The following is a 1,153,433-nucleotide window of genomic DNA, read 5'->3' as shown; positions in this document are numbered from 1 at the left end:
GAAAGTCATACTGGAACATACACACGTCTATTATCTTGGGCATTTTTAACAATTAATTTTTTCATCCTTTCTCACCCTCTGTGCCAACGGGGGCTGAAGTTGGACTTTATAAATCCGAAATATTACTATTCATATCAGCGACGCCGAAAACTATGGATTCGGCAGTATATTCGATTATTATTATTATTCTATTATTATTATTATTATTATTATTATTATTATTATTATTATTATTATTATTATTATTATTATTATTATTATTATTATTGTTACCGTGTTTAGCGGTAGGTAGAGGTGAAAGAAGGTGCGGGTGTGAATGGATCTCAAGCTACGAAATTATAGTGCATGTAAACTAAATTTAAAATTTAATAAGGTTATATTTTCTTTTCAAAATAAATAAGTAACAAGCATGGCAGGTACAGAGTAGCAAGTCAAATAAGGTAGTTACAACATTTACAGGATTTGGGCTTCATGCCCCGAATTCACAATGCTTGGGCAATCAGCTCAGTTTTACCCCAAACACAAGTTTTAACAGAGGGGCAGAAAACCCCATTCATACCTAGGAGCCCTTGCTCCAAATTACACTGAAAAGCCTCCTCGAGGCATACCACACTCAAAAGAGCCACTCGCTCTCAAATTTAAGCCTCTCCCAGGCCACACCAAACTCCACCTTCAAGCTGTCCTCAACGGACATAAACACAGGGGTAAAATACCCAATCTACTGAGGTCTATTAAACGAAAAGAATGTTAATTAAATGACCTCTAAAATAACAATTTGAGAGGAGGCGAACTTGCACTCCTAATACACTTTGATTTTAAAACCTACTTTGGCTCTTAGGCCGCTGATGCAAGGGCTAATCCCATACTACAGAGGTGACGTAAGAAAAGAACAATTTGTTTTACGTTAACGAAGAATAGGATGAGAAAAATAAGTTCACCTCAAAACAATATGAGTGGGAGCTCGAGAGGGTTAGCACTCTCTATCCCAGAATGTAGCTTTACAAGAGAATAGATGAAAAGAGTAGTTACATTTTAGGAAAAGGTTACATAGTGGAACGCTTCGCACCCGCCCCGAGAGTTAAACTGCTGAGCTAGCAAAGAAAGAATTTATTAATCGGCCATTACCTTATTGCTGACCGCTGCCGAGGAAAGAGGCGCTTCCCGCCTCCTGCTATGTACTTTATACACTGAAAGATGGAACAGAAGTGGCCCGGAGACCCAAAAATCAGCAGTTTATATCCTCTCGCGGAAGTTTCTAGGTGTTAGGGGAAAGAAAACACCCTCCCACAAACTTTTCATTGGCTAGGGTACAGAAACATATCCAAGTTGGCGGAAGATACATCGGATTGGTCAGAAATAACTCAAAGAAATTTGGGATTGGATAAATCTAAAACAAGGGGAAAAAGAGGGGTATGCAGCCAACTTAAACAATAACAGAAAGAAATTTAACAAGAAACAAACTTCTGAAATAAGAACTTCTCCAAAAAAAATAGTTCTTTGACTCCGCACTAGGGTGCACTATTGTAGTTTTTCAGTGGTGTCCTCTAGAAGAGAAAGTTCACACTTCTTACTTCAAGCAAAACAAAACCACATCAAAAATGACACAGTTCTAAAACTCCGAAATTTACAGGTAGTGACATCTTCTGTGAAAGTAGAAAATTAATACCATCAATAAAGTTCAGACTTCCTCCAGCAGAGGAGTTTCAACTGGCGCACATTTTAAATTAGCGGAGTGGAGGTGTACCGCCCGGTACAGACCTCCCCCCCCAAAAGTTCCTCCAGGGGTGACACATGAAGTCAGTTTGAAACAAGTTCCAAGTTATGATGTGAATATGAAGATAGATTGCAGAAGCATTTATGAGATTTTCTTAATTTGGTTTGTTTCAGTTTCAAAATTTTTTTGTTGCAGGTGAAGTAAAGTCTTTCTGTTTGTAGTAGTTGAATTCTGAAGATAAATTTTTAATACTTAAAAGTGAAGAAAAATTTTGCAATGTCCGCCAAATATTGCTGTTGAATTCCCATGAAACGGTATTAAGGTTGAACAGGAATGTCTATGTAGTTGATGTAGGCTAAGTTGGATGGCCAGACCGGCCGTTACAGCTTGCGTCCAAAGGAAGCCGCTCAGACCCCTCAAGTACCCTGAGATACCGCTCGCCCGCACTATGAGGGGAGCAGAGGTGTTGAAGCACGCCGCGCCCGCGGTGAACATATACAGGCTGCGGGCAAGTAGCAGGTCGTGCGCCGCACATCAGCCTTGGCCGGGAGGAGAGCTCCGGCTCGCCGTGCACATATCGTCCTCGCTGGGGCCGAGGGGGCCCTTCCTCGAACCCAGTTGCGGCACGGCGCCGCGCGGCTGCGGGGGCACTGAAACATTAAAACTAGGCGGCAGAATTGTGTTGGACCATCATGTTTCTTTGAGGGCACAGGCTTGTAGAGAGATTGAGGGGCCAGCGGCGTGCAGATATCCATGGCATTTCATCTAAGCCAGCCACTGTGTGTAGTGGAGCAGGAGACGGGAGCGTGGTAATGGCCGTGGGAAGGACAGGATGGCAGTTTAACAAATCGGGGGGGGGGTTTCACAGAAATGCTTACATATAAAATAAAATAGAAGGAGCAGAATGCCTTAAGAGTGGAACTCAAAAAAAAATATAACCTTCATATTCCTATCAAATTATATGAAGCAAGTTGACACAAAATTTACACCGGTTTCACCTGGGACAGGTGAACCCTAAATATCCTCTCGGTGGCTGGATTGCTTACTAACAATGTAACCGGCGTAAAGAAATCGAGAATGACACACGGCCCATGGAATCTGGGGGCAAGCTTGCCCGCGGGAACAAAATTCTTGACCATAACCTGGTCACCTACCTTCAAAGGGGTGGGTCTCCGTCCACGATCATACCTTTCCCTAACCTTTTCATGAGACAGTTTAAGATTGGCTTTAGCCTTCTTCCAAAGATCTTTAATGTTGTCCGGATCTATTGTCTCGGGTAGAATGTCACTCAGAGACCAGAGGTTAGAGAGCGGCGTGTTGGGAACAAACTTGAACATCAAAGAAGCTGGAGTAAACTTGTGAGATTCATGAACCGCCGAATTCAAAGCAAAAGCTATCCAATGCAGGAACGTGTCCCACCTGGAAGGATCTTCATGATGATAGGCAATAAGTGCGGACCTGAGATTACGGTTAACCCGTTCAGCCAGAGATGGTTGAGGGTAATAAGCAGAAGTAGTTACATGAGAGATGGACAAGTCAAAACAGAATTTACGAAATAAATTAGATGTAAAAGCCTTAGCATTATCAGATACCATATATTGACACGGACCAAAAGAAGCAAAAATAGAATTTAAGCAAGTAATGGTGGACTGAGCGGTAGCCAGCTTAGTCGGAAATAACCAAGAAAATCTGGTAAAACCATCTACACACACAAAGATGAACTTGTTGGCATTTCCCTTCGACTGGGGGAAGGGTCCTACATAATCAATATACAGGCGTTCCATGGGGCGCGACGCTTTTTGAGAAGACAAGAGGCCTACCTTGGTGGACATGGTCGGTTTACTAAGCAAACAGGATTTACAAGCCTTTACTAGTTCACGGATTTCACCGTCCATACCCTTCCAGATGAACATATCACGAATCTTTTCACGATTTTTAAAGATACCAAGATGCCCTCCTAATGGGGTCTCATGATAATACTTGAAGATCATAGGTACAAGAACCGCTGGAACAACAACTTTCATCACCTTATCATGCCCCGAAGGGCAACATAGAACCCCATTCCTCAGAACATAAGGGACAACATGTTCCCCAGAAGAAAGGGTTTCCATTATCGGAGCCAGCGTCGGATCTTCACGTTGGTATTTCTCGATATCCCTAAAAAGCATGGGAGCATCTGTTAGGATGGCATTAACCTCAGATTGTATGGACTCGGAAGGTGATGAACTGTCGACCGGTTCGTGGGTCTCGACGTCGTTAGAAAACATACGGCTGAGTCCATCAGCAACAACATTTTCGGTACCTCTGATATGTCTAACATCAAATTGGAAGGCAGAAATACGGATGGCCCAACGGGCTATACGACCAGTACGACGCGGCCTACCTAAGACCCAGCTTAAAGCTTGATTATCTGTCTCCAGGTCGAATTTGACGTGTTCCAGATAGAGACGGAACTTTTCTAAGGCGAATAAGACTGCCAAACCTTCGAGCTCATATATGGAGTACTTTGCTTCTTGAGCCGAGAGAGTCCTAGATGCATAGGCGATGGGGCGCCTCCCTAGTTCAGTCTCTTGGAGAAGGACTGCAGCTACCGCCGACGACGACGCGTCGGTTTGGACGATGAATTTCTTCGAGAAATCAGGCATAGCAAGTACAGGGGCATTACAGAGAGCTAATTTAAGGTCTTCAAAAGCGGCTTGTTGAGAAGGTCCCCACTCGAATTTGATGCCTTTCCTACGAAGAGGTTTAAGGGCGCCGCTCTATTAGCGAAGTTAGGAATAAACTTCCTGAAGAAATTCACCATACCAATGAACCTGGCGATACCTTTAATGTCCTTGGGAGGTTTAAAATCACGGATGGCCTGTGTTCTAGAATGATCGACTGCTACACCATCGGGTGACACAATATGCCCTAGGAATGACATAGAGGGCTTAGCAAAGGCAACCTTGGACAACTTAACAGTTAACCCAGCCTTACGAAGGCGATCGAGAACTTCTCGCAGATGATCTAGATGTTCTTCAAAAGTCTCTGAAAATACGACGACATCATCTAAGTAGTGATATAAGTACTCGAATTTGATGTCGGAGAAGACCCTATCTAGTAGCCTAGTGAGCACAGCTGCCCCCGTGGGGAGCCCGAAAGGTACGCGGTTGTATTCATATAAATTCCAGTCCGTGGCAAACGCTGTAAGGTGTTTAGACTCTTCGGCAAGGGGAATTTGATTATAGGCCTGATTCAAGTCCAAGATGGTGAAGAACTTGGCCTTACGAAACCATGAAAAACAAGAATGAAGGTCAGGAAGGGGCACAGATTGCAACACCACCTTCCGATTGAGAGCCCTGTAATCAATGACAGGCCTGAAGCCTCCTTGGGGTTTCGGGACTAGAAAAATAGGCGATGAATACGCCGACTTAGAGGGCCTAATAATACCATCCTTCAACATCTGATCGATAATTTCTTTCAGAGCCTTCATTTTAGGTGGAGATAGCCTATAAGGTGGAAAACGGACAGGAATCGAATCCGTGACCTCAATTTTGTATTCAATAAGGTCAGTAACACCAAGAGTATCAGAGAACACCTCTGGAAATGACTGACACAATTTGCGAATACAATCAGCCTGCTCCTCAGGTAGATGTCTAAGGTCTAACAACATCTCATCCTGGGTAGGCGAAATAGAAGAACATGACACAGAATTACGCTTTAATAGTGGGATTTTACAATTAGAAGCAAATTTGAATGTGCACGACCTAGACTGGAGATCGAGCACAAGACCAGTGTGTGAAATAAAGTCAGCTCCCAATATAATGGGGCAAGAAAATTGCTTGGCCACAAACCATTTTAATTTTCCATGTAAATTTAAAAATACGAATTTTGACATATAAGGAACCGAGAATTTCTAATGGAGAGGAATTAGCCGAAACGTATTGGATCGCCGACAAACAATAGTTAGGAAGCTTACAAACAGATTTCAATTTTGAATACCAATCAGCCGAAATAATAGAACAAACACTACCTGAATCTAAGAGAGCTGTTATAGGCTCGTTATTTAACTCAATTTTGAGAAAGGGGACCGGTGCGGGGGAATCCGCCGCAATCCTAAGACACTCTTTGGGACCTTCAAAAGATGAATTTGAAAATTGCTCGTTCCCTGAATTTACAACCTGTTTACCAGGGGCTGAGTCTCGGGAAGATGGATTAGTCGAGTCAGCCGAAGCCACTAGTCACTTTTTATTATTGGCATAGGTGGAATTTGCACCAGAAGTTGAGCAGGAGGGGGTGCTATTCGAATTGGGACAATTCTTGGCAATATGTGAGAAAGCCCCACATTTAAAACAGCCTTGTGATGACCCGGCTCCATTCCTTGTCCCACTTGACTTGATCAGTGGACACTTGTTGCGCAGATGGTCAGGCGACCCGCAAGCATAACATTTACGGGGATTGACTGGTCGGCGAGGTGGAGGCCGAGTGTTACTAAAGGAAGGCGGGGGTTCTTTCGCGACACGCAAAGAATCGGCGTATCTAACTCCTTCCGCTGAGACGGCCAATGCTTCAAGTTCCGAGAAAGTTTGCGGGCACGCCGCGAAACACAAATATGACCTATAGGATGGTGAAATACCTTCCACAATAGCTTGTACAATTTGATCCTCAGGGAAGTGAAGAGCAAACACCCTAGTATAGAATTTAATATCTTGTATGAAATCAGCCAAGTTCTCATCCAAGCGCTGTACACGATAATAGTACTTCTGAATAAGGGAGGACCTGGCCCTAGCCGGGATGAAGTTAGCTAGCAAGTGGGCATGGAAATCCTCAATAGATGATTGCTCGGCAATGGCTCTTACAATTTTATCAGAGAGAATACCAATAGCATACGGATAGATAATTTGCAAAATTTGACATGGAGAAAGAGAAAACACAAGGGCATGATCCTGAAATTCAACTAAAAATCTTAAAAAGGAAATTACTTCACTAGTGGTATTAACCGAAAACTTCGATATACCTCTGAGCAACATTGCCAATGGATGAGGCAAGCTACTAAACCCGGGTGACATAGTAGGTAAAGGTTTCAATGGCAAAGAAGTTAATTCAGAACGGATGTTACTCAACGATGCACGGCGTTCAGACTCGTTGTCCAATGGGGCAGAGATAGTTTGAGCAGCGATGGTTTTCCTATTTACTTCTCCCTTAGCAGGTTCTTCCTCGCTACCTACATTCACTATGGTGGGCTGATCAGATTTGGGAGGAACTTCCCCAGTTAACAATTGAGTGACCTTGCTAGATAATTCAGACATATTTTCGAGCAGCGTACTAGCTTCCTTCTTCTGAACGTCATTCAACTTCAGAGACAACAGATCATTAACTCTATTTGAAAAGTGATATAACCTGGCTTGCACACGCTTAATTTGATTAGGAGATGGATCATTTTCATCAAAAAACTAACTACAGAAGCTAGCCCAGTAATATTCTCGACGATCGTGGAAAGAGAGTCATCAATTTCTTTCTCTCCCAAATTGGGGATGGAAATGGGCAAATCAAGGGACTCTCTAAGCTTGTTAGTGTCTACTGCAACCGTGCCTCCAGATTGCACATTTCAGATAGTTAATTCATAGATCAACTCCTCTTTGCGCAAATAATTAAGATGGAGAACATCGCGAGGGCCGGGCATGATGACAGAACAATTTTGAAAAAGTCAAAATATTCCAGCAACTGAGAAAATGGTTAGAGTTCGGATCAAAACAATGTGTAGCCGTCAAAAGGGGCTAAATTGAGACCCATTCAACCACGCTCTGCTACCACTTGTTACCGTGTTTTAGCGGTAGGTAGAGGTGAAAGAAGGTGCGGGTGTGAATGGATCTCAAGCTACGAAATTATAGTGCATGTAAACTAAATTTAAAATTTAATAAGGTTATATTTTCTTTTCAAAATAAATAAGTAACAAGCATGGCAGGTACAGAGTAGCAAGTCAAATAAGGTAGTTACAACATTTACAGGATTTGGGCTTCGCGCCCCGAATTCACAATGCTTGGGCAATCAGCTCAGTTTTACCCCAAACACAAGTTTTAACAGAGGGGCAGAAAACCCCATTCATACCTAGGAGCCCTTGCTCCAAATTACACTGAAAAGCCTCCTCGAGGCATACCACACTCAAAATAGCCACTCGCTCTCAAATTTAAGCCTCTCCCAGGCCACACCAAACTCCACCTTCAAGCTGTCCTCAACGGACATAAACACAGGGGTAAAATACCCAATCTACTGAGGTCTATTAAACGAAAAGAATGTTAATTAAATGACCTCTAAAATAACAATTTGAGAGGAGGCGAACTTGCACTCCTAATACACTTTGATTTTAAAACCTACTTTGGCTCTTAGGCCGCTGATGCAAGGGCTAATCCCATACTACAGAGGTGACGTAAGAAAAGAACAATTTGTTTTACGTTAACGAAGAATAGGTTGAGAAAAATAAGTTCACCTCAAAACAATATGAGTGGGAGCTCGAGAGGGTTAGCACTCTCTATCCCAGAATGTAGCTTTACAAGAGAATAGATGAAAAGAGTAGTTACATTTTAGGAAAAGGTTACATAGTGGAACGCTTCGCACCCGCCCCGAGAGTTAAACTGCTGAGCTAGCAAAGAAAGAATTTATTAATCGGCCATTACCTTATTGCTGACCGCTGCCGAGGAAAGAGGCGCTTCCCGCCTCCTGCTATGTACTTTATACACTGAAAGATGGAACAGAAGTGGCCCGGAGTCCCAAAAATCAGCAGTTTATATCCTCTCGCGGAAGTTTCTAGGTGTTAGGGGAAAGAAAACACCCTCCCACAAACTTTTTATTGGCTAGGGTACAGAAACATATCCAAGTTGGGGGAAGATACATCGGATTGGTCAGAAATAACTCAAAGAAATTTGGGATTGGATAAATCTAAAACAAGGGGAAAAAGAGGGGTATGCAGCCAACTTAAACAATAACAGAAAGAAATTTAACAAGAAACAAACTTCTGAAATAAGAACTTCTCCAAAAAAAATAGTTCTTTGACTCCGCACTAGGGTGCACTATTGTAGTTTTTCAGTGGTGTCCTCTAGAAGAGAAAGTTCACACTTCTTACTTCAAGCAAAACAAAACCACATCAAAAATGACACAGTTCTAAAACTCCGAAATTTACAGGTAGTGACATCTTCTGTGAAAGTAGAAAATTAATACCATCAATAAAGTTCAGACTTCCTCCAGCAGAGGAGTTTCAACTGGCGCACATTTTAAATTAGCGGAGTGGAGGTGTACCGCCCGGTACAATTATTATTATTATTATTATTATTATTATTATATCTCACTCCCCACTCCCCCTCCCTAATGGTGGTTAAACTTGGAGTTTTATAAAATCGGGAGTGTTACTATCCCTTTCCGGGTCACGGCGCAATATATTGCGTCTCGCGGGAAGTGCCACAGCAGTTACGGCGCAATATATTGCGTGTCGAACTTCCAAGCATCATATCTTCGCTTCTCTTTGACTTTCAGCAATGATTGAAAAATTTGTTGTATCTGCCATCTATCGGCTACATTACGGAAGCTTGCGCTAATGTGTATTCTCTTTGGAAGCACTGTTATCTTTAATTTTTAATGTGAATGTCTACCACACTTGCGAGTCAATGCAGTCTGATAAACATGGCAGCTCGGAGGCATGCAGAAGTTTTGAAAGGTGATGAAAAAGTGTTTGAAATATTAATGAATGATGAAAGTGAGGGTTCAGATTTGTGTGAAAGTGATTTAGAAAGTGTTGAGGATATTTTACCCGAAGTTTCAACTGTCGACGATGAAGGTGTAAGTGACAGTGATGAAGAATTACAACCAGCTACCGCGAAAAGGCAGAAACGAAATGTATCAACTGATCGCCGGGTCTGGGAAAAAGAAACAGGTAGTAATAAATTTTTACCTACTGATTTCGGCTATAAGCCTGACCTAGCAGGAATCCAGGATCAATCCTTGACTGAAAACTCTCCAGAAGTAGACATTTTCAAAAGACTTTTTCCGCATACCTTAGTGGAAAAAATAGTCATAGAAACGAACTTGTATCACGCTCAATACGCAGAGAAAAATTCGGTCATTTCTCCCACATCCCGAGGGTCAAAATGGACCGATGTTACTGTCGACGAAATGTATTTATTTTTAGCGATAAGTATGCTAATGGGTCATGTAAACAAACACACCTTAGAAGAGTACTGGTCTACCGATCCTCTCATTCACACTCCTGCATTTTCACAGTTCATGTCCTGTAATCGGTATAAAGCAATTCTACGGTTCCTTCATTTCAATGACAACAACTTCCAACCTCAAGGCGACAGACTATACAAAATCCGGCCTATTATTGACCACCTGAAACAAACTTTCCCTGCCATATTTCAGCCTTTTAGAGATTTATGCATCGACGAAAGTCTAGTTCTGTTCAAAGGACGCTTAGCGTTCAAGCAATACATTCCCTCAAAAAGAAGTAGATTTGGTGTGAAGTTATTTGTACTTTGTGACTGTGAGACTGGATACATTTTAGATATTATTGTATATACTGGAGCCACAACAGAACTTGAAGATTCAAAGATAGGGTTTTCTGCTTCTGTTGTCCTCACTCTTATGAAACCATATCTCAATCGGGGACATACACTTTATATTGACAATTTTTACACCAGTCCAGAACTTCTAGAAGCTCTGCATGCACAGCGTACTCATGCCTGTGGAACAGTGAGGAAAAACAGAAGGGGAATGCCAGGGTCCACTACCAAACTACGAAGAGGTGAGGTAGAGGAGAGGCATACCTCAAATCTGCTTGCTGTCAAATGGATGGATAGGAGGGAAGTAAACATGCTCACAACTGCTCATACTAGTGGAATGGTTGATACAGGCAAGACTGAAAGGGCCACAGGACAACGGAGAATTATCCCAGTGTCTGTTCAGGACTACAACCAGAAAATGGGACCAGTTGATAGATCCGACCAGATGATTACGGGTGTGCAGCCATCACGAAAATCCATAAAATGGTATAAAAAGCTATTCTTCCACCTGTTGGAGATAGTAATTCTGAACAGCTTCATTTTGGAAAGGGTTTTGAAAGGACTAAAGAAACCTCATAAGGCGTTCAGAATGGAAGTCATCCGATCACTAGCAGAGAATGCTCCTCCAAGAGCCACACGACCTAATGGAGGCCGACCTTCAAATGGTAATACACCTGCAAGGTTAACCCAGCGACATTTCCTTTCTGTTATTCCCCCAAACCAACCAGGAGGGAAACCGCCATCCAGAGTGTGCCATGTGTGTGCACACACTGCAAGAAGAGAGAAGAAGACCAGGAGGACAATTTACCAGTGCAAGGATTGCAACAAAACTCTGTGCCCAGCCCCATGCTTTGAGGAATATCATACAAAAAAAAACTTTTAAGCAGGTAAATTGTATGATATTGTTGTTTTCAATTTTATTCATCTATATTTTATCTATTTTTGTGAATATAATGTCCCATGAGTGTGTTTTGCTATTTTTAGAGAGGTTTATTAATGTGCCTGTAAAAACCTAAATTGTGGGGTATGTCAGCGTATAAAAAACCTGACCTTGAAAGGGCTATTCATCTCAGCGACCCCCACAACAATGGATTCTTGCATCTCCCCCACCACGATGGGGGCTGAAATCGGACCTAAAAATTTCCGGGGTGTCACTATTCATCTCAGCGACCCCAAAAAGTATGGATTCTACACTACACTCGATGATTTGTATATCTCAGTGCCCTCTCCCCCCGCCCCTAATGCTTCCTGGGGTGTATTACCCCCACGTGGTTTGTCTCCTGATACTAAAATTCCGGAGTGTCACTATTCATCTAAGCGATCCCGAAGACTACGTATTCGACAGTATTTTCTATTATTTCTATATATAACTCCCCCATCCCCCCCCCCCCCCATACGAAGAGGGCTGAACTTGGACATTAAAAAATTCCGGAGTGTTGCTATTCATTTCAGCGAGCCCGAAAAGTATTGATTCGACACTACTTTCGATGATATGTATATCTCACCCCCTCGCCCCCCACTCTAAGCGTTCCGGGGGTGTTCTACCTCCACGTGGTTTGTCTCCTGATATTAAAAATCCGAAGGGTACAATTCACCTCGGTGACAGCGAAAACTATGTATACGACACTGTTTTTGATTAATTTTATATATCACTCCCCCCTCGCCCCCACCCCAAAGGGGGATGAACTTACACTTATAAAATATCCGGAGTCTCACTATTCATCTCAGCGACACCGACAATATGGATTCGACACTCTTTTCGAATCTTTTATATATCACTCTCCCATCGCCCCCTACCACGAAGGGGGGTGAACGTGGACTTAAAAAAATTCTGGAGTGTGACTATTCATCTCAGGGACCACGAAAAGTATGGATTCAATACTACTTTTGGTGATTTTTGTATCTCGGCCCCCTTGCCCCACCTTCCCCTAAGTTTTCCTGGGGTGTATCACCCCCAAGTGTCCGACTCGTTGGCTGAATGGTCAGCGTCCTGGCCTTCGGCTCAGAGGGCCCCGGGTTCCATTCAAGGACGGGTCGGGGATTTTAACCTTCATTGGTTAATTCCAATGGCTCGGGGGCTGGGTGTTTGTGCTGTCCCCAACATCCCTACAACTCACACACCACACATAACACTATCCTCCACCACAATAACACGCAGTTACCTACACATGGCAGATGCCGCCCACCCTCATCGGAGGATCTGCCTTACAAGGGCTGCACGCGGCTAGAAACTGCCACACGAAATTATTATTATATCGCCGCTGGAAAGGTGAAAGGTTGTATTCCACAAAGCTCTTCCTATCAATTATTCTCCTTAAGACTGGTCACGCCTCCCAGACACGTATGGATATGCAGTCCATCAGAACAAATTTTGTTGTGTTCATTTTCCTATGCCCATGTGTAAAGGAAAATGAACCTTACAGTACCGTATTGTAGGAATGTACGTTTGCATTACGTATTTACGCACTCCTAGTGCACAATGCATGTAAGGTTCATTTTCGTTTAATCGTCGACATAGGAAAACGAACACAACGGACATTGTTCTGATGGACTGCGTATCCATATGTGGCTGGGAGGCGTGACCAGTCTTAAGGAGAATAATGGATAGGAAGAGTATTGTGGGATACAACCTTTTACCTTTCCAGCGACGATATATACCCCCAAGTGGTTTGTCTCATGATACTAAACATCCGGAGTGTCACTATTTATCTCAGCGACCCCGAAAACTGTGGATTCGACACTATTTTCTATTATTTTTATATATTACTCACCCATCGCTCCCACCCCGAAAGTGGACTGAACTTGGATTTTAAAAAAATCCAGAGTGTCACTATTCATCTCAGCGACCCCGAAAAATATGGATTCGACATTATTTTCGCTAATTTGTATACCTGACCCCGCTTGCCCCCGCCCCCCGCCCCTAGGGTTTCCTGGGCTGTCTTACCCCCACGTGGTTTCTCTCCTGATACTAAAAATCCGGAGTGTATAATTCACCTCGACGACCCCGAAAACTATGTTTTCGACACTATTTTCGTTAAATTTTATATATCAACTGGTCACGCCTCCCAGCCACGTATGGATATGCAGTCCATCAGAACAAATTTTGTTGTGTTCATTTTCCTACGCCCAGGTGAAAAGGAAAATGAAACTTACAATACCGTACTGTAGGAATGTACGTTTGCATTACGTATTTACTCAGTTCTACTGTACAATTCATGTAAGGTTCATTTTCGTTTAATCGTCCACATAGGAAAACGAACACAACGGACATTGTTCTGATGGACTGCGTATCCATATGTGGCTGGGAGGCGTGACCAGTCTTAAGGAGATTAATGGATAGGAAGAGTATTGTGGGGGGGGGGGGGGTGACCAGTCTTAAGGAGAATAATGGAATTGAAGCTCTGTGCAACGGACATTTCTAGAAGTAGGAATATCGTTCGCATATTTTCCAACTTCCTGAATAAGAATCCAATCCATGACATCCCAAGTGAACTGATCACACATCTACACTCCTCATTAGCCTGCCCTCAATGACTGTACAAGTGAATGATATCATGTAAAAACAAAAGCGCAAGCTAAATGAGCAATCATCTTCCTTAAATGCCCTATTACGATGCTAAAGCACTATATGTTATTACTTCACAAAGAGGTTTTCAGCAACACAATTGGGTCCAGTATAGTACACATAATGCAGTAGCCTACATATCAATGAAATGTACACAGCATTAGTCGCTCATTGTTAACTGTGAACACTACAATAATTGAACACCGCACACCTGCTTTGTTATGAATAGTGTAAAGGTGACGCTGGTGATGATTACTATCCAGTTAACAACCACAATAAAGTTGACAACCTCGGTATTTACATTATTAAAACAATAGAATTATGACGATATTGAATTTTATATTGCTAGAATTTTATATAGCTCAAGCGGTAGAGCGCCCGCTTCTCGCCGCTGGGTTTAGTGATTCAAATCCTGGTCACTCCGTGTGAGATTTGTGCTGAAAAGAGCGGAGGTGGGACATGTTTTCCTCCGGGTACACTCTCCAATATCATTTCAATTCATCTGTCCGTCATTAATCATTGCCCCAGAGGAGTGTGACAGGCTTCGGCAGCCGGCACAATTCCTATTCTCGCCTCTAGATGGCGGCTTCATTCATTCTATTCCTAACGGTATCAAATGACTGGTAACTCACTGTGGATTTTCATTGGTAGAAAATGTAAAATAAATTGAAATGTGAGTTTAACTATGAGAGGATGGCATAGAAGAAATAAAATAATTTTAATGGCTCTTCGAATTCCGTCGTACTAACAGACTCTAGAATTTCTGGATATTACCTTGAGCGTTCCAGTTCAACTCCCGAATGAACCGGGATTTTAGTCGGGTGTGGTTCAGGGGCTGAATGTTTGTGTTATTCACGTAGCCACACTATCAGCCATCATAGAAACACGCAGCAGTGAATATATCCCCACACCTAGGGCTTAATTAGGGAAGGATTAAACTGGTCATAGTCAACATGTAGTGCCGACCACAAGAAATTGGTAAGACGCTAAGGAATAGAAGATATAAATCGGTATCAATGTCCATCACAGGCGTAATATCTCCTTTGAGGACACTGTTTACCATTTTACGAAGCAAATAATTTGGTTTTTGAACTATGAATATGGCAATATAAAAGATAATACTACAAAAGTGACGTGAAATGAACTGAAGTTTTGCTTCTAAACGTATAGAAAACTAGCTGATGTACCCGTGCTTCGCTACGGATTTCTACATTGTATATAGAATTGTAAGTTAGGTAGTGTACACGTTGTGAGAAGATTGTATTAAATTACATAGCTCTTAACGTTACCCTACAATGCGACGAGGAAGTCACTAAACATCTCTTCCCACGTGAACACTGTGTTAGGAGGTAATGTTCATTGTAATGCGATGATATTCTTTAAAAACCTCGTAAGTCCGAATACTCTTCCTATCCATTATATTCCTTAAGACTGGTCACGCCCCCCAGGCCCATATTTATATGCAGTCCAAAAGAATAATTTTCGTTGTGGTCATTTTCCTCTGCCTATTTGTAAAGGAAAATGAACCTTAAATACATTATACTGTAGGAGTGTGTAAATTTGCCATGCAATCAACATCCCAACAATTCAGTACGTTAAGGTCCATTTTCCTTTAGACCTTCGCAAAGGAAAATGAACACAGTGAAAATTATTCTGATGGAATGCATTCAAATATATGACCGGGAGGCGTGACCAGTCTTAAGGGATATAATAGGTAGGAAGAACATTTGGTCATACGAGGTTTTAAAGGAAAGTCATCGAATGGTATTGTAATGACAAAATGAAAAAAACACATATTTTCTCACTTTTAACGAACAGTGCTACGCTGCGATGTAAGAGTCGATAGTTCCAGGGCTGGAATGACCAGGCCGCAGACAGCTGTGAGCCGTGAATACTCTTTAATTTCGTGCTGGGGTGTGAGGGGAGCGGGAATGGGGGCGAATATTGTACTGTCCCAGGTCAAAATCTGTGCCCTTTTACTCGTCTGTTTGATAGGAGTACCCGACGAGTCAGAAAATCCCAATTTTTCCAATTTTCCCAAATTTTTCCTCTATGCGAGGTGATAAACCCCCTCTTCGCTGCTAGTTTTGAATGAAATGATTGTAGAATTGAATGCAAGTGAAGAGGAAGAAGCTTTTCTTGTGGAACAGCTTTTTCAGGGTTGAATTTCGAGTAATTTAATGAATTGTGGTGCTATAATTTGGAATAGGCCGAAATTGTAATTCAAGACCAGGTCATAACTGAGCCTCTGCCATTATTCCGTTAAGTGTGCGCACTGATCATTCAAATCGGCGTGTAGGAGTAGGGATCGAATAGCTGGAATATTATGATGAACCAGTGTGTTACGTACCGGATCAGAGAATGTATGAACCAGAAGAATGGCACGCTAAAAAAGAAAATTATCTAAATAACATAAGAGACAAAGAAGATCAGAACAACAATGTTCAATGTAATGCTATTTTTTATCTATTTTGTGAACTTTGGATATTGTAGGCTTTCGCATTTACTTTTCTTCCGACTATGAAGTACCACTCTTATCCTAGTCGGTACGGTATAAATGCATAAGACATAAATTATGGGAAATTTAATTCTATATAATTTTAGTTATGTAGTATTTATCAATAGGACCACTAATAACATAAATATTTGAGAATTAAATGCTAGGCATTCCCTTAAACTACCATTTCACTCAGAGTGAATAAAATGATTTACAGCCTAGATTGAAGTGGCTCATTCCCCGACCTAACATACCTTTCTTTATTTTATTATTTTCATTAAATTAACTTCAGCCGTTTTCTCGTGAGACAGACAGACAGACAGACAGACAGACAGACAGACAGACAGACAGACATACAGACAGACATTACGGAAAAGTGAGAAGTGTATTTTCTTGTCACTGTAACATGACCGATATAAAAGTACAATTCGTTTTAAATTCTGAGCAATATACAGACCAAACTCGTATTATATATATATATATATTACTGAATATTATAGCTATTGATGGATCTAAAAATCGTAGATATTATTGCCATGTATGCATTATTGAACTCTTGTTATTTAAAAAAATTAAATTTTCGTCTGGTGGTTGAAATAAGTTGTTCTCCCAGATTCCACTTTCTGAGCTCTGTACGACGTTATTTTAAGCGTCAGTATGAGTGTTGGGACAGTGATTTTCTTATGTGTTTATTTGTGCAATTGTTACTATTGTATTTGTTGTATACCATTATTTTAGTGTGTCCTACTTGGCTGCTCTGTTGGATGCCCTTAACAGTGAGCTGGATAGACTGTTGGACTTGTCTTCGCAACAATGGCCGATTGTAGATTTGAACTTGAGCTACTATGTTTGACTTATTGCGCAGTTAGTAATGATCGCCGGCGCTATTGTGTGTTTGAACTTCAAGTATTTGATTTAAATATGGTTAATAAATATTAGTTTTAGTTTCACTTAAGCCGTTATAACCGCATTTGGTGTGTACATTTAAAAAGGGACTAAAGCAGCCTGAAAGAAATATGTAAGTTAATTTGGGTAGGATTTGAATAAAAAAAGAATACGCTGAAGAAACAAGGTGGTGGAATCTTCAATTTTCTAGAAAAGTGAGTGATTTTAGGCTGTTTTTCCGGTACTGCATTTATACCGGAACTGATTTTCGAAGTTCTTATTAATCTGATAGAGATATACAACACTCAAAATTTGAAACATTTCTGGCCCTTTATCCCTTCAACATTCGGTACACTTGAGAAAATTGCATAGGTTTTCGTTTGCGGTACGGCTTAACACGCTACTCTACACAAACGATCATTTTAATAACGTCTAAGTGATACTGAACAGATATTACTACTACTACTGTTACTATAATAATAATAATAATAATAATAATAATAATAATAATAATAATAATAATAATAATAAGAAGAAGAAGAAGAAGAAGAAGAAGAAGAAGAAGAAATTATGAGCAAGTAGACCACTGTATGAAACTACACACATGATGCGTAAATGTAGATACACCGTATCAGTACTATAGTGTATTCTTCTCTAACTGTCAGATACTAGCTCAGAACACGGAAGTCAATGTGCGAACAACTGCCAGTTGCGTGATGTAGTAAAGAGCTGTGCTAGTATTGTCTCTGGAGACGTAGCTGACATCTTGCTCTCCTCTCAAGCAACTCAACTTTTGCAGTCTCAAACATGCACCTCGGGACATTTCAACTGGCGTTGAAGAGGAGCGAGCAAAACTAGCTGAAACTACAGTTAGCGTGCAGACAATGACTATACAACAGATTTTAAAATACAACTGTAAAATCATAATGAGTTTAAAAAGTAATGCACTCACTCTGAATTAGCTGAGCTTTGTTTTTAGCTTTTAATCTCGCATACAAAGCTTACTTCCTCATAGCTATTCATCCTTTTAAAAAAATTGGTTAAATTATTTATGACTCGTACATTAGGATAAATTACTTATGTATTTTGTACCGCATTACGGACTACACTAAAAGTTCCATCTAGTTTAAAATTTTGATAAGTTACTTGGATATTGTTCACTTATACGCAGTCAATTCACCATTTCAGGACCAATTAATATTTTTATCAGATGTTCCCAAATATTTTACGTTCGAGATGTTTTTCCGAATTCCCTGATGTCCTGTAAAAGAAAGCAGGTGTGAGAGACAGGGAATGTAGCCCTCCAAACCACACCGGAGTCGAAAGTGGACTATTTGAACGGTGGGCTTGGTCGGGTTTATATAGCACATTGTTTAGATAAGACTAGAAGGTGGTGGAATCTTCAGTTTTCTAGAACAGTAAGTGACTTTAAGGGTGACGTAGAGGCAGGCGGAATAAGCAGGCTGGCGATGTTTTAGATTGACGACGAAATATGGTTGACGCGAGAGCGGTGAGACTGGAGCCGCGGATGACGGCGTGAATGCAGACAAGTTAGATTTTTCTGTAACTTTCTATAGGTAAGCATTACATGGTCAGAAATTGATATTCTACCTAAAGGAACTACTTCTTCACCTTCTTTCGCCAAGTCGACGGTAGTTTCACAACTACTCGTGATATTTATATGTCGGTACTGGTTTTCGTTCCGTCATCTGAAGTTCGGTTTGTCATAATATGATGTATTTAAATGCAAGCTGTAACACTGTGAGCCGGATCCGTGGTGTAGGGGTAGCGTGCCTGCCTCTTACTTGGAGGCCCCGGGTTCGATTCCCGGCCAGATTGTGGACTTTTACCTGGACCTGAGGACTGGTTCGAGGTCCACTCAGCCTACTTAGCTACTGAATTGAAAAAATGCATTGTGTTTTATTATCGCCCCATTTATGACTGTATAATTAATCGCATAATAGTCATGATCAAGCCGTAGTCCCTATTCTATACTTTATATAATGATAACATGGTGGATGTTATAATGAACCTCTTTCTCAAGTCTCTAGTCACTGATAATAATCAGATAATTTTCAATTTATTCTTTGGATATGTCTGTTATTCAACGGATAGAGAGGAAATTCAAATGGATTTTCATACAGCATTTGAAGGGTTCTGGTCAACAAAAAATACCAATACACGACTAAATCTGATGAAAGATGCCATTAGAGATCGGTGAGGGTCCATGAATGTGCCAGTTTACTTAGAAAAGCCTCCATTCCATCCCCGTCGTCCAATGAAATCATGCCATAAAGAAATTTTTGATAATGTAAAGTCCAAGAGTTATTTCTATCGAGTACAGGAATCCTTGATCATAATACATGTAATATTGGAACATAATTTCCAATTAGCTATCTTCAGTAAATCTCATAGTACCGAGCTCGGTAGCTGCAGTCGCTTAAATGTGGCCAGTATCCAGTATTCGGGAGATAGTGAGTTCGAACCCCACTGTCGGCAGCCCTGAAGGTGGTTTTCCGTGGTTTCTCATTTTCACACCAGGCAAATGCTGGGCTGTACCTTAATTAAGGCCACGGCCGCTTCCTTCCCATTCCTAGGCCCTTCCTGTCCCATCGTCGCCATAAGACCTACCTGTGTCGGTGCGACGTAAAGCAAATAGAAAAAAAAAAAGAAATCTCATAGTAATTTCATGCTTATCGTAAAATAAATATCGCCGTTGCCGGGACAAAACCTCGTATGTGATAATATTTTTGGAGGTATACTGACCCGCAGCACATACGTTATGAAGAGCGAGAATGCCTTGACCATATCCACACAATATTGCACCTTAGATGACAGAACCTTACCGGCCAATGTTGTAGCCTAAAACATTTCACATAGGAGGTTTTGTCCCGGCAGCGACGATATGCTAAATTACGCTTCAAATTGACCTTAAGAATGTCATTTGCAAAAGAAAAATTTTTCGACTAGAATTATATGATTCGTTAACATAAAAATGCTATGTTGGGTTTTGTGTTTAATACAAGAAGAAAATGCCTCTAAATACGTCTGAAGAGCAATGAATCTGGCTGAGAAATTTCTCGGGGAATTAGAACGGCAGTCTCACGTAAGGGAAAAATGTTTGATCACCTGGATCTATGATCACCTCACCCAATCACATAGGTTGTAATCCTCTCCTTGTTAATCGTAATCTGTCCTCTTCCTAAGACATCCCTGTGAATGGGTACGAAATGAACGTGAAGAAAATGGCTCATTCTGTCCTCAGATGACCACATCTACACTTACTTTCTCTCACACAACGCGCCTGTCATAAAAGGGGGAATGGGACTACCTCCAAACTTCTCTCCAGGCGAGGGAGGGACCATCCAATGTGCAGGCAATGTTTCAAATGCCGCAGTATCGATACGGATTTATTTATAAGCCTCTAAAACGTGGGTGGATTTTAAAGCTAAACAGCCTTTGCGCGTTGTCTGCGGTGGGGGGATATTGGGATGTGTTCACACCTGGGGTCTTAACCGATATGCATAGGCTGACTTCCCTCATGTTGCATTCATTTGTAAATATATAAATAACTCGCAATTACGGTACTTTGAAGGGAGCACGACAGATTTATACTGACAAACAAGGTTATTTCGTTATTTGAAAGCGGAAGAGTTACATGTATGGCGGCCAACAAATGAGTTTGTGTAGCGGTGGATGAGATGCTGTGTTGTGTTGACGGATGGTGGGTATTTATTCTAATCTCGTTGCGCTGGCCTCGTTTTCACAGCCAGCGGTTTAAGCATGGCTATTTGTGTTCGAGATTACTTCACCCTGATTAGCTTAAAAGTAATCCATGCGCTGTGCCGGGCACAGATTTGAAGATACGGTACACAGTTTTTACTCTAACCTTGCACATTTCTATTTTCAAATTCACAGTCTGCCAAAAATAATGAAACACGCAAATGTTAATCTTATGTTAGCATTGTGCTTTTCGTGATTGAGGAGGATATCATCGCCTAAAGAGAAATGAACAACACAACTCAGTGTACTCTTTTACCAGAATCCTTGTCAGTATGGATTAAATTCGTCAACAGTGTTGCATTTGATAATGTGGTGACGAGGTTCCCCTGTTGTTATGAATCACATTTATTGGATTAGCAGAGTTGGATTAGCAGCTATTAGGGAAGGGAAACAAAAACATATTCTTAATGGCAGTATTGTTATGAGTCAGGAATGTGTAGTAATTTTCGAAACGTAATAATTGTGTTAGAAGTTTAGTGTAGTTACCGAAAATTTAACCGACGCCACAAATTTAAATATATCGACGCATCTTCATAATCGCTGGTGAAATCTTTCAAAATGCAGTCATTGTGAAGAAACCTCCTATATTTTTGATATTCTGTTTAGTAACGTATCGTCGCTGCTGGGACAAAACCTCCGATGTGAAATATTTTAGTTTAGAACTTTGGGCGGCAATGTTCTGTCATCTAAGATGCAATTTTGTTTGCATATTGTCAAGGCATTCTTTATCTTCATAATGTATGTGCTGCGGGTCAGTATATCTCCAAAAATATTATCACATAAGAGGTTTTGTCCCGGCAACGACGATATGTTTTCTGCTCAATACGCTTTATTACCTTCACTTGGCACTTACGTATTTCGAACAGGTCTTTTAATTCGCCGATGAAACTAATCTCATCCTTCAGGCAACGTGAATAATCAGCTAAGTGCGTAACTCATTATAGATAGAATAGTGCTTCTGGCCGTAGTATGGAATCAATAACTAGCCCAGTCGAAATACAAGTTAGTGGTTAGAATGCAGGGGTCATTGTGTCCGACTCGTTGGCTGAACGGTCAGCGTACTGGTCTTCGGTTCAGAGGGTCCCCGGTTCGATTCCCGGCCGGGTCGGGGATTTCAATCGCTTCTGATTAATTCTTCTCGCTCGGGGACTGGGTATTTTTGTGCGTCCCAATAATCTCCTCTTCATATACACACAACTCACTACACTACCAATGACCACAGAAACACACAATAGTGATTACATCCCCTCCATATTGAGTTGGCGTCAGGAAGGGCATCCGGCCGCAAAACAGGGCCAAATCGACGTGCGCAACGCAGTTCGCACCAGCGACCGCACAGGTGTGGGAAAAGAAGTAGGTAAAGAAGAACAAGATGAAGAAGATGCAGGAGGTGATTGTATAGAATTGGATTTTTTAAAACTGAAAATATCGTCACATCACCGGTAAAACGTTGTATCCCACAATACTCTTCCTATCCATTATTCTCCTTAAGACTGGTCACGCCTCCCAACCACATATGGATACGCAGTCCATCAGAACAATGTCCGTTGTGTTCGTTTTCCTATGTGGACGATTACACGAAGATGGACCTTACATGCATTGTACACTAGGAGTGCGTAAATACGTAATGCAAACGTAATTCCTACAGTACGGTACTATAAGGTTCATTTTCCTTTACACATGGGCATAGGAAAATAAACACAACGAAATTTGTTCTGATGGGCTGCATATCCATACGTGGCTGGGAGGCGTGACCAGTCTTAAGGAGAATAATTGATAGGAAGAGCTTTGTGGAATACAACCTTTTACCGGTCGAGCGACGATGTGATAGAGAATTTGAACAACAGTTTATAATAAGAAACAGTTAAAATATGAAACCTAAGGCAAATGTGTTATTAAACACAGGATGACTTAAAGCATTCAATGAAACGAATATTTTCAGGTCTTAATATTTCCCGATATCTTGATATTTCTGGTTATTTACAAATCGAGTTCAATGGATTGCAGAGGAAAGATGAGGAAATTGTTCACATTTCCCGATTACCTTTTTGTTATAAACATAATGCTGTGTATACGTTCCTAAAATAAAGCCCTTATAGCAATATTCTCCTGACTTTCTATTTTCGGATTACTCCAGGGATGACATCTGCTCCGTCTTTAACAGGCAATTTTTTATCGATAATTTATCGTAATTCTGCGCACATTTAAGGTCCAACTACGTACACTCGGTGATTTAACATTGATGAAGTCTCAAATAGCAAAACCATCTTCTTCCAAGCGATGGAGGCCTTTGAAGGAGCCTCTACAGTAGTTGTGCTGTACCTCACCTCGGCTCACATACAAAAGGTTCATTAGTTATTTGTTTGGCCACTTTTGCACACACATATTAACCTGATACTCCCTTTTGTTGCTGGCTGAGTGAACCCCAGTGTCATCTGTCTCTCCATAAGTGTATTATTTCGTCTCCAGGTATTTAATCTACCTTACGGGGAATCCTTGTCTTCTTTTTAAAAGCTCGGCTAGGCGTCTCCCTTGATATAGGTGGGCACTGTAAATAAATCGATAAGGAAGAACAGACATGGATCTGAAAGAAATGTAGCCCTAGACAACATTCTAGCTCTTTACCTGGTTACGCCGAAAAATCGGGAGCTGGTTAGCCGAGACCATAATGCGTGCTTATTTCGTCCATGAGGAAGTTATGTAATTTAATTATGAAGTTCCCATGGTCTAAATGAGAATAATTTGCGTTCCTTTATACTCGTAATAATAAAGCATGGGAAAAACCCAACTTGTGCTGCAGAATTCGAAGTATTTTACCTCCAAAAACTATAGTCATCTATTGAGTTCTTCAAGAATGCCTTTATATTGGTAGATAGTTGCTATAGTTAAGCATTGATTATGTTTTACTTTTTTTACGTAAGTTAAGGTACAGTACCTTCATACTAATAGTAGAGTCCCCACTGTCGGCAGCCCTGAAGATGGTTTTCCAGATTTTCCATTTTCACACCAGGCAAATGCTGGTGCTCTGACTCAATTAAGGCCAGGGCCGCTTCCTCCTCATTCCTGGGCCTTTCCTATCCTACCGTCACCATAAGACGTATTTGTGTCGATGCGACGTAAAGCGAATACAAATCTAATAGTGTGTTTTCTACACCACAGTCCGGAGCACCTGGCTATCCATATAATTAAAACAGTTTTCCAAAAATTTGCATTTATATAACGTCTTCTATACATGTCTACTCCGATAATGGGCTTTTTAACCCTTAGTTCCTAACATGATTTGTTTCAGACACGACTAATCGGTCAAAACTGCATCGGTTTTCTTACATTTTTATAAAGTACAATGTGGACTTAATGAAAGTGGAAGTGTGCTACCTGCGTTTCGAAATCCAGTTATGTGGATGCATGTACGTGCTTTGGAACAGTGATGGACAATAATACTCATTGGATCGGGTACATGGATGAAATATTTTATTAAATGTAAATTATGAGAGCTAAGATGGCTCCTGCCCAACCAGATGGACTGTAGATTTTGGAGAGTCAGGTGGTCAGCGTAAAGACAATCTCTCAACCATTATTCTTGGCTTCCGCGATTCTGTACGCTCACTCACTCATCAAACAGCTCCTCACTTAGTTCCAAGAGGCGGAGTAAACACTGCTCCATCCATCAGTACCTAATTAAATTCGAACCTGGGGCATCCGGTTAAGTAACAGATACGCAACCCCTACACCAGAGCGCTGGTGAAAGAATGAACAAAAATACTTAATATAAACAATAAGTAACTATTTCGTATGGTATTTGAAAATGTGAGAGTTGAAATTCTAATTTTGGTTACTATGTAATTAGTGAAGACATCGAATATAAATATCATTCAAAGATTCAAGTGGTAAGTAGTGCATAATACCTGAAGTCATAAATTGCCTTGGTAGCACCAGTTCAGTATAGAGCATTCAACTGGCTAATGAGTACCTGAAATATTTCAAAAAATAATATTGCAAAGTCGTTCTTTCAACTTAGGAATCAAGTCCAAGTCACTGGAACCTGAATACATAGAGTAAAATGAACAGTAGAGCACATTATATCCGTTCGAGTGGACGGCTCCACCACAGCGCGTGCAACACCAACTAGAGTGTTACGTCAAAGGATGGGCGGTTCCTGCAGTATACTGTACTTTCACTTTAAATTTTGTTACAGAATGTGATTCAAAACTAACCAATTTACAAGGGTAGAAGGGGTTACCCTTTACAATTTGTTTTACGTCCCACCGACACAGATAGGTCTTATGGCAACGATGGTATAGGAAAGGGCTAGGTGTGGGAAGGAAGCCGCTGTGGCATTAATTAAGATACAGTCCCAGCAATTTCCTGGTGTGAAAGTGGGAAACCACGGAAGGAAAGACATCTTCAGTGCTGCCGACAGTGGGGTTCGAACCCAATATCTCCCGGATGCAAACTCACAGGTCCACGCCCCTAACCAAACGGCCAACTCGCCCGATGAAGACGTTATAATAATAAAGGTATTTAGTTGATCAGTATTCCAAGCAGTATTTTCAGAATTAACGGGAGAGATGGTGGCATCATCAACAAATAAAATGGAAGGAAAACGGTGCTTTTTGACCGCATAGTCGTGTCCGAACAAGAGTTAAAAAGGGCCATTATCATAGTAGTCACGTGTGGTTCTACTTTATAGTTAAGAATATTCCGGTATATTAACAATAACGATGTCGGCTTTATTCAGAATGTTAGTGTCAAACTGAGGTTATGTGAGACAACCAAACGCATTCATATTGACTATAAGGCTCCTGTGAAAACTGGTGTTAAAACGAGTTCAAGGATCGAAATTGTTTCAGGTATTAGACAGAGCTGAAACTTTCTACTTTTGTAATTCCTTTATTAATGAATGTGTTCATTTGTTAATTTATTCTCTCTTATGTGTTCGCGTGGCGTTAAATCACTAACAAAGGATAAAACAACAGCAATTGGTTCCGCATCTTTGTATCATCAGCTTATGTGGAGCAGTGTTCTTAACGACAATAAAAAACAAAGCGACGGCTTACTTCTAAAACCTCGTATGTCCCGATGCTCTTCCTACGCATTATTTTCCTTAAGGCTGGCCACGCCTCCCAGCCACATATGGATATGCAGTCCATCAGTACAATTTTCATTATGTTCACTTTCCTATGCTGATGTGTAAAGGAAAATGGAACTTACCATCCCGTATAGTAGGGATGTTGTTTGCATCACGTATTTACACACTCCTACAGTATAATGCATTTAAGGTTCAATTTCCTTTACACATTAGCATAGGAAAATGAACACAACGAAAATTGTTCTGATGGGCTGCATGTCAATATGTGGCTGAGAGGCGTGACCAGTGTTAAGGAAAACAATGGGTAGAAAGAGCATTGCGAGATACGAGGTTTTAGAAGTAAGCCGTCGAAAGTTTCTTTTCTTGAGCGATGGGTTTCTATATACCTATTAAGTCTACTTTCCTAACTTATTTTCCTAGACAGAGGTCAGTACTACCGCACCAGCTGAAAAGTGTAACTATTTAAGTTTATTTATTTAACATACGGAAATGAAATGTAACTTAATTGTTAGTGCACACAACTAGTTAACATTGACGTCTTTAAATTCGTGCGTGTTTGTGCTCCGAGTAGAATTTTGAGCGTCACACGGGAATGTATAGCGATTTCGGCTCCATAATATAGCAACCATAAATAATATCTAAATTGTTAATATTCGTTAAAAATGACAGATCGATGGCCTAGATTGAATACCTCGTATCTCAAAAAGTTCTTCCTATCCATTATTTCCCTTAAGACTGGTCACGCCTCCCAGCCACACATGAATATCCAGTCCATCAGAACAATGTTCATTGGGTTTATTTTCCTATGGTGGTGCGTAAAGGAAAATGAACCTTATAAAATTATACTGTAGGAGTCAGTAAATACGTCACGCAGACATACTTTCCTATAGTACGGTACGATAAGGTTCATTTTCCTTCACACATCGGCATAGGAATAAAGAACCCAACGAACATTGTTCTGATGGACTGCGAATTCATGTGTGGCTGGGAGGCGTAACCAGTCTTAAGGGAAGTAATAGATAGGAAGAACTTTGTGAGATACGAGGTTTTCATTCTAGGCCATCGAGATGGAATATTCGTTGAAATTAGGCTCAATAATGAGTCACATCACGGCGAGAGCGGTAGTGTTGAAATTGAGAGTGTCACGACGAAGTGAAGTTGGTATATTTCACGACTCCATCATGTTGGAGTGTTGCAAGTAGTGTCGTTAAATTTTATCTCGCAGAATTCTGTCATGCTACCTGAAAATTTCACCATAACGTCAATAACTTTGTGATCAGGTCAGTTGAAAGTTAGAAAATTGTGCTAAATTTAGAAAATGGTTAAATATCTTCAGTCCAAACTTCTTCCTTCATCTTGGCGCTACAACCGTGATGAGCCCTGGTCTAACAAGCGACCAAGGCCTGCAGATTACGAGGTGAGGCATGGTCTAAAGAAAGAATCCTTTCGACTATTATTCTTGATGATCATCTCGCCATCAGATAGCTCCTCAGTTGTCTAAATGGACGGGAAAATACCGTAAATTCGTTCAGGAAATCTGGGGAATCGACTAAGCCTAAGAAATCCACAGCGTATTATCGGTTACGCAAGAACATAGAGGTGTCTGAGCAGCGGGACGTGCAGCCGAGCACTTCTACGGTACCTGGAGAGCCTGTAGACTGGGAGTCGCGAGCTATCACCGAGGATCTCTGGCTGATTATCTATGACCGCTAGTTCACGAAGGATGAGTGGATGAGACGTGTCAGCTGACCGAGATTGATTAGAATCGACAAGCTTAGATGTTTTATATGCAAACAAGGAGTTTGGTAACGGTTGTGACCTGGCGTTCATCCTAATTCATTGTGGACGGCACTTCGTGTGAATTGGGCCCAGTTTTACAGGTTGGATGTAATTCGTGATGCCAACCGTGTGTGGAAGTATTCATTCGCAAATTGTGTGTTGTGTCGTGGTGGCTATTTTATTTGTACGTGGAGAGATGTGGATTAAGAAGAAAACAAACAACCAGATCCGGAACTAGAGGAATTAATCATACGCAGTAAAAGTCGAACTAGGGGCCATCAGAACTGAAGGCTACTACGTTGACCATTCATCCAAGGGGCCGGACTTAAAACATATTGTCGCTGCTGTTCCAAAACTGTGAATATGACAATACTCATCCTATCCACGATGTCTCTGCAAAATTGTGAATATTACAATACCCTTCCTATCCACGATTTCTCTCCAAAACTGTGAATATTACAATACTCTTCCTCTCCACGATTTCTCTCCAAAACTGTGAATATTACAATACTCTTCTCATCCATGATTTCTCTCCAAAACTGTGAATATAACAATATTCTTCCTATCCATGATTTCTCTCCAAAACTGCGAATATGACAGTACTCTTCCTATCTATGATTTCTCTCGATAATTGTAAATAATACAATACTCTTTTTATCCATGATTTCTACCCAAAACTGCCAATACGACAATACTCTTCCTATCCATGGTTTATCTCGAAAACTGTGAACATGACAAAACACTTACTGTCCATGATTTCTCTCCAAAACTGTGAATGTGATATTACTCTTCCTATCCATCATTTCTCGCCAATGTGAATATAACAATACTCTTTCTATCCATGATTTCTCTCCAAAACTGCAAATATGACAGTACTCTTCCTAACCATGATTTCTCTCCAAAACTGCGAATATGACAATACCCTTCCTATCCATGATTTCTTTCCAAAACTGCGAATATGACTATACTCTTCCTTACCATGATTTCTCTCCAAAACTGCGAATATGACAATACTCTTCCTATCACTGGTTTATCTCCAAAACTGTGAATAAGACAATACTTTTCCTATCCATGGTTTATCTCCAAAACTGCGAATATGACAGTACTGATCCTATCCTTGATTTCTCTCCAAAACTGCGAATATGACAATACTCTTCCTATCCATGGTTTATCTCCAAAACTGCGAATATGACAGTACTCTTTCTATCCATGATTTCTCTCCAAAACTGTGAACATGACAGAACACTTACTGTCCATGATTTCTCTCCAAAACTGTGAATGTGACATTACTCTTCCTATCCATGATTTCTCACCAAAACTGTAAATATAACAATACTCTTTCAATCCATGATTTCTCTCCAAAACTGCTAATATGACAGTATTCTTCCTAACCATGATTTCTCTCCAAAACAGCGAATATGACAATACTCTTCCCAGCCATGATTTCTCTCCAAAACTGTAAACATGACAGTACTCTTTCTAACCATGATTTCTCTCCAAAATTGCGAATATGACAATGCTCTTCCTATCCATGATTTCTCTCCAAAACTCCGAATATGACAATACTCTTCCTAACCATGTTTTCTCTCCAAAACTGCGAATATGACAATACTCTTCCTATCACTGGTTTATCTCCAAAACTGTGAATAAGACAATACTTTTCCTATCCATGGTTTATCTCCAAAACTGCGAATATGACAGTACTGATCCTATCCTTGATTTCTCTCCAAAACTGCGAATATGACAATACTCTTCCTATCCATGGTTTATCTCCAAAACTGCGAATATGACAGTACTCTTTCTATCCATGATTTCTCTCCAAAACTGTGAACATGACAGAACACTTACTGTCCATGATTTCTCTCCAAAACTGTGAATGTGACATTACTCTTCCTATCCATGATTTCTCACCAAAACTGTAAATATAACAATACTCTTTCAATCCATGATTTCTCTCCAAAACTGCAAATATGACAGTATTCTTCCTAACCATGATTTCTCTCCAAAACAGCGAATATGACAATACTCTTCCCAGCCATGATTTCTCTCCAAAACTGTAAACATGACAGTACTCTTTCTAACCATGATTTCTCTCCAAAATTGCGAATATGACAATGCTCTTCCTATCCATGATTTCTCTCCAAAACTCCGAATATGACAATACTCTTCCTAACCATGTTTTCTCTCCAAAACTGCGAATATGACAATACTCTTCCAAACCATGATTTCTCTCCAAAACTGCGAATATGACAATACTATTCCTATCCACGATTTATCTCCAAAACTGCGAATATGACAATACTCTTCCTATCCATGATTTCTCTCCAAAACTGCGAATATGACAATACTCTTTCTATCCATGGTTTATCTCCAAAACTGCGAATATGACAGTACTCTTCCTATCCATGATTTCTCTCCAAAACTGCGAATATGACTATACTCTTCCTTACCATGATTTCTCTCCAAAACTGCGAATATGACAATACTCTTCCTATCCATAATTTCTCTCAATACGTAACCCTTATTTACATCCCCGTTAATACGATTACCCCAATGATGATATTTCGAATTAACACCTAGATACGTTCAGCGATCTCCAAGATCACCCCATAAATACAGTAATGAAAACTGAGTGGAATTTTCTTCTTGGTGAAAGCTAGAATCTGAATTTGTATCCCGTTTACCACCATACCATTTTCTACTGTCTATCGCACGACATTCTCGAGGTTTTTGTATTCACTCACAACCCTGTAACTTATATACTACTCCATACAGTATAACATCACCCGAACACACCCTTACCTGTTATTCCAGTTATTTACTAATATCTGCAACTAATATGTACAACCTGTTTTCCAGTCTTTCACCGGGTCAGGAATGTAATGAATGAACCATATATATGCTCTTATTACAGTGGGGTCGCCACTCCCAATAAAAATTATGAATGACTGATAAATGCTATGATATGATAATTGAGAATGTTGCTGGAGAAAATCATGTCCCACCTTGGAGGCTCCACAATAAATTTAAATGAGTGTTTTATTAGAGATATTCTGCTTCTAGGAAAACGACATTCTCTTGACACCATCAGTGAACTATCTGTCTTACCGTTCACATTTCTCACACACTAGCAAATAGTTGTAAATACATTTATACAATATACATGGTAGAAGCGCATTGCAGTGAAATAAACATCTCTTCTATCGCCTACATATATGTCAATATAGCTGTTTCGTAAAATACGGAAATAAAGCCATGAAATCGACAACAAGGCCGCAGGGAAATCAGAGGGGGATAAGAGGATTTCAACTGAAAGGTCTCAAGAATCTGAAGCGAATACTCTTTGATGTAATACTGTCAAATGATTTCCCTCTCTAAGAGAAAACTTTGCAACCAAGCTTTGAGAAACACAGCATGAAAGAAACATTTAACATAGAGTTTAATAAAAATAGAATTACCTCAAGAAAATGTATTTCGTATTCAGGCCGGATACTGCATTCCTTAACTAAACGTTTTATATTGTGAACAAATTAATGAATAAGCTTGTAAAAGAAGCATGAGACTTCAACTCTGATTAACCTTCGTCTAGTAAGCGATTATTACTCAGCCAGAATACCTGTAGATTACAAGATGAAGCGTGGTCAGCCGGACGAATCCTCTCGGGCGTTATTATTGGGTTTCTAGACCGGGGATTTTATCTTACAGTCAGATAGCTCCTCAATTGTTCTAACATAGGCTGAGAGGACGTTGAGCTAGTCTTCAGATGTAGGTAAAATTCCTGACTTGGTTGTGAATCGAACTCGGGTCCTCCGGGTAAGAGTCTAGCTCAATGCCTATAGAGCTCGGGGAAGTAAATGAATATGCGTATACCTTTTAGATAATAATCCAGCTATCAGTTCTCCTCGTGATATTGCTCATTAACTGCAGTCACACGTTGTGATAAGTTTTATAGATGTCCATGTGTACCTAACGGCATATCGTTGGCTTTCTTTTGAAACCTCGTATGTCTCAATGCTCTTCCTACCCATTATAGCCTATTCCTCAAAAGTAGTCACGCCTCCAAGCCTCATATTTATGCGAAATACGTCAAAATGATTTTCATTATGTTGATATTCCTACGTGCCTGTGATTGGTACCCACTATGTGAGGAACACCACGGGAATACCGGCGCCCGTGACTAGTACACTTAGGTGAGGAACCTTTCCGGTTTGCGTTGGCTATGAGTGGCGCCATTGTGTGAGAAACACCATAGGTCTGCGTTCCCTGTACGAAGTGCAATACTTGTGAGTAGTACCATCTTGTGTGGACCACCGTGAGGCTTCGCTACTTTTGATTAGTACACCAAAATGACAAATACCATGGTTCTAAATTACTCGCGGCATGTACCATTCTGTGGAACCTTAGACATGGATTTAGCACCCCTTCAGACATCAAGCATCATTGTGCTTTATAAGTGGTCCCTTGGTCAGTAATACTCTAATTAACTACCTTCTTTTTGAGTCTGATCCACTGTATTTTGTTTGTTTGTCTTTTTTTGTTTTTTTGTTGGGTTCATGTCCATCCATTAATTCTTCATTACATTTTTTATTTTATTTTGGTCAGTGGATGAATTTGATCTTTTTGTTATTTCATTTCGTACCATTAGGGGCCGAAGACCTCAATGTTAGGCCCCTTTAAACAACAAGCATCATCATCAACGATTTTCCTACGCCAACGTGTATGAAAAATGGACCTTACCATACCGTGTTGTAGGGATATTGTTTCAATCGCGAATTTGCGCACTTCTACAGTATGATATATATATTTGCTAGGGGCTTTACGTCGCACCGACACAGATATGTCCTATGGCGACGATATGATATATTTAATGTTCATATTCCTTTACACCATAGAATAGGAAAATGAATACAACGAAAATTATTCGGATGGACTGCTTATAAGTATGTGGCTGGGAGGCGTGACCTGTCTTAAGAAATACAGTGGATAGGAAGAGCATTGCGTCATACGGGGTTTTAAAATAAAGCCATCCATGTTTACGGTATAGAGCTCTTTTTCTTCCATTATTTACTCTGGCTAGTCTTGTGGGCACTGCGAATTACAATGGCCAAAGTTTTATTTTATCTACAAAAATACTATAGGGCTGCCCCACGTCAAGTCGTTGATATATATTCCACCGGAAATGTTCGTCTTCTGCCTACTTCTCGGCGCCCTTTAGTTTTATCTTTCAGCATACAAGTTAATATCTGGCGTTTTCTAACATTATATCACAAACCCTCACTATGTTTTTCATAATGGATTGCCGGGTTCATTTATAGTTTTCTCTAAACAACACTTGTTCATTTAACATATCGTCTCTGCTGTGCCAAAACTGCAAATATGACAGTTCTCTTCCAACCCATTATTTCCCTTAAGACTGGTCACGCCTCGCAGCCACGTATTGATATGCAGTCCATCAGAGCAATTTTCGTTGAGTTCATTTTCCTATGCGAATGTGTAAAGGAAAATGAATCTTAAATACATCACACTCTAAAAATATGCAGAAATACATTCGTAGAGCACGGTACAGTAAAGGTAATTTTCCTTTACACTCGCGCATAGGAAAATGAACTCAACGAAAATTGTTCTCAGCATTCCCTTGTGCAGCTATAATTCTAGAGCTTTCAGCCTCTGTATAGTGCTCTTTTTAAAGTGCAAGCTTTTTGAACTTCAAAGCACAGTTATCATCATTACTGTAATAGGCAGTCTCGCAGGTGGGTATAGCGATTGTTTTCCAAGGCAATCAATATTACCGTTTAGGCGTTGTTAGATGGCTGTAGGGACCAATCAACTAGAAACAATAGCTCAGCCGCAATGTTAGCATGGCTGATACAATTGTTCTTGTAGAGCCTAGGTAATTTCTCTGATTTCCTCCTTTGTTAGAAATACCATATTAAAACTTTCTTTCAATAATAAAGTTGACATCAAAGTGCAAGTTTTCAAAATTCAGTCGAATTTCTGTAGTCTGCATAACTTTTCTGGTGGTAGAATTGTTCCTCTTCCCGGCCAAGTCGGGATTTTAATCGCGTCTGCTTACGTCCTCTGGCATCGGGGCTGGATGTTCATGTTCGTGTTCGTCTTAAATCACGTCTTCAAATACATGCAACACATCACACGACAATCCAATAGTGAATACATCACTCCGTTTAGGGTTGACGTCCAGAAACGCATTCGGCCGTAAATTTGGGCTAAATCCATACAAAGATCTAATATCAGGTAACTAGGAAAAGGGCAGGGCAAAGGATAATATCGTACACAAATATCCAGACGGGATCATCGAGTGGCCTACGGGAATCACGCCAAACTTATTAGCATTGACCTCTAAATAACCCTGATTTTCACATGAAGAATGGGATATCAACGTGAAATTCATATCGTCATTGCCGAGACAAAACCTCCTATGTGATAATATTTTGGAGGTATACTGACCCGCAACACATACATCATGAAGAGTGAGAATGCCTTGACAATATTTACACAATATTGCACCTTAGAAGACAGAAGTTTACCAGCCAAAGTTCTAAGCCAAAATATTTCACATAGGAGGTTTTGTCCCGGCAGCGACGATATCCCTTTCCTGCGGTTGCACTGCATGGGCTCACGATTAATATTAGACTAGTGTCCAAAAGTTAAGGTAGGCAACAGGAAATATACCGCAAATTGCACGACATTTGCACCTACCAAGCTTACGTGTTCGCTCTTTATAGGAAAGGACTGTTCCCTGCTTTGACTAGCGGCGTAACCGCAAGGTAAACACAGCAAGTGCCTGCGCCCCATATTCCCTCAGTCGTGTTTGCCCTATTATTTTGTGCGTAGTGTAGCCTCATGGATATTGTGACAAGATAATGGCACAACGACACCATTTGCACCCAGTTGTGTAGGGTAGAATACTCGGCCTCTTGGAAACAGGCCATACAGAGACCGAAGTCACCGTATCCTTGAACGTGACACAAAGTGTCATTTCGAGGATTTGGAGACGATTTCGAGACACAGGAGATGTTAGTCGTAGGCCAGTACCAGGTCGACCAAGGGTAACCACCACACTGCAGGACCGATATATGGCCTTAACCGCCCGACGACATCGGAGTGCACCTGCAAGACAATTGTTGGCGGAGATTGCAGCCGCCTCAGGGGTTGCCGTTTCCGGGCAAACTGTGTACCGAGGGCTCAGAACAGCAGGGCTGTTTGCCCGACGTCCAGCGGTGTGCGTCCCGCTCACCACAGCACAGAGACGGGCCAGTTTAATGTGGAGCCGTCAACATTGAAACTGGACCATGAATGAATGGAGGCATGTGCTCTTCGCAGATGAATCCCGTTTCAGTTTGCAGAACGATTCCCGAAATACATTAATCTGGAGAGAACCGGGTAGCCGATACAACCACAGGAACATCGTGGAACGGCAGCAGTATAGTGGTGGTAGCGGCGTCATAGTGTGGAGCGGCATCATGTTGAATGGATGTACGGACCTGCACATCTTCATGGTTAGTCCATGGAACACTGTTACAGCTCGGAGATACAGGGATGAGGTACTGAGACTACATGTTCGTTTCTTCAGAGGTGCGGATGGTCCAGACTTCCTCTTATTGGACGATAATGCCCGACCGCACCGAGCTGCTCTAATGGATGAATTTCTGGCTTGGGAAGACATTCATTGCATGGGCTGGCCAGCGAGGTCGGTGGATCTGAATCCTATAGAACAAGCGTGGGATGCATTGGGGAGGCGAACTGCGTCCGTAAGCCTCTACCAAGGACCCTCCAAGACCTTGGCATTGCCCTTTCAGAAGAATGGGATAGATAGCCACAAGAGCTCTTGGACCATCTGATAAAGAGCCTGCCACGTCGCCGCGAAGCATGTGTGGCCGTTGGGGGTAAGCATGCACCCCATTAACGGCATATTTTTGGGGGGAAGTCATTGCCAAGATTTGTTACTTGTTGGCAAAAGTGTACCTTAGATATCAGAACCTTTCTGACAATGTTTTTGGAAAAGTTGTGCGACATATGGTGTGTGATTCAGCTTCCGTTTGTTCAGAAATCCGTCTGACATTCCTATCAGGCAGTATGGCCTCGTTTGTTGATTAAGCTTAATTTTTGGACACTAGAGTATTTTATAACTAACGATACAATTTATTTACACTTCTTCTTCTTCCTCTTCTATTAATGCTTTTCCCACACCTTATGGGGTCCCGAGTACGAACTGTGTCGTACATATGGATTTGGCACTGTTTTACGGCCGGATGCCCTTTCTGATCCCAACCCCACGTAGATTGTTGTAATCACTATTGCGTGTTCCTGTAGTGGTTGGGGGTGAGTTGTGTTTTCTGAATGTGAAGAGGATGGTGTTGGAACGATCACAAGCGATCAGTCCTCGAGCCAGAAGAGTTCATCACACGCAATAAAATCCTCAACCTGGCCGGGAATCGAACCCGGGACCCTCTGAAGCGAATCCCTCAACACTGACATTCAGGTAAGGAGTCAGACATACAATTTATTTACACTGATGTGGTCAAACATAAATGATAGGCACGGAAGTCTTCTTGTACACCGGTATAAAGACATTCAGTAAAAATTAATACGTGGCGTACAAAATAAAATTAGGCCTATATTCATTTCTGTCTATACTGAGTAAAAAATTTCGCGTATATAGCCTACCTCAAGATTTGAATACTATACATAATATTTCGTCGCCTAATAAGCAGTACCTTATACCTCACACTTCTTCTCCTATCCATTATTTTCCTTAAGACAGCTCACGCCTCCCATCCACGTACGGATATGCAGTCCATCAGAAAAAGTTTCGTTGTGTTCATTTTCCTATGGTTTCGTTCAAAGGAAAATGAATATTACCATACATCACTGTACGGAAGTATGTTTGCATGACGTATTTACGCACACCTATAGTACACTGTACTTAAGGTTCATTTTCCTGTATGCACGAGCAAATCAAAATGAACAAAACGGAAATTGTCCTGATGGAATGCATATCCATACGTGGCTGGGAGGCGTGATCAGTCTTAAAGAAGATAATGTACAGGATCACTGTGTGTTTCTTTGGCGTCAATTTATTAAATCGATGACTATGTGCTGAATAAAAGCGGCGCAATAAGATGCATGTTATTCAACATTCGTTTGGAACATGACGTGATGGTCCCTCAATATTTATATTCTGTACTATTGATAGATATTCATTTTGTAGATAATGGAGGGAAATCATAAGTTATGAAACCTTGTAAATGTCGAAATAAATTACTGCATCGTATGTCGTGATTTATTACAACTGCAGTTTTTAATCAATGTTGCAGTAACTTCGCTGTAACTTCAATGAATTATGCCTGCATGGTCGTTGTTAGAACTTATTTAGTACAAAAGAGAGTTAATGAAGGAACACGAACTCTACAGTAATAATGTAACGTTAGCAATAATTCGACATGCATTCTTGAATGTTCAAGATATCAGTTGATGTATTATCTGCGCAAAGACGGTTGGACTCTAAAGAGCTCCACAATCAGCAGTCGAACGTAGAAATGTTGGCATGTAAAATATCTGTTGTTATAAACTGTCTGTTTATCAGACAAAATTAATTAATATCACTATAGTTCACCCAACAAAGTTTTACCTTTTGCCTCTCATCTGACACATATGCAAAGTATAATTCATTCCACGTTCTCTTTTTCACCCATTCTTGGTAAATTATGTTATAGTATACTATTCTACACATATCCTTTACTTACTCTGTTAAGGGTTCCCAATGCGGTAGGTTCGATCCTGGCTCAGTGCGGTGGTATTAGAAGGTTGTCAAATACGTCAGCCTCGTATAGGTAGATTTACTGGCACGTAAAAGAACTCCTGTGGGGCTAAATTCCGGCACATCAGCATCTTCAAAAACCACGAAAATAGTTCGTTGGACCTGAAACAATTATAATAATAATAATAATAATTATTATTATTATTATTATTATTATTATTATTATTATTATTATTATTATTATTATTATTATTATTATTATTATTATTGTTGTTGTTCTAAACCGCAAAGCCCCAGTGAGACCAAGGAACCCTTACACAGGTTCCCAGATTCCGGACCCACCGCCAGAGATGAAATCAAGCACCACATTTCCCGTCTCGAAAACAACAAAGCGCCGCGGGAAGACTCAGTGGTAGCAGAACTATGGAAATATGCCGCATAGGAATCACTTGATATCTTGAAAAAGCAAATAGAAGAAATTTGGAGCAAGGAGACCCTACCCGAAGGTTGGAAAATAGTTTTGATTCATCCATTACACAAAAAAAAAAGGGCAGCATGGAGAACATCAACAACTACAGAGGAATATCTTTGCTTCCGTGACTTACAAAATTCTATCACTTGCCATCCTGGAGCGTTTGGAAGCCCAAGTCGAACATCAAATAGGTGAATACCAGAAAGGGTTAAGAAAACTCACTCAACAGCCCAACGGACCCAAAATCTCAAAACGATCATCAGATATTGTACACTAAGGTCCAGGCAAGGATTCCAGCCCAGTGACACAGAATGATAAACATGCAATGCATGTTATGTGGAAATCTATTTCATGCCTTTACACTCACTCATTCGCTCATATTTGCACTTTACTTTCAAATGGCAGGAGCAGTAAGAGGCACAAAATTCATATAATTCTGCTTCATTGTAAGATAAAAATAAATGAATTTATCATCGATTTCTTCGTGCTCCTTTACTGCTACGAATAATCTGCGACTGTGATAATGTGCCTCAGACCATCCAGCACGTTGTTATTGACTGCCCAAAAAGAAGATTCAACGGATCTGTTCAAGAATTACATAGTGCCTCTACAGAAGCAGTGGACTGGCTGAAAAGTCTGGACATTAAATTTTGAATGCTGACCTGTAAATTACATACTTATTTAAGAAATATGCATTTATATGTATTTATAATGTATCCTTGTTTTGCCATACGAAATAATAATAATAATAATAATAATAATAATAATAATAATAATAATAATAATAATAATAATAATAATAATAATAATAATAATAATAATAATAATAATAATAACTGCTGTGAATATTCCTTTCAATATATGGGTGAACCCGGTGACTACTTCTAAAATTACAATAGAACACGGCCATATCTTCTTCGCCACTTATGTCAGTAAATTGCATTGTGTAGTACCTAGTTATCTATTTACCAGCTCCAAACTCCGCACTTGACTAGAGAAAAATCCGTCGTCATGTATGGAGCCGAATCGCTGAACAGTTACTAAATATTTTATCAGTTGCTAACAAGTTACGTTTCCGTTGAATATCTCCATGCAGACGACCTAAGTGGTTTGTTGTTACAGGAACAGTAGCTGGGAGGGGGAGCAAACTGCTGTTTCCAGCTATATTGTGCTCGCGCGCAACCTAAATTTTAAGCCAAGCCACAGAATAGAAACAAAGAACAAACAAAACTAAGCTAGCAACAATAATACTAATACATAGACGTTCATAAAACAATACATATTTTTCAAATATTGGCCAATTATTTCATTTGTTTAATTAATGAACAATTTGATTATTACAGGATGAGGACAAATGTAAGAATCGTAATAAATACGTATTTCAAACAGGCATATCACTAATACTGAAATTTTTACAGTTACACTCTAATATCACATTGAAAGACACATTTCTTTCACCCCTTTCATAACTGTGCATCCCATGAGAATGATCCGTAGTTATTTCAGCACCAAACTATTTGTTAAACCATCACCAACGGAAATGTCCATTCAAATATATTGTACTATGATTTTGTGAATATCTTGCTATACTTAAAATATGGATCGTACCGGGCGAGTTGGCCGTGCGGTTAGGAGCATGCAACTGTGAGCTCGCATCCGGGAGATAGTGGGTTCGAACCACACTGTCGGCAGTCCTGAAGATGGTTTTCCGTGGTTTCCCATTTTCACACCAGGCAAATGCTGGGGCTGTACCTTAATTTAGGCCACGGCCGCTTCCTTCCCATTCCTAGACCTTTCCTGTTCCATCGTCGCCATAAGACATATCTCTGTCGGTGCGACGTAAAGCAACTAGCAAAAACAAAAGGCTCGTGTCCCCGATTTGATACTTTTTATAAAAACTCCATTTGTTGATCGCCAGTCGATCACGTGAACTACGCCCACCGCACAGGTATCGTGTAATCTGTAACTTAATGGAGATATTGCAAACCTATACCACAGGGCCTCTCAGGGTGCATGCGCGTGGTGCATGCACTGTGCACGGTGCAAAAGACGACTTGGCTTGGTTGACCAGAGTGCAGACCCCCCACTCCTCGATTTGGAGCAATAGCGCTTACTCTCTCTTTCCTCACGCCTGTCTCGCTCGCTCCGCCTGTCTCCCTCTTCCCCACTTGCGCCGTAGCGCTCCAAATCCGGGCTGAGTTGAGCCGAGTATAGCCGAGTAGAGCCGAGCATAGCCGAGTAGCCCAGAGACCAAGCGTTGATCCGAGCCATACCGACCGGCACCGAGCGGCACCGATGCACAGTGCACGGAGCTCTTGCGCCTCGCTCTGCACGCGTGAGATTTTGGGCGTTTGAGAGGCCCTGCTATACCACTAGTTACAAACTAGCAGGAAGAGGAATACATGCCCTTTCAGGAAAGTACTGTGGTGCAAAATACTACTAAATTGTTTTCATTCCTCCCCTGACGCCGTCTCTCAGGCCAGGACATTCGTTACGGTGAAGGAGATGTACGGAGATGGTGCGATGATTGGCGGACGTGGCCTACACTAGGAACTGTCCCGGCATTCGCCTTAGTGCCGGAGAATGGAAAATCACGGAAAACCATTCTCAGGGCAGCCGACCGTGGGGCCAGCCCCTCTCCATCTCTCAAATGCAGAGGCGTAGAGCCACGGCAGAGCCGCGGCCAGCCCACCCCTGTTCGGTTGATCGGACGGAGTGCAGAGCCGTCGCAAGGTTTATATGCACAGGTCTGATCACGCTTCCAGAATTCTTTGCGTAGGGGCCATATTGGGACCGAAGGCTTCCAGTGTGTGTTATACAGTGCAGTGAAATTAAGTTGTCATGGGTTACTGTGTCGCTCCGAATTGTAGAAGTCATTCGTGTAAGGGGACTAGGTTACTTAGATTCCAGAAAGATAAGAACAGGAGGGCAGAACGGGTTTAAAATTGCCGACGTGGTAAGTGACAGCCCATAGAACATTCGCAGCTGTGTGAGGTTAGTATATCCTTTGAGAGATTAAAATAAATAATCGCCAAGTTTAAATTATATTTGTTTTTGTGGTGTAGTGATTAGTGCGATTAGCTACCACCCCGGAGGCCAGGGTTCAATTCTCTGCTCTGCCACGAAAATTTAAAAGTGGTTGTAGAACTGGAAGAGCCTCCGTAGCTCAGATGGCAGCGCGTTGGCCTCTCACCGCTGGATACAGTGGTTCAAATCCCGGTCACTCCATGTGAGATTTGTGCTGGAGAAAGCGGAGGCAGGACAGGGTTTTCTCCGGGCACACCGGTTTTCTCTGTCATCTTTCATTCCAGCAACACTCTCCATTCTCATTTCATACCATCTATCAGTCATTAATAAATCACTTTGGGACTGGCATCCCCATCGTACTAATAACCTATATATGCTTCATTCATTACATCCCTGGCCCGGTCACTGACTGGAAAACAGGTTGTAGGTTTTCATTTCCACGAGGACTGGGAGTAGAAGGATGTTCGATTCCTGCCTCAGCAATCCTGGAATCAGTTTTCCGTGGTTTCCCACTTCTCCTTCAGGCAAATGCAAGGTTGGTACCTGACTTAAGACCACGGTCGCTTCCTTCCTCTTCCTTGTCGACCCCTTCCAATCTTCTCATCCCCCGGCAAAGCCCCTGTTCAACATCGCAGGTAAGGACGCCTGGGCGCGGTACTGGTCTTCCTCCCCAGTTGTATCTACCGACTCAAAGTCTCACGCTCGAGGATACTGCCCTTGAGGTGGTAGAGGTGGGTATTATTATTATTATTATTATTATTATTATTATTATTATTATTATTATTATTATTATTATTATTATTATTATTATTATTACGGGGCTACGCGTGGACCAGCAGAGATGAAAGAAGGTGCCGGGTAGAATGTGTCTAAATACAATGTCACGAATTGATTTAAAACTTTAACAAAGGTTATATTTCTTTAAAATTACAAAAATCAACAAATAACAATGTAACAGGTACCAGTAGCAATAAACAATTCTAGGAAAGACAAGGTTGGTGGTATGAACAGATCTTGTGCTTCAAGCCGTCACTTTACAGTTCCTGAGTTCCTAGCTGAAATTTACAAAAGACACAAATTTACACAAGGGCAGAAATCCCTCAATACCTGGAGCGCTTGCTCCCAACATATAATATCCAGCCTTCAAAGGGCATTCAGTAATCTTACTTTGAAAAAGAGCTAACAGGCTCTCAGTTTTCAAGCCTACTCAAGGCAACACCAAAAATATCTTACATCGTTTGGCCATCCATGGCCTAGCTTATATAGTTATATAAATGGCCCGAACACAAAATGAAAGGAGGCGAATGCTTGCACTCCTAGGTATGAATTCTTAAAACCTAAAGGGCACTAGGCCGATGAAACAGGGGCTATTCCCGAACTGTTGAGGTGACTCGTATAAGGAAAAATTGAAGACATTCCGGAAAGGAAGAAACCAGTTACAAAACGTAGTCACCTCAAACCAATGTGAAGGGGATCTCGATTTACAGTGAAAATATTTTATGAAGTTATTACATAAGTCGGCCGAAGTTACATTTTCAGAGAAATAGGTTACATAGTGAAAGTTTCGGACCTCTCCCTCGGGTTAAACTGCAGAGCTAGCAAGAAATGAAGATGTTAATTGGCCATTACCTTGTCGCTGTACTGCTGCCTGATGAAAGAGGCCCCTCCCGCCTCCTGCTTGACACACACACTAAGATGACGATCAATTGGCCAAGAGACATGAAAATCCGCAGTTTATAAACCCCTTGGGGGAAGTTCGAGAACTTTCATGAATCAACCAGCCACGCCCTCTCCCTTTATTGGTGAATTTAAAAGTTACACTCAAAATCGAGGAAAAAGCCTGTGGTAGGCGGAATATTAATTACAGAAATTCGTGATTGGCTAAATTCAAAACTGGCGGAAAGAAAAGATAAATATTGCCAACTCAAAAATAAGGAACATTAATTAGATTTTTCCTGTGGCTATCTCTAGCCGGGTGCAGCCCTTGTAAGGCAGACCCTCCGTTGAAGGTGGGCGGAATCTGCCATTTGCAGGTAACTGCGTGTTATTGTGGTAAAGGATAGTGTTATGTGTGGTGTGTGAGTTGCACGGATGTTAGCGACAGCACAAACACCCAGCCCCCGAGCCACTGGAATTAACCAATTAAGGTTATCCCCGACCCGGCCGGGAATCGAACTCGAGACCACCTGAACTGAATACCAGTACGCTGACCATTCAGCCAACGAGTCGGACACATTAATTAGTTAAAAAACTTATGAATACAAAACTTCTTTAAATCAAAGTTCATCCACTTCGCACCAGGGTGCATGATCATAGTTTTTGTTGTGACATCTGTTGAAGAAAGTCCAAACTTCTTGATGAAGGGCAAACAAAACAAGTAGAAATTCACACAGTACTGGAAACTTCAGAATACCAAAATTACGTCAAATTACTGTAGTGACATCGTTTGCGTAAAGGTTTAAGTAGGTCTAGTTTCAAGTTCACTGTGTCCCCTGTAGAGGAGTTCCTTTAGGCGCAAGATTTAAATGCGCGGCGTTGGGGTGTACCTCCCGTATTATTATTATTATTATTATTATTATTATTATTATTATTATTATTATTATTATTATTATTATTATTATTATTATTATTATTATTATTATTATATAAAATGTACATCACCGAGCAAGCGGCTGCGGGTCTTCGGTCACGTAGTTATAAGTTTGCATTCGTGAGATAGTGGGTTCAGCAGCCCTGAGGATGGTTTTCAGTGGTTTCTCATTTTCACACCAGGCAAAAGCTGGGAATGTATCTTAATTAAGGCCACGGTTGTTTCCTTCCCACTCCTAGTTCTTTCCTCTCCCATCGTCGCCGTAAGGCATGTCTGTGTCGGTGCAACGTAAAGCAAATTGACTTGTCGTCATCCCGTGTGGCAGTGAGTCACTTTTTATATTTTTTTTCAGGTACACCCGCAGTAGATGTGAGCTTCAAGTACCAATTCGACCACATACCATTCTTAAATTTCCGGCAGGACCGCGAGTCGGACCTGGACCCCGAGGACGGCAGTTAATTATATTAACGTTACGCTACGAAGGCAGTTTCCTAATAAACGTGTTTAATCCAGTTACTAGAAATGTAGCCTAATTTTCTGGCTTTCATATTTATTATTATAGGCCTAATATTGTATTAGGCTTTAGCCTATATGTAATTATTTAATGTTATCCGTTCACACTTCTTTGATCATTATATTACTTTGTTCTTGGTTAGGTACCTTAAAATTAGGCCTACTGGCTGAAAAATTGATTATGATAATTTTGCCATATAGTCTGTTTTTAATGTCATTGAAACTGCTCACAATATATGAAAACCGAGTGCTTATAGATGACAAAAATATCTTAGCATTATTTCACAATTCGCAGGTTGTGGAAAAACTACTTATTACGTGTAATCAAAGGCAAGAACTAATTTTAATAGCTTTATTTTTCTTAAATCCATTTTTAAATCCGAAACTCACCTGTGTCCAACACGGAAATACTGTGGTGGACATCCAGACTTAGTCCCAACATGGCGGCTCCGTAAGTAACATGCTTGTCCTGATCTGTGTATATCGATGGCTTACTTCTAAAACCTAGTATGTCCCAACGCTCTTCCTACCCATTATATTCCTTAAGGCTGATCACGCCTCCCAGCCACATGTGGATATGCAGTCCATCAGAACAATTTTCGTTGTGTTCATTTTCCTATGCTGTTGTATAAAGGAAAATGGACCTTACCATACCGTGTTGTAGGGATGTAGTTTGCATGACGTATTTACGCACTCCTGCAGTACAATGCATTTAAGGTTCATCTTCTTTTACACGCCAGCATAGGAAAATGAACTCAACGATAATTGTTCTGATGGGCTGCGCGTCAATATGTGGCTGGGAGGCGTGAACAGTCGTAAGGAAAAGAACGGGTAGGAACAGCATTAGGAGATACGAGGTTTTAGAAGCAAGTCGTCCATATAGACCTTGCGCCGTCGGAACAGCCGAATCACACTCTGAACCGTCGTGGATCAGGGGTAGAGTGAAAAAGTAGTACTCTCTAGATTTTTATCTAATTCCCAGCTGTGGCAATATCACCATTTTTGGCGCATACCCTCCATACTAGATAATTTACATGTAGTCGAATATCAGTTAACTAATTTCAGCTAATTTTTAACTCTTTCAAACTACAAATTAAATAAATAATGTACCATTAATTATAATATAGAGGTAATACGTCTGCAGCTACAGGCGAATGGAATGGCACCATGCTCCGTCTGGTCGTACGTGAGAGTGCGTAAAACTCCAGGCAGACCGTTTTTATACAGTGAGAACAAAAGGGGACACAACCTTGAGGTGCGCCAGAATGCATAATAAACCATTTACAACCAGGCGAGTTGGCCGTGTAGAGGCTAATATGCAACACTGCAAAGGTAAAAGGTGAACTCAACATTGGACTAATGTTTATTTTTGAATCATCATGCGTTAATATTTTAGCCGGCTGACCTGATTTGATGCAGTGCTTGTAACTGGTTTATCATTGCATTTGCCTGGTATGAAAATGGGAAACCACGGAAAACCATTTTCAGGGCTGCCGATAGTGGGATTCGAACCTACTATCTCCGGGATGCAAGCTTACAGACACCTGGTCTCCTTACTCTATACCCCAGATCCGAGACCAGCATGTTACTGTCCATTCATATATAGGATCCATAGAGAGTGTTGTCTATTAGAATACCTAAATTTTTAACACATTCCTGATACTTGACTACATGACCGTTTACAATTACAGGAGGAATGTCCCTGTTGAAAATATCTGATGATTTTTTCGATATCCTAGAAAAATATCTAAGGTTTAGTTCTCATGTAATAGTAAATTATGACTTAATGTATATTGATGTAGTATTTCTATACCTAGATTTATTTTACTAATACTTTTATCAACACGGCAGTATTTTTCACACGGTATTTAACACCCCCCTTGTAATACGATAACTGTGCCATATGAAGCCACACCAGCTTTTCGCCGAAGGGGGAAATTGTATGTTTCAGTAGATGATGTCTGGTGGAGGTAAGATCTTCACAAATCGTCACCTTGAATACACGTAACAGCCTCTTCGCACGGAAAACTGCAGATCTCACGGTGTAGGAGACAAATTCGCATGTAACAGTCCTTGACATCCCAGACCCAGGGGCTCCAATTCTATGCGAGCGGTCAATATCTTCCTGGAAAGTGTATGAGGTGAAAATTGTCCAGCGGAGACCAAGGGATCACTACTGAATTTCATGAGAAACACCTTTGTTCTATTTTCTTGACAGATGTGGGATGTTCAGCTACATAGCAATTAAGTTATTTTTCAAGACGTCTCCTCAAAATGCGAGGGAGTGACCAACATGGATGTTTACGCAAGTCGAGGTGAAGATATATGCGTGATTACCTAGATGAGCACGGATAGCTGGCCTGATTTGCTACGAGAGACTCTCAGGTGGTAAGTAACATGCTTGTCCTGATCTGTGTATATCGATGGCTTACTTCTAAAACCTAGTATGTCCCAACGCTCTTCCTACCCATTATATTCCTTAAGGCTGATCACGCCTCCCAGCCACATGTGGATATGCAGTCCATCAGAACAATTTTCGTTGTGTTCATTTTCCTATGCTGTTGTATAAAGGAAAATGGACCTTACCATACCGTGTTGTAGGGATGTAGTTTGCATGACGTATTTACGCACTCCTGCAGTACAATGCATTTAAGGTTCATCTTCTTTTACACGCCAGCATAGGAAAATGAACTCAACGATAATTGTTCTGATGGGCTGCGCGTCAATATGTGGCTGGTCTGTAGTGGGAAGATAAGTTGGTAATCAATTGGAAGTGTTAAGGTGAGGTGGATTGGAAAACTTAATCAGAGCAGTCACAGTCAGTACTGTTGACAAAATTAACGCATGCTGGGGCTGTACCTTAATTAAGGCCACGGCCGCTTCCTTCCAACTCCTAGGCCTTTCCTATCCCATCGTCGTCAAAAGACCTATCTGTGTCGGTGCGACGTAAAGCCCCTAGCAAAAAAAAGAAAAATTTACAGAAATTTTGTTTGTCAAATACAGCATCGTACGGTAAAGTACAGTAAGTCGTTCAATGTCACTGCCTCACAGTTATACAATGACCTTATACTATATGAAATACAACAGTGTCGGAACTCAGAAAAAAATGCCTTAAATACCGGTTCCTTTCAATTTATTAAGCCATGTAAGTGAATTTTCACCAAATTAATTAAATAGTACGAAATATCATAATCTCCCAGATACATTTTAGATGCTCAGTTTTATTCTTAATTCATCCTCGGCATTAGCATTCTTAGGTTTCTTTTATGCCTTCTCTTCCTTGTTATAGTAGGCTATAGCATATGTTTATGAAATGGTAAAAACAATATTGTAATCTCCTAGATGCTTAGCTTTTATTATTATTTTATCCTCAGTAAGAAAATGTATCTTAGCTATTTTATGTATTCTTTTTATTAGATTACGTATATTAATTGAGACATTCAAGTTTACGTGGCAGTTAGTTACACTGAGAAATATTGCACCTGTTAAAAATGAGATCGGGACCGCTGGTTCTACTTGTAATTAACTTTAAATAAACATATTATTTCGATTACCATTCTAAGAGCTGTGCCTTTGCTGGCGGGACCTAGTGTTTACGGTGCACTATGTCTTCTGGTATGGGCTAGAGCTATTTTGTTGCTTTCATTGATCTGTGTCTTATGCTTGGCTTAGACAATATGAAGTGACTGAGGTATGAGCGATGCTAGTAATGCCATTCCTTCTGCAGCCAGTCCCTGCTATGAATGGTGTGAAAATGTTGCTCATAGCGTCGGTTCGTGCATGCATTTTAATGGACTTGGCAGACTGATATGCAATAGCAACTTCTGGCTCGGTGATGAAAGCAACGGGAAACCACCTCACTCTTCATTTCCCTAGTACACCTCTTCAGTGCCGCTTAGTCCATCTATGACAGCTGATGGCGGAGCTGTAGAGGATCCAACCAGAATTCGGGCTGAGGACTAAACATTCTAAGAGCTACATGGACAAGCCCTCCATAGCGTATCCGATTGCCGAAGAACAAATTTTTTGCCGATATCATCGCTTCCCATATTCAGGTAACAAGGACAAAAGAACAAAATGAAAAAATTGATGACGAAATTATTGACTGCGAAAACGTGACATAATTTGACTTCTTGTAATATAAGAAGATTTGACTGGAGAAAGTTTGTGTAGTAACTTCTTTATATATTCAGTAGATGTATTCAGCCCTTGAAAATATTAGAAATGATCGTTTGAAAACATTAAAGTGAGTCATTATTATTAAACTCATATCAATGTCATAGACTTACCAACAATAATTGTTATTCTTATTCTTATTCTTAAGTGGGGCTAATACCTTACCACTCGTATATGATGTGCTCCCTGAGCTTTTAAAATTCAAAGACCCATCATTACTGCCTACTGGCCATGGGTATGCATTGCAAGGCGCAAGTATACTTGCACGACCATAGGTCGGTTTTGTCATTGAGGTTTACCCTGAGGTACTCCTGAAGCCTGTGGTAAAGTGATGGGGAGTGCCCGCGGAAAATAAACGGTGCTTGGTACGCGTGGATGTTGACGGTGTGGAAGGAGTAGCTTTGATTGTAGGGCTGTTTTACCTTCTGTTATTAAAACAAAGACAGTCATCACTGGAATATGTGTTTGCTTGGCTGTACAGGCCGTACAGTTGGAGCTGTACCGTAAATTACAGTAATAGGTTAAAGCCGCAAGCTAAAATATCGTACGATTCAAATATGAATCACTATGCACTGCAGGGCTAAACCATCGTGTTGTAGTGAATATAATTTGGAAGTAAAGACACTTGTTAAGCTTTAAAAAACGTAACGCGATGGTTACTACTCTTGAAAATATTCTCTTGCAAACAAAAAATAATCTGAAAAAATTGTACGACTATCCAATCGCCATACCTTCTTCCAAACTGTAGAACATTTGCGAGGTAATGCCGTACGTACCGCTACCGTGAAGCAAGGCTTTCTCAACATCAACAACGCTGAAACTACGGGAATACAGGAACAAGAATACGAGAATGACGACTGTGGTGACGAAATGTTTACTACGAATAAGTGGCATGCAGTAATTTGATTCCTTTTGTAACGAAAGAACGTCTGTGTTGTAGCTTATGCTTTTCTCATTAGAGAAATTCAGGCCTTGAAATGGTTGAAAATTGAGAATACGGAAAATAGAAAGTGATGCAGTTTTAAGTTTGGTAAATAAATCTTTATCCGGTAAGGTTTATAACATTTTCACCTCCATTTTTGCGATTTGTCCAGATTTTATTTTTTACAATTGCCTCTCCCTCAAGTTATAAATAGAGCACACAATAAATGTAGGAAATGCACTCAGATTTCACCACTCGATTTGATAACATACCAGAGTACATTTTGAAAGATGGTATTGAGGAATTTTTCTCCGGTCTTTAATTTTATATCTCTATGTAATAGAGGAATTCATTGACTTCGATAATATTGTCTTGTCATAACTATTATTTTCTATAATCCCCGTTTAGCATGTATTTTTTTGGAAAATTACACTTTCTAAGAAGCAGAACTCCTTCACTCGTGCAAGGTAGGGTAGATGGCCTAAAATCTACAACTGCAACCGTTGTAACAATACAAGCATGATGTTAGCTGTGTGTGGTCTTGCATTATCGTGCAACAACAAGACGCCTATCGAGATAATCCCAGGTCGTTTTCTGTGAATTGCTACCCACAAACGCTCCAGTTTGTCATGTTAACTGGCAGTATGAGGAAATCAAACATCTGGACTAACATCTCTACATCCCCCCCCCCCAACTTAGCACGCAGTGATTTCCATCTGTTCGGGCGCTAGAAGAAGCATCTGAGTGATAGATGATTAAACGCCGAAACGGCATTGAGTATACCGTCATTACTGGATGCAGATTTCTTCCATGCCTACATCGATGCCTGGTGTACCATTGGAACAATTGCTTTTAGAACAGCAGTGCGTGTCTGTGCCCTAATTCTACATATCCTGATATCTGCCTGTAAAATAATTTTTCTCCATGCGAGTTCTGGTTACCTTACTTTTTGAATCGCCTAATTACCTTTTACACCTCGAATAGTTTAATCGTAATTGAAATTGGAAAATATCATATAAACATTGTGCGACTGTTTATAGCAGCAAAACATAGTAAATTCCTCAGTACAGGTCATGGTAACTACCAAAGGAGAGGGTTACGCTATCCGTTGACACTATGTGGATTGGAGTGGTCAGCTCTATGATCGACCCCTTTTTGCCTCCAGAAATTTGCACTAAATTATATTGAAAGTTTCTTGATTGATTGATGAGTGATGTTTGTTGTTTAACGGGGCCTAACATCGAGTTCATCGGTTCCTAATGGAACGAAATGAGACGAAATGAAATGATAATTTAAAAGTCCAAAATCCTCCACTGACCAGAATTCAAAGCATTGGGACAGAGAATGAATCGATGGACGGGTATGAATTTAAAACGATCGGTGGATCGACCCACAGTGCCTCACATGCACAGAAGCTGGCACAAAACAATAGTATTACTGACCAAGGGACTGCTTCTATAGCATGATGCTGAATCGATTATGCTTATAGTCGAAACGGGTCCGAAATCCAGGTCATCAGCCCCTCATAATGGTATTTATCGCTAGGAAAGTAGAACCATGCTACGTGTAATGTTGCGGTACTAAACAAACTTAGCATAGACTCGCGGTATTCCACACATTATGGTACTATTCACAGGTAGTGTAATGCGCACATATAATATAGACCTATGTTGTTTCGCACATTGCGGCGCTATTTGCAGGCAACGCAAACCTAAAAAGGCAACGCATACCTATGGCGTTCCTCACGCAAGTGGACTAACCAGAGGGACTCGTAGTATCCCGTGGAATTCCTCACATAGTGGTGTCGCTCATATAGGGGTACGAATCACAAGGTACTGTAGGACCAACCTCCTGATTCACGCACTGTTGCTACTAATCATAAACCTATTGCGTACCTAACATAGTGGTACTACGCGCAAGTAAATGCAGCCCATGGTGTTCCCTGAGTGATGGTACTAATTACAAATAGTTTCATAGTTCTAACTTGATCATCCCTTGGTCGCCCCTTTTAGTCGCCTCTTACGGCAGGCAAGGGATACCGTGGGTGAATTCTTCGTCTGCCTCCCCCACCCACAGGGGGGGGTGTTTGGTCCGTGAGAGGTATTTTATTTCCCTCAAGTCCGCCGGCAAGCCGTTTAGTAACCCCCTATCCGCCACCTGGGACGTGCCACGTGGGAGTATCAGCTCTCCCTCTGCTACGCCAGCGTAGCAGGTTCGTGGAAAGTTTCGTGAACTTTTGAGTTATTGATCTCAAAGTACAAGGGTCAGGCGTAAGGTTCGAAGGTACGTTTATTTTCTAGTATGTCGAATTTCAAGGTCTGCATTCTTCAAAAAAACGTTCGAAGTGTATTTTACGATATTGTGGTTACTTTCGGCACTCACCTTCGACTTGCTTCAAAACATACCATCAGAAGTATATTCAATGATTGTAGAATATTTACTTATACACTTACCAGATTGATCCGTCGGGTCATGTAGGCGACTCATTACTAAAATTAAAGTAAATTGAAGTATGAAATAAAATATAATTTATTATTAAGGAAAAAAGTGTTGCATGATTTCATTTTGAAATAGTCTTAAGATAGGTAAAATATCTCATTATGTATTTATTAGGTATGTTGTCCCAGAATTTCTTCACATGTGCACACATACTATCCTTCACAAGCGTCAGAAAAGGAAATAACAGTATCTAGGTTTAGTGCAATTTTATTTACGTCCGATATTACATTCCTTATATCATTATTGCTAAGGAGCAAAGTTGATCTCTAATTATCGGAGATATACAGTATGGTGGAAATTACAATTCATCAAAATGATATTTTTCACATACCGAGGCTAATTATCTTCTACTTCAGACCAGTTGGGAGGATCATTTTTCTCCTCGCCGCAGTTTTTAAAAGAAAGATCTCTATTGAAGGCATGAACCGATTTGGGAGATTTTGTTTATATCAGACTGATAGTACTTTGATAGGTTAGCTTCTTTGCAGAGTCTTAAACTCACAGTCGCCCACTTTGGGTCAGGCGCTGCCCATGAGCTAAGGAATGTTCAAACCTATCTGCTATATTCGTACCTTGTAAAGATGAAAATGAATACACCTGCCAAATAGACAGGTAATGTTGCTGAATTTGGGAGATAGCGGGTTCGCACCTCACTATAGGTAGCCCTGAAAATGGTTTTCCGTGATTTCCCATTTTCACACTACGCATTTAAATGTGCATTTAAGGCCGATCTTCCTAGTGATATGCTACTTTTCATGTTTTTAAATGTGATAAAGTAATACAGGTTTGCCCGTGTTAGTTAGTTAGCCAATTACGCAGCAGCTGTACACGAGTTCGCTTTTCCATTTTGTCTGTTTACATTTTAACAGGCAGCTAGCTATTGAGCGAGGAATTACTCCCGCTGTTTGCACGGATTGTCGAGTGAGGGATGATCACAGGATTCAGGTTACGAAATAATCGCTGCATGCGCGCTTCAACCACGAGCCAGAGAGACAGCCGATAAAAGTTATTCTCGCCCTGTCGGCGGCGCGGGAGATGATCTCTTGGGGGAGAAACTTTTCCCAGCTGTCATCGGCTTAGTTGAGTCACTGACCGGGTTGATATCTGCCGCTCGTGGACGCCCCACTGGGCTTATTCTCATCTCGATTTACTCCAGAGGGTGGAACTGTGGAAAGGGAGGAAGAGTCGGTCACAGATCTGTGATTTTCATCACCTCAAGAATTAGCTGACTTGGTGAATCAGCAGCAGAGTGTCCAGCTCATCATCGAAAGTTGAATTATGGCTGAGGCGGCTGATATTTTTGAAGAATGGACAATAATCTTCGCACTCCGTATCATAATTTTAACATGAAAGTTCTTTTGAGCATACTCTGCGCTTAGCCGACAAATTTAATAGTCTCAACAAACGTCTAGTAAAGTATAGTTTCGCAACTAGAAGCCAGTCAGTTGAAGTGGTAAAATGGTTCGCAGGCTTACAAACTAATACCGCTCCAAAAGGTCTTAAAAGGGTAGCTTAGGCCATACGATTAGTTGCAATAATTATCTTACTATCATTATTACCAACTCAGCTCTCGGACGAACCTATCTGTTTTCAGACAGACTTTGCTGTATGAGTGAATTCTCTATGGATTCAGGACTCTTTTATTTTTAATTTTTTCCCCTTCCTATTTGCTTTACTTCGCACCGACGCAGATAGGTCTTATGGCCACGATGGGACAGGAAAAACCTAGAAATGGGAAGGAAGAGGCAGTGGGCTTAATTAAGGTACAGCCACAGCATTTGCCTCGTGTGAAAATGGTAAACCAAGAAAAACCCTCTTCAGGGTTGCGGACAGTAGGGTTCGAACCCACTATCTCCCGGATGCGAGCCCACAGCTCCCTGTCCCTAACCGCACGGCCAACTCGCTCGGTGACTCGTAATTCATAAGTTGGAAGTAACGGACACGAAATATGCGAGAATAACTGCCTGGAGAAATAGGTGCAAACAATGGCACGATGGTACTCGGAATTACCGAGCAAAAGTAGCTGCACAGTTTAGGATGCATAGCTAACAGCTTGCAATCGGGAGATAGTGGGTTCGAACCTCACTATCGGTGGCCGTGAAATGGTTTTCCGTGGTTTCCCATTTTCACACCAGGAAAATGTCGGAGCTGTACGCTAATTAAGGTCATGGTCACGTCCTTCCCACTGTTCACCATTTCCAATCATATCGTCGCCTTAAAAGCTGAATATGTCAGTTCGACGTAAAGCAAATAGTAATCAAGTACGGTACTCAGAATTAGATGATCCAGGATCAATAAGGACTGCATTCGGTGGATGAAACTTTGCATACAGACTATTTTCGGTGGTGAGGTAATGAAATGTCGTATGGCTTTAGTGCCGGGATATCCCAGGACGGGTTCGGCTCGCCAGGTGCAGGTCTTTCTATTTGACTCCCGTAGGCGACCTGCGCGTCGTGATGAGGATGAGATGATGATGAAGACAACACATACACCCAGCCCCGTGCCATTGGAAATGACCAATTAAGGTTAAAATCCCCGACCCGGCCGGGAATCGAACCCGGGACCCTCTGAACCGAAGGTCAGTACCCTGAACGTTCAACCAACGAGTCGGACGGTGGTGAGGTAAAGTCATAATAATCACAATCGTAATAATGAGAATAATGGAATCGGCCATCGATGGTAAGATAAGTAAAGGGAGATATCGATGGCTTTCTTTTAAAACCTCGTATGTCCAAATGTTCTTCCTACCTATTATATCCCTTAAGACTGGCCACGCCTCCCGGTCATATATTTGTATGCAGTCCATCAGAATAATTTTCGCTGTGTTCATTTTCCTTTGCTACTCTCTAAAGGAAAATGGACCTTAGCGTACCGAATTGTAGGGATGTTGATTGCATGTCAAATTTACACACTCCTACGGTATAATATATTTAAGGTTCATTTTCCTTTACAACTGCGCAGAGGAAAATGACCATAACGAAAATTATTCTTTTGGACTGCATATAAATATGGGACTGGGAGGCGTGACCAGTCTTAAGGAATATAATGGATAGGAAGAGTATTCGGACTTACGAGGTTTTTGAAGAAATCGATATATAAATATATGAGTACACTCAGTTTTTATTATTTAAATTCTTGCTTAATAGCCTCGGATGAAATTTAGGTCATTGCACTAGGGGATTGTTTAGTTGCTAACTTAATTCACGAAGGTTTGCGGGCTGAACGCTGAAAGGCATAGCCGACTATAAGGAAGATATACTTTTCTTTGTACGTAGAATATGTATATTATTATTATTACTTCATAGACTTAGAGAATTTTTCTCCCCAAAATTTTGGAATTATGGAATGACCACCGGGATACTTAAATGTGCCTAAATTTTATCCACTCTGCAACTGACCTTATTCAAACCCAACGGTGACAAGATTTTTGAGGAACTGAGAGACACTCACTTTCGCACTTTTCACGGCACTTCTTCTTTTTTGATACTTCCATTTTCTAAAAGATATGATCTCCCCTTCCTTTCCTTTCTCGACCCTTTAATTAAAGAGTTGCAAGTGGGGTATTCCAACAACCTACGCTCTACAGCAGTTTCCCCAATTAAATTTTAAGTGAAGGTGAATTCATACCTCACGTTAAATAAATAATCTTTTCCACCACCGTGATATGGGTGATACCGTCAAGTGTTTTTCTATGACGAAATTACAGTAACATGTATTTGAATTGTAAGTACTAAGGTTTATTGAATTCATGAGTCGTCCTGTTTTCTTGTAAGGTGGCGGAGTGTAAGTGTATACAGGCGGCTAAGTATACGCAGTCGATTTTTTCAGCTGTTGGCATCACTGGTCGACAATGTTATAAGGGCTTAAACATTAAGTGCGCACACTTATCCTCCTCCACCTTAACCATTCACTTAATACAGGCAACCCTGGTTTCTATTTCGTTGAACTGAAGTACATTTCAATGGAGTTGATTAGATTGTTAGTAGAGTGGAAACAGTTTGACATTAATTCTTTTCTCACTGCAAACACAATCGGAAATAATTATTCTAAGAAAAATTTTCCATCTCAATACCGTTCTTGAATATCAAAGTGTTTCAACACAAGAATGCTAAACTATTTATGTATTTTATAGTAAATATCAGGTTTCATTTTACATTACATAAAGTTTACGTGTAGTAGAGAAAAAGTTAACACAAAGCATGTGAAACACAGTATTTAATATCTATAATTCTACCTCCTAAAGGATACATTTTTCAACAAGAGAGCAGTAGAAATATATCGTCGTTGCCGGGACAAGACCTCCTATGTGATAATATTTTTGGAGATATACTGACCCGCAGCACATACATTATGAAGAGCGAGAACGCCTTGACAATATTCACACAGCATTGCACCTTAGCTGACAACACCTATCCGGCCAAAGTTCTAAGCTAAAATATTTCACATAGGAGGTTTTGTCCCGGCAGTGACGATATATTTGATTGGTACGAAAATCATCCGCATATACACTGACTGACAGAGCAAATGCAACACCAAGAAGGAGTGGTTCGAAAGGGATGAAAGTTGGGGAAAAAACAGAGGCGGCACGGACGAATAATTGATGTTTATTTCAAACCGATATGCAGGTTACACAATGCGCACAGCATCGACTCAGTAGGATGTAGGACCACCGCGAGCGGCGATGCATGCAGAAACACGTCGAGGTACAGAGTCAATAAGAGTGCGGATGGTGTCCTGAGGGATGGTTCTCCATTCTCTGTCAACCATTTGCCACAGTTAGTCGTCTGTACGAGGCTGGGGCAGAGTTTGCAAACGGCGTCCAATGAGATCCCACACGTGTTCGATTGGTGAGAGATCCGGAGAGTACGCTGGCCACGGAAGCATCTGTACACCTCGTAGAGCCTGTTGGGAGATGCGAGCAGTGTGTGGGCGGACATTATCCTGCTGAAACAGAGCATTGGGCAGTCCCTGAAAGTACGGGAGTGCCACCGGCCGCAGCACATGCTGCACGTAGCGGTGGGCATTTAACGTGCCTTGAATACGCACTAGAGGTGACGTGGAATCATACGCAATAGCGCCCCAAACCATGATGCCGCGTTGTCTAGCGGTAGGGCGCTCCACAGTTACTGCCGGATTTGACCTTTCTCCACGCCGACGCCACACTCGTCTGCGGTCACTATCACTGACAGAACAGAAGCGTGACTCATCGGAGAACACGACGTTCCACCATTCCCTCATCCAAGTCGCTCTAGCCCGGCACCATGCCAGGCGTGCACGTCTATGCTGTGGAGTCAATGGCAGTCTTCTGAGCGGACGCCGGGAGTGCAGGCCTCCTTCAACCAATCGACGGGAAATTGTTCTGGTCGATATTGGAACAGCCAGGGTGGCTTGCACATGCTGAAGAATGGCGGTTGACGTGGCGTGCGGGGCTGCCACCGCTTGGCGGCGGATGCTCCGATCCTCGCGTGCTGACGTCACTCGGGCTGCACCTGGACCCCTCGCACGTGCCACATGTCCCTGCGCCAACCATCTTCGCCACAGGCGCTGCACCGTGGACACATCCCTATGGGTATCGGCTGCGATTTGACGAAGCGACCAACCTGCCCTTCTCAGCCCGATCACCATACCCCTCGTAAAGTCGTCTGTCTGCTAGAAATGCCTCCGTTGACGGCGGCCTGGCATTCTTAGCTATACACGTGTCCTGTGGCACACGACAACACGTTCTACAATGACTGTCGGCTGAGAAATCACGGTACGAAGTGGGCCATTCGCCAACGCCGTGTCCCATTTATCGTTCGCTACGTGCGCAGCACAGCGGCGCATTTCACATCATGAGCATACCTCAGTGACGTCAGTCTACCCTGCAATTGGCATAAAGTTCTGACCACTCCTTCTTGGTGTTGCATTTGCTCTGTCAGTCAGTGTAAATGAGATGATGATATACAGCGTGTTCGGAAGTAACGTGAACCGGGTATATGAGAGTTACAGCATTGGTCCTACTGATAAAAAATTTAAAAAGGCTAATTCGATATCTCTCACCGTTGTCATTTTCTCAGCTGCTGACGTTATTCAATCACACCGCTTCGCTCGCGAATTCAAATGGGCTTTCTGAAACGGTGTTGCCAAATCTGCACGTGGCCAAATACCCACTTGAGAATCTTGCCATGAAATGCGTGTCAAACACAGACACACCGTGGTTAACAGCCCATGTCTCCGTAGGATACTTGCTATGGCGCTTTTCTCTCATCTCGGAGGTCCGCGTTCAAATTACTCCCCTGGCGAAGATTTTGTTTGCATTGGAGTTCTCAGGCCGGTCTTAAGCGGAGTATGAAGGATCTATCTTGATAATGTTAAATTTAACGTTCACATCCCGGTTTCTTTGTAACTGTCCAAGAAAGTTAAACAAAATTTTAATATCGTCGCTGGAACGGTAAAAGGTTGTATTCAACAAAGCTCTTCCTATCAATTATTCTCCTTAAGTCTAGTCACGCCTCCCAGCCACGTATGGATATGCAGTCCATCAGAACAAATTTTCTTGTGTTCATTTTCCTATGCCCATGTGTAAATGAAAATGAACTTTACTGTACCGCACTGTAGGAATGTACGTTTGCATTACGTATTTACGCACTCCTAGTGTATACTGCATGTAAGGTTCTTTTCGTTTAATCGTCGACATAGGAAAACGAACACAACGGACATTGTTCTGATGGACAGCGTATCCATATGTGGCTGGGAGGCGTGACCACTTAAGGAGAATAATTGATAGGAAGAGCTTTGTGGAATACAACCTTTTACCTTTCCAGCGACGATATAATGTATCGATGGCTTTCTTTAAAAACCTCGTAAGTCCGAATACTCTTCCTATCCATTATATTCCTTAAGACTGGTCACGCCTCCCAGTCCCATATTTATATGCAGTCCAAAAGAATAATTTTCGTTATGGTCATTTTCCTCTGCCCGTTTGTAAAGGAAAATGAACCTTAAATACATTATACTGTAGGTGTGTGTAAATTTGCCATGCAATCAACATCCCTACAATTCGGTACGTTAAGGTCCATTTTCCTTTAGATAGTAGCAAAGGAAAATGAACACAGCGAAAATTATTCTGATGGACCGCATACAAATATATGACCGGGAGGTGTGGCCAGTCTTAAGGGATATAATAGGTAGGAAGAACATTTGGACATACGAGGTTTTAAAAGAAAGCCATCGATATACTCGTACCTAATATATTTTCTGATCTACATTCTTGATTCTACCTTTATTAGAAATCAAATTGTGAAGTTTAAAATCAAGTTCTTAAAATTTAAATGTATTTTTTTAAAAATTATGTATGATCAAATTATGTGCGGTCTCTACCATTGTAGATCTATGAAAAGCATTTAACTTGTTAATGAGTGGTAACCATTTTAGAGCCCTACCTTAAGCGGTTTTGGAAAAAATGGGAAACATTTTAGAAAAAATGTAGTTTCTCAGAAATTAACTTGAAATGGCACTGGCACGTGTAAGACATGGATGCTACCAGCATTCTTACCACATAAATACCGGGTATGAAGTGATATCACAGCAACCAATGTAGCCAACTTATGCAGCATCATGTTTACTAAAAAGCGACATAAATTACTACCTTCGAGAGCAAAAAGTTCCCGAGATATATTGTCTAAACTGAACAAGAGTTCATAAAATGTGTACAAATGATTTTGTAGTAACATGATTTTATGAATACTTGCATTCATCCAAAATCAATGAAACATACGCCAAATTAATAGGCCTAATAATTTTCTGTAAAAACCTAAAATCAACAATTTTTACCAGTACCAATTTTTATACACCCCTTAAGCTACGAGTAAATTTAGCAACACCGGCCATTTGAATTCTACGGCGAAGCAGTCTGATTGGCTAAGATCAGTAGCTGATAAATCGATAACGGTTTGAGATACCGAAATATTTTTTCAAATTATTTATCAATCAATCAATCAATCAATCAATCAATCAATCAATCAATCAATCAATCAATCAATCAATCAATCAATCAATCAATCAATCAATCAATCAATCAATCAATCAATCAATACTGATGTGCACTTAGGACAGTCGCCTAGGTGGCAGATTCCCTAACTGTTGTTTTCCTAGCATTTCCTTAAATGATCACAAAAATGGAAATTTATTGAACACCTCCCTTGGTAATTTATTCCAATCCCTAACTCCCTTTCCTATAAAATAATATTTGCCCCAATTTGTCCTCTTGAATTCCAGCTTTATCTTCATATTGGATCTTTTCTACTTTTTAAGACATCACTGAAACATATTCGTCTATTGACGTCATTCCATCCCATCTCTCCACTGACAGCTCGGAACATACCACTTAGTCGATCAGCTCGTCTCCTTTCTCCCAAGTCTTCCCAGCGCAAACTTTGCAACATTCTTATAACGCTACTCTTTTGTCGGAAATCATCCACAACAAATCGAGCTGCTTTTCTTTGGATTTTTTCCAGTTTTTGAATCAAGTAATCCTTGTGAGGGTCCCATACACTGGAACCATACTCTTAACCGAGACTTATATGCACTCTCCTTTCCATCCTTACTGTTGTGTTGTTTGAGTCATCAGTCCATAGACTGGTTTGATGCAGCTCTCCATGCCACCCTATCCTGTGCTAACCTTTTCATTTCTACGTAACTATTGCATCCTACATCTGCTCTAATCTGTTTGTCATATTCATACCTTGGTCTACCCCTACCATTCTTGCCACCTACACTTCCTTCAAAAACCAAATGAACAAGTCCTGGGTGTCTTAAGATGTGTCCTATCATTCTATCTCTTCTTCTCGTCAAATTTAGCCAAATCGATCTCCTCTCACCAATTCGATTCAGTATCTCTTCATTCGTGATTCGATCTATCCATCTCACCTTCAGCATTCTTCTGTAACACCACATTTCAAAAGCTTCTATTCTCTTTCTTTCTGAGCTAGTTATCGTCCATGTTTCACTTCCATACAATGCCACGCTCCACACAAAAGTCTTCAAAAACATCTTTCTAATTCCGATATCAATGTTTGAAGTGAGCAAATTTCTTTTCTTAAGAAAGCTCTTCCTTGCTTGTGCTAGTCTGCATTTTATGTCCTCCTTACTTCTGCCATCGTTGGTTATTTTACTACCCAAGTAACAATATTCATCTACTTCCTTTAACACTTCGTTTCCTAATCTAATATTTCCTACATCACCTGCCTTCGTTCGACTGCACTCCATTACTTTTGTTTTGGACTTATTTATTTTCATCTTGTACTCCTTACCTAAGATTTCATCCATACCATTCAGCAACTTCTCGAGATCTTCAGCAGTCTCAGATAAAATAACAATATCATCCGCAAATCTCAAGGTTTTGATTTCCTCTCCTTGGACTGTGATTCCCTTTCCAAATTTCTCTTTGATTTCCCTTACTGCCTGTTCTATGTAAACGTTGAAAAGGAGAGGGGACAAACTGCAGCCTTGCCTCACTCCTTTCTGGATTGCTGCTTCTTTTTCAAAGCCCTCGATTCTTATCACTGCAGACTGATTTTTATACAGGTTGTAGATAATTCTTCGTTCTCGGTATCTGATCCCTATCATCTTCAGAATCATAAATAGCCTGGTCCAATCAACATTATCGAATGCCTTTTCTAGATCTACGAATGCCATGTACGTGGGCTTGTCCTTCTTGATTCGATCCTCTAAGATCAGACGTAAAGTCAGGATTGCTTCACGTGTTCCTACATTTCTTCTGAAGCCAAATTGATCTTCCCCCAACTCAGCTTCAACTTGTTTTTCCATTCTTCTGTAAATAATACGTGTTAAAATTTTGCAGGCATGAGATACTAAACTAATAGTGCGGTAGTTTTCACACCTGTCAGCACCGGCTTTCTTGGGAATAGGTATAACAACATTCTGCCGAAAATCGGATGGGACTTCTCCTGTCTCATACATCTTGCACACTAAATGAAATAACCTTACCATGCTGGTTTCTCCTAAGGCAGTCAGTAATTCAGAGGGAATATCATCAATTCCAGGTGCCTTGTTCCTATTTAGGTCACTCACAGCTCTGTCAAACTCTGACCTCAAAATTCGGTCTCCCATTTCATCAGCATCAACAGCCCCTTCATGTTCCAGAACGAAATTATCTACATCGTTACCTTGATACAACTGTTGGATATGCTCCTGCCATCTTTCTGCTTTGTCTTCTTTCCCTAGAAGTGGTTTTCCATCTGAGCTCTTAATATTCATGCACCTAGATTTCCTTTCTCCAAAGGTTTCCTTGATTTTCCTGTATGCAGCATCTACCTTTCCCAGGACCATACAGCCTTCGACATCCTTGCACTTCTCCTTCAGCCATTCTTCCTTAGCTACCTTGCACTTTCTATCCACTTGATTCTTTAATCGCCTGTATTCTTTTCTGCCCTCTTCATTTCTAGCATTCTTGTATTTTCGTCGTTCATCAATCAGGTCTAGTATCTCCTGAGTTATCCACTGATTCTTAGTTGATCTTTTCTTCCTTCCTAACATTTCTTCAGCAGCCCTACTGACTTCATTTTTCATGACTCTCCACTCTTCCTCTACTGTGTTTCCTTCGGCCTTTTCATTTAGTCCTTGTGCAACATGTTCCTTGAAACAATCCTTCACACTCTTTTCTTTCAACTTGTCTAGATCCCATCTTTTTGCATTCTTTCCTTTCTTCAGTTTCTTCAACTTCAGATGGCATTTCATGACCAACAAGTTGTGGTCAGAGTCCACGTCTGCTCCTGGGAAAGTTTTGCAATCCAACACCTGGTTTCTGAATCTCTGCCTAATCATAATGAAGTCTATTTGATATCTTCCAGTGTCTCCAGGTCTCGTCCACGTATACAGCCGTCGTTTGTGGTGTTTGAACCAAGTATTGGCGAGGACTAAATTATGGTCAGTGCAGAATTCAACCAGCCGACTTCCTCTTTCGTTCCTTGGTCCCAATCCAAATTCTCCTACTGTGCTACTTTCTCTTCCTTGGCCTACCACTGCGTTCCAGTCTCCCATCACAACTAGATTCTCGTCACCTTTGACATATTGTATTAAATCTTCTATCTCCTCATATATTCTTTCAATTTCTTCATCATCCGCTGAACTAGTAGGCATATAGACCTGCACTATTGTGGTGGGCATTGGTTTGGTGTCTATCTTGACGACAATAATTCTTTCACTATGCTGGTCGTAGTAGCTTATCCGCTGCCCTATTTTCTTATTCATTATTAAACCAACTCCTGCATTACCCCTGTTTGATTTCGTGTTGATAATTCGGTAGTCGCCTGACCAAAAATCCTGTTCTTCCTGCCAACGTACTTCACTTATACCAACTACATCTAACTTTAGCCTATCCATCTCCCTTTTCAGATTCTCTAACCTACCACAACGATTCAAACTTCTAACATTCCACGCTCCGACTCGCTGAATGTCAGTATCCATCTTCCTGATGATCGCCCCCTCTCGTGTAGTCCCCACCCGGAGATCCGAATGGGGGACTAGTTTACCTCCGGAATATTTTACCCGGGAGGAAGCCATCATCAGTACATCATTCATACGGAGAGAGCTGCATGTCCTCGGGAGGTGGTTACGGCTGTAGTTTCCCGTTGCTTTCAGCCGTGTAGCAGTATCAACACAGCTAAGCCATGTTGAGTATTATTACAAGGCCGTATCAGTCAATCATCTAGACTGCCGCCCTTGCAATTACCGAAAGGCTGCTAACCCCCTTTCGATGAACCATTCGTTAGTCTGGTCTCTCAACAGATGCCCATCCGATATGGTTGCACCTGCGGCTCGGCTATCTGCATCATTGGGACACGCAAGCCTCCCCACCACAGCAAGGTCACATGGTTCGTAGAGGAGGCCATCCTTACTACAACCCATAAATGCCCTCATAACCATGTGCCCTTTATTAACAATCACATTTATGTGATCAACCCAGTGAAGATATTTCCTTATTTTAACACCTAGGTACTTACAATGATCCCCAAAATGTGCTCGTCAAGAGTGGTTATACTTTCGATTATCATAAACTGTTTACCTTAGCGATGGAGTTCGCTTTTACTTTAGATAGAGATGACTTTTCTAGTGTCTACAGTGACTTTTCCATTTACTTCTTATGTTACAATTTAAAGTTCTGATTTTATTACATTCGCAGTTAGGAAGTTAGATTATTTAGGAACGAATCTTCAATCTTCCGTGTGGAACATGAGGATCAATCAGTCTGAAACTGAAATGAGTACCAAATCAATACCGCGAGACGAAGATATTTGTACACATACCTAACCACAGAAGTTCCTAAATTTCCCCATGAAAATGTAAGGCCTGTACGGATATGATATTGCTGTTAATCTAAAGAGTTTTGAAATATATTCAATGAACATCAAAAATCTGATATTTGATGTCCCAACCTTGATCAGTTTGTTACATGCATTTGGCAAAAGTTATTATTTTATCGTATGAAGCCTGTCAATGACGGTAAGGGCATGAATAAATACACGATGTATGATGCCAAAGGCCCACTAAATGAGAGAGTATCATCATGTCATATTTTAGATCCATGGCATATTGAACTTACTTGCCGAATGATATAAGATCTTCATTGAGAGCATGTTCGTTGATTACTTTTTAACGTTGAAATAGATACAACGCGAGCAATTTTATAGAGCCTTTTAATGGAGGATCGATGGTTTTGCAGTGCTCTATCTATTGCCAGTCAAATGGCACGACCCATGACGCTCACCGCATTGTTTATAAACTAGAGTTGTAGATAACCCAGTTGGAGAGTTTTTATCCTCGTCCAGTATATCATTTGGATCTCCAGCTTTATTATGTAGTGAGCTTGTGGAAACAACTATCTGCATGTATGGAGAGCGCATGTGCGAATACGTGCCAGGATGCTCAAACATGTTACTAACACTTGGGGAACACTTTATAGTCAGCTCTACAACAGTTTCCACTTTCCGTGCGGTATCGTAGCTTAGTTGCTTAGAGCTCCTCAACAACACCTCGCATGTTAGGATTTCTTCGCCATTTTAGTCCAGGAAGATAAGGAGTCTGATTTGCGAACTAATTAATGCGCAGTACACTGCCCTAGAACAGAAAGCAATAATAATAATAATAATAATAATAATAATAATAATAATAATAATAATAATAATAATAATAATAATAATATTTTTCCGTGTGGCTATTTCTAGCCGGGTGCAGGCCTTGTAAGGCAGACCCTCCGATGAGGGTGGGCGGCATCTGCCATGTGTAGGTAACTGCGTGTTGTTGTGGTGGAGGATAGTGTTATGTGTGGTGTGTGAGTTGCAGACATGTTGGGGACAGCAGAGACACCCAGCCCCCGCGCCACTGGAATTAACCAATGAGGGTTAAAATCCCCGACCCGGCCGGGAATCGAACCCGGGACACTCTGAACCAAAGGCCAGTACGCTGACCGTTCAGCCAACGAGTCGGACATAATAATAATAATAATCATAATAATGAGAACGGGGCCAGACCAGGTTGTAAGAGCAAGAACCTAACAGTTGAATGCTTAGCCTTCGCGGATGATCTAGCGATTTTTTTGCTTCACTTGAAAGAGCCAGGCCTCCAGATATCATTTGAGGAAACGTAGTTCATAACAAATATCAAGACAGATCCCAGAAATCTACCCGTCAATCACGGCAAAATAAAATGAAGAGATAAATTCAAATACCTAGGCAAATGGATAGAACCTTTCTGTGAAAGATGCGTTGAAATCAAGAATCAACAAGATGGAAATGTTCTACCACCTCACCAAAGATATCTATAACAAGCGGTCAATATAATTCAAATCCATGCTTAGACATTGCTGTGCAGTAATATTAGACCTGAAGCTCTATATACAGCAGAATGCCTCTCAATAAATAGGAAACGTCTGGTAGAACAACTGGAAGCCTAAGAAAGGTAGATTCTAAGGAAAATTTTGGGCCCAGTAAAGGAAAATGGAGAATACAGAAGAAGGTACAATCATGAACTATATCTGCGTACGGTGGAAATAACAGAATCTATTAGGAAAATAAGGATTTCTTTGTATGGTCACTTACCGCGAATGAGACGAGAAAGATTGTCTACTCGAATCTTTAACTACTTTATGTATAAGAAAACTAAAGGTGTCTCGTTCACCAAGGTGGAAGAAGATTTAAAATAATTGGGGATCTTAACGTGATGACATCTTGCATCGTGACCCTTTAAAGAAGAAACTTGAAGATCTACAGAGTTTTTGGACAAAATCTAAAATTAAGGCAGGTAAGACGTGGATCAGAGAACGGAAGTAATCTCACCGAAAAATGATGCGGGAGTACTAGGCGTGTGTCATGGCACAAAATATAAAACGTTTGAGGTAGGGTGGTCCATATCTGGCCCGATCGATAGAATAATAATCTAGTGTGCTACATGTATCTGTACGTACAATTGCATTCTATGCCCCTGAAACGTGGACAATCAATAATATTGAAACGAATCACCTTGAAGCCTTAGAAATATGATGCTATCGTACGATGATAAATGTGACGCAGAGAGATGAAATGTCAAACGCCGGGTTCTAGACACTCAACAAACGCAGATCATTTCTAAGCCGTCGCGTCGCATGGTGGGGTCAGACAATGCACCTTACAAGTTTCATTAGAACTGTGGCATGCAGGCTTCATTGAAGGAAAATAACCTCGGCAAACGCCTATAAGTACCTTCCTCAAAACATATACCAAATTACACCCAGGCATAACATTATGTATCAATGGAGTAAACTGAAAAGAACAGGATGATCTGGAAAAAGTGTATGGAAGCTCATCAATCTTAGGACTGAAAAACAAACGGCGATGATGGGTAACAGTGTGAATTGTTGCACGGAACGGACATTTCATTTTTTTATTATTTTTTTTTTTGCTAGTTGCTTTACGTCGCACCGACACAGATAGGTCTTGTGGCGACGATGGGACAGGGAAGGGCTAGGAGTGGGAAGGAAGCGGCCGTAGCCTTAATTAGGGTACAGCCCCAGCATTTGCCTGGTGTGAAAATGGGAAACCACGGAAAACCATTTTCAGGGCTGCCGACAGTGGAGTTCGAACCTACTATCTCCCGAATACTGGATACTGGCCGCACTTAAGCGACTGCAGCTATCGAGCTCGGTGATTTCACATTCAATGAACAGTAGGTGCAGACTCACCATCAAAAAACCCTAGAGATGATTTTCTGTGGTTCCCCATTTTCATGCCATGCAAATGCCAGAGCTGTCTCTTAATTAACGTCATGAAGGGTGTCCACCCAACTTTCAGCCAATTCATATTCCAGCGTAACCAAAATCTATCTCTCTCTCCTTTGTGTCTTAGATAAGAATAAGAATAAGAATAAGAATAAGAATAAGAATAAGAATAAGAATAAGAATAAGAATAAGAATAAGAATAAGAATAAGAAAAAGAAAAAGAAAAAGAAAAGGAAAAAGAAAAAGAAAAAGAAAAAGAATAAGAATAAGAATAAGAATAAGAATAAGAATAAGAATAAGAATAAGAATAAGAATAAGAATAAGAATAAGAATAAGAATAAGAATAAGAATAAGAATAATTCGCGTGACTGAGCTACTCACGCACATCCTCAGCGAGGAATGGGCTTCTGCAACAGCCGTCCGAGGTTTTGCGAAGTATGGTAGAATATCACGTTTTATAACACACGTAACATTCAGAGACGTGTTAGTCATCATTAAAATTCAACCCATAAACCACAAAAGTCAACCGTCTGTGGTTGAAACCCCACATCTGGTTAGAAAGCCACCCGATAATTATTGGACCACACACAACGGCTCGGGTATTATTATTATTATTATTATTATTATTATTATTATTATTATTATTATTATTATTATTATTATTATTATTATTTTCTTTTACTTTAGCTATCCAGCCCGGTTTCAATGTCCGCTGCATGGGACTGCTGTCTCCATTTCATTCTATCTTGAGCCCGATTTAAACTGTTCAAGCCGGTTCCTATTCCATGACATCTGTAAATATTAAGCCTACATATTTTATCTGCTATTCCATTCCTCTTCCGAAGTGAGACTGGCGTAACTGAACACTGCACTGAACCGAGATCGAACCCGCCAATTTGCGTTCAGGATGCCAGTACCCTACTGTCTGAGCTACTCAACACAATCCTTTCAAAAGACTAGGTATCACTGAATTATAGTATTACTCTTATTACGTCACAGAAATATTCTTTCTATCAGCGTCATTGAATGTCTTCAAACTCGAACTAAATGTTCATCAAATACTAAAAGTGCAACTTACAATCGATGTTTATGTTCTGAAACTTAAAATACTTTGCCACAAGCATTAAATTGTCCTCCATTGTGAAGTCAGTGAAATAGTTTTAAGTTATTCAACAGCATTAGTTTGAAACTACTGTACTTCTAAAATGCATGTGATGAAGTTGCGGGAAATAGAGGAAGTATTGAGTTCTTGCAAAGTTGGCAAGAAACCCCCATAAACATTTCTGTTTTTTGTTGAAGGTACTTACTAAGTAAGTCTTCGATCCGATCAAAGAAAATAAAGAAGAGAATAATCTAGGCCATGCCAAGAAGGTATAACAAATCAGTCCCTACGGCCCACTGGGGAAATCGAACACGCGACATTTTCTTCCACACTGACCTTATCAGCCATCTGCACTTTATATACGTACACCTATCTACACATTCACGGTAGAGTGATACTCTTAAATATTTGCTTCCAATGAGAATTTCAACAACAGCTTCTGACAGTAACAGAATTAACTCGTACCTGTGAAGATATATCCAAACTACAAACGCAGCGACAACAAGAGTTCTCGAAGTACAGTGAATTCTTGAGGTGTTCATTTATATTTCTGAACAAAGTAAATGAATCAGAATATTATCTCATGGACTGCACTGAGTGGTTCAGACGTTAGATTAATGGCTTTATGAGCACTAGTTGACGGGTTTCATTCCAGCTCAATCTAGTTATAATTGAAGATGTTCACATACCGTTCGTAACACTCGGTCGGTAGATTTATAGTAATGTAAAATAATTCTTACACTGAAAATTTCGGTACCAGTCGTCTTCTAAGCATGACGTAAAACCACTAAAATACATACATCATAGTTATAATTTTGGATTCACTTACGGTTCAAGGGAAAATGCCCCGATTGCACATGCACATTCTAAAACTAGCTAGGTAACACGAGATTAAGATCTATGTGCTATGTTTCAACGTGACGATTTGAAATATATACATAAAACCATTAGTAATCAAAGAGAGATTATTTTCGGCTAATTTAAAACACGCTAAATCAGGGAGAACATTATTCCCAACAATGCAACTAGTTTTTATTACTCCGTTGTAAATTTCACTTGAATAAATAGGAGATATTTCAACATTATGGTAGCGATTTGGTTCTTAAATTGTGTCGGTTTATTACTATCTTAATGAAAAATGAACTGAAAATATAACTGCCACCCGAACACGAGCCCTAATCCTCCAGCCTCTGGACAGACGTGTTAATTATTATTAGAAAATGCGACACACATGAGAACCACGTTCGACAATTTCATGCTTCGTTCGCTATCTCTAGACACATTTACTGGACAAGAATTGAACTACTATGAAACCATTTTACGATACCCAGCATGCATTTTGTCAACCAATGTCACAAATTAATAACATTTTTGAAAAATAGGCATAGTGTTTAAATAATATCTTCCCCATTAAGCTTTAATTTCTAAGGCACATAAGTTTTTGTTTGTATATTCCGACTGAGTCAGTGCAGAAAATCTATGCAGTCTACTCTTGAAGTGTTCTTTAGACGTGCGGGATGCTTTACTAGTTCTAAATGTTAACTTTTCTCCCGTTATTTCTCAGTTGTGTTTGAGTCTGGATACCAAGATGGGGTCGCATAATTTTAAGGGGTCAATGAACTTTAAAATTATCGTTATCTTTATGCTATTTTAAGTATTTTACTAGATTGAAACAATATGAGCTAGTTGCTTGCAAAAATGGGCCAGAAATGCTGAAAAATCGCTAAATTTTACTATGAAAGTTCATATACTATAGAAATAAGATGAAAGTTCACATTCTCCCATAATTCATGTAATTACGACATTTAATGTACAGTATAAACGCACAATAAGTGAATAAGTGTAGTAATTTAAGCATGGAAAGTCTAAGTCTAGCAGCAGATTAAGATCTGGACAGTACGATAATAAAGAATCTCCGCGCGAAGTCTCTGATATGCACTAAGGAAGAATTGTTGCCTTGATGAGGAAAACAACGGCAATTTCCTCTTTTCTCTTAGAATTTACTTTTCGTCGCATCGAGGCACATAGGTCTTATGGCGAAGATGGGATAGGAAAGGGTTAGAAGCGGAATGGAAGCGGCCACACCCTTAATTAAAGTACAGCCCCCGAATTGATCTGGTGTGAAAATAGGAGACCGCGGAAATTTGTCTTCAGGGCTGACCACAGTGGGATTTCAATCCACTGTCTCCCGAATGCAAGCTGGTGGCTATGTGCCCCAAACCACGCGGCCACTTGCCCTGTAGAAAACAGGAGATTAACACAGTCCTCATTTCCTTGGAATGCTTGTGATGCCTCGGCCACCGATCACAGCTGATGGCGGAGATGTTGAGTATCAAACCAGCCTTCAGGCTGATTACCCAACATGCATACATATGATATAATAGCAATTTTGGCGTATATTAACAAGCAATTTTATTTGTCATAGGTTAAGGACCATTTGCCAAATTCGACCTTATCGTTGGTTGCTGTGTTACGCGTTTGGTAGAGGCTTCATTATGAACGTGAAATGAGTGTCTTTTAAGTGTGACGAAGTGCCTATAGCCAGGTCCTTGAGACTGGAGGCTAGGTTTTATATAGGGTGGTCTGAAACAATGTGAACCGAGTATATGAGTCTTGGAGCGTTGGTAATATTCATAGGTAATTTGAAAAATACGTCGATATCTGGCGCCGTTGTCATTTTATCAGCTGCTAAAATTAGCCAATCAGTTCGCTTTGCGGGCGAATTCAAATGGGTTGTACGAATCGGTATTGGTAAATCTGCACGTGGCTTGGTCGGGCTTGAGAGCCATGCCGTGAATTGAGCATCAAACATTAACACACCGTCGGGCTCAGCCAATGCCACTGCAGCGTGCTTTCTGTGGGCCGATCCTATCAACATGGAGGTCCTTGCTCAAGTCCCTCCCCTGGAGAGGTTTATTTCTTCTATTGGCCCTCAGAAGTGGGGAATAAGCCACGTACGAATTTATTAACACCGCCTCGCAAAGCCCATCTGAAGTCACCCGCAAAACGGTCTGACTGGCTAATTACAGCAGCTCATAAACTGGCAACGGAGCGAAATACCGACGTAATATCTTCCAGTAATTTATCAATGTGACCAACCCTCTAATGCTCAAAATATCCGGTTCACGTTGTTTCCGACCACCTGTATAATCTCTGTTTCAAAACTTTTGGTATCAACCACGTTCATTGTCCGATAACTACCAAAATGTTTACAAATACCCACTACATTCTCCACTTCTCCTCCCTACTGCACACTTGGGAGACCTTGTAATGGGTGTGAGTGAGGCAACCTACACAGTGAGTACTCTTTGACAAGTTAGTACTATTCATTATAACAATATTTCGAAAATCATAAGAAAGGCATAATTCTAAGAATCACCGAGGTTTGAGATTTTAAAAAAAACCTAGAAATCCTTTCTTATTTACCGCTTCTACTTCACCCAAGTGTGGTCGCAGGTGAAAATTGAATCACACATGTAGACTTGGACCAGAAGTTCGGTCAGATGGACTTTCTAACGCTAACACTGTAGGAGACATGCATTCTTAATGGTGTGTGGCCTCCGCAGAGGCCTGAAGCAAGTTTTCGAGTTGATGCCTTATATACGACCTGCGCGACTGTGAGGACGGGTATTTGCCTATGATGAATTGCAGTGTGGATAACGGCAAACAAAGCCCCGAGCCATTGGAAATAAATACGCTTAGGGTTAAAATCTTCAACTCGGACGGGAATCGAACCCAGGAATCCCTGGAACAAAAGTTTGTACGCTAACCGTTCAGCCACGAATCAGGACTAAAACTTGTTATATTGTCTTGTATTGAGTGTAAACTAAGAGTTTTATTTTAAGAGAAGCAAAACTACCCAGTCTCCAATCGAAAGGAATTAACGAGATGTAGTAGACGAACCCAGGATACTATGAACCAAAGGTTTATACTGTGACCATTCAACCGAGAAGCAGAATCGATGGAGAAACTACCTTACGCATTTCCTCCTTGCTTTCCTTTCCGAGCTAGAAAAAACTATGCCAATACCAGCATGACAATCTCACTGAAATACGTAGAAGCTAAACTCTCGGATCATACATTTCAGGAAATGGCTTCATGAGGGATACCATTAATATGGACGCTCATGCCTTGGTCACTTTCTTACTGTCAAAATCGAGGACGAGGTAAAGACAAATAGATAAAAGTAAGAAAATGGATGTAGCCCCAAGCAGACGTTATAATATCGTCGCTGGAAAGGTAAAAGGTTGTATCCCACAATACTCTTCCTATCAATTATTCTCCTTAAGACTGGTCACGCCTCCCAGCCACATATGGATACGCAGTCCATCAGAACAATGTCCGTTGTGTTCGTTTTCCTATGTCGATGATTAAACGAAAATGAACCTTACATGCATTGTACACTAGGAGTGCGTAAATACGTAATGCAAACGTACATTCCTACAGTACGGTACTGTAAGGTTCATTTTCCTTTACACATGGGCATAGGAAAATGAACACAACAAAATTTGTTCTGATGGACTGCATATCCATACGTGGCTGGGAGGCGTGACCAGTCTTAAGGAGAATAATTGATAGGAAGAGCTTTGTGGAATACAACCTTTTACCGCTCCAGCGACGACATCATATTCTCTGATGATTTCCCCTCGTGAAATTTGACATGTTGCATGTTCTTACCCGCAATAAGCAGGTTATTATATGGATTTAATCATCTGATCACTCGTTCTGTAACATCACCACTTTGCACCCTAATTGTACCAAGTTCACGACTTACTCAATGTGAAACCTATTGATTTTGCTGTATATTATCAGATATATTCACTAAGTGGCCAAGCATCACGGCAATGGGTGTCCATCAGAAACTGTGCCGTGTAAGAACCCTGAGCGTTGCAAATAGCTGCGGCGTAGCTGAGCAGCCTGTCACAGACACCAGCGTCATGAAGATGGCAACATGTCGCGAATAAATCGAGCTTGAACGTGGGATGAACGTCGGCGCAGAGGTTATTGCATTGCGGAGATTACAAGCGAATATGGGTTTCTGAGCTCAACAGTTTCGAGGGTGGATCTTCAATATCGCAGAGAGAATGTTACCACCCGCGTAAGCCACTGCACGGTAATACCATAGGTTTTTAACGAACGGACATCACGTCTTATCTGCACAACCATACTGGGCGCTCCACGGGCTACTGTGAGTCGGATCGCCACTCAGTTGAATTTTCGGAGTCAGGAACCCATTTCCACCAAGACTGTAAGGAGGCAACTCCACCACACAGGCTTCACCAACCGACGACGAACTCGTATCCCTTTGCTGACACCTCAGCACAGAGCTCAATGACGTGCATGGACTCACCAACACCGGCAATGGATCATGGAACAGTGGCAGCATGTGGTATGGCCCTATGAATCCCGGTTCTAGTGGTATCGAGCTGATGGGCGCGTTAGGGTGCGGCGTATGCCCGATGAAGCTATGAATCTTGCGTGTCAACAAGTTTGTGTCCAGCCGGGAGGTGGTCTCACGGTCCCAGATATTCCCCATTGTCCGGCTGCAGGGAGCGCTGAGAAGTGCACGTCATGTGGGCATTCTTTCAGACCACCTGAATCTCTTTCTGGCCCTAGAGTACCTTGGTGGAAATGCCATATTTCAACAAGACAATGCACAATGTCACTTCTCTGTGTTGGCACTCAGATGCTTGGATGAGCACCTTAGTGATCGTACGTCCATAGACTGGCTCTCCGGATCCCCGATCATAATCCAATCGAGCATTTATGGGACGCTGTCGATAGTGGTGTACGCTGCATGAACCCCGCAGCAACTACACAAGACAATTGTGGGTAGCAGTGTAAGATGCGTGGGTCCAGATCCCACAAGAACTATTCCGGCACCTTGTGGAGTCGATAACTCGCCGTATTGCTGCCGTTTTGAGGGCTCGCGTAAGAGCAACTCGTTATTAATATCACATTCATTGTCTTCCCATGACTATTGGTCACTCATTTGATATGTTGGTACGTGATCTGTTCGTTTATTTCTGTGAAAATACAGGGAGAGCATTCTTTCTGACCATCGTAATTAACATCCTATATCAGATATTATCCATGTCTCTTCCTGTGCAAGAGACGTGTTGTCATGAATAACATTGCTAAAATTATCGGAAAATTGTGCATTCAATGTGAAAACCGTATATTAGTTGAACTGATTTGTCGATGAATCAGCAGACTTCAGTTTTAAGCAATACGCTTTAGGTCTCAATATAACCTTGCTGTGGATGATTCCGGTGGCCATGATTATGAGAAATAGGACCCTCCATTGTCATCAACTTCCCCTCGTGAGAAGATTTCCTTCGAAGATTTCGTAAAGTATGTTATCGTTCCTTAAAAGTTTCATCCACGGGTTTTGCCTTACTTTCAATCCCTTTAATGAGTCCTCCTAGTTCACCTTTCCTTTTAGAGGCTGGTTGTTACCTTCATCTGTTACCAACTTACACGGTTCATTCATCTCCACATCCACATTTCCCATTGTGCTCAATCTTTGCCTTTCGCATTTCCACAGTGTCCAGGTTTCGCACCACAAGTTTGTACATTTCAGACAAAACTATTCACTTGTGCATTTACTAAGATGTTTCTTGCTTAGGAAGCATTTCTTGAGCCACCGCATGCTACTTCCGTTGTCACTGATGACAATGCTTCCAAGGTAAAAAAATTTACTCACCTATTCAGAGCCTTAATTGCCGATATTTGTTTGAGCTTCGCGTCCTTTTTTGGCCTTGTTGATTTCAACACCTGATATGTTGTCCCATATTCCTCTGTGTTTACATTATAAGTTGGTATACACGCCTCTGGGGATTAGTAACACACCGAGAGATAAGTTTGAGTTTCTCCCTGCAATTTCTGTTACGCTGACCGTAATTAATTGCGATAATTACGTCACTCGGGTGCATCCGTTAGCATTGATCGTGCGTTATGAGTAAGAGGTCGAGAATTTTAACGCGATTGGAACAGGTCTGCAGCGCATTCAGCACACACACAGAAAATAGTAACAGCATTACTGTGTCCGGCTAGGCAAGTTGATCTTAATGTTCTAGATATCATTAGTTCTCAAACATACTTGTTCTATTTACGGTAGGCCAAAACAAAGAAGAAAGCACAGCATATTCATATCCTTCAGTCAGGTTATTAGCAGATTATGCACCGATTAAGGCAACCCAAGGGTGGTGATGACTCTGATGTTGATGATGAGCAATCTAGTTATTAATTTACACACCTTCAAACTTACTTCCTTTTTCATCTTCCTGTATTAGCTACTTGTTTATCGTCGGACTAACACACAAGGATTTCAGCGACATTAAGATACAGCCCCAGCATTTGCCTGGTGTGAAAATGAGAAACCACGAAAAATATCTTCATGGTTGCCGAAGGCGGTATTCGAACCCACTATCTCCCGAATGCAAGATCAAAGCTGCGTGACTCTAACCGCATAGCCAACTCGCTTAGTCTCCTTCTTATTCTTCCCTCTTCTTCTTCTTCTTCTTCTTCTTCTTCTTCTTCTTCTTCTACTTCTTCCCCTGCTACCTATCCCACATTCCACGGGTGTAAACTGCGTCGCATGTTTGAACTCGGCCCTGTTTCAAGGCCGCATACAGTTTCTGATGCCAACCCTATGACGAGATATGTATTTACTATTGTGTGTTTATGTGATGGTTGGTAGCGTAGTATGGTGTATTGTCTATACAGGGTGGTCGGAAACAGATTGGAGTATATGAGTGCTACAGCGTTTGTCATAAAAATACGCATTATAAAAAAATTACATCAATATCTCGCGCCGTTTTCAATTTATCATCTGCTGAAGTTAGCCAATCAGATCGCTTCGCGGGCGAATTCAAGTTGGTTGTACGAGGCGATGTTGCTAAATCTGCACGTGGCTTGGTCGGGCTTGAGAGCCATGGCGAGAAATGAGTATCAAACACTAATAAACCGCAAAGGTCCTTGTTCAAGTCCCTCACCTGGAGGACTTTATTTCTGTCATTGCGCATCTGAAGCCGGTCATAAGCCACGGGCATATTTAGCAACATCGCCTCGCAATGCCCATTTGAAGCCGCCAGCGAAGCGATCTGATAACTTCAGCAGCGGACAAAATGGCAACGTCGCGAGATATCTCATTTTTGTCCAATTATTTATTAGCATGACCAAACCTCTGACGTTCATATACCCGCTTCACGCTGTTTCCAACCACCCTGTAAACAGTATGAGGAGGATTGTATTGGGACAAACAAAAACACTCATTCCCCAGGTCAGATGTATTAAACAGCAGCGATGAAATTTTTCAACCCGACAGGGAATCGAACTCGGGTTCCGTAAACCCGAAGACCTCAAATGACCTTTCAGTCAAGGAGCTGCACATTCAAACTTGCCTCTTTGACAGTTTCGATTAATGTAGTTGATTGCTTCTATAACCAGAATGTCCAGCTCCTTGGCAGGAAGATCAGCGCATTGGCCTTCAATTAATAGGGACACGGGTGTTATTCCCGGCCGGATCGGGGATTTTAAGATTTTAAGCTTAAATGCCTCGTTCCGTTGGCTGAGGCACTGGATGTTTGTATGACGCCAACATCCCTACAACTCATGTACCACACAAAACACTATCCTACACCACAATTACACGTAGTTTCCCGTACACTGCAGACGCTGCTAACCTTCCTAGGAGGGTCTGCCGTACAGGGGCTGCACCAGACTAACAATAGTCACGCGAAGAAGGAAAAGGACGCCCGATTAATGATTCAGAATTTCATTATAATTTAAAGTCTTCTGGTCTTTCTTGAACATCATCAAACGTCAGCTTTTACCGGCATTGATTCAACTTACATGTGACCCGTTCTTGTCATTTATATTTCTAATCCAATCATCCTAAGTGAATTTCATACTTTATAAACACCTAATACTCGTAAATTGTCTAAAGTATTAGTAATTACTTCCGGGTTCGAAATCTGAGAGAGTGCTCACTTAGTCATGTAAGATCTAATTGAGGAACTCTTCACAAAATTCTGAAGTGACCTATCAGGTTAACTGAATTTATCGGTGAAAAGTTCCATTTTCAGATCACCAGGAATTTAGCGTGGATCTTTTAATTAAAATGTAACGTTCCTGCTTTTACGATTTCATGAAAATCTGTAAGTCGCGTGGCAATGATCAGGATATAAGAAAAACACACAAAACGAAAGACTTGCATAGTCTGTTTTGCATCCAGTTTCGACAGTACTTCTGAATGTCCTAGGGGCTTTCTGTGCCCTGAAATTTGGTGTACTCTTAGCATTTCGTGAGCGTTTTCTCAATTACTTTTCACCAATGAGGGAGACTGAGAAGAAAATATGGTTCAAACTTTACCGTATTCTGATAAAGTGTCATTGTAGAAATAGCAATTAAATTATAATGTTGTCCCTGATGTATCACATTAATTTTCATTGCTCTGGGATGTCCTTCATTGGCGACAAAATTACAATAATAGATCATTTGAATCGCAAATGAAGTAATTAATTAACTTGTGTGTGCAGAGCACAGAGTTGATAAGGTGCATATTAAATTATGTTAAAAAACTCTGTATGAATATTAATATGAAATATTAGTCCTGGAACTTGTCGTTCATGAGCTAAAGGCAGATTTTGAAATCCAGGCTTCAGGATAAAGATCCTAGAGGACCATTTCTTGGTAATTTTGAACGGCACTATCGAAGCCAGTGATAGATGTATTAACAAGTTTAAGAAACCGCCTGAAACATTGCGTTAAATTCTACAGAATGATTTTTATGACAGGCTGAATGGCGCAGACGGTTGAGGCGGTAGCCTTCTGACCCGAACTTGGAAGGTTCGATCCTGGCTCAGTCCAATGGTATTTGAAGGTGTCCAAATACGTCAACCTCGTGTCGGTAGATTTACTGGCAGGTAAATGAACTCCAGTGGGACGAAATTCCGGCACCTCGGTGTATCGGGAACCAGTCAAAAATATAGTTAGTGGGACATCATTATTATTAATGATTTATATAAATCGGGTAGTTTTCAGGACGACCCCATTTCTCTCTTGTAGCAGATAGGAAGATGCAACTTCGTTCCAAAAATCGCTGTCTAAGTGGTTTAATATTTCATGAAAGCACACTGAAACTACCGTATTGTTTTTTAATTCCAATTTCTCATAATTTCTCATAATTAACATAATTCGCTTTCCATGTAGATACACATTCTGCGGATACTGACAGCAAGCATTATCTATAGTTTCCATTGTTTCCGAGAAAAGTGTACCGGCAGGACTTATTCGACGCCATCTAATCAGCCTTACTTCGGAAAGCTTTACATCAATAATATATATTTCTCTTTGCTAAATGCAATCAACAAGGACTAATAATTTGCAGTTTCATCTGCCGAGTGAGTTAGCTTGATGGAATGGTTCGTGTGGCTGTAATATTGTATTTGGGAGGTACTGGTGTTGTGTGGAACCCCACCGTCGTAATACCTGGAAATGGTATTCGGTGGTTTCCCATTTTCACACCATATAAACGCCGGTATTGATCCTAAATGAAGGTCACAGCCGCCAGCTTCTCAGACATAGGAACAGTACTAGTATGTTCCTGCTGTTAAAATGGGAAGTCACAGATAGTCATATTCAGGACTACCGACAGAGGGGTTCGAATCCACCTTCTCAATTTAAGGTGAACACTTCACTGCTCGAATCGCTTAGCCAAATCGCTTGATTCGTAAATATTTTTGATCTACAGAACTGTATGATTACTCCTGAAAGATTCAGCATAGTATGTTACAGCACCTGAAATGGTAAACGTATATTATGCTACTAAATGTTCAATATTTGTAACAAAGCAGACAAATACTCAATATTTATCGTTACGAACCAAGTTGCCGGCCTTCATTGAAGAGATATATTTCACTTCACACCGCGTAAACTAAACACAGAGGAAATATTTATCATGATTACACACAAATGTCACCTCTACTGTATTTTGTGGTAAAGTTGATATATCAAAATATTATTTCCAAATCAGCGATTTTGTTGTATGCCTATATGGCACAAGATGGAGTTGTATGATTACAAATAAACTTTTCATGATACAGGTTTCAATTAATACCGTATTCTACTCCAGTTCCAGAATATTATATAACAGTAAATAAAAACATATAGTTGCTAGTATGGACTGCCTGGACGAGGCATCAAAGGAACGCACGTTTCACTCTTAACGACGTGAGTTCGATCACCCGTCAGGAACTCAAAAAAATTAAGATTTCCATTTCCGCATATGCATGCGGCCTTGCAGTTCACTCAGCCTACATGAAAAATTCCTCGATGCAAGGGCGGCCGGGCCTACAGCTAAACCACTCTACCCCACCAAGTGCCGAGGTTACGGATACGGAAGTCTTTACCTTCCACCCCTCACAGGGTCGCCATGGTGTGCACGGAGATGACTTTAAGTTGCTATAGCTTCTAGTTCATAACTACGTCAGAAAATATCAATTGCATCTTTCAGTTATGGTGTTCTCAACGTCACCTGAAGAAATTAAATTAACTCAGCCACAGTAACCATCCATCAGAATTCTACTTTCAATGCTAGAGATAACACAATTTCAACGCCGAAACTGATAGGCTGACTGTCTGGATAGCACCACCTCAGAAAGCCTACAACTTGGTATATCAGACATTATTATTATTATTATTATTATTATTATTATTATTATTATTATTATTATTATTATTATTATTATTATTATTATTATTATTATTATTACACCTAAACTTCACCGATCCTGACAGAGAACGAACTCCGTAGTACAACCGAGAAACTGTACCCATGAACTGAACACTTCCGTAATTTCTTTAAGTAGTTGAATGGAAAATATTGCACGTCTGGTGGCCATGATCGTTAAGGCGTCAAAAGGAAATTGTATGACACCGTGGTTGACCGGTTCGAGTCCCGTTGGTCGAAAAAAAAAAAAAAGAATTCACATCCGAATGTTGGTCGGCAGAGTAGATTTGGTGGTATAAAATGTTTAATTACTACATTGCGCTACAAAATAACACATTCCCTTTCAAAACTGTCCGTTCCACAGCGTTCATACACAGCGAGGGCATATGACGCTGCAGATGGTAATTCGTCCGTCGGATGGTGACGTTAAGTCTTGAACAATCCCGTTGGTGCTATTCGAGAGGTGGCCGGAACTGTCTTTCACCCTGCCTCTTCCAACTATTATATCATCGCTGCTGTGCCAAAACCGCAAATGTGACAATGCTCTTCCTATCCATTATTTCCAATAAGACTTGCTACGCCTCCCAGCCACATACCAGGAGTTCCAGAAAATGTAGACACTGTTTGATAGTTCATATATTTGGAACAAAATAACATATCGTTCAATTCTTGCGCGGTAGCGTAGTCCATTGTTTTCTCAACAGGTGATGACGGCCACGTGAATGGTGCGACAATCTTGGCGCAGTTTCCAGCAGATGGTAGTGCAGCAATGAATGAAATAAGATTGCCGTTTGAGCAACGCAAGGCCGTACTGAAGTGGTACTCGAAGTACGAAAATATTATGGAGGTACAATGGCAATGACTTAATGTGTTTGCAACTCAGCCACCAACACGTAAAACAATTCGTTCCTGTTCGGGCAAAAGGTAATATCTCACAACTCTTTCCCCATCCATTATTTCCCTTAAGATTGGTCACGGCTCCCAGCCACATATGGATATTTAGTCCATTAGAACAATATTCGTTGAGTTTATTGTCCTTTGCTTACGTGTAATGGAAAATGAAGCTTGCTGTACCGCACTCTAGGAAATGCATGACTGCATAACTTATTTACACACCCCTACAGCATAATGTACTTAAGGGACATTTTCCTTTACAGGTCAGCATACGAAAATAACACAATGAAAACTGTTCTGATGGACTGCATATCCATACGTGGCAGGGAGGCGTGGCCAGTCTTAAGGGAAATGACGGATGGGAAGAGCATTGTGAGATATAAACTTTTGCCCGAACACCGAAGAATTTATCGTATTCGTCCGCCTCAGTAGCGTAAAGGTTAGCACTATTAAGCTGCCATCCTATGTGGCCCGGGTTCGATTCCCGATACTGCCAGAAATTTAAGAATGGCAGAAGGGCTGTTATGTGGTTAAAATGATACATTCAGATCACCTCCTTTGGGAGTGTGCCTGAAAAGAAAAGCAACACCTCAGGATGAGGACACGAATTTACTTCACTTATAGCATTCGGGATAAATTTGAAGCCGAATGTACTGCTCAGAAACCGTCTGGCCGACAAAAGTCATCAAGTCCTGCTTCCAGCGCTGCTGTTTCGCAACATCTTACTAGGTCACCTCAAAAATCTGTGGATCAGGATGCACGTGAAAGCGGGGTTAGCCTATCAAGCGTACGACGACTTCTGAAGGCTGTAAAGTGAAAAGTGTACATTCCAAGATCGCTGCACGCTATGAACGAGGATCGAAGGATGGAGTACTGCGAAGGGTTTGAATTCATGCTTCGCGAGGATGAACGGTTTGCAGGGATGGTTATCTAATCCGACGACAGGCAATTTAAACTGAGCGGTACTGTGAACTGCCGCCACAACTGCGTGTACTGGGCTCCTGAAAATCCTCACGATCACGTGGACAAACATGTTAATCCACCCGGTGTTAATGTGTGGTGTGGTATGTCATCACGCAGTTTGATTGGCCCATTTTTCCTTCAAGGTAGCGTAACTGGTGAGATGTATCTTCATATGCGCCAAACATTGATTTTATCTGACATCCGAGAGGTGTTTTGAAATGAAACATTTTACATACAAGAAGATGGCACTCCACCTCACTGCCAAAGAAATGTCAGAGCCTACGTGGATGAAAAACTTCCTGGGAGAGAGATAGGTTCAATGTTAGCTGCTGCATATCCACCACAGTCTCCGGACCTTACACCTCTTGACTCTACCAATAGGGGACCCTAAAAGTGAAGTTTTTCGACAGAAGCCAGCTACTCAAAGAGCTACGAGAAACCATCCGGACGTCCTGTGCAGCTATTATACCGGCAACACTGACAGCCGTAGTTTGGTCAGTAGTTCAGTGGTATTGACGTTGATTGGTTGCTAAAGGGGGGTTACTTTGATCACATAAAGTAAGATTCCCCCGCCCCTCCCCCCCACCCGTGCAAGAACTATAATGGTATGTCATTTTGTTCCATTAATATTGACTATCAAAGATTGTCTACAATTTTTCTGGACCACTATATATGAAGTCCATCAGAACAGTTTGGGTTGCGTTCATTTTCCCGTGCTGAAGGAAATGAACATTACCGTTCAGTACTGATGGAATACATATTTTCATGGAGTGTGTAGACACTCCTACAATATTATGTATTTAATGTTAATTTTCCTTTACACTTCACCATAGGAAAATGAACACAACAAAAATTGTTCTTATGGACTGCATATCCAATATGGCTGGGAGGCGTGACCAGTCTTACGGAAAATAATGGACAGGAAGAGTATTATCAAAAACAAGCTTTTGTTTCTTAAGTGACGGTGTATTTGTCCACTTAAGTGGGAAACATACAATTAATCAAATCACATCAACAGAAACAACGAACTTCTTTAAAATATATACAATTTTTTTATGCGGACGTGTTATTGAATTGTGAACTAGCTCACAGTCGGAAAAGAAGGTAGAATGGGTAACTGGTAAATGGATGCATTGTGCTACGTGGGATGTGGTGGGAGCGCATTCAACAGGAAGTGCATGTATACTAATTCATAAATCTATACCTCACATTAGTACAAAGTAACTTCAAACGGAAAGATATGTGAGTCAATCAAAAATGCGTCGAACCCTCTTTTTGACATTCCCTGATTACTCTATCAATCAAATTGAGATTTTTTGACTGATATAATAGGTCAGTATGGTTTATTCATAAGTATAGTTACAGACGCTGAGGCTTGTGACTATGTAAATTATTTCAGGTTAAGGCATGACAACAAGCAAGTTTACTAGTATTAAAATAATGAGGAAGCTGCCAGGGTCAGGCTGCGTGGCTCGGACGATATTTAGCCGATGCAATTCGGGCTTTCTGAGCCCTAGCTGGTGATTTCGATTTCCGCACAGTCCAGTAGTAGGCCTATTTAAAAGTGCTCAAAGACCCCAGCCTCGTGTCGGTAGATTTTTTGGACGTGAAGGAACTTTTACAGAACAAAACTCCGGAAACTCACCGTTTCTACAATCCATGAAGGTTTAGATCAATATATTAGAATATTTGTAAAACATTTTTCATGAGGTAACTACAAATAAAATTCATAACGGTAGGAGAATATTCCAAATTTTAAATACCTTGTGCATGTACTCATTTTCCCGGTCCTGTGGTGTTGGGATGGCTTGCATACCTCTTACCTGGAGGCTCCGGGTTCGATTCCTGGCCAGGTCAGAGATTTTTACCTGGATCTGAGGGCTTGTTCGAGGTCCACTCAGCCTACGTGATTATAATTGAGGAGCTATCTGACGTTGAGATATCATCCGTGGTCTAGAAAGCCAAGAATAACAGCCGAGAGGATTCGTCGCGCTGACTACGTGACCCCTCGCAATCTGCAGGCCTTAGGGGTGAGCAGCGGCCGCTTGGTAAGCCAAGGTCATACAGAGTGGCAGTGTCATGGGATTAGTTTATTTATGTACTCGTTTTAGACTTCACCGTAAGCTAATCTGTCGCACGACGTAAGGTGGTGGCCAAAATGAAGTGAGGGTATATTGCCGCTGCGGGAGAAATACGACGTATCTGACAACGCACTTCCTATCCTTTATTTTCCTTAAGACTGGTCAGGAGTTAGTGCAAAGGGAAATGAACTTTAGCGTACCGTACTGTAGGTATCTATGTTTGCATGACGAATTTACGCACTCCTACAATGTAATGTATTTATGGTTCATTTCTGCATAGGGAAATAAGCACAAAGAAAATTGTTCTGATGGACTTCATATTCATATGTGACTGAAAAGCGAGACCAGTCTTAAGGGAAATAATGGATAGGATGTGCTTTGTCAGATACGCGGTATTACTGCCGGAGCGACGATATGCCACTTATAATTTCTTATACAGAAAACGGTAGTCATAAATGGTCACTTCAAGCTCGTGAAATGTATAGCTTAACATTGACCTCCAGACGGTTATCAACCGACACAAATCTACAACCGGATCACGTGTTGAGACTGACTGATCGCGTGTCCCCACCCGCTTGCTCAAATATTTTATGTTTGCTTGAAACATATATCCATGTGAAAGTTACTGAGCTTTTTTCACTTCCAACTTCCCCGAACCATGAGCAGTATAGAGTTAATCATTTTCTAATCCCTGTAGTCGAGCGAAATCAACTGTAAAATTTTTTAACGGCTATCAATGAGAGAGATTTCATTGACTCATACTAGTTGGCGTAGAAATTTCTGATCATAAATCATCAACTATGCTGTATATCAGTTTCGATGTTATCATATCGTCGCTGGAAAGGTAAAAGGTTGTATTCCACTAAGCTCTTCCTATCAATTATTCTCCTTAAGGCTGGTCACGCCTCCCAGGCACATATGGATACGCAGTCCATCAGAACAATGTCCGTTGTGTTCGTTTTTCTATGTCGATGATTAAACGAAAATGAACCTTACATGCATTGTACACTAGGAGTGCGTAAATACGTAATGCAAACGTACATTCCTACAGTACGGTACAGTAAATTTCATTTTCCTTTACACATGGGCATAGGAAAATGAACACAACAAAATTTGTTCTGATGGACTGCATATCCATATGTGGCTGGGAGGCGTGACCAGTCTTAAGGAGAATAATTGATAGGAAGAGCTTTGTGGAATACAACCTTTTACCTTTCCAGCGACGATATATTAACATAGACCTTGGCAGTGAACTGGGCCTTTTTTTCCTGAAATTTAATACGTTATTACACAACAGTGAAACATAATACATACCTGACTTTTGTATAATATGATGGTCCCAGCCATTCAAAATGAAAATGTTAATGATAAAGTACATACCTAATATAATGTATGCTAGTCTTGTGAAAAGCTTAAAAATGTACGGAAACCTATTTTACGTTCAAATTATACCAATAAGCCTGTTCAAACAATAAAATTGAATCGTTTACAGTGGAAATAAACACAATCACATTTGAAATACAAAGTTTACCTATTTATGAATAGTTTGCTTTTGTAAAGTAGCGCTGAAAACATTGGAAAAATCACAGTCCAACTTTTTACAACTTACACGGAAATTAATTTCTTTTCGCGTTACAGGTGAGTCATCAGCCTGCGTCACATCGTTTGAACGAAAAAATAAACCCAAGTTTCCGGGAAGGTGAAGTATTTCTTTCGTTTGTATTTGGAGTAAAATAATGCAGCTACAAAATTGCATTCGGAAGTGAAGTAACAAATAAAAATATTGACCGAACTATCACTTGATATGTGATATAGTTCGTGAGCAGATTCTTTATCAAAGTCATCTAAAGTATTCCTGAACCTGTTCTCGTGATATAATGTCCACGACATCACTATCATTGAGCCGGTATGACCAGTATTAGGGAGAATAATGGTTAGGAAGAGCATTGTGAGATACGAGGTTTCGTCTCTTAACCCCCGACATGTGAGTGCATTGATCGCTACTTACTCATCATGCTGGCCATGATTCCAATACCGACGAATGCATATGAAATTTTAGAAGTGGTGATCAGAATATGTCGGATGGGAAGGGAGTCTGCCTATTACCAAGAGGCGCTGTTATCTATTTCCGGCTTGAACAGGAATTTTTAAATGGCTTTTTCGTGGGACACTAAGCCTATGTTAGAACAATTGAGGAGCTATTTGATGATGAGGTAGTAGGTCTTGTCTAGGAAGACAAGAATAACGGCCGAGAGGATTCGTGGCACTAACAATTAATCACCTTGTAATCTGCAGGTCTTCGAGCTGGCGTCAGTCACTTGGTAGCCTAAGATCAGCCAAGACTGTAGTTCCATTGAGATATTTTCTTCAGTTAGTAAATAGGTTAATGTACTTGAGATCACTCATGAGTTAAAAATAAGACTTCTCCAAAGACATTATGACCACGATATCTAAAGAAAAAACAGCTACGTCACAATGGAATTTCGAAAGTCTCGGGCATTACAATGAACGCCAGAGCAATGCTGGTTAAAGCAACGATTTTTCCCAACGAAATAATATACCTAGGTGAGACGTGGGTACGTGGAACATTTAACCATAACAGGGCAGAACCTTTCCAGTTGCACGTGGAAAGGTATATTGGTGTGTCCGGGAAAGAAGACCCTACTCATAAATCCAGACAAAATGCTCTCACAGGTGAGGAAAGACTTTTTACATCTATTAACCAATTGTATTTTCGTTTTCTGAAACACAGCCGAAGAAGGAGTGACATGAAAAAGACTGATGTGGAGGAAAACATTAAAGGGTGTTGTGGGAAGTATCGAGCGAGTTCACTTTATGGTTCGTGTCAAGTAGCTATGAGCTTGCATTCGGCTGAGGGTGGGTTAGAACAGCACTGTCGGCAGCCCTGACGGGGATTTTCCGTGGTTTCCCATTTTCACACCAGGCAAACACTGGATCTTTACCATAATTAGGGCCACGGACACTCCATTCAATGTTTCATCCCTTTCAATCCTAAATTCGCCAAAAATCTTACTGAACTGATGCGACGTCAAAACAGTAGCAAAACCAAAACAGTGGGCTTCTAACCTCCCTGGATTACAGTTGAAATATAAAGCGGGACTTTCCATAATTCAAGCCTGCCAAGTAACACATAACAGGACAGAACATCTATGATCTTTTCCTCAGGATTTTCTACTTTCGGTTCACAAAAGTAATGTCCTTCCTATTCGGACTCTGTATAAAACTGTACGTTCTGTGCACTTTGATAATGTTGATAGTTACCTGATAAATTTCGCCTTTTCCAAGTATGGGATCGTCTTGAGATAGTATTGCATATAAGCATGAAGTGTACAGAGCTGTAAACCTTACGTACCTCATTTTAGGTAATAATAATTCTGAGATTTTTCTCTTGCCTCAGACACGACAGACCAATGACTGTTATATTGTTGAAATGAATGACAGGACAAGTTAATTTAAAGGGAGATTCATTAATATTATCTTACGATATATTTGCTGATCGCTAGCAACGTTGGCAATGTTAAAATGTAAAATCTGTTTAAATTAGTCGTTCGTATCTCCTCCATGAGATGTACCATCGAACATTTTTATTGCAAAACCTAACACAGAACTTTTTGCGCTAAGACCGATAACTCCGTATCATCGGCTTTCAGCACTTTAAACAGTGAATGTCTTCCTGGCATTCTTCAAGTCTTATGTGGAATCTGCCTTCTTGCCATTCGTCCTACATTTTGTCCGGTCTTCACCATCGGTATAGACTAATGAGCACCCGCAGCTCTCATGTACTCCGTCTGCCTGGGGAACAGCTCTGGTCACGTGATCATTCCACTTCAGTCTTGTCTCTCTCATTTTGTTGGGAATCGGGACAACTCTAAGAGGGTTCCTAAACTCCTCATTCTTTCTGTGGTCTTGTAGCGTAATTCCTGGCGTCCATCTAAGCATGTGGATATCCGTTACGTGCAGGATTTGCTCTTGTGTCTCGTTGCAGACCAAAATTCCACCCCCAAAGAGTGTCACTGGATGAACGACTCTGAGGTAGATCTTTCGTTTAAGACACAGCGGAATCTTGCAGTTACAAAAGACGTTCGTGAATTGGTGCCACTTCATGCTGAACGTCTACAAGTGTGACACTGTCAGCAGTCACATGGAAGCCAAGATAACGGAACGCAGATGTCTTCGGGAGTGGGATGTCGTTGACTAATATTATGTTAGAGTGCCGCAATTCAGGTATTCTGTTTTTATTTAAAAATTCACACAGCTGCTTCCCTCTTGGGCAGGCCGCATTCGATTCTAGAGTGTGACATGAATTTATGACGGGTTTTAAGGTATTACAATGGGGAGCACTGTATCTTGTAACATAACTGAATAGAGAATTGGATTAGAAATGTCACTTTAATAATAATAATGTTATTTCCTTTACGTCCCACTAACTACTTTTTAAGGTCTTCGGAGACGCCGAGGTGCCGGAATTTAGTCCCGTAGGAGTTCTTTTACGTGCCAGTAAATCTACCGACACGGACCTGTCATATTTGAGCACCTTCAAATACAACCGGACTGAGCCAGGATCGAACCTGCCAAGTTGGGATTAGAAGGCCAGCGCCTAAACCGTCTGAGCCACTCAGCCCGGCAAATGTCACTTTAGTCTATTCCACAAGTTCTTTCACATGACCTCTAATTTCAACTCGATGTGAAAGCTAGAATCTTGCCTAAAATAGAGGCTGTGACCTCTTCCTTCAAAATTCAAAACCCCGGTTAATTACAAATACACGCAGGCACCACATTGACACAGGTCAACAGGAAAAATTCCACATTCAGAAATTGTTCTTGAATTCCAGTCGTATTTGTAATTTATCACAATAATCTTCTATATACGGTCGGTAACATCAAGGTATTCGTCTGCATTTGAAACTGATAAGCCATCAAATATCACTTCTATAATGCCAGATGTGTTATCAAATGACATAAGATTATAACTAATTAATAATAATAATAATGTTATTATTTTTTACGTTCTACTAATTACTTTTCCGGTTTTTGGAGACGCCGAGGTGCCGGAATTTTGCCCTTCAGGAGTTCTTTTACGTACCATTAAATCTACCGACAATATACTTGAGCACCTTCAAATACCACCGGACTGAGTCAGGATAGAACCTGCCGAGTTGGGGTCAGAAAGCCATGCGTCAACCGTCTGAAACAATCAGCCCAGCAATAATAATAATAATAATAATAATAATAATAATAATAATAATAATAATAATAATAATAATAATAATAATAATAATAATAATAATGTTTGAAGACAATTTGATTTCATGCTATTAAGGCCGCCTCTCTTTCGATTTTGACTATCAAGACTACTGTACTGGAAGGTAGAGAATGAATACCTGGTTGTTAACCTATGGATTTACGGCTGAGTATTAATTGATTGTTTGATTTGTGATCTGAGTGTAACCCAGTCCAAATTTTTTACAAGAATTGAGAGCCAAAAATCGAACCTGTTCTTAACGCGGCAGGAAACTATAACGCTAATCTCTGAATACCAGAGAGGGAAGGAAATAAAATATTCGCCCTAATATTCTTTTGCATAAAGACTTGCCTCAATTAACATTCAAATGTATTGATTCTCAGAATTCTGGCCTGTTCAGCTGATATTGTGCCTCTAACCTTTCACCGTTGCTCGCAGCAGTCTACCGAGCCAAGTTGTCTGCATACGGACATTAAAAATTGATAGCCGTGTGACCTCATTCGTATTACACGTTACTTATGCATTGAGACACTCACGAAATTGGAACGTATCTCTACGTTTGAATGCTTTTCAAGTCGTGTACTCCTACGAACGTAAGTTATCCACGTAGAGGGAATGTGAGGAGATAATCGTCGAAATATTGCGAGTAGTAAGCTCAGATTTAAAATTTGTAGTATCATACAGTATCGTGCCACGTTTTTGTTACTATTATCCATCTATTTCAATCTGAAATTTGGTGATGACAGTGTGAAATTGACAAAGGTATGAATGATGCTATTAATACCACTACTTATGCAGGTACTTTCTGTTATGGTAAGGTAAGGGTTATTCTGCCCGAAGGCAGGTCCGAACCTCCGCAGAGGTGTTCCTGAGCCGGAGTTTACGTACGGTAGGGTGGCCAGTTACTTTCCGCTCCTCCATTCCCTTACCCCTCACCAACAGCGCGTGGCAACCCATCCAACACCTGACCACGCCCAATGTTGCTTAACTTCGGAGATCTCACGGGATCCGGTGTTTCAACACGGCTACGGCCGTTGGCTTTCTGTTATGAACGGTGTGAAAATAAAGCTTGGCTTAAAACAAAGGAAACATGCAACTTTTTCAATGACTGTGTTCAGTGGCACCAGGAAATAATATGTGCATACTGAGAGGTTGTTGTGTTAGTGATTAATTTGTCACGTACATCGGCGATCAGATGGCGTTCAATAGGCCTATCCACGCGCACTCTATTTTGACTCTGCAGGATACAGGTGGACATCATTCTAGGTTAAAACCATGTCTCGCGGACGAGTACGTACCCCTGTTAAATAACTGCAGCCATTCGAAAGGGGTCTCATTTTGGGTCTGCGAAAAGCTAGATGGACGTACCAACGGGTTGCTGTACATGTTGGGCACAATGTATCAATAGTGTGTCGCTGCTTTCTGCAATGGTCTGTGGAATATTCCCACACCCGTAGACCAGGCTTCGGATGATCGCGTAGTACAGACGCACGTCAAGATCGACGCATTGTGCGAGGAGCAGTGGCCGACCGAACGTCATCCAGGAATGAAATTCGGTCACATATTGCACCTGCTGTGTCTGCTTGCAGCAGGGTTACGATCACGTGTACATCTGGCTAGGCTATCATTGAAACAACAACACCACCAGTACTCCGCTAGTCTTGTGTCGTGAAAGAGTCAATTGGAGAGGGAAATGACGGTCTGTTGTCTTCAATGACGAGGGTAAGTTCTGTCTGTATGCAGGTGATAGACGTATACGTGTATCGGCATAGACCTGTTGAGCGGCCTATTCCAGAGTGCATTCGCCAACGGCATCCAGGTCCCACCCCAGGCTTCGTGGTGCGGGAGGCCATTAGTTACAACTCAAGGCTGCAGTTCGTGTTTGTGGAGGGTAACGTAACCAGTGCCCGCTACACTGCACAGGATGGTGTCCCGTGTTACTGCCATTTAACCAACAGGAAGATGGTGTGCTTTTTCAGCATGACAATGCACTTTCACATACAGGCTGTGACGCAACGCACGATACGTGGTGTACTACAACTGCGCTGGCCAGTAAGATCACCGGATCTCTCACCAAATGAACGCATATCGGACATGATGAAGGGGGAACTTACGCGTTCTCCAGAGCCTGTAAGAACCATTGCTGATATTCATCAAAAGGTGCAAGATGCTTAGGACAATATATCGCAGGATACCATTTGGCACCTTTACGGTCGTAATGCATGCGAGAATATATGCCTGAATTGCTGCCTGAGCTGTGTATTGATGCGACTGTTAAGTGACTGTGACATGTGTGTTTCACTTGGTCTGAATTTGAAATCATATACTGAACTCCTGCAACTCCTGTAACATCGCTAGTGAATAAAATGACCTCGTCCTTCAGGATGTTGCATGTATTTTCGGCAATGTACATTTCAGTGGGATTGCCTTACTGCTTTGTAATAATACTTGCTGTTTCAGCAAGGACAGCAACGGGACACATTCTCACTCCTTTTATCTCTAGTATGCCTGGATTTTCTATGGCATCTGCTGGTGGAACTGATGGGGATCTAACAGCTTTCGTACTGAGGACTCACTACGTTACTAGTGGTGACAAAGAATAAGATAAAAATTACTAGATAATCCAGGTGGGAATTCGAGAACCATTCTTCTCCCCGGACCGAGCGACTTGGCCGTGCTATGAACTTACATTCGGGAGATGGTGGGTTCAAATCCCTTGTCGGTACTCCCTGGTTTCCCATTTTCACACCAAGCAAATACCAGTGCTGAACATTATTTAAGGGCACTATCTTCCAAATCCTAGCCTTTTCTAATACCTGCATCGCCTAAAACCTTCGGTGTGTTAGTACGAGTATAGTTTCAGAGACGCCGAGATACCGGAACTTTTTCCCGCTGGAGTTCCTTCACGTCCCAGTAAATCTACCGACATGAGACTTCTGTATTTCAACCCCTTCAAATACCGCCGGATTATGGCGGGTTCTAAACCGCCAACTTAGTCCCTGGTTACCAGCGTCATATCGTCTAAACAATTCATTTAGAATTTTAATGATGCGTTTTTCCTCTCTGATACCATAATCCTTCCACTGTACAGTTACCTTAATACTACCGGAAATAACACTGTGGTTTAAGGGACAACATTTATAGTTATTACTTTAAGGATATGTGTCCGATCATTGGCTTGCGGATGTGAATTTATCTTTAAGTTCCTTGACAAGTTTTGTACAAGCAAGCATACTAAAAGAATACCAACATATGTATTTATATGCGTTTAAATTCTATAGACTTGACTTCAACACAATATAAATCACAATACATATCAGCACTTAAAACGAAATGAGTACAACAATATTCAGTCAATTAATATAACATTTTATGGCCCAAATATCCTTTCCGTGTTCCATTAAATATATCGCCTGCCAATAACGTACAATAAAGCTCTTTCGCTGTAACGATAATGTTCAACACATCGTTCGTAAACTGTTTTGAGGAAGGAATGACAGTGGCCTATATGAACACAGCTTTTTTCCTTATTAAATCAAATAACGTGGTCCAAGCGATTACATGTGTTACGGGACTTTCCGGTACATACGTGTAATGATAAATTGATTACAAAGACTACCGAATGACTCAATAATTAAATTTTTACAATGTTCTATTTCAGGATACGTTCTTCGAGGTTTGTATTATAAATCGGCGGTAAGGAAGAATACCTCATATACCAAAATTATCCTCCTCTCAATTATTTTCCATAAAATTTGTTACGCATCCCAGCCACATATGGATGTGCAGTCCAGCAGAACAATGTCCGCTGTGTTAATTTTCCTACGTGAAAATGTAAAGGAAAATACAGTACCCTTGTAGGATCGCATAAATACGTCACGCAAACATACATTCTTACAGTACGGTACAGTAAGGTTTTGGGACAAAAGGTCATATCTAACATTGCTCTTCCTATCCATTATTTCCCTTAATACTGGTCACGCCTCCCAGCCACACATGCATATGTAGTTCATTAGAAAAATTTTTCGTTGTGTTCATTTTCATATGGGTACGATTAAAGGAAAATGAACCTTACCGTGGCGTACTGTAGGAATGTATGTTTGAGTGACGTATTTATGAACTCCTACAGTGTACTGTATTAACCCTAGAACTACTGCAGGTTTATCTGTCAAATGCTGCAGTTATTTTCCTCAATATAAACTATGAAATTAAAATCATCCTTGTAAACTCATATTAATCCCAATAAATCTATATTATATACAAATAGAAAGCTGAAAGATTGATCAATATGAAGATGTCAGAACTAATTTTAAAAACTGTCACGATTTCTAACTATCGAAATATAAAAGTATAATTTTTTTGACGAATGGAATTGCCTAAGAAAACAATTTGTGATATATAATTTATTCCTGAAACGTGATATCCTGAAATACACAGGTATGTTCTTACATTTTCCCCACAAAATTCTTCACTTTTCATTTCAAAAGCTAAGTAAAACACATTTTTTCTCAAAAATGATTTTGAGTTCTTTTCACGAATTTGGAATCTACAGCTTATTTTGGTTTTCTTAGGCCAGTTTCTTTTTTGTGTTGTGTTCAAAGTATTTATAGCAATATACACAAATATCAACAGTTCACACTTATCCCTTCACTGGTTTCTTCAAATATTGACGTACTGCCAATAATAATATAACCTGCACCGATTTGAACATAATTCCGGTTATCAGAATGTTCCATTATTTCCGAGGCACCTCGTACTTTGCTGTCACCTTCATTACTTTCAGGAATAATTTACTCATCGGAATTAACACAATAATCGCTGTCACCATCAGTACTGTCGCTAAGATCTTCTGAAATCAAGCGCTCGATTTCAGAATAGTCAACAAAGCGGGCTGCCAACTTGATTCCAAGAACATATGAAAACACTTTCACTTATACAGCTAAATGAACTTCTCCATACTGTTGCTTGTTTTTCAAAGACTTTCAAAAGTGAAGATAAAAGTATCAGTATTTAACTGGTATCTATATTAGTGCCATCTGGTGTCCAGTTATAAATCTGTGGCAGAAGAAAGAGACCGTCTGTTAGAAAGACGATCGCACTTGACGAAGCAGTACACCGTATTCCAGAAAGACGGTTCGCAGTTCTAGGGTTAAGGTTTATTTTTTTTACACTGTCGCATAGGAAAATGAACACAGCGAACATTGTTCTTATGAACTGCGTGTCCATGTGTGGCTGGGAGGCGTGACAAATCTTAAGGGAAATAATAGATTGGCATCGTTCCTTCGCCGACAATATCAAGCGAACCATCTTATTATTTTACGTTGTTATAGTTCCAAAATAATAAACTCAAGTCGTGTGGTATTAGATGACTTTTATTTTCAAAATTTCTAGTTACGATCCCGGAATACTGGCCACAGCCGCCTGCACTATGACACTATATCATACATTTGTATTATTTTCTCTTATGCTAATACGGCGAATGTTCTATTTATAAAAAAAATTATATTTGCTGCCACTGGCCTTAGCACTGAACGGAAATCACATTTTTTTCAATTTTCCTCAGCAATAAAGTATGAACCACATTAAAATTGTGTAAAAATGCATATATACATGAGTGCAACGGATTTCAAAAGGCCGGATGTACCCAGAGAAAACTTGCAAACACGAGAGAGGAAGTGATCAAATGGTACATCCTGCCACGTTTCCTATTGTATTGAGTCAAACAGTACTGGTAAGCAGATACCGGCTAATAAACCTCATATTGACTACTTTCTCGAACCGCGGATAGCAACGAAGAGTGTAAATACAGTATTCACTGCGTTCCGTGTTCGAGTTTTGTAACGTCCAGTTAATGGAAGAATGAGAATGAAGTAATTATTCGCAACAATAATAATAATAAGAAATGAAGGATCGGAAGAGAAATATACGGAGAAGGTGAAGAATATCTACATACAGGATGTCACAGGAGGAATGGTCCAGGCTTCTCCAGCCATATTAAATTAGTGTACAATCCTTTTACGCGATATCACGCGATGTCAAGATTATCCGCCATCGGCAATTATTCATAAAGAGATATTAATTTAACTTCAATCATGTGTAAATAAGGCTTTTGGAATCATATTGTATATATTAGAACATCATTTATAATTTCAATTATTATATTATGTAGGATAGGAATTCATTATGTATTGTAAATATGGTAAATGTTGAGACAGAGTTGGTGTCATTTTATCTCATACTTGTGTACACGGAAAAGTTATTCTTGAAGTGGGGAAGTTGGGTGACTCACGGGTTTAACTCATGAGAAAAGGTAGTATACAGCGACCCGCGCGCGAGGCTAAAAAGCCAGGCATCTACTTCATTGCCACGCCTACTGGTTAATTGTGAAGAATGAAGAGAGGGAGATGATAATGCGATCTACGAATCAGATGCTTCGTTGTATTGAGATTTGGTATTGAGCTGTTACCAAGAGTGGGGAGAGCCCGGGGTTATATTATCTAGCGCGTAGCAACCCTAGGCACACTACCAGAACCACATATACTTTATTATTTTTGAGACAGTGAGTGGTCTCTTCGAGAGATGGTTATTTTCGTACAGTGTGTTATCGCTTCGACACAGTACTTAGCTGCTGTGATGCTGTCGGATCGGGGTGAGACGAAACAAGTTTACGGCTTGTGATATATTCAGTAATTATTCTGGACGAAGAAATACGTTTAGTTCAAGTTCACGGAATTTGGTACAAGTCTGTATTGTATCAGTAGAATATCTAAGTTAGATTGAGATTTTCTGCTAACATGGAAAAATTCATATCTCTGAATTTTCTCCTCCTACGAATAACGCTGATCAGTTTTCACAAGTATAGGGCCAATGTCTAATTTAAAGACTAGGCAATTAAGGAGTGCTAGTACAGATAGCCCAAACCACATCACAGAAGGAAGGAATGATGTCCATGGAGCCAAATCTACAACGAGAAGAGGGGAACGAGTAACCACGGGATATAGATGACCTCAACGGAAGCTGTAATTCGTGAGCCTCAATTAGATAAAGCCAGCAACAGTTAATTTCAGTAACGTAAATTCTAAAATCCTTCCAAGCTTTAAGGAACTTTTCCGATTCATCTCATTTTTGTATAATAAATTCATTTTATTTTATATTGCATTAATTTTCTTTCTTGGGCGATACCGTACTTAATGGTTAATTATTTAAAATCCTACTCCTATGATTTAAGTATAAGTCTCTATGATAGTAAATATAAATTTTGCTTTACAGTTTTGTTTAAAACTGTAACGCTGGCGCCCAAACATTACATAGAGAAATGGGAAACCATGGAATGGTAATTGATTCTATTTGCGTGGCAATTTGCGGACAAGCCACATATAGTTTATATTTATATTCATGTGTCCCCAGGTATTAACTTTCGTCTCCTCTAATGTGAAGACGAGGAAAGCGAACAGTTACAGAGTATGACAGGAGCGATCACTTGAAGCAAAACCTGTATATGGACATATGCCCGTTTCCTAAAGTTTTCCGAGATAGAATATATATAATTTGGATTTTAGGTAGTAACGAGCACGTATGTGTCTTACCGACCCAACCACTTTGAGGTTTTGAAATGGGTACAAGTTTTCCGCATATAATGGTCACCATACACTTGTTCGTGGGACATTTATACGTGCAGAAATTCTCTTTGTGCTGGTAGTGGGACTACGCTGCACCATTTCAACAACGTGTTGCTGCTCCTGCGAAGAATGTTGAACTACACGCTCAAAAGAAAAATGTGAACTTCGGAAGAATACCTGTTTGACGCAACGTTGTGAAAACTCTGGTAAACACTGTACGATCAGGAATTCGACGTGTCGGAAAGCGCCGACGGTATTCCCCGACAGCAGCAGGAGCACTACCGTTGTAGAAGTAGTAAATATACACCATATCAGCATATCCTCGTTGCCGGGACTAAACTTCCTATGTGATAATAATTTGGATATATACTGACCCGCAGCACAGAGCCTTACCGGCCAAAGTTCTAAGCTAAAATATTGCACATAGGAGGTTTTGTCCCGGCAGTGACGATATTCTGCATTAGTGTAGGTGTGCGGCATTTTAACCAGCGCGTGTACGAGCACAATTAACCGATGCTTCCCTCTGATACACTCTCAGTCCCTCGCGCTACTTCTCTCACAACACACCATGGATAACTGCGTGTTCAACAGGCTAGTTTAATGCCAGAAGAACATCCCAAGCAATGAGGTTGAAAGCAACGAGGTAGGTTGGGCTAGAATAAAACATCAACGATTTTGGATGGGTATGATGCATACGTGCGCGCCTAGAGACAAAATACAAATGTACATTGAATGTTTTATCTGGAAAACCTTTCGGAATAGGGCATATGTCCATATGAAGTTTTCTTCCTTTCATATCTCTGAATGTTTACCTTTCCTACTGGGACACTCTGCATATATATATATATATACATTCTTATCTTCATTGCAGACTGTTCCATCTTTCAACATTTAATCTGAGCATTAACTAAGAGCCTTCACCACTTATAACTGAATCGGAAGCCACACTTAGTTCCAAACCAGTCACCTCTAAATCATAAAAGCTAGGTCTCACCATCGTCGTCTTACATTTCTCTGCTTATCTTACTCCCTCCCGCCCCCCAAACTGCAACTATTGTCAGCCTGACGACACCCACACATCTATCAGTACTTGAGTTACCCGGAGGAACTAGGTCCTGATTGAACCATACGAGTACCGGTCATATCCGAACTAAGGCAACACTGTACAATTGGGAAACAATCGATTCCCCAATGAGTGACCGTAGAATTTCTGAACACACCCTGATTATTTAGGAATGTCCCAGCAGAGAGGAGATATCCTTATTTTATGCTTTCCAGGGATTCAGACGGCCATCCCAAGAAGTTTTCTTATATAGAAGAATGAAAAGTAATACAACATTGCCCATATGAGTAACTGTCAAATGATTCCTCTTCCCTGAAGGACTCTTTGATATTCTAAACTGTTGTATGTTATAATAAGATTAAACAAGTGCAAGTAGCCGGAAACAACGATGCTAGTCTGAAAGGAAGCTGAAAATTACCGTACCGTACTGTAGGTATGAATGATTGCCCGACGAATTTACTCACTCCTACAGTATATTGTATTTAAGGTGGCCATATATACTATTTTTCGGAAATTTCACTTTTAAAAAAATCCATCCTGTAAGAAATTTCTTCTAGTTTTATAAAATGTATGGTTCACAAACATATGATTAAACTTTCATGTCGAAATAAATTATTTACTGTAAGAGGGCCCAACCGTTCTGACTGACAGCTGTTATGTCTGGCGTATCAGCTTTCCCACTGGTTTCCGTCAAGGAGCATATCGTTCTTCATTTGTTTCATGTTACTGCGTATGCTCCTGATATGCTTGCTAAGTGTCTGCTTGGCAAGACACATAATAATAATAATAATAATAATAATAATAATAATAATAATAATAATAATAATAATAATGAGTCGTTCGGTGGCACCATTTGGCTGCGGTGTCCGAAAACATCCTCACCACATTAAAAATATCAGTAATGGATGCTGTATGTCACTTTCATTGTGGAAGACGAATAGAGCTTCAGGTAATGAAAAGAATGAACATAATTCCTGGAAAGTACATGGTAGACTCAGTGAAATGTTCAGACCAACTTCGCATTTCATCATGTGCCAGAAAGTCTACTCCAGAAGAGAAGACAAGAAGGAGGTACCTCAGAGGCCGAAAAACGATGAAAGAAGACCATACAGCTTCCAAGGAAGGACCTGTGTATGTCCCAGGAGATTTCTGATGTGATCAAAACAGAATGGGAGTCAAAGCATACTAAGTCAACTTTAAATGCGATTTACTCATTAATTCGTTTTCTGACATTTGAATCCATTCAAAGTGCTTTAACATTTGTCAAAGAAATTATATCTGCTTGACTTTTATATCAAAATAAAGCTAATACATGTATCCATGTACCCTATTACTGAGAAAATGATATTCATAAAAATGTAATTTTAACAACAATTTAAACAATTTTGTTAAACAAAATTCTTGAAATTGTAATTGTAATATAATGTTAAAACCCTTGTTGTTACTAATTCAAACAAAAGTGGTAGGGAACATTCCCCATGTAAGTTAGATTGTTTTCGTTCAAGTTTGATGGATTCGGTAAAACATGTGAGAGATGAAGACTTTAAGTATCCCAGTGGTAATAGCAACAAATATTTTTTTATAAACTATTAACATAAAATTTGTGTAAAATGAACTTCAAAATTTCTTAGTTCTTCATGATAAAACAACAGAAAAAATTAACATTGGTAGAGATTATTCTTTAAAAAATTATTCCTAGTGTATTTGGCCACCTTAAGGTTTATTTTGCTTTACACTGTCGCATAGGAAAATGAATACAAAGAACATTGTTCTAATGGACTGAATATCCATATGTGGCTGGGAGGCGTGACCGATCTTAAGGAAAATTATCGATAGGAAGCGCATTGTGACATGCGAGATATGGTTTCTTAAAAGACTATATTCAAAAATGTAACAGCACAAAATATAATAAAGGGGAAAGTATTTACACTATAACGTCTGGCAATGAAGATTAAAATTCAGAAACAGTTCCAGTACTTTCAACTTTAGCATCAAAACAAAAGATATCATTAATTAAGGATTAGCTATCCACTGAGAAACACTGTCTAAACATTAAGCAAAGTAAGACTGTTTACTCTGTTGCCCAATCCAGTGGAAAAAAAAGCACTCAGGTAAACAGTTTACAAAATTCTGCTATGCTTCAAACAGTTCCATCCGATCCATCAATCATTTAGAATTGAGAAGACTTGAAAATATTTTGCGACCTGACTATACCCCACCATTCTCTGCTGCAGTAGCTGTGGGGATGTCTTGAAGACATTTATGAAAGTGAGAGAGATAAGAGTTGCGAGGATTTATTTAATACATTTTGTATGTGTTCAGATGGATGGTCAATGTGCATAATGAACCCATATTGTGTCTTACAGTGATCAGAGAAAACGGGGATACATCTGGGCATCCCCATACATACGACTACTTAATTGAACTTACAATAAATTCAGCAAAATTAAAACCGTCTTCTTCTACCGCGTTTTACCACACCTGTGGGGTCACTGGTAAGATCTCTGTCGCATAAGAAGATTTGGCCCTGATTTACTGCTGGATGCCTTTCCTGACGCCGACCCTATATGTAGGGATGTAATTACTACTGCGTGTTTCTGTAGCGGTTGGTAGTGTGTTGTGTAGTGTTGACCGAATATGAAGAGGAGAGTGTTGGGACAAACACAAACAGCCAGGCCCCGAGCCATAAGAATTAATCAAACACGATTAAAATTCGCAACCCTGCCTGGAATCGAAACCGGGACCCTCTGAACCGAAGGCCTGAACACCAGCCATTCAGCCAAGGAGTAGGAAAACGTGAGCTAATTAAAGTATAATGTGATAATCTGTGTTACAGACAATGGCAAAAATTAGGCGTGTTCTGAAAGAAAGGGAAGGTTTTTTTTTTGCAAGTTGCTTTACGTCGCACCGACACAGATAGGTCTTATGGCGACGAGAAGTGGAAGGTATTGATGTAATTATATATGGCTGCTCTTCTCATATTTTGAATCTCCCCTCCCAGGATCTTACCAAGGACACTTTAAACGTGAAGAAACCTGTAGTTGTAATTGTGAAATAGTTACGGAATAATATTTTTACCTATGCAAAATTTAAGGGTGAAGGAGTACAATCATTAATCCTGCTTCAAGAAGTTTGTTGGAATGCGTTGACAGACTGCCTTGACGTTCAGATAAAGTGAACATTTTAAATGTGTTAAAAACCAATAGCTCTTGATCAAATCCAGTGAAGTGGCTGTACCATTGGACAAGCAGTGAAAATGAAGTATGACTTGGAGGAATTGCAATTGTTAAGAAAATGTGGAATTCTTCTTCTACCGCTTTTCCCCACGTCTGTGAGGTCGCGGTTGCGAACTATATCGCACACATGGATTTTGTTCTGTTTTACGGTCGGATTCCCTTCCTGACGTCAACCATAATTTGGCAAGATGTAATCACTATTGCGTGTTTCTGTGGTGGTTGGTAGTGTTCTGTGTGGTCTGAATATGACGAGGAATGTTTGGGACAAACACAAATACCCAGTTCCCTGGTCAGAAGAATTAAATAGACGCGATTAAAATCACCGACCCAGCCGGTAATTGAACCCGGGACCCTCTGAAACGAAGGCCTCAACGCAGGCCATTCAGGTAATGATTCGGACTAAAGAAATCTGGAATTGATGACAGGAAAACTAAGATATTGGAAAAATGCCATTATCAAAAATTGGCTGCATCGCATTTTCTGGCTTTCATTGTTCATTCAGTATTACTTCTTCTTCCTCATCTGTTTACCCTCCAGGGTCGATTTTTCACTTGGACTCAGCAAGGGATCCCACCCTTACCACCTCAAGGGCAGTGTCCTGGAGCTTCAGACTTTGGGTCGGGGGATACAACTGACTGCCGCAACAAGCAACAATCATAGGAATTATTTACCGCTGAGGAAGCCTCTTCACTGACCAGAAGTCTGGCTAACATCAAAGGGACCGCTTAGGTCTTGAGTTGACTCTCAATATAGTGTCTGTTTCAGTGGTGTCAATTCAGCAGGATTTTAGACGACCTGGTCCTCGTTGGCCGCTGACCACTCTCGTCATAACTGATGACTCCAGCGGACCAGCACGCATTACATGGCCGAAATATGACACTATATGGATACTTTGCCCTCCAGAGACGTCCCAGAACTCTACGACATCTGTCTTCCTTCTGTCAGCTTTAGTCATGGTCCACGGTCCAAAACCACAGGTTGCAATGGAGAATGAGATGGTGTTGACTGCGCGTAACCTTGTAGCGAAGCTACATTTCTACATAATTCCACCACTTCCCGTATTATCCTAGAACTATTTTGTTTTATGTGAGTAAAAACTCCATCATCTTGGAACACGACATCATAATCCGACAATAGAGCGTGCTCAGCTCTTTTCCAGCTGTTTGATATAGATGTTTCTTTGGTGTTCCGTGATACTACCAACGGATCTGAATGTTTGGCCAATGTATACCTTCCTGCAGGTAAAGACAATTTGGTAAAACCAGGTGTATAATCATGGGGATAATTTGCCATTGCTTTTACCTAAACTTTAACCAATTATTGTGACGATGTGAAACACAATTTTTAAACTGTCTGTACAGAGGTTCATAGCAATTCGATATGCTTTATTATAGATAAACGGAAGGTAAGCAGTTGCCTTCACTACTTCATACTTTGAGATTCGCTCATTGTTCCGTATTGCATGTAAGGCTATATAAGTGTGTACATCGTTGTAACCATTACCCTTGACCATGACATAGAAAATGTCCATCTCTGCCTGGATAGTTGACACACTCAAGAATTCACTTTGCCCTCGTTGTGAATATCGTGAGCATGTCCTGCTTTTAAACTGGATAGTCGTGAGAATCTACTCGTAGATAGCGGTTTGCGTGGATATACTTGCAGTAGAAGGTATGCGCTAGGGAAATGTCCGACTTCCCATCAGCTAGAACATCCAAGAAAGGAAGTCATCCTTCCGCCAGGATCTACTTTGTGCATTCAATTGAAAGATGTCACTGATTTTGGTTGTATAGGAAGTGATTCAATTTTTCAAGACCTTCCATCCACACCACAGATGAGTCATCAATGTATCAGTTTGCTGGACCCCGGAGGAAGAGCTTCCTCCTCAAACTGCTCCATGATGAAATTAGCTACCAACGGTGAAAGTGAACTTTGCACCGCAACGCCTACTGTTGTTCGTAAAGTTGACCATCCCATAAGAAATAGCTCGAAATATGACAGTGGTGAAATTTCTTTGGTATGCCTTCAGAACCGGAGGATCAATGAGAGACATGTCAGAGTCAATGTGCATCTAATCAGCATGGCTTCCGTATCATAACTCATCAGATGTGCGCTGGACGGAAGGGTTATGGTTGACAATATTTTCCTCCCTGTACACCACCACCCCACACTCTTTGATTGGTTTTATGACGATGTTCTCTATTGCGCAACACGGAGAGGTGTGAACATGAAACATCTTAATTACAGCTAAGATGGTGACATCGCACCTACTCATAATAGAGCAGTGAATAATGACGGATCTGGTGATGAACGAGAGTATTATTTGATCAATATACAAACGATCCTGTGATTTCCAAGTTCTAACTCTCATTATTAAGATAATCGTAGTCATGGCATGGGCGTATTTCTCTTCTTAGGTGGCGAGGCAAAGTCTTTGCGAAACTTAAATAATTCTTACAATTCATTTCGTCGCTCAACCGGTAAAAGGTTGTATTCCACAAAGCTCTTCCTATCAATTATTCTCCTTATGACTGGTCACATCTCCCAGCCACGTATGGATACGCAGTCCATCAGAAAAAATTTTGTTGTGTTCATTTTCCTATGCCCATGTGTAAAGGAAAATGAACCTTACAGTACCGTACTGTAGGAATGTACGTTTGCATTACGTATTTACGCACTCCTAGTGTACAATGCATGTAAGGTTCATTTTCGTTTAATCGTCGACATAGGAAAACGAACACAACGGACATTGTTCTGATGGACTGCGTATCCATATGTAGCTGGGAGGCGTGACCAGTCTTAAGCAGAATAATGGATAGGAAGAGTATTGTGGGATACAACGTTTTACCGGTGAAGGGACGATTTATTTGACACGACGAAAAACCAAAATATGTCTTGTGTCGTAATACGGACCGTGAAAGCATCAGTCTATAAAATAATAATAACAATAATAATAATAATATAATAATAATAATAATAATAATAATAATAATAATAATAATAATAATAATAATAATAATAATAAGAGGGGAAGTTCAGTATGAACATCTTAGGACCAGGTTACAATCAATAAATGAAAACATACAAGTTTTGAAACATCGAAACTGGGATTAGAAAAATATGAATGAAATTCTTCGGTCATCTCACTAGATTACGAGAAAATCGATTGACGAAAAGGATAATAGATTATGTAACCTCACTTAATAACTCGACATCCTGGCTTACTGAACACCAAAAGGACCTCAAAAACACAAAAAATTTCTTCAAAAACGCAAACGTAATTTCAACGGACGTTCTAGAGAGACACATCTTTAGACAATTGGGAAGCTACATCAGACAACCACAACAGAAACAGTACAGAACAAAGTGGTCGTAAGAACGTACACAAGCCTTTTCGGAAAGAATGAAAGCCTATTGGAACAACAAGAAAAACCCACAGAAGAATTCATTGAGTTATTTCCTTAACTTCTTCCAATATTGGAAGAATGAGCTACTACTACTACTACTACTACTACTACTACTGATAACAACAATATTAATTATTATTATTATTATTATTATTATTATTATTATTATTATTATTATTATTATTATTATTATTATTATTATTATTATTATTATTATTATTATTATTATATGGTGCCAGCTATCATATGCAGATATTAGGATTCGATGTCATATAGGCAGATTAGGCGGCAGTTATGATGTTTTCCTTTGGCATAGATACTAGGACTTTCTTGGACGAATTGTGACAATTATTGTGACCCCACATATTATTTTTAATGTTGATCTCGTACAACACAGACAGTCGAACTGACGTCTTTCTGCCTGTGAAACATCCAGTCACTTCTGCTATATTTTAACCAGCTATCATGTGATGTGCAAAACAACATTTCAGAATATGAAGTTGTAGAATAGTAAGTCTAAGGTATAAAAAATGTTCTTGAAACATTAAAACTGGGAGTTTGACCTATGTATTATACTAGCAACTACTATTTCATATAGCTGTTAAATGTTTACAATTACCGGATAGCTGGAGAAACGCTTCTGTAGTACCGGTTTAATGGACAAATGACTGCAATTGGACACCAATAGGTCATCTACCTATCCCCCAGCATATCCAAACAGAACGAACATGTCTTGATACATCGAAACCACCGAAAACTATCAACAGGGACTCTGGTAGCAAAATTCAAACCTCCAATTCCCCAGTTAAAGTTACAGCTATCCGATTCGTTCCTTGTACACCACCCGTCGGGTTTGGTTGAAAACAAGGGGTAGATTATACTACATTAGAGTAGTTTATAGTACTCTGATAGATAATAGTAGAGTGTAGTCGGAATAGAACAAACATACTCGCCAAGGAGTGAAAACTTGCATGGAAATAAGTACAATGAAGATGAAAACCAATGCTCTATCGCACATTCGTCACCGCGGTTAAATTAGACACCTGGAAGCTGTAGCGGTTAAGTCATATGAAACAGAAGTACTACGCGTGCACGGCATGGCAACTCTTGACCTCTGCATGAACGTTTTTTTTCTATGTCATCGTACGTACTCCATTGTACAACCAAAGACTTTACGCAGTACGTGAATATGTTTTGATCGTACCTATCTGGTCCCTATCTCCAATTTTCTTCCTACGATATTACTACTCACATCATGCCATTTTTGCTAGGTCCATTAATACCACCTTGTATATGATGACTTTGGAATATAGAAATGACTATGATGGAACGAAAAGCTGCTATTAGTAAACTATTGAGAGCAATTGTTGCACAGAGTGAAATAACTTTCGACATAAATGACTGTTTGTTAAGGGTAGGAATATTTCATTTGTGACTGCAGACTAGTAGAAAGAGAAAACGACTTTCGTGGATTTCGTGAAGGTTTCTCGGAAATATTTCATCTCACTGTCAGACACGCAAAGACAAATGAAACGGTGACTTAAACTGCTCTAACCAGTATGACAAAGAGATTTATTGCTTGCTTGTTTTATAACTTACTAACACTTAATGTAGGGACACTAAATGGAGTGTGCATGACAAATGAAAGAAAATGTTCATCACACAACAGTTTTATGAGATAAAATGAATGAGCTGAAAATGTCCCTAAACTCGAGGCACGAATCTGAATCCCGCACGCTCCAAGCTATGTGCTGATAAATTCAGCCAAGGTGGAGAGTGTCCTGTTTCGATACTATTCATACTGCCAATCGAATTGATGAGTGTTCCGGAATTCACCAATGCCAAGCACGTACTTAATTCTGTCCCTAGATCATAAAATAGCTTTCATTTTCACTATTTATAAACGTAAAATGTCGTTTGTTGAAATTGTTATTCACGTACCTATATTATTCATTTCATAGAAAGTATGATGTAACCATGAACGATACACTATTCACGTTGTTTTAATGCTAAATAAATTAAGGAAGGTGTGCGAAAGGGTGATGGATTATCACTGCTACTATTCAACTGTGTCCTAGAGATGATTATGAGAGTTTGTAATTCCAAAATTGAAAATTAAGCGATAACCCCGATCTGATCAGGAAGAAAAGTGAGATGAATTAAAATCAACTGCTTGAATTTCGCTGTTGATGTTGCGATACTTCCAGAAAACCTAAAGGAAGCGGCCATACAGATCAACGTCCTAGAAAAGATCGTTATCAAGACGGGACTTAGGATCTCGAAAGTGAAGACAAAGTTTAGGACAAGCATGGACCGCAATTCCTTGTAAAAGAGATTGGACAGATTCAGAGGGCGAAAAGGTTCAAACACCTCGATAAAATCACACAAAAGACCGGAATAGTGAAAGTAGCTGTAGACAATCGTATTCCATAAAAGCAGATAGCTTATACTGTAGACTAGCTAGAGACATCCACAACATGAAATATATCTCATGGAATGCCAAAATTAGGCATAAAAATACTTTAGTAAGAACAGAATGCCTGTATGCCAACGAATCCCTCTCGATGAATTAAAATTTTGGTGAGGCGTGAGATACTAGAAAGAAGAATACTACTACAGATTGAAACCGGCTGGGAACTTCGGAACAACAATGAAGTCTACAAAAATGTGGAGAAAATTTCAGATACCGATAAAAGGAGGACGTTATCATTTCTCGGACATTTGTAAGAATGGACTAAACCAGACTAACGAAAAAGTTATTCTACTACCTGTGGAACAAGGACACAAAGACGGTATGGAGTAAGGACATTTGTAGAGATCGAAAGAAGTCCAACATCCAGGAAGTTCAGATGTTAGAAAAAGAAACATTTCGGATCATGATTCAAAATTTGGAAGAGTTTTAATTCGAAAGAACTGCAAAGACAGGAACAGCCTGGATGGATGAACAGAAGAAACAGCATAGCGCCCGTATGAAGGAGAAATGGAGGAAGAAGAAACTTCACACAAAGAAAAAATGAATTGTAGCGTGATCCTAAACGGTCAATTCACACACATAATAATAATAATAATAATAATAATAAAGTTGAACTCGGAGAATTATAGTGGGTAAAGCATTATCTGATTCTCTAATGATTACATGAGACATCCCGTATAACTGTATTATTGTACCTCCGCGTTTTCTTATATTTTGTTATGAGTAAAGAACCGGAATCACAGGAAAGGATATTTGTGGTTGATGTTATACTGTATAGGGTAAAAATTAAGTTACAGGATTGTGAGTGATTACTAAATGACGATCTCGTCAAAGTTGTGAGATGGACAGTAGACAATGGTATGATGGCAAACGGGGTGAAAAGTAAGATTGTAAATTTCATCATCATTATCATCAAATGCTTTCATTCCCCACCCTAAAGGGGTGAGGCGGGCCACCTAGAGGGTTATGCGCGCGCGCGCGCGCGCGCGCTCTCTCTCTCTCTGGCCAAGTTGTAAATTTCACCAAGAGGAAAAGTCCGATCAGTTGTAAATACTGTGTTGGTGGGGGAGATAGTAACTCCTGGGGAGACTTCAAGTACCTAGGTGTTAATATAAAAGTCATCAGGGTAATCAGATAAATTGTATTGTAAATAAAGGTTACAATCTTCTTCATATGGTTATCAGGGCATTTACAGTACATGATGCAGTAAGCATTTAAATGAGAGGGTGTATACGTCTCCGGTAAGATCCTAATTAGAGCACGGTTTTAGTGTTTGGGATCTCAGCCAGGATTACTTGATTTGAGAAGTAGAACAAATCCAAAGGAAAACAGCATGAATTTTTCTGAGATATTTCCGACAAAGGAGTAGTGTTATGAAAGTTTTGCAAACTTTGGGCTGGGAAGACTTGGGAGTAAAGGGACAAACCGCTCGACTAAGCAGAATGTTCCGCGCTGTCAGTGGAGATGTGGCTTGGAGTAACGTTAGTAGAAGAATAAGCTTGATTGGAGATTTTAAATATAGAAAAGATCGTAATATGAAGGTAATGCTTCAATTCAAGAGGACGAGTTTTGGAAAAGTATATAAGAAAAGGAATTAGGTATTGGAATAATTTGCCAAGGAAAATGTTTAATCGAATTTCCACTACTTTCAGATCATTAGTTTCCTACAGTAACGGAATCTGCCACCTGGATGATAGCCTAAATGCAGATAAGTGGTGACTGACTGATTGATTTCTTTGATTTGATTAATAATTTTAACAATTATTTAACCTCAGCAATTTCATTTTGACAATGTGTAGACTGCTGTTGTGTAAACTGCGGCTTTCCACATACGTTCGGTATCACTCCACCAGATGGCAGAATAAGCCCAACACGATTGGATATCCTCGTGCTGAATTTTGATTCATATTGTCGGATGTGTGTCACCAGTTATCTTTTACATGACGTCGTTATATAACATGGAGAGCCGAACTGATCTTCTTAAGCCCTTCAAAAATTGAGTGCTGAATCAATAGCTCCCCTGCCACTAGTACCTAGGATTGAGCCATGTGCCTCCCTAAGGAAAGATTGACTCAGCCTCTCTGCCTGATACTCTGTCGGACACTATTGCGACGACCATTGCGACCAAGACTTATGTTCAGTTAATTACTGCAGACTACACTGTGCTATTCGACGGCGTGACCGTTCTCGACACCACGACAACCTCGCAAGTCCATGTAGTTGAGTCAGTGGGTAAGTGTATAGGTATGAATATGCATTTTTAACGGCATGTGAACAAGAAACTTAGGCTCATATTAAAAAATTATGACAAAATAAAAGCATAGTATCAAATATCTTTGATCCTTAGTTCATCAGATATGTTGTACGGATGCATAGCAAAACATCGCATTTGTCTTTCTGAACTCGGTCACAAGTTCAGAAACAATTTTCTCGGGAGAAATTCACAGTGAGTCATATTTTGCGTGCAAGTTAATAACTTTACTATCTACAATAAAAACAAGAGTGTCAAAATAGGAACCACTTTTCCCTTTGCGAAAATCAAATGGTCACAAATCTGTCTCTCGATCATGTCAATCCACCAACGGCTGCTAATTTCAAATGACCATCAACCATAAGACATAACCTGCTTGGTTGCTAGGTAACAATGTAAGGCCATCCATCTACACGGTTATTAGGCTTATCCATTTTGTGTCGCTAACTTCTATAACGCAAATTTTCAGGTCACCCCCAACCGTAAGACATATTTATGTCAAGATATTTTACCCCATTACGATAGGCTATAAAAAAGAAAATAATTCTTCTCATTCAAACAATTAAAGTCGTTAGAGCCACATTATTACTTATATTTAGGTACCTGTCTCATTTTTGCAAGTCCTTCGTGTGACATTTATGCTACTAAAGACGTATGCTCAAGTTCTAATCATCCTCGAGGAAGTGCACCAACTAAATGATTTAAAATGACATTATGTAACGTTAGGTGAGAGCTGAGGGTCAGTGGTGGTGATGTCATAAATGTAAGCCGTTGTTTAAAACAGTGTTTTTGGTGGAATCTATGTATACTATGTATTTTTTGGTTCGTGAATACTGACTCTACTAAAGGTAGTGAAAAAAACAAAATGTTAAGAATAATACCAGTAGGAATGAAAATAGGTATGACTGGGATAATTACAAGTCTGATCACATTCTTCAATTATGAAGCGACCAGTTTGGGTGATATAAAATATTTGAAGCAAGAAATGTTAGGAAGGATTCTGGATGCAGCACCTGAGCCCCGTTTTCCATTACATTGATAGCAGAGGTCAGGGTGCGCGCTAGTGTTTGTGTGCGAGTGTGTGTGTGAGAGGGAGAGAGAGAGTGTGTGTAAAGCAGGCTGACAGAGGCCATCCGTTACACCAAGTTCTTCTTCATCCGACGGAAATCGTAGCGGAAGAAAGGGAACGACTTTATGGAGGAATATAATGCATGGCTTCCATCTCACAATCCCATTTGTAATATCCCCTTTTTGAATTTATGTAAGCCCTGCGACGACAATTTTACCACGCAGGTGAATCATGTAACATCCGGAATCTCGGAATGGTGCAATTCAAGAACAAAATGTACGTTACAAGAGTACTTCTCCAGCCATTATTATTCTGGAATAGCTGTGGAACGGATGACTTAAACTATAATCCCCTTTTGAAAATAACTAGGTGAGTACCGGCGTTGCTCAAGCTTTTTTCTTATCAAAGGCATCTAGGCGACAAGAAATGGAACTGTAATAAATAAATAACATAGTATGAATAGAACCACATACATAATTCATCACTACAGCGTTTAGTCGGCATGCCTCATTGTATTAAGTGCCTACGGCATACTCTGTTTGCAGATAGCTCTGTAGCTTCGTCTGGTTCCACACCTCTAACATTCAAGTCTGAAATCAGAGTCTAACGACCGTTGGCTTCTTACTGCTTCTATTATCCTCAATGGCTGAGTCAATTATTCCCCAGATAACCCATCGTCCATTCACCTCACATAACACTATCGACGAAACTTGTTTATACGCACAGCTTCATCCACCATTTTATTCCTAAACTAGCAAGATACCCGTGCTTCGCTACGGTATTATTCTGAAATTTATAATTGAATGCTTAACGTTTTATATATAATCCTCCGAAATTCGCGATCTGACGCGTTTTCTGAGATAATCCGCCAAAATTCGCGATCTGACTCGTTTTCTGAGAGATTACGGCAAAGTTCCTCACATTTTCAATTTTTGTTTCCAGTAATCGATTTCGTACTTCCAGGGCTAGGTCCAGGTATTTCACGCTGTCAGTTGGGTCCCTAAAGCTTTGCCATTTTGCCTATAAGCATTTTTAGTATGGATCAAATCCTGAAGGAGATCCGGCGTGGTGTCGTCTTGGGTGCCTTGGCGGTACTGAACACGGAGACGGAATGTATTCGCAGTCATTACCAGGCCAGGAGCCGTTTCCAGCGCGGTCCGCACAATTTGACGACGGTCCAGAACATTATTATTATTATTTTTATTATTATTATTACTGGATGATCAGGACACCACAGCAAGATGCAAGACCGCTACTTGGCGGTAAATTACATCTGCTGCCATTGTCATTGTTGACAATGTGACCAGCACAATTGTCGCGCGTAGGCAAGTGTGCGGGATTTCTGGCGATACGAGTCACATACTTCCGTGCATTATTGACCTTATTATAGAGGTGAACAATTTGACGGGCAATCTCATTCCTATCGTTTTTTTCAAATGTGTTTACATTTTTATTTATATGTCAGAAGAGTCTACTGTAATCTAAGAACGTTCTCCGAAAGAAAAGATGGCTGTGTGGAAATCGAACCCAGGAAAGATTAAAAATGATCGATTTATGATCAGAATAATACATCGAAAATCTACAGTCTGTTTCCAGTCATTCGACAGGGTCAGGAATGGAATGAAAAAAGCCCCATCTAGCGGCGACAATAGGAATTGTGCCGGCTGCCTAAGCACACCTCTGGGGCAATGATCGATGAATGACAAATGAAACGAAATATTGGACAGTGTTGCTGGAATGAATGATGACAGGGAAAACCGGAGTATCCGGAGAAAAACCTGTCCCACCTTGTTTTGTCCAGCACGAATATCACCGGGATTTGAACCACGAAACCCAGTTATGATAGGCGGGCGCGCTGCCGACTGAGCGACGGAGGCTCCTTATGAGTACATTATGAACAGTAAAATCAATTGGTCTCACCTCCATTTACAACCCACCGCATTAACATTTATTCCCCCCCCCCCCCCCAAAAAGAAGACGTGTTTCCTTATGTTTAAAGGAGATTCCAAACACCACTGTTCATGTCTATTACCTTCAGTTTTTGAGATATAAGAATCCCCATAAACATAATTCACTTTATTCACTTCCTTTCACACAACTCCCCCCCTCCCCCACTAAGTGAATTTTCCGGCAACAAATATTGTTTCTTTAATATTAAACGATCTTCTAAATACCAACTATCACGACTCTAACTTGTTCAGTTTTTTATTTATGTGTCCTCGTGAAAGGAATTTCTTTTCACTCACGCCCCGCAAGATGTCCCCACCCCCAAACGCGTTTTTCTTTGTTTTTAAAGGAAATCCAAATACCAATTTTCACGTCTGTAACAACTTTATTTTTATTAGGTGTATATATTCTCATACAATTAAGTCAATTAATTTTTCAATTCTTTCACCCCCCCCACACTTCATTGGATTTTCCGAAAATACGTGTTTATTTACTTTTAAAGCAGATTTCAAACATCAAATTTCACGCCCGTAGCATCTTCATTTTTGAGATATCAGTAGGATAATTAAAAGAAATCAACACCATTTTCAGTTAATCCCCCCTTCTCCCAAGTGGTATTTCCGAAAACTAAAAATACACGTTTCTTTATTTTAGTAGAGATAAAAAATACCATTTTTCACTTCTGTAACATGTTACGTTTTTTTATATATACTGTAGAAATTCTCATTTTAAAATTTCACCCATTTTTCCCCTTAAGGGGAGTTTCCGAAAACAAATCACCTATATTTCTTTATATTTACAGGAAATTCCAAATACCCACTCTTTACGTCTGTAACATTTTACGTTTCTCAGATATTCTGTAGATATAGTCTTTCGAAAAATTCACCCCATTTTGTCACTCCTGGTCAACCGCCATTAATTGGATTTTCCAAAAACAATAAATACGTGTTTCCTTATTTTTAAAGGAGATCCCATATACAAATTTTCAGTTCTGTAATATCTTCAGTTTCTGAGATATGTGTATCCTCATTAAAGGCATTCAACCCTTTTACACCACTCCTATTGGGATTTACAGAAAAAAAATACGTGTTCCTTTATTTTTAAGGGAGATTCTAAATACCAATTTTCACATCTGTAAACATTTAATGTTTTAAGATGTAGACACACTCACTTTAAAAATTCACCCCCCTTTTCACCCCCCCCCCCCCCCCCAATATTTGGATTTTCCAAAAACGAAAAAATACCTGCTTCACTATTTTTAAAGTAGATCTCAAATACCAATTTTCAGGTCTGTAATATCTTCAGGTTCTGAAATATCAGTAGCCTCATTAAAGGCATTCAACCCAGTTTTCACCCTTTTCCACCCTTCCCATTGGGATTTTCCGAAAATAAAAAATACGTGTTTCTTTATTTTTAAAGGAGATTCTAAATATCAATCTTTACATCTCAAAGCTTACAAAGTTTTGAGATATAGATACACTCATTTTAAAAATTCACCCCGTTTTCACCCCCCCCCCCATTAATTGGATTTTCCAAAAACAAAAAGTACGTGTTTCTTTATTTTAAAGGAGATCCCAAACACCATTTTCAGGTCTGTAGTATCTTCAGTTTCTGAGATATAAGTATCCTCATTAAAGGCATTCAACCCATTTTTCACCCCTTTTCACCACTCCTATTGGGATTTTCCAAAAACAAATAGTACGTGTTTCTTTATTTTTAATGAAGATACTTAATACCAATTTTTACATCTGTAAACTTTTGAGATAATGATGCACTCATTTTAAAAGTTCACCCCCCTTTTCACCCTCCCATTAATTGGATTTTCCAAAAACAAAAAAATACATGTTTCTTCATTTATAAAGGAGATCCCAAACACCAATATTCAGGTCTGTAATATCTTCAGTTTCTGAGACATAACTGTCGTCATTAAAGGCATTCTACCCATTTTTCACCCATTTTCACACCTCCTATTGGGATTTTCCGAAAACAAAAAATACGTGTTTCTTTATTTTTAATGAAGATTCTAAATACCAATTTTTACATCTGTAAACTTTAAATGTTTTGAGATATAGATGCACTCATTTTTAGAATTCACCCCCCCTTTTCACCCTCCCATTAATTGGATTTTCCAAAAACAAAAAAAAAGTACGTGTTTCTTTATTTTTAGAAGAGATCAAAATACCAATTTTTAGGCATGTAATATCTTCAGTTTCTGAGATATTAGTACCGGTATCTTGATTAAAGGCATTCAACCCCTTTTTCACCGTTTTTCACCCCTCCTATTGGGAATTTCTGAAAACAAAAAACACGTGTGTCCTTATTTTTAAAGAAGATTCTAAATACCAATTTTTACATCTGTAAACTTTCAAAGTTTTGAGATATGGATACACTCATTTTAAAATTTCAAACCCTTTTTCACCCCATTAGCGAAGGAATACCCAAAAATCTTCTCTTAGCGAGCACTTACATCTTAATATGAATCTATGCCCAAAATTTCATTTCTTTATGTCCAATAGTTTTGGCTCGGCGATGATGAATCTGTCAGTCAGTCAGTCAGTCAGTCAGTCAGTCAGTCAGTCAGTCAGTCAGGACAAGTTATTTTATATATATAGACTAGCAAGATACCCGTGCTTCGCTACGGTATTATACTGAAATTTATAATTGAATGCTTATTGTTTTAGATATATAATCCGCCGAAATTCGCGATCTGACTCGTTTTCTGCGAGAATCCTCCAAAATTCCCGATCTGACTCGTTTTCTATTATTTTACAGCACGTTTCCTCCCATTTTTTCAATATTCCTTTCCAACAATCGATTTCGTACTTCCCGGGCTAGGCTCAGGTATTCCTCCTGGTCAGTTGGGTCCGTAAATCTTTGCCATCTTTTCCGTTAATCATTTTTAATATGGATAAAATCCTTCAGGAGATCCGGCGTGGTGTCATATTGGGTGATTTGGCGGCACTGAACCCGCGGCCGGACTGCATTCTTAGTCATTACCCGTCCAGGAGCCGTTGCCAGCGCGGTCCGCACATTTGACGACGGTCCGGAACATTATTATTATTATTATTATTATTATTATTATTATTATGTGATGCTGGAATGGCTGATGACAGGGAAAACCGGAGTATCCGGAGAAAAAACTATCCCGCCTCCGTTTTGTCCAGCACGAATGTCACATGGAGTGACCGGGATTTGAACCACGGAACCCAGCTTTGAGAGGCCGGAGCGGTGCCGCCTGAGCAACGGAGGATCCTTATAAGTACATTAATAACAGTAAAATCAATTGGTATCACCTCTTTCTACACCCCACCGCCGTTAAGTTTATTTACCGCCCCCCCCCCAAAAAAAATTAAAAGAAGGCTTGTTTCTTTATGTTTAAGGGAGATTCCAAACACCAATGTTCACGTCTATTACCTTCAGTTTTGAGATATAAGTATCCCCATAAAAGTAATTTACTTTTTTCACTTCATTTCACACTACTCCCCCCCCCCCAAGTGAACTTTCCCGAAAAAAATACTTGTTTCTTTAATAGTAAAGGATCCTGTAAATGCCAATTATCACGACTCTAACTTCTTCAGTTTTTGATTTATGTGTCCTCATGAAAGGAATTCAACTCCTTTACACTCCCGCCCTCCAAGATGGTTTCCCCACCAAAACGCGTTTTTCATTTTTTTAAAGGAGATCCAAATACGAATTTTCACATCTGTAATAACTTTAGTTTTAATTAGATGTATGTATTCTCATACAATTAAGCCAATTAATTTTTCAATTCTTTCACCCCCCCCCCGCTTCATTGGATTTTTAGAGAATACGTGTATTTTTACTTTTAAAGCAGATTGAAAATATCAAATTTCACGTCTGTAAAATCTGCATTTTTGATATATCAGTAGCCTAATTAAAAGAATTCAACACCATTTTCAGTCACTTTTACCCTCCCCTCCACCCAGGTGATATTTCCGAAAACTAAAAATACGTTTCTTTATGTTTAATAGAGAAAAAAATACCATTTTTCACTTCTGTAACATGTTAAGTTTTTTAGATATACTGTAAAAATTCTCATTTCAAAATTTCACCCCTTTTGAGTTCCCCTTAAGTGGAGTTTACAAAAACAAATCACCTATGTTTCTTTACATTTACAGGAGATTCCAAACACCCACTTTTTACGTCTGTAACATTTTACGATTCCAAGATATTCTGTAGATATAGTCTTTCAAAAAATTCACCCCAATTTGTCACTCCTGTTTAACCGCCATTAATTGGATTTTCCAAAAACTAAAAAATACGTGTTTCTTTATTTTTAAAGGAGATCCCATATACTAATTTTCAGTTCTGTAATATCTTTCGTTTCTGAGATATATGTATCCTCATTAAAGGCATTCAACCCATTTTTCCCCCTTTTACACCCCTCCTATTGGGATTTACAGGAAACAAAAAATATGTGTTCCTTTATTTTTAGAGGAGATTCTAACTACCAATTTTTACATCTGTACATTTTAAAGTTTTAAGATGTAGACACACTCATTTTAAAACATTCACCCCCCCCCCCTTTTCACCCCCAATATCTGGATTTTACAAAAACGAAAAAATACGTGTTTCCTTACTTTTAAAGTAGATCCCAAATACCAATTTTCAAGTCTGTAATATCTTCAGGTTCTGAAATATAAGTAGACTCATGAAAAGCATTCGACCACTTCTTCAACCTTTCCTTCCCTTCTTATTAGGATTTTCCGAAAACAAAATATACGTGTTTCTTTATTTTTAAAGGAGATTCTAAATACCAATTTTCACATCTATAACCTTTAAAAGTTTTGAGATATAGATACACTCATTTTAAAATATTACCCCCTTTTCACCCCCTCCCTTAATTGGATTAGCCTTCATCTCCTCATTCCGAATGACATCCCGCCATTGTTCCCACTTATTCTTGCCACAATCATTCTTGCGATATTCATGTCCTAGGCTATATTTCCGACTTACGAATAAGATATCCTGAGTTCACCGAACTTCCACTCCTCTCTACAGCAAAGTCGATCTGAAAACAGATCGATGTAGAGATGTAAAGATTGCCTTTGATCAACTCTTCGAACTCACTGCATTACTTTTTTCAGCACTTAATTCAGTCTCCACATGTTCTAGTTCTCTATTCCACCGAGCTCGATAGCTGAAGTCGGTTAAGTGCGGCCAGTATCCAGAATTCGGGACATGGTGGTTTCGAATCCCACTGTCAGCAGCATTGAAGATAGTCTTCCGTGGTTTCCATTTTCACATCAGCCAAATGCTGGGGCTATATACTTTAATTAATGCCAAGACCGCTTCCTTCCCACTACTAGCAGTTTCCTGTCCCATCGTCGCCATAAAACATATCTGTATCGGTGCGACGTGAAGTAAATTTAAAAAAGGGAAATACGAAATATTTTTGCAATAGTTCTCATGGCAATGAAGGAATATGAAAGGCCTGGGAGTGGGAAGGAAGCGACCGTGGACTTATTGAAAATACAGCCCCAGCATTTGCCTGGTGTGAAAATGGGAAACCACGGAAAACCATCTTCAGGGCTGCCGACTGTGGGGTTCGAACCAACTATCTTCCGAATGCAAACTCACAGCTGCTCAGCCAACCGCACGGCCAATACGCCCGTTTTTCATATTCTCCAGCTGATATCAACTCATCATAGGTTTCTTACCTACTGACATTTCCTTAATCCTGGAAATGCTAATTTGCATATCACCCTCACTCAACCACTTTTCTAGCTCCAGAATATTAGATTGTAGACTTAACGTACAGTCTGTCAAGACTACGTCATCGCCATAGGCCAAACTGCTTACTATATTTCCACCAAAAAGAACCACTTCATGCTTAATAATACCTATCAAAATATGGCAAATATACTGTTATGAACAATCCCGGTATCTACTTTGAACCAAGAACTCACTGTAAAATCAATTCTTACTGCGCCTCCGATTGACTTCGATTACCTGTAATAATCTACCCTGGCCCTCCGAAGTTAAGCAACGTTGCGCGTGGTCAAGAATTAGATGGGTTGCCACGCGCTGTTGGTGGGGGATAAGGCAATGGAGGAGCGGGAAGGAAATGTCCACCCTACCGGACATAAATTCCGGCTCAGGAACATCTCTGCGGAGGATCGCACCTGCCTTCAGCCAGAATACACCCTTACCTTTACTCTCCACCATTGATCGCACACTCTTTTCCTAAATACGCGAAAATAAATTTCCCGAAAATTAATCAGTGAATTATCTGCATGGCTGTTGTAACTACCTTTAAGAACGGAAAAGTAAAGGATTTCTTCGTCTTCGATATTTTCTACTCTTATCCGTCTGCAGACAGACTTCAATATCCCTATTCTGCGCCTAGTTCACTGCAGCTCCGATACTGGTCCATATCATCGACAATTACCGGAAATACCCCTACACTCCTAGGAAATTTCCCCGAATTCAAGATCAGTTTTGATATAGTTTGTTAATTGGGTTCGAATCCCACTGTCGGCATCCCTGAAGATGGTTTTCCGTGGTTTCCCATTTTACACCAGGCATAGGCTGGGGCTGTACCTTAATTAAGAAGAAGGCCGCTTCTTTCCCACTCCTAGGCCTTTCCCATAAGGCCTATTTGTGTCGGTGCGACGTATAGCAAATTGCAAAAAAAAAAAAAAAAAAAGAAGTTAATTGGATTCCTTTACCCTCCCACTTGCAACAAAAACAGCTTGAGGCTTGAAGAATGAATTTGCAACACTTAAACACGTCCTAGCACAAAATTCCAATAAGAAATGTCCATTCCTACTTGTTTCCATATTTTCCCCATATTTACATTCTCATAACCTTCTGTTCTATTCCAAATTTTCGCTTCGAAATCGCCAGTTAGCATTATCCTAAACTTGCTGCTCACCATGTTTATAATATCACTCAGTGCCAGTCTAATTCATTCTCATCTGCTCCCTTGCATGGTGAACAACCTTGGGAGTTGAAGCACGGACGCCTTGTTGAGAAACCAGAGACCAGGTAACTCGGCTATCATGCCACTCTCTAGAAAATTTTGGCATGACAAGCACTTCTTTAGGTGAGAAACATTATTAATAGCAAATAACATTATCAATAGCAAAGAACATTATTCATAGCAAATAATATGACTGTAATTTGAAATATTACAGACATTTGAGAACAAGGCATAAAATATCGTTTAATTCAGCGGTAATATTCTTTATTAATTGGTTACCTCTATATATGTGAAGAGCTATAATGAAGAATTATCTTTGGTATTTCGGCTTTTGGTGTAGTTTATGTATCTAGGCAGTGATTTACAGCAGTTAAGCATTTAAAGGGGAATAGTGGATCATTGTTTACTGAGCAGGAGCCCATTAGAATATGGGACCAGGTCCAGTTGGAACATGTGCTCTATTGATGCATATATCATGAGTGTATGTGTGTTTGGAGCAGAATCCCAGGCCTGTACACATGAAACCTTCATGTTAACCACTAACTAGCATCAGCATGTGGTCGGGTAGGAATGAGAACATACTCACACAGCTAAACGATATGTTACCCCCTTTTCCCCACAACTTGTCGTTATGTGAATATAACATGTAAAGAATGTATGAATCAGGCAGCTCATTTCGATGGTATCATGCTTGGTCATACAGTAGCATGTAGCACACTGAAATTCAAGTTATTCTTAACTCTTGGACTTCATTTTCATCCATAGTCTATAAAATTTACCCTAGCCTTTGAATTACAGATAAAACTAGAATCAATTAGTTGCGATTACATGTTTTTTAAGTTGCTTCAATAACACAGATAGGTTTTATGGGTCGATGGATAGGAAAAGAATAGGATTTGGAAGGTAGCGGCAGTGCCCTTAATATAGGTACAGCCCCAGTATTTGCCTGGTGTGAAAATAGGAAACCAGGGAAAATCACTTTCAAGCCTGCTGAGAGTGGGGTTCGAACCCACTATCTGCCGAATATAAGCATACAGCTGCGCACCTCTAAACGCACGGCCAACTCGCTCGGTAGATCACGATGTGAAATGTCCAAGACTATTCCTGTAGTTTTGTAATAATAATAATTTCGTGTGGCTATTTCTAGCCGAGTGCAGCCCTTGTAAGGCAGACCCTCCGATTAGGGTGGGAGGCATCTGCCATGTGTAGGTAACTGCGTGTTATTGTGGTGGAGGATAGTGTTATGTGTGGTGTGTGAGTTGCAGGGATGTTGGGGACAGCACAAACACCCAGCCCCCGGGCCATTGGAATTAACCAATGAAGGTTAAAATCCCCGACCCGGCCGGGAATCGAACCCGGGACCCTCTAAACCGAAGGCCAGTACGCTGACCGTTCAGCCAACGAGTCGGACCCTGTAGTTTTGTTATATAGTCTCTTATCTCCCTTGCAGAAAGCTGAGTGGTAGAATCATGGCGGTGATGGAATATAACCCAGGTAAATCGCTATACGGTCCGCCTCTATGGTGTAGTGGTTAGCGTGATTAGCTGCCACCCCCGGAGGTCCGGGTTCGATTCCCGGCTCTGCCACGAAATTTGAAAAAAGTGGTACGAGGGCTGGAACGGGGTCCACTCAGCCTCGGGAGGTCAGCTGAGTAGAGGTGGGTTCGATTCCCACCCCAGCTATCCTGGAAGTGGTTTTCCGTGGTTTCCCACTTCTCCTCCAGGCAAATGCCGGGATGGTACCTAACTTAAGGCCACGGCCGCTTCCTTCCCTCTTCCTTGCCTGTCCCATCCAATCGTCCCATCCCTCCACAAGGCCCCTGTTCAGCATAGCAGGTGAGGCCGCCTGGGCGAGGTACTGGTCATTCTCCACAGTTGTATCCCCCGACCCAAAGTCTGAAGCTCCAGGACACTGCCCTTGAGGCGGTAGAGGTGGGATCCCTCGCTTAGTCCGAGGGAAAAACCGACCCTGGAGGATAAACAGATTAAGAAGAAGAAATCGCTATACGTCCGCCTCAGTGGTGTAGTAGTTGGTGTGATTAGCTGCCACTCTCGGAGGCTCGGGTTCGGTTCCTGTCTCTGCCACGAAATTCCAAAAGTGTTATGAGGGCGGGAACGGGGTCCATTCAGCCTTGAGAGGTCAAATGAATAAAGGTGGGATCGATTCCCACTTCAGCCATCCTGGAAGTGGTTTCCTTGGTTTCCCATTTCTCCTCCAGGCAAATGCCGGGATGGTACCTAACTTAAGGCCACGGCCGCTTCCTTCCCTCTTCCTTGTCTATCCCTTCCAATCTTCCCATCCCCCCACAAGGTCCCTGTTGAGCACAGCAGTTGAGGCCGTCTGGGCGAGGTACTGGATATTCTCCCCAGTTGTATGCCCGACCCAATATCTCACGCTCCAGGACACTGCCGTTGAGGCGGTAGAGGTGGGATCCCTTGCTGAGTCCGAGAGAAAACCCAACCCTGGAGGGTAAAAAGATTAAGAAAGAAAGAAATCACTCTACTCTACGCTCCATCCGTAGATCATTAGTAGAGTGTTGGACTCTGTATCCCAAGATCATGGGTTCAGACACAGCACATATGGTAGTAATTTTGAAAGGCGAAATATTATGTGTTACACACCCTATTTCGTGCGTCATGTAACAGGTTTCTGATGGTACACTTGGTGCTCACCCGAGAAAATAATAATTAATGAATTCCAATTTGGTGAAAAATTATTCGCTCGAACGTACAATGGGTGTTCTGTTATGGCTGAAGCACATAATGGTTTACTACAGATTATTCTTGCTAAACATCGGTCAGCCTTATTTGTGCACTGCTATGCACAAAAGGTAAACCTAGTACAAAAACCGTCTGTTACAGAGAATAAGGAATGTATTCTTTGAAACTCTATCTGGGTTCGCAACGTTTTTCTCGAGATCTTCAAAGAGAAAAGCTGGATTTGTGGCGTTTACTATTAAGCATTTACGATCAGTTGCCCCGACCTGCTGGATATATATACGGAGCGTTTGTTTGATGTAGCAGCAGAAGTAAAAGTGGATCCGAACAAATTCAAGTCAGCCATAAACAACAACGAAGACTGGGACAATGAAACGGGAATCTCTTCAAGAGGTTACTTTGCTTATGTACAATATTTTGAGTTTATTTTTCTTTAACACGTTGGGTGCCACGTGCCGCCATATGGCGTCACGGTGGTCTTCAAATTTGAGATGGCGTGACGCCATATGGCGGCACACCGTTCTTGAAATCCGAGTTGGCGTGACGCCATATGGCGGCACAGTTGAGTTTCAGGCGATGCGCCGTAGATAATCAGCTGTGACATCTATGCGCGTAAAATTGGTACTACGTGAAGGGCGAACTTCAGGGTCTATTCCAGCTATGTATTTTTACTGTATGCCACCATATGGCGCCACAGTATTCTTCCGAAGCCACTGAGTGGCCTGTGGTCGTTGTCACAGGTGAAAGCGCGCCATGCATTGTTTATTCCTCGTTTACGTACGTATTATCACTCAGTTTATACAGTTGTGCAAAAATATAAAAAAATGGAAGATATTGGTAATAATCTTACGAGGGAACACATACATATGTTACACTCGGATTCGGTTGAAATTTGGTAGGAATATTCGTGGGAGACAGTAGAATGCTAAGGTGAAAACTGCATGTACCCAGCGCAAGTTTAAACGCCAAAATTGAACAAATAAATAGTCATAAAATTAGAAGTGCCGCGGGAGTATCGGGGTGTGGCGGAGAGGTAGAGAGGAGCGAAGCAGCGGGCGTTCCCCTTAACTTCCCGATCAGATGTGCAAAACGTAAATATGAAAACAGCACATGAAACAAGTGTACCGGGCGAGTTGGCCGTGCGCGTAGAGGCACGTGGCTGTGAGCTTGCATCCGGAAGATAGTAGGTTCGAATCCCACTATCGGCAGCCCTGAAGTTGGTTTTCCGTGGTTTCCCATTTTCACACCAGGCAAATGCTGGGGCTGTACCTTAATTAAGGCCACGGCCGCATCCTTCCAACTCCTAGGCCTTTCCTATCCCATCGTCGCCATAAGACCTATCTGTGTCGGTGCGACGTAAAGCCCCTAGCAAAAAAAAAAAAGAAACAAGTGTACAAAGGACGATGTTTGAACAACGATGCCAATAAGGTTTGAAAAATTACAACGAGTAACAAGAACTCGGGCGTGCCGAGACGCATATTTTCAGTGTTTAGAGTTATCAGAAAACTGTTATCAACAATATGTCATGTAATATAAGTACTTGTTTTGCATTTTACTAGGTTTTCATAAATATTGCGTTAATTTGGATTAGCAAATAAATATCTCGTATTTGAAATTCGTATTGCACATTCCATGTCAAAAAATTCTGTGACACCATATGGCGTCACGCTATATTTTATCTTTCCTAAAAATGGATGCACCGGGCGAGTTGGCCGTGCGCGTAGAGGCGCACGGCTGTGAGCTTGCATCCGGGAGATAGTAGGTTCGAATCCCACTATCGGCAGCCCTGAATATGGTTTTCCGTGGTTTCCCATTTTCACACCAGGCAAATGCTGGGGCTGTACCTTAATTAAGGCCACGGCCGCTTCCTTCCAACTCCTAGGCCTTTCCTATCCCATCGTCGCCATAAGACCTATCTGTGTCGGTGCGACGTAAAGCCCCTAGCAAAAAAAAAAAATTGATGTGACACCATATGGCGTCACACATGACCATGGTATGGTGAGATAAAATTTACTTAGTACATCATATAAATATATCCCAAGATTATATAAACAGACTACAACGCGTACAATTGCTTTGGCACCAGCGGAATGCAATTCCAAAACAGGCCTGGCACCAGTGGAATAGTGTGCTACAATCGGCTCGGCACTCAACGTGTTAAAATTTTATTCTTATCTGTACTGCCCCAAGAAAAAATCATTTTCAACATTTTACAAACCAAAATTAATGATATATGGTATTTTGCTGTTAAGGTCGATGAATGTAAGGGATTTCTGAATGACGAACGTAATAAATTTGATTTGTTTTGGAAGCAGGGTATAGACGAATATTCATCAGTTTCATCAAATGAAAATGAAGTTAAGAGCTAAGAGGCAGCGAATTAGGGATGTGCAAATCAACAAAAATAAATCATACTACAGACTGTATTGCGAAGTGCTTGATACACTGGTTGGACATATAACCAAACGTTTCTCCGGACTGAAAAAGTTGGAATTTCTTGCTCTTTTCGATTTTGACTTATTTGAAACATACAAAGGCTCTTTATCCATTAGAGTCCGTCGTTAAATCATGTAATAAACGATTCAACAGTATAATACTCAAAACCAAGTTGTCGGCCCTCTATGCATCAGTAGAATTTAAATATCCTGTGTAAGTTACCAGAACTTTATAAATATTTAACATGTTCGGGATTAAGTGTGGCACTACATGAAGTAACCAAACTCTGTACATTAATATTGATTATTCCTGCTACCAATGCCTCTATGGAACGGTCTTTATCGGCTATGAAGTGGATAAAAACTTATTTAAGACTTGCTCAAATACAAGAAAGGTCATCAGAACTATCAATGATATCAATTGAGAAGAACCTCCTGAAAAGCTGTAAGAAGAATCCGGGGTTCCATGATTTTCTTATATACATTTTTCTGCCAAAAATCTCCCAATAGGGCTGTGCTATAAAATGTAATATCAGCAGATGTACGGGAAGGATTGATTTGTGTAAGTCTAAAAATGCATAGATCTATTTAAGCTCTAATACTGATAACTTGTCTTTATCCATGTTTCTAAAAACCAGTGTGCTAACAGTTAGATAAGGGTGACGAGCCGCCACTGTATTCAACAGTTTTCTTCTGATCGCAGCGGTATTACATTTGTGAGGCACAGGAAATTTTTCACTTTCATGCACTTCGTGGAAATTCATTTTTCCTTTCACCGATAATTTCATTCTTAGGAAGATTGGACCTCTTCCATTTTCTCGTGAATTAATGTTAAGAGAGAATTGTATGAACATTTTATAAACTCAGATGATTGCAACTTTGTTCAGTGCACCTCATATTGATGATCTTTCTATTCAAATAATTTTCGCATTATCCAAAACGAAATTTTTCATCGTTCTACTGCGAATGCTGTTTTACATTAGAAGCTAATTAGAAGTTATTTCATGTTCTCAGCGATATCAAAAACATTGCACTTAACGAGAACAGAACGTGAGAGAGGTTTCACGTGAATCTAATCATCATCTTCTAGGCCTCTGTTCATTTCTCCCATCATTCACTCCATTAAATGGGTAAATTCAAGTGAAGGCCAAGAGCACTACCTTCGTCACTTCATTAAGTTAATTAATTAATTAATTAGATTAGATTTATTTATCCTACTCCAAACGCATCCAGACCTGCGTCACTAATGTTATTAGTTGCCACTGAAAGCTTATAATTATATTATTCTAATCATATCAAATTTATTTCTGGTACAAGTGAGTCGTGCTAAATGTCAGTTGTAATTAAGAATAAGGAACGGCTGTCTTAATTACAACGTTCATTCTTGCATAAAACATTGCCAGATTTATTTCATTATATTTCCTCCGTTTTCATTCCAATATTATTCACTGCATTTCTGAGACAGGAGGCTTAATTATGTCCTCAATGATAAAATAGGAAGGTGGATCAAATTTAAAATGAGACATTCTTAAATTTCTTTAATTTTATGTTAAAACATAGCTAAGTATACATACATGTTCTACATAATCTCCCAATTTACAAATACAGCTAGCACAGCGTTTTGGCAGACTATTGACGTCGTCGTTGTCTTCACCCGTTACCCCACTAGAAATCACTAAATAACTTAAATGCTTCAAAAATACCACCCCAGCTCATACCAAATCTCCTTTTGTCACATCCACGAATCTCCAAACTTTATAGACCTATTAATTACTATGTGTTATGCTCAAGGTTTTACTCACAATACTGGGTTAAAACCAACATCCTTCTAGTTCTTAAACGTAATAAAACTTATAAACTTCCACCTGACCTTCGATCCTGTCGTCCTATATCCTTATAACCAGTCCTGTCGAAGATACTAGAAGAAATACTGACTAAAACCTATCTTATTTTCTCACCTCCCTAGAATGCCTACCCAAATACGAAATAGGTTTCCGTTCTCAACATTCAACTGAAGATCATTTGTTACACATTTACCTTCCCTTAAATCATACCTCGGTCCTAGAAGAATCGCGGACTTAGTGTGCCTGGATTTCGATAGAGATTTTGACTCCCTGTTGTATCCGGGCCTCCTGTATAAACACATGAAAATTATCCGCCAGGTCAGTTATTTTCTGAGAAGCCGAACTGCACATTTCATAATCCACGGCACTCCTTCTTATACCATTCCCATGACAGCTGAAAGGATCCTCTACCTCCCGCTACTCTATATCCTATTTACTTCATAACATCCCCAACCTGACCAGCCTCTATGTCTATACCAGTATACCGATGGCCTTGCTATTCTCGCAGTCATTTCTTCCGTTACTTCATTAACCAAAAACCTCTAGACCAAAGCCTCTCAAACGACCAAAATCTCACGCGTGCAAACCGAGACGCAGAGACCCCCCCGCACAATGCATCGGTCCGACTCGGCTCAACTCGGCTGGACTCGGATGGTGTTATGTGCTGAGAGCGACGAAGCGTTCGGTGATAGACAGCTTGTTTATCAGTGAAATAGATAAGCGGAAGACAACAATATAATAATCGAGCAACCTGTTTCGAAGAAAACGAAGACTTCCGAAAGTCCATTTCAATCGTACTAGTAACATTCGTAATTTTTTGTCAGTCGTGACGATAAAGTTAAATTTTTAATCCGTGGGACAATAATTATGTGATAAGTTAATCAAAAAGATATATTTTCCAATACAAAGACTTCGCTCAAATTCTACGAGAATTTGTCGAAGAAACATTTTCCTAAGCTGCATCGAGAAGCAGCTGATTATATCTATGTTTGGTTCCACATGCATATGCGAAAGGTATTTTTTCCTGTTTTGACTTGTACGACAACTAGATTGCGTGCGACTAGGCCTGCTTCTGATTGTAATGTAAAGAAGGCTCTCAAAATTGCTGTCAGCCGGCCCCTTGTTCCGGGAATAACTGGTATCATTGCAAACACAAAAGGAAAGAAGAGCTAGATAAGGTAAATTGTCTGCTCAAACCAAATTTAAGGAGTGCTTTAACACCGGTAACATCCCATACAACAGTGTCACCGCTCACCGCACATAAACATTCTGCAGTGAGGAGACAATCAGCAGGGAAGGTGGAGAAGGCGAAAACATACCAAACGGGTGAGACAGATGTAGGGGAAGTGGAGTGGGGAGTTTGCACTCTGGTCAACCTAGTGAAGTCTTCTCCTGCACCTTGCGCCATACAGTGCACGGACGCATGCACTCTGATAGGCCCTGCTCTAGAGCTATTTAAATATCCTTAAGGACTGGCTAAATTCTTGGCATATAGTCGTAAATCCTATGAAAACCCAGTTCATAATTTTCCGATATAAATCCCACCTTCAGTGCTGGCCGCTACACCGCATACCATTCATCACGTAGGTATAATATCCCTTTACCAAAACAAACCTCCTTACACCCATGGGAATAAAATTATAATATAACCTTAAATGGAATTCTACGTAGCCAGATTCTACAAGAAAGCTTTCAAAGATTCTGAGTCCTCCGTATACTTACCGGTAATATGTGGAGACTTAAGCCTACACAAACCCTGAATATATTATACAAAGCCCCCATCCGATCCGTCATAACTTTCGCTTCCATGACATGGCTCACTGTCGACAAAGTACAGTACTGCAACTACTAGAAATAGACCTAGAAATGGACGAATAACATGTCATCTCCAGTAAGACACCCCTTCCGCTCACTTTACTCCACATTACTCCTGACCCACATCCATGGCTTCCACCTCAAATATCTTTAAACTGGTCTTCACCACAACAATAACAGGATAACTGAAGCCTTCACCCTCTTATCCCTTGCTAACGCAATCCTCCTTCACCAGCCTACTCCTGCCACCTCCCCGCTCACTATCACTTCTAAACAAGTGCGTACGGGCCGCTCCTGGCCGTTGTGCTGCACTCGTGCTGTGCTTGAAATATTTGGGCATCATAATAGCCACCAATGCATATTTTCATTTACTAAATCATTCACGTTCATCTCAATACTCACTTTCGATTGTATATACTTACATCTCGTAGTTCATCATCATCATCATAATCACCATCATCATCATACCATATCAGTTATCACTAATACAATCATTCTTATTACTATCATCTCTATTAGTATGCGCATTTTTTATATTTTTGTTACTACTGATATTCTTTCCACTTCACTTTATTATTAAATCACAAGTGTACCCAAAATTTGTATTAGCCCTATTCATCATTCTTTCTTCTTTCTTAATCCGTTAACCATTCAGGGTTGGTTCTTCCCTCAGAATCTGCGAGAGATCCAACCTCTACCGCCTCAATGGCAGTGTCATGGGGCTTAAGACATTGGCTCGGTTGATAAAACTGGGGAGTAGGACCAGTGCCTCGGCCAGGCTGCCTCACCTGCTATGCTGAACAGGGGCCTTGTAGACGGATGGGAAGACTGAAAGGGGTAGAAAAGAAAGAAGGAAGGAAGCGACTGTAGCGTTAAGCTAGGTACCATCACGGCATTTCCCTGGAGAAGAAGTGGGAAAGCACGGAAGACCACTTCGAGGATGGCTGAGGAGTGAACCGAAACCCCCGCTACTCAGTTGACTCCTGAGGCTGAGTGGACCCCATTCCAGCCCTCGTATCACATTTCAAATTTTGTGGCAGAGCCGGGAATAGAATCCGGGCCTGCAGGGGTGACAGTTAATCACACTAACAATACATCACAGAGGTGGAATAGTCCTATTCGGTTTGTGATATTCTATTCAGTTACATACGAGTACAGTGTCAGAAAATTTTACTCAAGGACTGTAAAAGTATATGTCGGACGATATTGTTCTTCCAGATATTATGTTCATGATTTATTTTCAAGCTTTCATTATGAAATTTTAAAGTGCGAAATGGACTTCAGGCATAGAAACTTTTAATTTTCTGTAAAATGTGCTGTTATTTTTACTAATCGCAGTACAACTGGTAATACTTCAATTTTGTCATGTTTTGTCGTATTGCCAACGGCCGTAGCCGTGTTGAAACACCGGATCTCGTGAGATCTCCGAAGTTAAGCAACATTGGGCGTGGTCAGGAGTTGGATGGGTTGCCACGCGCTGTTGGTGGGGGGTAAGGGAATGGAAGACCGGAAAGGAACTGGCCACCCAACCGCACATAAACTCCGGCTCAGGAACACCTCTGCGGAGGTTCGGACCTGCCTTCGGGCAGAATAACCCTTACCTTACCTTGTCGTATTGAAATGTGCCGACGTATAGCAGGCACGGGAAATTTCATTTAATGTATCATGCTACATTTCTAAATTCAGCACAGTGCCAAAGATTTTCAGGCACAAAAACCACCACTATTAGCGTATTTTCCAGGTAAAAATATTTTCAATGTTCTTTTAGTTCTGTTGTGTTATGATATTCATTGCCGAAGGACTAGGTACGAGAACTGTTTATTGATTTTGCCCACACATCAAGAAATAAGAAATTTAGTTTCTATATAATATTACTTGATATACATAAATAAAACTCTATATCTTTGTACACAGTATATCGTAGCTCTTATGCCAAAACCGCGAATGTGACAATGCTCTTGCTATCCACTATTTCCTTAAGACTGGTCGCGTCTCCCAGCCACATCTGGATATGCAGTTCATCAGAATAATTTTCCTTGAGTTCATTTTCCGATGTTACTGCGTAAGGGGAAATGAATCTTCCTGTACCGTACAATAGGAATATATGTTTGCATGATCTCTTTACCCGCTCGTAGAGTATGACACATTTAGGGTTCATTTTCCTTTACACACACGCATTGGAAAGTGAAATCAACGAAAATTGTTCTCATGGACTACGTATCAATATGTGGCTGGAATGCGTAACCAGTCTTAAGTGAGACCATTAACATATTCGTGGTTTATGCGTAGGAGTGACGATACGTTGTACTATGTTTCATGTCATGCATGAAGTAAAGGGAGGATAACAGGGGTCTGCCACAACCGGTGTTGTTAGGGCTTACTTCGGGGATGCCATACTGGTTTTCGGATTCCTCTGATCCAGGAAAACAATCAACAAATATCTTTTAACTTATGTACGAAACACGCACGAAAATCTGAATCCAACATTTTAAGAGCTTTGATGAAAGACTTCTTCGTTTAGCAAGTGACCCGCCTAACCCTCTTATGTGGATGTGGTAATGAGCCGTATTATTGAACAAGAAGAAGAAAAGGAAGGAGAAGAAGAAGCCCTCATCACTAAATGATAGAGGTCGTGTCACCAGAAAATTGCGCATGAAGTCTTCCTTGGCTTCGTCATCCTCAAATGATTTGCTTCCTGGTGCCTCCTTGAGTGGTCCATAAAGATGAAAATGGTAGGTTGATTGGTACCTGCTAGTGGACACGATAACAGACACAGTTTGAAAAAGGAGAATTTACTTTTACCGCCACACCACACGTATAAGCTCGCAACTGGATATTCCCCTACTTTAAAAACAAGAAAACTAAGGGCCTCTGGTTTACATAGGTTCGTTCTAGAGATAAATATATAAGAAACGTATTCTTCCCCAGAAAAAACTTCGAGCATACCAGCGACTCCAAGAAAATCATAAGTTGAAGACAGTCAAGAATTGGTGTGATGAAAGAAAAGAGGCCCAAAGAAAACGAATGAGGGAAAACTGGGTAAGAATTAATACTCAAGGATGCAAACGGTTAAAATAACCTGGTCCAGAGCAGGTGTAAAAGGAGGGTAAGAGAAGAAGATGAAAACATGGCTTATGATGTTAGCGTGATTTAGTGACTTTCATTTTAAGACCTGACCTAACTGCTGCTAACTTTATTGAAAAATGCTCTGGAGTAACAAGGAAATATTGTAGGAGGTGACTTACAATTGTTTTTTTTAACACAAGCACGCTACTGAGGTTCCTCTTGTCTCCTTCCTATATAAATGTCTCAATTTAATATTGCATTCTCTACGAAGTTATATTATTATCTGGTCCTTAGTTAACTACTTTTGTATTTCTTCACGGAAAGAAACGAATCCGTCTACTTTTCTTTTCTTTTCTTTTCTTTTACGAAATGATACTCCGTTTCGTTCAACTCTTCCTTTCACCTATAGAAAGCAGTTTTATGTACAACGGGCACAGAGCGAGCGAGTTATAGAGTGACTGGCAACGGTTTGGAAGATAAATCAGCTCGTGTATACAAGAAGAAACATCTGCGTTGTTATGGAGATGGTGGTCGAGTGTTTCGAGCGTGTGAGGGTAATGCGATTTAAGCTCCACAGCCACTTAAGGAGCAAGTGGTTTCCTCTCCCCATAGCACCAGATTAGCGTTATGTACATAACTCTACTCTAGTGGACTTATTTATTAGGATGAATTGCTGGGTCGTCTGGAAGTGACTTTCATCTCGCACATTTCAAGGAAAGAATAATGTAAGCAAATTTGTTCCTTCTCCCCTTACGGAGAACAAAAGCCGGAATTTGTTATTCATAAATGTATGAGACGAGATCTGAGTACAGTAGCAACATGTCTGTGTCATCGGTTTGATTAACACTGAAGTTTCATCAAAATATGCAAGGACAATATAAGCTTATCTTGGCAGGTTCTGTCATCACATACAATGCTGCTCGAAGCGTGGAATGGAAATAAATAGTTTGGAGTAACGAGAAAATACTGTAGGAGACTGACTTTAATCTCGCCATCTATTACGCCCTCTATTCACGAAGCACAAAGTCACTCCATACTCGATAAGCAAATTTCATAAAATTCAAACTGAGGGAACGAAAAATTCTAACCATTTGCCATTCGATTATTTTTTTTATCAACCAATGTAACTACACGTTAAGGAATAAATATTAATGTTATAGAATATTTCCGTTCACCGACTACCTTAGGGGAGAAGAATTCTTGTTCAAATCCCAATAGCGATATCACTTTCACCTCTTCCGATTTCTTCTCGTGATAATTTCTCAATTGTTAGCACTCGTTTCTAAAATTATTTCTGAAACGTATTATTCTTTTTAAGAAACAGATCCTAAAACGGGATTTTCTATGAACTAGATAGTCTACTAGAACATCAATGCAACACGCAATGGAGAAATATCTTTGGGATAATAATTCAGTGCATAAATGAAATGGACGTAAAACTAATTTAGAAAATCAAAAGTGAATTAAATTATTAGCCAATTAAAACTGATACCATTTAAATCCATCGTAGTACAAAAGTGGGTTAACTTTACTGAGAAATGCTCAGATCCATAGTGTCTTTTGTAGTCAAAATTTTGAGGAAGGTTGTTGGAAACTGTGTTAACAATTTTATACTCTTTCAAATGGATGTGATTAAGAAGGAAATTATTCCATATTTTAGTCAAAATAAACTGAGGTTTCCATGTCAATTCTGAGCCGAAAAAGTGTCCAATGGCGGAAAGAAGACCAATATTCCTACTCGGCTAAACCACTTAAGAGGCTGTTGGAATTTTTCACTGAGTTAAAAAAATAAAATATTCCCGGGGTGCACTTTTTGAGGTAATGTCTATGCCAAATCTGGAAGTAACTAACTTTATGGCCTGGTGGTCAGCATTCTTAAATAAAACAAAGAATGATTTTCAAACCATGCACAAATTCATAATTAAACGATCAAACATTTATTTCCGCCTTGTTGTTTACTCACAGATAAACGTGTCTTAAGCGCGAGAAACGCAACGAAAATATAGTGGGAGTGGCATTCACTGAATTAGGTTTGCTCTCTAGTGAGATGTTAGTTTATAAGTGATTGTTGGAACGTTGACCCGTGGTTAGTGGTGTGAAAGATTTGAACTCGAGCGATGATGATTGTCTTTAGGTGCATGATTCGAGAAGAGGTACTGGACAAGTATTCAGTGACTCTGAAGTAGAAGAAGGTTATAGTTCATTAGAGGAACATAATGTATCTGACTGGATAACCTTTACACGCTGATTTTATGGAAATTCGGCATGTGACAAATGAATACAAACAGGAAAATTTGTAAATTATCCACATTCAGTGTCTACTAGAGCGTAGGAGGAGAAGTTCCAACAAAGAAGAGAAGCCTCTGAAACTTGTTTAAGTTATTCATGATGTATGGGAAGTTAGGGAGAGATGCCGCACTTTTTTCAAAAAATCAGAAAAAAAATGTTAAAATGAATTTTCATGCATTTATTTTTTACCCGCACATTACATTCATTCATTACCTATGCATAAATGTCCATCTAACACCTGTCCAATATTTCACTCTAACGTTATAGTGACAACACATCAATAACCTACTCCACTGAAATTTATCACCACTGAGGAGAGTTGCCGCACCATTAAGGAGAGTTGCCGCACCACTGAGGAGATTTGCCGCATTGTCAATTTTGTTTCCTAACATTCTCTTCTCTGATACGTTCTCTTCCACAGTTATTACAAAGTTGTTTGTAGAGTGTGCATGTTTCATGCAACCACTTGAGACATTTGCTGCACTGAATCCAGTCACTCTTGGAAGCTGTTCGGTAGTAGTTTTCCCAACACTCCGTGCAGTTGTTGATGTCTTGGTCCAATGTGAGATTTAGTATCGCACTGCCAGGGATGATCCTTTTGCGCACAGAGTTTTCTTCCCTTTGTGCTGGAGCAGGTACTTTAGAGCCTTTCAGTTTGCCTTTTCCCTTTGTAGAGGCCTTGGTGTTCTCCATTCTCACTTAAGTAGTGAGAATTTCTGCCGACTGTTTGTAGCGCTTTGCAGAAGGAAGGGTAATGGGAACAGGGCTTATCTCGTGAAGGTGCTTCGAGGGTGAGACTTTGGTCGTTGTGGGAGTGCTGGGGGGACTGAGGGATTTGGAGGACAGCGAAGTACTGGGAGAATTCAACTCAGGATTCTTAGAACTGGAACAACTTGCCATTTCAGGGAAACCGGTTTTGCTTGTGGTGGGCACGGGACTGCTACTAGTGTTTCCCGAAGTAGAATTCTCCTTGGTAGAGAGTATAGCACCGGATATAGAGAAAAAATTCTCAGGAATTGCATCGGGATTAAAAGGAAAAATCCCACAGGCTCTGAAACCTGAAACTGCATTGCCAACTGAAGCAGCCTTGCTCCATGCTGCGCCAATAAGATGCCCAGCTTGATATTTCGTGATATTCCTTTGAGGATGATCTCGAATCCATGCAGCAGCCTCCTTGTTGTAGCTAGCCTTCAAAGGACCAGAAAACGATCGATCTAAAGGCTGAAGGGCGTGTGTAGTGTGACTCGGCAAACACAAAATCACGACCTCTTCCTTTTCAGCGCATTCCAAATGCTCCAAAGAATGGGTGTGAGACGCATGCCCATCTAGAATAAGGAGAGTCTTTCCGCGTGGTTTCTGAGGAACAAAATGTTCCTTGAACCATCTGAAGAACAGTTCATCAGTTATGTAGGACGACTTTGGGTTCATGTAGACGTCCTATCCACCCGGAAGCCCATCAGGAAACTCAGCTTTCTTGTTGACACCTTTCATCACCAGCACAGGTGACAGAAATGTCCCCTCTGCATTGCAGCACGCAACACAGGTAACATGTTCTCCCCTCTCCTTGGGTGTTAAGGAGATGACGCTCTTAGAGCCTTTGGTTGCCACAACCTTCCCAGGTTTATTGATGAGAGGGAAGCCGGTCTCATCAACATTGAAAACATGGCCTGGTTTGTCGAAAAGACCAAGTTCTTCCAACACGTCCCGCAGAATCGTGTAAAAAGAATTCACGTCTGTTCAGTTCATCCCACAAGCTCTGTTGACGGACAGCCCCTCTGCTTGCCTCAGCGATAGCTCTGGATTCCTCTTTAGGAAGGCATTCAACCAAGCATACCCAGCTATTTTCTTTTCACGGGAAAACGTGTGCTTTAACCCTAGCTTTTCCGCGAACTTGAATGCTACAATTCGCACTGTTCTGCCATCTGGTGCGAATCCTGATGCGGCCAAGGGTTGAATGTGGGTAACAAGCCTCTTTTCATTTTCGGCTGTTAACACGCCATCTGGACCTAGGCGTTTCTTGGTAACGTCTCCCTTTTCCATCCTGCGACAGATTGTCCTAGCTGGTATTCCATAATACCGCTCTGCTTCTCTCTTCCCTATTTCACCTGCTGCTACTCTGTTTACAGCCTCCTTGAGGGTCTCCTCTGACCATGCTGCCCTTGTGGATTTCCTCTGATACGTTGATTCTGCGGCATCTCTCCTGATGCGGCATCTCTCCTGAACTTCCCCTACCAGACAACTAAAAATCTTCCGTCACGTGCCTTATTACGGCCAACTTCTAATGAGGACGAGACCAGTGATTATTTCTAAGGCTTATATTTCATATGATGGACTTTTGATATATGAAGATGCATAATATAGTTCTTTAACTGGTGTATAAATACTATTTCATGAACATTATAATTAAGGTAGTTTTGAGTAAATTTTTGAGGAGAGATAATCGATAACACGCCTTGTTCTTGATGGCTGCATGAATGGTCTACTGCTGAACACATTAGAATTTCATTCCTCCTAACAGTTTCGTCATACGAATCTGTCTAAGTAGAGTTTCTGGTTTCCTTACAGGAGAACTGATCGTGCAGTTTTACGACCTAGTAGTAGGAACATAAGGTCAGAATTGATACATAGGTGGACGAGGGGACGCCACCTCAGAAGGCTTGCATTTTTGCTGCTGAGAACCCAGCATATCATTATTGTTATTATTATTATTATTATTATTATTATTATTATTATTATTATTATCATCCTCCGAATCCTTGGCTAATTGGTCAGCGTTGAGGCCTTCAGTTCAGCGGGTCCCGGGTTCTATTTCCGGCTGGATCGCCGATTTCAATCGCGTGTGATTCATACTTCTGGCTCGGGAACTAATTGTTTGTGTTTGTCCCAACAATCTCTTTTTCATATTCAGGCAACATACTATACTACCAACCACCAAAAACATTAAACTGGGTTTACATCCCTCCACATAGGGTTGGGGTCAGGGAGGACGTTCATCCGTAAAACAGAGCCAAATGCACATGAGCGACACAGATCGTACCCGCGACCCCACAAGGTGTGGGAAAAGTGGTAGAAGATTATTATTATTATTATTATTATTATTATTATTATTATTATTATTATTATTATTATTATTATTATTATATGTACTTTTATCGGAATAATTACTACGAGTGTAAATATCTAAGTTCACGGTCCATGGAGAAGATACATTGCACGCGATGTGTATACTAAATAGACTATTTACAGTGACGTCCTTCAGGGGACGTACTGACCGGTTACCTAGATTTTAGAAATCTTAAAAAAGTCATCATCGTCATTGTGAACTAGGAAACGTGGACTGTGGAGCTTACTCTTCACTTGAGAATAACCGTTCTCCTAACTTACTGTGTGAGACACGTGTTTGATTGCAATAGATTCTTCCCATCACCACTGTCATAACTATGTACCAGGTAATTAGGTGAAACTTTCTGCAACAAATATGTGCGATGCTCAAAAGGGTTACATAAATATATAATAGTAATTAAAAAACACAAATCACTACGTATTAATAATAATAATAATAATAATAATAATAATAATAATAATAATAATAATAATACACCGCGGCTATCTGCCTTCATTTCTAGGGATGATATTCAATAGAGTGTACAATTGTGTGTGTGTGTGTGTGTGTGTGTGCGTGCGCGTGTTTGTGTGTGTGTGTGTGTGTGTGTGTGTGTGTGTGTGTGTGTGTGTGTGTGTGTGTGTGTGTGTGTGTGTGTGTGTAACACGGAGGAGGCTATTTTGAACATTTGTTACGATAAAACATGCAAATATATTCATTCATATTGTGATTCAACATTCACTTCACTTTCCATAGAGAGTGCATGCTAGGGGTGCAGCAACATACTGCGTATTATTGCGCTTACTTTTAAGGTCCATTCTCCTACTCTAAGCAAGGAAAAGTAAAAAATGAGATATTATTATTAATTCTTTTTACATAATGCTAGAAGTAATTAGATCTGTAAATGAATTCAGTCAGTGAATTTTACCAATTGGCAGTAGTATATTAGAGCAGGATGAATTTTAAATGAGGTTTTATTACTATTGTGGCATTTGCCTTGCTGACATGGTATGTTCGTGCTGGGATTACATTTAATAATGGATCCATGTAACCTGAGAGCAAAGAGGGCTGGGCATTAAGCTGACAACTCTAACTCACTTAGTGCTACATTTCTTGACAGAAGAAAAATACCCTTCAATTGTCCATAACCCACGATGGCCTATGTGGAATTTTCAATCTTCTATCATATTTCTCACTCCCTACCGTGGTCACGAGTGCAAGCTCCGCCGCTTATACCAGGTGGCTCTCGAACGCCGTACTTTCTACTTATAAATGTCCCGCATGCACAAATGATGAATGGTGTGTCTACGTACTGATATTCACAGGGGAACTGCTGCCAGCGGGCATTTTAAGTCAGAATATGAAGAGATAGCCTTTGCTGGCGAGATGCAGTGTTTACAGTGCACTACGTCTTTTAGTATGGGCTATATCAAATTTGTTACTTCCATTGACCTGTCTCAGTCTCATCCTTTGCTTTGACAATATGAAAGTGACTGAGGTATGAGTGATGCTAGTAATACCATTGCTTATGCAGTCAGTCCCTGTTATGAATGGTGTGAAAACATCGCTCATAGGGTCGGTTGGTGCATGCATTTCAGTGGGCTTGGCAGACTGATATATAATAGCAACGGCTGGCTCGGTGTGGAAAGCAACGGGAAAGTACCTCACTCCTCCTTTCCCTAGTACGCTATTTATGACAGCTGTTGGCGGAGTTGCAGAGGATCAAACCAGCCTTCGGGCTGAATACCCAACATACAAGAAACGGAGTGTCGCTCGCAGCATGTTATTCAAGCGCTACCGGTCTAATGCACTCCTTGCATTAGTAAACATCGTTTTCGACCGCATAGTTCTAGGCTGGTGTATGGTACAGCCGCACAATATTTGCTGTCTGCATATCGGCAATGGCTAGTGTGATCACCAGCGACGAATACACGGACATTATTTTAATCTGGACAATCTGGTCGGAATGCAACAGAAGCTCCAAACCGACGTATGCCTTCTACACACGTACTTCACAGAACAGTATTACTACTTGTTTCGTATAAGCAACTCTCCCATCGAGTGGAATGTCTACACGTGTATAAATTAATAATTAGATTTCTTTTCTGCCTCTTTGGCGTGTCTACAAACAGGAGCGGAGATTAGGGGGTGGGGTGAAAAGGGACAGTCGCACCCCGCCCCCTCACTTTGTGGAGTAAACATTACATTTTTATTCCAATTTAGCCAGCTGCAACTAGGATTTATTTCTAAAAAGCTGTTTGTACAAACCTTGTTATCTTATCTGCTAATTCCTTCGTGCACTTTCTTTAATTATTAACATATTTATAGATGGAAATACGCACAAAATGCTGTTCGTCGTGGCTAACCAATTTGTATAGCACTACGGCGAGTAGTGGAGACTTTGCATGTGCTGTGAGGAAGGGTAGTAGGGGTAAATTTCTTTTTGCCAAGGTCGTGGCCACTGAGTTATAATTCACCCGCTTGCCGCCCGCATTCATCAGTCTGGCAATCTCTTTAGGGTCTGTTAGTTTCTTAGTGATTATTCAAATACTAAATGATTTTTCATTGCATAATTATGCCGTATTTCTATTTAATTTTACCGGGCGAAGCGGGCGTGGAGTTACGGGCCCGCAGCTCTGAGCTTGCACTCAGGAGATTGTAGTTTCGAATCCCACTATTAGCAGCCCTGAAGATGGTTTTCCGTGGTTTCCCATTTTCACACCAGGCAAATGCTAGGGCTGTACCTTATTTAAGGCCACAGTCGCTTCTTTTCCACACGTAGCCCTTTCCTGTCTCATCGTCGCCATAAATCCTATCTATGTCGGTGCGACGTAAAGCCAATTGTAAAAAATAATATTGAGTTGTAATTGTATTTCAGCGAGTGATAATACCAACGTTCCTTTCACTGGGCTAAGTTATTTCTTTGTGTTATGTTATTTATTAAGAAAATGCACTTAGCCTGCCCCGTAGTTTTATTTTTGAGACCTGGTGAAAATTTTCTTATACAGCATTGAATCAAAATCTCAAAAGAACTATTATTACGAATAATCCACGGGGAAGATTAATTGTATTTACATATAAAATAACACAATACAAACGAAATAATTTAGTCCGGAGAAAGTGAAGTTGGTAATCTCTCGCATTGAAATTACAATTACAATTAAATATATCTGTTTTTACAATTAACTTCACGTCGCACCGACACAGATAGAACTTATGGGAAGGAAGCGGTCGTGGCCTTAATTAAGGTACAGCCTCAGCATGTTTTGGAAATGGGAAACCACGGAAAACCATCTTCAGGGCTACCGACAGTGGGATTCAAAACCACTAGTTCACGAGTGCAAGCTCACAGCGGCGCGCCCGTAACCGCACGGCAAGCTCGTCCGGTACATTTACATAGATGCACGGCCTGATTATGCAATTAAAATCATTTAGTATTTGAATACACACTAAGAAATTAACAGACAATAAAGAGACTGCCAGAGTGACGAATGCGCGCGGCTAGCTGGTGAATTATAACTCAGTGGCCACGACCTCGGCAAAAAAAAGTTATTTACCCTTACTGCCCTCCTTGCAGCACATGCAAAGTCTCCACTACTTGCCGTAGAGCTATACAAATCGGTTAGTCGCGACAAATGGCGTTTCGTGCGCATTTCCGCCAATAATTATGTTAAATCAAGAAAATAAAGAAAAAATTAGCATATAAGACAGCAAGGCTTGTACAATTAGCTTTTTTAAAAAATAATTCCTGGTTCCAGCTGGCTAAATTGAAATAAAATGCAATGTTTACTCTACAACGTGGGGGTGGGAGCGACTGTCCCTCCTCACCCCACCCCCTAATCGCCGGTGCTGTTTGTAGACTCGCCAATGATGAAGTAAATGAAATCTAACCACTTATTAATTTATACACGTTTAGACATTCCACTGATGGACGAGTTTATTGTGTGGAACAAAAACTAATACTGTCGGCGAAATATGTGTGTAGAAGGCGTACGTCTGTTTGGAGCTTCTGTTGCACTCCGACCAGGTTGTCCAGTTTAAAATAATGTCTGTGTATTCACCGCTGCTGATCACACTAGCCATTGCCGATATGCCGACAGTAAATATAGTGCGGCTGTTCCATACACCAGCCTAGAACTATGCGGTCGAAAACGATGTTTACTAATACAAGGGGTGCATTAGACCGGTAGCACTGAATAACATACTGCGAGCGACACTCCGTTTCTTATCTCTTCAAATTCTGACTTAAAATGCCGCTGGCAGTAGTTCCCCAGTGAAAATCAGTTGGTAGTCGTCCCATTCATCATTTGTGCATGCGGGGCATTTATAAGTAGAAAGTACGGCGTTCGGGAGCCAACTGATATGTGTTTTACGTCCCGTTGCCCACTGTGTGGGTGGGTGTATCTACTATGGCGTATTTCTGAGGGTCTCTCCCCCGCTGGAGGTCATCCATGACTGAGAGAGAAGAGTATTCTATTCTATTCTATTCTGTCCTATTTATGAGGTGGTTGACAGTGGGGTATGTTGTGTGCATTTGGTGAGTGTGTTAGGACGAACAAAAGCACCCAGTCCGTGAGTCAGAGAAATTAAAGGAAAACAGTTAAAATTCCCGACCCAGGCGCGAACTTTAATCCCAATGCTTCAACACTTACAAGTAATCCAGGCAGCTGGACCTATATGAAAATTGCAATAAATTACAATACTGTAGGTATTTCCTGGTTGTATTGCCTGGTCGTAGAAAGATCTGTTTGATATCGAATAAGTCAAAAATTTCAATTGTTACTGCAGAGAAAGTTCTATAACCATATTAAATTCAGGTATCTGTTGGCTGTCTGGCTGAGCGTCACTCGTTTTGATAGATTCGAAGTCCTTTATATGCTGTTTATATGTTGGTACGGTATTTATTTGCTAAGACATTTCCTTTCTCTCTTACGACACGCTGTTAAAATATATATATCATAGCGATGTGAATTAACCATGCATCAGTAAAATGCTCCTTTTATGATAAAATACTAAGCCACTTCAATTTGTCCTGAAATACATAGCAACTGAAATGACGCTCAACATATTGAATTCTTGTTTTCAGACAAACTGAATAGCAGATGATAATTTCAGAAACACACCTCCATCACATTCTACACTCGGATCCTGTTCCTGTATTAGCCGGAATATTGACAACCATCGTCGAGTAAGTTTTCTATTTTGTCCTGTTTTTATCTGAATTGCTGTAGCGTAGATATTGTGCCAATGCTGACGTTTCCCGTCTACCTTAGATTCTGTGATCACTTATATCAGACTGAATTTGTCAATTCGAAAATATGACCGGAATACAGTAGCCTGCTTTCCTGTTTGTTTACGAAAGTTTCGACTTTATCTGATTTCCCTGGAGTACGGAGCATCTCGTCATTGGAAACGAGCCTACGCACGACTCCCTCAAAATTCTGCAATACATTTGAGAAGTGCCCCTCCAACAGGTGCTATTTTCTCCTTAACAAATTCGTGAGAAAAGCGAATGAAATATAAAATCAAAGGCACATGAAACGTACCCACGAGCGCGTTTGGTACAAGTGTTAAGGAATTATATATTTCTGGTCTGGATTGCTCATGTTTTATGTTGTTGTTGTTGTTGTTGTTTTAAGTCATAGTGAATTTTTTTTTAAATACTTAACGTAGCAAGTGATAAATATAAGCTTATGATACTAAAACGTGAAAGATTCTAACCCTGAAACATGTTTCCTGAAATTACAATTATCAACAACTAGCAAATGTACCCCAGCTTCGCTACGGTATTCTACACTGTATTCGAATATCGAAGTAAATACTGTACATGCAGTAAATAAGATTGTTTTAAAATTGCATGTCTCTTAGCGTTATCAGAGAAACAGCATGGAGAGGTCCCCATTCGTCGTTTATAATGTGAAGTGTTTGTAACGGATTTGTGATATAATGACAGGCTCTCTTGCCTACTGCCATTCACAATCGAGTTGGGAAGTTCACATTATCATTGCAGGCCCCATTGCCTACTGCGCGGTCACAATCGTTTGTGATATCGATTTCGTAAGTTTCCGTTACAATGGAAGACCCCTTTCGTACTTCCACACAGAAAACAGTTGAGTAGTTTCTATTATAATGGCAGGCAATTACCCTACTATCAGTCGAAATTGAATTGTGCAGTTATCATTATAATGTCAGGCCCCTTTTGCTACTGCCAGACACACCAAGTTGGTGAGTTTCCATCAAAATAGCAGGCCAATCACATTTTAGATTATGACATTTGTTTATAATTCCGGGCACCCTTGCCTACTGCTAAACACAATCGGGTAGGGGAGTTTTAAACAAAACTGCATGCTCCCTTGTCTTCTGCAAGTCAAATCGAGAAGTGAACTGTTCATTACAATGGTAGGCCTTCCTTACTAATGCCAGTTACACAGGAGTTGGAGAAGAATCCCATTCCTACTGCCAGTCAAAGTCGGAGCGGGGAGTACTGATTACAATAGCAGACACACCCTTTCTCGATCGCTACAAATTGACATCACTCAATATATAGAGATCGAAACACGAAAGTATATGCATGTTTACAATATTGCAGACCTTCATTTACAGATTAACTGCTGCTAAACGTACGTCATATCGACAAAGGATTGTACCATAAGACGCCGGATTTAGTGGCCTAAATGGCTGGTCCTATGATATCACAGATTGGGTTTTAAACGTTGAGCAGGGTAAAGTTTTTGTAAGATTATCTCACATTGCATTACTTTTCGGAAAATTATGTGACAGCTACATATATAGCATTGGCTCACATATGGCTACTGGGTGGGCCAATTTTCGTGAAGAGTTTGATGATTCTACATTTCCTACAAGTGAATGAAAGTATGAATTATGCATTTGAAAAGTCAATATTTACTTAACATCGATTAATAGAGAAAAATCAAACGTAAAAGGGATACAGATACGACAAAAAGTCATAAGATCAAGGTTGTAGATCATTCCAAATTGAACGGAGATTGTGCACTCCGTTATGTAATAGGACTTCCCGTAGGTCTGCACCAAGATTAAAATTGCCTCCATATTTCGATATTCTTCGGAGATAAAAAGTGAAAAATTTAAAGATCTTGGAAGTTTTCCGTCCTTACAGGCTGAAACGTATAATTTTGTCAAACTTCAATTTTCTTCTTCGTCTGGCAGATTATGCCGCAATCTGGATTTGGGGCGAGGAGGGCAAAAATGACTTTCAAGAAACTAAACCAAAAAATATCGTCCCTGTTCTGTCAAAACGGCGAATGTAACATTGCTCGTCTTATCCATTATTTCCCTTACGACTGGTCACGCCTTCCAGACATATATTGATATGCGGTCCATCAGAACAATTTTCGTTGAGTTCATTTTCCTATGTTCGTGTGTAAAGGAAAATGAACCTTAAATACATCACACTCTAGGAGTTGGTAAATGTCATGCCAACATACATTCCTTTAGTATGGCACACTAAGGTTCATTTTCCTTTACACATGCACATACGAAAATGAGCTGAACGGAAATTGTTCTGATGGACCGAATATCAATATGTGGCTGGAAGGCGTGACCAGTCTTAAGGGAAATAATGGATAGGAAGAGCATTGTAACATTCGCCGTTTTGGCAGAACAGGGACGATATGCATATGGTCATTATTACCCCTTAAACGGGTTGGTGTGCGAAAATTTCGCCATAATGGTCAATGTAGAGGCACACAGTCGTTACGATTTTATTTATATAGATAGATAAGGAATCTGCTCCACTTGTAACATCTCTTGGGCTATGTCCGCTGGACTTAACGTGCAAAACAAACCATTCATGATATCACCCTTATTAATCCTCCTGAGGAAAAAATGCACAATAGAAAAGTTTTAAGGATGGAATTCCATCATGTTTGGTCGATTTCCAGTCAGGTTTTTCTTCTACTGTATATATTGTGGAAGAGTAAAATCTCCATTTCGGTTCCCTATAAACCACAGTCCATTCCGGGAACATGAAATGTTATTGACCTTTAAACCGTACCTTCGGACAGGTGGAATGCTAAGTACAAAGTTTAGTTCGAATACCTTCAGTAGTTTTCAAGTTGTAAGGAATACGCTTTACAAGCACCCTCTCTTGAATTAAGTCCGATGGGACTTGTACCGAAAAACGGTCCGTTAGTGACATCTCCCTTATTAATCCTCGTATCAAAATTATGCAAATGAGAAAAAAGGTTTATAAATTCATTTCCATTAAGGCAGGTAGGCTTAAATTAAGTTTGGTTTTGTATATTTTGTGGGAGTGCAAAATCACGGTTCCGGTTTCGTATAAACCCCCAGTCAGTTCAGGTATTTCGAAACAATATTTGCCATAAAACCTAGCCACGGACAGGTGGATTCTAAATATGAAGTTTGGTGTAAATATATCCAGTATATTCTAGCACTCGCGTACATGCGAAATAATTAAGGAAGAAAATAATACAGTTAAGAAAGTTGAAATTAACAGAAAATGGATTATAACTGAGGACAGTCGGATAACCACAAATATATAAATGCCAAGTAAATGTATTGGAAAATCAAATGCCCCTCAATGAATTATGCTAGTGTGAGTTATGGATATAAGAAGGCGGTAACAGAGGAGAAATTTAGGCGCTGTGATTCATAGGTAAACAGATAAGAAGATGACTAATGGTGTTATTACTTAATCTATTCGAGGGCGGTTATAACCTCCAACGATATTCCGCCAATATCCCGCAGATAGGCCGATTGACACCTCCCTTGCCATCTACCCAAGGAACAACCACGAATTTAAAAGCATGATGAGGAAAATGGCAATACGTCACTTCCCTACTGGCAAGCAATCAGAGACGTTGCCATGGTAACCTGTAGGTTCGTTGACGGTCTGTCGGTCATTCAATGTAGAGCATGATAGTACATTTTTCCGTCATGTGAAGAGTAAGGTAAATTATGAACATAACTAAAGTTGTTTATAATGAAAAGACGTTTCACGTACGGTCCACGGAGTTTACAGAAAATCAATAGTATAAGAGAAAATGGAGGAAAACCTTTCTGCTTTTCCTATAAATCCCCCGTCTATTCAACGATTTTAAAACGATATGCATGTCGAAACCTTCCCTGGGATGAGTATACTCTAAATATGAAGTTTAGTTGAGATCTATCCAGCCGTTTCGACGTGATGGTGGAACAGACAAACAGACAAACAGACACGAAAAGTAAAAACTACCGATTCGGTCCTGAGTTGACCTAAAACGGATAAATATCTGAAAAATTGGGTGAACAAAAGAAATTACAGACAGCGGACCCCCTACAACTTTATTTATATAGATAACTGACATCATTCACAAAGCACCGCGCACTCAACGACCTTTCCTTTCGACTTCACCGAAATTATGCCTAAACGTTACGACACCGAAACAAGTTTCCTTCCACGCCAGCCAAATTCACCGTTGCTTATGGAGCCATATTCACGAAACCCGTGACTTCAACAGACACCTTCCAGTACGACTATCGCCTAATACAGCCTCATTTGGTAATCTTAAAAAACGTTGGAATATTTTTCCTAGCATTCCATTGAGTGTGAACTGAGGTCAAACCACACTGCATATTACTGTGTAGTCGCCTGTTAATACTGCAATCATCAAGCAAAGGCAGAAATAATGTGATGCACATTGGTGCCAGACACTTTGTACCCTTTATCCCCAAAATTCTTCCATGTAAATATACATATGAATTTTATAATTTCCTAAGATTTTTCTAATAGGGCAGCGTCAGATTCTTCGGACCACCACTGCTGGACACTGCTAAAATACCCTGTGGTTTTACGCATTTGTGTTATTTACTGTTCGATAAATAACATAACCCCTTTTAACTCCATTAATTAAGAAACATTGTTTGTAATCTATATCATCATAGTAACATGTTTTTCTCTTGATTTACCAACTGTAAGTGTCAATATTATATCTCAGGATTTACAATTTAATTACAAATCAGGTACCAGATTTATACCTTGAGGTAATATTATGACTGATGATGCCCTCAAAGAAGGGCGAAACATGTCTCATATGGAAGTAATGAAACATTCCTGAATGTTTAAAATGTCTAATGTATTCAATACGTGACAGATAAACTATTTAGCATCATACATACTTAACGTAGGTGTTAATATTCAAGTTGTGCGAGAATTTAAGATGATGCTGGATTTATAATATTAAACTAGTAGTGTTTCTTGTAATATTTTCTGTCAATGTAATTGCTTGTTGTACTCTTGTTGTTCTAGTTGCTGCAGTTGTTGTTGTTATTGTTGGATAATTACGTTTTAACTTCACTTTATTATCACACTGCTGCAAGTGTTCAATGCCACCGGGATATTTTCCAAATGCGATGTGTTTTTCAATAATAATCATTTTCAGGATGTGCAAATAGCACCTTTTGAACGGACATTTTTCATTTCAAAAGCATGGAGTCTATTCATTTGGGGTTCGTCTTTGGTACCGTACAGAAGATTAGATAATACGTAACACCTCACGATATTCCAATGAGTTTCGAATCACAAGCCCGGCTGAATAGCAGATGATAATTTCAGAAAGACATCTCCATCACATTCTACACTCGAATCCTGTTTCTGTATTAGCCGATGTACAATGAATTAATATCTGACACCCTTGAAATAATCTTTCTATCCAGGAAGATAACAACGTTGTTAAATTGCTGTTTAATTTTGAATTCTGAATGTTTATACAAAGCCAACTTCTTTCTTACTTCGCTAATCTTGTTCAAAAGGAATTCAAGGTCTCACCTGGTATCATGGTTTCATTTACTTTGTGATTGGTGTTTTTTAATTACTATTATTTATTTATGTAACCCTTTTGAGCTACATCCCACATATCTGTTGCAGAAAGTTTCACCTCATTACCTGGTACATATATATGGCAGTGGTGATGGGAAGAAACTATTGCAATCAAACATGTGTCTTACACAGTAAGTTAGGAGAACGGTTATTCTCAAGTGAAGAGTAAGCTCCAGAGTCTACGTTTCCTAGTTCATAATGACGATGATGACAGTTTTAAGTTATTATTATTATTATTATTATTATTATTATTATTATTATTATTATTATTATTATTATTATTATTATTATTGTTAATGTTAATATATAATAATAATAATAATAATAATAATAATAATAATAATAATAATAATAATAATAATAATAATAATAATAATAGTAACCTCTCTTAAGTGCCTGTAACTACTTTGTGGTTTTCGGTGACGCCGCAGTGGAACAATTTTGTTTTTCAGAGATCTTTTACGAGTTAATATATCTCAGGACACTAAGATGGCCTATTCAAGCGACTACTGATACCATTGGTCTGGGCCACTCACTTCGGCTAGTGTGCATTTAAAAGCTACCCCTATGAACACTTAAAATATCTTTCATTTTTCTGGTGTTTTTCCAGTTACTTAGGATGGGCACTGTATGTTTTACGCCTGGATGGCTTTCCTAACATCAGCCACATAGTATATGGAGGGATGAATTAACTGTTGCGTGATTCTCTAGCGATTGGAAGTGGAGTGTGTTGTGTTGAAATGAAGATGTGTGTATTAAGACGAACACGATCACTCTGATCTCTAGGTGGTGGAGTTACCAGACGTACACAAAATCCGTCATCTGTCCGAAAATCGAACCCGGGATCCTATAAACCAATAGATGGCCATTCACCAAATGAGCTGGAGCATATAAAGAGCTATAGCTAATTAGACACAACTATTCTATACACTAGATACTATTGAACTAGGCTGCCGGGCCACCTCATGTCGCGTGATTCATACTGCCAGAGCTAGCGTGACACAAATCTCTCTAACACAACCGTGGTATCGATCAGAGCTATATAATTATTGAGCGAGCACATGGAGAGGCCAACCAGAGAATCTGTTAAACTGACGTAATAATATCTCCCCTGGAACCCTATACTTAAATTTTAATAATGATAAATAAAACAGTAAACGAAAACTTTCAGCTCAAGCTCGCAAATGTTAGCCCCACTTATGATTAATGTTCAATACTGTCAGATAACATCTCAGTGCTCGCCTTACGGCAAGAGTAAATGAGCCTTGTGCAGATCATATGTTCTGCTGATGAAGTAAGATTAATAGTAACGAGAATTTAATGATTACCCTACAACATTCTTACGAATAACTGTTTTCACTCTAATGAATTTAGTACATGACTACGTTGTTTATCACAATCTTAAAATCACTTCGCCGTTAGACTATTCTAGGTAATTTCCCTCCGAGGCTTGAGATCCCATATTAATTATTCATTATAATTATTCATTGATCAGCTGCTCTGAAGGTTTAGGAAGCTGTTCGCCTGAACCAACTGTGCAAACTCTTAGCCAGAAATTCCTATCTATAATGATTTGGAGAAGTTCATAGCGTTACCCTCTCATGCTATATCCACTTTATTGGAAGTTCCTGTATTGATGGTAATCAGAAGCAGTTTATGTTTATTCTTACATTTAAGGACTTTTTGATTAGTTTTATTTTCTACTCAGAATATTTTTAGCATTGTTCTATGCGTGTACCGGTTACTTCAGATTCTTATTCCACCGTAATGTGGGTCCTCTAGCCATAATTGCTACCAGCAACGGCGTATTGTCAAGACGTTGCCGAATGCTTCACGGAATGAGGACATCTATGAACTCAATTTACTGAAATGACTTGTGAGGACGCTGTATATTCTAGGTATACAATAACATAAAGAAAAAACTCTGTGTGTATTTTTGGAACACGGAGGAGGCTATTTTGAACATTTGTTACAATGAAATATCTATCGATGTTCATTCAAATTATTGTCTTTCAACTTTCACTTCCGTTTCCAATAAGAGTGTGCCTGCAAGGTGCGCAACACAACATACTGCGGAGTATGTACCTAAAGCACGTGGTAAATCTCTGAAACTTCAATTCGGAGTGTCAGCGATGGATTGAGTATCCAGCTTTGGAAACCATGGAGGATATGTAACAGTGTATTACTTGAATACGGAGCTGAAGGATGATGTTCCATCTGATAAAGGAGGTCCTAATGCTGACAGATTCTCTCCTGACCTCTTCCATTCTGGATGATATTGTTTTTCTTAGCAACACATTGCTCGTTTACAATATTTCCTAGGTATTTCAAATACGCCACTTGTTCTATGACCTTGTTGATACAAAACAGTCTGCTTTGGAGTTTTAGAATTCTAATACTGTATACAGGACATGAAGGTTCTTGGAGGATTGAAATGTCGGGGAAATACAATAATTTCGATATCATTGAAAGCATAGCAGAACATGCAGTTCAAAAAGTCAGCCAACGAAAATTTTAGCTATGAGTGGAGAGAAGAGTATGTGATTCTAAAGACGAGGATTACCTTTAGGAACACGAAGTGCATCGTCACAAAATTATCAGATCAGACACCAATCGTGCAGTATGAGCGGCGAACTAAGAAGGAGCCTAATTCGAAAGAACATATTCGGTGTTGTAAACAACTCAGATTGACTGCAGTTGTGCAGGAAGTGATTATTGTATTAAGAGGAATTTAAATGGATGGAGTGTTTTCTTGCTTATTTTACGTTCGCATACTTCACCTACATACTTCGTAATACTTTCTGGGACACAGTACTCAATGTTATTCAAGAGTGATTATACATTTGATCTGATTTGATCATATGTGTTGAACCCTTTAGGTCCATATTGAGGGATACCTACCTTCCTTACCTGTCAGCAAAGTTCATGAGATCTGTCTCTTGGGTCGTATCGGGTTCTTCGTCACTTGCTGAGGTAAAGGTAGGGTTCAGTAATTCTAATCTATCTACTGGAATGAAAGGTCTGTTTAAAAGATTCCTATTTATTCAGGAAAATTCTGAAGCATTCTGCTATGTCAATGGTATCATAGAAGTCAATTATGTCCACTGGACACCACAATCATTTTTACATAAACGTCAGAACACTGGTGTGGGACTTTAACGTAACTGCCTGACGGGCATTCATACTAGAAACCATTGTCTCAATTATTAATCATTTGAGAAAGGAAAGTCTGGAAATCCTTAAATTCGGCTTCCATGTGAGACCACATGTACCATCATAGTGATTCGTTATGGTCCAGCCCTCGTAACGCGAACTCTGGACTCTGGGTATAATTAAGGCAGTCCAATTGGTGTGTGCCACACAGTGGTTCTACGGCATGGACCCTTAATTGAATCGATGTGACCTGCGTCTATGTCATGGACCGACATCTAATCTTCTAAGTTACTTTAAAGTCATTGTGGATGATGACCGCAAGGAAATGATGCTACAATGGCATATGGCCCTAATCTAAGTCACTGAGGTTGATGACCCCTGACCATCCAAGTTTCTAGGCTGAAGGCTAAACACAATTAAGTTACATCGGTTGATGACCAAAGTTTCCACTTTACTGTCCCCAGCACATTCACTGCTCAATCAATCAAAGTTCAATAATTACAACAATAGCAATGCTCACAAACTTTGTGGCAGTAAAATCCATTTCCTTCGGATATGTCCCCTTACTCGTTACTTTATTTTTTTAAATATTCCCCAGAAAACAAACTAAAATTTCCAGAATGCATCTCCAAGTTATTCGCTTGATTAAAGTAATTTCAAAATGCGGTTTCACTGAATTTAATAATTAAATAAATTTAAATGATTTATCGAAATGTTAAAGATCAGTAAATTTTATCTCCGCGGACTCTGGTTTCTTCACAAATTCCTACGCAGCGATGTTTATCTGGCTGGAAAAGAATTGTTACATAATTCATGTCCAGTTATATATCTTGTCTCGTGATCTCACACTTTAAAATCTAATCTAGTCCTAACCGTTATTAACACTTGGATATCCTATGAATCTACGTACAAACCAAACAACTCGCCATATAATTACGATGTCATATCTCGTCATACCATTATGAATTTTGCACACCCCTCACAGACAAACCGATCATCACGACCATCGCTCTATATTTTGGACAACCCTGAATTTGGCTACTCTGTTCCTTATACTCAAAGTTCGTGATTTCAAATGTTCATTACGTCCTCAATTACAGTATTTCACAATACTCAGATCATTACCGGCTATGAATTTCAACTAAATCCAGCATTTAACGTTTCCCTGGCCGAGAAATACAATCTCAATTCCACGCCTGTCCCGTTATATCCCCGCTGTTTTCGCCCCTATCAGCTGAGGCCTCTCACCCCAAGGTCGCTTGTCAGTGATGTGAAACACCCGGTTTGTTCTACCTGACTGACTTCTCAAAATGCTCTCTTTTAACTCTGCCGACATAATTAAACTAATACGATATTCTAACCAACAAAATACACAGATTAAGCTTCAAGATGCCCACACTAATTATACGCGTCGCCAATTAATACCGCTATGGATTTCTATGAATTTCTTTCCATTTCCAATATTATAAAATATTCCTCAGGCTATCATGTACCGGCTTCAATGACAGGACTCTAACCTGATTCGCACATCTCATCTCAACTCATATAAAATATTCCTCGGGCTTCCATGTCCCGGCTTCAATGACAGGTCCAACCTGATTCACAAATCTCATATCAACAAAACTAACCTCTGTTTCCCAGCTCCACAATTATCATCGACAAAGAACTGGAATAAAATCCTCACTAGAAATCTCGACGTCTAATATCGCACAATGCATTAATCATGAATAACTTCGCATAAAGGATATCGTATTTAATAACTTGATTTTTACGAGAAAATGACTGAAACATTCTACTAGATCTTTTTATTGTCAGTCAGACACAGTTTAAAATGGGCCTAGAAAAACGTTTCTCTCCGTGACCAAATTCATCACCCTAGGATCTCACCCGACAGCGCGCTTCCACTCGATTGAAAATAAGTGACCATGGATTATTATTATTAACGTCAAATTGCAGACAGGAAAAATTTACGTCGAATGAACATCTTAATTTGGCATCACAAAATATAGGCAGTACACTTCACACGGATGACGATCTACATTGGACGTGATATCACTTCGGAACCCTATTCAATAACTTTTTACAACATTATACGGCACTCGCAAGACTTCAAAAATTTATCCTAGTGGAAAATAAAACAAATGACTCTTTTTTAGTCGTATTCTCACATTTACAAAACTTAGTAGGGATGACCACTGCGTCGTATATCCCCATTCAAATACACTTTTAGACATCACGAGACAAGATATAAGAGGTAGTAAGATGGAAAGTCACCTACCTCATGTCGTCACGCCAGTGTTCGTCATAGGGCTCACCTGCGACCCTGGCATTTTATTTAGCCATTTTCACATTCATGGCTTTACAAACCATTTTTATATATCTTCAGGTTTCCTGGAATAAAGCATTAAAAAAAAGAAAATACCCTACACTTGTTTGCTGAGCGCACACGATGGACTATAATTAATCCCGCACACGAATTACTTAATCACATGAGAATTTATTCAGTACTTTGACCGTCCTATCTGGTACAATTATTTCACTCAAGAAAACTATCTCCTCATGGACTCAAGACCTAGCCACACTGGCTGAAATCTGCAGTTGAACTCAGTCTACTTTCGTTGTTTGATTTCGCAGGGCAGCTCAACAATTTTTCGTCCACTTTGTATCACAAATGCCGGAGAAGGAGACTTCGTCATGGCGTCCCTTCATATTTATAGCAGTTACCCCCTCTCTTCGGATATCTCCCTTTGCCGCCAAGAAAATTTCTATACATTTTCTGACTTACCTAAACTGTAATTTCAAGAGTTTTGAAAGTGACTACATGCTTACTACATTTCTGGCGGTAGTGTGCATGGACATTTAAAACTTTTACGGGTTCGATTTGTGAGATGATTGACCCCCTTTGATCGGCACTATATTTTTTGACTTGGCTTGGGTCGCCATGTACACGCGCTTTGAAATAGTTCACAAAAATGACTTGAGATTCTTCCGCCGTTGACACGTGTGGCTGACGTCACGTACCCCAGAGCGTGGGACCGAAGGTAATCACCCCCTCGTCACGTGTCAAATCCATGCTATCAAGAATCCAACTTTTAAATGATTGTCGATTTATACATAATGTTCATAGGGCACAAAGGTCATGGGTTCAGTGTATATCGTGGTTATTAAATATGCATACCTCAAGAGTGATTTTGCATCTGTGTGTTTGGATATTTTAAATATATCTATTTATATATATATATTACTTTTATATTTATATTATTTATTTATTTATATATATATATATTTCTATATACAGAGTCTAATCTGTTCGCTTGTTCTATTTTACTTCAGTATCTTTAAGCTTAAGTTTAATTTAACGAGCATATAATTATTGTAAACTTCACCTTCCTTTAAGAACAAGTTTCCATTTTAATGAATTTAGTGCATGTGCTTTTATATATCAAGTCTGTGAAAACCTGGCTACACATTACTTTAACTCACATTTTTCCATGGTTGCCTGAATATGTGGAGATTTTAGTTAAATCCTATAGACAAAGTTTGCAAATTAGAAGCCACTGTAAAACTTTCCACTTTTAAATTCATTTTATTCAATTTATGCTTTTCTGAGGATACTTTTACTTATCTTTGTCTGCATACTACAATTGAAGGATACAATGCAATGTAGGTGGAGGGAGTTGCTGTAGGGGACCTCATAGAAAAATGAAAGGTAACATAGTAACATGCAATTATCCGTGGTGAGGAGAAAGTGACCTAGAGTCCCTAGGTTTGATAGCTGGTTCATTCATGAATTTTAATCACAGTCTGTGGTGTGACGTTTGATTTTGTAAGCCCCATGAGTACAATGGAGGCACTAGGTGAGAGACATGCTAAGCTGAATGCAAAAAGGTGTTGATCACGCAGGTCACGTAGCACTCCAATATCTGCAAGCCATCTGACTGAGCAACTGCTGTCCCAGTAGGCATATGACCTTTCAAGGGGACCGATGACTGAAATTTCGTGATTTCCTTACAGAAAATGATTTTCTCAGTTATTGTTAAGAAGTAACACCAATCCATCTGTTATCATGAAATAGCATAATATTTAAAGTTCCGCCATTTTAAGGGCATTTTAACGGGCTACCGTGTAGTTGTGTCTACCACGCCTACCTCACACTGATGGCATTTTGTAGCATACTTTGCCCTTTCCGTTTGAATTTGGCTCCAAGGTTTGACAAATGAAAATGGTATGGTGTCAGCGCTTTACGATTTTCCACTGTTAACTCATAATCTTTAAAACAATAAGAAATTCATTCAGATGACTTTTTCTCACCCGTAATTTTTTCAGTTCTTTGATTCCTGCGAAAAGCTCGATGTGCTGCAGTTCCTGTCTGACTGATATCTAATCTTCAATTAACAAAACATAACTTACTTATCGATGGCTTTCTTTAAAAACCTCGTAAGTCCGAATACTCTTCATATCCATTATATTCCTTAAGACTGGTCACGCCTCCCAGTCCCATATTTATATGCAGTCCAAAAGAATAATTTTCGTTATGGTCATTTTCCTCTGCCCATTTGTAAAGGAAAATAAACCTTAAATACATTATACTGTAGGAGTGTGTAAATTTGCAATGCAATCAACATCCCTACAATACGGTACGTTAAAGTCCACTTTCCTTTAGACTTTAACAAAGGAAAATGAACACAGCGAAAACTATTCTGATGGACTGCATACAAATATATGACCGGGAGGTGTGGAAGGTCTTAAGGGATATAATAGGTAGGAAGAACATTTGGACACACGAGGTTTTAAAAGAAAGCCATCGTTATATAGAATTGTATTTGTTGTTTGGAAGCAACATTACATGCATTTGATTAGGACAGTGTATTATTTTTCTATAAAAATTAGCTAACCGGAAATTCAAAGATTTCTAGTTTGATACATATCTGAGGAGAAATTAAAATCCACATTCTGCTTCCAGTCATTTCACCGCGTAAGGCGTGGAATGAATTAAGCCCCAATCTAGCGGCGAGGATAGAAATTGTGCCGGCTGCCGAAGCCTGTCGCACTCCCCTGTGGCAATGATTAATGACTTACAGATGAAATGAAATGATATTGGAGAGATTTTCTGGAATGAAAGATGACAGGGAAAACAGGAGTACCCGGATAAAAACCTGTCCAACCTCCGCTTTATCCAGCACAATTCTCACATGGACTGACCGGGATTTGAACCACGGAACCCAGGAGTGAAAGGTCAGCGCGCTGCCACCTGAGCCACGGAGACTTAAGGAGGAATATATTTTAAAATTATGTTGATATATATCTATGTTAACACCATTATCAAACTTTGAAGTTATTGAAACCGAAATTGTGTCCCAAAGAACCTTTTACACTAACTCATAACTAAATATTTAAAAAAATTATTGAAGAATATTAAATCAACTCAATTATTTGAAACGTGGTATAATAGGCAGTATTTACTTCATGAATGTGCTCACAATATTTCATGCTGTTATCTGCATAACTGCAGAAGTTGGAAATTTCAGTAATCGGTCCCCTTAAGGGCCATGATTTACCGTATATTATTTTAACGCCATCTACTGTACACTCCATTAAGAACGGTTCCTTCTTTCAGTAAAGAATGGATGAATGTATTTATCTTTTCGAAGATGATGAATGCTGATTATGTTAGTTTACAATTTTACCATATTTTGAAATAAAAGTTCGTTCAGCTTCCGACCCTGAAGATTAAATATTACGGTTGCATTAGCTGCTGCTGTTTCCAAATTTTACGATAAATGAAACAAATATTACGAAAAATAAGATTTTTTACAAATGTCTATTGAGATATGATAGTTGACAAGTGTAGAATTTTATTTGATTGAATGTGTCTCTACCGAGAATACGCCGCAATAGTTATATCCGATTTTAGTGCATACTCAATTATAACTTGTACACTGTTGCTTCAACGATGCTATTAACACAGACAATAATTCTTCATTTCTTGTTCTAGTAAATTGCTGGCAAAAAGTCATTTGGCTTGATGATAAAATATTTGATTCTTCTCCTAGAATACGTCTATAGTTTCATAACCGTACTTGAGCTGGTGAACGCTACATGAACATCAAAGTTTTACAATCGAAATAATTTCTTGGTAACATGTGAACGAGGGTCTGACCTCTCTATGACGTCATCAACTCATTCAACCACTTCACCATCATGAGGTATACTTGCAATGATCTACCAGTTTTGCACTCGTATATTACTCAGAATTTCAACGGTTGTGTGAGTAAAGGGTGAAGTAACACCGATAACCAAAAAAGGCTGAATCAGATATCGTCGACTTACTTCTAAAACCTCGTATGTTACAATGCTCTTCCTACGGATTATATTCCTTAAGACTGGTCACACCTCACAGTTACAAATTTATATGCAGTCCATCAGAACATTTTTCGTAGTGTTCATTTCCCTGTGCTAGCGTGTTAAGAAAAATGGCCCTTATCATGCCGTATTGTAGGGATGTTGTTTTAATGGCGAAATTAAGCACTCCTAGAGTTTAATATATTTAAGGTTCATTTTCCTTTACACACCAGCACAGGAAAATGAACACAACGAAAATTGTTCTGATGGACTGTACATCCACATGTGGCTGGGAGGCGTGAGCAGTCTTAAGGAAGAAAATGGATAGGAAGTGCATTGGGAGATACGAGGTTTTAGAAGTAAGCCATCGATATATTACGCAGTTAGATTTTTCAGTTCATGAGTATTCACTTAGTTTGCAATTCAGTTTGTTACGAATTTATTGTATATCTGTAACGGTACAACAGTTATTTCTTGCACCTAGGAATTTTGTTTCTTTATGAGAACTTAAAATGAAGTACATTAAGCAAGAATTTCCCTTGCGTTAGCGTAGATTTCACAACTAATCATATGATAGCACTATCAGTCCTACTATGAAGGGTGAAAATCGTGTTTGTTTTGAGTAAGAAAATTGCTCACTTTTGTTCAATTATTCTAGGAGTAATTTTCCATGTCCTTTGGAAAATAGACACCCATTTATAATACCTTAAGGTTTAATTGAACCAGAGACAATTCCATGATGTAATGCTGTATGGTAACAAATATGTAAAATTCTCCAAATTCTTTTGATTACATTCAGAAGACCTAACGTATAAAAAATAAAACTTCTGTACTGAAGAAAACTGTCTGAAAATCTAAGACTGGAGGGTTGTGTGGAAATATGAGGTTGTCTTTAGAACTTACGACTTGCTGTAAAAGTTTGGTGTTGATTAGTGTTTTAAGGGGAAGTAAAACAGCACAACCATCCACTGTTAACACTTATCAGAAAAATTACAGTATCTGTAAAAGTAAGGAAAGAATGGAAACGGCGATAGCAAAACGTCATAGTTCAAAGCGAACGAGAGTTAGCCAACAGAGGACGACCATGAAAGATGAAGGATCAGGAGTCTGGTAAGATTCAGACTGGGTACTCATAGTCACAAACCCACAATTTCAAGCTGAAGACACATATGGTTTAAAAACAAAATACAACACAAATTTTCTAATAAAACGTTATCATCATTCAAAGATGAGGAAGCGGAACAGCAGGTGATCGAACCTTCTTTGAAGTAATCCTGGTGTGAATGATAAATTGGAGGTTTCTGGTCATGAATTGCTTTTATTACATCGCTCTAGAAACCAGTGCGTATGTTGGTTGGTAGTTGCGTAGGCACTTTTATCGTTTTAGGGTTTGCTGAAAGATCCAAGCAGAAAGAAAATGGAATGACGCTATTGTAACATTGAAAAATGGAAGCCTACATTGTATTATAATCCACTCATTGCAAAATAGCAACATGAAAATAAATAAATAAATAAATAAATGCGCCTCGTGTACGAATCGCGCGAGTAAAGCGATGGTTTCCAAACAGTGTCTTTATAGGTCGGCATGTTTCCCTTTTACATTTAATGCTGATTGTTAGTGGGGAAGTGCCACAAGAGGACGTGCATATCCCTCCACCATTTTAAATGCAAGACACTAAATAAGGCCTTAGTAACAGTGTAAGCAGTGTGAGCCAAAGAAATAAATTCAGTGAACACGTATTATGCTGCGATGGCACATTCGACAAACCTTTGACTAGACGGGTGAGTTTGAGCGAGTTTGCATCGTCGGGCTAAAAGAAGCAGGTCAAATATTTCAATGCATTGCTCACAATTTAAAAGCTTTGCCTCCAATTCACGGTGCGTTCTTGTGGGGCGCTGGAAGCGTGGGATAACACATATGCATCGTAAAAGATCAGTCGACCCCTGCGGACCACCAACAAGGAGGATTGTTTCATCGTGCGACGGGTCCACCGGTACCATATCCAGATGGCTTGCAGCCCAGGCTCTGTCCTCGCAGTGCCCCATTATTATTACGACGTGATCATCGCCAAGCACCTTGAATGTGTACCAGAAACGAGCAGTATGGCAACTGGCGGATTTATGTCGAGCGGTATTCAGCATCGAATCACCATTCTCTCTCGATACAGAAGACAACGATCGCCGAATTCTGGAGACGACTTAAAAACGCACTGATACACACTTCATTTTAGAGCGGCACACAATCGCATCATGGGGCTTCGTTGTGCAGGATGCCTTATTCTACGATATCCGCAACTTAGTGGTTGTGACTGAAGAAACCTAACGGTGTGGTAGTACATTGATGAAATTCTGTGACGAGGTGTGCTTCCCTTCTTGGAGAAGCTCAACAACCACATTTTTCAGCACGATAGTGCTCGGTCTCACACGGCATAGGTATCCCTAGCTTGCCTTAGAGATGTCAAAGTGCATGCTTGGCCCGCATGTTTTCCAGATATTTTGCCCTTCGAGAACCTTTGGGGCCGGTTTGGGTGGCAACTTCAGCCAGTGACTGTTGCGGACGGTCAGTTGCCCCAGCTGTGACTGGATCTTTCTGTTTTTAATATTTGTTCGTGGCGTCGACCTCTGCACATCTTTTGCCACTACTTTAACCATATGATAGGAATCTGCTTGTAAGTGCAATTGCGGAAGTGTAGAGTGTTGAATGTGAAGAGATGAACGTTAAGGATGACGCAAGCACACAGTCCCCGGGCCAGGGATATTATCATTACAACTGAAAAACCCATGACCCGGCCGGAAATCGAACCCGAGGCCGCCGGGTGACAGGGGGATGCGTTGTCCCCTACACCGCGCGGTGACTGGATCGTACTCAGGAAGACATCTAACGCCTGTATGCCTCCATGTTCGATCATATGCTACTAGCGGTGGATTATTTGTATATTTGGCCGTTCCGCCTCGAAATACCGTTAAGTAACAATGTTGAGGGGAGAAATACTGACGAAAATTTGATTAGGTAGATCATGGAATACTAAATCTTACAAAGAAAAATCGGCAATGGGTTAGTCGCCGATCGCGATGAAACATGGAAAACGCATTGAGGTACACGTAAAAATGATGTCGGCATCAATTTTGAGTGCCAGCATTCATTAGAGATTTAACTACGGGGCCTAAAATTTGCGACATTTCAAATTCCACGCGATGAGCGATGAATACCTGCTGGCCAATGCTAAGCCGTCACACTGCGTACTTGGAGACACGCCTCTGCACCTCCTCCCCTCCCCAATCCAATTGGTTCACCACCGCAGCCGGCAAGCGCGGGGAGAAGGGAAACGTGCGGTGGCGAACCAATTTGAGCAGACAGGGGAGGAGGTGCAGATGCGTGCCTCCAAGCACGCAGTGTGCCAGCTTAGCATTGGCCAGCAAGTATTCATCGCTGATCGCGCGGAATTTGAAATGTCGCAACTTTTAGGCCCTGTAGTTAACGCTCTATTGAATGTTGGCACCCGAAATTGATGCCGACATCATTTTTACGTGTACCTCAATGTGTTTTCCAAGTTTCATCGCGATCGGCGGCCTACCCATTGCCGATGTTCCCTTGTTAGGTAACAAAAATTTTATGGTCAGAGTTCTAAGCGGAAATAATATCACATAGCTGTCTTTTAGACGCAACGACGATTTTCTTTGCACTTCTGTGCCCTGTGCCTCCACCTTCTTATGTGCCCCTGCGATAATCGTTCGTGCTGCGCTTTCTCTGAAATTAATTATGCAATACTTTGGGACAAATAAAGAAACCATTAATTGCCACACTGCCTAATGAATGACTTGTCATAATAAGACCTGGATCTATCGTAATTTTGAAGCTGAAATGCAGTGAATTTTGGAGTCTCCGTCTAATTGTCGGGATATCTTAGGGATATCATCGGCACGTTTCCACCCAGTTGTGTGAGCTTCGGAGTCTAGTCAATCCCTGTTAGAGTTTAAAAATAACGCATAGGACCCGTCTCTTTCGTACAGTATGTCAGAATATTTTTTAGTTGATCACGAGTTCGATATTAAGATAAAACTCAAAGGTACTGTACTTCCTTACATATAGAAGTGTAAGTGACACGGAGAAATAATATTTAATTAAGCAATCATAACCCCACGAAAGCAAACAATGGGGAAGTGTTGGTGTGACATTTGTATGCAGCTGGTGGTCCTTCTGTTGAATTTTCCTTATACAACTTGAGATATTTATATTTAATGATGGTAATGGAGGGGCATTTTGATCCTTTGAGGTAAGGTATAGTTTCGTGTTGTACGCTGGTAGTTCTGTTTCTGTGTGTTTTCCATTATTAATGTAAAAGAGTTGTAGTGAATGAATTCTAACATGGAAATACAGCGTTTCCGGACTCATGTCCAAATAATATATTTCCCTCTTCTACGTGTGATGAATGTGTACTGAAAGTTTGGCCGGACCTTATTGTTACTTGCTACCTGTATAAACCAGTTCCGGTCTTGCGAGGAGAACCTAAGAGAATAATGGGCTCGGCTATGGACGGGAAGAGAAGTGTAGAAAAACCAGTATGATGATGGTTGTACTCAATATTTAATGATATTTAATGATTTGATGATAGCTATAGTGAAACTAAACGAGGTGACAGTGTTAGTAGTAAATAGGTGACTATTGATTTGTATATTTAATTAAGAAAGGCTTGCAGACAGAACATTCTAATACATAGCAGTCTATAAAGCGGAAGTATGTATGTATGTATGTATGTATGTATGTATGTATGTGTGAACGTATGTATTTATGCATCTTTTATACGTAATAATTAATGCACAGTATGCCCCATTACATGACAGTAATACTACGTGCTTGAGTAGTCATATTACAAATGAAACTTGATTATCAAATTACATGTGAGATAGCTTCTTAATACGATGGTTTTTGTGATGTACATAAGTGAAGAAATGATAATGTAAACAAACCCGTATCCTTTTTACACAGTTTTTCAAATACAATTGAGTTTGTGGAACGTAAGAACTGTTGAAAATATATTTTGAATAAGTTAATTTTGTTCACTGGCTATGACTCTGTGCGTAAAATATCTTCAATTAAAATGTTCCTTTCTCTCTCAAGTACTTCACAATAAAATAATAAATGGGCAACAATTTGATCACTGGCATTACATTGACATATCCGAATATCTATAATTTAAAACGACTAAAATTACCTCTTAATTTTCCAAGACCCCTTACCATTGCTGTGAAAATTTTGGGTTAAATAAATATGTTGGGAAAGTCTGTTTATTACACTGGGAAAACTCTTTTTTCTTAACTCCGAACTGACAACACGAAGTTTTAGAACGGCAGTTTACAGAAAATTCTGTCATGTAATCTCACGCATTTTATTTATATAAACGTAACAAAAGCGGAAATCAAGTTTCATTTTAATCCTTACGCCAACACTTCATAGGAATACCCAACTCATTTTTCTTCTTCCGAGAAAAAGTTGACGGTACTGCGTACCGTTGCCTACCGCCACAGTAAAGCAATGTATGTATGATTGTATGCAATAGTGATGTTCCTAAAATAATATTTTGTCATGTTTTCAGGGAATACTAGTCTTTTAAAGGGGTTCACGTTCATTTCCGAGATATTTCCCACTGTTCTTGTAAAACGGGCAGCAAACGCACAATAAGTTACCATGCGTGTGATTGTATGTCGTGATCGTGAGCCTATTTTAAGTATTTCGTTCGGCACGTGGCAAACCGGACGGGTGTTTGTGAGCGATAAGGAAGTATAAATAACTACGACCGCAGTTAACACTGATAACTTTACTTTGTAAATAATATCTGTTATATCATCCAGTCACGAATGAAGTTTACAGATTAATATCTTGGAAATGTAGTTTTATAAACGCTTAAGTGGTTTCAACTTCATCATTCCATGACATATCGTGTTCTAACAGCAGACGTATGGAGGTGAATTATTTCTTCTAAATTGATTTTAATATCTCGAAGCTTTGTGCATTCAAAATCTTGATGTTTTAATTCAGATCTTTTATTTATACTCCTGGACATGGAATGATATTCATAAGAGTCTTTAAATTTCCGCCATGTGTTACCAAATAAATTTCTAGTAATTCTGAAGATTCGCTGTTTTTACTGCATTTTCCTGAAAGAAAGCATATCGAAATATTCACCTACAATGTGGCTTTAAGGGCCATATTTTCACAGTAAAATGTTCTACTCCTTAAGGTTTAATTTTTTTGCAACTTGCTTTACGTCACACCGACAGTGATAAGTCTTATGCCGACGATGGGATAGGAGTGGGAATGAAGCAGCCGTGGCATTAATTAAGGTACATTTCCAGCATTTGCCTGGTGTGAAAATGGGAAGCCAAGGTTCACCATATTCAAGGCTGCCAGCAGCGGGGTTTGAGCCCACTCCCGAATGCAAGATCACAGCTACGCGACTCCATAATTTCCAGACATATCTGTTCAGAAACATATTTTACTCGATTAGTTTTTAATGCACAGTATTAAATCCTTAGGTTCAAGACATTTTAGACGTATTCATGGGGAACCATATTTTTCTTTATTAATTGCGTCACAGACTGTTGTGAACTTTTGGCTCTACACTTTCTCGATGACTTTGTACGGAACCATAGTTTAATGAATTGTAATACACATATTGTATACGTGCCTGAACAGAACTAAAATTTACTTCGTTAATAGTAATACATAGGTTTGTTAAATCATAGGCTTCCGACTTTCTAGGCGTCTCTGTACATAACTGCAATACTCTTACTCATTGTAACACACACTTTTGAAAACTCTTAGGCTGGATAATTTCTAGGCGTCTTTGAACAAACTTATAATTTTCTTCATTAATTAATTATTTAATTCTATTAGACATTTTTCCTAACTCCTAGGCTCCATAATTTCTACATGTCTTGGTACAGAATAATATTTCACTGTAATTAATTTTTTAATTATTTTTCCTGCTCCTTGGCTGAATGATCAGCGTACAGGCCTTAGGTTCTTAAGGCCATGGGATCGACACCTGTCTCGGCCTAGGATTTTAACTATGGTTTATTCTTTAGGGTAGGGGACTGGCTGCCTCATTCACCTGAATGCAGTTCATCGGAACATAATGCACAACATAGCCAACCACCACGGGAACACACAACAGTGAATACAGCCCTTCAAGTAGAAGTGCGTCAAGAAAGGCATCCTGTCATAAAACTAGGCAGAATACACACCAAGCGCTTACCCCAAAATATTGGAAACAAGGTCCAGAATAATAAGAAACAATTTTAATCCATACTTTTGTAAGCACGTTAGGCTCCAGACTTTTTAGGCGTGATTGAACAGAATTATATTTTACATCGTTAAATGTCGTACATAACTTTGTTCGTTGAGTAAAGGCTCATTCGATACTTCTATAAAACGATTTTCCAGTAGTCGTTTCCGAAGAGAGTGGTGGTGGTGGTGGTGGTGGTGGTGGTGGTGGTGGTGGTGGTGGTGGTGGTGGTGGTGGTGGTTGTAGTGGTGGTGGTCATTATTGTTTTAAGAGGAATAGAGCTAGGCAACCTTCCTCAGAAGTGTGACTGAATTGAATTACATAGTTATAGAGATTTCTGAGATATTTAACTATAAAATAACCTTCATATGCATTATTTCTTGCGGATTATTCCGAGAACATGAAATAAAATTCTTTACACGTTGTCACAGGGCTCACATCCGGAAGAATTTCGTGTTTAGTTTAATGGTTCGAAGTTCTAGGAGCCTGTCATCTCTATTTTCACTTAATATAAACTAATGACACGATACATTCAATATAAATCACAGTATTAGTTGTCCTGCTCCGTTGTTAACCGATCGGCATGATGGTCTTTGGTTCAAGGAGCCCTGGATACGATTCCCGCCAGTGTCAGAGATCTTTAACTTTCATTGGGCAATTCATCTGGATCGGAGACTAAGTTGAGTGCTGTCTTCACTTTTATATTCATAATAGTCAGTGCCTCATTTTCACACACTCGCTGTTCACCTATCGGCGCCAACTCGGGGGACCTGCTCCAGGTCCTTCGGAAAGCCATACGTCATTATTAAAATATTTATTTAATTATGAGTTACTTCCATATTCCATTAGAGAACATTTATTATTCGTGTATAGTTGTTTCTGAATAGAAAGGTATAGGGACCTCCAGCATTAGATTTATTTGTGATTCATCCTACGTATGATGCTACTGCAACTTGAGGACTGCTATACTGTTAAGGAAAATTTTGTTAAAATCCCTACAATCCGTTTCGTTCGTCTTTCAATATTCAGATCGTACATCCTACATTCAACCTGGGTCATAGTTCCACTAAATTAGTTAATTAATGCTATATAAAAAAGCAAAGCAAAAGTAAAGCAAAGTCTTCTCCGTACAGGCAATGAAGGCCCTCGGAGGGGTGGAAGGTGAAGGCTTCCACTATCCGCAACCTCGGCACTTGATGGGGTAGAGTGGTAAGCTCTACGCCCTGCCGCCTTTGCCCCCAGGAATTAACCTGGTACTCATTTCTGGTGTAGGCTGAGTGAACCTCAGGGCCATATTCACCTCCGGAAGTGGAAATCTCATTTCTTAAATTTTACGACTTCCTGACGGGGATTCGAACCCACGTCCTTCCGGGCGAACCGAGCACGCCTTTACCGCCTCGGCCAGGAAGCCCCTAATTCATGCTATATACCGTTGTTAACAAGGTCGCACGGTGGGATAACATTTGTATCTCTGTTCATGCCTTTGTTCCATGGAAGCGATTGTAAACAATTTATTACTGATCTTCCTACAAGTTTACAAACGATCGATAACTTCACGCAATGTACCACCCTGTATGGGGAAGGAGGTATGGCGCTTAATTTCAAGTTTTTTTTTGTTCCTTTCAAACTACAATAACCTCGTCACTATTGCTGTGTATGTGTTTTCTTGCATAAATATATCTTATGATTTGGGACCATCTGAAAAAGCTGCGTTACGGATGTTAGAGTGACTGAAGTAAGTGTGACGGAAGTGTAACCCTAGCAACCGTGCAGGCTGTGATTTAAGGTATGAATTGTCCGTCCCCGCGGTGTAGGGCACAACACATCCGCCTGTCACCCGGCGTCCCCGGGTTCGATTCCCTGCCAGGTCAAGGGTTTTCAATTGTAATGATTAATATCCCTGGCCTGGGGACTACGTGTTCGTGACGTCCTTAATCTTCCTTTCCTCACACACAACATTCTACACTACCGCCATTAAAATTACACGCAGTTTCATACAATATGGTGCCACGCTCCGAACAAATAACATTAAAAAGGGTATGAATTTATTGCCGTGCAATGCTACCTAGTAATCGTGCAGGCTATGTCTTTTGGCTGGTAGCCATCTGAAATTAGCAGCCTCTGAAGGATGGCCATGACTGAGAGACAAATTTATGATCATTTGACTTTCGCAAACGAAAAAGTGGTTTCATTTTTGGTTTTTGATTTCAACAATCACCAAGATTGTCCTAGGCTACATCTTTGCTCCCCTTTTACGGATACCTGATATTCATATAATCGTATTTCCATAACTGCTCTTCTATTATGCATTTTAATCTTTTGTCACTCATTCTGTTAAATAATCAATGAATCGATTTTTGTAGTTTCGGCATCAATCCTTAATGTTTGATACAAACATCCAAAGTTATTGAAGAATTTGTCATAGCATAAACTGAATGCCTTCTTTCCTTGACGATAGAAAGTGGAGTCCTGTTCATTGAGCACCTCAACTCAGCGTTGCACGTCTCTTCTCCCTTACCATTTCATCAATGGCATTAGCGAATGCGCCTGTTGTTGGCCAGCCACTCCGCACTTCGTCTCTCGCAATCGTACTTTCTGCGAATTTACGGCACCATTTCCTCATCTATTAGGCTCGCATCACTTTCTCTCGAGAGAGTGAGAGACTTTTGCTTCCTCCATCTGGAGGATACAACGGATAACCCTAAGTAAAAAGTGGTTTACAATATTACAAATTCACAAAAACTGCAGAATATTAATGTTTCTACTTATTATAAATGAAGCATGCCTATAATACTGGAGTCAAAACCAGCAAATATCTAACTGCACAATATATTAGTGCTGAAAAAACAAAAACAAATTCAAAAATCCTACATTGAGTACAAAATAATTTCAAGTAATATTAGTGACCCTTCTGGTGACACTAACCTGTTGAAAATGAAAATTAAAACCTACAACCTGTTTTCCAGTCATTGACTGGGTCAGGGATGGAATGAATGAAACAGATATAGGCTATTAGTACGATGGGGTCGCCACTCCCAAAGTGATTTTATTAATGACTGATAGATGCTATGAAATGATAATGGAGAGTGTTGCTGGAATGAAAGATGACAGGGAAAACCGGAGGACCCGGAGAAAAACCTGTCCCGCCTCCGCTTTGTCCAGCACAAATCTCACATGGAGAGACCGGTATTTGAACCACGGTATCCAGTGGTGGGAGGCCGACGCGCTGCCGTCTGAGCCACGGAGGCTCTACACTAACCTATTATCCTTGGTAAATTTGGAACCTAAATTCAAATTTTTACATAAATTCTCTTATAAGGTATACACGTGGTATTTCTATATAAAATATGTAATTGTGGGTACTTCTCAATAACATCATCTAGTTGGTTTGGTGCTGACACAGTTCTAATTGTGGGATCTGTAATAAATCCATGGTAGAAGTGGGTCGTACGGCTGTTATGAAATACCTGCGGCAAGGCCAAGTTTACGGCACTCCAAGCACCTCCTAGTATACAGCACTTCATTTCTTCCTAGAGCAACCTCGATCATGGGTATTATGTGATGGTATCATGAATTTCGCAGCGTGTAATTAAATGGACAAGAACGCAAAAAGTGACCAAGTGCTTCATCCTCACTGTGACAAGGCCATAAGTGGTTACAGTCATGCGAATTACCATGTCATGCACGGAATGGACATACAATTTCTGTTAGCTTTTTCGCTGGTTAGTCCCACAGGTTTTCTTATAAACTAAACGGTGGGTTTATGTTCGTTATACAGTAAAACACCCTACGTAATAAGGCCCGCAATGCCCAAGTTTTGGTCGTCCTTATGCATCTCCGTCCCAGGATTCTCTAGATGTTTTAACACTGGCTGAAAAACATAGGCTAATAACTTGTTTAATTTATTTATAACGGTAATAAACAATGATTGAATGAATCATTAATAATGGGTGCCTTTTGGCACTTTTACTGGATATAAACAATTGTGCGATAAATTTACACATATGCATTCACTGAAAAATCAAAATTATTTTCACTATCCTCATAGAAGTCAGAGTCATGATCATTACGTAAATTATCTAAAATATCCTCCTCTGTCATACTTTCTTTACATTCTTATGTAGACATATTGTAAGATAGATGACAGTTGTACAGAATACAAGACAATCGAGGCTGGAATAATGAGCGACGTTTGAAATCCACATTAGATGGTGGTTGGGACGGAGAAAAACATTGTGTTTTCTTCCGAGTTAACTCGCGCGTAGGATTTAAAAAGGAAAAATTAATTCTTACGGAACAGTTATCTTAAGTGCGAGACCTTTACTAAATCAAATTCTGGGATCTATATAAATAAAATTGTTAGGGAGTCCGCTGTCTGTAATTTAGTTCGATTTGCCTATTTTACAGATATTTATCCGTTTTAGGTCAACTCAAGACCGTATCAGTGGTTTTTAGCTTTCGTGTCTGTTTGTCCGTCTGTTCCACAATCACAGCAAAACGGCTGGATAGATTTCGACCAAACTAAATATTTAGAGTAGCCTATACTCATCGAGGGGAAAGTTCGGATATGCAAGAGATTTAAAAATCACTGAATAGACAGGTTCACTTATAGGAAAATCCCAACAGTTTTCCTCCATTTTCTGTAAACTCTTATAAGGTATACACGTGGAATTTCTATATAAAATATGTAATTTGGGGTACTTCTCAATAACATCATCTAGTTGGCCGGGCTGAGTGGCTCAGACGGTTAACGCACTGTCCTTCTGACCCCAACGTGGCAGGTTCGATCCTGGCTCAGTCCGGTGGTATCTGAAGGTCCTCAAATACGTCAGCCTCGTGTCGGTAGATTTACTGGCACGTAAAAGAACTCCCGCGGGACTAAATTCCGGCACCTCGGCGTCTCCGAAGACAGAAAAAGTAGTTAGTGGGGCGTAAAGCAAATAACATGATTATTATTATTATCATCTAGATGGTTTGGTGCTGACAGAGTTCTAATTGTACTGTGAAACGTACCTTCATTTAAACAACTTTTTTGCGGGCATAATTTCGCTTACCCTTCAAATGATGGAGGTAAGCATTACTTTCTGCGGGTTTTATGCTCCGCATTGAGTGACCGACAGGCCGACAACGAACCTATAGGTTACCACGGCAACGTCTCTGGCTGCTTGCCAGAAGGGAAGTAAAAACGTAATGCCATTTTCATCCACATTCCTGTAAATTCGTGGTTATTCCTTGCGTAGAAGGCGAGAGAGACATCAAGCTGTCATTCTTCGGGATATTGGCGGAATACCGTCGGAGGTTACAATCATCTTCGTATAGCATTGAGGCGAGTCTGTTAATATTTGAAATATACGGCGGAGTGTAGCCCCTTATTTCATACCGTAAGGTATGTTCTGGCAATTGCTTTAATTTTTACTGTATTTCTCTTCCACGTCTGTTTTCTGCTTCAGTTTCTTGTCTGTGCCTTGCCTCTTTAGACTTAAGTAATAACACCATAAGTCATCTTCTTATCTGTTTACCTAAGAATCCCTGCGCCTAAATTCCTCCTCTATTACCGCCTTCTTAATCCGCAACTCATACCATCACAATTTAGTGAGGGACATTTCATTTTCTAATACATCCACTTGTTATTTACATATTTGTCCTATCTGGCTGTCCTCAGTTATAATCGTATATTCTATTCATTATGCCCGGCGAGAGGCTAGAGATGCTTGCAAGATACGTTTGAAGTAAGCGTCAGATACTCGATGTGTTGAGTTCCTTCCTTAATTACACTGTATTAGTGCGAGTACTAATTCAGAAACCTGGACACTGGTTTGTTTAGGAAATATTCCAACTGCCGTATCACAAAATAGATAGCACAAACGCCTTTCATTTTGAAGAGTCCTACAACTTTAGTCCTGTGCCATTTTGTCGTATCTCAATCCCTTACACGTTGGATAAATCTCCGTTTCTCAATTATAAGCAAAAATTGTACTTTTTACTCGTATATGCTATCGTTTGACACACTCATAGGAAGGATAGAACTGCCAAATTCCGTGCGCACGTTTACACAACCAGTGGTCATAAGTTAGCCAAACTCTATCATTCCAGCTTCCACATAAGTATTCATAAAATAAAGTAATGTGTGAAAACTGTACCCGAATTTCAACCTATTTCAATGTTTCTAATTCAATCCATCCCACAACGGGCGTGTTGGTCGTGCAGTTAGGGTCTCTCAGCTGTGAGCTTGCATCCTGGAGATAGTGCGTTCGAATCACACTGTCATCAGCCCTGAAGTTGGTTTTCCGTGGTTTCCCATTTTGCACCAGATATATGCTGGGGCTTTACCTCAATTGAATGGATGAAAACCATAACGGTATAAGTGACATTAAAAAAATAGTTAAGTGCAGGATTTAACTCCGGGAGGATGTAACCTTTCACCAGCAAAGAGATACAACTGATAGCGGTAATATTCTGCGCTCTAGTGATGGGTGGTATAACTACAAATAGCATGCTTTATATGAGTGTTGAAGATGTTTAAATGCCTTTTTCTCTGAATGACCAAAATGCTACTTATACCGTTATGGTTTTTATCCAATCAATTAAGGTCACGGTCGCCTCCTTTCCACTCCTAGGCCTTTCCTATCCCTTCTTCGCCATAAGAATTATCTGTGTCGGTGCGACGTAAAACGGATTGTAAAGAAAATATCTAACCCATATATACCGGGTGGTGCAGCTGCCCCTATTCACGCAGTTTTATGCAACCCGCAGATTATAGTCGAACCTAAAAATATTGACCTTGACTACTCACTACAATGTCTGCTCTTACAACGCTTTCCATAATTCGTTTATTCGTGTCAAGCAAATCAACATTAATGATAAAATACCGATTGATGGTAAAGAATCGTGAAAATTATATGTCGCAGAAACGTCCTGTACAGAGAAGATTATTGGTGAATGACTATAAGTAGCAGCAACACAACAGCGCTAAACAGCAACCCGTGATAGCCGAGCTTGCTAAAAGTTAGAGGAGAGTACCGGTGTTCGTTAGTAAGCGGTTCGAGTCCTGTGTACGACGAGTATTTTTATTGCGTTGTTGATGTTCGTGAGAGTCGTGTTGTTGACGACAAATCTAAATAATGATCAGTTCTCATATTGCAGGTACTCAGCTATGTTTGTTTTTTAAGGAGCTATTAAAAGAGCTATTTGCAATAAAGTGAGATTGTACCGACAGCGGTGCGATGGGCTTATGCATGGTCATTCGATTAATGAAGCAAATGTTCAAAATGACCACCTGCTTCGTTAATGCACATCTGAGCACGATGGAGGAGAGACATTCTTGCTTGCTGCAACATATGTGGTGGAATCTGCCTGCAGACTTCTGTGATGAGCCGCCGTAAATGATTCGGGCTCTCAGGCTCCTGCTCATAGACTCTTTCCTTTAAATAACCCCAGAGGAAAACGTCGAGTGGAGTAAGGTCAGGTGATCTAGCCGGCCATGTGACCGGACCCCCTCGTCCAATCCATCGTCCAGGATATGTCCTATGCAAGTGGTTCCGTACTGCCAACGACCAGTGTGGGGGAGCTCCATCCTGCTGGAACCACATCCGTAACCGTGTCATAAGGGGCACATCCTCCAATAAGAGTGGGAGGTACTCACGAAGAAACTCTAGATAGCGTCGTCCCGTGAGGTTTCCTTCGAAGAAATATGGTCCAATTATCTTGTCACCTAGTATCCCGCACCACACGTTCACGCCCCATTGTACCTGAAATCGAGCTCCCCTGATCCAGTGAGGATTTTCAACGCTCCAGTAATGGAAGTTGTGACGATTAACAGTTCCGTTGGTGTGAAATCTGGATTCATCACTAAAGAGAATGTCCATTAAGAAATTCGCATCAGCTTCAACTCTTTGTAATATCCATTGCAAAAATTCTATCCGTTCTGGAAAGTCATCTCCGTGATGTTCCTGGTGCAGCTGTTGATGGAAAGGGTGGAATTTATGGCGGTGCAATATTCGCAGTACAGATACATGACTGATGTTCAGTTCATTTCCTATGGCCCGTGAGCTTGTGTGCGGGTTGTATGCAATTGCATTTTGAACAGCTTCGTCGTTATTTCCAGACGTCACTGGAGCATCCCGAACGGGGGTAATGTATGAAATGACCCCGTTGCACGCAACCGTCTTTCAACACGTCGAAATGTATCTGCAGTTGGCAGCCTTCGTCCAGGAAATCGTTCTTCATACAAGCGTCTGGCTTCCCGTGCATTTTGCCTTGCTTCTCCATAAAGTAGTACCATATTCACATAATCATCCCGTGAATACATAATGTTTGCTTTCGAACTAACCGTTCAGTACGTGCTCACACGTTGCTGCTAGGATTACGATATGCTATTTCATGTGCCCTACGTATGAAGTGTAGACCGCTGTTAGTTGGTCTTGGAGTCGAACGTGCGCAGTTGCTTGGTTGAATGGGTGGGTCAGAATGTTGACAACACGTGCACTGCGCTTCATTCCCTGTAGTCGTTTGCCATATGGAAGTCGCATGTTATTATTCCTTTCGTATGTATGCTTTCTCTGTAAAGGTGGCAAATTACTTTTGAGACTTAAGAACGTTAAATATTTATTACGAATGGCCTTACAAGTATAATATAAAAATAAAATTGAAAAGCTCGTAACTAGATTCGAACTCTAAATGCCTGCTGACATTTCGTATGCTCGCTGCGATTGGTGCCATGTAGCCACTGCAGGCGACAAAGAATTGGTCTCGTAGCTCTGTACTAATGGAATTACCTACGCTATCGCTTCGATACTGATCGTTGATGTTAAAAGTTCTGAACTCGAATGTGCAAACACCACAGTGAACTAAAGAATCGCGTCTCTCTTACGCCCAGATAGTTGCAACCATTTTCTACGCGTTACTTGGTTGAATGAGTCCAGCGTTATGTTTCAGATGGTATTCACAATCGATGCGTATGTGGCGATATTTATGATACCTGTTTATTATAACTTCCGTAGAAGAATATCGGAGACTTCAGAAAGGTCTTCGTAAACGATGCCTAGGCGAATACGAAATGACATTAAAAAATGCATGACTCAAGATTGGTTGGAACCCTTCCTGCTTCAAGTAACCTATCGAGGTACGTCTTCTATACGTAATTCCGCTCAGCTATTTGCAACGTACCAGCGCCATCCTTGTAACTCTGTATTCACGAGGAGAGTAGAAGTTCCCGCTTCGACAAGTTACTGATGCGTTACAGCCTTATGGTCCCGTTTTATGCCATTTTTGATCGCTCTAATGGTAGTAATTACATGGCGTAAGCTATCATATCTGCTGTACAGCATTTGCGTGCCACAGATTATAAACTACAGCGCAAAACAGGTTTCTATCAATTTCGATGTGATGAGACTGTACAAAATGGTGGTGCATTGACATGTCTGTAATTGGTCTTACCCTATCACGTTTTCTATGATACTACGACCGCCCTTTCTATCAAAAGAAAATGGCCTCTTGGACCAATCAGGTGCGCAATTCTCTACCGACAGCTATAGGCGTGTTTATGGTTTGTACAGTATAGTAACATTTCGTAAAAATTAGTAGAGTATTGGACACCGCTCTACATAAAATGGTACAGTGTTTTTGAAATGGACCTCACTTACTGCCTCTTGTACCATTTTTCCATTGTGCGGAGAAGTCTACATCGGGTTAACTGCACATAACATTGCTGTAAGGTGTTGCGGAAGATGGGACTAAGAGGCATTTACGTCCTAGCTGGTTGCATATATTCGGGAAAAAATAGGGGCAGCTGTACCACCCGGTATATGGGAGAAGCGTGAATGTGTTATAAGACCAACCATGTTGAAATCCGTTTTTGTCGATATGAGGTACCGTTCAAAAGCAATGAATCTCGAAATTAAGGTCTGCACTTAAAAGCGTGCCCATGCTTGTAGTTGTAGTAGAAACTCCGGAACTCGATTGTGAATGACAGTAGGAAATGTGGCCTGCTATCATCATCTAAACTTTACCAACACGCACCTTACATCGTGAACAACGTATGAGGTGTTCCCCACTTTGTTTCTCGGATAGCGCTAAGAGACATGCAATTTAATATAATCTTACTCACTTAGTGTACAGTCATTTACGTAGAAATCCGTATACAAGGTACAATACCGTAGCGAACCACGGGCACAATTGCTAGTCTGTCATAAATCTGCATTGGCAGGAGAACTCCGATGAGCTTAATGTGGATTAGTCAAGCACATATCGACGGCTGACTTCTAAAACCTCGTATCTCGCAATGCTCTTTATACCCATTACTTTCCTTAAGACTGGTCACGCCTTTCAGCAGCCCATCAGAACAATTATAGTTGTGTTCATTTTCCTATGCTAAAGTGTAAAGGAAATTGAACCTTAAATGCATTATACTGTAGGAGTGTGTAAATACGTGATGCAAACACAATCCCTATTATACGGGATGGTACGTTCCATTTCCCTTTACACATCAGCATAGGAAATTGAACACAATGAAAATTGTTCTGATGGACTGCATATCCATATGTGGCTGGGAGGCGTGGCCAGCCTTAGGGAAAATAATGCGTAGGAAGAGCATCGGGACATACGAAGTTTTAGAAGTAAGCCGTAGATATGTACTGTGGGTTTCATAACTACTTTTAAAATGTCTGAGTCCTATGTATTTTGATTCGATGTATAAAGTATTATCTAGTGTATCAGATGAAGTTCTATAACTTCTTTGTTGGTACTTCTGATAAGATTGCTTGTATCAAGTTGAAATCTGGCTAGTATTAGATGTCGTCGCTGTAGTGCCGAAGACACGAATGAGACAACGCACTACCCATCCAATATTTCCCTTGAGCCTGGTCACGCCTCCTCGTGGCTATACAGTCCTCCAGAACAATTCTCGTTGACTTCATTTTCCTAAAGGAAAGTGAACCTTACTGTATCGTCCTGTAGGAATCATTGTTTATATGACATATTTACCCACTCCCAGAATATGATGTATTTAAGGTTCACTTTCCTTTACACTCTAGCATAGGAAAATAAACACAACGAAAATATTCAGATGGAATGCATATCGTCCCTGTTCTGCCAAAACGGCGAATGTTACAATTCTCTTCCTATCCATTATTTCCCTTAATACTGGTCACGCCTTGCAGCCACATATTGATATTCGGTCCATCAGAACAATTTCCGTTGAGTTCATTTTTCTATGTGCGTGTGTAAAGGAAAATGAACCTTACTGTACCATACTGAAGGAATGCATGTTTGCATGACATTTACCTACTCCTAGAGTGTGATGTGTTTAACGTTCATGTTCCTTTACACACGCGTATAGGAAAATGAATTCAACGAAAATTGTTCTGATGACCGCATATCAATATATGGCTGTAAGGCGTGACCAGTCTTAAGGGAAATAATGGATAGGAAGTTCATTGTAACATTCGCCGTTTTGGCAGAACAGGGACGACATCAATATGTGGGTGGGAGGCGTGACCAGTCTTAAGGGAGATAATGAATAGGAAGTTCATTGTCACATTCACGGTTTTAGCACCACAGCGCGGATATGAATTCGTAGTTTAGTATATAGATCAAAGGTGCGCATATGGCTATTGACGGTACATACAATTTATGGTGTACCGGTAGTTGTAAAATTGAAGTTGCTGTTAATGAATCTATTTTATTCTTAAGCTTTTCGATTTTTGATTTACCATCAAAGGCAGTAGCAATGTGATCATTTATACGAAGAATATAATTATATTAACTCGTCAGGTGTTACATATGCTATGCGTGTCAAGAAATTAAAGACAAAGGCAGGAGGGTGGGATTCCTTTCTTTATTTCTGCATAAGTGTACCACTTGATGGCGAATCCTTTGTCAATCGTTTTCTGTAAGTTGACTAGTATTGTGTATTCATCCATAGAACATGAATCACCCTACAGAACGCCTCACGTGGCAGTTTATTCAGTAACTTCGTATGCAACTGCCTCCCTACCAAATTTCTTCCTTTTACCAACTTTGCGCAGTCAACACTGTGTTTAAAACCTATCAGATATATTAGTTGGCGCTAGAATTACTCGTTTATATCTGTAAGGAAGGAGGAAATATTCTCTGATATTATATCGCCCTATGTGAGCAATAACGCGTATCTAACAATGGTCTTCCTATCCATGACTTTTCTGGAGGCTGGTCACGCCTCCGCACCACATTTGGACATGCATTCCATCAGAACACTTTTCATTCTGATAACTTCCCAATTCCTATATACAAAATTAAATGAACTTTACAGTGCCGCACTGTAGGAATGTATGTTTGCATGACGTATTTACGCACTCCTACATCTAAAGCATTTATGATTCATTTTCCTTTATGCATTATCATAGGAAAATGAACATATGGAAAATGGTTTTTTGCTCGACGATACCTAAATATATTTATTATACGCCAGAAAACGGAATCTTAATGACCCTCATTATAGTTCAAGTTTTATTATGATACAGGTTCCCCACCAATTCGTGTTCATATTTTTATTATGTTACATGTTCTCCACCAATCAAAGTTCAGATTTTCATTATGATATAAACTTTTGACCAATTAGGTAAGGTTAGAATCGCACCTGCGCTCAACGCACTATCTTCGCACTTGTTTCCAAAATCAAATATCGATGGCCTAGATTGAATACCTCGTATCTCAAAAAGTTCTTCCTATCCAATATTTCCCTTAAGACTGGTCACGCCTCCCAGCCACATTTGGATAAGCAGCCCATCAGAACAATGTTCGCTTGGTTTATTTTCCTATGCTAACGCGTAAAGGAAAATGAACCTTATAAAAATTATACTCTAGGAGTTAGTAAATACTTCACGTAAACATACTTTCCTATAGCACGGTACGGTTTCATTTTCCTTCACACGTCGGCATAGGAATAAAGAACACAACGAACATTGTTCTGATGGACTGCATATCCATGTGTGGCTGGAAGGCGTAACCAGTCTTAAGGGAAGTAATGGATAGGAAGAACTTCGTGAGATACGAGGTTTTCATTCTAGGCCATCGATATATCGGACACATTATATTAACGTCAATACATGTAATACTTCCAATATTCCACAGTCACACGGCACATTCCCGCAAATTCACTTCACCAACTGTACAATAAAGAATTTGTATTTGAAGTAAAGTTAGGTTAAGATAACCTACTATCAAAGCTTTGAAAACATATGACATTGTCAAAGTTTCTGATCCACTCACGGAAAATCAATAACCCAGCGCATGCGCTCTGCGCACCGTTCAGTAAACGCAACTGTCAAGCGACATCTCTACAGAAATTTTTGAATGTTTAAAAAAATAGACTTCTAATTATCGTCGAGCATATACTGTTGTACGCAAATCGCCTGTAATAATAATTAAGACACTCGTATGGAAATTATAAAACTCGCATCGCTCGTTTTATAAACATTTTTGTGTTTTAATTATTGCCATTATAGGCTTGGTGCATAATGTACTATTAACGGACCGCATATTTATAATTGTCTGAGAAGCGTGACCATTTTGAAGGGAAATAATAGCTAGGTACAGTAGTGTTACATGAGCGGTATTGCCCGCGTAGCAACGATGTGAATATAAGCCATTAGTAATGAGTTTTAGTTTTCTAGCAATTAAGATTAATCGTTTTCATGTGCAGTTGTATTTTAATAGTTGACAGTACGATACGATTTATGATTTTGCCTATGTATAATATTTTTAGCCATCAGCAGTGAAATCGTTACAACAAGGAAGCTTGCTGAAAGATACGTAATGCTCAGAAATGCGCGAAGATGGCGCAGAATCATCTATTTCAATTTGGAGCCAAGTAATTCATTAATCCCTTGTTTTCCTTTTGATGTTTCTTTATTTCCAGCTCAGAACGAACTCTTCTTTTTTATTTTCTTTGCCCCACTTCCAACATTCTACACATCATTTCTCTTCTCTTGTTTGCTTCTTCTTGTCTCTAACGCTTTTCATCGCTGCTGCTTTGTGTGCGTGCCGAGTACACGATGAAGCGTCGTAGATTTAAGGGGAAATACGAGCTGCAGCATGAAGTAATAATAAATAGCAGAAGAGATTTATCCCAAGCTACGAGAGGAGAGCGAAGTGGCGCAAAGCGAATGAATTGCGAGAAACGTTGAACAAATATTAAAAAATTATATTTAATAATATAATTACAAAATTTTTCATGTATGTACTTTATGACGAGCAATAAACTTTCTGAACTCATATTGCGATATTAACTAGTTTTTATAAATCAGTCACTACTGATCTGCATTTAGGACAGTCTCCCAGGTGGCAGATGCTCTATCTGTTGTTTTCCTAGCCTTTTCCATGATTTCAAAGAATTTGGATATTTATTGAACATCTCCCTTGGTAATTAGTCTTGTCTAACTCCCCTTCCTATAAACGAATATTATCCCCAATTTGTCCTCTTGAATCCCAACTTTATCTTCATTTTGTGATCTCTTCTACTTTTTACGACACCACTCAAACTTATTTGTCTACTAACGTCATTCCACGCCATCCTTCCAATGACAGCTGGGAACATACCACTTACTCGAGCAGCTTTTCTTCTTTCTCTCAATTCTTCCCAGCCCAGACTTTGCAACAATTTTGTAACGCTACTGTTTTGTCGGAAATCACCCAGAATAAATCTAGCTGCTTTTCTTTGAATTTTTCCAGTTCTTGAATCAAGTAATCCTGATGAGGGTCCTATACAGTGGAACCATACTATAGTTGGGGTCTTACCAGGTACTTATATGCCCTCTCCTTTTATGCTTTGATATCTGTTATTGTCGAAGTAACACGCAATGGGATACGATAGAAATCGCAGCAGAAATGAAATTAATTTAGGATCATCCCCGATGTTTGTATGCCGTGGAATTGCAAAACCACAACATCACAGAACTGATGGCAATCGCATTCGAACACACTATCTTCCGAATTCTAGATTATAATTGCATGACCTCTTCCAGTAACCAGCTCATTCGGTCTGCCAATTGTCCAACGATATTAATAAAATCTCGTACTTTCACGGACATGTCCGCCTCTGTGGTGTAGTGGTTAGCGTGATTAGCTGCCACCCCCGGAGGTCCGGGTTCGATTCCCGGCTCTGCCACGAAATTTGAAAAGTGGTACGAGGGCTGGAACGGGGTCCACACTCAGCCTCGGGAGGTCAACTGAGTACAGTTGGGTTCGATTCCCACCTCAGCCATCCTGGAAGTGGATTTCCGTGGTTTCCCACTTCTCCTCCAGGCGGATGCCGGGATGCTACCTAACTGAAGGCCACGGCCGCTTCCTTCCCTCTTCCTTGTCTATCCCTTCCAATCTTCCCATCCCCCCACAAGGCCCCTGTTCAGCATAGCAGGTAAGGCCGCCTGGGCGAGGTACTGGTCATTCTCCCCAGTTGTATCCCCCGACCAAGAATCTGAAGCTCCGGGACACTGCCCTTGAGGCGGAAGAGGTGGGATCCCTCTTTGAGTCCGGGGGAAAAACCGAACCTGGTGAAAATAGGGCCGACTCTCTCATTTAATTTTACATTTAAACAATAATCACGGCTATCACCAGGCACCAAACTCTAGGTTCGATTTTTTTTTTAATTTAGGAAATTGAACACACTGAAAATTGTCCTGATGGACTGCATATCCATATGTGGCTGGGAGGCGTGGCCAGCCTTAAGGAAAATAATGCGTAGGAAGAGCATGGGGACATACGAGGTTTTAGAAGTAAGCCGTCGATATGGCTCTCTGGTACCAATTATTTTACAGTTCGTTTTGGAGTGGCATTTTGTTAGACCACTGTAGAGCCAGTCACAATTCGTCGCGTGAGAGAAACAGGTTGCACGACGCACAACATCACTTTCAACGTACATGGCAAGAACCAGCGCTCATACCTAGATATCATTGGGGTGAATTACTGAAGGGCGCAACATTATGCTGAATGATCTCTTCCAGAAGCGGCATTCAGCCATTTCCACTTATAATCGCCGCATAAGCCACATTCCTGACGATTCTCGCCAACGTGCTTTGAGAGTGTCCAACACGTGTAGCAAATCTGAATGCTACTGAGGGGCGACATCCTTAGATGCATAGTGACACTGTGTCGCAAGTAATTTGAAGGATAATATTTGCGCGTTTTCTTTAATGAATTCATTTGTCATCACGATAATCATCAACTAGAGCGGCTGCTATTTTATTTGTACAAGAACCCTATCAACTATACCAGGAACAAGTGAAAATGAACCACTGTTTATATACATCACGACCTACCAAATACTCTGCGACGTCTACGCCGAGTCACCATTGAGGGCTGGGACAATGTGGACCTACATTACTTTTATCAACTAGTGAATCAGGCATGCATCAATGTAAGGGGACGTGTTACTTGGTTTTAAAGGTTTTACAGGTTTTAAATTTGTTCCGAGATGATACAAAACATTTTATGATGTGTGCATATACTTATTTCCATTACAATACCATTATGCGGTATACACGGTAGACAAAATAAACGACACTGAAATTTTCGCTTATTTGCTATCTACATTTCTCTGGCAACGAAGTATTTTTTGTGTTTAGTCTAATACAGTAGCTTGTCATATTGTGAATTCAGTGTCCTGTTAATTTTTTCAAAGTTATGGTTCTCACGATAAAAGAAAATGTATTTATGATGGATCAGTATTTCCGTTCGTACAGAGTGGGGCGCAGAATGGGCCTAATGTTCTTCACGTCAAAAAACACTACGAGGTGGTATTTAAAAAGTAGGCACCTAGTTAGCTGTCCATGACAAGTTCTGTCATATCGGATCTGTCTTATGTCAACGAAAGACAACAACACGTTGACTGAGTGCCACCACCAAAAACGAGAATTATGAACGACTCCTCCAACAGGTATTACAATCCCAATGAGCACTCTACGAGGAACATCGATGAAACTCGTTTTGGATGATACGCTGTCTGGCGAATGTTCAAACATTTGGGTGCATTTGCATATCGCATTCAAATTTAGATTCTTTCGGAAAGAGCAGGGTGTGCCCGATTAATTTGGACTTTCATAAAATTAAACATATCATCATTTTGGGTTAAAATAAGCTTACGCTTGCGTATATTCGCCAGTTTCTTTCTCATTTCTAATATCGGAGCCTCCTAGCTCTTCCGTCTTGGGGAGTTTTCATAAATTTCCATTTTTGAAGGGAATATAAGGATATCAGTTCAACAGTTCCTGTATGTGCGTCATTAATTCAGATCCATTTTTATATTTATACCTATCTATCTACACATTGCTACCTTTAGACACGTATTTGTAGATAAGTGAATTACATTATGTGTTAATCTTCAACTTTGTAGCCTTACGCAATTGAGAGCAATTATATGTTACATGTCCCTTGATTATTCAATGTATAAGTGGAACTAATTTACAGTGAAGTAAGAAAATGTTTCCTTTTTCTCTTTTAGGTTGGTAATGCTATTCTTCTAATACCAGTAAGAACAAGATGGGTAAGTACTACATTATATGTAGATAAACAATATCGTCGCTTCACCGGTAAAACGTTGTATCCCACAATACTCTTCCTATCCATTATTCTCGTAAGACTGGTCACGCCTCCCAGCCACATATGGATACGCAGTCCATCAGAACAATGTCCGTTGTGTTAGTTTTTCTATGTCGACGATTAAACGAAAATGAAGCTTACATGCATTGCACACTAGGAGTGCATAAATACGTAATGCAAACATACATTCCTACAGTACGGTACTGTAAGGTTCATTTTCCTTTACAGACGGGCATAGGAAAATGAACACAACAAAATTTGTTCTGATGGACTGCATATCCATACGTGGCTGGGAGGCTTGACCAGTCTTAAGGAGAATAATTGATAGGAAGAGCTTTGTGGAATACAACCTTTTACTGGTCGAGCGAGGATATATCGATGGCTTTCTTTTAAAACCTCGTATGTCCAAATGTTCTTCCTACCTATTATATCCCTTAAGACTGGCCACGCCTCCCAACCACATATCGACCAGCATTCATAACAACATTCCTTGTGTTCATTTTCCTATGTGAACGTGTGAAGGAGAATGAACCTTAAATACAGTACACTTTACGAGTGCGTAAATACGCCATGCAAACATACAGTCCTACAATGGGGCACCGTAAGGTTATTTTTCTTTTAATCATACTCATAGGAAAATGAACAGAAGAAAATTGATATGATGGACTGTATATCCATACGTGGCTAGAAGGTGTGACCAGTCTTGTTAATAATAATGGATAAGAAGAGGATTGTGACGTACGAGCTTTTGATTCTTCAGCGACGTATAGGAACGTATTTCCCGAATAAAAGTAACTAAAGGAAATCAGACATAGCGACTTTTATCTTCCCGATCTAGAAAAACCAATGCGTGGATGAATACCTGAAAGGAAAAGTCATATTCGGAGTGGCTACACTGTATAAAATACCCTGCAAGATCTTTGTAGTTTAGAATTGTGCCTCGAAGGAGCCTGCATACCAATGTATGCAGAAACCCCCTGACCACGTACTTTGTCAGTGTTCTAAAGGATTCTTATTCCTCTCCTTCATCTTGGAGTAGAGATTAGTTTCCGGATATTAGCGTTCCATATGGCAATTTGCCTTTTATTGACTGCAGTCTTAAGTGGTTCTGCCGATGTAGTATTGAACCAAATCTGCATACTTTTTAGCTAGATCATCCGATGTCTTCCAGGCCCATGGCTATCAGATAATTCCCTTTTAAGTATTAATTGAAGGAATCCAAATCTCTCAGGATGTCTCATCATTTGCCTTAGACAATCGGTTTTTCTTTCCTTGTCAGTATTATAAACTTCTACATCCTTACGGAGTCCCCCATAATATTTCATGATTTCTATGTGATCTGTGCCAGTAATTTTTAATGTGCATCTGTACACGCACATCTCAAGCGCGTATAAATAATTTTAGCGGTTGCAGTCCGTGTCCATGTTTCTACACCGCATAACAAGACTGTAATTACATAGAATTTCAGGTGGAGGATGTGGCTAATATTAATAAAATACCTAAATTTACCTATGGTAACAAGTATAAAAGATACCAAAGTAGAAAACTAGAAAAGAAGCTGGAATTTACAATATATCTCGGGATATAATGTATCACTGATTATTTCATCGGTCAATAACACACATATATCTGAAATTTGCAAGACATTTCCAATTACTACAAAATATGACTTATACTACCAACTCACTACAGGAAATTTTCTATGGAAGAACAATTTACATTATATACACCACATCTACGTATGAATTAATATTCCCACACTCAAATGAATTCAATTCTGAGGTATTACTTAAAATATGAATTCTCCATGTGGTTAAGAATTCATGCCATTAATGTGAGCTCGCCTGGTATCGAACTACAGTCTGATATGGATATTCATCTTAGAATCTACGTCCAAATTCAATACTTTACCAGTAAATATTCACACAAAACATTCCAACTTCTAATCAATGATTTTCACAACTTACAACAGGATAAATCTATTCATAGAAATTAAGTCGGAATTCTGGAGTACGCCTACTAATATATTCTTACTATCGTCATCACAAGACTTGATCATAGCGACTACAATTTTATATTCTCGAAGAACTATCATCTGTCTCCATCAACCTTCAATATCACACAGTAAAATATCGTCACACAAAACACGTTGTAAGTCACTACCAGACGACTCTTATCGCATATATCAATTCATCATAAATTCATAGTACAATTACAAACTTACAACGACGACTATTATTATCCATAACTGCATATTACAAAATATGTAGTAAAAAATCACATAATAACATATCGACGGCTTACTTCTAAAACCTCGTATGTCCCCATGTTCTTCCTGCGCATTACTTTCCTTAAGGCTGGCCACGCCTCCCAGCCACATACGGATATGCAGTCCATCAGAACAATTTTCAGTGTGTTCAATTTCCTATGCTGATGTGTGAAGGAAAATGGACCTTACCAAGCCGTATTGAAGGGATGTTGTTTGCATCACGTATTTACACACTCCTACAGTATAATGCATTTAAGGTTCAATTTCCTTCACATTAGCATAGGAAAATGAACACAACGAAAATTGTTACTGGGATACCCGTGGAACAGCAGAGGTGAAAGAAGGTGCGGGCTGGAATGGGTCTAGCCACAAAGCTGAGAACTGAATTAAAATTTAATTAAAGGTTATATCTTAAAAAATAGCAAAAACTTAACAATTTTCACATAGAATTTGAAACTTAAAAAAATAACAACAAGTCAAATCAGGTACAAGACCACAAAGGCCAAGATTTAGAGACAATTTGACAATCTGGGCCTCAAGCCCTAATTTTTACAATTTCTGAACTTGCAGCTCAACCTTACCAAGGTACATTCTTGTCCAAAGGGCAGAAAACCCCTTCATTCAAGGAGCCTTTGCTCCAAAAACCATATCAGGCCTCCTAGAGGCACTTTTACCACACATAAAAGAGCTGACCTGCTCTCAATTTTCTGAGCCTATCAAAGGCCAGAACAGTCTTTACCATTAACTGCCCTCAAGGCACTCTTACAAAGAAACAGGGGTATCTTGTACCCAACCTACTGGGCCTTAGTAGAAAAATAATAGGTTAATTTAATGTCCCAAATTACCAAATGAATGGAGGCGAGTACTTGCACTCCTAAATACACATCTTTGAAACCTAAAAGACATAGGCCGATGAAACAGGGGCTATTCCCAAGCTATGGAGGTGACTCGTATACAGAATAAATTTAACACCTTAAGGAAGAGTAGAAAAACGGTTACGAAAACGTAGTCCCCTCAATCCAAAATGAAGGGGAGATCGAGAGGGTAAAGCACTCTCTATCCCCGATTTACAGTTAAGGATATATGAAGTTTTTACAGAATTCTACATGTTTAAGAGATAGATTACATGGTAAAGGTTTCGGACCTACCCCGTGGGTTAAACTGCTGAGCTAGCAAGAAGTAAAGGTGTTAAGCGGCCATTACCTTATAGAAGAGCTGCTGCCGGATGAAAGAGGCGCTTCCCGCCTCCTGCTACACTTCCATACACTAGGCTAGATGTTGTTCGAGTGGCCGAGAGGCAAGAAAATCAGCAGTTTTTATACCCTCGGGGAAGTTTCGAGACCTTTCCTGAAAAATGAATACACACCCACAGGATTTTATTGGTAAATGTTCACAGTTACACACAAAATCGAAGAAGAAACACAGGATTAGCTGAAATTTAATTACATAAATTATTCATTGGTTACCTTCAAAACTGAGGGAAAGAAAAGATCAAAATTGCCAACCCACAAATGAAAGAACGAAATGTAGTAAAGAACAAACTTATGAACACAAAATTTCTTCAAATAAAATTCTTCCACTTCGCACCAGGCTGCATGGTCATAGTTTTTTAGTAGACATATATAAGAGAATGTCTACACTTCTTGATCAATGGAAAGCAAAACAAGTTGAAATTCACACAGTACTGACAATTTTGTGATCATAAAATTTACGGTAGTGACATCTTCTGAGTAAACTAATGAATGGATCCAGTTTTTAAAGTTCAGGGTTTCTCCTGTAGGGGATTTATTGGCGCAAGGTTTAAAATTGCGGCATAAGGGTGTACCGCCCAGTACAATAATTATTATTAATAATAATAACAATAATTATTTTATATCCTTTGCTACCGTGTGCAAGATTTTAATTTATTGGCATCTAGGGCATCTGCCTGTCAATTTTTACGTCGTGTTTTACTCTACGAGATCACAGAGTAAACTAGATTTCTGCTTGGCAATCTATGGCTGAGTTTGAATTAATATTTTTGGGTAAACACCAAAATGTATAAAAAGAAATCTTTTACATGCTGATAGCATACGGCATGGAGTGTGGAATCGATTTTTATTAGCCATCCAGAAACCTGCCTGCTTCAGGTGGGTTTGAACTAGTGCTCCTGATCGTCCATTTTGAATAATAAACGTAAAATAAGCTATACGCATTTTAAGTGCGTGCCTCTCCATAACTAGGGTTATACAGATGCAGACGGTCTCGCCCTTAGTTTCAGATTTGTAGTCATGGTTTTTATAACTCGTTTTCACTTTAACGTTTATGTAGCCTACACCTTCCCGTTATTGCCCTCCCCTTTATTCCCATATTTCTGTACGACCGTTAAAACTAACGTCTCTGCAGTTCTAAGTTCTTTAGTTGGTACAAATATCAACATCCACTTTTGAAAAGAAAAAGTTCGAATACATAACGCCTTAAATTAGGCTGATAATGTGATAGCCACAGCAAACAGTTAATGATCCAACTTGAACTATCTACAGGCATCTATATTATCGGCATGGCATCATCAGGTGCCGTTGTATAGCTATTTTTTTTGCTAGGGGCTTTTCGTCGCACCGACACAGATACGTCTTATGGCGACGAAGGGATAGGAAAGGCCTAGGAGTTGGGAGGCAGCGGCCGTGGCCTTAATTAAGGTACAGCCCCAGCATTTGCCTGGTGTGAAAATGGAAAACCACGGAAAACCAACTTCAGGGCTGCCGATAGCGGGATTCGAACCTACTATCTCGCGGATGCAAGCTCACAGCCGCGCGCCTCTACGCGCACGCCCAACTCACCCGGTCCGTTGTACAGCTTTCACAGTGTTCCAATAAAGTTAGAGGATATACAAATTAGTATTTAATCTCGCTAGATATCCTTGATCTGAGCTGTCATTTCATCTCCATAATCATCGATAGGCTCTGAGCGTTCTATTACAACGTGATTGAAACTCAAATGCCAAAGCAAAGTTAAACTTCACTATGTACTCGTTGCTGCCATGCAATACCGCGTATCTGAAAATACGCATCCTACCTATTATTCTCCTTAAGACTGGTCAGCCACATATGGATATGCAGTCCATCAGAACAATTTTCGTTTAATTCATTGTTCAAGATTCATTATATGTGCTGAAAAGACCTAAATGCATGTTACTAGAACGTGTTTAAGCCAACTCCTTTTCCATGCTGTACAATGGTACCTTAAGAGCATTTATCATTATTTTTACCTGATTTTACTTGAGACCCGTTTAACTATTTCACATTTTGATTTTAGTGAATAAACTCCATGTTTTTTCTTATTCCTTTTTATTGGGTATTCTAGTGCAGTATATTGAATCATCTGGTATTTTTCTTGACATCGGTTTCAACATCAAACGGGTTCTAAGATTTTCGGGGGGAATCGACGGGCCGCTGGCACTTTTTTCGACTGCTACCACTGCGTAAATGTGTGTATGCGTGCTACCTCTCATTTATTTTAGCTTAATTACATTATTGCTGTGTTCACCGCGTAAAGGGGCTGCGTTAAGAAGCAGTTACAATAGAACATCATGGCCCCGTTCACCATGTCACCATATCCACACATTAACAATTTCTCTAGTGCTGGTCGTCTTGAATGTAAAATTACTTCAGTTTATTTTCTACATTATTGCTTCATATCAAAAGTTTTCATATAAATTATTCGCACTAAGTGTAGAAGGCCAACGGCCGTAGCCGTGTTGAAACACCGGATCCCGTGAGATCTCCGAAGTTAAGCAACGTTGGGCGTGGTAAGGAGTTGGATGGGTTGCCACGCGCTGTTGTTGTGGGTAAGGGAATGGAGGAGCTGAAAGGAACTGGCCACCCTACCGCACGTGAACTCCGGCTCAGGAACACCTTTGCGGATGTCCGGACCTGCCTTCGGGCAGAATAATTCCCCCCTAAGGGTAGAAGTAATTCAAAGACTATTGACTTAGATACCATGAACTACAATCAAACATCGGTTCTATTTGCTACGCGTCAGTGGCTGTTATGAAAGTACTGTAGAGGTGAATGCCACTTTTCGTCTCACGGTCCTCTATGATAACCGAACTGTGCGATGCGTAGTGGCGAATTTATTAGAATTTGAAATCTTTAATAAAATTGTGACAGAATTTTTCTATAGAGACCCTCCGGGAGAGAAATATTTTACGTCAAATTAATCCCGTGGCGCAACAGCCCATCAGGACTTTCCCTACCCAGTCGAACGTTTCCCAGCCAGATGGCCTACCAGTAGACGAATTCCACATGGTAAACGAGACAAGATCCGCAGTCATAATGCTTCACTTTCTTAACCGTGTCCACTACCTCTCCTATAGGACTGTTCCTCAGTTGATCAAACTTGGTCAAGTGAATCCGTTCCAGCCCGGAATTAACATTCCTGGACAAGCCGAAAATTAAACCGGAGACCTCAGACAAAGAGACGGACAGGGTAGCCGTGCATTACGAGACTGGCTACGGTCCTTGTGGCTAAGTCGAGAAAAATCCACAATCCTCCGCAGCGTATAATTTTATGCAAGGAAAACCATTGATTTAGGTGGGAATCGAACCCCAATCACCCGACTTAAAAGCCAGTGGCGTATCTGTCGGCTACTCTGCTAGCTTGTGTTTCCATTTATAAACGTATATGTTCCAATTTTTTCGTCGTTCGTATTTACACGTTTTTTAAGTAATGGTTATTCTCCAAATACACGGATACACTCAAAAATGATTTTGCAACCTGACGCCCAGTTCAAATATGTTATACAATCTACCAGTGATGGATAAAGGGAGCTACAAAAAGTGTTATGGTACTCATTAGTTTTCTCTCAGATTTATACTTTCCAGTGCAGTAACCAACTTATTCTATGAATATTCACTTCTTGTTGTCCTGATACTGAAACTGAGCAGAACACTAATCAAGGGACTCAACTTCAAGTAGATAGAACTAATAATATGTTCAGTCTCACACACGAAATGTAACACTTAGAACTTGTAACGTACATGTGAATAATGGTCAAGTATAAGACCATTTTTAATTGTCCATTTTGTACAAGTATATTATAGTGTCAAGTATAAATCCATTCTAAACTGTCCATTTTGTGCAGGTGTTCTAAGTGTAACGGACGATTCAACAGGCTGAAAAGGTTGGAAGTTCTATTAACTGTCTCAACACTGAAACAAATGGTCTCCCTTTTAACAAATCAACGCCAAGAGTCGGGCGGCTTAAAAATCTGATCTTCTAAGTCAGGGAGTCTCTCCCTGTACACTTGGAACCACGGTGAAGTATGGATCACATTACAGAGCTTCTTTTCTGGCTCTGCATTGTCAAGGGTATTGTAGTATCGGTACAATGGGCTGCAGAAGCGCATGTTGTTTGCAACAGCCAGGTGTGCTGCTGATGTATAAAAGCTGCGATATTTCTAGATTCATATACATTTTCCCTATCTTCTCACTATAGCCACCTTTCAATGTAACACGCACGTACAGTAATGGAAATAAATCAATTTTCATAAATTTAATTTTCTGTGGGAAAGACTGTAATGATTACAGCCTATCAGCCCAATATTTACTGGAAAATAACACCGTTACCATAAAGAAATTAAAACACTTAAATAAATTACAGAACTAATGATTATGTTTTCAGAACTAATACCGTAACTAGGGAAAACAGCAGGATGCGTAATCCGCAGCTTTAAATTTAAGATTAGTTTTTCTCTTGGGAATGTTTCAGCATGATATGTGAGAAAATTTCGACCTATCTGAGGAAACAAAACCTTTTTGTTCGTATAAGAAGTATTTCGTCTCGCTGAGGCATCGTAATTTTTTTTACGGAAAACTCGCTTTTGTGTGTGAAGGTTATGGCAACATCTATGGTGACGGTGAGTAACATCAGCGGTGAGGACCTGAACCTGAAATAGTATACAAGATCCTCAACCCTCACTCTTGCTCCGAGAACCACATTTTGTGCAACTCTGGTCTAAGCAATCAAATGGTTTCGGGTAGATGAACGGTGATTACCCCTCAATGAAAAAAAACAAAATGCTAGCAGGACCTGATCTCTAAGCCAAATATGGGTAGCGAGGGTAGATGTTCCTATGTTAACGGAACCCTGGCAAGCTGGAATGGCTCGCAGTGAGACAAAGGAGTCAAACTTGTCGTCACGATTAAAAGAAACAACGACTTCAGTACCATGCATCGAAAGGCAGGGTAAGCCTACATGAGAATGTATGGCCTTAGTTACCGAGTTGCAGACCTGAAGCATGTAGTGCCATCGAGGTGACCTGACTAACAACTTTGATGCTCCGATTGTGTTGCTCTCCTTTAACGAAAGTGAAATTATATGGGAGGCATCTTCTTCTTTTTTCGCTACCGCTTTTTCCCACACCTGTGGGGTCCGGGTTCGAACTGCGTCGCAAACGTATATTTGGCCCTGTTTACGTTCAGATGCACTTCCTGACGCAACACTATATATGGAGGGATGTAATCACTATTGCGTGTTACTGTGGTGGTTGGTGGTGTGGTATGTTGTCTGAATATGATGAGGAGAGTGTTGGGATGGACGCATACACCCAGTCTCCGAGTCAGAACAATTAATCAGAAGCGGTTAAATTCCTCGACACGGCCGGGAATCGAAACCGGGACTTTAAGAACCGAAGGCCAGTATGCCGACCATTCAGCCAACGAGTCGGTCATATGGAAAGCATCCTATGGAAAGCATGGCACAGTTGACTATTTCAACGACACATTTAAAATATCAAACAGAATAATAGTAAATAAAAACTGATTAAAAATTCACTCTTGTTCGCCTCTGTGGTGTAGTGGTTAGTGTCATTAGATGCCAGCCCCGGAGGCCCGGCTCTGCCACGAAATTTGAAATGTGGTACGGGGGCTGGAACCGGGTCCACTCAGCCTCGGGAGGTCAAATGAGTAGAGGTGGGTTCGATTCCCACCTCAGCCATCCTGGAAGTGGTTTTCCGTGGTTTCCCACTTCTCCTAAAGCAAATGCGGGGATGGTACCTAACTTAAGGCCTAGGCCACTTCCTTCCCTCTTCCATGTCTATCCCTTCCAAAATTCCCATTCCCCGCAAGGCCTAGGGAAGGGACGAAATATAATTATAACTAAAAGTGATAATCGTGTAGAATCCATGCTTTTCGGTACTACGGGACAGATTTAAACCAAATTTAATACACTTATGACTTACCATGACTTACTGCATGGAGGTATGACAACAACGCGGGGATAAAATGTAGAAATAATTGAAAATAGTATCGAATCTATTATTTTCGGCGTCCTGTAGTGAATAGTGACACTCCGGATTTTTTAGAAGATTTACCTCCTTTCGCATAGGGGTGAGAAAAGGTGAGTATCAATATTCACAAACTGATTAAGATAATGGGAGTATGTGTAAATGTTCCAGCACAGCTCTCAACTAAATTTGGACTTACTATCTGGAAAAAAGTACCGTAGGTATAAGAGACCTCTAGACCCTAAAGTAGGGGAGAAATGTAAAACTCAACCTAAAACGACCGATATTTGTGCCCAATCCATAGTTTTCGGGGTCGTAGGGATGAGCTGTGACACTCTGGTTGCCATTTAAGATAAAATTCAGACCCAACCGGCAGGGGGATGCGAACGGCTGAAGAAAAGAAAATGGTCAAACTGATAGAGTTTAAGGACGTATGTGTGTATATTGTAGCATACCACTCAACCAAACTTGGTACACACTTGACTTACAACATAGAAGAAATGTCTATTGTGTAAGATATACTTAGCACCCCTAGGGGCAGGGATGGATTATACAGAACACAGAAAGACGGCTGTAATTTGAAAATAATAGACAACGATTAATATTAATGTACAATCTATAGCTTTCGCAGTCGTCGAGGTGAATAATAACACACCAGATATCGTTATTCTGACCCCATTGGCATGGAGAGGAGATGCGGTGGAAAGTAAAATGTTCAATGACCGAAATAACCGATTTATGTGTGTTTCTTCCAGCATAGTCCTTATACAAAATTGTTACACATACGACTTACTACCTGAAAAAAGAACTTTTGGGGTAAAACACCCGCAACATTCCTAGGGGAGGTGGTGAAATATAAAAATTAATGAAAATGACTAATATTATTGTCGAATACATTGTTTACGAAGTCACTGAGCTGAACTGTGACTAAATCACACTACAGCCGCAATCAGTATGGAGGCTGAAAAGGGGTAAAAATGAATGTAAAAATGAAGGATTTTATGGATGTATGTGGGTATGTTCTGTTAGGATCTCCGCTAAATGCTACGTATATTTCCTACCTTCACATGCTTCCCCACCGCTGCTTCACTCACTCTACTGCTACTGTCACCTGCTACCTGCGTACTCCGTTCATCACGTGACTCTGACGTCATCTTCTTCTGCACGCATCGCCTTCTCCGCTTGCTGTGTGTACTTGTGTTAACCTCTATTGGACACGTGATTATGACGTTCTTATTTCTGGAACATGCTGGCTTTCAGCCTCTCGATTCTTCTCGACGTTTCTATACCGCTATATATTCTCTCCTCCACCGCTCTAAAATTGAGTCTGCCTTCGTCTCGTAGTGGTGGAGCACCGAAACAACTGTGCTAAGTTTATATAGTCATTACCATCTGGACTATAATTCTTCAGATTATTTGGTGAGCAAGACCTATCATGATATTATTTTGACAATAGATTCTTCTTTGGGCCTTCTGCCCCCAGTTGAACATTGCTTTCGCCAGCTTATTACGGCATCAAAATTAAATATGCAAGACATTATTCCTACTTAAAATTTTTAACCATGAATATTACGGACAATGGAATTTTGATCTCACATTATCTGCTTCCTAGAACCAATGCTACTTTCTGCAATAATTATAATAAGACATTCTGAAGCGTAACTACACCCGGCGAAGAGAATCCTTTCCCCAGTTAGATCCCTACTTCCATTCCCATATTCCCTTCCTTTAGCATCTTTTTTTCTTCTCATTTTAGGTTGCTTCCTCTAATTGGAGTTTACCACTCTCTGTTATACGCTTAATACTTATTCATATGGTTTTTTATGTATTTCTAATATTCTACATTGTAAATGTGGCACATTTTTCTTGTCTTCTGAGGTTTCCTCTATATATTTTACTGTCCAGTAAACTCTTGTCTGAGATTTACTATCTTGTTGAGAAATGTTTAACTACTCATTTATTTATTGTTAAATTTACCTCTTATTTACGTTGTTAACTTTTCGATTTATCTTGTTCCTGTTATTTTCTCTAGGCCTAGTTCCTTCTCACTGTGCGTATCTGTCGGTATCGTTCAATTATTATTATTATTATTATTATTATTATTATTATTATTATTATTATTATTATTATTATTATTATTATTATTATTATTATTACTATTATTATTGTTATTCTTATTAATATTCAAAATGTTAAAATGTAAAATGTTAAAAATGTTAAAAAAATTAATAATATTAATATTAATTGTACCGGGCGGTACACCTCCACGCCGCTAAGTTAAAATTTGCGCCAGTTGAAACTCCTCTGCTGGAGGAAGTCCGAACTTTATAGACGGTATTAATTTTCAAGTTTCTCAGAAGATGTCACTACTTGGAAATTTTGGAGTTTTTGAACTGTGTCACTTTTGATGTATTTTTGTTTTACCGGTAGTAAGAAGTGTGAACATTCTCTTCTAGAGGACACTACTGAAAAACTACTATGGTGCACCCTAGTGCCATGTGAAAGAACTGCTTTTTGCAGAAATTTTTATTTCAAAAGTTTGTTTCTTGTTAAATTTCTGTCTGTTATTGTTTAAGTTGGCTGTATACCCCTCGCTTTCCCCTTGTTTTGTATTTAGCCAATCCCGAATTTCTTTAATTAATTTCTGACCAATCTGATGTATTTTCCCCCAACTTGAATATGCTGCTTATCCCTGACCAATAAAGTGATTGTGGGCGGGTGTTTTCTTCCCTAAAACGCCTCGAACGTTCCGCGAGAGTATATAAACTGCTGATTTTAGGGTCTCGGTGCCACTTCTGTTCCATCTTCCAGTGTGTAAAGTACATAGCAGGGGGCGGGAAGCGCCTCTTTCTTCGGCAGCGGTCAACAACAAGGTAATGGCCGATTAATAAATTCTTTCTTTGCTAGCTCAGCAGTTTAACTCTCGGGGCGGGTCCGAAGATTTTCCATAATTTAACCTTCCTTAAAATGTAAAGACCCTTGGTATCTATTTTATCTTTAAACTGCATTTCGGGATAGAGAGTGCTTAACCCTCTCGAGCTCCCACTCATATTGCTTTGAGGTGAACTTATTTCTCACCACCGATTCTTCCTTAATGTAATGTAAATTGTTCTTTTCTAAAGTCACCTCTGTAGTATGGGATTAGCCCTTGCATCAGTGGCCTAGAGCCAAATTAGGTTTTGAAACAAATACATTAGGAGTGCAGATCGCCTCCTCTCAAATTGTTATTTTAGAGGTCATGTAATTAACCTCTTTCATTTAATAGACCTCAGTAGGTTGGGTATGTTACCCCTGTGTCTATGTCCTGAGAGGACAACTAGAAGGTGGAGTTTGGTGTGGCCTTTGAGAGGCTTAAAGTTTGAGAGCGTGTGGCTCTTTCTTGAAAATTGAGTGTTGTATGCCTCGAGGAGGCTTTTCTGTGTAATTTGGAGCAAGTGCTCCTGAACATGAATGAGGTTTTCTGCCCCTCTGGTAAAACTTATTTTGGAGTAAGGTTGGGCTAATTGCCCCAGAAGTGTGAATTCGGGGCTCGAAGCCCAAATACTGTAAATACTGTAATTGCACCTTTTGTTGCCTTGCTACTCTGTACCTGCCGTACTTGTTATGTCTTAATTTTGAAAAGAAAATATAACCTTGTTAAATTTTACATTAACTTTGATTCCGTAGTTTGAGACCCGTTCAAGCCCGCACCTTCTTTCACCTCTACCTACCGCAAAAACACGGTAACAAGTGGTAGCAGTGCGTGGTTGAATGGGTCTCAATTTAGCCCCTTTTGACGGCTAAACATTGTTGTGTTCCGAACTCTAACAATTTTCTCAGTTGCTGGAATTGTCTGATTTTTTTTTTTTTTCAAAATTGTTCTGGCATCATGCCCGGCCCTCGCGATGTTCTCCATCTTAACTATTTGCGGAAGGAGGAGTTAATCGATGAATTAACTATCAGAAATGTGCAATCTGGAGGCACGGTTGCGGTAGACACAAACAAGCTTAGAGAGTCCCTTGATTTGCCCATTTCCATCCCCACTTTGGGAGAGAAAGAAATTGACGACTCTCTTTCCACGATCACCGAGAATACTACTGGGCTAGCATCGGTAGTTAGTTTTTTTGATGAAAATGATCCTTCTCCTAATCAAATTAAGCGTGTGCAAGCCAGGCTATATCATTTTTCAAATAGAGTTAACGATCTGTTGTCTCTGAAATTGAATGACGTTCAGAGGAAGGAAGCTAGTATGTTGCTTGAAAATATTTCTGAATTATCCAGTAAGGTTACCCAATTGTTAACGGGGGAAGTTCCTCCCAAAATCGATCAACCAACCCCGATGAATGCAGGTAGCGAGGAAGAGCCTCCTAAGGGAGAAGTCAATAGGATAACCGTTGCTGCTCAAACTATCTCTGCCCCATTGGACAAGGAGTCTGAACGCCGTAACTCATTGAATAATGTACGTTCTGAATTAACTTCTTTGCCACTTAAACCTTTACCGACTATGTCACCTGATGGTGTTGCCGTCGATCATTCTAGAACACAGGCCATCCGTGATTTTAAACCTCCCAAGGACATTAAAGGTATCGCCAGGTTTATTGGTATGGTGAATTTCTTCAGGAAGTTCATTCCTAACTTCGCTAATAGAGCGGCGCCCTTGAACCTTCTTCGTAGGAAAGGCATCAAATTCGAGTGGGGACCTTCTCAACAAGCCGCTTTTGAAGATCTTAAATTAGCTCTCTGTAATGCCCCTGTACTTGCTATGCCTGATTTCTCAAAGAAATTCATAGTCCAAACCGACGCGTCGTCGTCAGCGGTAGCTGCAGTCCTTCTTCAAGAGACTGAACTAGGGAGACGACCCATCGCCTATGCATCTAGGACCTTGTCGGCTCAAGAAGCCAAGTATTCCATCTATGAGCTCGAAGGTTTGGCAGTCTTATTTGCCTTAGAAAAGTTCCGTCTCTATCTGGAACATGTCAAATTCGACCTGGAGACAGATAATCAAGCATTAAGCTGGGTCTTAGGTAGGCCGCGTCGTACTGGTCGTATAGCCCGTTGGGCCATCCGTATTTCTGCCTTCCAATTCGATGTCAGGCATATCCGAGGTACCGAAAATGTTGTTGCTGATGGACTCAGCCGTATGTTTTCCAACGACATCGAGACCCATGAATCGGTCGACAGTTCATCACCTCCCGAGTCCATACTATCTGATGTTAATGCCATCTTAACTGATGCTCCCATGCTCTTTAGGGATATCGAGTAATACCAACGTGAAGATCCGACGCTGGCTCCGATAATGGAAACCCTTTCTTCTGGGGATCATGTCGTCCCTTATGTTCTGAGGAATGGTTCTTTTATGTTGCCCATCCAGGCATGATAAGATGATGAAGGTTGTCGTTCCAGCGGTTCTTGTACCTATGATCTTCAAGTATTATCATGAAACCCCATTAGGAGGGCATCTATGCATCTTTAAAACTCGTGAGAAGATTCGTGAAATGTTCATCTGGAAGGGTATGGACGGTGAAATCCGTGAACTAGTAAAAGCTTGTAAATCTTGTTTGCTTAGTAAACCAACTATGTCCACCAAGGTAGGCCTTTTGTCTTCGCATCAAGCGTCGCGCCCCATGGAACGCCTGTATATTGATTATGTAGGACCCTTCCCCCAGTCAAAGGGAAATGCCAACAAGTTCATCTTTGTATGCGTAGATGGTTTTACAAGATTTTCCTGGTTATTTCCGACTAAGCTGGCTACCGCTCAGTCCACCATTACTTGCTTAAATTCTATTTTTGCTTCTTTTGGTCCGTGCCAATTCATTGTGTCTGATAATGCTAAGGCGTTTACATCAAACCTTTTTCGTAAATTCTGTTTTGACTTGTCCATCTCTCATGTGACGACTTCGGCTTATTACCCTCAACCATCTCTGGCTGAACGGGTTAATCGTAATCTCAGGTCCGCGCTTATTGCCTATCATCATGAAGATCATTCTAGGTGGGACACGTCCCTGCATTGGTTAGCTTTTGCTTTGAATTCGGCGGTTCATGAATCTCATAAGTTTACTCCAGGTTCTTTGATGTTCAAGTTCGTTCCCAATACGCCGCTCTCTAACCTCTGGTCTCTGAGTGACATTCTACCTGAGACAATAGATCCGGATAATATCAAAGATCTTTGGAAGAAGGCTAAAGCCAATCTTAAAGTATCTCATGAAAAGGTTAGGGAAAGATATGATCGTGGACGGAGACCCACCAATTTGAAGGTAGGCGACCAAGTGATGGTCAAGAATTTTGTTCCCGCGGGCAAGCTTGCCCCCAGATTTCATGGGCCGTGCATAATTCTCGATTTCCTTACACCGGTTACGTTGTTATTAAGCAACCCAGCCACCGAGAGGATATTTAGGGTTCACCTGTCGCAGGTGAAACCAGTGTAAATTTTGTGTCAACTTGCTTTATATAATTTGAAAGGATTATGAAGGTTATATTTTTTTTTGAGTTTTCACTTTTAAGGCATTCTGCCCATTCTATAATATTTTGTTTTGTATGTAAGCATAGTTTGTAAACCTCCCCCGATTAGTTAAACTGCCATTCTGTCCTTACCTCGGCCATTACCACGCTCCCGTGTCCTGCTCCACTACACACAGTGGCTCGCATCTGAAATGAATTGCTGCACGCTGCTGGCCCCTCAACCTCTCCACAATGAATGTACCCTACTATTATTCTGGTCCAACAAAAATTCTGCCGCCTGAATTTAATGTTTCAGTGCCCCCGCAGCCGCGCGGCACTGCGCCGCGTCTGGGATAGAGGAAGGGCCCCCTCGACCCCAGCGAGGACGACATGTGCACGGCGAGCCGGAGCTCTCCTCCCGGCCAAGGCTGATGTGCGGCGCACGACCTGCTACTGGCCCGCAGCCTGTATATGTTCACCGCGGGCGCGGCGTGGTTCAACACCTCTGCTCCCCTCATAGTGCGGGCGAGCGGTATCTCAGGGTACTTGAGGGGCCCGGGCGGCCTCCTCTGAATGCAAGCAGTGGCGGCTGGTCTGGCCGTTAAAATCATCAACGTTTGAAGTACATATCCAGCTATATGGACATTCCAGTTCAACTTTACTACCTTTTCTTGGGAATTCAACAGCAATATTTGGTGGACTTTGAAAATTTTCCTCAACTTCAAAAACTAAAGTTTTCCTTCTGAATTCAACTTCTACAAACATAAAGACTTTACTTCTCCAGTAACTACAAAAATTTTGAAACTTAATCAAACCAAATTAAGAAACTTTTATAAATACTTCTGCAATTAATCTCCATATCAACATCAAAACTTGGACCTGGTTTTCAAACAAATTTCATGTGTCACCCCTGGAGGAACTTTTTTTTTGGGGGGGGGGAGGTCTGTACCGGGCGGTACACCTCCACGCCGCTAAGTTAAAATTTGCGCCAGTTGAAACTCCTCTGCTGGAGAAAGTCCGAACTTTATCGACGGTATTAATTTTCAAGTTTCTCAGAAGATGTCACTACTTGGAAATTTTGGAGTTTTTGAACTGTGTCACTTTTGATGTATTTTTGTTTTACCGGTAGTAAGAAGTGTGAACAATCTCTTCTAGAGGACACTACTGAAAAACTACTATGGTGCACCCTAGTGCCATGTGAAAGAACTGCTTTTTGCAGAAATTTTTATTTCAAAAGTTTGTTTCTTGTTAAATTTCTGTCTGTTATTGTTTAAGTTGGCTGTATACCCCTCTCTTTCCCCTTGTTTTGTATTTAGCCAATCCCGAATTTCTTTAATTAATTTCTGACCAATCTGATGTATTTTCCCCCAACTTGAATATGCTGCTTATCCCTGACCAATAAAGTGATTGTGGGCGGGTGTTTTCTTCCCTAAAACGCCTCGAACGTTCCGCGAGAGTATATAAACTGCTGATTTTAGGGTCTCGGTGCCACTTCTGTTCCATCTTCCAGTGTGTAAAGTACATAGCAGGGGGCGGGAAGCGCCTCTTTCTTCGGCAGCGGTCAACAACAAGGTAATGGCCGATTAATAAATTCTTTCTTTGCTAGCTCAGCAGTTTAACTCTCGGGGCGGGTCCGAAGATTTTCCATAATTTAACCTTCCTTAAAATGTAAAGACCCTTGGTATCTATTTTATCTTTAAACTGCATTTCGGAATAGAGAGTGCTTAACCCTCTCGAGCTCCCACTCATATTGCTTTGAGGTGAACTTATTTCTCACCACCGATTCTTCCTTAATGTAATGTAAATTGTTCTTTTCTAAAGTCACCTCTGTAGTATGGGATTAGCCCTTGCATCAGTGGCCTAGAGCCAAATTAGGTTTTGAAACAAATACATTAGGAGTGCAGATCGCCTCCTCTCAAATTGTTATTTTAGAGGTCATGTAATTAACCTCTTTCATTTAATAGACCTCAGTAGGTTGGGTATGTTACCCCTGTGTCTATGTCCTGAGAGGACAACTAGAAGGTGGAGTTTGGTGTGGCCTTTGAGAGGCTTAAAGTTTGAGAGCGTGTGGCTCTTTCTTGAAAATTGAGTGTTGTATGCCTCGAGGAGGCTTTTCTGTGTAATTTGGAGCAAGTGCTCCTGAACATGAATGAGGTTTTCTGCCCCTCTGGTAAAACTTATTTTGGAGTAAGGTTGGGCTAATTGCCCCAGAAGTGTGAATTCGGGGCTCGAAGCCCAAATACTGTAAATACTGTAATTGCACCTTTTGTTGCCTTGCTACTCTGTACCTGCCGTACTTGTTATGTCTTAATTTTGAAAAGAAAATATAACCTTGTTAAATTTTACATTAACTTTGATTCCGTAGTTTGAGACCCGTTCAAGCCCGCACCTTCTTTCACCTCTACCTACCGCAAAAACACGGTAACATTAATAATAATAATAATATTGATTGTGCTTCTTCTACCACTTGTATGTTTAAGCTACATATTATCTATTTCTATAACTATATTATCTCAGCACCGTACGTACATACGACGACAACTAACAGTTCCAAAATAGCTCTATAATCACCAACACCGCCACCACCCCTCAAGGAAACTTGGTACTTATACTGTAACCATGTAAATAAGAAAATGCTATGAAGAAGAAATATCACAGCAAGCCCTGGGGATTGAGAATAGGAGGGGATGTAGTGTAAAAATAATGGATGTTGATTGCATGGCAAATTTACACACTCCAACAGTATAATGTATTTAAGGTTCATGTTACTTTACAAACAGGCAGAGGAAAATGACCATAACGAAAATTATTCTTTTGGGCTGCATATAAATATGGGACTGGGAGGCGTGACATGTCCTAAGGAATATAATGGATAGGAAGAGTATTCGGACTTGCGAGGTTTTTAAAGAAAGCCATCGATATACATGTAGAATCTATTGATTATGTGTCGCTAATACGAATTTAGACGCTCTGGATACCATTTGAGTCCTCGATCAGCCTCCTTTGTGACGGGGGCTAAGAGGGGCTTAAAAGTAATCAGTATAAAATGAACGAGATTAGTAGTGTTGAACTCAGTGCTTTGGGGGTAGCAAGGCTGAGTGGTGAAAGTCTCAATTACAGTTGAATTTGTGTACATTGTATCAATATATCGTCGCAGGAAAGGTAAAAGGTTGTATTCCACAAAGCTCTTCCTATCAATTATTCTCCTTAAGACTGGTCACGCCTCCCAGCCACGTATGGATATGCAGTCCATCAGTACAAATTTTGTTGTGTTCATTTTCCTATGCCCATGTGTAAAGGAAAATGAACCTTACAGTACCGTACTGTAGGAATGTACGTTTGCATTACGTATTTACGCACTCCTAGTGTACAATGCATGTAAGGTTCATTTTCGTTTAATCATCGACATAGGAAAACGAACACAACGGACATTGTTCTGATGGACTGCGTATCCATATGTGGCTGGGAGGCGTGACCAGTCTTAAGGAGAATAATTGATAGGAAGAGCTTTGTGGAATACAACCTTTTACCTTTCCAGCGACGATATGTTAATTGTTAGGTTATCACTTTTTTCTTTTGAGAGGATCAAATAATTCTCAGTCAATTCGCGCTTCCACAACGACTTTTTTAAACGCGAAAATTAAATAATATAAAAATTGAAATAAATATAAATAACTCTAAAACTACACAATAGATCGTGAAATATTAATCTACACATGAAAAAGGAATGCTATAAGAATACAATTCACACATAAGTAACTGGTAATACTAATCTTAAAAGGTTAACATTCAAAAACTATCCGAGCAACGCCGTGTAAAACAGCTAGTATTATTATATTTGCCTTTATTTGTAGTGAGGGGCTGCCTGGCCGAGGAGCCCGGAAGGACGTGGGTTCGAATCCCCGTCAGGAAGTCGTAAAATTTAAGAAACGAGATTTCCACTTCCGGAGATGCATATGGCCCTGAGATTCACTCAGCCTGCACCAAAAATGAGTACCAGGTTAATTCCTGGGGGCAAAGGCAGCCGGGCGTAGAGCTAACCACTCTACCCCATCACGTGCCGAGGTTAACAATGGTGGAAGCCTGTACCTTCCACTCCTCCAAGGGCCTTTATGGCCTGTACGGAGGTGACATTGGTTTGCTTTATTTGTAGTGGCAAAATTAGGACTCATGGTCCTTTCTTACACTTAATCACATTTCTTTAATAGGATACATGTCAGGAAATATCCAGAATCTTATTTTATAAACTATAACTAAAATGACACCAAATAACATAAGCACATAAAATATTCTCCGTCTTATCTTAGAAATTACCTCGTCAAACCAGAAGTAACATGCCACAAAATAACACAAAATAACATAAGGACAACAAATAATCGTAATATTATTTTAGAAACTAAAAACAAAACAAAACCCCATGGCACTACAGCCCTTGAAGGGCCTTGGCCTACCAAACGACCACTGCTCAGCCCGAAGGCCTGCAGATTATGAGGTGTCGTGTGGTCAGCACGACGGCTCCTCTCTGCCGTTATTCTTGGCTTTCTAGACCGGGGCCGCTAACTCACCGTCAGATAGCTTCTCAATTCTAATCACGTAGGCTGAGTGGATCTCGAATCTTACAAACTACCATTATAAATTAGAAGTAACACGATACAGAATAACACAACATACGCACAATACATATTCTTAATCTTAGAAGCTACAATTACAAACTAGAAATAACATGGCCAAACATAACATAACAAAAGCACAATAAATATTCTTAGTCATATCTTAAAACTATCGTTACAAACTAAAAGTAACATGACAGAAAATAACATTAGCACAGTAAACGTACATTCACACGCACATATTTACTCCACAAGATTAATTCAACCTGGCGACACACATATATGTGAAGGAATGTTGTCGAAATAAGGAGTTGTGCATTGACTGTCGAGGAGATTTCTTCAAATTCTATAACCTGTAATCAGGACGTCTTCCCATCACTTTTTTTGGAAACTTTTTGGTGTAATGTTCCTTTCCCTGATGTCCTGAATCGGATCATGGGCCATGTGTGTAAGAGGGATTCATGTGAAACATAACTTTTTGAAGTAGGTAGGAGGTATTTTTCCCAGTGAACGATTGAACGGTCTAGGATAAGAAGTATTATTTTCCTCATGAATTAGTATCAAAAAGTTATTTCAGCGTGATTTACACATGAATTAGCACCTATTTGTTATTAAAAGCACGGCTACATATTTAGTCGGTTTATACTTTTTTTATTTAATTTATTTTGACGTCAATGTAAGCTCTCCCACAAAGCTAAAAAAAACTAATTGAAAGCGTGCACCTCATTATGGCAGAGAGATTACCAAGCACCCCTGCTGCTGCAGAGAGCGTCTGCTTTGTCGTTTTCCAACTACCGCCCTCCTCTTGATGAGAACATTTGAAATGTAAATAATGAAATAAACTCTGTGGTCTCAAATATATGCAGTTCACATTACTTCATTTTATCAGGTTCGTTACTATTTTACCCTTATAGTGAATTTTTCAAATCATTATCCAGAGACAGGCATTCTCTGGCAAAATAAACTGCAGTTTTCGAAACTCGTGACGTACATTACAATACAATAGAACAGTGGTATTTATACACCATTATTGCCGCAACAGAAGTATAAAAAGGTTCTTTAATTATGAAAACGTATTTACTGAAGGTTTACTAGACCACCGTAGCTCTTAATAGCTAGGCTACATGGGTGTGTCTGCTTAGCATTCGTAAAGAGTACAACAATAATAATCATATGGCCTCAGTTATCGGGTGCAGGCGTTTCGATTTGCCTTCATTTTATCTGTGTATATGTAAATTTTGACGTTCCATTTTCAATAACCAGATAGCAGAGGATCAAGTGAACTATTTATTTGAATTTTGGTTTGAGTTTTAATTAACTTTGTTGTGTAAATACCAAACTTGTCCCCTAAGACCTTTCACTCCCTGACATCGTAGGGTTTAGAGTATCAAATAGGCATATTGGGAGCAAACAGTTAATTCATTGTAATGACAAGGCTGACCTAGACATAATCAACTGTAGTAATTAAGTCAATTCGGACCATTGGTGGCCGTTATGGTCAAGCTAACAGATATTTATTCCCAGCCTTCGAAAACATGACTGCCTATGCAAGGTTTCGACCAGCAATCGCGGGATCCATGATGCGATTCTAATAACACTAATCCACTGTTGAAGCTTTCGGTGAAAATGAAATACAATAAAATAGATGAAGTAGTGATGTTTGTATTGTAAACATCATCATTGTGCTCGGAAAAACAAAAAAGCAAAGCAAAGCAAAGCAACCTCCGTACAGGCCATGAAGGCCCCTGGAGGCGTGGAAGTTAAAGGCTTCCACTATCCGTACCCTCGGCACTTGATGGGGTAGAGTGGTTAGCCCTACGCCCGGCCGCCTTTGCCCCTAAGAATTAACCTGGTACTCATTTTTGGTGTAGGCTGAGTGAACCTCAGGGCCTTGTGCACCTCCGGAAGTGGAAATCTCGTTTCTTAAATTTTATGACCTCCTGACGGGGCTTCAAACCCACGTCCTTCCAGGCGAACCGAGCACGCCTTTACCGCCTCGGCCAGGCAGCCCCTGCTCGGAAAACCAACGAAGATTAAATGCATCACGTAAAATATCCACCCGTGACTCCTACACCATTCGAGAATGGCGATCATCGTGATAATTGGTTCTTTTCAAAATGTGAGATACTCATTAACACTTCATTATAATAGAAGGTAAGAAATGAAAAGTTCATACATACAAATAATGTAAATAAAAGAAAACTTGGAAACGATAATGAAGGACGTTAAAATAAATGTCCCTGACGAATATATTGATGGTAAATGCTAACATCAGGTGCCCAACATCGGGATCATCGGACCCAACAAAGGCTTTTTAAGTTTCAGGAATCTAATTCTGCCGGAGCTGAAAGAGAATGGTAGTTGACCAGGGAACGTCGGATAAGAAAGTTAGGAGTCAGACACGAATAAGTAGAGACATCTATGTGCCAGGGGTAGTCATTCTACTCTTGCAATTTGAGACTTATTTGACGCCACGAGTTATCTTCCCGGCCAGCCATCAAATTTAGTTCTGCACTTACCGGGGTTCACTCAGCATCGTAAGACCAATTGAGAAGCCGTGTGATATGAGGTTTAGCGGAACCGGTCATACAGGCCAAATAATATGGCTGAATATACTGATCGCATGGCATTTCAGTATCGACAGGTCATCTTTCGGTGCAGCCGTCACCATGAAAGAACTGAAGGGGTTGTAGTGTCACGAGTTGGCACTGAGATAGGTGTGCTTTTAGATATGCTATGGGCCTTTTTATTCACGCTTAAAATTATTTGATGGATTTTTTAAATTATTCAACATTAAGTGAAAGAAGCTTTCTAGCCATACATATAATAAATAACGAATCACGCTACTCTTTTATAAAATGTCATGACAAAGTACCCTGTTCTGTCCTCCGACAATCAGAAACTCGACAGATGCAGTACAATCCAATCCAATACAGTACAACGCAATGGATTTATTTTATCTGGCAAGATTAAGGCCAATAGACCCTCTCTTTCATATAAACAGGAAATGCATTATTTACATGTGGAGAATTAATCGTCAGCGTACATGCGGTGTCTCGCAGCTGTATACCGAAGATATAACATCGTTTATATAAATAGACTAAAGTTGAAACATCTTACAGGAACTAAACAAACAATAATATAATCAAGGATAATAATAATCAATAAGAAATAAAGATGATGATAATGATGATGGTGATGATGTTGATGATGATGATGATGATGATGATGATGATTTGCACAATTAGGACTATTAGTATGCATAAAATGTAAGCTAATTTCTATTAACCCTAAGAAAAGGTTTAATCATATCGTCGCTGGAACGGTAAAAGGTTGTATTCCACATTGCTCTTCCTATCAATTATTCTCCTTATGACTGGTCACGCCTCCCAGCCACGTATGGATATGCAGTCCATCAGAACAAATTTTGTTGTGTTCATTTTCCTATACCCAAGTGTAAAGGAAAATGAACGTACTGTAGGAATGTACATTTGCATTACGTATTTACGCACTCCTAGTGTACAATGCATGTAAGGTTCATTTTCGTTTAATCGTTGACATAGGAAAACGAACACAACGGACATTGTTCTGATGGACTGCGTATCCATATATGGCTGGGAGGCGTGACCAGTCTTAAGGAAAAAATTAAATGTCGTATGGCTTTTAGTGCCGGGATATCCCAGGACGGGTTCGGCTCGCCAGGTGCAGGTCTTTCTATTTGACACCCGTAGGCGACCTGCACGTCATGATGAGGATGAAATGATGATGAACACAGCACATACACCCAGCCCCCGTGGCGTAGGAATTAACCAATTAAGGTTAAAATCCCCGACCCGGCCGGGAATCGAACCCGGGACCCTCTGAACCGAAGGCCAGTACGCTGATCGTTCAGCCAACGAGTCGGACAGTCTTAAGGAGAATAATGGATAGGGAGATTATTGTGGGATACAACGTTTTACCTGTGAAGCGACGATATAATGTCCATAGTTTGAGAAAAGGTTGATCTACAATATTACCTTAGCATGCGAACAACTACTTAGGACTTCATCTATTAGTAGACGTCGTGAGCATAGTTTCCTAAAACTAGAAGGTGAGACCCCCTCTGACAGAGACAGGTAGTGTATTCCATTGTTGTGCCGAAGAGACAACAAATGAGTTTGTATATTTTGTGTGCGGTGAGGTGGATTGTGATTTAATGAGAAGTGGTGAAATTGATTATACACGTAGGGAGGTGAGCATGAGGGGGATTTTGGATGAAGAAGGCATAAAGCATGAAGATTACGGCACTGTTTGAGTTTTAGCCAACCGATTTCTTCTGACATGGATACAGTAACGTAGGTCACATAATAGCGAATACAGGTGTTTTGCGCTTGTTGTAGCTTGCCATTAAGGGTAGCCGTCTGATCATTGTACACGGCGTCACTGTAGTCGAAATGAGATAATACCAGAGTGCTAATGACGCGTTCCTTTGATACTCGACAAAATATGGACCAGAATTTTCTAAGTGAGATAAGTGTCGTAAATACTTTCCTAAGGACGCTAATAATCTGCTGCTTCCAAGAAGGAAGTTCGTCTATGATAACACTGAGAGCTTTGACTGATTCACTGAAATCAGTTGGTGAATTTTGTAGGTAGAGTTTTAGTAAAGTGATGTTGCTTACGATTTCAGACTGAAGTCGAGGATGAGAAATTATTATGGCTTGAGATTTTAGATTACTTCATTTAAGAGTCAGTCCAATTACAAATTTATTGTATGTCTCGTTTGGAATTTTGAATTGCATCAGTTAGTCTTTCCGGTTCATAGTGCTAGTATAATTGTATATCGTCAGCGTACACGCGGTGTCTTGCAACTGTATACCGAAGACATAATATTGTTTATATAAATAGAAAATAGAAGTGGTCCTAGGACAGACCCCTGTGGGGCACCAACATCTCTGGATTTCCAGGTTGAATATTCATTATTGTTGATTATAACTTACTGCTGACGGCCACGGAGGTATGGGTTAAGCCACAGAAGACTGTTGAAAAATGGTCTTAAATAGTTTGGTGAGTAGTATGTCTATGTCAACAGTCAAAAAGCCTTAGAGAAGAGATATTTATTACTACAATATTCTTTATGCTCAGTAGAAGCAAATTCTCAAGGATATTTCAAACATTACATTGACTGTAAGAAAAATACAGGAGGATAATTAAATAAATGACTTATCATACGCCACAAACCACTACATTCGTTCCATCCTTGCCAAGGGCTTAAAGGATTCAGTTATAGTTGACCACGAAAATGTTCAAAGGCAACTGCACAACAGCAGCATTTGTCGAATACAAAGCATTGCCTTTAATTAAAGTACAAAAAGCGCTCCAACCGTATGCTTCGAGAATGATGCGGTTCATTCAGGAGAATTCGTCAAAGAGAAAAAATTGTTACAATACATTTACCACTTGCATCTAACTAAAAATATTCTCACGAACTTTGAAGACGTGGGACTCATAGTTTCAGGAAGCAGAAGCAGAAGTACAGGCTCAGAATCAGAAAATATGCCACCCATGCCACTCCCCTCGCATCACTGAAGTCATTCGTTAGGATATTGTGACAAAATGTATCCTCATTTCACCTCACTCCTTGTGTCGCTTATTATAAACCTCTGTTTTATATTTATTATTCTCTCTATTTGCTCATAACTTCTGTAGGCTATTAACCTGTGGTCACTTCTTATTTAAGACAGATTATTCAATTAATTTAGAACAACAGGCTAGGATTTTCTAACGTGGGATCGGAAATAACTAGATGTTTAATTTTCTCACTATCAAGTATTACTATAGTGGATTCAGATAGGTTTAATGCAGGAATAATTACACGATTTGGTTCATTCTTTACGTAGTTCAAATACTGTGACAGACTCCACACAATTCACGCAAGGGGAGTGTTAAAAACGTCACTCACTTCATCATTAGTATTTTTGGATTTCGGATTAAATTATAGAATACGAATACAATTATGTTTTCAATATTTGACAGCAATAAGATTTCTAAAATGTTAAGCATTTTTCGACCTGCAGTTTCACGGCATTTTCACTACTGTCAGCACATGTCATTTGTACAAAGGAGGAAGTTCTTTTCTAAATTCTACTCTCTGTAATTAGGGTACAGACACAAATGCCCTAATAAGTTAGTTTGTAATTAGTGTGAATTTATTTGATCGTGTCTCTGGGATGCAGGGCTACATGAATCTGCAAATCACTGTAACCATTACCCTTGCTATACAACTGAATTAAATCAGCTTTGGACTTATATCTGAAGTTTTCATTCAGTATATAGATTACTTATGTTTAACGTCGTATTAACACTCACTGGTTCTTAGCGGCAATGGAGTTGGGAAAGGAGAAGTCCTGGCTTGAACTAAGGCACTTCCTTGGATTTCTCCTTACGTGAGAATGAGATGACTGGGCATGGTGGAGCTCGAGCCCAACATCTTCCCAGTGCAAGCAGACGACTGCGTGCGTATCCAACGCACTTACTGTTATTTTGTAAACAGTTTGTATAAACCTTCTTCAATTAATTGTTAGGGAACACTGAAGAACACCAGCATCATCATGAGGAATACATGGAAAACTATGCACCCAGCTTCAGCTTCACCGTAAACATACCTTAGATATAGTTACGTACAATCACCGGTGACGCAAAGGATGAAAGAAACTGATAAATCTATGATCAGTAATTCCAAATTCAGTTTAATATGATGTACCTCAATACAGATTTATTGTTCGCTTTTTTCACCGTGGATTTTATGATTCGTCTTACTTTAAAGGAATGTTTGGCAATTTATTCCCGTTATTGTCATTCCTTAATTAAATAGTTCGTTATTGTTCGAAAACTTTTACTTCCATGACTTTGTTCTCCTCTTTATTAGGTAATCTATCCAAGACTACCAAGCTTCCTGAAGTGGCAAAAAGTTCCTAATTATTTCTGTAGTACAGTCCTTCCTCCTTACAAAGGTCTACTTTACAGTGTAATTATTTCCAAGTGCTTTTTATTACCTCATACTTCTTCTCAAACACTAACAACCTGTACTTAACATATCTTCAACACGTACTGTGTACGTATAACACGACCTAATAGGTTGAAGGTCGATTTTGATTAAAATGCGGTCGTAAAAATTCAATATTCATTGTCTTGGCCAACAACGGGTGACTTGCACGCACTCTACAGTGTAATGGCAGTAGTGCCAGACCTGTAGCTTAGATCCTTTCCAACAGAGCAAACATGATCTAGGCCACCAAAGCTCAATTGGCAGAGTAACCGACGCGAAATCGAGAGGTTGTGGGTTGGGATCCCACTGGTGTCCAGTTGACCATACTTATTCTATACAACACCTCTTCAACACGTACTATCAACGTATAACACGACCTAATAGGTTGAAAGCGGATATGGATTTGAATAGATTAGTTTTATTGATCAGTATGACGGGACAAACATCACGAAGAAGAATAATACCTTTTGCGGGTCGGAGCATGTTATGTTAGAAGTTTGAATCGATGTGGTAGGTTAGAAAACCTGAAAAGGGGAATGGATAGACTAATTGGTATAAATGAAGTACGTCGGCAGGTAAAGCAGGATTTTTGGTTTGGCAGCTGCAGATTCATCAATACAGAGTCAAACCGGGGAAATGCAGGTATTCGTGTAATGAACGAATAAGAAAATTGGGCAGAGGGTAAACTACTAAGATCAGCAGTGCAAACAGATTATTGTCTTCAAGATAGACATAAAGCCAATGCCCACCAAAACACTTCTCCCTCTTAAACTGTTTACCCTCCAGAGTTGGTTTTTCCCACGGACTCAGCGAGGGATCCCACCTCTACCACCTCAAGGGCAGTGTCCTGAACCATGAGACATTGGGTCGGGGGATACAACTGGGGAGAATCACCAGTACCTCGCCCAGGCGGCCTCACCTGCTATGTTGAACAGAGGCCTGTGGCGGGACGGGAAGTTTGGAAGGGATAGGCAAGGAAGAGGGAAGGAAGCGGCCGTGGCCTTTTAAGTTAGGTACCATCCCAACATTTGGCTGGAGGGGAAGTGGGGAACCGCGGAAAACCACTTCCAGGATTGCTGAGGTGGGAATCGAACCCACCTCTACTCATTTGACCTCCCGAGGCTGAGTGGTCCCCGTTCCAGCCCTCGTACCTCTTTTCAAATTTCGTGGCAGAGCCCTGAATCGAACCCGGGCCTCCGGGGGTGGCAGCTAATCACGGTAACCACTACTCCACAGAGGCGGACCCCACCGAAATACTGCAGGTGTATATGCCTACTAGTTCAGCGGATGATGAAGAAATCGTAGAATATATGAAGAGGTGGGAGATTTAATACAAAATGTATAAGGAGACGAGAATCTCAGTTTGATGGGAGACTGTAATGCAGTGCTAGGCCAAGAAGGACAAAGGTAATGCAGTAGGAGAATTCGGGCTGGGAGAAAGGAAGTCAGCTAGCTGAATTCTGTTCCGATCACAATTTATTCCTTCCTAACACTTGGTCTAACGTAGGAAGGTGTCTGACTCGCGCATGCGCAAGCGTAAGCTTTTCTGACATTGAGCCATGTACAACCAAGCTGTTCCTAAGAAAATAATTCGGTATATTGGCATTGATATGCTTGGTGTCCTGTTAAATGTTTAGTTTGAAATCAGATAGCGAATTGTGCACCAGTGTGTTTGTGTGAATATGTTTTACAACCCCTCCTAAGTAGGAGTGTTTAAAAAAGTCAAACTCGTCTAGTCTTTTTTAATGTGATGAACTTACTGAAGAGAGAGAAGCGAACAACGGCGGGTTTGTAATAGATTTACAAAAAGTGCGAGAAAAGCTGCATTTTTTGTTTCCAAGAACTCTTTACTAAGAATAAACCGAGAAGGTAAGAGAAAAAGAGAAGTTAGTCCATCCCCGTTCGAAGCGTCGAATAAAACTAGGAAACGTAAAAATGCAATAGTAACACTGGAGGTTTTCGACAAGGGGGCCGTAGGAACAACTTTTATTTAGTGTGTTCCGACCATACCAAAACTTTGTGCGAAATTGGCGAAGGATTTGGGATTCAGGGGAAGGAAAACAAGTTTAATAATATAAGGATAAAAGTGCAAAATTACAAGAAATACCAGACATTTACTTGTAGAACAAGAAGATATTGTTTTCAAAAGATAGAGCTACTTGAAAAATTAAAACAATTTCAAGACTAAGGAAATGTTTTTATATTGACGAAATGTACATCCACTCAACTCACTCTGTGCCTAAATCATGGTCAGATGGTCACGTGAAGGTCTGTGTACACCATTATCCATGGGATTCCGAATTAATATAATACATGCGGGAGAAGAGGTAAATTTCACTTGTTGGGCAGTGTGAAAATTACAGTAATTGGCTTCAAGAAACGCTGTAGCCGTATAATAGTTTTCTCGACACCGTCAACACCCCTTAATACATTGTGCAAAGAAATAGATGTCTAACAAGCAATTCTAGGAAGGTTGATATGCAGGGCTAGTTAAAAGTACCATATTCCGCTCTCCGATGGAATTCTAAAAGTTCAATTTCTTGAATTAGTGAGACAACACGATCCGGTCTGCAAAGAATATGTAATTGACTCCTTAGTTAAAAGCAGTGGTTACGACATTGTAAGACTGCCTCCATATCTTCCGGAGCTTAACCAGATAGAACTTGTATGGGGAGACGTTAAAATTTAGGTTACCGCTAACAACACAAGTTTCAAGACGTAAGATGTGATATAAATTACGAGAAGTAAATTTGAACACTACTCCAAGGAATCCTGGACTTAAAAGAAAAGTGTGAGCCTGTTGAGAAAATTGAACATGGTTATTTAAGGTAACAGCCTTTATTCGAAGATGACGTAGAGAATTTCTTAATTGAAATGGGTGGTGAAAGCAGTGATAGTGAAGAAGAATCAAAAGAGTCTGATCGAGATGTAGATTGCGAGCTGTCTGGTATAGAACAGCTGTGTGGAGAATAAGAGTCTGCAAGTGAAAAGAATACCATGTCGAAAATTAGTTACAATGTGAGTACCCAGCCTAATTTAAAGTAATGATTTGACGCATTTTAGCTGATCATTGACATTTTTTTTTAATTCTCCTTCATATTTCTTCACCACTAAAATTACTTTCTTTAGACCGTTTCCTATTTTTTTCTAGGTTTAGTCTAACATTATATAAAACTGTTGCAAATATAAATCTTATCTTTAACCAGTTAGGAGGTGAGTGAGAACATTTTACCCATGGTAAAACAAATAAATTAATAATTCTTGGTCGAATGGGAATTTTTCCTTCTACCGCTTGCAACTATCCTGGTTGTCTCTTCCACATAGTCTTGCTTGATACTTTATTATTTTTCAAAATGCTGTATACTTCCTTTTAAATGTTATTATTAATATCGCAATAATCGCAAACAACTTGGTTGTCTTAAATATAATTGTACTGGGTTTATCAATATAGTTAAATTGGTAAATTTTACAGATCACCTAATGGTAACGCACCATCATTACTTTGAGAAGTAATCGATATTCCAAATTATCGATGGCTTACTTCTAAAACCTCGTATCTTCCAATGCACTTCCTATCCATTTTCTTCCTTAAAACTGGTCACGCCTCCCAGCCACATGTGTATGTACAGTCCATCACAACTATTTTCGTTGTGCTCATTTTCCTGTGCTGGTGTGTAAAGGAAAATGAACCTTAAATACATTAGGAGTGCTTAATTTCAACATTAAAACAACATCCCTACAATATGGCATGATAAGGTCTATTTTCGTTAACACTCTAGCACAGGAAAATGAACACTACGAAAAATGTTCTGATGGACTGCATATAAATATGTGACTGGGAAGCGTGACCAGTCTTAAGGAATATAATGGGTAGGAAGAGCATTGTAACATACGAGGTTTTAGAAGTAAGCCGACGTTATGTAGATTCAAACGCGGCGTGAAATACGTAGTTACGGCCGGTAAGTAATATAATTGATCTTAAGTCCCATGTTTTTGGTGACATTGGGGTGCTGGAATTTCGTGCCAATATATGGTATATACCGACATGATGCTGGTGTATTTGAGTATCTTTACATTTCACCATACGGTGCCAGGTTCAAACCCATCATCATGGTCACGTTTTTGCTGTCTGAGCCACACAGCTTCGATTGATGGAATTTGCTCGAGGAAATACTATGCCTAAGATAAATCAAACTCGGCCATAAACGTGCAAGATATAGTCTATTTATTCGTTACTTATACTTGTCGGTTTTCGCTAAACAAGGAACTGTAAGGGAAGTCAGGTCTCTTTCTGAACCCTTAGTAATTGTAGCGTAGTCGAAAACAAGGACATCCTTGAAACTTACAGCAAGTTGTTTTTATGATTATTCTCGGTCTGACACATTCTAGAACAATAGTTACGATTTTAAATTCAGACCGCTTAAAAGTTCTTTTCTTATTGTCACTTTACATTTTGAAGGATTAATGGAAAATAATACAGAAGGTATGTTATTCAAAGTGAAATTCCGGTGTGTCTGAATAGTTGTCCCAACTCTTGCTACTAATACAAGATAACATGCAGTGTCCAAAAGTGAAACTATCTTAACTTTAAACACTTATTCATAGCTGAAAAACTTCAACATCTAAAAGTTATTTGACGGTACCGTCTATATACCAATACATATCGTTCCTGTCCTCTTTAATCCGAGTGTTCTCCATTGGTGGAAGTTTCACTGCATTGATCGAGTATCGACCATCTCGCAATGGCGATAACGTCATTTTGTTGCGGGAGTAGGATCTTAGTGCCAGTGTTCACGGTATCTTGTTAAGTCTGGCTCTTGGTCGGTGAGTGCTAGCTTGGCAATGATATGGAACATCAGCTATAGTGTTAGAGCAGCTCGCAAATATGACCATTCCACTCAAGACATCCCACTGAAAACATTTTAGAACTAAGGTGATGCTAATTTCCCGTCAGCTGATCTTATTGGGAATACGGCGTAGACGAGCGGTGCTCAATGAGCAGCATAGAATATCATAAACACCTCCAACACGTAGCTTGCCGGACTGAGATGTTCAGATGTTAAAAGGTCTGGCATTCTGTGTCTAAGCTGGCAGCTTCGATCCTGGCTTAGTCCGATGAAATTTTAAGGTGCCCAAATACGCCAATCTCGTGCTGGTATATTTACAAGCAAGTAAAAGAACTCATATGGAACGAAATTCTGGCAACTCGGAGTCTCCAGAAACCGTAAAAATAGTAAAAAAAAATGAAATGGCGTATGGCTTTTAGTGCCGGGAGTGTCCGAGGACATGTTCGGCTCGCCAGGTGCAGGTCTTTCGATTTGACACCCGTAGGTGACCTGCGCGTCGTGATGAGGATGAAATGATGATGAAGACGACACATACACCCAGCCCCAGTGCCAGTGAAATTAACCAATGATGGTTAAATTCCCGACCCTGCCGGGAATCGAACCCGGGACCCCTGTGACCAAAGGCCAGCACGCTAACCATTTAGCCATGGAGCCGGACCGTAAAAGTAGTTATTTGGTCGTAAAACAAATAAAATTCTTCTTGTTCTTCTTAGCCTTTATCGTACTGGTGTAGGTTCCGCTTGATGGTTCAAGGAACGCCATTTCCTACGATCGTTTCTTTTTCTTTCACAAGTTGCTTTACGTCGCACCGACACAGATGGGTCTTATGGCGACGATGGAACAAAAAGGTGCTAGTAGTGGGAAGGAAGCAGCCGTGGCTTTAATTAAGGTACAGCCCCAGCATTTGCCTGGTGTGAAAATGGAGAACCAAGGAAAACCATCTTCAGGGCTGCCGACAGTAGGGTTCGAACACACTATCTCCCGAATACTGGATACTTGTTTCCTGCGATCGAAAACATTATTACGCTGTTGATGGAGTCATCGTATGTTGGAGTTAATGACATCCTGCCATAGTCGTTTTGGCCTCCCAATTTGTCGAGTTCCTCTGACTTAACGGTGGTAGGCAGCATTGGCCATGGTGTGAGGTACTGCACGCATCATGTAGCCATACTGTTGGAGACGACTCTGACTCATTTTTTAATTTATTGGGGCGATCACAATCTTCTTACGAATAGAGTTATTTGTAATGGGGTCAAGCCAAGAGAGATTCCCACCGACCAACGCAACATACGTATCTCCATAACGTGAAGTTGGAGTTCTATTCGTCTCGTAACCAGCCAGCACTTAGCTCCATAGATTGCGATTGGACGAACGACTGTACGGTATATTTTCAACCTCGGGCGTATCATCATTCTCTTGTCACAGAGCACTCCCGTTACCTGCCCCAACAGCATCCGTCCAGCATTTATCCTTGCTCACATTTCAGCGTTAACGTTGGTGTTACTACATAATTGGACCCTAAGTAACAGAAAGTATCGGTTATTATGCCTTCTTGATGTTAAGGTTAAGACGAAACTTGCTAAGGGTGTCATGCTAGGCTTGGAACCAGTGTTTCAGGTCATATTATTATTATTATTATTATTATTATTATTATTATTATTGTGTAAACTTAACTTCTGAAGTTTGTATTCTGTTTTTTGTACTCAACCATCATTCGCTATCATAGAACATTGCTCGCTGAATTACTCGGAGAATTACTGGGCAGTAAATTTTAAACACGTATTATGCAAATAAACACTGACCTCTCACATAGAACGCCTGTGGATTTCCTCGAGCCCATCTATTAAACATTCGCTCATTGCTTGTAGTTCATCACTGTTATCACTACTGTCACATAGACGGGAGCTCTAATACTTGGAAATCTTCGTTTAAAATACTTGTATACTGTTAACTTCAGTCATTTGTGCCCGTTACCAACTGCTGTGTCTTAATAATGTTAACGTGAAGACCAAGTTTGATGAATCTCTCATTCAAGGTGTTGTATATAATGCTGCACGTAATCTTGAGTTTTACTAACTAACATAGCGTTATCAGCAAAAGTTAACTCCCAAAGAACTTAACGCTGTCCATAACGCAGATGAGGATCAACCACAATAAGACTGACTGTGAGTATTAGTGATCACCCATATTTATGAAATCAGCGTCTGATAATTGATAAACCAGCAACACATTTAACTCGACTAAAGCATTCGAAATCAGAGAATGAGCTACTCTGACAGTTCACGATCGCGCAATGCACGCCAGTTATTTGGTGTAGAATACGATATCTTTCTCAATAATGTTATTTTTATTAATATATTCATTATAATCTCTATATCATCTCATGATCTGATGACCTTGCCTGCTTATTTAGCGCTAAATCCGATAAAAGCGACACGAAAACTAGGACAGAGGCACTGAAGTTCACCTGGACAATTCCAAAGGATCATAAATACATTTCGTGACAAAAAAATTGTAGCACCCAGTCGGATGTCTGTTTAACTTCGTACACGAACACACCATCGACGGGTATGAAGATGATTAGAGTTGCAAATCTCTGTGACGGGTAGAACGGCTACCCATGTACATTAGTCTTTTCTACGGGTTCAATGTTGTTACCAGGACTGAAGGGGATATAATGGGCGTGAACAGCGTCACATGTTGAGGGATCAATCTGACGGACACGGAGATACCGCGTACTCGTGTGAGACAGCATTATCAGCAAGTGACAGGGTTTGAAAGTGGCTTCATTTTGGACCTCCATTCGGCCGGTTGGTCGAATCATACAATATTCAGAATTGAAGGGCATTCATATATGACAGTGGCCCTATGATGACTTCATTGGAATGTGGGCAGGATTCTTGTCGTTCAGGTTCCAGTCAACCACGTCTGACAACAACAAGGGAGGATCACTGTATTTTGCACCAAGCACATCGTAACTCCTTCACATCTGTGCTTGCCATCCGAGAACAAGTGGTGGACTCTCGCAATATTTTGTATCTTCTCCCACTATTGGTCGCAGATTACCAGCATCCAGGCTAGGGATTACCGTCCCATACGTAACATAACAACACATACAGCTGCGTTTGGAGTGGCACCGTCATCGGGAAGCATGAAATGCTGATGAATAGCATCGCACTGTGTTCAGCGATGAATCGCGGTTGCGCACGACCCTGGATGACCATCGTCTGCGAGTATGCTAGCGACATGGGCAGGTGTTCCATTCTTCAATTATTTGGATGGGTACAGTGGTGTTACTCTTGGCGTCATGGTATGGGTAGCCATCGGGCATGATTTCAGATAACGGCTGGTAGTGATTGAGGGAACTCTGGCGGTCTTCCTACGTCCTCATGTTACTACTCATGCGACAGTACCGTGGTGCTATTTTTCAACACGATAATGCATGTCCATACACGGCGTATTTCTCTATGAACTGTCTGCATGATGTTGAGGTATTCCCGTGGCCAGCAAGATTCCCAGATCTGTCCCTGATAGAAGATCTCTTGGATTTGCTTCGACGGCAACTCCACTCCAGTGCCAGTATCCAGGATGTCAAGGACCAGTTACTACAGTTGCGGGCGGGCTTGTCTCAGTAGAGGACACAGCGTCTTTATGACACCCTTCCCAACTAAATCAGTGCATGCATCCAGGACAGAGGGGGTGCAACTTTATCGTGATAAGTGGGCTCTACTGCCGAGTTCTTTGCAAATTTGACTCAGTTTTGTAATCACTGAAATAACGCTACGTACCCTCCCAAGACATGAAGTTTAATTTCGTTTCCTCCTCCCCATTCTGGGTGCTTCAAATTTTTATCAGGCAATGTATATAACAGAGAGTGGGCTTTAAGTAAGTCAGCTAGGTATGCTTGACGTAGATAGAACTTAGGATGGTCCAGCATACATTCATGAGATAGGGATTATTGCAACAACGTTCTGAGTAATATCATCTCCATCGTTTACTCAGACGAACTAAGAATATATTAAATCTCTCGGAAAATATTGAGCAGCTGCCGCTGAATGGCCCGAAGCCTGTGTCAAAGTTTGCGTCGTATGTTAACATTACGACGGCTTCGAAAGCCTCCTGAGAACACATTTGCATATCTCGTATGCTGTACGAGTTAATCTGAGGAAAGACAGCGCCATATCAGAAATGAGACCAGCACTGAAGTGTAAAATTGCCTCGGAGTGGTTTTGTGTTTACTTCTCGTTTAAATTGGAAATGGAAGGAGAAATGAAACACTTTTAGACGCTCATCAGGATTTTCTGTCTTCTCTTTCCCCGAACTTCATGTTAATCCCTTCAGCGGTCCTTAAGTAGTTGTCCTTCATATCCCAAATGAGTATTTTCTAATCAGAGATAATGATGATATACTTTAATATTGAATTAAATATAATGTAATAAAAGGAAGGTACTGACAATGGTGATTATTGTTAACCATTTTATAGCCAGTCACTTTAAGATGAGTAAACCTTAAAAAAATCAGCTGTCTACTCGACGGTGAAATTAAGAGGACCAAGTCTTAATTTGAATCTCTTCTTTGATCAGTCCTTAAGATTAATTAGTGACGCTTTCTCACCAATATTATTACAGATATCGATAAATATCATGTCGTCGCTGGAACGGTAAAAGGTTGTATTCCACAATACTCTTCCTATCCATTATTCTCCTAAAGACTGGTCACGCCTCCCAGCCACATATGGATACGCAGTCCATCAGAACAATGTCCGTTGTGTTCGTTTTCCTATGTCGATGATTAAACGAAAATGAACCTTACATGCATTGTACACTAGGAGTGCGTAAATACGTAATGCAAACGTGCTTTCCTACAGTACGCTACTGTAAGGTTCATTTTCCTTTACACATGGGCATAGGAAAATGAACACAACAAAATTTGTTCTGATGGACTGCATATTCATACGTGGCTGGGAGGCGTGGCCAGTCTTAAGGAGAATAATTGATAGGAAGAGCTTTGTGGAATACAACCTTTTACCGTTCCAGCGACGATGTATTTAAATTTTCAGCATTTTCTTCCAAAACTTTGAGGAATCTATCCTTTGTGGCAGGAAATGAAATAAATATATAGTCTGAACAATGGGACTATTTCAAAAGGCATTTCATATTTATTCCAACAACGATATTTCGTTACCTGGTCTTTTTATCTAGAGCGCCCACCGGCGATGTATCGTCAGTCGATCTTTTTATCAGGGATGGGTATTGACAATACGAGGTATACCGTCAGTTGGTCCTATAAGTAATCTGACATTAACCTTCTCCATGATATAAATAACGGTATAGAAAGCCAAGAATAACGGCCGAGAGGATCCGTCGTGCTGACCACATGACACCTCGTAATCTGCAGACCTTCGGGCTGAGCAGCGGTCGCTTGGTAGGCCCGGGCCCTTCAAGGGCTGTAGCGCCATGGGGTTTTGTTTGGTTTGGTATGATATAAATATAATCAACAGTAGGAATAAGAGGAATAGTCAATAAAGTTAGCATGTAAGCATATTAAACTTGCGATCATTAGCTGCGGGTTTCGCAGTTTGAAGTGGAATTTAAAAAAAAAATAGGACACGATATTTAATTCTAAAATATCCATATACAGGGTTATTCACCTAACATGTTACACGCAAATAACTTCTAAATCATTAAAGATATCAGCATTCTGTTTTCATATTCGTAAATGGTACGCAGCGTCTTGTGAAATAACGTGCTACTTAGTCTCATGGGGTGATTAACAACCGAGATATTGATACTAACTCCATATTTTTAAATGGAATGGCACAAATTTATACAACTGATTTAAAAGTACATCTGCGTGCAAGTTCAAATATGTAAGTATTTTCAAAATAGGACAATTACTTTTTCAGATATAAATAAGAACAGCATGCGCGGTTTTGCATGCCGCATCAGACGGCGTGAAGTCGGACAAGGACATATTGAGGCGCAAGCTGCTTCCCGGCCTTGATTTCAGCCACAGAACGGATACCAGGCATGTACTGTAAACATAATGTAATGTACCGTAACATACCCTGGGTGTGCAACGTTATTGTATGACTGGTGAGCACACAACGGGTAAGGGAGATTAAAGTTGTATTGTTTTGTTTTGACATGCAATAGGCTGCGCTCAGTTTAGCGTTTTTTTCTGACGGATGGGAATGGGAAGGATTTGGAAATAAAGTCGGCCGTGGCCTATCACAAAGATACCTACCCGGTATTTGCCTGGTGTTGAACATGGGACACCATGAAAATCAATGTCAGTTTGGGCGAAGCAGGACTCGAATCTACGCTCTCCCGAATGCACGCTACTACAGTCGCGCTGGAGCTCCGCGGAGATTAATGCGTGTAAAATAAAACATAAATAATAGTGTTGCTGCCATCTCACTACGATCGGCTCTGAACATTTGCTTTTCTAGAAGGAGTTGTTCCGGTGTTTCGTGTTATGTTTATTTCTCAACTCATAGAGTAGTTTGAACTGTACACTAAAACCAGTAACAATTATAGCTTTCGTTATGTTCCTTTCAAGTCAAAGTACTTATTCTATTCCTTTTAAACACATCAACCCTTTCTGTCCTGTCATGTGTTCGTCTGTCATACACACTTTGCAAACCCATCACATGTGTACGATGTACTTACATGCCTGGTACCCATTCTGCGGCTGAACTCACTCCCAGGAGACTGTTTGCGCCTCAATATGTCCTTGCCCGACTTCACGCCGTCTGATGCGGCATGCAGAACAGCGCATGCTGTTCTTACTTATATCTCAAAAAGTAATTGTCCGATTTTGAAAATACATATTTAAACTTGTACGCAGATGAACTTTTAAATCAGTTGTATAAATTTTTTCCGTTCTATTTAAAAATATGGAGTTAGTATCAATATCTCGGTTGTTAATCACCCCATGAGACTAAGTAGCACATTACTTTACAAGACCCTGCGTACAATTTACGAATATGAAAACAGAATGCTGATATCTTTAATGGTTTAGAAGTTATTTGCGTGTAACATGTTAGGCGAATAACCCTGTAAAAAGTCAAAAGCTTGAATCGGGCAAACTTGATGAAAGTTTAGTGACAATATCACTCAGCTGTTACATCTCCTACTGATCATAGAAAGGATGTGGAAGAGGGAAAATGGACTGAATTTTGGCCATGCATTAATATAGAATCAGATTATAGACAGGGAACGAGATAAACAAGATAAACATCATACCAAAATACAGAACAAAAGCAACAGCGTATGTAAGTTTCAAAATGTGCGAGGGATTTATCAAAATCATAGTCAAAATCTTTTAGGCGTAGAATACTTCGCGTGAGTTTTTAACTGAGTCCTCTTTTTATGAGATCACAGTATTTCTAATATTGATGAACTCGATTACATCTGCTAGGTGTTTCAGGACTCATCTTCATATACTACGTGAAAGAATTATATTATGAACCACTCCAATGCAACTTGCGGAGTTCGGTCTCCTGAGCTTTTTCTTACTTTGTACATAATCTCTCTTATGCCCGCCCCCGGACCACTTGAATTAGATCGATTCTCTCTGAGCCCGTCTTTCTATCTGAGTTATTTTGTGGTGGCCGTGGAGATTATTTAAATTAAGATGAGACATGTCGGAAATTTTCACAAAATTCTCAAATATTTCACAATTTTTTCATGCACCTAGTGAAGCTTTCTCGCAAATATCATTACAGGTATCGATATATCGACGGCTTACTTCTAAAACCTTGTATCTCCTAATGCTGTTTCTATCCATTCTTTTCCTTATGACTGGTCACGCCTCCCAGCCACATACTGATACGCAGCTCATCAGAACAATTATCGTTGAGTTCATTTTCCTATACTATTGTGCAAAGGAAAATGAACCTTAAATGCATTATACTGTAGGAGTGCGTAAATACCTCATGCAAACTACATTCCTACAGTACGGTATGGTAAGGTCCATTTTCCTTTACACATTAGCATAGGAAAATGAACACAACGAAAATTGTTCTGATGGATTGCATATCCACATGTGGCTAGGTGGCGTGATCAGCCTTAAGGTATATAATGAGTAGGAAGAGCTTCGGGACATACGAGGTTTTAGAAGTAAGCCGTCGATATGTCATGCATAAAAACGAACATCGATTATTGCTTCGTATGATCATGTCGCGGCCCCGTGTTGTGGGCTGCTAATTTTATCCCACGCGTCAAGTTCGGATATCACTACCAAATGGCTGGTGTGCCCACCGCTTCTTATTATTTCATCTGGCCTCGAAATAAGTTTGTGTAGACTTTTCGGAACATAATTTTTCGAGTATTTATTATATTGTTGGTAGCTTTAATATTCTGAAATTATTGAAGGAAGCCTTTCCTACACACTTAAGGGACACAGTGATTTTTACTGGAAGACTGAGCACTGGAATGAAGTACGGTAATGTTAATTTTCCTTTAAATGTTAGCATAGGGAAATGAACCCAACGATAACTGTTATTGATGAACTGCATATCCATACGTAGCTGCGGGACCTGACCAGTCTTAAGAAAAATAATGGATAGGAACAGCATTGTCAGAGACGTGGTATTAGATCCAGGTATACAAGAAGTATAACCAGCAGTTACAGATATTCCCATTGATGCTGTAGGTGAGTTACAGAAAGGAAAGGGAGACTCAGTTGCGAGGAAGGAACAACAACGATGAGCATGTTGATGGTTATTATTGCACGAACAGATTTTGCGGGACCTCATCCTCATGTAAATGGTGTCTATGTCAGAGTGAAATCTGTCTTTTAACTTTCTCTATTCTATTGCCTATGCTAGTGTGTGTATTTTTTAATGTATGGATGCTGAAATTAGGAAGGAAGAGGTCGTGCCCCATCAACTTACGCCAGTCTTTCAGTTTTCCATTTCGACCTCCCTTAGCAGACACTTGTGCTGTTCCGATGTCGATGGTATTACAGTAGGTATGAAAGTCTTGTGGGGTCCTCCACTTTTATTTTCAAAACCTTCCATTTCTTTCCCTTGATTATTGTTATGAGGCGATTCGTTTCAAAACAATAATCACCACTTTGAGCACCGATAGCGTCCAATGTGCTTGTTTTGTTTGTATGTGGTTTTACTGCCACATGCAGACGTTCGGCTGTTCTGAAGCAGGAAAACCTAAGATTGTATGTGTACAGGCAGTTCTACTGTTTATCTTGTATGAATGTAACTACCACGAAAAACTTTTATCGAGCTTTCTGACTCAATGTCAACCGAATGTAAACCTAAACCTTCACAACTCGTACAGCGAAACCAACTTATTCGGTCTAATGGCGTATGGAATATCATAATTCTCTTGGAGTTGCAATGGAAAAATAGTGAGACTTCATCTGGAATAACCAATAAAGGAGCTAAATCCACCCCAGATAAGCTAATCCGCCGTAATACTCTCCGGAGAAAGAAAAGGTATCGCGTTTCCCTTGAGAAATCAAATGATCATAAACAAATTATTCAATAAATGAAACTGAAATTGGTAAGGATTTATTCAGTAGATAGGTAGAAACTAGTTAAACTCCAGCTTAGAGTGTCTTTGTTGCAGTATACTGTGAAATACATGTTGAACATTTTGACGGCAAGAACTGCCGCCGCTGCCGATATCCAGTTGAGGTCGCGCGGACCCCTAAAGTACCCTCAGATACACCTCTCACGCTACTATGAGAGGGTAGTCGTGTTGATGGACGCCGCAGATTCGAAGTATATCTCCAGTCCCCAGTTCATCCGAACTTCTTGATGAATGGTAAACAAAGCACGTAGAATTTCATAGAGTACATGAAACTTCACAATAAGAAAATTACATCAAATTACAGTAGTGACATCTTCTGAGTAAAGGTGCTGTCGAAAATTGTAGGTTTCAGTTAATCGAAAGGGGCAAACTGACTCAGGGTCCTATGAAATGACCACGAATAAAATAATGAATTCCCTAGAGTATGAAGAGATGTCGACTCTTTGATAAAGGAACCTCCTATATGTCACGAAATTACATCAATACTTCACATCACAGCCTGCATGGTTCCTAGGAAATATCGCGACACACATTCTTTATTGCTAATCTCGTGGCGTATAACACAGTTTTAATTAAAAATTACCTGAATGAATACTCTTACACACTGCTTTAGATCCACACCGCACTCTTATCCATTAGCTGAATGTAGCATCTTCGAACCAGTGGTCAAATATCAGCTTCCGGATTCCAAGTTCACTGGTTAAAACTTGCCAAAGTAGTCAGATATTTGAAGAGTGAAAAGAAATCCAATCGACACTCCATGTCGTAGGATGTCTACATGTCTCTCCATTCGATGCTTACATGAAAGGGGGAAAAAATCAGCCACAGACTGCTCAACAGGGATCCATTCCTCCTCCATCTGGTGGTGTAAAATGGAACGATGAAATTGTGTCAAATCATAATGCCTTTATACGGCAGTTGATGCCATATGTATTATTGTTATAACTAGGAAGAATGTTATTGGTATTACACCCCAGAAACCACTTTTACGGTTTACGGAGACCGTGAGGTGCCAGAATTTAATCCTGCAGCAGTTCCTTTACGTGTAGTTCAATCTACCGATACGAGACTGTGACGTATTTCAACACCTTCATATCGGACAGCGGCAGGATGGAACCCGCCAGCTTGAGATCAGAAGACAGGGCGAGTTGGCAATGCGGATAGGGGCGCGCAGCTGTGAGCTTGCATCCGGGAGATAGTGGTTTCGAACCCCACTGTCGGCAGCCCTGAAGATGGTTTTCCGTGGTTTCCCCATTTTCACACCAGGCAAATGCTGGGGCTGTACTTTAAGACCACGGCCGCTTCATACCCATTCCTAAGACTTTCCTATTCCATCGCCGCCGTAAGTCCTATCTGTGACAGTGCGACGCAAAGCAAATAGCGAGATCAGAAGACCAGCACTCTACCGTCTCAGCTGCTCTGCCTAACCTCTTCTTCTTCCTCTTATTCACCTTATTATTAATAGCAATAATAATAAAAATAATGGCGATTAACCTTGGGAGATAACTGGTGCAGGTCTTTCCAGTTAATGCCTGATATGTGACCTGCGTGTCTGTGAGAATGAAATTAATGGTAACATCCGCAACACAATCGGGAATCGAAACCAAGACTCTTGGACCCAGCGCCAGCACACTCATTATTTAATCATGGAACCGGGCAATATAATAATAATAATAATAATAATAATAATAATAATAATAATAATAATAATAATAATAACCAGCACAAATCTCATATGCAGCCGGGCTGAGTGGCTCAGTCGGTTAAGGCGCTGGCCTTCTAACCCCAACTTGGCAGGTTCGATCCTGGCTCAGTCCGGTGGTATTTGAAGGTGCTCAAATACGACAGCCTCGTGTGGGTAGATTTACAGGCACGTTAAAGTACTCCTGCGGGACTAAATTCCGGCACCTCGGTGTCTCCGAAGACCGTAAAAATAGCTAGTGGGACGTAAATCAAATAGCATTATTATTATTATTATTAGGCTATTATTATTATTATTATTATTATTATTATTATTATTATTATTAATCTCACATGGAGGGTGAGGGATTTGAATCACGTTATCCAGCGATAAGAGGTCGAAGCGCTGCCGCCTGAGCCAGGGAGGCAATTATTATTATTATTATTATTATTATTATTATTATTATTATTATTATTATTATTATTATTATTACTATTATTATTATTATTATTATTATTATTATTATTATTATTATTATTATTATTATTATTATTATTAAGTTATTAGATTACTGTTCATCGTCAAACGTAATTTGTTTAGTCCCTTCCGAAGCGTTATTTACAACCCAAAATGTATACTTGTGCTAATTAATGTCTTCTGTAGCGTGTAAAGGCTATAAAACAGAGAGACCTTTTCTCTCACAGTCATCTGTTTATAATTCGTAGTAGAAAAACTCTTTCGCGTGATTGGGTGTTCGGGTTCTTCCAGTGGAGTCAAATCGTGTATCTGAATCGCCTTTCTATCTAAAGTGTTCTCATGAAGCAAGGTAATTACATTCTTTTAACGAATCAATAATTCAAGGCGGACTGTGCGGCACAGTCGCAAATAACTTGTTCGTTTCGCCTTCCTGTTGTTAACCCTGACGGGAGGATAATCTATCAACCAGTAAAAGCTATTAATTTTGTAAGCTTAAATAGAAGCTACAAGACAGTCAAAATATTATTTAATGTGATGTAGCGTCAAATTGCAGAAAATTTAATCTGTTTCAAAAATCATAGACACCGTTAGGTAACGGGTTTGTATTATGAATGAAGGCTCTTTTAGGACCTTTTCTGTTCATAATATCGGTGCCGATAGGCACAGAGTGATTAACATTACGCCTGTCCATCTTCCCCCCACAGGAAATAATCTAGTATTCATGTTTGTGTAGGGTTATAAGGAGAATGATCCCGACGATCGCGTACTCTTCCAGACTAGGTAGTCTCCATTATGAATTTCTCATATCCTGACGGGATTTCGAGCCCATATTCTTCCGATAGAAACCGGACGTTGGTACTGCTACAGCAGCAAAAAGAAACATATTATAATTGTCCTAATTACTATTATTATGGCCAGCCCCGTGAAATGGAGGTAATGCGAATGTCAATGCTTTCAATTCCCAGCCAGTTCAAGGATTTTAATTCCCGATTTAGGTTTAGGATGAGGTTCAATCAAGCTTATGAGACGTATTGAAAAGCATTCTGATACGAGAGGCTCCAGACCCGGTCATGAAAGCTAAACAATAGGTTGATGATATCGACAGGGTCGGGGATTTTAACCTTAATTGGTTAACTCCAATTAATTGGTCGGAGGCTGGGTGTGTGTGCCGTCTTCACGATAGTGTTTCGACGTTGAAAGAGCCGCCATAATCCCTGTGTTCGTCGGTACAGGCCACATAAAGGTGATCCAGCTGTTATAGCTAGTGCCCATTAAGAGCATTCTCCTCCTATTGTTGTAATGCTCTCCTCCTTTGGCTATACATGCACCGGGTAATCAGAAACACCCTGAATACATGATACGACGATGTGTATTGTTTACGGCCTGGTCTGATGTAGGAGCATGTTCTTATTGTTGAGAGAAACACTGACCAGCTGCTACCCATTGCTAAGAAGACAACTTCTTTACCATACTAAAATACTTTGTTCGTTTGGAAGCCGTAATCGTAAGTGTTGCCCAAGCTTTACACTTAGTCAGCGAGTAGATGTCTCCAAATTATTACTACTGTTACTAATATTATTATTACATAATTAGCCAGACACTCATTGAAACAAATTTTAGGGCGAAATTTATGGGGGAGATCTCAGATGAAAACGAAATTATAACCGGTGTATGGGAGGGAGAGGGTCTTTATCCGATATTTTTCAATGGTGTCCTGTCAAAATTAATACAAGTATGGTAAGAAAGATTTAAAAAGGGCATTCTATCATGAGATAATATTAGTGTCAAAACACAAAGGGGTTGGTGTAAATTGCTTGGCCTTCCCTACTGACATAGCAATCTTCCCTGGAAGTGTAGGGACTGCCTTAGAATAATTCAACCTTCTGAAAGAAATAGCAGGAACAGTTCAACATTAGATATCTTTTGAGATGACTAATTTCATGACTGATATTTTAGAGATCCGCTCACAGTGCTAAAACCAAAAGTACGGAAAAATCATAAAGGTTAATAAATTAAAATACTCGGGTGAAATAATTATGATTAATGAACTCTATACGGAAGCAAACAGATCAAGAGCGAGATAACTGGAACTGGCATACTACCTGACTAAAGATACCTCTACAAGAAGAAGAATCTCACAGGGAAAACTGAAATCAAACTCTACAGCACAGTAATCAAACCGGTGAGTCTGTATGCCAGAGAATGCGTGTTGTCTATGAAAACCAGTGAAATAGAAGAGATGCAGGAAAAGGAAAGGAAAATATTGAACGAAATCGGGGACCATTGAAAATGGAGGAAGGAGAGTTTAGACTTAGGAAAAAAGGTCTACACTAGGACGAAGAAAATGAAAGGAAGTCAGACACGATCAGAAAGAGGAGAATGAAACTTGTGGTCACGTAATGACGATGGATAACAACAGATTGACAACACGAGTGATTAACCGTATTTACGAGCGCAAGAATGGCAACCAGTGGATCCAAGATGTAGGAACAATATGACAGAGATAGAAGTAACAGACTATATAAAATACAAGACAGGATAACTTTCAGAAGATTGATAGATGATTTCATGGTTTTCCAGAAGAAGGAAAGGTAATAACACTTGGACACAAGAGGGGAAGAAATAGCAAATTGAAAGGATGAAGAACCATTGGAAGTCGAAAAAAGAAGGATCAAGAAGAACACATACTGTTACTTTCCGTAGTGCTTAAATGGCCAAAATCGGAAAGAATAAAAAATGTTTATTATTATTATTATTATTATTATTATTATATGGTGCCTAGCCGAGGCATTAAAGGCATGCTTGGTTTGCCCAGAAGGACATAGGTTGGATTGCCCGTCACGAAGTCAAAAATTTTAAGAAACATTATTTCCACTTCCGGAGGTGTACATGGCCCTCAGGTTCCTCAGCCTACACCAAAAATGAGTACCAGGTCCAGATATCGCACGAGAATATCAAGTTCGTGGAAAATCTACATCAACATAGCAAACGACTCCGCTAGAGGTGGAAAAAGGCACAATTTCACAACTGTCCTTCAAATACCTTGGAGAACTCATACTACCATCGGGACTAGACAGTAGGGCAAACATAGAAAGGGCCATTAGACTCCATAAGCCGTAGAGACTAACGTAGAGTTACTAAAACAAGTGAGTCATATCACGTAATGCAAAATTACGGCATTACAAGACAGTTATTTTGCCGGAAGCTTTATACGCCTCAGAAACCGTATCACTTGGAGGTCACTCTAAAATTATAGAAATTGAAAAACAAGAAAAGGAAATTATCTGGAAAATTTGTGGTCCCACCAGATAAAATGGAATGTGGTTTAAGATGAGAACAGCGGACCTCTACTCATTAACTGACAGATTCACTGAGGCCGTACGCAAGAGACGCCTGAAGTTCTATGGCCATATCTATAGAATGGACAGCGACAGACTCGCCAAAATATTACTTACAGTAATCAACTCAAACGAGGTGAAAATAAACTGGCTAGAAGAAACTAAGGCCGACCTCCAAGTAAAGAACATCACGGGTGACATTATAGAAGATAGTGGAGCTTTTAGCACCATAGTAGCCAAGCACAAATTCATGGAGAAATCTGAAAAGAAAACTGGTAGGAAGTGGTCCACTGAACGCAAGATGAAAACACAGTGCATTCATGAAGAGATGTTGGGAGGAAAAGAAGGCGAAAACCACCAGGCCAACGAATAATTTCAAACGCGCTCTTTGAATGGGCGTATCAAAGAAAGAAAGAAAGAAAGAAAGAAAGAAAGAAAGAAAGAAAGAAAGAAAGAAAGAAAGAAAGAATAATAATAATAATAATGATAATAGTAACATGGACATGTTTTTGGGCTGGGGTCCAGCTGAAATTAACCTGATAAATGTCCCGACACCATTGTAGCCGTAACAACCATACTCCTTCATCAACATATTCTATACTAGGTCACTAGCGTTATCTGAATGTTGCTTAAGCTCTTAGTACTCGTAATTCGTTATAACTCGCCCTCTTTTCATATAAGCTCAAAAGCATAACATCCATCATTCTGTACTTTTCTGTTTATCTAAGAAAAATGTACGAGTGATTTTTATTAATGTGTTTCGTATATGCTGGGGCTGAAGCTATGGAGCTTAATATTACATCAAAATATGTTCAAACTTTATTCAATTGGTTACATAATTATTATAAAATATTGTACATTTATAAGTGTTAGTTAATTAATAACGGACGTGATTAGCTCAGAGGCTAAGCTGCACGCTGTTCATCCAGAAGCTGAAGTTCGGTTGCCGGTTGAACTGGGACTGAAGGAAATTTACATGGTTTTAGAAGAGGCATCCGATTTTACACGTCCAGGCAAAACCCAAAATGAGCCAAGTGACTCGTGAGCCCCAGAAATACCCCCCAAAAAACTGCAAAATTATTTTAACGTATTTTACTATGTGCTATTTCTTTAATAATCTCCTTAAAAAATAACTCCCCGACTCTCCTAACTCAAGCCTCCTCTGACCAATTCATTAGAGAATATCACGAACTTCAACCAATCAACAGTTTTATTTTAATGGAAAATGGTCGATTTAAAGTTTCTCACGTACGTGCACTTGTTTTCACATTTATTGTCGCACATACGTATACACTTTGTAATACTAGCAAACACATAGCGCAAACAAATACATTTTATATTCCGTATTTGCTGTAATTTCGTGCTTCAGTAACAGTAACTGTGTTACTCTGATGATACCGACAGTTGACACATTAGTAGACTGGCGCTCAGAGTGTTCACATTCAAACAAAACAAAACAAATATAATATTGCCGTGGTGAATGTTTTGTTCTCTGCATAGATTTAAGATGTCGTAATTTTTCTGGCTTTCCTCTAACGGCATTATATGGAATTGTTGCCTCTGCTCGTCGCCTCATGGCGTTACGAACACGCTCAAATATGCGTAGCATTGTATGTATATTTCAACAGGCCTCCGTAATACTTCCACAGAATAAGTTATCGGATGCTAAAAAATTCACTTCAATATCGTTTTGTTTAGCCACGATTAGTTACACATAGGCTACTGTATGAAAACGTATTGTCGCACATTCAAATTACATCCCCGTTCTCAGTCACGCAGATGGTAGCCTTGTGAGCCCTAGTTGGCCACTGGCTCTGTTCGGTTTGTCGGGATCTCAGGCACCACTGATATGCATTTAGGGCAGTAGCCCAGGTGGCAAATTCCCTATCAGTTGTTTTTAAATAATTTGCAAGAATTTCTTAATTTATCGGGTATTTCCCTTGGTAAATTATTTCAAACCATAATTCCTCTTCCTACAAACGGATATTTGCGACGTTTCGGTAGAATCAGTCGTACGTAAAGGAGTTCCTACCGGGCATAATTCCATTACCCCGGTGTCCCTGAGAACTGTAAAAGTAGATACCGGTACGTAAAATCAATTACATTATCATTGTTACATCCTGGTTATGTGAACATATTATTGTTTTTATCTTTATCATTGCATGTATTTTCACTCCTATTCAAAAACTACGAATGTGACAATGTTCTTCTTATTCGTTATTTCCCTTAAGACTGGTCACGTCTCCTAGCCACATACCGATAAATGCTATAGTCCATCAGACTAATTTTTGTTGAGTTCATATTCCTGTGAGTATGTGTAAAGGAAAATGAACCTTAAATACATTCAAACTCTAGGAGCGGGGAAATATGTCACGCAACATACATTCCTACAGTACGGCACAGTAAGATTAATTTTTTTTACACGCCAGCATTGGAAAATGAACTCATCGAAATGGGTTCTGATGGACTTCATATCAATATGTGGCTGGGAGGCGTGACCAATCTTAAGGGAAATAATGGATAGGAAGAGCATATTCACATTCGAGGATTCGGCACAGGAGCGACGATATCTAGATACCGAGTGAGTTGGTTGCGCGGGTTGGGTTACGTAGCTATGGGTTTGAGGTTGTGTGTGAACCCTCATTGCATTAAGAAGGCTGTGAAGGCAATAGAACTCCTCTCCCATTTATGCGTTCAAATCTACAGCACTATAGATGGATTTCCATGGTTTCCCATTTTCATACGAGGCAAATACAGGAGATGTACTTTAATTAAGGCTACAGTCACTTCCTTCCCACTCTTAGGCCTATCCTATTCGATCGCGTCGCCATAAGACCTCACTGTGTCCGGTGCGAGTAAAACAGCTAGCATACAGTATGTAGAGTTCTCAGCCATCATACCCTAGGCCAGGGCCTCTCAAACGCCCAAAATCTCACGCGTGCAGAGCGAGGCGCAAGAGCTCCGTGCACTGTGTATCGGTGCCGCTCGGTGCTGCTCGGTATGGCTCGGATCAACGCTTCGTCTCTGGGCTACTCGGCTATGCTCGGTTCTACTCGGCTATACTCGGCTCAACTCAGCCCGGATTTGGAGCGCTACGGCGCAAGTGGGGGAAAGGGAGACAGGCGGAGCGAGCGAGACAGGCGTGGGGAAAGAGAGAGTTAGCGCTATTGCTCCAAATCGAAGAGTAGGGGTCTGCACTCTGGTCAACCAAGCGAAGTCGTCTTTTGCACCGTGCACAGTGCATGCACCACGCGCATGCACCCTGAGAGGCCCTGCCCTAGGCGTTATTGAGGAGGTGACTTCGGAAATGGAAAGTAAGATAGTTTCCCGTCATTTTCATTACTGAAACAAAAGATAATTTACTTTCGTATGTCTGTCTACCAATCCTACTTAAATGCATACACCAATCAGCACTATGACAGATATTTTACACCAGTTATCACAGGATATTCTTAGGATATTCCGTACTCGCTTCGCTCGTAACTAATATTTCACTGAAAATGAAGTGTGGAAGCATCAAATTTCATCCAATGTATACTCAAATATGCAGTGCGGTACATCACACTCACAGTATAGGCCTACAGGGTGGCACTGTGATCGGAAACAACATGTACCGAGTATATGAGCGTTACAGCGTTGGTCATACAAATAAGGGATTTTGAAAAATTACGTCGATATGTCGCGTCGTTGTCATTTTATCAGCTGCTGAAGTTAGCCAGTCAGATCGCTACGCGGGCTAACTCAAATGGGCTTTACGAGGCGGTGTCGCTGAATCTTCACGTGGTTTGGTCTGGCTTGAGAGCTATGTCGAGAAATAAGCATCAAACACTAAAACACCGTGAGTTTCAGCCAATGTCACCGTAGCGTGCTTGCTGTGGGCCGAGCCTATCAGCAGGGAGGTCTCTGCTCAAGTCACTCCCCTGGAAAAGTTGGCCCTCTCAGCCTGGTCATAAGCCTCGTGTAGATTTAGTAACACCGCATCTGAAGTCGCCCGCGAAGCGATCTGATTGGTTAACTTCAGCAGCTGATAAAATGACAATGGCGAGGGATATCGACGTAATTCTTTTTTTCAAATTACCTATCAGTATGCCGAAAGCTCTAGCGCTCATATACACGGTTCACGCTGTTTCCGACCATCCTGTAAATCTGGGGTGAGTGAGTAGAACCTTATGTACAAAACTGTTAACGACTCTTATAGTTGCAGTGAATATTATCGAGTTACAGGTTTAAAAGTTCAGCCTTTTCCAATATATGTGTGGATGACTTTCCATGGTTAACTCTTGAGGCGATTTGTGAACCATGTTGACAGTAGAAAGGCTGTGAATATCATAGGTTCTCCTCTCCCATTCACTTCGCTCTCGAGCTGTATACACTGAAGTGCTTTCACTCACGACGTGTTTGAAATCTTTCTTTTGGATCGCTTTTTAATCTTAATAACAACCTACGCTCGACATCCTTGTTTACTCTAGTGAGAAAGAATACGTTTTTATTCTCCGAATTCAAGTATTTTCCCACATATTTGTTTGAGTGTACTGCCAGATGTACACAAAGAGTTCTGCTCTATTCTGATTTTACTTAAGTCAGTAAAATTCTTTTCCTCCATCTTACACCATTGATTTTATATGTATATATTGCTGTACGATGCATTAGCAGAATTTCCAGTGGTTCGTAGGAGCGATAACACTACTCAGCTCCTTAAAAAATCTCCACTACTTCAGCGGTTGGATGGGTTCCCACGCGCTGTTGGTGGGGCGTAAGGGAATGGAGGAGCGGAAAGGAACTGGCCACCCTACCGCACGTAAACTCCGGTTCAGGAACACCTCTGCGAAGGTTCGGACCTGCCTCGGGCAGAATAACCCTTACCTCACCTTACTACTTCAGCACAACGTTAAACCTCACGGTTTTCAGGCTCATCTGGACTTGTAGTTTAATAATAATAATAATAATAATAATAATAATAATAATAATAATAATAATAATAATAATAATAATAATAATAATAATAATAATAATAATATAAATGGACTTTGGATGGAAAGAAAATCTTTTGAAATCTATCAAGTTACATAAAAATCATACATTCAATTAGGAAATGGGAATTACAATTTTATGGTCACTTATATAGAATGGACTCTCAAAGAAAAGTTTAAACTTAGCCTTATCAATGACAAATCACAATAATAGGCTTAAAGAAATCAGTGAAGACCTAAATAATATTGGCATTAATGAAAAAAGAAACATTCAAGATGAAATAAAATTCATAACCTTAATTCACAAATACAAATTTTCTGTATCGCCCACCCAACTAAATACAGGATGAACTGAACAACGTAAAAAGGAAGATAAAACGCGCTCATTAGTTGGGTATAACGAATCAATAATAATAATAATAATAATAATAATAATAATAATAATAATAATAATAATAATAATAATAATAATAATAATAATAATAATAATAAATGGACGTTGGATGGAAAGAAAATCATTTGAAATCTATGAAGTTACATATTATTATTATTATTATTATTATTATTATTATTATTATTATTATTATTATTATTTTAAATTTATTTATAACTTATCTAAAAGATATTTTCAAATATGCAGTAGGATATTATACATTATCTTATCTGCCGGTGAAGTTGTTTCATATTTCTATACATTGTTGCAATCCTTACCGTTTACAACATTAATAAGGCTTGTACATTTACATTAGCATCGTAATTTTGTCCTGTGGTGGGTTTTTTTCTCAATCCCTGAAAGTATCATTCAAAATAGGTAAGTCTGTGGTAGATTTTTTCATCCATGAACAAATACTGAAACTGTAATTTTATTTTCTATGATCCATAGTTCCACATGTTTTCTTAGCTGATATTTTTGTTTTCAAGCGTGTCAATTCTGAGGGCAACTTGTTCAAAAATTTAGGAACTACAACTTGTAGTGTTCTTGATCCATATTTTCTGTAGTACCTGATAGTTTCAAAATAACTTATATTCCTCAGTCTTGTCCCATATGTATGGTCATTTACAATTCTATATTGTGGCTTCCAGTAATTTTCTTTAATTACATTGTACAACGTTATTTAACTCTCAAGAAATTTTTCTCCTGGTACATCGCTGTTAAAATATCCTCACTTAAGCTAAGTATTCCTCTGTTTTCGTACCAAAAAATGCCTTGACAATACGATTTTGTAACAGTTGTAGGTACCATATTTCTGTCTGTAACAGAGGCCGATCTCCATACACTTACACCTTACGATATAAGTGACTCAACAAGTGAATGATAAACTACTTTTAAGTTGTCATGAGGTATTATATACTTAACGATTTGCATTTTCAACAAGCGTTCGCCTCAGTCTTTCACACAACTTACTAATATGTTGCTGCCATTAAACATATCGTCGCTTCACCGGTAAAACGTTGTATTCCACAATACTCTTCCTATCCATAATTCTCCTTAAGACTGGTCACGCCTCCCAGCCACATATGGATACGCAGTCCATCAGAACAATGTCCCTTGTGTTCGTTTTCTTATGTCGACGATTAAACGAAAATGAACCTTACATGCACTGTACACTAAGAGTGCGTAAATACGTAATGCAAACATACATTCCTACAGTAAGGTACTGTAAGGTTCATTTTCCTTTACACATGGGCATAGGAAAATGAACACAACAATATTTGTTCTGATGGACTGCATATCCATACGTGGCTGGGAGGCGTGACCAGTCTTAAGGAGAATAATTGATAGGAAGAGCTTTGTGGATTACAACCTTTTACCGGTCGAGCGACGATATCTATCTCTTATTATACCTACACATTTCATGACATTAACTTTCTCTATTACATAGTTAATTATGGTTGAAATTCCCGACCCTGACGGGAATCGAACCCGGGACCCTAGTGACCAAACGCCAATACACTAACCATTTAGCCATGGAGCCTGTAAATAGGTCTTACTTTGGCAGTCTTCAGATCCTTTGGGAAAATGCATGATTTTTGTTCACCATCATGAATGCACTGAACTGAATGGCCTGATATTTTGATGTTTTCTCTCTGCATTTTTAGGTAGTAATGTACGAGACCTTTGTGCTTGAATAATGTTCATTATTAGACCCTTATCATGGCACCATTCTTGAAAGTAATTGTACTCCATTTGTTACTGCTTCTCTGCCACTTTTAGGTTTTTATGAACTGAAATAATTAGTTTATCATTTTCATGCATGAAAGGCTTACATTTTTTAAAACTTGAGCTTATATCGTTGACAAAATTAATATACAAAATGGGCCCTAGGATACTTCCTCGTGGAACACATCTTTTAATAGAAGGTACAGGTAGACCTCGTTATACGCGATAGTTAAGTTCCGCGGAATTGCCGCGCATAACGAATTCGCGTAAATCGAGAGTCATTTTATATGTAAAATATAGGGTTAGGTTTCCGTTTACTCACATATCAAGCTTAAAATAGCAGAGATTCTCACAATTTTTAAAAAAGTCATTATGTTTCTGAAACGAAATTTAATGCAAAATTTATATAAACTTAAATTTTTATCACTGAAACACACAATAATAAACTAAATTCTGCATACAAGCTCTTGGCTTTAGCTTGAATAGCAGCTCCAGAGAGAGGCATGTGTTGGTTGGGGTTGGTTGTGATGCTCAATCCAATCCATTATTTCCATCGCTTCCGAGCGGGATTTGGTCACTTTAGTCACACTTAAGTTAGTAGAAGATTGAGCAATCGCATTGTCCCGAATAGTTCTCACAGTGGATTCAGTAAGTCCCAAAGTACGCTGAATGTCTACAATACCCTCACCTTTCTCATAGCGATCCAAAACGTTAAACTTTGTTTCTAACGGACACGACCTTGGTACACGTTTCTTTCCTTCGACACATCGACACTTTCTTTCCTTTCACCCGGCGTTTTAAAATAGGAAAGCTCTCAAGTGCAACTTCACAGCTCTACTGGCCGAAACTGACGATTCACGTCTCGACAAATACGACAGAAGATACGCGTAGAGATGCGCTTGCTCCGTTTAACCTTGGCGCGTGACGTCATGTACTTTACAAAGTTCGGCACAGTGTACAGTTAACAGATGGCAGCACTAGACTTAGAACCAAAATCGCGTATATGCGAAATCGCGGATAACGAATACGCGTATAACGGGGTTTACCTGTATTTCATCACATACATTATCAGTTATTACTCTATACGTTTGGTCAGTCATATAACTCACGAAAACTTTTAGCGGAGCTCCGTTTACCACGATTTTTCTTATGGCTGCAATAATTTTATCATGGGAAATTGAATCAAATGCCTTTCAAAAACCAATAAACATAGCTAAAACGTGCATACCTTGATTTAGTTTCCCATTGATCGGATTTGAGAATTCCTCGAGAACATTACGTGTACCCTTGTGTTTTTTATAAGCAAATTGTTGCTCATCAATAATTTAAAATTTTCTAAATACGAGATTAGGTTATTAGCAATGTATACTTCAATTACTTTACCTATAGTTCGAAGAATAGGTATCTGTTCATAGTTTTCATACTGTAAATATGAACCTTGCTAGTAAATAGGTAAAAAATGAAATCGCGTATGGCTTTTAGTGCCGGGAGTGTTCGAGGACAAGTTCGGCTCGCCTGATGCATGTCTTTTAATTTGACCCCCGTAGGCGATCTGCGCGTCGTTATGACGATGAAATGAGGATGAAGAAGACACATACACCCAACCCCCGTGCCAGCGATATAAATCAATTATGGTTAAAATTCCCGACGCTGACGTGAATCGAACCCAGGACCCTTGTGACCTAAGTCCAGCACACTAACCATTCAGCCATGGAGCCTGTAAATAGGTCTCACTATGGCAGTCTTCAGAACCTTTGAGAAAACACCTTTCTCTATTATTTTATTGAGTAGCTTCCGTATCACTGGTGTTATTATGTTTATGTTATATTTCAGATGCTTAACTGTTAATTTGTCCATGCCTGGTGATTTACTTTTGTCCATTCCTTCAATTATGTTTGCTATATCTGCTGTACTTGCTAGTGGTATGTAAAGTGATGAAAATCTCTTTGTATTAGGTAATGGTCTTCGTTGTACCCTACATTCATTTACTACTTTTTTTAGCAGTTCTGAAAATGTTTTTGAAAAGTTATCAACTATACTTTCTGGTGAGTATTGCCTTCCTAAATAATGTCTTACCGTTTCTTCTATTGTGAATTTCCTTTTAGTCTTTAGCACATCATTTAATACTTTCTAAGTTTTCCTTATGTCCCATCTACAACTTTCAAACTACAATATTTAATACTTTCTCTTTGCTTTATTAATATCAGATATTACATCACTCCTCATTTCTTCATATAAACTTAAATTTTCCTTATTTTCTGGAATTAAATTTAATAATTTTTTCCACCTTTTGAAAAGTCTGCCCCTTTCTTTGAATGTTTCTTTTACAGCACCAGTCAACCTCCGTTGAATGTCTTTCGTTATCTTCTTTCCTTTGTATCTTACGTTTTGTTAGTTGCCTTGTTAACTGCATTGCAAATCTTCATGTATATATCATCTGAGCTCATATTTTCATTTATTTTGTCCTATACTTTTTATTTCTGTTCTTAACATGGATTTACTCACCCTTTCCGGTATGTTACCTATAACGTTTTCACTTGGGAGACTTTTATTACACCTAGTATCATGTGATATACACTCACTGACAGAGCAAATACAACACCAAGGAGGAGTGGTTCGAAAGGGATGAAAGTTGGGGAAAAAACAGAGTCGGCACGGAAGAATAATTGATGTTTATTTCACATCGATATGCAGGTTACACAATGCGCACGGCATCGACTCAGTAGGATGTAGGACCACCGCGAGCGGTGATGCACGCAGAAACACGTCGAGGTACAGAGTCAATAAGAGTGCGGATGGTGTCCTGAGGGATGGTTCTCCATTCTCTGTCAACCATTTGCCACAGTTGGTCGTCCGTACGAGGCTGGGTCAGAGTTTGCAAACGGCGTCCAATGAGATCCCACACGTGTTCGATTGGTGAGAGATCCGGAGAGTACGCTGGCCACGGAAGCATCTGTACACCTCGTAGAGCCTGTTGGGAGATGCGAGCAGTGTGTGGGCGGGCATTATCCTGCTGAAACAGAGCATTGGGCAGCCTCTGAAGGTACGGGAGTGCCACCGGCCGCAGCACATGCTGCACGTAGCGGTGGGCATTTAACGTGCCTTGAATACGCACTAGAGGTGACGTGGAATCATACGCAATAGCGCCCCAAACCATGATGCCGCGTTGTCTAGCGGTAGGGCGCTCCACAGTTACTGCCGGATTTGACCTTTCTCCACGCCGACGCCACACTCGTCTGCGGTGACTATCACTGACAGAACAGAAGCGTGACTCATCGGAGAACACGACGTTCCGCCATTCCCTCATCCAAGTCGCTCTAGCCCGGCACCATGCCAGGCGTGCACGTCTATGCTGTGGAGTCAATGGTAGTCTTCTGAGCGGACGCCGGGAGTGCAGGCCTCCTTCAACCAATCGACGGGAAATTGTTCTGGTCGATATTGGAACAGCCAGGGTGTCTTGCACATGCTGAAGAATGGCGGTTGACGTGACGTGCGGGGCTGCCACCGCTTGGCGGCGGATGCGCCGATCCTTGCGTGCTGACGTCACTCGGGCTGCGCCTGGACCCCTCGCACGTGCCACATGTCCCTGCGCCAACCATCTTCGCCACAGGCGCTGCACCGTGGACACATCCCTATGGGTATCGGCTGCGATTTGACGAAGCGACCAACCTGCCCTTCTCAGCCCGATCACCATACCCCTCGTAAAGTCGTCTGTCTGCTGGAAATGCCTCCGTTGACGGCGGCCTGGCATTCTTAGCTATACACGTGTCCTGTGGCACACGACAACACGTTCTACAATGACTGTCGGCTGAGAAATCACGGTACGAAGTGGGCCATTCGCCAACGCCGTGTCCCATTTATCGTTCGCTACGTGCGCAGCACAGCGGCGCATTTCACATCATGAGCATACCTCAGTGACGTCAGTCTACCCTGCAATTCGCATAAAGTTCTGACCACTCCTTCTTGGTGTTGCATTTGCTCTGTCGGTCAGTGTATGTACAGTTTTTATATAATGATCAGAAAATTTTGTCTCAATTACAGCAAAATCCCTTATATTTTTTCCATTCCTAATCAATGCATGGTTGATGCAGGATTGTGTTAGTTTTTCATTTACATACTCTTCACTTGTGAATTTGTTAATGCAATGAACTAACTTATGATCTAATACCACATTATTGTACAAGGATGTGACTCTGCTGTCTTTTAGAAAATCTATATTCATGTCCCCAATAATTATTAAGTTTCTGACACTCAAACTTCGTAAATTAATATCTAACGCCTCCACAAAATCCTTTGAATTATACCCCGGTGGTCTGTATACTGCCTTATCTATCCCATATAATGTTCCATGAATCCAAAGTTCCCCTGATAACATTTCAAACTGATTTGTTATAAATTCTTTTTCTTTACATATCAACCCTTCTTTGACTAAAATTACTATTCCTCCACCTCTAGAATCATTCCTTATTGAATAATGCATACTATATCTTACTTGCTAGTTGCTTTACGTCGCACTATATCTTTCTAACTTATACTGCTCAATTTTCATTTCATTATTTACATTTATTTCACTGAATATTAGCGCGGCTACCAATAGCCAGCTGTGTAAATATTATATCCGTCTGATCCCAATATTTTCGAATTGATCTTATATTCATGTGAAGTAACTTACACACATTTCACTTTCGTGTTTCTTTGTCATCTGTAGCCGTTAATCACAATTATTGTAGACCTTTGAGTCTAGTAATGAACTAACATCCATAACTAAATTTAAGATACACTAGATTAAAATTAAATATTGATACTTTTAGCCAGTTACTGGATTTTTTCAATGTCTTTTTTTCTCTTCCTTTCTTGCAAATAGCTTTCCCTGCCTGTCTCCATGCCTCCCTGCGAAGGTTAGGAATCTAAAGGAACGGTTGCCTAATATCCTGTTAGTGAATTATATCACCCTTTTCTTTGAGCATTCCACTTTATTTTCCAATTCCTTTATCTGTTTAATCATGCTCTGCAGTCCTGTCCTAATGTCCTCACACTGTTCACAAATGAACTTCTGTCTTTTAACACTTTCCCTAGTTCTTCCTTCATTTCATTCACTGCATCTTTCATGTCCACAACTATTGTTAATTTTTTGTTGATGTCCGTCAAGTCATCGCTTTTTTTTTTAGCAATACTGGTAGTGTCGACTTTCTTTCTGTATTCAGCACATCGCCATTTTTTTCTTTTTTTGTCCTTGCTCATAGCATGGAACGAATTTTCCTTCAGTGTGGAGCAAGCATAGCGCCATGCATTTTCGCATCCCTTGCACTCCACATAGCCACCGGCATTAGGCAGTTCGCATTCGCACGCTTTGCGGTATTCCATGACGTATGCAGCAGTTGGCAATACTACCGTGTTTTGTTTCTCTTTCCTTACTCCGCCACAAGGATCTCTGATGTCATACGTTAACTAAATGGCGACTTGAATTTTAACGAACTCAACAAGCAATATAAACAAGTTTTTACTCTTATAAGGGGTTTCCAGTGAAATTGTAATAATGTTAATAATGTTAATAATGCCAATTGAAAGAACTATACTTTGTACTAGGTAATGTAACTGAACTGCACTTCAATATCACTATCCACTTGAAAAATAAAACTCTCGCTGCACTGTATACAAACACGTCGTTTCACCTGGATTGCCAATAATAATAATAATAATAATAATAATAATATTAATAATAATAATAATAATAATAATAATAATAATAATAATACCTCAGAAACCTTAATCATTGGTGGTGGATCTTTAACAAAAGACATTGAGAAACAAGAAAGGAAAATTTTACGAAAAAGTTTTGGCCCAGTTTGTATAGATGGAATATGGAGAAAAAAATCATCCCAGGAGATATATTGTCATCTGAAAAAAATTCTCACACTTTTCGGAAAAGACGATTGAAATTTTATGGACACATTATCAGAATGAACACTAACAGGCTAACTAAAATAATTCTCAACCTGGCCCTTTCGTCTAAAACGAAGAACAGCTGGCTTCGTGAAATTGAAACAGATCTCCAGGAAATCAACATCTCAGAAGACATTGTACAGGACAGATGTAAATTCAGAACCAAAATCGACAAGCAGCTCTTTGAAGACAAACCCAACACCAGAGCTACTATAACTTGGACAGAAGGACGAAGGAAGAAGCTCAGCGAGAGGATGAAGTGATTTTTGGAGGAAAAGAAGGCCAACACATCAGCTAAGCAAGTTCAACCGTACTCCTGAGTAGGGCATAACGATGTAAAAATAGTAATAATAATACATTAATAGAGACTACTGGTAAGTGAAAAATTAGCTTTCTGTCTTCTATTACATGGTCGGATAAGTATAAAGGAAAATAAAGAGAAATTCAGAAAGGGATTAATAGTTCATGCAGTGGAAAACAAATTTCGAACGTTTTTGTATGATATAATATAATTCCAGTCTATGGAGGATCTGAAGGCGTGACATTAATGCCATGTTCGCTGATTTGCTGAATAAGTACAACATGAAAGTAAATACCTACATTAAATGGAAGGGCGGAGTGCAACGCTTCGTGCTGCATACAATATCCGATTAGGAAATAAATCATAAAGAATGCATTTAGGTTCAATTTCCTTTACACATTGGCATAGGAAAATGAACACAACGAAAATTGTTCTGATGGGCTGCATATCAATATGTGGATGGGAGGCGTGACCAGGCTTAAGGAAAATAATGGGTGGAAAGAGCATTGCGAGATACGAGGGTTTAGAAGTAAGCCGTCGAAATAATGAAATGGCGTATAGCTTTTAGTGCCGAGTGTCCGAGGGCCAGTTCGGCTCGCCAGATGCAGGTCTTTTAATTTGACTTCCGTAGGCGACCTGCGCGTCGTGATGAGGATGTAATGATGATGAAGACGACACATACACCCCAGCCCCGTGCCAGAGAAATTAACCAATTATGGTTAAAATTCCCCACCCTGCCGGGAATCGAATCTGGGACTACATGACCAAAGGCCAGCGTGCTAACCATCTAGCCATGGAGCCCAACAAGAAAATCGGTGATGTTATTATTATTATTATTATTATTATTATTATTATTATTATTATTATTTAATTAAAAGAAGGTAAGGCTCCGTGGATCAGGCGGCAGCGGGCAGGCCTCTTACCGCTGGGGTCCGTGGTTCAAATCCCTGTCACTCCATGTGATATTTATGCTGGACTCTCCTTTATCATTTCATTTCATCTTTCAGTCATTAATCATTGCGACAGAGGAGTGCGACAGTCTTCTGCAGCCGGCATATTTCCTATCATCGGCGCTAGTTGATTCATTCTTTTCCTAACACGGTCGAATGATGGAAACAGTCTCAGGATTTTCAGTGAAAAGAAGGTAATAATAAATTGTTATTTACTACAAATAGTATACATTCTATACGATGTCCCTTCATTTTTTTTTACAACTTGTTTTACGTCGCACCGACACAGATAGATCTTATGGCGACGATGGAATAGGAAAGGCCTAGGAAAGCGGAGGAAACGGCCGTGGCTTTAATTAAGGTACAGCCCCAGCATTTGCCCTGTGTTAAAATTGGAAACCACGGAAAGCCATCTTCAGGGCTGACGACAGTGGGGCTAGAACCCACTCTCTCCCGTATGCAAGCTAACAACTGAGCACCCCTAACCGCACGGCCTACTTTCCCGGTTCTTTATCTTGAGTCGACCAATTTAGATTGCAGTGTCCAAATATGTCCTCGTAAGAGATTTTCACAGTACTTCAAAATCACTATCATGAGTCTCTTGCATTTATGTATCACACTTACATTCCATCCAGCAACCATTAGTATGGGATGTGTGTAATTTACTAAATACAGCACGCATCCAAATGTTTTTAGCCAATTTATACAAAGTTCCGAAATCGGTTTAAACAAAATATTATCCCTCCTGTACCCAAAAAACAACATGTAAAAAGAATAAGCAACAAGGAATATGAAATAAATAAAACTCATACACTAAAACTGCACTAATCCATAACAGATCGGGAAATGGCCAAATGGAATCTAAGAAGTTGTGAGAGCTTTTCATTAGGATTGTCTAGGATATAATTTATATTGAGGGTATCGCCTACCATTACTCAATAAATGGGCCGTTACTATCTCCAGCAAGAGGAATATGAACGTCGGCACTAATAATTCACTGTAGCCATTAATAGCAATAGTAATCTAATAGCATAAAATTTTGATGGTAATAGCTGGGGGAGTTTCATTAATTCTGAATGCACGCAAACAAAGGGAGCATATGGCAGGCCTGAATATGCATTAAGTTACTGAATATTCAAGTACTCAAACCGATAAATAATAACACATTTGATGGAGCTTGTTTCCACCTCAATGAAGCACAATGGGTAAGAGATTTAATGGAATAGCCTAATACTCATTTCTTCGTTTCAGGGTTCCTAAGGCAAGTACTTATACCGTCGCCTACACCTTTACAAAGAAAATTATTCAGCACTGATGTTTTGTAAATTCCTGTGAATTGGTTAATACTTCTGCAATATCTGTTCTAAACCGCTTCGGCCTAACCCTGCAACATTTGCGCTCTACGTTGTGACTTGAGTGCTGGCACCTATACTAGACTTAAATAAAGTTGGCGTCTGACAGGTAAGGTTGGAGGGAGGAGCACTGCACGTGCCATTTCACGATGTTGCCACATTCCAGCATTCCTTTCTACATACTCTTATCCATCGCTTCCGGCTCACTTGTTCGCTCCTTCATTCTAACCGCTGTGATCTGTTGTAGACTACCTGGGCAGGCGGTGCCGTCCCATTTGTGATCACTCTTATACAAACAATCAGGTTCTTATCAGTGACAGTGACAGGTTTGGCAACTCCCAGTAAGACGAGCTGCCCTGAAGTTTTATCTCCATGGCAACCGCAGTCGCCCACCCTCGTTTCCATGGCAACCACACAGCCACTCCCTTTACCCCGCCAAGGCAGGCAGTAAACGGACCTCCCTTTAAGAAATGTCAGACAGCAACTCTTATTATTAGCAGTATAGTCCTACAGATCCATTTTTAAAAATATGGTTCTAAACTATAAGCAACGAATAGTTTTAGTTATTTTAATAGTTTAAATGGTTTATAAATGACAGGTAAAATTATAAATCAAACACTTTTGCTGCATTTTACTTGCACACTTAAACTTTTAAAAGTTACTCTAAAGTCTGTAATGTTTGGCTTTTGAAATTATTTGATATTAAATTATAATCTAAAATAGCAAAACACAAAAATCAAAACATTTCTTTCAAAAATAATAATTCTTGGCTTGAAATTCTATGACTGAATTTGTTATTCATAACCTATTTTGAAACTAGACATATCGTCGCTCGCCCGGTAAAAGTTTGTATTCCACAAAGCTCATCCTATCAATTATTCTCCTTAAGTCTGGTCACGCCTCCCAGCCACGTATGGATATGCAGTCCATCAGAACAAATTTTGTTGTGTTCATTTTCCTATGCGCTTGTATAAAGGAGAATGAACCTTACAGTACCGTACTGTAGGAATGTACGTTTGCATTACGTATTTACGCACTCCTAGTGTACAAGGCACTAAATAAAATTTCATTAATATAAAAGTTCACAATCATCCCACCAAGAAGTAAGTAATCTACATTTGAAGCAATTTTTAAAACCCTAATGCGCGTAGATGTAATTTTATAGAAATGTGCGCGCACTTAGATGTGTAACACGAATACTGGCGCCAAGTCTGAGAGACCCAAACTGCTATTACAGTATTTCGGGTTCTATAACTGGTCACGCAACTTGAGAGTTTGAAGTCAAAGTAGATAAGGGGACAGGAAGGTACACAAGAAAAGAGGTTTCCAACCTGATCATTCGCCCGCCAAGTACAAAAGCATGTTGCATGGCTCTGAGAGACTAAGCGCCAGTGCTGAAGGGTTAAAATCCGTTACTTACTTCGGAGTTTAGCTGTTGTAATGACAATATACTTCACATCATTCATTCATTCATTCATTCATTCATTCATTCACACATAGTTGACGTATTGGACTTTAACAGGGTATCTTGATGAATGATCATTTTTGTTGTGCGGGTTCATGGCTAAATGGTTGGCATGCTGGCCTTTGCTCACAGGGGTCCCGGGTTCGATTCCCGACAGGGTCGTGAATTTTTACCAATAATTGGTTAATTCCCCTGGCATGGGGACTGGGTGTATTTGTCGTCTTCATGGCACTAAAAGCCATACTCCATTTCATTTCTGCATCGTTTTTGTTAACCAGCTACTTCAATTGGAAGGGAATATAGCCCTATTACTCTAGGAAGTCAAAAATGTCAATGTCAGTTGTTCACTAAGGAAAAGAGTATCCAAACTGGCTTCAATAAATCATTCAACTTTTGCAAATATTCAAATAATCCGTTTGTAATTCGTAAAACTGTCATATTTAGTCAAGAAAAAAGTCATTACAAATACTGTGGTAACTACTGATGTACCTATAGTTCGCTACGGAATTGCACACTGTATACAGTATTCGAGATGAAGTGCTGTACACGGTATGAGTAAGATTGTATTAAATTATATAGCTATGAGCGTTACCCCAGAAACACTACAGGAAGAACGCCAATCGTGGTTTTTCATGCGAAGAACGGTTAGGGAATTTCCATTGTTTGTAATGGCAAGCCCCCTTGTCTATTTACTTACTTACTTAATCTGTTTTCCCTCCAGGGTCGGTTTTTCCCTCGGACTCAGCAAGGGATCCCACCTCTACCGCCTCAAGGGCAGGGTCCTGGAGCTTCATACTCTGGGTCGGCGTATACAACTGGGGAGGATGACCAATACCTCGCTCAGGCGGCCTCACCTGCTATGCTGAACAGGGGCCTTGTGGAGGGATGGGGAGTTTGGATGGGACAGGCAAGGAAGAAGGAAGGAAGCGGCCGTGGCCTTAAGTTAGGTACCATCCCGGCATTTGCCTGGAGGAGAAGTGGGAAACCACGGAAAACCACCTCCAGGATGGCTGAGGTGGGAATAGAACCCACCTCTACTCACTTGACCTCCCGAGGCTGAGTGGCAGAGCCGGGAATCGAACCCAGACCTCCGGGGTTGGCAGCTAATCACGCTAACCAATATACCACAGAGGCGCCCCTTGTCTACTGCCGGTCATAATCGAGTTGGGCAGTTTTCCTTAATGGCAGACACTCACCCTTCACCAGCCTTTTTCAATCCTAAGATTGCGATTATAAAGGCTCCAGATTTTCTGATGTTCCTCGCCTTATAAAATGGCATATGTACTGTATATTGTACAGACTTCAAAACGATATGTCCTAAGGTCATATGGCAGTAATTAAATTAGGAATGATCTATGAGAGAGAAGGAGATCAAAACAGGTTGAGGAAATAAACTGCTACAACACAGAATAAAACTCCTGTTAATACGTTAATGTGTAAGACGAATGAGCTGTATGAAGCTGTGACAGAACTTAGAAACACGTCTGATCGTATAACTGTAAATGAGACATCTGCACGCAGAATCACGTCCAATCATATTGTTGTAAGTGAGACAACTGCTGGCTACATTTAAAAGTGCAATGAACTGCAACAACACACAAAAATGTCACTTTGCATGGTGGTCAGAAACAACGTGACCCGGGTATATGAGCCCTAGAATGTTGGTCATGTTGATTAATAATTGAATATACATATATATACAGTGAAACCTCGGAATGCGAATAACTTGGTTACGAGTGTTTTGCAAGACGAGCAAACATTTTAAATAAATTGTAATTTGATAAGCGAGTGAGGTTCCGCAATACGAGCGTGGGCCTACGTCGTCCCCCCCCCCCCGCATAACCCTCCTGTTCGTTTGTTGAATGGAGGAACGAGGTCTTTGGTCCTGTAGTGAAGAAATGCCTTTCAGAAAATAATCTGCCGCTTAAAGTCCTGCTGGATATGGGCAATGATCCAGCTCGTCCTCCAGGCGTTGAGACCTTGAGGACGACTTAATGGAGGAATTGAAGTTCGTTAAGGCTAGGTTCCTTCCTCCCAACACTACTCCACTACACGAACCTATGAATCAGCAAGTCATTTCGAACTTCAAGAAGCTATACACCAAAGCACTATTTCAGCGATGCTTCGAAGTGACCAAAGGAACAAACCTTACCCTCCGAGACTTTCGGAGAAATCATTTCCCCATCCTGAACTGCCTGAAGATCATCGATAAAGCCTGGGATGGGGTCACCAAGAGAACACTCACTTCCGCTTGAGGAAAGCTGTGGCCTGACTGTGTTCTTGGATGTGACTTTGAGGGGATTGTAGGTGACAATGAGCCACCGATTGTCGATGAAATTGTGTCCTCGGGGAAGACCATGGGGCTGGAGGTGCATGACGGGGACATTCAAGAGCTGGTGGTAGAACATTGCGAGGAACTCACCACCAACTAACTGATGGACCTGCATCGCAAACAACAGGAGGAGGTTACGGAGATCTCGTCCAAGGAAGAGGAGGAGAAAAAGTCAACGGAATCTCTCACTTCAACTGAGATTCGGGAGAAGTGCAAAATGTGGGAAACGGTGCAAAATTTTGTAGAAGAACACCACCCGTATAAGGCTGTAGCAGTGCGAGCGATGAATCAGTTCAATGACAATGCAATGTCACATTTTCGTGAAATCCTCAAAAAGAGGCAAAAGCAACAGTCATTTGACAGGTTCCTCGTTAAAATTGCACGAGCCGGGCTGAGTGGCTCAGACGGGTAAGGCGCTGGCCTTCTGACTTCAACTTGGCAGGTTCGATCCTGGCTACGTCCGGTGGTATTTGAAGGTGCTCAAATACGTCAGCCTCGTGTCGGTAGATTTACTGGCACATAAAAGAACTCCTGCGGGACTAAATTCCGGCACATCGGCCTCTCCGACAACCGTGAAAGAGTAGTTAGTGGGACATAAAACATTATTATTATTGTACTGGGCGGTACACCTCCACGCCGCTAGTTCAAATATTGCGCCAATCGAAACTCCTCTACAGGAGAAAGCCTGACTTTAAAAAAACTGTATTAACTCAACAGTTTCTCAGAAGATGGCTCTGTGTGAATTTTGAAGTGTTTCTGTTTGTCATTGATCAAGAAGTGTGGACGTTCTCTTCCAGATGTCTCTACCAAAAACTATGGTAATACACTCTGGTGTAATGGAATGTACTCTCCTGAAGAAATTTTGTATTCCTAACTTTTGTTTTTACTACATTTTGTTCTGTGGTTTGTGGGTTGGCAACATTAACCCTTTCTTTCCGCCTGTTTTGAATTAAACCAATCACTAATTTCTGTAATTAATTTTACTCCAATCATTGCTTTCTTCTTCGAATTTCCATGTGTAATTATTTGTCTACCAATAAAATTGGGGGGTGTGTCTACTCATTCCTGAAAGGTCTCGAATTTTCCACGAGGGTATAAAAACTGCTGATTTTCTTGTCTCAGTGCCACTTCAGTAACATCTAACTTAGTGTGTGGATATGTAGCAGGGGGTGGGGCTTTAATATGTAACCCATCTTTTTAAAATGTAAATTCCTTTTCAGTCTATGTAAAGACTACAAATCTCTTTAACTGTAAAGCGGGGATAGAGAGTGATTTGCCCTCTCGAGCTCCCCTTCATTTTGAAATTGAGGTGACTACGTTTTCATAACCGTTTCTTCTCTTCCTTAATGTATTAAAGTTTTCTCATACGGGTCACCTCCCTAGCTTGGGATTAGCCCCTGTGTATCGGCCTAGAGCCATTTAGGTTTTAAAAAGTGTATTTGGAGTGCAAGTTCACGCCTCCAGTCCTTTCTGTACTTTGGGCCACTAATTTAACCTGATGTTTTATTTTCATTGCGAAGGCCCTGTAGGTTGGGTATTAAATACCCCTGTTTCTTTGTGTGCCTTGAGGGCAGATAGAAGTGAAGCGTTGTGGCCTTTGATAGGCTTGAACTTTGAGAGCGGGTCTGCTCTTTCCTAAATTTGATTTCTGTGTGCCTCTAGGAGGCTTAACATTGTAATTTGGAGCAAGTGCTCCTTGGCATGAGGGGGTTTTCTGCCCCTTTGTTCGATTTTGTACCTTGGTAAAGTTGGACTAATAGCTCAAGGATTGTGATTGTGGGGCTCGAAGCCCAAATCTTGTAACGAACTGTAATTTGTAATTTCTTAATTTGTTGATCTGGTTCTTGGTACCTGTTATACTTTGTTATTGATTAATTTTGAAAAGAAATTATAACCTGTGTTAAAGTTTTAAATTAACTTTAATTTTGTAGTTGAGACCTATTCCAGCCCGCACCTTCTTTCACCACCGCCTACCACGTATAACTCCGTAACAATTATTATTATTATTATTATTATTATTATTATTATTATTATTATTATTATTATTATTATTATTATTATTAAAGTTGCAAGAAAAGAAAACAATTTCAGTGAGGCAACAGATATCAGTGACTGCGTTAGTGAAATTCGTGCTACACAGTGACTCTTCTCTTGTCATCTGTCGTCTCCCTCATACCAACGATGATTCTATTGTAAGGAAAAGTACACTTTAAATTGTTTTACGTTATATTTTGTTGTAGAAATGGTATGCGAAAAAATATGTTTATGTTGTGGATGAATTATCCGCGTTTCATTTGTTCCTTATGGGAAAACTTTCTTTGATATACGAGCGCTTTGGATTACAAGCATGATGCCGGAAATAATTATGCTCGCAATCCAAGGTTCCATTGTATATATATATATATCTCGCATTGTCACGTGTCATTTAGGTCCGGCATGAGAGCGCCAATAGAAGAAATAAATGACTCCAGGTGAGGGACTTGAACAAGGACCTCCTTGCTGATAGGCTTGGCCCATAGCAAGCACGTTACGGTGGCATTGGCTGAAACCCACGGTGTGTTAGCCTTTGATGCTTATTTCTCTGCATGGCTCTCAAGCTCGACCAAGCCACGTGCAGATTTAGCAACAACGCCTCGTACAGCCCATTTGAATTCGCCCGCGAAGCGATCTGATTGGCTAATTTAAACAGTTGATTAAATGACAACGGCGCTAGATATCGACGTGATTTTTTCAGATTATTCATCAGTATAACCAACGTTCTAACGCTCATATACTCGGCCACCCTGTATATACATTAATGTGTATTGCTTCTACTAAAGGAATGTATAAGTATTACTGAAATTTCCTTGAATGTGATGATGTTTCATATAGCGTGCTATTTGGTATTACATGAAGAGAACCATGCCCTCGGCTAGGACCTACCTAGTTTTGTACAGGAAATTCCTTCCATGTCTCGTCTCTGTAAATGGCGAAAACAATACTTTGGTAATATTTACGATCATTATGGTAGTAAGAGTACGACAATACCGTAAATATCCCATCAGATTAACGCTGTCTATGAGTTTAAAATATATTTAGTCCTAAATATATTCTCTTGCGAATAGCGAAAGCTATTTTTCTTTTTTTGCTAATTGCTTTACGTCGCACCGACACAGATAGGTCTTATGACGACGATGGGACAGGGAAGGGCTAGGAGTTGGAAGGAAGCGGCCATGGCCTTAATTAAGGTACAGCCCCAGCATTTGCCTGGTGTGAAAATGGGAAACCACGGAAAACCATTTTCAGGGCTGCCGACAGTGGGGTTCGAACCTACTATCTCCCGAATACTGGACACTGGCCGCACTTAAGCGACTGCAGCTATCGAGCTCGGTAATAGCGAAAGCAACACGGGTACTATTTTCAATCATTATCGTGATAAAGGTATAGAAATGTGGAACCAGTAACCATAAGAGTATCTCGGCAGATTAACTGTGACTATGATTTTTAAAATATGTAAACAGAATCTACTGTAAATAGCGAAACATCACTTTGCCACTATTCAAAGTAATTATGCTGATGAGAGTATGGTAATATGGATCCAATTACCACAAGTATCTCCGGACATTAACGCTAGTTAGCAATCGGCCTTGTAAAAAATGAAAATTCTTTGGTGGTACAAGCATTATGCAGACAAGGATATAGAAATCTGCAACCAGAAACAAGAAGTACCCTCGGCGGATTAACGCTAGCTATGAGTTTAAAATTGTTAAACATAATCTTTTTTTTGGCGTTGCCTGCACTCACTCAAGTGCCTACTACGAACACAAGGCCTGTATTCTATAACCCTTGAGCTGACCTTGCTATGGTTACGGCCGCTCATTTCTTAATCAGCATCCTACATTGGAGGTAGTGTGTTAATTTCAGGGTCTTAAAAACGTGGTTTTGTGTGTTCTGAAGTGATAGCGAGTTTTGCTGTTTGCGTAATGAGGCTTGCAATGAACATGTCTCATTTTAGTATGAAAAGTTTGATATTTCGGCCGTAATAGTCCAAATCATGGTTCTCACGGGAACTTTTTGATTTTCCACATAGTCTATGTTACCCGGAATGATAATATCTTTCAAATTATGAAAGAAATACATCATCGGTCTTGTAGTTTCTTAGATTATCTCTTACATAGACTCAAGGACACAGTGACTTACCTCTCTAAATATTAGAATAGATTGGCTGGACCTCAACCTTAATTGACAAGAATCATACTTTGATAGTATCCTACGTAGTGAAATGACGTCTAGATGGTAATCACTACTAAGTTTTGGTGTTTCCTCTGAACTGGTCAACATCTGACCTATTCACTTCGTTGTAGAGATATTGCCGAAGTTGTCGAAGGACGTTATTCTCAATGTTCGCACCCGCAAGTGGTGACAACGCACTTTCCCATTACTCCCGACGTAGTTGTTGAAAGTAATTTATACCTGAAGACTGATTTGTCGAGGCGGGCCAGTAGCCTGGTTCCAAAAGAGCCCTGATTTATTCACTTTGAATTCTCTTCCATGAAGGATATGATCCACGCTACGGACATTAATTCCCGTGAAGACATAAATCCCATACCGACAGCTGCAAGCAACATCAGACATCAGCGTTTGCTGGTGATCAGTATTGCCCGTTCCATCAGACGGCACTGTGAACCTGGTGTGCATGCCGACGGAAATCATTTCGAACAACTGCTTTGACGTTCTTCCTCGCTCGGCTCACTCAATAATTGTCTGTCCTCTGAATGCTGAAAAAAGAATATTATGTAAACACTATCTGTTCAACACACGCTTAAATGAATTTTATTAACCCTTACACTGCTAAGCCCGAGATATCTCGTGCGCGGTAATACGTCACGTCCTTGCTGCGTCCGAGATACCTCGTCACTAACTTTAGCCAAATTTCTGAGAAAGAAATATATACCTTCGGAGTTTTGCTGTGTTTTTCAAACTTGAGTGGCAAGAAGTTACATCTTTTAGCAGCATAATGGACCATCAATCAAAACGGAGACTGCATTTTAACGCTATCTGCGGTCAAATATCTGAAATAATGCACTCAGCTCACTACGCAACCTAGGTTGGCAGTTCCGCAAAGTACCTGGGCTTCAAGTAGCGGACGGCGCGTCCTATCCGAGTTCGAACATAAAGAAGCTGTGAATACCCTCGATTCTGAAGATGAGTACTCAGATATCAGTGATTTGGGTAGTGATTACAGTCCTTGGGACAGTGATGACAGTGATAATCCTGAGCCTCAAGTACTAGCACCACAAACCAAGAAAATACTTCGTTCCGAAACTGATTTATTTCAATGGCTCATGGGTAATATGTTTAGTCCTGTAATACACAGTTTTAATGAGAGTTCATCAAGTATATCATTCGGTGTGATTCATGATGAACCGGCAGCTTTAGACGTATTTCAGTGCTTCTTATCACGAGAAATTATTGAGCATATCGATGGCTTTCTTTAAAAACCTCGTAAATACGAATACTCTTCCTATCCATTATATTCCGTAAGACTGGTCACGCCTCCCAGGCCCATATTTGTGTGCAGCTCTAAAGAATAATTTTCGTTATGGTCATTTTCCTCTGTCTATTTGTAAAGGAAAATGAACCTTAAATATATTATACCGTAGGAGTGTGTAAATTTCCCATGCAATCAACATCCCTACAATATGGTACGTTAAGGTCCATTTTCCTTTAGACATTAGCAAAGGAAAATGAACACAGCGAAAATTATTCTGAAGGACTGCATACAAATATATGACCGGGAGGCGTGGCCAGTCTTAAGGGATATAATAGGTAGGAAGAACATTTGGACATACGAGGTTTTAAAAGAAAGCCATCGATATAGCAGTTGAAACAATTAAGTATATACTTTGTATACCAGGTACGCAAACAATACAACTGTCTCCAAGTTCAAGGCTACAGAAATGGAGGGAAACCACTCCTGAAGAACTGTAGGCACTACGTCTCTTTTTGCCGTGACAATGCATATGGCAAGAGTGAAGAAACTTACAATTCTTGAATACTGGTCAACTGATCCTCTAATAATGACCCCGCAGTTCTCGGATTTCATGTCTAGAGACAGATATCTCTTAATATTTTGGTTGTTACATTTCAGTTACCTTGGACCGGACTTTATCACTCAAACAACATCTTTTGAACTTGTAGAAGAAATTGAAAACCTTAAACAATATTATTCAGAAGCTAACTGAAGATGGTTATCCGTGGTTTCCCATTTTCACACCAGGCCAATGCTGGGGCTGTACCTCAGTAAGGCCACGGCCGCTTCCTTCCCACTCCTAGGCCTTCCCTCTCCCATCGTCGTCATTAAACCTATCTGTGTCGGTGCGACGTCAAGCAGCTAGCAAGAAAAGAATGACCGCAGGGGACCCGCGTTCAATTCCCGGCAGGGTGAGGAATTTTAACCATCAATGGTTAATTTCGCTGGCACGGGGGCTGGGTGTATATGTCGTCTTCATTATCATGTCATCCTCATCACGACGCACGGGAGTTAAATAAAAGAACTGTATTTGGCGAGCCAAGCATGTCCTCGGGCACTTCCGGCACTAAAATCCATACGCCATTTCATGTCATTATTATTATTATTATTATTATTATTATTATTATTATTAATTATTGCTTATAATTATTAATATTTGACACTTTTATTAGCAAAGAATTGTTGTGTCAGAACCGATTTTCAGGCTCTAATATCCATAATCAGTGATATAAAGTATATTCGAAACGCACATAGTTATGTTGTCGAAATAAAATGCGGTCAAGATGAAAAAATCTGTAAAATAAATCATAGAAACGAATGGCAGAGACTGTGTGATCCTAGAGCTAGACTTTTAGAAAGATTGTGTTGAATTATAACATGGCTTTGATATTTTATGTTAATTTCAACTGAAACTATAGAAGCCTCGTGTATTAGGTTCATATTTTCAACTAGCAAATGTACCCGTGCTTCGCTACAGTATTCTACATTGTATGTGGATATCGAAGTAAATTACTGTACATGCTGTGAATAATTTTTTCAACTTGCATGTCTCGTAGCTTTATTCGAGAAAATGCATGGGCATGTCCCCATGTTTCCAATGTCAAGTGTGAGTTGCACAGTTGTCATGACTACGGCACGCTCACTTGCCTACTGGTATTCACAATCAAGTTGGGAAGTTTAGACTAAAACGGCAGGCCCCATTGCCTACTGCATGGTCACAATCGATTTAGGAAGTTTTCGTTAACATTCTCAGGCCCCCTTTCCCACTTCCAGACAGATTACAGTTGAGGAGATTTTATTATCATAGCAGGCAACTTCCCTTCTTCCAGTCAAAATTGAGTTGTGATATTATCACTATAATGAGAGGCCACTGTTCCTACTGCCAGCTAGCTTACTGCCAGTCACAACGAGTTGGTGGGTTTCCATAAAATAGCAGGCCACTATGCCTAATGCCAGTCACATTTTAGATGGGTACAGTTGTTTATAATGGCGGATATCCTTGCCTACAAACAAACACAATCGGGTAGGGGAGTTTGGAACAAAATTGCATGCTCCCATGTCTTCTGCTAATCAAATTGAGAAGGGAATTATTCATTACAATGATAGGCCCACCTTACTAATGACAGTTACACAGGAGTTGGAGAAAGACGCCATTCCTACGGCCAGTCAAATTCGATGTGGGGAGTACTGATTACAATAGCAGACACAACCTTTCCTGATGGCCACAAATCGACATCAATGCATATATATCGTCCCTGTTCTGCCAAAACGGCGAATGTTACAATGTTCTTCCTATCCATTATTTCCCTTAAGACTGGTCACGCCTTCCAGCCACATATTGATATTCGGTCCACCAGAACAATTTCCGTTGAGTTCATTTTCTTATGTGCATGTGTAAAGGAAAATGAACCTTACTGTACCATACTGAAGGAATGTATGTTTGCATGACATTTACACACTCCTAGAGTGTGATGTATTTAAGGTTCATTTTCCTTTACACACGCGCATAGGAAAATGAACTCAACGAAAATTGTTCTGATGGACCGCATATCAATATATGGCTGGAAGGCGTGACCAGTCTTAAGGGAAATAATGGATAGGAAGAGCATTGTAACATTCGCCGTTTTGGCAGAACAGGGACGATATCTAGATCTACATACGAAAGTATATGCATATTTAAATTATTACAGACCATCATTTACATATAAACTGCTGCTAAACGGTACGTCATATTGACAAACGGATTTTAGCATAAAACTCCGTATTTAGAGGTCCAAATGGCTGGTCCTATGATATTTTCTCGTATGTCATATATTCATGTTTCATATCGAGTTAGAAACAATGAATAGGGTTTAATTTAGGTAAGATTGTCTCACAGTGCATTACTGGCCGGATAATTAAGTGACAGCTGAAAACATAGCATATGCCTCCCGGATTGGCAAATGTTCGTGTAGAATTTGATGATTCTACCTTACCTATAAGTGACCCAAACTATGAATTATACGTGTAAAACTTGCAAAATTAACTTAGCCTACAATCGACAAATAGAGACAAATATCATATATAAGGGATACAGATACGACAAACATAAATAAGACCAAAGTTTAGATCACTTGCAATTGAACACAGATTGTGCCATACGTTTTGTGAAGGCCACGAAATACCTCGGAACGAAGGTCTGCACCGTCGTTGAAATTGCCTCCATATTTCGATATGCTCCGGGTAAAAAATTGAAAAATTTGAAGATCTCAGAAGTTTTCCGTCCGTTACTGGCTAAATGTACAACTTTGTGAAATATCAATGTTTTAGCTCCTCTAGAAGATTGGGACGCATTCTTGATGTTGGGGGAGGGGGTTAAAATAGGTCTTTCAGGAAACTAGTGCTAAAAAAACCAGATCTCCTTATTACCCCTTAAACGGATAGCTGTACGAAAATTTCGCCAAAATATTCAATGTACAGACACACGGACGTTACATTTTTATTTATATAGATAGATAAGGATTCAGCTCCACGTACAACACCTTTTGGGCTATGTCCTCTGGACTCTACCTGCAAAACCGACCGTTTATGTTATCTTCCTTACTAATCCCCCTGTCGAAGAAATGCTCAGGAGAAAAACGTTTTAGAAAATGGTTTCCATCAGGCATGGTCAATTTCCAGTCAGGTTGGTCTTGTATATATTGAGGGAACGTAAAATTGCATTTTCGGTTCACTATAAACCCCCAGTCCGTTCCGGGAATTTGTAACCTTAACACCTACCTTTGGGCAGGTGGATACTAAATGTAAAGTTTGGTAGAAGAATCTTCAGTAGTTTTCAAGTCATAAAATATATACTTTACAGGCACCCGCGTTTGAGTTAAGTCCGTTGACTAATGCTAAAAAAGTGTCCGTTAGTAATATCTCCCTTATTAAGCCTCCTATGCATATGATGATGCATATGAGAAAAAGGTTTAGAAATTGATTTCCATTACAAATGGTAGATTTTCAATAATTTTATATGTGCATATTTTGTGGGAGTGCAAAATTATGGTTTAGGTTTCTGTTACGCCCCCAGTAAATTTAGGTATTCAGAAATAATACTGGCCCTTGAACCTATGCAAGTTTGTTAGAAATATATCTAGTAGTTTTCAAGTTATAATAACTCAGACAAACAAACAAACAGACAAACAGACACCAAAGAAAAAAATATGCGGGTGGTCATTATAATACCTGAAATAATTCCAATAAAATGGTCAATGTACAGACACACAGTCGTTACGAATTTTGTTTATAGAGGTTACCTGCTTAACAGACGTCTCCCTCTGTTATAAAATACTCTCGTGTTAAATATCCACAAACTACGGTATCTTCACATTGCAAACCTCATATTTCGACTGGTGAATGTGTCAATGAATCTATCCTCAAATTTTAGTTTCTTCTTCTCCTCTCATGAATACAACACACGATCAACTTCTACATCTGCAATATCTGTACATCGTTCACCATATATAATCGCTCCTTTCACGTTTCTGGTGCTAGGCAGTACCGTAGCCAGTATCGACTGATTAGGGGGAGAGGGGTTATAGTTACAAAATGGTGATAGAACATAATGAAGACGCTGATGCGTGTGTCGTGCGCGCGTGCGAGAGGAGCTGTCATTATAAGTACACTGATACAAATAAATTAAGTTGATATTCAGATTGCAGTATCGATACACTACAAAATCTTACATTATTACAGAACAAGAACAGTATGGTCAAGTTTTATGGTGAATGGTATGTTCAGATTACAATATAAAATCAAAATTTCGGGGCTCCTCAGAAAATAGATTCAAGATATCTGTTAGTTTTACAATTAAATGATAATGATGATGATGATGATGATGATGTTTGTTTGTTCTTTAAAGGGGCCGACTGCTAAGTCATTGGGCCCTAATGGTACGAGGTGCAACGAAAAGAAACGATAATTAAATGTATCCACTGGCCAGAATCTAAAAGGAATGATGATAAAAAATGCCCATGAATCCAAAACAAACAATGGATATAATTCGCAATACCTTATTTTCTGAGATATCGCTTGTTGTCCAAAGGGGTCCAAAATCCAGGTCAACGGCGATTCTAAAAATGGTACTAATCACAGGTAATTTAGACCCCTAGTTTTTCTCATGTAATGGTACTACTCATAGGTAACACAGGCCCATGTTGTTCCTCACATAGTGGTACTAAACACAGGAAACGTCCAGACGCATGGTGTTCCTTATATGCGTATACTGGCATTAATCACAAATAATGTAAACCTATGGACCTCCTCCCCGCATGGTTCTAATCGCAGACCCATGGTGTTCCTCATATAGTGGTACTAATCACAGGTAATGTAAACCCATGGCGCTCCTCCCCGAATGTTACTAATCACAGACCCATGGTGTTCCTCACATAGTAGTACTAATCGCAGGTAACGTCGACCCTTGCTGATCCTCAGGTAATGGTACTAATCACAGGTAATGTAAACCCATGGCGCTCCTCCCCGAATGTTACTAATCACAGACCCATGGTGTTCCTCACATAGTAGTACTAATCGCAGGTAACGTCGACCCTTGCTGATCCTCAGGTAATGGTACTAATCACAGGTAATCTCATGGTTCCAAATCCATTATCCCTTGGTCGCCCCTTTTGGTCGCCTCCTAGGAGAGGCAGGGAATACCGTGCGTCTATCCTTCGTGTACGGCCCCCACATACAGCGGGTGATGTACAATTTTGTCTCTGTGAATGCTCAAAAGAGCCAATCCGTTAGTCGACTTTCACTTGTTTATATCAGTTCCTGTTTATTTTCTTTTGTGAACATGCCATAGGGGGTGGGAGGGGGGTGCTTCTAACCCCCAGTAACCCCACCTTGGCTACGTCACTAATGCTAGGCTGTGGAATTCACTTCCAGTTAGTGTTAAGAATTGCCCACTTCAGGCTAGAGCCATGCTTGCATTATTTCAAGCAACATTTCTGCGTGTTTTTTCACGCAGCTGGACGACAGGGCGGGTGACCACACTTGCTTGTTTGGATGACGTGATTTTATTAGTGTGTTGTATACTGTGAAGTAGCACAGCGTAGCATTTGGAAGGAATTCCATCAAATAAGAACACCATTGTTGCGTTATATGCTGCGTTGGTTGCTCGTCCTCGTCGCCGTCGTCGTCAAACAATTTGTTTTACCTCGCACCGACACAGATAGGTATTATGGCGACCATGGGATAGAAAAGGCCTAGGAGTAGGAACGAAGCGTCCGTGGCCTTTAATTGAGCATTTGACGGGAAATAATATATTGGATCCATTATATAATAAGCGACTGGTCATCAAGTGGGCAATTTGCGCTCCTACACATTAAACTTCAAGACAACCAAGAGAATTTTTTTGAGTATTACAGAATGTCCGTGTCCTCATTTGTAATGTTGTAATTTGTTTGTTGAAGAATGGTATTAACAAAAGAAACAGAAGGCCGCGGAAATGTATTGCTGCGGAAGAAACACTCGCATTGATATTGAGGTTTGTTTAATTTTCAAATCAATTTGCACATGATAGGTAGTGCAGGTGATACAGTACGGAATCAGCCTGTAATTTGACTGCATTACAAGTGAAACGCAATTAAATTACAAGCATAATTGTTTCACAATTGATAGAATGATAATATTAATGAATCCTCATCGCATATCTCTCTGGAAGGTGGTATGCTGATTTGGTTAAAAGGTGAAGGATGTTCAATGCCTTCTGTTGAAGTAAACCAAGGATGGAATTTGGCTGCAGATATAGATGTGTCGTAGACGGAGTTAGACGTATGAGGTTCGGAAATTGCTGTGTAGGACTGCAGAAGTTGCATACATCTTATTTGGAAATCCAGTTTATTGGAGGGTTTCAGCTGCTTTATTAATCGAGGTTTTGACATAAGGCACATTTCATCCGGATCAAGTGTTAGTGGTTTGGGCTGGCGTGCATTGTCTTTAAGGACAGTGATGATCTATTGATCAAAAGTATCAAGTTTTCGTTCGCTTGGAAATCGTGATACCTTTAGTTCGGACTTCAGGAGGTAGAGATACTGATGTATGTATAAATATATTCCAGTACACAATTAAATATGCATCTAGGCCTACATACTGGAACTCATTGTTTTCAAGTAGAATTTTTATCTTTTATTCATATACGTTAAAACATTAATACGTTTGGATTATGATTCCCTCCTGCTGACAGAAAGTCAAACATAAAATAAACATGCTTGTAGACTAAATTTTACGTGTATGCTTATTTATTCTGTTACATAGTAAGTTTGGAGCCTCCGTGGCTCAGACGGCAGCGCGTCGGCCTCTTGCAGGATACCGTGGTTCAAATCCCGGTGAATCCATGTGAGATTTGTGCTGGACAAAGCGGGGGCGGGACAGGATTTTCTCCGGGTACTCCGGTTTTCCCTGTCATCTTTCATTCCAGTAACACTCTCCATTATCATTTCATAGCATTTATCACTCATTAATAAATCACCTTGGGAGTGGCGACCCCATTGTAATAACAGTCTATATATGATTCATTCATTCCATCTCTGACGCGGTCAATGAGTGGAAAACAGGTTGTAGGTTTTCATTTCACAAAGTAAGTTTATGAACGTACTTCACAAAAGTAGCTACTTGCGTTATAGATATTGATATTTCTCTATACCAACAAGTATTAATTTAAGCAGAATTGATTCGTTAAAATGTACAGCTTTACTTTTCTTATGTAGCACATCTTATCGTGTAAGTTCTTTAAGTTCTTCCCTTAGAAGTGGTGTGTCAAATGTCCCTACATGTCCCGTGCGCGGTCGAGTGAAGGATTTGATGCGTTTCATAGTTATCAGTTAGTTTCATTTTATCTCATTTCAATTATTTGGAAGTATGTTACATACTGGCTTCCAAAATTTACTTCAACCTTTGTTCAGTCATGCCTATTCCTCAAAGCTTACCTAAGAGTGAAGTCGGTCAGTTCTATTCTTCCCTCGATGGTAGATTCGATCGTGACTGAGATCGCTAGCTTTTGAGAGTGTTTTAATTTGACAACGCCGTGTTATTACTATCCAGAACCTTGTTACGCCTCCTAGTCACATTTGGATATGCAGTTCATCAGGACACTTTTCGTTAATTTTCCTATGCGTGTGTGTAAAGGAAAATAACCTTACCGTACAGCACTGTAGGAATGTACGTTGGCATGACGACTTATGCACTCCTACAGTATAATGTATTTAAGGTTCACTTACCTCTACACATTCACATAGGAAAATGTACACAACTAACATTATTCTGATGGACTGCATATCCATATGTGACTGAAAGACATGACCAGTCTTACGGAAAATAATGGATAAGAAGAGCATCTTTTGGGATTCTGGCCCAAATTACATTATTACTCACATTTTGATTTTTAAATCCTTTGAGTCGCTTGACAATTACTGACATAGGTTATTTCGCAACTTTCATAACACATTACTGAATTATCTGCAATGAAATTTCAATTATTTCTTTCACATTTCCAATAAATTGGAGTATTTTTCAGTTGGTCCATGCAAAGTATTGCTTGTGTTAGAGACAGAAGTAGATATCACTTCGTATATAACCTCACTATTTTCACAATAATTTCCTGTGGTACTAAAAATTGTCTCACTTACACTAGTCTCTCCAAGGAGGATTTTCCGTCTTATAAACTCTATTACTAAATCGAGGAATGTTCGATAAGTTGCAGTTACACGATAGAAATAATGCGATGCAAATCATGAACTAACCAACAAATGACTCAATGTAAACTACGATATCCAAGGAATACCTCAATGCAGACAAACCAACAGACTGCCAAATCAAGAAGCCAACACAAGAAATATTCCCTACATTCCTAATATAATGTCTTTGGAAGGACATAGAAATTGGAATAAGGATGTTTGCACTCAACACGTATCCATACAAATTGTATGTGGTGACACTCCCACCACACCATATTAGTAAAAACATATTTTTTAATACTTAGAGTTGAACTACTGTTAAGATTACTATTCCTTTTCATAGAGCTGTAGTATTTTATTTCATAATAAACTGAAATTCCAAAATTACATCATTTTCAGGTATTATATTCCCTAGGACTTGTCATGCCTCCCAACCAAATATGGATATGCAGTCCATAAGTACAGTTTCTTATGCTGATGTGTACAGGAAAATGAACCTTAAATACATTATACTGCATGATTTCGTAAAATACGTCTCGCAAACATAAATTCGTACAGCGCAGCACGGTAAAGTTCAATTTCCTTTACAGATAACCATAGAAGAATGAACATGAACGTTGTGTGGTGGGAATTCATATCGTCCCTGTTCTGCCAAAACGGCAAATGTTACAATGCTCTTCCTATCCATTATTTCCCTTAAGACTGGTCACGCCTTCCAGCCACATATTGATATTCGATCCACCAGAACAATTTCCGTTGAGTTCATTTTCCTATGTGCATGTGTAAAGGAAAATGAACCTTACTGTACCATACTGAAGGAATGTATGTTTGCATGACATTTACCCACTCCTAGAGTGTGATGTATTTAAGGTTCATTTTCCTTTACACACGCGCATTGGAAAATGAACTCAACGAAAATTGTTCTGATGGACCGCATATCAATATCTGGCTGTAAGGCGTGACCAGTCTTAAGGGAAATAATGGATAGGAAGAGCATTGTCACATTCGCCGTTTTGGCAGAACAGGGACGATATCCATATCTGGCTGGGAGGAGTGACCAGACTTAAGGGACATAATGGATAGACAAAGCATTGGTGATACGATTTTTTCTCTAACAGCGATGATATGATCAATGGGAATTCTTAAAAACTGCCGAACTGAAAGTAGAACTGTGAATAGTGGTTATAATAGTGATTTAGTGCGGGATCATATATTGAAAATCGTTATAAAACGAAGGTGTCCTGAACATTTGCTTGACACGTTGAATTATTGATAACTTCTACTTGAGACAACAGCAAAATATATTTTCTTGGAGAGCAGTAGTGGCACTTCGCCTGGTAAAAATGAATAAGACTATATTACTCTCAAAAGTCACACAGAAGAAGAAACAATGCAGAAGTCCGATTGGTGGTATTGCAAAATTCTTGCTATATTTTGATTATAGCTTGTGCATATGACGTTAACTCTTTCCTCATTACCTACCGTACGCGCATCACAGGAAACAGCATACTAGAGAAAGAATACGTCCTGTTTACGAACAAGCTATTGCTTTCTGGAGAGTACCCAATACTTTGAAGAATCAATTGTTTTATCGTAGTAAATTAATTCCCTTCTGGCAGCCTAATTGCTGAAGAATGGAGTCATTATTGTAACCTACCTATCCACAGGCACAAATGTGAAGAGTGCTTCTTATACCTCTTTACTACACTTATAGTTATTTTGAGATATTTCGAATGGGGTAATTTGTTTATTGGTATGAGAGCAGCTGCTGAAGGTTCTGCTCAATCAAAGGTTTATACAATATATTGGAGGAAAATTTGTTCTCAAGTGAGTAAGAGATTTTAAGTAGCTTACTATTTGCCATTATTAGATGTGGATCGAGCCCATTCCCGTAACTTGGGCTCAGCACTCATTAATTTCCCTTCAGCAACTGAAGAGTCCTCATCGACTGCGTAAGTAATTCAAATCTCCATGGAGAAAAGACGTTCTCTTCATGTTTACCACTTCTGTGTCATGTGGAATGAATGATTTGTGAGGAGGAGTTCTTGAACGAAGCAAAATTCCTCTTCTATAAACTATGGAGGTTAGGTATTTAATTGTGTTCTCTAAATCTCTATTTTGTTAATATCTGCTACTGTAAATATTCAAGTAGCAAAAGAACGATAAACGGCCCTGAATAGCCTTTATATAATATTTTATTGAAATAGAATATCATTAGAATCTTCATTATATTTTCTTACTATACCCGTAAAATTAGTCAGGGGTCTGAACACATTCATTTAAACTATACTCTGCAATATATTTGTGTCATTTACACGGGTATACTTAAGTTTTCCATTAATTTTGTTCACGTTCTGAGATGTTTCCTTTCTTTCTTTCTTTGTTCATTCATTTGTTCCTGCTAGTGAATCCACCGCACACATTTTACTGACCACGATTACAACTATATCTAAGGCACTTAATAGGGTTGATCCTGGGAGACTAGTGGAAAAAATGAGTGCAATTGGACTAGACAAAATAGTGACTGAATGGTGGCTACATTTCTAGAAAATAGAATTCAGAGATTTAGAGTAGGCGAAGCTTTATCTGACCCTGTAATAATAATTAAGATGGGAATTCCGTAATTCGGTATTATTGGACCTTTATATTTTCATATACATATAAATGATATGAGTAAAGAAGTGGAATCAAAGATAAGGCTCTTAGCGGATGATGTTATTCTGTACAGGGCAATAAATAAGTTACAGGACTGTGAGAAACTGCAAAATGACCTCGATAATATTGCGAGATGGACAGTATGCAATGGTATGATGATGAACGGTGTTAAACGTCAGGTTGTGAGTTTCAAAAATAGGAAAGTCCTCTCAGTTTTATTACTGCGTTGGGGGGTTAAAGTCCTTTTGGAGATCATTGTAAGTACCTGGGTGTTAATATAGGGAAATATCTTCACTGGCGTAATGAAATGAATGGGATTGTAAGCAAAGGGTATATATCTCTGCACATGGTTGCGGGGGCATTTAGGGATTGTAGTGAGGATGTAAATGAGAGTGCATACAACTCTCTGGTAAGACCCCACCGGAGAATGGTTCCAGAGTATGGGACCCTCACCAGGATTACATGATTCAAGAACTCGAAAAAGGCCAAAGAAAAGCAGCTTGATTTTTCTGGCTTACAAATATGTTGCAAAGTTTGGGCTGGGAAGACTTGGGAGAAAGGAGACGAGCTCCACGTCTGTGTGGTATGTTCCGAGCTGTCTGTCTGTGACATGACATTGGTAGACGAATAAGTTTGAGTGATGTCTTTAAATAAAAAAGAAAATATCACAATATGACAATAAATTTGGAATTCAAGAGGAAACATTGGGGCAAATATTTGTTTCTAGGAAGGGGTGTTAGGAATTGGAATAACTTATCATGGGACATTTCCAATTTCTTTGCAAACATTTAAGAAAAGGCTGGGGTAACAACAGATAGGGAATCTGCCACCTGGACGACTGCCCTCAGTGCAGATCGATAGTGCTTGTTGTTGTTGACAAACATTGTATTTAACACACAAATAATGTTTGTCAAACGAACACTCTTACTATTAAAATACAACTGATTTATTTATAACGAGCATCACTACATATTTAAACTAGTTCTACGGCAATCAGATGTACCTGCAATTGCTAGTATTCACAGAGCGTAAACCTTATTATCTACGTCACATATAAGAGGTAATAACAAGTTATTTGGTTGGAATCACAGTTTCTATAAGTTTGGTGAGAGAACTTTGAGCATTTAGAATCAATATGGGTCTCTCTTCTACTGTTATTCTTCTGTACCTGGCGGCGCCACAATAAGCAGGTGTAAGTTTCTCATACGTGAAAATAGAAAGTGAGTCAAGTATATTCCCTATTATTTCTAGCAGTTATAGAAATTATACAGCCAGTAGTTTCCTAAAACATGGACCTATTATTCTACTACACGAGGGGTTATAAAATATTTATTACGCTTTTTATGTCTGTAGAAGGTACAGTAGAGTGCGGTAATGGCAATAAAAGTCATTTTGAACTGTGAGATTATTACTAGCCATTTTCACCGATCACTTAGGTTTAGAGTCTTTTTCGGCTCTTCCCTCTCTTCTAAATATGAAGTCTCCCCATCTGACCCACACATGCCACCACATTCACTAGCAAAGTCAACAGTAACTTAGAAGACAAAATACTGTGTAGTCGACATACTTTGTCCTTGTGGCAGCCTCCGCATGGGGGAAGTTGTAATAATAATAATAATAAATAATAATATATATATATATATATGTAGTTCTATTAGGTGTATGTATTTGAAGATACGTTTCGGGGCTATCTTCCTTCGGTGGTAGGACTAGTTCAAAAGTCCATTTTAGTTTGAACACCGATAGTTGTTTGATTCAATTAGATAATCAGAAATTGGATACAACACTGTTTGGAGAAACACATTATAAATAATTGTATCTTTTGCTATTGGTCTAACGTCGCACCAATGAAGGGATAGTACATGTATAGGACATGGCTAGGACTGCGAGAGACGCGACCGTCGCATAAATTAGGGTACAGTCTCAGCATTTTCCAGGTGAGAAACTGACAATCCATTATTTAGGGCTTCCGGCAATGGGATTCGAACCCACCATCTCCTGAACATAATCTCACAGTTACATGAACCGAACTCCGTAGACAACTCCCTTGGTCCAAATGATATTAGATGGAACACGACATGCTCTGAATTCTCTTCCACCGAGCTCGATAGCTGCAGTCGCTTAAGAGCGGCCAGCCCTGAACACGGTTTTCCGTAAGATCTATCAGTGTCGGTGCGACATAAAGCAACTTGCAAAAAAAAAATAATAATTCTGTTACTTATTCGTGTATTTCATAAAGCTTATCATTTTCTCCAGAATTTACGAGTAGTTAACACACTCTATAAACATTCTACAGTTGTCCACATCGTCGCTTCACCGGTAAAACGTTGTATCCCACAATACTCTTCCTATCCATTATTCTCCTTAAGACGAACAATGTCCGTTGTGTTCGTTTTCCTATGTCGACGATTAAACGAAAATGAACCTTACATGCATTGTACACTAGGAGTGCGTAAATACGTAATGCAAACGTACATTCCTACAGTACGGTACAGTAAGGTTCATTTTCCTTTACACATGGGCATAGGAAAATGAACACAACAAAATTTGTTCTGATGGACTGCATTCCATACGTGGCTGGGAGGCGTGACCAGTCTCAAGGAGAATAATTGATAGGGAGAGCTTTGTGGAATACAACATTTTACTGGTCGAGCGACGATATACTGGACAGATTCAGTTCTCATAATGCACTTTACCATCCGATATGGGCTTCTTGATTTTTGGACTGCCAAACCGCTAACGGATGAAGGTGTTCCACATGGCAATTTTACTTTCATTGATTGTAGTTTGAAATACTTCTGTCGATGAGGTACTGAACCAAATCTCCAAATCCTTTAGCCTGATCATCCGAGGTCTTCCAAGATTGCCAGATATATTCCAATTAAATATCAATTGATAGTGTCCTAATCTCTTAGGATATCTCAGTACTGTCCCCTTTTCAAGGCAACAACTGCGGTGAACTTCTTCCTTCTTCTGTGCGCCGGCTGCTCCTGTAATCAATGACATTTAAATGACACCCACCGCTGCATGTAGACTCTTCTTCCTCAGTCGCGGACCGTCCGATGACATCCCCGAAGATAGGCCACACGTCGATCAGGGAGTGAGGAAATTAAAAGTTGGCGTAAACTAACTATAAATGACTGTACCCAAAGACTGAATTAAAATTTAAATAACAAACTGATTTATTGAATAAAGTACAAAGGTAAAAAAAATGAAAATAAACTGGTGAAAAATAAGCAAAGTGGAATGAAATTTAAAATTTAAAAGAAAGATTGAAGATCTGCCTAACAATAACTCAGTTATCTCCCTAATAAAACTGACTGAAAGCCAATCAAATTAATTCAAATATTCCAGGTTATGTCGACACTGTCTCAAGACGATGACGTGAATAAATTCAAAGCTCTGGTCAGAAATACCACCTCATTTGAAGTACTGAATTGTATTACGTAGAAAATGTCTCTAAATAAATTAGTGTAGTTGAATAATTAATTAATTAATTAATTAGTTACGCCATCAAATCAACACTGACTCAGAGGTGCTTATCAAATATTTAAAACATGTGTCTTAGTTGGGAAACAACCAACTTTAAAATAATCGTGGGCTGCACTAACCATGTGCAACAAATAAAGAATAATTTAAGGAAACAGCCATGAACATCGTACTTCATTTACCACATAACCACTGTCATATTCAAACTACACGTGATTGAACAAAAGAAATTATTGAGACATGAACCTGAGTGTTACAATCACTCATTTAATTATATAAACTTCATTTGCATGACTGTGATAGCCTGGACCTCTTTAAAATATAAATAATGATTAGGCCAAGTGCCTCATGTTTACATTTCAAATGAAGCGATCCTTGTACATTAGAATTTTACTTAATTTGCCGCTGACTGCATTTCATTACGAACTCATCATTTGTGGTACCACCACTAGATGGAGGCAGACCCCATCTTATTTACCTCATTCATTGCGGCAGTTATTATACAACTGGTTTATTAAAGATCGCTTCATTTCCTAATTTAAAATGTAGTGGATTTTTTTTAAAGGTTTGGTAATTACTGAATGTCTGGTATGAGCATACCACTACTACTATGAAACTAATCGATGATCTCTTATCCTAACACATGAAATCTTATTTACATAATTAAATCTGTTAATGGATAAACCCAGCTCCAACAAAAGAAAATACAGAAATCAAAACTAGCTTAACTACACCTATCTATTTACATCAAATCAAATGCAAATAATTCACGTGCGATCACATTCCACAAATAAACGGTAATAAAAGGTACACTCAGAAAGAATAACAAATAAACAAAACTAGATCCCAACATCGCTGCCTACTGAAAATAATAAGAATGAAATGCGCAAAATGTCGGAGCTTACAGAAAATTTTACCCCGCTACGAGTAGCAAAAATATTGTGAATTCGACGGCAATCTCTAACCTCAGACGACAATTGCCTGGCCATGACACTATTTAACCTTTATGGACAATAATTACTGCTATTCCATGTCATCCATGACTCTACATGACTATCAAAATACACATTGATTCGTCGCTCTGCTCACATGTACTACGGCTAGCATAAACTGGCCTATTTGCCGAGCATCTACTTTCCCTGGAACTATTTGAAACAAAATACAGGCTTCTGCCTACAATCATAACCCATGTCGTTACGTATTTAACACTCTTGGTTAAATTATTCATCTCTCAATTCTATTTACTCATCATTATCCTCTACGTAGTACTTCATAATACGGCCTCGCTCGTATCCGGCGGGCGAAATATCTGTCGTGCACATCTCTATTTCTTACGACAGTTCATGACATGGTCCAAATATCACATTTCCATTATCAACGCAGATCATCAGGGATATAATTCACTTAGCTCGATCTCTAGATCATTCCCTGCTTCACATATCACAAAATATCAGAGCTGACTCATCAATGGCTTCCTGTCACTAACTGTTTGCTAAAAAAAATGACGAGATTGCCTCTCAAAACACAGCTATTGAAAAATGTGTAACCGCAACTACACAGAAATAAATACTCGCGTCCACGAAACATCGTCGCAAAATACACGGTATAAGAACTACCAGAAACGGTCATCTGAATGATGATTCCAACACATAAAATAAACTGAATGCCCAAAATAACAAAATAAGCATTAAAATCAACAAGGCGGCGTCTACAAGATCACAACTCCAACAGAAATATCGCTCAAAACCAACGTTATCACAACGTGATTATTATTATTATTATTATTATTATTATTATTATTATTATTATTATTATTATAAAAATCGGCATTACACTCATTGAGATCAAATAATATAGCATCCTAAATTGTCAAAGTGACTTACTACAAATGATCCATAACAATTATGCAAAACACATCTACATAAAGGAAGTGCGCAAATAACCCTACCTAAAAGTGCAAAAGTTATTATTATTATTATTATTATTATTATGATTATTATGATTATTAAAATGTGAATTATTTACAATCCTACCTAACAGTCTAAGCTACATTTGATCATCGATTAGTCACAGCCCTACATATTTATTTATACATTATTTTGTTGATGCTCATACCTGGGTGCTGGAGGCATGTTGGATCACCCTCCGGGCTCCGTCATGATGAATTAGAATTCCACCTTGAAGCTGATGTGGTATTCCAAATTTTCACACACGCAAACTTGATACATTTTTATCATGGCGTTACACACGTTCACATTAACATAAACACTCGCATTTTCTCGCACTCCAGTGAAGATTATACAATTGCACTGCATAGACTCTGACGTGAAGTCGAAAGTTTCCTCTCCGCTACCTGCCTGAAGACACCTGCTGGTCTCAGTTTGTTTACCTACAGCTTACCGGTTGTTCACCTCTTCGGAACATAACAGTTTGCTCAAGGTCTTTAACATTGCGGCCTTCCATTAAAGAAAAGACATTCTGCTCCCTGTCTGCTTTAACTAGTTTCTCCCCGCAACCTCTTGCTTGCCATAACAGTTTATTGTAAGTGGTAAAAGCAAGCTAAAGTACATTTTCCAATGATGTGGGAAAAAATTTATGCTGATCGTCCTCCAAAAATAAAGAATAAAATAGCTTTCCAACAAATGTCAAACTACACGTGGATTAGAAAGGTTTTACGTAGTTACGTGTCGCAACATGTTCCATTATCCCTCTCGGTTGGTAATGTGAGTTCATTTAAGCCAAGTGTTGAAAGTGTAGCTATTGCCTGTTATCTCTGCATAAATTCAAAGTAAAGTAAAAGTTTGTTAAAGTGTTCATTTCTCCTGAAATATTATTCTCCCAAGTAAAATACATGGCTCAGTCGCAATGCCAACAAGTGTCTCTGATCGCTTTCTTACCAGACAAAAGTAAAGTTCAAAGCTGACTAACTGAATTAGCTGACACACTCTAAACACACTGAAGATTCAACTAACCCACGAACACAAGATACACTGAAGAATCACCATTCTGCACGCTGGTTTTGTAATGAGTTCTCCCTCCACCTTGAAAATAGTTCTGTGGAAGGGATGTGGCGTAGTAATCTAGCACTTGGGAGCGCTTTATCATACATCCGTAGGTTAAAGCTTCAAAAATTATGTACAAAATCTTCCTAATTTCGGTCTGACTTACTAGTTATATTGCGCCGTGGGAAACGATCACAGGATAATCCACACGACGGCGCGCGTCACCGGCGTTATTTTCTTCCGGCGAAAGGCTTCTTCCCGCCATGACAGTTCAATTCCTGGGCGATACTACTCTTCCGTGTGAAGTTAAATTTTATTAATTAGCCAATAATTAAACACAGATTTGCACCGATAAATTTTTAAATATTATTAGGAAGTCAGGACACTGTTTTACACAACTCTTCCGGGCTCCAAATAGCGAAATACTGACTGTAGATTCCCGCTATGACAGGACATTCAAATTTGGAATTTTGTGATTGGCTGAGACTTTCGCGCTCTTCGCAGCATGGATGCTTCCATTTTCTCCCAAGGGTTGGTGGGTGTTATCGTTGTCTCCCTTGTCCTGCTAAGTAGGTCAAGCCTCAACGCGTGATTTTCTCGTGAGAACCAAGTAGAAAGTTGCCACTCCTAGGCGGTACCATAAAATTTATTGGATGCAGTACTCAGGTCGGTCTACAAGTTGTTCGTGCTCTAAGAATAGTTTCGAGGATTTCCTTGCCGACTGACTGGCGCCAGAATGTTCCTTTGTGACTGCTGGCTCTCACAGCCTACTGTAGTATTCAATATGCGAAATATTCAACTTTTAATTCATAAATTAATTACATAAATTCGCTTATGGGTGCAGTACATGTCCCATATATTAAATTTCACTTTAGGTTTTAATAATTCCTACATACTTCATTGGACGCCGAAATATTTTATGATTTTATTTGTGGTCTGTCCAGGACAACCTTAATATCATCGTTGAAGAATAAAAAACCTCGTATGTAATACTGCATCTCCTATCCGTTATTTTTTAGTCTGATCAGTCCTCCTAGCCACATAGGCCTATGGATAATCAGTCCATCAGGACAGTTTTAGTTGTATTCCTTTCCCTATGCGTGTGTGTAAAGGAAAATAAACCTTACCGTACCATACATTTTTTACACACTCGTACGATATACCGCACTTAAGGTTAATTTTCCTTTACCCTCCGCATAGAAAAATGAACACTTCGAATGTTGTACTGATGGATTACATGTCTATGTGTGGCTGGGGGGGCGTGACAAGTCTTAACTCCTTCGGCAAATTCAGCAAACGTTTAGAACGAGTTATGCACGCATTTTGTGGTTACATCGTGTTCCTTCATGTATAAGTTACGAGAGCAATTTAACAGAGGGCAGTATTATCTGTTAGTAGATGTCGTCACTCAATGTGCTCTAAAACATGGCTTCTCGTGGAAACGAAGTGTTCGATGAAAGTGATATTTTCGATATTTTATGTAATCGTAATCCCCAATATATAGAAAAACCTGAGAACTTTACGAACATGCAGTTTTAGTTACGTATTCATGCAAATATGAAACGTGCGGGAATATGCTGTAGGCATTAAAATAATTATTCCAATCATAATGCAATATAGGAAGTTGTTTCGAATTCAAATTCTGATGTCAATAATATTTCCATTTCTGCATAAAATTATCATTTCATACCTCGAATATCATCTTAAGTCTGCAGATCTTCGCTGACACCGCCTTCCGAAGAACCACACTCCTCACATAAATATTTATAGATAAAATTTCATTAGAACTCCCATTTTCATTATTGTTATTACTATTATTATTGGACAATAATTTTTAATACAATTTTTGTTATTGTTGTTGATTGCAATGCACATTTTACATGATCAATCTGGGATAAATATCGTCGCTTCACCGGTAAAACATTGTATCCCACAATACTCTTTCTATCCATTATTCTCCTTAAGACTTGGTCACGCCTCCCAGCCACATCTGGATACGCAGTCCATCAGAACAGTATCCGATGTGTTCGTTTACCTATGTCGACGATTAAACGAAAATGAACCTTACAAGCATTGTACACTGGGAGTGCGTAAATACGTAATACAAACGTACATTCCTACAATACGGTACTGTAAGGTTCATTTTCCTTTACACATGGGCATAGGAAAATGAACACAACAAAATTTGTTCTGATGGACTGCATATCCATACGTGGCTGGGAGGCGTGACCAGTCTTAAGGAGAATAATTGATAGGAAGAGCTTTGTGGAATACAACCTTTTACCGGTCGAGTGACGATATAATACTATTTCAGAAAATAGTACTTATACTTAGTAGACCGTCGGAGTTTTTGTTATTCGCAAAACATAGTATAATACGTAAAGGATTCTGAACTCTCGAGTGCTAGCTTGCGTGAAACAAATAACAGTACTAGATGCTGAAATAAGAACAAAGGAAAAGTAATCATGCAAACATATACTATAGGTACCCTTAAAATGCCCAGTCCAGAATGTTTGTAAGGAATACTCATGCCCAGCCCTGAATGGGGGAAAATAATGGGTAGGAAGAATATTTTGACATACGATGTATTGTTTATTGAACGACGGCATCGGTATACCCACACCTCAAATATTTCTTTTTTTTTTTACTTTGTGTCGGTTGCTACTACAAATTTATGTATTTTATTGATCAGAATCAATATGAACTCTGCTTTAAATCTACGAACGTGGCTGAGATGTGTGCGATGTCATTCTTTTTCAAATCTGATGAGGTATAGTAGGAGAGATGGCTTAATTTTCGTGTATATTCAGTATTTCAGTTAGCTTTACAGGATGATATGCAGTAGCATTCTATATCTTGGTGAATAAATTTACGGAAAATAACTGCACTCCTCATTCTGGTACTACAACTCCTCGGTAATTTTGTGGCTTTCTATGACACCTGAATTTATTATTGTTTGCGGCCCCTTCTCCCCATCCCGCACATTCTTTATTGAAGACTCAACGAATATCTTAAACTCGTGATGATTCTCTAGTTGTTAACTCGTTGCCATTATGCAAGTCATTCTTTGAGCGATTTCAGAAGAAATCATGCCTTCAAGAATTAACAATCATGGCAATGCAGTACATGCAGGAAATGAATGAACCTTCATCATCCTAGTTGGCTAAAGGATAGATTAGCATATCGTCGCTTCACCGGTAAAACGTTGTATCCCACAATAGTCTTCCTATCCATCATTCTCCTTAAGACTTGTCACGCCTCCCAGCCACATATGGATACGAAGTCCATCAGAACAATGCCCGTTGTGTTCGTTTTCCTATGTCGACGATTAAACGAAAATGAACCTTACATGCATTGTACACTAGGAGTGCCTAAATACGTAATGCAAACGTACATTCCTACAGTACGGTACTGTAAGGTTCATTTTCCTTTACACATGGGCATAGGAAAATGAACACAACAAAATTTGTTCTGATGGACTGCATATCTATACGTGGCTGGGAGTCGTGACGAGTCTTAAGGAGAATAACTGATAGGAAGAGCTTTGTGGAATACAACCTTTTACCGCTCGAGCGACGATATTATAATAGTTGTGTAATATTATTTTGGGGATGGTTGCAAACGGTGCAACTTTCTCTTAACTAAGCAACTTATTATATGAATATGAGCACAGTATGAAGATATACATGGTTTACAACTCATATATAATACCGAATTAACTTATAATCCATTGATGATATCCTCATTTAGATTTCATATCCATAAATGGGACTACGCGGCTAGCAAAAAACTGTGCTACGAATTCCGCTGGATTATTAATAAATGGAGATATTAGCATCAACGTTGCTAGTATAAATTCAACTGCTCTAATTTCAACCACTACTGCAAAACTTCGAATTGTTATACATTCAGATATCAATGGCTTTCTTTTAAAACCTGGTATGTCCAAATGTTCTTCCTACCTATTATATCCCTTAAGATTGGCCACGCCTCCCGGTCATATATTTGTATGCAGTCCATCAGAATAATTTTCGCTGTGTTCATTTTCCTTTGCTACTGTCTAAAGGAAAATTGACCTTAACTACCGAATTGTAGGGATGTTGATTGCATGGCAAATTTACACACTCCTACAGTATAATGTATTTAAGGTTCATTTTCCTTTACAAATAGGCAGAGGAAAATGACCATAACAAAAATTATTCTTTTGGATTGGATATAAATATGGGACTGGGAGGCGTGACCAGTCTTAAGGAATATAATGGATAGGAAGAGTATTCGGACTTACGAGGGTTTTAAAGAAAGCCATCGATATGTAATTGATTAATGTATTGAACAATTCATTTTCGAAATAACAATAACTTGCAGTTCTAATGGCTGGTCATGCCGTATCACACAGCGTTCGCTGGCGCAAGGACGTGTTGACACACAAGCCGTATCCCTGTTGTGATACCAGCCACAAAACTGGTACTAACGTACAAACCATCTTAGCTGCTGCCGACAGTGGGGTTCGAACCCACCATCTGCCGGACGCAAGGTCTCAGCTGCATGCCCCTAAATGCACGGCCAACTCGTCCCGTATATTGCAATGATTTATAAGGCGATGCGTAAACTGGAATTAAATTAAAATATGTGTTGTATAGAGAGAAACCTAACAAAAGCATTTTTATCCATTCTTATGGTGTAATACATGTAAATTGATGCATGAAAATAACAAGAAATAATGGTCTAACTTATACTATTTTTTTTTTAAATTTGGTCCCTTTGTGAATTAGTTTAATTCGGAAAACTTATACGAATACTTCAGCTGTGATTTACGATTTATCCCAGAACTGAAGTAGAATGCCGGGCCATAGTTCTTGCACAAGTAGTGTTCTCACAGCATCAAAGTGAAAACCCACATTCTAGGTTCACAAAAACCACCCCAAAATTTTGTCGTTACTTGGAAAGAGCGCTACAAACTTACGAAGTAATAATAGGATTATAATTAGCGTCATAAGACACAGATTTTTCATTTTAAGAAATCATTTGCGCCATTAACAAATTCTAATGGATCTTGCTGTCAGTTCAAGTTCATCAGCCCCATATTCCAAACAAGAGAGGCAAGCATCCATCACATGTGGTCAATAAGATCGATAATCAGAAAGCCGAGCTGAGTGACTCAGATGATTGGGGTAACGGCATTCTGACGCCAACTTGGCAGGTTCGATCTGGGCATAGTCAGGTGATATTTTAATGTGCATCAGTAGATTTACTGGCACGTAAAATAACTCCTGCGCTACAAAATTCCGGTATCTCAGCGTCTTCGAAAACCGTCAAAAATTAGTTAGTGGGCTGTTAAAACACTAACATAAACGTTAATTAGAAATTAAATTGACGAAAATAGAAACATGCAGAAGAGCCTCCGTGGTTGAGACGGCAGCGCGTCGGCCTTTCATCGCTGGATACCGTGGTTCAAATCCCGGTCGTTCCATGTGAGATTTGTGCTGGACAAAGCGGAGGCGGGACAGGATTTTCTCCGGGTACTCCGGTTTTCCCTGTCATCTTTCATTCCAGCAACACTCTCCATTCTCATTTCATAGCATCTATCAGTCATTAATAAATCACTTTGGGAGTGGCGACCCCATCGTACTAATAGCCTATATCTGCTTCATTCATTCCATCCCTGACCCGGTCAATGACTGGAAAACAGGTTGTAGGTTTTCATTTTCAGAAACATGCAGAAATTACATAATACTTCCAAGTTAAAAGTCCTTCACTCTTACGTCTTCCAGGTGAAACTAACCTGTAATGTTCAGGAATTTTAATGAATAATTTACAGTTGCACGACTTCATATAAGAGTGCTTTGTTGTTCTTCTGTTTTCATATATTCCTAATGTAAGCATGATTAGCAGTTCAAACCTGAAGTGTTGCAAATTTCTTCCTGAACTTCATACTGTAGTTATATCGTCGCTTAAGAAACAATACTGCCTATCTGACAATGATCTTCCTATCCATTATCTTCCTTAAGACTGATCGCAACTTTCAGCCACATATGAGTATGTAGTCTACCAGAACAATGTCCGTTGTGTTAATTTTCCTATGTGGTTGAATACAGAAAAATGAACCTTAAATATATTATGCTGTATAAGTACACATAGTCGGCCCCGTGGTGTAGGGGTAGCGTACCTGCCTCTTACCTGGAGGCCTCTAGTTCGATTACCTGGACCTGAGGGCTGGTTCTAGGTCCACTCAGCCTACGTGATTACAGTTGAGGAGCTATCTGACGGTGATATAGCGGCCCCGGTCTAGAAAGCCATGTATAACGACCAAGAGGATTCGTCGTGCTGACCACACGACACCTCGCAAGCTGCAAGCCGTCGGGCTGAGCAGCGGTCGCTTAATAGGCCAAGGCCCTTCAAGGGCTGTAGTGCCATGGGGTTTGTTTGTTTGGAGAACACATATCCTTACTGCAACTTACTTTATTCAGGATGTAACGATTTGAAATGCAAAACTGGGATGTACAAAATTGTCTAGCCTCAGTTTAGCCATTCTCAATTTTCTTTCCTCAAACTACCTACCAGTGAATTAGGCCTTAGATTGACCACGGAACATTTTAACCAAACATGTAATACCTTTGTATTTTCTGTAACCTTAGTTCACCGGTGGAACATTCTAAAGCCAAAGGTGTCCACAGAATTAATCATCATCGTACAGGAGTGAAGAGTGCAAAGCTGCCCTTGATGTGGCAGAGAGACGTAAGGCCGTATCTCAGTTCTGCTAAAAATAAAGACATCTGTCATCATCAATCTCTGCCAACTCACGCCGCATTCTGTTCACTTCACATGTATCTCTCTTTATCCCTTTTAACTGTCAGAGCTTCCCTTCTAAAAGAATATAAGGTTTCATTTTCTCGTTAGCAGGTTGATACATCCAACATCAGTGACAGCAGCAGATCAAGCTGAAAACCCATACCACTTTGAAATATATCAGCTGTCCTCAAATTTATTGGGACCGATGTTCAGCATACGATAATAAATTATATGGAAAAAAAAAAAGTACAGCCGAGGGCACTGAATCTTGCTGATGCCCCTGATTTCTAATTGTTTTTTTCCTTATCTAATGTTCGAAGAACCGCCTTAATATTTTTATTGTCCACAATAACCCCTTCATGGGCCAGTCTCTTATTGATTTGTGGAAAATTCATGTTCAAAGACACTAATCGATATTTTTTTCCATTTTGATTTTCGTCATCTTACGGCGACGATGGGAGAGGAAAGAACTAGGAGTGGGAAATAATAATAATAATAATAATAATAATAATAATAATAATAATAATAATAATAATAATAATAATAATAATAATAATAATAATAATAATAATTTACGGTTTTCGGAGACGCTGAGGTGCCGAAATTTAGTCCCGAAGGAGTTCTTTTACGTGCTAGTAAATATACCGACACGAGGCTGTCGTATTTGAGCACCTGCAAATACCACCGGACTGAGCCAGGATCGAACCTGACAAATTGGGGTCAGAAGGCCAGCACCTCAACCGTCTGAGCCACTCAGCGCGGCGAGAGGGAAGTGTCCGTGGCATTGAGTAAGGCACAGGCCAAGTATTTGCCTGCTGTGCAAATGGAAAACCACGGAGAACCATCTTCAGGGCTAACAACAGCGGGGTTCGAACCCAGTATCACCCGAATGTATCCCAGCTAATTGACCCTAACCACACGGCCAACTGGCTCTTTACAGTAACCTGTTATTCAAGGTCAGATTGAGGTGGGGAGTGAGAAAGTAGGAATGAAGATAAAGTGAACCTCAATTGTTGAAATGCAGTGTCATGTAAAGTGTGTCTACTGCGCACCGGCCCTGTGGAACAATACTGCGCATGTATCCCCTCTCGTCCCTACATGAAGTACTGTAGGTAAGTAACGCACACAAACGTTGACCTAGTAAAGACAGGGTGAATACATTTCCTTCATGTAAACTTGACACAGCAATAATCACGCGATTGACTGTTACGTTACTACTCGCGTTGGTGACATGTCAACTAGTTCATTTGGGTGATGTAATCTCACTATGAGTGGATTAAAAGTTGTGAAAATGTTACACTATGATATTGTCGGTATTTGAAATGGCATTACTTTTATTTATCAAAATATAAGAACAATAGTGCGTGGCCGCCAGAGATTTCTGATGCAGGTCTTTCGAGTTTACTCCTGATAGGCAACCTGCATGGCTATGAGAATGGCGCCCTACCTTTGATGAACTCTAATGCTCAAGATGGCACTCACACCCAGCCCCCAAACCAATGAATGTTAAAATCTCCTGCCCATCCGGGAATCGAACCCGGTGAACCAAAGGTTAACACGGTAACCATTTAGCCATGGAGTCGGAATTTATCGAAGTATGAGAAACAGGTAAATGAAGATGAATATAAAATGTTAAAGTTAATACAACTTCACTCCCGTTATCATGACTCATTCATTAATGGAAGATGAGAAGTCTCCTCCCAGGTGGAAACAAACGCACCTATCACGTAGGCTGCTATGCGTCACACCGATTACCTCACAACTCAATAATAAAATAATATTTTACAATAGTATACTCTATAAAAGCGCAATAATGCTTAACAATAATTGCCTTAAAAATTGTGACAAGAATACTCCGTTAACCAGTCCACACTAAGACGGAAATAAAGGAAAGCCGGCAACCTAATCTATTAACATAGAACTAAATAACATTAGTGCCATATGTATCTGGAAGATTAGCTGGAATTTGAGACGTTTGCTCTACCTTTGTTAACAGCTACACTGAAATATTTAACTGTTAGTGACTGTTGTCACACGCTCGATTATTACAATGTTCATGATTTATTCCATTTTTCCTATTACCATTTCTTCGATAACAAACAGTTTCTAACAAGCTGCAATATAGCCACATTTAATAAAATGCACCTACTTGTATTTACATTCAAGAAAGTATAAAAATAGGCATTCAAAATGATACGTTTAATTATAAAGCCTAATATTTATGTTGGTACAACCCGATGGAAAGCAGACACGGTAGTTTAAATTGTATGGAAGGGATTGAAAACTATAGGTGATCACTTTCGAGAAGTTTATCACTGTGTTGGAAACTGTTCACGGTTGCGTGGTTTTGCTGTTCTTCTGAACATCAATTTCGATCCTCGCCAGCTCATCTCCATCGGGGTGTCCTGAACGCTTGTGATATTACTAATTTTCCGGTAACAACTTTTAAGTTTATAATCTGCACGCAAGAGCTTCAAGTATATCGTCGTTGCCGGGACAAAACCTCCTATGTGACAATATTTTTTTAGATATACTGATCCGCAGCACATACATTCACACAATATTACAAATTATATGACAGAACCATACCGGCCAAAGTTCTATGCTAAAATATTTCATATAGGAGGTTTTGTCCCGGCAGCGACGATATTTCCATAGTAACTTCATACATCACTACATTTCGGCTTCTATTTATTGGTAGAAATTGCATTTCCAGAATAAAAAGCTAGCTTTTTTTAGTGTGCAAGACTATAGTTTTATTCCTTTAAGAGGTTCAGTTATCCTACATCTTGAAAAAATCAGGCACATTAGAGAAAAAAAGATGTGTTGAATAATAATAATAATAATAATAATAATAATAATAATAATAATAATAATAATAATAATAATAATAATAATAATAATAATAATAATAATAATAATAATAATAATAATAATAATAATAATAATAATAATAATAATAATACATATCTCACAGAGCGAAGTAATCGGGTGGAGGTTCCATCTTAGATGGGATGATCCCTCAGTGGAGGAAATGCCGCTTAAAATCATGCTGTGTCTGTTCTTTATTTCGGTCAATAATGCTAGAATATCCACTGGATGTGAATGCCTGCGTCACCTGACCGATGTGATAAATAAGCAAAGACTACTGCTTGTGACTGCAACCATTCGTGTCTTCTGTCTGGATTTCTCCTCATTTTCTCCTAACTATGGTATCCACTGACTATCTTCTTTCCAATGAATATTGAGTTTTCACGACCACATTGTAATGGAAATAGATTTTCAACCTATTGATAGAGCAACCGACGTGAAATCGGGAAGTTGCGGTTTCGGAATCCACTGGTGTCCGGTTTGCCTTTTTTGTTCTGTACTTAACATCTCTTCAACACGTACTATTTGTACGTAACACGACCTAATAGGTTGAAAGTCGATTTCGTTTTACTTTACCTTTCTGTCCTAAGATATCGCCATTAAACATATCCAGTCATATCATAGAATGCCCAAAGAGCTGTGTTTTGTCCTTCATAAATAGTTTTCATTTCATTTTCTGTAGCATTACCTCAGTTGTATTCATGTTCATTCGCCTAATTCTATTCCTCCACAAGCACATTCATGTTGACTTTCATTGCTTTATTCAAGCTACAACTTTCACAGTGTACTTCAAGTGAATGTTCATATAAATGTCTTATTAAGAATGTTGCGTCCTCTCTTAATATTCAAATACTTTATTCACCAATAGATATTCTCTGTTTGCAAGTGCTTCTTTAGACAAAGCTTATTTCTTACTTTTGAAGTGAATCTGTTACCCTCTCTAATTGAAAATTGAAAATCCACAGCCTTTCTCCACTTTCAACCGGGTCAGGTATGGAATGAACGAAGCCCCTATCTAGCGACGAGAATAGGAACTGCGCCGGCTGCCGAAGCTTCTCATACTCTTCTGGGCAATGATTAATGACTGACAGATAAAATGCAATTATATTGAAGAGTGTTTCTGGAATGAAAGATGACAGGGAAAATCGGAGTCCATGGAGAGAAACCTCTCCCACCTCCGCTTTGTCTAGCACAAATCTCACATGGAGTGACCGGGATTTGAACTACGGAACCCAGTGCTGAGAAGCCGGCGCGCTGCCGCCTGAACCACAGACGCTTACCATCTATAATAGTAATGGAACCAAAAGAAAATAATTTATACAAATTGTCCGATTTTTTTATTTTGAACCAAATCGATGGCTTTCTTTTAAAACCTCGTATGTCCAAATGTTCTTCCTACCAATTACATCCCTTAAGACCGGCCACGCCTCCCGGTCATATATTTGTATGCAGTCCATCAGAATAATTTTCGCTGTATTCATTTTCCTTTGCTTATATCTAAAGTAAAATGGACCTTAAGGGATGTTGATTGCATGGCAAATTTACACACTCCTACAGTATAATGTATTTAAGGTTCATTTTCCTTTACAAATTGGCAGAGGAAAATTGCTATAACGAAAATTATTCTTTTAGGCTGCATATAAATATGGGACTGGGAGGCGTGACCAGTCTTAAGGAATATAATGGATAGGAAGAGTATTCGGACTTACGAGGTTTTTAAAGAAAGCCATCGGCATGTTTCTTCCAACATAGCCCTCATACAAAATTGGTTCACATATGACTTACTATATGAAAAAAAGAAATACTATTGGGTAAAACACCAGTAGCACTCCTCGTGGAGGTGATGAAATATAACAATAAACGAAAATGACTGATATTAATGTTTACGAGTTTGCTGAGTTGAACTGTGACACTCTGGATGGATAAGTCATACTTCACCGCAATTGGTATGGAGGTTGAGAAGGGGTGAAAATGAATGTAAAAATAACTGTCATATATGGGTGTATGTGGGTATATTCCAAAATAGCTCTCAGCAAAAGTTGAAACATATATGACTTACCACCTGGCAAAAAAATACTATGGAGGTAAAACACCAATTCCCGCTGGGGGTGGGGAATGGGGGGCATGACATTTTCCATCATTTAAAAATATTAGAAAATAACCGATATTATGTCGAATTCATTGTTGTGACCCCCTGAATATCGTTTAAGTCGACGTTTAGCCTCCATTGGGTCGGTACACTGAAAGGGGTTTTGTAGTGAATAGACCAAAAGAAAATTATTTTTACAAATTGTCCGATTGTTTTATTTTGTTGCAACCCAGTTTACTATTTACTGTCACATTTTGCATATGATTCTTAACAACCCTTATTCCTTTTCATTGCGGTTAGGGTCACGTAGCTGTGAGCTTGCATTCTGGAGATTGTGAGTTCTAATCCCACCCTCGGCAGCCCTGAAGATGGTTTCCCATTTTCAAACTAGGCAGATGCTGGGAATGTACCATAATTAAGTCCACGACCGCTTCCTTCCAACTCCTAGCCCTTTCCTATCCCTTCGTCGCAGTAAGCCAATCGATACGAATCAATCAATCAATCAATCAACCAATACTGATCTGCATTTAGGGCAGACGCCCAGGTGGCAGATTCCCTATCTGTTATTTTCCTAACCTTTTCCTAAATGATTTCAAAGAAATTGGAAATTTATTGAACATCTCCCTTGGTAAGTTATTCCAATCCCTAACTCCCCTTCCTATAAATGAATATTTGCCCCAGTTTGTCCTCTTGAATTTCAACTTTATCTTCGTATTGTGATCTTTCCTACTTTTAGAAACGCCACTCGAACTTATTCGTCTACTAATATCATTCCACGCTACCTCTCCACTGACAGCTCGGAACATACCACTTAGTCGAGCAGCTCGTCTTCTTTCTGCCAGTTCTTCCCAGTCCAAACTTTGCAACATTTTTGCAACGCTACTCTTTTGTCGGAAATCACCCAGAACAAATCGGGCTGCTTTTCTTTGGAGTTTTTCCATTTCTTGAATCAGGTAATCCTGGTGAGGGTCCCATACACTGGAACCATACTCAAGTTGGGGTCTTACCAGAGACTTATATGCCCTCTCCTTTACATCCTTACTACAACCCCTAAACACCCTCATAACCATGTGCAGAGATCTGTACCCTTTATTTACAATCCCATTTATGTGATTGCCCCAATGAAGATCTTTCCTTATATTAGCACCTAGATACTTACAATGATCCCCAAAAGGAACTTTCACCTCATCACCCCATCTACATATTTATCGTATTACTTCGGGATGTAGACGTGTAACTAAGCTCACGTTGACCACTTGTCTGTCTCAGACACCGAGCAGTAGAATTGATGGCCTTTCTTTCATTCGCAAACTGACGTGACATACAGGAAATAAACGGCTTCAAATGTACAGGAAACTCATTCGAGAGGGCGGAACGACTCGTTAGAATTCCAGAAAGTTCAATTTTTTACAATTGGCTTTACGGCGCACCGACACAGATGGGTGTTATGACGACGATGGGATAGGAAAGACCTAGTAGTGAGAAGGAAGAGGCCGTGGCCTCAATTTTTCCTGGTGTGAAAATGGAAAACCACGGAAAACCATCTTCAGGGCTGCCGACAGTGAGGTTCGAACCAAGTATCTCCCGGAAGAAAGATCACACTTACAAATTTCAAAATTATCAATGACAAACATCAAAGTAGCGTCTCAATGTTAGGTGGCCGAGTGTCGAAAGGTGAGTTGCAACTGGAGCCGCATCCGACCACATCTACTGGCCCAATGTCGGAAAGATCTTAATCCCAACCTATGTCCTTTATTCGGATATTATCCATCACGTGGTACGTAATGTACAAGATAATTTTCCACTATGAACACGACATAACCCAGTTCAAACTTTTAGGTATGGTTCCACAACGGTACTGAATGGTTGTTGCAGGTAGAAGGGTGATATTATACTTATTAAACCAATATTAGCTTTCCAATTAGATGTCCTGTTCATTAAGTTTCCGAATAATTCCCAATGCCCCTCCTAAATATCATGCTATAATTGTACATGATTAAGAGTAAGCTGTCTGTAATGGGATGCCGCAACAACCGTATCACATTTGCTTTATTTCAAACGGTTTGGTATGCAACGAACGTTAATGAATCAAAAGTACAGAAGCAGGTACTGTAAGGGCACGGGATGAGCGTCTAATAAATAACGAATATCCAATGGCTACAGGACACAGAGACAGATAGTGAAATGACAAACGCTCGCTACAAATTAAAAAATAAAGTTGAATTTGTCAGCCGGCAGTTTTGTGCGACGGCTTGCAAATGTACGTACCGATAAATAAACATAACCCATGTATTGCAGACATATCTGACAGCTATGAATTGAGTCCCGGGAGAACGGCCATGGATTGACTTGTGTTCCTACCAAGATAGCGTGTTCAGCTGTCCACCTCGTATCACGTTTATGAAATACTAACCAATTTGCTCCAGCCCCTTTGTAACAAGGTAATGATGGATACATGCTTCTGAATGCAGTCTTGTTACGCAATACGCACTTCCGTACTGTAACCGCATAGGCAAGTATGAACGTGCAATATTGAAGATATCTCACTTCCCTGATAATTTAATAATTCACCATTTACGCACCCTGACAATAAACAGCTTATGGTTTAACATCGCACTATCACGTCAACGGTTCTTACGGACGGAAGGTTTGAGCAATGTAGCGGCAGCAGCCTTAATTATGGAAGAGCCCCAGTACTTTCTTGGTGTGGAAAACCGCGGAAATCCATTCTCAGGGCTATGTACTGTGGGATTCGAATCCACTATCTCCCGAATGCACGCTCAAAGCTAGGCGAGTTTAACCGCACGGTCATCTCGCTCGGTGAAAATAAACAATGAATGACCGTTACTGAAGAATAAATGTAATAACGAAGCGCGTTCCACCATATGACACCTAGAGCCTCGGCACTTCGTTTACAGTGAAATCTTAGTAATACACTATGTTACGAAATGTAGTCTCCTGAATGAAAAAAACATTATTATGAAAATAAATGTCGTATGGCTTTTAGTGTCGGGATATCCCAGGACGGGTTCGGCTCCCCAGGTGCAGGTCTTTCTATTTGACTCCCGTAGGCGACCTGCTAGTAGTGATGACGATGAAATGATGATGAAGACAATACATACACCCTGCCCCCGTGCAATTGGAATTAACCAATTAAGGTTAAAATCCCCGACCCGACCGGGAATCGAACCCGGGACCCTCTGAACCGAAGGCCTGTACGCTGACCGTTCAGCCAACGAGTCGGACAACATTATTATAGGAATCATCAACTGGCTCATTCGCTTCTAGGAAAATCTTATTTGTGTCTACTAAGCTACTACTTCCATTACTTTAGTGAGTCCAGCTGCATTCTTTCTGGGTAATCATGACAGAATATTACCCATCAACTGTATATCGTCGCTCGACCGGTAAAAGGTTGTATTCCACAAAGCTCTTTCTATCAATTATTCTCCTTAAGATTGGTCACGCCTCCCAGTCACGTATGGATATGCAGTCCATCGGAACAAATTTTGTGTTCATTTTCCTTACAGTACCGTACTGTAGGAATGTACGTTTGCATGACCTATTTACGCACTCCTAGTGTACAATGCATGTAAGGTTCATTTTCGTTTAATCGTCGACATAGGAAAACGAACACAACAGACATTGTTCTGATGGACTGCGTATCCATATGAGGCTGGGAGGCGTGACCAGTCTTAAGGAGATTAATGGATAGGAAGAGTATTGTGGGATACAAGGTTTTGCCGGTGAAGCGACAATATCGTAATGGCCATTAAATTGTTAATTTCCTGTACGGATAAGTCTGTTTCCAGATCTTGTCATCGCATGTTCAAATCCGCCAGAGTCATCCGGATCCCTGAAGGAAGGTGAAAAAAGTACATGTGTCTCCTCTATGGCTTATAAAGCCGACATATACATAATCTTTGGATATATTCTTTACGTGTTAAAATTAATTAGAACTCAACCATAGGTCTTCCAACAAGTTTGCCGTATCCTTGCAATCTAGTAGCGTGAAGCGGTACTGGAATGTTGAAATTGATAGGTGGGCAACCCAAATGACGTCACATCAAAATTACTACAAACGGTAGATGCGCCCAAACGATCATTACGCTCACTACTGCTACTACCAACAAGTCAACCAAGACCCATGGTGCCATAGTGCTGATGAGTATTGGTCTATCAAACGACCACTGCTCATCCCATGGCTATATGGTTAGAGTGCTGGCCTTAGGTTGCAGGGGCCTCGGGTTCGATTCCCGGCAAGGTCGGGAATTTTAACCTTAATTTCGCTGGCATGGGGCTGGGTGTATGTGTCGTCTTCATCAACATTTCATCCTCGTTACGACGCTCAGGTCGGCTAGGGGTGTCAAATCAAAAGACCTGCATCTGGCGAGCCGAACTTGTCCTCGGACACTCCCGGTACTAAAAGCCATACGCCATTACAATTTCAATCCCAAAGGTCTTTATATTCTAAGTTGACGCGTGGTCAGTGTGACAGACACTTTCGACTGTTATTCTTTGCAGTTTTGAACGGGACTTGAAATGTACCGTTCTCACGTAGGTTGTGTGAATCTTGGATCGACCCTCGACCTTTTCCTGAAATCGAAACCCCGAGCCTCAGCGTAAGTGACCGGTTAGTGACCCTTACGCCACGGGGCTAGCATTACAGCTGCTACTTCCGTTATTTGTACTACCACAACTTTTAATAATAATAATAATAATAATAATAATAATAATAATAATAATAATAATAATAATAATAATAATAATAATAATAATAATAATAATCCACAGAAAAATTACCTAATATTGCGGCAGACCTCAGGAAAAGAAGGCTGAAGTTTTGTGGGCATGTTAAGAGGCTTCCAGAAAATAGACTAACCCACCAAGTTCTTGAAAGAGTTGATAAACTGAAGAATTTCCCTTGGATACAACAAACAAAAGTGGACGGAAGAACGGAAAAGGATCTTCAGTCAACAGTTGAAAACATCCTGGATCCTCCGCAAACGAAATCATAAATAAAGCTTCGTGTGTTCCAAAAGGGACGATTCACGTATAATAATAATAATAATAATAATAATAATAATAATAATAATAATAATAATAATAATAATGATAATAATAATAATAATAATAATAATAATAATAATATTGAGAATATGGAAAACGTCAAACTCCTTGGCTGAATACTCAGCGTTGAAGACTTCGGTTCAGAGTGTCCCGAGTTCGATTTCCTGCCGGGCCGGAAATTTTAATCAAATGCGATTAATCCTTCTGGCTCGGGGGCTGGGTGTTGGCTTTTATCCCAACACTCTCCCCTTCATATTTAGACAACATATCACACTACCAACTACCACATAAACATGCATTGGTGATTACATCCCTTCATATAGGGTTGTTGTCGGGAAGGGCGTCCGTCCATTAAAACAGAGCGAAATCAACATGTGTAATATAGTTCGCAACTGTGTCCCCGCAGGTGTGGGAAAATCAGTGTAAGAATATCAAAACGAAGAAGAAGATCAGGAAGGAGGGGAAGGAAAACACGGAATGATTTAGCCGTGTTTTTTGTGGAATTTGAAGCTGCGAAATTGTATTCCAGAGATGGTGAGTTCCAATTCCATAGCCCACAGCCTTGAAGACTGTTTTCATTGTTTGCTCAGTTTTCGCATTAGAACAATCCGGCCTGGATCCCTTCCATTCCAATCGTACTCCATTCGAATCCCAGTGGCACTGAAGCCTTGTACGTGGTAGTGTGAAATTTGTAGAAGATTAAAAAGAAGAACAAGACGTCGAACGAATATTTCATTCCCCATTGTGTATGATATCTGGCAAATTTCCAAATGCCATTTCAGAATCGTCTCAGGTAAGACAAAGTACCTGTTCACGCAGCAAACAGAAAGTGAATTGTCGGAAGGCAGTAAAACTAGTATTAGGAAAGAGAAGGGAAAGTGAAGCTACACCTAAATACGAAGTACCATTTCGAACGAGAGAAATGTCGGAGGTGTAGTCATTAAATAAACACCACATTCTCTCCGAACCTGAGCGTAGTTTATATATATAACTTGCCGGAATTCGATTTCCTGCTCTGTCACAAATTTAGAACCGGTATGAGGGATGGGAATAGTCCGAATTCAGCGTTGAGGCCTTCGACTCAGAGGGTTCCGGGGTCGGTTGCACCCGCGTCGGGGATTTTAATCGCGTGTGATTAATACTTCTGGCTCGGGGGCTGGTTGATTGTGTTTGTTCAAACACTCTCCTCTTCATATTCAAAAACACACCACATTCACCATACTATCCACCACAGAAACACTCAATAGTGATTACATCCCACCACATAGGGTTGGAGTTGAGAAGGGCACCTGGGCGTGAAACAGGGTCAATCCACATGTGTGACACAGTTAGCACCCGTGACTCCACAAGGTGTGGGGAAAGTGGTAGAAGAAGAAGAAGAGGTCTGGGATGAGAACAGGTTTTAATGAAAATTTAGAACGTGCCAAGTTAATGTAGTCACCAAACACTCTAACGTTTGTGAAAACTTATTCTTTTACAGTTCTAATGTACTTTGCTTCCGAGTACTGAATTGTTGAAGAGTAGAGAAACTGCATCGCTCTTTGATTGATGCCAGTGTATCTCAGTAACCGACGTACGATTGGTTTAGTTATGACGTTGTATAGGTACAAAGGCACTGATACACATTTTGAAAAATAAAAAAGTGCTTTACACAGGAAATAACTAATTCAGGTGTCATTACATATTGTGAATTTTACTGTCATTTTACTCAAGGTACCATACATTTAGCGTACCAGTATTTGTATAAATGATAGTGGCAAAATGTGAAAATATCATGTACCTATGATTTGATTGTTTTAATTAGTGACGTTGTGCCGTCTAAATTACCTTCTATTTTAAACAATATTATTTAAAACCACAAGCATATTCATAGGCACTCTTTATAACCAACGCTCCATTTCCAGTTCAGGAAAGCACAATGTCTCTATATCACTGAATGCGCCACATTATGTCTAGTTCAGGGACGCAGTATTAACTGCTATTGAGAAAATTTGGCCCAGGATAAGGATGAAAGGTTTCCCTGAGATGACGCTTATAGCATTTGCCTCTGAGCAGGAAACATGAACATGATATTCGAGTTACATCGTCAGTGTTCAAAATATTATTCAACCTGGCTTTCCGTTATCTACACGTTGTGTGGCACTTCCAACGATATACTCGTAAACAATATTGTGCTTTTCTGACATCCGAGTAGGATGGATTTCTAGTTAGTGTATAACCATGACATCTCTCCTAATATAAGACTACATGTGTGTTAAAATACCGATGTAGAATCCAAGTTATAGGCACAGCATTACTCTCTAGACGGATCCACAGTTCATGTAGGAGTTTGGTCCCTTTAGTCACTGGTCTTATTACACCTCGATCGTCAACTTTTATTTTTCTAGCCTGTAATGCCTCGTTCGATATAAGCTTAAGTTATCCCCAAAGACTTTGTTTAGAGCAAGGGAAGTTAAATACCTGCCCACCTCTTGGTCTAGAGGACCAAAGACTCTTCTGCTAGGGTTACGAAACGTTAGCCGAGATTGTCCCGCTTCAGGACGTAGGATACATGCACTCTCCCTTCCCCTAATGGCTGTAATTTGTTGGTTCTATATGTACCCAAACCCACCAGCTCAAGGATTTTGCAGTATTTACCAGAGACACCTACTCGGCATTAGTGTCTCCACTGAGACTCATTACTCAATCGTTAACCTTCCCATTTACCCGGGACAGAGACGAGCTGGAATCCCAGCTCCAGTTAATTGCAAGTGCATCCTCCAGTAAAGATAGCATAGCTACACAAAATTCACGCATAGTGTGGAAAGTATGTAGAAATGCTTATCCTAGTAATTTCAAGAGTATTTTTCGGTTTAGGAATCGATTTAGGAAATGTAAATTTTTCCGAGCCATGTGAGTTTCCCTTTTCTCCTTCTTGGATACAAAATAATTATTCAAACATCGGTCGTCTTTACGAAAAGCTAGCAGCTAAGCCTTACATTTAATTATGCATTGCCATTGTTAAAATCCCCAAAAATATTTCGAAGTCAACAGTATTTCGTATGGGAAATCTGTCCAATACTGTGTCGTGTATGTAATGATATGTATCTTTGCACTCACCCTTCCTCTAACAGCTTGATTTTGTTGTTTGCATAACAAGGCAAATAGTGGATATCCGATCGGATTATGATCACAGTAATCTTCAGAGGAAGGATGCAAATATAACGCATACGTTTTCATTATTTTTATAAGTATATCTTTTATAAATACCTGGACGTTAGCGATATAGTTATTGTTCCCAGCTAAGCCAAATACCATTGATTAGGCACCCTGAGGCGGAGTTTACACATGCCGGTTGGTTAGTTCCTTATCAGCATTCCATGCCAACACCACGCGAACTGCCTATTAGAAGATTTCATGTGATCCTATATATCAACATAGTTACACCGTTGTCTCTCTGGGAACCATGTACAATTCAATTTATTGCCTTAATAAACTCTACAGATAATAATATACTTATGCAAATTTGTCAAAACATCAGACTTCGAATTACATGTATTGTGACCGTATCCATGAACAAGCACGAGCGAGTGCGTTTTATTCCAGGTTTATATAGCAAGGGAATAAGTATTAATTTTACATACAAGCTACCGACGTGTTCCCCATGGCGCTAGCGCTATTGCTCGTTATTCTTATTGCTGCTCCAAACAGAATTATCTGCCGATCTGTACCGAAAAATTATGATATTGTATGCACGCTTTTCAACTATCTGCTATGTAGATGGAGACTTAAGTAATTATTTTGTTTAATTCAAGGATACATCTTTATGTTTCAATAGATGATTAAAAGTTTCATTGAATAAATGAGAGAAATTTCGTCATTTCATGCAGAGTTTGATTTTCGGTAGAATACGTTAAAGTGGGACAATGGAAAACATCTTGCTGTGACATGCCAGACAAAATAGTGAGAGTACATTGCTCAACTGTATTCCTACACCGAACCAAATGAAAAGAGGCCCTCAAGTCAACATACAGTAAATTCCACTAGTCATTTTATTGTGATCAGTTATTTTCAAAATTGTGATTAGTCTACAACTTGTTGTCTGTAATATTATACGATTCTATCTCGGTTATTTCCAGACGCAATTCATCGGTGTGTGTCGTCGAAATTAGTGGTGCCAGTAATGGACTTGAAAAGTTTCTTCTTGTATAAAGAACTTAGAATTATCATGGCATTCTTTAGTATGTCAGAATCCAAGCGTCTGTGGTACAAGACTTCGGAATAAGTGGTTCCGGCATGTCAAATGAGCTACTTAGGAAAATGTACTTCCAAACGTCCATCAGTGACTAATTAAATTCGCCGTTATCCAAGTGTTGTGATTCTTCATGAATGACGCCAATATTTGAAGGGAGCAAACACAAGTGATAAATAAGCTCCTCATAGCGTTCATTCATTCATTCATTCATTCATTAAGTAATTCATTCATTCATTCATTCATTCATTATTTATTTATTTATTTATTTATTTATTTATTTATTTATTTATTTATTTATTTATTTATTTGTGTTAAAGCTTGTACCACCGAAGAACTAAGTTGCTGCAGTAGCTTGTTTGAAAATTTGTTGGAGTTGGGAGAGGATTAAGGAAACGCCATACTCCATTGAAGGACGGTATTAATTCACTTGGTTGGTTGATACAATGTTGTTATGTTCTGCAACATGGAACACTGAATGGAGCAGCAGTCCGGTCCAACCTCGTGTATTTCAAATGAGGAGATGAAATGATGAGTTCCTGCCTGTAATTGTAACGCCGTGATGTGCGTGGAATATTTATTATTTACCGTTGTGTTGCGCCCATTTAAAGCTTAGTCAAAGGGAGCAGTATAGGGATTAAGCAGTAGTTTGTTATTCTTAGGTTTAGGGCAACCTGAAGTTTAATTTTCCTAGTTAGTGTGTCAAGTCATTGTCGTTTTCGTGTTTGGTTGTCACCTGAGGACTTGTTTCTTTTAATTTAATGCTTCGAAGTTCGAGAAGAACTTACAAAAATTTAATTATTATCTTAATGATGTTGAATTTTACTAGTCACAAGGGTGATTGTGGAATACTTGTAGGATAATTGTATAGTGGTTATTCTACATAAGTTATTAAAATCACAGAATGTTTCTAGGTAGTCAACAGGTAGTCTTCATAACTATAGCCAACGAGATAAACCTAGTAATCGATTTTCCAAGTGATCACAAAGAATGCATTCTACTACTGTATTACGATACCACATGGAGTACATTGAATGTATTAACGGTAAATGTAGTCAAATGTTAGGAACATAGCGCATTCCACAGTGCATTCCACAAATAATTTATTTAATTTACATGATAGGGCAGTATATAGGAAAGACCATGATTGATTAATGAGGACTAGTAGACTTATAGCTGAACAAGCATGTTTAGTAATGGAGAGTGTGATAATCCAGATGACAAATTTTTGTGGAGTTACTCTTTTAATATTGCTTTGGTAGCAACAATCCCTGTAAGGTAAAAGAGGTGTGCAGAATATCAAAGTGTCCTCTAAATTAACAAGGCATTGCTCGTATTCGTTCGTGTAGCAATGAAGAGAAAAAAATGTTATATTGGTTTAGGTATCGAAGTGTATGATTGTGTAATGTGGAGTTAGTACTGAGTTTCAATGGTTATTCATCGAAAATTCACTCTTACAGCTAGGGCTGTGTTAGTTCATCATGATTTTATCAATGATTTTTTGGCAATGTTTGAGTCTTCCAGTACACTTTTCAGTGAATATTATGCGGTATACTGCTTGTTATTTGTATGTTTTGCTGTGTGTGATATGCTTCATCTACAGAAGTGCATTTTCCTGATTTCAATCAATCAATCAATCAATCAATCAATCAATCAATCAATCAATCAATCAATCAATCAATCAATCAATCAATCAATAGTGATCTGCATTTAGGGCAGTCGCCCAGGTGGCAGATTCCCTGTCTGCTGTTTTCCTAGCTTTTCTTAAATGATTGCAAAGAAATTGAAAATTTATTGAACATCTCCCTTGGTACGTTCTTCCAATCCCTAACTCCCCTTACTATAAACGAATATTTGCCTCAATATGTCCCCTTGAATTCCAACTTTATCTTTATATTGTGATCTTTCCTACTTTTAAAGACACCACTCAAACTTATTCGTCTACTGATATTTCTCCACGCCACCTCTCCACTGACAGCTCGGAACATACCACTTAGTCGAGCAGCTCGTCTCCTTTCTCCCAAGTCTTCCCAGACCAAACTTTGCAACATTTTTGTAACGCTACACTTTTGTCGGAAATCGCCCAGAACAAATCGAGCTGCTTTTCTTTGGATTTTTCCATTTCTTTAATCAAGTAATCCTGGTGAGGGTCCCATACACTGGAACCATCTCTAGTTGGGGTCTTACCAGAGACTTACATGCCCTCTCCTTTCCATCCCTAATACAACCCCTAAAAACCCTCATAACCATGTCCAGATATCTTTACCCTCATATTTACTATCATATTTATGTGATTACCCCAATGAAGATCTTTCCTTATATTAAGGCCTACGTACTTACAATGATCTCCAAAAGGAACTTTCACCCAATCAACGCAGTAATTAAAATTTAGAGGACTTTTCCTATTTGTAAAACTCACAACCTGATATTTGTGAGGTTAATTCTAGGAAGTACGTCCTAAAGATCCCTTCGTTAAAGTGGAGCCTTTTAAATCATTTCCCATTTATGATAGCATCTATATAGACAATTTTACACACTGCATTTATGTAGCGATTTATCGCTGCAGGAGTGCATTTCAGTTACTTAAGTTGATTTTACTCAGTGTATTAGATTTTTGGTGTGTTACTATCGACTACTAGGTTGCAATATTTACCGAGGTTATCTAATTTTTTGTAAACTAAGTAAATGATTATAATCTCTTTCTGCATATAGTACCAGTATTATATTGTTTGGATCCAGTCATAAATATTCTAGGTAGAAGTCAGGCCATGGATTATGTTACTTCTGGAAGAACGAACGTTATCTGCTATCAATGAATTTTTCTTTCAAGACATCTATTTGATGAAAGTTACAAAAATAAAATTCAGGTGCGTTTCAAATTATAATTCATTTTAAAGATATATTGATGTAGTTTTGTGTTTAATGGTCGTCAGTGAACTTAGTTCAGACAACAATTTATCTGTGTTATTCATATTTAACTTGAAGAATTTAAATGTAGCCAAGCTAGCAATTATATAATTGTGTTGTAACCTAATTTAGGGAATGTTGCTTCGAGATAAAATCCGCCACATTACGATATTTAATCATTAATGATATTCAAATAAAGATGCAAAATATAATTCCCATTATGAACGTCGTCTAAGGATAGGGACATTTATATATATATATATATATATATATCGTCCCTTAAGAAACAATACCGCGTATCTGACAATGCTGTTCTTGTCCAATATTGTCCTTAAGTCTGGTCGCGCCTCGAGGCCACATATTGATATGCAGTCCATCAGAACATATTTTCGTTGAGTTCGTTTTCTTATGCGCAAGTGTAAAGGAAAATGAACCTTAGATACAACATACTCTAGGAGGGAGTTATGTCATGCAAACATACATTCCTATAGTACGGTACAGTAAGATTCATTTTCCTTTACACAAGCGTATTGGGAAATGAACTCAACGAAAAATGTTCTGAAGGACTGCGTATTAATATGTGGCTGGGTGGCCTGACCAGACTTAAGTAATATAATGGACAGGAACAGCATTGTCAGATACGCGTTTTTGTTTCTTTAGGGACGATATCTCTCTCTCTCTCTCGATATATATATATATATATATATATATATATACAAAGACAAAGTCACCTCCGTACAGGCCATGAAGGCCCTTGTAGGAGTGGAAGGTAAAGGCTTCCACCATTGTTAACTGCGGCAAGTGATGGGGTAGAGTGGTTAACTCTACGCCCGGTCGCCTGTGGCCCCAGGAATTAACCTAATACTCATTTTTGGTATAGGCTGAGTGAAGCTCACAGCCAAATGCACCTCCGGAATTGGAAATCTCGTTTCTTAAATGTTACGACTTCCTGGCGGGTTTCGAACCCACGTCCTTCCGGGCGAACCGAGCACGCCTTTACCGCCTCGGCCAGGCAGCCCATTATATATATATTCCTACACCATATATATATACATATTGCTATATTGCATACATTTGAATATTTTGTTCCACATTTTCTTTATGACCATTGCTATCACATTATCACTCGATCCTATAGTCTACACCTTAATCTACTGAACGCAACCCTAATGAACGGTTCTGTACGGGTACACAATGTAAACCGTATAAAGGTTCTGTAAATCATCTTCTCACACCTCTGGTTATTGTGGACGCAAGTTTGCACTCTGATGGCTAAGTTCCGATTCTAGGTAAATCATACGACGGGATACTCAGCTAAAATATCAAACATTGTCACAAAAGATTTTCTGCCTCACATTAACAATAATTTAATAACCACCTCTTAACATTGAGTTCAACCAACAATTAATAAATTAACATTTAAGTCACTGTCGGAGCCAGTGAGGTCTAATGAACAATTTATAACAGACGTTACTTATAAATCCTTGACCTATCATAGTAGCGAACTTTATCCAAAACACCAGCCGAAGATTGTGAAATGTAATCCCAGTGCAGCAGACGACATAACAATGCCTAATTGTGATCGAAACCTGTAATTGTATTTCTGGCAACGCAATAGTACCCAATCATGGACTGAAATTCCGTCTCTCCAACGTACATTTAAAACTACAGCAATTGAATGGACGTTAAACACTCAGCTAACCTGGGTTCCCAGTTCCTTAGTATATTAGTGTGGCGTTTTAATCTACGCATGGAGACTGCTTTATGTACGACTGATTTATTTATTTATTTATTTATTTATTTATTTATTTATTTATTTATTTATTTATTTATTTATTTATTTATTTATTTATTTATTTATTTATTTCTGTGACTTGTTTAGTAATTTTATTTAATTGCATTGCCTGTAAAACATTTCCAATGTATGATAACATCTATATACAGTAGACAATTTTACACAGTGCATTTATGGAGCGATTTGTCGCTGAGCGAGCAATACCATGTATTCGACAGAGCTCTAAGTACCTGCGTGAACAATACCATGCATCCGACAGAGCTCTACCTATCCCTTTTACTTTATGACTGGTCATGCCCCCTAGCCACATACGAATATGCATTATACTGTAGGAGTACGTAAATACATCATATAAACATACATTCCTACAGTGCGGTAAAATAAGTTTAATTTTCCTTTACACCTCACCATAGGAAAATGAACACAACGAAAGTTGTTCTAATGGACTGCATGTCCGTGTGTGGCTGGAAGGCGTGACCAGTCTTAAAGGAAAATAATGGACTGGAAGTGCATTGTCGGTTACGTTGTATTGCTCCCATAACGATGAATTGTATTATATGTGCAATCTACTGAAAGTGATGTTATTTCATAATTTGTTGCTGATGTATTTCTTTCACTAAGTTATTTTCTTTTTTGTGTGTGTTTCAGGTGAGTGAAACATTACGACAATGAAGATACAGTATGAAATGGGTAAGTAAAAATAAATAAACCTAATTCTAGCCAGTACGTTGTGAGGATATATCTCACTATGTGTTCGTAGCACTTTAAATTATAATGTAGGAAAATATATGTGGTGAAGAAAAGAGCGACGACCGAGGAAGTGGGTGTGCGGTTTGGGTCACGTAGCTATCAGCTTGCGTTCGGAATATAGTGGGTTCGAATCCCACTGGCAGCAACCCTGAAGATGGGTTTCCTTAGTTTCCCATGTGGACGTACATTCCTCCTGTACGGTACAGTAAGGTTAATTTCCCTTTACACGTAGGAAAATGAATTGAACGAAAATTGTTCTGATGGACTGCTTATCGGTATGTGGCTGGGAGTCGTGACATGTCTTAAGATAAATTATGGATAGGAAGAGCATTGTCACATTCGCGGCTTCGCCACAACAGATACGGTATCATAACTTCTATGAAAAAAGATGGTGTTTCAAGGTATGTACAATGTACATACAGATCCGTATACAAGCCCCTTAAATTTTTGGATTGTGCACAACCCAACTAACACTTTTAATCCGTACGGTCAACATTGCTATGTGTATGTCAGCAACGAAAGTATGATCCTCTAGGCGTTACTCATCATATGGTGTTGTTATTTAAGGACTATTTGGTGAAATATTGAACAGTTTATCCCACAAAATTCAGCAATAGTTTGTACAACAGAACTGCGGTCCCTCTGCTATCTTACAGAGTAAAACGTAACATCGAATCTGACACGAAGGTAGCCCAAATGGCAATAAATCTAAATTACTGCTCACACTAGACGGGGTTATAAGATTATCGCAATTTTTCTTCTCTTTCTACTTCCTGTTATTATTGTACCGGGAGGTACACCTCAACGCCGCGCATTTAAAATCAGCGCCTAAATGAACTCCTCTATTGGTAAAGCCAACGCCGTAGCCGTGTTGAAACACCGGATCCCGTGAGATCTCCGAAGTTAAGCAACATTGGGCGTGGTCAAGAGTAGGATGGGTTGCAACGCGCTGTTGGTGGGGGGTAAGGGAATGGAGGAGCGGAAAAGAACTGGCCACCCTACCGCAAGTAAACTCCGGCTCAGGAATACCTCTGCGGAAGTTCGGACCTGCCTTCGGCGGAACAACCCCTTACCTTACCTATTGGTAAAACAGTGAAACTGAAACTAAACGAACTTGGAACTTTAATCAGAAGATGTCACCACTAAAATATTGAGTAATTTTGTTATTGTGAAATTTCCTAAACTGACTGAATTTCTCCTAGTTTTGTTTGCTATACATCAAGAAGTTTGGACATTTCTCCACAGGGGACACTACCAAAAACCTATGATCATGCACCCTGGTGCAAAGAGAAAGAAGTTATAATTTAAAGAAGTTTTGTATTTCTAGGGTTTTGTAACATTGATGTTCACTTATTTTTGGGTTGGCAATATTTCCTTTTTCTTTGCGCCACTTTTGAATCTAGCCAATCACTAATTTCTGTAATTAATTTTCTACCTATCACAGGCTTCTTGTTCGATTTTGAGTGTTACTTTTGATTTTAACCAATAAAATTAAGAGGGTGTGGCTAGTTTACTCTTGAATGATCTCGAACCTTCCCTGAGAGTTTATAAACTGCGGTTTTTCACGTTTGTTGGCCAATTGATCGACGTCTATCTGTGTGTGTGTTTAGCAGGAGACGGGCGGCCTCTTTCATCGGCAGCTAGAACATCTACAGGGTAATGGCCACATAACTTTATTCTTTCTTGCTACCTCCGCAATTTAATCCGAGGGAAAGGTCCGAATCTTTAACTATGTAACTTACTTTTCTAAAATGTAAATCATCTATCTGCTAATGTAAAAAATTCGTAAACACTTTGAGTGTAAAACGGGGATAGAGAGTGTATTACCCTCTCCAGCTCCCCTTCATCCTGGTTTGAGGAGACTACGTTTCATAACTGTTTTTCTTCTGTAAGGTGTTAAAGTAATTTCTATACGAGCCACCTCAGTAGTTTGGGAATAGCCCCTATTTCATCGGCCTAGAGCCCTGTAGGTTTCTAGGTTTTCATTATCTTGGAGCGCAGTTCACCTCCATTAATTTTTTGTTTGGGCCAGTTATTTAACCTGTTCCTTTTTCATGAAGGTCCCGTAGGTTGGGGATTAAATACCCCTGTATAAATCATTTTCATATTGTAAATTGTGCCTTGAGAGGGCAGTAACTGTAAGTTGATGTTGCCTTGAGTAGGCTTGGAGACCTGAGAGCCTGTTAGCTCTTTTTCAAGTTTGGTAATTGTAAAGTGTGCCTCTGGGAGGCTTGATATTATGATTTAGAGAGCAACTGATCTTCAATTAGGGGATTTCTGCCCTTAACTAAATTATTCTTCTTCCATTTGTAGAACTGTAAAACATGGGGCTTAAAGCCCAAAGTGTTAAGGTTCTGAACCTCGGATTTTTCCTAATCTGGTTTCTGGACTGGTGTTGTACCTGATTGTTATTTTTCCCTTGTGGAAATGTGTTTTGTTTTTTATAATGAAGGAAATGTAACCTTTGTTAAAGTTTTAATTCAATTCTTGACATTGTTGTTAGACCCATTAAAGCCCGCACCTTCTTTCACCTCTGCGTTCCACGGATACCTCGGAACAATTATTATTATTATTATTATTATTATTATTATTATTATTATTATTATTATTATTATTATTATTATTATTATTATTATTATTATTATTTGGCATTATACAGGTCACTACTACACACGGCAGGATCACATATAGAAATAATATCCACAAATTGGTGACTGCTAGAATTAACTATAAAGCAAAGGAGAAACAGAGAATTTTCACTATGGAAAAAGACAACAGATAAGCTAGTGCATTAAAAGATATTAGTAAAAACGAAGGGAGGTCTTGTCCTAAGTAGACAGAGTATGAAATACAAGATTTCCTTCTTCTTCTCTTCTTCTTCTTCTTCTCTTCCTCTTACATAATATTATGTTTATTATTTACTAATCGGCCAACTATATATTATATATACATTCTGACCTATTATTATTAATATTAATATTATTATTATTATTATTAATTATCATCACCTACTGGTCATTCTTTTACCATTCCTTGACTGCGAAGTGGAGAAAAGTGGATTTGGAAGGTTAATGAAATGAATTATGAAGAAACTAGAAATTCCTAAGAAATCTTGTTCTGGCTGTAGTTCTTGATGATCAAATTACATATTACGTTTACACTTTGAATTGAATCCAAGGTAAAAGAGTGAAAAGTTGAGTGGTCATGCGGTAGAGAATAATCGCGTGGCAGAAAGCATGTGGCACGTGTGGACCTCCTCGTCTGTTTTGTTTCCATCGTCTTTGGTGTGTATTTATTTCTATGTTTTCGTATTTGTGTTTAATGGTGGTAATAATTTAAACGTAGAATAGTGTTGTCCTTCTAACTCATCATTACTTTGAAATGTTTATACTTTATCATTCCTATGAATCACAGTATTGTGATTACACTGTTCCCTCCGGAGAATGGAATTTGTATATGTTAAGCTTGACTGTGTATTTAATTACACGCGACCAGTTTCAGGATTTCCATTGATGTTTCTGAAGAATAACGACGCTTTCTTTGGCTCCAGGTCCCGGGAATAGATACAGTTAGTGCTGCTATGTTACACTGGAGACAGACCCGAAAGGAATACTGTAATACTTGCAGAGCATCTGTTTAAACTCATGAGAGCTCCGTTCATTCTAGTGTAAACACAGCTGGCACAGATGTATTTAATAATCCCTTAAATTTAACAATTATGAATTTCATGTGTACAAACATGTGAAATGAATTTTGATGCACAATTTTCTATTCACACTTCAAGTTCCTATCAAAGAGATGAAATGTCAATGATTAGTTGAATATCTGTCTTTATAATACGGCTCCTTTGCTGATGGTCAGCGTAGCAGCTTTATTTTCAGGGGGCCCCGGATTCGATTCCCGACTGGGTCGGTGATTTTAACCTTAAAGTGTTAGTTCTCTTAGCTCAGTGACTGGATGTCTGTGTTGTCCTGGTCTACCATACAAGGGCTGAAGCAGGCTAGCAATAGCCACATGGAATTAAATTTAAAACCTGGCTTAAAAACGTTTTAAAATCATTTCTCAATTTTACGGCATAATACACGTCCTCTTTTCATTCTTCCTGAAGATAAGCTGACTATAACTGATCGTTTGTCCTGACGGTAACCTGATTATTAAACCCTATTGTAAACACATTAGTCACTCCGTAATTAATACACCGCACTGATGTACTGTGTTAATTCTTATTTTCTATAAATTTTGCACTTACAGAAACACCTTTAATGCTTGTATCCGAATTTATTTCAACGAGTGTGGATGAGTGATGAGGTCGAAGCACTCGTTCAAGTTGGCTGCTGCACTTGATGTAACCGGGCGAGTTGGCCGTGTGGTTAGGGGCGCACAGCTGTGAGCTTGCATCCGAGAGATAGTATGTTCGAACCCCACTGTCGGCAGCCCTGAAGGTGCTTCTCCGTGGTTTCCCACGTTCACACCATTCAAATGACTGTGCTGTACCTTAATTAAGGCTACGGCCGTTTCCTGCCTACTCCTAGGCCTCTCCAATCACATCGTCGCCGTAAGAACTATCTGTCTCGGTGCGAGATAAAGCCGCAAGGAGAAAAAAACAAAAATCTCGATGTCCATCAAATGCAACGTACAGTTGTAGAGTTCCTATGTAGTGAACTTGATACCGTGAGAATAATTCATGAGAGTCTGAAATATGGAAAGGAGATGACACTCTATTGCTCGCAGTAAGTTGATAATTTATTATGATTAGTAAGTACATTTTAACAGGCAAATATCCCGGTGGGAAAATATGCTTACAGTAATAGAGTACGAAATAAAATTAAGATATATATGAAGCCTATATAATAATAATAATAATAATAATAATAATAATAATAATTGTACCGGGCGGTACACCTCTACACCGTTTATTTAAAAGTTGCGCCAGTTGAAACTCCTCTTCTGGAGGAAGGTTGAACTTTATCTATTCTATTAATTCTCTACTTTCTCAGAAGATGTCACCACGTGGAAAATTTTGAGTTTTTGAACTGTGTCACTTTTGATGTGTTTTTGTTTCGCTTGAAGTAAGAAGTGTGAACTTTCTCTTCTAGAGGACACTACTGAAGATCAACAATAGTGCGACCTAGTGCGGAGTCAAAGAACTATTTTGTTGGAGAAATTTTTATTTCAAAAGTTTGTTTCTTGTTAAATTTCTTTCTGTTATTGTTTAAGTTGGCTGTATACCCCTCTTGTTCCCCTTGTTTTGGATCTAGCCAACCCCGAATTTCCTTAATTAATTTTCCACCAATAATGTGTTTCTTCTTCATCTGGGTAGGGGTTTCTTTTCCCGAACCAATAAAGATTTTGTGGGAGGGTGTTTTCTTTCCCCTAACGCCTAGAAACTTCCGCGAGAGTATATAAACTGCTGATTTTGGGGTCTCCGGGCCACTTCTGTTCCATCTTTCAGTGTATTAAGTACATAGCAGGAGGCGGGAAGCGCCTCTTTCTTCTTCAGCCGTTCAACACCAGGTAATGGCCTATTAATAACTTCTTTTCTTGCTAGGTCGGCAGTTTAACACTCGCGGCGGGTTCGAAGCATTTCCATCATGTAACCTTTTCCTAAAATGTAATTACTCTTTTCATCTTTTTCTTGTAAAGCTACATATTGGGATAGAGAGTGCTAACCCTCTCGAGCTCCCACTCACATTTGTTTTGAGGTGAACTTATTTTCTCAAACTATTCTTCGTTTATGTAATGTAAAGTGTTCTTCTCTAAGTCACCTCTGTAGTATGGGATTAGCCCTTGCGTTAGTGGCCCCAGAGCCAGATTAGGTTTTAAAAACAAAGTGTATTAGGAGTGCAAGTTCGCCTCCTCTCAAATTGTTATTTTAGAGGTCATGTAATCAACCTTCTTTTCATGTAATAGACCTCCGTAGTTTGGGTATTTTACCCCTGTAAATACGTCCTTAGAGGACAGCTTGAAGGTAGAGTTTGGTGTGGCCTTGTGATAGGCTTACAATTTTGAGAGCGGATCGCTCTTTGAAATTTGTTTCTGTATGCCTCGTGCAGGCTTTATGTGTAATGTTTGGAGCCAGTGCTCCTGGGCATGAATGGGGTTTTCTGCCCCTTGGCTAAAATTTTCTTTGGGAGTAAGGCGGGGCTGATTGCCCAAGAGTTATGAAGTAAGGGCACTGAGCCCGAACCCAGTAATCTTGTACCTACATTTTTGCTACTCTGTACATGTTATGATTGTTATCTCTTGTTTTGAAAAGAAAATATAACCTAGTTAAATTTTAAATTAATTTTACATTGCCCGTTAATTTCGTAGCTTGAAACCCATTCACACCCGCACCTTCTTTCACCTCTACCTACCACGGATATCTCCGTAACAAGTGGTAGCAGAGCGTGGTTGAATGGGTCTCAATTTAGCCCCTTTTGACGGCTAAACATTGCTTTGATTCGAACTCTAACAATTTTCTCAGTTGCTGGAATTTTTTGAGTTTTTCAAAATTGTTCTGTCATCATGCCCGGCCCTCGCGATGTTCTCCTCCTTAACTACTTGCGTAAAGAGGAGTTGATATATGAGTTAACTATCAGAAACGTTCAATCTGGAGGCACGGTTGCAATAGACACTAACAAGCTTAGAGAGTCCCTTGATTTGCCCATTTCCATCCCCAATTTGGGAGAGAAAGAAATTGATGACTCTCTTTCCACGATTGTCGAGAATATTACTGGGCTAGCATCGGTAGTCAGCTTTTTTGATGAAAACGATCCATCTCCTAATCAAATTAAGCGTGTGCAAGGCAGGCTGTATCACTTTGCAAATAGAGTTAATGATCTGTTGTCTCTAAAGGTGAATGACGTTCAGAGGAAGCAAGCTAATACGCTCCTTGAAACTATTTCTGAATTGTCTAATAAGGTCACTCAATTGCTAACCGGCGAAGCTCCTCCCAAAACTGATCAACCCGCCACGGTGAATGTAGGTAACGAGGAAGAGCCTCCTCAGGGAGAAGTCAATAGGATAACCGTTGCTGCTCAAACTATCTCTGCCCCATCGAACAACGAATCTGAACGCCGTGCGTCATTGAGTAACATCCGCTCTGAATTAACTTCTTTGCCATTGAAACCTTTAACGACTATGTCACCTGGGTTCAGCAGCTTGCCTCATCCATTGGCAATGTTGCTTAGAGGTATCTCTAAGTTTTCCGTCAACACCACCAGTGACGTAATTTCATTTTTAAGATTTCTAGTGGAATTTCAGGATCATGCCCTTGTGTTTTCTCTTTCCCCATGTCAAATTTTGCAAATTATCTATCCTTATGCTATTGGTGTTCTATCTGACAAAATAGTTAGAGCCATCGCTGAGCAATCTTCTATTGAGGATTTCCATGCCCATTTGCTAGCTAACTTCATCCCGGCTAGGGCCAGGTCCTCCCTTATTCAGAAATACTATTATCGGGTACAGCGCTTGGATGAAAACCTGGCAGACTTCATCCAAGATATTAAGTTTTATACTAGGGTGTTTGCTCTTCACTTCCCTGAGGATCAAATTGTACAAGCTATTGTGGAAGGTATTTCACCATCCTATAGGTCATATTTGTGTTTCGCGGCGTGCCCGCAAACGTTCTCGGAACTTGAAGCATTGGCAGTCTCCGCGGAAGGAGTTAGATACGCCGATTCTTTGCGTGTCGCGAAAGAACCCCCGCCTTCCTTTAGTAACACTCGGCCTCCACCTCGCCGACCAGTCAATCCCCGTAAATGTTATGCTTGCGGGTCGCCTGACCATCTGCGGAATAAGTGTCCTCTGATCAAGTCAAGTGGGACAAGGAATGGAGCAGGGTCATCACAAGGCTGTTTTAAGTGTGGGGCCTTCTCACATATCGCCAAGAATTTCCCAAACTCAAATAGCACCCCCTCCTGCTCAACTTCTGGTGCAAATTCCAGCTATGCCAATAATAAAAAGTGACTAGTGGCGTCGGCTGAGCCGACTAATCCATCTTCCCGAGACTCAGCCCCTAGTAAACAGGTTGTAAATGCAGAGAACGACCAGCCTTCAAATTCATCTTTTGAATGCCCTAAAGAGTGTCTTAGGATTGCGGCGGATACCCCCGCACCTGTTCCTTTTTTTAAGATTGAGTTAAATAACGAGCCTATAACAGCTCTCTTAGATTCAGGCAGTGTTTGTTCCATTATTTCGGCTGATTGGTATTCTAAATTGAAATCTGTTTGTAAACTCCCTGACTATGTCTCTTCTCCTGTTCAATACGTTTCGGCTAATTCATCTCCATTAGAAATTCTAGGTTCCTTACTGGTCAAAATTCGTGTTTTTAAGTTTACATGGAAAGTTAAATTGTTTGTGGCCAAGCAATTGTCTTGCCCCATTATATTGGGAGCTGACTTTATTTCTCACACTGGTCTTGTGCTCGATCTCCAGACTAGGTCGTGCACATTCAAATTTGCTTCTAGTCGTAAAATACCACTATTAAAGTGTAATTCTGTGTCATGTTCTTCTATTTCGCCTACCCAGGATGAGATGTTGTTAGACCTTAGACATCTACCTGAGGAGCAGGCTGATAGTATTCGCAAACTGTGTCAGTCGTTTCCCGAGGTGTTCTCTGATACTCTTGGTGTTACTGATCTTATTGAATACAAAATTGAGGTCACGGATTCGATTCCTGTCCGTTTTCCACCGTATAGGCTATCTCCACCTAAAATGAAGGCTCTGAAGGAAATCATCGATCAGATGTTGAAGGACGGTATTATTAGGCCCTCTAAGTCAGCGTATTCTTCGCCTATTTTTCTAGTACCGAAACCCCAAGGAGGTTTCAGGCCTGTCATTGATTACAGGGCTCTCAATCGGAAGGTGGTGTTGCAATCTGTGCCCCTTCCCGACCTTCATTCTTGCTTTTCATGGTTTCGAAAGGCCAAGTTCTTCACCATCTTGGACTTGAATCAGGCCTATAATCAAATTCCCCTTGCCGAAGAGTCTAAACATCTTACAGCGTTTGCCACGGACTGGAACTTATACGAATACAACCGCGTGCCTTTCGGGCTCCCCACGGGGGCAGCTGTGCTCACTAGGCTACTAGATAGGGTCTTCTCCGACATCAAATTTGAGTACTTATATCACTACTTGGATGATGTCGTCGTATTTTCCGAGACTTTTGAAGAACATCTAGATCATCTGCGAGAAGTTCTGAATCGCCTTCGTAAGGCTGGGTTAACTGTCAAGTTGTCCAAGGTTGCCTTTGCTAAGCCCTCTATGTCATTCCTAGGGCATATTGTGTCACCCGATGGGGTAGCTGTCGATCATTCTAGAACACAGGCCATCCGTGATTTTAAACCTCCTAAGGACATCAAAGGTATCGCTAGATTCATTGGTATGGTGAATTTCTTCAGGAAGTTTATTCCTAACTTCGCTAATAGAGCGGCGCCCTTAAACCTTCTTCGTAGGAAAGGCATCAAATTCGAGTGGGGACCTTCTCAACAAGCCGCTTTCGAAGATCTTAAATTAGCTCTCTGTAATGCCCCTGTACTTGCTATGCCTGATTTCTCGAAGAAATTCATCGTCCAAACGGACGCGTCGTCGTCAGCTGTAGCTGCAGTCCTTCTTCAAGAGACTGAACTAGGGAGGCGTCCCATCGCCTATGCATCTAGGACTCTATCGGCTCAAGAAGCCAAGTATTCCATCTATGAGCTCGAAGGGTTGGCAGTCTTATTCGCCTTAGAAAAGTTCCGTCTCTATCTGGAACATGTCAAATTCGACCTGGAGACAGATAATCAAGCCTTAAGCTGGGTCTTAGGTAGGCCGCGTCGTACTGGTCGTATAGCCCGTTGGGCCATCCGTATTTCTGCCTTCCAATTTGATGTACGACATATAAGAGGTACCGAAAATGTGGTGGCTGATGGACTCAGCCGTATGTTTTCAAACGAGGTCGAGACCCATGAACCGGTCGACAGTTCATCACCTTCCGAGTCCATACTATCCGATGTTAATGCCATCTTAACAGATGCTCCCATGCTTTTTAGGGATATGGAGAAATACCAACGTGAAGATCCGACGCTGGCTCCTATAATGGAAACCCTTTCTTCTGGGGAACATGCTGTCCCTTATGTTCTGAGGAATGGTGTTCTATGTTGCCCTTCGAGGCATGATAAGTTGATGAAAGTTGTTGTTCCAGCGGTTCTTGTACCTATGATCTTCAAGTATTATCATGAGACCCCATTAGGAGGGCATCTGGGTATCTTTAAAACTCGTGAAAAGATTCGTGAAATGTTCATCTGGAAAGGTATGGACGGTGAAATTCGGGAACTCGTAAAAGCTTGTAAATCTTGTTTGATCAGTAAACCCACCATGTCCACTAAAGTAGGCCTTTTGTCTTCTCATCAAGCGTCGCGCCCCATGGAACGTCTGTATATTGATTATGTGGGACCCTTCCCCCAGTCAAAGGGCAATGCCAACAAGTTCATCTTTGTGTGTGTAGATGGTTTTACTAGATTTTCCTGGTTATTTCCGACTAAGCTGGCTACCGCTCAGTCAACCATTACTTGCTTAAATTCTATTTTTGCTTCTTTTGGTCCGTGTCAATATATTGTATCTGATAATGCTAAGGCGTTCACATCAAATTTATTTCGTAAATTCTGTTTTGACTTGTCCATCTCTCATGTAACTACTTCTGCTTATTACCCTCAACCTTCTCTGGCTGAACGGGTTAACCGTAATCTCAGGTCCGCACTCATTGCCTATCATCATGAAGATCCTTCCAGGTGGGACACGTCCCTGCATTGGATAGCTTTTGCTTTGAATTCGGCGGTTCATGAATCTCACAAGTTTACTCCAGCTTCCTTGATGTTCAAGTTTGTTCCCAACTCGCCGCTCTCTAACCTCTGGTCTTTGAATGAAATTCTACCCGAGACAATAGATCCGGATAACATTAAAGATCTTTGGAAGAAGGCTAAAGCCAATCTTAAAGTGTCTCATGAAAAGGTTAGGGAAAGGTATGATCGTGGACGGAGACCCACCACTTTGAAGGTAGGTGACCAGGTTATGGTCAAAAATTTTGTTCCCGCGGGCAAGCTTGCCCCCAGATTTCATGGGCCTTGTATCATTCTCGATTTTCTTACGCCGGTTACCTTATTGCTAAGTAATCCAGCCACCGAGAGGATATTTAGAGTTCACCTGTCCCAGGTGAAACCGGTGTAATTTCTGTGTTAACTTGCTTCATATTATTTTGAAAGGATATGAAGGTTATATTTTTTTTTTGAGTTTCACTTTTAAGGCATTCTGCCCCTTCTGTAATATTTTGGTTTTAGATGTAAGCCTTGTGTAAAACCTGCCCCGACCCGTTAAACTGCCATCCTGTTCTTGCCACGGCCATTACCACGCTCCCGTCTCCTGCTTCACCTTACACTGTGGCTTCATAATAGTAAATGCCATGGATATCTACACGCCGCTGGCCCCTCAACCTCTCCACAAGCCTGTACCCTCAAAGAAGATGATAGTCCAACACAATTCTGCCGCCTAGCTTTAATGTTTCAGCGCCCCCGCAGCCGCGCAGTGCCGTGCAGCGACCGGGAGGGGGATGGGCCCCCTCCTCTCCAGCGAGGACGACATGTGCACGGCGAACCGGAGCTCTCCTCCCGGCCAAGGCTGATGTGCGGCGCACGACCTACTACATGCCCGCAGCCTGTATCTGTTCACCGCGGGCGCGGCGGACTTCAACACCTCTGCTCCCCTCATAGTGCGGGCGAGCGGTATCTCAGGGTACTTAAGGGGTCCGAGTGGCCTCCGTTGGACGCAAGCTGCAACGGCCGGTCTGGCCATCCGACTCAATCTACATCAACTACATGGACAGTTACTATAAGAGATAACTACATTTGGGAATTTAACAACAATATTTGGTGGACATTGCAAAATTTTCTTCACTTTTAAGCATTAAAGGTTTATCTTCAGAAATTCAACTACTACAAACAGAAAGACTTTACTGCACCTGCAACAACAAAATTTTGAAATTGAAACCAACCAAATTACTAAAATCTTATAAATGCTTCCGCAATTAATCTTAATATCAACATCAAAACTTGGACCTTATTTTGGAAACAAGTTTATGTTCTTCTGTGTTACCCCTTGGAGGAACTTTTGGGGGGGGGAGGTCTGTACCGGGCGGTACACCTCTACACCGTTTATTTAAAAGTTGCGCCAGTTGAAACTCCTCTTCTGGAGGAAGGTTGAACTTTATCTATTCTATTAATTCTCTACTTTCTCAGAAGATGTCACCACGTGGAAAATTTTGAGTTTTTGAACTGTGTCACTTTTGATGTGTTTTTGTTTCGCTTGAAGTAAGAAGTGTGAACTTTCTCTTCTAGAGGACACTACTGAAGATCAACAATAGTGCGACCTAGTGCGGAGTCAAAGAACTATTTTGTTGGAGAAATTTTTATTTCAAAAGTTTGTTTCTTGTTAAATTTCTTTCTGTTATTGTTTAAGTTGGCTGTATACCCCTCTTGTTCCCCTTGTTTTGGATCTAGCCAACCCCGAATTTCCTTAATTAATTTTCCACCAATAATGTGTTTCTTCTTCATCTGGGTAGGGGTTTCTTTTCCCGAACCAATAAAGATTTTGTGGGAGGGTGTTTTCTTTCCCCTAACGCCTAGAAACTTCCGCGAGAGTATATAAACTGCTGATTTTGGGGTCTCCGGGCCACTTCTGTTCCATCTTTCAGTGTATTAAGTACATAGCAGGAGGCGGGAAGCGCCTCTTTCTTCTTCAGCCGTTCAACACCAGGTAATGGCCTATTAATAACTTCTTTTCTTGCTAGGTCGGCAGTTTAACACTCGCGGCGGGTTCGAAGCATTTCCATCATGTAACCTTTTCCTAAAATGTAATTACTCTTTTCATCTTTTTCTTGTAAAGCTACATATTGGGATAGAGAGTGCTAACCCTCTCGAGCTCCCACTCACATTTGTTTTGAGGTGAACTTATTTTCTCAAACTATTCTTCGTTTATGTAATGTAAAGTGTTCTTCTCTAAGTCACCTCTGTAGTATGGGATTAGCCCTTGCGTTAGTGGCCCCAGAGCCAGATTAGGTTTTAAAAACAAAGTGTATTAGGAGTGCAAGTTCGCCTCCTCTCAAATTGTTATTTTAGAGGTCATGTAATCAACCTTCTTTTCATGTAATAGACCTCCGTAGTTTGGGTATTTTACCCCTGTAAATACGTCCTTAGAGGACAGCTTGAAGGTAGAGTTTGGTGTGGCCTTGTGATAGGCTTACAATTTTGAGAGCGGATCGCTCTTTGAAATTTGTTTCTGTATGCCTCGTGCAGGCTTTATGTGTAATGTTTGGAGCCAGTGCTCCTGGGCATGAATGGGGTTTTCTGCCCCTTGGCTAAAATTTTCTTTGGGAGTAAGGCGGGGCTGATTGCCCAAGAGTTATGAAGTAAGGGCACTGAGCCCGAACCCAGTAATCTTGTACCTACATTTTTGCTACTCTGTACCTGTTATGATTGTTATCTCTTGTTTTGAAAAGAAAATATAACCTAGTTAAATTTTAAATTAATTTTACATTGCCCGTTAATTTCGTAGCTTGAAACCCATTCACACCCGCACCTTCTTTCACCTCTACCTACCACGGATATCTCCGTAACAATAATAATAATAATAATAATAATAATAATAATAATAATAATAATAATAATAATAATAATAATAATAATAATAATAATAATAATAATAGCTTACTGAAAAAATCAAAAGGAAGTCTTGTCCAATGTACCAATGTAGGCCGAATTATTATTATTATTATTATTATTATTATTATTATTATTATTATTATTATTATTAATAATAATAATAATATTATTCGTTGCACTACTGTAGTTACTTTTACAGCTTTCGCAGAAATCATATGCTATATTTTGTCAAACAGTGAATCTACCAAACGAGACTGATGTTTCTGAACAACTTGAAATGCCACCGGACCAACCCGAGATCAAATCCGATTACTTTTCCTCACGAAGTCGGCACTCTATAGTCAGGGCAACTCAGTTCAGCTCTTACAGCCGAGAAATGAGCATCAAACACTAACACACCGCGATTTCTGCCAGTGCCACCGTAGCTTGCTTGCTATGGTGCGAACCTATCACTAGGGAGGTCTTTGTTCAAGTCCCTCCCCTGGAGGAGTTTATTTCTGCTATGGCACTCTCAAGCCGGTCATAAGCCACGTGCAGATTTATCAACACCACCTCGCAAAGCCCATCTAAAGTAGCCCGCGGAGCGATCTGATTGGCTAACTTCAGCAGCTCATAAAATGGCAACAGGGCGAGATATCGGTGTAATTCTTTTTTTAAATTACCCAGCCTATCAGTATGACCTACGCTCTAACCCTCATATACCTGGTTGATTTAGTTTTAAACCACCCTGTCAAGTTTAATAGCTCCCACTTGCATCAAATCAAAATGTGTGAATTGTAAAGGTTAATCTGGTTATGTGCATCAAAGAACCATGGTTTCTCATATCACAGCAAATGAATGCAAGTGAATAAAAGTATCATAACCAGGCAGAGGTGATCAAACACGTCATACAACTACACTTTCTCGAATAGAATGCTTGCAACCTTCAGATGTATTTCTTTCGTTCAAAGCTACGTTGGTGTTCAAGACCAAATATACTGTCCTCCGTATTACGTACAGTATCATTCAAATATCTTTTTATTGCTATATCAGCAAGTCCGTTCTACAACATCAAACCAGGAGAAATCCAGGGACATTACTGGAAAAGGTACCTGGAACATCTTCAATAATATTCAAGAATTCTAAGGATTCTACGAGCGTTTGTATACAAAATGAGGCCAAATTTACTATAATAAATAATAATAATAATAATAATAATAATAATAATAATAATAATAATAATAATAATAATAATAATAATAAAATCATATGGCCTCAGCTACCGTGTGCAGACATTTCAATTTGACGCCATCTGGCTCTCTGCTCGTCAATTTCGACGTTCCGTTTTACTCTAAGCCCACTAGATGGCATACCGAGTAAGCCGCAACTCTCTTGGGCGTCTATGGCTGAGATTTAATGAATTTTGTCAGGTAAACTCCAAATGTGTCACCAGAGATCTTTTACATGCCGACATCGTACGACATGGAGTGTCGAATGGACTTTTTTCCACCCTTCAAAAATGCGACTACCTCTGCCGGGTCTGAACCCGCTATTTTGGAATCCGGAGGCCGACACTCTACCACTGATGCACAGAGTCAGCTTAAATTTACTATAATTCATAAAAAAATACTTTTGAATTAAGAAACGATCTTATTAATTATATTTGCCAATTCTGGAGGTTAGGGGAGTGGTAACACTAGGCATAGAAAATATTGAGATAATTAGAATTTCATTCCTAACACTAAATCAATATTTACAAAAAATTTGATGTTTTTTTCGTTAATGACTTCATTCTTCTATCATAAATTATTTTTGAAGTAGAATACGGGTATGGTTTCCAAACAGTACTTCGACCGGTGAGCGTTATAAAAACATGCACGTTTTAAAACTGAGAGACCTCTGTATTTAGCTATAAGGATCTGATCCCTGTATGGCGTCACCGGTGGATGTAATAGTGTTCACCTCTTGAGGTTCGATAATGGCTGTGCCGTATTATTATTATTATTATTATTATTATTATTATTATTATTATTATTATGATTATTATTATTATTATTATTATTATTATTATTATTATTATTATTTAATCTTCTTCAAATGATTGAGTTTGACAAAAAGGCAAAGAATATCACATTACATAAATTTAGTAATCTAATTACAATATAGAATAAAAGATGAACCATAGTTCTAATGATGATGTCGAAAACAATCCCTAGTGTCAAAGAAGAAACCGATAATGTATAAAAGGAAAACACTTTAAATTATTTAATTAGGTGGGTGTATCGTAGATGTGATGCATCGAAACCGACACTGAGGCTTTACATACTGTCTATGTATGTCCCAACTCACAATGGTTTCATTCAGCCCACCAAAGCGTGTAAGTAAGTAACCAGTAGTTTAGGTATGGTGCCCTCTGCAGTCTTGCATCCAACATGAGCCCTATGACCTGGATGTCCTCAAGAGTGTACTTATTGAGGTATTAAGGAATTGTTAGTGTATATATCTTTTTATTTATTCGTTGCTGCTGTGCATGCGATTCAGTCTAATTCAAATGTGATTGCTGGATGGAGACTGAAACCTATTTGCTTTCAGGTTTGAAGGCGATCATGAGGATTCGTCTTGTTACAGCGTCAACTGCGAGGCCATGGACCTCTTAATGTACTGGATTCCCTTTTCCGCTTAGCATACCGGCCAAGGACGACCGGATGTGATTGTGTTAGGTGTTTCGTAGGCATTTGTCGAACGCGCAAGATCCTTAGTCGTGTGCCAAAGTTTCAATCTCTCCGCTTCGTCTGCAGTGGTTACCGTCTTTGGATCTGCGTGGTATAGCGCGACCTGGGGCTACATTCACTGTCATTTTTAGAACATCTTTCCACTCAGTGCTTGTGAGTCCATCCTGTTTTCTTATCCACCGATTGCAGTGGTGTAGTTGTGAATTATACATTGCAGTACGTTGTGTAGGTAGCAGCCTGATTCGTCTCATTGAGTTCTGTACGTAAAAATCGAAGTGTATTAAAATAGTGGGCATTTGACAGTACTCTATTGCGAATAAGTGCGAAAGAGATGTTGTTTTCCGTAGAATTTCGTGTGTCGGTGCGGCGTAAAGCGAGTACCATGATATAAATAAAATAATACAATGATGAGGGATATTTTCCTAGGTTTATGGAGGGTAAAATTGAAGGGGAAGCTTCGCAGGTATAAGTTGTAAAAAACTAACACAGATTGGACCCCGATACCTAATCTCATATTTACTGTTGATTTTTCACTACAAACTGATAATGTTTCTGAACGTTTGATAAATCATGACAGTGTGCCCTTTGGCCACTCATCTACGAACCCATCCAATAATTTGAAAGTTTCCAAGGTCGCATTAATACATTAAATCTGTGCCACGGGTAAAATTCTTTTCGTTTTAAAATTTTTCTTTAGTCAAATATTGCGAGATTCATGACACGTTTTACTTAGATCACAGTCATATTTATGAAACACGGCCAAAGTATATCGCCGGCTTACTTCTAAAACCTCGTGGCCCCTAAGCAGTTTTGAGAATCGTACATATCCGCTGGTACTGAAATTCGAATCCAGAATATCGTCGTTGCCGGGACAAAACCTCCTATGACCCGCAGCACATACATTATGAAGAGCGAGAATACCTTGACAATATTCACACAACATTGCACCTTAGATGACAGAACCTATCCGGCCAAAGTTCTAAGCTAAAATATTTCACGTATGAGGTTTTGTCCGGGCAGCGTCGATATATTGTGAACCTATGGTATTCCTTGTGTTCACTTGTCCAAATTCATCAAAGTGGGGAAAAATATCAATGGAACTATACACAAGTAATATGAGCATTCAGCTTCGCAAAAGTTACTGAGCGCGTCATAATGCTTTCCGGAAGCTTATAATCTACAGGAGTAATGGAGTACCACTTCCTTTGACATTCTAGGTACTGCTTTGAGATAATTCTTCGAACGAAATGGAATTCTATGAGGTGCTATGAACGTCTTATGATTTAATGATATTCGATTAAGGGATGGAGAAGAGGGCAAAGCATTCACAAAACGTGAAAAACGGAATCGCAGTGTGATTGTTCCGTGTCATTGGGAGGAGGTTCATTTCACCGGAATGGGAAAGTTTGTATTACCTCTGAGAATAATGTACACGATAATTGAACATAAGAAGTACAGTAGGTGGTACGAGGTGTTTATTAAGCATGGGATACAATCCGTGGAAATAGAAGAGGCTCGGTACCAATACAGTAATCATTCGGCGGGGCTTCAACATTGATCATAAATTCCTATAGCGTCCGACTCCATGGTTATATGGTCAGCGTGCTGGCCTTTGGTCACTGGAGTCACGGGTTCGATTCCAGGCAGGGTCTGGAATTTTAACCATAAATTGTTAGCACTCGTCAGAACAAAAATGGCTATAGATAATCGTCAGAATGTACACTGATTCGCCACAGCTGGTAGAAATCACCAAAGAGAAATTAATGGACACAATACATGTATCTCCTACTATCTAAACAAATAAAACATTAAAAGCTTGTAGTTGCAAGATATGTAGTCGTAACTAGAGTCAAAATCAACAGATTTCTTTGTCGACTTCTGAAACAGACTTATAATAAGAGAAGACGTCATCCATACCGTTCCTTTAGGAGCATTGAAGGGATCGTTTAGGTTACAGAGACTTCATTTACGCTCAAACTCATGTGTAAACACTCAATACATCGCAAACCACAAATTTCCCTTTTCATTTATTTGCTATTTATATTTCGTTCTCTTCGATCCCTCCATTTGCAAGAACAGCATCATATCAAAGTGGATGCTTTATTCGTTCTGCTCGGCTGTGAAATGAACTCCCACCACAGATAAAAGTACTACCTGCAGAAAACGTTTGTAAAGACGTAAAATGTATGTATATATAAGGAAACCTTCTGTACGTAACATAAATTTTATACTGTGTGAATTTTCATTTTGAGTGGGAGGACGTATGGAAGTGTATGGGATCCCGAGTGAGTAAGATTGTATGTGGGTTTGAGTTAGCCGGCCTAGCTAAGGTATATGTGGGGATCCTAGAGAGAGAGAGAGAGAGAGAGAGAGAGAGAGAGAGAGAGAGAGAGAGAGTGCATGTGTGTGTCGAATTACTGGAATGTTGAACAGGTCTGGTGAGCATTATGTAAATATGCCTATGTAAATACGATAAATGTATATAAGCACACTATGTAGAATGCAACTGTATATCTGAATATTGTAATTTTAAGTGGTGATGGAGGCAGTTTCGTTTATGTGGGGTTATGCCCTTCTCCATTCACTATCCTTAATTTGTACCTACAAGTAATGTAAAATAAATAAATTAATAATAATAATAATAATAATAATAATAATAATAAATAGTGGTTTCACAAATGTGTTGTCATATTCCATATCCTTGTGGTCTCCTGTAATTTCACCCATATTCTTAAACAATACAAACTCGCTAGAAATTTAATTGGCATTATTTCCGAAACCTTGAATAAGTTACGGATTCCCCGAGATAGATACGTTGATAATACTTTTAACTTTGTGCTCGTTAAAGCTAGGCGAGGGGAGACAAAATAATAAGAAAATAATTCACAATCTTCAGCAGGAAATCTCAACCAAAATACCAGGATTGTTGCGGTGTGAAAGTTCAACTTGTTATAAGCATGCATTAAACATTTCCGTTTCATCACACAAAGTAGCTATATGAATAGCTGATAGAAGCGCACGAGTCCCCTTATCTTTCCGGAGACTCTTTTCACTCTATTCTGATTGATGGTGTGAGATCTGGCGTTACTCATTCTGGAGGTGTAGGCATTTGGTAATGACTTTCCGATCACACTCTCAACTTCTCATGTTACAATAAAATCGTCAATTAAATCGATGATCTCGCTCGAAACGATTCCCTTTAGCTGTGAATATAAAGGTTTCAAAAGAAGTTAGCTTTTACCCCGACTCAATGAACACGGTAAAACACTTCATAATCCTTTGACTTCCTCAAATTGTTCTTTATGCTGAAAGGAAATAAATGGTAAGAAATAGATCTACGACGTAAGCGTAGGTTGTGCAACTTATTTCTTTTCTTTATCCCTACCTATTCAGATATACAACTTAGCAAACTGCAAGCCTACATGGAATTAGGCATAAACTATGTAATCTGTAAAACAGCCACGATGAAAAAATATCGAACCTAAAAGTAAGTTGTATTAGAATTCCAACTATTCGGTAAGAGAATGAAAAAAATCATTTCAGCTCAACGAGATATAAAGGGCAAATCTATTCATTGAAAGGTACCCGTACCAACTGAAAAAGTGTAAGTCCTAGAGAAAATCAACAGCTTAACCTGACATCGGCAATACCTGAAGATTATGCAGTTGAGTCCAGATTTAACACCAGAAAAGAGAAGATTTACAATATACTAACAATGGGGAGGTAATCCTTCTGGAATTTACACAGTCGAAGAAAGGATAAGTCTTAGTTTCCATAATATTTAAAATGCACAGGGTCATTTTGCATCAGATTACAAATTGCCCTTTGTGGGCTATGAATGCTCACTGATGAGCGTGTCGGTCATCATCAGAGTAAAAAGCAGTAGTTCACTGTTGTAAAGTCCGACTCCATGCCTAAATGGTTAGCTTGCTGACGTTTGGTCACATGAGTCCCGAGTTCGATTCCCGGCAAGGAACCACCACTGGTTAATTCCGCTGGTACCGGGGCTGGGTGTATGTGTCGTCTTCGTAATCATTTCGTCGTCATCACGACGCGCAGGTCACCTACGGATGTCAAATCAAAAGACCTGCTCCTGACGAGCAGAATCCCTCGGATAACTCCCGGCATTAAAAGCTATACGCCATTTCATTTTTACTGCTGCAAAAATACCCCTACACGACTAATATGAATGCTACACTCAAAATGTAGAAAATGATTTGCAGAGGCATACGGCTCACACTATTCTGCCGAACGAAGAGAAAATACGGTTGACATTATGAGGCCGAAAATACACAGTGAAATGGAGGGGAAGAGCCAAGCGCTCCAAATTTATTTAAGAACTAAGATCCCTAAGTGGGTATCCGGCCCTATGACACAGAGGTTAATTCCATACTACCGGGTGAGTAAGTATTTGAACGTTTAAAGCCTAAAAACGAAATGAAATTTGGGTGGTAGATTAACTTATTCACCGTACCTAAATTTAGATAGACGTTAAGGACGGTAAGCACTCCTGGTTCCTTACATTTCCACTATTTCCCCAAGGGAAACGAAAATATAAAAGATCTAAAGACAGAACATTACATTTGATTTCGAAAGAGAAAGTCTTAAATTTAATTTGAGAACGGAGCCAGCGACTTAGCAGTTGCATACTGAATGGGACGTATAAATCATCCCTAGCTTCAAGCACAGTAGTTCACTTAATAAAACTGACTGTCGTACTTTGTTTATTATGATGTCAAGATGCCGAAACCCCCGTCTTTTATCTCCCGAAGGAGATTTCCTCTCTCCTTATTCCGTAGAATGCACAACAAAGGTCCTGCAAGATTAAAATGATCAAAATTCCCTCCTTTATATACGGGGTTTCGTAGAACCATCCATATGCTTTCGTGAGGACTGTTTTGAGTGGGTTAACAGAAATTCATATCAGCTGTTCTGATAGGTGAATTATATTGATGTCACGACATTAGAAGGGCGGATTCAATATATAGCAGTTTAGATATATTCAGGGAATTAAAATTAACAACGGAAAGTCGAAAGTATATACAACATCTAAATACAAATATTCTCCCTGACTAGTACTGGGCTCTAAACTCCAGATTGTGCTAAAATTTTGTTGTCAGAGACATCTAATCCTTAAAGGGAGAAACTACTTGGTACATCAAGTTCAGAGATTTTTCTTGAGAATACACCATTTTAACTTCACTGGGTGGCCTTATTCTCGGCAAAATTATTATTTCTATTATTATTATTATTATTATTCACAACTTTATAGTTGGTAATATACATCGTATTTCGATATTTTACATATAGGAAATAGAACATGGTGATAATAATAATTTCGTGTGGCTATTTCTAGCCGAGTGCAGCCCTTGTAAGGCAGACCCTCCGATGAGGGTGGGCGGCATCTGCCATTTGTAGGTAACTGCGTGTTATTGTAGTGGAGGATAGTGTTATGTGTGGTGTGTGAGTTGCAGGAATGTTGGGGACAGCACAAACACCCAGCCCCCGATCCATTGGAATTAACCAATTAAGGTTGAAATCCCCGACCCGGCCGGGAATCGAACCCGGGACCCTCTGAACCGAAGGCCAGTACGCTGACCATTCAGCCAACGAGTCGGACAACATGGTGATAATTTTTATAAATATACAATATATGCCTTATTTATTCTCTTCGCTATAGAGGTTCCAGCCTTTTCTATTTATGATCCGTATCGAGCATTCAGGAATGTTCTGACGATATTTCAGTTCTTCAAAATTGCAATATTTCGTGATACTTTGTGAGTGTAGATAGTGAGGCGTGGAATCATTAAGTTTCCTGGAAATGATTCCGGTGTGAGACCAGTGCTAGAAAGGAGAAAAGGAAGAATTGTCACTCTGTCCGGTTTCCAGATCCTTGCTACTTCTATAGCCAAAGGAATATATTTCTCGATCTTCTCCCTCCATTTCCATTTCATATTATGGTCATTCGTGATAACGATGTCAATGCGATGTGTGTGTTGAATCTCTATTCTTCTTCTTATTATTACTACTACTAATTTGTCCCTTCCTGTAATTGTATGTCGGCCGAAGTTCTTACCATTTCCTAATCACTTATGTGGGGGAGATCATCATGTAAATCCCTTGCATGACGTACTGAATTGCGGAGGAGGGGGGGGGGGAATCCTACACAGCATTGCGTTGTAACCTTCGTAGTTTCATCGTCACCTTGGCAACGGAATCAGCAGCGGTTGGTTTAGTGCCATAGCTAGACAACTCACGCTGTTCCTGAAACTGTTAACTAACTGCGTTGATTCATCTAGGAAATTGACTTCTCACAAGGGAAGTGTGCGTACCGGGGAATCGGCGATCTTACGTTAAGTTTGTACACACGTTAAATGAGCCATGAATAACACAATGCAAGTTGCTTTACGTCGCACCGACACAGATAGGTCTTACGGCGACGATGGTACAGGAAAGATCTAGAAGTGGGAAAGAAGCGACCGTGGCCTTATTTAAGGTACAGCCCCAGCATTTGCCTGATGTAAAAATGGGAAACCACAGAAAACTATCTTTAGGGCTGCCGACAGTGGGGCTTGAACCCATTCTCTCGAATACTGGATACTGGCCACACTTAAGCGACTGCAGCTATCGTGCCAAAACACTTCTTTCGGAAATTAAGTCGTGTGACCTACAGAAAGCGATAAGGTTAGCTTGTTTGAATTAGCTCAGCTACGCAGTTACACACTACTACACCGCGTGTTGGGTCCAGTTGCCGAGAGGCCGCTACTCCATACTCTACCCGCAACTGACACTGTCCAAAAGTTGATACGAGGCCACGCTGACATACGCTTATAGTCGTCGTATGGGACAAGTGGTTGTTTGTATTGCCCCCATTGTTGCCGAGCTAAGCCAAGCCAGTGAGCAAGAGATCCCGGGGTGGACCGTTCGTTCCTGGCTTTCCGTTTTAGAGGCATTTAAGGGAAAAAGGGGTGACGACCAAGCAAAGAAAAGAAAGAAATTAAAAAAACAACCCTCTTAGATTTATTGACATAAACATCAATGAACACAAAATATCCTTGCTGAGATTAAATACAATGATATTTCCTAATGTCTGGTCTTTCTGTAGCAATTAACAACCAATCAAAAATAATCCCCGTCCTCCAGCTTTATGAAAACGTTCTAGAATAAAATTAACACAAGATTAGGCTTTCGCTGCCTTCAAAAATTAAAAGTATTCCTCTAAATGAAAGTATCCTGAGGCTTCAATGAGGAGTTACACAAAATTAGTAGGCAGGTATCTCGCTTACTATTCCATAATAAAATTAATTTAATGTTTCATTAATTTATTGCAATCTCAACACGTGGTCAAAGTTAATGTCATTAACTAAGGTAGGTAACGTCCATTAATAAGACCAGTAGAAATTCTGATTGAAAATCTAAGTTTACTTCAAGATTATAATTAATTAAATTAATTAAATTAATTAATTAAATTAATTAAATTTAATTAAAATTTTCTCATAGCTACGTGTGAGTTAATTAAGAATTACTTTATAAATCGTTTGCCTATGCTGGAAATGAACTCGACGATCTTTCATCTAAATCTTTGGTAAGTGCAAATTAAATCCTAGCTTGGTCGCACTCGTCGTTATTCTCAGCAAATTGTTCCTTAAAATATGGTAAACAAGACATCATGGTGGCAAAAATCGTTGAAAATACTCCGTGCCGTTGCGATGAATACACGATCAGATTAAAATACACCAAATAATTGAAAACATGAAAATATTCCTACTTACAACACACACACACACACACACACACACACCACATTCACACAAGGTAACACTATTTTATATACACAATATTTACAAGGAATCCTGCCATTATGAATTAATTAGTTATTTTTAGCATGGTCGCGTCAATAATATCCGGAGGATGAACTCTTGTCTGATAATATTCTCAATTCAATCAGTGATCGAACTAGTGGTATCACTTGAAATGAAATACTCATTAAACAGCAACGGAGATCCATCTAAATTTCTGAAATTAACTTGAAGACTAATAGTATTCCATAATTACCACCATCACATGGGTTACAAGTCGCAAGTATAGCGTTCGTGAGCCTTAATCACATTATTATTACTCCCTGTTCATGAAATGTATTCAACGTGTGCTCCACTTTATCATAAATCACTCTGTGCTCCCAAAGACACAAGCAACAAATCATTCAATAATAAATTATTCAATTAATATCCCTCGGGACAGCCAATATTCCAGGCGCATCATGAACTGAACACATTAAATATCACATATAAGGAATGTAAGACAACTTATGGCCCACGACCGTTTAATTTCATTCTTAACCCGATTTATTATTATTTTTAGTGATTATTAGATCTATCAGTCCTCCTAAAATGTCGTGAAATTAGATGACTCGATTCTAAAGAATGCATGTGAATTTAAAATGACACTAAATTCGACCCTGTCTTACAAAATTTTACATATAACTCCAATCAAGATATTTCCAATATCACACGTAAGCAAATGAAGTTTATCGCGTGGTCAGTGATTTTTAAATATGTCTAAATCCTTCGTATGAGAACTCATTCAAAGACAGACTACACAGCTAATCTAATAGATTTCAATTTTCAGTCACACACATGCAACTCAACTACGGTACCATGACACCTCAAGAAATGAAAATGAAAGTAACACAATCTACTACAAAAACTAATAGAGCCACGATTTAGGGAAGAACATCTAGTTTTACAAAAGATGAGAAAGATATCAAACAGTTAAAATGATAGTCAAGTTTAGCTGAAGTTCGATTCCAGGTTGAAGTTCGTCTTTCCGGCCTTTTCCCGTCAGTCACCTGCTCCAGCCAGAAATGCCTTACATGCTTAGCAGGTCATGGAGACACGGCAGTAGACGTCCCACGATGAAATGATGTTGCACATTGTAAAGGAAGAATCCGTCTTGAAGTAAACGGCGATTCGCTGGGATGAGTTTCGCCACGTGCCGCAAATGTAAGCTGTAACGAATGCAACAGAGAATGTGCACACGCACGCTGGAATATTTAATGTTCTCATGGAGAAATAAACATAACTTGGATCACTAATATTGAAGTTCAGTCCATAAGATTTTATAGTAAAACTGCACTAAATTAGCAGAGCGGATGTCTGCCTGCACGGATGAATTTTTCCCACGTGGTTCCGATGGATATAGTGTCATAGAGTAGCGTAGACTACGGTAGCGTAGACCAGAGTTGATCAGAGTAGAGTAGAGATTGATTTACTGTGAACATGACGTTTTATAGTTTTCGCTTGGGGGGTGTGTTTTTATTAGAGACGATCATAGGTTCACAGGGTCTCTTGTAATAATTGGTCGTGACTGTTTCTAGAAGCTTGCCTGCTTGCAGCGCAGGTCGTCATGCGCGTGCCTCGCTTGGGAACACTGGCTTGTCACGTGATTTACCCTGCACTCAATCGAAGACGGATCAATACTTTGTCCCTCTGAATGACAGGAAAAAAAAGTTTTGTACGCACACACAGCTTTCCAAATGATGAATACAACTCCCGGCCAACAATAAAACTTGTAATGTCGACCTGTAGTAAATAATCCAATGATAGCCAAATTTGAAGGTGACAGTATAATGTTAATCAACATAGGTAAAGTTATTTTGTGTTGGAAGAAAAATAATATGTGATATTTAGCCTTTCAACGTTCAAGAACATAATATACTGGACGCTACTGATGGTGTATTGACGGGAGTGGTTGTTTTGTATCAGTTTCAAAGCTTGTGTTTTTTTTTTTTTTTACATACGATTTTTACAAGTGCCATCAGAAGCTGCCTGGTAAATTATGACGTTTACATAGACAGCATGTCGTGTCTCACTTCTGCCTCAAATCACATGTCACGTAAACCTGAAGCAAAGGATTCCGATGAATATTAGGTATAGGGTGATAGTCAACCAGGGAACGCCAAAAAACGAACTCCTAGTTACTGACTATGACACGAAGGATATTCAATATTGGAGAAATTGTAAGTAGGGCCCCACTTTCGTTTTCGTCGGTGAAACAAAAGTTACATAGTGTTAAAAGCGAAAGAGATGAATATTTTTGGGAAAAGCGTGTAATGAACAGTGGGACGCGCGACGACAAATTTACGACAATATAACTTACTGTCAGAAAAATTCTATTTTGCCCCTCGAAATAATGAAGTAATTCGCGATGTGGCCATCCAGCAATAGGCTATGAAATTTGGTCATGGAAAAAATTTCTCGGGGTTTAAGTCATACCACACGTGGGTACAAGAGGCACAATTGTATTTTGTCACGAAAAATAATATCCGTAACAACGAAACAGAAGACCAACAAGGACGTAGAAACCAAGGCAGCAGCAAGAATATTCGTGGAAGAAGATATATTTTTTACACTCCTACGACCCCAAAAACTCGTGTAACGGTGATCAGAGTGGGTTCAGGCTGGATATTGACCTTAAAGGTGGAAAAGTCAGTTACCGCTGCATTGCAGTCTGCGGTGTCACCAAACACAGTTAAACCATAATGCCGACAGTTACCGCAAGATTTCGAACTTACCGGGCCTTTGTGCATCGAAATGTGTGTGTGGTAATGCGGTGAAAAGGAACATGTTCTTGCATGAAAATATTCATGTTGATTGAACTAAATTCCAAAAATTGGGATCTATGCAAGTGAACGAATATTCAAGAAAAGTACACAGTACGGTATGTTTGAGCTCATTCTGGATTTCTTTCCTGGGCATAAATCTGTACAAAATGAAGATACCGTACATCTGATGATGATCAACCCTCTTGGTGCCACAGCTAACTGTCAACCTCTAAATTTATACGGGTTTAGAGTATTGAAAGTATTTATACGTAGATTATCTGACATTCTTCGATTATTGAATGTGGAAATCGTTTTGGGGCAGAGAAACACTATCTTGGAAATTCAATTTCTGACAAACCAACGACTGTCGTCGCCTCGTTTTCGTCCGATGCGGCAATACGACTGGTCCTGTGCAATATTGTTTTAATAGCGGTGGCTTAAAATGTTCAAAATGCTCTTATCCTCACTTCGTTAGGTGCTGTTGGTGTAGAACCGCTTTGTGCTTTCAACATTTTTACCTCGAGTATCACTGTGGCAGAAAGTAAAAGGAGCAAATTGTTTTTGTGCAGAACGTCCTTGTTATACTGATTATCCTTTATTTCCAACACAACAACCTTTTTCTATTGTCTTTATTTACCCGGAATCAATGCAGTAATTAAATTACTTCTCTTAATGCCATTACATCATTACTAATGGAATAAGAAATAAGTTCAGTGGCGCGTTTCCTCGACGATCAAACCCAGCACGCACGTTAGTACTGTGTAACCAAACGCACTAACTCAAACATGTGAACTTTAACGAATTCTGTAGGTCGCACAAGTTAATTTCCGAAAGAAATGTTTTTGCCGTTGTGTTATCCTTGGCTCATTTGACGTGTGTGCAAAATTTACGTAAGATCCGTAATTCCCAGGTACGCACCATTTCTTGTCACTTTGTGATAAATGACTCCTCGTGCAAGGTTGAATGTTTAATTGGATGATAAAAAGGATAAAGCCGATCGCGATTGAAGCACGTCACTAACCGCTCGGAGTTATAAGAACAAGAGAAGTCTCCCCCTGTTTCAGAGTCACCATCATGACTTCACTGAGTTGATTTGTAATACTTCTCGTGACACTTGCTGTCACTTCAAGCGCTGAGCTGGAATGTGGCAGACCGGCGTCAGCTACCAGATCTACCCCAGATCATTCATGGACAGTAATGGGGGGGGGAGTGAAATTGGAGATCTTGTACTTGAATTGTATTATTATTAAACGAAACTGGAACAGATGTATCATTTCAGCTACTTATGGCGTATATTACATGAGAATTGTAGAACGCTAAGTGAGATTGAAGGAAGGTGCAGCAACGCACGCGAATGCAATCAATGGTATTCCGTAAGAAAGAAGTGAGTTCACAGATGAGGTTGTCTTTGCATCGGTCGGAGTTCAGAATGAATTTTCTGTACGTGGATGAATGGTGTGTGGAGGGGGGATGTGTTAGTATATCTTAATCATAAGTTGAATGTAGTGGACCTGAAGGTAGTGGGAATGATTGCAGGTACTAATAGGTGGAAACAATAGCAGAGGGATACTTGGAATGCAAAGATAAAGGCTCAGTGTGGCACAAACTCTGTAGACGAAACTTTACGCATAAGCCGGCTTCGCTGGGGTGGTTATGTGAGGCAAATAGAGGAGGATAGGTTACCTGGGAGAGTAATAGACACGCCCATGGAGCGTAAGAAAAGTAAAGTGGGAGCATGATGGTATTATAATTATTATAACTATTCCTGGATTAATAAACCTGCCTCTTAACCAGAGGACCCGGTTTCGATTCCCTGCCTGTTCAGTGGTTTTCACCGGAATCTGAGGGCGGGTATGAGGTCCACTCAGCCAAAGTGAATGCAATTGACGAGCTATCTAACGGTGAGATAGTTGCCCAGGTCTAGAAACCCAACATTAACGGCCGAGAGGATTCGTCACGTTCACCGCACAATACTTCGTAATCTGCATATCTCCGAGCTGAGCATCTGTCACCTAACGGCGTATTATTATTATTATTATTATTATTATTATTATTATTATTATTATTATTATTATTATTATTATTATTATTATTATTATTACTATTATTATAATGCTTTAGCAAACATGGCTGATATCAATCTATGAAGCCTGCTGTTATGTAAAAACATTTCATAGTAGTACGGCTTCATGGGTAAATCGTTACCATCTGGCCTTCATTCCAAGGGGTTTTGTGTTCGACTTCCGGGCGGGTAGGAGATTTTAACTTTCATTGGTTAATTCCTCTTGCTCTGGTGCTGGGTTTTTGTGCCGTCCTGACCTTTAGAATTCATATTATGAAGAGCGCAAGTTGACTATAGGGCGTCGACTCGAAAGACCTGCACCAGGGATCTTCATAGGCCACATGGTATTATTTACTTTTATCTTACAGTAGGCTATGTTGTCATTCATGTTACACATAACCTTGTGCGGTTTCAGTACATTGACTAGTTTGATGCAGCTCTCTGCACCATCCTCCCCTGTGCTAACCTGTTCGTCTCTACCACACTACTACATCCTACACATCGCTGGCTTTCTTTTAAAACCTCGTATTTTTCAATTCTCTTCCTGCCCATTATATTCCTTAAGATTGGTCACGCATCTCAGCCACATATGGATATGCAGTTCATCAGAATAGTTTTCGTTGTGTTCATTTTCCACTCCTGTCGTGTAAAGGAAAATGGACCTTAATCATAGCAATTTGTAGGGATGTTGCCTGCATGGTGAATGTATGCACTCCTACAGTATAATGTACTTAATGTTTGTTTTCCTTTGCACTATAGCAGAGGAAAATGAACACAATGAAAATTAATCTGATGGATTGCATATAAATATGTGCCTTGGAGATGTAACCAGTCTTAAAGAATATTATGGGTCGGAAGTGGTTTTGGACATACGAGGCTTTTAAAAAAAGTCATCGATATGCTCTAATCTGCTGGTCATATTCATACCTTGGTCAACCCCTACACTTCTTACCTCCCTAGACCAAATGAACAAGTTCTGGGTGTCTTAGGATGTTTCCTAAATTTCTATGTCTTCTTTTGGTCAGATTTAGCCGAATCGATCTCTTCTCACCACTTAGATTCAGTTTCTCTTCACCTTAAGATTTTATCTACACATTTAAGTGGCCTCTATTCTCTTCCTTTGCGACGTAGTTATTGTTCATATTTCCCTTCCATGCAATACAACGCTCCACGTGAAGGTCTTCAAAAACATATTTATAATTCTTATATCGTCCGACTCGTTGGCTGAACCGTCAGCGCACTGGCCTTCGGTTCAGAGGGTCTCGGGTTCGATTCCCGGCCGGGTCGTGGGTTCTAACCTTAATTGGTTAATTCCAATGGCACGGGGGCTGGGTGTATGTGTTGTCTTTATCATCATTTCATCCTCATCACAACGCGCAGGTCACCTACGGGTGTCAAATAGAAAGATCTGCACTTGGCGAGCCGAACCCGTCCTGGGATATCCCGGCACTAAAAGCCATACGACATTTCATTTCATTTCATTTCATTTCATTTCATTCTGATATCAATGTTCCAAAAGAGCAATTTTGCGTTTTTAAGAAAGGCCTTCCTTGCTCGTGCTAGTCTGCGTGCTACCCAAGTAACAATAATCATCTACTTCCTTTAAGACTTAATTTCCTAATTTAATATTTTATACATCACCTGATTTCATTCTACTGCACAGCAGTACTCTTGCTTAAGACATTTATTTTCATCGTGTTCTCCACCAAGACTCTGCCCATACCATTTACCAATTTCTGCAGATCGTCGACACACTCAACTAAAATAACAATATCTTCGGCAAATCTCAGAATTTTGATTTCCTCTCATTGGATTAATGTCCGTTCCTAAATTTCCGTTTGATTTTCTTTACCACCTGTTCTGTACAAACACTGAAAATGAGAGCGGAAAAACTCTTGTCTTGTTTCACAGCTTTCTGGATTGCTGCTGCTTTCTCAAAGCCGTCGATTCTTATCACTTTAGACTGATTTTTGCATAGATTGTAAGTAATTCTTCTTTTTCGGCATCTGATGCCAGTCACCCTCGGGATCTCAAATAGCTTAGTCTAATCAGCATTACCAAATACATTTTCATGATCTACCAACTCAATGTAGTGGGCCTGTCTTTCTTACACTTATTACAATATAAACACAAACTGGTGATGTATGTAGTGTACCTTAGTTACATTGTTTTATTGTCCGACTTGTTGGCTGAACGGTCAGCGTACTGGCCTTCGATTCAGAGGGTCCCGGGTTCGATTCCCGGCCGGGTCGGGGATTTTAACCTTAATTGGTTAATTCCTCGTGCATGGGGGCTGGGTGCATGTGTTGTCTTCATCATAATCATCATTTCATCCTCATCACGACGCGCAGGTTGCCTACGGGTTGCATTTCGGCGAGCCGAACCTGTCCTGGGATATCCCGGCACTGAAAGCCATACGACATTTCATTTCATTGTTTTATTTAACTTAACCATTTAAAATCCCTGCCATATAGAGCCCATTCTTGGGCTTTGCTATCCCAAGATGACTGCTACTCTGTCAAATGGCGTGCATATATTACAGTGTCACGGGTCAGTGTAACAACGTTATTCGGTACGAATGAAGTGAATGAAACTGTCTTTACATCGATCTGTGTTCAGTTGACTTTCCTGTACGAGCTGGTCGTATTCATAAGTCGTTAGTAACAGACATGGAAGTAGCGAAACTAATAGCTGATATAAATAGCTATGTCTAGCTATCTTGACTTTTCTCAATATCGTGAGTTCAAAGTCAGCAAATGTATTTGATCCTGAAGGATGGGATAACATCAAATCGGTACACTATATCAGCATCTAAATTATATCCGATAACATATATAATTTAAATAAGATCTGCAATTATTCATTCTATACAGTTCCAGTTTTCTTGCCTTCTGATTCAGTAAAATGGAACGTCAGAATCGATACGCCTGCAGTCTATGATACATACGATTGAAATGCTTGCCCACGGCAGTTGAAATACAGTTTTTACTAGCAAACGTACCCGTGTGCTCTTCCTGTTCGTTATTATCCTTTAGACTGGTCACGCCTCCCAGTTACATATCGTCGCTGGAAAGGTAAAAGGTTGTATTCCACAAAGCTCCTCCTATCAATCATTCTCCTTAAGACTGGTCACGCCTCCCAGCCACGTATGGATATGCAGTCCATCAGAACAAATTTTGTTGTGTTCATTTTCCTAAGCCCATGTGTAAAGGAAAATGAACCTTACAGTACCGTACTCTAGGAATGTACGTTTGCATTACGTATTTGTGCACTCCTAGTGTACAATGAATGTAAGGTTCATTTTCGTTTAATCGTCGACATAGGAAAACGAACACAACGGACATTGTTCTGATGGACTGCGTATCCATATGTGGCTGGGAGGCGTGACCAGTCTTAAGGAGAATAATTGATAGGAAGAGCTTTGTGGAATACAACCTTTTACCTTTCCAGCGACGATATAGATATGCAGTCCATCAGAACAATTTTCGTTGTGTTCATTTTTGTTTGCTAATTTGTAAAGGTAAAAGAACCTTAAGGAGTGCGTAAATAAGTTGTGCAAACATAGGCTACATTACCTGAGTGCGGTACGGTAAGGTTCATTTTCCTATGCTTCTCTGATCGCAACGAAAATAATTCTGATGGACTAAATATCCATATCGTTCCTGTTTTGCGAAACGGGCGAATGTTACAATGCTCTTCCTATCCATTATTTCCCTTAAGACTGGTCACGCCTTCCAGCCATATATTGATATGCAGTCCATCAGAACAATTTTCGTTGAGTTTATTTTCCTATGCGCGTGTGTAAAGGAAAATGAACTTTACTGTACCATACTGAAGGAATGTATGTTTGCATGACATTTACCCACTACTAGAGTGTGATGTATTTAGGGTTCATTTTCCTTTACACACGCGCATAGGAAAATGAACACAACGATAATTGTCCTGATATATATAATATATATAATTTCGTGTGGCTATTTCTAGCCGAGTGCAGCCCTTGCAAGGCAGACCCTCCGATGAGGGTGGGCGGCATCTGCCATGTGTAGGTAACTGCATGTTATTGTGGTGGAGAATAGTGTTATGTGTGGTGTGTGAGTTGCAGGGATGTTGGGGACAGCACAAACACCCAGCCCCCGAGTCACTGGAATTAACCAATTAAGGTTAAAATCCCCGACCCGGCCGGGAATCGAACCCGGGAACCTCTGAACCGAGGGCCAGTACGCTGACCATACAGCCAACGATTCGGACATTGTCCCGATGGACTGTATATCAATATGTGGCTGGGAGGTGTGATCAGTCTTAAGGGAAATAATGAATGGGAAGAGCATTGTCACATTCGCCGTTTTGGAAGAGCAGGGACGATATGTGGCAGGGAGGCGTGGCCAGTCTTAAGGGAGATGAAGGATAGGAAGAACATTGTGAGATATAACTTTAGCCGGAACAGAGACGATATTAAATTGCATGTCCCATAGTGTTATCGGAGAAACATCACGGGGAGGACCCCGCACATTGTTTTCGATATAAGGTGGGCGTTGGGGAGTTTTTATGATACTGGCAGGCCAAGTTTCCTACTACCATTCACAGTCGAAATGGGAAGTTTTCATTAGAAAGGCAGGCTCCTTTAAGTCACAATCAACTTGGCTAGATTCATTATAACATAGAAACACAGTTCTATGTACATAAGTACATGTACATATGTACATAACGGAAGTTGTTTAAAATGATTGGAATTTTCACATGTAGTTTACGGATTATAGGGAAAATCGATAGTAAAAGAGGAAACTGAAAATACCTATTCTGGTTTTCCTATAAACCACCGTATATTGAGTGATGTTTAAGTCACATGCATATATAAACCTGCTCCTGCATGAGTATGTTCTAAGTGTGAAATTTGATCGAGATATATCCAGCCATTTTGTCGCGATGGTGGAACAGTTAGACAGACAGACATACACCAAAAGTTAATATCCATTGATACAGTCTTCAGTTGACCTAATATGGGTAGAAATCTAAAAAAGAAAAGGAAAAACAAATGAAATTATAGACAGTGGATACCCTAAAACTTTATTTATATCGATTTTTTATGAATATTTTTAAGAGTGGATAGCTGAATAATTCCTCACAACAGCATTAACCGTTACTTGCAACTAAATCGTTATAATCATTGCCATTTTTATTTTACCTACTGAAAAGTATTGAGACTGCGGCTTTCTTAACTGTCAAGGGACCTAATTTTAGGGATCCATGCTCAAGATATACAGGGCGTCTGAAAATAAGTTACGGAAATTGAAAGAGGACATAGTGTTCTGAAAGAAAAACCGATCTGTGGCGTTTTTATTTCTTCCTAGTGAAAGTTCGCCTTAAAATCGGCAAAGAAATATAAGTTCAATCGTGAGCAACTTCTGTGTCAGCGTATGAAGCGTGTAGCCGACCAAGCTGCGTCGGGCCGTGCACTGCCGTAGTATAACCGGCGTGTCGCTCGCTCACATCTAACCTTGCTAGTACTGGCGGCGTATCACTGAGCAACATCTGATCATCATGTCAAGAGTCCGACTCGTTGGCTGAACCGTCAGCGTACTGGCCTTCGGTTACGAGGGTCCCGGGTTCGATTCCCGGCCGGATCAGGGATTTTAACCTTAATTGGTTAATTCCAGTGGCACGGGGGCTGAGTGTTCGTCCTGTCCTCATCATCATTTCATCCTCATCACGACGCGCAGGTCACCTACGGGTGTCGAATAGAAAGACCTGCACCTGGCGAGCCGAACTTGTCTTCGGACACTCCCGGCACTAAAAGCCATACGCCATTTCCTTTCATTTCATCATGTCAAGATAATGCAGCGTCTTTATTCTTCTTATTATTATCATGTGCTAAGGTATACTGAACCGACTGGCATTGGTTTTGTAAAGCATATCGGTAAACACAGTACATTCCGTTCATGTCAAAATTCGCAATACTACAAAATTATTACTGAAATGTAACATATCGACGGTTTTCTTTTAAAACCTCGTATATCCCAATGCTCTTCCTACCCATTATATTCCTTAAGACTGGTCACGCCTCCCAGGCACATATTTATATGCAGTCCATCAGAACAATGTAATCATGTTCATTTTCCTCTGCTTGTACGTAAAGGAAAACGAACCTTAAATACATCACACTGTAGGAATGCATAAATTCGCCATGCAAACACCATCCCTACAATCCGATATGATAAGGTTCATTTTCCTTCACAGAACAGCACAGGAAAATGAACACAACGAAAATTATTCTCATGGACTGCATATCAGTATGTGGCTGAGTGGCGTGACCAGCCTTAAGAAATATAATGGGCAAGACGAGCATTGAGACATACGAAGTTTTAAAAGAAAGCCAACGATATATAATAAAAGTAAACATTGCAAGCACGTCGTGCGGTATTGGCAGGTATTACAGGCGGTTTATAACAGAGCAACCTAGGGTACAGGCTAATAGAACTAAGTCCAAGGTAGATCCATACGTTATTATTTTGTTTTGATAGGTGTTAATCAGAAATGTACACACGTATTTATGTCATATATATTCTTTGCGTTATTTAGATTTACTGACGTAACAAGCCGGGCCTTCCCAACTCGACTTTAGAGTCCTTAGGTCATTGAGAAGAGAGGTTTAGTGATAATTGAATTCTGTTAATTGTTTATGTATCGCCCATACTGTCAACATTGATGTCTTTATTTCATTTTTGTCGTATGTTTCACGCGGCGCAGGACACAAACGCGAAAACTTACAGGAATTGATGCTTTTAATTTATCTCTCCCGATGCCCCGCTTGTCCAATTTTCTTCCGTAAATGTGTTGAGTCACGCAGTGCACACTACTGCATTGCTTGCCAACTCCACAGCACATATACACATCTGATACCACGCGTTCATGTCTGTACTCCGTTCGCTAGAAGCGATTCTGATCATTTCTGCGTACCCCATGCATTTTCCTTGGGAATTTTGAATGCCAATATTAATATTCTTCACCTCTAACGTTCTGTTGCGAATTAAGCGCACTACGTCGCAGGACATAAGAGATAAGAACCAGTTAACGCTAGCGGTTCACTGAAGGGTTTAGGAAGAATTGAAAGATGAATCCTCTCTGATAATATTGGGTTTATTACGCCCATAAATTTTCCGTAAATTATTTTCAGACAACCTTTAGATATGCGAATGGCAGTATCGAACGATTGTAGCGATCAATTCCACTTTCAGAAACGAATTATGTTACTCGTCTATAGCGTGTGTTACCTAAACATGGTATATAAGGAAGGGAATTTTGCCATTTCTCCACCATTACTGTGGAAGTTTTGATTTCAGTTATTTCCCAAATTTTGGGTTACGTCTGTGTTGCCACTCCAATAGTGGAGTGACGCTGCTTTCTTATACATCATCTTGCAGTTATCTCTCAACTAACATGTTGGCAACATTTCTTGTGGTTTATGAGAATATTGAGATATTGCCAATTTTGTTCCTTGAAAGTTACTACTGTTACATTCCTGAGTTAGCTGATTTCCCCCCACGGCACATAACGCCCTTGAAAGGGCTTGGGCCTGTCAAGCGACCGCTGCTCAGCCCGAAGGCCTGCAGATTACGAGGGGCCGTGTGGTCAGCATGACGCATCCTCTCGGCCGTTATTCTGTGCTTTCTAGACCGTCAGATAGCTCCTCAATTGTAATCACGTAGGCTGAGTGGACCTCGAACCAACCCTCAGATCGAGAGAAAAATCCCTAAACTGGCCAGGAATCGAACTCGGGGTCTCCGGGCGAGAGGCAGGCATGCTACCCGTACACCATGGGGACGGCGAGTTAGCTGATTAATGTATATTATTTTCCTTTAGGGCTTTGAAGGATATTGGGATAGCATCAAGTGATAAGAATGCCAGCAATAGTGAGAATAATGTATTTAATTAACTTGTCCACAGCTAGTGAATGTGGGATTTATGGAATGAGGTGTCATGTCCGAGTGGTTCGAATTTCACGTAAATTTGTAAGTCTCGTACAAAGACCACCCCATTAACTGTCGCTTAAAATAAAAGCGTCCCTTTTTCTCAAGCTCAATTTTTTATGTCATGGGTAATGCATTTAGATACATACGTTGAGACCCTGTAGTTCTAGTTATATTGTATTTCGTAATTTTCGTATGATAATGTACAGATTTATAGCAAGCATGGATTTTACTTTCGTCTGGTGTATTTGATTCTTAAGGACAACATAACATTTTATTGAAACTCTTGGTAGATAATATTTTATTTACACAATGCTCTATTGCATGCGCACACACAACTGATTGCTTAGCAAGCTATAGCTTATGGGATTGCTGGTATTAAGTGAAATTAATGATTACGCAGTCTTATGTAATACCGAGAAGGATACTGGTTGACTACTGCAAACCTCCGGCTATAAATTTTGTTTATGTATAGGCATTTCTATGAAAGTCAAGTAAAAGGAAAGAGTAAGGATTTGCGAGCGTTATAAAGAATGATTGACGATGCAGCAAATTTTCTTGGAACACCAGGAAATAGAGATGAAACGCAGCTGTGGTATCAGCTTGGCTCAAAAATAGTTACGCTATTCTGAGCTAAAATATAAATGTGTAGTATGGTTTATGTCTCTGATGAATGAAGGTTCTTTGTACTGGTCCTGTTGTGAAGATGCAAACAGACGGCAGGAAGTTGCCAGGAAACGGCACAGTAGCTGCTATAGCAGCAACTCAAGACAGGAAACGACTCAGAAATATTCCTTCTGTCATAAGAGGTTTCAAATTAAATATCACAGTAGGACAGTAAAGGCCTCGCTCCTTAGCTGATTTGTCAGTGTAGTTGCCTTTGTTTCAGAGTGAAACAGTGTTACAGATTTCCAGCCAGACTAGATACTTTATATTAATGGGAAGAGATGAATTTTGTGAAATTGCAAGGAACTATGGCAGAGAACTGTATGAAATAATGGAACAACGACAGCGTATAGGATATGTTGGAAAGTGCCGACAATAGAGAGGGAATGGAAAGGTGAAAGAGATAAAAGTAGTAGAAGAAGAAGAAGAAGAAAAGGTCCTCGAGTTGATGATAAGCAAATAAGTTTTCATTTATTTCAACAAAGCAAACATCTTTATTTATCCTTCGTTTATGAATTATTGACAATAATAATATAATAATAATAATAACAATAATATAATTTTTTATAACAACGTAAAGCTGTCGTATCGTATTTTGTTCTGTAGACTGAATTGTGAAATTTCTTTCTGGGCTACGGTGACTTTTCGTTGATTGGTTCGTTTTCAATGAACATAATACAGTTACACACAAACGTTGTGACAACACACAGAGAAAAGCGCTACCACAGTTTCCAGGACCAGGATCGTACATGCCATGACAATGGACTACAAATAAGATCTGCGTTACCAGTCCCAAGTAGAAACACCACACTCCTTGGACAGAGACATGCAGTATATCTACGACCAGGCATTTTTAAATTTCTACCCCCAGAAATATCAAAGATAAGGAGCGGAGCAAAGCTAAAAAATGCCTGAGCCCCTAGCTTCTTGAAACAGACATGAATCACATAATAAATTTTCACCAAGCATTACTTACTCCAGAGCGTTACAAGTACTATCGATACTATTAGAATAACTACACGTCCAAACAATGATTACCGCTGTAATGACTTTATTACTCAGGTCTTCCAGATTTAAAAATATCAATATGTTCATCTGTACAATAAATATAAGGTGTGATCAAAACCTTCTCGGCGTTGCTGCAGCGGGCATGAAACGTAGCGCGACTCCGAAGTGGGTATATAAGCACGGACATGTAGATAAAGGGGATTAGTGTTGTAGTCGTGCCGAAGTACGTCAGTTAACAGCGGGCACGTAACCATGGCGACGTTATTACCAAATGCGTCCAAACAGGACCAACAATGTGTTATTCTCTTCTTGGCTGCCGAAAGACAAACACCGGTGGACATCCATCGGAGAATGATGACTGTGTATGGGGCAACATGTTTGTCGAAATCCAGCGTCGTGAAATGGTGCACCAAGTTCTGTGCCGGTCGCGTTTCGACATAAGACGCCGCTCGAAGGTACGCTAACTCAAGTGGGAGACACCCGCCCTGTAGTTCTGATGATCACGCCATTGGTCCCCTCAAAATGGCCTTTAAGGGTCGACGTTTCCTGTTGGACTTCTTCACGCAGCAGGACACGTTCTTTAACCACACGGGAATCTTCAACCTGTTGCTGTGGTTGCCTCAATGCTCACGCTGGTTTTGCCCGACTGGCAACCCGATTCAGCACTGTACTGCTGTCGAACGTAAACGTTTGATCGCCTCTTATATAACCTTTCTCGTCATGTTGCTGTATGAGGTAAATTACTTTTCATCACTGCTGTCTAAAATGTGTCCGTCTCCGCAGCGTAACACTAAGCACTATTAGCTACTGTCCTCGGAGGCCCTTGTTCAATTCCCGGTACTGCAAGAAATTTAGGAATGGCAGGACGGCTGGGGAATGGTTAAAATTGTCCTTGCAGCTCACCTCCTTTGGGGGTGTACCTGAAAACAGCTGCACTACCTCGGGACGAGGACACGAGCATTTACCTCAAATGTACGTAATATTACTCACATTTGCTAACCATCAGGAATGTAGTTATATAACACATTAAAGGAAAAATAACCATTTCGAAATATATTTTAATGTTTAAATGCAAATAAATTGTTACTTTTTTTTCAAACTCGAGCGTTTTCGGGTTTGGATTCCAGAGACTTTTGTGGGATATTCATTTGAATTAATGTCTGATGGCATGAAAATACTCCAGTCCTAAATCCCCAGCAATGTTCAAAACGGAACCTGAATATTTCACATACCTGTTGAAGGTATCGCTGAAGAGAATGAAAAATAAAATTTATACTAATGTCCTTGTCACTAAGCATCTATACTTGCGGTGGGCTGTTAGATAAGGCTGCACGACATTTATAAATTAGCCTTTATTATTTCAATACAACCTCTCACATCCGATCCCCTGATATCTAGCCTGGTTTCCAGAAATACTTCTTAAATGGATACAAGTTATTATTTTTGGGCCAGGGTGTAGTGAACGTTATTCTTCAGTTGGACTGTAGCATAATAAGGTACGCAGTAGGAAGTGCGCAGTGGTATTGCGAGGGATGTAAAAGTTATGAGCGTTATAGTACAATGTTTATTTTTATCGTGGTAGTGATTTTCTGGCTTAAATGATGATGCACCGTTTGTGTCATTTTTAATTTTACAATCGAAGTATTGATGAAAAAGGAAATAGACTGTAGTAAAAATTGAAGAAAAGCTTCGTGCAATAAAGTGTTAGGACATTGGTGAGAGAGCCAAGAAAACAGCAGCTGAGATGGGACTAGGAAAGAGCACAGTGAGTGATTAGAAGAAAGCTTGCGCTCACTTACAGAAGTGGTGCTCGATCTAAACTTCAACCAGTGGAATATACGTGAAAGATAATGAAGAAATCCGTTAAGGATAAAGTAAACGAGGTGCTTTATCTTTCGTTTATTCGGTGCAGTTCAAATGGTTTGCCGAATTCTGGGCCAATTCAACAAGGATTTAAAGCAAGTGAAGAGTGGCTCGAAAATTGCAAACATTTCTATGGTGTTCGTTAGTTACAAATTAAATGGCAATAAGCCGTCGATACATAGCCCTTTCCTATCGGATCACCGCTGTAATACCTGTCTGTCTTGCTGTGACGAAACAAATATTACAACATGGAAACAAAATGCTCCTTTGAAATTATTTTTTTCTGGTGCTCCGCTTGTCCACTCCCCTTTACTGTATATGTTGAGTGACACGATGCACACCACTGTATGGCTTACCAGCTGCACGGCACATCTTTGGCGAAGAATGTATACTTCGTACGTCACCATGGTCTTCCTATCCATTATTATCTTTCTTTTCACATCTCCCGACCACATATGGATGTGCAATCCACCAGAATATGTACGTTGTGTTCGCTTACCTATGCGAAGATGTAAGGAAATATAAGCTTAGACACAGTATACAACGAATTTATTCAATGATGAATTTTTTTGAAGATACTTTCAAACTTAAAATCAATAGCATGAAAAGTAAAATTTTAGTTGTGAGCGAAGATGGCAGGAAAGTTAATACAAACATAAGAATAGGAAATCCCAAAATGGAACAAATGCAATATTTCTGTAACTTAGGAAGAATAATAACCCACCACAATAGATGCATCAACGATATCAAAGGAAGAATAGCTCTTGCTAATCAGGCCTTTCATAATAAGAGAATTATTTTAATAAATACCAAACAAGAAACAAGGAAGGATTTTTTAAAATCCTTTGTCTAGAGTGTACTACTTTACAGTCGTGAGAGCTGGGCTATTTAAAAATGGAAAGAGATTATTTGGAAGTAACTGAAATGCGGATTTGAATGAAAATGACGAGAACATGCTGGACTGAAGTAAAGACGAACCGAGAAGTTCTTAACGAAATCAATGAACAACGGAGACTGATAATGATATGTAAAGAAGGAAGATAAAAGTAGTGGGTTAAATCCTGAGACATACTGGCTTCCTAGTAAACGTCTTTGTAGGAAAAATACTAGGAAAGGAAGGAAGAGGAAGACAAGGAGGACATACTCCGAGGATATGTGAAACTTGATCGAATGTAAAAACTACAAGGAAGTGAACAGAGCAGCATTATTGAGTGAAGGCTTAGCCTTTAGTGTATTATGATGTCTGTAACCTAGTTGATTATTTAAATTGCTCACCGCGAACTGCTCCTAATAACTATACTTAACTCTGTGATTCTCTTAAATTAACTTCGATTTAAGCTGTAATATTAAAGCTCAATGGGTCTCAAACCTAGATATAACTACACTGAACTGAGAGAACCAAATGTAAAGTATTATCCACGATTTAGCCATATTGAAACCCAATTATCCCAGGAAAACTCCGACTTTAAGCAGTACTGGACGTGGTCACACTAGTCACTACTTAAATGTATAGCCCAAGTGATATTAAAGAGAGTCCGCCTCTGTGGTGTAGTGGTTAGTGTGATTAGCTGCCACCCCCGGAAGCCCGGGTTCGATTCCCGGCTCTGCCACGAAATTTGAAAAGTGGTACGAGGGCTGGAACGGGGTCAACTCAGCCTCGGGAGGTCAACTGAGTAGAGATGGGTACCTAACATCATTCCCAGTCCGACTCGTTGGCTGAACGGTCAGTGTACTGGCCTTCGGTTCAGAGGGTCCCGGGTTCGATTCCCGGCCGGGTCGGGGATTTTAACCTTAATTGGTTAATTCCAATGGCACGGGGGCTGGGTGTATGTGTTGTCTTCATCATCATTTCATCCCAATCATGACGCGCAGGTCGCCTACGGGAGTCAAATAGAAAGACCTGCACCTGGCGAGCCGAACCCGTCCTGGGATATCCCGGCACTAAAAGCCATACGCCATTTCATTTTTTCACCATTCCCTCTTCCTTGCCTATCCCTTCCAAACTTCCCACCCCCCCCGCAAGGCACCTGTTCAGCATAGCAGGTGAGGCCACCTGGGCGAGGTACTGGTCATCCTCCCCAGATGTGTCCCCCGCCCAATATTCTTAAGCTGCAAGACACTGCCCTTGTGGCAGTAGAGGTGGGATCCCTCGCAGATTCCGAGGGAAACCGACCCTGGAGAGTAAACAGATAAAGAAAAAATAAGGAGATTTTAAAGGAGTAGCCCAAAAAGGAATGACTACCCTTCGGTTGAGGATGTCGTAGCCAACTGGTTTAGCTGGAACACAGATTAAGTCACCAACAAGGTGCCGGGCTTTAAGAAAATGTAAAATAAGTACCATTACGGACAAAAAATCGTCAGTAATAATGAGACTGACTAAACTAAATTATGTCCGGCCCCATGGTGTAGGGGGCAACGGGTCCGCCTGTCACTCGGCTGCCCCGGATTCTATTCCTGGCGGGTTCGAGGGTTTATAAGTGTAATGATTAATATCCCAGGCCTGGGGACTGGGTGTTTGTGTCATCCTTACTGTTCCTTTCCTCACAGACAACACTACCCACTTCCGCCATTCCAATAACAGGCAGGTTCATACAATATGATGCCAGTAGGGGCAAATGATCGACAAGGATCGACGCCCCGAAGAAATAGCATTCTTAACACAAAAAACTAAATTATATTCTTACCACACTAACGCCCTTTATGTAAAGGTGTGTTTATACAGTATCATATGCGACATGCTGGGTTGTAACATTGAACATCTGGATTTATATTTCAAGAGAGTTGCTAAATTTAATATTAGGTAAAAATATGGAAACGCGGTACACAAACCTACATTCTTGTACAAATGCAACTCTAGTTACCACGAGAAAACACGCAACAGCCAGCTGGCCGGGAATCTGGGTGGAAATTGAGGTTACATTTCCTTGGCTAATGACTCCCTCACTTTCTAAACATTAATATGAACTATGACGCAAAGCAGAACACCTGCTCCAATAAGCCACCTGCTTCTGGATATTTATAATCTCTATGGAGGTGTGATAAGTGGACTCTCTGAATCGTGGGCGCATTGAGCTTCTTTCAGCTGGGAGTAGATTATTAATAACTTAGAAATCAAATGTTAACGCTCTAACGATAAAGCAAGGAGACATGGATAATTAATAATAATAATAATAATAATAATAATAATAATAATAATAATAATAATAATAATAATAATAATAATAATAATAATTTTCTGATTCGCTACATAAAACTACAAAATATATCAGGCAGCTTAAGACAAAAGCAGCGAGAGCAGGTCTTCGGTTCTCCTTTGAGAAAACTCAGCTTATAACAAACACAAAAAAGGATGGACTAATAGATCGGTACAAAATATGCTCAAAATGTGCACCCTCAAGTCACCTGCACAATTCATAACGGTTCTGTTGAACATGTTGATGAACACATTCCAAAGACACAACAACTACTTTGTCTTCTTCCGCAATTCGGGAGCATTCCTAGATGCGTCATCTGACCGGGAAATGGATTCTTTCAACATGCCCCGAATTGAACACATCCTCTATTAACGAAGTTAGGTTCATGTTTCCGTCGTCTTCTTGTATGATTTAATAATGTATCCTGATGCTCAGAGCATGCTTGTAATTTCAATACTGTTTCTTTTGCCTCATCCTATATTTGGGACACTCACTTGCTGATAGCAGTTACTCATTATTAGTACCTCCCTGTATCTAGTTTGCTAGTGACTGCGTAAGATACAAGGTCGCATGTGATGCCAGATGTGATGAACCGATATTATCGTCAATCGCAGGATATACTGCATGTAACAGATTGCACATACTGCAGTAGCTTCATTGACGTCAGCTGAACATGAATACAGTATACTGTTCATTCAAGGAGACGCATGCAAAATCAATATTACGATAACAATATATTAATAAATGTATATTCAAACAATTTCAGTTATTAATAATAATAATGTTATTTGTTTTACGTCCCACTAACTACTTTTTAAGGTCTTCGGAGACGCCGAGGTGCCGGAATTTAGTCCCGCAGGAGTTCTTTAACGTGCCAGTAAGTCTACCGACACGGGGCTGACGTATTTGAGCACCTTCAAATACCACCGGACTGAGCCAGGATCGAACCTGCCAAGTTGGGGTTAGAAGGCCGGCGCCTTAACCGTCTGAGCCACTCAGCCAGGCCAATTTCAGTTATTCTAATGCCATGGACCGATAGTAAAAAATATTTACTAGGAGGTCGTAAGAGCCAAGTTTCATTGTCACCGACTTTTCAACAAGATGTCTGCGGTTAGAAACCCGGGCAACGAATATGGTATTTTTTAAAGAAACTTTAAATCCGCTACCGTATATTTGAACACCTATAGAATGCTATGTTAAATTTTTCGATTGAATGAAATACAATTTTATTTTGAGGAAGAGATGTTCTGAATTTTTCATAATTATTCATTCTGGTTATGTATACTGCAGATTCCACGGGTATCACAAGTTTCAATAATATCGTCGTTCGACCGGTAAAAGGTTGTATTCCACAAAGCTCTTCCTATCAATTATTCTCCTTAAGACTGGTCGCGCCCTCCAGCAACATATCGTCGCTGGAAAGGTAAAAGGTTGTATTCCACAAAGCTTTTCCTATCAATTATTCTCCTTAAGACTGGTCGCGCCCTCCAGCAACATATCGTCTCTGGAAAGGTAAAAGGTTGTATTCCACAAAGCTCTTCCTATCAATTATTCTCCTTAAGACTGGTCGCGCCCTCCAGCAACATATCGTCTCTGGAAAGGTAAAAGGTTGTATTCCACAAAGCTCTTCCTATCAATTATTCTCCTTAAGACTGGTCGCGCCCTCCAGCAACATATCGTCGCTGGAAAGGTAAAAGGTTGTATTCCACAAAGCTCTTCCTATCAATTATTCTCCTTAAGACTGGTCACGCCCTCCAGCAACATATCGTCGCTGGAAAGGTAAAAGGTTGTATTCCACAAAGCTCTTCCTATCAATTATTCTCCTTAAGACTGGTCACGCCCTCCAGCAACATATCGTCGCTGGAAAGGTAAAAGGTTGTATTCCACAAAGCTCTTCCTATCAATTATTCTCCTTAAGACTGGTCACGCCCTCCAGCAACATGTCTTCGCTGGAAAGGTTAAAGGTTGTGTTCCACAAAGCTCTTCCTATCAATTATTCTCCTTAAGACTGGTCACGCCTCCCATCCACATATGGTTATGCAGTCCATCAGAACAAATTTTGTTGTGTTCATTTTCCTATGCCCATGTGTAAAGGAAAATGAACCTTACGTAGGAATGTACGTTTGCATTACGTATTTACGCACTCCTAGTGTACAATGCATGTAAGGTTCATTTTCGTTTAATTGCTGAAATAGGAAAACGAACACAACGGACATTGTTCTGATGGACTGCGTATCCATATGTGGCTGGGAGGCGTGACCAGTGTTAAGGAGAATAATGGATAGGAAGAGTATTGTGGGATACAACATTTTACTGGTGAAGCGACGATATTATAAGTTTCTAAGTGTGACAGCAGTACTACATCGCCGCTTTGCTTCTGTGGAATGCAGCCGGTGTCAATATTCCGGTCAATGTCTGTGAGACTTTAAAAAAAGTAAAAACTCCTCACCATTGTGGTTAATATAACACTGTGTATCACTCAGTTATGCAGACAGAATTTTTCTGGTAGTATTTAAATCCGTACTGATCGGATAAATTGTTTTGAGACGAATATGTCTTAGGGCAGGGGGGGGGGGTCTACCGAAAATTAGCGCGTCATGACGTGACGTGACGTGACGCGAGAAAATGCATAAGGGATGGGACGTCACAAAATTTTTCACCTAGAGACAGTGACTTGAGAGGTGTGCGTGTTGTAGATTTGTATAAATAGAGTGTGTTAAACTAGAAGTTACTAGTTTAAGAAACGTGGTGTAGCCTACTACCACGGCCAACTAGATCTATGCTGCATCAAGTCGGCCGTGGTAGTATTAGCATTCAGATCAAAGGATTGCCTCTTACGGTACACACTACGATATAAATCCGCAGCATCCCGTTATGGCTGGCGATCATCTGAAATTAGCAATCATTGATGAATGGCGATGACTGCGAGACATATAAGACATATTCATGATCATTCGATTTTCCCATTAGTAAATTTGGTACCATTATTTTTCTTACTCTACCTCATAATGAACTTGAAGAAGGGTTTGTGAAGCATCTAAAACCAACTTGAATGCATAACGCTAAATTCTTGAGACTCAAAAGAAGAACTACTTGGACGACATACATTTTTATAGCTTTCCGTGAGAACAATATAATATAAAATATGTTCGACAAATATAAACAGTACTGTATTGCAGTAAATATCGTCTGATCAGTAGCTGAAGGACAGAAGAGTGTTAAAGCGTGAAGTCTATACGCTCTGACACAGTGGTTAGACTGTTCTAGTCCCATTGGTCGAAAATAATTCCCAATCAGAACGTTGGCCGGCATCGTAGGAGAGGTGGTGTTATACAATTTCTGTTCACAGGATTGTGTACCAATGTCTAGATTCAACTTCAAATCTCTCCTAAGTTCTTACATGGAGTGAAGGAATATGACAATCCATCGGATGGAGACGTACAGCCATGAGCAGACCCCTTGCTGCTATACCACAGGAGTAGGCTATGTGCCGTCACGGGGCTTCGCCCTTCACCTACTATCCTATATCACGTCTTTCATTTCATCTCATAAATTATCCTGATTATGTTGACGTCAGGAAGGGCACCCTGTCGTAAAACGCGCTGGGAAGATTCATCTCAGTTCATACCCGACACAGTCGCTTCCGTAGCGTAACGGTTAGCACTATTAGCTGCCGTCCTCGGAGGCCCGGGTTCGACTCCCGGTACTGCGATAAATTTATGAATGGTAGGAGATTTGGTATGTGGTTAAAATGGTGCATGCAGCTCACCTCCATCGTCGGTGTGCCAAAAAGTGCTGCACAACCTCGAGATGAGGACACGAGTTTACTTTACTGTATCCAACCCCGTATAGCAAGGGGGCAAGTGTTGGACATCCATACACTGTGGTAGATTATTTATTTATTTACTTATTATTCATTAATATATTATTTTTAATAATATGGTGTCTTGCTCAGTGGTGGAGTTGGGGCTCTAATCCCTCTATTACACGTATCCAATAACATTTGGTTTTTGGAATTGAATTACATTTCTTATTTTTAAATTATGTATTTTACTCATCCGCCTCTGTGGTGTAGCGGTTAATGTGATTAGCTGCCCCCCTTCCGGAGACCCGGGTTCGATTCCTGGCTCTCCTACGAAATTTGAAATATGGTGCGAGGGATATAACGGGGTCAACTCAGCCCCGGGAGGTCAACTGAGTAGAGGTGGGTTCGATTCCTATCTCAGCCATCCTGGAAGTGGTTTTCCATGGTTTCCCACTTCTCCTCCAGGCAAATGCCCGGATAGTACCTAACTTAAGTTCACGGCCGGTTCCTTCCCTCTTCGTTGTCTATCCCTTCCCATCTTCCCATCACCCAGCAAGTCCCTGTTCAGCATAGCAGGTGAGGCCACCTAGGCGAGGTAATGGTCATCCTCCCCAGTTTCATCCCGACCCATAGTCTGAAGCTCCAGGACACTGCCCTTGAGGCGGTAGTGGCGGGATCCCTCGCTGAGTCAGAGGGAAAAACCGACCCTGGAAGGTGAACAGATAAAGAAGGGGATGAAGAAGAAATATTTTACTCACAATTTTACTGTAACCTGACAAACCCCGGTCAGATATTATTATTATTATTATTATTATTATTGTCATTATTATTATTATTATTATTATTATTATTATTATTATTATTATTATTATTATTATTTATTCATGTGTATATTTCATTTATGTGTGTATTTAGCCGTCGCGGCTTAGTAACTCTTTTTGGAACTCTCGTTATTATGGATACTCTCTATATTTTATTTGGGACTAGTGTGTTTCGATCACTCAGTTTATCTCCCGGTTGTGTACGTGACGTGTCTCCGAGCGGGGGTTTACGTGTTGACGGAGCTGAGGTGGAAAATTCCAGGAACTGGGCTATTTTAAGATGCTGTTGTGTTGGCTTGGGCTAGTGTGGTGCAAGCACGCGTCGGCAGTTGGAAGTTGCAGCTTGCAGTTTGCAGATGTGATACTGGTGGTAATCGGAGAGGTGTTTTGTACGAGTTGTGGGAAGATGTCACATGCCATGTTGGGAGTTCGAGATCTGCTGTTGAAGGAACCAGGGAGAAAGATGCTGGAGTGTAACAACATTCTATGGTTATGAATGTTAGCCATATATAATTCTACGGAGAGTCTACGTAAGGTAACGTGTTGGGCCTTTTCAAACTATACCAACGCCATCAGCAAAGTGGAGTCCATTCTTGAAAAATGAGTCATGACTGCGTGTGAATATTTTGCGTTGCGGAATAAACTGAGTACCAGTTATTGAGAGAGAGTTATTTCATAAATTAAGACATTTATTATTTATATCAATATTCTCTTTATTTTGTTATATATGTTCAAGGGTGTATCACGACGAACTCTGCTCGGATTTCTAGGTAAATACAGGTTTAATTGACTAAGTAAATTGTATGAGATTAATATATATTCTGTTTAATTTCTATGGGTGGGGGAAATTACCAGATGGACTCCTTTTCCAATATTAATTTTTTAGGTATCAAGTGATTCAGATCTCCTTGTCACAAGGCAACGACCCTGAAGATGAGTTTCAACAGCCGGCAAAGTTTAAGAATTATTTATTTGTATATTTATGGCTCCCAAATTCCATTAGTCATTATTATTTTATTTATATTTAATAGAGAGATTTCAAATGTCGCTAGCAACGTGGGGCAAGACTGATCTGAGTCACGATAGGGTATGCACACAGAAATGGTATAGTTGCTCTCAAATTTCATGATATGTACAGTTGTTGTGGAGATTTCTTGTTCGCTGTGGAGTGTATAATATGTCTTGTGGAAATTTTGCGTATGTGGGAAACGCAAGGTGATGAGTTGGACGAGAGAAAATATTAATCTGTTAAAATTAAGAAATAGGAGTGTGGAAAGGAAAGTGCATATTAATTGTAGTACAGGGGGAGCAAACTATACCGTTGACATGATTAATTCAGAGAGTGAAGCCACAATGGGCGATAATAATTTAAATGTTGTGTTAGATTCGATGGTAACCGGGGACAATGCTTCATCATCTCTATCGGAGCAGAGTAGCGATAATAGTGACCAGCAGCTAGACCAATTAGTTCATATTTTGAGTGAATTTACTAATAAACTTGAAAGTAAACTTAGAGAGCAGAATGATGAGTTAACACAGAAACTTGAAAGTAAACTTGAGGATAATAATCAGAAAATGGAAATTAATGTTGCTAAAATTGAAAAACAAGTTCAGGAAATTAGTGATAGGATGGATAATCAAGTAAAGAGGTTAAGTGAGAAAGTCGATTCAGGTATTATGGAGATGAGGAAGGAATTAAACTATCAATGTGTAGAAATTAATGGTAAATTGTCTGAGCATGATAGGCAAATTGAAGAAATTAGGGGTATATCTGAATCAAATAAAAGTGAATTTAACCGAGTAATTTGTAACGTTGCTAATAATCTTGAAGCTAAACTTGTTGAAAATAATTCTAAATGTCAGGATAAAATTTTAGATAACTTTAACAGTATTCACAATGTGATAAGTAAACAAGGTGTAATTGAACATCAGGTCAGAGAGAACGCTAGTCATATTGATGTATGGAAGGCAGATGTATTACAGAGGGTTGACGAAAAGATTCAATCAGTCAGGTCCTCAGGTGATGTTCAGAGTTCTAGCATACAAAGGCATATTATTAAGGAAATTGAGCTGCCTAAGTTTAATGGTAAGCAGTTTAACCCTCTGGAATTTATCAAGGTAGTGGAGAAACGTTTTACTAGGAGCTTGGAAGAAGGTGTGTTAGAGTGGGACTTGGTAGATGATATGTTAGCAAGTGCGTTTACGGGTGAAGCTAGGAGTTGGTATGATGTTTATAGAGCTCATATTAAGGGTTTAAGGGGATTCAGGGAGTTGTTTATGGATAAGTTTTGGGATGAGGAGATTCAGGGTAGGGAAAGAGATAGGATTATGGCTGGGAAGTATAAGGGTAATGAGGGTATTTCTCGTACGGAGTATTTTCTTGTGCACGTGGCTATTAGTCAGAACTTAGAAGAGAGTTTGCCAGAGCAGGATATTGTTAGGAGGATGGCTAGACATTTTAATGAAGATATTCAGTTGGCCATGTGCATCCAGCAGGTTAAGACCATTAAGGGAATGGAAGGGCTGTTGCAACGTTTCGATTCTTTGGGTAGGCAGGTAGGACATAGGAGTGTGGGGGAAAATAATCACAGGAGAGGAGTAGCATTTGAAAGTAATCGTAGGAATGGGAATGACTATAGCAGAAGGAATCAGGGTAATGGGAATAGGCAGGAAGAAACCAGGATTAATTTCAGGAATCAAGATAGTAGGAATTTTAATTCTAGTAATCAGTCTAGGGATTTGAATGATAGGGGGAGAAGGGATGAGAGAGGTAATAATAGTGGTAATCAGCAGAATCAGAATTTAAACTCCAACGGGATGTCCTAAATAGGTCCGTTAAGAGATCCCCACTTGATGTGCAAATCCATGTTATCAGGGAGGCTTTTGAGATTGATGTTGGTAAGGATTTGTTGTGTGACCAGGATAGTGCTAAGGAAGGTGGTTCGTCTGAATTATTGATCAACCCAGCTATGGAGGCTACCATATGGGGTGTGAAGGAGAAATTGCTTGTAGACTCGGGGAGTCATAAGTCTTGTGTAAATTTTAAATTTTGTGAGGAAGCTCGTCGCAGAGGTGAGATTATTGAGGAGATTCCTGTGAGGAACACATTTATTATCACAGCAGCTGGTGCTAAGAGTAATCGTATTCGTAGTCAGGTTATTGTTCCTATTGAGGTTGGTGGTCAGACCATGTTGCAATGTTGTCTTGTTGTGCCTAATCTGGTATATTCCGTTATACTGGGGAATGACTGGCTATCTGAAACCAAGTGTGTGATTGACTATGATACTGCTGTTTTGAAATTTCTTGTTGGTGAAGAACGTAAACCGATTAAGCTTAATTATCAGGTAGATAGGAGTAGTTTTGTGCTTCATTGTAGTCATATTCAGGTTATTGAGGAAATTGTTGAGGATGAAGTCGATGTTAAAGTTAATAATGCAAGTATCAGAATTAATGACAGTATGGTATCGGAAAGTCAGGATTTGGTCAGTGAGGTGGAGAAAGCGGTGCGACAGACATGCCTGGAGGAGCAGCAGAAGAGGGAACTTTTGAATGTTTTGATGGAGAACAAGGAGGTGTTCTCTGGTGAATTAGGGTGTACTACTGTGTATGAACACTCATTTGATATTTTAGATAGGTCTAGTTTTAATAGTCCTAGATATCCGATTCCTCATGCTCATGCTCAGGCGGTACAGGAAGTGATACATAATATGCTTACAGGTAAGATTATTGAGCCTTCCTGTAGCAAGTACGTTAATCCTTTGGTTGTTATTGGCAAGAAGGATGGGTCTGTGAGACTGTGTTTGGATGCTAGGCTTATGAACCGTCGGATAGCTGAGGATCAGCAGAGGCCTGAGAATATTGAGAGTTTAGTTCAGAGATTTGAAGGTTGTTATTGGTTTACTGCGGTTGACTTGCGTAGTAGTTTCTGGCAGGTACCATTACGGGTTGGGGACCGGCCTTTTACTGCTTTTCTCTATAAGAACAGGTCGTTTCAATTCACCAGAATTCCTTTCGGAACCAAGACGTCGTCATCAGGGCTTATTAGAGCCCTATCTATTGCACTAGGGCCGGACACAGAGGAATTCACTACGTGTTACATTGACGACTTGGTCCTTGCATCTCGTACATTTTCTGATCACATGACACACTTACGGAGTGTTTTTACAAAATTAAGGGAAGCGGGCTTCACTTTGAAGCTATCTAAATCTAATTTCGCAACGCATCAAATTAGTTTTCTGGGGCACACCATCAATCGGAACGGGGTCACACCACAGGGGGAGAAACTGGACAGCATCTTCAATGCTAGCACCCCACGCAATGCGAAGCAGTTAAGGTCCTTTTTAGGTCTCTGCAATTATTTCAGGCGCTTTGTAATCAGATACTCTTGTTTAATTGAACCTTTCCGCGAGTTATTAGTAAAGAATACGAAATGGAGATGGAACCATGACCTCAATGAGGCATTTGAGCGCCTGAAAAGTGGATTCCGCCAAGCTGTCACGCTGAAATTTCCATGTACTGAGAAGCCTTATATTGTAATGACGGATACGTCTAATTCAGGTATAGCTGGTGCTCTCTGTCAGCGTGATGAACAAGGTAATCTAGGCATTGTTTCCCTGGCAAGTCGAGGACTTAGCACAGCGGAACGGCGGTATACTACGAGCGAACAGGAACTTTTAGCGATTGTTTATTCTTTAGAGAAATTCCGCATTTACATTTTAGGCCATTCTTTTGAGATCCATACAGATCATAATGCTCTTGTCTTTATGAAAACGTGTAAGTTAACCTCCAACAGGATGTCACGCTGGATTCTGGCGATACAGGAGTATGACCCTAAAGTTGTTCATGTTAAGGGTACTGATAATGTGTTAGCTGACTATTTGAGTCGGAATATTTCTGTGACAGCTGATGAGGTCAGCACTGATTTTAGTGAGAATATCTTGGTATGTGCTGATAAGTATGACGAATGTAGAGAGGAGAGAAGGAAACTCTCGAAGATGAAATTGGAACAGGGACAGGATGAGGAGTTGTGTGATATTTTATTTGAGTTAGAGGCTGCTGAGCCTGACACTATTGTGGAAAAAGGGAATATGAGGTATAAACTTCTGAGTAGTTTAGTAGCTCGCATATGTCACAAGGATGTATGGAGGGTTGTAGTGCCTCAAGCCTTGCGGAAAGACATGATTTGGTATTTCCATAAGGAATTAGGTCACTTTGGTGCAGAGAAGGTATTATGTGCAATTCAGTATCACTTTGTGTGGCGCAATATGGGTAGACAAGTCCGTCAGACTTTGGCTACTTGCGATGTGTGTCAGAAGTGTAAACACCCAAATAGGTATATGCACGGGCCGAGGCAGGCTGTGATAACCGAGGATATAGGTGAGTTACTGTGTGTGGACATCTATGGACCGTTGGTTAAGTCTAGGTATGGCTACCGATATATATTTGTAATACTTGACTCGTTCTCTAAATTTGTTAAATTATACCCACTTCGGAAGGCTTCTGCTAGAGGATGTGCCAATGCAGTGAGTAAGTATTGCGAGGAATTCGGTAACTCTAGGAGGATCCTATCCGATCACGGCTCACAGTTCACTTCGAACATCTGGAAGAAGACTCTACAGGACAGAGGTATTCAGGTAACATATTCGTCTATAAGGTTTCCTTGTGGAAACATGTCTGAGAGAGTCATGAGGGAACTTGGACGGATGTTTAGGACCTATGTAAGTCATAATCATAGCTTTTGGTATGAACATTTAAGTAGGATGGAAAATTGGCTCAATGGCACAAGACATGAGAGTACTGGTCTTACACCCATTGAGGTGCACTTTGGGAGAAAGCCTGATTTTGAGTTGGCCAAGATATTGAGGTTGGAGAGCGTGGAGGAGGTTCCTCAGGATCTATTTGTACAGCTTGCTAGGGAGAAGCTGGTTAAGTCTGGTCAGAAACGTGCTAGGATAGTTCAGAATAGGTGCTCTGATAGTTTAGAGGTAGGAGATGAAGTATTGTTGCGAGTGCCTCACCCATCTAACGCTGAGGATAAGACCATGTCTAAGTTTTTTCAATTGTTTAAGGGTCCTTTTATTGTTGCGAGAAGGATAGGGAGGTGTGCATATTCCTTAATGGATGCTAATAGGAAATGTATTGGAACTTATAATGTGTTCAATTTGAGGAGATACCATCGGGATCCCTAATGTTGTATATTGTATATTTGATGGGTAGTTTGAGGAGCTGTCCTTGGGCCATCAGCCACCTGATTTGTGTTGTTTTGCCAACATTTGCATCTGTTGGAAAACAAAGGGGGAGTATTGTAACCTGACAAACCCCGGTCAGATATTATTATTATTATTGTCATTATTATTATTATTATTATTATTATTATTATTATTATTATTATTATTATTATTATTATTATTTATTCATGTGTATATTTCATTTATGTGTGTATTTAGCCGTCGCGGCTTAGTAACTCTTTTTGGAACTCTCGTTATTATGGATACTCTCTATATTTTATTTGGGACTAGTGTGTTTCGATCACTCAGTTTATCTCCCGGTTGTGTACGTGACGAGTCTCCGAGCGGGGGTTTACGTGTTGACGGAGCTGAGGTGGAAAATTCCAGGAACTGGGCTATTTTAAGATGCTGTTGTGTTGGCTTGGGCTAGTGTGGTGCAAGCACGCGTCGGCAGTTGGAAGTTGCAGCTTGCAGTGTGCAGATGTGATACTGGTGGTAATCGGAGAGGTGTTTTGTACGAGTTGTGGGAAGATGTCCCATGCCATGTTGGGAGTTCGAGATCTGCTGTTGAAGGAACCAGGGAGAAAGATGCTGGAGTGTAACAACATTCTATGGTTATGAATGTTAGCCATATATAATTCTATGGAGAGTCTACGTAAGGTAACGTGTTGGGCCTTTTCAAACTATACCAACGCCATCAGCAAAGTGGAGTCCATTCTTGAAAAATGAGTCATGACTGCGTGTGAATAGTTTGCGTTGCGGAATAAACTGAGTACCAGTTATTGAGAGAGAGTTATTTCATAAATTAAGACATTTATTATTTATATCAATATTCTCTTCATTTTGTTATATATGTTCAAGGGTGTATCACGACGAGCTCTGCTCGGATTTCTAGGTAAATACAGGTTTAATTGACTAAGTAAATTGCATGAGATTAATATATATTCTGTTTAATTTCTATGGGTGGGGGAAATTACCAGATGTACTCCTTTTCCAATATTAAATTTTTAGGTATCAAGTGATTCAGATCTCCTTGTCACAAGGCAACGACCCTGAAGATGAGTTTCAACAGCCGGCAAAGTTTAAGAATTATTTATTTGTGTATTTATGGCTCCCAAATTCCATTAGTCATTATTATTTATATTTATATTTAATAGAGAGATTTCATTACGACGACGATACTTGTCTTTAAAGGGCCTAACATCTAGGTATCGGCCCCTACTCACAATTTTAAGTAATACATATAGACGTATTTCATACAGATTTTATGCTCTGAGTGTAGTAGAATTTGAAAGGCATTACTTTCTGTGAGCTACTCCCAGAATAAGGCCACAATTTTGTTTGAGTTCTGCAGAATTCTGCAAAAAATACACAAAAACATTGAACGAGATAGGGCATTACTATTCAACAGGAAGTTTTGCTCCCCCCAAGCGTACTGTGCGGCCTAGCGTCCGTAGTTGGCTTTCTTTTAAAATCTCGTATGTCCCAATGATCTTCCTACCCCTTATCTTCCTTAAGACTGGTCACACCTAGAAGCCACATATTTCTATGCAGTCCATCAGAACAATTTTCGTTGCGTTCATTTTCCTATGCAGATGTGTGAAGAAAAATAAACCTTAAATGCATTTATTGTGGGATTGAGTAAATTTGCCATGCAAACAACATCCCTACAATAAAGTATGGTAAGATCCATTTTTCTTTACACAATTGATGACACACTCATGTGGAATTAAATTTAAATTTTAACACTGGTGATGGACCTTAGTGTCCGAAAACCGGTTATGCTTTAAACGAAGTCTGTGCTGATACGACTATATATAATCTATATATATAAAATAACTTGTCCTGACTGACTGACTGACTGACTGACTGATTCATCATCGCCGAGGCAAAACTACTGGACATAAAGAGATGAAATTTTGGGGATATATTCATATTAAGATGTAGGTGCTCGCTAAGAGAGGATTTTTGGATATTCCTTCGCTAAGGGGCTGAAAACGGGGGTGAAATTTTAAAATGAGTTGCTCTATATCTCAAAACTTTAAACGTTTACAGATGTAAAAATTGGTATTTAGAATCTTCTTTAAAAATAAGGAAACACGTATTTTTTTGTTTTCAGAAAATCCCAATAGGAGGGGTGAAAAAGGGTGAAAATGGGGAAAAATGGGTTGAATGCCTTTAATCAGGATACCGGTACCTATATCTCAGAAACTGAAGATATTACAGACCTGAAAATTGGTACCTTTGATCTCTTTTAAAAATAAAGAAACACGTAATTTTTTGTTTTTGGAAAATCCAATTAATGGGAGGGTGAAAAGGGGGTGAATTTTGAAAATGAGTGAATCTATATCTCCAAACTTTTGAAGTTTGCAGATGTAAAAATTGGTATTTAGAACCTTCATTAAAAATAAAGGAACACGTATTTTTTTTTGTTTTCGGAAAATCGCAATAGGAGGATTGAAAAGGGGCTAAAAATTGGTTGAATGCCTTTAATGAGGCTACTTATATATCAGAAACTGAAGATATTACAGACCTGAAAATTGGTGTTTGGGATCTCCGTTAAAAATAAAGAAACACGTATTTTTTGGTTTCTGGAAAATCCAATTTGGGGGGGGGGTGAAAAGGGAGTAATATTTTAAAATGAGTGTATCTATCTCAAAAATTTTAAAGGTTATATATGTGAAAATTGGTATTTAGAATCTCCTTTAAAAATAAATAAACACACGTATTTTTCGTTTTTGAAAAATCCAAATATTGGGGGGTAAAAAGATGTGCGGGTAAATTTTTTAAAATGTCTTAAAACTTTAAAATTTACACATGTAAAAACTGGTAGGTAGAATCTCCTCTAAAAATAAAGGAAAACGTACTTTTTTGTTTCCTGTAAATCCCAATAGGAGGGGTGTAAAAGGGTGAAAAATGGGTTGAATGCCTTTAATGAGGATATATATATCTCAGAAACGAAAGATATTACAGAACTGAAAATTTGTATATGGGATCTCCTTTAAAAATAAAGAAACACGCATTTTTTAGTTTCGGAAAATCCAATTAATGGCGGTTAAACAGGAGTGACAAATTGGGTGAATTTTTGAAAGACTATATCTACAGAATATCTTGGAAACGTAAAATGTTACAGACGTAAAAAGTGGGTGTTTGTAATCTCCTGTAAATCTAAAGAAACATAGGTGATTTGTGTTTGGAAACTCCACTTAAGGGGAACTCAAAAGGGGTGAAATTTTAAAATGAGAATTTTTACAGTTTATCTCAAAAACTTAACATGTTACAGAAGTGAACAATGGTATTTCTTATCTCTATTAAACATAAAGAAACGTGTATTATTAGCTTTCGGAAATACCACTTGGGTGGAGGGGGGGGGGGTAAAAGTGACTGAAAATGGTGTTGAATTCTTTTAATTAGGCTACTGATATCTCAAAAATGAAGATGTTACAGACGTGAAATTTGATATTTGCAATCTGCTTTAAAAATAAAGAAACACGTATTCTCGGAAAATCCAATGAAGTGGGGGGGGGGAGGTGAAAGAATTGAAAAATTAATTGAATTAATTGAATGAGAATACATACATCTAATAAAAACTAAAGTTGTTACAGACGTGAAAATTCGTATTTGGATCTCCTTTAAAAACAAAGAAAAACGCGTTTTGGGGGGAAACCATCTTGGAGGGCGGGAGTGTAAAGGAGTTGAATTCCTTTCATGAGGACACACAAATCAAAAACTGAAGAAGTTAGAGTCGTGATAATTGGTATTTAGAAGATCCTTTACTATTAAAGAAAAAGATTTTTTCGGGAAAATTCACTGAGGGGGGGGGGGAGTAGTGTGAAATGAAGTGAAAAAAGTAAATTATTTTTATGGGGATACTTATATCTCAAAACTGAAGGTAATAGACGTGAACATTGGTGTTTGAAATCTTCTTTAAACATAAGAAACAAGCCTTCTTTTAATTTTTTTTTTTGGGGGGGGTACCGGTAAATAAACTTAACGGCGGTGGGGTGTAGAAGGAGGTGAGACCAATAGATTTTACTGTTCTTAATGTACTTATAAGGATCCTCGGCAGCGCGCCGGCCTCTCACAGCTGGGTTCCGTGGTTCAAATCCCGTTCACTCCATGTGACATTAGTGCTGGACAAAACGGAGGCGGGACAGGTTTTTCTCCGGATACTCCGGTTTTCCTGTCATCATCCATTCCAGCAACACATAATAATAATAATAATAATAATAATAATAATAATAATAATAATAATAATAATAATAATAATAATAATGTTCCGGACCGTCGTCAAATGTGCGGACCGCGCTGGAAACGGCTCCTGGATGGGTAATGACTAAGAATGCAGTCCGGCCGCGGGTTCAGTGCCTTCTAGGCACCCAATATGACACCACGCCGGATATCCTGAAGGATTTTATCCATATTAAAAATGATTATAGGAAAAGATGGCAAAGATTTACGGACCCAACTGACCGGGAGGAATACCTGAGCCTAGCCCGGGAAGTACGAAATCGATTGCTGGAAAAGAAGATTGAAAAATGGGAGGAAACATGCCGTAATCTAATAGAAAACGAGTCAGACCGCGAATTTCGGCGGATTATATATCTAAAACAATAAGCATTCAATTATAAATTTCAGTATAATACCGTAGCGAAGCACGGGTATCTTGCTAGTTAATAATAAAATAAAATAAAATAAAATAAAATAAAATAAAATAAAATAAAATAAAATAAAATAAAATAAAATAAAATAAAATAAAATAAAATAAAATAAAATAAAATAACTACATCAGCACTGTTAATAAGAAATGTCTTTGATATTTTATAATGATTACACAATCACATAGGAGAATGTACACAACGGAAATTATTCTGATGGGCTATATATTAATATGTGGCTGGGAAGCTTGACCTGCTATAGACAAGTAAGAAATGCGCCATCTCAGTGGCCACAAGATAAAACACTCCAAATCCAGCTAGGAAATGCGCGAGGGTTAAGCCTGTAAAATAACTTTTCATATTTATCAGCATTATACAGGGTGGTCGCAAACAACTTGAACGGGGGATATGAGCGTTAGAGCGTACTCCATACTACTAAGCAATTAAAAAAAATACGTCGATATCTCACGCCGTTGTCATTTTATCAGTTGCTGAAGTTAGCCAATCAGATCGCTTCGCGGGCGACTTCAGATGGGCTTTGCAAGACGGTGTTGCTAAGTCTGCACGTGAATTATGACCTGCTTAAGAGCACCAATACAAGAAATAAACTACTACAGGGGATGGACATGAACAAGGACCTCGCTGCTGATAGATTCCGCGCCCAAAGCAAACATGCCACGGTGGCATTGGTTGAAACTTGCGGTGTGTTAGTGTATAATGCTTTTTTTACGGCATGGCCCTCAAGCCCGAATAAGCCAGTGTAGATTTAGCAATATCGCCTCATAAAGCTCATTTGAATTATCCCACGTCGTTTCTGACCATTCTGTATAACCTACGACTAGATAAAGAAATTCAGAGAATACAAATTGGTGGGAAAAATAATGGAGCAACACCATGTACTTTGGTTTATGCTGTACGTTATACAACCACCACCCCACTCCCCACCTACCGGGCTTCCGGAGAGCTAGAAATACCACCAATTTTACAGGCCATGCAACTATTTCAATTCCTTCCATGTAATGCAAAATACAATATAGGTGGCCTACTTTTAACATAACGTATCTGACAATGCGCTTCCGATCCATTATTTTCCTTAAGATTGGTCGCATCCCACAGCCACATACGTATATTCAGTCCATCAGAAAGCATAGGGAAATGAACACAACAAAAATTGTGCTGATGGACTGCTTGTCCATATTTATATGGACGAATCCTTTTATAATGCATAGGAAGTGGATTGCCAGATACATCGTATTAACACTAGTCCAGCAATTTGTGATTTTCAATGAGGTGAAATATACTAATTTGGTATACGAACGTGCTGTGTGCCTAATAAGTGATCTGTGGACCGTCGTGCGTTGTTGAGACAGTGAACGGGTCGAGGATGGTTAATATAATCAAACATTGCTAGCGAGCAAGCTTAAGTAAACATACCACACGCTGTAGTGTTATCAAACTTGCTCTATCTGAATAAGCAAGACAGAACTCAGCTTGAGACAGCTGGAACTATGTACCCACTCTTATATAGGAATGCGAAATCAATATATTAACGACGCACGGCAATGGTTCTTTTCTTCTTCTTCTTGTTCTTGTTCTTCTTCTTAATCCGTTTATCCTCCAGGGTCGGCTTTTCCCTCGGACTCAGCGAGGGATCCCACCTCTACCACCTGAAGGGCAGTGTCCTGGAGCTTCAGACTCTGGGTCGGGGATACAACTGGGGAGATTGACCAGTATCTCGCCCAGGCGGCCTCGTTTGCTATACTGAACAGGGCCTTGTGGGGTATGGGAAGATTGGAGGGGATAGGCAAGGAAGAGGGAAGGAAGCGGCCGGGGCCTGATGTTAGGTACCTTCCCGGCATTTGCCTGGAGGATAAGTGGGAAACCACAGTACACCACTTCCAGGATAGGTGAGATGGAAATCGAACCCATCTCTACTCACTTGACATCCCGAGGCTGAGTGGACCCCGTGCCAGCTCTCGTACCAGTTTTCAAATTTCGTGGCAGAGCCAGGAATCGAACCCGGGCCTCCAGGGGTGGCAGCTAATCATGCTAACCACTACACCACAGAGGCGGACGGTTCTTTTCTTACAAGTTGTTTTACGTCGCACCGACACAGATAGGTCTTTAGGCGACTCCGGCATGAAATAGCCACACGATTATACCGTCATCATCATCTTATCAAGTTTGATCGGGGCCCCTGCACGCACTAAGGCGCAAAAGAATTGACACCACGGAAGTGCAACTCAAAAACCCACACCCGCAACACCAGGAATCAAACCACAGTCGTCGGAATGACAGGCAGAACCCCACTTCACCACCCTTTTCCCCAATATTAACAATAATATATTTGTACATCGTGGCCGGGCAAAAGAAGGAAGGAGGTCGTGCGGAAAGAGAACATTCTCACTCATGTTTTAGAATGAATAGTTTGGAATGGCTACTCTGTCCATGGTGGGAGAAAAACACCAAATCAAACCATGATTTTATTGAAAATGTAGATCTACTATTTTCTGATTTGCTCACTGCAAACTGTTAGAAGCTACGACAAATTTGCGCACCCCTTGAGACGACCCCGCGTACCCTTTGCTTTTTTTATTTAAAATGATATTTGTTCGTGGCGTCGACTTCTAGAGACCTTTTGCCTCTACTTGCACCATATGATATGAATCTGCCTGTAATTGAAATTGCGGAAGTGTAAAGTGTTGAATGTGACGGAAGGAACCTTAAGGACGACACAAACACCCAGTCCTCAGGCCAGGGATCCTTATCATTTACAATCAAGAACCCCTGACTTGGCCGGGAATCGAACCCGGGGCTGCCGGCTGACAGGCGGACGCGTTTCCCACTACACCGCTGGGCCGGACCCGCGTACCCTCAGTGGAATGCGTACCAAAGTTTGAGTACCACTGGCCTACAGGAACTACGTTTACATTCAGGATACTTTCATTTAATTGATCTAACCAGCGCATCATTTCAAGTTGTCTTTATCTTTCAAGAATGAGTCGTAGCACCATTATGTCACGCCATTCTATCGTCCCAATCAGTGTTGCCAGGTCTACAAATAAAAAAACTGGTAGACTGAACGTAAAATTTCGGTAGTTTCTCGAGCATTAAAATGTTTTAATATATCTACAGTAAAGCATGCAGTAGCCTTTTGAAGTTATTATGAGAAGGATATAGTTTCACTCACCCGTTCTCTCTGGCTACTCTATGCTTCTAATTCTTCCTCTCTTTCTCCGCAATCTTCCTGTAGATGTAATCATTCATCAGGCGTAGAAATTGTGTGGCAATTTTGAAATCGTAGCAGGATGCAGATAATGTATTCTATATGCGGGTCGGTGATTTCCCTTCGAATGATTCGTCAATGGTGAAGGAAGAGGTTACGTAATTGGAGCCTAAATGTAACGCGGGGAAGTACCTAACGAGTGATGTTATCCATGAAATGTCATACAGTGAGACGAACAGAGCTTTTCGGCACAAATATTATGCAGCATTAAGTATTGTCATTCATTTTCTTCATTTCTTCTTCTTAATCAGCTTACCCTCCAGGGTTGGCGTTTTCCCTCGGACTCAGCGAGGGATCCCACCTCTACCGCCTCAAGTGCAGTGTCATGGAGCTTCAGACTCTGAGTCGGTGGATACAACTGGGGAGGATGACCAGTGCCTCGCCTAGGCGACCTCACCTGCTATGGTGAACAGGGGCCTTGAGGGAGGGGAAGGGAAGAGTGGAAAGGATAGATAAGGAAGAGGGAAGGAAGCGGCCGTGGCCGTAAGTTAGGTACCATCCAGGCATTGGTCTGGAGGAGAAGTGGGAAACCACGGAAAACCACTTCCAGGATGGCTGAGGTGGGAATCGAACCTACCTCTACTCAGTTGTCCTCCCGAGGCTGAGTGGACCCCGTTACAGCCCTCGTACCACTTTTCAAATTTCCTGGCAGAGCCTGGAATCGAACCCGGACCTCCGGGGGTGGCAGACAATCGCACTAACCACTACACCACAGAGGCGGACTAAATTTGGATTAGAAGAAATTTCGGGAGAGTTTTGCTTTTTCGGGTTTTCTGGTTGAGTTGCAAACAATTGGAAGACCTGGCAACACTGCTCTCAATCTTGCTTTACTTAACGATGGATGCTGACAAGAACTCATCACTTAGTCCACATCGGTAAAATAACCGCGAAAAATCACAAAGGTACAAATAAGGCTGTGATATCAGACCCAATAAAACGGACTGAAGTGTAGGTCTAGTCGGATGGATTTCAACCAGAACAGACATAAGAAAAATTCAGAATTTGAACCCAGTTATACTTTCTGTACCATAAAAAATCTATCTACGATAACGTCAACTTACTAAATGAAAGACAGTAATAAAAACATGACGTTTATTTCAAACAAAAGTAATAGAGTAAATCAAAAGTCAAGATAAAATGAAATTGAGTAGGTGTCAAATAAGCAGTGGAATTAAATACATGGGTACTCACTGACAAAAAGTTGGTTATGTGAAATGGTGGGCTCACAACAGTCGTGTAATACATCATGTTTTACGCCCACACATACAGTATGACACTCATGCAAAATAATCAGAATTCAGCAACAATCCAATTCGCTTCAAACCATAAAACGATCACGAATCCTAATGAATTCAGACTATATCGAAAGAAAATAAAATTGGATGTCTTGAACTCATATCACATCAGATCGTGAAGTGGACCCCAGAAAGGACGCCACCACAAACAATCAAGAATTTACGGAACGTCAAGAATATTCTAAGACCAAGGAAAGGGGAAACGTTGCGTAATAAAGGCACCCAAACACGGAGAGAAAAATGTGGTCTGCGCAGACCAAATAAATGCAGGCTGCATGAAAATAATAAAAGAAGATAACAAACGAAAATGTCCATGGTACCTTGCATAAATAAGTAACAGAGCCTGGAAAATGACACAATAATAATAATAATAATAATAATAATAATAATAATAATAATAATAATAATAATAATAATAATAAAAGGCAAATAAGAAGACGAGTTAAATTAGAATTAACAATCCTCCTCGGAGTGCGAAAAAGCATATCATCTACCATTCCTACAAAGTCAACTTACAACCAGCAGTCATTAAACATAAGGAAAAGGTACCTAAAAGCGACACATAAATGAAATGGCGTATGGCTTTTAGTGCCGGGAGTGTCCCAGGACATGTTCGGCTCGCCAGGTGCAGGTCTTTTGACTTGAGACCTGTAGGCGACCGGAGCGTTGTGATGAGGATGAAATGATGATAAAGACGACACATACACGCAGCCCCCGTGCCAGAGAAATTAACCAATGATGGTCAAAATTCCAGACCCAGCCGGGAATCGAACCCATCACCCATTTGGCCGAAACACAGCACGCTAACCATTTAGCCATGGAGCCGGACAGCGACAAATAAAAGGAGTCGAACTGTTCTCACAGAACCAAGGGATACAATATTGTGGCTCGCCGAAGACTCGTTACTCGTAACCAATACCTTCGCAAAAGATATTGTCATAATAGAAAGTATTGTAGCATCACAGATTCCATCATCGCATACAACACATCATTAAATAATCTCCTGGTAATGGCCTCTAAAAGTATGGATTCAATCAAGGCACACGACTGTGAGATTTATCAGGTTGGGGCCATAAACTGCACACACAGAAAAATCCTAAGAATAGAGAGTGAAATAAGATAAAAACATAGCATCCACATTAATATCACCACACGCCCACACACATACAAATATGAACCATATGTTGATGCTGCGGAGAGAACCCCGAGTTAGACAAAGCACACCATAATTGCATAAGGCAATGAAAATGAAATAGAGAAAATATTTCTAGCTCAATGCAAAAATATTCCAAATGCAGATAGAACGAAGGTAAGTTACTTTGAAGGGCTCCAGTCAAAACATGCCCGATACCATGGAAAACACCACATAGAATATTCCAGAGATTGAGGACAATACTGGGAATTATAATACAACTAATTCCATGGCACTACAGCATTTGAAGTGCCTTGGCCTAACAAGCATCCGCTGCTCAGGCCGAAGGTCTTCAGTTTACGAGGTGTTCGTGTGGTCAGCACGACGAATTATATCGGCCGTTATTCTTGGCTTTCTCGACCGGGGCCGCTACTTCAACGTCATATGTCTCCTCAAATCTAATCGCGTACGCTGAGTGGACCTCGAAAAAGCCCTCAGATCCAGGTAAAAGTCCCTGAACTGTCCTGAAATCGAGCTCGGGGCCTCCAAGTAAGAGGCAGGCACGCTACCCATAAACCACGGGGCCGGCTGGGAATTATAATATACCTTTACGAACCCAAGAAGGTAAAGAGAGAGGCTACAGGCCATAGTGAGTGACACGTCACATTTCCAAGACTTGAAGATACGAAACATTAGGTAGTAGCACATAAATGTTATACCAGAAGTTACGATCTCCATTCAACCTCATGCAGGCCCAGAACCGAATCCGCAGAGAGAGCTAAAAGCAGGAAGAAAGGAACGCAACAAAATCTCTCAGGTGGTTGGAATATTCCTGCCGACCAATGATGAAGGTGTGACACACATGAGAAGCAACTTGAATACAGCCCAAAAGAGGTTACCTAGAGATCACATTAATAATGTGGCATTTTTAATTCCATAACATAGCACCCTAAACAATGGTTCAATGCAGTGTCTAGTAACAGATTCACTCACTCAGTCTTAAATGGCCCCAATATGTATGACAAAGACACCAACTAAGAAAACATTTTTTTTTCTACTGTATGGAGTGTACATTACTGGCCTGCATTCAGGTCCGTAAAGAAGAACGAGACCATAATTATGTATATCTTTGGTTTAAGCCATTCAGATACCCCATGGTCTGAAGCACATTGTATACAGAAAACAACAATAACAGCAGCCAAACTCAGTATTGCTGTCAACGAGGAAGTGGCTACGCGGTTCCGGTCACGAAGGAATCAGCCTGCATTCGGGAGACAGTAGGTTCGAAACCCCACTGTCGGAAGCACTGAAGATACAGTAGTTTTCCGTTGATCCCCATTTCGCCACCACGCAAATTCTGGCGCTGTACCTTAATTAAGGCTACGGACGCTTCATTCCCACTCCCAGTCCTTTCCCATTCCTTCGTTGCCGTAAGACCTACCTGTGTCGGTGCGACGTAAAGCAAATTGTCAAAAAAATATATATTGTATACTGCAGTCAGTCACTGTCTGCCTGCCCTCAAGTTGCACATTTATTTCCTACTGAGGTCGTTCTTATTTCGTCTGCAAAGAAACAAAACCTTGTATGTCACTATTTTCTTCCTATCCATTATTTTGCTTAAGACTGGTCACGCCTCCTAACTACAAATCGATATGTAGTCCATCAGAACAACGTTCGTTTTCTATGCGAAGGCTTTTTAGATGACCGAAGAGACCATTTCTAAGACTACAAGTTCTACCATTTGCTAGCACATGAGCTCTCTGAAAGCTCCTTGTTGTAGAACCTGGTGGTCATCTCTTTTTTCATCCTCGTTTTTATTTTCTAAGATCTATTTTAGCACGTTTGAGCCCTAACTATTGTCGTGTGTGCCGGATGAGCAAGATTATTAAGGCTTCAAAGTATATACCAGGTGGCTCACGAACGCCGTACTTTCTACAAATAAATGTCTCGCATGCACAAATGATGAATGGGATGTCTACCACCTTATTTTCACAGGGGAACTACTGCCAGCGGACAGGTTACGTCAGAATATGAAGAGATAAGAATCGGAGTGCCGCTCGCAGCATGTTAACTCAGCGACACCGGTCTAATGCACCCCTTGCATTAGTAAACCTCGTTTTCCACCGCATAGTTCTAGGCTGGTGTATGGTATAGCCGCACTATATTTGCTGTCTGCATATCGACAATGTATTCAGCAGCGATGAATAGACAGGCATTATTTCAAACTGGACAACCTGGTCGGAATGCAACAGAAGCTCCAAACAGACGTATGCCTTCTACTCACGTGTTTCGCCGAACAGTACTAGTTTTTGTTTCATACAATCTTTTATCGAGTGGAATGTCTACAAGTGTATAAATTAATAAGCTATTAGATATCCTTTACTGCATTTTTGGCGTGTCTACCAACAGTAGCGGCGATTTGAGTAGGGGGTGGGGCGAGGAGGGACAATCACCCCCACCACTCACATTGTGGAGTAAACATTACATTTTTATTCCACTTTAGAACAACTGGAACTAGGAATTATTTTTAAAAAGCTCTTTGTACAAGCCTTGTTGTCTTATATGCTAAATCTTTCCTCTATTTTCTGTAATTAACATAATTATTGGCGGAAATACGCACAAAACGCCGATTGTCGCGACTAAGTGACTTGTATAGCGCTATGGCAAGTAGTAGAGACTCCTTGCCGTAGTGCTATACAATTTGATTCGCCGCGACGAACAGCAATTTGTGCGTATTTCCGTCAATAATTATGTTAATAATTAAAGAAAACAAACCAAGGAGTGACAGTACTGATGATGATGACGGCTGTAACAATATCCAACAGCAACAATTTCCTGTTTTACGTGAAATTCAATTAGGTCAAGATGCAAAATACCAACCCTAACCTGATTATTATGATACTCCTAGCCCGAGACACGCCCCTTCGTCAAGACGCAAACCTATAGCGTATTTTTATTTTATTTTTCACAGCTCTGTTATTGAATCTCATAACTACAGAGACAAGCAGATATGAGAAATCATGTCTTGTCACCATATGCCAGAGCACAGCACTGGCGCCCGGTTACATTGACTGAAGTGAAGGCTTTCATTGCTGTTTTGTTGGAAATGGGTATAACTACAAGGCCGAGCATATTTTCTTATTGGGTCAAAAACTCCCGTTATATTCCGTGGTTTGTAAATATGTTCTCAAGAAACAGATTCCAATTGATCTTGAGATTCTTTCATCTTGTGAACAATGATAATGTATCACCATCTGGTCACCGTGACTACAACCCATGTGCCAGGTTCGATCCCATTGTTGAACATGCCAATTGTATATTACGATACCATTGTACATAACTCTTAAACTATTGAAGATAAAAATGTAAAACTGTACATGTTTATTCATCTGAAATAGGACATTTCAAAGAAGTCATCGATATTTAACGTTGAGTTGAATTTTCTGTTCTTTTCTGTTTTGTTTCTGATTTTTAATTTTTGATGTTTTGAAATTGTTTGGAAAATTTTTTTTCAAAATACCCAAGAGCATTTTAGTGCTGTAATTTAGCTCAGCAGTGAGAATGTCTTCATGTTAACATTTATTAAAAATTTCAAGTCATAGTTATAATATTTGTGAACTATATAGTCCAGAGAGTGAGAACCTGCAAAATTCTTTAAATCTGTCTGGCACTCTTGGCATACTGTGAGCAACCGAGCCTGGCACTAAGAGAGTTAATATACACGTGAAGACATTCCACTCGATAAAAGAGTAGCATGTATGAAACAAAAACTATTACAGTTCGGTGAAGTACGTGTGTAGAAGTCATACATCGGTTTGGAGCTTCTGTTGCATTCCGACCAGGTTATCCTGATTAAAATAATGTCTGTGTATTCGTTGCTGCTGAACACACTAGCCACTGCCGATATTCAGACAGCAAATATAGTGCGGCTGTACCATACACCAGCCTAGAACTATGCGGTCGAGAACGATGTTTACTAATGCAAGGGGTGCATTTGACCGGTAGCGCTGAGTAACATGCTGCGAGCGACACTCCGGTCCTTACCTCTGCATATTCTGACGTAACCTCTCTGCTGCCAGTAGTTCCCCTGTGAAAATCAGTTGTAGACATCCCATTCATCATTTGTGCATGCGGGATATTTATAAGTAGAAAGTGCGGCGTTCGAGAGCCACCTGGTAGTGTCTGATATCGTTATTACCTGGTTCTAGTCCCAGTGGTGGAAAATATTTGAACATCAGAATGTTGGCTACAGTGTACTGTAGGAGGTGTGGTGGTATACAATGTCTAATCACCAGACTGTGTACCAAAAGCCAGGCTTCAATTTCAAATTCGTCTACAGTTTTGGTATGGAATGAGTCCATATGATGCTTTGATAGTGATTCGTCCGTCGGATGGTGACGTTAAGCGTTGAACATATCTGTTGATATTTTTCGACGTGAGTAGGCTATTTGCTGATACCGACTCTTTCCCTTTCTTTTTACTCCGTTGTCACGATCATCTCACGCATTCAGATGCGCGTGTGTCCCCCGGGCGTCAAGTATAAACACCCTCACCAGGCCTCTCAGAAGGCCACACGACTTCAATCAATCAATCAATCAATCAATCAATCAATCAATCAATCAATCAATCAATCAATCAATCAATCAATCAATCAATCAATCAATCAATCAATCAATCAATCAATCAATCAATCAATCAATCAATCAATCAATCAATCAATCAATCAATCAATCAATCAATCAATCAATCAATGAAATAGTTCTGTTCGAGTTATTGTGGGCGCTCATGTAAAATAAGTCGCCACATCAGCTGATCAGACCCTACATCAACCCATTAGTTGATTTCACAGTTCTTTGTATAGTTAAGAATTGTATTATTTTATTTTAGTGATGGTCTAACCCAGTTAGCCAATATCACTGTCGTACGCTGTTTGATTTATGTAACATGACCCATATAATCACACACATAGCTCATTTGTTTACGTGTATACCCGAGAAAGAAAGAAAAACAAATAAACGAACAACAGCAACGATAATTTAGAAGCAAATTATAATAGACCACTCATTCTGTCATTGTCACTTATTGTTCACTGTGACAGAACACAAATCAAAAATGAATACAGAATGTCATAAGTAACATAGCTGAGAAAATTTAGCAGATTAGGTATAGTAGTCGGCAAAGCATGATTGAAGGATGCAAGTTTCCGCAACGGAGACGTAGACTGTACAACATGATGACTACAGTTGAGCAAAGTGTTGTTCATGTCCTCTTTAGCGTTATTGCAGTAGGAGTACGTAAGTGATTGAACAACCCTTATTTGATGCAAATGCAGTGGATACCGTATATTTAAGCCGCGCAATTGTTGTGATAAAACACGGATGCTTCTGGTGACAGTGTACAGAGGAACATTCACGATGCACCTGGAAGTAATGCCCTCCTTGCATTTGTAATGTAACCTCCCATTCTTCATTCCGACAGATCAGTAACCTTTTCTTCAGAACACGTGCGTAATCAGATGATGGGATGATGGTATTATCCTGTCTCTCATTGTTAGAAGCAGACTTGGCTAGCCTATCAGCCCATTCATTTCCAAGAAGACCAATATGTAATTTGATCGAAACCAGTGTCACACACAACTCTTGCTGTCCTCTTCCTCTTATGTTGTTCATCCTTCAATTTAGAATACGTCATTTGCTTGGGAAAACATGTCTTAAGACATTCAGGTGAAGTGGCTGGTCCACTGATATTGATATTTGATAGTTATTGCCTCAAATGCTAGTGATATTGCTCTCTTCTAAAACAGTGAATAACATTTGGCGTCGTGTTAGGAAGCCCAGCATGCATTCCAGTACACGTCTACACTGAAAACCTAAACCTAGCGGGATATGATCGAACATAATTATTAGAGATAATATGTGTTATATTTTTTGCTTTACAGCATTTATTTACTTACTCATCCAAGCATGCGTGTAAATTCCAACGAGAAATAAATGAGTGTCAGTTATTCTGCCACGGGCACAGTTCTGACTTTGCAGCAGGAAGTGACAGTGATGGCTGGTGCGACAATCACAGTGATCACTATATGTCACATACCTTTCATACTATATAAACCCATATCAGAGAAAGAAAATCCTTGAATGATACCTGCCTTAAAAATGGAATGGAATGAATGAAGCCCCATATAGCTGCGAGAGTAGGAACTTTGCCGGTTGCAGAAGCCTGTTACATTCTTCTGGGCAATGATTAATGACTGACAGATGAAATTATATAGGAGAGTGTCGCTGGGAACAAATATGACAGGGAAAACCGGAATAACCGGAGGAAAACCTATCCCCCCCTCCGCTAATCTCACATGGAGTGACCGGGATATGTGCCACAGAACCGCCTCAGCCACAGAGGCTCTTGATATCTGGCCTAATACTACGGAAAATACAAAGGGTCAGCCTTGAATGATGCACTATTCCCAAGAAAGCAGGTGCTGACAAGTGTGAAAACTACCGCACTATCATTTTAGTATTTCACGCCTGCAAAACTTTAACACGTATGATTTACAAAAGAATATAAAGACAAGTTGAAACTGAATTGGGAGAAGATCAATTTAGCTTCAGAAGAAATGTTACAACACGTGAAGGTATCCTGACTTTACGTCTGATCTTAGAAGATCGAATTAAGAAGGGCAAGCCCAGATACATGGTGTTCGTAGATCTTGAAAAGGCATTCGATAATGTTGATTGGACCTAGCTATTTGATATTCTGGAGGGGATCGGGATCAGGTTCCGAGAACGAAGGATTATCTACAATCTGAATAAAAATCAGTCTGCAGTGATCAGAATTGACGGCTTTGAAAAAGAAGCAGAAATTCAGAAAGGAGTGACGCAAGATTGTACTTTGTCTCGCCTACTTTTCAATGTTTATATACAACGGGCAGTAAAGGAAATCAAAGGGGAATCTGGGATGGGAATCACAATCCAAGGAAGGAAAAACCCTACAATTTTCTGATGATGTTATTTTATCTGAGATTGCAGAATATCTGGAGAAATTGCTGAATGGTATGGACAGAGACTTGGGTAATGAATACGAGATGAAAATAAATAAGTGCAGAACAAAGTAATGGAGTGCAGTCGGACGAAGTTAGGTGATGCAGAAAATATTAAATTAGGAAATCATTCACACAGACAGAGCTGCATGTCCTCGGGAGTTAGTTACGGGTGTAGTTTACCGTTGCGTTCAGCCGTGTAGTAGTATCAACACAGCTGAGCCATGTTGAGTATTATTACAAGGCCATAACTGTTGATAATCTAGACTACCTCCTTTGCAACTTCCGATATGCTGCTTCCCCCTTTTGATGAATCATTCGTTAGTCTGGTCTCTCCAGCGATACCCATCCGATAAGGTTGCACCTGCGGCTCGGTTATCTGCTTCATTGGGACAAGCAAGCCTCCCCATCATGGCAACGTCGCATGATTTGCAGGGGAGACAATTGACGAGAAAGAAAAAAATAAAATAATTATCTAGGTGAAATAGTTAGTGGAACAAAATATCTAGGTGTAACATTTAATGATGACAATTTATTAGATGAAGGAGTTGTGATAAATATATTAAATTCAAGTATAAAAAAGCTCGTTATCTCCTCACTTTTCAAACCTGCTACACATTAAACCAATATATTGAGCGCAGCTTGATATATCGCTTACAAAGATACAGGCGTGGCTTTGTGGAAAACATTGTAAGTTACTCAAATGTGCTGAGAAAGAAATAATTGGAATACCAAATGACACCCCAGATTCTATGCTGTATTCATCTATAAGAGTCCGTGGTTAGAGTGTTATGAGGGCTCATAAAGAAAGATAATAGAAGGTTTCGAAATGTGATGTGACAGAAAATACTGAAGGTGAATTGGATAGATCGAATCACGAATGAGGAGATACTGAATCGAATTGGTGAGATGAGATAGATTTGGTTAAATTAGGACAGAAAAATGGATAGGATAGGACAAATTTTAAGACAAGCAGGACTTGTGCAGTTGGTGTTTGAAGGAAGTGTAGGAGGTAAGAACGGTTGGGTACACCATGGCATGAATATGACAAGCATATTATAGAAGATGTTGGGTGCAGCAGTTACGTAGAAATGAAACGTTTAGCACAGGATAGGGTGACATGGAGGCTGCATCAAACCAGTCTATGTACTAATGACTCAAACAGCAACACCTCAAGTGAAGATATGGATATACCGCTCATTGTAGTACGCGTTGTCTTTTTTAATTTATCATACTTAATATTAATACCGTGTTCGTTATTTGTGGATTAAATTTGAGACAAATTTTGTTAAGATTTTGATTGATCGTATCTATCATAATTGCAGCGGAGTTTTCATCTTAAGATACCAGGGCGATATCATCGGCGAAGACCAGCGCTGCTAAGTTTTCTAAGTCGTCTTTAAGTGTATATGCATGTTCAGAGGTAGTTCCATTATCATTTCATTATCATCATGCATTGAATAATGGAGATGATAATGATGAACTAATCCTCTACAAATTTGAATGACCTTGGTTCGTTTCACTGCATCAGTTTCGACATTGACTGGGTTTTTAGTCATAAGTTGCAGTACTAATGATTGTAGACGTGAAGGAACTGAGTTAACTCCAGATGTCTGTGACAAATTGTATCGAAATGCTTTGGACACATCAAGCAAAGTAACAAATCAGTCGTTCTTCCTTGTCTTTGCATCTTCCAGACAGGTGTTTGCGAGTTTGAATGTACCACGCATTGACACAAAACTTCTTTTCTGTTCTGATAAAACTATGTGTGGCCGAAGCTTCCTCTCAAGTGTCCTCTCTATGATCCTTCTTAATGCTGACAATTTTGTAATAGGGTGCCATTTCCCTAATACATTAGGGTCTCCTGATTTAAAAATGAAAATTGTATGCCCTTTCCCGAATATTTGTGGTACATATCCCCAGGCTAATATTTCATTATAAAAACACTAATGAATTTGAAACATATTATTTCCTTAACTACTTTAAGTGAACCTCTGTCAGGCACAGGAGCGCTGTCAATATTCATTCCTTTCATGGTCTGGTAAACCTCTTCCTCATTAAGAAAACATTCTTTCGTTAACCACCTCATTTATCAGAACAGTGGTAATCATCTTTGAGTATTTTATACGCCCAATGATTAATAAAATAGAAAGTCTTCATTTCCTATGCTGCATCTTTTAGAGTCACAGAGGACCATATTAATCTGTTGCGTTCTTCTGTCTGTAGTAACGAAAGTGTTTTATCGCGACGTTGTAGATTTTTATTAATTACCCGGCTGTTAATAATTTGGTAGCCGAGCACTCCTAGCCCTGGAAAACTTAACGAACATGTAGGTAGGAACTTTGCGATGTGAAGTAGCTTCACTGAAAAAATGACAAAAATACATTTATTAGTCTTCCAAAACTGTGCGCGTAGTTATCTTGAACATGTATTGAATGCAATAATTTGTTTTTCCTGTTCTTAATTTTATCACTCAAAGGAATCTGAGCCATAAGGTTTTGGAAAGTTTCGGCCACATTATGATGATCATCATCATTCTCACCTTTTTCTGATCCGTACCTTCGAGATATTTTTCCTGTATAAATCGAGACGCGCTGGTGATACATGACAATTAATAATTCGGAATATTTTCCCGCAATGAGGGCATGGGTTACCTAGTGCTTGTTTTGTATTCACGCGAGGGATTTTAGGGGGAGATATGATTTCGTCTTTTCGATCGCTTATCTGAGGGATTGTGCTATGGATACCATTAATCTCACTGTCTGGATCCAAATTAGACTATTTATAATTTGGCGGTAAATAATGTTCAGGTTTTCAGTTAACATCGGTATTAAGGTTTGAGGTTGATAGAGTGGATAGGTATTTTGGGTTGTTATTTTGAGTAGCATCGTAGGGTTCTTCAGGATAAATTTTAGCGAAGTCAAGGTGTAAACATACTTGATTTTGATTTTTCTTTTCTTCATTGATAGCAGTAACTATCCAGAATGTCCATCTTTAAATAAGCCAAAAGAGTTAAATTATATTACCTATACCTTTCTGTGAAATATTATATCGGTTGCCATGCAAGTGAACACATACAAGAGAGCAGCAGACAAACACCATAGAAAAGTTACCGAGCAATTGGCCGTGCAGTTTGGGTCTCGTAGCTATCAGCTTGTATTCGGGAGATAGTGGGTTCGAACCCCACTGTCGGCATCCCTGAAGATGTTTTTCCGTGGTTTCCCATTTTCACACCTTGATTAAGGCCATGGCGGCTTCCGTCCCACTCATAGCTCCTTTCTATCTCATTGTCGCCATAAGACCTGCATGTGTCAGCGCAACCTAAAGCATATTTTAAAACAAAAGTTTATGTTTAGTACGAATATTTTACTCTGATATATACCTGCAAATTTTTCGCTAATACTTGTATTTGTGAAAACCTCCTAATGAAAAAGTAACATCCATATCTCAAGAAACAAGAACAAAACATTTTAAAAGGAGTGGAACATATAACGACATGCAATTTTTTGTATTGCACCGCCTTCTTCTATTTAAATGATCGTAACTCATGTAATTAATTTTCCTTATCAAGTAAAATATTTTGATTATTACTTTCGTAATGGAATTATTATTATTATTATTATTATTATTATTATTATTATTATTATTATTATTATTATTATTATTATTATTATTATTATTATTATTATCATCATCATTTTAGGAAGGCTCGGCTTGTGCCGGTAACATAATGGGCTGACTCGGCCTCTGCAAGGAGTCACCCTCTTGATTATGAAACTACAGGTACATATATGTACAAATATTTACAACAGAAATAATTACAACATATACATTTATACAATAAATACAAACAACTTCAGACTTCTTATGTCCCCGTTTTGGGAATCTGTTCTTCAGTATTACTGGAACTGCGGCCTGGATCTTCATGCTGTTTGGCGTGAGTCAGAGGAAAAGTCGTTCCTAGGAACTTCCTCACAATGTGGCAAGTGCTCAGGAGGGTGGCTTTCTGTAGTTCTACGTATGTGTGATGATGCAGGTTTAATGCGGCCAGAGAGCTGTGCAAGCATTTTGGAATAACACCGGTACATGATATTACTATTGGAACTGTGGTGACTGATTCTAGTTTCCACAGATGTTGTATTTCTATTCCCAGTTCTGTGTATTTTGATATCTTTGTGGCTATTGTTGTTTGCAGATTGGAGGTATTTGGACAAGCAATTTCTATAAGGGATGCGGATCTTTTTGATTTATCAATTAGAATAATATCTGGCCTATTGTTGCTGAGCGTGACATCGGTTATGACTTCTCGGTCCCATAGTAGTTTATATGAAGAGTTTTCGAGAATGGGTGGAGGTGTATATTTCCAATATGCAGTTGATGACTGAAGAAATCCACATTTTACAGAAAGTTTCAGGTGAATGACTTTTGCTACCTGATCATGTCGGTGCTTATAATCGGTGTTGGCCAAGTGTGGGCAACCATAGATGATGTGCTGTATGCTCTCTGTAGTTCTGGAACAGCGGCGGCAGTTGTCTGAGACAACTGTTGGATCCTTCATGATAAATCTACGGTAGTTCCGTGTAACAATTACTTGATCTTGGATGGCCAGAACAAATCCTTCTGTTTCTGGGAAAAGACCGGAGTAGGTCAGCCAAGCGTGCGACGCAGGTTTGTCGATATGAGGCTGATCCAGTTCATGGGGGTATTTCCCGTGAAGAGGTTTTTGCTTCCACATGGCCATATTTATCTCTTTTGTAGGTGGGGTAGAAACAGGCATTTCTGGCGACGACAGATTGAGAGGTGTATAGTTTATATCAGCTCTGCAAACAGCATGATGAAGACACGATGTATCAGCTCTCAAGTGGAAATATTCTCTTAGACTTGATATCAGATTGCTATGTAAATTGACAATGGATAAGAAGCCCCTACCACCTTCTGATCTCGGGAGTGTAAGACGTTCGGTTGCAGATTTAGGATGGTGCATATGGTACCGGGTGAGTGAAACTGCTGTTTTCGTTTGTAACTGCTGAAGTTCTGTTTGGGTCCATTTTATGATACCAAAGGAGTATGTGAGCAGTGGTACGGCATACGTATTGACTGCTTTGGTAAGATGTTTAGCTGTCAGTTTTGATGATAGTACCTTGTTGAGACGTGTTATATATTGTTGCGTGACATTTCTCTTGATGTCGGCATGTTTCATACGAGTGCTCTGATGAAAACCGAGGTATTTGTACGTTTCTTCTTCCTCCAGCTGTTGTATGGATTCGTCGCTTAAACTCGAAGGTGTCTCTTGTGCTGAGTAGGATCCTCTGATGACAGTTTGGGTTCTGCATTTGTCCAATCCAAACCGCATGCCTATATCTGAAGAAAACGTCTTGGTAATTGAGAAGAGATGTTGGAGATGGGGTTTGGTAGAGGCATACAGCTTAATGTCATCCATATAGAGTAGGTGGCTGGTTTTTAATAGCTCTTCTCGCTTATTCTTAATGCTAAATCCATACCCACTTGTGTTCAGTAGGTAGGATAGTGGATTTAATGCCATGAAGAACAATAATGGACTCAGTGAGTCCCCTTGGAAGATCCCTCGTCGTATTGGTATGGGTCTCGTTGCAACACTACAGTTTCTTAGAGAAACGTGAAGTGAGGTGTTCCAGTCTGCCATTACCGTCTTCAGGAAGTGAATGATTGAGGGGTCAACTTTATATAGTTCCAGAACATGTATGAGCCAAGTGTGTGGTACTGAATCAAAGGCCTTTTGGTAGTCAATGAAGCACGTGTATAGGTTCCTGGATTTATGGTGTGCTTGTTCCAGGACCACAGTGTCGATAATCAGTTGCTCCTTGCACCCCTTGGTATTCTGCTTGCAACCCTTTTGCTCCTCGACAATGATGTGGTTTTCCTCGCAGTGTTTCAGAATTCTGTTGGCTATTATAGATGTAAATATCTTATATAGAGTAGACAGACATGTTATAGGCCGATACTTCGCTGGATTTTGCAGATTTTCATACTTTGGTTTCAGATATGTGATGCCAGTGCACAGGAAAGCTGAGAATGTTGCCGGGTTGTCTAAAGATTTCTGGAAATGTTGAGTCAGAAGGAAATGAGTACATGTAAATTTCTTGTAGTAATAATTGTGTATGCGATCAATGCCTGGGGCCTTCCAGTTCTGCAGTTTCTTGATGCTCTGTTGTATTTCTCCGATCTCAACAGCCTTGGTTGCCATATGCTTCACTTCATTAGTTTTATCTTTCAGTTCACTGATCCAATGGGCTTCCGCATTGTGCTCTATTGGGTTCGACCATACTCCCGACCAATAGCTGTGAATTTTTCCTTCGCTGGGCGTATTTCCATCTTGTGCTGCATCTTGTGTTCTCTCGTTCAGATTGTTGTAGAACTGTTTCTCATTTCTTTCGAACATTTCGTTCTGTGATTTTCTCTCTGTGGTGTTTTGGTATCTTTTGAGGCGCTTGGATAATGCGGCCAACTTTTGCTTCATGATTTCGAGGGTTTCTTGTAGTACTGTGCTTCCAGGTTCCTCCAGACTCTGCCTTGAACTGATTTTCAGAATTCGAATAATTTTGTTATTTAGGCGTTTCCCCCTTACTCCATTCTTGTATTGCTGCAGGCGATTGACGTCCTGGCGGATTTGGATGATGCGTTCTTTCAGGCGTTTTGCCCAAGGTGGTTCTCTCAATTTTTTCTTGACAGACTTATTGTTAGGCAAAAATGGCTTTCCATTGTTCAGTCGTACTGCGGCTAGTGCTGCACAGTATATAGCAGTATGTACTTCAGGGAACGTCTGATGCTCTTTCAGATATTCTGGCAAGACTTTAGAATTAAGATCTTCAATGATTTTTCCAAACTTTTTGGATGATTGCTGCCTTGGCAGTATGGGTCGTTGTGTAGGATCGAGACCAGAATATTCTACAAGGGCCTTGTAGAATTCAACATGTGTCTTGTCATGGAGGTCAGAGTTATCTGAAAGTATCACTTCGGGAGTACTTGTATGTACTGTTATATCAGTATCAGGTGGACTGTTAACCGTTGAGTCAGACTCGGTACTTTCAAGATGTGGAAAGAGTTCTTGTGTTACTTCTTGTCTAATTCTACTAAGAACAGGACCCGGCATCAAATTGTTCTTGATGATTGATCTTCGTTGATCTGCAATGCGCTGTTCAGTAACTTTCATTGTTGGGTACTGATTTGTAAAGGCTGTGTGTAGTTGTTGTCTATATCCTGCAATTTCAGTTTCAAGACGAGTTATTCGAAGATATGCCCGCATGATAAATTCATTCATATCATTGTTCCATTTAATGCGTTTTTTGGGCTTACTGATACGAGTGGTCGTACTTGGCACAAAAGCATTCGCACCAGGTGCGGTATGAAAATCAGGTTCCTGTGTTCCGCCATGATCGTCTTGAGCTACTGTAGCTTGTTCGGGTGACCCGATGGGAGGCCAGCAGCTTACGCTCCCACCACCACCGGCTCGCATGCTGTCATCTCTAGCGGTGGCTCCAGAGATGCCCTGGCGTACCCCAGGCAGCGGCATTTTCCGAGGTACAGTTTTAGAACTCTTCATAGTTGATTTATGCTTTTTATAACCTACAGCCAGGTGATGTGATGTTCAGCCGCTCCATTGGAGACAGACGCTGACCACTTTGCCGCTTGCTGCAAGTCAGACGCAAAGTGGATTTGGGTCGGTTCTTCCGCCCTCTCTGTCATTGGGATATGTCCTCTTCTGCCGTTGAAGCCGTTGACCATTTTTCCGGACACCTCAGTTGATCCGCGGGTGCTTATTTCGCGAAGCCTTATTCGCACCTGTCCTGCATATCTACAGGAGCTTCCGCTATCAGCCATTGGGACGCGCCGTGTCGGGGTTGAGGGCCCCCTCCCCAGTGTCTTACGCAGGGTTATGCCTAGCTCTTACTAAATTCAGATCTAAACCCCCACGTAAGCTGACCGGGCACGGTTATTATTATTATTATTATTATTATTATTATTATTATTATTATTATTATTATTATTATTATTATTATTATTATTATTCGAACTTTATTCACTCCAAAACTGTAGGCTGCTTCTATAGTGCCGCATCATCTTCGGTAATTTGAATTCCAAATCAATTATACTTAGGAAGTGTTCTCAAAGCTTGTGTTCTTGAGCTCCTTGCTTGTGAACAATCTGTAACCTCTCTCTTTTTTTTTTTTTTTCGAATTGGACTGAGATCAAAGTGACTGGTTCTCTCGCAGTTCGGCAAAGGATTTGCCGGTTGGCAATGCAGCACTCTGGTCTGCCTGCATTTGAAAGTTCACGTGCCACCGTGGTAGTCTCATGACATCATGTTTTTCAAAATTATTGGAAACTCGAGTTTGTTCTTTGGATAGCGAGGCAAGAACCCGTCATTCTGTAGGAAACCTTGTTGGTCTCTGCGTCAGAAAACAGAACATGCAATGATCATTAGGTAATTATTCAATGAATCTACTAATAACCTTCTTGAACAACTTCGTGGGATTTTCTAAATGTATTTCCTTACCATCTGTTTTTGAGTAAATCTGACCATTCCTGCCTTATTACGTGTAACAGTCCGGATGGAGGCTGTGAATGTGTAATTTGGCGTAAGTGAAAACTTTAAGGAACTTTTAAAATTGCTTTGGACCTATTTATACCATTTAACTTTGGAAGACAATGGCTTTCACTGTTTCATTTCCCCAAAGATTGTGGAAAGATTTATCACTTTTGTTTGGTCTCCGTGGTTCTTTGGAGACGTATGCTGGTTGAGAGAGGCCTATCCTTTCGGAATACATGCAGAGAATTTAAATTAGTGGAAAGCAGAGCGAGTGAACAACAAAGTTTGGAGTACGCTACACTCCAAGTTTGTTAACAACTTTTCCACTTTGCATGGTTGTTAAACATGAGGCACTATTACAAAGGGAATGGAGTTCTACAACAATTTATACTATGTGAATTCTATATAAACATATTCAGTTATTTTAAAAGACTTTGTCTAACATTATATAACTGTGTAAATATTGTATTGTGAATCTATGCATAATACAAGCAACACGAAGCTCCTATTTGAAGAGAGTACCATGGTGATAACTGGCGAAATTCGTATTGTGTGTGACTCAAAAGCAATTCTGGCTACGAAATAGAACCTGTCAAGTTTTATTCTTGCGGGGTCGATAATCATGCCGGTCCATTATGTGCGCTAAATACCTTCCTAAATCATACTCAATAATAATAATAATAATAATAATAATAATAATAATAATAATAATAATAATAATAATAATAATAATAATAATAATGATAATAATAATAATAATAATTTGCTTTGAATGTATAGTCTTATTTAAATTACGCCCGTAAATGTTCAGTAAGTTAGCGAATATGAACTTTGATTCTTTTTCGGTGGAGTTCGGTGATAATTAAATTTTGGGGAATTATTTCCTACCTATTCACAACCTTATTCACTAAGTCTTAGGCAATTACAGTAACATTATGATATTTTTCACAGGGTGATTTTTATTTCAGTGTTCTTAACTTTTCTAATTTGACAAACAAACTTCCAAAAATGTTTCTTTCGTTACAGAGAAACGTTTACAAAGGTATTTTTCTATGAACAATAATTTTACTGTTCTTTTAATTGATACCTTCATCTTGAGTGAACTTGTGGTGTTCTGGGTCTATATTGAGTACAAAACCGGCAGACCTAATAATATCCGCTATTCCTCAACGTTAATAATAATAATATTAATAGTAATAATAATAATAATAATAATAATAATAATATTAATAATAATAATGTAAAATATGTCATGCTCACTTTACCGAGAACATCATTATGAGAAATTTGATACCAATTCTTGTTACACAAGTTATAGTGGGATGTCTCATTGGACACATACGCTACATGTAGCCTACAGTTGCTTAACAATTCTCTTTCCATCGTCAAGGCTCCAGCTCAGTCGAATGATATTTAGAGTCAGGAAATAAAAGGGAATTCAGATATTATACTTATTCTCCCATGTTAAAAATCCTCCGCTGTAGAGTTCAGTGCCGTTTTGAAGCCGGTTCTCAGGGTCGATTACTATTAGACTACGTTAAATTTGTTTTCTAACGTCATTCTTTTCAATTTTGTTGTAATTTGAGTGAAGTCCGTTTTATATCATTCTTTATTGCATTGCGTGTCTATTCATCTTATACACAGAATGTCCTAAGGGGAATGGTTAATACTCAGAGATATGACATGAACGATCATTTGAAGCAAAAAGCTGTATATGGACATACGAACTATTCCGAACGCTTTCCGTGATAGAACATATTTAATGGGCCGTTGACCTTCGATGTTAGGCCCCTTTAAATAACAAGCAACAACAAGCAAGCATATTTAATGTACATTTGTTTATGGGCAAGTAGCGTTCTCGTATGTTTCCTGCCCACCCAACCTCTTTGACGTCTTATACTGACCCTGCCTAGCTCGTTGCTTTCAACCTCTTGGACAGGCATGTCTTTCTGCCTTAGAACGAGCAGTTGTCGATGGTGTGTTGTGAGCGAAGTACTGTGTAGTGCGAGGGATTGAGAGTGGTTCAGAGAGGAGCATCGGATATCTGTGTGTGTACAGGCCCTGGCTAAAATGCCACTCATCTACATTAATGAAAAATATCGTCCTTGCCGGAACAAAACCTCCTATGTGATAATATTTTTGGGGATATACTGACCTGCAGCACATACATTATAAAGAGCGAGAATGCCTCTACAATTTTCACACATATTGCACCTTGGATGACAGAACCTTACCGGCCAGAGTTCTAAGCTAACATATTTCACATAGGACGTTTTGTCCCAGCAGCGACGATATGCCGATATGGTGCATATGGGGTAATCACATCAATATGATTGTAAATAAAGGGTACAGATCTCTGCACATGGGTGTGAAGGTTTTTAGGGGTTGTAGTGAGGATGTAAATGAGAGGGGATATAAGTCTCTGGTAAGACCCCGACTAGAGTATGGTTACAGTGTATGGGACCGTCACCAGGATTATTTGATTCAAGAACTGGAAAAAGTCCAATGAATAGCAGATCGATTTGTTCGGGGTGTTCTCCGACAAAAGAGTAGCGTTGCAAAAATGTTACAAAGTTTGACCAGGGAGGACTTGGGAGAAAGGAGACCAGCTGCTCGACTAAGTGGTATGTTCCGAGCTGTTAGCGGAGAGGTGGCATGCAATGACATCAGTAGACGAATAAGTCTGAGTTGTGTCTTTAAAAGTAGGAGAGATCACAATCTGAAGAGACAGTTGGAATTCAAGAGGACGAATTGGGGCAAATATTCGTTTATAGGAAGGGGGAGTTAGGGATTGGAATAACTTACCAAGGGAAATGTTCAATAAAGTTACAATTCCTTTGCAACTGTCCGGCTCCATGGCTAAATGGTTAGCGTGCTGGCCTTTGGTCACTGGGGTCCCGGGTCCGATTCCTGGCAGGGTCGGGGATTTTAATCATCATTGGTTAATTTCTCCGTCACGGGGGCTGGGTGTATATGTCATCTTCATAATCATTTCATCCTCATCATGAGGCGCAGGTCATCTACGGGAGTCAAATCAAAATACATGCACCGGCGAGCTAAACATGACCGTGGACACTCCCGACACTAAAAGCCATAAGGCATTTCATTTTTTCTTTGCCATTTAAGAAAAGGCTAGGAAAACAACAGCTAGGATATCTGGCACCTGGGCGACTGTCCTAAATGCAGATCGCTATTGATTGACTGATTTACGGCTTCTGCGATGATAGTGCCTCTGATGCTGTCGAGAATACCGTCGAACTACTAATCGTAGAGTGTTTTCCGGAGTTTTCAGCATATTGCGTGAAACAGGTATTCTTCCAAGTTCCGAACGTGTAGTTCAACAACCTGTGCAGGAATAGCAACTCATTGTTGAAATTGTGCAGGTAGCCCTACTACCGGCACACGGCAACTTTCTGCATGTATGGTGTATGGCGAACATTACATTACATGTACCCATTTCAAAACGTGAAAGACTTTGCGTGGGTAAGACACATACGTGCGCGTCACTAGCCCAGAAACAAATGTACTTCAAATGTGTTCTATGTCGTAAACCAGTCGGAATAGGGCATATGTCCATATGAACTTTTTTCTTCAAATTATGGTTCCTTTCATATCCCTGAATATTGATCATTCCTCCTGGGACATTCTGTATATCGACGGCTTACTTCTAAAACCTCGTATGTCCCAACGCTCTTCCTACCCATTATATACCTTAAGGCTGATCACGCCTCCCAGCCACATGTGGATATGCAGTCCATCAGAACAATTTTCTTTGTGTTCTTTTTTCTATGTTGATGTGTAGAGGAAAATGGACCTTACCATACCGTGTTGTAGGGATGTAGTTTGCATGACGTATTTACGCACTCCTACAGTATAGTGCATTTAAGGTTCATTTTCCTTTAGAGATTAGCATAGGAAAATGAACTCAACGATATTTGTTCTGATGGGCTTCGTATCTATACGTGGCTGGGAAGCGTGACCAGACATAAGGAAAAGAATGGATAGGAACAGCATTAGGAGATACGTGGTTTTATAAGTAAGCCATCGATATGTTACCTTTCTGTTTTTATTATAAAATAGGCATTGTACCCGTCACTGAGTTACTTTTTTACTGTTTCAAAGGACGCATTCACTTAAGTGCGGCCAGTATCCAGTAATCGGGAGATAGTGGGTTCGAGCCACACTGTCGGCAGCCCTGATGATTTTTTTCCGTGGTTTCCCATTTCACACCAGGCAAATGCCATGGCTATACCTTAATTAAGGCCACGGCCGCTTCCTTCCACTTCCTAGGCCTTTCTATCCCATCGTCGCCATAAGACATATCTGTGTCGGTGCGACGTAAAGAAAATAGCAAAGGACGCATCTTTATGATCCTTCCTGCAATAATGCAATCTGATATATTAGAGACAACTCAATTAACAACAGTCAATGAACCGCGAGTTTCCACGCATGTTTAAGAGTATTGCATCACGTGACTACTTTGCGCGGCTTGTCAGCAGTAGCTTCTAAATCAGAACACCGACAACCGCCAAACTCAACACCGAATTGTGGGGAAACCAGTTAGAACATAAAACCCGAAAGAAAACATCAATTTGTTCAGTTATTTGAAGAGTAACCCTACAAGAATGCTAAAAAGCGATTTTTTTCTTTTTACAATACTTGCTTTACGTCGCACCGACACAGATAGGTCTTATGGAAATGATGGGATAGGAAAGGCTTAGGAATGATAAGGAAGCGGCCGTGACCTTAATTAAGGTGCAGCCTTCCTGGTGTGAAAATGGGAAACCGCAGAAAACCATCTTCAGGACTGCCGATGGTATTCGAACCCACTATCTCCCGAAATGATATTTTAAAGTTTATCAACGTTTTGCAAAGAGTATATATATTTTCCAATAAGTCAATAGTACTTAGAAATTGTCAAATAACGGTTTTTGCCTTCCAGGACGAAGTTTGTTCGAAATACAGTATATTCAGTCATTTGTCCGTAGTAATTGAACCAACATAGTGACTAATGAATAAAAAGCTGAGAATTCTAGAAGCCTCTTATAAGGTATTAATTTAGCACGAAATGCATCAATAGGTAGAGGACCCTTTAAAACCTTATTTTGTTATTTGGAATCCATTTATTTCCTGCTTATAAATTCAGTTCTATATTTATGGAATATGTTAGAGGTATCTCACCATTATGGAAGATCTGTGACTAACAATTCTTTTACCTGGTATTTGTGAGCGTTATTATTATTTTAGATATCACAAATCTACCACAAACGGTAGAGAACATTTTCTATTAAATATTCCCTCTGCGGTACCTGATATTAAAAAGTACCATTATGCAACTTGGTGGAAAATGAAATATGTCAGTCCTGGGAACGGGAATCAGATAGATAATGAGTACGAAAATGTTAGCTCTCTTACCGTCAGTAATGAGAGAACAACATAATCGCGCACCTGAAATAAAAGAGTCATCATTGTGAGGGTACCTAGACGATGAAAGAACACAGTGCATTTGAATGAGGCCAGTTAAACATGGGAGCGCAAGAACACTATGTTCTCTTTATTACGAATAATTAGTGGCTACCTTTAGTCCATTACTGCGAGTTCCATCTGGCAGTGAAGCCAGCTGAAATACGAATTTCGCTACAATACAGAGAGGGTGGTTGTATTTTTCTTTTAGTAGCAGAAGCAGCCGCGAAATGTTCTCCTGAATCAATAACAGCACCTGACTTTGCTCTGTGTCCCTTTTATTCTCTACTCTCCTATAAAACATCACAAGAGCTCCCCAGCTTTTAGTTTAATGTCACTGAAGGCAGCATTTAATGCAAGCACGCTTTGCACTGCAATACCTGTCTACCATTCTTCTTAATTTGTGAATGAGAAATGGAGACAGATATGAAGCTGCTTTCATGTTAAGCTTTTGTTTCCTGCTGGCCTCTAGAATTGTATTCAGTCTGAGGTACGATAAACAAAGTACCGATATAGTTTAACTTTAGTAGATTTGTAAGTCCCTGTCTAGATTTCTAATCCCTACTGCATTATAATTGTACAATTGTATCGTTCGATATATGCGACTTATTTCTTGGCAATGACAATTATATCCTCGTTGTTCAGGCGAAAGGCCATATCTCAGAATGCTCTTCCTATCCACTATTTTCATTAAGACTTGTCACGCCTCCCAGCCACATATGTACAGTATATGCAGTCGACAGAACAATTTTCGTTGTGTTCGTTTTTGTATGCTGGTGCGTAAAGAAAAATGATCAGTAAGTGCATTATACTGTAAGAGTGCGTAAATAAGTCGTGCAAACGTACACTCCTAGAGAGCGGTACGGCAAAGTTAATTTTCCTTTACACGACCGCATAGGAAAATGAACACAACGAATATTGTTCCGATGGACTAAATATCAATATGCGGCTGGGAGGCGTGACCGGTCTTAAGGAAAGCAATGGATACGAAGATCATTGAGAGATATGACCTTTTCCCGAACAGCGACGATATTTCCTCTTGATAATGGTTCATTTATTTAGAAGAGAGAAAGCGAAGCCCTCGCATCAAGGTGGCCGCAGTTCAAATACCAGCCATTGCAATCATGATTTTTGAACTGAGTATTCTTATACCCATGGTTCACGCAAGACTGGCTACAATCGCAATATTAACAATTGTATGATTTGGTTATCAATCAAGCAAGTGGCTACATTGTATGGGCCTTGCAGCTGGAAGTTTGAATTCAGGGGATGTTGGAGGCAAACCCCACTATCTAGAGCCCTGTGGATGGCTTTCCGTAGTTATCCGATTTTACACCAAGCAGACGATTGGAATGTATAGTATTTACGGTCACGGACTCTTCCTTCACAGACCTAAGCTTTTCGCATTCCATCGTCACTGAAACCGTTCTGAGATAGTGCGACGTTAAACCACTAACCAAAGTAGAACATAATATTATCTAAATTTAAGCGTAGCGTTCTCAGGTCTTTCATCTCATCCGAATACAGTTCTTTCCTGATCCATATTTTAGTCCCTTTTAAGTTCCTCACATTTTCCAAAATGCGTGCCTTTAGACTCGACACCATATATACTTTCATGGGTCTCTACCCCGTACTCTGTCTTATTCTAAAATTCTTATCAGTGTTATCCACAGTACAATCTACTTTCACTTTCTTCCTTATCAACCAGGTACTTATTTTATAATTGAAAATCCTTTTACTGGGGCCTTTCAGTCCATATCTATTTACATCCTCCCTGATTCGGGAATGATTCTTTAATCCTCTTAACTAACTCTTTCATCTAAGTCCAGTACTCGATTCTTAATTTCATCAAGATCAGAATTATTATAGATAGATAGATAGATAGATAAGAAATGGGTGAGCCCTGTTTTCGCAGAGCTCCACACGTAGGTCTATGAAGACCCTTTGTGCCCCTTGAACGGGTTTGCCTAGTCCAGCCCTAGTGCTCCTATAAACGATACCAGTGTCCGGATTTTGGCGTTCCTGATGTCCTCCAGGCTCACAAAATGTGAGCCCAGGAATCGATGTCTAGTGCTTGCAAAAGCCTCGCACTGACATAACACATGCGCGGAGGTCTCCTCCTCCTTACCGCATCTTCTACACATCGGATCCTGGGTGATTTTCATGATGTGTAGGTGTCTCTGTAAGGTATTGTGGCCTGTTAACAGTCCAACTACCATTCTCATTCTGGTCCTATTCAAATTCGTTAGGACCTTTTTATAGCTTTGACTAGGCCCTTTGATAAGTTCACGTGCCTGTCTTGCTATGGTTAACCTCTTCCAAATATCTAGGTGAGACTGGTTTATCCATTGGGATATTACCAGTCTCACACTTCGGAGTGACACTCCCAGGAAGGGCTCTGGTCCTGTAAAGGAACCCATTGAGCCCTGTTTCGCTAGTTTGTCAGCTTCTTCATTTCCACTGATTCCTGTGTGCCCAGGAACCCATAATAAGGTAACTGAGCTAAGCTCACACAGCTGATCTAACATCCTTTGGCATTCCCATACCAGTTTTGATGTTGTTTTAACTGCACATAGTGCTTTTAACGCTGCCTGGCTATCACTACATATAGTGATGTGTCTTCTGTGTCCAGGCATTTTCCATATATTTAAAGCACAGGCTAGTATTGCGTATACTTCAGCCTGGAAAACAGTAGCATATTTACCCATAGGAAGGGAGAGCCTTGTCTTAGGCCCCCAGACCCCGGCGCCTGTGCCCGCCTCCGTCCGCGAGCCATCTGTGTACCATATACAGCCCCCACACTTAAGACGGGCCCCAGCGTCCGCGGCCCACTCCTCCCTTGTGGGTATCACCACTGTGAATTTATAATTCAAATTAAAGCTAGGCTTCATCAGATCCCCGATCATCATTGTCATAGGGCAAGTCTGGTGAAGCCTTGCAAGAATAGAGGCATGACCTCTATTCGGGTTGTTGAAGGACCATCCTCCGAGTGACCAAAGGCGATAGGCACTCATTCCCGCTATTACCTTAACATATAAATGTAAGGGGGGAAAACCTAGGATGGCCTCCATTGCACATAATGGTGTAGTATCCAGTGCCCCTGTTACTCCTAGATACGCAAGTCTTTGGACACTGTTTAACTTGGTGCTCACAGTTTTACCCTCTGAGCCTGGCCACCAGACTATAGATGCATAGGTGATTGTGGGCCATACAATGGAGATATAGAGCCACTGGACCACCCTAGGTCTTAGGCCCCAAGTCTTCCCGACGGCCCTGCGACAGGCCCACATAATCTTGCGAGCCTTATCCACCTTATGATCTATATGTTTCTTCCAACTCAGTCTTGCCTCAAGGATTACCCCTAGGTACTTAACCGAGGTTGTCTTAACTAATTTTTTTCCGAATAGGAAAGGCTCTGACAGTCCGTCTAGCCTCCTCCTCCTGGTAAATACCACGAGCTCCGTCTTATCGGGATTAACGGACAAGTCTGTCTCGTGACACCATCTTTCCACCCTACGTAGAGAGCTCTGTACGAGTTCGGAAACCGTACTGGGGAAATTTCCTACCGCCATCAGGCTTATGTCGTCTGCATAGCCTTGGGCGTATATTCCTCCAACATTTAACCTGGTAAGTAGTTCGTCCACTACCAGACACCATAATGTTGGTGATAATACTCCTCCCTGTGGACACCCCCTGTCTATATTAGCTCTCAACATTACAGCGTTGAGAGTAAACAGAACTTGACGGCCCTGCAGTGAGGCCATAATCCATTTTATGAGCATACTGCTCACTCCTCTTCTCTCTAGACTACGTTCTATGGAGCCCAAAGATGTATAGTTAAAGGCCCCTTCTATATCTAGGAATACAACCATAGCAAGTTGTTGCTGATCCAAGGCACTCTCCAGCCTAGAAACCAGCTGGTGTAGTGCCGTCTCAACCGACTTCCCTGGTTGATATGCATGCTGATGAGAATGCAGGGGAAAGTCTCTTAATACTTTCTCCCTGATATGTCTATCCACCAGTCTTTCCAAGGTCTTAAGTAGAAAAGACGTTATACTAATGGGTCTATAATCCTTAGGTCTAGTATATGAAGACCTTCCGGGTTTAGGTATAAATACCACATTCGCCTGACGCCACAAGGAGTACACGTACCCCATAGTGAGACAGGCTCTAAAGATTGTGACCAGGTATGGTATAAGGACCCCCCCCCCGCCTCCTGAAGAAGCGCCGGGAAGATCCCATCCACACCTGGGCTTTTGTAAGGGGCAAAGGATTCTAATGCCCACTTAACCCTTCTTAGGGTAACAATCTCTGCGGCTTCCCTCCAGCCACTTTTATCGGGTCTGAAGGATCCGCTCGATTCTACCTCACTATTCGTGATTACCGAACCTGGAAAGTGGGCATCAAGCAGTAAGCTCAGGGTCTCCCCCTCTGTGGATGTGTATCCACCAGAAGGAGTCCCCAGTGAGCCCAGCCTTGCCCTTCTATCCAAGGTTAAAATTTTATGAAGCCATGCCGCTTCATGTTGACTTTCAATGGAGTCACAAAATTGTCTCCAAGATTTCCTAGAAGCCTTCTTGACTTCTGACTTGTACCTTCTTTGTGATTCTTTGTAAGAATCTAGGCTTTCTTGATCCTGAAGTTCCCTGTATTTATTCCAGAGCCTTCGTGTATTTCTCCTCATGTGTTCAAGATAACTATTCCACTTGAAGCTTCCTGTTACTCTTTTTGCCTTAACAATAGGGCAGTTTAATTCATAAGAGGTAACCAGTGTCCGTGTGAGAAAACTCACACTGAGCTCCAGCTCCTCTTTGTTTTTAATTATATTTGAGGGTCCTCCCTCCAGTCCCCTCCTCACGTCCTCCCTAAAAGATATCCAATCGGTTTGTCTAGGGTTTCTGTAAGACGGGATCTCGATGGAGCCCTCTATATAAAACACAATGTGTCTATGATCTGACAAGGAAGGCTCCAAAGAGACCTTCCAGTCTTTAAATTCCTGCATGATTCCCATGGAACCCAGGGTAAGATCTATGATCCCTTCGCTCCTATTATTAATGAAGGTAGGGGTATCACCAATATTCATGATCTCAAGATCAGTTGTACTTAGAAATTCTATGAGGTGCTCTCCCCTTCGGTTTGTATTTTTACTTCCCCAAATGCTATGATGAGCATTGGCATCACATCCTACTACGAGGTTTAATCCTTGTTTCCTACAGTATATCACCAGTCTCTTGAATTCCTCCGGCGGGGGTGGAGATTCAGAGTCTCCTGGGAAATATGCAGAACAGACAACCAAGTCTCTTGGCTGTCCGCCCTCTTCATATCTCATTAGGACTGCTACTAGGTCTCTAGTAATGAAACCCGGTATAGCCCAAGCGTTATGATCCTTAACTAGTATACATGCTCTAGGCTTCTCCTCTGCTATTCCACTGAATAGAGTGAAACCTGCACAATTTAGTCCCATGTTATGTCCCTGTCTAAGCCAGGGTTCTTGTATCAGGGCGACCGAAAACCCGCCTTTCTGGATACTTCTATTAAGTACCCTAGAGGCCGCTATACAATGTTGTATATTTGCTTGTATGAAAGTAATCATTCTTTACTTTCATAGAATACTTTACCTTATGCGGTCTCCGGAACTTGCAGCTCCGTCTCCCGCGATGGATCCTGGGGCTTGGCTGGCCCCGGTTCCTGTCCGGACTCCAGCTCTTCGCCCCTGCTGGTCTCGGTTTTATCTGTGGTGGGGTTGGTCCTCTGCTTGTCACGCTTGCCCTCCACTAATATGAAGGTAGCCACATGCACCCCGCAGAAGATCTTCTTCCCCACCACTTTCTCCACATCCCTGGAGTCCATGCTGACCACAAGGCGGACACCTCTCTTCCCCTCCTTGCGGTCGTAGACCCTCCAGCTGGCGGGATTTAAGCCATGGTTCTGGCGTGCCATTCTTCCCAAAAGGACGTTATTGTCCTTTGGTTGTCCTGGTATCCAGACCATGACTCTCTTGTAGGAAAGGAGTTTGTCCATGCCCACAATTGTGAGCCTGGCTCCTTCCCACGGTTGTATACCTGTAACAAGGCTAGAAAGCCATGCTACAGTTTCATTGTTCTCCGCTATGATGACGGCCGCACCCCTTGACAGATAGCAGTCCAGGAACTGAGGCTTAATGGGCCCCTGCTCCGGAAGCTCGTCTATCAGATTGGTGATAGCCTCTTCCACAGCTTCCACCTGTTTCTCGGATAGCTGCTGGTCAGGATATCCCACAGGTACTATGGCCATCCTGATCCCAGCTTTAGCTATCCTGGCGTACTCCACTTTGGGTCTCTTGCGGTTCTGCCGATCTTCTTCTGGGGTTGCCCCCGACAGAAGTCGTTTCCCCGCTGGCATCTTAGTGGGTGGGGTCCTCTGTGCCCTAGAAGCAGAGCCCTTTTCAGGGTCCCGCCTCTTGTGCCCATTGGATCCCTCCACTGTTGTCGCTGTTGTGGTAGTAGAAGTCCCCTCAGCCCCAGGAGTTAGGCCTTATTTGGCCTGCTCCCGGGCCTTTAAGGCCTTCTTGTATCTCCTCTTTTCAGCGCCAGAGCGCTGTTTCTTCTTCTTCTTCACCTGCAGATTGCCCACCTCTTGAGTGAGCCCTCTAACTGTTGAAGTCGAACTGTCCGAGGGTATCTCCGAAGAGTCCCCTTCGGTTGTTGTTGTGCTGGTATTTCTCTCGGAGGCCCCAGAAGAGCTCTCCGGTTTATGGGTGGCTACGGAACTCATGTAGGTCCCACGAGTAGCTAGGGAAATATATGTCCGCCCAGGCAGAGCCTCGCATACCTGGGTAAGGCTACTTACTTCGAGAGGGCGCCAAGTATCTCGAAGGCTCCGTTCAAGACACATCTCCCATGTGCCATACACCCCATCGGCACGGGTCGCGTTACACCTTAGGGTTGGGCGGTGCTTTAGCTTCCTCCTCCTTGTATGCCGAACGGTTACCCAATAGGGCTCCATTCGGCATCGCAAGAAAGGAGCTACTAGTCCCCCTCACTGCGAAGAGGATCTTCAATTGAAGAGGGTAACCAAGGTTAGCCCCCTACAATTGTAGAAGCACACACGAGGGGGTCAGAATTATTATGCACCACGCTCAATTTTATGTCACTCAGCTCCGATAGTAGCTAGCTTTTCATATCCTCTAACTCCTTACACTGGTCTATACGGCAACATTTCGCTTATCTTATCTACGTGGCACCTTCATTGTCTCCTTGAGGTTTACGATATCCTCGCAAGGTAGTCCATGGCCGCAGTTCATTTTAACGTCACCGGTCACAAAAACGAACGATCGCCATCATTGACGTCAGCACCATTTGCGCTATATTAAAAGGACTGTTGTCACCTTGGATGTACTTTGTCTTTATCCTGCAGTACAACTTCCCTACAGAGCACTTTTATTGCTTTACATATACTCCCATATTCCCTTAGTAAACAATCATGCTTACACTTAACGTCCATTCACCTCGCTCGTTCGATTGCAATTGTGAAAATATATTATTATTATTATTATTATTATTATTATTATTATTATTATTATTATTATTATTATTATTATTATTATTATTATTATTATTATTATTATTATTATTATTATTATACCGCGCGGTACAACTCTACAATGCACATTTAAATCTTGCACCAATTATAACTCCTCTACAGGAGAAACACAGAACTTGGAATTAGACCTATTTAAACTTTTACTCAGAAGATGTCACTACCTTAATTTTGTGATGGTGAAGTTTCCAGTACTGTGTGTATTTCAACTTGTTTTTGTTTTCCGTTCATCAAGAAATTTGGACATTCTCTCATATGGGTCACAGCAAAAAAACTATGATCATGCACCCTGGTGCGAAGTGAAGGAACTTTATTTGAAGAAATTTTGTATTCATAAGTTTGTTCTTTACTAAATTATGTTCATTCATTTGTGGGTTGGCAATATTTATCTTTTCTTTCCGACAGTTTTGAATTTAGCCAATCCAGAATTTCTGTAATTAATTTCTAACCAATCACCGGCTTCTTCTTCGATTTGGTGTGTAACTTTAAGATAGCCAATAAAAGTGAGAGGGTGTGGCTTGATTATTCATGAAAGATCTCGAACTTTCCCCGAGGGTTTATAAATTGCGGATTTTCACGTCTCTTGGCCATTTGATCAACATCTAACTGATTGTGTGTATGTGAAGCAGGAGGCGGGTGGTGCCTCTTTCATCAGGCAGCAGTTCTTCAGCAAGATAATGGCCATTTAACAACTTTATTTCTTGCTAGCTCCGCAGTTTAACCCGAGGGATAGGTCCGAAAATTTAATATGTAACCAACTTCTCTAAAATGTAAATTCTGCCGGCTAATGTGAACATTTCATAAAATCTGTAACTGTAATTCAGGGATAAAGAGTGATTTACCTTCTCGAGCTCCCCTTCATATTGGTATGAGGTGACAACGTTTTGTAACTGGTTTTCTTCCTTTCCGTAGTGTATTAAATTATTCTTATTCGAGTCACCCCCATAGTTTGGGAATAGCCCCTGTTTCATCGGCCTAGTGCCTTTTAGGTTTTAAGAATGCATATTTAGGAGTGCAAGTACACGCCTCCATTCAACTTGGTGTTTCGGGCCATTTACTTAACCTGTTCTTTTTCTGCTACGGCCCAGTAGGTTTGGAACGAGATACACCCGTTTCATTTGTGTAAGTTCTGCCTTGCTGGCAAGTAATTGTAAAGTCTGATGTTGCCTTGAATAGGCTTGAAAAACTGAGAGCGTGTCAGCTCTTTTCTAGTGTTGTAAGAATGCCTCTGGGAGGCTTGACATTGTAAAGTGGGAGCAAGTGATCCATGTTATTAGGGGATTTCCGCCCTTGAACAAATTTGGGCGTTGAGCTAGGAGCTCGAAATTGTAAAACTAGGGGCTTGTAGCTCAAGAGAATTTAAATACTTGGATCCTTCTAAGTTTTGTTTTTAGATTGCTATGTCTTTGTAATTTCCCTAAAGTGAAAAGCTATCAAATTTCTATTGTTTTATGGTAAATATAACCTTTGTTAAAATGTTAAATTAACTTTGACTCTGTAGTTAGACCCATTCATCCAGGCACCTTCTTTCACCTCAGCTGTTCCACAGATATCCCGGAACAATTATTATTATTTGTTTCGTACCGTCGTCATTTCCCCCTGGGCTCTGCCGCTTATATTGGAAGTACTGAAGGAACAGAGCACGCTGTATATAACCGTCAGAGTTTTGGAGTTGGACATGTGGTCTACAAGTGCCGAAGGGGAGTTGGTGCTTCGCCCAGGTAGCTGCGACCGATGAATCGAACGGTGACCTTGCGAGGATGGAACAGGCTTGGAGTTGGGGGGAAAACAGCCGTAGACTTTGGTTACGAACCAACAAGGTAATTGCCGGGAATTAAAGAAGGAAAGCGCTGACATTCCTTCAAGGATGGCCGAGGTTTGTGTTTTCAGTGTACAACTACTCTTAATATACCTTCACTAAATTATGCCATGTAAAAGCGCAGCCTCGCATCCGAAGCTTTTGGGAAAAGTGTCTTTCTATTTTTTTTGTGGTTTATGGCCGCAGTATGACATCGAAGGTTTTCGGCAACGCAAGGATGGGAAAGGCCTAGGATTGGGAATGTAGTGGCCGTGGCCTTAATTGAGGTACAGACACAGCATTTTCGTGGTATGAAAGCAGAAAAACACTGAAAACACACTTTATGGCTGCCGACGGTGGTATTCGAACCACGATCTCCCTAATGAAAGCTCAGAGCTACGCGACCCTAACCACACGACCAATTCGCTTGGTAACGGTTAGGAGAGGGTCCTGCCTTACCTATGATGAAATTTAGTACTGAAGGCGGTACAAACACTCGGTCCCCGAGCCAGAGGAAGTAACCAATGGAGGTTAAAATAAATAAATCGATAGCATAAATAAATAAATAAATAAATAAATAAATAAATAAATAAATAAATAAATAAATAAATAAATAAATAAATAAATAAATAAAAATAATTGAAATGGCATATGGCTTCTAGTGCCGGGATTGTCCGAGGACAAGTTCGGCTCGTCAAATGCAGGTCTTTTGAGTTGACGCCTGTAAGCGACCTACGCGACATGATGAGGATGGAATGATGATGAAGACAACAAATACACCCAGTTCCCCTGCCAGCGGAATTAACCAATTATGGTTATAATTCCCGACCCTGCCAGGAATCGAAACCTGGACCCCTGTGACCAAAGGCCAGCACGCTAAACATTTAGCCATGGAGCTGGACAGTACATAAATATGGTGCAGCGAAGTTAGTGCAGCAAGCTCGCAGTTGTGACGAACCGTATTTTCTAAGAAGGAATTCAGCTCCCGGTCTGCTTTCAGACCAAGTTTGGTGTGCGGAAGAAGAAGATCGTTGAACTAAGGATATCTTATTCACAAGTTATAATTAATGGATACGAAGGTGGCGGGAATGATAGCTGGTACAAGCAGATGGTAACAATGGCTGAAAAGTAATCAGAATGAGGCGGTAAAGGCCAAGATAGGAATGAATTTGATCGATGAAGCTGTAGGCGAAAACCGGCTTCGGTAATAGGGACATGTGAGGCGAATTGAGGAAAATAGCTTACAGGAGAAAAATGAACAGGGTCATGGAGGGTAAGGAAGATTGAAGTAGACCAGAAAACGGTGCTTGGACTCAGTTTCTAATGATTTAAAGATAAGAGGTATGGAAATCAACGAGCCCAAAGAGCGAGTTACAAATAAAGGATTGTCGAGACTCTGAAAGGAACAACAGCCTATAATAAAACTGTAGTTACTAATAATAAATTGAATCTGTGAGTCGAGAAAGGCACTAACTGACATTTTTGGGTAAAATGAGTTATACACTGGATAGTATATTTTCGAGTTTGGCGCATCGATTGGTGTTGAAAGGAACTAGCTGCGATAGCTGCGTATGGATGTAATGCATATCCTCTTCTTTAAAGTTGGCGAAGAAAGAAACTAACTGCTGCATTTAGTTCTGTCCAATTCCAAACGTTGCGCCAGCTGAAGTGATAGTGGCTCCATGGTGCAGTGCTGAAGGTTGCGTGACAAAGGACATGCGATATCTATCTGCGCAGTTTGTATGCAGCAAAGTTTATTGTGTGTAAAATAGTATTTTTCAAGGTTTTCTGGAATTATTTAGCATACAGGCATTTTATGAAAGACTTCTGCAATGGCCTACCACAAATGCCTGTAACATTTGTTATATCATAAGAAATAATCATATGATGATTATGATGATGATAATGATGATGTCTAATGTGTGTACAGTTGTGTTTCAGAAGTTGCAATTCATGTTATAAGTTGAAAAAATAACAATAACCCAATATAACATGCCAATTTTTGTCATATAACCTCATTCAGAATTAAAAGTCACTAAGTACAATGCATTCATGTCTAGTTTATAACTATTAAAATACACAATGGCAAATGTTACTTCTATTTTTTATACTCAGTGGTCCTTTCTGTACTACTTGGAAAAATAAAGTACATGACATTTCGATGGCTTTCTTTTCAAACCTCGTATGTCCAAATGTTCTTCCTACCTATTATATCCCTTAAGACTGGCCACGCCTTCCGGTCATATATTTGTATGCAGTCCATCAGAATAATTTTCGCTGTGTTCATTTTCCTTTGCTAATATCTAAAGGAAAATGGACCTTAACGTACCGTATTGTAGGGATGTTGATTGCATAGCAAATTTACACACTCCTACAGTATAATGTATTTAAGGTTCATTTTCCTTCACAAACCGGCAGAGGAAAATGACCATAACGAAAATTATTCTTTTGGGCTGCATATAAATATGGGACTGGGAGGCGTGACCAGTCTTAAGGAATATAATGGATAGGAAGAGTATTCGGACTTACGAGGTTTTTAAAGAAAGCCATCGATTTATAAAACTGTAATACTCAAACAGTTTTTATCGATTTACCAGAAAGTACTCAATGCGTAATTAGTTCCTTTCACGACTCAGAGATTCTAATAATAATTATAATAACAACATTGATCGAGCCATTCGGCTATACAGTGTAGTTTGAGTGGCTGATAGCTTCATTCTTAATAATTGCAGTTTGGTTTAATTTCTATTTTCTTAAATAATTTTCGCAGGATTGTTAATGGAGAGGAATAAATAAATAAACTAATAAATATATAAATAAAAACATAAATAATTAATACAACGCAATGGTCGTCGAAAGCTCAGTGTACTTACAAAAGTACTAAGATACTCGACGTTTGTGAGCAAAGGGTTCTTTAACGTGCTATTAACTGTAATGATCCCCAATATGTGAGCATCCAAAACTGCCACATGATAGAGATGGGGTTCAATCTTGCAAACAAAGGAGACCAGTAAGAAGGTTATCTGTTTGTTTTCGATACAGGCAGATCTTATGGTAGCGGCGGAATAGGAAAGGGCTAGAACTGGAAAGAAAATGACTGTGTCTTTAATTAATTTCTAACTTGAATATCTGACCTATTGTTATTTTAAACTTACAATCAACACTTTATGTGTTTGATATTTTAAGGTTTCTTCTGTCTGAGCTTAACATTACTGCACTGACAACAGGTTCCTGGAAATTATTAACAACGTTCACCATAATAATGAAATTTGTTAACAGTGGCGTGATCCGATACTACAACAAAGAATAGACTATAAATGAATGTCTAACTAAAGAAATCGTTCCTTCAGAGATTCAGCGTTCAACGTTCTCGCCCAGGTGTAGAGACAAATAAAACTTGTCTTTGAGGAATTTTACTAGAACAAGGAATTCTTAATTAGATGTAGAATAGAGTCTGATTTTACGAACACATTGATGCTATAGACAAAAAATGGTGCTTAATCTGAGACCAGAATTAATTAACTATTGTCTTCATCGATTCTCCGTCCTATATTTATTCTTGTTGACGGAATTATCTTGATTATTCTTCCGCCTGTCTTGGAAGAGGACTCTACCATTCTGTTCTCATATTGTTTCGTGATGAGTCCTTACACTCAAAGGAGTGAACGCTTGCTTTGTCTCGTAAATCATTGTTTTGTCCAACTGGATTTCCTGTCCCCTCCATTATTTGTACCTGTTAAGAAGGGTAAAATGACCTCAGACCCTGTTTATTATACAAGGGAAATAAGAAAATTAAAAAGAAAGTGTAGAATAGTAAACAGGAAAATCAAAGAGGGTAGGGAGAATAGAGAAACTAGAAAACAGCTAATGAGGGTACTGAATAGAGTGAAAAAGGAAGCAAAAGAGTATTATATGAATGGTATTCTTCAAGAGGGTAATGACCACAAAGGGAAATGGAAATAGCTGTCTTCATATATTAGGAATCAAAAAGGAATCCAAATTCCTACAATGGTGGGAGAAGGGGGTGAACACTCTTTAACAGATACTGAGAAAGCAAACCTCTTCAGTAGGGAATTCAGAGATTCAGTAGAAGATTGTCAGGACTTGGAAACCATAACAGAAGATAGAGAGGGATAGACGCATAGGGAAACAAGAAGCTTCTCATTCACAAATGAAGATATTTTCTGAGAAATCAAACTGCTTCAGCAAGGAAAAGCAGCAGGAAGTGATCAAATTACTGGGGAGGTATTAAAGACGATGGGGTGGTATATAGTGCCTTATTTAAAATTTCTCTTTGACTATGTCATAAATAATAGTGTAATACCAAAGGAATGGAAGGAATCTATAATAATACCAATTTATAAAGGAAAGGGTGATAAAAGGAAACCAGAGAACTACAGACCAATCAGCCTGACCAGTATAGTTTGTAAAATACTGGAGAGTTTAATAGCAAAGTACATCAGAGGGATATGTGATGATAAAAATTGGTTCATGAGGAGCCAGTATGGATTTAGAAAGAAATTTTCTTGCGAGGCACAACTGGTGGGATTTCAGCAGGACATATCAGATCAGTTGGATTCAGGAGGCCAGTTAGATTGCATAGCCATAGATCTTTCCAAAGCCTTTGATAGAGTGGAACATGGAATATTATTAAAGAATTGGAGGGAATAGGATTGGACGTAAGGGTTATACGTTGGATAAGAACATTTCTAAATTCAAGGGTTCAGAAAGTCAAAGTAGGAAATTATATATCACAGGAAGAGAAAGTTTGGAAGGGAATTGCACAGGGTAGTATAATCGGTCCGTTACTTTTCTTAATATACGCAAATGATTTAGGGAACAATATAACATCGAAAATAAGATTGTATGCAGATGACATAATTGTTTATAGGGAAATAAATAACATTGAGGATTACTCAGAATTACAAAGGGACCTTGAGAGTATCCAAGAATGGGTTGAAGAAAATAATATGAAGATTAATGGAGGCAAATCAACTGTTACAACATTTACAAACAGGAGCTTTAAAACTGAATTTCAATATACTTTGGATGAGGTAGTTATCCCTAAAGATGGCAAGTGCAAATACTTAGGTGTGAGATTTGAAAGTAATCTGCACTGGAAGGGTCATGTTGATGACATTGTTGGGAAAGCATACAGATCGTTACATGTCATAATGAGGCTACTTAAAGGATGCAACAAAGAATTAAAAGAAAAAAGTTACTTAAGTATGGTTCGTCCATTATTGGAATATGCAAACAGTGTTTGGGATCCTCACCAAGAATACCTAATAAAAGAACTAGATGGTGTGCAGAGGAAAGCTGCAAGGTTTGTAACAGGGGATTTCCGGAGAAAGAGTAGTGTATCAGAAATGTTAAAGGAACTTGGTTGGGAAGCTTTAAGTAAGAGAAGGGAGAAAACTAGACTTATAGGATTATATAGAGCCCATACAGGAGAAGAAGCATGGAGAGATATCCGTGAGAGGCTTCAGTTGGAAAATAATTATATTGGTAGAACTGATCACAAGTACAAATTTAGAAGGAATTTTAGCAGAAGCGATTGGGGTAAATTTTCATTCATTGGGAAGGGCGTGAAGGAGTGGAACAGTTTACCAGGGGTAGTGTTTGATCCTTTTCGAAAATTTGTACAGATATTCAAGAAGAGAATAAACAACAGAGAAAATAAATGAAATGTTAGAGGGCATTCGACCAGTGCAGGATATTGTAAATAAAAAATGTGTGTGATTAAATTAATTCCATCCCATGGTCTATAGAGTTTGGACAGCCTAAGTAGGGGACTGCCTGTAGGGGTGAAGTACAGTGGGGACTTCGAGGGCCCTGGGACCGCTACGGTAGCTGTGAAGGCCCTTCAGGAACTCTGAAAAGTGGTAGCAAAAGGGGCTCTGGTTAAGACGCAGCAGTTCGTTATGCTACTTAGGTTCCAAAATGGGTAAAATATAAATATGTAAATAAATTCAATGTTAATTTTAATCTTATAACAGTTGTATATTATTATTAGAAGTAATTTCACATACTGTATATGAGTTGACTATGTTTGTAAGATATTAAAAGTAGAATTTTGTAAACAATATAAATTTATTAAGGATGATGTATGTGTTTAATAGAACAAATTATTAGCGTAAATTGTATAATATTGTATTCTAGGAAAATTTTCTTCGTCTCTTGTTAATTTAAAATTTAGTGCTTGACAATAATGTATTTTAGTGTACCATTTGCCACCGAGGTAGACACCTCATTTGCAAATAAAGAGATTTTGATTTTGATTTTGAAGACCCTAATAGAAGTATATCAAGTGGCTTATCTTCTGAACAAGACTTACCTGCAAAAGTAATATTTACGCTTAAAATACTTCTGTAAATGAGTTACGATTTGAAAATGAAACCCCTTAAAAATCCAGTATATAGTTTCATTCGGGTCAGGTATGGAATGAATGAAGCCCCATCTAGTGGCGTGGATAGGAATTGTGCCGGCTGCCTAATCCTTTCGCACGCTTCTAGAGCAATGATTAACGACTGACAGATGAAATGGAATGATATTGAAGAATTTTTCTGGAATGAAAGGTAACAGGGTAAACTGGAATACCCGGAGAAATATCCATCCCGCCTCCAATTTTTCCAGCACAAATCTCACATGGAATGATCGGGATTTGAACCACAGAGCCCAGAGGTGAGAGGCAGGCGCACTGCCGCCTGAGCTACGGAAACTTCCTACAAATGAAACCCCGTTCACACCAATTTTCAGAAAAGCCTACGATTTGATTTAATCGTCGGTAAAGAGTTAAATTAACACAAAATCTCGTTTTTGTCTCAATTGCCTTTCTTATTTCACATTAACGGATTCTGGAGTATTTTTGATCGTCGGAAAGACAAAAATAAAGGATTTCAGAGACACTAAGAACGTCAAAATAGTTCTATCGATGACTTATAATTTCGAGAAAATTTTATAAAAATTTATTCCGATGTATTCGGAATCCAAAAATAACACAGATTTTTCGTGAGAAGTCGTCCAGTGGTAATAAGAGGGATAAACGGTATAGGAATTATTTTTTGATTTTCCGTCGCACAAATAGGGCATATTTACCGAACACGCAAAGCCCCAAACTCAGTTCTGCTTCAAAAGATTCAATTTAGTCAAGCTCTCAAACTACGTCCATTTTGTTTAAAAAAATGAGATTCTAGGAAGGGTCCGAAAATGGGTGCAGAACAAACGGAAGTTACTTTCTGAAATTAACCTTTATGCTTCTATTCGTTTTGAAGAACGGTATCTAAATTCGCCAAACAAACTGAGGAAGTATATATAATTTATTCCCTATTCGTGCCTATTGACTCTGTTTTTATATCCATAAGGGATCATTGCAACAGAATATACATGTTAGTTCCTTGAGAGGACCCAGGTACCTCCCTTCTGAAATCAAGCAAATTTTCGGTGATGAATGGGTTTCTAATTGACACTTTTGAAATCTCTCAAGTCAAAGTAGACACCCACTCATCACCGACTCACAATGATGCAGAGGTAAATCTCAGAGAAACAAATGAGTAAGTGACAGAGAAAGAAATGAGGCCATCATGCTACAGTATATTCTAATTTAGGTTTATGGAAGATTCTTGTTGAGTTCGCGTTTTGAAAACTTAACTCTTAAAGTAAATGTAAATACAACTTCTTGTTGTTTAGGACATAAGTCCAAAGACTACTTTGATACAGTTTCCACGTCACCCCACCATATGTTAACCTTTCCATTTCTAGGTAAATACTGCATCCTAAATTCATTATCCCTTCATTCGTGATTCTATCTACATATATCACCTTCCGCATTATTGTGTAATACTTCATTTGAAAATCTTCTTTCTGAGCCTACTATAGTCCACGTTTCACTTCCACATGCAATGCCACACTCCAGAGGAAAGAATTAAAAACATATGGCTAATTCGTATACCACTGTTCGAAGTGAGCAAATTTCTTTCCCTAAGACAGGCTATTCTTCCACGTGATAGTCTGCATATTGTGTCTTCCTTACTTCTGCCAACTTTATTCATTCAAGTAACAAAATGTCATTACTTATTTAGGACTTCATTTCCTGATATCCGTTGTTCTGATCGTCGCACTCCCTTACTTATGCTCAGGATTTATGTATTTTCATCATTTACTCCTTCTACAAGACCATTTAGCAATTTTCTACAGATCTCCTGCACACTCAGATAAAATAATATCATCATCAAATCTCAGATATTTTGTTTCCTTTCCTGTGATTGTGCACCTTTCCAAATTTCTCCTTGATTACCATTACCGCCTGTTGGATATATAGGAGATGGGACAAACTGAAGCCTTGCCTCAAGCCGACCCGGATTTCGGCTTCTTTACCATTGCCCTCGATTCTTATCCCTCCAGGCTGAATTTTGTACAGATTGTAGGCAATTCTTCCTTCTCGGTATCTGACCCCAAACACCTTCAGAATCTCAAGTAGCTTTGCACAGCCAACATTCTCGAATGCATTTCCTAGAACTACGTACACCATTTACGTGTGATTATCTCTCTTAATTAGATCCTCCATGACCAGGCATACGTTCTGTATTGTTTCACTAGTTCCTACATCTCTTCTGAAACCAAATTGAACTACGTCCAATTCGGCTTAAGGATGTCTTTCCATTCTACTGTAAATAATACGTGTTGACATTGAGATAATAAACTAATGGCGCGGTAGTTTTCACACTTGTCAGTACTTGCTTTCCCGGGAATAGATATAATAACTTTCTTTCTAAAATCGAATTTCACTTATCCTCTATCATACATCGTACATACTTTTTTTTTTTGCTATTGGCTTTACGTCGCACCGAATCTTACATACTAAACGGAATAAACTCACCATACTGGTTTATACTAAAGCAGCGAGTAGTTCTCAGGGATGTCATCAATTCCATGTACCTTGTTCCTAAGTAGGTCTCACGAAGCTCTTTCCATCGTTGTCCTCAAAATTGGACCTCCCAATACATCAGCAGCAATAACCTCTCGAAGTCCCAGAACCTTATCTCCTTTCCGGTGATAAATTATTCTTGCGTTTGTTCCTGACATCTTGCTTCCTTGCCTTCTTTCCTTAGAATAGATTTTTCCATCTGAGTTCTTTGTATTCATATACCTAGATTTATTTTTTACAAAGAGATCTTTAATTTTCCTGTATACAGCATCTACCTTTCCAACAAACCCAAGACCTTCAACATCCTTGCACTTATTTGTCAAACATTATTCCTTAGCCGTCCTGCACTTTCTATCCACTATTTTGTTTAATCGCCAGTATTATTTTCTTCTCTCGTCATTTGTTTGCATTCTCGTACTTTTTTCCGTTCGTCAATGAGGTATTGTATCTCCAGACTTATCAGAGAGAGTCACTTCATTTTACCTTTCTTTTTAACCTTTCTCCAGCAACCCTGCTGATCTCATTTTTCACGGCTTTCTACACTTCATCTATTGTGTTTCCTTCAGCCTTATGGTTTAGTTCTTGCCCAAATTATTCTTTGTAACAATCCCCAACACACTCTTCTTTCAACTTACCTATACCCCAAATTTCATGCATTGCTTACTTTCTTCAATTTTTTCGACTTCACATGTTACTTCATTACCTCCAAGTTGTGGTCGGTGTCCATGAGTTCTCCTGGGAAAGTTTTGAAATCCAACACCTGGTTTATGAATCTCTCTCACATCATAATAAAGAATATTTGATGCCTTCCGGTGTCTCCAGGTCTCATCCACATGAGAGCTGCCTCTGTGGATCAGTGGTAGAGTGTCGGCTTCCGGATCCAAGGATAGCGTGTTCAAACCTGGCAGAGATAGTCGGATTTTTGAAGGGCGGAAAAAGTCCATTCGTCACTCCATGTTGTACGATGTCGGCATGTAAAAGATCTCTGGTGACACATTTCGTGTTTACCCGACAAAATTCATTAAATCTCAGCCACAGACGCCCAAGAGAGTTTCGGTTTACTCGGTCTGCCCTCTAGTGGGCCTAGAGTAAAACGGAACGTCGAAATTGACGAGCAGACAGCCAGATGGGGTAAACTAGAAATGTCTACACACGGTAGCTGATGCCATACGATTATTATTATTATTATTATTATTATTATTATTATTATTATTATTATTATTATTATTATTATTATTATTATTATTATTATTATTATTATTATTATCCACATGGGCAGCCGTCATTTATTAGCTAAGATTAAATTATGATCGATGCAGAATTTAATCAGCTGACTTTCCCTGTCATTCCTTTGTCCCAATCCGAAATCATGATCGGTGTATTATTAACTAACTGACTTTCTCCTTCATTCCTTTGCCCCAGTCCGAATTCTCAAAATGCATTACATTCTCTTCCTTGGCCTACCACCACATTCCAGTCTCGCATCAAAATTCTCGTCTCCTTCTACACTCTGTATTCAGTATTCTCTCTCTTCATAAATGATTTCGATCTCTTCTTCATTCGCTGACTTAGTAGGCATAGTGTAGGCTTGCATTACCGTGGTGGGCATTAGCTTTGGTGTCGGTGTTGACAACAATAATCCGAACACTATGCTGATCGTAGTTGCTTACCCACTGCCCTATTTGTTACTCACTCTTAAACCTCCTGCTTCATTACCCCTGTTTGATTTTATGTTGATAATTCTGTAATCGCCTGAACAAACATCGTGCTCTTCCTGCCAGCGTACTTCACTTATACTAACTACATCAAAATTTATTCTAACCATTTCCCGTTCCAGATTCTCTTACCTATCACAACGATTCAAACTTCTAACATTCCACTCTCCGAATCGCAAAATAGCAATATTCAGTACATCATTCATACAGAGAAAGCTGCATGTCCTCGGGAGTTAGTTACGGCTGTAATTTCCCGTTGCTTTCAGCGGCGTAGTAGTATTAACTCGGTTAAGCCATATTGAGAAATATTACAAAGCCATAGCAGTCATTCATATAGACTGGCGCCCTTGCAAGCTACAAAGAACTGCCATATTGAGAAATATTACAAAGCCATAGCAGTCATTCATATAGACTGGCGCCCTTGCAAGCTACAAAGAACTGCCTCCCTCCCTCCCTCTTTCGTACATATCTGCTACCTGCATCATTGTGAGGCACAAGCCTCCTCATCGTCGCAAGATCACATGATTCACAGGAGAGGATGCATATATTAATTTTATTCATTTATGAATTCATAATATGTGACAAAACAAACAGTACTGAAATTAAAATCATGCTTTGAACATCAAGAAAGCCTCCGTGGCTCAGACGGCAGCGCGTCGGCCTCTCACCGCTGGATACCGTGGTTCAAATCCCGGTCACTCTATGTGAGATTTGTGCTGGACAAAGCGGAGGCGGGACAGGTTTTTCTCCGGGTACTCCGGTTTTCCCTGTCATCTTTCATTCCAGCAACACTCTCCATTATCATTTCATAGCATTTATCCGTCATTAATGAATCACCTTGGGAGTGGCGACCCCATTGTAATAACAGCCTATACATGTTTCATTCATTACATCCCTGACCTGGTCAAAGACTGGCAAACAGGTTGTAGGTTTTCATTTTCATTTTCATTTAAACATCAAGCAGTACTAAATATCACAATCCACCTGCCAGTGCAGCGACAATGGATTCAGCAAAATGAAGTTCCTGCAAAACTCACGCCCTCATATACCAACATATGGGGGATGTTGAAAACATCCGTGTTTCGGCCAGATGACCCATATAAGTATATTCTAGAATTACGAGGCCGGTTCCATGGTGTAGGGCTAGCGTGCTTGCCTCTTACCCGGAGGCCCCGGGTTCGATTCCCGGCAAGGTCAGGGATTTTTACCTGGACCTGAGGGCTAGTTCGAGGTCCACTCAGCCTACGTGATTAGTCTTGAGGAGCTATCTGACGGTGAGATAGCGGCCCCGCTCTAGAAAGCCAAGAATAACGGCCGAGAGGATTCGTCGTGCTGTCCACACGACACCTCGTAATCTGCAGGACTTCGGGCTGAGAAGCGGTCGCTTGGTAGGCCAAGGCCCTTCAAGGGCTGAAGTGCCATGGGGTTTAGGATTACGAGAGAAGGTGTAGTAATTCTTATCTCCCTGCGGCAACTTTCCAATGATGTTCTGTAAGGAAAAATTATTACACGCATCGACACTCGAACAACAACAACAACAACAACAACATAATCAACAATATCGATTTCTTTTCTATTTGCTTTACGTCGCATCGACCCAGATAGGTTTTATGGTGACAATGGAAAAGAAAGGCCTAGAAATCGGACGGAAGTGGCCGTGGCCTTAATGGAAGTACAACCCGAGCATTTGCCTGGTGTGAAAATGGGAAACCACGGAAACCATATTCAGTGCTGCCGACAGTGGGGTTCCAACCCACTATCTCCCGCATGCAAGCTCACAGTTGCGCGCACCTAACCGCACGGCCAACTCGCCTGGTAAAATTAAATTTTATTGACAACATAAATTTCCCGTCCCATTTTCGTTGTAAGATAAGTTTCCGGTCAAAATCTTTGAAGTGCGGCGGCTTACGTGGATGACTTAAGAAAGAACATTTCATTAACGGATACCACCGCACCTTGCAGATATTCAGACCTAGTGGCTGTTTGACATTTTGGAAATGTTGAAGAGGAATTCTCTACCATCTGGAAACGAGCAGCATGAAGAAAAGATTCTCTATACATAATAATACAACATAGCTTCTCGTCAACTGCTGCTCTTGTTAATCTCGTTATGATCGTGTTAATAAATATTCGGCAACAACGTCCGCATTTGACGATCAGTTAAGACCAACAAATTTGCGAATTGTAGGGAATTCGGATGCAAATTGCTAACTAGCAGTTGCACGTTATGCCAACACTGCAATATATAGAGAAACGAATGAAGGACACCGATTAGCCGTTGGGTCGCATCAGAAAAAACAAGCAAAGGAAATCCCTTTCATTGAGTAACAAGTACAGGGTCTTTCTTATAAACCCAGACTGAGCGCACGGTGTTTGTACTCTGCGCTACAGCAGCTGCTTCAGCCCAACTTACGCCGCATGCGGCCGCCCTGTTTTAAGCGTGTATGAAATATTACCTTACAAAAATGCTGAAGTGTCATTCTTCATAATGAGGGACTTCATCAACACCATTAGGATTTTCTGAACACCAATAGCAAGAGTTACGACTGTTCATACGACCATTAGGTCTAAGATGAAGCCAGGCCTCATCCTAAAAGAACACAAGCTGCGGGTCGAATAAAGGATCATCCAATGATGCGAGATGCCACTCACAGTATCTAACTCTTGTGGCTGGATCAGCATGTTTTAAACAATAGGCCCGTGCGGTTATTATTATAATGACAGGCCCCTTTTCCTAATGCCAGCCAGCTTACTGCCACCTCCGCCGAGTTGGTGAGTTTCCCTTAAAATAGAATGACAGTATACCTAATGTCAGTCACATTTTAGATGGGTAAATTGGTTTATAATGGCGGGCACCCTTGCCTACAGACAAACACAGTCGGATAGGGGAGTTTTGAACAAAATTGCATGCTCCCTTGCCTCCTGCCAATCAAATACAGAAGGGAATTATTCATTACAATGGTAGACCCTCCTTACTAATGGCCGTTACAGACGAGTAGGAGAAGGACCCCATTCCTACTGTCAGTGGGGAGTACTGATTACAATAGCAGACACACGCTTTCTAGATCGTTACAAATCGACATCAATGAATATATACAGTATAGATCGACATATGAAAGTATATCGTCGTTGCCGGGATAAAACCTCCTATGTGATAACATTTTTTGGAGATATAATGACCCGCCGCACATACATTATGAAGAGCGAGAATGCCTCGACAATATTCACACAATGTTGCACCTTAGATGACAGAACCTTACCAACCAAAGTTCCACGCTAAAATATTTCACATACGAGGTTTTGTCCTGGCAGCAACGATATGCATGTTTATAATATTACAGACCTTCATTTATAGATTAACTGCTGCTAAACGGTACTTCATATCGACAAACGGATTCTACCATATGATGCCACATTTAGCGGTCTAAATGGCTGGTCCTACAATATTTTCTAGTATACTCATCTATTGATTGAGTTAAACGTTGAATAGGATGGAATTTGGGTAAGATTTTCTCACAGTGCATTAAGTTTCGTATGTGACAGCTGCAAACATAGAATTTGGCCAACATATGGCTACTGGGTGGGATAAGGTTCACGAAGAATTTGATGATTCTGTCTTTCCCATAAGTGATTCAAACTATGACGATGCTTGTTGTTAAAAGGGGCCTAACATTTAAGATCATCGGTCCTATCAAACTATGAATTATAGGTGTAAAATGTGCAAAATTTACTTACAATCTAAAAATAGAGACAAGGCAAACGTAAAAGGGATAGAGATACGACAAAATGTCATAGGACCAAAGTTGTAGTTCACTCCAAATTGAACGGAGATTACGCCACACGTTTTGCGATAGGACTTACCGTTTAGCCACGAAATACCTCGAATCGAAGGTCTGCCCCGTCATTGAAATGTACATTTTTAGCTCTTCTCGCAGATTTTGCCGCAATCTTGATTTGAAGGGAGGGGGTAAAAATTAGGGCATTCACGAAACTAAAACTACAAAATGTTGATGTGTATATTTGGTGGTAGTGCAAAATCACGGTTAAGGTTTCGTGCAAACACCCAGCAAATTTAAGTATTCGTAAATAATATTGGCCTTAAATCCTACCCAAGGAGAGATGGATTCTAAATATTAAGTTTGGTAGAAATATATTACAGTAGTTTTAAAGTTATAAGAACTCAGGCAAACAGTCAAACCAACAAACAGACAAACAAGTAGACAAACATACACCAAGGCTACAGATATGTAGATGGTCATTATTACTCCTGAAGGGGATAACTGTTAGAAAATTTCGATAAAATAGTCGATGTACAGGCACAGGGTCGTTACGATTTTGTTTTAAGTTTGCTCCACGTACAAAACCGTTTGGACTATGTCCGCTGGACTTGACCCGCAACACCTACCGTTCATTATATCTCCCTTATTAATCCACTATTAAAAAAAATGCACATGAGAAAGTTTTAGAAACGGATTTCCATCAAGGTCGGTTGACTTACAGTCTTTTTGGTCTTGTATATGTTGTGGGAGAGTAAAGTCAATGTTTCGTTTCTCTATAAACACCCAGTTCATTCCGGAAATTTAACATCGTATGGACGTTGAAAACTAAAATTGGACAGGTAGATGCTAAATATGAAGTTCGGTTGAAATATCTCCAGTAGTTTGCAAGTACTAAGAAATAATCTTTTCACGCACCCACTTTTGATTTAATTCCGTTGGCACTTGTCCCGAAAAACAGTCCGTTATTGATATCTTCCTTATTAATCCTCCTATCGAAATAATGCACATGTGAAAATAGTGTTAGAAATTGATGTCCTTTAAGGATGGTAGATTTCCATTAAATTTGGTTGTGTACATTTTGTGGGAGTGAAAAATCTCACTTTAGTATAAACTCCCAGTAAATTTAGGTATTCAGAAATAATTGGGGCCCTAAAATCCAAGGACAGGTGGATTCTAAATATCAAGTTTGGTAGAAATATATCCAGTAGTTTTCAAGTAATAAGAGCTCATCGTCAGACAAACAGACAAACAAACAGGCAAACATACAAACAGACAAACAGACACCAAAACTAAAAAATATGCAGATGATCATTATTACACCTGAAACGGACAACTGAACGAAAATTTCGCCAAAATAGTGTACAGACACACTATCATTACGATTTTACTTATATACATTACGCGAATCTGTACTCGTGAAGGTAATTGGAAATTGCTGAATAAATGCATCGCGTACACATCGAGCCGACTCGTACTTCAAATAACTTTTACAAAGGAAAATATGGTGTTGCAATGATAACTGTCTCACCATGTTAACATCTGAGAACGATGCGTTTTAGTGTTTTACTGGTACCGTGACCGGCTCCAAGGCTAAATGGTTAGCGTACTGGCCTTTTGTCACAGGGGTCCCGTATTCGATTCCAGGCAGGGTCGGGAATTTTTACCATAATTGCTTAATTTCGCTGGCTCGAGGGCTGGGTGAATGTGTCGTCTTCATTATCATTTCATCCTCATCATGACGCGCAGGTCGCCTACGTGAGTCAAATCAAAAGACCTGCACCTGGAGAGCCGAACTTGTCCTCGGACACTCTGGGCACTAAAAGCCATACGCCATTTCATTTCATTTACTGGTAGTGTAAAATGAGTTTTTCAGCTCTCAGTCACTTCACATTTTATTTTACTTGCTCAGATCTTGGACGTGCGACTTTGGTTTGGACCAATACAGTACATGAGTTGTTAGGTAGCGTATTATTGATTCCATATCCAATACATAATTATGTTGTTTGGTACAGAGTAAAAATTTAAATGGATAAATAGAACCAGGCATCTCTTTCCTTTTCATCGTACCATTGAAGGTCTTTACTGACTTTCTATAACATGTGTGCAAATTTTACTATAGCACTAATGGCTGAACGCATCCATATGATTTCAGATTGTTATAGTAACTGCACGCGATTGATGTTTACGTTGTTTATAAATTACCATAGTCCGTATAAATCGTTGAAGCTGCAGAGGTGCAATACCTGGATACGACCCACAGTTGGGATGTTATCGGGCCTGCTATCTCGCGTTTCCGAAGGTTAGAGGCTACCTTGTGATAGGAGTGAAAAGCCACACTGGTGCTATAAATAGCACCGAGTGTCATGCCACGCTCGAGAATCATGTGTGTTCTTTTTGAGCTGTGGGAAGTACTTTCACCACCGGCACGCTAAACATTGTACTGTATACATCTCCCAGACCTTATGTAAGCATGAATAACCTTCTTGTTTATAAACTACTACAATGGACGCAAGATTGTACGCTTTACTATCCGAACAATAGCGTACAGTATTTATCTTCATGCATACATATTGTTTATCTACATTATGAACTAGTTTAACTTTCCAGTTCTTCACCTCTACAGTAATATTAAAATAATTAAAAGATTAGCCTAGCCATTATCACCATTCTTCTGATTCCCTTACCCACTATAGCGAGTCAAATATTCTAGGTACTCTACTTTCTCTCACGAGACCCTAAGGTGGTTCATATGTATAGCTTCTCAGTAATAATAATAATAATAATAATAATAATAATAATAATAATAATAATAATAATAATAATCATAATAATAATAATGTTTTTTGCTTTACGTCCGACTACTTTGACGGTTTTTGTAGAGGCCGAGGTGCCGGAATTTTGTCCCGCAGGAGTTCATTTACGTGCCAATAAATCTATTGACACGAGGCTGACGTATTTGAGTAGCTTCAAATACCACTGGACTGAGGCAGGAGTGAACCTGATAAGATGGGCTCAGAAGGCCAGCGCTCTACCGTCCGAACTACTCGTTCCTATATTCTCAGTGCGAGTGCTCTCCTGTCATTGTTCTCACGAATTTGTACTAGTCATTATTCTATCCACTTGTATGTTTGCTACTTCAAGCTTATGGATAACATATGCTAAATCCAGTTATATTCCATTCACGCAGAGCAAAGTCTGTCTGAACAAAAGAGTGATGTAAGGAAAATTTCGTCCGAGAACTCATGTTGTAAGATGCTCTACCTTGATTCCACAACAACACACTATACAATCGTCGAGGGAGGTTTCATACCTTAAGTACATTTGAGAAACAGCTGCATTTTCATAATACGCGACATTTGGTTTGTAGAGGCTGGGACGTACGATCATATTTCTGCTACAAAGTAGCGTATGTCGTCATACTATCCTCCTTGCTGAAAATATTAGGTGAATACTACTATACTTGTCATACCTAATTATTACCACAGATTCCGACTCGTTGGCTGAACGGTCAGCGTACTGGCTTCGGTTCAGAGGGTCCCGGGTTCGATTCCCGGCCGGGTCGGGGATTTTAACCTTAATTGATTAATTCCAATGGCCCGGGGCTGGGTGTGTGTGTCATCATCATTTCATCCTCATCACGACGCGCAGGTCGCCTACAGGCATCAAATAGAGAGACCTGCAACTGGCGAGCCGAACCCGTTCTGGGATATCCCGGCACTAAAAGCCATACAACATTTCATTTCATTACCTCAGAAATGCTCTACTCGCTAAATATTTTTAAACTGGTTTGAGAATAAGATATGAAATTATATCGCATGTTCGCCGTAGTCTATTAGCATAAGATGTGACTCTAACTCTACCTAATTCTGATTTCGAGGGTGTATCGTGAAAGTGTAAATCTCCTATTCCAGTCCAGGTGTAACCTAGTGAAGCCATACGCACAGCTTCGGAACGATGACAAAGAAATATACATATATATCGTAATTTATTTATATATACAGCTGAAATTATTATGGGAAGGAGAAATTATCAGCTACAACATGCACTGGCTAATACACCACAGCCGTGATGAAGGGATAGTTTGTATCCCTCTTACACAGAGCCAGGATTTAATGCCAGACTCAGAGCTGGAGCGAAGATCACTCCACTCCACCTTGTTAAGTCAACAAGTTTAACACAACGACGCGGTCAACAAAGTCAAGCTATACGGCTGAAGACGTCATTACGCTGACCACGAGACGTTCTAGTACCTGAGTGCTATGTAACCGCGCAGCAGATTTTTCGAAAATTAGACCCATTATGAGCAGCACGTGCAACAGCCAGTTTGATAATTGGCTGCATTAACTAACATTCCCCTGAAGGCAATTATAAGAAATACAATTTATTACGGTTACATAAATAGTCTTTTTGTTGACGGAGTTATAAAGCAAAGTTTGTTAAACATTTCGTTCTATATTTTCCGTTTTCCTTTTGTTTTAATTCACGAAATTCCCACGATAAAACATTGGTCCAATTTTCGATTCCTTAGGAAAGGTCTGCTTTCTAGGCATAGTCAATATGTAATGTATCCCTTCCTGTATATTTGCAGCTCTGTGCTAGCCACGGGGCAGGAGTAGGTTCGAAACCAGCGGAAATGTCCTGACGAAATTAATTGAAAACTCAGCTGTAGCTTCCCGTTATATATCTGAATGTATGCAAAAGCAAAATGTGTATGCACTTAATTCATATAATAATAATAATAATAATAATAATAATAATAATAATAATAATAATAATAATAATAATAATAATAATGCCTCTGTATTCTGTTAAATTTAGTAATATTTAAATAACAATTAACAACAATTGACCTGCCGTTGGGGACAACTGAAATATTATTAAAAATAATAAAATATGAATAAATAAAGTAAATGGTCGTCTTTGGTTGGGCGTCATTATAATATATGTAAGATATCTAAATAAATGAAATAAATCAAATAAATTAATAAAATACTCAAAACAAAGTTAATAAAAGTAATTAATCGAAGTGTCCGTAATACGGGCACCAGAGTTCACCATAATGGATCCCTCAAATTTTAATAGAGGATGACGATTCTCTCACTCAGGGCATCCACATAAAACTGCGTACTGGTACATCTGCTTCAGGCCTTACCTAACCTTCTGATAACGTCTAAATAAGTGGGAACTGCACGTAAGAGACTAAGAAGGAGGTGCAGACTGGAAAGAAATAGAGTTAGAAATGGCTGTGGAAGTAAGGAGAAATTGAAGGAACTTACTAGAAAATTGAATCTAGCAAAGAAGGCAGCTAAGGATAACATGATGGCAAGCATAATTGGCAGTCATACAAATTTTAGTGAAAAATGGAAGGATATGTATAGGTATTTTAAGGCAGAAATAAGTTCCAAGAAGGACATTCCAGGAATAATTAATGAACAAGGGGAGTGTGTATGTGAAGATCTTCAAAAGGCAGAAGTATTCAGTCAGCAGTATGTAAAGATTGTTGGTTTCAAGGATAATGTCAAGATAGAGGAGGAGGCTAAGGCCAAAGAAGTAATAAAATTTACATATGATAACTATGACATTTACAATAAGATACAAAAGTTGAAAACTAGAAAAGCGGCGGAATTGATCAGATTTCTGGGGATATACGAAAGACAATGGGTTGGGATATAGTACCATATCTGAAGTACTTATTTGATTATTGTTTGGTCGGAGGAGCTATACCAGATGAATGGAGAGTTGCTATAGTAGCCCCTGTGTATAAAGGAAAGGGTGATAGACATAAAGCTGAAAATTACAGGCCAGTAAGTTTGACATGCATTGTATGTAAGCTTTGGGAAGGCATTCTTTCTGATTATATTAGACATGTTTGTGAAATTAATAACTGGTTCGATAGAAGGCAATTCGGTTTTAGGAAAGATTATTCCACTGAAGCTCAACTTGTAGGATTCCAGCAAGATATAGCAGATATCTTGGATTCTGGAGGTCAAATGGACTGTATCGCGATTGACCTGTCTAAAGCATTTGATAGGGTGGATCATGGGAGACTACTGGCAAAAATGAGTGCAATTGGACTAGACAAAAGAGTGACTGAATGGGTTACTATATTTCTAGAAAATAGATCTCAGAGAGTTAGAGTGGGTGAAGTTTTGTCTGACCCTGTAATAGTGTTATCGGACCTTTATGTTTTCTTATATATATAAATGATATGAGTAAAGGAGTGGAATCGGAGGTAAGGCTTTTTGCGGATGATGTTATTCTCTATAGAGTGATAAATAAGTTACAAGATTGTGAGCAACTGCAACGTGACCTCGAAAATGTTGTGAGATGGACAGCAGGCAATGGTATGTTGATAAACGGGGTTAAAAGTCAGGTTGTGAGTTTCACAAATAGGAAAAGTCCTCTCAGTTTTAATTACTGTGTTGATAGGGTGAAAGTTCCTTTCGGGGATCATTGTGAGTATCTAGGTGTTAATATAAGGAAAGATCTTCATTGGGGTAATCACATAAATGGGATTGTAAATAAAGGGTACCGATCTCTGCACATGGTTAGGGTGTTTAGGGGTTGTAGTAAGGATGTAAAGGAGAGTGCATATAAGTCTCTGGTAAGACCCCAACTAGAGTATGGTTCCAGTGTATGGGACCCTCACCAGGATTACCTGATTCAAGAACTGGAAAATATCCAAAGAAAAGCAGCTCGATTTGTTCTGAGTGATTTCCGACCAAAGAGTAGCATTACAAAAATGTTGCAATGTTTGGGTTGGGAAGAATTGAGAGAAAGAAGAAGAGCTGCTCGACTAAGTGGTATGTACCGAGCTGTCAGCGGAGAGATGGCGTGGAATGACATTAGTAGACGAATAAGTTTGAATGGCGTTTATAAAAGTAGGAAAGATCACAATATGAAAATAAAGTTGGAATTCAAGAGGACAAACTGGGACAAATATCCATTTATAGGAAGGGGAGTTAGGGATTGGAATAACTTACCAAGGGAGATGTTCAATAAATTTCCAGTCTCTTTGAAATCATTTCGGAAAAGGCTAGGAAAGCAACAGATAGGGAATCTGCCACCTGGGCGACTGCCCTAAATGCAGATCAGTATTGATTGATTGATTGATTGATAAGTTCATCAATAACTCCACGGATTCCGAAATAACGAACTATAATCTGAATAATATCCGTGCATGAGCACCTCATCAACACACCAAAATATGCATAGAATACACTCACAAAATACTTCTGGAAATCAGTATTTAAACAATTATCGACAACAACAACAACAACGATGGGAAACCAAAAGCGAGGACCAAGCTACAACTTGAAGTTGCCCGAAGAACACTAATTACAAAACATATATACTGTATGGATAAAAACCCCACACACAACTTGCAGATTCTCACTGTTGGCACATTGCATATTACACGGACACTGGACCTTTATAATTCTGTGTTCACTGATTCTAACACTTGGTTTAAAGATACTTCCACTTGAGCTATACACGCTTGTTGTTCCAGACCATAAACTAAGGAATGCCTGAAATACAATACCCAATAACTTTCACCAACATGTAAGACATCAAGCCGCCACAAGTGATAAAATATCAAGTGCCTAAGCACAACACAGTTTGTAGGTCAGTACGGAACTTCACGTTCCACAAAAATTTCAAGTTAACAACGTTCCACAAAAGTTTTAAATCAACTCCACTCCACCAAAGTCTTAAGTCCTCTCCACCGTTTTCTCACATGCCTAAATATACCTCAGCTTTCCCGTGCTCTCATATGGTACGTATAAATCGATACTGACCATCCAGTAAGACCACGTCTCGAACCTCTTCCGGGTCCCAAGACAGTAACAACAAGGCTACGTCATCGGAGGCTGGGCTGTTCACATGACTCACGAAAATTTCCGAGCTGTAAATAGCACTGTGTCCCCATCCCCTTGTACAGAAACATATTCTCATATAACATATGGAGACCTTCCAGCCTAAGATATTAAATATAAATATACAAATTAAATAATAATAATAATAATAACAATAATAATTCGAAAATTACAATAATATATCTTACTTGTGAATACAGTGTGAAGATGCGATGTGTGTACTATCACAATATTAACCAACTAGCAGAAGTACCCGTTCTTCGTACGGGTCATCAGAAACTGGCTTTAGTTACTCATACTATCGATGTGACTGACTTCATTAGATATTTATATCACTGGTGTATTTACATAAGTACGTAGAAATTATTTGTCATGTTTGGAATTATAGCGTGTCTTCTTCTTCTTCTTTTCTTCATGGGGGCCTTTAAATATTAGTTCCTAATTAGCGTCGACCTCTAAGATCTTTTGCTACGATGTTTTTCCTTCATTCCCACCTAGATATACCTGCTCCCTTCACAAAGCTGCAGGTTTAGCGTAAATATACTTCCGCTAGATAGTACCACAAATATAAATATTATTGAATGTATTTGTTTGATCCGACATTTCGTAACTATTACAAATGATCAAGGAAATACGCGATGCATAAAATAAACTACTATAATTATCGAGAATTATAATTTTCAGGGCTTGTCACTCATGTCGCACATCATATAACGAATCTGAGTATAAATGTTGAGACATTTTTTTCAAGTCATGGGCGCACCATCTTGACAATTGTGTACAGTATATAGGTTTCATGGTTACAATGTTCGTAAAAGTGGACAAAAATATCGGCACTTATAACGTCAGTAATCCTACCACTCCATAATTTGATAGAAAATAGTTTAAACTATAGGTAACAGACTCCCCAAAATGCTGAAACCTAACCCAGCACGTAAAAACGGAGGCCCGTGCCAACCGCTGGTCGCTGTACTACGAAGGTCTCCGGGGCTATTATTTTTATACTTCACTCCCTTTCCATCCGCGCCCAAAGGAGTGCTATGAGCGTCTTAAATAACAATTTATTTTTTCCATATAGTAAGTCATATGTGTATCAATTTTGGTTGGCAGCTATGCCCAAACGTACGTGCATAATCTAGCTGCTATAGAATCCTGGAGCTGACGTCGCCATGGTTACGGCCGTTCGTTTCTCTATCCGATTCCTAGAGCAGGGGTAGTGTGGTTCCAATATCTCCATAACGGTTGGTTTTAGGGCCTTAAAACTTGGTTTTCGGGTCCGAAGGTTTTACCGAGTATTGTTCTTTCCGCCAAGGGGCTTAAAATGAGCTTTGTCTCGCCCTTGTTCCACAAATTCGATTTCGCCTACATTAGCCTATTATTTTAATATTATTATATCTCCCCCCGTCGCCCCTCGCTCGAATTGTTTTGAAAATAAAATACAGCCAATGTTACTCACTGGCAATGTAGCTTTCTAAAGGTGAAGTAATTTTTAAAATCGGTTCAGTTGTTTTTGAGTCTATTCTTTGCAAACAAATATACAAATTGTTCCTCTATATAATATTAGTATAGAAGTATAGATTACATCTCTACACACACGTTTACCGCCCGGAAGGGCATCCAGCCGTAAAACAGGGTCAAATCCACATTTGCGACACAGTTCTCACCCGCAACCTAACAGGTGTGGGTAAAGCGATAGAAGAAGAAGATACTCATTTTAAAAATTCACCCGCTTTTTTATTCTTTTCAACCCCTTAAGCGGATTTTCCAAAAAGAGTGTGTTCATTTTAAAGGTGATTCCCAGTACTAAGATATTTTTTAAGATATATGTAGTCTATCCTCGTATAATTCAACTCCTTCCTCACTTCATTTCACCCCCCCCCCTTAAGTGGATTATCTGAAAACGAATATTAGTGTTCTTTTATTTTTAAAGGAGGTTCCAAATATCAATTTTCAGGTGTGTAACATGTTAGGCTTTTGTGATATATTGCAGATAATTTCGCTGCTGTAGAATCCTGGAGCTGACGTTGCTATGTTTACGGCAGTTCAATACTTTATCCGATTCCTACAGCAGGGGTAGTGTGGTACCAATATCTCCGTAACGGTTGGTTTTAGGGCCATAAAACAAGGTTTTCAGGCCCGTAGGGCTTACCGAGTTTTGTTCTTTGCGTCAAGGGGATGAAATTGATCTTTGTCTCGTCCTTATACGACAAATTCGAAATTTTACCTATATTAGCCTAATATTTGTTATCTCTCCCCGTGCCCCCAACCTCGAATTGTTTTGAAAATAAAATACAGCCCATGTTACTCACTGGTAATTAGCTTTCTATAGCTGAAGTAATTTTTAAAAGCGGTTCAGTAGTTTTTGAGCCTATTCGTTACAAACAAACAAATTTTCCTCTTTATAGTATTAGTATAGATGGACTATTCACGAGTACTGGCGTGTTCCCCAAATTTATGATATGTATGGACATTTCCGGTACTCATTTAGCAATCCTTCAGCGTACCAGTTCAGAATAATTTTAATGTTCGCCTTAACTATGCTCCTGCCCAAATATTAATGGCAAATATTATATCAAAATAATGATGTATAGATCATGGTGTGTTTATTGTTGACCATAATCAGATCAATTTATGTATGTACATATCTTGGACTCCAAGTCCGAAGGCTATTTGGATAACTAACAGCTCCATAACTATTCTGAAGGAAAATATTAGCATCAAAGAAGAGGAGTTTGGAAGACATAAAGCGTAAGGTAGTTTTTCGTTATTTTTCTCAGAAAGTCAGAAGGTGCTATTGCATAACAATTCTCTAAGCCAATTGTAATGCAAAACCAATCGACGCCTTATAATGTCAATTCTAAGGATCATACAGACATAGCTGAAGAAATATAACAACATCGTTCTATCCCGTACTACAGTGCTTACATTTTACGAGGAAACTTCGGATTATTCTGACGCTGGCAAACATCTGGCTATGTGAACTGCAGAATGAGAAGCCACGATATAAAAGGAGGAAACTAGTTTAAAATGGAACTCGGCTCACACATTTCCGAGAGTCGCGTGTTCCTTTACAACCGGAAAATGAAGACATTTAGCAGCTACAGGAATAAAGAGGATCCCACGAACTTAAATATTATTAAAATTACTGTACATGTATATATATCGATGGCCTAGAATGAATACCTCGTATCTCATAAAGTTCTTCCTATCCATTATTTCACTTAAGACTGGTCACGCCTTCAAGCCACATCTGGGTATGCAGTCCATCAGAACAATGTTCGTTGGGTTTATTTCCCTATGCTTACTAGTAAAGGAAAATGAACCGTATAAAAATTATACTCTAGGAGTTAGTAAATAAGTCACACAAACATACTTTCCTATAGTACGGTACGATAAGGTTCATTTTCCTTCACACACCGGCATAGGAAAAAAGAACACAACGTACATTGTTCTGATGGATTGCATATCAATGTGTGGCTGGGAGGCGTGGCGAGTCTTAAGGAAAAAATTGGATAGGAAGAACTTTGTGAGATACGAGGTATTCATTCTAGGCCATCGATATATATATGTTCCTCACCATTTATTTCAGATACTGGTACTGTTGAAAATGACCTGGCGCAATAAGACATGTCTCAAATCATTCAAACATATTATTTGTCACTTTCTATAAATCCGTTTCGTTAATAAACTCTAACGAACGTATTATTTAGACCTAATGTCTTGTATAGTATGGGGATTATTTCCCTTTATGATTTCACAAAGATAATAATCAAAGTAAGGTAGGTACGCTGATCTACAGGGCTGTAAACTTGTACTAATTATCCGGTCATTTAAACTGGACGTAAGGTGTCTATAGAATTAATTGCAAAATGGATTGTGGCACCACCCTATTGAAAATATTGATAACGTTTTTCTTCCTGAGTCAGTTTATTAAAAAGTGGACGCAAAATTGTTCTAACAAACAAATCTGAATTGACGCGGTCGTCGAAAAATATAATTCCAATTATCCACCACGCGCTTACCACACTCCATTCCCCTACTTTAAAACAATTCAATGGGGTTTTCTGTACGATATATGGGTTCTCAATACTCAAAAACAGCAAATTTTGAGAATCTATATTTCCAGTACGATTGAACCATGCCTCCTTAGACATAAAAATGACCTGTTGATCCAAATTTCCATTTAAGCACATTCAAGAATCGGTGTAAAGAACAGTATTCTTATGGTGAAATATATGTAGTGAAGTCAAGATTTCATCATTCGTGTTTGTTTCTGGCTCTAGATGATGTCTGTGACTTGCTTCTAACTACATCCGAATATAACCAAGTTTATATTTATCTTCCTCTATACATCACAAACGAATCTGTTGAACTTCGAATTTTCATCAGCTTCGAAACGCAAGTAGATTCGCTGTTCAATCGAATACTTCATTTTTCAAACGAATACTTAATACACATTCAATATAGGGCCTACACAATAATAAACAAGGAGCAGTTGAGATTCCGGAGCAATTATTAGACCTCCTTTGACGTTTTGTCGCATGTCACCTGTCACCTGACTTCCTACGCAGCAGTTGAGAGAGCCAGAATTTGGTTAGCGGCAGAACGTTTCATCCTAAATTGAAAGCACTGTAGAAGACATACTACTGTGTACTGTACATACCAAATTTCACCACAAAATATTCCGGGTTTGTTCATTACGTAGCAACAAGCGAGCAAAGTCATTTGCGTAAAGGCAATGAAGGCCCTGCGAGTGGTGGAAAGTAAAGGCCTCTATTATCCGTAACCTCGGCACTTGGTGGGGTAGATTGGTAAGCCCTACGCCCTGGCGACTTCACCCCCAAGAATTAACCTGGTACTCATTTTTGGTACAGGCTGAGTGAACCCCAGCGTCATATGCACCTCCGAAATTGGAAATCTCCTTTCTTAACATTTTTGACTTGCTGACAGGGAATCGAACCCTCCTCCTTCCGGGTGAATTGAGCATGCCTCCACCGCCTAGGCCAGGCAGTCCTATTCTCCATTACGTGCGGATCATTAAATATTAAGCAACCAAACTTGAATTATTGTACACCGCTGATGTCACATTTTTCTTACCAACACAGACGACATTTTCTTAATGGTAGATTATGCTGAAAACTTTGAACTTCAAAAACGGTTTGGCAAATATGGTACAATAATTAGCAGTAGAAATATATGGTGATGCCAGTTGGGACGAAACCTCAGAGGATTCAACGTAAGGTAGAATACGAAATTGATACACTTAGATTATTTCAAATCTTAAGAAAATATATTCTTCTAGGATGAGGTAGAGTAAAAGTGGAATTATAATGTAACAAGGCTAATTGTATTGAGCTCGCAGTTGGAATCAAAGAAGGAAATGAGCACTTTGACCTAATTATTTTTGAACTGCTCTGTTTTCAGACCGACTTTCCAGCATGGACATGAAAACAGGATGAATTCAGGATACCTTATCAATAAGACATGGAAATCGCGAGAATGATTGCAAGTACAAAGAGATGCAAACAAGGAAGGAGAATTCTCGGAATAAAGATATGTCTAAGTTACGAATAAACTCAATGGATGTAGCTGTGCATATGAACAGGTTTTGGTAGCAGAGTCATGTGAAGTGAATGGAAGTGGACAGGTTGCGTAGGAGAATGTGGTGGACTTTGCCATGAAGGATAATGGAAGCAGCATTCCACGAATACGATTGTTGCAGGCAGTGACTGCAGCCCCAGCAACTTTCAGAAATTCAGCCGACGCTTTGTTGTAGCCGTTTCGCATATTACAGTAGAAAGCTCCTACAGCGGACCAGGTAGCCCATCCATTCTACTGCGGAGTATGTACCTGAAGCACTCAGTACATTAGAAAGGAGTAGTGAAGTTGGGGCTATGCCGTTTCATCATGTTGAGACATTATGTGATAGCTTGACAGCTGACAGCTATATTGTTTGGTGTTCAAAACCAGCTTCGCAGTGTCTTGATCAAACAGTTACTTATTTGTACACATGAGGCTGAGTATATCACATTCTTCATCCCAAACAAGAATGTATCTCCCTATGGATGGAGACGGAAAATACATTCTTGCCAACCCCTGCCTGTCGTAAGAAGTGACTAAAAATGACACTTGGATTCTTGGTTGGTGACCATAGGGCATGATGTATTGCTTCCTTTTACATATAGTAATCTGCTTTTTTTTTTTCATCTTTCCCACCTGACTTCGCTTGGACAAATTCTGCTCTCTTCTGACCTCGATGGTATTAGGTTTGCAATGTGTAGGGCAGGGATGGCGAGCCTATGGCTCGAGTGCCACTAGGTGACATGCGAACACGACTTCTGTGGCACGTCAGATAACATACCACATATTATAATGTGTTTAACATGTAATAAATAGGTGGAAAGTCTAGAAATACCATATTTTAACATTACGCTATAATAAAAAGTATGTTCCGTTACGTGAAAGAATCGTATCCACAAAATTTCAATGTAATTTTTATTTCAAACAGAAGATTATAATTGACCTTACTCATATAATGTGTAAAATCTGCGGTAAATTAAAAAATACTGTCGTTACTAGAGAAATATCTATACGTATTTACGGGCTGTTGACACGAATCCCTTATGTAGCATTCCGCTGCTCATGATGTCTTCTGTTTCATTCTTGATGTTCGGGACTAGAGCACCGACGAAGGGAATTGCTTTGTCTGTGAATTCTTGTTATCTTAGTCCATATGACTAGCACGGATAGTTCAAACAACCAAATAGCATGATCCCTGGACCAATAGTAAATATATCACTTAATGAAAGAGTTAGGGCAAGAGAACGAATGAGCAACATGAAACAACCGCACCTAATTAATTCAAACAACTTCAGTGAACAAAGACATCTCCCACAAAATTGTTAAACAAACAAAACACATACGGAAGCGCTGCGACGTAGCAAAAGAAATAGTTGTAAGGTAATAAAATATGTATCCATATTATTCTCTAAAAGTAAAATATTTCGTACTATTTCTTAACTTACCGCAGATTTTACACTTTATTTGAGTAATAGCAATTATTATCTTCCGTTTGGCATAAAAATTACAGTGAAATTTCGTGGATACGATTCGTTCAGGTAACCGTATATTCAGTTAATTCTATGACGATATTAAAAAATAGGTTAAAGCAAAAAAAATCCTGAAATTCACCTTTTTTATAGTGTAATTTTCAGTGATGTTTTCAAAATAAAATAATGAATCATTCAGCAGAATATATTTACAGTATATGTTATTAAATCTAATCCCTAATTGAAGTATAATGTGGAGCTTCATGATGATTTTAAAGGAAAATAACCGATGGCACACTGGATAGTAAAAACTAATACATAAGACCTTAATTGAAACGCTATTCGGTAAAGGTTTGCCATTCCTGATCTAGGGATTCATTCATTCTGACACCCTTTGTAGCCCTCCCCCTCCTTCTTCCAATAAAATAAATTTTGGATGAGTAAAAAATGTTTGCCCTCTGATTAGTGTTAATAGTTGATAGTTATTAAACTGTACTTCCCCCTATAAGCAATGAACAACGCCATTATGACCTGACGCGGATTTGGACGAGTCAGTAACGGAATATGTGCCAGCAGGTAAGAGAAAGGGTGTCTACCATCACATGAAGGACCGAGCTGTACCTATTAAAAAATTCTTTCATCCGGGAGATAGTATTTTCGAATCCCACTATCGGCAGCCCTGAAGATGGTTTTCCGTGGTTTCCCATTTTCACACCAGGCAAATGCTGGGGCTGTACCTTAATTAAGGCCACGGCCGCTTCCTTCCAACTCCTAGGCCTTTCCTATCCCATCGTCGCCATAAGACCTATCTGTGTCGGTACGACGTAAAGCCCCTAGCAAAATAAAAATTCTTTAACAGAATAGTTAACATTGCAAAACATTAATAAATATGCGTCATGCATAATATTGCCGAGTCAGTTTGTTACGGACTTCTATTGTGCAAACTAACACATTTACAAGTCTTTGTTGTCACGTAATGAAGAGAAGGAGAAGATTCACTGCTTGAAAGGAAGAATACAAAGACCATCATCGCTTTAATAGGGAACATGCATGATCCGGGGTTTTAATTAAAAATATGCTAATCTGATTCAAAATTGCATGCAGAATTCAAAAATGTGATCAGAATGTACAAATAATAAATCCAAACATGATAAAAATCTCACGTCACGCAAGTACGCGATCTCATTGGCCTGACGTCATCGTACAGGTTGACTGAATTAGCAGACGAAATAACACATAGTGTGCTGTGAGAAGCAGGATACACTTCGCGTATTTCTACTTTACGTTAGTGTCTAGTATGGTTAAATTCGAGGTCTATACATTGGATTATAATCTGAGTGGTATATTTTAGACTTAAAATGAATCCTGCGCAGACAGTGAGGCAGAAAAATAATAAATGGTGTAGAGTTCCGATGTGCAATAGCACATCGCATACCATACCAAACAAATTGTTTATAAACGTTCCAAAGACGCTAAAACTAGGGAGAAATGGATTTTGGCGAGCTGGAGAAATGCTGGTGATATATCGGAAAATTCTACAGTTTATTTTTTTGAAGACTTTAACGTAAGATGAATTTGTTTGAATTTTCAAATCACTTTTCAATGTCAGCTGTTCTAGAAATGTTAATGTATGATGCTTTATTTAAATGCTTAAATTACATCTTGGAATATGAAAGTAATAAACAGTGCATTAAATAATGCTGATTATTAAAGTATTCTCCAAACCTAACCTATGTTTTGGGTGATCCATGTCAAGATAATAAATCAAAGGGGTTATGAACCATTTTGACAGCTCTAATTCAACCAATATATCTTGGCTTGGGACAGTTATGTATGTCTTTATTGAAGAGCTTAATTGGTAAAGAAATTTAGGCTGTATCTACATACTCTATAATGTAACAAAGGATAGGCGTGTACATCATGAAATGAAACAACGTGAATTTAACAAATGTATAGCTCTACACAAAACCAATGCTTGTCTGTTGGGGTCTTATAAGTTAACAATGTTCAATTATAATAATTATCATAATATTAATGAAATAAATAACATAATTGCACACAGGTGAAGATAGTGATGTAGGTGTTTAGAAATATTATCCAACTTAGCCTAAGTTTTAGGTTATACAAGCCAAGTCAATAAACCGAAGGGTAAAAATACCGCGCGAGTTGGCCGTGCGGTTAGGAGCGCGCAGCTGTGAGCTCGCATCCGGGAGATAGTGGGTTTTGAACCTCACTGCCGGCAGCCCTGAAGATGGTTTTCCGTGGTGTCCCGTTTTCACACCAGACAAATGCTGAGGCTGTACCTAAGGCCACGGCCGCTTTGTTCCCATTCCTAGGCCTTTCCTGTCCCATCGTCGCCATAAGACCTATATGTGACGGTGTGACGTCTTCTCGCCCCGCTAACTACTTCTACGATTTTCGGAGACGCCGATGTGCAGGAATTTAGTCCTGCAGGAGTTATTGTACGTGCCAGTAAATCTACCGACACGAGGCTGACGTTTTTGAGCACCTTCAACTACCACCGGACTGAACCAGGATCGAACCTGCCAAGTTGGGGTCAGAAGGCCAGCACCTCAACAGTCTGAACCACTCAGCCCGACTTGTGAAAACTAGATGAAGTCATATTTATCTTTATCATGTTTAACTTTTTCCCTCCACAAAGATATTTAATTCTCTTTCATGGGCCCCGGAAGTGGGTAGGCCAGTTGTCCCAACCATAAATATATATTTTTTGGGGAATGATAGATTATAGCCCTATAGTACTATGATCTTTCTTTCTTTCCTTCTTTTTTCTTTCTTAATCAGTTTATCCTTCAGGGTTGGTTTTCTCTCGGACTCAGCGAGGGATTTCACCTCTACCACTTCAAGGACAGTGTCCTGGAACGTGAGACTTTGAGTATGGTGATGAAACTGGTGAGGAGGGCCATTACCTCGCCCAGGCGGCCTCACCTGTTATGCTCAACAGGGGCCTTGTTGGAGGATGGGAGGATCGGAAGGGATAGACAAGGAAGAGGGAAGGAAACGGCCGTGGCCTTAGGTGCCTGGAGGAGAAGTAGGAAAATACGAAAAACCACTTCGAGGATGGCTGAGGTGGGATTCGAAACCCTTCTACTCAGTTGACCTCCCGAGGCTGAGTAGACCCCGTTCCAGCCCTCGTACTATTTGTTTTCAACTTTCATGGCAGAGCCGGGAATCGAAACCGGACCTCCGGGAGTGGCACACATTAACCACTACACCACAGAAGCGGACTAGTAATATAATGCTACCTATATGTTTATGTTAGTGCTGAAATCCGATTTCTTACTTTACTAATGCTGAAAGCCCGAAAATGTAATGTTATTCTTTAATAGGGAAATCAGTCTAGAAGGAAATGTTGAAAGTGATGTGATATCTATCCAGGTTCGTTGTTATCCTAATACTATGGGTTACAGTACATTGCACGTATATAAAAGACGCCACTTACAAACTTGCTTGTTATCCGCGAATTTCTGCGGCCACAAAAGTAACTATTTTTCAAGAATGATGGCATTTACACATGATAGATTGTCTGATTGTGCTGTTTTGAACCTTTCTTCTGTCATTTTGAAGTTATTCGCGATCATGAATAATAAACAATCGGCTTTTAGCAACGGCTGATGCACAACGGCTGGTAGAGCTCCATGCGGTACTGGATCGTGACGTCACAGCGCGCCGCTTACGTCAGAGGCCGTTTCACTCGCCTTGCGGAAAGGCACTATTAAATATTTTTTTAATGGTAGAAAACAAGGCAACATACCGCAATGTAATACGTTTACGTACTATTTCATTGGTGTACTTTTCAAAAAAAATATTTTTGAAAATGATGCATGTTCCCAATTGTGTGAACGGCTGCACACAATTTAGCTTATCGCTTTTCCAAGACTTCATTCAGAGAAATGAAGTTACTCTATTAAGCCTGCGTGTGGGGTTCAAACAATGTAACTTGCCAAATAAAGGCATTCACTATATCACATTATCTCTCTACAAATGAACCCGTGTAAAATTTCCTTTGTGTTCGGTGCTTTAACGATGTACCACTTCTATCCTTTGTTTTCACTGCACTGCTAAATTTGAAAGAATTACCATTTCTTTTTACTGATTGATTAATTGACTGATGTATTAGTTTTAATTATTTTTCTATATTCGGACAAGTAAGGAATGGTTGGATGGGGAGGTAATTGACTCCTCAGAGAATACCGTTGTCAAACCGACCATATCATTCCAAACATATACGAGGTGTCCGTTGAATGGTACAGGGAGTCGAAGGGACATAAAACTTCTCCGAACATGAAAAGTAACAAAATCCTATAAGGTGTAGTTTGGAAGAAATAACCCACTGAAATAGTGGTAAAAATTAGTATTTTCTGACACTTCATGGCAGTGCATGACACGAAAGCGGTTGGCACATGCTTTGTTAGCAGTTACTCTACTTGGCTCGTTTGTCCGTTGCGTATGGCAAAGGATCCCAGCGGATCACTCACGGGCGTTTTTGCTTTTCCAAGATGGCTTAAAACACGGCCACCTCTAGGTAGTGCTTGATACTGCTAATTTTAATATTTGTCTCATACTCCGCTGGACTGTGCTGGTATTCGAACCCTCATGCGTCATGAGTACAAAAAACAAACACCAAAACGAACTGATCGGCGCGAAGAGAGAGATTTTATTTGTATACCTACCTGTATATAAGGCTCACTCCGAGTGACTCTAATCAACGTCCAGCCCAAACTACGCGATATAAGGAAGTTAAATTTTGAAGATACATTTATATTTCGGTGCAGGCACTCACTGAGGGAGGACTTTAGGATATTCCGTCACTAACGGGGTGAAAAGTGGGGGAGGGAACTGTTTAAATTAATGCATATATATCTCAAAAACTTAACAGTTTACAGACGTAAAAATTTGAATTTGGAATGTACATTAAAACAGGTACTTTTTTGTTTTCGGAGCAGCTTGAAAAGAAGTGATGTAGGGATTGACGTACTTTTATTACGATACTTATCTATTGTACCAGGAAAAGTTGTTGGGTTCTTGAGCTTGGGAAGGATCTCAGGTAGTGTGCGGTACTTTGGAGCCTGTACAGAGAAGGAAATTTCGCAGGGCGACTAGTAGATGGTATAATGTTTTCTGATAAATTTATTCAAGAACTGAATGAAAATAACTCTGCCTCTATCTCGCAATTAAACACTAGAGACTGTGATGAAAATATATTCTTCCATTAACATGTTAAAGTTAAAATTAAATTCCAGATTTCTTTAAAGCTGGTAAAGTTGAACAAAGATATAACCTTTCCTCGAATATGTTCTCTTGACTTTGGAAATGTCCAAAATCAATTCTTATTCTTGATAATTACACTTAGATAAACCCTGCAGTTCATATAGGTTAATTCCTAAAATCCGATTAAAATCTACACTGTCCAGCAAAAAGTAACAGATGAAATGCGGCTCTGCAGATCGGCGACTGGAACTCCCACATGACTCTGCTACCAAAACCTGTTCATATGCACAGCTGCATCCATTGAGTTTATTCGTAACTTAGACATATCTTTATTCCTAAAATTCTCCTTCCTTGCTCGCACCTCTTTGTACTTACAATCATTCTCGCGATTTCCATGTCCTATTGATAAGGTATTCTAAATTCATCCTGTTTCCATTTCCATGCTGGAAAGTCGGTCTGAAAACAGAGCAATTTAAAAATAATTAGGTCAAAATGCACATTTCCTTCTTAGAGAATACCTTTTATTCCTACTGGGAGCTCAATATGAGTACAATTAGCCTTGTTACACTTTAGTTACTCTACCTCATCCCAGAAGAATACATTTTCTTAATATTTGGAATAATCCAAGTGTATCAATTTCGTATTCTACCTTACGTTGAATCCTCTGAGGTTTCGTCCCAACGGGCATCACCATATATTTCTACTGCTAATTATTGTACCATATTTGCCAAACCGTTTTTGAAGTTCAAGTTTTCAGCATAATCTACCATTAAGAAAATGTCGTCTGTGTTGGTAGGAAAAATGTGACATCAGCGGTGTACAATAATTCAAGTTTGGTTGCGTAATATTTAATGATCCGCACGTAATGGACAATAGGACTGCCTGGCCGAGGCGGTGGAGGCATGCTCAATTCACCCGGAAGGAGGAGGGTTCGATTCCCTGTCAGCAAGTCAAAAATGTTAAGAAAGGTGATTTCCAATTTCGGAGGTGCATATGACGCTGGGGTTCACTCAGCCTGTACCAAAAATGAGTACCAGGTTAATTCTTGGGGGTGAAGTCACCAGGGCGTAGGGCTTACCAATCTACCCCACCAAGTGCCGAGGTTACGGATAATAGAGGCCTTTACTTTCCACCACTCGCAGGGCCTTCATTGCCTTTACGCAAATGACTTTGCTCGCTTGTTGCTACGTAATGAACAAACCCGGAATATTTTATGGTGAAATTTGGTATGTACAGTACACAGTAGTATGTCTTCTACAGTGCTTTCAATTTAGGAGGAAACGTTCTGCCGCTAACCAAATTCTGGTTCTCTCTCAACTGCTGCGTAGGAAGTCAGGTGACAGGTGACATGCGACAAAACGTCAAAGGAGGTCTAATAATTGCTCCGGAATCTTAACTGTTCCTTGTTTATTATTGTGTAGGCCCTATATTGAATTTGTATTAAGTATTCGTTTGAAAAATGAAGTATTCGATTGAACAGCAGTGGAGTCGAGAACATTCGTCCGTACGGCTGTTTCAAGTGTTGAAGCTGAGCAGTTTTTTAATAAATAATGAATGAATGAATCTAAATATCTAAATATGGAGGCAATGGTAATGACGGTGCAGTCCGTCGTTTAGATGTATTTCGTGGCTAAACGGTAAATTGTATCACAAAACGGATGGCACAATCTCCGTTGAATTTGAAGTGATATACAACGTCTGTCCTATCTGCATCCCATGTGCATTACATTCGTCTGTGTTTCTCGATTTACGTGCATTTTGCTGATTTAACAAGTATAATTCACAAGATGACACACTTATAGAAAAGACGGGATCATCAAATTCGGCACCAATATTGGACCTCCCAGCAGCAATTTTCCAGGAAAATTCTATGTTTCTATCTCTCACATAAGTATCCGAAAAGTAATGTTGTGTGTGAAGACCTTACCCTTTTTCTCCCTATTCACAAAATGTAACTTAATCTAAACCATGAATAAAGGAGATAAAAGAATGTATCATAGCATCACCTTTAGACTACAAAAAGAGGCGTCTTATGGTGCAATCGGTTTGTCCATATAATGTACCGTTTAGGAGCAGTTAATTTGTAATTGAAGGTCTGCAATATGTAAACATGCATATACTTTTGAATGTAATGTAACGCGCCCTTTAGAATCAACGAAAATCTACAAGAAATTGTTTTCTACATGCTCGTCTGCCTCGCGCACACCCATCCTCACGTTCCCGCTACACACTGAGCCGCTTTGTTTCTGTTTCTTCGCCACGTCACCTATTACGTCATCGAACTTTATCGATGCTTGCTTTATGTTCCGGGACATTCCTTCTGTCCTTCTATAAATGGGAGGAATTTTGCACTGAAAAATTAGTCCAGCTTCGATTGTAGTTTGGTGTGGAGGGACTCCGTCTGAAGTCCGTGTTCTTTACCTGTACTCTTTTATTTTTCCGTGCAAATGGAAAAAATTATCAAGGGTGAGGACTGGGTGAGCTAACCATCTTATGTTCATGTAAAGGGACTTTCAAATCCCTTTCGCCCTTCAGGCTTCTACGAAAAACTTTTCTTCAGTAGTTTTCATTCCCCACCCTGAAGAGTGGGGGCCACATAGAGGGTTACGCACTTTCCCTGACCAAGAAATGCGGGAAGGTCAAGTAGAAGGAAAGTAGGTAATCGAAGTGAAAAATGATGGGAGATATGTGCGAGGACGGAAGGTTCGATGAGTGTACCAGGGTGGATATGGAGGCTTAATAGTTGTACGGTTTGAAGTGATATTGCATAGGGAATTGGTGAGGGCTCAGTGGAGATCGAGCGTCGAAGATGTTTGGGGAAAGAAACTAGTTGGAGAAAGGGGTAGACAAAGAGATTGACGAGGTTGAAGGAAAGGAGGGGCTGGCTGGGTGTGATGGTAGGTGTTGTTGGAGGAATATCAAATATGTTGGGGTGGGAAACGAGACGGCTCCACTTTGTATCGGTGGCGGTAGATATAAGCTCTGCTGCTAATGAGACGTTGTACATCATATACGGTGGAGAGATGAAGGCGGACCAGATACGTGGGGCTGGAGGCTTTCTGGATCCGGAAAGCGCGACGGACTGGGATTCCCGCTGCGCGAAGTTCGTTCAGGATGTCTCGTTCGAAGAGTGTAGGATCGACGCCGCGGATCACACAACTACTCATGGCTTGGGAAGTTGGTGATGTCTGCGTCATCGACGATGGTGGTGTGGTAGCTGCTGCGTTGTTGGCTTAAGAAGATGGCGATGGCAGTTCTGCTGCTGTAGAGTCCGATGCGTTGCCAGGTAGGTACTGGGGGCTAGGTTGTACTGGGGCTGGAAAGAGAGGGAAGGAAATCATGATTGTGGAAGGATGGCAAGTTGCAACAGTGGTGACAGGAACATTCAAAAGGGTATGATGAGATGTCGTGGAGGGTGGTAACGTTGTTGGTGGGGTTAATGCATAAAGAGGACGAAGACGTTTGCTGTGATGTTCAGGGCTGTGTTGCGGTTGCTGTGGGCGTGGCCAGTACGTAGTCAGATAGCTGAGATTGTTGGTGCTCAGGAGTAGTTTCCACGTGGTGGAGTTGTCGGTAGGGATTTGCGCTGTTGGTTAGGAGGTGCAGTACGTCGTCTTCAGTGGGTAGTTGAAGAACGGCCCAGTGGTCTTCGTTATGTATCATTAATGCAGTACAAACTGGAACGCCTTCCAGGTGGAGTTGACGGAGGATGTCTCGATCGGAGAGGGCAGTATCGACGCCAACAAGTATACAGATATGCATGACGGGAGGGCTGACTTCCAACTTTGGTGTCGGCCGCTTGTTAGTTGAGGTCGGCGAGGTAGCAAATATAGAGATGTGGAGCCACCCAACAGTGCAAACGTGTGGTGATGTTCTTCGGAAAATCAGAGATGTCCGCTGGCAGAGAAGTTCACCTTTTTACATTTAAGATAACTATATGACTGACTTGATTGGTTTTTCAGCCTTTGTCTTACGCTGCCTTCCACAATGAACAAGTCATATTCATTTGAAGGATATATATATATATATATGAACTAGTATGTAACAAATGGTAGCAGAGCGTTGTTTCGATCCACGTACCTCTGGGTTATGGGCCCAGCAAGCTTCCTCTGCGCTTATCCAGTCCCTTCCCTCCAAACATGCCCTTTCAAGTTGGACTCTCCCGTGAACATTTCGCATAATTTAATGTTTAGAATTTTCTACATTATTGTAAACATTTTTCTCTTGGAAACAAATTAATGTTCTATTATCATAGGATTCCCTTTTCTGACTTTGCGCCATTTTTATTCTTATGTGCTTGTAACTATTTTTCTTCTAAAATCAGCTTTTGTATACGGTGAGGACCATCTTTCCTATCTCTCTCCTCTTAATTGTACCTTTTTGTTCCACCCGTTTCTCCAGCCTTCTTCCCTTTTTCATCTTTTCCTGCATACTTATGAAACTTTTCAGCTGATAGTTTTGTTTTTTGTTCTCGCTGTCTCCTCTTCTATATTTGACGATCGTCGCTGCTGTGAGGAGGCGCATCTCTTGGACATCGACTACTCATCGTCTGTTATTCTTCGCCGATCCTTCGGATTTCACCTGGCGGTGGGAGTTCGTAGCGTGCCCATTCGAATCAACGAAAGTCTATAAGAAATTATTTTCTACCTGCTAGTCTGCTAGTGCACCGCCGTCGCGTTCCGCTGCGTACTGAGCTGCCTCTGTTTCCAGCAGTTTCTTGCCACATCACCTATGATGACATCGAACATTCTCGATGCTTGCTTTATGTTCGAGGAAATTCCTCCTGTCTTCCTTAAATGGGCCGAATATTTCCCTGACAAAGCAGTCCACCTTCAATTGGGATTTGGTGTGGAGGGACTCCGCTTGAAGTTTGTGCTCTACACACGTACTCTTTTATTTTCCCGTCCACCTGGAAAAATTCTTCATGTGTGAGGACTGGGCAGGCTGAACATCTCATGTTCATGCATAGGGACTTTTAAATCCCTATCCCCTTTCAGGCTTTTAAGAAAACTACTACTAAGATGGTTTCATTCCTCCCCTGAACGGGGAGAGGCAGGCCTCTTCGACGGTGACGCCGTCTCTCAGGCCGGGAGAATTGTGAAGGTGAAGGAGACGCACGAAGAATGTGAGAGATGGTGGCCGTCACCTCTTCTAAGAACTCTCCGGCATTCGCATTAGTGCAGGAGAATGGAAAACCACGGAAAACCATTCTCAGGAAAGCCGACGGTTTGGACCAGCCTTGAGGTCCAACCCTGTCCCGTCTCCCGAATGATAGAACCATGGGCACCCCTCCTCTCCTCAGTTGATCTGTCAGATCACACAGCTGTTGGACCACGGACCAGCCGTGGAAAATAAGGACCTAGAACCACCCTGCATACCAAAACTTTCAATCTTCCTCTTTTGATGACGTGTGTTCGATTTCTCAGTGTGAGAACTTAATCTCCGATTATACTAAAATTAACTTTGTGGAACACTATGACAAGATGTGGTCAGAAAGTTACATTCTCTTCAAATTCACCAAATTTAAATCTGTGCCCAGTGTTCTTGTGCTTTCTCTTATTTTACATGCAGCAATACTCTTATGCAGGATTCAGTCTCCTTTTTCCCCGCCTCTACGCTTCCTTTCCTGTTGGTTTCTCGAGGATAGATGTCTCTTTTATTCTGTGTTTTCACTTGAAGTATGTTTTAAAACACCCTGGAGGTGTAATTTAATTGTGGCCTTAATCTCGTTTTCTTTGTTGCCTAGCTTGTAAAAAACCTCGTTATACACTCTAGTCACTGTTATTGTATTATTGTTCCCTAAGAGTTGAAAATGTTTTCTCAGATAAAAACATATGCGTTGTAACATATTTTGTTGGAATTCGTCTGTTCTTCTAGTATGTTCATTATTTGATTTTTCTAACAACACTTTTTACTACCTTGTACCTACCACAGAATCATCTCTGTTCCCAGCATTGCTTCTCCGCTCTGCCGTTTTATTACTGACTTCCTTTAAAATATCTGAAAACAAAAGGCCTCTTACATTTATGATAAGTATTAGACTGGTTTCGCAGCCTTTGTCTCACGCCGCATAAGTCATATTCATTTGAAGGGTATATATATATTAACCAGAACGTAACAGTAGATCTATACATAAGAGGCCGCTGACCTTAGATGTTAGGTCCCTTTAAATAACAGGCATCATCATCTTCATCATCTAGATCTATATATTATTCATTGAAGTCGATTTCTAGCAATTTATAAGGAGTGTGTCTGCCATTATGACAAATAATTCACAAGTCGGTAGTGACATCAGCAGGAGGGTGTCTGCTATTGTAATCAATACTCCCCACTTCCACTTTGACTGGCAGTAGGAATGGGATTTTTCCTCCAACTCCTGTGTATGTGGCATTAGTAAGGAGAGCTGGCCACTGTAATGAATTTTACTGGAAGAAGGCAAGGGTGCATGCAATTTTCTTGAAATCTCCCCTACACGATTGTGTCTGGAAGTAGGAATGGCCATTGTAAAGAAAACTCGCCGAATTGATTGTGACAGCACAGAAGACAAGAGGGCCATTTGTTATTAGTGAAGCTTCTCAACTGATTGTGAATGGCAGTAGGCAAGTGTGCCTGCCGTTATCATTACAACTCCTCAACCCGCACTATACACTGGAAACAACTTATGAGGACCTCCCCATGCTGTTTTTGCAAAACGCTAAGAGACGTGCAATTAAAAAAAATATCTTATTCACTGCGAGAACACTAATTTTCGTCGACATCCGTATATAACGTAGAACACCGTAGCGAAGCACGGGTACATCCTTGCTCCACATATAAAAACAAACAAATCCCATGGCGCAACAACCCCTAAGGGTCATGGCCTACCAAGTGACCGCTGCTCAGCTTTAAGGCCTCCAGTTTGCTATGTGTCGTGTGGTCAGCATGACGAATCTTCTCGGCTGTTATCTTGGCTTTCTATACCGGGGCCGCTATCTCTCCGTCAGATGGTTCCTCAATTGTAATCACGCAGGCTTTAGGCTTATCGTTCCACTCGTTTCTCCTTGAATTCATGATTGTCTTGACAGCTGTTTACATCACTGTATCCTAGTTAGAACAAGTTTTCTTCCTTATTGCTGGCCTGCCACTTCATCCATGCCTTGCTTCTGAATAATAATAATAATAATAATAATAATAATAACAATAATAATAATAATAATTGTTCCGAGGTGTCTGTGGAACAGCAGAGGCGGAAGAAGGTGCGGGCTGGAATAGGTCTCAACTACAAAATTAAAGTTGATTTAAAACTTTAAGAAAGGTTATATTTTCTTTTCAAAATCAACAAATAACAACAGAGTAACAGGTACAAAGTAGCAGGAAACAAGTTAAGAAATTACATTTGCTGGGGTTCAAGCCCCACTTTACCAATATGCAACCAGACTACCTGGGGCAGAATTCCCCTGAAATCAAAGAGCACTTGCTCTCACCTAACACATTCCGACCTTCTAGAGGCACTCAAAACCTAATTCGAAACGAGCGAACCGGCTCTCAGTTACTCACGCCTATTTAAGGCATCCTCGACTTTTACAATCATTTGCCTGCAGGCACAACTTACAAATTTACACAGGGGTATCATGTACCCAACCTACTGGGCCTACGCGGAAAAGGAACATGTTAATTACATGGCCCAAAATACCAAATTGACTGGAGGCGTAGCTTGCACTCCTAATACAATTTTAAAACCTACTTGGCTCTAGGCCGCATACACAAGGGCTATTCCCATACTAAGGAGGTGACTCGTATAAGAAAACTTTATTACATTAAGAAAAGAAGAAAATCGGTAATGAAAACGTAGTCACCTCAAAACAATATGAGTGGAAGCTCGAGAGGGTAAGGCACTCTCTATCCCAATTAGTAGTTAAAGAGACGGAATTTTTACCAAATGTCTTTTACATTTTAAAGGTAGGTTACATGAGAAAAGTTTAGAACCTGCCCCGGGGGTTAAACTGCTGAGCTAGCAAGAAATAAAGTTATTAAACTGCCATTACCTTGTTGATGAAGTGCTGCCCGAAGAAAGAGGCGCTTCCCGCCCCCTGCTACATAATCACACACTAAGCAAGATGTCGATGGAGTGGCGACGAGCCATGAACCTCAGCAGTTTTATACCCACAAGGAAACTTCGAGACCTTTCATGAAATAAAAGCGCCACACCCCTTCCCTTTATTGGCTAACATCAAAAGTTACACACAACATGAACAAGAAACCTAGGATTGGAGGAAAATTAATTTAGAAAATTCGGGATTGGCTGAATTCAAAACTGGCGGAAACAGAGATCAATATTGCCAACCCAAAAACTGAAAGAAAGAAATTTAACATAGAACAAACTTAAGGATACAAGGTTTCTTCAAAAAGAGTTCCATCACTTCGCACCAGAGTGCACAATCGTAGCCTTTTCTCTGTAGAGACATCTAGAAGAGAATGTCCACACTTCTTGATACAGGGCAAAACAAACACAATTCGAAATAGACACAGTTCAGAACACTTCAAAATTACAAAATTTACAGGGGTGACATCTTCCGAGAAACCGTTGAGTTAATTCAGTTTGTTCAGGCTTTCTCCTGTAGAGGAGTTTCAACTGGCGCAATATTTGAATTAGCGGCGTGGAGGTGTACCGCCCGGTACAATAATAATAATAATAATAATAATAATAATAATAATAATAATAATAATAATAATAATAATAATAATAATAATAATAATAATAATAATAATAATAATAATAATAATAATAATAATAATAATAATAATAATAATAATAATAATAATAATAATAATAATAATAATAATAATAATAATAATAATAATAATAATAATAACTCACTTCCTCAGTGTTCTACGGAAGAATGAAATAATATAGTTATTCCATAGCAAATTTAGGAAGCGAGTTGCTTTGATGTAAAAGACGTACATATGAGCAGTGAGACAACATTGCGATTACACAAATTCCATAATTTGGTCAAGTTCTCTCTGTCTCTTTCATCATTACTCCTTCATCCGTTTGCTTAGTCATGCTAATTATTCATTTGGTTTTTCTTGATGTGGGGTATACATCTTGCCTAAATATGATCAATAGTATGGAGCTCGAGGGACCCAACTGAGCAATTCGATGGAGTCCTTCTCAGAAAACTAGTCCTGAACTCGAACTGTTAACCTCACCGGGACAGTGGTCTCTCGCATTCGGAAACATAATATTCTGAAGAATGTCCAAATGTTGGTCTGATGTAAGACGATCATCTATCTGATGAAGCACATCAGCCCCATCAGACGATCTCCACCCTCAGCACGACACAGTTGTGCGACCACTGAATGAACACTCGGCTATTTACCTTTCATTGTATTGGACTCTCTGCGCCCTAAAATAATGAACGGGTCCGACCTCCACCAAAATGAAAGATGTCTCATCAAGGAAGATCACATGCTGCCAATTAAGATTTAACTCCTTCTCGGAAAACGCGTACCGAAAGGTTCTCTTCGGTGACAGATTTTCTGCTATGGAGTCCGGTACATCGTGATCCTCTACGGACCGTGTATGGACATCCCTGGATATTGGTCACATGCATGAGCTTCACCGGGTCGAGGACCGTGTTTTCCTGTGAAGTTTCAACTAACCCGGGGTCTTCTTCCCTTCTAGAAATCCGATTTATACCCATACCCGGTAGAAGTGCAGCGTACCCTGAAACCGCCACTGCTCTATCTATCTCTGAGCAACCATAGCCGAAACGCCACACATTTTCTCTGCCTCACGAATGCCAAAGGTGTTCAGTTCAGAGCTACTTGTCGCCCTTTTGGTCGCCTCTTACAGCGGACAGGGGATATCGTGGATGTACTCCATCACCCCCACCCACATGTGGTGAAGCGGTATATATGCCTGTGAGTTTACGATATAAAATGAATCTAACGGTACTTACGTAAGTCGCTGCATTAAAACAAATCAGGTACAGGATGAATGGAACGAAAATTTCGATGATTTTCTGTCTACAAAATCGATTTGAGCATGCTGGAAATAAAATATCAAATTATGGAGAGTTTAAATGTTTCAGGTACACATTTAGAACCTTGGAGAATAAATTCAATCGAATAAATGAATGCCTGTAGGACATAACTACAGTTGGAAATAAATTATTTGACATACAATTTATCAAAGATACTGCATTCGATCAGATTGTTTTTTATAGGAGTTGAAATATTTCGCGAGTTCTTTAAAGTGTGTTAAAATGTCAAGAGAATTCTTTGAGAAAAAGTTACTTCAATATGAGAGAACTTTTCCATGAAAGTGGCGCACGTCTACTAGAAAGAACTTAAATGAAACTGTCCACAGCAGAAATGAATAGCACACTCCATGATATCATGTTGTTGAAAACTTACTTTGACACTGGTATATTAAACACGGTCCCGACTAAAAACTCCCTAACTGGAAGCATATTTTACGTTGTTTGTCCTTCATTCAAGGGCTGTCTACAAAAGATGAAAAATATCACGAAACGAACAATTTTAACTTATAAAAATAATATAACCGGTAGAATACCATGCGATTTCTATTTGCATTGTATGCTACAGTTACCTTATTATGGATCCCATCATCGTTGTATTTGGATTCCCATAACACTATGCTGTCCACTTGATGCAAAATTGGATCCCGAACTGTCCGAAGACTGCTTTCGGAATGAAGATGGATGTATTAATCAGAAATCAACACGGAAAATAAATAAAGAAAACTTGATATCTAACTCTCGTTCATCCAACAAATTTTGTGCTTGACCTTAGTGTATTTTAGTACGACAAGAAAAAGAAATACAAATTGAAACTGTCACATCGTAGAGCTCATTTTCACTATCCTATGTCGATCGATACATGTGCGCTTCATCACTGTAATTTTCAGACTTCGAAATAATAATAATCTTCTTATAAATAAAATTATCGGGTGTCCGTTGTCTTTAATGTCATTTATTTCTATAAATTTCGATATATTTATCCGTTTCAGGTCATTTCATGATCGTATTAGTAGCTTTCACCTCTCGTGTTTGTTTGTATGTTTGCCAGTTTGTTTGTTCCACCAACGTATGAATCGACCAAACTTCATATTTAGAGCTTACTCATCCAGGAGCAGTTTAGATATTCAGATCATTTAAAATCACTAAATATACTGGGGTTTATAGGAAGACAGGAAAAGTCTTTTCCAATTCTCTCTTACACTGTTGAATATATCTCGACCAAAACTACATTTAGAGTCTATTCATTCAGGAGCAGGTCTCGATATGCATATTATTTAAAAGTAACTGAATAGACTAGGGATTTATACGAAGACCAGAAGAGTTTTTTCATTTTCTATTACACTTGATATCTCTACCAAACTTCATGGTTAGAGTCTACACATCTAGGAGCATGTTTCATAATGCATATCATTTAAAAATCAGTTAATAGACGGGGGTTTGTCAGGAAGATAAAAGAGATTTAGTTTGATTTTCTCATACACTAATGGTTATATCTGGGCCAAACTTCATATCTAGAGTCTACTCATCCAGGAGCAGGCTTTGATATCTATATCATTTTATAAATCACTGAATAGACTGGGAGTTTATAGGAAGACCAGAAGAATTGTTTGAGTTTTCTCTTACAATATGGATTATGTGTAAAATCTCTAGACTATATGTGAAACGCCCCTTCATTTTAAATAATTGTTGTACGTAATTTCACTTACTCTTTAAATTACTATTTTCTACGTGCTTCATGTTCTTGAGCCAATGACGGACACCTTCTCAAACGTACTGTTATTTAACGACCCATAAGAGGAGAAAATCGGAGGATGCTTAATGTTTTTCTCGGATTTAAAATACCCCCACCTAATGTATCTGAACACTGAGGTAACATGAGGTAGAATATTCCCTTTGGCGTCTGTCTAACTGTTTATCTGGTTATCTATTTCTTTGTATATTCCTAAAAGTAGAAAACTGCTGCACATATTTTAAAAAAACTGCATATTTGCATCCTACTCACTCTGAATTATGTTGTCAGGTGCATAAGATGTCATGGTAATGACATGGAGTTGGTATTTATGGGAAGATTAATCTCAGATATTTTCGCTAAAATTAGGTCTATCAGAAGACTGTATACCACAAACGTTTAAAAATAAGTTATTTACGCTACTTTATGTCATGTAAGGTAAATCCGAGACAGATGCCGCTCCGGTAGAGATGCCGCATACACTCTAGCTAAAGGTTCCCATCGTTACAGCTAGATGGCAATATGTGTGGTTTTTCAGTTTCTAAGAAAGAACTACTGTCTGCGAGTGTGACGAAATTTGCTCGTATATTACGCTAATTATAGCCGATATCTTGAGGCGAGTATACGTTTTCTCCTGACAAAGTTTTTCCGTGTGTTAATTTATTGTATATTAAGTCGGCTTCAAATGCTTAAATCAGACGTTTTTAGTACAGTAGACGTCAGAAGCATAACTGTAGTTGAGAGTAAGCTAATTTTGGGCCATGATAGCCTTGAGGTATGACAACAGGAGGGTGCGGCGTCTCTCTCTGATAGTTGGGAGAGTTGCCGCACAACAATCCGGGTGAGATGCCTCATTGCTATCAGATTCTACAAGCGATCTGGAAACATTCAATACTATTCAGAGTGTACCGGTATTTTATTCGAATATTTTATCGTCTCACAATTTTTAATATACATAATCTATTTTACTGATTCCATTGGTAACATTATTTTATTATATAAAATTATATTATTTTCAGAAATAAAAATTTGCGACATGCCTGCTCAGTAAAAAAGTAAGGGCACTGTTAAAAGACCTCAATAGACAGAGGAAAATTTAAGAGAGGCTGTTAAAAGACTGAAAGCCAAGGAAATACTGATCAGGGAGGCAGAATCATACTACAGAATAATGACGGAACGAACACTGAAACTTAGAATGCAGTCAGGAAATCTGGGAAAAGGCTCTCTGGGTCCAGCAGGTACAGCTACTTCAATAATCACCGAAGTCAAACTGATATTCAAAAAAGGATGACTGTATATAGTGTTTGAGTTACAAACAGTGGCTGCATGAATCTTGCTCCACATATAACGACTGTTGCAGCAAGATTGCTAGAGAACAAAGTTTTAAGAAACAATCTGTAAAAACTTGTAAGAGGATAAACATCAGTTTTTGATTCAAGAATCCTGCCTTAGACATGTTTTAAAATTACTGTGTTAGGACAGAATTATATTCATTATGATTTTGATGTTTCCTTTATATAACACGACGGCCCCGTGGTGTAGGGATAGCGTGCCTCCCTCTCACTCAGCGGCCCCGGGTTCGATTTCCGGCCAGGTAAGGAAATTTCCTGTTGACCTGACGGATGGTTCGAGGTCCACTCAGTCTGCGTGATTAGAATTGAGTTATCTTACGGTGAGATGGCGGCCCCGGTCTCGGAAGCCCAGAATGACGGCCGAGAGGATGCGTCGTGCTGACCACAGGCTCCTCGTAATCTGCAGGCCTTCGGGCTGAGCAGCGGTCGCTGGGCAGGCCTGAGCCCTTTCAAGGGCGTTAAGTGCCGTGGGGTTTTATATAACACAGTGAAGAATCCATTGCACATGCACATTCATAGTAAATCGAAATTAAAATATCGTCCCTGTTCTGCCAAAACGGCGAATGTTACAATGCTCGTCCTGTCCATTATTGCCCTTAAGACTGGTCACGCCTTCCACCCACAAATTGATATTCGGTCCATCAGAACAATTCCCGTTGAGTTCATTTTCCTATGTGCGTGTGTAAAGGAAAATGAACCTTACTGTACCATACTGAAGGAATGTATGTTTGTATGACATTTACCCACTCCTAGAATGTGATGTATTTAAGGTTCATTTTCCTTTACACACGCGCATAAGAAAATGAACTCAACGAATATTGATCTGATGGACCGCATATCAATATATGGCTGGTAGGCGTGACCAGTCTTAAGGGAAATAATGGATAGGAAAAGCATTGTCACATTCGCCGTTTTGGCAGAACAGGGACGATATGATTAATTTAATGTTGTAAATTATCAGATAGATGCTTTTACCATTGAATGATTATATCATATGGATATAATTGTCTTGTAGTACGTTCTAGTGTTCGGTTATATTAAAATTGAAGAAATAGGCTTAAATTTGATTTTGTCATTAATTATTTTACTTGCGTCATCTCTCCCGAGCAAAGTCGGCATCTATACCGGGATCCAGGGAGAGACGCCGCTGGTGCAACAATATCTTTGTTCCCTCTTTTTTCCAATTTACTTTCAGTTACCAATATTTTGTTCATCTCTGATCAAATGTACATGTTTTCAAATTATGCTCAATGAATTTGCAACAATGTTTAAAGTAAATATACCGAGATATAACAAAAGACATAAGAAGTGCGGCAACTCTGCCGGAATTACCCTACGTATTTATCGTACGACGGATAATGAAGCAGATGATTACGAAAAACTGAATTTTTAGTACAAGTTCCGTCGGACACGTGGTGCATGTCACTTCAAGGTGGGCATCTAAAAAATTTAAAGAGCAATTTTACTCCTTTCGATAGGACAGATATCATCAATGTCGGAGCTCCACGACGGTTGTCAAGGATACATTATGTAACCTGAGAACCACGCACAACTTCAGACCAGGAACTGCACAGTAAAAAAAAAGTTGGAAATCATCGTCATTCTCTTTCGACTTTCTTCAGCTTCATTATATTTTATGTTACTGCCGCGCGTTTTCGTCGCATGTGTGAATGGAGCCATGTTACTTCGCATACATCTGTGAAGAGGTACCATGTAATCCACTGCAAATTCCTGTACAAAGAACGGGTACAAATGCTAATAATAATAATAATAATAATAATAATAATAATAATAATAATAATAGTAGTAGTAGTAATAGCACGATCGAAATATTGATTATTTGGCTCATGAAAATGTTGCTAAAAACGAAACTTCCTTGGGAGACAAAAGTAATGTTTTCAAGAAATAATTTAAAATTATTATTCCAAACATTTTCAAGGGTATGTGTCTCAGCGCCGCCTCTGTGGTGTAGTGGTTAGCGTGATTAGCTGCCACCCCCGGAGGTCCGGGTTCGATTCCCGGCTCTGCCACGAAATTTGAAAAGTGGTACGAGGGCTGGAACGGGGTCCACTCAGCCTCGGGAGGTCAACTGAGTAGTGGTGGGTTCGATTCCCACCTCAGCCATCCTGGAAGTGGTTTTCCGTGGTTTCCCACTTCTCCTCCAGGCGAATGTCGGGATGGTACCTAACTTAAGGCCACGGCCGCTTCCTTCCCTCTTCCTTGCCTATCCCTTCCAATCTTCCCATCCTTCCACAAGGCCCCTGTTCAGCATGGCAGGTGAGGACCCCTGGGCGAGGTACTGGTCATATTCCCCAGTTGTATCCCCCGACCAAGAGTCTGAAGCTCCAGGACACTGCCCTTGAGGCGGTAGAGGTGGGATCCCTCGCTAAGTCCGAGGGAAAAACCGAACTTGGAGGGTAAACAGATGATGATGATGATGATGATGACGTGTCTCAGCTTGATAATACCCATAACTCAGCCAGTCATGTAATTACTTATTTACTTACATTCCATGTACGATCACACCAAGATTTTCAGCAAAATTAGCAGCGACGATGCCTTATCAGTTACACGAAATAAGTCCTCCCTTGTTCATTATCGAGTCGGGGTGCATATCAGCAGGTGGCTAGGATTCTAAAGCACACCACTTACCCGTAGGATATGTGCACGTTGTCAGATCATATATACTTGACCCCTTAACCCTCATGGCCACCATGTGGCCTCGCCTTCCGTTTCGTGTACCAACATCATATCATCGGCGAAGATTTCGCTGTCCACTGCGGTATAATGCTTGATTCGGTGCCCATGGGTTTGTTAAATTTTCTCCGTTGTTTCACGACTTCATTCAGAACCGGCTTGAACGCCATCGGCGACAGCTTCCCGCGTCATCCAAGTCCAGTCTTTCTTTCGTAGCTGTCCGACAGCGTACAGCGTACTCCGGAATGTGACCCTGGCACTTGTGTCTTCCAGTGTTTTACTCATGTGTCGTATTAATACATACTCTGTCACCTAGCACTTCCCGTAGTGTATTGCTGTCTACTGAATTGTACGTTTTTGCCAAGATCACAAAGGTTACTGTTGTAACCAAGGTTGAAGTTTACAAAACACAACTTTTATTGCTTCACTTTATGATATTTACACAAATAACTGAAATTTATTTTGAAGCAAAAAGGAATATTGAATCTTGAGAAAAGTCTGTCTTTATACAATATGTACAGGTTTACAGTCTTTATATACACTTCTATCTTGAAAAGATAGTCTTTGTGAATTGACACGTTGATAGTCGAAAACTATCTGGCACACTAACATAAATGTCTTTGAGAGTCCTTGTTTGTGGAAGTGCCTGAATTCCTAAAAAGGCAAGTTCAATTGATTGAAGAAATTCCACCTAGCGAAACTAAGGGAGCTTGCATAAATTAGGGAATGAAAATGGCATGTGAAAGAATTACGGAACATAGGCAGCGGAAACAGGTAAGGGAGCGGTGACCAGAGGTGAAACCTCGTACTGCTAGAAATTCAGTCCACCTGGTCGAAGCACATTTTCAAGAGGAGTAGCCTCCGTGCTCGACGTAGGGTGTATTCTGGAGCTGGACACCGGGGCGAGTGGGCAAGTGAGCAGGCAGGGAGCTCCTATTTATAGTACACTCGATGGTCAGGCACGCGCACTGAGGGCTGCGCGTCGAAGCTAGCAGAATGATACACAGGCGCGCGTGCAGCTGGCTGACGGAGCGAGAAGAGAGCGCCGGACATACAACACCCTCCCCTCCTAAATACGCCGGTACGGCGTGAAACGGCGGCGGCGCTGGCGGCGACTGCGATGCTGGGGCGGAGCTGCTGAAGTCTCTGTTGTATTGTCCGGAGCTGGAACTGGGCGGAGTGGCGCTGTCTCGTCCTGAAAGGAACCCATTGTTATTAAATGATCTAAAGCGCGTTCAGCAATAGATTTATCAGGTTTAGCAATAGCATCAATAGCTGGACAGGGGCGGTAGCGCAGACGTATCTGATCTTGATGGCGGCAGATACGTTTCTCCGTAGTCTGTATCTCGTATAGACGATGACCCAAAGATCTGCAGATGACTCCAGGTATCCAGAGTGGGTTGGATTTGAATGTCCTGGTGTAGACCTTGTCGTTGAGGGAGAACTTCGTTGGTGAGGTCTTATGCTGGGCCGGGAGAGGCTGTAACAGAGAAAGTAAAGTTCTGTGAGGTCGTCCATGGAGCTTCTGTGCAGGAGTGATATTATCAGCGCCGGGTAGGGTTCTGTAGTTGTTTAAGAGTTGGAGCAAGGCTTGGTCTTTAGTTAAGCCTGAAGAGACAGCTTTCTTCATACTTCTTTTAAATGTTTGGACGAAGCGTTCAGCTTCACCATTAGATTGAGGGTGAAAAGGTGGTGCTAGGATATGACGAATGCCATTATGCGTACAAAAGTTCTGAAAAGCAGTAGCTGTAAATTGAGGTCCGTTGTCTGAAATGAGTACTTGCGGTAAACCTTCTGTAGTAAAGATTTTCTGGAGAGCACGAATGGTAGCTTCGGTTGTAGTAGTCGAATGCATATCCACAACATATGGAAAGTTTGACAGTGAATCGATGACTATTAACCACATGGAATTGAGGAAAGGACCTGCGAAATCGATGTGAACTCGTTCCCATGGAGTAGTAGCAGGAGGCCATGAAGCAAGATCAGAAGACGGGGCGTTCTGATTCGTTTGACATTGCTCACAATGACGTATTAGCTTTTCGATGGCGGCATCAATACCGGGCCAGTAGCAGTGTTGACGGGCGAGTTGCTTTGTTCTGGAAATACCCCAATGGCTTTGGTGTAATAATCCGAGAACTTGTTTCTGTAGGCTAAGTGGGATAACCACTCGGAAGATGGTGCCTGCTTCTAGTAATACAACTCCGGCACGAGTCGTGAGACGATGCTGCATACGATGATAAGGTGCCAGGTGGGCAGGAAGTGTGCTCTGAAGAGGCCAACCGTTGCGGATGTAAGTACGTACAGTAGCAAGTGTACTGTCCTTATCCGGAGCTTTAGCTATGCAGGTAGCATCAATAGGAAAACTGGATACAGTATCTTCAAGTTCAATGTCCAACTGAAGACATTCAGATTCTTGAGAATCGAAGGCAGTATCAGGACCAACGGGTAAGCGGGAGAGGGCATCAGCATTACAATGCTGGGATGTGGCTCGATATACAATCTGATAGGAATAATCAGAAAGGAACATGGACCATCTTTGAAGCTTTCTGAGGGAATTCTCTGGGATCTTATTACCAGGATGGAATAAGTGTACGAGAGGCTTATGATCGGTAATGATCAGGAAATGGTTGCCATAGAGATATTCATTGAAACGGCGAATACCAAAGATGATGGCTAAAGCTTCTTTCTCTATCTGTGAGTATCGACGTTGATGGTCATTAAGTGTTTTCGAAGCGAAGGCGATGGGGCGTTCTTGTCCATGACGATCCTTCTGGGAGAGAACGGCACCGACACCGTAGTCTGAAGCGTCAGTAGCTAGCGTGATGATCTTGTCGGGCTGAAAATGAGTGAGTTGTATAGCTTGAATTAAGGCGTTGTTGATTGTTTTCCATGCCTGTTGGCATTGCGGAGTCCACTGAAACTTAACACCTTTTTTACGTAGAGCGTTTAATGGAGCTGCCACTGTAGCGAAGCGTGGAATGAACTTATTATAATAGTTCGCTTTGCCTATGAAGGACTGAAGCTGCTTGAGGTTCTGAGGTGCTGGCATGTTTACTATCGCGGAGACATTCTGGGTACTAGGACGAATTCCATTCTTATCAAGTATATGTCCTAGGTAGTGAACTTGAGGTTGAAAGAAGGTACATTTAGCGAGATTCGCTCGTAGACCATTGTCTTTCAATGTCTGGAGAAGGAGGCGTAGATTGGTTAGATGTTCCTGATGATCTTTTCCAGTAACAATAATATCATCCAGGTAGTTAGCACAACCGGGAATGGAGGCGGTGAGTTGAGCCAAATAGCGCTGAAAAATAGCCGCTGAGGATGAAACACCGAATGGGAGCCGCTGGAGCTGGAGCAGTCCGAGAGGAGTGTTGAGTGTGAGAAATTTCTTAGATTCTTCGTCTAAAAGTAGCTGGAGATATGCTTCTTTAAGATCAACTCGAGAGAAGAATTGTCCACCAGAGAGACGACGGAATAAGTCTTCTGGACGTGGAATAGGAAAGATATCTGTGTCGAGTTGTGCGTTGACTGTAGATCGAAAATCGCCACAAAGTCGAACATTACCATCAGGTTTCTTGATTACCACGAGTGGAGTAGCCCATTGACTAGAAGTAACTGGTACAACAATTCCAGTTTGTATCCATCTTTCTAATTCTTTCGTGACCTGGTCTTGAAGTGCTAGGGGTACTGGACGAGCTTTGAGGAAGCGAGGCTTAGCTCCGGATTTCAGCTGTATGTGAGCTGTATAGTCTTTGGCTGTTCCGAGCTGAGAGTCGAAGACTTCAGGAAACTGCGCTAGGAGAGCGGTAACGTCAGAAGTAGGATGCAATGTAGATACGACGTTAATGTTGTCATGTATCTGGAAACCAAATAAGTTAAATAGATCCATGCCCATAATGTTTGATGCAGTGTAGTTGTTAACTACGAGAAGAGGAATGGCCTTCTGAATTCCTTTATAACTAGCCTGAAGCTTGATTTGACCTTTGATGTCAATTTTCTTCTTGTTAAATGTCACGAGCTGGATGTCAGCTGGAGAGCATGAAGGTGAACCTAAGTCGTGGTAGGTAGTCAGGTTAATAATAGAGACAGGTGATCCAGTGTCTAATTGAAAATCGACAGATCGATCAGAGAATGAGAGAGGAATGACGATTTTGTGAGAATCCTTTGTGGGAAGAATAAGATTGATCTGATCAACTTCCATGTCTTGGCGGGGCTGTATATGCTTCCGGCGTGCTGCAGTAGTCTTAGCAGGGCGGAGCGAACTTTGACAGACAGTCTTAATGTGTCCAAGTTTATTACATCGTTCACAAGTAGCTTTGAAAAAACGACAGTCACGACGTTCATGATGCTTGAAACAACCTCGGCAGGAAGGCAGGACTTTCGAGGTGCTTTTAGAATTGGGCTGCCGTGTAGCATTACGAGAGGGAACCTGGCGAGAATGCTGGGTGGAGAGCGCCTTATCCGTACGGTTCACTGTAGCAGAGGACTTGCGGGCCTGAGGCGAGACTTGTGCAACTTCGTGTGGAGAAGCTATGGCTGCGGCAGTCTTGGTAGTAAGCTCATAAACCGTAGCAATACGCTGGACGTCTTCTAAAGAAGGGTTACTCTGCTTGACAGCGTCAAAACGTATTTTGTCTTCAGGAGTATGTAAAATTATCATGTCCCGAATGAGAGAATCAGTGTAGGATGAACCACAACCGTCCTTGGAGCAGATGAACTGGCAGGGTTTAGCTAGACCACGCAATTCAGTTATCCATTCAGTATGTGTCTGATGGGGTTGCTTTCTGCTCTGAAAAAATTTATAGCGAGCGGCCACTATGTGAGGAGCTTTGGCATAGTGTTCCGTGAGACGGGCCAAGAGCTGCGTGAAGGGTACCTCAGATAAGTGTTCTTCCGGACTTAATTTACGTAGTAATTCACACGTAGCATTGCCAACCGAACTAAGAAATAGTGCGCGGCGGCGTTGATCATCTGTGACAGAATGGCAGATGAAATGCTGTTGTAAACGGGCTAAATAAACTGAACATTCTTCCTTAGCTGGATCAAAAGCAGAGAACGGAGGAATAGCTGATGGCTGTGTAGAGACAGAAATAGCTCGAATAGCCTGAATTAATGCTGCCTGTTGTTGTTGCATAAACTGTTGTTGTTGCTGCTGTAAGGCTTGGAAGACCGTAGCAAGTTGTTCCGCAGTAGCCATTGCGAGATGCGTGCTAGAATGAGTAAGGTAAGCTGTGTGTCAGAACTGGTTGGAGTGTCGTTGTTGTTAGCACGTCGCCGTAGAGTTGACAACTGGGCCCGTTGAATTGTAGTGTTGGTTTCGTGTGTACCTCGTCGCTATAGAGTTGGCAACTGGGGCCGAAGAATTGTAGTGTGTTGCTTTTTTACCTCGTCGCCATAGAGTTGGCAACTAGGGTCGAAGAAGTATAGAGTTGCTGTTTTTACCTCGTCGCCATAGAGTTGTGTTGTAACCAAGGTTGAAGTTTACAAAACACAACTTTTATTGCTTCACTTTATGATATTTACACAAATAACTGAAATTTATTTTGAAGCAAAAAGGAATATTGAATCTTGAGAAAAGTCTGTCTTTATACAATATGTACAGGTTTACAGTCTTTATATACACTTCTATCTTGAAAAGATAGTCTTTGTGAATTGACACGTTGATAGTCGAAAACTATCTGGCACACTAACATAAATGTCTTTGAGAGTCCTTGTTTGTGGAAGTGCCTGAATTCCTAAAAAGGCAAGTTCAATTGATTGAAGAAATTCCACCTAGCGAAACTAAGGGAGCTTGCATAAATTAGGGAATGAAAATGGCATGTGAAAGAATTACGGAACATAGGCAGCGGAAACAGGTAAGGGAGCGGTGACCAGAGGTGAAACCTCGTACTGCCAGAAATTCAGTCCACCTGGTCGAAGCACATTTTCAAGAGGAGTAGCCTCCGTGCTCGACGTAGGGTGTATTCTGGAGCTGGACACCGGGGCGAGTGGGCAAGTGAGCAGGCAGGGAGCTCCTATTTATAGTACACTCGATGGTCAGGCACGCGCACTGAGGGCTGCGCGTCGAAGCTAGCAGAATGATACACAGGCGCGCGTGCAGCTGGCTGACGGAGCGAGAAGGGAGCGCCGGACATACAACAGTTACTATCCTGTTTTTCCTTTCCTGTGCCTGTGTTCTATTAATCTTAACAACTCGAATATCTCACCCACGCAGTTTTTACCTTTCGTAATACTGCCCGGGTTTTCTCCTATGCTCATCTCGAGTTGTTCTTACACCATGTTCAGCATTAGCTTCGAGAATATCTCGGACCCGATGTTCAGTAGAGAGATGCCTCTCTGGTTATTCAGTATCATTTATCTCCTTTCTGTCCGATTCGTTGGCTGAACGGTCAGCGTACTGGCCTTCCGTTCAGAGGAACCCGGGTTCTATTCCCGGCTGAGTTGGGGATTTTTACCTTAATTGGTTAATTCCAATGGCACGGGGGCTGGGTGTGTTATCTTCATCATCATTTTCATCCTCATCACGACACGCAGTTCGCCTACGGAAGTAAAATAGAAAGGCCTGCACCTGGCGACCCGAACCCGTCCTGGAATATCCCGGCACTAAAAGCCATACGACATTTCATTTCATCTCCTTATGTATTGGTGTAATTGTGATTTCTCTTTATTCTTCAGTTATCTTCCCTTTCATCCAGATGTCCATTATTATTCTTCCGATGCTATATTCTACCGTCTGACCACCCCAGGTGATTTTCTAAGAGCAGATACCGTCATTACCTCCCGTCTTATTGTTCTTGAAATCCTTAGTTGCCCTCACCACTTCTGCTCTAGCGGCTGCTCGTACACATTCCGTGTTCCTGGTGTTCCGCAGTGTCAATTTTCCTGTAGGTGCTTCCGTGCTCAGTAAGTAAAATGTGTTGCCAAACCTTTGCACACGTATTTCTCACCTATTTTCTACTCGTCGCCTTTTCCATTCACGGAGGGTTCTCTCTCCTCACACCCATTTATCCTACTCTTCATCTCCCAGATGGATCAGGATTTGTTTTCAATAAGACCTCTTCAGCTTCTTGAAGCCTCCAGTTCTACTTGTCTCTCCTTGAGTTCCTGATAGTCTTGGCAGACGTTCATCTCACTGTCTTGAAGGTGGAACAAGTTCTTCCCTTATTACTCTCATGCCACTTCATCCATGCCTTGCTTCTGAATAATAATAATAATAATAATAATAATAATAATAATAATAATAATAATAATAATAATAATAATAATAATAATAATAATAACAACAATAATAATAATTGCAGTAGACCACATATAACTTTTGTAGATAAAAACAAGAGAATCTGCTTCCTCACAACCTCCAATCAGCACATACAGAGAAGATATCCAAGTACACAGATCCGACCACCGATATAAAATCCATGTGGAAACTCAACAATGTATCACCATTACAGTAGTGATTGGATGTAATGATATTTTACCAGAGACATTTCACAGGAGAATTAAAGCACTTAACTTCCACCCTCCCACTTACAGAGAATTACAAAAAGCAGCAACCTTGACCACTTTTCATATAGTAAGGAAGTTAATTGGCATGAACCATCCACCATATGTGTGGCTCCATGGCTGAATGGTTAGCACGTTGGCCCTTTGGTAACAGGGGTCCCGGGTTCGATTCCCGGCAGGGAATTTTAACCATCATCGTTTAATTTCGCTGGAACGGGAGCTGGGTGTTTGTGTCATCATCATCATCATCATCATTTCATCCTCATCACTACGCGCAGGTCACCTACGGGAGTAAAATCAAGAAACCTGCATCTGGCGAGCCGAACTTGTCTTCGAACACTCCTGGCACTAAAAGGCATACGCCATTTCATTTCATCCACCATATAGAGAGGCGTAATGAAAATCCTATACTAATAATTTTGAGTATTCATCAATTGTAAATGTGCTAAAAATATCTGTGAAATTTAATTTTCAACATTGAATGTAGGTATACCATGGAGCAAATGTGCGTGTGTACTAAATGATACTTATTCCATGTACATTGTACCGATGAAACACATAAATCCAATTGTAAACTTGTGAATTGTAATATAATTATAATCATCATTATCAACATAATAATTGTAATAAAATTCGTCCATAGCAAATTTAGCAAGTGACTTCTTTGACGTAACCACGGTAGATATGAACAGTGAGACAAAGGTGCGATTACACAAATTCCATAATTTTGTCAAGATCTCTGCCTTGTTTTCATCCATTACTCCTTCATCCGTTGTCTTACTCGGGCTCGCTTTCTGTCGAGAACACTCTCTTCTTTCACATTTTCTCGACGACAAATCCTCCAACTCCGCAGACTGTCCTCTGAAGAATTCTCCGTTTCGTCCGATTTTTACCCTGATTCCACACTCTTCTAGATCCCGAAGGACTTCTTTCACCTATGGGACCTGCGTGTTCCTGTTCTCCTGAAAAGTTAGAATCTTGTTCGCGAGCCTTTCCGGCCGTTTTATTACATCCATAGAAAGCCAGTCTCATTCTATTCATTGTGGTAGCGATATTTTCAAATCTCTGGTATAATGTTTGGTTTGATCTTAAGGGAATCTTATCCAACTGTTGGATTATTATTATTATTATTATTATTATTATTATTATTATTATTATTATTATTATTATTATTATTATTATTATTATTTCACTTACCGGATCCATGGTGTAGCGGTGGCGCCCCTGCCTTTTACCTGGGGGTCTTGTATTCGATTCATGGGCAGATCAGCGACTTTTCCTTTGATCGTATGACCGGCTGGAGACGTAATCAACCTACGTGATTACAATAGAGGAGCTATACGTAGTACAGTCATTAAGTTCTGAGACTGACCGCATGATGGCGCTGTGGTGCACTGTAGCACATATGTGGCGCCGTGGTAAGGTACCATGTCAGTTAGTCTCTCGTCCCTTCAAGAGACAGTTGAGTGCATGCACTGGAAGCAGACGTTCGGTCGTTGTTGTGACGGTGATTTGAATGCACCTGTCGGACCATGACATGTCACTGTCTGAGCAACGGGAAAACATTTAGTTCTGCCAGACATTAGGCAAAACCGCTTCCAAAACCTTTGAAATGTTGCAGCATATTTCCGGTGAGGACGCATTGAGTTGCAGTGTTGTGTTTAGGTGGCACTGACGTTTTGTGAAAACACGGGACAGTTTGGAAGATGACGTGCGTACTGGTCGGCTACAAACCGTTCGAACGGAACGCAAGATCCAAAAAGTTGCAACGTTGGTGCCTGCTAACCGCTCCCAATCGCTAGACGATCTCGCAGCAGCACTAGGGGTCAGCCATGGTACTTGCCACAAAATTCTGACGAATGACCTCAATATATCTCGTGTTTCCCAGACCAGTGTGCCACGAATCCTGTCGCAAGACCAACATGATGATCACATGACGATTTGTGGTGACCTCATCGGCAGTCCTGACGATGATCCGACGTTTCTCAACCAGATATTAACTGGAGACGAAACATGGTGTTTCCTATCAGCGGTGTTTTCAGCAGCTATACCAAAGTTGGAAAACGTGCATAACGGCCAAAGTCGACTATTTTGAAGGTGAATGTGGTTCTGTTTAAGTGGTTAATGGCCAACAGCGACTATTTCGAGGGTAGATGTTGTTCTGGTTCTGTGTAGGTGTACGCCGTGCAATGCGGCATCGTGTGCAACATACTGAGTCGTGTGGGTGCCTATCCTTCTGGCGTCAAGTCTCAGAACTTAATGACTGTACTACTTATAAGGTAAAACATCTCTCTCGGTGCAGAAAGCCAAGAATAACGGAGGAGAGGATTCGTAGTGCCGACCACAAGACACCTCGTAATCTGCAAGTCTTGGGGATGAGCAGCGATCACTTGGTATGCCATGGCCCTTCCAGAATCAGACCAATTTTAATTCATGTTTATTATTTTGCTTGGAATAATAACGAATATCGATGGCTCTCTTTTAAAACCTCGTATGTCCAAATGTTCTTCCTACCTATTATATCCCTTAAGACTGGCCACGCCTCCCGGTCATATATTTGTATGCAGTCCATCAGAATAACTTTCGCTGTGTTCATTTTCCTTTGCTGATGTCTAAAGGAAAATGGACCTCAACGTACCGTATTGTAGGGATGTTGATTGCATGGCAAACTTACACACTCCTACAGTATAATGTATTTAAGGTTCATTTTCCTTTACAAATAGGCAGAGGAAAATGAGCATAACGAAAATTATTCTTTTGGGCTGCATATAAATATGGGCCTGGGAGGCTTGACCAGTCTTAAGGAATATAATGGATAGGAAGAGTATTCGGACTTACGAGGATTTTAAAGAAAGCCATCGATATATGCTACATAAATATTTTCGGATAACCTTATTTCGCCTATGTGGGAAATATGTAACGAATGTAATATTTTCAACACGATGAACATCAATCACTGTATCTACAAACTGTGATATTAAATAAACATACCAGGGAAGTATGCATGTTTTCTCCTACCATGACGAAAAACATTAAGAGAAGAGGCTTCAAGTGTGTTTAACAGTTCTTAATGCTCTGTGATTCTTTGGTTTCAAATTATTATGTTTTTGTAAAACGCACTTCGGGGATAAACTCGGTGTGTGTACCGTCCCACATTAGGTTTGTAAACATGGAAGATACGTAAGAAAACTTATGTACTTAAAGTTAATGGGATTTTCGTGAGTCATTTTTGTCAACGTCTCGTTTTAAATGCTTTTATTTAGAGTTTTATAGTACAAACTGACTTTTTACATGCGAATTTGTTCTTTAAGCCTCTACGACTTATCCATGAACTTGAGATGAAATTGTAAGAAGCTTCATTTGTTAACCTAGGATGTAAATAGTTTTCACGTTTATCCTTCCTTGAAAGTAGACCTTTAGTAAGTTTGAATGGACAGTCTTCCACTTCTACAGTGGAATTTATATGAGACGCAGGAATGATTAGAAGGTTACCACATACTAAAGCATCGTATCACAAAAATTGATGTGATTTTGAACAACGTTAATGCAGTATATGAATAGGCTGCGAACGTATAAATGTTAACGGAACATTCTGTATCATGATCTGTACGGTATTTTGAGAAGTGAATGATGATCTGATTTTAGAATATTATGAAGGAAACCATACAGAACGTACAGGGTGAATCACTCGTGCTCATATGAAAAACATGCAACATACCATTATTGAAGAAATTAAGCCTCGTATGTCACATTGCTCTTCTTATGCATCATTTTACCTAAGAGTGGTCACATCTCCTAGCCATGTATAGATATGCAGTCCATCAAAACAATTTTCGTCGTGTTCTTTTTTCTGTTTCTGACGCCAACCCTATGTGGAGAGAAGTAATCACTATTACATGCTTCCGTGGTGGTTTGTAATGTGGTTTGTTGTGTGTTTATGAAGAGAAGAGTGTTGGTAAAAGCACAAAATACCCAGTTACAGAGTCGTCATAGGCCTAATTAAAATCCCCGACCACGCAGGGACGCAAAACTGAGACCCTTTGAACCTAAAATCTCGACACTGACTGTTCAGCTAAGGATCTGAACAAAGTACACATAACATGTGTCGGAAATACATTGTCTGTCATCATTATGCTAGATGCATTCAGTCAAATAATAGATTCATATTAATTTAAAATGTTTACCATTACCAGGGCCTATGATGTGTCGTGACTCAACAAGCTGTGTTCGTTGCAACAATGGAAATCTCTCTACAAATGCTATTTTATTTTTGATAGTTGTTTAATATCGTACTTACACACCAAATAATTTTTGCAACGCCTTTACGTTTGAATTATACAGTATTTCTTCTACAGGGAAACACTGTGTTCAGGTGATGAGTACGTCAATATGATATTACTCTACAGAAAAGCAAGACCTAATTCATGATAAATACTATGCTTGTGCGAAAAACTATTTTCTGGACGAAGACTACCGGCTTCGGATACGTTTCGAAGGATGGACAATATTTTTCACCTCGAAGAGATGTCACACGTAGGTAAGAGACTAAGAAACTGAACACAATTTATTATTTACGCACTAATTTTGAAACCCCTGGTGATACTTGGTTGAATCGAATATCAGTGTCGTTCAAATCTGCCCGGACTGTACATAAAAAAAGTGGCAACGTAGTCCAAACTCTCGCAAGAGAAAGGGTACGCTCAAATAGGATATGTGAGCGATCAGGTGGCACTGTTGTCGATGTGTACTGTGCATTTGACTGGCATCTATTTGGGAGTGTTGTTGCCGTTTGGCGTTGAAGTGAAGAAAGTCGATTTTACCACTCTAAAGAATGTTTTGAAAAGGTGACCAGCGTTCGTGGATTAAAATCGAGGTTGCTCGGGGCAGAAATTCATCAGAATATTATCGAGGATTACGTGAAGCCTGTGGCAAGAAATCATTATCGTATAGGACGATTGCACGATGGGTCAACGTGTTTCGTGCGGGTCGCAAACATTCTCAAGTTCTTATTGCAATCGTGGCATTGCGGGGAGGGGGGCGCTCTTAGAACACCCTCTGTACTCCTAGACACGATTCCTTTTGACTTCGACAAGTTTCTGAGGCCGCCGAATTCCTGATGTAACATCAGTACTCCACGCAGTAGGGCGCTCCGTTGCTGTCATCAACAGAGAACGCCTTACGGACGGTCCACAACGACTTTCCGACATTTGGCAAAAGGTAACAGACTTTGCGGGTGGTTGCATTGAAGAAATAGAATGCAATTGTACTTTTTAGTTCGTTAAATATTGCGTTCTTTCAATATTGCCAATACTTTTATTACAGCCCTCGTATATCTTGCTGAAGTTCTGGATACTTCTTGAAGCAAAGTCCAACAACTTAATGATCGTATCTATGAGGTTAATTCAGAAGCATCCTAGTTGTACTGAATCAGAAAGGAAGTACTGTGCCATATAACAGAAGAGGAAGCTTAAGGTTCTTGGTTTATTTACCCACAGCCTTATTCATTTCACTTAAAATAACAACTTGGGCGATTGGAATAAATTAACAGGTGAGAATACTTCGATTTAAGAGATGGGTACTTAAATTAAAACCTTGCGAACATATTTGTGAAAGATAAATGTATAATTACATTACTCACATGTATTGTTTAGACAACTGACAAGAAAATGAAATGAGGAACAGGAATTAATGTGAGAAATTAAGCAAATTATATGGAATTAATACCTTCCTGAAATATGAAAACGAAAATGTTGTTAGATAACATAAAATTTCATTACATGGTGTAAGGGGGGAGGAGAGGGGAGGTTAAATTGTAAAGAAATATCCTCAGAGACGGAAGTAATTAATTCCTTTAAAACCGTCAAATAAAACTTCCAAACATACTTTAAAACCATTTACTGTGTATATAGGAATGCAGTTACTGTTGTATAGACTTGAACGTGGCAGCGTCTCATTCCGTGGGTCTGCGTGCACAGTAAGTTAGTGTTACGAATATCAGCCTGTTCATTATGGGCTATTTCTGGAAAATTATTCTCATATAACTAGATAATTCAAGGCCTCATCTCAATATGACAGCGATATTGCGTGAAAATTGAATCTCGCACAGGGAATGCCTCGTTCTTTTCCCACTCGATTAAGCGCACTCAGTACAGTTCGGTGCGCCTTCAGTAGCGAGTGAACCAATTCAACGGATTCTGTTCACGTTTCATTTGCGAATAAACAGTCCATATAATGTAAGTGTCATTGCAGGGAATACGAGAACAGTTTGTGATAAAATGATCCTGATAAATGGAAACACCTTATAATACTAGGGTTGGGGAAAAATTCCTTGCAACTTTTCTTTTTTCCTCGCAGACATATGAGCGGGTCACAAACTGCTACTTGTCGCGAGGAAGCTATGCAGGAATAGTGTGTATTGAAAATAAAAGATGGCTTCTAGTTGCACAGAGAGTTCTGTGAATTCGGTTGTGTGGCGAGCATCGTGCGAGATGGAAGTACCGGTCGAGATGGCCGTCCGGTTACGAGCGCGCGGCTGTGAGCTTGTATTCGGGAGATAGTGGGTTCGAATTCCACTGTCGACAGCCCTGAAGATGTTTTTCCGTGCTTTCCCATTTTCACATCAGGCAAATGCTGGGGCTGTATCTTAATTAGGGCCACGACCGCTTCCTTCCCACTCCTAGCCCTTTCCTGTCTCATCGTCGCCATAAGACCTGTCTGTGACGGTGCGACGTAAAACCACTAGCAAAAAAAAAGGAGGTGGAAGTAACGTATGTTGAGCAGCGAACATATATCAATATAGCCGTTCTCCGGGGCAGAAATACGAGAGAATGTCACAGTGCATTGGTGAAAGCTCTTGGGAATAATGCCCTCCCATACCGTACAGTGGCATGGTAGGTGGTAAAGTTTCAGCAAGGACGTGTTGCAACCGGTGATCAGCAACGCTCTGGACGACCTGTCAGTGTGTGGACCGACGTGGTACATACCGTCTTCGAGCTGTTCCTGGAGGACCTGGCCAAAGAGTGGACCTTACCCACTACGTGGCCCGCGCCTCCCCTTCAGGGAGGGGAATGAACACTTTTTTATGATTATTATGCCTGGAGGAAGACAGATGATGGGCGCTACTGGATTTAGAGACGGCAAGTGGTATTGAACAACTCACCATCCACATGATATTGCGCACAGAGGAGCAACTACGCAAAATCACATCGCAGTGAGTACCACATGCAGTGACGGAAGTTTAAAGGTGGATACGACATGCAACATGCTCCAACCACCTGGTACGCTGGCAAGATGACGGTGATCAATACCTGTAGCTGAAAAATGGTTATTTGACCATCTAGGTATCAATTCCGATCCCTCGTTTAGGTAACAATAGAAGTTCTCTATGAGCCTGAGACGATGGTGCAATGATGGCTGCCCTACGACACTTAGGAACAAGGTAATGCGCTGTCAATATGTGAGAATTTCTTAACGTGCTTCATATCCACTTATGAATGTATCCGATCCATGATGGGTATAACCAAACCCCATGGCACTACGGCCCTTCAAGGGCCGTGGCCTACCAAGCGATCGCTGCTCATCCCGAAGGCCTACAGATTGCGAGGTATCATGTGGTCAGCACGACGAATCTTCCCGGCCGTTACTCTTGGCTTTCGAGACCGGGGCCGCTATCTCACCGTCAGATAGCTCCTCAATTCTAATCACGTAGGCTTAGTGGACCTCGAACCAGCCCTCAGGTGCAGATAGAAATCCCCGACCTGGCCGGGAATCGAACCCGGGACCTCCGGGTAAGAGGCAGGCACGTTACCGCTACACCACGGGGCCGGCATGATGTGTGTATATTATCATTGAATAGATAATTTTGCGGTCGACATGTGTGTACCACAGCAATACACTTAAGGCAATTAGGGCAGTGTTTACATGGTGTGCGAATTCATGAAAACTAACCATATATTTATCATCGCTGAGTGAGCAATACCGCATATCAAGTAATACCCTCCTTATCCATTTTTTTCCATTACATTATACTGTAGGAGTGCGTAAATGCTTCGTGCAAACGTACATTGCTACAGTGCGGTACGGTAAGGCTCATTTTGCTTTACGCATTGGTATAGAAAAATGAACACGATGAAAATTATTCTGAAGGACTGACTATCCATACGTGGCTGGGGGGCTTGTTCAATCTTAAGAATAATAATGGATAGCAAGAGCGGTATTGTTCGCGGAGCCACGATATGTTCGGACTACATAATTAACCATTCGTGTCGCTAGGCGTCCAGCGAGAAACGTTATTTCGCAATAAATAATGTCAATAAAATAGCAATTCGTCGTTGCGCCTACAAAAGCCGCTATGCGCCAATGATATCGCAAAAGCTCTGACCGCAGCACATGTACCACTTACAACGAAAATTCCTTGATATATTTCATGTAACACTGAACGAAGGTGTAATGTACATTGCTTTTTGCAATTGGCTTTACGTCGCACCGACACAGATAGATCTTATGGGGACGATGGGATAGGAAAAGCCTAGGGATGGAAAGGAAGCGACCGTGGTCTTAATTAAGGTACAGCCTCAGAATTTGCCCGGTGTGAAAATCGGAAACCACGGAAAATCATCTTCAGGGCTGTCGACAGTGGGGTTCGAACCCACTATCTTCTGGGTGCAAGATCAAAGCTGCGCGCCCCTAACCGCACGGCCAGTTCGCCCGGAAATGTACATTGTAAGAAGGAATATAGTTGAAAAAATGATCTTTATGTAGCCCTGTGCTTAGTCTAACGTTGCTGTTTACAAGTGGAATATGGGTCGAATTATCTAAATTCAAATAACAATACATATTTAGTGAATAATTTACACCATAAAGTACTTACTCTAGTTTCTGTATCTAGAAACGTCATTTATAAAAACAGGATAAACTAATAATTTAGATGATATTATTGAACACAATGCGTATTACAATGAACAAGCGACCACTGCTCAGTCCGAAGGTCTGCGGATGTAGTTTCGGAACGACAAATCCTTTCGGTTGTTTTCTCTTGGATTTCTAGACCGGAGCCACTATTTCACCATCAGATGGCTCCTCAATTATAATCACGTAGGCTGAGTGGACCTCGAAACGTCCCTCAGACTCAGGTAAAAATCCCTGGCCTGTTTGTAATCGAACACGGGGCCTTCGGGTATTAGACAGGCACTAACCCTGCACTGATGGGTTGGTATTACAATTATTGAAAACCTGAGTTGTAAAATTTATGGTGGTGTAATTATCTTAACTGATAATGTATATTTCACCTCCCCATTTCTCCGTTGGTTCATGAGAACCTCTTTGAGTGCATATACGGTAATGGAATACATGTACTGTCGCTCTTACATACAAAGGTTCTCAATAGGTAATTTGAGTTTTCCAATTCATTGGACTTCACTGCCGGAGTTTCAAAGAATTCAGGTTACTTTCTGGTCCCCTAAATTTTTACACTGATTCCGGGGTATTTATGAGGTTGACTGACTTCAAAATAATAACAACAATAATAATAATCGTATGGTCTCAGCTACCGTGTGCAGACATTTCAACTTGACGCCATCTGTCTGTCTGCTCGTCAATGTCGACGTTCTGTTTTACTCTATGCCTACTAGATGGCAGACCGAGTAAACCGAGACTCTCTTGGGCGTCTGTGATTGAGTTTTAATTAATTTTGTCGGGTAAACACCAAATGTGTAACCAGAAATCTTTTACATGTCGACATCGTATGACACGGAGTGTTGAATGGACTTTTTCGCGCCCTTCAAAAATCCGATTACGTCTGCCGGGTTTGAACCAACCCGGGATCCGCAAACCGACACTCTACCACTGTTCCACAGAGGCAGCTGACTGACCTCAAGATTATTATAGTTAATTATGTCAAGGTCCACCTTGTCAATACAATTCGAAAATGTATTATATATCTAATTGTATTGACAAGGCGGATCTTGACGTTATTAACTATAGAAATTAAGTCAATATCCGCCTGTTTGGTGTAGTAATTACTGTGATTAGCTGCCACCCCCTGGAGGCCCGGGTTCGATTCCCGGCTCTTCCACGAAATTTGAAAAGTGGTACGAGGGTTGTAACGGGTTCTACTCAGCCTCGGGAGGTCAACTGAGTAGAGGTGGGTTCGATTCGCACCTCAGCCATCCTAGAAGTGGTTTTCCGTGGTTTCCCACTTCTCCACCAGGCAAATGCCGGGATGGTATCTAACCTAAGGCTTCGGCAGCTTTTTCCCCTCTTCCTTGTCTCTCCCTTCCAATATTCCCATCCCCCACCAAGGCCCCTGTTCAGCATAGCAGGTGCGGCCGTCTGGGCGAGGCACTGGTCATCCTCCCTTGTTGTATCCCCAGACCCAATGTCTCACGCTCCAGGACACTGCCCTCGACGCGGTAGAGGTGGGATCCCTCGCTGAGTCCGTGGGAAAAGCCAACCCTGGACGGTTAACAGATTAAGAAGAAGAAGAATTAAGTCAATACGGACTATTAGTGGCCATCATGGTCAAGCTAATAGATACTGACCTAATGATATCATTAATGCTAAAAGATTATTATACACAATATAAGGGAGCTTATATTTTTCAATTGTTCTTGCTTTACTCTTCGGATATGTGACTGTCAGCAGTCCAGGAAGATATGAATATAACTTCTTTGATATGCGATATAATAACAATGCTATATGCGGGAATAGTAGCGTTAAAGTAAATATATGAAAGTCGCCTTGTTCTTAAGAAATGATGCTTCTGCAATGGAAGGAAGGGCACTTCTCTGACGATCGATAAGAAATATGCGCATGTGTGTGTGTGAAACAGAAGGAGTGGAGAGAGAGAGAGACAAAGAGAGATATAAGAGTCTGTATTCGAAATGATGGCAGTAAACTGAATTACTTTCGAACCTTCAGAGTGAAAATGTAATAAGTGAGAAAGGCGTGTTGGGTGAAGGAACATGAAATTACTAAGGCGTGAGATGTAGTGGTATATCACATAATTACATAAAGTTAGTAGTCATCTTCATTGCTTGTTGTATTACAGGTCTACTGTACATGAATTTGTTGGACGGCTGGCCGAGATTACAAATACGCGCTCTGTTCACCTGTAGGGACATATATTCGATTCCTCACTCAAAATTCTACATATTCGTAATTGTCTCATTCCCTTAAAGATGGAAAGAAGTTAACATAATAACTCGTGTTTCGCAGTTTATCGATTCGTGATAAAATTCTAATTGAACACTCATTACATTAGATAGAAATGATATTCAGAACATTCGAATAATGAAATGATGTATTATGTAAAACTTGTATTTATGTTTTCATATTGTCCCTGCTCTGCCAATACGGCGAATGTTACAATGCTCTTCCTATCCATTATTTCCACTAAGACTGATCACGCCTTTCAGCCATATATTGATATGCGGTCCATCAGAACAATTTTCGTTGAGTTCATTTTCCTATGTGTGTGTGTGTGTGTGTGTGTGTCTGTGTGTGTGTGTAAAGGAAAATGAACCTTAAATACATCACACTCTAGGAGTGGGTAAATGTCATGCAAACATACATTCCTCCAGTATGGTACAGTAAGGTTCATTTTCCTTTACATACGCACATAGGAAAATGAACTCAACGGAAATTGTTCTGATGGACCGAATATCAATATGTGGCTGGAAGGCGTGACCAGTCTTAAGGGAAATAATGGATAGAAAGAGCATTGTGACATTCACCGTTTTGGCAGAACAGGGACATATATTAAATTAAACTTACTCTCACTACTAATTGAATACAGCATAGCACTTCGTCACCTGCCAGTAGTTAACTAATTCGAACGCGAGCACAGTACGCGCAATAGGATTCGCCTTTACCTTCTGTTCCATTTTAGATATTTAGATAATTTTTCCAATAATGATAATAATAATAATAATAATAATAATAATAATAATAATAATAATAATAATAATAATAATAATAATAATAATAATAATAATAAATGCGTGACAATCAGGTGTTTAATGAATAGAGAACAGCATGGGAGTGAGGGAAATCAGTTCAAGCATTAATAATGGAATAACTCATCAAATATAAACAAATTGGTAAAATGCGAGAGGACACTCATAATGAGGCTATGTTAGGAACGAACGTAATGGCTGAAATTGAGCGCATGAATCGATATCGATCGTAGGTTCATATGAGGCAGAGAAGTAAAAATGTGAGCTATCGGTTGATATAAGTTTCACATTGTCCTGTTTAGATTAACTTTGCACTGCAATGGTGATATAGCCGTTGAAGAAACCATACCTAGTTTGTCACAATTCTCTTCCTATCCTTTATTTTCTTTCAGATTGGTCACGCCTTCTAGCCACATATGGAAGGTAACTCCATTAGAATAATTTTCGCTGTGTTCGTTCCCCTATACTTGAATGTAAAGAAAAATGAAACTTAACGTACCGAGCTGTAAAAATGTATGTTTGTACGAAGAATTTACTCACTGCTATAGTGTACTGACTTTAAGGTTCATTTTACTTTAGGATGTCGCATAGGAAAATGAACAACAACGAAAATAGTTCTGATGGACTGCATGTCGATGGCTTTCTTTAAAAACCTCGTAAGTCCGAATACTCTTCCTATCCATTATATTCCTTAAGACTGGTCACGCCTCCCAGTCGCATAATTATATGCAGTCCAAAAGAATAATTTTCGTTATGGTCATTTTCCTCTGCCAATCTGTAAAGGAAAATGAACGTTAAACACATTATACAGTAGGAGTGTGTAAATTCACCGTGCAATCAACATCCCTACAATACGGTGCGGTAAGGTCCATTTTCCTTTAGACGTTGGCAAAGGAAAATGAACACAGCGAAAATTATTCTGATGGACTGCATACAAATATATGACCGGGAGGCGTGACCAGTCTTAAGGAATATAATGGGTAGGAAGAACATTTGGACATACGAGTTTTTTAAAAAAAGCCAGCACCGGGCGAGTTGGCCGTGCGCGTAGCGGCGCGCGGCTGTGAGCTTGCATCCGGGAGATAGTAGGTTCGAATCCCACTATCGGCAGCCCTGAAGATGGTTTTCCGTGGTTTCCCATTTTCACACCAGGCAAATGCTGGGGCTGTACCTTAATTAAGGCCACGGCCGCTTCCTTCCAACTCCTAGGCCTTTCCCATCCCATCGTCGCCATAAGACCTATCTGTGTCGGTGCGACGTAAAGCCCCCTAGCAAAAAAAAAAAAAAAAAAAAAAAAAAAAAAAAAAGCCATCGATATCCATATGTGGCTGGAAGACGTGACCAGTCTTAAGGAACATAGTGGATAGGAAAAGCATTGTGACATACAAGGTTTAGTTTTTCCAACGACGTTATCTAAGTGGAATCCGCTAATATTTCTTATAAGTTGGATGTCAAAGACGTGAAGGTAGCGAAAATACACTGAAGAAATTGGAAATTGCAACACCCAGATGGAGTAGTGCTGCATTGCTGCAATTGAACATGCAGAACGAGTGTTCGGTTGTGATTCGATGATTACACTTTCAGGTCCCTCTGACCGCAAGTTTGGACAACAATCAATACAGGATGTGCCCACCACGAGCTGCAATACATTGATGAATTCGTCGAGGCATGGAGTCAATAAGGCCCTGGATCGCTTCCTGAGGAATTGTGGCCCATGCTTGCTGCACTGCACCGGTCAGTTGTTCCATAGTTGTGGGTGGCTGAGGATGGTTGGCCAGTTGTCCCACACATGCTCAATAGGACTGAGGTCCGGGATCTGGCGGGTCATTCTAAGGTTGTGATGTCGTGGAGAGCTTCTCTGAAGATGCGCGCAGTGTAAAGCCGGGCATTGTCCTGCTGAAACATACCATTAGCAATGTTCGCCATCACAGGGACAACCACTGGATTGAGTACCCTATCAACGTACTGTCGAACAGTCATGCTGCCCTCAACAAGCACTAATTGTGATTTCACATTAAAGCCAATAGCTCCCCAGACCGTAATGCTTGGTGTTGACTCTGTGTGCCTCTCGACATTCAGATCTGGGTGGCCCCTCTCCCCGGTACGTCGGCGCACACGATTCCGGCGATCACTGCGGGTAAGACAGAAGCGGGATTCATCACTAAAGACGTCCCTATTCCATTCGTCGACCCACGTCGATCTTTCTCGATATCAGGCCAGCCTTACACGTCGCTATTGTGGGGTCAAGTGAACACCTTCTGCAGGGACACGGGCTCGTAAGCCAGCTGCACTCAGGCGATTACCAACTGTTTGTTGTGTAACATGGGGTGCCACAGCTGCTCGAATTTGCGCTGCTGTTGGATGGGGTTCCATGCGGGCCATCCGAATGATGCGGGGATACTCTCTCACAGTTGTCTGTCGCGCTGGGCTTTTGCCAGGTCTACGAGTGTGGGTACCTTCATTTGACCACAGCTGCCATACACGTTGTACCGTAGATGCCTGTCGGCCAACACGTGCAGCGACAGTCCTTAGAGAAAATCCAGCCTCACACAGCCCAATTATCCGAGCAAACTCAAACGGCGACAGTTGTTGATAGCGTGCTCTTCTCTGTCGTCGAGGCAAGTTTGACGGGAAATACTTCACTATACAGACTGCAAGTCAACTACGCTACACCAGAGTCTGTATACTGGAGTTGATTCCTCCGCGACCAATCACGTGGGGAGACCTATAGCAACAATCCAATGGGTCTGAAACTTTGATCATTTGTATACCTACATGGCATCGTCCCATATCATGAAAATCAACACAAACGACGAATACCTTCATGGTGTTGCAATGTCCATTTTCTTAAGTGTATGTTTTGGCTCAAACAGGAGGGAGGCGCTTGTAATGAGAAGGTGAAGGCTACTGGTATGTAATGAACGACTCTTATGTAAAAAAACTGTGCTACGCTGTTGGGATCGTATGAAATTTTTTTTTTTGCTATGGGCTTTACGTCGCACCGACACAGATAGGTCTTATGGCGACGATGGGATAGGAAAGGCCTAGGAGTTGGAAGGAAGCGGCCGTGGCCTTAATTAAGGTACAGCCCCAGCATTTGCCTGGTGTGAAAATGGGAAACCACGGAAAACCATTTTCAGGGCTGCCGATAGTGGGATTCGAACCTACTATCTCCCGGATGCAAGCTCACAGCCGCGCGCCTCTAAGCGCACGTCCAACTCACCCGGTCCGTATGAAATTAATAGAGGTGAAAATTTTACTCAACGGATTAACTGACTGCCTTTGATAGTAATAGAAGCAGAGTGAGATAAAGGATCCTTTTGCTAGACTGACTCTTTAATTATTTAATGGCATAAGGTTTGTGGAACTAAACGAGAAAACAGAGCTAGTAGCAAATGTTCTGCGATTCTGTAAGAACGTAGTGCAAAATATATATTCTTATAAATCGCTGTGCATCGCTCTTACCTTCGTTATAAGTTTGAGATAAAAGATATGCACGGAGCGAAGATTATTCCTGGTGTCAACCTAAGAGAACAGACTACGAGGAAGTGTTATTATCGAGATAGAAAATGAAATAGGATTGAACACACAAGAAGAAGGTGTGCTTATTAATCAACAATAGACATTTTGGTCATGAGGGGTGAGTGAAGATAGAATGGTTACCTGAGAGATAAATAATAATAATAATAATAATAATAATAATAATAATAATAATAATAATAATAATAATAATAATAATAATAATAATAATAATAATAATAATACAATCCTTCGAACTGGTTAGAACTCAAAGACATACTTTTTAAGGGTTCTCTAAATGTTGGCACACCACCCAGGAAACGCAAACATAGGTGGTGGAATGAGACCTGCGACAAGGCCATAATCTTTAGAACTAAAGCCTGGCAGAATTGAAATTCTCATAAAACTGAACAAACCTGGCAGGAATTCACCAAAATACAGAAACCAACATCAAAAATTATCAGGTCTGAAAAACGCAAATACGAACACTACAGATTGGCAGAAATTGAACAAGATTTTACAAAAAACAATACACGAAACTTCTACAAAACTTTCAGAGAAGAATTATCAAACTATTAGGCACCTGGTATTTGCTTCAAACGCCCAGATGGGACATTGGAAACGAATAATCAAGAGAACTGCAAACTTCTAGCAGCTTATTTCCAGGAACTTTCAAACTGTGAATCCCCTAAAGAACAACTCACCTTTGAAAAACCCTTATCTAATCAAGATTCAAAACTCCAACAATGGAAGAAGTCAAAGAAATAATCCATGGACTCAAAAATAATAAATCCCTGGGGGAAAATGGTATAATTGCCGAAATGCTGAAGATAGGAGGTGACAGCGTAGCCCAAAAAATCCACTCGATTCTTGAGAACATTTGGATCACTGAAGAAATTCCGAAAGATTGGAAGTGCGCTAATCCATCCACTACACAAGAAAGGGGATAAAACGAACATCAATAATTATAGAGGAATTAGCTTGTTACCAGCTGCTTACAAATTTTCTTCCAAAGCCTTGCTCACTAGACTTGAGAAACAAACAGACCTTCTAATTGGTGAATACCGGGCAGGCTTCCAAAAAGGAAGATCTTGTACAGAACAAATCCTTAATCTCAAAACTATCCTCCAAATTTGCAAAACCAGACAAACAGTCATTACTTTTATAGATTTCAGAAAAGCATATGACTCTATAGACCATCAAACACTTTTCAATACTCTAGAAGAATTTCAAGTGGATAAAAATACAAGAGAATTAATCAAACAAACATTAACTGGCACAAATTCAAAAGTTAAATTCCTAGGCGAAATATCTGAGCCTTTTCCTGTTAACACCGGGGTCCGTCAAGGGGATGGTTTATCGCCGTTACTGTTAAACTTGGTACTTGAGAAAGTAATCAGGACCTGGGAAAAGGAAACTAAAGGAATAACCCTTGGAAGACTACGTAAAGACAGAATTCACGTGCAATGTCTGGCCTTTGCTGATGACGTAGCAATCCTTTCCAATAATAGGCACGAAGCAATTCATTCCATTAAAAAACTGCATGAAATTGCCAACAAAACGGGACTTCAAATTTCATATGAGAATACTCAGTACATGGAAGGAGCCTCACGATACCTAGATGGACAACCTATGATAACTAAATTTGGCAAAATTGTTCAAGTGAAGCAATTTAAATATTTGGGAGAAATTATTCAGCCCTCTGGTTTAAACCGCGAAGCAAATAAAGAAAGAATTTCCAAATTACAGAAAGCATACAGGATCACTTGGAACAGGTGTAATAAAAAATCAATATCTCGAAATGCAAAACATAGACACTATAATATAGTGATCAAACCTGAAGCGTTATATGCCTCAGAAACCTTAATCATTGGTGGTGGATCTTTAACCAAAGATAACGAGAAACAAGAAAGGACAATTTTACGAAAAAAAATTGGCCCAGTTTGTATTGGTGGAATATGTAGAAAAAAATCATCCCAGGAGATATATTGTAATTATGAAAAAATTCTCACACATTTCGGAGAAGACGATTGAAATTTTATGGACACATTATCAGAATGAACACTAACAGGCTAACTAAAAGAATTTTCAACCTGGCCCTTTTGTCTAAAACCAAGAACAGCTGGCTTCGTGAAATTGAAACAGATCTCAAGGAAATCAACATCTCAGAAGACATTGTACAGGACAGATGTAAATTCAGAACCAAAATCGACAATCACCACTTTGAAGACAAACCCAACACCAGCGCTACTGTAACTTGGACAGAAGAACGAAGGAATAAGCTCAGCGAGAGGATTAAGAGATTTTGGGAGGAAAAGAAGGCCAACACATCAGGTGAAGCAAGTTCAACCGTGCTCTTGAGTAGGGCATAACGATTAAAAAATATAATAATAATAATAATAATAATAATAATAATAATAATAATAATAATAATAATAATAATAATAATAATAATAATAATAATCCATATATTAAAAGAGTTTCCTAAAACAGCTTAGGAAAATCCGTCCGTTCATACTACTGGACCGATATCCTTCATCTCTGTTAATATTCTCTTCGGAACCACCTGCCGGTGAATCATGAGATATTGTAGGTCTCTTAAATTCAGCCAACTTTGAGCAATCATAAAATCAAATCATTAAATGGTCACTACAGTAACTGCAGGCGATGTCTTACCCCATCCCGCAATACATTATGTACTTAGCAGATTGCTAAGCGACTAATACTTTCATTAATTTTCTGATATATGTGATTTTCAATCCTTAGTAATATCATTGCATGCAGGTATGTTAGATAACTACCTGTGAATTCAGAGAGTATAAACTTCCTCTGATGATGTAAGAATACTATTCTCTACTAGATACTCTTTGATTGCCCGATCTTCCCCAGCTTATGAATATACTCAACGTGCATGCTGATAAGACAATACAAACGGGAAAGTCTCAAGTCGACTAGCCTTCTGTATGGCCAGTGATAAATCAGAGGGGCAACCTCTTGAAACAGTGCGTAGTCTACTTACTTGAACCAGTATTCGACCACTATCTCACTATCACGAGCAAGATCATTTGAAATTGTTAAGATCCAGATATGGCCGAATGGTCGAATCACAGAGAATATTGTATGGGAAGAAGTGTTAAAAACTACATTACCGGTATTAAATGTTCACAAAACTACTGAAAAGGGTAGAAAAAACTATATGACTACGACGGGCATATCAAGACGAGTTATCCGACCTATGTATTTATAAGAAATGCTACGGAGCAGCACGGGTTCTCTAGAAATAGTAACAATAATGCTCATGGCTTTACGTCCAACTAATTATAAGGTTTTTAGAGACGCCGAGGTGCCGGAATTTAGTAACGCAGGAGTTCTTTTACGTGCCAGTAAGTCTACTAACATGAGGTTGACATATTTGATCAGCTTCAAATACCACCTGACTGAGTCTTGTTCGAACCCGTCGACTTGGGATCAGAAGGCCATCGCCTCAAACGTCTGAGCAGCTGAACTCATCAGGAGGGGTAAATAGATGTGATAGTAAAGTAGAAAGTAATATGAAGATAAAATTGTAATTCAAGAGGACAAATTGGGGCAAATATTCGTTTATAGGAAGGGGAATTAGCGATTGGAATAACTTACAAAGGGACATGTTCAATAAATTTCCAATTTCCTTACAATCGTTTACTAAAAGGTTAGGAAAACAACAGATAGTGAATCTGCCACTTGGGCGACTGCCCTAAATGCAGATCAGTGGTGCTTGATTGATGGTGATTGATTGAATACACATGGGTGGTGGATAAACGAATATGGAGTGCAAGGAGGAAGTATAGAGCTGGTAATTTCACGCAGTTATACGTGACTGTAGCTCTAGTGATCCTGTCCACGGAACCTGCAGTGTAACGTGGAACCCAAGACACAGAAAGTAATTCTCGTTTCAAAAATTCCAAATGACGGGATTCGAATGTCGGATGTCTTGGTGAGAAACCAGTGACTAAGCTCCTACGCTATTATACACACTGTAGTACTAGTGGACATGAATATTTATTTCATCCACATAGATTTTACAAGGTACATTGGTTTCTTTTATTATTTTATCAAATATTCCTGCGATTGGTCTACAACCTGCAACTGTTTATAAGACACAAATGTATTAATTGAAATAATATTCATGTTGATTTTATCTTCAAGATTACAACATCCGGCACTTTCTTCCTGTTATGTAAAGAGGAACAATTCAGTAGGCGTGTTTAACTTCCCTCATATACACGTAACCGACCACGGCATAAGGCTGCAACGCTTACAATTAAATTACAAACAACCATCTAGCTCCTCTTGGTTTCTCGTGACATTTAAACGATTCAGACTGGATTCTCTTCAGGTTCTAACATGGGAAACTAACCAAATGACTTTCTGCTAACATAGTCCATATGCATAAAATACTCGCGAGCTGAGTTCCCTGGTAAGTTGAAAAGTAGCAGTATAATAGTGAGGGTGGAGCTCTCCGTTATCTGATTTATTCAGCATAACAAATCACTAAGTGCATCAATCTTCAATTCAAATCACGACAAAGGAACGTAAATTTAACGGGGAAATACAAGTTCCTTCCGAGGAATGATTGATCAGGATAATTCTTTCTTCTATTAACTATTATACATCCACAGTTTACTGCAATTTACTACATTATGGGTATAATTTGCTGTGTTGAGGAAACTAGCAAAACATACCGTCGTTGCACGTCGACGTATCGTTATCCGACATTGTTTAGGGGAGAAATGCTGACCCGCAGAACATGTATTGCTTAAAACGAAAATTCGTTGATATACAGGATGGCCGGTAACAATGTGAACGGGGCATATGAGCATTAGAGCGTTGGTCATACTAGTAAGTAATTTGAAAAAAATAGCTCGATAACTCGTGCCGTTGCCATTTTTTCAGCTGCTAAATTTAACCAATCAGATTGCTTTGCGGGCGATTTCAGATGGGCACTGCGAGATGGTGTTTCTAAATTTATACATAGCTTATGACAGAGTTTGGAAGAAATAAACTTCTCCAGGGGAGGGACTAGAACAAGGACGCTACGGTGGCATTGGCTGAACTTAGCATTTGCTGCTCATTTCTCGGCATGGTTCTCAAGCCATACCAAACCACGTGCAGATTTGGAAACACCGCCTCGTAAAACCCATTTGAATTCACCCGCGAAAAGATCTGATTAGCTAACTTCAGCAGCTGATAAAATGACAACGGTGCAGGATATCGAGGTAATTTTTAGAAAATACATACTAGTATGACCAGCGCTCTAACATTCATATTCAACCCTATACCCTTCCAGCCTTTGAAATGTGGCACCGGCATAAGACACTCCCAGGGTCGCTGACTGGGTACTACCCACAGAGACATCTTCAAATATTATAACTTAACCTTAAATTATTAAGCAGGAAGGATAAGAGACAAGATAAAATTAAATAAAATGATCTGAAAGAGAACCTCCTAGTAAAAACACAAAAATTTATTGAAATAAAAGGTTAAACTTTGGCCAAGTAAAATTCCTACACAAATAAACAAAAATTCGGACTGTACATGGATACGTCATTCATTACCTTCTTCAACTCATATGGAAATTTGGTTCAGTTTTACACAATTATTTAGTTTAAGTCACTCCCTTATATCATCATCTATTAAGAACTTGTCAACCTAAGTTATCAAATCAAATGTTACTTCTATGTCAACTATGACCATGAAAATCCAACAATCTTATCAATGAATTCAAAGTTCATCCAACTGTATCACTTAATTGAGTTCATATTACAGCTCATTACCTTTTACCAACATTACTTTACTCCACTAATTCCTTTTACCTAATTCATCTCGGTTTTTATAATGTTTGGTTGACAAAATATTTCAAAAATAATAATAATAATAATAATAATAATAATAATAATAATAATAATAATAATAATAATAATTATTATTATTATTATTATTATTATTATTATTATTATTATTATTATTATTATTATTATTATTATTATTATTATTATAATGTAGTTGACCATCATTACATCCATCACTTTCGTCAGAGTGATCTTTGAAATCCAAAAAGAAATAAATTCAAAATATATCCATCTATTCATGAACTCGTTAATCTGTATTCACTTTCCATACTTTCAAAATTATTAAGTTATAAAATCTTGTTATTATTATTACATTATTCAAATTGTTACAATACTTTCCATCATGGAATCGCGAAGCTGTTTGAAATTATTAAATCATGACATTTGTTATATCATACATGAACTCCACAATGTATTATATAAAAATTCATTAAATCATTAAAGATCATTAAGTCTGAGGTCACTACATCATAAAAAATCATCAAATCTGAAATCATTATAATTATTCAGTCGTCCAATTTGTCAAATCGTTAAATTATTAAGTCCTCTCAATTAAATCATTAATTCAATAAGTCCTAAATTAAATCATTAAATTATTTAAGTCCTCCTCTCATCTATATGCAATTTACACGCATCGTGACCGAATCGATAATTACCCCTGACACGAATAAATTTAATTAATATTCTGATCCATCATTGAAAGGAAAAATATATCACATACGCACAATCAACTGTTTTACTAATACATGAAATGAACACAAACTCTGTAGCAAAGGACCTACACTAAATTGAAATTCCACCAAATTTATTCTACACTGAATCTATGGCAATAGGACAGAACCATATTGCCGCAAACATATCAACCACAAGTGAAATGAATTCACACATCAAACAAAGGTTCAACTGCTAACCAGAATTTGCATTGCCAAATTCATAGTAAAATACACTTCGCATATACAGCAAACACAAAATCAGTCATATACATAATTACCAGAAAAATCATGTTCATTGACCTGGCCGGGCGTCGACCTCCAACCACCTGCATCGCAACATTACAATGACCTATCATTTTCTATATCATAATGGACCGTCACGAAGTATATTTAGTATTATAACTTCAATGTCCTGTTCCTAAATCACTCAATAAAAATTATATAAAATGACATTTATTCTTTCATATTTAAGACCCTAATCAACGCAGTTTGAATAACCTTAGTTATACACATCCAGCACTAAACGAACGTCTTATCTCCGAGCGCATCTCATATCTGTTTATTCCACTGACACGGCAATATTCCCGTCAACAAAAAATGAATATCTCTCCATTTTAAATAACTCCATGTTACTCTTAAATAATCTTTCGTATAACTGAGCCTCCCTGGGCGACCATAACAATTATTTATTAGCATTCAACGCTTTCAATGCACATTATTCATTCCATACATAGCATATTTAATTGCGCACTCCTCACAGGATTCGTAACATATTAAGAAACTCTTACTTCACTTTACCGGCACTATATTCAGATATTACGCTCCAAAATATCACCGGTTCGTCTCCTGCTAATGGCGTTCGTATGTTAAAGGTCTTACTTCGAAGCTAATCTCACTAAATACCAAGTGAATTATATGACAGAATACCTATTCCCTCACAGCACATTTTCTTCTATTGGTTAACAAATACGTGTTACTTGCTGATGAAATAGATTCTAAAGGTCACTGTAATGTGCATGGATGGCCAATGGTTCGTATCTTCACGATGTCAATGAATTCTCTCTCGACGATCTTAACATCATGCAGCATGCCACAACTATCCTATCCTATTCCCATGACTATGAAACGCATACTGAGTGCCATCTATACTACTTGAGATATTTACACACATACGGATATGGTATTAGAAGATCACACACTTTAAAAATCATATTTCAGCACGCGTTTCTTATTACTATAGAAGATCGTATTTCAACGCACATATATTATCATAATAGAAGATCATATTCCAACACACTCCCCTTATTCTACATAAATCACTCCCCCAAGGCATCAGTATTGAAAGTTACTCCCTACATCTAGCTACCTAGGTACAGTAAAAAAAAATATAAGTGAACTTTTTATGCAAGAAAATTATTTACAAGTTAAAGATACAGCAGATAGCGCGTAAGCGAAATATAATGAATCAGGAGGTACTTATCGAGTTCGGTGGCATTCCATGTTCAGCCGCACAGCATATTTGGCCTCAGGTAGGCCCCATGATGTGGTTTATTCCATCACAATGGTGGCATTAACATGAGCACAAATGCCTTCCTCGATATCCATGTTCTTCACTCTTGTTGGTTTTAACATTTCACAGGGCTTCACGCGCACTATTACACTAAAAATACATAGAAACATATACATGAGTTACTTATAAGTACACATTACACCATTATCACAAGGTAAAAATACTCCGTCTATGCAATACTTTGCGATTCCCGACACGTGGTACTGCAAGGCGTCCCGCGGCTTGATATCGTTTCGGTCTTTACTGCCCAAAAAAAGTTGATACCGTGAGATTCTATCTCTCCAAATTCTAGACTATTTCCGCTCCCAGTATCTAAGTGAAAACGATATCCATCGTATCCGGTTATACTTTATCAATTGTTAAAATTATTAGGCTGAGATATGCTCAAGATTTTATGCTACAGCGAACACCATGCGCCTTCTATCCGACTCGTCCCGAATCACAGAGCAGAGTGCTTCTCCCGGACAACGCGTGGCTTCTTCCTGCACGCTGGCCTCCTGGCATGGAGCTCAGGGAATCCCTTCATCAATGGTGTAATATCCTGTCGTATATAGCTACATTTATTAATCGCGATAGTTCATTAGGAAAAATACCGTCTTAAATTTTCATCTATGTAAGAGCCTGAAATTTCTTCTACATTGTTCCCCAGCGATTTTTTGCCAATATTGGAGGGGTTTCATGCTGGCGTCCATATTTCTTTCCCACACAGCCTCAGGCGTGCTGTGCTCTGATTCGCTACTCAGAAGTCCTACCAACTTAAAATCTAAGTACCTCGGTCACATTCCTTTCTCTCTCTAGCGTGGAAAGTTCCATTGCTTCCATATTGCGCCATCAAATGACCCTAACACGTAGACTCTAGCTACGAGCTTAGGCAAGCGGAATTGCAACACATATCCGGCCTCTCATGTAACTTTTCTCCATTCTTCCCGTAACTGTCTATAATTTTCAATATTCTACGCCAATGCTATGAACCGTTTGGGTTCAATATACTCAGTTCACGTTGTATCCGACCACGGTGTATACGTAATTAATGCAACACAGAACCTTCGACGACATAAAATTTCTGAGTTCTAAGCTGGAGAATTACAACAGAGTGGTTTTCCTAGGCGCAACGACGATACGCAGTATACCAGTAAGTGTAAGTTTCTAGCGGACGGGTATTTTAAAAATAAGATAATCGAACGGATAATTGCTTCATCAAGCGAGTGAGCGAGTGGAGTGTCTGTCACTAAACAGAAAAATGCATGATTGAAGTACTGGAAGTCAGAGAAAGAATAGGCCCAGTATTTGATGATGGAGAATGCCAGAGACATCATAATTCAGAGATCAGAGCTCTACTCCCATACATAGTGGATCCCTGACGTTCCAGGAAATGTACAGTAACTTTCTGTGGGCACGTGGCAACATGTTTACTTTCTGGAGAGGCAAGAAAGCCATACCATGTGGTTGACAATGACTTTAATTTAATTTAATTTCGTGTGGCTATTTCTAGCCGAGTGCAACCTTTGTAAGGCAGACCCTCCGATGAGGGTGGGCGGCATCTGATATTTGTAGGTAACTGCGTGTTATTGTGGTGGAGGATAGTGTTATGTGTGGTGTGTGAGTTGCAGGGATGTTGGGGACAGCACAAACACCCAGTCCCCGGACCATTGGAATTAACCAATTAAGGTTAAAATCCCCGACCCAGCCGGGAATCGAACCCGGAACCCCCTGAACCGAAGGCCAGTACGCTAACAATTCAGCCAACCAGTCGGACTGACAATGACTGAGAATGATATAAAAGAACTGGTTCTCAGACTCATAAAACAGAGAGGCTCGAGGCTTATCTGGAATAAATGTCGTGGTTCCCACGAAGAAACCATGAAGGAGACAGAAATCCCTTGGTCAGGAGAAACATGGGAGCTACAGCGGGAAGATGCGGCAGTACTGGGAAAAGATGGAAATCCAAGAGTTGAAAAAGCGTGATCTGATGTAGGACCGTTCGAAAGAAGAAGAATATTTTTTTCTTAACCACAGGAGAAAGAAGACGTGTTTCAAATTTTCGAAGGTTGAAGCTATTAGATAAACAAACGGAAAGATCACTGAGTGTGGAGAAATGAAAGGAAGTAAAAGTGTACACGAAGCAAATAATTGCTGCGGGAGCGATTGTGCGTATCTGATATTGCACTCCTACCCATCATTTCCCTTAAGACCGGTCACGCCTCCCAGTCACATTACTTAAAGATAGGCAGTCCATCAAAAAATTTTCGTTGTGCTCATTTTCCTATGCTATTGCGTAAAGAAAAAAAGAACCTCATATAAATTATACTGTAGGAGTGCTGAATACGTCATGCAAACATATATTCCAACCATACAAAATATTAAGATTAATTTTCAATTACATAACCGCATAGGAAACTAAACACAACGTTAATTGTTCTGATAGGCCACATATCCATATGTGGCTACGAGGTGGTGACCATTAAGTATCTAAATGAAATCATTGTAGCCAACATGAATTATCCTCTAATTTTCTAAATTATTTCTTTCGAAACGTTCATTATATCGATGGTGTTCTGCGAAAAAAAATTCAAGTTTTCAGGAGGTGAAAAAGTATTTTAAAAATCATATTTCGGTATTTCACAAATTTTCTGTACAACAATATTTGCAGAAAAATCTGGAAGTCCATTCGTAATACGGTAAAAATGACAAACGAAACGAAAAATTAGTAATTTCCTGATAAGTGTGAGTTTTCTATTGATACCTCCGTTTCTCATAGGTTACTTTTTTATGTGGTATGTCTACCAGTTAATAATTGTTGATAAGATCGTCCTTGCAGTTTCCGTTTTAACGAGTAAATGATAAACTAAAACTGTTTAATTGGATTTATTATGTTAAACGTATTGCAATGAGAAAGAATACTTTACAGGTAACTCAACCGTATATTTTAGCTAGCAATGGATTCCTTTAGTCAACATAGAGAGTCTCCTGAGCACAGTTCTGAAGAAGAAATGAAAAATAAAGGCAAAGTGGTAATAACATTTTTAATGAACATTTATAATAATTATGCAGGTCATATTTTACGAATTCTTACAATGGTCATTTATCATTCATCATTATCTTCGTCATCAACATAGGTTATACGTCTTTGATTGTTGACTTATTTGGCAGTCCCAGATACCTCTGTGGCATAATTTATCGCACACATAATCCTTTCAGATCTCTATATATTTCCGACGATATCAGTAACGTGGATGCGTAAAGTTTTGTTGGCCCACTAGTTGGGAGGAGAGCCGAGGTCGGCCTTTGTTTTCGTTTTTTCAGTAGTACTCTGCGTTCTTGAGTGTTCGGGACCATGGAATACTTAAGTAGCATTGTATCATCACCACGTTTAATACTCGTGATTATTCTATTAGGAATATAGAATTATGAACCATCCCCAGGAGGTGTAGTTGTTTTGAGATTAGTGATTTACTTTAACAAGTTCCCACTCAAGAATGCCCTTGTGAGTTCTCACCTCAAATTTGCATCGCCGAGGTGCTATCACTCTTAAATATTTTTGTCGAAGTAGGCCATTCAGAATAGGCCCGGATAAATTTATTACCCGCATAATTTTCAATTTTGGAATGTACAAAGTCGACTGGCTTATAGACAGTTGATTGTTAAGTTTTCCACACAAACAGTAGCATTAAGAAAAATGCTTCATCATAGCGAGAACAAGATGATTCTAATTCTGGCCTGGGCGATTTTCACGATCGAAAGCTAATGAAATTACATGCCTTCGTTCTTCAATATTCAGAAGACAATCATTGAGTTGGATGGCTTTTTCATTCCTCCCTCCTTTATCATCGAATTTACCCCATAAGTAACAAAACACATTTCCTGTGCTGCTCTCGTATATAGTGAAATTATAAAATACGCATTTTATGACATTGTCTTGACTAGGAGTGTTCAAAACTTTCTGTAGTCTAGGTTGAACGAGCAACAAAGCAGTCTTTCCCACTAGATTTCTGATCACTTAAAATTTTGTCCAAAATATATCGATGGCCTAGAATGAAAACCTCGTATCTCACAAAGTTCTTCCTATCCATTACTTCCCTTAAGACAGGTTACGCCTCCCAGCCACACATGAATTCGCAGTCCATCAGAACAATGTTCGTTGTGTTCTTTATTCCTATGCCGACGTGTGAAGGAAAATGAACCTTATCGTACCGTACTATAGGAAAGTGTGTCTGCGTGACGTATTTACTGACTCCTACAGTATAATTTTATAAGGTTCATTTTCCTTTACGCAACACCACAGGAAAATAAACCCAATGAATATTGTTCTGATGGACTGCATATTCATGTGTGGCTGGGAGGCGTGACCAGTCTTAAGAGAAATAATGGATAGGAAGAACTTTTTGAGATACGAGGTATTCAATCTAGACCATCGATATTGCTTTTCTGTATTATGACGTACAAACTCACAGATTTCTTTTCACTTCTCAGTCTAGGTTTCTGTTCATAAGGTAAACAGTAAGTGCATTCTTTCTTTTGGCGCGTGAATGTCTATCTTATAAACATTCGTCCAAATTGTTCTGAAGACATTACTCGAAGCAAATTTGTCATTATTTTCTTGGCATTTATGTCTATAAAGTTTGCAAATGTTTTCAAGAGAATCCAATTCAGCTGGGAAATACGTGTTTGTGGATGAATTTATGCAATAATGTGACGTTACGGCTAGCATGATTTCAATGAACATTTCTACTTTACGTCACAAACTTTATGTGTTTTACTAGCGGCAGTCTGCTTCCACCTCTCATCAATTTCATCCGTTTCGATGGAAGACTTATTATCCCACATATATCGGATGAGATTTTGTAGATATATCGAAAGTTTTCTGTAAACATTTTAGAAAAAAATTAATTTTATTTTCATTAACCATCACGAAGTACACCTTAGAATTCCCTTCTTTTGTGCGTCACATTTCCATCTTATTTCGCTTGGTAAACTTTATACGCAACCAGTCTAAATGCCTTATAGGATCACCTAAACATCCATGCTCATTAATCAGTGATGTTTTATCTTATGATAGTTGATTACAGCTTTTTGGACAATCTTCGGATAGACAAAAGTTTGTTTGTACACGTTTCTCATTTCTTACTTTTGCCTTGTGAATTACGTAATATTTTTCCACAGTCATTTGGTTTCTTTCTCTCCTCTACGCTAATGGATAATTTCTCCCTCTTCCTTCAATTGTTTCTCTCTTTACCTTCCATGTCATTTCCCTCATTTAGCTTTACACTTCATAACTTCTCTCAGAACCATTTTCATTCTGCTCAATGTCAACAAGGTGCCTAGAAACATACAGACATTTAGCTGTTTTTTCCACTACAGTCAGCTGTAGAACACCACTGAATATTCCCCAGTAAATGAAATATCATTTACACTTCTAGGCTGGTATTGTCATAAAAATGAAGATGAAGTGTGAGTGTCTACTTCTTCCTCAAACACAGCATCGTTATGTACATTTTAAGTGCTTCCACTATTTACAGAGTTGTGGAAAGCCTGAGTACGTTCATCACAATCAGTGGTATCACTTTCTAACATTGCATTGAACACACTGTCGAATATTGTTTCAGGTTCAATTGTAAAAGATTAAAGTAAATCTTCTCACATTCTAGACAATGAACTTCAACATCCGAAGTTGCTGGATGAAAGTCCATATCGTCCTTTACCTTATCACATATTTCAGTACATTATTTTTACCTATAAACATGATTATTGAGGTAAGAACTGAAATTCTAAGAACTAGTAACTTTTAAATGAACAGCACAATCAATTATCTAACACAATTCTGAGTTACAGGAAGCACTCAATAAAGCCTGTCAACAGCCACTAATATATCGTCGCTTCACCGGTAAAACGTTGTATCTCACAATACTCTTCCTATCCATTATTCTCCTTAAGACTGGTCACGTCTCCCAGCCACATATGGATACGCAGTCTATCAGAACAATGTCCGTTGTGTTCGTTTTCCTATGTCGACGATTAAACGAAAATGAACCTTACATGCATTGTACACTAGGAGTGCGTAAATATGTAATGCAAACATAAATTCCTAGAGTACGGTACTGTAAGGTTCATTTTCCTTTACACATGGGCATAGGAAAATGAACACTAGAAAATTTGTTCTGATGGAGTGCATATCCATACGTGGCTGGGAGGCGTGACCAGTCTTAAGGAGAATAATTGATAGGAAGAGCTTTGTGGAATACAACCTTTTACAGGTCGAGCGACGATATTATTTGCTATTGTAAGTGTTACGGAGTTTTTACGTGGTAGGTAGAGGTGAAAGAAGGTGCGGGTGTGAATAGGTCTCCAGCTACGAAAGCAAAATTAATTTAAAATTTAACAAGGTTATATTTTCTTTTCAAAAACAAGAAATAACAAGCATGGCAGGTACAAAGTAGCAAGTCAAAAAGGGTAGTTACAATATTTACAGGAATTGGGCTTCGCGCCCTGATTTTACACAGCTTGGGCAATCAGCTCAGTTTTATCCCAAACACGAGTTTTAACAGAGGGGCAGAAAACCCCATTCATACCTAGGAGCCCTTGCTCCAAATCACAGAAAAGCCTCCACGAGGCATACAACACTTAATTTTCAAAAGAGCCACTCGCTCTCAAAATTTAAGCCTCTCCCAGGCCACACCAAACTCCACCTTCAAGTTGTCCTCACTGGACATAGACACAGGGGGACAATACCCAACCTACTGAGGTCTATTAAATGAAAAGGGGCAATTACATGACCTCTAAAATAACAATTTGAGAGGAGGCAATCTGCACTCCTAATACACTTGTTTTTAAAAAAACCTAATCTGGCTCTAGGCCACTAATGCAAGGGCTAATCCCATACTACCGAGGTGACTTTAGAAAAGAGCAATTTGTTTTACATTAACGAAGAATAGGTTGAGAAAATAAGTTCACCTCAAAACAATAAGAGTGGGAGCTCGAGAGGGTTAGCACTCTCTATCCCAGAAGGTAGCTTAAAAGAGAATAGAAGAAAGATTGTTACATTTTAGGAAAAGGTTACATGGTGGAACGCTTCGCACCCGGCCCGAGAGTTAAACTGCTGAGCTAGCAAAGAAAGAATTTATTAATCGGCCATTACCTTATTGATGACCGCTGCCGAGGAAAGAGGCGCTTTCCGCCTCCTGCTATGTACTTTATACACTGAAAGATGGAACAGAAGTGGCCCGGAGACCCTAAAATCAGCAGTTTAAATCCTCTCGCGCCCACAATTACTTTATTGGCTAGGGTACAGAAACATATCCAAGATGGGGGAAGATACATCGGATTGGTCGGAAATTACTAAAAGAAATTCGGGATTGGATAAATCTAAAACAAGGGGGAAAAGAGGGGTATACAGCCAACTTAGACGATAACAGAAAGAAATTTAGCAAGAAACAAACATTTGAAATAAAAATTTCTCCAACAAAATAGTTCTTTGACTCCGCACTAGGGTGCACTATTGTTGATCTTCAGTAGTGTCCTCTAGAAGAGAAAGTTCACACTTCTTACTTCAAGCGAAACAAAAACACATCAAAAATGACACAGTTCAAAAACTCAAAATTTTCCACGTGGTGACATCTTCTGAGAAGGTAAAGAATTAATAGCGTAGATAAAGTTCAGACTTCCTCCAGCAGAGGAGTTTCAACTGGCGCACATTTTAAATTAGCGGAGTGGAGGTGTACCTCCCGGTACAGTAAGAATTAAATTAAATTATTACGCCATCCCACACTGTCAAAATTAATACACTTTCTCCTCAGTAACAAAAATGACTACCGAGGAACACGAAATTAAATATAATAGTAGGGCTGTTGAGATGCTATAGTACTTCATAATAATTGCCATTGTGAGAATGACGCCCTTTCTACACTTAACAAATGTTGCTCACCCGTCGATAAGCCCCGTTTTAAAACATTAAATTGAGGTATATTTAAACACCCTTTTTACCACTCGATTCCTGACAATATTCTGAGAATTTTAATGTAATAAACTTATTTTAGCGGAAAATTATTCATAACGTCCTTTATTAAAAGCACTATATATGTACAGTCCGTATTCCATGCACCTACTTATTAGAAGGGGTGAGCAATAAATACGAGTACTTAATGACTTTTGCTTTCACAGATACCAAAATATTAATCTAGAATTCTTGGGTTCTGGTTACAAACAATATGCAACGAAACAGCTGAACTCTCAACAGGATGAACCATTTGTTTATTTTATAATTCATTATTTGTTTACGTTTAGAGGTACAGCTAGTGTATTTAGCAAAGCATTGACACAAAATAATTTCTCATAGGAAACGGATATTTAAAATACAAACAAAAGTATGTAGGCCTATTGCATGCTTCAGATACATACTCTAACCTGGTCCGCTGTTGGACGTTTCACTATGACTCACGAAGCGGCTACACATAACGTCAATTTCGTCAAGATCGAAGTCTAACAATTGAACAGTTGTCGAATGACGCAGACTCTGCAGGCTAAGTGGGAACTCAATTTGTTGCAGTCCCTGCAACATGTTTCAAATTGTACTCAATGTTGATCCTAATTTGAGGCTAGCAATAGGAAACTGGTATTCAGAATGTGTACTTGGTGTTATTTTCACACGATACCGCGTAATATATAGGTGATCAGCGGTCGCTTGGTAATAAGTTGAAATTAACTTACAAGAAAATTACCAGGCATTTAATTAATTAAGCAAAGGCCATCTTCCTGGCGACTCATTTTCAAGATAAGCCCTGAATTACGTAAAATAAACGCCAACACCCATAAAAGTGCAACCACGACCTAATAACATGGACGATTTGATTTGTGTGTTATATATATATATATATATATATATATATATATATATAGGATCGTTATAATTTGGAGTTCATCACACCTAAAACTTTCGAGTAAGATCATGGCCAACTCGATAGGTAGTTCCAGCCTTCTACACTTAACAGTTCCACAGGGAGAACGTCACAGTGTTGGTGCTTCGATATGGATGCCTGAGTCTTTTATGCTTGATGATTTGGCAGCACGTTACTGTGTGTCAACAAAAAGTGTTCAGAGGCGTTTCAAACTGATCAAATTGCAAATGAAAAACATCAGTGAAAGCTGTATGTGCAATACGGTGTGTTTACTATTATAGTACGATAGTAGTTTGAGCACCTTTATTTTAGCAAACATTGCTAGGTTATGTGCTGGGCTATTTGAACGCTACGAACTATTATGAATTGAATAACGTTCTTTAAAATTTAGTATTTCATTACGGTTATCATTAAAATGTGTTAGCATGGTGTAAGGTAATTAACAACAACGGCATGTGCTCAAATAATAATTGTAAAATAATGAAATTTTAGAGACAAAATTTCCTAGAGTGACATTAATACTATTTTTTTTTAAATTTTTACGGAGGGCTTCACGTTAATTCAGACCTTGATCGACTGTCTGATTCAAATATGTTTTTTTAAACAATGGGAATCATAGGGATGAGTTTTTTTGTCAATCGTTTGAAAACAGAAGTTGAAGAACCTGGTAGTTACTGTAAGAAGCGTCTGTGTCCGTCCAGGATCTGTACATATTTCGCGAAAAACATTTTGGCAACATTTATTCAAATATAATTAACAACAACACCATGTGTTCAAATCCTAGCCTTCTAGTTATGATCATTGAGGTGTCAAATCTCTATGGTCTAACACCAAGCTTATCAGGTTTGAGTTCCGTAAGATGAAAAGAAGTCACCTTCAGAATGTTGGCTGACAGGGTAGGAGAGGTGATGGTATCTAATCACTAAACTGAGTGCCGAAAACCTGGATTCAGTTTCAATCCTTTTCGTGATTTTCATACAGAGTGAGGAGCATATGACGCTGTTGATGATGATTCGTTCCTCGGATGGAGAAATTAAGCCTTGAGCAGACCCATTGATGTTATTCGACAGGAGTAGGCAATGTGTCTCACCGGGTTTTACCGTCTCCCTTCCTACTGTCATATAGGACGTCATTCCTTTCATTTCATTATCTCCGTCAGGAAGGGCATACGGTCATAAAAACCCGCTACGAAATTCATCTCACTTCATATCGGACCCCGTAGAGAAACGGAATAAGGGTTGTGCATGCATACCAAGTGCGCAAATTGGTGCAAAATGATGTAAAATAAGAGAGATTCCAATTCAGATGGAAAATGCTTGTTTGTGGATAGTTAGTAAACTCGTGTCCTCATTCCGAGGTGGTGCAGCTCTTTTCAGGCACTCTCCCAATGGAGGTGAGCTGTATGTGCCATTTCAACCCCATACCAGCCTTCCTGCCATTCTTAAATTTCTGGCAGTACCGGGAATCGAACCCGGGCCCCCGAAGACGGCAGCTAATAACACTAACCTTTACGCTAGGAGGCGGACTGTTTGTGGATGAATACATCATACTCTAGGTTTGGGTAAATATCTCATGCAAACATATATTTCTAAAATACGGTACAGCAATGTTCATATGCCTCTACACATTGTTCTGATGGACTGGATATCAATATGTGGCTGGGAGGCGTGACCAATCTTGAGGGAAATAATGGATATAAAGACCATTCTCACATTCGCGGTTTTGGCATAGGAGCGACGATATCCGTTCTGCTTGACTCTACGACTATGTCTGCAGGCTCTCATATTCAGGATTAAAATCCCAGGACATCCGGGAATCTATTACGAGAAATCCAGATAAGACATCTGTACGCTGGCCATTAGATCAGTCATAAATTCGTATCGAAACTGGGATTCGATCCCAGATCAATCACTTGGGGAACTACTATCCTGGATGTGACGGTGGCAGATTAACGCATTTGGGCCCAATCAACTACTCTAAGCAGTTAAGCTTTTCATGTTCATTAAAGTGATAAATGTATCATGTTCTTACATCACAAAATTTCCATTATCCGTGAGTAAAAGGATAAGTGTCCGCCTCTGTGGTGTAGTGGTTAGCGTGATTAGCTGCCACCCCCGGAGGCCCGGGTTCGATTCCCGGCTCTGCCACGAAATTTGAAAAGTGGTATGAGGGCTGGAACGGGGTCCACTCAGCCTCGGGAGGTCAACTGAGTAGAGGTGGGTTCGATTCCCACCTCAGCCATCCTGGAAGTGGTTTTCCGTGGTTTCCCACTTCTCCTCCAGGCGAATGCCGGGATGGTACCTAAAATAAGGCCACGGCCGCCTCCTTCCCTCTTCCTTGCCTATCCCTTCCAATCTTCCCATCCCTCCACAAGGCCCCTGTTCAGCATAGCAGGTGAGGCCGCCTGGGCGAGGTACTGGTCATTCTCCCCAGTTGTATCCCCGAGCCAAGAGTCTGAAGCTCCAGGACACTGCCCTGGAGGCGGTAGAGGTGGGATCCCTCGCTGTGTCCGAGGGAAAAGCCGACCCTGGAGGCTAAACAGATGATGATGATGAAAAGGATAAGTATTTTCTCATTACGAATAGTGGCAGGAGTTCAGAAAAGCGCTTTGTAAAGGTCACGGCTCATTCAGAAGATAAACAAGTTCTTGAAGGCGAGAAACTCTACATTATGTGCAGTGTCAATAAAGGGCGTGTCAGTCTTTGTGCTCGCGGAAATGACCTTCCATTTCAAGTGATGAACGGAGCCATTCTAGTCGCACTGTCGACATATGTCTTCGCAAATGTTCTCTCGTGACGTTGATGGGGACTAAATTATCCTTCAATTGTACGCGTCGTCATCAACGAACTAGTGAAACGTTTGATTAAATATTTACCTATCGGTTAGCGATGTAGGGGAGTATAATGTGGTTCTAAGTGATATATTCTACGGATTTTAAATTAACAGCACACTTTTCGATCAGAAAGAAAATAACGTAACTCTTATAGTCTCACGGTAATATGACTCAGAATATGTACGGATCTGATATCGGAAGTTCTAATAGCGAAACTGACAACTGATATATGGATTTCTCACAGAATTCGGCTGTTTGCCTGAATAGCCAAGGTAGCAGTATTGAGCTATGATTGTCCCAGATACGATTCCTGACCATGCTGCGGGAGTTAAGCCGCTTCTAGTTACTTCCTCTAGTTCAAGGACTAAGCGTTTATGTTCGTTGTCATTTACAAAAAATCCACCATTCTCCAGTTTCCACAGAAACGTGCAACAGAAGTGCGGTGAGGAAGGATATGAGGCATAAATCCGGGCCTAGCGTCTCAGAGCACACGAATGACCCCAGGTCGGTGTGGGAATAGGGGAAGGGAAATAAAGAAATAGAGAAAAGACAAGAATTATTTCGAATATCCTTCACTAAACGTCTGGCAGACGCTCGGGTGGTATACCAGGGACCCATAAATTATGCCATCATCGAAATAATTGCCTTTACGTATTCCAACAGCTAGTCGTGTTCTGAAGGTAATGTTCCTGACTCTTACTTACTGGACCCATATTCTGAATCGAACAAGAAATTTACTACTTAGTTCCCTTTGCGGGTTGAACCTTGTTGTTGTTTTATGTACCTTACTTACAGTTTGCCGACGATTCGAATACTTCGCAATATTCTTTGTTAAGGCGACAGAAATACGCCTACTCTATCCGAGGTAACTGGACTCCCCATGGAGCTAAATCAGCTACGGAAGTAATGAATTACCAGTATGTTATTCGCTTTACATTCTACTAAATACTTTTTTTCGATTTCGGAGACGTCGAGGTGCCGAAATTTTGTCCCGCAGGAGTTTTTACGTAGCAGTAAATCTACCGACATGAGACTGACGTACTTGAACACCTTCAAATACAACTGTACTCATCCAGGATTGAAACTTCCAAGTTGGGATCATAAGGCCAGCGCTCTACCGTCTGAGCTACTCAGTCTGGCAGTACGAAAGTGACAGTTGTACTCCACCTCCGGCTGACGTAAGCCCCCGCGAGACCGCCTGAAACATCTCAAACGTATGTGTCACATCGGCAGACAGCAGAGTGTTACTGTTGCTTTTACGTAACTTGAGAGCTCATCTTGTATTTTTTTGCTCTGATCTGTATATTGTAATATATGTATAGTATGTATCCAAGAATTGCTGTGTTTGAAGCCTTTGTATACATTAATATCGTCCCTTCACCGGTAAAACGTTGTATCCCACAATACTCTTCCTATCCATTATTCTCCTTAAGACTGGTCACGCCTCCCAGCCACATATGGATACGCAGTCCATCAGAACAATGTCCGTTGTGTTCGTTTCCCTATGTCGACGATTAAACGAAAATGAACCTTACATGCATTGTACACTAGGAGTGTGTAAATACGTAATGCAAACGTACATTTCTACAGTACGGTACTGTAAGGTTCATTTTCCTTTACACATGGACATAGGAAAATGAACACAACAAAATTTGTTCTGATGGACTGCATATCCATACGTGGCTGGGAGGCGTGACCAGTCTTAAGGAGAATAATTGATAGGAAGAGCTTTGTGGAATACAACCTTTTACCGGTCGAGCGACGATATTGTTCCGGTGTGTCTTAATTTCAATAGCCTCTTGGATTTTTATTTCGAGTTTCCACGCAACAGCTGCTAAAATATTTGTTCTGTCAATTGAAAGTTCGTGTCTCTTTCCGGTGGAATGCATGGCTAAGCTGAAATAGGCGTTCTTGGAATGACCGAAATCTTCCTTAAGTCAGCCAAAATGTCAGACGCTTCGTTTCGCCTACGCAGCAGGTACCGCAGCTACATTCATTGCAGTGGACTCCAGAGGCTTGTAATTCGATTATATCTTTGACTTGTATCAGAAAACGTGTTAAATTCAGGTGTGTTTTGTTCTCTGGAACTTCGAAAGAAAAATCCGAGAGGCTGTTGGAATAAAGAAACACCCGAAAAATATTCATTTTTAGGAAAGTTTCACAATCAGTCATTGCTGGATACCGATTATACACGGTCTGATAATGAAAATACAGGACGAACACTCAAGTTATATAACAGCAACCGGAAACATCAGCTGTGATACGTAGTGAGGGGTCGTTCATACACAACTCATCCGAAAGAGTTAGCTCCAAGGTAACTCGCTCCTTGAGAGCTGGTCAGTCCAATACCAGTCAATTCTTTTACGATCAAACTTTATAATAAACTGCGGTTCTGAAAGATATACACCATGTCATTGATTCTTGCTCATTTTTAGCCAATCGCATAATCGGATAATAACGTGGTACAGATATATCGCGTTTTTAGAGGCAAACCCATCAAGCCTCATCACTCAGTGAAGTGCAGACGTGAGTCTTGGGTCGGGTTGATTACCTAAACGACTTCAGAGATTCCAAGGTGATGAAATCTTGCTCAGAAAGGTATTCTAGAGCTTCTCGATAAGACTCACTTTAAATTTCGATCGACTCCATTATCTGCCACAATATTACACACGAGAATATACAGACAAATCTGTTCCACTAGAGAAATATAATTCCACATACACAAAACAACCTACTGTGGTCCTCAGACAACAAAAAAGGTTAAATGTGGAGAACTGAATTCGCGTTTTCCCCCTCATATTTCATGCTGCTTAAACGGACTCAAGTTATGAACATTGCTGTTCTGTCCGAACAAACAATACATTCACCTGGATTTAAAGAGGGACACATTCATTTGGCAGTTTATTTAAACATAGAGTTGGGTGTTTATTACATCCAGATAATTGAATTTTAGCTAGTATACAATGTAATGACGATGAGACGGCATATTCTGGGGAATGTATTATTAATACAGGGTGCACTAAGATGAGTCTATCATGAAACGTAGAAGAACCTATTTGAAGGCGACGTCGCTACCAAAGACGATTCCCTTTAATCTAAAAAACAAAACAAAATACATGAAGAGATCTAAGTTTCACGAAACGCAGGAAAGGAACCTATTTCGGGCACAAAGGAATATGATGAGAAGAAGAATAGGATGCATGCATATAAATATCATCAACATCATTACCATCATCATCGTCATTTTGCTAGGATTTGGTCATTCCCCTATTCCGATTTCACATATCTTCTGGTTCAATCCTAAAATATAATTACCAAAAGTTATACGATGGCGGTGCCAAAATGAGGCGTACAGTTCAGGTTGAGGAGTGCGATAGTTTGCCGTTGCTTTCTCCAATGAGCAAAAAGTGTGGACTCGTGTTCTCGTCCCAAGGTAATGGAGTTCTTTCCAGGCACCCCCCCCCCCAATTGATTTTGGCTCAGACATGCCATTTTAACCACATACCGGTCCTTCTGCCATTTCTTAAATCCATGGCAGTACCGTGAGTCAAACCTGGATATCACACGACGGCAGCTAATAGTGCTAACCGTCACGCTACGGAGGTCGTACATATCTTTGAATAAATATTTAATGATGCATTTCTCATCATTACGCTACCTACCTGCCTTTAAATTTTGATGAGCTTAAAATTACCTGTTGTACTCCATAAATAAACTGCTATGAATAATAAATTAATTTTAATTATACACAACCAGGAGGTGTTTATACGTTTTCAATTATTAAAATTTATATGAAACTGTCATTATAATTATCAAATTAAATATGCTTATATATTCATTTTAATCCAGAATTGATGAGTGGTATTATCCATTTGTTACGCAATCACATGGGAAGGCAAGTTCTGGACAGCCAATCTCTCCAGCAGTGATCATGTGGAGTGAGATTTGTAAAATTAATGTATATTTTATGTACAGTATGCGTTTGTATATCGATGGCTTTCTTTAAAAACCTCGTAAGTCCGAATACCCTTCCCATCCATTATATTCCTTAAGACTGGTCACGCCTCCCAGTCCCATATTTATATGCAGCCCAAAAGAATAATTTTCGTTATGGTCATTTTCCTCTGCCTATTTGTAAAGGAAAATGAACCTTAAATACATTATACTGTAGGAGTGTGTAAATGTGCCATGCAATCAACATCCCTACAATACGGTAACTTAAGGTCCATTTTCCTTTAGATATTAGCAAAGAAAAATGAACACAGCGAAAATTATTCTGATGGAATGCATACAAATATATGACCGGGAGGCGTGGCCGGTCTTAAGGGATATAATAGGTAGGAAGAACATTTGGACATACGAGGTTTTAAAAGAAAGCCATCCATATGTAGCTACCTATATACGTACCTCTCTAATAACAATAATAATAATAATAATAATAATAATAATAATAATAATAATAATAATAATAATAATAATAATGGAATATGGCCTCTGAAGAGCTGGCACCGTATAAGCGACCTGTGTGTCTATGAGGATAGATTTTAATCTTGAAGATGGCACACCCACTCAGACTCCGAGCTATTCGAATTTACCAACAAAATTTAAAATCCCTCACCATGCCGAGAATCGTACCCTGGACCCTCTAGACAAAAGTCCACAACCGTAGGTACAGTACAGCGTAGGAATAACGTGCTTGCCTCTTTCTTGGAGCCCCCGATTTCGATGGCTGGAACGATGTTCATTCAACTTCGTGGAAACAAATAGGGATCTGTCTATGTTATAGCCAATGGATCCGGTCACGAAAGCCAAGAAATGTGGCTGAGATTATCGTCACGCTGTCCGCGGGAAAATTGCCTGAACTGTGGTCGTTTTTATAAGCCTAAGCCGTAAAGGGTTGTGTGTGTTTGATGTGGTTCTTTTATGTACCTGAATGTGTTAAATGCAATCGAATTAGTCCTCACGTACTTAGTTTCCGTAATCACTAATTTTTTTTTGTTCAAGCTCCCTCTGTGGATGAGTGGTAGATTTTCGGCCACCGGATTCCATGATAGTGGGTTCGAACCCAACAGAGGTAGTCGGATTTTTGAAGTGCGGGAAAAGCCCATTCGATACTCCATGTCGTACGATGTCAGCATGTAAATGATCTCTTATGGCACATTTGTTGTTTACCCCACAAATTTAAATACACGTCCAAGCGGGATCCGGTTTACTCTGCACTCTAGAAGGTCTAGAATAAAACGAAACGTCGAAATTGACGAGCAAGTAGCCAGAAGGCGTCAAACTGGAATACTTGCACACGGCAGCGGAGGCCATACGATTATGTTTTCCTTCTGTTAACTTGAAAGTGTTACGACTTTGTGTACCTGAAAAAAGATCGTCTATATTCCATATACAGTGAACTTGAGGAACGATGGGGAAGAATTAGACAAAACTGGTCTGCAAAAATTGTATTCTAAGGAGGAAAATATTACGAGAGCTATTCGTACTCAAAAGATCAAATTACAAGACTGTAAATCTATTGGACAGAATCGAATCGTCGGTACCGATGAAAAGTAATTTTACAACGAACGTAGAACCGCAAAATGTAAGTCATCTTCTGAAGTCGGTCCAAACCCCCTTCCCCTACTAGGAAGATACAGAATTCCCTATAGAAATAGCACTGAGCGCGTGGGAGAAAATTATAGAATTTTCGGAATCAAGGTTAAAAGCCATATGAGGCATTCAGACAGCAGAATAGTAAATTAGCCGTTAGTCTAATGACTTAATATATCGTCGTTGCCGAGACACAACCTCCTTTGTGTTATTATTTTTGGAGATATACTGACCCGCAGCGCACACATTATGAATAGCGAGAATGCCTTGACAATTGTCACACAATATTGCATCTTAGATGACAGAACCTTACCGGCCAAAGTTCTAAGCTAAAATATTTCACATAGGAGGTTTGTCCCGGCAGCGACGATATGAAAATTACTACTAGATAATATTGCTCATAAATTACCCAAAGTTGATATACGGGTAATAACTAGGTGGAGTGGCCGCCAAGCTCTGCATTCGGGAGACGCATGGGTTCGAACCCCACCACCGGCTGTCTTCAGAATGGTTTCCTGTGGGTTCTTATTTTCACTTAGAGACAAATGTCAAGACAGTTCCTATTCCTTCCACCTCCTTAACAAATTGCATTCACTAAAATTAACTTCATCTTCGTTAGTTCCTCAACTTAGGTCGGTGACAGGGACGGCCCTGGCCATAAAAATATGTCATGTAAATTCATATCAATTCATCCCGGACCCTTATCAAGAAATAGAACTAACGGGTAGACTTACATACAGAAGGGTTATAGAAATAAACAAGAACTGTAATAATTTCACATGAAAAGTTTCTTATTTTTTATTTCGATGTTAACTAAAACTAGACAACAAAGCATGATCTGGTGTCATTCCCCACAACATTACTCAAAGTAAGAGCATATTTTCAATATTTTTAACAGTTTGAGAGTAATATGAGGAGAAGCTCTTACCTGAATAACCATTATCATAAGTTACTGTTTGTTTATTTGCTCTTTTCTGAGCTTACAAGAAACTTCGATAAGTCCGAGCAATTTTAAAGCCATTAGGAAACGAGTTGGTGTTGGCCGATGACATCTTCATTATTCCAATTAATGTCAGAAAGTCTGCGATCAAATACTTAACGAATGAAAGTTTGATTTAACAGACAGGATTACAAAACGAATTATGGAAGAGCAAATTGAATTTGTACACGTTTACTGTACGTTGCGAACAACGTTTAGACAGGATTCTAACATGTGAATTTCAGTCAAATAAAATTTCTCTATTTCAAAGTACATTCCACCGATAATTGATCATATGTTATTCCTGAATTTGTTTAATCCTTACCGTTTATTATCTTAAAACTTTTAATTTTATGTAACTTTTCGATACAGGCCAACAGCCGTAACCGTGTTGAAACACCGGATCCCATGAGATCTCCGAAGTTAAGCAATATCGAGCGTGGTCAAGATTTGGATGGGTTGCCACGCGCTCTTGGTGGGGGTTAAGGGAATGGAGGAAAGGAACTGGCCACCCTACCGCACTCCGGCTCAAGACACCTCTGCGGAGGTTCGGACCGGCCTTCGGGCAGAATACACCCTTACCCTTACCTTGCGATACAGAATGTCTGGAATGTAGCTGTCATGATCCATTACCGCACAGCGACTGGTGTATCACAGACTGACATAAACTGCTGTAGATGAATTCTGGCAACTTATCGATTATACTTGGACAGGTGAACCTCAGAAGCTTATTCAGTGAGTCATCCTCAGCACGAGGCTCAGTGTACTCGCTGCCCAGACCTACTCGTCATACCATTGGTATCTGTAAGTTCGGCCCTTCCAACTGAGCTCTAATTCCAAGCCGTGCACTTGTGTCATATGAAATCTATTATTAATAAGCTCTTTATAGGCCTTGCCTTTCGTAGAGGCATCCGACAGTGTAAGCAAGTGAATGTTCCTTCTGAGATCAATTCACTTTGGGGAATTTATTATGTCTAGGAAGATAATATCGTCCCTGTTCTGGCAAAACGGTGAATGTTACAATGCTCTTCCTATCCATTGTTTCCGTTAAGACTGGTCACGCCTTCCAGCCACATATTGATATTCGGTCTATCAGAACAATTTCCGTTGAGTTCCTTTTCCTATGTGCGTGTGTAAAGGAAAATTAACCTTACTGTACCATACTGAAGGAATGTATGTTTGCATGACATTTACCCACTCCTAGAGTGTGATGTATTTAAGGTTCATTTTCCTTTACACATGCGCATAGGAAAATGAACTCAACGAATATTGTTCTGATGGACCGCATATCAATATATGGCTGGAAGGCGTGACCAGTCTTAAGGGAAATAATGGATAGGAAGAGCATTGTAACATTCGCCGTTTTGGCAGAACAGGGACGATTTCGTTGTGGTCTAAAAGGCCTCTCCATGTCGGCTGCTGCCAGGACAGAATCCTGAGTCTGGTTCCAAGAGAGCTCAGGAAAGAACGAGAACATTTTAGAGAAAATGACCACCTTGAACTACAGCAGAAAGTATCTTTGGTAGATTTGGTGTGCCCACATTGAGAGAGAGCTTTTGGTTCTAGAAATAATTCTCTCATACCTGTATGATTTCAAAATCAGGGACACTGTTGCACTTAGAAGACGTATTTTTTCTTGAAAATCGGGGATATCCTATCATCAAGATGATGTTTATGAGGCTATAAAAATATAGTAATGGGTGTAGTGTTAGTTCTCGGTCGGAATGACTTATGTTCGGACACTATTAACGGCAAATGTTAAATACCCACAGTTAAAATTCCAGACAACACGTTTATAACACAGCCAGTGCTCAAATTGAGCAGGAGAATAATACTCGGTTAATAGCATCCTATACAAAATTAAAATAATATCGTTTTAAAGTCCTAAATGGAATTTCCTAACATCCTGGAAGCAAAATCTTTGAAACGTGAACTTCCATTGGCCAAGAAATATCGAAAAGTACTTATCCAAAGTTACCTACGGCCAGGACGTAAGTTACAATTTTTGTTAGTGGTGATCGATGTTAGCACATTATCATAAATCTGTGTTACAATAAATATACATTAATTTTTAAAATTATAAAGTGCATAGAATTTATAAACTCATACCACATTTTAAAACCTGTCAAAAATACAAAATGTCTTCTATAAATGTTCTTGCAGTTAATTATATTATAATTATTTCTATATCTTTCTGAATTTTTTTCTAATCTTTCTGACTCATTATTTAAATATTTTCAGGTGAGTGCCTGTTCTAAAATGACTTCAGTAAACTCACTGGTGGTCCAGTGCAAATGTAAGTAAAATAATTATTTTATACACAATTATAAGTGCAAGTTTTACCATATCGATGGCCTATTTCTAATACCGGCTATCCGATAATGCTCTTCCTATCCATTATTTTCCTTAAGACTGGTTACGTTTCCCAGCCACATATGAATATGCAGTCCATCAGAACAATTTTCATTCTGTTAATTTTCCTACGCTAATACGTGAAGGAAAATGCACTTTACGATACTACACTGTGGAATATATGTTTGTATGTCGTATTTACGCACTCCTACAGTATAATGTATTTAAGATTCGTTTCCTTTTATAAATACGCATAGGGAAAGGAACATAAAAAGAAAATTGCTCTGTTAGTCTGCAGATACATATGTGGCTGAGAGGCGTGACCAGTCTCAAGGAAAGTAATGAATAGGAAGAGCATTGTCAGGCACGCGCTATTAGAATTAGTCCATCGATTCTTTATGTCTATGAGAGTTTCTATTATAATCGATACGCAGGGTTTAGTGTACAGGTTCCTATGTGCGCATATTGACACAGTTAATTGCACTTATTTTAATTTCATTATAATTTACCTCTTAAGTAATTTTCAAGATTATTCTTACAAGCGATTACAGACAAAGATGTAATAACTAAAGTAAAAGTAGCAAAGCCATTTCCACAAGGGCAAAGAATATTCCTTGAGGGGAGAATGGTTAATATTTCCACTACATGTAAAGTGGAGAACAGGGGTTAACCCCATGTCCATGACCTATATCCTCAGGTATATTAACATGTTAGTCATATCTGGAGTAGGCTGAGTGAACTCCAAGGCTATCTGCCAATCCAGCAGGTGAAGCTGTGAAGCTGTTCTTTCCAAGTCTGACTTCCCGACGTGCAATAAAATGTGCCGTGCACACTTTGTTCACGTTGACTAGGGAATCTGTTTAATAATAATAATAATAATAATAATAATAATAATAATAATAATAATAATAATAATAATAATAATAATAATAATAATAATAATAATAATAATAATACCTGTCTCAAATTTTGCGACCATTTTCTGATAAGAGCACACCCCTGGTAGCAAAATTAGAACCCTATATATACGCAATAGAATTCACAAACATATCAACGGCCTAGATCTAATTCAACGTATCTGCCAATGCTTTTCCTATCCATTATTTTTCCCTGGGACTAAACACGCCTCCCAGACACATATGGTTATACAGTCCATCAGAACGATTTTCGCTATATTAATTTTCCTATGCGAATGTGTAAAGGAAAATGAAACTTAGCGTACCGTAATCTAGGAATGTGTGCTGGCATGATGTATTTAGGCATTCCTATGAAAAATGTGCTTAAGTTTCATTTTCCTTTACACTTTGAGCTAGAAAGGGAGCGCAACGAAACTTGTTCCGATGGAACGCTTATCCATATGTGGCTGGAAGGCGTGATCAGTTTTAAGAAAATTAATGGATAGGAACAGCATTGCCAGATACGAGGTTTTAGAACTAGGCCGTCGATATATCGTCTTTGCGCCAAAGAAAACCGCTCGGTAATAACATTCTTGGAGGAAAACTTACCGCAGCACATACATTATGAAGAGCGAGAATTCCTTGACGGCACTCGTACAATATTGGACCTTAGATGACACAACTTTATTGGTCAATGTTCTAAGATGTAATATTTCATATAGTGGTATTGCAGGTGCAATGACAATTTGATTAATGCGAATTTATTCAACAATGTTGTGTTACATTTTGACATCATTAACTTATATTGTGGTAAGGTTCTTCGTGTTCGTCTTAATCCCTGGATTTTAATCGAGACTGAACTGTGATCCTCTTCAAATAAGAAACAACATCTCTCTATACTTCACCTTCTTTCGAATAAGCCATTTGGAGGGTACGAAAAATTAACTTTGGATATTTTTTATTGTATTCCATTTCCTTTGATTCCAAATTTCCTTCATCCCTTGAGAGTGTCTTTCTTTCTCTACTCGAATCCACTTTTTTCCAGTAGTCGCTTATTTCCTCTCCTGAAATCCTGTTTTTGAGTTACGTCTCTAAATATATTTTTTTCTTTTTCCTATTGAGTCTGTTTTAATTCCAGCGTTCTTCATGTCCTTTTCAATTTCACCAAACCATTCGAGTTTGGATCGAAAAACATTGAAGATATGTTTAGTTAGGCTGTTGCTCTCCAATCCACAAATGTGTAAAGAAAACCGTATTCTTCTCTTCCTCATTACATCAGTTACTTTTCCAATTTTCAAGTATAGTTCTCTGTTTGACCTTAACCTGCGTTGTGCATTATTATTTCTTTTAGCTCCTAGCATTTTACTCAAAAATTATTCTTTCACGTTTCTCTAGTTTTTTTTGAGATCTCCAGTTCTAGTTAGTTTAAGTTTCTCTGCTGCATATACAGTTTCGGGTCTGACCACTGTTTGGTAGTGTCTTGATTTCATGTTCCAGGATAAGGAATTTTTTTGTTTAATACATTTTTTATCATATGAAACATCGTTTCACCGAGCTCGATAGCTGAAGTCGCTTAAGTGCGGCCAGTATCCAGTATTCGGAAGATAGTAGGTTCGAACCCCACTGTCGGCAGCCCTAAAAATGGTTTTCCGTGGTTTCCCATTTTCACACCAGGCAAATGCTGGGGCTGTTCCTTAATTAAGGCCACGGCCGCTTCCTTCCTACTCCTAGCCCTTTCCCCTCCCATCGTCGCCATAAAACCTATCTGTGTCGGTGCGACGTAAAGCAACTAGCAAAAAAACAAAACAAAAAAACATCATTTCCATTTTCTGTACTCTGTCTTCTATGGCTGTCTCTTCTTTTGTGTTGTTCGTTATCCATCTTCCTAGGTATTTAAAGCAATTTGTTTTACATATTGTGTTGTTATGAATTCTGATAAGTTGGAATGCGTCACTGATGTCTGCCATGAACTTCGCTTCTTGTAATCCTACTTTTGACGCTTGTTTTTGCAATTCTCTGATTTATTCTTGAGCATTTTCCAGTGAGTCAGTAATTAATTCCATATCATATGCTAAAGCTAGACAATCTATAGTGATGCCAATTGGATTTCATTCTGGGTGAATACCTTTAGTATTGAACCCTTGGTGGTCCATAAAGGATACCCACCTTCCTTACCTATCAGCAATTAGCATGAGATCTTTCTCCTGAGTCGTTATGGCTCTTCGTCACTTGCTGAGGTAAGGTGGGGTGTCATATTATTGAATTTTAGAAATTTTAAAAGTCAGCATCACAATAATTACAACGCAGAGGAGCAGAATATTGGTATAAGCCTTTGACTTAACTTCCTGATGGGCATCCTCACTAGAAACCATTGTCAAAAATTATGAATGTAAAAAAGAAAGACTGGAAATCCTCAAATTCGGCTTCCATGTGAGACTGCGTGTACCATCATAATGATTTCTGATGGTCCAGTCCTCGTAACACGAACTCTGGGTATAATTAAGGCAGTCCAATCGATGTGTGCTACACAGTAGTTGTACGGCATGGACCCTTAATTGAATCGATGTGACCTGCAACTATGTCACGGACCGACCTCTAAACTTCTAAGTTACTTTAAAGATATTGTGGATGATGACTGCAGGGAAAATTATCTTATAGTGGCATATGGCCTTAATCTAAGTCACTGACGTTGATAACCCCATGACCATCCAAGTTCTAAGCTGAAGGCTAAACATAATTAATTAACATCGGTTGATGACCAAAGTTTCCACTTTACTAATCCCAGCTTCTTTAATGCTCCATCAATAACAGTCAAATAATAATACAAAAATAACGCTCACATACTTTGTGGCAGTAAAATCCATTACCTTCGGACATGTCCCCTTAAGCGTTACGTTAATATTTCAACTTTCCCAGAAAAGTAAACTAAGTTTTCCAGAATGCACCTTCAAGTTATTCACTTGGTTTTAAGTTATATCACAAATACGGTTTCCACTGAGTTAAATAATTTAATAAATTTAAATAATTTTATGAATCTTAATTAACAACAAATTCCATCTCCGCGGATGAATGGTTTCTTTCACAAGTCCCTACTCAAATTCTGACGTAATTAATTTTAATTCCTTTATACGGTTTATCGTCGTTTGTTATCGTGCAGTTGGAAGAAAATTTACATCATTTATTTCCAGTATTATACCTTGTTTCATGACATCACACTATAAGTTCAATCTAATAGTGGCAATTATTAATACTTCGATAACCCTAATAATTAAATACAAAAAATCTGCATAAGTAACTCGCCGTAAAATGTAAACCAATTACTATGTCATATCCCACCATGACATGTTCATAAGGCTTTGTGCACCCCACAAAAATAAATCAATCACTATCACTCTATTTTGGACACTCTTGGAATTGGCTAACTTCGCTCATTATAGTCTAACTTCGTGGTTTCAAATATACATTCAGTTCTCGGTTAAACAAATTACTATTATCTCATAACCTACACGTTACACCCGGATGAAAATATTAACTAGTTCTTGCACATTTTACGATCCCCATTCTAAGGAATACCCTCTCATTTCCAACCCGCAACAGGCAGCACAACTCCCGTTATTTCCGAGCGGCGAACTCCCAATCAGCTAGCGGTATTTGACACAAGCGACCCTCCTTGTCATAGCTTTAAAACAAAACACCTGTCCTATGTTCATGCTTAACTGGTCTTGAAAGAATGAAATCTTCGTCTTCGCAAATAGAATTATAAATACAACATTCCTGACCCAAACAGATATGAACATAGATTTTACTTTTAAGATGTCATTCAGTAATTATACACGTCGCATATTAACACTTACGTGGATTCTCTCATACTTTCCCATCTCAAACATTATACAAATGTCTTCCTCGGCCTCATGCAGAAATCCCGACGTCATTACAGGCTTCCAATCACCTGATTCACAAATCCTACCTCAATTCATATGACAACTAACCTCTTGTCTCAAATTCGACAAATCTCACTGACAAAAGAATGGAATAATAATCCTGAGAATACACGACACATTATTATGCACAATACTGTAATAATGAACAACTTCTCATAACATGACCACGTATTTTTAAAAACTGAATTTTCACAAAAATGAGTGAAAAACTTTACTGTTATTTATTGTCAAGCAGACACAGTTTAAACGGACACAGAATAGCATTACCCTTCGTGAGAGATATTCACGGATCTGCATTACTCAACACGACAGCGCGCTTACACCCGATTGAAACTGGGTAACTACGGATATCTTGCACCACCTCCATCAAAATTCAAACAAACTTTTTACATCAGACAAAAACATCTTAACTTGACTCCACAAAATACAGGCAATAAATTCACGGAAATGACGATCTACTTTTGGACGTGATATCACTTTGTGACCCTCATTATTGAAATTTTACAACACATTACACGGCAGCCGTAATAATTTATAAAATTTATCCAAACAGAATACAAATGACATTTCGTCATATTTCTGACATTCACTAAACAAATGGGTGACAAAACTGCATCATAAATACCCATTACAAATACAGATAAGTGTGACATCATAAAACACATACAAAAGTCGGTGAGATGGCATTACACCTACCTTAACTGCACGTCAGCTTCCTCTTTTTTGGCTCACCAGCAACCCTGTGGTATTTATTTAGCCATTTTAATACTCCTGTCTTGATATTTGGTATTATTCATGTTTCTTTCCTGGAAATTAAAGCATAAAAAAGAAATGCCCATCACTCGGTGTTTTCGCAGATCGCACTCGAATGATTGGATTTGTTGCCTGCACACGAAATACTTTTCTTTACAACACAATATATTATAATTTCGCCAATACTAGTTCGGTATCTTGACCGTTTTTACATCAGATTAATTCTGTGATGAATAACTACCTCCACTTGGAGTCAAGACCCCGGCCACATCGGCGAAAAATCTATATTTGCTGGACTTATTCCATTTCTCGACGATCGATTGACTCAACACTATAACCCTCTCTCGGAGCTTCAATGATACAATGTAGGGTGATTTCAAGATGGCGTCCCCTCTTATATCTAGCTTCTGTCCCCCTCTTAGGCGTTTTTCTCTTTCTGCCAAGAAAATTTGCGTACATTTTCCGACTTTGTGGAAATGTATTTACAAAAGTTTTTGCTGTAACCAAGTACTTGCTAACCTGCTAAGTAGTATAATGGGAGAGTTCTGCGGCACCTCCGCCGCCGCACGCCTCCGCCCGCCTCCTCCTCCGCCGCCTCCGCCTCCGCCGCCGCGGCCCGCGGGAAATTTGAATTTTGGCGCGAGATTTGAATTTGTAAACAAAGCCACGTGCTTTTTGACAGCTGTCATCGACAACATGGCATCGCTAACCTCACTGCTGCCATCTTGACGGGCCTAAACCTCTCTAGTGCCAACTTAACCTAACTAGCGCGAGGTAAACAAAGCCACGTGTTTTTTGACAGCCACGTGCTTTTTGACAGACAACAACGCATTGCTAACCTCAGTACTGCCATCTTGACGGGCCTAAACCTCAGTAGTGCCAACTTAACCTAACTAGCGCGAGGTAAACAAAGCCACGTGCTTTTTGACAGCCACGTGCTTTTTGACAGATTTGTAAACAAAGCCACGTGCTTTTTGACAGACAACAACGCATCGCTAACCTCAGTACTGCCATCTTGACGGGCCTAAACCTTAGTGGTACCAACTTAACCTAACTAGCGCGTGGTAAACAAAGCCACGTGTTTTTTGACAGCCACGTGCTTTTTTGACAGCTGTCATCCGCCATCTTTGAGCACTGTGCTGCCCTCTATATCGCAGTAGCTGCAAAATTCGTCACCTGTCATCGGCAGTGCTGCCATCTTGACGGGTCTAAACCTTAGTGCTACCAACTTAACATAACTAGCGCGAGGTAAACAAAGCCACGTGTTTTTTGACAGCTGCCATCCGCCATCTTTAATCTATTGAGCACAGTGCTGCCCTCTTTAGCTACTTACCTTTGAAATGTGGTGGCGGATAATTTGAAAAATGCTTTTTTGACAGCAGCCATCTTGGATCGCAAACATCAGTGCTGCCCTCTATGTGGTGGCAGACAATTCCACGTGACAGCAGCCATCTTTAATCAAGAGAGCACCGTGCTGCCCTCTATGTGGTGGCGGTAAATTGAAAAATTCCACGTGCTCTTGTTTGGAAACAAACTCACGTGCTTTTTTGACAGCTGTCATCTGCCATCTTTAATCAACAGAGCACAGTGCTGCACTCTATGTGGTGGCGGCAATTTGAGAAATTCTATGTGCTCTTGTTGGGAAACAAAGCCACGTGCTTTTTTTTGACAGCTGTCATCCGCCATCTTTAACCAACAGAGCACTATGCTGCGGGCAATTTCGTCAGCTGTCATCCGCCATCTTTAATCCAGAGAGAACAGTGCTGCACTCTATGTGGTGGCGGTAAATTCTACGTGCTTTACAAACCTATGCGCTTTTCTGTCATCCACCATCTTTAATCCAGAGAGAACAGTGCCGCACTCTATGTGGTGGTGGCAAATTCTACGTGGAAACAAATTCTACTCGCTCTTCAGCTGTCATCCACCATCTTTAATCAAAAGAGCACCGTGCTGCCCTCTTTGTGGTGGCGGATAATTTGAAAAAAATTCAGCAGCCATCTTTAATCCAGAGAGAACAGTGCTGCCCTCTTTAGCTACTTACCTTTGAGGTGGTTAATTTGAAAAATTCTTTTCGACAAGCAGCCATCTTTAATCCAGAGAGAACAGTGCTGCCCTCTTTAGCTACTTGCCTTTGAGGCGGTTAATTTGAAAAAAATTCAGCAGCCATCTTTAATCCAGAGAGAACAGTGCTGCCCTCTTTAGCTACTTACCTTCGAGGCGGTTAATTTGAAAAATTCTAGCTGCCATCTTTAATGAAAAGAGCATCGTGGTGCTATCTTGCGAGTAATATTTTACGTCACAGCTGTCATCCACCATCTTGCATTGCTAACCTTAGTGCTGCCCTCTTTAGCTACTTACCTTTGACAAGCTGTCACCCGCCATCTTGCATCGCAAACCTCAGTGCTGCACTCTATGTGGTGGCGGATAATTTTAAAAAATCTTTTTGACAAGCAGCCATCTTTAATCAACAGAGCACCGTGCTGCCATCTTTAGCTACTGCCATCTTACATCGCTTACCTCGCTGCTGCACTCTATGTGGTGGCGGCTAATTCGAACAAGTTTAATCACGCATCGGGCAAGCTAGAGTATGCACGTGCTGTTGTGATGACGTCATTGTGCATGTTTAAACCAGTTCGTTGACTAAAAGCTTTAGTCTTCGAGAAACAGTGATAGAGTGTAGAGTGCAAACATGACGAAAACATTAATAGTTGATGTTTAAAGAGGTGGCTGTGTTAGATTGCAGTGTGTTGTGGGCTCCAAAACTTGTTAGTTTAGTATTTAGTCCACCGTTCCCTTACTGTTTGCAAACAGATGAAGATAAAAAGCAGACTCAGTGGATTGAAAACAATTTAGGTTTGAAGTGGGAAGAAAAAGGAATACCTTATCGTTTCTACCTTTAATGATGAATACACATTTGTCAAGAGTAGATCTTGTTCTTTTAAAGGGTTGTGAAAAGAAAGAATGGTTGCGTGATTTTCTACCATCATCATGTGAAGTTATCGACATGCATGAATTGGGGTGCCCATCATTTAAAACTCTTCCGAAAGAGCATAGCAGAGAAACAAGTAAACAGTCTTTACAACATGTAGGTATGCTCTTTGATTGGTTGTGTCGCAGTGCATGCCGGGAAGTGAACAACATATGTAAAGTGCAGTGTCGAAATAACCTTAGTGTAAAAGAAACATTTGTAGAGTAAAGACATCATGTCATTTCTAACAGATACTAAGTGTAACGCAGTTGAAAAGGCGATCGTAAAGTTTTATGCATGCAAAAAGAAACTAAACACTTTTACTGAAGAAGAGTTAAATGCATTACCAAAGGCATTTTTGGTTAATGTAGCTGCGAATGCTGTAAAGAAGATTTGGGAAAAGGTGCCCCGTGAGTGGACTCAAGATCCTGTTTTGTCAGAGCTTCAAACGTGTAGTTTACATCATGAACACGTGAGTTTAGCTAGAAGACCTTCTGTGAGACAGTGCCGTACATGTCAACTAATTAAACTGTATCACGGACCTAAAACTAACGAGTTGTCTTCGCTTATAAACACTTATCATGGCTGTGGAGAGAGTAAACAAGGAAAAGGTGAAGAAACGTGCTGGGAGAAAGATGAGGAAGCATGTTGGGCGTGGACTCATCAATAGAGTGATTGATCTTCTTTTCTTCGTGCTTCATCTCCCCTGCGGCCCTAGAACACATTCGTCTGATACGTAGTTACATGCTGCCTGCATAGAGTGTAGCTGTTAAAATCTGCTTCGTAAAGTTATGCTGTGTGTGTGTGTGTGTGTGTGTGTGTGTGTTATTACCTAGTGCTTTAGCTGCTCAGAAGAATATAGCAGCACTTGTCGTTGTTGGTGCAATAAAACGAAAACTGAGTGTCAAAGACCGTAACATAAACAAAGGATAAAAATGTATGTATATATATTCTAAAATAAATATGAATTGTCAAAACATATTACAGGTGTTGTTTAATCCTACAGCATGTCCTAGTGACTTAGAAGAAAGGAAACGTAGAGGATTAAAAGAAAACACACATAAGATTTAAAGTACATCCTCTTTATTAATCCATGAATTAAAGCTGTTATTAAAACCAAGCCATTTAACATACAGTTTATTACCACGACGTCGAATAACACGTTCAACTAAATAGTGATCAGGATATTTTGTTTTCTGCAGTTCCTTGATGTAGAATCCTCCTTCAATAGGCTGTCCTCTGAGATCGCGAAGTAAATACGTAACTGGATTAGTAAGCTTAACACTTCTGATTTGAAAAATTTCAGTGCTCCAGTTAGGTGTGTATCCTTTTGCAAAGATAGACTTGTGTTTGCTGATGCGAACGAAATCACCTTCTTTAAAGCGATAGCGACGTGGATCAGCTGTTTTGATTACAAGATGAATAGCATCTAGACGAGGTGTATTCTTTGTAACAAGACGTGGCTTTGTTCCGATAGTGCGATGAGGTGTATCGTTGTAGGTAGATAAAAGTCTAGGTAGCAGATCAATCCAACGATATGAACCTTGCGCTGTAAATTCTCGCCACATCATTGTTTTGAGTGTACGATTAAAGCGTTCTACAACACTTGCCTTGAGATTACTGAACGTAGAGTAGTGTTGAATGCCAAGTAACTTGAGGTAAGAAGAAAAATCCTTGTTGTAAAACTCTTTACCTTGATCAGTTTGAAGAAGCCTTGGGCAGCGTTTCGATTCTTCAACAATATGTTTAAATGCTTCTTTAACTTGAGCTGCTGTTTTAGAACGCACGGGTTGTGCAAAAGCAAACTTTGAGTACACATCGATAACAGTAAGTAGATACTTATAGCCCTTATTACTAGAAGCATATGGAATCATTTCTACTAAGTCTGCTTGCCAGAGATCATCTTTTCCTCGTGTAATAACGCGTCTGCGACAGTAGGTGCGACGTGCTGGTTTATGTAACTCATGTGCGATGTTTACCTTTACAGGTGAGATCTTCTCTTGACGAGCCATTACAAAATAATACCGGCATAACGTAGTTCTCTTTCTATTTCTAGAATTTCTGATCCGTGACCAGTGTGACCAGCCTCTTGCGATGCTCTTAAAAGTTGTAATCGTTCAACGAGTAAGTGTGGGTCATTCCAGTATCTTACATCCACATACGGCAACAAAGGCTTGTAGATAACGTCTAGACTACGTGCAGTCGGAAACAGCTTAGAAATAAACTCACGATACTTGTAACTCTTATTCGCATTTACAGCTTCTGTTCTCTTGTAATTACGTCGTGTTGCATCGGTAGCAAAAAGTATTGCTTTATACTTTTTAAGATCATCTTGTAAAATTATATCCTTGTTAGGTATTCGTGAGAAAAGAAGTTCTAAGAGTCCTTTCGTAGGTTTATAGGTAACACCTTTTACAATGAGTTTGTTGCTATTAATCTTAACATTTGAATTTCCTATCCGGAAACAGTCATCTTCGTAGCGAATACCATAGGTAGTGTCAGTTTGTCCTGTAAAATGTTTTTCTATATAAGGTGCAAAGAGAGATCCATAGGTATCTTGAATAAAAGTTCTAAACTGATTGCGATACTCTGGTGTAATTATAACCTCAGACAAAGATGGTAGATTTTGCGTCGATGTAGTAGGTGTTTCTGCAATAACATCTGTAGTTAAAAACTCAACACGCTTAGATGGTGATTCATCATTAAGTTCTTCTTCTTCTTCTTCCTTATCTTCCTCTTCTTGATCTACATCCTGCTTCTTCTCTTCCGTATCTTCCATGCTTTTCTTCTTCATGCTTCTCTTTATGATATGATGTTTGCATAGAAGCAAAACTTGAAGTAGACTGCGGTAATGAAGTAGAATTAAAAATTTCTTTGAGTGGTGTACTTAGTTGTGTTTTTAAAAATAAATCCGTGTCTGCTTGAATACGTTTAAGCTCTTTAAATTTCCGTCGAATATTGTTTCGAGCTTGGATGATATGTTTTGTGATCTCCTTGCTAGATGTTAACATGATGGTGGTTTTTAATCAAGTAGTTACTGTAATTCTGTGTTAATGCATATAAAATGATCGAAACCCATGCGATATCGTCCATGCTGTACATCACTTTCTTTATCAATAACTAAAAAGCTGTAACGGTGTAATGACCAACATTTACCACACATACGTTTAAAGTCATCGAATGTCATATCAGTGTTAACATGATCGTTATACACATGTCGCATGTTGCGCTCATCTTGCCGAAAAAGCACAATAACATTTGCGTTGTCGCGTATCAACTGCTTGGGCACACGAGAATAGGTTTGGCACAAATAGATGCAATCAACATATTTATGTCGATCCATACTAATGAATGCACGAATAACGTTTTGCTGTTCTGTTGCGACATCATCAACGATCATTAGAGAATTAGGAAGCACATCGTCTGGTGATGGTACTTGCTCATGTGAATTAAATTTAAAATATCTTATTCCATCTTTAACTAGATCGTGCATTACAGTTTGTAGAATAGTATATAGCGGCTGATAGAGTGACTTTGCGAAAACGTAAATATTCTCGAAGCGTACACCATTTACAGAAGTAATAAGTGTGAGTAAAATATTTGTTTTACCGCATCCCGACGGACCTGATATAATACATCGAACAGTAAAAGGAAACAACGTTCCATGACGTTTTCTTGTAGTTGTACTAGAACTAGGTAAGAGATGTGGTACAATGTCGGTAACAGGTAGCGTGTCTTGCTGCTTTATAATCTTCATGATAACTGAATCATAAAGTACGTAATAGTAATATATATATTAAACGAAACAAGAGGCAACGGTTAGTTTATGATTTGCTCTTGACTAGTAAAGTCGTGTCCAGCATGGTGAAACAACGATATCCAAACGACATGAAGAAGAAGAAGAAAGTAAAAACTGTTGGATGGAAAGATGTTATAAAGGCTGCGCAAAAAGCTATTCGAGGGGAATACAATCCTCGTGTAGCTATTACTAAGGCGTTACGCGCAGCAAGAGCGAGAATTTCTCCAAAGTGCAGAGCAATATTTAGTAAACGTGCGCGAATTATTCCTGTACCAAAACGAGGAGGATTTCTTCCTGCGCTGTTTGCTGGCTTAGCAGCTTTAGGATCATTGCTAGGTGGTGCTAGTGCTGTAGCGAGAACTGTCAAAGCTGTAGAAGAAGCGAAACAACAGTTGAAAGAGAGTGAACGTCATAACAAGACGATGGAGGCAATTGCGTTACGAGGCAAAGGTGTGAACATGAAGCTAGCGCCATACAAGAAAGGGCTTGGTATCTACATTTCTCCAAAAAACGTCTACTGAATGCACTGCCATATCGAGCTCTAACGCATGATGAAGTTTTTACGTTTGCTAAACAACTAGGAATTCATTATTTTCGAGGAGTGTATATGCGCGATCAACTACCAGCACGTCCACGTGAACGTGAAAGTGCCGTAATTAACTTGGACGACAGTCGTGGACCTGGAACTCATTACGTTGTTTATGTAAAACGTAAATCTAAAGTATGGTATTTTGATAGCTATGGAGATTTTCCTCCTCCTTTTGAGCGCATACGTTATTTCGGAAGCAGTGCAGACATTGTTTACAATAAAAACCGTGTGCAAAACTTTAATACACGCATGTGCGGACGATTATGTCTTATGTTCTTATATCAAACCCAGACAGTAGAGAAAGTGTATTAGTATCTACGTGATGACGAACAGTGAAAGAACGTTTGCTGTACTTGGAGAAGGACCTGAAACAACCATCTATTTTAATCCGCCAATCGAACTTGGTTATCAGCCGCATAGTCTTGGACTAGTATCGTTTGAAAGCTACAATAAAATCTATAATGTGCGTGATGGTTTAAACAAGTTCTATTACGATGAGTATGTGCTAACACTACCCTCAGGTAGTTATACAGTAGATGATATTCACGACTATATTGAAAGTACGTTAATTGATCAGTTTGGGGAAGATAGTTTTAGTAATCATAATTACAAGTTCTCAATCACTATAAGCAACATTACGCATAAATGTGTCATTGAATCATCATTTAAGATTGACTTCAAATCACAACCTGATTCGCCTCTTACGTACATAATTTTTGGGACATCCTTCCTCTAAACAGTAAGATGTCAATCGAAGTAGCTTTATGCAGAACTTGTGAACGACATTACAAGCATCGAGGAGAAAATGGTGATGATGATTGGGATGGACCAAATCCGAGGATTGAACGCTGTACACAGTGTATGAATGAACTTTCTCTAGTACTTCATGATGATGATGATGATGATTCCGAAAAGGGATAACAGCAAGGTAAGAAGTACATGATCTTCTCTGTAAAGCATAACATACTTAGTATAATATATTTCTAAATGCTTTGTTTAATTTGAATGTTGCAGGAGGCATTTCAGAAGCATACGTTGTTAAGAAGCACACCAACCTTGTCAGCAGCAAAAAACGAACACTGTTGTAGTACATTTGTAAATAAATATTTGATCGCATTCAAAAATGTTGTACTTATTGCATTGCTTTACTCCGACTTACTCTTAAGAAAAACGATCAGGTCTAAACATGCACAATGACGTCATCACAACAGCACGTGCTTACTCTAGCTTTCCCGATGCATGTTTAAACTTGTTCGAATTTACCACTACTGCATTCCTTTACATCGACTTACTCTTAAGAAAACAGACAAGTCTAAACATGCACAATGACGTCATCACAACAGCACGTGCTTACTCTAGCTTGCCCGATGCGTGATTAAACTTGTTCGAATTAGCCGCCACCACATAGAGTGCAGCAGCGAGGTAAGCGATGTAAGATGGCAGTAGCTAAAGATGGCAGCACGGTGCTCTGTTGATTAAAGATGGCTGCTTGTCAAAAAGATTTTTTAAAATTATCCGCCACCACATAGAGTGCAGCACTGAGGTTTGCGATGCAAGATGGCGGGTGACAGCTTGTCAAAGGTAAGTAGCTAAAGAGGGCAGCACTAAGGTTAGCAATGCAAGATGGTGGATGACAGCTGTGACGTAAAATATTACTCGCAAGATAGCACCACGATGCTCTTTTCATTAAAGATGGCAGCTAGAATTTTTCAAATTAACCGCCTCAAAGGTAAGTAGCTAAAGAGGGCAGCACTGTTCTCTCTGGATTAAAGATGGCTGCTGAATTTTTTCAAATTATCCGCCACCACAAAGAGGGCAGCACGGTGCTCTTTTGATTAAAGATGGTGGATGACAGCTGAAGAGCGAGTAGAATTTGTTTCCACGTAGAATTTGCCACCACCACATAGAGTGCGGCACTGTTCTCTCTGGATTAAAGATGGTGGATGACAGAAAAGCGCATAGGTTTGTAAAGCACGTAGAATTTACCGCCACCACATAGAGTGCAGCACTGTTCTCTCTGGATTAAAGATGGCGGATGACAGCTGACGAAATTGCCCGCAGCATAGTGCTCTGTTGGTTAAAGATGGCGGATGACAGCTGTCAAAAAAAAGCACGTGGCTTTGTTTCCCAACAAGAGCACATAGAATTTTTCAAATTGCCGCCACCACATAGAGTGCAGCACTGTGCTCTGTTGATTAAAGATGGCAGATGACAGCTGTCAAAAAAGCACGTGAGTTTGTTTCCAAACAAGAGCACGTGGAATTTTTCAATTTACCGCCACCACATAGAGGGCAGCACGGTGCTCTCTTGATTAAAGATGGCTGCTGTCACGTGGAATTGTCTGCCACCACATAGAGGGCAGCACTGAGGTTTGCGATGCAAGATGGCTGCTGTCAAAAAAGCATTTTTCAAATTATCCGCCACCACATTTCAAAGGTAAGTAGCTAAAGAGGGCAGCACTGTGCTCAATAGATTAAAGATGGCGGATGGCAGCTGTCAAAAAACACGTGGCTTTGTTTACCTCGCGCTAGTTAGGTTAAGTTGGTAGCACTAAGGTTTAGACCCGTCAAGATGGCAGCACTGCCGATGACAGGTGACGAATTTTGCAGCTACTGCGATATAGAGGGCAGCACAATGCTCAAAGATGGCGGATGACAGCTGTCAAAAAAGCACGTGGCTGTCAAAAAACACGTGGCTTTGTTTACCACGCGCTAGTTAGGTTAAGTTGGTACCACTAAGGTTTAGGCCCGTCAAGATGGCAGTACTGAGGTTAGCGATGCGTTGTTGTCTGTCAAAAAGCACGTGGCTTTGTTTACAAATCTGTCAAAAAGCACGTGGCTGTCAAAAAGCACGTGGCTTTGTTTACCTCGCGCTAGTTAGGTTAAGTTGGCACTACTGAGGTTTAGGCCCGTCAAGATGGCAGTACTGAGGTTAGCGATGCGTTGTTGTCTGTCAAAAAGCACGTGGCTGTCAAAAAACACGTGGCTTTGTTTACCTCGCGCTAGTTAGGTTAAGTTGGCACTAGTGAGGTTTAGGCCCGTCAAGATGGCAGCAGTGAGGTTAGCGATGCGTTGTTGTCGATGACAGCTGTCAAATGCACGTGGCTTTGTTTACAAATTCAAATCTCGCGCCAAAATTCAAATTTCCCGCCAAAATTTAAATTTCCCGCGGGCGGCGGCGGCGGAGGCGGCGGCGGAGGCGGCGGCGGAGGAGGAGGCGGGCGGAGGCGTGCGGCGGCGGAGGTGCCGCAGAACTCTCCCATTATACTACTCTGCTAGTGGCATTGTTCATGATCATTTAAAATCATCTCATAACAAATCAACTGGTTAATTGACCTCATTTGATAGGAAATATATTCTGACGACTCGGCGTGGATAAAATAGTCACGCGTGTCCTTCATAAAATATCCACGGAAATGGCTTAGCAATCTCAAATCTGTCTTACTAAGACCAATTGTCTTACAGTTAATTATAATTACAGGACACTCATTATACTCCGTTCATTGCTAATTCCTTTATTTATATATACTTATTTAACCAAAACTTTTTTCGGTATCCATCCACCTTCGACAAGTGTGGATGACGTCACATCTCATAGCGTGGGAAAGAAGGTAGACATCTTCCTGCCTCGTGTCGCCTTTGCGATATAATTATATATTCGAACTTTTCATTACGAATGACATGGGGCCTCATGTGGTAAATTTAAGACTCAAAATTCTTGGGGTACAATGGCCGTGGGTTCAGTATCAATTGCTTTCATCCATTCTCGAACTACATTTTCTATTGCACAGTTAACAAGTAGAGGCGATAAACCATCTCCCTATCTTACACCTGTCTTTATTTCGAAAGGATTTGATATTTTCCCCTTAATGTTGCTTTAGTTATTTCGGTTGTTTTAATATCAAGTATTAATTCCCTTATACTGTCAATTATTGTATTTCTGTCAATTGAGTCATAGACTTCATTAAATGCCACAAAAGTAACTGCATATTTCAAGTTCCTGATTTACCTCATTTATATTATATACTTTGAGTTTAATACTTGTTCTGCACACGACCGTCCATTTCTGTACCCTGCCTGATACTCTCCTAGTTGTGGGTAGATTACTTCTTCCGCTGTATTTAAAAGTGCTTTGGACAAGAAGTTGTAGGTCAAAAGCAGGAGCAAGATTCCCCTATAATTGTTTTGATCTGTTTTATACCTTTATTATGTAGTGGATGTATTAATGGAGTTGCCATTCTGATGGTAAACTGTTTGTTTTACAAATTTCATTGATGATTTATGTTAAACATAATATCATATTGTCACTTGAGTATTTCCATAATTCAGCAACTATATTGTCTTCTCCAACTGTTTTGTTATTTTTAAGTTCTTGTATGATTTCTTTCTATCTCTTTTGTTGTTAGAGTAGTCCAGTGGTACTGGGATTATTGTATCAAAATTAAATTTTGCTTTAGTTGTATCGGAGGTATGTAGTTCTCCAAGGTGTTCTGCAAGTATTCTGAAATTTTGAGCGATTTTATATGCAGTTTTTGTGTCTGTGGATCTGTGAAAAATAAACTTGGAGGAGTGCATTCCTTCAAATTACTTTTGAAGGTTTTGTAAATGTCCCTTGCGTTGTTCTGTTTGAAGTTTGATTGCATTGATATTAGTTGGTCTTTCATATGTTGTATTTTGAATTTTTGAGGCCTTTCTATGCAAGCTTTCGGGTTACTTTAAGGTTGTTTCAATTCTTATAATTTTTAATTGCATTCTGTTTTCATATGCGTAAATGGTACCCATAGTCATGTAAAATAGCGTGCTACTTAGTCTCATAGGATGATTAATGACAGAGATATTGATACTAACTCCATATTTTCAGATGGAATGGCACAAATTCACACAGCTGGCCTAAAATTTCATCTAAGTAAGTTACAAGTTCAAATATGTAAGTATTTTCAAAATAGGACAGTTACTTTTTGAGAAATCAATAAAAACCGCATTTGGGCTTTTGCGTGCCGCATCAGACGGCGTGCAGAGAGCCAAGGAAGTATTGGCACTCAAGCTGCTTCCTGGCATTGATTCCAGCCACAGAACGGATACCCGGCATGTACTGTAAACATAATGTGATGTACCGTAACATACCCTGGGTGTGCAACGTTATTGTATGCCTGGCAAACACACAACGGGGAAGGGAGATTAAAAGTTGTTTTGTTTCGTTTTGAAATCCATGTTTAATCGGTTGCGCTCAGTTTAGAGTCGTTTCCCACGGATGGGAAAGGGAAGGATTTGGAAAGGACGTCGGTCGTGGCCTATCCCAAAGGTACCTATCCGGCATTTGCCTAGTGTTGAACATGGGACACTATGAAAATCATTTTCAGGTTGGGCGAGGCGGGATTCGAACCTGCGCTCTCCCAAATGCACGCTACTACAGTCGCGCTTGAGCTCCGCGGAGATTAATGCGTGTAAAATAAATAAATGATAGTGTTGCTGCCATCACACCACGATCAGCTCTGAACATCCCACACAATAAGTCGAACTGTTTGTCTCCTAATGTCTAATAATCCAGTATTGATAACACTGCGCCTTCGGCTGAAATAACCCAACACAAAATGTAATATATACACACCCACTCAAATGGGGCTACATGACCACGCTGTCAAATCCCCGGAAATGAAATAACAAACAGCCAAGCTTCTCCGCAGCCTGTCAAGTTTCTTAAACACGTGTAGCGGCTAGCATTCGTAGCTGTCGCCGCGGTGGTCCGGGTTCAATTCCCGGCTCGGATAAGCAATTTAATTCTGGTTTGACGGCTGGAACGGGTACACTCAGACTCGTGAGGATATGGGTTCGGTACCCATTTCAGCTATCCTGGAAGTGTTTCCGTGGTTTCCCAGCGCTATTCCAGGCAAATGTAGGGATGATTCCTTACTTACGACAACGGCCGCCTCCGTCCCAATTCCCCACCTGCATTACGTCCGGCTCCATGGCTAAATGGTTGGCGTGCTGCCCTTTGGTTGCAGGGGTCCCGGGTTCGATTCCCGGTAGGGTCGAGAATTTTAACCATAATTGTTTAATTTCGCCGGTACGGGAGCTAGGTGTATGTGTCGTATTCATCATCATTTCATCCTCATCACGACGCGCAGGTCGCCTACGGGTGTCAAATAGAAACACCTGCACCTGGCGAGCCGAACGTGTCCTCGGACACTCGGCACTAAAAGCCATATGCCATTTCATTTCATTTTCACCTGTATTACAAATACAGTACACTACTAGAGACACCACAATAACACAGGTTATCAGACACATTCTAACAGACATACATACAGTATACACACACACACACACACACACACACACATAAGCACATGGGTCTAGACGACCACGATGTCCAAGCCTCGGAAATGAAATAACAACCACTATTCTCTGTACCCATTCGAGTGTCCTAATCACGTACCTCGGACATTATTAATTTGCTTTTCTAGGAGCTCTTCCTGTGTTCTCTGTTATGTTTATTTCTCAACTCATACAGTAGTATGTACTGTACACTAAAACCAGTGAATGTTATAGCTTTCGTTATGGTCCTTTCAAGCCAAAGTTCCTATTTTATTCCTTTTAAACACATCAACCCTCCCTGTCCTATCATGAGTTCGCCTGCCATGCACACTTTGCAAACCCATCACATGTGTACGAGGTGCTTTCATGCCTCGTATCCATTCTGTGGCTGAACTCACTCCCAGGAAACTGCTTCCGCGTCAATATGTCCTTGTCCGACTTCATGCCGTCTGATGCGGCAAGCAAAACCGCGCATGCGGTTCTTATTTATATCTCAAAAAGTAATTTTCCGATTTTCAAAATAATTACATATTTGAACTTGTACGCAGTTAAACTTCTATGCCAGCTGCATAAATTTGTGCCGTTTTATTCAAAAATATGGAGTTAGTATCAATATCTCGGTTATTAATCACCTCATGAAACTAAGTAGCACGTTATTATACAAGTCCCTGGGTTCCGTTTACGAATATGTAAACAGAATGCCGATATCTTCAATGGTTTAGAAGTTATTTCCGTGTAACATTTTAGGTGAATAACCCTGTGTACAAGTGATGCCTTTGCTGGTGAGACTTAGTATTAACAGTTCACTATGTCCTCTGGTGTGTGGCAGAACAAATTTTACTTTCATTGAACAGTCTCAGTCTCATCCTAGGTTTTGAAGATATGACTGAGGTATAAGCGACCATAATAATGCCATTACTTATGCAGCCAGTCCCTATTGTAAACTGTGTGAAAATGTTGCTCATAGAATCGGTTGGTGCAGGCATTTCAGTGGGCTTGGCAGGCTAATATGTAACAGCAACTTCTGGATCAGTGAGAAAAGCAACGGAAAACTATCTCACTCCTCATTTCCCAACGATGCCTCATCAGTGACGCCTAGGCAATCTATGACAGCTGATGGCGGAGCTTTTGGGGATCAAACCAGCCTTCAGGCTGAATATTCAACACACATATACAAGTGAAATAGTGGTGGTCCAGTGCTTGTATGTTGCTTTCTTCTACAGTTATTTTAGATATTTATCCATTTCAGGTCTTCATAGTGGCATACCGGCGATCTGAGCCTTTTACGCTCCTTTTTCCACCATTCAGGGTGAAAGACTGAATATACTTGAACTGAACTTCATCCACGAAGATTTCAAAGATAAGTGTGGTTTCGAAATCAGTCAATAGGCTGGCGTTTACACCAGACGAAAATAGTTAATATATATATATATATATATATATATATATATATTAATATATTCTTACAAATTTTGTATTAATTATGTGTAAAATATATCGAATCTCAGTGAAAGATACGATTTTATTTTTAACAGTTCTTGTATAATAGGCTGCATGATTTTACTTTTAAATTAAGAGAGGAATATAACGTTTTCTGGTGAATTTATGACATCAAAGTGAGTTGCTGTAAATGCATATAGCTTTTTATCTAATTTGTGTAGATGACTGTTAAAAAATCTAGATCCCAAGAAATGCGATCGCCTGTTTTGAGAGCCTGTATCATTCTGGAGTAGTGTAACGGAAAATAATAATCTTTAAAATTTCATTTCCAGCCATGCTAGATCAAAAATTTTGTGAGTTTTCGTGACTTTAGTTCCGGGTGAATGTGTGTGACCAACAGGCCCCGGCCGTGTTCTTCTTAATTCTAACAATAATGAGTCATCGAGAAGAATTCAGTTACTACGTACAGGAAAATATATCAAATTAGGTGTTCCATCTCCGTGGTATTACACAAGTAAACAGTAAGTCTGTTCATTTATTTACAATAAAAGTTTTCATTCTTCTATACATATAAAATACCATTAAATCTAAGATCAACAATTCTAATCGACAGAACATTCTGTAGCCGAGAATGGTAGTTTGAATAGTGATGAATGTTGATTTAATGGGCAATTCCTTGAATTAAGAGGATTTTCGCACAGGAAAGGACGAATCACCAGTTACACTTTAATTTTCCGCATCCGCATCTACCACTTGAAGCAATAGCTGTCTAATTCATACTCATATCTCGGCTGTCAATAGGCTTCATATTTAATTGTGCCTCTATAGTCAAATCTTGCCTCTCCAACAAAACTTGATTTCACCGTTACTATTATAATCCACACTCATACCCTCGTGGTAGAATCCATTAGTTAGTTTTAAGTTATAAATAGAGATGCACGAATGCCAACAATAACCTCTAAAGTCGCACAATAGAGAGCTATTTAATAATACAAACTCTACTGTTCTGCCTGGGAAACAACTGGCTGCGCTAATGCAGCAAACCCTTGCGGATCTAATTACCATTTCACAAACACGCATTATTATTTTACAGCAGTCTAGTCTACTCCATTATGTGACACTGAAAGAAATATTTTTCAATATATATATTCTATAAATTAAATATTTTGAACCATAAATAAGTCCAGATGAATCGAGACCTCCCTTGATTCTAATACTCTTGTTATCGATGATGATGGTGATGATGCTTGTTGTTTAAATGGGCCTAACATCGAGGTCATCGGCCCCTCTTGTTATCGAGTTGTTCCTATACTCCTTTATGTTGTTTGTAGCATGGAGTCCTAGATTTCGTATGTATTGAATATGACTGTGTAGGTACGTTTTCTGACACTATCGTCGCCAGCCGACCGCATTAGCCAGACCAATGTGCCAATACGCCAACTAGATCCTAGCTGTTGCCACTGATGCTTTCACGGCCCGTACTTATCGACATGATACAGGCTTTTGGGCTTAAGCCGTGTCAAGAATATAAGGTGAAATTCTTTATGTTTCGCAGAGAACTTTGCTCAGCGTCGTCAGAAGAAAATCTCGACTCTCCTCGAGAAAGCTTTGAGTTTTAACGTTACCAAATAGAAGTGGAAATGGTACGTTCATTCGTCACCAGATGGCTCCTCGGACGCGGTACAGCGGTAGCGTTTGAAGCGGAAGCTGACGGAACCATCAGAATCAGTCTGAGAGGGTCACATAACATAACAGGTGTACGCACATATGAAGGTATGACATTGACACAAGTCTGGAAGGATATATCTGGCGACGAGGAACATACGAATTTGGAAAACACAGAAACGAAGCAATCATAACATTACTAACATTCTCGAAAGAAGTAGTTTAGAAATGCAGTTGTGGGAAATTCCTGAAAAACCTCTTAAAACTCGGAGGACGACAGAGGAGGAGCCGAAGTTTGAACGATCTCTGGCAGTAATGCAAGAAGAAAAACGTCAAAAATAGGCTGATAGCTTACGTACTCGTAGCCCAGACCTGGCTGTACCACTTTGATTATTATTATTATTATTATTATTATTATTATTATTATTATTATTATTATTATTATTATTATTATTATTATTAATATTATTATTATTAATAATAATAATATTATTATTATATTATTATATTATTATTATATTAATAATAATAATAAATATAATAAATATTTTCACTTCTTGATGTACTTTTGATTGAAGTTGGACAGCAAGACCACCTTTTTTAGACAACTCACCGCAGCCTTTGCGGCGCTTATTGTATTTGCAGATACTGGAGCATGCTCCCCAAGAAATTTCGTGTCATCAAATATACCTACCCAAGTGAGCAGTAAGCAGTGTAAGGAAGCCGTCTCATGATCTTCAAGAAACGTAGTTATATTTGAATCCTTGTCTCTTACAAATAACATATATTTATAAATACCCTGAGGATTGTAACTCTCGTACATCCTTTCGTACACTTCCTCAATTATACTTTCACTTGTTTTCTTTGCAGCCTATCTGGATTTGTAAAACGCACATGCTGCGTAGTCAGCATCAGGTAATATATCTGGATGTAATGGTCAGTAGTCGAGAAACATTTGTCGTGCATGGCTTCACCGTGGCTCTATGCCTCTTTATTCGTGAGACGGAGAGGGCTGGTCTCCACCATCGGCTGTCCTGAGAATGGTTTTCCGTAGTTTTCCATTCTCTTGCATTAAAGCGAATGCCGGGACAGTTAATATATAGGCCACGGCCGCCAACCCTCTCACCTTCTTTGTACATATCATTCACACTAACAAATCTTCTGTCCTGAGAGCCGGCGTCAGCGTCTAGGTGGCCCGCCTCCTGATTCAGGGGAGGCAGGGAAACAGTTTAGTATTAATAGTGAACTAGCAACGTGCCTACCACATTACGTTTTTTTATAAACCTTCAAATTCTGCTTTTCTGGAAATGTTAATTCTGGCTTGACAGTGCATATAACGACAATTACAAGATCTTTATGTAATGTGTATTTTATGTCTCATACATTTTTACGTAGCGAGCTAGGATAATGGAGATATTTGCTCATTTAAGATTGTGTGGGCTAGTCCGTCATCGGCAAGCATTACCGACGGGAATAGCCTCTAGTTTCAGTCATCATTGTAATTAAATTGCCAATAATTAAGGTGATTGTTGTTTAAATAAGTTGCAAAACCACCCGGCTGCTAGCCATTATTGATCAGGGAGATAATGAAAGTAACTATCGAGATGAGAAGGAAAACGCTATCACTCGAAGAAAGGGAATCATAGGGGAGGTAGTTACTTCAATATCACCGAGCTCGAAGGAAACGAAATTTGACTGCCTACAACGTCGTAGGTCCATAAAACTATAACATTACATTGACTGACTATTATCAGTTGAGTTGTTCCTCCACTTTACTGCCTCAGTTATACAAACAGTAACCCGTAAATGACGGCTATGACAGCTAGTACACATACAAGCTTAGCTCACAATGTCAGGTATTTCGTCACCCACATGTTAATACATACTGTATATTGATCGGTCGTTAAACCTAGTGACAAAGCCGTAACGTCTACGACACTTTCACGACGTTCAGCTCAATTTTTCATCACAAAAGTTTATTTATAAATATGTAATGAAACTCCAAGAGGAATACTCAATCTACTTTCTGGACGTGAATGGAATTAAGACGTTTGACGGAATACTAGGGCCGTGACAATTTGTCAGATGTTTAGCCTCGTCACAGATGTCATATCAAAGAATCTACTGACATTCGCCTCATTTCTGGGAGTGAATGCTTTCTAATTTCCTGTGGCCGACAACCAAGTGGATCGTAAATCATTTTTCACATTCTTCCAATGACATTTCTTTCTAGTCACAGGGAACGTGTGATCATGACACGGTTGAAGGCAGAAAGTCGTTCAGTGGACATTTTTACGACAAAGTCACGGTGCTAAGCAGCATTAATATTCACCATTTAATTAGCTCTCCAGCGTGTAATACGTTTTTGTAATTTCAATAATGAATAAAGTACAGGAATTTGACACGTGGACCGTACAGAGCAATTAAAATATTGTTTATTACATCATCTGGGAGTCACTTGAACGGAAGTAAAAATTCTGTTCACCTCCTGTTCTCTAACCGCCACGTTCTTTCTCTCAATCATATGATCGGTATGTAACAGTTAGGAAACTCCGTATCACAGTGATGACATCAGGAAATTCCTTGCTCTGCTCTGGAATGACGTATCATTTCTTCCGTCAGGTTCTGACTGGTTTCCATGGATTTAAAATGGGAATTTTTACAAACTAGTATGATTATCTCCTCATCTTATTTTGAAAAAACGACTATCATGCTTCATTTCTCGAGTCTTCTCCTGCGTCGGAATTATACTCTGACTATGTACAATAATATGGCTATTTCTAGAAGAACCAAGTTACTAACCTAAATCTTAAACCAGTAAACAATGAACATAATCAGATTGACGTCCGCTAAAACAAACATTCTTTAATAACTTACCCTTATACAACAGACAGGTGTATCGTGTAGGCAGGTGACTTTTCCCGGATATGTCCGATGTCCAGAAGGAAATTTTAATAATTCCAAAATGTTGTATATTTCGAGAAATTAGATTAAATTTCAGTCATTTTGTCGTATATCTGTTGTATTTGCTTCAGGTTTTCTTAATCTTTCATTTACAAATTCAGCCGTAAGTTAGCAAAACATTCATATTTCTATCGAAGAAACCAGGAATTTTGGACAATAGCTCGCCTTGAGGTATCACGTGAACTCTCTATAATAGTCATTGCTATGGGCTGCATATTTGAATTATTTGTTTCTAGATTTGCTTCGTTAGTGAGAAGCGCGTGTTCGAGAGTCTGGTTCATTGGTGTTCCGGCTTAGAACAATAAAGATAATGGTGTGCTATTTTGAAGAATGCGGAAAAGTGCATGCCAATTTGGCGAAGCTTCGGCTATTAAATACAGTTCAGTCAAATATATAAGAAACTCGTATATAGGCCTTGCCGAATGTTTCTATAGTTTATAGACGTAAGTTAATGAAACAGGCGTTTGTTTTTAAGAACTTGAGGTCTAGGTTAATGAAATAAGGCTACGGGTATTGTTTTTAATGTTTAATAGCATTATGTCATTGTAAGTGCTTAGGATTTCAGTTCCGGCGTATAAACCTATAACATACACCAGTTTTCCGGGCTTTTAGGCCGTCGTCGTGAAGGGCTGTAGACCCCTAAACTACCCAAAATATTATCAATGATCTGCTCTCCGTGAATGACAGCACTGATGTGTTCGTCAGGACAATATTTTTGAGTGCATCAATACAGGGTGTTCGGAAACAACTTGAACCGAGCATTTGAGCGTTAGAGCTTTGGTCATACTAATCAGTAATTTGAAAAAGTATACGTCGATATATCGCGCCGTTGTCATTTTATCAGCTGTTGAAGTTAGCTAATCATATCCCTTCGAGTGTGAATTCAAATGGGCTGTATGAGGCGGTGTTGCTAAATCTGTGCGTGGCTTGGTCGGGCTTGAGAGCCATACCGATAAATGAGCATCAAACACGAACACACCACGCGTTTCAGTCAGTCCCACCCTAGCGTGCTTGCTATGGGCCAGCCTATCAGCAGGAAGGTCCGTGTTCAATTCCCTACGCTTGATAACTTTATTTATTATATTGCCACATTAAAGTTGGTCATAAGCCACGTGCAGATTTATCAACACCGCCTCGCCTCGCAAATTCGTCCGCGAAGCGATGTGATCGGCTAATTTCAGTAGCTGATAAAATTACAACGTTGCGATGTGTCTAATTACTTTTTTCCAAATACTTATCAGTATGACCAACGCTCTAACGCTCATATACCCGGTTTACGTTGTTACCGACCACCCTAAATAATAGTGTGTTTTCAGTTTAATGTTACCAGTCCAAATTTTTCAGAATGTTTTAATTTTTCATGTCACCTGTCCGTCTTTGTGGAAATGCCATCTGTTCACCATGGAATAGGAAACTTTCCATAATTTCTCTTCAGGTGAAAACTGTGTATATCGCCGTGCGCGTTAAGCCATACCTGACGTAATTACTAAAGAATCGTTCCAAAACGCTCGGTGCAGTTATGGTTACGCGGCGCGGATCGTATCTCGGCGAACCGGATGCACTGGATTGCTCTGTAAATTCTTCTTAGACGACCTTGAAAGGATCTAGGCACGGCTTGTGATGCAGGCTAGCCGGGGCTTGGTCTCCTTGCGGTATACACGCATTGACCCGTATCATTTCCCAGTGTTTGTATGTGCATATGAAGTGCGCAGTTTAAGGTGATAATGCCTACAGAATGGAATGATGAAACTGTAGACAACCCGCGTCTATTAAAGTACTTCCATCAATTCCATTCAGAAAATTAAATCATTAGTTGAACAGTCGGGGAAAGTTATAGTTATAGCCCGGATCATTAGGCTGTAATAGGTTAGAACGCAAACAAACTAAACCAAATAACAAGTATATAATACCCGGGAAGCAGTTCTGTTATGGGATTTGCATAAGCATTAGGGTCTCCGCTTAACAGAACCACTAACAGTTATATTATTCTCACTACACTAGGGAAGAGCGGATAGATGGCAGTAAGTTGGTTAATATTCTAGCCTATTACTGCCTAAACATTCTGGATCTAGTTATAAGGTTAGTACGGCTAGATACCTGTTCCATCGTCTTCCAGCTGGCAGTTAAATTTGAAGACTGGGAAACTTACCCTTGCTTCGCTACTGTATACTCTATTGTATACGGATTTCTCCTTAAATTACTGCAAAGGCAGTGAGTAATATTATATTAAATTGCATGTCTCTTAGCCCTATCCGATAAACAAAACAGGGAGGACACCGGACGTTTTTTTCCGATGTAAGGTAGGCATTGGGGAAGTTTTGTTGATAATGAAAGGCCACATTTCCTACTGCAAGACAAAATTGAGTTCTGGAGTTTCTATTGTAACGGCAGCCTCACTTGGCAATTGCCATTGACAGTAGGGATGGATAGTTTTCATTATAAAGAGAGGAGCCTTTTCCTAATGCCAGGCAAAATCGAGCTGGAGATATTTGATTATAATCTAGAAATGCAACGCTTTTTAACGTATCAACAATCGAGACGCCACAATAAGTCACAGAACCAAAGTTGTAGATCTCCCCAAATTGAACCGCGATTGTGATATCCGTTTCGTAATATGAATTATCAATTACCCACCAACTACTCGAAAATGAAGGTCTGCACCGTCATTAAAATGCATCCGTATTTCGATATTTCCCTGGCCAGAAGTTATATATTTTTAAAGATTAGGATTTTTCCTCAAAGAAAAGAGTTTCAAGGTTTCGGGATTAGCACTCGCATACGTACGGAGTAATTAAGGAAGAAAGTAATACTGTTAAGGAAGTTGAAATTAATAGAAGATAGGATTATAACTGACGACAGCCGGATAGGAAAAATATGTAAATACCAAGTGTATGTATTCGAAAATAAAATGCCCCCAGTAAATTGTGATGGTACGAGTTACGGATATAAGGAGGTGGTAACAATGGAAAACTTCAGGTGCAGGGATTCTTAGGAAAACAGATAAGAAGATGGTTTATGGTGTTATTACTTAAGCCCAAAGAGGCAAGAAATTAAAGCGGAAAACCGAAGTAGAAGAGAAATACACTATAGCTTATAGCAAATGCCATAAAATACCTTACGGTGTGAAATAATATGCTACACTCCGCGGTATTGTTCAAATACTCACAACGCCCCTTAGTGCTATTCGAGGACGATTGTAACCTCAAACGGTGTTCCGCTAATATCTCGCAGAATGGCCGATTGACGTCTCTCTTTCTCTCCACCCAAGGACAAACCACGAGTTTACAGGAATAATGACGAAAATGGCAATAGGTTACTTCCCCGCTGGCAAGCAGTCAGAGACGTTGCCGTGGTAACCTATAGGTTCGTTGTCGACTTGTCAGTCACGCAATGCAGAGCATGAAAAGCAGCATAAAATAGTACTTTACTCTGTCATTTGAAGAATAAGCGAAATTATGTACATTACAGAAGTTGTTCATAATGAAGGGACATTTCACATTATAGTCCAAGGATTTTACGGAAAATCTATAGTATAAGAGAAAAAAAGGAAGAAGACTGTTCGGGTTTTCCTAAGAAAATCCGTCTGTTCGGAGATTTTTAAATCATAAGTATACCCGAACCTTCCCCAGGATGTAAATTTGAAGTTGGTCGAGATCTAACCAGACGTTTCGCCTTGATAGTGGAAAAAACCGACACAATTACACGAAAAATAAAAACGGCTGATACGGGTTTGAGTTGATCTAAAACAGACAAATATCTTAAAAATTGGCAAAATAAACGTAATTACAGACAGCGGAACTCCTACAATTTTATTTGTATAGATAGGTACAAATATTGAAAATATATTGATTTAATGAAGTGGTCAAACGAGGATATTTCTGAATTTATCGAATTCATCACAGTGATTTGAAACCTAAGCATTTATCGTCATTTAATCATAATAATTCACACGATATGAGGGGGAGTATAAATGCGTGACTGAAAGAAGTTGGTAAATAGTAATTGGTTAAACAGTTGAAGCCGCCGTATCTCCACAAATCTACCCTAACACCTAGCAGAAGAAATTAAAGCGAGTGATTTCTGAAGGCTGCAACGTTGGCCTTTTATTCACTTAGTCAAAGAAAAAAATATTTGATCAGTTACAACTAAATATAACAGTGTCTAAACTTAATTAATTTTTTGAAATTCTGATTATATTGAAGCTACAATCAAATTAAAATGAATTTCATTAAACTTCATTTGTAGATTAGCAAAATCATGAATTATGCATTAGCTAAATGAATTGTTTCTATGGGTATTTAGAGAGACATTGATGGTGTTTTGATCATCATTGATCTGCATTTAGGATTGTCCCTCAGGTGGAAGTTTTCCCTTGACAAATTATTCAATTTCCTAATTCCACTTTATGTAAAGGAATATTTGTCCCAAACTGTCCACTTTAATTGAAACATTATCTTTCCCATCTTTAGAAGCCCCATTTCAAGCTTATTCGTCTACTAATGTCATATCACGACGTCTCCCCACTGACAGCTCAAAACATAACTTACCACTTAGTCTAGCAACACAAAGTTGGTAACATTTACGTAACACTAAACCTTTGTCTGAAATCACCCATAACAAATCATCCTGCTTTCCTTTTGATCTACTTTAGTTATCGTTTGTAGAATTTCACAAAATTGGGTCACAGACCATTCATTCGAATCTCAAAGTTATTATCCATCTAACATCAATCATTACATTTATCATCTAGATAGAGTTTTTTTATATTTTTGTGGGATTGTAGAGTTGCAGACCTGACTGTGCTCTTTATGTACTTCAACCTCTTTCAATAAAAATAAAAAACAAAAACTATTAGTTCAATCTTCGGGGATAGCTGTTATGTCAGTACGTCCAAAGTCCGTTCACGGAATCTGTGAAGTTGGAGTGAGGAAAGAAGACCTGTGCAGGTATCGTCATAGATGACCGGTCTGATGAGCAGTCAGTATGGAATAAACATAGCTACGGAGAGAAGAAACACTTTGACGCCACATATTTGGCCGTTGTTCCTGAAGCAGAAAACATATCAAAATGCGAAAATGGAACATATTTCAGACAAATAAGAAACAAACTGTGCATACTAACGATTAAAAGAACTGTAGCCTAAAAGTCACGTGCATTACATCAGAGTTTTGGTCTGTGTTCTGCAGTCTGCGTAACTATATGTTGGACACTCTGAGTTATCTTAACTTCCTTCTTGAGACTAGCTAGGGGTAATAAATACAAGCGCGACTTTGTCAGACTCCGCCCTTTAAGGAGCGACGTCATACACGGCCATACTCCGCTGATTCCGTGAATGAAATTTAGATAGTTGCGCTTGAGGAGAGGTACAATGGAAAGTGTTATATTAATGACTAGCAAGAAACCCGTGCTTCGCTACGGTATTATACTGAAATTTATAATTAAATGCTTAACGTTTTATATATAATCCTCCGAAATTCGCGATCTGACTCGTTTTCTGAGAGAATCCGCCATAATTCGCGATCTGACTCGTTTTCTGAGAGATTACGGCAAAGTTCCTCACATTTTTCAATCTTTCTTTCCAGCAATCGATTTCGTACTTCCCGAGGTAGGTCCAGGTATTCCACGCGGTCAGTTCGGCCCCTAAATCTTTGCCATCTTTTCCTATAAGCATTTTTAGTATGGATCAAATCCTGAAGGAGATCCGGCGTGGTGTCGTCTTGGGTGCCTTGGCGGTACTGAACCCGCGGCTTGACCGTATTCGTAGTCATTACCAGGCCAGGACCCGTTTCCAGCGCGGTCCGCACAATTTGACGACGGTCCAGAACATTATTATTATTATTATTATTATTATTATTATTATTATTATTATTATTATTATTATTATTATTATTATTATTATTATTATTATTATTATTAGATGTTCTGGACCCCACAGCAAGATGCAAGAGCGCTACTTGGCGGTAAATTACATCTGCTACCATTGTCATTGTTGACATAGTGACCAGCACCATTGCCGCGCGTAGGCAAGTGTGCGGGATTTCTGGCGATACGAATGACATACTTCCGTGCATTATTGACCTTATTATAGAGGTGAATAATTTGACGGTCAGTCTCATTCCTGTCGTTTATTTCAAATGTGTTTAATTTTTTATTTATATGCCAGGAGAGTCTACTGTAATCTAAGAATATTCTCCGAAGAAAAAGATGGCTGTTGAAATCGAACCCAGGAAAGATTAAAAAGATCGATTTATGATCAGAATAAGTACATCGAAAATCTACAGCCTGTTTCCAGTCCTTCGACAGGGTCAGGAATGGAATGAATAAAGCCCCATCTAACGGCGACAATAGGAATTGTGCCGGCTGCCGAAGCACTCCTCTGGGGCAATAAGCGATGAATGACAAATGAAATTAAATATTGGACAGTGTTGCTGGAATGAATGATGACAGGGAAAACTGGAGCATCCGGAGAAAAACCTGTCCCGCCTCCGATTTGTCCAGCACGACTATCACATGGAGTGATCGGGATTTGAACCACGGAACCCAGCTGTGAGAGGCCGGCGCGCTGCCGAGTGAGCAACGGAGGCTCCTTATAAGTACATTATGAACAGTAAAATCAATTGATCTCACCTCCTTTTACACACCACCGCCGTTAAGTTTATTCCCCCCCCCCCCCCAGAGAAATTAAAAAAGGCGTGTTTCTTTATGTTTAAAGGAGATTCCAAACACCAATTTTCACGTCTATGATCTTCAGTTTTGAGATAAAAGTATCCCCATAAAAATAATTCACCTTCTTTCACTTCCTTTCACCCATCCCCGCGCGGGTGAATTTTCCGGCAAAAAATACTTGTTTCTTTAATAGTAAATGATCTTCTAAATACCACTTATCACGACTCTTAACTTCTTCAGTTTTTGATTTGTGTGTCCTCATGAAAGGAATTCAACTCCTTTTCACCCCCGCCGCCCAAGATGGTTTCCCCTTCAAAACGCGTTTTTCTTTGTTTATAGAGAGCCAAATACCAATTTTCACGTCTGTAACAACTTTAGTTTTTATTAGATGTATGTATTCTCATACAATTAAGTCAATTCATTTTTCAATTCTTTCAACCCCCCTCCCCCCCCTTCATTGGATTTTCCGAAAATACGTGTTTCTTTACTTTTAAAGCAGATCCCAAATATCAAATTTCACGTCTGTAACATCTTCTTTTTTTGAGATATCTGTAGCCTAATTAAAAGAAATCGACACCATTTTCAGTCACTTTTACACACACACCCCCTTCCACCCAAGTGGCATTTCCGAAAACCCCTCCTATTGGGATTTACAGAAAACAAAAACATACGTGTTTCTTTATTTTTAAGGAGATACTAAATACCAATTTTTACATCTGTAAACTTTTAAAGTTTTGAGATATAGATACACTCATTTTAAAAATTCATCCCTTTTTCACACACCCCCATTAATTGGATTTTCCAAAAACAAAAAAATGCGTGTTTCATTATTTTTAAAGGAGATACCAAACACCAATTTTCAGGTCCTGAAATATAAGTAGCCTCATTAAAGTCACTCAACCCATTTTCACCATTTTCCACCCTTCCTATTAGAATTTTCCGAAAACAAAAAATAAGTGTTTCTTTATTTTTTTAAGGAGATTCTAAATACCAATTTTTACACCTATACACTTCAAAAGTTTTGAGATATAGATATACTCATTTTAAAAATTCACCCTCTTTTCACCCCCCCCCCATTAATTGGATTTTCCAAAAATAAAAAATACGTGCTCCTTTATTTTTAAAGGAGATTCCAAACACCAGTTTTCAGGTCTGTAATATCGTCAGTTTCTGAAATGTAAGTATCCTCATTAAAGGCATTCAACCCATTTTTCACCCCTCCTATTGGGATTTTTCGAAAACAAAAAAATACGTGTTTCTTTATTTTTAATGAAGATTCTAAATACCTGTTTTTACATCTGTAAACATTAAAAGTTTTGAGATATAGATGCACTGTTTTTAAAAATTCACCCCCCCTTTTCACCGTCCCATTAACTGGATTTTTCAAAAACAAAAAAATACGTATTTCTTTATTTTTAAAAGAGATCAAAAGTACCAATTTTCAGATCTGTAATATCTTCAGTTTCTGAGATATAAGTACCGGTATTCTGATTAAAGGCATTCAACCCCTTTTTCACCGTTTTTCACCCCTCCTATTGGGATTTGCTGAAAACAAAAGAATACGTGTTTCCTTATTTTTAAAGGAGATTCTAAATACCAATTTTTACATCTGTAAACTTTCAAAGTTTTGAGATATAGATACACTCATTTTAAAATTTCACCCCCTTTTTCACCCCCTTAGCAAAGGAATATCCAAAAATCCTCTCTTAGCGTGCACCTACATCTTAATATGAATCTATGCCCAAAATTTCATTTCTTTGTGTCCTGTAGTTTTGGCTCGGCGATGATGAATCAGTCAGTCAGTCAGTCAGTCAGTCAGTCAGTCAGTCAGTCAGTCAGTCAGTCAGTCAGTCAGTCAGGACAAGTTATTTTATATATATAGATTGGTTGCTGGAACTGGAAAGTGATTGAATATTATGGGCGGTTAAAGTACGTTTATTAAGGTCACGGACGTTACCATCTCAACAAAACTTTATGCGTCGCCGAAAACTTTCGATGTGTTACTGTGACCTTCAAGCACTAATAAACGTAATATGTCTTTGGATAATTCATAATGAAGAGGAATGTATTACATGACAGGAGATCATATTATTTAGAAACTTACCTACTTCTCTGAAACATGAACGAATGGTAGGTTAATTTCTGGGGAAAAACATGGGTCAACATGCACGATTCTATAACACTCTATACCGAGGTTAAGGATAGAGGCAGTCTGTATTCATCCTTACTTGTCTCCGAAGTAATACCTTTCCTTGGTCTTGTAGCGGACTAGTAACATAGTCGAAATGGTGAAGTGCAACAGAGGTATTAGTATTTAAATCCGCAGGCGTTCATCCCTGATGTGATCTCACAAGGCCGAAATGAATCCTATTCTACCAACAAATAATTTTGAGTAACAGCAAATATCCTGTCGGGAATTCAAAGTATACACTAGGGATTAGTTCCTTAAATAATCAAATCTGTGTAGATCCTTGATTGACCAATGTTCACGTACGGTTCGTCCTCTGGAATATTTCTAAATGACCGCGAATACCTAGATGGGTTGGCTTGTGAATGTCAAGTCAGAGTTTTTCTTTGCTAGTGGCTTTACGTCGAACCGAAACAGATAGGTCGTATGGCGACGATGGAATAGGAACGGCCTAAGAGTTGGAAGGAAGCGGCCGTTGCCTTAATTATGGTACAGCCCCAGCATTTACCTGGGGTGAAAATGGGAAACCACGGAAAACCATCTTCAGGGCTGCCGAGAGTGGGATTCAAACCCAGTATCTCCCGGATGCAAGCTCGCAGCCGCTCGCCCCTGACCGCGAGGCCAACTGGACCGGTAAGTCAGGGTTTTGATAGCATGCCACCATGCCATGTAATCCTTTCTTACAACGGGTTAACATGAAACAATTATTTACAAGGCCGTGAGGCTCCTCTCCTACACACTACCGTAGGTAAGATGACATTAAAACAACTGTTAAATTCTGTTGATTATGACCGGCCTCATCCAGCCCTACTAGGGCAACTAGCACATCTTGATGATTTCCGTGGTCGGAGTGTGAACCATGGACTCATTCCTGCTGCTGAAAACTATCTATTGAGGTCTTGGCTCAACATTTGCACAGATCCTATGTACCTGCATACAACGGAAATCGGTTATTTTCAGTTAAAATGACCGAATAATATATGGCACACACCCAATCGGCAGATTATTAGTACCGATCCTCGAGCATACAACCTTTCACGTTCTTAATTTAATATACAGGCCTTACTGTTAGCTCACGTGCTTTGCTGCAATATCCTGCAGTATCCTCGCTGCAAAAATACTAGGCAATTGTTATAAAAATAATTTGTTTCTGTGTTGCTTTTTGTAAAATGGGGCCTAATATTTAGGCGATCGGACCGAGAATAATTTGAACAGCATCCTTGAAGAAATTAATTGATTGTTAATAGCTGTCAATTCTCACGCGACCTTATGGTTCGGATACCCTAATCTCCTCATCTTTAATGAAAAGTTTGTATCTAGCCGGTATATCTTCGTCCCAACGAGAGCGCTCATGGAAAAAGGAAGTATCTTAGTTGCGCAACCACGTCTCAAATAACGATACGCACCGTCTGATCTACAAAATCATTCCTAGAATTTTTAGAGCGACTTTCCCTGGTTGACGGACCAGAAGTACTCGACAAATATTGATTCTCCTTTTTGACACCTAGTTTGAATTGGCTAACCGCCACTAAATAATTTTTTATAAATCTCAATATAATCAATTATTCCACAATATGACTCGAGTTGCTTCTATTAATGACATAATATTTGTGCGAACCTGTACCTCTCATCATTAATGTCTGGAAATTTCTATTATTAAAATTTATGGGAGGTTTTTTTTGGATCCTTGGCCTAGAATACGGGGAATCCAAGGATTCGAAGTCTCAACGGGCGAATTTTGAACTCCGATTGTCTTTAGCTGCCTATGTGGATCAGTGGTAGAGTGTCGGCCTCCGGATCACAAGATAGTGGGTTCAAACCCGGCAGAGTTAGTCGGAATTTTGAAGGTCGGAAAAAAGTCCATTCGACACTCCATGCATGTAAATGATCTCTGGTGGCACATTTGGTGTTTATCCGACAAAATTCCATTAAATCTCAGTCATAGACGCCCAAGAGAGTTTCGGTTTACTGGGTCTGCCATCTGGTGGGCCTAGAGTAAAACGGAACGTCGAAACTGACGAGCAGACAGCCAGATGGCGTCAAATTGAAATGTCTGCACACGGTAGCTGAGGCCATAAAAGTATTATTATTATTATTATTATTATTATTATTATTATTATTATTATTATTATTATTATTATTATTATTATTATTATTATTATTATTATTATTATTATTATTATTATTATTATTATTATTACTAGCGCTCCCATGTCTTGCAGTGAGGGTGCGGCGTTCGGAACTCCCTTTGCCCTCACGTTTCAAAATGAGTCTGCCTAAGCATTGGGCTACTGGTTCGTGCCATGTAGAATACAATCCCAACACGTTATATTATGGTCTTAGGCTCTAATATGGATGGGTTCAATATGTATGTATGTATGTATGTATGTATGTATGTATGTATGTATGTATGTATGTATGTATGTATGTTTGTATGTATGTATTATGTATACAGGGTCATCGGAAACAACATGACCACGAACCTACTACGCTGGCGTAGCAGGGGGAGAGGTGATACTCCCACGTGGCGCGTCCCAGGTGGCGGATAGGGGGGTCCTAACCGGCTTGCCGGCGGACTTGAGGGAAATAAAATACTTCTCGCGGACCAAACACACTACCCCCTACGGGTGGGGGACGCACATATAGAATACACCCGCGCTATCCCCTGCCAGTCGTAAGAGGCGACTACAAGGGGCGACCAAGGGATGATTGAATTAGAACCATGAAACTACTCTTGATTCGTACCATCATGCGGGGAACACCATTGGTTGCATGTACTTGCGAGTAGTATCACTAAATTGGTACGCAATAGGTTTGTGATTAGTTGCAGTATAAAGCCTGGCCTGGTGGTTTCCATTACCCGTGCGGTTACCCGGTTACCCGGCAAACCTTACCGGTTTGCGTTGGCTATGAGTGGCGCCATTGTGTGCGAAACACCATAGGTCTGCGTTACCTGTACTAAGTATAATACTTGTGAGTAGTACCATCTTGTGTGGAACACCGTGAGTCTTCGCTACTTTTGATTAGCACCCCAACATGGCAAATACAATGCTTCTACTTTACTCGCGACATGTACCATCCTGTGGGGCCTTAGTCGTGGATTTTGCACCCCTGTAGACATCAAGCATCATTGTGCTTTATAAATGGTCCCTTGGTCAGTAATACTATTATTCACGACCTTTTCTTGTGTCTGATCCACTGTTTTTGTTTGTTTGTTTTTGTTTTTTTGTAGGGTTCATATCCATCCATTCATTCTTCATGACATTTTTTATTTTATTTTGTTCAGTGGATTAATTTGAACTTTTGGTTATATCATTTCGTACCATTAGGGGCCGATGACCTCGATGTTAGGCCCCTTTAAACAACAAGCATCATTATCATAATCGAAACAACATGAACCGAGTATATGAGCATTAAAGCATTGGTCATACTGATGAGTAATTTGAAAATATTAGGTCGATATCTTGCGACGTTGTCATTTTATCAGCTGCTGAATTTAGCCAATTAGATCACTTCGTAGGTGTCTTCAGATGGGCCTTGTAAGGCGGTGTTGCTTGATCTGCACTTGGCTTATGACCGGCTTAAGAGGGAAAATGGAACAAATAAACTCCTCCAGGGGAGGAAATTGATTAAGTACCTCCCTGCTAATAGGCTCGGCCCATAGCAAGTACGGTACGGTGACAATGGATGAAACCCACTGTGTGCTAGTGTTAGATGCTAATTTGTCGGCATTGCTCTCAAGCCCGACCAGACACCGCGCAGATTTAGCAATACCGCCTCGTAAAACCCATTTGAATTCTCCCGTGAAGCGACCTGATTGGCTAACTTCAGCAGCCGATAAAATTACATCGGCGCGAGATATAGACGTATTCTTTTAAATTAGCTCTTAGTGTGACAAACGCTCTAACGCTCATATACTCTGTTCACGTTGATTGCGAGCACCCTGTATGTGTACGTGAATCAGAAGGAATAGGATGGACATAATTTAATCAAAACTCAGTATTTATATTCAGGGAAGAAAGCACTTCAGACTAGGCTATAAATAGTTATTCACAGCGGGAAAATAGCAGTTTAGAGGAAGGTATAAGCATTAAATATCACATATTCCCATTAATACTTATCCAATCGATAAATTATTCATTACAAAAGTTTTATTCACAGTGCAAGTTCATCCTACGATGAATAGTACTGGATATCGTTATTACTATTGATTACTATTTCTTGAACCTCAAATTGTTCATAGTAATCTTGTTGAAGAATCCTTCGTAACATGCAGAGGAGTAGTCATATTTCATTCCTCATATATGTTTAGGTTATCGATCCCGAACTTTAAATGAATTATCTATCCCAATAGGGGCCGAGAGAGCATGCAACTCTCCAAGAAAAACTGATCCGCTAGAGTAGTAGCAAAATTGTTCAAACAAGCCATAGAACATACCATTAGGCATATACACAAAGACCCAACGCCCACGCAAGTGGACAACTATGAAGAAATCCACATTTCTGAGCTCTTATATTCCTAAATGAACAATATGTACCAATATTTATATTTTTTACGGTCAGAAATTTCTAATATAATTTGTCCACAAATGTTGACATTAGGTCTGCGTTATGTCTATGCCTCTTGTTCACTTTTATGAATAAATGGTGAAATCCGCTACTATTTCAAGTATGATAATGGTTTAACTTCAATAAATAGTTGGGTGAACTTAAATAAATTATAAATGTATTGAATTCTTTTGAATCAGCTTACATGAACACATAAATGAAACACATATTTAAATATTATTTCAGTTTTCTTCCCTTTTACGTATGGAAATGCACAAAACATTTCCTTTCCTTGAGAGGGCACAAGTGTAGACTTTGCATGTTATGCAGAGAATGCGGCTTTTTTCATTGCAGCCAGGATTTCGGCATTTTTGCATGTCTTTAACATCCATGGCTAGAGGAAGATGACCGGCAAATCTAGAAACATAATTGATTGTGTAACTAAATAAGTATGATTGTTTATGAGAGTTTCCCCTATGTGCTCTAGATTAATGTAGATTTAGTTAAATTAGGTACCACGGCAACATGGTCTCTACATTACCTTGAGCAACTTACTGTTGGTAAGACCAAATGTCCACTAGTCTTACCTACCTATTGCTATAGAGACCTAATGTCCACGTGTGTGGACAAAATAATGTTCATGCCCATACAGTCGACACCAAATAAAAACAATAATACATTTCTGCATTATTCGTCAGTTCTGGTCTTTGATTACTAGAAACTAAGTGAAAGCGTTTACCAGACAAGCCCTTAAATGAAGTATTAACAAGTATTTACCTGTAAGTAGGCTGTCCTGTGATGTATCCATGTCTTCACTTTCCGCCAACTTGCTGAGTGCTACCAAGGAGGTTATATAATGTTGAAAAACAGTGAAGTTTAAAGAGAGATCCTTTGAAAACACACTCAAAGTAATATTGGAAGGAAATTCGAATTTCATTGTGGGTCAGAGAATAAGACGTATTTGTCCACATATGTGGACATTGGGTCGGAAGAGGATATGTGGGCTAGTGAGAGGCTCCCGGATAACTGGATATCTGGACATGGACTGCTTACCCATATGTTGCTGATAGGAACGACCAAACTTAAGGTGAATAATGGATAGAAGAGCATTGTGGGGTACGATGTTTGCTCGCGCAGGGACGGAATAGATGTTACCATGCAATAGATAAAACAACGAACTAACTTTCAAAAAATTATTTCATTTGTACGTAAAACACATACAGCACCTGCATTCTAATTCTGAAATTATTTATAGACTATTCTTGAAGATATATTGCCTATCGTCCATTATTTTTACTAACGTTTGGTGAAGAGGCAGCTGAACTAAAGTTTCTTAAATCCCTCCTCGTAGATCTTTCAATATTTACTTTCCAGACACGGTACTGTAGTCGGGTTAAAGCTGTTGTCGAAGACAGGAAATTATTAACGGAACATGGAAGGTGCTGTGAGGGACATAATTCAGAAAGAGACAAGAGAACAAATAAAACTCGATTTTAGAGTTATTCCACTTCAGTCTTGAAAGTCGTTCCCCCCTCCGCTTCGTCCTGTGACTAGCACGCGTAAAATGAGCTGTCAGCACGGAAGTGAAGCTATTTTTAAAGGAGCAATTGTGATGGGGAAAAGTTGCGAACTCCCTTGGAGAGATACCATTTCTAATCTTACTACCATCACTCTTTGCTTGTCAAATAGTAAAGTTCCTAACAGTGAAATTTCTTAATTCTCATGGAATTGGCGGATCAGAAATTTTTCGTGAAGAGTTTAATCAACATCTAAGGAAAGACCATAGCATAATTCATATTTTAAATAACTTCTGTTCAATTTACTTTCAAATTGTAATAGCTGATAAATATTGATCCAATATAAACCTTAAATATGTTGCCTAAATAGAGGAAATATTTCCTGTATTAGACACATTTTGGAAAGAATAAGTAGATTTTAGAAATGACGCAGGTTTGCTAATACCTGGTTCGTTATATTAAAACTTTTTATGTATCTTTGGGAACCTAATGTTACTATACGCATTTCTATATTTTTAAACGTGTTTATTAATTAGTTCTATTTCATGATAAGGAATCTCATCTGCATACAAATGTTATCTGAACTTACCAAGTATTATTAAACTGGTCGCCGTAATTTATAAATGCTATATTATTGGATATGGGTGGAAATTTCAAGGAAATCAGATGATAGCTGTTGCAGGAGGGTAAATTTGAATTCAAGAGAAATTTATTTTTGGTGACTTACACTGAAAACAGGTCCGGCATTAACATGAATTTCTGTTTCATAAATAATTTCACTAAAGTTAGGTGCGTTATCCCATCGATTGTCGTTACCTAATCGAACTAGGTTACTTCTGTGCTTTCCCTATACCTTTACATTATCCAAGGTTTATATCTATAATGCTTATATTTTGCGTTTATTCTCACCATATTAATATGCATGACGTCTGTATGTCTGTTTTTCGAAATGACATCACATCTAATCCACTGGGCATAGTTTGATGAGTGGCTGCACTTTCTTAGAAGGAACTGTTAGATGAATAACAATGTTTTATTTCGAAGTATTAGCCTAAAATATATGTTATTTGCCAAATTATATGAAAACATTTCGGAAACAACTCGAGAAGAGATGGTGTTCGTTATTTCTCGCTCAATAATGCCATAACTAGTGGACCAATTGAACTGAAATTTGCTACTCACTTCGGGGACAAATGTCAATAATAAACAGTCAATACATATTCGATGGATAGGAACTTAAACTCATAAAAACTAACACAATAACTTGCAGACAGGGAGAAATATTAATATGAACTTATACAGGAAAAAAGACGCACGAACGACTGTTTTCCCTTCGACTTGCTTCACTGAAATCGTTATTAGGCCTACTCGTCTTTTTTGCTCATAGATAAATTTTTATACATATAAACCTCTCTTAATAAATGCTTAACAGAATGGTGAAAACTGCATTAAAATCAATCCAGTGATTCTTGATATTAGACGTCACAAACTGACGGACGGACAGACAGGATGGAGGATATTATTTTATACCAATTCGGGATAAGGAGGGAGATGAGAAGAATAAGACGACAGTTATATGATTAATTAATTGACATGATATTTAACATCATAACTGTTTTAGGCAATAAGTAAATCAATGCGTAATATTGAAATTTCTTAATATTAACTCTCAAAATTTGAAATCAGTGTAGGTATTTCAATTGTGCACATACTCCTTATCATATTTGTCAACCATATTTTTAGCATCTTATAGGCCAGCAGCTTAAATATGTAGCCACTTCTTTTCCTGTATAAGTTCATGTTAACATTTCTCCCTGTCTGCAAGGTATTGTGTTAGTTTCTAGGAGTTTAAGTTTCACCTGTCGAATGCGTATTGACTGCTTATTATCGCATTTATCCCCATAATTATTCATCTTGATTCAGGATATGGAAGATTGTAAACTGTAAACTGTATGAGGACTAAGCTCACATTCGTAGCCAGGAACAATTCACGCAAACACGGCATGAAGATACGTGGACTTCAAAGTGTTTTTGTACATATTTAGCCTTATTATTATTATTATTATTATTATTATTATTATTATTATTATTATTATTATTATTATTATTATTATTATGTGGAGTAATTTTTCTGTCTCAATCATACGTACTAAATTTTGAAATTTTTGGAACTTACGGTAGTCCATTTAATGTCTAACTACTCGTGACTTGGAACCACTCGTCCACGGAATACATTATTGTTCGAGTTGTCTTTGTCAGGGAAATCAAAAGTTTGACTGGCGTAGGTGGCGTAATCCGAGACTCCCTTATATGCGTATTTCGATTTATTTTTTCGTCTTCACATATATGTACAGTATTTATGGTTTATACTTGCGATGGGTAAGTAACAAGTTTCACTTCATTGTACATGAAATCAATAGCGAAGCCGTACAACGGGACTTTGAAAGTTTCAAGGACACAACTTACCATGATGGATTAACTTCAGGTGATCAGTTCCAGGAAGAGCAGAAAAGGTGAATGAAATTAGCTTCCCTAGAATTTAACTCAATCTATTTTACATTATACTTTCCTGAATATGGAGAACGTCTCTTCCTGTAAATACTATTATCAGAAACGTAATGCAAGACGACTGAAATTTACAATAATATTATACCTAAACAGCAATTACAGACAATGTGATAATAAATTAGTCGATCCGCCACACTGTGTAGGGAGAAACGCATGTATTCATGCACAGTGTATCCTGCTTCATCGAAAAACTCCTTGAACTTAAATAAATGAGATTCAACCTACAAATCATCAAGGGAAGCAATTATCATATAAAAACATTTCTATGAAGAGATGTACCTACAAACCTCATGTGTGCCTGGTGGATGGATGTGAGGCTGTGACGCGAGGTTCAGGTGCCTCTGTGGACACATATTGACGCACATCAGTACAGGCTGTATGAAATAGAGCTTCATTAAAATGGTTAATCATGAGAGGTATGCAGTGAATAAGGACGTGAATCAATTGCGACAGAATAGAGGCCCATGACCATAAGGGTCAGTTCGTCCATAGTTTGGGGTGGATGATGAGAGTTGTGCAATGACCCACACATGATCAGTAGGGCTTAGGTCGTGGACCCGGTAGGTCACTCTAAAAATGCAATATTTTTGAGTGTTTCCCAGCAGACACTGTACATATAGTGTGAGAGCGAGCCTTGTCCTGATGAACAAGCCTATTTGTGGCGGTAACCATCTAAGGGACTCGACTGACAAGTCTACCCACGTATTGTTACTTGCCAACCCCGTGGTAGCCCCTTTCAGTACTTCCGGAAAGGAGCTAGTGACTCAGAGGACCTGGGATCTCCCAGCCGGTTAGTGGGGTGGGGCTGGCCTTTTCGTATATTTTTATCGTCGGCCGGCTTACCTGCGAGTTTTTTGGAGATTCAACGAGAATGTTCTGCCTCTAGCCACCTCGCCCAAATTCTGGCTGAAATCATCCGAGCTATAAAAATGGGAGGCTAGCCGCGGAGAGTCAGTCACAGTTGGGCTCCGTGGTGGAGTCAGTGTGAGACTCATTGTGTTAGGGTTTGGTGGCTGGGATGAGGGCCGTCGCTAGTGTCCCACCGAGATATGAGCGAGGAGCTGTTGTTGTTGTGTCGGAAGGACCAATGAGTGGGTGGGCTGGAGACAACGGAACGGAAGGCTGTACTGTGTGTTCGTGTGTTTCTGTGTACTGAGGCGTAGCGTGAGTCAGCGATGGAAGCCGCTATCATGAGCGTAAGGGTAAAGAGACCTGTGTTAATGTTCGCTGTTTTGAGTAACGTCCTGCTGTTGAAGCTGTTGAGGTGTTTGGTAGTTTGACTGTGTGAATTACTGGAATGTCAGTGGAGTCGAACCAACGAACCGTCATCGTGTGTTGAGTGGCCCGGAGCCTTGTGTTCAGATCCAGCGGTCTACACACAGGTGACTGGACTTTGGGAAGTGAAACCAAGGATTAAGCGTCTACAGGTATAGCAGGGGCTGCGCCGTAAGGAAGAGGGACTTGTGAATAGACTTATAATTAGTAAGTGTGGCTATATATAACATTAGAATTATGTGTGTGTATGTGTGTGTGCATTTATTAGGTCATTCTGAAAAAAATTACAGTACTGAAACAGACGGAGTTTTATTCGTAACAAATGTGGACCCGGTGGGTCACTCTAAAAATCTTTCCCAGTGTTTCCCAGGAGATACTGTACATAGTGTGAGAGCGAGCCTTGTCCTGGTGAACAATCCCATTTGTGGCCGTAACCATGCCAAATCTCCCCACATATTGTTAAGAAGTCATTGTGTGCTCAAAACTTTAATGGTAAATTCGAAGGAAAGCTAATGGCTTCTAAGTTGCACGATGTGCATTGCGGCAATAAGATTGACATGACACTTCTTCCCAGTTTGCCATCGGACACGAATATTACCATCATTGCCTCAAATACGAAAGTGTGATTCATCATTGAAGACGACAATATGCCATTCGTTGGTTCAGCGTGAATGTTCCCAACACCAGGACAGCCTCACACTTCGACGTTGTTTAGTCAGTGCTGAATAGATACGGGATCAGAAGCAAATTATGACGAATTGTTTGTTGCTTAACGTGTGGTGTCAAAGTATCTCAAATTTCAGCTCATGTTGTTCGAGGTTCGGTTGGGGACCACAAAATGGTGCGGCAATCCTACCACGTCAGATAGGTCCTATCCCAGTTCTCCGAACATGTGTCCCTTTATTTGACCACAGCTGCAATACACCCGTAACGTAGATGCATTTCGTCCAACGCGTGCAGATACACACTCTCACGTAGACCAATTATTAGAGCGTAATCAACCGGCAACAGTTCCGTGCGAACAAATCAATTGGACTGATACCGGTAACGTTCAAGTGCTTAGATGCTCCATTCCATATCTGCAATATCAATATATCAATAAACGACCCATATCTTCACGGTGGTGGAATTTCAATCATCCCTTGTTTACTATGACCCATTTCGTAACAGAACGTTAAATTTTGCAACATTTTAAAGACCCTGATGTTATTTATAGCCATCATAAAATCCAGCATCTAAACACACTTATGAGTAACTAGCAATTACCCGCGGCTTCGCTCGTGTGGATTTCGTAATTTGATCAAAGTAGTCGTTCCTCGGCATTTTACTAAGACATTATCTGAAAATTATTAAAGTAGAAAAGTTACCCAAAAATTGAGTTTCATTTATCCCAGAAATTCTTTGTAAACCATGTTTGTGGTATTACCTTTTGGGGCTAAGACGACCATGGGACATAGAATTGTACAAGTCGAAAAAGTAAGGACATGTTTCTTTATTTTAACGGAGATTCCAAATACCTATTCCCACATCTGAAATATCTTCAGTTTTTGAGATATACATAAGTCACCCCATAACAAGAATTCAACCCCTTGAGCAGACCTTCTCTCGGCCCCATACCCATCTGAGTGTATTTTCCGAAAAACAAAAATACATTCCAAATACCAGTTTTCATGTATGTATGTCTGTAATACCTTCAGTTTTAGAGATAAATTTATACCCATAAAAATATTTCAAATTCCTCTTCACTTCTTTCCACCCTTCTGTCGCCTTAAGTGGACTTTCCGAAAACAAAAGTACGTGTTTCTTTATTTTAAAAAGAAATTCAATGTACCAACTTTCAAGTCTGCAAGAGCTTCGGTTTTTAAGATAAAGTATTCTCATAAACATATTTCAACTCCTTATTTACTTATTTTCACCCCTACACTCCTTACGTCGATTTTCCGAAAAAAACAAAACAAATGCATGTTTCTTTATTTTTAAAGGAGATTCCAAGTACTAATTTTTACGTATGTAGCATCTTCGGTTTTTGAGATATAACTATCCTCATAAAAGTAATTCAACTCCTTTCACACCCCATTTCTACCCGTTAAGTTGATTCCCCCTAAACAAAAGTGCGTGTTTCTTTATTTTTAAAGGACATTCCAAACGCCAACCTTCACATCTTTAACATCTTTAGTTTCTGAGTTATAAGTATCCTCATACAAAGAATTCAACTACTTTTTCAATTCAATCACTCCCCTTAAGTGGAGTTTCCGAAGACAAATATTCAAAATAACATCTTCAGTTTTTGATAAATAGGTTTCCACACATTTTTCACCACAGCCCGTTAAATTGATCCTTCCCCTCCAACATTGCGTGTTTCTTTATTGTTAAAGGAGATTCCAAATACAAATTTTCACGTGTCTAACCTTACGTTTTTGAGATATAAGTTTTTCCATAAACATAATTAAATTTTGTGTCTTCCTTTTACCCACCCCTTTAAGAGAATTTTCCGAAAACTGAAAATACCTTTCTTATTTATGAAGCGGCTTCCAAATGCCAGTTATCATGACTGTAACACCTTCATTTTTGAGATACATGTATCCTCATAAAAAGGATTTAAAATCCTTATTCGTCGTCTCTGCCCCAAGTAGATTTCCCCCACCCCACAAAATGCGTGTTTCTTAATTTTTAAAGGAGATTCCAAATACCCATTCCCACATCTGTAACATCTTAAGTTTTTCAGATATACATAAGTATCCCCATAAAAAGAATTCCACCCCTTGATCAGTCCTTCCCCAACCTGATCTAAGTGTATTTTCCGAAAAACAAAAATACATGTTTATTTTCAAGGGTGATTCCAAATACCAATTTTCTCGCCTGTAACATCTTCAGTTTTTAAGATATAAGTATCCTCATATAAAACATTTCAACTATTTTTCACTTCTTTTCACCCCCTGTTAAGTGCCTTCTCCGAAAACAAAAATGTACAGGTTCCTGTATTTTTAAAGGACCTTCCAAATACCAAGTTTCTTGTCTCTAAAATGTGAAGTTTTGACATATAATGTAGATATACCGGTAATCGTTTTAAAAAAATCACCAGCTTTTCTAATTCTTTTCAGCCCCGGAACTGAATTTTCCGAAAACCATTTTCAAGGAAATTCCAAATACCAGTTTTCATGTCTGTACGTCTGTAACACCTTCAGTTTTTGAGATAAATGTATACTCATAAAAATATTTCAACTTCTTCTTCTTCACTTCCTTCCACCCCTCTCCGCCTTAAGCGGACTTTCAAAAAAATACGTGCTTTTATTTTGAAAAGTAATTCAAAATACCAACTTTCACGTCTGTAACAGCTTCAGTTTTAAGATAAAGTATCCTCATAAACATATTTAATCTCCTAATTTACTTATTTTCAACCCAACACCTCTTACGTCGATTTTCCGAAAAAACAAATGCGTGTTTCTTCACTTTTAAAGGAGATTACAAATCCTATTTTTCACGTCTGTAACATCTTCAGTTCTTGGTATGTAAGTATACCCATAAAGTAATTCAACTCCATTTTACCCCCGTTCCTACCCGTTAAATTGATTCCCCCTCCCAAAAGTACGCGTTTCTTCATTTTTAAAAGAGATTTCAAATACCAATATTCACTTCTTTAACATATTAAATTTTTGAGATATAGATATCCTTGCACAAAGAATTCAACAAAGTTTTCAATTCATTCACCCCCTTAAGTGGATTTTTCGAAGACAAAAGAACACATGTTTCTTCACATTGGAAGAAGATTCCAAATACAAATGTTCAAGCTTCTAACATGTTCAGTTTTGAGATATAAGTATCCTCATAAAAATAAATCAACTCCTTTTTACCCAAGCCCGTTAAGTTGATTCCCCCCTCCAAAATGCGTGTTTCTTTATTACTTTAAGCTGATTCCAAATACAAATGTTAACGTGTCTAACCTTAAGGTTTTGAGACAAGTATCCTCATAAAAGGAATTACATTTTCACTTTCTTTCACCCTCTCCCATTAGATGAATTTTCTGAAAAAACGTGTTTCTTTATTTATAAAGGAACTTCCAAAAGCTAATTATCAGTTCTGAGATATATGTATCCTCAAAAAAGGAATTTAACTCCTTTTTTACCGCCCCCGCCCCATGTTGATTTGTCAACCCCTCAAAATGCGTATTTCTTTATTTTCAAAGGAGAGTCCAAATACTAATTTTCAAGTCGGTAACATATTTCGTTTTTGAGATATAAGTATCCACTTTACCGCCCCCTTAATTGGATATTCCAAAGACAAAAGATTACGTGTTTCTTTACTTTGAATGAAAATTCCAAATACAAATTTTCATGTCTGTAACATCTTCAGTTTTTGAGATAGAAGTATCCTCATGAAAAGAATTCAACTCCTTTTTCACTACACCCCCACCCGTTAAGTTGCTTTCACCCCACCCAAAATATGCATGTTTCTTTACTTTTAAAGGAGATTCTAAAAACCAATTTTCACGTCTGTAACATTCAGTTTTGAGATGTAAGTTTCTCCAGAAAAAGAATTCATTTTTTTTTACTTCCATTCACACTCCCCATTCATGTGAATTTTCCAAAAACAAACAGTACCCGTTTCTTAAAAGAGCTTCCAAATACTAATAATCACGACTGTAACATCTTCGGTTCTTAAGATATATGTATCCTCGTGAAAGGAATTCATCTCCGTTTTCATCCCCCCACCAAGTTGAGTCTCCCACCAAAATGCGTGTTCTTTTATTTTTAAAGGAGATTCCAAGTACCAGTTTTCACGTTTGTAACACCTTTAGATTTTTGGTGTAGGTCATATACACATTCTAATACAAATAATTCAACTAACATTTCATATCGTTCAACTCCCCCCCCCCCCCAAATTAAGTATTTCCCCCGAAAACCAAAGAATGCTTGTTTCCTTTTTTTTAAAGGAGATTCCAAATACCAACGTTCACGTCTGCAACATGTTAAGTTTCTGCGATATACTGTAGATACGCTAATTTTAAAATTTCACCTCCTTTTGCAGTTCCCCTTAACCGGACTTTCCGAAAAAATATTTATATTTCTTCACTTTTACAGGAAATTCCAAATACCACTTTTATAATCTGTAATATGTTACGTGCCTGAGATATAGATATAGTCGTTTTTTAAATTCATCCCGCTTTCCCTCCTGTTCACCCCCTATTCTTCGGATTATCCAAAAACGCAAAAATACGTCTTTATTTTCAAAGGAGATTCCAAATTTCAATTTTCATGTCTGTAACTTCTTCAGTTTTTGCGATATGTCTCCTCATAAAAGGTGTTCTACCACTTTTCCCCTTTTTTCACCACCTTAGTGGGATTTTCCGAAAACCAAAATATACGTGTTTATTTATTTTTAAAGGAGATTCCAAATACCAAATTTTACGTCTGTAAACTTTTAAGTTTTTGAGATATAGATATTCTCATTTTAAAAATTCAACTCCCTTTTCACCCCTTTAGCGACGGAATATCCAAAAAGCCTCTCTCAGCGAGCACCTATATGTTAATATGAATGTATCCGCGAAATTTCATTTCTTTATGTCCATTAGTTTTGGCTCGGCGATGATGAATCAGTCAGTCAGTCAGTCAGTCAGTCAGTCAGTCAGTCAGTCAGTCAGTCAGTCAGTCAGTCAGTCAGTCAGTCAGTCAGGACAAGTTATTTTTTATATATATAGATTTTAAGAATGTGCACTCTCCATGTTCTAGGATACATAAACCAGTCTCAGATCTAAGCAATAAAAACATAAATAATAAAACCGTACCAACCTCGTATTTGGCCGTTTTATCCCACGAAGTGTCGTGACTGAGACTTTAGAAAAGTTTAGCACATTTAGATTTTCATCCCATAAGAAAGAGGATGCAATTTCCTTATTAAAATACTGTATCATTATTTACAAATCTTACCCCAGAACAGTTTATGATTATTACCAAGCTACAGTTATTGTAAGTTTGCTCATTTTTATAAGCTTCCCTTACATCCCCCACATTTGCAAATATTGCAAAAAAGGAGGTTGCTCTTACCAATATTTTCCAAACAGTTTAATTATTTTCGCTGGTATTATTGCCATTAAATGTGTCTGTCTAGGGTGTTGGGTTTGGCTTCTAACGCAGCGTTTTGTTGTTTGGGTATTCAAAACACATTACTCTAATGACAACATTTGGTATTTGGTATCTATAATTCAGTACAAAATTAAAAGGAAAATATAATAACATTTAAAAATTATTTTAAACAATACTGTGTCATGCTCGGTAAAGTGAATGAATGTGCCATGTTTTAAGGGTTCGTTTACTCTTCCAGATATTGAAACACTGATAACTTATGAAAACAATATTTTTTTAAAAGAGAAGTGTAGACGATTTTCCATGCGAGACAAACACGTGTCTACAGAGATAACAGCTAGACCATGGGTTTCAAACTAGCAGCCCTCTGGCAGCAAGTGGACTGGAGGGTAATAATTTGTAGCCCACATTATCTGTATCATTTATCGTGGGAGGCGCGACCAGTATAAAGGGAAATAATGGACAGAAGAACATTGTGAGATAGGAGGTTTCCTAATTAAGTCATCGTTATGAGTGAAGATGAGCTTAAAAAATAAATATCCTCATAAATTAACAAAATATTTTAGCTGTTGGAAACAGGGTAAATATTCTTGGCAATATTGGAGATAGAACTCTCACTATTTCCAATGTTAACTTTAACTTTTGTCAACTGGTATACTGGTAAAGCTTTGCTGCAAACATGTATCCAGAGCTTTTGTGAATGTAAATCTAGCGAATACAAACGATTAGTGAGTGAATGTTGAATTCGTCTCAGTTTCGGTCGCTTATTAAAGGAGCTGGCACAACGTAATACCTTTCATGTTCTCGGCAAGTAACTGGCCGGAGACGGCTGTGCGTAGGAGAGGCTAGGTTATGTTATGCACGCTACGTGGCGTTTCGTGATCAAAGCTAAGCATAGAGTAGGGCGGCTACTTTAAAATCTTAAGCTGTACCGTCTTGGGGCAGAAATTGTTGTTCAGCACGCTGACCTCTACACGGTGTCACGTAATTCGATTAAACTTTCTCTAAGTTTCATATCGTGCAAGACGGAACTTTTAATGGAGCAACACAGCCACAACCCTAGGTCAGGTCAAAGCATGTTGTTCATTTCAGCCGGATAGTTATCTCCGAGACTTATTTTCAATGAAAACACATTTTTAGCAAACTTCCCCCATCATGTAAGGTCTAATCAGATCCACACAATCAAGATACACGCCATGCATTTCCTATCAAGAAATCTGAAGCAGAAATTGATTTTCTCCTCCATTTTGAAGCTGTAACATACCGAGGCAGTTGAAGTTGCTCGGCTATTGGTAAAAGGGAAGGAAACAATTGTCCTCTAAGCACAAAACTTATTAACAGTAATGAATTCATGAAATACAAAATAGATGAAGTAAAGACAATTGTATAGGCCTACTCTAAGTATCTTTTCCGTATTAAAATATTGTAGCTGTTTTTATGATGATGATGATGAAGATGATGTGTTTATCGTCATCGTTATAGTGGCGGATGTGGATAAGACACCGCATCACCAAAGATCAGACATCTGAGCCCCCGATGGTTGCTACAAATTAAATTTATTAGCAGTGGATTAGTTGCTCCGTATCATCATACCATCAGAAACTCGGCACAGTATATACTCGCTGGATTGATCCATGCGAAATCTCCTCAAATATACAGCAAAGCAGTCATGTCCTGAGTTGTGGGACAAACATTTCCTACTGCTCCTTCCTAAGCATCACTCTTCTTTCTATGCACTTTTCATGTATATTCTTCCATTTTGTGTGTTAATGTGCTTGGAAATTGCTTTCTTTAAAATCATTGTCGTCGTCTTAGTTAAGAGGATTCTGAGTGATTATCTTTTGAGGTAGTGTCTCGTAAATGAGCTTTACAACATCGGTGTCTCACCAATCCGAGGTTACAGCCTCCAAACGGAGAATGAATCAGACTTTCTTCACCAATGGCATTATACATCATTTCTCTCGCCAAGCTACTTATGATATAGAAGCGCTGTGATCCATTGTCTATTAAAACACGAACCCTTCGCTGCATATTACTATTGTACAGAATAGCAGCAAAGGACTGCAATAACACTTCATTTGAGACACCAAACATCAAGTTATGATTAATAGAAAGGAGATCCAGTTTCGAAGAAGGACGTGCCACAACGTTCCCCTTTTCTCGCTCTGAACTGGTCGTGACTTTGCTACACATCACCATAATGTGTCGCCCTCTAAGAGAACTACACCTCGCCCTACATCGTTTTGCAAGATGGCCCTTCTTGGTGCAGGCGGAACAACAAACAGCCTGAGCCAGAAGCTTCCTTCTCTCATCAATAGACAAGGTCACAGACTTCTGGCAGTCGGTGGTACTGTGTTTGCTTTCACAAAATAGGCACTGATTCGTAAGACTGGGATTGGCTCAGTCAGCTGCGGTAGCACATAGCTGAGTCTCACAAGGAGAATAATTTCCTCTATCCATCGGTTGCGAGTTAGAAGTACCGAAACGAATATTAGCAAAGACCACACGCTCTTCCGTCTGTATTTCTCTCTTGACAAAAGTAATTAAATTATCCATCTGTTCCTCTAAGTTCCTATCACAATCTCCATTGGTACGCTCCCACTGCATCAACGCTTCTAGTGGCAAACATGAATCCACCAACGGGAAGAGAATGGCAGCGTAATTATCGGATTTTACCTCCAATGATTCTCATGCACGTAGTCGTGTTTCCAATCTGTCATAAAGTACTGACAGTTTCATGTTCCTATGATCAGTAACTAGTTTTAACAATTCCCTAATGTAATGTTGTACCAAGATATCCTTATGACCGAACCTCTCCTTCAGTGATTGTTTGTTAAGGGCTTTACATCGCACCGACACAGATAGGTTTTATGGCGACGATGGGATAGGAAAGGCCTAGGAGTTGGAAGGAAGCGGCCGTGGCCTTAATTAAGGTACAGCCCCAGCATTTGCCTGGTGTGAAAATGGGAAACCACGGAAAACCATCTTCAGGGCTGCCGATAGTGGGATTCGAACCTACTATCTCCCGGATGCCTTCAGTGATTGAATCGCTTTGTCATAATTCTCGCCTGAAGGCAGAAAACATTATACAATGGTCCCGGCCCTCGATTTAGGTACTGTGCTTGCAACAGGTATTGGAAATTTTCCTCGTTGCTAAGTTCCGGGTCGCTGTCAATATGGGAAAACTGTGTCCAGAATCCAATCCACAGGGAGATCTCGCCACAGTATCTAGCCAATTCCAACTTCGGTAACCTAAGCCGATGTCTTCCCGAATCACATGACACTCAGAAACAGATCGTGCCACATTTACTTCGGTCTTCTTCAGTTCATCACCCTTGCCTTTCAATGTACAATACTTCTCTTTATACTCATCAAATTTCTCCAACTCTTGTAAGATTTCCTCGTGGGTACACTCGCTTAAATGAAGGAAATCCTGTGTATCATTATCGACAGCCACAATATCGTCATTCCTGACCTCAAGTACAGAAAACTTAGAGACAACTTCGTCTACAGCGCCTTACTCACTTATCATTTCTATGACGGCGTTATTTTGCTTCGTGAATACTGACCTTAAAATTCCACTCTTCTTCACGGCCGAATTCCAAATTCCTTCTTTTTCCACAGTCTTCATCGCGATGGCCGGAAAAAGAAAACTACGCCGAAAGAATAGACGATAGTCAATAACAACCGAACCCGATAGCAGCAACTCCAATACAAGAGACGCGTCCTGTCACGGTCGCTGAAATGTCATACTTCGTACTATTAAGCAGTTATCCGATATCCCCTTTATCCGTTTTATTTAATCTATATTTTATTATTCCGTCCCATACCTTCTAAAAGACACGTTTGATACAAAGAAGATTACACACAGAAAACAAAGAACACTCGCTCCTCCCAAAGAGATCCAAGGAGTACAATTAAAATTCTGTCATACAGGCTGGTGCTGCCACATATGAGAATATTATTTGAGGTTCTTCGCACAATAGTTTGCCTTAGATGAGTGATCCTTACCAGCCAAAGTTCTAATCTAAAATAAATCAAATAGCGGTTTTCTCTGCTCTGCTTCGAACGGCGATTAAAACACACACTCACTGAGAATTTACGAATTTAATCCTAGAAGATTTTATTATACGATTAATAAGCATAAGTAGTGCAATGATTATGATATTAAAGCCATTTTACTCTTTACACTAAAGGAAATCGTCTAACCCTAAGATGATCGACCTGGCGTCAGACGAGAATCAGCAAGTAATGGAGCCGCTTCTTCTTTCTCTTCCTCTTCTTCTTCTTCTTCGTTTTAGTTTTCGTCGTCGACTAAGAGTATTCCCGCTGGACAGGGCCAAGTCTTCGGATCTCGGAAGGTCACAATGCGGGACTAAACGCGTCTTCATAGTACAGACCGAAAATTTGCAAGTTCATTTTTACGGTTTCCTACTTTCTCTGATTTCCATCAATCATCAGACTGCAAATTTGTCCTAGCAACTCCGGCATACCTATACCGGCGAAACGATTCTTTTCTAATTTCCTCAGAAATTAATAATCCATCAAAGTGTCCCTGGATGACGATTTGTGACATCGTTGAGTAGCGAGACAACGGACGTCGAACGGACCATTCGAATTTCAGTGTCAAAGTGACGCCTTTGGGCAGCATTCCAAGCATACCTACTGAAATAACGTACTTCGTTAATACATGTCTGATGTATTTCTTTGTAACGATCGGAAAGTCCACATTATCAAACTAAAATCAATCCCGCCGTTCGACACCCAGTTCATCACATACCGTCAAATATCCTGAATTGCTAACATTTGGAGTGATTTACATATTTTTAAGCACGGACTGTGAGAGTTACAAGGAAAGAAGTCGTTCATTGAATCTGTTCCACTAAAGGTCTTCTCTACAATATCCAGAATTCCACATGTACGGAATACGTTAAAAAGACCGGAATTTTCAATACTTCTTGCGTGTATAATAAGACAGAGACCAATATTAATCTACATATAAAATAAGAGTATTGTCTGTGCAGTGCTCAGAATTTGAAAATAATAGTATTTCTGTATCGTTCAAGTCCACTGTAACAAGGAAATTCACTCTTTTACTTTTCCATCCTGCCTGTCTGTCTGTCTGTCTGTCTGTCTGTCTGTCTGTCTGTCTGTCTGTCTGTCTGTCTGTCTGTCTGTCTGTCTGTCTGTCTGTCTGTCTGTCTGTCTGTACGTGCATCATGAGAAAACGGCTGAAGGGAATTTAATAAAAATCGGAATGTAAAGACGGAAGATGAGCGACTATAATATAGGCTATAAATCAACTTATTCACGCTATGTAAAACGGCAGACTAGGGGAAGGACTAAAATTTAATTCTCAAATATTTATATTATTAGTGGTCCTATCGATAAATACTACATAAATAAAGTTATATGGAATTAAATTTCCGATCATTTATGTCTTGTACATTTTTACCGTACCGGCTATATAACAGCGATATTCGTGAATTTGTATTTTTGTTGCAAAGTCCATAACATGCCTTTGCTGGCGAGATGTAGTGTTTACAGTGCACTATGTCTTCCTGTATGGGCTATATCAAATTTGTTACTTTCATTGATCTGTCTCATCCTTGGCTTTGACAATATGAACGTGACTGAGGTATGAGTGGTGCTAGTAATACCATTGCTTATGCAGCCAGTCCCTGTTATGAATGGTGTGAAAACATCGCTCATAGGGTCGGTTGATGCATGCATTTCAGTGGGCTTGGCAGATTTATATGTAATAACAACTTCTGGCTCAGTGACGAAAGCAACGGGAAACTACCTCGCTCCTCATTTCCCTAGTACGCCTCTTCAGTGACGCCTAGGCTATTCATGACAGCTGTTGGTGGAGCTTCGGGCTGAATACCCAACACATACAAGTCCATATCAAGACTGAGTCACGAGAAAATGGGTTGACAGAATTTTTGTTGGTAAGTCCATATCAACGCCGAGCCACGAGAAAATGGGTTAACAGAATTTAATGAAAATCGGTATATAGAGTATGAGAATACGAAACTACAATCTAAACTATACACAATTTTATTCACCCTGGATGAAATTGTAGTTCAGGGGAAGGCACCTAAAACTTAAATACCTATGATATTGGACCTATCGAAAATACTACATAACAAAAGTTATAGTGAATACAATTTCCGAACATTTATGTTTTATTTTTTTACCGTACCGACAATGATAAGACTGTTATTTCAGAGGCCTACAATATCGAAAGCACATACATTGATCAACAATAACCTTACATTGACCATTGTTTGTTGTGATGTTCTTTGTCTCTTATGCTGCCATTCGACTCCGATACATGGGATCACTGATGCGTACCGAGTATAACAGCCTAACTGAATATTGGCTGAAAATAGCTGGGGAGTTAGAAAACTGTTTTTTTTTGCATGCCATTCCTCAGGTTCATACATTTCCTGATAGCGCCGGTACGTGTCACACTGGTTCACCGTAGTATTCCAGCTATTCGATCCATATTCTGACGCGCTGTTTCGAATTAGCAGTGTCCACACTTAAAGCAGAGGCTCACTTAGTAGTAGTAGTATGACCTGGAAAAATTTGCCTCCAAGTCAGATGGCTTTTCCCGCTGCCAGTGTAGTGAATTGTGACTGATGGTTGGCAAGCGGGTCTACCATTACAATGAAAATTTCCTAACTCAGACTTCATACGAGAAAATACGTTTGGTGACTTCCCCGTCGCGTTTCTTCGGTAGCGTTAAGAGCTATGCAATTTAATACAATGTTACTCACAACATCTACACTACCCAACCTAGAACTCTGTATACAATAAAGAATTCCGTAGCGTAGCACAGGTATATCAGATAGTTACTTAATATGTTGTTAAAGGTTTAATTATTTTTAAAGCAACCTGAACGAAACTGTATCAACTTTCGATGTAATGATAGATAATGTAGAAGTAAAGTATCGCCAGGCTGAGTAGCTCTGACGATAGAGCGCTGGTCTTCTGAACCCAACTCGGCAGGTCCGATGCTGGCTCAGTCCGGTGGTAATAAAAAGTGCTCAAATACGCCAGCTTCGTTTAGTTATATTTACTGGCACGTAAAAGAACTCCTGCGAGACTAAATTCTGGCACCTCGGCGTCTCCGAAAACCTTCAAAGTAGTTAGTGGGACGTAAATAACAATAACATTATTGAACTATATAATCACTATCGGTTTGAAATTTTATTGTTGATATATTGTTGCAATTGTAAACAATTTTACACTAAGACATCATCATCATCTTCACCATCATCATCATCATCATCATATTCTTCCTTGTATTTTCCCAGTTACTTCGGTGGGCACATTGTATGGACTCGGCCCAGATTTACGGCTGGATGCCTTTCCTGACACCAAACATATGTGGAGCTATGTAGGATTATTTACTTTTCCGTATTTCTATGGTGGTTTGTACTGTGATGTGTTGCATGTAGATATGTATTGAGACAAGCACAAAATAAAGTTCTTGACTATACAAGGTTAAAGTCATCGACCCGGCCAGAAATCAAACCCGGGGCCCTCTGAACTGCTATTTGTTTTAATTTGCATCAACACAGACAGGTCTTATGGCAACGATGGGAAAGGAAACGCCTAGGACCGGGAAGGAAGCGGCCGTGACCTTAACTAAGGTACAGCCCCAGCATTTAAGTTACCTGGTGTGAAAACTGCAAACCACGGAAAACCATTTTCAGGGCTGCCGACAGTAAGGCTCGAACCCGGGGCCGTATGAACTGAAGGTCAGTACACTGAATACTCATCCAAGGAGCCGAACTACACATCTTCACGGTCATGAGTTCCAAATCACGTTTCTCCTCTGGAGAAGTAGATGTGCTCGGCTACGGTACCAGGAGCTCGGAACTCGCCTCACTACGTACTAATGTTATTGTTTTTACGTCCCACAAACTACTTTTGAGGATTTTTGGAGACGCCAACTTGCCGGAATTTTGTCCAGCAGGAGTTGTACATCTACCGACATGAGGCTGGCGTATTTGAGCACCCTCAAATACCACTGGACTGAGCCAGATTTGTACCTGCCAAGTTGGCGTCAGAAGGCCAGCGCCTCAACCGTCTGAGCCACTCAGCCTATTTCGCCGCCCTACGCTCGGCCACCTTGAGTGTGGAACGGACCATAGTAGACATGGGGCGATTGACATCGCTGGACTTGTTGGAATCCTGGAGAGACTCTCTATTCTCCCTAATGCATTTCGGTTAAATTCGACGATATTTCTTGTCTTTATGTCGCGATACTTAACAAAAGGAAGAATTGTTTAGCAATTTCTTACACCACAGTTTTCTCAAATATCACCGTGTAGAGTAGCTTCGGCCAACAGTGGCCAGCCACGGCTTTTCCGTAGTTTACAGCTCTGCATTTGGGAGGCGGTGGACTGGTCCCACCGTTGACTGACTTGAGAAAGCTGTTCCGTGACTTTTCATTCTCCTCACTAAGACGAATGTCGACACAGTTCCGTTTATGAACCGCCACCGCTCCCATCTCAACTTTTCGGCACCTCAAATCACTGCAACTTAACTCCTAAATACCACGATAATTATACGGTATCTCAATGCAGCTTTGGAAAATCAAAATTAGCTATATGTATAACGATGGCTTTCTTTTAAAACCTCGTATGTCCAAATTCTCTTCCGACCTATAATATTCTCTAAGACTGTTCACGCCTCCAAGGCAGATATTTATATGCAGTCCATCAGAATAATTTTCATTTTCGCGTAAAGGAAAACGAACCTTAAATACATTGTACTGTAGGAGTGCTTAGATTCGCCATGCAAGCAACATCCCTACAGTACGGTATGATAAGGTCCATTTTCCTTCACATAACAGCATAGGAAAATGAACACAACGAGAATTATTCTGCTGGACTTCATATGCATGTGTGGCTGAGAGTCGTGACCAGTCTTAAGGAATATAATGGACAGGAAATGCATTCAGACATACGTGGTTTTAAAAGAAAGCCAACGATAAAATGCTTAATTCTGTCTGTCATTCACAGCGGTATTCTGAAAACGAGAAGGCTTCAACAGCTGAAATTGGTACCGTACCAGTTCTAGATTTATATGTCTTCTTTACAAAAAGTACAATGAGCCTCATACGACCACGACTTTTGTACTTTCTAAAAGAAAAACTGGTTTGTGTCAGCGAAGGTATTGTCTCATGGCCATGATTACGTAATTACAAAGCTATATATATCGGCATGTGTTGGTACTACGTACATCCCAACTTCTGCTGCCTTTCAACTGGTACCAGATATGGGTTATAAGAATAATGCAATGTTGACCATCGTAGTGTTTAGTGAAAACTTCTTTCATTAAAATAAATAAATCATTTTTTTCCATCTGGGGAAGCAAACAGTCTGCCTGTGGCCGTGGTCGTCAAGGCGTTATAAATATGGTTTGAGACCGTGGTTATCCGGTTCGAACCTCATTGGTTAAAAAATGTTTACCACCAGAATGTTAGCCGGAAAGGTTGTAACTGTACAACAGGGTTACAGATTCCATTCAGTATTCATTATTATTATTATTATTATTATTATTATTATTATTATTATTATTATTATTATTATTATTATTATTATTATTATTATTAACCCGATTCATTAGATTTTATATATTCTGTTTCTCATCATTTAGACTGTAATAATTAGGTATCACGTATATTATTGTATTTAATCATAGGTTAAGTGAAATTTGTTTGTAATTATTCTGTATTGTAGTAAGTGAGATTTGTTGGTTTCATATTGTCTTGCTGTGGCTTGTAACTCTGGCTAGATGAGCTGGCATAGTATTTTGCAATCGAGGCTATGTTTAACTGTGCAAGTAGATTTCCCGGTGACGCATTCAGCATAGTCATTCTCAATCCGCTTGGGTACGCTTAGACGACACATGACTGATGACATCAGTGCGTGAGCACGTGATTGCGACCAAGTGTCAGTATTCGCCAGCTACTGTATGTGGAAGTGGAAGGGATGAACAGTGAGTAGGGAGATGAGTTGTCATCGCGAGGTTATATAAGTCGAGGCGACGGTGGGGAGAGGTATTCAGTTCATATTCAGATCATATCGTTCAGATCATATCGTGCAGATCATATGTAACAGTCAGATGTATCAAATGGAAGAAGTGGTCTTAGTGTGATGGTCAGAGCTAAGAGTTGTGTTTGAAGAAGTAATAATTGAGGAGGTCTACAAGTGGTGGTTGTATCCGAGCAGAGACGGGTACTATGCAGATAAAGAAACATCATCTTCTTGTGAGGATGGACTTCACAAGATGTTTCAATAATATTTTCCAATTTCTTATAATATATTGAGTGGATGTAATTACATTGGAGCTCCCTACACGCGTACATGGTATGTAGGCCAACTCCTTGTTATATAAGAAGATAACAGCAGACGGCTCCCGACTTCAGCTCAGAGGTTTTCCCAAGAATTTCAAGTTCAACAGCGGTGTATGCCGACATCAGGTAATTAAAGCATCAGACATGTTATGCATTCATAACATGAAGAAGAATGTAATCAGCGGCGATATCACCTCTCACTTCAAGTTCATGCCAATAGTTTTTTTGTTTAGATTAAATTTTCCTTTTATTAGTACCGCAAATCTCACGATATATTTCTTTTGTTAAATTAAAAGACGTCAATGATTGTTCATTGTGACGTAAATTATAGTCATAAACTCAGTTTTATTTTAATTATAATAAGTGATTCCAGTTCCATGTACAATCCTCAATTGTGGAAATGCAACAGTAATTTAATATTTTCCTGATCCATATCCCTGTATATTGCCAAATATGTGAGTTTATCACCTCACGCCTTGAGATAATTGATATAAGAGGTATGCTCTACCGAATTTTGTTGTTTTTCTTAAAAAAGAAACTGGCGCTCAAACAAACGTCATTTATATTGTGTGGAAGATATGAAGGTATAAGAATAGTGGTTGGAGTAGCCACAACGTGTCGCCAGCAACGTGGGACTCGAAAGGTTCAGAAAAAGTGTTTCTGAATGGCAATATACATGGATCAGTTTTTTTAATGAGTACGCACATGTTAAATTCACCGAGTAATGTTAGGAAAGTCATTTTGTTGAAGTTTGTATTTAAGGGGTAATGTCAAAGGAAGTGCAAGGGGAAATAGCTTTGAGATCGCGAAAAATTAGTAGGAAACCGAAGATGGACAAGGATAGCAATATGCAGTCAGGTGATGAGGCTGAGGTTATTGTGTCCAAGGAAATCCAAGGTGGTAACATAAATAGGAAGCTGGTGACTAAGGTGGGACCTGCTGAAAGTCAGAAAATAGTAGAAACTGAGGAAAACGTTGTCACGCAAGATCAATGTAAAGGGGTGATTGACCTTGGTTTATTTAATTTGCTGATGTCCAAAATGACTGAGCAGAATAATATCATTAGTGAGAAAATTGAATCTCAGAATAATATTATGAGTGAGAAAATTGAATCTCAGAATAATATTATTAGTGAGAAAATTGAATCTCAGAATAATATTATGAGTGAGAAAATTGAAGCGGTCATTAGTGAGAAAATTGAAGCTCAGGTTATTAATAAGAAGATCGATGATGTTAGTAATAAGATAGATCATAAGGTGTTAGAAATAAGTAAGCAAATTAATAATTTAGAAAGTAAGGTAAATAGGGAGTGTAGTGACATCAGAGCAGAGATGGAATTGGGCCGGAGCAATCTCCGTACGGAAATAGAGCAAATTAGTGAGACATGCATCAAACAGATTGATGAATTAGGCGCCAGGATCGAGTCTAATAAAGGAGAAATCAATGAGTTAGTAGAAGAAAGGTTTGAAAAGATAACCAATACAGTGGGGCAAGAAACTAGGAAATGTATTAGTAGGGTAGAACATGTGGAAAGAAAACTTGGAGAAGTAGGTGATCTAGAGAGTGAACAAAAATCATTATCACAGAAGGTGAGAGAATCGGAAGAAAAGTTGCAAGAGGAATTAAGAAAAATTCAAGAAAAGACTGAGGAAACAGTGGAAGAAAAATTTCTGAGTTGCCAGAGAGTACTCCAGCAAGAAGTGCGTGATAGTAAGAATGTACGTGAGATAATTGTAAATAATGGTTTAATCACTAGAGATCATGATTTACCTAAGTTTTCTGGGAAAGAATTTAACCCGATGGAATTTATGAGAGTAGTAGAGAAGAAATTTGCTGTTCAATTAAGAGACAATATTATTAGCTGGGAAACTGTATTGGAGATCTTATCTAATGCTTTCGTAGGAGAGACTAAGTCTTGGTTTCAAGTATATAAAAGCTCGATGTCTAGTCTAACTGAATTTAAGGAGAAATTCATGGCTAAATTTTGGAGTGAAGGTGTTCAGAGTAGAGAGAGAGAGAGAGAGAGAGAGAGTAATGTTTGGCAGGTATAATTCTAACGAGGGTGTAAGAATGACAGAATATTTTTTAGCTCATGTTTTGGTGTGGAGAAATTTAGAATGTATTGGACCTGAGGCTGATATAGTTAGACTTATGGCTAAGCACTATCCAGATAGAATAAGAGAAGCTGTTTGTATGCAAAAAGTGGAGACTATTAAGGAAATGGAGATTTTGTTGGAAAGTTTTGATGCTTTAGGTAGTAACGTGAATAATAGTAGGACACTAAATAGGAATGTAGAAGGAAGGGGAAATAATCTAATAATCAGGATAGGCCTATGAATAATCGTAACTACAGAAGAGAATATCAGGAGAGACCTAATAATAATTTCCACAGGGAGAGAAATTATCAAAATAGTTCGGAAAATTTCAGGACGTGGAGGCGTGATTATGGTAATCAACCAGAAGCTGGGAGGCGGGAGAATACAGGCCATAATAATAATAATAATAATGACTCTAGAGGAAATAGGCAACAGGGGAGGCCGACTGAGGTGTGTAACCAACAAGTCGTAACCGAACCAAGTACTTTAAACGCGCAACGGACTGTAGAAACAGGTCACTGAGACAGTCCGTAAATGGTGAGTTCACGTATAAGGTTGATAAGTATGTTAATGTCGACCAGCCTATAGTTGTAAGTGAACATGATTGTGACTTAAGTAGCAATAATTCAAATGTTTTAAGTGACGACTTAATCGTAGACAATAAATTTTATAAGTGTAATTTAAATTTAGATATAAGGCAAGATTTGTTAAGTGATCTTATATTATGTAATGAGGATAATTTAAGTAGTGTTACTGTTACACCGACGATTGAACTGCTGATATGGGGCAGAAAAGTTAAGATTTTGTTGGACTCTGGTAGTGAGAAGTCATGTGTAAATTCCAAGCTGTATGAGGAAGTTTTGAGAGAGAAGTATGAGGTAGCGGAAATTCCAGTGAGGAATACGTTCATCGTAACAGCTGTTGGAAACAAGTCTCAAAGAGTGAATAAACAAATAGCTGTCCCCATTAGCATAAGTGGAGAATGTATTTTCCAACCATGCTTAGTTGTGCCTAATTTAGTTTATGCCGTTATTTTAGGTACTGACTGGTTAACGTGTCACAAGGCTAAATTAAATTTTGATCTGTGTAATGTCAATCTTATTTGGGGAAAGAGTAGCAGGGAAGTCAGTTTACCATATGATGTTTTGTCAGAAATTAGTGCGAATAAAGTGCGTTCTAGTACGGAAGGATCTTGTGAAATTCCTAATATTAGGAAAAATATTGATATCTGTCATGTGTCTATACAGAGAGATTCTAGAGATGAATTGTATGAGACAGTGGAGAAATGTAATTTAGCGGAGAGTCAGAGGGACGAATTGTGTGAATTATTGATATCACAGAGTGATGTTTTTAGTGACCGGCCTTGTAGAACACATCTTTACGAACACAAATTTAATGTTCTTGATAACTCAACTTTTGTAGGACCGAAATATCCCATTCCGTTAAAATACGCTAGCGCTGTTGAAGAGCAGATTGACATTATGCTAGATTATAATATAATTGAACCATCATGTAGTCCTAATTTAAATCCACTTGTTATTATACCTAAGAGGGTTAACACGGTAAGATTGTGCATGATGATTTTTGTAAGATCATATTGGATGAATTTGAACTTGGTGACAAGGTTTTACTCAGAGTGTCACTCCCGTCATCAGCAGAAACTGGTCAATTTTCTAAGTTTTTATTGTTATATCAGGGATACTTCACCGTAGTGAAACGGATTTGGAAATGTGCTTATTCATTAGAAGACAAGGAAGGAAATATCGTAGGCACATACAATATAAGAAATCTTAAGAAATATATCATGTGAGTTTGTTGATTTTCATTATTATGTTAATTCACCATGTTTTATGAAGATGGCATTGCGAACAGGACTTCAGTGAAATTAGCGTGTGTTGTGATAATAAGTGAAGCACGGCAGTGCAATAAACTCCAGTGCTTGGAGACAGTGTATATAATGAAATGTCTTCGAGAATTACTTTTGGACACTAAATGAACGTTTGCAACGACAGAAGTGAGAAAGAAATGTAATCTCTGTATGTAAATAATACTGTATAATCAAAGTGAAAATGATAAGTGATCAATGTTTTATATGTGTAACAACGAACATCCAGATGGATGATACTATGTACCCAATTTGTAAAGGGCAATTTTATACATGTATCTATGGTGTACTCGATTTCAGGTGATTATGTATATATTTCATGAATCAATCGATTCATTTAATCGATTATTTCATGAGGGAGGCGTTCTGTAACCGTACAACAGGGTTACAGATTCCATTCAGTATTTATTATTATTATTATTATTATTATTAACCCGATTCATTAGATTTTATATATTCTGTTTCTCATCATTTAGACTGTAATAATTAGGTATCACGTATATTATTGTATTTAATCATAGGTTAAGTGAAATTTGTTTGTAATTATTCTGTATTGTAGTAAGTGAGATTTGTTGGTTTCATATTGTCATGCTGTGGCTTGTAACTCTGGCTAGATGAGCTGGCATAGTATTTTGCAATCGAGGCTATGTTTAACTGTGCAAGTAGATTTCCCGGTGACGCATTCAGCATAGTCATTCTCAATCCGCTTGGGTACGCTTAGACGACACATGACTGATGACATCAGTGCGTGAGCACGTGATTGCGACCAAGTGTCAGTATTCGCCAGCTACTGTATGTGGAAGTGGAAGGGATGAACAGTGAGTAGGGAGATGAGTTGTCATCGCGAGGTTATATAAGTCGAGGCGACGGTGGGGAGAGGTATTCAGTTCATATTCAGATCATATCGTTCAGATCATATCGTGCAGATCATATGTAACAGTCAGATGTATCAAATGGAAGAAGTGGTCTTAGTGTGATGGTCAGAGCTAAGAGTTGTGTTTGAAGAAGTAATAATCGAGGAGGTCTACAAGTGGTGGTTGTATCCGAGCAGAGACGGGTACTATGCAGATAAAGAAACATCATCTTCTTGTGAGGATGGACTTCACAAGATGTTTCAATAATATTTTCCAATTTCTTATAATATATTGAGTGGACGTAATTACATTGGAGCTCCCTACACGCGTACATGGTATGTAGGCCAACTCCTTGTTATATAAGAAGATAACAGCAGACGGCTCCCGACTTCAGCTCAGAGGTTTTCCCAAGAATTTCAAGTTCAACAGCGGTGTATGCCGACATCAGGTAATTAAAGCATCAGACATGTTATGCATTCATAACATGAAGAAGAATGTAATCAGCGGCGGTATCACCTCTCACTTCAAGTTCATGCCAATAGTTTTTTTGTTTAGATTAAATTTTCCTTTTATTAGTACCGCAAATCTCACGATATATTTCTTTTGTTCAATTAAAAGACGTCAATGATTGTTCATTGTGACGTAAATTATAGCCATAAAAATCAGTTTTATTTTAATTATAATAAGTGATTCCAGTTCCATGTACAATCCTCAATTGTGGAAATGCAACAGTAATTTAATATTTTCCTGATCCATATCCCTGTATATTGCCAAATATGTGAGTTTATCACCTCACGCCTTGAGATAATTGATATAAGAGGTATGCTCTACCGAATTTTGTTGTTTTTCTTAAAAAAGCAACTGGCGCTCAAACAAATGTCATTTATATTGTGTGGAAGATATGAAGGTATAAGAATAGTGGTTGGAGTAGTCACAAGGTAAGGGAGGTTGAGTTACACGTTTTCTAATCACTAGATTGCGTACCAAATGCCTGTATTAAATGTCAAACCTCTCCGCAGTGCTCACAAAGTGTAAGGGCATCTCTCTTATCTATATAAATATATAAAATCCCTATTCTGTCTGTCATTCACAGCGTTACTGAGAAGATTTGAAGGTTTCAACAGCTGAAATAGGTGCCAGTTATAGAATGTTACGTCATATTTTCTAGAAAAATACAATGAATGTCTCACAACAATGATTTTTGTATCTTTTGAAAGAACAATCCGTTTCTATCAGCGCAGTCGTTGTCAGATATTGGCTATGATGACGTAGTTACACTACTATATCCATCAGCATGATGTCAAAATGTGTACATCCTGGCTTCTGTCGCCTTCCTTAGATATAGGCTATATGAGATACTTAAATTGGTACCAGTTATGGGTTACAACAACAATGTAATGATGGCCATTATACCTGAACTGTTCAGTGAAAAATACTGTCTTGCAGTGAAATGAATGATTCTGCTTTTTCAATTGCGGTGTTCTTCGCTAAGCACTAGATAGGGTGCTGGTGCCCATTGTCGTTAACCAGCCAAGTTTTTACAACCAGACACTATGGTTAGTTGCTCGAGTCCCGTTTGCTGGAAATACTTTTATCAACAGAATATTGGTCGGCAGGGTTGGGGGAGAGGGTGTAATACAATTTCTAATCAATAGAATGCGTGCCAAAAGCTTGAATTAAATTACAAACCTCTTCGCAGTGCTCATATGGAGTGAGGGAATATAACGCTGTTGATGGTGATTCGTTTTGGACAGTTGTATGTCGCTCTGTCAAAAGTACGCTGATCCATAGATGTCAAAGTACAACTCGAAGCTACAACTGCACTCAATTTGGTTTGTAAGGAGATACTACAATACCTGTTTTGGTTCCACTATAATGCTGTTTGAAACGGGAAAGCGTAAGTTTTATTCATATGTCATATTAATAGTCTATTAATAGTCTGTTTAGAATGGCCATAATGAGGACAGATGTTTAGCAATTTCGACTGTCGAAGACAGGTTTATGTACTAGTAAATGATATACTGTAATTTGCACATTACAGAAGAATGAAAGTATTCCAATAATAATAATAATAATAATAATAATAATAATAATAATAATAATAATAATAATAATAATAATAATAATAATCACGTTACTGATTTTACCCCACGCAAACTACTTATACACTTTTCGGAGAAGAGGAGGTGCCACAATTTTCTCCCGCATATCGATGGCTTATTTCTAAAACCTCGTAAGTTCCGATGCTCTTCCTACCCATTATATTCCTTAAGAGTGGCCACGCATCCCAGTCACATATTTAACATGCAGTCCATCAGAATAATTTTCGTTGTGTTCATTTTCCTGTGCTAATACGTAAATGAAAATATACCAAACCGTACCGCATTGTAGGGATGTTGTTTGCAAGCGAATTTACACGCTCCTACAGTATAATGTACTTAAGGTTAATTTTCCTTTACACACACCTATAGGAAAATGAACACAAGGAAAATTATTCTGATGGGCTGCATATCTATGTGTGACTGGGAGGCCTGGCCAGTCTTACGGTATACAATGGACAGGAAGAGCATTGGGACATGCGAGGTTTTAGAAGTAAGCCGTCGATATGTTCTTTAAAGTGCCAGTAAATATACCGACTCGAGGCTGACGTTCTTGAGCATCTTCAAATACCATCGGACAGAGTCGGGATTGAACCCGCCAATTTCTGCTCGGAAGGCTACTAGTCAACCAACTGAGCTACCCAACCCGGCAAAATAATTCTATTCTCTTACCATACTAACTTTATAGTTAGTAAAATCAGTTCATGCCAAAACACACTGAGTTTAATATCAGTGTATGACACTACGAGCTTTTTGTGTTTTTGTCCGATGCGTAATTCCTACACCATTAATTACTTCTCTGATAACTCAGTTTCATATACGTAATTAGGAATTGCCTTCGTCGTAATGTTTGTAAATATGTTATGCAATCAAATATTAATACAGTCAGATGGAAGATAAAGCCGTTAGGCCATCTCTCAATCAATCAATCAATCAATCAATCAATCAATCAATCAATCAATCAATCAATCAATCAATCAATCAATCAATCAATCAATCAATCAATCAATCAATCAATCAATCAATCAATCAATCAATCAATCTTTAAATATCACCTGTATATACAATCTAAATTCACTATAGGGCAGAAGTAACGTTTCAAAATGAATTTGAGCGACCATCGTGTATCATATTTATACGATACCTCAGGATGACTCTATCAATTCTTGTTTCATTTCCACACTGTAAATAATTCACGCTGACAGCTCAATGCAAACTAGAAAATATATCAAATCGGCTTACTGGTGAACTATTCTGTTGACCAATCCCAAGCTTAATTCCAGTTGGATATAATATTACAGTGCGAAATAATTACATACTTCCTGCTGATAACTGTTTAATCAATTATGCATGGAGGATAACATCTACAGAGCAGACAGGCTGAAATATTTATTACAGTTCATAAAAACGTTTAAAAATTTTGTGCAGAAATTAGTTATGGTCACCAAACAGATGATAGAGGGATATGGTGAAGAATAGCTTATAAATTTGACTATATATTACGAAACTATTCACCTACGTACAATATGAAAATGACTGAGGCATGGGCAGTGCTAGTAATGTCATTCCATATACAGCAGTTCCTGTTGTAAATAGAGCGATGATGTAACTTAAAGTGGATTTTGTCCCACAGGTATGTAATAACGTGACTTCTGTTTTAGGACTCAACATACGTGTACATAGATGCGTACATACGTAAATATGTTAATACATTTTTGGTTTTGTTTTTGGGGATAAGTGACGATATTGATCAATCTCTTGCTATGTCAACTGAAGATCTTGACTCTCAAACATAATTGCATCAGGGTGGGAAAAGTACTTGAAATGCAGGAAAATGAGAGTCGGTTTGTTTCTCACATAGGTAATACTGTCGGGTTTCAAAATGTATGATAGCCTGCGAATAACTATCGGATATGAAGGATTAAAGTGATGAGTCTGCCTCAAGGAGATGCTAACAACGCTGGACAAACCTACTCTCTAGTGATTCTACACAACGCATGTTTCACAACCTATTGACCTACCGAGTGGTTACCATCTTGCTCTGATTCTTCGGTAATAATCTGAAACAGTTCTAGAACAGGAAACTTAAGAAAGTCTTCGGGGAACTTTCCTGTTGAATTGTCTCACACAGCATGAACCCAATATTGTTCTGACGGACTAAATATCCATATGTAGCTGGGAGGCGTGACCTATCTTAAGGAAAATAATGGGATGGGAAGAGCATTGTGAGATATAACCTTTTCTCCGAACAGCGACGAATTGTCCTTCTACAAGTCAATTTTGTTGGGTAACCTTTACATACACATCATCAAATACAAGTACAAGACAAATCAATAAGTTATATAATGTTCTTTCATTAATATCATACAAAGGGTACTCATACAGACTAAATTGATCGTCTTCATTATTTTTCTTCGAATCAGAACAAAATCTTGGTAATGTTTACAATGGTGCTGGTTAATTGTTATTATTGAAAACAAAATTGCCTATTGTTATTTTACGTCTCTAATTATTGCATTTAAAGATAAGAATACTAAGATTTCACTGGCGGGCAGTATCCAGTATTCGGGAGATAGTAGGTTCGAACCCCACTGTCGGCAGTCCTGAAAATGGTTTTCCGTGGTTTCCCATTTTCACACCAGGCAAATGCTGGGGCTGTACCTTAATTAAGGCCACGGCCGCTTCCTTCCCACTCCTAGCCCTTTCCTGCTCCATCGTCGCCATAAGACCTATCTGTGTCGGGGCGACGTAAAGCAACTAGCAAAAAAAAAAAAAAAAAAAAAATTCACTCGCAGGAAATGCGAATATCAGAGTTTCGACTGGATGAAATTGGACGTTTTTCTAGTTATTTTTCCCGTTTTAGTCTTCCATAAAAATTAGGGGACATATCGTTTGTTCAAGATGTATTATGGCTAATATTTCCACGAGACGGATTACCAGATATGGAAGGCTTTACTGTACCGCAGTCTAGGAATGTACTTTTGCATGACTTACTTACGCACCCCTATAGTGTAATGTACTTGAAGGTTCATTTTCCTTTACACTCTAGCATACGAAAATGAACACAACGGAAATTGTTCTGATGGACTGTATATCCATATCGATGGCTTTCTTTTAAAACCTCGTATGTCCAAATGTCCTTTCTACCTATTATACCCCTTAAGACTGGCCACGCCTCCCGGTCATATATTTGTATGCAGTCCATCAGAATAATTTTCGCTGTGTTCATTTTCCTTTGCTAGTGTCTAAAGGAAAATGGACCTTAACGTACTGAATTGTAGGGATGTTGATTGCATGCCAAATTTACACACTCCTACAGTATAATGTATTTAAGGTTCATTTTCCTTTACAACTGGGCAGAGGAAAATGACCATAACGAAAATTATTATTTTGGACTGCATATAAAAATGGGACTGGGAGGCGTGACCAGTCTTAAGGAATATAATGGATAGGAAGAGTATTCAGACTTACGAGGTTTTTAAAGAAAGCCATCGATATGTGGCTGCGAGGCGTGACAAGTCTTAAGGAAAATAATGAACTGGAAGAGCATTGTGAGATATGACCTTTTGCCAGAACAGCGACGAATTTACAACGAGCGAGGATGACGAACTATAATAGCAGAATCGTTATAGCCAAAATGAAAAGGTATTGTGTATTTGTCCCCTGCTGAAAAATGAAAATCCTCAGCCTGTTTTCCAGTCATTCGACCGGGTCAGGAATGGAATGAATGAAGTTCCATCTAGTGGTGTGGATAGAAATTGTACCGGCTGCTGAAGCCTGTCGCACTCCCCTGGGGCATTGATTAATGACTGACAGATGAAATGAAATGATCTTGGAGAATGTTGCTGGAAGGAAACATGACAGGAAAAACCGGAGTAAGTGGAGAAAAACCTGTCCCGTCTCCGCTTTCTCAAATAAATAAATAAATAAATATTTAAATAAATAAATAAATAAATAAATAAATAAATAAATAAATAAATATATACCTAGGTATGTTTCGAACGTAATCGCTGGATTAAATCCTGTCTTTGACAGCATGGTTCGACCTATCAATCTAACGCGGTTCTAGGTGTGGAATTGAGACTTTTCATTTAGTGGTATTATTTCAGAGGTGTCATTAGACACTTTTGTGTTTTCCGAAATGATTTTAGAGATTCTAAACTTAATTTTGATTGTAATAGAAATATGCTGATTTGTTGTTACCCCTTCTTTCATCGATGTGGGCCTGGGCCTTAAAGCATTTTTCACCTGTTCTAATTGATCGTGTGATCAATGTTTGGGGCAACAAACTTCAATATTGTCTTTGATCATTTTCAAATTTACCACTTAATAGATTTCCATATGGGTTTGGTAATGGCATATTTTAGCTGATTTCAATGCAGTCATGGACATTTCAACAGCTCAGTCCATTGTGCTGGAGACTCTTCAGCAGGCAACTAATCAAAATGCAGAAATTCTTAAGCCAGCAGAGCTGAAGCTGAAGGAATGGGAGACTGAGCCAGGTTTCTACTCCATATTAATGAACATCTTCTCTAATCATTCCATAGATGTTAATGTACGATGGTTGGCAGTTTTATATTTCAAGAATGGTGTGGATCGTTATTGGCGAAAGACAGCTCCAAACGCCATAGCTGAAGCCGAGAAAGTGACTTTGCGACAAGGTTTGGTGTCTAACTTTCGAGAACCTATCAATCAAGTAGCAACACAGCTGGCTGTCCTTATATCAAAAGTTGCCAGATTTGATTGTCCTCGAGAGTGGCCAGAACTTGTGCCTACGCTACTAACTGCAGTCAAAAGCCATGATCCATTGGTACAACATCGTGCCTTGCTTATGCTCCACCATGTCATCAAGACACTATCTTCAAAGAGACTTGCTGGTGACAGGAGATTATTCCAGGAGCTTACAAGCAACGTTTTTAGTTTTGTGCTAACCTTATGGAACAGCCATGTTGAGACCTTCTTGTCACAAGCTGCAGAAAACAACACTTCAATGGGATCTTCATTAGAAAAAGCCTTACTGTCATTGCGTATTCTTAGGAAGCTTGCTGTTTATGGCTTTAAAAAACCTCATGAATCGGAAGACTGTAGGCTGTTCCTTAATCTGGTTTTTGACAGAGCCAAGACTATGCTTGAATGTAGAAAATCTCTGCAAACTAAGGGCTCTTCATTGGTGGAGTTATGCGAAAAGTTCATCATCCATCTTACAAAAGTCCTGATAGCTGTCCTAGAACATCATCCGTTCTCTTATGTGGATCTTATCCAGCCATCTCTCGAGTTTGCTGTGTATTACGTGTTTACTCCTGCTGGTGAACCACTGTTGTTTGAACGTTTTATCATCCAGTGTCTTAATCTCATCAAGGCTATCCTCCTGTGTGCAGAGTACAAGCCAGCAAAGGTTATTGAAGAAACAAAGGAACCAGACACACTCAGGGCACATCAAATTAAGCTTAACTTTTTTGTGGGCTCCACCCTCTCAGAAATGTGCCACAAATTGTTAACACACTACTTCCTGTTAACCAGAGAGGATCTTGAGTTGTGGGATTCAGATCCAGAAAGTTTTGCAACGGATGAAGGGGGTGAGTCCTGGAAGTACAGTCTTCGGTGCCGGTCCCAAGCCCGGGGCTTCATCTCGCAAGTGATGAGGAAGGAGGAGGGGGAGGAGTAACACCTCGTAAAAAAACCAGGGTTCATCTGGCTCCGGATGATAGCACCCTGTAAGGGCCCCTGTCTGGGTTACAGACGAAGAAGGCGATCAACAGCTTTCACAGAAATAGAATACCCTCAAAATAACCTCAATGGTGTTGAAGGTGAAGAATAATCTATCCCCGACAGTTGAGCTACAATCCAGATACATCTGCTGGAAAGGAGTAACCCTAAGGCTTACAACTTTAGTGGTATCATGAGCTGACCCCGGTCGGCTCCCCCAACAACTCCCATTAACTCGCATGATGGAAACATTTCTTACGGAAACTACTCCAGGTGGCAGCCTCAAGAGGAAATCCACCACTGCTACAAGCAGTGCATTTGGGCCATCGGATTCTGGAGAGCCCAAACCACCATGCATAGATGAGTCGGAGCATCTAGGAAACCCATTGCCATCAGACACATCCAGACTGAATACAACAAAATTAAAACCTAAACGGAAACACTTTTTTGGCACGCTGAACATAAATTCACTCCTAAAAACAGGAAAACTTAAACAACTTACAGATGTAATGGACCAGCAAAATATTCTGATCATGGCACTTCAAGAAACAAGATTCATGGATGACATCGCGATGGAATCAAGCAACTATAGAATCCTGAAAGGCAAGGTTGGCATAAGGGTCATGAAGAATATGCCACACTTAGGAACAGCATTTGTAATCAATAAAAAGATTCTAAATTCGGTTATAGACTTCCAGTCTCCAAATGGAAGGCTCTCACTACTAACCATTAAGTGTGCAAAGAAAATATACACCCTCATTAATGCTCATGCGCCAATTAATGACGACAATCGAACCAACCCACAAAAGGTAGATGATTTTTGGGAAGAATTAGAATTGGTGACATCAGAAATTCCTGATAATCATGTGAAAATACTACTTGGGGATTTCAACGCACAGGTAGGACGAGAAAAAGTCTACAAGAGAATAGTGGGGGATTTCCCAGCTCATAGAAGAACCAACAGAAATGGGCAAAGACTTATAGAGTTCTGTAGGAACTTTAATTTGAAACTGATGTCCACTCATTTCAAGAAGATTCCTAGGAAACAAACGACGTGGGCATCACCAAACAAACTATTAGGAGAATATCAAATTGATCACGTTGCAATTTCCCATAGAAGTCAGAAAGAAATCATGAATGTTAAAGTTAAGAAAGGAGCCAACATAGAAACAGATCACTATTTAACAATCATCAAGATAAAGTTTATTCCCAGCAGCAAGAAGAAACGCACAAACAACAGAGTACTAAGATTCGACACTCAAAAGCTGAAACAGAACAGCAACAAGTACCAAGAACTGACGAACATTGAAACAACTGAATGGAAGCAAATGCAGCAGACCATGATAGGAGCAGCCAAAGAAACAGCATTACTCAAGAAAACACGAAAACATCCATGGTGGAATGAAATATGTGAACAGGCAATATCACTCAGACTACAAAGATGGAAGAAGTGGTACTCATCAAAGAAAGAGGAAGATTACAACAGCTTCAAAGAACAAAGAAAATCAACAGCAAAAATCATAAGAGGAGAAAAGAGAAAATTTGAGAAAGAACAACTGGCTGCAATAGAACAAAACTTCCAAAAGAATAACACGAGGGACTTTTACAAGACATTTAAGAGGAGTCTTTCTAAATACCAACCACCGAGCTTGTGTTTCAAGAAAGAGGATGGCACCATCGCAACAAACAATGAAGAAAATTGCCAACTGTTAGCAGAATACTTTAAACAGCTACTTAACTGCCCAGTTCCAGAGGAGAAGCTCACCACAGAACATACTCAACAGAACCCAGACTCCACACCGCCAGATGAAACAGAAATCACAAATCTAATCAAGAAGCTTAAGAACAACAAAGCAGCTGGTGAAGACTCAATAACGAGTGAACTATGGAAGCATGTGAGCCCCCAAATGATCAAGAACCTATGCCAGCTAATGCAAGAAATCTGGAACACTTGTAAGATTCCTGATTATTGGAAATTAGCCTTAATACACCCACTACACAAGAAAGGGGACAGAACAGATGTCAGCAATTACAGAGGCATCTCACTAATTCAAGAGACATACAAGATACTATCTATGGCATTGCTATCAAGATTAGAACAACAAGTTGAACACAAAATCGGCGAATACCAGGGAGGCTTTCGGAAGGGACGATCATGTGTGGAACAAATTTGGAACCTTAAGACAATACTGAAGGACAGAGTTGCCAGGGGCAAGAAGTATGTAGCAGTTTTTGTTGACTTTCGAAAAGCATATGATTCAGTTGATAGGAGCACATTGTTTAACATCCTTAGAGAAATGGGTACAGATAACAAGACATTACAACTAATAAAGGAGACCTTAACAAACACATACTCAAAGGTTAAGTTTATGGGAGAGATATTTGAACCCTTTGAAATCAAGACAGGTGTAAGGCAAGGAGATTGCCTATCCCCACTGCTGTTCAATTGTGTCCTGGATAAAGTCATCAAAGAATGGGAAAAAGAACTCGCAGAAAAAGACATTAAAGACCAAATAATGATAGGATACAAGAAAGAGAACATCACTATCAACTGCTTAGCATTTGCTGACGATCTTGTACTGTTATCAGAAAATATTGAATCGGCGATAATACAAGTTAACACTTTAAAAGAGGTAACAATGAAAACTGGCCTGCAGATATCATTTGAAAAGACACATTTCATGACCAACATTAAAGAAGCCCCAAGATACATAGTAACAACAAACAATGATAAGATAGATAAAGTTGTTAAATTCAAATACCTTGGTGAGATTATACAACCTAATGGGCTTGATAAGGAAGCAAACCGTGAGAGAGCCAGAAAAATGGAGCTTGCATTCCACCTTACAAAAAACACATATAACAAGAAAGCGATCTCTATTAGGACAAAACTACGCCACTATCAGGCAGTAATTCAACCAGAGTGCTTGTATGATTCAGAATGCCTGGGATTAACAACCAGGAAAGACATTGAAGAAATCGAGAAGAAGGAAAGAAAGATTCTAAGAAAAATCCTCGGTCCAAAGAAATGTACGGACACATATCGATTACGCAGTAACAAAGAAATATATAAAACATGCAGTAGGATTTCAGATGTCATTCGAAAGCGAAGAGTTAAATTTTTTGGACATATTTCAAGAATGCCTGATAACAGACTTGCCAAGAAAATCTTTAACCACTTCAATAAGCCCAATAGGAAAGGCAGCTTTTATGAAAAATGGTTTGTTAACACGAAGAAGGATTTGCAAGAAATGAACATCACACATCAAGACATCCACAATAGAACCACCTTCAGAAACAAGTTACACACATTTAAGGGTTTCCTAGAGCCAGAAACAGCGACCAAGAAGAAACAACAATGGACGGCTGAAAGAAAAGAAGCAGCAAGCAGGAGGATGAAGGAGTACTGGCGCCAAAGAAAGTTTAAATCATGAGGAGTTATTTACGTGGTCCACAGCTGGCCAAAATCGATAGAAGAAGAAGAAATAAATAAATAAATAAATAAATAAATAAATAAATAAAATAAATATACATTGATATTCATTTAGGGCACGACAGTTCTGTAAAAGCATAGCATAGTCTTTTATTGGGATGTTAACAGTAAAACTGAAAATCTCATCAAGAAACGATACGAAGACTTCTCATCTTACTGATGGTCACGTCAGTGACATATGAGGTATTCCCACGGTAATCTTCCCTTAAAATTAATATATGAGGTTTTTAATTTGAAAACTACTGTATCTGTTGTGTACGTAGTTTTCTACTTTGCTTCTGGGTGGCTAAGAAGTGCAGGATATCACTGGATCTTTAAAAGAACATTGACATAATATTTTTCTTAAATACTGTTTAAAATAAGTTGCGAAATAAGATTATTTTTGTACCTTGCCAGTGCTACTTTGTAAGTTCTCTGAATCATTCACATTCGACATCGAATTTTAGGATGGAGATTTCATGAGTACCAAACGCTGCACACTGGACATGGTTATACATTCGAATTGACGTAGAAACCATATGTTGCCGTATTGTGTCGTTCTTGACGTGGTTGATATGAAAGATAACCAACTGCCAATGTAGCTGGTGTTGGTACCAGTAGCTTTGTAAAAGAAGGAAGTCGACTAAGATATTGAACTACCGGGCGAGTTGGCCGTGCGCGTAGAGGCGCGCGGCTGTGAGCTTGCATCCGGGAGATAGTAGGTTCGAATCCCACTATCGGCAGCCCTGAAAATGGTTTTCCGTGGTTTCCCATTTTCACACCAGACAAATGCTGGGGCTGTACCTTAATTAATGCCACGGCCGCTTCCTTCCAACTCCTAGGCCTTTCCTATCCCATGGTCGCCAAAAGACCTATCTGTGTCGGTGCGACGTAAAGCCCCTAGCAAAAAAAAAAAAAAAGATATTGAACTACCTAGGCTGGCATACAATATTTTCTATAAGGTTTAAATACCAGAATTTTTTTCATGCACGCTGTAAAAAACTGCTATTCAGAGCTTCTTCAATTATTTCACCCTCTAAACGAAAGGGAAGAATTTCCATTACGTTATAGAACTACAAGAAGTAGGCTATTCCATTTATGAAATGTCGTATGGCTTTTAGTGCCGGGATATCCCAGGACGGGTTCCGCTCTCCAGGTGCAGGTCCTTCTATTTGACACCTGTAGGCGACCTACGCGTCATGATGAGGATGGAATGATGATGAAGACAACACGTACACCCAGCCCCCGGGCCATTGAAATTAACCAATTAAGGTTAAAATCCCCGACCCGGCCGGGAATCGAACCCGGGACCCTCTGAACCGAAGGCCAGTACGTTTACCATTCAGCCAACGAGTCGGACTGTTCCATTTATGTAGTTCGTCGTATCTCCCAGATTCTAAATTCGGATGCTTGTGTTCTTTTAATAGTATTTCCGATTTGGGTATGTCTTATTTATTGCTCGTTCTGAGTACCTATATATTTCATCTCCCATTTGACAGACCTTCAGAGAGGTAAATAATTATTTTCTGACTGTCCTTTGGTATTGAAAATGGGACAGATTTTCATGTAGTGAATGGTTAAAAGCAAATTTATTCCCTACATTGCATGGATATCTGCCATGAGATTTTCACAAAAAATAAAAAAAAATAGCGAATCAAACCTTTAGAAGTCCTATTGTATTATGAAGCTCAGCCTTCAGAGCCCTACAGAGGGAGAGAATATTTTAATCTGCCTGTCTGTCTACCTGTCTGTCTGTCTGTCTTTCTGTCAGTTTATCTGTTATGTCCTGAGCCTGGTAACTACTTGGATCCATTCAGTGAATAAGTAAAATTCCAGCCTATGGCTACACGATTTCTTACAATTCTATCACACACATTCCTGTTTTTGGCTGGAACATACTAAGACATCTGCTATAAAATGCTAGATAACATTAATCCTTGTTAAACAATATTTCTCGTGAAGTTTAACTCCTTGTGTTCCTGTGTGTCACTTAAACTTAACAACATCTTGCCTGTCCATTAATATAGACTCGGTCACTGCATGCATCACACAACCTTAACGGACGATGTACTGGTGTAATAAATGGGGCTATAAACATAATCTTTTAATGAACAAGACGCTGTACTTTTTGATGAAATAAAGGTCAGTGTTGAGGGGCTGAGAGGTTTCGTCTCCCTTGTAAGCAGTTTATTTCCATATTGTTGCCCTGTAACATGCAAAGTCATTCCTGTCATGCGACCTCTAATTGGGTGTTCAAAAATTCATATCACCACTGCGGAAAGATAAAAGAAAGGTGATAAAAGTACAAGTAGTCACAAATCAGTCGAGCTTTCATTCATCCATGACCCGTGCCGGTGCCACACACGTCAGTTATCGTAGGAGATATCAATGGAACGATATATCCCTATTACTTTGGATCATAGAATATCGTCGGTGCCGGGACAAAACCTCCTATGTGAAATATTTCAGTTCAGAACTTTGTCCGGTAATGTTCTGTCATCTAAGGTGCAATATTGTGTGAAGATGGTCAAGGCATTCTCGCTCTTCATAAGGTATGTGCTGCAGGTCAGTATATCCCCAAAAATATTATCACATAGGAGGTTTTGTCCCGGTAACGACGATATATGGATACATTTTAACGCTATAGCAGTCTGCTTCAACAAACTAGCTTTATTCTGGGGCTAGGTCGGGATTGTGAGAGTGAAGACGTAATTTGGACCAAGAAGTAAAGTTTTCATTGGTTATTTGAGGTCAACGTTCGAATCTAACACTCTAATCGTAAGGGGATTATCAATGAAATAGTGATATTATATTATGAAAACTGAATGTGAATATTGGTGCTCAGAGTCTTCGGAATGGATCAAAAGAAACCATTCTAATTTAGCAGTAGGGGCCAAATTCTTTAACTGAATAATTGGCGCTGTTATCCCAAGTATTTACCGATTAAAAACCAAATTGATCATAATAATGTTTAAGTTTAGACAAACATACAAAGTGGTGTTGCTAAAGCGATTTGAGCCGTCTTTAAATTAAGGCACAAAACATACCGGGTAGAAATTTCGTTGTTTAAACAGTACATGGAAAGACTGTAGGTATCACTCCTGAACAATAGATCAAATATTTGGGTGATAAATGCATCCAAACATTCAGCTCAACCGCAGTTTTTACCCAGTTAAAATATAACCTTAAAACGCCCAAATTAAAAGATAGTCTCTAAACTATCACAACGGCAAATTTACTACAAGAACAACAAAATTAACAGTAATTAATCAGTTTATCGGACCGGCATTGATATGTCAGATTCAAGTAGCCTTAGTTGAGAAGATTCCAAAAATCAGGAAAATGATGATAAAATGATTAGAACCTAAATTAAGAAACTTCTAAAGTTCCCTAGTAATGGCCAAGTAGTATCTTCTACACTTGCCACAAATGTAATGATCATTGCTGCGGAAGCCCTTTGAAGACTAGTTATAACACCTTAATACTAACAACAAAATAAAAACACTGAAACAGCCCCGTATTGATGATATTCACGATTATAATCACTGCAACAATCACTGCATTACAGAGCTTCAAATTAACCTCTCAGAAGCAAATAAACCTGTTCGACAATTACGGATTCGTCTTTGAGAGCAAGAACATATCACATGATATTCTTGTACTCATAAATGGGAAGGAATAGAGCTATTTTCGTAAGTAAATTATGGGTTGTGAACAGAGGGCAATTTTGAAAATAAGTGCTCTGGTCTCTGCCTGTACGCTCTACCAGCACAGGCCACGGTAGACAATGCAGTGAGTACGAAAGTTTCCCTCGTGTGCTGGGGAAGTGTTCCAAGGGAGAAAAATTAGGAATTAGACTGTGTAACATAATACGTGACCAGCTGGTCAATTCTCTTCAATGTGAAGAAGTTTATAAAGCGGTCCATTGTTTGAGCGAGAAGGAAGCTTCAAACAAATCGGCATTAATGTCATCAATGGGAAAAAAGAAGATGGGAGAAATAATAGATCCTAATATGCGATACTTTCCTCAATGAAATCTATAACTAGAACTGCGGCAAGAGTAGACATTCAAGAACTCAATCAACCTTCGTGCAGTAGTATCAGCAGAAGTAAGCCTACGAGGAAAGGAAAGAAGGGAACAAGAGATGACAGTTGGTCTTCGGATAAAGAATCAGCCAGCATAAGCGACGAATGATCTGTTGTTGATGTGGAGGAACATGGTAAAGTGTAGCCATGTGATAAAGACACTACATGCTTCTACTCTGACGGTAAGTTTTCCAGAATCAGAAGGGGCGAGAAATGAATTTAGTGATTGGAGTGCATGTTATGGTGCCATATCTAGTGTTGGAGTGAAGAAGGTGACATATTTGCGTGTGAATATTGCAAATAATGGTGTATTATTTTAAATTATATTAATTAGTTTCTTGTTTCAAAAATGTAGACTACATCCTTTCACTAAAGTAAGAGGCTTTGGAGTATTCAATATTAGGAACACTATTTTCAGAATAAGAAAAGTGCAGTTTCCATTGTATGATGTAATTCATAAAAATATTAATTGCTAATCAGATTGAAAGCAAGTATCTGGAAAGTAGAGAGATTGTAGCAACATGGGACTCATTTACAATCTTAAAACCTGAAAAAGGAGTTCGCCCTTTTTATGAAAATAAGAATGTATTCCACATTTCGATGGCTTTCTTTAAAAACCTCGTAAGTCCGAATACTCTTCCTATCCATTATATTCCTTAAGACTGGTCACGCCTCCCAGTCCCATATTTATATGCAGTCCAAAAGAATAATTTTCGTTATGATCATTTTCCTCTGCCCATTTGTAAAGGAAAATGAACCTTAAATACATTATACTGTAGGAGTGTGTAAATTTGCCATGCAGTCAACATCCCTACAATTCGGTACGTTAAGGTCCATTTTCCTTTAGACATTAGCAAAGGAAAATGAACACAGCGTAAATTATTCTGATGGACTGCATACAAATATATGACCGGGAGGCGTGGCCAGTCTTAAGGGATATAATAGGTAGGAAGAAGATTTGAACATACGAGGTTTTAAAAGAAAGCCATCGATTTGGTACTCTTCCTCTAACAAGTTTAATGAAATTTCCTTATGAACCATATTGAGTGTAGTTTTGGATAGAAGTTTTACTTTGATGTCTACATAACTGCGAATTCCTGAGAAAGCTACATATAGTTTTGTCCATACATAAAGACAGAAATGGAGAGATTTGTCCCAACTGTATATAAAGTGTATCCGTATGATTTGTTGATTGTGACAAAGAAGGCTGAACTAAGAGGAAGTTGCCTCTGTTTAGGAAGGAATGATAGGTCAGATTTCCAAATAAATTCTTGTAATAAATCGTTGTTCCTGAAATGATCCATCAGAATTTATGCATTAACAATATTTGTAGAGTTTTACCTCAGCTAATCTCATACCAGCATCAGAATAGGAAGAATAATATTACGATACATCAAAATTTTATGTATTAACTTATGAGGTGGCATGCATGAATCATAAAGAAAGTTATGAAATGCAGTAGGATAATGGAATAATGTACTACTTCATAAACACCGCCGCATTCTACGGAATGTATCGTCACCGCCGTCTAAAAGAAGAATGAACACATGGAATTGCATGTTCCTCGCATTTAATATTGTATCAGAATTTTTATTATTATCAATCACTTCTCGTTATATATACAAACGCTCTGGATATCGACAACAAATATTATATCTAAAGGTTCAGCAGTTTTTGAGAAAAGTGCAAATGTTAGGAATTTATAAAGTATGATGCGTCCTTTTCAGTGGCTCTACGTTATTCTTTCACGTTTCATAATGTTCAGAGCCAGTTGGATTCTTAACATTATTATTATTATTATTATTATTATTATTATTATTATTATTATTATTATTATTATTATTATTATTATTATTATTATTATTATTATTGAATATCCCATTACAAACCCCATTTTACAAGTAGTATATTAGGGCCATACATAGTGAGACTAAGTTAATGCATGACATTTATTGAATTAAAATAGAGATGACTTATAAATGAGGTGGAGAAATTCAACAAACAGCATCTTCCCTGAAATATCATAGTGAGAGGTGCTTGGTATTCTATATTACACATGTTTAATTGCATTAATAATTCATACCTACTCCTGTTAAAAATTGAACACTCAAATAAAAGATGAGGAACAGTTTGTGGCATTTCACAGGTACAGCTGTAGGGTTTCAGAATATTGATTACAAACCACTCGAAGTACGATCCAAACTTTCCATGTCCTGTCAGAAACTGAGTTATATGATGTTCATGTTGCAATAACCTACTTTGTAGTCTGTCTTGAATATTTGGAAATAACAACTCCCTTGTTAGCCGGCCATTAGTGCTGGTGATCCATTGGTTGTTCCACATATCTTGTGTATACTCCCTCAGTTCCTTTTGTACATGAGACATAAGGGACTTTTCATATATCAACAAGGCGTTTGGCAAGTTCATCAGCTCTCTCGTTTCCTTCTACTCCGTCATGACCTCGGACCCATTTCATACAGATATGGTTAATGCAGCCTAATATGTGTGACCTTATATTAACAGCTACCGGATGAAAGTTATATTTTTCTTGGATTGCTCTCAAAGCTGCCTGAGAGTCACTCAATATTTGTGCATCAAAACTGTGGTTTTTAATCCACATAAGTTCCTGTTGTATAGCGCACAATTCGGCTTGAAAGACTGAACATCAGGGAGATAGTCTAAATGTTTCAGCATACATCTCACTGTTATTCTGTAGCTCTACAGAATCACATCCTACAAACCAACCATCTTTTTTTTTGGCTAATACGGGATCCATCCGTACAAATTCTGTAATGATGATGTGTGAAATTTGATCAGTTTCGATGCAACCTGAGAAATGACTAGAAGCATTAAAATGTTATTGTAAATAAAGTAAACTCAACAATGAAAAAAAGGCCAATATGATATTATAGAGATTTCACAGAACCATTATTTTTCCGAAAGTATTATAACAAGTGAACGTTGAGCCAGGTTCGAACCGGTAAGGTTGCGCTCAGAAAGCCACTGGAAATTATGGACCAGTATGCGTGTAATAGACGCCAGCTAATATTTTAGGAACATCTTGTATACCACATCTACAACCTGTTATGAAGCAGTATACAGTGCACTAAATCAGCACGGTTTGTTGCCTGGTAGATCAACTGTAATCAACTTAGTTAATTTTACACAGAACGATTATAACAGAGAATTGTATGTGTAATATACACTGATTTCTGAACGCATTTAATAAAATCGACCACGATATCCTATTGAGAATGCTTTCAATGTTGGGACTGACATCACCAACGCTGAGAATTATTTCATCGTACCTCGGTTATATCAAATAATATGCTTTATACCATAACTTTAAGTTGGACATTTATTCTGAGCATTCGGGAGTACCCCATGGCTCAAACCTCGAACCTCTAAGTTCTTCATAATGTATTTCAGTTATTATTATACAATCTTCCTACAACAGCTGCAGGTTGCCCAAGGACAAAGAGTCCTTAACAACAATAATGGATATAGATGCATTAGGTAATGAGATCGTATGAGTTTTAGTGTTGGAAAAAGTGTGGGGCAAGTCAAAAATTTATTTGAGGTCCACAGGCATGGTTCTTGAAGATCTTGATGGACTTATTGAGTGTGGTAATTGCGATGTTATAAATGAAATCTCTATTCAGCCCAAAGGTATTACAGAAGTTGCCAAAACATTTAGGTACGGTTCCTCGAGCACCTGACATCAAGCCGATTTCAGAGATGGATGACAGCTTAAACTTTTGCTTATAAAAAGTCCACTGTTTCTTCATACACATTCTTCTTTCTTCCGCATTGACCTCTTCTGACTGGTTTTTGTAGGTCTCAAGTCTAATGGTTGCATCAGTGATGAAACCTTCAGAACCGGATGGCGTAAAAGCAATAATGTGACTGCGTCGGTTGCTTCCTCTGTTGGAGAGAACGTGTACTTCTTCTTGCCCTCGCAAAGCGTTAGCTATCATTGATCTGGCTACATTATGGCGTGATGTGCGTAGTAGTTAACCATGTGGACAGGCTCCCAGGACGTGTGAAAAAGTTTGGAACTCTCTTTGGCAACGCCGACAGAGGCTGTTGCTCTGGAACCTGCCAGGTACAGTACGCACAGCAGAAATATTGGCATTCATTTTTATTGCATCACTCCATTCACTGCAAGAATATCCTTTATTAACACCAATTCATGTATTCGCTGGAGTATATTGTTTAAATAGGACTACACTTTTGCATTTATGCTCTGTCTTGCTCCAGTTGTCAAAGGCTCTTCATATCAATTCGAGTCGAACGTTCTCTATATCTACAAAACCATGCCTTTTGTTTCGAATATATTCTGTTTCTGCTACATTCAATAAATGAAAAATACATTAAAATATACTCTGAGATTAACTGTAGACGCTGTATGGAACTTCCCCAATATGAAAATATACTATACAAGTGAAAGTTTCTTTTATCTTAATGTGAGAAATTATTGCTTCTTATGAATCACACATAGCAGGTCTTAAACTGACCAGGCGTAAAAATAAATAATTATGGACTTAACGGTGTTAAATCATTAACTAATCTGTGGATCGGCACAAAACAAAGTTTATCCTGATGATTACGTTCATTTTAGGGCCAGTGAAGCTTATTATAAATTTGGTTTCTTAATTTGAAGCACAAGTGATTTTAGTAATATCTCAATTCTTAGGATGAGAGCACACTTGTAGAGTCAATAATTGAATAAGCCTCGTTAATGTGATCACCCCACTTTAAGTCTTGCGAGAATCAGCTTGATAACTTTCAGAAACATTTACAACGATATTCGTATTACAAACGATATCAGAGGCATGTCCCTAAGAAGAACACACTTTACATAGAGCTTCTGAATGTATTCAACTTCATATCATTATAGAACAGATGAGAGATGACTGAGCGAATATTTCGTCATAAACTTGTGAATAATACAACAGAGAGCACCTGCTTTCTTCAAAAAATGTCCTTCAATACCAGTATAGAAAATTTAAAATCTAGGCATTGTTTATAATGCCAATTTATGCAAAAGTATTGTTCAAACGTTTACCGCTACTTAGGACATGCGCAACATAAAACCCTATTTTCACATACCTTTAATAACATTAATTGTGAATTCCCTCATGGTCTTAACAGGGCTACACTTTACTAACCAGGTTGCATTCATAGAATACGAAATGAACTGAGAGGAGAAATCCTTCCCTTATTCTTGCCAGGAACCCCACCAACCCATCCTAAAAATTATTCTTACTTATACAGGTTGGTCAGAAACAGCGTGAACCGAGTATATGAGCGTTAGAGCGTTAGTCATACTGATGAGCAATTTGAAAAAATGCGTGGATATCTCGCTGAAGTTAACCAGTCAGACGGTTTCGCTGGCGACTTCCGATCGGCTTTGCCAGGTAGTGTTGCTGAATATCCACGCGGTTCACGACCGGCTTGGGAGCGACAATAGAAGAAATAAACTTTTCCATGGGAGGGACTCGAACAAGGACCTTCCTGCTGATAGGCTCGGCCCATCACAAGCACGCTACGTAGCATTGGCTGAAACCCAGAATATGTTAGTGTAGGAATATATCGTCGCTTCACTGGTAAAACGTTGTATCCCACAACACTCTTCCTATCCATTATTCTTAAGACTTGTCACGACTCCCAGCCACATATGGATATGCAGTCCATCAGAACAATGTCCGCTGTGTTCGTTTTCCTATGTCGACAATTAAACTAAAATGAACCTTACATGCATTGTACACTAGGAGTGCGTAAATACGAAATGCAAACGTACATTCCTACAGTACGGTACTGTAAGGTTCATTTTCCTTTACACATCAGCATAGGAAAATGAACACAACAAAATTTGTTCTGATGGACTGCATATCCATACGTGGCTGGGAGGCGTGACCAGTCTTAAGGAGAATAATTGATAGGAAGAGCTTTGTGGAATACAACCTTTTACCAGTCGAGCGACGATATGTTTGCATGATGTATTTACGCACTCCCACACTATAATGCATTTAAGGTTCATTTTCGTTTACCCATCAGCATAGGAAAACGGTACATCGAAAATTGTTGCTATGGATTGTATACCCATATGTGGCTGGGAGGCGCGACCGGTTTTAAGGACGAGCGTTGTGGGATACGAGGTTTTGCCGTTGCAGTTGACTCCATGGGTCTATGTAACACTTAGCCCAAGTTTTAAATCCGCGGACTAGACGAGAATTGAGCTTGAGGACAGACATGCTATTTCTACACTATTCGGCAGGTAATATTGCAACGTAAGTATATCATCGTCAAAATAGTGGGTATCTGCATTTGGACAGCATTCTCGTCTTACCGTATTAGCAGATTCAAATTCAACCTTGGGCACAAGAACAAAAAATCAGCTGTAGTACTTCATGTCAAATACTGCTTTGGCAGTAAATGAGGCACCAAATACGTACGGCATGCCACTACGATATGGAGCTATACAATTCTTTCAAAATAATAACGGTTTTTCTCGATATATATGAATAATTCGGTAGGAGTTTTTTCCCTTGACATTGAAAATTAAAGGGGAGAACTCTTTGAGAATAAATACATTGTGCAATTCCTGCTTAACTGCAAAGAAAGAGAATATTAAAACAAATTTCAGCATTTATTGACGCGAAAATAAAATCGGGTAGGCAGTTTGAGAATTAAAAGCAGGAAGACCTAAATTACAAACGCTTCGTTCTCCTTGAAGCATATTTATATAATAATAATTCCATGTTCTTTTTGTAGTTGCCAAGGTACCGAAATTTTTCCCTACAGTTGTTTTATATTGTTCCAGTAAAATTACCGACACGGGACTGCGTATTTGAGCACCTTAAAATGATAATGTACTGACACCGGATAAAACACGCCCATTTTTGGCTTAGAAGGCCAGCACTCTACCATCTTAGCTACTCAGCCTGGCTGTCGAATAAGTTATTAATAAAAATAAGGAGAGGAATTGAAAACAAAAGTAATTCTATTTTTTACAAGACGCGCACCATCCCTTATTATGCGGACTTGCATTGAGTCTCCGAGGAACTAGCGAGCTTCAAATTCGTGGACTCCTCCTGAAGCTCTCCCATATTTCACGTATGTGGTTATTGAAGTGAATCTTAACCCATAATAATCGAACTCCTGACGTATTCGAAGCGATTGCGGTCTAGGGATTTCGCGGTCCCGACCAGCACTGAAGTATTCTGCTTGCTGAAGTATCCTTCCAGTGTACTACCTAAGCACGCTGCTATTAGCGTGCGGAAGTAGGAATCTCTTCGGCTGAGTAGAGTGCTCTGATGGTTGGAAGCATACACACATCGATGGCTGACCTATACTCCTCCGCGTTAATCCTGGATGAAACAAGAACTAATTTACTCTCTTCAATGGCACTCATCCACCCCCAAACGGAAAAGCTGATTATTCGCCCCCTTTGTCGTGGCAACAACGCGTTCTGTGGAATAGCATGTGTAGTATAGCAGGCTTCATATCTTGAGTCACGCATTTAAATAAAGGAATAATAAGAATAATAATTTACCCGACTATTTATACCGCGCGCCTTCTCTACGGCCATCTGTGCCAACTGACATGAACTTGTTAACTTTCAAAGACTTTCTTATTTATTGTTAAACGGCTCTACCATCGAGTGGTTAGCGGACCACCATGAACTTAAAACAAGCTAAGTGCTTACGAAATTCCATTCTTGTTATTGGTAAACCTTTTTCTGAAGATAGTTCTTTTAAATGTACCGAAATTATCTTCATTTCATCAGGTTTCTCCTCTATTGTAATCTATTGTACCTATCAGATGCTTGTAAATATTGTTCTCTAGCCAATCAAACCGAGGGGTGTGTAGGAGAATTCTGTCTATGAGCAAAGTGTAGTTCCAATTCAATCTGGAAGCTTCCCCTACGGAACTATAAAAGTAGGACATATTAAGGCCGCCTGGTCTGAATTGCTCCAGTGCTTGGGAGGATGCAACATGTCGTAGGCCTAGGGAGGCTGAGGAGCGGCCTGTAATACAAGGTAATGTCAGAATTTACCCAAACATGTGATAGCGCCTGCGGGTAGTTTTAGTGTAAGGTTTCGGCCATTTTTGTATATAATTTTGTAATCTGGTGGTTTAAATGTACGATTTTCGGCAAAGTCTGAGGACTCTGATCTATTCCCTACTGGGAAGTATGTAATGTAAGGGAATCAACAGTGGTGACCATCTGACGTCTTCCATTCAACCTTGCTATTGGGTGACTAAAGTTTCCAACCTCAAAGTGTTGTATAGTACGCGCTCCTTTTAGCGATACATACAAACCCTAGTGCTTAATCGGTCGACCTCGGGTATCTTCGAGATTCGTACTGGCAACCTTTGAAACACAAATTCTGAATCATTTATGCATCGCTGTGCGACATCTGGCGTACACTTTACGCACTAGTACTGTTGTTATTCACATAGCAAAGCCAAACGATAGAATTCATGATAGTAACAAGATTCGCATCGAGAAATGTTATGTAATATTGTTTGACACAGTTGTTGGCTTAAGATAATAAAGGTTTAGAAAATCCATATCGATCGATCATATTATCGATTCAATTCAGATTTTATTTCCATTAAGTTGGCAGTATTACCGGAACAGGGAGAGATCCCTCCTTACTCCATACCCCGTACAAAGAAATATCGCTAAAAGGTGCGCGAACTATACATCTGTCTCGGCTTTAAATGTTCCTCCTTTATTCACTTCTTCTAGTATGCGATTAGCCTCGATATCATTGAGTCTAAGCCCACTTAGGTTTCTAGTAATTTCTGTAAGGAGTACTGGTGTTTCGCTTCCTTGCCTTTGTTTATGGCCTGTTACGGGCAACCAATTCTTTTTACAATTATGGCCATGTAGTATGGGTAAGTATGCCCATGCTTAGTTTGTATTGTTCATAAGGTAACTGTTTCTTCGTTTTAACAGTGACTAATATGATTGTTGAGCAATGGAGAAGCCCACAATGGGGCAACTGTATGAACACTTTAAAGTAGGGTCTCCCGATGGGTTGCCTACTGTAAGTATAAGAGTGTCATGAGAAACTGATTGCCTCTTCGAGGCTAGACTTTTGTATTTAGGAGCTGATACTCCTGTTTAGTGTACCTTTTCGGAGAAAACCTTGCTCTTGCAAAATATTGTACCTGTCAGTAGCAATAATGCTCTTCTCTACGTAATTTAACGACATTTTGTTTCTGATTGCAGGACTTCTAAGGCCAAGATATTGTTAGAGCTGTGGAACTCACTATTAACCTTTTCAATTCTTCTGTTATCCTATTAGATTTTCGATATCTCAATTTTATGAAAGGAAAGAAAGAAAATTTCTATGTTATACTAAAAGTTGCTCTAAGTAATTCTTTGTCCAGCCATTCAACCCTGGCGCATTATATTCCTCTGTAAATCACGGAGCCTCCGTAACATGTAGTAGCAGAGTGTGTTTGAATGAGCCCGGGTAAAGCCCCTTTCGACTATTTTTACTACATTTTGTATACGATTACTAGATTTTTAAAGTTTTCCTAATTTTCTAAATTTCGTCGAAATTTTTCCTCATCTCAGCAGAGTTGCTCTTACTCCTTGGTATATACGCAAGGATGAGCTTATTTATGAACTGGCAATCAGAACGATTCAGTCTGGCGGCACGGTTGCGACAGACGCCTCGTGATTAAAGGTTTCCTTAGATCTACCTACTTGTATTCCTGCTTATGGAGAAAAGCAAGATGATAAGTCTTTATCCACGATCATCACTAATATTGATGATCTTGCATCTGTTGTTAGTTTTTTTGAAGGATGTGAACCCTTCGGTAACGAATTTAAATGTGTTCAGGCTAGGCTGTTTCACTTCTATAACAGAGTGGGCGATTTGATGCCTCTTAACCTGAGCGGAGAACATTTCAGTACGGCTAACGAATTGTGCCAACATTAGTCTGAGCTGTCTAGTAAAGTGAAAGAATTGTTGTCTGGGTTTGTTAGTGGGAAGAGTGATTATGTTGGATGATGAGAGTTTCAAAACTAGAGGACGCCAACGAGTTCATAAAGCAAGGAGTGTCATGGCTGATCTTGCATAGGAATGAAGAGAATTTCGAAATATATGTGTAAACTTGAAACTAGCATTAGCATTGTACCCATAGGAAAGTAAAATTCTATAGAATATAACGCAAGATTTTTGGAGATTGCGTTTATTATTATCGTCATTATTATAAGTTGATTAGATTTAGAATATATTTTAAGGAACATTCATTTACCGAATCTGTTGTTTCCACCACTTATATCTTTCAACTCTTTTCCTCAAATATTACTACACTTATATCATCTTGCAGAAATCGCGTTATGTAACGAAATTGAAATTCATAGTGAAGTTGAATATGACGGTCCTTTTATCTTACAGACAGGCTTACTGCTGGTAAAATTACGCTCACAGAATATTACTGAGTAGCTTGAATTACGTCTTTAAACGAGTAATCTTATTACTCAGGATCAAAGGAGATTTTAAATTACGATATACGAGCAAATGCTTGGTATGCAAGGAGGCGCTGCGTAGCAGACAACTGCCAACTTTATCACGTTTGCTTCTTCTAAGGAGGAACATGAATGTTCGTAGAAGCTTTATCATCTCATAAGACAACAAAGACTTCCTCCTCCTAAAATGTATCTATTGTTATATGAAATTGTATTCCATTCTGTAAATTTGAAATTTATGGTTACTACTTCATTTTTGTTTGAGATAGTGAGAGGGTTAAACAGTTTTGGTTCAATTCCTTTTTTAAGAATGAATCTTTTCTGATATATCTATGGAGAACGGTTTCTAATATTTTTCTCGTTATGCATGTATAATAATAATAACAACAACAATAATAATAATAATAACAATAATAATAATAATAATAATAATAATAAAATAAATATTTCGTAAGTATAAAGTTATTCAGTTCTGATGTCTAATTATAGGCCATAGAATTATCTACCACTGGGAGTTAGAAACTGTAAAACATTAGCCTCAATTAAACGATCTTGCAGAGATTCCGTCCTAAGTGCGTAGCCATCCTGTGCGAAAGCATGCTTGAATGTGAGAATGAATGACGTAATATTCCATTTCCATTTATGATATGGTTGTAATACAATGGAATAAGTCATGTCGACCATCAGTCTGCTACGAACGGCGCATGCTATAATTAATGTATTGATTTATTATGTTAGGTTGACTGGTTTTTCTTGAACTTCTTCTTACCAAACTTCGTTATGAGAGGCATTATATATAATATTCGATCAAACACAACACCAAACAATTATATCAACAATTCTATACGGTACAAAATAAAACTTTCAACGATAATATTCAAGTAAAACGAGGCCCAACGTAAACAAAAGTATATTCATTTAAGGAGCGCGTAGAAATTATCTCATGGAGTTTCTATGTAGATCAGGTTAGCCAATTCACTTACAAATACCTTTTCCAATACACTATACAAATATTTTCAGTGTTATTTCTAATGATAGCAAGCAGCGCCCTAATGACATTTCACATGGGCCTGGCACATGATACACCAGTTTTGAATGTCCATTCAAAGGTACTTACATGCATCGAAATCGCAACAAACTATATATATTTGGATTCATAAGATTTTGGAGAATTTTATGGGGCAAAAATGAAAAAAGAGAAAACTTTTTTCATCATATAAGGATATCTGATATCGTTCAAGAAAGGTAATTTTAAATTATTCCAGAACATAAGGAAATTCATATTATTCTGGGACATGAAATCGAGATAAATTGTGTTCATTCCCTTTAAAGACCAACATTTAGATAACATGTGGAGAGAGCGACTTCATTTAGGATACTTCTACGTACTTGATTATTCCGAGAGAATTCGCATGGGTCATTCCCTGTTCAGTTCAATGATATTTGAATTTGCTCAAATACACCAACATCGTGTCTGCAGACTTACCGTCGAGTAGAATAACTCCTGAAGAACAAACTTCTTTTCACCTCGGGGCCTGCAAAAACTGTTAGGAATTAGTGAGTATCACATAAAACCAATAATATCATCCTCTGATTCTGCAATCTCGTCATATCGACACTGAACCGGAAAAATTTCGTATCATATCCATTATTCTCCTTAAGACTGGTCACGTTTCCCAGTCACATATGGATATGCAGTCCATCAGAACAATTTTCATTCGAATATTACGAGGTTTTAAGAGAAAGCTATCGAAATACAAGATTAAAGTATATAATCGCGATGAAATTGTTTACAGATATAATGTAACGATTGAGCGTTAAAGTATGTAAGTAGGGAAACACTTTTCTCAAAATCTTTCTTTCCTTGGCCTCCAATTCCTCCATCATGCCTTTTTTGCTCATGGCGAGATATTCCGCTGCATATAGAGCCTCTGGCCGGATGACAGTGAAATAGTGTTTGATTTTTGTAATCAAAGATATAGATCTTTAGTTATAGACATTTCTAGTCAGATGGTAAGACATTTCCATTTTATTTATGCGTGAAGCAAGGGCTTCTTTTTCGGACATGTTAGGTTCTATCCATTCACTAAGATACATTTTTTAACTCGCTTGACTTTTTCGTGTGTTATTTCTTGTTCATTTGGCGCCAGTTCTATGTGTGTAATGAATTTCATTTTCTCTAAGGAGATTTGGAGGGCCGCCTTTGCACCTTATGTTTGAAGCTGGTTGATCTGCTTCGTGGCCACATCCAAGGAACCAGCGAAAACCGCGAGATCGTCTGCAATTCCTAGACAGTCAATTGAAAGGTTCTTGTCCTTGTGGCCTAGCCTGACTCCGCTTTCGACTCCTTCATAATTCATTTCTCCGCGCCTTTCACGGATCACTTGCCCAAGAGAACAACAGAGGTGAGAGGCCATCTCCCTGCCTAACTCCTGTCCGTATTTCAAAGGCATCTGCTCCACTGAACTTCACTTTTTTTATTTATTTATTTATTTATTTATTTATTTATTTATTTATTTATTTATTTATTTATTTATTTATTTATTTATTTATTCACATCCCTTTACTTTTCATTACGAAAATTCCCTTTTTAATGTCCCTCACTTTATTCTTACTTCTCCCTTAAACTCCACCTCGATTTAGTCACTTTAGTCTCCGTCTGTTTTTCATTGCTCTTGATTTTACTGAATACTAGCTGTAGTGCCCGATTGTGCTCGGATGATTTTTGAATTTGTGGACTTTATGTTATTGTTATGTGTTTATAATTTGTTGGAGATTATTTAGTCACAGTTAAAATATTTCCTTGTGGCAGCCCAGGGTGTCTGGAAAATAGTGGATCCTTTTAAGCAAATAATGATGTTCACGATTTCATCTGCCACTTGGACTGTCACCAATCAGTCTACGGAATACTGTGGACTCAACACTAATCTCGGTAATTTTGGACATTTTCTTTCATCTCTTCTCAGCTCCCATGCCGATTGAGGCTGAACTTGGTCTTACGTGGCATCCACAGCGTCGCATGTCATATTAAAGTTCCAGGAAACTATGTGTTTGGCACTAATATCGACAATTTTCTGTTATACTTATATGCCATCCGCTCTCTTAGGGATGCTCGGATCACTTGCCCATATAGTATGTTTTTCAGATAGTAAGTCATAGCTATGCTGGACCATACACACATGCAGCCCTATTCTCCTTAATTTTGAATATTTCCTTTCTTCGCCATTTCTCACCTGTCCGCTGCCGATGGGGACTGAACATGGACTTAAACAACATCCGGAGTGTCACTGTTCATCTCAATTACACCAAAACTATTGGATTTGTACAATGTTCGATTATTTTATATGCCACACCCTACCCACCACCATCTATGGGTACTAGAGGTGGCTTACCTCCACAGTGCTTTTCTCCAGATAGATATGTCGACAAAGACTGGTTGAAATTTCTCCAATCGTTTAGAATTAGATGTTGAACATACACACCAACACACATACGTACAATTTTAAATATCGTCGTTAAAAAATAAAACCTCGGATGTCACAACGCTCTTTCTATACATTATATTCCTCAGGACTTGTCACACTTTCCAGCTGCATATGAACATGCAGTCCGAAAGAACAATCGTCGTTTATTACATGTAACAATCTTTAACAGCTTCATTTCTAACAACAATAATCCCGTATTGACTATATATCAAATATACAATATTTAAAATAAACTCAATAGTATAATCAAGTGGTCCGCCTATTCAATACAATTAATAATGTATTGTATTAGTACATGTTTCGTCCCCTAAGGAACATCATTAGCTATAATAAATTATAAATTAACATTAATATATCAGAATACCCAAAAGACATAATTAAAATTGGCAAGACACATTCATCAATGATTTTAATGTCCCTTAGGGGACGAAACATGTACTAATATCATAAATTATAAATTGTATTGAATAGGCGGACCCACTTGATTACAATATTTATCTTAAATATTCTCTATTTGATAGTCGTTGAGTTCATTTTCCTATGCATACGCGTAATGGAAAATGAACCTTACGGTACCGCACTGCAGGGATGTATGTTTGTGTGACGTAATTACGCAATACTACAGTATACTGTATTTAAAGTTCGTTTTCCTTTACTCCTTTGCATAGTTAAACGAACAGAATGAACATTGTTCTGATGGACTTCGTATCCATATGTGGCTGGGAGACGTGACCAGTCTTAAGGAAAATAATGGTTAGGGAGAGCATTGTGACTTACGGGTTATTGTTTCCTCACAGAAGGTATAATGCAGATTCTTCCTCTCCTTTTACTACTATGATGACCGCGTTATTGTCAGTTTCCCTACTGACGGCTCTTGGAGCAAAAATAGTGAGGTGAATTTCTTCTCGCATTATAATGTTGATGGATGAGTGTATCAGTTTGCCAATAGAGTAAATGTCAATTTAATTGAAACCTTTCGGCAATATTAATTCAGTCATGGTCAGTCGGCTTTGTTTTCTAAGAACACGGAGCAAATTATTCGCAAAACGGTTTTCTGCTTTCGTGTCTTTCACCCATCATGCACCCAAAAATGTCATGTCTACGCTGTATTATGTTATGCACTGCTGTCCTATCCTGCTGAAGATAAGTTGCGTAGCACAGAAAACAAAACAAATGTATACTACGGATGGTACAAAAAGTACGCCACTAGACTATTTTAATCTGCAGTGGGCTGCAATGCGAATGGAATATTTCAGTGCTTTACGAAGCCATAAACTCACAGGAACACAAGTAAACAAACAACGAACAACTCTGGGGTCGTTAAATGAATGTCGCACTTTTACTGGCTAATATTTTAGTACGTTGAATAAAAAATGCAATGCGTGTTTACAGTGCAAAATATTGTCAATAACAAGCGTTGAATGTGCAGAGCTATTCTTTTCGCGTGGATACACAAATAATCGTAACTGGAATTTTAGAGCAGGATGTCGATTTTGCGGCTCTTATCATCCGTGCTTCCTTATTAACCCATATTATGGAACCTATTGGAGTGGTTTAAGGTTTTATAATATTATAACAGCAATCGAGTATTTGATTCAAATGTATCCAATAAGAACCGGTAATTGTGTCTATTGGCTTGTATTTAGTTTGAATCATTACGTGATCATTATTTCTATGCATATGTTGTATGTGTGAATAATAATCGAATGATTTGCTGAACTAAAATATTTATGATCCAGCTACAGTGATGGTGTAATATTAACCGAGTGGAGGAAAAAGCTTATCCAGAACTGCAATGGACCTATGGACAGCGTATCAAAGGGTGGCCTAGGGAATGACCGTTAGATTACACTATTAAATATATTAAAACATGATACATAGAATTAGATAGGTTAGAATTAACAGACAGATACCGTCTTTACTGGTGGCGGTGATACTGCTCTGGGCCCCTTTATACATGTAACCATTGTTTCACGATTTGACGAAAATGCTACCAAATTAATATCAGAACAACTGATAATAATATTGTACAATGAAAATATTATAATAGATCCAGAAACTAACCCTAATACGTGATTGTAATCTAAGTACAATAAAATGTGATGACAATACTAGCTCTGAAACTAATTCTAATACATAATCCAAGTACAATAATAAATGACCATTCACCGAAGCATTAGTATCTCATTCATTTAACAAGTAAGTTTGATGAATGAAACAAGTGTCTTTGGCAGTTCACCCTAAATTCATTGAGTAAAGTCACGTCCCTTACTTTGGGAAATATCTTACAGTTCTTAATGGAGAATTCTCGCCTCTGGCCATTCCTCGGTGGATGATGTATTTTTTCGTCTGTCTCTTGGCACAGAAAATAAAATATAGTTTCTAAGGAAGTGATGGTGATGATGATGATGATGATCATGATGACCATGATTATGATGATTATGGTGATGATGATTATTATTATTGTTGTTGTTGTTGTTGTTTAAAGGGGCCTAACATCTAGGTCGTCGGCCCATTCTACAGAAGTTTGAGTCTCATTTGCAGCTGGATGATTCTGAGGCGTGAGTGGTAGAGTGGTAGAGATTCATGACATTCAGGGTACTAGTAGTGAATATGCTGGGCTGGTCATGCTACAACATAATTTTCTGATACAGTGCGGAAAGCAATTATAAACTATCTTTTCATAACTTATGAGAATAAATGAGCACCGCAAACGGTTTTTGCGGTTTTTGCCGTGACAGTTTAACCTTTGGTGGTGCGATCTGAAGATATGGCCAGCCTCCAGACTGTACATTGACATACAATGGGAGATAATAGAGCATCTTAGTTTCTCAGAGAAACAATATATCGAAAACTGAAAGGTTGTCGTTTATAAGTCGTATATATTTCTGGTATTAAGGGATACGACTTAACAGATGATTTTCCATTCGAACGGTTGAGATTCGAATCCTGATCGAACACCAGTTGTATTTTTACATCAAAATCTTGTGGTTACAGGAGGAACATCTGTCCATAAAACCCTGGCCAAAATTTAAAATAAGCCAGTATTACTCGATTGACCACAGGAATATCTGGAGTAAGCTGAAGAAAACTGAGGAATGAACTGTTTGGGATTTTCAGAATGACTGGAATTAAATTTGGGAATTTAATCAACTAAGACGTTACAAACTTCGGGGTAACACTCATTTTGTCATAAAATTTTAAACAAGCAATTTTCAGGTGCAGTTTTAAACGAAACGTGGTCTACTGAAAGAATCAAACTTGACTGGAAAATCAGTTAAAGCGTTTCATTTCTGCCGTACACGTGAAAACCTTTGTGTCCTGGTGGTAATGTGAAGTACTATTTCATATGTTTTGCTATAAAAAATCAAAGTCAGTAGCAGAGGTAATGTTGACGGTACTGCAGTACCTAGTGAAGGCATTGGAAAAATATATATAGCCTCGTTTTTAATATGATACTAGAAAACTTCGCTGAATTCTCATGTGCAACTCAAACATGGATATCGCGATTTAAGAGACAAACCACGTATCTGACGATGCTCTACCTAAGTATTATTTTCCTTAAGACTGGCCACATATGGGTATGCAATCCATCAGATAAATGTGTAAAGAAAAATGAACCTTAAATACATTATAATATACAGTGCGTTAATACATTTCTGGTATTAAGAGATATGACTTAACAGACGATTTTGCATTCGAACGGTTGAGATTCGAATCCTGATCGATCTCCAGTTGTACTTTGTACCTCACAATCCTGTGGTGACAGGAGGAACATCTGTCCATAAAACCATGTCCAAAATCCAAAATAAGCCATCATTTTCCTTTACACGTTAGCATAGGAAAATGAACACATTGAAAATTGTTCTGATGGACTGCATATCCATATCGATGGCTTTCTTAAAAACCTCGTAAGTCCGAATACTCTTCCTGTCCATTATATTCCTTAAGACTGGTCAAGCCTCCCAGTCCCATATTTAAATGCAGCCCAAAATAATAATTTTCGTTACGGTCATTTTCCTCTGCCTATTTGTAAAAAAAATGAACCTTAAATACATTATTACAGTAGGAGTGTGTAAATTTGCCATGCAATCAACATCCCTACAATACGGTACTTTAAGGTCCATTTTCCTTTAGACATTAGCAAAGGAAAATGAACACAGCGAAAATTATTCTGATGGACTGCATACAAATATATGACCGGGAGGCGTGGCCGGTCTTAAGGGATATAATAGGTAGGAAGAACATTTGGACATACGAGGTTTTAAAAGAAAGCCATCGATATGTGATTGGGAGGTGTGACCAGTGTTAAGGATAATAATGGATAGGAACAGAATTGTCAGATACGTGGTAATGTTACTTAACCCACGATATGATTTCCAGTTTTATTTAATTTTGGTTGATAGAAACTTTCTGCGATACGGAGGTGTAAAACACGATGTTGATGTATATTAAAACAAAAATAAATTTCTATGTACAGTAGTGTTTTTTTCTTGTATTCCTTTAAATGTAGCTGGTACTTCTATGTATTCATTGAACTTTCTTTCTTAATCAATCTGTTTACCCTCCAGGGTCGGTTAGGTACCATCCCGGCATTTGCCTGGAGGAGAAGTGGGAAACCACGGAAAACCACTTCCAGGATGGCTGAGGTGGGAATAGAAATCACCTGTACTCAGTTGACCTCCCGAGGCTGAGTGGACCCCGTTCCAGCCCTTGCACCGCTTTTCAAATTTCGTAGCAGAACCGGGAATCGAACCCGGGCCTACGGGGGTGGCAGCTAATCACACTGATCATTACACCACAGAGACGGACATGCATTGAACTACGCAACTATAACTGGAGAGAAGTGAAACCTCCTGTCGACTAGTAATGTCTGATGCTGCATGGCTGAAAATCCGAAGTGGTTATGGGCAGATTCACGCATCTCATGCAATTTTAAAATAGCTGAATACTGTTCATTTCTTTTCAGAGATCAGTTAAAATCTTGTATCAGTTCTTATTCGCTTAAAGGTGCTATATTTCTGTTATGGACATGGATATTACCTTTTGTCTACTCGATTTATGAATGTACGTCATGCAAAAGGAAATTATTTTTTGAAAGGTGAAAAATAGACAGGTCTGCCTCTGTGGTGTAGTGGTTAGTGTGATTATCTGCTACTCCCGGAAGCCCGGGTTCGATTCCCAGCTCTCCCATGAAATTTGAAAAGAGGTACGAGGGGCGGAACGGGGTCCACTCAGCCTCGGAAGGTCAACTGAGTAGAGGTGGATTCGATTCCCACCTCAGCCATCCTCGAAGTGGTTTTCCGTAGTTTCTCACTTCTCCTCCAGGCAAATATCGGGATAGTACCTAACTTAACGCCATGGCCGCTTCCTTCCCTTTTCCTTGCCTATCCTTTCCAAACTTCCCATCCCCCCAAAAGGCCCCTGTTCAGCATAGCAGGTGAGGCCGCCTGTGTGAGGTACTGGTCATTCTCCCCAGTTGTATTCCCCGACCCAATGTCTCACGCTCCAGGACACTGCCCTTGAGGCGATAGAGGTGGGATCCCTCGCTGAGTCCGAGGGAAAAATCAACCCTGGAGGTTAAGCAGATTAAGAAAGAAAGATATGCCACAGGTATTACACAATACATAAGACTGTCATACGGTTATGTAAAATGTACGTGCCAATTATAAGCTTTCGATTTTTTTTGAAATTGTCGCTAAAAGCGATGGCATACTAATAGAAAACGTGCGAGTGTTTGTGAAACGGGAAGTAGTTTTACACCAAGTAAGCTTTCTGATAAACCGGACGCAATAGGCAGCGTGGTGAAGTGGACCTAACACAGACGGGTTGACGCATGTTACGTTGGTAGGTGTGTTCGAATCCCACGAGCGATAAATACTTTTATTAACATTTTAAACTTTGAGGATCAAATAAGAGCCCATTCGTGCCACATTCGACCAAACGTAAGCGTGTTGAATGTGTAGTGGCCTGACACTTGATGTAGCCTAACAGTCCTGCTCATTTCTTCACTATGTATTCAGCAGATGTGTATGTTGACATGCTCTTCATCTACGGCGAAGCAAGACAGAACGCACAGGAAGCACAGCGACTGTACCAGGAAATATTTCCATACAGACAACAAACACGCGCATATACGTTTAGGAGTGTGGGAACGACGTTTGCGTATATAACTTCGTCACATTCCCGAACAGGTCCTGTTACGGAGGCACCAGTTACGCCCGGCGAACTGCTGAGATGGTTTTTGACTCTTTCCAAAAGAATCTTCACACGAATACCCGGGCAGTAGCACAACAGGCGAACATCAGCCAGTCGTCTGTTGTAAGTATATTATTGCATTCCAGGGTTTTTTTCGTCCGTATCACCTGCAACTCTATCAAGAACTCCACCGATGAGATTTTGAGACTAGTGTTGATTTCTGTTCGTGGATAATAACGCAAGTGGCAAATGATCCAGTGTTTGTATCTCACTTTATTTTTCAGACGAGGCACGATTTCATAATAATGTCTCTGTGAATCGTCATAATATGCACTACTGGAGTGTTGAAAATCCCCACTGGGTAAGGCAGGCAGCATGTCAGGCACGATGGGGAGTAAATATCTAGTGTGGTGTACTGGGTGTTCACCTAATTGGACCATATTTCCTTGAGGATCATTTGACAGGATCCCAGTACCTACAGTTTCTTTAGGACCAACTACCAATACTTCTAGAGCATGTGCCCCTGGGTGAGCGTTTAACCATGTGGTATCAACACGACCGAGCTCCCCCTCACATATCAGAAGATGCTCGCTACTATCTGAATGTTACACATCCCGGTCGATGTATAGGAAGGGGAGGATCCGTCGCCTGCCCTTCTATATCGCCCGATTTGACGCCAATGGACTTCTTCCTATGGGGCTATTTGAAGGATGTAATGTACGCTCAACAGCTGCAAAATCCTGAAAGCCTCCAAATCTTATTACGGAAGCCTGTGAATACCTAACACCTACAATGCTACAAAGAGCTCGAATGGCAATGAAAAGTGCATTACTGCAGAAGGCCATCTATTCGAACACTTACTGCTCTAACAGGCTGTTGTACAGTCAAGCGGATTCAAACCCCCTACCATTCTATCCTCGCCCAGCCCAGCTTATAAAACATCCACATCCCTAATGGCCTAGAACATTGACAAAATAAATAAATAAATAAATAAATAAATAAATAAATAAATAAATAAATAAATAAATAAATAAATAAATAAATAAAATAAAAAATAAATAATTTTCCGCTAAGGGATGCCTAAATCAAATGATCTGAGCTTTAGTTACCAATAATATTTTTAGAAACTGGAAAAAAGTGTGCTAGGGTAGTTGAGGATTTCTTAGCATGTGTTGTCTCCACAAACCGCACTTGGAATTCCCTACCTACTGACATTATGAGCATATGAAGCATATCGAACTTTAAGAAATGATGAAAGAAATGGATGTTCACAGGTACAATAACTATCAATTAGATGGATGTTAAAGGTAACTTAACAATCAATAGCATGTTAACCCTATATTTTACATTCAGTTAAAATCATAGTAGCTATAATAACACTATGTGTTATAGCCCCACGGACCATGTTGTAAGTTTTCATTTCAAGTAAGATTAGTTTAACGTATTTTAAATATAGATGAATTTAAAGCGTGTATCAGAACAAAATCGAAAAAAAAAAATGGATGCCATTTTATGAACGATGGTGCAATCGGATTGGCAGGAAAAGATAGTTAGTTTGTTACTTCCAGAGTCGCGGTTCAAATTGAAGAACTCGCCGGATTTGCCAGAGCACAAGACGCTGCCGTGTTGCGGGATATAAAAGGGGAGGGAGTGGGAATGAGGTGTATGGTGGAGGCAGAGATAATGCTCCACGCGTTTTCACAAGGATTGTCCTTGTCTCTTACAGGCGATATCCAGAGTTCGTTTATTAAGCAGCCATAACTGCACACACAGTACAATAACATACTGTAATTGAGACACACTTGTCAGTCAAGGAATGCACCAGATCGTTTCTCCTCTTGTTTGTTGGTCGCAGTAATATTTTTTGTTATTAACATGCTCTAAAACACAACGCTTCCACCCCAAGACTGTGTATTCACAACACTGTAAATGGAATGAAATAGGGAATCACTAAAGTGAATTTATTGAATATTGAATATTACAAGCTGTTCGCCCAGATACATTATCACAAAGCCAGATTAAACAGAACAGAAGGAACCGTTACAACCAACGAAACTGAACAATTATAAGCAGAATTAAAACACACCAACTAAAACTATTAAGCAGCCCCTTACATGGGCGGACGACCAGCCCACATGTCAGGGCACCCCATACATCTAAATTTACCCTATAATCTTAAAATTAGATTTTCGGCCCCCTACACGGGCGAGAAACCTGTCCATGTGCAGGGCGCCCTTCCTACAAATACTGTCCGGCCGTGTCATCCACCCTGGTGAGAAAAGGAGCCACCCTCCCGGTGATGACACGCCCGGCCCTACTCGTGGGGCCCAAAGGAAATACCCCACCAATACCTACTAGCTGACAGTGCAAATTTCTCACCATTCCATTTGCGGCCGGTAACATGTGGCGGAAATCCACCATAAATGGAATGAAATACTGAACGAAGAAAACAATACAACCAATGATTTGATTACAGTAGATGCACAGTTCACAGGGTGTAGTAGTGAACTTTGGACTCTATTCAGGTTGTGTGGTGTGTCGCAAACGACCTGTAAAGCTGTCTGTACTCTTGGTATACTTCTCTTTCCATGAGGCTCGCATAGTACTCAATTCGTGCAGAATAAACTGTGCACTGCCTACTGTCTCCCACTTCCCACTTCCCATGTCCCCTCCCTTCCCTTCTCTGGTGCACAGCAACGGGCAGTGGCTGGCTCTCTGGCAGAGCAAATACAGCAAGTTCGTTAATTTGAATCGTGTCCCCGGAAGTAACAAAGAACCAATTTTTCTCGAAAAGAAAAAATTACTTTGCCAATCCGATTGCACCATATTTCTTAACAGAATACGAAGAGCATCTCTGATAATTTGTCGTTATAGTTCTGATACACTCTGTATAAACGGAATGTGTAACAGGTATTATAGTCTGAGTCCTTCCATGTAAAACATGATATTTATTAAATAAATAAATAAATAAATAAATAAATAAATAAATAAATAAATAAATAAATAAATAAATAAAATACATATCTCGTCCTTATTTAGAAATATGTTTTGTGACAGCATTTGCGTAAGAGAAAGTATCGCTTCTTGCAAGATGATATGGCAATGTTGATGAAAATGATAGGGACAAGTCCGATACTGTTCTTCCCCTCTTGTGACGGCTGGAAATCTTGTGACTTTCATACCCGTGGTGCAAAATTCCTGCTGCCGCCTCCTTGTTCATGAACAAGGCCTAATAGTTCAAATGGTCAAATAAGTTGGAATACAAGAAAGTGGGATTTATATGGAGCCATGTCCTCTGTCACACTCGTTTACCGTTATGGATTGTTTAAGAAAAAGTAATGAAACGCCAAAATGCTAACTCATATGTGGTGGAGTTTCAATTCCCTTTGTCGATAAATGCCAAATCACGTGGAATCAATTAACGTGGGAGCACACAATTCTTAAATGAGTCAATTGATAGGTATGCTGAATCATTTATTCCTCAAATGTTCGAAAACTGATGGACTTTTATCCATTAATCACACGGTTTGGGATAATTCTTTGTAAGCTTTAATTGGAAACTTAAGTCAATTCTGTGCTAAAATTCTATACGTTCGAATATAATGTAATATTCCTGCACACAAAATTATTCATCAGGAGCGGGTTGTTCTAAGAGGAAGAATAACTAGGCGCACAGAGTGGAATTTTAGCTTGCTTATTTGTAAAAGATCTGACCGAGTAAACTATTTCTAGGAATTTGAATGAACAATAATTTCTTTGCAATTCTAATACCTGTTATCGTAATTATCTGGATCTGGTTATACATGTCGTTACACACTGGCAAAATATCATTTTTGATCTGCACATGTAATAGAAATCTATAAAATCAACAATAACTTTGTTTGTACTTCATACAAATCTACACGAGTAAAATGATCAGTACCAAAGTTGTCACCAAGGTTGATGAGACACTCGGACGGGTTATAGAGGTTGTTATATCGTCAAAGATTTTATAAAATGAAATTTTTCATAATATGTGATATACGGGTAGGTGGTTTTATGTCTTGAAGCCACGTTTGATACCAAAGCTTTTAAGAAGAAATTCACTGGACAAACGAAAAGCATGCAACTTAGAAGAGCAAGGAAGGGTAGCACTTATAGAGGGTGGTGGTAAATAACGTGAACCAGGTATATGAGTGTTAGGGCGTTGGTCATACTGATAAACAATTTGATAAAAATACGTCGATAACTCGCGCCGTTCTTATTTTATCAGCTGCTCAATTTAGCCAATCAGATCGCTTTATGGGCGACTTCAGATGGGCTTTGCGAGGCGTGTTGCCAAATCTTCATGTGGCTTATGGCCGGCTAGAGAGCGCCAATAGAAGAAATAAACTTCTCCATGGGAGGTACTTGAACAAGGACCTCCCCGCTGTTAGGCTCGCTACGGTGGCACTGGCTAAAACCCACTGTGTGTTAGTGTTTGATGCTCGTTTCTCGGCGTGGCTGTCAAGTCCAATCAAGCCACGTGCAGATTTAGCAACACCTCCTCGTAAAGTCCGTTTGAATTCGCCCGCGAAGCAATCTGATTGGCTAACTTCAGCAGCAGATAAAATGATTACGCCACGAGATATCGACGTACTTTTTATCAAATTCTTTATTAGTATGACCGGCGCTCTAACGCTCATATACTCGCTTCAACTAGCAACCAAGTAAATCATCATGAAAAAATCACCAGTTTTTCAGGGTGTGATTTTATACCACAGATATTAACTTCTTTCAAAATCGATTTCTTTTTACGAATATTCCTCTTCTCCTTCGGGTCCCTTCTCTTTCTAGTCCCTTCTCATCACAGAAGAGTAGTGACCGTGTTGAAGTCGTCACCGGCTCCATGGCTAAATGGTTAGCGTGCTGGCCCACGGGAATTTTAACCATCATTGGTCAATTTCGCTGGCACGAGGGCTGGGTGTATGTGTCGTCTTCATCATCATTTCATCCTCATCACGACGCGCAGGTCGCCTACGGGTATCAAAACAAAAGACCTGTACCTGGCAAGCCGAACATGTCCTCGGACACTCCCGGCACTAAAAGCCATACGCCATTTCATTTTGTCATTCCTTTATCGGGGTGACAACACTGTCTGGGCTTACACATCCATGTTCTCCGCGACTTTAATATTTCCCTTTTATCTTTCCTTCTATTACCGGGTGCGTCAGGCTACTGTAATGTTTCCAGTTTAGAAGAACTTCCCTAATAGGGTGCTTATGTACATGTATAAAGGGTCAATACTTCATTCGTTTTTCAGATATTATGCCTTTCCTTCCCATTGGTGACATAGCCGACACACACGATAGCCTGTGATCGGTTTATGACGAAGCCTTTTGTGGCTAGACTTCGATATCGTCAAGCAGCTCCGGTAAAACTTAACGTCCTGAGGCATGGTGCGCTTTTAAAAATCCACGGTTTAAAAGTCGAATACAGCGCAAAATTATTAAAAATGAGTATATGTTTGTGTTCCAAGATTTTGGAAAATTTGAAGGTACTTAAATACGTAAGCCCCGTATCGTAGATTTACTGGTACATGCAGGAACTCCTGTGAGACTAAATTATGGCACCTCGATGTCCTCAAAAATCGTAAAAGTAGTTAGGGGGACTTAAAACTATTATTATTATTATTATTATTACTGGAAAAGCATTTAACTTGGTGTGGTGTGCTTCTCAGCACACTATCTCCCACCAAAAAAATTAAAGAGTACTCACTTCTATGAGATTTGACCAAAAGTTAATATTTTTTTTCTTCGGGAGTTTTTAACACTTTACGGCACACTAGCGAGTTTCGAATAGGTAGTCACGAATGCAAAAATGATCTTTAAACTTCAAAAATAGTCCTAGCAATGCCCAGTCTGGTTTTGACTTTTTACATTCGGACCTCATTGTTGTTTTAGCCTACTTCTTAGGTACTTGAATTACGACAGCCTGTTAATGATGTTTCCATTCATGATGATTATTTCTGATTGCTTACAGTACTTTTCCACAACGTTTATTCTAACGCAAACCCCCTTGCTTAGTTTTTATCTTGTTCAAGTGGAATTCAATGTCTTCTGAACCGTAAAGCATTTTCTTGGTGCGTCAGAATCCCACGAACTAGAGTCTTTTAAAATCCTCATCAATGAAGATTCGGGAAATAGCTTTAGAGTATAGAGAGAATTTGAATCAGGATTGATGCAATTATAAACTGTGAAGTGAATGATAACGTTAACCTGAAGGAATAATACTATATCCATCGTATTCACTGCCTCGTCCTTGCGGTGATTCGTTACCCACTATTATTATTTCATGATTATTATTATTATTCGTGTCAGAGGTACCAATATATAAAAAATCAATTCAAATTCAATTCAAAAATTAAATAATGAAAATATGAAGTATTTTAATCACTCAAAGTGAAAGACATATGAACAAATTAATTGTAAAAATAAAAAAAAGGAGATAGGAAGTATTACATGAAAATATCTACACTATATATACATTATTTACACAAGTTGTGACCAGTATTTGGCTACATTGATGGCATTGTTTCCAGCCAGTGCCAGTTCCAACCCTGTACATGAGTCTGGGCATAGACGACAGTGCAAGAGGTGCGTGGAAGTCTGTTCCTCTCCACATTCGCATAATGAGTCCCCACCATGCACGATGCCCCATTTCACAAGATTGTCCTTAGATCTTGCAACGCCGGTCCGCAGTCCGTTTAACGACTTCCATATACACCATCCCTCTTCGTGACCAGCTGGCAGCTTTTCTTCAATTTCAGTACGTTCCGGATGATTTAGGTACCTTTGTTTCCATAGCTTAACCCTGGCCTTTTTTGGGTCAGAATCAAGTGCAGCAGAAGACTGTAGAAAACTCTTCCTGGATTTCATTCGAGCTGGTGGTGGCTGAAGTTCATGAAGGGGATGGGCTGAGATGTTGCAAACCTTTTGTCTCTCGATATTAGCGGCCACCTCACGTCTAATATCAGGTGGAGCTATACCTGCAAGTGAATACAACTTCTGTGTGGGTGTTGGTTTTAAACAGCCTGTAATTAGCCTGCAGGTTTCATTCAAGGCAATGTCGACTTTCTTTGCGTGAGCTGATTTATACCACACGGGACTAGCATATTCAGCAGCAGAGTAGCAGAGTGCTAGGGCAGTTGTCCTTACTGTCTGGGGATGGGCACCACATCCAGAACCAGTTACCTTATGCAATAGGCAGTTTCGTGATGAAACTTTTGCCCTGAGTTTGGTGCAGTGAGTGGTGAAGGTCAGCGAACGATCCAGGGTAACACCAAGGTAAACTGGGGTATTGCTATGTTCCAGCTCCATTTCTTTCCAATTCACACGCAGCTTCCGCAGGGCTTCTTTGTTCTTTAAATGAAAGGCGCACACATTAGTTTTCGATGGATTTAGCTTGAGGTGATTTTCCTCATAATAATCTGAGAGCATCTTCAAAGCAGCAGTAAGGTTTTGTTCCACTTGCTCAAGTTTTTACTCTGAGTTGCCAGGGCCAGGTCATCTGCGTACAGAAAGCTCCTTGTGTGAGGTGGAAGAGGTTGGTCGTTGGTATATATGTTAAAAAGCATTGGTGCTAGGACACTGCCTTGTGGGAGACCGTTCTTCTGTATTCTCCAGCTACTCCGCAGTCCTTGAAATTCAACGAAGAAACGTCGGTTCTGCAACAGCGTGGCAATAATTGTTGTGAGCCTGAAATCCATAGTAAGATGGTAAAACTACCTTAGAACTATCGGGTGTTGTACAGTATCATATGCTGAAGAGAGGTCAACTAAAGCCACTCCAGTAATATCACCACATTGAAATCCATCTTCTATTTGCTGTGTCAGATTAAGGATCTGTGTACAGCAGTTCCTTCCTTGTCTAAATCCAGCCTGCTCTGGGATTAGAAAATGTTCGACCACTGGTGTTATACGGTTCAGAAGTATTCTTTCAAAAATTGTATATAGATGGCACAGGAGTGATATTGGTCTGAAATTCTTCGGATCCGTAGGCTGCTTACCAGGTTTCAGGATTGCAACCACCTTAGTCTTCCTCCAGATTTTAGGGATTTGACATCGTTCCAGACAGTTATTGAAAAGCTGTAGGATCCATTGTTTGGTAGCATTCAAAAACTGTTGTATCTGCTCCATACGCATGTCATCTAGACCGGCTGCCTTGCCAGTTTTGCTCATTACCCACTAATAAGCTGCGTTCATTCGACGCATTTACCTATAGCACCGAGGCTGCACAATACTGTCATTTGCATGTATACTACACCTGGAGTGAGTCCAGTCTTACGAGAATGCGGCCATGATATTTTGATATGATATTTTGCTATTGCCGACGAGCTGTTCTGGGTGCATTTAAAATCTTAGGACGAGAAAAGGAAGGTTACTCCTTGACTAAGTGATACTGTGTTCAGAGTGGTTCAAGAATGTATTGAGTTTGCCGAATCTGATTTGTGGATAAAATGCATTGACAACACAAAGTAAATAGAATATGAAGTATAATTCCCGTCCGTTTCTGTGGTTTAGTGGTTAGTGTGATTACCTGCCATCCCCGGAGGTCCGGGTTCGATTCCCGGCTCTGCCACGAAATTTGAAATGTGGTACGAGGGCTGGAACGGGGTCCACTCAGCCTAGGGAGGTCAACTGAGTAGAGGTGGGATCGATTCCCACCTCATCTATCCTGGAAGTGGTTTTCCGTGGTTTCCCACTTCTCCTCCAGGCAAATGCCGGGATGATACATAAGGCCAAGGCCGCTTCCTTCCATCATCTTTGTCTATCCTTTCCAATCATCCCATCCCCCTGCAAGGCCCCTGTTCAGCATAGCAGGTGAGGAAGCCTGAGCGAGGTACTGGTCATCCTTCCCAGTTTTTTCCCCCGACCCAGAGTCTGAAGCTCCAGACACTGCCCTTGAGGCGGTAGAGGTGAGATGGAAAGGCCAAACCTGGAGGGTAAGCAGATTAAGAAAGAAAGAAAGAAAGAAAGAAAGAAAGAAAGAAAGAAAGAAGTATAATTTCCTTTATTCTGACAATGTCCACGTAAGTAGGTGACAGTGCTAGCAAAACGAAATTCGTTGACATGAAGGGAAAAGTGTGGGTTAGTACTATATGTGCTCATAGTGTCTTTCACTCTTTTCAGTGCTGTGTTGAGAGTAACTATACAGGGTCTCCTTTTTAAAGCTGTGCATTGTTTTAACGGTTCTTGTAGAAATGCGACCTCATCACATAACTGAACACTGAGCTAGGGGGCCGTGCGGTCAGGGGAGCGCTTCTATGAACTTGCATTCGGGAAATAGTGGGTTCGAACCCCACTGTCGGCAGCCCAGAATATGAGTTTCCATCGTTTCCCATTTTCTAACCAGACAACAACAGATAACCTTATTTCCGTACTAAGACTGACAACAAAAATTCAGAAGGGTAAACAAACTGCACATTCCTGTTCTCCGAATGATAAAGCAGTAAATCTTGTACAAGTCCGCCTCTGTGATGTAGTGGTTAGTGTGATTAGCTGCCAACCACGCAGGCCAGGGTTCGATTCCCGGCTCTGCCACGAAATTTTAAAAGTGGCATTTGCTTTCTCTGTTAACGCTGAGCTACATGCAGATTCTTCGGTCGGAAGACCACTGCAAATGGCAGTGCTGTCTATTATCCGTGTACGTACACGAATACACGTGCATACAGATAATAAGCTATCCGTTTTTAACTGTTTACATCTGTATAACTCAGGGAGTATGAATGTTAGTTCACGGTTAGTTTTACACACGACCCCCACTTATTGTGCTCCCCTTTCTTCTCGTATTTCGTATTTCTGTATGAACGTCACAACTAACAATGTTTATAAAGTTTATAACATTGTAGTAGCTAAAATATGAAAAAATATACTTTTAAAAAGAAAACTCTGGAACCTTCAACCTCATAACGCTTCGTAGAGCAATAAGTTCTCCACATGAGTATAGTCACAAAAAACTGTTAATAATCTATATTGGGTACCCTATACTGTAGGTTCATTTTAGCCTCTTCACCTTCCTCCGCTTTTACCACATTTTTTTTTTTGCTAGGGGCTTTACGTCGCACCGACACAGATAGGTCTTATGGCGACGATGGGATAGGAAAGGCCTAGGAGTTGGAAGGAAGCGGCCGTGGCCTTAATTAAGGTACAGCCCCAGCATTTGCCTGGTGTGAAAATGGGAAACCACGGAAAACCATCTTCAGGGCTGCCGATAGTGGGATTCGAACCTACTATCTCCCGGATGCAAGCTCACAGCCGCGCGCCTCTACACGCACGGCCAACTCGCCCGGTTTACCACATGTTTGGGGTCGCGGGCGCGAACTGGATCGCACAGGTTGATTTGGTCGTGTTTTACGACCGGGTGCCCTTCCTGACGTCTACCCTGTGTAGAGGGATGTAATCACTTTTGCGGGTTTCTGTGATGGTGGGTAATGTGGTTTGTTTTCTGAATATGAAGGGAAGAGTATTGGGAAAAACACAAACACCCAATCCTCGAGCCAGGAAAAATTAATATTTCACGATTAAAATCCCCAAACCCAGAGGGCAATCGAACCCGGGACCCTCTGAACCGAAGGCCTCAACGCTGACCATTCAGGTAAGGAGTCGGACTCTACGTTCATCGTATGACAATTGAGTATGGTCACTAGCTACCTATGTGCAGTTTTTCTGGAGTATAATATTATAATACTAAAGAAACCGAATCATTATATTTAAGATACGGGAAACTAAAGCTAATCTGTAATTCTACCTTCATATATATCGACAGACGTCGTACTTCTTTGAAATACGTAAAATGAGAAATTATTGAAACAGTAGTACGATACTAAAGTTAAAATTTTACTATTTACTATAATAATAACAATAATAATAATAATAATAATAATAATAATAATAATAATAATAATAATAATAATAATAATAATGCACAGCCTTTTTCCAGTAATTCGACCTGTCAGCAAGGAAATGAATGAAGCCCCCATTGAAATGAAATGTCGTGTGGCTTTTAGTGCCGGAATATCCCCGGAAGGGTTCGGCTCGCCAGGTGCAGGTCTTTCTGTTTGACTCCCGTAGGCGATCTGCGCGTCGTGATGAGGATGAAATGATGATGAAGACAACACATACACCCAGCCCCCCGTGTCTTTGGAATTAACCAATTAAGGTTCGACCCGGCCGGGAATCGAACCCGGGACCCTCTGAACCCATGAGCTATACGCTGACCATTCATCTATGGGGCCGAACACTGTCTACAGCAGGATGGTGTTTCGAAGTGCTACAACAAGGCGTTAAATATTCGTATTCGTGAAGTGTAGGACGTTGTGCTCTCCTGGCATGTAATTCGGCCTTAAATGCATTTACAGTTCCCGCTTATACCTTTCGAACTAGTCCCAGTTCTAATATTATAAGGCGAGGTTACAGTAATTTAAAACGTAATTTATAGTTAAATATGTTTGTTATAACCTTACGCATTAAAGCACACTTAGAGTGATTCGAGTTTGAAAACAGTATAAACGACGAAATTCAATGTGTCATTTCTAATTTTTTTATGAAGTGGCAAGTATTTTGGTCCGCCTCTCTGGTGTAGTGGTTAGTGTGATTAACTGCCACCCACGGAGGCCCGGGTTCGATTACCGGCTCTGCCACGAAATTTGAAAAGTGGTACGAGGGCTGGAACGGGGTCCACTCAGCCTCGGGAGGTCAACTGAGTAGAGGTGGTTTCGATTCCCACCATAGCCATCCTGGAAGTGGTTTTCCGTGGTTTCCCACTTCTCCTCCAGGCAAATGCCGGGATGGTACCTAACTTAAGGCCACAGCCGCTTCCTTCCCACTTCCATGTCTATCCCTTCCAATTTTCCCATCCCCCCACAAAGCGCCTGTTCAGCATAGCAGGTGAGTCCGCCTGAGCGAGGTACTGGTCATCCTTCCCAGTTGTATCACCTGACCCAGAGTCTGAAGCTCCAGGACACTGCCTTTGAGGCGGTAGAGGTGGGATCCATCGCTGTGTACGAGGGAAAAACCGATCCTGGAAGGTAAACATATTAAGAAGAAGAAGACGTATTTTGGATGTGAAAACTAAAGCTTTATGAAACGCTCGAGTAAGTACCCTGACACGGGTTATATTGCAATTTACAGATATAAAAGCATAAAACAAGCTCGTGGCATAACAACCCATTAGGGCCTTAGTCTGCTAAATCACTGTTGCCCAGAAAGTGACCCTGCAGATACTAGAGTTACGTTTGGTCGACGTACGAAATCATCAGCCGTACTGCTTGGCTTTCTTAACTGTACCAACTGCCTCTCATATCAGGCAGTTCCCCAGCTTGTCTCAGAAGACCGTGCGAACATCATTCCAGCTCAGAATTACAATTCCTTCGATGTCTATGAGTAATACGTGGACCTGCTAGCCCTACATTACAAGGCAGGCTACGGTTCTTGTAACAAAGTCGAAAAACTCCATCATATTAAAAAAAATCCTCACAAAAAATTTCTGTGGGTGGAACTGGTAGAATACATCCTTCGTATGCCCTGCCTGTCGTAAGGGTGACTGAAGAGGAGACCAACTCTCATTGGGGCCTTAGCCTGCTAAGTCACCGTTGCCCAATCAGAGACCCTGCAGATACTAAAGTTAAATTTTTTCAAAGTAACGAGATCCTCAACTGGGGAATATTCGTTTGCGACAACGGTTCCCTCGCGGAGGCTGATACTTTTTAAGTCTGACTTTTCTTGGTCAACTCTTGTTTTTTCCTTGCCAACACGGCGTTAGGTTTGCGAGTATTAGGGGTTTTTAATTTTCATGCCCCTCGTGGCCATTCCTTTTGTTACCAGTTCGTACCGGCAATTACTGGTACCAGTAAACAAGGACAAGAAATAACACAAAGGAGGAAAATATTTAGCAGAAAGCGTAGATACTTACCCAATATAGTCAGAGGCCCATAAGCAGAGGCAATTTAGACCGAAACCTCGCGGTTTTTGTGGCGGTAAGTGTTTGAAGAAAGAAAGAAAAACACTGCTTAATTTGCCTTTTTTTTAAAAAAAACTATATTGCTCAAATCACAAATTACTTTCTAAATAAACACATGGCAATACAAGAAAAATTACAATGTCTGAGAAGGTGCACCCCCAAAAAAAAGACTTTTTGAATGAAAGCTTAAAGATAGGTTGAGAAAATAAACTCTGAAGTAAATTAAAATAACAAAATTATTTAACAATACATATATTATGTTTGGAAATCAGTGGATACTAGCAAAAGGTGGCGTGGTAGGATTTCAAAACCAAATAAAATCAACATTTTTAAATAATCGGAAACCATCATTACTATGGGTGTCGGTATCCATGGAAACATAACAGAAAGCGTTACGCGAGGAATAAGAAAAATTAACACCAAGAGTAAAATTAAACAGAAAACAAGATCTGATCCTCAGAGATATTCTTGCGATCTCATATAATTAAACATTACATGTTTTCCCCTGTAAGATTTAAATTCGTATTAATGCAACCACTTCCATACGTTTTGAAACAGAAGGTCATATCATTTTAACACATGCCGAAAGGTATTTTTCCATTGGAGATGTAGTTTTAACTGCATAGCCCGTAAGCTGAGCATTTTCTTTTAAAACATGGAGTTTCCAAGTAGGCACCAATGAAGGGTTCCCCGAAAAGGAGATCGTAGAGCGTCGTAATGTTCACAAATTCGGTTTAGGATTTCTAGAAGATGCAATTTAGGTCCAGAAGAAAAATTTTAATAAAACATGTTTGACCAACAGAACTTACAGTTGATCCATGAGGTCCAGCTAACGCATGGCGTCAGATAGCAAACAGCAACTTACTTCTTTGAGGAGCACAATATAAGCTAAATAAATAATCCACGTCACCACATACTAGAAGGAAAAGTAGAAATTAAAAGAAATCACTTCGGGCCATAGGCCCATATTAATTATGCGATTACCCAGGCATTTTGCGGTGGGTGGACACTCTTATGCAGAACAACGACATGAAGCTTGTCTTCAACATGGCTCCCGACAATCGAATCAAACACGCTACAAGGCGAGCTACCACAACAGAGTCTAGGGCTCACTACCGGACCAAGTCAAACTCGCTCCCAAGCTGGCCGGACAGCAGACCAGAAGGAAAAGAGAAAACGGTGACGTACAACAATTAAACATAAAGGCACTCGACGGACAGATGGACAGAATACATACAGATTCAGCGACATAGTCGCCCAGTACACCAATAAAGGTGAATAGGAAAAAGATTTCCAAATAACATAAATTTCAAAGGCATTTAGCCCAGGCCTAAAATGTAGTAGGGAAAGGCTAAAATCATGTGCCAACCGGCACAGCCTCCCCCTGGAAAACCCAAGATAAACTTCCTCCATGGGCGGTGATGCAGGAACAAACTAAATTTCAAATAATGACTCCAAATAAGATAATGATCACCGCACCAAAACTATCTTATTACACCACTAGAATGCCAGATAAGATCCATTTTTAAATATTAATACCAGTTATTACAGGCCACAATAGATCAAAGTTCGGAGAACCACAGCCACGCAGTAAAGGTTCATCAGCAAAATCATTAAATATAACTTTTACACATAGACCCACCTAGGATGAACAGAGTAAAATTCCTTTACCTTTCTACACCTTCTTTCTTATCAGAGGTTACTAATTTCAATATGTTTCAAAACAAATAAGGTTCATCAATATTATTCACCTTTCATAATTACCAAAGTTCATTCATGTCCAGAGACATATCTTCCAATTTAACACCTAGCCGTTTTCGGCATCGCCATCATTAGTAATTAGTTTTACATAATCATCAGATTCTTCACCAAAAGGTATCCTAAACGTGTTTTACAATTTTAAATACCGTGACCAAACACTAAAATTAAATTTTCACCGCAGATATATTTTCATCAGGTTTTAGGTAGTAAGAAATGCAGCCTCTTGTTTCACTACAAATCAAATTGGCAACACCGCGAGATAAAGACGCAGGGCGCAAGAAGGAAAACAAGAAGAATGAGATAAATTGGTGAATACATTCAACGGATAAGTAAGATTCAATTAACAGATCAAATTTTAAATTTTTAACATTACATCGACTGAACCTGGGCCAAAGCATACCAGATAAGAGCATAGGTTGGCTACAGAGTAGTATAAGAGTAAACCGCACAAACATAAGTAACTCTCCAAATTCCACCAAAACAGAGTGAACGACACATAAATAAGTGCACACGTCCAAGTTTTAGAAAATAGAATTTTCGACACCAGATTCAATCAGTAGTGCAATAATCAATTACAGATTCACTACTCAGCGGAAATCCGTTACCAGATAACGTCATCACAATATCAACAACACAACGTCAAGTTAAACAACAGTACCCACCACCAGAACACTAAACTTGGTGACACCCTAAGTTAAGGCATACATCACATGTACTTACCAAACCACCTCAAGACCAACCACGTAACAGTGTAGATATTATAACCCGCCGTATATCAAGAGATAAAATTTCCAAACAGAACACATCACAGATGCCAACCTTCCGAAAGCACACTTAATTTCAAATTATTAGAACCAAAACCACCTCAAAATTACCGCTCGGTGAGCAAATAATGCATTTTAAAATTTCCCACGACTTTATCACAGCCATCAAGCAAAATTTGGACCCATTACTGGTTCAACATTCCCAATCACAGCACATTACCAAATTGGACAAGAGAACTGAGAGGAAACAGTATTACAATTCAACAATATCAGACACCTACTGCAAGTTTGGGAAAATGAAAATATCCTAGGGTTAGAGGAAAAAGTCTTCGAGACAAGATAACGTTGGCAGTACGGAAGGAGACTTCTGATTCAATAAGATGGTGAGGTGCGCAAAACTTTTGTCATCAACAACCGAACAAGCAACAACAATACCAAGCCAAGATTAATTTTGGGATGGATAATATTAAATACACAATGGTTCCTCCGATAACACCATAGGAATAACGAAATAGAAAATGGATGAAAGAAATTCAGGAGGGAAAACCAATCCGAAGTCACAAAACCTCAAACTTAATTGAATTCACAACAACATGCTTTCACACAGGACACCTGATTAAGTAAGAAAAGGCGATGAAATCCACCTCAAACCAAGTGACCTTCAGAAAATTAGAGCAATGACCTACGCAACCTAATCTACCGGTTGTCTTTTACAAGACCTCGGAGCTAGCCGGACTAATAATATATGACATCCGCAGATTCATACTGCCGCATTACCGCTAAGCAGGTACCCTTCCACACAACCAGGAAACAAGGTAAGATAAAATATACATGGCAGAAAAGATGGCAGGACGTTAGCAAATGCTCAAAGATAATGAAGAATAAAGGAACTCAACACGTAGACCCCATAATCTAACAGTTGGGCGACTTCGGTACCGCCCAGGAACTAACAATCCGTCCCATACCAGATTAATAATCCCATAGAACGGCAAGATGACCAAACAACCTTGTCAAAAGACAAATTAGATCCACTGAAGAGAAAAAATGTCAAGGAGTGACAGGTGAACATTAACTGAGCTTTAACAAGAAGTACCAAAAGAACACAAGATAACGTCAGATCAATAGGTAATGCACTGAGACCAAAAGCGAAGAAATCAGGACACACAAAACCAACAAGTTACATAACACAAGTTAAAATCATTCCATCAGAGCAATAGATCCACACCGAAGGGTATTTCCAAATCTACGAAGACACAAGGTACAATAATAAGACCAACAACCAGTCCATACCTGACATGTCATAATGAGCCAACAACACAACACAGAAACCATAAAATAACCATGACTAGCTCCAACATGCATGCCCCAGACCCCGATAGGGATAAAGGGACACTTAGAACCCTCAACGACATGCTGCGAAACTATCATGCCCACCCCGAAATATAAACCCCAAACAACAAATACTAGGTACCAATATCATCACCCAACACCGATCTGCACCCAATCCAATTAGGTTAAGAGGCTTTTCCATCCTCAGGCTACAGACCACATTAGCTCAACAGCAATCCAACACAGTAGAAATGGTAGGGAGGCCGATGGAATCCACAACTCAAAATGGAATGCAATTAAATACGAATAGGTTATAAATTTTCACAACATAGGAATTCCATGAACACAATGACCATGGCAGAGTACCACCAACTATACCAGAAACCACAAGTCACCTAAGAATATCCACACATGAACCAGACCTAACCGCAAGGAGGTTAACAGGACAACCTTTTTCAGAAATCATAAGTTAACTAAAGCAAGACCAAAATGTATGAGCCAGAAACTTGAGGAAAGCCACACACCAAGTGTCCACACTACAACAAGGGAACAGGTTAAATTAATAGGAGAGCACGGTATCCGTTAGAAATAGAAGACTACCAGCAACCAATAACCAGCACGGATGAACTAGTAAAGACCTGAATAGGTCCAGACACATGGTCAACAAGGCATCCACACAGTTACGGCCTGACAGAATTCAACCATAACGAATGCATACACAATAACCCCACACAAACAGAATCCTTGGTTAAATAACTCGAGTGACCCCTGACCAACTCACCAGCCCACACCAACAGCGAGACAGGGTAAGAATAATACATATTCACGCCATAGGCGAACACCAGTCCCACAATCAGCACAAGCCAGCAATCGCCCAGGAGGCACACGAACACATCACCAACGAGAGTCCCCAGATCACCAGAATAAATTATACACGAGATATATTTTCAATACTCAGTCAAGATATCACCACAAGAAAATATGACCGAACCTCAAGTAGCCCAGAAAGGTAAACAATTTTAAACAATTCAGAAATAATTATAACTCAAAAGTTACTAATACATGGCAGCTCATATCAAATAGAAGGTTAATTCAACAATTTTCAACAGTAAATTTCAATAAAATTTTCAAAAGAAGCAAGGCGAGCATAAGAACGATATAGATTAGGCCTAACGTAGGTACCACCTGCACACATTCACATGAAATACAGGCAAAATGCTCACAAGTTAACCTCATACCATAACAGATGCCTTCCCCATAACACATAATATTAAGGACGAGGTGGGTGAATGACTCAAACCTCTGCCCAGCAGTTCACCAATCAAAACCAACTCCGAGACAGGGTAAAAATGAAATACTTCATTCATGCAAATTTGCAAACACCTACCCCACAGCCAGCACAGATCAGCAAACACAGAACGAAGTCAGAGTCATCACATCCAGAAGCCATAGATGGTTAAAATAAATGCTATACAGGTTAATATAAGCATAACAGGCTTGCTCAGCAATCCCACCAGTAAATAACATGACCGGCCAACGAGTCACCGCAGGGAAAAATCTCAAATAATAATAGGAGAAGAGGTTACAAGACCAAGATAACTGGTATACTATAGAGCATATTAAATTTCAAAACCAGCTTGAATAGTTCACCACAGTTAGGTTACACTAAATTTAGGAAAAACACACCAAGCACGAAAGCCAACCCAAACCAGCCTAAGGCCAGTATTTCTCATAAATATTCACTAACGACACGGAAAACTCGGGCACAGGGGAAATCACATTAAACCAGAACCAAATAAAATAATTGGCCACCGGAAATAACCAAATCAGGAGAAAATAAATTCCGATATACAATGGTACAATACCACTATCACATATGAATAACACACAATGCTTAGGCCTAAATTTAGGTTGAGAAAATCTCGGTTCACACGCCAGTACTAGCACATCAGAACACCCTTAGAAACAGTAGTTTCTCATATTAAATGTTGGTACATACCTTGACAAATACACAGGCCAGGAAACAATAATAATAATAATCACCACATTAAACCTGGGAATCAAAACATAAAGCCAGAACTGATAATACCATAAGACGTTCCCAGAACACGAACTATCACATGTAAACACTCGTTAAACACAGGAAAACAACTGCACTTCACCTGGTGAATAAAATCACACGAGCTTACCAAGTAGAAATTAAAATTAATGCACACCGAAGTAGTATAGAGAACACACACGTTGTTTTTAAAATATCAAAACAGATATGTCACACGAATCACGGAGAGCACACTGCAAATCGTAGCATGCTCAAAGCCCAAGCTCAATCGATTTGTATCCAAATATAAACACTAGCAACAGTTTCAAGGTTTACAATAATACACCAAATTCCAAATTAAATCAATAATGCCGTACTCACCAATTTATGAAGAAACAAGAGAGGAAAAGATACAGGTCACCTGAGAAGCAGGAAACAAGGAAGCAGGTTACAGCGAACAAAACAGCTGGTCACAGGATTACCAACTGTACACTCATGACACCAAACGGTCACCACGACTCACACGAACAGGAAAGACACGAAACACCGTGAAGAGATTACATGAAACAAGAATATTAAGAATAAACAAGACGAATGCATTTCTTTTACAATAATTCCCTACATTATTCTCTTTTGACCAACAGGTCCTTCCCTCAATACTTCAACCACTTACCACCGTGCGACGGAAAGGATATTAAAAATACACTACCGGTACCAAAATTGCAAAAACCACGCTCTGCTACCACTTACTGTTACCAGTTCGTACCGGCAATTACTGGTACCAGTAAACAAGGACAAGAAATAACACAAACGAGGAAAATATTTAGCAGAAAGCGTAGATACTTACCCAATATAGTCAGAGGCCCATAAGCAGAGGCAATTTAGACCGAAACCTCGCGGTTTTTGTGGCGGTAAGTGTTTGAAGAAAGAAAGAAAAACACTGCTTAATTTGCCTTTTTTTTAAAAAAACTATATTGCTCAAATCACAAATTACTTTCTAAATAAACACATGGCAATACAAGAAAAATTACAATGTCTGAGAAGGTGCACCCCCAAAAAAAAGACTTTTTGAATGAAAGCTTAAAGATAGGTTGAGAAAATAAACTCTGAAGTAAATTAAAATAACAAAATTATTTAACAATACATATATTATGTTTGGAAATCAGTGGATACTAGCAAAAGGTGGCGTGGTAGGATTTCAAAACCAAATAAAATCAACATTTTTAAATAATCGGAAACCATCATTACTATGGGTGTCGGTATCCATGGAAACATAACAGAAAGCGTTACGCGAGGAATAAGAAAAATTAACACCAAGAGTAAAATTAAACAGAAAACAAGATCTGATCCTCAGAGATATTCTTGCGATCTCATATAATTAAACATTACATGTTTTCCCCTGTAAGATTTAAATTCGTATTAACGCAACCACTTCCATACGTTTTGAAACAGAAGGTCATATCATTTTAACACATGCCGAAAGGTATTTTTCCATTGGAGATGTAGTTTTAACTGCATAGTCCGTAAGCTGAGCATTTTCTTTTAAAACATGGAGTTTCCAAGTAGGCACAAATGAAGGGTTCCCCGAAAAGGAGATCGTAGAGCGTCGTAATGTTCACAAATTCGGTTTAGGATTTCTAGAAGATGCAATTTAGGTCCAGAAGAAAAATTTTAATAAAACATGTTTGACCAACAGAACTTACAGTTGATCCATGAGGTCCAGCTAACGCATGGCGTCAGATAGCAAACAGCAACTTACTTCTTTGAGGAGCACAATATAAGCTAAATAAATAATCCACGTCACCACATACTAGAAGGAAAAGTAGAAATTAAAAGAAATCACTTCGGGCCATAGGCCCATATTAATTATGCGATTACCCAGGCATTTTGCGGTGGGTGGACACTCTTATGCAGAACAACGACATGAAGCTTGTCTTCAACATGGCTCCCGACAATCGAATCAAACACGCTACAAGGCGAGCTACCACAACAGAGTCTAGGGCTCACTACCGGACCAAGTCAAACTCGCTCCCAAGCTGGCCGGACAGCAGACCAGAAGGAAAAGAGAAAACGGTGACGTACAACAATTAAACATAAAGGCACTCGACGGACAGATGGACAGAATACATACAGATTCAGCGACATAGTCACCCAGTACACCAATAAAGGTGAATAGGAAAAAGATTTCCAAATAACATAAATTTCAAAGGCATTTAGCCCAGGCCTAAAATGTAGTAGGGAAAGGCTAAACTCATGTGCCAACCGGCACACTTTTACTTTGCCGAAACTTTTATTTTTCAAAGTGTCGCACCTCTTCCTTTTTCCATTTCGATTAGTGTTAAGACGGGTTTGTTGCCATTTGTACTTCCTCTATGCAATAATAATAACAACCACTAGCAGCTGTTAGTGGGAATCGAATCTTAATTATACAGCTGAGAATCTAATATGGTACCTGCGGGCTTCGGTGTCAGCTCACATTTTCCTTGTATAAACGGTTTCATGCAAGTTCAAAACGCATAATCGGTCGGTAGATGCAGAGTGGGTCTCGGCCCATAAGTGGCCACGGCTCTGGCCTGTGGTTCAACAGCTCTGCACTCTGAACGACCAACCAAGAAGAAGAGGCGTGCCTACGGCTGTGCCGTGGCTCTACGCCTCTGCGTTCGCGAGACGGGACAGGGCTGGACTTCACTGCTTGCCCTAACCGCCAGCCGTCAGCTGAGGATGGTTTTCCATTCGCCTACACTAAAGCAAATGCCAGCACCGTTCCTAATATAGGCCACGGCCGCGAACCCCCTCACCTTCTCCGAGCATCTCCTACACCGTAACAAATCACCCGGCTTGAGGGACGGCGTCACCGTCTAGGACGCAATAATATAATATGTCTGCCATTTGAACTACATTCTTTTTGATCTGACCAACAATGCTATTCCTAGACAACAGGGGTTCAAATTATTTATACAAAGCCATTTCCTTAAATAATTAGAAGGCAAGAGTAAATGGGAGGAATGGAAACATTTTAATAGTAGTACGCATAGTCGTTTGTGTCTACACGTTATTGAAAACCGTTTACTCTCCGGATAAACAGACAACGGGTACCCGGGTACTTGAAGAAAATATTATGACCTCAACCCTAGTCTATGCATCAACTTGCTCACTCTTGGGTGGCACTATAAAATTATGATTCTCTTTCCCCTGCGTTCTTGAAATCTATTAATTACGGTGTGAGCTATGGAGAGGAAAAGAATGAGCATGTTGCTTTGGACTGATAAGACTGAGGAACTAATTTCCGTCCGTTTAGATTTTCTGATTAACTAACAAATGATCACATGAGCATATTAACAAGGCTTTCTTTGGAACACAGAAGGTGACAAGGATCTGGTCGCTAAATATTTAACGAGGATAGTGCGCGAACATTATAACATGTCGGCCATTTGAACTACATTCTTTTTGATCTAACGAACAATGCTATTCCTAGGCAACAGGGGTTCAAAATATTTATACAAAGCCATTTCCTAAAATTATTAGAAGGCAAGAGTAAATGCCTGACAACAAATTAAGGCTAATGAGATAACACAGTCAACCACTTATCTCCCCAGATAATCAGCGCAGAACTGTCAATATGTTTGTTAACTTTAGGGGGGAAAAGGCCGGATGAAAATGCACACAATGCAGTAATAATCGGCCGCGCTTTCAACTAGGGTGACAGGAACACAAAATATCCATTCGGGTCTCATTTATAAATGACCTCTTGGTAGATTGTTCTCCCCACATACCCATCACTCACTCACTGTTTATGTCAGTAATGGAAACAAATCGACTGTGTGAGTTGAATCACAGAACCTTGTTCTGGGTGGTATATATTTCAATGTGTTGAAAGAACTCAGTCAATATTTATATTTAAGAGATACAGATCGGAGATCTGTCACAATACCAAACTACTGGCATGCTAATCATTGTACTGGGTATTCATTGGCCGGTGATTAATTCTCTTTAGAAGATAATTGTATATCACCGGATATCATCCCGGACCATTGTTCTGTTTCAATATAATTAATAACGTTCCATAGGAAATTAGACCGATGGAACGAAGTAATCATTTGGACATAAAATCATTTACCAATTTGCAAAAAATATCTACGAATCTGGAAGTGGTGACTGAAAACAGAGGCACTTCCTAACTCCAGTATCTAAAATCCAGCTATCACAGGATGACGTATTTGTATCGCTGAGAATATTATTATTAAATTGCACGAAACCGAAGAAGGTTGGTCGTCGGGTAGTAACTACATAAATAGAACAGGTAGTATTTCTAGTATTTAATTTGTGTTTTCTCCCGGGATAGCAGTAATAGAAAGCGAAATAGAATTGAAATGCAGCAAAGCTAATGCAGTGAGTTCGTAGTTGAGATCACAGGTATTTTGTGTAGAGGAAATGAATGTGAATTCCAAACTACCCTAACATTGTCTTATTCATTTCATCTTCACCACGACGCGCAGGTCGTCCACGGGAGTCAAATAGAAAGACCTGCACCTGGCGAGCTGAACCCGTCCTGGGATATCCCGGCACTAAAAGTCATACGACATTTCATTTCATTTTCATTGTCTTATTTTCTGCCTGACTTCGCTGTACGCCAGTGGAAGCTACTTTTAATCAGTATTATATTATTTACAAAATGGAAGTGAAGAGAGATGAACGAAACAAGGAAGATTGCTGATATACTATGCGACTCAGTTGCCGGAAGCGAGCTGGAAGCCAGCAAGTCCATCACATCACACACCCTGCTGAGTTAACGAGTTCTAAGTGATCCTTATTTCGTGTGGAGACGTTGCCAAACCACTATCTTCCACACACTCTTCAGCCCTTACCCGTTCTTCCAGCCGAGTGCAGTAGACAATTTGGCAACTCTGGCTACAGTAGACGTACTAAATCCTATAAGCCGCTAATAGACACCGGGCTGCCGCTGGATAGTAGTGGTGTGAGATGAGGCTGTCATGTCTTGTCCCCAAGTATAAAAGCTGATGAGAACAAATATTCTGCTCCCGTACCTGGTACAGGATTTTTACTGTTAATAAACACAGAACCCCCAACCAAACCCCGTGGCACTACAGCCCTTGAAGGGCCTTGGCCTACCAAGCGATCGTTGATCAGCCCGAAGGCCTGCAGATTACGAGGTGTCGTGTGGTCATCACGACGAATCCTCTCGGCCGTTATTCTAGGTTTTCGAGACCGGGGCCGCTATCTCACCGTCAGATAGCTCCTCAATTCTAATCACGTAGGCTGAGTGGACCTCAAACCGGCCCTCGGGTCCAGGTAAAATTCCCTGACCTGACTGGGAATCGAACCCGGGGCCTCCGGGTTAAGAGGCGGGCACGCGACCCCCACACCACGGGGCCGGCAATAAACACAGAGACTTTTATTGTTATTGTCGCCGAACTTTAATGGTAGGTATGTGAATTCTTGAACAGTTTTGCAGGACACTTTATGCTCTACAAATTCACATCATTAACGATTTTGACCTCGTAAGTTGATGCAATTGTCGACTGCCATAATGTTTTTCAAGTTGGTTCACATAAATTGTTTGTCCTCGGTTCCGTTCCATCACAGTTTAATATTGTGTACACGAAAAAATTCATATGGAGATCATGTAGGTAGCAACAATACTGTATAAAAATCCATCCCGCAGTTCTTGCGTTATAAAAAGGCACCAATACATACTAAATAGTGTAGATATATACCTATACATAGCCCACCTGTTGTCCATGATCATTAAGAAGTCAAGTCTGTTTCTCTGACACCATGATTGAGTGTCGCTGATGAAGAAACTATTCACCATCAGAACGTTGGCCAACAGAGTAGGAGAGGTCGTGGTATACAATTTCTGACCCATAGATTGCATGTCAAAAGCCAGAATTCAATTACCAACCTCTCCGCAGTGTTCATGCGGAGATATGCCCAGCTTCATGGCTAAATAGTTAGCGTGCCGGCCTTTGGTTACAGGGGACCCGGGTCTGGAATTATCACCAATATTGGTTCATTTCACTGACACGGGGGCTGAGTTTATGTGTCGTCTCCATCATCATTTCATCCTCATCACGACGCGCAGATCGCCTACGGGAGTCAAATCAAAAAACTTGCACCTGGGGAAGCCGAACATGTCCTTGGATATGTCTGGCACTAAGAGCTATACGCCATTTCATGTGGAGAAATATTATATTATATTATATTATATTATATTATATTATATTATATTATATTATATTATATTATATTATATTATATTATATTATATTATATTATATTATATTATATTATATTATATTATATTATATTATATTATATTATTCATCCGTCGGGTGGGAGCTTTAAGCCGTAAGCAGATCCGTTGGTGTTATTCGGCAAGCTACGTGTGATCGTGGCGTTTCACCCTTTCCTTACCTCATTGTCATCATGATCCCACATCCAAACACGCAGGTCACCCATGGGAGTCATGTTCTCGGGCACTCCTGGCACTACAATCGATGTGATAAATAAATGTGTGCCTCTAAATATATACATGGATACTTTTATACATATATACTGCACCTATCAACGTGTTCCTTTTAGTTCACCGGCATTTTGCACAGTGTAGTACTTGATCAAGCGCTGGATAGTATTACAAACATATGGGCCTATAGGGGCAGGAGAGGGGTTGCAGCTAACTATAACGAATGAAAATCAACATAAGCTGAAGTGAAATGGCGTATGGCTTTTAGTGTCGGGAGTGTCCGAGGACAAGTTCGGCTCCCCGCGTGCAGGTTTTTTTATTTGAACCCCGTAGGTGACCAGCGCGTCGTGATGAGGATGAAATTATGATGAAGAGGACACATAAACCCAGCCCCCGTGCCAGCGATATGAACCAATGACGGTTAAAGTTCCCGAACCTGCCGGGAATCGAAACCGAGGCCCCTGTGACCAAAGGCCAGGACGCTAACCATTTAGCCATGGAGCCGAACATCGGTTAAAAATAAAGGTTTATTGACTCTTGCTGATGAAGAAAAATGAAACACAAACAATAAGCAACAAATGAACAAAGATGAATGACATAATCTTGACGTAAAATAAATTGGCGAATTATATTGTTCGAGGACGAGACGGAATACACCTATCGGAAGTGTCTTTATCCTGAACACGAGTGTGCGGAAATAAATCACTCCCTTAACACTGGGATAATATTAAAAATAAGAAAATTCAGAAGTCTGACATGTGACATGTTTCCCTCCGGAATTCAATACATTATTTCTAAATAAACAACATACAAGTACCAAATGTCGTAGACCAGAATTGAACACAAGAGATCTGAACAAACAAAACAAATAACCACTCGGCAATACTAATGTTATCCAAGAGCACAGTAAGCACACTGCCGACACTCAAAATTATAAATGAAAAAACTACACGATCTAATGTATCCGGCAAAAACCCAACAGTGAAATAATCTTCTCCCACAAAAATCTACGCGTATTAACACAAATTTAAATCACTCATACTATATTCTAAAACGATACACCTGCCATAGAATTATATAGGCATATTTGCTCTAAAACCTAGAATTTATTATTTAGAGGCTAATGTGTTTTAAAAGGAATTTCCGTTACGCTGAATGCCATGCTAATAAAATAGAGTGCTCATCAATTCCTTGGTTCACGTCCGCATGTCCATCCTGAGGGTGCTTAGCGCGACATCCCCTCCTGATAGAGTCCCACGAAAATCAGATAGTGGCGCCTGCTTCTGGGATGATGGAGCTCCATAACCCTGTGGTACTTTCTTTTCGTCTTAATGCTGCAGTACAAAACACATGTCGTCGCTCCAATGCCAAAACCGCGAATGTGACAATGCTTTTCTTATACATTATTTCCCTTAAGACTGGTCACGCCTCTCAGTCACATATTGATATACGGTCCCTCAGAACGAATTTCATTGAGTTCACTTTCCAATGCGCGTGTGTAACGGAAAATTAACCTTGTGTACCGTACTGTAGGAATGCATGTTTGCTTGACATATTATTAACCACCTCTAGAATATGATGTAATTAAGGTTAATTTTCCTTTACGCACTTTCATACGAGAATGAACTGAACGAAAATTGTTCTGATGGACGGTATCAATCAATCAATCAATCAATCAATCAATCAATCAATCAATCAATCAATCAATCAATCAATCAATCAATCAATCAATCAATCAATCAATCATCAGAAGAGAATTAATTGGACTAGAGAAAAGAGCCGCTGAATGAGTGGCTATATTTCTAGAAAATAGAACTCAGAGAATTAAAGTAGGCGAAGATTTACCTGACCCTGTAATAATTAAGATGGGAATTCCTCAAGGCACTATTATTTGACCTTTATATTTTCTTATATATATCAATGATATGAGTAAAGAAGTATAATCAGAGAAAAGCATTTTTGCGGATGATGTTATTCTGTATAGAGTAATAAGTGATTGTGAGCAAACACAAAATGACCTCGATAATGTTGTGAGATGGACAAATGGCAATGGTATGACGATAAACGGGGTTAGAAGTCAGGTTGTGAGTTTCACAAATAGGAAAAATCATCTGAGTTTTAATTAATGCCTTGATGGCGTGAAAGTTCATTTTGGGAATCATTGTAAGTACCTAGGTGTTAATATAAGGAAAGATCTTCATTGGGGTAATCACACAATTGTGATTGTAAATAATGGGTACAAATCTCTGCAAAGGGTTGTGAGGGTATTAGAGGTTGCTGTAAGAATGTAAAGGAGAGGGCATATAATTCTCCGGTAAGACACCAACTAGACAGTGGTCAGTGCATGTGCCCTCACCAAGATTACTTGATTCAAAAAATGGAAAAAATCCAAAGGAAAGCAGATCGATTTGTTCTGGGTGATTTCCGACAGAAGAGTAGCGTTACACAAATGTCGCAAAGGTTGGGCTCGGAAGACTTGGGTTGTAGGAGACGAGCTGCTCTACTAAGTGGTATGCTCCGAGCTGTCAGGGGAAAGATGGCGTAGAATGGCATCAGTAGACGTATATGTTTAAATGGTTTCTTTAAAAGTAGGAAAGATCACAATATGAAGCTGGAATTCAAGAGGAAAACTGGGGCAAATCTTCGTTTATAGGAAGGGGAGTTAGTGATTGGAATAACTTACCAAGGGAGATGTTCGATAAATTTCCAGGCTAGGAAAACAACAGGTAGGGAGTCTGCCACTGGCGACTGCCCTAAATGCATATCAGTAGTGATTGATTGATTGATTGATTGATTGATTGATTGATTGATTGATTGATTGATTGATTGATTGATTGATTGATTGATTGCCACAGTTTCAAAAACAAAACTTCCTGCCATGGTTTGCCCCTGGATTCCCTTACTGGCTGATTTAAATTACGTACTACCACCACTTTACGTGCAAACCTTAAGTTGTATCGATACAACAACCAATATTAATTTTCCACACGAACAATTCGCGTCCACACTCGGAATCACTTTACGAAAATAGCCCACAAGTTTACCGTTATCGTCGACATATCGTTTGTCTCAGCGGCCCGGCCTGGGACAATACCGCTTCTACGCCCGCAGCTAATGGAACGAACAGAAATCAAAGTACCGGGTAAAACCTATGACAAGTCTTCTCTTCAGTCAAACCAAAATTAACATTCACCGCTTCCTACAAAAGTTTATGAGCTGTACTAATGTAATACTAGCTCCTTACACAACACACTCTGTTACTTGTATAATATCCAAAGTAGTGTACTACAGTTTGAAATTTACAAGCTTGATGTTATAACATTTACACAGTTCGTATATCCTTTAGTTCTTATTTAAAGTTCCCATCCTCTGCTTGAAATTTATAAATACCGTAATCCCGAACAGGCTTTATTTACATAGCCAAACACATGTTCAGTCATCGGACGAGCAACCAGGAATGAATAAACACCCAATCTGGGAGGGGTATTTATCAATTTACAGGTAACGGTACCTGCGATGTCGTAATGACTCACCATCTGATTACTTTCTATATAATTGGATTTCCGCAGAAATGTTTATCTCATTGAATTCCTTAATATCATATCGTCGCTTCACCGGTAAAATGTTGTATCCCACAATAGTCTTCCTATCTATTATTCTCTTTAAGACTTGTCACGCCTCCCAGCCACATATGGATACGCAGTCCATCAGAACAATGTCCGTTGTGTTCGTTTTCCTATGTCGACGATTAAACGAAAATGAACCTTACATGCATTGTACACTAGGAGTGCGTAAATATGTAATGCAAATGTACATTCCTACAGTACGGTACTGTAAGGCTTATTTTCCTTTACACATGGGCATAGGAAAATGAACACAACAAAATTTGTTCTGATGGACTGCTTATCCATACGTGGCTGGGTGGCGTGACCAGTCTTAAGGAGAATAATTGATAGGAAGAGCTTTGTGGAATACAACCTTTTACCGGTTGAGCGACGATATTTTTCCTATTCTTCACGGGGAAGTAAACATCAAAGCGTCGCTTGCTTCCTTTCCCGCAGCTGAATTTGTGCAATATTTCCAAGCGCTGATCATCGCCTGGTGTTAGATCGATGAAGCTCCTTTGTCAATAATCTGATATAGGTCCTTTTGAGCTAAAATTTTGTACTGAATTCTCAATAAATTTATTTTAGTAATTTCCTTCCTTGTGCAGACCAAAATATATCAATGTTATAAGTTACCAGTGATTTACAATTATATGACACTCGAATACATTCTGAAGCTCTCCCACCTTCACCGATGATACGAGTTACATGACGCGCAGCTAAGAAAGTCAACATAGAAGGATCTAAAATATCTATGTTATTGCTCGTTCTAAAATAACAATGGAGGCACGCTCTCCAGTGCACACAAATACTATGACTCCCAGTGCTGTATCTTTGACCACGTAATATGGGTTCAATACATACATGTATAGGACCCAGGCGTTAACTTTTTTATGATGTAGAGGTTATATTGACTACCAAAGGATAAAGCTGCAAAATCAGTGTTTTGTTAACATTAGATTTTAACAATGGGTCCAGTGTTACCACTGCTATTACTATTTTGTTAGCAGAGACAATAAATTACTGTTTGGCATAGCAGTTTTCAAAATACAGAAATAGAGAAATGAAATATGTATATACTGAATATTTTATTATTTTTCGTACTCTGACGTCACGCTTAGCAATGGTTCATAAGTACAACAGAGTTCATGCATGAGCTACACAGCTGTTGATGACGCTGTCTGTGGGTCACTTTTGACTAAGACGGTCCTGTGTAGGTTTTCTACTTTAAAACATTAACAGCCATATCGATGTCTTTTGAATGAACTCTCCATACTTTGCCATTGAAATGCACAGACCCAAATAAAATGTCCAAACACAGTTCTATATCCAAACTCTGCCCATTACATTAAGAACAGACCTCTCTGAAAACCATGTAAGAAGTAGTTAATGGGACGTAAAACCAATCACATTATTATTATTATTATTATTATTATTATTATTATTATTATTATTATTATTATTATTATTATTCCGGATATACAGTGGAGCACAGAGATGTAAGAACGTGCGGGCATGAATGGGTGGAAATAGAAAGGATCAATTCTTAATTTTAAACTCAAAAATTTGTTTTTTCCTTTCCATTTTTCTTTTTTTCAGATTTTAAACTTTGTTAAACAACAATAAATGATAGTTGGATAGACACAAGGGGAGGTCTACAGCTCAACAAACAACAATTATTTGAAATATGAAATGAATCAGGTACAATAAAGAGGTGAGTTAGATATCTCAAACGTTACACTATTACCAAGAGTACGGCTGCTCCATTCAATTACAAGTAAGGAGACGGGGCTCCAAAATTTAGAACATTCAAAAGAGCGTCCTTACTCCACACATTTACCTAGGAGACTACTCTCCAAAATGTACAAGATTCTAGCCTCTCATATGCACAGTTTAACTTTTACATTAGGTCAAGTATAACCAGTTTCCGCTATCTTATTCGCTCGACAGTCTAAGTTACATTTAAATAAGAATTGTTTAAATTAACAGACGCAAAAAGTGCATATCGATGGCTTTCTTTTAAAACCTCGTGTGTCCAAATATTCTTCCTACCTATTATATCCCTTAAGACTGGCCACGCCTCCCGTTCATATATTTGTATGCAGTCCCTCAGAATAATTTTCGATGTGTTCATTTTTCTTTGCTAATATCTAAAGGAAAATGGACCTTAACGTACCGAATTGTAGGGATGTTGATTGCATGGCAAATTTACACACTCCTACAGTATAATGTATTTAAGGTTCATTTTCCTTCACAAACCGGCAGAGGAAAATGACCATAACGAAAATTATTCTTTTGGACTGTATATATATGTGGGACTGGGAGGCGTGACCAGTCTTAAGGAATATAATGGATAGGAAGAGTATTCGGACTTACGAGGTTTTTAAAGAAAGCCATCGATATTCTACATGGCCTTAGTGAAAAAAGGAAATATTTAAGATGACAGCCGTAAACCGAAATGTTAAGAGGCGAACTCTTGCACGCCTTTGAAGTTCACGTGAAAATTCTTAAAAATCTATGTGGGCTTAGGGCCCAAAGATACAGAGGCTAAGCCTATACTACGGAAGTGACTAGATGGAGAAAAAGTTTTAAATTACAAAAGGAGGAGATAAATTTTAAAGTCTGCGAAATTATAGTCACCTCAGTACCAAGTTGAAGGGGAATACAACAGGGTTCGTTTTCTAAAATTTGCCTTGAAAGATAGAATTTTACGAAAGACTTTGAAACCTTCCCCTAAAACTAGCTTTCTAGGGCTATTAGATGATAACAAGATGTCTGCCATTACCTTGAGCTGGTGGGCCTTCTGGAGATGGGCAAGGCTAAACCCCTGTCTCCTCTACGAACACACTCTGAACTTCTTGACTGGAGCGATCGAAAGACAACATGGCCGAAAAAGCCCCAGCTTTTATAGCGGAGAGGAAGGTTCCAGAATTCTAGGGGGCGAAGCCCTGTACACACTCACAAACTCTATTGGTTGATGTAATAAATGCACAAAATTCCATATTGGTCGAAAATTTAGAGAAATAGGAAGGGATAACAGTGCTAGTAACCTGCGAACACACAAACACAAAAAAAATTAAAACATCACAGTTCTGAAAACCTCGAAATTACAGATTTCTTTAAACATTAATTGTTCATCTTCCCACCAGAGTGGGCACATAGGTAGACAGTAGAGACATCTGAAGATAAACGTTCAAACTTCTTCCAGGGCACAGTTTGAAGTACACGATACCGATGGCCTTCAAAAAGGCGCTCACTTTAAATGCACGGAGCGGGTGTACCTGCGGTGAAATTGTTATTATTATTATTATTATTATTATTATTATTATTATTATTATTATTATTATTATTATTGAGTTAAGGGTAAATTATATTGTGACGTAAGACACTTTATAACTTGGTATGTTTCTACATCTTCGGTAGAGGCAATGTTGTCCGAAATGTTAAAAAATGTTAGGTTTAAGACGAATTAATGGAACATCGTTTATGTTATGTTATGTTATGTTATGTTATGTTATGTTATGTTATGTTATGTTATGTTATGTTATGTTATGTTATGTTATGTTATGTTATGTTATGTTATGTTATGTTATGTTATGACAAAGGGGATGAATAACGCAATGCGTATAATCTGACCTTGACTGCCTCCCTCCCTTCTCTACTGCCAACTTAGTTTGCTTTCTTTCTTCATTAGTGTGCTAGCAACTGTCCGTGTAGTGCTAATTGTAGCTTTCTTTACAATGCCTTATTGTTCGTCATTTCAACAAAGCGCAAACTGGTCATGATGACAGAAGAAAAAATTTGCAGCTGTTAAATGAATATAAAATTTGCGAAATACGTGGCAGCCGATTTTTGTGTTGGTGTTTCCATTCATTCAAAAGAGTCATAATATATAATAAGTAAATGCCTAACAGGAGATCAATTAAGTCCTGTCAGAATGATAAAGTAAATGTCGATGTGTTTTATGATCGACACTTCGGAGAGACAGAGAAGGGAGTACAGTAGTTTGGGTTTATGGAAAAGCTTTGTTGAAATTGTATATGTATGGTCTTCAGTTACTTTCACCTTAAACGTAAAAAAGAAAGTTAACCTCCAAAAATGCCATTTTAATTATTGTATGAAACTTTCTTCACCACCACCTGCTTGCAGCTATTCTGGTTAACAGAGGCTCTACTGTACTAATATTCGCCTGCATTATTTGGATAGACACTCAGGTGGGTACGCACACGAAGTTGTGAATTGAGATACCATAATGTAAAGAAATGCATGTTCATGCAATTGTAGAGGATAGCCACTCCCATCAAATCCATTATGACCACACTTCAGCACGTTTGGTTTAGGCAATATTTTTATCGCATATGTTCGACATTCTGTATTTTCGATAGTCTTACTTCCTATTTACTTGAGTGCATGTAAACAGTGGCCAAATGGTAGTAGTGTTTATGTTTTGTCGCAGAGTTGACAGAGAGGGATTACATCAAAAAGCACTCGCTGCCGTGGCTCACAAGCCGAATGTGAAAATCGTGAAATCTGCATTTGTGAGGTTGGAATCTCGTTACTGTACTTATCCATCGGATAATTTATATATCACGTTTTTCAGACAATGTAGCAGTAGAAGAACTAAATCCAGTATTCTATTTGGTAAGCGAGACATAGCATTTGTATTTTTGGTATTTTTCATGGAAGCGCCATTAATCCATTTTAAAGTCAAATATAGTCAAATAAAAAGACACGTCCGTACAGACCACGGAGGCTCTTGCGGAGAAGGAAACTGACGGCACCAATATTCGTAACCTCGGCACTAAGCGGGTTATATGGTTAGGTGTCTGTCGTGTACCCTTTAGCAAAGCAAAGTCACCTCCGCACAGGCCATGAAGACCCTTGGAGGAGTGGAAGGTAAAGGCTTCCACCATTGTTAACCTCGGCACGTGATGGGGTAGAGTAGTTAGCTCTACGCCCGGCCGCCTTTGCCCCCAGGAATTAACCTGGCACTCATTTTGCGGTAGGCTGAGTGAACCTCAGGGCCAGAAGGACCTCCGGAAGAGGAAATTTCGTTTCTTAAATTTTACGACTTCCTGACGGGGATTCGAACCCACGTCCTTCCGGGCGAACCGAGCACGCCGTTACCGCCTCGGCCAGGCAGCCTCTCGTGTACCCTTTACCCTGAAAATTAATATGGTTCACATTTTAGGTAGGTATAGGCAGAGTGAACCGGATGGCCATGCGCCTGCTTAGAATTAGAAACTTGTTTCTTAAATTTCTCCTCTTCACGTGAGTTCAAATCAACGTTCTTCCAGGTGAACTGAACTTGTTTCCAAGGCCTTGGGTAAGCAGATCCTGATACGTTTAAAGTATTAAAAGTATTTTTGGGTCCTCAGTCCGAAATTATTTATATGATCGAAAGGTCAGACGTCACCCAAAGAGAGTAATAAAGATTTCAATAATGCGATTATTTGGCGTTTTTTCCGCGTCATGGCCTACAGAACATTACATATCAGCCTGCTAGGCACATTGAAATGTAAATACTAAGTGTTGTACAAGTTATAATTTGATACTTTTCACTATAGTGACTGACTGAGTAAGAAGTGGCAATCTCAGCATCGATAATACTGTACCCCATACTGATGAACAATTGATCTCTAAGGATTGTTTTGGACCGTATATGGAGCAGCGTTTACAAGTGGAACTAATTCAAGTCGTGCAAAACATTTTCGATAACCACTATATCTGACAAGAAATATTAAAAACACACATAGGCCAGATATAATACTGTAAATTGTATTATAAGAGTAATTTAGCCTCAACCTACTCATAAGCTTATGAAAGAAGTGTCTCTTGGACGTCCACCTTTTCAATATATTATTTTTATTTATTGGAAATAAAAAACGAAATTACATGTTAAAATTGAGACATGTTTTGCCTATAATGAAGACATCATCAGCCATGCTATCCTTAACTTTAAGGTTAAAATTTAGAAAGTAGAAATGACTTAAGGCTAAGCTTAAAGATGCTATATAGAAAGGCTTATAACATTTAAAAATCACATAATCACATTTATTAAGAAAATATGAAGACTTGGGTGAATAACATACGTTGATTCATGAAATATCGTAGTGAATAAAATAACAAAAACCAAATATGGTAGTTAATATTTGTTAACAATCAAGTTCACTTGTATTTATGATTTTAAAACTGTGACTTCTTGGATTGAGAGTGTTTTCACTTGAGACCGTAATGATGGCTGTTTAAAATTAAAATAAATGGGCATGACTTTTATGCTTCCTGTGGGCAAATAGGAAGAGGGGACTTCCAGAGATGGTTCTTCCTATGACTGTATGTTATTTTCAATACTAGCCAATTCGGTTATGGTAGGTAGTGGTCCACTTGTCGTCCACACTTTGCTGCTGACAGCCTACTGAATACAAGGAATTAGCAATATATAGAAAGTCATAAGACTCGGTATCTGTTGACCAATGTTACATTCTGCACACTACCAGGTGAATCAACACTACCTATTACTCTTGAGTGAGAGCAAATGCCTACAAGCGAGTAAATGAAATAATATATATATTAAATGTTATAGTGACGAAATACTTTAACGGTGGTGTCCCGCGTCTGATGAACGGACCAGGTTGCATGGGATAAAAGTGTTATCAATTTCTATAATGAGATTACAAACGTCGAACAGTGTACATATATTCACCAAGGACATGCAGTGGGTCCGTTAACATAATGCATCCTGTGAAAGGAACTGCAATATAAAATTAATTTTCAAAGTGTGATGTTGTTTTTGCGGAACATTTTATGTGAATTACCCCCTCTCGTTGGCTGAATAATATTGATGTCACGTACAATAACATAAAAGCAACAAACATATTTCAAACAAGTTATTACCACACAATATCCACTTTCACTCCCTATATACGAACGGATGCGTATGAATGTGGGGTAAAAGTGTTATCAATTTCTATAATGAGATTACAAACGTCGAACAGTGAATTTATATGACAAGTTGCGATAACGCAATCTTACACAATAGGAATACATTAAAAATACGTGTACGCAGATGTAAATCAATCAGCACAAATTGTCCGTTCTATTTTCACAAAATGAAAGCAATTTTGCATGACATCGAAATGCCGGAAAGAATTAACCTGGTCCGTTCATCAGACGCGGGACACCACCGTTAAAGTATTTCGTCACTTTAACATTTAATTTTGCAAAAATTACTTCATTTTAGGATTGCACAAACGGGCAGTGTATTGGAGCTTCCTAGATGAGTTTGAATTGAAAGGCGACTGAAGTTTCAATTCGAACAACTATATACCATGTCATATTGACTGTTTTGGCCATGGTATTTGACATGCGATCTGTATTAACGCACTCAGTTTCGTAGCCCTTTAACTCTTCAGTCCACTTCTTACCTGTTCTCAGTTTGGGCTTCTTCAGGAACCACGGTGCCTTCCAAGTTTCTCTGGAAGAAGATCACGTTGCAGGATGTCATAATGTGCAATCTTTAAGTCTTTTCACATCGGTGAACCTTTGGTATTCTTATCAAGTAAGTAAGCAAAAACCTGATTTGACTACTCGGTTCAATCAATCAATCAATCAATCAATCAATCAATCAATCAATCAATCAATCAATCAATCAATCAATCAATCAATCAATCAATCAATCAATCAATCAATCAATCAATCAATCAATCAATATTGATCTGCATTTAGGGCAGTCGCCCAGGTGCCTGTCTGTTGCTTTCCTAGTCTTTTCCTAAATGATTTCAAAGAAAATGGAAATTTATTGAACGTCTCCCTTGGTAAGTTATTCCAATCCCTAACTCCCCTTCCTATAAACGAATGTTTGCCCCAGTTTATCTTTTTAAGTTCCAACTTTATCTTCATATTGTGATCTTTCTTACTTTTAAAGACACCACTCAAACTTATTCGTCTACTGATGTCATTCCACGCCATATCTCCACTGACAGCTCGGTACATACCACTTAGTCGAGTAGCTCGTCTCCTTTCTCCCAAGTCTTCCCAGCCCAAATTTTGATACATTTTTGTAACGCTACTCTTTTGTCGGAAATCACCGAGAACAAATCAAGCTACTTTTCTGTGGATTTTTTCCAGTTCTTGAATCAAGTAATCCTGGCGATGGTCCCATACACTGGAACCTTACTCTAGTTGGTGTTGTGATTAGAATTAGGAAAAGGGGTCTGCCATTACGATGAAATCTCCCCATCTAGCTTGCGAATTGCTGTAGGCAAGTGAGTCTACCGTTATAGTAGAAATTTCCGAACTTGTTTGTGAATGGCAGAGTACTGCTTGTACTGTGATTTATGTAGAATTCCGTTTACACTGTAGAATACTGCAGTGAAGCACGCGCACATTGGTAGTATATATATACGGTATATATATACTAGCTCTAGTACACGGCCTTGCCCGATTGGTTTTTGAATGTTTACTTTTAAGATCAGTATTACCAGTTAGTTGTGTGCGAAGTGAATTTTTATAAAATTCCTTTTTGGGATATTGATTTTTATCATCTATTATGAAGCTTTAGAGTTATTTAGATGTGTTTTATTTCAAGTTTTATATGATTTAATCATCAAGTAATACTTTATCCTTGCGGAAGCTTGAGTTGACTTGGAATTATTTGATCCTTTCAAAAATTTAATAAGGTATAACTACATGTAATAGCCGTGCTGTAGATATGATCTCCACGTTTTCAACTCTCTTTGATACTGTCACCAGTCAGCCTTGTGACTCCGAAAGCAGTGGATTCAACAATAATCTCTGTCATTTTAGACTATTTACTATCGAACCCCATCCTTCCCCCCATCTCAATGGAGGCCGCAATCAGAGCGTCACATTTCATCTCAGCGACACATAAACATTGGATTAGACTTTAATGTGCCGGGCTGAGTGGCTCAGACGGTTAAGGCGCTGGCCTTCTAACCCCAACTTGGCAGGTTCGATCCTGGCTCAGTCCGGTGGTATTTGAAGGTGCTCAAATACGACAGCCCCGTGTCGGTAGATTTACTGGCACGTAAAAGAACTCCTGCGGGACTAAATTCCGGCACCTCGGCGTCTCCGAAGACCTTAAAAAAGTAGTTAGTGAGACGTAAAGCAAATAACATTAATTATTAATTATTAGACTTTAATGTCGGTTATTTTCTATTATTTTCAAATGCCATGTCATGTTGGTATGTTTTATTTCCATAATATTGTTCTTCCAGATGGTAAGTCATATGTGTATCAAGATTCGTTGAGAGCTATTCTGGAACATACCCACATACACCCATATGTAAGACTTAACCAACAAGAGTATTACAGTTCAACTCAGCGACCTCGTAAACGATGGTATTCGAAATTAATATCAGTCACTTCCGTTTCATTTTCATATTTCACCACCTCCGCTAGGAGTGTTAGGGGTGTTTTACACAACAGTATTTTTTAAATAGTAAGAAATATGTGTACCAATTTTGTATGAGGGCTGTGTTGGAAGAAACACTTATACATCCGTAATTTCGGTCCTTTTGGGCAAGTTCCTTCCCATCCCTTATCATATTCATGCCGACGGGGGCTGAAGATGGATTTCAGTGACGTCCGGAGTGTCACTATTCTTCATAGCGACCACGAAAAGTATGGATTCGACACTATTTTCGAATACTTTTACATCTCAGGGTTACCATACCTCCTTGCAGTTTGTCTCTTGCAAGTAAGTCATAAGTGTGCCATGTTTGCTTGAAATCTCTCCCGTAGTCCAGGGAAGTGCGGATTCAACACTAATATAGGTCGTTTTTAGTTATAATTACATTTCTTCCCCTTATTTAGGGCTTCTAGGGGTGTCTTGCCTCCACAGCATTTTTTCCAGATAGTCGGTAATATTTTTACCAAGTTTAGTTGACACATATGCTGGAACAACATATAAACATCCATAATACAGTATATGGTCATTTGGACATTTTTATTTCTTCACCTCTTCTCTCGTCCCTGCCGATTGGAGCTTAAATTGGACTTATACGACATCCGGAGTGTCACTATTCATCTCAGCGACCACGGAAACTATGGATTCGACACTCTTTTTGATTAGTTTTATGTGTCACTCGCCCCTCGCCCCCCACCACAGAGGGTGCTGAATATGGACTTCAGAAAACCCGGTGTGTAACTCTTCATCTCAGTGACACCGAAAACTGTGGATTCAAAACTATTTTCAACTATTTTATACCTTTTCCTTTCCTCGACCCCTACATGTAAGGGATAAAAAGTCCGGAGTGTCGCTATTCATCTCAATGCCTCCGAGAACTATGGATTCGACACTATTTTCGATTATTTTTATACCTAACTCCCGCCTCTCCCCCAACCCAAAGGAGGTGAAATTGGACTTCAAAAAATCCATAGTGTCACAATAGGGAACATGCATGATTCGGGGTTTTAATTAAAAATATGCTAATCTGATTCAAAATTTCATGCAGAATTCAAAAATGTGATCAGAATGTACAAATAATAACTCCAAACGTGATAAAAATCTACGAAAATGTCACGTCACGCAAGTACGCGATCTCATTGGTCTGACGTCATCGTACAGGTTGACTGAATTAGCAGACGAAGTAACACATAGTGTGCTGTGAGAAGCAGGATACACTTCGCGTATTTCTACTTTACGTTAGTGTCTAGTATGGTTAAATTCGGGGTCTATACATTGGATAATAATCTGAGTGGTATATTTTAGACTTAAAATGAATCCTGCGCAGACAGTGAGGCAGAAAACTTATGAATGGTGTAGAGTTCCGATGTGCAATAGCACATCGCATACCATACCAAACAAATTGTTTATAAATGTTCCAAAGACGCTAAAACTAGGGAAAAATGGATTTTGGCGAGCCGGAGAAATGCTGGTGATATATCGGAAAAGTCTACAGTTTATTTTTTTTTAAGATTTTAACGTAAGATGAATTTGTTTGAATTTTCAAATCACTTTTCCATGTCAGCTGTTCTAGTGGTAAAACTTTAAATTTTAATGTATGATGCTTTATTTAAATGCTTCAATTACATCTTGGAATATGAAAGTAAAAAACAGTGCATTAAATAATGCTGATTATTAAAGTATTCTCCAAACCTAACCTATGTTTTGGGTGATCCATGTCAAGATAATAAATCAAAGGGGTTATGAACCATTTTGACAGCTCTAATTCTACCAATATATCTTGGCATGGGACAGTTATGTATGTCTTTATTGAAGAGCTTAATTGGTAAAGAAATTTAGGCTATATCTAAATACTCTATAATGTAACAAAGAATAGGCGTGTACATCATGAAAGGAAACAACGTGAATTTAACAAATGTATAACTCTACACAAAACCAATGCTTGTCTGTTGGGGTCTTATAAGTTAACAATGCTCAATTATAATAATTATCATAATATTAATGAAATAAATAACATAATTGCACACAGGTGAAAACAGTGATGTAGGTGTTTAAAATATTATCCAACTTAGCCTAAGTTTTAGGTTATACAAGCAAAGTCAATAAACCGAAGGGTAAAAATACCGCGCGAGTTGGCCGTGCGGTTAGGAGCGCGCAGCTGTGAGCTCGCATCCAGGAGATAGTGGGTTTTGAACCCCACTGCCGGCAGCCCTGAAGATGGTTTTCCGTGGTTTCCCATTTTCACACCTGGCAAGTGCTGAGGCTGTACCTAAGGCCACGGCCGCTTTGTTCCCATTCCTAGGCCATTCCTGTCCCATCGTCGCCATAAGACCTATATGTGACGGTGTGACGTAAAGCAAAAAAAAAAAAAAAAAAGTCACAGCACCCAAAGACATTCCTGTATTGAGCGACTAAAATGTCACCGGGACACTTTTCTTTCCTGATATGCTCAGCTTGTTAAAAGCCAAATGTAATTAATGTTATTGGCTTCACGCCCCGCTAACTACTTCTACGATTTTCGGAGACGCCGATGTGCAGGAATTTAGTCCTGCAGGAGTTCTTTTACGTGCCAGTAAATCTACCGACACGAGGCTGACGTATTTGAGCACCTTCAACTACCACCGGACTGAACCAGGATCGAACCTGCCAAGTTGGGGTCAGAAGGCCAGCACCTCAACAGTCTGAACCACTCAGCCCGACTTGTGAAAACTAGATGAAGTCATATTTATCTTTATCATGTTTAACTTTTTCCCTCCACAAAGATATTTAATTCTCTTTCATGGGCCCTGGAAGTGGGTAGGCCAGTTGTCCCAACCATAAATATATATATATTTTTGGGAATGATAGATTATAGCCCTATAGTACTATGATCTTTCTTTCCTTCTTTCTTTCTTTCTTAATCAGCGTATCCTTCAGGGTTGGTTTTCTCTCGGACTCAGCGAGGGATTTCACCTCTACCACTTCAAGGGCAGTGTCCTGGAACGTGAGACTTTGAGTATGGGATGAAACTGGTGAGGAGGGCCATTACCTCGCCCAGGCGGCCTTACCTGTTATGCTCAACAGGGGCCTTGTTGGAGGATGGGAGGATCGGAAGGGATAGACAAGGAAGAGGGAAGGAAACGGCCGTGGCCTTAGGTGCCTGGAGGAGAAGTAGGAAAATACGAAAAACCACTTCGAGGATGGCTGAGGTGGGATTCGAAACCCTTCTACTCAGTTGACCTCCCGAGGCTGAGTAGACCCCGTTCCAGTCCTCGTACTATTTGTTTTCAACTTTCATGGCAGAGCCGGGAATCGAAACCGGGCCTCCGGGAGTGGCACACATTAACCACTACACCACAGAAGCGGACTAGTACTATAATGCTACCTATATGTTTATGTTAGTGCTGAAATCCGATTTCTTACTTTACTAATGCTGAAAGCCCGAAAATGTAATGTTGTTCTTTAATAGGGGAATCAGTCTAGAAGGAAATGTTGAAAGTGATGTGATATCTATCCACGTTCGTTGTTATCCTAATACTATGGGTTACAGTACATTGCACGTATATAAAAGACGCCACTTACAAACTTGCTTGTTATCCGCGAATTTCTGCGGGGACAAAAGTCACATTTTTCAAGAATGATGACATCTACACATGGTAGATTGTCTGACTGTGCTGTTTCGAACCTTTCTTCTGTCATTTCGAAGTTATTCGCGATCGTGAATAATAAACAATCGGCTTTTAGCAACGGCTATGCACAACGGGTGATAGAGCTCCATGCGGTACTGGATCGTGACGTCACAGCGCGCCGCTTACGTCAGAGGCCGTTTCACTCGCCTTGCGGAAAGGCGCTATTAAATATTTTTTTAATGGTAGAAAACAAGGCAACATACCACAATGTAATACGTTTGCGTACTATTTCATTGGTGTACTTTTCAAAAAAAATATTTTTGAAAATGATGCATGTTCCCAATTCATCCCAGCGACCCCGAAAACTATGGATTCAAAACGATTTACAATTAGTTTTATATCACTCTCCCCCTCGCCCCCATCATAAATGGGGCTGAAATCAGACTTAAATCCGAAGTGTCGCTATTCATCTCAGTGGGATTCGACACTATTTTTGATTATATTTATCTCACTCCTACCCACGCCCCCACTTCAAAGGCGGCTGAACTTGGATTTTAAAAAATTCACCTCAGCGGCCGCGAAAGATATGGATTCAACACTATTTTCGATTATTTTCATATCACCCCCTTCGACCCCCATCCGTAAGTGATAAACCTTCCTGAGTGACACTATTCATCTCAGCGACCCCGAGAACAATGGATTCAACACTATTTTCGATTATTTTTATATCTCACTCCTCCTCGTCCCCACTCCAAAGGGGGCTGGAATAGGACTTTTATAAATCCGCAGTGTCACTATTCATCTCTGCGACGCAGAAAACTATGGATTCGACACTATTTTCGATTATGTTTATATCTCACTCGCCCCCGCCCCAAACGGGGCTAAACTTGGACTTTAACAATCCAGTGTGTCACTGTTCATCTCAGCGACCCCAAAAGCAATGGATTAAACACTATCTTCGATTATTTTTATACCTCCCCCTCGACCCCCACCCCTAAGGGATACAAAATCCGGAGTATCACTATTCATCACGGCGACCTCGAGAGATATGGTTTCGACGCTACTTTCGATTATTTTATATCTCACTTCCCCTCCCCCACACGAAAGGGGGATGAACTTGTTCTTTCAAATATCCGGAGTGTCACTGTTTATCGCAACGACCTCAAATATGGATTCGACGCTATTATCGAATATGTTTATAAATCAGCCTCTCGCCCCCCCCCACTCTCATTTAAGGGTGATTGTGGTGTCTTTGCCCCAAGAAGTTTGTCTTCTGATAATAAGTCACAAGTGTACCAAGTTTGGTTGAAATCGATCCAGTAGTTTAGGAGATGTAATACATAAATATCCACATATAATGACATTGATGTTTATAGATCTATAGATTGTTCGTTTGCTCGTTGGGAACCCCCAGTAGCTCTTCGTTAGGAGTAGGTGATAACTCGTATGGTTCCACTCTTGATATTCTATGTTTTACAATTTCTTAAATATTTTACACTTCTAATAGAGAGCTACATTCTTCAAACTGGACAGACCTATCAAAGTTGGTCCTATATCTTGAAAGTACGTCTCGTTCACAGCATGTTGGATTACTATTTTCAAATAACATCCACGGTCATTCATGAAGCTCCTAGCAAAGGATGGTACTTTATAAACCATGGTGACGTGTTCCCATCCTCCTATACTGTATACACCATTTCTTAACGGACTATCAGGATATAGCGTAAGCTGCTGTCGCCTAGCAACAATCTGTCCATCAAGTCGATTCAATCTTGGTGCGGCTTTGCAATTTAATAATCTATATAAATAAAATCGTAACGACCGTGTGTCTGTACATTGATTATTTTGGCGAAATTTCCGTACAGTTATCCGTTTCAAGTGTAATAATGACCATCTGCATCATTTTTAGCTTTGGTGTCTGTTTGTCTGTTTGTTTGTCTGTCTGATTGTCTGTTTGTCTGTCCTTCTATAACTTGAAAACTACTGGATATATTTCCACCAAGCATCATATTTAAAATCCACCTGTCCTTGGGTAGGTTTTAGCGCAAATATCGTTTCTAAATCCCTGAACTGAGTGGAGATTTTTACGAAACCGAACCGTGATTTTGCACTCCCTCAAAGTATACACAGCCGAACTTAATGGAAATTTACCTGCCTTAATGAAAATTAATCTCCAAACCTTTTTTTTCTCATGTGCATCATTTCGATAACGGGATTTTATAAGGGAGATATCATTAACGGACCGTTTTTCGGTACAAATCCCAGCGGACTTAACGCAAGAGCGGGTGCGTGTAAAGCGTATTTTTAACAACTTGAAAACTACTGAAGATATTTGAACCAAACATTATATATAGCATCCATCTGTCCAAGGGTAGGTTTCCTTGATGTCTGTTAGTTAGTTAGTTAGTTAGTTAGTTAGTTAGTTAGTTAGTTAGTTAGTTAGTTAGTTAGTTAGTTAGTTAGTTAGTTAGTTAGTTAGTTAGTTAGTTAGTTAGTTAGTTAGATAGTTAGTTAGGTAGTTAGTTAGTTAGTTTGTTTCTTTGTTCGTTTTTCTGTTTGTCTGTTTGTCTTTCTATAACTTGAAAACTACTGGATATATTTCCACCAAACTTCATACTTAGAATCCACCTGTCCTTGGGTAGGTTTTAGGGAAAATATTGATTCTAAATCCCTGAACTAATTGCGGGGTTTATACTAAACCGAAACCGTGATTTTGCACTCCCTCAAAATATACACAACCAAACTTAATGGAAACCTACCTGCCTTAATGGAAATTAATTTTTAAGCTTTTTTTCTCATGTGCATCATTTCGATAACAGGATTTTATAAGGGAGATATCATTAACGGACCGTTTTTCGATACAAATCCCACCGGACTTAACGCAAGAGTGGGTGCGCGTAAAGCGAATTTCTTACAACATGAAAACTACTGAGATATTTGAACCAAACTTTATATTTAGCATCCACCACTCCAAGGGTAGGTTTTAAGGTTTATACCATTTCAAATTCCAAGAATGGACTGGGGTTTCATAGGGGACCGAAATGGTGATTTTTACTCTCCCTTAATATATAAAGTAAAGACCAACCTGACTGGAAATCGATCAAACTGTTTGGAAATTCAATTCTAATTTCTTTTTCTGATATGCATGTTTCAACTGGACGATTTAATAAGGGAGATAACATGAAAGTTCGGTTTTCAGGCCAAGTCTAGCGGACATAGCCCAAAAGGTGTTATACGTGGAGCAGATTCCTTATCTATCTAGATAAATCATATCCTAACGACCATGTGCCCGACATCTGCCTTAACCTAATTTCTGGATGAAACACTGCCATGGTTTTATTTACTACACGTACTTTCTGCTAACAATAGAGTCCCCCAAGACCAGAGCTTCAATCCCACACACCTCATTAGATCTCCTCTCCTCGTAGCCTCCCTTATCTGCACTGACGCCTACAGATTCTACTTCCTTCTCCCTTCTTTGTCTCTTCCCATCCTCTACCCTACGTTTCTCCTTCATGCCATATATTTTCAGGAAGAATAAAACGTATCTTGCGAATTAAAATGTACATATATAAAGGTAATAAATATTTCAAAGGAAGGAAATAGTGTATACTAAACGAGAATTACATGACAATAAACCAAGCAAAATAGATAAGTACACAAAAAGTCTATTTAACTTTACAAAGGCAAACACTTCATCTCAATATTAACCCATAAGCTGTTAGGGGTTGGTACATTCGGAGTAGGATTAGGTGAGTAATAACTTATTTTCTCAGAATATATAACTGGGATGCGAAATAATGTAATATATTAGGATGTCGTACGGTATGCAAAAACTCTCCGTTGAACGTCAAACACTCCGCTGTACAGTTCAAATATTAACAACGCCCCTTAGTTCCATTCGAGGACGATTGTAACCTCCAACGGTATTCCGCCAATATCCCGTAGAGCGTCTCTCTGCCTTTCTACCCAAGGAACAACCACAAGTTTACAGGGATGATGACAAAAATGGCAGTACATCTTCCTTGCTGGCAAGCAGAGACGTTGCCATGGTAACCTGTAGGTTCGTTGTCGGTCTGTCGGACACTCAATACAGAGCATTAGACCCGCAAAAAGAAGTAATTTTCTCCATCATTTCAAGAGTAAAGGAAATTATGTACATAACAATAATTGTTTAAAATGAACGGAAGTTTCAGATACACTCCACGTATTTTACAGAAAATTAGAGGAAATGAAAGTAACTTTTTCTGGTCTTCCCATAAACCCGCGTTCTGTTAAGTGATTTTAAGTCGCATGCATATAAAAAACTTTTCGTGGATGAGTATACTCTATATATGAAGTTTGGTCGGGATCTATCTAACCGTTTCACCGTGATGATGGAAGAAAAGGACCGATACGAAAAATTAAAACCACTGATACGGTCTTGCGTTTACCTAAAGCGGATAAATATGTGAAAAATTTGCAAAATAAATAAAATAAAAACGGTGGACCCCTACGATTTTATTTATATGGATTGGCATTGTGAATTCGGCTCGACCGATCCCTTCGATATACACAGTCTTCCCTTACCTTCTATGTTCTAATCAAATACTCTGATAGGTAATCTGATTCCAGTTGCTTTGCATGGTCATACTACCGAATCCGGTTGGTAAGCATAGCCTCATCCACCTAGTTCTTTCCTAATTTAACTTATTATCTCTACTTTATGCGTATCTTTCTGCCATTGTGTCCACTTACATATACCACTAATCATTCATGACTGTCGTCTTGGTTATTTCCAGATTGGAAATACGGCATCTTCAGTCCACCGAGTATTCTCTCTCGTACATCTTAGTCGGTATGACAATACAATGACATAAGGATTAAACCCATAATTCTAACTTAAGGGTTCGAGGATAATTTTGTGAAGAAATCACTTCCTTCTAATAGGGTATCGTTAATCACAATTACATGCTTACTGATTTTTTGTTACACTATGATCTATTAACTTATTGTACTACAATCCTGCGGGAATTCACATAGGAAGTACATGAAATGACCAACATATTCTAGTTTCATATTAGCTAATACTCTCAGATTTCTTGCCAGCAGACTCGAACAAGTATCGGGAATACTACGACTAATTTCCATCTGGTACTCACGGTATTAGTTATTGTACTGAAAGCTTTCAGCAAAGCCTGTCATTAAGAACACGTCTTCAGCATAGGCAAAAATTCTTTGTACATTTTCACCCTCTATCCATCCCTACCATTTTACATCTTCCGAATGATCCTACATTAATTAGAATGAATTAGACGAAGTTATAATTTGTGACAGTGGCTGTCACCTACAGCTGTTGATACTAAAAGCTAATATGAATACTATTGAAACACTGCGCAACTTCAGCTAGTTACAGGTAAAACTAACGTTTCAGAACGAATAATTTGTCATTAGAAATAAAGATGCCATGTTTAACAGCTGGAAATTGCGTAGTTAACAGTTATTTTGTATCAAATGAAACGAGTGCGCACAAACCCTGAAGCATTTTGGTAATGGAAATTACGTGTAATGCGTTAATAGAACGCGATGTCAATATTTTATTTCTTTCTACTACAATATAAAAAGTTATATTTACCTTTAGAAACAAAATAATAATCAAAGAGGTTATAATGTTGTGAATATACTTTCCGGAAAGTATAGAAATAATATTCGTATAATTAAATTATTCCACAGTCAATTTAGCCATTGAAGTTTGGCAAAATTGTAGCTTTTAGCCTGTGATCGACGGAAGTATTCTAAGATATGCAAATGTTTAACTCTTTACCCCCTACAACTACCGAAACATTGAGGCAATTCTAATGACGCTGCCGAACATCGTTTCGAGTTATTTGTAGGCTAAATGGTAAGACATATCAAAAACAGTACTCGTGCCCAGAATGAAGAGATCTACAACTTTGGTTGTATGGCTTTTAGTCTATCTAGATCCCTTACACATGAGATAGAGGTGGATTTCAATATTTTAGGTCAATTTTGTACATTTTACGCGTATATTTTATAGTTTGGTACACTTATAGGAAAGATAGAATCATCAAATTCGGCATGCACACAGGCACAACCAATAACCACAGGCGAGCCAAATGTTATAAGTTTAGCTGGAAATTAAGTATGTGCTAAGGTATGCGTGAAAGCTGTACCGAATGTCACCCTATTCAAAATCTCTAACTCAATATAACGCACAAATAGAGGAGATCGAACAAAAAAGTGATAGGACTAACCATCTAGACCACTACAATAGCGTCTTATGGCGAAATCAGTTTGTCGATATAACGTACCGTTTAGTTACAGATAATTTTGAAATGAACGTCTGCAATCATGAATATCCATATACTTTCGTTTATCTCTCTCTCTCTCTCTCTGTATGTATGTATACATAAAAGACGGTTTGTAGCGATCTAGAAATAGGGAAGGGGGCTCCCAATACAATTACAGTTCCCCGAATCAATAGTGGCTGTCAGTAGGAGAGTAGTCTGCAATTTTAATCTAAACTGCCCTCAATGACTGTGATTGGCAGTAGGATGGGGCCTGCTATTATAATGGAAACTCCTTGTCTCAACTCTAACTGGATTAGTAAAGGAGGCCTGCCATTGTAACGAAATTCCCGTTCTCCATTTGATTGGCAGTAGGCAAGGGAGCCCGAAAGTTTTCTCAGTACACCCCTACCCTATTGTCTTTAACAGTAAGCAAGGGTTCCCACCATTATAAACAATACTCCCAACTCGACTGTGACTGACAGTAGGAAAGATGACCTGCCTTTAAAATGAGTACTCCCCAACTCAAGCGTGACTGACAATAGGTAAGTGTGCCCCTCATGGTAATGAAGACACACTACTTCGGATTGTAACTGGTAGTACGCAAGGAGGACTGCTGTTACAATGAAAGCACCGCAACGTGATTGTGCCTGGTAGTATGCAAGGAGGCCTGCCATTATTATCAGATCTTCAGATCACGACTGTGACTAGCAGTAGGCAAGTGTGCCTGCCATTATAATCCAAATTCTTCAAACTCTATTGCGACTGGCATTAGAATCCCCAAACACGATTTTGACTGGCATTAGGAAAAAGGGCCTGGCATTATAACATAAACACCACAACTCAAATTTGATTGACAGTAGGAAAGGTGCCAGCCATTATAACGATAACTTTTCAACTGCAATGTGCCTGGAAGTAGGAATTTGGGACTGCCAATGTAATGAAATCTCCTCAAATCGATTGTGAATGACAGTAGGAAAGGGGGCTCGTCATTGTCGTCAAAACTCCCCAACGTTCTCCATACATGGGAAACAATGTATGGCGACCTCCCTGCGGTGTTTTTCGGATAATGCAAAGCGACATGTAATTTGATAAAATCATACTCACTGCATTTACAGTACTTTACGTCGAAATCCGTATACGATGTAGAATACCGTAGCGAATCACGGGCGCATTTGCTAGTCTGGTCCATTCAACTGCTTTGTTACGAGACTATGCTGTTCTTATGGATTGTTTCCTTTACAATACAGTGATTGAATTACGACTTCCTTGTCAGTTAATTTGTGAGAATTCAGGAAGTAGGACTTAATGGAAGATGGTATTTACCAATGTTGAAAAATAAACGACATAATAATTTTGTATGAAGCATCCTGCTTCATCTCGTACTCTGTAAGCGGAACGATATCCCAATATACGTCGCCTATCTCGATAATCTATATATATAAAATAACTTGTCCTGACTGACTGACTGACTGACTGACTGACTGACTGCCTGATTATCATCGCCGAGCCAAAACTACTGGACATAAAGAAATGAAATTTTGGGCATAGATTCATATTAGGATGTAGGTGCTCGTTAAGAGAGGGTTTTTGGATATTCCTTCGCTAAGGGGGTCAAAAGGGGGGGGTTGAAATTTTAAAATGTGTGTATCTATATCTCAAAACTTTAAAAGTTTACAGATGTAAAAATTGGACCATAAAATCTTCATTAAAAATAAAGAAACACATATTTTTTTGTTTACGGAAAATCCCAAAATGAGGGGTGAAAAGGGGTGAAAAATGGGCTGAATGCCTTTAAGGAGGATACTTATATCTCAGAAACATAAGATATTACAGACCTGAAAATTGGTACATTTGTTATCTTTTAAAAATAAAGAAACACGTATTTTATGGTTTTTGGAAAATCCAATTAATGGGAGGGTGAAAAGGGGGGTGAATTTTTAAAATGAGTGCATCTATATCTCAAAACTTTTAAATTTTACAGATGTAAAAATTGCTACATAAAATCTTCATTAAAAATAAAGAAACACGTATTTTTTGTTTACGGAAAATCCCAAAATGAGGGGTGAAAAGGGGTGAAAAATGGGCTGAATGCCTTTAAGGAGGATACTTATATCTCAGAAACTTAAGATATTACAGACCTGAAAATTGGTACATTTGTTATCTTTTAAAAATAAAGAAACACGTATTTTTTGGTTTTTGGAAAATCCAATTAATGGGGGGGTGAAAAGGGGGGTGAATTTTTAAAATGAGTGCATCTATATCTCAAAACTTTTAAAGTTTACAGATGTAAAAATTGCTACATAAAATCTTCATTAAAAATAAAGAAACACGTATTTTTTTGTTTACGGAAAATCCCAAAAAGAGGGGTGAAAAGGGGTGAAAAGGGGTGAGAAATGGGCTGGATGCCGTTAAGGAGGATACTTATATCTCAGAAACTTAAGATATTACAGACCTGAAAATTGGTACATTTGATCTCTTTTAAAAATAAAGAAACACGCATTTTTTGTTTTTGGAAAATCCAAATAATGGGAGGGTGAAAACGGGGGTGAATTTTTAAAAGGAGTGCATCTATATCTCAAAACTGTTAAAGTTTAAGATGTATAAATTTGTACTTCGAATCTTCATTAAAAATAAAGAAACACGTATTTTTTTCGGAAAATCCCTATTGGAGGGGTAAAAAGGGGTGAAAAATGGGTTGAATGCCTTTAAGGAGGATACTTATATCTCAGAAACTGAAGATATTACAGACCTGAAAATTGGTACTTTTGAGCTCTTTTAAAAATAAAGAAACACGTATTTTTTCGTTTTTAGAAAATCCAATTAATGGGAGGGTGAAAAGGGGGGTTGATTTTAAAATGAGTGCATCTATATCTCAAAAACTTTTGAAGTTTATAGATGTAAAAATTGGTATTTAGAATCTCCTTTCAATATAAAGAAACATGTATTTTTTTGTTTTCGGAAAATTCCAATAGGAAGGGTGGAATAGGGTGAAAAATTGGTTGAATGCCTTTGATGAGGCTACTTATGTTTCAGAACCTGCGGATATTACAGACCTGAAAATTGGTGTTTGGGATCTCCTTTAAAAATGAAGAAACTTATATTTTTTGTGTTTGGAAAATCCAATTAATGGTGGGGGGGGGGGGCAGAAAAGCGGGTGAAGTTTTAAAATGAGTGCATTTATATCTCAAAACTTTTAAAGTTTATAGATGTAAACATTGGTATTTAGAATCTCCTTTAAAAATAAAGAAACACGTATTTTTTTGTTTTCGGAAAATCCCAATGGGAAGGGTGGAAAAGGGTGTAAAAGGGGTTGAATGCCTTTAATGAGGCTACTTATATTTCTCAACCTGAAGATATTACAGACCTGAATATTGGTATTGGGGATCTACTTTAAAGATAAAGAAGCCGAAATTTTTTCGTTTTTGGATAATTCTAATAATGGGGGGTGAAAAGGGGGGTGAATTTTTAAAATGACTGTGTCTACATCGTAAAACTTTAAAAGTTTACAGTTGTAAAAATTAGTATTTAGAATCTCCCTTAAAGAAAGGAACACGTAGTTTTTGTTTTTCTGTAAATCCCAATGGGAGGGGTGTAAAAGGGTTGAATGCCTTTAATGAGGATATACATATCTCAGAAACTGAAAATATTACAGAACTGAAAATTTGTATATGAGATCTCCTTTAAAAATAAAGAAACACCTTTTTTTTTTTTTTTTTTTGGAAAATCCGATTAATGTCGGTTAAACAGGAGTGACAATTTGGGGTGAATTTTTCGAAAGACTATAGGCCTATCTACAGAATATGTGAGAAACGTAAAATGTTACAGATGTAAAAAGTGGGTATTTGGAATTTCCTCTAAATGTAAAGAAACATAGGTGATTTGTTTTTGGAAACTCCCCTTAAGGGGAAGTAAAAAGGGGTGAAATTTCAAAATGAGAACTTGTACAATATTTATAAAAAAAATTAACATGTTACAGAAGTGAAAAATGGTAGTTTTTATATCTATTAAAAATAAAGAAACGTGTATTTTTAGTTTTCGGAGATAATACTTCGGTGGAGAGGGGGGGGGTAAAGTGACTGAAAATGGTGTTGATTTCTTTTAATTAGGCTACTGATATCTCAAAACTGAAGATGTTACAGACGTGAAATTTGATATTTGGAATCTGCTTTAAAAGTAAGGAAACACGCATTTTCGGAAAATCCAATGAAGGGGGGGTGGGGGCTGAAAGAATTGATAAATTAGTTGACTTAATTGTATAAGAATACATACATTTACTAAAAAAAGTTGTTACAGACGTGAAAATTGGTATTTGGATTTCCTTTAAAGGCAAAGAAAAACGCGTTTTTTTTTTTTTTTTTTTTTTTTTTTGTCGGGGGGACCATCTTGCGAGGCGGGAGTGAAAAGGAGTTGAATTCCTTTCACGAGGACACATGAATCAAAAACTGAAGAAGTTAGAGTCGTGATAATTGGTATTTAGAAGATCCTTTAATATTAAAGAAACAAGTATTTTTTGCCGGATAATTCACTTTGGGTGGGGGGTTGAAAGGAAGTGGGAAAAAAGTGAATGATTTTTATGGGGATTCTTATATCTCAAAATTGAAGGTAATAGACGTGAACATTGGTGTTTGTAATCTCCTTTAAACATAAAGAAATACGCCTTCTTTTAATTTCTTTTTTTTTGGGGGGGGGGTAAATAAACTGAACGGCGGTGGGGTGTAAAAGGAGGTGAGACCAAGTGATTTTACTGTTCATAATGTACTTATCAGGAGCCTCCGTTGCTCAGGCGACAGGGCGCCGGCCTCTCACAGCTGGGTTCAGTGGTTCAAATCCCTTTCACTCCATGTGACATTCGTGCTGGACAAAACGGAGGCGGGACAGGTTTCTCTCCGGATACTCCGGTTTTCCCTGTCATCATTCATTCAAGCAATACTGTCCAATATTTCATTTCATTTGTCATTCATCGATCATTGCCTCCAGAGGAGTGCTTCGGCAGCCGGCACAATTCCTATTGTCGCCGCTAAATGGGGCTTTATTCATTCCATTCTTGACCCTATTGAATGACTGGAAACAGGCTGTAGATTTTCGATGTACTTAATCTGATCATAAACCGATCATTTTTAATCTTTCCTGGGTTCGATTTCAACAGCCTTTTTTCCTTCAAAGAACGTTCTTAAATTACAGTAGACTCTCCTGGCATATAAATAAAAATTTAAACACATTTGAAATAAACGATAGGAATGAGATTGACCGACAAATTGTTCACCTCTGTAATAAGGTCAATAATGCACGGAAGTATGTCATTCTTGCATCTTGCTGTGGGGTCCAGAACATCGAATAATAATAATAATAATAATAATAATAATAATAATAATAATAATAATAATAATAATAATAATAATAATAATAATAATAATAATGTTCTGTATCGTCGTCAAATTGTGCGGACCGCGCTGGAAACGGGTCCTGGCCTGGTAATGACTACGAATACAGTCCGGACGCGGGTTCAGTACCTCCAAGGCACCCAAGACGACATCACGCCGTATCTCCTTCAGGATTTGATCCACACTAAAAATGCTTATAGGAGAGGATGGCAAAGATTTAGGGACCTAACTGACAGCGTGGAATACCTGGACATAGCCCGGGAAGTACGAAATCGATTGCTGGAAAGAAAGATTGAAAAATTTGAGCAACTTTGCCGTAATCTCTCAGAAAACGAGTCAGATCGCGAATTTTGGCGGATTCTCTCAGAAAATGAGTCAGATCGCGAATTTAGGAGGATTATATATGAAAAGTTAAGCATTCAATTACATATTTCAATATAATACCGTAGCGAAGCACGGGTATCTTGCTAGTAAGTTATATGTGAACTTCTTCAAACAATTGCGTCAAACTGGAAGTATAACACCTAGAAGACGTAACAGAAACAAGAGAGTGATTGTCAAACGGGTCGATATTAATGTCCTAGCTTCTTTACCTATTTTTTCGCATGTTATTTCCCGTGCAATCGTACTAGGGAACGGTATGAGTCAGGCAATTATACTACGCGTTTTCCGCCGCCACCAATTCCATTCGTATCATATCTCCCTCCAACAAGGTCTGCATGGAAAGGATATTGAAAATCGTGTTAGCTTTTGTAAATTGACATTAAAGCAAGGTACACCAGACTTCTCATGTACTAGTATATGTACACGCTCTTTGTACGGGAATTGGTGATAGATTTTATGATTCCTTCATGAATTTATGAGAATTTACACCCTTGTATTTAAAGGTTTAATACGGCACATTAAACTGATATTCTTCTAGTGGCAGTAGTCTGTCGTGAAATAAGATAAAAACCGAACAATGTGGAAACAGAATGAGGATGAGCACAGAGTTTTTTGAATGGTACAATTCCTGGTCTGAAGTTATACGTAATTCTCCATACTTCTCTGTTACATATTATTGTTAATCTGAAACCGCGAGTGGAGCTGTGCCTGAACACACATGAAACCAATAGTTGACGAAAACCTCTCTCCTTATCTGTTCCATCGAAATGACTAAAATGGTTCTTTACTTAAACACTGTAACTCAACTTGAAATGACATGGCAGCAGGTAGAATTCCATTTTGGTTGTGAATATATTGTGGAAATGCAAAATCACGGTTCCGGCTCCGTATAAACCCCCATTCATCATCATCATCATCATCATCATCTGTTTACCCTCCAGGTTCGGTTTTTCCTTCGGACTCAGCGAGGGATCCCACCTCTACCGCCTCAAGGGCAGTGTTCTGGAGCTTCAGACTATTGGTCGGGGGATTCAACTGGGGAGAATGGCCAGTACCTCGCCCAGGCGGCCTCACCTGCTATGCTGAACAGGGGCCTTGTGGAGGGATGGGAAGATCGGATGGGATAGGCAAGGAAGAGGGAAGGAAGCGGCCGTGGGCTTAAGGTAGGTACCATCCCGGCATTCGCCTGGAGGAGAAGTGGGAAACCACGAAAAACCACTTCGAGGATGGCTGATTTGGGAATCGAACCCACCTCTACTCAGTTGACCTCCCGAGGCTGAGTGGACTCCGTTCCAGCCCTCGTACAACTTTTCAAATTTCGTGGCAGAGCTGGGAATCGAACCTGGACCTCCGGGGGTGGCAGCTAATCACGCTAAAAAATGCAGATGGTCATTATTACACCGAATGAAAAGTTCGCCAAAATAGTCAATGTACAGACACACGATTTTGTTATATAGAAGATTTTGGATAGTGATGAACCAAAATTTTCAAATTCTGGCCAAGTAAATCTGCGGAATGTGCACTATTTATCCGTAAGCCATCCTCGTTAGCTTCGTCAGATGAGACGTCAGCATGCGTGGGGTTCAAATGTGTCGTGTGGCCATTTTTTATAGTTAGACACTAGATTCTCCATAGTATCTCAGCCACCAAACAGACAGATTTTTGATGACGTTCCGCTGAAGACTAGGAGGAACATGTGGTATCAGCATGATGGCTATCCAGCGTACAGTGCACGGCGAACTACAGCTTCTCTTCACCGATCGTTTCCTGATAGTTGGACTGGATGAAGGGGACCTCTACCTAGGTCGGCTCGTTCACCAGATTTGACCCTTCACAATTTTATCTGAGCAAAGCTGAAAGACACTGTTTGCAAGGACATACCTAATACACATAATGATATGCAACGATGTATTAGATCTGCCTGAGCTGAAATTTCTTATGAAGAGTTAGAACGTTTACATTAGTCCTTACGTGGCAGACTGTAAGCTTATATTGAAACGGGTGGTCATAATTTTGAACACAACATTTGAAGGTGAATTCTTTTTCATCTTCAGAATCCAAATAATGTGTTTACCTTTTTCTTTAGTTAGTGGTGAAACGTGAAATAGATGACTGTCGGTTTCTTACAATTTTCAATCTGCGATAACTCGTATACTTCTTGTACTAGAATCCTAACAAAACATCACTGTCCGTATAATTTATTCTTCTTTTATTCTGTTGAAGGGGCTGTCTAGCCGAGGCGGTAAAGGCGTGATCGGTTCGCCGGGAAGAACATGGGTTCGAATCCCCGTCAGGAAGTCGTAAAATTTAGGAAACGAGATTTCCACTTCCGGAGGTGCGTATGGCCCTGAGGTTCACTCAGCCTACACCAAAAATGAGTACCAGGTTAATTCCTGGGGGCAAATGCGGCCGGGCGTAGAGCTAACCACCCTACCCCATCACGTGCCACGGTTAAAAATGGTGGAGACCGTTACCTTCCACTCCTCCAAGGGCCTTCATGGCCTGTAAGGAGGTGACTTTGTCTTTGTCTTTTTTTATTCTGTTGATGTCGACAGGCATTGTTCCGTTTAGTAAATGGAACTTTCTTAAATAAATATACATTCTAATAATTAGTAAGTTCTTTGTACGAGCTATAATTATGGGCGCTTGGTTGCACTTCATTTATTTGGAAATATCACGTCAACAGCACCTTCTGTTTCAGAAATTTTTGTGGTTGTTAACGTCCGATATCGCATAAAGCACTAGAAGAAGAAGAATTATTCGATTATGTCAATTAGTCATTTATTTACGTTTAATCACTCTTTTACACTATTGCTTCATTGTCGACTTTAAATTAATTTTTAACTTAATCTCATCTTATCCTAGAGGAAATTCTTAATCCTTTTAAAATGTGGAGTGTAAAAACGTGAATTAAGGAGAGATTTAGTCAATCTTGTTGTACAAATATCTCAAATTTCAAACAACAGTTTAAAACCGTTCTTTTTGTGATTGTCAGAGAAAGAGTATTCACAGGGAAGATTTCGATAACTTTCTATTATTCAAAAAGAGGATACTCCAAAGTACCTACAGTCGTGTGAATGTCACAGACAATGAACTAAGAATAATAAACAACGTCTAACTTCATGAAATTTAAAAATATACTAACAACGTTGATAGAATAAAAGTCAGAGAACTCCAGTGGGCAGTCTACGCTGTTAGATTAGATTCCGAATAATAACCAAAAGTAATTTTAGAATTCATACTTACTGGTAGGATACTGCCTGAGCGTTTAAGAGGAAGACGGCTAAACAGAATATAGGAGTACATTGGAAAGAGGGTAGTTACTAATGAGTGGAGGGAAATAGTGAAATATCGGTCACAGAGAAGAAAGATTTGTATGGAATCGTACTGTAATTTCAACGTCTTGTAAGATAATGGTGATGATGATGATGATGATGATGTTACCTGTCAGCTTCTACCCAAATGTGATCCAATTTTCATCATTCATACCTTGCGGAGGTATTATATACCAAGGATACAATTATTCATTATGTTGAAACTTGAACCAAGGATCTCCGAAATTAATATGACCCCACACAATAACTTTCTATGTAGCTCAAGTTTGTTGCATAACCTGATGTTCTTTCATATTATTAGGTAAATGTTTCTGATTTCACAGGCAACAGCTGTAAAATAGTTGCTTTGTAATGATGACATAAAATGAGGCAGATGACAACAATGGATGTTGTAATGAGGTAATACTGTCCTACTTATGTCTAAAGTACCAGCCATAAAAATTTCGCAAGTACTCATTACTTCGTATTTCAGCCTTAACGCGTTTTATGTTTCCATTAACAAAATCTTTAGACCCTTGTATAAAGTTATGGATTAATATACAGAGCAATTTTCTGGCAATTAAAGGACCCTTGCCTGTAATGATTACAGCCTAGGTTGAATATTGTTCCACATTTCCTCCTCTATCTCGCTCTCTTTTTCCCTTTCTCTCCCTCTCATAGACCTGCACTGCACCAACCGTTGGAATGTCACTTTTTTACTTTCGTCGCAAAAAAAGTACCTTATATTCCCAGGTGGATAGCATAACTGTTCTAATTACTTAAAGACACCTAAGGAGAGATTTAACACTAGAACTACCTGGTGGTTATTTTCTTCACAACCGTATTATTACGGAAGACATCATTCTACTTTAATATCACCGGGCGAGTTGGCCATTCGGTTAGGAGCGTGCAGCTGTGAGCTTGCATCCGGGTGATATTGGGTTCGAACCCCACTGTCGGCAACCCAGAAAAATGGTTTTTGGTGGTTTCCCATTTTCACACCAGGAAAATGCTGGGGCTGTACCTTAATGAAGGCCACGACCGCTTCCTTCCCACTCCTAGCCTTTTTCTATCCCTCCATCGCCATATGACCTATCTGTGTTGGTGCGACGTAAAGCAACTTGCAAAAAATCCTACTTTAATATAAGTTTGTGAATATTTCTAATTTGTTTCGTACATCCTCATAATACAGTAATATTCATTTTGCTGAACTAGCTTTCTGCTTTTTGATTATAAGAACTGTCTTAGCGCTATTGCTGAACCTTCGTTAATGTTATAACGAGTTTTACATCGGCACTTGCAATTGAAACTCATCTTGTGAGAACTAGATACTGAAATACTCCGTATGTACCCAATGACTTCATAATTGTCAGTGTTTGCGCAACGGGACAGATCATTTTAGTGGAAGTTGAATATTAGCCTGAACAAGTATTTACAAGCATGGTTATATAATAATAATAATAATAATAATAATAATAATAATAATAATAATAATAATAATAATAATAATAATAATAATAATAATAATAATATTCAACCCATAATTCTACGATGAAAAGAAAATTCTTAATGTTTATTTCAGCTACAAACAACTTTTTGAGAGTAGCCATGTTTTTATTTCAAGAGCCTCGCTTTCTCATGGGAACGAACTTATCGTGACGAGCGAGCCGCGAGCTCGTGAAATGCTGGGACACTTGGGTGGACCTCGAGTATTGAATAAGTTACCCATTTCGAAAAATCCTTCAAAATGAGAGATTTTGGCGACATGGTAAATCCAGGAATAAAGGACCTAAATTTTTTATTAACCACATGTGAAGATAGAATCCCCAGGGTAAATATAAATGCAGTTAAGCCTGGAAGAAAGTTGACGTCCTGCTCGCAGATCTGCGACACGTAGCAAGGTCATTTTCCTGAAGAAAAGCCGCAAAACTCCATGTCAGAAATAATTCATTACGCCCGTTGCAAGTATAGGGAAAATATAAAATTAGCACTATAATGAATTATGAGTCTGTCCGAATTTATGGAATAAATTTCAAGAAAATTATTGGTTGTAAGAGCTGTCTTACCACTGTTGCTGAACCTTCGTTAATGCTATAACGAGTTTTATATCGGCACTTGCTGGGACACTTAGATTGCAGATTGCACAACCGAGCTTCGTGGAGAGGGTGTCGTCCTCCCAGAAGGTATAAAAGAAACCCCCTCTACATACTTTTTTCAGTGCTATCTGAAGGTCTGGACGGTGAAACCCACGTCACTCGTCTGAAAGAAACTGCGGGATTTTGTTCTCAAAGTAACTTGTTATGTATTCGAGTCAATGGTTCAAGTGGAATATTAAATGGAAGGTGATAGAAATTTTCCTGAGCTGCCGACGATGATATGGTTAAAATACGTAGCTGAGTTTCTCTCCGTATGACAATTGTGTGTGTTTAATATTGTCAAAGGGAAGTCTGGAGGCTAGCCGTGAGGTCTGATTTTGTTATCTATTTGAAATCACCTGGCCAGCAGTAGCGTGAACGAAAGCAGGGTCCTGGGAAAACAGTGGCAGTCGCCCTTTGAGGATCGTGATCGTCGCATGTTAAACGCGAAGAAAGTGCGGTATTTGCGGTGTTAATCGACACCTAGTGTAAACATGTGCGTAGCTTAAGTTATATATAGAAGAAAATGATGTCAAATGTAGCCATGAAAGGCTAAGCACGAGGGAAGCTAGCTAAATGTGGCCGGAATATCCAAGATGACAACTATTACAGGTCTGTGTCTATATCAATGTTTGAGTTGGAACTTGTTTGTCCCAATAACATTTCAGTGCGTGTGTCGAATTAATATTTAATAATGATCAGGCGAATATATTACATTTCTGGTCGTCGTGTGAAACACTTCAGGGCTGTAAAATTCATGTCGAGAAACTATAAAATGTGAATTTATAATGTGTTAATATTCTTTGTGATAGTGTTCATATTGAGTAAAGTTAAGGAGGTGATAACGATAATTTTGTGGTGGTGAATGTCTTAATTTCGAATATCCTATGAGTTCAGAAAATTTTGTTGGAATAATAATAATAATAATAATAATAATAATAATAATAATAATAATAATAGTAATAATTACCGCGGGATAAAACTCTTCTATGTTAAAAGTGTATTTAACATATATGTTCAATAAGATTTGCGTTTGTCTCGAAATCCAGTGAAGTCTGATAAGGTCATGTTTTTTTGTGGTAAGGTCATTTTGTGACATCGTGTATGTCGCAGATATATGAAATCACTGTGTGTTATTTTATTCTAGAGGTATGAAAGTTATAGTAAAATAATATATGAAAAGGGTTCTTATAAAAGTTGTTTGTCACGTGAGGATTGAGGTGAAAAGTTTTGAAACAGGAAGAAATGGATTGCGCCGGAATGATATGTTGAGATAAGAGTTGTGTAGATGTTGAATGCAGAGGAAGCCTGTATTGCATGTGTGTTGCTGCCGTGAGAGGCGATGAAGACACGCTATATTCGTTGATGGCGAAGAATTTTTGAGACAGGCTGTGTATTAAATGTGATATTTCTGAGGCAGGCTGTAGTGATATTCCGCTAACAATCCGGGACAGCTAACCGGGTGAAGGTTGGTTCGAAATGAGTGCTCTCTGTCGCACATTATGATTTCAAGTTAAGATCACCCAGTGAATAACAATTTCGGTTGAAGATTGTAGCCCTTGGCAGTTAAGTCCAAGTGACGATTATGTAAAGTCAGCATAATGAACATTATAGGCGACCTCAAGGGTAAAAGAGCATTCTTAATACACGGTTGGTGTGATTTGACTGTTATAACAAATTTCCACTCAGTAAATTTCATAAATTATGAGACGATAATTTATCATTAAATCGGAAACATTATGGGATGAGATATTGGACGTTATTAAGCGATAGTTTGGCTGTGTAGATTCATTGAATTTCGCTTCACTGGATAGTTAATGGATATGGATATATGAAATAGTGAGATGGTAGGCGAGGTTTTGGCCTCACCCTAGAATTATAGTGTGGCTTTTTGCGGTGGTGATGATTATTGTTTTTGCAATTGTTAGACGTGTGCTGAAATTCATTATAATTTTTTTAAACTTCATTGCGCATGTCGAGATCGTGTTTGAGTAGAGGATTCTTTTGCCATGCGTTATTTAGTTTCAATTTCACGTTTGATTAACAAGATAGGGATTTAGTTGCATATGCCGACTTGCGTTCATTCTGTGGAAAGTTTGACTGTGTGCTATCGTTTCGACAAGGTTTCCAGCTAAAATATCAAAGAATGTGTTTGAAGTTACGATTTCGCCTGACATTCTAGAGGAAGCGTAAACAACCTAGTTTCCGCTCGACAATAGATTTAGGACGTCATATGTTATCCTAGGAGTATACTCATGATAAGACGTCCCAGTTTACGCTCAACGATAGGTTTTGGAAGGTATGTGTATACATAGAGGTTAGTTTTCGGGTGCGTAGACATTAGGTAGGCCCGAAGATAGGTATAGGGTGTCGTCTGTATATATTCAAGTCTTAGATAAGGTGTTTTTGCGAAGTGACTTGAACGATGGCAGTGTCTGCATTAGTGTATGCAATGCGAAGAGTGTTAGCTAAATAATATTGAGGCCATGTTTCGACAGCCCTTACCAGCTGGAAGGTGTTTACCTAAGATTATGGAACCACTAGTGGCATGAACGTGAGGGTTGTCCAATATTGGGTACTGAGCTAACGGTGATTTGAGTATATACTGCGGTTTGCCTTGCGCGTTTGAGTTCATTGAACTTCAGTATTTCATTTTAGTTACGGACTTAATTGTTTTGTCGTTCAGACGTCCGATTGCTTTGATAGTGTGCGTGCTGACACTTAGTTTATTTATGTGAGACTTGAGTTACAAATGCGGGTTCGATTCATCAGTCGGGAATATATTTTATTTTCAATTTTTGTCGTTCTTTCATTCTTGTAGTAGTCGATTGTGGTTGATTAATAACTTTGTAGCTAGTTTGTTGAGAAAAACAATAAGTAGCTGGATCTGTAATGGTAGTCGTTGTTGTAAAGGAAAGAATTCCTAGATTTTTGATTTTATTTTACCCATGTGGACTCGTAATTTTAGTAAACATAACGTAACCGTTTATAACCTGATAACCTTGGTTTTATAAGAATAATTTTTCAATTGATTTATAACTTTTTATTTAACTTCAGTGTTTGGCATTTCTTCTAAATGCGTGATGAATAAGTGTTTCCAGCATTTCGCAGTTTTGTACCTTCAGAACGAAGTAACGTAAGATCCTCTCTGATCGAGTTGTTGTTGGTTCCTTCTGAATAGCTGTTTGGGTGATTCACGTTTCAGCATCGGGATTATTTTATAACTTAAGGGTGTCACGAGATGACAATACATTGTGGAATTTTATTTTCAATTATGAATGCTGCTGTTAATTTGTAGTGAACACTACGCTTTCCAATAGTATTTCGCAACCTATCCAAAGCAACTGATAGTCAATTTGATTCGATTAAGTGTCCATTCGGCGGGTGTTCCCATATCCGACAGGGTATTTGACTGGTGGATAACCGTAGTTAAGAGTAAATCTGGAATTCTACTTGTTTGACGGTCAGATTTTCCACGGATCGTGTGGATTAATTCTCAGTTATCGTTTGGATCGATACGTGCTCGATTTTCAGGTTACTTTTCATTTTTCTAGTTTTCGCTGTCCACTAATCTGTGATATTTCTACTTTTTTCCGAAGAAAATTCTTCGTTACTATAACTAATAAAACTAACGCCATGCAATGTGACTACGTTTGAAACATTAAATAATTAATTTTTTCTTGATCAATGATTTTAGATACTTATCTTTTGCATTTAATTGATTTCATAGAAGTTAGTAAGCACATATTTGCTCCTCATTTCAAGTAGTTAGGCTCTCTTCTGAACCCCATCGTTTGGTTAAGATCGTGACCGAAATATTCCCACTACGACCCCAAGATTTAAGAGTTCGATATTGGTCTACTGCAGTAGCTGCGGCCGACCAACGATGGAATGGTAAGTCAAAGGTTCAATATCATACTTGCGATTTTGTCTGTAGAATATAAAGAACTACTACAGATATGACATAACTTATTTTGAAGATCGTTTTGGGCAAAATGTTATGATAGTCTGGGTATATCGGAATTTCAGTCGTGTTATTCTCTTCAAATTGATCCACAATTAACATTCGGTTGGTGCTCAGTTCTTCTGTGAGAAATCAAAAAATGGGTTTATGAAGATACCTACAAACGTAAGTGTTAAATGTTTTGAATCTTCTGTGTACCTGCATCTGGAGAATCAATACCAGAGTTTATCACAGTACATTTAAATTTATTTCATATCCGTATAAAATGCCATTGTCGTTTTAATTCTGCACGTCTGTTATGAACATATTTAAAGACTTCTCCCTTTGAGTCTGTCATTTGGATACAATATACCGTCACATGTATGCCATATGTGTCATTTTCTAATTGGATGTCTGCAGGTCATACGCTTTTTTTTTTTACTCCCATCCTTTTACCAAGTTAAATTTCATATGACAAGATGCCTGACCCCATGATTTCATCATGATTTAAACCTATCTATGAGTGCAAATTAGGGATCATTCAGATTTAGATTTCAGGTTTGAATGAAGATCGACAAATATTTAAGTCGAAATCAACTGTCTTAATATTTTACAACTTCCCTCTACATCATCCACTCTGCAGGTTCTGGTGAAGCACGAACATAAATGATTAATCCTATAAATGCTATCAGACTTTGAATTGTATTATTAGGTTTTCTTCACGGTACAGATTTTGTGAATTTAGAAATTTACTATACGTGATTTGATAGTTAGTGAACCATGGGCAGCTGATGAGTGCTCTAGTAAGTGGTAGTAGGGCTCGGGATAAAATTTGCTTTGGAATATGAGTCAGCGTCTCGGACGTAAGCCGAGTATTGGTCCTCCCTAAGCTCAGGTAGCTAGGACTATACAACTCACCGGCGGTCCATAACCCATTAGAGGAGAGTGGGGACTATATTTAAGCAGGGTGGCATCATTCTTTACAGAATTTTACAAACTCAGGATATTTTGAACAAACCTCGGACCTCAGAAAATAACGGAGTACCACTTCCTTTTGAAAAGCGAGGGTATCCTTGGAAATAACTTGGCAAATGAACTGAAATAACGGAGTACCACTTCCATTTTGAAAAGCGAGGGTCTCCTTGGAAACAACTTGGCAAATTAACTGAAATAACGGAGTAGCACTTCCATTTGAAAAGCGAGGGTCTCCCTGGAAACAAATTGGCAAATTAATTGAAATTTGATTGGGAACTATCAGTATTAATAGGCTTATAAAGGAAGGAACGTAGAAATATCTGAGTCAGCAAAGAGGATTCCTCTGGATGAATTACGACTTAAATACATTCAGGAATAGAGAGATAACGAGAAAGAGAGGGGATTATGAAGTGTTCGAAACAACTTATGTGTCGAAAATTGGAGGACAGAATATAAGATAGTACTGTTAATCAGAAATACTGTACCATTGAACGTAACTTATTTCTGTTAGGCACGTAAATAAGCGAGTGCTGTAGATAGATTTAGTAGTTGCAGGAATTAGGACGGGAATTATCTCTATTCAGCAAGCGAGAGTGCAGATGACGATGCAGGTGACAAGTGGTATGAATCACTGAGTGATATCGCAGTTAGGGTAGTCATGATAGTAATAATAGGTGATTTAAATGCAAGATCTGGAAACAGAACTGAAACATATGAGAAGGTGATGAGTAAATATCGGCAACATTAGGAAAGGAAAATATCTACTGAACTTCTGTGCAGGTATGGGATTAGCAGTTATGAAACATTCTTCAAGCCTTCAGTATCCAGCATTCGAGAGATAGTGTGTTCGATGCCCGCCGTCGGCAGCCCTGAAGATGGTTTTCCGTGGTTTTCCATTTTCACACCAGGCAAATGCTGGGGTGTACCTTAATTAAGGCCGCTTACTTCCCAATCCTAGCCCTTTCCGATCCGATCGTCAACACAAGACCTATCTGTGTCGGTGCGACGTAAAGCAACTTGTAAAAAAGGAAAGATCTGTGTTGAAATAAGTATCCCTAGGCCTTCGATAGAAAGTATGTCTGCGGGTAAATAAAAGTAGTGAATGTCCAGGACGAGGAAACTAAACAGAAGTACATGGATTTGATTAGTGACAATTTCCTATGAATAGGTAGTAAACAGGTTAAGGGAATAGAAATAGAATGGGTGGGATACAGAGATGCTATAATTCAAACAGCAAGAAAATGCCTACGAACACTTCAGTGTAAAGATAAAAGAAAGTGAACATCTTGGTGGAATGATGAAGTGAGGGCTAAAGAGGCGTAGTAGTAAGGGGTTCAAACAAGGCCTGATACTGAAAGGAAAATGTACGCAGATAATAATTTCGTGTGGCTATTTCTAGCCGAGTACAGCCCTTGCAAGGCAGACCCTTAGATGAGGGTGGGCGGCATCTGCCATTTGTAGGTAACTGCGTGTTATTGTGGTGGAGGATAGTGTTATGTGTGGCGTGTGAGTTGCAGGGATGTTGTGGACAGCACAAACACCCAGCCCCCGAGCCATTGGAATTAACCAATGAAGGTTAAAATCCCCGTCCCGGCCGGGAATCGAACCCGGGACCCTCTGAAACGAAGGCCAGTACGCTGACCATTCAGCCAACGAGTCGGACAATGTACGCAGATGAAAAAACAAACAAATAATTGTTGAATCCAAGAAAAGGTTATGGTAAGATTTCTTTAATAATTTGGAAACGTTATGTCAAGTGGCAGGGGAACCGCTATGGATTTTTAAAAAAGGCTGTGCATCCGGAAGATAGTAGGTTCGAATCACACTATCGGCAGCAGCCCTGAAAATGGTTTTCCGTGGTTTCCCATTTTCACACCAGGCAAATGCTGGGGCTGTACCTTAATTAAGGCCACGGCCGCTTCCTTCCAACTCCTAGGCCTTTCCTATCCCATCGTCGCCATAAGACCTATCTGTGTCGGTGCGACGTAAAGCCCATAGCAAAAAAAAAAAAAGGCTGTTAGAAATGGAGGGAAAAAGGCAATGAATAGTGTTTTGGGTAAATGAGATGAAGACATAGTAGTTGCCAGGAAATCACTAAATTTGTGGGGGGAAAAACGTTTGGAAATATTCTCAGCGTAAAAAGCAATCTTTCCCTCGACGTGGAGAGAAACCGAGTTCATGGGGTGGAGGAAAGTGATAGTAGTGAAATTACACTCGAGGAAATGGAAACGGTAAATATACTCCATCATCATTAAGTAGCAGTACTAGACGATACTGGACATGGCAGGGATGGAATGGCTTCACAGAATGATAATATTGGCATGGAATATTAGTAAGGTGCGTTACCTTCCGATTGTTCGTCATGAAATAGCAAGGAAATAGGGAGGATATCAACAACTATCGAGATATAACGGGAAGGCCAAAATGAAATATCTTCATGGAGTAATAAGACTGCCTTAGTATGTTTGTAAGGTACGGTACTTTCTCATAGGAGGGGATAAAATAAGAGAAAAATAACCACACCTATAGATATATAAGCAAGGGTGAAGGAAGGATTAAAAACATTTTTTGGCAAGTGGCTTTACGTTGCGCCGACAGAGATAGGACTTATGGTGACGATGGGATAGGAAATGCCTGAGAGAGGGAAAGAATCGGCCGTGGCCTTAATTAACTTAGTGCCTGGTGCGGAAAAGGTAAACCACGAAAAACCATCTTCGGGGCTGCCGAGAATGGGGTACGAAACCCACGATCTCCAAGATGCAAGCTCAAAGCTGCTTGCTCCTAACGGCACGGCCAACTCATCTGGTGTAGATAAGTATACCAGGCGCGGTGTTCAGTGGCGCTGAGGAATGGATGGTACAATTTTGAATGAAATGCTGTTAGGATCGGGTTTTCAGCTGCGCCCGTTAACTAATGTTACGAGAAGAAGTGATAATTATATTTACGTTTTGTTGATCTCGAGAAAGCATATGGCAAACTAGCAAGATACCCGTGCTTCGCTACGGTATTATACTGAAATTTGTAATTGAATGCTTATTGTTTTAGATATATAATCCGACGAAATTCGCGATCTGATTCGTTTTCTGCGAGAATCCACCAAAATTCCCGATCTGACTCGTTTTCTGTTAGATTACGGCACGTTTCCTCCCATTTTTCAATCTTCCTTTCCAGCAATCGATTTCGTACTTCCCGGGCTAGGCTCAGGTATTCCTCCCGGTCAGTTGGGTCCGTAAATCTTTGCCATATTTTCCTATAATAATTTTTAATATGGATAAAATCCTTCAGGAGATCCGGCATGGTGTCATATTGAGTGCCTTGGCGGCACTGAACCCGCGGCCGGACTGCATTCTTAGTCATTACCCGTCCAGGAGCCGTTTCCAGCGGGTCCACTCATTTGACGACGGTGCTGAACATTATTATTATTATTCTTATTATTAATATGTGTTGCTGGAATGGCTGATGACAGGGAAAACCGGAGTATCCGGAGAAAAACCTGTCCCGCCTCCGTTTTGTCCAGTCGAATGTCACATGGAGTGACCGTGATTTGAACCACAGAACCCAGCTGTGAGAGGCCGGCGCGCTGCCGCCTGAGCAAGGGAGGATCCTTATAAGTACATTAAGAACAGTAAAATCAATTGGTCTCACTTCCTTCTACACCCCACCGCCGTTAAGTATATTTACAGACACCCCGCCCCCCCGGCCCCAAAACAATTAAAAGAAGGCTTGTTTCTTTATGTTTAAAGGAGATTCCAAACACCAATGTTCACGTCTATTACCTTCAGTTTTGAGATATAAGTATCCCCATAAAAATAATTTACTTTTTTCACTTCATTTCACACTACTCCCCCCCACCCCATAAGTGAATTTTCCCGCAAAAATACTTGTTTCTTTAATAGTAAAGGATCTTCTAAATACCAATTATCACGATTATAACTTCTTCAGTTTTTGATTTATGTGTCCTCATGAAAGGAATTCAACTCCTTTACACTCCCGCCCTCTAAGATGGTTCCCCCCCCCCAAAAAAAAACGCGTTTTTCTTCGTTTTTAAAGGAGATCCAAATACAAATTTCCACGTCTGTAACAACTTCAGTTTTTATTAGATGTGTGTATTCTCATACAATTAAGTCAATTTTTCATATTTCCCCCCCCCCCTCATTGGATTTTCCGAGAATACGTGTTTCTTTACTTTTAAAGCAGATTGCAAATATCAAATTTCACGTCTGTGACAACTTCATTTTTGAGATATCAGTAGCCTAATTAAAATAATTCAACACCATTTTCAGTCACTTTTACACCTCCCCATCCCCGCTCCACCCAAGTGGTATTTCCGAAAACTAGAAATACACGTTTCTTTATGTTTAATAGAGATAAAAAATACCATTTTTCACTTCTGTAACATGTTAAGTTTTTTAGATATACTGTAAAAATTCTCATTTTTAAATTTCACCCCTTTTGAGTTCCCCTTAAGTGGAGTTTCCAAAAACAAATCACCTATGTTTCTTTACATTTACAGGAGATTCCAAACACCCACTTTTTACGTCTGTAACATTTTACGTTTCTAGGATATTCTGTAGATATAGTCTTTCAAAAACTTCACCCCAATTTGTCACTCCTGTTTAACCGCCATTAATTGGATTTTACAAAAACTAAAAAATGCGTGTTTCTTCATTTTTAAAGGAGATCCCATATACAAATTTTCAGTTCTGTAATATCTTTCGTTTCTGAGATATATGTATCCTCATTAAAGGCATTCAACCCATTTTTCACCCTTTTACACCCCTCCTATTGGGATTTACAGGAAACAAAAAAATACGTGTTCCTTTGTTTTTAGAGGAGATTCTAAGTACCAATTTTTGCATCTGTAAATAATAAAGTTTTAAGTTGTAGACACACGCATTTTTAAAAATTCACCCCCCCTTTCATCCCCAATATTTGGATTTTCCAAAAACGAAAAAATACGTGTTTCTTTACTTTTAAAGTAGATCGCAAATACCAATTTTCAGGTCTGTAATACCTTCAGGTTCTGAAATATAAGTAGCCTCATTAAAGGCATTCAACCCATTATTCACCCTTTTACACCCTTCCTATTGAGATTTTCCGAAAACAAAAGAATATGTGTTTCTTTATTTTTAAAGGAGATTGACAAACACCAATTTTCAAGGTCTGTAATAACTTCAGTTTCTGAGATATAAGTAGCCTCATTAAAGGCATTCAACCCCTTTTTCACCCCTTTTCACTCCTCCTATTGCGATTTTCCGAAAACAAAGAAATACGTGTTTCTTTGTTTTTAATGAAGATTCTAAATACCATATTTTACATCTGCAAACTTTAAAAGTTTGGAGATATAGATTCACTCTTTTTAAAAATTCACCCCTTTTTTACCCTCCCATTAATTGTATCTTCCAAAACAAAAAAATACGTGTTTCTTTACTTTTAAAAGAGATCGAAAGTACCAATTTTCAGGTCTGTAATATTTTCAGTTTCTGAGATATAAGTACCGGTATCCTGATTAAAGGCATTACCCATTTTTCCCCGTTTTCACCCTTTTTCACCCCTCCTATTGGGATTTTCTGAAAACAAAAAATACGTGTTTCCTTATTTTTGAAGAAGATTCTAAATACCAATATTTACATCTGTAAACTTTTAAAGTTTTGAGACATAGATACACTCATTTTAAAACTTCACCCCCCTTTTCACCCCCTTAGCGAAGGAATATCCAAAAAACCTCTCTTAGCGAGCACCTACATCTTAATAAGGATATATGCCCAAAATTTCACTTCTTTATGTCCAGTAGTTTTGGCTTGGCGATGATGAATCAGTCAGTCAGTCAGTCAGTCAGTGACGACAAGTTATTTTATATATATAGATTGCACAGGGAAAATGTTTTAGCTGTTCTGCAGGGTTATGTGGAGTGAGGGTAACTTATTAAAAGTAATCAAAGGTATTTATGTTGACAGATGGGCTTAAGTGAGAATTTATGATAGAATGAGTTCTTGGTTCACCTTTGCTGCTCACAGTTTACATAAATCATCTGCTGAAAAATGTAAAGTCACAGGGAGGGCAGTAGTAACAATTTGACCTCTGCCGACGACTTGTCGTCTTAATGGCATGCTGCGCTGAAAGCCTGCAATCTATTCTCTTCGACCTTGAAATTTGGTGTTATTAGCAATTTCAACTAGAATGATGTCAGTAGGGAATAAACCTAAAAGTATTCAAATTCTGTTCGGAAATACGGTAGATCATGGTTTTTCAATTTGTTAGCACATGTATTCTTCAAGGATGTGGAAAGTTAATGGGTGCTATATGATTTTTCACGAGAGTTTAATCCTGATGTAAACAAGGCATGTCCACGCCTCAGCCAAAGAAAGAGTTGTGATTCGCTGAGCGTGTAGTATCGACCTCCGCCCCGTCAACGTCTCGTGTTCGGACATACAGTGCTGCGCATATTACCTAAAATAGACGAGGAACAGTGTTTGAGCTGTGCGAAACTAAACAGAGGGGTCTAAAGGGAGATCTACTGCTGAAGATTAGGGCCTACGTTATTTATTTATTCATTTCTGAATATTAAAGAAAGCTATCGTAGGCTAGAGCACCTCTTGCTCCATTTCTCTCACCGTGAATACTGACACTGACAGCTGCTGCAAGATGCAACACCTTATCTCCACACTGTACAGCTTGGGACTTTCCCTCGCTATGAGAAGACTTCCTGCATTACACCACGCCTTCTGCCTTCATATCTCGTTATTTAATCACTGTTTTATTTTTAAAAAATTATAGATACACACCGGTATATATGACAACCATATTTTAATTTGATTACGTACTCTTTCAGACTATCTAAATGTAATAAACTAAGATAAAATTAAATTAATGCCACGTACTAATTTTCTTCGAGCTCGCATACAATCCAGTGAGTGCGACGGTTGCTTCTCCAATCAACTACGTCTGTGTCCACGTGCAAAGCCAAGGTGCTCCGCCTATTTGTTTACATCAGGATTAAACTCTCGTGAAAAATCATATAACAAGGAATTAAAGAGATAAAAACAACTAACACTCACTTAATACAAGAAATTATTACATTATCAGTAGAGAGAAACAAACTAACAAACTAACTAACTAACTAACAAACACGTGGAAGTATGATTAGAATTCAGCTTAATTGCACGCATTAAATATAACTGGATGAATTGAAATATAGATGAAGGGGGACATAGTGAATGAGAATCAAGTAGTGCTAAAAATAGAGTGCAGGTTTTGATCGAGTATAACAACAATCCAAAATCCTCTTCCTTTCTGCATTTATTCTTAAAGTACTTAGAGGGTGCTCAGATAAATTATTCCTAGCCATGTTAAATAGTAACCAAAAGCACGTATTGAATTAATATCAGCACCAACATGGCGGACAATAATGCCATTCAAGATCGTATTGAACCAAAAACTCAGTCTATCACAAAAGTGAACCAATAAACACACAAAAGGAAATATGGGAATACAAAATTGACCAAAGGCAAAAATGAATACAGCCATGACCATTGAGGTACTTGTAATTTATTGGTAACCAGTCCTCAGCAGATGTATGTACTGTAAGCTTCTCGCTCCACTACAAACCAAACAATAATGAGCCTAGGGAAATTGACAAAGGAGACAATACGGGCCAAGACCGCCAACAATGGCGGTAATGATACACAATGCGAGCAGAGGAATAAGAGGCTTCGGAGTATTATTTTATCAGAGATAAAAGACAATGTGAATGGAAACTGGGAGGATAAATATATTTAGCACAAGTAAGAATAGGTATGGATACTCTAAACAAAGGTAAACAATTGCTCGTGGAATTTTTACGAGAACATTAATTTGCTTTAGACTACGTAAATATATCTACTGGCGTTAGTGAAGACTTTGTAATAATAACGACTCGGCTTACATGACGTTAATGAAAATTTAAGAGGTAATTTAATTGCATGTGCACAATATTTGAAGCTGAAAGTATTCGGTCTGAGTTGAGAATATTCTGAAATAATGAATGTAGTTTTGAATGGCAAGAAAGTATTCAAGATTCTCTTCGCTTGCAGTTTGTGAGTCTGTTCATTTCTCCCAACCCACTTGTCACGGAGTCTGTCACAATGAGACATTATTAATACAGCTCGCCTGGAATCCATCATCTCTTACCGCGCATCTCTAATGAATGACGAACAAGAGGCATCAATCAAAACAGAAATAAACAAGAAGGCATTTGCTTTCGTAAGAAACTTCGAAATGAATCACGGAGATGTAGAAATTCGTCTTCAGACGATATGAAATATCGTGCCAGGAGAAGAAGGAAATTATTCACCAAAGCTTGATGAGATTTATTAAGTCGTGTGTACTTTCCATGTTAAGATGAACACTCAGGGAGTTGGAAACTTATCGTACCATTTTATCAAATTTAACGTTAACAGAGAGGTCATTCCTTTGCCGTAAATAGTCTTGAATGTTCCTTTTCATAGAATTCCATGACTTGAAATCGTGAAATTATAAGTGGATGGCATACAGCTTTGAGAAGACATCAAACTGGTTTCTCGTTCTGGCTAAGGAATTTACCTTGTACACCTATAAGTTTCCCAGGTGTCTACTACATCTCATCGTTGATATTTCCATACTTTCTAAATATGTTTAGAACTATGATAGTGTATACTCGACTGCTTAGGATCAGCTAAGCGAAACTAAAAGAACACTTTTTTGAGAAATTGTCATTTGAACTTTACTGCAGCATATAAAGACATTTTGTTACATCAAACTTTAAAAAGTATTATCGCAGTATAAAAGTACACACACTTACATGTTTTTGTGTCTAATATTTAAACATTTAGATCCCTTCAGTGGGACTAAATAATTTATTCCTAGAATTGTAACATTGACACACAATCAAGTGATTATAAATTGTGTACTACCACCTCCCCTACTCTTCCGGCTAACATTCAGATGGTGAAACCAACGGGACTCGAACCGGGTAACCATGACTTAAGGCGAAATAGATTAGACCGTTTAACGATAATGGCAGCCGGGCGGGCTAAATGTCTACATAAATGAAGGAACAAAATTCAAGGACTTAAATGACAGTTTCATTCTAGATTTTTTCTGAGCGTTCATTGCCATTATATATCTCATAATCAACTGGCCTGAGTCTGTGTTGTAACTTCTTGGAATAATAACTTTATGAAACAGATCTGGCAAGTACTTTTTCTTAGCTTCACTAATGATCTGAAAACCGTAGTAAACTTGAGTTAGCTCCTGCCTAGTGTTACAACACCGTCCCTGATAAGCTATGCCGCTTGTTTGCAGAAATACATGTTGACACCAATATAGCTGTTTATCTGTATAATGTTAGGCGTCCGTTTACGAGCTTATTTCAAGACGCATACCGTCTAGAATCAAGGAGATGTAAAAGCGCTTACGGCAGTGTGATTCATCCATCATTAACGATCATATAAACGGAATTGTTTTCACGTCTCTATTGTCCTTCATTTTAATATGGCAGCTAATTCACAAGGCGGGTTTGTTTGACTCGAAGATAGTTATGAACTTCCTGATCAAAAGTACGATATTATTTGTAAAAATGTTAAATGTAGTTATGTTTGTCCGATCCTAAGCAATCGTAGAGTTGTTTATGTCAAATTTCATTCGTGCAGACTTTGTGGTTTTATATATTAGAACTGTTACGCCCAGTGATGCAACACAGATCTGCATCTGTCGAATTTACCTCAAACTTAATTCCCTTGAAATCAGAACAGAAAGGAAAGTCCTTGACCTTGATCGCTAGCCAGCATTTTTTTTATTTTGATGTTTAATGAGGAGGCAATGATCCTATTGATGAACAAATCAACGCTTGTGAGAAGTTCAACAATTAAGTAGAATGTATGGTACGTCGGCTCTGTTTATGTCAATAAATATTAACTTTCGGGAGCATTATTTTTTGCTAGGGGCTGCCTGGCCGAGGCGGTAAAGGCATGCTCAGTTCGCTCGGAAGCACGTGGGTTCGAATCCCCGGCATGAAGTCGTAAAATTTAAGAAACGAGATTTCCACTTCCTGAGGTGCATATGGCCCTGGGGTTCTCTCAGCCTACACCAGAAATGAGTACCAGGTTAATTCCTGAGGGCAAAGGTGGCCGGGCGTAGAGCTAACCACTCTACCCCATCACATGCCGAGGTTAACAATGGTGGAAACCTTTACCTTCCACTCGTCCAAGGGCCTCCATGGCCTGTACGGAGGTGACCTTGCTTTGCTATTATTTTTTGCTACTTACTTAACGGCGCACCAACACATCGAAGGTTTTCGGCGAGGAAGGATGGGAGGATTTTACGATTGTGAAGGTAGTGGGCGTGGCATTAATTAAGTTACAGCCCCAGCATTTAACTGATGTGAAAATGGCAAACCATGGAAAACCATTTCTGGGCTGATAACGGTAGGATTCGAACTCACAATCTCCCGAATGCAAGTTCACAACTGCGCAACCTTATCCTGACGGCCAACTCGCTCGCTACAGAGGATTTTGTATTGATTTTATATTCAAATTGCTATTTTTACGGTTTTCAAGAGAGGTGAGGAGCGCAATTTTGTCGCTTATGAGTTTTCTTTTCGATAAATTTACCGACATGGGATGACGTATTTAGGCACCGTCAAATACTAGCGGACTGAACCGGAACAGAACCCTTCAACCTGACTTGACTTCTACCGTCTGAACTACTCAGCCTCACAATTTCAGGGAATGAATCCGCCACCAAAATAGAAAATCTGAAGTGAAGTTACATTTTTGAAGTAGACAATGACTTTACGTGCTACTGGTTAAGAAATCTATGCAAATCACATATCCCCTAAGGTATGAGTCTTACGTGAAAGTCCATTTGACTACTAAATTATCGAGTATTTTATTTAAAATTTCAGAGACCGTCGTTTTTAATCGAAAACTTCTCTGAACTTCAGTAGTCAATACAAGTTTCAACATGTTTTTGGTGATGATTGGTTTAGACACTTTTCTGTTTTACGTTTGCAAGGGTATGAACTTAATGTTGAGGTATCGTATGATAGGACTTCTTCCGAAAGGACTTTTTGAAATAAATATAGGTATTCAGAATCTTATATCAGGTAAATTTGACTGAATATAAAGAATATGATATTGTCTCTGTTCTGCCAAAACGGCGAATGTGACAATGTTCTTCCTATCCATTATTTCCCTTACGACTGGTCACCCCTTCCAGCCATATATTGATATGCGGTCCATAAGAACAATTTTCGTTGAGTTCATTTTCCTATGCGCGTGTGTAAAGTAAAATGAACCTTAAATACATCACACTCTAGGAGTGGGTAAATGTCATGCGAACATACATTCCTTCAGTATGGTACAGTAAGGTTCATTTTCCTTTACATACGCGCATAGGAAAATGAACTGAACGGAAATTGTTCTGATGGACCGAATATCGATATGTGGCTGGAAGGCGTGACCAGTCTTAAGGGAAATAATGGATAGGAAGAGCATTGTAACATTCGCCGTTTTGGCAGAACAGGGACGATATTGTATAGAGACATATGGATATCATTATTCGATGCCCTATGCTATGCGTTTGTCAATAAACAACAATAAAAGGATGAAGAACTGAATTCATAACAAGAAAGGACAGGTAGAACATGACTCTTTGATTCAAATCTCAACAGATATTAAGGTTCCAAGTTTCAAGAAAAGAAGCATTATCGTAACTATAGAGAGATGAGCATTGAACGTCGTTAATGGTGATCTCGTTCGTAACTCATTATTTGCTATTCATTGATGATTCTAAAACTCTGTCATTAAAGAGGCACATCACTCCCTTGTCTAATAAAGAAAATCGGAAAGATGAGTATTGCAGAGCGAATTCTGTTGCCAGTCATAATTTGATTTACCTTGTATCTAATCAGACTGAGTGGGTTAGTGAAGGACTGGCCTTGAACCCAGCGCAGATATTTGGTACTGGAGGGTACTCAATTACGATAGCCTGGCATCAATTGATGTTTCGGTTGGTATAATAACCCCTGTGGGACGGGACTAACAGCACTATAGTATCACAGGAAACCAAACCATTAGATAATGTGACGTGAAATCAATACTGGTTTGTAATAATAATAATAATAATAATAATAATAATAATAATAATAATAATAATAATAATAATAATAATAATAATAATAATCATAATCGTCATCATCATCATCATCACCATCATCATCATAATCATTAATCGTAATAATTGTATCAGGGTACACCTTCCCCGGCTATATAAACTGCGTTCCTTCACTATGGCCATCTATGTCAGTGAACACCAACTTCCAAAAACTTTATTCTTTGACGGTTAGATGGCTCTGTCATCTATTTGCTATCGACATGTAATGGCTAGACACAAACTAATTGCTGAACAATTTTTTTTTGTAAACCTTTTTTTCTGAGGATTTTTTTAATGTACCAAAGTTGTCAAAACTTCAGCTAGTTCTTCCTCCATTGTAATCTGTCTATCACGTGCTTGTAACTATGTTCCCTAGCCAATCTAACCCGGGGGTGTGTATGGATTATCAGCCTATAAGCACTTTTCATTTTTAGTCTGGAACTTCCCCTACGGAACTATTTAAGGGGAGCACTTTAGGGTCGTCTAGTCTGAATTGCTCCAGTTCTTGAGAGTGCGACTTGAGGGAGGCCAGAGAGGGCTATGGGACAGGCCGCTACACGGTAATGGCAGAATTTACCTAAATTTGTGATCATTCCTGTGGGTAGTTCGAGTGGAAAGTTTCAGAAGTTTTTTCAATATATAACAAGTAATATTTTCCTTTTGGTTTGAAATGTAGGACCTTCAGTTCAGTCTTCGGATTCTAATTCTATTCCCTACCGGGAAAATATTTAATATATGGGAGCACGAGTTGTTACCCTCAGTTTTTTCCATTCAACTTGGGAGTTGGGTGATAAAAGGCTTCACCCTCTAAATTTTGGAAATCGTATCTAGGCCTGACATCCCCCCTCCCACCTTTAATCACCCTTTTTAGTATCGGATTAGTTTCTGTGGGAGTTAAGTCCAGTTAGGTTCTCGTCTTTTCCAGAATGTTCGTTAAGGAGTGTTGGTGATTCGCCTCCTTGCATTTTGTAAATACATTTTATTCATAAGGCCATATAGTATGGGCAATTATGCCCCAGTTTATTCTTTGTAGTTCTTAGGGTAACCGTGTCTATGTTTTGCTTCCCTTTGGGAACAGTAATTAAACTCATTGTGGACCTCGGTAATTTATAAGTCCACCAAGGGCAACCATGTATGAACACTTCGAAGTGGAGTTGCCGAGTGTAATTAAGAATGTAAAAACGAACTGTTTGCCTGTTTGAGGCTAGCCTCTTGTACCTTGAGCTGAGACTCCTCTAATATTGTATCTTTTCGGAGCAACTATGCTCTTTCTTAGTATAGTACCTGTCAAGAGCAATTATGCCTTTTCATATGTAATTTAACGACTGGAAGATTTTCCCAATTTATTTGTACCTGATTTGGGTTTTATAAGTGCTAGGCATTTTTGGAGCTGACGAGTTAATTGTTAATATTTTCAACTGTCTTTTGTTATAAATTTAAACTTAGGTCTCAGAATTTTCAGAAAGGAAAGAAAAAAATTCCAAATTTGTTAAAATAAAAGTTCCTCTAAGTAATCCCGTGTCTAGCTATTCAACACATCCTCTTCCTATTCCTCTGTGAGACACGAAATGGCCGTAATAATAATAACAATAATAATAATAATAATAATAATAATAATAATAATAATAATAATATTAATAATAATAACAATAATCTTTTTCTATCATTTTTACCAAATTTGTAGGGTCGCGGGTGCGAACTGCGTAGCATATGTGAATTTGGTCCTGTTTTACGGCTGGATGCCCTTCCTGATGCCAACCCTATACGGTGGGATGTAATCAATATTGCGTGCTTCTGTGGTATTTGGTATTATGGTGTGTTGTCTCAATATGAAGAGGAGGGTATGGGGGCATACACCAAACACTCAATCCCCGAGCCAGAATAATTAATCATAAGCGATTAAAATTCCCTACCCGGCCGACAATTGAACCCGGGACCCTCTGAACAGAAGGGCAGTACGCTGACCATTCAACCAACGAATAGGACAATAATAATGATAATAATAATAATACAATTAGTATTATTATTACTATTTGTAATTTTGATTAGTGAAAATGATAACCTATAACCTGTTTTCCAGTCATTGACCGGTTTCAGGGATGGAATGAATGAAGTACCCATCTTGCGGCGAGGATAGGAATTGTGCCGGCTGCCGAGGCCTGTCGCACTCCTCTGCGATAATGATTAATGACTGAGACAGATTAAATGAAATGATATTGGAGTGTGTTGCTGGAATGGAAGATGACATATAAAATCGAAGTACACGAAAAAAATTCTGTTCTACCCCCGCACTGTCCAGCACAAATCTCACATGGAGTGACCGGGATTTGAACCACGGAACGCAGCGGTGATAGGCCGATGCGGTGCCACCTGAGCCAGGAGGCTTTTAATTAGTATTACTATTATTATGCGAGGATTGGGGCAAACGTAATGGCAACTATTTTTCTTGAGATATGTGAACGGATCACAAACGTATATGTGTCATGTGGAAGTTTCGCAGGCATAGTGTTTATGCAGAACAACAGATGGGTCTGTGATCGCTGGTAGTAGCGCAGCGAGAGCTGTGAAATCAGTCATTTGGTGAATGTCGAGCGAGATGCAAGTAACCCGTGTCATGCAGCGCGCTTACATCAAAATAGCCGTTCTCCTAGGGAGAAATGCGATGGGATGTCACAGTGAATTAGTTGAAGCCCTTGGGAATAATGCCCTAATATACCGTACAGTAGCACGGTGGGTAGGAAAGTTTCAGCAAGGACGTGTGTCAACCAGTGATGAGCAACGTTCAGGACGACCTGTCAGTGTGCGGACCGACACGGCACGTGCGTCATCGAGCAGCTCCTGCATGAAGACAGACGATGGACGCTACTGGAGTTAGACAGTGCAAGTGGCATCGAGAAACGCACTGTCCACAGGATATTGGGTAATGAGCTGCAACTGCGCAAAATCCCATCGCGGTTGGTACAGCATGCACTGACGGAAGTTCAAAGGTGAGTGCGCTATGCAATATGCTCCGACCACCTTGCACGCTGATAGCAGGACAGCGGTCAATTCTTGTCACAAATAATCCGCCATCGATGAATTTTGGGCCAGAGCATATGAACCAGAACTGAAACATCAGTCCGCGAAGTGGCGACATGCTGGATCACCAAGGAGGCAGAAGATCCTTCAGAATCCTTCCCCAGTCAAATTGATGCTCATCGTCGTGTATGACGTCAGGGGTGTCATCGTTTGCCACTTTTTTCCACATGGCAGAACAGTGACCGCACAGTACTACAGGGACTTCCTGGTGTGACAGGTACGACGTGGCGTAAGGGAGAAACGTCCGGACCTTGTGGACAGTCCAAAAATCCTGCACGACAATGCAAAACCACATAAAGCAGAGTGTGTAGGGCAGCTACTGTGACGTTGGGGATGGGAAGAATTGGAGTACCCACCGTACTCTTTCGACATTTCGCCCTGTGACTTTGATCTCATTCGAAAGATTAAGGAACCACTACGTGGTAGGCGGTTTTCAACATGAGAGGACATTGCTAATGCTGTGCGCCAACATGTGACCCGATTCACACATGGTGCGGCAAATGCTGAGGCAGATGGTATTCAGACCCTCCCACATCGTTGGCAGCGTGTGGTGTCAGTAGCAGAGTCTACTCTGAGGGTCTTTAGGCCCAGGTTTGTCATGTCAACTTTATGTGTACTGTGTTGTCATTCTATTTCACCAGGAAGGCCATATTGCCCTGTATACTACCGTAATAAATTAGTGTGTTACGATACTTCAGTGCTATTCATTGTCCACACATGTAGTTAACACCTCGTCCTTTCGTCTGTATATGTCACATTTTCCAACCGGACTGGCATCTTGAAGAAAAAAAATAGTTGCCATGACTTTTTGCCCAACCCTCCAATACTTAACCAGCTATTCATGCTGGACTATTCAATTATGAGCATTGAGCTTTCGTGCATGTCGATCATTTCAGTGCATATTATCATATGTGGCAGTCGATTAAATTTTCATTGCGTTATGAGAGTAATCATTAAAATAATGGACGAATTTAGACCTACATTTGGTGTATATGCTCCTTTGCTATGTGTGATTATTTATTGACAAATATCAATTACTCTAAATATATTTCCAAATGTTGAACATATGACAAACACACGAACAAAATTCGTTACGAACTGTTATGTTTTTAGCGATTTGCCTGCAAGCTTCCGTGGGTAAACTAAGTGCCTTCATAATCCTTCATTTCCAACAAGGTAATCTCGTTTAGAACTCGTTTAAATAAAAGTCTGAATGTAATCATCGTCGCCTTGGTCTGTCTGTGCCTCTCTCATAACCTTCCATAATTGAGGCTATTATTTTCCTCGCTTTGCCACTCAACTCACTTTATTCCACAAAAGAAGCCAGGTCATACATAGGTTGATCCATCGTGTGCATTGTCAATTTTCATTACCTCCTCATTGAGAGTGCCCTCCTTCGGCTGTCCTCATATGTTTTACCACTAACTATACTCAATACTTTCATGCCTGCCACTTCTGGATTACGACTAAAATGCCTTGAATACACCCAAATTTCATTGCGATGCAACAAAGTCCGTCAGCGAACAAGCAGTGTAATGGTAATATCATTCAAGTGCTCACATTGCAAGTTTCGATCCAAGAATGCTAAAAATATTTTAAGAATCGTAGATGCATACTAATTTCAAACATGAGTTCATAATCTCCATTATGCTAGTGTAAAAACTTTCTGATCTGTCTTCATGTCCGTACTATAAACCCGTTGGCAAGTATTTTTTTAAATATATCTAATTCCTTATATTAAACGCCTACCCTGGAAACCACGTAACCTTGCCGCGATGGTGTGTCCGTCCCAATGAATCAGTTACCCGAGCCGTAGATGCACTATAGCGTATGGGTATCTGTCAATAAAAGAGAATAAAGAATCGTTCATGGAAAGAGGGGTAGCAGCATTTCAAAATTTGCAAGGGCAGAAAACTGGATGATGTAATAATATTTAACATGGTTTATCTATGTTGATAATGCTACAGACTGATAGAAATGAAAAACTACAGCCGTAACTAACTCCAGATGGCATGCAGCTCTTTCTTGTATGAATGAATGATGTACTGGTGATGGGTTCCTCCCGCGTAAAATATTCCGCAGGTAAAATAGTCACCCCGACCGGATGTCTCGGAGAGGACTACACGAGAGTGGACAGTCATCATGATGGACACTGACATTCTACGAGTCTGAGCGTGGAATGTTAGAAGTCTGAATCGTTGTGGTAGGTTAGAGAACCTGAAAAGGAAATGGATAGACTAAAATGTACTTGTTATAAGTGAAGTACGTCGGCAGGAAGAGCAGGAATTTTGGTCAGGCGACTACAGAATTATCAAAACAAAATCAAACAGAGGAAATGGACGAGTTGGTTTAATAAAGAGTAAGGATATAGGGCAGTAGCTTCATATATTATATCGACCGTACGCTGAGAGATGATTATTCTGGTATCAGAATGGTATGGTATTCAATACCAGCGATGTAATCTCAGGAAAGGTTTTCTGGTCCTCTAACTACTACTTCACTCACAAGAGATCTGTCATAAAACGCTTTATGAGCGTCCAAAACGCTAATACCTATTAGAAAACTCCCAGAAAGCGACAGAATCCGTAGAAATCGCATCACGAGCTTGTAATTACGACGTGAACGAAATAAATATTTAGACTGGCCGTGCACAGTATGCCACAGGATCAAATATTCATAAGAAATATGTAAACAATGATACATTTCCTGTGCCCAGAAGTTTTGTCAAAACCGAAACCGTAGACGGACTTCTCGTCACAGCTCAAGGGCGAAAATACCGCGTGGTTCATTTCGTCATGTACTTGTATTGCCATTGCAGGCTCTATGTCACGAGGGTTATAAAATACAGTACGATGTATGACATGAACTCTACTGGGTAATTATTTATACTGAAATATTTTTTTCGGGAGAATGTACGTTGCGACACATTATTGGTACTAGTGAGGGTGATTCAGTTCACATACTTTGTATGAATTATCTTGAAAACTTGGTAGAGGTCGCCGTGATTTTTGTCCTAATAGGAAGTACAATTGGGCACACATCCTTCATTAACATAAAAAAAAAGGAAAATTAAGGTACCTGTAAACAAATTTGAAGACCCACGAAGGACGTGAAAATGAAAGATGCCCTTATCTCACAAAACTAGTACTGTTGGGGTAAGAAAAGAGCAGAAATTGAGTAAGCGTGGTCATATAGCAAATATAGAATTCAGGAGTGTGACAGAAGTAAGTTTAACCAAATCCAGACTCAGCTAGGGCGAGTCGTGGCCACCAAGATACGCTCCCCCATCTCCCGGTTCCCTTCTACTCACTTGTTACAATAGAGAGCGTATACCGTAGATGTATTACGCCATCTTCACACACAGTGCTGTATCTTACGAAGTTCAGGGATAGGCATTAACTATTAATGAATTTTATGGAGAAATCGAAACTCCATGCTGTTGTTCGTTACTGTTCGGAAAAGTTTTGCCCTAGTGGCTGCAGGTATTGAACAACCATATTCTCGTTTTTGAATGTCTGGTATCTTACGCTTTCCATCATTTTATCGAGATCTGAGTCTTAATTTGTTTCTCTTCTTCGTGGGTGAAGGACTTGTTCCAAGCCTTGCAACACCGTGGGCGATTCCCACAGTTTCATTCTACAAGTGTTCTAGCAGAGTGATGGTGCCAGCCAACCATTCTGTTTATTTTATTCCGCCAGGCCTCACAGGCATTGTTTGTCAGTGAAAGTTGATCAACTTGATCTACGACTTGCATGTTCTAACTAGGATCATTTGACTTCTACAACCCCTGTCACGACGTCAACCAAGATCATAGTTTGCCTCGAGTAAACAACAGATTACTTGCAGGTAGCCAAGAATTTCCTTTATCAGAATTTTTAACACCGCAGGGACATTCCCTACAGGAGCATAAAGTGTGTCCGAATGTCAATATTTTCCTCGGGCATGAACTGAGCCATCAATCTTTCAGCATGCATCCTACGTTATACGCTCAGTGAGTGGTGTAGGAGGCACGCAGAAATTTTTTGACTTGACCGCTGATATCGCAGAAAATCTCAATCCCTTGATATGTACTCAAGTTGGATACTTGTCAATAACTTGTGTAAAACCTTCTATTTGGTAACTGCAAAGACTTCGCCGTACGTATATTTGCTCCGTTTTCTTGCTAACGCAAACAACTGGAAAATTTCCTTCTATACATACAAATTTTGAAGTCTGATATAAAAAATTCTGGTATATTGTGATAGACAAAATATCCATGCCGTAATATAATTTTGTGCCAAATTATCACTATAACACTTTGACAAAGAGTGAAAATAGTCTCTGGAATGCATCTTTTCGGAAATTGTTGCAAATCCCTTCCTTTGCGTGAAGCGGTCATTTCTGACGTAGTCGAGTTTCGTATGTCGTAATGGCAATAATTTGCTCAATTTTATTACTGTCCAATGGCCATATTCCTCAGCAAAGTATAAGTGTACCATCATGTTCTATTCCGATATTAGTGATTTCTTGCTTGGTCATGGGCTCCTTAGAGCCTTTAAATATTGTTAGAATAAGTACGATTTATCATTTTTTTGTAAATCATTCATTCCTGTGATGAGTGGATGTTATACATATTTCCTTTTTATCTGTCATCCATTGAGGTAACCTTTCTCTATTTATGTCGCAAGCAGTATATGCTATCTCGTGGTGAAGCTATTCAGGTCAAAATAGTTATAGATAGTACTCTATTTAGCATTCGGTCTCTGTAGCATTGGTGGAGTATAAAATGTGCTCGCTGTACTCTTTATCTCTACCACCTGGGAAAAAGTCAAATTAGTCTAGATACCGGAACGTTCTAGATAACATCATTATTCTCGTATTTTCACGATTTTTCCCTCAAAGTATGTAAAGTCAAGGCTAATACCACTTACCATATATTCAGAGTGATTGCATCGCTTACTCTGAAGATATCAGCAAAACTTATTGGGGAAACATAAGAAGATAGGCCCACTAGATATTAAGTACGGCCTAACAAAAAAAATGAACACTCCAAAGAATTAGAAACGTTGTTTTTAAACAGTATATCGAACAATATTCTTACCTACGTACGACACTATCAGTATATAAAAGAAAGTAGAAACCATATAGCTGCAGGTTTGTGATATCATTTTAATTATCAACCGCAAATAATACGAAAAAGCATTAAACAAGTTTAAGGAAGTATGTATTTTCTGATGTAACGGGAATACAGTGATACGGTTGATTGTTGCTAATTTCTCTACGGGAGTGCAATACGTATGTTTAACCGAACTCCATGGTATTAAAACACAGAGGAAAACATTTGAAATAATATAATGAATCCGGTTAACTTAAATAGTAAACTTAGATTGCATCGAGGGCGCGTTTCCAGCTGGTGGCACGTTCGGGTGAAGTTTATCAGCATGTCAATTTGAAATATGTGACGTGCCGGCATGTGAAACGACTTGCAGGTAACTTGTAATGCGTGACTGATGATATCACACTGTTTTGCATGATAACAATTAACTCGTACTTCAACCGTTGATAAATGAAGAGGATAGAATTGAGAATGGAATGGTATTCTTATGGTCAATGAAACATTAGATGAACTATATTGATGAATGTATACATATCAGACATAAGTTCCTGAATAATGACCACTTAAATCATTACAATGTTCGCTATTTTTGGAGGAAAATGTTTAATGAAGTAAATATTTCGTGGAATGGAGCAATGGAAAGAACTTCGTCCTGCCGGAAAAAGGCTCTTCAGGAATTTGTATCGTAAAATATGGGCTAATAATCTTCCGAAATAAATACATACTGGATATCATGCTCGTTCCAAGATACTGAACTACATGAGTGAAACATACACAGAAAATAAATAATTTAAAATCTTCACCATTAACATATAGAACTTTAAACCTCGTCGATATTCGCTCATCTTCTTTTCTGTTCAGGGTAGAAATTCATTTTTCTCAGCCTCCTCCGAAGTCCACTTCATCTGTTCAAACAAGTCTTGATCTGACTGTCCAGACATATATTGATGTTTTGGCCAATGTTATGGCAAATATGGAAGAAATAACGCGATCGTCGTCTTCCTGTTTATACTGATAGCTGGGAAATTCTCAGGTTAATACATTTCGAATTATTGGTTTTTAATTAGAATTCGATAGCTTTTTTACTTTTTAGCACTAAAGTTTATGAATCGTACAGGAAGAATGAAAAATATCAGTATAGTAAATCCTAATTTTCCCTAGATAGTTAATTTGTTAATTAAGAACATTACCGCCACAATGCTACTTACAGGAATTTTCGCGCTGTTCTCATGTGCTGTATTGTTGTCAGTTATTGCAAACAATAATGGCTTAAGCACATCCATTCGGTTGGTGAAAATAACGCAGTGGTATGAACAGGGTTAACTTTGGATTATATTTACAAAATTTTAATCGGAATTACTTTCAAATTATGCCTAATCATTAACAGAAGGGCCTCCGCGTCTCAGACGGCAGCGCACCGGCCTCTCACCGCTGGGTTCCGTGGTTCAAAATCCGGTCACTCCATGTGGGATTTGTGCTGGACAAAGCGGAGGCGGGACAGGGTTTTCTCCGCGTACTCCGGTTTTCTCTGTCATATTTCATTCCAGCAACACTCTAAAACACCATTTTATTGCATCTGTCATTCATTAATCATCGCCCCAGAGGAGTGCGACAGGCTTCGGTAGCTGGCACTATTCCTATCCTCGCTGCTTGATGGGGGGCTTCATTCATTCCATTCCTGACCCGCTCGAATGACTGGAAACAGGCTGTGGATTTTCATTTTCATTAGCAGAAGAACAATATTACAATAGCTGAAAAATGTTGTGTGCTTAGTCTTTAGAGTTCTAATGCTGAACGTGACCAAGTGGGCAATTACTGGTCTCCATCGGTAATCACAAAATTACCACTTTGTGCTAGTAAAATGTTCTTGTGTAACATTTCATACTAACACCTCTCTATCTATCTATCTATCTATCTATCTATCTATGTATCTACCTATCTATCTATCTATCTTCGTTACTGTATACTGTGCAGTATTTAGTGTTTTGAAGTTTTGCTCCCTCAACTAATCGCTACCAATATGCCACAGCGTATAGAGTGCATGTTTCGTCGACTGCAAAGAGGCTGTGCAAAGAGGAGTTTCACGCCTTAAAGTGGACACTCTATCTATCTATCTATCTATCTATCTATCTATCTATCTATCTATCTATCTATCTATCTATCTATCTATCTTCGTTACTGTATACTGTGCAGTATTTAGTGTTTTGAGGTTTTGCTCCTTCAACTAATCGCTACCAATATGCCACAGCGTATAGAGTGCATATTTCGTCGACTGCAAAGAGGCTGTGCAAAGAGGAGTTTCACGCCTTAAAGTGGACACTCTATCTATCTATCTATCTATCTATCTATCTATCTATCTATCTATCTATCTATCTTCGTTACTGTATACTGTGCAGTATTTAGTGTTTTGAGGTTTTGCTCCTTCAACTAATCGCTACCAATATGCCACAGCGTATAGAGTGCATATTTCGTCGACTGCAAAGAGGCTGTGCAAAGAGGAGTTTCACGCCTTAAAGTGGACACTCTATCTATCTATCTATCTATCTATCTATCTATCTATCTATCTATCTATCTATCTATCTTCGTTACTGTATACTGTGCAGTATTTAGTGTTTTGAAGTTTTGCTCCCTCAACTAATCGCTACCAATATGCCACAGCGTATAGAGTGCATGTTTCGTCGACTGCAAAGAGGCTGTGCAAAGAGGAGTTTCACGCCTTAAAGTGGACACTCTATCTATCTATCTATCTATCTATCTATCTATCTATCTATCTATCTATCTATCTATCTTCGTTACTGTATACTGTGCAGTATTTAGTGTTTTGAAGTTTTGCTCCCTCAACTAATCGCTACCAATATGCCACAGCGTATAGAGTGCATGTTTCGTCGACTGCAAAGAGGAGTTTCACACCTTAAAGTGGACACTTTTCTGGACCATTATATTCGAAAATAGGTTATCATTGCATATAGTGGCACTTATACCGAAACATTTCGAGATAAACTCTGTAGTTTACGAACTTCAAGGCAGAATTGTTCCATTCTCTCATTCCTCGTCTTTGGGGAACGTGCCCAAGCACTGGAAACCAGGTATCTCCGTTGAGGGAAAGATAATAAAGTAACCTGAGGCACGCTGAAGATACTCTAGTCCTACTCGCTTGTTGTAGGATCTAACTCATGAAATATGGCTTCGAAACCAACAGAGAAAAGAGGAAGGTGACGATCACCGACTGATAGTCAACTAGCCCAGTAGCAGGCTTTTAGGTAGTCTACGTACCATTCAGGAGGATGTTCATATGAAGTGAAGGGGAGAATGGTCTCGGTTACAGCAGCCAACATAAAGCTCAATAGAATTTGAAACGAAGGATTTATTATATGACACCAATGTTCACTTCGACCTCTCCCAATTATTACCCCATTCCAAATTATTCAGAGAAGTTCGTGCTAAACAAGAGGCAGACAGGGAGAAATTTAAGATCATAGAGACGTGTACTTATTGGCGTATCACTTGCATTGAATATCGCACTCATTTGTATGTGGTGGGAAAACTGGTCATCCATACAAGGTATCTGCTACGGACCGGTCACGCCAATATTACATAGAAAATTTTGATAGAGGTTAATGGCAAAATGTTGCAAGTGAGGCATTTTATTCGATGGTTGGACCAGCAACAACCTCTTTCCGTATGACAATAGATCGTCACCGCTGCCCAGGCACCACCACGTCCGATCAAGTGCCATGGGTTGAAGAGGAGATGCAAGCATATAAGAGGCGTTGTGAAGGTGGAATTCACGGTACCAGTACCCAGAGAATGTACTTACATCTGTAATCACGAACTTTATTTTACCCTTCCTCTACGTTTCCTTTAAGGAACGAAATGAAATGATGTTCTCAGAGAAATGAAATGATGTTCTCAGACCTACACTCCCATTTACTTTTCCATCAAGTTAATAATTTGTCACGTTCTTCACGTAAATGGAAAGCTAATACAGGGAAGCACTGTGTTCAAACAAATAAAATAAGAAATATGAGATGTTATAACGAGAAATAAACTAGCCGCGAATGAGGTGAAGTTCCGGGTAACAGCCAAGAATCGTTTAAGCATTTGGAGAGTCACACGAGTAGAACATATTTAGTACACACGAAAATTTAGAAGTTACCGCTTATCATCATCAATTTATCTCAACGGCGTTTAAGTCGTTGGTCCGAACGGTATTACTGTTTCGAATTCCATAGCTAAATGGTTAGCGTGCTGGCCTTTGGTCACAGGTGTCCCGGTTAGTTTCCCAGCAGGGTCCGGAAGTTTAACCATCATTGGTTAATTTCGCTGACGCGGGGGCTGGGTGTCTTCATCATCATTTCATCCTCATCACGATGCGCAGGTCGCCTACGGGAGTCAAATCAAAAGACCTGCACCTGGCGAGCCGAACATGGCCTCGGACACCCCCGTCACTTAAAAGCCATATGACATTTCCTTTTACTGTTTCGAATTTTAATGAGGTGCTTATAAATATAATGGATTATTAGCGTGTATATATGAGGGAAGATTCAAAATCTCGGTGACTTGGGACATGATTTCTTAGTATAAGCATATAAAAATACCAATGCAAAACCACCATAAAGTATTTTGCTTTTGGGACTGTACAGTTTTAGTAGTATTAATGGAGCTAATGGAAGCAAATGCTAGGGACCATTTTTGCAACCTCATCTGACAGCTGCAATTATTTTCTACTTCGTATGGCTATTGTTGCCCTTACAAGACAGACCCTCCGATTAGAATGGATGTCATCATTAGTCTATGACAAACTATGTGTTATTGTGGACGAGGATAGTGTTGTGTGTGTGTGTGTGTGTGTGTGTGTGTGTGTGTGTGTGTGTGTGTGAGCAGCAACGATGCTGGAGACAGCACAGATACCCAGTCCCTGAGACAAAGGAATTAGCCAATCAAGGTTAAAATCTCTGACTCAGCCGGGAATCGAACCTGGGTCGTCATGAAATGGAGGAGTGTATGCTGATCATTAAGTCAAGAATCTGAAGGTAACTGAAATAACGCTGCACTTATTTCATTCGCCTATCACTGGGGGCTTGATTAGGTGAATACGAGATATTTTGAACCGCAAAACTTTCATAATTGATGAGAAACTCTTAACACCAGTAGAGACTGACATGCAAGCTCGATGTAATGGATAAAGTACCAATATTTACTTCTCGTCATCGGAACACTTAGGAGTTTGGCAAGCAATATAGTGACTAGAAAAGGAGGAAATGGATTCTTCATCCATCAGAGAATATGAGTCTGACCAGTTTGAGAGGTTGTCTGTGGGATGGAGAGAGTTAATTGTCCACTCATGGAGGAGTACATTCTTAGGCACGTGGGGAACTTGTGTGGATAACAGGGAGACAGGATAGAATGTTATCCAATAATTACGTTAAGGAAGATGTTAAGGTAAGTGTAAGTATAAGGAGGAGATTAAGGACAAGGTTGTAATTTTTCAAGTTGGTACCAACAATACAACGTGAGGAGGAACAGGTACCATCGTAGTTGGGGATGTGTGAGATCTGGTTAATGTGAAGTTTAAGGAAGGTGAGATTATTATCAGTGGGATACTGTGTACCAGAGATACTGAGTGAAGTGAGACCAGGGATAGTGCGACTATGGAGTGGCTTCGTGGGAGACTGGGAGTGAGATTTTTTTGTGCTAATCGGTAGACAGGAGACAGACGTCTACGATTCAGTTTAACCGCTGCAGTACGTGTAAGCTTGGAGGTTTGTTTAGCAGGGTTTTAGGAAAATTTATTCAGGGTGAAGTATGGTCTAAGAGACGCTAACGAGAGTACAGAAAGATTGAAGTACAGATGATATAAAGAAGTATTGTAAGGAAATAAATAGAATAATTTAATATATATACCAGATATTGTAATATGAGTTGAATCAGGACATTTTCTCCCGGAACTGGAGTTTTATCGGAAAGACAGGAAATATTTGAAATGATGCGATTATTAATACATGTTAACGAGGATTTTGTAAGCTGTGAAAAAGGTAAGGATGGAAAACACGAAATTCTGAATGTAAGACGCATGTGTAAGGATAAGAGGGAACATTTTTACATTTTTATGATTTTCAGACCTAGAAGTGGTGATATTGACGAAAAGTTATTTGCTAAGGTAATGAAATGTCGATGGCTTTCTTTTAAAACCTCGTATGTCCAAATGTTCTTCCTACCCATTATATTCCTTAAGACTGGTCACGCCTCCCGGTCATATATTTGTATGCAGTCCATCAGAATAATTTTCGCTGTGTTCATTTTCCTTTGCCAATGTCTAAAGGAAAATGGACCTTACCGTATTGTAGGGATATTGATTGCACGGTGAATTTACACACTCCTACAGTATAATGTATTTAAGGTTCATTTTCCTTTACAGATTGGCAGAGGAAAATGACCACAACGAAAATTATTATTTTGGACTGCATATAAATATGCGACTGGGAGGCGTGACCAGTCTTAAGGAATATAATGGATAGGAAGAGTATTCGGACTTACGAGGTTTTTAAAGAAAGCCACCGATATGTCGGAAAGACAAAAGACTAAAGTCTAAATTAACCAAATGTTAACTGGAAACGTAATGAAAATGACATAGGGCATGACCATTTAATGATAAATAATTTATTCCGTGAAAGACAGCTGATTTAGAAGATGGAATCTCTTGGAGGGAAGACTATTCTAGACGTGATGCTGATAAAACCATAGCTGTAGCTCCGTCGAGAAACTGAAGTAATGAAAGGTATACGTGACCACCAAGTTATGTTTGTCGTAGTTATAAATAAATGCGACAGAAAAGCGTTATAAAGGCAGAAATATCGGGAACAAAATATGATTGATAATACAGTAACTAAGAAGTTTTGAAAATGTGATTATAATCGGTGCTATATAGCCAACCAGGTGGCTCGCCAGCGCCATACTTCCTAACTACAACTCTCGCGCAAGTCACTAGTGTTGAATGGGATGTCTAACAACTGATCTTCAAGGGTTATTGATGCCTGCATGTCAGTTACATCAGAATACGTCGCTCGCTGCATGTTCCTCAGCACTACCCGTCAAATCCGCTCCCTTGTGTTAGCCTCATTTTGGAACACTCAGTATTAGGCTGGCATTTGTTACAGTACGGTATCACTACAGTTGCTGTCAACATATCGACAATGGCTGGTATGTTCAACAAAGACGAACACGCATGCATTACTTTAAAGCTTGGAGAATCTGGTCAGAATGCTGCCGAAGCTTGCGGACGGTATGCGCAGGAGTTTTTAATTAACCGCCTGCCTTTTATGCATGTATAGTATTTCGCCGAACAGACTTGAAATTGAGAGCTAATGAATCGGTCAAGGCACACCCGTAGAGTAGAATGCCTGTACGTGTATAGATTAACAAATGTTTAAATTGTACTTTCAGCATCCTTGGCATGTTTACAAATGCACCCTGTGACAGAACATGTGTAATAACATGACTACTATTTATTTCACATCCCAAACAGAGCATGTTGTAAAACTCCTTCTTAAACCAGCAATCAGGCTTCCCATTTATCATTAGTGCATGCAGGACACTTACAGGTAGAACGTAGGGGGCTGGTTGGCAGGCCGGTATATGTACTGTAGGTATTTGTAGTAAAACCATGGTTCCAATTAGAGCGTTACAGGAATCGTTAATTAACAGCGCATGTGAGAATTTACAGTAGGCAGAAGTATTTATTCAGCAGACTGGATCTTCTCCTTCTCCTCCTTCTTATTATTATTCTTCTTCATCCGCTTTTCCTACGTTTAATATCGTATTAGTTGCATGTCAGGCTGTAACACTTTAGACTGTAGACTATTAGCACGGTTTTCCAGTACGTCCGACTCAGCTACACAGATGTATACTATACTGCTTCCTACAGGCTGAATCGTTTCCATTTTATACAATATGTGACTGTTCATTTCGTGATCATAGCCATGGGTCTACCGAGCGAGCCGGCTGCGCAGTTTGGGTCAGGTATCTGCTCAGCCTGCATGCGGAAGATGTTGGGTTCGAATCCCACACTCGGCAACCTTGAAGATAGTGTTTCATGGTTTCCCATATTCCTAATCATGATCTTAATTAATGCTACGGCCGCTACCTTCCCAATCCTAGCACGTTCTCATCGTTGGACTTCCGAATGCCTTCGCTGTGTTAGTGTGACGTTAAACCCGTAGCATAGCTATGAGAGCTCTAATTTTACGTAGAATCAAAACATCAAGTATGTAAATTCTCATTTCATAAATCCTACATACATTGACGGGCAATCAAACCAATGCCACATTGCTGGGAAACCGGTAATTTTTAAATGGAAAGCACCAATTATCAGCAATGTTTAAAACGCTTATCTGGCATGGAAACCTGATAGGAATTAGTAGGGATCGAGCAAGCGCTGCACTGAGCCAGCAATATCCGACATGTGACAGCACAGGGCTCTGCTAAATGGAGAATCCACCGCTAATTAACTAAGTGTGCAGGTTAAGTTTACTTTACCTCAATGGTTTAATTACCTCACCCTCTAATCCAAATATCGATTCCGAGTTCCGGGTAATGGGATCATGTTCTGGCTATAACAGTTATCGTCAGCAAGTACAAGTTCGCTCTGCTGGTTTTCTTACTTCAGCCGACCCACACTGCCTTGCGAATTGGGTGTTGATCCATGAGTCGCAGGTGAGAGATACAATCACATATGCAAGGTTGCGTTGTTCAGAGACTGGCGTTTGGCTTCTTAGCCCTAGTCTGTGGGTTCGATCCCAGCTCGATTGTATTTTATTGTATTTGTATTTTAAGGTAATCAAATGCTTCATCTTAGCGCCAGATGGTTTTCAGTATATAAAATAGCTCCTGTGTGACAGACTCCTGCAACTCACGTCCGCTAAAACCCTGAAAACGTAGTAAGTGAGTCGTAAGGTCTGTAACATTATTTTTTATCCTACTTCTTGTCCTTTTACCATTTACCTATGGTGCTCATGTTGTATGGATTCAGCCCAATTTTACGGACGGATGCCATTCCTGACGTCAACCAAATGTGGAGGGATGTATTCTCTACCGCGTGTTTCTGTTTTAGTATGTAGCGTAATGTTTGTAAGCAAAAGAATAAGTTCATTAAGGAAAACCAGATCATCCTACTCCAGGGCTAGAGGTATGAAATCACCAACCCGACCATGAATAGGATCTGGGACCCTCATAACCGAAGATCACTACGCCGACAACTCAGACAAAGAGCCGGACAAAGACAATATATGACATTATTGCAGCCATCTCGAGCTTCAGGGAAACAAGTTCTATTACTCATTTCGTTAATTAATTGCATATTATTATTAATTCAAAGATGGGCTTGTGAGGTTCGATCTTGGCTCAGTACGGTGGGATTTGAAGGTGCTCAAATACTTCAACCTGGTTCCGATAGATTACTAGCAGGTAAAAGAACACCTCCGAGACAAAATTCCGGCACCACGGTATCTCCGAAAACCAGAAAAGTAGTTAATGGGGCGTAAAACCAGTAACATTATTATTATTATTATTATTATTATTATTATTATTATTATTATTATTATTAGTGTAAAATCAATAAAATATATTTGCAAGTATGTCAACAAAGGTTCGGACTTGGCAGTATTTGGAGTACGAAATGGTAACGATTAAGTGACATCATATTAAAATGTAAGATATCGGTGGCTTACTTCTAAAACCTCGTATCTCGCAATGCTCTTTCTACCCATTATTTTCCTTAAGACTGGCCACGCCTCTCATCCACATATTGATATGCAGCCCATCAGAACAATTTTCGTTGTGTTCATTTTCCTATGCTGTTGTGTAAAGGAAATTGAGCATTGAAAGCATTATACTGTAGGAGTGTGTAAATACGTGATGCAAACAACATCCCTATTATACGGCATGGTAAGGTCCATTTTCCTTTACACATCAGCTTAGGAAATTGAACACAATGAAAATTGTTCTGATAGACATCATACCATATGTGGCTGGGAGGCGTGGGCAGCCTTAAGGAAAATAATGCGTAGGAAGAGCATGGGGGCATACGAGGTTTTAGAAGTAAGCCGTCGATATATTTGTACTTCCGAAGCAATCTGGCGCATATTGTAATTTTGATTCACGAACGCTTCCCCGCAGTAACACATCTAGATATCCATTTAGAAAATGGTCAGAGAATTTATTTTGATCCAAACAATATCCGTAGAGTGGTAGAAACGCCGAGGTTACAACATTGATGGCGTATTTTGCTCTATGCCATAAAGACGAATTCGCAGCCAGTTTATTGTATAATAATAATTATTATTATTATTTCGTGTGGCTATTTCTAGCCGAGTGCAGCCCTTGTAAGGCAGACCCTCAGTAGAATGTATAAAATTCTTCCTAATAACCAGTAATATTATTATGTAGTATTATGATGTTATTAAATGTTGACAAGGGACCAACCTCTTTCGTAGGTCTCAAAAGCGCATATTATCTGTCAACGCACAGAAATGTAAATTTTCTGCTGTCTTTGGAAAGGCTTGCGGTACAGAGTGCGAAGAGAACAGTCAAACTTAAAGGAACATCTTGCCGGATTGGGACTGTATGCAGATGAACTGAAATGTAGTTCCCTCTTCGTCAAACACATCATCAAGGCAATGCATATGAGGGGATAATCCTTCGATTGTAAATTCAGTCAAGTAAGAGACGGTCCCAATTTTCGAAGAATCCGTGAATTCAAATATTGTTACCAGAAAGCACTAGCAATTATTGAACAGCTTCCGTGCAATCAAATCATAGATGGCTCCTTTGATCAAGTTAAAAAGCTGTATAACTTCATGCTTCAAAATAGAAACTTCGAGCCGAACAGTCAACTGAAACACCCCACCAGCAACTGGCAACTAATCTGGAAAAATACAAGTAATCAATGGCTGCCCACAGAATGGCGAGTGTCGGTATACAGCTAATGTCATGAGCAGCTAAAGGATGACAGGTGCTCTCTCTTGATTCTACATGAACTTTAGTTCACCGCATTACTACGTGCCAAAATGCTGCTGTAATATGTAAATGGACGTTGAAGTTACCAATAAATAAAGGGTATAGAGTCTGATATTTCTCTCCAACAAGATATTCTGCAATATGACGTTCCACAACGATCGATCAAGGAAAGGAACGCACTCCTATGGTTTCTAACCGCTACCATTCATTATAACCTTTTTGGCTATAAGCAAGCAATGTCCTCACACTCACTGGCTTTTTGGATCATCTGAAGAAGGAGCGATGGAGAATTTCCCGACATCGACAGCTTGATGCAGCCTTTTGCCGCCATCTATATCACTTTTGATCTTCATCAATATAATGGACGTCCTGCAGTCGTGGTACATTTGGTACATATGTTTCAGTGGCTAACTAGGATGCTAGACTTAGCAAGTCACATCAGTGAGGGAATATTCCAGATATAAGGTTACCAAATTCCTCATAAAAAGTGTCCTTTTTGCCACCGAACTGAATGGCATACTTGTAATTATGAGTGTTTTAGATATGAATTGTAAGTTTTTCTTTCAAAATTATTTCGTTGAAATTAATCCTATCATATAAAAGTGCAGCTCTTAAAAAAAACAAATTGCATTAGCTACTTTCTTGTTTCTTATTATTGCTATTGTTATTTTCATTTAATACTATATTATCTTTTTATTTTATATTCATATTGGTTTAATTTTTTCTATTATTATTATCTATATTTTTGCTCTTAATATGTATTATTCTAATTTACTCATCAGATACATTATTGTATTTGTAGCTGTTTACTGTTAATTATTCCTATTGTCATGTTATTTTCTAATTTGCATGTTGTACATTATAAATAAAATGGTTTAAAAATACGAACCCGTAACCTCCTGCGAATTAGAAGAGTCTCCGTTTACAAGAGCCAGAGGCAGGTGTTGACAATCGGCAAGCAAGAATGCATTACGACGATCATTAAGAAGATGGACTGAAAGCCAAAGTCGGGAAAACCAGCTGCATAATCCATGAAAACCAGAGAAAGAAGAACAAGAATAGGGGAGATGATGAAAGCTAACATAGGTCTGTCTTACAACCTGCATCCCTTGCGCTTATATAAAATTATGTATGCAGATGGGACACATTAGCAAGATGGTTACGCAGTTGAGGTCAAGTAATTACGAGCTGGAATTCAGGAGAGAGTGGGTTCGAACCCCACTGTCAGAGCCCTGATGATGGTTTTCTGCGTTTTCTCATTTTGACGCTAGGAAGACGCTGAATATCTTCATTAATACCACGCTGGCTTTCTTCCCAGTCCTATATCAGTGCCACCCCATCGTCACCGTAAGACCTATCTGAATTAGGGGGACATAAAAGTACTAGTAAATTCAGATAAGTACAAGTAAGTAACAAATTAGAAAATAGCGACAGTACTTCATTCCTACAAAGCACGGTTTGGTTTGTTTTAATTTAAACATCATTTCAAGAAGAAGAATGCCGTCCTTGAAGAAACAGAACCTCGTTTATCACAATGCACTTCCTATGTATTATTTTCCTTAAGACTAGTCACGACCCCCAGCCACATAAGGATATGACGTCCATCAGAACAATTTTCGTTGTGTTCATATTCCTATTTATGCCTGTAAAGGAAAATGAACATAACTATATAGTACTGTAGAAATGTATGTTTGCGTGACGTATTTACGCACTCCTAGAGTATACTCTATTCAAGGTTTATCTGTTGGTCTGGAAAATGAACGATGTTAACAATATTTCGTCCGAGGACTCACTCATTTCTTTGAGAATACTGTCGATAGCAACTGGTAGCTCACTCTGTTAATTTTGCTACATCTTGTTTCAATTTCACTTAATATGCTACCATCCTAGAAAAAATATGCACTCTATGTACTTGTAAGTAATATTATTTTTGTTATTATTATTACATACATACACACATACATATATCATAATTATATACCGTCATGCCTTTCAGCGTTCAGTCTGCAAGCCTCTGTGAATTTACTAAAAGTGGTCACAATCCTCTATTTGCTACTAGTGCTGTGGCCTCATTTAGATCTACGCCTCTTATCATTACATCGTTAAAAACTGAGTCTAACCATCGTTGTCTTGATCACCCTCTACTTCTTTTACCCTCCATAACAGAGTCCATTATTCTCCTTGGTAACCTATCCTCCTCCATTCACCTCACATGACCCCATCACCATCGAGTTCATTCCTAACATAGCCTTCTTCTCCTCATTCTGAGTACCCTCCTGACATTGTTCGCACCTGCTTGTACCTGCAATCATTCTCGCTACTTTCATGTCTGTTACTTCTAACTTATGAATAAGATATTCTGAATCCACCCAGCTTTTATTTCTTCTTCTTGCGTTCCGGCCTTCTAAGGACCACGTTACAATTTCAATTGTTCCTCCTTAGTTCTTCCTTTTCTTCCAGTATTTTTTCATTGTTTCACTATGGTTCCTTTTCCTGTCTTCAGTCCACTTTGTGCCTGTTTTCTTTTCCTTCCTCCCTTGGAATCCTTCCATTTGTAAGACTTTCTTCCTAAAAAATTTTCTTTCCAATAATTCTTCTTCTCGTATGTTGTTCCTTTCCAGGTCTTTCTTGACTTCTTGAATCCAGGTGGTAGTTGATTTCTTTTCCCAAAGGCACTTGAAGATTCGTTTAGTTAGTCTATTGTCATCCATTCTGTAAATGTGTCCAAGAAATAGCAATCTCCTTTTTCTTATTGTTTCTGATAGGTTTTCTACGTTCTGGTAAATTTCATTGTTACTTCTTAATTTCCAAAACTCTGTAATTCTTAGATGACCTAATATTTTCCTTATAATTCTTCGTTTTTTTTTTATTATTATTATTATTATTATTATTATTATTATTAAATAATAATAATCGTGTGGCATCACCCATCCTGAACATATGTTTTGATTTATAGCTATTTAGACCTGTGATTTCAATGATCTATTTAGCTTTAGGCCTACTAATTATCAGGGAAAGAGGGACTCTGGTGGGTGACCTATTTCTGAGATTGGTTTAATTTTGTCTGGTAACTATCATATTTTTCACCATAGATATTTACCTTTCAACAACACTTGACACGTAATTTCAAAGAGAATGTTAGTACCGTTCAGAAATCCGACTATATTTGCTCTACTTGAACCCACAATCCTAGAATTCGTATTGTAGATCGACGCTCTACTACTAATTCTGGATGATAGGACAGTGCGACCAGTTAGCTTCTACTCTTTCTATCTACACTCATTCAGCTTGTCAGTTTCTTTGCTGACCTATGCTATAAATCCATCATATTATTAGTAAAGTTTAACGAGAAATCGACGACTTGGGCGGAGAGTAAAACTTGGACGTTCGAAAGAAAATTGAGCTATACAATTCAAACTTTCCCATTCCTTTGCTTCTCTCATATTAGTAATGTATCCAGATCTAGAAACCGGGAAGGTAATCTTCTTTCTGCTGACTTAACAACTGCAAGGTAAAATCTTCCATAATCGTTATCATTGTCAATAAAACTTCTCATCCCACGTTCTCCGAGTTCTGTGAAAGTGCTTTAGGGGTTTTAGATGAGGAGTGGTTCTGCTGCTTTCTTGTTGTGTATAACTTCTGCTCTCATTATAACTTCCAAAATACCGTGCTTAATCCGTTTAAAACTTCACCAGGAGAAGTTTGTTGAACATAGCCTTTTCTGTTTGAAACTACGTGAAATGGACAAATATATATTATAGTTCACGTCACCAGTTTCCATGCAAGGTAAAGCAATTATAGTGGGATTAATTTTATAATCTGTGGTTTGACCCATATCCCTCAAATTTGTACAATATAAGATGACGTAAACGGTAACTTAAATTGTATCTTATTTTATGTAGCAACACTGAAGACTCAATATTCGGACTAGGAAAAATTATATCTTGTCTTCACTATCAAGATTGTGTGAACGCAGAATCAACCAGATAAATTGATGTATTCAGCTTTAAATATGCAGAATATAATTTTTGTATTGAAGGCTAGATACGTAAGTATTGCTCCTCATCCAAGCTCTATGGTATGAACAGGTGAAAAACGTAGAGTGCTTTGAACAAAGAAAATAACTAAGTTTACGAATGAACACACTTGATAAATCGTAGTTTCTGTACAATGATTCGAGACTAACTCTAGAATAAAGCAGAAACAGTAGTGTAATTCTGAAAGTTGGTACCAAACGTGACTCCCGTAGGTGACCTGGACGTCATGATGAGGATTTAATGATGATGAAGACGTCACATACACCCAGTACCCGTGCCAGGATAATTAATCACTTACGATTATAATTACCGACCCTGCCGGGAATCGAACTCGGGACCCCTGTGACCAAAGGCCAGAACTCTGACCATTTAGCCATGGAGCCGGACAACATATGGTGACTGATGATCATTGTTTTAGTGATAAAACGTGATGTTCACATCCTTTTAACTGTCATGTTAGGAGAAAGAGGAAGAAATTTTTTTTTAAATAATAGCGACTGCAGTTGACCAACAGAGCTCGGATAAAAAATATAAAAGCGAGGAACATGTACAAGAGACTCTGAAGAAATGCAGGCAACCTATGAGCACCGTCCTACGCTCCGAAGTTCAGAGACTTTTAGGGACGGGGGAATGACAGATAAAGATAGATGTGAACTCTACGGAAGATAATGTGTAGTAAGTGTGATACCAGAAGTTATCGATGGTTTGTGTACTGAGATAATGTTAATTTATCTTCAAATGGCGTGCAGTTTCGATATGTATGTATACTAAAGCCCAATTAAATCACTGTTCAACAGTCGATGTGTTAAATGCACAATTAGCAGAATTTTACTGAACAAGAAGTATCACAGATTAGTCCCTTTCCTTGTACAGCCCAAAGGCAAAGTATACAACCAACGGCTGTCAAGGAGGCGTTCACACTGTCCCCGTTGCCTTGCAAGATTCCAGCCAGTGATGTTCATACTCATCTGAGACACTTGGTGATGTCCCTATGGGAGATGGAGTGGCAGGCCACCCCTCTTTGAAATAAGCTCAGAACGATTAAAGGAACTACGACTGTATGGAAGACTGCATTACGGAGTGTGTGGACATGGCCGATCTGCGCCGTAGTCCAAAATTTTCGAGTACCATCCCCGTCATTCTGCGAGATGGCGAGCAGACAGCTGACCTCATCATCCGTTTTATGACAGATAGTGACCAGTTGTATCGTGTTAAAAGTCAATTTTCTACTTGGATTAATTTCTGTGTTATTGTTAAAGACTTTTTTATTCTATCAGATCTGTTTCCGTCTGTACTTGTATATTTTAACGTGTTTTTAAAACTTTTAATTTGATTAAATATATGATTCCATTTCAAAGATAATTCTTTATTCGATTTTAATAATCTTTAAAATATTTTCTAATAAAATAAGCCATTACGAATTAGATCCACCGATTATTTTAAGTTAGTAATCATTTTCCTTGTCTTTTAAATTCTACACGTTGGGTACATTTTAATTATCATTATACTTCGTTTTATCACTTATCATAAAAGGTCGATGACACAGATGTTAGGCCCATTTAATCAACAAGCATCATCTTCATCGACACAATCAACAAACTAAATATTTACGGTTCTGAACATATTTAGTGTACTGATTTTCTCTGGAGGATTTTCGTATGCCATTACCAACGTGAGTGCAAGGATTATGGAGTCAAACAATGCTTTTCAGCAGGCAAAAGGTAGGAATAGTCTCAAAAGTTCACAAATGAAATATTTTATGTCAATTTCCGTTCTCTTTCGAACACGACAATATGTCTTCTTCATTTTTACTGGACAGTGAAGAGAGAATGCTCGCGATGAATCCCTAAAACAATGATCATCGATCACCATTTGATGGTGATATTTAACACTTTGTGCTTCTAATACTTAAACCAAAAGTATATTTTCCTAATTCCAGACTTAGGAATATTTAATACTTGCACGGTAACAAACATTTTCACTCATTTAAAATATAAGACGCTCCAGAATCTGCACTTTTAATAGCCTATATTATAAGTGTCATTAAAATTGGTTTGCTTGGGACTGAGAAAGAATTTGAAGAAAGGAGACGAATAGTACGGGATCACAGATGCGTTATGTCGGGAGGTTACGAATATTAACAGTGAATAATGAAAAAAAGAATAAATGTGACAGAAATCTGAACATGGAAATAAATGTACACAAAGATCTCTCTTTATTCGCATTATTCCCGCATGATAGCAAGGTCTGCTAATTTCTAATGACTTCATCTTTTGCTGCTGTCCTAGGTATCGTGATTGATGGCAGTGGCAATTCATATTTTAATAAATTCGGCCCAATTAGTACTTATTTGGCTTTCAACCCAACTGTCTCAGTTCCACCGCTCTCATTTTCTCCACAGTTGATGCAATACCCAGTTGTGGATCCCAGCATTTGCTTAATGTTAAAATGAGAAACCACGGAAAACCATCTTCAGAGCTGCCGACAATGGGGTTCGAACCCACTATCTTCCGAATACTGGATACTGGCCGCACTTAAGCGACTGCAGCTATCTAGCTCGGTGAAGTACTTACATAATGTTTTAGCAATTATCTTTCAAGTGACGATATATTAATATTAGTCGTACAGAATGAAGTAAAGTAATCTCGTGCCCTCATCCCGAGATGGTGCAGATCTTTTCAGGCACAGCCCCGATGGAGGTGACCTACATGTACCATTTCAGCCACATACCAGCCCTCCTGTGTTTATTTAATTTCTGGCAGTACCATGAATCGAACCCAGGACCCCGAGAACGGCAGATAATAATGCTAACCGTTACATTGTCATTTTAGAGAAAAAAAGAAGGGATAATAGCTGAATGCGGTGTGATGATGAACGAACTTCCTTCTCCTGAGAAACGTTTGGTTCTAATTTGCTTATATAATTCTAGGATGTGTTGCTTTACTTGATTAGCAATTAATGAAGATGAATGAAGAATTAGCTAATCTTTCTTTCTTCGTTTTTAATTCGTTTACCCTCCAGGATTGGATTTTCTCTTGGACTCGAGGGATCCCACCTCTACCGCCTCAATGACAGGGGATACAACTGGGGTGAAGGACTAGCACATCGCCCAGGTGGCCTCACCTGCTATGCTGAACACGGGCCATGCTGGGGGATGAGGGGCAAGGAAGAGGGAAGGAAGCGGTCGTGGCCTTAGGTTAGGTACAATCCCGGCATTTGCCTGGAGAATAAGTGGTAAACCACGGAAAACCACTTCGAGAATGGCTGAGGTGGGAACCAAACCCTTCTCTACTCAGTTGACCTCCCGAGGCCGAATGGACCCCATTCCAGCCCTCGTACCACTTTTAAAATTTCGTGGCAGAGCCGGAAATCGAACCCGAGTCTCTGGGGGTGGCAACTAATCACGCTAACCACGACACCACAGGGGCGGACTGAATTAGCTAATCATTTTCATAATTATTAAGTTATCAGTACTGAATTATTCGTAAATCTACTGTGCCTATAAATTGTCTCATTCTAGACTTGAGTTGTGGCTACGGAATTTAACGAGTGGCTGAGGTATAGTTTCAAATGTGCCTTAACTTAGCCAGGAACTTTGCGTCTAACTACTATGGCTCCAAGTCACGCTACGACGTCGTAATTGAACCTTACTTACGGATCATTAAGAAATGTGGTTGACGAGATAATTCCTATGAAGTAGATAACAATCAAATAGTCTCTAATAGAACCATAAACTCGTTTATTCCAATTCTGTCACACCAATGACTTCCAACAAATTGCAGTGCATTGCCAGATAAACATGCCTAACTTTCATTATTTTAGTTGTATGGTGTCGTAATCAAACTTTGCAGTTGGTTATTGTCTCATATGCCGCTTAGCCGTAAAAGTGTCTGCAATTTGTATTACATAATACATTTCCAATGACGGCCTAGAAAGCATTATTTCATATTTATCTCCCTAGAGTAAGCGAATGGAAAATTGATTCAAAGCAAAACTACTGTACTTTCTTTAGAACTGGTTTTTCTACTATTGTCATACTTCTAGTTGTGGACTGTTGACCGTTTGTACCTTATTATACCTAATAAGGTATTATGTGCTAACCAACTCACAATTTCTTTTAATATTCATCTTGTATTTTTGTATATGTTGTTCTCAGGGGCAATTTGTGGAAAGTCGAAATACCCCGTAAATAAAATTAAAAACTATATGACCGAGCTCGATAGCTGCAGTCGCTTAATTGCGGCCAGTGTCAAGTATTCGGGAGATAGTAGGTTCGAACCCCACTATCAGCAGCCCTGAAAATGGTTTTCCGTGGTTTCCCATTTTCACACCAGGCAAATGCTGGGTCTGTACCTTAATTAAGGCCACGGCCGATTCCTTCCCACTCCTATCCCTATCCTGTCCCATCGTCGCCATAAGACCTATCTGAGTCGGTGCGACGTAAAGCAACTAGCAAAAAAAAAACTATATGTCACGCTTTTTACAAACAAAAAAAACATTCTGCAAGAAAATTGAAACCAGACTATGAATTATTGGGTGTTTCTATCGCATTCTTACAATTAAAATATTTTTAGACAATATTCAAATCAAATGCGTCGTACGCTGTGGGTCGATGGTATAATTATTTGACTTATTAGTCTGGACAAGTTTCATCTCGAGTACTGTTAAGTAATTTTGCTTTGACTAGAGTAACAACTTGTATTTATTAATCTGTATGGATTTATAGGTGACCGTGAGGATCCAGAATCATGATTATCATTATAAATTCTCCGCTCGAGAAAGCTGTGTTTGCGGATATTTACGAACATCTTCCACATCGTCCTGATCATCCACAGCCAATGATCTACGTCTCACCGCCAGTTTACATCACGTTGGCAAGGTCATTCAAAATTTACATTTCCCAACCATCACTAGGCCTCCCTCTTGACCTTTCAAAGTATGCTCTTGTGGTCCTATTTGGAGCCATCCTTCTCGCAAGTCCATACCATTGTAATCTGTTTAATTCGAATGTTTCCAGCAGACTCTTGTCCAATCCATATTGCCATATCGTCGCTGCGGTGTCAAAACTGCGAATGTGACAACGCTCTTCCTATCCATTATTTTCCTCAAGACCGGTCACCCCTCGCAGCCACATAGTGATATGCAGTCCATCAGAAAATTTTAGATTTTTCATTTCGTCAATCAATCAATCAATCAATCAATCAATCAATCAATCAATCAATCAATCAATCAATCAATCAATCAATCAATCAATCAATCAATCAATCAATCAATCAATCAATCAATCAATCACTACTGATCTGCGTTTAGGTCAGTCGCCCAGGTGGAAGATTCCCTATCTGTTGTTTTCCTAGCCTTTTCTTAAATGACAGCAAAGATTGGAAATTTATTGAAAATCTCCTTTGGTAAGTTATTCCAATCCCTAACTCCCTTCCTATAAACGAATATTTGCCCCAATTTGTCCTCTTAAATTCCAAACGTACCTTCATATTGTGATGTTTCCTATTTATAAAGACACCACTCAGACTTATTCGTTTACTGATGTCCTCCCACGCCATCTCTCCCATGACAGCTCGGAACTTACCACCTAGACGAGCAGCTCATCTTCTTTCTCCCAAGTCTTCCCAGTCCGAACTTTGCAACACTTTTGTAACGCTACTCTTTTGTCGGAAATAGCCCAGAACGGATCGAGCTGCTTTCCTTCGGATTATTCCAGTTCTTGAATCAAGTAATCCTGGTGAGGGTCCCATACACAGGAACCATACTCTAGTTGGGGTCTTACCAGAGACTTACATGCCCTCTCCTTTACATCCTTACTACAACCCCTAAATACCCTCATAACCATGTGCAGAGATAAGTACACTTTATTTACAATCTTATTTATGTGATTACCCCAATGAAGATATTGCCTTATATTACTACTAGGTATTTACAATGATCCCCAAAGGGAACTTTCAACCCTTCAACGTAGTATTTAAAACTGAGAGGACTTTTCCTATTTGTGAAACTCACAACCTGACTTTTAACACCGCTTATCATCATACCATTGCCTACTGTCCATCTCACAACATTTTGCAGTTGCTCACAATCTTGTAACTTATTTATTACTCTGTACAGAATAACATCATTTGCAAAAATCCTTATCTCTGTTTCCACTTCTTTACACATATCATTGATATATGTAAGAAAACGTAAAGATCCAATAATACTGCCTTGAGGAATTCCCCTCTTAATTATTACAGGGACAGATAAAGCTTTGCTAAGTTATCGTGTAAACGACAATAACCTTAAATACATCATATTTAGAAGTGTGCAAATATGTAATTCAAACTTACATTCCTACAGTATGGAACAATTAGATTAATTTTCCTTTACACTAGCTAACAAGAGGAAGCCCCAGCTACGGGGTCACTAACATCGATCAAACTTGAGGAGGTTGGTATACATCAATTCGGAACCACGAAGTCACTAATTTTGCGGAACTGTGTTGATGCTATCTATTTCAGTCGGCAACATTCTGCGTTAATTTCATGAGTACGGACTCATTGCTTCGGTGTTCGTGACATTATATATCTAGGGCCGTCCTTAATATTCTTACTAATAACAGAAAGTAAGTTCCAAACATGCTTTTCGAAGTCGAGTGCAGCCGGGCATTGAATATAGAGTCTTTCTGTATAACTCGTGGTTCACATTAACTGTTCATCATTAAATTATGTAGGTGCACAACGGAAATGCAAGTTCATTATATTCGCCTGCTGTAAATTTGAATCCTTCGGATTCCTTCTGATAGAGGTCAGATGGGAATATCGTTATTCGACTTCTCATCAGAATTTCTCAAATGCAGAAATATAGTAACAGCATTTAACAAAGTATAGTTAGGTACATTTGAAAATTCAACGTAATTTAGGAACTGTGCAAAGTTGTAACAGAAGTGTCAGATATTAAATTTAGGTTAAATTAATACATTTTGAACGTATCTACCAACAATTTGTGTTTAATCCCTGGCGTTCATCATGAGATCCCTAGCCTCGATATTTCTGCTGTAAACGGTACCTTATTTTGAGATAAGAGGCTGTGGGTTTCTGAATGCACATTTTCTCCAAATTCACTCTATATTCCTCGGACATAAAAACAACTGCCACAATGATAGCTCTTCAGTTTTCTATTCTCAGCTGTTTGTGTTCTCCGGTGGTCATTTAAGTTCCTTCCGTGTAGAATGATATTAGGCTGTAGCGCTCGAACCACTTCAGTTATAATTATTGTTGGTACTAACTGTAAAATTTCAATCAGTTTTACGTATTATTTAACCCTGCATTGCCCTGATTTTAATCGATTTTGTCTCATGTCTTGAAAGCTAGATAGAACAAATATACCAGTATTAATTAAAGATGACTAATAGGATGTTTTTGAAAATGGTCGCTGGTAGGAATAGACGGGATGAATAGCAGGCAGGATATCTTAATTATGATAGGCAAAATAATTACGTATGAGCAAGATGGCTGAAGCTGTACGTATGGACCGCCTTCGACCATACGCTCATGTGATGTGAATCCAGGAGGGAAGGTTACGTAGGAGACTAACAGAATCGGATGAGAAAGGTAATAAAAGCGGAGAAAACTAAGAAATGATTATTAGATTCGATAACCTACATTCAATAATTATTTTAATAGCAAATATCACACTACATGTGTACGTATTTATGCAAGTGCATATGAATGAATGATCATTCATTCCCCTCCCAATTCTGGCCATGTCCTAAACTTGGCTTTCCTACTCACTAATGAATCACATCACAGAATACTTTTTTATAGTTCTGATCATTTGTTGAAAGGATAACAGAACAGGTTTCTGTTCAAAGGTTCGTTGGTTAGATTTTGGGTCGAATCCATGATTTCTACCGTGTCTGAATCCTCTGGCGCACGAAATGGGAGCTTTTTCCAATGTATAACACACTAACAAACACCACCGGAACACATCATTGTTAAACACGATATGCGGTGAAACAAATGACACTGAAATTTTTGTTAACCTGCTGTACAAGTTCCGCTAGCAGTGGAGTTTTTATTTATTATGTACAATACGGTAGTTTGAAATGGTGTGAATTAGTGTTGTGTTTATTTATGCAATTTTCAATCTATCGTGGAACATTATTTCCAGTCATATGGTGCATAAAGTCAGAATATGTCGCGTTTGCCTAGGTATGAGGCATGTTAAAAGAACAATATTTCAAGACAGATGTGCCCACATACAAATATTTATGAAATGCTCAAAAATATTGCTTAATTTTGTGTACCTTACAGCAATGTTCGTTGATCAGCATGTAAAAAAATGTAACGTAATGAACACTGTGATGGTGGTCGTTTGAACACATAGTGCACCAACGTAATTAAATAACATATCAGTGTCGTTTGTTTTGCCACATACGGTACATACGATGTCTACAAATACGGTTGACGTCAGGAGGAACATAGGGTCATAAAAAGGAGCCACAAATCCCGCCGTGACTCCACCACTGTGTTGAGACAGTAGTCCAATAGAGAGAAAAATATTCTGAACATTTTAGCAAATAGCGTGACTATGTTCTAAAATGATGGGGAGCTGGCTTTCCAAATCCAGTTTGCCGGACTCATTCCCGGCTCAGTAGGATGATATTTGAAGGTCATCTACCACATCAGCTTCATAGTGGTAGAGGTATCGGCCCGCAAATGAACACTTACGGGAGAAAATTCAGGCACCCCAGAGTGTCCAGAAACTCTAAATGTTACAGGAGTCTGAAATGTTTAAGATTACGTTAACAAATCGTAAGACTATTACATTATTAGATTACAAATATTAACTCACGAAATAGAAAGTAAGCCAAGGCAGCAGGAGAGGGGGGAAATCAGAGAAGAGTCTTGTTTATCTACTTTGTAAGCGAAACTCCTGACTCGTATTTAGTTATCAGCACAAATTGTGACGTAGTATGTTATCAACAAATTTTTACTAGCGACTTAATTAATTACATTAATAACATTAATTAAACTCGGACTGCAGATTTTAAGACTTTAGTTAAATCAGTTACTCTGTGCAGTATTTAATTCGCCCTGTCTCCTAGAGATTGGGGAGGTGAGTGAGTGAAGTACACAACGATTGTGGTTGATATTACACAACTCATCTCCTGTATCTGGTTATATCGAAAAATGAAATGAAATCGGAAATGAAAAGTCAAATGAGCAATATACGGCCTATCTCTCTTCTTTTAATTATGTATTTGTGTACATTTTTGTACGTTTGGAACCTTATGAAATGTATTTACTCTGCTCTGCTCACTATAGAATGCAACTACACGTACATGAAAATAAAGTGTATTCCATGTCCGACTCGTTGGCTGAACGGTCAGCGTACTGGCCTTCGGTTCAGAGGGTCCCGGGTTCGATTCCCGGCCGGATCGTGGATTTTAACCTTAATTGGTTAATTCCAATGGCACGGGGGCTGGGTGTATGTCTTGTCTGCATCATCATTTCATCCTCATCACGACGCGCAGGTCGCCTAGGGGTGTCAAATAGAAATACCTCTACCTGGCAAGCCGAACCCGTCCTGGGATATCCCGGGACTAAAAGCCATACGGTATTTCATTTCATTTCAACTGTATTCCATTACTGGTCGATTCTCTTCACACAAGATATCCCTCAGCTTATCCCAATTATTTTCAACCCTCCCTTATTTTGAGGGGCTTTACTTTTGCTAACAAGTGCAGATTTTCGGCGACACTAGGTTGTAAAAACGTCAAAGTGAGGACGGTAGCGACCATTGCATTAATTAAGATAGAGTGTCATTTTCATGGTGGAGAATGAGGTAATGTAAGAGTTATTCTGCCCGAAGGCAGGTCCGAACCTCCTCAGAGGTGTTCCTGAGCCGGAGTTTACGTTTACGTGCGGTAGGGTGGCCAGTTCCTTTCCGCTCCTGAATTCCCTTACCCCCCACCAACAGCGCGTGGCAACCCATCCAACTCCTGACCACGCCCAATGTTGCTTAACTTCGGAGATATCGTGGGATCCGGTGTTTCAACACGGCTACGGCCGTTGGCGTGGAAAACGAGGTCACCATATTTAGTGTTACCAGTGATTGAGGCCAGATTCTCCTTCGCCTGAACAGATAAACGACGTTTAACGAGTACACAATTCACCCGATACATTGGGGTTTGACCTAGTGTTTAAGGCCATATACTTTCACTGACACCATATGATTTTCAGAACAATTTTCATGCCACGGGTTTAAATCTAGTAAATAAGTGAGATTTCGCATTAATAACGTCGCCGTTCAGTTTATACGATATATCGTCGCTGCCGGAACAAAACCTCCTATGTGAAATATTTTAGCTTAGAACTTTGGCCGGTAAGGTTCTGTCATCTAAGATGCAATATTGTTTGCATAATATGTCAAGGCATTCTCGCTCTTCATAATGTATGTGCTGCGAGTCAGTATATCTCCAAAAATATTATGAGATAGGAAGTTTTGTCCCGGCAACGACGATATACTATATTGTACTGATTTCATTGGCGGCATTGCTATGTCAAAAGAGATAAGCTTGAATGCTTCGGATTATGTGGTGCAGTTACAGGAACCTGCAACTAGATATTCAAGGGAAAATAGAAGGATATCGGATACCAGACGAACAAAGAATAAATTTTCCATGCTGCAATAACCAGAGTATACTTAGCAGTGATGGTCGGCAGTCTGTAATAGAAAATGACGTGGAAAAAATTACTGGGAACACTGTTGTTTCAATTTCTACACATTTTAATCTTTATTTACGATAATTATTCAGTGTATGGCCATACAAATTCATGATGTGCTTCATAGTTGTATTTGTTGTGCCTTCATTCAGCATACACAGCAACTGTCATAATTCGTAGCATGTAAATTATAATAAGTGCAAAAGTAGAATTCAGGAGTGAGTGATTCGGATTAACATTTTATATCCAGAGAGAGAAAGATTCTCCACCTCCTTTAGTATATATTCTGACAAAATAGAAAGAAGAGCTCGAGAAACACCGGAAATCTTGTTCTGGTGCCAACGAACAAGATGCATCTTCCTCTGGCGGTATTCCCTGTCGGCCAACGACGAGAGAGTCAGCGGGAATTTTATATCAGATCCAATAAAGCACAGGGATAATGCCAAAAGGGATGGATCCCCAACGCAGCGATTGGCTATTTTCCTTCTCGCACCCTAGCTTTGCTCCCGTTACTCCATTACAAGACCGTAAAATATATCGGTAACATAGCTCATGAAGGAAGCCTGATAACATGATAATGCCTCCAGGAATATATCTGGTTAACGCGGTAGGTGATAAGGTCTCTACAAAAAATACCTGTTACTGGAGTTCCCAAAATTTCCTTGCTAAGGTAATATTTAAGACGAAATCGTACTGGAAGTTTTAGTAGTTTCTGTAAATTAAGTGCTATTTACAGAATATTTTAGCATTGTTTAATGTATATGGTACTTTCTTTCTTACTTACTTTCTTTCTTTCTTTCTTTCTTTCTTTCTTTCTTTCTTTCTTTCTTTCTTCCTTTCTTAATCCGTTTACCTTCCAGAGTTGTACTTTCCCACGGACTCAGCGTGGGATTCCAACTCTACCCCCTCAAGGGCAGTGTCCTGGAGCGTGAGACATTGGGTCGGGTGTACAACTGGGAAGGAGGAACAGTACTTCACCCAGGTGGCTTCACCTGCTATGCTGAACGGGGGCTTTGTTGGGGATGGGAAGATTGGAAGAGATAAGCAGGGAAGAAGGAAGGAAACGGCTGTGGTCTTAAGTTAGGTAAAATGTCTGCATCTGACTCGAGGAGAAGTGGGAAACCACGGAAAACCACTTCGAGAATGGCTGTGAAGGTAATAGTCTATTCAGTCTATTCAGTTGACCTTCCGTGGCTGAGTGGACCCCGTTCCAGCACTCCTACAACTTTTCAAGTTTCGTTGCAGAGCTGGGAATCGAACCTAACCTTCCTGGGGTGGCAGCTAATCACAGTAACCACTACAACGCAGAGGCGGACTGATTAATTCATATGGTCAGCCATTTCAATACAGACCATGAAGGCCCTTGGAGGAGTGGAAGTTTAAGGCTTCCATTGGTGGGGTGGAGAGGTCAGCTCTACGCCCGGCCACTCTAGCCCTCAGGAACTAACCCGGTACTCATTCCTTGCAGGCTAGGTGAACTCCAGGGCCATGTGCACTTCCGAAAATGGAAATCTCATTTCCTAAATTTTTCTACTTACTGACGGGGAATCGAACCCACGTCCTTCCGGATGGACAGAGCACGCCTTTACCGCCTCGGCCAGGCAGCCCTTAATTTATATGGTACTCATTTAAAAATTACCAAAACATAACAAAAATTCCCTTCTATAAAATATGTTGGTACTTTTTCAAAATGTCCTTGTTGAAATATTTCTTTAATCAAATGAATAGTTAATTTTCATGACAACGTTGTTCTTGAAACAGACTTTCAGTTTATAAGGTACCGATCAAGTGGCTGTGCGGTTTGTGTCACGCAAGTATCAGTTTTCATTCGGCAGCCCTGAAGATGGTTTTCGGTGGTTTCCCCTTTTCCACAAGACAAATGCTGGATCCGTGCTGTAATTAAGGCCACGGTCGCTTCCTGTCCACTCCTGTCCCTTTTCTATCCCATCGTCGTCATAAGACCTATCTGTGTCGGTGGGACGTAAAGCAGATTGTACAAATAAAAAGAGTTTATAAGGTCATGTTAAGTACCGATTTTTATAATTAAACTTTTCCTGTTTAACTAAAACCAGTGGCGTTATGAAAATGACATTATTTTAATCCAAACATTGCCAAGGACATGCAAAAGGTAAATCATTCATAAGCAAGTCCAATGAAGAACTTTTAATGATTTGCCATATCGTCCCTGTTCTTCCAAAACGGCGAATGTTACAATGCTCTTCCTATCGATTATTTCCCCTAAGACTGGTCACACCTCCCAGCCACATATTGATATACAGTCCATCAGAACAATTATCGTTGTGCTCATTTTCCTATGCGGAGGTATAAAGGAAAATGAACCTTAAATTCAACACACTCTATGAGTGGGTAAATGTCATGCAAACATACATTCCTTCAGTATGGTACAGTAAGGTTCATTTTCCTTTACACATGCGCATAGGAAAATGAACTCAACGAATTTTGTTCTGATGGACGGCATATCAATATATGGCTGGAAGGCGTAACCAGTCTTAAGGGAAATAATGAATAGGAAGAGCATTGTATCATTCGCTCTTTTGGCAAAACAGGGACGATATCATGGAACATGTCGTCGCTGCCAGGACAAAACCTCCTATGTGAAATAGTTTGGCCTAGAACCTTGGCCGGTAAGGTTCTGTCATCTAAGGTTTAATATTGTGCGAACATTGTCAAGGCATTCTCGCTCTTCATAATATATGTGCTGCGGGTCAGTATATTATTATCACATAGGAGATTTATCCCGGCAGCGACGATGTCTGGTTTTTATGAGCGTATCATCCGACAAACTACAAAGATCTCTTCAATTGATGTCCATCGCTGTATAGGACATTCTGAGGACGTAGAAGAGCATCCATCACGGTTGCGTGGAACATTTCGAAGGGCATACCTCCCACCTCTCTTGATATGATTCTCTTCAGTTCAGCACATAAAATCTGCCTTTCAGGTACGGTTAATCATTATTCCTACCGAGTTTGGTACGCGTTCAATTAATAGGTTCCTGTGTATAATAGGTTAAGTACGGAAAATATAATTCCACCCACCCAACACATAGCGTAGAAAAAATGCCGAAGAGATGTTAAATCCAGAAAAAAACACTAACCGGACATCTGGTGTCGGTTGCTCTACCGTCTGAGCTACGATGTACTCAACAGCCAGTAAAATAATGAAATGCAATGACGTACGGCTTTTAGTGCCGGGAGTGTCCGAGGACAAGTTCGACTTGCCAGATACAGGTTTTTTGATTTGACACCCGTAGGCGACCTGCGCGTCGTGATGAGGATGAAATGATAATGAACACGACACATACACCCAGCTCCCGTGCCAGCGGAATTAACCAATTATGGTTAAAATTCCCGACCTTCCCGTCAATTGAACCCGTGACCCCTGTGACCAAGGACAAACACGCTAAACCTTTAGCCATGGAGCGCCGGACACTAACAATATAAGTTTACGTTACTCGTTCCGGAAGTCCGTCCTCGCCAACTCACTCGTATTGTACCTAAAATATTACTTTCCGTAGCATTTGAGTAAACAAGTATTTCTACAGACGGTTGTATAGCTCATTACTTCATGTTTACAAGTGAAGCAGAATAACACCAAATCTCCATGCCAGGCATGACACCCAAGTTGAAAACCTTTCACACTAGACTCCGAGAGCAAATCTTCTCTGTGACGTGGTGGGTGGTAGGGAACGCAGATCTGTGTTCCTTCCGGGCCCTTCAGACCAGGCTCCCTGTGACTCACGCCACATGGCCTAGACACAACTTGTGCCGCTCATCCGCTCACCCCTCTCCATAGCTTACCTCGGACACCACGGTTTTAGCTGAGCCTGGCTGTTCGCGTTAGCAACATTGCGCCAACTTCCTTGGGTTCCATCACTGTACTGGAGGGACATGTAACATCACCTCTCCTCCACAGACGGGCAAGAAATTGTATTATATATCCTGAGAGATATAAATGAACAACTATGGTTTAATACAAAAGGGGAAAATAATCCATGATATCTTGGGGACATAGCGCAATGAAATCATATTACAACCCAGCAAGCAACCACGTGAAGCAATTAAATAATAAAGTACTTTGGTAGCTTAGATACTATACCCTTCCAAAGATTAACAAAACAAGAATTTTCATGTTGTCCAAATAAATAGAAGCTGCAACATAAGACTCACGGTGCCTGAACGGTCTCTGTGTACTTCTCTTTTCACACCGAGAGACTATCGAGTCACCGAGAGGCCCAGGTTCCCGTCACATAGACATTCCCGGAGCCTAGTTTATAAGGGAGCTAAAGGTTTGCACTAACTAACCACAGTCTCAACAATCAGCACTTTGGAATAAAGTGGACATTTGTTTCAGCTTTAGGCTGCGTGTAACTCATGAGCGAGTGTCTGTACGTAAGTTTCAGTCTTGTTTCTATATTTCGGAAACGATAAATCAAGCTTCCGTCACTATGGGTGAACCATTAGTGCCTTTACCTTCTCTGTTTGGTTCAAGTTCAACAGTACCCTTCAAATTCGTCAAAAGGTGATTTTATCAAATAAGTTCCATGTAGGCTAGAGCAAATATTGTTACTTTCATAGATCTGTCTCTGTCTTATCCTTGGCTCTGACAATATGAAAGTGACTGAGGTACGAGCGATGTTAGTAATGCCAATCCTTATGCAGCCAGTCCCTGCTATGAATGGTGTGAAAATGTTGCTCATAGGGTCAGTTGGTGTATGCATTTCAGTGGGCTTGGCAACTGATATGTTATAGCAACTCTGGCTCGGTGAGGAAAGCAACAGGGAACTACCTCACTCCTCATTTCCCTAGTACGCCTCTTCAGTGATGCCTAGACCATCTATGATACCTGATGGCAGAGCTGTCGAGGATTCCACCAGCGGAATCGTTGACGGATGAACATACATAGAGGATGGTCGGTAACTACATGAAACGGGTATATGAGCGTTAGGGCGTTGGTCATACTGATAGGCAATTTGAAAAAAAATACGTCGATATCTCGCGCGGTTGTCATTTTATCAGATGATAAAATAAGCCAATCAGATCGCTTCGCGAACGATTTCTGATGGGATTTTCGAAGCGGTGTTGCTAAATCCGCACGTGGCTTATGACCGGCATAAGAGCGGTAATAGCAGAAAGTAACTTCTCCATGGTTGGGCCTTGAACAAGGACATCCCTGCTGATAGGATCGGCCTATAGCAAGCACGCTACGGTGGCATTGGCTGAAACCCACGGTGTGTTAGCGTTTGATGCTCATTTCTCGGCATGGCTCTCAAGCCCGACTAAACCAAGTATAGATTTAGCAACACCGCCTCGTAGAGCGCGTTTGAATTCACCCACGAAGCGATCTAATTGGCTAAATTCAGCAGTTGATAAAATGACAACGGCGCGAGATATCTACGTATTTCTTTTCAAATTACTCATCAGTATGACCAACGCTCAAACGCTCATATACTCGGTTCACGTTGTTTCCGACCACTCTGTATATAAGTATAAAGATTGAAAGAGGCATTAAACGCAAAAAAAAATCAACTACAAACGACATGGAGAACGACTTACTTGATCCCTATTGGCATTAAAATAGAATGTCCTCCACCTACCATTTATTGTGTCGAATGGCAGCCTGTCAGTTGATCTACTACCCTAAATTGTTAAACTGTTTTGCCTTCAGGAATATGGTGATATATTGTTTACATTACTCAAATTTATTTCCTCTTGGGTATCATTCAGAAATACTGTACTGAAATGGAGAAGAAAGCAGATGAATATTGGTTTGAGATATGTATCTCGGAGGGATGCACAACTCTACCTTACGCCTGTCAGAAAGCTAGATATATCGTAAATTATTGCTATACGGGAAGGAGCCGACAAAAGGAGCTACCTCCCGCTTCTCTTCACACCAAGGGATAAGAAATTGTATTTATATAACGAGAGATAGAAACTAACAAATATGGTTTAATACAAAAGGGGAAAATAATGTACGATATCTTGCGGACATTATTTAATGAAATTATATTACTATCCAGCAAGTAACCACAGGAAACAATTAAGTGATTCATTATGCTGGCAGATTAGATATACTGCCGGAGTTTCTGTAACATAGGAGAAATTCTCCAGGTTGCAGGCCATAATCTAATTGGCTTCCTTGTTCTCAACATTTTATTTCAAACAATGCCCGGCATTTTAAGAGTCAATTCTCTCAGAAAGTAAGTAGGGGAGTATTGAAGCCACCTAGTGGTAGAAACTATTGACTAATGTTACGAGAAACAATAGAGGATACGTTAACATCTACTATTCGTAATATTAACAAAAGAAGTAACTGCGCACAAACCAAGAAGTAAAATTATTTAACCTTTCATGAGTGTCTGAATACCCCTGCAAATGGTGAATATATATTTCGCTCAATTTTAAGACTCAGATTTTATACTGGTGCTCTGCGTTGGAAGTACAATAGCAAGGGAGGTGCTGTGGGTAGACCATTGTGTAGCGTGTCTATGGTTTTACTGCAAACATCTGCGCAATGGATATAATAAAGGATGTTAACAATAAAATGTCTGATTTGACGTTATTTCTGCTTTAGAGGAAGTTATTTCCAACGAATAGTAATACAGAAACATGCAGAACGGATTATATTTAACTGGAAAGAGTCTATATTTTTGTCTTATATCTGTATTTGGCGAATATTATGTCCTAATTAGATTTGACGTTCGTAGAAAAAGAAATTTGTGGAATAATCCGATTGGCTTCTCGGCCAGTAAACGACATGACCTCTAATAACTTTAGTCCTGCTCATTTGAAGTTATTACGTTGAACAGTTTTAAATAAACATAATAATAATGATAAGAAAAATGTTTGATTTCGTCTCTCCAATTACTGTGATTTTTAGGAAACGGCAAGGTAGCGACCATAATTCCAAGGAAAAGCCATTAACAGGCTGGAATCCAAAAACGCAGAATTTTCATATTAAGCCACATCATAATTCATCCCTCTTCAGCCGAAATCATAACCATTATTCTAGGCACATATGGCTAACAACTAACTAATTGTAACTTGTCGCTGAGAGAGATGATGATAGCATACACGAGAGGCCAAGGTGCTATGATGCAGATTCCACACACACACACACACACACACACACACTCTCTCTCTTACACATTAAACGGAATATATTCCTGAACAAAGGAAGTATATTGGCTCGTTGAGGCCAAACGTGGGCATAAATGAGAAAAATTCAGGAATGCATATTACCTCTCGATTGAGCTCAAATCCAGTTCTATTCAAGAGCCATGAAACTAGTCAGTAACAAAAGAGATTCAATTTTATGTGCTCAATATTCATTATTTCAAAGTTAAGCCTACTTCAAATAATGAAATGAGATATACTAAGCCTTAAGCAACGTAATTGAGGAGAAATGTGAGTAAAATTATTTTCTAAGGTCATCCTTTTCAAATCAGGGAGAATAAAAGAACTATAGGGAAGTCCGAAATATTTTCTTCCCCAGTAATATTTCCAAATAATTCCAAATAGAAGGTAGTAAACATAACCAAGGAACACAGTAGGTCTAGATAATATTGATTAGGAAGTGACATACGATTATTTCTCTTGAATATGTGCCGTTGAATGTAATTTTTCTTTTATATTTTCAGTTAGCCCTATCGAAATATCTCATCCAATAGCGTTGTCTGTATAGCCGCTGAAAAGAAGAATTAGCACATAACTTCCTCGAATGTGCACTTTTCTGGGAAACAATGTCACATAATGTTTGTTGTGGCTATCAACAGGTGTTGTATCTACACAGGAGGTGAATTTCAATAAAATTGACTGATAAAATGTGAGAAAAAGACAACAACATGCGTTAATTTTTCTTGGATGACTATATAATTTAGGTTCTCCCCTTAAAATATAAGTCATAGTATTATGACACAATTCTGTCCATTATCAATTATAAGAGAAGGCGATGCATTTTGGAATTCCGGGAACGGCCGCGTTTCAAATTGATCACCTTTATATATATATATAATTGCCATGTTTGCTGGAAGAAAAGTTTGAACATTTTTCCTCTTTTTCGCGATAATAACTCATCTCACTTACTAGCATTTATTATTATTATTATTATTATTATTATTATTATTATTATTAGAGTTTGAGTCATCAGTACATAGATTGGTATGATGCAGCTCTCCATGCCAACTTATCCTGTGCTAAGCTTTTCATTTCTATGTAACTATTGCATCCTCCTACATCTACTCTAATCTGCTTGTCATATCCATATTTTGGTCTGCCCCTACCGTTCCTACCACCTACACTTCCTTCAAAAACCAACTGAGTAAGTCCTGGTTGTCTTAAGATGTGTCCTATCATTCTATCTCTTCATCTCGTCAAATTTAGCCAAATCGATCTCCTCTCACCAATTCGATTCAGTATCCCTTCATTCGTGATTCGATCTATCCATCTCACCTTCAGCACTCTTCTGTAACACCACATTTCAATAGCTTCTATTCTCTTTCTTTCTGAGCTAATTAACGTGCATGTTTCACATTCATACAATTCCTCGCTCCACACGAAAGTCTTCGAAAACATCTTTCTAATTCCTATATCAATGTTTGAAGTGAGCAAATTTCTTTCTTTAAGAAAGCACTTCCTGCTAGTCTGCATCTTATATCCTCCTTACTTCTGCCATCGTTAGTTATTTTACTACCCAAGTAACAATATACATCCACTTCCTTTAAGACTTCATTTCCTAATCTAATATTTCCAGCATCAACTGCCTTCGTTCGACTGCACGCCATTATTTTTGTTTTGGACTTATTTATTTTCACCTTGTACTTCTTAACCAAGACTGCGTCCATACCATTCAGCAGCTTCTCGAGATCCTCTGCAGTCTCAGATAAAATAACAATATCATCGGCAAATCTCAAGGTTTTGATTTCCTCTCCTTGGACTGTGATTCCCTTTCCAAATTTCTCTTTGATTTCCTTTACTGCCTCTTCTATGTAAACATTGAAAAGGAGGGGGGCAAACTGCAGCCTTGGCTCACTCCTTTCTGGATTGCTGCTTCTTTTTCAAAGCCCTCGATTCTTATCACTGCAGACTGATTTTTGTACAGGTTGTAGATAATTCTTCGTTCTCGGTATCTGACCCCAATCGCCTTCAGAATCTTAAATAGCTTGGTCCAGTCAACATTATCGAATGACTTTTCTGGATCTACAAATGCCATGTACGTGGGCTTCTCCTTCTTGATTCGATCCTCTATGATCAGCCGTAAAGTCAGGATTGCTTCACGTATTCTTACATTTCTTCTGAAGCCAAATTGATCTTCTTCTCCCAACTCGGCTTCAACTTGTTTTTCCATTCTTCTGTAAATAATACGTGTTAAAATTTTGCACGCATGAGATACTAAACTAATGGTGCGGTAGTTTTCACACCGGTCAGCACCGGCTTTCTTGGGAATAGGTATAACAACATTCTGCTGAAAATCGGATGGGAGTTCTCGTGTCTCGTACATCTTGAACACTAAATGGAATAACCATGCCATGCTGGTTTCTCCTAAGGCAGTCATTAATTCAGAGGGAATGTCATCAATTCCAGGTGCCTTGTTTCTATTTAGGTCACTCACAGCTCTGTCAAACTCTGACCTCAAAATTGGGTCTCCCATTTCATCAACATCAACAGCCTCTTCTTGTTCCAGAACCAAATTATCTACACCTTTACCTTGATACAACTGTTGTATGTTTTCCTGCCATCTTTCTGCTTTGTCTTCTTTCCCTAGAAGTGGCTTTCTATCTGAGCTCTTAATATTCATACGCCTAGATTTCCTTTCTCCAAAGGTTTCTTGATTTTCCTGTTTGCAGCATCTACCTTTCCTATGCCCATACAACCTTCGACATCCCTGCACTTCTCCTTCAGCCATTCTTCCTTAGCCACCTTGCACTTTCTATCCAATTGATTCTTTAATCGCCTGTATTATTTTCGTCGTTCATCAATCAGGTCTAGTATCTCCTGAGTTATCCACTGATTCAGTTGATCTTTTCTTCCTTCCTAACATTTCTTCAGCAGCCCTACTGACTTCATTTTTCATGACTATCCATTCTTGCCCTATTGTGTTTCCTTCAGCCTCTTCATTTAGCCCTTGTGCAACATGTTCCTTGAAACAATCCCTCACACTCTTTTCTTTCAACTTGTCTAGATCCCATCTTTTTGCATTATTTCCTTTCTTCAATTTCTTCAACTTCAGATGGCATTTCATGACCAACAAATTGTGGTCAGAGTCCACGTCTGCTCGTGGGAATCATAATTAAGTATATTTGACACCTTCCTGTGGCTCCAGGTCTCGTCCAATTATACAGCCGTCGTTTGTGGTGTTTGAACCAAGTATTGGCAAGGACTAAATTATGATCAGTGCAGAATTCAACCAGCCGAGTTCCTCTTTCGTTCCTTTGTCCCATTCCGAATTCTCCTACTGTATCACCTTCTCTTCCTTGACCTAACACTGCATTCCAGTCTCCCATCACAATTAGGTTCTCGTCACATTTTACATATTGTATATTGTATTGTATTAAATCTTCTACCTCTTCATATATTCTTTCGAATTTCTCATCATCCGCTGAATTAATATGCATATAGACCTGCACTATTGTAGTGTGCATTGGTTTGGTGTCTATCATAACGACAATAATTCGTTCAATATGCTGGTCGTAGTAGCTTACCCGCTACCCTATTTTCTTATTCGTTATTAAACCGACTCCTCTATTACCCGTTTGATTCTGTGTTGATAATTCGGTAGTCGCCTGACCGAAAGTCCTGTTATTCCTGCCAACGTACTTCACTTATACCAACTACATCTAACTTTAGTATATCCATCTCTTTTCAGATTATTATTATTATTATTATTATTATTATTATTATTATTATTATTATTATTATTATTATTATTATTATTATTATTATTATTATTATTATGAACGCAAAATGTCAATATTAAAAGGTATCGAGAAATGGTTTTCGGATAATAAAACACTTGTAAGATCACGTATTATCTATTTGGAAAACTGCAATCGGAATAAACTGACAATGACAATCCTCTATTTCTAGTTAAATGGGCATAACGACTTATTTTTCAACGAGTGGGATAAGTAAAACATCAACGAAACAATACATTTCTTAATATTTTACAACATGACGTAAACTGATGTGGTTAATCCAAGTATCACACAGCTAGAACATTGTTGTTAGTCCTAGTAGAGTGATTTGAACGAAAAACGTGAACATTTGTAAGGCTTAACTCGAACAGGAAGGAAAAGGATAGGGAAACTCCCGTTTAAGTTCGTCCAGGATAAACATGAGTAGTTCCAGAACTCAACAAAGATCTTGGTTAAGCAGAAAGTTCTAGTATTTGAGTATTCTATCCGGTTCATTATCAAGTTACTATGAAGCATTAACAATCCACTAACTTCGGTACTACTCGTCTACGTGGCCAAATTAATAGTACTCTCCTCTATTTGCTACAAGATAGTCCGCCAGCCGGTGGCCCTAGCCGACTCCCATTTGAAGCTCCTCACCTGGACCGTTCTTGGCTTCCCACCTATTTTCCTTGGCATACCCTCTGACATGAGTTTTATATTTAAAAATGAAGATGACAGATATATTTCAACTGTTAAGTTATGATTCTTCAAAGGAAGGTGTATTTTAGTGTTGCTAGAATAAACAAATAATGTTCTCTTCCTCTCGCGACTTATTTCCGCCCGCATTAACCTTTCTATTTTGGAGGTTGTAAACAAAGTATTCACATCTTGATTAAGGAATCACTCAGTCGTCCAATTAGCTTTCGACATCATCAGTCAAATACTGAAAGACACCACACTTACATTACAGAGTCCGCAGTTATTGAGTACGATTAAGTTCAAGTAGAATAATTCGTCATTTTCTTTCATGAATTTTAAATTTACAAACATCTACACAGTAACCGCAAATATCAAGACCTTACCAACTCATATTAGCACTTCCCAGCCCAATTATGCGATAGTAAATCAATTTTATCAGTTTTATGATTTAAGTGACAGATTTTCTAGGATCTATTGAATTGAAAGATGCGTTAATTTGTATTATAAACTAAAGAATATTATTGAATTTGATTAACTTACTGCTAGAATGTAGAGATGCATACTGAATGAGCACAATGTAATGCTGAATTTACAATTTTAGTTACGTTTATCTAAACGATATCTTGTTTTACTCGCCACAAAACTTTACGAACATCATACTTCAATAGTATTACTTACTTACTCCATGGATCTACGGTCCTTTAAGGAACTTGGCCTCCTTGACCACAGCTCTCCAGTCGCCCCGCTCTTCAGCACGCCTACGCCACCTCCTGACTCCAACGGTCCTCAGATTAGTCTCCACACCCTCCAGCCATCTCATCCGGGGCCGACCTCTCTTTCTCCTGCCCTCAGGGCGTACTGTCAGTACTTTCCTTGGAAGTCTTCCCTCCTCCATCCGTTGTACATGCCCCAGCCATTCAATTCTCATTTTGATTGATTGATTTCTTCATTTGTTCCGATTCTCCACAAATGTCCCTCATTCAGCGGTCCAAATATCTTCCTCAGTACTTTCCTTTCCCACACATTTCATCTCCTCTCTGTGGCCTCAGTCAATACCCATGACTCACTCCCATAACAATTATTAAATATTGTTTTGTAGAGAGTCAGTTTTAATTTCCTGCTTAGGTTTTTACTTCTCAGAAGAGGGTTCAGTGCCCTGTAGGATCTGTTGGCAGCCTTAATACGATTTATAATATCTGTCTCAACCTTATTTTCTGATGTTATTACTGAGCCAAGATATGTGAAGCTATATATTGCTTCAAAGGTGTAACCATCCATTTGGAGTTTTTCAGTGTTCCTTCGACTTCTCTCCGTTACCATATATTTAGATGTAGCCTCACTTATCTCCAAACCCAAAGATCCAGCCGCATCTTTCAGCTCCCTCGTTACTTCTAGCAGATATCACCACATCATCTGCGTAAGCCAAAATATGAATCAGTCTATTGTAAATATTACCACCCGGATTAATAGTTATTGTTCTTACAGCTTTCTCCAACACTAGATTAAATAACACTGGTGATAAGGGGTCTCCTGCCTTAGGCCTTCTTGGGTTCTGAAAGATCTTGACAGACTTCCCTGCACTTTTACCTGACTTCTGCTGTTCTCCATGTTCATCTTAGTCTATTTTATTAACTTCTGTGGGAATTTAAACTCCTTAATTGTTTCTCACAATGTCGATCTCTTTACTTTGTCATAGCATTGTTTAAAATCTATAAAAAGATGTCCTAGTCGAACGCTGTATTCATATATCTTTTCCAGAGTCATTTTCATGGTGAAAATATGGTCCATCATCGATCTTCCAGGTCTGAAACCAGCTTGTTACTCCCCTATTATTCTTTCTGCTCTACTACTAACTCTCTTTGTTATGGCTTTAGAAAGGATTTTGTATACTATACTCAGTAAGGATATTCCTCGATAATTATTGCATTGCATGCGTGACCCCTTCTTATGTATAGGGCATATATTTGCTAGTGTCCAGTCCTCCGGCGTTTTACCTGTTTCCCATACTTTTTTCATTATCTCATGTACTTTGCTCAGCAATACTTCTCCTCCATGTTTTATGATTTCTGCCGTTAGGCGGTCATTCCCTGGGGCTTTACTACGCTTCAATTGTTTTATAATTTATCCTATTTCTTCAATCGTTGGTGAACCCATATTGTCTTCATCCCCATCTCCATTCTCCTCATTCCTCTCTTCCCTCCCACACTCATCTCCATATTCACCCTCGTCATCTCCCTCTCTGGAGTTTCTATACGGCCTGATCCTTCTCTTTCTTCATTTACTGGTCTCACAGAAAGTAATGTTTCAAAATGTTTTGCCCATTTTTCCAGAATTCGTTCTTTCCCAACAATCAGTCTATCGGTCTCATCCTTAAGCATATTCACTCTACGTTGACCCTTCTTTACTTGTCCAAACCCATGGAAGAATTTTCTACCTCGTTTGTTTTCAAAATTATTCTGCATTTCATCCACTCTCCCCCTTTCTTCTCTTCTTTTCTTGTTCCTTATCAATGCCATTGCTATTCTCCGTTTCTATTTAAAAATTGCCATATTGTTTCGACTGGGTTTCTGTAGCATTCTTTGTCGGGCCAGATTTCTCTCTTCCAGAACCTTACCCACTTCTTCGTCATAGCATTAATTCTATTCTGTTTCTTTCTCTCTCCAAGTACTTCCTGGGCTGTTGTATTTATTGCTAACTTGGTTTCCTCCCACATTGTACTGATGTCCACATCTCCATTTCTGCCCATCTGTAGCTTTCTTTGCAGCCGGTCTCGATACTCTTCCTCCTTCTTCTCATCCGTTAACATTTCTACATTATAGATCTTGCTCTGCTCAGCTCTGACCCTGGGTTTAACTGCCAGTCTTTCTTGGAACTTGATCCTCACCAGTATGTGATCTGAATCACTGTCTGCACCACGCATGCTTCTCACATCCATTATATTGGTGGCATGTCGCGCATCTATCAGCACATGGGCTATCTGGTTCTTTGTCAGACCATCCGGTGATATCCATGTCTCTTTATGCTAAAGGCAAAATCAATCAATTTCCACCCGTTTTCATAGGATTCTTGGTGTTTGCTGTGATATCCTGCCACTGGGTGGTTTTCTTTCTCTTTACCTACTTTAGCATTATAATCCCCTACGAAAACTTTAACATCATACTTGGGAAACTTGTCATATACTTGCTCCATTTTTCATAGAACTCTTCTTTCTATTCCTCTTCGGCATCCTCTGTTGGGGCATGGACACTAATTAGTGATATGTTGGCAAATCTCCCTTTCAATCTTAACCGGCATAGTCTGAGGCTTATTGCTTCATATTTAATCACATTATGAATGACCGATTTCTTGACCATAAACCCTGTTCCTATTCTATTTTCTTCCTCCCCACCATTGAACAAAATCTAGTACTGTATATCCGCCACCTCGATTGTTTCCCATCTTATCTCCTGTAACGCTGCCACATCTATCTAATATTTAAGTAATTCATCCTCCAATTTTATACTCGCCCCAGCCTGAAAGATACTTCGCACATTCCATGTTCCAATATATCCGAATTGTTGCCATTTACCGCGCTTTAGTCGTCGTAATTTTGGGACCGTCCGGTTATCTTGATTTGGTTTCTGAACAATATGTAGTTTTGTGGTGGTGGAGTTGTTAGCCCCACGCACCAACCCCCAACCTGGAGGACCAGGGTATCACTCTTAGTCTGGATCATCACCTTAGACCTCTTCGGCTTGGGTGCCCCTACCAGGAGCATATGCTCCCGCCGGCATAGGTCTTAGGATCATTTGAACACGCAAGCCTCCAAAACACCCGGAAAAATGTATTTTTCTTCGTCAAGTTGGTGATACCATCGGGAGGAATAGTATTATTTTCTTATGCTATATCTATCCCTTGCTTATATTTTCTACAACTAACGCCTAGCTATTTCCTATGCATTTTAGCCTCAGAATATGCAACATGGGTCTGGAATGCCACTACGCACACCAAGCAAGTCGACATAGCATTAAAAGTTATGCTACGATTCCTAACTGGTTGCCTAAAGACAACTCATGTCCAAAAACAATATCCACTTATTGGTAGAGTACCAACCCGTTTCCAAAAGTATGTAGCCGTAAGGCGCAGAGCCGACAAAAGCAGAAGAGTGATCCCCGTCATCTCTTGTTCGGTCACCAGCCACTCTGACGAGGACTCACGTCGAAGTAGACCTTAATTCTGAAAGGGACTCAGGAAGAAAACCATCTCGTAAGATGGAATAATGAGCTGGGTGATCCCTTCTTGAAAGCCACGGAGCTCTCTTATTCAGTATGGAGAACTTTGAATCACCTGAGAGTGGGATTATATCAAGATGTAAATTGAAAATGGGTCTTCTGCCAGGTGACGCAGATACGTTGTGCGCATGAGGTGGCATACAAGATCTAAACCATCTGCTAATATGATCTTGCCTTGATTTTCCTTGCTCGATGGACTATCTGCTCGAAGCAGATTACATGGTGATATCAACCGCTTGCTATTGGACACTCCAAATTTCAACCAGATACGGAAATAAGACGCAGTATAAATGAAGACAAATTAATATTGTATCAGATTTCTTCCTTTTATCAGCACTGACAGATGCCATTTACAACGAAGAATATGATAGAATAATCCAGCTCCATGGCTGAGTGGTCAGCATTTACGGTCATCGGCGCCCCTAGTTCGATTCACGGCCGCGTCGAGGGATTTTATCTTAAACCGTTAATTTCCTTGGCTCCGTGGCTGAATATTTGTGCTGTCCCCAGCAGTCCTGTAACTCATATACCAGAACAATGCCACCCTCTATCGCCAAACACGCCATATATCCTTGTGAGAGGGTATTCCTTACAATGATTGTCCCAGGCTGGCAATGATCACACTAAATCCTTCTTGTATGTTATAGAGTATTTAGATAAATTGTCTCATACTACAACTGAGTTTGTTGTCCATTAAATCTCATTTAGCACATGTAGGTGAATTGTCGTGCTTAAACGTCGCGGGAGATGAAGGCATTGAGATCCGCACGGAATATCGAGCAGCCATATTTCCCTCCGTTGAAGGAATTCGCGACGATATTGACTTGGAGAGCTGTGAATGCCAATCAACAACAACAAAAACAACAAATCGGTAATAAATTCAACCATTAAAATCGATTTTAACAACAACTACAATCCTGAAGCAATATTTTTTTTTTCTAGTCACAAAAGGCAACAAGCAAGTTTTCAGTTTAATGTGACTCTTGATGCCATTATGACGGCCACAGAAAATCTCTGGAATCCAAACTACTGATATGTGCTTTGCCATTTCAGTACACTCATATGGATTCACAGACTTCCGAATTATAATCATATTGCTAAATAATGATGTAACTGACGTCCAAAGTGATAAATAGTGATTGAATCACTGCCAACACTGGTTCTTTCAGTTACTGTGAAAAGGCAATCCCATTACGAAGTCAGTCCCTCGACAACTACCCTAAATACCATCCTGGAACAAACGGTCGGTAGATGCCTCTGCATTCGGGAAATTGGACAAGGCTGGACCCAACGGCTGCCTGAGAATGGGTTTCCGTGGTTTCCCATTCTCCTGCACTAAGGTGAATGCCAGGACAGTTCCTTGTATAGGCCACGGCCGCCAACCCCCTCACCTTCTCCAAGCATCTCCTTCACCGGGCGAGTTGGCCGTGCGCGTAGAGGCGCGCGGCTGTGAGCTTGCATCCGGGAGATAGTAGGTTCGAATCCCACTATCGGCAGCCCTGAAAATGGTTTTCCGTGGTTTCCCATTTTCACACCAGGCAAATGCTGGGGCTGTACCTTAATTAAGGCCACTTCCGCTTCCTTCTAACTCCTCGGCCTTTCCTATCCTATCGTCGCCATAAGACCTATCTGTGTCGGTGCGACGTAAAGCCCCTAGCAAAAAAAAAGCATCTCCTTCGCCGTCTAATAGGCCCTCCTTCCCTTTGAGCAGAGGAATGAAAATATTTTAGTAGTAGTAACAGAACAAAATATTGAACATTTTGACTATGAACACGCCTTTAATTTTGGAATGTATCTAATACTGTGAATGACACAGAAATATTACAGTTTTAAGGTCATTTCCAGAAGATACCGTACTTACGACGACAGTGCTCAAATTCTGATTGCCAAGAGGAAATATCAGTGTACCCAGAAACAAGAGGATGCCCTTGCTATGACTTCATCGATTAGCCCAATTTTGACACCATCTTGATGTTCTAAAATCGCCGTGCCGCGCGGCTAACAATTGCTTTAGTTCTGGAGTACGGGATGGATTGCATGTTGTATGTGATATCATTTGATTTGTCTTATGCAGTTCTAGAAGAATGTAAGTCTACCCCTTAGTCCCGTTACCAGATACGGGGTAGGGGATGAGAAGAATTCACATGAAGTTTTACGCCCGAATGTACTTTCTGACGCCAGCCTCAGTTGAGGAGCTAATAAAAATGAAATTATTATTTTGAATGAAAGTGGATAACGAGGTGAAAAGCATCGGCTGGGTCTATGAATAGGAACTGTCCCCGCATTTGCCTGGAACTTAAAATGGAAAACCACAAGAAACAATCTTCCGGACAGCTAACTTTGGAGTTCGAAAGCAGAGCTTATCTCCATAGCTGTACCCGTAGTGGCTTGTAACAATACTAAAAATTCGGAAATCACCCATTTCGAAAGACGAAAGGCCTATCGGGAGTGTCACAAAGTTAACGGCAGCCGAGCATGGCGATCCGTGTTCCACGCAACTTTAGGCCTAGTCGAGTACAGCTAAAAACTGATTTTGAACTCTGGGATGTGAATAAAGATAATGATAAAGTACTTATACTTATGCTAACTAGACAATGTATATTAAAAGGTATTGCACCCAACAGTAAAAATTTTAAAGCGTACAGTACGTATTGTACTTCAAAACTTGCAAGCATGACTCCAAGTGTTGGTCATGCGGATAAATAATTGGAAGAAAATAATTAGATATCTGACGCTGTTGTCACTTTATGAGTTGAATTTAGCGCATCAGATCGCTTTGCAGGCGAATCCAAATGGACTTTGCGAGGCGGTGTTGCTAATTCTGCACGTGGCTTTTGACCGGCTTGAGGGCACCTATAAACGAAATAAACTTCTCCAGGGGAGGGACTTGAACAAGGCATTGGCTGAAACCCACGGTGTGTTAGTGTTTGATGCTCAATTCTCGGCACGGCTCTCAATCCCGACAAAGCCACGTGAAGATTTCGCAACACCGCCTCGTAAAGCCTAATTGAGTTCGCACGCGAAGCGATCTGATTGGCTAATTTTCAGCAGATGATGAAATGAGAACGGCGCGAGATGTCGACGTAATTTTCTCAAATTATGTATCAGTATGGCCAACGCACTAACGCTCATATACTCGGTTCACGTTGTTTCCGACCAGATTGAATGTTCTCTTGAGGATATACTTGGTTTAAATTGAATCAAACAAGAAATTACAAGGAATTACCGCCAGTTTCGTCTTTTAAACTCCCCTGTACTGAGCTCAAACACTTTTTCTTGACTGTGAGAATTAAAATCAGAATTCTAGAGGCAGAAGAGTACAATTCTTGAAAGTGATCCTTTTTTCTATTGGCTTTACATCGCATCAACACAGACAGGTATTAATGGCTACGATGGGATAGGAAAGGGCCAGGAGTGGGAAGAAAGTGGACTTGGCCTTAATTTAAGTACAGCCTTAACATTTACTTGTTGTGTAAATGGAAAACCACGAGAAACCATCTTCACAGCTGCCGACAGTAGGGCTCGAACCCACAATCCCCCGAACGCAAGCTCAGTGCTGCGCGCCACTAACCGTACGACCAATTCTCTCGGTAGGGAAAAATCATAAAATTATATGTACGGTATTTTTATTCATTTTAATGTAACGTAAAATAAAAATCATTCAATAATTTACGTATAACTAATTTGCTTTTGATGATTACGAAGACGTCAACCCAGAATTTTGACCGTCATAAGTTCCTTACGAGCCAGCAAATCTAGCAGCATGAGCTGGTATATTTGTCGACCTTGAAATACCACCGGACGGAACCGGGATCGAAACTTCCAACTTATGTTCAGAGGACCAGCGCTACACCGACATAGCCACGCAGCCTGGTAAATTCATAAAACTATTTGAATGTACCGTACCTCTATGCGATACAGATTATAATTACAGTACGATTCATATCCAGAAAAATTGTACACTAATATGTAGACTGCTGTGGGCACTGCATATTATTCTTATTATTATTATTATTATGCTTTATACAACACACTTATTGGTCCAAACTCTGTCGCACATTTGGAATTTACCCTGTTTTACGGCCGAACGTAGGATAATATGGGCTCTAATATTCTTCAGTTTAATCATGATTGACGTAAACCAACAGATTTCCTCTCATTAGTAAATCGGTAATTGAATCTGTATGACATGAGAAACATGAGTTCAGTCAAGAGCTCAATAAGTATTAAAATGGATTCCAGTAAACCACCGTGATACGCACCCGTATTTGTCCTTGGAGATCTGGGGTCAAAGCGAGTTTATAAATGTGGTGATTGTATTCAATAATATTCCTAAAATGAAATAATAGTCTAACACAGAATAATTTTAATTTAAAATTTCCTTCTAAAACTTCACTTGAAACGTGAGTGCGTGTTGAATATCTCATTTTGGTAATTGACACACTCGAAATCGTATTCATATGGGTGGTTTCTGATTTCATTAAGGTATACTCGTTAGGATATAACACAAAGCATATCGACGGTGCGCGAGCAATACCTTGTATCCCACAATGTTCTTCTAATCTATGATCCCCCTTAAGACTGGTCACGCCTCCCAGCCACGCGTGGATATGCAGTCTATCAGAACAACGTTTGTTGTGTTCATTGTCCTGTGCTCATGTGCAAAGGAAAATTAAAAATATATGCATTTCTCTATGAGTTCGTAAGTACTTCATGAAAATATACATTCCTACAGTACAGTACAATAATGTCAATTTACCTTTACATACTGCCATAGGAAAATGAACGCAACGAACAGTGTTCTTGCTTTTTTTTTTTTTTTTTTTGCTATTTGCTTTACGTTGCACACACACGTATGTCTTATGGAGACGATGGGATGAGAAAAGCCTAGGTCTGGGAAGGAAGCAGCCGTGGCCTTAATTAAGGTACAGCCCCAGAATTTGCCTGGTGTGAAAAAGGGAAACCACGGAAAACCATCCTCAGGGCTGCCGACAGTGGGGTTCAAACCCACTATCCGCCGATTACTGGCTACCGGCCGTACTTAAACGACTGCAGCTATCGAGCTCGGTGATCAGTGTTCTGATGGACTGCATTTCCATGGCTGAGAGCCGTGACCAGTCTCAAGGAGCATCATTGATAAGAAGAGCATTGTGGGATACGAGGTATTGCTCGCACACCGTCAATATCTCAAGTTTTGTGGGTATTTTAGAATGGTATTTTTGTATTGAAACCTGGGCACAAAAGTTAAGCAATACATCTCAGAATGTCATCACGCTGATAACGTGGGGGCACTTAATACCTGCAATATATTTGGCAGGGCAGCACTAATCTCCGTAGATAAAGCACTGTACCATGTTGTATATCTGCATCTTGCTTACTAATGGAAGTCAGGACATGTCTGCCAAACGAACAGTTCTGAGGCTTTATTTGCTTAGAAAAATAGAGTTCCAACCGTGTCGGAAACGTTTCGATTTCCCTTGTTTGGTGAACGTTCATACCATTCCTTATTTCACGGCGAATACAGCATTTATCCACAGAGGATGTCAATGTATAACAATACGTTTCCGTATGACGTCCTTGGTATTAAAACATATTTATCGCGTAGACAAAACATGCTCCAAAATTGTCCCAACGGAGGTGAATTAAAATTGTTAGGATATTTATTATTATTATTATTATTATTATTATTATTATTATTATTATTATTATTATTATTATTATTATTATTATTATTATAATTATTATTATTATTATTATTATTATTATTATTAACAATGGAATATTTAACCTGCCGCTGAATAAGGTATGCCTGGCCTCACATCAGCAAAAAATTTGCAGAGAACATAGAAAATCGCTAACAGAGGTGTGGTGGAATGTTTCTCGTAGCAATGTTTGTAAATGGTTTCAAATATCTCTGGCTTATATCTTTTATTCTTAATTTGTAAACGAAAATACATTTATCACTCACTTAACTTTATGGACAATACATGCTTTCCTTTATTGTGTCTTTATTGTACTTATGGTAACGTTGGCTATGGAACATAACATGACTGGAACTTGAACATTTGTCTACAGTTCTCTAGCTTACATTTCGCTAATCAAAGGAAAGAAGAAGAACTAATATTAAAGTGAGTGTATTATATGAAAGGATGTAAAGTCACTTTTGTGCTAGAGTGAAGATGCGTTTAAATATTGTTAATCAATCTTATTATGAATTTGCAATAATTGATGCACAGTATTAAAATTCATCCAGTATCGAAGTCCACGATGCCCATTCTTCAGAAAAGTAGTCCTATATAATACTACTATATCGGTAGCAAACATCTGTTAAGTTCTCAACCACCAAGTCAGAAACTTCCGTCTCTCTAAAAATTCAATCTCAACCCCCCTGCAATTCCGAATTCATCAAATCACACATTACAATCTCGGCTGTATTTTTGTTTTGCATGTTGCTTTACGTCCCACCGACACAGACAGGTCTTATGGCGACGATGGGGCAGGAAGGTGCTGGGAGTGGGAAGGAAGCGGACGTGGTCTTACTTAGGTGCAGCCCCAGTATTTGCCTGGTATGAAATTGGGAAACCATCTTCAGGGCTGCCGATAGTTGGGTTCGAACCCACTATTTCCAGAGTACTGAATACTGGCTGCAATTAAGCGACTCAGCTATCGAGCTCGGTAATAGAGCTTCTAAAATGACTTATATCCTCCTTAACTAGTAAATCCTAACCTAAATGCTACTTCTGGAAGAATATTTTGCTTTAATAGTTGTAATGGATTAGTTTAGTGTTTTAGTGAAAAAGAAATAGATTTAATATGCTAAATTGAGGTTCAGCGGAATTTCAAAGTTAGTGGTTACATAGATGAATTTGTTACTATTTAATGAATACTATTGGTAGTTTTGTATTTTTCATGGAACAAGTATTTCATTGATTCAGACAGCATGGGTGACACAGATTGTAATGGTAAACTGATTTGTGGTAGTGTCCAACCCTTCTAAACCCACCGATCAATGGTAAGTCAATTCGCCAACACCACATTTTTATAACTCTATTTTCTACAACACTCCTACCTTTCCTGAAATCCTGTAAAATATGGAAAAAAGTCACAGTGACGTAATATACCACGTCTGAAATATAGGAAGTCAATGACGTCGAAAATAGGAAGTACCAGCCAGTTGATATGGGACATAGTACTTTAGGATCGGTGGTCCCAAATTTCATAATTCACTTGGGTGCCGAAGATATTCTAGTCAAAATTAGCATCCTCCTGATCAGGGAGCAGGGAAAAGTTATTCTAAACATGAGCAGTATTTAAAATTATGTTGTGTCTTACAAGATATAACCGTATAGGATTTCTTCACGTCCTGTATCCGCAACTACAATTCTGCGAGTTTAACAGTTATTAACGTGGATATAATATCAGCTCAGCATACTGATTGTCTATCACGTCAACTGAATGCGGAGATGTGTCATATCGATGGCCTAGATTGAATACCTCATATCTCACAAAGTTCTTCATATCCATTATTTCCCTTAATACTGGTTACGCCTTCCAGCCACACATGGATATGCAATTCATCAGAACAATGTTCCTTGTGTTCTTTTTCCTATGCCGATGTGTGAAGGAAAATGAACCTTACCGTACCGTTCTATAGGAAAGTATATTTGGGTGACGTATTTACTCCTACAGTATAATTTATAAGGTTCATTTTCCTTTACTCAACCGCATAGGAAAATAAACCCAAAAAACATTGTTCTGATGGACTGAATGCCCAAATGTGGTTGGAAGGCGTGACCAGTCTTAAAGGAAATAATGGATATGAAGAACGTTATGAGATATGAGGTATTCAATCTAGGCCATCGATATTTGAGAATCGACTTTTATCTCCAATCTACATCAACGCAATTTAAACTTGCAACTATTAGATATGACGAAAGAGTCCGCCTCCTTGCCTGAATGGTTGGCGTAGTGGCCTTCAGTTCAGAGGAACCCGTCTTCTGTTTCCGGACGGGGACATGAGCCGTACCTCGTTATTACCCCTGGTTTGATTAATTGGTGTTTCTGTTTAAATTTGTTCAGACCTCTTCATATAAACACAACACATCACTGTATCAACCACAACAGAAACATACAATAAAGAATATATCCTTCTACAGGAAGGAATCGGACTGGAACAGTTAGGCCAAATTGTTGAGTAGAACCGAGTATCAACAACTGGAGAAAACTCCAGGAAGTAGAATAAAAAGGAAAGGAATAAGGTTTAGTGAAGTAATTCTAGAACACAGTATTAAGTGCCTGAAGGTGATGCGCGTTCTGTATCAATATGCTGACTATGGAAATTGAAGGAAACAATATTTCACAATACTGTTTCTTGGCTTACATAATTATGGTCCACTGATAATAATTCTTTTAAGAATATAGGTAAATACATTTCTCAGAATTATATAATGGAATGCACTAGGTAGAAGAACTCATTAATTGTATACTAAAGAAGCAAAGAAAATTTACTATCCACGTGTGCTTCTTGAGTTGCATGCCAGGAGAGCATCTAGGTCAATACTTCAAACTCGTCCTTTACATTCTGTCTCTAAGATGAATTATGTAGGAAAGGAACGGAAGAAGACTTGTGAGATATAAACATGAATAAATCTGAATATGATGCATATCGCAAACGCAAGATTAATTGTAGGTTTATGATTGTTCAGAATGCTATACTTACATTAACACATCTGCCTTGTGTCATTGACTGCGAAATGATAATTGGACCTAAAAATTTCCTGATTACTATAATAACATTCCGGTAATAAGCTTCCTACCAAAGATATTTGCACCGCTTAAGAGAAAGGAACATTACACTACATCGGTAAATAAATCATCATGTGTTATAAGCTAGTCCAAACACGTGTTTTATTATGTTTCATACGTACTGTAACAACTACAGTATTTCCAACAACCCTGTGTGTTAGGACAGCAAAAGATGATTGGAACGGGATTCCTGAGAATCTCATGTTAAGAGCGCCGGTTGGCAACCATGGGACCCTTGGGTGAGTCTGGTATTGTTATCACTTACTTGTACCACCTTTATCTTTCCTACCCAACCTCTCCGGGTAAAAATTTGTTTTCTTCCGACCCCGACGGTTTTAGATTTGTGAGCCATGGGGAGTATTTCATTTTTACGCCTTCCGTGGCTCCTTTACTTCCTTTGCCGAAACCCCTCACTATTTGAAGGGCTGGAACTTTTCCTTGTCCCATTCTGATTAGTTTCCCTAGTAATTGGTTGCCCATTTGTACTTCCTATTAAAACAATAATCACCACCACCACCACCAAAAATACTACCACCACCACCAATATTTGCTAACGGTCTTTCATTATCTTTAAATCTATATCGTGGTCTCATTCGTTCACCAGAGAATTTCGGAAACAGAAATTTGCTTGTAACCTATGTAGGGCAGAGCCATTCTAATGATTTACCTGGCATTTTCTTCATTTCGATTCCTTATCCATAAGCAATACAGTCTAGCAGATGTTAGCATAGTTACATATAGTCTACTGAAATATACTCTTCATTTGCATCCCAATGTATTTTGATAGTGTCGATATACAGTACAATGCACAGTCCAACATGATTGCCCTTAGAATACGACAAAGGATACCTGGTTCACCCCGAAGTATGTGGGTTCGATTCAAAATCAGGAAACCTGGAAATTTAGAAACCAAACTTCCCCTTCTGGAGATGCTAATAGCTCCGGGATTCACTCAGCCGGTGACTGACTTATATACCACGTTAGTGACTGAGGGCAAGGATTATTGGGCACTAATCACCCTATCTCGCTCAGTGTTGACGTTCAGAAGAGTGAAATTGATCTCTTTCCACCTCTCCAAGGAATTATAACGAAGATGCATTTACTTTATTGCATTAATTATACATGAAACATCGAAGGGCATTTTTATGATTTTAGATTGTTATGCCTTTCAGCGATCAGTCTGCAAGTCTCCCCACAAACTTCTATTTAACTAGCTTTGTGGCTTCACTTATTCCCATACTAAAACAATTAGAAACTGAGTCTAACGTTCATAGTCTTGGTCAATCTCTACTTCTCATACCCTCCATGATCGAGTCCATTATTCTCGTAGGAAACATGTCATCCTACATTCGTCTCCTGCCATTGTTCCAACATATTGGTACTTGCGATTATTCTCGCTACTTTCATGTCTGTTACTTCTAACTTATAAATAAGGTACCCTGAGACCACCCTCTCCCGTAAAGCAAAGTTGGTCTGAAAGCAGATCGGTGTAAAGATGGTTTCGTAAAGTTAGCTGACTTCCTTCTTACAGAATAATATTATTCTAAACTGCGAGCTGACTGCATTGCGTCTTGCTCCTACAGGAAAACCGCAATGCGAAAATATTTCAGCTTAAAACTCTGACCAGAAAGGTTTTGTCATCTGTGGTTCAGTATTGTATGAACTGTATCAACGATTTATTTTACCGAGTGACTTGGCCGTGCGGTTAGGGACGCGCAGCTGTGAGCTTGAATTGAAGAGATAGTGGGTTCGAATCCTACTGTCGGCATCCCCAAAGATGATTTTCCCTAGTTTTCCAATTTCAACACCATGCAAATGCTGGGGTTGTACCTTAATTAAGGTCACGGCCGATTCTTTCACACTACTAAGGCCTTTCCTATCCCACCGTCGCCACAACACCTATCTGTGTTGGTGCGACGTAAAGCCAACTGTAAAAATATCAGCGGAATTTCGTTCCGTGATGCATGTGTTACGGGTCAGTATTTCTTATCTCAACATTGTCACATAACGAAGTCTGTCTAGAAACGGACACGTGTAAGGATAGTTTCGACCGGGACCTGACTTATCTCTTGCAGAACACCGTTGATCGTAATTGAGAGTTAATTGTGTTTTATATTTATCATATATACATTTTAATAATAATAATTCATGCAAATATATATATCGCAATTTATAGTTTCATAAAAATAAATAATTAAATGGAATGGCGTATGGCTCTTAGTGCCGGGAGTGTCCTAGGACATGTACCGCTCGCCAAGTGCAGGTCTTTTGATTTGACACCCGTAGGAAACCTGCACGTCGTGATGAGGATGAAATGATGATGAAGAGGACACATAAACCCAGCCCCCATGTCAGCGGAAGTAACAAATTATCGTTAAAATTAGCGACCCTGCCCGGAATGGAACCCGGGACCCCTGTGACCAAAGGCAGCCATGCTAACCATTTAGGCATGGAGCCGGACAACAATGAATATGGCATTTGGAATTTGTGTGATATTAATTATGAGAATTTTCGCCAATTTACAAGGGATGTCTGAAAAGTACTCAGAGTGGGCTGATATAAAAATGTAAATGTGTGGCAAAAGTGCGAGCATGCGGATGGAGCTGAAGCAGGTTACTCTGCTGCGTACGTAGTGTGTGTGTGTGTGTGTGTGTGTGTGTGTGTGTTTGTGTGTGTGCGTGTGTGTGTGTGTGTGTGTGTGTGTGCGTGTGTGTGTGTGAAACTGCGAGGAAGACGCATGTAAAGTTGGAGCAGGTGTACGAAACATATTCCGTTGCATAACATGTGTTTACGACTGGTTCAAACGCTTTTGAAATGGACGAAAAGTTCTTGATGATGGGCCACTTTCTAAACACCCACCGTACTCATGGATCTGGCCCCTGCAAGATTGTTTCCGAGCTTCAAGGAAATCCTGAAAGGTACAAATTGTGCTGACGTACCGGGACATACAAAGACGTGTGTCATCTGTGCTTCGATCAATTCCATTGTATTATGGCCAATGGAGTGGACTTTGGAGGCAATTAAAGTTGTTTTCTTTGTCATTTCTGTTTTCTTCTTTGTGTTATGGCATCAATCACTGAACGTCCAAAGCGCACTTTTTATATGTCGTCATCCTCATGTATTTTTGAAACAAACTCTGCGCACCATATCGCTGGCTGTCTATAAAAAAACTCGCATGCTCCAGTGCTTTTCCTACCCAGTATATTCCCTTAGACTTGTCACGCCCCGCAGTCACATATTTATATGCAGTACAACATATTAAAAATTTTCGTTCTGTTCATTTTATTATGCTAATGTCCAAAGGAACATAGACTTTACCACATAGTATTGTAGGGATATTGTTTGCATGGCGAATTCATCCACTTATACAGTATAATGTATTTAAGGGTCATTTTCCTTTACACATATGCATAGATAAATTAACACAACGAAAATTATTCTGATGGACTGTATATGAATATGTGGCTGAGAGGCTTGACCAGTGTTAAGGAATATGATGGGTAGGGGGAACATTGGGGCATACGAGGTTTTAAAAGAAAGCCATCGATACGTCCTTAATTGTACGGTAACTGTCATAGTGTATAGCCTAGTCATATTTCACATTTCTGGTTCAAAAGTGTAATCAATTATAGCCGGGCTGAGTGTCTCATATGGCTGAGACACTGACTTCTGACCTCAACTTAGCAGGTTCGATCCTGGCTCAGTCCGGTGGTATTTGCAGGTGCGTAAATACGTCAGCCTCGTGTCGGTAGATTTACTGGCACGTTAAAATAACTCCTGCGGGACTAAATTCCGGCACCTCAGCGTCTTCAAAAACCGTAAAATTAGTTGGTGGGACGTAAAAACAAATAACATAATTATAATAGATAATATTCCATATATATCTGCGATATTTATCACAAAATATTTCGTTGCATAGCACAGGCTTTAATTATATAACCATATTCCACCCATTATAGTTTAGGCTGTGACGGGAAGCATGAACGTGGAAATAAAATATCCTTTCCATGCTTATGGGGCGTTGTATAACTGAGATCAGTCCGCCTCTGTGGTGTAGTGGTTTGTGTGATTAGCTGCCACCCCCGGAGTCCCGGGTTGGATTCCCGGCACTACCACGAAATTTGAAAAGTGGTACGAGGGCTGGAACGGGGTCCATTCAGCCTCGGGGGGTCAACTGAGTATAGGTGGGTTCATTTCCCACATCAGCCATCCTGTAAGTGGTTTTCCGTGGTTTTCCACTTCTCCTACAGGCAAATGCCGGGATGGTACCTAACTTAAGGCCACGGCTGCTTCCTTCCCTCTTCCTTGTCTATCCCTTCCAAAGTTCCCATCCCCCCACAAGTCCCTGATTAGCATAGCAGGTGAGGCCACCTGGGGAGGTACTGGCCATCCTCCCCAGTTCCATCCCCGACCCAGAGTCTGAAGCTCCAGATCACTGCCCTTGTGGCGGTAGACGTGGGACCCGTCGCTCAGTCCGAGGGAAAAGCCGACCCTGGAGGGTAAAAATAAAGAAGGAGAAGAAGAAGAAGTAAAACTGAGATGAATTTGACCAGTATGTAGGTTGTGGAGTAATAGAAATAATTGTCCAAATTGCACCTTGGCACACAAGTCCTGAAAATTTTCTCTAATGTCATCCTTCCTTCTTTTCAAGTTCCCACACGCAAATGGAATACAATCTATGAGGGCTCCTTTTATGGATGAAAGGTAGACTTCCACTGTTACTTACCTCCGCACTAAATGTGATAGAATGGTTGCTAGAGCCGGCTGATTTGTCATCATGAATTACTCATTTCTGATTTTAACTGAGTGGACCTCAGAGCTTGTGACTCTACGAAAGTGAAAGACGCTTTCCTAAATTGTACAAGTTTCAGAAGGGGGATGGAAATCACGTCCTTCCAGATGAATCCTACAACTAGCTTATGCAATGGCCTCCACGGTATGCACTACTAGCCATGCGTCTTGGCAGGTGTGCTAGGTACCAACTGATGAGCCCAGCTTAGCACACGGGGGCGAAACGCTGGCAGCCGGGAGTGAGTTAGCTGGAAAATTTTTAATGTCCAATAATGAACCATTTATATTGGTATTATAAATTTACTCATTCGGAACAAATATTTCAGATTCCCTATGGGAATCAACATCTATATCAGCTGATGGCCAAGCAGGCATCAAACTTTTGGTAATGAGACAAGGTCTCTCGTAGTGTATTGGCACTGCCGGTGGCTACAAATAGCCTATGCAGTGGCCTCCAGGGTATGCACTACTAGCCATGCGTCTTGGTAGGTGTGCTAGGTGCCAACTGATGAGCCCAGCCTAGCACACGGGGGCGAAACGCTCGCAGCCGGGAATGAGTTAACTGGAAAATGTATAATGTCAAATAACGGACCATTCATATTGGTACTGTTCACCTATTCTTCGTTTTATGTGTTTTGAAATATCTTCTTTAATAACAGTGAAACTGATTGGACCGATTCGCAAAATCACGATTAACTAGTATGTTGACCATTAGGGGTGACTAAATGTCGCAATTGTTCATCATAGTGTTAACGTTATCTCAACCAAATCCCCATTCTCATACAACCTATCATAGTTTCACACTCAGTTTGTGTAGCCGAAAAGTTAATGTTGATTATAAATTACCCGATATTCTCGATCAAGACAATCCGCTTACCGTATCGTAGTATATTGCTGGATAATCGATTGTCGTATCCCTATTGCCCGCAGACACAATCGCCATGCACTGGTGCCGCTATTTTGCCGCAGGCTGTAAAATATTCACTTCTCTCTCGTTTACAGTACCTTCATAGAGCTGCTTCCGGCACAATGCATGGACCAGCGTTTCTCGTGTCAGTGACTCTGGTTAGTTGTGAAGCTTTAGGAAATAATTCCACTTTATTAGTACGAAAGTGCCACATTCCCTTAATTTTAACTATTTACTTTGCAGAACGTGTGGTACATGTTTATTTTTTAATTATACTTTAATGATTTGAAATCAATAGATGAATTCAGAGATAGGCCTACAGACGTTTAAGTTAATATTAGCCCATGGATGTAGATGTAATAATTATAATGTATTGCTAATAAGTTTTTATTTCAATGGAATCTCGAACCAATACATTTTCAGAGTAGGATATTCGATACATATCGTCGCTGGAACGGTAAAAGGTTGTATTCCACAATACTCTTCCTATCCATTATTGTCCTTAAGACTGGTCACGCCTCCCAGCCACATATGAATACGCAGTCCATCAGAACAATGTCCGTTGTGTTCGTTTTCCTATGTCGACGATTAAACGAACATGAACCTTACATGCATTGTACACTAGGAGTGTTAATACGTAATGAAAACGTGCATTCCTACAGTACGGTACTATAAGGTTCATTTTCCTTTGCACATGGGCATAGGAAAATGAACACAACATGGGCATAGGAAAATGAACACAACAAAATTTGTTCTGATGGACTGCATATCCATACGTGGCTGGGAGGCGTGACCCGTCTTAAGGAGAATAATTGATAGGAAGAGCTTTGTGGAATACAACCTTTTACCGGTCGAGCGACGATATGCTTTCTGAGGAACGCACCTCCATGTGTTCCTTCAATAAAATATTGAGGTTCCACTGTTCTTCATATCCAATATATAAACCTTAAAAACATGTTATACGGTTCGCTGGTACCCTCGTGCCATTTATATTGATATAATCCGGATCTAATGAACAAATCATTTGTATACTCCAATAATAATAATAATAATAATAATAATAATAATAATAATAATAATAATAATAATAATAATAATAATAATAAACCATTTTGATATTATAGTGACACATTATGGCAACTGTTAGTATGTATAATGTTTTTATAATGTTCGAATTTTAGAACGTAGTTTATAAGATAATATTTTCAGTCTCTTAGTACGTTGTCAATAACATGGGCAGGAAATGTTCTGTAACAATAGTCCCTTTCATAAGTAGCTCGCTAGTAATCGAAAATAACGGAAGGGTTGAATTTGTAATGTGTACATATCTCGTCTTCGGATAAAGTATAATATACGTCTATTCGTTTTCTTATGTGGTTTCCATAAAACATTTAAAAGCATGCTCAAAATTCAGTTTCGAAGGAGGTGTAAAAGGTGTACTAATTGATTCAGGGTTTACAAATATCAACCCGTGAATGTACTATCCCTCGTCATGCTGACATCGCGTCCATGTGAGGGCACTGTTTCTCACTCTTCGTTAACAGTAACGAAAAACATTTCTCCGTAGTTAATTGACTGAAGTGTAGTCCATTAACTTTCAATATTTCAATACAAAGCCTCCGTGGCTCAGGTGGCAGCGCGCCGGCCACTCACCGCTGTATACCGTGATTTAAATCCCAATCACTCCATGTGAGATTTGTGCTCGACAAACCGAAACCAGGGCATTTTTTCTCCGGATACTCCGGTTTTCCCTACCATCTCTCATTCCAGCAACACTGTCCATTAACATTTCCTCTATCAGTCATTTATCATTGCCCCAGACGGGTGCGACAGGCTTCGGCAGCCGGCACAATTCCTATCCTCACCGCTAGATAGGGGCTTCATTCATTCCGTTCCTGACCCGGTCGAATGACTGGAAACAGGCTGTGGATTTTCATTTGCACATAGGAAACTCTAAGTAAGTGTATCATCACATATTTCCAAGGGCACAACAAGTTGTGCACATATTTGAAGAGTGCGTGGTAATTTCCAGTCTTGTATCCAATTATGAAACCTCCCCATTGCCTGTACGAAATAAGTAATTACATGTGTTGAACATGTTTTTCGTTACATTCATGATAATAGATGACCAACCAGAAGGACGATAAGCAACTTAAACTTTATGTAATACTCTGTTGGAACACTTTACCATCATTCTCAAGAATTCAGGATGGTATTGTCTACTACTGCGGGTATATTCAGACTATTTAAATATAGGCTAGAATCGCAGAAATCATCTTTTTAAATAAGCTTCAAGTTACAAAGCTCGTTCTCTTACGTGATCTTGTGATCATAGCCAAATATCAAGTCACGATAATTGGCCAAGTGATACGATAATTATTTCGTTCAATGAATAATTACTTTATTTATTTATTTATTTATTTATTTATTTATTTATTTATTTATTTATTTATTTATGTATTTATTTATTTATTTATTTATTTATTTATTCCTTTACTTACATGGCGTGACTCAGGCTTTGGAGCCTGCTATTCTGCTTCACCATGTCTTATAATAAATACTAGCTGATGAACCCGTGCTTCGCTACGGATTCTCAGAAAGACTGACCTTGTGGTTTTCCTAGCTGAAGTCAACATAGGTCATTACAAAAACGTCAGTAAGAAAGAAGTGAATAAAAGCAATGTTATCATATAAACTACTCGATCAAATGAAAAACCGCCTATTTTCTCACTTTTAACAAACAGTACTACGGTGCCGATCTAACAGTCCAAAGTTCCACAGCGAGAATGACCAGGTCGCAGGGAGCCGTGAACACTCCTCTGACATTATTCCGTTACATATGTACACTAATCCTTCCAATGAGTGCGTCAGAGTAGGAACCGAATAGCTCGAATTCTATAAAGAACCAGTGTGTTCCGTACCAGTAGTATCAAAAAATGTATGAACCAGAGGAACGGCATGCTAAAGAAAAAAGTTATCTAACTCCTCAGCTACTTCCTGCTAATATTCAGGTAGGCTTTTACACTCGGTACGACCGGGCGAGTTGGCCGTGCTGTTAGGGGCGCGCAGCTGTGTGCTTGCATCCGGGAGATAGTGGATTCGAACCCCACTGTCGGCAGCCCTGATGATGATATGCCGTGGTTCCCCATTTTCACACCAGGCAAATGCTGGGGCTGAATCTTAATTAAGGCCAAGGCTGGTTCCTTCACACTCCTAACCCTTGCCTCTCCCATCGTCGCCATAAAACCTATCTGTGTCGGTGCGACGTAAGGCAAATAACAAAAAATCCTTTGGTACACAGTATTAATCCTTTATATTGTAGATGAGTGGCAAAAGAAGACACACAGCACATCACAACAAAAAATGGTCGATGTCATGTTACTGTTGATCAATTTTATGAGCTATCTATATTGTAGGCCTTCACATTTAGTTTTCCTTCAAATCTGTGATGTTAGGCTGTCTTATAAAATTATTTATAGCGTAGACAGTAGTTCCTTATTCTCAGACTTTACATACCGATCTTCACTAAATTATGATTACCCACTTTCTCATGACTCGGCGCTGATATGGACTTAGTAACAAAACTCCAAATTCATGCGTATCTCTGTGATCATAGCCGGTACGGTAACAATGTATAAGACGTAAATGATTGGAAATTTAATACTACTGTATATAACTTTAGTTATTAAATAAATAAATATTAAATATTAATATTTAAATATTAAATAATAATAATATTAATTATTTATCGATACAACCACTAATAATATAAATATTCGACAATTAAATTTTAGGCCTTCCTCTAAACTACCATTTCAATCAATGTGAATAAAATTATTTATAACATAGATTATAGCGACTTATTTCCAGACTTTGCATACCGATTTTCATTAAGACAGGACCAATAATAACGTAAATATTTGAGAATTAAAGTTAAGGCCTTCGACTAAATTACCATTTTTCTCAGCGTGAATACGATTATTTATGGCGTAGACTGTAGCGACTTATTCTCCAATTTCGGCTAGCAATTTTTGTTGTTAAGTTACGACCACTAAAAACATAAATATTTGAGAATTAAATTGTAGTCCTTCCCCTAAACTACCGTTGCACTCAGCGTGAATAAAGCTATTTATGTCCTGGATTATATTATTATATTTAATTATCTTCAGCCGTTTTCTCGTGGTGCGTGTACATTAATAAGGACAGACAGATATACAGACATTATGGAAAATTTAAAAAGTGGATTTCCTTCTTACTGTGGACACGACTGATACAGAAATAGCATCCTTTTTTAAATTCTGAGCAATGTACAGACAAAACCCTTATTTATATAGATATACAGTTCAACATTATATTACACATATAACACACATAAACATACACACTATAATACTAAAGTGTACACATATTTATACAAACACAGTAAGGAAAAGAAAAGTAAACGTATATAAAATAACCGAGAATAAATTTGTTGTAATGTATCAATAAGAAAATTGCAAAACTTAGCGATACATGGAATGAAATAATAAAACAGGAAAGCAGAATGCATATATTTACACTCAACTTGATCCGTCCAAGCACCGCTGCGACATTTATTTTTAAATACCGATTCAGGTAGGTTGTCCCTTAGGTCACTGGGCGACGAATTCCACGTTCGAATTTTACTGACAACAGAAGAATTATTGTAGAGGGTGGATTTTTGTTTTGGTATTTTCAGGGTTAAGTTAGCTGAGGCTCTGGTCGGGATGTTATGAATGTTTAAGTGTAACTGAAAGAATCTGTTAGATAAGAGAGTGTCTGTTTCTACATTATTTTTTGTAGTAGAAGCAACGAATGATAGCTACGACGCTGGTCTAGTTTAAGCTAATTTAATTCATCAATGCAGGAGTTATATGATGAAATTTTGGAATGTTCATTAGGAAGTGGACGCAAGCCTTCTGAGCTCTCTGAAATCTATTGGAGAGGGCGCCACTTAGTGTGCCGTACACGACGTCACAGTAGCAGAGAGACGCATAATTAGGCGTTGAGCTGACAGACTTTGAAAGGAAGTAAATCTTTCATTTATTTGCAGTAAGTGATTGAAGGGGCAAAAGTACTCGTAGGCATATAGCGGTTACTTGTTCTGTCTAGTGAAGTTTTTCGTCCGGTATTAATCCTAAACCTATAACTTTGTTTTCAAAAGGGATACTGATTCCACTTAATGTTATTGGGGGATATCCATGTTCGTTAAGTGATAATGGGTTTTTGATGTACCTATAATTATAGTTTGAGATTTCAGGGGGTTCGTTCAGAGTCCGTTTAGTCTTGTCCGCATTTCAACACGCGCCACGTCTTGATTAATTTTACATATAGCTTCCTGAATAACGGTTACTTCCGTGTGAGCATACATCTGCAAATCATCTGCATTTAGGTAATGTTTATTTTCAATATTTGATTAAATATATTAATATAAACGGAAAAGAGAAGAGGAGAAATTATAGAAACCTGAAGCGTACCTGTCTCAACCTCCTTCCATGAGGATGTTCCCTCCGCGATGTAAACACGCTGACTACGATTTGACAGAAAAGATTGCACTCACGTTATTACACCAGATGAGAAATTTAAGGATTCTAATTTTGCCAGAACTATATCTTTGTCTATGCAGTCGGAGGCATTAGTTCTCGTATCAGATAATAGGAGCCTCTGTGGCTCAGGCGGCAGCGCGCATGCCTCTCACCGCTGGGAACCGTGGTTCAAATCCCGGTCACTCCATGTGAGATTTGTGCTGGACAAAGCGGAGGTGGGACAGGCTTTTCTCCGGATACTCCGGTTTTCCCTGTCATCTTTCATTCCAGCAACACTCTCCACTATCATTTCATTTCGTCTGTCATTCATTAATCATTGCCCCAGAGAAATGCGATAGGCTTCGGCAGCCGGCACAATTCCTATCCTCGCCGCAAGTTGGAGGCTTCATTCATCCCATCCCTGACCAGGTCATTGATTGGAAAACAGGCTGTACGTTTTCATTTTCATATCAGATAATAGTGGTTTAGGTCCCACAGACGGGACCCATACTGTAACTGGCATCTTATCAGTGCATTTGGTGTACAGATATGTCTTATGACCATATGTTCATGCTATTCCTAAACGGGTAAAAATCTCAGATCGTCAAGGCAAGTTACTAAAATACACATTCTTCTATATTTTTCAAACATTAAAATGTTACTTCTTCTTCTTAAGACGCCGTCTCCGAGTGGAGGTTGGCGATCCACGTAACCAGGTCTGATCTTGACAGCGCAGAATGGAATGCCATTTCTGAAGTACTGCAGTGCCATCTTCGAAGGTCTTTCGGCCATGAATTTCTTCTTCTCCCAACAAATCTCCTCCCCTGTATCTTCCCTTCGATAATAAGCTGTAATAACTGATACCTCTCACCTCTCATGATATGCCCTAGGTATTGCGTTTTCCTCTGTTTTATGGTGAGCAGTAGTTCTTTATGATTTTTCATCTGATGAAGGACCTCGGCATTTGAGATTTTCATTACCCAGGATATCCGCAAGAGACGGCGATACAGGAACATTTCGAAGGCATCAAGACGTTTTTCTATGATTGGATCCAGAGTCCAGCTTTCACATCCATATAGAACAGAAAATATATAGCAGCGGATCATACGAATTCGTAGTTGGAGACTGAGATCTGACCTCACAAAAAATTTCTTCATGGTAAAGAATTGTTTCCTGGCCTGCTCAATTCTAGATATTATCTCCCGTTTGGAGTTACATTGGTCATCCAAGATGGTAGCCAGATATTTGAGAGAAGACACTTGCTCAAATATTTTATCTTTTATTGCCCAAATTGTCTTCTTAGAGAGATGCCAATAATGAAATCATCTTGGGTGTGGAAGGGAAACTCAAACGATGGAAGGAATATATAGAAAATCTCTTCAAAGATGACAGAATTGATCCTCCTTCACCTATGATTAGCCGTAATATACGTCACACAAAATAAACCTCACACTTTCTACACTGAGTACGTCCTACGCTGGTTGATAATTCTTAACGGGAACAGGTCCAACATACTGATCCTAGCGATCAAACTTCAAATTGTGAATAACGCGGATGGAAGATTTTGAAGCATAAAGACGTCCCGAACCTCAGGATGCTTTGGGACCGCAGAATGAATGTTCGAGCAACCTCCCTTTGAAACTCCAGCTGTGGAATGTCTGATCCAGCAGCTTTCATGAGAATCCAGGTATTCTGTACTGCCATTCCTATCATACAGGTGAATATAGGGCACGACCAATTCTTGCCGCTAATTTCAACATGTTACGTTCCAACATTATCATGTATCTGGTCGGTACCCTCCATGAACTTATTACAATTTGTGATGATATTAAAGTGGTTGAATTTGATTATTTTTTCTGAGATCGAAAATAATGGTTTGCTGATGAGTATGGTTTCACGCTATGCACCGATAAGGATACTGTAATGATAGAACTGTCCATCCAATAGCCTACTAACACTATACTCTCATTGTTGGAAGTGAAATGAAATGTCGTATGGCTTTAAGTGCCGGGATATCCTAGAAAGGGTTCGGCTCGCCAGGTGCAGGTCTTTCTATTAGACTGCCGTAGGCTACCTGCGCGTCGTGATAAGGATGAAATGATGATGAAGACAACACATACACCCAGCCCCCGTGCCATTGGAATTAACCAATTAAGGTTAAAGTCCCCGACCCGGCCGGGAATCGAACCCAGGACCCTCTGAACCGAAGGCCAGTACGCTGACCGTTCAGCCAACGAGTCGAACATTGTTGGAAGTGAAGTCATATGATCCCTTTTTGCTTCAATATTGTGAATCTTTCGCAGGAGTGTCTTCTGGAATGCGTTTTGCCTAATGTTTCCTATGCCATCATTGCCCAAGTTCTTAAGTGTGCTAGAAGAGGCAATTCAGTACAAAGTTTGTGAAACTAAAACCGTAATGGCAGAAATTTAACTTGTGTGAGGAGCTTATTTATCTTCTGTAACATAGGAGCAACTCCCTCTCCAAACTTTGCCCCATCGTCTATATTGGAATTTTACTCTGATACATTTCGAAATCTGAAAGATATCCATTTCCCGTGGTCAAACACCATAATAGCTGAATAGAATGGATTTGTGATGGATTCACTGCTTGCACCCTTGGTGTGCAATGTACAGTACTCGTCATAATTAAAATGCTCTTCTGGTTTGAGATGAGTGACGCAAGCGGTATTCGGCGAACTTATAACTAGTCTCAGCATTTCCATGTTATTCAGAACTTCTGGTGAATTTTTATCTGCGCAAATTAAAAGAAATCATAATTTGAATAAACCTATCCCTGCGTACTGAATTGCACACCATATGATTTCGAATATCACCCACAGAATCCCTGTATCTCCACCTACTCTGCCCATAGAAATAGCAGGCGCTCGCAGTTGACCTGGAAGGTTATCCAACAGGCCACCAACATCCTCATCCGCTGAATCATCATCATATCCCGTATGAACTTCAGAAGACTCTCTATTTGTCCTTAAAACTCGCCGTAATTTCCTAAAAGAAAAAAAAATGTTTCTTTATCACACAAACTGAATATAAAAATTTTAAGAACATTTAGTAAATAAATGATGTTGATGCTTGTTGTTTAAAGGGGAATAACATCTAGGTCATCGGCTCAAGTAAATAAAGATCGCCACTGTGGGGTCAAAACCGCGAAAGTGAAAATGCTCTTCCTATCCATTAATTACCTTAAGACTGGTCACGCCTTCTAGGCACATATAGATATGCAGTGCATCAGAATAACTTTCGTTGTGTTCATTTTCCTACGGTTAACTGTGAAGGAAAGTAAACCTTACCGTACCGTAATTTAGGAATGTTTGCTTGCATGACAAATTTATTCACTTCTAGTGTGTGATGAACTGCATATCCGTGCGGGACTAGGAGGTATGAGCAGTCTTAAGGAAAATAGTGGGTAGGAAGAGCATTGTCAGATGCGTGGTATTAGAAGTAGGCAATTGATATTTTACGTCGGTGGCAGAAAGGAACCTGCTTTATACTTTACTAACAGCCAGAATAATTCCCTACATGACTATACAGGAAATTCCTACCCTAATATTCTCATAATTACAAACTTAAAAGTTCATAACCTGGGGAGGCGTTGCGTCGTCGTAGAAGTCTGTTATGTGTTGAATATTTTGCCCGTGCCCTAGCAGCAGCCAGCCACTTGACGTTTACCAGTTCTGTTTCACACGTAGTGAGAACCGGGAAGACGACCAGTAGTAGACCACGCGTCTCAGCGGATATGTGGGCGGAGCCCAGATCCATTTGATCATATTAGCCTTTCGGCCTTGTGGGCCTTAAGTGCTGCTTTCGGCAATTTGGAGGTTGGGACAGAATGGTTTTGAGGGATGGTGGTACCTTTGCACAAAAGTAGAACTGGCCAGAATACGAGCTGCACCCCTGGGGGTGGGAGAGGACGCCTGGGGTCTCTGGTTAGAGAGTCCAGGGATTTCATAATTTCACGATCTAGGGTGTAAGTAGAGTTAATTCATGATGGCTCAGGGCCAGTGAACGTAGAGTGGGATGATGGTCACCCATCCGTTAGATGACCATTCCCAATGTTTTTTAGCTGTCAGAATATTTATTTATTGATTAGAGTGGGGAAAGGCAGTGTATATTAGGGAGGAAAGTCGGCAGGACGATGGTTCTTGGCGGGACAGATGCTTAGCTGGCGGGTTAGTGTATTAAGAGTTGTCGACTAGGCATGACGGGTGCTTGGTATGCTAGCTGGGGAGATAGTATGGTAAGAAGTAGTTGGAGGAGGCTGGAAGAGTCTAGACTGGGTTGGTAAAAGGGTGGGGTGGGGTGGTTTAGGAGAGGGGGAGGTAGATTGGAGGGGTTTAGATCTCCCGAGAGCATGTAGTGAGACCTAATTGCACGTTTGATGAAGGGGCATCCAGGATACGAAGCAGCGTGATTACCACGGCAGTTCGCCGACTTTGGTCCCGAAGCACCCTACAATGTGGGTGGCGGTGAGGACCACCACACGTTTGCAGAGGGAAGCTTCCTTGCATGTAGCCGCAGTATGATGTAGATTTAGGCAATTATAGCACTGGACTATTAGAGAGGCTTGGTGGCGGGGTGTTGGCCAGGACTGGGTGACCGTTTTGGAGGGTGGGGTAGTCTTGGAAGCAGGTTTTCTGCTTCTTATCCTTTTTCGGGTAGACCTGGAGGCTATGTTGGTGGTTGGGGGTTCAAATGATGAGAGGAGGAGTTGAGTAGGTTGGTTAGGGGGAGATGGGGGCGAAGGGGGTGGGGTAGGGGAGTAGGATTAGTTTGGACTGGTAGAGTGCGGCTTTTGATTTTGTCAGTTGGAATGTATTTGGTGCAGCGGTTGATGTTACAGGTTTGGGTACCAGTATCGGAGGTGTCTATATGGTTTAAGATATTTTTGGTAGTTGTTTTCACGTCGCACCGACACAGATAGGTCTTATGGCGACGATGGGACAGGAAAGGCCTAGGAGTGGGAAGGAAACGGCCGTGGCCTTAATTAAGGTACATCCCCAGCAATTGCCTGGTGTGAAAATGGGAAACCACGGAAAACCATTTTCAGGACTGCCGACAGTGGGGTTCGAACCCAGTATCTCCCGAATACTGGATACTGGCCACACTTAAGCGACTGCAGCTATGGAGCTCGGTGGTTTAAGTTGTTGTTTACGGGGTTGATTAAGATTGGAGTGGGGATCTCAGCTGATCGTAACTTACGAAGGATGAGAGATATTGATTTATTGCAGGTGGGGGTGATGATAAGGTGGTTATTGTGGATTTCTTCAATAACTACTATATGATCGTTAATGATGGGTTCTATGACTTGGATAATTGTTTGGCGGGTGAGTGGGATATACCCTGGTTTGGTAAGTGGAATGATTAAGAATTTACAGTTGGCAGTAGGAGGGAATGGGTTGTCGTTCTTGGTATAGTGGTAGGGGTGCTCGTAGAGGCGAGATTCTTCTGCTGTCTCTTCTTTTTCTTCAGTTGCGTGGGTGTTATCACTTTCCGCCTGGTCCTGATGAGGCACTTCTTTTAAGACGACCACTGAGTCACTGGCTAGGGTTTTATACACGCCAGCAGATTGGCACTGTTAGTACCATCTTAACAGTCGCAAAATAGTGGGTGTCAACACCGAAAATTAAAGTTCTCATGGCAGCAGGCCTATGGGGTTCCGTATTATCCTGCTATATAGTATTATCCAAGAAGTGTAGGTTACTTGCAGGTGAAACAGGTGATGGTTACACCAATTTCTTGAAGTTGTTGGTAAATGGTGCCCTAGTTAAAAGCTAGGAGAGAAAAATAAATACATGGAAGGCCGTGTTTTCATGTCACAGAAACATCGCTATCAATAAAAATGACAATTACATTCGTGTCACTGTAATAACGATAACAATATGAATGGAATAATTATCATACTAATGACAATAAACAACACTAGATAGAACACTAGGACTGTAAACAATGATAATGTACTGAAGAATAAAGGAAACTAACTAACGAACTATATGCTATCTGATATTTATAATATAGCTTCATATAATTTTGACCTATATAAATGAACATGTTATAATAGTTATGTGGAACGGTTATGTCATAGTAAATATAAAAATCAATATTACTGTTTGCGTATTAGTATTGAAATATAAAATTCTCATTCTGAAAGGGGTCACTGAGAATCAGAGCGGGAATTTTTCTCATAGCGGAGTTCAACAAATGTTGAAGAGTGGCGAGTGGTTGTGAGAAGCTGCCCATGATAATGTTTTTTCAAACGTAACGTAATGTCCACAGTTAACACGATCAACTTTGAAGTTAATAGTGCTGTTTGTAATGGGGAATCAACTAGAGGGCGATGGTGGTCTCGGTCCATTCTTAAAAAGTAAATAACAGCTGATTAATTGACATCTTATTTTCACAGTAAATACTCGGTGTATTTATTTGATACACCTGTGAGATATGACATGTATATTTCATATAAACGAAATATGACAGTAATTATCGGAACATTAGTCAGAGATTTTATTTTCATTTACCCTAAATACCACAACAACAACTGGGTTTTGGAAAATAGGTAATTGCAAATATTATTAGTACTGAAAGCTGAAAGAAGAGAGAAGTTATTTCTGAAGGCGTACAACGAGCTGTCTTTTTCTTCCATCTACCGCCGATGTTAATCAAGCAATGGATCTCACGAAGCGTACACGACACTCATGCGAAAAACAAATAACAGACTAGCTAGCATTGTACAACGAACTGTGCTATCAAGTTGAATGTTGACACTTAGTAACAGAATGTTATACCGTAAGATGATATTGCAAAATATAGGAGAAACATTGTATAATAGCAAAAAGAGTAATTTTACTTGAAACCAAAACTATATATCAATTAGCAAATGTACCCGTGTTCAGCTACGGTATTCTACATTGTATACTGATATCAATTAAATTACTGTACATGCAGTAAAGATATTTTTTTAATTGCATGTCTCTTAGCGTTATCCAGAAACAGCACGGGGAGGTTCCCATACGTTGTTTCCAATGTAAACTGCGAGTTGCGGAGTTGTGATGATAACGACAGGCTCACTTGCCTACTACCGTTCGCAATCGAGTAGGTAAATTTTCATTAAGCTGGGAAGCCCCATTACCTAATGCGCGGCCACAGTCGGTTTTGAGGAGTTTTCGTTACAATGGCAGGCACCCTTTCCTACTTCCAGACAGATTAAAATCGAGGAGTTGTTATTAAAATAGCAGGCACTTTCCCTACTGCCAGTCAAAATTGAGTTGTGCTGTTATGATTATAATGACAGCTCCCTTTTCTTCATTACAGTCACACCGAGTTGATGAGTTTCCATTATAACAGCAAGGCCACTATGCCTAATGCCAGTCACATTTTATATGGGTAAATTTGTTTATAATGGTGGATACACATGCTTACTCCCAAACACAACCTGTTGGGGGAGTTTGATTTCTGCCAATTCAAATCGCGAAGGGAATTATTAATTACAATGTTAGTCCCACCTTACTAACGCTAGTAACAAAGTAGTTGGAGAAGGATCGCATTCCTACTGCCAGTCAAATGAAATGAAATGGCGTATGACTTTCAGTGCCGGGAGGGCCCGAGGATAATTTCGGCTCGCCAGGTGCAGGTCTTTTGATTTGACGCTCGTAGGTGACCTGCGCGTCGTGATGAGGATGAAATGATGATGAAGACGACACATACACCCAGTCCCGTGCCAGCGAATTTAACCATTGATGGTTTTAATTCAAGACCCTGCCGGGAATCAAACCCGGGAACCCTGTGACCAAAGGCCAGGATGCTAGCCATTTAGCCATGGAGCCGGACACTGCCAGTCAAAGTCGATGTGGAGCGTAATGATTACAATAGCAGACGCCCTCCTTCTGAGAGTCACTATCAATCTAAACTATTGATTATAACGGCAAACACACCATTTCCAAATCACTACCGATCGACTTCAATGAATATACAGTATATAGATCGACATACGAAGTATATGCATGTTTACAATATTGCAAACCTTCATTTACACATTAACTGCTGCTAAAAGGTACATCACATCGACACACGGATTGTACCAAAACACGCCTCATTTAGCGGTATAAATGGCTGGTCTTAATATGACAGCTACAACCATAGAATTTGGCTCACGTGTGGATACTGGGTGGGCCGATGTTTGTGCAGAATGAGATGATTCTATATTTCGTATAAGTAATTCAGGCTACGAATTACTGCATACGTACTGTACCGGGCGGTACACCTCCGCGCCGCTCATTCAAACATTGCGCCGGTTGGAACTCCTCTACTGGAGGAAACCTGAACTTTAACAACCATGTTAATTCTAAGATTTCTCAGAAGATGTCCCTACTGTAAATTTTGAAGTGTTCTGAACTATGTCAATTTCGATTCGTGTTTGTCTGCTCCATAGCAAGAACTTTGAACATTCTCTAACAGATGTCTCTACCAAAACTGATAACGCTCTCTGATGTAAAGGAACGAACTGTCCGGGAGAAATTTAACATTCATAAGTTTTGTTTTTGCTAAATTTTGTTCTGTGGTTTGAGAGTTGGAAATATAATCCTTTCTTTCCGCCTGTTTTGTATGTAGCCAATCAGGAATTTCTGTAATTAATTTTCCACCAATAAGGTGTTTCTTCTTCGTCTGGTGTATTAGTTTTTGCTGTTATCCAATAAAATTTTGTGGGCGGGTTGTAATCATTCATGAAACGTCTCGAATTTTCCGCGAGGGTATATAAACTGCTGATTTTTTGGTCTCCTCGCCACTTCAGTAACATCTTTCTTTGTGTGATTACGTAGCAGGGGGCGGGAAGCGCCTCTTTCTTCGGGCAGCAGTTCAACCATCAGGTAATGGCCATTTTATAACTTATTTTCTTGCTAGCTCAGCAGTTTAACCCTCGGGGCGGGTTCGAAACTTTCCTCATGTAACCTATATTTAAAATGTAAAAGACACTTGGTATAAATTCTGTTTCCTTAACTACAAATTGGGATAGAGAGTGCCTAACCCTCTCGAGCTCCCTTTCATTTTGTTTTGAGGTGACTACATTTTTATAACAGTTTCCTTTCTACTCGTAATGTCATTACATTTTTCAATCGTGTCACCTCCGTAGTATGGGATTAGCCCTTGCATAAGTGGCCTAGTGCCAAATAGGTTTTAAAGAAGTGTATTAGGAGTGCAGTTACGCCTCCTCTCAAGTTAGTATTGTGGGGGCCATGTAATTGTCCTGTTTCTTTATTGAAAAGGCTTCAGTAGGTTGGGTATTTTTACCCCTGTTTTCATGTGCTTGGAGGACAGCTTGAAGGTGGAGTTTGGTGTGGCCTTTGATAGGCTTGAACTTTGAGAGCGGGTTGCTCTTTCTTAAATTTGGTTTCTGTGTGCCTCGAGCAGGCTTTACTGAGTAATAGGGAGCGAGTGCTCCTGGGCATGATTGGGGTTTTCTGCCCCTTTGTTAAACCTTGTGTATAAATAAAGTTGGGCTCATTGCTCAGGGATTGTGTTTGTGGAACCCAATATACATTAATAAACTGTAATTGTACATTCTTATTTTGTTGCTATATAACTAAGTTCCTGTTGTACTTGTTATTTCTTGATCTCGAAAAGGAAATATAACCTTGTTGAATTTTAAATTAACTTTAATTTCGTAAGTTGAGACCTGTTCATCCCAGCACCTTCTTTCACCTCTAACTACCACGGATAACTCCGTAACACGTATAAAAAGAGCAAAATGTAGGTACAATCGGGAAAAAGAGACAAATCTAACATACAATCTAAGGAATAGAGATACGACTAAACGTCATAGGACCAAAGTTGTAGATCACTCCAGATTGAACAGAGATTGTGCCATCCCTTTAGTGACACGACTTACCGTTTAGCCAACAAATACCTCAAGAAGAACGTTTGCACAGTCTTTAAAATTGCGTCCATCTTTCGATATTTTTCGGGGGTAAAAGTGAAAAATTTGAGCATCTTGGAATTTTTCCATCGGTTACAGGCTAAAAGGTATAATTTCGACATATTTCAATTCTCTAGCTCGTCTGGAAGACTGCGCCTCAATCCTGCATTAAGGGAGGGGTTGAAAATGAGGACTTTCAGGAAACTAAAGGTAGCAAACATGCAAATGGTCATTATAACACTTGAAACGGGTAACTGTACGAAACTTTCGCCAAAATATTCAATGTACAGATACACAGTCGTTACGATTTTATTTATATATGTATAAACTGCTCTACCTACAACACCTTCTGGGCTATGTCCACTGTACAGAGCCTGAAAAACCAACCGTTCATGATATCTCCATTATTAATCCTCGTATCGAAAAAATGCACATGAGAAAAAAATGTTTTCGAAATGAATATCCATCAACGTTGGTCGATTTCCAGTAAGGTTAGTCTTGTATATATTGTGGGAGAGTAAAATCACTATTTCGGTTCCAAATAAACTCCTAGTCCATTCCGGGAATTTGAACTGGTATGGACCTTTGGACAGGTGGATGCTAAATGTGAAATCTGATTGACATATCTCCAGTAGTTTTCAAGTTATAAGTAATAGGCTTTACACGCACCCGCTCTCGAGTTGTGTCCGGTGGGACTTGTACCAAAAATACGATCCATTAATGTTATTTTCCTTATTAATCCTTGTATCGAAATGATGCATATGAGAAAAAATGTTTAGAACTTGATTTCCATTAAGGCAGGTAGATTTCCTTTAAGTTTGGTTGTGTATATTTAATGGGAGTGCAAAATCGCGGTTTCATTCTCGTATAAACAAACAGTAAATTCAGTGAGTTATAAACAATATTGGCCCTAAATCCTACCCAAGAACACGTGCATTCCAAATATGAAGTTTGGCAGAAGTATATCCACTAATTTTCAACTTAAAGACAAACAGACAAACAGGAAAACAAACAAACAAACAAACAAACAGACGCTGTTCACTGGTATTGCCAATTACATTTTGTAGTCAGTTGATCGTACTTCCTTCAGGTATAGATAGCTTAATTTACAGTCATTGAAGTGGTTCGTGTTGCGGAGTATGAATGTCAAAAATTGTAGCAATAGTTTCCTAACAAGTGCCTTTCTGGTTATACATAGTTCATTAACATATTTACCTAAATCTTTCCCGTAATATTTTCTTGCTTGAAAATATGGTATGTAGTATCCGGCGCATGTAAGTAGAATAATCAGTTGTAAACTTGGTAATCACTCTGTTATCATTAGCTAAATTGGGCTTACAGGATGTTAACGATTAAATATGGTGTCAAGTATGAAGTATAGACAGCTCCTTAACGCATTACCAATAATGAATGCACATTCTTCTTTTATAAACTCCCCGACCTCATAACTGCTCAGTCGAATTTTCAATGTACAGCTCATGAAGACTGAAAGTAAAGTTTTCTTCACTCTTGCCCTATAAACCTTAGGGAGAGAAATTAACCTAGTACACATTACTGTTCTTCTTTCTTTGTTAGTGGTTTAAAGACGCACAAACATATTGAAAGTTTTCGACGACGTAAGGATGGAAAAAGGCTAGGACTGAGAAAGAAGTGACCACGACCCTTATTAGGGTGCAGCCTCATCACTAGTCTAGTGAGAAAATGGGTAACAACGGAAAACCATCTTCTGGGCTGCTGACGGTGAGATTCGAATCCAACATCTCCAAAATGCAAGCTCTCAACTTCGTGCCGCTTGTACAGCCATCTCGTTCGGTTACTACTCTTCTATCCACGTGTTTTAAACTGGACAGAGTGGAGTGGTGATCACGGGATAGCAGCTCCGTGTGGCATTGCTTTGTCGTTTTTGGAGGAGGATTCTCACTTTGACGCTTCCTATTCGGCCTCTTTAGTGCAAATGTTGTTCCCATTCCATCTTCACTCTGTCAAGTTTATGAGGTCTAGGAATTCGTTCAGTTCGTTGCATTATTATTGTATTTTCCGAAACCTTCATTTTCAAAAGATCATAATTCATCTCCTTTCACCATAATTAGAGTTCATGGAGGATGAATACCCTGGTTAGATTTTCCCTCAAAATACATATAACCACCATCGCTACTCATTGCTGGGGAAAGCTAAGACAGAATTATTTTTATAGATCTGGACACCTAGCAGAAAATAAAGCAACATACCTTCACAAGAACAAAATACACCATTGCCCATTCAAAAAAGGCACCCACTGATTAATTTTTCTTCAATTTGTAAACACAACTGAAAATAAGATACTCTTCAATGTGGCTCAAAAGAAGTAACGGATTTGTTCCTACCACAAAATATGAGTAGACACTCCAACACAGACACATTCTTTAGGACGGCATCTCAATTAAGTGCAGGAATTGTCTATTAAGTCACTTCTACATTCGCAATTATCCTCCGTATGTAAGTAGAAAAATCACTTGAAAATTTGCTTATTATCTTCCTGCCAGTATTTAAATTAGACTGATGGGATGTTAGCGAAGAAATATGGTGTCTGTGATGAAGTGTAAACAGTTCATTGACTTATTATCAATACAGAATTCATACATAATTCTGCTGTCATTTGAATACCTCATTTAACAACTCAGCAAATCCATCTCTGTATAGCTCATGAATAACCCAGAAAGACTCAAAAACAAAGGAATTTGCTCCAAATAACAAGAAATTCGAATGCAAATATTAATAAGAACTCTCACACGGATAATATTCTTCAGGACTTTACCACAACTAAGTGCCTCTATTACGTCACTCGTCCATATTAACGTCCATAGCATTACAGCATGTGGTTGATGGCGAAACTCATGGCCATTCCAAGGTTAAGTGATTGTTATTGTTTTCATTTCCATTGCTGAGAAATAATCACAAGCTATTGTTAGTAAGAATTCAAGACGTTGTACTGAGATGATGTCACGGATGGAGAACTCAGGAGGGTGTGACCGTACAAAAATAAAAGAATAAAGTATTAAATTCAAGGAAGACATAAACTCAGGTGATGTGGTGATCCAATTCCGAAGGTAGATACTCCCCCACCCTTACCACTAAACGTGCTTCTTATCAAATGAAAACAACCAAAATAACTCATTTACCAAACAAATCCATACCAAACCCATGGCGCTACTGCCCCGGTGGACCTTGATCTACCACACGACCGCTGCTCAGATTACGAGTTAACGCGTGGTTAGCGCTACAAATTCCCTTGGCCGTTATTCTTAGTTTTGTACACAGGAGTTACTGTTACTATATCTCCTCAATTGCTCTCACGTATGATCGGTAGGCCTCGAACCACCCTTCGTATTCTCGTAAAATTCCCTGATTTAGCCGAAAATCGAACCCGGGGTCTCCTGGTTTCAGACTATCTAATCTAAAGGGTATACAAATATATCAAATAGGTTCAAAGTGAAATGAACTCCATGTTACATTACGACGATAACAGCTCGGTGATATTTTTGACACTTGGTACACTATTTTTATATTGAGTTAGAATTTAATATTGATTATACGACTAGAACAGCAGCTATTCTCTCTATCTTTTCTTTCTTTCATAATCCGTTTACCCTCCAGGGTTAGATTCTCCCTTGGACTCAGCGATGGATCCCAACTCTACCGCCTCAAGGGCATGAGACATTTTTAGTTGACGGATAACAACTGTAGAGGAGGACCAGTACTCGCCCAGGCGTCCACAGTTACAATAAAAATGGCCTTGTAAGTGGATGGGAAGACTGGAAGGGATAGGCAAGGAGGAAGGAAGGAAGCGGCCGTGGACTTAAGTTAGGTACCACCCAGGCGTTTGCCTGGAGGAGAAGTGGGAAAACACGGAAAACCACATCCAGGATTTCTGAGGAGGGAATCGAACCCCCTCTACTCAGTTGACCTCACGGGACTGAGTGGACCCTGTTCCAGCCCTCGTACCACTTTTTCGAATTTCGTGGCAGAGGCGGGAATCAAACCCGAATCTCCGAGGGTGGCAGCTATTGACCCTAACCACTACACCACAGAGGCTGACAGTTACTTAATTTACAGCTTGGTTGTCATTCTTCTTCAACTCGGCGATCTCGATGACTTGAAAATGACATGTGATACATACAACAAACTTGTCTGACTTCTTGGCTGAATGGTCAGCGTTGAAGCCTTCGTTTCAGAGGAACCCGGGTTTGATTCTTGGCGGGGTCATGGAATTTAATCACGTCTGCTGAATTATTCTGGCTTGGGGACTGGGCGTTTGTGTCATGGAGGACAGTGTTGTATGATGGTTGTATGAACTGTACAAATGTTGCGGGTAGCACTAACGTCCATTCCCCGACGCGAAGGAATGAACAATTTTAAGATGAAACCTCTCATCTCAGAACTGAATACGGACCCCGTAAATGGTTTTATGTTGCTTTCTATTTTATCGCAGGAAAACGGTGGGGCTAAATCGTAATTATGTCCATTGCTGCTGAACCAATTTAACGACTCCGAAAACCTGCGTGTACTGGTGCGTCGCTAAATCACCAGTGAATATTATGTCCTATTGTGATAGATTTGTTTCTATGAAATGCATATCGATAGCTTATAAATTCCTTAAATACACTATACTAGGAGTAGGTAAATACGTCTTGCAAACATACATTGCTCCAGTAGGGTACGGTAATTTCCATTTTCCTGTACACGCACTTGTTCTTCTTTTTCTACAGCTTTTCCCACATCTGTAGGTTCGCGGGTGCGAACTGCCTCGCGCATGTTTATTTAGCCCTGTTTTACGGCCGAATGCCCTCCTTGACGCCAACCTCAAATGGAGGGATGTAATCACTAATGCGTATTTCTGTGGTGGTTGGTAGTGTTGGGTGTTATGTGAATATGAAGGGGAGAGTGTCGGGACGTACACAAACACCCAATCTCCGAGCCAGAAGAATTAATCGGAAGCTATTAAAATCCCCGAACCAGCCGGGAATCGAACCCTTGACTCTCTGTACCGTAGGCCAGTAGCTGACCATTCATCGAACGAGTTGAACTTTCCTGTACACGTTAACATACGAAAATGAACTCAACGAAAATTGTTCTTATGGACTGCATATCCAAATGTGGCTGGGAAATGTAACCAGTCTTAAAAGAACATAATGGACTGGAAGAGCCTTGTCAGATACGTGGCATTCGAAGTATGTAATTGATATGTAGGCCTAATGTATATATTTCCTAAAGTGTCGTACTCATAAACTGAATAGTAAAGCAGTGAGTGAGTTTATTTTGAGTACATACATTACAGTCCTATCAAAGTATACGGTTTTCGTGTCTATTACCCTACGTTCGTAATGGTCATGTCTGTATCCTTTTGAATTACTGCCATTATGACTGTGAAGGATAAGACAAGTCGGAATATAAGTTAGGCATGTCACTTCGCTATTAGAATATAAACTAGTGTGAATTATTCAACAGTGGGAATGTGAAACACTTAAAAACAAAGGAAATGCAATCTTGTATTGCATTACGGAACATACTTATTTCGCTCTTATCAATTTATTACTCCTGCAGTCAGAAAGTGAATTTTATTTAAGCCCGCACTTTTGAACTTAGCCCTAGTAAGACGAAGGAACATATTACGACGATTTTTTATATATTCAACTACAAATAAAACTGATATATCCCAACAATAATCTATCTACATCCATGTACGTAAAATTCAATGTCCTGACTGACTGACTGACTCGTAAACGCCCAGCTAAGACCGTTAAAGGTAGATACATGACAATTTAAGGATATGGTTCGTATACGTGTCTAAAGGAGTGCTAAAAATGGGGTATTAAAATATTTTGAATTTAATTGGTTAAAATGGGGGTAACTTTTAATTTTATTATTTTCTCCGGCGCAAAATATAACACAACTTCGTTTTTTGCACTAATTCCTAAAATGAATTCTTTGCATAATTTTTGAAATTCGACTTACAAAGGGTGCAAAGCTTTGAACAAGCGTATACCACTATGGAATTATAGGCACAAGGCACTCCCTCACGTACTGAAATGCATCAGACGTAGGCTCCAAAATTCATTCCTTCCATAACAGGTGAGGTTCGAGACCAGGCGTGGCTTTTTCCCGACTGAATACGAAGTGTTGATTCTTTTTTATTCTAGTGCCCACTAACACATTGAAGGTTTTTGGTGATTCAAGAATGGGAAATAGTATTGGCCTTGGCCTTGACTAAGGTACATCTCCAGCATTTTTTATAGTGTGAAAATGTGAAACACTCAAAACCACCTTCAGGGCTGCCGACTGTGGGATTCGAATCCACCATCTCCCAAGTGCAAGCTCACGGCCAAGCAACTCAAGCCGCACAGACAATTCTCCTCACCACCGCGATGGCGTCAGACAACGAATACACTAATTTGGTGGAGCTAACGTCGATGCTAAATATTTCACTACATTTCGACACGGCACATTATTCACACGTTTCACGAAACCAACGCGGAAATGTTAGCATTCGTGAGGCAGCGATTCGGTGTGCTGTTTCAGAGGTGGACGCAGCAGTGGCAGCTGACAGGTGACACTGGACATCTACCAATCACTGGTTTAAGGCGGGCTTCTGCTAGGGAAGAAGGCTACAGGTTAGTTGAAACTTCACAGGGGAGCTCATTCTTTAAACTCGGGGAGAGCTCATACAGGAGACAAATTTTGCTGAATACACGGTACAGAAACGATCACTAGGAGCCGCAATCCATAGCAGAAAGTCTGTCGTCAAAGAGTCTCTCTCCGAGACTATCGGCGCGCCTTTGTTGGAATGAAGTTAAATCGTAATTCTTCTCTGACGGGACTTCTTTCAGTTCGGCAGAGGTCGGGCCTGTTCATGATTACAGCCCACGTGGAGCTCGATACAACAAAAGGTATATACCGAGGCCTTCACGCAGTGGCCGCAGATCTGTGTCGTGCTGGGGGTGAGTATCGTTTGATGCGGCTGACCCGCTTCATTTGATGGATGACCATCTCACATCGGACCAACATTTGGACATTGTACGGAATATTATGATTCCGAGTGTGAGAGAGCGCTATCCACATGAGGTGATTATATTCGGGCAAGACAACCACTTAATCCACAACATCGGCCTAGTTCAGGGATGGTTTTGCTGAGCAAGACTCTATCGAAATCTCTATTGGGCCCCACGAACTCCAGACTTGAACCCCGTTAGACATGTGTGGACAAGGTGAAGACGCCGTGTAAAGAAACGCTGGCCTCATCCTTCCACGCGTTCGTGTTCGTATGATGTCTTGTGTGCCGTTGTGTTGGACGCATGGGAGGATATTGTTCCTTACGAGGAAACTTTAGGAATAATGATGAGAAAATATTTCGTCCGCTCCGACATATTCTAAAGGCGGTGAATACTGGACAAGGTATTAAGTCATGTCTAATACAGTCCATTTCATTACTCACTTACAAATTTAGGAGTGTATAGAAATACACGGTCATTTGGCTTACGAAATATTCTGAAAGTTTTAAAAGACGCAATTCGTAGAACAGGACTCGAAGCATAACTTCACATTTTTTTTTTTTTTTTTTTTACATTTATAACAGTTTCTCGTCCAATTCGTTGTATTTTTATACAACCGTGATATGCGGACAGTTGCATGGGGTACTGCGAGTCACATTTGGTCAGGAACGGGTCATTTAACAATAAATGAACACCATGACTTTTTGTTGTAACTGTACCGCATCACCCTAGAAGATGATATCCGATACAGGACTTAACAAAATTTCATGCGTCAATTTTTTATTGTTCAACTGTATGTAGATACGTTAACATTAGCGGCACAGTCACGTCGCGTCCAGAGGAAATTTCATGTAAACACTTTTCAATTCGGGCAGTTAAAATGGGTCCGAAGAAACTTTTCAGGTTTGAGGATACGCAGATTTTGGTCTGCTATGACTAGCGTATGCGTGCGCTTTTGCTCTGCTGACGCGCAAGATAAGCTGCTTAGCTTGTTACAGAGTAGCTTGGGGCAAGCAAGTCTGACATGAAATTTGGAAACCTTCGGATATCCACATGCGGCTACGGGAGATATTCACCGGTTTATGTCATCAAGGCAGTAGTGTTGAGAAATATATGCAAATGAAATTTTTAATACAGCATACTGTGTATACGTCATCGTGTTTCGGTCTTCACTTTTTAATTTTAACCCGATGTTTGGCGTTTATATCGGAGAGTAAAAAATGTTGGGTATAGTTTAATGTTTGTGTATTTGTATGTAGCACCATCAAGGGAAAAATGCTCACTGAACTTTGTATTGAAGTTTTAAGATAAGGGCGAGTATGATTTTACCTACAGTATAAGTTCATCATCATCATGATCATCTGTTTACCCTCCTGGTTCGGTTTTTCCCTCGGACTTAGCGAGGGATCCCACCTCTACCGCCTCAAGGGCAGTGTCCTGGAACTTCAGACTCTTGGTCGGGGGATACAACTGGGGAGTATGACCAGTACCTCACCCAGGCGGCCTCCCCTGCTATGCTGAACAGGGGCCTTGTGGAGGGATGGAAAGATTGGGAGGGATAGGCAAGGAAGAGGGAAGGAAGCGGCCGTGGCCTTAAGTTAGGTACCATCCCGGCATTCGCCTGGAGGAGAAGTGGGAAACCACGGAAAACCACTTCCAGGATGGCTGAGGTGGGAATCGAACCCACTTCTACTCAGTTGACCTCCCGAGGGTGAGTGGACCCCGTTCCAGCCCTCGTACCACTTTTCAAATTTCGTGGCAGAGCCGGGAATCGAACCCGGACCTCCGGGGGTGGCAGCTAATCACGCTAACCACTACACCACAGAGGCGGACACAGTATAAGTTGGTCAAAAAAATTCAGCTGGTGGGGATTCAGTGGTGGCCTTGAACATGAAACATGAAGAACCTCCTTTCGGACTGGCTTTACAGGAAAATTGTTAATGATAAAATTGATTTAGAATATTATTTACAGGCTTTTTGTTTTGTGTCTTTTACCGATAAACTGAAGAAACATTGTAAATGCCTGCGCCGGTCATTTGAAAGTTTAAGTCCAAGAGCTGATAGCATTCTGTGGAGCGTTGCTGTGGAAATCAAAGTAAAGAAAATTCATCTCCGTACAGGCCATGAACGCCCTTGGAGGGGTGGAAGGTAAAGGCTTCCACCATTCGTAACCTCGGCACGTGATGTGGTAGAGTGGTTAGCTCTACGCCCGGCCGCCTTTGCCCCCAGGAATTAACCTGGTACTCATTTATGGTGTAGGCTGAGTGATCCCCAGGGCCATATGCACCTCCAGAAGTGGAAATCTCGGTTCTTAAATTTTACGACTTCCTGACGGGGATTCCAACCCGCGTCCTTCCGGGCGAACCGAGCACGCCTTTACCGCCAGGCAGCCCCTTAGCCATTTTAAAAGGCATTGTAAATTTACCTTTCCTCCTGATTTTTATATTATTATTATTAGCCTGATACTATCTTTAAACTGGCTGGAAAAGAGTGGCCATATCACGCGCAGCGTTAATAAAAACTGATGAATCTGAAAATGACCATAGAAAACCAGGAAGCAAGTACGTCACAATAAGCTGCTGACAGGAGAAGCACGTGCCGCAGAATGTTGAAAACAACTTGAGAGATCGCTAAAAATATGACCATGCATACTGAAGTGATTGTCCCGTTAACGAATGGTATAACATTTAATATCTTAATGAACTTACAATTGCATGTTTCATATTAAATTAATTACTTTTCATTTCCGTTTGGTGACGAAAATTACAAATGTCAAGTTTCAAATTGCGTTCGATACCTTAGACTTACCAACAATTCATAAGGGCGGCTAATACCTTAACACTCGCATGTGATGTGGTTTGCCACTGTGGAATATATATAAGTTATAGTAGGTCGGTGCCGTCTCAGAGACTGGGCCAGAGGTACTGCTGAAGCCTGTGGTAAAGTGATGCGGACGGCCCACGTAAAATAAGTGTATATCAGAGGAAATTATTGTGCATATTTGCATGTATATTTTTGGAAATTTTGTGAATATGAATTTCGATACTCGTAAAAAATAAGTCTACAGCGAAAGGAAATAAGTCTAGTATCATCTAGCAGTAGCTGCTAGTTACTGATCTGTCTAGAAGTTAGATCGTGCAGTCGTTTACATCAACAGGGACATTATGAACATTATTAATATAACACTATACATAGCAATATGTAGTCCAAGTCTTTGGCTTACGTTAAGAGGGTCTTGGGGTCAAATGCAGGCGGATATTGTAATTTTAACTGTGTGCTAATTACTGTGACTTGAGGATTGAATAATTGTGTTCACCTACACACAACCTACGGCACTACAAACCGCCATAGACACATGCAGTAGTGATTATATAGTGTTGCCATTATGAAAGGTATCCGGCAGTATAAATGGGCTAAATTCACAATAAATGGTGACCCCAAGAAACTGGTAAAAATTCTAGAAATTTAAGTTGTGAAAATCTGTAATTTCGATGATTTGTACAGTGCAGAAGTAGATTTATTCATAGCATTTCGTTTTACGAATGTGTACTGAATGTTGTTTTAGAGATTAATACTGTTTACAGTTCAGTGTTTTCTCTGCAATGTGTTGTGCCCTACATTTATTAATATTTTAACAAGTTCATTTTATGTGTGTGTTAAAATTGCTACCGAACAAAATATTATTATATATCTTCTTGTCCCGGTTATTATTGTGTGCAATGCTTTTGTTTTTTTTTTTTTATTTTTTTTTACTTGACCATTGAAATTGTCCTTATATTTTCATTGCCTTCATCCTTAATATTCACCACGAATATTAAACATTTTAAGATTAAGAGTAAAAGTGATATTAATATGATTCTTCTGAATAATTTCATTTTGTCACGCACTATTTCTTTGTGTAACTTCTATATAATACCGATCCACATAATAGCTAATGTTTATTCCAGTGTGATACCTGAAATCGTGCTAAATCGAATCCTAAATTCTGTTCGGTATTCGCTTGTCAATACGAGTTTTCAACGTAGAAATGACTGGCCAATATCTCTAGTGGATTGATTCAATGGTTATGAGAAATTAATTGACTGGATTTAAAAGGATATGCTAAAAATTAATACGTTTTGAAGAAAAAATGAATCATTAAATGACACGCAACCAGAATGAAGATACATATTTAATCGGTGCACACTTATTTTTAGTGATGCTTTATAAAACAGCTTGAGGCGTGGTAGCCGAATAATACCATCACTGGCGTCTCACCAAAGCGGGCGTGGTTTAAATCCCTTCGAATTTATGTGGAATATATAGAATGAAAGTTCACGTTTTGTGGGTTGTATTCCATGTAAAATCGAAGGTCCCATAGCTGTAATTAGAATATAACGGTTCACGTAAACAACAAGCTTCCTTTTTTGCTTAAAATAGGCACTGGCATCGTTAAAATCTGTGTCCCTTACATTAGAAGGCAAAGGCATAATTATTCTGAGCTCTAGAAAATGACGGGCTCTTTGTTAGGCAGGTGACAGGGCTATATCGAGGTTGTGTTGACTCAGACGCGCTGTTACATGGTGCTGTGCGGTGGGCCAAGCCGGGACCCACATATCGATCAAAGCATTATGTACCTCTATCCACAGTGTTCGAAGCTTCCGAGGTGTAGGGCTCACAGTAAAGCATTGTCTGCACCTCGAACACATAAATATGAGCTGAGTCCACTTCAATTCATGTGCTAATTGTTAGCGTCTGTCGCAACTATGTAGCTGATTACCAGCAAGTCCATTACAGTTCCGATATTACATAGACTGAGATTCCTATCGAACACGTAACGAGAGTTTACAAATTATTCAAAAAGTTGTAAACCCCAAGTTATAATTTATTAAGCAGCATTATTCAGAATTATTAATAATATCCAGCTCCTGAACGGTCTGCGTAAAGGCCTTCTGTTCAGAGAGCCCTAGGCACGATTTCCGGCCAATTCTGTGATTTTTACCTCTACTGGTTAATTCCTCTAGCTCTGCGTCAGGGACGTCATGCTCGTATTAACATACATCTTCATTTACACACACCAAATCCCATTACAAGTCACTACAGAAACACAGTAAATCCCTCCTCACATGTTTGGTGCCAGTGAAGTCATCCGGCCTTAAAGCTAGGGTATATACATACAAAGTGTCGACCCCAGGAAGTTGGGTAAAGGGCGGGAGAAAGAAGCTCGATAATTATTAGTAATAATAATTATATAATTTTATTATTGAATCGTGGTTTCAGAAACGGCATAAGTTAGCCAAAGTAAATTTTAGAGGAAGGCTAAATAACGGTACAAGTAGAAACATGCATTCATTTAAATAAGAAATACGCTTGCAAATGTTTAAATATTTATTTTCTCATTTAGACAATAACACAACACATTATTACCTATACCGGATTTAGTACGTTTCTCAAATCAACAGAAGTGATTGTTGTTATTTTTATCAAAATTAATAGACATTCACTTGGTAAGAACTGAAAGATTGACATATAAAGATGTACAAAAGACCTTCCCTATGTAATTTATAAATTTTCGTAAGGGGATTTAACAATGCAAGAAACACTAAATCAGTTAATTCATCATCATCAACATCATCTTGAGCACGGTTGACTTCAATCTGTACGATACGATGTCTGACATCATTATTTATTTATAATTTAGGCCTAGTGACAATATTCTGGTAAAACTCTTGATGTTTTGCTGGTATGTATTGTAAAATGATCGTCATATCTTTATGTTTTCCTTTCTTTATTCCTTTCTTTCTTTCTTTCTTTCTTTCTTTCTTTCTTTCTTAATCTGTTCATTGTCCAGGGTTGGCTTTTCCCTCGGACTTAGCGAGGGATCTCACCTCTACCGCCTCAAGGGCAGTGTCCCGGAGCTTCAGACATCGGATCGGGGGATACAACTGGGGAGAATGATCAGTACCTCGCCCAGGCGGCCTCACCTTCTATACTGATTTATGTTTTCCTGCCATTATTATCTTCTGTAGTGTATTCGTAAGCAAGAAGAAGAGCCGATGGATAGAAGATTTCCCTTCCGCCAGAGCAAATGTTTGTTTCTGTAAGGGACTATCAACGTATTTGAATACTTTAAGAGTTGCTACCTCCTTTTCTTTTACTATACACGGATTCACACATTAACGTTGAATGTAATGACCTTTCCTACTCTCTTGGAATCGATCTTCCCAAATTCTCATATTATGAATGTCAAATAATCCCATAGTAACTGGAAATTAAAGAAGTGATGTGCGTAAATAACTTAAGATATATCTCAATAATTTCACTGCATGGTCTTTCTTCCAGTCTACCAGCTGATGTACACTCATGTTCATAAAAACCAGAACACCTTGAAAGACTAGGGATAAGGTGTTCATATTCATAGGACATGTGCACTAGTATGTTCTGCAGAAATAATCAGCATTTGAACCATGTCGGCCCTCAAGTTCAAGGTCCACAACGATATCTCGGCGCACAACCACCGACTGGTAAAATGTGCCTGCGGCTCTCGTTGACACTGCCGGGCTGAGTGGCTCAGACGGTTGAAGCGCTGGCCTTCTGACCCCAACTTTGCAAGTTCGATCCTGGCGCAGTCCGGTGGTATTTGAAGGTGCTCAAATACGTCAGACTCGTCGGTAGATTTACGGGCACGTAAAAGAACTCCTGCGGGACAAAATTCCGGCACCTCGGAGTCTCTGAAAACCGTAAAAGTCGTTAGTGGGACGTAAAACAAATATTATTATTATTATTATTATTATTATTATTATTATTATTATTATTATTATTATTATTATTATCGTTGACACTATAAACCAAAAGTAATGGATCGGTGTGACTTGAGCAGACGTACAGGATGCCCCGCAGAGGTATGCAACAACCGTACCGTCAAAAGAGTGAGTTTGAAAGAGAGTGCGTTATTGACATGAGAGAACGTGATGCATCCATCCGGGAAATTGCTGTTCATGCGGGACGAAGTGTGTCGGCAGTGCAACGGGTGGGTGCAGATTGGTTCACAGAATTGCGCACAACTCGATGAGATGGTCCTGGTGGCACCACCCAGAACCCCCCCCCCGAGAAGTTCGACACCTCATCTGAATGGAATTGCAGGACAGATCTGCTTCCTCCTCGGCTCTGGCGAAACAGTGGAAGAGTGTAACACATCGTTCACTAACAGGAGTGACAGTCCGTCGTCGTATTTAATGGTCTGGGTTACTGGCGCATCGTCCACTTCTCCGCCTACCTTTGACTAATGTGCATAAACATACTCTACTGCAATGGTGTATGGAACGACGTCACTGGGGACAGGAATGGCAACAGATAGTAGTTTCGGACGAATCCAGGTTCTGTTTGTTTGAATGTGATGGCCGTATTTTGGTTCGCCGCAGACAGAGGGAGCGGCATCACACTGACTGCATTCGCATACGACATACTGCGCCAACTCAAGGCCTTATGGTGTGGGGTGATATTGGGTACAACTACATGTTCCATTTGGTACGTGCCCAGGGCACTGTGACCAGTTTCACCTACGTGAATGACATTCTGCGACCCTTAGCCATACCGTCTCTGCAATATACCCCAGACGCCGGTTTTCAGCAGGACAATGCACGAACACGTGCCTTCTTACAGTATTGTCACAGGTAGTCAGACTGTTGCCCTGGCCCGCCCGATCACCGGATGCCTCGCCAATAGAAAATGTGTGGGATACGGTGAAACGAGTTGTGCGCCGTTGTGACCCAGTTCCAACCACCAAAGATTAATTGTGGAACCTGGTGAATGCAGCATGGATGACTATACCCCAGGATGCCATTCGCTCCTTATACGCGTCGATGCCATAACGCATCGAACAACTTATTAGTGCCTATGGAAGACACAGTGCCTACTAGGCAACAGGACACATGCTGAACCTAGGTGACTGAAATGCTAATTGTTTCTGCAGAACATGTTACCGAACATGTCCTGTGAAAATTAACTTCCTATCTCTAGAGTTTCAAGGTGCTCTGTTTTTATGAACACGAGTGTATACAGGGTTATTCACCTAAGGTGTTAAACGGAAATAACTTCTAAACTATTATATATATCGGCATTCTGTTTTCATATTCATAGATCTGCAACTTAAATATTATGTTGACAGTATAAACCAAAAGTAATGGATCAGTGTGACTTGAACAGACGTACAAGATGCCTCGCAGACGTATGCAACAACAGTTAGGTTTTAAGATATCAATAAGAACATAATGCGCTGTTTTGCATGCCGTATCAGAGAGCGTGTAGTCTGGCAAGGACTAACTGGCGCGCAATCTGGTTCTTGGGTGTGATTCCAGCCACAGAATGGATACTAGGAATGTAAGCATGTCGTACACATGTGTTGGGTTTGCATTGTGTGTATGACAGGCGAACTTATGACACGACAGGGTGATGTGATATTTTTAAAAGGAATAAAATAATTACTTTGACTTCAAGGGAACATAATTAAAGCTATTCTTGTCACTGGTTTGAGTGTATAGTAAATACTACTGCATGAATTGAAAAATAAACATAATACTGGACACCGCAAGAGCTCCTTTTAGAAAATTAAATAAATAATGTCCGAATAATCTCCCTTCCCCGTTGTGTTCGCCAGTCATACAATAACGTTACACAGCCATGTTATGTTACGGTACATCGCATTATGTGTACGATAGTTTACAGTACATGCCTGCTATTTGTTCTATGGCTGGAATCAATGCCAGGAAACAGCTTGCGTGCCAATACGTCCTTGCCCGACAGTACGCTGCCTGATGCGGCAGGAAAAAGTCCAAATGCGCTCTTATTAATACCCCAAAAAGTAACTGTCCGATTTTGAAAATACTTAGATATTTGAACCTGTACGCAGTTGAACTTTTAGGATAGCTGTATGCATTCCTGCCGTTCCATTTAGGAATATTGATTTAATATAAATATCTCGGTGATTATCACCCCCATGAGAATAAGTAGCACGTTATTTTACAAGACCCTGGGTACCATTAACGAATATGAAAACAGAATGTCGATATATTTAATGGTTCTGAAGTTATTTCCGTGTAACACCTTAGGTGAATAACCCTGTATATTCTAAAGTCTACTGTAACTGGATATATCTCTGAGCCCATTGTTGAGTCTGCCTTCGAATAATAAAATATAGCTTGAAACTCATTATATGAAAAGCGCCGAATTATGACGTTTTTCAAATCAACAATTCAGTTGCTACACATATGGACCATATGGACAGAATAATTAGTGATGCTCAGTGAAACATAGTCATTCGGTATTTGAGCTGAATTCACTGGTATGATTATCATCTGAACATTGCATATAAAAATGAAATGTCTATCTGTTTTCCCTCCTAAACGACATCACGTCTAAACCGCAAAGTGGAAATTCATGAAAGTCTGAACAAATATTAGCAGATGATTCCGTCTTGAAAATATATATCTTGCAAAATTATTTGTGTAAATTCGCATGAAAGTTACACGCATATAAGGTACCATGGATACGTGAGAATACCAATGACATCATTTTTATGTTTATGAAGGCGATAGCAGACACAAAAATAGTCTGTGGCTTGATGAGTGTGGTGAAAATACGTCCTCTGGTAATGTTTCCTACATCAACACGTTCCTTTAAGTTATCTTTCCTAATTGACCTCATATTTTAATAGGGAAAGTTCAAGAGTGTTAAAACATAACAACTTCGGAAGAGTCCAGGAAAAATGAACTTATAATTTACGATTTCGGTTACATTTTTAGTTTAACATTATTTGAAACGCAATAGGAATTTGAAATTCGAACGGTGAAACATTGAACATTGGTAAATTTGGGATATAATAATGCCAACCATATATCAGTAGGATAAGTTGGAAGAAACAGGTCGGAAAAGTTGGAACTATCAGGTGAGTACCCGAAATGAGAAGGTATGGGCTATATTGTTCCTCCGTGGCTTAGGCGTGGTTAAAATCCAGGTCAATCCATGTGAGATTTGTGCTGAAAAATGTGGAGGCGGGAGACGTTCTCCAGTACTCCGGTTTTCCATGCCAACTTTTATTCTATCAACACTGTACAGTATCATTTCACTTCATATGTCAGCCATTAATGATTGTCTCAGAGGAGTGCAACAGCTTCGGCAGCCGGCAAAATTCCTAAGCCTCACCACTTCGTTCCATTCCTCACCCCCTCAAATGACTGAAAAAAGGCTGTGGATTTTCACGTATCAGCCGGCTTCGGCGGAGGTGTCACGTGAGGCGAATAGGGGACAGGTTACCAGGATCTTGGACAGGATCTTGGAGGGTAAGAGAAGTAAAGAGCAACCAAGAGGATGAAATGTCGTATGGCTTTTAGTGCCGGGATATCCCAGGACGGGGTCGGCTCGCCAGGTGCAGGTCTTCCTATTTGACACCCGTAGTCGACCTGCGCGTCGTGATGAGGATGAAATGATGATGAAAACAACACATACACCCAGCCCCCGTGCCATTGGAATTAACCAATTAAGGTTAAAATCACAGACCCGGCAGGGAAACGAACCCGGGACCCTCTGAACCGAAGGCGAGTACGCTGACCGTTCAGCCAAAGAATCGGACTACCAGATTCAGTTTTAAATTTATTTAATTATAGGTTGTGTGGAACTAAATGACGGATATATTCTGCATTATTCTGTTTGAAAGTGAAAAATAAAGATCCACATCTTGCTTCCAGTCATTCTACTGGGTCAGGCATGGAATGAATGCAGCCCCCTCTAGCGGCGCGGATAGGAATTGTGCCGGCTGCCGAAGTCTGTCGCACTCCCGTGGGGCAACGATTAATGAATGACAGATGAAATTAAATGATATTGGAGAGTGTTGCTGGAATGAATTATGACAGGGAAAACCGGAGTACCCGGAGAAATACATGTCCCGCCTCCACATTGTCCAGCACAAATCTTACATGGAGTGACCGAGATTTGAAACCCAGCGGTGAGAGGCCGCATGAGCCATGGAGGCTCTGTGTTTGAAGATATTAACCCGAAAATATATCTACGAACGTATTTCAAAAAATGATTAATAGTTTAATTAATTGATTAATAGTTCGATTTTTGCTCAATTAAGCTAAACTACTGGACCTTTTGACTCGTACGGACGTACCTCTGATATTCAGTTGAAATACAAGCCTATTATATTTCTTTCAATAATTAAACCTTTTTAAATGACGGCCTTTATTATCTCGATATTTACTGAATTTTCTCATGTTTTATCCCCTAAAAACCATCATAATGGATGAATGGTTAACTCTGTCACCAGATAAAGTGCAGTATATGTACTTGGAGTTCGGTTTCCTTCAGTTTCTTTATACCTTAATGCAGGGCCTCTCAAACGCCTAAAATTTTACGCGTGCAAACAGCTGTGCAAGGTTCCTGTGCACAGTGCATCGGTCCCGCTCGGCTCGGCTCGAACCAACGCTTCGTCTCTGGGCTAATCAGTTAAGTTGGGCTCAACTCGGCTCAACTCAGGTCGGATTTGGAGCGCTACGGAGCTAGTGAGGAAGAGGGAGACAGTCGGAGCGAGCGAGACAGGCGTGGGGAAAGAGAGAGACAGCGCTATTGCTCCAATCGAGGAGTGGGGTCTGCACTCTGGTCAGTCAAGCGAAGTCGTCTTTTGCACCGTGCACAGTGCATGGACCAGGCACATGCACCCTGAGAGGCCCTGCCTTAATGTCTGTTCACGAAATTCGTCCTGTATATGTTCCGGAACACCAACCGGCCGAACGCTGTTGGACTAGGTATTTGGTTGATTTTTGCTAGGTCTTGTTTATTCAGACTGTACTACAGAGTGTGTGATGGCTGTTGCTTAAAAAATACCCGTCAACAAAGGCTTGGGATATAATTTATCCACACCACAAACTATCGGCCTATCAGCGACGGGTAGGTTCTGCTGGTAATACAGTACATAGGTAGGCCTATAATACTTTTGTGTGGCTAATGCAAGCAATCTCCCTGATTACACCGGTATGTATTACAGATAGTATGATAAATTAGCTGTAATGGAACACCGGATCTCATCATGAAGTGGTGCACTATTTTTTGGGAAATGACTGGTAAGGTACTGGATGCAGACAAACCCTCCGGAGAGGTAAGGCGGCGTCTGCCAGGCATGAGAATCAGCATGTTATTGTGGTGGAGGTTAGTTTCATATACGGTTTGTGTATTTTATTTTTAGGACAGCATATGCGCCCTCTCCCCGAGACTTGAGAATTAACCATTTCCTACTAAAATCGAACGAGCCAGTCTCCAAGGCTAAACGCCAAGACATTGGCCACTCAGTCAACTAGCTCAACATTCATATTCAGAGAAATAATATACCTTTTCAACGTGTCGTTAAATATAATTAATTGTTGTGCCATTAAACTGTATTGAATACCGCTTGGCACAACAGCCCCGAAGGGCCATAGCTTACCAGTGACCACTGATCAGCCCAAAGGCCTGCAGATTATGCAAGATGTCGTGTTAGCGGCAAGATGAGACCTTTCGGCTTTCTACACAGGGCCTGCTATCTCACTGCCAGATAGCTCCTCAATTATAATCACGTAGGCTTAGTAGATCTTGAACCAGCCCTCAGATCCACGTAAAAATCCGTGACCTGGCCGGGAATCGAAAGCCAGGACCTCCGGATAAGAGGCAGACAGGCTACACCTACACCGCGGGACGGCTATTATTATTATTATTATTATTATTATTATTATTATTATTATTATTATTATTATTATTATTATTATTAGAATGCCGCCTACACGAGACGGTATATTCATCCTGAGTTCCTACCGAAATAGTTGGGTTCGATTCCCTCCAAAAATGCCGATAAATGTATAAAAGACTCTTCCCCATCGGGAGAGACACATGACCCTAGAGGTCACAGGGCTCGTTAGAAATAAATATCTTGTTATTATCCCTGCGGGAAAAGGCGGCCATGCATGGAGCAAACTACCTCATCTCAGTACGTGGCGAAGTTACGGATAGTGTTAACCATTGCTTTCCATTATTCCAACGGCCTTCATGGTTTGTACGGTTGCGACATTTCTTTCCCATTATTATTATTATTATTATTATTATTATTATTATTATTATTATTATTATTAATATTATGTGGCTGAATTTTCGGCGTAGAGAGTTCCAGTTCAGAGAATCCTGAGTATGATAGGTCGAACCTGGGCTTTTATATTCGTCTGATTACGTGCTCTGGTTTGGGAACTGCATATATTTGTCTTATTATGCACACGTCCCTCCAGATAGGACTAGCGTCAGGAAGGGGACCCTTCCGTAAAAGTGGAAATAAACCACGTTAATATCAGCAATGAGAAATTTAAAAGAGGCCAGTAAAGATGATGATGATGACGATGATGATGATTTATAATTTCATGTGGATATTTCTAGCCGGATGCAAAACTTACAAGGCAGACCCTCCGACGAGGGTGGTCGGCATCTGCCGTGTATAGGAAACTGCGTGTTATTGTTGTGGAGGATAGAGTTTTGTGTGGTGTGAGTTCCACGGATGTTGAGGACACAACAAACACCCAGCCTCCGAGCCAAGGTAATAAACCATTCAAGGTGAAAATCTCCGACCCGGCCCGGAATCGAACCTGGATCCCTGTGAACCGAAGAGCACTACGCTGACAATTCAGCCATGAAGCCAGATATAACGACGACGATTATGATTATTAGCAGTAGTAGTAGCGTCCGTGACTCAGGCGGCAGCGTGCCGGCCTCTCACCCCTGGGTTCCGCGGTTCAAATCCCGGTCACTCCATGTGAGATTTGTGCTGGACAAAGCAGAGGCGGGACAGGTTTTTCTCCGGATACTCCGGTTTTCCCTGTCATCTTTCATTCCAGCAACACTCTCCATTAACATTTCATCTGTCATTCATTTATCATTGCCCCAGAGGAGTGCGACAGGCTTTGGCAGCCAGCACATTTCCTATCCTCGGCGCTAGATGGGGGCTTCATTCATGACCCGGTCAAAGGACTGGAAACAGGCCGTGGATTTTCATTTGAATAGTAGTAGTAGTCATTAATATACCGAGTTCGGTAGCTGCAGTCGCTTAAGTGCGGTCAGTACGGCCTATCCAGTATTTGGGATGTAGTGGGTTCGAACCCCACTGTCGGCAGCCCTGAAAATGTTTTCCCGTGGTTTCCCATTTCCACATGAGGAAAATGCGAGGGGGGGTGTACATTAATTAAGGCCACTGCCGCGTCCCTCCCACTCCTAGCCTTTCCCTGTCGCATCGACGCCATAAGACCTATCTGTGTCGGTGCGACGTAAAGCAAACTGTAAAAAAGTTATTAGCAGTAGTAGCTTTTTTATGGTGGTGGTTGCTGTTTCTGTTACAATGGGGAGCGTATTTCATGGGAGTCATGATTTCTTTAACGCCTCATAAAATCGTCGTTATTTATGCAAAAGTCTGAAGTAGATCTTAACGAGTCAGTTATTGTGGTATGCTATATAAAATATTCAAGCAATCGATTGATGGAAACCAGCACACATTGTAAAATTGATTAATGTGTCAGTAATTATGTTTATCTTCTTAAGTTAGATGCGACGAAGATTGTAGCCACTGCTCACATTAACTAAATGGAAAACCCTACTTTATTATGTCTCTATTCTTTGAACAGAATGTCCTCAAAACTGTAAATCACACACTACAAGATACATTAACAGATATATTAGAACAATATTATCTTAATGAAGTATTAACTAGCATCAATTCATTATTACCGAGAGAGTTAGCTGTGTCTTTCACACCGTGTAGTTATTATCTTGCATTACAGATATGGTTGTTTCAATCCCTGTTCATCCGTGGTTACCCATTTTATACCGAGCAAATACAGTGGACGTACCTAAATTAACGCAACGGTCACTTCCTCCCCAGTTCTGACCCATCGCATACATAAGACTATTTATAGGCGTCCCGTGGTTTCCGTGGCTCACAGTGGTGAAAGAAGCATGAGGGACGAATGGGTAGACAAGGAATTAACTAGAGCACAACTTAAGATAACAAATTTTGAAATTTTATTTCTTTCCTGTTTTTAGTTAAAATTGACAAATAAATAAAATAAATAAAATAAATAAAATAAATAAAATAAATAAAATAAATAAATAAATAAATAAATAAATAAATAAATAAAAACCATATGATAAGCTCTTCGACTCCAACAATAACAATGAAACAGAGTCAAAAAAGAGGTACAAAATTTTAGAGAATTACAAATGTTAATTTTCACAGAAAATACCTGAATTTCTAATGGCAGTTACAAGATTTGCAATAGCGCGATTTGCTCCTATCATTTAGACTACAGAGGAGTCTGCGCTCCAATTAAATCATCGTCAAGCCTCGCAGAAGCATCAGTCTCTAACTGCACAATTATAACCTATCAGTTTCCTTTAATTAAAGTAGATACACAACGTTTCCGGATGTGAGCTTATCTGTTCCTCGACAGTTGTAACACATTGTTCCTCAAGGGAACTAACACCGGAAACAATTACCAAATAAGCAGGAGCATGTGTGCCCATACTAAATGGCCTTAATATAAAAAGAAAAGGTTGGTTTGAACCGACCATAAAGAAAATGCAAGGAGGTGAAACGCCTGTACTCCTTCTAGAAATACTTAAAACCCTTAGTGGTCTTATGGCCCAATAATACAGAGCCTAATCTTATTCTATACCGGGGTGACTAAATAAGAAACATTAAATACCAAAAAGGTGTTATGAATTAAAAAGGTTTAGAAACTTAAGTCACCCCATGCCAAGTTGAATGGGAATCAACAGAGAGTAATCACTCTCTGTTCCCTTACGTTACATATTTCCCAGTAGGGAGTAGAATGGAGTCTTCAGTCTTGCCAAAAATTCTACTTCTAAACCACCAACTTTAGGAATTTAGATGAAGAAAGTAGATTGATACATTCCCCTCAAGCCATCCGCAAGATCTATGACGTTTTTTTTTACAGAAATTCTGCCATTACCTTGCGTTGCCTGGCCTTCCGAACGCCGACCCGCGACCCCTGCCTCCGTTCGGATACGCTAAACTCAGATAACTGGAGCAATGAAGACGACATGGCTCTAAAGCGCCCAAATTTTATAGTATTTTTGAGGAGAAGCCTTCAGGTAGCCCTATAGAAGGCGCGCTTTTTAACTGGCCGGAGAAGGTGTACCCGCTGTACATTAGGCTCATTTATATACTAGCTGATGTACCCGTGCTTCGCTACGGGATTTTCAGAAAGACTGACTTCGTGGTTTTCCTAACTGAAGTCAAAATAGGTCATTACAAAAACGTCAGTAGGAAAGTAGCGATTAAAAGCAATTTTTTCATATAAAATACACGTAAAATGAAAAACCGCACATTTTCCCACTTTTAACGAACAGTACTACAGTGCCGATCTAACAGTCCAAAGTTCCAGAGCTGGAATGACCAGGTCGCAAACAGCCGTGAACACTCCTCTGTCATAATTCCGTTAAATATGCACACTGCCTATTCCTAGAGCCCTGCGGTTAATGTCTTGGCGGATACAATCTGTAAGGCAGTGCGGGTAATTTTGCTCGACAGTTGTAACACATTGTAAATGACGTTTATTGATTTTCACTCAGGTATACTCTTATTTTTGCTTGTGGCTAGGCGAGCCTTGATACTGGTATGGGAGATTGGTGATATATAAAGAGCCTTGAGACCATAAACAAAAATGTGACCTAAACCTAGCTGGCTCCTCCCCTCAGTTAATGGAAGTAAGGAACAAAGATCAATACGTCAGTAGTTTTCGCAAGAGGAAGTCCGTCATGAACCTGTGACTGTAGGGGTCCTGGTGCCAGGTGTCAGGACCAGTGTATTATGTTAACAGATCTATCCGTTTCAATATCTTGGGTGTAATATACCGTAGTTAAATATTTAGAATGTCCGCGGATAAACGTTTTGCGGATGCGGATAACCATTCGCGGATGCGGATGCTGGTGCGGATGAAGGGAGTGCGGATGCGGGGCGGATATTATTTTGTATATCCGCGCAGGGCTCTACGTCATTCCAATTAGTGCCTCAGAGTAGGGATTGAATACCTTGAATGCTTTGATGAACCAGTGTGTTACGTACCAGTAGTATCAGTAGATTTATGAACCAGAGGAATGGCATGCTAAAGAAAAAAGTTATCTAACTCCCAGCTACTTCCCGCCAATATTCAGGCAGGCTGTTATACTCGGTACGACCAGGCAAGTTGGCCGTGTGGTTAGGGGTGCGCAGCTGAGAGCTTGCATCCAGGAAATAGTGGATTCGAATCCCACTGTTGGCAGCTCTGAAGATGGTATTCCGTGGTCCCCCATTTTCACACCAGGTAAATGCTTTGCCTGTACCTTAATTAAGGCCAAAGCCGCTTCCTTCACACTCCTAGCTCTTTCCTATCCAATCGTCGCCATAAGACCTATCTGTATCGGTGCAACGTAAGGCAAATTTAAAAAAAATACTCGGTACGTAGCAGTAATCCTATCTATCGGAGATGAGTGGTAACAGAAGACACAAAGCACATCACAAAAAACAATGGTCAATGTAATGTTATTGTTGATCAATTTTATGAGCTTTCTATATTGTAGACCTTCTCATTTAGTTTTCTTTCGACTTTTTGATATTAGGGCGTCTTATAAAATTATTTATAGCGTAGACTGTAGTTCCTTATTCTCCGACTTTACAGGCCGATTTTCATTAAATTCTGTTTACCCAGTTTCTTGTGACTCGGTGCTGATATGGACTTGGTAAGAAAAACCCAAATTCATGAATATCTCTGTGATAATAGCCGGTACTCTAACAATGTACAAGACACAAATGATCGGAGATTTAATACTGTATAACTTTAGTTATGTAGTGTTTATAACGATACGCCCACTAATAACACCAATATTTGAGAATGAAATTTTAGGTCTTCCCCTAAAATACCATTTCACTCAGCGTGAATAAAATTATTTATGGCCTAGATTATAGCGACTTATTCCCGGAATTTGTATACCGATTTTCATTAAGATAGGACCATTATTAACATCAATATATCAGAACTAAATTTAGGCCTTCCCCTAAACTACCATTTTCCTCGGCCTGAATACAATTATTTATGGCCTAAATTGTAGCAAGTTATTCCCCGACTTCGCCTACTGACTTTCGTTAAGCTACGACCACTAATAACAAAAATATTGAGAATTAAATTTTTGGCCTTCCCCTAAACTACGATTTCACTCAGCGTGAATACAATTATTTATGGCCTAAATTATAGCCATGCGTTTATCGACTTTGAATACCGATTTACATTAAGATTTAGATTAAGATACGACCACCAACAACATAAATATTTGAGAATTAAATTTTAGGCCTTCCCCTAAACTACCATTACAATCAGCTTGATTAAAATTATTTGTAGCCTAAATTGTAGCGACTTATTCCCCGACTTTGCTTACCGATTTTCATTATATTCTTTGCAGCTGTTTTCTCGTGATGCGTATACATACATACAGACGACAGATAGACAGACAGACAGAAATTACGGAAAAGTAAAAAGTGCATTTGCTTGTTACTGTAGACATGACACATACAGAAATACCATTATTTTCAAATTCTGAGCAATGTACTGAGAACTTCCTAACTGGCTGACTAAATTTACAAACATATAAAACTGCATTTAACTTGAAAATCTGAATATCTGCATTTATAATGGAAAATCTGAAAATTAACATTTATTAAATAAAATACACACTCGTCGAACCTTGTACTCACACTTACTAGTTACCTGCTTCCTTACACATACGTTATTTGAAGGGCGCCAGCTGTCACTCCGTACAGCAATAATAGAATGAGACTCTTGACCATCTCTAAGGTGTGGGGTAATAAGCTTACTTTTGACAACATACCATATAAGTTCTGGGAAAAGGAGATTGGCGTTCGGTTTCCCCATTAATTTTGAGGTTAAGATATTTTACTGTCAATGAAATGAAACTCTGAATTCGTTTGATAGAACAATATATATTCTTTAAATAATATATCAAAAAATAGTGAGTCTTGTTGCGATAAAACAGATGAGAATATGAAATTATGACATTGCAACAGAAAGAAACTAGGCATGAATTTGAATTCTTCTTGACCGGACATTTAACAATTTATACGAAATATTTCCCTCACTGATTCACTTGACTGTACCTTTAACACTTTGAGTGTAATTACGACGTAATCCATTGCTCTGGTGTTTACTGTAGATGTGTCACGCCTAACGTGGTGATACATCCTTGAGACTGCTTCTTCTCCATATCATCTGACTTCTTTGTAAGTCAATATGGTATGACCTCTTGGTAGGTCCAGGGTTGCCCTCTCTGACTCCTTGGTAAGCCTTGCGTCCGCGTCTTCCACTAAGTGACGGACCAACCATTTGGTCTCACTCTCTCAATGACCAATAATGGCTCACTGAGTCTTCACCATCTCTCGTTCACACTGGTTGGCTGACCACTTAAGGCCTCTTGATCTAGTAGACTACTTCACTGTACTGCATCCGTATAAGTAATGACTGACGCTACAATGTGCACCCACCTTATATAGACGTAGGTTGACACAGCTACGTAATCTCCAGAAATAACAATGACATACTCCCACCTACGCGACAGATATTACACACAGTGGTGAAATAGCCCCGCGGCGATCGAGTCGATGCGCGCATATCTAAATAAATACGATGACGTAGCCATGGCCTGGCGATGACTTGGCAGAATCGCCACTGGTGTCGCAATATAACAACGTCACTTCCAATCTCTGATATATACAACAATTCTCACTGTACAGGTATTGAGTGTTATACTACACATACGTATATATGTATACATCTAAGTGCAATCTTGCAAGCAACAGGCAATTGCAAAATTGAATAAAACGGATAATTACAATAATAGTACAATATCACAGATAAAATAATAATAATACTGACATAATAACAATAATAATAATAATAATAATAATAATAATAAAATACAGATAAAGTCATACAATAATAAAAATACAGATATCATCTTGTAACGGGATTTGAACCGTTACAATTCGCCTCCCTCATAAATAAATCGAAGAACAAAGAATCGATTGATTTATGAACAAAATTATATATATAACACTGACACAGATAAACACTTTAAATGAGTATACAACAATAATTTTCTTTTTCAGCATCCATACATTTTATAATACATCACATATATGAGAATTCTTCTCGCACATTGTCATCGCAGATAACTGTCCAGTGTCCCATTCACATACAATTCACAAGAGCATAGCCCTTAATTTAACACACACAAATAATTTTAAATGATTACACTACATTCTTCTTTTTTTTAACATATCAAACATTTTGTGAAATATCACTTATATGAGAACTTTTCTCGCATATTGTTATCGTAGATAACTGTCCAATGTCCTGTTCTCCGCCTTTTGCCATACAGAACATGACAATGTAGCACTTATTCTTCCAATACACCAATACGACACTTGGTTCACACGCATATCGTAGATGTTAGTTTTATTCTGCCAGTTTCTCACAAAATTTAATCATCTTACTCTTATTTCAACAAATCTCACGTGAAATACTTCTTTAAGTTATATAATACTATAAATACCGACAATATCCCCTTCCTGAATTTATAAGAATATGCACACTTCCCGATACGGTTCACAATAGTGAACTACCCCTGATACAAAAGAATAACTTCAAGATATTTCCCGCCTCTGCAGATGATGAAATGGAACTCTGAGTAGCACTCTGTCACTCAAATTGAATCAATTTTGCCCTCATTAACTTACAAATCAATAAATCACATCCTCCTTGGCAACAATAATTAAAGAATCAATACTATGGCTACAAGATGGTTCAATTATTCCGTAATCCAGCATAATGTTTATTTGTTCTTAGACTTCACTAGCATTTTTAAGTTGAATGGGGTACTTACCTCCCACAAACGATCTATGGTCATGTACTACAAATTTATATTCATATACGTGTTCTTCCTCACTTACCACTAACTACATCTAGATGCTTACCTAACATCGCACACAATTACTCCTCCTGTAATTCACTCAAATTACCTCACGTCACTGCCTCATACCGACTATCCCTCGGATACTGGTCGTACAGGCACGTAACACACCCAACAAAACATTTCCTCTCACTAGGAACAACTTCACTTACCTCTCATATATTTCAAAGAACACACGTCACCAACACACTTACCTCAGACCATCATAATTAACACGTACTTCTTTGCTAGTTTCCTCCCAGAACAAACACACACTACCTAAATTAAAGTCTACTCTACTTCCATGATTTGCAACCAAGTCAGCCCCTAAAATAACTGAATACACAAGATCTGGTACAATAAGGCATGGCTGAAACAATTATCTTCAAAAGTGATTACTACCGCTATCATCCTATTTACTCACTATGACTTACCCAACGGCTGTTATAAAATAGTACCTTCTTCACATCACAATTTCCATCATCGGAGTTATCACCTCACTACGTACATCACATTCCCAGTATTACACGTACTTACATCACTTTAACAGAACACTTCTTACGTCTAACTTACTGCTGCCATTAATTACTTCATTATCTACGACTACGTCAGTACTTAAATATCTCACTTAACATTACTTAGGTCACAATCACACTATACTCTTAAATCTACTTTCACTACATAACTACTTATACTACATACCTGTTCATCTACTATCTTCAGCCTGCCCACTTAACTTACCCGATTCCCTGTGAATCTGAAATACTCTGACTCGATAACGACACCTTGATAACCTTCATATTAAGACTATCATAGTCTCTTTGATAACTCAAATCCGTACCCCTCCCATCTTCCGATTCTCTCTGATTACTCTTCTGACCTTCTCTCTCATAACTCAAATACATACGCCTCCCATCTTCCGATTCTCTCTGATTACTCTTCCGACCACTATCACCATCAACACAACTATTAATCCTCTGCGGATCATGATTACCCCCTCTCCTCTGATACACAGCTAACATTTTTCCCCTTCTCTCTACTATACTACTTTTACCAGACATCATGCGCTCTCTCTCTCGCCCTTGTAAACATTCTTCCCAAAGCCTGTCAATGAACACTTTAAACTCTCCTAAAATAGACATATTATTCCAGTATACTCGAAACCATATTCTACTTTCACCAATAAAAACATTAGACAAAATCTCCAACACGTATTCCCATTCAATAACATTATTCATCAACTTACTTGCAAATCTTTTCTCAACTATTTTCACAAACTGTATAGGATTAAACTGTTTTCCAGAAAACTTGGTTAAATCACAATCCCTACTGAACAAACCACTCGCTACTATCACCTCTAAAGCTGTCTTACCTCTAACTTTTTGCCGTATCACTTCCTGGCAACTCAAAATTTCTTCTACTGCTACTCTCTCAGCATTCTCTTCCTCTATTCTCACTTCTTCCTTCAATTCTTCCTCTCTTTCTCTTACCTGCTGTGATAGCGTTTCCTGTTCGTTCCGCAGTTCACTGACTTCCACAAGTTTGCTTTCAATTTGTTCAATTCTACTAATCTGTTCCCTCGTATCTTCCCTAACTGCATTGTAAATTCTGTCCAATCTTTTCTCGACTACCTCATGAATTTCTTCCCGATTACTCGAAATTTTATTTCTTAACTCTTTGATATTCTCTGTACAAGTTCCTTTGACATGCTCAATTTGAGTATGAAGATCGCTCCGATTCAACTCCATTTCACCTCTAAGGTCAACGCACTCTTTATTTACCTTATTTTCCAACTTAGATATTTGACTAGTTACCTCTACTATCTTAGTATCTATTTTATAATTTAGTGATTCACTTAAAGCATCTATTTTCTCATTGGTCACATTAAAATTTTCTTTATTACTACCAATTAATTCTTCCATTTTACTACTTAGAGAGTTAATCTGTTTATTACAATTTTCATTATTAGTACTAATTAATTCTTTCATCTCTTTCTTATTATTTTCACTACTACTACTAAATAATTCTTTCATCTCTTTCATCTCTTCCTTACTATTTTCAATCAGTTTCTTACAATTTTCATTATTAGTATTAATTAATTCTTTTATCTCTTTATTATTTTCACTACTACTACTACTAAAAAATTCTTTCATCTCTTTCTTATTATTTTCACTATTAGTATCAATCTTTTCCTCCATACGTTTCTGATTTTCATTACTGATCTCGGTAAATTTGGCCATCAGCAAATTTAGAAAATCTTGGTTCATTCCCCCCACGATTTCCTTTTGGGTTTCAGTGTGCTTCTCAATTTCTGCACTTTCCTGAATTATCCCAGAACCTTCCATCGTATTCACCTGCTCCCTACTCTGAATTTCACCTTGGATGTCCGCCGAAGCAATGACCTCGTCGTCACATGACTTGTTATTGTCTTCCTTGTCCATCTTTGGTTCACTATTGATAGTACGCGATCTCAAATTAATTTCCCTCTTCAAATCCCTTGACATATCCCCAAAATGTAAATATATATCACAAAATTATAGTCCTGAAATTTACCGGTAATAATTCCGTTGGCTGAAATGTGCATACTCTTCCCAAATGAACCTATGATATGCTGTCATTCAGAACAAATTCTGAATTTATTCGAGTCCCACGTTGCGTCGACACATTGAGAACTTCCTAACTGGCTGACTAAATTTACAAACATATAAAACTGCATTTAACTTGAAAATCTGAATATCTGCATTTATAATGGAAAATCTGAAAATTAACATTTATTAAATAAAATACACACTCGTCGAACCTTGTACTCGCACTTACTAGTTACCTGCTTCCTTACACATACGTTATTTGAAGGGCGCCAGCTGTCACTCCGTACAGCAATAATAGAATGAGACTCTTGACCATCTCTAAGGTGTGGGGTAATAAGCTTACTTTTGACAACATACCATATAAGTTCTGGGAAAAGGAGATTGGCGTTCGGTTTCCCCATTAATTTTGAGGTTAAGATATTTTACTGTCAATGAAATGAAACTCTGAATTCGTTTGATAGAACAATATATATTCTTTAAATAATATATCAAAAAATAGTGAGTCTTGTTGCGATAAAACAGATGAGAATATGAAATTATGACATTGCAACAGAAAGAAACTAGGCATGAATTTGAATTCTACTTGACCGGACATTTAACAATTTATACGAAATATTTCCCTCACTGATTCACTTGACTGTACCTTTAACACTTTGAGTGTAATTACGACGTAATCCATTGCTCTGGTGTTTACTGTAGATGTGTCACGCCTAACGTGGTGATACATCCTTGAGACTGCTTCTTCTCCATATCATCTGACTTCTTTGTAAGTCAATATGGTATGACCTCTTGGTAGGTCCAGGGTTGCCCTCTCTGACTCCTTGGTAAGCCTTGCGTCCGCGTCTTCCACTAAGTGACGGACCAACCATTTGGTCTCACTCTCTCAATGACCAATAATGGCTCACTGAGTCTTCACCATCTCTCGTTCACACTGGTTGGCTGACCACTTAAGGCCTCTTGATCTAGTAGACTACTTCACTGTACTGCATCCGTATAAGTAATGACTGACGCTACAATGTGCACCCACCTTATATAGACGTAGGTTGACACAGCTACGTAATCTCCAGAAATAACAATGACATACTCCCACCTACGCGACAGATATTACACACAGTGGTGAAATAGCCCCGCGGCGATCGAGTCGATGCGCGCATATCTAAATAAATACGATGACGTAGCCATGGCCTGGCGATGACTTGGCAGAATCGCCACTGGTGTCGCAATATAACAACGTCACTTCCAATCTCTGATATATACAACAATTCTCACTGTACAGGTATTGAGTGTTATACTACACATACGTATATATGTATACATCTAAGTGCAATCTTGCAAGCAACAGGCAATTGCAAAATTGAATAAAACGGATAATTACAATAATAGTACAATATCACAGATAAAATAATAATAATACTGACATAATAACAATAATAATAATAATAATAATAATAATAATAAAATACAGATAAAGTCATACAATAATAAAAATACAGATATCATCTTGTAACGGGATTTGAACCGTTACAGTACAGACAAAACTCTTATTTTATATATATAGATGACATTTGACTGCAATGGGAAGAAAAACTAAGGAATGTACTGGGAAATTACTGCTGCACGATAAAGAACAATCGGTACTCCGGACATTTAATTTACTGGGCAAGATGGCCGTGCGGTTATGAGCACGCAGCTGTAAGGTTGCATCCAGGAGATAGTGGGTTCGAAACCCACTCTCAGCAGCACTGAATATGGTTTTTGGTGGTTTCCAATTTTCACACAAGGAAATTGGTGGGCCACGGCCACTTCCTACACAATCCTAAACCTTTCCTATCCCATCGTCGCCATAAGACCTCTCTGTGTCGGTACGAAGTAAAGCAAATAAAAATCAGGCTTTTAATTGAAATTATTATGTCTTTTAGGTCTTCAGCCCAGGAGCTGGTTTAATCCCTAAAAACCAGGACCAGATGTTATGCAGTTATCGGGAAATAGTTAAAACCGAAGTTTGTGTAGAAATGAAGCATAGGCCTAATAGGCAAGACGAGGAGTTAGGCAGTTTACCATTGCTTTCTTCACTGGGCCAGAAAGAGTTATTGCAGCGAAATTATCCTTCGAGTGACCCCTTTCATAACACTCAGACGCGCTGGTCGTGCGCCAAAATCATTACTCAACACAACCCATACCTCACCAGCTTCCATATTGTCACAGCCATGGATGAGAATGGGACTTCGGTGGAAGCTACATTTTGCTCTTGCCTGTGCCCAGAGGCAGGAGCAGAAATACTGCATCCATCAGGAAATGGCACCATGCGAATATCATCAGGTACTAAACGTCAAACATCATTGATTTACACAGGTGTTCAAATTTAAAGCAATACACACAAACATATGAGCGTACTTGTTAGATGTTATGATTGTTTATTACATAAATAAGAAACAAATTAAACAATATAACAGCATTTTTCGATATAGAACAAAAATTAACGCCAAATGTTTTAGTTTCAAGATGTAATCCCAGGCACATAACTGTAGCAAAACGGGTTAGACCGAGGTCACGGCTGCCCAATCTGGCATATGACCACCGCTGGCAACAATACAGGCCTAATAACGACGTGACATGCTGTGAACAATGTCATCAACTTCATTTTCAGGTATTAAATCCATTTCTTCCTCTAGAGCAGTCCATAGTTCCAGGGCCGTGAGTAGTAGATGTGACGTGAAGCAGTGTTTTCCCTTAGAGCAGGGCCTCTCAAACGCCCAAACTCTCACGCGTGCAGAGCGAGGTGCATTGGCTCTGTGCACTGTGCATCGGTACGCTTCGCCTCAACTCGGCTTGACTCGGATGGTGTAGTGTGCTGAGAGCGACGAAGCGTTTGGTGGTAGACGACGTGTTTATCAGTGAAATAGATAAGCGCACGACAACAACATAATAATGGAGCAACCTGTTTCGAAGAAAGCAAAGACTTCCGAAAGTCCATTTCAATCGAACTGGGAACTTTCGTGTTTTTGTTTGTTTGTTTGTTTGTCGTGACGATAACGCCAAATGCTTAATCTGTGGGACGATAATTACGTGCGTAAGAAAATCGTCTATTGAAAGACACTACAACAGACTACATTCGGAAAATTATTGTGAAATCATAGGAGACGTCAGAGAGAAAGAATTAAGGAAGTTGAAACAGCTTGAAGAAGAGCATTCTATAGCCACAAATGAGGTTTGTTCCAGTACTGTAGCATTTTCATTTTGGTTATGGGTTCTGCATTTTTTAAAATTATGTTTACATTCCTCTCAAACATGTATGTGTATTTCTAATTCACTTTTTAATTTTTTTAATAGCACTGGTAACCTTGTCCCATACAACTGTGCGTCTCCGCTCACCACACGTAGACATTTCGCAGTGGGGGAGAAACAGCAGTGAAGGTGAGGAACGCGGAGACAGGCCGAACGGGGTGACAGGTGTAGGGAGAGAGGAGTGGGGGGTCTGCACTCTGGTCAACCAAGCGAAGTCGTCTTTTGCACCGTGCACAGTGCATGCACCACGCGCATGCACCCTGAGAGGCCCTGCCTTAGAGCATCCCTAAGATGCTTTATTGTTTTAGACAGGGAGAACCAGCGGGGCATTCCATGTGAGCAATAGGTTTTGTTTGTAGGAAGACAGCGGTCAACTGTACTCGTTGAGGATGAGCATTATCATCCAGCAGTAGGAAGTCTGGATCCACAGCACCTCGGTAAACCGAACATGGGGTGGCTGATGTACACGTTCAGTGTCAAGGAGAGTTGTTCGTACAGTATTCTGCCTCCCCTAAATTTTATATATCCGCCACTTTACTGGTCTTTTTCCACGATGTTACAGACCCGAAATCATGTTCCTGGTTATCTCCAGATGCGAATCTTTCGCTATTGACTCTGGAGACTGAACCTGGACTCATCGGTAAGGATGAGATCGGCCAAATGTGTGTCTCTGCAACTGACATTGCGCTGCTCCATTATAGACATCTTCTTCTGTGAACACTCTTCATATTTATTCATATAGCAAGTGTGCGGTAATAAATTCCTCTCAACCTTTTGTACTTTGTAGGGCTCAATACTACTACAGTTGATTCTGTAAGGTCCGATGCCAATTGTCGTATACTACAGGGTGGTACCGTCTTGCCCTTATGACCAGATAACGGTGCCTCGTTCTAATGTCACTCTTGGTCGTTTTTGCCTTAGTCTGTGGGTTCGGATTCTACACAACTCTGCCTTACAAACAGAATAATTCACATAAAGCCATCCGGCTACATCATGCTGAAACTGGCTAGATTCTCTTCTTCCTATCACAGGAAGTTTTCCAGGCGTCTTCCCTTTGGCATACCGAAATGTTAAGAAAGAGCCAGCTTGTGTTGGACTGATAAAAGCAATCAACAGTGTGGGAGTGTCTCGGACACGGGAGTACCATCTGCCATTTTTAGTACTGTTGTACTGTCTTGTGTTCACATTGTACGAAGTTGTTTACACTTGAATGCCACTTGGTACGATCGTACGCTGAATTTGACACATGATGGAGACATGCACATTGGTTGCTTTAATTTTTGACATCGGTATATTTTGCGGGGTCGAAGGATAGACATTTGAAATATCGATGTATCACAGAACGTCAAAGATCTGCTAGGAATACCAAGTCGACAGTGAGGAAGTACTGCATTCTGCCGAGAAATCATGCGAAAAACATCACATCTTACGAAATGCCAAATACAGCCTTACACTAATGGTCACAGAACGAAAGATGATGATAATCATGATGCTTGTTGTTTAAAGGGGCCTAACATCGAGGTCATCGGCCCCTAATGGTACGAAATGAAATAACAAAAGGTTCAAATTAATCCATTGACCAAAATAAAAAAGTCATGAAGAATGAATGGATGGACATGAACCCTACAAAAAACAAACAAATAGACAAACAAAAACAGTGGATCAAACTCAAAAAAGATCGTAAATAATAGTATTACGGACCAAGGGACCACTCATAAAGCACAATGATGCTTGATGTCTACAGGGGAGCAAAATCCCCGACTAAGGCCCCACAGAATGGTACATGTCGCGAGTAAAGTAGAACCATGGTATCTGTCATGTTGGGGTACTAATCAAAAGTAGCGAAGACTCACGGTGTTCCACACAAGATGGTACTACTCTCAAGTATTGTACTTCGTACAGGGAACGCAGACCTATGGTGTTTCACACACAATGGCGCCATTAATAGCCAACGCAAACCGATGAGTTTGTTCACCTAGGGGTACTAGTCACGGGTGCCGGTCCCACGGGCCCCGTGGTGTTCCTCACATAGGGGGTACTAATCACAGGCAACGCAGACCCACGGTGCCGCTCATATAGTGGTACAAATCACAGGCTACGCCCAGACCCGCGGTTTTGCTCACATGGGTACGACGCACGGGTACTGGAAATCCACCCGGCCAGCCTCTTGACTGCTACTAACCACAAACCTATTTCGTACCGAATTTAGTGGTACTACTCGCAAGGACAGGCAACCCATGGTGTTCCTCGCATGATGGTACGAATCAACAGTCGTTTCATGGTTCTAATTCAATCATCCCTTGATCGCCCCTTTTAGTCGCCTCTCACGACAGGCAGGGGATACCGGGGGTGTATTATTCGTCTGCGTCCCCCACCTACAGGGGGTAAAGAGAGAGAACAAAGAAGAAAGAAGGGATCCGTCACTTCGAAGAATGAAGTAACGGACGAAGAAAGGCAAGGGCCACGACGGGCGTAAAAATGAAAGACTCCCTAGGCCTCGAATGCTCTAATACCTTCGGGTTCGGAAAAGAACAAGAGTTGACCAAGGGAGGTCGGATAGGATAGACGAAAGTGAGGAGCCTGGCACAAGTAAGTGGAAGCAATGCCAAGACGCAGCTAAGGGCCCCGTGGTCGCTAATCCACACTCCCAAGTTGAGAGCCCCTTGGGCCCCTTTTAGTCGCCTCTTACTACAGGCAGGGGATACCGCAGGTGTATTCTATATGTGCGTCCTCCACCCGCAAGGGGTAGTGTGTTTGGTCCGCGAGAGGTATTTTATTTCCCTCAAGTCCGCCGGCAAGCCGGTTAGGATCCTCCTATCCGCCACCTGGGACGCGCCACGTGGGAGTACCACCTCTCCCCCTGCTACGCAGCGTAGTAGGTTCGTGGCTGAATGAAAGATGGAAGGGAGATGTGAACTCATACAATGGTTCGGCATCAACAACACGATAATTCTGATATGCGAATGGAATAATAGAAAAGACAGATTGCCATCAACCTTCTGTGACGAAACAGCATCTGAAGAAAATTAAAGTGTTATTCAGTTCCCATTTTCTGCTATGAGCCCGGGTTCAGAACTAACATATTTGTGGAAACAATGATAACAGGCAAATTATTTTTTTGCCTCAAGTCCCTTTGACTCTATGTCACACGAATTTCTCCAATATACATTAAATAAGTCAGGAATGACCACCGAGAACTAAAAGATATCATACAGTTAAATATGAATGTGAGGTGTGGAAAACGTGACTATTATCTTCATAATTCCAGCTTCAGTTTACAAACGACAAACCAGTACAGACATTATTCCCACACAAGATATTAGAAGTGTCCAGTCATTATCTATGAACATGATGGTGAATACTTTAAGGCTATAAGTCTTTATACGAATATGGCAACCCATAATTTTGAAATTCTTGCTGTGCGGTTAGGGCAACGCAGCTGTGAACTTCCATCCGGGAGATAGTGGGTTTGAACCCCACTGTCGGCAGCACTGAAAATGGTTTTCCGTGGCTTCCCCATTTTCACACTAAGCAAATGCTGGGGCTGTACCTTAATTAAGGCCACGGCCGCCTCCTTCCCACTCCAAGGCATTTTCTATCCCATCGTTGCCATAAGACCTATCTGTGTCGGTGTGATGTAAAGCAAATTGTGAAAAAATAAGAACAACGTGAACTGGGTATATGAGCGTTAAATGCTGAATTCAGCCAATCAGATCGCTTCGCAGGCAAATTCAAATGAGCTTTACGAGGCGGTGTTGCTAAATCTGCACTTGGCTTGGTCGGACTAGAGTGCCATACCGAGAAATTAGCATCAAACAGTAACACACCGTGGGTTTCAGCCAATGCCACAGTAGCGTGCTTGCTATGGGTCATCGTATCAGCAGGGTGGTCCTTGTTCTAGTCCCACCCCTGGGGATTGTTTATTTTTTCTACTAGCGCTCTCAAGCCTGTCATAATCCACGTACAGATTTAGCAACACTGCCTCGCAAAGTCGAACGTGAAGTGATCTGATAGGCTAATTTCAGCAAGTGGAGAAATGAAAATGGCGCAAGATTTCTAATGATTTTTTTCAATAATTTATAAGTATGACCAACGCTCTAATGCTCATATATCTGGTTCACGTTGTTTCCGACCAAGATCTGAATTGGGGTGACGAGTGGATTCAAACGCCATCGTCGGCTGCCCTGAGAATAGTTTTCTGTGGTTTCACATTTTCACTTCCAGCCTAATGCCGCAACGGTTCCCGTTCATATGCCAGCGACATGTCCTTCCACCTCTAAGCCAATTTCATTCACTAAAATACTTTTCAACTACATTAGTTCCTCATCTTAGGAAGGCGTCGGGAAGTGCATTCGACCATAAAAACCTGTCATATAAATTCCCCGAACCGTATCAAGGAATGGGACTAAGGGATAGACCTATAATGAACTGAACATACATAGATCTATATACAGATCTGCATGATATATGCAATTTTACACATTTCACAAAACGTCTGTGCATGCCACCAATAACACTCAAGTGTTCAGGTAAATATGCTGTTGTAGGCCTAAATACCTAAATATGACCCAAAAGTGGAATAGTTATTTTAGATTCAGTTTATTATGCATTCTTATTGCAGCCTCAGTTAATTTTCTTACTTGTTCTTCCAACTCAGTTCCGCTAGTCTCTATCTTAAATTCACTATCAGTTTTTTAAATGTGGTCTGTACCGAAGATATTTGTAATTACTATTGCAGTCTTACACAGTGGTAACAGAAACCACATCGTTACTCCTGCAAACCAATCGAAATAGTTATCGGAAGTAGAAAGGTGCTGACAGTAGCAATGGGCACAACATTTTCAACTGATATAAAATATGGAGAAAAAAGCATGCCACAAATTTCCCGTTCGTATCAGCATTTTTGTGTCTAGCTGTGTCGCTATGCTACTGGACATTAAAACACCTTGCAACATTTTAACTTCGTAAAATTTGCAGAAGGATTTTTTTCTTTTGGTAGAGAAGCATTCCTCCCCGAAACCTTTAACGAAATTTCTTAATTTCACACTTTCACTACGCTCCCTTTAGGCATCTTTACGTCAGCTCTATATTTGTTAAGGTAACTAGAAAGCGTTAGAAATTGTCTTTGTTGAATTTTTAATAGAGGGGAGTGCAGAAAGGTAATTTACGCGCTACCTGAAATGAAATGGAATTAAAATTAAATGGCGTAAGGCTTTTAGTGCCGGGAGTGTCCGAGGACATGTTCGGCTCGCCAGGTACAGGTCTTTTGATTTGACTCCTGTAGGTGACCTGCGCGTCATGATGAGGATGAACTGATGATGAACACGACACATACACCCAGTCCCCGTGGCAGCGAAATTAACCAATGATGGTTAAAATTCCCGACCCTGCCGGGAATCGAACCCGGGACCCCTGCGACCAAAGGCCAGCATGCTAACCACTTAGCCATGGAGCCGGACACCTGAAATGTTTACGAACAACAAGTGCTGAGACAGATATGAAGAAAATTCCTGGTGGTATTTCCATGTCAAAAAAAGGATGGAATTCTAGTGGATATAAATAACAGTATTGAACATCTTGGTCTAAAGGAAGTTACACAAAAACCAGAGGTGTAAACTCAGACGGGATACAAAAAGAGTCTTTTCTACTTTGCGGTCCCAGCTTCAATTTTCTTCACAGTACTACAAGCACGTATACACAAGCAACATTGTTACATTAGATTCAAAGTTCAGTAAAATTTTCCGAGTAAAATACGAAAAAAAAAAATACGACCTTATATATGACCGAAATATGACCAAAAGAATATCAAATGGCAAATATGAGTTTATAAGCCCTACTAATGCAGGCTATATATATATTCCAAGAAATGTCCAATTCATACCTAATTCCAAAAAATAGCCAATATGGAAGACGGGAGAAAAATGATATTTCCTGAATATCCGTACCCTACTCATAAATAAATAAATAAATAAATAAATAAATAAATAAATAAATAAATAAATAAATAAATAAATAAATAATGTTATTTGCTTTACGTCCCACTAACTACTTTCAAGGTTTACGGAGACGCTGAGGTGCCAGAAATAAGTCCTGCTACAGTTCTTTAACGTGCCGGTAAATCTACCGAGACGAGGCTGACATGTTTGAGCACCTTCAAATACCAGCGTACTGAGCCAGGATCGAACCTGCCAAGTTGGGTTCAGAAGGCCAGCGCCTCAACTGTGTGAGCCACTCAACCCGGCTCTCATAAATAAATTAGATAATCACTCACTCATTAATATTATGAACACGAATTGGTAATGTATAGCGATATAACAAATGTTAAGCAGTTTTCATTTGAGCACCGTGCGTAGATTACCTTTTACATAACAATGAAACGATATAACATGTAAAAGAAAAAGAGGTAGGCTTTTTTTGGGGAGGCAGCCATAGGTTTTATGCATGAAAACGTCTCCCAGGACGGGATGTTAATTAAATCATCTCAAACGTCCCGTGTTAACTCCCAGTGTCTCTCAAAATACGGCGAACTCTCAAATTGTGCTTCTGAGCCTATCATATCGTGTTCACTAGCTTGGAATACATCGATTTACTTGTCCACATTCATTGGCTCAGGCACAGGCGCGCTGGAAGTGCTTGCTCGCGTCGTAGTCAACTAACCGCACAGCCCCGAGTGTCTTTCGTTCTCTGTACCGTCTGCACCTATCACAAGTATTGGTTAAGTTCTGGCATATTCTCTTCGTCTTGACATGCTCTATCGTTTGCTCTCCGTCGCTTATCATCCGTATCTCATTTGCACTGCGTGTATCTGGAGATACGAATTTAATTTCTTTAACCATGTTCACTGGTTTTTTTTCCAACCTAACTTGTCAATTTGAGATGTGGTGCTGGAGAAGGGTGCTTCGCATTCCTTCGACAGCACTGCATACCAGTGATTCAATCCTGAAGTAGCTGAACATGATCATTAGGTTATCATCGGGGTGACTGCAAATAATTCTACAATTCCTTGATCACAATATGCGACGCAAAGAAAGGGAGCCTTGAAGAGCACAATTTTAGAAAATATGTCTGGAAAGAGGAAATGTGATCGAGCTCCTACACCCTGGGCAGACTGCATGAAACGTATCACCAAATAGCCCCTCATATATGCAACCCGTCTGGCATAAGACCGCGAAGAATGGAAACGGATACAAATAAATATGCTCAAAGATCACGATTGTCAGGATTGAGAGAACGACAAGGAGAAAAATAACAAGAAGAAGATGATAATTATGATGATGATGATGATGATGATAATAATGATGATTATTGCTTCATTGATATTGCAACCTGATACATTATGGACCGTTTCATGCAACTGCGAACGTCGTATCGTTTAGCGCCTCGCATCGGCTGCCACGCCATCCGGCAATTCGTGCCTCGACTACCCCCTCCCAACTATAGCTAGATAATTTCAACCCTCCTCCCCCTCCCCGTAAACGTTAGGTCATGTTGGATACCCCGATCTTTCACCTGCCGATCTTGGTTTATTTCATCTTAATATGTCGCGTGCTTTAGAAATATTTCCCGTGACTACACTAGCCTGAAAATAATTCGGTCGGCATCCAAGTATTACAATGAAGGTGCAGACGTAATCACGCCAAACAGATATTTGTTTCACTATCTCACTGAACTCGTACACAATTGTTTTATTAACTTTTATTAGGATTTTCCCTACACCTTTTTTATCAATTCATTGAGGTTGGCACTTGATGATCCTGCGGATCTGTCCTAGTTTGAAGCCAGAGGTCTTTCCCAACACTAACCGTATGTGCAGGCGGGTATTCTATACTGCGCTTTTATGTGGTATTTGGTAGGGTGGCGTGATGTAAGTGCATGAAGAAAAGTATATTAAGACGAACCCAAACACCCAGCCCCAAGTCAGAGGATTTAACTACCCAAAAAGGAATACCCCTTCCTGGCCGGAAATCGTAGTCGTTTGAACTGAAGGCCAATACGATGGATATTCAGCCAAGGAACTGGAAACATAATTATTTAAAACCTGCACACGTAATTATTAGTACTATTAGTATTTTATTCTTATATACAATGATTATTTTCTGTAACAAGTGTTCAAAATGCACAAATAGATAAACGAAACATCTAATATATAAATAGCCTCGTGGCCTCGATCGTTAAGGCGTCTGTTCTATATGATCTGATACCGTAGATAGCCGGTTAGAGCCCCTTTGGTGAGAAAGGAATACACCGTTAGGATGTTGACCGCTTGTGTTATAAAATACTTAATCCCTAGATTACGTGCCGAAAGCCTGGATTCAATTCGAAAGCTCTCCACAGTGTTCTTCCTCTTATATCATTACGGCTTCTGTAGGTCCACAGGTAGCTTTATGCTGTTTTTCTTTTTTCTCCTCCCAGAACCTCTTCATCTTTTCTCTCTCCTTGTCTCTCGTTCTTCAGCTAAGATTTTCAGGATCCTCTCCTCTTGTCTTCCTCATTGGTGCGTCTCTGTACTGACCTGTACCTTTCTCTGTCGCTGTGCTCCCACATAATGGTTGGTATAGACCGTATGTTTATTTATCCATTTCTTCGTCACTTCCACCTTGATCCCCATTTGAGTCCAGTCATTTCGGAGTTCGACAACCCTTTAGGTTTCTGTCTTTCCTCTCCTTCTCTCCGTTGGCTCCCATACTCGTCTCGTCATTCTTCCCATGTCCATCATGATCACATGTTCAGAAAAGCTTGGTCTTTTGAGTCTTATTCCTTCTGAGATCATCCTCATGTTTCGACAAAGTACGTTACTTCACCTTCGTTCCCCATCTTTCCACTCATCTTTTTGGTACCATTATATTCCTTAGAATTTTCCACTTTTCTTTCTGCCACATGCCTTCCCAGTGTCATTGTCTCGGCCGCGTGCAGTACAACGTTCCTACGTGCCGCAGTGTTCGTATGGAGTAAGGTCAAATGACGCAGTTGATGGTGATTCGTCGGTCGTGTGGTGCCGTTAAATCTTGGTGTTATTGGACGGAAGTAGCCTTTGTGTCGTCTCCGTTTTTCACTATCTCCACAACTTATCATCCCATATCCGTGGTTTCTCATTTTTACCAGGCACATGCTGTACCTCAGTTAAGCCCACAGCCGCTTCCTTCCCACTTCTAGCCCTTTCCTACCTCATCGTCACTATGACACCTATCTGTGTCAGTGCGAATTAAAGCATATTCTAAACAATGAAAGGAATAAAAATAGTTGGTGTCCGGTGGGGTCCCCATGCCTTAAACAGGGTCAAATCCTTATCAGGTAGTGAACTCAATAAATTTGGAAAAAGTCAGTGAAGATTTTGAATATTTATCTAATAACTTATTAATAAAACAATAGTGCACTAGTTTAATCCATTGCTAGTTGAGACATGAGATAAGTATGAACATTCCTCTGTACAGGAACGAGTATAGCCTGATAATACTAGGATGCATTCCCTGAGAGTCGACCGGCATATTGTCAGGCAAGATTGGTAACGTGAACTATTTCGAAAGTGCACGACATATTACAATGAAATAAACAATGATCGGTACATCCAACGTGACCTTGATTTCGGAAATGATGGTGGTTGACATAAACATGCTATACGTGGAGGAGGAAGTTGAGGTGGGAATTGCCGGGTGCCATGGCAGTCGGCACAGTGTAAGTTGAAAATGCGAAGCGATAGGACGTTCACAGTTGGATCAAACGGCCCATAATGAACCAAGTTAGAATATCAATAGAAATAATCAGATTCTTCTTCTTCCTATTCTTATTCTTATTCTTCTTATCGTTCCCGCAATCCTGAAGATCGTGAAATTTAAGGAAATTTATTTGTATCCGTTTCTATTCTTCGCGATCTTCTGCCAAACGGGTTTGCATTTATGAAGGATGTTTTGGTGACAAGTTTTATGTAATCTGTCCAGCGTGTAGGAAGAAATTGTAAAAAATAAAATTAAAAGACCTCGGCAGAGTACACGAATACGCTACATCACAATTAATAACTCTGTGTGGCACTTTTGACCAAGTTTGATCACTCCGAAGAAGTGTATTTTAAGTTAAAAAATTGTAAAATTTTATTTACCCGTTCCACAGGGAGGATGACATCCTTATTTTGTCATTAATACTTAGCGATTTCAACTTCTGTATAAAATATCATGTGTTCGAATTTTGTGTAGAGCAAAGAAACCAGTTCCAGTACAAACGAAGGAGAAGTTTTTACCCACTTAATTTTTGAAATACATTGTATCTTAGCATACGAATTTCTTGTTATATTATAGCAAACCAGTTATAGTCTTTCGAAAAATCAGGTAACGGACCTCATTTAACAGAGCTGACATGAAAGACTGCATATTGCACGCGAACTTTACGTTCAATACGTATGTGTTCAACGAACAAGTCCATTATTACCTCTAATTAGCCTTCCGAAATACTGCATTGCGTGTCCTAATGGAAACAACCAATTTAATGCTCATTTCCTTTAGCAGAACTGACAAAAAAGAAGCAGGCAAGCTGTACTTTTACGCGACCTGTTGTATCATGATCATAGTTACAGGTCCTCCAAATTTACGTGGAATCCAGACTATAGGAAAATTACCACATTTACTGACATATTTTTTAAACACGTTTACCTTAGTGAGAAACAAGGCACTATACAACTCCGCTATGACGTTCGGGAAGAGACCTTTACCCATCATTTGACGTTGCTATTACGATCATGCCCGGCTACATGGCTAAATGGCACGAGTGTTGACTTTTGGTCCGAGAGGTCTCGGGTTCAATTCCCGGCCAGGTGGGTGATTTTAACCTACATTGGTTAATTTCCATGGCCCAGGGACTGTATGTGTGTTCTGTTTTCAGAATTATAATTCATGATGTCCTCACAGAAGCTCAGGTCACCTATACGGTAACAATTTGGAGGCCCTGCAGTAGGCCTCACCGAAGGCCACACTTTATTATTATTATTATTATTATTATTATTATTATTATTATTATTATTATTATTATTATTATTATTATTATTATTATTATTATTATTATTATTATTATTTGTATCAATTTAGGAAGGCTCGGCTTGTGCCGGTAACATAATGGGCTGACTCGGCCTAAGCAAGGAGTCACCCCCTTGATTATGAAACTACAGGTACATATATGTACAAATATTTACAACAGAAATAATGACAACATATACATTTATACAATAAATACAAACAACTTCAGACTTCTTATGTCCCCGTTTTGGAAATCTCTTCTTCAGTATTACTGGAACTGCGGCCTGGAACTTCATGCTGTTTGGCGTCAGTCAGAGGAAAAGTCGTTCCTAGGAACTTTCTCACAATGTGGCAGGTGCTCAGGAGGGTGGCTTTCTGTAGTTCTACGTATGTGTGATGATGCAGGTTTAATGCGGCCAGAGAGCTGTGCAAGCATTTTGGAATAACACCGGTACATGATATTACTATTGGAACTGTGGTGACTGATTCTAGTTTCCACAGGCGTTGTATTTCTATTGCCAGTTCTGTGTATTTTGATATCTTTGTGGCTATTGTTGTTTGCAGATTGGAGGTATTTGGACAAGCAATTTCTATAAGGCATGCGGATCTTGTTGATTTATCGATTAGAATAATATCTGGCCTATTGTTGCTGAGCGTGACATCGGTTATGACTTTTCGGTCCCATAGTAGTTTATATGAAGAGTTTTCGAGAATGGGTGGAGGTGTACATTTCCAATATGCAGTTGATAACTGAAGAAATCCACATTTTACAGAAACTTTCAGGTGAATGATTTTTGCTACCTGATCATGTCGGTGCTTATAATCGGTGTTGTCCAAGTGTGGGCAACCAGAGATGACGTGCTGTATGCTCTCTGTAGTTCTGGAACAACGGCGGCAGTTCTCCGAGACAACTGTTGGATCCTTCATGATAAATCTACGGTAGTTCCGTGTAGCAATTACTTGATCTTGGATGGCCAGAACAAATCCTTCTGTTTCTGGGAAAAGACCGGAGTAGGTCAGCCAAGCGTGCGACGCAGATTTGTCGATATGAGGCTGATCCAGTTCATGGGAGTATTTCCCGTGAAGAGGTTTTTGCTTCCACATGGCCATATTCATCTCTTTTGTAGGTGGGGTAGAAACAGGCACTTCTGGCGACGACAGATTGAGAGGTGTATAGTTTATATCGGCTCTGCAAACAGCATGATGAAGACACGATGTATCAGATCTCGAGTGGAAATATTCTCTTAGACCTGATATCAGATTGCTATGTAAATTGACAATGGATAAGAAGGCCCTACCTACCACCTTCTGATCTCGGGAGTGTAAGACGTTCGGTTGCAGATTTAGGATGGTGTGTATGGTACCGGGTGAGTGAAACTGCTGTTTTCATTTGTAACTGCTGAAGTTCTGTTTGGGTCCATTTTATGATACCAAAGGAGTATGTGAGCAGTGGTACGGCGTACGTATTGCCCCCATCATGCCGGGCTCAGCTCGCCGGAGAGCGAGGGTCTCAGAGGTGGACCGTTCGCTATCGGCTGTGCAGAAATTTTTAAAGGCAGGGATAGATGAAGGACTAGCGACAAATGAAAGGAGACTAAAATAGGTTTATACATTTATTAAAAACTGACACTCTTTCAAATAAAACAATTAAATTCACAAAATCTGGGTTTGATTCTTGGAAATATCTTCTCCTCGTGTTATCATTTATGAGGGATCTTGATCAAATTAAAGTTCAACGACTGTTCGTGTCTGTAATAATAAATATAGGGATCATTAATTTGCTGTAAAATGGATTGAAAATCAAAATAATATCTGATATCATTCTCCTATAATGGTAATCAAATTGTTTAAATTAAAATATTTCGCTTTTATTTCACAAGAAAATGATCATCTTCTCGTCCTTATTTAAATTATTGAAAACTATTTAATTCAAAAAATTATGGTTAATAAGTCTTCCTTAGACTTTCCCTTCAACAATTACTTCATTTTTATAATTAATAAGTGACTAAACTTCTTATAATAAACTTTTACTTGAACTCATATCAACCTAAATTTTACTCGTTTTTATGCAGAAAGTGACTGTACAATATCTAATAATTCAGTTTCGTGACATCAGTCCACGGACGTTGCCTTCTCTTATTCACTTTAACTTAGTGAATTAGGCCCTAATCTACCTTAAATTACAATAAAATCTTCTAAAGATTCACAATCCATCCAATCACGGACAGGCAAAATAATATAAATCGGTCAAAAATTTGACGCGCACAGTGGAGAATATCATCACAAAATCATTCAGGAAATATTCATAAAACACAGAATATAATAAAATCACACATCACACATTCACACAGAGGTACACGACAATTTTATAATATTATTTACACGAACACTAACCCATTATTATTAAATTTAGGATTTATTGCAAATTAGGGAAATCATTCTCTAGATGACAATATCACGTATATCCCCGGTATCGATTTAGAATGTGATAGAATTGAGGTTATCACTTGTGTGTAGACATTAATTATACAACGATGTTCAAGGAATATTTTAAACAGAAATCATCCCAATTAAGCGAGTAGAATAACTACAACACAGGTCAAAATATTAGAATACGCGCTTACGGTACATGAGTTGCGGCATTTATTTTTATTCACCTATAATGTCGTGGCTCTCGATTAATCTGCACTGAAGTTCGAATAAATCATGTCCAGTGACACTTCTCTTCCAAAATGACTCTAATGGATGCATAAATTATTACTCAAAATATAATGTCCATCTGCAAGTCATACTCAAATTAATAGCGCAGAAAATATACATATAATTCGTCATTACTCCGTCCGGAGGATTGCCATGTTCCAGGCTTACTTTACATAAAGTGAGCACACGATAATTCTTTCCAAGGATAAACTAACATTAAACCCATGACCTTATTACATAATTTTAGCCCGTAATTAGGTTTAATTATTTTTACTCATTATTATTATTATTATATTTTTGACCGTGCATAATCTCACTCGCAAAGCTATCGTACGAAGTTATTCGGATGACTCTAAACGAACTCAAACCCACAAACATGTCGTACAATCGTAGAATGAAATTATACACTTAGAAAAACACTAGAACACTGTCCTAATTTGTCTCAATTAATTTTTAATTTTTTTCAAAATCATTCAAAATGAACGCGGGGTTCATTTATTTTTATCTCTCCTGCCTTCTAAATTCTTAGGACAGTTGAGGTCTCTCTCGATGACATACACTCATCTCTAACTAATAGAACAAATACACATTCATTCCAGGGCACAAACTACCTCCCACCAAAGAAAGAAGAATGAAAAGTCAACCTACTGCAAAACTAATAGAAATCTAAATGAATAAGGTAAGGCTACGTTTTACAAACATTTTACAGAAATAGAAAGAAAATGAATTCTTAAGGGGACTTGGGACACATTTTTTTCGGTAAACGGATGAAATTGTCGGAATTTGAATTCTGGCATAAATAAATTATATTAACCTTGCTCTACATAACAAAAGTGGTTTTGTGCCGCTGTGACTATTTTTGACGTAGTTACGGCCGTTTTTATGTGGCTCTGCACGGTCATTTGATTCTCCACCACGCCCCCTTTTCTCTGTATGCTCGGCTATCAGTGTTCCCTTCTGTTACCATTAATTCCCTCTTTTCAGTAGCATTGAGATGACACAATTTTTGAATACTGGAATATATACTGCCATCTGTTGGCTATGTTATGAACTACTTCAACCTATAATTTAGTCAACATAAAACTTAATATTTTAGAACATGTTTATAATTATATCCATTCTAGTGACATGTTTGACTTGAAAAATTCTATGTGTTTATAGAAGTAGTATTTTAATATGTTTGAGAGTTGTAACCAAATGCATATATTTAATAAGTTAGTGGACAGCCTGACATCAGCCTATACACTTCCTTGTTTACTATTGGGTTTGTTTTGGTCAGTTTCGTGAATTGCAAGCAAGGTTGCGGGAAATTGTTAGTGAATATTATATCAAATCATGAGGAAGTAGATCCATCCAATGTAGGTAAACAAGTGCTTGACATTGCTGTATCATTTGATGGAACATGGCACAAGCGTGGCCATACATCTCTCTGTGGCATTGGCATAGTGATTGACATTCTGAGTGGATTAGTTATAGATTACCATGTGTTATCTAAATATTGTCACATGTGTGTTGTAACTGCTCATGAACTGGGTGATGATTCTCCAGAATATAATGTATGGCTGGAAGGTCATAAAGCATGTGGGAAAATGCTCCAGGAATTATGAGGGATCATATGTAGCAGTGAAAGTATTTGCAGCTGATATTTTATGGAAAAGATCAGTGGAAGAATGTGGCATGCGCTACAGAACTGTGCTTTTTGATGGGGATGCCAAAACATTTCTCCACCTTTCAAATGAAGCAGTATATTGACCAGATGTACAATTGAAGAAAGAAGAGTGCATTAACCAGTTTGCAAAAAGGATGGGGACTGGTTTGAGGAATTTGGTGAAAGAGTAGAAAGTAAAAGGAACTACACTTGGTGGAAGGGGTCCTGGAAGTTTGAAAGAAGCAACTATTGTGAAGCTCACAAATTATTATAGGCAGGCAATTTGTCCAAATATTCCCTCAGTAGATAATATGAAATCTGCAATATATGCCTCACTATACCATTACTCCTCCACAGATGAAGATCCTAAGCATAAAAAATGCCTCTTAGGACTTGAATCATGGTGCTTCTATAACAAGAGTATCACAACAAGACAAACCCCTCAAAACCCACAAAAAATGTCAGTTTTATTCGCAACTGCAATGCTGCTGAAAATTGTGCCTGTATACCAAAGGCTGGCATCAACAGAACTTCTGTCTAGATGTTGTAGAGGGGCTACTCAAAATTCCAATGAAAGTCTTCATGCATGTATATGGAAAAAGTGCCCAAAAGAGACTTTTGTGTCCTCAAAAAGACTTGGAATAGCTGTTTCTAATGCAGTTTCAGAATACAACATGTGATGCAGTGCAACATAGGAAATAAAAATGGCTGTAAGGAATTATAAACTTTCACCAGTATGCACCAAACTTGCCACACAGAGATGAAAGAAGAAAATTTGACAGTCAGCGGTCAGTCACCCAACAAAAGAAAACGGCCAGGAAAAGACTGAAAATCCTCAAGGTGCACAGGGAGGAAGCCAAGAAGAAACAGGAGGGTAGGAGGTATAGTGCTAGTGAATTTTAAGAGATTTGGAAAGGCCATTATGAAAATTTTTAATGGTTTTAGAACTAAAATTCATTTAACTCAAAACACCATTTTTTGTAACCTGCAGTGTTCCATGCAGGTCAAATCTAAACCTATATTTACCAAAGTTTGTGTGTAGCTTCTATGTGACCTAACAAAGAAATTGTAGGATGGAGTTTGCATTTTTCTTCAATATACTCATTTTATGAGGCAAAATGTACAGAAAATTAGTGGAAAATTACATGAAATAAAATTAAAAATTTGAAACAGGAGTTAATTGATCAACATAGGGTGAATCAAAAATCCCATCCTAGAGTTTTTTTATGTTATAAGGAAGAATCATTTCACAAGTTTTCAAACTCTCAGGTAAAAATCCATCCCGCAGGGAACTTTTTGAAAGTTGCCTGTTTTGCGAGTGTCATAAACACACAGTACACCATATCTCATAAACTAATAAGGATATTCAGCTGAAATTAAGATATATTCTTTCCATAGTAGTCCTACATATTCCATAAAAATTGCATTGTGATTGCTCAAAAATTGTGGAAAATAAGAAAATGTGTCCCAAGTTCCCTTAAAGAATACTCATGTGGCTGGTGTGAACTGGATTCTGGCTGACGACCTAGTACATGGTCACATCACCTTCCATCGAACAAAGTCTTGCCCATGTCCGACGCCTTACATGATTAGTGACTCATGGAGGAGCTGAAGGCGCACAGGGAACTGTAGTATTCATCACGGAACTGGATAGCCATCTTGAAGTGAGCTCGAACCAACGACCTTCCTTCTTCTAAGTTCTCGTAGAAAGCTGAAACTAATAAAAGTCTTAGCAATAGTCCAGGATACACACGCGATGTTTTATAATTTGGAGATGGACACTTATCTTATGACAATCCTAAATAAATCGTAGCTAATTTTTCCAAGTGTCTGAATTGCAGTTTATACAGTCCTCGATGCCTTCTCTAAAAAAAATCTCCCAGTGAAGTAAACGACGTCGAGTCTCTTCCGTAGCTGCAATTAGAGTAACGCTCAAATCAAGTGTTCAGAAGTAAAAACCCTCTATAAAATTTCCTCTGGAATTACCATTAATTCCCTGTCTTAAGACGTAGGTGTGTCTCTTAATTACATCTAATTGGTGGATCTGTTGCATTCCTGTGAAGGTTGTCATTTTTATTGGCTGCTCTAGTTTCACGTCACTTGACTTTGCATTGATCGATTGAGATCACGCTGCTCGCCGGGTCACGTGGTACGCACACATGTGTTTGAAGGCCACCTAACAGGAATTTCACCCTGCTTCCTCGTTCTCTTGGTAGGTCGGGAAAACCGGTTCGCAAGTGGCTGGCTCGCACTAGCACGGAAATACAAAATCTCACCCTCCTGGCGATTAAATAATGTTCCAACTCGCTGATGAAATAAATCATTCTCCTTTACTAAATTATTACCACTTTTGAAGGGGACAGTATTGACTGCTTTGGTTAGATGTTTAGCTGTCAGTTTTGATGATAGTACCTTTTTGAGACGCGTTATATATTGCTGCGTGACATTTCTCTTGATGTCGGCATGTTTCAGACGAGTGCTCTGATGAAAACCGAGGTATTTGTACATTTCTTCTTCCTCCAGCTGTTGTATGGATTCGTCGCTTAAACTCAAAGGTGTCCCTTGTGCTGAGTAGTATCCTCTGATGACAGTTTGGGTTCTGCATTTGTCCAATTCAAACCGCATGCCTATATCTGAAGAAAACGTCTTGGTAATTGAGAAGATGTGTTGGAGATGAGGTTTGGTAGAGGCATACAGTTTAATGTCATCCATATAGAGTAGGTGGCTGATTTTCAATAGCTCTTCTCGCTTATTCTTAATGCTAAATCCATACCACTTGTGTTCAGTAGGTAGGATAGTGGATTTAATGCCATGCAGAACCATAATGGACTCAGTGAGTCCCCTTGGAAGATCCCTCGTCGTATTGGTATGGGTCTTGTTGCAACACTGTAGTTTCTTAGAGAAACGTGAAGTGAGGTGTTCCAGTCTGCCATTACCGTCATAAGGAAGTGAATGATTGAGGGGTCAACTTTATATAGTTCCAGAACATGTATGAGCCAAGTGTGTGGTACTGAATCAAAGACCTTTTGGTAGTCAATGAAGCACGTGTATAGGTTCCTGGATTTATGGTGTGCTTGTTCCAGGACCACAGTGTCGATAATCAGTTGCTCCTTGCACCCCTTGGTATTCTTCTTGCAACCCGTTTGCTCCTCGGCAATGATGTGGTTTTCCTCGCAGTGTTTCAGAATTCTGTTGGCTATTATAGATGTAAATATCTTATATAGAGTAGATAGACATGTTATAGGCCGATACGTCGCTGGATTTTGCATATTTTCATCCTTTGGTTTCATATATGTGATGCCAGTGCACAGGGAAGCTGGGAATGTTGCCGGGTTGTCTAAAAATTTCTGGAAATGTTGAGTCAGAAGGAAATGAGTACATGTAAATTTCTTGTAGTAATAATTGTGTATACGATCAATGCCTGGGGCCTTCCAGTTCTGCAGTTACTTGATGCTCTGTTGTATTTCTCCGATCTCAACAGCCTTGGTTGCCATATGCTTCACTTCATTAGTTCTATCTTTCAGTTCACTGATCCAATGGGCTTCCGCATTGTGCTCTATTGGGTTCGACCATACTCCCGACCAGTAGCTGTGAATTTTTTCTTCGCTGGCCGTATTTCCATCTTGTGCTGCATCTTGTGTTCTCTGGTTCAGATTGTTGTAGAACTGTTTCTCATTTCTTTCGAATATTGCGTTCTGTGATTTTCTCTCTGTGGTGTTTTGGTATCTTTTGAGGCGCTTGGATAATGCGGCCAACTTTTGCTTCATGGTTTCGAGGGTTTCTTGTAGTACTGTGCTTCCAGGTTCCTCCAGACTCTGCCTTGAACTGATTTTCAGAATTCGAATAATTTTGTTATTTAGGCGTTTCCCTCTTACTCCATTCTTATATTGCTGCAGGCGATTCACGTCCTGGCGGATTTGGATGATGCGTTCTTTCAGGCGTTTTGCCCAAGGTGGTTCTCTCAATTTTTTCTTGACAGACTTATTGTTAGGCAAAAATGGCTTTCCATTTTCAGTCGTACTGCGGCAAGTGCTGCACAGTATATAGCAGTATGTACTTCAGGGAACGTCTGATGTTCTTTCAGATATTCTGGCAAGAGGCAAGACTTTCGAATTAAGATCTTCAATGATTTTTCCTAACTTTTTGGATGATTGCTGCCTTGGCAGTATGGGTCTTTGTGTAGGATCGGTACCAGAATATTCTAGAAGGGCCTTGTAGAATTCAACATGTGTCTTGTCATGGAGGTCAGAGTTATCTGAAAGTATCACTTCGGGAGTACTTGTATGTACTGTTATATCAGTATCAGGTGGACTGTTAACCTTTTAGTCAGACTCGGTACATTCAAGATGTGGAAAGAGTTCTTGTGTTACTTCTTGTCTGATTATTATTATTATTATTATTATTATTATTATTATTATTATTATTATTATTATTATTATTATTATTATTATTATTATTATTATTATTATTATTATTATTATTATTATACAATTTTATTGTTGTTTTATGTTAGACAATCTTTTAAGACGGGTTCCTTACATTTTTTATAACTGTTAGGTTCTTCAGTCTTCCGAAACTTATCTGAAGTAATAAATTTTTAAACTATAGTTCATTCCATGTTAAGAAAAATTATTACTCTTATGGACACAGCTCCTTTGGGACACTCATAATTCCTAGTGATTAAAGTATATTACATTGTACATTTTATTGTATTATGAACAGTAGATAAAAAGGATGAGTCATTTTTGGCCGTGAGTTATTAAAATAACTACATAGCATTTCATTTTTAATAAATACATTAGTAGGGAGGAAGCAAAATGGCAGGAACAGCCATCGCTTTGTTGTCTTCCTTCCTTTCTCTTGTTCTGTGTTGCTCTGGTACAAGCCTCGTGTAGTCCCTCACTCAGTGAATCGCCGACAGCCCACTTCTATAGTAAAGTCATCTGCAGTATTTATTTGTTGCCTGTGTGTTTTTAGGCTTTAAATCAGTGCGTAATTTTCTTGTGTTGAGTGAAAGTTACGCGATAAGCCTAAAATTAATACTGTGATCTTTTGTGGAGTCATATACAGTATTTATTTGTTGCGTCTGTTTTCTAGCCTTTATACCAGTGCGTACTTGTCTTGAGTGTAATGTGATTAGCCTACGTGTGGCATTTCTTTCCTTTAACATTATTTATTGGCGTTATAGCTGAGAACGTTACAATACGGCAGCACAGTAGTACCCCGCGTTGCCTGGAGAAATTTGTTAAATGCAGTTAAATGCATCCCTCACCTCTCGAGCCAAAAAAATTAATATGTGTCTATTTTCTCTCCCAATTTGCCTTACACTTCAATGCTCAGTTTTTTCTATGCTTTAGTTTACCTCTGATTCTGTATAAACCAAAAATATCCCCTGTAAACTCCCGTACCCTTTAACCCATAAAAATAATTTTCAGCTTAGTTTCTTCCGCTTTTTATCAGGAACTTAAATACTGATTTTCACAAATCGATGTGCCGCCGTTTACCCGTGATGGTGTTCAGCAGAGCCGTTCGATATGGCAACCCTGTTGTTATAAGAGCAATACTGTATTCTTAACATGGAATGAACTATAGTTGAAAAAGAAAATATATGGTAACAGTATTATACTTAAAACATATTTTAATTCAGTTTTCTGTCGATTTATCAGAATTCTTTATGAGCCTGTGGGTGGAGTGAAAGGATGCATTACATGAACTCCTTGCATGTAGTGAGATGCTACTCAGAGAGGAACAACCAAAGAATCTGTACCCGCTCTCTCTCTAAAAACACATCCATGATACTATACTTTCCCGTGTATCGGAGAAAATCAACGAGTGCTAAATATCTGACATGTTGTTTCGTTCTTGAATGGACATCATCTGATTCTATCTACTCACTCTCAAATATTTAGAAAAGTGTAAAAATTTAAATAGTTACGAACTAGAAGCCATGAACTCATCTTAATTAAGTCCTCTTTCCTCGCCATCCAAGCACAGAGACACATGGTTAGATTCCTGGCCAGGTCAAGGATTTTAACATGGGTGTGTTTCTGGATTTAGTGTCATCATTTTCCCGACACCATTGTGACCAGGGCAACCAATGTTCGTCTATGTACCTAAGTATGCTGTGTCAGTAGCTATTCTTCTCACAGTGTGCTTTCTTCCTGTAACTATTTTTGTTTGATATTTGTTTTACGTCGCACCGACACAGACAGTTTTTATGGCGACGATGGGATAGGAGAGGCCTAGGAATAGGAAAGAAGCGGCCGTGGCCTTAATTAAGGTGCAGCCCCAGCATTTGCCTGGTGTGAAAATGGGAAACCACGGAAAACCATCTTCAGGGCTGTCGACAGTGGGGTTCGAACCCACTATCTCCCGAATACTGGATACTGGCCGCACTTAAGCGACTGCAGATATCGAGCTCGGTCTTCCTATAACTAAGAGCTCGAGATGATTACGCTCGTTTCAAATTGTGAGCATTATAAATAAAAAAAAAAATTAGTTGTTCTAAGTTGGGACTCACAACAAAAAAAACACCTTATATGTCACTTATCACATATATGTCCGGCTCCATTGTTAAATGGTTAGCGTGCTGGCCTTTGGTCGGAGGGATCACGGATTCGATTCCCGGCAGGATCGTGAATTTTAACCAAAATTGGTGAATTTCGCTGGCACGGGGGCTGGGTGTATGTGTCGTTTTCATCATCATTTCATCCTCATCACGAAGCGCAGGTCACCCGTGGGAGTCAAATCAAAAACTTAATCCGGTGAGCCGAACTTGTCCTCGGACACTCCCGGCACTAAAAGCTATACGGAATTTCATTTCATTTTATTACATATATAGAAAGAAAAAATGAAATGGCGTATGGCTTTTAGTGCCGGGAGTGTCCGAATACAAGTTCGGCTTGCCAGGTGCACCCGTAGGTGACCTGCGCGTCGTGATGAGGATGAAATGATGATGAAGACAGCACATACACCCAGCCCCCGTGCCATTGGAATTAACCAATTAAGGTTAAAATCCCCGACCCGGCCGGGAATCGAACCCGGGACCCTCTGAACCGAAGGCCAGTACGCTGACCGTTCAGCCAACGAGTCGGACATATAGAAAGAAATACACCGAGATCGATAGCTGCAGTCGCTTAAGTGCGGTCAGTATCCAGTAATCGGGAGATAGTGGGTTCGAGCCCCACTGTCGGCAGCCCTGAAGATGGTTTTCCGTGGTTTCCCATTTTCACACCAGGCAAATGCCGGGGCTGTACCTTGATTAAGGCCACGGCCGCTTCCTTCCAATTTATAGGCCTTTCCTATCCCATCGTCGCCATAAGACTTATCTGTGTCGGTGCGACGTAAAGCAAATAGCAAAAAAATAAAAATAAAAGAAAGAAATGCTTTGGCGATCCTCATAGCATGAGCTGCCATCTGTCAAAATAGGGATAAGTTACACATCGTGCACGGTATACATAATGCGAAGCAGCCGCGACGGTCAGGCATAAGACATCGCATAAAATGCGGTGTCAGAAGAATATGAAAACAAGACAAACTTACGAGGTGTGGCTCACCATGCTTATCCTCAAAATCTGCAACCCTTCGGGGAGTCTAGTGGTCGCTTCGTAAGCCAAGGCCAATCAGGGCTGTGCGCCATTGGCGGAGGGGTTAAGGGGAGATGTATCCATCTTCCGTGACTATGTTTTAGGCAGCCGCGTTCAGTGATACAATTATTTCGAAAGTTAAATATCTGGTAATACCGGGAGAGTTGGCCGTGAGGTTAGAGGCGCGCGGCTGTGAGCTTGCATCCGGGAGATAGTGGATTCGAATCCCACTGTCGGCAGCCCTGAAGATGGTTTTCCGTGGTTTCCCATTTTCACACCAGGCAAATGCTGGGGCTCTACCTTAATGAAGGCCACGGCGGCCACTTCCTTCCTACTCCTAGGCCTTTCTTATCACATCGTCGGCATAAGACGTATCTGTGTCGGTGCGACGTAAAGCCAATAGCAAAAAGAAAAATACCTGGTAATAGCGGATTGAAATATTGAAGTGAGCATATTTTCAAATTAGCCGCAATGAGGAGTTATTTACCATACTTCATGAAGGCAAAGAATGCCTCGTACTTTTTCACAAGTTGCACCGACACAGATAGGTCTTATGGCGACGATGGGACAGAAAAGGGCTAGGAGTGGGAAGGAAGTGGCCGTGGCATTAATTAAGGTGCAGCCCCAGCATTTGCCTGATGTGAAAAAGGGGAATACCATCTTCAGGGCTGCCGACAGTGGTTTTCGAGCCCACTATCTCCTGAATACTGGATACTGGCCGCACTTAAACGACTGCAGCTATCGAGCCTTCTACCTCGTATTGGTGTAGAGCGTCAATCTCACAATACGTTCATCGTTTATAATGTTTTGGATCAATTGATTATTTTGTGATTTATTTGTAAGACCGAGAACAGGGTTCACTATATTAACAGCCGGTCGCCTCGATAGACGTGGTGTACATTTTGGCCGGGTCAATCAGACATGTGGAAGAAATGCATTAATATCACAGTTATTATGGCCAAAGGAATTGTCGCTGTCGCTATCACTTACACTGACAGGATGACTCACTGTCTAATTGTTCAATGCAGTCATTTTCTGACCGTATTCAATCAATCACTACTGATCTGCATTTAGGGCAGTCTCCCAGGTGGCAGATTCCCCATCTGTTGGTTTCCTAGCCTTTTCTTAAATTATTGCAAAGAAATTGGAAATTTATTGAACATCTCCCTTAGTAAGTTATTCCAATCCCTAACTCCCCTTTATATAAACGAATATTTGTCCCCATTTGTACTCTTGAATTCCAACTTATCTTCATACTAGGTAATGTACCCGTGCTTCGCTACGGGATTCTCAGAAAGACTGACTTTGTGGTTTTAACTGAAATCAACATAGGTCATTACAAAAACGTAAGTATTAATGTAGCGATTAAAAGCAATGCTATCATATAAAATACTCGATCAAATGGAAAGCCGCAAGTTTTATCACTTTTAACGAACAGTGCTGCGGTTAGATTGCGGTGCCAATCTAATAGCCCAAAGTTCCAGAGCTGGGATGACCAGGCCGCAGATTGCCATGAACACTCATCTGCCATTATTCCGCTAAATATGCACACTGTTCATTCTTATCAGTGCCTCGGATTAGGGATTGAATAGCCCGAATGCTATGATGATCCAGTGTGTTACGTACCAGTAGTATCAGAAAATTTATAAACCAGGGGAATGGCATGCTATAGAAGAAAGTTATCTAACTCCCCAGCTACTTCCCATCAATATTCAGGCAGGCTGTTACAGTCTGTACGACTGGGCAAGTTGACCGTGTGGTTAGCGGTGCGCAGCTGTGAGTTTGCATCCGAGAGATAGTAGATTTGAACCCCATTATCGGCAGCGCTGACGATGTTATTCCGTGGTTTCCTACTTTCATACCAATCAAATGCTGGGCCTGTACCTTAATTAAGGCCTAAGGTACTCCTAGCCCTTTCCTATCCCATCGTCGCCATAAAAGCTATCTGTGTCGGTGCGACATAAATCAAATAAAAATTACTCTGTACGCAGCAGTAGTCCTATAGTAGTATAATTGGATGGTTCTGCGGCCTCCTCCTCCTCCGGCTCTCGGGAGAGGCCTCCTCCTCCCGCGGGAAATTTGAATTTTGGCGGGAAATTTGAATTTTGGCGCGAGATTTGAATTTGTAAACAAAGCCACGTGCTTTTTGACAGCTGTCATCGACAACAACGCATCGCTAACCTCAGTACTGCCATCTTGACGGGCCTAAACCTCACTAGTGCCAACTTAACCTAACTAGCATGAGGTAAACAAACCCACGTGTTTTTTGACAGCCACGTGCTTTTTGACAGACAACAACGCATCGCTAACCTCAGTACTGCCATCTTGACGGGCCTAAACCTCACTAGTGCCAACTTAGCCCAACTAGCATGAGGTAAACAAACCCACGTGTTTTTTGACAGCCACGTGCTTTTTGACAGACAACAACGCATCGCTAACCTCAGTACTGCCATCTTGACGGACCTAAACCTCAGTAGTGCCAACTTAACCTCACTAGCATGAGGTAAACAAAGCCACGTGTTTTTGACAGCCACGTGCTTTTGACAGATTTGTAAACAAAGCCACATGCTTTTTGACAGACAACACCGCATCGCAAACCTCAGTACTGCCATCTTGACGGGAATAAACCTTAGTGGTACCAACTTAACCTAACTAGCGAGAGGTAAACAAAGCCACGTGCTTTTTGACAGCCACATGCTTTTTGACAGCTGCCATCCGCCATCTTTGAGCACCGTGCTGCCCTCTTTCGTCACCTGTCATCGGCAGTGCTGCCATCTTGACGGGTCTAAACCTTAGTGCTACCAACTTAACCTAACTAGCGCGAGGTAAACAAAGCCACGTGCAGCCGTCATCCGCCATCTTTGAGCACAGTGCTGCCGTCTTTAGCTTCTTACCTTTGAAATGTGGTGGCGGATAATTTGAAAAATGCTTTTTGACAGCAGCCATATTGCATCGCAAACCTCAGTGCTGCCCTCTTTAGCTAGATACCTGTGGTAGCAGACAATTCCACGTGACAGCAGCCATCTTTGAGCACCGTGCTGCCCTCTATGTGGTGGCGGCAAATTCCACGTGCTCTTGTTTGGAAACAAACTCACGTGCTTTTTTGACAGCTACCATCCACCATCTTTAATCAACAGAGCACAGTGCTGTACTCTTTAGCTAGATACCTTTGAAATGTGGTGGCGGCAATTTGAAAAATTCTATGTGCTCTTGTTGGGAAACAAAGCCACGTGCTTTTTTTTGACAGCTGTCATCCGCCATCTTTAATCAATAGAGCACTGTGCTGCGGGCAATTTCGTTAGCTGTCATCCGCCATCTTTAATCTAGAGAGAACAGTGCTGCACTCTATGTGGTGGCGGTAAATTCTATGTGCTTTACAAACCTATGTGCTTTTCTGACAGCTGTCATCCGCCATCTTTAATCCAGAGAGAACAGTGCTGCCCTCTATGTGGTGGTGGCAAATTCCACGTGCTCTTGTTTGAAAACATACTCACGTGCTTTTTTGACAGCTGTCATCCGCCATCTTTGAGAACAGTGCTGCCCGGTGACGGCAAATTCCACGTAGAAACAAAGCCATGTGCTTTTTTGACAGCTGTCATCCGCCATCTTTAATCCAGAGAGAACAGTGCTGCCCTCTATGTGGTGACGGCAAATTGAAAAATTCCACGTGCTTTTGTTTGAAAATATACTCACGTGCTTTTTTGACAGCTGTCATCCGCCATCTTTAATCCAGAGAGAACAGTGCTGCCCTCTATGTGGTGACGGCAAATTCCACGTAGAAACAAAGCCATGTGCAGCTGTCATCCGCCATCTTTAATCACCGTGCTGCCCTGTGACGGCAAATTCCACGTAGAAACAAAGCCATGTGCTTTTTTGACAGCTGTCATCCGCCATCTTTAATCCAGAGAGAACAGTGCTGCCCTCTATGTGGTGGCGGCAAATTCCACGTGCTCTTGTTTGAAAACATACTCACGTGCTTTTTTGACAGCTGTCATCCGCCATCTTTGAGAACAGTGCTGCCCGGTGACGGCAAATTCCACGTAGAAACAAAGCCATGTGCTTTTTTGACAGCTGTCATCCGCCATCTTTAATCCAGAGAGAACAGTGCTGCCCTCTATGTGGTGACGGCAAATTCCACGTAGAAACAAAGCCATGTGCAGCGGTCATCCGCCATCTTTAATCACCGTGCTGCCCGGTGACGGCAAATTCCACGTAGAAACAAAGCCATGTGCAGCTGTCATCCGCCATCTTTAATCACCGTGCTACACTCTATGTGGTGACGACAAATTCTAAATGCTTTACAAACCCATGTGCTTTTCTGACAGAGCTGTCATCCACCATCTTTAATCACCGTGCTGCCCCGGTGACGGCAAATTCCACGTGCTCTTGTTTAGAAACAAAGCTTTTAATCCAGAGAGAACAGTGCTACCCTGGTGGCGGTAAATTCCACATGCTCTTGTTTGGAAACAAAGCTTTTAATCCAGAGAGAACAGTGCTACCCTGGTGGTGGTAAATTCTACGTGCTCTTGTTAGTTCGTGATTTAAAATCTAAGCTAGCTGCAAATCCCCGATTCTCGACAGATTCTTAATCCGAGTTGTCAGGAAAGGCAACCAAGAGCTTAGATACTACTAGTTTTGCATCAGGGAGGGTGACTAGTCTTAAAACAAATTCTTGCGATTTAAAATCTTAGTCAGGAAGGGCATCCGGCCGTAAAACAATAGTTCGTGATTTAAAATCTAAGAATTGCATCTAGCTGTAAATCCCCGATTCCCCGTGTTAGACGGTGTAAAACAGATTCTTAATCTGAGTTGTCAGGAAGGGCAACCGGTCGTAAAACTATGGTGTATGAGGTTAGATACTGCTAGTTTTGCATAAGGAAGGACAACTCAACACATTCATGTGATTTAAACACATTTTTATCCCCAAGAGAATCGAACCCGAGACTACCGGGTGAGAGGCATGCATACTGTAGGCTATAGATTTGTCCTACAGTCCTCGAAGTATCGGCACAGTCATTCTGAGCGAGTTGTGTGGAATGCATGTGTTAGCTGGAATTGTATACGTATCTTCCGGCTCGACCTTGAACGAAGACACTGATAAGCGGCTTGTAACTCGCGAAGGTCTTCTTAGCTGAGTCCCATGTAAGCTCTTAAAACACAGTACCAATTAAGGTTGTAAAATATTCTGAAATAGCCCTCCTCTGTAGTGTAGTAGTTAGCTGCTACCCTCGGGGGTCCGAGTTCGATTCCCGGCTCTGCCATAGAATGTGTAGCATTTAGCCTATGTAAGTTCCTAACGTAAAATATCATGATTGTACGGAGAGGTTAAAACACACACAGTGCCTACTCCTATCGAAAGAACCTGCACGGTACCGGCATGTAGGCTTCTCCTGGTGAAGGAGCTTGCACATGGTTTAACGCCTCCTATCAACAGCCCTTACTTATTGCTAGCTTTTTTTTTTTTGCACACCCCGCCTCACACCATACGACCGGCTGCCCTTCCTGACTAGGATTTTAAATCGCAGTATACGTGATAAATTTGTTGTAGCGGGTTTTATAACTAGATATCCCGGTACCGATACATAGCCTACTCCACTGAAGAAGCCTGCACAAGGCTTATTGCCTCCATCCGACAAATGAATCAGCATCAACACTCTTGTACTCAAAAAATCATTTTCGAAGGAGTCTGCACAAGGATTAACGTCCCCATCAACAGCCCTTACTTATTGCTAGCTTTTTTGCACACCCCGCCTCACACCATACGACCGGCTGCCCTTCCTGACTAGGATTTTAAATCGCAGTATACATGATAAATTTGTTGTAGCGGGTTTTATAACTAGATATCCCGGTACCGATACATAGCCTACTCGACTGAAGAAGCCTGCACAAGGCTTATTGCCTCCATCCGACAAATAAATCAGCATCAACACACTTGTACTCAAAAAATCATTTTCGAAGGGGTCTGCACAAGGTTTAACGTCCCCATCAACAGCCCTTACTTATTGCTAGCTTTTTTGCACACCCCGCCTCACACCATAGTTTTATACGACCGGCTGCCCTTCCCGACTAGGATTTTAAATCGATATCCCGACATAGCCTACTCCTACCGAAGAAGGCAGCTTAACGCCTCCATCCAACAAATGAATCACACTCAAACACTCTTCAATCATTCTCGCTACTTCGGAAGATAGCGGGTTCGAACTGGAAGCCGTAAATGCTAGGCGAGGGGCCTGCGCGATCGTCATTACATGATCTAGCTTTAGCTCAATACCTACAGGTAAGGAATACCGCGTATGTACCCTCGAGAAGTCGAGGATCACACGCTAACTTTCCAAGGATCGAACTCTTAAATTCTGACACCTCGGTATCAACAGGAGGTTTGAATACGTCAGCCTGCAGGTAGGAGCTCTTGTTTGCATTCGTTCCGACTGTACCGCAGTTGTCAGCTCAGCGATTATCATATCCGCTTGGTAACAAGCAGAATATTTAGCCGCAGCAGTCTGCGCGAAGTGCTCACAGTTCTCTGTATGCGTTTATTACATGCACACATCTCCCGTCTGCAGTGAATATTATTCTTCAGCCTTTATCTTAAGGTAAGGTAGAACTGTTAATTACCTTTTTTTATTTGCAAAGCAACTTCTACGCTAGACATCTACATTCATATATGTTTGTTCTTTTTTTAGGTACCGTTCGAAAGTACGCAACAATTTTATTCATCCCAGTAACAGCCTGCAGCACGTGCATTTTTTTAAAGGTATGTTTTCGAACTTTGAGTTGTAAAGATAATTAGGTTAGATGATGTACCCTACACTACATTCATATATGTTTCTTCTTTTTTTAGGTACGACCAGAATATTATCATTCGAGTTTCAGGCTTGAACGCACGCATTTTATACATCCGAGTAACAGTTTGCAGCGCGAAGATTTTAAGGTATGTCTGACCTCTATTCGTTGAAACTTGGTTTCTTCTAAAACATCGTAACTTTAGTCTATTGATAAATAGTTGTTCTCTTTAATCCTCACGCTATAGACGAGGTGCGTACATAGCTATGTCTGCCCTCAACAGGCTGAAACTTGGTTTCTTCCGTAACTTTAAGCTAATCATAAATAGTTGTTCTCTTTAATCAACATACTATAGACGTGGTATAATTTCAAACACGTACACATAACTATGTCTGCCCTCAACGGGCTGAAACTTGGTTTCTTCCGAACATCGTAACTTTAGTCTATTGATAAATAGTTGTTCTCTTTAATCTACATACTATAGACGAGGTGCGTACATAGCTATGTCCGTCCTCAACAGGCTTAAACTTGGTTTCTTCCGAACATCGTAACTTTAAGCTAATCATAAATAGTTGTTCTCTTTAATCCTCACGCTATAGACGTGGTATAATTTCAAACACGCACACATAGCTATGTCTGACCTCAACGGGTTGAAACTTGGTTTCTTCCGAACATCGTAACTTTAGTCTATTGATAAATAGTTATTTTCTTTAATCTGCATGTCATAGAAGAGGTTAATCTTATAATTTCAAACACGCACGCATAGCTATGTCTGACCTCAGCAGGCTGAAACTTGGTTTCTTCCGAACATCGTAACTTTAAGCTAATCATAAATAGTTGTTCTCTTTAATCAACATACTATAGACGTGGTATAATTTCAAACACGTACACATAGCTATGTCTGCCCTCAACGGGTTGAAACTTGGTTTCTTCCGAACATCGTAACTTTAGTCTATTGATAAATAGTTGTTCTCTTTAATCTACATACTATAGACGAGGTGCGTACATAGCTATGTCCATCCTCAACAGGCTTAAACTTGGTTTCTTCCGAACATCGTAACTTTAGTCTATTGATAAATAGTTGTTCTCTTTAATCCTCACGCTATAGACGTGGTATAATTTCAAACACGCACACATAGCTATGTCTGACCTCAACGGGTTGAAACTTGGTTTCTTCCGAACATCGTAACTTTAGTCTATTGACAAATAGTTATTTTCTTTAATCTGCATGTCATAGAAGAGGTTAATCTTATAATTTCAAACACGCACGCATAGCTATGTCTGACCTCAGCAGGCTGAAACTTGGTTTCTTCCGAACATCGTAACTTTAAGCTAATCATAAATAGTTGTTCTCTTTAATCAACATACTATAGACGTGGTATAATTTCAAACACGTACACATAGCTATGTCTGCCCTCAACGGACTGAAACTTGGTTTCTTCCGAACATCGTAACTTTAGTCTATTGATAAATAGTTGTTCTCTTTAATCTACATACTATAGACGAGGTGCGTACATAGCTATGTCCGTCCTCAACAGGCTTAAACTTGGTTACTTCCGAACATCGTAACTTTAGTCTATTGATAAATAGTTGTTCTCTTTAATCTACATACTATAGACGTAGTATAATTTCAAACACGCACACATAGCTATGTCTGCCCTCAACAGGTTGAAAGTTGGTTTCTTTCGAACATCGTAACTTTAGTCTATTGATAAATAGTTGTTCTCTTTAATCAACATACTATAGACGTGGTATAATTTCAAACACGCACACGTAGCTATGTCTGTCCTCAACAGGTTGAAACTTGGTTTCTTCCGAACATCGTAACTTTAGTCGTTCTCTTCAATCCTCATGCTATAGGCCTAACTCACAGCCATGTCCAACCTCTATAGGTTGAACATCGCAACTTTAGGCTAATCTCTATTGGTTGTTCTCTTTTCAGAACTTGTTGCATACGCTGTTCACCTAAACACTTTATTCGAAGAAAGAGAAGACACTATGTTCCCATGCGAGCTGTGTAAGGCAATGTTCACAAGACGTGACAACCTTGCACGCCATGTAAAAACAAAACATCATCAGCTATCTGCTTGCGACTATAACCCAACTATGTTCCCCTGCGAACAGTGTAAGGCAACGTTCGTAAGACAGGATAACCTCGCACGTCATATAAAAGCAAAACACCCTAGCATAACATCTGCTTTATGTGATGTTTGCGGGCTGTACTTCGCTAATGTAGAGCAATACCAGGCTCACTTAGCAGAGGTACATCAAATATCTACTTGCCCTCAGGTAGTAGTAGGGAAAAAGCGTGCAGCTACTGATGTAGCTGTAGAAAGTACTAGTAGTAAAAAACCTAGGAAAAATGAACTTCAAACTATTCACTGCGAGCACTGTAACACTGATGTACCATCTTCGCATTTTCAGGGACACTTACGGAGTAATGCGCATAAAAATAATGCGTGTAGAAGTGGTAGTAACGCAAACATCGAGGAAATTAATACAGCATTTAAAAGTAGGATTGCTAGTTACCGAATTCGCACCAGTCAAAAGTTTCAGAGCACTTCAAACTTTTTAAATTGCGTTCAACCGGATGTACAACAGCTTCTTGCTAAATCTTTGTCCAATCATAGTTTATTTAAAGTTAATTTTGAACTTTTCGCCTTGTACATTAAAAGCACGGATGAATCCGAAATAACGGACATTAAATCATTTAATACGAAGAATTTTGTCATAAGTGAGTCGACTAATTTTGGTGATGTACTTAGGGATGTCTCTAACATTATTTCAACTAAGAGCGAGGAATTTCAGGAAAAGGAATCAGGGTGGGCTTTAGTTGAGATAATGTATCTAGAAGTTAACATCAATAAGTACAATCCCATGCGAGGTTCATCGTACATCGAGCTGCCGACATGGATTCAGCAAAGAAAAGCTGTTGTAAACACCCAAAACAATGACGAAGCATGTTTCGCATGGGCGGTGATGTCGGCTTTAAATCCTGCGAAATCAGACGTAGCTAAGAGAACATCATCCTATCCACACTATTCAACGCAGCTAAATTTCGATAGTATAGAATTTCCCGTACAGTTAAAGGATATTAAGCGCTTTGAGGAACTAAATAACATTAGTATCAATGTGTATGGTGTAGAGAAAAAGTCTGTAGTAGGTCCTCTGTATTATACATGTCATAAGAAGAGTACTCACGTTAATTTACTCTATATTGAAAACAGTGAGAATAGCCACTTTTGCTGGATTAAAAATCTGAGTAGACTTGTTGGCAGTCAGTTGTCAAACAGGTGTAACAAAAAGTGGCTATGTGATGGATGCTTGCAGTATTTCAGAAATGAAGATCAGTTAACGAAGCATTCCAAGAATGACTGCAATCATGTACGTACAGAGATACCTACTACAGGTAATAATGTTTTAAAATTTACAAATTTTCACAAGCAGATGTGGGTACCGTTCGTGATTTATGCAGACTTTGAAGCCATCCTCACGCCATGCAACACATGCTCACCTAATCCTGACAACTCTTTCACTAATACTACGCACATGCATGTCCCGTATAGCTTCGCGTATTACATCAAGTGTAGTTACAATAGTACGCTTAACAAGTTAGAGCTGTATCGAGGACATGATGCTGCTAAAGTATTTTTAGAAAGACTTGAAAGTGATGCAGTTCGTCTCGGTCGTATTCTGAATAGTAATATTCCTATGAAGCCACTCACCGACATTCAGTTAAATGATCATGAACGTGCTACAAAGTGTAGCATTTGTGATGGGGGATTTTCCGAAAATGACCCTAAAGTTTTTGATCATGATCATTTAACTGGTTTCTACAGATGTGCCGCTCATTATAGCTGTAATCTTAAGTATAGAGTTCCTAAATTCATCCCTGTAATTTTTCATAACTTATCTGGTTACGACTCTCATTTCATCATTTCACAATTTGGAGCTTCGGATGAAAAAGTAGATATAATCCCTCAGAATAAAGAGCGGTACATTGCGTTTGCAAAGTCTGTAAAAGTAGATGCTGAGCATTCTATAAAACTGAGATTCCTTGACTCGTTTCGCTTTATGGCGAGTAGCCTCGATAAACTTTCTAGTCATTTACAGCCTGACCAATTTACGGAAATTCGACGCGTTTTCCCCGAAGAAGCGCAGTTTAATTTACTTCGGCGTAAGGGTGTTTTTTGTTACGAATATCTCGACTGCTTAGACCGCCTCGAAGAACGTGCCTTACCATCGAAACAATCCTTTTACAGCTCGCTGAATTCAGCAGATATTAGTGATGATGACTATTTACATGCACAACATATCTGGGAGCAGTTCCACATTCAAACGCTGGGTGAATACTCCGATTTATATTTAAAGACAGATGTACTTTTGTTAGCTGATGTTTTTGAAAATTTTCGCTGTGTTTGCATGAACACCTACAGCCTTGACCCATGTCAGTATTTTACTGCACCTGGGTTAAGTTGGGACGCGATGTTAAAATACACGCGTGTGAATTTGGAGCTGCTAACGGATATCGATATGGTGCACTTTATAAAAGCATCCATTCGAGGCGGTCTGAGTCAGTGTAGCGGCCGGTATTCGAGTGCTAATAATAAGTACATGCCGAGTTTCGATACCAGTCAGGAATCTCAGTATATCGTTTATCTGGATGCTAATAATCAGTATGGGTGGGCGATGAGTCAGCATCTACCGGTGAGTGGTTTCCGCTGGCTGACGCAGTGCGAAATTGATGCTTTACAGCTACACGCCCTAGGCGATGAAGCTGATAAAGGTTATTTCCTCGAAGTTGACTTACAGTATCCGAAAGAGTTACACACTTCTCATAATGACCTACCGTTCTGCCCTGAAAATATGAAGTCCCCGTACATTGCATCAACGACGAAAATGCTCATTGCTAATTTATGCGATAAATCTAAGTATATCATTCATTACCGAAATTTAAAACAGTGTTTGCAGCATGGTTTGAAGTTATCCAAAATTCATCGCGTACTAGAATTTAATCAGTCACCGTGGCTAAAGCCATATATCGATCTGAACAATAATTTAAGAACGAATGCGGTTAACGAGTTTGAAAAAGATTTCTACAAGCTCATGAATAATAGTGTGTTTGGTAAGACTATGGAGAATGTTGACAAACGCGTTGATGTAAAATTGATTACAAACTGGGATAATATTAAGAAAAGGTATGGTGCTAACTATTTAATAAGTAAACCAAATTTCCACAGCTGCACCATCATACATGAGAATTTAGTTATTATACAGATGAATCGTGTCAAGGTTAAGTATGACAAACCTACCTACGTCGGCTTCACAGTACTTGAATTGGCTAAAACACTCATGTATGAATTCCATTACGATTATATGATGAAGAAGTACGCGCATAATGCGCAATTGCTCTACACAGATACCGATTCGTTTATTTATCAAATCAAAACTGATGACTATTACAATGATATAAAGCCTGACTTGGGTAGGTTTGATACGAGTAACTATCCTGCAGATAATCAATATCATCTACCGCTAGTGAACAAAAAGGTTCTAGGTAAAATGAAAGATGAATGTGCTGGGAATATTATCGATTCATTTGTAGGTACTAAATCCAAGTCATATTGCATAAAACTCTTAAATGAATTACAAATAAAGAGATTGAAGGGGGTTAAAAAGAATGTCGTTCAGAATCAGCTAAGTTTTGAAAACTATAACAATTGCATTAAAAGTAATCCACCTGTTTTGCATAAGCAAATGTCTGTCATTAGAAGCAAGAAGCACCAGTTGTACACTCATTTAATTAGTAAGGTAGCCCTTAATAGCGATGATTGTAAACGGTTTGTCATTCCAAATTCTACCAACACGCTAGCCTGGGGGCATAGTAGTATTGATAAGTACTACTTTACATAAACATTATGCTAGAGGTGTGTGTACTTACGTTACGCTGTCTTACATCACAATTCGGGAGAGGAACGCTGGTACGGCAAGTCTAAACTTGTACATTCAAGAATTGCATCGAGAAGTACGCTAGGGTGAAATGATTCGAGATAAAACTTGTACATACAATATGTAAATAAATAATGTAGAATTGGCATATTCTTTTATTTTAGGTTAGGTATCACCTTCCTCCCGCTCCTTATTTGCAGGATAGAGTTTTCGTTTATTACTCATAGAAGAAAGAAGGTGATGAGCAGTTTCGTGAGTATAGTTCGGTAAGTATCTCGAGAGCAGAATTTTTTTTGTCAAAAAAGCACATAGCTTTGTAAAGCACGTAGAATTTGCCACCACCGGGGCAGCACGGTGATTAAAGATGGTGGATGACAGCTCTGTCAGAAAAGCACATGGGTTTGTAAAGCATTTAGAATTTGTCGTCACCACATAGAGTGTAGCACGGTGATTAAAGATGGCGGATGACAGCTGCACATGGCTTTGTTTCTACGTGGAATTTGCCGTCACCGGGCAGCACGGTGATTAAAGATGGCGGATGACAGCTGCACATGGCTTTGTTTCTACGTGGAATTTGCCGTCACAGGGCAGCACGGTGATTAAAGATGGCGGATGACAGCTGCACATGGCTTTGTTTCTACGTGGAATTTGCCGTCACCACATAGAGGGCAGCACTGTTCTCTCTGGATTAAAGATGGCGGATGACAGCTGTCAAAAAAGCACATGGCTTTGTTTCTACGTGGAATTTGCCGTCACCGGGCAGCACTGTTCTCAAAGATGGCGGATGACAGCTGTCAAAAAAGCACGTGAGTATGTTTTCAAACAAGAGCACGTGGAATTTGCCACCACCACATAGAGGGCAGCACTGTTCTCTCTGGATTAAAGATGGCGGATGACAGCTGTCAGAAAAGCACATAGGTTTGTAAAGCACATAGAATTTACCGCCATCACATAGAGTGCAGCACTGTTCTCTCTAGATTAAAGATGGCGGATGACAGCTAACGAAATTGCCCGCAGCACAGTGCTCTATTGATTAAAGATGGCGGATGACAGCTGTCAAAAGAAAAGCACGTGGCTTTGTTTCCCAACAAGAGCACATAGAATTTTTCAAATTGCCGCCACCACATTTCAAAGGTATCTAGCTAAAGAGTACAGCACTGTGTTCTGTTGATTAAAGATGGTGGATGGTAGCTGTCAAAAAAGCACGTGAGTTTGTTTCCAAACAAGAGCACGTGGAATTTGCCGCCACCACATAGAGGGCAGCACGGTGCTCAAAGATGGCTGCTGTCACGTGGAATTGTCTGCTACCACAGGTATCTAGCTAAAGAGGGCAGCACTGAGGTTTGCGATGCAATATGGCTGCTGTCAAAAAGCATTTTTCAAATTATCCGCCACCACATTTCAAAGGTAAGTAGCTAAAGAGGGCAGCACTGTGCTCAAAGATAGCGGATGACGGCTGCACGTGGCTTTGTTTACCTCGCGCTAGTTAGGTTAAGTTGGTAGCACTAAGGTTTAGACCCGTCAAGATTTCAGCACTGCCGATGACAGGTGACGAAAGAGGGCAGCACGGTGCTCAAAGATGGCGGATGGCAGCTGTCAAAAAGCATGTGGCTGTCAAAAAGCACGTGGCTTTGTTTACCTCTCGCTAGTTAGGTTAAGTTGGTACCACTAAGGTTTATTCCCGTCAAGATGGCAGTACTGAGGTTTGCGATGCGGTGTTGTCTGTCAAAAAGCATGTGGCTTTGTTTACAAATCTGTCAAAAGCACGTGGCTGTCAAAAACACGTGGCTTTGTTTACCTCATGCTAGTGAGGTTAAGTTGGCACTACTGAGGTTTAGGTCCGTCAAGATGGCAGTACTGAGGTTAGCGATGCGTTGTTGTCTGTCAAAAAGCACGTGGCTGTCAAAAAACACGTGGGTTTGTTTACCTCATGCTAGTTAGGTTAAGTTGGCACTAGTGAGGTTTAGGCCCGTCAAGATGGCAGTACTGAGGTTAGCGATGCGTTGTTGTCTGTCAAAAAGCACGTGGCTGTCAAAAAACACGTGGGTTTGTTTACCTCATGCTAGTTAGGTTAAGTTGGCACTAGTGAGGTTTAGGCCCGTCAAGATGGCAGTACTGAGGTTAGCGATGCGTTGTTGTCGATGACAGCTGTCAAAAAGCACGTGGCTTTGTTTACAAATTCAAATCTCGCGCCAAAATTCAAATTTCCCGCCAAAATTCAAATTTCCCGCGGGAGGAGGAGGCCTCTCCCGAGAGCCGGAGGAGTAGGAGGCCGCAGAACCATCCAATTATACTACTTCCTATCTACCGGAGATGAGGGGCAACAGAAGACAAAGCACATCACGACAAACAATGGTCAATGTAATGTTATTGTTGATCAATGTTAGGAGCTTTCACATTTAGTTTTCTTTCGACTCTGTGATTTGTAAAATATTTTATACCGTAAAATGTAGTTTCACATTCTCCGACTTACATAGCGATTTCCATTAAATACTGTTTACCCATTTTCTCGTTACTCGGCGCTGATAAGGACTTAGTAACAAAAATCCACATTCATGAACACGGTTGCGATCAAAGCCAGTACGGTAACAATGTATAAGACATGAATAATAGGAAATTTAATACTATATAACCTTAGTTATGTAGCATTCATCGATTACACCTCTAATAAGAAATATTTGAGAATTACATTTTAGGCCTTCCCCAAAACTACCATTTCACTCAGCGTGAATAAAATAATTTACAGTCTAGACTATAGCGACTTATTTCCTGACTTTGCATACCGATTTTCATCAAGATAGGACTACTAATAACAACAATATTTGAGAATTAAATTTTAGACCTTCCCCTAAACTACCACTTTTCTCAGCGTGAATACAATTATTGATAGCCTAGATTGTAGCAACTAATTCCCCAACTTTGCATACCCATTTTCTTTAAAATACGACCACTAATAACATAAATAGTTGAGAATTAAATTTTAGGACTTCCCCTAAACTATTATTTCACTCAGCGTGAGTAAAATGATTTATAGCCTAGATTGTAGAGGCTCATCCCCCGACTTCACATACCGATTTTCATTAGACCACTAATAACATAAATAGTTGAGAATTCGATTTCAAGCCTTCCCCTAAACTACCACTTCACTCAGCGTGAGTAAAATGATCTATAGCCTAGATTGTAGAGGCTCAACCCCCGACTTCACATACCGATTTTCATTAAATTCTCTTCAACCGCTTTCTCGTGATGCGTGTACATACATACAGAGAGACAGACAGACAGACAGAAATTACGGAAAAGTAAAAAGTGCATTTTCTTGCTACTATGGACATGACCGATAGAGAAATACCATTCTTTTCAAATTCTGAGCAATGTCCAGACAAAACTCTTATTTTATATATGTAGATTGTGATCTTCCCTTATTTTAAAGGCACCACTCAAACTGATACGTCTACTGATGTCATTCCACGCCATCTCTCCACTAACAGCTCGGAACATACCACTTAATCGAGCAGCTCGTCTCCTTTCTCCCAAGTCTTCCCAGCATAAACACTGCAAAATTTTGGTAACGCTACTCTTTTGTCGGAAATCACCCAGAACAAATCGAGCTGGTTTTCTTTGGATTTTTCCAGTTCTTGAATCAAGTAATCCTGGTGAGGGTTCCAAACACTGGAACCATACTCTAGTTGGAGTCTTACCAGAGACTTACATTCCCTCTCCTTTACATCCTTACTACAACCTCTAAATATCCTCATAACAATGAGCAGAGATCTGTACCCTTTATTTACAATCCCATTTATGTGATTACGCCAATGAAGATCGATCCTTATATCAAGACCTATATACTTACAATGATCTCCAAAGGGAACTCTCACTCCATCAACGCAGTAATTAAAACTGAGTGGGCTTCTCCTATTTGCGAAACTCACAACCTGACTTTTAACCACGTTTGTCATTATACCATTGCTCACCGTCAGTATCACAACATTATTGAGATCATTTTGCAGTAGCTCACAATCTTGTGACTTATTACCCTGTACAGAATAACATCATCTGCAAAAAGCCTTATCTCTGATTCCAGTTCTTTACGTATATCATTGATATATATAAGAAAACATAAAGGTCCAATAATACTGCCTTGAGGAATTCCCCTCTTAATTATTACAGGGACAGATAAAGCTTCGCCTACTCTAATTCTCTGCGTTCTATTTTCTACAAACATAGCAACCCATTCAGTTACTCCTTGTCAAGTCCAATTGCACTTTTTTTATCTAGTAGACTCCCATGATCTACCCTATCAAATGCCTTAGATTGGTCGATCGCGATACAGTCCAATTGACCCCCTGAATCCAGTATATCTGCTATATCCTGCTGGAATCCTACAAGTCGGGCTTCAGTGGAATAACCTTTCCTAAACCCAAACTGCCTTCTATCAAACCAGTTATTAATTTCGCAAACATGTCCAATATATTTAGAAAGAATGCTTTCCCATAGCTTACATGCATTGCATGTCAAACTGACTGGGCTGTAATTTTCAGATTTATGTCTATCACCCTTTCCTTTATACACAGGGGCAACTACAGCAACTCGCAATTCATTTGGTATAGCTCCTTCATCAAAACAATAATCAAATAAGTACTTCAGATATGGTACTACATCTCAACCCATTGTCCTCAGTATATCCCCCGAAACCTTATCAATTCCAGTTGCTTTTCTAGTTTTCAACTTATGTAGCTTACTGTAAATGCCTTTGTTATCATAGATAAATTTTAATACTTCTTTTGCATTAGTCACATCCTCTATCTGGACATTATCCTTGTAACCAACAATCTTTACATACTGCTGACTGAATACATCTGCCCTTTTAAGATCCTCGCGTGCGCACTTCCCTTCTTTATTAATGATTCCTGGAACCTACTTGGAACCTGTTTCTACCTTAAAGTACCTATACATACTCTTCCTTTTTTCACTAGAATTTGTATAACCACCATTTATGCTTGCCATCGTGTTAGCTGACTTCTTTGATAGATTAAATTTCCTAGTAAGTTCCTTCAATTTTTCCTTACTTCCACAGCCATTTCTAACTCTATTCCCTTCCTACCTGCACCTCATTCTTAGTCTTTTTACTCTGTTATAATACATTGGACCATTACCATACCTTACCACATTTAAAGTTACAAACCTCTTTTCACATTCCTCAACAATTGCTTTAAACACATCCCCGAGTCGGTTTACATTTTTATTTATCGTTTTCCACCTATCATAATTACTTTTTAAAACTCCCTTTTGCCTGTTTTATCAGCTATATGGTACTGCCTAATAGTGCTAATTTTAATACCTTCCTTTCTTTCACATTTGCTTTTAACTATCACAAAAAGCTTCGTGATCAATAATACCATCCCTTACTTCGGTTTCTCTACAGAGCTCATATGGTTTTACCAGCACCACATGCAGAATATTCTTCCCGCTTTTTGGTTACATCTCTTTCTGAATCAGATGCCCTTCCAATATTAACTTATTTGCCGTATGTTGGTCATGCTTCCTGTCGTTCGCATTACCTTCCGAATTGACATTTGGTAAATTGAGATCACCCGCCACAATCACGTTCCTTTCGTTATCGTTTCCCACCTAGATGATTATCTTATCAAATAATTCTGAATCATCGTCTGCACTACCCTTTCCCGCGCTGTATACTTCAAAGATATCAAGTTGCCTATTATCTTTAGAGATGAGCCTTACACCTGCAATTTCATGTTTGTCATCTTTAACTTTTTCGTAGCATACAAATTATTCTTTCGCCAGAAAGAATACTCCCCCTCATACTATTCCTATCCTATCTCGACGATACACACTCCATTTCCGTGAGAAAATTAATGCAAGCAATTATATAATTTCTCAGCCATGATTCAACTCCTATTATAATATCTGGTGAGTATATATCTATTATATTACTTAATTATATTCCTTTCTTTACAATACTTCTACGATTAGCACTAACATTTTTATGTCATCCCACCTTGATTTCCAGTTCCATGTTCCCTTATCGGCGCTCCCCAGGCCACCCCATTCCCCTGCATGTACCTCCCTATATCCCTCCTAAACAATTTCCTAACTTACATGCACCACTGCGTTTTAAGTGAAGGCCATCTGAGCGCAGATCCCTATCTCCTACCCACCCATTAGAATATAGAAATCTCACTCTTAGTTTCCCACATAAACACTCCATAGTCTCATTTAAATCCCCAATCACCTTCCAGTCAGTTTCCCTCCTACACAGTATTCCACTGATAACAATCCCCACTTCCTTAAACTTCACCCGAGCTGCATTTACCAGGTCCCACACATCCCCATCTATGTTGGTACTTACACCTGCTTGTCTTACGTTGCTAGTACTAACGGGAAACACTACCACCTTCTCCTTTCCCTTCTCCTTCTCCTCTACTTACCTAAACAACTGCCTTAACCTAATTCTTGGATAACCCCACCCTGGTACCCTTTACTCCACACACTTTCCCGACGTATCTAACAATGGAATCCCCTCTGACCAGACTCTCAAACCTACCCACCTCATTTAATCCCCCCCTCTCTGGTCATTCCTATCTTTCGTTACAGCTGCAGAAGCTACTTCCTCCTCCATTTTCTCCATCCCATGACCTTATTCCACTTGTCTTTTCCTAACCACTACGCCATATTTCCCTTTCCTACCTTTTCCCTTCCTCCTACTTCCACATATCTCAGCAACAGTGCCCTGTTCTTCATCTTCCCTCGGTTTCTCTACCTGCAGTGACTCGTACCAGTTTCTCACATACATCTGTCCTGAATTCTGATCCTGCATGGAGCTCTTAGCCTGCAATCCCCTTCCCCTTAAAACATTGGACCACCTGTCTTCTACAATTCCCCCCTTGCCTTCCCATCCCTCTTTTACACCTATTGTATCCTGTACTTTGTCTGAGGGAGGCCTACTTTCCTTCCTTCCTGTCCTTTGACAGAATCCTAATTATCTCCCTCAAATTCTTCAACTCCTCCCTCAAACTCCTGAACATCCACAGTTCTTACACTTGCACTCCTTAGCCATTCTTTACTGAATAATGAAAGGAAAAGAAAAATAAGAAAACTTATTCTGTGAAAAAATAAAAATGAAAGGAAAGAAATGTTGACTAGATTCACAAAGATCACACGTCAATAAGGTCATTAATATAAGCTACTACTACACTACAATACTACCTAGTTGTACGATTTTTTTATTCCTATATCACCCTAACAGGATGGAAATTGCTGTTAATTATTGGAAACAGAAAATAATACACAAGAATTACACAATTCTAAACTGCAGTTAGGTCTACCCTAGTTACTACAACAGAATTCTAGTAAGAGAGTACACTACGGATACCAGAGATAGGCCTACTATACCATACAGATATTTCACAGTAATAGAATAAACACACTATTTTCTAATATGATATTATAATACAGTTCAATAATTTTTAACTTCGTTCAAAATAGTTCAGATAGTACAATACACTACAACGATTTTAAATTATGTTCAGGCGTATTCTAATTACAACAGGTTATTACTAAGCACAAACAGAAAAGTAAATTACAATTAAGGTTCGAAATTCGCAAGACTACTCAAAATAATAGAATAAGCACTCTAATTTCTAATAAGTTACTATAATACACTAGAATGATTTTTAAACTACGTCCTGGCGTGTCCTAATTACAATATGTTATTACTAAAAACAAACAGAAATGAAAATTCCAATTAGGCCTAATATTAGATATTCGCAAGAACTGCCGGTTCTCAAGGATTACCAGCAAAGTTAAACACGTAGACAGATTAATATTAGTACAACTTTATCCTACTAAGCTGTAATAGAAATGAAACCTGCCGTTTGCACAAAAGTACACACGAATGTAACAGGCAAGATACTATCTAATATACGGTACCTACACTACAACTCTCAACTAAGGTGTGGTTATGTGATTATTACAGATGATGGATTACTATTATTTTCCCTACTCCGCGGGACGGAGAATAAAATTGTCCCTTTAATGCTGAAATATATGAGGTCGTTTACAATAATTTCTTAAAAGTATTTCTGTCTAAACTACACCAGGGGATTGTATTGCAATTATTGGGATGTAGAAACTAGATTATTAGCTAACCGCTCATAAATACTGAAAGATTGAGGGTGTGAAATATAAATTAGGGATATTTTAACTGAATACGCGGAACTACAAATGATCGGAATACAAGAATCAGCTGATTTTAATTTATATTTTCTTGTTTCACAGCACCTTTTATTCACGACTGTAGCCAACAATGCTAATAATTGAATGCGAAGAGCGACAATAATCAACAACAATACGACTGTAAACTATTTTGCCAGTGAAATACTGTATATTCTGTTGAAATCCTTTCTTTAAACAAAATTTACAACAGAATCGCGTTATTTAAAGAAGTTGTTAAGAATCATCGAAAACCTCGTACTAGAATCAGAAAGCTGTGGTGAAGATTAATGATGATACTTGATACTGTATGGATATTAGGCGAGGGATTCGATAAGGCTGCGTTTTGTAGGCGCTGTTATTCAACGTCTACTGAAGAGCTGTATTTAAGGCAGTAGCAGATAGAAAAGTGTGAATCAAAGTCAATGCGCACGCTGAGACATGCAGTGACACTGTACTTCTTTCCTGGAGCATTGAAAGCCTACAACTTTACTTAGACAAGCTTAATACAGGTGGGGAAGAAGTAGGTCTCACAATCACCACAAAGAAAACAAAACTAATGTTTTGCAGTCTAGGAAGTCCTTAAGCTATTCTGAAACTGAAAGGTCAACAAATCCAACAAGTTGACAAATTTAAATACCTTGGTTTGTGGATATCGGATGATTTAAACCTAGATTTGGAAATTAAGAGCCGCATAGAATTGGTATGATTAGGCGTTTAACAAATGAAGGATGTACTGTGTGATAACGCCTTAAATTTAAAGCGCATGGTGAAATGTTGTGTTAGGTTAATTTTGCTTTATGGAGTTGAAGCCTGAAATTGAATACGGCCACCATGAAATGGCTGGAAGCTCTGGAAATTTGGTTTTACTGAAGATGCTCAAATTCTCCTGGATAAAGCATGTCTCCTGCTGCTTATTATGATGATGTTGCTTATTATAGTCAAGGTGTCGCCCCTTGTTTAAAGGCACAAAATAAACGTCATGTCTCAAGAACATGCAAGACTGGACTGGAATAAAAAACCGTGGAACAACTCTACCGGATTGCTGGAAAGTGATTAGCACCGTCCATATCGATGGCCAAAGTCCGGGGGACTGGGTACGGCTTAAAGAAGAAGAAGAAGAAGAAGAAGAAGAAGAAGATATTATTGAACTAGGGAATGGTCATCATTTTGTGTTCATTCGGAGTTTAAAACTGATTTTGTGGTAGAATGTTATGGAGGCAGGCTGTATTCCGCTTCTACATCGAGAGAGATACATTACCGGCCATTGCTGAACGACGGGTTATTTTAATAGAATGCTTTTGGAAGACAGTGAAGTGATTTCTCCTTGCATTTCCCACCAAACGCCTCCCATATAATCGGGATGCTTTGTGCCCGCCGTTGTCTTGTAAGATCCACAGCCAACCGTCATGAAAAGTCAACTGTTGAAACAATATTTATCCGGATTTTGATAAACGATGAATCATTCATAATGGTACCAACAAAAGAAGAAGGTTTAATTGACGGGAAAGTGCCTCGTTGAGGACCTAGATCGTAAATGGCGTAGGAGTGAGTCATTATGTGGCTACGAGTAACAATACAGAACGAGTTGGCTACACAGTTCGAGGTTTAGTAGTTGTGAACTTTCATTCGAGGGGTGGCGATTGCGAATTGCACAGTTGGCAACCATGGAGATCGTATTTCATTATTCTACACTTTTACATCTGGTAAATGCTGCGACTGTACCTTAATTACGGATATGACCTCTACCTCCCCAATCCTAACCCTTTCCCACCCTTGCAGAGCTGTAAACCTTTGATACGTTAGTGCGAAATTTTAACAGTAGGAAAGAAACAAGAAGGAAGACTGCGAAGGACCAACGAATATGGAAGGATTTAATGCAACTGATCAATTCCAGGACCGATTGTTCATGATGATAATAATAATAATAAATATTAATTATTATATAATAATATGTCATTGTAACTTTTTTGTTTAGCAGATCATATGTCCTATAATACAGCTAATCTAAAACAGTGTATTAATTATTATATAATAAATATTTATTATTATTATTATTATTATTTTTATTATATCAATGGTGCTATTTCTTCTAAAATATCGTGGTGTTAATCAGAGGAAACTCGGGTGGAGATGGAGAGGCCATCCAGGAGAAAACGTATAACTATCGCTACGGGCACCTAACGTTTGTACAATAAATGCTGCATTTCCCGAAAATATGCATTTTTTAAAATTTTATAATATTTTTCGCACGATCTATGAATGGACCTCTTTAGTACGTAAGATTTTATTTGCAGTGACTTTGTATGACAACAAGATTCCCCAACATTAATTTTATGTACGTGGCATTTTCTTTGTTTCTTTGTTTTTAGAGTTTCAGGAACGTGATTCACAGAATAGTGGAGAAGCACTTTGTTCTGGCTTACTTTATTGGCCAGTTCTGCCAATGGATTGTCGTTTAATAGATTGTTGTGAGCCAGAGAAGTCTATTATCTAATTTAATGACTGACCAAATGGGAGGTAATTTATCTCTTAATATTACTGTCACTCGGCTTAACTACTTTAATGCCTATATCTGAGTCGATAATGATAGAAACAGATAACATGGAACAATGAGACTAGCAGTGCTAGAGTGAGGTCGATCGAACACACAACGTTGAGTCTACCTAATATTGGCCTTTTACTTTGGGTAAAATTGAAACAAATGCAGCTGGGCTCGTATTCACAATAGACTAATGAAATTTTCACCACATATATGTGGAATGTTCTTAACGGTTACTACATATTTTTAAATTCCTAAAGCATTTAGTTCACCTGGAATGGATTTCTTGAAAATACGTCAAATTTGAATTTTCAGATATTGAGGTGCACTTTTCTCAACAACTATTTGAGACAGAATTATGTTTCTTTTATATGAACTCTTGAAATCACAATAGAGGTGGTAAACAAAATTTTGTATTACGTAAACTGAAACTATCCCTATTATTTAAATTAATATTAACATTTTTATTTTGGAAAATTATTTAGGTACCGTAAATAGAAAAAATATATTTTGCTAAATAATATGTCATTGTAACTTTTTTGTTTAGTAGATCAAATGTCTCATAATACAACTAATCTAAAAGAGTATATCTAGATTTATAACTGTATGAGGAATTTGTACCTTAATAGAAGGATGCATAAAACGAAATTAATTTGATGTATTTTCAAACAAATCCATTCGAGGCATACTAATTGCATTTGAGTTCTTAAAATGTATAATGACAGTTAAGAAAATTCTACATGTAGGCCTATGTGGTGAAACTTTCATTAGGCAATTTTGAATATGAGCTGAGCTGTATTACTTTGAATTTTTCTCAAAGTAGTCTACAAAATGAGAACAATTACCTACTTTCTCTCCTAGAAGGATGACAAGTAATATTTACTATCCACAAGCAATCGTCGCGTTGTTATTGATGTATTGTATATACCTAACCATCACGTCTTATAGCTAGAGCCTTGTGCGGATATACAAATTAATATCCGCATCTGCACACGCATCCGCATCAGCGAATTGTTATTAGCTTCCAAGAAAAGGTTATCCGCGGATAATTTCAATATTTAACTACATTATATTTCACCCAAGGTTTTGAAACGGATAGATCTGTTAACATAATACAATAGGCCTGACACCTGGCACTAGAACCCCTACAGTCACAGGTTCATGAGGGATTCTCTCTTGCGACAACTACCGACATATTGACCTTTGTTCCTTCCTTCCATTAATTGCAGGCAGGAGCTAGTTAGGCTCAGGTCAGATTTAAGGCTTTATGGTCTCAAGGCTCTTTATACAGGGTGAAGCGTAATTCGCGCACTCGGGCGTCGCAGCGCGACTCCTCACATCATCATCATCATCATCATCTGTTTACCCTCCGGGTTCGGCTTTTCCCTCGGACACAGCGAGCGATCCCACCTCTACCGCCTCAAGGGCAGTGTCCTGGAGCTTCAGACTCTTGGTCGGGGGATACAACTGGGGAGTATGACCAGTACCTCGCCCAGGCGGCCTCACCTGCTATGCTGAACAGGGGCCTTGTGGAGGGATGGGAAGATTGGAAGGAATAGACAAGGAAGAGGGAAGGAATTGGCCGTGGCCTTAAGTTAGGTACCATCCCGGCATTCGCCTGGAGGATAAGTGGGAAACCACGGAAAACCACTTCGAGGATGGCTGAGGTGGGAATCGAACCCACCTCTACTCAATTGACCTCCCGAGGCTGAGTGGACCCCGTTCCAGCCCTCGTACCACTTTTCAAATTTTCGTGGCAGAGCCGGGAATCGAACCCGGACCTCCGGGGGTGGCAGCTAATCACGCTAACCACTACACCACAGAGGCGGACGACTCCTCACATGCCAGCAATAAAAAAATGTCTGTCACAAAACTTCGTCCTGCGAGTATATCCGGCAGAAAAAGGACGTTGAAGATTAGCAATCTGGCAACACTGTAACCACATGTAGGGTAACTACTTCTGTCAGAAGGCTTAACTGGTATTGTACAGTTGGTGCAATGGATAGAGTTTTGGGTTAGCATGCAGGAGGTCGAGTGGTCGATCCTGGGTTGAGGCGTGTGTTTTTTATTTCGTAAATGTAGTCCAGGTTGTATGGTATCTGGCATCTTAATCGTCAACAGCGACTGCAGTGGGTCCTCTAGAAACCATTTGCACTTACATAATACGATCCTAGAAATGGACGAACAATCGTTTTCATTGGTCAGCTTTGAAAGGCGCCCTTTCCACGTCGTGGGCGTGAATTTATTCGCACCACTTCATCTACTAGATGTGAAACCTGTTTTCTTTGTACCCTTCTCCCATGGTCCCATAGATTAGTACCAACTATTATTCTTGCCTCGTTCAGGTCCATTACATTTCGTTAGGGCCTTACGTTACCGTAGGCCTAGCAACGTGCTCTGCGAATAATGCCCAAACTGGGTTACAATTTGTATGTGTTATCACCATGGTCCCAATAATTCTGCCTTTCAACATTGCGTGTTGCGTCTGGTAACCGCATGCTGTTTAGTACGTATCTCAATGTATTATTATTATTATTATTATTATTATTATTATGTTGAAAATGTAGGATACATGTGACCTTAGAAACGGTGTCTTACTGTATCACAGTAGGTAATGTCAGATGGAAATTAGCAAATAAAAGATGCGCCTCAACCCAGGATCGAACCATCGACCTCCTGCATGCCAACCAAAAACTCTACCCACTGCACCAACTGTACAGCACGAGGGGTACGTGCTGACAGCGGTAGTTACCCTACATATGGTTACAGTGTTGCCAGATTGCTACTCTTTAACGTCCGTTTTCTACCGGATATACTCGCAAGACGAAATTTTGTAAGAGACATTTTTTTATTGCTGGCATGTGAGGAGTCGCGCTGCGACGCCCGAGTGCGCGAATTACGCTTCACCCTGTATATCACTATTTTCCCATACTAATGTCAAGGGTCGTCTAACCGTAAGCAGAAGTAAGAGTGAAAATGAATAAACGTCATTATTTAAAAATTATCAGCAAAATTATCCGCACTGCCATACAGTTTGTATCCGCCAAGATATTAACTTCGCGGATATCCGCATCCATATAAAGGAGAGGTTCATTACAGTTTCCTCCATGGATAAAGTGTTGGCATCCGAAGCGTGTGGTCGGGGTATCATATCCGGCAGATGCAGTGGGATTTGCGAAGTACGGAAAATAATATCCTATAAACACTCCTTGTCGTACGATGTTGTTATTTACGGGATATCTGGTAGAGCTTATCAGTGTTTACCTATACAATTAGTAGAAACCCAGTATTTCATCACCTGCAGAGTTTAGGTTCGTTTGTCATACGGCAGAATAAAGCGGAATGTTGCAGTTAACTCGTTGGCAATAGAAATGGGGGCGATCTCGAGGTCTATGGGTAGAGGACATTGCTCTTACGCAAAGGACCCGGGTTCTGTTTTCCGGCCAGGTCAGAGAATATTTTACCTTCATCTGCGATCTGGTTCGTGGTCCACTCAGCCTATTTGGTTAGAAATGAGGAGCTGTATAACGATGATATAGTGGTCCTGGTCTAGAAAACCAAGTATAACTGCTGAGAGGTTTCGTTGAGCGAATCACGCATCGCCTCGTAATCTACAGGCTTTCGGACTGAGCAGCGATCTCTTGGCTTTTGCACCATGGGGCCTGTTTAGGCAGCGGAAATGGCAACAGAACAAAATGCCAGTACACAGTGGCTGAGTCCAGACGTCTATCTGACGTCCGTACATTTTATTCACGACTTAATCCCTTTCATCGTAGATAAGCACCTTTCACTCTCTAAGGTTGTCATCGAAATTGTCAAAATAATTCGTAAGAATGTCATCATCACCGAGCTCGATAGCTGCAGTCGCTTAAGTGTGGACAGTATTCAGTATTCGGGAGATAGTGGGTTTTCACACTAGGCAAATGCTGGGACTGTACCTCTCTTAAGGCCACGGCCGCCTCCTTCCCACTCCTAGCTCTTTCCTGTCCCATCGTCTCCATAACACCTATCTCTGTCGGTGCGACGTAAAACACTTGTAAATAGAAATAACTTCATCGACTCGGGCAGAAGTACTTCAACTTTGTAATCAAGAGAGCTAGGACACCTTAAGCATTAGCTAAACCACATCTTTAGTACGAAACTGTGAGTTCATGCCTTAATTCAATTTAACGGGGAATAGTCTAGCAGCAATTTCAAAATCACTTGCGAAAATTAAAGTGGGCTGGAAGTGTTTGGCTACAGATAGGTGGTCACTGGAGAAAAGACGGTCCTATATACCGTATAAAATAACATGTTCGCTGCGATCTTCCTATTATATTGAAACCGAGTCCATTTTGACTTGCACGTAGTGTATTTTCCTCGCTGGTGTCGGAGCAATTAAGCAAGTGATGGTCGTAATCGAGAGAGTTCCTGACTCATTGGAATTATAACTTGAAATCGTACCATTGTTGAACTTGTATACCATCAGTTACACAGTGATGAAGCTCGTTAAATAAAAAGTCAGTGTGTGGCATAATTTTAAAGAATATCTCCCCACTTTGTATTAACGTGGTGATCTTTTAAACGTCCATCACCCCTTAAGTTGTAAGCTATTTACAGTAGAGTGCCTACTCGTAATATAATGTTTTCAACTTCCTGAAACAAAAGGCGAAGTTAAAAATACCTGAAAATCGAAACTGAGGCGTGGGAGGTTCTCCGATGCAGACAGGTTTATGTTACATTCTTCGTTATTATTTCTTCATGACAATATGCGTTTACCGGGCGAGTTGGCCGTGCAGTTAACGGCGCGCAGCTGTGAACTTGCATCCGGGAGATACTGAGTTCGAATCCCACTGTCGGCAGCCCTAAAGAAGGTTTTTTATGGTTTCCCATTTTTACAACAGGCAAATACTGGATATGTATCTTAACTAAGGCGAGAGAGGCTTACTTCCCACTCCTAGACCTTTCCTATCCCATCGTCGCCATAAGACGAGTCGGTGCGACGTAAAAAAGCAAAATTGTAAATAAAATGAACATGCATTGCCATTCAGGAGAAAAAAATCAAAGCAATCTTTATCTCACATCCACTCAGTCAGTGTTTTTATAAAGTGACGGATTCAATGTCTTAGTGTACGCGTGTTTCTTCTTATAATACTTCTGTTCTTGTGAAACATTTAAATTTTGTCTAGTAGGCCCTAACTTCTTAAGTTCTAGCCTATGTTCGTAACTCAAATTACTTAAAATGATATTTGAAGGAGTCATATTCCTTGCTTGCTTAAATCAAGAATGTAACATTTAGTTTTCAATTACGTATATATAAATTGAACACACGAATGAAGAAATAAACACGAGATTAAAATACTGGAGGTAGAATTTGCACTGCTGTTTAAACTAGTGTGGCAGTTTCATCTACTGAACACTACTACAGTACAGCAATTAATCAACCACACTACAATAGCTACTACAATCACGATTACTATTGCACGGCACTGTTCCACTGATCACAAATGGGAATAACGTCATTAACGAAAGCAAATAAACAACAAATGAATTCTCTCTCTCCTTGCTGCAAAATACAAATGGTCTGAAATGTGTAATCCTTCTCAATTATCAAATCATTATTACAAATACGATTGAAGATATCATTAATTGAATTTCTTCACTCTGACTTTCTTTTCCTATTAACTGGGCGTGTTTTCGGTAACGTTGTTATAATTCTCCCACCTTAAAAACATTATACTGTAGGAGTGTGTAAATTTGCCATGCAATCAACATCCCTACAATACGGTACGTTAAGGTCCATTTTTCTTTCGACATTAGCAAAGGAAAATGAACACAGCGAAAATTAGTCTGATGGACTGCATACAAATATATGACCGGGAGGCGTGGCCAGTCTTAAGGGATATAGTAGGTAGAAAGAACATTTGGGCATACGAGGTTTTAAAAGAAAGCCATCGATATGCTCCGAACTGAATTAATACAGAAATAAGACCAAGTCCTTTACATAGACGGACCACATCCACAATACGTCTTTCACGACCAAATTATCAAGAACAAATCTCCTGTCATTAGCCTTCCAGAGTCAATCGCAATATAAAGTAAATGTTACTAGAAAAACAAGTTGATAAAATGAACACGAAGGAAACGCATGAATATCCAGCTGTAACATATCGTCCCTGTTCTGCCAAAACGGCGAATGTTACAATGCTCTTCCTATCCACAATTTCCCTTAAGACTGGTCACGCCTTCCAGCCATATATTGATATGCAGTCCATCAGAACAATTTTCGTTGAGTTCATTTTCCTATGAGCGCGTGTAAAGGAAAACGAACCTTAAATACATCACACTCTAGGAGTGGGTAAATATCATGCAAACATACATTCCTTCAGTATGGTACAGTAAGGTTCATTTTCCTTTACAGACGCACATAGGAAAATGAACTCAACGGAAATTGTTCTGATGGACCGAATATCAATATGTGGCCGGAAGGCGTGACCAGCCTTAAGGGAAATAATGGATAGGAAGAGCATTGTTACATTCGCCGTTTTGGCAGAACAGGGACGATGTCTTTCACATTTGTCAGTTATATCGTTTATATTTGACATTGTCCGATAACGACTTTTGCTTCTTAGCTAAGTATCCTTGATATTATTAATTATGATTGATGTCACAGTATCACAATGAAGTACAACAACATGCTAGTCTCAATTATATGAACGAATGTACATAAAATTACTCATCACCGGTAATTAATGCAGAACAATATGTAATAGATTTGGAAATAAATGGTCTGTAATAAGTCTTAGAATCATTTCTCTTTCATTACATCGGTAAATAAGTATTAATACAACAGAATTCCAGTAAAATAGAACAATCTAGCCTCAATTATTTGAACTCCTGTAGATGAAATTACTGACCACCGGTAACTAACATAGAACAAGAAAATATAGTAAGTTTTAGAGAAGTGGTCGGTAATAACTCTGGGAATAATTTATCTTTCATTAATCGATAAGTAAGAATTAATATATCATAATTACCATAAATAGGAAAACAATGCTAGCCTCAGTTACTTGAACAGCTGTAAATGAAATTACTGACCACTGGTAAATAAAGATAGAAAAAGATAATATATTTTAGAAAAAAACGGTCAGTAATAACTCCGTAAATCACTCCCTATTCATCAGCGGGGATGACGATAAAGCTTGTCAGTCTCCATAAATGCAAGCTTGCCTGGACCAGAACATAATAACGGTAAATGATAGTCACACACGACAAAACAGGATTTAGATAATAAAAACCACATCAAAATAATAAAGGTAAATCCCAAATATATGGATATATATATAAGGCAATCACATTGGAGCGTGTGTATAATACGACAATCCGGTCAAGACAGACAAGATGTCTTCCTGCTTACAATAGTCAGGGACAAAACGAACTTGCTAGTAAGAGCAGATACCAAAGATGATGGACCAGTCAGGTTCCATACTCAACGCAGAGCTAAAATGATTAAAGTTCTAAATAACTATGTTCACATCTTAAGGTGAGCATGACATACGAATTTTAAAATATCATTACAATAAATAAATTACCATCTATGGCAATCTGAAATACGGTAATCTCACATTAACAATTCTTGTTTAACGTAATACACCCTGATGCAAACCATAAAGAAATAAACTAGCCCCATTTAGAAACATGCATTTCCGGCCCCATTCAGGTTAATGATAAGATTAATTTCGCCACGATTTTGCGTGAACAACGTACTTACAATAATGGCTGTGATAAACTAATCTCTCGTATGTTTAGTTGATTAAAATTATCTGTCTCTTTGTCTGGATATTTTAGGGCTGTCCATAAAAAGTTAGCCTATGATCGTGCTGGTGACGGCAGTTGGACAGGTCCTGGCTTCCATCCTGGTGAAGAACTTCATACTACATAGTCTGGCCGTATATTGGAAACATTGATTTAACTATGGCTGTGGTATAAGGAATCGTAAAATTATTACCGTCTCTCGACATAAGTCTGACATAAGTTCGGCGTCGCTGGAGAAGTATTAAACGTGAATTGTTCTAGGGCATTTTGCATTGCTAATGATGGTGTACTTCGTCACCTTATTCCACTAAGGTAGCCTACTGAAGAGTATCGGTTTCTTTAATTCTATTTCTTCATCTCACTGCTTCCACTAGATTCAAAATTATGTGCTAATTATTGATTTAGTAGGTATTGTCCATTCCTCAAGATAGATACCGACACGCACTCCTCGCTACCAGGATTTATAAAGACTCATTCGAGCAGCCTCAGGGAAATGCTGGAGAACATTCTCTATTTTACAGGGAGCTAGCTAGTTTTCACGGTCCTTTAAATATGTCGCACATTGCACCCACATCTTTGATTACTGCAATTTATGGTTCAATACTACTTAAAAATCTATTTAATTTTCAATTGAATAATATTTAAATAATTCGGCCCAATACTCGAGATAGCACACTTCTCCTTGATTCTGTCAGCCCTGGATCTGCTCAGATTATCTGTTTAACAGATGGTTAGAACATTTCCCAGTTTTTAACTGCAGCTCTCTCTTTCTCCTCCGAGTTACCTTTCCTTCTGACCTGTCGCTGCATTTGTCTGCTACGCAGAAGAAAACGAGACTTTCCCCGCTGAAGCCTCACAGTTCGCTGCCTGGGGAGTAAATTTAATATACAGAATGGTTGCAATATTCAGTCTTGGAGTCACTGGTTGGTACAGTTTAGTAGTAAATGGTCTTCGTAAGACCTTTGGCGTGAAATTAGGAAAAAATTTCTTCCCCACAGTGCGAATGTGGTACTGATAGATAATTCAACAAAAGACACGAAGGACGTCCTATTTTTAATATCTATGGCTACCAAATATGTCCAGAGTTTAAGTTTTAAATTGTAGTTCTTTATTTTACTGTGCATTCAGTGTACTGACAAGACATACGCTTAATAAAAAACTGGCGGAAAAGTAACTCCAACACCAACAAGAAATTATATTAAAGGAATGTTGTTTAGGATAAGCAATTGCCTAGGTATCATATTTACTTGTTTAAAGTTTCCAGGCTACAGGTTGATGTATGCGCAAGAAGACATGCGACACGTTGATATATTTATAACAGCTGCGGTCGCCACGATTTGCAATGTAAGCATGTAGACGTGCATGCATTGTGTCGTGGAAGTGCTCTATGCCATTTTGTAGGATGGAGTTTTACGCTTGTTGCACTTGGTCAGTGAAATAATGAACGGTTAACAATGGTATTTGATGACAATGCATTTGTTGTCATACATTATTCGAAACGTGCTCAATGGGCGGAAGGTCTGTTCTGCTCGGCGTTGAACTCTCTCTAGTTTCGTCATGTTCTCCACTGGTCGACACTTTATAGGGCACGTTGGTTGAAAGCTGCGGTATGATGACGAGCGTTATCCTTTTGCAAAACAACCCCTTAGTTACTACGAGTATACTGATGCATAACCGGTTCGATTACCAGTTACAAATTCACTGCCATTGTTCTTTGGATAACGACCAGGCCGCACCTGCTGTCAAAGAAAATCCTGTTGCAAATCAACACCTTAAATACTACGAATAAACTGATGAACAACCGGTTCAATCACCAGTTACAAATCCACTGTCATTGTTCTTTGGATAACGACCAGACCACACCTTCTGTCAAAGAAAATCTTGTTGCAAAACAACCCCTTAATTACTACGAATAATCGTCGCCATAGGACCTATCTGTGTCGGTGCGACGTAAAGCCACTAACAAAAAAAAAAAATACTATTAATAAACTGATGCACAACCGGTTCAATCACCAGTTACAAATCTACTGCCACTGATCTTTGAATAACGACCTGAGTGCACCTGCTGTCAAAGAAAATCGTTCCCCAGATGATAACTCCTGGTATAATTATAGTGTGATGACATCACAGACAGCTTGGTTCACAGTGCATATCTGGCCTCCTTTCCTACCAAACTACGGCCATCACTGACACCAGGACAGAAACTGTTCTCACCCGAGAACACAACTCCGCCCTCCAATGAGCTCTATCTTGACGTCTCTAAAGTCGAAGCTGGTAGAGATTCGGAGTTAGTGTCATGAACGCTGTAGGATGCCCGGCTCGGAGCTGTCACTCAAATAATGGATTTTATTATTATTATTATTATTATTATTATTATTATTATTATTATTATTATTATTTATTTATTTATTTATTTTACACCAATTGTAGGTACAATTTATGGATGGTGAATGGAGAAAGGACATAGCCCCACATACACGGAAGTGCCGCCATCACCACTTAAAATTACAATATTCAAACATACAATTACATTCTACATAGTGTGCTTATATACAGTTACCGTATTTACAGGCATATTTACATACTACTCACAAGACATGGTCAACATTCAAGTAATTCGACACTCACTCTCTCTCTCTCTCTCTCTCTCGAATCCCCACATATACTTTAGCTAGGCCGGCTCACTCATACCCACATACAGTACAGTCTCACTCACTCGGGATCACATAAACTTTCATCCGTCCTCTCACTCGTACTGAAAATTCACACAGTAGAAAAATTATATTATGTACGGAAGGTTTCATTATATATACATCCTTTTTACCTCTTTACAAAATGTCTCTGGAGTTGGTTCTTTCATCTGTGGTGGGAGTTCATTCCACAGCCGAGCAGAACGATTAAAGAAGCCACTTTGATATGATACTGTTCTTGCAAATGGAGGGAAAAGGGACACACCTCGACCTCTTTGTGCGGAACGATAGTTCAGTTGTAAGCGTTTGAAAGGGTTTATATGAATGTTGCCTGCGAGGGATTTTCTCAGGAAAGCAATATATATTTGTTTACAGAGGGATGTTAAGGAGGGCAGTGACCTGGCTGTATTTAAATGACCGTGTTGAGTAATTAGTTGTTCTGCTCGGCGTTGAACTCTCTCTAGTTTCGTCATGTTCTCCACTGTAGTAGGGTGCCAGGAAGGAAGCCCCTATAACAGTATTGGCCGTACTAATGACAAATAGGCTGTCTGAACTGCTTTCTTCCTGGCTCCCAGTAGAGATCTGCAGATGAATCCCAGGACTCTGTATGCTTTGTACCGTATTTCCTCTACATGCTTGTTCCATTTTAAATTGCTGCAAATGTGAATGCCAAGCAATTTTATTGAGGTGCAGGGCATCAACTTTTTACCACATAGTGAAATTTGGTGTTGTAACTGTGATCTTGCTTTCGTTAAGCGTATATACTTATATTTCTGTACATTTATAGTCATTCTATTCATTTGGCACCACAGAGCCACTTTATCCAGATCTGACTGTAGCTTATTTCGTCGTTCTCATTGCGTATGGCTCTGTAAATGATGGTGTCATCAGCATACTGTGCCATATAAGACGATACACAACCTGGCAGACCCAGCGTAAATATCGTGTACAGAAGCGGTCCTATCACACTACCTTGAATCACACCCGAGGTGACTAAGGTTTGTTCTGACCTGGCCCCACTGAACACAACACTCTGCGTCCGACCTACCTGGAATGATCGAAACCATGCCAGCAGTTTGCCTTGAATGCCATACTTGTTAAGTTTTAACAGTCGTTGATCAAAGGCCTTACTCCAGTCGAGAGTTACGCAGTCCACTTGGGATATATTAGACTGGTCCAGTGAATGTTGCCACTCATCAATTACTGTTGTTAAAATTGTAGTACATGATTTCCCAGGGAGGAATCCATGTTGGTTGTTATTCAACAGGTTTCTCTCATTCTGAAAATCTAGCACATGTTTAAAAATTAGGCGTTCCATGCTTTTACATAAACCAGATGTAATTGAGACTGGGTGATAGTTGTCTACATTTTCCCTGTAACCGTCTTTGAATACTGGAACGAAATTTGCTTTCTTCCATTCTTCTGGCACTGTCCCACTACTCACTGAAATGTTAAATATTGCACAAGAGAACGTGCTAATGCTTATGGACAGCGATGGAGAATTCTGGCCTGCACGTTATCTGGGCCGCTCGCAGCATGAGGTCTAGCTCTCCGAAGACTTGTTGCGACCTCGGTGGCAGTGAAGTACAAGCTAGTTAGGGGTGGAAACGGAGGAGTTGTCCCTGTAGTGAACATGTCTTCATCCTTGTCAGCCGTAGTGAAGTTATTTTTAAATTTACTGTTAAACGTGTCTGCTATTTCTTGGGGAGAGGAAACTGATAGTCCGTTGTACTTGAAAACGGACGGAGCACTGTTGCCGCTTTTGTTTCTGATGAAAGCCCATAGCTCTTTACTATTGGAACTAAGGCTGTGGATATATGAAACAGTTCCTTGTGTCACTCAGGTCCCAACTGAAGCTTTAGTGTCTGCTCCAGATGGAGTACGATCCACTACAGCCATGCTGCGAATACAGTGACCTTACCTCTCCACTTTGGTCCGTTTGCGGCCGGACCCTGGTCTTCGTCAGACACTGCCCTCCCGTGACTATTGTTACCAAAACCGATGCACTGTGGGTACATCCCTCCCAAGTCTTTCTTCAGTATCGTGGAAGGAATATACACCTCCTCTTAGCCATATTATACGGCCTCATTCAAACTCAGTGAGTTGCTAATACTGCCTTCTCCGTCTCCTTAAAGGCATGTTTGACTCATACCTACCACACAACGTCAACGCCGGAAGATGACTAACGTTCAAACAGTGTACAGCGTGTATTCAAAGTAAACTTACTTTGCAAGGTCATAGTGGCCCTACTAACACCACTCTTCGTTGAATTTCAGATGTGCAAACGCGCCTCCCAATTTTCATGTATCTAACAAAACTCCTTCTGGTGTTGGAATTTCATTTTCCGCTAGTGCAATATAGAAACGTTCCACTGCCAGACGAACTGATAGTGGAATATGAGGGGAAACAATTTTATTTATTTATTTATTTATTTATTTATTAGTGCCTTTTTTGAGTGGCGAAATGAGGGCTCGAGGACCCCTCTTGCACTTAACTCTAGGTGTCTATTCATTACCCTCACAATCCAGAGATTATGTAGTTATAACAAGAATAAGCTCTTCAATTTAAATGTAATAAATTGCTCCTGAGTTTATATATTTTGCCTTCATTTTACGATTTTCGTACTCTATTGTCTACCTCGTGTATTGTACCAGAATAAATTCTAGAGCCCATTTTCGTGTTGCGACAAAAGTTTAATTAAAAACGGATCTATATCATTAAGAGCAAAACTTGTAGCTCTGCCCAGTTACAAACTTCAATAATAATACATTTTATCCTTAATTACCATGTCAATGTAAGCAAAAACTGGAGACAAATGGAGATGAAGCACTATCACATCCCTGGCTTTAATTAAGAGTTGTTGGTGGAAAAAATAGTGAACCAGTGTGAATAAACCTTGGCTATTTCCTCTCCTAACGAACAATGCCTCTCATGAGAGACTACAAATTAAAAAATGACATGAGTTGTTATCGTTGTGTACTGCATGAATGTACTTGTCCGTCTAAAACTTGACCCGCTTCCTGATACGGGGTCGGGATTAGGGTAAACTGAAATGATAGGGGATGTTTTACTGCTAGATGTCCTTCCCAACACAAACCTCAGTTGAGGAACTACTGAAGAAGAAATACATGATTATGAATGAAATTGGCTAAGGAGGTAGAAGTAATTGTCTGTGACCTATGAATAGGAACTCTCCCATTCTCGGGACAACCGTCGGATGGGTTCGATCCCACTCGTTCATCTGCCGAATGCAGAGCTTATCTCCGCATCTGTAGAAAGTTAACACCCACAGCCACGGCAGTCGGTTCGTGCTCGAATGTATTTATTACGCAGAAAGTTATAAATTTGTATTTCACCAATATTAACATACAATTCTATAATAATAATAATAATAATAATAATAATAATAATAATAATAATAATAATAATAATAATAGTAAGGATAAGTAGAAGAAGGAGAAGAAGGAAAAAACTCGGCAGACTTTGTGAATTCGGACTAGACCGATTACCTTGAAACGTAGTGGCCTGGTTAATTATGATATCGTAAACGCAAAAGTAATAGTCATTCTTCTCTAAAGTGGTATATTTCTGCATTTTTTCAATAGAACGTGGTGATTCTGAACCGGAATCCAGCAGTTTCCACTTTCCTGCTAATAAACTTGTTTTGCTAATACCCTGCACGTTTATGATATAGATGACCGAAATTTCATACTACACAGGGTTTCAATTTCCATTATGAACGATACAGAAGTATTAACAACTTGATTAGTGCATGTGTTATTAAAATAGATCAGCGTGAAATTATGTTTGTTTATTAAAAACCTCAATTTTTAAATAATGTGTGTTACCCAATTTACAAATACATAAAACTGTGGGTATGTTTCTACAGTTTAATCGCAATGTCATTGTACGTCCCAGCTACTTCTCAATAATATACGGTGGTTACAATTACACTTTCCCTACCTAACCTACTTCTTCCCCTTCTTCTACCACTTTTCCTACACTGATTTCCTTCGCGCGTGCGATCTGTGCCGCACATGTGGATCCGACCGCTTTTTATGGCCGGATTCCCTTCTTGGTACTGCCCCCTTTATACCTTGCATGCTCAGATAGAGAGCGAGAGTCTCAAGGATGGACCGTTCGCTGTCTGACTTCGCTTATTTTTGAAGGCATGGTAAGAGACAAGGACTAGCGACAATAATACAAAAAGATACAAACAACAGGTTTTGACATTTATTAACAACTAGCGCTCAATAGCAATTAACAAATTAACATTAAATAAATAAAAAGAAGTCAAAGCAAAGTCATCTCCGTACAGGCCATGAAGGCCCTTGGAGCGGTGGAAGGTAAAGGCTTCCACTATCCGTAACCGCGGCACTTGATGGGGTAGAGTGGTGAGCTCTACGCCCGGCCGCCTTTGCCCCCAGGAATTAACCTGGTACTCATTTTTGGTGTAGGCAGAGTGAACCTCAGGGCCATATGCACCTCCGGAAGTGGAAGTCTCATTTCTTAAATTTTACGACTTCCTGACGGGGATTCGAACCCACGTCCTTCCGGGTGAGCCGAGCACGCCTTTACCGCCTCGGCCAGGCAGCCCCTACATTAAATAAATCCTGATGGCAACTCAAAGTGAATTTTTCTCAGCCAGTTACTTCAGATACAGCATTTAATTCCTCCGACCCCTTTGGAAGTCAAAATATGCTGCTAGCATACAGATTGATATTAGCCTACTTCTGGCTCAACGAAACAAAAAATAATTTTTATATGGAAGGACCTCCCCTTAGTAATGCCATAACTATTTACAAGTTGAAAACAAAACAAATCTCAACGAGCTGTCTGATTCATAACTGGTCTTCAGCATTTATCTTATCAGATCCATTCATGTCAACATTCATTACTTCAAATGAATATTTAATTCTTTGAGTAACTGAACTAAACGTAAGATCCATTGAACTGGGCCAAAAAAAAAATCGGAAACATTACTTAAAGATGCTTCCATCAGACTTATTTGCATCAAATCGTACTCGTACAATAATTATTTCTACAAAACTTCCTTTAATATTTGATTGAACAGCTCGTGAAGTTAATCTTTAACATCTGACGCCTTGAGAGAATTTAACATTACATGTTTTAAATAACAGTGAACCTAGTCCAAACGCGCGAAATAATCCCTTCTCATTCATTAATATTTGACACTTTGATCTTATCTCAACTTAATTTTAAAATAAAATTGACTAAAGATTTAACTTTCAATAAGTCAGATCAACTCAAACAACGTTGCTGATACCCTGGGCTCAACATGATGAACACGTGGCCTGGTCAAAACCACATTCAAAAATATATCACATGTCACTGAATTTGCTACAACATACATACAGTATTCACACAAAGACACCCGAGAATTATTTATATTATTTACAACGAATTCTAGATTTTGAATTTTATATTTTGGTTTTTATCCTAGGCACATGAAATATCACGATGGCGGTATCGGTTAAAAATCCATTTACGGCTCTCAGAAATGTGATGAAATCTGAGTGATCACTTAGTCAGAGATGATGAAAATTTCACAACGTTGGTCATAATAACATCAGCGGTTGATATCTGGAAGAATTGTCGTCTACAGAAACTCACATAGTACAGGTCAAACATTAGCACTCGCATTCATGGTTCATGAGTCAGGACATTATTATTACTTAACTCTACATCTGTCAATTAACACGTGCTCCACACTTGAAGAAAGTACGTTTAACCACACACGTCCTCTTCAAATAAAATTGAATAAATGAATTCAATCAATAAACACAGTAAAGGATCCGTCGGGATTCTGCCATATTCCAGGCTCATATTGATCCGAATTAAGCACATATTGACATCTTATAACAAGAACAAGCAATATTTAAACTCATGACTCTTATTCATTCATTTAACTCGAGGTGAAATTATTATCATTATTATTATTATTATTATTATTATTATTATTATTATTATTATTATTATTATATAATTCGCTGGGACCATCAAGGACAACGTTAAGTCTTGTTGCATTTGACACTGAACTTGGCTTTCTTTAGAGCCCAAATTTCCCTCATTCTTTGTGAGTGGGCCTGTTTACGCTCCTCTGTCCAAGGGGCACCATGTCTTCTCTTCGGTTGCTCCTCTCGGTTTAGCCCGTTCATCAATATTTTCTGTTAAGGGCGTCTTCAGCTGAGATATGTAGCATTTGCAGGTCTTCTTTGGTATTTCTAAACCAGGGAATTGTGGTTTTGGGGTTTGAATCAAAAAAGTGAAAGATTTCTTTAGTTAACTTTCTTCCGTCCATTCTTTTCAGATGACCGTAAAATCGTGCCCGTCCTTTTTTGATTGTGTCAGTAATTTTGCTGTAGACTTCCTTGTTGGTTCTCTTTTGATGGATTCCATTTCTGTACTTTCATCCCAAGATTCCTCTCACAATTTTGCGTTCTCTTTTCTCCAGTTCTTCAAGGAGTCCTTTGTTGTCATTTAGAGATAGGGTTTCGGCTGCATGTAGAACTACTGGCTTCAGAACTGTTTCATAGTGACGTATCTTGGTGTTTTGCGAAAGGCATTTTTTGTTGTAGATTGTGCGGGATGTTTGGTAGGCTATTTCCAGTTTGCGTACTCGCTCCTGAAGTGCTTCTTTGTCCAGTCCATTTTTCATGATGATCGCACCCAGGTATTCGAATTTGTCTATTCGGGTGATGTCCCCGTATGTTGTATGGAGTTTTGGTGGTGCCTCTTTGATGTTAGTTATTACTTGTGTTTTCTCAAACGATATCTGCAAACCAGTTTGTTCGGCAATTTCCTTTAAAGTTTCAACTTGAGCTCTAGCGGTTCCTATGTCGTTTGAGAGAACGGCCATATCATTGGCAAATGATAAGCAGTCTGTTGCGATCCCCTTGGATTTGGTTCCTGTTCTCAATGGACTGTAGTTGGTTTCCTGTAATCTCACCCGCCAGGTTCTGATGATCTTTTCAAGAACACAGTTGAAGAGTACTGAGGATAGCCCATCACCTTGTCGGACTCCTGTTTTGATGTCAAAGGAATGCGAGAGACATCCGTGGAACTTCACCTTGGATTTTGTATCGGTCAGGGTGGCTCTAATCAATGCCAGCAGTTTCAAATCAACTCCAAATTCATTTAAGATGTTTAGCAGGACTTCCCTGTCAATGGAGTCGTACGCTTTTGTAAAGTCCACAAAAAGATGCACATACTGCTTGGACCTTAGTGTACAATATCTGATGATCGTTTTGAGATTTTGGATATGTTCAGCTGTTGAGCGACCTTTTCTGAACTCTCCTTGGTATACACCTATTTGATGTTCGACTTGTGCTTCCAAACGCTCCAGGATGGCAAGTGATAGAATTTTGTAAGTCACGGGTAGCAAAGATATTCCTCTGTAGTTGTTGATGTTCTTCATGCTGCCTTTTTTGTGTAGTGGATGGATCAAATCTATTTTTCAATCTTCGGGTAGGGTCTCCTTGTACCAAATTTCTTCTATTTACTTTTGCAAGATATCAAGTGATTCCTCTGGGGCATATTTCCATAGTTCTGCTACTACTGAGTCTTCCGCCGGCGGTTTGTTATTTTTGAGACGGGCAATGTGGGGCTTGATTTCATCTCCGTCGAGTGGTCTGGAATCTGGGTACCTGAGTAAGGGTTCCTTGGTCCAATGGCGCTTTGCGGTTTAGAGCAATTAAGTAAATTCTTGAAGTAATCTGCCAGAATGCTGCAATTTTCTTCATTTGACGTCGCCAGGGTGCCGTCCTTTCGCTCAAAGCATGGAGATGGTGGTTTATAGCCAGTGAGTTTGCGTTTGAAGACTCTGTAGTAATCTCTGCTTTCATTCTTCCTAAAGTTTTGTTCTATCTTTTCAATGAGAGATTTTTCGTATTTACGTTCCTCAGTTCTGAACACGCTAGCTGCTTGGGCACGTTGGGTTTTGTAGGTTTCCCAATCATTTTCTGATTTTGTAGAGTAGTACTGTTTCCACGCATTGAGCCTTTCTTGGAGGACTGATTCGCAGGTACCATTCCACCAGGCATGCTTTTTGCTTCTCTTGATTTCTGCAACGTCTTTGGCGGCCTCAACAAGGAGACTTTTGGCGTTGTTAAAGTCACAGTCATTTGGTCTAGCCTTCTCCTGGAACTCCTCGACCCTTTGCCGAAGTTTATCTTTGTCGAAGCGTGTGATCTGTTTGGTTGTCTTCCTTGTGTTTGCGGGAATTGGTTTGAATTTGATAAGAGACATATAATGATCTGAGGCCACATTGATGCCTTTCTTTACCTTCACATTCATAATCTCAGGGCTGTTTCTCCTGGAGATTGCAACATGATCAATTTGGAACTCTGCAAGAGCTTGGACGGGAGAACGCCAAGTCATTTGCTTTCTGGGTAGATGGCGAAAGTGGGTCGACATGACCTGAAGGTTGTGATTTTTGCAAATGGACACCAGTCTTTTGCCGTTGGGATTGGTTCTTTTGTGAGCAGGGTAATTTCTTATAACTTTCTTGTACTTCTGTTCACGACCTAGTTGGGCATTGAAGTCACCCAAAAGAAGCTTGACATGGTATTTGGGGATTTTGTTTAATTTTTCATGCAGTAGGTCCCAGAAATTATCAACTTCGTCTGGATCAGACTTGTTTTTATCGTTTGTAGGAGCATGTGCGTTAACTAGAGCGTAGCTTTTGTCCGCGCATTTAATTGTGAGTATAGAATATCTGTCATTCACAGGTTCGAAATTTGCAACCGATGTAAAGATCTTGGTTCTAACAGCAAACGCGGTTCCAAGCATCACAGCTCCATTGAGGATTCCTCTTTGCGCTTTGCTCTTGAAAAATCCGTAACCTTCGGATTCAAAAATCTCTTCATCTGGGTACTTTGTTTCCTGTAGGGCCATTATGGATATCTGATTTTCGTTAAGAAATTATTATTATTATTATTATTATTATTATTATTATGATTATTATTATTATTATTATTATTAGTATTAGTATTAGTATTATTAGATGTGCTAGATATTAAATTTACGTAAGCCAGAGTTCGACAATAAGCCAGATGACACTAACACGCCTTAAATCCAACTATAAGAAAATTTACATGAAATCCGGCGTAACACACATGCCGTAAATCTGTCCCACATAACTTCCACATTGAAAATATTTTCAAAATTTAATTATTAGTTACAAATGAGGACAACGATGTTTAAATAACACTGGACTACTAAATGGGACATTTAGAGTAATCGTAGAAGATATACACACATCCTAGCTACTGTAATAGAATCCAATAATCACCCACACACAACGACAAGACAGTCTAGAAGAAATACTACCACTCATGAATAAGTAAGCATTATTTCTACAAAGATGAACAGATAAATTATTAGGATAGTGTACTTAAATGTATGATGAAACTGGATCTCTGCCGATGATCTGGAAATTTACTGGATCACATGCTGTTGGTTATCTGCTTCCGTCGTTATCTCCCCATGTTAGATGTCGCCTACATTTTAATACACCATCGCAGCAGTGAAGTCCAATGCAGAAATATTGTAGGTCTCCTCTTCAGATTGTAGAAACATCTTGACGAACTCCAATAACCACTAGGCGATCCTCTTATTCCTTCTAGTACAGTGGAGGCTGAAACTGACAAACTTTTTTAGAATATATTCTGCACACAATTACGTCGAGTTTTAGAGATGAACAACACGTAATTTAGCCTGCAAAAATCTGCCAGACTCGTTCACTAATGTACTATAAGTTGATTTGTACTGCGCCGAGTAGAAATATTGCCAAGTCCAGTGACAGAGTGTCTGCGTCGTAAAATCCCAGAAGTACGTAACGTGCGAAAAATTCAGAGTAAGGGCAAGAGTAACAGTAAGAGTGTGTTTCTTCTGAAAACTCGGGTATTTAAGCATTTCTTAAGGAGGGTGTGTCACCACATTGACTCGTAATTGGCCGTCGTCTTACACCTGATAGGCCATTGCAATTCTCGAAAGTACTCTCATTCGAAGACCCGGGCATGCGCAATTTACATCGGGGCGACCTTGGACGTTCCCAGTAGGTCATGTGACACAGCTGACTGGTCGATATAAAATCATTACTTTGCTCCCCGCTGGTGAGAACCGGTTCAGTACAGGCGAGCACGTCTCTATAACCCAGGCCTGGAAATATATCACCCGTGCTAATGAAAGAATAGCCTCTTACTTGAATGCACAATAAAATGTTTATTGTAGGCAAAATTTGAAGGCGACAGTACCAACACTATCTGGAGGGATGGATTTACTATTACGTGTTTGTTTGGTGGTTCGTAGTGTAGTGTGTTGTGTCATACGAAGAGTAATTTGTTGGGACAAACCTCCCAGTCCCTGAGCCGTAGGAACAAACCGTTAAAATATTCGGCCCCTCCGTAAATCAAACACGGGACCCTCTAGACAGAAGATCAGTAGACTGCCCATTTAGCCAAGAAGCCAAACACTTAACTCACTCTATACAGAAAACTATTTCTAGTACGAGTACTAAACTTGGTAGGAATAATGTACAGATTATGGGCTTTTCCTTACCTTAAAGACAGAGTTTATCAGGGAAATGTTCCCACTTTCGCTGGTCTGAAGGGGAGCTTCGCACAATCGTGCAGCATACTCTCCTACGCCCTCAGACTGTCGTGGACAGTGATACACCATTTCGGGCTAACACTGTAGTCCAGCGAATGATACGTCCATAACAACACGTCATATTGCATGATATGGCAATACATTACAGGTGCTTTACTGGACTCGTTTAAACATCTCTTTCGCCTGTCCTTGGCACTGTCCAAATTAAGTTTCACGATCATATAGCCACTGTTCTTTTCACATAGAAACAGTCAAGTTAGGTAGGTAAAGTTTAATTATAACCACCGCTTTGAATATATCCGTTGAATTCACGATAAATTATCATCTGCTTCAAATTTTGGATACGTTAACTGGTCATTCTCCCGAAATTTCATTGAAATGTGTCTCACCCAACCCAAACATTCCCCTTATAACTGTGACACTAGAGATCTTTAACACGACAACAGCCATGATTACGGAGTGCCCAGATTTTGACCACAATTGGAAAACCGGTTTCACCAGCTGGGATCGAACCTGCGAACTTCAAATAATAAGTCGGTCACTTTACCAGTGGTCCATCTATGATAATAATAATGACCGTCTCTGTGGAGTTGTAGTTAGCGTGATTAGTTGCCCGGGTTCGATTTCCGGCTCTGCCACGAAATTTGAAAAGTTGTACGTGTGCTGGATCGGGGTCAACTTAGCCTCTGGAGGTCAACTGAGTAGGGGTGGGTTCGATTTCCACCTCAGCCATCATGAAAGTGGTTTTCCGTGGTATACCACTTCTTTTTCACGCAAATGCTGAGATGGTACCTAACTTTGGGACATATCCGCTTCCTTCCCTTGACTGTCCATTCAAATCTTCCATCCCCCCACAAGCCAGTGTTCAGTTTAGCAGGTGAAGCTACCGGGGAGAGGTATTGGTCTTCCTCCCCAGTTGTGTCCCCCGACCCAAAGTCTCACGCTCTTGGACACTGCCCTTGAGGGGCTAGAGGTGTGATCCCTCGCTGAGTACGAGTTAAAAGCCAAACCTAGCGAGTAAACTGATTAAGAAAGAAACGAATAAGAAGAATTAAAAGAAGCTAGCAAGTTCCGACTTGCAGCCTTCTGAACATGTGCTGCTCAGTGGTCTGCCTCTCCCTTTCGACGCTCCTATTGTGTTGCTGCCCAGGAATGAAATCTGTATTCTACTAGTTAGCTCCTATAGCTGGGTTATTAATGTAGCCTAATTGTGTTGCGTGACACGGAGAGCTCCACGTACGACAATGAGATGGTGGAAGATGATTCCGTATTTCATGCTATGACGTAATTGCTTTCTTTCCGTACTCAAAAGGGTACGGAAAATGGCACTTAATGTACAGTACTGTAATTACTTACCTAGCTGTTTTCATCTGCTTGAATTCCGCTTCTTAGTAATTTAAACGGGAGCTTCCGTGGCTCAGACGCCAGCGCGTCGGTCTCTCACCGCCGGATATCGTGGTTCAAATCCCGGTCACTCCATGTGAGATTTGTGCTGGATAAAGTGGAGGCGGGTCAGGTTTTTCTCCGGGTACTCCGGTTTTCCCTCTTATCTTTCATTCCAGCAACACTCTCCATTATCATTTCATATCAACTATCAGTCATTACTAAATCACTTTGGGAGTGGCGACCCCATCGTACTAATAGCCTATATCTGATTCATTCATTACATGCCTGACCCGGTCAATGACTGGAAAACAGGTTGTAGGTTTACATTTTAAGTAATTTAAACGAGGGTAGTCAGATTACTATTCTCTTTTTTTTCATTCAGAACGAGTGCATGAGAGTCCCAGAGCGAAAACTATGTCCTTTGACATATGTTTTCGACAAATATCCGATGAGTCATAAAATCTCCTTATTCAAGGGGAGAAAGCGATCTGTCATGGAGGCGGCATTTTCCGCCATGTCAGAGAAGGAACCCCCTCATCGCTAAGACAATTTTGAAATTCAAATAATGTAGTTGTATTTTGTGACTGAAGAGATGAGAATGAAAAGGGGAGAGGGGGTGGGGGGGAGCTCACTTCGTAGCAAACGGGAGTTTTCAGGCATTTCATTTTGACGTTAATTAATAAAAAATGTTTAAAATGTGGAGTAGGCTGAGTGATTGGTGAGGTACCAGTTAAAACAGGTTGAAAATTAGCCAAGGGCAGTGGTGCTTGAAACGAGTGCTCGGCTTCTTTGTCCTTACGACTCGTTTTAAAAGTGGGATGCCTGGGTCGTAGACGTACTAAGGATGATTGAAGATTTGGTCTTCTTTACTATTTTGTTTAACTGAGATATAATCAGCGGAATACGGAGTTGGGTTCGTATCTTTCTATTTGATTTCTGTAGCGGAACTCTTGTCATCATGCATAATATTTTATTTTGAAACGTTTGGCTACATCCATGGAAGATAATTACACCCCCTCTTCAGAAAACAGTTTAAGGGCACACCACTTCAAGGCCTACGGCCGTAGCCGTGTTGAAACACCGGATCCCATGAGATCTCCGAAGTTAAGCAACATTGGGCGTGGTCGAGATTTGGAAGGGTTGCCACACGTGTTTGGGGGGGTAAGGGAATGGAGGAGCGGAAAGGAAGTGGCCACCCTACCGTACTTAAACTCCGCCTCAGCACACCTCTGTGGAGGTTCGGACCTGCCTTCGGACAGAATACACCTTTACCTTTACTTTACCAATTTTAGGCAAGTTACAAGGTGCCATGTTATCATATAAATAAGTAGATTGTGATAATTATATTTTTAAGAGAAACAAAGCCAACTATTCTCGTGCATTCCAGAAAATACATTTACTACTTATTGAAACAAACGCTAGAGGAGGACTAATATCACCAATTACGTACGCACGATCCTTCAATTCTAATGATACAAAAACATGTGTCTAGTTTTATTTCCAATTCTAAGAGAACTTCGACCGGTGGTTCATTTCACTTCCCTGCATTCTAGCACAATTATCAGTTGATATAGATGTTGATTCCTATAGGGAACCTGAAATATTTCTCCCGAATGAGTAAATTTATAATACCAATATAAATGATCCGTTATTAGACCATTGCGTCTTGGTGGGTGTGCTAAGTACCAACTGATGATCCCAACTTAGCGAAACGCTGGCAACCAGGAATGAGTTAGCTGGAAAATTTATAATGTCCAATAACGGACTATATATATTTTTATTACAGTTATCGGTAGTAATACATAATACCAGAGATAACAACCCAGCCGAAGCGGTAAATGTTTGTGTGGTTAACCTCGAAGAACGTGGGTTCAATTCCTAGTCAAAAATAGATATTTTAATTATTAAGTTCACCGAGCTCGATAGCTGCAGTCGCTTAAGTGCGGGCAGTATCCAGTATTCGGGGGATAGTGTGTTCGAACCCCACTGTTGCCAGCCCTGAAGATGGTTTTCCGTTGTTTCCCATTTCCACACCAGGCAAATGCTGGGTCTGTACCTTAATTAAGCCCACGGCCTCTTCCTTCCCTCTCCTAGGCCTTTCCTGCCCCATCGTCGCCGTAAGACCTATCTGCGTTGGTGCGACATGAAGCCAGTAGCCAAGTCAAGGACTTTAACCCGGATCTGAGAGCTAGTTCGAGGTCCAAGCAGCCTATATGATTACAATTGAGGAGCTATCTGAATGTGAGATGACGGCCCGAGTCTAGAATGCTAAGATTAACAGGCGAGAGGATTCGTCGTGCTGACCACTCGAGATCTCATAAACTGAAGGCCTTCCGGCTGAGTATCGGTCGCTTAGTAGGCCATGGCTCTTCGGAACTGTTGCTCCATGGTTTTTGGTTTGGTAGACGCATATGACCCTGACGGTCACTTAGCCCACACCAGGTAGTACACAGTTCCTGGATATAAAAGCGGTAAAGCATAGAGGTAACCGCATTATTTCACTTAGTGCCAGGTTATGGGTAGTGAAAGTCTTTACAGTTTGTTCCTACCGGGTCTAGACGACGGCCTGTGTGGAGAATGTTTTGCATTTTCGCTTTTCATTACATAATAGTGGATTAGATATGACAACGGTAACTATAATACCTAACATTTTCTCGAATAATGCAAATGAAACCCACGTTGCACAGTACCTACTTCTTACTCAGATTGAAGCACTAACAATTCCTAATGGCTCCTTTCGCATGCTTTCAGTTAAATGACTCGTGAAGGTTTCATTTGGCTTTCCAGCTGCGTAGAATCGTAATCCCAATCGGGTAAGCTAAATTAGTTCTCAATCTCATTCCATTTTACCTAATGGCATCCTAGTTCCATTTTCAAACCCTTTCCTGCAACCAATCATTTCTTTTCTTTCAGTAATTATCTTTGATAATAAATTTCCTGTCTTCATTATTGGACAATAATTTATTCTACCTGCTGAAATTCAGCATTCTCTATAATAGTTCCTCATTTCTATTTTACTACATCACGTGAGGTAAGCGGTGTTTTTCAAATATTTAGATGCAATTTTATTTAATCTGACCCCAAGAACACGTAGTAAGGAATATAATGTATTATGACCTATACACAATACGTAGCTGCAGGTAGGCCTAATAAATGAATTATATTATTATTATTATTATTATTATTATTATTATTATTATTATTAACTATAGACTGCACGATAACAACAAATTTCACTTTAGTGTCTAGGACGTGTACTTATTCCGGCTTTTACTTCGTGCCAGTATTCTCTGAGCCCATCAGCAAGCACTTCTTGTTTTTATTATTCTTCCTCTTCTAATCTGTTCTGCTGGATTACTTGATTATTATTATTAATATTATTGTTTAATATGATTTAATTGTTTATTAATATTAATAATAATAATGCCAGGCTGAGTCACTCAGACAGTTAAGGCTCTGGCCTTCTGACTCCAACTTGGCAGATTGTATCCTGGCTCAGTCCGGTGGTATTTACTGACACGTAAAAGAACTCGTGCGGGACGAAATTGCAGTACTTCGGCGTCTCCGCAAACTGTCAAGGTAGTCAGTGGGACGTAAAATAAAACATTACTTATAATAATAATGGATGAAAAATTAAACAAAATCCCCAAACACCATGTCAAGCTTCTTTTGGGTGACTTCAATGCTCAACTAGGTCGTGAACAGACGTACAAGAAAGTTATAGGAAATTACCCTGCTCACAAAAGAACTAATCTCAACGGCAAAAGACTGGTGTCCATTTGTGAAAATCATAACCTGCAGGTCATGTCGACCCACTTTCGCCATCTACCCAGAAAGCAAATGGCTTGGCGTTCTCCCGTCCAAGCTCTCGGAGAGTTTCAAATTGATCACGTTGCAATCTCCAGGAGAAGCAGCCCTGAGATTATGAATGTTAAGGTAAAGAAAGGCATCAATGTGGCCTCAGATCATTATATGCCTCTTATCAAATTCAAACCAATTCCCGCAAACACAAGGAAGACAACCAAACAGATCACACGCTTCGACAATGATAAACTCCGGCAAAGGGTCGAGGAGTTCCAGGAGAAGGCTAGACCAAATGACTGTGACTTTAACAACGCCAAAAGTCTCCTTGTTGAGGCTGCCAAAGACGTTGCAGAAATCAAGAGAAGCAAAAAGCATGCCTGGTGGAATGGTACCTGCGAATCAGTCCTCCAAGAAAGACTCAATGCATGGAAACAGTACTACTCTACGAAATCAGAAAATGATTGGGAAACCTACAAAACCCAACGTGCCCAAGCAGCTAGGGTGTTCAGAACTGAGAAACGTAAGTACGAAAAATCTCTCATTGAAAAGATAGAACAAAACTTTAGGAATAATGAAAGCAGAGAGTACTACAGAGCCTTCAAACGCAAACTCACTGGCTATAAACCACCATTTCTATGCTTTGAGCGAAAGGACGGCACACTGGCGACGTCAAATGAAGAAAATTGCAGGATTCTGGCAGATTACTTCAAGAATTTACTTAATTGCTCTAAACCGCAAAGCGCCATTGAGACCAAGGAACCCTTACTCAGGTACCCAGATTCCAGACCACCCGACAGAGATAAAATCAAGCGCCACATTGCCCGTCTCAAAAATAACAAAGCGCCGGGTGAAGACGCAGTAGTAGCAGAACTATGGAAATATGCCCCAGAGTAATCACTTGATATCTTGCAAAAGCAAATAGAAGAAATTTGGAACAAGGAGACCCTACCAGAAGTTTGGAAAATAGCTTTGATCCATCCACTACACAAAAAAGGCAGCATGAAGAACATCAACAAATACAGAGGAATATCTTTGCTACCCGTGACTTACAAATTCTATCACTTGCAATCCTGGAGCGTTTGGAAGCACAAGTCGAACATCAAATAGGTGAATACCAAGGAGGGTTCAGAAAATTTCGCTCAAAAGCTGAACAGATCCAAAATCTCAAAACGATCATCAGATATTGTACACTAAGGTCCAAGCAGTATGTGTCTGTCTTTGCGCACTTTAAGAAAGCGTACGACTCCATTGACCGGGAAGTCCTGCTAAACATCTTAAATGAATTTGGAGTTGATTTGAAACTGCTGGCATTGATTAGAGCCACCCTGACCGTACAAAATCCAAGGTGAAGTTCCACGGATGTCTCTCGCATTCCTTTGACATCAAAACAGGAGTCCGACAAGGTGATGGGCTATCCCCGATACTCTTCAACTGTGTTCTTGAAAAGATCATCAGAACCTGGCGGTGAGATTACAGGAAACCAACTACAGTCCATTGAGAATAGGAACCAAATCCAAGGGGATCGCAACAGACTGCTTAGCATTTGCCGATGATATTGCTGTTCTCTCAGACGACATAGAAACCGCTAGAGCTCAAGTTGAAATTTTAAAGGAAATTGCCAAACAAACTGGTTTGCAGATATCGTTTGAGAAAACAGAAATAATGACTAACATCAAAGAGGCTCCACCAAAACTCCATACAAAATACGAGGACATCACCCGAGTAGACAAATTCAAATACCTGGGTGAGATCATCATGAAAAATGGACTGGACAAAGAAGCACTTCGGGAGCGAGTGCGCAAACTAGAAATAGCCTACCAAACATCCCGCACAATCTACAACAAAAAAATGCCTTTCCCAAAACACCAAGATACGTCACTATGAAACAGTTCTGAAGCCAGTAGTTCTATATGCAGCCGAAACCCTGTCTCTAAATGCCAACAAAGGACTCCTTGAAGAACTGGAGAAAAGAGAACGCAAAATTGTAAGAGGAATCTTGGGATCAAAGTACAAAAATGGAATCCATCAAAAGAGATCCAACAAGGAAGTCTACAGCAAAATAGAGAAAATTACTGACACAATCAGAAAAAGACGGGCACGATTTTACGGTCATCTGAAAAGAATGGACGGAAGAAAGTTAACTAAGGAAATCTTTCACTTTTTTTATTCAAACCCCAAAACCACAATTCTCTGGTTTAGAAATACCAAAGAAGACCTGCAAATGCTATATATCTCAGCTGAAGACGCCCTTAACAGAGATCTCTTCCGCAAGAAAGTATTGACGAACGGGCTAAACCGAGACGAGCAACCGAAGAGAAGACACGGTGCCCCTGGACAGAGGAGCGTAAGCAGGCCCACTCACAAAGAATGAGGGAAATTTGGGCTCTAAAGAAAGCCAAGTTCAGTGTCAAATGCAACAAGACTTAACGTGATCCTTGATGGCCCCAGCGAATTATATAATAATAATAATAATAATAATAATAATAATAATAATAATAATAATAATAATAATAATAATAATAATAATAATAATGTCTTACTCAGGACTTAGTTCAGGACTTATAAACAATCTTACCAACATTATCCACCAATTGATTTCAGTGAATGAATCAAAGATATCAGTAGCATCACAAAATAATACCTTACCCCAAAATAACCATATTTTCAGTGTTTCAAGAAAAGCATTACGACTCTTAACTTCTTCTTATTCTTCTTCTTCTTCTTTTCCTACCGCTTTCCCACACCTGTGGAGTCGCGGATGCAATCTGCATCGCACATGCGGATTTGGCCCTGTTTCAAGGCCGGATAACCTTTCTGACGCCAACCCTATATGGAGGGAAGTAATCACTCTTGCGTGTTTCTGTGGTAGTTGGTAGTGTAGTGTGTTGTGTGAATATGAAGAGGAGAGTGTTGGTACAAACACAAACACCCAGTCTCTGAGCCAGTAGAATTAATCAGAAGCGATTAAAATCCCCGACCCGGCCGGGAATCGAACCCGGGACCCTCTGAACCGAAGGTCGGTACGGTGACCATTCAGCCAAAGAGTCGGACTATTACGGTACTTAACTCACTAATAAAATTCCCAAATACTAATACAAAAGGAACATTTTCCACTTCCTTATTTACTCATTTCGATTGCTATGGCGCTCAGTAAAATGACGTAACCGAGCTCGACAGCTGCAGTCGCTTAAGTGCGGCCAGTATTCAGTATTCGGGAGATAGTATTGGGTTCTAACCCCACTGACGGCAGCCCTGAAGATGGTTTTCCCATGTTTTCCTATTTTTCACACCAGACAAATACTGGGGCTGTACCTTAATTAAGGCCACGGCCGCTTCCTTCCCACTCCTAGCCCCTTCCTCTCACATCGTCGCCATAAGACCTATCTATGTCAGTGCGACGTAAAGCAACTTGCAAAAAAAAAAAATTACGTAAATGCTATTCCTAATAACAAAATATAGCGGGCGTAACATTATTGCGTGCACTCCATGTAGTATGTGACCTACTTTTCTGTGGCTATCTTGTCGAGATTCATGGTATGAGAAACCCTAGGTTCGATTCCAAGCCGCTTGGGGGATTTTCACTTTCATTATTCCTCTGACTCGGCGATTGGGAGTCTGTGCCGTTTTCAGCATTAGAATTCACCATAAGTAGAACCCCCAGCTTCACACGCGCATTGTCGCCTATATGGCGATAAACCGAAAGACCTCTACCGGACGTACCCTGTTATGACGATCTTCATACCTTTTCTCTCCATCATTGAATATTCTCATCACACTCACTTCCCTACTTGTATTCTCAGTTTCAATACATTTCGTCCAATAAAGTGTTTGGGAGACGATCTCTTCTGTCCATAGCACAATTAGATTCAATTGTTACGAAAAATTTCCACCTTATTTAATTAAAATACAGAAGATTAATAATATCAATGCAAAACCTGAGATACAAATTACCAGCGGAATTGATTGTTTTGAATTGTTCGGTCTTGTGCTTTTTCATGTTCCGCGCACAAGCTCACGAAAACAAACATTTTACGTCCCAAAAATTTCGGAAACATATATCACATGAATTGTCCGCTTCTACAAAATGTGTTCATTTTACAATTCAATTAGTGCTAACATAGACTCTAGCCCAGACACATTCAACACATAATTTGAGACATAAGTTTGTAAATTATAAGAACAAGATTATATGGTGCTGCTTTTGGAAGTTCATTAAGTACTCTTATTTCCTTATTTTCCTGTTTCGCTGAATGATGCTTGTTGTTTAAAGGGGCCTAACATCGAAGGTCATCGCCCCTTTCCTATTCCCCCCCCCCCATGGTACTACAGCCCTTGAAGGGCCTTGGCCTACCAAGGGACCGCTGCTCAGCCCGAAGGCCTGCAGATTACGAAGTGTCGTGTGGTCAACACGACGAATCCTTTCGGCCGTTATTCTTGGCTTTCTACACCGGGGCCGCTATCTCACCGTCAGATAGCTCCTCAATTCTAATCACGCAGGCTGAGTGGACCTCGAACCAGCCCTCAGGTCCAGGTAAAAATCACTGACCTGGCCGGGAATCGAACCCGGGGCCTCCGGGTAAGAGGCAGGCACGCTGCCCCTACACCACGGGGGCCGGCAATTTTAGTTTACCTAATTTAATTTAGTTCATATAGTTAATTTTTCTGTATAAAACGCGTGTATCACTTACCATATCTTGTGCTTTTAATTTTCTTTTAAAACATCTTTTCAGCTATTTCGTGTAAAGAATGCACTTTAACGGGCCTTTATGTCTGGGTACTTTATTATTCAATAAATAAATAAATAAATAAATAAATAAATAAATAAATAAATAAATAAATAAATAAATAAATAAATAAATAAATAAATAAATAAATAATTAAATAAATAAATAAATAAATAAAATAAATAAATAAATAAATAAATAATCTCATGCACTGTCATCCATCCCACCTCATAGTACCAGAAGGTACACGAACTCTCATGTTGCTTCTACGGCACATCTCTGGCTGAGGGGTCTCAACTTTTAGTTTTAGGATTTTTAAATGCATCTGAGGGCTAGTTCGAGGTCCACTCAGCCTGTGTGATTACTAGAGCCCGGATTATATGTAATTACATATTCTGTTTCCACATAATTATGTAGCTACAAGGAAAGCTAAAATGTCGGTGAATCACACTAAAAGGACCATTATTCCAAGAGTTTAACTATTATATTTTTACGTTTTTCGATGCATAATAAGTATTTTGATAAGTATTACATGTTTTAAATATGTTGAAAGATATTGCGCATCTGAAAGAAAATACAATTCTATTTTCACTAATTTTACACCGATTTAAGTCTTTTTTTATTAAACTCTTGAAAATCGTTTAAACAGCCTCTACGCTGAAAATAATGAATTAATAATTTAAAGTGAAGAGTTCTATCAAAGAATCGCATCCTTTAGCTATGTTGATGGTTTGTATATACCTTAAGAAGTGTGTGAAGTGTGGGTCAAAGACAATATCGCTGCTACTACGGAGAAAGACACAAAGTGAAAGTATGACAAAATTATTGGGTGCATCTCCCTGAAAATGAGGTCATGCCTTCCAGTGTGTCATTCTTTATTTGAAATACGCGCCAGTGACTTCAAGTGAAGTGAAAGGTCATTTTCTATATACTGTATATAAGAACATTCTCCCAGAACGAAGGCATATGATGACCGCAGAAAATATGAAAATAAATGATGTAACAATTGCACCCCCAAATGAAAATTAAAAGGTTGAATAACATCTGTAATTTCAATTTTTTTCGGGTTTGTTTCCTTTTCTGTGTACAAGAATACCTCAAATAAAGCTTGGATAATAAGGAACATATTTTTCCTTTATTACATATTTTGTAATTTTAGGTATATATGTATGTACTTATTTCTTATGTTTATACTACATATAGTCCGGACTCTAGTGATTACAAATAAGGAGCTGTCTGACGTTGAGATAGAGGCTCCACCCTAGAAAACCAATAATATCGGCCGGTAGGTTTCGTCATGCCGACCGCACGACACTTCATAATCTGAAGGACTTCAGACGAACAGCGATCATTTGGTAGAACAAGGTCCTTCAGGGCAGTTGGGCCCTGGGCCGTGTTGAATATCTCAGGCGGTAGAACGCTGGCTTTCTGAGCTCAAGATGACGGATTTTGTCCCGGCTCAGTCACCTGTTCACATCCTCAGTCATATTGTTTAGTTCTTTCACAGGGCCCGCTGTCCCTCGTACCACACAGCTCCCCATCTGGTCTCAAAGGACTGGCTGAACCCAGTTCCAGATTTCAGAACAAAATTAAACTCCCTGGGATGGCTAAGAAAGAATCCTGGGGTGTCTGGGTAAGAGCATGCACACCACACGTACATGGCTGTAGTTATTATTATTATTATTATTATTATTATTATTATTATTATTATTATTATTATTATTATTATTATTAATTTACTATTATTATGGTTATTACATTTAATATTGCTTAAAAATAATTACTGTATTGTAATTATGCAACTTCAAAGAGGATTTGCTCTTTGAATTTCTAATGCCTACCACACTACATCCACTGACACTGCTCTCGCTATTACAGAAATTGAGCCATTAATTTTAACTGCACCTGGTAAAGCAGAGCAATACTCAGGAAAATAGAACATCGCTAGTACCAATTTTCAAAGACATTTTGGAGGAATTATTTAATTGTAAGATGTACCATGTATAATTATTTAGAGAGGGCTTATGTGCTCTAATCTTTCTTTCTTTCTTTCATAATCTGCTTACCCTCCAGGGTTCGCTTTTCCCTCGGACTCAGAGAGGGATCCCACCTCTACCGCCTCAAGGGCACTGTCCTGGAGCTTCAGACTCTGGGTCGGGAGATACAACTGGGGAGCATGGACTGTACCTCGCCCAGACGTCCTAACCTGCTATACTGAACAGGGGCCTTGCAGGGGATGGGAGGACTTGAGGGGATAGACGAGGAAGAGGGAAGGAAGCGGCCGTGGCCTGAAGTTAGGTACCATTCCGGCATTTGTCTGGAGGAGAAGTGGGAAACCACTTAAAAGCACTTCCAGAATGGCTGAGGTGAGATTCGAACCCACCTCTACTCAGTTGACCTCCCGAGGCTGAGTGGACTCCGTTCCAGCCCTCGTAACACTTTTCAAATTTCGTCGCAGAGCCGGGAATCGAACCCGGGCCTCCGGGGTTGGCAGCTAATCACACTAACCACTACACCACGGAGGCGGACTGCTCTAATCTTACCAGACGAAATAAATCGAATGTATTGTGATTTTTACTATCATAACTATAGGGCCTGCCTGGCCGAGGTTGTAAAGGCGCCCTCAGTTCAGCTGGAAGGACGTGGGTTCGATTCCCCGTCACGAAGTCGAATAATTTAAGAAACGAGTTTTCCACTTACGGAGGTACGCATGACCCTGGGGTTCACTCAGCCTATACCAAAAATGAGTACAATATTAATTCCTTGGGGCAAAGGCTGTCGGGCGTAGAGCTAATCACTCTATACCATGAAGTGCCGAGGTTACGGATGGTGGAAACCTTTACATTCTACCTCTCCCAGGGCCTTTATGGTTTGTATGGAGATGACTTCGCTTTCGCTTTTACTACTATTATTATTATTATTATTATTATTATTATTATTATTATTATTATTATTATTATTTTAGTAGTAGTAGTAGTACGAAACTACGTTTTTTGTAATGTTATAACAACTTAATCATTGGTTTACTTAAGAGAATATCTCGGAGGGAATATCACGCTATACTTGAGGAGAAATAAGAGTGCTCAGGCTGTATGAGTGTCATTTCGCCAGCGCCACCGATGAATTTTATTATACTTGTGTGTTCTTGGAACGCTCCAAGACGACTTTTCTCCGGCAGTTGCAAGCGCGTTCGCTCGTCACGAAATCACGGGGTTAGTGTTAAGACAAGCTTCTCAAAGCTACTCACTGCCTCACAACGTTTTATTTCCAGACGGGGAGATGAGAGAAGTATTCAAAGCTGAGCGGCGCTGTTAAGCTGATGGTTTCATCACTCAACACAGCGCATGTGTGTAAACACATTTAACGCTCGACCATTGACACTCACCGCTCTTCTGATGTTGTTGTTGCTACTATGGCTCCCTTTACTTTGTCGTTGGAGTGTTGATGACACACGTGGTAGTTCCCACGGAGATTCCAGGCACACATGTTTCTCCTCCTACAGTCGTGTTATGAGATCGGTATGTCGTCCAGCAATGTGACGACAGAGCGGTTCTATATAGGAGTGATGTCGACTACACGAACTAATCAATCACTTCAATTGATGAATTTGTCCGTATCTACTGAACAATCAAGGGACTCTAGCTCATCTCTCTTTTTTACCATCTGGTGTTCCATAGAAATATGTTAAATCATCTCCTCACATTCTTCAGGATGACACGGCCCCATAGGTGGTGAGCAGCATTTTCAACTGTATCGGAGCTCCCTCTACTGAGTTAAAATCTGTGATCTCGAGAGAAATCGAACCCACGCCTCGACTACTGGTACTGCAACAAATTGGCTTCCAAAGAGGTAAACATCGCTTTGTTCTGAACCTTGGCATATATACGGAGTGCTGAGGGAAATTGAGGAGCCAAAATCATGAACAAAGTGTACTTGAAATCTATGGTTGGATGACAAGATATCATAATAATAATAATAATAATAATAATAATAATAATAATAATAATAATAATAATAATAATAATAATAATAATAATAATAATAATAATAATAATAATTCGTTTTTCGTGGTGTGGGTTACTGTAGTCACGACCTAGTCCATGAGTGGGTGATTAGCGTGGCCAGTGATCCTGAGAATCGGGAAACCAGTTGCTACGGAAAGAGAGTGGGCATCTCGGACATTTTCTGAGTCGTTGCCCTCCTTGTGCTCAGGCGGCTAGGACTACACAATCCAACGATGGTCCCTAAACCGTTAGAGGAGAGATATTCACTGGGATTATGTGTAAGTACGGTAGCATCCTGCTTCACGGAAGTTTTACCAAGCACGTTCAGAACGTTTTAAGTGAGCCTCGGACCTATGGGTGTGATGGAGTCGCACTCCCATTTGACAGGCGAGGGACTCCTTGAAAGCAACTTGACGAACGAAATGGAATTAGATGGGTGCTATCAATATTACTGGGGCTTAGGGACGAAGGAAAGTAGCACTGGCTGAGTGAGCAAAGAGATGCGTTTAGACGTTTTAGGAGAATGATATTCGGGTAAGGGGAGATAACGAAGAAGAGATAGGAGATTGTAAAGTGTTCCTGACGGGTTTTAAAAAAGGGAAGGGCAGAGTGTGATGTAGGAATTTTCATCAGGAATGATATTGCACGCAACATCTTTTGTGTTAGATTTGGCAGTTGGAGGAATTAGGACAAGAATTGTCTCAATGTATTCATCATGTTAGAGTGGAGATGAGGAGATAGTTCACAAGTTTTATGAAACATTGAATGATATCATAATCAGGATCAACAGCAAGAATAGGATAGTTCTAATGGACGATTACAATGCGAAAGTTGTAAATAAAATTGAAGGATATAAGAGGGGTGATTGGTAAATATAGGGAAGATAGGAAGCTAATAGAACTGGAAAGCGTTTACTGAACATCTGTGCTAATGTGAGATTAGCAGTTACGAATACAATATTAAAGCATAAGGCTATTAACCACTACACATGTGATGAAAGGGAATAAGATCCAACTTTGAATCCGACTTTGAATTCAGGAAATCTATTATGAATACAGGGTATTGAGGGTATTTCCTGACGACACAGACCACTATATGATCTGTAATGAACTAGGTATCACTAATACTAGGACAGAGAAAATGAAATTTATCTCCAGACGAATAAGGGTAGAAAATCTCCAGGACAAGGAATTTGGATGAAAGTACGCGAAATAGAGAAATAGATAGTTAGCAGGTTCAGGTGCAGTCCCGCAGTGTAGGGGGCAACGGGTCCGCCTGTCACTCTGCGGCGCCGGGTTCGATTCCCGGCCGGGACAGGGGTTTTTAACTGTAATGATTAATATCCATGGGTGTTTGTGTCGTTCTTAAAGTTCTTTTCCTCACATTCAACACACTACACTTCCGCAATTCCACGTACACGCAGGTTCATGTCATGTGGTGAAAGTAGGGGCAAAAGATGTACAGAGGTCGACGGCAAGAACAAATATTTTTTTTAAAGCAGGCATAGGGTATAGGCAGAGAATGCTTGGCATAAAGGGATGCTATATTAGGAAAAGCAAGGGAATGACCAGAAAGAACTGTGTGTAAAGGTGGGGAAAAACGAACATCTTCGTGGAATGATGAAGTGAGAGCAGCTCATAAAAGTAAAGAGAAGGCGTATAAGAAATCATTCCAAGCACGGACTGTTTGAGGAAGGGAATTGTATGAAGATGAAGGAAACAGAGTAAAACAAATAATATTGTTGAATCCAAGAATAATTCATTGAAAAATTTCGGCAACAAGCCGCTTCAGCTAGGTCAAGCGGCAGGCAATCTTTCTGGACAGTATTACAATCTTAGAACATAAGGGAAAAAGGAAATGAATGATGATGAAGACGACACGTAAACCTAACTTCCGACCCAGATAAATTAAGCAATTACGGTAATATTTCTAACGCTGCCGGGAATCGAACCCGGGACCACTGTGACCAAATGATAGCACGCTAACCATTTAGCCATGGAGTCGGACTTTTGGAATGGAGAGTGCGATAAGTAGTTGAGGGTAAATTGGATGAAAACCAGTGTGGTTTCAAACCACAGAGTGGCTGTATTCTGTATTCACCAGGCATTTGGACAATGCTGCTAGACCAATAGAGAGTTACGTTTGTTCCATCGATCTAGAAGAAGCATATGACTGGGTACCGAGGGAACAAGTCTTCGCAATAGTGGGGGACTATGGGATTAAGAGCAGATTATTAAAGGCAATCAAATGCATTTATATTGGAAAATGGACTGCGGTGAAATTTGATGGTAGAATTAATTCTTGGTTAAATGTATGTACAGCCTTCACAGTATTTCACCTTCGCTGTTCATAGTTTACATGGATCATCTAAACTCAAACCCCATGGCACTACCGCCCTTGAAGGGCCTTAGCCTACCAAGCGACCACTGCTCAGCCCGAAGACCTGCAGATTACGAGGTGTCGTGTGGTCAGCACGACGAATCCTCTCGGCCGTTATTCTTGGCTTTCGAGACCGGGGCCGCCATGTCACAGTCAGATAGCTCTTCAATTCTAATCACGTAGGCTGAGTGAACCTCGAACCAGTCTTCAGGTCCAGGGAAAAATCCCTGACCTGTTCGGGAATCGAACCCGGTGCTTCCGGGTAAGAGGTAGGCACGCTACCCCCTACACCACGGGGTCGGGACATGGATCATCTACTGAAAGCTAGAAATTGACAGGGAGTTATTCAGTAGGTGGAAATGTAGCAAGCAGTTATGCCTTTGCCGACGACTTCGTATTAATGGCAGATTGTGCTGAAAGCCTGCAGTCTACTATCTTGAAACCGAAAAAAAATGAAATGTCGTATGGCTTTTAGTGCCGGTATTTCTCAGGACGGCTTCGGCTCGCCAGGTGCAGATCTTTTTATTTGACTCCCGTAGGTGACCTGCGCGTCGTGATGAGGATGAAATGAAGATAAAGACAACACATACACCCAGCCCCCGAGCCAGGGAAATTAAGCAATCGAATTAAGGAATCGAACCCGGGATCCCTGTAACCAAAATCCAGCACGCTAGCCATTTAGCCATGGAACCGAACATCTTGACACTTGAAAATAGGTGCAATGAGTATGATATAAAAATTAGCCTTTCCAAGACTATACTGCTGTCAGTAAGGAACATAAGATAATCGAATGTATGGTTGGGAATACTCAGCTGGAAGGGGCAGAAAATTTCAAGTATTTAAGATATGTGTTCTCCAAGGTTGGTAGTGGATTGGTTGGGAGGTGACTACGTATGTTACAGGAGGCATGTGGTCTTGTAATTACTTAGATATTTCTCTGACACCCAGAGCGCCCTACTCGAAACACTTTTGAACATAGCGTAATTTATCTTGTTTGGTCTGCTGAGTCGTGGTTCTTCACAGATTTCAGTAAGTTGTCAGACTCTCCCTAGAGGGATGCTTTTAGTGGAACGTCGGTATGCTACGTCACGATCATTCATAAGACTGCACGTCGTCACTGCTAATTTGCAGTAATTACAGTACTTTGGATTGCTCCTGTACTTGTTATTCAGTACTTAATGTTTACTTTGTATACTGTATATCCCTTACCTGTAATGGTAATGGTAGAATTAGTTCTTGGTTAAATGTATTTACAGCCTTCACAGTATTTCACCTTCGCTGTTCATAGTTTACATGGATCATCTAAACTCAAACCCCATGGCACTACGGCCCTTGAAGGGCCTTGGCCTACCAAGCGACCACTGCTCAGCGATTATATATGCAAGTGGTTCACCTTCACATCAGTCCAGGCAGGTTTATTGTCAACTATCGGATAAGATTTGGACTGCGAATGAAGCGACCGTAGATTAATAAATATCTGTAACATTTGATTTGTTAAATGGAAAACCATGAAATAATATATTTGAAGGCTGCCGTTGGTTGCTTTCGAACCCGCAAAGCTTCGAATACTTCGTAACACCTACACGGACCAAATCGCTCAGCCAACTCACTTGGTTACCGTAAGTGTGTTACAAGGCGTCTACATTACAATTTGCTCACAAGTGTTGATCACTTAGACTGCTTTATTTGTGTCGTTTACTTGTGAGCCTGCTTGTTATATTCGTAATTTATGGTGTATTTAATGATTTTATTGCCACTGGTGAAATTATTCTCATTAAAAGTAATTACCGACCGCTATTAACTACCACACTGACGTAGAGGCATTCCTTCTCATCTGTAATGAAAGAATGGAATGTAGTTATAATATAACGACGTCACTGAAGAATGAAATTTTCGTGCAACCCTTAATAACTCTGAATAGTTTGAGGGCACTTAGCATGCCGACAAAGATAAATGTCTATTTCAGCTGAACACGAATGCTATTTCACAACGTACCATTACTGGCCGTTTATCATCAGAATAGTATTTCTCGTAGTTCCTAGTATCGTTTCCTTGCGGCATATTAAATATTTTTAAAGATTTTTAAATACCTAACAGATAAAGCTGATGAGACACGAAATTATTCACAGCGAGTTGTACTGCAAAGGTCTAGTTAAGATTCAGGAAATAGTCTGTGAACGGTGAATTTGAGAAATCCTAAATCACTCGTTAGATGAATTTTTTTTGGCCTGCAATGCTTAACATCTGGGCCACAGAGAAACTTTCATTTAAGTATGGGGAACGCGATACAAAATAGTATGATCTGGTTACAGATGGTATGTACGCGCTATATGAAAAACACAAAAGATGCAATCTAGTGCATAAAGTTCATCGAACGTACACCACTCCTGTACTTCTTTGAGAGGGTGTGTTTCCGATAGGTAGCCAATAGAACAATATTCACTTGAGAAGTGTACCAACTGAAAAATTTGTGGAGTAAACATATAGCTCTTGTAGAGGAAGATTCCACTAGCAAGGCAATGAATCAGAGCAAATCGCACCTGGTCTGACCCTTCTTAAGAAAGGGATGGTCTCTCATAAAGTTCTAAGCCAATTGGAATAACTTTCTAATGTTTGTCATTATTGTTATAACAGCAGAATTCAAACAAAAGGAGGAGGTAATTTATTTACAGTGGAATCACGTATCCTCACCGGGTACTGTCTGAAATAAACACTAGTAGTTAAGCCCTATGATCCTTCCCCCACTGCCATTTCTTTCTGATTTCGCTCCCTGAGTATAACAAAGTACATGGTCTTTGTTTGTTAGCTCGTTCCGCAGCACCACTCTGAGCACGGCACGCTGGCGCAATGACACTCCGTCGCTAGCCGGTATAATGCGCGCTTTTCTTCCCGGCTACTCACGGCAATTCACACTTATAGAAATCCATTTCTAGTGAAACTGTTAGTCTAAAACCTACCTGGCATTACATTTGATGTTCAAAATATTGTCCCTCAGCTGTCAAAGACGCCTGACACCTCGTAAATATGTATGCTGACACTCGTGTGTTGTTCGAAATAACTTGTGTAATGTTCTCTTGTAGTTCTTCTCTTGTGTGAGGGATGCTCATATACACTTTTCCCTTCAGAATCCCCCACACGTAATAATCACAGGGATTTAAATCAGGAGATCTAGGGGGATAATTAATCACACGACATTCAGAAACTTCCCGCATTACCTCCATAGATCGACTAGGAGTGTGTACCGTCGCATCATCTTGCATGAAGTAACCATTACTCCTTTCTTCTTCCGACAGGTCTTGAAAGAATGATCTGAGAATGAGGTCTATATGTCGATCTGCATTTATTGTTTCAGGGAAAATATAGATTCTATAATTCTGCGAGCACTTACTGGATTACGCACCAAACTCCTATCTTTACAACATGAAGTGAACGGACATGGAGCTGGTAGGGATTTTCGGCACACCAGTAGCGATTGTTTTGACTATTTGCATAGCCACTTAAGTGTACCATTATAAAATAAAATGTCTGGGTCAACATACCCGTCGTGAACTGACTGAAGCAACCAGTTACAATACCGAACCCTAGCAAAACTGCCAGGTCCTCTTAAATGTTGGGCAGGGCTGGGTTTCTACGGTTTTGCTTTTAACAGTTGTGTTGCTTTGTGGGCAGAAGATAATGACACATTAGCTTGTACGGCGAGACGCGACAGAGATTTTTTTGAGTTCTTTCCAAGAGAGCTCCTACTGTATAATCGTCAAGCTTTTCGTCCGTTAAACCGGTTTGTCTCCTGAGTGATTTGTTAAGAATGGACCCGGTGGTGCGGAACGTCTTTACTACTCGTAATTTACGTACCTTACTCCTATGGGGAAGGAGGATGCCAGGAAACTTGCGAATGAATCGAAAGCGGCACTCTATATAAGAAGAATGCTTTGCATAGCACAACACAATGAATACACGCTGTTCTACTGTATACATCACTCGTAAAACAAACGATTACTTTAATATTCCTACAGAAACGACGCTAATTTAAAGTGAACACATTGAACACGCTACCAATACCACAGATGTTAAACTAAACTATTGCTGTGAAGCAATGGTTATCGCTACCCTACTTCATTACATCAACATCATCTTAGCCGGGAATGAAGCAATATCTCTCTCCGCAAAGGAGTCACCCGGCGCGCCATTGCCTCCCTTGCATGTTATCCTGACACACGGAGCGGGGCATAAAAAGGACCCTGTATAAAATCACATTAGTAGAGGTCCTAATATGCCAAATAGTCGTAAAAAGAACTCAAGAAATGGGGAAAAACAGTCACTGTGCAGTAGATAATTGAACATAATGCACGAGTTGAAGCACTTGCCAAAATTGTTGCTGTTTCAGCAAATTATTAGCAAGGAAATATCCCTATAACCTGACTGTCAAGGAGTCATGCACTGGGAGGGAGATTATCTCACAAGTCACGCAAAGAAGGAATCTCCATCATTCTCCACAAAAGAGGCAGTTGCTGAGCTTTGAGTGTCGTACATGGCAGTTAAGGGAAACATACTCATCACTTCGATGTTCTACCCGAGCCGTACTGCAAGCTTTGCAATAACCAACCAGGTGACGATGTACAGAAGTCATATGAAAATATGCGCTAGTTTAAAAAGCAAGCATGAACGTTATCGCTACTGCGTAGCAAGTAGATCACTTGTGTATTTATCAGGGGCTCACCCTTTTTTATCTAGACCTTCCACATATTTTCTGTCCAGAAATTGTGGTAAGTAAATGATACTAATACAAGATATTGAAAACAAAAGATCATAAAATCTGTGTGAGAGTTCCTTTTTGTACAGGGTTAGACTGCCGTCATAATAGTTTTTTTCTTTTTCTTTTTCTTCTGATGCGAAGCAGATAATTACTAGCTGCTTAGGAAAGTTCAATCTAGATCAATTTCCCTCTCCCCACAGAGTTAAATACCGAAGATAAAAGAAAACCAAATGCATAACCATCCAGCAATAGCGGTTCAAATAAATCTTACAATTAATATAATCCTTTATATCACAGATCGTACATTTAAAAGCGATCTAATTCCAAAAGCGGACGAACGTGAACTAAAAATTGAACTAATGAATGGTGAAAGTGAAGCTTTCCATGGTTACGTCAAAGATGGAAGGACAGTTCTTAGGATAGTTGTTGCCGCGTAGACAATACCTGTGCTGAAATCAGACAAGGTGATTATGAATTTCCAGATTAATTGCGCAATCGTGAGTATTTACCTTGAACGTTGAGACATCAATCGATGAATTACCAACACATTTTCCATTGTTACCAGGACTAAATTCTTCCTGAATAATTTTACCTAGAAGATTTAAGAATAATATCCGTATATAATAATAATAATAATAATAATAATAATAATAATAATAATAATAATAATAATAATAATAATAACAATAATTTTGTGTGGCTATTCCTAGCCTGATACAGCCCTTGTATGGTAGATCCTCCGATGACGGTGGGTGGCATCTGATGTGAATGAGAAACTGCGTGTTTTTGTAGTGGATAATAATGTTGCGTGCGGTGTGCAAGTTGCAGGGATGTATTCGATTACTCTAACTATAATGGAAAATTCCAGCAGTACTTTGAAACCCTGCGTAACTTACTTTCGTGTCTAGCCACAATATGACATCACCACTTAAAATGTAGTGGTGATGTTACTAAATATCTTGACAGAAATTTAGTAAGCTCCGCATATTTGGTTAGAAACTGATGGAAATTCAGTAATTCGTAGTAAATTCCATTAACAAACACTATTTTGCCTAACGTCCGACTCGTTGGCTGAATGGTCGGAGTGCTGGCCTTCGGTTCAGAGGGTCCCGGGTTCGATTCCCGGCCGGGTCGGGGATTTTAACCTTAATTGGTTAATTCCAATGGCCCGGGGGCTGGGTGTTTGTGCTGTCCCCAACATCCCTGCAACTCACACACCACACATAACACTATCCTCCACCACAATAACACGCAGTTACCTACACATGGCAGATGCCGCCCACCCTCATCGGAGGGTCTGCCTTACAAGGGCTGCACTCGGCTGGAAATAGCCACACGAAATTATTATTATTTTGCCTAACAACTCATCCTGATAGTAGGCTATGTAATATGTGCAACAGTGCTATTCAGAGACTAGATGTTAGTACTCCTCTTCAAGAATTCATGCCCATTTGCCATAAACGCTAAACAGAAATGTTACTGATACCTCGTACTGTAATATTGTAAGAAGTGATATTACGTTAGTTAGCTGGTTAGTTAGTAAATTTGTGTTGTATCTAACGTTGTGTTGCAAATGGAATGAAATTCAATTTGGTGTACTTCATTTAAGCTGAAATAACTTAATTTGAATTCCAGTTAATAAATTTATACTTTTAATATAAAATGTGTTATGTGGTATGTGGCAATTAGAGAAATATTGCATAACACACTGAGTGGCCAAAAGTCACAGGAAGCAGTCTCCCATTAGGAAATGTGGCGTATATGACCCCTGAGCGTTGCGGTTAGCAGCGGCGTAGCTGAGCAGTATGTCACAGACAGCAGTGTCGTGAAAACGGCAGCACGTCGCGAGTTAACCGACTCTGAAAGTGGGATTATCACGGCACATGGGTCATAGCATTGAGGAAATTACACGCGAATTTGGGTTTCCGAGGTCAACAGTGTCCAGGGTGTATCTTCAATATCACAGAGAGAATGTTATCACCCGCCTACAGTATACCACCGTACAGGAAGACCACAGGTGTTTAACGAGCGGACATCACGTCGTCTCCACAGAACCATACTGGGCACTCGACGAGCTACTGTGAGTCAGATTACCATACAGTTGAATGTTGGGAGTCAGGAACCCATTTCTACCAGGACTGTAAGGAGGCAAGTCCACCGCGTATGTTTTACCAGCCGACGACCAACTCCTGTCCCTTTGTTGACACCTCGACACAGAGCTCAGCGACGTGCATTGGCCCGCGAACATTGGCAATGGACCATAGAACAGGGGCGGTGTGTGGTATGGTCCGATGAATCCCGGTTCCGGTTGTATCGAGCTGACGGGTGCGTGAGAGTTTGGCACATGCCCCATGAAGCTATAGATCCCGTGTCGAGAAGGTTGTGTCTAGGCGGCAGGTAGCTCAGTTCTGGTCTGGGCGGCGTTCTTATGGACGCAATTAGACCCCATTATCCGGCTGCAGGGAGTGCTGATTGGTGCACGTTATGCGGATATTCTTTCAGACCATCTTCATCCACTTCTGACCCTAGAGTATCCTGATGGAGATGCCATGTTTCAACAGGAGAATGCGCCACGTCGCCGCTCTGTGGTGGCATGCAGGTGGTTGGAGTAGCAAGAGCACTCCAATGAAGTTACGACCATGGATTGGCCCTCCAGATCCCCCTCGATCTTAATCCAATCGAGAATTTGTGGGATTCTGTCGATGCTGCTGTACGTACATGAATCGCACACCAATTACACAAGACCAATTGTGGGTAGCAGCGTAAGATGCGTGGGTGCAGATTCCTCCAGAACGATTCCAAAACCTTGTAGGATCGATGATTCACCATATTGCTGCCTCAAGGGCAGTGTCCTGGAACTTCAGATGCTTAGTCGGGGATACAACTGGGGAGAATGACCAGTACCTCGCCCAGGCGGCCTCACCTGCTATTCTGAACAGGGGTCTTGTGGAGGGATGGGAAGATTGGATTAGATAGGCAAGGAAGAGGGAAGGAATCGGCCGTGGCCTTAAGTTAGGTACCATCCCGGCATTCGCCTTGAGGAGAAGTGGGAAACCACGGAAAACCACTTCCAGGATGGCTGAGGTGGGAATCGAACCCGCCTCTACTCAGTTGACCCCCCGAGGCTGAGTGGACCCTGTTCCAGCCCTCGTACCACTTTTCAAATTTCGTGGCAGAGCCGGGAATCGAACCCGGGCCTCCTGGGGTGGCAGCTAATCACGCTAACCACTACACCACAGAGGCGGACCATTCTTAATAATATGAAGGTGAAATAAGTAAGGTTTTCATTACTACGAGATTAAATTCCTTCATGTAATGCATCTATTCAGCAAGATATCCAGAACAATTTTTTTTCTTTTACCGCCACTTCTCCCACAACTGCGCGAACTGTGCGAAAGGTGCTGGTATCCAACTGAAGAATCACTGAGCCGAAGTTACGTCGTTTATTTACGAATAAAGTCACCTTAAAGGAGCCAGAATATTCTAATCTCCTTATTCAACAACTCAAGGATTCCTATCTATAACATCTTTTTATGGCGCACTGGACTTTTTATGAATCACTTTCATAGAGTTGTTTTTTGACATAGTGCTGCACTATATCTCACATGGTATGTACTTTTACGAAACCTTATGTGTCTTTACATTGTTTAATGTCTTCGGTATTTGTGTTTTAATTTTGCTTTAGGGTGACGATGACCTAGTACTACGTCGAAACTAGTCCCTAATCATGTACGTAATTTAAAATTTTTACATTTTGTATTGAAAAGATGGACCCTAATAATACATTAATTTACTCCATTGTATTCACTAGTCAATACGGATCTATCATTATGAAACATATTTCATTTCATTACTTTTACTAGTTTGTGTAATATGACTATTTAATATCAACTTTTCGCGATGATCCTGTATTTTGCAGCTCAAGCTTTCACGGCTGGAGTCTCAATGAATTCAGAATAAACTTTCCGGGCCTGGAGGCCGTGGTCGAATTGGGTATCCATCTACCAATATTTCACGGACAACAGCACTCAGCATTTTCAAGGATCCGCTCTCTCCGAAGTTCGGAAGTGGACTAAATCTCTGAACGAATTTTGCCTTAAGCACACTAATAAAACCTAAAGTTTTGATAAATGAACATACCAAAGTGGGATAGAAGTTAGGTAGGTAATAGGATAAATTCTCTCTCGTGCTATTGCGGTGGTTGTGGGCATTGTGTACATCTGCGCATCGTAAGAGATATATGTCAAATTGAGAGTGTGAGTTGACATCCACGGGACCCTTAGATGATTCCAATATTTGTTCCACTTACCAGAGCCAGAATGTTCACTTTCGTCTATCCGGCTTCCTGCAGTAAAATCCTCTTCCCTTCCTTCCTCACGGTAGTAGATTTGAGGGGCCTAAAGTATGCTTTATTTTCACGCCAACCATGACGGTTTTGTTTCATTTCTCAATAGATCAAATCTTCAAACGATCTCACATGCTTATTTTTCTCAAACAATTATTGAGGAGATGATTATCGAATAGCACATTGATTTAAAACACTAATCACCGAGCTCGATAGCTGCAGTCGCTTAAGTGCGGCCAGTATCCAGTAATCCGAAGATAGCGAGTTCGAACCCCACTGTCGGCAGCCCTGAAGATGGTTTTCCATGGTTTCCCATTTTCACATCAGGTAAATGCTGGGGCTGTACCTTAGTTAAGGCCACGGCCGCTTCCTTCCCATTCCTAGGGCCTTTCCTGTCCCATCGTCGATACAAGACCTATCTGTGTCGGTGCGTCGTAAAGCAAATAGCAAAAAAGGAAACCACTATCATCATCACCTGAAGGAGAACTATCAACCTTTTTCACTCACTAAGTGAAACACCCTAGTAAACAGCAGGACAGTTGACTTCTTGGAGTTTCATTCTGAACTACAACATTATTTTCAGAAGCCCACAAGCACATTCATAGCAACACTGAATGGATAGGCTGGGAATGCGAAGGAAGGAACCATGGTCTTCATTAAGAAGCAGCCCCAGTAATTCCCTGGTGTGAAAATGGAAAGTACGAAAAACCGTCTTCAGGGCTGTCGATAGTAGTGTTCGAACCCGCTATCTCCCGAATGAAAGCTGATAGCTACGTGACACAAACCGCCACTTGCTCGTTCCCACAGCATCTGCTCTTCCTGAGCAGTAAACTATGATACGTTACGAGTTTACTTCAAATTAATCTATATATATAAAATAGCTTGTCCTGACTGACTGACTGACTGACTGATTCATCATCGCCGAGCCAAAACTACTGGACATAAAGAAATGAAATTTTTGGCATGGATTTATATTAAGATGTAGGTGCTCGCTAAGAAAGGATTTTTGGATATTCCTTCGCTAAGGGGGTGAAAAGGGGATTGGAATTTTAAAATGAGTGTATCTATATATCAAAACTTTGAAAGTTTACAGATGTAAAAATTGGTATTTAGAATCTCCTTTAAAAATAAGGAAATACGATTTTTTTGTATTCAGAAAATCCCAACAGGAGGGGTGAAAAACGGTAAAAAAAAAAGGGGGTTGGATGCCTTTAATCAGAATACCGGTACTTATATCTCAGAAACTGAAGATATTACACACCTGAAAATTGGTACTTTTGATCTCTTTTAAAAATAAAGGAACACGTATTTTTTTGTTTTTGAAAAATCCAATTAATGGGAGGGTGAAAAGGGGGGTGAATTTTTAAAAACAGTGCATCTATATCTCAGAACTTTTAAAGTTTACAGATGTAAAAATAGGTATTTAGAATCTTCATTAAAAATAAAGAAACACGTATGTTTTGTTTTTGGAAAATCCCAATAGGAGGGGTGAAAAGGGGTGAAAATGGATTGAATGCCTTTAATGAGGATACTTATATCTCAGAAACTGAAGATATTACAGACCTGAAAATTGGTACCTTTGATCTCTTTTAAAAAAGAAACACGTATTTTTTGTTTTTGGAAAATCCAAATAATGGGGGTGAAAAGTGGGGTGAATTATTAAAATGAGTGTATCTATATCTCAAAACTTTTAAAGTTTATAGATGTAAAATATGGTATTTAGAATCTCCTTTAAAAATAAAGAAACACTTTTTTTTTGGTTTCGGAAAATCCTGATAGGAAGGGTGGAAAAGGGTGAAAAAGAGGTTGAATGACTTTAACGAGGCTACTTATATTTCAGAACCTGAAGATATTACAGACCTGAAAATTGGTATTGGGGATCCACTTTAAAAATGAGGAAACACGTATATTTTCGTTTTTGAAAAATCCGGATAATGGGGGGGTGAAAAGGGGGGTGAATTTTTAAAATAATTGTGTCTATATCTTAAAACTTTAAAAGTTTACAGATGTAAAAATTGGTATTTAGAATCTCCTTTAAAAGTAAAGGAATAAGTATTTTTTCGTTTTTTTGTAAATCCGAATAGGAGGGGTGTAAAAGGGTGAATAGTGGGTTGAATGCCTTTAATGAGGATACATACATCTCAGAAACTGAATATATTACAGAACTAAAAATTTGTATATGGGATCTCCTTTAAAAATAAAGAAACGCGTATTCTCGGAAAATCCAATGAAAAGGAGGGGGGGGGAAGAATTCTAAAATGAATTGACTTAATTGTATGAGAATACATACATCTAATAAAAACTAAAGTTGTTACGGACGTGAAAATTGGTATTTTGATCTCCTTTAAAAACAAAGAAATACGCGTTTTGTGGGGGAAACCATCTTGGGGGGCGGGAGTGGAAAGGAGTTGAATTCCTTTCATGAGGACACATAAATCAAAAACTGAAGAAGTTAGAGTCGTGATAATTGCAATTTAGAAGATCCTTTACTATTAAAGAAACAAGTATTTTTTGCCGGAAAATTCACTAAAGGGGGGGGGGAGAAGTGTGAAAGGAAGTAAAAAAGCGAATTATTTTTATGGGGATACTTATATCTCAAAACTCAAGGTAATAGACATGAACATTGGGGTTTGGAATCTCCTTTAAACATAAAGAAACACTCCTTTTAATTTTTTTTTGGGGGGGGGGGCGGGGGTAAATAAACTTAACGGCGGTGGGGTGTAAAAGGAGGTGAGACCAATTGATTTTGCTGTTCATAATGTACTTATGAGGAGCCTCCGTTGCTCAGGCGGCAGCGCGCCGGCCTCTCACAGCTGGGTTCCGTGGTTCAAATCCCATTCACTCCATGTGACATTCGTGCTGGACAAAACGGAGGACAGGTTTTTCTCCGGATACTTCGCTTTTCCCTGTCATCATTCATTCCAGCAACACTGTCCAATATTTCATTTCATTTGTCATTCATCGATCATTGCCCCAGAGGAGTGCTTCGGCAGCCGGCACAATTCCTACTGTCGCCGCTAGATGGGGCTTTATTCATTCCATTCCTGACCCTGTCGAATGACTGGAAACAGGCTGTATATTTTCGATGTACTTATTCTGATCATAAACCGATCTTTTTAATCTTTCCTGGGTTCGTTTTCAACAGCCAACTTTTCCTTCGGAGAACGTTCTTATATTACAGTAGATTCTCCCGGCATATGAATAAAAATTTAAACACATTTGAAATAAACGATAGGAATGAGATTGACCGTCCAATTGTTCATCTCTATAATAAGGTCAATAATGCACGGACGTATGTCATTCGTATCGCCAGAAATCCCGCACACTTGCCTACGCGCGACATTGGTGCTGGTCACATTCTCAACAATAACAATGGCAGCAGATGTAATTTACCGCCAAGTAGCGGTCTTGCATCTTGCTGTGGGGTCCAGAACATCTATAGTAATAATAATAATAATAATAATAATAATAATAATAATAATAATAATAATAATAATAATAATAATAATAATAATAATAATGTTCTGGACCGTCGTCAAATGTGCGGACCGCGGTGGAAACGGGTCCTGGACGGGTAATGACTAAGAATGCAGTCTGGCCGCGGGTTCAGTACCGCCAAGGCACCCAAGACGACACCACGCCGGATCTCCTGAAGGGTTTGTTCCATATTAAAAATGCTTATAAGAAAAGATGTCAAAGATTTAGGGACCCAACTGACAGGGTGGAATACCTGGACCTAGCCTGGGAAGTACGAAATCGATTGCTGGAAATAAAGATTGAAAAATGGGAGGAAACTTGCCATAATGTATTAGAAAACGAGTCAGATCGCGAATTTTGTCGGATTCTCGCAGAAAACGATTCAGATCGCGAATTTTGGCTGATTATATATCTAAAACAACATTCAATTATAAATTTCAGTATAATACCGTAGCGAAGCACGTGTATCTTGCTAGTGTTATATAAAACAGTAATGGATATATGTCTCGTTCTAAAAGCAGTAACTTGTGACTCAAATTTTTCTACTGTTTTTCATCCGAATGGTGGTACGTTGATACTTTCCTGAGGGTGAAGATATGTGGAATCAGCCAAGCCTATGTGGTAATGTGTTCAGTTCACACATCGGGGAAGTTAAAAATGGTTCTTCTGGTTCTAGAAATATATATGACCGGGGCTTCACTCTGGTCGCACTAGAAAGGAATACCAGGTTAATTCTAGAGGACAATGATGGTCGGACACAGAAGCTAACATTTTATCTCACATAGTGCCAAGGTTACAATTGCCTGTAAACTTTTGCCTTCCCTTCTTCCGGAGGTCATAATGACCTGTACGAAGACAGTTTTAATTTGCTACGTTTTTCGAACATAAACTCCCGGGATATAACATGTTGGCACTACCATTATTGGTAGAATTAATAGTTATTCATACGCAAATCTCACAAACCACTGTTATGTTAACCGTTGTTCATGTTGAATAATTTCGTTTCCTATTCTATTTTACTAACTATTCAATGCACTTCTCCAACTCTGTTGATAAAACTGTGTTTCTCATTTTCTATCTTCTCATTTTCTTTGTTCGGCAGATTATGAATTTAGCTGTTAGCTTAAGGGACAGCAAAATCAGTTACCAATCCCTCTCGATATTCATCGTAGAAGAAACTGAAAGAGTTACATTTGTACAAAATATAATAAAGAATCGGTCATGGAAAGTCAAGTCATAGTGACTGTATGAAATATGTATGGAAATAATGAATGTGTAAGTATCATAGTTAAAGTTCTTTAAATCAGGTCTTTTCCGGTAATTCCAATAAGCAATTTATATGATAGATGACCTCACTATAACAATAAACGTGCATTTGCGGATAGGTTAAAGTGGTTATTTATCAATTAAAAGCAACAGGAGTGTCTTGTGTGCGACAAGCAGTACGTTAGTGTAAAAATTACCTTGTTTACCAAATGGAAGTGTTTACTGGGCCACTGCAATAGCTGTACCTGAGTATGTTGGTGTTCGAATCATCAATCCATAGACTGGTTTAATGCAGTTCTCCATGCCAGCCTATCCTGTGCTAACCTTCTCATTTCTACATAACTGCTGCATCCTACATCTGCTTTAACCTGCTTATCATATTCACACCGTGGTCTACCCCTAACGTTTTACCGCCAACACTTCCTTCAAAAACCAACTCAACAAGTCTTGGGGGTAATATGTGTTCTATCATCACGTATCTTTAACGTCTTTAATCTTCACGGTTTCGCAAATAACACCAACTGTACCCAACTAAAGCAGACCTTAACTAACATCTATCTTTCTGGAGGAGTACGCAAGAGGCTGAGATCAGGCATTCTTGTGTCTAACAATCAGAAATATGTATATTGTTTCTCTGCTTTAGCTTTATATTCTTTAGATCCATGCAGTCTAAAATAACAGAAGGGCTTAATGATTTACTTTCTTACTTATTATATAATGTATGTTTTAATCTTACTGGATTTGGTATCTGTATTTTAATTTTTTTAAAGTTTCATGTTTAGTTAAAAACTTTAATATTATAAAAATATAGTTAGTGTGTTCATAAACCTGTAATGTATTATAAGAAGACGCTACATAAAGGGGCTTTTCAGCCTCAGTGGCATGTAAATCATGATCAATAAATTCAAATTCAATTCAAATTCAATCATTCCATCTCTTTTTCTCGTCAAATTTACCCAAATCGATCTCATCTCACCAATTCGATTCAGTATATATTCATTCGTGATTCGATCTATCCACCTCACCTTCATCATTCTTCAGTAACACCACATAACATTTCCAAAAAAAATTCAGTGAACAATCACAAGGAAGCACACGTGCTTTGGGTGACCACTACGATCCTGAATTTCACAAAAACGTTAGCAGACGTAACGTTGCAATTTGGAAAAAAGTAAAAAATTATTCGTATTCACAAATAAATAACTGCATGGACACTTACTTTACGGAAGGTAAATGCAACAGATTCCCTACTTAAACGAAATCTCAGATAATGCTAAATATTTCTAAACGTTGCTATACATGCAGCCTGATTGCTGTATTTCTTCCATTCGGTAATCTGGTTTGGTTCAAAAATGAAGATGACAAAACGCGTAGTCTTAGTGAACATAAACTGGCAGTTTCGTATATTGAGGGATACCAAGGCTATCGGTGAAGCCCTACCCTCAAATGATAACGATGGAAATATAAAGAACATTGTAATGTAAGCATCTGACACATTCTTCCATACACAAAACATGAAAGCAATGAGATAAAATGTCGCTCGTATTTCTAAGTGCAAGGCATCGGAGAAATAGACAGCAGCCCAAGCAGAGCGCCCTTCTCCCCTCGCCTAGCTTCGCACGGCTTGCTGCCGATTGCCCGATATGTGCGGGTACCTGGAGGCATAGGTGTGCTAGGTTTCGGTCCGTTAGATCGCCACTGCGACCGAAGGAGATATAGCTCAAAGACTCGAAGTTCTCTCGAAGTGTCCGAATTGATATATGCGTTCCTCATCGCATATGGTTCCTCACCTCATACTTCTGAATTATACAGATAACAGAGGCACTCCCTTTTGCTTCTACACCCTTGTAGAAAGACACTGCAGGCTACTGTTATAGGAGTAATATACTTCGGTTCCTACAGGTTGATCTGCTAAATGAAATGCAATCCTTCAGGTATAGTGTTCTCTTCGTTTGGTTGGAATCGAATCTGTGTTCATGGGTCGGACACCACCACTGATCTCCTGTAAGATGTTCCTTACTCACTTACTACATTTTACAAACATATTATAAATCTGCATTTTTTTTGAAAATCTGAATCTGCATTGAAAATGGAAAATCTGAAAGTTAACATTCATTAAATAAAATACACACTCGTCGGACCTTGTACTCACACTTACTTGTTACCTGCTTACTTACACGTACGTTATTTGAAGGGCGCCAGCTGCCACTCAGTGCAGCAATAATAGAATGAGACTCTTGACTATCTCTAGGGTGTGGGGTAATAAGCTTACTTTTGACAACATACCGTATAAGTTCTGGGAAAAGGAGATTGGCGTTCGGTTTCCCCATTAATTTTGAGTTTAAGATATTTTATTGTCAATGAAATGAAACTATGAATTCGTTTGATAGAACAATATATATTCTTTAAATAATATATAAAAAATAGTGAGTCTTGTTGCGATAAAACAGATGAGAATATGAAATTATGACATTGCAACTGAAAGAAACTAGGCATGAATTCGAATTCTTCTTGACCGGACATTTAACAATTTATACGAAATATTTCCCTCACTGATTCACTTGACTGTACCTTCAACACTTTGAGTGTAATTACGACGTAATCCATTGATCTGGTGTTTACTGTAGATGTATCACGCCTAACTTGGTGATACATCCTTGTGACTGCTTCTTCTCCATATCATCTGACTTCTTTGTAAGTCAATATGGTATTACCTCTTGGCAGGTCCAGGGTTGCCCTCTCTGACTTCATGGTAAGCCCTTGCGTCCGTGTCTTCAACTGAGTGAGCGACCAACCTTTTGGTCTCACTCTCTCAATGACCAATAATTAATGGCTCACTGAGTCTTCACCATTTCTCGTTCACACTCGTCGTCACATGACCAACTAAGGCCTCTTGATCTAGTAGACTTCTTCACTGTACTGCATCCGTATAACTAATGACTGACGCTACAATATGCACCCACCTTTTATAGACGTTGGTTGACACAGCTACGTAATCTCCAGAAATAGCAATGACATACTCCCACAACGCGGCAAATATTACATCCAGTGGTGAAATACCCCGGGGCGGCTGACTCTCTGAGCGCATATCTAAATAAATACGATGCCGTAGCCATGAAGTGGCGATGACTTGGCAGAATCGCCAGTAGTATAACAATATAACGACGTCACATCCAATCTGTGATATATACAACAATTCTCACTGTACAGGTATTGAGTGTTATTCTACACATACGTATATATGCATACATCTAAGTGCAATCTTGCAAGCAACAGGCATTGCAAAATTGAATTGAATAAGAGTGATAATTACAATAATAGTAATAATATCACAGATAAAATAATAATAGTACTGACATAATAATAATAATAATAATAAAATACAGATAAAATCATACAATAATAAAAATACAGATATCATCTTGTAACGGGATTTGAACCGTTACAATTCGCCTCCCTCATAAATAAATCGAAGAACAAAGAATCGATTGATTTATGAACAACATAATATAAATATAACACTGACACATATAAACACTTTAAATGAGTATACAACAATAATTTTCTTTTTCAACATCCATACATTTTATAAGATATCAAAGTTATGAGAATTTTTCTCGCACATTGTCATCGCAGATAACTGTCCAGTGTCCCATTCTCATACAATACACAAGAGCATAGCCCTTAATTTAACACACACAAATAATTTTCAATCAATATACAACATTCTTCTCCTTTTTTAACATATAAAAATATTTTGTGAAAATTCACTTATATGAGAACTTTTCTCGCATATTGTTATCGCAGACAACTGTCCAATGTCCTGTTCTCAGTTTTGTCACACAGAACATGACAATGTAGCACTTATTCTTCCAATACACCAATACGACACATGGTTCACACGCAGATCGCAGATGTTAGTTTTATTTTGCCAGTTTCTTACAAAAATTAATCATCTTATTCTTACCTCAACAAATCTCACATGAAGTACTTCTTCAAATTCCTAATGTTATAAGTACCAACAATCTTCCCTTCCTGATCTTTAAAGAATATGCACACTTCACGATACGGTTCACAATAGTGAAATACCCCTGATACAAAAAATAACTTCAACATATATCCCGCCTCTGCAGATGATGAAATGGAACTCTGAATAGCACGCTGTCACTCAAACTGAATCAATTTTGCCCTTATTAACTTATATATCTCAATAGATCACATCCTCCTTGGCAACAATAATTCAAGGATCAATACTATGACTACAAGATGGTTCAATTATTCCGTAATCCAGCATAATGTTTGTTTGTTCTTAGACTTCACTAGCACATTTAAGTTGACTGGGGTACTTACCTCCCACAAATGATGAATGGTCATGTACTACAAATTTATGTTCGTATACGTGTTCTTCCTCACTTACCACTAAATACATCTCGATGCTTACCTAACATCGAGCACAATTACTCCTCCTGTAATTCACTCAAATTACCTCACGTCACTGCCTTCATACCGACGATCCTTCAGATACTGGTCGTTATAGACACGTAACACACACTACAAAACATTTCCTCTCACTAGGAACAACTTCGCTTACCTCTCATATATTTCAAAGAACACACGTCACCAACACACTTACCTCAGACCATCATAATTAATACGTACTTCTTTGCTAGATTACTCCCAGAACAAACACACACTACCTAAATTAAAGTCTACTCTACTTCCATGATTTGCAACCAAGTCAGCTCCCAAAACAACTGAATACACAAGTTTTGGTACAACAAGGCGTAGATGAAACTTACATTCATCTTCTATCGTGATTACTACCGCTATCATCTTATTTACTCACTGTGACTTACCCAACGGCTGTTATAAAATCTAATAGAACCTTCACTTACCTTCTTCATATCACAATTTCCATCATCGGAGTTATTACCTCACTACTTACATCACACTCTTCAGTATTACAAGTACTTACATCACTTTAACAGAACACTCCTTACGTCTACCTTACTACTACCATTAATTACTTCATTACCTATGACTACGTCATCACTTAAAACATTTGACTTATCACTACTTAGGTCACAATCACGTTGTTCTCTTAAATCTACTTTTACTACACAATTATCTACACTACCTACCTGTTTTTGACAACTTTTACCTTCGGACTGTTCACGTGACCTGTTTATGCAGTCCGCTGAGAGTTTAAAGTGCGCTGGCTCAATGATGGATCCTGAATAACACTCGTGTTAGGCCCATTTTCATCTCTATGACTCAAATCCCCACGCCTCCCATTGTCGGATTGTCTCGGGTAACTCTGCTGACCTCTATCACTATTGAAATTCCTATTAGCCCTCGTCTGATCATAATTGTTACCTCTCCTCTGATAATTATCTGACCTGTTTCCCGCTCCCTCTACAGTTCTACTTTGTGGTCGATTACCATCTATGCTACTATTCAGAGCCTAAAAACTATCTAGCAATACCTCCATTTCTTTGATAGTACTGACTTTCTGCATACACGCAGCTTCCCTAATCCTATCAGAATAATGTTTTAACATAATCCTTACGATATCAACTTCTGAACCAATGCTATTAAGATTTTTCCAGATAAGCACGTGTGCCAGAAAGTATTCTGTCATCGACACTCCCTCCTGGTGTCTATATTTACCAAACATAATCCGTTCTCTCTCACGACCCTGGACATTCTCATCCCAAAACTTATTAATAAACTTCTCTTTAAATTCTTCCAAATTAGACATATTATTACGGTACACTTGAAACCAGGTTTTACTTTCACCGACAAAGGAATTAGACAAGGTCTCTAACACGTATTCCCATTCGATAATATTATCCCTCAACTTATTTGCAAATCTTTTCTCAACTAATGTTACAAACTCCATAGGATTAAATTGTTTTCCAGTAAACTTAGGCAAATCTTGGTCCCTATTGTATAAACCACTCGTTACTACTATTTCTCTTGTAATCTGACCTCTCATTTCTTGCCGTAATACCCTCTGGCAATTCAAAACTTTTTCTTCCGCCACTCTCTCCGCATTCTCTTTCATTATTCTCAATTCTTCTTGCAGTTTTTCCTCTTTCTCTGTAACCTTCTGCGACAAAGTTTCTTGTTTATTCTTTAGTTCTCTGACCTGCCCAAGCTCTTTTTCAAACGTTTCTACCTTACTGACACATTCCTTCATATCTTGCCCCACTGCATTATGGATCTTGTCTAGTCTTTTGTCTATGATCTCGTGAATTTCTTCCTGATTACTAGAAATCTTATTACTTAACTCTTTGATATTCTCTGTACAAGTTCCTTTGACATGCCCAATTTGAGTATGAAGATCGCTCCGACTCGACTCCATTTCTTCTCTAAGGTCAACACACTCTTTATTTACCTTATCTTCTAATTTAGATATTTGACTAGTTACCTCTACTATCTTAGTATCTATTTTAGAATTAAGTGATTCACTTAGCCCATCTATTTTATCATTAATCGCACTGTTACCATTAATCAATTCTTCGATTTTACTACTTAAAGAGTTAATCTGTTCATTACAATTTTCATTACTAATACCAATCATTTCTTCCATTTTATTACTTATCTCTTTCTTACTATTTTCGTTACTACTAATTATTTGTTCCATTTTACTACTTAGAGAGTTAATCTGTTGATTACAATTTTCATTATTAGTACTAAAAAATTATTTCATCTCTTTCATCTCTTTCTTATTATTTTCACTACTCGTATCAATCTTTTCCTCCATACGTTTCTGACTATTTTCACTACTACTACTAAAAATTCTTTCATTTCTTTCTTATTTTCATTACTGAGCTCGGTAAATCTGGCCATCAGCAAATTTAGAATATCTTGGTTCATTCCCCCTGCGATTACCTTTTGGGTTTCAGTGTGCTTCTCAATTTCTGCACTTTCCTGAATTGCCTCAGAACCTTCCATCGTGCTCACCTGCTCCCTATTTTCAGTCTCACCTTGGATGTCCGCAGAAGCAATGACCTCGTCGTCACATGACTTGTTATTGTCTTCCTTGTCCATCTTTGGTTCACTAGTGATAGTGCGCGATCTCAAATTAATTTCCCTCTTCAAATCCCTTGACATATCCCCAAAATACAAATATATATCACAAAATTATACTCCTGACATTTACCGGTAATAATTTCCGTTGGCTTAAATGCGCACACTCTTCCCAAAATGAACCTATGATATGCTGTCATTCAGACCAAATTCTGAATTTATTCGTGTCCCACGTTGCGTCGACACATTGTAAGATGTTCTTTACTCACTTACTAAATTTTACAAACATATTATAAATCTGCATTTTCTTTTTGAAAATCTGAATCTGCATTGAAAATGGAAAATCTGAAAATTAACATTCATTAAATAAAATACACACTCGTCGGACCTTGTACTCACACTTACTTGTTACCTGCTTACTTACACGTACGTTATTTGAAGGGCGCCAGCTGCCACTCAGTGCAGCAATAATAGAATGAGACGCTTGACTATCTCTAGGGTGTGGGGTAATAAGCTTACTTTTGACAACATACCATATAAGTTCTGGGAAAAGGAGGTTGGCGTTCGGTTTTCCCATTAATTTTGAGTTTAAGATATTTTACTGTCAATGAAATGAAACTATTAATTCGTTTGATAGAACAATATATATTCTTTAAATAATATATAAAAAATAGTGAGTCTTGTTGCGATAAAACAGATGAGAATATGAAATTATGACATTGCAACTGAAAGAAACTAGGCATGAATTTGAATTCTTCTTGACCGGACATTTAACAATTTATACGAAATATTTCCCTCACTGATTCACTTGACTGTACCTTCAACACTTTGAGTGTAATTACGACGTAATCCATTGATCTGGTGTTTACTGTAGATGTGTCACGCCTAACTTGGTGATACATCCTTGTGACTGCTTTTTCTCCATATCATCTGACTTCTTTGTAAGTCAATATGGTATTACCTCTTGGCAGGTCCAGGGTTGCCCTCTCTGACTTCATGGTAAGCCCTTGCGTCCGTGTCTTCAACTGAGTGAGCGACCAACCTTTTGGTCTCACTCTCTCAATGACCAATAATTAATGGCTCACTGAGTCTTCACCATCTCTCGTTCACACTCGTCGTCACATGACCAACTAAGGCCTCTTGATCTAGTAGACTTCTTCACTGTACTGCATCCGTATAACTAATGACTGACGCTACAATATGCACCCACCTTTTATAGACGTTGGTTGACACAGCTACGTAATCTCCAGAAATAACAATGACATACTCCCACAACGCGGCAAATATTACATCCAGTGGTGAAATACCCCGGGGCGGCTGACTCTCTGAGCGCATATCTAAATAAATACGATGCCGTAGCCATGAAGTGGCGATGACTTGGCAGAATCGCCAGTAGTATAACAATATAACGACGTCACATCCAATCTGTGATATATACAACAATTCTCACTGTACAGGTATTGAGTGTTATTCTACACATACGTATATAAGCATACATCTAAGTGCAATCTTGCAAGCAACAGGCATTGCAAAATTGAATTGAATAAGACTGATAATTACAATAATAGTAATAATATCACAGATAAAATAATAATAATACTGACATAATAATTATAATAATAATAATAATAATAATAATAATAATAATAATAATAATAATAAAATACAGATAAAATCATACAATAATAAAAATACAGATATCATCTTGTAACGGGATTTGAACCGTTACACCCCCGAGGAAGCTAATAAACCAGTCAACGATGGGTACAACTGCTAGTAATGCTGTAAAATTCAAAATTTTAATTTAATAATAATAATAATAATAATAATAATAATAATAATGTCCGTCTCTGATGTGTAGTGGTTAGCGTGATTAGCTGCCACCCTCGGAGGACCGGGTTCGAATTTGAAAACTGGTACGAGGGCTGGAATGAGGACTACTGAGCATCGGGAGGTCAACTGAGTATGGATGTGTTCGATTCCCACCTCAGCCATTCTCGAAGTGGTTTTTCGTGGTTTCCCACTTCTCCTCCAGGCAAATGTCGGGAGGGTACCTAACTTAGGCTACGGCTGCTTCCTTCTACCTTCCTTGTCTATCCTTTCCAATCTTCCCTCCCCCCTAGAAGGACCCTGTTCAGCATAGCAGGTGAGTCCGCCTTGGTGAGGTACGGGTCGCCCTCCCCAGTTGTATACCCCGACTGAAAGTCTCACGCTGCAGGACACTGCCCCCACCGAGCTCGATAGCTGCAGTCGCTTAAGTGCGGCCAGTATCCAGTATTCGGGAGATATTGGGTTCGAACCCCACTGTCGGCAGCCCTGAAGATGCTTTTCCATGGTTTCCCATTTTCACACCAGGCAAATGCTGGGGTTGTACCTTAATTAAGGCCACGGCCGCTTCCTTCCCACTCCTAGCCCTTCCCTGTCCCATCGTCGCCATAAGACCTATCTGTGTCGGTGCGACTTAAAGCAAGTAGCAAAAAAAAAAAAAAGACACTGCCCTTGAGGCGGTAGAGGTAGGATCCCTCGCTAAGTCTGAGGTGAAAACCAACCCTAGAGGAAAAACATATTAAGAAATAATAATAATAATAATAATAATAATAATAATAATAATAATAATAATAATAATAATAATGTTGCATGGCATCTGTATAGGCTTGGTGGTGAACTAGTGAGGACGACATGAATTATAAAGACGTGATAAGCACCCAGTCCCCACGCCAGGGGAATTAAGAGTACGAGGGGTGTTGATTCTGATAGTTGAACCCGGTTCATCGGACCAAGGGAAAGCATTCTATCCATTTCGCCACAAAGCAGGATTTTAATTTGCTAAACCTTAGGCTACCATCTCCACTGATCAGGTGTTCATTATTGACAGTAGCAGAGGCCAGGGCAGTGGCTTGTAAAACAGCACTGACAACACACCAGGCTACTCCGTTAGCTATTGGCTGCAGCTCAGAATGTTTAAGGCTTGACATTCACTAAACAAACTATCGATAAGCAGTAACCTATGTCTAGTGGTATCCCACGTCTTGTTCCCAGAATACAACACTGTAAACTGGACTTCAGAATCCATTTCCGAACTTAAAATAAGTATATATATGGTATTTCTGTTTGGAGACATTAACCGGTGGCCTATTTCAGGAGGGTAATACTCCAGTCATGGAAACAAACCAGTTACAGTGAGGAAGCGCAGGCACATAATTAGAACGAAGTCCTCACGTTGTGCCTATTTATAAAATGTGAAAGGTCATTGCTGAAAAGGACATAATAAAGGCGTGATTGAGTGCGAGCGCTCTAACAAGAGCTTTTGAAAATGCATAAATTAATTAACTCTCGTCACATGATCCTTTCATGCAACTTACGGCAATGCGTCTCTTAAAAGAAGTATCCACGTAAGTTTCTACTAGAAATTAATTTAAATGAAATACTGCTATAGGCCTACTTCATTTTCCAAGAAGACAAATCCATGACACACCTAACTTTTTCTTACGTTATTTAGAACAAAGGAATAGTTCAGACTACTAAACATTGCCACCTTCCAGACTGCATAGCAGTACTTATCCATGTGATACATTAGATATACAGAACCAGTCGCTGACGGGTTAACAACTTATAAAACATAGGATTTTTAGAAGGAGAACTTAATTAGTTACCACTCATCCGGACCCCAATCAGTATTGGCCGATGTCCATGCCATTTGTCACGTATAAAACAAACATGAAAACAACGACCACCATATCTAGTCAACTCGTTACAAATATAACTATGTCAGCGGTGTTCTCGCTGATGAACATAGAAACGAAATTCTGCGTTCGGGAAGAACTTCCCTACCTTAACTCATACAGTGAAATATATATATATATATATATATATATAGAGAGAGAGAGAGAGAGAGAGAGAGACTGGATTTTCTTCATTTCATTTGTGCGCCTGTTTTAGACAGAAGCCTGTTAAAGGGGATTGGACATTTTCTGGACGTGAATGTAACCTGAATGCTTTTCATTCTGTCAAACTCGCAATGAAAAATGAAAATTCACAGCCTGTTTCCAGTCATTCGAACGGGTGAGGAATGGAATGAATGAAGCCCCCATCTAGCGGCGAGGATAGGAATTATTGTGCCGGCTGGCGAAAACTGTCACACTCCTCTGTGGCAATGATTAATGAATGACAGATGAAATGAAATGATATTGGAGAGTGTTGCTGGAATTAAATATGACAGAGAAAACCGGAGTACCCGGAGAGAAAACCTGTCCCGTCTCCGCTTTGTCCACCACAAATCTCACATGGAGTGACCGGGGTTTGAACCACGGAACCCAGCGGGGAGAGGCCGGGCGCTGCCGCCTGAGCAACGGAGGCTCTATACTGTAAAACTCACAATATTAGTGTAAATATTACACCATAACATACCTGTAAAAAAACACTACTAAACAAGGAATTAAACTACACGCTATCAAACAAAGAATGATATGGTTCATTCTTTAAAGAACATTATCAGCTTCTGTCAAGTCACACTCAATATTCAGAAAAACTTATGTTTATTTCTGTCTAAACACCTAGGAATTTGAAATGTTGAACTTGCCTTAATGAAGTCCTGCCGTGTTTTCAATTCCTTTTTTAATAGTGTGTGTTTTATACAGGAACGTTATAGTGTGATATTTATATCGGACTTGTGTGTTCGACAAACTGAAAAAAATTGAACTTGAATTTGTTGAAACGTGTCTAATATAATCACTACAATTTGGGAATGCCCCCGGGACTTGAGATAAGATACACTCCTAGCATTTTCCTGAAGAGTGGCGAATATCCTGGAAGAAAACCAGACATTCTACATCAAAACCATTCAGTGTTATTATTTTTATTTTCCAATATAAATATATCCTAACCGGTTTTCAGCAGATATTTCCAAATGAATAGAGGCGATAAAAAATTCTTCCTCCACTCTGTGCTAGATACATCGTCCTTTAAAGAACAACCATTAAAGAATTATTCATAAAAGTAAAATAGGAAGATCGCGTAAACCAGCATTCCTTCCCTTCTCAGAAATATAATACTATTATTTAGCCTAGTTTTCTTCGCATTATGCCTTAAACTGAAATACCAGGTTCCATGCCAATTGTTCCGATATTGTTTGATGTGATACACAAAAAAGCATACAGACAAACGAGAAATTTGGCCACGCTGTTTGGGTAACGAAGCTCTGAGCTTAAATTCGGTTGATGGTGGGTTCGAACCCGAATGTCGGCAGACATGGAGATGTTTTTCCGTGCAGGCAAATGCTGGGGATATACCTTGACTTAGGTCACGGTCAGTTCCTTCCCAGTCCTAGCCCTCACCTATCCCACCATGGTCTTAAAACCTGTCTTTGTCGGTGCAACGTGAAATAGATAGCAAAAGGCAGGCAGATCTACAGACTGGGAGAGAAACAATCAAACCGACGATAATCAAACTGAAGGAGCAGTTAGTCACTGTACACACCGTCCGAGATCAAAGCCTATAATTGATAGCATTTTTCGTGGAAATCAAACGTGAAGCAGGGAAGAAAACAGGGAGCAGGGTTTGTCAATGTAGGACCTGACGGCTTGTAGTCGTGCTGGATCTGCTAATGCGTCGTTGATTCTGGTCTAAATGAGCTACTGATCACTCACCAGCTCTTTTGCGTGCGCCGCTAAACCAAACAGTATTAAGGCTTAAATAATTAACGGGCGAGCCAAATTGGATTTCTCGGTCACCTCCCCACATTCTCACTACTCTTTACGAATACAACAGGTAACAAAATCACATTTCCTCCTTCCAATGATTGACTTGTTTTATGCTTAATCCTGTACGTCCTGATAATGCTGGTATTTTAACCATTTGACTTACAGGGAGTTGACTGTATAGTGCAGATAGGTAAGCGTTTACCTCTTGGAATTATGGCCACAGAGTAAAATCCTAGCACAATCGTCTGGTGTTGAAGAGTTCTTAAATAAGAGGGAATTCATGTTAAAATATGTCGGAACCGGGATAACTTGCGGCTACAGCCAGTAGTGTTTGAATTAACGCTAAATATGGAGAACTGGTAATGAGAATTTAATGTGGATATTGCTATCCTGGCGCCGCCCTTTCATGGAAGACTCCGCAACGTGGGTGGATAGCATATGTGTTATTGCACTGGATGATAGTGTTGTGCGTGGTGTATGAGTTTCAGGATTTTGGTGACTGCAGAAACATCAAATCTCCGATATAAGATTAAAATATCTCTACGCGACCGATAATCGAGCCCGGGTCTCCAGGATCTAAAGACGAAGACACTGATCGTAAATAGAAACAAAGGATTACTCAACTCAATACCCCCCTCAGAATAGATGTTATGAGGGAAGACTTCTGCAACTTGTTACTAAAACATCAGTTTATCCGTGTTACTTGTGGAGTTTCTGGAGTAACCTATTCTAGGGTTTTGGTTGGCAGTTAAGGTTAGATGACCTTTCCTAACACCATGTGATTTTCTTGGCAAAAATTCCTTCCTCAATCCACCGTGATCTGAACCTCGATCGTTTGGGTGGTAAATGGCAGGTACACCGGTAGAGCTAATCGCACCATAACATTATTTCGTTAATAATATGGAGAAGAGGTAGAAAAATAAGAAGAATGGAGATATTAATAACGAGACGTAGATAAGTTACTGGCTTCTCACTAAGTCAGCGGCAAACCATGCGGGTAGAATGTTTGAAAAGTATCATCACATCGGTGTCATTCTGATTCTGTGTAAAATAGTAAAAGGCTAGTTTTTAATTACTACTACTACTACTACTACTACTACTACTACTACTACTACTACTGGGTACCAGATTATTCCTGGGGGCAAAGGCGGCCGGGAGAAAAGCTAACCACTCTACCCCATCAAGTGCTGAGGTTGCGGATAGTGGAAGCCTTTACCTTCCACCCCTCCAAGGGCCTTCATTGTCTGTACGGAGATGACTTTGCTTTGCTCTTTTACTACTACTACTACTACTCTGTCCAGCTTTATGCTCGGAAGTATTGCATAAATAATATAAAACAAGGCCCCTCGCCTGACAACAGGCTACTATACTTTTGAAGAGTCAATCGCGGGGTAAACCCTTGCTCGTCGATGGACAGTTATTCGCGTCGTGCCCAAGTAATCTGTGCCAATATAGTCTGAGCGACAATGGACATTTCAGTATAGGGAGTGTTTTTATTCACTTCATCGAACACTCGATTATCATCGGCACTGAACTCCTAAATGTCGACGGCCGACTTTCTCATGGAAGACCAAAACATACTTGGCATGACACAGTTAAACACATGAAACGTAGCAGTGTAAGTTATTAGGATCAACAGTTATGATTAAATTTACGTCATGCCTCTTTCGCGAGCATTTTAGTTTCAGCATTGGCGTTCTGTGTATCTGACCAATCTGAAATAGCTAGTCTTGATTCTCGGAAATTGTCACTGAAAATTATTAAATTTATTTCAATCTTTTATGGTGATGAACTTCCAAAAATTTCCATGGTTATGGCTCCGTAATCAGCAAATTGGCTTATCATTAAGAGTAAAGTTAGCTAGATCACACCCGTGCTGAATTTGATGTGTCACTACTGTGTTATTTCTGAGCGCGCAACAGAATATTCAGATTGGTCAACGGAGTGAACAGGAGTTAGAATATTTGCTATTAAATAGGGCTAACGAACCTTGTAACAACAGGCTAGGAAATTCAGATGGGCAACCACCCTGTTTCCTGGTATTTCTGGTGTACATGGCGAGTCATGTAGAGGGGAATTTTACGTGCCCCCTTCCACTTGACAATTAGTGGACCGGCATCTTCTGTGTTCTCGGCTTGGCTAAGCTCGGTAACTAGGAAGGCGTTTAACATCGGAAATTTCCAATTCTCTATTGTTGAAGACTAGAATTTACTTAATCTCATGGAGACAGTCGTCGACTTCTGTATTTCTTTGTGGGTAGTGAATATTGGGTCATAGCGAGCAGCTGGTGATCACAGAAACTGTATGCTAGACTAAATTCCTATGACATCTCAAAATATCTCAAATTATCCGGGCACATTACGCACGAAATTACACACCTACCCTAGATAGAAAATACACTTATCGAGACTATAATTACAGGTAATGTGAAACTACGTGGAACTACGAATATTAAAATCAAACAAACCCCATAGCACTAGAGCCCTTGAAGGGCCTTGGCCTACCAAGAGACCGCTGCTCAGCTCACCTGCAGATTACGAGGTGTCGTGTGGTCAGCACGTCAAATCCTTTCGGCTGTTATTCTTCGCTCTCTGTACCGGGGCCGCTATCTCACCGTCAGATAGCTCCTCAATTCTAATCACGAAGGCTGAATGAACCTCGAACCAGCCCACAAGCCCAGGTAAAAATCCTTGACCTGGCCGGGAATCGAACCAGGGGTCTTCGGGTAAGAGGCAGGCATGCTACTCATACACCACCGGCTCTACGAATATTAGCCTCGCTTAAAATAAGAAAACCAAAAGTATTGAATACGATTTTAGGTATACAATCACTTGGTTTCTCATGACAGAAAGTATGAGAGAAGAAATATTGTGTCTATCCGCGGAGCGTACGTGATGTCCACTCTCGAAATGATGAAATAACCTTAAAGTTGTAATGATACAAATGATTGATAAAGATCGAAGTGATTATCCATCAAAATCCGCCTTGTTCGTCCACGCCCTGTCGGGAATCGAACCCAGGGCGCTCAGAACCGAAGGCCAGTATTCAGACCATTCAGACAGAGATCCGGATAATTATTTTCTTTCCTTTTTGTTTAGTGCAGTACACTCTATTAAGCAGAATGAGAGGAACCAGTGTTTACCTTGCTTCTACTAATAATGATAGACGATAAAAAGACACTCAGCCATCATGTTAGCATGATTATCATTGGGAATGTACTATATAGTTGAGTAAGTACACTAACGTCTAAAAAAGGTAACATTATTTAACTTTAATTTTTCTTTGAAAGAAATTCTTAGCATAAATGGTTGTATAATCAAAATTTCTAAATTTTTATATCCCCATATCGTGTAAATTCACTATGAAATAAGTCTAATTTACCAGAGTACTTTAACAGAAACTGTGTCACTTTTCTAAATCTTCTGTTATTCACATTTTTGGCATTTGCCATGAGAGAGCTTGAAAATTTATTGAAAAATACAGTAATTGCAAAATATTTGACATACTTAGTTTGCTGTTAAACTTTCTTGCACTTTGGATTCTCGTGTTAAATCGTCGCACCCTCTAACTTACATTGTGGTGTACTCAGTCAGTATTCCGTCTCCATTCTCGGAAAAATATGTAGAAAAATGCAACCCTTGGCAATTTCAACTAAGTAATCTAGTGGGAGATTCATGGGTTGGAGGAGAATTTGTCACATTGCTTTGAATGACAAAAGTGCTTTCAAAATAGTCAACATCCCTAGTAAAGTGACAGTTATGATGTGCGAATTCCACATCGCCAGCAAACCGCTATGGCAGTTTAGGGCTTTCCTCTACTAGAGGTCATTTCTAGTCTGACAGTTCGTATCTGTTTCAGATGATTATGTAAAAGTTGGCCTGAAACGTTAGGTATGTTTTGTTCAATACTGCAAGCGAAGATAATGTTTTTATGACAGTTCAAGTAGTATTAAAATTGTCGCGTCGTGTTTGTGAAGTTGTAATATGTAGGAGCCACGACACAGTGTGTTTAACAAGTTCCTACATGCAAGTTTTTTGAGTATGGATTTTGTGGCTAACGTGGGTTCCTGAGGTTTACAGTGACCGAATTAATGTTATTAAGGTTAATTAACCTTTAAGAGGTATTCAGGGACATGATGTTCGCTGTCCAAGCTGTGATAGTTTTGTGTTTTTAGTCTTAAATATGTGGTAGATATTTTTCCACATATTTATATGTTAGGCCTACGATTGGAGTAGTTATTATTCTCTAGCTATAGGATGGCTGAGACCTGTAACTTGTGCTACTATTCTTCAGGGAGCAGTGGTTTTATTGAATTAAAGTACAGGCATTGTCTACTTAAAGTACATTATTTGCAAGAAGGGTTTCTTACTTAAATTTGGTGCCGGGCTGAGTGGCTCAGACGATTAAGGCGCTGGCCTTCTAACCCCAACTTGGCAGGTTCGATCCTGGCTCAGTCCGGTGGTATTTGAAGGTGCTCAAATACGACAGCCTCGTGTCGGTAGATTTACTGGCACGTAAAAGAACTCCTGCGGGACTAAATTCCGGCACCTCGGCGTCTCCGAAGACCGTAAAAGTAGTTAGTGGGACGTAAAGCAAATAACATTATATTATTACTTAAATTTGGTGACAGGAGTCAGATATAATTCTTTCTGTTTGTACATTATTCATGATTTAGCCACTAGGCCACCTGTGAGTGACCAGTTTTATGATGAGAACCTGAACAGTGCCCAGATCACAGTCATATGAATATGGATCAACTGATAGCTTCTTTTATGTACACTGACTCACTGATAGAAGGCTCAATTTATAAAGTCATTGTAGTTATGTGTATGGTGTATTAAGGAAAAAAGGAGATGCCTGCTCTGATATTTTTATTACTTTTCTGTTTTCGTGGTTGATTCCTTGTGGGAATTTTCGAGTGTTAGTTTTTCTGCGTGGAGCATTGTAGTTGAGTTACACTGTAGACCAGTAAAATATGTTGGTCATTGGATAGAACGTCACCTAGATCTTGTTAATAACAATATTAATCAACAGAGTGATATATAATAGGACAACGAAAAATGGTTAATACAACCGTGTGTACCCTTAAACCCATTCTTTATTCTTGTAAAACGTTACCATTGTTTTATTTTCTCGTCAAACTGTGGTTTTCCTTTCAGGCCATCGGGGCTGTTTGGTAGTCTTTGTGCACTTTTGTTGCTTCTTTTGTAGAATTATTAGCTCATTTTGATGGATAAACTGTATGTACCCGCATCGTGGTGTATAAATTCACTTGTATAACTAGCTGGTTATACTTAATTATTAGGTGTAGGACAACACCTATTCTAAGGAACAGTAATCACTAGCCATGAAGTGAAAAGCAACCACCCGCTTTGTATTATTACAATAAAATTTATGTCAAAACAAATACTAAAACTTGCTTAGGTGTAACGTTATTTTAATTTTAATGAGGCATTCATGCTAGTCGATCGAAACGATGGAGTGGTCCTAAGTTTAAGCTCTTGTGCAAACTTGGATGCAATTTCAAATCTCGCTGTAGGTCCAACTCTGCAGCATTATTGAATATAGCACGAAAGTGTATTTTAAACACCGTTTTCAAGTAATTCTTCCTTATTGGAGGATTATTTTTTACAATGTTCTTTACTTCGCTCCGACAAAGACAGGTCATACGGCGACGATGGGATGAATAGAGGGATAGGAGTGGGAAGAAAGCGACCGTGGCCTTAATTTAGGTACAGCCCCAGCATTTGCCTGCTGAGAAAATGGAAAACACGGAAAACATCTTCAGGGCTGCCGACAGAGGGGTTCGAACCCATTATCTCCCAAATGCAAGCTGATAGCTACGTGATACAAACTGCACAGCCACTTGCTCCATAGGATTATTTCTATTGAATGTTATAAACAACGACGGTGAAAATTTTCGGACCAGACGGTCTCACTTGTAATCCAGCCAATTGAATTGTATGTATTTTAAGACTAGCGAATGTACCCGTGCTTCGCTACGGTATTCTACATTGTATTCGAATATCGAAGTAAATAGTGTACATGCAGTAAATAAGATAGTTTTAAAATTGCATGTCTCTTAGCGTTATCCGAGAAAGAGCATGGGGAGGTCCCCGTACGTTTCCAATGTAAAGTGTTTGTTACGGATTTGTGATATAACGGCAGGCTCACTTGCCTACTGGCATTCACAATCAGGTTGGGAAGTTTACATTATAATTGCAGGCCCCATTGCCTACTATGCGGACAGAATCGATTTGGGGAGTTTTCGTTAAAATGGCAGCCCCCCTTTCCTACCTCCAGACAGATTACAGTTTTTATTGTAATGGCAGGCAATTACCCTACTATCACTCGAAATTGAGTTGTGCAGTTATCATTATAATGACAGGCCCCTTTTCCTACTGCCAGCCAGCGTACTGCCAGTCACACCAAGTTGGTGAGTTTCCATCAAAATAGCAGGCCACTATGCCTAATGCCAGTCACATTTTAGATGAGTACATTTCTTTATAATGGCGGGCACCCTTGCCTACTGCCAAACACAATCGGGTAGGGGAGTTTTAAACAAAACTGCATGCTCACTTACCTTCTGCAAGTCAAATCGAGAAGGGAACTATTCATTACAATTGTAGGCCTTCCTTACTAATGACAGTTACACAGGAGTTGGAGAAGGAACCCTTTCCTACTGCCAGTCAAAGTCGGTGTGGGGAGTACTGATTACAATAGCAGACCGACCCTTTCTCGATCGCTAAATCGACATCAGTGAATATATATAGATCGACATACGAAAGTATATGCGTGTTTACAATATTGAAGACCTTCATTTACAGATTAACTGCTACTAAACGTACGTCATATCGACAAAGGATTATACCATAAGACACGCCGGATTTAGTGGCCTAAATGGCTGGTCCAATGATATGTCATCTATTCTTGGGTCAGATTTAGAAACGTGGAACAGGGTAAAGGTTTTGTAAGATCATCTCACATTACATTACTTTTCGGATAATAATGTGACAGCTACATACGTAGCATTTGGCTCACATATGGCTACTGAGTGGGCCAATTTTCGTGAAGAGTTTGATGATTCTGTATTTCATATAAGTAATTGAAAGTATGAATAATGCATGTGAAAATTCCAAATTGACTTAACATCGATTAATAGAGAAAAATCAAACGTAAAAGGGATGCAGATACGGCATAAAGTCATAAGACCAAGGTTGTAGATCATTCCAAATTGAACGGAGATTGTGCAATCCGTTACGTGATAGGAATTTCCGAAGGTCTGCACCATCATTAAAATTGCCTGCATATTTCGATATTCTTCGGGGATAAAAAATGAAAAATTTAATGATATAGGATTTTTCATTCGTTACGGGCTAAAACGTATAATTTTGTCAAATTTCAATTATCTTCTTATTCTTCTGGCAGATTATGCCACAATGTGGATTTTGGGCGAGGCGGGTAAAAATTAGGACTTTCAGGAAATCAAAAATTATGGAGATTGTTATTATTACCCCTTAAACGGAAAGCTGTACGAAAATTTCGCCAAAATAGTCAGTGTAGAGGTACACAGTCGTTACGATTTGATTTATATAGATAAGGAATCTGCTCCATGTAAAACACCTTTTGGGCTATGTCCGCTGGACTTAACCTGCAAAAGTGACCATTCATGATATCTCCCTTATTAATCCCCCTGACGAAAAAATGCACATGAAAAAAAAAGGTTTAGAGGTGGAATTCCATCAGGTTTGGTCGATTTCCAGTCAGGTTGGTCTTGTTCTGTATATATTGTGGAAGAGTAAAATCACCATTTCGGTTCCTTATAAACCGCCAGTCCATTCCGGAACATGAAATGTTATTTACGTTTAAAACCTACCTTTGGACAGGTGGATGCTAAATATAAATTTTGTTTCGAATGTCTTCAGTAGTTTTCAAGTTGTAAGGAATACGCTTTACACGCACCCGCTCGTGAGTTAAGTCCGATGGGACTTGTACAGAAAAACGGTCCTTTAATGATATCTCCCTTATTGATCCTCGTATCGAAATGATGCACATGAGAAAAAAAGGTTTAGACATTAATTTCTACCAAGGTAGGTAGACTTCCATAAACTTTTGTTGTGTATATTTTTTGGAAGTGCAAAATCACTGTTTCGGTTTCGTATAAACCCCCAGTTAGTTCAGGGATTTAGAAACAATATTTGCCCTGAAACCTATCAAGGACAGGTGTATTCTAAATACGAATCTTGGTGGAAATGCATCCAGTAGTTTCTAGCATTCACGTACATACGGCGTAATTAAGGAAGAAAATAATACAGTTAAGAATGTTGAAACTAATAGAAAATGGATTATAACTGAGGACAGCCGGATAACGACAAATAAATAAATGCCGTGAGTTATGGATATAATAAAGCGCTAACAGAGGAGAAATTTAGGTTCAGTGATTCTTAGGTAAACAAATATGAAGATGACTAATGGTGTTATTACTTAATCTATTCGAGGGCGGTTATAACCTCCAACGATATTCCGCCAATATCCCGCAGATGAGCCGATTGATGCCTCTCTTGCCATCTACCCAAGGAACAACCACGAATTTAAAAGCATGATGAGGAAAATGGCAATACGTTACTTCCCTACTGGCATGCAGTCAGAGACGTTGCCATGGTAACCTGTAGGTTCGTTGTCGGTCTGTCGGTCACTAAATGCAGAGCATGATACCAGCAGAAAATTGTAAATTTCTCCGTCATGTGAAGAGTAAGGTAAATTATGAACATAACGAAAGTTGTTTATAATGAAGAGACGTTTCACGTACGGTAAACGAAGTTTACAGAAAATCAATAGTATAAGAGAAAATAGAGGAAAACCACTGTGGTTTTCCTATAAACACCCCGTCTATTCAAAGATTTTAAAATTATATGCATATCAGAACCTTTCCTGGGATGAGTATACTCTAAATATGAAGTTTGGCTGAGATCTATCCAGCCGTTTCGACGTGATGGTGGGAAAACCACTCTGGTTTTCCTATAAACCCCCCGTCTATTCAAGGATTTTAAAATGATATGCATATCTAAACCTTCCCCGGGATTAGTATACTCTAAATACAATGTTTGGTTGAGATCCATCCAGCCGTTTCGACGTGATGGTGGAAAAACCATTCTGATTTTCCTATAAACCCCCCATATATTCAAATATTTTAAAATGATATGCATATGGAAAACTTCCCCGCGATGAGTATCCTCTAAATATGAAGTTTGGTTGAGATCTATCCAGCCGTTTCGACGTGATGGTGGAAAACCCATTCTGGTTTTCCTATAAACCCCCTGTCTATTCAAGGATTTTAAAATGATATGCATATCAAAACCTTTTCCGGGATGAGTATACCCTAAATATGAAGTTTGGTTGAGATCTATCCAGCCGTTTCGACGTGATGGTGGAACAGACAAACAGACAGACAAACAGAAACAATTTTATTTATATAGATTTTTACACTCGTTCTTCACCCCCTTTCCATCCCCGCCCAAAGGAGTCCTATGAGTCCCTTACACAACAGTATATTTTTTTCCCAGATATTAAGTCTTATTTGTACCTATTTTGGTTGACAGCTATGCCCAAACGTACATGCATAATCTCACTGCTCTAGAATCCTGGAGCTGACGTTGCCATGGTTACGGCAGTTCATTTCTTTATCCGATTCCTAGAGCAGGGGTAGTGTGGTGCCAATATCTCCGTAACGGTTGGTTTTAGGGCCCGTAGGGCTTACCGAGTTTTGTTCTTTGCGTCAAGAGGATTAAATTGAGCTTTGTCTCGTCCTTATACGACAAATTCGATATTTTGCCTATAATAGTATAAGAGAAAATGGAGGAAAACCGTTTTTCCTATAAAACCCCCGTCTTTTCAAAGATTTTAAAATGATATACATATCGAAACCTTCCCCGGGGTCAGTATACTCTAAATATGAAGTTTGGTTGAGATCTATCCAGCCGTTTCGACGTGATGGTGGAACAGACAAACAGACAGACAAACAGACAAACAGAAACAATTTTATTTATATAGACTAGGCAAATATATCCAGATTTAAGGTTGCTTTCCTTTAAAAAATAAATTTATTTAATGTTAGCTTTACTTTCATTTCATAAAGGAATCTCACCGATTCTCTCCTATTTCACACCCTACTATATGATTAAAAACAGTAGAAGCAACTTGATATATAAAAAGTATTCGGCTCTAGGAACCTGAGTCGCTGGAAGTAGAAGAAGAATTGCATGGGTACTGTACGCATGTATGTACATATGCATACATAAAATTGCACGTCTAGCCTAGACAGAAAATATGCTTATGAACTATCATTCCAAGTAGTGTGAAGCTAGGCAGATAAAATTATGAATAATAGTCTCAGTAAAAGTTAGAAAATCAAAATACTGTATACGAATGTAGATATACAATCACTCTGTTTCTCATGACAGAAAATATGAAACAGAAATATTGAGTCAATCCACGGAGCGTACGTGATGTCCACCCACTATGTGATGAAAAAACCTTGAAATTGTAATGGAACAAATGATTGATGAAGATCGAAGTGATTATCCATCAAGATTCACCTTGTCCGTCCACGCCCGTAATGAAATGCTGTGAAAGAACAGGTGTATCAAGCTGACGCTCTTAAAGGTGAACTTCCACTTACTACACGAGCTAGATACCATCTCCTGCTAGTGAGTACGTAAAAGCGAAGAATACGTAGTGTTAAATAACTGAAAAATACATGAACAATTGGTCCTGCTCCTTGGCTAAATGGTCATTTGATTTATAGCCTCCAAGGCTTGTTTCAAATACTGATCCCAATAAACTGGGGGTAAATGACAATAAGGGGAAGTTATGAATACATTAATTCTGGAATTGTCTTTGGTTTTATCCCTTGCACTTTATCATTCACTTCTTCTTTACTGAAAATTACACACTCTTACATTCGAACCTGTTAGTACATGTAGGAGATTAAGTCACAAAATGATATTCCCTAATATATAAAGAGTTAGACACACATCAAGATGAAGAACTTGATTTCTGCATCACTCCCTTCTTTTTCGAAATAATGATCAATGTAATTCAAGCATCAAAATAAAGGATGTTATTTCTGCATCATTCCATTATTTCTTGAAATAATAATCAATGTAATTCAAGCATCAAAATAAAGGATGTTATTTCTGCATCATTCCATTATTTCTTGAAATAATAATCAATGTAATTCAAGCATTTTCTAAAGCATAATATGAGTGTCACCATTTCTTGACTATATAAAGTGGCATATTGGAACACCTCTCACTGATTTATTGTTACACGTCTGCTCTCCCGTACCACTTCAATGAAATTAACGAATGTGTTCGATGATGATCAATGAGCACTCCACTCTTCATCTCTAGTACTCCCTTCACAATCTGCAAATTCACTGCACTACTTTCACACTTGTTGGATAAGTATTACTTTTTCTTTGTGTATGAAAACAGGTTCCATGTTTACGCTGGCAGAAACTGAATCACTATACGGCAATCCTGCCGGGGCCACACAATCAGTAAATAATCATTTGTAACTGTCGCTGTGCCAAGATTCTACTTTACCGCCTTGTGTAGCTGTGCGCGGTCTGTCGGTGTGACCACCTACTTTCAACATTATAAATTGGCTTCAGTTCAATTCCTTTCTCTCTGAGCAATAAAATGAGGAAGTTGCATTTCGACTTACCTTCGTAGTCAGTTATTCACGTTTATATTTATCCTAGTTACTTACTGTGGCGTGTATTCTATTACTTTTCTGACTCTTTCTCCGAGTTGTCTGGATTCGGCACTAAGGTGGATTAAACCTCTTAGGCCCTATTTGGGTCGGTTGTCTTTCATGACGCTAAACCTGCTTCTACGCACGAAGGTAGTGTAATCAGATGCAAGTAAATTGAGATATGCATTAAGAAGGTCATAAACACCCAATACCAATAGCTAGAGGATTTAACCAAACGTTGTTAACATTCTATTCCGACCGAAAATCGAACTCTAGGCTCTCTGAAGAGGAGGCTACCATGCTAAACGTTCATTCAAAGATCCGAACACTCATTTCTACTAGGCAATAGATGTTAAATGTTCCTAATATTTGAATTTTCCTAAATTGAGACAAGATGTCTTTGAAATTGTTGCTGATACCTTGATAAGAATGAGACTACATTGCAATGCTCAATATTGTGTACCAGTATAAATATTTTCAAAATGTATATAGTATCTGGGATTGTATTTTTTCATATAAATCATTAATATATTGTCGCTGCGCAGCCAAAACCGTGAATGTGACAATGTTTTACCTATCCATTATTTCCCTTAGGACTTGTTACGCCTCCCAGCTACAATTACCGTTATGTTCAATCGATAGGAAGAGCATTGTCGCTTTTGAGCTTCTGGCTCCGAAGCGACAATATGTAATTTAGGGCCGCTAAAAGTTGGTATCAAAATGATCAATCATTAAATTATCCAGTATTTTTAATTACTTAATTAGTTAACGAAATGAAACGCTGGCAATTAATAAATACCTCAGTGGTTACAAACCTGTTATAAAAATTAAATGCGGCACCTCTTTCAATATTTCACTCCTCATAATGATCGTAACATTCAAGAATAACTTTAGAAAAAACAACGTTATTATATTTACGTCCCACTAACTACTTTTGACGAATTTCGGAGACGCCGGGGTACCGGATGTTTTCCCGCAAGAGTTCCTTACATACTAGTAAATCTACTGACAAGAGGCTGATGTATTTGAACACCTTCATATACCACCGTTGTGAACCAGGATTGAACCTGGCAAGAAAGTCTCAACCGTCTGAACCACCCAGCCCTGCAAAAAACTTCAGTGATACATTCAATATATAAAGTATATACTTGAAATGAACTGCTAGTGTGTCACTTTAGGCTATAATATTTAGAGCAAAACTCAATAAATAACTGTAAAACTAAATAAATATGTACTAGTTACATGAATACGAGTGTATTTGTTAGGCGTACCTTCAATGTTTCAAAGAGACAGAGAGAGGTCGGGTTCACTGGCCGACTGTTTTTTAACTATTGATGAAGATTCATCCATTCTTTCAGGAAGCTATTTATTTAAGAACTAGCGAATTTACCCGTGCTTCTCTACGGTATTCTACATTATATTCGAATATCGAAGTAAATAGTGTACATGCAGTAAATAAGATTGTTTTAAAATTGCATGTCTCTTAGCGTTATCCGAGAAAGAGCATGGGGAGGTCCCCGTACGTTGTTTCCAATGTAAAGTGTTTGTTACGGATTTGTGATATAACGGCAGGCTCACTTGCCTACTGCCATTCACAATCGAGTTGGGAAGTTTACATTATAATTGCAGGCCCCATTGCCTACTACGCGGACAGAATCGATTTGGGGAGTTTTCTTTAAAACTCCAGACAGAATACAGTTGAGGAGTTTTTATTACAATGGCAGGCAATTACCGTACTATCACTCGAAACTGAGTTCTGCAGTTATCATTATAATGCCAGGCCCATTTTCCTACTGCCAGCCAGCTTACTGCCAGTCACATCAAGTTGGTGAGTTTCCATCAAAATAGCAGGCCACTATGCCTAATGCCAGTCACATTTTAGATGAGGACATTTCTTTATAATGGCGGGCACCCTTGCCTACTGCCAAACACAATCGGGTAGAGGAGTTTTACACAAAACTGCATGATCACTTGCCCGCTGCAAGTCAAATTGAGAAGTGAACTATTCATTTCAATTTTAGGACTTCCTTACTAATGACAGTTACACAGGAGTTGGAGAAGGAACCCTTTCCTACTGCTAGTCAGAGTCGGTGTGGGAAGTACTGATTACAATAGCAGACCCACCCTTTCTCGAGCGCTACAAATCGACATCAGTGAATATATATAGATCGACATACGAAAGTATATGCGTGTTTACAATATTGAAGACCTTCATTTACAGATTAAATGCTACTAAACGTACGTCATATCGACAAAGGATTATACCATAAGACACGCCGGATTAAGTGGCCTAAATGGCTGGTCCTATGATATGTCATCTATTCTTGGGTCAGATTGAGTTAAAAAACGTGGAACAGGGTAAAGTTTTAGTAAGATTATCTCACATTATATTTTCGGATGATTATGTGACACCTACGTACATAGCATTTGGGTCATATATGGCTACTGGGTGGACCAATTTTCGTGAAGAGTTTGATGATTCTGTATTTCATATAAGTAATTGAAAGTATGAATTATGCATGTGAAAATTCCAAATTGACTTAACATCGATTAATAGAGAAAAATCAAACGTAAAAGGGATACAGATACGGCAAAAAGTCGTAAGACCAAGGTTGTAGATCATTCCAAAATGAACGGAGATTGTGCAATCCGTTATGTGATAGGAATTTCCGAAGGTGTGCACCATCATTAAAATTGCCTGCATATTTCGATATTCTTCGGGGATAAAAAGTGAAAAAATTAATGATCTTGGTAGTTTTCCGTACATTACAGGCTAAAACGTATAATTTTGTCAAATTTCAATTATATTCTTTTTCTTCTGGCAGATTATGCCGCAATATGGATTTTGGGCGAGGCGGGTAAAAATTAGGACTTTCAGGAAACTAAACCAAAATATTATGCACATGGCCATTATTACCCCTTAAACGGAAAGCTGTACGAAAATTTCGCCAAGATAGTCAGTGTAGAGGCACACAGTCGTTACGATTTGATTTACACTGACTGACAGAGCAAATGCAACACCAAGAAGGAGTGGTCAGAACTTTATGCCAATTGCAGGGTAGACTGACGTCACTGAGGTATGCTCATGATGTGAAATGCGCTGCTGTGCTGCGCACGTAGCGAACGATAAATGGGACACGGCGTTGGCGAATGGCCCACTTCGTACCGTGATTTCTCAGCCGACGGTCATTGTAGAACGTGTTGTCTTGTGCCACAGGACACGTGTATAGCTAAGAATGCCAGGCCGCCGTCAACGGAGGCATTTCCAGCAGACAGACGACTTTACGAGGGGTATGGTGATCGGGCTGAGAAGGGCAGGTTGGTCGCTTCATCAAATCGCAGCCGATACCCATAGGGATGTGTCCACGGTGCAGCGCCTGTGGCGAAGATGGTTGGCGCAGGGACATGTGGCACGTGCGAGGGGTCCAGGCGCAGCCCGAGTGACGTCAGCACGCGAAGATCGGCGCATCCGCCGCCAAGCGGTGGCAGCCCCGCACGCCACGTCAACTGCCATTCTTCAGCATGTGCAAGACACCCTGGCTGTTCCAATATCGACCAGAACAATTTCCCGTCGATTGGTTGAAGGAGGCCTGCACTCCCGGCGTCCGCTCAGAAGGCTACCATTGACTCCACAGCATAGACGTGCACGCCTGGCATGGTGCCGGGCTAGAGCGACTTGGATGAGGGAATGGCGGAACGTCGTGTTCTCCGATGAGTCACGCTTCTGTTCTGTCAGTGATAGTCACCGCAGACGAGTGTGGCGTCGGCGTGGAGAAAGGTCAAATCCGGCAGTAACTGTGGAGCACCCTACCGCTAGACAACGCGGCATCATGGTTTGGAGCGCTATTGAGTATGATTCCACGTCACCTCTAGTGCGTATTCAAGGCACGTTAAATGCCCACCGCTACGTGCAGCATGTGCTGCGGCCGGTGGCACTCCCGTACCTTCAGGGGCTGCCCAATGCTCTGTTTCAGCAGGATAATGCCCGCCCACATACTGCTCGCATCTCCCAACAGGCTCTACGAGGTGTACAGATGCTTCCGTGGCCAGCGTACTCTCCGGATCTCTCACCAATCGAACACGTGTGGGATCTCATTGGACGCCGTTTGCAAACTCTGCCCCAGCCTCGTACGGACGACCAACTGTGGCAAATGGTTGACAGAGAATGGAGAACCATCCCTCAGGACACCATCCGCACTCTTATTGACTCTGTTCCTCGACGTGTTTCTGCGTGCATCGCCGCTCGCGGTGACCCTACATCCTACTGAGTCGATGCCGTGCGCATTGTGTAACCTGCATATCGGTTTGAAATAAACATCAATTATTCGTCCGTGCCGTCTCGGTTTTTTCCCCAACTTTCATCCCTTTCGAACCACTCCTCCTTGGTGTTGCATTGTCACTGTCAGTCAGTGTATATAGATAAAGAATCTGCTCCATGTAAAACACCTTTTGGGTTATGTCCGCTGAACTTAACCTGCAAAACTGATTCATGATAACTCCCTTATTAATCCTTCTGACGAAAAATGCACATGAAAAAAAGGTTTAGATTTGGAATTCCATCACGTTTGTTTGATTTCCAGTCAGGTTGGTCTTGTTCTGTATATATTGTGGAAGAGTAAAATCACTTTCGGTTCCCTATAAACCGCCGGTCCATTCCGGAACATGAAATGTTATTTACCTTTAAAACCTACCTTTGAACAGGTGGATGCTAAATATAAATTTTGGTTCGAATGTCTTCAGTAGTTTTCAAGTTGTAAGGAATACGCTTACACGCACCCGCTCGTGAGTTAAGTCCGATGGGACTTGTGCAGAAAAACGGTCCGTTAATGATATCTCCCTTATTAATCCTCGTATCGAATTGATGCACATGAGAAAAAGGTTTAGAAATTAATTTCTACCAAGGTAGGTAGATTTCCATTAAGTTTGGTTTTGTATATTTTGTGGAAGTGCAAAATCACTGTTTCGGTTTCGCATAAACCCCCAGTCAGTTCAGGGATTTAGAAACAATATTTGCCCTAAAACCCAGCAATGCCAGGTGTATTCTAAATACGAATCTTGGTGGAAATACATCCGGTAGTTTCTAGCACTCGCTTACATACGGCGTAATTAAGGAAAAAAATAATTCAGTTAAGAAAGTTGAAACTATTAGAAAATGGATTATAACTGAGGACAGCCGGATAACGACAAATATGTAAATGCCAAGTGAATGTATTGGAAAATCAAATGTCCCTCAATAAATTATGCTACTGTGAGTTATGGATATAATAAAGCGGTAACAGAGTGGAAATTTAGGTCCAGTGATTCTTAGGTAAACAAATAATAACAAGATGACTAATATTGTTATTACTTATTCTATTCGAGGGCGGTTATAACCTCCAACGATATTCCGCCAATATTCCGCAGATGGGCCTATTGACCCCTCTCTTGCCATCTACCCAAAGAACAACCACGAATTTAAAAGGAAAATGGCAATAAGTTACTTCCCTGCTGGCATGCAGTCAGAGACGTTTCCATGGTAACCTGTAGGTTCGTTGTCGGTCTGTCGGTCACTCAATGCAGAGCATGATACCAGCAGGAAATTGTAAATTTCTCCGTCATGTGAAGAGTAAGGTAAATTATGAACATAACGAAACTTGTTTACAATGAAGAGACGTTTCACGTACGGTAAACGAAGTTTACAGAAAATCAATAGTATAAGAGCCGTTTCGACGTGATGGTGGAAAAACCATCCTGGTTTTCCTATAAATGCCCGTGTATTCAAAGATTTTAAAATGATATGCATATCGAAACCTTCCTCGGGTTGAGCATACTCTAAATATGAAGTTTGGTTGAGATCTATCCAGCCGTCTCGACGTGATGGTGGAAAAACCATTCTGGTTTTCCTATAAATACCCGTCTATTCAAAGATTTTAAAATGATATGCATATCAAAACCTTCCCCGGGATGAGTATACCCTAAATATGAAGTTTGGTTGAGATCTATCCAGCCGTTTCGACGTGATGGTGGAACAGACAAACAGACAAAGAAACAGACACGAAACGTAAAAACCACCGATTCGGTCTTGAGTTGACCTAAAACGGATAAATATCTGAAAAATTGGTAAAACAAAAGAAATTACAGACAGCGGACCCCCTACAATATTATTTATATAAATTCTTTGGAAGATAACTAATAATCGTTTCCTGTATCACGTTAGCATCTATGTACACTCGTATATAGAAATGGGTCGTTATTGATGTTTGAGTCGTTAGTCCATAGACCGGTTTCTTGAAGCCGTCCATGCTATCCTATCCTGTGCTAGTCTTTTCATTTCTACATAACTACTACATCCTACATCTGCACATATTACAATAAGCTATATACAGTATTTACAGATCATTTTCAACGTATCCTTATTTTGCTATACGAAATAATAATATTAATAATTGAAGAGGAAGGGCGTGGGGGGGGGGAGCGGGGGAGCGGGGGACAAACTGCAACCTACCTCACTCCTTTCTGGATTGCTGCTTATTTTTCGAAGTCCTCAATCCATATCACTGCAGACTGATTTTTATACAGATTGTAGATAATTCTTCGTTCTCGGTACCTGATCCGGATCATCTTCAGTATCTCAAATAGCTTGGTCCAATTAACATTATCAGATGCTTTTCTAACATCAACGAACGCCATGTATGTGGGCTTCTCCTTCTTAATTCGATCCTCTAAGACAGGGCCTCTCAGGGTGCATGGTGCAAAAGACGACTTAGCTTGGTTGACTAGAGTGTAGACCCCCACTCCTCGATTTGGAGCAGTAGCGCTGTCTCTCTCTTTCCCCACGGCCTGCTTGCTCGCTTGCCCTGTCTCCCTCTTCCTCACTCGCTCCGTAGCGCTCCAAATCTGAGCTTAGCCGAGTAGCCCAGAGACGAAGCGTTGGTCCGAGCCGAGCCGAGCGGGATCGATGCACTGTGCACAGGAACTCTGCACCGCTGTTTGCAGGCGTGAGATTTTGGGCGTTTGAAAGGCCCTGCTCTAAGATCAGACGTAAAGTCAGGATTGCTTCATGTCTTCCTACATTTCTTCTGAAGCCAAATTGATCAAGTCAGTTTCAATTCGTTTATCTTCTTCTGTAAATAATACGTGTTAAAATTTTGCAGGCGTGAGTCACTAAACTAATGGTGCGGTAGTTGTCGCACTTGTCAGCACCGGCTTTCTTGCGAATAGGTATAATAACCTTCTGCCGAAAATCGAATGGCACTTCTCCTGTCTCATGTACCTTACACGCTAAATGGAATAACCTCGCCACGCTGGTTTCACCTAAAGCAGACAGTGATTAAGATCGAATGTCATCAATTCTAGGTGTCTTGTTTCTGTTTACGCCACCGGCCGACTTGCCCGTGCGGTTAGGAGCGCGCGGCTGGGTTCGAATCCCACTGTCGGCAGCCCTGAAGATGGTTATCCGTGGTTTCCCATTTTCACACCAGACAAATGCTGGGGCTGTACCTTAATTCAGGCCACGGCCGCTTCCTTCCCACTCCTAGGCTTTCCTATCCCATTGTCGCCAGAAGACCTATCTGTGTCGGTGCGATGTAAATCAAATTGTAAAAAAAGAAAAAGAAAAAAGAAATCTACTTACCCGTTCCAAAGCTCTGTCAAATTTTGATCTCAAAATTGGGTCTCCCTTTTCATCAGAATCAACAGCCTCTTCTTGTTTCAGATCAATATCATCTACGTCTTTACCTTGATACAGCTTTTCGACAACTTCCTGCAATTTTTATGCCTTGCCTTCTTTCCCTTGAAATGGTTTTCCATTTGAGATCTTAATATTCATAAACCTAGTTTTCCTTTCTCTAAATGTTCCCTTGGTTTCCTGTATGCACCATCTACCTTTCCTGGAACTATACAACCTTCAAAATCCTTGCAGTCCTCCCTCAGCCATTCATCCTTAGCTGTCCCGTACTTCCTATCCACTTCATCCTTTAATCGGCTGTATTCCTTTCTACCCTCTTCATTTTTTTATTCTTGTACTTTCGTCGTTCATCAATCAGGTCTAGTATCTCCTGAGTTATGCATTGTTTCTTAGTTGGTCATTCCTTTATTCCTAACTTTTTTTCAGCAGCACCGAAGACCTCATTCTTCACGACTATCCATTCTTCCTCTTTTGTGTTTCCTTCAGACATCGTTTAGTTTTCGTGTAACATATTTCTTGACACGGTCCCTCACACTCTTTTCTTTTAACCTGTATAGATTCCATCTCCTTGCACTCCTCCTTCCTTCAATTTCTCCAACTTCATATGGCATTTCATGACCAGAAAGTTGTGGGCGGAGTCCATGTCTGCTCCTGGGAAAGTTTTGCAATCCAACACCTGGTTTCTGAATCTGTGCCTATTCATAATGAAGTCAATTTGATACCTTCCGGTGTCTCGAGGTCTCGTCCACGTTTGTGTTGCTTGAACTCAGTATTAGCAAGGACTAAATTATTATCGGTACAGAACTCAATCAGCCTACTTAATCTTTCATTCCTTTGCACCAATCCGAATTATCCTACTGTATTACCTTCTCTTCCCGGTCTAGAAAGCCAAGAATAACGGCCGAGAGGACTCGTCGTGCTGACCACACGACACCTCGTAATCTGCAGGCCTTCGGGCTGAGCAGCGGTCGCTTGGTAGACCAAGGCCTTTCAAAGGTTGTAGTGCCATGGGGTTTGGTGGGGGATTACCTTCTCTTCCTTGGCCTACCATTGCATTCCAGTCTCCTATTAAAATTACATTCTAGTCACCTTCTACATATTGTATTATGTCTTCTATCTCTTCATATATTATGTTGATTTCATCATATGCTGAAATGGTAGGTATCTCGTCCACCTTCACTCTTGTGGTGGGAATTGGATTGGTGTCCATCTGGACAACAATAATCCTTTCACTATGCTGGTCGTAGTAGCTTACCCGGCATCCTATTTTATTCATTATTAAACCAACTCCTGCATTTCCCCTGTTTGATTTTGTGTCAATAATTATGTAGTCAACTTACAAAAAATCATGTTCTTACTGTCAACCTACTTCACTTATACTAACTATATCTACGTTTAGTATATCCATCTCCCTTCTCAGATTTTCTTACCTACCACAACGATTCAAACTCCTAACATCATACGCTGCGACTGGCAGAAGGCCAGTATCCAATCTCCTGAAGATTGTTCCCTCTCCTGTAGTCCCCACCAGGAGAGCCGAATGGGGGGCTATTTTACCTTCGGAATATTTTGCTCGGGATTAAGCCATCATCAGTACATCATTCATACAGAGAGAGCTGCATGTCCTCGGGAGTCAGTTACGGCTGTATTTCCCCGTTGCTTTCATCCGTGTAGAATATCAACACAGCTAAGCCATGTTATTACAGGGCCATATTAATCATTCATACAGAATGCCACCCTTGCAACTCTTGAAAGGCTGCTACGCTCCATTCGATAAACCATTCGTTAGTCTGGTCTCTCGACAGATACCCATCCGTTACAGTTGCACCTGTGGCTGGGCTATCTGCTTCATTTGGGAACGCGAGCCTCCCCACCTTGGTAAGGTCACATGGTTCGCAGGGGAGGAGAAATGGGTCGTATATATGGAATCATAGGCCTACTCCTTATGAAGAGGTTGAGGCTGACAGATCTCTATTTTAAAATCAAAAGAAAATTACTAAATGATTTGTTTTCCCTTTCAACTACTCTTTATCGGTACTGGCCTACGTAACCTGACTTGAGGAATTTACAAACCACATACACGCCACGGTCCATTTTGCCAACTGCTGCAGAAATTTGTGTACTCAGCTTCACTCTACATAGATGAAGAGGAGACATCTGTCCTTATTTCATGTAGTGCTCTCTCCACCTGTGAAACATCTTCCTCTGGAGGCAGACAACTGTCGCGTGCTGACAGCTCCACATTTCTTCTCAGCGCACTCTATCGGAATTGCGTTCTGACATACACAACTTGTTACTGAAATGATACTAGAAAGTGTGGTACGAATTTACAACAAGCATTGCTTTGGAGAGTATGAAGTTAGAGTAATGAACTGGAGGAATGAATGAACGATTAAAAGTATATTTTACAGATGAATGAAAATCCACAGCCTGTTTCCAGTCATTTGACCGGATCAGGAATAGAATGAATGAAGCCTCATTCTAGCGGCGAGGATATGAATTTTGTATTATGTCTTCTATCTCTTCATACATTATTTTGATTTCATCATATGCTGAAATGGTAGGTATATATACATTCACTCTTGTAGTGGGCATTGGCTCCTCTGGGCCAATGATAAATGACTGACGGATGAAATGAAATGAAATGAAATGAAATGAAATGAAATGAAATGAAATGAAATGAAATTAATTTTTTTTTGCTAGGGGCTTTACGTCGCACCGACACAGATAGGTCTTATGGTGACGATGGGATAGGAAAGGCCTAGGAGTTGGAAGGAAGCGGCCGTGGCCTTAATTAAGGTACAGCCCCAGCATTTGCCTGGTGTGAAAATGGGAAACCACGGAAAACCATATGAAATGAAATGAAATGTCGTATGGCTTTTAGTGCCGGGATATCTCAGGACGGGTTCGGCTCGCCAGGTGCAGGTCTTTCTATCTGACTCCCGTAGGCGACCTGCGCGTCGTGATGAGGATGAAATGATAATGAAGACAACACATACACCCAGCCCCCGTGCCGCAGGAATTAACAATTAAGGTTAAAATCCCCGACCCGGCTAGGTATCGAACCCGGGACCCTCCGAACTGAAGGCCAGTACGCTGACCGTTCAGCCAACGAGTCGGACGATGAAATTAAATGATATTGGAGAGTGTTGTTGGAATGAAAGGTGTACCCGAAGTACCCGGAGAAAAACCTGTCCCGCCTCCGCTTTGTCCAGCACAAATCTCATATGGAGTATTAATCAATCAATCAATCAATCAATCAATCAATCAATCAATCAATCAATCAATCAATCAATCAATCAATCAATCTTGATCTGTATTTAGGGCATTCGCCGAAGTGGCAGATTCCCTGTCTGTCGTTTTCCTAGTCTTTTCTTAAATGATCGCAAAGAACTTAGAAATTTATTGATCGTTTTTGTAACGCTACTTTTTTGTCGGAAATAACCCAGAACAAATCGAGCTGCTTTTCTTTGGATTGTTTCCAGTTCTTGAAACAAGTAATCCTGGTGAGGGTCCCATACACTGGAACCATACTCTAGTTGGGGTCTTACCAGAGACTTACACGCCCTCTCCTTTGCATCCTTAATACAAGCCCTAAATACCCTCATAACCATGTGCAGAGATCTGTACCCTTTATTAACAATCAAATTTATGTCATCACCCCAATGAAGATATCTCCTTATATTAACACCTAGGCTCTTGCAATGATCCCCTTATAGAATCAACGCAATAATTAAAACTGAGAGGACTTTTCCTATTTGTGAAACTCACAACCTGACTTTTAACCCGTTTATCATCATACCATTGGCTACTGTCCATCTCACCGGGCGAGTTGGCCGTGCGCGTAGAGGCGCGCGGCTGTGAGCTTGCATCCGGGAGATAGTAGGTTCGAATCCCACTATCGGCAGCCCTGGAAATGGTTTTCCATGGTTTCCCATTTTCACACCAGGCAAATGCTGGGGCTGTACCTTAATTAAGGCAACTCCTAGGTCTTTCCTATCCCATCGTCGCCATAAGACCTATCTGTGTCGGTGCGACGTAAAGCCCCTAGTAAAAAAAAACTGTCCACGAGGTCATTTTGCAGTTGCTCACAATCTTGTAACTTATTTGTTACTCTGTACAGAATAACATCATCTGCAAACAGCCTTAAATCTCATTCCACTTCTTTACCCATATACCTGGATTTGAACCACGGAGCCCAGCGGAGAGAGGCCGACGCCCTGCCGACTGAGCCACGGTGATATTTTAATCGTACTACTGAATAGGCTACTTTTCTGTGTGTTAATACACCAAGTATGTGTGAAACCAAATTGCAAAATTTAGAAATATGGGTACGCTAGCTACAGGGTGGACAAAATAAAAAGGGCAGGAAAATATTTTTAAGACTGACGTGGAATTGCCCCTTGTAAATGAACAGCAGAAATGCTCATTTCAGAAAATGCTGTTAATCGTGATTTCGATGCACCAATTGGTTGTTGTCAAATGTCTGCGCGTGACATCTCCCGCATCTTCCGAGTACGTCCCTGTGTCAATACGTGTGAGTGAGTGAGAGGAGTACGGTAGACATGTTTAGGACAAGTTGAATGCAACACAAAATGGTTCTCACGATAAAACAGCGAGTGTTCATTGTCGGGTGTTATTCGAAGCACGATTCGTGAAAAATCTGTGCGGAAGTGTTTGTGTTTTGGCAAAACCTCCAACAAATTCTGCTATGTGAAGCTTACTGGCAGAATGGCTTGAAAGGGGCTCCGAAGCGAATAAAAACTGTAATTATCCGAAAAAAATTCGAACAGCAGTAAATATCGCTCGAGTGAAGGAAAGCCAGGTACGAAGTCCGACGAAATTTCAACGCCGTTTATCTGTGCAAGTGGAAATTAGCAGATCGTCGTGCAGAAACATTATTAAAAAGAACCTGCATCTGTATCCTTACAAATTTACTGTTGTGTATGCGTTAAGGTGTCCAGAATAACCTTCGCTTTTGAGTTCTGCCGGTGGTTTCTGAGTGAAGTGGATCCTCAACTCTTCATTTATTCAGATGATGCAATTTCCAGCATCTTCTGTGATATTCATTAAGAAGGCTCAGTTCCGCATCAGTCCTGTCGTAAATATTTTCAGGAGAAGTTTTATTTGGTCCTCCCGGTACGGTGTTATATTTAAATATCCGAACACTTAACCGGCTAAACAGAGTGACAGGTCAGAGTGCGAAAAGCGAACAACAGAGAGAGGAGACTAAGGCAAACATTACAGTACCAAGTGGGTAAGGGAAATATCCACATACTCATACACTGCTGTATTACAACTCTTTTGTCGTCAAACCCAATTCTTCTACAACTACTCCTTCTCAGACCCCGAAGTGTTAATTTCTGCTTTCTAGCTTCATCAAGAGTTTGGTTGAGTTTTACCACTCAGTGAAGAGCCATCTTGATAGATCCTCAATGTTGGAAGTGTTGTAGAAGAATGTCCAATAAACATTGGAATAGGAAAGATACAAACTGTGAGTATAATTGACAAAAGACTCGGAACAAAGGATAAGCACAGGAAAGAAGACCAAGAGGTCTTAAGAAATGTGAAAATGACATGGGGAGGCTCAGTCTGCTATTTTGTCAAACTGTGTCTTATAATTGCAATGTATATACAGTTCAACAATATATTACACATTTCGATGGCTTTCTTTTAAAACCTCGTATGTCCAAATGTTCTTCCTACCTATTATATCCCTTAAGACTGGCCACGCCTCCCGGTCATATATGTGTATGCAGTCCATCAGAATAATTTTCGCTGTGTTCATTTTCCTTTGCAAATATGTAAAGGAAAATGGACCTTAACGCACCGAATTGTAGGGATGCTGATTGCATGGCAAATTTACACACTCCTACAGTATAATGTATTTAAGGTTCATTTTCCTTTACAAATGGGCAGAGGAAAATGACCATAACGAAAATTATTCTTTTGGACTGCATATAAATATGGGACTGGGAGGCGTGACCAGTCTTAAGGAATATAATGGATAGGAAGAGTATTCGGACTTACGAGGTTTTTAAAGAAAGCCATCGACTTGTAACTAATAGAGTTAATATGTTAAGGTTAACATTAGTATGTTTCTAATATAGCACCTGCTGTTTAATGATCTAATTTAATTTACTAATACTCAATGGGTATAAACATACATCAACATAATTTTACTTGAAAATGAATGAAAATAGTTCACAAATTAGTGCCTATTAACAAAGTCTACAGCTTGGTTTTTCTTACCTGGAAAGGGTGACCTTCCGTGATCATGATTGAAAGCTCTTATCTGTCATTTAGCACGCACCAACGTCACTTTACATAGCACTTGCATGCACACCGATTCGAATACAAGTCTTTTGACTATCACGCAGCACGACGACTGTACACTTGCATCGACTCGAGACAATGCCGGCAACTCCCACAATCAATTCCCGTGACCACTTCATACACTGAACTACAAAGTTCTCTTTTCCTTTTCTTCATTTTTGTTTACAATTCTCTTCACATCACACTGATACAGAAAGGGATAGGAGTGGGAAGGAAACGAACGAGACCTGCATGTGCCTAGTGTGAACATGGGAAACCACGAAAAATCTCTTCTAGGGCTGGTGACAGTGGTTCCGAACCCACTATCTCCCGACCGCAAACGGATAGCTATGTAATTCAAACCGCACTGCCATTTGCTCGGTGTGAACTACTTAACACATACCACTCGACAAGACAGTTCACAACACAGATCAACACCCACCATTAAACAAGACAACAGTGCTAACCAGCTCAACACTACTTCAGTCTACCACGAATACCCTGTATTAATGCTCACTACTACAACATCAAACTGAACGACAGGAACAACAACGACGTCAAAAACAACAACAACAACAACAACTGCTCCATCGCTTCATCAACACGGCACACTCTCAACACTCACTAATCTGTTCCAACAACATTACTCTGGCAATATGTTCGCAGCGAGTCTGTCTACATGTGCCTGTTTAATGTTGGTAGCAGAGGCCATCACATGCCCTCAGGTCGACTTGGATCTCTCCAGCCTCACACACTCATCCCTTCGAGGCAATACCGTATGAGCATTTAAGAGGGCTGACCTCGTAACAATGCGTTACAGTAGAATCTCTCTATGTACGCTTCCAACTTACGGGACAGTCTGCTACTGCTGGCGTGTGCTTGCTGTAATTCCTTAATCTTAGAAAAGATGAGCAAGCTTCCAGAGATAAGGCAGTGTATCAGTGTAACTACGTACAATTCAGCCCCTCCTGGGTGCACAGTGAAAGCTTTATTTCTTTTGCACTCCCGGGGACATGCAAACACCGAGTGCCTATAAAGAGGCTCGCGTTTATAAGAAACATTACACATTGGAAATAATTTTATACGGATCATTTTCTCTCGCCCATAGGAAAGGTAAGAAGTGGTATTCACCTTCTTGGATTATAACGCCTAAGAAACCTGCTGAACCTCATTCTGCTTTAAGATAAGAGCAAGCCCGTTATCTTAAGAAAATGGCTCAGTAAAAACTCGTAAGTAGATAAGAAAGGGTAACGTGCCCTCGTTCAGTTAGAAGACATGCATTTCAGTCGCGCTGGTGAGAAAGTTTGCTTACATGAACTTGGAGCTATGAGAGATTAAAAGGATCCCAGTGTTCTGCCTATGTGCTTTCATGATGCTCATTTTGAACGTAATTACATTTAAAGTAAACCAGACACTGTATTTTCTATCTTAATAACAAAACGTTCAGTATAAATGGCTATGACATTATCATCTAAAGCCTTGCTTGTTCTTTAATGTCTTTTTACGGGGATAAGTGCTCACTTTCGAAGTAACAAAGGAGATCTTTATTTTTGATGTTATTTACAGTATAACTCTTATTTCTGTAACTTTAAGTTTAAGAGCAAATAAACCTTATGAGTTAGTGACGTCTACAGAACATTAATTCATCCACTTGCAAGTCTTCATTTCGGAACGTTTTCACGAGTACAGAAGAAAAGAAAAAAATCTATTTCGAAATATTTCAACATGTTTTGCGAATTACATATAAAATTATGTTAATTTTTTACCCCACGTACGTGTTGCAAATGCAAAATTACTAATTGTTAATCTCAATGGCAGTTACCATAATTTACAGTATAAATGTCCTTATTGCCCACAAAGAAGTTCTTGAACCCTATCACGCATGCAATGTATTTGATCATAAGTTACTTTCAATTTCAAAAGTCGCACTCCACAAGTTCCCAAAGACCAGCAGGTAACTTTGGATTCCGGGAAATCATAATGTTCGGAATGCCCTATGCATGCTTGATTGCATTCAAGTTTCGAGATTTTCAAGGCTCCTGTGTCATCCATGTTGCTGACCCGCCACCTCACAAACCTGCGGTGTTTCATTGTCATCTAAGTAGTTCCCAACTTCTGCTTTGTAGAATATTTTGAATAAATGAGGTCCAGTCATCATGCTTTATATGTATTTGTATTGCTTTGTACTTCCTACAATGACTGGCTGACTAAATCTGACAAAGTATACTATAACACTTAAATAATGAATGCATGTTTAGCCATGGAGAGTTTTCTGGAGTTAGTCCTTCTTGTATGCAGTACCATGAAGGTTATTTCTAACCATTTGGAGGGAGCATTTAAAGGCCAAGATGGCTAAATCATAGTATAGATTCCTGGGAATGACCACCCTTTTTAAAAATTCAACATTGGATATGGTTCCTCCTGCTTCGATGAAATGTCCTACAACCCTTGTGCTGAAGATATAGCCTGCAATGATTCCTTGAAGTAAATGGTGGTTGGTTCATAAATAGATCGGTTCTCCACGTCTGCCTCTGCTGGCTGACTAAAATCGATCTCACACCTAATGGTGAAGTCCAGAATATATGCAAATTCCTTTCTTCGGTCAACTGAAATTATATCGATTCTCGGTTGCTTCCACTGTTGGCAACATGTGACACTTCTTAATGTACCACATAAGATTTCTGGAAGAATGCTGCTTCAATTCTAATTCTTATTTTGTTTTGCCTAACATTCCTAAGAAAGACCGCCTCCTCCGTGACATGAACTAGGGTTTCAGGCTCACCGCAGTGACAGTATTGCATTTTCAGCGCCTTTTTTCACTCTGATCCGGAGAGTCCGTTTGGCGTGGCGATCCACCGGTTAGCCGGTGTGAATACCTGACAGAGGATGGTTCCTTTTACCGTGGGTTCTCAATGCGCATCATTTACTATACTTTTTATATAGCATTTCTCTTAACTTCTTTGCACTAAGTTCTTTGAGTTAAGTCGGCTGGGTGGTTCAGTCGGTTGAGGCGTTAGACTTCTAACCCCAAATTGGTACGTTGGATCCTGGCTCAGTCCGCTGGTATTTGAATGTATTCATATACTTCAGACCCGTGTTGGTAGATTTAGTGGCACGTAAAATGACTCCAGATGGACAATATGACGGCACCTAGGCGTCTCAGGAAATCGTCAAAAGTAGGCCTAGTTAGTGGGGCGTAAGATCAATAACAATGTCATTGATTATCTTTGAGTTAATTATATTGTTACCAATATTTATTCCTACAAGCTGACAATCCCGCCAGCAAGTAAAATGATGTATTGAAAGTTATAGTTATGTTTATTTCATTTGGGGGTTTCTATACAAGAGTTTGAACATGTTACACGAATGTAAATTGTTCTTGAGTGGATTTCCACCCGACAAAAGTGAAATGTGTGAAGATGATATAACTACATCGGCCGTGTATACGCATGCAATGCATGATTCTCAACTTTATGATTCTCACGTAGTCCACGGGTCGATGCTCTATGTACTCGCATATCATGTTTCCGAAAATATTAGGGTATTCTTCATCGAGACAAGACTAGTGCTGTAGCCCTACTCGATCCAAGTTAATAAATCTCCAGGCAGGATTCAACTACGAAGATGGTCTCTGTTACCCGTCTTCTACAGTATTGTTACCCTCAGGCTCACGTGAGCCATAATGATGACATTGGGACATGTGGAAGTGTGGTCCCTGCCAGGATCTGAGGTGGGAAACTTTCAGCGATTGTCTTTGAGCCATGTTTACAGTCATCGCGAATGCTTCGATTCGCTGATATAGTAAAATCTCATAAACCAGAAACATGTTTCGAGAGCGCGAAGGCCCGTGTATCCTCGATGATCCTGACTCGTTACCACGCAACAGTGAGGTGTTGCATTGCCATCTATGTAGTTCCCAACTTTAAGTGTGTAAACTATTTTGCATAAATGAGGTTCAGTCTGTATGCATGTTAGAGTTCTATCATTACCACCTCCCGAGGCCTGGCATCCGTTTAGAAGGACACTATTTAAAAACTGATTTTTTATATTTAAAAACAAAATTAATGAAAATTGAGCAAAGGTTCGTGTTCCAATATTTTAGAAATTCGTTGACCTTGGAGTGGTATGCTTCTCACTTCACTGTCTCCCACCAAGACACTGTTAGAGAAGTGCACACTTTAAATAGATATCGTCGCTGGAAAGGTAAAAGGTTGTATTCCACAAAGCTTTTCCTATCAATTATTCTCCTTAAGACTGGTCACGCCTCCCAGCCACGTATGGATATGCAGTCCATCAGAACAAATTTTGTTGTGTTCATTTTCCTATGCCCATGTGTAAAGGAAAATGAATCTTACAGTATTGTACTGTAGGACTGCATTACGTATTTACGCACTCCTAGTGTACAATGCATGTAAGGTTCATTTTCGTTTAATCGTCGACATAGGAAAACGAACACAACGGACATTGTTCTGATGGACTGCGTATCCATATGTGGCTGGGAGGCGTGACCAGCCTTAAGGAGAATAATTGATAGGAAGAGCTTTGTGGAATACAACCTTTTACCTCTCCAGCGAAGATATGATCAAAAGAGGAATGGTCTGGGCCTCAAGCAATCCTACAGCTACTGCTAAACTTGTAGTTTTGATTTCTCGCAATGAGGAGACTTTCGAATGGCTAAAGTCGACGACTCAGGTTGGAAATAACATATTCAGGACAATAATTAATAAAGGTATAGTTTTAGAATTATCAAACGAAGAGGACTGCAAAAGTATTGTGCATACGTTTGAAGAAAGTAATCCGTACTTGAAAGTAATCATTCAATACTCATTAATGGAATTAAAGTTAATATTCCAGAGAATGAATTGCTAGATTGCATCATAGAGTGAAATCCAGTAGAAAATTAAGCTATCACGGCAAGCCTTGAAGTATTAAACGAGCATTTAATTTGGTACATCAAGAGATGGCGTCTCAAAATACGCGGTTGTTTAAGTTAATCACGCCCTGTTTTGAGGCACTACGTCTTACAGGGCTAGCGAGAAATTTGAAGGCGACATTTTGAGATAGTTTTTACGTGGAATCGGCTGGCTATTCCTCGATCAGTTTGCAAGAATGGAATATTTCTTTGGAAATAACTTGGGAACGGTTGATTTTAGGGCACTAAAATGTTATTTTCGGTATCCGTCCTCGGAGTACTGATTATTGTTTCTCGCAGTGAGGAGCTCAAAATGAGCTGTTTGATCCTTCTGTGACAACTTCCATATTTTGCCTTTTTCCTTGTTTTATGCCCCGTACAACACGAAGTTAAAATTTGAATTTGACACCATAACTACCTCTATGGCCCGTCCGACTGCATCAAGAGCCTTGGAGTAAATTTTGGTCCTGATCGATGGAAGCGTGTAAATTTGTACAACGATCAACAAAATTAATTTCGATTTTATAGATATAGATACTGCATATGAACAATATATACTAATGTAAGAAATATTTCTCGACCTTGTGATTCTCATTTTAATCCCAGGCAGTTACTTGCTGCCGTGCTTCTCATCATATTACACAGGTTATATATTTGTCTCTCGAGTCTCATTCAACGTGCGTGCTGGACTAACATGCATGCAACCTTCGAAAGATAGCCCAGTATTAAATGTGCACACTAGAACCGTTCAAACACGCCAGTCTCTATGGAATATTTTATCTAGTTTACTCTTGTAGTGAACGATTTGCTAACAGTGGACCCTGTCATTGGCAAACGTATTTTGATAAATTTAATTTAAATGTAAATTCCCTCATCGTGCTTCAGCTACAAGGTTGTAATTTGATTGATATCGAGTAATCAAGCTTTCAGGATAACAGATATGAAGCAGTCAACCTAGAACACTGCACCAAGTAGTGAAGCATGCAAACTAACAGATATACAAACAAACGAAAAGAAACGTAAACAAGCACAGAAAACGCGTTCCAACTGTCCTCCATGGCTCTAATACCTGCTGTAGTTGGGCAAAATAGATGGACTCTATACATTGTACGATGCTCTTTTGTGATCAGATCGTGGAGTAGAAAAATTATTTAATTAAGTTTTCGCACTTGTTCCTGATACCCATCCCATCATATCATAAAGTATTTCCATCTGAGGGTCAGTCAGTTACGATTTTCACCAATGGCACATATTTTAAATTACACACATCACAAATTAGTCCGGCTTATTTGCTGAATGGCCAAAGTTGAGGCCTTCGGTTCAGAGTGTCCCAGGTTCGATTCCTGACAGTGTCAGGGATTCTAATCGCGTCAGGTTAACTTGTCTGACTTAAGAATCGCTGTACGCAATCCTCTTCAGATTCACCCAACACTATATACCATACTACAACCAACATACATGTAATAATAAAGGCATTCCTGCATATGGGGTTGACGTCGGGAAGGGAAATCGGCATTAAAACAGGGACAAGTCCATTTATGCGACAAAGTTCAGACCCGTGCTCCCAGCAGGGTGTGAGAAAATCGGTACAAGGAGAAGACACACACAGATTAACTGCGACGTAAAAGCTGTGTCCTCATGGAGGGCAAGGAAGCACACAAAAACATTTTCTTGTTTTTAAGTTCTGTCCGATATTCATGCTAGTTACTGTAACTGAAATTTGGTTTAGGACTCGGTAGGAAGTAACAAAATGGGCAGTATAAATCATCCTTAGAGAGCTGAAATGGACGAAACCACAGGAAAGAAGTTATCGAGTAGTGGAGAGCAGCATTTGATTCCACTGTACCCCTCAGTTGACTTCGCGAAGCTTAGAACTTTACGTTACGACATTCCTATCTGTCTTAAATTTATGTTGAAACCAGTCGTAGAATCGGAACAATTGCTCTGAAACAGAAATAACGAGGTGAATACTATATATTAGAAAATAATTATTTAAATGATATACTCACATTTAGTTATCTTCTGACTAACGGGCCCCTCAATTAGAAGGCGTGTTTGGTAGAATTGATGTACCAGCTTTGGAGGAGAACGAAGCACTTGTCTCTTCAGTCACCTATGAACTAATACTTAACAATCTTGACTTTGACAATCGTTATACTCCCGAATGAGCGAATTCCGTTAATTATGATAATAAAACAAATCAAATTTGAATTACGTACGATATATTTATCCTGACACTAGATATGATAAATATATTAAATACCCTTTGCAATTATAAGTGGATGGGGCCTCCCAACAACGTTGAAAGAGACAAAATGTAAAATCTGCAGTACCGTAGTAAAAAAGTCTTGGTTTCTTCATTGCTGAAAACTTCATATATGTAAACACCGAAAATAATACATCGTAACTGTGATTTTAAGGCAGCTTATAGAATTTATCTGGACTCTATGAGTGAAAGTAATTCATTTCCAAAGCACTTCTTGCGAAATAATACCTTTCTTGCGTATCTACTGGAAGGGAAAATCACGGGGAAGGAAGGCCGAGGACGACTGAGGAAAAAAAATATTTCAGGACTTGGCACAGAGTCTTCATTATGGTTCTTAGTATGAAATGAAACCAGGAGCTGAGGAGAGAAAATAATGACTGCATCGACAAGGCATCCATGTTCGAGCGATTGCAACACTGTTGCTTTGATCTGGCGAGAAACACTGTCGTCTCAATCTCACGTTTATCAGAAGGTATCGCGTTAGAGGTTGATTCGTCAAAGCAGACGATCTGATCGCTTAGAAAGTTGTTGGAGTAACCCATTCAAAATAATACTCTTTGTTCGTATATGACGTCGTTCTGAATGAATATAATATCCGTATGTTAGTGCGTAACTAACAGACACGCGCTGGAGCTAAGGGGACAAGTTCTGCATTCGGGAGATGAGTGAGTTCGAACCCCACCGTTGGATGTCTTGAAAATGGCTTTATATGGTTTCCTATTTTTTCACTTCCAGCCAAATTTTCTAACAGGTCACAGCCGATTCATTGCGTTTCCTTGCCCAACTTAATTTACCATCATTTTCATCTTCTTTAGCTCCTCAACTGAGGTCGGAGACAGAAGTGGTATTCGGCCGTAAAAGAGTGGTATATTTTCATCTCACCTCATCGCTGATCCCGTATCAGGGAACAAAACTAAGGGCGCGACGTACAATCAACTGAAAGCGCCTGGGGGTAAGATAGTGCCGCCACGACAAAATGTTATGCAACTCCCTTATTGTTCGACACATTCCTGTGGTCACGCTTCCCAGCCACGTATTGAAATACAGTCCATCAAGAAAATGTTGCTTGTATTAATTTCCCGATGCACGTGTGTAAAGGAGAATGAATTTACTGTACCGAACTGTAGGAATGTATGTTTGCATGACATATTTACCCACTGCTACAGTATGATGTATTTAAGGTTATTTTCCTTTGCACGTGGGCATAGGGAAATTAACTCAACGAAAATTGTTCTGATGGACTGTATATCAATATGTGGCTGGGAGGCGTGACCTGTCTTATGGGATATGATGGTTAAAAGAAGGGGAAATAATGGATAGGAAGAGCATTGTCACATTCGCCGTTTTGAAAGAACAGGGACGATATGTATTTCTATTCATTGCGAAATCTGGCATTGTGCTTTAATTAGTCCTGTAAAGAAATATTTTAGATATAACAAAATACCTCATCCAATTTCCATCGACTTGAACAATTTGTCTGGCATTGACTCAACAAGCTTCCTAAAGTATTCCTCGCCGAGGGCGATCTTCTCACATACATCAAGCATTAAGCCCCGCAAAGCATCATGCGTATGCTGGCGAGGATGAGGCTAGTGTTTCGTTCTAAAGTGTTTCTGCAGGCGCTAAATGGGGTTCAAGTCGCGTGTGTGACAAATCTCCCGCATAGTCAACATGTATTGTGTTCTTCGTTATGTATTCCTACATAAGTCTATTCACTAGTGACCACGTCAACATAAAACCGCATGCAGTGTAAGTTGAGTACTCTGGCTGAATACTAGTCGAATCTCCAACAGTTGCATTGTCAGTCGTCATAAATGGGCTGGGTTTCACTGAAGTGGCGTGTTAGGAAAGTGTGGGGAAAGGCAATTTACTATTGATTTCCAGCCATCCATACAGCTGACACCTGTTTTATTAATCATGAGTACCGATTGAATAAGGAGTAGTTTCACTGGGGTTACTCATACCTCAACCAATTACATCTTGTCAAAGCTACCAATGAGAGTCTGTCATTTTGATTAGGGTAACCAATTTCTAAACACTACTGTTTCTCTAATCGTAAGAGGATGTGGGCTACAGGAAATGTCTTATCCAGAATGAACGATCCGGGAGGGATAGAAATGGTGTAACAGATTGTCATTCTACTTTCTCGGTTTTATTTTCCACCACATTAACATAAGACTCTTCAATTTAAAAAAACCCACTCTGATATTGTATATTAATGTTATAGGAGATTAGGTGAGATACAATTAGAATATAGTTTAGATAAAACTACCGCCGTATTAATTGTAGTTTATACAAGGTGACCGTAAACAACGTGAACAGGGTGCACGAGCGTTAGAGGTTTGGTCGAACTGATGGGAAGAAATAATTATATATCTCGCACTGTTGGCATTTTATCAACTGCTGTAGTTAGGCGAACAGATCGCCGCGCGGGCGACTCCAGATTGACTTTGAGAAGCGTTGTTGCTAAATCTGCACCGGCTTGAGAGCGCCAACAGAACAAATAAACTACTCCAGGGGAGGGATTCGAAAACGGACCTCCCTGCTGATAGGCTCAGCCAAAAACAAGCACGCTACAGTGGCATTGAATGAAATCCACGTTGTATTAGTGTTTGATGCTCATTTCTCGGCATGGCTGTCAAGCCCGACCAAGCCACTTGCAGATTTAGCAACACCGCCTCGTAAAGCCCATTCGCCCGCGAATCGATCGATCCGATTGGGTAACTTCAACAGCCGATAAAATGACAACGGCGCGACATACGACGTAGATTTTTTAAATTACTTATCGGTTTGACCAACACCGTAACGCTCATAAACATAGTTCACGTTATTTCCGACCACCTGTATAACGTAATAAATAAATAAATAAATAAATAAATAAATAAATTACAAATTTGAATGGAATTTTGTTTGCTTACGGAACAACCCCGAAAGGTGCATCAATGTTTCTAATCAGAGATGAAATGAAATAGTGTTGATTGCAAAGATGAACAGTGCTACCATTTTAACTCTACAGAGTGCAGTCATTAGGCAATGACTATGCCCCGAACGCATAGTCAATAAGTCTACGTACAATAAGGAGTATCGTCACATTCAGCGAAGAGGCTTTTATCTCTATTATTTCGACTACACAGAGGGATAGAGTTCGCAGCACTGTGAATATGCACAGTTGGAATGATTCGACGAACTCGAACGACGAAACGCGAAAACGGATATTGAATGTTCTCTGATACCTGACTTGCAGTGTATAAGGTATGGGCTGTATGGTGAACAGTGAGTTTTCACAGTCTGTATTTTGGAGGGAATGTGCTTTTTAAAAAAAATGCTATTTGTTCGGGGCGTCGACCTATGGAGATCTTTTGCCCCTACTTGCACCATATGATGTGAACCCTAGAGTAATTGGAATTGCGGAAGTGTAGAGTGTTGAATGTGTGTAAAGGAACGTTAAGGACGACACAAACACCCAGTCCCCAGGCCAGGGATATTATTAATTTAAAATTAAAGAAACGCTGACCCAGACGGAAATCGAACCCGGGGCCGCCGGGTGACAGGTGGACATGTTGCCTCCTACAACGCGGGACCAGATAGGGAATGTGGTACTGACATCGATTATTAGCCGGATTGATCAAATGCCACCTGAGAACTGGAAGACAGATGCAAAATCATTGTCACAAAACGGTATCGAACTTCAGTCTTATGGTCGTAAATACATCATCTTCCGCGCTATACTGCTGCAGTTTTCTGTAAAATGTGTGAATACGTTTTTGTTTAACTTTTTCTGTAGTGTATGCACAGTAAGATATTGCAGTAGACGGTTATGACACTGTCCGTGGCTTTCTTCTCCAAATCCGCCGTGGTTCGAATCTTGGTCAATGTATATGTACATAAAAAAATTGATTTCCTTTTTCCTATGTCAATGTATAAACCAAAATGTAATTTGTATACATTAAACTGTAGGAGTGCGTAAATACTTCATACAACATACGTTCCTACAGTTCGATACAGTATGTTCCATTTTCCTTTACTCAGCAACATAAGAAAATGAACACAATGAGAAATGTTCTGATGAACTGCATATCCATATGTGGATTAAACATACATTCCCAGTCTCCTACACAGACCAATTTAGTCTCAAAGCTCGAAATGAGTCGGAATAGACTACCACAGTGGCTAACCATGGGAAATCACAGCAATAGGCTTTCAAGCTCCTGCATATGGGTGAAATATACCCTGAGGGTAACATATTCCATCAGGGAATATAGCTGTGGTGTGCAATCTGGATTGTGTTCTGGCCCGTTGGCCGTCGCCCAGGGATAACCAGTTCATGTCCCTATTAATGGATGCGGCTCTGATGATTAATATACTAGGTCAGTACTATTCATTTGAACATAACAGGATATAATCCATTAATAGTACGAACAAATTAATTACGTATTTCAGTTTCTATTAATAGAAGCCATTTTTAATCTGAAATTCCACTTGTAAAATTGATCTTTGAAATTATATTACCCATCAGTTTATACAAAAGAAGGCATGTTACATTCAATGCTGGATATAGGAGAATGATTTAGATTGACACTATGACGTTAACAAAAAAATATCTTTTTTTACTGTGTTGTTAAGTGATATCCATACACCAAAGTTATGCTTGAGCTTGGCTTATGAACCTAGTTCTTGTCAGAACTAAATAAATTACAGGTATGAGACTTTCATTGCGTATTATCAGTTCTGAGGAGCACGGTATATGAAGAAGTCCACTTTAATTAACCCGGGCTGAGCAACGGTCGCTTGATACGCCATTACACTTCCAGCATGTTGCGCCATCGGTTTTGGTTCTTTATTTAGAAAAATATTGTTATTATTTTAAGACGTTTTAGTAACGCATTCAGAATATTTACGGCACCAGTACCCTAAAAATGTTTTAGGAAAAAAATGGTAAAATATAACTAGCCATATCGAATCTACAGCAAACCTAGCGTCAAGAGGAAGGTTAGGCTCCAATGAGAAAGTAACTTGGGAAATTTGAGAAAGTTTTCAGTTGACCAAACACTATATATACTATATAAGAAGGTAAAGGACATTAGATATGAAACAAAGACTTATGCATTAAGATATTGTGCTTTTGTTTGACGAACTAAAAACGATTTCACATTTAACAGTGAACATGTCGGAACCGAGACCTATTAAACAACAAATATTTGTTTTCTACTTGGTAAATACTGTCTGGAGAAGCACCATGTACCACATATTCAAAGGAAATAATGGATCCAGGATTGAGAGGCAGATAAAAAATATGTATTCTTGTCTGACGGTAAAGATTATCATGTCGTCCCTGTTCTGCCAAAACGGCGAATGTGACAATGCTTTTCCTATCCATTATTTCCCTTAAGACTGGTCACGCCTACCAGCCATATATTGATATGCGGTCCATCAGATCAATATTCGTTGAGTTCATTTTCTTATGCGCGTGTGTAAAGGAAAATGAACCTTAAATACATCACATTCTAGGAGTGGGTAAATGTCATACAAACATACATTCCTTCAGTATGGTACAGTAAGGTTCATTTTCCTTTACAGACGCACATAGGAAAATGAACTCAACGGAAATTGTTCTGATGGACCGAATATCAATTTGTGGCTGGAAGGCGTGACCAGTCTTAAGGGCAATAATGGACAGGACGAGCATTGTAACATTCGCCGTTTTGGCAGAACAGGGACGATGTAATTAGTGCCTGGAGGTGAGCCTGAAAAATTCTGAATTACACAATTTTGAGAAATATGTATGGAATAATTTGAAAATTGTTTTGTTTCAGTCAGTTAAAATAGCCATGCGATCAACACAGTAAAAGTATATTAAATGGTGATTTAATGGTATATTAAATGACGATTTTGATCACGCCATTAGCGAAGACGTTAAAGAATGTATTTACCATATCGCCGGTGAAGAAACCAAACTTCGTATGTTGCAATGCTCTTCCTATCCATTATGTTCCTTAAAAATGGCAACGCCTCCCAACCACATATAGATATGCAGTCCATCAGAACAATGTTTATTGTTTTTATTTTCCTATGCGGCTGTGTAAAGGAAAATGAACCTTAAATACGGTATATCCTAACATTGAGTACATTTGTCGTGCAAACAGTCATTTCTACAGTACGGTAAAGTGAATCTTCATTCCCACATCTGTCTGTTAGGTCATCAACCCAGAGGCTGATTGGATCCTCAAATAGCACCACCAAGGGCTATGCGGTTATATGAAAACCACAAAAACCAATGTCAGTACTAGGCAAGACGAGGAGTAAGATTGTTTGCTATTGCTTTCCTCATTGGCCAGACAGTCCTACTGTAGCACAACTAACACTATGTGCAACACCTTTCATGACACTCGGACGCACTGGTTGTGCTCTGAATGTCATTACTCAGCACAAAGCTACACTTTGCTCTGGCCTGTACCAAGAGATGGCTGCAAAAGTACTAAAATCGCACATAAGCATAGGAAAATGAACACAAAGAAAATAGTTCTAACGGAAATCTTATGAGGCTGGGAGGCGTGACAAGTCTTAAGGAAAATAATGGATAGGAAGAACATTTCGACATACCAGGTCTAGTCTCTTCAACGACGATGTTGTAAACTTACATTTATGTTTCCACTTTTCCTTCCAGTACATACCGCACAAAATAAAATTTGTGATCATGACGACAGATATATTCATCCTTTTACATTTACTGTATTTACTTCTGAATTTTGATGCGTTTTCCGTTTTTTAAAAAATATGGATTTAATAATGTTCTAATATCATCTACCGAGCTCGATAGCTGAAGTCGCTTAATTGCGGCCAGTATCCAGTAATCGGGAGATAGTTGGTTCGAGCCCCACTGTCGGCAGCCCTGAAGATGGTTTTCCGTGGTTTCCCATTTTCACATCAGGCAAATGCCGGGGCTGTACCTTAATTAAAGCCACGGCCGCTTCCTTGCAATTCCTAGGCCTTCCCTATCCCATCGTTGCCATAAGATATATCTGTGTCGGTGCGACGTAAAGCAAATAGCAAAGAAAAAAAAACTAATATCATCTACTTCATTGTTTCCTAAACTTTAGCTCGTGAGCCCCCGGGGAATCAGTGAAATTCTGCAATGCATTTGTCAAAATATTCCCTAATGGCTGATTTTGAGGTTCCGGCTTCTTATTTATATAGGCCTAGCATTAGGATTTTTTTTTTTTTTTTTTGCTAGTTGCTTTACGTCGCACCGACATAGATAGGCCTACGTCTTATAGCGACGATTGGACAGGAGAGGGCTAGGAGTGGGAAGGAAGCGGCCGTGGCCTTTAATTAAGGTACAGCCCCAGCATTTGCCTGGTGTGAAAATGGGAAACCACGGAAAACTATTTTCAGGGCTGCCGACAGTGGGGTTCGAACCTACTGTCTCCCGAATACTGGATACTGGCCGCACCTAAGCGACTGCAGCTATCGAGCTCGGTAGCATTAGGATTAGAAGTACAATTGTAATATTGAACTTTGGCAGTTATGATTCCATATGACTTTTTTATTTATCCGAAATCTTCACTTTTCCTACAATAGGGTGCCCACTTACGTCCATGGCTAAAAAACAATAAACATTAAATTAAGATACTGTAGTTCATTTTTAAAACTCATTTAAAAATAGAAAGAATGAAACAAATCGATAGGAAATTTTCTATATCGTCATAGAAATGATTATTTTAAATATGCATTGAATCTTTCAAAATGCCCCTGAAAATTGATGTATGCTTCTGAGCACACTAGTCGCTAAATGTGCTACTTTGTCCAAAGAAAGACTGTCCAACCCCCACCGAAGAGGAGACCTCTTACTTCCCATGTATGACCAGTTGCAATATCTCTCTCACTTAGGTGTGGTATGCATGAGCGATAGAGACGCCCCGCTCCTCGTCGTCAACTTATGTAGCCTGTTGAACATATTTCTGAAAATGAAGCCTGCGTTCAAATATTACGTGACAGGAGTAGCTCCCACAGTCTGTTGTAAAGGAGACGACTTTGTCTGTGACTTCCAAATCAGGAGCAAAGTTGTGTCAATTGGTACATTTACCAGCATTCTTTTCATTGTGTTTCAAAATAAAAGGTTAGAATGTATATAATGAAACAATATAGGTTCAGAGAAAAAAATAGATCTTGAAACTACCCCTCATTTGAAACACTTTCACCGCGTAGAAACTTGAATAATATCAGTGAAATAATTCTCAGTGTGTGTTTCAATTAAAATGTGCGAAATCTAATATTGTGACTATAAGGGTAGGAAAATCTGCTATTGTATTATTGATAGCTGAAGAAAACACGCTTCGCTGGATTATTTGTACATCCGCCGGTTTTCTCTACATAGGGTAGTTGAAAACAATGTGAACGGGATATATGTGTGTTATTTGGTTAGTAATACTGATAAACAATTTTGAAGATATTATATGGTACCTCGCGCCGTTGTCATTTTATCAGTTGATAAAATTGGCCAATCAGATTGCTTCACGGGCGTATTCAAATGGCCATTGCACACGGTTTAGACTGTTGGTTCCGGCCACCCTTTATAGTACAGAAACCGTGCATTAAACGACTACGCTTTTTCTGTTTCTTTTAATTTTTATTATTTTTTCGGGGTCTTAAATATCTTACACACTAAGGAATATCATATACCGAGCTCGATAGCTACAGTCGCTTAAGTGCGGTCAGTATGCAGTAATCGGGAGATAGTGGGTTCGAGTCCCACTGTCGGCAGCCCTGAAGATCGTTTTCCGTGGTTTCCCATTTTCACACCAGGCAAATGCCGGGGCTGTACCTTAATTAAGGTCACGGACACTCCCTTCCAATTCCTAGGCCATTCCTATCCCATCGTCGCCATAGGATATATTTGCGTCGGTGCGAAGTAAATCAAATAGCAAAAAAAAGGTAATTTCATAAAAATGCATTTTATACACATTTGATGTCTTGTCTAGCGCATGCACAAACAGATTTTCTGCTTATCCAACACGTTAGAAAGCCATGCGAGAAACAGGAATCTTTCTAATTGTTACCGCAATAGTGGAACGTTCGATCCTCAGCCTTATTGATAGTCATACTATAAAGCTAATGTCATTGGAAATTGTAAGCGTTTGAAAAAAATGACAAATCATTTGAGATCAATGGAAGGTATGAAAACCGATTTTTCTCTTTCTTTGCCGGTTAGGATTACTACCTCAACGATATTGTTAAGGAGCTGTTTCAGTAAGTATCTGCTTTGTATTCAAGAATTACAGAAAACACTCACAGATATACTCAAGTAGCCAACAGTTATGAATCTGAGATCACCATACTCCTGCATCTCCCACACCACCACTGCTACTGACACTCAACCACTATTTTTTTTTTTTTTTTTTTTTTGCTACGGGCTTTACGTCGCACCGACACAGATAGGTCTTATGGCGACGATGGAACAGGAAAGGGCTGGGAGTTGGAAGGAAGCGGCCGTGACCTTAGTTAAGGTACAGCCCCAGCATTTGCCTGGTGTGAAAATGGGAAACCACGGAAAACCATTTTCAGGGCTGCCGATACTGGGATTCGAACCTACTATCTCCCAGATCCAAGCTCACAGCCGCGCGCCTCTACGCGCACGGCCAACTCGCCCGGTCTCAACCACTATTAATAGTGCACGATCGGATACTGGAAACTACTACCACACACAAACACCAGTGGTCTGGGGTGAGTAGTTGTGGCTGTAAGGTGAAATATACGGTTACTCACGTCTATTTTTATATGTAGTCGGACAATTTCAACCCCCATATCTACCACACCACCACAGCTACCGGCACGTGACCACAATAGGGCTCGATGGGAGATTTGAAACTATTACCACACCAAATCACCAGTGATCTGCGACGGGTATTTGTGGCTGCAAGGTGAGGTATATGAATGCACAGGTCTTTTTTATATCCAGTCCGCCAATTTCAACCCTCACCCCATTACTGCTACCGACACACAACCATTATAATGTATGATGGGAGACTCCACGCTATTGCCGCACACAAAGACCAGTGGTGTGCAGTAGCTAGTTGTGGCTGCAAAGTGAAATATACGAACACACACGTCTATTTTTATACAATCAGTCACTTTTAACCCCCACATCTCCCACACCACCACAGCTACCGACACGCAACCACTATAGTGCACGATGAGAGACTCGAGGTTACTACTACACAAACACGAGTTTGTCTGCGGTGGGCATTTTTGCCTCCAAGGTGAAATATACCGGCACACGCGGGTATTTTTATATATAGTCACTCACTTTCAACCCCCATATCTACCACATCAATACACGTACCGAGACGCAACAACTATAGTGCAGAAAAGGATACTAGAGGCTACTACCGCATAAAAACGCCAGTGGTCTGCGGTGGATAGTTGTGGCTGCAAAGTTGGCCAATTTAAACCCCATATCTACCATGCTACCACGCCTACCGACACGCAACCGCCATACAGCACGATGGAAAACTCGAGATTACTGAGACGCTGAGTGGTCTGCGGTGGGTAGTTTTGGCTGCAAGGTGAAATGTACGGACTTACACGTCGGTATTTATACAAATTTACCTGATTAATTTCGGTTTTAATGTTTCAAATGTGAAATAAATGTATAATGATTTGACTTTAAATACTGCACAGTAGATTGAATATTTTAAATGTTCTTGAGTCATTGTTGGAAGGTAATCGTAAGGTAAGCCCATTTACCGTAACTACAGAAAATGCAGGTTAATTTAAAGCTGTAAAATATTGGGTACATAATAAGGGGCTCAGTCGTATAATATCTTTGCCAAAGGGGTTCGCACGTTGAATTTTGGGAGCCATTGCTGTAGAATATAACAGGTGAAAATGGCAATAGCAAATGTGGATTTCATGAACTTTTATGATTCGTTCTTTCATTATCAAAAAGTTTCAAGTTATAATCCTGAAGGCCAAACAGAGAATATCCACTGTCGTAGAATTATAATTAGCACAGCATCCTCGAAGTGCCAGAATCAGTTCCCAGTTCAGCCAAAAATTTGAAGTCGGCAGGCAGACTCGTATGTGGACATAGAGGCACATGCAGCTTCACAACCTCGGAGAATAAGAAAGATTGTGTTCACGAATGACGATGTCATTCAAATCGTCGTGAAAAGTGACGATATTTTCTGAACATCCTTCAGAGTTTTTCCGTTATTAAACATTGGTGTACCGAGCTCGATAGGTGCAGTCGCTTATGTGCGGCCAATATCCAGTAATCGGGAGACAGTGGGTTCGAGCCTACTGTCGGCAGCTCTGAAGATGGTTTTCCGTGGTTTCCCATTTCCACACCAGGCAAATGCCGGGGCTGTACCTTAATTAAGGCCACGGGCGCTTCCTTCCAATTCCTAGGTCTTTCCTCTCCCATCGTCGCCGTAAGACTTATCTGTGTCGGTGCGACACAAAGAAAAAACACATTGATGTGGATATTTCATATCAAAAATTCAAGTTTCCAGGCTTCTGTTATGATACATACAGTAGTTCATTTCAGAATATGTATTTACGTGATAAATGTATATCTTGAAATCGTATTATTTTTGAAAGAAATTATTTTTAACATACAACGACAAATATAATTTCGAAACACACTTCAAAATAATTACATGAAAGGAACATATTGATGTTAAATTATAAAAGCACGAAAATAAAACATCGATTAAAATCATTCTCAGTCTCTGAAGTTGGGCAATATCAAGTCCTAATCTAGAACCAAGGAATATAACATGAAAATATCAGCGTCCTAAATAAAATTTTAGGCAACTCTATGGCAGTAATGATCAAGATGATTATAATGATCATGTAAATAATATTGAATTAATAATATCCACATCCATAACCTTTGTGAATACTCAATAATATTCAATTTCAAGGCACGGACCGAGCAATTGGCAGCATGTTTTGGGTCACGTAACTATAAGCCTGCATTCGGGAGACAGAGGGTTTGAACCCCACTGTTGGCAACACTGAATTATTTTCCCTGCTTTCCCATTTTCACACCAGGCAAATGCTGGGAATGTACCTCTGTTAATGCCAAGGTCGTTTCCTTCCCACTACCCCTTTCCTCTACCATGGTCGCCATAACCCCTATCTGTGTCGGTGCGACGTAAAGCATATTGTAAACAAAAAATCAAGACTTTGTAGCATTATCCTATTTGCTAGTTGCTTTACGTCGCACCGACACAGATAGGTCTTATGGCGACGATGGGACAGGAAAGGGCTAGGAGTGGGAAGGAAGCGGCCGTGGCCTTAATTAAGGTACAGCCCCAGCAATTGCCTGGTGTGAAAATGGGAAACCACGGAAAACGATTTTCAGGGCTGTCGACAGTGGGATTCGAACCTACTATCTCCCGAATACTGGATACTGGCCGCACGTAAGCGACTGCAGCTATCGATCTCGGTTTTGGAGTATTAGTAACAGTTGTAATGTGAAGGGGGGAATGTAAAGTGTTTCATAGCCCGGAAACTTAGTCTTATGCCCGGTCGTCTTTGCCTCCAGGAATTAAATGGTACTAATTGCTGTTGTAGGCCGAGTAAGCCACAGGACCATTTGAGTCTACGGAAGAGGAAGTGTTGTTTGTATTTTTTTCGACTTACTCGACACTACGTTGTTCACTTTTCTTCGATTACAAGAATATCACCTGCATGCTGTTTCCACAGTTCAGATAATAATCCCTCCATACAAAGTCGGTGTTGGGAAGGGAATTCGGGCGTAAAACAATGACAAGTCAGTATGTGCTACAGAGTTCACACTCGCGACCCGACCAGGGTATTGTAAAAATGGCAGAGGAAGAATAGGAGGAAAAAGAAAATCAAGATGTTCAGAGAGTCTTCCGACGTTTATATATATTGTAACAGTAAATTTGGTACTTCGGTAGAGATGAGACGCAGGGCGTGTACCAGTCGCTGAAGTGCATACAGAGGGAGAGGGTTTGCTTAAAAGAAATCCTAAAAACTTTTGTTTCAGAGTTTATTAAAATATTGAAATTAATATCACCTCTGTACAGCGTCTACAGTTGAAAACGTTCCTCGTCCTATGGCTGGCGATGTCCTTAGATTCCGGCAGCTCCATTTTCCATAGCAGCGAACCACCATTCGTCCCCCGATGGAAGTTCTAGAAGATCTATTCGGTGCTTTGAAGATCCATGGCGTCGAGGTAGTCCTTGTAAATGGTGAACATGAATGAACATTGTTCAGCTCTGGGGCGAGTTAGTGCAAAGGCTGCTTCTGCACAGATGATAGAGTGTTTATAAATGCTTTTGACAAAGTCCAAACACAAATGTCTCGGTGAAATGTCACTTAACTTTATCACGTGTCAGGTGAAAGAAACATTCACAAAATAAAGTCCACTCGGAACTGATTGTCAAGTTTAAAGTTACTGAAAGTTTGTTGCACCTATTACAGCGTGAAGTAAGGTCACATTACTTAGTTCATTGAAGCACTGTTCTATTTAAATGAAATACAGATATTCCGCTCGTGAATCAAACTCGTTCACGTGTTGAAACCAAAAGACGAAATTAACTGAGTACTGACAGTCCTTGGTTTGACTGTCCATAAACTAAATGTACACTGTTCATTAGAATGGAAATGCACTGTTCATTAAAATAGAGATGCGCTGTTCACACCTGCACAGTTCACAGTTCATGACCACAGTTTACGGATTGGTAAATTAAATTTGGATTAAACACAGTTTATAACTTAAAGTATCGAGTCCTAGGCAAGGAGCAATCAGTTTTAAGTCCATAAAACTTCAATTTCGAACACTCGAAAATGTTTGCGGGTCTTGGACACTCGTATAGAGTAACAGTCAATAAATAATGTCCAGACGATACACAATTCACCTCACGTCCTATCGGAGTAAAAGGTTGTCACAATATAAGGAAATCTGAATAAGTCCACATTCAACGTGACTATATTAAAGTCCACGAACTTGAAACTTAGCAGCGGCTTCACGCTCGATTACCGCACCCGCGAACTGACGGTGCGAATACTACAGTTTAGTGTGCTTATAGAAATCCCGGCCACAAACTGGTATCACATTCTGCAGCGCACTGCTGCTCACTATAACATGCTGCAACACACACACTCACATTCACTGATCTGCTGAGCGAAGCAGCACGTATTTATATTTGATCCGAAACTCGTAGAACATTCTACATCAATCCAGGCTTTGTAGTGCAGCGAGGCATGCTGTGACGTCACCCGCTCACTACGTCACACGCGCGCAGCTGTTGCTCGCTGCCTCGTCAGTTCTTCGTAAGCGGTCCGGAGCATAACACGTAAGTTTAAGATTTTCATAACGGGGACTTAGTCTGTACCGCCGTTACCGGTACATCTCCCCCTCCTCCTGGGGAAAAGAAAATTCGATAGGATTTTCTTTTAATGATATTCTCTCCTGAAATATTTCTTTAGGTTGGCTGCATTGTAAATGCCCTCGATGCTTCCATCCAGTTTCTTAATTTTGTATGCCCCGTTCTCGAGAACCTCTGCAATTCTATATGGTCCTACATAAAGTGGGCAAAACTTTGCATAAATGCGAAGTTCGGGATGTGAAACAGCTGGTTTTCTTATCAAGACATAATCATTGACCCTAAGTGGTTGTCGAAACGCGCGGTTTCGGTATCGGTTCTCTCTAATTCTAGCAGCGTGTCTGAGTTTCTCCCTCGTTGCGTCCACGCGAGTCTGATGAGTAATTCCTGGATCTTGAGGTGATGGTAGTACTTGGTCCCATGGCCTGTCAGGCATGACATCTCTACGTACAGTCATGGGGATGTCCTGCGTAGACTCATGAACAGTTGAATTTACACATTGCTGCATCACGGGTAAGACTTCGATCCATTTCCAGTGTTGCGTTCTGCAATACAAACGGCAAAACCTTGCAATCTCGCGCATGATTCTCTCAGCGGGATTAGCCTCTGGGTGTCGAATAGAATTCATAATGTGTCTTATACCGAGTTCTTCAAGTACTGTTTGGAACTCCATAGATGTAAATTGGGGTCCATGATCGGTGAGTAGGAACTCCGGTTTTCCCATCTCTGGAATAATGTTTTTCTTGATCCTTCGGAGGATGTTTCCAGCATTAGCCTTCTGTATGGGCAGTAGCATCGTATACTTAGAGAAGACATCTACTGCCACCACAATGTGCCTGTTGCCGCGGTTCGCCTTGGGGAGTGGCCCGTATAGGTCTAAAGCCAATATTTCACCAGGTTTTTCGGGAAGGAGTGGCTTTGGAAATTCCCTCAATAATCTATTATTAGGCTTAGTCCGTTGGCAGACATCACAAGTTCGGAGAATGTTTCTAATATCACGTCTCATGTACTCCCAAGTGAACTTTTCTTTTATGATCATCATTACTTTATCCGTGCCGGCATGTCCAGATATTGAATGACAGTGCCAGATAATGTTGGACCTTAAGCGTGGAGGAGCATAAATTCGGCGTTTGGTTTTGGCATGATCAAGATACTTATACAGTAGTCCATCATGAAAGAAAAAAGATTGAGCCAACTTTGAGATGCGAAAATAGTCATCCTCATTTGCAGGAATCAAACCCTTAAAAAATCTAATCAATTCTCGGGATTTCCTATCTCTCCCCTGTGCTTGAGGTAAGTACTGTAATTTCCTAAGAAATTCCTCATCTTCGTTGCTCATGACTTCTATGTGATGACTAGTGACGACATCGACTGGATTGCGGCTTAAAGCATCAGCTAGGATGTTCTTCCTTCCTGGTCTGTGAATAACAGTTATGTTGAACTGCTGAATAAAGAGTGCCCACCGGGTTACTCTCTCGCTAGTTAGATCAGAAGACATGATAAATGTGAGGGCTTTGTGATCCGTGTAGATGGTCACGGGATACCCATATATAATCTTCCTCCAGTACAACAAGGAATATACAATAGCAAGAGCCTCAAGTTCCGTAATAGTATAGGACCTCTCATGTGGTCTCAACTTCCTGCTCATGAATGAAATAAAGATGCGAACATCAGGCTTCTCAGGATCGATTTGGTACAGCGCTGCACCGATGCCTACGGAGCTGGCGTCGCACTCAAGGCAAAAGGGCCATTCAAAGTTAGGATATGCTAACTGTACGTTTCCCTGAAGCATCTTCTTTGTTTCGGAAAAAGCCTCCTCGCATTCTTTTGACCATTTCCACTTATTACTTTTCTTGAGCAGCAGCTGCAAGGGTGCTACCGTTTTGGTGTAATCTGGGCAATGCTGTGCAAAGAACTGACATAGTCCCAGAAATTGTCTCACATGTTTAATTTTTGTGGGTTTCGGGAAATCCAAAATACTTTGAATCTTGGACGGATTAGGCCTGATCCCGTCTCCACTAATGAGGTGACCCAAGAACAGTACCTCTGTCTTAAAAACTGGCTTTTACAGGCATTTATCTTAAAATTTTTGGTTTTGAGTTCGTCGAGTACCTTATTAACGTCTTCAATGTGTTGCTCTAAGGACTCCGAAGCTATTAGGATATCATCAACATAAATCGTTGCGATTTTTTTTAATCTCATCGGATAATTGATTCTCAAGAGCCCTGATGAGAACTGCCCCTGAATTCTTGATCCCGAAAGGGAGACGATTGAATGCATATGTAATGTTTTCGAAAATGAAGCCTGTAAATTTCCTGCTATCCTCCGCCAATAAGATGTGAAAATAAGATGACGTCATGTCCATAGTAGAGAAGAGTTTCATGCCTCTAAATTTCCGGATGACATCCCTGAGTGAAGGTGGGTGGTCATGTTCCAATACAAGCCTGTCATTGAGCATGCGCGCGTCTAGGCACAAACGCAGACTGCCATTCGGTTTTTTTTTACAATGGCCAAGGGGTTTAGATACGGAGTGACACATTTAGAAATGATACCATTATTTTCCATTTCCTTTATCACAATTCTGGCTTCCTCTCGGTACTTCTCAGGAACTGGATAGGGCCGCCTTTTATAAGGAGAGGTGTCCTTGACATTCAATTGGTATTCAAAATCTCTAATAACGCCTGGTTTGTCATCAAAAACTTCAGGGAATTTTTCAAATATTTGTCGAGTTGCTTCTGCCACGCGGGAATCGAACTCTGGGCTTTCAGCCGCACTGGTGAGAAATATGAAGTGATCACGACCTTCGTCGAATATATCCTCAAAAATGGGCACTTCCTGGCCCTCGACGGGTCCCTCTTCGCAATCTATTTCATCGTCAGGCAAAGCATCGCTCATCTTGCCTCCGGCTTCTATGAATGGGGTACCCAGACCTTGGCACTTCAAATTATTACAGTCTACCAGCTGCAACTCTACAGAGTCGATATTAAAAAATCGTATGACGTTGGCAGGATAATCAATGATTCCCCCATACTTGGCTAGGAAATCTGACCCTAAGATGACGTTGAATTTCATCGGCGAAATGACTAGGAATATATGCTCGAACTGGACACCTTCAATGTCAAATGTAACAAAAGCTTGAAATTTACATTTCATATGCCTGTCCGGTACTATCCCTTTAATTTTAATCTGCGCGACTGGTATCAATAACATGTCTTCTCCTCCCTTCAACATTTCAATTAACCTCTCAGACATTAATGAAGCTTGAGCTCCAGAATCGATTAAGGCAGTTACATAAAGGGTATCCAAAGTAATATTAATAACTGGAAGACTTCGCTGGACCTTCGGTGTTGTAGGAGTGGGATCTTCATGCAAGAGATCTGAGTCATCCAAGTACCAGTAATTAATATTAGTGACACAAATTATTTCCCCTCTACTACGGTTTTCAGGCAATCTTATTGTTGTGTTGTCGAAGTTTTTTTTAATTGCGCCTGTCGATTCGGGGTTTGTCGCAGGCGTCGTGTTCTGTCTTCTGGCATGCTCTTGATATTCTAAAGAGGTAGCGCCAGGTAATCCTTCATCCCGGTTTCGATTCTGGATATATTCGCGAGTTTCTCTCCATCTTCTTTCGATCTCGGCTCTCGGCGAATCTCTATCTCGAGTAAGTGATTCGGTAGGTTTCTTCCACGTTTGAGTACGTCTATAAGGCGCACTTTGCCTGTATGGACGTCTCCTGAATCGTTGGAAATGAGATAACGGATCTCTCCGTGGTTCTACTTCCTCACGGGGTTCGGGATTCGATCTCGGCGGGTTATTAACTTCGACATGGTTAGTTGCAACCTCTTTCGTCTTAGTAACCCTAGGTAGATTTTGTGTATGGGCAGTGTCAAGTTTCCTTAATAAATCATCAAGTTGTTCTAGGTTTTGAACATTGGCTGCCACAAGAATTTCTTGTACATGCGCCGGAAATTGTAAAGTTACTACTTGTATTAACTCCTGTTCTGGCAAAGGAGGATCAAAGAACTGCATCTTCTTTAATTGGGAAATGAGAAAATCAGAATATCGTGAAGAATTAATAGCTGTGTTGTATCTCCTAGAGTATAATTGTAACTTAATCAAATGCTGAATTTCCGAATTCCAAAACCTCTTCAACAAGGCTTCCTTGAATTCATCATAGGTTTTAATGTTAAATTTAAATGCTGTGTACCAATTTAGTGCTTTCCCCTCCAATAATCTAGAAGCTATCCTCAATTGATGATCGGATCGTACTTTATTCTCTTGAAAGTACTCTTCAATATTGAGAAGGAATTCTTTCGCTGTGTACTCTTCCTTTCCGGAAAATTTTGCAGGTTTATCGTCTGATTTTAAAACAGTGGACATGCTAGAAGTATCTCCGCTAGACCCTTGATACTGGTGTGTAGATACCTCCTTCTCCACCTGAGAGATTCTATTATCAATCGTCTCTATTTTTCCTTGTAATTCGACCTTGATAGTCTTAACTTGCCCACGGATGGAGTTTTCCACACTCTGGACTTCCTTTTCGAGGTCCTGCTTCACTTCATTTACATCGCGGCCTATGTGAATGATTTGAGTATGTGCGCTATCTAATTGGTCTTTTACATGCTTATCTGTTTCCTCCTGCCTTGTTTTAAGTAAATTGACCTCATTACTTATTTTCTGAAAGTTAGTCTTAAAAGATTCATGGATGTTATCCTGAATAGAGGCTATTTTTGCTTGTGCCTGTGATAACTGACCATGAGATTCTTTAAATTCTGCCTTTAAGCTTTCAACTTCCTTAATCAATTGATGTGAGGTGGGAAAAGAAGCTTTTAAGTCTTCAACTATTTGTAGTTTAAGGTCCTGTTTTACTGTTTCTAAGTCATGGGTAAGGCGTTCGTTTATTTCCGTAAACTTGGAATTAATCTTCGCATTAGTTTCTGAGAATCGTTTTTCAATCTCAGAACCAGCTTTAGTAAGCCTATTTTCCAAATTAGCATTAACTTCGGTAAACTTGGTATTAATTACTTTAGTTACTTGTGTGATACGACTTTCTAAGTTGGCTGTAGTTGCGGTACTGGTCTCATTGATACGAGTGTTAATCTCATTAATACGAGTGTTAATCTCAGTAATACGAGACTCTAAAGTAGTACCTAATTGAGCAGTTACAGCATTAGCCTCGTTAATACGAGCTTGTAAATCAGCACCTACTTGAGCATGCGATTTGGCGATACGTTCATTTAAGCTAATCTTAAGAGCTTCAATAGCAGCTAAAATATTTTCCATTTTGATGGTAATGTATTTAAACCAAGCAACAAGAAAATCATAAATCACTTGAAAAGAATTCAGATATCACCATTATTGTCCAATGGTTAAAAGTTCATGTTCAAAGTCATTCAAACATTCCCAAAAAGAAAAATCTCCAAGACATTTAACACACAAAAATGATCCCATATCATTGATAACACTTCTTATTAGTGAGAAGTTAAATCTTGTTAGAAAGTTCACTGTAATGTCAATGGTTATTCCACATAAAGCACTGGAAATGTATCTGAATTAAATTACTAAGTCACACGATTGTGGTGCAATTTTGTCTATCACTGCACTTCTTAATTACTAGTACTTCAAAATTGAGCCTAGAATGGTTAAGTGTCAATTTAATGTCTGCTGCACTCATAATTAAGTTCTGATATTGCTGAAGCGCTAATTTCTAATTTTACTGCACTCCAAATCGGCCCCGATACGGCTGGGGCGCCAATTTCTACCCCTCTCCTCTGTAACAGTAAATTTGGTACTTCGGTAGAGATGAGACGCAGGGCGTGTACCAGTCGCTGAAGTGCATACAGAGGGAGAGGGTTTGTTTAAAAGAAATCCTAAAAACTTTTGTTTCAGAGTTTATTAAAAAATTGAAATTAATATCACCTCTGTACAGCGTCTACAGTTGAAAACGTTCCTCGTCCTATGGCTGGCGATGTCCTTAGATTCCGGCAGCTCCATTTTCCATAGCAGCGAACCACCATTCGTCCCCTGATGGAAGTTCTAGAAGATCTATTCGGTGCTTTGAAGATCCATGGCGTCGAGGTAGTCCTTGTAAATGGTGAACATGAATGAACATTGTTCAGCTCTGGGGTGAGTTAGTGCAAAGGCTGCTTCTGCACAGATGATAGAGTGTTTATAAATGCTTTTGACAAAGTCCAAACACAAATGTCTCGGTGAAATGTCACTTAACTTTATCACGTGTCAAGTGAAAGAAACATTCACAAAATAAAGTCCACTCGGAACTGATTGTCAAGTTTAAAGTTACTGAAAGTTTGTTGCACCTATTACAGCGTGAAGTAAGGTCACATTACTTAGTTCATTGAAGCACTGTTCTATTTAAATGAAATAAAGATGTTCCGCTCGTGAATCAAACTCGTTCACGTGTTGAAACCAAAAGACGAAATTAACTGAGTACTGACAGTCCTTGGTTTGACTGTCCATAAACTAAATGTACACTGTTCATTAGAATGGAAATGCACTGTTCATTAAAATAGAGATGCGCTGTTCACACCTGCACAGTTCACAGTTCATGACCACAGTTTACGGATTGGTAAATTAAATTTGGATTAAACACAGTTTATAACTTAAAGTATCGAGTCCTAGGCAAGGAGCAATCAGTTTTAAGTCCATAAAACTTCAATTTCGAACACTCGAAAATGTTTGCGGGTCTTGGACACTCGTATAGAGTAACAGTCAATAAATAATGTCCAGACGATACACTATTCACCTCACGTCCTATCGGAGTAAAAGGTTGTCACAATATAAGGAAATCTGAATAAGTCCACATTCAACGTGACTATATTAAAGTCCACGAACTTGAAACTTAGCAGCGGCTTCACGCTCGATTACCGCACCCGCGAACTGACGGTGCGAATACTATAGTTTAGTGTGCTTATAGAAATCCCGGCCACAAACTGGTATCACATTCTGCAGCGCACTGCTGCTCACTATAACATGCTGCAACACACACACTCACATTCACTGATCTGCTGAGCGAAGCAGCACGTATTTATATTTGATCCGAAACTCGTAGAACATTCTACATCAATCCAGGCTTTGTAGTGCAGCGAGGCATGCTGTGACGTCACCCGCTCACTACGTCACACGCGCGCAGCTGTTGCTCGCTGCCTCGTCAGTTCTTCGTAAGCGGTCCGGAGCATAACACGTAAGTTTAAGATTTTCATAACGGGGACTTAGTCTGTACCGCCGTTACCGGTACAATATATTAACATCGGTAGCTTTGTTCTACTGAGCTCGTTGTTTATAATGATTTGGAAATATCAGCAGTTGATTTTACCGGTATCGGGGAACGCCAATCTGTATGATATACAGTCATAGTGGAGGCTACTTTTCGGTCCTCAAATGATGACATGCATCAGATACAGTAGAACGCCCCTTCACAGTGTATGATAAGTTATATTGCAAGCCAGTGATGTAGCCGTACCTGTAGCTAGATTTCGGGTAAGCTGTAGCCTACTTACTTAAGACACTGATATATGTAATGTTACGTCCGTCTCCTTGGCTGAATGGTCAGCGTTGTGGCCATCGGTACGGAGGGTACCGAGATCGACTCCCGGCTCGGTCGGGGATTTTAACAACGTGTGATTAATACTGGGTATTTGTGTTCGATTCAACATTCTCCTCTTCATATTCATACAACACACCACATCAGCAATCACCACGGAAACGCGCAATAGTGATTTCATCCCTCTGTGTCAGGTTGGCGTCAGGAGGGGCATCTGGCCGTAAATTAGGATCGAATCAACATGTGTGCCACAGTTTGCACCAACGACCCCACAGGTGTGGAGAAAAGCTGTTGGAGAGGAAGAAGGAGGAGAAAAAGAACGATATATGTAATATTTCTTTACTGTTCCTTTGTACTTGTTTATGTCTAATGATAATGTCTAATCACAATGTTACGGTATTTTGAATGCATGTTCCGTGTTTTTCATTTAGTTATTATTTAGTAATTCTACCTATACAAACTATAACACGACCAAGCTTCCATCGGATTATATTACAGCAACCTCAGTGCCATAAGTTCATTTTATAAAGAATGACCTATATGTTTCAGACAAGAGTAGACGTATCACTATGCGGATGGTTTTTATAGATGGGTGGAAATGATTAATGTTCTAGGTGTTTCAAATAGAGCAGAAAATATCAATTAACAACATAGAGAAATGTTGGCAGATCTATTCAATTCATGACAGCATCTGTTTGTCTGATGTTAATAATAATAATAATAATAATAATAATAATAATAATAATAATAATAATAATAATAATAATAATAATAATAATAATAATAATAATAATAATAATAATAATAATAAATTTTGGCTAGGCTGTACATATTTAGGACACTGATATATGTAATGTTACGTCCCATCTCCTTGGCTGAATGGTCAGCGTTGTGGCCGTCGGTACAGAGCATGCAGGTGATATTCTTGTAATCGAAGAAAAACGAACAACGTAGTGTCGAGTTACCACCAGTAAGTCGAAAAAAAAAATCAAGCAGTACTTCCCCTTCCGTAAACCCAAATGATCCTGTGGCTTATTCGGCCTATAACAGCAATTAGTACCATATTAATTCCTGGAGGCAAAGACGACCGGGCATAAGACTAACCACTAATCCCAATCAGTACCCAGTTTCCGGGCTACGAAACACTTTATGTTCCCCCTTCACATCACAACTGTCTTGATTTTTTTGTTTAAAACGTGCTTTACGTCGCACCGAAACAGGTATTATTATTATTATTATTATTATTATTATTATTATTATTATTATTATTATTATTATTATTATTATTATTATTATTATTATTGCTTTCCGGCCTTCTAAGGACTACGTTACAATTTCAATTGTTCCTCCTTAGTTGTTCTTTCTTTTTCTTCCAGTATTCTTTCATTGTTTCACTGTGTTTCTTTGTCCTGTCTTCAGTCCACTTTGTGCCCGTTTTCTTTTCCTTCCTCCCTTAGAATCCTTCCATTTGTAAGATTTCCTTCCTAAAAATCTTTCTTTCCAATAATTCTTCTTCTCGTACGTTGTTCCTTTCCAGGTGTTTCTTGACTTCTTGAATCCAGGTTGTAGTTGATTTCTTTTCCCGAAGGTACTTGAAGATTCGTTTAGTTAGTCTATTGTCATCCAATTATTATTATTATTATTATTATTATTATTATTATTATTATTATTATTATTATTATTATTATTATTATTATTATTATTACCGTATTTTGGTAGGTCGCAGAAGTGTAAGAAGGTGCGGGCTTGAATGCGTGGACAGAGAAAAGATGAGAGCATAATTTAAAATACCAAAATTTGATATTTTATTTTTTTCCTTTCTGACATTAATAATCTGAATGAACAAATCACGTTTAAACGGAATGACGACGAGCTCGTCATCTCTGATAACAGGAAAGGCTTAAGCTAACTTCAGGTACACAATAATTTACAAAATGAGCTTGTAGCTCGGAAGTTACACTATTTCAAGGAGCACTTTTGTTCCACTCAATTACACACTAGGAGACTGAGATCCAAAATTTACAACGTTCCAGCCTCTCATAAGCACAAGTTTCTAATCAAAACTTTATATTAGATCACTATGGAAAGAGCTCTTACTGTCTTTTCTGCTCCACAGTCTGATCCACAGTAGAGTATGAGTAATTAGAAATTAAACAGAGGCAATAACTGCCCTTTCTAAATGGCCTTACTGGTCAAAAAAAGTTTAAGAAATCGTCCATAAACAAGATGTTAGGAGGTGAAACACTTGCATTCATTTGTAAATGCACATGAAGAAACCTTAAGGTTCTATGTGGGCTTATGTCAACAAGTCTCTTTCTATTGACCATCTGGTTATTATCGACAAGCCGTCGGTACGATAATACATTTTTGTGTTATGAAATGCTCAGGTTAAATAGTAAATAGTTGACGATTGAGTACGGGTACAAAATTTACGTAAAATTCGTAGGACTGTGCCGACAAAAACATATCGTCGTTGTGCCAAAACAATGCTCTTCCTATCTATTTTTTCCCTTAAGACTGGGCATGGGACCCCAGCTACATACTGATATGCTGTCCATGAGAACAATTTTCGTTGAATTCATTTTCCTACGCGCGTGTATAAAAGAAAATTAACCTTAACTGTACCATACTGTAGGAATGTATGTTTGCATGACGTATTCACCCACTCCAAGAGTATGATGAATTCGACTTTGCCTTTACGTTTTATACCAGTCAATTTCAATGCCGATCTGTCTCAGACCTTCAGATAGTCCGCCACTTCGGCCTTTCCGATGAGAACAAAATCTCTCACCTTCAAAGGACTTCATCCTTTTGTGAAAAATGCCCTGCTCACGCATGATGTTTACTTCCATGCGACTGAAAATGTTTTGATTTTTACACTTCCCTTCCAACTCACGATTGTATCATAACACCCCTCCACCTCGCAGTCATCATGTCCTTTATCACTACGAATATCATCCGCAAAATTCTCCTTTCAGAAATGAGGAGACAGTTTTAACCCTGTTTCCAGACACTCTGGGTCTCGCACAAGTACAATAGAACAGGTGGAATTAACATCTGGTATAGCTTGAGTTTCAGCTGTCGAGACAGACTGGGCCACTTGAGAAGTTAAGTGAGACTGTAGTAACAGTGATACAGGCACTGCCTCTCGCCTTTTACCGTGCTTCACATGATGATTGTTCCGAAGAAAATCTTCCCAACTATTTGAATTCGCGGACTCTTTTGAATGAATGGCCACCAACTAACGGCATTTGGACTTGTATCTCAGCACCGACTTCTCAGAAATAGCCATTATGATATTTCTAAATTATCCATGTAGCTATGTGCAGACCTTCATCGTGGTCAGAAACAGCGTGAATGGGGTATATGAGCGTTAGACGGTTGTTCATACTGATAAATAATTGAAAAAAATTAGATACCTCACACAGTTGTCATTTTATCAGCTGCGGAAGTTAGCCATTCAGATCGCTTCGCGGGTGACTCCAGGTGGACTTCTTGAGGCGATGTTACTAAATATGCACGTGCTTTTGACCAGCTTGAGAGCACCAATAGAAGAAATAAACTTATCTACGGACCGAGCTCGACAACTGCAGTCGCTTAAGTGCGGCCAATATCCAGTATTCGGGAGATAGTAGGTTCGAACCCCACTGTCGGCAGCCCTGAAGATGGTTTCCCGTGGTTTCCCATTTTCACACCAGGCAAATGCTGGGGCTGTACCTAAATTAAGGCCACGGCCGCTTCCTTCCCAGTCCTAGCCCTTTCCTATCCCATCGTCGCCATAAGACATATCTGTGTCGGTGCGACGTAAAACCAGTAGCAAAAAAAAAAAAAAGAAACTTCTCCAGGGGAGGGACTGAGGGACTGGAACAAGGACCTCCGTACTGATAGGCTCGGCCCATAGCAAGCACGCTGCGGTGGCATTGGCTGAACCCCACGGTGTGTTAAGGTTTGATGCTCATTTCTCGGCATGGCTCTCAAGCCCCACCAAGTCATGCGCAGATTTAGCAACACCGCCTCGTAAAGCCAATTTGAATTCGTCCGCGAAGTGATCTGATTGGGTAACTTCAGCAGGTGTTAAAGTGACAACGGCGAGAGATATCGTATTATTTTATTTCAAATTACCTGTCAGTATGGCAAACGTTCTAACCCTCGCGTTGTTTCCGACTACCCTGCATAATCTAAATATTGTTAATCATGATACCAGGTCTCCACATCACTCTAATAATTCACCGGGCGAGTTGGCCGTGCGCGTAGAGGCGCGCGGCTGTGAGCTTGCATCCGGGAGATAGTAGGTTCGAATCCCACTATCGGCAGCCCTGAAGATGGTTTTCCGTGGTTTCCCATTTTCACACCAGGCAAATGCTGGGGCTGTACCTTAATTAAGGCCACGGCCGCTTCCTTCCAACTCCTAGGCCTTTCCTATCCCGTCGTCGCCATAAGACCTATCTGTGTCGGTGCGACGTAAAGCCCCTAGCAAAAAAAAAAAAAATCACTTTTTCTCCATTGTGGAACCACTTGCTGAAGAATTCCTGCTGATATCATTGTTACCGTTAACATAGGTCTATATTTTATGTACATATGCTATCAGATGACTATGCAATGAGAAATTATGGGTTTGAATGTGTATTCTTCTGATATGGTAACCTCTCTCATTGCGGGAGATCCTATTCATAATACAAATGTTAGCAGTAAATATCAATTGAAACCGAGCATGCGGCTGTGCACTTTGGGTTACGTACCTATCAGCTTGTATTCGGGAAGTACTGGGTTCGAACACCATTGCCAGCAGCTCTGAAAATAGTTTTGCATGGTTTCTCATTTCAACACCAGGAAAATGCTGGGGCTGTACCATCATTAAGACCACGATAGCTTCCTTCCCACTCTGAGCCCTTTCCTATCTCATGGTCGCCTTAAGAGCTGTCTGTGTCTGCACGACGTAAATAAAATAGTAAAAAGAACTTACTCGAGGTGAAGGTCTACCGAGGATGTACTAACGAATAAGAATAATGCACTGTTCGTGGATACACGTCATCACGTATTTATGAAGAAGAATACTTTATTATGCGAGCAAATTGGAGGGAGGGGGTGAGGCAGTGATGCGCATGAGCAGGAAGGAAGCAACTTCACCCCGCAATTAAACTGAGTGCCAGCCTCCAAGTCCAAAGAGGATTACGGCCGTGTGAAGTGTATTACCATGCATAAGTTACTCTTGTTTTTCGTTATACCACTTTAAATATGAAAGGGAGATTTCATCTCACGTCAAGCTGTACCTTTGAGATTACTTAAATAGCTAGTGTTAGTCCACCATATCTTGTTAATATAACGCCTCCTAAATGCACCTAGTCAAGGTATTGAGAAGAGACGATTCCTTTACTGATATAATAATGGTAAAGGTCTGTTCTAGAAATGTAGTAGTTTTATACTTAATGTATTACAGCGAGGAAGCAAATCTTGTGATTCAGGAACACCATTTCAATCGAAATATCATAAAGGTTTCATTTTTATACTTATCTAAACCTAGATTTAGACCTATGTTATAACGTTACAAACATCTGTGAAAGACCATGGGTTAGATGATTTTAATCATTAATGACTATTTCTTGTCCAGATAACTTTTGCAACTCCATGGGACAAGGATTTCTGAAATGGACGGAATACTCATATAAACAAGTTTATCCATAATTCCTTGGTAGCCTACCAGTCACTAATAGTACTTTCCACTAAACGAACTTGGATGAAATAGATATGTCGTTCATGTCTCATTTTCGCTAAACTAATAATGGATTTTGGTCTCTGAAGAGGCCCGATGCAGGTCTTTTGAGGTGACACCGTATAGATGACCTGTGCGTCTGTGAGGATGAGGTCCTACATATGATGAATTATAATGTTGAAGACGGTACACACATCCAGTCCCCGAGCTAATGGAATTAACCAATCAAGGTTAAAATCCACGACCCGCCCTGGAAGAGAACCCGGGAACCCCTGGGCCAAAGGCCAGCGTGCTAACCATTTAGCCATGGAGCCGGACAGATGACTGAGCTGACGACTCATTGACTTTGCTCAGACCTCTTATCCCATTTACACCATATAACTTGGGTGTAATAATGAGTAAATTGTCCTGATTGAATACCAACAGTCTAGAAATAACTATCGTACTGTATGATATTAAAACCAACTAACAATGGGCTGTTAGGCACGATTTGAGGAACCTACTCATGTTACGTGAACACCAAGGCGAAACGGTCACAATCCAGTGCGGTACCTTGTGATACACTGCAGTCCTAAACTTCGCCATTAAAACAGTGTTACTCCAGAATTTCACCATCAGTTGGTACTCTGTGTAGGTTTACTATCCGAATATACTGAAAAATAATCAGTTAGGGAAGCCTGTAAATGTAATCAGAAGACATGAGAACTACAAGTTCCAAAACAAATAGCAGTAGGTAGGCAAGAATACGCAGGGGAAAACAACCGTTAAGTAACTGTAGACTCCATGTGAATTACTTCGACTTACAAATGAGGTAAACTCATTAGACACCATGAAGTTCTTACATTTACATCAAGGTATATACAAATCTTGTCGTGAATTCTGTGTTTCACAAGTACATTAATTCACTCATATCGCCTGAATATTACTCACAGGTGTTTCAATAACATTGAGTATCTTTGATACATCCCGATCAAAATAACTCTTTTCCAGATTAAATAAATGATCAGTGCTAATTGTGTAAGTCATTTCTAGGACCCATATCTTTAAACGTTACCCATTTACGGAGCGTGATGCATTTAGTGGATGGGATAATACTACAACGTAGCAGCCTCTTGATTGCTCAATTCTGAGTAGCCGCTCGAGCTCAAAAGGCTTCCATTTTGACACAGACTGTCAAAGACAGTACGTAAAGCATAATATTTAGGTTGATTATTATTCACATATCGATTCACCTCTTTTGTATAAAAATAATTTACAGATCATAATAATGTCGTTGCTCCTCCAGATACCGCTATGTGACAATGTTGAAGAGAGAAATACTCACATGAAGCACATGTATAACTTACGACGAAAATTCGTTGACATAGTTCACGCAATACTGATACATAGGTGAAGAACCTCTCTGGTCAGAGTTCTAAGCTGAAATAGTATAACATTTTTATGCTCAGCGATCATGTATTGGATTTCTTCTCTATTCTTCAACAGATTAATAACTATCAATAAAGCGTACCATGTCGACAAATGCAGTGGGAACGAATGTACTTGACTCATACATATTATAATAACAGATCTTGCATAACATCAAAATGAATAAGCTAGGAAATATAGAGAACATGTATGATAGTGTACAAAAACACATGTTTCTGTGGAAGGAATGAATAGTTACTGTTACATAAAGAGTTATCAGATACAGTATACTGGAGTCGAACCAAAACATTTAAAAAAAGCGAAATGAACTGTGATCAGACTTCCAGAAGAATTCTTCGGAAAATCATCAGTACGACAAACAGAAGCAGATACTTCAGTTACATAACTTCGAAAAATCCTACTACAACTGGTTGTGCTTCCTCAAAATCTATTTTCCATAAAGACCTCCATTCGAGTTTACACATATTCCACAGAACAGACAGATTTAAAATTGTTCTCGAGGCTCCATATGAAGAAAATTTCCAGTGGTGAATAGGCTAGACAAATATTTTACCATTAACATCAAGGGCAAACACATCAATGTTTACATTGACAGACTTGAGCCTCCGTTTGTACTAGCAGAAGAAAAAATAACTGAGACAAAAAGATCAATACCACAACTTGTTCTTCCTGTTACTGTTCAGAGACCGGAAAAGGAGATGCAAGGACAGGCACCGATCAAAACCTCACGAAGAGGTCAAATTATCAAATTATCTGATAGGTGTATTCAACAAGTGCACTTTGTTTAATTGGAATAACTAGTTTCATTGATCCGGTCTAGAAAATCAAGAATAACGGCCGAGAGGATTCGTCGTGCTGACCACACGACACCTCGTAATCTGCAGGCCTTCGGGCTGAGCAGCAGTCGCTTGGTAGGCCAAGGTCCTTCACGGGCTATAGTGCCATGGATTTTTTTTTTTGTGTCATTGATGTTCTGTTACTTGTGTTTTCAAATGTTATATTAGTATTATTATGCTTTCCTTTTTAACTTCGTTCACTTTTCTGTTGATACCCTACATACAAATGTGGTCTAAACCTAACTTATAGTTTAGAGGTATGAGTTGGCTTTGTCAGAACAGTGTATTAGTTTTAGTAAAATAATATACGGTATTATATAGTTTCTCCTCGAAGAAAATAATATAATAAATACGAAACGAGTTTTTGAGTCATGCACGTTGTGAGATCTTTTTATTGTGTAAATAGCAGTGGAAATAAATTGCAGTAATGAAACTGAATACGCGACAAATGTATCATCCATCCTCAAAACTATGTTAAATGTAGTTAAATAGTTCAGCTGCGATAAACTGATGTCAACAATATTTTGAAGAACATAACCGCTATTGTAGACATTCATGGAAGCAAGGACCTCATGAACACTTACACTAAAGTTCACCAGTTATAGTTTTAACAAAATTATGTACGAGGGTTGATTCAGAAGTCATGCAACTACTTTTCTTAATCCTGAGAAAGCTTCAAAACCGGACGTTTACTAGGTACTTTCGAATGTGTATGACAAGGATTTCTTCGAGGTGACAGGGCATGGGATAGGGGTACAGGTATCTGTGATGAGCTGAAAGGACAAACATGGCATTTTCCATACAGTGTTTTATTTGTTGTATTCTCGGACATCCTGTGTGAAATTATTTGTGCAAATCATACAAGCTATTTAACGCCATTATATGAAGTCTTCTGGCTTTTCTACGGTTCGCTGAGGTTCGGTGAGGAAGACAGAAAATACCATCAGCTGCACGAGATTCGTCAATGTGCGCTACCTCACATCGAAATTTTCTTACGATGTATTATTCGTTGGCAAAGTATTTCGAACGCAATGGCTACTTTACTTTGGGAATTTGATTCACCCACACAGACTAAGATGTACGAACGCTGTTTGGCCTTGGTTACTTCAATTACCGCACCTCTGTCATCAGACAACCGACATAAAGAGCGTCATTTGTACCACTATGTTAGGTACACAATAGATTTGTGATTAGTAGTGACGGTGTGTCAATCGAGGTGAGTTTAGAGTACCTGTGATTAGTAGCACTCTATGTGTGAGCGACACGACGGGTCTGCCTTGCGTATGATTAGTAAGCACTATGTGAGGAACACCTCGGGAGAGTACGAGTCCCTGTGATTAGTACACGTATGTGAGGAACACCGTAGTTTTGCGTTGCCTGTAAATGTCGCCGCAGTGTGAGACACACCATAGATCTGTGTTATATATGCGCATTACATTACCTGTGAGTAGTACCATAATGTGTGGAATACCACGAGTCTACGCTACTTCTGTTTAGTAGGCCTACCGCAACATCGAAAATGCCATGGTTCTACTTTCCTAGCAATAAGTACCATTATGAGGGGCCGATGACCTGGATTTTAGACCCCTTCAGACTACAAGCATCATCGATTCAGTACAGTGCTTTAGAAGCAGTCCCTTGGTCAGTAATACTAACGCTAGTTTATCGGAGTGTGGGGCATCGCGGGTCGGATCCGCTGATTGATTTAAATTCATATCAATCCATTCATTTTTCATCATCACGTTTTGAATTATGGTCAGTGGATGGTTTTGGACTTTTAAATTGTCATTACAATTCGTCTCATTTCGTACCATTAGGGGCCGATGACCTAGATGAAATGTCCTAAGGCTTTTAGTGTCGCGATATCCCAGGATGGGTTCGGCTCGCCAGGTGCAGGTCTTTCTATTTGACTCCCGTAGGCGACCTGCGCGTCTTGATGAGGATGAAATGATGATGAAGACAACACATACACGCAGCCCCCGTGCCATTGGAATTAACCAAATTAGGTTAAAATCCCCAACCCGGCCGGGAATCGAACCCGGGACCCTCTGAACCGAAGGCCAGTACGCTGACCGTTCAGCCAACGAGTCGGACGATGACCTAGATGTTAAACCTCCTTAAAAAATAATCATCATCATCATCATCATCATCATCATCAAAGAGCACGATCATAGCAGAAATGATGCACCCATATAACATCTACCGTCACACATAACGAAGATTATGTAACGTACTTCCCAATATGCATATTACACTTTTGGCATTGGTATATTTTCGGGAAATTAAAAATCATTGTCTGACTTCTGAACCAATCCCCGTATGTACTGTATATTGATCAAATATGAGATGTTGCAGCTAAATGACATCGGCTCTGAATTTTCATGAATGACCGCGATTCGAATCCCATCCAGTGCATGACGGCACCTTGACATCATAGTTCAGACATCATCTATGCATCACCTATTCCACTGTAAAATAGAAGTCTTTTATTTCTGACATTTTATTAATATTGATGTAAAATATTAAGTTTGAATTTAGGTCTGACATGGCTCGTACGTAGACTAAACACCTAATCTTTAATTTTCTAGCATGTTATCCTAAATGTCATATAGGATTGTATTTGACAACGAAACTTCATTGATTGTACTGTTGGAAAAAATATAACATTATTTTCCTTCGGTTCGTGAATAATAGTGTTATTATACGAACGAGATGCGGGGTGGGGTGCCATGATTTCCTCAGTGTCTTAGCTGCTGGGTTTCTACCCGACTGACTCATGTATGAATCCCGGTCGATCCTAGGCGAGATCTCCATCCCAAAAGACACGTCAAAATTTAAAAAAACCCAGCCGAATCGAAACTTAGCCTTGGTAGCACCAGGGACCCATAAATAACTGGGATAATTGCTGTACAATATGTACTGTATGAACAAGGATTGCAGGTATTCAATCACTTTCGGGCTTCCAATCGTACATTTACGCGTGTTTCACCTTAGTGTGGCAGTGAGCTCATCAGTTACAGTGCTAGACTTCTGGAAGACGCTGGCGGCTAATGCGCTACTTGCTATGAATGTCTGTATTTGGTTTTCAGGTAAATATTTCCCATCGTCTCTGTCTGCACATGATTCAAAGAAGACTTGCAGTGGTATCTTACCAGCTAGCCGCCTGTCTAGCATTCGAACTGATGATCATTCTACCACACCGAAGTGAAGTGCTGGTAATTTCATGGTTCAACAGCATAAAGAACCCGAACACCTTTCATTCTTGCTGATATATTCGCAATTGGTACAATTAAGTTACTGTTTCTCATTTTGGAATAAAAATGTTAATGCTGTTATTGATATAGCCTCGTAATTTAGGACTTGAAAAAACCAAATCAGTGACTCAACAAACATTTTTCACGTAATTTGATCATCATTTAAAACATTTAATCACCTTTGTCATCTTCATCATCATCTTTATTAACAAAATAACATCATCTTCATCAGCGGTAACAACAGTATCATCACTATCATCATCATTACAACTACGTACACTGCGGACTTGGTGGTTCACACGTATAGATGATGATGATAATGCTTGTTGTTTTAAGGGGTCTAACATCTAGGTCATCGGCCCCTTTACACGAATAGTACAACAATCTTCGTCACATCCAGTACCTAAGTTTACTTAAGTATTTAATCGTTCCATCTAGAATAGGGTTTTGTTGTAGGTCTAACACCGATGGGATTCACAAAATATTTATTTGGTTGCTGTGTCATTTTCCATTCTGTAGCATTTCTCCTAACCATAGTTTCCTTCTACACGAAGTGACCGCATCCTTTTCAATGTTCAATGCTCTCTGTCTTCTTATTCTTCATTCTTCCGTTTCTGAGCCCGTCTGATGGTCTTCCTCATTACTTCGATTGTACTAATTTCATGGGAATGCATGGACTCGGGGTACAGTCTCCTTTCGCTGAATTCCAGTTCCTATCAATTTATAATGTGATGAACACACCATTGTGGACACTGAACTAAAGAACTTATCAGATATACACTTATACCTCTTAAACGATGCCTATGAGCACAACGTACAAAATCCGTAGATTGAAACAACTGCAGCTCATACAAATATAACTTCTAAAAATAATAGTTGAAATAATACTGAACCGCAGCAGTGAAAAAGTAGGGCAGGGAAAACGCTGAACTCAAGGCGGAAATAAAATGCTCACTAGTGTCCAGTCACCGCGAGGCTGTTCCTATCTGGGCCCCGACAGCCATCGTCACACGAGACTTTACGAGCCGGCCGACGTAAAATGTGCCGTAACTCGGGGCCACAGTGTCAGCATGCAAAGTGGTGAGATAAAAGACGAACAAGGACACCAGATAACTTTATATCAAGATATGTAGTCTGGCTGGCTAGTGTCTCAGAGGGAACACGCTGCAATTTTCACGACCGAGTGTTTCAAGATTCAAGGATATCACTGAACAGAAAATAAATAAATAAAGAAAGAAAGAAAGAAAGAAAGAAAGAAAGAAAGAAAGAAAGAAAGAAAGAAAGAAAGAAAGAAAGAAAGAAAGCTACATACACTCGTCTCCAAATGATAAAAAGGTTTTGTGCAGTGCTGGAAAGTACATGGAATGCTACTTTAAATTTACGACGTTCAGGAGACTTGATCAACACTGTGTCACAGAACGTTGTTTCGATATCCAATAGTTATGGATCCTACACAGAGTTTCGTTAAACAATTCTCTGAAATTAGATTCACTTCGTTGTGGTAGAATGCACATCACTTCAAATGCTAGACCTCTCTAAAGTGCAGGCGGCTAGTGGGCTGGTAATATACCACTGCAAGTCTCCTTTTAATCATGTGCAGACAGAAAACGATGAGAAATATTTACCTGAAAAACAAATACAGACATTCATAGCAAGTAGCGCATTAGCCGCCAGCGCCTTCGTGAGGTCTAGCACTCGAAATGATGAGGCCATTGTCACATTGCGGCGAAACACACGTATATATGGACCATAAGTTATTTATTTTGTAATCCGTACACTTAAAACATAGTCACAATGTTATTTCTACAGATACATTTAATGTATTAATGAAGTTAACCCTTGACAAGTGGGTAAGTTTTGGCTTGTGAGCGTAATTATTTCTTGTAAAAAGAGTTTTTATACTTAACACACATGAAAATGCAAATATATAAGTACTGTAAAGTTTATTAGGTCATTCATACCTGATTTCAGGAGGTCAGCTTGTAGGTATCCATATACTCTTGAAAAAAGAAATCCTTAACTGCTGGTTTTAGTGCTGGTACAAGGCACAACATAAAGTAGTCTGGATTAAAAGCACTCTCTTTTTGCTATTTGATTTACGTCGCACTGGCACAGATAGGTCTTATAGGGACGATGAGATAGGAAAGGCCTAGAAATGGGAAGGAAACGGCCGTGGCCTTAATTAAGACACATCCCCAGAATTTGCCTGGTGTGAAAATGGGAAGCCACAGAAAACCATCTCCAGGTTTGCCTACAGTGGGATTCGAACCCACTATCTCACAACTGCGCTCCCCTAACCGCACGGCTAACTCGCCCGGTTAAAAAAACTAAACAACTGAGGTGTAATTAACTAAGTTACTCAGAGCATTTCAAACATTTTCCTATGCGATACCAGTGCAGCCTCAGCAGTGCACATGAAAGCCTTCGCCACTATACATTATTAAACTAAAATGAAATTGGCCTCCTGTTTATGGCTGAAACGTAAGTTTTACTTAGTGTAGCGATCGGCCAGAAACATAATTTCTGATGGTGAATACCTGTATATAGAGACTAGACTCCGAAGCGTGAATAGTGTCTAACTGCTCAGACGCTTTAGAACGTTCCCTGTGTTTTAATTATTTACTTTCGAATAATGAAGTGTAAGAATAAATAACATAATGAAGTAAGTAATTTTTGCATACCCATGTGAATTTAAACTTATATGCAAGTTCCTTTATTTTAAAAGACAGGCTCTAATTCGAAATATTATTAAGGTATAACTGGCAGGATTTACGTTTACTAAAGCCAAATGATTAAAAAGTTATTTCCTTGCCACGTTGATAACATTTTCTATGTTTATGCCAGTTTCAGCAGACATGTTATTAAGGAAATTTATAAATTATTTAAAAAATGGAACAGATTTCTTTTATACTAGATTCATTGCGTCAATATCCTCAATATTTAGAGTCTGTGTAAATTTTAACCTGTTTCTATCCTTTCATAAATTAGAATTATTTTGGCCTGGCAAAAGTGATATTTAACCCAGTCAATATTTTCATGGGTGAGGCAACGTGACAACATGGCAGCCACTTGGTTGGACGATGCTGAGTATCCTGTCGAGGTCCAAACGCTTCCCATTTTACATGGACTAAAGATAAACGACTTGTCTGACTAGGCAATGAGTTAATAGTGACTTGCCAACTAAATTGTCTCCGTGGAATAAATTTCAATGGTACACGTAAGAGTATTTTGGAAGGTCAAATTTGTATTCACTTATTCTACAAGTACTTGTTCGAAGCGCTGCAGTTTTGAACAGAAAACTGAAAAGAGGTTTAATTTCGTGAAATATGAACAGTGGCCTAAAATAGTTAAGATAGTTTGCAGAAAGCAACTTATAGAGGGGGGTTTCTCGTACCTATTTCTCCTAAGTTTTGTAACATAGTGTTACAGTATATGAATGTCATATCAGAGATGAAAGCCATACCAAATACATGATTTCTATATACGTTGTAGTTTTGTTGCTTATTCACAGATTATATCAGTCACTAGACTGTCACAGTAGTCAACAGTTGTGATTACAAGTGTTTGTATACGTATTAATTTAAGGTTAAGGTGAAGGATATATTTATGGCGCTTTGGGAGCTACGGGGATATATGTACTTTTTCCTGCTCACAATCTTTATACATTCCAGGACAGAGTCTCGTTTAGAATGACACCAAGGCTTTTAACTGTCTTGATGCTGGGTACTGGGCCTATCTGATGGTAATCTGAGATTGACTTTGATTATTAAGAGTAAATAGTCATTTCTGGCGTCCGGTTACAATGGTTTGAGTCTTTCGTCGGTTGATGATTAAGGATTTATTTCTGGCATATTGTGCAGTGAGTCCTTGTAGGTCAGTATTCATATATTGAACCACATTGCATGTACAATCCATAGTAGTGTGGTAATATACCTGTAAATCATCAGCATGTAGAGGGTGTTTAAAATGAAAAGTGGGGATGAGATATCATTTATATGCAGGCTGAATAATAAATGGGTTAGCACAGATCCTTGAGGGACGTCGGATAATGTGGTAGCAATCGCGATGTAACATTGTTTACTTATACTCATTGATAACGATTTTTGAAATAGGTTATAAAGAATTTGAGTTATCCCATGTCAACGACAACAGAGTACAGTTTCGCCAGAAGGAGTCGTATGTTGACAGTGTCAAATGCATTGGTAAACGAAAAGACTGTGAGTACCGTTACCTGGCGTTTAACCGCAGCAAGGTTAATCTTTTTCGTTGCCCTAAGTTATTTCAGTCATCATGATGTGGCCTTTATTAAAGCCAGATTTTTAACGGGCTTAAAGTGAAGGTATTGTTTGATATTTCGTTAGCTGTTCGTGTAACAGCCGTTCAAGTATTTTCTCAGGCGATAGGAGTATTATTGGAACTAGAATACCGTTCCAAATGGCCGGAGGATTTTACGTATTTAGAGAATAATTGAAGCCATAAACATTGATCACTTAAACAGTACCGATATAATTTATTATGCATATTGCAATAGACCTACGATTTGCTCCCTTTACTTGAGATTAAATGGAATTAAAGTGTCGTTTTACATAATTAATAGTGACAGTATGAAGTGAAAAATTTGCGTCGATATCCAAGTTATCGTCCTCTTCGTATGGTAGGAATCCGAATTGGGACTGTGTACACTTAACTATTTATTTAACAGAGAAGTGCCAACTAAGTGCGTCAAGTGATATTATTGGATCATGAGGTGTTCCATTTCCCTATGCCTATCGCATGCAAATGACTCCACGCATTTTCAGTATTACAACTTTTGTTTTTATTTCTGTTGCATTTAAATTACTCTTTCCAATAATTTGTTTCGTTTTACTTCATGAGTCTATACTGTTCTCAAATCCGTCTGCTCTTTTGTTACACCAGAGGTTGGACCATTGCTGCATTTATGTCACTGTTTACCCGAGGATCAGACGAACGAGTAAACATTGCTTGTCGAATAGGAGCAAGCTTGCCGCAGAATCCTAATAATGGGTAAAATCGAGACAATTTTAAATCCCCATGGCACAATTATCGTATGTCATCTCAAGGTAAATTATATGCGTCATATTGAAGTTGACAATAACCTCTAATTCTCTGTAGCATAAATATTTAGAGTTGTGCTTTAGTACCCAGAGTGAATACAGATAAATTAGATCGCGTGTAGAGATATCGGCGACAGAAATTAGTCCATGACTGGTTATTTGTTACTATGTTGTCAATTAGAATGTGGGATGAGTGGTTACTTGTTTGCGCATGATTAGTTGCGTCTAGTGGTAAGATGGTCATGTTATTCAAGTTAACAGTCTACGAGTTCGATCTAGGTCACTATTCTGAGTCTGGAGGTTTATATTAAATTTAACGAAGATTATTATTCAATAGGGCCACTTCGAAATCATCGTTACTTCATTTCTTGGCTGGCTTATAAAATTCTAATATAATACTTTCTAGTGGTTAACAATCCTCTCGGGGAACATATCGTCGCTGCGCGAGCAGTACTGGGTTTCTGGCAATACTCTTCCTACCCATTATTTTCCTTATGGTCACGAGCACCAGCCACATAGGGATAGGCTATACCAGGGCCTCTCAGGATGCATGCGCCTGGTGCATGCACTGTGCACGGTGCAAAAACGAGTTCGGTTGGTTGATCAGAGTGCATACTCTCACTCCTCGATTTGGAGCAATAGCGCTGTCTCCCTCTTTCCCCACGCCTGTCTCGCTCGCTCAAACTGTCTCCCTTTTCCTCACTTGCTCCACAGCGCTCCAAATCGGAGCTGAGTTGAGCCGAGTTGAACCGAGCTTAGCCGAGTAGCCCAGAGACGAAGCGTTGGTCCGAGCCGAACTGAGCGGGCCCGATGCACTGTGCACGGGAACTCTGCGCCGCTGTTTGCACGCGTGAGATTTTGAGAGGCCCTGGGCTATACAGTCAATTAGAATAATTTTCTGTCAGTTTATTTTACTTTGCTAATATGTAATGGAAAATGGACCTTATGTGCACTCTTGGAGTGCTTAAGTACGTCATGCAAACATACATTCCTACAGTGTGGTACGTTTCATCTGGTTTCCCATATTCAAATCAGGTAAATACCGGGCCTGTGCCTTATACCTTAGTTACGTTCACTGTTACTTCCTTGCCACTCCTAGCCTTTTACTATCGCATCGTCGTAGTAAGACCTATATGTGTCGGTGCGTTGTGAAGCAAAATTGTAAATGAAGGAACATTGAAAATATGCACCATCTAACGAAGAAACACTAGATTAATCTTAGACTCATTGATGAGTGGTGCTCGCATGACTTGTAATAAACCGATATATTTTTAGAAGACATCTTTAGAGTATATCTTCTTAAGCTGGTCGTTATTATAACAGAAATAGTATAATATTTGACCTACGGTGAAAATTCTTGTGCATTAGAATCTCGAACACGCACGCATTTTCCGTTCCTTCATTTTAGAATAGCAACCGGTTCAGGGAGAGTCTATATTCCAAAAATAAATTCTAAGTTTCAAAATAAATACTGCAGATAATAATGTTAAAGGACATTCTTCCCACTAATTACATTTTTATGGTTTTTGAAGACGCCGAGGTGCCGGAAGTTTCTCCCACAGGAGTACTTTCACGTGCCATTAAATCTAGCGACACAAGTTTGACGTATTTGAGCACCTTCAAATTCCCCATTTTAAATAAAATAAAACCTATTTCGCCGATTGACCGAGGGGACACGACACACGAGTTCTCTCATTTCTCGTTCAAACCAATAATCACGAATCACCAAATTTCTTTCATTTATCTTCTCAAAACTCTTTCTTTCTCCGCAAGTTACCCTGTAGGTTCTATTTTTTATTGCACCTTTTCTAGGCCTAAAGCGTAATCCAGAGTTTAAGGTAACGCATTACTTTACAGTTTATTTCGTGCAGTGAATCAAGGCAACATGAGTTGTAAATTCTTTTTAAGCTTCTTATGAAGCCTGTACACATTGTAGTTTTGGGGAAAGCCGCGTAATTTCAACGGTTCAACGAAAACGATCAATAAGATACATCAAGAGTTTTATTTCCCTTGTGAAGTTATTTAAGCCATGGAAGGGCATACGGTTACCATGTGATGTGATGTATTCCATTATGTATTTAAATCTGGCGAGCATCGTGGCAAAAAATGTTTTAGGTAGTCGAATAAACTATTTCTTATAAAAAGGCTCTGCAGACTATGAGGAACGTGTGGTAACGGCTGTCTAACGCATAGTGCACGTAGGCACTACTAAAGCTTTTTTTTTTGCTACTGGCTTTACGCCGCACCGACACAGATAGTTCTTATGGCGACGATGGGATAGGAAAGGCCTAGGATTTAGAAGGAAGCGGCCGTGGCCTTAATTAAGGTTCAGCCCCAGCATTTCACTGGTGTGAAAGTGGGAAACCACTGAAAATCATCTTCAGGGCTGCTGACAGTGGGATTCGAACCCACTATCTCCCGGATACAAGCTCACAGCTGCGCGCCCCTGACCGCACGACCAACTTGCCCGGTTCTAGAGCTTGCTTTCACCGATTGCTTCCAAACATCGATTGTTTACAAATCGTCGTATTGCATGAATAGGACCTGTACCTTGACCGGCCCGTTTACCAGATTTGACCGCCATGTATTTTTTATTTTGGTGAAGCTAAAATAAGACAATATTTATAAATAAGTGCACACCACCAGACGGTGTGAAACAACGTATTACAGCTGAAATTTATGTTCAAATGCTAGAAACCGTGCTCGACAGCTGCAGTCGCTTAAGTGCGGCTAGTATTCAGTAATCGGGAGATAGTGGGTTCGAGCCCCACTGTCGGTAGCCCTGAAGATGGCTTTCCGTGATTTCCCATTTTCACAGCAGGCAAATGCCGGGGCTGTACCTTAATTAAGGCCACGGCTAATTCCTTCCAATTCCTAGGCCATTACTACCACATTGTCGCCATAAAACCTACCTGTGTCGGTGCGACGTAAGTCAAATAGCAAATGCTAGAAGGTGTGCATCAGTCCTTACACGGCAGATATGAAGCTTGTATTGAAGATGGTGGTCATAATTTTGAACATAAGCTTTGAAGGCATATTCTCTTTCTTCTCCTTCACAATACTATGAATTTATATATTCACTGTTTTCTTAAATTAGTGCTGACACCTGGAGCAGGCATGTGTCGGTATTTACAATTTTCAAATTGCGATAAATCGTAAGCTACTTGTAATGGAATCGTGAAAAGAAAGCCCACTATTTGTATTGTATTTTACACTAGTTTTATTTTCTTTTTGTAAATAGGCATTGTTGAATTAAAACATATGACTTTCTAAATTAAATACATATTTACGTATTCCAATGATTATTAAAGTCTGTGTATTGGCTACAGTGATGAGCCCTTGGTTATACTTCATTTCTGTAGAAACAGCACATCAATAGCACTTTCAATTTAAGAAATATTTGGAGGTGTATACATACAGAAAAAGGCAAATAATCTGAAAAAAACAGATCTAATGCCTTAGATTGTTCCGTCCTAAATGAACCAACGTTAATCTAAGGCCTAGCACAAACATAACTGCTCAATTCCTCTCATCATTTAAGCACTTAATTAGCATTATCATCTCCTTCTCGACCAGATCGCAAGCCCTTTGATGTTATCCGCTGATGGCAAGGCAACAACCACTTGGTAAAGGAGGATCAATTTACTAAACACAGCTCTAGAAATTAGAAATATGACATTTCAACGTGTTTATAACCAAGTACATTGATTTATGGCTGAAGTACTATATTGCCAAGGATTTTTTCATTCCAGATGATTTCAAATAAAACAGTTAGGGCAGAAAATGATATGCGACTACGAGACGCTTTCCCGAAGGTTTTGTTAATTACATTGCATTGATACTCTTACAGTATCAAAATCAAATCAACAATCTCTTTATTTGCAAATGAGGTGTCTACCTCGGTGGCAAATGGTACACTAAAATACATTATTGTCAAGCACTAAATTTTAAATTAACAAAGAGACGAAGAAAATTTTCCTAGAATACAATATTATACAATTTACGCTAAAAATCATCCTTAATAAATTTATATTGTTTACAAAATTCTACTTATATAATATCTTACAAACATAGACAACTCATATACAGTATGTGAAATTACTTCTAATAATAATATACAACTGGTATAAGATTAAAATTATCATTGAATTTATTTACATATTTATATTTTACCCATTTTGGAACCTAAGTAGCATAACGACCTGCTGCGTCTTAACCAGAGCCCCTTTTGCCACCACTTTTCAGAGTTCCTGAAGGGCCTTCACAGCTACCGTAGCGGTCCCAGGGCCCTCGAAGTCCCCACTGTACTTCACCCCTACAGGCAGTCCCCTACTTGGGCTGTCCAAACTCCATAGACAAGAGGATGGAATTAATTTAATCACACACATTTTTTATTTACAATATCCTGCACTGGTCGAATGCCCTCTTAACATTTCATTTATTTTCTCTGTTGTTGTTTATTCTCTTCTTGAATATCTGTACAGATTGTGGAAAAGGATCAAACACTACCCCTGGTAAACTGTTCCACTCCTTCACGCCCTTCCCAATGAATGAAAATTTACCCCAATCGCTTCTGCTAAAATTCCTTCTAATTTTGTACTTGTGCTCAGTTCTACCAATATAATTATTTTCCAACTGAAGCCTCTCACGGATATCTCTCCATGCTTCTTCTCCTGTATAGGCTCTATATAATCCTATAAGTCTAGTTTTCTCCCTTCTCTTACTTAAAGTTTCCCAACCAAGTTCCTTTAACATTTCTGATACACTACTCTTTCTCCTGAAATCCCCTGTTACAAACCTTGCTGCTTTCCTCTGCACACCATCTAGTTCTTTTATTAGGTATTCTTGGTGAGGATCCCAAACACTGTTTGCATATTCCAGTAATGGACGAACCATACTTAAGTAACTTTTTTCTTTTAATTCTTTGTTGCATCCTTTAAGTAGCCTCATTATGACATGTAACGATCTGTATGCTTTCCCAACAATGTCATCAACATGACCCTTCAAGTGCTAATTACTTTCAAATCTCACACCTAAGTATTTGCACTTGCCATCTTTAGGGATAACTACCTCATCCAAAGTATATTCAAATTCAGTTTTAAAGCTCCTGTTTGTAAATGTTGTAACAGTTGATTTGCCTCCATTAATCTTCATATTATTTTCTTCAACCCATTCTTGGATACTCTCAAGGTCCCTTTGTAATTCTGAATATCCTCAATGTTATTTATTTCCCTATAAACAATTATGTCATCTGCATACAATCTTATTTTCGATGTTATATTGTTCCCTAAATCATTTGCGTATATTAAGAAAAGTAACGGACCGATTATACTACCCTGTGCAATTCCCTTCCAAAATTTCTCTTCCTGTGATATATTATTTCCTACTTTGACTTTCTGAACCCTTGAATTTAGAAATGTTCTTATCCAACGTGTAACCCTTACGTCCAATCCTATTCCCTCCAATTTCTTTAATAATATTCCATGTTCCACTCTATCAAAGGCTTTGGAAAGATCTATGCCTATGCAATCTAACTGGCCTCCTGAATCCAACTGATCTGATATGTCCTGCTGAAATCCCATCAGTTGTGCCTCACAAGAAAATTTCTTTCTAAATCCATACTGGCTCCTCATGAACCAAATTTTATCATCACATATCCCTCTGATGTACTTTGCTATTAAACTCTCCAGTATTTTACAAACTATACTGGTCAGGCTGATTGGTCTGTAGTTCTCTGGTTTCCTTTTATCACCCTTTCCTTTATAAATTGGTATTATTATAGATTCCTTCCATTCCTTTGGTATTACACTATTATTTATGACATAGTCAAAGAGAAATTTTAAATAAGGCACTATATACCACCCCATTGTCTTTAATACCTCCCCAATAATTTGATCACTTCCTGCTGCTTTTCCTTGCTGAAGCAGTTGGATTTCTCTGAAAATATCTTCATTTGTGAATGAGAAGCTTCTTGTTTCCCTATGTGTCTCTCCCTCTCTATCTTCTGTTATGGTTTCCAAGTCCTGACAATCTTCTACTGAATCTCTGAATTCCCTACTGAAGAGGTTTGCTTTCTCAGTATCTGTTAAATAGTGTTCACCCCCTTCTCCCACCATTGTAGGAATTTGGATTCCTTTTCCTTTTTGATTCCTGATATATGAATACAGCTTTTTCCATTTCCCTTTGTGGTCATTACCCTCTTGAAGAATGCCATTCATATAATTCTCTTTTGCTTTCTTTTTCACTCTATTCAGTTCCCTCATTAGCTGTTTTCTACTTTCTCTATTCTCCCTACCCTCTTTGATTTTCCTGTTTACTATTCTACATTTTATTTTTAATTTTCTTATTTCCCTTGTGTAATAAACAGGGTCTGAGGTCATTTTACCCTTCTTAACAGGTACAAATCTCTTCTCTCCTTCCCAAATGATTCCTTTAAATTTAGCCCAAAGTGTATCCACATTACTCCCTTCACTTATCCAACAACTGAATTGTGATTTAAGGTATGTCCCAAATTCATCAACTTTAGTTTTTCTGTATAATTTCTTGTCTTGTGTGGCCCTCTTATTAAGCCTTAGTTCCGATGGTGAGAATTGGGTTCCTCAGGCCAGAGCAAAATGAAGGATGCACCGTAATCTGTCTCATTTGTGGCTGTGACAGTGTGGAAGTTGTTTAGGTATGAGTGGTTCTTAATTCAGACCTTTAGAGCACGTCGTGTTCATCTGGATTTTATGAAACACTGGCGGAAGAAATATCCAAATACCATGAAATAAGGAATGCAGAATATGCAAATTTCGGCAATATCTTTGTCAAGTTATCATATTTAATTGATTAAAGGTACAAGACTACAGGTTAATACCCGCGCGGAAAAAGCCATCGTAAATGTGCCATGCTGGTCCATTAATAAACGGGATAATCACCTGAGTGTTGAATGCAGGTTTGCAAACGTGTATGCATTGCATCGTACAGGTGCCGGATGTCAGCTTGTGGGATGGAGTTCAATACCCGTTCCACTTGTCTGTCATTAGAGGGACGGTTAATGCCGATTGTGGATGATGATGTCCCATACGTGCTCGATTGATCGCAGGATCAAGCAGGCCAAGGCAACATGTCGACACTCCGTAGAGCAGGTTGGGTTACAACAGGGGGATGGCGATGTGCATTATCCTGTCGGAAAACACATCCGGGAATGCTGTTTAGGAATGGAACGACGACAGGTCGAATCACCAGACGGACGTGCACATGTACAGTCGGTGCGTGGGAAAACCACGAGAGTGCTCCTGCTCTAGTATGAAATTGCTCCCCAGACCAGAACTCGCGGTGAAATTCCAGTGTCTCGACGCCGCAGACAGGTCGAATGCAGGTGATAACCTGGCCTCCTTCTAACCAATACACGCCCATCACAGGCACCAAGACAGAACCGGCTTTTATTGGAATACACTACGGACCTCCACTCCATCCTCCAATGACCTCTCGCTTGACATCACTGAAGTAGCAGACGGCGGTGGTTTTAGGTAAGTTGAATGCACGCCGAAGAGCGTCTGGCTCGGAGCCGTCTTTCAAGTACCCGATTTCGAACAGTTCGTTGCGTAACAGTGGTGACAACAGCCGCTTGAATTGCTGCTGCAGACGCAGTCCGCTGCACCACGGCCATACGCCGAATACGGCGGTCCTACCCCTCCGTGGTGCCACGGGTCGTCCGGAACCCACTCTTCTTGCGAGCGTACCTTCTCGTTACCACTGCTGCCTGCACGCATGCACAGTGGATACATACCTGCCAAATCGTTCTGCAATAGTGCGGAAGAAGGAAAATCCACCTTCACGTAACCCTATTATCCGGCTTGGTTCATCCGCAATGAGCTGTTGATACTGACCTCTTCGTCATCGTAAAGGCATTCTTGACCGACTCACAGTCACTCAGTCCAGTCTCACAGGTAACCAACGCTCTCGCACAGTACAGCACGTATTTAAAACAAACCTCAAACGAAACGTCATCGGGCCGCTACTAGCGCCACACTAATGCGACGTGCTTGAAATTTGAACCAACCTCATACTTCAAATGTTTAAACACGTCTACCAACGTTCTGTAATCTAGCGCAACCACTTCTTGGTGTTTGGATATGTTTCTCCGCCAGTATATTATTTACGCGGATTTTCATTCCGCAATAGCAATTTCTGGTACAGTGAGGAAAGCAACGTCAAACTAGCTCACTCATTATCAGGAAAATCGTAACAGTGTTGAGTGACGTACTCTTGAGGAGAATTAATTTCCTCGAGTAAATTCTCAGAGCCATTTGATATGACATAAGTATTTTAGTCGTATTATCGATTATCTTCGATTTTTTAAGTTCTTATTGCTGTAAGAATTTTTATAAGCTGTTAACAATTTCAATTTAAGGAATTACATGAATATTCCATTTTTTAATTTAATTTAACTGAAGCCTCTATTATAACCCGTAGTTGACACTGGATGATTAGAAAATTGTTCCAGCCGTATGAAATATGTAAATAATCCCTGCAGCGGGCAAACCTAGGACACTCTGTGTTGAAAGCGAACAAGTATTGGTCATACAAGATTTTGTAGCAATGCTGAGAATGTGGAGACTACTGCACGTAAGTTAATGATGTCAACCTTAGCAGTGGTAACGTGGCGCCCCTCGACGCTCGTCAATTGTCAGGTCCCCAAGGGACTCTGGGAGTGTCAAATTAATTTGATTACGAAAGCTGAGAACAAAATATACGTGTGTATGGTGGTGTCTCTGATAGTGATTAATGTTATAAGGAGCAAAACACCTGGATTATATATTTGCGTCCTTCTATGCTAATGGATGTGATACGAGCTTCCCTCGAACCGCTTAATGCTTTCTAGTGCGAGAAAACTGCAAATAGACTCTCGCTCAAAGAGCCTGCGACTCATACTGGTAAAATATAAGTTTACATAAAGCCCGTAAATCGGAGGAAGGGTTTTAATCCCTTTAATTTTAGGTGGGGGTGGGGGCGTACTTAAGTAACGAAATATTCGATGTTGAGAAATTACTCACGCATCCAAGAATTGAAATGAAAACGGCATTTTTAGAGCATTTTTTGAGTATAGGAGGAATAGTGCAAATGAAAATATAGACGCAACGGAAGAGAATGTCCTAAGTCCACAATTTAACTCAAAAACACTGTCTTAGACTCCGTACGATCGTTATCCCCACTTACTACCAATTGTCAACAAAATTTCTCTTGCTCAGTTCATTCTGAAAGCTTTCTGCAGCTTTCCGCTTTCCGAATGCTCATGTCATGGATTGAACGACCACGCGGGGACACTTCTATTGGGTTAGCATCTAACAGTCACACGCCATACTTCTCAAATTTTTATAGTGAAAAATATTGGAAAATTAATTTAACATTTCCAGTATAGGTATTTATTTATTTATTTATCGTGTCAGAAGTACAAAGTAAGAGAGACAAAAATTAAACCAAAAAATTTTAAACATTGGTTGACCAAAAATTGGCCACGACAAACGCATTTGGAGTTGCTCTCATTAGATCTTTAATGGTACAAGTGGCTGGAGAAGATGGACACAGTAGAAGATGTTCGTTAGTCTGCTTAGTACCACACTTGCAGTAAACTGTCTCCACAGGAAGGCCCCATTTCTGTAGGTTGGTCTTGCATCTCGTGGTACTGGAGCGTAATCGATTGAGAGCCTTCCATGTCGTCCACTTTTCAGAATGTCCAGGAGGAAGTATAGGTGTAATAAGAATTAAAAGTGATCATTAATGCACTACAGTAAAGGACTAACAATTGTTGTACCAGGACACCATACTGTTGACACAGTGATTTAGAGAATACAAGGTATACATATATGTTAACTATTTATGTGATATTTTAAGATATTCCACGCAACATACTCATTTTAACTGACTGTTCGCAACGACATGCATAAATTTCATCTTCTCAATTTTTGTTGCTAAAGAGCAGGCCTGTGTTACTCAGAAGGTAGTGAACCGAACCTCTGAGCCCATGTTTGCATGTATTAGTGTGGCTCGGTATGATGGTATTTGAAGATACTGAGATACGCGTGTCTCATGTCCATAATTTACTGACACTTAAAAGAACTCATTTGAGTCAAATTTCTGGTACCATACCGTCCCCGAATACCGGAAATAATAGCTGGTGAGACATGAAAAGAATAATAATAGTATAATTTATTGTGGATTATTTATTTTTTCTTAGTGTTGTAGAACTAACGTGTATAGGATAAATTTCCATGCAAGTCCACAATCAACGTTAATGGTATTACACGTAGTATAGGATTCAGATGTGTGTAATCATTAAAGTACCGGGAGAGTTGGCCGTGGTTAGAGGCACGCGGCTGTGAGCTTGCATCCGGGAGATAGTGGGTTCGAATCCCACTGTTGGCAGCCCTGAAGATGGTTTTCCGTGGTTTCCCATTTTCACACCAGGCAAATGCTGGGGCTTACCTTAATTAAGGCCATGGGCGCTTCCTTGGAACTCCTAGCCCATCGTCGCCATAAGACCTGTTTGTGTCGGTGCGACGTTAAGCCACTAGCAAAAAAAATCATTAAATGTTAGTTTAGTTGGCTTTCTTGCGATGTGCAATTATATTACGTCTTTTATATTTAACGATTGCCCTTAATAAGTGCTTTCACAAGTATGTTATAGTGTTTTAAATATTACAATTGTTATTCCGAGAGACTCCTACAATTCAAGGTTATATTAAAGTATATAACAACTGCAACTATTATGTTATGAGTGACGTATTGTGTTTCAGATCCTTCGTTTCACACCAGTATCTTTCATGATATTTCAACGTAATTATGGTGTAAAAGGGTAAATACTTCCAAATACATGTAATGCTTTTCGGGAGCGAGATATAAATCATATTTATTTTATTTTGCTCCTCTACAGCAAATTTTAGTAAACATTCCAAGCGGAAAGAAGTATTACATTGTAGCAGAGGGGTCATTAATTAAATGTTTTGCGAGCAATCTGCTAGTTGTACGAATACTGTACTGCAGGCAGAATTTTATACCGTAATATATATGCGGCATGTAGTTAGAAGCTGTAAGTTGTCAGCTTGAATGCATCCAACGGACTTGAATTATGCGTCAAACATAACTTCGGCAAAATTTGCTCCTTGATCCGTGACCGGGACGGAAATATTTCCAAATTTTATACATACATACTGTACATCTTCATTACTCAGCGTTCAGTATGCAAGCCCCTGTGATTTTGTTAAATCCGTCACTATCCTCTAACACTAACACTATTGCCTCATTTACCTCTGTACCTCGTGTCTTTACATCATCAGAAGCTGAGTCTAACCATCGTCCTCTTGGTCTCTCTCTGCTTCTCTTACCCTCCATGACCGAGTCCGGAACCCTCCTAGGTAAACCTATCCTCTGCTATTTGCCTGACACGACCGCACCACCGAAGCCGGTTAAGAAAGAATAAAGAACTTATGAACAACCAGATATGTTTATCAGCAGTGTAGTGATGAAACTGATATGCCAGAAGACGAGGAATTTCGAGTGTGGTCAAGGTTCGGTTAAGTAACCAGTTGTATGGATATATGTAGTGTAGTTAGCAAAGCGATCATCTCCAATGTCGAAAGTTGAAGGACTGAATCTTGGAGTAATCGGTTAGCATTTAGGGGTCCGGAATGGGAGAGTCCATGGCAGTAGTTTTACTACCAAAGTAAAGAAACCCATTTCAGTACAGGAATCAGGCATTCGGTCTATCCGAGGATCTATATTTGCCGATGAGAACTAACGGGTATCATTGTTATTAGTTAATACAGAAAAAATTATAGTATACAACCAATGTATGCCAGATGATAGACACACGTAGTTAGGATGAAACATCGAAAATCATCTAATGTTGAGTGTTATCAGTATCCGACTCGATAATCATATGAATGAAATGAAAACCAAATAAAAAGTTGGGAATTATTGGAAAGGACCAGTCCATGTATCAGATTTTCGATCCATATAGCCGTGCCGTAATCATTGTTTTTGTTATATACAGTACTTATACGTGTGCAGGTGTAATGCTCTAATCAAATAGTACAGCAAGATACTCAAAATCAGTATCTTCCTATTCATGCTGACATACTTGACACCCTTCTAACCAGACTTCGTTCATTATTCTTAAAAAATGTATCGGCTCGTTTTTTAATGCTATTTGTTCGGGGCGTCGATCCATGTGGATCTTTTGCCCCTACTAGCACCATATTGTATGAACCTGCTTGTAATTGGAATGGCAGTAGTGTGGAATTTTGTGGGTGAGGAAAGGAAGATTAAGGGCGTCACAAACAACCAGTGCCCAGGCCAGGGATATTAATCATTACAATCAAAAAACACTAACCCGGCCGGGAAGCGAATTTGGGGCTGCCGGGTGACAGGTGGATGCGTTGCCCTTTACATCGCGGGGCCGGACTGTCAGCTCGTTTAATTTTCAGACTGTTTCAAAGCAGCCTAGAGTCTAGATTATGTTACAGGAATCCTATACTACGTGTAATACAATTAACGTTGATTGTGGACTTGATTCACATAATCGGTGAATTTAATCTCATATCGAATGTATTTCAATTGTTAAAGTTGGCTTTAAAATTCCTTTAAAATGGGGATTTCTAATCCAAACTTTGTGAAATATAATAGGCCACAGTGCCTCAACTGCAATAAACAGCATAATCCTTTCTCAGAATCTGGAATACCTTTTCATTGGTCAGAGATTCCAACATACTCTAGGCTGCTTTGGAACGAAATTTAAGTTATTCTAGCTCTCTAATTGCAAGATCATTAATAGTGAAAAACGAGAGTCCCTGGAAGATATTTCAACCAGCTAGTTTTACTTTTGAAATATGTATTAGTGACATCCAGCGTTGTTCAGAGTTCCTCCTCAGCCTACAATTTTTTCGGATCTTCGCCAAAATATCACAATGGAAAACGTTTGGAAATACTTGGTGTCAGTCTGTGCATACGATATAAAACGTCACGGTATTATTTGTGTTGTTTAATAGGTGTTAAAAGACAGATACTATTTTTACTTCATTTAGCAATATTTATTTATTTCTAGGGCAGTGTCCGCTTGTCCGTCTGTTCCACCATCACGCCGATACTACTGGATAGATCTCGACTAAACTTCATATATAGAGTATACTCATCCAGGGGAAGGTTTAGATATGCATACGTTTTAAAGATCACTGAATAGAATGGAAACCATAAGAGTTTTCTTCCATTTCCTTTTATACTATTGATTTTCTGTAAAATCCGTGTACTATATGTGATGCGACCCTTTATTTCAAACAACTTTTATTCTGAGCTTAATTTCGCTTACTCTTCAAATGACGGAGAAAATTACTACTTTCTGCGGGTTTTATGCTCTGCATTTTGTGACCGACAGACCGACAACGAACCTACCAGTTACCATGGCAACGTCTCTGGCTGCTAGCCAGCAGGGAAGTATCATTGGCTAATGTCATTTTCTTCAAAATTCCTGTAAACTCATGGTTGTTCCTCCTGCATACGGCGAGAGAGACGTCATGTTGGCATTCTGCGGGATATTTGAGGAATCCCGTTGGAGGTTCCAATCATCGTCGAATAGCTCTGAAGGGGCTGTTAATATTTGGACAGCACCAATGAGTGTAGCCCATGATTTCACACTGTAAGGTGTTTTCTGGCATTTGCTATAAATTTTACTGTATTTCTGTTTTACTTCTGTTTTCCGCTTTAATTTTTTGCCTCTTTCTTGCTCCTTTTAGGCTTAAGTAATAACACCATAAGTCATCTTCTTACCTGTTTGCCTAAGAATCCTTGCGTCTAAAGTTTCCCCTTTTCACTGCCTTCTTACATCCTAACTCATATCATCACAATTTAGTGAGGGATATTTCATTTTACAATACATCCACTTGGTATTTGCATATTTGCCCCATCCGGCTGTCTTCACTTATAATCCTATGTTATATTCATTTCAAATTTATGCCTTATTGTCGTATCTCGATTCTTTATACTTTAGGTAGTGCAGCATTTCTCGGTTACATTCAAATCTCTTCAACTCGATTGCGTCTGGCATTAGGAATGGGGGCCTGTCATAATGAAAACTATCTATCTCTATTGCGAATGGCAGCTGGCAAGTGAACCTGCCATTATTGTAGAAACTCCCGAAATCGATTGAGAATGGCAGCAGGAAATTTGGAATCCCGATGCCATCTAAATTTCCCCAACGTGAACCTCATATCGGAAACAACGTATGGGGTCTTTCCCGTTTTGCTTCTCGGATAGCGCTAACAAGAGGAGTGCAATTGCATATTATCTTACTCACTCCGTGTACAGTAACTTACGTACAACTCCGCATACAAGTTATAGTACCGTAGCGAAGCACGGGTACATTTGCTCTTTGTATAATATAATTCGTGAGTTACAGAACATGACATTCTTTATATATTTGATATATTTTGATTACGAGTCTAATTTGAGTATGTAATACTGTCAAAATTAGAAAAAAGTAGACTATATAACTTATCTAAAGCAACAACGATGACTTTGTCATAAGACATGGATGTATTTAAAACACTTCATTTTCTTACATCATAACTATACGCCATAATAAGACACCATATTAATGAACATTTTTGTAAATGTAGTACATTAATACTATTACATATTTTATTAATATTAAGCATTTCACTGATATTTATTTTCATTTTATGTACATATTTCGCACTTTTATATTACATAAATAATAATAATAATAATAATAATAATAATAATAATAAAGGTATGCATATCAAGATCTTGACCCGAGGGCTGGTTAAATCCCTAACAGTTCCACCTTTATCAATCATAGATAGAATATGTCACAGAATAAGCGTTGTAAGTAAATGAAGAGTGAGCTTCCCGTGGACATCAGTAAGTCAGAAGGTGCTACGACCGAGCTCGATAGCTGCAGTCGCTTACGTGTGGCCAGTATCCAGTATTCGGGAGATAGTAGGTTTGAACCCCACTGTCGGCAACCCTGAAAATGGTTTTCCGTGGTTTCCCATTTTCACACCAGGCAAATGCTGGGGCTGTACCGTAATTAAGGCCATGGCCGCTTCCCACTCCTAGCCCATTCCTCTCCCATCATCGCCATAAGACGTATCTATGTCGGTGCGACGTAAAGCAGGTAGCAAAAAAAAATAGAAGGTGCTACGGCATATCAGTCTAGGAAGTCCACTGAAATGCACGTACCAACTGATACGAAGACTGGAAGCACAAGGAATGGTGTTACTAGCATCGCATCACTCAGAGGCTTCTGGTGACATATTTACAAACCACGTGCTTTCTTTCCTATTAAGCATATGATTAGTGCGGCCGACTATCCTATATGAACGAATTACAAGCCGTTAAATAAAGATCTGAATCATGTGCTATTGAGGAAGGTGTTGAAATATATACACATTTTATGTAGGGGTGTAGGGGTAGCATGCATGCCTCTTACCCGGAGGCCCCGGGTTCGATTCCCGGCCAGGCCAGGGATTTTTACCTGCACCTGAGGACTGGTTCGAGGAACACTCTGCCTACGTGATTACAATTGAGGAGCCATCTGGCGGTGAGATGGCAGCACCGGCCTTGAAAGCCAAGAATAACGGCAGAGAGCATCCGTCGTGCTCGAAATTTGCAGGCCTTCGGTCTGAGCAGCGGTCGCTTGGTAGGCCATAGCCCTTCGGGGCTGTTGCGCCATGATACTTATGGGCTGCCAGGGTGAGACGGTAAAGGCGTGCTCGGTTCATCCGGAAGGACGTGCGTTGAATTCCCCATCAGGAAATCGAGAAGTTCAAGAAAAGAGGGTTTCACTTCAGGAAGTGCATCTGGCTCTGAGGTTCACACAGCTTACATCAAAAATGTGTACCAGGTTAATTTCCTGGGTTAAAGGCGGCCGGGCATAGAGCTAACCACGCTACCGCATCAAGTGCCCCTCCAAGGGCCTTCATGGCCTGTACGGAGATTACTTTGGTTTTGGCTATGATTTTGGTTCAGGATTGGTAGAGGTTCCTGAAGATAAAATCTGTAATATCTCAGTATTTTCTAGGAGTACTGCCTGCAGTAATTTCTTTGTGGATAGAGTACTTTTGCATCCATCTTTCGGCACTGGCCAACACAGTGTAGCTTCAACCGAAGTCTCAGTCTGATCCATGGCTGTGACAGTATGGAAGTTGCTGGGATATGGGTTGTGCTGAGTAATGACTTTCGGAGCACATCTAGTGCGTCTGAGTGTTATGAAAGGTGTTGCCCATATGGTCAGTCGTGCTGCAAGAGCACTGTCTAACCCAGTGAGGAAAGGAATGGAAAATTACCTCAGTCCTCTTCCTGTCTAGTACGCCTCAGTTTGGTGCTGCCATTGGTTTTTGTAGTTTTCCTATAACCGCACCGACTTAAGTGGTTCTATTTGGAGATCCAACCAGCCTCTTGGCTGATAACCTTATAGACAGACAATTTGGAACATTCAGGAAAGGAATCCTTTAGAGAGAGCGTGTTCTGTATTCGGGATTCCAACTAGGAACGAGTAGTTTTCCAGTTCAGTCGGAAGCATGGAAGTAAGTGACTATTATAAATTTACCCGCAGTTGTGATCAGGTATTCTCTCCGCATTTCCTGTAGAGAGAGACATAGAAACAGAGTCAAACATACACACTCAGTATATTTGCTGCCTGTTCCGAAATTAAATCTCAAATCCTCCTACGGATTCAACATCCGAGTCCTATATTACAAATTGACTTCACACTCCGAGTGAAAGTAGATTTAGGTATTCTCCGTAATAATCTATATAAAAAAATTGTATCTGTTTGTCTGTTTGTCTGTTTGTCTGTTCCACCATCACGTCGAAACGGCTGGATAGATCTCAACCAAACTTCATATTTAGAGTATACTCATCCCGGGGAAGGTTTAGATACGCATATCATTTTAAAATCTTTGAATACACGGGGGGTTTATAAGAAAACCAGAATGGTTTTTCCACCATCACGTCGAAACGGCTGGATAGATCTCAACCAAACTTCATATTTAGAGTATACTCCTCCCGGGGAAGGTTTCGATATGCATATCATTTTAAAATATTTGAACACACAGGGGGGTTTATAGGAAAACCAGAATGGTTTTTCCACCATCACGTCGAAACGGCTGGATAGATCTCAACCAAACTTCATATTTAGAGTATACTCCTCCCGGGGAAGGTTTATATATGCATATCATTTTAAAATCTTTGAATACACGGGGGGTTTCTAGGAAAACCAGAATGGTTTTTCCACCATCACGTCGAAACGGCTGGATAGATCTCAACCAATTTTCATATTTAGAGTATACTCACCCCGGGGAAGGTTTCGATGTGCATATCATTTTAAAATCTTTGAATACACGGGCGGTTTGTAGGAAAACCAGAATGGTTTTTTCCACCATCACGTCGAAACGGCTGGATAGATCTCAACCAAACTATATATTTAGAGTATACTCCTCCCGAGGAAGCTTTCGATATGCATATCATTTTAAAATCTTTGAATACACGGGGGGTTTATAGGAAAACCAGAATGGTTTTTCCACCATCACGTCGAAACGGCTGGATAGATCTCAACCAAACTTCATATTTAGAGTATACTCGTCCCGGGGAAGGTTTCGATATGCATATCATTTTAAAATCTTTGAATAGACGGGGGTTTATAGGAAGACAAGAATGGTTTTTCCACCATCACGTCGAAACGGCTCGATAGATCTCAACTAAACTTCGTATTTAGAGTATACTCCTCCCGGGGAAGGTTTTGATATGCATATCATTTTAAAATCTTTGAATACACGGGGGGTTATAGGGAAACCAGAATGGTTTTTCCACCATCGCGTCGAAACGGCTTGATAGATCTCAACCAAACTTCATATTTAGAGTATACTCCTCCCGAGGAAGGTTTCGATATGCATATCATTTTAAAATCTTTCAATACACGGGGGGTTATAGGAAAACCGGAATGGTTTTTCCACCATCACGTCGAAACGGCTGGATAGATCTCAACCAGATTTCATATTTAGAATATACTCGTTTCGGGGAAGGTTTCGATATGCATATCATTTTAAAATCTTCGAATAGACGGGGGTTTATAGGAAAACCCGAATGTTTCTTCCACCATCACGTCGAAACGGCTGGATAGATCTCAACTAAACTTCATATTTAGAGTATACTCCTCCCGGGGAAGGTTTCGATATGCACATCATTTTATAATCTTTGAATACACGGGGGGTTTATAGGAAAACCAGAATGTTTTTTCCACCATCACGTCGAAACGGCTGGATAGATCACAACCAAACTTCATATTTAGAGTATACTCCTCCCGGGGAAGGTTTCGATATGCATATCATTTTAGAAACTTTGAATACACGGGGGTTTATAGGAAAACCACAATGGTTTTTCCACCATCACGTCGAAACGGCTGGATACATCTCAACCAAATTTCATATTTAGAGTATACTCATCCCGGGGACGGTTTCGATATGCATATCATTTTAAAATCTTTGAATAGACGGGGGTTTATACGAAAAGCAGAATGGTTTTTCCACCATCACGTGGAAACGGCTCGATAGATCTCAACTAAACTTCATATTTAGAGTATACTCATCTTGGGGAAGGTTTCAATATGCATATCATTTTAAAATCTTTGAATAGGCGGGGGTTTATAAGAAAACCAGAATGGTTTTCCTCCATTTTCTCTTATACTATTGATTTTCTGTAAACTTCGTTTACCGTACGTGAAACGTCTCTTAATTATAAACAACTTTCGTTATGTTCGTAATTTACCTTACTCTTTACATGACGGAGAAATTTACAATTTTCTGCTGGTACCATGCTCTGCATTGAGTGACCGACAGACCGACAACGAACCTACAGGTTACCATGGCAACGTCTCTGACTGCATGTCAGCAGGGAAGTAACGTATTGCCATTTTCCTCATCATGCTTTTAAATTCGTGGTTGTTCCTTAAGTAGAAGGCAAGAGAGGCGTCAATCGGCCTATCTGCGGGATATTGGCGGAATATCGTTGGATGTTATAACCGCCTTCGAATAGATTAAGTAATAACACCATTAGTCATCTTCTTATTATTTGTTTACCTAGGAATCAATGGACCTAAATTTCTCCTCTGTTACCGCTTTATTATATCCATAACTCACACTAGCATAATTTATTGAGGGGCATTTGATTTTCCAATACATTAACTTGGCATTTACATATTTGTCGTTTTCCGGCTGCCCTCAATTATAATCCATTTTCTATTACTTTCAACTTTCTTAACTGTATTATTTCTTCCTTAATTACGCCGTATGTACGCGAGTGCTACAAACTACTGGATGTATTTCCACCAATACCCATATTTAGAATACACCTGTCCTTGATAGGTTTTAGGGCAAATATTGTTTCTAAATCCCTGAACTGACTGGGGGTTTATACGAAACCGAAAGTGTGATTTTGCACTTCCACAAAATATACACAACCAACGTTAATTTAAATCTACCTGCCTCGGTAGAAATTAATTTCTAAACCTTTTTTCTCATGTGCATCATTTCGATACGAGGATTAATAAGGGAGATATCATTAACGGACCGTTTTTTTGTACAAGTCCCATCGGACTTAACACACGAGCGGGTGCGTGTAAAGCTTATTCCTTACAACTTGAAAACTACTGAAGATATTCGAACCAAAATTCATATTTAGCATCCACCTGTCCAAAGGTAGGTTTTAAACGTAAATAACATTTCATGTTCCGGAATGGACTGGCGGTTTATAGGGAACCGAAATGGTGATTTTACTCTTCCACAATATATAGAGAACAAGACCAACCTGACTGGAAATCGACCAAACGTGATGGAATTCCACCTCTAAACCTTTTTTTCGTGTGCATTTTTTCGTCAGGAGGATTAATAAGGGAGATATCATGAATGATCAGTTTTGCAGGTTAAGTCCAGCGGACATAGCCAAAAAGGTGTTTTACATGGAGCAGATTCCTTATCTACATAAATCAAATCGTAACGACTGTGTGCCTCTACAATGACTATTTTGGCGAAATTTTCGTACAGCTTTCCGTTTAAGGGGTAATAATGACCATCTGCATAATTTTTGGTTTAGTTTCCTGAAAGTCCTAATTTTTACCCGCCTCGCCCAAAATCCAGATTGCGGCATAATCTGCCAGAAGAAAAAGAAGATAATTGAAATTTGACAAAATTATACGTTTTAGACTGTAACGAAGGGAAAACATCCAAGATCATTAAATTTTTCACTTTTTATCCCCGAAGAATATCGAAATATGCAGGCAATTTTTATGATGGTGCAGACCTTCGGAAATTCCTATCACATAACAGATTGCACAATCTCCGTTCAATTTGGAATGATCTACAACCTTGGTCTTATGACTTTTTGCCGTATCTGTATCACTTTTACGTTTGATTTTTCTCTATTAATGGATGTTAAGTCAATTTGGAATTTTCACATGCATAATTCATACCTTCGATTACTTCTATGAAATACAGAATCATCAAACTCTTCACGAAAATTGGCCCACCCAGTAGCCATATATGAGCCAAATGCTATGTATGTAGCCGTCACATAATTATTCGAAAATTAATGTAATGTGAGATAAGCTTACAAGAACGTTACCCTGTTCCACGTTTCTAACTCAATCTGACCCAAGAATAGATTACATATCATAGGACCAGCCATTTAGGTCACTAAATCCGGCGTGTCTTATAGTATAATCCTTTGTCGATATGACGTACGTTTAGTAGCAGTTAATCTGTAAATGAAGGTCTTCAATATTGTAAACACGCATATACTTTCGTATGTCGATCTATATATATTCACTGATGTCGATTTTTAGCGATCGAGAAAGGGTGGGTCTGCTATTGTAATCAGTACTCCCCACACCGACTTTGACTGGCAGTATGAAAGGGTTCCTTCTCCAACTCCTGTGTAACTGTCATTAGTAAGGAAGGTCTACAATTGTAATGAATAGTTTACTTCTCGATTTGACTTGCAGAAGGCAAGTGAGCATGCAGTTTTGTTTAAAACTCTCCTACCCGATTGTGTTTGGCAGTAGGCAAGGGTGCCCGCCATTATAAAGAAATGTCCTCATCTAAAATGTGACTGGCATTAGGCATAGTGGCCTGCTATTTTGATGGAAACTCACCAACTTGGTGTGACTGGCAGTAAGCTGGCTGGAAGTAGGAAAATGGGCCTGGCATTATAATGATAACTGCACAACTCAATTTCGAGTGATAGTAGGATAATTGCCTGCCATTATAATAAAAACTGTAATCTGTCTGGAAGTAGGAAAGGGGGGCTGCCATTTTAACGAAAACTCTCCAAATCGATTCTGTCCGCATAGTAGGCAATGGGACCTGTAATTATAATGTAAACTTCCCAACTCGTTTGTGAATGGCAGTAGGCCAGTGAGCCTGCCGTTATATCACAAATCCATAACAAACACTTTACATTGGAAACAACGTACGGGGACCTCCCCATGCTCTTCCTCGGATAACGCTAAGAGACATGCAATTTTAAAACAATCTTATTGACTGCATGCACACTATTTACTTCGATATTCACCGGGCGAGTTGGCCGTGCGCGTAGAGGCGCGCGGCTGTGAGCTTGCATCCGGGAGATAGTAGGTTCGAGTCCCACTATCGGCAGCCCTGAAAATGGTTTTCCGTGGTTTCCCATTTTCACACCAGGCAAATGCTGGGGCTGTACCTTAATTAAGGCCACGGCCGCTTCCTTCCAACTCCTAGGCCTTTCCTATCCCATCGTCGCCATAAGACCTTTCTGTGTCGGTGCGACGTAAAGCCCATAGCAAAAAAAAAACTTCGATATTCGAATACAATGTAGAATACCGTAGCGAAGCACGGGTACATTCGCTAGTAATAATAATAATAATAATAATAATAATAATAATAGTAATGTGGCCGGGCTGAGTGGCTCAGACGGTTGGAGTGCTGGCTTTCTGAACCCAACTTGGCAGGTTCGATCCTAGATCAGTCCGGTGGTATTTGAAGGTGCTCAAATACGTCAGCCTCGTGTCGGTGGATTTACTGGCACGTAAAAGAACTCCTGCGGAATTACATATCGGCACCTTGGTGTCTCCGAAAACTGTAAATTTAGTTAGAGGGACTTAAAGCAAATTGCATTAATAATATTACTACTACTACTACTAATAATAATAATAATGAGAAGAAGGAGAAGAAGACCGGTCTGGGTGGCTCAGACGGTTGAGGCGCTCGCCTTCTGAACCCAACTTGGCACGTTCGATCCTGGCTCAGTCCGGTGGTATGTGAAGGTGCTAAAAATACATCAGCCTCGTGTCGGTAGATTTACTGGCACGTAAAAGAACTCCTGCGGGACTAAATACCAGCACCTCGGCGTCTCCAGAAACCGTAATATCAGTTAGAGGGACGTAAGAAAAATTGCATTAATAATAATAATATGGCCTCAGCTGCCGAGGTCAGACATTTTCGTTTGACGCCAGTTAAGCTGCCTTAGTGTCAGTTTCAACGTCTTGTAAACAAGATCTCTGTTTGATGATCTATGGCTGAGATTTAGTTAACAAATTCTCCATGGAGTTTGAACCCGCGATCTACAAATCCAGCGCTGACACTGTACCTGTGATCCACAACGGGATATTTTAAGTTAATTATGAACTAGGTCAAGGGAGAATTGTCAATCGCTATGTTAATTTTCAAATTCCATACAATTACGGCTTCGTAAACTATTGGTTTTCATATGTTATAACGGAGAGACTTATGTGTGAACTTCAGACATATCTTTATTTTACCCCCTTCTATTAAAAGCGGACTTGAAGAAGCCCTAGTATAGAATCTTTCTCTCTTGAATTATTTTACCTTTCTTTGCCCTACTACGTGTCACTGGAGACAAAAGAAGATCAAAACGCACATTCGTCTACTAAGAAGAATATAAATTCAACTCCTTTTCGCGTATTCATGGAGACAAATGTCTACGTTTCAGAAATACCTCCAGTGGCGTGATAACATTCACAAGTTTCGTTGAAAATGACAGAGGATTCTTTGTCATAAGTGAGATTTACTGAGACACTTATCAAAGGCAATTTTAACTTGTAAAATGAAGGAATTCATTCCCATCTATTTGATTGCTTACAGTCGGTCATTAAATAACCTAAAAACTGTGCAAGAAAGTGAAAATTTCTCAGACTGCATTTTCTAGGTACGGAACAAGAACGTAGTGGGAGTCATTGGAAGTATGAACCATGATAGGGAGATTCTCACAATAACGAAATTAAGTTCACGTTACAAACTAGCATTTTGGAAAGGAACAGTACGTAATATGTTACTTTGGTCGAGGAGTTTACTTGAGATGAATAACAGAAACAAATAGTATTATATTCGTAAGGATTCAACTACGCTTCGGCTGGTCTAACGAAGCTAATAATAATAATAATAATAATAATAATAATAATAATAATAATAATAATAATAATAATATTGTCGTGTGGCCTACGAGGAAGTCTGGTGCAGATCTTTCGAGTTGACACCTCAGAGGCGACCTGCACGTCTGTGAGATGTATAATGACTTCTAATGGTGAATGCGGTATACACACCCAGCCACCGGAAAAATTGGAATTAATCAATGCAGGTTCAAATCCCCGACCTGGCCGGGAGTGGAACTCGAACCATTTGGATCAAAGGCCAGAACGCTAAATGTTTAGCCATGAAACCAGGCGGAGAATCGGACTCAAATGGTGTTACTTTGCGTGTTAATAGATGCTATCGAATCTCCTATTTACACTTAAGCGGGGAAATGTTCGATTTATACGCCCTGAGTGTCGAAGACTGGCGTATAACGAACTATACTGTGCAACCTGCCAAATAAGTTGCATTATGTCGCACCGACACAGATAGGTCTTATAGCAACGACGGGACAGGAAGGGGCTAGGAGTGGGAAGGAAGCGTCTGTGGCCTTAATTAAGGTACAGTCCCAGCATTTGCCTAGTGTGAAAATAGGAAACCACGGAAAACCATCTTCAGGGCTGCCAACAGTGGGGTTCGAACCCACTATCTCCCGAATACTGGATACTGGCCGCACTTAAGCGACTGCAGCTATCGAGCTCGGTGGTCTTTATTTCGACAGAATGGTTGCAGGTATAGATTACAGTCTAGTTTATACAGTAAATTACATTAAATGAATAATAATAATGATAATAATAATAATAATAATAATAATAATAATAATAATAATAATAATAATAATAATAATAATAATAATACAACAATAGCGATATTAATGTTAATTTTTACAAGCCCTTCCAATTTCTCAGTAAATATACGTATGTATTACAATGGTAAGATAATAGTTAGTGTAAACAATTTCAAAATAATTAAGGAATGTGTGAATGTGTGTATGACGGAATTATAATGTAAAGCTCGTTTTAAGTTAATCTCACGATCATATTACTGCAAGTGATCATTGCCACCGGGATATTTACCAATTGCAATGTATATAAATTAGCATAAATTATGCCTGACTGCGCAACACCTTGACAACATTAATGGCAAAGGGAATTGTTTTGAATCGCCAATTTAGACTAATGAGTCATTTGAATAACGATTTCTAGCTTTATATATCTTAGCACACTTTCCGTTTTTCACATTTTCAACTTAATTTCAACTTCAGTTATCTCCGTTCCATGTGAAACCACTTTGTCCTGACAAGTTGACTGGACAAACCCAAAGCTCATAATATGTCTGCGCCAATTTCTGTTCCGTAGTCATCATCTTTTCCTAAAATGTATTCGCATGACTGCACTAGCTCTTTGGTGTACTTACCAGGGTATTCTTGGCCATGGTTTAACTCAAGATCACCACCCTTCATTGGTATACAATGTCTATGAAAATGGATGCCTGATTCTTACAACGTATAGCCTATTCTGTATATAATTAAATTAATTACAGGATGCCTTAATTTAGTAATGACGGTGAGAATTATTAATGATAGAACATAACATATTTCTATCAGGTAGTGTTAGTAAATTAATTATGGCATAGGAATTTACATTAATCAATATTTTCTCACAGAATGAACTACTTCACATGTATAATATAGAATGAACATGAATTGCCATGGACGTAACAAGGTACATGTTACACTGTTTACTTATTTACATCAGTAATGTTATGACTGGCGTTAATTTCATTTTATACTTACAATGATAGAGAGAAATATTTCAAAAAATATTCGTGAGAATATGTAGTTGTCTTACGCATACCTAACAACGTCATTCGTTATTTTTTCAAAAAAAAGTATCAATCTCTTTTTGTAGGTGATGTTCACATGTTCTGCAGTGAAAATCTTATCTTTCACGTTAAAATTTTTGCTCAAGTGTTGTAGTTTTACAATCTTTAATATACATTATAGCTAGACTCAAAACTGGAGAGTATAGACCTCCTGGAATCTGCCTCTTTTCGACACAAGGAATGAAACCTGGAGACATTCACGTGATACTTGTCTGCCACAATTCGGACGACTTAGAATGGGCAGTCTTCAACAAGTTACAAGGTACTAATGTGTCCATTTGACTAGTTAATGTCCCGACAGGTTGTTTATAAAATAGTATGACACCCACATAATGTGTGAGAACACCTTCCTACACTGTGCACTGCAGTATATTAGATTGCTTGATTTCATTATCGATAGTTTCCCTATGCCAATTTGAATGGCTAATGCAGTTTTTTGAATTCTTCTGGTAAAGTAGGTAAAAAAAACTCCAAGCGCTTAGTAACCTATAGGCTGTAGACGATGTACTGGATATCAATATGCAGATCTTTATAGTTTTATCACTATAATACTATTTTGTTTTCGAGATTATCGATTATGCTCAGCAAAGCAATTTGTTTTTACTGTATATCACCTTGCTGAGCTAGTTCAATTATTTTATTATCTCCATTTTTCAATTGACGATGTTTCGTTTTAAAAGTGATATAAGCAGTGTAAATGCTATTTGGCTTCCTAGAGTTTCTGATTATTTTTTCTGTTTCAGGCCTGCTTTAGTTGAGTACATTTCATTTCCTTAAGTAGAACATGATGTCCTGATGAAATTACAGGTGGACTGTAGACTGTAGATGCAGTCGGTTCACCTTGCAGTTCAATTTTCTTGCAAGATTGGACTTCTGCAGCCTTCCTTTTATGTAGGCATCTTAAATGTGAACGTGTTTCTTTGAGCTTAGGAAACTCGTCATATATGGGTAGATTGATCTTAGGAAGTAGGACATTTGTTGCTGTGCTCACACTATAGTCGGAATCCTTAATATGTTGGCTGCAAACAGTGGAATATACGCTTGGATTACCCCATTGAGTTGGCAGCGCTGATCGTGTCACATAGCTGTGAGCTTGCTTTCAGGAGATGGTGGGTTCGAACCTTTATGACGGCACCCCTCATGATGGATTTCCACGGTTTCCTATTTTTACACCAAGATGATGCTAGGGCTTTATTTTAACTAATGCCGAGATCTCATACTTCTCAGTCATTTCCGATCGCCACTTTATGACCTGTCTGAGTCGGTGCGATGCAAGATCCACAGCAGAAGAACACATCAGATCCACAGATTTCCCAGTCTATTAACTCGGAGAAAAGTTGCAGAACACCGTTTATTTTTAAGTTAATTTTCTTTCATAAATGTATGAAATGAATCGCCACCTCCTTTCGCGGGATTTGATTTACTATAAGGAACACAGCAGTATACTAATTTTAATTTTCACATCACCTAATAACGGTTATTAGTTGTATTCGTTAGGGGCTGCCTGGCCGAGGCAGTAAAGGCGTGCTCGGTTCGCCCGGAAGGACATGGGTTCGAATCCCCGTCAGGAAGTCGTAATATTTAAGAAACGAGATTTCCACTTCCGGAGGTGCTCATGGCCCTGAGGTTTACTCAGCCTACACCAAAAATGAGTACCAGGTTAATTCCTGGGGGCAAAGGCGGCCGGGCGTAGAGCTAAGCACTCTACCCCATCACGTGCCACGGTTAACTTCCACTCCTCCAAGGGCCTTCATGACCTGTACGGAGGTGTCTTTGTCTTTTTAATTTTATTCGTTAACGCACTAATTACTAGCACTGGCTTAGGGAAGCTCGTAAATCACAAATGTCCTTGACATACTCGTGAAAAATTATGCTGACTAATTCACCCATTCAATATTTCGTGTAAGAATCGTACACCCTGCGGCATAATATTTTACTGCACGGACCCGAGCTAGAACTAGTTTCGCGACCTGCATTGCCCGCTACTTCAGTGATCCAGGGCCGTGCGTCTAATATCAGAAGTTCGTATAACGATACAAACTTCATCTCATTTCTGAACAATTATTGTTATCTTCCGATTCTCACTACACTCTTCCATTCCTATTCAAATGTAGCTTTCAGAGAAATACAGTACCTTACTTAGAATTTCACAAGTGCTGACCAGAAAGGCAGGAAGGCAGATCCTGTCATCACGGGTTCGTAGACTACGTGCTGTCTCACGTCTTTGACCACAGCTGTTATCCCAGCGCCCATTCAGATGTGAACCTACTGGCACGGAGCAGGCATCCACCTATTGTAGTCAATTAACAATTTTAGCACCACGATCTTTCTATGCCACGAGAATAGATTCTTCTTTCTCACCCTGAAACTCGTCAGACAGTGCAAAGACTACGAGTGAATAGTGCACTGTGCTGTATAGATAGGTTTCTTTGTGTTTAATATAGGTAGTTAACTTTGTTAGTGGTAAATATATCATAATTGTCATTGCGGCTGATGTATAGTGGTAAAAACCGATCCCGTGAGAGTGTTTCGTCGAATGCCTGTTCTCTCACGAAATACAGAATAAAGAACAGGGTGCGAATTTCCTTGCGTGTTCACCTTTCCACGTCTGCTTCAGCTCTCACCACTAAGGTTAAATTAATGGAAAAAAACAAAAGTGCCCACATATCAAGACGTTTCACTAACATTCTTGTGAATAACAAGGACTGGCCACAGTGTGTTTTTTGGTTTTATATTTTAGCCAACGACAGTTTGACACCTGTTCAACTTGCAAGATATATACATAAGAAACATCCAAAACATGTGACTAAAGGTATAAACTTTTTTAAGCGTCACGAGTAACAATTGAAGTTATTTTTCTAATTACACAGTCTTTAGTAAAGCACTTTGAATATCCTTAGAGGTTGCATGTATCATTAATTTCTGTCACAGATCTATTCCTTTATTATTATTATTATTATTATTATTATTATTATTATTATTATTATTATTATTATTATTATTATTATTATTATTATTATTATTAGTCTATTATTAATATTATTTTTATTATTATTAACAGACGCTCTCGTGGGCCAGATCTTATACAGTCTGATGAATAGTGAGAGGAAGGAAGGAAGGAAGGAAGTGTAAGTAGGGACGCGGGAGAGGAGCAGGACATAAAATGCTTGCGGAGGACTACTCTATTTCCCAGGTTTCATTTACAATGGATGGGACAGGGCTACAACTGTGAAAGAAGGAACCTGCATTTGCCTCATTTGAAAATGAGAAACCATGAAAAACAACATTCAGGGCTGCAAACGGTGGGATTTGAACCAACCAAATCTCTACTTCTCCCCATATGGATACGGGTGGTAGAATTCGTCCACGATATCCACTGCTTGTCTCAGTAGGTGACTAAGAGGGTCCCCAGGAACAATTAACTTCGGAGCGTGGGTATTGCGACCACGGGGCCGTTAGTTAAGTCCTGGCATTGATTTCACTTACATATGCCAGGCTTCTCACTTTCATTCATCCCATACGGCCTTCCTTGTTCTTTACCGACCCCAACGGTATTACGTGAGGAGGTCTTGGGAGTCTTTCATTTTCATGATCTAAGTGGCCTTTGCATTTCTTTGACCGATACCTTCATTTTTGAAGTGTCGGACCCTTTTTTATTGTTTCTCTCTGAACAGCGTTATATAGAGAATGGCTGCCTAGTTTTACTTCCTCTTAAAACAATAATCACCACCGCCATCACCCCGACATCAAGCTCACAGTTACGTGATTTATAATGTATAACTAACTCGCTCTGCCTGCGCCAAAAGGTGTATCAGGCCGTAGAAACTAGGTCAAGTCCATTTCTGTAGACACAAGTCGTGCTCGAGATAAAGCCAAAGTGCGAAAAGAGGGGCCAAGGTATATATAAATATACACAGTAAAGACATACATAAAATAAAATTTTAATAATTATGCAACGAGTTTCACTGAGGAAAGTATCATGGCGATTACTTAACACAACATTCCTAATATGAACTCATTTTAAGCCACAAGACTCGAATTAGATCATTATTGTAATTTCCCAAAGGGCACTAAAGTCCATAACACTTTGCGTGGAAGGAAGTTTTCTTGATGTGAATGAACGATCGATCATTGTCACTTAACTTGCGGTCATGTGCTAGACAGCAGACATTATCATCCAGTCGCTATCTCGTTTAACATATTTTAAGCAGCTTGCTCATATTAAACTGTGACCTTCAAGGAAAATAGCTTATAACGTTTAAGCAGAGGAGTGATGTTTATTGGGCTTGTAATGAAAATAACAAACAATTAAAAAGTAATTAATATTTAATTTTAGCGACCGCTTTGTACTTGAAATAACCTTTCAACTTAACAGGTACTGTTCACAAAAATTGCCCGTCGGTCACCGGTTCTATTTAAACTCCACAACCTTTCTATTTCGTTTCGGATGCTCTACCAATCTCTTGTCGTGTCTAAGTTATATCAGAAGGTTGTGGGTTCGTATCCCACTCGTGTGCCGTTAGCTATCTTTGTTCTGTACTTAACATCTGTTCGATATGTACGCATGTGTGTGTATTGAACATGACCTAATACTTTTATAGTTTATTTCGCGTTAAAAATTGTACCGGGAGGTACACCTCTACGCCGCACATTTAAATCTTGCGCCTAAAAGAACTCCTCTGCAGGAGAAACAGTGAACATGAAAGCTAGACTTACTTAAACCTTTTCTCAGTAGATGTCACTACTGTAATTCAACGTAATATTGTTATTGTGAAGTTTCCAGTACTGTGTGAATTTCAACTTGTTTTGTTTTCCGTTCATCAAGAAGTTTGGACATGTCACTGCTAGAAAACTATGATCATGCACCCTGGTGCGAAGTGAAAGAAAATTTTTGAGGAAGTTTTGTATTCATAAGTTTTTTACTAATTGATGTTCATTTATTTTTAGGTTGGCAATATTTATCTTTACTTTCCACCAGTTTTGAATCCAGCCAATACCTAATTTTTGTAATTAATTTCCAACCCATCCTGTATTTCTTCTTCGATTCTGAGGGTCACTTTTAAATCTGACCAATAAAATTCTCTAGGTGTGTCTTGATTATTCATGAAAGGTTTCGAACCTTTCCCTCGGGTTAAACTGCGGAGCTAGCAAAAATTGAAGATGTTAAGTGGCCATAAATTGTCGGAGTACTGCTGCCTGATGAAAGAGGCACCTCCCACCCCCTGCTTGACACACACACTAAGTTAGATGTTGATCAAAAATGGCCAAGAGGTGTGAAAATCCGCAGTTATAAACCCTAGGATTAATTTTGCGTAGAGAATTGGCAGGCTAAATACTGTAGTGCATAGTAGTGGTGTAAGCAAGGCTATTATTTTATCTGAATATTGGCATGCAATAAATAGTAAACGTTGTACCTGGTAATCCTCCAGAATCATTGCTCTGTTTACAGATAAAATACTTACTTAATATATTATTAACACTTACGGTCATTTATAAAGCCAAATCAGCACTGACCATGGAGACCCCTGGAGGAGTGGATGGAAAAGGCTTCCAATATCCTTAACTTCAACCCTAAGTGCGCTAGAGTGTTTAGTTCTAAATCGACCGCGTTCACCCTTAGCATTGTTGATACTCACTTAAAGTTTGGGTTTAGTGAACCTCACGGCCGTTTGTCGCTCTAGAAATGAAAGTCACGTTTCTATTTCTCTACTTCTTAACGGGGATCGAACTCACATCCTTCACTCAGTGTTGAGAACGCCTCTACTGCCTTGGCTAGTCAACCCATGATGCGCGCAGTTGCCTACATTTACAAGCCAGGATTGGGTAGGCATGCATCTATACTAACTTAATGTCAAAATGGTGTCTACGTATGTGGCTAACGTACAGATGCAGTAAATTACGCTATGTCAAGTCGAATGTTTAAAGTAGGCAGTCCTTGGTTCATGATTAGACAATGCTCATTTCTGTTTCAGTGTCAGTTAATTTGCTGCGGAGGTAAATGAGCGGTCCCCGTTAGGTGACAAAAAGAATAATGGCGCAATTTCCACATTGCATGCAGAGGAGAGTAATTAGAGCTTGTTGATACCAACGGAGAAGCGACTCAGCTGGCTCTGACGCTCGTGAAATGTTGCACTGGATAATAAATGAACAGTGTGTAGCTTGTGGCACATTTCCTGCGTCACGCAATACGTCACTTTCTTCTAAGCTGACCTAAGAAGGATCATTTTCGAGGATGGAAATGTGGAACACCATCAAAGTGAAACTATGTTTCAGACAAACCATAAATTTATATCATTTTGGAATGAGATCGATGAAATGCTTTCAAAACTCATTGTTGAAAATAGTGTGCGGATGCTGGTAGATGATTAGAATTAAAGTCTACTTACTGTTGGATACGTGCGGGTTCGGCGAAATGTGGGAAAACAAGGAGAATCAAGTAAATGTGGAGTATCTCTTAAAATGAATAGGTGCTCGGTACTGCATATATTTCTGGCAGGCACATTTGCACATGAGAGAGTCATCAAGTACGGTTCACAACTTTCGAAAACAGTTTGTCTGTATGGCTAACGTCATTCTTTTGTTTTGGACAACGGAATGACGGAATGTAAGGAATTCAGGTTCAAATTAGCTTTTACTAATATTGGAAATTAATAAATGCACATGTTGCTAGTAATTAGGTTTATCCATCCATATTCAGTAGTATATGCATAGCAGAACGTTTCGTACTTGTGTCAGGTTGCGTAGACGGCTGAGGCGATGACAGTTTTATTATTTCAAAAATGGATTCCAGGGCCGAAGATCTTAAAATCACGGGAATAGAACCAGCTTTTGGATAGTTACGCCGTGAGCATTTGCAGAGTTTCGCCCAGACATACCATTTGGCCTCATCAGCTGGATTGGCGCGCCCGTCCAAGTCTCTGCTTAGTAGTTGCAGACCAACTGCGTGGTCCCGCCGTTATAGCAAGTAGGGATTGCCAACCTGCTAAAGGAGAAGTGAATTCTCCGTTATTAAAAATATATACTCCCCGTGGAGATACAATTTCAAAAAATGGCATTTACGGCCGCAGACCTTAAAATCACGGGAATGTAACCAGCTTTTGGGTTGTTACGCCGTGTGCATTTGCTGAGATTCACCCAGATGTGCCATTTGGGCTCATCAGTTGGATTGGTTCGCCCCTCCAAGACTCCCGTGATTGTAACACTTTTATTTTATTTGTCTTTAATACTCGAGGCTGAAACCCTATGGAATGAGTAAAAAATTACTCCTAATAAATTTGATACAATCCGTGTATGGAAACGTCGTTATCTCTCCCTGCGAAGAGGAATCAATATAATGGCACTGAAGAGAAAGATCCTGTTAGGGGGATTTAAAACGAAGTCACCTCCCAATTACAACATTGTCAGTTTAACATTGTGCCTCTACCTACACAGGTACGACGTGGTTCCCTGCCTTACTATTTTACTTTTTGATGTGTTCCGCTATGTTTTTATTGGTATATATTCAAATTAGGGCGTATTTTTACTTTCTTGCTTATTAGTTCTTGATTCCAGAGCCAAAAATCAAAGGAATATTTAGAGTGACCTCGTAATGAATACTTATAATACCTTACACTGCTATAAAATTTTTCGTGTAAAACGGTCATTGGAACTTGACCAAATAGTTACCAAGATTGCGCTAGTCTTTCTTTTATAGTGATTATACATACTCTAAATAAATTAAGATAAGTGCCATTTTGGAAAAAAAATGTGCTGTGGGTGGCCGGGCATATGCAATAGTAGCACATGACTTCGATGCCGTCATATCTCATATTGGTCGTATGAAAAACAGTGCAGCGCATGAAAGGTAAGACACGAGCTCAGCTTATTTTGTTGTCAGCCAAATTGTCTGTGCCAGGCGTATGGTTAATTCCATCTCCGAAGTCAAGTGGATGGTGGACTTTCCACGTTACACGTGTTAAGGGTGTAACACGAGAACGTATATTCAGGCTAAACCACCGCCACCATCGTCGACAGTCGTGGTATACAATGTTTTTATTACAGGAGTAGTTGTCAACTAACTTGAATGTGTGCTGCCATACCAACCAGAACAATCTCTTCGTGCCTGTGTTCAGGGCCATTGTCCCACTTGGGTACTTCTGTCCTCCTCTTGCTTCAAGGCCCAGAGATTGACTTTGGAAAAGGAAGAACGCCATTCGGTTCTCAAAATATGTTAAAAAGTTCGTCTGGAAAGAGGGGTCAAGGTGCTACTTGGTACGTGTCTATGGCAAGGTACGAATGCGTCGTCAAGCACATGAGGCAATGGATCCGTCATATCAGCATGGTACACTTCAGACCGGTGGTGATATACGTCGGATGAAGTGAGTTCCCTGGTACATCTGCCAACGCCTCTCACCGGGTAATTATACAAGAGCCTGCTGTCAAATCATGTCCACCCATTTGTTCCTCTCCAGCATATTGGAGGAGACCTTTATATACAGCAAGATATTTCACCGGATCGTCTTCCCGAATTGTGGCCAACTGGTTCATTAAACACTACGTAGACATGAGGATGCTTGCCTGATCCCCAGAGATCCCAATCTCATTCATATTGGGGACATGTGGAATTCTGCCCAGAGGAATCTGCGGGCCCGGGCCGTCTTTTGACCCATCTACGAGCATTGTACATTGGTCGCTCATCTGGGCGCGCAGTTTCCAGGCCCCTTTGGAGGCCATACGACATCACATCACATTCTCGCATCTCACACTTAATGCTCGAACAGAATACATGAAATGTGCTGCGGTTTTATCGTAACGAAGGGAAGAAGTCATTTACTTGCTAAGACTTCGGGTGCAAATTAGACAACAGTATATATTAAACAGGTGAGTCGTGCTGTTACCATACGTTTTGGAGCACCATGGCAGCAGTGCAATTAAGGGGTTATATATCGATCTCCTAGTTGGAAATATAACTCGAATCCTTGAGGATGGTCACCCAGTCGTGCTTCGTATTAAAACAGTTATTACCACATCGCCACCACCACCACACTTAAACACTTACCACCTCGACTAGGCATTCCTCAACTTACTAAGATATACACTTCAGCACAGTGAAATATACGAATGTTATTAGGCTGTATGACAAAATTCCTCCGTTGTTGAAGGTACAGAATGCGTCCATGCTATATCCTGCATATTAAGACGAGGTGGGCATGAAATCACCAGCAATCTCAGATTCAGAGCATCTGGCTGAGTTTGGCATAGCTTTCACTTACGTGTGAGATTCTACAAATTCACTTTTCACAACCGATCTCTACTGGTCATCCTTTGTTTATTTCTTAATGTGAGGGTATTCGGTTTCGAAGGTTCAAAAACTCTTGTTACACGTTATGATAGCTTTTCCATTTCTTTTGCTGACAGCTTCATTTGTAGGAGACTAGGACGTTCCCGTTTCTATTCTCTGATCGATGTTAAGAGGGAATAGTTGTCCAGTTATAATTCCCTTAAGACAATAATCACCACCGGAAGCACAGTCCGTCTCGTTGGCTGAATGGTCAGCGTATTCGCCTTCGGTTCAGAGGGACCCGGGTTCGATTCCCGACCGGGTCGGGGAATTTAACCTTCATTGCTTAATTTCAATGGCTCGGGGGCTGGGTGTTTTTGCTGTCCCAACATCCCTGCAACTCACACAGCATACATAATACTTTCTTCCACCACAATAACACGCAGTTACCTACACATGGCAGATACCGCCCGCACTCATCGAAGGGTCTGCCTTACAAGGGCTGCACCCGGCTAGAAATAGCCACACGAAATTATTATTTTTACCAGCAGCACAACTAATTGATAGGTAACTTGGTGCATGTTTTGAAGTGGAGTTCCAAATCAAACAAGATAGAAATATCAACGGTACAGAAGGGAACCGTCATTTAATTTCAACACAACATACCATTTTCAACTTCTTAGATAATCCAATATATTAGTCCATTGTCACACTAGGGTGAAGCGATTTCAACTTTTATCTGGCACTCACCTAATCAAGGTTATCCAAGTGTACATCTATAACGAATTATTTTATATGTTTGTCTACTTCGTAGTTGCATCACTCTTAATTCCTGCCAAGGAATTATCAATAAAACAGTAGGTTAATCACCATATCTGTACATAAAGCCTTCGCACAGTTGACAGATTCTGTATAAATTTTTTACATAACCTTTTGTTAAATGGTTTCAAGGAAGTACAAACTCTATCGAAACAAGTCGAATCCCTAATTCAAAAGAGGAGTGTTAAACTTCGTTATCGTCTTCCATTGGCCACATGATGTTAAGTGATAGATTTATTACCCTCCCAGTTTGAACCTTTCCTTAAGATAAATACATACATTATCATTATAGACTGTTATGCCTTTCAGCGTTCAGTACGCAAGCCTCTGTGAATTTACAAAACGTCGCCACATTCCTCGATTTGCAACTAGTGTTGTGGCCTCATTTAGTTCTATACCTCTTAACTTTAAATCGTTACAAACCGAGTCTAACCATCGTCGTCTTGGTCTACCTCTACTGCTCGTACCCTCCGTAACAGAGTCCATTATTCTCCTAGGTAACCTATCATCCTCCATTCGCCTTACATGACCAAACCACCGACGCCAGTTTATGCGTACAGCTTCATCCATCGAGTTCATTCCTAAATTAGCCTTTATCTCCTCATTCCTTGTACCCTTCTGCCATTGTTCTCACCTGATTATACCAGTAATTATTCTTGCTACATTCATGTCTGTTACTTCTAACTTATGAATAAGATATCCTGAGTCCACCCAGCTTTCGCTCCCGTAAAGCAAAGTTGGTCTTAAAACAGACCGATGTAAAGATAGTTTCGTCTAGGAGCTGACTTCCTTCTTACAGAATACTGTTGATCGCAACTGCGAGCTCACTGCATTGGCTTTACTGCGCCTTGATTCAATCTCATTTACTATATTACCATCCTGGGAGAACACACAACCTAAATACTTGAAATTATAGACCTGTTCTAGCTTTGTATCACCAATCTGACATTCAGTTCTCTTGGATTTCTTACCTACTGACATCAATTTAGTCTTCGAAAGGCTAATTTTCATACCGTACTCAGTGCACCTATTTTCAAGTTCCAGGATATTAGACTGCAGGCTTTCGGCACAGTCTGCCATTAAGACCAAGTCGTCAGCATAGGCCAAACTGCTTACTACATTTCCACCTAACTGAATCCCTCCCTGCCATTTTATACCTTTCAGCAGATGATCCATGTAAACTACGAACAGCAAAGGTGAAAGATTACAGCCTTGTCTAACTCCTGTAAGCACCTGAACCAAGAACTCATTCTACCATCAATTCTCACTGAAGCCCAATTGTCAACATAAATGCCTTTGATTGATTTTAATAATCTAAATTTAATTCCATAGTCGCCCAGTATGGTGAACATCTTTTCCCTTGGTACCCTGTCATATGCTTTCTCTAGATCTACAAAACATAAACACAACTGCCTATTCCTCTGGTAGCATTTTTCAGTTACCTGGCGCATACTGAAAATCTGATCCTGACAGCCTCTCTGTGGTCTGAAACCACACTGGTTTTCATCCAGCTTCCTCTCAACGACTGATCACACCCTCCCTTCCAAGATGTCAGTGAATACTTGCCTGGTATACTAATCAATGAGATACCTCGATAGTTGTTGCAATCCTTCCTGTTCCCTTGCTTATAGATAGGTGCAATTACTGCTTTTGGCCAATCTGAAGGTACCTTACCAACACTCCATGCTAATCTTACTTCTCTATGAAGCCATTTAATCCCAGCCTTCCCACTATACTTCACCATTTCAGGTTAAATTTCATCTATTCCTGCTCATTTATGAAAAGGGAGCTTATTTACCATCCTTTCCACTTCCTCAAGCGTAATTTCACCAACATCATTTTCCTCCTCCCCATGAGTTTGGCTGTTCGCAACACCACCAGGAAGATTTCGTTTTATGTTGAGAAGATGTTCAAAACATTCCCTCCACCTCTCCAGTGATTCACCGGGATCTATGATGAGTTCACCTGAATTACTCAATACACTGTTCATTTCCTTTTTCCTCCCTTCCTAAGATTCTTTATTACTGTCCGTAAAGGTTTCCCTGCTGCTTGACCTAGCCTTTCCAGGTTTTTCCCAAAATCTTCCCATGACTTCTTTTTGGATTCAACAACTATTTGTTTCGCTCTGTTCCTTTCAACTACGTACAAATCTCTGTCTGCCGCGGCCCTTGTTTGGAGCCATTTCTGATAAGCCTTCTTTTTACATTTACAAGCTGCTCTCACTTCATCATTCCACCTTTTCCCGTATTTACACACAGTTGTTCCTAGGCATTCCCTTATTGTTTCTACTACAGCATCCCTGTATGCCACCCATTCACTTTCTATATCCTGAATCTGCTTACTGACCACTGTTAGAAATTTCTCACTAATCATATCCATGTACTTCTGTCTAATTTCGTCGTCCTGGAGATTTTCTACCCTTATTCGTTTGCAGACAGATTTCACTTTATCTACCCTAGGCCTAGAGATGCTTAGATCACTACAGATCAGATAGTGGTCCGTATCATCGAAAAATCCCCGGAAAACTCGTACATTCCTAACAGATTTCCTGAATTCTAAGTCGGTTAAGATATAGTCTATTAAGTATCTGGTACCCCTAGCCTCCCATGTGTAGCGGTGAATAGCCTTATGCTTGAAGAATGTATTCGTAACTGCTAAACCCATACTAGCACAGAAGCCCAGCAAACGCTTCCTATCCTTGAGATATTATGACAAATTGAGGATTTTCTGATCTCACCCCTCCTACTAATTATCTCATTCAACATGTCTCGTGAAAGGAATAACTGTATCTTATGGCAGAAACTCCCCGTGCTGTCTCTGTAACGTGTTCCTCCCTTATATCATGATAAATTATTTTGTTTTCTTTACTAGCTGAATTTTGTTATTCTGATTTAAGCCTAACAGTCAGTTTTAATACGATATAAATTATAATCGTGAAATAACAGTTGTATTAAAATTCCAAATTCTTTCAGATTAATGCAACAGTATTTGCAAAGAAGTGTTAATTAATTTCTGTTTTATGAACTTAAATCAGCTGTAAATGGTTGAGGGGTGGATTATTCTTCTTAAGTGCCATAGTATCTTCCTATTTGCTAAACAGGATCGTACAATTTTACCAAATAATGTGGACTAGTTTATTTTTTCACAAGTTCCTTTATATAATTTTCGTGCCAGACAGTGTTACACGCTTTCTCTACATAAACTAATGATGTTGGCTCTCTATGTCTGAGGTTAAATGACCTTTTGGTGAATGACGTAGTGCCGCAAGCAGAGCACTGCATTTCTACCAGAACTCAAAGTTCCGGACTGAGTATGTTGTGGGTACGAAGAAGAACGTTGATGTGGTCTCTCTGGAATATTTTAGATATATGCGATAATACATTAATCAGTCTGTAGTTTCACGGGAATAATTTGTCCTTCCCAGGTGTAAGATTAACAGCAAACTTGCAGGTCTTCCAAACCGTAGAAAAGAATCCCGTTCTAAAACAAGCCGATGTACCAGCCAGTTCAATGTCCTAATTACCTTTAAGTAGCTATCCAATGAAATGTACGCAGTATCTATTTTACAAGAAAAGGAAACGTTTAGTGATTGAAGAAAAGAAGGAAAGAGGGACTTGTCCGAATTACAAGTGCTTAGTATAAAGGAATATCTAGGTGTTGTAGCTTAAGACGGGATGGGAGTGCAGGGATACAGACAGAAGCTTACTAAAGAAATTTTAAAGTTAAGGAAGTCTTTGTTACAGCAAGGCAGCGAGAGGGAGAGACATAGACAGAGAGCGAGAGAGAGATAGAGAGCGGAGGAGGAAGAGAGACTATCAGAGACAATCAGCAGAGAATTTTAAATGAAGGAAAGACTGTGGTAATAAGGGTTCATTACCTACCTTATTGTGTGGCACGTCTTGAATTCTACCGCGTCCATTATTAAGGTAAGACGTAATATAATTAAGGCTAAAGGAATACTATCATTGACTTATTCAGCATCTTCTTCTAGTGCAATGCCCCTAGTCATGCCTTTTTATTAAACACAACCATGTGTTGAAATGAGCAAATAAGTTTAATACGGTTGAGGCGTGGGGATTATCAACACCATCAAAATCCGGAAACTCGTATACATCAGACATGAGATACGACACTCTCAGAAAGATACTCTACTCCTTCTTATCCTGTAGGGAAAGATATGCGGAAGACGCAGTCCAGGCAGAAGAGGGGTCCCGTGGTACGGCCTCTCCTCAACAGCTCTCATCAAATCATCCAAAAATACCATGTCGTAGGTAACATGATTTCGTAAGTCCAGTTATGAATGTAGCGCTTCAAGGAGAAGGGTTAATTTAAACATATTTTCATTTTAATTCTTTTAATTCAAATATTTTTTACACGTAGCTAAGTTTCTCTTGATACCTCCACAGAGGCTAAAGATGGTGAATATGACGTGGCAAGCAAATAACCTCAGGTTGTGTTTGACATCGTTTCTATTTACACGCTCTAGTTGTTTCTCTTTCACATTTTAACTCTATTAATAAATATTAGTTTCTCTTCAAGTCCAGTCTTATCACCTTTGCAAGGTCTAATAAGGAGTTCAATTTCTCGCCTTTCATCACTCGTCACTTTCATTTAGTCGATAACGTAAATACATTTCTGGACCTCGTCATTTCTTCTTCAATTGTTTTTAGAGAAATGAGTGAGCCCCTACCATTTTGTCTTAAGATAAGAAGCATCACCTCTCCATAACGATCACATTTGGCCTGTGTCTGAAGCCGAGCAAATACTGTAATCGATGATCATAAATTGGTGGTCTGTAATATACTATCCTTTTGTTAATATTAATTCACTCTGAAACGTTAATGGTGGTTATCTCCGAGGCAACAACCATTAAAATCCCGATGGAACGTTAAATAGTTAAAAAAATTGCCTATGTTTCCAAAGCAAATTCTTATCTAAACCAGACATAATGATACCATGAAATGTTGAAGGGGAAAACATAGCGGACTCCTTGACTACATTTTTCCTATCCGACTTCCCTTTGTCTTGGTCTTTTCCGAGTCCGACGGCAGTTAGGTTGGGAGGCATAGAGAATCACTTGCTCTCGAACCTTTCATGTCACTGCGTTTTACTTTTCCGATATTGTTGTTCTTCGAAAGGTCGTATTTATGCATCTTTCCCTTAAGACCGGAAATAAGAAGGTATGATTCTCTCACTATACTTTGGAAGCAATAATCATTTCCAAAGTGATTTACGACTGATTCAAGGCGATGCTTGAATGTGTATACAATTAAAAATGAATATGTAGTATAACTTGTATGGGGTTGGAATTCGTGCACATTGTTACCACATTTTACATGCAGAGTGTATAATAGAATGAGATCTACTTCACTAGAGAATAGAAGACAAGAAAACAAAATTAGAAAATTATTTATAACATTCCTTCCATTGTGTCCAATTTCCGACTTTTCATTTCAGTTCTGTTGCAGTAATTTTTGAACTGCTTACCATTACATGAGTTACTAAAAAATCCCACATGTGACCAAAATGCAAGCATGTATTCGTCATATTTATGGGATCCCGTACTTTTCAGAACGTACTTACTGAAACGGGTGTCTGTGCGATTCCTTGGCAGATATCTTGCACATCGTGGGTGCAGAAACAGTTCCTCGTTTTTAGAAATGAACCTTAAATGCAGTATACTGTAGAAGTGAGTGAATACGTCAGGCAAATGTATATTCCTACAGTACGGTACGGTAAGTTTCACTCAACTTTACACCCCTGCATAGAAAAATGTACACTTCGAACATTGTCCTGACGGACTGCATATCCAAATGGAGCTGACAGGCGTCACCAGTTCACTGTGACATAACGATGGCCTAGATTGAATACCTCGTATCTCAAAAAGTTCTTCCTATCCATTATTTCCCTTAAGACTGGTCACGCCTCCCAGCCACACATGAATATGCAGTCCATCAGAACAATGTTCATTGGGTTTATTTTCCTATGGTGTTGCGTAAAGGAAAATGAACCTTATAAAATTATACTGTAGGAGTCAGTAAATACGTCACCCAGACATACTTTCCTATAGTACGGTACGATAAGGTTCATTTTCCTTCACACGTCGGCATAGGAATAAAGAACACAACGAACATTGTTCTGATGGACTGCGAATTCATGTGTGGCTGGGAGGCGTAACCAGTCTTAAGGGAAGTAATGGATAGGAATAACTTTGTGAGATACGAGGTTTTCATTCTAGGCCATCGATAAGAGGTTTTGTTTCTTCAACGACGATGCGCTTGTTTTTTCCTCACTGTGCTCCAAATTACTTCAAACCAACAGTTTGAGCACTAATCTGTCTGTCGCAGTCTTATTCTCGCGACTAGAAAGGCCCTGTGTCTCAAAGTCGTTCTTGGAATCTCTGGAATGTTTTCTTGTCTGGAAGAAGTCTACTGGGAAAATGATCTGCTAACATACATATGTCTTGTTTCTCCTACATTTCATTAGGCGATCAAATAAAACAAATCCATCATTTAACTGTTTAAATAATATATCTTTGTCAGATCTAGCGCATAACACCGTACCAAAAGCTCTTATTAACTCTACAATCTGAAGTGGCCCACACAACATACCTAGTCAGTACTTGGCGTGGTACAGAGTACGGTGTGACTGGATGAGCACACGCGGTGGGAGAAGGAGAAATAACTCCTGTTCCTTGCCACCACCTTACAGTAAATATCATCTCCACAAACTTGCGAACAGCAGTACGAACACCTACAGTTACTATAACTCAGAAACGCGGTACTTTTCAAAATTGGCTTCACTTTGCACAGACACAGATAGCTCTAATGGCGACGATGGGATAGGAAAGGGCAAGGAGTGGCAAGGAGGTGGCCGTGGCCTTAATTAACGTACAGCCTCAGAATTTTTGTGGTGTGAAAATGGGAAACCATTTACAGGGATGCCGACAGTGGGATTCGAACCCACTATCAACAGAATGCAAGCTCACAGCAGCGTCCCCCTAACTCGCTCGGTGAAATGGAGCATAATGTAACGTACGATAATATAGAAATTTCTTCTTCTTTTGGTGTCTTTTATCCACTGGTGACGTGGGTCCAACATATTAAATTACACACTCTGCGTGTGTACATAATATGGAAGGATCCACCTGATATTACCACCGAACATTATTCGGGATTAAATGAAAGTATTGCATTCTAACACAGAACATTATTAATCTATTGTCCTGATTTCAATTATGCTAAATGGTTTCCATTCTGTGATAGTACGTTTGTGTGAATAATTATAATTCCGTACTATTTAATTCATTGTAGCGTATCTACCAATTTTATAACCCCCTAACCTACTGTTCTGCATGTGAAAGTTGCTATTCCAATTTTCTTGTTGTTTACCAGCGGTAAAATTTTGTAACATAGCCTGTATTTTGTGTGTGTGTGCGAGTATGTGTGTGGATAGTAGATGGCCATCTTCCTCATCAAAACTGATCACATTGATTTTAGATAACTTCAAAGTCATCCTCCTGGTTTAAATTGCTCATGAATAGCTCCTCCCTGGTTGAGTAACCCGCATTACAACTCCCCCCCCCCCACCTGAAACAAAGTCTTGAGGGTTATGTATTCGATCCAAGGGTCTCATAACTTACTGGTACATTTGCAACGAAGGGCAGTGTTCCAGGGCACGTAAATTAGATTATTTTATGTAGCTACAATCTCGCAGATTTTATTTTAGATTAAGATATGTGAGATTGCAATGGGTATGTCACTGCAAGACTTCTGACTACGACCAGTGAGAGTCTCTTCCCAACTACTTAAGGTCAACACTACGTGTGTAAATTGCGACTAATTTTACGGCCGAACGTCTTCCCTGTCACTAATCCTATGTGGAGGGATGCAATCACTATTGCGCGTTGCTACTTTAGTTTGTAGTGTGCTGTGTTGTACGTAACTGAAGATGTGTGTTAGGACAAATACAATCTCCCAGGTTTCTAGCTAGAGGAATTAACCGGACGCACTTACAGTCCCTGGCTTAGACAAGAATCGAACCTAGATTTCTGTGCCTCTACGCTGACCATTCAGTCAAAGAGCCGGACTCCAATTCTATTGTGTTTTCATTAAATTAGTCTCCCTAAAGAACTTCACAATGAGTGACCAAATGTTGTGAGACTGCCAAACTGGACGTTAGAGTTTCCACGTAGTAAGTTTATTTGTTAGCATAGCTGGGGCTCTATATTCACAACATATGTGGTTTCCAGTTTCACATCGCCATTTTGCCTGCAGAAACCGCAATGTCATAAATATTTTGAAGAAATAGTGACCCGCTGCACGAATGTTATGAGCGAAAATTCCTTTTCACCCTTCACACAATACTGATCTTCACATGACAGAACCTTACCGGCCAAAGATCTAATTTATTTCACATAGTGGTTTGTGCAGGCGAACGACGATATAATTTATGGCATCTAACACTAGAGGGAATCACAGCAATTCCAAACTTTTATAGATGCCCTATAGTACTAAATCACCAGTGAACAGACCAGTTGTTCATTTACTATGTTTTACGCTAATGTGATGTAGTTTATTAACCCTTCTTACACGAGACTATTTTGTGTGAATTGTTGGTTATTCGTTTCCTTAAGAAGATTTACAGTAATTTATATGACTTTTCGTCATTTATGTTCTAAAATTTGTCTTAAATAGTCCTTATAATAAAACTGAAAACTGGTTAAGGTCCAATGATTAAGCTCTAAGAGCTCTGGTTGGCCTAATTTTCAGCACTTCCATTATACTGAATTCCTTCATAATACCAATATAAATGGTCCGTTATTGGGCATTATAGATTTTCCAGCTAACTCATTCCCGGTTGCCAGCGTTTCACCCCCGTGTGCTAGGCTGGGCTGATCGGTTGGTACCTAGCACACCTACCAATTTTTGGTGGTGGGACAGGGTCTCTCATAGTGCATTGACACTGCCGGTGGCTACAATAAGCCCACGCAGTGGCCTCCACGGCATGCACTAGCCAGCGTCTTGGTAGGTGTGCTAGGTACCAACTGATGAGCCCAGCCTACCACACGGAGGTGAAACGCTGGCAACCGGGAATGAGTTGGCTGGAAAATGTATATGTCCAATAACGGACCATTTATATTGGTATAATAAATTTACTCATTCGGAACAAATATTTCAGATTCCCTATGGGAATCAACATCTATATCAGAATTCCTTCATACCAGGAAGTTATCCAAGGTTCACATCCAAGCTAAACGGGCAGGATATATGTATTCTACAAAGTTCGATTCCTCGTGCCAGTTTTAATCGTCGTAGGTGCTAGGAATCGAACGTGACCTTTCACGGTCCAGCTCATTCAGCTAGGTAATAGTTACTTAGTTTAACACCCAAGAAGTGGTATTATAAGAAACATAGTTTCTTAAAATACGGTGTGTCACGTTTTACAATTCTCGATATGAACCATGGTTTTACCCAGACTAGTTATATCGTGCCTTAAATAAAGTTTTTTACATTTTGTTTCTATAACCGCGGTTTAGTCTCGTACGCTCCATTTAAATTCTAAAACTCTTTATTTGAAACAACAGCTGTATCAATAGAAAATAAACGGTAGAGTAATGAATTCATTCTCATTCAATAGTCATATAAACGTATCAAATTGTTCAAAACTTACTTTGAAACAAATTACTTAGGTTTACATGAGAATTACTGGTTTGAAATCATCGAAGTATATAACAAACTAACGAATACCATATCTCATGAAAGTAGCAATGTCGTTTCCTTCAAATGTCATTTTTGGGTAGTAAGAGAATAGGTCACGACTTTAACCTACTCTGGATTCTAATAATTTCTATGGCAATTATATGGCACAGGGTTTCATGGTAGTTCTAAACACCTCAGAGCACAAATAAACTGGGCTCTACTTTCTAATCAAAATGCCTCTCATGTTCATAAAAGTACACGTTTTCATCTTTAAAATAGTATGTATAAATTACATTTAAATACTTCTTTATCTTCAATTTCTTTCCTAGTAGAAAAGAATTATGGGTGGTTTCCAGACAAATCAAGTTTAAATGCTGGGATATGATAAAGCACTTCTAGTGTGAGAGGAAGGTCCTAACGAATGGCAAGTGTCAAGAAGTTGAGAAGTGAGATGAAAAACCAGCACGCCTGTCGCAGATGACAAAGTAATTCGTGTTCTGGGAGCATTAGCAAAGTTCAGACACAAGAAGTGCTCGTTCCTTAACTCCACTGACACCAAAACAAACTCTATTACAATTTTTTTGTAACTTGATGGGGTTTAATATATACTCGGAGTAGAGATCATCGTCAAGAGACTTGAGTATTTTGTTCATTTATTAATAATATAGATGCAAATATCCTTCCACAATCTCGTAGGGAAATATTTGTAATATTATTAATAATGTCGTGTTTTACAAAATAATAAAACATTGAATCATTGATATGAAGAATTATTGAAAATTAATATGATAATGTATTGAGGTTAATAGGTGACAAAAAAGCTAATAATAGGTCAGAATGGAACAAACAAAAATGCAGAGTCTATTTTAGTCAGTACTTGTCGTACACGTTATTTACCTTCGATACAAAGGAATAGAATTCAATTACTGCTGATTTCGATACGGTCATTATTACCGGAGGCATTGAGAACTTGGTAGTCTGAGTATTCATTTCTAAATTTCAGTCGTGGTGCTGTCTAGCAAGATATGAAGAATTCTCTTGGAGAGTTCACATGGTTGAGTTAGTTTAATTTTATCTGGTGGCACTGAGTCCAGTAGAAACTTTAAACGTTTCAACAACAGTGACGTCGTCTTCAAAACCTTTGAACATCCTTCGAGTGCATTATCTCAGAGAGAGTCGAACTCACAAACTAATTCTTTTAGAAAAGGAGATACAATATATTTTAGGAGTGCGTAAATGCACCATGCGAACAACATCCTTACAATACGGTACGGTAAGGTCCATTTCTCTATACACGTAAGCATAGGAAAATGAACAGAACGACAATTATTCTGAGAAACTGCATTTAAATATGTGGCTAGGATGCGTGACCAGTCTTAAGGAATATATTGGGTAGAAATAGAATTGGAACATACAAGGTTATAAAAGAAAGTCATCCTATTCTGTAATGTGTTGGCTGGGTAAATAAACGAATACAGAAACTGGTAGCGTTAAAATTCTAAAGTTTGTGTCTAACTACTTAGTCTACACGTTATGAGTCACATGCATAACAGAAAACTTACTCTCATAGTAAAAGATACACAATTACATAGTTCTCTCTCCCTCTCTTAGTTCTCACTGTTAATTCGATCGGTTCCATGGCTGAATGGTTCCCCAGTTCCATTCCCGGACGGGTCGGAGATTTTAATCAATTCTGATGGCTCGGGGTCTGGATGTGTGTGTCGTCTCAGCATTGTAATTCATCTTTCGAGTGCATTATCTCAGAGAGAGTCGAACTCACAAACTAATTCTTTTAGAAAAGGAGATACAATATATTTTAGGAGTGCGTAAATGCACCATGCGAACAACATCCTTACAATACGGTACGGTAAGGTCCATTTCTCTATACACGTAAGCATAGGAAAATGAACAGAACGACAATTATTCTGAGAAACTGCATTTAAATATGTGGCTAGGATGCGTGACCAGTCTTAAGGAATATATTGGGTAGAAATAGAATTGGAACATACAAGGTTATAAAAGAAAGTCATCCTATTCTGTAATGTGTTGGCTGGGTAAATAAACGAATACAGAAACTGGTAGCGTTAAAATTCTAAAGTTTGTGTCTAACTACTTAGTCTACACGTTATGAGTCACATGCATAACAGAAAACTTACTCTCATAGTAAAAGATACACAATTACATAGTTCTCTCTCCCTCTCTTAGTTCTCACTGTTAATAGGGCCACATCCTATACGGCGTCAACTTGAAAGACATGCACCAGGCCTCTTCGGAGGCCACACGCCATTCATTCACTATTCATTCACACTAATTCATTCAGTCATCCTTCATTACCGCTACAGTCTCACCTATTCACATACGTAGGTGGATCAAAAGGTTAGTTGTACTAATGCGCCGCAGCAGCGCGTTGTGTGTCGCAAACGTGGGTATAGCCGAGAAAAGGGCAGACACTGCCCACACGTCTGTGAGGCAGGTGGCTGTGGTGTCTCGGGTAGTATTGTGTGAATAGCGGCCAAATGCAATGGCGCGTCAATTGGACGTTCACTCCAAATATGAGGTGCGTGCGACAATCCGATTCCTATGGGCCAAAAGAAAGAATTGCACGGACATTCATCATGAAATTAGTGCTGTGTATGGGGAGCGGGCATTTTCCCGGCAAGGTATCGTAAAGTGGTGTCAGCAATTCGTAGCCGGACGCACGGATATCACGGACAACCATCGCGAAGGCAGGCCCGCAACGTCCAGGACCCGTGCAAAGGTCAACAGTGTGATTGCGATCGTTAGACAGAACCGGTGCATTAAACTGAGAGAAATCGCCACGCAGGTGAACATGTCGTATGGCAGTGTGTTCGCGATTTTTGACGAGGACCTTGGATATCGTAAGCTGTGTCAAAGATGGGTCCCACGTCTTCTCACCGATGAGCATAAGGGACAACGTTTCCAATCCACCCTGGTATTTTTGCAACGCTATGCCGCAAACGGCAACGAGTTTCTGCCGCGTATCGTCAGAGGCGACGAAACGTGGGTCCACCACTTCACCCCCGAAACGAAGAGAACATCAATGGAATAGGTGCACCCCTAATCACCACAATGGAAGAAGGCCAAGGTTCAACCTTCAACCGATATGGTTATGGCGACAGTGTTCATTGACATGGAGGGTTTGCTGCACGTGGAATTAATGCCGAAAGGAACGACGATCAACGCGGCGTCGTATTGTCAAACGTTGCACCGGTTGCGTAAAGCGGTTAAAGAGAAGCGCCAGGGGAAATTGAGCGCCGGTGTGATTTTGTTGCACGATAACGCAACACCTCACATGGCCCGCCAAACGAGAGAACTGCTGCAGCTTTTCAAGTGGGAGGTCTGGCAACATCCACCCTACAGTCCCGACCTAGCGCCAAGTGACTTTCATCTGTTCGGTAAGCTCAAAACGGTACTAGCTGGTCGACGTTTCCAGACCGATGAGGAGGTGAAGGCCGCTGTCTCCGAGTGGTTGCAGAACGCTGAAGGAAATTCCTATGTTTCCGGCATCGACAAGTTGGTTGTGCGTTCGCAGAAATGTTTGGAGTCTCTTGGAAACTATGTGGAAAAGTGACGTTACAGTGTATGTCGTTATAGTCGTGTTGCTTTTGTATAGGTGGTGTACTAAAATGGCCATAACTGGGAAGTGCAACTTATTTTTTGATCTGCCCTCGTAATTACTCCGTTGCCGCTTTCACAGTCCGTAGTTCTAAGCCCGAACAAAACCATCCCGCTGTTCAGGAGTCTATTGCAAGTACTTGTCCTGCCCTTGGGGCTTCGATCCCGTACACTATTCCCATTAATATGACACGAAGGAATGGTCTGTTACGGTTCCTCTATCCCTCCTCTTACCTTGACAAGGCATTAATGATGTAGACAATTCGGAAACAGCCCCATAGTTATAGCACAGAACTTGGCAGAAAAGCCGCTCCCCATCGCCACTCGAGCTCACAGTAACGGACGGCGAACCGACATTTCTCGAAAGGGGACGGCCTTATAAGTCATTTGAGGGGGATTGAAAGCGAAGTAGAACATCCATGAAAGTTCTGGAAGACGACCGGGTGAAGTTGCGTGACGTCACAGCCTAAGCCGAAGAAAGTAGCAGGATTCTAGTTTGATGTGTGTGCGTGAGGGGAGCGGACAGCAGGAAGGCAAAACAACAGGCAGACGGAGCAGCGGCGGCGGCGGACGGTGAGTAGGGCAGCACGGAGTGTTTTGTTCTGCTCCTTGGCTAAATGGTTAGCGTGTTGGCCTTTGTTCCAGACGGTCCCGCGTTCGATTCCCGGCCGGGTCGGAGATTTTAATCTTAAATGGTTAATTTCCTTGGCTCGGTGACTGGGCGTCTGTGCTGTCCCCAACATCCCTGCAACTCACACACCGCACACAACACTATCCTTCACCACAATAACACGCAGTTACCTGCACATGGCAGATGCCGCCCACCCTCATTGGAGGGTCTGCCTTACAAAGGCTGCACCCGACTAGAAATAGCCACGCGAGATTATTATTACAGAGTGATTCAGTCCAAAAATACACAAAAAATAAAGTCGCTTATTATTGCCTAAAGGCCAAGTACACAATTTATTAATTCGAAAGTCTGTTTATTCGTTATTTCTACACGCCTCGACTGGTCGGTACTAACATATACACTATTTATTCCATGTTGTAAACAGAGCCGAGTTAAAGGTTTATGACGCCCCGACCAGAGTTCGAAATGGTGCACTCATCCCACTCATTATTGGAGGATAATGTACCGATTCCTGTTTTAATTCGGGTTGGATTTCTCCCATAACACTTCACCAGAGTGCCGTCCCATTATCCTCCACCTATGAACCCACCATGTCAAGGACTGGTAAAGGGAAGCTGACAAAATACATTTCAAAACTATTTCAAACCTGTTGAGTTAGTGCTAATTAAGAAGTGCATAGTCCAGCGTTATACAGTAGACCACCCAACCACCACAGTCCTACAACCCATGACTTAAAAAGATATTTACACGTATGTAAACATCTTTCTATTTCTCAAAACATTATGACGCAGACAGATAAATAAACTTTGAATCATGGTAATGAGGAAACATTTTTCTTCCTGATTAAATTAAAGCAACACATTTTCTTTTCTGTTTGAATTGGGCAAAGCCGTCAATCAAGTTAAGTTCACCTTCAAGGTTCTGTCACATGCTGTGCCCAAAACATTATATTTTCGAACTTTTCCTCACGCGTAATCGATCATATTTTGTTTTTTTACACACTTTAATGCCGACCACTCCCTCTCTGTGCAGCAGCTTGTGATAGGAATTGTCTACTGAATTAGCATAGGGATTTCTACATTCCAATCCGTTATTTCAATGTAAACATAACACTATCTAAGACTTTCAATTTGCTCACATTTCATGCATGTATTGAATTATAAGCACTAGTTCACGTATGCATCTTGGTCAAGATCTGGGTTACATTGGCTCAAAAAAGTATTGGTCTGTCGAGATATGCTACATATGAGGACGAGGAATCTAAGGGAATGATGATAAAATTGACATATACTATAATCCCTGATCATTTATCATCTTGTGCAATATGTACATTGTAAGAAAAACATAATTCCTCCATGTTCATATAACTAAGAAGCCATAACTTAAAACAACCATTTTTCACTTGCCACCAAAAATGTATTGGTCTGAATTAACATAACGCAATTTCTTGATCCTTCATGAACGTTTCAGCATGTGGTAGGTCCTCCCTTTCTCTTTATAATCTCAGCTAACCTATTTGACATCGCTCGTATCAAGGCTTCCGTAGTTTTCGTTGGTATGTTACTCCATTCAGTGAGTAAGGCTCCTTTCAGGTCAGGTTTGTTTGATATTGCATGCTTTCTCACGTTTTGCTCCAAATAGTGCCACAAATTCTGGATGAGGTTGATGTCGGGAGATTGTGGTGGAGTTTCCATCCAACGCAGTGTATTATATAACAGCCATAGCTTCGTATTCAGGGTTGTGTGTTTGGGGTCGTTACCTTGCCTAAACGTATACTTTGCTGAGAGTCCCATTTTTTGTAAACTTGATGGAAGCTGTGTCTTGAGGATGTTACTCTATGCTTTGTGTCCATAGCCCCTTCAATAAAGGCTAATTCACCTACACCATTCGTACTCATGCAACCCCACACCATCAGGGAACCACCTTCATGTTTCACATTAGCTCAGGTTCTTCTCTTCTAGTTCAGAATTCGTCTTCCTCCACACAGTCACTGGTCTGTATGATCTGAAGAGGATAAACTTACTCTCGACTGTCTTCCAACCCTCATAGATGTCATTAATGTGCTCTTTAGCGTAGGCAATTCTCTAATTTCTGTTAGCCTTACTGATGTACGGTTTTCTATGGGCTATTCTGCCCACATATGTTACTTCGCGTAGCACATTTCGAATGGTTTCAGATGACACTTACACTCCTACATCTTGTTGTAACGCAGATGCTCTCTTCGGCGCACTTAGCTGAGGATTTTGGGCCACAAACGCACAATCTGCCGTTTTTCTTGTACTGATAACTTTGAGAGACGGACACTCCGTTGTCCATTTTCTGTTTTCTTTGCTCTTTTCTACCTGTACACAATATTTTTAACAGTTATAACAGCTCTTCCAATAATTTCACTTATGTCCTTGAAAGATTTACCTTCCTGAAATAGTCGTACTACAATCCTCCTGTCTTCCACGGTTGTTTCTTTCATTTTCCTTCTCATTGCTAACTGAACACGGAAACAGTGCTCAATATTACCGTCCGACGTGTCAGCACAGACACAATGAGCCAGATGCGGCAGACAGCACGATGTCACGATGATATTGTGTGCTAGACCAATACTTGTTTGGCGTGTAATGACGCACGCCGTTGTATTACTGGTACGTTTGAAAACAGCGTGAATCTTCTTGGCTCTATATTCAACCTACTGATGTACTTACATATCTGACTGTCTTACATATCCGCATGTGTGTAATTAGATTATACGCACCATTATTTGAACCATACAATTCCGTTCATACCACGGCTATGGACAGACCAATACTTTTTTTAGCCACTATATACTGTATGATTGAGCTATTCCTTTGGCTTTAACAGTTGCTATATGCATGGTCATTTTACCATGGATATTTAAATATACGTCAAACTTTGTACTAAAACGTCAGTAACTTTCCCTCGTTTGAGTTGGACGGTATGATAGGTTACCATTTTAAGAAACACAATCGGAATTTATTCCTAGGATGTAAACCTAATTTGGTTTGAATATCCCTATTTCTCTCTGAAAACACTGTCCATTTTCTATTCCGCTGGTAGTTGGCCTCTTGCAAGCTACTATGGGTCAATGCCTTCTTTTCATACTTGTCAAAAGAAAGTTCCCAGTTCTTTTGTGGCACCGAGCAAGTCCATTTCTTGTTCCTGATGATTCTCCGGAGGATGTCATTCCGCAACTGTGGAACAAGACCTGTTTCCAACTACACGAACTACTTTTGTAGCCCTTGTTCTGTTAATCGCATTTCAGGAGTCTGTGAGGTGTCTTGCATTAGAGTTTCAAGAACACTTTCTGCTTCCTTTTACCCTGAAACTAAACTTCTAAGAGCATCAGCTCTCACAGACCACCATGTTTCACTTAATGACTTCAACATGTTACTTTTAGTATCACCTTCTTCCTTTTCTTCATTGCTGTGCTTAATGAAACCTTTTAACCCTTCAGTCTTTGGTTCCAGAAAATTACGTTAAGGACTCGGATAAGGTGGCACACCTCCATTATATACATGAGTATTATCTTCATACAAGTATTTCTTTTTATATTGTATTTACTTAGACATATACTACTCTATACTGGGCATTTTTATGAGGATAATACACATGCAATTACATGTTATCGTAATAAAAAATAATGCACACTGACTGACAGAGCAAATGCAACACCAAGAAGGAGTGGTCAGAACTTTATGCCAATTGCAGGGTAGACTGACGTCACTGAGGTATGCTCATGATGTGAAATGCGCCGCTATGCTGCGCACGTAGCGAACGATAAATGGGACACGGCGTTGGCGAATGGCCCACTTCGTACAGTGATTTCTCAGCCGACAGTCATTGTAGAACGTGTTGTCGTGTGCCACAGGACACGTGTATAGCTAAGAATGCCAGGCCGCCGTCAACGGAGGCATTTCCAGCAGACAGACGACTTTACGAGGGGTATGGTGAGCGGGCTGAGAAGAGCAGGTTGGTCGCTTCGTCAAATCGCAGCCGATACCCATAGGGATGTGTCCACGGTGCAGCGCCTGTGGCGAAGATGGTTGGCGCAGGGACATGTGGCACGTGCGAGGGGTCCAGGCGCAGCCCGAGTGACGTCAGCACGCGAGGATCGGCGCATCCGCCGCCAAGCGGTGGCAGCCCCGCACGCCACGTCAACCGCCATTCTTCAGCATGTGCAAGACACCCTGGCTGTTCCAATATCGACCAGAACAATTTCCCGTCGATTAGTTGAAGGAGGCCTGCACACCCGGCGTTCGCTCAGAAGACTACCATTGACTCCACAGCATAGACGTGCACGCCTGGCATGGTGCCGGGCTAGAGCGACTTGGATGAGGGAATGGCGGAACGTCGTGTTCTCCGATAAGTCACGCTTCTGTTCTGTCAGTGATAGTCACCGCAGACGAGTGTGGCGTCGGCGTGGAGAAAGGTCAAATCCGGCAGTAACTGTGGAGCGCCCTACCGCTAGACAACGCGGCATCATGGTTTGGGGCGCTATTGCGTATGATTCCACGTCACCTCTAGTGCGTATTCCAGGCACGTTAAATGCCCACCGCTACGTGCAGCATGTGCTGCGGCCGGTGGCACTCCCGTACCTTCAGGGGCTGCCCAATGCTCTGTTTCAGCAGGATAATGCCCGCCCACACACTGCTCGCATCTCCCAACAGGCTCTACGAGGTGTACAGATGCTTCCGTGGCCAGCGTACTCTCCGGATCTCTCACCAATCGAACACGTGTGGGATCTCATTTGACGCCGTTTGCATACTCTGCCCCAGCCTCGTACGGACGACCAACTGTGGCAAATGGTTGACAGAGAATGGAGAACCATCCCTCAGGACACCATCCGCACTCTTATTGACTCTGTACCTCGACGTGTTTCTGCGTGCATCGCCGCTCGCGGTGGTCCTACATCCTACTGAGTCGATGCCGTGCGCATTGTGTAACCTGCATATCGGTTTGAAATAAACATCAATTATTCGTCCGTGCCGTCTCTGTTTTTTCCCCAACTTATATCCCTTTCGAACCACTCCTCCTTGGTGTTGCATTTGCTCTGTCAGTCAGTGTATTTTATAATAAAAATTGTAAGTAAACAGGGTTCTTTCACCGTTCTCTGCATCAAGGGGTAATATCCGCGATATAACACACAAAATATTCATTGCAATTTCGAACATTAATTTGATAGCAGCAGTCTCAAATTAATTAAATTTCTGTAGCACAAGTTGCACACACTGGGGTGAGATGCTCCATACAAATAATTCCTTTGTACTCTTAACAGTCAATTTTGGACTTCCTGTCCCTAGTCAGTGGACATAAAATATGTCTTCCTTGCTTATCCCTTTTCTGTGCGGGTATAGACATGATGGTTGGCTCTCCGCAGACGTTTTTCTGTTTTCCTTTGAGACCGCGCGATGTATGTTTGATCTTTGATCTTTCTTCCATCAACGTTTTGACAAGTTCTAGGCCAAGATTTTGTAGATTTCGTAGATTTATTCGCCTATTCACGTCTTTTTCTGAAATACTTTAATAAATTATCTGCTACTCAATTCCGCATACATTCACTAGGGCGAATAACACAGTTGTCTACTGTTTCTGCTGACAATATATTTCAATCATAAAAAGTCTACAGCATCCACTCTCCGTTTTGTAATGTATTGTATTAATCTGTTTTCTTTGATTCCACTGTGCTGGCATCAATATTGACTTGTAGAATTGTACAAAGCAGTAGTACCAACTTCCCCTTCTTAGGAATACAAGACTCTAAAACAATTTCTTCCTGGGAACCAATAAGCCTTCAGTGTACACTGCGTTTCATATTCAGAAATTGGGGTGGAATTTTTTTCTTGACCTTTTCTGATGGTTTGCGTTGTGGTGAATTTGTGATTCTTCATCATCCGCGAAGCAAAAGGGATGCTATGAAAACAATTGTCTCTGTCCCAGAACCAGAATTGTTTTATAATTAACCTCTCAACTCCATCTTGTGGGGAATTGATAACTGTGAACTAGCCTTCTGGCTAACTGTGTGCATAAATTTTAAGATCTAGGGCGAAGACCATTCTTGCAACAGAAATAATATACATTTTGATTCCATATATTCAAGGTTTTTAGGCATGAATTACAAACTGAAAACCTACCTGTCACTTAAAATCACTTCCTTCGTGATGGTGTTTTAGTTATCGTTTGAAGGGGAAATACAACGTAGTAATCGTCCCTTCTTAGCACTAATCACAAGGGGAAGAAGAATTGGAAGAACAGAAATAACAGCAAAACAAAAGGAAAATATTAATGAAGACGTTAAAATGGAAGGGTCATTAGGCCCCGTCAAACTAACACAAGAGGTGGCATTATTATTACCCCGTTGTTTATTATTATTATTATTATTATTATTATTATTATTATTATTATTATGAAAAAAATGAAACTCAGTGCCGGGAGTGTCCGAGGACAAGTTCGGCTAACCAGATGCAGGTATTTTGATTTCACGCCCGTAGGTGACCTGCGAGTTGTAATGAGGATGATATGATGATGAAGAGGACACCTACACCCAGCCCCCTGCCAGCGGAATTAATCAATTAAGGTTAAAATTCCAGACACCGCCGGGAATCGAACGCGGGACCCCTGTGACCAAAGGGAGCACGCTAACCATTTAGCCATGGAGCCGGACATTATTATTACTATTATTATTATTATTATTATTATTATTATTATTATTATTATTATTATTATTATTATTATTATTATTATTATTATTATTATTATTATTATTATGATTATTATTATTTCGATTTCGGCCTACTTTGGACCATGATAAACATTCGACTTGCTGGTTAGTCCTTTCTTATTCTCCCAGAAGTTCTTCATCATTTCGCTGTAGTTCCGCTTCCTCTCCTCTGAGCACAGGTTCTTGGACAATTATCATTTTGTTTTTCCTGGAACCCCTTTTGTTTATCTATTTTAGCTCTAAACATATCTCTATTAAAGATTTCTTTTGGATTGACGTCAACTTCCTCCATGTCTTTTATTGTTCCTTCTACCCATTTAGTAGTTGCTTATAATTTGATCAGGTAGTTAAAGATTTTCTTTGTTAGTTGATTCTCGTTCACTCTTGTGAGGTGCCCATAAAACTCCAGTCTCCTCTTAGGTGTGGTGTCTGTAATCTTCTCTGTCTGTCTGTCTGTCTGTCTGTCTGTCTATCTGTCTGTCTGTCTGTCTGTCTGTCTGTCTGTCTGTCTGTCTGTCTGTCTGTCTGTCTGTATAGATCTACATTCTTCCTGGGCCGATGATCTGAGGTGTTAGGTCCCTATAAACAATAAGCAACATTTCTCCTATTCCTCCATGTACCATTCTTTCTTTTTTCGGGTGCTAACATCTTTCTGAAGATTTTTCTTTCTTTCTTCTCTAGCTTGTCCTGAGATCTCCGAAGATAAGCAACATTGGGCGTGGTCATTAAGTGGATGGGTTGCCACGCGCCGTTGGTGGGGGTAAGGGAATGGAAGAGCGGAAAGGAACTGGCCACTTTACCGTACGTAAACTCCGGCTCAGGCACACTTCTGCGGAGGTTCGGACCTGCCTTCGGGCAGAATACACCCTTACCTTACCTTCTCTAGCACATCTATTTTCCCTTTCTTATTCAGTATCAGGCATTATGAACTCTATAATCCCTCTGGCTTTATAATGGTGGTATAGTGCCTGATCTATTGTATTTATTCTGTACTATAATAGTAATAATAATAATGTTATTGTTTTAACATCCAACTAACTACTTTTTAAGGTTTTCGGAGACGCCTAGGTGCCTGAATTTTGTCCCGCAGGAGTTCTTTAATGTGCCAGTAAATCTGCTGACAGGAGGCTGACGTATTTGGGCACCTTCAAATACCAGCGCACTGAGCCAGGATCGAACCTGCCAAGTTGGGGTTAGAAGGCCAGCGTCTCAAACGTCTTTGTCACTCAGTCCGGCTATATTCTGTACTAATCTATAGGTTAACTCCATCTTTCTGGCCCTTACCTTATCTGCTTATTTATCGAGCCCATTCGGCTGGATCCATTCACTAAGACATTTAAATTTATCTAACCTCTTAACTTTCCCATACTTTGTTTCCAGATGCTTTTCTTTATCATGTTTGTATTCTATTACTCAGATTTTTCATATGAGATCCGGAGTCTTGATTTCTCTGTGATATCGTGGAATTTTTCAAGCATTATTTTGTGCTTTGTTCACACTCCTCTGCTAACAATGTCGTGCCACCAGCGAATGTTAAGAATCCACCTTCAAATTTTGCTTCTTTGTACCTAAATTGATTCCTTCTGTCCCTTCTTCTTTTATGGTTTTCCTCCAACTTCTCAATACATTTTCCAAGATAGACAAAATCGATGATAATCCGTCAGCTTGACTGACTTCTGCCTTAATATTATAGGGATCTGAGATTTCCTCATGAAAGTTAACTTTGGAGATGGTTTACGTTAGTATTAGTGTTTGAGAAAGTCCAGAAATCACCGGAGAGGAGTAGAAAATATCTGAGGAGTGACGTATCTTCCCACTGTTACGTTATCAATCTGATAATCTGACACAATATGTGCAACATTAGACCCTCAAAACCACACTTATCACAGTTCATCAAGGACTGGCTGTATAAGAAGTGAAGTTGCTACTATCACTCATACCCTAGTCACATTCATATTGTCAAAGTCAGATATTTAACTAAGAGAGGTCAATTAAAACAACATACATGCTCCACATTGTTCGGTGTGTACACTATATCACATCAGGGATGTATATGAGTACAAACTAAATCTCCACTCAAATGCATACAGTATAGGCTGTATATTGTAAATGCATAGGCTCTGATATTTAAATGAAAAAGTATGTAGGACCTTGGAGTTATTCAAGTGTTTAAAATGAACACTTAGCTAGGTTAGTTGAAGAGAATGAACTGTAATTTGTTGTGTTGTTGATGATACACTTAAGTTGATAAGAACAAATGTACTCATCAATCTCCGTGAAATATTGCAGAGAAAGACCAGTCTACTCCCTTAGCTACTTTTGCCGTATATGCGGGTTGAGTGCAGTAGCTAAGTGAGCATAGGTCAGCCTTTTCAAGTCCAAGATGCTCGGATTGATCCCAGCCTAGTCCTGTGATAATTGAAGGTTCTCAAATACGTCGGTCGAGTGCCGATATATTTACCACCTATCTTGAAATGCCTCGGGCATATGAGTGGAAGAGTGCAGTGAAAGTAATTCTTTGGCAGGGAGTCATCAGTTTCAGAAGATGAATCTCGTACCCTGAAGAGGGTAACTTACCAGGGATATCATACATCTGTACTACCGTTCTGGACATGAATAGCGAGCATTAGACTTTAATTACGTTTATTTATATAACTGAAACTTTCTACATGTTTGGTTCCTCACGTTTCTAAATATTAACTATCACTCGTTAAGTTCACGTGAAGTATAGCTTAATTAGACATCAAATGACTGAATATTCGTAAAACATTTATGCCAATCGACACTACTTAAATGTAAGACAACAAAATGTCTTGCAATGAATGTTACAGAGGTTGGAAGTCAGCTTCACTCTCAATCCTCAGACGCCGATGCGTAGACTCAAGTACGAGAAAACTGCAAGGAGATAAAGCACGATTCCTACTGCTTGTCCCTCAAGAACTTGGGAGTTACGAGTAAAGCCGGCGGCTCCACACGCTGTATCAAAAGTAAGGCTCCCTGTAGCTTACGCATCACAAACGATAACAACAACAACAACAAAAACAACAATATAATAATAATAATAATAATAATAATAATAATAATAATAATAATAATAATAAATCAAAATTCACAGCCTGTTTCTAGTCATTCGACCGGGTCAGGAATGGAATGAATGAAGCCTCCATCTAGCGGCGAGGATAGGAATTGTGCCGGCTGCTGAAGCCTGCCGTACTCCTCTAGGACAATGATTAATGAATGACAGATGAAATGAAATGATATTGGAAAGTGTTAGTGGATTGAAAGATGACTGGGAAAACCGGAGTAGCCGGAGAAAAACCTGTCCAGCCTCCGCCTTTTCCAGCACAAATCTCACGTGAAGTAACCGGGATTTGAACCATTTAACTCTGCCACGGAGGCTCTTAATAATAATAATAATAATAATAATAATAATAATAATAATAATAATAATAATAATAATAATAATAATAATAATAATAATATCGTCGCTTCACCGGTAAAACGTTGTATCCCACAATACTCTTCTTATCCATTATTCTCCTTAAGACTGGTCACGCCTCCCAGTCACATATGGATACGCAGTCCATCAGAACAATGTCCGTTGTGTTCGTTTTCCTATGTCGACGATTAAACGAAAATGAACCTTACATGCATTGTACACTAGGAGTGTGTAAATACGTAATGCAAACGTACATTCCTACAGTACGGTACTGTAAGGTTCATTTTCCTTTACACATGGGCATAGGAAAATGAACACAGCAAAATTTGTTCTGATGGACTGCATATCTAAACGTGGCTGGGAGGCGTGATCAGTCTTAAGGAGAATAATTGATAGGAAGAGATTTGTGGAATACAACCTTTTATCGGTCGAGCGGAGATATACTGCCAGACACCGAAAATGAGATTGTTTGTTAACACGCAGTCCATATATTCTTATTCTTATTCTTATTCTTAATCTTAATCTTATTTTTATTCTTATTCTTATTCTTATTCTTATTCTTATTCTTATTCTTATTCTTATTCTTATTCTTATTCTTATTCTTATTCTTATTCTTATTCTTATTCTTATTCTTATTCTTATTCTTATTCTTATTCTTATTCTTATTCTTATTCTTATTCTTACCTATCATGTTGATGCAGCGTAGAGTAGTCACGGAACATTGTAACTTTCCACGTTTCTGGTACCATGTGGAAGCTCTGTCACGCCGCATTGCCATACTCAATGGGGTGAAAGAGGGTGCTACACGCAACTAACCAGGTATCTCTAGTTCAATTGCTCATCAGTGTATATAACTATTTTTAAAGGACTATTTGGCGTAGAAAATTCCATTTCCAGTGTCGACATTTGCTATCATAGTCACCTATAATCAATCTGCTCTGATTTTTTTTTTATATTCTTTGCTGTCAACTCTCAGAAATTACCGTCACCCTAGGTGGAAGAACGATGCTATCTAAGATAATTACGACCGGCACGTTACCTATAACCCTACGTGCGGATATTGATAACGGAAAAAACACTCCACTTGAGGTCATGAACCGTGTTTGACATTTATTTATCGTATTCTTTTTTTTTTTTTTTTTTTTTTTTTTTTTTTTGCCGGGCGTGTCCAAGGAAATGCTCGGCTCACCTGGTGCAACACTTGTAAGGCAGACCCTCCAACGACGGAGGGTGGCATCTGCCATGAACGGGAACTTCGTGTTTCTTTACAGGAGTGTAGCGTTGTGTGTGGTGTGTGAATTGCAAGAATGCTGGGTACACTACAAACTCCCAGGACCCGAACCATGCGAAATAACTCTTTAAGGTTTTAATCTTCGACCTGGCTTGAAATTTAACCCGTTGCACTGTGAACCGAAGACAGCTACGCTAACCATGCAGCTAAGGAAACGGATCATATTTGAGAAACTATCAGATATGAATTACAATTCATTTTTACGATATAAATCAATATGGCGAAGATATCTAATATTATACTTGAACTAACTCAACTGATGTAACTTTGTATTCCTATTTTGCTTTATGAGAGTTTTCGTTATAACTTCTCAGGTCAGAGCGACCTTTATCTCCCCTTCCGACACCCTCGTATACTCTGTCACTCTTGACACACCGGAACCAGAACGGACAGCAGGTGGAACACACTAACTCCCTGATTCACTCCAAGACCCTTCACAAAGCTTGTCGGCTATGATCATGGCATCATGCATTGAATCCATATGATGTGTAGGACTAATACCGAGCTGTTTCAATCCCACCTGAGTACACAATCAATACCGCTGCTGATAATACAATACTTCTTATACAGTGCGGCCGGAAACCTGAATACCGGTATATGAGAGTCAGAGGCTTGGTCTTACTGAAAAATAATTGAAATATATATATCTCCCGCCGTTGTCATTTTATAAGCTACTGAAGTTAGCCAATGAGATCGCTCTGCGGGCGATTCCAGATGGGCTTTTCGAGGCGGTGTTGCTAAATCTGCACGTGGTTTATGTCCGGCTTGATAGCGCCAATAGAAGATATACACTCCATGGGAGGGACTTGATCAAGGACATCCCTGCTGATAGGCTCCACCACATCAAGCACGCTACGGTGGCATTGGCTGAAACCCACGGTGTGTCTGTGTTTGATGCTCCTTTCTCGGCATGGCTCTCAAGCCCGACCAAGCTACGTGCAGGTTAAGCAACACCGCCTGGTAAAACCCATTTGAATTCGCCTGCGAAGCGATCTGATTGGCTAACTTCCGCAGCTGATAAAATGACAAAGGCGCGAGATATTGACGTAATTTTTTCAAATTACTCATCAGTATAACCAACGCTCTAACGAGAAATATAAATACCGAATCATTGTCACTTGTCTCCAATCATAGAGGGAGGACGATGATCCTCCGAAAGAATGCTTCTATTTTGCTAGTGGCTTTACGTCGCACCGACACAGATAGGTCTCATGGCGACGATGGGATAGGGAAGGCTTAGGAGTTGGAAGGAAGCGGCCGTGGCTTAAATTAAGGCAAAGCCCCAGCATTTGCATGGTGTGAAAATGGAAAATCACGGAAAACCTTCTTTAGGGCTGCCGACAGCGGGATTCGAACCCACTATCTCCCGAATGCAAGCTCATAGCCACGTTCCTCTGACCGCATGGCAAACTCACCCGGTACGAAAGAATGAGCGGCGTAAAAATGAAGTATACTTTGTAACTGGAAAATCCAATATCGTTGGAACCAGAAAAGAATATCGTCGCTGCCGGGAAGAAACCTCCTATATCAAATATTTCAGCTTAGAAATTTTTCCGGTAAGGTTCTGTCATCTAAGGTGCAATGTTGTGCGAATATTGTCAAGGCATTCTCGCTCTCTTAATGTATGTGATGCGGGTCAGTATATCTCCAAAACTATTATCACATAGGAGGTTTTGTCCCGGCTACGACGATATGTTAAACAAGGTCGATCAAAGATGAAAGATGAAAACAAAGTCCTAGGCTCAGTAGCCTGAATAGTAAGCAATACTAGATTCGGCCAATGACACCACGGAAACCAGAGCTATTTGCAAAATCTAGTATTACTTACTACTCACTGTTGCCGAACTATCAACAAAAATGCCTTTGATTGCTTTTACAAATCAAACCCTTACCTCATAATCTCTTAGTACAGCTAATATTTTCCCTCTGTACTCAGTCGTGTGTTTTCTCTAGACCTTACATAACTGCCTTCTCCTCTCTCAGAATTTCAAAGTCACGTGGCACATACTGAAAATATTTATTTATTTATTTATTTATTTATTTATTTATTTATTTATTTATTTATTTATTTATTTATTTATTTATTTATTTACTTGTGGCGTGGCTCAGGCTATGAAGCCTGCTGTTATGCCAAACCATCTCATATGTACTACATTGTACAAACTACAGAGTATTAGGATTTCTAGTTACATATAATAAATTATAAAATTAAACTTAAATAATAGTTATAAACAAAAGGAAAATTTCTGAGAGACATTTAAAAAAAACATTAAATACTAATTTCTTAATTTATAACATGTTTTTTAAATACATTTCTACTATGTATGTCTCTAATTACAGCCGGAAGGGAATTCCAAGAGCGTATGGTTGCAGGTATGAATGAATATGACCATGGCAGCCTCTCTGTGGTCTGAAATCACACTGGTTTTCATCATGTTCACTTTTAACCATTTGTTCGTCCCCTCCCTTGCATAATGCCAGTGAACACCTTGTCGGATGTGTTGATCAATGAAATACCTGAATAGTTGCAAACTCCTTTCTTGTTTATAAATACGCTCAGTTACTGCTTTCATCCAATCAGAACATATATTATTAACATTTCATGCTACTACTTGACGCAGTTTCATCCCTGTCTCTCCACTATATTTCCCGATTTCCGGCCTAATTTCATCCATTCCTGCTGCGTTATGATAATGGAGTTTATTTTATATCTTTTCCGAGATATTTTAACATTAAATCCTTGACGAACTAGGTGTTTTACCGTGCAGGAGAACTGAATGAACACGGTATATGCAATATGTGTTCGTTCACCATAGGAAACTGACAGGTTTCAGAGCTGACTTTAGACTCGCGTGTAAAATAATACACTGTGTACACTGGAACAATGAACAGAGATCCAGGAGGTATGCAGCAAAAACGTTTTTGCAATTTATGCTTATTATAGACTACATTCTTGAAATTTTGGAATATTTTTCATTTTTGGAAAATAGTATTTCATACAGCAGCGTAGTTTGGTTTTGAGGTAGGTGGTTGCGCTAATGGTGTTGTCGTACTGGTACATTCCAACTCATGTTCCAAATACTGATTACTTTAGCGCTAGAATTGGCAGGGGAGATAACTGTATGGTTCTAAACCCCCAGTGAAGAATCCGGAAACTTATTCGGCGCCAATGTGTCCGCGGGAAGGTGCTATTAAGCGAAATTGTGGTTTGTTATTGATTCCTTTCTGTGAACGATCACTGGAGTAGCAATTTCCTGCCTTTAGTCAATTGAACCTGTCCTGTTAACCAAGTGACCTTGACGCGGTGAGGGAGGCTTGCGCGTCGCAATGAATTCGATAGCCGAACCGTAGCTGCAACCATATCGGAATGATATATGTCGAGAGAGTAGACTAAAAATGGCTCATCCAAATGGGGATAGCAGTCTTTCGGAAATTGCAAGGGTGGCAGTCTAGATGATTGACTGACGTGGTCTTAGAATATTTAACATGAATTCGCGGTGTTGATACTGCCACATGACTGAAAATAAGCGGAAACTACAGGCGTAACTAATTCCTGAGGTATCGATGGCTTTCTTTTAAAACCTCGTATGTCCAAATGTTCTTCCTACATATTATATCTCTTAAGACTGGCCACGCCTCCCGGTCATATATTTGTATGCAGTCCATCAGAACAATTTTCGCTGTGTTCATTTTCCTTTGCCAATGTCTAAAGGAAAATGGACCTTAGCGTACCGTATTGTAGAGATGTTGATTGCATTGCAAATTTACACACTCCTACAGTATAATGTATTTAAGGTTCATTTTCCTTTTTCATATTGGCAGAGGAAAATGACCATAACGAAAATTATTCTTTTGGACTGCATATAAATATGGGTCTGGGAGGCGTGACCAGTCTTAAGGAATATAATGGATATGAAGAGTATTCGGACTTACGAGGTTTTTAAAGAAAGCCATCGATATGCAGATCTCTCGGTATGAATAATGATGCATTGATGATGGCTTCCCCACGGGTAAACTATTCTGAAGGTAAAAAAGACCCACATTCGGATCACAGGATGGGGTCTACACGGGAGGGGGCAATAATAAGGAAGATTAACACTGTCATTCTGCAAGTCGGAGCGTTGAATGTTAGAAGTTTGAATCGTTGTGATAGGTGAGAGAATCGGAAAAGGAAAACACAGAAAGGTCTTATGGCGACGATAGGACAGGAAAGGCCTAGGAGTGGGAAGGAAGCGGCCGTGGTCTTAATTAATGTAAAACCCCCAGCATTTGCCTGGTGTGAAAATGGGAAACCACGGAAAACCATCGTCAGGGCTGCCGACAGTGGGGTTCAAACTCACTATCTCCGGGTTTCAAGCTCACAGCTGCGCGACCCTAACCGCACGGCCAACTCACCCGGTCAGCAGGACTCAAGATATTCCATTCATATACTAGAAGTAACAGACGAGACGGGCAAATGGTTACAAGTGCAAACGTTTATTTTTTTTTGCGGCAAGACACTTACATTATAGGTTAAGGATTAGTAAGGAATGAACTCGAAGTATGAAACTGTGCGCATAAACCGACTTCAGGTGTACAATAGAGCTGTCTAATAGAGGATGTTAGGGTAATTCGAAACGTAATGGACTTGGTCATGGACGGTCAGAGAAGCAGAGGGAAACGATGATGACGGTTAGTTTGTAATGGTCCAGGAGTAAGAAGAATGGAACTAAACCAGGCCACAGGGCTAGATCGGAATATAGGACCGTTGAGGAACTTAGTTAGCAACGGCTTTTAGGCTGAACGTTGGAAATTATAACAGTCTATAATGAGTACATGTCGATGGCTTTCTTTTAAAACCTCGTATGTCCAAATGTTCTTCCTACCTATTATATCCCTTAAGACTGGCCACGCCTCCCGGTCGTATATTTGTAAGCAGTCGATCAGAATAATTTTCGCTGTGTTCATTTTCCTTTGCTAATGTCTAAAGGAAAATGGACCTTAACGTACCGTATTGTAGGGATGTTGATTGCATGGCAAATTTACACACTCCTACAGTATAATGTATTTAAGGTTCATTTTCCTTTACAAATAGGCAGAGGAAACTGAGCATAACGAAAATTATTCTTTCGGACTGCATATCAATATGGGCCTGGGAGGCTTGACCAGTCTTAAGGAATATAATGGATAGGAAGAGTATTCGGACTTACGAGGTTTTTAAAGAAAGCCATCGATATATAATGATAACAATGATAATCCCCGTGTTACAATAAAACGATCAGATTGTGCGATATCATCGGTGTATTCACAGTCCATAAACCCTGTATGATGGCAATAGATGATGGATAAACCCACAAATAGTGAGAAAATCACGGGCGGTTGCAGCTCATCCATCATTGCAGTAAGTACCGCATACGTGTCACCCGCTGGGTGATGGATAATACATTGCTGTGGCAGGTGATCCGCCACTGGCTGTGAAATGATCTATCATAACAAAGCATCATTATGAAAAAAACATATCTCCGCTTTGATTCAAGCTATACATAGCACTTGCCAATGAATGCCACGCCATGCACACAAATGGTTATTCTGAAGGATGCTATTGCACGTAACCCATACTCTAGATAATTTTGCCTACAATACGATGTGTGAAGAGTTCCTCCAATGAAATACTTTCTAGACCGACTCAGATTAAATAAGCACTTCATTTCGCTTAAAATATAACGTCGCTGGAAAGGTAAAACGTTGTATCCCACAATACTCTTCCTATCCATTATTCTCCTTAAGACTGGTCACGCCTCCCAGCCACATATAGATACGCAGTCCATCAGAACAATGTCCGTGGTGTTCGTTTTCCTATGTCGGCGATTAAACGAAAACGAACCTTACATGCATTGTACACTAGGAGTGCGTAAATACGTAATGCAAACGTACATTCCTACAGTACGGTACTGTAAGGTTCATTTTCCTTTACACATGGGCATAGGAAAATGAACACAACAAAATTTGTTCTGATGGACTGAATATCCATACGTGGCTGGGAGGCGTGACCAGTTTTAAGGAGAATAATTGATAGGAAGAGCTTTGTGGAATACAACTTTTACCTTTCCAGCGACGATATAATATTGTGTTTCAGGGTAATGTTGAGGGAGCAACAACAACAACAACAACAATAATAATAATAATAATAATAATAATAATAATAATAATAATAATAATAATAATAATAATAATAATACATTTCTGACAAACATCCCATAGCTCAGCAACCATAATAGACGTTGGGTTACGATGCTAAGCGCTGCCCATCCCAAAGATATGCAGGCTAAGAGGCGGCGCATGGTCGGTTGGAAGAATCCTCTTCGTTATTAGAATGGAATCCCTATCTCACCGTCAGATAGCTCTTCAATTCTTATCAGGTAGGCTGAGTGGACCACAAATCAGCACTCAGATTTACGTTAAAGTTCTTGACTTGAGTGCGAATCCAGCCCGGGGCATTCCCGTAAAATGTACACGTGATAGCGCTAGAGTGAGGGACATAATATCAATACAATTTTGATTTTGAATTGAAATTAGATATAGATATTAACCCAGTAATGTATATCATACTTTGGCAGCTGTTTCTCTCTAAGATCATACCGTATGTAATTCTTCCATGCCATTTTAAGACTTCTTCCAGATCTCTCATCCTGTATTTCCATCACCACAGTCCTCTTTCCCAGTTATGTCCCTTCCCCATACAAGTCGGTACCATTGAATTCTTTTTTCCTGCTTCTTCTTTCATATCACCATTCCCTTCATTTCTGACCTCGTGTACTTTTGTTACCCCACTTGCGAACCTGAGCATTATTATTTCAGCTACTTTGAGCTTTCTCTTCTGCAGTTACTTCACTGACATTTTGCGATATTACTGGTCTTTCTCAGATCTTGTGTTCTATTCCCTTTGTGAATTTCATTTTTTCCATTTGTCGCACAATAGGAACCATCATTCAATGATTCTCAATCGGGGTGCATGGAATCTCAGTCACCAGCAAAGCCATTAAACCTAGTTGTTTAATCTACAAATTACTGTTACGTTACACTTTTTAACAGGGATTGATGTGCAGTGATTAACACTGTCTTAACACTCACAAGTCTTTCCATAATCACCGGTTCGTTTAACAGTGACATTTATTCTCAAATGCTTATTCTTCTCAAAATTGGACAATCATTACATAGCGTGGAAGATCCATGTTTGATATTTGAGGGAATATTTAAGGGTGATAATTTTCTGAGGGCAGTAATCGATTACAGTATGTGGAAGACAGGAGTAGGGAAACAAGTTTACGAATGGTAGGATATTGCTGTCTATGAGCGTTGAGAAAGGAAGTAGCTAAAAATGTATTAGATCAAACAGCTCAAGAAAAATGTCTAATGCTTTCAAATGAAGAAGTTCGGCTGATAAATTACCAAATGAGAGAGAATGGACATTTTAATCCGTTTTCGTAGTGCCATATTCAGCCTCCCTGACATTAGTTAAATTATTTGTGTCTGCCAAAACTGTCAAAATTTTCTAAGATATTCTCATCCTTCTCTATTACAGAAAGTTACCAATGTAATATATTCTTCGTCATCCAAATTAATGTCGACCTCACGTACAATTTATCCTTGAGTACTCCTGTGTTGATAAGCGTCGGCCTCTTGAACTCAGAATCGTGGGTTCAAAACCTCTGGAATCAGGAAAAATGTCCGCTTCCACTCTCCATGCCATACGATAGATAGATAGATAGAGAGATAGAAACATTACGAGTATTTATTTAAGCTGGCAAAGTTAGGGACATTTGTCCCTGTGTTACACTTAATCAGCATTTACACATATTTAGTAATTTATAGCAATACACGAAGTAGAGAAATATTAAAGTCAACTGTCACGGATGTAAAGCTCGGTAGTAGTGATGATGATGACAAAGTGAGGTAATAGTAATATATAACTGTTACGCTCTTCAGTCTACTAAACTAATTTCGAATAAATGTATTTATACACTACGTGAAAAAGAAACAACTTAATTAAATTAGAAACTTTCATACAAATGTGAAAATCAATTTTAACCTTTCCACTCCCAAGTTCTTTTCATGCTTATTTATGCCCCATACCAGATTTGTCTGAGTGTTTCGACAATGGATGAAATAGGGCAAAAATCCTTGTACTTATACATTGAATGAACCGTCAGTATTGGCAATAGTTTTCTCTTGACACTTTCACAAGAACTTGACAATGACGAGATTAATATCTACAACTTGTTTCAATGAAACTTATCTTCACCATACTCATAAACGTCAAGTTCACCATCGTCATTTCCTAAAATTTCTAAAATGTAATCTTCTTTCGTGCGTTCTTTACACCCCTGCGAACACATCTCTGAAGACAGTTGTGAAACAAAATTGAAAAGCACGTAAGTATCGTCAATAAACGGTAAGGCGATTTATGAATCGTCTGTTGTTTGAACAGAGTATGTCATCGGTTAAGAAACAAATCCTCGTTAGTGAAAACGCCCTTTCTATCAATTATTTTCCTTAAGACTGGTCACCCAAACTAGCCACATATGGATATGCTGTGCATCGCTGAGCTCATTTTCCTATGAACCATAAATACAGTATACTGTAGGAGTACGTAATTATGTTACGCACATCTAAATTCCTACAGTGCGGTATGGTAAGGTGTATTTTCCTTTGCATGCATGCATAGGAAAATGAACACAACGAAAATTTGTCCTGATAAACTGCGTATCCATATGTGGCTGGTAGGCGTGACCAGTCTTAAGGAAAATGACGTATATAATAAGCATTGTGATATACAAGGTTTTGTTACTTCAATGACGATGTGATGCACAACACAATTACAGCGTTAGAATGAACCCGGAACTGGAGAAAAGGGCACTGGTAGAAATCCGAGTTAACTCGTGTCTGCTACAGCTGGAAACATGTCTACATCCTAGTTCACTAGGGAATTGTATGGAAAAGGTTAGTTAAGTTGTTTCCTTTTTCAGGTATAATTCGGGTAATATATGTTTACTTTTACTGGCAGCCCTAGTTTATTAATTCATTTATTCAAAATTAGTTTCGGTAGACCGAAGAAACCTAACGGTTATAAATTAACTGACCCGAAAATGAAAAGTGATGGCATCATGTGTCAAAATAATAATAATAATAATAATAATAATAATAATAATAATAATAATAATAATAATAATAATAAGAAGAAGAAGAAGAAGAAGAAGAAGAAGAAGAAGAAGAAGAAGAAGAATTGTACCGGGCGGTACACCTCCACGCCGCTAATTTAAAATGTGCGCCAGTTGAAACTCCTCTGCTGGAGGAAGTCTGAACTTTATCTACGGTATTAATTTTCTACTTTCTCAGAAGATGTCACTACCTGGAAATTTTGGAGTTTTTGAACTGTGTCATTTTCGACGTATTTTTGTTTTGCTTGTAATAAGAAGTGTGAACTTTCTCTTCTAGAGGACACTACTGAAGATCAACAATAGTGCACCCTAGTGCGGAGTGAAAGAACTGTTTTTTTGGAGAAAATTTAATTTCGAAAAGTTGTTCTTTGCTAAATTTCTTTCTGTCATTCTTTAAGTTGGCAATATTAACCCTTTCTTTCCCCTTCTTTTGAATTTAGCCAATCCCGAATTTCTTGAATTAATTTTCCACCAATTATGTGTTTCTTCTTCATATTGTGTAGGGGTTTTCTTGGTTAGCCAATAAAGTTTTTGTGGGAGGGTGTTCTCATTCCCTAAACGCCTCGAACTTTCCGCGAGAGTATATAAACTGCTGATTTTTGGGTCTCTGCGCCACTTCTGTTCCATCTTTCAGTGTGTAAAGTACATAGCAGGGGGCGGGAAGCGCCTCTTTCGTCGGCAGCGGTCAACAGCAAGGTAATGGCCGATTAATAACTTCTTTCTTTGCTAGCTCAGCAGTTTAACTCTCGGGGCGGGTCCGAAGTTTTTCCATTATGTAACCTTCCTTAAAATGTAAAGAAACTTGTATCTATTCTATCTTTTAAACTACATATTGGGATAGAGAGTGCTTAACCCTCTCGAGCTCCCACTCATATTGCTTTGAGGTGAACTTATTTTTTTTCTCTACCTATTCTTCTTTAACGTAATGTAAATTGTTTCCTTCTTAAGTCACCTCTGTAGTATGGGATTAGCCCTTGTATTAGTGGCCTAGAGCCAGATTAGGTTTTAAAAACAAATGCATTCGGAGTGCAGATCGCCTCCTCTCTAATTGTTATTTTAGAGGTCATGTAATTAACCTTCTTCTCATTTAATAGACCTCAGTAGGTTGGGCATTTTACCCCTGTGTATATGTCCTTGGAGGACAGCTTGAAGGTGGAATTAGGTGTGGCCTTTGACAGGCCTGAATTTTGAGAGCAAGTTGCTATTTTCCCGAAAATTTTGTTTTCTGCGCGCCTCAAGGAGGCCTTTCTGTGTATTTTGGAGCAAGTGCTCCTAGGCATGAATGGGGTTTTCTGCCTCTCTGTTGAAACTTGTGTTTTGGAGTAAAACTGGGCTAATTGCTCAAGAAGTGTGAGGCTGGGGCTCGAAGCCCAAATCCTGTAAATATTGTAATTGTATTTTTATTGCCTTGCTACTCTGTACCTGCCATGATTGTTATTTCGTTATTTGGAAAAGAAAATATAACCTTGTTAATTTTACATGCACTATAATTTCGTAGCTTGAGACCCGTTCACACCCGCACCTTCTTTCACGCATAACTACCGCAAAAACACGGTAACAATAATAATAATAATAATAATAATAATAATAATAATAATAATAATAATAATAATAATAATAATAATAATAATAAAGTCCACCTCTGTGGTGTAGTGTTCAGTATTATTTGATGCCACTCCCGGAGGTCCGCGTTCGATTCCCGGCTCTGCCACGAAATTTGAAAAGATGTATGACGGCTTGAATGGCGTCCACTCAGCCTCGGGAGGTCAACTGTGTAGAGGAGGTTCCGACTGCCAACTCGAAGGGGTTTCCCACTTCTCCTTCTCCTCCAAGCAATTGCCGGCCACGGCCGCTTCTTTCACTCTTCCTTGTCTATCCCCCTTCCCCGATCTCCCATCCTCCACAAGGCCCCTGTTCAGCATAGCAGGTGAGACGGCCAGGGCAGGGCTCTGGTCCTCCTCCCAACTTGTATACCCCGACCCAAAGTCTCGCACTCCAGGACACCGCACTTGAGGCGGTAGAGTTGGGATCCCTCGCTGAGTCCGGGAGAAAACGGATTCAGAAAGAAATATTAATAGCAATAATAATAATAGGCCTAATAATGATAATGTAATATGTCGGAATATACTGCAAATGTTCTTTGGTGAAATGTTTTGTGCTTACCAGATGAAATTAATTAAAACTCAGCTGCAATTGGTCGAACGGAATTTCAGCTCCTCTGTCACCTGATAGAGTAAAATGGAACGTCGAAGTTAGCACGATTGCAGATGAATGGTGCTAAACAGAAATGTCTGATACGTGGTATCAGAGGTCATACAACAACAACAACAACAACAATAATAATAATTGTACCGGGCGGTACACCTCCACGCCGCTAATTCAAACCTTGCGCCAGTTGAAACTCCCTTACTGGAATAAGTCTGAACTTTGTCTTATGTGTTAATTTTCAAGTTACCCTGAAGATGTCACTACTTCGAAATTTTGAAGTTTCTGAACTGTGTTGTTTTCGACGTATTTTTGTTTTGCTTGTAGTAAGAAGTGTGAACATTCTCTTCTAGAGGACACTACCGAAGATCAACAATAGTGCACCCTAGTGCGAAGTGAAAGAACTGTTTTTTGGAGAAATTTTTATTTCAAAAGTTTGTTTCTTGTTAAATTCCTTTCTGTTATTGTTTAAGTTGGCTGTATACCCCTTTCTTTCCCCGTGTTTTGTATTTAGCCAATCCCGAATTTTTAAAATTAATTTCTAACCAATCAGGTGTATCTTCTCCAAAGGGGTTATGTTGCTGTACCCTAGCCAATAAATGATTGTGGGCAGGTGTTTTTCTTCCTGAAACGCCCCGAACTTTCTGCGAGAGTATATAAACTGCTGATTTTAGGGTCTCTGCGCCACTTCTGTACCATCTTTCAGTGTGTAAAGTACGTAGCAGGGGGCGGGAAGCGCCTCTTTCTTCGGGCAGCAGCTCAATAACCATGTAATGGCCTTTTAATAACTTCTTTTCTTGCTAGCTCAGCAGTTTAACTCTCGGGGCGGGTCCGAAGCGTTTCCACCATGTAACCTTTTCCTAAAATGTAACTACTCTTAGCACCTATTCTCTTTTAAAGCTACATATTGGGAAAGAGAGTGCTTAACCCTCTCGAGCTCCCACTCATATTGCTTTGAGGTGAACTTATTTCTCACAACCGATTCTTCCTTAATGTAAGGTAAATTGTTCTTTTCTAAAGTCACCTCTGTAGTATGGGATTAGCCCTTGCATTAGCGGCCTAGAGCCAGATTAGGTTTTAAACAAAATGTATTAGGAGCGCAGATCGCCTCCTCTCAAGTGGTTATTTTTGAGGTCATGTAATTAACCTTTTTCTTACTCAATAGGCCTCAGTAGGTTGGGTATTTTACCCCTGTATCTATGTCCTTAGAGGACAACTTGAAGGTGGAGTTTGGTGTGGCCTTTAATAGGCTTAATGTTGAGAGCGAGTGGCTCTTTCTCGAAAATTGAGTGTTGTATGCCTCGAGGAGGCTTTACTGTGTAATTCGGAGCAAGTGCTCCGGGGCATGATTGGGGTCTTCTGCCCCTTTGTTGAATTTCTGTATATCGTAAGATTGAGCTAATTGTTCATGTATTGTGGGTTTGGCTCTCGGAGCCCATCCTGTAACTCTGTAATTGTACATTCTCGAATAGTGGCTTTGCTACTCTGTACCTGCCATGCTTGTTATTTCTTAATTTTGAAAAGAAAATATAACCTTGTTAAATTTTAAATTCACTTTAATTTCGTAGCCTGAGACCTGTTCACCCCCCGCACCTTCTTTCACCTCTAACTACCACGGAAAACTCCGTAACAATAATAATAATAATAATAATAATAATAATAATAATAATAATAATAATAATAATAATAATAATAATAATAATAATAATAATAATAATAATAATATTATGATCGGCCTCGCGGTTTAGGGGTAGCGTGATTATCTCTTACCCGGAGGTCGCGGGGTTCTATTTCCGACCAGGTTAGGAAGTTTTACCTGGATCTGAGGGCTGGTTAGATGTCCAACCAGCCTCCGCATTTCTATTATGGAGCTATCTGACAGTGAGATGGCCGCCCTGGGCTTGAAAGCCAAGAATAACGGCCGAGAGGATTCGTCGTGCTGACCACACGGCACCTCATAATATATAGGGCTTTGGGCTGAGTAGCGATCGCTAGGTAGCCCATGACCCTTCGGAGCTGTTGCGCCATGGGTTAAAATAATCATATATGAGATAATAATAAATATATATTATTATTATTATTATTGAACTATTCTGTTCATGTTCAAAGAACGATAATGCGTTGATAATTATGTTATGCAGATGAGACCATAAAGAATGGACATTAGATGGTATTTTATTGTGCAATAGTACCTAACATTGGGCGCTTCTCAAGAGAGCTTAGCGGTATTTTATTGTGCAATAGTACCTAACATTGGGCGCTTCTCAAGAGAGCTTAGCGTCAGACGCAGGATGAAGTTCCTAGCATGAACATTAAAATTCATTAACCCAAGCGAACCACTTAGCTTACGGCGTGGGACGCGAGCAACTTCGTGAGAAACCCGGGGGACGCTTAACTTGGAGGAAAACAAACTTATTCGATATCTCCGCCCACAAGATGAATATAGAGATTTGGATATAATATGTGAAATGAGCATATCTTTCTGTAAATTTTGATATGCCATATGACAGTAGTTGTAATTTCCACTTATAAATGAATAATTATCATAAGCACCGTGAGAGAATTTTCATCCCCTCGCGCAAGCTTTCAAGTGCCCACACACGATGATCCCGCGAGCGTGGGCCGTGCGCATTCATATATACAGCCTGGTAGAACGCTAGCTTCATTCACTGTGTGTATCGCTGACGGGGAAGTGTCTGTCTCACGGCAACTCTACGAGGAGAATATACCTTTGTGTCCACGCAGCGCAGTTACAGACTGCTTTGTCCTAGTGGCATTTTCTCTAACATCACGTGTGTACCTGATACTGCCAAGACGCTGAGGCAGTAGTTTCGAGTGGAAAAACGGAACATCCTTCACGGCAACGAGACACGAAGGAAAACCGCCAGCAGCGTGTTTTTTCCATCCTGTCGACGCACCGCCCACAACGAGGAGGCTGCAGTCTACCAACCAGAACGAGTCCAGCTGAGCAACGAAGAGAATCAGCATGCCACCAGTGACGAACCCCCGATTGCTGTCGTCCGTCCACAACGTTAGGATGATGTGCTAAAATAATCAGGTCAGCAGGGGAACTGCTCAGATAATATCACAAATGCAGGTCAGACCAACCTTCATTTCTCAACATGCAGCAGAGAGGCTAATGGCAGGATTTTAATAATGTAACTAAGGCCTTCTGCCATTACGTAAATAGAAAAGGTGTCCACGGGCACATGTACATACATTTATGCCCCAGGACTCACGCGTGTAAGATAGTTAATGCTGCATTGTTTCACATTTTATTTCCGTTGGTATCATACTTGTTGTACATAATGTATTCAATCCATGGAAATAAAGGTCGTATAATTTCATCTAACGAAGATTTACACAGTCTTAGATTTTTTATAAGCAGGACAAGATGTTTAGGGACTAGCTAGATGCATGAGGCATGCGTAGACATTAGTGTTGTATTGTGACAGTATAAGATCATCTATATTTCATTAATACACTCGGAATCGGGTACGAAATTGAGCTGGTCATGAATTTATTTTTTTGCTGGGGGCTTTACGTCGCACCGACACAGACAGGTCTTATGGCGAAAATGGGATAGGAAAGGCCTAGGAGTTGGAAGGAAGCGGCCGTGGACTTAATTAAGGTACAGCCTGGTGTAAAAATGGGAAACCACGGAAAACCATCTTCAGGGCTGCCGATAGTGGGATTCGAACCTACTATCTCCCAGATGCAAGCTCACAGCCGCGCGCCTCTACGCGCACGGCCAACTCGCCCGGTGGTCATGAATTTACGCAGAAATATGTATGAGATGAGAAATATGTTTGATAAGCCCATGTCGCGTAGCGAGCCGTGACACTAATCAATTTAGATACTGTTGCCGAAAATGGTTACTTGGGTTCGGACCTGAGCCTTAACTCGAGTCCAAAGAAGATGTTAAATTTGAAGTCTTACAGAAGATAGATTATTTAAGGCTGCCAAGTGTAGGCTACCTAACGTAGTCGCAGTTCTTTAGACACATGGAGAAGCTTTAAATGAGAAGTCGAAGATTTGAAGTTCAAAGTAGATAGGTTTTATTCAAGAGATGAAGTTAAGTCCTCCAGTGCACAGCTACAAGTACATAGCAGATATTATGATGGTGCACTGACAAATCATTTACATTTCCTTAAGTTTATATACTCTTTCAAAGGATGATTAATGGCCTCCGGCCTGCCCTAATGATCTGTTTGTCTTAGATACTAATACAGTATTATTGTGAAGTTCCTTTTAAAATGAAAAGACCGCAATGGTTGTTATGATAAGTGAACTAACCACTTAGGGTCGTTATGTTAACATCAGATAGTGCCTGTCGGCAACTAACCAGTACAAATACAAATACATTCCAATACAGAGTCGGGTACATTTGACATAGATAATTGTGTTTACTACATTTGCCTCCTTTCTAAAAGGAAGGCTGACTCAAGTCATAACAGATAAGAGATAACGAAATGGAGCCTGGTGTATGTCAGAATATTTCTGAATAATAATTATACTTGAGTTGAAAAGCTACTTGTGGGATTATGCCACACCTCCCCCCTTTTGGACGAAAATTATCATTTCTAAAAATGCTAATTTTTGTACATGGACCATAGTTCTCTTTTCTTAAGCCTTTCTGATCTCCTTAGTTGCTGATCAGATTCCATTTCTGCGTTATGTTTCTCTAATTCTGTTAATTCTGGTGCTGAAGGCAATGATCTTACTGAATTAGTTCTCAATGGTTGATTTAAGAACCTTGGCATTTCCATTAAACTTTGCCTTTCCATTGGAATATTCTCTAATGATAAATTAATTTGATGTACAGGACTATTTGTAACATGAATTCTAGGACATAATTCTTTTGATTCTTTCCACCATTTTCTTGGAGAACATTGATTAATTAACCAAAAGCTTATCTTGCGACAGCAAGAACAACAACAGCATCCACAAAACCAAATGCCAATTAACATTATTATTGATAATACATAGGTGTACCAAGAAGTACCAATTCTTTTCCAAGAATAATTTCTCTGTTCTTCCCTAAGCTTTTGCTCTTCTATAAATTTATCTACTTCATCTATTTTAAAACTAGCAAGTTTCAAGTCATTTAATGATGATACAATATTTGATAAAGGGAGTTTTAAAGGTACATTTTTCATATTTTCTTGTTGAGGAAGGGTTAGACAACAATCGATGTCAACATCTACAAATGGAAGGATATCATTTTTTGTTAAATTGGTTTCATGATGTGACAATGGAAATAATGTAGTTTTACTACCTAGACCTTTACAGTCTGTTCTTAAGGTAAGTATACCTCTACCTTGTAATCGATTGGAGTATTTTTCTCCATCTTGACATATTGTTGTAAACAGCTCCATTTGAGGTGCTACAAATAACCATGAATTACTCTTGTGAAGTGGTAACCACATCACTTGCTTTAAAGGTAAGTAATTAAAAGTACAAACACTGGGTACCTGAAAAGTATTAGGATGCATTAATGTGGGTACACATTCCACATTAGGGATATAGGTATTAATAGGATTTTTCTCTATACATACATAATTATTTTCATTTGGTTGGATACACTTATCCAACTCATACTGAGTAATATATCCATATTTTTCATTTAACATGTCTACAAATATATTCTCTTTCTGTACATTTAGCAGTTTTGTTGTTACATTAGTTTTCATCATGACAGGAAAGGGTATTACTTTATGTAATATAAATTTTGTTTCCATTACCAAAGGTATTTTTACAGAATACACCAAATATGACCCTTGAGTATAGATAGTTGGCTGTATCAAGGAAAGGAGTTCGGAAGAAGTGAAAGGTGGAAACATTGTCGACTCTGGCATTGCTTGTTCCATTAGAAGTTCTCTAATTTTTTGAATCGTTATAATTTGAGGTTGGAGAATACCATCCTGAGCATGCAAATATACATCTATTAATAAGTCAAACGTGTGTTGACATTCCTCAATTCCGCGCTCAATTTGCTTAATTAATTCATTTAATACGAGAGTAGTATCAATCTCCTTCTTTAATTCTGCAGTTTGCACTTTAATTTCTTTATTTAATATTTGTAAAGCATTCGTCAATTTACGTTCATTATCCGACACGTCTTTTAAAGTTGTATTCATAGTAATAATAGTTGATTTCAAAACTAGTAATTGTTCTGAAGCTATTCTTAAGAATTCTTTGTGGTCTTTTTCCATTGACTCTATATGTTCAAAGTTATCAGCTACTTCATCTTCCGTTGCTGTTCCGAAAAGGAATTTTAAAATCTTACCTCCAAAATTGAATAAATCTCTCCTACGTCTATTAAAGCTCGTATCCTTTCCAATTAAATCTATTAATATATTCTTTAACCTGTCCACAATTCGTCTCTTAGATTGAAAATAAGGTGTACTGGGTCTACAATCAGTATATACAAACCAAGTCTCATTACTTAATTTGTTACATATATCATTTAACGAGTTAATTCTATCTTTTGTTTCCTTCCATAAATCTCTAACAGGTCTTAAGTCTACATACGTTATAAAATTCCATTCTGTAGGATAGAAATATATATTCCCGATGTGATCAAAGTAAACACCTGTTTGACTTGTGATCTGGGTGATTTGTGAACCTTTGCTGAGGTCTGTCGGTTCGAGCTCTGCTGCTGTTTGCCGAATTGTCCACCACCAAATAATAAGTAGTAGAGTTATCCACATCGTCATGTTTCGCTCTGATCTGAAACATACGGTTTCGTTCTATTAATGTGAGTCTGTATTACTTTTCTACCTATCGTGCCTACCTTAATTAAAGTTACATTTGTTCCCTTTAATTCCTTAACTTCATATGGACCTTTCCATAAAGGGTCTAATTTCTTTCTTTGCTCATTATAAACCAATATTAAGTCTCCTACTTCATACTGTTTTCCCGTTCTATTCTCATTAATTTTATCACACTGCTTAATCTTAGCTACATGTAATCTTTCTTTTGCCTGTTGCCATGCTGTCTGGAATTTCTGTTTAATGTCATGTACTAGACTTTCATAGTTATACAACGGTTGAGGATTTTGCTGTAATTGTCCTGGTATATTAGCCTTCCTACCAAACAATAATTCATACGGTGTGAATTTTGTAACACTGTGTGGAGAAGTGTTATACGTAAAACACGCAAATGGAATCCACTGATCCCAATCGTTCTGTAATGTATTGCCAAAACATCGAAGATATTCAACTAAGACTTTGTGTGAGCGTTCCAGGCTACCATTGGTTTCTGGGTGATACACACTACTCTTACGTTTCTTAATCTTTAATAATTTACAACAGTTTGTGAACACATCACTCATGAACTGTGTTCCACAGTCTGTTAAGAGTTGGTCTGGTATTCCATATTTTAAAACTATTTCATACACAAATTTGAGAGCTATCGTTTCCGCCGTCATATTTTCAACTGGAATTCCAATAACATATTTGCTTAAATTATCCTGGCATGTCAGGAGATACCTATTTTGTTTTTCCGAAACTGAGAATGGCCCAACGATATCTAAATATATTTTACTCCACGGCCTATCCTGTGTGTCTGTTATTTGCAAATCCGCTTTTACCTTCGGAAGTGTTTGTTTATTTAACTGACAGACTGAACACTTGCGAATGTAAGATTCAATGTCTCTGAACATATTAGGCCATGAAACATACAGTTTCAAACGTTCATATGTTCTCTGTACTCCCTGATGTCCTCCTATGGGGCATTCATGCATTTCTTTTAAAAGTTTTGCTTTCCTTTCTTCTGAAATTTCTTGGTTCGCCGGTTGAATACTACTTACAATAGGATACCTACTAAGTGCGTCAGCATTTACGTTCTTAACGCCTGCTTTATACACTACATCGAACTCATATTCTTCTAAGAGCAATCGCCATCGTAACAAACGTGAACTGGGATCTTTCACACTAAATATCCAAGTTAATGGTTTGTGATCTGTAACTATAGTAAATTTTCTTCCTAGCAAGTAAGGTCGAAAATGTTTACAACTCCATACTAAACTTAGACATTCTTTTTCAATTGTGCTGTAATTAATTTCAGCGTTATTTAAAGTTCTACTTGCAAATGCTAGTGGTTGATCTTTACCAATTTCTCCTTGACTTAATATACTTCCTAATGCATAGTTACTAGCGTCTGTAGTTAATACAAAAGGTTGAGTAAAATCTGGGAACTTTAAAACTGGAGGTTTCGTTATCTTGTCTTTCAAACTCTGAAAACCTTCTTCTTGTTCTTTTTCCCATTTCCAATTTTGATCTTTCTTTAGCAAATCATTAAGTGGTTTTGATATTTTGCTAAACTGGGGTACAAATCTCCTGTAGTAACCTACTAATCCTAAAAATGATTTAACGTCCTTCTGTGTCTTTGGGGTAGGGAATCCTACTATAGCTTCAATTTTCATAGGATCTGGAGCTACTCCATCAGCTGTTACAATGTGACGTAAATATTGTAATTCTGTCTTTAGGAATTCACACTTATCAGGTTCTAATTGGATATTGTGTTCTCTTAATTTCTGAAATACTTGTCGCAATCTAGCGTGATGTTCTTGGAGTGTTTCCGAGAAAATTATGATATCATCAAGATAGACCAGACAACGTAATCCCACTAATTCACTTAAAATAGTGTTCATTAATCTTTGAAATGTCGCGGGAGCTGATTTCAAACCAAAAGGCATCCGTTTGAACTGGAAATGTCCTCTCTGGGTGCTAAAAGCTGTTTTGCATTGATCTTCCGGAGCTATTGGTATTTGCCAATATCCGCTTGCACAATCTAGTGCTGAAAAGTATCTTGACCTTCCTAATTTATCTAGCACGTCTTGAATGTTAGGTAAGGGGTAACTATCTCCTATAGTGATATCATTTAAATTTCGAAAATCCACGCAAATTCTCCATTTCTTAACACCTGAAGCATCAAGCTTCTTTGGCACTACTAAAATTGGGAAATTCCAACCTGATTTACTGGGTTCAATGATATTTTGCTCTAACATTTCTTCTACTTGTTTGTCTACCTCCTTTTGATGTTGCTCTGGAATTCTATAATTCTTAAGGTTTATTGCCCTGCCCGGTAATATTGAAGGGGTCGGTATTGAATGTACCGTTGATTTCGTTTCTGTCAGCCTATCGCCTGGTAAGCGAAAAATATCATTGTATTCAACACAAATTTCTTTCAATTCATCCACGTCTTCGTTTATATGTGAAAAACGCAACTTACTTAATAATAAATTCTTCCTATCTTTTACGTTTATTACTGAAATATTCTCTTTTAAACTAATGGTTGTTAATTCTGGTACCTTTTCTATCAAGGTTTCTTCTTCGTTACAATTGATTATTAAACAACAGAATTTACCTTCATCACAATGAACTATACTGTCTGCACACATTACATTGTCTCCTATCATTTGCTTTTGGCAGTGTCGTGTTCCCTGTTCTAGTGTTGGAAACTGAACTACTGTCTCACTCAAAGCTTGTAATTTTACAAAATCCTTTTTCCACGGAATTCTAATTTCACCTTTATGAATCTCTAACCAATCTTGTCCCAACAGCATGTCAACATTATGTGGCAAGTTCTCAACAACATAAAATGGCACTTCTCTTTCATTAATTACATTATTAACACGCAAGTTAACCACACCTCTTACTGGAAATACTTCACCAGTTACACTTTGAAAAGATACATTTACAGGTTTAATTCTTATGTTTCTTAAACTCACTTCCCTCACTAAAGATACTTGTGACCCTGTGTCTATTAACGCTTCCCCATAACCATCTGTGAAATGGTCATTCAACACATATACTACATATGGATTATCTATTTTTACACTTCTTTCAATTACATTGGCGCTCACGGCCTTCCTATTAACAACATCGGCGCTGACGGCCTTCATATTAACAATATTGGCACTCACGGCCTTCATATCAACAACATTGGCACTGACGGCCTTCATATCAACAACATTGGCACTGACGGCCTTAATTGGGATCTCACTTGCCCGTAGGTTTAATACCTCATTATCAACATTGGCACTCACGGCCTTAATTGGGATCTCACTTGCCCGTAGGTGTAATACCTCATTATCAACATTGGCACTCACGGCCTTAATTGGGATCTCACTTGCCCGTAGGTGTAATACCTCATTATGTTCGTTTAGGTTGCAACCTCTACTAACTTGTGGAGTTGGACTGTAGCTGGGTCGCTCAGACAGTCCAGCTGCTAGTTTCCCTGATTGCTAGTACTAAGGCAATCTTTGGCTACATGTCCACTCCTCTTACACTTCATACACAAAGGTTTGCCCTTGCATTCCCTTGCAACATGACCAGTTTTCTGACAACGGTAGCAAGTAATCGTTGCTGCCGCGTTAATTCCTGGTTCACGTCTTGCCTGCGCAGAAGATGTACTAGTGCCACCTCCATTTCGTACATTCTGCATTGGGGTTCTTACGCTGCTCCCCGAAAAGCTAGTTTTCTTAAAGTTTCCATTATATGCCCTGAAATGATCTCTAGATTTCCTAGCACTCTCCTCTTCTACTGCTATTTCAATTAATTGTCTCAAAGGCTTATCTTCCGATTTGATTTTCGTAATAGTCTTTACGGACTCGTCACTAATTCCCTGTATGAAACAACATTTGCTTAATAAGGAAATTGTTTTGTTGCCTCCATCCTGCATTTCATTAGTCCAAGTTATCATCTGCCTAGTAAGAGCTTTATTTAACTCTGTAGTCATTTTTTCGATTCTATTTCCCCACTGAGTAACATTTTCTGTGTGTTGCTGTTTACTCGTAAATAGTTTATTTGCGTAAAAATCAAGAGTTCTTTGGACCGAATAATTTAATTCTAATTTATCTTTAATAGTTTCCCAAGTCTGGAATTCCTCTGGAATTGTGCGAAAACTTAGCACAGTTTTTGCATCTCCAGTGATATGGGCTAACACAAATTTTAAGAAAGTTGAATGGTCCCTAGGATTTAAAATACTATAGGCATTTTCTACGTTATCAATAAATTCCTGTAATTCATTTGGGTTTCCACTGAAGGTGGTTTTCAATAACTTGACCGCTGTATCGACTGAGACTATTCTATATTGAATTGCTTGCTCATCCGCTCTGAGAGCTGAACTTCCTACTAAATTATCAGGCATATTAATGCTATTACTATTTGCTGCTCTTTAACAAGTTATTACTTCTAACACAATGCCAGATACAACAATGCTGAGGACTTACTTGGAAATATGTAAGGGAGAAAGCCACTCCTCGGAGCTGCCACTGAAGTCGAATACCACCGCGAAGAAGGATAGCTGCAGGCTTGCTGGGTTGCGCAGTGTCCCCTCGAGGACCCCAACTGGTACTCGATCAGAAGTTCTGACCTTCTCGACGCCAGAAGACGGACGGGCTGCGTCGGCCTCCGGTTAGAGGAAGAAAAGATGTCCCGGTCTCTCAGGTGGAAAGAGACCAGTGAAGTGATGACGACCAGACACCTCGATGTAGATCGCCGAAAAATGTTGAAAGTTGTGACTGCTTATTTAACCAAGTTCTTTATGTAGAAATCTTCTTTGATCCAAGCCGCTGCCACCAGATTATGTCGCGTAGCGAGCCGTGACACTAATCAATTTAGATACTGTTGCCGAAAATGGTTACTTGGGTTCGGACCTGAGCCTTAACTCGAGTCCAAAGAAGATGTTAAATTTGAAGTCTTACAGAAGATAGATTATTTAAGGCTGCCAAGTGTAGGCTACCTAACGTAGTCGCAGTTCTTTAGACACATGGAGAAGCTTTAAATGAGAAGTCGAAGATTTGAAGTTCAAAGTAGATAGGTTTTATTCAAGAGATGAAGTTAAGTCCTCCAGTGCACAGCTACAAGTACATAGCAGATATTATGATGGTGCACTGACAAATCATTTACATTTCCTTAAGTTTATATACTCTTTCAAAGGATGATTAATGGCCTCCGGCCTGCCCTAATGATCTGTTTGTCTTAGATACTAATACAGTATTATTGTGAAGTTCCTTTTAAAATGAAAAGACCGCAATGGTTGTTATGATAAGTGAACTAACCACTTAGGGTCGTTATGTTAACATCAGATAGTGCCTGTCGGCAACTAACCAGTACAAATACAAATACATTCCAATACAGAGTCGGGTACATTTGACATAGATAATTGTGTTTACTACATTTGCCTCCTTTCTAAAAGGAAGGCTGACTCAAGTCATAACAGATAAGAGATAACGAAATGGAGCCTGGTGTATGTCAGAATATTTCTGAATAATAATTATACTTGAGTTGAAAAGCTACTTGTGGGATTATGCCACACCCAGAATCAATGGATAAATCCCCTAATAGCCTGATGGATGCAGGCGTAAGCTGCGATATGATAGTTATGTGTGCAGGTAAAGTGCACAACTGAGGATCTGAATAAATGCTCCAGTTGAATTTGAGTTATGAGCAGATTAGAGTGCAGAGTTTCTCACTGTATTAATAGACATGTGGTAATTACACGTGAATTATATGAATAAGAGGGCACAGCAATTTGTAGTATTAATGGGCTAGAATTGGAAGTACGGTTGTTCACCATGGTTTGTTTACCAGCAGTCAGCCGGTTGTAATTTATGGCTGTCTCATCATGGCCGCTCAGTTTGTACGAGGACCCGAGTCGTGTTAAAAAGGAAAGCAGCACGTTCTGACGTCACTGCAAGGGAATTCTACAAGTTTGCGGGAACAATACTGTCTCTGTCAAGAAAACGAGGGAGCGTTGACCTAATTGTAACTGCTGTTTGGAAGATAAAATTGTGTTTCATTAGTATGTGTATGTCATGATTATAATATGTCTGCACAGTGTAAATAATGTATTTTTTATCGTATCATAAGTAGGGTTGTTGCAGGACTTTCTGTATTCTGGAGTTCGATTCCAATACGATAGAGTTGTATTGCATGTTTTGTTTTAAGTGCGTGTACTAACCCAAAGTCCTGTGGCATAGATTAACTAAGGAAATTTTTTATATTGTTTGTAGATACGATTTTGCCATTCAGAAACTCACTCAGAAACTTACTCTGGTCGCAGCAGCATTATATGTGAACGATGCTAGGGGTCTCCTGCACCATGCCACAAACGTCGAACGAAGACTCATTTATTAAATTCATTAATTATGAAAGCATTGTCAATTGTGTAAATTTGACAGATTAATTTTTACCAGATATTTGACTCTCATTTGTAATAAACTATGTCATTAAGCGAAGTTTCAGCTCACGTATCTTTTCCTTATTTCGGCTTAAGTTAGTTTATACCCTGAACGTATTATTCCTCTTTGTTACGCTGACCCATCTTCACCCATTTTACCCTGTTGCTGATTGAGCTACGCCGAGCTGAAGAAGAGGATATACGTGTTAGGTAAGCTAGTTGCCAAAGGGGACTTACCGTTTGGTGAGTGTATTGTCCACTATGATATGCTTGGTCGCATCTCAGCATTTGCTTGATAGCGACGAGGGCATTATAGGGCACAATATTATTATTATTATTATTATTATTATTATTATTATTATTATTATTATTATTATTATTATTATTATTAAGTCCCGATTTTCTTGCAGGGATAATCCGGGCTCTATGGGCTCCTTATTCTGTTCACCGTAAAATGTAATGTCGGTGGTCAACAGGATTTGACCCCACTATTCCGTGCAATAGACATAAATACCTTCGATCACTTATTTGCTTAAAAAGTAATTCAGAGTAGCTTATTTCTTGAACACGGTTGTCGTGTGGCTTACCGAGAGTAATGTGTACGTTTGCACACTCACGTTTTCGATTTCACTGGGTAAGACTATGACAACATTTTCATTTGCATAGTTTGAGAGAAGATGCGGGTGGAGTGGTGTTGTGTTCCGTACGTGTGACAACTATGAGATGCTTGGCTCAACGAGGAGTGACGGCTCTATGCTAATGCGGTGTGGCCCTTTCACACAAGTGTGAGAGCAGCTTTTTCCTTTCTTTCGCTACGCCGATTTGTCTGCCGGCTTGACGTGCGTGCTTTGCCGGCAGGCGCTACAATACTATGGGGAATCGAGCTGACATCTGTCGTGTCTGCTGCGGTTACATCTCATATGACCAGCGGCCACCAAGGAATTCCTCGACATTTACATTTATCATTCCCGTTATTTCCGTACGACTCATCTCTTGTACGCTACTTCTGTCCAGGCTTCCTCGTTAACGTTTGAAAACATGTTCTATATCGGCGTTGCTCCTCGAAATACCGTTATGTGACAATATTGAGGGGATAAATACTGACCCGCAGCTCATGTGTCACTTCCGACGAAAATCCGTTGATATAGTTCATGCAATACTGAGTCTACGACCGGCCTTGCGGTGTAGGGGTAGCATGATTACCTCTTACCCGGAGGTCTCGGGTTCGATTCCCGAAAAGGTTAGGAATTTTTACCTGGATCTGAGGCCTGGTTCGAGGTTCACTCAGCCTATGTGATTACAACTAGGGAGCTATCTGACGGTGGGACGGCCGCCCCGATCTTGGAAGCCAAGAAAAACGGCCGAAAGGATTCGGCGTGCTGACCACATGACACCTCATAATCTGTAGGGCTTCGGGCTAAAGAGCGATCGCCTGTTAGACCACGAGCCTTCGGGGCTTTTGCGCCATGGGGTAAATGATCATACATGACAGAACGTTTCTGGTCACAGTTCTAAGACGAAATGCTCTTCCTATTAATTTTTTCCTTAATACTGTCCACTCCTCCCAGCCACATACGGATAATCAGTCCATCAGAACAGTTTTCGTTGGGTTCATTTTCGTATGCAATTGTAAATAATAATGAAAATCAAATGGCGTATGGCTTTTAGTGCCGGGAGTGTCCGAGGAAAAGTTCGGCTCGCCAGATGCAGGTCTTATGATCTGACTCCCGTGGGCGACCTGAGCGTCGTGATGAGGATGAAATGATGATGAATACGACACATACACCCAGCCCCCGTGTCAGCGAAATCAACCAATTATGGTTAAAATCCCGACCTTGGCGGGAATCGAACCCGGAACCCCTGTGACCAAAGGCCAGCACGCTAACCATTTACCCATGGAGCCGGGCAAAATAATAATGAACCTTAAGTACATTAGGCTATACTACAGGAGTGCGTAAATAAGTCATGCAAACATACATTCATAGAGTGCAGTATAGTAAGGTTATTTTTCCTTTACACGTAAGCATAGGAAAAAGAACACTATGGACATTGATCTGATGGACTATATATCCCTATGTGGCAGGGAGGCGTGACCAGTCATCAGGAAAATAATGGATATGAAGAGTATTGGGAGATATGACCTTTTTCCCGAACAGCGACGATATATCTTCTAGTCACAATGACGATATGATCATTTAGATTTTATGGTAGGAATGTTTCCTTCCAAGTTTTAAAGGCCTAGTTCTTCTTCTCAGCAATCTCTTCAAGAGTCCAAGGTGTGGTTTTTTTTAAGTAATATTATCTTCGGTTACATATTATAATTTTCAGTCCCGTCACGTAGGACTAGCGCGCATGCCTCCTACTTGGATTCTCGACTTCGATTCTCGGCAGCCCCTGGAACGATCTTCACGCTGCCTCATTAGACCATCTTAGGAGCTGCAGTATTTCTTATGGTAGGCAGCCATCCGGTTACAAAATTAAGGCAGCACGGCTCGGATGACGTCACGTTGACAACGTGCACTCCAGTATCCTCAAGCCATGTGGCTGTGCATCGGTAATTCTGACAGGCCAAGGCCTCTTTCTCTGAATATCATAATTCATTTATGCACTTGATACCCATGCATGAAATACGGGATTGATTCCCTGTGCTATCAGCTGACATCAAATAGAACGATAGCTTGTAGTGCTATGTGGCTGCCGATATTGTGATCAATGTTCAAGAGACGTACACTTATACATGGAAGTCAACCACAAGAAACGGACTTTCCCAGAAACAGAAGAATGTGCTTTGGTCATCCAGGATCGACTAATTGCTACACGGAACTACCGTATCTTCATCTTTCATGATCCGACAATTGTAACAAATAACTGCCACCGCTGTTTCAGAAAAGTAGAGAGCATACAGGATGCATTTCTTCAGTCTCCAACTGAATATTGGAAATACACACTTCCACCCGTTCTCGAAATATCTTCATACAAGCTTCTGTGAGACCGAGATGTCACAACCGATGTCACGGTCAGCAAAAATAGCCCAGATATAATTCTAATCGATAAATCAATAAGATCAGCATCCCTTATAGAAATTGCTTGTCCACAAACCTCCAACCTTCAAATAACAATAGCCACAAAGATTTCAAAATAGACAGACCTTTCAATAGAAATACAACGCATGTGCAATCTAGAATCAGTCATCACCGTTTCAATAGTGCTATCATGTACTGGAGTTATTCCGAAAAGTTTGCACAACTCACTGGCCACATTAAACCTGCATCAGCATACGTACGTTGAATTGCAGAAAGCCACCCTTCTGAGCAGCTGCCACATTGTGAGCAAGATTTTAGGAACGACTTTACCTCTGAGTTACACCAAGCAGCATGACGATCCAGTTCTGGTAGTATTGGAAGATAGATTCACGAAAATGGTACATGAAAGGGACCTCATTTCTTCACATTTGTTGTATATACATATCGTCGCTTCACCGGTAAAACGTTGTATCCCACAATACTCTTCCTATCCATTATTCTCCTTAATACTGGTCACGCCTCCCAGCCACATATGGATACGCAGTCCATCAGAACAATGTCCGTTGTGTTCATTTTCCTATGTCGACGATTAAACGAAAATGAACCTTACATGCATTGTACACTAGGAGTGCGTAAATACGTAATGCAAACGTACATTCCTACAGTACGGTACTGTAAGGTTCATTTTCCTTTACACAAGGGCATAGGAGAATGAACACAACAAAATTTGTTCTGATGGACTGCATACCCATACGTGGATGGGAGGCATGACCAGTCTTAAGGAGAATAATAGATAGGATGAGCTTTGTGGAATACAACCTTTTACCGGTCGACCGACGATATGTTGTAAATATTTGTAGGTATATATGTATATATATATATATATAAATATATAATTTAATAATCAAGAGGGGGCTCTTTCTTATGCCGAGTCAGCCCATTACGTTACCGGCACAAGTCGAGCCTTCCTAAATGGGTGTAAAATAATAATAATAATAATAATAATAATAATAATAATAATAATAATAATAATAATAATAATAATAATAATAATAATAACAATAATAATAATAATAATAATAATAATAATAATAATAATAATAATAATAATAATAATAATAATAATAATAATAATAATAATAATAAATGTTGTGCATTCTACTTTTAACTAAGTATTTATTTTTACGCGTTTCGAAGACGCTCAACTCCAGAATTTGGTCCCACAAGCGATTCTTCACGTGCTAATAAATCTGCTGTCACGATACTGGATTATGTAAGTACCATCCAATGCCAGCGGAGTGAACTGGTGGTATTTGAATATATCATCCTCATGTCAGAAGATTTACGGACACGTAAATTACCTCCAGAGGGACCAATTTGCGGCATCCAGATGTCTCTGAAATTCATAAAAGTAGTTAGAAAGATGTAAAACAAATAAAATATAGTATTATTATGATTATTCGCGATGCCCAACATGTGTGAAGGCATGTGGTAATTATTGTGTGTTTCTACGGAGGTGGTAGTGCGGCATGTTGTGAAAGCATAAGAGAAGTATGCTGGGCAAACAAAAAACACCTAGTTACCGAGTTAAAACTTTAACCCAATACCCTTAAAAACACCGACTGAATTTGGAATCGAACCTGAAACCTTCTGAAACGAATGCTTCATCTATGACCTTCCAGTCAATGGATAGGACAATAAAAATTATTTACTGCTTAATGTCGTTTTTGTCACACTATTCAATAGACATTTCTGTTGTTTGATTTTATCTGTAAACAATTTATCCTACTCTCAGAATCGAAGCCTTAGCAGAGGTTAATTCTTGAATAAGAGGGCATAACTTGATCATTAACCTTTATTGTGACGTACATACAATTCAAAGTTAGTCTCCTAGATGCATAACATTTATTTTTGTTTTTGTGCGATTACAATATGTTCGTACAAATTTGATTCACACCCACCTTCAAAACGAGCAATAACTTTAAGGGTTTTACGTCCCTCTGGCAAAAATTACTGTTTACAGAGAGGCTGGATTACAGGGATTTTGTACCACATGGGTTATTTTACGTGTGAGTAAATGTACATCAGAATGGCGTGTTTGAGCACATTTAGGAAGCACTCAACTGAGCCGAGAACGATCCCATGTCTTAAGCTAAGAGAATCAGCGCTCTAATCTCTGAAGTACTCATCCCGGTCTAACTTAATAAAATGCTAGGAACAATACAACTGACACGGGACGCCGAAGGAAAACAACCCCGGGGTAGGATTCCCTTTTGCATTCTTGATCGTGTAGCAGTAGAGTGGATTTATCGCAGGTTTCTCATCAACGTAGTCGCGGTTCAACTCCAGGACATGCATGTGAGATTTTTGAAATGAAAATTCACTTCCTTGTCATTAGTATTCCAAGTAAAACTAAAGATTTAATTGCCGTGATTATAATAAAATCTGGGTTAAATGGCTCAAGCGATTAAGGTACTGGCTATCTGAGCCCAAGTTGCCAGGTTCGATCCTGGCTCAGTTCGGTGGTATCTGAAGGTGCTCAATTACGTCAGCCCCGTGTCGGTATATTTACCGGCACGTAAAGGAATTCCGACGTGACGAAATCCCGGCATCTCGGCATCTCCAGAAACCGTAGAAGTAGTTAGTTTTATGTGAAACCAATATTATTATTAACTTACAGTAAAATGACAAGTTTTTTACATGTAACATCGACCTAATCGACCCTCGAACTTGAATTGAGTTATCCGGTGCGATAAACATCTGAATATCAGAATGGATTGCAATTAACGTGAACTGCATTACGGCGTTGCGCCGAAAAACTTCTATGCGATAATATTTCACCTTAGAACTCTGACCAGAGAGGTTCTGTCATCTATAGTTCAGTATTGCATGAACGATATCAACGAATTTTCGTTCTAAGATATACATGTGTTGCGGGTCAGTATTTCTCCTCCTAACATTGCCACATAACAGTATTTCGAGACGCAATGACATTAATTACTTGAATGTACACTGTTCAAAATGTCTCTTTCTTAAATGCTCATACCTCCATAATATGCATAAGCATTCGTATGCAAAGAGAGACACAATGATCTACAGCAACTCGGAATGACTTAAAAGGAAGGATGATTTGGTATTTACGTAAATAACAAATGTTGATATAGTATAGCTACATGGAATTTTTGCTAACGTGTCATTTGTACGAATTCATCTGTAAGATTATCATTAATTACTGGGGTCGTGCTGCTTAGTGGTAACGATAAAGACTTGTTCTTTTTCACACTGAAATAGATAAATTCTATTCCTTGTCAAGAAATCAAGAATTTAGAAACGAAAGACCGCACACAACCTACGTCAGTGTGGCCAGACGAAGTGCGAACTAGAGTCATGGTTTATAGGCAAATTCGATTCCCTGTCAAGGAATTAAGAATTTAGAAACGAGAGACAGCACTCATCCTACATCAGTGTGGCCAGAAGTGGAGCGATCTAGAGTCGAGGTTAAGAATCAATGAATCTTTATCCTCCACTCTTCCAGGAGATCTTCTTAGTCTGTGCAGTGATGAATTATTTCCTTTAAATTTCCTCACTGTTGTTTTATTGCACTAACAATAGGTACCCGCTGACACATGGATGGGTAGGATCTAGGATTGGGAAGATGATGATTTATCTTTATTTACTGTACAGCTTCAGTACTTCACTAGTGTAATAATGGAAACCACGGAAAACATTATTTAGAGATTCCAGCCTACAATTATGATCCAAAACCGAGCTTACTTTTAGTACTTTTAACTTATGAAATGAGAAGAGCTCACCTGGTTTTATTTGGACAGACCCCGAATGTCATCTTCTCAAGTGTGTAACTAGTGGATAACTAGTTAGCATGCTGGTCTTTCTTGCAAGGGGTCCCATATTCCATTACTGACCGGGTCGGCGATTTTAATCTTTAAATTCTCCGGTACAGGAATTGGGTGTGTTTACCCTCTACAACATTACATTTTCATCCTAAAAAGGGCCCCATCCTCAAAGAAGCTCAGGTTGTCCATGGGAGTCAATTCGAAAGACTATATCAGGCCATTCCTGATGTCATGTGCCATTACTATTACTATTATTATAATATCTGTATGAATTCCAACGAATTTGTTCCACTAGAAACGATATTTTAACATTTGTAACAGGCAGTAGTTTGCAAAATATATATTGTAAATATTTATATTAAAACCGTATTTTCTGGGCACTAGTGAGTTAGGGTAGAAATAGCTATGCTATTTGGAAGTAGTGACAATGAGTAAATGTGTAATAAGTCACCCCTGGTTCCAATTAACAAAGAGGAACTATAGTCACCGACTGGGTTTCAGTGACCTCAAGTTCTTGCTAGATTGTTACGTCTGTACCATTCTATAATATAAACAACTGCTCGTTAATAAACATTAGTAATTAACATATGTCCTGCAAAATTTCTGTAATTCATTATAGTTGTGCAAGAAGACAAGAATCTAATTGTGGACCTCATGAATTTAACACAGTAATTTGCAATTAGAAGTCCATGGGCACGCATTATAAAGTGATGTATTATAATTTTATTTATGCTAGGGTATGGTTAAGAGGTCAAGTCATGCAGTAGTTGTGATAACTAGTTCAGGTACGGCACGCATTATCGCCTGCTCACTTCCTTTAAGAATAAACACGCTACCAGTTACTGTCTTGAATAACCATGTACGTTTACCTCTACCATTCACTGTGGCGGATGAATAAATATTGCAATATCCAAAAATCCTACGAAAGCTCTTAAAGGAGTCAAGGACGAAGACTTCCGTTATCTGTAATCTTAACTTTAATTAAGTGGGACCAGTTGTTTTCAACCCCACTCTGAGTAAATAACATATCGTCCCTGTTCTGCCAAAACGGCGAATGTGACAATGCTCTTCCTATCCATTATTTCCCTTACGACTGGTCACGCCTTCCAGCCATATATTGATATGCGGTCCATCAGAACAATTTTCGTTGAATTCATTTTACTATACGCGTGTGGGTAAATGTCATGCAAATATACATTCCTTCAGTATGGTACAGTAAGGTTCATTTTCCTATGTGCATGTGTAAAGGAAAATGAACTCAACGGAAATTGTTCTGATGGATCGAATATCAATATGTGGCTAGAAGGCGTGGCTAGAAGGCGTGACCAGCCTTAAAGGAAATAATGGGTAGGAAGAGTATTGTAACATTCGCCGTTTTGGCAAAACAGGAACGATATGAAAAAGTTACATATCGTCGCTGGAAAGGTAAAAGGTTGTATTCCACAAAGTTCTTCCTATCAATTATTCTCCTTAAGACTGGTCACGCCTCCCAGCCACGTATGGGTATGCAGTCCATCAGAACAAATTTTGTTGTGTTCATTTCCCTATGCCCATGTGTAAAGGAAAATGAACCTTACAGTACCGTACTGTAGGAATGTACGTTTTCATTACGTATTTACGCACTCCTAGTGTACAATGCATGTAAGGTTCATTTTCGTTTAATCGTCGACATAGGAAAAGGAACACAACGGACATTGTTCTGATGGACTGCGTATCCATATGTGGCTGGGAGGCGTGACCAGTCTTAAGGACAATAATGGATAGGAAGAGTATTGTGGGATACAAAGTTTTACCGGTGAAGCGACGATATAATATCGCATTTCTAAATAGGTTTCTGGTAGATATTTTATTAGATAAAGTTGCTTACGCTGTAGGCATGGAATAGTGATGACCTGTTTTGGATTGTTCGGTTCTAGGACATTTCGCACCACGGACATTTCGTACCACCGGACATTTGGTACCACTTGACCGGCTGATTACCTGCGAAGTGCCAGTTAAATATTTAGGAGAGGACATTCCGTACTACTTGAAAGATAATGGAAGTACTGCGAAGTAAAAACGATTCCTTAATGAATGTATCCATTTGTATATCCATTGTCCACTGCTGGCGCAGAAACCTCCGCACGATGTGCCTGCTGCTAATATTAACCTTCCGTCGGGCGCAACTGAACTGATTGGTGCACGTGTTAATTTTTATCTCGCATTCACTATTCGCGGGGACTTAGCTACTTCCATCTTTCAGCAATTTCCTATTTCCGCGTCACCTTCAAGCCCATATCGGTCAGTTCATCAGAATCCTTTATTACATTTACTTGATAATGAAATAATGCAGTAGTTTATAGTAATATTATCCATCCTTGTGCTCGTCAGGAACAATGCACCCGAACGCGATGTATATTTCTATTGTATTGTTTTGTTTCAGGCTTTATACTTCAAAAAATCGACTTTCTTTTGATATCTACGTAAACATAAGTGATAAGTACAGTTTAAAGGACAATTATTAAAATAATGTATAAGTTTTCTTCAGCAAATGTTGTAAATCATTGTTGTTTCCGATTTCTAAAGCGTGTCTGTCAGGGTCATTACGCCCGCTGGCGTGGAAATGGAGTTCCAATTTGACATCAAGTGGTACGGATTGTCCTAGCGTAAATATTTGGGGATTACGGGAAAACCGTTCGCAGGTAGATAACGACCTAGGTAGTACGAAATGTCCTCAAAAATCAAGTGGTACGGAATGTCCGTGGTACGAAATGTCCGGACACCGGATTGTTCTAGGATTGCTTCCAAGGTCATCACATTACTTCCCTTCATCCTATTTATGCAAGAGCATCCATGTTTTCTTGTTTTTGTTTTTTTTTTGTAAGAAAGATCGCTGTTACCTCTCATTTTAGTGAGTTTCTTTGTCTCTTCTGTGATCAGTCATATGCTCTTGAACCATCTTTTGCATGCTGAAAGAACTCATAGGAATAAAGCAACTCGTTTAAAGAAATGAACTTAAAAGGAAAGCACTGTGATTGTCCTTTACTAACATAGTCACTTAGTCTTTTCGTTCAGGAAGTAAAATATTTGCTGCTCCGTAGGAGTAAAATTGAAATTACGAATATACAGGTTAAAGCTCTTTCTGCTTATAGGAGGTTCTTATAGAAATGATATTCGGTATTGTTCAAAAAGTGACAAAATAACAGGTTCAGATTTTACTAGGTTTGACTGATGTTAACTGGAAGTAATTTTTTAATCTGATAGTGAAATTTAATAACACTGTGTCATTTTTATCTTTGCAGGTGAGTATTGGATCTTTGACGTGAGTGATAATGTGGTGATAAACTGACTAATGGGAATGGTGTTTGGCCCATTATTCCTAGCATCCCCGATATTTGGTAAGTTTATATTAACGTTCATAACACATTATTTCACGTGGGAAAATATAACTATTTTATTCATTTGAGTATTAAATTGAATAATATCGTCGTTGAGCCTCGAATTATTGTTATGGGACAATGTTCAAGAGAGAAATACTCCCGCACCACATGTGTCACTTAGAACGAAAATTCATTGAAATGGTTCATGCAATAATGAACCTTAGACGACAGAACATTTCAGGTCAGAGTTCTAAGCTCAAATATTATCACCTAGTGGATTTTCTAGGCGCAACGACGATATATTTGTTTATAACTATAGGGCTTACTAGCAAATGTACCCGTGCTTCGCTACGGCGTTCAACATTGTATTCGAATATCGAAGTAAACAGTGTACATGCAGTAAATAAGATTGTTTTAAAATTGCATCTCTCTTAGCGTTATGCGAGAAAGAGCATGGGGATGTCCCCATACGTTGTTTCCAATGTAAAGTGTTTGTTACGGATTTGTGATATAACGGCAGGCTCACTTGCCTACTGCCCTTCACAATCGAGTTGGGAAGTTTACATTATAATTGGAGGCCCCATTGCCTACTGCGCGGTCACAATCAAGTTGGGAGTGTTCGTTACAATGGCAGGCCCCATTTCCTACTCCCAAACAGATTACAGTCGAGGAGATTTTATTATAATGGCAGGCAAATTCCCTACCACCATTCAAAATTGAGTTGTGCCGTTATCATTATAATGTCAGGCCGATTTTCCTACTGCCAGCCAGCTTACTGCCAGTCACACCAAGTTGGTGAGTTTCCATCAAAATAGCAGGCCACTATGCCTAATGCTAGTCACATTTTAGATGAGGACATTTGTTTATAATGGCGGGCAACCTTGCCTTCTGCCAAACACAATCGGGTAGGGAAGTTTTACACAAAACTGCATGCTCACTTGCCTTCTGCAAGTCAAATCGAGAAGCGAACTATTCATTACAATTGTAGACCTTCCTTACTAATGACAGTTACACAGGAATTGAAGAAGGGCCCTTTTATACAGCCAGTCAAAGTCGGTGTGGGAGGTACTGATTACATTAGCAGACCCACCCTTTCTCGATCGCTACAAATCGACATCAGTGAATATATATAGATCGACATACGAAAGTATATGCGTGGTTACAATATTGAAGAACTTGATTTACAGATTAACTGCTACTAAACGTACGTTATATCGACAAAGAATTATACTATAAGACACGCCGGATTTAGTGCCCTAAATGGCTGGTCCTATGATATGTCATCTATTCTAGGGTCAGACTGAGTTAGAAACGTGGAACAGGGTAACGTTTTTGTAAGATTATCTCACATTACATTACTTTTCGGATAATTATGTGACAGCTACATACATAGCATTTGGCTCACATATGGCTACTGGGTGGGCCAATTTTCGTGAAGAGTTTGAAGATTCCGTATTTCGTGTAAGTAATCGAAAGTATGAATTATGCTTGTGAAAATTCCAAACTGAGTTAACATCGATTAATAGAGAAAAATCAAGCGTAAAAGGGATACAGATATGGCAAAAAGTCATAAGAACAAGGATGTAGATCATTCCAAATTGAACGGAGATTGTGCAATCTGTTATGTGATAGGAATTTCCGAAGGTCTGCACCATCATTAAAATTGCCTGCATATTTTGATATTCTTCGGGGATAAAAAGTGAAAAATGTAATAATCTAGGATGTTTTCCGTTCGTTACAGGCTAAAACGTATAATTTTGTCAAATTTCAATTATCTTCTTTTTTTCTTCTGGCAGATTATGCCGCAATCTGGATTTTGGGCAAGGCGGTTAAAAATTAGGACTTTCAGGAAACTAAACCAAAAATTGTGCAGATGGTCATTATTACCCCTTTAATGGAAAGCTGTACGAAAATTTCGCCAAAATAGTCAGTGTAGTGGCACACAGTCGTTACGATTTGATTTATATAAATAAGGAATCTGCTCCATGTAAAACACCTTTGTGGCTATGTCCGCTGGACTTAACCTGCAAAACTGACCATTCATGGTATCTCCCTTATTAATCCTCCTGACGAAAAAATGCACATGAAAAAATGGTTTAGAGGTGGAATTCCATCACGTTTGGTCGATTTCCAGTCAGGTTGATCTTGTTCTGTATATATTGTGGAAGAGTAAAATCACCATTTCGGTTCCCTATAAACCGCTAGTCCATTCCGGAACATGAAATGTTATTTACGTTTAATACCTACCTTTGGACAGGTGGATGCTAAATATAAATTTTGGTTCGAATGTCTTCAGTAGTTTTCAAGTTGTAAGGAATACGCTTTACACGCACCCGGTCGTGAGTTAAGTCCGATGGGACTTGTACAGAAAAACGGTCCGTTAATGATATCTCCCTTATTAATCCTCGTATCGAAATGATGCACATGAGAAAAAAGGTTTAGAAATTAATTTCTACCAAGGCAGGTAGATTTAAATTAACGTTGGTTGTGTATATTTTGTGGAAGTGCAAAATCCAGTTTCTGTTTCGTATAAACCCCCAGTCAGTTCAGGGATTTAGAAACAATATTTGCCCTAAAACCTGTCAAGGACAGGCGTATTCTAAATATGAGTCTTGGTGGAAATACATCCAGAAGTTTGTAGCACTCGCGTACATACGGCGTAATTAAGGAAGAAAATAATACAGTTAAGAAAGTTGAAACTAATAGGAAATGTATTATAACTGAGGACAGCCGGATAACGACAAATATGTAAATGCCAAGTGAATGTATTGGAAAATCAAATGCCCCTCAATAAATTATGCTAGTGTGAGTTATGGATATAATAAAGCGGTGACAGAGGAGAAATTTAGGTCCAGTGATTCCTAGGTAAACAAATAATAAGAAGATGACTAATGGTGTTATTACTTAATCTATTCGAGGGCGGTTATAACAACCAACGATATTCCGCCAATATCCCGCAGGTAGGCCGATTGACGCCTATCTTGTCTTCTACCCAAGGAACAACCACGAATTTAAAAGCATGATGAGAAAAATGGCAATACGTTACTTCCCTGCTGGCATGCAGTCAGAAACTTTGCCATGGTAACCTGTAGGATCGTTGTCGGTCTGTCTGTCACTCAATGCAGAGCATGATACCAGCGGACAATTGTAAATTTCTCCGTCATGTGAAGAGTAAGGTAAATTATGAACATAACGAAAGTTGTTTATAATGAAGAGACGTTTCCCGTACGGTGAACGAAGTTTACAGAAAATCAATAGTAAACCCCCGTCTTTTCAAAGATTTTAAAATGATATGCTTGTCGAAACCTTCCCCGGGATGAGTATACTCTAAATATGAAGTTTGGTTGAGATCTATCCAGCCGTTTCGACGTGATGGTGGAAAAACAATTCTGATTTTCCTATAAACCCCCCGTCTATTCAAAGATTTTAAAATGATATGCATGTCGAACCTTCCACGGGATGAGTATACTCTAAATATGAAGTTTGGTTGAGATCTATCTAGCCGTTTCGACGTGATGGTGGAAAAAACACTCTGGTTTTCCTATAAACCCCCCGTATATTCAAAGATTTTAAATTGGTATGCATATCAAAACCTTCCCCGGGATGAGTATACTCTAAATATTAAGTTTGGTCGAGATCTATCCAGCCGTTTCGACGTGATGGTGGAAAGACCATTCTGGTTTTCCTATAAACCCCCCGTCTATTCAAAGATTTTAAAATGATATGCATATCGAAACCTTCCCCGGGATGGGTATGCTCTAAATATGAAGTTTGGTTGAAATCTATCCAGCCGTTTCGACGTGATGTTGGAACAGACAAACAGACAAACAGACAGACAAACAGACAAACAGACAAACAGACAAACAAACAGACACGAAACGTAAAAACCACCGATTCGGTCTTGAGTTGACCTAAAACGGATAAATATCTGAAAAATTGGCAAAACAAAAGAAATTACAGACAGCGGACCCCCTACAATTTTATTTATATAAGGCTATCTTGATCTATTGCCGCTATGTAAACATTACGTGTTTATTGCTGAGAGAAGTATTATAGCATGTAAATGATATGTAAAAGGGTAATCACTGAATAAAACATAATAGGGTAAACTGAACTGACTAGGATGTAAATGTCATTTGTTTAATTTAACTCCCAGTATCAGAAAGTGGAGATGATTGGCTGAGAAAACATTTCTCATCTGCGTTCATCTCCCACATTAGTTTACAATGAACACTTCAAACTTGCCGACGGTTAATTGTAAGAATACCATAGAGTATCTCCTGAATACTCAAATAAACGCCTCGAATTACTGTTATGAGACAATATTTAAGAGAGAAATACTCCCGCACCACATGTGTTACTTAGAACGAATATATATTATATGGAATTTCAGCATAAAAATACGGATTTAGATGTTGATAATACGATCGTCAAATGCACGTAGAGAGCATTAACTTTTAACACCAGCGTAGCAATAAAGATAAAAACTAAACATCATTGTTTTGACATGGCACTCCTGATTTCGAATCGCCCTTATATTTGTCCGAAGACATTTTAAATATTATATCTTATCTATTCTGTTATAATACAGTAAATTAAGCTACATTAACATGTAAACATGCTAATTTGTATTTAACATATATTTTCTCGTGTATAGAATCAACTGTTGTCATGATATTGGGCACCAAATTGAATTGATATAAAATATGAATGCATTACCTTATTTCGATACCTTGACATGATCGAGGATGAACTGAAAATATATGTCCTAAACACTCAATTTAAAGCACAAGAATTGTTAAAAATATATCGAACTAGCGAATGTACCCGTGCTTCGCTACGGTATTCTACATTGTATTCGGTTATCGAAGTAAATAGTGTACATGCAGTAAATAAGATTGTTTTAAAATTGCATGTCTCTTAGCGTTATCCGAGAAAGAGCATGGGGAGTTCCCCGTACGTTGTTTCCAATGTAAAGTGTTTGTTACGGATTTGTGATATAACGGCAGGCTCACTTGCCTACTGCCATTCACAATTGAGTTGGGATGATTACGTTATAATTGCAGGCCCCATTGCCTACTACGCGGACAGAATCGATTTGGGGAGTTTTCGTTAATATGGCAGCCCCCTTTCCTACTTCCAGACAGATTACAGTTGAGGAGTTTATATTATAATGGCAGGCAATTACCCTACTATCACTCGAAATTGAGTTGTGCAGTTATCATTATAATGCCAGGCCCATTTTCCTACTGCCAGCCAGCTTACTGCCAGTCACACCAAGTTGGTGAGTTTCCATCAAAATAGCAGGCCACTATGCCTAATGCCAGTCACATTTTACATGAGGACATTTCTTTATAATGATAGGCACCCTTGCCTACTGACAAACACAATCGGGTAGGGGAGTTTTAAACAAAACTGCATGCTCACTTGCCTTCTGCAAGTCAAATCGAGAAGGGAACTATTCATTACAATTGTAGGCTTTCCTTACTAATGACAGTTACACAGGAGTTGGAGAAGGAACCCTTTCCTACTGCCAGTCAAAGTCGGTGTGGGGAGTACTGATTACAATAGCAGACCCACCCTTTCTCGATCGCTAAAAATCGACATCAGTGAATATATATATCGACATACGAAAGTATATGCGTGTTTACAATATTGAAGACCTTCATTTACAGATTAACTGCTACTAAACGTACGTCATATCGACAAAGGGTTATACCATAAGACACGCCGGATTTAGTGCCCTAAATGGCTGGTCCTATGATATGTCATCTATTCTTGGGTCAGATTGAGTTAGAAACGTGGAACAGGGTAAAGGTTTTGTAAGATTATCTCACATTACATTACTTTTCGGATACATACATAGCATTTGGCTCACATATGGCTACTGGGTGGGCCAATTTTCGTGAAGAGTTTAATGATTCTGTATTTCATATAAATAATTGAAAGTATGAATTATGCATGTGAAAATTCCAAATTGACTTAACATCGATTAAAGAGAAAAATCAAACGTAAAAGGGATACAGATACGGCAAAAACTCATAAGACCAAGGTTGTAGATCATTCCAAATTGAACGGAGATTGTGCAATCCGTTATGTGATAGGATTTTCCGAAGGTGTGCACCATAATTAAAATTGCCTGCATATTTCGATATTCTTCGGGGATAAAAAGTGAAAAATTTACTGATCTAGGATGTTTTCCGTTCGTTACAGGCTAAAACGTATAATTTTGTCAAATTTCAATTATCTTCTTTTTCTTCTGGCAGATTATGGCGCAATTTGGTTTTGGGCGAGGCGGGTAAAATTAGGACTTTCAGGAAACTAAACCAAAAATTATGCAGATGGTCATTATTACCCCCTAAACGGAAAGCTGTACGAAAATTTCGCCAAAATAGTCAGTGTAGAGGCACACAGTCGTTACGATTTGAATTATATAGATAAGGAATCTGCTCCATGTAAAACACCTTTTGGGCTATGTCCGCTGGACTTAACCTGCAAAAGTGACCATTCATGATATCTCCCTTAGTAATCCTCCTGACGAAAGAATGCACATGAAAAAAAGGTTTAGAGGTGGAATTCCATCACGTTTGGTCGATTTCCAGTCAGGTTTGTCTTGTTCTGTATATGTTGTGGAAGAGTAAAATCACCATTTCGGTTCCCTATAAACCGCCAGTCCATTCCGGAACATGAAATGGTATTTACGTTTAAAACCTACCTTTGGACAGGTGGATGCTAAATATAAATTTTGGTTCGAATGTCTTCAGTAGTTTTCAAATTGTAAGGAGTACGCTTTACACGCACCCGCTCGGGAGTTAAGTCCGATGGGACTTGTTCAGAAAAACGGTCCGTTAATGATATCTCCCTTATTAACCCTCGTATCGAAATGATGCACATGAGAAAAAAGGTTTAGAAATTATTATCTACCAAGGTAGGTAGATTTCCATAAAGTTAGGTTGTGTATATTTTGTGAAAGTGCAAAATCACTGTTTCGGTTTCGTATAAACCCCCAGTCAATTCAGGGATTTAGAAACAATATTTGCCCTAAAACCTATCAAGGACAGGTGTATTCTAAATATGAGTCTTGGTGGAAATACATCCAGTAGTTTGTAGCACTCGCGTACATACGGCGTAATTAAGGAAGAAATAATACAGTTAAGAAAGTTGAAAGTAATAGAAAATGGATTATAACTGAGGACAGCCGGATAACGACAAATATGTAAATGCCAAGTGAATGTATTGGAAAATCAAATGCCCCTCAATAAATTATGCTAGTGTGAGTTATGGATATAATAAAGCGGTAACAGAGGAGAAATTTAGGTCAGTGATTCTTAGGTAAACAAATAAGAAGAAGATGACTAATGGTGTTATTACTTAATCTATTCGAGGGCGGTTATAATATCCAACGATATTCCGCCAATATCCCGCAGATAGGCCGATTGACGCCTCTCTTGCCTTCTACCCAAGGAAAAACCACGAATTTAAAAGCATGATGAGGAAAATGGCAATACGTTACTTCCCTGGTGGCCTGCAGTCAGAGACGTTGCCATGGTAACCTGTAGGTTCGTTGTCGGTCTGTCGGTCACTCAATGCAGAGCATGATACCAGCGGAAAATTGTAAATTTCTCCGTCATGTGAAGAGTAAGGTAAATTATGAACATAACGAAAGTTGTTTATAATGAAGAGACGTTTCACGTACGGTAAACGAAGTTTACAGAAAATCAATAGTATAAGAGAAAATGGAGGAAAACCATTCTGGTTTTCCTATAAACCACCCGTCTATTCAAATATTTTAAAATGATATGCATACAGGAACCTTCCCCGAGATGAGTATACTCTAAATATGAAGTTTGGTTGAGATCTATCCAGCCGTTTCGAAGTGATGGTGGAAAAACCATTCAGGTTTTCCTATAAACCCCCCGTCTATTCAAAGATTTTAAAATGATATGCATATGGAAGCCTTCCCCGGGATGAGTATACTCTAAATATGAAGTTTGGTTGAGATCTATCCAGCCATTTCGAAGTGATGGTGGAAAAAACATTCTGGTTTTGCTATAAACCCCCGGTCTATTCAAAGATTTTAAAATAATATGCATATCGAAACCTTCCCAGAGATGAGTATACTTTAGATATGAAGTTTAGTTGAAATCTATCCAGCCGTTTCAACGTGATGGTGGAAAAACCATTCTGGTTTTCCTATAAACCCCCCGAGTATTGAAAGATTTTAAAATGATATGCATATCGAAACCATCCCCGGGATGAGTTTACTCTAAATATGAAGTTTGGTTGAGATCTATCCAGCCGTTTCGACGTGATGGTGGAACAGACAAACAGACAAACAGACAGACAAACAGACAAACAGACAAACAAACAGACACGAAACGTAAAAACCACCGATTCGGTCTTGAGTTGACCTAAAACGGATAAATATCTGAAAAATTGGCAAAACAAAAGAAATTACAGACAGCGGACCCCCTACAATTTTATTTATATAGATTATGAAATGTTTACAGAATTTGGTGACAAAACATTCATCATCACGTTAACAGAAAAAAATGTATTTAGTATTAATTATGATAAAAGCATGAATTTAATATTTTTCAACTACTGACAAATGTAATGATGACCCTACTGAAACATTGAACTATAAATGACTCATAAACCAAAAAATAATATTTTAATGCCAGCCGACAGTAGAAACTTTGGGGTACACGGTGTTATAATTTCTTTTCGTATGCGGAGGCTTTCAAATCAAACCTTCGGTTTTGAATTTGTTCAAATGTATAGTATTATTAAGAATTTCCTTCGTGTCATAATCACTGAAAATCTTCCGTTAAGAGGAAAAAGAATATAAATGAACATGCTTATTTACATATCGATAAACTGGGAGTTGAAGCACCTACCTTCAGTTATCTTAATTTTGAATCAAAAATTAATGTCGATGTTGGGCCTAATCAAAAAATAAATTACTCAAAAGTTACTTTCTTCTAAAATTCAGGATGTTTTTATATCATAGCTGTACATTTTTATGATTAACTGGTCAGCATGCTAGCGAGGTTTTGTACTTTAACTTGCATTGGTTGCTTCCTTTTCCTCGGCTACTTTAGTACTAGATTTCATCCTAGGTATGACCTCATACTCACCAATGCACAAGTCACCATTGAGTGTCAAATCAGAAGACCTGCACTAAGCGTCTCCGGAGACCACACACTATTATTATTATTATTATTATTATTATTATTATTATTATTATTATTATTATTATTATTATTATTATCATTATCATTATTATTACCGGTAGTAGTAGTATTAGTATCATCAAATATCTTATCAATCTCGTACACATAAGCTCTCGTATAACATTTAAAATTATTAATAATAACCATTATAATAACAATTACTAACTTCAAGAAATATTTCCTGATGACTCCAATATGTTGTTTTAAAGTACAGGGAAATAATTTTAAGCGATCCCACTTTATCTAGCGATAATACAGAGGAACTAAAATCGCCGTTGCTGTACGTCAGAAATGGCGAATCATCCGAAAAATTATAAAAGAAATACAAAACGAACGTCAACAATGTTGCGTGAATGCGGTCCTTAAGGTGGTATTTATTTACTCGAGTCAGAAGCTATACAAATTTTAAGATTAAGTTAGTAAATACAATCTTGTCTTTCAGAAGAAGAAAGAAAATTAAGTAATGGAATTCATCATTTCCAAGAAATTAGTACGTTTATTTGATTGGTGATATGAGAAGATTATCTCTTTACTGTGTTGCCGCATCTTGTTGGCACTCGACAGGTCTCCCACACTTCATTATAGCGACAAAAGGGCGATGTAATGATTTTGTGAGATAAGGTTCTTTGTTGTTTTTATTACTATAGGATCTTCAAATAGAAACAAGATACCAAGTAAGGAAGTTCCTTAAGGTGCAGCGAGTTGATTACTTGTCAAAGATGGTCGGAGTATCGATCAATAAAGAAATATTTTGATTAAGAGCCTGGTGCACATACTGTCATGAAAAGGTTTAGTCATATCGATGGCTTTCTTTTAAAACCTCGTATGTCCAAATGTTCTTGCTACCTATTATAACCCTTAAGACCTGCCACGCCTTCCGGTCATATATTTGTGTGCAGTCCATCAGAATAATTTTTGCTGTGTTCATTTTCCTTTGCTCATGTCTAAAGGAAAATGGACCTTAACGTACCGTATTGTAGGGATGTTGATTGCATTGCAAATTTACACACTCCTACAGTATAATGTATTTAAGGTTCATTTTCCTTTACAAATTGGCAGAGGAAAATGACCATAACGAAAATTATTCTTTTGGACTGCATATAAATATGAGACTGGGAGGGGTGACCAGTGTTAAGGAATATAATGGATATGAAGAATATTCGGACTTACGAGGTTTTCAAAGAAAGCCATCGATATATTCGAAGGACGTACTTTCAGTCCCTAGCTGAAATGGAATTTTGGAAACTGTCTGAATATCTCCAGCTGGCTCATGGCTTTTTCATTCCGCCGTCAGGGTAATATCCATTACAACGTATTAATGGTTAATGATTGAGATCAACCCATGTTTAAAAAGGTGGTAATTATTTCAACAGAACCATACAGAATACTGTATTTTTGTGATTGTATACTTGGGAAATTCCCGCAGTTGGTAGTTTTCCTCTGAGACTAAAGTCATTCGGTGCTCAATAGTGGTGATTCTGCACTCATATTCTGCCGAGATGTCAAAATCTGATAAGTTGAACATTAAGTATGATCCATTAATATTATTGTATATTTACATATTTAAAGATTTAAAAAAAATTAAAATACTTTCTTGCTCTTGAAGAATGCGTAGTTGGTGACTTGAATTCCAGACCAAACCTCTGAATTTCAGTAACACCGAAAAAGATATATCAGAAAAATAATTCATTACCTAAGTTACAAAATTTTGACCATACGGTATAGTTACATCAGGTTAAGCTCCGTTATATTTCTGCACTTGACGACAAACAGCGGAAAAATAATATATGGGTAGGGTGGTGAGTATATTATAACGGAATCTATTACCTGATCGAGTGTTCCGGAAAGTGTTACAGAATGATGTCACACAAATGAGGTCACATGATGCAGGAGTATTTAGCGTGGTTTAACCTTATATTACGACAGCATAATCAGCACCTATTTGTAGCTTAGCTACGGAACACCTGGAATAAATACTTTGTCAAGCCACACACTGACGCAGCCATGATCAATGCAAGAGGAATGGGGCTTGGTATCTCACAGCAGTATGAATAAACGAACAAAATAAACCCAGGTGAGCACTACGCAGTTCGAAGGTTACGTGGTAAGGCGTGGTGAGCGAAGCGTTTCTTCTCAGCCGTTGTTCTTGGCTTTATTGACCAGAGTCACTGTATCGTCACCATTGCCACGTTGGCTGAGTAGCCCTCCAACCACCGCACAGAAGCCGGTAAAAATCCCTGACTTGGTCGCGAATCGAGCCCGACTTCACTGTGTAAGAGAAAGACTCGTTACTCTTACATCATGGGACTGGCGTCGTTTTAATAAAATCCATATACAATTGGAAAAATGCAAATATTTTTGGAAAAGGTGCGTCGTTGCGTTAATGAGCATTACGCAACTTTGTTCTACTCTTTTTCTTCTTCTTCTTCTTCTTCTTCTTCTTCTTCTTCTTCTTCTTCTACCGCCTTTCCCACACTTGTGGGGTCAAGAGTGCGAACTTGTCGAACTTGTAGATTTGGCCCTGTTTTACGGTCGGATGCCCTTCCTGACGCCAACCTTATATGGTGGGATGTAATCAGTATTTCGTGTTTCTGTGGTGGTTGTTAGTGTAGTATGTTGTATGAATATGAAGAGGAAAGTGTTTGAACAAACACAAACACCCAGTCCCCGAGCCAGAAGAATGAATCAGACGTGATTATAATCCCCGACCCAGCCGGGAATCGAACCCGGGACCATCTGAACCGAAGGCCTCAGCACTGATCGTTCAGCCAAGGAGTCGGTTTGTACCACTTTTGTATTTTCTTAAATAATAATCAACGTGTGGCCTCAGGTACCGGGTTGCAGAACTTCTGAAATGGTGTGATCTGAGTTGCCTGATTACTGATCTTGCTGATATTAGTCAATGAAAACAGCAAAACTGTAACGGACGTTTCTATGTCTGAGCTTATTTAATTTTGCTGATTGACACCACCGGAAGTCTTTAACATGCCACACACCGTCCCTTGAAAATCGACTACCTCAGCTTGAACTGAACCTTCGAACTCTTGGTCATTAGTCAGATACTGATTCGCGAAGGCATCATTCGTTTACAAAAGACAACTACAAACTGAGTAAGAAGCTCGTGGTCAACTTCATGGTCATCAGCCTTATGTACATGAGCTAGTGGTTGTACGCTACGCACAACGGTTACGTTTCCTTATGCATAATGAGATGGAGTGAGTATCGAAGTTTGTGCTGCGGTAGTGTATCCCAAGAATGATCAGTTGAGCAGGAACAGGTGCGCTATCACACCATTAAAAAAAAAAAAAGCAAAGCCGTTGCAGCAAGATTCGCATAGAGAGGCAGGGAGATTTCTTGTGCTTTTCGGAAACCGCCAACCCGACCTATCCATCCTGAGTTTAGTACGTTTACCGCTGATTCTCGTGGAGTTCAAACGTATTAAGTATTGAAATATCAATTACCGAACCATAACCATCGCAGAGATGTTCTACGCTAAATATTATACCACGTTTTCTTGGGTAAATATTCCCTTGAGTTCTTGTTTTCCTTTTTACAATATTCTCCACCGTCATCTCAACCATCTGAACTTTACTCTCATTCTATTTTCTTATATTACTCTAGGTAACCTCCTTCCTCTTTATGTAACACTTCTTCATTTCATTTTATCACCGTGCCTTGAGCTCCTACGCCAACCTTCAACTCTTTTCACACTGATACAACAGTCGAAGTCTCTAAACATTCCTAACATCTGCCTCCCTTCGTCGTCTTAAACTGTTTGCTGCCCGCCTGTCAGCGCCACATTTTCACACCAAAGGTTCTCGACAACCCTGTCTCACTTGTTTACTGAATGGAACAACTTCAATGGGACGGAGAAGTAAACAGATAAGCCACTCTCCTTGGAATGCTCCAGCCATCTCTGAATGAAGTGCTCCAAAATAACTAATAAATAATAAGACAGACACAGACACAGACGTGTGGCTAAGAGTCAACCACCTCCTATAGTGTTGCGTGTCGTCGCAGGATAACGAAATATTGTTCTCAGTGAATCAGAGGTAGAGTGCGGTCCTGCAGTCCGAAAATTTTGGTTTGAACCTCTGCATTGGCAGTCAGATATTTGAAGGTCGGAAAACAGTATTTTCGACACGATGCCGGCATGTAAATGTTGCTTGTTGTTTAACGGGCCTAACAACTAGGTCATCGAATAAAGGGAATTTTAGTCTAACCGTAGTTTAACCTAAAAACACCCTTTTCTCTACTACCCGGTAGAAAAAGTAGAGCACCAACATTGTCACGTAGGTAAACTAAATGGCGTCAAACGTTATTGACTGCACATGGTAGCTGAAGACATAGGATTATTATTTTATTACCGGGCGAGTTGGCTGTGCCGTTAGGAGCGCGCAGCTGTGAGCTCGCATCCGGGAGATAGTGGGTTCGAACCCCACTGTCGGCAGCCCTGAAGAACGTTTTCCGTAGCTTCCTATTTTCACACCAGGAAAATTCTGGGGTTGTACCTTAATTAAGACCACGGACGCTTCCTTCCCATTCCTAGGCGTTTCCTGTCCCATCTGTGTCGGTGCGACGTAAAGCAACTAGCAAAGAAAATATATTATTTTTTTGGATTTTGATCTCGATGTGGCATAGCCCATAATAACTTAAGGTCTAAAGATAGCTAAACACAAAAGTGCAACATACCTTATGTTTTTTGTAAAACGATCGTTGAGGTACGTAGCACGAATGTGAACCTCGCGGAATTAACTTGTGTCTCATTCATCTTATTCATGATTTAAATTACAGTTTTATCTGCACACTTCAAATTCTTGTCTCATACTCCGTTCTTATCTCGGTTTAGGAATACAAAAGTCGGATGCTAGTTCAGTTCAGTTTTTTCTGTTTGTCGGTCTTACCATTGTTCTAGACCAGGGATGGCGAACCTATGCCACGCGTGTCACTAGGTGACACGCGAACAGGATTTCGGTGGCACGCCACATGAACATCTTAAAGTTTTTATATACGTCTTGTGCTACAGACTATACAATATCACATAGTTCGTATAGTCATAGTGTTTCACGTGTAAGAAATAAATATCGAAAACCTGGCCGTCAGTCAGTCGGTGAGTGAAGTTTGACGCGTGTGTGGTAGCCAGTAGCGCGTAATTATTCGTTGTGTTATTTATTGAATGTCGTTTGTATACGGACCTCACAAACATGTTTTCGGTGCCGAAAAAATAGAAACTTAACAAAAGTAGTAACCGAATTCTTCAAGAACAGTGGATAACGGAATTCAGAGTGATAGAAATAAGCAATAAAGCTTTGTGTTGCCTGTGACTGAAAACCGTCGTGTCCCGCATATTTAATGTAGGCCAAAAGCACCATTTCCGGACGAATCATTTAAATGTTCGTTCCATGTCAAATGAAGGAAGAAGAGAGCTCATTGCACAAAAAATCGAAGAACACACAAAGCAAACTATTTGTTTTGTATCATCTTTCAGGCCAAGGAATAATATCAGTGCGGATGTTTCCACCTGTCTCACTGCATATTAGAGCATGGGAAGCCGATTTTTGACGGTGAGTTCTTGAAAGAGACTTTCTTATCGACGTCCGATACATTAATTGAAGACCTTCCTAACAAACAGCAAAAAATTAACAGAATTAAAGAAATGCCAGCTAGCCGAAATACTGCCAAGGGTAGAATAATAAGAATGAGTGAAGATACTTCGGAGCATTTGAAAGCTGATTCGGAACACTCCCAGATGTATTCAGTGTGTCTTGATGAAAACAGTATGTGACGTTAGAAGAAAGGATTGGTGTTTTGTCTGATTTCCTTGTGAAAATATGATGAGGGGAGGGAGGAATTAGTAAAATTGTTGAGTTTACGAAATACGACAATAGGTAAGGATATAATGAAGGATGTGAAGCAAGAATTTGTATTAAAAATGGGCTTTGAATTACAGAATAGCCTCAAGTATGGTGCGTATCCATAATGGGTTTGTGCAATTTCTTAAAGAAAACGTTAAACACCCTACAATGAACGTTGTGAAGTCAACAGTTAGAATCCGTCTTGGTTCAGACCCATGTGCTTCTTGTGTGTTACTGAAGACAAGAAGTTATGAACCTAATATAAATGCCATGGGTACTAAATGTGAGAACGATATTTCACTCGAAGTTCATTAGCAATATTAGTATTTTAATTGTTATATCTAATAATATTTAATGACTGCGTGTGTTACAATGGGAGCTTATTATATATTTTTACAAGTAATGTTAGGTATTCTCGAAATACTTAACCCGTAGAGAGCCAGACAACGATATATCGTTGTTTCGTATATAAGCGTAAAGTGCCAACCACGATATATCGTTGTTTGGATAGCGCGCAATTCTATGCGAGTTAGTACAACTTGGGCCGTCAGATTGCAACATCTTATGTGTCGAGTCCATAGATAATTGTCATTAGATTTTAACTACGCCGCTAGATAGTGCGTAAATTCATTCACTATCATGCATTGAATTTCTAAAGTCCGTGTTCATCTACGACGTATGATCTCCATGCCGCGTGAGTAAAATGGCGACTAGCGGGAGAAGTTATTTTTTTAACGATGACGAACTGGCTGTATATCTTAATACTTTTTAGTGAAGAAGAGGATGATGGAGACTCTGATGAGGAATTCATTCCTCCAACAAGTGAGGATGGGTAAAGTGAAAGTGTTATTGGGACTGATAACGGCGAGTTTTCTGTAAACACTCAACCACGTATTCATTGTCCGAATGTAAACATTGAAAGTGGTAATGACCGTCTGAGTGAGAGTACTGATGATGATGACGGCTGTAACAATATTCAACAGCAACAATTTCCTGTTTTTCGTGAAATTCAATTAGGTCAAGGTGCAAAATACCAACCCTCACGTGATTATTATGATATTCCTGGCCCGAGACACGCCCCTTCGTCAGACGCAAACCTATAGCGTATTTTTATTTTATTTTTCACGGCTCAATTATTGAATTTCATAACTACAGGGACAAACAGATATGAGAAATCACGTCTTGTCACCATATGCCAGAGCACAGCAGTGGCGCCCGGTTACATTGACTGAAATGAAGACTTTCATTGCTGTTTTGTTGGAAATGGGTATAACTACAAGGCCGAGCATATTTTCTTATTGGGTCAAAAACTCCCGTTATATTCCGTGGTTTGGAAATATGTTCTCAAGAAACAGATTCCAATTTATCTTGAGATTCTTTCATCTTGTGAACAATGATAATGTATCACCATCTGGTCACTGTGACTACCACCCATGTGGCAGGTTCGATCCCATTGTTGAACATGCCAATTGTATATTACGATACCATTGTACATAACTCTTATACTATTGAAGATAAAAATGTAAAACTTTACATGTTTATTCATCTAAAATAGGAATTTCAAAGAAGTCATCAATATTTGCCGTTGAGTAGAATTTTATGTTTTTTTTCCTGTTTTGTTTCTGATTTTTAATTTTTGGTGTTTTGAAATTGTTTGGAAAATATTTTTTTTTCAAAATACCCAATAGAATTTTAGTGCTGTAATTTAGTTCAGCAGTAAGAGTGTATTCTTGTTAACATTCAATAAAAATTTCAAGTCATAGTTATAATATTTGTGAACTATATAGTCCAGAGAGTGAGAACCTGCCATATTCTCTAAATCTGTCTGGCACTCTTGGCATACTGTGAGCAACCGGGCCTGGCACTAAGAGGGTTAAAAATGTATTTTTGATGTTTTTGCAAAATAGAACCACGAAACATGCAGTCAAATATTTACAAGATATATATTAAATAAGTAAATAAATCACTAAAAGAATAATTAACATATTATGAAACATAATTGGGAATTAAGAAAGCAAGTCGTACGGGGGGGGGGGGGTATAGCCATTCCTTAAAAGAAAATAATAAGTGACACAGTGAACAGTTGAGAATTATAAAACAGACTTAAAATGGCACACTAGCTGGAAAAGGTTCGCCATCCCTGTTCTAGACGTTTGCTTGTGTGAATATCGCGGGATAACAGTCTCACAGAAATTCTTCATACCCTGAACTTCAGCTCAGAAACGTTCGGTTAGTGCACTAAGCTCCGTGGTAGCTCATTTATTGTGATTTCTTGGACTCCCCTTTTCACACAAAGAAAATGCTGGGGCTGTACCGTAATTGAGGCCACGGCCACCTCCTTCCAACTCCTAGACCTTCCCTATCCCATCGTCTCCACAAGACCTACTTGTGCCGGTGCGACGTAAAGCCAATCTATATCCATAAAGTTGTAGGGGGTCAGCTGTCCGTAATTTCGTTTGTTTTTCCAATTTTTCAGATATTTATCCGTCTTAGGTCAACTTAAGACCGTATGAGAGGTTTTTATTTTGGTACCTGTTTTGTCTGTTTCTTCAATCATCCCCGAGAAAGGTTTTGATATCGTCCCTGTTCTGCCAAAACGGCGAATGTTACAATGCTCTTCCAATCCATTATTTCCCTTAAGACTGGTCACGCCTTCCAGCCACATATTGATATTCGTCCATTAGAACAATTTCCGTTGAGTTCATTTTCCTATGTGCGCGTGTAAAGGAAAATGAACATTACTGTACCATACTGAAGGAATGTATGTTTGCATGACATTTACCCACTCCTAGAGTGTGATGTATTTAAGGTTCATTTTGGAATGGGTGACCAGTCTTAAGGGAAATAATGGATAGGAAGAGAATTGTAACATTCGCCGTTTTGGCAGAACAGGGACGGTATGTATATGATTTACAATTCTCTGAACAGAAAACCAGAACAATTTTCTTCCATTTTCGCCTATACTATTGATTTTCCATAAAATCCGTGGACTATATGTGAAACGTCCCTCCATTATAATCAACTTTTGTTATGTACACAATTTCGCTTACTCCTCAAATGAGGGAGAAAATTACTATTTCATGCGGGTCTCATGCTTTGCATAGAGTTACCGACAGACAGACAACAAACCTACACGTTACCATGACAACGTCTCAGGCTGCTTGCTAGCAGGAATGTGATGCATTGACATTTTCGTCATCATTTCTGTGAGGTTACAATCGTCCTTGAATAGCACTAAGGGGCGCTATTAATATTTGATGAGTACCACGGAGTGTAGCCCATTCACTCCGTAAAGTGTTTTCTGGCATTTGCTATACTTTTTACAGTATTGATATTCTACTTATGTTTTCTGCTTTAATGACTTCCCCTGTCTTGCGTAATAACACTATAAATCATCTTCTTATCTGTTTGCCTAAGGTTCCGTGCATCTAAATGTCTCCTCTGTTACCCCCTTCTTATATCCGTAACTCATAACATCACAATTTATTGAGGGGAATTATATTTTCAAATAGGCCTGCATCCACTTGGTATTTACATATTTGTCTTGTACGGCTACCCCCCAGTTATCATCCTATTTTCTATTAATTTCAACTTCCTTAACCGTATTACTTTCTCCATTAATTAGTCCGTATGCATGTGAGTGCTAATTCCAAAACCTGGACACTCTTCTCTTTGAGGAAAAAATCCAAGCTGTTCAAATGTATAAACTTTGGCCCCGGAAAATATACAAATATGGATTTAATTTTGATGATGGCGCAGACCTTCGTTTCGGGATAATTGGTGGCTAAACGGTAAGTCGTATCACAAAACACAAAACACAATCGCCGTTTAGTTTGGAGAGATCTAAAACTTGGGTCCTATGAGTTTTGTCGTATCTCTATCCCTTATACGTTAAATAAAGCTCTTTCACGCTTTCAATTTAATTTTATACTTTTTACACGTATCTGTTATCGTTTGGCACACTTGTAGGAAGGATAGAATCATCACGTTCGGCACGCGCATTTACACGACCTGTGGCCATATGTTAGCCAAATTTTATGATTCCAACTGTCACATGAGTATCAAACAAATAAAGTAATATGTGAAAACTGTACCAAATTTCACCCTATCCAATGATTCTAACTCAATATAACCCATAAATATAGGAGATACGAGAAAATGTCATAGGACCAGCCATGTGGAACACCAAAAGAGGCGCCTGTGGTGCAATCCGTTTGTCGATATATCGTACAGTTTCAAAGCAGTAACTCTCGAGATGGAGGTCTGCACTAATATAAGTGTTCATGCTTATCTATATAACTCAAATTCAAGGGGTTCCGCTGTCTGTAATTTCTTTGGTTTGCCAATTTTTTCAGATATTTATCCATTTCATGTCAACCCAAGATCATATCGGCGGTTTTTTACTTTTCGTGTCTGTTTGTTTGTTCCACCATCGCGGATAAACGGCTGGATAGATCTCGACCAAACTCCATATTTGGAGCATACTCGCCGCAGGAAGGGTTTTGGTATGAATAGGATTTAAAAATCTCTTAATAGACGAGGGGTTTATGGGAAAACCAGAATAGTTTTCTTTCTTTTTTTACTATTGATTTTATGTGCCGGCCCCGTGGTGTAGGGGTAGCGTGCCTGCCTCTTACCCGGAGGCCCCGGGTTCGATTCCCGGCCAGGTCAGGGATTTTAGCTGGACCTGAGGGCTGGTTCGAGGTCCACTCAGCCTACGTGATTAGAATTGAGGAGCTATCTGACGGTGAGATGGCGACTCCGGTCTAGAAGCCAAGAATAACAGCCGAGAGGATTCGTCGTGCTGACCACACGACACCTCGTAATCTGCAGGCCTTCGGGCTGAGCAGCGGTCGCTTGGTAGGCCAAGGCCCTTCAAGGGCTGTAGTGCCATGGGGTTTGGTTTGGTATTTTGGTTGATTTTATGTAAAGTTCGTGAACTATATGCATTATAAATGTTTTTGTTATGTACATAATCTCGCTTACTGTTCAAATGACGGAGAAAATTACTAATATCTGCGGGTCTTATGCTCTGCATTGAGTGACCGAGAGATCGACAACGAACCTACAGGTTGCCATAGTAACGTCTCTGACTTCTTGCGAACAAGGAAGTGACGTATTGACATTTTCGTCAACATTCCTGTAAACTCGCGGTTCTTTTTTTCTATAGAAAGCAAGGGAGACGTCAATCGGCCTTTCTGTGGGATATTGGCGGAATACCGCTGGAGGTTACAATGGTCCTCGAATAGCACAAAACGTCACTGTTAATGTTCGAAAGTACTGCGGAGTTTAGCCCATTACTGTATTTCACTTCATAAAGAGTTTTCTGGCATTTGCTATAATTATTAATAACACCATAATTCATCTCCTCTTATGTTTACCTAAGAATCCCTGCGCCTAAATTCCTCTGGTGCCGCCTTCGTATATTCGTAACTCAAACCATCACAATTTATTGAGTGACGTTTTGTTTTCCAGCACATCCACTTGGTATTTACATTTTCGTCCTATCAGGCTGTCCTCGTTTATAATCCTATTTTCTATTAATTTCAACTTTCTTAACTGTGTTAAGTTCTTCTTTAATTACTCCGTATGTATTCGAGTGCTAATTCTGAACCCTGAACTCCCTTATCATTGAGGAAAAATTCCAAGCTGTTTAAATGTATAACCTTAGGTCCCGGAAAATATCGAATTGTGAATGCAGTTTTAATGACGGTGCAGACCTTCGTTTCGGGGTAATTGCTGGCTAAACGGTAAATCGTATTACAAAACGGATAGCGCAATCTCCGTTCAATTTGGACAGATCAACAACTTTGGTTGTATGACTCATTGTCGTGTCTTGATTGTTGATTCGTTAGATAGCGCTGCATTTCTAGATTATAATCAAATCTCTCCAACTAGATTGTGACTGGCATTAGGGAAAGGGGCCTGTCCTTATAATGAAAAATCTCCATCTCTGTTGTGAATGGCAGTTGCCAAGTGAGCCTGCTGATTTAGTGGAAACTTCCGAACTCGATTGTGATTGGCAGTAGGAAATGTGGCCTGCTATTATCCTCAAAACTTCCCAAATGCCTATCTTATATCTGAAACAACATATGGCGTCCTCACTGGGATTTGTCCTCGCATAGCATTAAGAGACATGCACTTTAATATAATCTTACTGACTGTTTTTACAGTAATTTACTGAGAAATCCATATACAGTGTAGAATACCGTAGCGAAGCACAGATACATTTGCTGGTTGTAAAACATATATATATATATTTTTGATAGGTGTTCGTATATTTTATGTTAAATACATTTGTCTCTGTCACTTTTCTCACGAATATTGACTCGTTCCGAGATAAACTAGCGTAAAATTTAGAACATTACCGTACCTGCTGAATGTTTCTTGCAGAATTAAATTTGATGCTGGACTCCTGTACAAAACGATTTAACTGGTAAGTTCTGAGAAATGTTCAGAAACGGAAATGGTCTTGATTTCAATTTTTTATTTTCTATTGGAGTACTTCGAAAGTTAGTTTCTTGGGTAAACCTTATACACGGTTTAGACTGTAACAAACACACGTAAGACATATTCTCAATAAAACCCGTTTTCATGACTAAACAAAAATCTACATCACAAGAAAGCAACCATGTAACTACTGGTGAGATCAGTGTTTTAAGAAATGCAGGGTGACCCAAACGTCCGTTAACATTTGACGAGGCACCTAAATAAAGCTTCACAATCAGCGTCTTTCTGGAAACGTCAAAATGCCGTGAATGCAGGCGCATGTAACGCTCTCTCTCACGACAGCTCCTTTTATACCGTACACTGGTCTCATGCGGCATCACTGACGTGTTGTTGTCCAGTGTCATTTGTTGGCCTGGTTGTGCACTCGTTGTTGGTGTCATTAAACCCCCATGTTTATTCAAGCATGTGCGGCCATTTGTACCTGACGTGCTGCTGTCCAGCGCCATCTGTTAGCCATTTCGTGTACTATATTTTGGTGTCAATATAACCCCATGTCATGCCAAATGATGTTTATGAATTATTACCTCTCTACCTCTAATATTCCGTGAAGTATTGCCTCGTTAAGTGTTAACTGAATTTTGGGTCATCCTGTACATCGATCAGTCCTCTCCACCCTCTTTACAGGTACAATTATACATTTATGTGAAATGACATTGACGCATTCGATCAGTTCTGTAAATTTTCATGAGTGTCAGTGATGATTAGTAGATGTATAATGGGAATACTACCCCACATTTGAAACCCCTATGCTTTTATATGGGAAAATGCTATAGTCATAGAATATCGTACCTTATTTGCTCCAAATTATCCCCCAGGGAGACGAAATGCGCACGGCATAATTTCCTGGAATTGAACGGACAAGAAATATTTTCCCAGTAGAAAATGAAAAAAATAATTACTTGAAAAAATATATTTAATAAATGGCGAGCCTGCACGATCTGAAAACGGCTGAGCTGAACGTCAGTTAAAAAGGATATGCAAAGTTGAGTCGGGCCAAATTAAAAAACCTTATTCATTGTAGTTTTACTTTTCATTTCGCTAACGAAATATTTAATGAACCGGAGGAAGAAGTTGAATTGTGTGCCAACATGTGGAACGTTTAGTGAATTTGGTAACCGCTGTTATCCAGATGCCAAGAATACTCACACCAATTTTGCATACTGAAAGAAGAGAATGCATGTGATTTTAGTTGAACTATTCCACGCCAAGCAACTTCCAAATCTCGATAGCATAAATAAAATTGAAGAAGTCTTGAAAGTCTTTAACAGCTTCTTCAAAGACAAGGCTTTGCCTTATAAATTTTTTATTGCAAAAAGAGCCGATCTTTTGAACATTTAACACAAAATAAAAATTAGTGACATGTTAAAGAGGAATAGCGAACCGTGGCAGAATGTTTAGCCATGAAACCCTTTGATCAACTACAAAAGGAAAAAGAACTTGACGAGCATATGGAAAAGCAAGTTAGGTACTTTGCAAATGCCCCAACTGGTGAGACGAAGAAATTGAACTGTCGGAAATTCGTTGAAAAATTACTCAGAATTATTTTCTATCTTGCATCTTTTAAGAAACTCAAAGAAAGAAGTAAAACGTATAGTAATCAACTCAAGAATTTTGTGTAGTTTTTATTCATTTATGTTGCTTAATATTTCTCTGTAACTAGCTTATGTTGGGCATCAAAGATGAGATTTTTCTTTCCGTACATGATTACATACATCCGTGTGTTTGCGGGTATAACAGCATTAAATGTAGTGCAAAAATTCACACCCGTTTTTGCCGGAGTTACAACATTTCTACGCTTACTCATGTTGATGACATAAATAGGATACGATGGAATAAACTGTCGAGGACTGATGCCTACGTCTGAGTTTAGTTGAGTTATTCTTTTGTAAACGCATCGTAAGCTTTCAATAATTTGTTAGGAGGATCAAGATTCCAAGATTCCTCCGGAAATATTTCATCTCGGCCGTTTTTCACATATATGTTTTCAAGCTAGGCATGATCAAACTGGGATGCATCGAGCAATTGATTTTCTTTTCTGTTGGTTTGAAACACTACAAACATAAATAAGGGCTGATCAAACTCCATAGACTGATAGAAATTGGTGACGTCTGTTTCAAAGTTTCTTTTTCCAACAATACTAGAAAATTCGTGCACTTGTAGATCGAAAAATGAGATTAGACTTTTCGGATTTTTATATATTTCTTCTCTGCGTTCAACTTCAAAATTAGGTTGGTACTTTATAACAGGCGCCCGTATTTCCATATCTGTAATGGTTACTTTTCTTTCTTCTGGAAGAGAACTATCATCTAAATTTCCATCTGGATTTATTGTTTTCCATCTATAAAGGGCATCTTTTGCGTATGAGCACCAAGTGAAACTACGGAGGCCATCCGGAAAGTGGTATCCGTTTGCGCAATAAAGACACGGGATTAAGAATATTAACCAATATACACATTTTTATTGGAAAGAGCATACTTTACACTATTTCTCCACATAATCTCCAAGCAAATTTAGGCATTTGTCATAACGTGGGACGAGTTTTTGTATTCCAGCGTCATAGTCCTCCGCCGCCAGCGTATTGAGATACGTAGTCACGGCTCGTTTAAGTTCCTAATCGCTGTCAAATCTTTTCCCGCCAGAAATTCTTTAAGCTTCGTAAGGAGATGAAAATACGAAGGGGCCAAGTCCTGGCTATACGGGGGATGGTCGTAGAATTCCAACTTGAATTGCTGCAAAAGTTGTTGTGTTATCGCAGCTGCATGAGGCCTGGCATTGTCATGAAGGAGAATGACGCCTGTAGACAATAGACCTCGCCGTCGATTTTGTGTTGCCCGCCTTAATTTCTTTAATGTTTCACAATACGAATTAGCATTAATTGTGTCTCCACAGGCCATAAAATCAATGAGCAGTACACGCCGGCGATCCCAGAAAACGGTTGCCATGAGGTTCCTGGTGTCTTGATTTTTTTGGTTTGGTTGATGAATGAGCATGATGCCACTCCATTGACTGTCGTTTATTCTCAGATGATGCATAACAAACCCATGTTTCGTCCCCAGCAATGATGCGAGTCAGGAAAGAGTCTCCTTCATAACTTCCCAGAAACGTCAGTGCTGCAGCCATACTTTCGGTTTTGTGCTCCTCTGTAATCATCTGAGGGACCCACCTTGCACAGATTTTTGAATAATGCAGACGGCCTTTGACAATTTCATGAACAATTGTTCAAGACACATTAGGAAAATGTTCACAGAGTTCATCAATTGTGACGCGCCGATCGTTCCTCACGCATTCGTCTACTGTGCTCAGCAGTTGGTCTGTAATGACAGATGAGGTCCCTGAACGCTCCTCGTCGTGTGTATTCCCCCTCCATAGGTTGAAGTTGCGACACCAGCGCCGAACAGACGACTCGTCCATCACATTGTCTCCATACACCTCCGTTAATTGGCGATGAATATCACAAGGTCGAACGTTTCGTGCATTAAGGAATTTGATCACGGCCCTCACTTCACAACTGGCGGGGTTCTCAATTTGTTTAAACATTTTAAACTATCACAGACACAACACAGGCAATTCTAGCGTCACGCAACCTCGCACAGAGTAGGCAGACAAGCCACTGACGCGGTCTGACCTTGACCAGCTGCTACCCGAGTCGTCAGCGCTTCAGCGGCGCTAACGGGTACTTCTTTCCGGATGGCCCTCGTAATTGTGTAATTACCTTCCCACTCAAGAATGCACCCAGATTTTCCAAAGGATACAACACTTCGTTTGATTTTGATTGCAGCTTACTATTGTTGACAACGTTAGATTCTAGCCGAACTTCATCACCTAAAGATGAAGTGAGTTGATGCAATACTGCTGCGACGATATCGGGATGGTCTATTTTAGATACAAGATGATTACCCTTTTTGATAGTTACTGCAGACCACAGAAAAGCGGAGAAATTATCTATGAGCTTTACATTCGATTTCCCTTCGTAAAGTGTATAGCCGGTAGCATTGGCGTGAGTAACATTGAAATTCATGGCTAGTTGAAATTTATTGTTTTCCCATCCATCGCCAACTTTGATTTCTATTTCCGTGTCTTTATTGGGAACCATAAAGTCCTTTCATTCACCGGGAATGAATGCCACTGATAGCTTTCAATCGTATCCATTTATAGAAAAGAAAGTGTGACGTCATCTACATAACACCCTCGTCAGGATATACAGTTTCAGATTTTAAAGGATGGTCAGTGATTAATTCTCTAAACATGATGACTTGAATATGAATGGGCATGACTACTTCTCCAATGTTAACTGGCTTTACTGCGCCATCTTTTGGAACTAAATGAATTGCATCTTTTGCTTTAACTTTGAAGGGAAGTGCACTCGCATCTATTTTCTTCTTTGTATCGTTGATGAAGATAATCGAATAGTTCTTTTATTTCAGATTCCGATTATACTCCAAGTACTCCAGCATGGCTTTTTGAAGCGATAACTATTTTTATGATCCAACACTCGTACCAGAAAGTGCGAATGATAAAGGCAGTATCAGTCTTCAGTTCTGCGTTGACTTCTATCTTGTCAAAAACCTTTCTGTCGCTATCTACTAACTTTCTTCTTAGATTATGAATTTAATTAGTTAAAGGTGCAATTTCTGCTCTTGTAGAATAATCTCCAAACAGTATCTCTATTTCTCCTTTAGTGAAATAATTTTTCAAATCAGGAGCACTTTTGCTTCTGGTTGATGATGCCAACTGTTTTTCTAAATATTCTTTGGTGACTACATTACGTTTATCAACGGGTTCCGCTATGTTAACTAATCTCTTTTTGAGAAAATTAACGTAATTATCGGGTGGCTTGAAAATTTTGGAGCGATTCTTATTTAGACTTTTGAGCAGACTCTTAATTTTCGCATCAAGCTCATCTTTTGTCACAACAAACTTAACTCGAAGTTGGTTTCCAAAAATGTCTAAGACCATTTATTGGGTCTAAAATTTAACTCGGGTTATCGTGTCCTTCGGAAAATAATTTCAAAACACATAGGCACAAGTGACCACAAATGCATTCGTCGTAATTTTGTATTCTTTCTGCATTAAAGAATAATTTTTCCGGTTTGAGATAGTCAACCAATTTTTTGGATACATTGCCACCATAGGAATCGATTACAAATTTTTCATCACATTTCTTGAAATAGCAAATCCAGTGCATACCAACATGATTAGAAGTATCTAGATTTACAATGCCTGATTTAATATTTTTATTCGGTTTAGCCGGCAGCTCAACAATCATAAACACACCTCCAAAAATTTTTATCCTTTATTTTTTTACTAATTTTTCTATGTCAAAATTACTCAGCGGACTTGGGTATTGTTTGATCAACGAATTTAGGACGTCAGGGTCTATTTCTCTAAAAAAAATCTCTTGACCAGATTTCTTTTTCAGTGCTTCAATAATTTTCTCTAAGCCGTACTTGACTACAAGTGATGCAATAATTGCTGTCAAACGGGATCCTTTCTTTTCCATTTACAAATTATATCTCTTTAGATCTTCGAGTTCTGTATCATTCATTTGTTTATTGTGCACAGAGCATATTATTGCTGCAGTTCCTCCAGCTAGTGCACCAAGAGTGCCTAATTATGCAATGACAATGGGCAAAATTCCTCCTTCATGTTTTGTCAGACCCGAACCTTCTTTCTTTGTTTTTTTGTAAATGCTCGAATATATCTTTAAATACAGGTATAGAAAAAGTTAGAAGTAAACTTCCGCCTTTCTTTAGCTGATTCTTTTTCTTCTTTTTCTGTGCCTCAGTTAGGTAATCATCGAGGACATCAAATTCCTTCAGTTCATCGTTTGAAAATTTTATAGAAAGGGACTTGGGTTTAAATTTGCCACTCGGACAAGGCGCAAAGTTGATACTGAACGGTTTCATTTGTAGAAAATTGAAATGTTTACAGTCCTAAACCATTCTGATCGACTTCGACACCCATACCTATTTTTCCTTTTGCGTACATTGCTGCGGCAACAGCTGCTGAAGCTGCTCTTTCTTTCAAGTCTGCATCTTTATTTAGCAATATTCCTTTTGCCGCTTTTTGTAACTCTTTATCGGCTTCAAGTCTATGTTCTAAATCCTTTTAATTTCTGTATGCAATGTCTTGAATTTTACAAGCTTCATCAAGAGGGTTTATTCCTTTATCGCCTCGCACTCATCTCTCTTGTAACTTGGTCCCAGGTCCGCAGTACAAAAATCCGGGAATGTGCATTTCTGGAAGAGGTAAATTGTTTAAAGCCCAGTTTGAGGAAGATTACTCAAGAACCGAATGAGATAAGGAATACCTTTAGGATGATTGAAAATAAAGTCACTAAACTTGCTCGTTAGCATTTGTGTGATTCCAAATTTCTCGTTGTAAAAATTATTGTTACCGGCATTTTTCTCTCCTTGAATGACTACGAGTCTATCGATCAAATCTCGAACATTATCCATCTAAACATATCCTACTGGCTTTTCAGTGTTTTACTTTACGAATCCTGTACCAGTTTTTGGCAGAGTACTTACGGGCTTTGTTCTCGATTTTCTCCTATACCTTTTTCTTCCTTTCTTTTATCCACAGATCACTTAGAATAAGCCTCCATTTTTATCCAGTAGACGATCTTACTTTTCCCGTATTCGAATCGTAGTTTTCATAGACTAAATCTGTGTCTGCTGCAATTTCTTTGTAATTTTCTAAATCTTCCGCTGTGTACTCTTTGTTAAGTATATCTTTTCTAGTCAACAGTGTTAAGAGGCTTTTTATTCCTATATATTTTTGGCCAGTTTTCTCAACGAAAAAGTCATCATGATCGAAAATAACTCTCGAATCTCCAACAAACCTCTCTTTTCCTACTGGCCTAAATCCAAAGATGAAATCGTTGGCATTGTTGAGGGCTTCTAGTTACTCAGGTCCTACGTTGATGAGATTTGGGTTACCTTTAAACAGTCTCTTTCTGACCCTTGTATTTTTTCTTGCTTTTCTACTTGTTCCAAAAGTGGCTCTAAACATCTTCTTGTTGGAGTAGGGATCGATTCATCATCACTTGCAAATAAACTTTTTCCAAACGACGTTTCTTCAAGTGATGGAGGTATCGGGAATAAATTAATAAAGTTGTGTTTGTTAGGAACAAAGTGTTTCACTACTTCCCTGTTTTCTTCTATAGCTTTGACGACACTCTCTTCGATTTCTCGCAATATATTTTGAAGTTTATAGATAGCATCTATGACGGGCTGATCTTCCTTTTTGTATTTTTCGTATTCTGTTATCGGCTTTGTATTAACGGCTCTGAAACCCTCTTTTAGTTCTTGAAGTTTTCTAAGAATTTTATTTGCTTGCTTAACTGGTGATTCAGAATCTTCTCTTGCTTGTTTCATTTGCTTCTTCTTCTTTCTATTTGGCTGTTTATCAACCACAGACTCATAATGGGCTAGCATTTATTTGTCGGAAAAGCAGGCTGTTGTTTACATGAATGTTTGAATTTTATTTCTTTATCTACCATCGTGTGCTTTACGAGTCAAGTCTATAGTTTCAAATCCAAAATCATCCTGATTCCAACAGTTACTGCACATTTCTTTAAATATATCGAGTTTCATGTCTCCACCGACATTTTCATGGTATACGTGATTCAAGTTGGTATCGTCTAGTCTGCATACATTTAAAAATTTCAAGTTATCTCTCACCAACTGTTTAGGAATTCTAGAGTAAGTTTGAGCTAAATAAAAGCAGTCAATGCCCTTGTGTCTTTCCCTAGTAAAATATTCCCAAACGATGTCTTAATTTTCTAGAATAAAATCGTCAAATAAAACTACAGAACAATCTTCACACTCATCTAAATGCACAGCATCTTCATTATTGTCGAGAAACTTAGCTATCTAAAAACTAATTTTATCTTCAATTTTCTTGCAACTGCTGATGAGATCCTGATATTTTGGTTGGTCTAAGCTTTTTGAATAAATGTACGAGTGATTAATTTTTCCAATTGAGCCATCCTGGAGCTAGAAGATAATTATCTATCATGAGCGTCGTTTTACCACAACCACTTGGCCCAATGATGGCACAACGAATAGAATTCGGCAAAATTTATCCATCTCTATGTTTTATTTTTTCTCGGGATGTCTTGTTTTTGGTTCCCAGTCAGTATTCATTTATTTGTCTATACATGAGTAGATTATTTAAGATGAGCGGGGATAAATCTATCCTAGCAAAGAGACTAACAGTACCTAACAGCAACACATTTACTCAAGTTAGACTTGCGGGCTTTTATTCTCGATTTCTGACGCCAAATATTACTTCAAAAAAGAATAAACTACATTATGAGAAAATTGTCCCTGGATCAACTGAAGATGGACCACATGTAATCACTGAGATATTTATTCCTCCAGACCAATATACACTTGAGGATTTAGAAAAAGTAATTCAGATTCAAGCACCTTTTACCGCTACAAAAATAAATATTGAAGCAAATAATCAGTTGAATATAGATGAAATCAAGAGCGAATTTAAACTCTATTTTCATAAAGAAGAGAGCATTGGGTCATTACTAGGGTTCAATAATTAAATTGCAGAGCCGAAAACAGAAACTCTTGCACGTGACGTACCAAAAATAATTCCCTGCAACATGATCAAAGTTCACTTTAATTTAGCCGATGGCATGTTTTAAAAATATGGGCACCACTACCACCGGGAAACAAACGTGATTGCTTCTTTTATGCTAGATGCTGAATTCCATGGTCCCATCATCTACGAACCGCAATGCCCACTGTTTGTACCTCTGCATGACAAAATTTAAAATATACGTCTCGAAAATCTCGAAAATATCGAAATCACAGATGGAGATGACAACTGACTGTAGTTTTAGAGATGCAATAGTTTATTGGGGACTGAATTCAAATTTCCTCACTCTAAATGAACCATATCTGGTGCATGAAGTGCAAGAAAGCAACGGACACTGATTATGCTCACCGAGTAACAACAAAAAATGGGCGACAAAGAATTTCTGGAAAGTGCACACTTTGTACAACAAAGAAAAGTCAATATGTAAAAAGAATTGATTGGTGAAGGTGTTCGAGAAAAATCATCGATGAGTTACTCAAGCCAGCCAGAAAAAACTATCCGAGGAGCTCAATTATCGACTACCACATCGATGATGAGTGGCAATTTGACATCATGGTAGAAGATGAACTTATAAAGTCAGAATCTGGAAAATTAAAAAAAAACATCTGAATACAACAAAGGCTAAAACCGCGCTCTAGTAGGTCAAGATGTATTCTCAAAATTTTCAATGGGCTCTCTACTAAAGCGAAAGTCGGAAAAGGAAGTTGCCGATGCGTTTGAAGAAATTTTGAAAACAACTGAACGTGTACGAAAAAATCTTCAGACCGATAGGGGAAAAGGATTTTATACCAAGACATTCCAAGCATTAATAAAAATATCCAACATTAATACTACTCTACCTACCAGAAATGAATGCGATAGTTGCAGAAAGATTTATTAGAACTCTACGAGAAAAATTAGGGAGGCAATTATTGATCCAATGTAACTTCACCTGGATTGACCCTTTTCAAAAAATAATAAAAGATTACAACCACACTGTGCACAGTACTATTAAAATAAAACCCATAGATGTCAACAAAAAGAACGAGCAATTTATATTTGAAACAATATGCAAACCAAAATTTACCCAGCCAATCGTAAAGTCTCCAAAATTTGATGTCGGTGATGTTGTGCACGTCAGCAGAATAAATAACATGTTTGAGAAAGGCCATACCATCAAGTGGTCTGTAAAGGTGTACACTATTGCTAAAGTTTTCCCTGGAAATCCTACCTACTGTCATCTCAAAGGTACTGATGGTGAAGAACTTGAAGGCGCGTTCTACGAGCAAGAGTTACAGAAATCAAAACATCCCAACGACTAACTAATTACAAAGGTTTTGCGAAGGAAAAGAGATCAAATTTATGTCAAGTGGTTTGGATTCGATAGTTCGCACAACCGTTGGGTACAGAAAAACAGTGTTGTATTGTGATAGTTGTAATTTTCGCTTACATACAGGAAAATACTGATCCTTGTTTCAACCATGACCACAGTCTTGAATGGCTATCCAACAACACCATCCACTCAAAATCAAACTCTATCTACCATCAATTATTTACATGAATTTGGTTATATATCAGCTGTTGGTGAAGAACAAATTTCAGAAGTAAATGTAACCACTTATCAACAAGCTCTGAAATTATTCCAAGGGTACTACAGTCTCGAAGTTACTGAAGACTAGACATGCAACATTAGAACTAATCACCAGTCCGAGATGTGGTGTTCCGGACGATGAAATATATTACAGTACAAAAAAGTACAAGTGGAACAATAAAATATAAAATGGCATTATGCTTTAGCCAATCAACAAGTACTAGGAATAGCTCAAGCTGCTTTTAATTGTGGCAACAATATGCTGATATAGAATTTGAAAATGATATACGGAATCCAGATATCGTCATTTCTAACAAGCGAGGTAATTCACATCGGAATCATAAAATTGGCGGCCAATGTTCTGCCAGATTCGATGGTAAAGGAGGAATACTGGCTCAAGCATTTTACCCAAATAGCATGAATTCACCGATTGAAATTCATATTGATCAAGACGTAAATTGGTACTTGAACATTGATTCCAATACACCGCAAGGTCAAAATAATCTTTATGCTGTTTTGCTACATGAAATTGGACATGCTCTAGGAATAGCACATTCAAATAATCCAGATGCCATCATGTATGCATACAATACAAATCAAATAGAACTACACCAAGATGATATTCTCGCTACTCATTGTATAGAAAAGCTACCGAACCTGAAGACAATACACCGGCGTCCGAGTTACCAAAGACTGAACATAAACTGTGCGATTTGAATGTAAATACATTTTTAATCGTCAACCAACTGATGTTCACGAAAAATGGTTATGAATTTTCGATCTCGATAATTCGACAACGATAAAAATACGCGTCTTCTGCTCATTACGGATTGGTTGACATTCTTGCCTCAAGATTTCAAAAACGTTACGGGCGTTTACCAAAGACCATCCGGTGAGATTGTCATGATCATCAACAACCAGATTTACATGACGGACTATCCAAGTTTAATGTTGTCAAGTGGTTATCCAAAATCTATGTCTATGCGGAATATTCGGCCAGATACAAACATCCATACGGCCCTGAATACTTACTTGGGACATACATTTATTTTATACAATGACGCATTTTTTACGGAAATTGACGAGTGTAATTTTAGGCCTAAACGCCACGGAATAATTTCGAAAAGTTTTCCAGGTTTACCTCCAGCTATGGATTCTGCATTTTGCTACATCAATGGCATGCTGTATTTCTTTAAAGACAATACCGTGTACGAGTACAACGAGTTTACAGATTCATTTGTGAAAGTAGGAAAATTTGATCTCGCTTTGTTTTGTATATATTGTCCCAAACAGTCGTCTTCCTTTATAGAAATTCTAAATAATTTGAGAAATGTTGTAGCTCAGCTAGAAAATAGTGTCGCATAATTTTTGCTATATAAATGGTGTTGTACACAATCTTGAGAGAACAGAAAATTTCAATATAATCTATCATTTTAGTGAACAAGCAAAAGTGTTTTTCAGTAATGATACCGTATTTATGGCGTACACCTTTCATATCGAAAACTTCGACAGAATTCAATTCTCAAAATTTGAAGACACAGTAGCTCAACATGGGAATTATGATAGTTGGGAATCTACCGTCGGCATGAGCGAGCACATTATTGATTTATATTTCAATACTGAACATAAATATAGTAAATTTGAATCTTTTGAAGCTTAACTCACCTTTATCTATATAAATGGCTGTGTTTAACGTCTTGGATGAATTGGAAAATTTCAACATCGACTACGAATTAGATGAACTTCAAAAAAATTTCTGTGCCAAAGAAAGTAAACTAGTACTCACAACATACACTATACACATCAGTAACTATACTGATGGTGATATTTCCAAGTTCAAAGAGGCTATATAGATACAGATTAGAATGGGTGGGCAAGTGGTAGCAGAAACGGTCAGCGCGTGGTCAAAATATATTTCGCTAGTGATCATGAATGCACAATCATTAGGGTATTTATGTAAAATTTAAAATTTATACTTTATTCTACTTCCTAAAGCTTATTTTGCCAAATCAAACATTGATCTTTTCTTGCTTATTTTGTGTCCATAATTTAAAAGGTGCTGTTCAAAATCTTGATCTCGCTTTGTTTGGTATATATTGTCCGAAACCTTCTTCCTTTATAGATATTTTAAATAATTTAAGAAATGTTGTAGATGTATGTGGATAAGTTTCAAAACGGTTTTGAATAATTTCATCTCTGTTTAGATCATTTAAGGTAATTTTATCTACAACTTTATTGTTAATTTTAGTGACGAGTTCTTGAGAAATTTCCAGGTACTCAATTTTCGGTGCTGGAGATAAAAGATGATCAAATAACTTTTCTACTACTTCATCACTGTTTAACTGAAACTGATTAAAAATAAATTCAGTTTCTGAATCAACAAAAATGTCTAAATAGTATTTTATGTCCTCAAAAGCCATGTGGTACAATTCTGTATCGTCTTCTACTCTATGTGACTTGAAACTAGATTTTAAAAGGCCTTCAATATCTGGATAACTGATGCGCTCTCGAATATAGATATATTTAAATTTTATATCTGGGTGTTCTCCAGTATTGTACGTTGCTAATCTTTGCTTACTTAATGTTTTCCTTGTACCTCCAACTTTGAAGAAATGGTTTTTATGAAGTACGTCTGTAGTCACGATGTAGATAACATCTTTTAGTTCAATTTTCGGTCTTTTTTTTTTTTTACAACTTTTCTTAGCTTTATAATTTTTCTTCTTTTCCTTTTAATTTTTCTTCATACTCTCGAGTAAGTTGTTCTATTTCTAAAGCTAATTGTTGCATTTGTAATTCATTCAGTATTAAATTATGATATGCTGTTTATTTTACGTAGTCAACCAATATTTTTTCCAATATTAGATAACAATTTCTAACTTCCTTACATTGTTTTGTATTAAAAGTCATAACAGATTCTTTGAAGTTGTCAGTAGTCAATAAAATACATGTTTTCTGAACGGGATTGTTGGGTTTTAGAGTTTTTATTTCATTTCGAATATATCTATATTCTAAAGCAAGCGGGTCGTTATGTTTTATTTCAGTAAATGGTATATCGTGCTCTTTAAGAAATTTAACATAATGTGATTTGTTATTCTTTAAAATTACAGGGCTCAAATTTTGATCTCTGGATTATTGTATAGAACATTTACAACATCATTTGTAATCAGCACATGCTTTTGCTCAAACAAAGGGAACCAAGTATTTCTAAACCAAGTACTTAAATTAACCTCATAATTATTCTGCTCGATAAATTCAAATATATTCATTAACTGTGTTGGTACAACTTCAGAGCTGTAAGCGACTTCAACATTCAATGTGCTTGGAATATGCTCCATTTATATAGGAGAAAATATTAAGAGAATAAATAATCCAGGTTCACTAATAAATATGGTAGATTTTCATTATAAGATAGACCATCTAAATCGGTTGGTCTCAGATTTTTTTTTTCACGTTATGAAAAACGCCGTCTCATTTTCGAATGTTGTTCTATTGTATACGGGTTTAAATATTAGACGGGGCTAACATTTAAGATGGGCCTGACATTTTTAGATTTTTTAAAAATTTCATTTTCTTTAAAATTTCAGGGCCCAAGTAATTGGACCCTAGATTTATTTCAGTCTGTATGCTCATAGAGGCTGCGACTCCATAATAAATAAAGTCATTATTTAATGCTCTATTTTAATATTCATTATTTCTCTGATAAGAATATCATTATCTAAACTTGTTTCAAAGTGACTTCCTTGAGAAATTATTGGTAATCTTTCTTTCATTAAATTATATAGATTTATTGAGTTTGGATTTCTGATTCTTAAAATTATTTCCATTTCTGGATAATCTTCTTGTAATTCATTCAATCTAGAATTTACAGAGACGTTTAGAGTTCTTATAACATAATACGGATATTCCTACATATAATTTTTCTTGACTAAAATAAATTCACTATGTTTATTTCGATTATCTGTTGGTGGAGTAGCATGATTGTCGATAATTTCATTTAAAAAATATATTTCTAGCAGCATTGAACATAATTATATTGCTTCTATTAATACTTTCAAATTTATTTCCTAAATCTTCAACTTTATTCTCTAATTAATTTTATTTTGTAGTTTATATTCACCATGTTCTCTAATTGACGGCAAAACTTTTTCATAATCCCAATCTTGAAAATCATCCGCAAAAGGCATTTTTGAATTCGTAACTAAACAATAAAGTCCTGGTTCGTTAATAAATTTCGTTGTTTTTTGCACATAATTGGGTACCCCGGTTTCGGTGTGACCAAAATTTTCAAATGTTTTACAATATCTTCCTTTTATGTGACGTTTTGAGGATGTTTTATCCTAAAATATCAGCGACTTGTTTTGAATAACACCAAGGTTTATTTTTCCAATCATAATCACAGTAACTTCTTTGCCATTGTAGACAAGCTGGTTATTTTCCATATCAATAACTTGCTCCGTTTATTTAGAAACATTTTTAGAAGTGACTTTATTTATATAGTAAAAAACCTATTCAGACTTACATAGGCAAGATACTTATCCCGCCTGAAATATACACGTATTTCGTGGTGGATGGCCATCCCCCACGAGATTTGTTATTCATAACTTTCTAGGCGGTATACTTATACAGGCCGAAATATTCTACAATTTTCAGGGGTCGACCGACCGATATCTGCAACTCTATAGTAAAAAAAAACCGGTCTTCAGATGTGAAGGGCGGCTATCAAATAATTCTCACCCATTCCTTTCCCCTCATAATTGGAAAAACCTTCAATGGTTATCTGCCCCTTGTGTAACCAAGAAAAAGAAGTGTGCAAAGAAATCAAAGTAACTAAGCAAAATTTGCCTTCAAAGAGTGGATGTTTTGATTGTATGAAAATCAAACAAAAAGAATATAGAGGAACAGCATTCAGAACACAAAATATAACTCGAACAAGACTGGAAGCAAAAACATTTACTTTCACATAGTGTGAAAAAGAAGTTAGAAATAGCAACAGATATATTCACAAAGGCAGTTATCGGCCTCCGAGAAGAAAAACGGTGTTTAAATTGCACTAGCAATTACATTTGCAAAGAGTGCTCCAAGTCTTACTATCAGAAATATAGAGCAAAATTTTCTGAGATAGTTGAATGTGTTTGCGGCAAGATTCTTCCTAGATGTAGTTTGAAAAGCCATCTGAAAATTCCTTACCATGAAAAAATTACCCATAAGTAATTTTACTAAAAATCTTCCCCTAAATTTTATTTCTAATAAACGGTCAACTTGAGCAACCTCAGTGTAGTAGAGTTGAGAGCTCAAGCTAAGAATTTGGTTCGTCGAGGCTACTACAGGCTTAATAAGTCCCAACTTGTTAATCTCATCAATAACAATGATCTGTTGTCAAACATACCCACTGTAAAAGAACTTAAAGCTATTCACAAATCTAGGGATATCAAAGGCTATTCTAAACTTAAAAAGAAATCAGAACTTATTCAGTGCATATAAAATAATTACGGGCAAGCGACTAAAGAATTACCATTCCAAGATGTTCAAGAAAATCTATATACTCCGGAACCTACACCTTTAAAATATGTTTTTCCTTATTCTACTGGATTATTTGGAAAACAAAGGCGCAGAAGACCTCGCAAAGATTATGAAAATGAGTTAGCTTTAAGGGGACAAGCAAATGAAAACTAGTCGCTTCGTGATGTAGACACTAGTGAAATAATTTATACTGCAGAGCCAACACCTTTAAAAGATGCTTTTCCATATTCTACTGGAGTATTTGGAAAAGAAAGTCAGAGATGTACGCACAGAAATTATGAAATTGAAAGGGCTTTTCAGAGTAGGTTACAGACATTCAACTTTGAAAAATGATTTAAATATTCTAGATCCTAATAACTTTATGAAACCGGTAAAGCCTTCTGTAGTTCAAACAGTAAAAGACAGTCTTAGAATGAATCATGGTGTACGAGTAAACATGTTGCTATTTTTTGAGTAACTCTACCGAACATTATCGAAAATTTCAGTTCCAGTCCTACAACTATACCGTCACCAATAATGTAGATCTTGGAAAATTCTATCTAGTTGGAAAAATTCAAATAACTGCGTGAATGGAGATATTTGCAGCCCACCCTCACGATGGCTCTGACTGGGTTCTAGATAGAGTCATTGGCTTGCAGTTGACTGTAAATAGATACAACCCTCTTCACGCGGCATCCTATAAAGAGTTGCCAGATGTAATTAAAAATATAAAGGCTGTAATTAATGTTATAAATAATGATCAAATATGTTTCGCATGGTCTTTAGCATCTGCCCTAGTGCCCGTCGATTACAAAAATCCAAACAGACGCACCTACTACGAAGATACAATGGAAGAAGTTGATGAAAGAATTCAAGAACTTGGTATCGGTTACCCGGTTACAATTGACAACATCCCCAAAATTGAACGCAAACTTGAAGTATCCATTAATGTGTACGCTTACGATAATGACGTTATGGAATGTAAAATATATCCCTTAAAAATTACAAGGAAAAAACTGGAGACTCACATTAATTTGCTGCACGTCCGAAATAAAGCCAACTCGCATTATTGCTGGATCAAGAATTTATCTCGGTTAGTTTTTAGTCAGAAAAATAACCATCATGGTAGGATGTTTATATGCGAGTTGTGTTGCAGCATTTCTATTCTCAGGAAAGGCTCAGCGCCCAAGAAGCAGACTGCTCCACCAATGAGCCAGTTAGAGTTGAAATTCCAAAGAAAGGTGAACAAATACAATTCGAAAATTACCTGCGCACCATGAAAGTTCCATTTGTTATCTATTCAGAATTTGAAATCTTGTTGAAGAAAACACTAGGGTGTAGACCAGACCAAAAATTTATAAACAAATATGAATTGATGAAAAAATATGGCGTACTCACGGAAGAGGATATCGATTCGGGTATGTACAAAGAAATACTTCGAGAACGATATCATCTAACAGATAAAGAACTCAACAACATCGAACTAAAATTAAAATGCATGTCTTACACCATAAAATACCAAAAACATGAGGCATTTGGCTTTTGTTACTATATCAAGTCTAGCTATGGTGATTACAAGGTACCGGTAGTTTACCGAGGTCTAACTCCCCATAAAAAGTTTGTAGAATTAATCAAGAAGGAACGTAAAGAAATTGGTTCTCTGTACATGCAAACAGAGCCAATGAAGAATTTAACGCCGCAAGAACAATCCTTGTATGCGAAATCTAAAACGTGCGCCTTGTGTGAATCTCTGTACACAGGCAAGAATTAAAAAGTCCACCACCACGATCACTTTACCGGTCATTTTATAGCTCCTTTGTGCAATAACTGCAACACACTTGTTCGTAAACCTACATTTGTACCCATCTACTTCCATAATTTAGATGGATACGACGCCCACTTGTTTTTGAAGGCCCTTGCATACGACGACAAGAAAATTGATCTGATAGCGAACAACGAAGAAAAATACATCACGTTTGGAAAGCAAACAGAAAACTTGAAGATGAGGTTTATTGATACATTCAAATTTATGGCACCTAGCTTGGATAAATTAGCGTCGAATTTATCGAAATATCAAATGGTAAACATTAAAAAGTTATTTCCCGTAGACCAAGTAGATTTGGTAGCTCCGAAGGGAATTTATCCCTACGATTACATGGATAATTGGAGTAAATTTGAAGAACCTCGTCTACCACCCAAAAAAGAATGTTAGAGTCGATTATTTGAACAAGACATAAGCGATAAAGGTTATGAACATACAAAACTGTTGTGCCATGGGGTTTCCTTTTTAGGTTTGGTATAATAAGAAACGAAGGCCGAAAACGAGAAACTAAATACAGAGTAGCGCATCAAAGGGAAACCCTTATCCAGAAAATAAATGTATTCGGTTAAAACAATCGAATTCATATTAGAAAGGAGTGTCTGAAGATTTTTTCTATGATGGGATTGAAAGGAAATAAAATATAGCTAAAAGGGATCACAGGAGGAAGGGGAATAGACGCATTTGAAATATGGTGCTGTAGAAGAAAGTGAAATACGTAGATCCTGTCATAAATGAAGTGATACCAAATCAAGTTCTTGAGAGGAAAGCGATTAGTCATATTTGACCAGAAAAAGATATATAATGATAGAAAACATCTTGAGACACCTAGGACTTGTCCATTGCGTTTCTTATTAATGTGTACTGTGTAAGTACGGTTCGAGTAGGCCAGGGTATGCATATCGTCACTGCACGCGAAATACCGCGTATCTGACAACATTATTCGCAGCCGTTACTTTCCTTCAGACTGATCACGCCTCCCAGACACAAATGAATATGCGGTCCATTACAACAACGTTCGTTGCGTTCAATTTCCTATACTAACATATAAAGGAAAATGAACCTTGAATACATTATACTGTAGGAATGCGTAAATACGTCTTGCAAACACATTGCGGTTCGGTACGGTTCATTTTCCTTTGCACATTAGGGCAGGAAAATGAACAGGACGAAATTTGTTCTGTTGGACTGCATATCCATATGCGGCTGCGAGGCGTGACCAGTCGTAACGAAAATAATGAATAGGAAGATCATTATAAGGTACGCGTTATTGCTCGCGCAGTGACGACATAGCAAACAGATAAGAGTAGATGTGTATTAGTTAAGGATAAATGAAAATATTAGCTCAAAATGAGCTGACATGAGGATTGCATCAAACCAGTCTATGAACTGCTGGCACAAACAACATAGTTTCTCCCTTCAAAATCCCCTAATCCGTTAAACATATAATCTTGTAGGATAAAATTATGACCCAGTAGTGTTGAATTTAAGAATTGTTTAATTTTATGATTCATTAATAACTAGTTCACTAAATATTTTGTTTTTCAGCCAAATTGTTGAAAACGATTTTAGTCGAAGAGACATTTAACTAGAGAACAGTAGTACTAAGTAAGATTCACGCATTGCAGTTCAGGAACTCACTTCAATCCCCCAGCATTGCAGGAATGTCTCTGCGTGCTTCTGCAGGCTGCTTCCTCGTTACTATTCATACATCTGTGTTGCCTGGGGCGACTGTCGAGAAAACTTTCTCTGCCCCTTTACTCAGGTTCGCGTCGTTTTATATCAAGAGTCACATAATCTCGTGTCTCGGATGCAAGGTTATGAAACACTTCAAACTTCTGTGAAATTCCTGCTGGGGAAACAGCTTGACAAGTGATACTTAAAGGGGCAAACACCAATCTTGTAGGTTCATTTGCAGAATGGTGAACGAGTAATAATGAATTCTCTTCGCTGGTCAAGCATTAAAATTCTTCCTGGGCTGAAGATTATTGCGGTGCATTGGGGAATGAACTGGAACTTCATTAATCATTGTCAAAAGCGTTAAACTTTAAGGAGAACAATTTCATCAATAACATCTAAAGTTTGACTGACAAGTCTATGATTTATTTTCTGCTACTGCTATAAGTGACGTACCGGGCAACAGAATTTCACTGATTACTATTGCATAGGTTCTTCTGGTATTTAGTAGTTGGATTAAATGCTGGGAATTGGTAAAACTCATCCAGTCTTCGACACAATCTTTAGAAACCTTTCAACGCCTAAATCTACGTTCTGTTTGCGATATTTAACTACAGATACAGTTTACAACATGTGTTTACTCTTTCCTTCAATCCATTAATCAATGAATCCGCATGTCAAAGATTGTGCTAATTTTAAGTGTTGCCCTAACAAGGATACATTTTCGGCAACGATCAGTTTGAAAAGGGCTGATAATTCTTACAAGAAGGGTTTCAACTAGGCAACCATCCTCCCTTAACACTAATCGGAGGGAGAATAAAATAGGGCATTGCCTTCGAAGAATGATGGCGTAGACTAAAGGAACAGAACGGCCACGAAGGGTGTGAATAGGAAAACTCCCTGGGTCTCGTAAACGAAATACCGTTAGGGAAGGAGAAAGCAAGAGTTGAACAACAGAGGTCGGACATGAATGATGAAGGCAATGAGAATGGCACAAGTAAATGGAAGCAATGTCAGACTCATCTAGAAAGTTCTTGGTTGAGAAAGCCCAGAGGGCCCCTTTAATCCCATTTTATGACAGGCCAGGGATACCGTGGACATTATTCTATCGCCTCCAACCACAGGGTGGCTAATGGACTGAGTCTAGGAAGGAAACAGCTACGGCAATAATTATGGCATAGCTGAAGCATTTTCCATGCAGAACAGCTTCTTCAGAACTTTCGATAGTGGAGATTTAACCCTCCACCACACGAAAGCATGCTTACAGCCACGCGACACGCACTATTTTCGCAACCCGCTCAGGACATGTCAAAGGCTTTATTCACCGTACAGAGGCAGACTGTTGTGTTTCGGAACGAGTGACTCAAGTGGTAGAAGCTCTGGCCTCCTGAGTACAGGTTGGTGTGTTCGATACAGGCACAGTCCGGCGGTATTTGAGACTGCTCAAATACACGTGCCGAATGATGCTACATTACCGGCACGTAAAATAACTCCTATGAGACAAAATTCCGACACTTCGGTATCTCCATAAACTATAAATGTAGTTAGTGGGACGCAAAAATGTATTATTATTATTGTTTTTATTGCTGTTTTTATGGGTTTCCATGCTTCACAGAGGGATAAGGAGCGCCTGGGCTGAATGGTTGGACGAGGAATTATTTGGAAATTTTATTTCTTTCCTTTCCTCTTTTTCCTGTTTAAAATTGGGAGATAGAAAATCTGAATGAATAACAGACAATGTAACAATTTATAAATAAGCTCGTCAGTTTGAACAATATCGGGGACTTAGAAGTCCGAAAATCAGGTACAAAAACTTGTAATAATTACCAGGCAGTTAATTTACATAGAAAAGAGCATTATTGCTCTTAACACGTACAATATTTCACAGGAACACGATTTGCTCAAAGAAGGTACACTACTCAGGAGTTTGAGCTCCGAAATACCATAGTCTAGCCTGGCAGAGGCAGTCAGTTTCCTTTGATACACAGAAATAACACTAGGAAACACATTTTGTGACCCTACTTTAGAGTGTTCATCAACTACTCCACTGATCCTAAAGGGGACAATATGCAGAAACAGTTACCGAATTAACAGGGGCATTATTGCCCATACTACTTGGCCTTCATGGAAAAAATAAAATGGTTTCCCATAACCGGCCATAAACAAAATTCAGGACAAAGATTCAGAAACAGTTACCGAATTAAAAGGGGGCATTATTGCGCATACTATATGGCCTTAATGGAAAAAGAAAATGGTTTCCCATAACAGCCACAAACAAAATTCAAGGAGGCAAAACACCAGCACTCCTTTTAGGAATGGTTAAAACCCTAAGTGTGCTTATGGCCCAATGATAGAGAAGATAATGCTATACTATAATGTGTGAGGAAATGATGAATATTTAAGGCCGAGACAAGTTTTACGAAATTTTGAAGTATCGAAAACTTTAGTCACCCAATGCAAGGTTGAATGGGAAACAACAGAGGGTCATCACTGTTAGTTCCCTTACGTTACATATTTCGCTGTAGGAAATAGGACCAGAGTCCTAAGACTTCGCCGAAAATTCTACATTGAAAACGCCAGCTTACAAATTACATTTTAGAAAAGAGGTTGAAACGTTCCCTTCAAACTACCTGCAGGAGCTATCACATATCAGGTAAATTCCTCCATTACCTTGTGCCGCTGAATCTTCGTCACGCAGGCCACATCCCTGCCTTCCTTAGGTCAAGTCGCACTTCCAAGCACTGGAGCAATTCAGGTGCTTTTGTAGTACCATAAAGGGAAGTTTCCAGAATTCTTTATTGATAGGCTGGATTCCTGTACACACCCCCTGTTTTAATTGGCTAGAAAGCATATTTCCAAGTATCTGTTTGTTTGATAACCATCGAGGAGGAACCAGCTGAAGTATTGACAACTTCGATACATAAACAAAACAATCCTCAGAAAAAACGGTTTGCCAACTCCAGAAATAAATATTCCTCTATCCACTAGTTAATCTTTAGTCCAGAACAGGGAGCAAGTAATTCGATGGTAGAGACATCTAACTGTAGAAGACGAAGGATTCTGGGAGTTCACAAATTCAATGGCCTTAGGGAAGGCGCGCAGTTTAAATATCCGTGGTACAAATATTATTATTATTATTATTATTATTATTATTATTATTATTATTATTATTATTATTATTATTATTATATTTTAATATCATGCTATATGGTTACAAACTCACAAACTGTAACCTCTAGACATCCCTTGAGCACCGTACTTCGATATCGTGGTTATCTTAAAAAGGTTATTCCCGTTTTGTAATATCATTTATTCGTTAGTGGTGTAATGTTGCGCCAACTCAGACAGGACTTTAGATGCGATGGGGTAGGAAAGGATAAGGAATGAGAAGGAAGCGGCCGTGTTCTTAATGATACAGTACTACCAGTCGCATTGTGTGAAAATGGGGAAACCAAGGGAAACAATATTTAGGGCAACCATGGTGGGGCTCGAACACACTATCTACAGAATGCAAGCTTCCTTGTACACAGTTAGTACTGCACAGCCAACTCTCTCCGTTAGAAAGTATCTTTTATCCCTTTATACCTAACCATTTGAACTCACCCTAACGACAACGCGATAATCAAAGCCACACTGCCTCGTAGCGTGACGTGTTGCTTTATTTTTGTTTAAATTATTTGAGAGAAAGCGATATTCTCTTTATGGACAAGTTTTATACACATTTAGCAGCATTCAGTCATGCTGAAAGCCAGAAGACCGCAGAACGTAGGCGACAGCTGACTAACGTAAGGCGCGGTAGGCAAAGAATAGCATCGAATATGCTTCTACTTCTATTTCGGAGGCAATATTTGAACTAATATGATCTTATGCTAAACAACAGCTTAAAGACTGTTTATGGAATAAAATAGACCACAAGTACCTCATTTCACTCTTTACATCTGACTGACTGACTGAAATTCATCGAGCTATACCTACATCGATGGCTTTCTATTAAAACCTCGTATGTCCCAATGCACTTCCTGCCCATTATATTCCTTAAGGCTGGTCACGCCAACCAGCCACAATATTTATATGCAGTCCATCAGAATAATTTTCGTAGTGTAGCTTTTCCTATGCTGACGTGTAAGGGAAAATGAACCTTAAATACATTACACTGTAGGAGTGCGTAAAGTCTCCATGCGAACAACATCCCTACAACACGGTATTTTCCTTTATGCCTTTAGTTACTGTTGAGTACTTCTTGGTCGTGGTCGTCATTAAAAGACACAATTCAATTTTTTTGTTCGTTTTTGTTAGTGGCCTAATGTTGCACCAGCCAAGAGAGGTCCTTGGTCACCATGGGATAGGAAAAGGCAAGGACTGAGAAGGAAGCGGGCGTGGCCTTAAGAAAGTTACAGTACTGCAATTTTTACAGTAACAAATGCTGCAGAATAGCTTCTTCCTAGTTTAACCCACTACCTCCGACAGCATGCTTACAGCTATACGACACGCACTACTACGTTGCCAAACCGCTCAGTACTTTACGTAAAACAACCTGAACAGTTATTTGACTTAGTCTCATAATCAGTCAGAAAATCCATTTCTTCTCTTTTTCGAATTCATGCAACAACTCCCTCCATTACGAATTAGCTTTCAACCCTTTAACGCTGCTATTTGCACCCACCCTGATGATAACAACAAGATAACCAAGAACACTCTTCCACGGTAACGTGGCATGTCACTTTAATTTTGATTACATTGTGATTCTACTTCCGTTTTGGAACCAGTATTGAAAATAAAATGATCTCTAGCTAAACAAGAGCTGAAAAACTGTTTATCCAACGGGCCATCCCGCATGTTTTAAGCGTTGTCTAGGTAAACATTCTCTAAGGCTTAAAACTAGTTATCATTTCTGAGATCGACTCTACAGTGTGTAGGCAGCTACATGTCAATAATATATCAGATAGACGCCGCTGGCATTTGTTAAAACACGCCATCTATTGCTCGGTAGATAAACTTCTTGGAACGGCACTGTCTGGCTGACCTCCCAATAAAAAGCTAGATATCACTAACATGCTGTAAAACGTACGTAACACCTGAAAATCAATTTTCCCACGATAAAACCCTCACAGATACATTTGCAGATCCAGAAATAAGCTTTTGCCTGTGATTTTCTTCGAAATCGTTAGAGATGTTTTTAGGAAAGCTATCACATATCGTCGCTCCTGTGCAAAACCGCGAGTGTGTTAATGCTCTTCCTGTCCACTTTTTCCCTTAAGACTGGTCGCGCTTCTCAGCCACATATATTGATATACAGTCCATTAGATCAAGTTTCGTTGATTCCATTTTCCTATTACCTTGTGTAAAGGAAAATTAAACTTAATTATATCATAATCTAGGAGTGGATAAACATGTCATGCAAACATACAGTCCTACAGTACGGTACAGCAAGGTTCATTTTTCCTTTATGCACACGCATAGGTGCTGATGGATTGTATATCAATATGTGGCTGGGAGGCGTAACCAGTCTTGAGGGAAATAATGGATAGGAAGAGTATTGTCACATTCGCGGTTTTGGCATAGGAGCGACGATATATAAAATAACTGCTTGTTTAAGATTTAGGATAAAAGTGAAAAATATATACAGAAATCTTCACGATACCGACCGTAGGATTTCAAGCCATCTTCTCCTGAAAGCAAGATAGTAACTGAACAATTCGTGCCACTTAGTCAACTGTTTCTGTAATCTGAAATGTATGACTGTAGGAAGTCCTTACAGCTGCATTATCATACTTAAGTAATGTGAAGTAGTCGTGTAACATAGCTATAATCACTTACTTGATACAATCATGTTCGTTCGCTAAGTACTTTCGAAATCAGTCTCGGATAAGAACACGGTGTTCCACCATAATAAAAAATCTATATCTATCCTGTTATAGGAATGCTTCTTCCTTAACTCGATCTGTGCTTTTCCCAAAGATAATATAGTGTGTTATGTTATGCTATGCTGTCACTAATGTCTTTGTGAGTATGTAAGAAGAAAGGTTCCGTTACCCAATTCAAATGCAATGTTCTTATCTGAAATGCTTTGAATGTAACAAATCACGGGAAAAGCACCATATTGAGCTCGATGACGCTTTTTGCACACGGTCACTCCTAGATCATTATCATTGCATGAATTAAAAACAGAAATTGATTTTCTGACTAAGTCAAACAACTGTTTTATTTAATAAATAATAATGTAATTGGTTTTACGTCGCACTAACTACTTTTGACTGTTTTTGGAGAAGCCGAGGTGACGAAATTTTATCCCGCAGGAATTCGATTGCGTTCCAGTAAATTTACCAACATGAGGCTGACGTATTTGAACACATAGCTCAGGCGGTGGTATTTGAATGAGACTGTTCACGCGAATAACTTCCACAAAAAGCTCGCTCCCATTGTTTTCCCTACGGTCGCACCTAGACGTGGCTCAGGCCGGTGGTATTTGAATGTGCTCAAATACATCAGCCTCGTGTTGGTAGATTTAACTGGCACGTAAAATAAATCCTGCGGGACTAAATTACAGCACCTAGGCTTCCCCTAAGCTAGTAAAAGTAGTTAGTGGGACGTTAAAACCATTATTATTATTATTATTATTATTATTATTATTATTATTATTATTATTATTATTATTATTATTATTATTATTATTATTATTATTATTATTATTGAACGGATTGCATTTTAGAGCGTAGCCTACGTTCCATACACGGAGGCTGCCTAATCAAGGCGGTGAAGGCGTGCTTCGTTCACCCGTAAAACCTGCGTTTCATTCACCGTCAGGAAGACGAATAATTTAGAAACGTGTTTTTCACTTCTAATGAGGAACATTGCCTTTAGTTTCACTCAGTCTATACTGCACCCGTCATGCCGGGCTCAGCTCGGCCGGTGAGCGAAGATCTCCAGGGTGTAGATCGTTCGCTTATCGGCTGTGCGAAAATTTTAAAGTGCAGGGATAGATAATGAACTAGTGGCAAATGAGAGATAGCTAAATAGGTTTTAGACATTTATTACAACTACTGCTCTTCATAAATTATACAATAATTAACAAAATCTAGGTATTCTGTTTATATGATTGTCTTCTTTTATGTCGTAGTCACATAGATACTTCATCGGTAAACGAAACAGGAAATGCCTGTATCTGCAAATATAATATTCATATTTTTAGTGAAAAATTAATTAAATAATTAATAATAATTAATTTGAGATGATCTCTCTCTTTGATAATTTAATAATTTGAAAATAAACTTCCTTCCTTCATGGATTTGATTTTAAACAAATTTGAAAATGATCATTTTCATTTCTCTTTGAAAATTAAATAAAAATTTTTCTCTTATAAAATTATAGTTAAGCCGTCTTCTTTGACCTTTAAATTAATTAATAAACTCAACTTTATAATTATTTAGCAGTTGCTTTTCACATAATAGCTCGGAACTTGACCTCATGTCAATTTACATTTATCCGTTACTCGAAACAATTAATCAAATTATTCTTACAATTTTCGACTTTGTGAGTTCAATCCACTGACATGGCCTATACTTATTCATGTGTATTCGTTAAATAAGATCCTATTCCTCCTTAAAAACGAATAAAATTCACTAAAGGTTTGACTTCATTCAAATGGTGAACCACTAAATTTGGCGTAAATTAGGCCGAAAATTCCACAAAATAATGAAGAGCATCATCACAAATATGGATTATAAACTTACATTAAGCAAAACACAGTCAAATCACACATACTACACTCACACAAGGATACACGAAAATATTATATACATATTTACACGGACGCTAGCCCTTGATTATTAATTTTTATGTTTAGACAAAGTTAGGAAAATTTATTCTCACGATGACACTATCGTGGTGACCTCCTTTCATCAACTGGGAAATGTGACAGAGCAAGGATTATCACTTAATTATAGAACACAGTTATACGACAACGTTTAGAGAAAATTTACGAACACAAAATCATCCAAAAAATCATCGATAAACCGCTTGAACATAGGCCAGAACAAACATTCCGCGCACGCGGTTCATGAGCTACGACATTTATTTTTACTTCTCCACTATAATTGTGATTCTCGATTAATCTGCACTCATAACGAAGACATTACATCAAGTAACATATTTATTCCATCATTGACTCATTAATGGATGCACAGCTCGACTGCTGAATTCAATAATATCCATCAATCAATCAACTAATCATCACAGCACAGCAAATATATAACAAATTGTATCGGTCAGATACTGCCATTTCCCAGGCCTAAATTACAATAATGAGCGCACATCAACCATTATCAATAATAACTAATATTATGCTCATGACCTTAGGTGTTCTTTTACGCGGTAATTTAGTTAAATTATTTTTAATATTATTATTATTATTATTACTGGCCGCGCAAGATCATACGTGCGGAAGCTACTACACAATAATATTTCAGATGATTCTATTGCACACAAAACTCGACCATATGTCGCATAATTGAAGAATGAACTCTGACATGATAGAATCCACGGAATTTCTGTCCCATTTGATCTCATTAAAAGTCAAAAATATTCAAATAGTTCAAGTTTAACGTTGGGGTCAATTTACACTTATTTCTCCTGCCACAATGAACTCGGGACAGTTGAAACACTTCTCGAAGACATCCACTCAAACAAACTAATAGGTTCAAATACTCACTCACTCTCAATCTACCATCACCAAGAAAGAAGAGATGGAAAAATTCTAACTAATAGAAAATGTCTAAACAAATAAGTAGAGGCTATGTCATTACAATTACTTTACAAAAGGAAAGAAAGAATAACAAAGTTTAAATATTACTTGGTGGTGACTGTCGGTTGTAGAACTCGGGCTGATGACCTAGTGCATTATCACCTTACGCACCATCGATCCTCGTCACGCCCGTCTGGACTGCCTTACATTTTACTCGTGCATTGGAGACATGCTGGCGCGCTGGAAATCACACCGTTCACGAAGAAAGAAGACTGACATCCTGACTCGAACTCGAACCGGTGACCTCTTCAGTGGAAATCTTGTGAAGCTAAAACTAAAAATCACGTCTAAGACAAGGTCCAAAACTCACACCGATGTCTGATAAGATGACAAGGAAACTTAACTTTTAAAGTCTGCTGAATTATAGGTGGAATCCGCAAACATCTGAACTGCAGTTGTAACCAGTTGTAGGCTCTGAATGACGAAGTTCCCTGGCAAGCGAAGTGCGTCTTCTTCTGCCCGTAGTCGAGGCTAGAGTAATTCTTCTCAGTAAGCGAAATACGTCTTCTTCCGTCCGTTGTTGAAGCTAGAGTAATCCTCCACAAGACGTGTTCAGAGGTAGAAATTTCTGTGTAAATTTTCCCTAGGAAAATCCATTATTCACTGTCTTAAGACAGGGGTGCGTCCTTTCCTCATAAGCGATTGGTTAATTTATTAACTTAGCACCAAATTAATCGCTTGATTGGCTGCCATAGTCAGACGTCATGCACCTTCACAATTATCGATCGAGCACTTGACACACATTCAGCCTGGTCACGTGTCATTCACGGCTGATTCCAAGGTTATTTGGCTAGCTGTCTCTGCGTTCTCCCCTCGCCTGGCCTTGAGCGGAATTCCCAACCACCTGGCGTATCTCGCTCAGTCAACTCGACGTGATAAAACTCCCTTCCTTGTTCATAAAATAATATTTTAACACACAGTAGAAATAAATGCTTTCCAATAAATGATTTTGCCAATTTTGAAGGGGACAATACCAAGGATGAGTAATAGGTTAATTTCTGGCGATTGGGTTTAGGTGGGGGTAGGTAACTGTGGAGAAACGTAGGGCTAACCACTTAATCCCACCTAGTATCGTGATTGCAGATAGAGGAAGCCTTTCACTTGTATTTCACCAATGTCCTCCATGGCCAGCACGGAGAAGGAAGAAGTTCCAATACGTGGTACTATTGTTTCGTTATTGTTTAACTGTGTAGGCCTACATATCAGCGGACCGAGCTCGATAGCTGCAGTCGCTCAAGTGCGGCCAGTATCCAGTAATCGGGAGATAGTAGGTTCGAGCCCCACTGTCGGCAGCCCTGAAGATGGTTTTCCGTGGTTTCCCATTTTCACCCCAGACAAATCCTGGGGCTGTACCTTAATTAAGGCCACGGCCGCTTCCTTCCCATTCCTAGACCTTTCCTATCCCATCGTCGCCATAAGACCTGTCTGTGTCGGTGCGACATAAAGCAAATAAAACATATCAGCGGTTTTTTTATTTGGTGCATCCTCTCAAGGAAATATAAATTTTGTGCAGAATATCTACATCAGAAAATTATTCAGATGGACTGCATATAAATCAGTAAAGCTGACAACCGGACAATCCCATTTATAATCATACAATTGTCTGATGTCCGTCTCAGAACATTGCTGAGATACTTTTGCAATCGATCACAATCTTGTAACTTATTTATTACTCTGTACAGAATAACATCTTACGCAAAAAGCCTTATCTCTGATTCCAGTTCTTTTATCATTTATACATATAAGAAAATATAAAGGTCCAATAATAGTACCTTGGGGAATTCCCTTCTTAATGTTTATTAGCTCTGGGCAATATAATGTAATGTAATGTAATGTTTCTTCCGGAATATTCAACTCATTATTTGAGTCCCAGTACAATTTTCTTGTTCAAGTTCTTCTGGGTTGGCTCCTCCTTTCCTTGCACATACGAGAATATATAAATTCACCCACAGCATATTATTGTTTGGCACTTGTAAGCCAAAAGACTTTTGTGCCGTAGTTTTTGGCGGGATATTTTGGGCAGGAAACTTCAGGAAACACCGTCTTCTAAATGAGACAAGACGTTCACCGATGAGATTTTCACTCGGCACGGTTAAGTTTTTATAATTTGTGGGAAATATTTACCAAAACTACCGTATAGGTGCACGTTTGAATGCTTCAGTATATACGAGTCAGGCTATTTATCAACGAATTTAATCATAGGTTTTCAAATGTGTTCATAAAAGAGCAATCTAAGCAGCGAGGATACCTCTCAGTTTACATGAAAGTTTCGAGTACTACGACATCTCAATTCGTTTTCTACACCAAGTCAATATAGAAATAAATATTCGAATCTCTAACATAGTGATGTATTTCCAAACGTTTTCACTTTCACTGAGCCAGCGTTTACCGTCCTTGCTCGTACAAATAAAGATTTTATCCCAAATATTGTAACCGTATCGGTATATCCCCAGTAAAATTAAATCCAAACAAGAATTTTTTTTCAGAAACACTCATTCTACCCCTGGCAGGTCCGTTGAAAAGTTAGTAAAATAACCGCCATATTCTTTATCCACTAGGTAAGACTTCGTATTCATTCATAAACCGGTATAATTCTTCTTGTCTTAGTCTATTGGTCACGGTGCTATTTGATGGGAGAACTAAAACTAAATAAATTACTTGTGGTTTAATAAATACCTGTCACAATTTTACAGTAATGCAAGAAGTTGTTTACGTGAAAGCGTATCAATACCATTCTATCATGACCACAAAAAGCAAAATATTGAAATATGCCTACTTTTATGAAGTGTTGTTGGTGGCTTGAACGACACACTCGTGTTATTATCAAATTATTATTCAAAATAGTGCCAAATTGTAGACGTTCTGTAGATTGAATGAACCTTTGTTTATGAACGCTAAACTTCTACGACTGCTCGTAAACTGAAGTAGATTGTCACCGAATCCCTAAATAATGTCCGGCTCATTGTTTGAAACGTCTTCGCTGAGGCATTTGGTTCAGAGGGTCCCGGGTTTGATTCCCAGCCGGGTCGTACTTTAGTCGCGTCTGATTAATTCTTCTGACTCGGGGACTGGATTTTTGTGTTTTTCACAACACTTTCCTCTTCATATTCAGACAACACACTACACTACCAATCACCAGTGAAACACGTAACAGTGATCACATCCCTTCATATGGGGTTGGCGTCAGGACGGTCAACCGACCGTAAATTAGGGATAAATCCATATGTGCGACACAATTCGCACGTGTTCCGCTTACAGATATGAGGAAACCGGTAGAAGAAGAAGAAAAGCATTGTAACCTCGATCTACAATGAAATTTTCCCTCATAGGCCCGCATAGGCCCAACTCACGTAAATGTGTGTAGGCTAGTCAAGTGCAATTCAATGTCAAGGTTGAAAAATTGTTCACAATTTTTGTTATGGACACTAAGTAGACATAAGTTCAAAATAATAAACATATGATTAATAAAGGACATTGTGCGAGTAATTCAAAATTTAATGTTATTGAATATTGATTATATTGGTATCAGTATGATGTTTCTCACCATCATGTACGGAAGAAGTATAATTTCCCTTCGGTTGCTTCTGAATGAACGAGCTCAAAAACTTGGTTGTCCATATAATACTGTTCACGTAAATACATTTCATCTTTCAATAATTACATTTAAATGTAATGAATAAATTTCGTAAAATAATATTCCGAGTAGTGATATAATCAACATTCCGAGACCTCCTGTAAACTGAGCTTAGTTAATTTATTTATGAATCCCTGCACAAGTTAAACGCGTGCATGGGGAAGAACTTCATAGCGACACTTTATTGCCGTGTGTTTATTCCTGGTGGGAAGAGGTAATGGTTTCGCTCCAGTTTAATGGTGAAATACAAGCAAAATTCCAGTCGAGGCCGCGTTATTCTTGATACTAAAGCCAAGCATCCGAAGAAAATGATACAGTAGAGAGCTTTACTGCAGACCTCAAAGCTACGCTATTTTATCTCTTCGTTAGTAGATAGTACGAGCGAGGCAATTGACATCGAAAACAATAGCCTCACAATTTTTTCAACAGAAATTGTTGGTTTCATTTTTTTTCTTTTTTTTTTACAATAGGCTTACGTTGCATCGACCCAGATAGCTCTTATGGCGACGATGAGCCAGGAAAGAGCTAGGAGTGAGAAAGAGGCAGCCGTGGCCTTAATTAAGGTATAGCCGCAGCATTTGCCTGATGTGAAAATGGGAAGCCACGGAAAAACATCTTCAAACAGCCAACAGTGGGGTTCGAACCCACAATCCTCTAGATGGAAGCTCATAGCTGCTCGCCCCTAAACGCACGGCCAACTAGGTTGTTTTTAATTTTTTTATTTCATTAGTTGGGCAATTTAGACAGTCCGTAGTGAAGATAGGGTAGGAAAGGGCTAAGATTGAGTAGGAAGCGATAGTGGCTGCAATTAAGATGCCTGGTATGAAAACAGAAAACGACGGGATATAATTATCAGGGATGCCGATAATGAGGTTCGAATTCGTCTGATGAATGAAAGTTAATAGCTACACGTACCGAACGACGCAGCCAACACGTTTGGTAACACTATTGGCAAAGACACTGGACCGATACAGGAGATCACGGCAAAGAAAAGTCGGAAGAGAATTGTCAGGCTCTGTAATAACAAGTCTTGATAGATTCGATCGATTAGAATTTTAGTAAAGGTAAAGGCTGTCTGCTGTCTCTGGTCGTTGAGCCATAAAGTCTATTATACTCTGGCAACGTGGTTAGTCGGTTCGATTCTAACGGACGGAGGAAACAAACATCACAAGTGTGTTGGCAGGCACGGCACGAGAGGTTGTGGTACACCATTTCTGATCACACAAAGCCTGGATACAATTCGAATCCTCTCCGGAGTGTTCGTGTGGAGTGAAGGCATAGGAGCTGTTGATGGTCATTAGTCCGCCAAACGGCGGCGTTAAGCAGGGAGCAGAACCCTTGGTGTTATTAGACAGGATTGAGATATATGCCGACACCGAGTTTCACCCTCTCCCTACCGCATTATCATCATTAGGGCCCGGATGTTTATGCAGTAATAGGTTGGAATGCAAACTTACTGAAGCGAGTGGCAAGTAGAGTCTACCTGCACGACGGCAATGCTATGAGGTTTGCATAAACATCCAGAGACGCAGCTAGCCAGTAGAAGGACCTCTACAAGGTGAGGCGAACATATCGTCGGACACTGAAGGACAAGATAAATAAATAAATAAATAAATAAATAAATAAATAAATAAATAAATAAATAAGAAGTATTATGTCTATTCATCTCCATAAATACTTAGGGTATAACACCCCTCAAATGCTACTTGCAGAAATAGTAATAATAGTTAAGAATATCAATATATCGTCGTTGCGCCTGCGGAAACCTCTATGTCATAATACTTTTGAAAAATACTGACCTGCATCACATATTTATGAGGGGCGAGAATGCCTTGGCAATATTCGCACGATACAGAACCTTAAATAACAGGAAATTACCGGCCAAAGTTCTAAGCTAAAATGTTTCGTATAGCGAATTTTTCAGGCCCTTCGACGATATCCTATCCTTGCCTTACAATAAGTATCTACAATTCCACGATAGTGATGAACTTGGGAAAGAATCGCTGTAAATTTCATCGGGTGAATATCTATAAAATTTTAAGCATTTAGCTGTGGCTAGGTCGTCAGTATAGTGGTCTTGAACTACTGTACCTTCTTGGATATGATAATGATTGGCAAAATATATTTAGTTTTAATATAAATTTATTTTTAATGACATGTCCACGAGCGCCATGAGTGTATTTATAGGAGAGAGTTCCTATTAGAGCTCCTTCCTGAACCGGAATATTGAATATTTGAATAAAGAAACTGGCTTTCGTTACACGGTGAAAGTGATGAAGATGTTTTCGTTATATCGATGGCTTTCTTTAAAAACCTCGTTAGTCCGAATACTCTTCCTATCCATTATATTCCTTAAGACTGGTCACGCCTCCCAGTCCCATATTTATATGCAGCCCAAAAGAATAATTTTCGTTATGGTCATTTTCCTCTGCCTATGTTTAAAGGAAAATGAACATTAAATATATTATACTGTAGGAGTGCGTAAATTTGCCATGCAATCAACATCCTTACAATACGATACCTTAAGGTCCATTTTCCTTTAGAAATTAGCAAAGCAAAATGAACACAGCGAAAATTATTCTGATGGACTGCATACAAATATATGATCGGGAGGCGTGGCCAGTCTTAAGGGATATAATAGGTAGGAAGAACATTTCGACATACGAGGTTTTAAAAGAAAGCCATCGATATGTATGTATATTGTTAGTGGCTTAAAGTCGCACTACCACATCAAAGGTTTTCGACGATGCAACAATCGCTATTTATATTTATTTTTTTATTTATTACTTTTTTGCTGTTTGCTTTACATCGCACAGGCACAGATAAGACTTTTGGCGACGATGGGATAGGAAGGAACTAGGAGTGGGAAGGAAGCGGCCGGGGCCTTAATTAAGGTACAGCCGCAGCATTTTCCTGGTGTGAAAATGGGAAACCACGGAAAAACATCTTCGTGGCAGCCAACATTGGGGTTAGAACACACTATCTCCCAGATGCAAGCTCACAGCTACGCGACCTAACCACACGGCCAAATCGCCCGGTCGCTATTTATTTAATATGACATTAACTCGTATAGATTTTCCATGACAATGGAGTGGGAGTGTCTTAGAACTACGAACGTGGTGGTTGTCGTCTATATTGAGGTACATACCAGCATTTGACTGCCGTGGAAATGAGGAGGGGTACGAATATTTCGTTTTCTCATTGAATATTTACCTGAAAATCAACACTATCGATGGCAGCTATGTTTATAAACAAAAACAATAAATATTTCTCACCCATGTATGTAGCGCAGCTTCAAGTAACGGACCTAGCCGACACGACAACTGCGAAACTTCCTCTATTTTCCTCCATGACTGATGGGATCCAGATTGTCTTCCAAGCCTTGTATGTTAGTATCTACAAGGAGGAGACGTTGTCCTTAAGGGCTACATATCCAAAAGTAGCTGGGAGGCGTGACATGTATTCTGGAAAACAATGAACAGGAAGGGATTGGAAGATATCGACGGCTTACTTCTAAAAGCTCGTATCTCCTAATGCTGTTCCTATCCATTCTTTTCCTTACGACTGGTCACGCCTCCCAGCCACATATTAATAAGCAGCCCATCAGAACAATTAGCGTTGAGTTCATTTTCCTATGCTGACTTCTAAAGGAAAATGAATCTTAAATGCATTATACTGTAGAAGTGCGCAAATACGTCATGTAAACTATATCCCTACAACACGGTATAGTAAGGTCCATTTTCCTTTGCACACCAGCATAGGAAAATGAACACAACCAAAATTGTCCTGATGGACTGCATATCCACATGTGGCTGGGAGGCGTGATCAGCCTTAACGTATATAATGGGTAGGAAGAGCGTTGGGACATGCGAGGTTTTAGAAGTAAGCCGTCGATATGAGGTTTTGCTGTACAGCAACGATATACGCCTTCCTCTGGTCTACGTTACCAACTTCTTGTCCAGTTGGATGCACATTTCTCTACTCTGTCCATTTATCTCCATAAAAACTCACTATAAAGCATATTTTAAAAACATTTCTTGCATAAATGGTGATAATAACTTACAGTATCAATATTTTTTATCCATGCCTAAAAATAATTATCTTCATATTTTACCTCACTGATAATAATGTTTTCAAATTATTTCCACGTTTATGCGGGGTCGATTAGACATCCTTGGTCAATTTAGGACTTGGCTGGTTGCATTATCCTGGGTACATTTTCTGTTATCATGCATATAGAAAATTCCAACAAAATTTCTTCGGGTATTGACTACTGGACTCATAGGTTCGGAGCCAACTTGCCTGATCACTCAGCAGGCGTCCCCCAACTCCTTCAGTCATTGAAATTAATAGATGCTAATATTATTTCACACTTGTTATTTTATCTCTCATTATTGGATGTTTCAAAAACGTATCTTGTTTATGCAAACAACGTTCATCATTGATGAAGTCCCATGCTGTTGTGGTCGCTCGTGAATTAATAATTTGCTTTACGTCCCACTAACTATTTTTTAAGGTCTTTCGGAGACGCCGAGGTGCCGGAATTTAGTCCCGCAGGAGTTCTTTTACGTGCCAGTAAATCTACCGACACGGGGCTGTCGTATTTGAGCACCTTCAAATACCACCGGACTGAGCCAGGATCGAACCTGCCAAGTTGGGGTTAGAAGGCCAGCGCCTTAACCGTCTGAGCCACTCAGCCCGGCGGTCATGAATTAACATGACAAAAAAGGCTTGTTAGTCCCCGGTTAAAAGAACGCACCAAGTCAGTCAAGAATGTTAGTCTTTCATCTTCAAAAAAAAAAAAAAATATATATATATATATTTAAGTCAGTCTGCCATAGCAGACAGAACACTTCTACAATACAGACCATCAAATCCTCCTTGACTAGGCGAGAGTTCTCGCCCTTATAAAGGACGTCTATGCTCGACTTGTGAGAGAAGCCATAGAGATAGAGCTGCGCTCATATAACTTCAACTGGGAAGATGCCTTCAAATGACCAAAATCATGGAGACCTGTACTCCATAAATACATCATAACACTACCATGACACAGAGCGAAGCATTCCAGAAACTGTCGGCAGAGGGCGATGAATCATCAAAATCACTCCCAACCATCACGGCGCAGTGTCACGATGCCTCAGTCAAGTTAGTGGAGAGGTTGTGGATAGTAGGGTGATGATGATGATGATGCTTGTTGTTTAAAGGGGCCTAATATCTAAGGTCATCGGCCATGGGTAGTATGGTTGTGACTTCCACGTTCTTTCAAGAATTAATATGATCACTGCCAGAAGCAGAACTTCACATGCCCTGATGAAGGCCAATGTAATTTAGCGGAAATCTCGATTTTGCTTTAGTAATAAGTATGTGACATACATCCAGTTAATCATATTTATTTATTTATTTATTTATTTATTTATTTATTTATTTATTTATTTATTTATTTATTTATTTATTTATTTATTTATTTTAACGTTCTATATTGTCGCTTTTCTGTGTAAGAATTGAATTCAAACTGTAAATTTTTAAAACAATTATTGCTTTTAATATTTAACCGCTTTTTGTAATTGATTTTAATATTCATTATACTTTCCATTATATTGTGCCAAAACCAATTGTGACTTTGTCTAACAAGGGATTACAATGGGATGTAGTTATATCATATATAAAAATTAATTCGAGGAAATGTCACACGTTACCATATGATAATAATAATAATAATAATAAGAAGAAGAAATATAGACTGTTATGCTTTTCAGCGTTCAGTCTGCAAGCCTCTGTGAATTTAATAAACGCCGCCACAATCCTTTGTTTGTAACTAGTCCTGTGGACTCGTTCAGTTCTCTAACTCTTATCTTCAAATAGTTAGAAACTGAATCTAATTATCGTCGTCTCGATCTCCGTCTATTTCTCTTACCCTCCATAACGAAGTCCATTATTCTCGTAGGTAACTAACCTCCTCCATTCGTCTCACATGACTCCACCACCGAAGCCGGTTTATGCGAGCACACTCATCCATCGTGTTCATCCCTAATTTAGCCATTATCTCCTCATTCCGAGCACCCTCTCGCCATTATTCCCACCTGTTTGTACCAGAAATCATTCTCGCTACATTCATGTCGGTTACTGCTAGATTATGGATAAGATATCCTGAGTCCACCCAGCTTTCACTCCCGTAAAGCAAAATTAGTCTGAAAACAGATCGATGTAAAAATTGCTTCGTACGGGAGCTGACCTCCTTCTTACAGAATACTGTTGATCGCAAGTGCGAGGATGATGATGATAATAAGAACAACAACAACAACAATAATAATAATAATAATAATAATAATAATAATAATAATAATAATAATAATAATAATAATAAGAGTAATAATTTGACTCTGACTTGGCAGTGCTAAACTCACTGGTTTCCAAACAAATCTTGCTTTGTAATTCTCTGTTCAGCTATTGCCTCTTTGAGATAGCTATGGACTTGACGTGCATAAGAATGCATCTTGAGAGAGAATATTCTTCAGTTGCAATTAAGTAGGTTATTTAAACGTGGAATAAAAGTGGATCTGTATATACAAGAGTGGAAATTCAAATGAGATTCATCTGAGTTGGAAATGCCAAGGTAACTGAAATGACCACATTGAATATCCCACCTTCCATTAGAGGAAAGACATACCATGATGCACCTAACACACATAAGGTTTATCAGTAGATAAAAATGTTATTGATAACTACTTTTACGGTTTTCGGAGGCGCCGAGATGCCGGAATTTTATACCACTGGAATTATTTAATGTGCCAGTAAAAGTACGGACAAAAGGCCGACGTATTTGAGCACATTCAGATACCATCGGACTGAGCCAGTATCGAGCCTTCTCAGAATGCCAGCGCTCTGCCTCGCATTTACGGTTTAGTTACGAAATACAGTTATTAGTTGTTTCATTGAACGTCTCTCTCTTTGTTGGTAGACTACAAGATAATACATCGGTTATCTTTCCAGGAGAAAGGTTCCTTTCTTGTCAGACGTACAATGAGAAATTGGTATTAGTACGATACCCCGCAAAGCGGTAGTCACTGGTTAACACAAGGAGACCAATATGATACGTAAACTCAAATTGTAATGGCTAAATTGTAAGGAATGTGGAAGGAAAGAACTGCACAGATCTATCTGAAAACAATCTAGAGATTCCTAGTTAGAAAACGAGGACTTATAGACTGAACATCGAAACGCGTAACGGTCCATAATGAAGATATAAGCTAATACATTTGTATTATTATTTTTTGCTAGGGGCTTTACGTCGCACCGACACAGATAGGTCTTATGAAGACGATTATATTATTATTATTATTATTATTATTATTATTATTATTATTATTATTATTATTATTATTATTATTATTAGGTCCTGGTCTATTTGACAAAAGGTCAAGCATTGAGGTTAATTTGTCCTTGGTTCTATTCCCAAGCAATCTGGCCATAAAACAGCACCAAATCCACGAATTCGACAAACTGTTGCACACGTGACAACACCAGACTGTGAAAAAAGCTACCGAGATAAAGTAATAATATTATTATTATTATTATTATTAATAATAATAATAATAATAATAATAATAAAATGCAGTTTCGAAATATCATAATAGCAAGATAATGTAACAGAATGTTTCTAATATCACGCATGAGAAATGTCATAGTTTATATTCAGTACGAGTTATGTTTGAATACAGTTACAATGATAAACAGTTGAAGCTACTTCCGTAAGCAGTTATCAAATAACCTGGAGCAGGTTCAAGATACTGAATAGTAATTTTCGTTGCTCCAGATTCCGTTAACGATAAGGCACGGGAAGCATTCTAGTATGTATGAACTTGTGATAAAGGTTATGTTGACTGTGTTACCTTGCATGCTTTCAGCGTACTTATTCAAATCGTATTTCGCTGCCCTACCTCTCTGCGGACGTATACCGGCCTGCAGTGCATTATATTCTGTCAACATTGCACACACGTTCGTTTCATTAATATTAACGCTTCACAACGCTATAAAATAAACTTTAACTTCATCAATATTCCGAATAAGTTTCCGATCTGTGTTAGAGCAGTAAGCCATTAACCTCAATGGTGCCTCCATATGGAGGTCGTGTTTCATGTGTTAGAAGGAACTCACGTTCGTAAGCAGGTTTAGACAAGCACCGTTAAAATGAAAAAAAATAATATTAGATTTCTGAGGGAATATATGCATTTAAATATTTAAATTATCAAAGTAAATTTAATTTTGGAAATATATACTCATTTTCTGTGGGAAATCCGGTAGTCAGTCACCTTGGTTAAATGTCCAACATACTGGCTCTCGGTTCATAGCACTCCGGGTTCGAATCCCGACCGTGTCGGAGATGTCAACTGCCTACAGTTAATTCATCTGACTTGGCGGCTTAGTATATTAATTAGTCTCAATACATTACTTTCATATACAACATGTCACACTACAAACCATCACAGTAAAACAATACAGCCAATACATCCATCTAAATTGTATCCGTGCAAGGAAGGATGTTTTACTGGACCATATTCGCCCTCAAGTTACAACACATATAAATATGGAAAATAATCAGGAACTTACTGGTCGATGTGTCAAAGACATGGTCGATTCACCTTGAAAGATATGGGTTCGCCTCCATTAAGAAATTGAGCACTTTACGAACAAGACTTCAAGATCTTGAGAGGCACATGATACTGGTGTCTGCTCAGTCTACACCAAAAAAATGAGTGATAGTTTACTGTTAATGATAAAGGCTTCTAGGCATTGTGCTAACCATTGTTTCAAAATTTCCAGGAACTAGTCCCACTTTAATGTCCAGAAAACACCATGTTCTTGATCTAGTTGAAAGCTCCACAAAACTTCAACTTCTCCTTCGAGGGTATAGTGCTTGCAACACTCAGAAGAAAACAACGTGATTATCAACCCCAACCGCTAGTTTGCATGCACAATATTAGCTGCTAATGGTAGAGCTACCTTGTATGTGTAACCGCACGTGAAGAACGGGTATTGAATGAATAAACTATACAAAAATATATCGTTCTCACTTTTCCTGCAGGATTTCGCTTTTGAATGAGATAGATTGAACCAAATACAGTAGAGACAATACGCGACACTGATCGAGATATCGAGGGACAGCTATTGGAACTCACTCTAGCGGATAGACCTGAACAGTACTGATTCTCTCATTAGAGCACGTGTATTTGTGTGTGAAGTTTTTTTTGGTGTTATTGATGCGTTTTCAGTGAGATGGCATAATTAAATAGTAGCGCGTGTCATTCCTTGATATCTCCTCTCAACATGAGGGGAAAGGTATGTGCTGTGTTTGGCTGCAGTAATTACGAAGTAGAGAAAAATGCGCGGTCGTTCTTCAGGTTCCCTCGTGACAAGAACATATAAGTAATATTGTGTTTGCATGTATATTCTTCCAGTGACAGAGATTTTTATAGTACTTCATAATCTTGTGACCTGCTCGACCCATATTTTAACTGGCATAAAATGTAATACGCATATTTTATTGTATAGTGCAGCAGTTAACCTTCAATACCGATGTGTTGTTGTAGGTGTGATCTGTGGGTTTTGAAATGTCACAGAAGTGATTTGGATGAGATGTACAAGAAAGAAGGGACGTTACGCTTATATAAGAATTGTAAGATCTGTTCAGATCATCTCCAGGCCAGCGACTTTAAAAATCCTCGACTACACAGCCAAGGGTATATTACATTTTTACTCTAATTGTACATAAATATTCCTCAAAGCATCACTATGGACAACATTTTCATACTTTTCTTTCTTTAATCCCTCTTCTCAGACTAAAGAAGGAATTTTATAGATTTTCTTTCTGTTAGTAGGCTTCATGTTAAGAGGAAAATTGTCCAGCTTTTAAATGTTAATTCATTGCATCATGTGTGCAAGGAATGTGCCGATATTTTTATTGACAAGTGTCTTAATGTGATCATACAATGTCTTTTAAATGAGTAAAAAGACAAATCCAACCGTAAAAGTTCAGGCAGGAATGCTAAAGCTAAAAAAGTAATGCATAAATGAAAGATCAAGCCATTTCACAGCAGCCCATTTCATATCTTGTTTATGTGTCTAATTTCAGTATTTGAATAATAACCTTTTAAATAATTATTCATTCATTTATGCAGAATTGCTTTAGCAACTTCGAAGTTAATATCTCAATACCACTTTCTTTCTAGACGTAATTTATTTATCCATTTCCGTATATACATTTCCATTGATATTTGAATTTAGCGCGATTTGTTCAGGTCAAGTCACTAGGAGCGCCCCCGTCGAATTGTCTCCCATTTTAGCAAGGCGAAATCCGTAAGTGTCGCGTATTGTCTCTACTGTATTTGATTGAACCTCTGTGATCTCTTGTGTCACCTTCTTCATTTTCTGCACATAGAACGCGTTGAAACTCTACCTTTATCATTTTGTGGACACTGACGATGACAACGTTTTTTTTTAAATTCCAATAATAATAATAATAATAATAATAATAATAATAATAATAATAATAATAATAATAATGTTATTTGCTTTACGTCCCACTAACTACTTTTTAAGGTCTTCGGAGACGCCGAGGTGCCGGAATTTAGTCCCGCAGGAGTTCTTTAACGAGCCAGTAAATCTACCGACACGGGGCTGTCGTATTTGAGCACCTTCAAATACCACCGGACTGAGCCAGGATCGAACCTGCCAAGTTGGGGTTAGAAGGCCAGCGCCTTAACCGTCTGAGCCACTCAGCCCGGCTTTTAAATTCCAGAAAAATGAGATAATAACACAGTCATACTTACTCTCATATGCATACGCGTTAAAACATACATAAGTGAAGAGTACTGAAGTAGTAAAGTTTGAATTTAGGACAGTTAAATCCTAGAAATCCCAGAAAACCCATACCCAGGTGGAGTTTTGGGCACAGACTTCGTTGCACAAGTGGACTTGGCCCTCTTAATTTAACCTGACGCGAAAACTACGTGGAGGGATGTATTCACTGGTTTGTATTCTGTATTTGCTTTTGTGTGGTGTGTTATGTTGTGTACGTATGAAGAGGAGTGGACGGGTTTGAGAGCCGTGCCGAGAAGTGTGCATCAAGCACAAACACACCGTGGGTTTCAGCCAATGCCACCGCAGTGTGCTTGCTATGGGCCAAGCCTATCAGCAGGAATGTCCTTGTTCAACTCCCTCCCCTGGAGAAGTTTACTGCTTCTTTTTGGCACTCTCGAGCCTGTTATTATCCACGTGCAGATTGAGCAACTCCGCCTCGCAAAGTCCATCTGATGTCGCCGACGAAGATAACTTCAGCAGCTGATAAAATTACAATGGCGTGAGGTATAGGCGTATTTTTTTTCAAATTACTCATCAGTATGACCAACGTTCTTTAACGCTCATGTACCCGATTCACGTAGTTTTTGACCACTCTGTACACAAACACCTAGTCCCCAAAATCAAGAAATTCACTAGCCACCATTAAAAACCTCAACTCGATCAGGATTTAAACTCGGACCCCTTCTGAACTGAAGGCCATCGCTGAACTTCAGTCAAAGAGACGAAGACTCTTCCTAGTGTGCAATTGTTGTACAGATCATCTAGATTATGCAGGCTAACAAGAACGACTACGTACTACAATTTGAAACTAATAGGGTTATCCTGAACTAGTACCAATAGGTAACGCGCGTGTACTACTCGGACTACGCCATTCCACCTTCATTTGTTTCAGGGCTTCAAGGTTAGAATATCGCTGTCATTTAACTGACTCATAAGTACTATTGTGGTATCATGAGTTCAGTAAAATGCCGGATTACTGTTGTGTGCCATTGTGCAAAAACCGAGGCATGCCGTTTTCGTTCCATTAGTTTCCGAAAGATGTGAAACTTAGAAAAACAGTGGATACATTCAATCAGAAGGAAGAATCTTAAACTGAGCCAGATTACGAAGAATGATAGAGTCTGTTCAGCACATTTTAGGAGCGATGATTATAGAACGACGTTATTAGGTACATAGATAAGTATATAAATGATTACTAGTACGCCTATGTGCTATTTAACATTACATGTGTTAAAGTATGTGTAGAGGTACAGCAGAGAGGTACATGCCAATTGCAATTATATTATCGTTCGAATGACTATGAATATTTTGATTTTGTAGGTGAAAGTTCGCGTTTGAAATTACATGCAGTGCCATCTGTATTTCCCTGGACTGCTGAAACCGGCTCAGATGTAAAGATGAGAGAGGTTAGGGCACGTAACAGAGGAAAGAAGGAGGATGATCTGATGACAAGTCAAGGCACGGCTGTGCTTCTGGACACCATTGACTTACCTATAGCAGCATTTGAAGAGTGTCAGTCATCTAGTGTTAATGAAAATATGAACCTTCCATTATCAAGCTGTACCGGTAACTTATTTAGGGATGTTGCATGCCAAATCAAAGACAGTGAGGGTGTACTTGATATTGAAAGACTTCTAACAATATCTGGTGCAGTGCAACTCTTCACAGGTTTTGACAACAGATAATTTTATTTAGTGTTTCAAGCCCTGGGAAGGGGTAGATTTAGTCTGCAGGTGTTTCCAATTTCACCATAATACTGTTTCTTTTTAACAATGATGAAATTTAGAATGGCCAAAACAGATAAGGAACTTGCATTTGATTTTGGTTTAAATGTAACAACAGTTGGGCTAACTTTTTCTGTATGGATAAATTTTATGGATTGCCAGTTCAAAGAATTAAATATTTGGGTTGATCAGAAGACTGTGAGGGAAAACTCCCCTATGGAATTTAAGAAGCAATATCCTAACACAAGAGTAATTTTAGACTGTACTGAAATTCCAATAATGAAGCCTAAGTGTTCTAGTGCCCATCAGGAAACATTTTCTATGTACAAAAACTGTAACACTGTGAAGGTACTGACTGGTATAAATCCATCAGGATTTCTGTGTTTTATATCAGATGCGTATGGTGGATCAGTTTCAGACAGGCAGTTGTTCATAAAATCTAATATTATTGACTTGTTGGAAGAAGGTGACTCAGTAATGGTTGACCGAGGATTTCAAATTCAAGACCTACTTTGCTCAAAGGAAGTAAGTGTAAATATTCCTCCCTTCTTGAAAGGGAAAAGGCAGTTCTCCACCATGGAAAATACCATGACAAGGAGATTTGCTTCCAAAAGAATACACATTGAAAATATACGAAAACATACGAAATTCTACAAACAAAGCTTCACATAAGCAAAGTTCCTCTGTCAGTTAGGATTATTTTTGTATGTTACATGTTGTTCAATTTCAGGAGATCAATCATGTGATAGCTAGTATGTATATATTTACAATAAAATGAAGCCTACTAAAGCAAAACATGGTAGGTAGACTATATTATGTTACAAGTGAGTAGTTGCTGGAAGCATAATATAAAATCAATCTTAATTGTTCATTTATACCAAAGGCTCATGGACCTAGTTCTGTATTAAAGTTGGAATAAAGTACTCATAGTAAAATTTCTCAAGCTGTGGTAACATTTCTTGAATAAACTCCTCATTCCTCTCAATGTTTGTGATTACCATATCAACAGCTGTGTAGACAGCAAAACTGCAGAATTGTCTATCAGTGATAAACAACTGTCCTTGCACTTGAAAATACTAGTTCTGTGACTGCTTTAAATGTGTGCCATCTTTGTCCTCAATTAAATAATGTACAATACTGGCAGATACCTTGTCATATTCATGGTTTGGCACACCTTTCAGTTCCAGCACTCTGTCATTCCCAATGAGTCCATCACAACTTGCTGCTAGATATTTTTTGGTGCAATGAATAATCAACCCACATTTGGATACACTATGATCTGTAATTTATTCATACCTCCTCCTTGCCAGACATTCCTTATCCAAACCCCACTTCATAAATTTATTTTGGTATTGACTACCTGCAATTATTGTATGGGCCAAAGTTTTGGCATCTTTAGTGTGGCATATTCTACCAAAATAACTCGCAGTTAGCCTGTACTTCCTTTCCTTGTACCATAGTGCACATCTGGATTGCCCTCTTGTTTCCCTTTCTATACCTTTTATGGAATCCTCAGAGACAGACACTAACTCAGATAAATAATTTGAGTTTGTGTCTGTTCCATAAAAATGATCATGTGCAACAGACAAGATGTTAACATTTGATTTGGGAAGTGATGACAAATAAGACAGTTTCATTTCTGAATTTTCAATTAAATGTCTCACATATGATTCATAACCTTCCTCGTTTCGGTGTGAGGCTGGTCTTGGATCAAAACATAACCGTGAACCTGTTGCTATGGGCAGAATGTACTTCGAATAGAATAGAGTATTCTCATCGCCTAGTTCCAGATCGCCTGAAACTAGGCACCTAGGGAGAGAGCACTCTTTTATTGCAATTCATTAAAGTTTGATACATGCATTACATTTTCCTCTTATAATGATGTGACCATTACTACACGTCAACAATACCATATTGTCTAGGACAACATGTATCTTCCCTTTCCTTAGCTTATTGAGTGCTTACCTTTGTGTCACAAGTCTTTTGGTGTATCCTAACATTCTGCCTTACTTACCGGCTGAATTAAGAATAGTAGATAATGACAAGACAATACATCAATTTATATAACTTATTACTACAGCAAAACTGGTTTGATAAATGTTCAGAAACACTAACTGACATTTTACAAACATTTCACCAGCCTGCACGAAAAAGGAAAGTACATGAAAGTCCCGTAAAGTTATTATCCTAGTAAAAGGAAGTCATTTGCTGAAGTAGATGCCAAAATATGCACCCAGTCTACATTTCTGAAGTATTCAAGGGCATAACAAAGGGCAGCAGTATGCTTAAAACAGGCTTTGGGTAAAATACCTATTACACACTCACAACTTGCTGCTAGAATGCCAGAACCACAGCGATCTAGTATCAAATTAACAGTGTACTCTTTGTTTTTGGTGAATTGTGATCTCACAGAAGAAAGTACAAGTACCATATCACTCTCAAACACACACTTAATGATTTTAATGAACTTTTCATTAAATTATATCCGGCATCACATAACGACTACCAATTCTTCACTGGATCGATCTCGGATTTTCTGAAAACGAAGTAGTCCATCAACTGAATATGTGATAATTTCACATGAGGCAGGAAGGAGATTGATAAATCTATAAAGTTCATGTCACTTTGAAATATAGGCCTACGGTACAGGTAACCCTATTTTCTGTTGGTGTCTCCGTTGTCCGATGTATTCCCATTTTCATATAAGCCCGCAATCTAAAAAGAACAAACATTCATAGATAATTATAGTACCAGTGTGTACGGTACTGATTATATCCCTGTATTTATTATTTGAAATACTTTCGCGCAGACAGCGTGTAAAACATCTCTATCGTACCTTTGACAAAGCTCTTGTTTATTACCACCAACTCTCCCTCCCCGCTTCTTCAACTCTTCTTTTAAAGTGATCATATTCATTTTATCTATGTTCGGATAAATATTAAATACGTCACTATTGACAACATCCATATTCTCATTCATAACTTTACTATGCATAAGCTAGGCCTAATCACGTACTACATGTATTGAAAAACAGTCTCATTCTAGTCCGAGCAGTACACTCATGCCATCTAGCGGCAAAAGTTTTCATAGGTTAACCCTATAGGGGAAATATCGCAGGACGCATGAAACAATGCAATTATGAATAGTTTTTTTCACGTACGTCTTTCAGTGTTTGATTTGTAACTCTCTATTAATGAAGTAAGTGCTTTCTTAACCCTACATTTTCATGGTCTAATTCTAATACCATCTACCTGACAATGCTCTTCTTATCCATCATTTTCATTACGATTGGTCCGCCTCCCAACCACATATGTATATGCAGTCGATCAGAACAATGTTCGTCGTGTTGAATTTCCTATGCTTACGTGTAAAGGAAAATGAACGTTAAATACATTATACTGTATAATTTCGTGTGGCTATTTCTAACCGAATGCAGCCCTTGTAAGGCAGACCCTCCGATGAGCGTGGGCGGCATCTGTCATGTGTAGGTAACTGCGTGTTATTGTGGTGAAAGGTAGTGTTATGTGTGGTGTGTGAGTTGCAGGGATGTTGGGGACAGCACAAACAACCAGCCCCTGGGCCATTGGAATTAACCAACGACGGTTAAAATCCCCGACCCGGCCGGGAATCGAACCCGGGACCCTCTGAACCGAAGGCCAGTACGCTGATCGTTCAGCCAACGAGTCGGACACATTATACCGTAGGAGTGTGTAAATACGTCATACAAACACGCATTCGGATAGCACGGTACGGTGAGATTCATTAAAATTAATGTAACATTGGATCACAGTGTGATAAAACGCACCGAGTGGTACCATTCATTACTGAGTCGCGGTAAACTTGAACCACAACCTGAAGAATGTCCCGACGGAATGTTCACATGAAAAGCGAAGCAGGCAGTTAACTGATATTAAACTTCTTGGGTAGATTGAATCACAGACTCTGCGACGGTAAAATACTGTTTCTAAAACCAGCCTTACTATTTAAGTAATTGCTGCCTCGGATTTCGTAGTCCCGTATCTGGTCAGTCTGATCACTGTTCATACCGTATACTTTAACGTTCTAAAACAAAATTGAAGTATACCGTACAGTGAAAATGAAATGGTGTATGGCTTTTAGTGCCGGGAGTGTCCGAGGACAAGTTTAGCTCGCCAAATGCAGGTCTTTTAATTTGACACCCGTAGGCGACCTGCGCGTCGTGATGAGGATGAAATGATGATGAATACGACACATACACCCAGCCCCAGTGCCAGCGAAATTAACCAATTAAGGTTAAAATTCCCGACCCTGTCGGGAATCGAAGCCGGGACTCCTGTGACCAAAGGCCAACACGCTAACCTTTTAGCCATGGAGCCGGACACCGTACAGTTATTTCTGTCGTTGAACGACTGATGTTAAGGGTTCGATATACCTTGCTAAACACTCTTTTGTACTAATCGTCTCTGACAACATATCTGACAGTCCTAGTTGCACTCGTTTAGCCCTGTATACGTCTGGCTCCATGGCTAAATTGTTAGCGTGCTGGTCTTTGATCACAGGGGACCCGGCTTCGATTCCAGGCAGGGTCGGGAATTTTAACCATAATTGGTTAATTCCCCTGGCATGGGGACTGGGTGTATGTATCGTCTTCATCATCATTTCACACTCATCGCGACGCACAGGTTGCCTACGGGCGTCGAATCATAAGACCTGCACCTGGTGAGCCGAAGTCTCGGATACATCCCGGCACTAATAGCCATACGCCATTTCAGCCCTGTATGCTCGCAATTAACTGGGGTTATTAATGGAAAAGACGTAATCATGGCCTATATGCGGGGTGTTATATCGGCATTACCCTTCAATTAAAGTGAAGGAAGCGCCGTGAACCTCTTGGAGGATGCCGACTTTAGAATGTATCTTATTTCAAAATGTTATATTAAAATTAAGAGGGATTAAGCATTACTAATAGTCACATAAACCTTTTCGTACAAATGAAAAGTAAGTGGGAAAGGAATCGCAGTTCAAGGAGTGAAAATAAAAACTATGAAATTCGCCTGTGATATTATCTGTAGAACGTACCGTCGCTGCTGTGCCAAGACCGCGAATGTGACAATGCTATTCCTATCCATTATGTTCCTTAAGAATGGCCACGCCTCCCAGCTACATATTGATGTGCACTCCTTCAGGACATTTCCGTTGCGTTAATTTTCTTCTGAAACGCTTTATAGGAAAATTAACCTTACATTCGCCGTACTCTAGGAGTTGGTAAACATATCATGCAAACAGATTCCTACAGTACGGTACACTAAAATTAATTTTCCTTTGCAAGCGCACATAGGAAATAACTAGACGAAAATTGATCTGATGGGCTGCATATCAATAGACTATGTGGCTGTGGGGTGTAACCTGCCTTAAGAGAAACACTGAACAGGAAGAGCATTATCCTATTCGCAATTTTACTGAGTGATAAGAACACATTCTTCGAAATGAGGTGCAATATTAACATAAAACAATTAAAAATAAATACATAAATTAATTTATAACAAATAAATCTAACACAACTTGAATGGAATGTAGTCGAATGAAGTGAGATGATCAAGGAAGTATTACAGTAGATTATGAAGTGACGTCCTCAGGGAAGTAGCGTTTCCTTAAGTAAATAATCTTGACACCTTACGTACGTTTCGAGAAACATGGGCATAGAGTAAGGCACTCCATGAAATGAAATGGCATATGGCTTTTAGTGCCGGGAGTGTCCGAGGACAAGTTCGGCTCGCCACATACAGGTCTTTCGATTTGACTCCCGTAGACAACCTGCGTGTCGTGATGATGAAATGGTGATGAAGACGACACATACAACACAGTCCATGTACCAGTGAAATTAACCAATCATGGTTAAAATTCCCGACCCTGCCGGGAATGGAACCCGGGACCCCTGTGACCAAAGGTCAGCACGCTAACCATTTAGCCATGAAAAAGGCACTCCCTGAGAGTGGAACATGGAAAATAAATGGCGTAGAAATGAAATGAATAGATGATAGTGTTACAGAAGAATTCTGAAGGTGGTATGCGTACATGGAATCACAAATAAATATAGTGCTATACTGAATCAAGCTGAATCAAGTTCTTGAGAGGAGAATGATTTGACAAACATTTGCAAGGAAAGGAATTAGATGAGAGTACATATAAAATGCCCCGGTCTAAAAAGCCAAGAATAACGGCCGAGAGGATCTGTCCTGCTGACCACGGGATACCTCGTAATATGCAGGCCTTTAGGCTGAGCAGCGGTCGCTTGGTAGGCCATGGCTCTTCGGGGCTGTTGCACCATGTTTAGTTGTAGTAGTAGTAGATATAAAATCTTGTTATGAAGAAATTTGCACAACTTAGTGTAGAGTGAACAGTTACATCAACGACTCTGTATACAGATAACCCATAAAACAACGTAAACAACTCCGTGAATCTGTTCGTAGGAATGTTGCTGTAGTATCAGAATCGTCTCAACGACCTGTTGTCCTCCTCCATAATGTAACGGTTAGGGCGATTAATTGCCATCCTCGGAGGCCCCGGTTTGATTCCCGGTACTGCCAGAATTAAAAGATTGGCGGAAGGCCTGTTTCACAGTTTAAAAGATACATGAAGCTCACCTCAACTGAGCGTGTGCCTCAAACGAGCTGCGTCACTTCGGGATGATATCACGAATCGACATCAACCTGTTTCACCATGAAGACCAATATTGGTTGTCCATATATACGACAACCATCCTCCTCTGAATGATAACAGGTAAGCTGGACTCTAAGAATAAGGAAAGTGTGTAAAAACTTTGTTCTTGAAATTTAAATTTCACGTAACACGAATTTGTTAAAAAACGGCTCTACTACTGGGCAACGACAAGTGCCGTGCAGACCATTACCTGGGACATTTTGTCATTAAAATTTGTCAAATAATGAGATAAACTTTAGGCATGTAGACATTTCAGGATAATAGTGGAAGCAGAGAAGACATAACATGATTATCATGACTTCGGTACAGATAAGGAATTAAGACGCAAGATCATCATCATCATCATCATCTGTTTACCCTCCAGGTTCGGTTTTTCCCTCGGACTCGGCGAGGGATCCCACCTCTACCGCTTCAAGGGCAGTGTCCTGGAAATTCAGACTCTTGGTCGGGGGATACAACTGGGGAGAATGACCAGTACCTCGCCCAGGCGGCCTCACCTGCTATGCTGAACAGGGGCCTTGTGGAGGGATGGGAAGATTGGAAGGGATAGGCAAGGAAGAAGGAAGGAGACGGCCGTGGCCTTAAGTTAGGTACCATCCCGGCATTCGCCTGGAGGAGAAGTGGGAAACCACGGAAAACCACTTCCAGGATGGCTGAGGTGGGAATCGAACCCACCTCTACTCAGTTGACCTCCCGAGGCTGAGTGGACCCCGTTCCAGCCCTCGTACCACTTTTCAAATTTCGTGGCAGAGCCGGGAATCGAACCCGGACCTCCGGGGGTGGCAGGTAATCACGCTAACCACTACACCATAGAGGCGGACAAGACGCAAGATAAGTACCAAAATGGAAAATAATTTAGAATTGGTGGATCATTTCGAATATCTAACAAAGAAAGTTAAAGAATTTTCCTCTACTACAAGAAATGCATTACATAATTAATCCGTATTCTCAGCCTCAACAAGATAGAATGTTTTACTAATTGATTTTTTAGAAATAAGATAGAATGGAATAACATTGCATAGTATTGTAAAGAATTATTAAGAATTTTTCTCTACAAATTTTTCTAAATGTTGGATAATTTGTAGGTGTTCAAGAAGTAAGAGATAGGTAAGGAATTGATTTTATTTTGCGGGAAGATATATTTAAAGGGGGAAATTAACTCGGAAGAAGAAACACGAAAAGGAAATTTTACTGTTGACGATAGAAGAACAACAGCAACTGGAAAATTAGGAATACGAATATACGTTAATATGTCACTTAAAGTCATATTCCTATTTGGTATCGTATGAGGTAAACTACCCCAAGTAAATAAAGTCAATGTCAAAATTATGGCTTCACATGATCAAATAAATAAAAAATGTGTAATAATTGTCTGTTACACTTCCATTACCAAACAATGACGAAGAGTAATTCAACGCAGGTAGCAATAATTGAGATTCACTTAGGCGAGTACTTTATTTCATTTTCTTCATTACTATCTTCATTCCACACCATGTAAGTTATTAAATACGTTATTTGCATATCGTTGGTGAAGAAGCAATACCTTGTATGTCAAAGTGCTCTTCTTATCCATCATTTTCCTTAAGACAGGTCACGCATCCCCGCCACATATGGATATGCAGTCCATCAGAATGTTCGCTCTGTTCATTTTCCTATGCGAGCATGTGAAGGAAAATTAAACTTAAATACAGTGTACTTTAGGAGTGCGTAAATACGCCACGCAAACATGTATTCGAACAGTACTATGCGACAATATGAACGTTCGCAATAGGCCTAGTTTAAATCCTCACAAATCATGAACGATACTGCCATATGCGAGTTCAAAGATAACTGCTGGAAGTTCTAACGGAAAACATAATTTCCTTACTGTTTGGTGGGTAATGCTGAAAGGAACCCAACTGTTAAAAACATTAATTCACAAGTTTTCCTAATAGTGGAATCGAAAAGTCAAAGTTTGTCCTTCAGGGATCTACTTTAATTGTTCGAATCCCATTTGAGGATAAAGGGATAAGTTTAGAAATAATAAATAAATAAATAAATAAATAAATAAATAAATAAATAAATAAATAAATCAATCAATACCTATCAGCATTTAGTTCTATTATTACCCAGCTGGCAGATTTCGTACTAGATTTTATCTAGTCTTCACTTAAACGATTTCAAAGTAGTCGAAAATTCCTCGAGCATTTTTCCTACCGCTTTTTTCCCGCACGTGCGGGGTCGCGGGTGTGAACTGCGTCGCACAAGTGGATTTGGCCCTGTTTTACGACCGGATGCCCTTCCTGCCGCCAACCCTATATGGCGGGATGTAATCACTATTGCGTATTTCTGTGGTGGTTGGTAGTGTTGTGTGTTGGGGGAATATGAAGAGGAGAGTGTTCGGACGGACACAAACACCCAGTCTCCGAGCCAGGAGAATTAATCAGAAGCGATTAAAATCCCCGACCTGGCCGGGAATCGAACCCGTGACCCTCCGAACCGAAGGCCAGTACGCTGGCCATTCAGCCAACGAGTGGGACGAAAATTCCTCGAGCATCTACCAAGCTAAATTATTGCAAAACCTAATCATCTCTCTATGAATGAATATTTTTCTTCTTGAATTAGTAATTTATCTTCTTATTATGATCTTTCTCCGTTGAAGCTTATTCTTCTGCTAATGTCATTTCACGCCACCTCTCCGCTGACAGCTCGGAACATACCGCCTAGTCGAGCTGCACATCTTCTTGCTTCCAAGTCTTCCCCGCTCTAACTTCGCAATATTTTCATAATATTATTCGTTTGTTTGGTGAGATGATGATTATTACCTACTGCACTGTGTCCTTATTTACGTGATTCATCCTTTCCACATCTTTAGTACGGTCAGTCCGGCTCCATGGCTAAATGGTTAGCGTGCTGGCATTTGGTCCAGAGGGTCCCGGGTTCTATTCCAGGCCGGGTCGGTTATTTTAACCTCCATAGGTTAATTCCAATGGCTCGGGGACAGGGTGTGTGTGCCGTCTTCAGCATTAGAATTCATCACAGGTAGGGCCCCATTCTCATCGACGCGCAGGTCGCTTATGCGGTGTCAGACTGAAAGACCTGCACCCGGCCTCTTCGGAGGCCACACACCATTATTATTAGTACGGTCAGTCATAACAAATTCTGTAAGTGTCGTAGAAATCTGGTTTCTTTGGAATGACAAGACAATCTAAAAACAACAACAGCCTATAGAGGAGAAACACTAAGCTGAGTGACAGGAATTAATCTGAGGCAGCATAATACACTTTATCGCAAGAACACAATCCGATTACATCAGTTTCCCATTATCAAATCTGCCCTGGCATGAGATCAACTATGGAATAATCGATAAAGCAAAGGAAATCTTGATGACAGAAGCGAGACGCATTATGCATTAACGTTTTTCGATATTTGCTGCGGGAAGCTTGTTGCTATCCATCACATGTTGATGGGCTGTGGGTGAACCGCGATAAGACCGCTCAACATGGCAAGAACGGGAGGAGACATTCGGGTCGTTAGCATCGAAGTTTTCCAATAAAACTTATGGAGATATCACGAGATATGATTTGTGACACTCCGTGATATGAAACTACATCTGGAGAATGATAACCAATGATAGAGAAGTAATTTTTACATACGTTAACAATTTTCCTACCTCACTGAAAGGTAGTAGGCTGATGAGGGTAGAGTAAATTTTCTCCCTTGTCACACACACAGTTCAGTACAATATCTATTCATCTCCGTCCATGCCATGAAGCCCCTTGGAGGGACAGAAGGTGAACGCTTCCACTATCCGTAACACCAGCACTTGATAGGTAGAGTGGTTAGCTGTAATTCCGGCCGCCTTTGTCCCCGAAATTAACATGGTACTCATTTTTTGGTGTAAGCTGAGTGAACCTCAGGAACACATACACCTCCAGAAGTGGAAATCTCGTTTCTTAAATTTTTCGACTTCCTGACGGGGAATAGAACCCACGTCCTTCCGGGTCAACTGAGCACACCGTTATCGCCTTCGAAAGGCATGCATTATCAATACAACAGACCTGAAAGAAGAAATACACTGACTAAAGAGGTAAAATTAACATGAGTGGTTAATTATAAATATTTACACACACACACACGCACACACACAAAGATATACTTTCTTCAGCTTATCCCAGTTATTTCTGGAGTCGATGAAGCAACCCAGGCTAATATTGGTTTTGACCGGGGTTTTAAGACCGGATGCCCCTCATGACGCCACATGATTCTTGCGATGAGCATATCGACCCCGGATCGACCGGGATTCGAACCTCAGCCTTCCGGTTTGGAAGCCAGCAGTTAAGCCACTGAGTTTATCACGTCCCCCCTCCCACTAAGTATTTATACAAAATCAGACTTCAATCAGCCTCGTGAGATTAAGAGCTGTGTTGTATAATATGAGAATTTGTAAACTCAGTCAATGAAGTTATCCAGTATTTCTGCAGGCCGTCAGCTTAGTGGAATAATTATGAATCACGGAAATTTGCCTCAAGACTGCTGAGGGTGATGTTATAACCCCAAATATTTTAAATAATATTCTTGATAATATTCTTAATAAGAATAAGAATAAGAATAAGAATAAGAATAAGAATAAGAATAAGAATAAGAATAAGAATAAGAATAAGAATAAGAATAAGAATAACAGTAGTCAAACTGTAATGCCTATACGTGAGTGAATGTGTAGAACTGAATTACAAGTTGAATAAATTAAAAGTACTGGAAAGAAAAAATATACGGAATATACTCGGTCCGCTAAGAACTACAGAATCTGGAAATCAAGAAGTAATGAAAAAATCCGTAACATAAATATATAACAGAAACAATGTGGAAGATGCGATTGATATTTGTTTTAAATTTTATGCAGAATGGATGACAAGAGGTTAACCAAACACATCATCAAATATTTTTGGAACAAAATATCAACAACAACCCAGATTCTTGAAATAAAGAAAGATTTAGAAGGAAACAACATAAGCGAAGAAGCAGCAACAGAGAGAGGGAGAGAGAGAGAAAGATTTTTAGAAAGAACATTTTTGGAAAGATTCCAAAGACAGGAGGGAAAAAACACACGTGACATGGTCCGAGGAGAGGAAAAGGCGACATAGTAGCAAATGAAGGAGTGTTGGGGGAAGAAGAAGGAACAACAAACGATGAAGCACTGAAACTGTCACATGATCCCTAGAAAGAAGAAAGAAGAAGAAGTAGATTAGAGCCTAATCCACTGACATATAAAACTATAAATATTATTATTCCAATAAAATGTATTGCATTTACATAATTACTGCTCTGAGGCTTTGAAATAGGGAGCGTGGAATGGCAAACTCCGAACATTTATCAGAGACTGCCATTTCTCCACTTTTGACAATTACCTTGGCTATTTCTTTCCTCTCAGACCTTCCTTCATCAATTCTTTCTTGTTTTCTTCAGACCCTGGCGGCATTAGATTTTTAAAGGCGAAGAAATTTTGATCTTTTAATAATCCATTTCTCTTCCATTTCGATATGTCAATATCGTTGTTGCCGGGACAAAACCTAGTATGTGATTATATTTTTTGTGATATACTGACGCAAAGCACATACATTATGAAGAGCGAGAATGCCTTGCCAATATTCACACAATATTACACCTTAGATGACAGAACTTTACCGGCCAAAGTTGTAAGGTAAATTATTTCACATAAAAGGTTTTGTATCGGCAGCGACGATTTATTCTTCATTCTTTTCAGTTTCCTGTATGATTAGTTCAAAGAGTGGATGGCTATGTCCTTGTAAATTCCTTTGGAACAATAACCAACCTCACGTACCTTATTAGTGATTACTGTGTAATTGGGCTCTCTTTATGTGGTACTAAGAAATTATTCAATATTTCATTGTGCTTTCTACATGCACTTGAATTGATTGAACGTAATTACTATGACTTCCCCATTAAAAAGTGACGTCTCGTGCTGAACACTTTTCCTTACTGCAAAAGTAAAGTTCTGAGATGATAGGTAATTGATGTGTGAAGGACTGTTAAGATGTGGAATTTTTAACCATCACTAACGAAGGGTTGTAGTTCCTTGACTAAATAGTCAGTGTACTGGCCTTCGATTAAGACGAACCCGGGTTCGATTTCTGGCCTATCGGGGATTCTCACTGCATATAGTTTATTCATCTGGTTTGTAGACTCTCTCAGTGCACATCTTCATATTCATACATCAAACTACAAACCACCATAGAAACTCTCATTAGTGGGTAAAACCCTCCACATAGGATTGGCGTCAGGTGAGGCATAAGTCCATAAAACTGGGGTGAATCCAAAAGAATTGCCCACCTCAGGCAACTGAAAAATATACACGAAAGAATAGAACTAGTTAAGGGTCACGTTTGTCCAATAGTGATAATAATTTTAGCATAGACCAGGCATCATCAATCGAGAGCGAAATGCCTTCGGAGCCAGTTTGCTCCCCGCTCTCGACGAACGAGAGCAGCTTAGCGAGCATGTAGGGGAAGAAGTAGGGGAAGTGCATGACGTAGTACGTACTGCAGGCCAGTGGCGCAAGTACAGGACGGCCACGGTATGCAACCCGCCTGACTGCTTTTCTTGTCACGTGACAAACACCCGTCCCGTGCGGAGCAAATAACACCGGCTCCCTAGAGCAACTACCTGATGACGTCTGGCATAGAGAGTAAAGTTTATGCATGTAATTTCTGCTCAAAATATTATACCTAAAAATACGTGCGCAGGTGTCGTGTACCACGAATTCACACAGTGGAAACATAATAGAAATACTGAAGTTGGTTTGAGACAAAAAGGTGCCCTGAGAACACGTCGTTCATTAAAGAGTAACGGCAACTGATATGGTTGTAATATATCGACGTTTTTCCTTTAAAACCTCGTTTGTCCCAATGCTCTTCATACCCGTTATATTCCTTAGAACTGGTCACGCCTGCCAGTCACAGGCAGTCCATCAGAATAACTTTCGTTCTGTTCATCTTCCTATGATCTAGTGTAAAGAAAAATGAACCTTACCGTACCGTATGGTAGGGATGTTGTTTGCGTGGCGAATTTATGCACTCCTACAGTACAATGTGTTTAAGGTTCATTTTCCTTTACACGGCAGCATGGGAAAATGAACTCAACGGAAATTGTTTTCATGGACTGCATATAAATATGTGGCTGGGAGACGTGAACAATCTTAAGGAATGTAACGGGTAGGAAAACCATTGGAACGAGGTTTTAAAAGAAAGCCAACGATATGCTTTTATCAAGGAGAACATATACACATAAACATCACCATAAGAGCCCGTGAAGCCTTTCAGAGTTCAGTCTGCGAGCCTCTGTGAATATACTAAATGTCGCCACAATCCTCTATTTGCAACTAGTGCTGTGGCCTCATTTAGTTCTATACCTCTTATCTTTAAATCGTTACAAACTGAGTCCAAACATCGTCGTGGGCTTATTCTCCCTCTACTTCTCTTACCCTCCATAACAGAGTCCAGTATTCTCCAAGGTAATTTATCCTCCTCCTTCGCCTCACGTGACCCCAACATCGAAACCGGTTAATGCGTAAAGCTTCATAAATCGAGTTAATTCCTAACTTAGCCTTTATCTCCACATTCTGAGTACCCTCCTGCAATTGTTCCCACCTGTTTGTACCACCGAACATTCTCGCCATTTTCAGGTCCGTTATTTCTAACTTATGAACAAGGTATCCCGAGTCCACCCAGCTTTCGCTCCCGTAAAGAAAACTTAGTCCGAAAACAGACCGATGTACTCGTAAAGAGAGTTTTGTCCGGGAGCCGACTTACAGAATACTGTTGATCGCAACTGCGAGTTCATTGCATTAGCTTTACTGCACCTTGAATCAAACTCACTATATTACCATCATGGGGGAACACACATCCTAAATACTCGAAATTATCTACCTGTTCCAGCTTTGAGTCACCAATCTCGCATTCAATTATGTTGAAATCCTTACCTACTGACATCAATTTACTCTTTGAAAGTCAAATTTTCATACCTATTTTCATGTTCCAAGATATTAGACTGCAGGCTTTCGGCACTATCTTCAATTAAGACCAAGTCGTCAGCATAGGCCACTGCTTACTTTATTTCCACCTAACTGAATGCCTCCCTGTCACTTTATACCTTTCAGCAGATGATCCATGTAAACTACGAATAACAGCCTTGTCTAGCCCCTGTAAGTACCCTGAACCAAGAACTCATTCTACCATACATTCTCACTGCAGCCCAATTGTCAACATACATGTATTCGATTGGTTTTAATAATCTACCCTTGATCCCTTAGCCCACTAGTATGGTGAACATCATTTCCCTCGGTACCCTTTCTCTAGATCTACGAAACATAAACACAACTGTATATCGACGGTTTTCTTTTAAAACCTCGTATGTCCCAATGCTCTTCCTACCCATTATATTCCTTAAGACTGGTCACGCCTCCCAGGCACATATTTATATGCAGTCCATCAGAATAAATTATGTTTATTTTCCTCTGCTATTATGTAAAGGAAAACGAACCTTAAATACATCATACTGTAGGAGTGCATAAATTCGCCATGCAAACACCACCCCTACAATACGGTATGATAAGGTTCATTTTCCTTCATAGAACAGCGCAGGAAATGAGCAAAACAAAAATTATACTAATGGACTGCATATCAGTACGTGGTTGAGAGGCGTGACAAGTCTTAAGGAATATAATGGGCAGGACAAGCATTGAGACATACGAGGTTTTAAAAGAAAGCCAACGATATTCCTCTCGTAGCAATTCTCAATTACCTTTAGCATACTGAAAATCTGATCCTGGGAGCCTTTAATGTGGTCTGAAACCACACTGGTTTTCATTCAACTTCCTCTCAACCACTGATCACATCCTCCCTTCCAAGAAGCCAGTGAATACTTTGCTTGGTATATTAATCAACGAGATACCTCGATAGTGATTGCAATTCTTCCTGTTCCCTTGCTTATATACAGGTGCAATTTCTGTTTTTGTCCAATATGAAGGTACTTTACTAACACTCCTTGCTAATCTTATTATTATATGAAGCCATTTCATCCCTGCCTTCCGACTATACTTGACCATTTCAGGTCTAATTTCATCTATTCCTGCAGCTTTATGACAATTGAGTTTATTTGCCATCCTTTCCACTTCCTCAAGCGTAATTTCACCAACATCATATTCCTCCTCCCCATGAGCTTCGTTGTTCATGACACCACCATGAAGATTTCCTTTCATTTTGAGAAGATTTCCAAAACATTCCCTCCATCTGTCCAGTGATTCCCTGGAATCTATTCTTAGTTCACCTGAATTACCCAAAACACTGTTCATTTCCTTTTTCACTCCCTTCCTGAGATTCTTTCTTACTATCCATAAAGGTTTCCCTGCTGCTTGACGTAGCGTTTCCAAAATCTTCTCCCGACTTATTTTTGGATTCAATAACTATTTGTTTCGCCCTGTTTCTTTCATCTATATACCGTTCCCTGTCTGCATCAGCCCTTACTTGGAGCCATTTCTGATAAGCGTTCTCTGTACGTTTATAAGCTACTCTCACTTCATCCTTCCACCACGTTGTTCACTTTTTCGCATCTTTACACACAGTTGTTCCTGGGCATCCCCTTGCTGTTGCTGTTAAAGCGTCCCTGTATGCCACCCATTCTCTTTCTATATACTGAACCTGTTTATTGTCCATTGTTCGTAACTTCTCAGCAATTATATCCGTGTACTTCTGTCTAATTATCTCGTCCTGGAAATTTTCTACCCTTATTCGTTTGCAAAGAGATTTCACTTTCTCTATAATAGGCCTGGAGATACGTGTACTTAGTTCACCACAGACAAGAATGTTGTCTATTTCATCGAAAACCCCCGAAAAACCCGTATATTCCTAACAGATTTCCTGAACTCGAAGTCGATTAAGATATAGTGTATTAAGGATCTGGTACCTCTATCCTCCCATGTGTGGTGGTGAATAGCTTTATGCTTGAAGAATGTACTTGTAACTGCTAAACCCATACTGGCACAGAAGTCCAGTAGACGCCTCCTATTCTCCTATTAGATTCCACATCTTCCTTACATTTACCAATCACCCTTTCATATCCTTCAGTTCCATTTCCAACTCTCGCATTGAAATCGCCCAATAGCGCTATCGTAACCTTACTGTTGACCCTGTCTACGACGTCACTCAATGCTTCATAAAACTTGTGAATTTCATCGTTATCTGCACCCTCATATGCTGAATACACTGAGATAATTCTCGTCATAATTCTTCCAACTTCCAAATCTACCCACATCATTCGCTCGTTTACTTGTCTAACAAAAACGATGTTGTGTGCAATAGTATTCCTGATGAACAGCCCTACCCCAGACACAGCCCTTCCCGTTTTTAATACCCGTCAAGTATACTTTACAATCTCCTATCTCTTCCTCGTTATCTCCCCTTACCCGAATATCACTCACTCCTAGCACATCCAGACATCCTGACTCAGTCAGTGGTACTTTCTTTCTTCCATAAGCCTCATGAATATTGATAGCTCCCCATCGAATTCCATTTCATTCGCCAATTTTTTTTTCAAGGAATCCCTCGCCTGTCAAAGCTGAGTGGGACTCCATTACTCCCATAGGTCCGAGGCTTGCTTAAAATGTTCTGTGCTCGATGAATTCATGAAGCAGAATGATACCCTACTTACACATAGACCTCTAACGGGTTAGGGACCGTCAGTGGATTGTATAGCCCTAACCGCCTAAGCACAAGGAGGGCCATGATTCAGAATATGTCCAAGATGCCACTCCCATTCCGTAGTTACTGGTATTCCGACTCTCGGGACCACCTACGAGGCCACTCATCCGTTGACCATGGTTCACGAACTAGGACGTGACTACAGTAATCCACACCATTAACCATTAAGCAGAAACTTGAAATAAATTTCAGTAAGTCAGAAATCTAGATACCGAAAATCTCAATTCTTATTTTCATAAAAAAGCATAAGTTAACACTTTGACCCACTTCGGAGTACATATATATTTCTGATTTTCCAGGGATTCAAGATATTAATTCACGAGAAAGGTCAACAGGTAGGATTTAACCTCCTATCTCATTGTGAAGACAAGTTTAGCTTAATTTCAATTAAGTTATCTAGAATTCTATGATGTTCTGATTGATCTCTCTGAACCTTGACTTCGTATTTGTAAAGAAAACAGGTTTCCTTTAGGTTATACTTTCTAAATTTTGGTTGAATAGTAACCAACAGGTCTTGAACCCAAAATTTTCCGTTTTCTAGATGATCCGATTTCCATTTCAACAGAATTGAGTTCGGTTTTACCAGCTACGCTGGAGACAAATTTGCTTGCAGTGCTCATTGTTATATGAAAAATTAATATGAAGGACTTTCTGTATATGAGTGGATAAATTTTGATTTTGGAGAAGGTTTGTGATAAGTCGTACCTCTTTTTGGACACATACGTTTTCACTGGACACAGACCTTCAACTGAAAGGGAACAGTACGCATGGCCACCTGCTAAATGTTTGAATGGGTCCTTGTCAGGATTAGGCCTACGACCGCAATTTTTGGAGTAGAATACGAACTACGAAATACGAAAGTAACTAGTTAGTCCGGATATGAAATTTCATTGACAATGTTTTTCTTAATAAAACTTGTACACAACTAAAAGACAAATTCAACGTGTCTGTGATTTGGGAAATATGCATATCGATGGCCTAGTTCTAATACCACGTATCTGACAAATTCCCTTCCCATCTATTATCTTCCTTAGGACTGTTCACGCCTCCCAGCCACGACAAGCAACGAATGGAAAGACGCCAACTACCAACTGCGCCATTTAAATACGAGAGTGGCAAACCACGGACTACATCAACGAATATGTTAAACCAAGGGATACCACAGCCCCACCGACATATGTCAGAGCACCATATGTGGAGGACCATGCAACACGTATCATATCATTGAGTGCAAAGACAGGACATTACTTTGTCACACTATGCAAATTATGCTAATTTCGTTTAATTAATTAATACCTTGTACACAATGTGTTTCCTGTCCCAACGTCGGTACGACGTAAAGCAACTTGTAAAGACAATAAATGTTATGTCTGAGGTTCCCCCTCAAATAGGGTATAACAAGAGGTAATGGGTTACGACCTTTCACTTGTTTCAGACCTGACTACTCGTTGGATACGACTTAATTTTACACCTTATTAAAAAGTATTTCTTGTTACTTGTGGCATACGACATTTAGCCGATACATGCATAAGACAGAAATCAACTGAAATAAGTAAAAAACAAATTTTCTAAAAGTGTGACTTATGACCTTCTGCCAGAACGCCATCGATATGCTTAATAAAGGATGCTGCAGAATTCCGGCACCTCAAAATATAACTTTAGAACTAGGAAACAGTAGAAGATGAATAAGAGAAAGTAATGTTATTACAATTCCGCCAGTGTGGTGTGAACAGCTGCCCTCACCCCCCCCCCCCCAGGCCCAAGTTCGATTCCCCGCTCTGCCACGAAATTTGAAAAGTGGCACGAGGTCTGGAATGGGTTCCACTCAGCCTCGTGAGGTTAACTGGATATTGGGGGTTTCGATTCCCACCTCAGCAATACTCGAAGTGGTTTTCCGTGGTTTCCCACTTCTCCTTCGGGTCACGGCCGCTTCCTTCCCACCTCCTTTCTATCCCTTCCGATCTTCCCGTCCACCCACAACGCCCCTGTTCAGCATAACATTTGAGACCACGTAGACGAGGTACTGGTCCTCTTCATCAGCTGTATGACCCCCTTCCGACCTAAAGTCTCACGCTACAAGACACTGCCCTTGAAGCGGCAGAGGTGGGATGCCACGCTGATTCCGAGAGAAAAACCAATCCTGGAGGGTAAACGTATTAAGAAAGAAAGAAACGGAAGAAGGAAGGAAAGAAAGAAATAAAAAAGAAAGAAAGAAATATTATTACAGATAATTTCGAAACCTAACTAAGAAATATAACTTTAAATAGGTACATACTAGGATATGAATATAGGCTTACAAGCAACTACTATTATTCTAAACACATCACTCAAAATGCCTGGAATAGCACGAAATATTTTATTTCGACTACGTACATTGACTTTCATGGAAGCACTGCCACATTGTTAACATTCAGATTTCTGGCATGCTTGTCATGATATCGCGGTTGTAGTCATAAATTGCTATCTCACTCGTGTTTGAATTGTGAAAAGAAAGTAGCAGGGAACGCACCGGAATGCTACGATAATACACTTGATGTGGCTACAGATGTGGTGAGTATGCTTCATTATCATCCATCCATCATGTGTGCAGCATCAGACACCATGTAAGCTTGTAACAACAGCCGGAGTACAACCAGTCAGCATTGCATTACCACATGTCTCACACTAGGTGCTGCTAGTTACGGCAGTAGTGCATAAATAACCTGATACAGTTCATACATATTACTGTAGGTGATAAGACGAAATCAAATAGAATTTTATTCATATCATATTTAGTTATACAATTTACCGCAAGAAACAGTGACCGAACTGTTAAAGAAAATACCAAGAATTTCACTTAGTCAAGATGCCTGTCACCACAATTTTATCGTTTTAATTTCATGACTTTAATTTTCTCACTCCTACGTGATCTTGATATAGAAATTCATATACACGGCATATACGCCCCCCCCCTCGCATTATTTTCGTACTCTCACTCCTTCAAACATATTATTGAATATTTTCATTATGCTTTCGGGGATAAAGATATTCCTTCCAAAATTAATTAATAATACCTGACATTGTTCCTGCTTCCCATTTTAGTTCTTTCTATAATAAATATTTTCTTCACTAACTAAAAAGTCATCGTCTAAATTAGGCAGGGTACACTCCAATCCCCTCTAAATCTCAGTCTTTCCCGGGTTCCGCCCAGTATAATAGGGGTCTGAAATATTTGATCCATTCACCATGACTTATATTTACTTGTGTTGGGCTTCTGCTTCCTTTACAGGTTTGTTTTATTCTATTCCACACTTTGTTACTGCCAACGGTCGTATCCGTGCTGAAACACCGAGTTCCCCTGAGATCTCCGAAGTTAAGCAACATTGGGCGTGGTCAAGATTTGGATGGGTTGCCACGCGCTGTTGGTGGGGGGTAAGGGAATGGAGGACCGGAAAGGAACTGGCCACCTTACCGAACGTAAACTCCGGCTCAGGCACACCTCTGCGGAGGTTCGGACCTGCCTTCGGGCAGAATACACCCTTACCTTACCTACACTTTCTTACTGGTCTTTCTTTTAGAATCTCCGTTTAGATTTTCAGCTTGCTCCTTCTGCCATGAATACTTTGAGTTTAACAATAGTACTCTATACACTTTTCGTTTGCAACAGAATGCAATTCTTGATTCAAGAACCTTCCTGTATGATTTTAATGATTTCGGTACTTCCTTTCTTTTCTTTCTGCATTCTTCATCGTACCACCCGGTATTTCCAGGCATCCCTGTCTCCTGCGCTCGTACCTTCTGTCGTGCTATCAATAGAAAATTTTCTACTAGCTGTATTGTTGAATCTGTTTAGTTATTTTCAATCTATGTCCTGTCACTATCTTCATAATTTCGAAATTTCTCCCTTTAAAATAATCCTCAAAATCTTTGCTGAAGTTTTTCCTCCATTTATACTTTGGCACTTAACTCTTTTTAAGATTTCCTTGATAACCGGTCCTTCATACGTATCAGATTAATAATTAGTTGTAGGTGGTGAGATTCAGCCCAACCTTTCTGTTATCCTTTTGATGAGTGGAAATGCCTCCCTTGAACGTAATACTAGGTCTATAACACTTCCTCCAGTTTCTGTTATATATTTATGTCAAGTTACACATTTCTTCTCCTCGCCACCACCTATTCAAATTATATAATAAATTTGTACCACATAGTTCCAGTAATTTTTCACGTACTTATACAGAAATCAGTCTGCAGCCATAAGAATGGAGGGTTTTGAAAAAGAGGTAGCAATCCAGAAAGAAGTAAGGCAAGGTTGCAGTTTGTCCACTCTCCTTTTCAATGCTTACATTGAACAGGCGATAAAGGAAGTGAAAAAGGAATTTAGAAAGGGAATCCAAGGAGATGAAATCAAAATCCTGAGTTTTGACGATGATATTGCGATGGCTTTCTTTTAAAACCTCGTATGTCCAAATGTTCTTCCTACCTATTATATCCCTTAAGACTGGCCACGCCTCCCGGTCATATATTTGTATGCAGTCCATCAGAATAATTATCGCTGTGTTCATTTTCGTTTGCTAATGTCTAAAGGAAAATGGACCTTAACGTACCGTATTGTAGGGATGTTCATTGCATGGCAAATTTACACACTCCTACAGTATAATGTATTTAAGGTTTATTTTCCTTTACAAATAGGCAGAGGAAAATGAGCATAACAAAAATTATTCTTTTGGACTGCATATAAATATGGGCCTGGGAGGCTTGGCCAGTCTTAAGGAATATAATGGATAGGAAGAGTATTCGGACTTACAAGGTTTTTAACGAAAGCCATCGATTGTTATTTTAACTTGACTCTGTAAATGATGTGGAGAAATTGCTGAATGTTATGGACAGAGTCTTGGAGAAGGAATACAAGATGAAAATAAATAAGTCCAAAACTAAAGTAATGGAATGCGGTCGAACAAAATCAGGTGATGCAGGGAATATTAGAATAAGTCTTAAAGGGAGTAGATGAATATTGTTACTTGGGTAGTAAAATAACTAATGATGGTAGAAGTATGGAGGACATAATATGCAGACTAGCACAAGCAAGGAAGGCCTTTCTTAGGAAAAGAAATTTGCTTACCTCGAACATTGATATAGGAAATAGGAAGATTTTTGAAGACTTTCGTTTGGAGCGTGGCATTATATGGAAGTGAAACATGGACGTTAATTAGGTCAGAAAGAAAGAGAATAGAAGCTTTTGTAATGTGGTTTTACATAAGAATGATGAAGGTGAGATGGATAGATAGAATCACGAATGAAGAGATACTGAATCAAATTGGTGAGAGGAGATCGATTTGGCTAAATTTGACCAGAATAAAAGATAGAATGATAGGGCACATCTTAACCTTTTGAACTCCATTACCCTTAGCGTATGCTTCCTGCTCCACTCCTAATTAATGTGTGCGCTATGAACAGCTGTAGTATGTGAACAATGCAAAAGAATCTAACACAAAATATAAGTATGTTACATGAATATATTTACAATGAGGCACACAAAATACATTAATCCTTGTAGGTTTTCACTGTGTGGTACTTTTCAAAACAGTTTTCTGGGTGGAGACCGGGTTTTCTCACTTTCTAAATTTTGACTTTAGCATATTTGTTGGTCTCGTCGGTGATTTGCTTGAATAACTCGTCACTAAAAATAAGTTGAAAAAAT

The 1,153,433-nt window shown here is 39.6% G+C and overlaps 1 pseudogene; it reads left to right on the top strand.

Moving 5' to 3' along the window:
* Positions 1 to 567,501: 567,501 nt before the first annotated feature.
* On the top strand, positions 567,502 to 569,152 carry LOC137497017 (importin-11 pseudogene; annotated as a pseudogene).
* Positions 569,153 to 1,153,433: the final 584,281 nt, after the last annotated feature.

This window comes from Anabrus simplex, chromosome 1, assembly GCF_040414725.1.
Source record: "Anabrus simplex isolate iqAnaSimp1 chromosome 1, ASM4041472v1, whole genome shotgun sequence".
NCBI lineage: Eukaryota > Metazoa > Arthropoda > Insecta > Orthoptera > Tettigoniidae > Anabrus > Anabrus simplex.
The sequence above is the reverse complement of the archived record's forward strand: the minus strand, read 5'-3'. Positions and strand labels throughout refer to the sequence as shown.